Here is a 1,153,433-nt window from a genome sequence, read left to right as displayed (position 1 = left end):
TCTCTCTCTCTGCTCCCTCTCTATCCCTGTCTCTCTCTCTCCTTTACTCTGTTTCTCCTCTCATTTTTGCACTCTCTCTGCCTCTTTCTCTTCTTACTCTGACCTCACTAGCACTCTGGGTTAACTATTATCTCTCTGCAAATGACTGCCAGATATTAACCTCCAACCCCAATCTCTCTCCTGAGCTTCAGGACCATTCAACAATTGACTTTTTAAAGATGCCAAATTGGGATGACCTGGAGACATCTAAATATCAACAAGATCACATTCAATAAGAATGAAAGTTAACAATCTTATAATTGGGTAAAGAAAAAAGTTACTTTTACAAGTGTAAGTTGAGGGAGGCATGGATCAACAGTTTTCTGAAAGATCTCAGAGGTCTGGTTCCTGGGAACCTGATATAGGTGAGCAGTGTGGTGTGGCATCCAATAAAGCTTATTCAATATTGGGCTGGGTTAATAGAGGGTCCAGATTCCATGACCAGGGAGGTGAAAGATAGCTCTACTTTAATCTGCCCTTCTCTTAGTTCTTTCTGAGTGTTATGTTCAACTCTGGGAATCAGGGTTTACAAAGGACATTGATACCATGGACAGCATCCAGAGAAAAGCTGCCAGGAGGGTGAAGGGTCATCAATAAATGTCACGTATGGAATGATTGAAGGAACTTGGGATGTTTGGCTTACAGTGAAGAAGCAGTGGGGAGGCATGAGAGCCATTCTCAAGTGTAGGCAAGGATTTCACAGATCTATGCTTCTTTATCTCAGAAGACAGAACCAGGAGGATGTCATGCAAACTGGAAAGAGGCTCAAAAAGGCTCAACATCAGAAAAACTGCTCAACTTTCTGACAGTGAGAGCTGTCCAAAACGTGCCGAGGGGAATGGGCTGCTCAGAGAGGAGGGGCAGGGGATAGAGTATCATTTTGGAGAGCTTCCAATAGATCACTTTTTAGTTATGTTATGGTGGGGATTCCTTTAGGATATGAATTGCACCCAGTGGCTGCTGGATACCTACCAAACTGAAGATTCTTTGATATTGCGAGGTCCAAAACACAACCCATATATTATCTTTCCCAGTGACCCCACCTGTCTCTTGAATCGAGCTGTTTCTGTTGAAAACACCGTCATTCTTCCTGGTTCCTAATTTCATAACCTAGGCATTCTCACTTGCTCATACTCCTCACTCCACATGTCCCATCATTCCCCAATCTGGCCATCCACCTCTCCACCATATCTCTCTCATCTGACACCCTCACACACAGTCTTCACCTCAGTTCCTACTCCTGGTCAGCTCTCACTGAGATCATGGCAATGGCCTCCAAATTGGTGTCCCTGTCTTCAGTATTTTCCCATAAAGTCCATCTTCAACCCAAAAGCTGTCAAAGGGATTTCCTTTAGCTCAGTTCTGATTTTGTCACTCTTACTCAGTAATGTCCAGTGTCTCCCTACGGCCTCTGTGATCAAGCACAAACTTCTGCAGTTAGCTTTTACAGCCCTGTATCACCTGTTCTCAACCTATCTTCCTTAATTCATTGGACATTGTTCCCAATTTTTAACTCTGCAGTACAAACTGCAGACATTTCTGTTCCTCATAAAAAAACCTTTTTCCTCCTGTCTCTCTGAATCTGAACTGGACATTCCCTATGCCTACAATGCACACCATACTCACCTCTGCTCATACAACCCTTCTTTTCCTTCAAGACTCAATCTACGCACCATTTCTACATGAAGCCTTCCTTTCCTGAAATGGAATCCTGCCCTTAATTCCTTGTGTTTGAATCACTTGTATTTTTCTCTTTGGGCCTTAATCCATTAAGTGTCTTCATCCGTGGAATCCCTATATCATTGAAATCACAAGCAGAACAGAGAGTCCTCTTTTCATTTAGGTTTTATACATATACATGTGTGTTTATATATGTGCTTATACACATATAAGTATAAATCTATATGACATCTGTACAGATGTATATATTCTGGACTTTATAAATATATGTATGCATACACACACATCCATCTTACATACATATTTGTATCCCCAGGGCCTAGCACAGGGCAGGAAACATAACACATTATAAAAACTTTTTCTTCTTTTCTTTGAGAAGCAAATAAAAACCAAATCTTTATCAGAAGCCATAGAGTTAACAATACATCCCTTCTCTGCTTGTCTGTATAATGAGTCACTTCAATAGTCTTTAGCGAAGGTGTCTGGAGATCATTCCTGGATTCTCATTGGCTGGTGTTTCTGAAAACCTGCTCCAATGTTCCCTAGCAACACTCTTTCTCCAAGTCAAGGGGGATTGGGGAGTGTGGGGGTGGAGAGGAGAAACATGGCCCTTCATTGTCTATTCAGGACCCTACTCTCCCCTACCCAACCTAGCACAGCACAGAATCAAACAATAACTCTCACAGACATAGTTCTATAATTCCTCCATCTTCTCTCCTCACAGGTAAAAGCTTGGCCTTTCAGAACCCTCATTCTGCAGCATATTCTCATGCCACATCAACCCAACCTACCACTTAGGTCAAAATTGCAGATATCTTTCATCCTTCTCCACACAGTCCCAGCTTCATACCTGGGATTTAGGAGGTCAGGAAAAAGGTGGGAGAAAATGATCTATTCTTGACAAAGAAAGATCTTGCCCCACATATGCTGGGGCCTAAAGCAGAGGTCTTAACCTGTGTCCCATGCATATGTGTCAAGAGATCAGTCTATAAAAATAAATAGAAAAACAGGAAATCCTTTTTTTCCCTAACCTCAAACTGAAATGGAAGGTTTCCTTCAATTAAAGGCATTCTTCTGAGAAGGGGTCCAAAGTTTCCCCAAAAAGCCAAGGGGGTCATGACACAAAAAGGCTTAAGAATCTCTACTCATTAAGCCTTCATGATACAGAGTTGAGACAAGAAATAGTCTGTCTTCAAAATACTCTCAGTCTAATGAAGGAAAGGCATAGAAGTATTTACAAAAATTACTGTGATACAAGAGGAGATAAGTTCAGGGTAAAGAAAAGTTCCAGAGAAAGTACTATGAGAAACCTGAGGAAGAAGATGACTTTTCTGGGATTCCAAGTAACAAGCAGAGAGGGAAGCTCAGTGGGGAGGACAGAGGACACACACCAGGCAGCTGGAGTCGATGGTTAAATTTAGAGGTCTCAGCATACTTATTTTTTTGCTTTCTGCCTTTGGAATTCCCTCCTCCAGCCCAGACCTTGGTACACAGTAAGCCCTTCATAAATGATCACTCTAGAGATGGGTCAGTCAACTAGCATTAATTATGGTCCTACTGCATGCCAGGCACTGCTGGTGACCTAAAGAAAGGCAAACAGACAGGTCCTTCTCTTAGGGAGCTCTGAGTCTAATGGAAGAGAATAAAGCAAACAGTTATAGACTAAGGACACAAACAGGATAGATTGGAGCAAACCTCAAAGGGAAGGCACTGAGTACTTTACTGATTGCTTTTCAGTTGAGATTAGTAGCAGTTTGAACGGGATTTATTGGGGCCGTTCACCCCGAGCCAACAGGTTTACCTGACCAGCAGGGCCTGTCAACCCTGAAGGAGCTCGCTGTGAGTAACGGATGAGGCGGGAGGCAAAGATGTAAGGCAACTCCATTTATTCAAACTAGCTCAGGCACTTATATAGTGTCATGTACGCCTTAGTTACGTAAGCAGCACAAGCAAGATTAAACTAGTTTAAGCAAGTTTTGCTACTGCTTTCCAGCCACGTTTCAGGAAGTATCTGGTGGTGAACAGGGCCGGAATCCTTCCTCCCAGCGCCATCTTGTTCATGACTTACCAATCTCCCCTCAGATTACCTGAGCCATGATTGGTGTACGCTCTCCAAGAGAGCTGAGGGTTGGCAATTCCCTTACAATTCCCCCTTTTTGTTTTGATACATCCGATCTTTCAGGATAAGAACACTTTGCTTACTGGAAAGCAGAGCATTATACAAACTATGCAATGCAAACTTAATACATATGGGTATAATTATGCATCCTAAAAACAATACTATGAAGCCTATAATACTTGGCACAAACCAATTTTTGACAGATCCCTAAGAAACAATATGCTTAAAGAAATCATTTATCTTTGCTGCTGTTTTTTCAGGTACAAAATCAGTATCTGCTTCTTCATCAATCTCTTGTGCTAGTTTTATCAATTGTTGAATTTCCAATGTAATATTGTCGGCAACTAACCCATGTAATTGTGTCCTAATTTCTTCCCATCACAGTTGAGACTCATATTTTTTCTTTGTTAGACAAAATGTATTATATCTGTAATCACACTGTAATTTTTGTTGCAGTTGTATCATTGCAACTTCTTCTCCAATTACCTCAATTGCCTTTTGTAAAGAATAAAGGGCTTTATAAAACTCATCATCTATCTTTGCTTGTTGTCTAAATCCAGCCAATACATTTTTCATAAGAGCATGTAATTCAGAAGCTTGAGCCATTTCATTTTTGGGTATTAGAAATTGATATAGCCAATGAAGTAGACGCCAAGATAACTTCAACTAATAAAGTAATTCCTAAAACTACACATGAAACACATCTTTTAATTCTAATCATCAATTCATCCAATTGTTTGTCCAGTGTATATAATACTTCATCACTGGGTGTCTTATACCACCCTTTTGCCTTAACTGCTGTTAAAGTGGCCTTGTTAAAATGAATACTCTCCCATCAATCTTTGGCCCTATGCATTCTCGCATAGAACAATTCTGACAAGTGAAATTGTAAATTCCTGTCTGATTTCTATATATCTCCAATGTTGATCTATTGTCTCTATCCCAAAGAAATGCATATTTATTCCCTAAACATACTCTCCCTGTCAGTACAATAACATTATTTTTGTCCCTTTTAGAAACTGCAGGCATAGCCTGTATAGTCTATCCTCCCATAGCCGTTATAATTTTGTCTATCCCTAGAACTGGTCTTCCTATCAGAGGATACCCCTTGTGTTGACATACATTTGTCTAGGAAACTCTGGGGCAAATCTTGCATCTGGTGCATATGAAAGATTGTGACATGAATACAACATTTCTGTGTAATTCCCAAATGTTAACTCTGTTTGTTGACATGTATGGGTATGACAATTCTCAAACGATAAAAAACCTGTATATAGATGCCATAAGGTTACATTTCTCTTTTTAAACAAATCACAAAATGGTCTATATCCCATACCCTGAGAAAGTCCTGTAAAGTCTGTATTTGACCAGGTTACCATTGTCCCATTTATTCTCCAGGTGAACAAATAATAAGCATGTTGCCGATCTTTCTCATCTAAAGCATCTTTTCCATCCACTATGGTGGCACACCAAGGATACCTTTCTTTCCCCTTCACCTGTGTATAATTGAAACTGGACCCATTCCACATCCCTGAAATACCTTTCTGTAGACAGAGTGGAAAACCTGAATCTAAGCCTGAAAAATTAAAATGTCTCTGAAGTATAGTCTCATTAATAGTCTTTGTCTCTGTGTCAACTCCATCATTTCCATACATGTGGGAAATGTTACCATGAAGAATGAATTTTGGCGTTGTCTCACTCCATGACATCACTCTCAGCCATGGTTGTTCCATGACAAATGCTCATCTCAGTTGTTCTGTCTGTCTGGAGTCCTTCTCCTTGTTTGAAGAGAGGGCACAGAATGATTGCATAATAGGAGTGTTGTGAGAAAGATCAGGAGCACCATTATGTTGTAGATGGCTAAACACCTGACAAAGTTTCTGTAACTTTCTTTATTGTCTCTGTCGAGCCCCCTGTGACTTCTTTGTCGTGATTGCTATCTTCCAACACTCGGATACGTTTCACTGGAACCCACACCTCTTTGTTGTCATCTGTTAAAACACAAACATATCCTTTTCCCCAAGTTAATACTATATGAGGACCAAACCATTGTTTATTCTCATCATGCTACATCACCTTACAGGCTTTGGCATTCAATGCATTTGCTGTAACTGACTTGGTCTTAATAGACTCAGTCTTTGTAAGAGATGTAAAAAATTTCATAGCGGCTGATAAGCCATCATCATCAAATTTCAAATAATTTAATGTGTAAATAGCCAATTGTAATTTGTCATCAACTCCTGGTCCAGCTCCCCCTTTTTGTTTTTGCAAATAAGTTTTCAACGAGCGATTTGCCCACTCTACTGTAGCTTGACCAGTAGGATTATGGGGGATTCCAGTAACATGTGATATAGAGAATTCTGCCATGAGCTGTTGAATGGCTTTGCTAGTATAAGCTGGGCCATTGTCTGTTTTAATACTTCTTGGCACGCCACTATGGGCAAAGCAATGTAAGAGGTGTGCTCTGACATCCTTGACAGCCTCTCCACACCTCACTGACATCCTTCCACAACACCTATTGTTGCTTGGGTGCAATCTGCTTTTTACTAATAATTCTGATATCATTACAGCCTGTGCCAATTATTCCCGAGGGGACCTACCAAGCATTCGCCTTTTTGCTTTTGAAGGAACAAGTTGAGAGTTTTATTCCTCCTTTATACTATTGCCTGACTCATAGAGTTATATGGTATTCCTGAAATATGGATGATTTATAAAAAGAAATTCAATATTAGAACTGGGGCCCAAGTACAAGCACTCAAGCACCCCACCCTGTCCCCCTATAAACAGATGAGACCCAACATATTTTGAGATAAGGGATGAAGGTCTCAACTTCTGAAATTGCTTCCTGCTGAGATTGGACATAGAGCTGATCCTGCCTCACAGGGTCCCAACCTTGGAGGGGTTGTGTCTTTAACCAATATGAGGAACTTGACGATTCAGAGGGTGATAGGTGATGGTCTTGGACAAAGAAACCTAGAAAACACAAATCTGGCACAGAGATTAAACAAACAAGAACCAAAAAGGAGTAAGAATAAAATAACTAGAAGTGAGGTGGGTGTGAGAATACCGTCAGACATCCTCACATTCTCTTGACATACTTAGTAACTATCTAGGATAGGAGGGGCTTGGATGATTCATATTTGTCTCCAAACTCCTTATCTGCTTTCTATATATTTTGACCAAGCTTGTATTTAGCTTTCCAAATCTCTAGAACTGATCATTCAGACTGCTTCATATTCCTTTATATTTCTACCATAGACAAGATAGTGCATAAGTTATTACTGTTAACTAGCACAGCTGTATTATCTTAAACAAAAGAGATTTCTAAGTTGAATCTCACAATTGAATAGATGATCATCGTTGTTTCATCAGCTTGTTTATCTTTTTCTGATTATATTCACTCTGGAAGAAAAAACTTTAGAAATTAAGTTGTTAAGTTCATACATTAATATTAACTTTTTCTTATTAAAACAACAAGATCTGTTCTGCTTTATAGATCATTACATATTAAGTAGCAATACATTATCTTGAAAATGAAAATTTTAATAGGCTTTAGCCTTATTTTGAAAAATATTTCTTCTAAAAATATTCCTTGTTCTTTTTTAAAACAGTTGAAATTTTATTATAATGTTAAGAGAGTTACTAAACTTTTTTTTTAAAAAAGAAGATTAGGTGAAACCTTTTAAAATGATAGTTGTCTTTTCACTTTGAAGCAAAAATAAACCTTTTAAAATTAAAATTTATTAAAAATTAGTTGGTATAAAAAAGTTCTAAGGAATATAAATTCCCAAAGTATTATAACAAACCAAATTCTTAGGTATTCCATAATTCCTAGATATCACAAAATGTTTTAATAAAAGTGCATAATAGAATCTCACATTGGTAACAGTAAGAGACTGATTACAAAAAAAAATTACTGCTTTTAAACAATAGGGACATCTTAAGGTGAGTCTTAAGTCATTTTCATAAATTTCTGAACATGTTCCAGTTTCAGATAAAAATAATATTGTTTTCCAGTAAGATTACACAAAAGGGCTCACATGTTATACTGACTACTTGTAATTGATCATAGAAATTTGCTATAAAAGGAAAAAATACAGACATGTGATATAGAAAATATGATAGGATAAAACATCTTTGACTCTGTTTGAGTTCAGATAAGAGTGAAATTTTCCAATCATGCAGTATCTATATTATAGCCAGACTCAGGAATAGTCAGGTGGAAAATATTCCTTTATAGAAGGACACAATGAGAAAACTGACCAGGAGGATCCCATCCTACATTGAGTCTAGAATTGTCCCCTCAGTGTTTCCTCTCCAGATACAAATTTCACCTGATAACAGTACAGGATGCAGGATCACAGTCCCTCTGAGTAACTTGTGACATATTCTTTCAGATACTGATCTAATGCAGACAACTATACCCAAATTCACACTTGAACAAAAATATTTACGGTCCCAAATGCTTTTACCTTAAACAGCAAATTTCACTAATCACTACTTAAAGCCAAATACACTTATTTGTATTCCCATGGAGTTGCAATAAGCAATGAAGATTAACAGGACTCACATACATAAGAGATTTCATTTAAGATCCTTCCTTCTCAAATTTAAAACTTGTCCTGATATAAAAGTCAATTATTAAAAATGTTTTCTATCTATTACAACTATTGAGCAAGTCACATTCATTGTTTATGAATTATATAAGCCAAACAAATTTCTTTCTTGGGACTGATGACCTTGTCCACATGAAAGAGGCCTTGGCAGTTTTTAAAAATAAAAGGAAGTGGCATGAATCCCATGCTTGCCAAACCCCAAACATACTGTCTGAACTGTTCTGAATGGGCAGAACCAGTCTAAATAAAATTTTTAACTCCATTCTTTTCTTTCTATACACAGTAATCAATTAACAATATTAGGTTTAGCATTAAAACAGCAACTTCAAAAACTTAGTTAACAATCTTACAACTTTTATAAATGATGAATTATGTTAGCTGTAATTTCTTTAACAGGAAAAGGTGAAAATACCTGGTTTTCTAAATGGCAATTATAGAACATTATAAGATAAGGTTAGTAGGACTGATAAAATTTTTAAGTAACATAAATGGCTACACACAATTTTTCCAACATCTTTTCGTTTCAACAAGATTCAGATTACAAATTGCTTTCTCTAATACCATTTCTGGTGTTAGAGAAAATAAAGAATAGAGAAAATAAAAAATAGAGAAAATAAAAATCACAGTGGTTCTAATTTTTACTCAAGAAAATTTCATGTCTATGTCTACTCCTTAAAAATGTGTTTGAAAGAGAAAGTTGTAAAACTGCAAGTAGAAGTGAGGGAGACTCTGGAACAAAGTCCAGTGGCACCAGTCCCCTCCTCTCCACTTGGAAGTTCACATCTTCTTCTCTGAGGTGTCTCTTTTCATTTTTAGTTTTATGCATATTCTCAATTTGCCTTAATGCCAAATAATACAATAAATTCTGACCTGTCTTAAACATCCAATTAGGAGTGACATGTTTCACTTAAAATATGACCAGAATAACTCCCTTTTAGTTGTATCCCATACACAAAAATTTTTCCCTTAGGTGAGGCATGAGATAATTAAAATGCTTTTCAATCTGCCTTTGTGATAGGAGGGGAAAAATTTCTCCAATTTTTTCTTGTCTTTCTCTCCACCTTCACAACCTGGCCAGGGTCAGAGGGTAAAGAGAGAGAGAGAATTTTACCAACTACTTAACAATAAATTCCAAAACTTTTATGCTTTCCTTAAACTTCATACCCATGTTGTAATCCTAGTGGGCTTTGATTAAAGCTCCTTTAGAACTTCACATATTATTGCCTTGTATTTCTTATGTAAAACTGCATTTAGCAGTCATATAAACTGAATAATATAAGATTAGTTCCTCTCTTTCTCTCTCCCATTCTTCTCTCTGATGCTGCAGCCATCAGAGAGAAGGGATGAGGAGGAGGGAAAGAGATAACATTCTGAATTCCAGCTACAACGGAGCTGGCCGTAATAACTCACAAACACACACACACAGAACATGTAAAGACTAAACATATATACAGACAATAAAAAATTCAAAAACTGAAAAAAGATTGTCAGAAATCCTCTGCACAAATTAGACCTATGGCTTGATTTCTTTTACTTAGTTCCAAACATAATTTTAAACTTGTTGGCTCCATATATTCAGCGTGAGAGTCTATAATGTCCTCCTTAAATGACACGTTCTTTCTAAACTCTAATTGCTTCAATTTTTTGCTTATCATTAGAAGCTCAATCTCCAAATTATTAATTTTTTCTTTTTCTTTCCACTCTGATAGTTCCTTTGGCAAATCAGGATACATTCTTTCTGGGCTACACTCTCTTGAGCTCTCTGAAGAGCTTGAAGGAGTGGTCTGTATTGAGGTGGCAAATTGTCTAACTTGTTTATCACAACCTCCTTCTTCTACTTGAAAAGAATATTTTACAATGTTATATAGATTAAAAGTATGTGGTGATATAACTCCAGGACTTTCCTGGTCATAAGCAGTTAACTGTTCTTCCACCATTTGCCAAGTATATGTAGATAAGGAGGGTCGCTCCTCCACCCAGGGACTGTTCTGAGTCTTGGACTTGTTCTAAAAATTTTCTAATTAATTTTAACTGCACTGTAACTCCCTGGCTCTTAGCTTTTCTATCTAGCTTTTCTGCTGATGTTGTTAGCCTCATCAATGCTAAAAAACCTAGCTCCCTACCTATATATATATTTGTATATATATAAGCAGGTTACTCACAGTCTCAAATTTTTTCTTTTGTCTCCCGGACGGCTGAAGCACGCGTCGTCCCACGTCCCACCCTTGTCGTGAGGCACCGTCCGAGAAATGCGGGCTACGTCTTTTCTCGAGCTACGAGGTCACGCTTTTGCCCCCGCACTGTCCGCTCCTGTTGCTATCTTGAGACCCTCAAGTCTTCTGTCTTTCGAGTCTCTGATAACCTACGACGGTTACCAACTACTTTCCACCTCCTACGGTCGCTGAGAATTCGTATCTACCGCCCCACGTTGGGCGCCACTTCAACGGGATTTATCGGGGCCGTTCACCCCGAGCCGACAGGTTTACTTGACCAGCAGGGCCTGTCAACCCTGAAGGAGCTCGCTGTGAGTAATGGATGAGGCGGGAGGCAAAGATGTAAGGCAACTCCATTTATTCAAACTAGCTCAGACACTTATATAGTATCATGTACGCCTTAGTTACGTAAGCAGCACAAGCAAGATTAAACAAGTTTAAGCAAGTTTTGCTACTGCTTTCCAGCCACGTTTCAGGAAGTATCTGGTGGTGAACAGGGCCGGAACCCTTCCTCCCAGCGCCATCTTGTTCATGACTTACCAATCTCCCCTCAGATTACCTGAGCCGAGATTGGTGTATGCCGTCCAAGAGACCTGAGGGTTGGCAATTCCCTTACAGCAGTTTATCATTAAAACACCATTCCCCAAAATCAATTGAACACTTGGTTTCAGGGGTCTTGACTCCCAAATCCTGCTGTATGGAAAGGAATAAAGCCCTTCCTCTAATCCCCCAGGGGGCCAGGGAGAGGACCCAGGTTTTTTGCATTTATTTATGAATTCATTTGTTTATATTTGCTACATCTATTATCAGTCCCCTTGCATTTCTCCTTTCCCCTTATTGAACAATAAAATAAAATGAAAATCCTCACAATGAATATACATAGGTCAGCAACATCATTTCCCACATTGGTCACTTCCACAAATATGTCTCCTTCTTCCTCCTGAGTCCATTCCCTCCTGCCAGGGAAGTGGAGATTCTGCTTCCTTCTCAGATCCTCTGGCATCATGGTTTCCCAGCCCACTGAGCAGAGCTGGAAGTCTTTCAGAGTCATCAGTCAGTGAGTCCATAGACACTTTTTGAGCTCCTACTATGTGCCAAATACTAAAAGCTGGGGATACAGAGAAAGATAAAAACCATCTCTGCCCTTGAGGATCTCACAGTCTAATGGATCAGAAAACATGCAAACATTTCTGGGCAAAATTTATATACACAGAGAGAGAAAAAGAGATAACATGGTAATGGTAAACTAAAGAAAGGATTTCCCTTCTGAATCATTCAGGGATATCAGGAGAGGACTCCTGGAGAAGGTGGGATGTTGGCTGGAGGAAGGAAGGGAAGGCAGGAAGCAGAGAGAAGGGAGAATGCCAGGAGGCAATGGGGACAGTCAGAGAGAAAAGCTAGAACTGAGAGGAGGGAGGTCTTGTTTGAAGAATACCAAGGGCAGTGGCACTGAATGTTAGGGCACATGGGAGGAGGAGGGTATAAGGTGTAAGAAGACTGGAAAGGGGTGTGTGTGTATGTGTGTGTGTATGTATGCATGTATGTATGTAGGGGTGGCAAGGTTAATTCATGAAAGGCTTTGGAAGCCAAACAGAGTGCTTCATGTTTGACCCTGGAGGTGACAGGGAGCCACTGAAGGTTATTGAGCAGGGAGGTGATATAGTGAGAATTTTACTTTAAGAAGATCCCTCTGAGCAACACCACTTGTGATAACCAAGAACTAGAAACTGAGAGGACACCCATCAGCTGGGGAATGGTTGAAAGACCACTGTGTGAGACATGAGGAACAGGATGATTTTAGAACAACATGGAGAGATTTGTATGAAATAAGGAAAAGTACAATGAACAAAACCAAGAGAATGTTGGGTACAGTAACAGCAACATTGGTCAGAGAGGAACTGTGAAAGACTAAGCTAGTCTGGCAATGTAAATATTGAAATCAGCCACAAGGTCCCACGGAGAAAGATGAGATGCAACTCCAGAGAAAGAACTGATGAATAGAAGTATACATACTATGGTTTTATATCTACACATTAAAATAAAATATATAAATTTGTCTACACATATCTGTGTCATACATTGGAGTGGAAAGGTAGGAAAGGAATTATTTTGAAACTTCAAGTGTAACAAAAAAATTTTGAAGAGGATCCCTTCTACAGCTACCTGGAGGGAAGAGTGGGGTGGGAGTCAGCTGAGGCAGACAGACATCCCTTTCCAGCAAGCCATTGACATAACCAAGGCACGAGGTGATGAGGGCTGGAGTGATGGGGGGGTGATAGATCAGGGAAAAGGGTCACATGTGAAAGATGCTACAAAAGGAAAATAGACAAGCCTAGGTGGGAGACAGAATAACGAGGGATGAGTAGGAGGGAGGAGTCCAGGGTAGCAACTAGTTGGTGACCCCAGGGTCACTGAAGTTGGGAGCTTGAGTAATGGGGGAGGGGACTGACCCGGACAGTAACAGGGAGGATGGCAGCAGATGAGATGTCTTTCTTAATAAGGTAGTTGTCACTGCTCTGCTTGGAATCATGTCACTGAGGTCTTTTCATGTCCTCTAAAAATGTCCATTTGGTCATTTTTAATGGCACCATAATATGGTGTCCATTTCATAGGAGCTATCCAGCCATGCCCCAGTAGGTTGGTAAAATTTTATTTAGTTCTCAGGGATTTTTACTACTATGGCAGGAGCAGCTGTAAATATTTCTGTACATATAAGACCCTTGATGGGTCAAGGCTTTCAGTTTTTCCTGGTAATGGACTGTGTGTCTATCAGGTATTGTCAAGGGAACTGGAATAGACAGAGGACAGAAGCAAAGATCAGGGGATCATATGCCTAGATCTGGAAGAGACATTAGCACTTGCCTACTCCAAGACTATCACTTCAGCCATGAGGAAAGTGAGGTCACAGAAAGGAAGCTGGTTGGATCAATGGTTAGAGCACTGAATCAAGAGTCAGGAAGATCTGCTTTGAAAGCTCACTTCAGATAATTCTCAGCTGTTTAGTCTGAGGCAGGTCATTTAACTTCTCTGAGGCTCAATTTCCACATCTGTAAAATGAAGGAAATGGATTTCTTGACCTCCAAGTTTCCTGTCAGCTCTAAATCTACCTTTTCATTATCTATGAACCTATGATTCAGAATTCTCTCTCTCTCTCTCTCTCTCTCTCTCTCTCTCTCTCTCTCTCTCTCTCTCTCTCTCTCTCTCTTCTCTCTCTCTCTCTCTGTTTCCTTTTTCTTTCTCTCACTCTTTCTTTCTTTGTCTCTCTTGTTTTACTACAAACCAACTCTTCCAGTGTCTTACACTAAATCCTCTGATCAGTCAGACTTATTCCTCCTTCCAAACCTTCCCCTTACCCCTGTTCCTTCCCCTGAAACCTAATTCAAGATTCTCCTTCTTCAGGAAGTAACTTCAGTCCACAGTGGTCTCCCCTTCACCCAGAAGCTTTTGAGGAATTATATGGCTTTCAACTGGAACATCCTATCTCCTCTCAACTAAGAAGAAGACTTACAACTTTAAGGCTTGCACACTGCCTCATAAATCTTTTCTCATGCATCTTCACAAAAACCCTGGGAGGCAGGAGTTATAATTGTTCCCATTTTGTAGATAATGAAGCTGAGGCAAATGGAGGAGAAGTGATCTGTCTAAGGTCCCACAGTTGGTAAGGGTCTGACAGCATCTGAATTCATGTCTTCCTGACTCCAAATTCAGTGCTTTACTCAGTGTGTCACTCCTTCTCATTCTAAAACCTTAGTGCTTCTAATGAGATTCTAAGCTTCTTAATGACAGGAATTATTGCATCTTCCATACAGTGCCAGGGGTATAGTAGGTGCTTACTGAATGGTGGTTGAGAGAGTTCTCAGTGATCAGTTAAATATCCTTGCTAACATAAGCCCTAAGTCAAGGGAAAATTTAGAAGCTCATGTGATTGTTCCTGATGTATAAAGACCCTCACTCATTACAAAAGGCCCTAGACTTCCTTGAGACCTCTGCTTCACACTTCTAGAGATGTCTGCTGGAAACTGAAGCTTCTCTCCTCTTCCCCATTGCAGTGGGAGCCATATCCACTCATTCTGATCTATATCTGGCCACTGGACCCACATGGTTGCAGAGGAGAAGGGGAGGTTGGTGACTCTGCACAGCCCTGCCTCACTTAAATCCAATTCACTTGCAAGTCATGGCTCCACCTTCCTGATGGTGTGATCCACGTTTAGAACAATGGACAAACAACCCCATGCAATGACTTGCCCAAAGACACACAAACAGATGGTGAAATAGCCAGGACTGGACCCAAGTCCACTGGTTTCTGCAGGTCAGCTCTTCTGCTTCTCCTCAACCATGTGACTTCCAGGATGGGCAGGCCCTAGAATGGAAGAGCCTGAGTTTAGCCTCCAGCTCCTTGAGGTTAATTCACTTCACTTCCATTTTTACAAAAACTATTTGGCAACTATAGTGAGTGTATCTCATAGGCTCCCACCTAACGGAGGTCACAGTTTACCTTGGGCACATTTCATTTCTCTGAGTCATTCCTTCTCCAGATAATCTTGTCTGACATTATATAGTATGTTGACAGTAATATCCTTTGTATTGCCTGGTTTGCAAAATTCAAAGAAAGAACAAGCTACATAATGGATTTAACTGATTCCCTTTTTCCCTCCCCAAAGAACCTTTTACATACATTCAGGTATCTCCTCAACACTCACATAAACGTCAGTGCTGGAGGCAACTTGTACCAGTTTACTAAAGTCCATTGCTAAATATCAGATTGAGCATTTATATCTGGGAAATGAGCAAATGCTTCAAATTAGGGCCCAATTTATTGTTTTGTTGATTCTCTGGAATTTAAAAAGTCATACAGAAAATGGTATTAATGGAAATGAAATTCAAAAGTGTGCTGTACATACATTTTTCCCCTCAGACAACTGGTTGTTAAACATTAAATAGCAGCCCTCTGCTGATACGGCTCCCCCTCATCCCATTCTATCATCCAAGGGCTTGGCCTCTCAGTTCAGTAGGAAAATGGAAGCCAGTCATTGGGTTCCTTCCTCAGTCCTTCTTCTCATCTCAGAATCTATTGGCATCATCTCATACATTCTGTTCCTTTCTTCTGATAATCAGTTAGCCTTACTGCTTGCCAAGACCAAGATGTTTACATGAGCCCTTCAACTCATGCCCTCTCCTTAATCCCACAGATTGCCCTGACTCACCCTTTATCTCTCTATAATACTCTTTCTCTCCATCAGCTAACTCTGTATTCCATCTTCTTCTTCCCTTCAAAGATGCTCAACTGTTCCCCATTTTTAAAGAACCTCCAGGAGACTCTAAAAATCTCTCAATCAAATTCCTGTCTCCTTCATCTCCCACTGAAACCTCTAGAAAAAAAGACTTTGTGCTTTGATTGTCCCTGCAGCCAAACTTCTAGTTGAGTCTTTAAACTTTTGTAATCCAGTTTCTAGCCTCATCCCTCAACTGAAACCCTTGTGTCCTGAAGCTATGGTAAATATCAACTGATGAATCCAATAATCTTTCCCCACTTTTCTTTCTCCTGTCCTCCCTCCTATATTTGACACTTCTGACCATGTTCTCCTCCTGGACACTCAGTGACCTTTCAGGATCCTATTCTCTTCTAGTTCTCTTTGAGAAGTCAGTCCATGACTGACTCCTTCTAAGTCATCTTGGCTGCATCATCAACTAAAGCATATCCTCTTAATGTGAGTATTACTTCTCTTGTTCTCCACCATTCATTCTCTCTCTCTCTCTCTTTCTCTCTCTCTCTCTCTCTCTCTCTCTCTCTCTCTCTCTCTCTCTCTCTCTCTCTCTCTCTCTCTCTCTCTCCTTTATGTCTTTGTTCTTCCTCTCATTTTCTCTTTTCTCTATCTCTCTGTCTCTTTCTCTTTTCACTGACCTCACCTATACCCTGCATTAACTATTATCTCTCTCCACATGGCTCCCAAGTATCTCTCTCTGTCTCTGTCTCTGTCTCTCTCTCTCTCTCCTCCCTCTCTGTCTCTCTCTCAGTCTCTCTCTCCTTTATCTCTGTTTCTCCTCTCTTTTTTTCTCTCTCTCTGACTGTCTCTTGCTCTTACCACTCTGACTTCACCAGCACCCTGGGTTAACTATTATCTCTCTGCAAATGACTCCCAGGTATCAACTTCAAACCCCAGTCTCTCTGCTGAGCCTCAGGTCCATTTACCAACTGCCTATTTAGAGACTTCAAATTGGGATGACTTGGAGACATCTAAATATCAACAAGATCACATTCAATAACAATGAAAGTTAAAAATCTTCTAATTGGGTAAAAAAATCAATGTTACAACTGGAAGTTGAGGGAGGCATGGATCAACACTTTTTCTGAAAAGATCTTGGAATTTTAGTTCTCTGGGAACTCAAAAAGGGCAAGCAGTGTGGTGTGGCATCCAATAAAGCTTATTCAGTATTGGACTGGGTGAATAGGGGTCCAGACTGCATGACTAGGAAGGTGAAGGATAGCTCCACTTCAATCTGCCCTTCTCAGGTATCATCCTGAGTATCATGTACAACTCTGGGCAGCACGGTTTACTAAGGACATTGATATCATGGACAACGTCCAGAGAAATACAGCCAGGAGGGTGAAGGGTCATCAATAAATGTCAAATATGGATCGATTGGGATGTTTGGCCTAGAATAAGGAAGTATTTAAAAGAAATGAGAGCCACTGTCAAGTGTAGGCAAGGATGTCACAGATCTATGCTTCTTTATCTCAGAAGACAGAACCAGGAGGATGTCATGCAAATTGGAAAGAGGCTCAAAAAGGTTCAATGTCAGTAAAAACTGCCCAACTTCCTAACAGTGAGAGCTGTCCAGAAAGCTCCAAGGGGAATGGGTTGCCCAGAGAGGAAGGGCAGGGGAGAGGGTACCGTTTTGGAGAGCTTCCAATGGATCACTTTTCAGTTATGTTATGGTGGGGACTCCTTTAGGGTACCAATTGCACTCAATGGCTGCTGGATACCTACCAAACTGAAGATTCTTTGATATTGCGAGGTCCAAAACACAACCAATATATTATCTTTCCCACTGACTCCACCTGTCTCCTGAATCTTCCTCTTTCTGTTGAAAGCACCACCATTCTTCCTGGCTCCTAATTTCATAACCTGGGCATTCTCACTTGCTCATACTCCTCACTACACATGTCCCATCATTCCCCAATCTGGCCATCCACCTCTCCACCATATCTCTCTCATATGACACCCCCAAACACAGTCTTCATCTCAGTCCCTACTCCAGTCCCCTTTCATTGAGATCATGGCAATGGCCTCCAAACTGCAGTCCCTGTCTCCAATCTTTTCCCATTCAGTCCATCTTCAACCCAAGAGCTGTCAAAGGGAGTTCCTTAAGCTCAGATCTAACTCTGTCACTCTTACTCAATAATGTCCAGTGGCTCCCTGTGGCCTCTGGGATCAAGCACAAACTTCTTCAGTTGGCTTTTACAGCCCTGTACAACCTGCTCCCAACCTATCTTTCTTAACTCATTGGACATTATTCCCAATCTTGAACTATGCAGTACAAACTGGCCTTTTCTGATCCTCATAAAGAACCTTTCCCGTTCTGTCTCTGTGAATCTGCAGTGGACATTCCCAATGCTTAGAGTGCACACCCTACTCACATCTGCTCACACAACCCTTCTTTTCTTTCAAGATTCAACCCTAGCACCATTTCTACATAAAGCCTTCCTTTCCTGAAATGGAGTCCTGCCCTAACTTCCTTGTATTTGAATCACTTGTATTTTTTCTCTTTATGCCTTTATCCATTGTCTAGGGATGGATAGGGAGCCAGTCTCAAGACAACTTCGTTCAGCATCTACTGACCATGTCCTGGGACAGTCCCTTCACCTCTCTGCTCTGAGCATCTCCTTAGGACGATAAATTACTGAGATGATGGTCAAATGCAACAACCATAGAAAAGGATCCTCATCTGGCTAATCCTTTTGTTATTGAAATCACAACCAGAATAGAGAATCCTCTTTTCATTTAGGTTTTTATATATTTTTTTTACATGTGTATGTTTATATATGTGCATGTATACAACTATATATAAACATATAAGTATGAACATATATGACATGTGTGTATGTATGTATATATTCTGGACTTTATAAATACATGTATGCATACATACACATCCATCTTACATACATATTTGTGTCCCCGGGGTAGCAAAGGACAAGAAACATAACAAGTTCCAAAAATTTTTTCTTCTTTCTTTGAGAAGCAAAAGAAAACCAAATCTTTCTCAGAAGCCATAGAGTTAACAATACATCCCTTCTCTGCTGGTCTCTATAATGAGTCATTTCAATAGTCTTTGGAGAAGGTGTCTGCAGATCATTCCTGGATTCTCATTGGCTGGTGTTTCTGAAAACCTGCTCCAATGTTCCCTAGCAACACTCTTTCTCCAAGTCAGGGGGGATTGGGGAGTGTGGGGGTGGAGAGGAGAATCATGGCCCTTCATTGTCTATTCAGGACCCTACTCTCCCCTAGCCCAGCTAGCACAACACAGAATCAAACAATGACTCTCACAGACATGGCTCTGTAATTCCGCCATCTTCTCTCCTCCCAGGTACAAGCTTGGCCTTTCAGAACTCTCCTTTTTCACCATATTCTCATGCCATATCTACCCAACCTACCACTTAGGTCAAAATTGCAGATATCTTTCATCCTTCTCCACATAGTCCCAGGTTCATAACTGGGATTTAGGAGGTCAGAAAAAAAGGTGGGAGAAAATGATCTAGTCTTGATAGTGAAAGATCTTGCCCCACATATGCTGGGGCCTAAAACAGAGGTCTTAACCTGTGTCCTGTGCATATGTGCTAAGAGATCAGTCTATAAAAATAAATGGAAAAACAGGACATCCTTACTTTCCCTAACCTCAAACTGAAATGGAAGGTTTCCTTCAATTATTTAAAAGCAATCTTCTGAGAAGGGGTCCAAAACTTCCCCAAATAACCAAAGGGGTCATGACACAAAAAGGCTTAAGAATTCCTACTACATTAAACCTTGATGACACAGAGTTCAGACAAGACATTGTCTCTGCCTCCAAAATGCTCCCAGTCTAATGGAAGAAAGGCATAGAAAGTATTTACAAAAATTACTGTGATACAAGAGGAGATGAGTTCAGTGTAAAGGAAAGTCCCAGGGAAAGTACTATGAGAAACCTGAGGAAGAAGATGACTTCTCTGGAATTCCTAGTAAAAAGCAGAGAGGGAAGCTCAGTGGGGAGGACAGAGGACACACACTAGGCAGCTGGAGTCGATGGTTACACTCAGAGGAGGTCTCAGCGTATTTACCCTTTGGTTTCTGCCTTTGGAATTCCCTTCTCCAACCCAGACCCTGGTACACAGTAAGTTCTTCATAAATGATCACGCTATAGATGGGTCAGTCAACTAGCATTACTTATGGCCTTATTATATGTCAGGCACTGCCAGTGACATAAAGAAATCCAAACAGATAGTTCCTTCCACAGGGAGCTCGAAGGCTAATGGGAGAGAAAAAAGAAAACAATTGTACACTAAGGACACAAAGAGGATAGATTGGAGCGAACCTCAAAGGGAAGGCACCGAGTATTTAATAAATGTTTGTTGATTTATTGATTACTTTTAAATTGAGATTAGTACCAGTTTGTTATTAAAACCCTCTTCCCCAAAATCAATTGGAACACTTGTTTTCAAGGGTGTTGACCCCCAAATCCTGCTGCAAGGAAAGGAATAAAGCCCTTCTTCTAATCCCCCACGGGGCCAGGGAGAGGACCCAGGTTTTTTGCATTTATTTATGAATTCATTTGTTTATATTTGCCATATCTATTGTCAGTCCCCTTGCGCTTCTCCTTTCCCCTTATTGAACAATAAAATAAAATAAAAATCCTCACAATGAATATACATAGATCAGCAACATCATTCCCACATTTGTCACTTCCACAAACATGTCTCCTTCCTCCTGAGTCCATTCCCTCCTGCCAGGGAAGTGGAGATTCTGCTTCCTCCTCAGATCCTCTGGCATCATGGTTTCCCAGCCCACTGAGCAGAGCTGGAAGTCTTTCAGAGTCATCAGTCAGTGAGTCCATAGACACTTTTTGAGCTCCTACTATGTGCCAAACACTAAAAGCTGGGGATACAAAGAAAGGTAAAAACCATCTCTGCCTCTGAGGATCTCACAGTCTAGTGGATCAGAAAACATGCAAATAATTCTGTGCAAACTATATATATACATATAGAGAGAGAGAGATAACATGGTAATGATAAACTAAGGAAAGGATTTCCCTCCTGAATCTTTCAGGGATATCAAGAGAGGACTCCTGGAGAAGGTGGGATGTTGGCTGGAGGAAGGCAGGGAAGGCAGGAGGCAGAGAGAAGGGAGAATGCCAGGAGGCAATGGGGACAGTCAGAGAGAAAAGCTAGAACTGAGAGGAGGGAGGTCTTGTTTGAAGAATACCAAGGGCAATGGCACTGAATGTTAGGGCACATGGGAGGAGGAGGGTATAAGGTGTAAGAAGACTGGAAAGGGGTGTGTGTGTATGTGTGTGTGTATGTATGCATGTATGTATGTAGGGGTGGCAAGGTTAATTCATGAAAGGCTTTGGAAGCCAAACAGAGTGTTTCATGTTTGACCCTGGAGGTGACAGGGAGCCACTGAAGGTTATTGAGCAGGGAGGTGATATAGTGAGAATTTTACTTTAAGAAGATCCCTCTGAGCAGCACCACTTGTGATAACCAAGAACTAGAAACTGAGAGGACACCCATCAGCTGGGGAATGGTTGAAAGACCACTGTGTGAGGCATGAGGAGCAGGATGGTTTTAGAACAACATGGAGAGATTTGTATGAAATAAAGAAAAGTAAAATGAACAAAACCAAGAGAATGTTGGGTACAGTAACAGCAACATTGTTCAGAGAAGAACCGTGAAAGATTAAGCTATTCTCAAAATATAAATATTGAAATCAACCACAAAGGTCCCATGGAGGAAGATGGGATCCACCTCCAGAGAAATAGCTGATGAATAGAAGTATACATACTATTGTTTTACATCTACACATTAAAATAAAATATATAAATTTGTCTACACATATCTGTGTCATACATTGGAGTGGAAAGGTAGGAAAGGAATTATTTTGAAACTTAAAATGCAACAAAAAAGTTTTGAAGAGGATCCCTTCTACAGCTAAGTGGAGGGTAGAGTGTGGTGGGAGTCAGGTGAGGCATACAGACACCCCTCTCCAGCAAGCCATTGACATAACCAAGGCACGAGGTAATCAGGGCTGGCATCCAGTGATGGGGGGCGGGGAGGTGATAGATCAGGGAAAGGGGTCACATGTGAAAGATGCTACAAAAGAAAAATGGAAAAGCCTAGGTGGGAGACAGAATAAAGAGGGATGAGAAGGAGGGAGGAATCCAGGGTAGCAACCAGTTGGTGACCCCAGGGTCATTGAGATTGGGAGCTTGAATGATGGGGGAGGGGAGTGAACTGAAAAGTAATAGGGAAGATGGCAACAGATGAAATGTCTTTCTCGATAAGGTTGTTGTCACTGCTCTGCTCAGCATCATGTCGCTGAGGTCTTTTCATGTCCTCTAAAAATGTCCATTTTGCCTTTGATAATGGCACCATAATATGGTGTCCCTTTCATATACCAGGAGCTATCCAGCCATTCCCCACTAAGTTGGTAACACTTCAATTCTCAGGGATTTTTCTACTATGAAGTAGTAAAGAGGAGCTGTAAATAGTTCTGTATATATAATACCCTTGATGGGTCAAGGCTTTCAGTTTTTCCTAGAAATGGACTGTGTGTCTGTCAGGTATTGTCAAGGGGACTAGAATGGACAGAGGACAGAAGCAAAGATCAGGGCATCATACGCTTAGATCTGGAAGAGACATTAGCATCTGCCTAGTCCAAGACCATCACTTCAGCCATGAGGAAGGTGAGGCCACAGAAAGGAAGCTCGTTGAATTGATGGTTAGAGCACTGAATCAAGAGTCAGGAAGATCTGCTTTGAAAGCTCACTTCAGATAATTCTCAGCTGTTTAGTCTGAGGCAAGTCATTTAACTTCTCTGAGGCTCAATTTCCACATCTGTAAAATGAAGGAAATGGATTTCTTCACCTCCAAGTTTCCTGTCAGCTCTAAATCTACCTTTTCATTATCTATGAACCTATGATTCAGAATTCTCTCTCTCTCTCTCTCTCTCTCTCTCTCTTCTCTCTCTCTCTCTCTGTTTCCTTTTTCTTTCTCTCACTCTTTCTTTCTTTGTCTCTCTTGTTTTACTACAAACCAACTCTTCCAGTGTCTTACACTAAATCCTCTGATCAATCAGACTTATTCCTCCTTCCAAACCTTCCCCTTACCCCTGTTCCTTCCCCTGAAACCTAATTCAAGATTCTCCTTCTTCAGGAAGTAACTTCAGTCCACAGTGGTCTCCCCTTCACCCAGAAGCTTTTGAGGAATTATATGGCTTTCAACTGGAACATCCTATCTCCTCTCAACTAAGAAGAAGACTTACAACTTTAAGGCTTGCACACTGCCTCATAAATCTTTTCTCATGCATCTTCACAAAAACCCTGGGAGGCAGGAGTTATAATTGTTCCCATTTTGTAGATAATGAAGCTGAGGCAAATGGAGGAGAAGTGATCTGTCTAAGGTCCCACAGTTGGTAAGGGTCTGACAGCATCTGAATTCATGTCTTCCTGACTCCAAATTCAGTGCTTTACTCAGTGTGTCACTCCTTCTCATTCTAAAACCTTAGTGCTTCTAATGAGATTCTAAGCTTCTTAATGACAGGAATTATTGCATCTTCCATACAGTGCCAGGGGTATAGTAGGTGCTTACTGAATGGTGGTTGAGAGAGTTCTCAGTGATCAGTTAAATATCCTTGCTAACATAAGCCCTAAGTCAAGGGAAAATTTAGAAGCTCATGTGATTGTTCCTGATGTATAAAGACCCTCACTCATTACAAAAGGCCCTAGACTTCCTTGAGACCTCTGCTTCACACTTCTAGAGATGTCTGCTGGAAACTGAAGCCTCTTTCCTCTTCCCCATTGCAGTGGGAGCCATATCCACTCATTCTGATCTATATCTGGCCACTAGACCCACATGGTTGCAGAGGAGAAGGTGAGGCTGGTGACTCTGCACAGCCCTGCCTCACTTAAATCCAATTCACTTGCAAGTCACGGCACCACCTTCCAGATTGTGTGATCCACTTTGACAACAATGAACAAACAACCACATTGCAGTGACTTGCCCAAATTCACACAAAGAGATTGTGAAAGAGCCAGGACTGGACCCAAGTCCACTGACTTCTACAGCTTAGCTCTTCTGCCTCTCCTTGACCATGTGATTTTCAGGATGGGCAGGCCCCAGAATGGAAGAGCCTGAGTTTAGCTTCCAGCTCCTTGAGGTTAATTCACTTCACTCCCATTTTTACAAAAACTATTTGGTAACTATAGTGAGTCTATCTCAGAGACTCACCTCCTAACAGGGATGACAGGGTTTACCTTGGGCACATTTTATTTCTCTGAATCATTTCTTCTCCAGACAGTCTGGAAAATTCTTGTCTGACATCATCTAGTATGTTGAAAATAGCATCTTCTGTATTACCTGGTTCACAAAATTCAAAAAAAGAACAAGCTACTTAATAGATTTAATTAATTCCCTTTCACCCTCCCCATAGAACCCCTTCCACACTTTCAGGTATCTCCTCAACACTCACATAAAAGTTAGTGCTGGAGCCAACTTGTACCAGTTCACTAAAGCCCATTGTTAAATGTCAGTGTGAGCATTTATACCTGGGAAATGAGCAAATGCTTCAAATTAGGGCCCAATTTATCATTTTGTTGATTGTCTTGATTTTAAAAACTCATAGAGAAAATGGCATTAGTGGAGATGAAACTTAAAAGTGTGCTGTACATACTATTTTTTTCCCTCAGACACCTCGTTGTTAAACATTTAATAGCAGTTCTCTGCTGATACAGCTCTCCCTCATCCCATTCTATCATCTAATGGCTTGGCCTCTCACTTCAGTAAGAAAATGGAAGCCACTCACTGTCCTTCTTCTCGTCTCAAAATCCTTTCACATCATCTCATACTCTCCATTCCTTTCCTCTGATAATCAGTTAGCCTTGTTCCTTGCCAAGACCAAGACATGTGCCCTTCAGATCATGCCTTCTCCTTATTCCCACAGATTGCCCCAACTCACCTTTTATCTCTCTACAACACTCTTTCTCTCCATCTGCTAACTCTATATTTCATCTTCCATCCTCCCTTCAAAGATGCTCAACTGTTCCCCATTTTTAAAGAATCTTCAGGAGATTCCAAAAATCCCTCAAGCTAAACTCCTCTGTCTCCTCCATCTACCAGTGAAACCTCTGGAAAAAAAGACTTTGTGCTTTGATTGTCTCTGCAGCCAAACTTCTAGTTGAGTCTTTAAACGTTTGTAATCCAGTTTGTAGTCTCATCTCTCAACTGAAACTCTTGTGTCCTGAAGCTATGGTACCTATCAATTGATGAATCCAATAATCTTTTCCTACTTCTCTTTCTCCTGTCCTCACTCCTACATTTGACACTTCTGACCATCTTCTCCCCCTGGAGACTCTATGGCCTTTCAGGATCCTGTTCTCTTCTAGTTCTCTTCCTCCATGACTGACTCCTTCTAAGTCATCTTGGCTGCATCATCAACTAAAGCATGTCCTCTTAATGTGAGTATTACTTCTCTTGTTCTCCACCATTCTCTATCTCTTTCTCTCTCTCTCTCTCTCCTTTGTCTTTGTTCTTCCTCTCATTTTCTCTTTTTCTCTGTCCCTCTATCTCTTTCTCTTATCACTGACCTCACCAATGCCCTGGATTAACTATTATCTTTGTGCATATGGCTCCTACATATCTCTCTCTCTGTGTGTCTCTCTTTCTGTTTTTCTCTCTCTATCTCTGTCTTGGCTCTCTAACCTTTATCTCTGTTTCTCCTCTCATTTTTTCTATCTCTCTCTGACTGTCTCTTTCTCTTCTCACTCTGAGCTCACCAGCACCTGGATTAACTATTATCTCTCTGCATATGACTCTCAGATAACAAGTTTCAACTCCAGTCTCTCTCCTAAACTTCAGATCCATTCACCAACTGCCTATTTAGAGATTTCAAATTGGGATGACCTGGAGACATCTAAATATCAATGAGATCACATTCAATAACAATGAAAGTTAAAAATCTTCTAACTGGGTAAAAAATCAACTTTATAAGTGTAAGTTGAGGGACACACAGATTGACACTTTTTCTGAAAAGATCTGTGAGTTTTAGTTCCCTGGGAACCCAATATGGGTGAGCAGTGTGGCTTGGCATCCAGTAAAGCTTATTCAATATTGGGCTGGGTTAACATGGGTCCAGATTTCATGAGATGGTAGGTGAAGGATACCCTACTTTTCTCTACCGTTCTCATAGTTCATCCTGAGTATTATGTTCAACTCTGGGTATCTCAGTTTACTAAGGAAGTTGCTACCATGGACAGCATCCAGAAAAAAGCAGCCAGGAGGGTGAAGGGTCATCAATAAATGTCAAATATGGATCGACTGAAGGACCTTGGGATTTTTGGCTTAGAGTAAGGAAGCATTGGGGAGACATAAGAGCCACTGCCAAGCGTAGGCAAGGATGTCACAGAGCAGTTCTTTTTTGTCCCAGAAGACAGAACCAGGAGGATGTCATGCAAATTGGAAAGAGGCTCAAAAAGGCTCAATGTCAGTAAAAACTGCCCAACTTCCTAACAATGAGAGATGTCCAGAAAGTGCCAAGGGGAGTGGGCTGCCCAGAGAGGAGGGGCAGGGGAGGGGGCACCACTTTGGAGAGCTTCCAATAGATCACTTCATACCTATGTTATAGTGGGAATTCCTTTAGGATGTGAACTACACTCAATGGCTGCTGGATCCCTACCAACCAGAAGATTCTTTGATATTGTGAGGTCCAAAACAGAACGTATATTTTATCCTTCTCACTGACCCCACCTGTCTCCAGAATCCTCTTGTTTCTGTTGAAAGCACCACCATTCTTCCTGGCTCCTAATTTCATAACCTGGGCATTCTCACTTGCTCATACTCCTCACTACACATGTCCCATCAATTCCCAATCTGGCCATCCACCTCTCCACTATATCTCTCTCATCTGATACCCCCAAACACAGTCTTCATCTCAGTTCCTACTCCAGTCCCCTTTCATTGAGATCATGGCAATGGCCTCCAAACTGCAGTCCCTGTCTCCAATCTTTTCCCATTCAGTCCATCTTCAACCCAAGAGCTGTCAAAGGGATTTCCTTAAGCTGTGATATGACTTTGTCACTCTAACTAAATAATATGCAGTGGCTCCCTATGGCCTCTGCGATCAAGCACAAACTTCTGCAGTTGGCTTTTACAGCCCTGTACAACCTGCTCCCAACCTATCTTTCTTAACTCATTGGACATTATTCCCAATGTTGAACTCCACCGTAAAACCTGGCCTTATCTGTTCCTCACAAATGACCTTTCCCCTCCTATTTCCCTGAATCTGCACTAGACATTCCCTATGCCTCAAATGCACACCCTACTTGCCTTTGTTCATACAACCTTCCTTTTCCCTCAAGATTCAACCCAAGCACCATTTCTACATAAAGTCTTTCTTTCCTGAAATGGAGTCCTGCCCTAATTTCTTTATATTTGAATCACTTCTATTTTTTATCTTTATGCCTTTATCCAGTGCCTAGAGATGGACAGGGAGCCAGACTCAAAGACAACTTCATTCAGCCTCAGTAGATGTCCTATGTTCCCATGTCCTGGGACAGTCCCTTCACCTCTGTACTCTGACCATTTCCTTGGGATGATAAATTACTGAGATGGTGCCCAAATGCAGCAAGCATGGAAAAGGGTTCTCATCTGGGGAATCCCTCTGTTATTGAAATCACAATGAGAATAGAGAATTCTCTTTTCATTTAGGTTTCATATATGTGTGTGTGTATGTTTATATATATACATGTACACAGCTATATATACACATATAAGTATAAACATATATGACATGTGTGCATATATATATATTCTGAACTTTATAAATACATGTATGCATACATACACATTCATCTTACATACATATTTGTATCCCCAGGGCCTAGCACAGGACAGGAAACATAACAGTTCCAAAAATTTTTTCTTCCATTCTTTGACAAGAAAATGAAAACCAAATCTTTCTCAGAAGCCATAGAGTTAACAATACATCCCTTCTCTGCTTGTCTGTATAATGAGTCACTTCAACAGTCTCTGGCGAAGGTGTCTGCAGATCATTCCTGGATTCTCATTGGCTGGTGTTTCTGAAAACCTGCTCCAATGTTCCCTAGCAACACTCTTTCTCCAAGTCAGGGGGGATTGGAGAGTGTGGGGGTGGAGAGGAGAATCATGGCCCTTCATTGTCTATTCAGGACCCTACTCTCCCCTAGCCCAGCTAGCACAACACAGAATCAAACAATGACTCTCACAGACATGGTTCTGTAATTCCGCCATCTTCTCTCCCTCCAGGTACAAGCTTGGCCTTTCAGAACTCTCCTTTTTCACCATTTTCTTATGCCACATCAACCCAACCTTCCACTTAGGCCAAAATTGCAGATATCTTTCATCGTTCTCCACACAGTCCCAGCTTCATACCTGGGATTTAGGAGGTCAGGAAAAAAAGTGGGAGAAAATGACCTAGTCTTGATAGTGAAAGATCTTGCCCCACATATGCTGGGGCCTAAAGCAGAGGTCTTAACCTGCGTCCCATGCATATGTCTCAAGAGATCAGTCTATAAAAATAAATAGAAAAACAGGAAATCCTTATTTTCCCTAGCCTCAAACTGAAATGGAAGGTTTCCTTCAATTATTTAAAGGCATTCTTCTGAGAAGGGGTCCAAAGTTTCCCCCAAAAGGCAAGGGGTTCATGACACAAAAAGGCTTAAGAATTCCTACTACATTAAGCCTTGATGATACAGAGTTGAGACAAAACATAGTCTCTGCTTTCAAAATGCTCCCCGTCTAATGGAGCAAAGGCATAGAAAGTATTTACAAAAATTACTGTGATACAAGAGGAGATAAGTTCAGTGTAAAGAAAAGTTCCAGGAAAAGTACTATGAGAAACCTGAGGAAGAAGATGACTTCTCTAGGATTCCTAGTAAAAAGCAGAGAAGGAAGGTCAGTGGGGAGGACACAAGACACACACTAGGCAGCTAGAGTCAATGGTTAAATTTAGAGCAGATCTCAGTATATTTACTCTTTTGTTTTCTGCTTTTGGAATTCCCTCCTCCAGCCCAGACCTTGGTACACAGTAAGCCCTTTATAAATAATCACTCTAGAGATGGGTCAGTCAACTAGCATTAATTATGGTCCTACTGCATGCCAGGCACTGCTGGTGACATAAAGAAAGGCAAACAGACAGTTCCTTCTCTTAGGGAGCTCTGAGTCTAATGCGAGAGAAAAAAGCAAACAGTTATAGACGGAGGATACAAAGAGGATAGTCTGGAGTGAACCTCAAAACAAAGGCATGGAGTATTTAATAAATGTTTGTTGATTTATTGATTGTTTTTAAATTGAGATTGGTACCAGTTCATTATTAAGATCCCCTTTGCCAAAATGAACTGGAACACTTGTTTTCAGGGGTCTTGACCCCCAAATCCTGCTGCATGGAAAGGAATAAAGCCCTTCCTCTAATCCCTCATGGGGCTAGGGAGAGGACCCAGGTTTTTTGCATTTATTTATGAATTCATTTGTTTATATTTGCCACATCTATTGTCAGTCCCCTTGCACTTCTCCTTTCCCCTTATTGAACAATAAAGTAAAAAAAAAATTCTCACAATGAATATACATAGATCAGCAACATCATTTCCCACATTGGTCACTTCCACAAATATGTCTCCTTCTTCCTCCTGAGTCCATTCCCTCCCGCCAGAGAGGTGGAGATCTTGCTTCCTCCTCAGATCCTCTGGCATCATGGTTTCCCAGCCCACTGAGCAGAGCTGGAAGTCTTTCAGAGTCATCAGTCAGTGAGTCCATAGACACTTTTTGAGCTCCTACTATGTGCCAAACACTAAAAACTGGAGATAAAAAGAAAGGTAAAAACCATCTCTTCCTTTGAGAATCTCGCAGTCTAATGAATCAGAAAACATGCAAACAATTCTCTGCAAACTCTATATATACATACATAAAAATATATATACCTATAGATATAGATATAGATAGATAGATAGATAGATAGATAGATAGATAGATAGATACATGAGATAACATGGGAATGATAAACTGAGGAAAGGATTTCCCTACTGAATCATTAAGGGATATCAAGAGAGGATTCCTGGAGAAGGTGGGATTTTGGCTGGAGGAAGGCAGGGAAGGCCCGAGGTAGAGAGAAGGGAGAATGCCAGGAGGCAATGGAGAAAGTCAGAGAGAAAACCTAGAGCTGAGAGGACGGAGGTCTTGTTTGAGGAACACCAAGGCCAGTGTCACTGGATGTTAGGGCATATGGGAGGAGGAGAGTATACATGTAAGAAGACAGGATAGGTGTGAGTGTGTTTCTGTGTGTGGGTCTCCATGTGCATGTGTGTATGCATGTATGTATGTGGGAGAGAAAAGGTTAGCTCATGAAAGGCTTTGGAAGCCAAACAGAGCATTTCATATTTGACCCTGGAGGTGACAGGGAGCCACTGAAGGTTATTGAGCAGGGAGGTGACATAGTGAGAATTTTACTTTAAGAAGATGCCTCTGAGCAGCACAACTTGTGATAACCAAGAACTAGAAACTGAGAAGACATCCATCAGCTGGGGAATGGCTGAAAGACCACTGTGTGAGGCATGAGGAACAGGATGATTTTAGAACAACATGGAGAGATTTGTATCAAATAAGGAAAAGCAAAATGAACAAAACCAAGAGAATTTTGGGTACAGTAACAGCAACATTGTTCAGAGAAGAACTGTGAAAGATTAAGCTACTCTGAGAATATAAATATTGAAATCAACCACAAAGCCCATGGAGGAAGATGGGATCCACCTCCAAAGAAAGAACTGATAAATAGAAGTATGCATAGTATGATTTTACATCTACACATTAAAATAAAATATGTAAATTTGTCTACAGATATCTGTCATACAGTGGAGTGGAAAGGTAGGAAAGGAATTATTTTGAAACTTGAAAAGAAACAAAAAAATTTTAAAGAGGATCCCTTCTACAGCTAAGTGGAGGGAAGAGTGGGGTGGGAGTCAGTTCAGGCATACAGACACCCCACTCCAGCAAGCCATTGCAATAACCAAGGCAAGAGGTAATGAGGGTTGCCATCCAGGAATTCTAGGGGGTGACAGAACAAGGAAAGGAGTCATCCGTGAAACATGCTACAAAAGAAAAATGGACAAGCTTAGGTGGGAGATGGAATAAAGAGGGATGAGTAGGAGGGAGGAGTCCAGTGTAGCAACCAGCTGGTCACTGAAGTTGGGAGCTTGAGTGATGGGGGAGGGGAGTGACCCAGACAGTAATAGGGAGGATGGCAGCAGATGAGATGTCTTTCTTAATAAGGTAGTTGTCACTGCTCTGCTTGGCATCATGTCACTGAGGTCTTCTCATATCCTCTAAGAATGTCCATTTTTTCATTTTTAATGGCACCATTATATGGTGTCCTATTCATATATCAGGAGCTGTCCAGACATTCCCCAGTAGGTTAGTAACACATCAGTTCTCAGGGATTTTTACTACTATGAAAAAAGAAGCTGCAAATATTTCTGTACATATAAGATCCTTGATGGGTCATGGCACCTCCTTCCTGACGGTGTGATCCACTTTGACAACAATAAACAAACAACCACATGGCAGTGACTTGCCCAAAGACACACAAACAGATGGTGAAAGAGCCAGGAGTGGACCCAAGTCCACCGGCTTCTACAGGTCAGCCCTTCTGCTTCTCCTCGACCATGTGATTTCCAGGATGGGCAGGGCTCAGAATGGAAGAGCCTGAGTTTAGCCTCCAGCTCCTTGAGGTTAATTCACTTCACTCCTATTTTCACAAAAACTATTGGGCAACTCTAGTGAGTCTATCTCAAAGGCTCCCACCTAACAGGGAGGTCAGGGTTTACCTTGGGCACATTTTGTTTCTCTGAATCATTCCTTCTCCAGATAATCTAGAAAATTCTTGTCAGACATCATCTAACATGGTGACAATAACATCCTTTGCATTACCTGGTTCACAAAATTCAAAGAAAGAACAAGGTACTTAATGGATTCAATTGATTCATTTTCTCCCTCCCCATAGAACCTCTTTCACAACCTTCAGGTATCCCCTCAGCACTCACAGAAAAGACAATGTTGGAGACAACCTGTACCAGCTTACTAAAGTCCATTGTTAAATGTTCAGTGTGAGCATATATACCTGGGAAATGAGCAAATGCTTCAAATTAGGGAGCAATTTATTGTTTTGTTGATTCTCTAGACTTTAAAAAGTCCTAGAGAAAATGGAAATAATGGAAATGAAACTTAAAGTGTGCTGTACATAGCTTTTTTTTTCCTTCAGGCAACTCGTTGTTAAACATTTAACAGCAGACCTCTGCTGATATAGCTCTCCCTCATCTCATTCTATCATCCAAGGGCTTGGCCTCTCAGTTCAGTAGGAAAATGGAAGCCATTCATTGGGTTCCTTCCTCAGTCCTTCTTCTCATATCAAAATCTATTGGCATCATCTCATACTTTCTGTTCCTTTACTTTGATAGTCAGTTAGCCTTGCTCCTTGCCAAGACCAAGCACTTTTCATGTGCCCTTCAGCTCATGCCCTCTCCTTATTCCCACAGATTGCCCTGACTCATCCTTTATCTCTCTACAATACTCTTTCTCTCCATCAGCTAACTCTATATTCCACCTTCATCCTCCCTTCAAAGATGCTCAACTGTTCCTCATTTTTAAAGAATCTTCAGGGGACTCTAAAAATCCCTCAAGCTAAACTCTTCTGTCTCCTCCATCTCCCAGTGAAACCTCTGGAAAAAAAGACTTTGTGCTTTGATTGTCTCTGCAGCCAAACTTCTAGCTGAGTCTTTAAACTTTTGTAATCCAGTTTATATCCTCATCTCTCAAGTGAAACTCTTGTGTCCTGAAGCAATGGTAAATATCAATTGATGAATCCAAAAATCTCTCCCCAGTTCTCTTTCTTCTCTCCTCCCTCCTACATATGACACTTCTGACCATCTTCTTCCCCTGCAGACTCTCTGGCCTTTCAGGATCCTGTTCTCTTCTAGTTATCTTCCTCCATGACTGACTCCTTCAAAGTCATCTTGGCTGCATCATCAACTAAAGCATATCCTCTTAATGTGAGCATTCCTTCTCTTGATCTCCACCATTCTCTTTCTATCTCTCTCCCTCTCTCTTTCTCTGTCTCTCTCTCCCTCTCTCTCTCTCTCTCTCTCTCTCTCTCTCTCTCTCTCTCTCTCGCTCTCTCTCTGTCTATTTCTATTACAACTGACCTCAGCAATACCCAGGATTAACTATTATTTTCTTTTTGTACATGGCTCCTATATATCTCTCTCTGTTTCTCTCTATCTCTCTTTATCTGTCCCTCTCTCTCCTCCCTCTCTATCTGTGTCTCAGTCTCTCTCTACTTTATCTCTGTTTCTCCTCTCTTTTTTGTCTCTCTCTGACTTTCTCTTTCTCTTTTAACTCTGACCTCACCAGCACCCTGGGTTAACTATTATCTCTCTGCACATGACTCCCAGATATTGACCTCCAACCCCAGTCTCTCTCCTGACCTTCAGGTCCATTCACCAACTGCTTATTTAGAGATTTCAAATTATGATGACCTGGAGACATCTAAATATCAACGAGATCACATTTAATAACAATGAAAGTTAAAAATCTTCTATTCGGATAAAAAAAATCAATTTTACAATTGGAAGTTGAGGGAGGTATGGACCAAGAGTTTTCTGATAAGATCTGGGAGTTTCAGTTCACAGGTAACCCAATGTGGGTGAGCAGTGTGGTGTGGCATCCAATAAGCTTATTCAACCTTGGGCTGCATTAAGAGGGAGGTGAAGGATAGTCCCACTTTTCTCTGCCCTTCTCCTGAGTACTATGTTCAACTCTGGGCATCACGGTTTACTAAGGACGTTGATACCATGGACAGCGTCCAGAGGAAAGCAGTTAAAAGACTGAAGGGTCATCAATAAATGTCACATATGGAACAATGGAAGGCATTTGGGATGTTTGACTTAGAGTAAGGAAGCATTGGGAAGACATGAAAGCCATTGCCAAGTGTAAGCAAGGATTTCACAGATCTATGCTTTTTTGTCCCAGAAGACAGAAGCAGGAGAATGTCATGCAAATTGGAAAGGGCCTCAAAAAGCTCAATGTCACTAAAAACTGTTCAACTTCCTAACAGTGAGAGCTGTCCAGAAAATGTCAAAGGGACTGGGCTGCCCAGAGAGGAGGGGCAGGGGAGGGGGCACCACCTTGGAGAATTTCCAATAGGTCACTTCTTAGTTATGTTATGGTGGGGATTCCTTTAGGATATGAATTGCACTCAATGGCTGCTGGATCTTTACCAATTGAAGATTTTCTGATATTTCAATGTCCAAAACAGAAACCATGTATTATCTTTCCCAGTGACCCTACCTGTCTCCTGAATAGTCCTGTTTCTGTTGAAAGCACCACCACTCTTTCTAGCTCCTAATTTCATAACCTGGGCATTCTCACTTCCATATACTCCTCACTGCATATGCCCCATCAGTCCCCAATCTGGCCATCCACGTCTCCAGTTCCCTCTCACTCAGATCATGGCAATGGCCTCCAAATTGGAGTCCCTGTGTTCAATCCTTTTCCCATTCAATCAATCTTCAACCCAAGAGCTGTCAAAGGAATTTCCTTAAGCTCAGATCTGACTCTGTCACTCTTACTCAATAATGTCCAGTGGCTCCCTATGGCTTCTGGGATGAAGCACAAACTTCTGTGGTTGGCTTTTACCACCCTGTACAACCTGCTGCTAACCTATCCTAACTCATTGGACATTATTCCCAATCTTGAACTCTACAGAACAAACTAGCCTTTTGTGTTCCTCATAAACAACTTCTGCCCTCCTGTCTCTCTGAATCTGCACTAGAAATTCCCTATGCCTACAATGCACACTCTACTCACCTCTGTTCATACAACCTTGCACACATTTCCTTCACCTCTGTGATCTGAGCATCTCCCTGGGATGATAAATTACTGAGATGGTGCCCAAATGCAGGAAACATAGGAAAGGGTCCTTATCTGAAGAATCCCTATATCATTGAAATCACAAGCAGCATAGAGAATCCTCTTTTCATTTAGGATTTTTACATATATATGTATTTATATATGTGCATATATACCACTATATATACACATATAAGTGTAAACGTATATGACATGTGTCTGTATATATATATATATTTATATTTATATTTATATTTTGTACTTTATAAATGTATGTATACATACATACACATCCATCTAACTTACATATTTGTATCCCCAGGGCCTAGCACAGGCAGGAAACGCAACAAGTTCCAAATGTTTTTTCTTCTTTTCTTTGACAAGAAAATGAAAACCAAATCTTTCTCAGAAACCACAGAGTTAACAATACATCCCTTCTCTGCTGGTCTCTATAATGAGCCACTTGAACAGTCTCTAGCGAAGGTGTCTGCCGATCATTCCTGGATTCTCATTGGCTGGTGTTTCTGAAAACCTGCTCCAATGTTCCCTAGCAACACTCTTTCTCCAAGACAGGGGGGATTGGGGAGTGTGGGGGTGGGGAGGAGAATCATGGCCTTTCATTGTCTCTTCAGGACCCTACTCTCCCCTAGCCCAGCTAGCACAACACAGAATCAAACAATGACTCTCACAGACATGGCTCTGTAATTCCTCCATCTTCTCCCCTCATAGGTACAACTTTGACCTTTCAGAACCCTCATTCTGAAACATATTCTCATGCCACATCAACAAAACCTACCACTTAGGTCAAAATTGCAGATAATTTTCATCCTTGTCCACACAGTCCCAGGTTCATACCTGGAATTTAGGAGGTCAGAAAAAAGATGGGATAAAATGACCTAGTCTTGATAGTGAAAGATCTTGCCCAGCATAAGCTGGGGCCTCAAGTAGAGGTCTTAACCTGTGTCCCATGTATATATTACAAGGGATTAGTGTATAAAAATTAATAGGAAAAACAGTACATCCTTATTTTCCGTAACCTCAAACTAAAAGATAATGTTTCTTTCAATTATAAAAGAACATTCTTCTGAGAAAGGGTCCAAAGGTTCCCAAAATAGTCAAGGGTGTCATGACACAAAAAAAGGCTTAAGAATTCCTACTTATTAAACCTTCATGATACAGAGTTGAGGCAAGACATAGTTTGCCTTCCAAATGCTCGCAGTCTAATGGAGGAAAGGCATAGAAAGTATTTACAAAAATTACTGTGATACAAGAGGAGATAAGTTCAGTGTAAAGAAAAGTCCCAGGAAAAGTACTATGAGAAACCTGAGGAAGAAGATGACTTCTTTAGGATTCCTAGTAAAAAGTAGAGAGGGAAGCTCAGTGGGGAGGACAGAGGACACACACTAGGCAGCTGAAGTCAATGGTTAAATTTAGAGGAGGTCTCAGTATATTTACCATCTTACTCTTTTGTTTTCTGCCTTTGGAATTCCCTCATCCAGCCTAGACCCTGGTATGCAGCAAGTCTTTCATAAATAATCATGCTAGAGATGGGTCAGTCAAATAGCATTAATTATGGTCCTACTGCATGCCAGGCACTGCTGGTGACATAAAGAAAGGCAAACAGACAGTTCCTTCTCTTAGGGAGCTCTGAGTCTAATAGGAGAGAAAAAAGCAAACAGTTATAGACTAAGGACGCAAACAGGATAGATTGGAGCAAACCTCAAAGGGAAGGCACTGAGTACTTTACTGATTGCTTTTCAGTTGAGATTAGTAGCAGTTTATCATTAAAACCCCCTTCCCCAAAACCAACTGGAACACTTGTTTTCAGGGGTGTTGACCCCCAAATCCTGCTGCAAGGAAAGGAATAAAGCCCTTCCTCTAATCCCCCATGGGGCCAGGGAGAGGACCCAGGTTCTTTGCATTTATTTATGTATTCATTTGTTTATATTTGCCACATCTACTGTCAGTCCCCTTGCACTTCTCCTTACCCCTTATTGAACAATAAAATGAAATAAAAATCCTCACAATGAATACACATAGAACATCATTTCCCACATTGGTCACTTCCACAAACATGTCTCCTTCTTCCTCCTGAGTCCATTCCCTCCCGCCAGAGAGGTGGAGATCCTGCTTTCTCCTCAGATCCTCTGGCATCATGGTTTCCCAGCCCACTGAGCAGAGCTGGAAGTCTTTCAGAGTCATCAGTCAGAGGGTCCATAGACACTTTTTGAGCTCCTACTATGTGCCAAACACTAAAAGCTGGGGATACAAAGAAAGGTAAAAACCATCTCTGCCTTTGAGGATCTCACAGTCTAGTGGATCAGAAAATGTGCAAATAATTCTGTGCAAACTATACATATACATATAGAGAGAGATAACATGGTAATGATAAACTGAGGAAAGGATTTCCCTCCTGAATCATTAAGAGATATCAGGAGAAGATTCCTGGAGAAGGTGGGATTTTGGCTGGAGGAAAGCAGGAAAAGCAAGAGGCAAATAGAAGGGAAAATCCCAAGAGGCACTGGTGACAGTCAGAGAGAAAACCGAGAACTGAGAGGTGGGAGGTCTTGTTTGAGGAATACCAAGAAAAGTGTCAATGGATGTTAGGGCACATATGAGGAGGAGGGTATAGGTGTAAAAAGACTGGAAAGGGGTGTGCGTGTGTGTGTGTCTATGTGTGTGTGTATGCATGTATGTACGTAGGGGTGGCAAGATTACCTCATGAAAGGCTTTGGAAGCCAGAGTGTTTCATGGTTGACCCTGGAGGTGACAGGGAGCCACTGAAGGTTATTGAGCAGGGAGGTGACATAGTGAGAATTTTACTTTAAGAAGATCCCTCTGAGCAGCACCACTTGTGATAACCAAGAACTAGAAACTGAGAGGACACCCATCAGCTGGGGAATGGCTGAAAGACCACTGTGTGAGACATGAGGAACAGGATGATTTTAGAACAACATGGAGAGATTTGTATGAAATGAGGAAAAGTAAAATGAACAAAACCAAGAGAATGTTGGGTACAGTAACAACAACATTGTTCAGAGAATAACTGTGAAAGACTAAGCTAGTCTGGCAATGTAAATATTGAAATCAGCCACAAGGTCCCACGGAGAAAGATGGGATCCACCTCCAGAGAAAGAGCTGACAAATAGAAGTATGCATAGTATGGTTTTACATCTACACATTAAAATAAAATATATAAATTTATCTACACATATCTGTGTCACACATTGGAGTGGAAAGGTAGGAAAGGAATTATTTTGACATTTAAAAAGAAACAAAAAAATTTTAAAGAGGATCCCTTCTACAGCTAAGTGGAGGGAAGAGTGGGGTGGGAGTCAGTTGAGGCACACAGACACCCCCCTCCAGCAAGATATTGCAATAGCCAAGGCAGGAGGTAATGAGGGCTGCCATCCAGTAATTGGGGGGGGGGGGGGGGATAGATCAGGGAAAGGGATCACATGTGAAAGATGCTAAAAAAGAAAAATGGATAAGGCTAGAATAAAGAGGGATGATTAGGAGGAAAGAGTCCAAGGTAGCAACCAGTTGGTGACCCCAAGGTCACTGAAGTTGGGAGCCTGAGTGATGGGAGAGGAGAGTGACCTGGACAGTAATAGGGAGCATGGCAGCAGATGAGATGCCTTTCTTGATAAGGTTGTTGTCACTGCTCCCCTCTGCATCATGTCACTGAAGTCTTCTCATGTCCTCTAAAAATGTCCATTTTGTGAATTTTAATGGCACCATAATATGGTGACCCTTTCATATACCAGGACCTGTCCAGCCATTCCTCTGGAGGTTGGTACCATTCAGTTCTCAGGGATTTTTACTACTGTAAAAAGAGAAGCTGTAAATGTTTCTGTACATATAAGACCCTTGATTGGCCAAGGCTTTCAGTTTTTCCTGGTAATGGACTATGTGTCTGTCAGGTATTGTCAAGGGGACTGGAATGGAGAGAGGACAGGAGCAAAGGTGAAGGAACCATACACTTAGATCTGGAAGAGACATTAGCACCTGCCTAGTCCAAGACCAACATTTCAGCCATGAGGAAGGTGAGGCCACAGAAAGGAAGCTGGTTGGATCAATGGTTAGAGCACTGAATCAAGAGTCAGGAAGATCTGCTTTGAAATCTCACTTCAGATACTTATCAACTGCTTAGCCTGAGTCAATTCACTTAACTTCTCTGAGGCTCAATTTCCACATCTGTAAAATGAAGGAGATGGATTTCTTCACCTCCAAGTTTCCTGTCAGCTCTAAATCTACCTTTCCATTGTCTCTGAACCTATGATTCAGAATTCTCTCTCTCTCTCTCTCTCTCTCTCTCTCTCTCTCTCTCTCTCTCTCTCTCTCTTTCTCTCTCTCTCTCTCCCTCCCTTCTTCCCTCCCTCCCTCCTTCTCCTTTATGTCTTTATTCTGCCTCTCTTCTCTTTTTCTCTGTCTCTCTGTCTCTTTCTCTTGTCACTGGCCTCACCAATACCCTGGATTAACTATTATCTTTCTGCACATCTCCTACATATCTCTCTCTGTCTCTGTCTCTCTCTCCTTTATCTCTGTTCCTGCTCTCTTTTTTTTTCTCTCTCTCTGACTGTCTCTTTCTCTTACCACTCTGACCTCACCAGCATGCTGGGTTAACTATTATCTCTCTGCAAATGACTCCCAGATATTGACCTCCAACCCCAGTCTCTCTCCTGAGCTTCAGGTCCATTCACCAGCTGCCTATTTGGAGAGTTCAAATTATGATGACCTGGAAACATCTAAATATCAACTAGATCACATTCAATAACAATAAAAGTTAAAAATCTGTTTGGGTAAAAAAATCAATTTTACAAGTGTAAGTTGAGGGAGGCATTGATCAACAGTTTTTCTGAAAAGATCCGGGAGTTTTAATTCACTGGGAACTCACCCTGGGTGAGCAGTGTGGTGTGGCATCCCACAAGCTTATTCAATCTTGGGCTGCGTTAATAGGCATCACAGTTTACTAAGAACATTGATACCATGGACAGCGTCCAGAGAAAAGCAGCCAGGAGGATGAAACGTTATCAATAAATGTCACATATGGATCAATTGAAGGAAAGTGGGATGTTTGGCTTAGCGTAAGGAAGCATTGGGGAGACATGAAAGTCACTGTCAAGTGTAGGCAAGGATGTCACAGATCAATTCTTTTTTGTCCTAGAAGACAGATCCAGGAGGATGTCATGCAAATTGGAAAGAGGCTCAAAAAAGGCTCAATGTCAGTAAAAACTGCCCAACTTCCTAACAGTGAGAGCTGTCCAGGAAGTGCCAAGGGGACTGGGTTGCCCAGAGAGGAGGGGCAGGGGAGGGGGCACCTCCTTGGAGGGCTTCCAATAGATCACTTTTTAGTTATGTTATGATGGGGATTCCTTTAGGATATGAATTGCACTCAGTGGCTGCTGGATCCCTATCAACTTGAAGATTCTTTGATATTGTGAGGTCCAAAACAGAACCCATATATTATCTTTCCCACTGACCCCACCTGTCTCCAGAATTGTCTGGTTTCTGTTGAAAACACCACCATTCTTCCTGGCTCCTAATTTCATAACCTGGGCATTCTCACTTCTTCATACTCCTCACTCCACATGTCTCATCAATTCCCAATCTGGCCATCCACCTCTCCACCATATCTCTCTCATCTTACACCCCCACACACAGTCTTCATCTCAGTTCCTACCCCAGTCCCCTCTCACTGAGATCATGGCAATGGCCTCCAAATTGGAGTCCCTGTCTCCAGTCTTTTCTAATTCAGTCCATCTTCAACCCAAGAGCTGTCAAAGGGATTTCCTTTAGCTCAGATCTGACTTTGTCATTCTTACTCAGTAATGTCCAGTGGCTCCATTTGGCCTCTGGGATCAAGTACAAACTTCTACAGTTGGCTTTTACCGTCCTTGTACAACCTGCTCCCAACCTATCCTAACTCATTGGACATTATTCCCAGTCTTGAAATCTGCAATACAAACTGGCCTTTTCTGTTCCTCATAAACAACCTTTCCCCTCCTGTTTCCCTGAATCTGCACTAGACATTCCCTATACCTAGAAAGCATACCCTACTCACTTCATACAACCCTCCTTTTCCTTCAAGATTCAACTCAAGCACCATTTCTACATAAAGCCTTCCTTCACTGAAATGGAGTCCTGCCCTAACTTTCTTGCATTTGAATCACTTGTGCTTTTTCTCTTTATGCTTTTTTCCATTGCCTAGGGATGGATAGTGAGCCAGTCTCAAAGACAGTTTGGCTCAGTGTCTAGTGTCCTGGGACAGTCCCTTCACCTCTGTGCTCTGAGCATCAGCCTGGGATAATAGCTGAAATTGTGCCTAAATGCAGCATCCATAGAGAAAGGTTCCTCATCTTGGCATACCCTGTATACAAGAAATCACAGGTGGAGTTCAGAATGTCCTTATTCCCTTTTCTTTCAGGTTTTTTTACTGATATATGTGCATATATGTATATACATATATACTATATATGTTTATATGTGTACATTTTTAAACAGATACATACACAGATAAGTATAAATATAAGTATATTTTTATAATATACCTTCATGTAGATATTGGTAGATAGGTTGACAGACAGACAGACATATTTGTATTCCCAGGACCCAGCACAAGGCAGAGAACATAACAGGTTCTATAAGTTTTTCTTGCTTTCCCTGAGAAGCCAGTGAAAACCAAATCTTTCTCAGAACCCATAGAGTTAACAATATATCCCTTCTCTGCTGGTCTGTATAATAAGCCACTTGAACAATCTCTGGCGAAGGTATCTGCAGATCATTCCTGAGTTCTCATTGGCTGGTGTTTCTAAAAACCTGCTCCAATGTATCCTAGCAACACTCTTCCTCCAAGTCAGGGGTGGCCAGGGAGTGTGGGGGTGGGGAGAATCATGGGGCTCCATTGTCTATTCCAGGCCCTTCTCCCCTATCCCAGCAAGTACAACATGGAATGAAACAATGACTCTCATAGGCATGGCTCCTTGGTACTATAATTCTGCCATCTTCTCTCCTCACTGGTACAAACCTGGTTTTTCAGAAGCCTCCTTCAGGAACACACTCTCATGCCCCATCCACCCAATCCACCGCTTAGATCTAAAATTCCACATCCTTCCCCACACAGTTCTAAGTATGTACCTGGGATTTATGAGATAAGGGAAAGGGAGTAAAAAAATGACCTGATGTTGCTACTAAAAGATTTTACCCCATATATGCAATAGACTGGCCTTGGGGCCTTAACCTGTGGCTCATATATATATTTCAGACTGTCAGTCAATAAAATTAGATGTAAAAGCCATTACAAATTTATTTTCCCAAACCTCAAACTAAAATGTGGCATTCCCTTCAATCATTTAAAATCATTTTTCTGAGAAAGGGTCCAAATGCTTCCCTAGATGGTGAAGGTACCATGACACACACACACACACACACACACAAAAATAAGTTTAAAAATTCCTACTACACTAAGCCTTGCTGATGCAAAGTTGAAACAACATTATCCCTGCCTTCAAGTACTTCCAAACTAATGGGGGAAAGACATAGAAAGTGTGTACACATAAATGTGAAACTAGAGGAAATAGGTTCTGTGTAAAGAAAAATCCCAGGGAAAGTGCTATTATAAGTAATCTGAGGAGGGACACATGACTTTTCTGGGGTTCATAGCAAAAAGAAGAGAGGAAACCATAGTGGGGAAGGCAGAGGACACACACCAAGAAGCTTGAATCGATAATTAAATATTTAGGGTCCTGTTTTTTTGTTTCCTTCCTTTGTTATGTCCTCATCCAGTGCAGAGCTAGCCCTTCAAAAAGGTTCATTCTATGGGTCAGTCAATTAACAAGAATCAATTAAGTTCCTACTATATGCCAGTCACTGCTGATGACAGTGAAAGGTAAAGGTACTGTTCCTTCTTTCAAGAAACTCCCAGTCTAATGGGGGAGAAAAAAGCAAACAGGTATGTACCAAAAAATTACAGACAGTATTGACTGGAGAGAATCTCACGGGGAAGATAGTACTTAATAAACACTTGTCGATTCATTAATTGTAATTAAGTTGAGATTGGCATCTTTGTGTGTGTGTGTGTTTATCCTTCATTGCCGAAGAAGACCATGCCATCAGAGAAATGATGACATGACTTGCGCTTGACTTTGTTTTTGAGTGAGGGAGGGCTATGCAGGTCACCAGCCTCACTTCTCCTCCAGAGCCATCTGAATCCAGTGACCAGATATTCATCAGGATGACTGGAGATGACCCAGGATGAGGCAATTGGTTTAAGTGACTTGCCCAGGGTCACACAGCTAGTGAGTGTCAAGTGTCTGAAGTGAGATTTGAACAAAGGTCCTCCTGACTCCTGCACTGGTGCTCTACCCACTGCACCACCTAGCTGCCCTGAGATTGGCATCAGGTTATTATTAAAACCCCTTTCCCCAAAAGCAATTGTAATTCTTCTTTTCAAGTGTATTGACCCCTAAATCATGCAACATAATCAGGAATAAAACTATTACTCTAATAACTCATTGTGGCCATGAGAGAACCCTAATTTTGGATTTTTTGCACTTATTTATCCATTTACTTGTATTTGCCACATTTATTCTCAGTCTACCTCCATTTTTCCTTTCCCCCAATTGAGCAATTTAAAATGATAAGAAAAATCCTCACAACAAATATACATAGATCAGCAAAACAAATTCCCACATTGGCCCCTCCTAACGACATGTCTCCTTCTGCCTCTTGAGTCCATGTCTTCCTGCCAAAGAGGTAAGGATCCTGATTCATCCTCAGATCCTCCAGCATCATGGTTTCCTAGTCCACAGAGGAGAGTTCAAAATTTTTCAGAGTTGTCAGTTACCTACTCAATCAATATTTTTTGAGGCCAGTCACTAAGTGCAAAGTGATGGGTTACAAAGAAAGACAAAAAGTTCCTGGCCTTGAGGAGCTCCCAGGTTAGCGGGGGAGAAAACATGCGAACAATAACATACAAACAGTAGATGCATGAGATACCCTGGAGATCAGCAGAGGGAAAGATATTCCTCCTGAGTTATTAGGCATGATCAGGGAAGACTTTGTGGAGAAGCTGGGAATTTTAGCTGGGACTTGGAGGAAGACTGGGAAGGCAAGAGGCAGAGATGAGGAAGAAGACAATGCCAGGAGACATGGGGGACAGTCAGAGAGGAGCCCAGGGGTCTTGGTCAAGGAATAGCAAGGCCAGTGTCACTGAGTGGTAGGGCACATGGTAAGTACTAAGGTGGAAAGCAAAAGAACAAGAAAGGGGTATGTGTGGAAGTGAAGCAAGGTAATGTCATGAAGGGCTTTGAAATCCCATCAGACCAGTTTGTATTTGACCCTAGAGGAGAAAGGAGTAACAGTCTGTGAGAATTTGCCTTTAAGAAGATCCCTTGGAGCCACTATCTTTGTGGTAGCCAAGAACTGGACGTTGAGGGGATGTCCATCGACTGGGAAATGGCTGCACAAGTTGTAGTCTAGGATTGTGATGGAAGACTACTGTGCTGTGAGACATGAGGAGCAGGATGATTTTAGAACAACATGGAGAGACTTGTATAAAAGAAGGAATAGTGAAATGAGCAGAACCGAGAGAATGTTGGGTACAGTAACAGCAACACTGTTCAGAGAAGAACTGTGAAAGATTAAGCTACTTTGAGAATATAAATATTGAAATCAACCAAAAAGGGCCCATGGAGGAAGATGGGATCCACCTCCGAAGAAAGAACTAATAAGTAAAAACATACGTAGCATGGGTTTATACATATATATATATATATATGCATATATATACATATCTTTCCATACATTGGTGATCTTCAATTTCAATTGGTGATCTTCTGTAGTACAATATGAAGAGGAGGGAGGGGAAGAGTTTGGTACTTAAAATGTAAGAAAAAATTAAATTAAAAAAAGATCCCTTTGATAGCTGAGTGGAGGCAGACTGGAGTGGGGAATCAATTGAGGAAGGCAACCTCACATCCAGCAGATCAATGCAATAGCCAAGGTAGGAGGTGATGAGGGCTGGCAGCTGGGGGTTTGGGGGTGACCAAGCAGGGAAAGTGGTCACATGTGAAAGATACAAAAGTAAAGTGGACAAGCCTAGGTGGGAGGCAGAATAGAGAGGGGTGAGAGGGAGGGAGGAGTCCAGGGTAGCATCCAGCTGGTGAGCCCCAGGGCACTGAAGTTGGGAGCCTGAGTGATCAGGAGGAGGAGGGGGGTGCCCTGGACAGTGATAAGGAACATGGCAGCAGGGGAGTCTAGGGGTCCAGATGAGATGTCTTTCTTGATAAGGTTGTTGTGCCTGCTCTGCTCTGCTTGGCGTCATGTCCTTGAGGTCTTCTCATATCTACTGGAAGGGTCCATCTTGTCATTTCTGATGGCACCATAATATGATGTTCCATTCCTACACCAGGAGCTGTTTAACTCTTCCCCAGGAGGTTGGCATCCCTTTAGTCCCCAGGGTTTTTTGTTACTATGAAAAAGCTGCTATGAGTATTTCTGTAGGTATAAGACCCTCCACAGATCAAAGACTTCGGTTTGTCCTGGTAATGGACTGTGTGTTTGTCAAGTGTGTCAGGGGAACTGGAATGGAGGGAGGACAGGAGCAAAGATCATCAGGCCATACACTTACATCTGAAGGGACATTACCATCTGCCTAGTCCAACCCTCATTTCAACCATAAGGAATCTGATACCAGAGAAAAGTAGCTGGGTAGATCAAAAGTGAGAGCACTGGACCAGGAATCAGGCAGACCTGTTTTGAAATCCCACCTCAGACACTTAGTGGCTGTTTAGTCTAAGGACAGTCACTTAACTTCTCTAAAGCTCAGTTTCCCCATCTGCAAAATGACAAAAATGGATTTGTTGGCCTTCAAGTTTCCTGCCAGATCTAAATCTATGTCCTCATTATCTCTGAACCTACAATTCAGAACTTTCTCTTTCTTTCTCCCTTCCCCAGTTACCACAAATCAATTCTCCAAATGAATGAGAAAAAAATCCTGCTCTTGAGTAATCCTCTGATCAAGGGGACTCATTCCTCCTTCCAAACCTTCCCCTTTCTCCTGTTCCTTCCCCTGAAACCTAATTCAAGATTCTCTTTTTCCTGAAGTGACCCCAGCCCACAGTGGTCTCCCTTTCACTCAGAAGCTTCAATTGTTATCTTCTTATCACTCAAATGTCTTCTCTCCACTCATCCAAGAAGAACAGCTAGAACTTTTACGTTTGTAAAGCTTTTGATTAATATTTTCTCATGTATCCTCACAATCCTGGGAGGCAGATGCTATTCTGATCCCCATTTTATAGATGATAAAACTGAGGCAAACTTGTCCAAGGTTACACAGCAAGTATCTGGGACAGCATCTGAACTCATGTCTTCCAGACTCCAGATACAATATACTGTTCTCTGTGTCGCTGCCCCTGATTCTAAAAGTTTAATTATTCTAATCTTGTTAATGACACTAATTGTTACGTCTTCCATAGAGTGCCAGGGATATAGTAGGTGCTTACTGACTGGTAGTTGAATTCATTCTTAACGGTCAAGTCAACATCTTTCTTAATGTGGGCCCTAAGTCATGGAAAAATTTAGAAACCCATCTTGGTATTTCTATTATATCAGGACCCTCACTCATTGCAGAAGACCCTAGAGTGCAGTTTACTTCCTTGGGGCCTCTCTTTCACACTAGAGATTATCTAGAGATTTCTGCTGGAAATTGTAGCCCCTCTCCTCTTCCCCACTGCAGTGCTTTGCCCAGGGTCACACAAACAGATTGTGAAAGAGCAAGGACAGGACCCAAGGTGCACTGACTTCTAGAGGTCAGTCTTCTGCTTTTCTGCTCCTCCTAGACCATGTGATTTCCAGGATGAACAAGTCCCAGAATGGAAGAACCTGGATTTAGCCTCCAGGCTCCCTGAGCCTGATTCACTTCACTTCCACTTTTAGAAAAGCTGTTTGGTAACTACTGAGTATATATATCAGGAGCTCCTCATTCACAGGGAGGTCAGGTTTTACCTTGGGGACTTCTCATTTCTCTGAATCATTGCTTCTATAGATAATGACACCATCAAGTATGTTGACAATAACTTCCCTTGCAAGTACCTGGTTTAAAGAGAGGACAAGTTTATTCAATGTACTTAATTGATTCTCCTTCTGTCTCCCCATGGAAGCTTCTCTAAACCTTCACTTCTTACCTTGACTCAGACAAAGGACATGCTGGAGGCAGCTTGTACCAGGCCACTAAAGCTGGGTGTTCAATTTTTAGTGTGAACTTTTAAACCTTGGAAGTGTTTCCAATCAGGGCTCAATTTGTTGTTTTGTTGATTGACTAGACTTAAGAAAATCATAGAGAAAAATGTTAATAATTAAAATGAAAATTAACAGTGTGCTGTCCATACATTTTTTTTTTCAGAGAATTGGTTGTTAAACATTACCACCACACCCTTGCTCACACAACTCTCTCTCATCCCATTCCCTCATCCAAGGACTTGCCCTCTTCCATCACTAAGAAACTTGAAGTCACTCACTATGAATTTCCTCTTGAGTTTTTCTTAGATGCCCTTGGCATCATCCCCTACTCTCTGCTTTCCCCAATTATCTTATGGTCAGATAGCTTTGCTCCTTGCCAAGGTCAACCCCTTTACACATGCCCTTCAGCTCATGTCCTCTCTTTTGTTTCAGTATCTTGCCCCCTGACTCATCCTTTATCTCTCTATAATGCTCTTTCTCTCCATCACCAACCTATATATTGGTGCCTTCCATAGTACCTTCAAATATGCCCAAGTGTCTACCATCTTTAAGAACCTTCAGAAGACCCTAAGAACCCCTCAGGTTAAGATCCTGTATCTCTCCTCCACTTTCCAGTGGAACATCTAGAAAAAACACCATCTCTTCTGATTGTCCCTGTATCCAAACTTCTCATTTAGTCCTTAAAACTTTGTAATCCAGTTTATAGCCTCATCTCTCAGCTGAAAATGTTCTATCCTAAAGCTACCAGTTCCCAGTTAATTCACAAATCCATTAGTCTTTTCTCTGTTCCCATTCTTCTTGCCCTCTGCGGTATTTGACACTTCTGACCATCCTCCTCCTGGAGACCCTCTGGACTTGTTCTCTCCTGGTTCTTCTCCTGCCTGGCTAACCCATCTCAGTCTTCTTGGCTAGATCATTAACTGGAGCTTACCCTATACATGTGAGTCTTCCCTGACCTTCTCTTCTATTTCCTCTCTCTATCTCTCTATCTCCCTATTATCCCTCTCTTTCTCCCTCTCTTTATCTCTCATTTTCTATATCTCTTCCTCCTCTCCCTGACAAGTCTTGACCATCATCTCTCTGCAGATAACTCCCACATCTTTATCTCTAGCCCCAGTGTCTCTCCTAAGCTTTAAGCTCACCTCTCCAACTACCTATTTAGATATTTCAAATTGTGGTGTTTCAGAGACATCTCAAAATCAATAAGATGACATTCCATAGGGATCAATATTAAATCTTCTAATTGGGTACCAAAAAAGCCAACTTTACAAGTGTAAGATTAGGGAGGGAGGGATCAACATTTGTTCAGGTCTGGGGTTTTTGTGTACTGTGAATCAAATATGAGTGAGTAGTTTGGTTGGGCAGCCAACAGACTTTATTCAGTCTCATGGTGCATTAATATGGGCACAGCTTCAGTGAACAGGGACATGGGTGGTACTCACACTTTTGTCTGCCTTTCTCATAGCTCATCTTGGGGATTATGTTCACTAATAATACGGACAGTGCCCAAAGAAGAGCACCCAGGAGGGTGAAGGGTCAGCCATTCATGACTCATGCGGCTCAACTGAAGGAAATTGGAATTCTTTGAGTAAGGAAACATCTAGGTTCACAAAACCCATCTTCAAGTGTAGGCAGGGATGTCGCAGAGAGAAGATATTAGATCTGTTCTGTTTGGTCACAGAAGACAGAACCAGCAGGATGGGGTGGAAGTTACAAAGAGGCTCAGAAGGCTCAATGTCAGTAAAAACTGCCCAACTTTCTAACAGTTAGAGCTGTCCAGAGTGCCAAAGGGGAATAGGCTGCCCAGAGAAGAGGGACAAGGAGGGGGCACCACCTTGGAGAGATTCCAAAAGATCACTTCTTAGTTATGTTATGGTGAGGATTCCTTTAGGACATGGGTTGCACTCAATGGCTGCTGGATCCCTACCAACTTGAAGATTCTTTGATACTGAGAGGTTCAAAACAGATCTCCTATACTGTCTTTTCCACTGATCCCACTTGTCTCCCAAATTGCTCCATTTCTATTGACATCCCCACCATTCTCCCTGTCTCTCAGTTTCATAACCTGGGCATTCTCCTCAGCTCCTCACGCTCCTCACTCCACATGTACCACCAGTCCCCAATCTGGCCATCCACCTCCCCACCATATCTCTCCCATCTGACCCCTGCCCTCTCCTCCCACAGTCCTCACTTTAGTTCCTACCCCAGTCTCGTCTCACTGAGATCATGGCAATGGCCTCCTAATTAGAGTCCCTGTCTCCAGTCTTTTCCCATCCAGTCCATCCTCAAGCCAGCATCTGCCAAACAGATTTCTTTAAGCTCATATCTGACCTTATCACTCTTACTCAATGATGTCCAGGGGCTCCCTATGGCCTCTTGGATCAAGTATGAACTCCTGTTAGCTTTGAAGGCCCTATATGATCTGGTGCCAATATATCTTTCCCCCCTCATTGGATATTACTCCCCATCTTGAACTTTGCAATATAAACTAGCCTTCTCTCTGATCCTTACAAACAACCTTTCCCCTCTTGTCTCTCTGAATCTGCACTGGACATTCCCCATGCCTAGAATGCACACCCTACCCACCTCTGCTCACACAATCCTTCTTTTCCTTCAAGATTCAACCCAAGCACCATTTCTACATGAAGCCTTCCTTTCCTGAGCCCAGACCTGTTAATGGCATCCTTCCTTAACTTCCTTGTATTTAACTTTTTTTGTATGTCTTTTTTTCTTTTTTATGTCTTTACCCATAGCCTACAAGTGGCTGGGGAGCCATTCTCAAAGACAGTTGGTTCACTGTCAATTCACCCTTCCCTTGGCATAGTCCCTTCAACTCTCTGCTCTGAGCATCTCCCTGGGATGATAAATTACAGAGATGGTACCCAAATGTAGCCTCCATAAAGGTTGCTTACCTGTGGGGGGAAGGGAGGGGGTGTCACTGTATCAAAACAGAGGGGGAGTTGAGAATGTGGCTAATTCACTTTTCATTTAGGTTTTTTCACTATATAGATAGATCGAAAGAAAGATAGATATACGTATACACACATAGATGTCAACATATATAATATACCTACAGGCATGTGTCTATACATATGCGTATATGCACATACACATTTGTATTCCCAGGACCCAGCACAAGGCAGAGAACATAGCAGGTTCTAAAAGTTTTACTTGCTTTCCCTGAAAAGTCAATGAAAACCAAATCTTTCTCAGAACCCACAGAGTTAACAATATATCCCTTCTCTGCTGGTCTGTATAATAAGCCACTTGAACAGTCTCTGGCGAAGGTGTCTGCAGATCATTCCTGAGTTCTCATTGGCTGGTGTTTCTAAAAACCTGCTCCAATGTATCCTAGCAACACTCTTCCTCCAAGTCAGGGGTGGCCAGGGAGTGTGGGGGTGGGGAGAATCATGGGGCTCCATTGTCTGTTCCAGGCCCTTCTCCCCTATCCCAGCAAGTACAACATGGAATGAAACAATGACTCTCATAGGCATGGCTCCTTGGTACTATAATTCTGCCATCTTCTTCCTCACTGGTACAAACCTGGCTTTTCAGAAGCCTCCTTTAGGAACACACTTTCATGCCCCATCCACCCAATCTACCACTAGAATCTAAAATTCCACATACCCTTCATCCTTCCCCACACATTCCCAGGTACAGACCTGAGATTTATGAGATCAGTGAAAGGGAGTTAAGAAGAAATGTCCTGGCTTTACTATTTAAAGATCTTACCTCTCACATGCAATGGACTGGACTTAGGGGTCTTAACCCTAAGCCCATGTATACATTTCCAAGGGTCAGTCAATAAAATTAAATGTGAAAGTCATTACAAATATATTTTCTCAAACCTCAAAGTGAAATGTAGCCTTTTCTTCAATCATTTAAAAGCATTTTTCTGAGAATGGGTCCAAATGCTTCCCTAGATGGCCAAGGTGCCATGACACAAAAGAAGGTCAAGAATCCCCATTATTCTAAGCCTTAATGATACAAAATTAGAAGAAGATGTATTTCTTGCCTTCAGAATTCTTCTAATCTAATGGGGGAAGCATGGGGAAAACATGTACATACATAAATGTGAAACAAGAGGGCTTTGTTCAGTGTCAAGAAAAGGACCAGGCAAAATGCTATGAGAAATGTGAGAATGAATAAATGACTTTTGGGGGCTTGTAGCAAAAACAAAATGAGAGGAAATCATCATAGGGAGGGCCAAGTGGCTAGTGTTGCAGTCAAATTTAGTGGAGGTCTCAACCTACTTAAGGGCTTGCTCCTTGGATTTCTATACCTAATACAGCTCAGAGATTAATACACAGTAAGCCCTTCATAAATGTTTACTCTGCCTTGGTCAGCCAACAAACATTCATTAAGGTCCTACTATGTGCCAGGCGCTGCTGGTGACATAAAAAAAAGCTAAAGAACAGTTTCTTCTCCCAAGGAGCCCCCAATCTAATGGGGGAGAAAACAAGCCAACAGCCACCTACGAAGAAGGTACAGACAGGACAGCGTGGAGAGTCTCACTGGGAAGACTCTGAGTACTTAACAAGTGCACTGATTTATTCATTGCAATTAAACTGAGATTAGTACCCGATAATTGTTAAAATCCCCTTCCCCTCAAATCAACTGTAATTCTTCTTTTCAGGTGTATTGAATAATACTAAATACTACAGCACAAACATTAATAAAATCTATCACTCTAATCCCTCATTATGTCTGGAAAAGGATCCTACTTTTGCTTTTATACATTCATTTATTTTATTTATCATTTATTTATTTATTATTTTGCCCCTTTTAATCAGTCCATCTCCTTTCTTCTTTCCGTTTATTGAACAACAACAAAAAAAAGAAAAAAACCTCACAGCAAATGGATATAGAGCAGCAAAACAAAATTCCATGTTTCTGCCTCCTGAGTTCATTCCCTCCTGCCAGCAAAGTGAGGATCTCACTTCCTCTTTGGGTCCTCCAGCGAGAGCTGCAAGTCTTTCTGAGTGGTCGGTCAGCTACTCAACAAGTATTTTTGAACTCCTACTACACTAAGTGCTAGGGATTCGAAGAAAGACAAAAACCATCCCTGCCCTTTAGCTCACAGCTTAATGGGGCAGAAAATATGCAGACAACTCTGTGCAAACAACATACAGAGAATACTTGGAAAACTTGACAGAGGAAGGATTTCCCTCCAGAATCATTAAGGGATTTTTAAAAATGCCTCCTGGAGAAGGTGGGATTTTAGCTGGGAGCTGGAAGAAGATAGGGAAGGCAAAAGACAGAGAAGAAGAGGGAGAGAGTGCCAGAAGTTTTGAGGGATTAGTCAGAGAGAAGCCTAGAGATGAGGGGGTGGAGGGTCTTGTTTGAGGAACACCAAGGCCAATGTCACTGGATGGTGGTGCACATGGGAGGAGGAGGGTATAGGTATGAGAAGACTGGAAAGGGGAGTGCATGGAGGGAAGGCAAGATTAGAGCATGATGAGGTTTGAAAGCCAAGCTGAAGATTTTATATTTGATCCTGAAGGTGATAGGGAACCAATGAAGGTTATTGAGCTGAGAGTGACATAGTCGGGGAGAATTTTACTTTAGGAAGACCCCTTTGACAGCTAAGTAAGGGATGGACTAGGGTGAGGAGTCAATTGGGAAGCAGATCCTTGCCCCAGCAGACCAGTTCAACAGTCAATAAATGAGCTAATTACAATTTGGGTCTTGGGGTTTGGGGGGTGACAGAGCAGGGAGAAGGGTCACATATAAAAGATGTTACAAAAGTAAAATGGATAAGCCTCGGTGGAAGATAGAATAGAAAGGAGTGAGAGGGAGAGAGGAGTCCACAGTGGCACCAGCTGGTGACTCTGGGGTCACTGAAGTTGGGGGCCTGAGTGATCCAGAGGAAGATAGTGGTACCCTAGACAGTAATAGGGAAGATGGCAGCAGGGTGATCTGGGGGTCCAGATAAGACGTCTTTCTTGATAAGGTTGTTGTCACTGCTCTGCACTTCATGCCACTGAGGTCTTCTCATTTCCTCTGGAACTTTCCATTTTGTCATTTCTAATGGTACCATAGTATTGTGTCCCATTCATAGGCCAGGAGCTATTCAGCCTTTCCTCAGTAGATAGCATCCCTTTAGTTCCCAGGGTTTGTTTTTTGTTTTTTTTTTTTTACTACTATACAAAGAGATGTTGTAAATATTTTTTGTACACATAAGCCTCTCAATAGGTCAAAGTTTTCATTTTGTCCTGGTAATGGTGTCTGTCAGGTGTTGTCAGGAGGACTGGAATGGAAAGAGGACAGGAGGAAGGATCATGGTCATACACTTAGATCTGGAAGAGACATTACCATCTACTTAGTCCAAGGCCTTCATTTCAACCATCAGGAAGCTGAGGCCAAGGAGAGGCAGCTGGTTGGGTCAATGGTTAGAGTACTGGACCAGGAGTCCGAAGACCTGGACTTAACTCCCACCTCAGACAGTTTTCAGTCATTTATTCTGAGGCCAGTCACTTAACTTCTCTGAGGCTCAGTTTCCCCATTTGTAAAATGAAAAACATGGATCTCCTCCAAGTTTCCTGCCAGCTGTAAATCTATGTCCCCATTATCTCTGAAGTATGATTCAGAACTTTCTACCCTAATTACCACAAACCAACTCTTCCAATGTCTTAGGCTAAATCCTGCTCTTGAGTAACCCTTGTAGCAATCACACTCATTCCTCCTTCCAAAACTTCCCTTTTCTTCTGTTCTTTCCCCTGAAACCTAATTCAAGGTGCAGCTTCTTCAGGAAACAACCCCAGCCCACAAGGATTTCTCCTTCACTCAGAAGTCCTAAAACTGTTATCTGAGGGGCTGGAATAAACAAAGGGAGAACAGAGGCAGTATCATGGGACCGAAGACAGATCAGGAAGGGACATTATCATCAGCCTAGGCCAAGCCCCTCATTTCAATCTGAAGGAAGTCCAGACCAGAGACAAATAGCTAGGTGTGTCAATGATTAGAGCCCTACATCCACCTTCACATACTTTCTGGCTCTGTGACCCCATGCAAATCACTTAAGGGGCCGTCTGCCCCAGTATCCAATTCTTTAAAGTGAGTCAGTCAGTAAACATTGATTCAGCACCTATTAAGTGCCGAGGTTAGTGTGAAGCCCTGGGGATACAAAAATGAGGAAAAAGATTGTCCCTGGCCTCAAGGAACTCACAATCTAATTCAAACAGCAGACCAGTACATACAAACAAGCTGTATACAGGATAAATAAGAAATAATTAGTAGAATCAAGATAGCTTGGAAAAGCTTCCAGTAGAAGATGGGATTTTAACTGGAACCTAACTTAAAGGAAGCCAGGGATGGGGAGGTGGAAATGAGGCATGGGGGAGATAGAGCCTCTATTCCAGAAACTCTCAAGGAAAGGTTCCTTGAATTGGAAAAACTAGTCAAATAAAAATGAATATATAAGACTTCAATAAGGCACAGAACAACTCAAAACGTGACTTCCCTAGACATGCTATACTTCAATGGGAAGGAAAAAACCAAACCCGCAGGAGTATGGAAATCACTTATCAAGAACCAACCAGGATCACAGGAAGCTTTTCAAGGGCAAAGGGCATCTGAAGAACCTGGACTACAACATGTACAAAACGAAATACTGAGCCATGAACTTAGAGAAATTTTGTTTATAGAATTTTTGGCATTACTGATTTTGGTCTAGACATGTAATTTCATCCATATGTGGAATTCCTTATGTGGAGACTTACTCTGTAAATGCAGATTGTCTACAACTTATAGTTTTAAGAGTTGTATGGAAACCCTGAGGCCGAAGAGTTGCTCAGGGTGGTATCACTAGGATGTGTCAATTCAACAAGTGTTTTGGGTTTCGTTTGGTTTCTTACAAGGTACACGGTATTGGGAAAACAAAGGCAAAAAGTAAACTGCCTGTGTCTGAAAGAGGCCTCTATTCCACTCACTCAGTGCCATTCATTTGCCCACCACCAGGCCATGTTGCCTTTCTTTGGAGTAATGAGAACTAAGAATGAGAAAGGATGCTTTCCTATCTAATTATCATGGAAGAAATTAATGGAATAATGGAAGGAAAAAGAGGTTTGTTCTATGTCAGTCAAGTACCAAATTCTTGAAACATTTTGTGGTCGTTGTTAAATACGTCTAATCACTTAAACCTTTGAAGGAAAAAGTGATCATCAAGGCAAATATCCATTTCCCAATGCTTGACATCACTAACTGGCTTCAATGTCAAGCTGAAGTTATTTTTACTATTATTTCCTATATGTTAAAACATAACCTATTTCATCTTTTAATGGTATTTGTTGCTTGGCATGACCAATGCTTTCCGATCTTCTTGTGGCAATACTCATACCATTAGTCAAGAAGGTTCTGGATCCAAAGACCTTTCTTTTCTTTTGGTTTTAAAATCTAAGCCTGCCTTTTTAACCTGTCTTTCACTATCATGTCCATTTGCATTGAAGTCACTGATTATTAAAAATGTTTACTTGGCATAGAGCATTGTTTCAAATTCTTGATAATATTTTTTATCCCTTTAACCTCCCAGATGGAGATATTCCAAAAAGAAATAGTCTTTTTTGCTTATAGTCATCGGATGCTCAAATGATGAAATAAGCACGTTTTTAGAGTTGGTTTCACGTTGCTTTCAACTTCAAGAGGAGAACAATCCTACCTTGCCTCTTCAGGGAGAGCCTGTGTACAATTCCTCCACTGAAATTAAATTTCTTTTCGTTTTCCAGCTTAGCTTATGATGGAATTATCAATGACAATGTTCTTCTAGTATTCACTGGACAACTATTTCCTATGTTAATCAACAATTCATATTTATAGAAGGCCTAAAAACTGATTTATTCCACAACATACTTTATTCCATCACTTTGCAGTGTGACTCTAGTCACACACAGTTGAAGGGAAGGGAATAAGTATTTATAAAATGCCTGCTTGGTGCCAGGCACCGTGCTAAGTGATTTCCAAATATCTCATTTCATTCTCACAACCACCCTGGGACATAGGTACTACTATAGGTACAGGTGAGGAAACCGAGGCAAACTGAAACTGAGAGACTTGCCAAGGGTCACCCAGCTAGTAAGTGTCTGAGGCTGGACTTCAGATCAGGACTTCCTGAGTCCAGGGCCAGTCTTCTATGTGCCCAGCCACCTTGGGTCAAACAGCCTTCTCTTTGCAGCGGATAGTCTTGGCCAAAAATGAGGATGATAGCAGGGTCTCCATCCCAGAGCTGTGCCCCTCCACACAAGGGTGCAGAGCCTGGAGTCAAATCTGACCTCAGATACTTCTTGGCTGTATGACCTTGGGCAAGTCACTTCACCCTGTTTGCCTCAGTTTCTTCATCCGTAAAATGAGAAGGAAACCCCAAATGTGGTCATGAAGGGTGGGATGTACCCGAGGCGACTGAACAGCAACCCGCAAACTTTAAAGCGTTCTACCGGCTTTGGTGTGACTGCTTAGCCACCTCCATCAGCCACCCAGGTCAGCCAGATAGGAAGGGGCAGAATTGGAATCTGAACCCAGAGCTTGCAGCTCCAGGGCAGGGACAAGAGGATGGAGGAGGGGCCACAGGGGAGGCCCCGCCCCCTCCCGGGCGTCTCCTCGGAGGCCAAGTCTCCTGGGCAACGCAGGCCCCGCCCCTCCCCGGCGGGGCAGGCCCCGCCCCCTGGTCCTCCCCGGCGGCGGGGGCCGGGCCGGGGCAGGCGGGGCGGGGCGGGGCGGGGCGGGGTCAGGTGACGCGGAGGCGGAAGCGGCGAGGCGGCGGCGCCGGGTGGGCCTAGCGGGGGCTGCCTCGGCGTCCCCTGTGGTCCTGAGCTCCGGGGCGGGCGGCCCATGGAGAAGGCCGGGGGGCGCGGCGGCCCGCGGGGGCCCGTGCTGCACATCGTGGTGGTGGGCTTCCACCACAAGAAGGGCTGCCAGGTGAGCGGGGGAGGGGCGTGGCGGAGGGGCTCCAGCCCCCCCCAGCCACGTGGGCCCGGCCCCCTCCCCGTCCGTCCCCTGCGCCCCCGCCCTGCCCTCCTCGCTCCCTGCGGCTTGCTGCAGCCCGCATTTAGGAAGCCCCTTCTGTGTACGCTGCGTGCCCGGGCGGGCCAGGCCCTGCCCTCCCGAGGCCGAGGCCGGGGACCCCCCGCTGGGCGTGTGGGCCCGGGGCAGGCCTGGGGGGCGGGGAGCGCCCGTGCGGGCCTGCCCAGCCCAGGCCGCGTCCTCAGTTTCCCTCGTGGCCTTGGGCGAGTCACTTGTGTGCGTGAGTGGGAGGCTGGAGGCCCCTTCCCAGAACCCTGTGTGTCCACAGCAGGACCCCCGCTGGGCTCCGGCCTGGGCTTTCTGCCCCCAGGGCGGTCCGTGGGGGGGAAGGGAGGGGCAGCCCCTGCGGGCAGGCTGCCTCGGGGTGTGGGCGTCGGTATCGGGTGGCCCTCTGCTTCCTCAGGCCTGGATTCACCAGGCTTGGAAAAGCTCCTCGCCGGGTCGATTCCGGGGTGAAGGAAAAAGTTTGCGATCTGTGCTAGCGAGGGGAGAGCCCCCGGCCAGGAAGGCAGGAATGGAGGCCCTGGAGGGCGTCACTGCCCCCAGGAGAACGGGCTTGAACTGGTTCAGCGTCTTTATTTCCTTAGTGTCCGAATGGGGAACGTGATGCACGGTTAATTGAGAAGGCCCCACCCTCGAATGACCCCGGGTGGTGGCCCGGAGCGGCAGCCCCCCGAGTTTCTGCCCCCACTGCACCTTGAGGGAGGTGTTTGGGGTTCTTAATTTTAGAACAGCTGTTACAAAAATCCCGCCCTCACCTATCTAGATCCGAAAATAGAGATGACCTCTTCCAGACCATCAGAGGCCAAAGATCTCCCCAAGGTCACGAGATCAGAACCACTGATACCGCCCTTTCAAGTTGCCCAAGCCTTACCCGCATGGCTTTGTCTGAACCTGCTAGTGCTGTGAGAAAACTGAGGGTCAGGCCGCACGGAACCCAGGTCTGTCCGGGCCTCAAGTCCAGTTTGCTCCCCACCACACTGCCCTGGGTGTCAAACACGGGCTTGCTAACAGATGGATAAACAGTCACTTGAGTACAGATCGTGGGTATCTCATCCTTTTCTTGTCGCACGTGAGCTGTTAAGGAGGAAGTCTGAAAAAAGCTCCAGGGAAGCAAAAATGAGTAAAAAATAGGGATTTAGGTTTGGAGGGAAGAGAACTGAGAGGCCAGCAGACTTTGCCTCAGAGGACCTACCTGCTCCTTTCTGGAAGATTGCCTGCCAAAGGACATGCTTCCCAGGCAATAATAAAGGGCTGGGGATTAACCTTGGGAGAGCAGCTTTTCAACCCAATCCATGTTTTTATTATAAACTTGGTAACTATCAACAGAAACAAGTAATCCTGTGAGTATACAAAGACGCAGATCTTTCATAAAGCTACAACCACACGCTACTATGTAGCTAAGTTAGAATTAAACAACCAAGGGTACCTTTGCTGCATCCGCTTCCAAACCTGTCTGAAGCTGGAAGTTCCATTACCTTTGGCTTTGTGTGTGAGGGTGTGTGTTTGTTTATGGGGTGGGGGAGGAGTGTTGCTCTCATTCTGGGGATCACTTTCCTTAACAAGAAAGGAACTTCCCTTGTAGGAGTTCCCTCCCCCAGCACTACTTTCCTGGCTATGTAGTCCAGTCCCCTCATTTGCCCAGTGAACAAATGGAACCCTAGAGTTTCATTTGTGGTCCCAGGGCCTCTCAGGTAGAGAGTACGCAGTCATGTGAGATTCATAGCCACAGAAAGGTACAGAATGATAGATGGGAGGAAAGATGGGCTAAGGGGGATCTTCAGGGAGCATGTTGGGCAGGTCACCAACCATATGTTTCCTCCCTGGGTATAAATTGGAAGATCGCAAGTTGTTCTACTCCAAATTATAACTAACCCGGGTAGTTTTTTAAAACTTGTGAAGTATTTTATAGATTATCTTACCTGAATCACAACAACCTGTGAGATAACAGCCATCTGTATCCCCATTCACAGATGATGAGATCAAAGCCAGGGCTTGGGCGGGGTTCAGTGCCTAGATCACACAGCATGTGTCAGGAGGCCTCTTGAGTCCAAGCCCAGAAATCTTTCCACTGTACGGTACTGCCTTTTGAATATAATCATCCTTGATGTCACTTACATCGGTTGACACCCCCCCCATACACCCATACACACCCATACAATTTACTACTTAAAATACCTGGAATGTGGTACATTATCTGGCTAACCAACAGTTTCTCAACTTAAAACGCTAAGAAAACCTTAGATGTCTAAAGGATTTGCTTATCTTTTTTGATGGGGAGGTAAAGGATGGTTGAGGTTCTTAAAACAAGTGTTAGGAAAAGGCCTGTGATCTCATAATCACACTCCCCTGCCTAACCCTCCCCCCCATTTATTTTTAATTTATTACTATGTTTTGTCTTGATGCAAAAGATACTTCTCAACAAGTACCCAAACAAACAAATCCTTCAACAAAGTACTGCTAACAAAGATGTAAGACCATGGAGGAGAGACCATGGAGGCGCAGGTGTGGAGAGTTAGGAGGAATGTTAGAGCTGGTTATCTCCCCTACCACCACCTTGCCATCTGCCTTACTTCCCTGTGACCAATGTCCTGCCTTGTCTTGCACCCAAGGTACCTATCGTCTGTGACTCCTCACTCTCACACACCTCCCCATAGCCGATCATTTGCCACATCAGGTTGTTTCTTCTTTTTCAACCTCTCTCCCATGAGTCCTCTTCTCTCCCTTGACATAGTCATTCCCTGGTATAATCCCTTGTCACCTCATGCCTGGACTCTTGCAGAAACCTGTCTCTTCTCACTCCAGTCCACCCACCACTCAGCTGTCAAATTGATCTACTTGAAAGCCAAGTTCTGCTGATGTTACCTCTCCATGTAAACTCCAGGGTCAGACAGGAACTTCTGTGCTTGACTCTTCAAGCCCTTCACATCCCAGCCCCTTCCCCATCTTCCCCCATGCTCTTTGATCTGGTGATGCTGATCTCACTATTCCTTCATCCCTGTGCTCTATTCCCCAGCTCTGGGCATTATCTCTAGCTGTCCCCCATACCTGAAAGGCTCCCCCTCCTCATCTCCACCTCCTGGCTTGCTTCAAGAGACCATCTTTGCCTCCCTCTGAGATTAGCTCCCATGTATCCTGGATGTATCTTGTTTGTGCATCATTGTTTGCAAGGTCTCTCCCCCATTCCACTGAGCTCCTTGAAGCCAGGGACTGATTTGGCCTCTTTGTATCATTAGCGTTTAGCACAGTGCCCAGAGCATAGTAGGTGCTCAAGAGATATGTTGGCTTACCTTAAGTCCAGTTCGCTCATTTTACCAATGAGGGGACTGACATAGGCAGTGGAGAAGTCATTTGCTCAGGGTCCCACAGCTGGGAAGTATCTTAGGAAGGAATTGAAGCTAGGTCTACCCGACTCCAGTCAGCTTTCTCACCTTTCATTGTGGTGTGAACACTGAGTGTTGTGCTTACTGAGCCAGAGGGATGCAGCTGCAGCTCCCATCTTTCCTTTGGTATCAGTTCACGCCCAGCTTCCCATGTCGACCAGACTCTGGGCCTTCCAGGACAACCCAACGCACTTACATACCACAGTTTGTTCGGCAGTTCTCCATTCACCAGCCATGCTTCTTGGGGTAGGTTCTCACTGTGGGACAAGCTAGTCTTCACTTGCTTTCAGGGAATACCTCCAGGGTTCTAGGCCAATAGTGGAACCTCTGGACCAATAGATAGGAACAAGTTAATCACTTTTCCTACTTAGTTCCTATGGCCAAACCATCCAGTTTTCCCAGCCCCTCTTGGTTACTTTAATTATTGTTCACCTTTTTTTATGGAATATATTTTTTCATTTCATTGAATATTTACCAATTATATATAAAAAAATTTCTAGACTTCTTTTAAAATTTTGAGTTCTAAATTCTCTCCCTCCCTTCTACCTCTCCCCTCTCCTTGAGAAAGCAAACAATTTCATGTCAGGTATGCATGTGAAGTCCTGCAAAATGTATTTCCATATTAGCAGCCATGTTGCAAAAGAAAACACAGACCAAAAAAAAGAAAAAAACGTATTTTGAAAGCATGTTTCTGTTTGCATTCAGAGTTAATCAGTTTTCTCTCTGGAGGTAAATAGCATTTTCCATTATGGGTCCTTTGTAACTGTCTTAGATCATCATTTTGATGACAGTAGCTGTCTGTCCCTTTTGATCTTCCTTGCAGTGTTGCTGTTACTGTGGATGATGTTCAGATTCTGCTTGCTTCCCTTTGCATCATTTCTTAAAAGTCTTCCCAGGTTGTTCTCTCACACACCTCACCCTGTCTTTTCTTACAGCACAATAATATTCCATTACAGTCATACACCACAACTTTTTCAACTATTCTCTAACTGATGGGCATCCCTTCAACTTCCAGTTCTTTGCCACCACAGAAGAACTATTGTAAATATTACTGTTTAAATAGCTCCTTTTCCCTTTTAGTTGATACATACCTAGTAGTGGGTCAAAGGGTATGGCCAGTTTTATAGCTCTGTAGCATTGTTCCAAATTGTCCTCCAGAATGGTTGAACCAGTTCACAACTCTACTAGCAATACATTAGTATTCCAGTTTTTTCATATCCCCTCTAGCATTTATTTTCCTTTTCTGTTATGTTAGCCCATCTGATAGATGTGAGGTAATACCTCAGAGTTGTTGTAATTTTCATTTCTTTTAAGCCACTTTTAGAGCATTTTTCATGTGACTGTTGATAGCTTTAATTTTTTCTAAAAACTGCCTGTTTCATATCCTTTGATCATTTATTAACTGGGGAATGACTCAGTTTTAGAAATTTGGTTCAGTTCCCTAAATATTTGAGAAATTAGGTTTTTATCAGAGAAACTTGGTGTAAATTTTTTTTTCTGTTTCCTATTTTCCTTCTAATTTTTGGTTGCATTAGCTTTGTTTGTGCAGAAGCTTTTTAATTTCATGTAATCAAAAATATTTTACTTCCCTTGATCCTCATTTGTTTGGTCATAAACTCTTCCCTTTATCCATAGATCCTGACCTACATTTTTGCATGCTCCCCTAACTTACTTATGATTTCACTCTTTTATGTCTAAATGGTTTATCCATTTTGACCTTATCTTCGTATATAGTGTGAGTTGTTGGTCTGTGTCTGTTCTGCCAAACTCCTTTCTAGTTTTCCCACCAATTTTTGTCAGATGATGACCAACCTTTGAGTATGTCTTTGAGTTTATCAAACACTGAATTATGACGGTCATTTACTACTGTGCATTGTTTGTCTGATCTGTTCCACCAGTCCACCCCTCCGTTTCTTAGTACCCCAGATTATTTTTGATGATTACTGCTTTGTAAGGTAGTTTGAGATCTGGAGCTGCTAGGCTGCCATCTGTTACCTTTTTTTCAGTGATTCCCTTGATATTGTTGGCTATTTATTCTTCCAGATAAATTTTTTTATTTTTTCTAGCTCTTTAGTAGTAGTAGTAGTAGTAGTAGTAGCAGTAGTTTGGTATGGCACTGAATAAGTAAATTAGGTGGAATTGTCATTTTTATTATCTCTGCTCAAGACAATTAATATTTGTCCAGTTGTTTAGATTTGTCTTTATTTGTGTGAAAAGTGTTTTGTGATTATGTTCATGTAGTCCCTGGGTTTATCTTAGCAGGTAGACTGCCAAGTATTTTATATTGTCCACAGTTATTTTAAATGGAATTTCTCTTTCTGTCTCTTGCTGCTGGATTTTGTTGGCAGTATATAGAGATGCTGATGATTTATTTGGGTTTATTTTATATCTTGCAACTTTCCTGAAGTTCGTTGTTTCAGTTAGTTTTTAGTTGATGTTCTAGGGTTCTTTAAATGTAACATCATATCATCTGCAGAGAGTAATGTTTTGTTTCCTCATTGCCTGTTTTATTCCTTCAGTTTCTTTTTCTTGTCTCATTGCTATAGCTAGCATCTCTAGAACAATATTGAATAATAGTGGTCTGAACTCTGATCTTACTGGGAAGGCGGATCCCCATTATAGATAACATTTGCATTCGATTTTAGATAGGTGCTGCTTATCGTTGTAGGAAAGGTTCCATGTATCCCTATGCTTTCTAGTGTTTTTAATAGGAATGGCTGTTGGAATTTGTCAGAGACTTTTTCTGCATTTATTTATGTAATCATATTTTTTTTGTTGTTTTTGTTATTGATAATGGTCAGTTATGCTGATAATTTTGAACCAGCCCTTCATTCCAGGTATAAATCCCGCCTGGTCACAGTATACAATCTTTATTATATATTGTTGTGTAATCTCCTTGCTAAGTTCTATTTAAAAAATTTTGCATTGATGTTCATTAAGGAAATTGGTCTATAATTTTTCCTGCTTTTGCTCTCCTTGATTTTTTGTATTGAAACCATGTCTGTGTCATGTAAGGAATTTAGTAGGACTCCTCCTTTATCTATTTTTCCCAGTAGTTTACATAGTATTGGGATTAATTTTTCCTAAATGTTTGGTAGAATTCACTTACCCATCCGGTGTTGGGAATTTTTCCCTAAAGAGCTCATTTATGACTTGTTCAATTTCTTTTTCTAAAATAAGATTATTTAATTGTTCTATTTTATCTTCTGCTAATCTGGGCGTATTTTTGCAGCTATTCATCCATTTCATGTAGATTGTTAGTTTTGCTGCCTTATAGTTGAGCAGAATAACTACTAATGATTTCTTTAATTTCATCTTCATTGGTGGTGCATTCAGCTGTTTTATTTTTGGTACTAGAAATCTGGTTTGCTTCATTCTTTTTTTTTAAATAAAAGTATCCAATGGTTTATCTACTTTATTGGGTTTTTTAACTTTCAGCTTTATTAATTTCCCCTTTGATTTTTAGGCTTTCCATTTTGATGTTTAATTGGGGGTTTTAAATTTGTTCTTTTTCTAGTTTTTTTAGTTGCATACTCAGTTCATTCATCCACTCTTTCTCTGTTTTATTAATGTACACCTTTAGAGATATAAAATTTTCCCTAAGGTACCGCTTTGGCTGCCTCCCACAAATTTTGGAATGTTGTCTCATTATTGTAATTCTTTTTAATGAAATTATTGATTGTATTTCTGTGATTTGTTCTTTGACCCACTCATTCTTTGGGATTAGATTATTTAATTTCCAGCTAATTTTTAATCTGTACTTCCGTGGTCCTTTATTAAATGTAATTTTTTTTCGCTTTATGGTCTGAAAAAGTTGCACTCATTATTTCTACTTTTTTGCATTTGGTTTTGAGGTTTTTGTGCCATGCAAAGCTGAGAAAAAGGTATACTCCTATTCCCATTCAGTTTTTTCCAGAGGTCCACCATATCTAACTTTAATAAGATTCTGTTCATCTCCATGACTTCTTTCTTAATTATTTCATGGTATTTAGTTCTGAGAAGAAAAAGCTGAGGTCCCCCACTAGTAGTTTTACTATCTTATTTCCTCCTATGATTCATTTAACTTTTCCTTTAAGATTTTGGATGTTGTGCCATTTAGTATTGGTACTTTTCATTGCATGCAGTTCTTTTAAGAAGAGGTGGCTATCCTGTGTATCCTTGTTAATTAGGTTTTTTGTTTTGTTTTTGCTTTTTCTGAGATCATGATTGCTCTCCTGCCTTTTTTACTTTAGCTGAAGCATGCTGCATTGCTCCAGCGCCTTATTTTAACTCTTTGCATGTCCCTCTGTGTCAGGTGTTTCTTGTAAACACTGTATTGTTGGATTGTGGTTTCTAATCCATTCTGCTGTCTGCTTCTGTTTTATGGGGCAGTTCATCCCATTCGCATTCACAGTTATGGTTACTAACTGTGCATTTCCCTCCATTCTATTTTCTTCTGTTTAGCCTTCTCTTTCTCATTTTATCCTGTCCCTCTTCTAAAGTCTGTTTTGCTTCTAACCACTGCCTTCCTTTTAATCTGCCTTCCTCTTTATTACTCCCCTAATCCCATTTTCTTCCTGCTTTGCTATTGGTAAGATAGATTTCTATTACCAGTTGAATGTATGTAGTATGTATGTTCCTTCTTTGAACCCGTTTAAATATGAGGTTGCCTGCACCTCTCCCCTGCCCCCATACACATGATTTTCCCTTCCACTGTAACAGCTCTGCCTTGCTACCTCTTTTTGTGAGATAATTTTCCCCAATCTTCTTCTCCCTTTCCACTTCTCCCAGGGCATCCCTCTCTATCACTTATCCATTTTTTTAAAAATCATCCCAGTGTATTCAACTTACTCCATGTAAACTCCTCCTGACTGCTCAAATAATGATGAATTCTTAGAAGTCACATATAGCATCTTCCCATATAGAAAAGTAAACACTTTAACCTTGAGTCCTTTATGATTTCTCTTTCATGTTTACCATTTTATGCTTCTCTTAAGTCTTGTATTTGAAAGTCGGATTTTCTATTCAACTCTAGTCTTTTCATCAGGGATATTTGAAAGTCCTCTATCTCATTAAATATCCATTTTTTTCCCTTGAAGGATTAGACTTATTTTTGCTGGGTAGGTTATAATCCCAGCTCTTTTGCTTTCTGGAATATCATATTCCAAGCCCCTCTGCTCCTTTCATGTGGTAGCTGCTGAATGTTTGGTGATCTTGATTGTGGCTCCGTGAGATTTGAATGTCTTGGGTTTTTTTGGATTTGTTTTTGTTTTTTGGTTTTTTTGGTCTGGCTTCTTGAAGTATTTTCTCCTTGACCTGGAAGCTCTGGAATTTGGCTACAATATTCTGGGGGGGGGGTTTCATTTGGGGATGACTTTCAGGTGGTGACTGATGGATTCTTTCTACCATTCATGGCTTATTTGGAAATGCTCACTCAAAGCAGCCTCCATCCAAACATCATCTAGATGTATTGTCTAATGGAGGCTATGATGTGTGTATTGTACATGTTGTACATGTGAATGGTGTCTGTATTGTATGTGTTGTGTGATTGGTATGCATATATGCATGTGTTGTGCTGTGTTTCCACCAGAGTGACAGGACTAGGGGAGAGACTGCTTCCTCTTGAAATGAATAAAGTGTATTGAAAGTATTGGCTGTTGAAGTTTTCCCACAGTATGTAGGAATTAGGGGTTCCTTCCTCAATTGTGATTTTGTCTCCTAGTGTAAGGATGTGAAGCACGTATGGCTTATTTGAGTCTGGGTCTTTCAGTGGACTCTGTGGGGTGGTTTGGAGTTGGGTGGCTGGGTCAGTAATTATCACAACCATTGTATGTGGAGGGGGCAGAAAAGACTGCGTGTCCTTTTCAGACACAGAGGTTATTCTTGGATTGGCATTTATTTCTAAAATTTTGACCATTTACCTTTACTTGCCTTGTAGTTTCCTGAGGCCTCTATTTGATGCAGTGGCTTCACATACTGACCAGCTGTGTGACCCTGGGCAAGTCACTGTATCTCTTTGCCTCAGTTTCCTCATCTGTAAACTGGAGATAATAATAGCACCTGCCTCCCAGGGTTGTGGTGAGGATTTAGTGAGATAATAATTGTAGATCACTTAGTACAGTGCTTGGCACATAGTAGGTTAATCTTTCCTTGCTTTCTTCTAACTTCCCTCCCTCTTTTATGTAATAAATGTAGCTGAAACCTTTCAACTTTTCTGTATAAATCATTTCTTTCATATAATTTGTATAAGTTATCATGAGGCATCTTTTATGAGACTCAGAAACTATAGGAAGGATATGAGGTCATTTGGGCCATAGTTTTGTCAGGATATAATTTGTTGCAGCCATATGTTTTTTTCAACTTTGAATTATTTTGGTGTGTTGTAAACAGAGGAAATGATTGGGCATTATAGTAATCAACATCTCTGGTGACTGTATTTTTATTTGGGTCAAGCTAGTGAGAGTAAATACCTCTTTGGTATTAGTAACAGTACTGCAGAAGGGTTCACCACTTGTGTATCAAATAACTAACTAGTTCACTGTTTGATGTGATTTCATTCTTGATTTGTATATTAACCTAACCCTTTCTTTTCCTCTGTCAGTCCTTTTTTTAATGTAACATTTCATTACGTTTCCCTCCCCTTCCTTAATTTTTTCCACCTGCTCAGCCATGACATTCTTTGAAATGAGGTGGATCTTGGTCCTTTTCCTTATGATTGAGGTGACTGTGTATGTCAGTATGTCTCTACCCTTCTGCTTCGTCTCTATTGGTTTTGTGTCAGTAATGTTGGAATGGGTGACTGGCATTGGAGTCAGGCTCAACAAACCCTTTCAGAAATTGATCAGAAAAAATGTAACCAGGGACACTAAGAAAACTATGTTTCAGAAGTTTTTAGGGCAGCCTTTTGTGCTTCACCATACCCACCCTGATGGGCTGTATCTCACCAAACTTCTCAGTGCCTTTATCATCAATCCATTCTGTCACCCACTGTCAAAGGAACCAAAGTTGATGGGTTGGCACCTCATCAGATTCATCACTTTCCTTTATTACCAATCCATTCTGGCTCCCATTGCCAAGAAAATCATTCTGAGGCAATACTGAAATATTCAAGGGAGTTTTCCCTACCCCTTAGCACAGTACATAGTAGGCACTTAGTAAATGTGCATTGTGGACTGATCTGTTTTTCCTACTTGGGGGGGGAGGGAAGACAAGGATGTTCATTTCTCCTTACAACAGGAAGAATTCAATCAGTGCTTGGAGAGGTGTTTATAGTTTTAGATATGTGGAGGTACGGGATTGAAAGATAATTGATGGGTTCTTATTGGCTACTTTTAGGACAGTGTGGATCAAAGCAAGGCTCTTTGTTTTGTGGACCAAAACCAGTTCTAGCAAGTATACGAGCTTGTCAACTTTTTGGTTGACAAAGTTAGGAAGTTAAACTTCCTTCACATGGTGAAATTCTCTAGCTCCAGCATTCTCTACTGGGAAAGTGTGATTGATGACTCAGTCCATGACCCTGTGATCTCCAAGCTTATTACAACTTTAATATTATGAGTTTGTGATACCTAGACAGTATTCTTCTGCTTTTGCTATGTGAGTGTGAGTCATAGAAACTACAGTCTCCAAAGAATCACAATCATGGGTGACTCAGAGGGCAAAGAAGTATCAGTATTCTGTGGCCTTTTACCAACAGTGATTTCAAGAAGTAGTGGGATTAATAAAAATGTAAGATTGGAAAAAGAAATGGGTCACGAAGTCAGAGCAGAGGACACATGTGGCCATGCGGGGGCTGTGGTGGTACCCACAGAAGGTTAAAAGATGTAGAGACAGAGAAAATGGGTTGTTGTTGACAAGGGCCCCAGGGAAAGGACCAAGCTCCACCTCATTTCAACCTGAGCTCTGAGAACTTGTTTTAAAAAATATTTTGGAAACTAACTTTCAGGCATTTGGTTTCCTTTGCAAGCCTATGCTTTTGATTTTGTACATTTAAAAACATTATTCTGAGAAGGGGTCCGTAGGCTTTATTTACCCCGTTTGCCCAAGGTTTGGGGACATAAAAGAGGTCAAGTAGCTGTGGCTTTGAGGAAGGCCTCCTGAGTGTGTGGTAGGAGCTTTGGAAGGATATAAGCAAGAGACATGAAGTTGAAAATATGCCTAATTTACCACCAACCTGTGATGATGGAAAGAACATTGACATTGCTGCCTGTGCTTATGGGAACGTAATGCTTGTTGTAGGACACAAAGAAAGACCCTACTAGTCCTAAGCTCCATCTTTCTATAACCCTAAATTCTCCCCTTAGAGCATGAATTCTTAAACTGGGATCTCTGGACTTAGGGATTTTTAAAAAATATTTTGGTATTTTTTTCAACAATATAATTGGTTTCCATAGTACATAGTTCTGTATTATGCATTTAAAAAGGTAATTCTGAGAAGGCATCAATAGGCTTCTCCAGACTTGGGCGGGCGGGAGGGAGGAGGCATGACAAAAATTATAAGAACCCCTAGACTAGATCTTGCCTTTTGTCTCAATACTTTCATCTCAAATACTGAGAAAAAAGAGAGACTTCAAGGCTTTGGAGTGATTTATTCTGTAGTGTTAATAAGTTAATAATCACTTAGATTTATGTAGCATTTTTTAAAAGTTTATCTTTTTCTAAACTTAAACACCAAATAAAATGGGCATTCCCAAATATGTAGAACAGAAAAAAATTGTAGAGCTCTATTATGTGTAATTTGCTTCTCTTTTCTCATGTAAAGCATAACCTGTACCTTTCAGCCTGTTCTCTTTCTGCAGTAGACACACACACACACACACACACACACACACACACACACACACTGTGCCATTGTCCCTACTTTCTTTTACAGAGTTTTTGTCAGTATCATTCCCTTTTGACTCCACCACTCAGTGATGTGATTGATCTATAGTGAAAGTATTACATATGTACCTCCATTTTACAGATTTGGAGTTCTGTTAGTTGCCTAGTGCCATGTTACTAGTAAGTGACTGATTTCCTGTATTTAACCTCCCATGCCTTCTGATGGAATCCACCACTGTCTACACTCTACTATGCTTCATGTTTAGTAGGTCTTATAGGAAGAAGGTAAGAGGAAACAGGGGGACCCTGGGCATGGAAGACAGCCCTAATGGGAGAGAAGGAGTAGAGAAGAGGTTTGCAGGCACTCACCTCCCTGACAGTGCTTAATAGTTGTGACTAGGCCTTATTCTCACCTCTGCTGCTATTTAAAATATGAATCCGGTTGGGAGCTTGATACTCAGAAATATTTCTTACATCTAAATGCATCCTAAATCTAGGATAATATTTCTGAGAATTTTCTGTCATCTTTGAGCTGTTGCCTTTCAATTTATCTTTTTGTTTCTTCCCAAGGAGTTGCCCAAAGTCATTGATTGCATGCCTGTGCTGATTACTAGCTTTAAAAAAAAAAAAATGTATTTTGGCATTTCCTTTAGAGCAGGCATTTTTATATAAGGCTCTCTTGTAGGCAAAGTAGATCTAGCCCAACTATAGGTCTGGTCTAAGAGCTAGGTCTCCTAAAGCCCATAGTATTCAGAACATTGCTTTCCTCTCCCCTCTGGGTTGAAATCCCCATCATTTGACAGTAAAAGGCAGCAGCTAATGTTACTCTTTACAAGGTACCCTTTAAAATGAGTATACGTGTCCTGGAATATACGATGCATTTCATCAGTTTTGTTAGCGTTGTAAGAGAAACTAATGAGCTAATGAGCCATCTGATTGGCAGCTAAGTTTCACTGAAAGAGAAGTCTTGCCCTTAAAGGCCCTTTAGAAATGAAAGTTATTGTTAGTTTTTCTTTCAAAAATTTATCTTTAACAAGATAGAAAAGAAGAAAAAAAGAGGATCCAAGAAGGATGATGGGATGAGAGTTAATGGGATGATGATGAGGTAAATGCCAGAGGAAACTTCCTTGTGCTTGTTATCTCTGCCAAAGGGATGACATTTGGATTGTCAAGGACAGAGTAAAAATGGCTAATTGGTAGCTTAAATTCAAGTTAAACAAGGACCCAATTAGAGAGCATCGATCTATCCTTGATAAGTTCAAGTCTCTGGTTCCAAAACACTGCATCCTGGGGCCTCCAGGCACTGGCCATGCTGACCGTTCATCCTTGGGGACTCATTTCCAAAGGTCAAGGAGAATGGAAGAAATGTCACAGACTAGGAGAAAAGCATCTCTCCTCATTTGCAGAATATAGACAGGAAGTGTCCCTGGACTATAGACCACTGACCTTGACTTCAATTTCCAGAAAAATTTCAAAACAAATCATTAAAGGGGATAGAGGGAACAGCTAGAAAAGGGAAATAATACGTCCAGTAACCTTATCACAATAGGGGGTCCCAAGTTGGCCTTACATCCCTTTTTTTTTTTGACCTTGAAGATCACTGTTCTTAGAGTTTACCTAGATTTGAGCAAAACATTTCAACATGTTTCTCTATTTAAAATATGCTTTCATAATCTATCACACTGAAGTGGGAAGGACCTTTCATCTCTCTGTGCGTTTGCAGGGGTTGGCCCCATCTGAGATCTAAATTGTTTCCAAATTTGACCTAAACGGATGCAGGAGAGCTTCCAGGATCATGTTGGAGTCACAGGAGACAATAATCAGTTTACGCCTTTCTTATTTGTGCGTAGACAGTTTGGATTTATAGGATCCCACACACATACCCATCTTTGTACTTTTATTCTGTTTGCATTGCTTTTTCTTGTACAAAAAAACCTTTGTTTTCATGTAATCACCTCCATTAGTTTTGCTTCCTATAATTTCTTCTATTTGTTAAATACCTGAGAATTTTTCTCCTTCCCACAATTGAAAGAGCATTGTCATTCAACAAATTTCCAATTTTTATGAGCTTTCAAAAATATTTAAATCTTTGGTCCATTTGGAATTTATTGTAGTTTATGGTGAGAGTTGAATCTAATCCCCTAGCTCACTTTTTGCTATACTACTCTAGTTGTCAGCAATTAAATTTTTTTTAATTAACGAACATGTATTTTCTTTCCTCACCTCCCACAACCAAGAAAAGTAAAACCCTTGTAACAAATACTCTGAGTCAAGCAAAACAAATTGTTGTATTGTCTGTGTCTAATAATGTATATCTCATTGTGCAGCTCTGGCAGGAGGTGAGTGGCAGGTTTCATCTTCAGTTGTCTGGTATCATAGTTCATCACAAAGTTGATCTGAATTCTTAAGTTTATCAAATGTTTTACAGTGGGATCGTTATGGATGAGGAAGTTGTTCTCTTGGTTCCACTCTCTACCTTCCATCAATTTGTGCAAGGCTTCTGGGTTTTTCTGCAACTGCCTCTTTCACCATTTCTTGCTATACAATAATAATCCATTCTATTTACACGCCATAGCTTGGTCAGCCATGCCCCATAGAATGGACAGCCTTTGAGTTTCCAGTTTGCTGCCACTACAAAAAGAGTTGCTATAAATATTTTTGTGTTGTGGTCCTTTTCATCTTTCTTTAATCGTTTGGGGGAATAGGCCTAGTAGACATATTGCTGGGCCAAAGGATCCAACCTTTTTTATTAAGAACTTCCTCTCCCAGTGTTCTGTGATCTTGAATTTCTGAAAAACTCATCCATTTGGAAGGTCAGTGTTTGAAGGCACCTCCATGGCTGTCTAATACAACCCATGTCTTTGCTTGAAGACCTCCAGGGAGAGGGCAACCCCAGCCTCCTTAGGCATGCCCTTCCCCATCTGGCTCACTCTGCATTTCTTGGGGGGTTTTCCTTAAGTCAAACCATTTAAGTTGATCTCTTTGGCACTCTCACCCACTGCTCCTACTTCTCCCCTCTGTGGCTGAACAGAACACATTGAATTCTTCTTCTTTGTGACAGATTTGTAATGGCAGTTGGGGACCAGGTCATTATCACCAGAACTTACCGAAGGACTGCCTTTAGGGAGCACAGACTCAGTGAAGGCAGAGCATGCAAGGACGAGGTAGCATTTGTCTACCTAAATAGTGCCCTGGACCTAGATCCAGGAAGATCGAAGTTCAAATCCTTGCTTGCTTCCTGCTTCAGTTGCCTCCTCTGTAAAAATAGATAGAGTAATAGCACCTATCTTCCAGGGCTGTTGTGAAGAGAAAATACAGTACTATTTGTAAAGCACATCGTAGACCTTAAAGTACCACGTAAGTGCTAGCTGTCATTTTATTAATGCCTAGCAAGATGGAATGAAACATGAGAGGTTCCCTATTTTTCATAAATTAACAGATGACAAAGCCCTGTACAGACCTGAACGTTGCCCTGAGAACTCATCCATTAAACTGTAATGCTACCAGAGCATTACCACAGACCCAAATGTTGCCCACAATTACCTGGAGAGAACATTAATCTGTAATAATTTAAGAATAAAGCAGTGGGAAAGAATTGTAAAACCAGTCAGCACATTGAACGCTGAAGATAAGGTTGTGCACTCCTGCCACCCATCCCCCTCTGCTGCTGGACTGTAGGGAGAGTGTGTCACCTTCAGTTTCCATTCACATTGTTATCATCTTTGTGCAAATTGTTTTCCTCACCTTTTTTACTTTGCTTTGCATCTGGTCTTGAAAGTCTTCTCGTACTTCTCAGCAGCCATCACCTCTTATCTCTTACTGCAGTCCTATTCTATTGCCTTCCTATAACACTGTTCCACCAGTCGATGGGCATCTGCTTTGATTCTCATTCTTTGCTACCACAAAAAGTCTGCTGCAGATATCAGTGATTTCCTTGGAGTAGAACAGTAGAATCTCTGGGTCAAAGGGTATGGACATTTTAGGCATTTTATTTGCATAATTCCAAATTGCTTTCCAGAATAGCTGTCCCAGCTCATAAGGACAACAACCAGCTCACAGCTCCACCAGCATGAGTGTTCCTGCATCTCCACAAGCCTTCCTCATCGTTCCCCTCTCTTGCCAGATTTGCTTAGTCTGAAGTGAAACATTAAAGTTGTTTTGATTTGCATTTCTCTTCTTTTTCATGATTTAGAGCATTCTTTGGTATGGTTTTGATAGATTGCAATTTATCTTTGAAAATTACTTGTTTATATACACCTGTCACTTGGAAATTCCTTTTGTTTTTACCTGTCTCTTAGTTCTCCATGTACGCCTCACTGTTTTCTCCTTTTCCCAGCAGTTCTTATCAGATGGCGAGGACTTTCCTGGGCTATTTATGTTTTCGGCTTTATCAGTTCCTTGTTTATTGCGTTCCATGATTTCTGTTCTTCTTTATCAAGACTATGCCAGTGATCTGCTTTTGATTTTTAACCAGTGGTTTTAAATGATTGATGCTTTTTAATATAGTTGAAGATCTAACCCTAATTTCCCCCTGCATTCCTACCTTTTTTCCCTTGATATTCTAGATCTTTTGTTCTTCCAAATGAATTTATTATTATTATTTTATTTGGCTTTGAACAGTATCTCTTTGGTAGACATGCGTAAATTAGCTTTGATGGTATTTTAATTTGTCTATGTTGGTATGCCTTGCCATGAACAATGGCTATTCCTCTATCTATTTAAAGTGTTCTTTATTTTTTGAGGGATGGTTACAAATTAATCTCTTCCAACATTGAGTATCCTTTGAAATATTGACTCCTAAAGGTTTTATGTATTTGAAGTTCTTTTCAATGGGACTCAATTACACTATTGAGAAGATTTTTCCCTTTGACCCCAGAGGCAATAGGGAGCCACAGGAGTTTCCTGAGGGTGGGCCTGAAGTGATCAGTTCTCAGCTTTAGGGAAATCACCTGTGGAGAGTAAGAGCAACCTCAAGCAGGGAGACAGTCTGGTCTTTTGGAATGTTCCAGGTGAGAGATGATGAGAGCCTCATGAGCTAAGGTGGTGTCAGCGGGAGCAGAAAGAAGGGATGGTGGATGCCGAGGCTTTGGGGAGTTAGGAGCCTTCAAGACGTGGCCAGGGTTAGATCAGAGGGATGACTGAGGTGGAGGAGGATGCCCAAATTGGGGAGGATGGTGGGTTCTGGGCTTTCTTAAGAATTATTCGGTTGTGATTTGGTTGGTGTTGCTCTCAAGCTATAAATTGCCATGTTGTGTAGTGTTGTCTCCCATATTCTGTTGGTTTTCCCAATCTAATTTTTCCTTTATGTTTGAATTCTTTGATAGTTTGTCTTTAGGTGAGTGTTGTCAGAAGTTAACATCTAAGAATTTGAGCTTCCTTGTCACCATTGTGAATGAAGCTTCTCTTTTCATAAGTCTCTTCTTTTGAGTGATATACAGGAAAGCTGGCGATTTTTGTGTGTTGCGGATGGTGTGAGATGAGAGGATGGAGAGAGAGGATTGGGGTCAGAGCAGCTGGGTTCAGATTCAAACTTTACGTGCTGCTGTTACTTACTGAAGTGAAATAAACCACCCTGCCATTCACAGCTAGATTCTTTCTAAAAAGCACTTCAGGGTTACTTCTTACATTTCTTCTTTTGCTATGGTGAGCATTTTTTAAATGCATATATATATATGTTTAAATAGTAAATAATAAGAACGAACAGCCCTGTTTCTTTAGCAGGATAGCTTCTAATGTTTCCCCATAACAGACAAATGCTCTTGGTTTCAGATAAATATTTTTTATCAGCTTTAGAAAAAAATCTTCATTTGTTGTCATCTGCCCTGCCTTATTTTGGATTTTGGTCATTTGATTTTCTTCCCTTTTTGATTAAATTTGCTAAGGCCTTATTAATTTTATTGATCTTTTTTTTTAAAAAAATTACCTAGCTCTTTGATTAGTTTAGTTCTCATCTTATTAATTTCTCCTTTAATTTTGCCAGTTTCTCATTTGCTTTTGGTTCTTTAATTTGTTCATTTCCCAACATCCTTAACTGGCAACTCACCTCATTGATTTTCTTTTTTCCACTGTACTTGTTAATAGAAGTGATTAATGATCCAGTTTGCCTCTGGCTGCTGCTTTGCCTACATTCCAAGAGTTTGGGATATGCTGTATTTCCATAGGGAGAGGCAGTGAGTAGATATAGAGAGGATACGGATGAGGGGGTTAGATTATTTGGGTTGAAGACACCCCCACACATACAACACACACGCACACACACACAGAGACACACACACAGACACACACACAGACACAGACAGACACACAGACACACAGACAGACACAGACACACAGACACACACACAGACACACACACAGACACACACACACACACACACACACACACACACACACACACACACACACACACACACACACACACACACACACACACACACACACACACACACACACACACACACACACACACACACACACACACACACACACACACACACACACACACACACACACACACACACACACACCCTTTTCATCCTTCCCCTCACTTCAGTCCAAGGACCCAGGCCCCTGGACTCGTGACCAGCCAAAGGCTCTGAACTGGGCCAGGGCATCCGTGGGCTGCGCAGAACTTTGATCTTTTCTCTGTTTGGTGCTGTTTTTATTTATTTTGTTATACATTTCCCATGGCATTTTAATGTGTTTTAGGTCACATGTCTGTTTGAGCCCTGTGTCCCCCAGGAAACCTTTCCTGATTCCCCCTTACTCCTTACCCTCGTGTGATTCCTATTTAGACAGTATATATCTCCTGTGTACAGAGTTTATTTATTTATATTTTGTCTCCCTTGTTGGATTGGGACTGTCTTTTGCCTTTCTTTGTATCTCTAATGCTTAGTCCAGTACCTGGCACATAGTAGAGGCAATACTCTTAAGAATAAAAGTGTAGTATTTAATCAAAGAGACATTTATTTAAGGTGGCTGCCTTATGCCAGGCTTTGTGCCAAGTTATGGGGATAGAAAGCAGTCCCCACCCTTAAGGAACTTTATATTCCACGAGGACACAGCAACATGTGTCTAGAAAATGAAACACAAAATATATGCAGTAATTTCCTGGAGTGGGGCATTCCCCATGGTGGAATGGTGGAAGAGGCCTGAAGTGGGGAGCAGCTGGGGTGATCGAGCCAAGCCTCCTGTAATGGATGACCCCGGAACAGAGCTTTCAGGTAAATTAGGGATCTGTTGAGGCCAATGTGAGGAAGGAGGTAAGGCCTTACAGGCTGAGGGTACAAGGCCCAGAGGTGGGGGAAACAGCACCTGGAAGCCAGTTTGAAGCATAGATTGTGCAGGCAAGGCCTTTGAGGAGAGATGGACCAAGGCTGGAAAGCCCCCAAGGAGTCTGCATCATTAGCTCTGGAGGCACCTGTCAGTACTGGGTCCACTCTCTCCCAGGGGAGGTGACTCACCAGGACTGCCCTCCATGGCATCCAAAGGCCCCTCATTATCATTGGGCAAGCCTGCAGCTTTCCACCCCCTCCTTGTGTGTCAGCTTTGTTTTTTATCACAGTTAAATCCGTAAATTCCACAGTTAAAGTGTTGCCTTTGCAGTAGCCACATGGAGCAAATGGGCCAACGCTTTGGGGGAATGATCATTATCTCCCCACTAAATCATGAGCTTTGGGGCCAAGACAATTTCTGATTCATTTTATCATCTCTTAGCACAAAATGGGTACCTAGTAAAGAATTGGCATTCAACCACGGGTGCTCAATACATGCCCCACAAAAAGTCTGGACTGGAAATGCCAGTCAGTTTTCCCATAAAGCCAATAAAAGCAGGAACAGGCAGGGCATGGTGCCCAACTCCTAGCAGCCACTGGAGAAAGTGGTCTGCCGTTCTCCCTTCCTCTTTGTTGTGATGCTACCGCTGATTTCTGCCTTCTGCCTCTGCTTTTCCTCTGACCTTTGTCCTTTCTTCAGCACATTTGGTTGTTTTTGTTGTTTAGTCAGTCAGTCATGTCCTATTCTTCGTGACCCCATTTAGGGTTCTCTTGAGGTTTGCCCTTTCCTTTTCCAGCTCATTTTACAGATAAGGAAACTGAGACAAACAGGGTTAAGTGACTTGCCCAGGCTCACACAGCTACAAAGTGTCTGAGACCAGATTTGATCTCATGTTCTCCTTACTCACCACTCTACCTGCCACCTACCTGCCTCTACCCAGCACACAGTAAGCACTTAATAAATGCTCCATCAATCTGCCTGTCTGTGCTATCCATCAGTAGTGGGGCAACTAGGTGACACAGTGCACAGAGCACTGGACTGGGAACCGGGAAGACTCATCTTCATGAGTTCAAATTTGGCCTTAAACATTTCCTAGCTGTGTGACCTTGGGCAAGTCGCCTCACCTCTTAGCCTCAGTTTCCTCATTTATAAAATGAGCTGGAGAAAGAAATGGCAAACCCAAGAAAACCCTCAATAGGGTCATGGAGAGTCAGACACAGCTGAATAATGATTATTCTGTCAGATCACCAATCTTCTGACTGACACATTCTTTTCTCTTTTAGGTCGAATTCTCATATCCTCCCCTAATCCCAGGAGAAGGCCATGACAGCCACACTTTACCCGAAGAGTGGAAGTATTTGCCTTTCCTTGCCTTGCCTGATGGTGCTCACAACTATCAGGAAGGTAAGAGAGGGAGCTGTGGCCTGCAGTGGAGAAGCTGGGGTGTCCTGCACTAGGAGTGCTGGACCATTGAACACTTAGCTATTTCTTAAAAGTTCTATGGTTGCCGGAAGAAGCCTGTGAACTCCTCAAGGGATCAGAGCACAAGACTGTGCCAAGTGTTAATCCACCTAAGCAGGGAGTAGCCGTGCTTGGATTGTGCTTCTGAGGCCTGGAGGAACAAAGCCCAGATTGGCAGCACTCCTGTGTCCCTGGTCCCTGTGGCTGCTGTGAATGGGGGGGGCGGGGAGGCAACCCCAGGGTGGCTGAGCCATTTCCTGAGCCATTATTTTCTCCTTCCTTTTAAGCTTGTGCTGCACACATGCATCCAGGGAGCACGCTGGGCAAAATTTCTGTCCCTATCTAAGAAAGATTTGTGTTCCATTCCAGTTTCCTGGTCATTACTCTTGAACCGTATTATAGGTTTTTCAAACAATCCCTACCTGCCTTCCCCAACTCTGCTGCTCCTTATCACCACCTCTAAATGAGTCTGATTCAATTCCACAGATATATATTAAGTAGCTGCTGTGTGCAAGGAAGTGTGCCAGGTGCTGGTGATATAAAGAATAGATTACCCAGTTGTCCCCAGCCCCCTCCCGACACAGAGCTGGTGTGACAATACAAGGTTGGGAGGAGGTATAGGGACAAAGGAGTCCTCCCGAGCCAGGTGCCCCCTCCACCCCCCCTGTACCAAGGCCTTCTGACTGTAAACCCAGCACTCCTTGCCATAGACCATGGTGCCTCTCATAGGTATGGGGCCATGCCTCAGACTTGCCTCAGTTTCTATTTTCTACTTCCATGGTATGGATGAGAGTCAGTAGTGTAACTTGGGAGAGTATGTTAATTAGGGTCACCCCTGAAGCCTTCTCCAGTGGGACATTCAAGTTGGCTCTGGCTTCTTAGAAGCCAAACCCTATCCATACTGGCTCTGACCAGGCTAACTGAGCAGGTGGGAAAGGCTTGGAGCAGGTCTGAGCCCAGGCCCAGATGGTACCTCTGGCCCTCAGGGCATGGGTCTTTTGGTCACAGAGATTAGCGAAGGGTATCTGCTGAGGTCTGTAGGGCCTGTGGTGCTAACTCACCCTAAGGAAATCAAACCCTACAGAGAGGGCTCTGAGCAAGCAGGCCATCCTGAGAGACATTTGGGGGATTTGCTTTGGTTTTGCTTTTTCTAAACCAAAGAGAAACAATTTTCTTGGAACACAAATCTGTTTTCTCTTTCTTGGTCTGAGGTAAGAGTGTTGCTGCCAAAGTTGAGTCATCGTCTTTTTAGGAATAGGCTGTTCCAGATTGTTGGGTCCCTTGGCATTTTTATGAGTAGTCATCTCATGGCCATTCTGTCCCAATCGTCACTTTTGCCCCATAATGCTAGTCCCTTCGTAGAGCTGGGGTATGGGGGGGAAGGGAGGGGAGGAAGCCAATATTCTGGCGTAAACTCTCCCTTCCCCCCACGCCCCCAGGAGTGAACTCCCACGCTGGCTGGCCTTCCTCCCCTCCCCCTGTGCCTCTTGCCTCCCACCTTCTCCTGTCAGGGGCCCCAATCTTTTTGTGAGGAAAAGTGATTTTTCCTTTCTTTGAAGGCCGAGGTCATGGTGGGGAGGGCTGTAATCCCAGCCTTGTGGAGTGGCTCCTGCCAAGTACCAGCGTTGTACTGGGAAATGAAAAAGGCCACGAACGCGCAGCTGACGATAGCCGCGCTGCTCCAGCTCCCAGCCCTTTCCCCACCAAATGAGCAGTTTGCACAGCGGATTCTGTTTTCAAAAGACTGAATTTCAATCTCTTTTGGTTTTCTTCAAAATAATATTATTAAATGTGGAAAATGATTTCCAAATTGTGCCAGATCTTTAATCTGTGGTAAGTCAGGCCACAAAGGGCTATGGGGTTTGGTCTGTTCACTTAGGCTTTAGTGAGAGTGCAGTTGCCATAATGATGCTAGAAGTGCAGCTTTAATAAGTGCCCAAACAACAGTATTTAGGATGAGGGGATGGATGAGGACACAGAGCATCATTATCTCATGTTATTGAAGAAAGTTTATCTGCATTCAACTTTTATTTTATTTTTTCTTAATTACATGTAAATAAAATTTTTACCATTCTTTTTTTTAAATTTGAATTCCACTTTCACTCTCTCCCCCTCCCCTTCCCCTTCCTTGAGAAGGCAGGCAGTTTGCCATAGAATGTACATGTGCAGTCGTGCAAAACATATTTCCACATCAGCCATGTTGCAAAAGGAAACCCAGACCAAAAAAACCCCCAAGAATAATAAAGTTTAAAAAGTGTTCTTCAGTCTGCATCCAGACTCCATTGGTTCTTTCTCTGGGGGTGGATTTTATGTTTCATCCTAAGTCCTTTGGAATTGAAGACAATTTATCTAAGCAAATTTATCTGCGTTTCTCTTAGATACCGTGTTTTTCCACCTGCCCCCCAGAAATGGAAGTGGAATGACAGTATATGGTGTCTCTTGCTACAGACAGATTGAAGCCAAGGTATGTATATTGATAGAAAAAAAGAAATAATGTGGCTTATATGCAGGCCATTGGAGGCATTTTTCCAAGTTTATGTGGTGTAGCATTAACTTGTAGGTCAGAATGATACAAATTATGTGTATTATACAGGGTGTCCCAAAAGTCTTAGTGCATCGTAGGCTTCAGTTGCTTCAAACTACACTAAGCTTTTTGGGACACCCTGGTTATCTTGTATTATAATTTATATTTTATAAAATACTTCATTTTCATCCAAAATATATCCAAATTAACTCCCTGCTATGTGATTTGTTGTTTCCTTGGATTTTACCATTTCTGGGATTTGGTTTATAATTGGAAAGATGGGGTGGACACATTTTTTTAAAGCACCATTTTAAAGTTTCAGTATCTTCTCAGTCATTTCCTAAGCAGAGGTTTGACTATTAGTTCCCCTGTTCATGAGGCTCCTGAATTAAATGCCCAGCTGTCCTCCATCATGGATGGTTCCTTCTCCCTGGCAGCCCTCACACCAGTGTTTCCAAGATTCCTTCTGATTCTACCTCTGCAACGTCCTCATATTCATCCCCACTTCTCTACTTACAAAACCATGAGCCTTTCTGGAGCCCTCCTCACCACCCTCTGCCATCTACCCAGCTGCCACATAATCTCCTGACTGTGCCCCTTGTCCTTCTGGCTCCCAAACTGACATTGCCTATAAATCTGTGTATCTGCCATCATCTGTCTCCAGGCATTTCCCATTTCTCATTTTCCATTCCAGCTCTGCCCTCTGAGGGTAGGCTTTGAGGCGGCTTCTGCGGACCAAACGTGGCCAGTCCTTTCCTTCCCCTGATCCTGAGACCTCCTGCCATCCTGCTTTTCTTCCCCGCATACTGTTGAACTTTTCCAATGTGATCCCCACAGCTGTATCCCCTCTCCCTTTCGCATTGTCATCTTTGGCCAACTTGACCATTTGAGACACAGTCTGACCTAAGCAGAGCCCGGTGGAATGGTCACCTCCATGATGCTGAGACTGTGCCTCTCCTGATGTGGCCAAGATTGAATTAGCTTGTTTTTACACTGTTGTTTTGTATAGAGTCCCCAGAGCCTTTTGGAGAGGCTGCTGTCCAGCCCCCTCACCCCTATCTCATACTTGTGAATTTGATTTTTTTTGTGACCCAAATGTAAGAACTACCATTTGTCCCTACTTAATTTCATGTTATTGTATTGAGCCCAATGTTCCAGTCTGTCAAAATCCATCAATTCTGAGTCCGTTATCTAATGTTAGCTGCCCTTCCTAGCTTTATGCCATTTACTAATTTAATAAGCAAACCATTTATGCCTTCAGCCAAGTCTTTGATAAAAATGTTAGCATCACAGGACCCAGCACAGATTCCCGGGGCGTTCCACTGTAGACATCCTTCCAAGCTGGCATGGAGCCATTAATGACTCCTTGTGGAGTCTGGCCCGTCAGCCTGTTCTAAATCCTCCCAAATCTGCCCTTCTCATGGCTGTAGCGGCACCTTTTTCCATTAGAATAGTGAGAGGCTTTGTAAAATGCTTAGTTAAAAATCAAAACAAACTCTCTCTGCCCGTTCCCATATTCTGCCTGTCTAGTAACTTTGTCCACAAAACAGAAATGTGGCAAGTCTTGCATGACCTATTCTTGAGGAAGCCAAGCTGGCTTCTTGGAATGCAGCTTCTTTCTTCTGACTTTCTCAAACTTATCATGTGTTCTGGGATTATGTTGGGGACTACAGTCTAGATCTGTTGACTTGGACTTCAAATGCCAAGGTTTTTTCTCTTGGGAAAGGTTGTTTATTTGCCCTTTTTCAGCCCTTAGATGCTCCTCCCATTCTCCCCACTCCTTGGAAAATCACTGCCAGTATATCTACCAGTTCTCCTCAGAGCCGTCTGGGTACCTGGCGCAGTGGGTGGTGGCTCCTTCCCTCTTTGCTTTCCTTCACTTTCAGCCCCTGTGGCTGTCTTCTTTAGCCACTCCTGTCCAAAAGAGGCAATAGAAACAGAGCAAGAAGCCCATCCTTCTCTCTGTCCTGGCTTATCACAGGTCCTTCTCTTCTGTCCCTTTCCTGAGCATGACTTCTATTGTCCACAGTCTCTCCCTGGGAGCTGGGGTCATCTTTCATTTGTACTCCTGTGTAGACTGTATCCTTACCAAATCTTAGCTGGTCGTGAATCAGCGTTGGTTGGTCACTGTAGCTGGTTCTCTCTTTTTCTTCTCACTGGAATGTTTTCTCCCTAGCTTCAGAATTTCATTCTCAAGAGCTTCCTATCCCTCCTCAGATGATTTCACCTGTGGAATTCTGGTCCATGGGATGCTACATGTCCTTTCTCTTGAAGTCTTGATTCCTGGGAGACTCTGCCTGGGTTTCCTTTCCTTCACAAATTCTTAGATGGAGGGTGGGAAGGAAGGTTACTTTCCTCTAAAATTTTTGTCCTTTCTACTTCAACCACCACTTCTTGCAGGTGGGCATGTATTGGGTCAGAGTGGCCGTTTCTTCCTTGGCTTCCTCAGGACAAGCCCAGAAATGATCAACAGCTCTACTTTTTGGCAGTAATGGTGGTCCAGTCCCCCTTTCCTACCCCAGTGTGTCTTCATACCAGGCTCTCAAGCTGCTCCTGCTCTCCTCCTCCATTCCCCTTCTGTCCAGATGGCCTGTGATCTACTCTGAGGAGCACTAGTTCTGCTACTGATCATACTCACCCAGACATGCCCTGCTGGTCCTTAGATCTCCTCACCTCCCTTGCCCATTTTATTGATCCTTACCTTTTCAAATAAAGAGGAGTCCCATTGTGAGAAATCCTGTGATTTCTAAGTCATCCTGTTTGTTCTCATACATTGTGCAGTTGCTTAGGTGTTACTGCTGTCTCCTTTCTTGGATTCTGTGACTTTGAGGGTGTCTCTTCTGCCTCCTGCTTATTCTTCTTACATTTTAAATACCTATGGCATCTAGCCTGGCAAATGTACGTAAGCAGCTTTCTCCCTGTATATTGAACTTGCAGGCCACTAAAGCACCTAATTTTTTTTTTTTTTTTTTTTTTTTTAACAAACTGTTATCTAATCCAGTGGAACAGGGAGGGGTGTTAAGGACTGTTAAGGGGTCCCCTGAACTTGTCTTTTTGAATTGCTCTACTTTCCAGTGGACCCAGAGCATGCAGGAAGCCCTGAATGTGACAAGGATGAAGGCCCCCCCCTTCCCTCTTCCCCCCGGCCTGACATAATTTGTTGTTTGCATCTCAAACTGGACTCCTTGTGTGTCCTTGGGAGTCAAGAGCAGTGCCAGACAGTCTGCACTAGGTTGCTGCAGCTGGGCCTTGTAGATAAGGAGACCATCTCTCTTCATGCCCTGGCCTTGCTCCTCCCCTTTGGGTTTTGTCCTTTCCCCAAACCTTGACTGCATCTTTCCCCTCCCAGGCTGCACCCCTTTAGGTGGAGATTCTGGGTATCACCTCCTTCCTTTGTCTTACTGTCATAAATATGCAAACTTGTAAGGACTGTGAAATCTCTGCTCTGGCTTTGGGCTCCACGTGCATGTTCATTTCTCTTGTAATAAACCTGGTTTTCATGTAAGTTTTGTGAAATGGTTATTTCCTGTTGACACTGGTCGCAATCTCCCCTATTGCATAATTGTATAGTTAATCTTTGAACCCAAGTATATGAATTTACATTTATCCCTTTTAAAATTTTGTCTTACTAGAATCAATCCCGATCCTACACTATCATCCCTCATATTAACCATCCATCCTGGGTTTGTGACCAAGACAAAGTTGGTAAGCATTCCAACCATGCCTGTACCCAAGTCATACTAAAAATGGTCACTATCCCAACCCCAGGGACAGATCCCTTGACTTTCTCATCAGAGACTTTTCCCCAATTTCACATTGGCCCTTGAATGGCCACTCTCTGGATTCAGCCACTTTCCAAATCCACCTAACATACTGTCCTCAAGGCTACATTTCACACCATCTTGTCCAAAATGTTAACTTGAAAAAGCATTTCAGATGTTTTCCTGAAATCCATACCTACTGTATCTATGAACCCTGGTCTCCTGTTTGATAAATGGTATGAAACTTTATAACCCTATGAAAAACCTATGAAAGGAAGTATGTTTAGTCTGACATGATGTACTTTAAATTTTATTTTATTTTCAGATCCACATTTTCTCTCACTTCTCTCCTTGTCTCCCTCCTCCTCTGCCTCTAGTTGAGAATGCCACAAAAATGGAGCCCTTGTTACAAATACAAACAAATACAATGCAAAACAAATCCCCGCACTAGTCAAATCCAAAAAGAAGTGTCTCCGACTTTACTCGGAGACCATCACCATCACTTTTCTGGTAGGAACTGTAAAAGTTACATCTTGAAACTCTCCGGAATTTTGGCTGGTCATTCACTGATCAGTGTTCCTGAGTCTTTCAAAGACGCTTGTCTCTACAGTGTTGCTATTATTATATAAATTGTTCTCCTTGTTCTGCTTACTTGACACTACATCAGCTCATATGGATTTTCCCAGTTATCTCTTAAAGTCTTCCCCTTCATCATTTCAGCATTCTGTCACATTCCTATACCATGACTTATTGAGCCATTCCCCAATTGATGGGCATCCCCTCCATTTCCAATTCTTTGCCAACACAAAAGGAGCTGCTATAAGTATTTGTAGACAGAGAGGTCCTTTTCCTCTTCCTTTCATTTCTTTGGGGGCATAGACTTAGGGGTGACCGTGTTGTTGTTGTGTTTGTCCTTCGTTCTCCAAGAGGACCATGACATCAAGATGATGACATGACTTGTAGTTGACTTGGATTTGAGTGAGGGACGGCTGTACAAAATCACCAGCCTCACTTTGTCCCAGAGCCATCCCCAGGGGTGATATGCTGGATCAAAGGATATGTAGTTGAATAGCTTCCTCCAAAATGACTGGACCAGCAGTGCATTACCTGTTTTTCTCACCTCAGAGTAGTTTTCATTTGCCTTTCTCTTTTTTTCATATTTTTCATGTTAATTAATTAGTCAGTTAATACTTTGGTATGCTGCTTCTGAAAACTACCTGCTCTTATCTTTTGACCTGACGTGATGCATTATTGATGACCATCTCCCACCACACACACATGCACATACATGCACACCATGCTGGTTTCAGCTGTCTAAGTGTCCACAACCCATCTTTTAATGACATGTAGAATTTTATCAAGAATCAAATTCAGATTCTTGGCTGATCTCAATATGAAAAGAAATCCGACCTGTCAGGCATTAGTGGCTTTTCCCTGTATGTTTGTACAGATACTTCTTTTAAAAGGTCTGTTGCTAAAAGGTCTGCTAACTGATCTGAGGAAGTTCCCCTCCCCTATCAGGACTGTGATCTGAAGGAAGGATCACTGGTCTCTGTTTCCCTAGTGCAGAGCAAGAGCTTAATGAATGTTTGCTGACTTGACTGGATCTCTAAGCTAATGAGATAATTTATCCACAGCTTAAGAACAAAAACTTTTTTTGCCCCTCCCCGAGGCAAGTCCAATTTCTCTGCCCTGTTTGGGGGGAATCTCCTTAACAATGACTATAGGCCAGAAGGGCGGAGTGGGGTATGGGATTGGGGAGGATTTTAATTTGAGCAACCCTTTCCAGAAGTGAACATTTCCTAAAGAGAGAAGGGGAGAGGAGAGGGGAAGAGCCAACCAGTTCTAAGAATAGGATCCTCTTTGATGGCCTCAGTCTGTGCTCCTCCAAAGACATCCTCAAGGACATTCCAACCCTGTTGGCTTTGACAGCCACACACTGGTCATGATTTGAACATTTGTGGCGGTCTTTCAGGTGGTTAATCTGTAGACAGCCAAGACAACAGAAATTTAGGAGGGATTCACTAGGAAGGATGCATATTCTCCTGGTCCTTTATCCCAGGAAAGAAAGGGACATGTGGGCTTCTCAGTGTTAGGGGTGAAAAGGAGTAACGCTTCCCACAGTGTCTGGCATATAGTAGGCACATTATTGATTGACTTTGGATTTCATTGCCTTCGAGCAGAGGGGAGGCCAGTAGTGCCCTTGAAAGCATAATGGAAATTATGTTGGACTCAAACGGGAAGGCCTACTTTTTTGTCAATGCTTTACCACTTGCTCTCAGAGAAGGGTACAAATCTCACAGAGTTGTTGAGATGATAACAACTCACAGTTCTCTAACTCTGGTCTTTGTGATGTGAGGAAAACAAGTATCACCATGCCCATTTTATTACTGAGAAAACTGAGGCCAGAAGGGTTGCAGGTGTGGGGAACCCACATATGGCCCTCTAGGTCTTCAAGTACAGCCCTTTGACTGAATCCAGACTTTACAGAACAAATCCCCTTCATAAAAGGATTTGTTCTGTAAAACTTGTACTTACTCAAAAGGCCACACCAAGGACCTAGAAGGCCACATGTGGTCTTGAGGCCACAGGTTCCTGACCCCTGTGAGTGACTTCCAATGTTAGAACAGGGATTTGAACCCAGGTCTTCAGATACCCCAGTTCAGCCCTCCTTCTGCTACACTTTACTGCTCTTTGATTATCTCTAGTAAGAGTCTCATGGTTTGGTTTTGTTTTTTTTTAATAGGCACTCAAAGTAAGGCAAGCAGATGTAACCAGAGAAACTGTCCAGAAAAGTGTCTGTGTTCTGAGCCAGCTGGTAAGACAACTTGTAAAATACTTGAAATCCATGAAAAAGGGGAATCCTTGAGAGAAGCCAAGACTTGGGTCAGCCACCATCTTTGCCAGGGTCTGATTATTGTGCTTTCCTGACTGTCATCTAGCAACTTCACACTCTAATGAATACCTCTACCACCTTTTCACCAAAGGGTGAAAATTACCATTGGTTTTCCCAGCAATTAACAGATTTAGTGTAAAAAAAAAAAAGAAAGTGGAGGAGGAGTTAAAGTCTTCTGGGTAAATAGGAGGTTTGGTGTGTTTGATTTGATCCTTGATTTTTACTCATTTATTTCTAAGTATTCCAAACCCTGTGCTAGGTACTTAGAACAGAAGGACAGAGCCACTTCCTTCTGCAGTATTTTTCAAGGGCCTGCTGGGTACAAGGTGCTGTGTAAAGTGTGGAGCATATGAGGTCAAAGATGGAAAGGGGTCCTTGTTCTCTTGGAAACTGATGGAAGGCCTATTGGACAAGAGACGGTGTAAGAAAGTGCACTCAGAGTCATTTCAGTGGGGAGAGTATACTCCTAATGGAGGCAGCCCCTGAGGAGGAAGCCAGGGATTCCAGAGGCAAAACTGAAGGTCTTGGGGAAAGAGCCGGGGGTGGGGGAGGCAGGGCCAGGAAGGCCACTTTCTCAGCCATTGTCTTGGGTCTGGTCCAGAAGTAGATCCTTGACCAGAATTGGGCCAGGTTTATCAAACAGTTGTCATAGGGGCAGCTTGCCTATATCTACTCTACTGGGTAGGATCCACCTCGGGGTAGTCACCATCCCCAGGTCCCAGGCAAAGATCTGAGCACTCAGACCCATGGGGCCTTTATGGACCTCTGGAGTCTAGAGTAGACCAATGTCTCACTTACTCCTGGGGCTGCCCAGGGTCTCTGGTGCACTCCCACTGCCCAAGGCCACCATGTCTGGGACCTCGACTCTGGAGATCATGGAACATAATATGAGCCATGATCAGTTGGGTAGTAAAGAGAGGTGTCTTATCACTGCCCTCCCTGCAGTGGTGGACCATTCACTAGATGCATAGCTGCTTACCTCAGTAGGTGCAGGAGTACAAGTCACAAGGTTGGATTGGGGATGACGCCTCCAGGTGTTGGCTGCCCAAGGAGACACCCCTGCCCTGTCACAGGCTTTTAGGGCTGGACGGTCCCCAGTTGACCTTCAGACACATTTCCTTGTTGACTACTTTGCTTTGTCTGCACCATGACCATTCTGGTGGGGGAGGTTTTTGTTCTCTACTGGAGAAGGAGGAGGAAGTTTGGGGTCTTTCCCAGTGTTTTGTTTTGTTTTGTTTTTTTGCTTATCAAAGTCAGTGCCTGGTTTATTTTATATTCCTTTTTAATATCATGAACCTGATAACGATTAATAACCTTGAACATTTCCCCATGTAACCAGAACAAGAGAACAGCATGTGAAACCAGGAATGATCACTAGGTCCAATTGGTCTTTTAAGTCTAGTTCAGATTTACCAGTGTCATCCCAGCTCTGCCCCACTTACCTATGTCATACCCCTTCTGAACTTCCTTCTACTCTCCTGTGTGGGTGTGTGGTTTGGGTTTGTTTTGGGTTTTTTTTTTAATGATTCATCAACATTCTCTCTTCCTTTTCTGGCATCCCAGCACAATCCCCCCGGCCCTCTATACCTCTTCTCAAAGCTCCCCTTGTCCCAAATAGAATCAGGCAAAGCAGATCCACACATCCAGCCCTCTGTGTGGCCATCACCTTTCTGTCCACAGGTGGGAGGTGTGATGCACCATCTTGGGCCTCTGAGCAGCCTGTAGTTGGTCACTGCGTTTGTTTGAGTCCTGAAGTCTTTCCCAGGTGTTTTCCTTAACACTGCTGTAGTCACTGTCTGTCCAGCCCAGGCTTTGTTCTTCTGATGCACTATCAGGTCACCCAGGTTTCTCTCTATCTACCTCCTTCATCATTTCCCATAGCATACTAGTATTACATTATATTCATATACCATGACTTCTTTAGCCATTGCCCACTTAATGGGCATCCACTTTGTTTCCAGATCTTTGTTACAACAAAAAAGTGCTGCTACCAATACTTTTGTCCATATAGTTCTTTTTTGCTTTTATTTGATCTCTTCGGAGTATATACTTAGCAGTGGTATTCCTGGCTCCAGAGGTAGGCACAGGCTCGTGATTTGCGGTATGTTTGGTTCCCCTTTGCTTTCCAGCAGTTGTTGAATCGATCCACAGCTCTGTCAATATCACATTCATGTTTCTGTCCTCTCACAGCCCCTCCCATGAGTTGTCTTTGTCCATTCTGTCATTTTTACCAGTCTGATGGGTGTTTAGTGAAACCTTAGAATTGTTTTAATTTGTATTTCTCTGTTACTGATTTGGAATCTTATGGCAGATTGTTGATGGTTCGCCTTTCTCTTTGAGACTGTCCATATCTTAGCCGTTTGTCTCTTAGGGAATTGCTATTGTTTTTCTATATTTGTATGAATTCCCCTATACATATTTTGCACATCAGTCATTTGTCTAGGAAATCTGTTGCAAAGATTACTTTTCCAGGTAACTGTTTTCCTTGTAATTCTCACAGCATTAATTTTGTTTGTACAAAACTTCAATCCCAGTTCTCCATTTTTTTCTCCTGTGATCCTCTCTATTTCCAATTTGATCAAGAACATTTATATCCATGGTTGTAAAAGGTATCTCCTTCCTTGCTCCTCTGATTTGCTTGTGATGTGATCTTTGTGTCTGTGTCTCCTTGCCATTGGGAGCTTATTGTAGTATATTGTCTGAGATGCTGATCCAAACCTTTCTGCAAGACTGCTTTCCAGTTTTCTCAACAGTTACTGTTGAAGAGGTGGAATCTGTGGGTTTACCTGACATTGAGTATTAGGTTCAGCTAATGCCATTGATATTACTTTGTACCTTCAACAAAGCCTAACAGTGAAGATTACGGTTGAAACGGGGAGTGGCATCACTAGGACTTACAGTCAATCTCCTTCACTTATTAAGGAACCTGGTCTCTACTGTAAGCTAAGGTCACCCCCATTGAGGCATACCAAAGAGACTGTAAGCCAAACTAGTCAGACAACTGGATAAGTATACTGTTTCCCTTTAGTGAGCATCTGGACCAAGAACAGAAGGTAAATAAATACAAAGTACCTGCACATATGTACACATGCATGCACTCACACACATATACAGGTTCACTTCTGGAAAAAGTTCTCTAAAAGAGTGTCTAGGTTTCCATTTTGGATTAGATGATTGAATCTCTAATAACAGGTAGGATTACCAAAAATGAGAATATAATCCAATTTGGATAGGAAGTGTGGTTTTGTAATGGGAAAATCACTTCTGACTCATATTTGCATGAAGACTCCCAGCATCATCAATGGGCCAGAAGAGATTTCACATCTCTTAGAATTCAACCCTCTTTTTTTTTAAGTAGATTTTATTGATATCTTTAGTTTTCACATCACTTGGATGTCCTCCTTTATCCCTCTCCTTCCTCCTTCTCAGAGAGCCATCCCTCTAAGGAAGAATTGAAAAAGAAACAAAAAGAGGAAGAGAAAAAAGTCAGGAAAACCAATCAACACATTGGAAAAAATCTGACAATTACGCCACAACCCCCAGAAGAAGAAACCTACCTTCCCCCTTACTTGCTGGGTCAAGATGACTTTCATTTGTTTTATGTCAGTCCCCTTGTTTTGGAGCTGCATCCATGAAGGCCCAGTGGCATGAAGTGACTTGCCAGGGTTAGCCAGGTAGTCGGTGTCTGAGCCAGGCAGTGCTTATTGGCTTCCCTGCCCTCTGGAGTCATTCTTCACACATCTGAGGTATAGCTCTGACTCCAGAGCCACTCACTCTGCTGCTCAAGAAGTTTCTGTGGCTACTGATTGTCATGGCAAGAAAATGCAAACCCCTTCTCATTTGGACTCCAGCCAGTCTTTTCTGGCTGAACCCAAGCTTTCTACATGCCAGCAAAACAGATGGACTTCTTATTTCCCCTGCATGACATTCTATCTCAGGGCAAGTCAAAGCTGCAGGCATTTATTAAGTGCCTAATGTATACTGGGCACTGAGCTAAGCTCTGGGGATACAAAGAGAGGCACATAACAGTCCCTGCTCTCAAGAGGCCCACAGTCTAGTAGAGGAGACCACCTGTAAACAACTATGTACAACCATCTAGACATAGGATGAATGGCAGATCAACCCCAAAGGAAGGTGAGAAGATGAAGAGATTAAAGAGGACCAGGAAATGCTTCCTCACTAGAAGACATTGATGAGGAGGGCTGGGCCCACCTTTGGGGCACAGCAGGGGTCCTGAAGGGGAAGGAAAGCTGGGAACAGCTCAGGAGAATCTTCAGAAGCCAAACCAGAGTTTCTCTTTGGCCCCCTGGATAGGGGGGAGCTGTTGGAGTGTGTCAGCAGTGGGTGATGAGTTCAGACCTGCATCTTAGGGAGATCCCTCTGACAGCTGACTGGAGGCTGGACCTGGGGCCTGCACCCAGGCATGGCAATGTCAGAGGAGAGGAGAGAGACAAAGATAGAATCCTGATTACACCTCAACAAAGACAGAGGAGCACTCCATGAAGACAACACCTAAAGTGATCCATCCAGGGCTGGAGAGAACACTAGACCTGGAGGTCTAGGGGACCTCAGGGGCCACCTGATCAGACTCACCCATGGAAGATCCACCTAGCTAGTGGTCCCCCTGCTTTTGTGTAGAAATCTCCAGTGAGGGATTACCCATCACCACCTGAAGCAGCCCATCCTTTGGGACAGCTCTAATTAGAAATTTTTCTTCCCCCTGAGCTTAAACCTGCATTTCTTTCCCATTTTCACCCTTGACTTTTTCCTTCTGAAGCCAAACATCTTAAGTCTTCTTAACTGTGACAGACCTTCAGATACTTAAAGACAGCTCTCATGTCCCTCTGGGTCTTCTCTTGCTGAGGCCTTTTGGCCCATCCTCAGGTGACCAGTCGCCACCTTTTCTCTTCCTCTGGGAATTCTCTCAGTTATTACAGTCTTTCCTAAAATGTGGTGGGGCAAGGGAGGGGAAGGTATGACCACATCAGAGTCCACTGATTTCCTCCTTCCCCAATGCAGCCCACAGTTTTGCTAGCTTGGGGGGCTGTCATAGCACCCTGTTTGTTCATACTGAGGCCAAAGTTCACCAGAACACCTAGATCTTTTTCAGACAAATGGGGTCTCTAACTCTACCTCCCTCATGCTGATGAAATCTATCCTCTCTTCCCTAGTGTCACCTCACCTTGGAAACTAAGAATTGTGTTTGCCCTCTCCATGACTCCTCCACATCAGTCACCAGTTTGTTGGCTTTGTTAGATTTGAGCCAGTTCTTTCAGGATAACTTTGAATTCTGCTGGCATGTTTATCAACATCTCAGAATTCCTTCACTGACAAAAATATTAAGTAATACTAGTTCAAGGACTAATTGTCATGGAACAACATTTATTATGTCTTGTTACAAGAAGGGAGCCACAAATAAAGTGTGGAAAGGGACAGCTAGGCATGGGATGGTCTGGGCAAAAAACAAAGTTCTGAATGTTCATTATGGGCCATAACTTCCTATAAATCAGCACCACAAAGGTAGTATTTTAAAAAACAAACCATCAAAACGAAACTGTGAAGGAAAATGACATAGAAAAGTAAAGAAATAGTCATCCCCCTTTGTAACAAATAGAGTGCTCTACGCAGTTTTGATCTGGGCATATACAAAGAGGCCTACCATCAGATCTTTTTCTTAAAATACAAAAACAGAATCCTTCTAACAAATACACGTAGTCGAGTGAAACAAGTTCCCATACTGACCATGGATAAAAAATACATATATATCCATCTTTGCACCCTGAGTCCATTCCCTCCTTCTGTGCCAGGAGATGTCGCCTGTCTTATACAGCTCCTCCAAAGTCATGGTTGGTCAGAGTTCCTTGGGGTAAATGGTTCTCCTGAATCCACTTACCTGAGCATCTTCTTCGTGAAACCTTTGTCCTGTTAGCTTCTTCAGGGGGCCAGAGTAGAGCCTAGGTTCTTGATGACAGAGCAGAGAGCAAATTCAGAAAGGTCCCATCAGGCTAAGGCTTCCTGGGGCAGGCTCGGGAAAAGACTTTGGCAGTCAGTTGAGAGCCAGGGTAGCCATGTTAGACATGGTGCATCACTGGCCCGTTGCTCCCCAGGGCCTGAGGCACTTTGGCTGTGGCATCTTCTACACTTTGACAGATGGCTGATGATCTGCATCCCCAAGGAAATACCCACACAAATGATATCACAGATTCCGCCAGTGCTGCAGTGAAGGCCTGAGGATGGTCCAGAGAAAAGGAACTGACACTGAACTGCAGGTTCTAAATGGAGGAAGGAGGACATGATTCACTAGTCCTCCCACGTGGCACTCCGTCTTCTGACTTTTCACTGACTAGCTGTCCCCAGTGCCTGGCATTCTCTCCCTCTTCATCTCTGCCTTCTGGCTTCCTTCAGGTCCCAGCTAGAATCCCAGTCCCCTATAATTCTGGTGCCTCTCCTCTGTTGATTACCTCCAGTGTACCCCAGTTGTTTACATGTTGTCTCCTCCAAGCTTCTGTGAGCTCCTGGAGAGCATGGACTGTTTTTTGCCTTTCTTTGTAGTAAGCACCTGGCATGTAGTAGGTGCTTAAGAAACGCTATTTGACTGACTTTTCAAGAAATACATGAGTATTTATGAAGTGAAAGACATAGTCTACAGGGCCTTAGTCTCCATGAACTGATTGAGAAATCACATTAAGTGCCACCAGGAGAAAGGCTGGCCACGTCCAGGGACGACAGGCTCCTGACAGGAGAGCTCAGCTCAGCAGAGCAGTTTGCACCTGTGTGACTCGTTGGCTATATTTTGAACATCACCCTTGACCAGTTGAGGCTTTACAGAAAGAAGGGCCTAGGACACGGGCAACCTCATGAGGTCCCTTTCAGCTTGTGACTCTGAGAAAAAAATGTAGTTCATTTGAAATCTCCCCTTTTCCCTCCTCTTCATTTTTTTCTCCACTTTTGCTAATTCCTCCCTTAACAATGTTTTGTTTCTTCTGCAAGCCTCTCTATGGTTTACTCCAAGCAAAACTTCAGCTCATCACACATGCCTATTTTGAAGAGAAGGATTTTTCCCAAATTTCAATTCTGAAGGTAATTTTATGATGTGTATCTATGTACCTCTGTAGGTGTGTTCTGTTAAAAAAAAAAAAATCACTCAAGTAAGTGGAGGGGTGTTTGTGAAAGAAGTAATTTGTTAGCCAAGGCCCTGGCCCAGAAGAAAAGTGTCAGGGTGCTGCCCTGCTGAGTGATGCTGGACCCTCTCTGCACTGTGCAGCTCCTTGTGCCCATGAACACCAAGCTGTGTTAGCTTCTAATTAGGAATAATTCAGTTTGAAGAAACCCCTGATTATGGTGGATCCCTGAAGTGACCACATATCTCTGCTGTGCTCTGCTTAGGAGAATCGGTCCTTTTGTAAGTGAAGGGATTGGGCAGTTTCTCTGGCTCTCAGGTTCGGCTCCCATCCCCCATAATCCAAAGCCAAACATTGTGCTCCTGCTTCCTGGAAAATGAGCCATTAGTTTTCTGGGAGCAGAGCCTGGCAGCAGCATTGAGCTCCAGCCTCCTTCAGGTCCGCCACTGACTTGTACTGCATAGTAGTGATTATGCCACTGGGCAGCCACCCTCAGTCCTGCAGAGAAGGAAGCAAAATGCGAATGGGGAGTTATTGCTGGGCCAGGAGGGCAGCTGCCTTTTCTCTGCCTTGCCCTGTGGCTCTGAGCTCTTTCTTGGTTCTGGTTTAAGAAATAAAAACAGAACTTGTGCTCTTAGTGAAAGTTGATGGGGGAAGGGAGATTGTAGAGCAGGGAGCCTGTGTTGTCTCCAAGGGGGGTGCCTAGTATATTTACCTCCTCCAGTAATAAATAGCCATTTTCTCCTTGTCTCTCCTGGGTTCTACACTATTTCCAGTTCATAACGTCTGAGTTGTCATAATCACTCTCTCTTCAAATCTGTGTTTCTTAGGAACTCTATGAACATATGAATAGTTCCTTGGGAGGAGCATCCATAGAAGGGTCCCAAGTATACCTAGGTAAGTCACACTCTGCTAGCTAGAAGAGACCCTCAAGATTCTTATTGGACAGACTGGTTTGTTTGTCCACATTATCCTCAGTCTCTGATCGGCTGGTGCTGGAGTTCCCTCTTTCTATATGACTTTCATCACATATATCTAGCTTTGGACAGACTTTCCTGAAATGTGCATCTCTAGACTGCATCTGCAGTGGAGAACTCTGCTGAGATGCTTGAACTGCCTGCAGTGTGGTTATCTTCTATATATTATATCATACGTTGTGTCACTTTTGTTCTCTGGGGTTTACCGTCAAAGAGAAACTTCCTCATTCCCACATAGGCTTCCCCTGCCCCCTTCATTCAGTTCCAGCTCATTGTTACATATGTTGTATGTGTAAAATCTATGCAGGCCTAGTGTAGACAGAACTGCATAGAGTGTAGGTATAGACACTATTGTTAGTTACATATGTCTGTATTAACCCTCTCTAGGCAATTAGAAGCTCTTCAGGGAGGTCAAGGACTGTTTTCATGCAGTCCTGGGCCCAGTGGCTGTTCAATAAATCCTTATAATCAGTAAATATTTATTGAGTTCTCCTTTGATAATGATAAAAGGCAGTCTCAGTAGCGGAGTTTACTCTTAGCAAGCCATCCCTCATGCAAATTGTAAACAAGTTCACAATGACACATCTTTTATGAAACCAGATTTTCTCCAGACTCTGCCTTTAAATGATCATGAAAAGTTATCACTAAAAAATGTTGAAAGCCTGGAGTATGTCAGAAAGGACATCAGCAGCAATGGGTAAGCCAAGAAAACAGACCCAAATTGTGTGCTTAGCTCTATGTTTTTAGTGGGGGTTCTTTGTCCGAGAAATAAGATGATTTGCCAATTCAGTGGTTCTCGAGACCCCACCCAGCAGATCCCAGAATATCTCCAGCTCTGTCTCCCACACAGCTTTGCATCGCAGCCACGTTTCCTTGATGGGATGTTCATGCCTCTTTCCCCCCTTTCCCCTCTGCATGGTAGTTGGGGAAGGGACACTCATAGATTGACTTCTTTTCACTGCAGGTCTTTCCCCACGAGATCTGGTCCTTCAATTTCGACACAAGGTATGGTTTTTTTGTTGGGCTCAGAAAGTACAGAAGTAGGAGGCACTATCCTTGCATGTGTTCATTGGACAGAATGTAGTATTTCCTTTAAAAATGTTACTTTCTTCAGATATGGGTCTAAAATTACAGTCCCCCACCCCAGATAAAAGAGAACTCTTTGTCATATTTCTACTTTAGCCAGAGTCATTTCTTTCATGATTTTTTTATATTCCTATCACAAATAGCAACCATTTTTTTCTAAGTTTTGTTGATCACAGACCTTCTATTAAGTAAGATTTTACAAGGCATATTTCATTCTTAATTTTACGTATTTATAAGTACAAAAAAATGATGAGGGGACATGCCCTGAGGAGAGCATGAAGGGCATCACTGCCTCTTGTTTTTCTCTGAGGTTGTGCACAGTTGTCAAAACTCAGTCACAACGCAGGGCACCATTTTTTTTGGCCTTAGCTAAGCATCTGAAGTTTGAGGTGCCCCCCTAAGAAGGGAGCCTACAGACTGAAGTTAGTAGGAACATTTGAAACATCATAGTGGTTTTTGTCTCCTGTCACTGGTAGAGGCGTTAGGCCATTTCCAACCACCCTCTCTCCAGTTTGAGGATGTAAATATTGACCAGCCTTTTCCTGTGGCCATTCTGTGCTCTCTTAGACAAGCCAACTGCTCCTGACTTGCATTGAATAACATATCACATTTTTAAAGGCACAAATAACCTTTGTAGTGTTAGGTTAACATCTAGGTTAGATTTTTATCTTTTTTTTTTTTTAGCATAATTTCCTTAGGATTTTATTTACTTAGCAACAGAAGTTGTGTAAAAATGGGATGTTTAATATCAATTAAAAAATAACCCCTAGGAGTGGGAATATTGAGGTTGGGTTCATTTGTAATCATCTTATGGTTTCTTTTTTTTTCTTTCTCTGAGCAGGTCTTAATCCTATTTAAGCTGATTCTTCTGGAGAAAAAGGTGGGATTTGAAGGGCAGGGCATGGGAGAGTTTTTAAAGTTTATTCTTTGCCTATTAAATAACTTAGCTGGAGTGAACCTAACACCTGGCAAAGGAAGGGGCCTGTAGAAGTGGGTGTGTGCCCTTTGTTTATAGATTTAATGCAGAAAATGAGGGCTTCTTGATCTTTGAGGGGAGCAAGCTCTTGCAGCGCAGCGACCAGTTCCATGCAGTTGTATTTTATGCCCCAACACAGGAGGTTTTTTTAATTAAATGCCCATTGATGCTGATGTCAATATGCCCCGTCTGTTTTGGTAGACTTGCTTTCCTCAGTCGGGCTTGCTTACCAAGTGCCATCTAACCATTAGCCAAGGCCACAGAGAGAGGCTCATTTTTTCCTTGAAGGAGCCATGTTTCTTCTCCACTGCCATCTTGGTCTTCAGGTCTTTCTTTTTCTTTGAGATTGGGTCTCCTTACCTCAGCTAGGCTGAAAGTGGAGCAGCCCCTGGATGACCCAGTCCTGCTGCATTGAATGTCTTTGTTTCCAACCTGGGCCCATTCATCCCTCCTGAGATACTTTAGTGACCCCCACTCCCCAGGGCTGGTGCTGAATCGTCTTTCCTTGACTGCCTCTCAGAATTCCTGAGCTTGAGTCATCTGCCAGCCTCAGCTTTCCTGGCATCAGGGGACATACACAGGCCTGTGCTACCACATCCAGCCTTCAGGTCATTCTTACACAATTAGGACTCCTTTGTGGTTGTTCCAAATACAAGTGTTTGTCTTTGCTAATATACATGGAAACATCATGTCGGCAAGGAGTAGCTTTTGACTCTGGAGCTAAGCAGAGAGTGGATGGTGGAATTGCTGGAAGATCTAATGGAGCCTCCAAGATTGAAAAGTAATAAGAAAATCATTAAGACATAAGAACACTGACACAAGAGCCAGGGTGATGGAGGCTGAGTAGGGACTCTGTGGTAACTGGAGTTGGTGGTGATTCTGCGCATCTTTCTGTCCATATGAGATCCATTTTCTCTTCTCTTGAATAAAAGAGAACAGAAGTCTTTGGGGATGGCCTGGTGACACAGCAGACTCTGGAAGCAGCCATAACAGATGTGCTGTCTCACATATGATACGGTTCTATAGACAAGGGATAGCATAACTTGGTGTCTCTGGGCCCCTTTGTAAACAGGAGTGCCTGCTGAGGGTGATGGGTGCTAGGCTTTGGCCATACCGCCCTCAGGGCCAGCCCCCAGGCTTAGCTGGGCATCTCTGCCCATCAACCAGTGCAACAAGTGACAAGTTTTCCCAAGCTCTCTGCAGGAGACTGAGCTGGAAAACTTCCTCCCCCAAGGGAGTAAAAGTTGCAAAGCCACCCTGTCCCCTGGGCTGGCTCTCCCAAGTAATGAGATTTAATTAAAGAGGAAACTAGTTCAGCCGAGCAGATTTGCTGCTTTGTTTTGGTTTCTGTTTCTTCCCTAGCTGATTTCTCATTAGCCAGCTTTGTTTTAAGTTTGTTTCTTAATTGAATCTTTATTTCTAATTTAAGCAATTGTGAATCCATTTCAGGTTCTGTTTTATATTTCTCCAGTGAATAGATTGGTAGGTGCCCTAATGACCGTGCTGTCCCTTTTTCCAGGTAAGAGTCATTTGGGTTTTTTTTGTTTTGTTTTTGTTTTTTTGCTTAACTTCTAAAACTACGGCTTTCATCTGATATTAGAATAAAAAACTCATTGGGATAAGACTTGTTTACATTTTAATATGACATTTCCCTTTTGAGATTGTTTCTATTTTTAAACCAATCTTTTTCTAGCCTGTATTTTTAAAAGGTTGAAATGTTCACACTTATAGTTTATTGGGCCTTAAACAGTGCCATTTCATCTTGCCTTTTCTATGTCTCATTTTTTTCTCTTGTACACTACAGGCATGATAGAACATGGCCTCCGGGACAGCTCCCAGTACAGACCTCGAAAGAGCCTGTCTGAGGATGCTGGGCTCCAGCGAGCTACCCCTCCTGCTGATGACTGCATTTCTGGATCTGCTTCTGTCATTTCAAATGCAAATTCAGACATGTGCACAAAAAAAGTATCTGGGAACCACAGAGGGGATGCCCCAAAGGCAGAGCGGATCCTGTCCCAAACAGCAAAAGATGCCAGCAACACACAAGTGTCCAATGGCTCTGGCCAGCCCGTGAGACTTCCTGTGCACATGATCCCCGAGACATCTGAAAATGAATGGGAGACCCTGGACCCTGGCATCTTAGAGGGCACCAGCGTGAAAGAAAGGGCACAGGCGGAGCCTAAACAGATAAACTTCCTCCCGAGGGACCATGTGCCCTCTGAAAGTCCTCCAATTACTGTGCAGCCTCAAGCTAACCTGGGGCAGGTGGTGTTCATGCCAGGACTCATCTCTGGTTTGGAAGAGGACCAATATGGCATGCCATTGGCCATATTCACCAAGGTAAGGTTCCCAGTATTCACAGCCTAGTACCTTAAGTGAACTTTTTGTGGTGTGAGACCATCTTCAGAAAGGTATGTATGGCCTCAGCTCTTTGATTTCAGGTTACCTTTATGTGTCCAGGAAACTGTGGAAAATTCTGGACTATTACATAGAAGGCAATGCCTTTGGCCTGGTCCCCATAGGCAAAGTTCCCAGCTATGGCCAACAAACCAAGAGCTCTCGTGACTCCAAAGAAACTAGGAATTCAGATGTGAAGGCAACAGGCAGCCTCCAGGCTCTGGCTCCCTGCTCCAGGTTTTCTCCTGGATGAATGCCCATGAATGGACAAGGTAGATAGAATTCAGAGTCTGCTTTAGGTACTTACTAGGTGTGTGACTCTGGGTGGGAGTGAATCCATCCCTCTCAGACTCTGTTTCATCATCCATAAAATGGGGTTATTAACAGCACCTGCTGCTCAGGGTTATTGGGAGTGTTCAGCAGACTTTAGAGAACCCCATCAATGCCCTGGTCACCTTTATCTCCACAGAGCTGAACTGTGGGGGCCTACCTCCTGGGTTCTTCTTGGGGCCCACCAGTACTCAGTTGTAGGGTACCGTGGCCAGAGAGAAATGGCGTAAGGAATTGGCCACTGAGATCCATTAGCTTTGGCATTTAGTAGTTAGCCAGTGAGCACGCACAATCTTGTAAGTTTTGTAAGGACAGTGGGGAGTGTAGCCGTGTGTGTTTGGTGGTTTACCAGGCTTAGCTACCCATTAGGGGGCCTTGGAACAGACTCAGAGAAAATCAGCTTTTCTGGGTACTTGTGAAGGGCAGGGCCTGGTCTGGCCCCTAAGAAGCACTTGTTCAGTGTTTGGTGACTTGACTTAGATTTTCCCAAACTGAAGCTGTCCAGTGCTCGAGCCCTCTGAGAACAGGAATGACTTTGGGAACATTTCTCTTGTATCCGTCTTTCTCGGCTTATTATGACTCTTGTCTGTGTACACACTGCCTATTTACTCTGCAAAAAGTGAAGCTGTGTTTGGGGCCTGAAGTGGCACCTAGGGTCTCTTCCTTCCTCATTCCCTGGATTCTCCTCTTTCTGCTTCATTCCAGCCAGGCCAGTAGGTAAGCACCTCCCCAGGGCCAGTAGCTACCAAATGAGCAGCCCCTGGAAATGCCCTTTGAGGCAGGCCTTCCAGTGAAAGCAGTAACTGTGGAAGGATGTTAGCACTCTTCAGAACTTCCTTTCTTGAGTATTTTCCGCATCCTCAGGCTGGAGCTCTAAGTTGGTGGTCAAGGGGAGAGGCTGGAGGGGCCTGGGAGAAGTGAGACTTGGCCACAAGAATAGGAGCAGAAGCTGCTCCTACTTAGGCCTTCGCTTCCCTGGGAGAGGCCTGACCCTGAAGCAGGCCACTCTCCCCTCCTCCGTGGTGGTGCAATGCCTGGAGGAGCCTAGGGAAGGCCCCTTCTTTGGGTGACACTTTCTTAGAGAGCTGTAGCTTCAAGAAGTGCTTCAAAAGACTCCCCCAGAGCCTGTCAGCTTCGCCTGTTTCCTTTGGTTCGGGGTGGGCTTTAGCAGCTGACTTCATTTTCCAGTCCAGTTCTTTCAGTCTTTGCTCCACAACTCTCACACCAGTTCTTTAGAAATTTTTGAATCAACATTGTTTATGTTTTTGCTCTTTTAATTCCCCCTGTAGAAATATTATAGGGTCTGCTGGCTTTTCATTTTCATGTAACAAGCATTTATGTAGCACCTACTGTGTACCAGAAATTGGGGGGGGTGGAAGTAGAGGATGCTCCAAAGTCTACTTTTTAAAAAAGAACAATCTTAGTGAAGGATGATTTTGCAAGGCTAACCTTTATAAGAGCTTTTCACAACCACAAATGCCAACATTGACAACTAAAGTGCATTCAGAATGGAACATCCAAATGGAAATAGGCAAAGGTTTAATTTTGTACTTGATGGCATCAAGGACAAATGGATTCTTGGCCCAAAAAATGAGACAGGGTTGGGGAGGAGGATGACCCGCGGCAGGAGTGGCAACTCGTGGGCAGCCGCTGAGAAGACAGAACTAGCATGGCTTCTAGCGGTACACCCAGAAAGTGTTGTTGTTGGCCAGACCCAGGGACCCCTCATCTGCAGTCTCCACTCCTTCCCGTGGTCCCCAGTAGAGCAGAAGATTGGGGTTAGCTCAAATTTCTTGTTAACACACCAAACCTTGGTGATCTTTCAGCCAGCATTTATGAAGCCCTTGTTGTGTGCTCAGCCATGGTCAGTCCCTGGCTTGGGCCTCAGTGGTTAGAAGAGTCTAACCACTATTTGGAAGAACATCAGCACTGATGTAGAAGACCCCTGGTGGAACATTAGGAGGAAGACTGGAGAAGGAGACCAAATCAGGCACTGAGCTTCATGAGAGAGGAGACAGGATATCTGGTGGTCAGTGGAGGATGGCTGGCCTCAAGGATCTAGGTGACCAGAGGGACCCTTGATGACCAAGGAGGGGTGAAGAGACTGTTTCAGAGGGGTGCTGAGGAGCAAGGAATTTCCTCCCTCTCTGGGAGCAGTGAATCCCTCCTGAGAGAAGGGAAGGTAAGAGGATTGTTTTCAGAGGAATCTGGTGAAAGCCATAGCTTCTTAATTAAAAGCCAGAACCCAGGAGCACAGGTGGAAGAGGTTGGTGAATCTGGTGTGACCTGGCAGGGTGTGGGTGGAGGGACCAGGTAAGATTGTGGTCAGTCTGTGGGAAGAAGAAAGAGCAGGCAGCAGGGGGTGGGGAGGAGGTTTTGCTCTCAGACAGGCAAGGGATTCTGGACCGCAGGGCCTTGAGATTGGAGACACATTAGTCTAGGTGGAATGTCAGTGGACGGGAGGCATTGTGTTGATGAAGGCCCATGGGGTGAAGGCTACAGTCATCTCTGTCTGGTCTCACCATAGGGCAACCTTGGTGTTCCCACCACAGCATCTTGTTCTGAGCTCTTTGACACTAATCAGCCTGTCTGTTGTGCTACTACCCATCCCCTACCCCTGAAGAACTTGATGACAGGGAACAGAAAATCCATTTTTCTTCAGATAACTAAAATTGAGAAAGAATTAAAAAACCCTATCTAAGCAAAGATATTGATATTTACATATATGTATGTGTATATGTACATATATGTGTATATATACATTGTCATATAGTATATAGTATATACTATGTATGTTACTATATGTAGCATATATTATAGATATTATAGCAGTGTTATGTAAAATCTCAAATGTAATTCAGCCACAAACATTTATTGAGTATTTACTAATAAGTCTGGCACCATGGCCATAGGGCAAGTTAAATGTCTGTATACCAGGGGCTGTACTGGGCACTGGTGATACAGAAATGAAAATCAGCTGTCCCTGCGTGCAGAGAACCTCCTCAAAAATAAGTGTATCGGAGACTATCAGAAGCAAAGACACCGTGTGCAAAGAGCTGTAAGAAAATCTGAAAGACTGGACATGAGGGAGAGCTTTTCCCCAGGAGGCAGCATTCAGATTGTACAGAACATGGAGTGGATGAAGAGGGGAACCAGGAAGCATTCATTAGGCACTTACCGTATTCCACACACTCCAGGAAGTTTGGGGGATGTATTTACAGGACAAGACAATTGCGGCCCTCTGCCCTCGAGTAGCTTACATATTACAGGAGTATATGGAAGTAGTAGCATGTATGGGGAGGACAAGTTGATCCAGAGGACAGTCCATAGACAGGCCCTTTCCAGGAGCAAGGACCCAATGGTCATGCTAGGTTGATTGGTGAGCCCTGAGCAAGAGGGAGAAGGATGGGGCATGCAGACAGCAAGGTTGCCTGGGGTGGGTGACTAGAAGGGATGGAAGGTGTGGTCTAGGCCTCCTTGAGTCAGTGCCCAACTCACTTATTACTCAGGCAACTCAGAAAACATTGGACCGTTCTCATTTCATGAGAAAGGAGAGAGGATGCCTCGTGGTCTGAGAGTTGGATGTGTTGGATTGTGGTGTTGATGGTTTAAGTGGAGTTCCTAGGAAGTCATTGTTTTGAATATAAAAATGAGGAATTTTTCTAAATCAGGTGCTTAAAAGCAAAGTTTCTGATTGTACTGCAGAGAAGTCCCTAAAAGCTCAGATCCGACCCATGCCCAGACTTTTGGGCTGACTGGAAGTTTTCAGGCAAATATTGGATTTAACACTCATTGTATCTTTCGGGATAGACGGCATACCTGCCATGTCCACCTGTATCTTTCTCTTTGTCATTCAGAAAGCTGTGAGCTTACAGGGCAAAGCCAAAGGTCTCTGCGTTGTCTTTTGGAAAGTCTGAGAGCACTGTTGGAGTTTGCCTCCAGCTGATGATACAGTCCATAGCATTGTTTGTGTGGTTTTGGGGGAAAGGGCATGATTAATGAGATGCCTGGTGCCTCTCATGGAGTTTTAATGACCACTTTGCTGGTTTACAGTCAGGTACACGTGAGAATTTATTTTCTTCAGAACTTAGATTATCTCATCAGCTCCCTGACTGCTTTCTGGCTTTTGAGTTAATAAGATCAAGTGAAAGGCTATAAACCTTAAGGCTCCATATAAATGCTGGCTCTTATTAATCCTGTGAATAAACTACATGAAGACCTTCAGCCATGAAAGAACTTCTAAGTCCAAGGTCGCCACATGTCCATTCTGCTCAGATGCTTGGGTCCAGCCTTCAGTTGGGCACCTATCAGATTCCATACCCCCTTCCTATCCAGACAACCCCAAACAAGACAAAACATTGGCTCCATTGCTCCCCACTGCAGTTCACATAAGGGAGAAGTGCTAGTGTTTTAAGTCAGAATCCTTATTGTGCTCATGCGTCATGTCTTCGTTACCCTCTAAGACCAATATGGGTTTAGGAGGAACTGTAAAAAGCGTTGTAGCCCGGACAGGGGCCCATGACCAGGAGGCACAATCCCAAACCTTCTTCTGCTCTGCTTAGCTGTTACTTAGAGGGCCCTTCCTAGTCAACCAGAAGTCATTGCATTTATTTCACAGCAGCCATTCTCTGTTTTGTAACTCCATATCCGACCAGCTCATTGTGTGGGCAAGGATCCTCGGGCAGGGTCCAGGAGCAGGAGGTGGCAGACATCTGCCAGAAGCTTGAGCAGGCTAGAAGTTTGGGAATCGAGGAGACAACCCAGGCTTTTTTGGGGCAGACCGAAGGTCCACCATCAGACAAAGCCAGGCATCAGCAGTCAGTCCACCATAATGATCTGGCTCAGAACTGGGCCCAGGGTGTGAGTAGGCCTGAGCTTGAAGGTGTGAGAGAAGAAGAATGGGCTGGTGCAACCAGCTCTTCCCACACATCTGTCCTGAAGACACCCAGGCCCTATAATTTGTACTGTAAATCATAGACCATTTTGATGATGGGTTTTAAAACTGTCAGTTATAAATTGCCCTGATACTCAGCCCAATTAGTTCTGACAGCTAATGCTTTCAGATCCATATTTCTCCATTCTCATGAGTGCCAAGAAGCAGTTCAGAACTGCTTCTGGGAAAGGAGAAATATTGAGGGGGTTATTGAGGTAAAAGGAGGGGTATTGAGATGTCCTAGAAGGCGGTCAGAACTTGGCTTTGAATTCTACCTCAGGCAGCACTTTGCAAGTCACAAGTCACTTACCTGAATCTCACTTTCTTCATTTGCAAAATGGATATGGTAATATTATAGTACCCCTCTTAGGGCTCTTATGAGAGTCAGATGAGATTGTGTAAAGGACTTTGTCAACCCTAAACCTGTGCCCTGGGAGTGTTAGTTATCCTCTGTGTATGTGCCGTCAATGCCAATCTCATCCACTGCCATGGACCTACTTAGCATGTCTGTGCAGGTGACTCATAGATCTTTATTCTTCTCAGCCTCAGCCCCACATCACCAGCTGCCTGTTGGATTGTTCAGACTGGCCGTGCTGTGGGTATCTCACCGTACCCCATACCTGAAACGGTACTCATTGACATCCTCCTTCTTTCAATTTGTAACCTTCCTGTCTGCCTCAGTATCTCACTCTCCCTTGCTCCGTATCGCCAAGCAGTTGCCAGATCTTGCTGTTTGTCCATTAACACCTCTCTCCCAGTCACTAACCACAGCCCAAATTCAGAGGCTCCCCAGCCTCTTGCCTGGACTGTTCCAACAGCTGCCTAATTGATCTCCCTGCCTCAAGCCTTCCCTTTTCCAACACACCCTTCCCACGGCTGCCAAAGTGATTTTCCTAAAGTGCACATCCGACCACCTCACTCACACTCAGTAAACTTCCGAGGCTGCCTCTGATGTTTAGGAGCCTTGTTTGGCATTGAGAGCAGCCCTTCCCAAGTGGGCCCTTCCTCCCTTTCCAGCCGTGTACCAACATTACTTCACATCATGCACTCTGGAGTCCAGCCCCACTGGAACCCCTGCTGCCTCTCCTGCAGCCCACTTCCATACCTTCACCCCAGTTCTTTGTGCTTGGAGCCGACGTTTTCCTTCCATCCATCTTTAGAATTCTCATTTTCCCTCCAAATTCAGCTCAAGCTCAGGAGCCTATTGACTCGTCTGTTAGAAATTCAGCTCCTTAAAGGTGGGGACTGTTCCACTGGTGCCTTGGTCAGACGGGCTGAGTGTAGCCCTCCTGCAGCACTATTGAGATGAGTGGTGGAAGAGTCTCATCTTGGCACAGTCCACGCTGTGTGTGTGCCCCCGTGTCAAAGGAAGAAAGCAAAGTGTGGGCATAAGGACCTCATGGCTGCTGGGACTCAAAACACCTTGTTTTATAGCAATGGCTCACACATAAGTTGGCTGCAGTTTCATGTATTTTTAACATCAGCCAAATTTATCTGCATTTCCTTTGGTTGCAAAATTAAAATTCCAGACATATTTTTTTTAAGATACTGCATTCATTTGGTTTTAAGCTTCTGGAGCACTAACTAACTATTACTGCCTTAGCAAATAGCTTTTTTTCTTTCTAACAAAATCAGTTCAGAAAAAGAATCTATGGGTGACGAAAAATAATCTCAGCAGTCTTTTAGTTACTATTGATTGATTCCTTCCAATTGTTGACATCTCCTCGGATGGTCTTTCCACAGATCATCCTGTCAAGGCCCCAGACAGAGGTGTTGTGTATTTGCTGGAGGAGGTAAGGGGTTGTCTGGATGAAGCGAGAGAATGTTGAGAGTAAGAAGGCAAATGAGTGGTCAGACCTTGTCTAACTTTAGCAAGTGTGCTCGTAGCTTCTCCAGCTTGGTCCCACTGTCACAGAGAGCAGGTGTCCCTGCTAGTTCAGCTTTGCCATTGGCTTTTTGTGTCCTCATCTTTCCAGCTGAGGGTTAGTGGCATTTCTACTCTTTCATTTTTAATTGATAGCTAGAGGAGTGTTCGATTTCCTGTAGAAGACTAATGGTGGCCCTGGATCTTTTGGACCAAAATGGGATTGCCGGTGTTTGCCTCAACAGTGGGTCAAGTAGTTAAGAGTTGATGGGTGTTATTTAGTAACTCAGGTTATGTTCACTGGGGGAGGGGGGAACCTTACCTTGCCCAGAACAAATGACTCATCAGTGATGTTGGCTTCTTCCTTGTGGACCATGGAGAAGAGAAGGGAGTGAAAAGAGAGCTGAGGAAGGCAGAATGGGCCGAGGGCAGAGTTCTCTGTTTGTTGATATCAGTAGGAGCTTAGTCCATGGAAAAGAGATAAGAAACTCGTTCATTAGAAGCAGATGTGGATGTTTTCACTTATAGCTTAAGAGAAACAAGGAGATGTTTACAAGCAGGTTCTAAAGGACTGTCTCATTGTGTCCCATTATCCCCAAAGATGTCACCTTTCTACTCAGTCAACTGCAGGATCAAATACCAGATCCTGTTTCATGTCCCAGGCCCTTGATGACCTCCCCTCCCTGGCCAGCTTTCTTACACCTCCTGCTGCCACCCCCTCTCCCGCAGGCTCTTTGATCCAGTAACTCTGGAAGAACAAGGCTCTTGGCTCTGGCTAGTCTCACCGGCTGCCCCCATGCCCACAATGCTCTTGAAACTAATTTTCACCTCAGGACATCTCCAGGGTCTTTCAAATCCCAGCTCCAATCTCCCCTTCTACAGGAAGCCTTTGCCAGGCCTTCTTATTTCTGCTTTGTATTTCCTGTTTATCATATGTGTGTACACATAGATATGTTGTGTATATGTTGTGTGTATGCATACACATGTGTATGTGTGTGCAGATATGTGTTGTGTTTATATACACATACGTTGTGTGTATGCGCATTAATGTGTTGTGTACACATTAATATGTTCTATGTGTATGGTATGCATCATTATGTTGTATGTGGACACATCAGTATGGTGTGTGTGTGTGTGTGTGTGTGTGTGTGTGTTGTTGTCTTCTCTGTCAGACTGTGAGCTCCCAAGGGCAGAGACTGCCCCTTTGCCTGTTTTTGTACCCCCAGCACTTAGCATAGTGCCTGGCATATAGTAGGCTCTTACTAAGTGCTTAGGGATCAACTGACCAAAGAGGAAGCCTGGATTCAAGGCCTGCTTCATGCGCACCTGCCTGCGTGACTCTGTACAAGTTACTTAACTGTTTCTGGACTTGATGACTTCTGAGATTCCTCATCACAGGTTTAATCTGTGAGAATTGCACAGCCTCAAACATGCATGAGATGTGGGACCCCGGGGGCCTCAGACAGTTCTGAGACCTGCCTAGATGGAGGGCTTGCCCATGGCGGATGTTCACCCCCACCTTCAAATCTTAGTACCTGGGAAGGCCGGTATCCAAGATTGGTGAAGTTATGCTTGGGAAACTAGTAATTCTCAACCTTTCTCCAACTGTGTGGATCTCTTCTTAACATTGAAAAAGAAACAGTTACAACCTCCCTCCCCCTCAAAAGTCTGCTGTGATCTCAGGGAGGCTTTTAAATGAATTTGTAGTTTACTCATCATAAGAGCATCTGCCTCTATTGGAAACAGGCCTCTCTGGTGTGAGTCAGAGGATTGATTCCAGCTAGAGCCTGGTAATGAGGGGTTGGTGCTGCTTTGCAGCCTCCAGAGAAGGGAGGGCTAGCCAGAACAGTGCATGGTCCTCCTTGTATGGTTCCCCACACCCAACTCTTCTGAACATCGAAACCTCAATGCAGCCAGCGCTATGTCACCCTGCATCTATTAAGTGTCAACTGTGTACTACATACCATTCCAGGTGCAGGAAGAGAGGGTGGGGCTGGCCTTGGGATTCCAGTGTCCTGGAGAGCTTGGGCCACTGAGGCAGGTCAGCACCTGTTCAGGTACTGGATCCACTGACTTTTCAAGTTTATAATGAGTTTAACATGTAACTTTCCAAAACTGTCCTACTTACCTGATTCCTTCTTTCCTTCCTTTTGCCTTGTTTATTAAAAATGCTACAGTCACCCTCTTTTCTTTCTCGTTTTTTTTTGTCAGTCTCATTTCTCCTTTCCCTTTCTCTCCCCACCCCCCCAAGGAGAATCCCTTCTGGTGTTTTGAGCTCCCACCCTTGGCTTTGGATGTCTCCCACCTGAGGTCTGCAGGACCTCAGCTGGGCCTTCCCTGCTGCTGGGCTGCTCTTCTTCACCCTCTTATCAGCTCACTGGCCTGCTCTCCAGGTAGCCCTTCCAGACCTTCTCCTCCCTCCTCAAACCTTCCCCAACCCCCTCTCTCCATCCTCTCAGCTGAAAACCTTTCCTTAGAGTTCACAAAGAAAAGTTGAGGCCATTTACCATGGACTTTCTCATCTCTTCTCATCCATCTTCTTTCTCCCACCATTTCCTCCTTTCCCCATCTCACAATAAGAGGGGACCTTTTTTTTGCCCAGTCTAATCCTTTGACCTGCACAAGCCACCCCATCCCAGGTTGCCCTCTCCAGCAAATTGTCCCTCCACCCTGCCTGCTTTGTCACCTCTGGCCATAGGCTATTTCCCTGCTGACTGCCTATAAGCACACGCATGGCTTTTCCATGCTCGAGTCCGTTGTATCCTTCTGTCCCCAATAGCTCTTCTGCCTTTGATGACTGAGTGTCTTGAGCAGGATGTCCACAGCTCAGCTTCTGGCTTTATTCTGTCCTAACCTGCCAGATCCAATGGCCTTTCCCTAGTCCTTGTCCTTCTTGACTTCTCTGCAGCCTCTGACACTACTTTTTGTAGTGACTTTTTGCCCTCTCTCCTGGTTCTCCTGACTGTTCCTTCTCAGGTGGCCTTGCTGTATTTACCCACTAACTTGGGGCTCTGTTCAGGGCCTTCTCTTCTCCCTCCAGACCACTTCACTTGGGCAGCTCCTCCACTCTATGATGATGTTCACATCTGCCTCTGCCACCTTGATATCTTGACTGACCTAAAGTCTCATCTGCTGCATTTCAGACATCTCCAGTTGGATGTCCAGTAGACATCTCAAACTCAATATGTCCAAAATTGAATTCACCGTCTTTCCCCTAAACCCTTCCCTCCTTCTCCTATCTTCCTTGTTACTGTAGAGTGCAACAGCATCCTCCCAGCCTATCAAGCTCCCAACCTAGGAGTCATCCAGAACTCCTCACTACCTTCTCCCATATCTACACTATTGCCAAGGCCTGGAAATTTCTATCTTTGCATCATCTCTTGAATACAGTCCCTTTTCTCCTTTGACACACACATAGCACACACACCTGCATGTGCAGACCCTCATCACCTCATTACCTGGATTATTGCAGTAGCTGCTGGTGGGTGTGCCCGCCACAAGTCTCTCTCCACTCCACTCCATCCTCTCTATTTAGCCACATCATTCCTATTCAAGAAACTCCAGTGGTTCCCAGTCTTGTCAGGGATCAAATACAAATGCTTTGTTTGGCTTTCAAAGGCCTTTGTAACCTAGCCCCCTCCCACCTTTCCAGTCTTCTTACACCTCCTTTCCCCACATATACTCTCTGGCTGTTTTCCATGCCTGGAATGCTCTCTCTGAGATCCCAACCCCTCTTAATGGCAGTTCTTTCCATCTCTTAGTTATTTCCTATTTATCAAATACATGTGTGTGTCTTATTTATAAAGAGCTGTTTGTTTGTTGTCTCTCCTACTAGATTATGACTCCTTGAGGGTGGTGACTGGCTTTTGCCTCCTTTTGTATCCTGAGTGCCTGGCACATGGTAGTGGAATACCATGTTTATCACTTTCCAGTCCCTGAAAAGGGCAAGGGCTTGCTAGAAAACATTAAATTCAGTCACCAAAGATCCCCAAGGGTCAGTCAGCAATAAAGAAGAGGATTGACCACCTGCAGGTCCAGGCTCGCCAGCACCACTCAGTTCAGATAGACTTCCCATCATCCCCAGGACTTCTTAAAATGTGATTGCTTCCTGTGATTTTTACATCACCTACATTTCTCAGTGTATCTCTCCCCCTGGCCCCTAAAACAATGGAACCACCATATTGGAAGAGTCAAACACATGTGTGGGCCTCCCTTCCACCAATGCCCAGAATAGAGCTCACAGCCATTCCAAGAGGAGCAGTTCAGGGGGTCCCAGGTTGGCTCCCAGGAGTTTCTTCCACAATTGTCCAGTGACAAAAAAGGAAGACGATATCTCTTGTCTTCATTCCCTCCAGTTGTATTCTTCCTGTTTTCTTTTGTTCCCAGGGCTATCTCTGTTTGCCATACATGGCGTTGCAGCAGCATCACCTTCTCTCTGATGTGACCGTCCGAGGATTTGTTGCCGGGGCAACCAACATTCTTTTTCGGCAACAGAAGCACCTCAGTGATGCCATTGTAGAAGTATGTCTTGAGTGCAGGGAGAAGAACAGAGAAATGGGGGGTTGTGTGGGTCCAAGACAGATGTCCTTGTGACTCAAGGTAAATCCCCCCCCCCCAAGTAGGCATGGGATGGTGAATGATCACCACCAGAATGTCTGCCACACTTGTCTAATTTTCAAAACTTGCTTTCAGCAAAGGTCAGGGTCATTCCCCACATTTCCAGTTTAAAATATTGGTTCTCTTATGGTACTTTTGGTGTGTGATACGATATAACTTATTAGTTACACTGAAATAGTTATGGATAGATAGTTTGGGCCCGCTGTAAGATGTGCAGTTTTAGGTTGGGAGAGGTGATAGAGAACTATACCTCAATGGAGTTCTGGTGAGTTTAGAAGTAACAAAGTTTTTTTAAATTTAAGATAGATTCTGAATTTTTATGTAAAGGATGGCCTTCTTTGTTTGGGAGATAAGTCTGGTGCTGAGGGAACTTGGAGCCTTAAGCCCCAAGTTCAGTCTAGTTGTATAACCTCTCTGGAATCCTTCCCGCTCCAAATCTGTGAGCCTGTGAGCTTTTCTTTTCTGTCAGGAGTTGTTCATCTTTTCTGTGTCAGAGACCTGTTGGTGGGTCCCTTCTCAGAAGCATGGGGTTAAATAACTGAAGGAAAGGCTCAGTTTCCATTAGGGGGTCATGAAAATGCAGATGGGATTTTCCCCCCATTCAGGTTTATGGACCCCCTGAAATCTCAATATGGCCCCAGAAAAGAACCCCTATTTTAAATTCTTGCTTTGGTTCTACCCTCAAGTGTTGATACACATGTCCATTCCTCATAGGTAGAAGAAGCAGTTGTTCACATCCATGACCCAGAGCTGAGGAAGATTCTGAGCCCAACCACAGCCGACCTGAGATTTGCTGACGATTTGGTGAAGCATGTGACGGAGAACAGGGATGATGTGTTCCTGGACGGGACGGGCTGGGAGGGAGGTGACGAGTGGATCCGAGCACAGTTTGCAGTGTATGTCCATGCTCTACTTGCTGCCTCGCTGCAGTTAGGTAAGTCTGGTTAGTTGCAGGGACTGGGTTGGAGCTCCTTTGTAGAGGGGGAGAGAGTGAACCCCTGGGAAACTGAGCGTGAACGTATAACCAGGGCACCTCTAACGACACTGTACAGCTTTAAATAAAGCAAACTATGACAGATGTTTTAAAAATAAAATTACCAAAATTAATTTGTTGTCATTAAATTATTAATTAGATGATATTAAATTACATTAATTTGTACGATTATATATAAATAAAAATATAAAAAGAAAGCACAAACTTCAAAAGAAAGGAACATGAACCGTAGTGCAGTCCTTCCTGTCTGGGCGTGGAACGTGTCTCAGCACACAGGAGACAGGCCTGGCCCTAGGGGAACATCCCAGGGCTCCCCGAGGTTTCCTGGCCGTTTCCTGGCCCTTTCCTGCTCCTGAGATGGCTGTCACTGACATGGCCTGCCCTTGGACCTTCACCGTGTGCCTTTGGAGGATTTCTCGAGTGTCTTCCTACTTTACTCTTTTGTGAGAAAGCTGAGTGACAAGGATCATCCTTTGCCATGATCTTTGCAAATAGGCATGGTTGAGGGGAGAGCAGCGGACTGGTGCCCAAGACCTAGGATTTGCTGCTCTGCACCCATGAGATGCTGGGCAAGCCCTTCCCATCTCTGGGAGATGAGGACACTTTTACCAGTGAGCGTATTATTGTTTCACCTTTCTAGTTGAGGAAACTGAGGCACCAAAAGATCAACTGAGTGACCTGGAATCACTAAATCTCTGACAAAAATAAAATGTATTAGCCTTAGACTCGTGCATAAGGTCTTTCCATCCAACCACATGGCCTCATGAGGAATCATTGCTTTCACTTAATAATTAATTGTTTCAACATCTGAGCTGTTCACAGTGGAATTAAATTAAAAGAGGACATTGATCCTAGTGAGTGCATTGAAGAAGACAGACTTCCAGGCTTCAGCCTTCTTTCCTTGCAGCGTCCCATTTCCCTTGTACCTCCAGTAAACATCAGCCTTCTCGCCAGAGCAGGGCCACCCTGAAGTCTCTGCATGCAACTGAGAAAATGGAATCAGGGATTTTAGGCCTGAAATGGGAGAAGCTTCCTGAGTTTTATCCATGTTGGCTCCTACGCGTGGGAACCAGTGGTCAGCCTCAGATTCCTAAGGAGGGTGTGAGGAGTGAAAGTCCAGTCCAGATTGTCAGTCCATTCTCTCTAACTGAATTGACTTTTAATAAAACTCTTTCCTTTGAGGGGTGGGGGAGGGCAGTTCTTCGAGGGGTGTTTGCCTCTTCCCTGGCTAGAAGCCCTTCAGCCGCAACCAACGCTTCCTTGGCAGACAATGAAAAGATGCTCTCAGACTACGGGACAACCTTTGTTGCTGCCTGGAAGAACACACATAATTACAGAGTCTGGAACAGCAACCGCCATCCGGCTCTGGCAGAGATAAACCCCAAGTAAGGAGCTTGGGGGGTGGGGGCGCCCTGGCCTGACGCAGAGGGGTCCGTGGTCCCCTTACCCGAGGCTGCCTGCCCTGCCCTCCTGGTTTGCCTGCCCGCCCCCCCGGCCTGCTCTGCCCACCCGCCATGTTGTCTCCTGAGTTTGCCCCACTGGTGTCCCAGTGTGCTGGAAGCCTTCCTCATGCGGTACAGGAAGCACATGGACTCTCCACCAACCCCTCCTGGCTTCTCTCTTGAGTCAGATGTTTCTTGATCCCTACCTAACTCCAGCTCTTTGCTCCTCATGCTAGTGACACATGATGTCACAGTCTTTGCCCTGGCAGGCTCTCCCTCCTTGTCTTCACCTCTTAAGATCCCTAGCTTCCTTCAAGACTGAGCTGGAATGCTGCCTTCCACAGACATCTGTCCTCATCCCCCAGTTAGTACCTTCACCTGTGAGATTACCGTCCATCTACATTGCACTTATCTCCTGCAGGCCTGCTTGTGTGTACTGGCTCTCCCTGGAGGCAGGGGCTACTCTTTTTCTGCACCCCTGGTGCTTGGCCCAGGGCCCCACCCATAGTGAGCACTTTGTGCATCTTTATGGACGGAAGGAATGGTGATGATGTAGCAGTCATATGCCACCAGTAAATATTGGCGTTAAAAACACCAGACTGTTTTCCTGAGAGAAATCGGATCAGGAAGAGTTTTACAATTTCCCAAAAACAACTTGCTATCCTCATTTTGGTTAATTCTGGGGTCATCTCCTCCACTTGTGAGATCCAAGGGATGTGTGTGTGTGAACACACACTAATGGGCAAGTGCATGTTAGAGTCAGTCCATTTGGCGTTCTTCTTCCACTTGGTTTTCCGTGTGGATAGTTAGGCCCATGCATCTTGCCTAGGGCATCACAGACAGGAGCGTTGGAGGCCTTCCCTCTCCACAGAGGAGCTCACTGTCCTTAGGCTGTTGGGGCAGGGCTCTTCTGCAGATCTGCAAGGTGGATGGTCAGGGTGGAGGGCACTGGCGCACTGTCCATCCCTGCCATCAGGCTCCATGATCAGATGCCACACTCTTACTGCATGATCTCTCATGTGACCTTAAGGCTGGTGGGAAAGCCTTCTGCTCTGCCCACTCAACCTCCCATGCCCTTGAACACCCCCAAGGTCACTCCTGAGGATGTCACTCACCTAGTTCAAAACCTCTGAGCAGCTGCCAGGTCACATCTTCACTCCGGGCCCTGTACCATCTGGCCTTATCTCACCCTAATGCCAACAGATGATGGTGCAGTGCATAGAGCATCAGGCCTGGAGTCCAGGAAAGCCCAAGTTCAAATCCAGCCTTAGACACTTCCAAGCTAGGTGACCCTGTGCAAGTAGGTGCTACATCAGTGCTTATTTAAGTCTTCCCATTTTGCAGGGTAGAGTCTGGCTCTGGGGCCCTTCCTGCATGAGCCCTTTTCTTGTTCCCCAGGTCTCTGGTAGCACCACCCTCTGGCCCCTTCCTGGAGACTTGAGAAATTCTCCTTGCTGCTGTGCTTGGTGCCCCCTGCCCTATCTTCCCGTTAGCTGACCAGATTCCAGAAAGCAGGGCCCATAGGCCTGGTCATGGCCACTGCGGCCCCTTGCACCCAGCAGGTGCCTCATGGATGGAGCAGTCAAAATCGTGCTACTTTGTTTCACAGCCATCCCTTCCAAGGCCAGTATTCGGTGTCGGACGTGAAGTTGAGATTCTCACAGTGAGTACTGCACCTGGATGGTGCTGGGGAGGCCCCAGGCTCCGTCCCTCAGAGGCAGGGCGGGTGTTGGAGCCCACTCTTCAGTGCCCCTTCCCAGGTCCCCAGGGGATGGTGTGAAAGCTGCTACTTTAGGAAAAGTAACTTTAGCTGGAGGGGTGAATGTTCCCACTGATACAGGGCCATGAGGTGGCAGGCCTGGTTTGAGGGTTGGGTCTGCCTCTTTGCCAGTTACACAGCTCTGCTCCTGGGGGGACCAGTCCTGTGCCATCCTCATTCATGGCCCCATGGCCGCATCTTCTCCTGCTTGGTTTCTGTTATGCGTGCACTGATGACATCAGGTGGTTGTAGTGGGTGGGTGGTGGCACTCTCTGAGAGTGCTTAACAGCTCTTAACTTCTCATGCCCAGCTCTGTCCAGAATAGCGAACGTGGCAAAAAGTTTGGAAATGCCGTGGTCACGACAAGCCGGAACGTCGTTCAAACCGGAAAAGCCGTGGGTAAGGTGCACCTCTAGTCCACAGCCCCAAGTTCTAAAATTCAACAAATTTTGTTTCAGCCTGGTGGGATTGAGCCAAACAAAACCCCTTCATTTCCTGGAAGCAGGTCAGCGAGCTGATGGGAGGGAGCCTGTGCTACCTCACACCTCTTAAATGCCCCATGTTTTTATGTTGTTTGCTTTTACAGGTTGGTGTCAGTGTTGTTCCCCAAAATGTGCCCCTTTCCTTTATGTAATGTCTCCTGCTTCGTCACTGACCCCTGGCTAGAGCTCTCCGGCCTCATTTCCTCTTCTGTAAAATGAGGAAGTTGGACAAGACTCTGGATCTTCCATCCCCTCCCTCCCTTGATTCTGTGTTATGGACAGTTACGTCATGTCTTATAACCAACCACCAGCTTTTCCAGAGAACACTGTTTGAAGTAGGGACTACCATTTGCAGAGATGATTCCTGAAAGTCCTATTTAGAATTAGCAGGTCAGGGCTAAGTTCATTAGTCCAGCAGTCTGAATACCCTCCTTTCCCTAAAGCACCAATTTAGTGTCCTGGACCAGCCCACATCAGTTATCACCTTCCTTTTTGAGATGCCGATAAGAAAGGCCACCAAGCCAGGAACTCCCTCCTGTGCCTGCTCATGCTTTGTTCCCTCACTCCAGGTCATCTTTTCTGCACATCCTGGGAAGTCATTGTAGCCAAGGACAGCCAAAGCTGGCACATGGTGATGAGCTTGGATGGTTCATTAGGGACCTGCTTTCTGCTTAGAATTGGCCAAATCCAGCGTATGTGAAGAGCTGCTTCGTGCCACAAACATGGCGACAGGCATTAACTTCTGAATGCCTGATGGGCACTTTGTGTCCCTGGACATTCAGTACCTTGTTGAACTATAGTTGAATCCTTTCTGTGGTAGATTTAGAAAGCTTACGCAATAAGGTTCTTACAAGTCTTTATTGCTAAGAAATTAATTAACCAGTTACTTGTCCATAATGTGCCTATGACATGTGGGTATCTTGAAATTAGAAATTATCCTTGTATTTTTCATCATTATTATTAGTAGTTATTTAACAGACGGGACCTTCACCCACTTTTCTGGGGAATCTGAGAATTTGGATGGGGAAAAGAGCACCTCATTCTCACTAATGTCTAAACAAAATCTTCAGTGTCATTGCACATTGCCTTCAATTATTTGCAAATATCATTCTGGGAAGAGGTCCGTAGGTTTCCCCAGACTACCTAAGGGAGCCTTTATGCAGAAGGGTTATTAGACAGAAGCCCTGATGTAACAGGCCAGTAAATGCAGATGCTTCTTTTCCCACTACTCACCTTCATCCACCTGAACTTTTGAAATTCATGCAGCTGAGGAGTGCTTTGTCTCCTAACAGAATGAAGACTTTTTCTCCTTCCTTCCCTATCCAGGCCAGTCCGTTGGAGGAGCTCTGTCCAGCGCAAAGACAGCCATGTCCTTGTGGCTCTCCACTTTGACCCAGTCGCCCACACAGGGTCTCACGGACCCACCAGAGGGGAAGCACTGAGGGTGGTGGTCAGAACCTGCTGAGAGATTTCTGCTGCCTTTGGATCACCAGGTCCATATACAGGAACCCATGTGCTCTACTGCTTACCGGCTGAATATCGTAAAGGGTTGCTCTCTGTGTATTTTTACAATAGTATACATGAGAGTGTGAGTGAACATAGCCTCGTTCAGAAGCATAAAAGAATGGCCATTAAGAGACTGCTCTCCAGAGTTCTGTCTAAAATGACTACTTTTATTTAAATCTGAGCCTTTCTAATCGGACCATGTGATGGTTTTGATTTTCTGATTTTGTACATTTATTTGTCTAGAGAAGTTTATGTAAATTATAGTTGTGTTTTACCTTTTGAATAGACAAATGCAGATTATAATTTGTTCATTAAAAATAATATTATATATTGATTTCTCTCAAACTGGGCCCATAAATGTGACCTGGCCCTTGGCTTTCTAAGTTTTGAGCCCTTTGCTGTCGGGGGTTTTATTCTTATTTTATTCTATTTTAAATTAATTTAAACAGAGGTAAAGATTCATCATTACCTGATAAGGTATGAATTTGTTCTTATTTTCCACCCTATGTGACCTCTCCTTCTGCCAATTCAATTCTATCTGCCCATTTGCAACTCAAAGGTGATGAGGGAGAAAAGGGGGATCATGTAATCCTTGAAAACTTTTTCTGTCACTGAAACCCTTCCCCTTCCTGGCCCTGCCCCCACTTTCTTTTCCTAATTCTGTCCCAGAAAGGAAGAAAGGCAGGGCTGGTTTTGATTGGTTAGAACCATGTTGATGGTCTTGGATCAGTCTTTGCCCTGGTCGATGGTTGTGAAGATGGTGGCAGTTTGTGTCTTCCTAGGCCTGGTGATGTTCAGTCTTTTTACACACACACACACACACACACACACACACACACACTCACACACACACACACACACACACTCACACTCACACACTCACACACACTCACACTCTCACATACTCCCTCCCTCCCCCTCCCCCTCCTCCTCTCCCTCCCCCTCTGCCTCCTCTTCCGTTCCTTCACACATTTTGTCCTGTAGGTTTTTTTCCCAGATTTTTGCTCCTTAGGCAGCGTTTCTTCGTACAGGTGCTTGGCCTGTCCCCCTTCCCAAATGAAAGTCACACTTCTTTTCACTTGTTGCCTCCGAACAGCAAGAAGCTCTGTGTAGAACAGGAAGACCCTCCCAGTGCACATTTGAATAATCTTGATGTTTAAGAGAAAATAACAAAGGCCGGAGGGTAAAGGGAAGGTCCCTGGCCTCTCACTAAGACAGCGTCATGGAAAGCATCGGACTTGCCTGCTGTCAGATTTGTGCACAGACACAATCCCATAGAGGGATGCCATGCTTACCCCTAAAGGCTTCTGCATCACCTTGTCTGCTTTCTGACCTCCCAAAGGGGCTGTAGGAGAAGGGCTTACAGGGGCCAGGTCTAGGGGACAAGACGCTTTTCTCATGTCAACACTTTAGTAAAACACCCTTGTATGTAGTACTAAACCAGCATGTGTCATGAGATCATGCTTTTTTAGTCCTCTGCTGAAAAAAGTCATTGCATTTTTGAGTTCTTTGGTGGGTGATTTCTCTTGTGTGAAGATGGTGTCTCAGGGAGGCTAGACTCATGTTGCCCTCCCAGATACATGGTCTGCTGATGTCCATGCTGGTCCCACAGAGACCACGCAGCATCATGGATTCTCCATCAAGACAAGGAGTGTTCTTCCTACCAGTCACATACTTGATTACAGGAAGAGACTCCAGGTGTGAGGGTGATGACTGATGAAGGACGTTCCCTTCATCATTCCCTCATCCATTTGTGGTCTGATGCTGGGGAGGCAAAACGTGACTGCATTTCTCAGAAGGCTTCCATGGTTGAAGGGCACAGTGTTTTCTTGAAACGTTTCAATATTTTACAGCTGGACCAATCATATTAAAAAATCAGACTGTCAGCAGCCTCCCTCTTCCTCCTCCTTCCTGCCCTCTGTCCCATGAGTGGCAGTGTGTTTGCTACCTCTCATCTCTTCTGGTAGGGAGCAACCCACTTGGCCACATTCTTTCCCCCAAGTAGACTGTGTGAAGAGGAAGTCACACCAATTCCCCCAAGAAGCCAGCTGAGACTCTTAAAGTGTTTGCCCTGGAAGCATTTTCCTGGCCAGGCCAAGTCCCATTGGGACTTTCAGAATAGTCTACCATTACTCCTTAAACCCTGGATGCTGATGCCAGGTTCGGGGATTAGAGTCGGAGCTGCAGCAGTTTTGTCCAAAGAAATGTCATTAGTTGGAAGACGCTGGAGTAGATGAGCAAAGCTTGCAATGAGGGTCCCTCTCATCTGCAGTAACTGTGTGTGTGTGTGTGTGTGCATTTATGGGTATGAATCTCTGCTCTGCCATAGTATGGCTTGTTCTTGATTAGAATACGTACCTCAGAGGAGCTTTCCGTTAGTATTTCAGTGAAGAAAAAGTTCAGGTCTTTTAAGAAAAGACCATAATTTAGTGGGTTGAACATGGGCCATGAACAGAGAAGGAGGTGCTGTACCAAATGGAGACAGATGTTCGTTCACTTATTTCCTCATCAGACTTCACGTATCTTAAGAGAGAAGACTATTAACAAAGAAACAGATACAGCTTGGGATCCAGTTTCAAGTAAAGATCTTGCCTGTATCTATTTCACCCCTAGCCTAGGAAGACTAAAAGGACATTTTTCCTGTGGCTCTGGAGGTCCAGCAGGGAGCCAGCACAGCTGGTGGCTAGGGGTCCAGCGGCCGGCTCAGGGCCCAGCTTGCAGGTATTTTGCCAGCAGAGAACTTACCTCTCATTCTCAGACCATCTTTCTGCCAGTTTGCCAAGAAAGTTGGGAGGTTCGAGGGCATGTGTGGAAGACCTGGCCAGAAGTGCATAAAGATTGTGGATGTTGAGGAAAGCTCATGAAACGAACCTTTGCCTCCCCCATCCAACCCCTGGGCATGGATATACACCCATTCTTCCTGTGCAGGCTGTCCACATAGGTGATGCTGCTGGGATAGGCTGTGGAAAAAACACCTGTTCTTCCAAACCAAGTCCTAAGTAGCAAGTATTTACATTGGCTGGCACACCTGTTAGGAGAGACCATCCAGGTGAGGGTCACCTTCAAAAGGAAGATACTCAGCACTCAAATTAAGGCTGATTATAATGGTGTAGAATTCATGATGTTCCCCCCCAAAAAAACCTATAAGCATCACATATATACATATTCAGTATAACACTGCTCCCCACCATCCAATGCAGGACGTGCCAGCCCCTCAGACTAACTCGTATCCTCCTCCTGCTTTAAAAAATCTTTTTAAAGCAATAACCATACTGCTGTGTGATGTGTTTTGAAGGTAAACTGATTCTGTGTCTTCTTAAGGAAATCGGTGTTTATGACTATTCTGATGCTGTATATCTTGTGTGACTTCAAAGGGGGGACGAGAGGCTGGGGATGAGCCAGGTTGGACAACAGGATCTGTAGATGCCCAGGTTAGAGTCATCGAGAACAGATGAATCCTCTAAAAGGATTATTTTGGAAAGAAGCTGGGGATTATCTGTGAATGATCTGAGAGTTTAAGGTTTCGAATGGAGAGATACTTTCTCTGATGAGGAAAGGAGTTTGTCTGGGGAGCTCTTGGGACAAGTGAGGGGCAAGGCTTGAAGCTTAGAGTAGTTACTTTTCTTCAATGGCCCTGCATTATTGTGGCTGCTGGCTGGTAAACCAAATACTTAATCACTGTCAAGTTTGGGGATCTCTCGTCCCTGAGGCTTATAAGGAAACCGGACTTGTTTGGACTGATGTAGTGTAGAAGCTAGTGACCTCGTTGGTGGGAAACTGCAGGGGTAGGGGGGGACGGCAGTATCCCTGCCATCCCCCCAACCCTCCCTCACTTGGTTTCTCTTCACCTGCTGTTTGGTTCCCTAGGGTTTGGGGCAGAGGGTCTGCTTTGGCAGTGTCCTAACCCTTTGATCCACCACACTCTGCACCCTGACCTTTAGGTATGGACACTTGAGTAGACCAGCAGTGTCTACCAGCAGATAAGCCTCTAAATCTCGTGCAACGTATAATCCCAGCATCCAGCCAGTTACTGGAGGAATCTATGTAGCATAATATAGAAATGAGTTTTCTCATTCAGAATCTCCCAATAAACGTGACCTTGAAAGGTTCTTTTCACAACGTCCAACCTTCTGTAAACGTTCCTCCAGGACAGTGAAGAGAAATGAATATCTGGCCTTCTCAACGCACCAGTAGTTGGGTTTTACAAGTGACTTACTGACAGCATCAAGACGCAAAGTTTCCACCCCTGATCGCTCCCAAACGATACCACGTGCATGCCCAGAAACGGGTCTGTTCTCTAAAATTTCAATGCGTTTGTCTTTTGCAGAGCTGCTTTCAAATTTGCTTTTTCCCCCTTTTTTGGCTAAAGAAGGGAGACTGTTGAAATCATGTCAGTGGGGCATGATTTACCTCCTAGCCCTCAGGTGTACTGTGAGCTTCTCATCCATTTGTGGTCTGATGCTGGGGAGGCAAAATGTGACTGCATTTCTCAGAAGGCTTCCATGGTGGAAGGGCGCATTGTTTTCTTGAAATGTTTCACTATTTTACAGCTGGACCAATCATATTAAAAAATCAGACTGTCAGTGTTTGTGACCCCCTGGCTGTTTGCGTCTGAATTCCAGAAGTACTTCTTTATAGAGAAGATGAATTCTCTTAGTGCTGTTAAGATGACTGACATTGGAGGCTGTCTTCACCCAGGAAGTCAAATGTAAAGTTGAAATGGGTGAAGTCTACGTGCGTGGGGGGGGGGGGGGGGGGCAGTTTCCCTTTCGCAGCTTTATCATTGTAAAAAACGCCTTCCGTCTGTAAATCCTATCGTCCAATTATGCCGAATTGCAAAGCCCAATTCTTTCAAAAGGAAAAAAACAGAATAAAATGGTAGTGTTCCTGCCCTGCCTCCTCCATGGCTGACTTGTCTTTTCTCCCGTCCAGAGCTGCACTGGCTGCGTTGGCTTTCCTCAATGCAAACCTGTTTCTATGGATGAGCAGAGAGAATATATGAATGGGCCCTGGCAACTTTGGCAAAGGGCTCGCTTCTGTTTCCGTTACTTCTAGAAAAGCCTGACAAAAATGGGTAGCAGCCAGATATAGCCCATGCAGATAAAGGGAGGGGATTCTGAGATCAGTGAGGCCCAAAATGAGATGCGAGGTACGCTCTCACCCCAGCCCCGGACCCTCTACACCCCTTTCTGTGCTCAACCCAAGTGGCCTCATGCCCATTTTTGTGACTGTGGGATCCTCCTTATCAGAGCTACTGGGAATGTGGTTTTTAATTCAGTTTGCTGTGTTTTGAATTGAGCAGCTCAGGGACGTTCAGACTACCTCTGAGCTGGGTGCCCCTCTTTTCTCTCCCCTCCCAACCCACCAGGCCCTGCTTCCTCCATTCTCCCCCAGCCAAACTCCATCTCATCTGGAGGTCCCGCGATGCCACACTTTGGGAAGGGAAGTTCTCCAAGCTCCCCACCCCCAGCCAGCCTGTCTGCCGCCTTTGTTGAACTGGGCTGTGCTGCACGTTCAAGGGGAAGAATTTGCCCGGGTGTCCTATGTCCCCCCATCCTCGTGTGCCCCCCCAACTGCCCCTCCTAGTCCTGGCAGCCTCTGGGGCCTGACCTCAGCCATCTATCCCTCCTCCTAGCTCTGAACTGCCCCCCTAGGTATGATGGGTTCCTGCCTTCCCTTCCTAATTCTGGGGGACAGTGTTGATGGGTGGGCTGATGGTTGGGAACCTGGGGCCCTTTCTGGAATGACAGGCTGAGGTGGGTGGGTGAGGAAGGCTGCCTCTCTGGAGAGGAAAAGCTTGTGTGGGGGAGGGGAGATTGGGGGAGCAGAGCTCACTGGAGGAAGGACCTCCAGAAGATAGAAACCAGGGCCCTCCCCCTCAGTTGAACCTCTGCTTTGAAAATCCCATTTGATTCCCAGCCCTGACCATCCCCACCCCCCCCTTCCCCCTTCCTGAGGAGCCCGCAGGCACCCAGGCGGAGGGGAATGGGGAGGGAAGTCCCCTTGTGGAGGCCAGCCCGAGCACAAAAGGACCCCAGCCTCGCCGAGCTCCAGGAGGGGGCCGGCTGCCCCCCCACCCAGCTCACTTCTTGTATGCTGGGGTTTTTGCCCCCGGCCCCGCGCCAAGGAGAGAGAAAGCTGGACATTATTTTGCTTTCCTCTTGTTTGGGCGCAGTTTGTGTTTCTAAAGAACTGGTTCTTTACATTTCCAGGCTTTACCAGGAATAAAAATTAGATGCGTCTAAGAAAAAGAAAGTCTTTCTTCTGTCCATGCCAGAGCTGCTACGTGGGGAGGAGGCATTCTCACGTTCCCTCTGCAGACAAGCCCTGGGCCCATGAACTTGGGGTACACACACACACGCGCGCGCACGCACGCACGCACAGACTGGATCTCAATATAATTGGGTTTTTTTGTAATTGTTTTTTATTTTATGCATTTGAAAACATCCCAAGAAGGAATGCATGGCCTTCATGGGACTGCCCTGGGAGGTCCATGACAAAACAAGGTTTAAGGAGCCCCAGCTGGAGAATGAGAATGCTAAATCCTTCTTAAGATTCCCTCTAAAAAGCCTTTTACCTGTTCCCACCCACTTCTCCCCTGGCTCTACCCAAAAGCTGACAATTTGGATTAACTGTTTTGATGGTCGGAAGAAAGGTAACGCGGATGTCAAGCTCTTTGTAAACCTTCCAGCGTTATATAAATGTTAGCCATTATTAAGAGACAGGCAGCAGGAGGACTGGGGGGGGGGGGGGGGGGGGGGGCGTTACAAGCCCCTTTCCTTCCTGACTGCCTGTCCCTTCTTTGCAGCTTAGCCTGGGACTCTAGCCTTCCTCTGGCATTTGCTTTGGAGGAGCAAATTCCACTGTTCCCATGGCAACCAGCATGGATGGAGTAGGCCTCACCATCTTCAAACAGTATAATACCAGCTATCATTTATATAACACTCTGAGGCTTACCCGGTGCTTTACAAACATTCTCTCATTTTGAGCCTGTCAACAACCCTATGAGATAGGGGCTATTACCAACCCTCTTTTATGGACAAGGAAACTGAGGTGGGGGCAGTTACATTATTTGCCTTGGGCCACTCAGCTGGTGTTTCTGGTCAGATTTGAACAGGGGGGGCGCTTGCTTACTCCAGATTGGGACCCCTATCTTTAGATTGTGTAGGAGATTTAAAAAATTCTTCTATGATAAAAACAAAAAAAGTGAAGTTACAGCAATGTTTGATGCACTGGAGCAAGCCACCTCATTTCCTAAGTGCCCCCAATATTTTTCCAACCTTGCAGTCAGCATCCTACTCCAGTGCTCACCTTGCACTGAAGGTAGCCCTGGGTTCTCAAAGGCCATGCTAATGGGAGAAGGGGGGCCTTCCCAAGCTTCTGGCCTGGGTTTGGTAACAGTCCTATAGGTAACAGGGCCAGCCTAGATGAATTTGGGAAGACTTGTCACCTTTGGTGATGTGATGGGGGACAGCGCCCACACTCAGGAACTTAATAAATCATCAAAGTATGAAGGAGGCAGTTAGCTATGGAGCATGGTGAAGTGAGTGCCACGTCTGGAATCAGGAAAACCTGAATTCAAATTCATCCTCATACACACTGGCTTTGGAACCCAGGACAAGTCACTTAACTGCCTCAGTTTCCCCAGATGTGAAATGAGGATAATAACAGCACCTACCTCTCAGGGTTGTTGTAAGGAAAAAATGCAATAAAATTTGTAAAATGCTTGGCAAAGCTTAAAATGTTCAATAAATGCTATCCATACCCATCTATCCATCATTATTCTTAGGGATGGTGAGCCACACTGCCGCTTGCGCACCTATGTTCATCAGTATCACCCATGATGGCTCATGATGAATTGGAGGCAAATACCGTGAGATGAACTAAATCATCTCCTTTGTCCCTCCAGTCAGTCTGGTGGGTGGCCATGTTATATCTCCATCTTACAGGCAGAGACTGAGTGACCTTTCCCTGCTCACACAGCCAGCAGGTGTCAGGGGCAGATGTGAACCCATCCTGCCTCCCAGGATTCAGACTGTTGATCACCTTGGATCAAGAGACTGGGAATGTCCCTACAGAGCAGATATCGGGGCAAGGAGAACGGGGAGGAGGAGACCACATTTGTGCTCTGTGGTCGTGTTCTCCCCAGTCAGCAGACATTTATGAAGCAGCACCTATGGGCAGAGTAAGATAAAGGCAAAGCCACAAAGTTGGGCAAAAAGCCTGCCCTCCTCATCCAGTTCTGTTCCAGAGAAACAAAATACATGCTCTGTGCTTTACCACTGTATCTTGCAAATGTCATGAAAGAAAGACCATTATCGAATAGGTATTGTGCAAAAGGCAACACTTTAGTGGCTCTTCAAAAAGCCTAGCCTACCAGTCATCCAGATCTGTATCTGGCCACTGGAACTACATGGCTCCCGAGAACAGTGAGGCAGTGACTTTGCACAACCCTTTCTCACATAAATCCAAGTCACTTGCAAGTCATGACATCAATTTCCCAATGTCACGGTCCTCTTTGAGAACTAAGGACACACAAGTCCTGAGATCATGGCCTTGCCACTCCTGAAAGATTTCCAACCTTGGTCCACCCAGTGCCCATTGTGTGAGAATCAGGTGAACTAGAATGAGAAGCATGTGTGACCAAAGGGATACAAGTAGCCAAGAAATACACTTCTCTGGCCACCAAGATGTGGAAGGGGAGGTCAAAACCAAACCAGTGAAACCATCTATCCTTGAAGGTACCTGAAGGATGGGTAGGACTAGTCAGCCAATCAAGGACATTCCAGGCTCAGGAAATCATGGTAGCAGACACACACATCTATTTAAGGAAGGCTATTGTAGAATCACAGTCAGGTAGGACCTAGGTTATCTACCCCAACCCATCACTGAAGAGACATCCTGGCAATCCTGCCTAGTGGTCACAGGTCTTCACTCATTCACTCAACCTCCTGCAATCTGGGTTCCATCCCCACCGTACTACAGAAATCCTCCCTACAAAGTTACCAGTGACCTTAAAGATCAAATCCAAAGACCTTTATTCACTCCTTACACACTTTTAGCTTTTGAAAATACTGAATGCTCCGGACCACCTTTGTCCCCATAATTATACTCTTCCAACCCTTTCTCCCTTCCTACCCCCCTATCTCCTTCTCTGCTCCTTTCTTCTCCTACCCCCTGAGTGTGGGTATTACCTTCAAGGCTCTGACTTTCTCATAGAATCAGAGTGTGAAGGCATCTCAGAATGTCATTGATTCCAAATGTCTTTATTTTTCAATTGGGGAAACTGAGGCCCAGAAACTCAATGCCTTTCCTTCTCTCTCCACAGTGTCTTCTTTGGAGATCTTGGTCACACCAATATTTCCATGATCACCTCTACGCAGATGACACCTTGATCTATAGAGAGGCAGCCCCGATTTCTCCCAGGCTGCAGTCTCACATCTTCCACTATTTCCATCTAGCTGGTACCTCAAACTCAGTGCTACATGTCAGTCTTAATCAGTGACTTGTATTAAATCAAGTTGAAGAATGACATAAAGCTAGGTGGGACCACCAGGATGGATGACAGAATCACTCCATGCTGAGTGATGGACTACATTTTAAATGAAATTTGAGACAAAAACACAAAGTCTCACATTCAAATTCAGTTTATTTTTCAAGTACTAGATGGGGAAGGCAAAAAAAGTCTAGAGGTTTGAGTGGATCAGAGCTTCAGGTCAGTCAACAGTATGATCCTGAGTTGCACCACGATAGGTTAGCTCCAGGAATAAATTAATTGCCCTACGCTCTGGCCTGGTTAGACCATGGTGTGTGACATTTTAGGAAGGGCACTGCTGATCCAGAGGGCCTCTAGGGTGCTCATGAGGAGGGTGATGTACAAGGAACTGAGAATGTTTATCTAGAACAGAGGTTTGGGGAGGATAGGTATGACAGCGGTCCTCAGGTACATGGACAAGGGTCTAGATTTGTTTTGCTTGTCAGGACATTGTAATGGAAATGCGACTGGACCTGCGGCAAGGTCAGAAGCGCCCAGTTCTGATACTACACCTTTGTTCCTGCTGCTGAGAAGGGGCCCAAAGCTGGGAAAGAGGATCTTCTATCACAGACCATGGCCCTTCTAGTATGATTTTTGTTGCCAAACTCAGTGGTCTTTTCTCAGTCCTCATCCTTTCTACCTTCTCTGTGGCCTCTGATGCCGGTGATCACCCTCTTCTCACTGGGTTTTTGTGACACTGCTCTCTCTTGGTCCACCTCCTACCTGTCTGGCCACTCCTAGCTCCTTTGCTGGATCTTCCTACGAACCACACCCAGTAAGAGTGGGTGCTCCCCAAGGCTCCATGCTAAGCCCTCTCCTCTTCTGGCTCCACCCTACCTCAAATCATGATCTCATCTGCTTCTATTCTATTCTCAAATCTATTTATCCAGCCCTAAGCATTGTGTTGACTTCTAGTCTCACATCTGCAGCTGCCTCTTGAACCTCTTGAACTAGATGTCCAGGAGATGTCTTAAAACTCCATGTGTCCACTACCGAACTCATTATCTTTTCCCCAAGGCTCCCCCACCCCCACCCAACTTCCTTATTCCCAGTCTTCTGGCTCACCACCTCAATGCCATCCTCAACTGATCCATTCCCCCAAACAATCTTGCAAGGCCTTGCTTCTACCTTCATCATCTCTCTCCTATACAGCCTATATAGCCATGTGGTTGAGGCCCTTATCACCTCATGCCTGGACTACTGCAAGAGCCTCCTGATAGGTCTACCTGCCCCTCCAAACTAACCTTCATTCAGCTGCTAAAGCAAAGGCAGGTCTGACCATGCTACCCACACTCAACCCACCCCTGCCCTTCATTCCAGTGGTTCCCGAATACTTCCAGAATCAACTATGCAACTGTTGGGCTTTTAGAACCCCTTCCTATCTTTCCAGTACTCTTGTCCTCTACTCTCCTCCACGTACTCTATGATCCAGTGGCACTGGACTCCCAACCATTACCTGCACTCCATCTCCTTTCTCTGCCTCGAACATTCTCCCTGGTTCCTGGCTTCCCTCAAAACCCAGCTCAAATCCCACTTTCTGGAGGAGGTCTTTCCCAGTCATCCCTCTCTCCTCTTCTTGTGCCTTCTCTCTGAGATTATCTCCCATAAACACTTCGCGTGCACACACATTTTGTACATCATTGTTTACATGCTGTCTCCCCAACTAAAACGTTAGTCCAGCCAACCTTCACCATCTACTCTGCACCAGGTCTGGTGCAAAGTGTATATGTTCATCCTTTGTTGCTGAAGACTGTACCAACAGAGAAATCAGGACATGACTTGCACTTGACTTTGAGTGAGGCAGGGCTGTGCAGGTCACCAGCCTCCCTTCTCCTCCAGAGCCACCTGAATCCAGTGACCAGATATTCATCAGGATGACTGGAGATGACCCAGGATGAGGCAACTGGGGTGAAGTGACTTGCCCAAGGTCACACAGCTAGTGAGTGTCAAGTGTCTGAGGTGAGATTTGAACTCAGGTCCTCCTGACTCCTCCACTGGTCCTCTATCCACTGCACCACCAAGATGCCCCCTGGCATTACAAAGCACTACAAAGTGCTGGGGACACAAAGGGAAAAACCAGTCCCTGTTCTCAAATTCATGGTCTAATGGGGGAATCAACGTACAAACATCCATCTCTCGTCCATGCTCTCCTATCCCCATGCCCCCACATTTCTTCACATGAAAACACCCCTTTAATGCATAATCAACATACTTTTCTCCTCAATTCCCAGTTTATGCCGTTTCTTTTTAATAAAACACATTCTTCCAGAGCCATATTGTAGTTGTGGCTCTCCTACCACCAGGTCTCCATGACACTTGTTGTTGGGTCTGTCCTTCGTTCTCCAAGAGAACCATGACATCAAGATGATGACATGACTTGCAATTGACTTGGATTTGAGGGGAGAGCCGTGCAAGGTCATCAGCCTCACTTTCTTCTCCTGAGTCGTCTGGTTCCAGTGGCCTGATACTCATCAGGATGGCTGGAGATGGCCAAGGATGCAATGGGAGACTCTGGCCCTTTCAGGCTAAGGTCTTTCAGATGAAATCAAACTAGCCTTGTGTTGGCACAAGTCACTTTTGCTCAGCCCTACGTCATGCATTTGTATACAGACCTTAGAGAATTTTATTACTGGTTCTTGCCTTTGTTCCCTTTGAAACTCTGGGTAGTAGCCTTCAAAATGTTATCACTCTCCATTAAAAACTCTCCTTGTTGCCTTTAAAATCAAATAAAAGTGTTGTCATTTAAAAGCCCTAACCACTTGGCCCCAACTCACCTTTCTGGCTTTATTACCAAAGTCTCTCCACACCCAGGAATGCAGCCAAAAGACCCTTTATACAGATCCTTATAGATATTACTCTCCTCTCTCTCTCTACTGGTTCCCTAGGTCTGATCTTTACTCCCCTCTCACCCTTGAGTCTTAGAATCACCAATCTGAGGCTTAGTTCAAGCACCATCTTGGACATGAACCCTTTTCTATATCCCTATCTTTCACACACATTCTCCTGTGAGAAAATGCAAATTCCTCAAGATCAGGGGCCATTCTACTTTTCTTCCAAGTTCCTCGGCACCGAGTGTACGAGGTATGATATCTCTATGGTATGGAGATTAGTGTGTATGGACATACAGGTTGGATCTTTCCTCCTATTTCATCTTGAAGTCTTTTTGATTCGATCTGGAAGATTCCAGGAAAAGATTTTCTCAGTTCTTGTTAGGTATACTACACTTTTGTTTTAAACATTTTCCAAAAATTCAAATCCCTTCCTTGAGGTGCCACCTTAACAACTTCCTGTCTCTTCTCAATCTTTTCATTGCAATGAGCAGACATGATAGAAATACCACCTGTGTCCCCAAGGTCCTCACTTTCTAACCTCTGGAAGTTTTTTCTAGGTTCCTCCTGGAATGACCATTTGTGCCTGAATGATTCACCAGAATTTCATTTCTATGACTGCACATAATTCACTTTAACAAACGAGCAAAAAGTACAATTCATTCAAATGAGTATGAGAATGGAAAGCCACAAAAGAACACCAAGGATATTCAAAGAGCCAGTGGCTATTCCAAAGTGCATTCCCCCTTGCTCTCCTTCCCATGTGGAGGGGTTTCTGAAAGTCTCGTTAAAAAGCCCAGTAACTGATGTTCTGATGAGGTTAAGCTGACTAATGCCCATTTCTAGAAGGCAGGGATTTAAACTTTCCTTTTTTTTCAGTGTATTAAGTGAAACTGTACAAGATATAAGTACACACTCTTTAAACTAGGCACTAGTTTTCAAAATCAGAAGGCCATTTAGAATCATGCAACTTAACACCTTCATTTTACAGAGGAGGGACTTGAGGGCCAGAGAGAAAAAATTCTTTTCCTCTGGTCACATAGCTAGGAAGTTGAACTGGGTTTCCAATGAAGGCCTACTGGTTCTAGATCCTGGATTCTTCCCTTACAGCACTGTTCCTTCCTCAATGCAGCCTACCAAATTTAGACTGACACATAACAAATCACTCCAGAACTGCTAGGATGGAGAGATGCAGAGAGGAGCAGGGGAAAGGAGAAGGGGAGAGGGAGAGAGAGGAGACACAGACAGAGAGACAGAGGTAAGAGTTCTTATCTGCATAATCACAGAACTATCCCTGAAAATGTTGCCCATCCCAGTGCATTTAGGAAAATGAGTGGCAATTAACTTTGAGCATAAGCAAACTTTGTTCATTTGAGAAAAATGCCACGTTCAGCCTCTGAAAGAAATGGCATCAAAGCCATCTGTCACCCCGGGAAGATCTAGACACAGAGAGATGACGCTTCCCTTGGACTTCACCAACCTTAACGTTCACTCATAAGAAAATCCGCCATGGCGGGCACTGCATGCGGTTCTTTAATTCAACAGCATCCAAGGCCCAGAACAGAGTTCCCAAGTTCTACTTTCTCCTGGGGTATTTTCCACATAATGTTCCATTGTTGAAGCAGCTCATCTGAACCCTTCTGGGCCTCAGTTCTGTCCTTTGTAAGAAGAGTGGGTTGTACTAGTTCTTGAAGGTGGACCCCAGCTCTAAAACCCAATGAATCTATGACCACAACCTGGTGAAATCAGCCCAGCTGAGAGCTCAGCAGCTGCCCCCGTGTATGCATGCATACACACACACACACACACACACACACAAAGGAGTCAACATTTTCAAGGTACAATTTCTTTAATAAATTAACACCAGTCAAAATACAGTGCCGGACATGATGCAGCTCAACATGCTGGTAACGTTGGTCTTGAAGCACCTGTGTTTCTGGGAGAGTGGGGGGAGCCCCGCCTCTTCTAGTGGTTCCTGGGATTAGTTCCAGAGTGGCCCTTGGCTTGTGCCCTGCTGCCAACCTCATGCAGAGGATTCCTGAACGCTTCATCCCACCAAACTTGACCCTGACACCCCATCCCCCCACCCCCAAAGGAAAAAAAAATAACCTGATAGCTAAAGGGATATCCATACACAATCTCTACAGTAACGCTTGTTATTCAATTAATCAAAATTAAAAGACCTGGTTAACCCACACTAAATCTTGGTTTTACATTGGAAAAATACCTCAGCAGCAGCAGGAAGTCATATAAGCATGAGCCAATGTTCCTGTAACATAGGATGTGGAGGCACTGACTGATTCAAATCCCATCCAGACCCATACTACAAGGGGCTAGCAATTCCTTCTGCAAGCCCAGCCGCCTAAGTTCACCCCTAGTTGGTCATCTACCCGCTGCTTGGAAGACCTGTCCTCCAAAGGGGCCAGGTGTGAGGGGTCCAGCTGACTGGTCCTGCAGTCAGGGGCTACACACCCTGTGGAACACCCTCAAACACGAGGTGAAGCTCCCTTATACCAGGGAGCCCTACAATGAGCAGCCCAACTCAACCAAGAGAGAGGGCTGGGGGCTCACCTCTGAGACCCCCACAAAAAACACTTCTCCAGCCCTTTCACAGAGAAGCACAGCAATCAGGAACATACATGGGAAGTGTCTCTCAGAAGGACTTGGGATGTGACACATGAGGAACATCCAACTACCTTAATGAAGCAAACTTGACCCAAATGGTAAGTTCATAGGACTAAAAATAAGATACTCCAGATGCTAATTAGGCTCCTGTGATATACATAAAAGTTTCTCAATTACTGAATAAACTATTTCAGATTATGGTTGTCTATCTCTCCATAAGACTCACTGATATATGTATTATACTGCTGCAAATATTGAGTAGGGCATAAAAATACAATTTATGAAAGACAGGCCTGAACATTCCCATTTCAAGTCCTTTCATAAAGCTCTCTTCTCTAAAGGTAACTACAGAGCACAGGCGGGTGTGCACGTCCTTAGCCCACCACTATACAGGGGGCAAGGCTACCATGTCCCTGTCCAGCTCAAACTCATCAGCTCCATCAGGTGAAAAAAGACACGTTGGTGGTTTCCACGGAGATTCTTCCAGGCAAGATGGATACAGCTTCCCCACAGTGCATCGGAAATCTCTCCCCAAGTCCCAGAGCACGCGCTCGGAAATGTGCTGCCGCAGAGACCAGCGGTCAAGCTCCACATCATATTGGTAGGTGGCATATTTTGCTCTCTCGTTTAAGTGGGTTTCTCGCATAAAAACACACAAAGAATTCGAGATCACCACGGCTCTCACACAAGGGTCAGAGTACCGCTTGGCAGGGATGTTGGCCGCCATCCTCCATTCATTCTTGTTCACATCATATACTTCCACAGTGACCGAAGAACCATCGACGGTGCTGGTCGGCAGTCTTAGGCCAGAGCTACTGGCGATGTGGAGGCCTCCAATGTAGAAGATCTGATCACCAAAAGCAGCAGCTGAAGCAAAGGATCTGCTTGTTTGCCTCATAGCCATTTCTACCCAGGAATCCGACCTTGGAAAGTAGCAGTACATGAGATTCAGGGTCATCACATAAATGCAGTCATGGACCACGACCGCTGCACTCCACTGCCAAGCACAAGGCAAGGGGCTCACCAGGGTCCACTCGTCCTTCTCGGTGTCATACCTTTCCACAGTCCTTCGGTTGAGCTCCCCACCAACGCTATCTCCTCCAATTGCATAGATGTAGCCTTCACAACAAACCAGAGAGGGCTTGATGCGAACAAAGAGCATTGGGGTCTTTGGGAACCAAGTGTTCTGCTGTGCATCAAACCAGTAAAAGCAATTCACTGTTCTAAAGGCAGCCTGAAGTTTGCTTGTTTTACTGTAATTCATTTTTGTGTTTTTTAGAGGAACCTGCCCTCCTGCTATGTAGATGTCATTATCAGGAGTTACAAGGGTGCCAACCTTATGCAAATCAGCAGGCGGACTACAAATCTTGTAAACTTTTTCGGCTTGAGGGCTGTAACAGACAGAGGAGTAAAGACTACCAGGATTTTCAGAAGCAGCCTCAATGAAAATCATCATTTCCTCTTTAGTCATGCCAAGCCTTGGCTTGAAAAACTTGGGCATAGACTTATAGAGACCCTGAACCACGACAGATTTATCGTTGGGCGGCAGACCTTGAAACCAGGCTCTTTGTGTTACTTCTGAAAGAGCGTCGATTCTGATTTGGCTGAGGACAGAGGACAGGTACTGCGACCGCGATTCCGGATTATACTCGAGCCACAACATGGCGGCTTCTCGGACTGTCTCCTCCTTCTCTACGTTTAAATTGTCACTACTTAGGATGTCTATGAGCAAATCATGAGAGAGCTGCATGAATGCATCTTGGTGGTACACAGCAGTGAACTTGTGCTCCACCATCCGCTTGGCACTTTGCTTCAACTCCTCACAGCTGAAGAGATCCGCAAAACTCAATAAGCGAACACAGTTCTCTGCGTTTATTTTTTTAATTAAGTATTCTCGACATCGCTGTAACACATCTTCTACCTAAAATTTTAAAAAGACCAATCAGAGCAGAACAGACTCATCCATTTTTTTTTTTCACAAGAAGTGCACAGCATCAGATGCACACCTTCAGGGATCATAAACAAAGCACAATTCAGAAGCCCAACTCTCATGGTCAAAGGAAGCTGGAGTTTACACTCTGCTTCTCACCCAAGGACCAAAGTACCTACTTATGTGCTCTCAGCACATTCTCAAATAAATAAATGAATGGACAGAGAGATAAACTGGGCTGAAGAAGAAAAAACATGCACAAATATACAAAAGTACCACTGATACTGTACTTGGACCCTCTCACAAGACAAGTATTATAAACAAACCATTAGGTTTAAAAAGAAGCTTTAACAATTCATCCAGGAGGTTCCTATCCTGGGGTCTATGAACTTGGGTTTTTAAAAAATATACTTTTTTATTATAATTTCAATAAAACTGGCTTCCTATGTATTTTACTTTATGCATTTAAAAGTACTACTTTATTTTATTTATATTCAGTGTTCTACAATCACTACCATATAAGTTAGATTTTTTTCCCTCCCTCCGTGAGGTGGCATATAATTTTATATAGGTTCTACACATAAATTCCTATTAAATACATTTTCACCATAATCATGTCGCATAGAAGAATTAAAATGAATGGGAGAACTCATAAAACAAACCAAAACATAATACAAAAGAAAGTGATCTGCTTCATTCTGCGACTGAATTCCATAGTTCCTTCTCTGAATGTGGATAAAAGTACTACTTCAAAAAGGGGTCTACAAGCTTGCCCCAGATGGCTGCATAGAGTCCAGGCCACAAAAAGAGGAAGAAGCTACAGTTCAGGGCTTCTCAGAGGCCACTCAATCTAAGCCCCTCATTTGTCGTCATCTATACCTGGGACGTTCTGGAAATCGAGCTCTTCCCTACTTAGGACAAGGCACCTCAACAATTGCTCATTAAGAGTCTCCCAAGTGTCACGTACGATGCTGAGCATGGGTCCAGCTGGAATGGATCACAGACCTTCAGGTCTTAGAGATGAGTGAGGTGATATCTCATTCATTTCACAGAGGAGGAACTCGAGACAGAAGAACAGTGTCCTTCCCAAGGTCACAGAGCTAGCGAATGGAAGAACTAATGCTCTTTCCACCATTTATACACCAAATTGATTTGTTAATTATTAATACGGAGGGAATTATAAAAAGTAGCACTGTTAACACTTGCTAGTTACAGGAATGACAAACTCTTCCTAAAAGTAACAACCACCAAGTCTTCCAAATTATGTAATTACAAATGATGAACATTTAAATCTATAATTTTCACTACCTGACACTTGGTGTTCTGGGAACAGTTTGTTTATCCTTACAAAGGAAGGAGGCACACATCTCAGTTCAAGCTGCTAAGACAGTTGCATTTATTCATTTGGTGATCTTGTAAGCAGCTAGTTAGAAAGAGAATCACAGCCATACAGGTCTTGTAGGATGGGCTGGGTGGGGAAGGCTCTGATTTCAGGCACCCTTCCCATGAGACACACCCCTAATGCATCTGTCACTATGCCAGAATAAGTTTATTAAAGAACCAACACGAAATTCCTGAATGGCAAAATTAATTGGAGTCTAGATGTGCTAAAGTATTCTCCCTACTTCAGCAATTTGGAAAAGTATTTAGGGGAGAGTCTATAGGGCTTCTGCTAAGAGATAATTTACCAATAATTGAATTTATAGCTTTATTTATAGCTAGTATTCTCTTTTTTGGGGGGTAGAGGTGGGGCAGGGGATGCAAAGTTTCAGGTTTGGGTTCAAAAATCTTAGAACCCAAAGGAAGCAGATCCAAACAGCTGGGGCCCTGTAGCAGCGAGTACACTGGCACACCTCCCGCCCCACCTCATCCCCATCTCCTACCCTTGCCATCCTCTTTGGGAAGGGAAAAGAACCCTCTTCCCTAGCTAGCCCTTAGCAGTGACAAGTCACCCACTCCTGAAGTCACCCACTCCTGAAATCTAGGCTTCTGTCTGCCCTGGCAAAGACAATGGATTTCAGAGAACATCTTATCCTTGATTTTCTAGAATGTTCACTGGGAAAATGAGAGAAAACACACGATATAAATAAATTACCCAAGATAAAGACATTACACAAGATTTACTCTGGTTCAAGGACGCCTTGACCGTGTTCCCTTCAGTCAAATGACCTTCCAGGTACCAGGCAGAGATTTCTGGTTCATCCACTACTCCCAGACCTTGTCAAATGAAGGAGAAAGGGGCCCGTCTCTCTGCCCATCTTGGCTGCCACTGAGGATGTGCAACCCGGCAAACATTTCCAAACTCTTCCGACATGCTGGCTGGTTCTGCCAGTTGGTCCTCCCCTCTCCCCCTTTCTTTGTTGTAAGGGACTGCTCTTAGGATCAGGGGAAAGAATACATTGGAAATGTGGGTGATAGAAAAACAAAAGCTAGCTATAAAAATTCATCTGAATAAAGTAATGCCAATAGAAATTAGAATATTAAGTTTCCAACACTCTTGAAACAAAAGCCTATGAAGTACACGAATGCAGCAAACACAAAAAGCTTTATCTGAAACCACACATCTTACATAAATAGAAATATCATGTGACACATAATTTCAATTAAATTTTTAGAAAATGTGGCCAGGTCAGTTTTTAGAGTGAGATCATTTTTAACAGTTTAAAAAAGATCTTATAATCTTCAAAACAATGAGAAATAAACTACTAGTTCTTTCCTTCTTTAATTCGAAAGGAGAAGGGAGGGAAGGAGAATCACCTTTTTTATGTTGTAAAACATACAATACGATATTTTAAAATAGAGTGGTGGAAGAAAGCACTAACGGAAATCATTTGAGAATACTTCCTTAACTCAACAGGAAGTTATCTCAGCTCAGCTGAACATCAGAGAAGAGAACTCCCCAGACCCAGGGAACACCCACCTGTAGGAAGCAGGCTGTTTCATAGAGCTGCTCCACAGTGCCATCATTAATTGCCAAATTTCCCGTGTATGCGTAAGCTATGATGAGCTGTAAAGTAGCCGAGTCAACATTTCTCAGGTTCACGTGTGTCTGTTTACTTTCACTGAGTCCAATCATGAACATGGCCCTAGGCGGAAATCCACAAATCTTAAGTTAGTCTAAATATCAGAGTAAAACTTAATGAAGACAACTGTCACAACTAGTGAAATTCACTAGTCAAGAAAGCATTTATCAAAAAATTTAGAAATGATGCCATAAATACCACAAATGACAATTAAACTAGATCAAAGGCAAATAACTAATTCAAATCACTAGAGATTCCAAGGAAGTCTAGTGGAACTTAGTTTTCTACCAAGATGACCAGGCGACCCCACTCCTCCATTCTCACTGTCAACAGCTAGCATGTGTTCAGTACCCTATTTTCCAGTACTTATCATGTGCAATGCCAACACTGTGGAAGCGAACAAATGGGATCCAACTGTTCACCCCCAAAGTGCTGAATGTCCAGTGGCACAGATGAAGTTCACTCACATACCAAACATCAAATAACTCAAGGCCACATACTGAAAACTACCAATGGGGAGAGAGATTTCATTCAGACTCTGGGTGGGCTTTGGAACCTTTTCACAAGACTGCCATGATTAAGAATATTTTGGGAATGAAACAAAGAACAAAAATCCTCCCATCCCTCAGTGGAGACATACAAAAACTGGAGTCACACAATCAGAAATGCCTCAATGAGGTTGAGAAATTGGAAAAACATCAAGTTGGGCTGATAAAGAACAGCCACACCAAGAAGAGGTACCTATCTGTTCTGGGCAAACCCAAGTGCCTTCCCTTCCCCTCCCACCCCACCACCCATTTGGGAAGGCACTTGCTAAAAAGTAGACCTAAATATGCTTGAGATTGAAGACAGTCTTTCTCCTATTTTGTTTTTGTGTATTGCCTGACAACATTCGGTAATCAAGTGTGTGAATGTTTTTAAAGTGGTACAAGAAGGGTAAGTGATCCTTGGCTGGAGTGGCCAGAGAAAACTCCCTATAAAAATAGATAAGCCTTAAGCCAGGCCCTGGGTGGATGGATGAATAAATACTTATTAAGTGCTTACTATGCACAAAGCACAAGGGATACTAGAAGGAAAGGGTTCTTAAGGAGCTTGTGTTTTTACAGGAAGAAAGAACACATACGTACATGGAAGAGCTTTCAGCTGCAGGCCAGATGACAGAAAAGCCCTTGCTTTGCAGAGGGCTGTAGCAAATGGAATATCTTCTGTCATTTCCACCAAGAAAATCTTCTCTGTCTCTGATGCTGAGCCATGTGACAGCACCAAGAACATTTCTTTTCCAAGCCTGTAGCTACTGAGGAGATAGGGGCTGTGGTGCCCACAGGGTTTTTAGGTCCCATTTTCATCAAGGTGGCTTCCCTGGATGGTGGCTACAGGGGCCAAATTAGAAGCCAGATTGGTGGCCTGGAGGATACTGATCTCCCTAGGGCTCTGGGGCTGTATCCATGGTGTCCAGAGGGGATGAAGTCGTTAAGATGGTAGTAGTTTGACATGCTTGGCACCTGCTGCCCCTCCACCCCATTTCTGCTTCAGCCAGTGAATGAATAGTGGGAGTCGTAATTAGATAGAGATGTGGATGCTATGTTCAAGGACAGCAAGTAAACCAACTTGGCCAGAGAGAGAGAAGGCTGGAAAGGCAAAGTGGGGCCACAGTACAGAGAACCTTGGAGGATAGACAAAAGAGTTTCTGCTTCATTTGAATGAGAACGAACCATGATTTTGTAGTAGTAAGAACTCCAAGACAAAAGAGAGGCCCATGTGCTAGACATAAACAAGCTGTGATACATAACTGTCATGAAGGGAATACCACTGTGCTATAAGCAACAAGGAATATGATGAATTCAGCATAAGAAACTCATGTGAACTGACACAAAATGAATTAAGTCAACCAGGGGAGTCACAAAAAGAGGGGGAAGGAACAAACAAAAACAGAATGCTAGGAAACAGACGGAAAGATGCCTCACCCTTATTCTCTGCCAAGAAGGGAGCGCTGGGGCTAGAATGATGGGGATACATGGCTTAGTTCTGTCTTTTATACTTTGTTATAAGGGATGACTCTCTTAAAAGGGAAGACATTGGAATATGCAATGATGTAAAAACAAAAAGCAACAATACATTTTAGTTAAAAAAAAATAAAGACGATCAATGTTCCTGAGGAGGAGGCCAGGATACTAACTATGGACACTCAGGTATAATGCAGGAAGGCCTGCGCTGTGGTGGCAGCAATGAGACTAGAACACGGGACCTGAGAGTCAGAAGACCTAAACTGAAGGGCAAATTCTCATGTTCATCAGGTATATGATCTTAGGCAACTCATTTACAATGTCTAGATTCATTTCCCCACCTGTAAAATGAGGACAGAAATTCTTAAGACGCCCTAGCTCCAGAGCAACTATCTGTAAGCAAAGCTCACTCCAAACTGTAAAGCTCTACATTAATGTGAGGAATAGGAAGGTGAGAGTAAGAAGGAAGAATTAAGGTTTTAGAAATGGATACCTGGGAGCTTGGTAATACCACTGAAGCAAAGAGCAAAGAAGCCAGTCTTAAGGGAAACAGGAGCTCAATTTCAGACAAAAGGCCCAGGCACCAAGTGGCAATGTCTAAAACATGATTAGTGTTATCATCGGAACTCGAGAGTTAAGATACAAGTTGGATTTGGGAATCACCTACTGTGAGACAGTAAAAATGGAGAGAACAGCTAAGGGGATACAGAGAGAGAGAGTGGTATCATGGGTAGAGTAATATCTCCAATCAGAAAGATAGACACTTACTTCCTTCCAAGACACTTAACCTCTAGGATTTTCTATTAACTCAGGGAAGGGTGATATGGAATATGGGCTGATGAAAGGAGTCTCAACATCGATAAAATCCTAGATCCCCTTCATGCACTGGAAGGTATAAAAAACCAAGACAAAAGACCCAAGCCTAACTCCTGGAGAATGCTGGAAAGGACAGAAGGATGGATGGATGGACAGACAGATGGATGGACAGACAGATGGACGAAAGGAAGGAAGGAAGAGAGGGAGGGAGGGAGAAAAGGAGGGAAATCAACGAAGTACTAAGAAACTGGCTAGAGAGAGAAGAGAATGAGATAGGAACACTGAATTTCACCAGGATTCGAAGCCAGGCTTCTTCAGACCCCCAGAGGTCAGGGCACACTTGGATGGTGATGCCGCACCTGCACATTCATTTGGGAATGACAGAGCAAGAAGGAACCTAGGTACTGTCTACATCTCTTCTGCTAGTCCAGGGTAATGACTTTGGACGAACAGGAAAAACTGGCTACAGATATGGCTTTCTGAACCACAACCATTTACAAGACCAATGGTATGTTTTGCAAGGGATGGAGTACACTCCATTCTGGGAAGGAATCTGGCAGGAGATTTAACCAACCTGATCCAGCAGATATAAAAATTAAATTTAGGAGGAAGAGTGAAAAATGTCTTGATAAAGCCAGAATCTGGGTAAAAGAGGACAAAGAAGGTCCTTTTCGGTTCTAAGTCTTAAGCATAATACGGAGGGGAACAAAGCATGGGAGAGAAGGCAGAACCAGTAAGAGACTGGTGAAAATCAAAGTGAGTTGTGAATTATACTGGTGGCTGCAGGTGTCTCTATCACGATGCATACAGTGTGGGAGACAAAGAAATGCTGAACCACCACCAATGGGCATTCAATCTTAAAAACATCACTAAGACTTGGAGGGAGGGGGAGGCTTCTCATCACAACTCACTCGAAGATAGGACTTTTAAGATTTACGAAGTGTTTGCTTCTCAATAGGCTTCTAAGGCAAACAACTAAGTGCCTTCATAAGAGTCAAAGAGGTAAGGCCAAGTCTTGGAAATCCCAGCAAGACTTCTTGACCTTGGATGTGCACTCTTCCCATGAGACCATGTAGTCCCTCACACCTTGAATAAGAGTGGGAGAGCAGAATGGTATTGTAATGAGAAGAAAGTATGCCTCAGATTCCTCTGCTGTACAATGGGGATGATAATATCTACCTTTCAGGGTTTTTGAGCATCAAATTAAATAACTGTAGAGCACTTAACACAATGTCTTGTATACAGTAAATAATACATGTGTTAGATGTTATCATTATCCTAAGTTTACTAAACTGATAGACTGGGGAACACAAATTCAGAAAGCATCTCAATTTCTGCAAAGAAGTTAGAAATCTTTCATAATATCCTTGTAGATAAAATGAGGAAATGTGGCCTGGACAAAAGTACAGGTGAGTAGAGCTCCGTCCAATTGTGTAACCAAACCCAAAGTACTGACATCAATTTCAACTGAGATAAAGGCAATAACGTACTCGATATCTGTTCTACTTAATATTTTATCAATAATCTGAATAAAGCTTTGGAAGGCATGGTTATCAAATATGCAGATGACACAAAACTTAAGAGTAATGTAATGGTTGACAGCACCAACATTCAAATGGCCCTAATCAACCAAAACAATAAGCCTAAACCATGAATAAACAAACCATGTCCTGAATTTAGGGCTGAAAAAAGTAACTGCACCAGCCCAGTAAGTAAAAGGTCTGCCTCTATAATCCTTCATGTGAAAAAGACCTGGAGAAGCGAGCTGAGCTAACAGTGCCCCGTTACTATGGAAACAGCTAACAGTGCCCCATTGCTATGGAAACAATCAGCAGGATTTCAGACCTGAGCCCATCAGGAGTAGGTACCAGGCCCTGAGAGGCCTTGAGCAGCCCATCCCCCAGCAGGCCAGGCTGCTCTAGGTCTATGCTCAGGAAAGCTGGAACTTGGACTCTGATCTTAACTCCAGGTCCAGCAATCAATCATTCCACAACCTCAAAGGGTTTTAAATGGGTGTGGCTTTATTAGTTTATTAGCCTTCAACAAGGAATGTGGTAAAGATAAAATATGATAAAGTTAGAATAGGTTAAAAAACAGTAGGAAATGAGGAACCCAAACTGATGGTTTTCTCCTCCTAAGTAAAAACACTGCTCCTGTAAACATCAATCATGATTCTAGAAACACTACTTAAAAGTTAAGCCTTTTACAAATTTTAAATTTATGAATGGAGTGTCTTTTCAAATGGATTGCTTTAAAAGATCAAAAGAAAATAAAGGGACGATTTCTCTTATGTCTCTGTTAGTTGGAAAGATCTGTCAAAACACAAAATATTTCCAGAATCCAACATTGTACCTGGGTGAGTTTTCTTCTACCATTACAGACCCCATGACCCTTCCCGTGTCTCAGTGGCACGTTTCTGCAAATTGTTCTGTCCTCAAGTAAGGAATGTTCTCATAAAGTCACAGCAAAACCAGGTCAACTCCATGACTCTCAATCAGACAATCTATAGCTGAGTGCTTACTTAGAACCATCCAGGTGGGCTGGGCCTGTCCAAGATGGCTCTATTGACAAAGCTTTTGAAAATCCAGTCAAGCCCACACACATCGAGGTGTGGGCCTTTTAAGTGGAGTTAGTCAGAATAATGTAGATTTCAAACATCCAATTTAAAGTCCATTGCCCCCATCTCTCATCCACCATTTTTCTTTCCTTTAATCTTTTCCAAACTTCTTTCATCGATTCCCTAAGTACAAGAAGATGATACAACAAAAGTAAGAGCATCTCTAATGAAACTGAGGAGCCAAGTGGACCAAGAGGTGACCTTGGGGTAAGGAAACCCTGGACCCAAGAACCACCGCTGAAGCACACTGGCTGCGGGAGCCTGAGCAAGCCTTTACTCCCCAGGACACTCTCTGGGGCTCTCCATTTTCACCAATGGGCACTGGTAGAAGTAGTTTCTGATGCAATGGAGTTCTGCACACAAACATCCCATCTGTATACGGAACTGAACAACACAGGATGAGACACCTTTGAAAATGGGCTCTGAGGGACCAATAGTCAAACCAAGAAATCCACTCTATACACAGACACCCAAACAGATAAAATACGTACCTGAAATAAGAACTACACGTTGCAAGAACCATCTTATGACAAGGGAACTCAGTACCCTCAACAATTAACACTATATCAGTTAGCAGCTGCTGTTCATAGAACAGTTTGAACTGTTCCAACAAGGAAACAGCGTATTCCGTATTGATCTGCCTCTCGTCCTGAGTGGACATGACTGTATTCCATTAATATCTCTAGGACCAGATTAAGGTAACTGCAGTCTTTCAGATGGAAGATCAGGTGAATGCCTCAGCCCAAAGAGAAATGACTAAGTGAGGTGATTTGTAGCATTCAGAACCTGAGACACTCAGATTCACTAATTCATATTTTGTTGCAGATTTGGAACAACTCCTAAGGGACTCCACATTAAGTATGCACCAAAGTCTTCTTCAGTGGATTTCAGGACAGTCTGTCAACATGGTGCTCAGATTTGCAATAATACTGCACAGAAGTGAGAGGAATGAAGAGAGGAGGTAGATTTCGTGGCAGCATACTGGGATCCACTTGAGTAACTGAAACGAGAAACACTGCAATGAGTCGGGAATCTAGTCCAATACATTTTTAGAAAGCAATGCCTCAAATGCCATTTAGATGTAAGTTGTATTTATTTGAAGTACAATTTTAGATACTACCCTAAAAAGAAAGGAGATATTCTAAAATGCTGTTAAAATTGGAGTATCAACACACCCTTAGTTTAGAAATAAGAGACAGAAGGCCAACTTCAATGTCTTATTTCCATTCCAAAAACAAACATGCCAGAAAGACAGTAATAAGATGGAAATGCTTGTTAATTCTTATTTTGGAGATTCTTTATGAATACAGCACATGAGTAAAAAGTCCAGCAAAGCAAGTGAGGCTTTCGAGGCATCTGAATGAAGCTGCTTTAAGGAAAACTCACTTTCTTAGAGCTTATTCTTAAGGACACAGTTATCTAATACATTCAAGTAGCACGTTAGATTAAATTTCATTATCTCCCATGCTCACCATTTATAGTGTACCTCAAACTCCCTTCTGAGGGCATTTTACTTACCTCACCCAGAACATGCACCATGTGCTCACAAAGCCCATATTCCACTCAAATGGTCCTCCCGGGGTTTCTCTGCACCCCATCCCCCACTTTCTTATCTTTGCACAAGCTCCACACTTTACCTGGAAGCGCCTCCCACTTTGTGGCATCCCTGGCTTCCTCCAAGGTCCAGTGAGTGGCCTACCTCCTATGGGAGGCTTCCCTGATGCCCTCCTTCCCCCGCTAAGAGAGCTTACTTATCTCAGGGAGGGTACAGGCTCCCTTCACTCTCTGTCCACACCTGCAGAACTTCACATAACACCTGAAATAGCAGGGTCTTATCAAATGCTTTGTCATTTTGTCTGTCCACCTGGTATCTCCCCAACAGAATTCAAATCAATACACATATTTACTAAATGCCTCTGCGGTGCCAGGTCCTGGAAACAGAAAACTCAAACCAGAACCTTCCCTGCCCTCTAGGAACTTATATTCTCCTGGGAGGAAGCAATATGTACACAGAGAACTAAATGCAAAAAAAAAAAAAAATCTATCATCTTATCAGGAATGCAGGAAAAGAACAACTCAGGGAATGAGGAAAGGCCCCTGGCCCGGGTCAGAGTTGAGCGGGAAGCTGAAGCTGAAGGATGTGAAGAGGAAGGAGAGTACAAGGTTTCTGGTAGCAAGGACAATTTGTCTTTCCACCCCCACTGCCTTGTCCATAGCGTAGGGGGCTTAATAAATGTCTGTTGGATCACATCAGGCCAATCGGAGTCGATGACTTGTTCTGACAAGATGAACCAGAGACGTGAAGAGAGCTTACTCCAGATTCGAGGCCGAATTCAGATCCTGCCTCTGCTGCTCGCTGTCCAGTGCCTTTGGGAAAGGCTCTCCACCTCTCTGTACAATAAAAAGGCCTAGGGGCCTCTCGTGACCCTCCCAGCTCTAGCACTGATAATAATACGGATGATGATAAGAAGAGTGAACGCTTACATAGTACCTACTGTGTGCCAGGCACTGTGAGGATCGATTTTTATAGTTATTATCTCATCTGATCCTCACAATGCCCCTGGGATGCAAGTGCTATTAATATTCCCATTTTACAGTAAAGGAAACTAAAACAAACAGATTAAGAGACTTGCCCAGGGCCACACAATTAGTAAGTGTCTGAGCTCACATTTGAACACAGATCTTTCTGACCCCAGGCCCAGCAATTCAAAGTACCATCACTGACACAACAACAAGCAAAGTGTGTATACAAGATGCTTCTCTTCTGGGGTGAAAGACCCTAGAACTCAGAGTCAAGGAGAGATGCAGGAGAGCCTCCCTTCTGCGAAGTCCAGCCAATTTTACCGGCTGTTGGAAGAGGCGTTAAAGCAGCTCTGTGAGTAGTGCCAAGAGATGGGGTGCAATGGGGTCCCCAAACAGGCTAAGTCACAACGTCCAGCTAATAAACCCATCACCCACAGCCTCTACTGGCTGCTGTGCAGGCGTCCTAAAAGCATGGGCACTAAGGAGAATCTCTGATGAAAACTTACCACAGTTCAAAACAAAAACGCAGACTAAATGGCCCTAGCAAGAGAAAATTACCAACAAATCAATCAGACTATTAATAATTCGATTGGCTACAATCTCCTTCAAATAAAGGCCTTTCTACTTCATTACAATGATTACCTGTGTTCCAATTTCCATCATCTTAAAATTTCTTAGTCATTATTTTCACATATCATTCCTTAGAAATAAGGATCAAATTATTGCAAAAATAAGAACCAAAAGCACAAGAGAACAGGGCTGAAAAGAAAATGGGAGCATGACTCCTAATCCTGTTTGCCTATTTCTCTGCTGGGTGACTTTGGGCAAACCTGCAGTTGCCTCACCAACCTGATAACTTGGGGAGGGCCCTGTGTTTCTAAGAGCTATAACCCAAGAGTTCATAACTTCACACACTTTTCTTTTGTACTGAAGAAGCTTCTTTTCCATTTTAATGTATGGGAGCACACATCAGAGATCAGGATTTTATTAGAGGAAATGGAAACTGACTAGGGAGATGAAAATTTTCTCATCCTGAATCCCTTTTGTCCACAAGTTTACAGTGTTGTTGTGAGGACCTAGAAAGATCATCTATGTTAAGTGTTCTGAAAACCTGAAATACTGCTATGTAGATGTAAGCTGTTACTAAACAAGAAATTGTGCAAGGACCTAGAAGACAACACAACTTTAAACACAAGGGATCCAAAAACACTTGGTGAAGTTCTAAAATCTTAAACTGAATAAAGTGCAAGCCATGTCATCATTTCTCTGAAGTCACGGTCTTCTTTGGCAATGAAGGATGAACACACACAGACACCAAACTTAAACTTGGTAAAACAGCACCAAAATTTCTGGGACATGCTCTATAGAGAAATGGTGCTTGAGCCCTATGAGACCTGTGTTTTAAAATGATTAATTCAACCTTGACTGGACTCTCTGCTTTATGAAAAACAATAATTTGAAGGATTATTAAACTCCTTTACAAAGTCTTCAATGCATCCATGCTCTCCTCATGAGATCTGCAATGGGACTGCCATGGGAGGATCTCTCCTCCTAAATGTGTGTTCATTTCCTCCTGGAAGCCCTCTACACAGGATCTACACAATGCACTACAAGATTTTTTTAAATGTCGTGAGCCAAAAACTGAAGCTGAAGCTTAAATATTTTGGCCATGTAATGAGAACACAGGACTCATTGGAAAAGACACTGATGTTGGGAAAGATTGAAGACAAAAGGAGAAATGGACAGCTGAGGAGGAGAGGATAGATAATGTCATGGAAGCAACAAAATGAGCTTGGAAATAGTGAAGGAAAGAAAGACCTGGCGTGCTGTGGTCTATGGGGTTCCCAAGAGTTGGAAAGGACCAACCACAAGGGCTTGGGCCACCCTTTGCTTGTGGTGGCTACATGACTGGGTCACCTCCTTTCCCAATCATATATTTCTTGGATGGTATCTTTTACACCACTTCTTGTTTGAAAGTCATCAACGATGATTCATTAAAGCCAGTATTTCTGTGCCTCTTAGTTCATCTATAATGAAGCTTCTTCAATGATAATGGTACTGCATGATCTGAAACCATGTAACACAACAGGAAGAATACATATTTGTATGTCAGGAGTTCCCTTAAAAGCAGGGCACAATTCCTAATCCAGCCCCCTCTTCCTTGGATTCAAAGCTGGGTCTGGCTCAGTGACCATCTACACTGCCTGCCTAACACGTACTCACTGACCTACCTGAGTACCATCTAAAGATTTCTCTCACAATAGAAGCAGATGCCTTGGGCAAGCAAGGTCTTCCTCTCATGGCCCACATGATCTAATTACTCATAAGAATGTTCCTCAGAGACATCTTAAAAGTGGTGGCATACTATCACATCTGTGTAAAAAGTAATCCCAACAGTTTTTATTGTCCAGCTTTTCCTTTACAAGTGAAAGATTTGCAGTGGGACAGGAACAAGGGGACGAGATGCACTCCTGCATACACTACTGGGAAGGGGACCCTCATATGGATATTTAATCACAGATCCACTGAAGTGCACTGATTTCTAAGTCCAATCCAGTACTGAATGCCTAACCACAGCAATATGACTAAACTGGAGAAAGCCATAAAGTTTCTATTGATGAATAATGCAAACTACATTGACTTACACATGGTCCTGCTTTTTTTTTCCTCCCAGACTGTTTCTGAGGTAACAGATATGGTTCTGTCAGAGTAAAGCAGATGTTTGAGAGCAGCTTCTCACCTGAACCAAAGTTCGGGGATGTACATGAGCTACCAGCAGTAACAGCTCCTTTCACAACAGACGAACCACTGAGGAGCTGTAAACAATAAAAGAGATTTTCATTTACTACAACTAAATATCATTTATGCCCCTTCCATTCTTCTCACCTGCAGTGGAAATGCCTGAATACCCGGGGGTGAAGTTCTGGAGGGAAAGTGCAGAAGGGAGTCTTGTTGAGGGCAGATAGGGGAGAGAGAAGACCCAAGCAGGAAGTGGACGCAAGGACACGTAGCGCACCTTCATGCCTAAGGTGCCTGACGCTCAGTTCCAAAACTCCAAAGGCCAAATTCTTTTAACATGGAAACCAGAAATGATGATCTAGCTGACGCCGCTAACACTCTGCTCCCAGAACGTCAGTTATGCAGAGTGCCCATGCAAGGGTCACGTGGTACTTCCTGCCAAACTATCCATGCACAGGAGTCTGATACAGACTGTCAAGTTTCCAACAAAGTTAGCTACAGAAGGATCCAAAACAGGTGAAAACAGAACAACCTTGGGCTTGTTTAAGGTAATGACTTTTCTGTTCCAGATCAGAACTTGAACTACAAGATAAACCTAACCTAATCTTCATTCATTTAAAAACCAATCCCACCACACCTGGGCTGTACTAACAAGACCATTTTTAGACTAACAACATTTTTGATAATAAATACACTGGAAAAACTGGCTATTCTCCCACAGTAACACCAACTTAAAGATAAAATGAGTCATTCATTCCACATTTATTGAGTGGCTGCTGCATACGGAGCACTTAAACAAAGTGCGGGGTGAGACACAAAATACGTCTAAGAAATGTTTCCCTGCCCTCATGGGAAAAAAAAGTCACAGGAAGAAGGATGACAAAAGTATTAATTACATCATGACAGAGTTTGAGACATATACAACAAAGTATTAAGTGAAATGCAGAAAGGAAGGTCATTACCTAGAGGTATGTGGGGAGGGTTGTTGAGGAGGGAGGGGGAGAAAGTTATTTTTAAGGTTTCCTTTAAGAAACAGGTAGGAATTCAATAGCTTGTTGTTGTTTATCATTCCTTCCGAAAGAGGACCTATCACACCAGTCAGGTGATATCTTGACTCCCAAGTGGATGGGAGGTAGGTGAGGCAGGGCTGTGCAAAGTCATCAGCCTTACCTTTTCCTCTGGAGCTATGGACAGTGGTAAGACATAGCTCAGGAAGACTGGTGATGCAAAGCCTAGGATGCAAACACCTTGTCCTTTTTTATTTAATTCACTTTTAAAAAATTAACTTATTTTTAGTTTTTAACATTCACTTCCATAAGATTTTGAGTTCTAAATTTTCTCTGCCTCCCTTTCTCTCCTTCCCCAAGACAGTATGCAATCTGATATAGGCCCTACACATACATTCATATTAAACATATTTTCAAATTAGTCACGTTGTAACAAAGCATTAGAACCAATGGGAGGAACCACAAGAAGGAAGAAACAAAAAAAGAACAAATAGTCTGCTTCATCTGCATTCAGACCCTCAGCTCTTTCTCTGGATGTGGATGGCATTTTCCATCATGACTCTTTTGGAGCTGTCTTAGATCCTTGCATTTCTGAGAAGACCTCAGTCTATCAGTTAGTCATTTGGTCATCGAACAATGCTGCTGTTACTATCCTTGGCCTTTCCCACGTCTCAACCTGTCTGACGCAACACTCATCGGTGATTAAGACTAGATAAGAAATTTAATAGGGCAAAAATGAAAAGAGGAAATTCTGAACACTGAAAAACGGCATGAACAAAGGCACAGGCAAGAGGGCCCATGGTAAAATTAAGAGAATATAATGTAAACCGGTATCATTAAGGCATAAAGTATGGAGAAGGCAATAAAATAAGAAGGCTAGAAACACAGCTTGGTGAAACTATGAAGAGCCTTACATGATAGTACGAATAACAGCTCACATCTATATAGCTCTTTAACATTTTAACATTTATAGAGAACTTTAAGGTTTGCAAAATACTTTAAGATAACTATCACAATAACCCCATAAGGTAGTTGCTACCATTATCCCATTTTGTAGGTGAGGTTCAAAGAGGTTAAGTAACTCTTCGGAGTCACATAACTGTCAAGTTGAAATACCTGTAATATAAAGGCTAACGTTTACATGGAGCTTGCTATTTTTTACATTTACATGGGCCCAGTACTGTGCTAATCACTTTACAAATATCTCATTTGATCTCCACAATAACTCTGGAAGGTGTTATTAGCCCATTTCACAGATGAGGGCAAAAAGAGGTTAACTAACTTGTCTGCAGTAACACAGCTAATAAGTGTCTGACACTAGATCTGAACTCAGGTTTTCCTGACTCCAGGACCTTCCCTCTTCTCTGTCTCTCTCCTCCTCAGCCCTCTTCTCTCTAGTGATCTTACCTGTTCCCATTGCTTCAACGATCATTTCTAAGCAGGTGATTCCCACATGCTCTGCTCTGTCTCTCATCTAATGGAACTCTAGCATCCTATTTCCAACTTCCTCCTTGGTATTTCTACCTGCATGACTTCAAGGTAACTCAAACCCATCTTCTTCTCTCCCCAAACCAGGTATCCCCTAATTTTTCTGTTTCTGCTGCTGACCTTACCAACCTCTGAGTCATCCTGGCTCTAAACTTCCTCCTCTTTTATGCACCTTAGTCAATCCTACTTTTCACACTCTCTCTTGTGTCTGTCCCTTCCTTTGCAGACTCCTTCTGAATCTGTCCTGTTTCAGAAGGTCTCAGCTCCTACCTTGCCTACCTTAATAGCATCCTAACTAAACTTCCTGCCTCCAGATTATTCTCAACTCAACAGGCTTTTGTTAAGCACCTACTATGGCTCAGCACTGGGCACAAAGTCCCTGTTCTTAAGAAGTTTCCATTTTACAACATTCACACAGAAAAGTCAATTAAAAGTTAATTGGAAATGGAAGGGAATATGTGGAAAAAAGTCAATTCAGTGGCCTAGGAAAGATTTCCCAGAACTAGTGGCACCTGAGAGTAAGACTTGAAAGCATGGAAAGATGCCAAGATGCAAAGGTGAAGAAAGACTGCATAGCACCTTCTATGCAAAAGGCAGAGAGGAAGAAATGCCAGTTCAATGAACAGCAAAATAAGCCCATGAGATGAGCCGGGGTCTGAAGGATGGCCAGGGAACGGGAGTGTTCATCCTTACGCAGCTTCCGCCACTCCTGTGACCCAGAGAGCTGCCCTTCTGCTTTCCTTCTACCTGTTTGACCCTTTGTAGTTTCTTTTGTTTAATCATTATCCACAACATGACCCCTAACCATTGGGTTTGAATAACTTCCAAGTTTCTGTAATTGGCCCTCTTTTCTCCCCTCTTTGCACCCTTTCTTGATGATCTTGGACTCAATTATCTCTGTGCCTGACCCCTAAATCTAGACAGCAGGACCTGAAAGTCTTAAAGCAATTTTAAGCTATGAAAGTTTATTAAGCCTTAAGACTGCACTAAGACTTTGGGGACAGTATGACCATTCATTCCTGACCTCTCTTCTGCCCACAACACCAACTGCCTACAACCACCTCTCTTAGAATTTCTCCAAGGCAATGCAACACTCACAGGGAACATGTCCAAAACAGAATTCCTATTTTTCCTCTTCTTCCCATATTCATTCAGTTCATGAAGGGAATAATATGAGTCTAGACCAGGATGGAGACAGACTGAAATAGATTCCTTAGAAAAAAATCAAGAGCAGCATGTACCAAACAGATCGATCTACAATAGATCAAAGGAATGGAATCCTTATTGGAAACAAAAATGGTATCAAGAAAGGAGGAAACGTGAGGGCCAATTCCTAGAATTTTCCAAATAAGGAAGATAAGGCTACCAGGTGACATGCAGTTGAAGACTCCTGTCTTCACAGCTTTTTAACTGCCTTCACCCTAGGCCATAGCAATCACATCAGCTGGCTCAGGAAACTCCCTCCTTCTTTTCTCCCTTCAACGCTGGGGAAGGAGAACAATAACTTTCTAGGGCCTCGACACAATGCCAAATGCTTTTCACATCGAATGACTGTTCTCTACAGTGGGCAGGGCTCTATGATGCTGTACTGTAATGTTATTATTACAGCGTTTGATCCCGAAGAACCTGTATGATCAAAAGAGGAAACAGCCTGATCAAAGACAGAATGATGATAACATCTGGACAGTCAAAGGAAGGTCTCAAGCCCACTGGGTCTTGAACCAGTTTCAGTGAACCATGGACAGGCACCAGGGCGGCTAGGTGGCACAGAATGTCAGGGCTGCAATCAGGAAGACACTTACTACCTGGCTAAATCACCTGACCCTGTCTGCCTCAGTCCTTCATTTGTAAAATGAGCTAGCGAAGAAAACAGCAAACCACTCTTGGCCAAGAAATCCCCAGATGGGATCACAGAGAGTCAGACACATCCCAGAAGAGAAAGGCAGTGTGGGATGAGTATTCAGTACCTGTCAAAATACTAGAGTACTGACCTTTAGGTCTTTAAGAGACTTTTCTGAGTTGACCTGAGATCCTATAACACTGTCCTTCTTAAAAACTGCAAGTTGATTTCTGAATCAACTTACAAACCAATCTCAGTTTTTTAACTGCCTCAAGGAGTGGGTTCCCCTCACTGGAGGTCTGCAAGCAGATGCCAAGTGACAGCCTGTTGCATGTTCTGGTGAGAATTTCTTTAGAATGTGGATTCTTCACCTTTTTGTGTTATGGACCCTTCTGACAGTCTGGGGGACACCAACTATACTGCAATAAAGTTATCAAAATATTTAAAAAAGAAAAAGTTCAGAACTCCCAAGTCAAGAGTTAACGTTTGTTAAAGTTAGTTAATATAGCCACTAAGGCCCCTTACAATTCTCAAATTCTGTGCCTGCAAAATCTGGAACTGGCTGAAAACCACTTTAAGGAGCCAGTGTAAACAATACTGCAGCCCAAGGGAAAGAGCACTCGGGTTTTGGAGGGTCCCTGCAAGATCAGGGGTGAGTCACTTCCTTTCCCTGGTCCTCAGCTTTCCATCTATTATCTTTTCCTCTTCAGATAAATCTTCAGAGGTAGAAAGCAGAAATCTTGTTCTGAGAAGAGAATGAACACCCTCTGGCAGCTTTCATCTGAAACCGAAAACCCCACCTGAAGAGCATCTCATAGGTCAGAGGCGGAAGGCAGCTGGGAGACTCTCTGGAAGCCAGTGCTTCACAGTTCAGGTGACCAGCCCAGGAGCTGGGTCCCTTTGCCCCCCTCTGTATTCTCACCTATAAAAGCAGGCGTGGCCCAATCTCTAGGCTCTCATGGTCAGGTTTAAAACGTATACTTCTCAAAACGGAATCATTTCCCTATTCAGATCAAAACCTCAAGGAGTGACACAAATCTTAAATTCTTAGGAAATACCAGGTATTAATTTAATTTGGGGGATAAGGAGGAGGTTGGAGGGAGGACTGGGCATGGCCAAAACACATCTGCCCTCAGAGTTTCACGTAGCTGCCTCACCCAGTTACTTCTGTCTCCAGGTTTCTTTGGAACACAGGCATGCACTGTGATTCCTGATGCTGTTGCTTGAAAATAACAAGAAGGTCACTTCTCAAGCTCATCTTTACCATTTCACCTACTTACAGAACTTTCCCAGAATTATCTTTACCTGTACAGAAAGCTGGTCCAGTCATTCAACATGGATCCAAGTGTGACAAGTGTTCTGCACCTCTGATGTGTCCCAGCCCCTTGGGTAGTCTGGTGAAGCCTTCTCAGAACCAGGTTTTAGCCACATAAAATCTAAACCAAAGGATTACAAAGGAAACCACCTAGGCTGAAATACAGTTACCAGAATCCTTTGAGGGGAAGTCATGGCGCCTTAAGTCCAACATGGACCAAGGGTGTGAAGGTGCCAAATGCAGGGGAAGAACATAAAGATTAGCAGAAGCTGAAGGTGAGGGGGAGACAACCAGGAAGGGCCTGAAAGTAGCAGATTCCACATGGATCAGGGAGCAGAGTCTCCAGAGGCACTGGACAAGCAGATGTAAGAGGGGGCCTGGGTTCCATGAAGTGGGGAGCAGTGTGTTTGTTACAGGTGGAGAAGAGCCCCCTTCTAGTTCAGTTTGGCTAAAACAGAGGGCAAACTTGAAATGGCATGGAAACTAGTCCTGACCCTTCTCCAAGCGCTCTGTGGAATCCATTAGCTTTGACTTGGTTCTTCTGAAAGGGAACAAATGTGTGACAAAATAAAATGACAAGGCAAAAGGCCCACCAACAGTATATGGAGAGTATACTCCAGTACATGGAGTATTCAAAGACAAACCCCCCCCACACACCTCACCTCTGATAATTCTTTATGGTGATAAACAAGACCCTGGGGCCGGAGCCAAAGCATCTGGTGGCATAATGGATAGAAGGACGGGCATGGACTCAGGAGAACATAAGTTCAAATCTTGCCTCAGATACCTAGTAGTTTGGTGACCTGGGCAAGCCACTTCACCTCTGTCTGCCTCAATTTCCTCATCTACAAAAGAAGGATAACAGTACGTACCTCACAAGGTAAGGATCAAATGAGATAATGGCCTGGCACATAGAAGACGCTTAAAATTTCCTTCCTTCCTTGCTTTCTTAAATGAATTTCAATACAAAATCATTATCAACCTTCAATTAACAGACAATAATTAAGCACTATATATGTGTGAAGCACTGTGATAGGTGTCGTCCACGTAGACACCCAAACAAACAGAAAACATCCTACCAGTAAGATGACACAAGTAACCTGAGGAGAACAAGTACTAACTAAAGAAGTCCACAAACTAAACTGTGAAAGAAGCTAAGGATCTAAGAGGCCGTGTGAGAGTGAGAACATTATAGGTCCTCGTCCTTGAACGGAACCTGTCAATGTAGAACAGCCTGAAGCCATCGTTCAGTTCTGCCCCTTAAACCTTGGCCAACCAAGGCCCTCCCCTTCCCTGGCTCCTCACTTCTACCTCCGGACAATGAAGAACTTGGACCGAAGGCCTCCAACATCCCTTCCAACTCACGGTCTATGATCCTATGACACTATCCCCAAGGACTGATTCAAATATACCAACACAAGACAAGACAATCCCAGCCTTTGAGGAGCTCATCTCCTGTTAGGGTGATGCATATTCCTAGGGAAGTAAAACAAACACAAAGGGATTTCCTCACCAATTTCCTTTTCTGAGCCTGTTTTCCCCCTCATCAGTTGGTAGGTGCTGAGAGGCACAGGTAAAGGCAACCATTGGCTCTCAGCATCTGACTCGAGAACTTCCTTTCTCCTGGCCCAAGGTACCCACTGCCAAAAGAGCAATCTAGACAACTGCTACGGAAGGCAAGAGTCATGAGCCCACACAAACATGCAGGCCGTATCCCCATCGTTGTGTCCTGGTGTAGAAGCAGTCCAGGTGCCACACTCATTAGCTTCTTCCCCCCAGGAATATTAATTAGGATCACTCAAGACAATCACAGAGCCCAGGACCATCATGAATGTGCTCACGAAACATATTTCTAGAGCCTTACCTGGCTATCCACTCCCATATTCTCCCCACATACTGTGGCTCACAAAAGACAGAACACCAATGACAACAAGTCATGACAGTCTGGACCCAATAAACATCGCCCTTTCCACGACAAGCAATCTTCAAAGTTCCTGTCCACAGTTCCCATTCTGTTCCCCCACACTTAAGTGATACAACTTAACACATTTTCCCATTTGAACTAATAAAAAAAGTTTAGTCACAAAAACCACAATGTAGACAAAAATGGTTTATTTGTAATGAAAAATGCAAAACTCTTTCAAATCAAGTAAAGGAATGGAAAAAAACAGTGAAGTGAATAAAAGATAATTTTGAAAAAAGGAATTTATCTTGAGAAGATTGTGGAAAACTACAAAGTAAACTTCTGGGTAACCTCATGAGATCTGAAAGGTAACACTGATTTCTGAGTCGTTCCTCTGAGGCAACGGTATCACTAGCATGACTCTTCAGTCATGACTGGGGCTCTTTGCACAAATGGACTCAAGAGACAGGGAAGAAGGAAAAATGTGAATTTTCTCAAGACAGTTGGCCAATAGTTGAAAATGAAGGAAACGTTTCAAGGCAGGTGTGCCAGCATCCAATACAATGCCATACATGCCACCTCATGATGTCTAGAATAGGAAAGACTTCGGCTTTTCTGGTCCAACTCCATCATCTGATAAATGAGGAAACTGAGGCCCAGAAAGATGAAATGTGACCAAGGTCACACAGGTGCCAGGATCTGAACCCTGGCACTCATTCTAGATCCAGAACTGCGGACACTTTTTTGGTGTCTGTTTAATTACACATATGGGCTTAGGTATAAGTCATTACTGAAGTAGAGTTAACTAAGTTCCAAGCTGTGAAAGACAAGGGAAGATGCAGGGTAGGTGTCTGTGGGACAGAATGTTAGGTCGCCAAATCACTTCCAGGCTGACCATCACTTGTCACAGTGCCGTCATGAGAACAGAATTGGAGGACTCTTCAAAGCAACATTAGGGTCAGGGGAAACATGGGGGGGAGGAAATCACTTTGAGACTCAGTTTCCTTATCTGCCTCAGAGCAACCACTATAAAATGAGACTAATATAAAATGCCATCTACATAAATGGACAAGGGGTCTGCTAACGCTGCAATCATCAGAAGGATGTTACCCAAACTAAAAACAGATTTCTGAATTTTACATTTTATTTACTTTTCACTTTTTAAAAAATTTTGAGATTCAAATGCTTTCCCTCCCTCCTGCTCTCCTGCTCCACTCAATGAGAAGGCAGGCAATATGATTTATCAATTAAACATGTGAAATCATGCAAAAGCTATTTCCATTTTAGCCATATGGCAAAAAAAAGAAAAAAAGGCAAGAAAAAATAAAGTGAGAATGTATGTTTCAGTCTGCACTGAGTTCATCAGTTCTCTCTGGGGGTAGATGGTATTTTTCTTTTTTTTTTCCTCATGGTTATCAATATTTTAATTGTGAAATTCAAGTCTTTTTCTCAATCTCAATCCTTGTTGATGTCTGTGCAACATTTGACACTGTCTCTTTGGCTTTCTGGGTTTTCATGGTATTTATATTTCCTGGTTTTCCTATTGGTCTGATTAATCATTCTTGATCTCCTTTTCTGGATTGTCTTCCATCTCTCCCCACTCCCAATCATAGGAGTCCCTTGAGTTTAAATCCTTTCCTTTCTTCTTTTCTTTTTTAAAATTTGTTTTAAGTTTTCAGCATTCATTTCCACAAAATTTTAAGTTCCAAATTTTCTCCCCATCTCTCTCCTCCTCCAACCCCAAAAAGCCTTGCATTCTGATTGCCCCTTCTACCAATCTGCCTTCCTTCTAACACCCCTCCCCCTTCCCTTATCCCCATCTTCTCTCTTGTTCTGTAGGGCAAGATAAATTTCTATACCCCATTACCTGTATTTCTTATTGCCCAGCTGTATGCAAAAATAATTCTCAACATTTATTCCTAAAACTTTGAGTTCCAACTTCTCTTCCTTCCTCCCTCCCCACCCATCCCCACTGAGAAGGCCAACAATTCAATGTAGGCTATATATGTGTAATTTTGCAAAAGACTTCCATAACAGTCATGTTGTGTAAGACTAACTATATTTCCCTCCATCCTGTCCTGCCCCCATTTCTTCTGTTCTCTTTTGACCTTGTCCCTCCCCAAGAGTGTTTACTTCTAATTGTTCCCTCCTCCCATTTGCCCTCCCTTCCAGATAGATGGTATTTTTCAACATGAGTCCTCTGGTTCACTGGATCTTGGGTCATTATACTGATCAGCGCAGTGAAGTCTTTCACCATTGATCACCCTTACAACACTGCTGTTATAATGTACAACGACCTCCTGGTTCTGCACACTGCATTTTCCATCAGTTCACAGGGGTTATCATCCCCATCATTTCTTACAGCATACTAGTACTCCATCACAATCACATTCCACACAACTTGTTCAGCCATTCCCCAAGTGATGGGCATCCCTTCAATTTCCAATTCTTTGCCACCACAAAAAGAGCTGCTATATTTTTTTGTAAAAATAGGGCTTTTTCCTTTTTCTTTGTTCCCTCTGGGGTACAGACCTAGTTGCACTACTGATAGGTCAAAAGGAATGTAGTTTTACAGTCCTTTGGATGTAGTTCTAAAATTGTTCTCCAACGATTTCTCCCATTCATTTTAATTCTTCTATGCAACATGACTAAGGTGAAAACATATTTAATAGGAATGTATGTGTAGAACCTATATAAAATTGTATGCTGTCTCAGGGAAGGAGTGGGTAGAGGTAGGAGGGGAGGGAGGGGAAAAAAATCTAAGATATATGGAAGTGAATGTAGAACACTGAAAATGAAATAATATAAATAAATAAAATTGTTCTCCAGAATTGTTGGACCAGTTCACAATTCTACCAACAGTGCACTGGTGCCCCTATTTTTGCAAATCTCCTCCAGTATTTGTCATTTTCCTTTTTTGTCTGGTTAGCCAATCTGGTAGGTACCTCAGAGTTGTTTTAATTTGCATTTCTCTAATGGGCAGTGATTTAGAACACTTTTCATATCACTACTGATAGCTTTGATTTCTTCTTCTGAAAACTACCTTGTTCATATCCTCTGATCATTTATCTACTAGAGAGTGGCTTTTATTCTTATACATTTGCGTCAGTTCCCTACATATTTGAGAAATGAGAGCTTACTACTTTCTTGTCTTTCTAAAAGGTCTACACAGCAGTATTTCTCAAGATTGGTAGTTCTGGTACCTAGGGAAGGTTTAGGGTACCAAGAGAAATATCTCTCATCTCACTGAGGCACCTCTGCACCTGGTACTCCTGTAAGCACTCATGAGAAAGCAAGAGTAGAGAGAGACCACCAGGAACTGGGTAAGGTCTTGTTGGCTATCTGGCATGCTGCACTGGTGTCCTCAACCTCAGGAAAATTGGACAGGGCCCCTCGACCTCTCAGATGGAATCCTGGGGTGAACTTAAGGTAAGACATGGGCTGTGTAGGGATAGGATGAGCAGGCGCCCTTGGGTTCTGATCCGCACCATGGCAGGGAACACTCACAGTGACAGGACCCTTTTCAGCACACACTCTCATTTTTGGTACTGGGTACAAGGCCATGCCAGTGTCAGAACTGCTTTTCACATCTATCTGTGTCTTCAATGAGAACATGAATTATGAGGCAATGTGAATAAAATGGGACCCATCATTTCACTGAGGAAAAAAACACAAGGCCAAATACAACATTTCATCTTGCTGAGTTTGTCAGCCTTGAAGTAAGAGAAATGCTTGACTTTCACAGTTCTTCTCTCTAAGCATGAGGAAGACTCATTGAATCACATACCTTGTTTTATGAAAGAAACAACCCCTTACAGGGCAGCCAAGGGAATTGAAATGATTATCCAGGAACCCTCCAGGTGATTAATGCCAGGGCCAGTCCCCTTCCCTGAACACTATCATCTCCGTCACATCATTTGAAAAGCACTAAGGAAATACATCTGACACTAAAGGATTACAGCTGCTCCAATTAACCTCCTACACGCAAGAAAAGTAGCTAGGAAATGCTGAAATCCTTCTAATTTCTGGCAGAGACACCTAGTCCCGAAAGGCAGTGGTCTCACAGAGCTGCCACCTCTAAGAGCCTGAACGCTACTCCACCTCGGTTTGCACAGACAGCCAAAGTCCTGTTCTAGACATTTAAACATCTTACCAGCATCTACTTCAAGATGGACTCTGACAAAAATTTGCTACCCACAAATGTTTTAGTGAGAAAGAAAGGCACCCTGGTAAATACTTTTTAAAGACTGATTTAGAATTCTGAATAAAAGCCTTTCTACATGAATGTCTTCAGAAAGTGAGGTTAATCATGTGAAATGTCTATCTCACTGTAGAAGATGGAAACCAATTTTCCTTAGAATTAACAGGAACCTTACCTTAGTTCTGAAAGGTAAGCCTCCCTAGTGCTTAGCACAGGGACCTAGCACATGTAGTTCAGTAGTTTTCTGTGATATCTAATTCTGTGACCCCATTTGGGGTTTTCTTGGTAAAGATACTGGAGTGATTTGCAATTTCCTTTTCCTACTCATTTTACAGATGAGGAAACTGAGGCAAACCGGGTTAAGTGACTCATCCAGGGTCACACAGCTAGGAAGTAGCTACAGCCACATTGGAACTCAGGGCCTCCTGACTGGAGGCCTGGCGCTCCCCATGGCACATGGTTGGTACTTAATAAATGTTTGGGGTTTTGAGACCTAAAAATAGTATTTATTTATTTTTAGTTTTCAACATTCACCTCCAAAAGATTTTGAATTCTAAATTTTCTCCCCGTTTCTCTCCTGCCCACATCCAAGATAAAGTGTAATTTGATGTAAGCTCTACATATGCATTCATATTGAACCTATTTTCACATTAGTCATGTTATACAGAAAAATTAGAACCAATGGGAGAAACCACAAGAAGAAACAGACAAAAAGAGAGAGCAAACAGCCCGCTTCATCTGCATTCAGACTCCACAGTTCTTTTTCTGGATATAGATGACATTTTCCATCATTAGTCCTTTGGAGTCATCTTGGATCCCTGCATTGCTGTGAGGAGCCAAGTCCATCAAAGTTAGTCATCAGACAGTGTCGCTGTTACTGTGTACAATGTTCTCCTGGTTCTGCTCACTTCACTCGGCATCAGTTCATTCAAGTCTTTCTAGGTTTTTCTGAAATCTGCCTGCTCATCACTTTTTATAGCACAATAGTATTCCATTACATTCATATACCACAACTTGTTCATCCATTCCACAAATGATGGGCATCCCCTCAATTTCTAATTCTCTGCCACCACAAAGAGCTGCTATAAATATTTTTGTACATATGGGTCCTTTTCCTATTTGTATGATCTGTTTGGGATACAGCCCTAGAAGTGGTACTGCTGGGTCAAAGTTTTATAGCCCTTTGGGCATAGTTCCAAATTGCTCTCCAGAATGGTTGGATCAGCTCACAACTCCACCAGTAATGTATTAGCGTCCCAACCTGTCCTCATCCTCTCTAATACTTATCATTTTCCTGTTTTGTCAGGTTAGCCAATCTGATAGGTGTGATGTGGTACCTCAGAATTGTTTTGATTTGCATCTCTCTAATCAAGTGATTTGGAGCATTTTTTCATATGACTATTGACAGCTTTAAATTCTTCCTCTGAAAACTGTCTATTCATATATTTTGATCATTTACCAATTGGGGAATGACTTGTATTCTTATAAATTTGACTCAGTTCTCTCTATATTTTAGAAATGAGGTCTTTATCAAAGACACTGGTTGTAAAAATTCTTTCCCAGTTTTGTTTCCCTCTTAATCCTGGTTTAAATAAATATTTTTTGACCACTGATAAAGCACTTCCTAGCTTTACTTTAAGACTTCAAGCAAAACTTCCAGATATTTGCCACTCACATGTTTAAATCTATTCATTTATAGATTTGGATTTTATGAACCATCCCCATAAAACTAAACTCACTATACTGTTCCTGAGAGGAACGTACAAGACCCATAAGGATGCAGCTCCTTCAGGACCAGGGCTGGTTCTTACCATACACAGCCAATGGGAATGGCAGGAGGTACAAACTCTAAGGAAACCTGGTACATTGGGGAGCTTCGATCTCTTCTCCACCGCACTGAAGAGAGGGAAAACAGGGCAGCAGTTTGCCATTTGGGAACTCGGTAAAGCAGGCTGACTTACAGGTCTCAAACCCAACTAGCTTCACTCAACAGCAACTGAACCACAGGTAAAGTGACAGGAAAAGCAGGCTCACACTGAAAATGATAATATTGAAGAAGAGAAAACAAAATTCCCAAATACAGTAAGAAAAATCCCCAGACTGAGGTGAAACACAAACGACTGGATTTGCCCAAAACAATTGTTAGGCTCTCACTGACTTCTTGCCATGTGTTAAGTAGCCTCCATGAGTTGTATCACTCATTTTTTTGGAAATACTGGAGATTTACACTATTAATGTTTAGGTACAAGTGTTAACACAGAAAATAAAATAGAATGTCTCTTCTACCTGAAGAAGACCCAAGTTCGACTTAGCTACTCCAATCAATATCCAAGATGATTGCAAGGGACTTATGATGAAAAAAGCTTGGGAGACAGAAGTGATGAACTGTAGATTGAAGCTGACTTTCCACTTTCTTTGTTTCTTGCGTTTTATTGTTTATTTGCAACAGTTAATAGGAAGAGTTTTGCATGACTTTGTACATGTAACTGACACATTTGTACGTGTAACTGACACATTTTCACTGAGTGGGGGAGGGACTAGAGAAAAAACATTTGGAATTCCACGTTTTTAAAAGAATACTAAAAATAAAGTGATAAAACATAAAAAAGACCGAATTCCCATCCTCCCTGAGCTAAACCACTCACTAGCTGTAGGATCTTTGATCGTGGCCCGCCACTTAACCTCTCTGGACCTCAGTCTCCTCAGGGTCCGAGAGGAAGCCCTGGGCCCACTTTAAACAGCATTTCTAACACCCTCCAAACAGGAGGCGCTGGAAGGCCTTCAGGGGTGCGCCCAGATGGAGCCAAGTCTGAGCTCACAAACGCCTGGGTTCCCATCCAGGTTCCGGCACGGCAGTGGCCTTCAGCGCCACGTGCTTCAGTTTCCCCACTCTAACAAGCAGGCAATGCCGAGTCAGACTTTAAAGTGCTGGGGTGACTGCCAACAGGCCCCCAAGACAACGTAGGGAAGGGAAATTAAAGCATCCAATAGGCGCCTACTGTGTGCCCGCCAAGTCCTGGTATAGCCCCCCTGGCCTCGAGGCGCTTCCAGTCTAACCGGGCAGGAGATGCCACTCCAGATAGGTGGGGGTGCCCCCTCCGCCTGGCACACAGCACGCGCCTGCGGCTTGGCCTGAGAGCTAGAAGGATGACGGGAAAGGCACCCAGGGTCGCGGAGGGTGTTGCGGTGGTCCTGGGGCCTTAGGAGAAGCACGTGTGGGCGGCGGGGCCCCGCCCCCCTCTGAAGCCCGCTTCCCCAGAGCAGCGCGGGCTAAGCCAGAGCGCAGGCGCAGTTCCGGGCCCAGGCCCACGCATGCGCACGGCGGCGCCACGCCCCCGGGCAGGGCCGCGCCGGGCAGAGCCGCCCCCAGGCCCGGGCCCAGCTCGGCTCCGAGTCCCTGTCCGCCGCCCCCGCCCCAGCCTCGGCCCGCGCCGGCTGAAGCGCTTTGGCCGCAGCACGCCGCCCCGCCGGCCCCCCACTCACCCGGGCCGCAGGCCTGCGCCGCCGAGGAGGGTTCGCGGTCTGGGCGGGCGGAGAGAGGAGCAGCGCGCAGAGGAGCCGCGCCGGGAGGGCGGGAGCGGAGGGGCGGTGCCGGGCCACGCTCCGCCCTCACGTCCGTCCGTCTACCGGTCCGCCCGCCCCTCCTTCCGGTCCTGCTTCTCTTTCTGCCCTCCGCCGCCGCGCCCCTCTCGGCTCCGGCAGGCGCCCGTCTCACGTGACTGGAGGGGGGGGGGGGGCTGGAGCAGTGATCCCTGTGGCCTCCCCCTTCGCGCATGCGTCCTGGCGTCAGCCCCCCTCAGTCTCGTCCCGCGCTTTTCCAGGAGCAGTGCCCCCCGAAAGCCTTCCCCGCCCCCTCCCTCTGCTGGCGACCGAGGCGGGGGCTCCCCTCAGCCTCGGCAGCTGGGACAAGGCACGGGGAGGGGGAGGGGCCGCAGCAGCCTTGACCTTCCCGCCCCGGCCGCTGTGCGGGCTGCGCGCCCTCCTTCCCCTCCACCCCACCCCCAGCCCCGGCCCGGGAACTTTCCGAAGAGACTTTGACCCTCCCTTGATGCGGGCCCCGAGGGTCCCCAGATAGCCCGGGAAACCGCTCCCAGGGCGGGGTGCCGGGCCTGCTGTGGCCTGCGACCACCCCCAGTCCACCCCGTCAAGCCCCTCACATGCCAAGAGGGCCGAGCTCGAACTAGGATCCGGTGCCTACCGGCCCCGTAACCCTGAGCGAGTCCCTTGACCGCCGGCTGCCTCAGTTTCCCCATTTGTAAAATGGGGCGGACCCTAGCATCCGCTCGGAGGTGGCTAGGAGCATCGAGGGAGGAAAGAGCCTTGGGGGCCACGTGCTTTGGAGGAGGTCACGGCCACAAAGTCCTGTGGGTTCACGTGCAATTGCAACATTGTATCAAAAGTTAATGCGTACAAAGCGTGCTCGGGCACCAGGTGGGGGCGAGGACAGCAAAGGCCCCACTCAAACTGGTGGGACTCCAGAGGCGGGGCGCTGCTTTCTAAGCTGGGGGTACGGGCCTGGGCAAAGGCACAGAGTCTGGAGATGGGAGGGTCCTGAACTAAGAAACTAGGCGGTGATGTAGGCTGCAGCCCCGAGGGAGGCCTGGTGGGCTAGGGCCTTAAAAGCCAGACAGGTGTTGAGCCTCCAGGCAATAGGAAGCCACTGGTGTTTAATTGAATTTGGAAGAGAGCTAGAGGGGGAGTTGAGGACTTGGTCTGCTCCGCTCCGTGAGGAACTTTACTTTGTCTACAATGCAGAGTGCGCTGGAGGGAGCAAAGACCAAGGTAAGGGGATCTATTAGGACGTGGTTGTAATAATCTAGGCAAGCGGTGAGAAAGGACAGAAGGCAACAGTTGCCTAAGTAATTTTGTTACGAACAGTAACATTTATGTAACACTTTAACGTTTGCAAAGTACTTTACAAACATCTCATGTTGTCCTCACTTCCCTGGGTAGATGCTATTACTATTCCCCTTTACAGATGAGGAAACAGGTGTAAAGAGGCTAAGTGAGGTTGAGAGAATGTTAAGTAGAGAGAACATGTCAATAAGAGATGTCTTATGGAGGTAGAAAGGCAAAGATTTGGCAACTGATTGGGAAAAGTGAAAAGACCTGGATCATTCCAAAATTAGGAACCTGAGACACTTGGCAGGATGGTGGTGCTTTTTTAAAAAATTATTTTATTTGTTTTCAGTGTTCTACAATCACTTCCATATATCTTAGATTTTTTTCCCCTCCCTCCCCTCTTTCCCCCCACCTCCACTCCGTCCTTGAGACGGCATACTGTTTTGTATAGGTTCTACAGATACATTCCTATTAAGTACATTTTCTCCTTAGTCATGTTGCATAGAAGAATTAAAATGAATGGGAAAACTCATAAACCAAAACATAATACAAAAGAAAATCATCTGCTTCATTCTAGGATCCAATTCCATAGTTCTTTCTCTGAATGTGGAAGGCATTTTGCCTTAAGAGACCATTGGGAATTATCTAAGTCCTTGCATTGCAATGAACTACTAAGTCTACCAGAAAAATTCCTTGCACACTGTGGTTGTAGCTGTGTACGAAGTTCTCCTGATTCTGCTCCTTTCACTCAGCATCAGCCTCTCTGAAGTCTTCCTGTTCATTTCTTATAGCACAATAGTATTTCATTACGTTCATATACCGTAATTTATTCAGCCATTCCCCAATTGAGGGGCATCCCCTTGATTTCCAGTTTTTAGACACCACAAAGAGAGCTGCTATAAATATTTTTGTACATGTGGGACCCATTCCCATTTTTATGATCTCTTGGGGATACAGTCCTAGAGGTGATATTGCTGGGTCAAAGGGTATGCACATTTTTGTAACCCTTTGAGCATAGTTCCAAATTGCTCTCCAGAATGGTTGGATCAGCTCACAGCTCCACCAACAATGAATTAATGTTCCAACTCTCCCACATTTATCATCTTCCTATTTTGTCATGTTAGCCGATCTGATAGGTGTGATGTGGTATCCCAGAGTTGTTTTGATTTGCCTCTCTCTAAACAATAGTGATTTAGAGCATTTTTTCATATGACTAGATAACTTTAATTTCAGGATGGTGGTGCTTTTGACAAAAAGAGGAAAGTTGGGAAGGGGGAACACTTTAGGGTAAAAGATAAGTTTTAGAAATGTTGAATTTATGCAGTCTACAGAACATACAGTTTGAATATCCAATAGACAGTTGGTAGAGCCCAACTGAATATCTGAAAAGGTATATCTGGATCTGGGAGTCATCTGCATATAGATGAACAGAAGCCAAGGAGATTATGATGAGAGTTCAGAATGGAGAAAACAAGATCACAGGATGCAACTTTGGGGAACACTTACAAGTGGAGGTCAAGATGTGGCTGATGAGTCAGCAAAGAAGACAGAGAATGAACGAGGTGAGCCAAGAGAAGGCTTAGATTGGAGAAGAGGACCTGGTACAGCATGTTGGAGAAGTCCTCCAAACCCTGTGACATAGATGCTAGTGTTATCTCCATTTTACAGCTGGGGAAACTGAGGCAGGCAGGCAGAGGTAAAGTGACTCACCCAGGATTACCTAACTAGTAAGTGCCAGACTAATTTGAATTTGGGTCTGGATTGCAGCCAGCAAAGGAGACCGAGAAGGAACATTTACATAGATAGTAGAGAACCTGGAGTGAGTGTTGTCACAAAGACCCAGAGAGGAAAGCCTGATGAACAGTGTCAAAGCTTATCAGGTCACTTTTATATCTGTCATGTAATCTTTTGGAGTTTATCTTGGTATCTGGTCAATTGTTGGTCTGCACCTGATTTCTAGAAAACTGCTTTCCAGTTTGCTCAGAAGTGTTTGTCAGTAATAAGCACCTATCCCAGGAACTAGGGTCTTTGGTTTTATCAAAACACTTGGATATTGTGTTTATTTGTTTCTGTATTTTATGCACTCAATCTATACTACTGATTGACCTTTCTTTTTCAAGTGGTCCTAAATTGTTTCCTGCTGTGTGGTATAGTTTGAGATCTGGTGCCAATAGATCCCCTTCCTCTCCAGTTTTTTTTTTTTTTATTATTATGCTGAGATTACTGCCCTTTTGTTCTTCCATTTGAATTTCAATATTATTTTGATATACCCTTCTTTCCATTCACACAGATTCCAAAACAGTTTCTTGGCAGAGTCAGGATTTTACACTATATTGCTCATGGGGTTTTTACCTACAGTTTTAATTCAGCAAGTATTCATGAAGCACATACCATGGGTCAGGCACTCACTCTCTGGGTGCTGACAATACAAAGACAGAAAGAAACAGTTTCTACCCTCAGAGAGCTAACCTTCTACTGAGACCAAACGCCATGGGAATATAAGTACACTAAATTGACTTCAAATAACCCTTTTGCCTCATGAATCTGCACATTCTAATGAATGTGATTCAAAGGGTCAATGATTACTGACTCCTTGCTTGCCTTTGACCGTTTGCATTTTTTGGTCTCCTTATGAGGTGTCTACAGGAAAAATGGAGGCATGTTTTACCCTCTCTTCTCTAAAGTCCACATGATCTCATTCTATTTTCCAGTGGTGCTACAGGCAGATTTCCTTAAGATTGCTATTTTCATAAAGTTCCTAAATTGATACTAGTGATGGAAACTAGAGGTTGGAAAGGAAGACTGACTCTCCACTGCTCAAATGCAAATGCTTTCTACATATGTTGGGCTATAAACCATTTGGACTTGGGTATAACAACACAAAAAGCCATCTTTCTCAGCCTAAAGTACATTTTGTTCTTCAGTCACTCCAGCTCCCCCAAAATGGAAAATTCTAACTAGATTAGGTTAAAGTGTCTATTCATAGAAAGACACGGTTTTTCCATCAGTGCATGGCACCCAAGTTGCAAATATGGCAAATGCTAATGAAATTGTTTCATGGGGTAACTATCCCCTTCTCACCTTCTATGTGGTTCAGGTAAAGTCTGGCAGTAAAATTTGGTCGGCTTGGTGAAAATGTATTTGGTAGGAATGTAGGTGTAGAACCTACATAAGATTGCACACAGTCTTAGGGAGGGAGGGAGAGGAAGAGGCAAAAATCTAAGATATGTGGAAGTGATTGTAGAAAACTGAAAACAAATAAAATAATTTTTAAAAATAAAATACAATTTGATCTGCTTGAATTAGTCTGGATAACCTGTTTTAACAGAGGGGAGTAAACACATTTTTTTAAAAAGTTAAACTACAGACAACCTGAAAGTCTCTTTAAAAATCAGAGATATTCTTAGTCTGAAACATGATTAAGCTCTCTTTTCCCCCTGCTGTCTGACCATACCCATATGTACATTCCATGTACACCCATTTCCTCCAAATACTGCCCTAATGTTTATTACTCTAAGACTCAGATTGAGGAGAGGAAAGGGAAGAGGTTAAGAGTCTTACAGGTGACTTGAGATTAGGGGTCTCACAGTTGTTATGTGAAGAGACAGCAGGCAAGAAAGATTCCCCAAACTCCTGCCATGTGAAAAAGAGATATTTAACTTGTTCTGCTTGGCCTCAAGGTTACAGATAGGTAGCTGGGTGAAAGGGTAGAAAGAAATTGCAGAGAAGCTCATTTTAGCTCAACAGTAAGGGAAAATATTTCTTTTGGATGCCATATCTTCTTCATCAAAGGCCTGTAGGCAAAGCCTTAACAAGCACATCTTGGGGCTGTTGTAGCGTGAATTCTTCATCAGGTATCTAGAGGGGGAGATGTCAGCTCTGGCGGTCAACTCTGCTTTGGCTGCAATGCAGAGTGCACTGGACGGAGTCTCTCGTAACCAACCAGAGTTTCCAGAGCATCCAGGATGTATAGACAGTCTAAAAAGTTAACATTTTTCTTCATTGGTTCAGAATAATGACCACAATCTTGAGGAATCATTTTCTTAAAATCACACTATCTATGATGCCACAAAATTAAGTGACAATTGATTCAAACTGATAAAGGGAAATGGTGACTTTCACTGGAGCCTGAGCTGTGTGACTGATCCTACTGAGAAATATCCTTGTTCAAGAATCCTATAAATGGCACTTCAAAATGTCTTGTGTCAAAGTGAAATGTCTGAGAGCAGGAGGATACTCTGGACATCTCTCTCTGAAGCAGAACAGTGGTTGAGTTTAGAAAAATGACAATTTAAACCAAGTTGTAAAGTAGAGAGAACATCAGACTTGAAATCAGGAAGACCTGAGTGTGAATCCTGCCTTAGACATTTATCATCAGTGAGACCTTCTTTGAGCCTCAGTTTCCTCATGTCTAAGATGAGAGCACTGGACTTGGTGACTTCTAAAGTCCCCTCTGGGTCTAAATCTCTTGATCCTGGACTTTCAAAGATTGGAGATAGGCAAATATCCTAATTGTTAAATAAATTCTGGAAACCATAAACCAGTGAGGTACAGGTTTATTGATCCCTGGCAAGAATTTGAAATGGACTATTAAATTTTTTTTATTGATTTTGTTTCAACATATTATATAAATGTTCAGCACACTCCCATTTTATTCCCCCACCCCCAATACTTCAGTCTAGAAAAGAATTAAGTAAGGTATCCAAAAATGGTGGTTCTAGTAATCCCCGCTGTTAGTGGATTCAGAGGCGGTAAACTGATTTAACTGTTCTGGAAAACAATTTGGAATGTAGGAAAGTCACTAAATGGTTTGTACCTTTAGTTCTAGCATTACCACTACTGAGCATATATCCCAAAGAAGTTAAACACAAAAGAAAAGGTCCCTTATATGCCAAAATATTCATATCAGCACTTTTTGTGGTTAAAAAAAATTAGGAACAAAATAGGTGTCCATCAATTATGAAATAACCAAACAAATCATGACTTATGAATTTAATGGAATATTATTGTAACAAGAAATGGATTCAAGCCACGCTAGGAAGGCTCGTATGAACTGGTATAGAGTGAATGGAGCAGAATCCGGAGAAGAGTTTATACATCTGTGAAAAGACAAGGACTCTCATCAGTGCAGTGCCCAGGCGTGACTTCAAAAGGCTGATGAGAAATATACTTCCCAACTCATGGAAGGGATGTGACACACTAGGGTTACAGAATGAGAGTTCTATTTCCAGACTGGGTCAATATGTGAATTGGTTTAGCTTGATTGATTCTGCTTAGTTGCTATAGTGAAGGGGTTTTTATTTATTAGTAGGGGTATTATAGGGAGGCGGGAGAAGGTAGTGATAGTGGTACCAAGAAAAAAGAAAAGAAAAACAGAGCATGAGTGAAACATTTTAAAAGACATAGAAGATCCCCAGGTGTAGAACATTGCCTATAATGTCATATTTCTCAGGTGTATTGATGAGGTTTTTTTCTTCTCTTCCTCTTTTAAAAAAGCATTCTTTGTTATAAGGCATAGCTTTCTAGGAGGGAGAGGAGAAAAGATGGGGAGAAATCTAGGTGACAAAAACAAAATATCAATAAAAATCTACTTTTAAAAAGAGCAAAGTCGTTCAGAAGGGCACACAGGAAAGCAGGACAGAATTAAAACTGCCATATTAAACACAATATGTACTCTAAATAAAGCAAGCTGTATACAGTGCAGATTTATAATATCATCCACAGTCTGTTCCTTGTATGTGGAAATAATCATGTTTGATATTTGTCAGGTTCATAGAAAGGAAAGAAAATATTATCGCACTATAAGAAACAGTGCCTGTGAGGAATTCAAAGAAACGGGGAAAGACACATATGAACCGACATGGAATGAAAACTAGAATTGAGGACAATATGTACAATGTCAAGGAAAACAATCCTAAGACATCAAAATTCAGATGAATATAATTGATTCTAGGATACTGACGCTGAGAAACATTTTCCTTCTCCTGAAAAAGAAGCTATCGCCCTTAGCAGTGAAATTCTGCATAACTTGTTGGATACAACCTATTTGTGGGTTCACCTTGCATAACTGTATTTTGAAAGTGTTTTATGGATGCCTTTCTTCTTTTTCTGTCAGTAGTTCTCACCCCAGTAGCGCTCAGCCCATAGCAGGAACTCTAGCTGGGCATACATTATTCCGCTGTTTCTTTTTTACAAGGCAAGATTCTACATAGGAGGTAGGGTTTGTGGGAAAGTGACAGTGATATAAAAACAGAAATATCAATAAAAACATTCAATTAAAAAAGGAGCAGGCAATCTAATCTTTTAGTCATTTGGAATGTAATAAACCATATTAAATTGAACACAGGTGCATGCGAAGCTGCAGGTCCAATTCAGCTCTCAGATGACTCCCAGCATTTCCCTTTGTATTATACTGATTTGTGGGTGAGACACATGCATTTCCTCCACTGGAGTCTGGGCAAAGTAGCCCTTATCATTCATCTTTGTGTCTCCTTTGGTGCCTCCAACAGTGTTTGGCATATAAAAGGCACCTAAATGTTTGTGGAAGTGACAAAAGCCACCACTTTATCCCTGTTTTGAACAAGGTTAACCAGATTGTGAAACAGCCACAGACACAGCGTATCTGTATTTTATGGAGGCATTTGCCAGAATCTCTAAGGATGTCAGTGTGTACATATAGACAAATGTGGGCCAAACAAAAGAAAGATTCCGAATTCTTTCAAGGACCTTACCCAGTTTGGGGAGGTTATTGTCAGCCCAGAGGGGATACTCCAGCGGAGATCTTATTCTGCATTTTTGTCAATGACTTGCATTCATTCACTCATTCATTCATATTCATTCATTCAACTAGCACTGATTCAAACTACCCCCAAGGCTGAGCAGTGGGAATAAGAAAAATGTACGCAAACTGGTCTTTGCTCTTGAAGAGTTTGGTTTGTATGGGAGCACAAATATGGAGATGAATGCTTATCAAATTTTTAGATGTCATGAAGAAAGCAGGGATAAATCAGAATCAGGATCCAAACAGGTTTGGATAGGTGCAAATAAAAGGCTGAGCTTAACAGAAAAGTGTAATAATAGGGTGAAATGGTCAGTTGTACACTGAAGTTATTTGAGCACGTGGAAGACGCAGACCTGACTGAACAAAACAGCCAAAAAATTACTTGAGACATTTAATTGACTAAAGCTAAAAATAAATCAACATTGTGACCTGGCTGTCAAAAACAATGTTAATTCCTTCTTAAGCTGTTTTCAAAGTGTTAGAGTCTCTAGAACAAGATCAAAACTGCAGAAGGAGCAAGGAAGGGGTAGAAGTGGCCAAGAGGCTGATTTAGGCTGGATCTCAGGAAAAACTCCTAACAATGAGAGCTACTCAGAGTGGAATGAGCTGCACAGAGTGGGGATGGGGGTGCCCTCCAAGTTTTCAAGCAAAGAATGTGACCATTGGTTTGGTATGTTATAGAAAGGATTCTTGCTCAGGCATGGGTTGAACTAGATGGCCTCTGAAATCCTCTCCAACTGTGACAATGGGTTGCTTCGGTGCTAGTCGATCCCTTTATCTTGTGGCAAGAATAAAGTAAACCCACAGGTGCATTCACACACTGGGAAGCTGCCATCCGCCCTCCCCACCTTCTCTCTCTTATTCTCCTCTCCTCCCCCTTCTTCTCTCATTTTCTTCCTCTCCCTTCCATCTCCCCTCCGTTCTACTAGCTCTACATTCATTAAGTTACCGCAGCAGTGGGCCCTCCCTGAGGAAGAAAGGGAAAGGGGAGAGGCACTGGAAAGGAAGAGGGAAGGGAGGAAGGTTTTGAAAACTGGAAATCACTGCTGGCTCCTTCCTTTTGGGGTTTGGGGGGGAAACACCTCTAATCAGAGTTTGTGTACATGTCTGCATTTCGTAAGGAGTAAAGCTCTCTCTATAGCACTTTTTCTGGTTAAATCTTGGGGTAGGGGTAAGGACTCACTTGTTATCCAAACTGAACGCATCTACTTCTTTCGTCCATTCAACATAATTCCTGTGGGCACACTGATCTGGGATTGATAGGGCTCCATCTATCTCCTTGGTGCCTAGACCTAAACTGGAAGCTGACACCATCCCTTTACAAGTCCAAAACAGAGTAAGGAGGCAGCTTTCTAAAATTCCAACTGGTGAGCTTTGTGAAACCTTTACTGGGTCCTTTCCTGTGTACTACCCACTCTTCCTGCCCCACCCCACCCCCATTTTAATTCTTCCCTCCAGGATTCTTGAGTCCAGCAGTGATGGAACTTTGGAATTTTCCCTTTTTGAAGAAATGCAAGACTTCCTGATAACTGAGCTGAAGCTGTAATTGACATAATGTACCTGGTGTTTACTGGAGAGCACATTCATGTACCTCAGTATCTGATTGAGTATTGACTGCATACTTTGAACTAGGTCTTCCCTGAAGAGAGGCTCAGAGCAAGGGCTGAATGGAAAAAACAAGGGAAGCCTTGATGGGAGGGAGTAGGATTACTCCCATGTTGTCTTCTGAACTAATTAGTACCTGGTAGTATTTTGTAGTAGAGGTAGTAAGTAAACTGGGCTGTTTGATACTCATTTAGTGGGACAGAATGCCTTTCAGCCTAGACCATGAATGATTCTCCAGCTTCTGGAAATTAATCGCATTTGGATGACAGTAAATAACATAAGCTCCTCTCTCTTTTTAATGTCTACTTCGCCACATGCCCAGAATTCCTGGATACTGTCTATAATCTTTATATAAGTCAATTCAACAAGCACCTACTGTGTGCCAGACATGCTAAACACTGGGGATAAAAAGAAAGGCCCTGCCACCAAAAAAAAAAAAGCCCTTGCTCTAGAGGATGGAGGAAACAATGCAAACACTACACGCACAAATAAAATCTTAAAGAGAAGGCACTAGGATTAAGGACTGGGAAAGTCTACTTGCAGAAGGTGGGATGTTAGAAGAGCTTGAACGTTATTAAATATAATTGAAGGAATAATAACCGTAATAATAATAGCCCTTACTATGTGCCAGGCACAGGCTTTGCAGTTATTATTGATATCACTATTAAGCACTTGTCATGGGGGGGAAAGTATTGCACAAATATTATCTCATTTGATCTTCGTAATAACCCTGGAAAGTAGGTCCTATTATTTTCCCCATTTTACAGTTGAGAAAACTGAGGTTAAGTGATTTGCTCAGGGTCACACAGATAGTAGGTGTCTAAGGTCATATTTAAACTCAAGTCTTCCTGACTCCAGCCCTGGCCCTCTAACTCCAGTGCTACCTAGGTCCCTCTGTGGTATGTCTGCGGCAGGTACCATCAGTGATCTAGTGGAATTAAAACATCCTTTCTGAAATAAAAGTCATATAATATTTCTCTTTTCTCCCTTTTTCTATTTCACTTCTAACCCTCCAACCACATGAACTATGGTTAAGGGTGACAACTTTTGTTAAATCAGTGAGCATTTATTAAGCACTTACTATTCACCAGGCAACCTTCTTAGCTTTGGGGATACAAAGAAAGGTACAAAGCTTCTGCCCTGAAGGAATTCATAGTCTAATGGGGAAGACAACATGGGGTAATGGGATAAACAACTATGCACATGCAAGATAATTGAATGGAATTTCAGAAGGAAGGTACTGGATGTGGGGGAGGAGGTAGGACTGGAAAGGCCTGTAGGAGGTGGGTATTGATCTGAGTCATTTAAGAAGTCAGGAGGCAAAGGTGAGGAGGGAGACTATTCCACAGATGAGGGACAGCCAGTAAAAAAACAAGCTTGGATTTGGGAGGTGAAGTAAACTGAGCAAATAATAACAAGAAGACCAGTGTCCCTGAATTGATGAGTACGTGTGGAAAGAAGTAAAATTTAAGAAGTCTGGGAAGGTCGGAAGGACCCCGTCGCGAGACGGTTTTCTTTGATTCAAGGATTGTGACCTATCAGTTAGCGAACTTTGAAAACTAGGCATCTGATCCCCTTAAACTCTGCCTATAGGAACACAGATTTTGAACTGGAGTGAACTTCATAGGTCTTCTGAAATTCACAGAGGAGAAATGACCTATCCGTTGCTAGTAATTAACAAAATTTGAACCCATGTCTTTTGACTTGAAATACAAAATATCATTGCACGCGCCGCCCAGCTCTTCAGCTTCCCTTCTGCCTCTCCCCCACAAAGTGCTTGGAGCGTATCGGAAAAGGCAGGAAGGTGCCATTTCAAAGGACACTGTATGCACTAGAACGATGAAAGTGATTTGGATGCATCGCCTGGGCTATCACCAGAGGTCCCAAGGAACAAGATTTTGAAGCTTGAGATCCGCACCAGTGTCAGGTGTCCGCCAGAGAGGGGGCTGGGCTGGCTGTGCGCCATCTCCATCTCAGTAAGGTGGCTAGCATCAGAAGGCTAGGGAGGGAGGTCTGCAGTGGGGGTCGGTCGGCCATTTGGTTGCGCCCCTACTCCCCCCCACCTCTAGAGCAGCTGCGTCTTTGCTGAGCTGGGCGGAGCCGCCTTCCAACCACCAGTGGCTGCGCTGGATGTCGGATCTCTTGCTAGAATTCATCTGCCGCTGGATGCTAGGTTCCGCCACTCAGTTCAGCAGCAGCTAGACTCATCTTTGGCTGGGTGCTGGATTCTGAATCCCGTCCTGGAATTCATCTGCCGGCACCTGTAAATCTACACCAGCCCCGGGCGTTCCGTCAGCTGTTCTATCCTGGTCTTCTTTGGCTGTAAGTACAGACCGCGAAAGATGGAGAAACTCCTCCAGATGGTAGAAGGCATGCATATAGAGGAGATGCCTTCCCACCAAAGGCTCCAGCCCGAGCCCCCCAGAGCTCAGAAGCGTCCCCTCTCACCACAGGCTGGCCTGAGCGCTCCCAAACGGAAAGTTGTCCCTAGGTTGGAGGAAAAGCAGCCTGAGACTGTGCAAGGTGTAGATGAGAGTAAGAAAGAGGAGGAAAAGAAAGATGTTGCAGGCGCTGAATTAGAGCGGGGCGCTTCACAAGCTCACTCTATCAGATGGCCGGTAGAAAGCAAAAATAAGTTTGTGCACATCAGTTTGGGTGACCAAGATGAGAGGTCTGAGTTTTCTCAAAAAGGATTAGCTTTAATGGAGAATAAGCTTGCGGCAACTGAAATGTTACCAAATAATGGGGATAGTGCTACAAGTACCTTGTCTACCCAGTGTTCTGAAACAAAATTTGCCTCCACAGAGAGCATGCGTAAAGAAACTGGTGTATCTTCTGAGAGTGCAGATGCTGACACAGATAGCTTGTCGTCTCAGTGTTCCGACAAAAGGTTTGCTTCTGTAGAGAGCAAGCCTGTGGCAACTGAAGTATTAGGAGAGAATGTGGAGACTGAAACAGGGGTTGTTTCCACAGATAGTGAGCTTGCAGGAAAGGGAATGTTATCGGACAGCATAGCTCCTGTCACATGTAGCTCAGATTCTAAGTGTCCTGACTCAAAATTGGATTCTACAGAGGGAAAGGCTACTGTAACTAGTGTAGTCTCTGATGATGGGTCTCCTGACACAAACATCTTGTCCTCTGAGCCTTTGGAAACTAGAAGCGTTTCCCCAGAGGACAAGGCTGAACCAACCAAAATGTTGTCAGGAAGGGTATCTCCTACCACAAGTGTTTTGTCTTCCCAGTGTTCTGAAACTAGACCTGGTACCCCTGAAAGAGAGGCTATAGTAGCTGAACTGTTGGCTGAGATTGTGTCTGCAGCCCAAAATGTGTTGTCTGATGAGTCTTCGGAAACTAGATGTGTTTCCTCAGAGAGGAAGCCACTAGTAACCGGAATGTCAGAGACAGTGTCTTCCGACCCCCCCCATGTCTTGTCAGTGGAGTGTTGTGAAACTAAATGTATTTCCCCAAAAAGCAAATCTGAGGTGACAGAAACATTATTAGAGACGGGGTCTCCTGACCCAAATGTCTCATCTGCCGAGGGTTTGGAGAGTAGATGTTCTTCCCCTGAGAGCAAGCCTGTAGTAAGTGGCACGCTCTCAGAGGCAGCATCTCCAACTTCAAGCATCTTGGCCTCAGAGGATTCGGAGACTAGATGTGTCTCCCCTGAGAGCAAGACTTTAGCAAGTGGCACGCTCTCAGAGGCACCATCTCCATCCTCAAGCATCCTGGCCTCTGAGGATTCAGAGACTAGATGTAATTCCCCTGAGAGCAACCCTATAGCAGGTGAAACGCTCTCAGAGACAGTGTCTGGAGCTCCAGATGTGGTGACTCCTGAATGTTCTGAGGCTAGCTGCATTCCCTCTGAGAACAAGCCTCTAGTAGGTGAAACGCTCTCAGAGACAGTGTCCCTAGCCCCAGATGTCTCGTCTGTTGAATGTTTGGAAACTAAATGTGAATCCCAAAAAACTGAACCTGCTGAAAACAGAACATGCTCAGGGACGGTGTCACCAACACCAGATGTTTCGTCGGCTGAATGTTTTGAGGCTAGATGCCTTTCCCCTGAGACCAAGCCAGTAGTAACTGGAATGCTCTCAGAGACGGTGTCTCTAGCCCCAAATGTCTCGTCCAATGAATGTTCAGAGACTGAATGTGTTTTGCCTGATATCAAACCAGTAGTAACCAGGGTCATCCCGGAAAGACTACTATCACCCATCAGCATCTCATCAACTGAGTATTCTGATACTGGATATGCTTCCCCAGAGAGGAGGCCCATAGTAAGTGGACTCTTCTCTGGGAGACTATCTCCACCTATCAGTATCTCATCTACTGAGTATTCTGAGACTAGCTGTGCTTCTCCAGAGAACAAGCCTGTAGTAACAGGCATGTTCTCTGAGATAATGTCTCCAGACCTAAGTCTCGCCTCCTCCGACTACTCGGAGGCTAGCTATTTTTGCACAGAAGGACAGCCCATGCTCTCTGACATGTTCTTAGATAGACTGTCTCCGGACACAAGTTTTTCATCCTCTGAGTTTTCGGAGACTAGCTTTGCTTCTGTGGAGAGGAAACCCATTGTAAGTGGCATGTTCTCAAGGAGACTGTCACCAACCACAATTGTCTTGTCCTCTGAGTGTTCAGAGACTGGCTGTGCTTCCCCAGAAAGGAAGCCAGTAGTGTCTGGAATGCACTCAGGGAGACTGTCACCAACTACAATTGTCTTGTCCTCTGAGTGTTCTGAGAACGCCAATTTTTACCCAGAAACCAAATCCATAGTAGCAGGAATATTTTCCGAAAGGCTGTCTCCAGATACTAGTAGCTTTTCTTCAGAGAGTTCGGAGACTAGCTATGCCTCACCGGAGAGGAAGCCCATGATAACCGGGCTATTCTCAGGGCCACTGTCACCCATCAGCATCTCATCTACTGAATATTCTGATCCCGGATGTGCTTCCCCAGAAAGGAAGCCCATAGTAAGTGGACTCTTCTCAAGGAGACTTACTTCACCTATTAGTATTTCATCTACCGAATATTCTGATATGGGGGGGCCCCCTTCTCCGGAAAGGAAGCCCATAATTAGTGAATTGTTAGAACGAGTGCGTCCCGTCCCTAGTGTGTTGTCTACTGATTGTGTGGATGTTAGATGTGATTCCCCTGAAAGTAAACCTGTAGTAAGGGAAGTGTTCTCTGAGACTCTGTTTTCAGCCACAAGCATCTTGGCCTCTGAGGCTTCAGAGTCTAGATGCACCTCTCCAGAGAACAAGCCCACAGTGAGTGGGCTGTTCTCAGAAACAGGGTCTCTACCCCCCGATGTTTTGTCTAATGAATGTTTAGATACTAGATGTGTGTCTCCTGGAAGCAAACACGTAGAAGGAGGAATATTCTCTGAGACTCTGTTTTCAGCCACAAGCATCTTGGCCTCTGAGGCTTCAGAGTCTAGATGCACCTCTCCAGAGAACAAGCCCACAGTGAGTGGGCTGTTCTCAGAAACAGAGTCTCTACCCCCCAATGTTTTGTCTAATGAATGTTTAGATACTAGATCTGTGTCTCCTGGAAGCAAACCTATAGTAGAAGGAATATTCCCTGAGACTCTGTTTCCATCCACAAGCATCTTGGCCTCTGAGGCTTCAGAGTCTAGATGCACCTCTCCAGAGAACAAGCCCACAGTAAGTGGGCTGTTCTCAGAGACACTATTTTCCACCCCAAGCATCTTGGCCTCTGAGGGTCCAGAGTCTAGATGCATTTCTCCAGAGAACAAGCCAGTAGTAACTGGCGTGTTCTCAGAGACATTGTCCCCCCCTCCAAACATCTTTTCCTCTGAAAGTCCGGACACTAGATGCACCTCTCCAGAGAACAAGCCAGCAGTAACTGGCTTGTTCTCAGAGATACTATGTTCGCCCATCAGCATTTCATCCACCGAGTATTCCGAGACTGGATATGCTTCCCCAGAAAGGAAGCCAAGAGTGACAGGACTGTCCTCAGACAGACTGTCTCCACCTATAAGCATTTCATCCACTGAATATTCTGACACTGAATGTGCTTCCCCAGAAAGGAAGCCTAGATTACCCGGACTGTTTTCAGAGCCACTCTCTCCAACTACAAATGTTGTCCCTTCTTTGTGTTCTGAAACAAAACTTGCTCCAGCAAAGACTGAGTCTTCAGAAACTGGACTATTCCCAGAAAGCATATCTCCATCTACAAGTCTCTTTACCTCTCAATGTTCTGACACAAGACATGCCTCCCCCGAGGTTAAGCCAGGAGTGGCCGGACTGTTCCCAGAGAACATGTCTCCTGCCACAAGCCTCTTGCCTTCTCAGTATTTTGAGACTACATGTGACTCTACAGAAAGCAAGGCTGCTGAGACAGGACTGACTCCATCCACAAGTCTCTTCTCTTCTCAGAGTTCTGAGACAAGATTTGTTTCCACTGAGACGCTGCCTGCTGTAACCAGACTGTTATCAGAGCTTGTGGATCCTACCTCACTTATACTGGCTTCTCAATGTTCTGGTATAAGGTTTGCTTCCACAGAGAACAATCCTGAAGCATCTGGCCTGTCTCCAGAAAGATTGTCACCTGCAACAGGTTTTGTGTACCCTCCATCTTCTGAGACAAGAGCTGTTTCCAGAGAGAACAATCCTGAAGTATCTGGAGTGCTCTCTGGAAGACTGACTCCCACAACAGGTATTGTATCCTCTCTATGTTTTGAGACTATATTTGCTTCCACAGGGAACAAGCCTGTAGTATCCAGAATGTTCTCAGAGAGTGTGTCTCCTGCCACAGGTTTTGTATACCCTCCTTATTCTGCTTCAGTAGAAAGTGATCCTGCAGTATCTGGCGAGTTCTCAGAAAGACTGACTCCCACAACAGGTATTGTGTCCTCTCTATGTTTCGTGACGACATTTGCTTCCACAGAGAGCAAGTCTGTAATATCCAGAATGTTCCCAGAGAGCATCTCTCCTGCCTCAGGTATTTTGTCCTCTTTGTGTTCTGTGATAATATTTGCTTCCACAGAGAGCAATCCTGCAGTACCTGAAGTGTTCTCAGGTGTGTCTCCTTCCATAGGTATCACATTGCCTCTGTGTTCAGAGACAAGAGCTTCAACAGAAAGCGATCCTGCCGTGCCTGGAGTGCTCTCTGGAAGACTGTCTCCCACAGCAGGTATTGGGTCTTCTCTGGGTTTTGAGACAGATCTTGCTTCTACAGAGAGTAAGCCTGTATAGTATGCAGAACGTTCTGAGAGACTGTCTCTCCTGCCACAGGTATCACATTCCCTCCACATGCAGAGACAGAAGCTGCTTTAGCAAACAGCGATCCTGCAGGAGTAGGCGTGTTCTCAGAGACACTGTCTCCTACAGCAGGTACTGTGTCTTCTCTATGTTTTGTGGTAATATTTGCTTCCACAGAGAGTAAGCCTGTAGTATCCAGAATGTTTACAGAGAGTGTGTCTCCTTCCATAGGTATCACATTCCCTCCATGTTCAGAGGCAGAAGCTTCTTTGAGAGAAAGTGATACTGCAGAAATGGGAGTCTTCTCGGAGACACTATCTCCTACAGCAGGTATTGTATCTTCTCTGTGTTTTGTGGTGATATTTGCTTCCACAGAGAGAGTAAGCCTGTAGTATCCAGAATGTTCTCAGAGACTGTGTCTCCTTCCATAGGTATCGCATTCACTGCATGTTCAGAGACAGAAGCTGTCTTGAGAGAGAGTGATACCGCAGAAATGGGAGTCTTTTCAGAGACACTACCTCCTATAGCAGGTATTTTGTCTTCTCTGTGTTTTGTGGTAATATTTGCTTCCACAGAGAGTAAGCTTGTAGTATCCAGAATATTCTCAGAGAGTGTGTCTCCTTCCACAGGAATCGCATTCCCTCAATGTTCAGAGGCAGAAGCTGCTCTGGGAGAAAGTGATACTGTAGGAATGGGAGTCTTTTCAGAGACACTCTCTCCTTCAACAGGTATTGTGTCTTCTCTATGTTTTGTGGTAATATTTACTTTCACAAAGAGTAAGCCTATAGTATCCAGAATATTCTCAAAGAGTGTGTCTCCTTCCACAGGTATCACATTCCCTTCATGTTCGGAGATAGAAGCTGCCTTGACAGAAAATGACACTGCAGGAATGGGAGTCTTCTCAGACACACTATCTCCTCTAGCAGGTATTTTGTCTCCTCTGTGTTTTGTGGTAATATTTACTTCCACAGAGAGAGTCAGCCTGTAGTATCCAGAACGTTCTCAGAGAGTGTGTATCATTCCACAGGTATCACATTCCCTTCGTGTTCAGAGACAGAAGCTGCTTTGACAGATAGCGATCCTATAGGAATAGGAGTCTTCTCAGAGACACTATCTCCTATAGCAGGTATTTTGTCTTCTCTGTGTCTTGTGGTAATATTAGCTTCCACAGAAAGTAAGCCTGCAGTATCCAGAATATTCTTAGAGCGTGTGTCTCCTTCCACAGATATCGCATTCCCTTCGTGTTCAGAGACAGAAGCAGCTTTGACGGGAGGTGATACTGTAGAAGTAGAAGTGTTCTCAGAGACACTATCTCCTATAACAGGTATGGTGTCTTCTCTATATTTTGTGGTAATATTTGCTTCCACAGAAAGTAAGCCTGCAGTATCCAGAATGTTCTCAGACAGCATGTCTCCTGCCAGAGGTATTGCATCCCCTCCATGTTCAGAGACAAGAGCTGTTTCGACAGACAGCGATCATGCAGGAAGGGCAGTGTTCTCAGAGTGTCTGTCCTAGCACAGGTATGGTGTCCTCTCAGCTGCTTCCACTGGGAGCAAGTCTGCCGTAACCAGCATGTTGGCAGAGAGGGCATCTCCTACCACAGGTTTTGTTCTGACATAAGATTTATTTCCACACAGAGCAGTCATGCTATAATCAAAAAAGTCTCACCTTCACTGGGCTGCACCATTTGTAGCACATTCTCTCCATATTCTGACATGCATTTTCCTTCCATAATGAGGTCTGCAATAACCAAAATCTTATCAGATAGTAAGGATAGGGCCAGGTCTTCAATGATGAAAATATTATTGAATCATAGGGTTCATACCACACATCCCATATTCTCTCTGCCTTCTTATCAAATATATGATTTCACAGAGACCAAGCTCACAACAAACCAGACATTACTTAGAAGTATGGCTCATGCCACACCTACCACATCCTCTCATAGTTCTTACTGTAGGTTTGCTTTGACAGAGAGCATATCCCAGAGAAGGGGAAGGTTATCTGAGGCATGGCAGCTTCCTACTTCTTATTCTTGAATAAGGACTGAATGTTTCTCAGCATCCTCAAACAGGGAAGAGTCTGCCACAAAACGTTTGTCCTCTCGGTTACTTGCTGAAACTTTCTCAGCATCCACATTTAAGGAGTTACTCCTAGCTACAAAACAAAATGTTATCCACAGAGTTTCTCAAGCAGTCCAGGAATACTTTAATAATCCTGAGATACCAGCTGGCTCTGGGGTAATTAACTGTACACGTATCTTAACTTGTTGCTTTCAGGCATGTCACACAAATCCCAAGTTTCAATATGCTTCTTTAGAAGAAATTCCCCCTGTTGGTGCCTTCGAAGAGAAGGAAATCCCAACTGATGGCAATGCTCATGAAGTGAGGTGCCACAGTGTCTATCTGACAACAGCCTTATGCTGGCAGTAAATACAGACCTAGGGATGGAACTAGTGAACAGGCTATGAAACTCTACAAAAACCTGTTCATGTCAGAGTTGTCAAAAGGAAATTTAGACACACTTACCATGTTGATGTCGTGGTGTTTCCAAATGGTTCACCTTCATATTAGTATCCTCCATCCCTAAAATTCTCAAAACATCTTGTAGCCCTCAGGAATAAATCTGGGCAAACTAATTCTATTGTTTGTAATTCCCAACCATAGACTAATTTTGTCCTCAAAGAAAATGCAGATGATTCTTCTATTGGTATCCTTAATAATTCTGTCTCCCTTAATGAAATATCAGCTGAATACAGGTATGATAGAACAGACAGTTCATGGGTCCCTTAGCTGTTTTTGCCTGGTCACTGCTTAGCTAAATATTATGGAACAACAAATAAAAAAGAAAAATGCAGCTAAGAGCACTGAGTATTTGGCAGAAAACCTAATGTAGTCTTTTCAGCTGCAAAGGTCAAGCCATGGGCTCTTCAGCTAGGAGATCTGGAAGCATGATTTGAATCTGGTTATTTGTGATAACTTCTTCCATTCTAGACACACACTAAACAGCACAGATTAGGTCAGCAAAGTGACCACTGAGCATGTGTTTGAAAGGCTGAGAGACCATCAATGGAAAGGAAAAGTGTTTCTGAAGAATGACTAACAGCAGTTAGGGATGAAGGATGTGGGGATCAAGTATGAAGCTCTAGAAGATCATCTTTTTAGCAGGCTGCTGATTCTTCCTTACAGAAGCAGTGCTACCTGTGGAACAAAATGTTACTAGAAGAACTTTTCTAATTCAGGGATAAATGCTTCATTGGAGGAAATTTAGCTATACGTATATAGAAAGTTGCATTCAGAAATAGGAGATATCTTCCTCCATGGGTATTCCCCACTGTTAATATCCCAGAAATTAAGAAATTTAAAATGGATAACTTATTTGTGAATTCATATGTTGAAACATTAAAATATTATAAAAAGATAAACATGATAAAAGACATCAAAGCGTGTATCTAGCTCAAGTTGTGCCATTGCAACAGATTTGTCTGAAGCTTGAACTACTCAACAGGCTAGTAAGATTCTTGCAAAAACCTGCTGAAGTGAGGCACTGAGGACAGAAATTTAAAAATTCTTATTATATTGATCTAGTGGTATACCTGATAGGCATAATTTCACATGATTTTCTTCTCAAAGCTCCAGAGTAGATCGTTTGTCCCTCAAGTCTGCATATTAGCAGGCTTTATCCTTCAGGGTAAAGCACTGGTGTGTCTTGAAATAGTTCAGGCTGATGAGAGGAAAGTATCCATCGAATGTGGTCACAAGTGTGAAACTTGACGCTCTCGTCTTGTTTTGCTGTTGTGTGTTGTTGTTTTTTACAAGACCACTGCTTACCTGAAAGTTCTGCAAACAAAGAAAAGTTCAAGGTGCAGCCGATGCTGAGGCACTTGAACAGTCTTCAGAAAACCACCACTAAGCACTCCAGCTGTCCCTAAGATTTTCTGTTAGACTAGTAGGCTCTTTGACTAATGATTTTGGAAGGAATTGCAGTTTTCAATGATCTTGTATTTTATAAGAATTCCTCAGATTCTCTATGTTTACTGAGCAGCACAGCTGAATGGAACAGCAGCCTTTTTCAGTGTGTCTTTGAAAAGTTGGGAAACTGCCAGTAGAAAAATGAGATAACTCTGGAGAAAGAATTAACTGCAGAAACAGTTGACGAAAAGTATAGGATGTCAAGAGAAAGGCTGAAGATAAAGCTGTGAAAACCTTCACGCACACACACACACACACACACACACACACACACATACACACACATACACATACACACAGCCAACTAACATTCATGACCCAAATGCCAGTAAAGATGCAATGACAAAAAAAATGGTCCTCGGGGCCACAAAGAAGAGGCATAGAAACTAGACAAGAAAGAGGAAAATTTGGGGAATCAGTTCCTGAGAAAAAATGGATGGTTGGACAAATAGGGGTTTCAGAAAATGGGAAAAGTGTATGAAAGAGCCCATCTCCACCAGAGAGCAGAAATGAGAAGGGCTTTGGCACAATGTAGACAGAGTTAATAAAGTCTTGAAGAAATATGTCAGATCAATCATTGGGAACTACATATGCTCCAGGAGCCACACTGACTTGACTTTGTTTATAGTTTCCCAGTGATGATTGGAAGCAAATATATGAATTTGTCCAGAAATGTGGTCTTAGTAACGAATCTTCCAGGAATAGATCTTGATAAATATTTGATGGTAATTACAAAAAGAAAATGTATGGAAGATTTACTAGATGAACTTCAACATGAAGGCAGAGTTGGACATTTTAAGTTGGTTTTACCTCAGGGAAATTAAGACCAGAATTGTTTATATAATGAATGAATGTTGAGATACATTATTTGACAGGAATTTTAAAAATACTGCATTTTCTGGCTGCAGAAACTATTCGCTCCAATTTGTTTAAATGCTTATCGTTTATTTCCTTTATTTAGCAGGCATTTATTAAGCAACCACTCAGGGCTAGGCACTGAGGAAATAAAGACAAAAACGTCTTTTTCTTTAACTAGCTTATATTCTAGTGGGGAGAAACAGCATATACACAGATGAGTTATTGCAGTTGTAACTAGGGGCTGACTCATGAAGGCCCAGTCCTGGGAACTTGTGAAGTAAGATCTGTCTGCAGGTAACCCATGTGGCTATTTGGCGAGACTCCTCTTAAAAGCTGGTGTTGATATGGAATGGAGGGATCCTGCTCTCCATTTCACAGCATGCACAGGTATTCTGTGGGGGTTTTTTTGGTCCACATACTGAGTGGTGAAAAAAAAATGGTTTAATTGGCTGCTAAGCCAGAACTGTGAAACAATAGGCACTAACCAGACAAATCACGTTTTTCTTGGCAGTCTGAACGAAGAAATGCTGTATGGGTGGGGAAGCCCCTCGGCTACCTTGATGCCATGGGGATCTTAAGCTACATATCCTCTATATCTCTTCTGTCACCATTGTGTCTATTCTCTCCTGTTCATAGACGAAGCAGTGTTGGAGACAAAACAGCCTGATGAGATCTAAATGACTGGAGGAGACACCAGGGGTTCACTGCTGGAAGACTATGGCAGACTGTTGTAGCTACTACAGCCAAGCCAGGTGAGGTGCCACTGCAGCTCTGAGAAGCAACCTACTGTATCTAACACAGCAGTGAATCAACCTGGCAGCAAGCAAGAAAGCAACACCACCTGGCAATGCCATCTTTGGAAGCAAACTCTTGGGGAAAACATTTTGTAGCACTGGCTTTAGGGCTGAATCTACCTTTGTGGGGACCAAGGAGGTGTAGAGGGTTGTGCCCCCAGTTCAGAGGGATGTTTCAATTTTATGCTGGATCTTTTCAGTTACCATCCCTTTGTAAAAGGGATATTAATTGGTTGATAGTGGGGCTCTAATGAATGATATCAATATATTGAGGAATCATGGATGACAGATGGATGGAGCAGCTAGATGAGGCAGCACATATAGCACTGGACTTGGAAATAGAAAAATCTCAGACACTCATTGCCTTTGTGACCCTAGGCAAATCACTTAAGCTCTATTTGCCCCAGTTCCACGTGTAAAATGGGGACACACTGGAGAAGGAAATAGTATACCACTTGTGACTTAGCCAAGATTACCCTAATGAACATAGCCCATGGGGTCACAAAGAGTCAGACAGGGTATCAAATAAATAACTCGTTAATTGATGGTGGAGGAAACACATAAGAGTAGGGGCTTAAGTAGACGCATTAAAAGAATTCTACTACCCCTTAAGTGTATACCTAGAATCTTAGGGGGAAATAAAGGAGGTCATTCTCTTGGAACCCAACCTTCTAGTCCTGATGTCAGTTGGGAGATAAGTCCAGAGTCTGACCGCGCAGAATATACTAAAACACCCTACATAAATATAAAAGTCTAGTGGGGTGGAGACAGTTAACAAATCAGGAATAAGGACGATCCTCATGTTTAGAGGTGTTCTAACCTGAGCCTTGGCAGGAGCTAAGGACTTGAAAAGATAAAGTGAAAAAGGAATGCATTCTAGACCCAGGTAATGATCTACGCAGAGGTTTGGAGAAGAAATACTATGTATAGGAAACACAATGGGCACAGTTGAAAGTGTCCTAAAGGGAGTAATGGGAGTCAGAAAACTAAATTACTCTGTTTGATTGCACAGAAGACAAACCAGTTCCTTCGCTGTGTCTTTTAGTTTCTAATTGTTTGAAACAATAAATAATAGTGGCTGGTTTGTAATAAAAAATAAAGGCACTGTGCCTAATAACAAGATAATGCTGGGTATGGTCTAGGGAAAACCTAGATTTAAATTCTACTTCTGCTGCTTTGTAGCTATGTGACCTCTCAACATGTGACCTTGAGCTTTCTGTGACTCAAGCAACCCTCGAAATCATCGAGGTTATGATCTAGATTGGGGGAAGGGGACCACGATTTCCCTGAACTGATGAAATCACATGCTTCTTTGTGCATTCATTCAATAACAAAAACATATGTTCAAATGGAAAGCAATTTGGTGCCATTAAAAATACCAGCTCTTTTCTTTGTACCTGGGAAAGAAATTTGCATTTTTTTCCCAAAAGAGCAAAACACTTTGGAGAAAATGTGTAAAGTTCATGTTAACTAGTAAAAGTACAAAGTGACTTCTGAAATGCTTCACAATGCCACATCACTGTGTAATTTTTCATTACATTTGTATAAATTTGTTTTAAAATGTTTTGGAAGAAATTGTTTACATTGTACATTTTATAATGTCCTTACAAGACAAATATAATTTCTTAAAGTCATTTCTAGTGTTTTCTTATTTCTAGTCATTTCTTATTATTTCTACCACATGTTCTCCAATAACGATGGGAATGAGTTATGGTCTCTTAACTAGTTCTGGGTTACAAGGAAGGAAAGGTCTTTGAGTACTGATATTTTTGCCCAGTAGTATTGCTTGAGGGAGACACTGAAGGAATTTTTAAAAAATCTTCAAGGAAAAAGCAGCTTGATTTATTTAGGTCTATTCCTTTGGTAGAGAAGAATCACAGACTCTATGCATTGTGATTTTTCAGAGATACTGAATGTGTGGGATGTCCAAAGCAACCCCATTTGTGTCTGAACTTGTGCTGCCCAGAAGATGCTTTGGGGCTTTGCTGATGCAAAGGACAGCTGGCTCATTTCCTCCCTCAAAGACCTCACTAAATTAAAAAGTCAACTTTATCATGTGAAAAGATTTAATTTTCCTATGGTTCGGAGGACCTGTGTCTAATGAAGTATAAAAGTTACATCAGCGTAAATGAGTTACTAAATAAAAGCAGGAAAAGAATCAAAATAGAGTATTTGGGCAACAGTAGAACAGTGCTCCTGAAAGAAGAAATTTATTGCAACTCAAATGAACATGTGATCTCATCTTTCTAGATTTTCACTCCAAAGATGCAGATCAAACCCATCCACGTCTGCTGTCCTGAGTGGGAATGAATCAGGCAGGTCCCCTGCTCATTACTGAAATCACATGAGACACTGTAGGGCATTCAGCAATTCACAAGAGGCTGACTTAGCTCTACCATAGTAAAGATATTCAATAAGGAAATTTGGCACTTAGCTTTTATAATAGACTGATCCTCTGCTTAATTCTGTAGGGGAAAAAAATGGTCTAGTAGGTAGACAAGGATGTCAGTCAACAAGTACTTATCAAGTGCCAGATACTAAATGCTAAGTGCTAGAGACATGAATAAAGGCAAACAGCCCCCCACCCTCCAAGGAGCTTCACATTCCACAACTCTATAGGTACAAGACGTATCCAAGGTAAATAGTAGGTAATCTCTGAGGCATTAGCCCAGGGGGGAAGGGAGACAAAGACTTTCAACCAAAGGGAATATTTGAGCTCACTCTTGAAGGAAGCCAGGATAAGTCTGAAGAGCTCTGATTCTATGTGTAGGCTTTTTATGCCCACAGATGACCAGGATACCATGTTAATATGGAAAGAGGCTACATGGAAATTGTATCATCAGAAACTTAGCTTGATTAGTCCTGGGGAGAGCTTCCCCACTATACTAACCTACATGTGAGTGAAGACCCTGGCAGGTGGTGATGCTATCATATCCCAACTTGGTGGCAAGGTCTGGAGGAGCTTTAAGAGGACCTCTCACCATCTAAATGGTTTAGAGCTTTTAGTGGACAATGCTAACCTTGCAGATGTCAGAAGCCTGGCATAAAGGCAACATGGGAGTGGGGGGGGGGGAATGAAATGAAAAGGATAGCAGAAACAAAACAGACAAAATGATTAACAACTCCATGAAGGAGTAACCAAGACCACAGAGGAGAATGAAGAATAAAAATCCTGGGCTTCGCCTCCCCACTTCAAAAGGATTGGTTCATGCAGTGGCCAAGGTGGGTCGCCTGATGTAAGGCAGTGACGATGAACTAGGGTAGCACGGATGATGAGGATGCCTTTGGCATAGCCTTCATTTCTCCATCACAGAGAAGGGTCATATATAGTAAAACAGTTAAAAGATGTCAGATGTCTCTTGCATAAAGTCTGCTCTGAGATCTAAATTGATACTGAGGCCCTCCCCGTACTGTCACTTACTCAGTGTTCTCTGGCTCACCCACCAAAACCTCCCTTTCCCTGGGGGACCCATTGGAAGATGAAACCAAACCTGTGCTGCTTCAAAGGGCTCAATAAAGGGACTTCTCCTTTCTTCCACTAGGGTCAAAAAAAGAACTCTTCATCCATGGTTTCATTAAATCAGACAATCTAATTTCTTCCATATTCACACACATTCACCATAGTTGTACGGAAAAAGGGTCACTTCCCCACTATCAGAAAGTAAGGCCCATTCCAACAGTCCCATCTCTTGGTCCTCCAAATTCTTTCTGGGAAGGAGCTATCTGAACCATCAGAGGAAAGGAAGCCTGTCAACAGAAGGAGACCTGAGGTATTTCCCCAGGATATACCGAGCCTCTGAGGAAGCAGATGTTTTGAGGCCCAAGTGACTCTGAATAGGGAAAGGCTGGAAGAGAGTCAGCCATAATTATGTTCCATTTTGGTCTGATAAGTTTTCTTTTTCTTTTCCTTTTTTAAATTCAGTTTCACTTTCTTTTTAATTTGGATTTCTCTTTCTCTTCCTCCTCCCCACCCATTGAGAAGGCAAAAAACATAAAACTCATTACAAATCTGTATAAGTCATGCAAAATAAAATAAGCTTCATTCTGCACTCGGAGTCCATTAGTTCTCTATCTGGGATGGACGGCATGTTTTTTCATGGATTATCAGCTAAATTTTCCCGGAAATTAGATCCAAGTAACTGCTAAGTGGCTAATCGTAGCCACCACAGAGTCCTCCTCCTTCCTCAGGTGGCACTGACTTGACACAGTCTTGGGCACTTAGGGGCATAATAATGGAGCTGATTAGCAGGAGCAAACCTCTCGCTCTTGGATGGGGGAAGAGGACCAATTGATCATTTAGAGACAGGTTGAAGTCCATTTGGGTCAGGTAGGTGCTCTGATTGGTACAAAAGTCCAGTGGGACAGGGGTACCCACTTCATCCTTAGGGGGACATGGTCAAATGCCCAGAACCATATGGCATTACAGACTCTGTAACTTCTACTGTTCTTGTAAGGGCTCCAACCTGGGAGTCTAGTTAAGTGGAAAGTAGAGGGTCTGATGGGTACTGACGACTCACCCTACAAAGAACTTTGGGCAGTGGGAGTCATCAGCCAAAGTCCTCAAGAGCCCAAGCCCATTTGGCCAGACCCAAGAATCGGTATAGAGAAAGATCTTTTCTACTCTGCACTTCAAGCCAAAGATACTCCGTTGGAAGGCTGGGGATAGATTTTAGGGGATCCATGAAGGTGAATGGAAAAAAATCATCACTGTGCTCCCTCCTTCAGCCCTCTCCATTCTCCACTGCTGACCTTCTAGACTTCTTCTCCACCACGTTCTAACAGGCTTCTCCCCTGGAAGAGGCTCTTCCTCAGAGTGCTCAGTTCCTTCCAGAAGCCCTATTTCCAAGTACCCGGGCTGGCTCTAGTCCCTTTTTCCTAGGTCCCCTGGACTCCTTTCTCCAGCCAGCTCCACCCTGACACCCTCCTCTACACTCCCCTCTTTTTTATGCTGTGGGAGAAGCCCCATTAGAAAGGAAGTCCCTCACGGGCAGATCCTTCTCTTTTGTATCTTCTGCCTGCAGCACATGACCTGGCTTACTGTAAGTGCTTACGGAATGCTTACGCACTTTACAATACCAAGTAGGTTTCCTTATGCATTTACAAACATTGTTCTGAGAAGGGATTCACCAGATAGCTGACCGAGGGTCCAGGACACACAAAAACGGTTAAAATCCCTTGCTCCACGTTCCCTCCCACACCAGCCAAACAGTGTGCATAAGGTCCACTTGCCAGGATTCCCTCATGCTTAGGTCAGGGGGTAACTTTTTTTATATCATGGACCCATTCTGCAATCTGGAGAAGCCTACTGACCTTTTCTCAGAATTATCTTTTTAAATTCAAAAAATAAAAAGATTACCAAAAAAAACCAAAACAAAACAAAAAACCCAACCCACTTCAGTGAAAACAAGAATGTAATTTTTTTCTCATTCACGTTCATAGTCCTCGTGAAACCTGTTTTGGGGGTCTCTGGAGCCCAAGTTAAGAACCCCTGCAGCTATCCTTTTCACAGGGTTAAGGACGAATTTTGTTAACATCCTCATAGGCTGGTAATCAGGAAAGAAACCAAGCCAAAACCTGAAAGTACTGGGGAGGAGCTCTGCCCAGAGAGGGCTGCTCAGAGGGTTCTTGTTGATACTGCTGAGTCATTCAGTTGTGTCTGACTCTTTGTAACCCCATTTGGGATTTTCCTGGCAAAGATACTGTAGTGGTTTGCCATTTCCTTCTCCAGTGTGGCCCCATTTTGCAGTTGAGGAACTGAGGTAAATAGAGGTGAAGTCACTTGTCAGGGTCACACAATCAGTAAATGTCTGAGGTCACATTTGAAGTCGTCTTCTTAATTCCAGGCCCATCACTCTCTCTGTACTGCTTCCCCAAGGTCAGAGGGTGCCCCCCTTCCCCATCCAATCTATCAAAACTTATTTCCTTTACAAAATTCACTCTCTTTTGCAGATTCTCGTAGAGCGCCAGGTGCAACAGAAAGTCCTTTCATGGGACCAGATATGGACAACTTCCCATCCTAGTCCTCAACAAAGGGACAAAGCATCTTACTCCTCCAGCACATGGAATTGGACTGTGGAAAAAGGCTCCTCCATATTTGCTCCAAGGCAACTAGGTAGTACAGAGCTCTGAGACTGGAACCAGAAAGACTCTTCTTCCTGAATTCAAATCTGGCCTCAGATAATTACAACCTATGTGACCCTGGGCAAGTCATTTAACCATATTTGCCTCAGTTTCCCCATCTGTAAAATGAGCTAGAGAAGGAAATGCCAAACCATGCCAGTATCTTTGCCAAGAAAATCCCAAATGGGGTTACAAAGAGTGGGACACAACTGAAACAACTGAATAACAACCACGACAGCTGTTTGCTCCAAGGGACCCCATCCTGTGCAGCCATTGGTCCAATGATTCATTACATCCCAGATGTAACTCTTTTTGAAACCTCCCCCAGTTCCTTGGTAGTGAAAGGCTGCCCACCACCTGCTTCCACAATGGAAACAGTGACAGGCTAAGCCTGGTGATTTCTTACCCCACCATGGGCCCTTATGGCTCCTTCCTCCTGCTCATAATCTCTTGATTTACAGCTCTGATCTCAACAGTATGCAGGGATGACTTCTGAGCTAGAAACTGGACTTCTGTGCCTATCAGCTTTTAGTGGTACCAGCACTCATGGCATTGTTGTCCCTTAGCTCTCACTGAAAAGTCCATAAAAAATCGAGGACCAAGGGTGTGCTGGAGGCAGCTGCAACTTTGTAAGAGGACTGTTAAATTTTCAGTATGAGCATTTACACTTTAGAAATGGGCAGACTGCAGATAAGGGCTCGAGTTATTGTTTGGTTAATTGTTTTAGACTTAAGAAATCAATGTTAAGGTTGCAGGTTAAACTGAAAATGTGTCCTGCCATACATATTTTTTCCCCTCAGAGAGCTGGTTGTTAAACATTCACCAGCATACCCCTGGCTGTGCATCTCAGTCTCATTTTATTACACTGTTAGAAATCTGATTTTTTATTTTTTACCAGGATGGTCAACCAGTAAAGGCTGGATGTGTTGCTCTACTGGCAGCCTCATCCTGCCCCCACTGAACTAATTACTTTGACAATCCATAGAAAGGATTCTCTGAGTACTAATCAATCAGTTAGTAAACATTAAGTGCCTACTATGTGCCATGAACTGTGCTAAGCACTGGGGATTAAAAAAAAAAAAAAAGAGGCAAAAAGACAGTCTCTGTCCTCTGAGAGAAGGCAGAAGGCTCCTTACCATGGGTGCATGCTGAGCATCTTCTGCTCCCTTTTTGGAGTCCCTCCCTCCATTTTGCTATGACCTGAGCCCCATGCCATCTTAGGCTAGTTAAAAACTTTGACTCTGGCAAACTTCCTAAGTGGGTTGACTCAGGTCTGTCATCTGGTAGTCTAGTTTCAGTTTAGGAATAAAATCAGACACTCAGAGGTGACTCAACCTTTAACAGATGGAGGTTATCTTAGCTATAACACTGAATGATCAATTGGGATGCTACAATACCTAGTTTGGATAGACTCTGCCTCCCCCATCTATATGGAAACACATCTGGACAGTTGGGTAGAATGTGGTCATTCCCAAAGTGACCAGGAAACTACATTAACAGAGCCAGATACCATCAGGAAGCTGAATCAATGGTATTGGTCCAACTTCTATGAGGCAGGGATGAGGGTGAAACGCCAACTGAAGATAATAATGATATCACACCATGTTTCCTCCTAAATTGATCACAGGATGGATGTCCACCATGCTGGAGGCCTTTCTTAAAAGAAGGGACAAGAATCACAGCTAGGTGTACAGAGGCTGGAGTGCTGACCCTGGAGTCTGGAGGGCCTGAGTTGAAATTTGGCCTCAAACACTAGTTGCGTGACACTGGGCAAGTCACTTAACTCCTGATTGCCTCTAAAACTGAGAGAGAGAGAGACAGAGACAGACAGAGAGACAGAGACAGACAGAGACAAAGAGACAGAAAGAGAGACAGAGAGAGACAGAGAGTCAATTTAGCTAGATCTCAGAGGGCAGGAGAGGAAGTAATAGCCAATGAGCCTTAAAAGAATAGGTTGGGGCCAGGTTGTGTAATGCTTTCAAAGCTAAACAGAGGAGTTTATATTTGATTCTATAAGCAACAAGATGCCTCTAGAAGCTGGAGTTGATTGAGTAGGGAGGTCCCATTGTCACATATGTGCCTAAGGGAAATCTCTCTCTAAGGAATATGTAGAACAAAGACAGGGAGATCATTTCAAAGGCTGTGGCAGTAATCCAGGTGAGAGGTGATGAAAAACTGACCTAAGGTGGCAGCTATATGAAGTGAAGAGAGGGGGTCTAAGGAAGATGCTGTAAAGCAAGAAACCTGTACAAGATTTGGCCACTGACTAGATCTGTGTGATAGGGAGAGATGTCCAGAGTAACACTGAGATTACAAACCGAAGATACTGAAATCTCCATCTTCTTTCTCTCCCTTGTTCTCTTTGGTGTGGTTTCTACCTCCTCTGTGAGAATGTCCAAGACTGGGATGTCAAAATATAAATTTTAGTGGCTCTACTGTCCTTGATGGTGGAAACAATTTGCTATGAACATCTCTGCAGATCTCTTTAGTTTTTCTTCTGTTTGTTGTACTTCTCCCATTTTCATTAAGATGACCTTGCTTGATTGGATCACTTGCCAAGCTTTCTTTAAACTGATTCTACCCTCTACTGCTCATCATGCTTCCTCATAAAATTTTACAAACTTATAATCTAAACTGGTGTTGACTGTGTAAAACATCACTCTCCATTAGCCAAGTAAATCAAATGTTTGCTAAGATTCCTTTTTAGGGTTTTTTTCTCCTTGTTATGACAGCTTATATCAGTTAAGCCTCTGTATTAAATTATAATTTGTCCTGTCATTTCTTCTGTTCATTATCCATTTTTCATGATCCATTACTTGTTCAAATACTTAAAAATTGAATTTTCCATTTGCATAGAAAATTCTTTCTCATTATTATCCCAAAAACACTTTTCATGAATTCTGACTGCTCCTCAGAGAAGTTGGTGCTCTGACTGTATATGGACAACTGCTTCAGGGAGGACTGCCATCTCAATGAAAAGATTTTTTTCCATAATCAATATGCTCAAAAGACATGAGCAAACAAGAATCACAAGTATTCACAACATGAAAGAATGCTCTAAATTACTAATAATAAGGGAAATGCAAATCAAAACAACCCTGAGGTTTCATTTCACACCCTGAAAATTGGCACAGACAACAAAAAATGGAGATAGTTAATGTTGGAAGGGCTGTGGGATGATAGGAACATGGTTGACCTGTGAAACAGGAAGCAATTCGGAATTATCCAAATAAAGTGATTAAAATGTCCATACCCTTTGAACTAGAGACTCCATTACTGGACTTATACTCCAAGGAAGCCATCAATAAGAAAAAAAGTCCCCATATACTCCAAAATATTTATAGCAGCACTTTTTAGGATAGTAAGGAATTGAAAACAAAGTGGAGGCCCATCAACTGGGGAATGGTTAAACACACTGTGGTACAAAAATGTAATGGAATATTTCTGTGTTGAAAGAAATGACATATGTGACAAAGTGAGCAGAGCCAAATAAATAATATGTACATTGAATACAACAATGTAAATGGAAAGAACTCACCCCAAAAAAGAAAAATTTATATTACAAAACTATAAAGATTAAAGATAAATGAGGAGATATGAGAGGACAATTGTAACCCATCCCTTTGTAAAAGTGGGAGTGCCAGAGGGTTACCCATTGTTATGTGCCTTCAGACTTTGTCATTTGTGCTGAATTTTTCCTCTTTAAAAAATATTATTTATTATATAGGATGACTCTCTGAAAGGAAGAAGGGGAGGGATGTTGGAGATAACTATGAGGATATAAAACCACAATATCCAACTCCAATAAAAACGGGGCCATTAAACCCAACAGAAGTATGATAAGCCATAATAGGGTTAGAAGACCACATATTAACATCTATATTCTGTTGTGTTTTTATTTACTTTGTTAAATATTTTCCAACTACATTTTAATCTTCTGCTCCCGTTGGGTGGTCTTGGGCTACATATTTGAGTCCTCATGTAAAAAAAAAGACATCAATAAAAAACTGTTTTAAAAATAAATTTGATTGATCTAGATGTAAAAAGCCGCATCATAAATAAAACAGAAAAGCAAAGCAGAAGATACATTTTCACAACTATGCATAAGAGCACATGACTAAATCGGGAATAGAGAAAGTCAAAGGAGACAAAAGGGTAATTTGTTTAAAGTTTCATTTCCAAGATATATAGAGAACAAATTCAAATTTATAAGAAATTGAATCTTCAATTCATAGTCAAAGGATATAAACAGACAGTTTTCAAAAGAAGTCCAAAATTTTAAAAGCTAAATAAATAAAAAGTGTTCCAAATCATGGATAATTAGAAATACAAATTAAAACAACTGAGAGTCTACCTTATCAGTGAAGCTGATAAAAATGGAATATTTCAGTTGTTGGAGAAAAAGTACACTTATGCACTGTTCATGAGCAGCGAGTTGTTTCAGCCATTCTGTAAAGCATTTTGCAACCATTTCACATAAGTCACTAAACAGTACTCACCCTTTGACCTAGTGGTAATGATGGCAATATATTAAAGAAGGTCCTTGGAGTTTAATAAAGTCCTAGTCAAAGAGAGCCCAACAATGAGAGGATATGCAAGTGGAGAACTTGTGTTTGGAAATCTGTGATGGTGTGGATGGAGGACCAAGCTCTCCACTCCAGGGCATAGGCATTTTCCTGTCCCCTTGCTGCATGAGTAAGAAAAGCCTTTTGGTTGGCCACAGGTCAATGTTCTCTGTTTTCTGGCTGGGTTTGGGTAAGGAGTAGAATATGCTAGATTCCAGGTCAGAAAGGAAGCTGTAGCCCTTCCTCTTTCCCTGGGTTGCCGCCATGTGGCTGTGAATCCATGATTGGCTTTGGCAGATGTCCTCTGTGTGGTTATTATTTCCTGCTCTTAATGGACTAGGCCATGAACCTGTGAGCACTGTCAGATTGGAGGATGGCAACAGATGTCCATAATAGAGTTTGCTGATGGCTGCACCTGGTGCTCTGTGTGGAGCAGTCTTAATGAGAACTGCTCAACACAGAACAGAAGTTCTAAAGGTAACAGACCCCTTTGGTCCAAACAAGGCAAGACCCAGGCTATTGTGTACAGTTCTTAAATTACATTTAAAAACATACTGTGACAGACTAGGAGCTCTCCAAACTGGGTCTAAAATGACCTTCCCAGGTCAGCTGAAGGAAAAATGGATCAGTGCTACAAGGAAGAGAAAGCCTAGAAGCAGACATAATGATAGCCTTTAGTTGGTTGTTGTCCGTCTTTGAAGACAACCAAAATGACATAACCACGATAAGTGAAACTTCAGTGTGTCTGACTGTGGCTGATCAGACCGATACGAGCTCGGAAGGTTCTACCACAGAGTGGGCACAGATAGTCCAGTGAATATTTGGGGTGGACATCCCAAATTTGCACATCCTATGTTTTTTGTGCTGCTTTGCTCATACAGCACAGCACCCTTTCTGATGTGGGCACACCATGCTGAGTGGTCCTGTGCCAGTGTCTTCCACATTGCACAGTCAAATCCAAAGTTCTTGAGAGAGACCTTGAGAGTGCCCTTGTATCACTTCTTCTGGCCACCATGTGATCTCCTGCCCCATGCTAGTTCTCCATAAAATAGATTTATTTGGTAAGCATACATTTTGCATTCGAACAGCATGGCCAGCCCATCGGAGTTGTGCTCTCTGAAGCATAGTTTGAATACTTGGCAGTTCAGCTCAACCAAGGACTTCAGTGTCTGGCCCTTTATCCTGCCAGGTGATCCTCAGAATCTTCCTAAGACAGTTCAAATGGAAGCAATCAGTTCCTTGGCATAGTGCTGACAGATAGTTCATGTTTCACAAGCATATAACAATGAGGTCAGCACAACAGTTCTGTAGACCTTCAGGTTGGTAGTCAGTCTAATGTCTCTTCTCTCCCAAACCTTTCTTTGGAGCCTCCCAAACACTGAGCTAGCCCTGGCAATGTGTGCGTCAACCTCATTGTCAATGTGCACATCCTTGGAAAGTACACTACCAAGGTAAGTGAACTTATCCACAGCATTCAAATTTCTCCATTTGTTGTAACCGATGGTTCCACGTGTGGATGGTGTGGTGGTGGATGATGGAGCACCTGTGTTTGCTTGGTGTTAATTATTAGGCCAAAATTAGCACAGGCAGCGGAGAATTGATCCATACTTTGTTGCATCTCAGTTTGAGAGGTTGTATTGAGTGCATAATCATCTGGAAACAGAAAATCATGCACCAATACTCCCTCCACTTTGGTCTTTGCTTGTAGCCTTTTCGAATTGAAGAACTTGTGATCAATATGGTAATTGACCTTGATGCCATGTTCATCCTCATTGAAAGCATTTGTCAACATGGCTGAAAATATCATGCTAAAAAGCATGGGAGCAAGCACACAGCCCTGTTTTACTCCATTGGCAATTGGAAAGGCACAAGAGCATTGCCCATTATCCAGAACCTGGGCAAGCATGCCATCATGAAATTTACGTACAATATTGATGAACTTCTCTGGGCAACCAAATTTTGACATAATTTTCCATAAGCCTTCACAACTAACAGCATCAAAGACCTTGGTTAGATCTACAAACGTTGTGTGCAGACCTCTGGTCTGCTCCTGGCATTTCTCCAGGAGTTGTCAGGCAGCAAAGACCATATTGACTGTTCCTTAGCCATTTCTGAAGCCACACTGGCTCTCAGGTACATGACCATCTTCCAGGTGAAGCATCAGCCTGTTAAGGAGGACTAGAGTCCTCCTTTGCCAAGAACTTTGCCCCCAATGACTAAGAGAGAGATACCCCTGTGATTGTCCCAGGACAATCTATTTCCTTTACCCTTATAGAGATGGACAATGGAGGCATCCTTGAACTCCTGCCTCCATTGTCGGATAACCTCCTCTTACCATATAACCTGGAAAATTTCAGTCAACTTTTGTATGAGCAATGGTCCCCCTACCTTGTAAATCTCAGCCGGAATAGAATCAACACCAGGTACTTTGACGTATGAAATGAGCCTAATGGCCCTCAAAACCTCTTCTTCAGTTGGAAGTTCAACTAAGGAGGGACTAACTTCAACCTGAGGTAAATGGCCAGTGGCCTCAGCATTGATTGATGATGGTCTGTTGAGAATACTATGGAAGTGTTTAGCCCATCTCTCTAGGATCATGTCTTTGTCACTAATCAATGTGTGGCTCCATCAGCACTGAGTAGTTGTGATGTACCATAGGTTTTTGGTCCACAAATAGCTTTCAGGGAATCATAAAAGAGCTTTGGCTTGTTACTATCAGCATAAAACTGAACTAAACTAAACATAAAACTGAGCAGGATTCCTGGCTCAGTAAAAAGGCAGATGAAATTCAGTTTTATGCTGATAATGACAATCCAAAGTGCTTTTATGATTCCCTGAAATGATATCCTTTAAGACCTGTTCTGGAAGGAGGATTTAATTTATTCTGCCTTTTTGGATCATAGGACTAGAATAGGTGAAATGTTTGGGGTAATGTATTTTGATTTCATATTAAAAAATTCAAATAATTAGAGCCATCCAAAAAAAAGTTAGGATTAACTGCCAAGGGATATGGTAAGATCTTCACTACAAATGTTCCAAGGGAGGCTAGAATAAACATCTCTTGTATGCTGCAGAGAGGATTATCCTGTGGATTAGAGTTTGGGACTAGATAACCTTTAGTCTTCTGTAGTCTTAGAAATCTGATTATCCTCAGATTCAGAGGATTTTTAAGTTGGAGTAGTAGACCTTTGGCATTCATTTCTGATACACTGAAATACCTACTTATATTTCAAATGCTGTAAATAACATTTTTTTTTTTAATGGAGGTAAGGGTAACAAAGGCTTTAGATTTGTTCTCCTGGTCCCCACTTGCACAGGTAGGTTGGGTCCCCAAAGAGCAGATGCTATCCTCAAGGTTCTAGGGGTAATACTGAATCTTGGAGGAGACAGTATTTCTAATGCTAGTTCATGGGCCCCCACTTGTATGCTACCCACCATGATTACTAGTTGATATTAGTTAACCAGCCTTGATTAGTTTTTAGAAACTGGTATTTACTTAATGTGGCAAGAACAGCTAGTATGCATCCCCCTAAGTGCTGTGACACTCATAAGTACACTTCAAGACTGGGGGAAAGTGAGATCAAGCTCAGAAAACCTACATGGCTGAGGTGTAACTCACAGCTCCTGGAAATCCCTTTGCTAGAGTCCTTAAGATGGTCATCTTTTGGTAATAGTGTAACTTGTCCTCTGGGATCCTCATAGAGCCTTTCCTCATCACATCCAGGCTGTTCTCAACTACTGGAGTAGCTACAGTTGTCAGTCACACTAGCATTTATGGGTCACATACTTTAACTGAGGGAGAGTAATCATCTAGGCTGATTCTCACCTTTACAGAAATACTGTCCCTGACATGACTCACTCTTACTTTTTAAATAGTAAAGCCTTGGATGTCATCTTTCAATATCTCTCCAAGTATTAAGCTACTAAGGGAGCAGCCAGGGGCTCAAAATTCTTTCACAGCCAAGAGTCACTGGATACTGTGACTGTCCTATTCATCTTACCTTCACTTGTACTCAAACTAAGAAAGATTTCCCTTTGAGTCTAGCATAGGAATAAAACTGGGGAAACCAGCCTGATGTACTTCCAGACCAGAATTTCTTTTAAGAAACGTTATCTAAATAGCCTTGTGCCAGAAAAAAAAAAACAAACAACGAAACAGTTATAAAGCAACTGCCCATCAACTTGGGAACAGCTGAACAAATTGGGACATACGAATGGAATGTCATACCACAGTGCTATAGGACATAATGACTATGAGGAATTTCGGAACTGAGCCAAACTTGGATTAGCTGCAATAAGCAGCCTTGGTTCCAGTTTATCTCACTCTCTGGACTGTTTGTTCCACCTCCTCACCAGCAGCCTTGTCCATCCTCAGATGCCTTTACCCTGGGGTCTTCTCTCCTGATTGGTCAGCCCTTGGCTGGGACCATAATTTCCTGAAGAGTCTCAGCCATGTTCACTTCAGTCCTTTCCAGTCTGCACTAGCTCCTAATCAGCAGCTCTGATCCTTCACTAGGACCTTCACCTGCCCCCTCACTTCTCCGTTTCCAGCCTCCCTTTATATTTTGTCTTCCTTTAATTAGAAGGTAAGCTCCTTGAGTGTAGGGATGGTCTTGTTTTCTTGTGTTTGACTCTACAGCACGTATCACAGTGTCTGGCACACAGCAAACACTTCATAGATGCTTTATTTATCTTGAATGCAGATGATGAAACAGTCTCCTCCCCTCTACTGTTGTGTTTTGCTTAAATGGTTTTCTAGGCAGCAAAGGAAAGTTTAATGTGTGGTAAGGTATGCGGGAGTACAGGGTTGATTAAGAAATGATTGGCAGAATAACAAAAGAAGTTGATAAAACTTTTTAAAAAGAAAAAAGCAACCTTTTTTTGTAGATTTTGTACTGGTTTTGCTTCCATATACAATACTAACCTCTTTCTTTTTGAACATGCCCCCTATTCTCTGCTGCATGCCATGTCATAGTAAAAAACCCAGAATGTCTGCTGGCTAAAGTTAGAAGTCCAACTGAGAGGATACTGATGTAGTCAGGTGAGCCTAAGCTTTCTAAAACATTATATTTCTGCCAGTTCCTCTTAGGTCCCGAGCATTTGTAGTAAAAAAAAATCACATTTCTTTAAAATAGCAAAGTCCCTTTAATCATCCCTTCCCACTACTTAATACATTATAACATACATTTGATGGCATCTAGAACTGTCCTAGAGAAATATGGGATCAATAAGGAATTCAAAGACATCTTGAATTTTTTTATTACAACCATTGCTTAACTTTGTTGTTGTTTTAATGTGGCACTATGCTTATTTGCACCTCTTGATGTTCAAATGGGTTAATATTTTCAGCCTCTAACTGGTTAAAATTCTTCCCAGATCCTTCAATAAAGCAAGGAGAGGTTATTTCATGCCCAAAGTACAGAATCTCCAACCCTATTTGCCAACTTTTAGTCTTGGCAGGCTAGAGACCTTGAAAGAATGTATATGGTAATAACCCAAAGGAAGTAGTTCAGGAGGAATGTGTGTGCCTCCCATAAACTTTTAGACTTTTAATGATTACCATGATGACCAGCTTCTCAGCATAGCATGGATTTTCAACAAAACTTGGGGAAAACCTAGAAAACTCGAATTACTTTTAAAAAAATCTCCCTGTTGGTATCTTATTCTAAGACAATCTGCTTACCAGTAGATATAGTTCTTGTATTTTTGGTGAAATATGGACATGGAGAAGAAAGTCCCATGGAAAGAAACAATATTATAATATGGAGCTATGGCCAAAACCTGCTTTTTTATAAAATGACCAAAAATACTGCATTTTGTCAACTCTATATTATGTTGTTTGATGTAAATATGTAACTATATATCTATCTTTGATATAAATATGTGAATATGTTCAATATAAAACAATTTAACAGAACAAAGCAGCAGCTAGTTATGTTAAGCTCTATGTAATACTATGTTAGGCTACCATATAAAGTTCTTATCCCTCATGATTCCTGCTTTAGCTTTATTCTAAAATGTTAGGAGGTGAAGGAGGAATACCTTTATTAGATGATGAATAGGCAGAAAGGAGTTAGACAAAATTCCAGGTTGAAAGGAACAAAACAAGCAAAGGTAAGTGTGTTTGTAGATCAATTAGACGGTCAGTCAGTCAACAAACACGTTATTCCATCCCTACTACGTGCAGTTTGGTGGCTCCTATTTTGCAGGAACAGGAGATAAGACTGGATAGGTAAAATAAAGCCACTGTCTAGAAGTCCTTGAATATCATGCCATTGAACTGGAGAGTCCCATGGGAAGTAGAGAGCTATCCAATCACTTTGAGTTTGAGGTCTGCTAGCGTCTCTTTGTTTTTCTTTTTTAATAGGTAGCTTGGTTTCTAGTATATACTTTATAAAGTACTTGCTTCATTCAGATAATTCTATAAGGTAGTAATGTAAACATTACCTCTATGCTATAGATAAGGGGAAAAATAAGGACGCAAAGAAGGGGAGTAACATCCATAATCACACAGTATCGAAGCCAGCATCCAACTCTGATCTTCTGACTCCAAGTTTAAGCCTCTTTCTAGTGGGATAAATACCCACCAAACCATGAATTCAGTATGAGCTGAAGCAACTGACCAAGAGGACAGGTTACAGAAAAAAAAACTGAAGATTCTCACAGAAAGAAAAACACAACACACTCAGATACCTGAATAGCAAGCACACTGCAAGAAATAAAACAACTTAGAAAGATGTTGAGAGACTGAGAATGTTGGTTTTATTGTGACATGAATCCAGATTGTCTGAGGGAGGTCTTTGGAACTGCACCTCCACAGGCTAAGTTTTGCAGCATGGCCTAGGAACAAGTAATAAACTCCAAGTGCTTAATATTTTGGAAGGATTTTCATACCTCTTTGGGGGTTTTGTGAGTCTATTTTTTTTTTTAAAGTCAGCTTTTCCCAGTGAAGAACGAATTAGGATCTTCCATTTGGGATTCCTCATGTGTTCACTGGGACCCAGAAAAATTTTTCCCCAGGACAATTTAGTTCCTCACCTGAAGGAGGAAAGGGGAGATGTCCAGTAAATGGATGAGATGCAGTTTACACGGTCTGAGGAAATGTCTTACATCCATGAAATCACAGATCTATTAAACTATCCTGCTGAAATTTATAGCACCCTAGGCTAAGATCTGAGAGACCTCGGAAGTCATCTATTTCAATCACCTAATTTTATAGATGAGGAAACTGGGGTCTGGAAAGGTTGACCGATGTATACCAGGCCACACAGGTTGGCAGGAAGTGACAGAGCTGCAGTCCCAAAGCATGTCCCCTGACCTGGCCCATGGCTCATGTCACCACAATGTTGTCTTTCAACTAGAAAGACAGCAAAAAGAAAACCTGATTCTGAACTGGAAATTGTACAGCAGAGGAACACAGTAGATGCCCACTGCTTGGGAAAGGTAAAAGATACTTTGGTCCATGAATGCAATACAATATTATTGGGCTGCAAGAAACGATGAGCAGGACGAATACAGAAAAGCATGGAAAGACTTGTGACAGGATGTCAGTTAACGCAAGCAGATACAGGAAAGCAAGAGATGCAAGGACTACAAGAATGTAAATAATAAAAAAGAAGTGTTGCCAATTTCTAAAAAGCAAGCTTGTCCCCGAAACAGAGGTATAAAAAGCCAGCTGCTCCTTGTTGGGGGGGGAGGGTACCAGCTCCTTGCATTCATTATGCAATGCTGCACATGTCAGATTTTTTACGTGTATTGAAGCATCTGCCTGAATTTGCTGCTCTCTATCTTCTTCCCTTTCCCCCCCAATTTTTTCTTTTAAGAGATGGCTGTTTGGGAGATGAGAGGGAGAGAGCAAAGGGGGAAATGTAGGCTATAAGGAAAAAAAGATTTAAAAAAATCTACTAAAGAAGTGCTGCTAATCTGTGTACTGGAAATCCACAGTGTTCTGTGCAAGCCTCCGCTCTGTCCTATAATGTATATGGGAATGCGTCTTTAATCTGGTGTTTGTTAAGTTTAGGACTTAAATGGAGAGGGAAGGGAAGAAAAAAGCTGTTACAAAGTGCTCAGCTTAAACTTTCTGGTCAGAATCTGTTCCTGCCAGTCAAGAACAAGGAACAAAGTCGATGTGTTCAGCCCCTCCCTCTACTGCCCAGGCCTTCCACCGCCATTAGTAATTTCTAAGAATAACTTGGCGCTTTCAGGCTGGAAATTCTATCCTGGCTTTAGTAACTATGACAACTGTTTCTCCTGATCTCTCTTCTCTCCAGTGCTGATGAACTGGTTGGAACAGGTCAGTGTTGGAGAACTGCTTTTACGCGCCATCTTCTCAGGCTGTACGTGGTGCTCGCTGACTACCCAAGAGCCACGGGAACAAACATCCCTGAGAAGGCTTTCCCTTGTTTCTCTGCCCTCCTCACTTCCCCCCACCCAGAGATTTTAAAAAGCTGTCACTTAAACAATCGTTTAAGAGGAAGGAAATTGTTCTTCCCACCTCTTTGGATCATTTTCTAGCTTTTTCTATTTAGGAAATGCAATTAGAACTTTGCGGGCATTTACATAGTCCACTGATTTAGAGTAATACTGAACTCTGGTCCTTCCAACGGCATGCATTTCAGGATAAATAAGAGCAATCTGAGAATATATTTGAGACTGGGGCTGCCTTTGGTAGGGGTCTTCATGCCGCAGCTTGCCTAACACCTTTCAGTAACGATTACCACAATGTGTATTTGTGCAGTGTATTAATTAAGGTTGGAAAGGCACTTTCCTCACAATACCCTTAGAAGGCAGACATCACATGAACTATTATTCTGTTTTATAGATAAGGAAATCAGGGTTTCATAGCAGTACAGTGACTTTCCCAAGGTCACAGAGTTAGTTAAACCAGCCAGCATTCAAACTCAAATCTCTGCAGCCTCAGTTTTAGCATTTTTTCCACTATCTCACACTTTGAAGTAATTATATATGTAAAAAAATTAAAAAGCTCTAAGGAATTTGTTCCATTGGACTACCTTGGTTCATTTGTAAGAAGTAAAGTCGGTAACTGGTGGGAAGTAAAAAATAGGGAGACATCAGCTTATTTTTAGTGGGACTTGTCCATGCTCATCCTTCGATCCTCAAGCCCACCCCACGCAGGTCTGGTTGTCCCTGAAGGGCTGTCCTATGATGTAGAGGGAAAAGGGGCTCCTGAGAAGTCCTAGGGAGAAAGAAGCAGAGAGAGAGGGTAAGGAAAAGAGGCCTGGCCCCAGTGTGGAATGGCTAGTGAGAGTCCTTAGGGCTTCAGCTAGATGAGGAAGGTCAGGATGCTGACATGGCCCTGGATTCCCAGCACCTGGAACCCCAGAGACCTCTAGTGAAGATCATTCTCTCCTTGATCAAGCTAAGAATTCATCTCACATCCAAGCCACAGAGTTCCTTCATGCTTGTGTATTCTGTCACCTCAATCAATCAAGCTAAAGCTAAACTGACTATGGTTGGCTACATATGGCTATGTAGACCCTACTGGTCTACAGTGGAACTCTTTCCCCTCTACCTATACCTCCAAGCCACCAGAGAAAGTGGCTTTGGTTCTGAGACCCAAAAGAATATTGCACCCCTGGACTGAAAATCTCTTTCATGGAACAGATAGGTAGAGTTCTAGGACATCCCCATTTTGAAGACAGATGAGAGAAGGAGTAATCATCTAATCACAGCTGCCCTAATCTCCACAAAGGAGGAAACAGCAATCTCCCCTGGAGACATGGAGTGGGGCAGCCCAGTTCATTTCTAAAAATATCCATGTTATCCCCATCTCAGGTCCTTTGAGCCTGGACCAAACTGTCTCACATGCAAAGGTGGCTGACATTTAGATGGTCCCTCATGGATGAAAGAAACTAATCTCTTGGGATCTTCCACTGACCATTCCAAGTTTCTATTGCAAATATTATCCCTATTTGGAAGGTGAAGGACACTGAGTCCCCAGTGAATGAAGCATCCTTTCCAGGAACTTTGCTACTTTTACAAGTCACAGTCTCACTCTGGTTCTCTAGAGTAGAGCCTCACTGGGCTTGAGGCACCTGTTTGGTTTACACTCCTAAAACTACAGCTCAATAGTCAGCCTGTAGACATAATGACCTCAAAACAAAAGGATAGACTAAGACTGCAGAGTGCCAACCGTTATACAACAGTACCCCTCATATTCCTGGGATACACTCCCCCCAAAATGCAGACAGTGTCAGTGAGAAGAGTGGGCATCTGCAGTAAGTACACCAGCAGAGAAGCAAATGTATGGGGAACTTACATGGCCACAGTACCTCAGCCCTCTGGCTCCATGGAGCCCCAATAGCCTTTCTCTTGTGGTGAGATCTTCATGTTGCTTCTCTAGAGCAAGCAGCTCTGCAGAGAAGCTCCCTTACCTGGGTTCCCTGGGCCTGCTTGTTTCTGCAGCCAGAATCCCAAGTGCCAAGGTTAATTCTCTCCTGGATCCACAGCTGCCAGAGGTCCTACTTTTCAGTGCTGTTACCTGCCCCAATGTCTCCTTTCATTTGTTTGTGAGGAGCTCTCCTGGGAGACTCCTAACCCTCAATCTCCAGTGGGGAGAAGGAAGAGAGAGCATTCCTCTCCCTTCCCAGAGTCAGGAGAATAAACTCATTACATGTCAACAAAAATAATATTTTTAATGAAAATGATTATATTTTCTAAGACAAAAACAACTGTGAGAAGAGTGCCAGTGTTTTACATATTTTTACAAATCTTTTAAATGCTGGGCTTAATAGAAGAATGTCTGGATTCTCCTATTTGCTTCTGCATTCAAGTTTGTTGTGATATGTTATTTTGGTTGAAGTACATGAAGAAAATCTGCCCTCATGCAGATAGGTAGTTGGAAAAGGAAGGAATATCTTAAAAGACAAATAACATCTTGATATTAATTTAAAAGTAGTTTTGACCTCAAGGACCCCCTGAAAGGATCTTGGAGATTCACAGGAATGCACAGACCACACTTTGAAAATAACTCTTTTACAGAATTAGACACAATAAGAAAACTCATTCAGAGGGGGGAAAGTTCAGTAATATTTAAAGTAATTTAGGTTGGCATTGCCATAACGTATTATAAAGCATTTAATTGCCAAAAGTATACGGAGTTGGATAAAAAAAACAGAAAAGTTGACTGGGGGTGGATAAAGGAGGGAAACAGGAAGACAGAATGAAATCCACCTACCACCACCAAACCAAAGAAAACAAAGCTAGAAAACTAGGCAAGATCTTGTTCCTCAATGAGAACTTGAGGAAAACAATTTGAAATTATACAAGATACCAAACTGGTCAGTTTTGTCTTGGTCATCCCATACTATTGGATTTCTATCCTTATGAAATTCTATAACAAGAAAAACCACTATTGATATATAAGCATTCATAATAGTACTATTTGTAACAGCAAATAATGGGGGGAAAACTTACTTCCTGGATGAGCTAAATAACCTAAATATAAATAATATATAAATATATTACTATATTTTACATATTATCATATAAAATATAATTTTATTATATAATATATTTATGATATTATATAGTAATTATATTATTAAATTATACTAATATCTTTATATATCACATATATATATAAATATATACTATAAATAATAGCTAAATAAACTCTGGTACATTCATTTTGAGAAAACAGAGGCTCTGGGCTCGCTCTCCCAAACCGTATTCTCATTCTTATCTTCACCACGCTTACCGGTCAGTGTTCCAGAGGCAGACCCAAGGGAGTAAAGGCTGTCTTTCTCTAAAATAATCTATGAGCTTCCATCTGACACGTTTCAATCAATATCCTCATGGCAAGTTAATGTTTCCCCAATATCATTTAACCAGAAATGATTGCACCAATGTAATTTTGACAACTTAGTCTCTTCTCAATAATATCAATGAGCTTTAATAAAGAGGTAATTACTGGAAAAGTAGAGCAAGCCCAGAATTCCAGAAACTGAAAGCACCACTCTTCCCAACTACTTCCCAGAAGTCCCTGAAGGTGAACTAAAATGGTGTCTACCAACATTCTCCCCATGAAGTTCACCAAGGCACATGTTTTGCCCAGGGTGGGACCCAACACACTCTGACATCCTCAGGCATGTCTCCTCACCTGGTAGGCTCTGTTACTACAATCCAGCTGTTGGACTTCTTACGGTTTTCCAGATCTTCCGAAGCTCATGAGATTATGACTTGGATGAGCCACATCTGGTACCACTCACCTAAGATCAGGAAAGAAGAAAAGCCAAACAGATGCACTGTGTTCAAGGCCATGGGGCAACTGATGGAGAAGGTCCTCTACCCAGAGGCTTACAGCACTTTTCTCCCCCCTTGGAAACTGAGCTTTCATCTGCTCACACGGTTTGTATACACACTTAGTTGCAGTTTAGCTTTGGTCTCTGTGCAATAGGCCAACAAAAATTAGATCAGAGGTTAGCTTCACATGATCTGATGGACTGGCATGAGGGGCTTCTTCCCCTCCCACGGGGCACTTTCAGAAGCAGGCTCTAAGAAAATTGCAGTGGTTTGATGCTAGGCATAGTCTCAATTTTGCTTGCTTGCAAGACTGGGCTCTTCCTGGCTATTTTCCATTACACCATTTCATAACAGGTTAATAATATGATATTATTGTGCCACAAAAATGATGAATATGGGAAATCTAAAGAAACAGATTGGTATGACATTATATATACTGGACCAACAAGAAACAAAAGGACAATTAGAACTACGCAAATTAAGACAATTTTAAATAGATATAAAATGCTGACCTAAAACACTGAACGTTGGTATTTCTCTCTTTTCTTTTTTAACAAACGGAAAACTACTAAAATACATGGCTGTTTGTATTATCAGCTGACATCATCCATGCAACTCTCTTTTAAATAAAAAACTAGTGTTCTTATTAGTTTTCTGGTATTTGATTGGAAGCACACTCTATTCTGTATGATTATAAAACAAAATATACTAATATAGTTTTTAAAAAATAAGATATTTAACAAAAATGTAGAGAAGAAAACCAAGTATAAATGGGATAATTTAAAATTTAGAAAAATCTAAGCAGTATCTGACAATTGTATATCTCTACGCCACAAGCCTTTTTCTTATCTATTCACATGTCCTCACCTTATTTTACAATTTCCTAACTTCACACCTTTACAAACCCCTACTCAAAATGCCTTCCACTCTACATATCCGAATCCTACATCCTCTAAGAAATCTCCCACTTCCTAAATTAAAGTGAGCTCTCGACTGATGCAGAATAAAATGACTGGAGCCAATTTTTACAAAAACATCCTTGTAAAGAATAACAACTAAGAAGGACTTGCGAACTCAAGTCAGTCAATGACAGTCCATGATTCCAGAAGATAGCGATTAAACACGCTACTCACCACCTGACAGAGAAGCAACGCGTTCAAGGTGAAGAAATGAAGTGACATTTTCAGACATGTCAATGTAAAAACTTGTATTGTTTGACAGTTGTTTGTATTGTTTCCTCATCTGTAAAAGGAGCTGGAGAAAGAAATGATTTTTCCCCAGTATCTTTTTTATTAATTGACTCATAGAATGAAGAAAGACACTAAGCACCAGATAATGCCTGTGACTCAGTCAATGGCACAGTTGGACATGTGATCACAGTGGAGCACTACAGAAAGCAGGTGACGATGGTGGTCAAATTTGTGAAATTTTCTATTGTTTGATAATTCGTATTTGATACAGCAGTTTTGTTTTACTTTCAACTGGGGGAAGAAGAGGGATAGGATTACCAAAATGAAAAAAAAGTACTAAGAAGGTCTTTGAAGAATTTTTTAAATGCACAGCAAAAAAAAAAAGAAAAGAAAAGAAAAAAATTGGAAAGAAACACAAAGAAAATCAGTAAAAGCAGTAGGAAACAGACAAACAGGGCAGCTTTGGAAAAAATATGCTGAATTCTTACATATTTTAAAAGAAAAGTAATCTGCATATTATACCAATATGAGGTTTCATGTACCCTCTTCTTTTTCTATTCTATTTGGAAACGTTTATCTTATTTTGTGTTTAAGTGCAAAGTACATTTTTTCTCCCCCCCAAAAAAGTGAGCACTCCTACCCTGAACTCAGAGCTGCTGGTGTCCGAGTGAACTCACTGGGCACTTACTTCATATAGATTGTTTCCCACTGTTAGCTTTCTTTTCACATGCATGTCATATTCTCAACAAGTTAAAAACTTTGGGACTAGGCCTACAGCTCATTCTTCTTGTATCCCCTCCTTATACCCTCCTTCCATCTGTCCCTCTCCCACCAATCCTGGACTCTCTCAGAAACCATCAGGGCTTGGATGGGATGGGAGTTAAGAATTTAGTGACATGGGAGTGACATCAGTCCTTGCCACCTGCCTCACCAGGCCTTGTTATCTGCTCTGCAGACCTCACCACGCCCCTCCCCCATCATCTAGACTCTTGATGTCACCTAAGGACCCTTGGCCCTTCATCTGCTAGGTCTTTCCACATGCCTTGCAGCTGAAGTCTTCCCAAATTAGAGAATGGACTCTCCCCCCTCCTTTTCTCTATAAACAGGGCTCATACAGAGCTTGGCACTTGCTAAGTATCTAATAAATTCTTATTCATTCATTCTACATAGCACACACTCAGTAAGTAAAAATCCTTAAGCAGAATAATCACATTAGTATGAGGAGAGCGGTTTCTGAATAAATATTTGTTAAATTAAATGAAAGAAACTGAGCAGAGAACATCATAAGGTCTGCGGAAAGACACCAAAGAAGTAAAATACTTACTGAGCGTATACCATGTACAACCCAGAGACTGGCATCATACAGGCCGCAAAAGAGGAATAAGCAGGAGTTCCTGCCCACAGGAGCTGGCAGGTTTTGCTCTTGAAAAGCTTACAGAGTAGTTGGAAGGAGACGGAACAAGAAAATACACACACGCACATCCAAAGAAACCTTAAGAAGCACAGGTTAACAGTGAAAACCAGGTAGGAGAGAATTAAGAGAATCCGGTTCAAGCAGTATTCAGTGTTTGTATCAGGGAAGAGAAAAGGAAGGAGATGGGTTTTAATCAGATCTATATAATCAGGGCAAAAATAACCATGTAGACAAGACACCCCAAGCGGACTGGACACAGGAGGTGATTCTACAAGGCTTCTGGGAAGAAGGACCACCTTCCCTGGGCTCTGCAGGAGGAGAAACAGGAGACGCCAGTGATGCTTTCCAGAAGGTACACAGGCCAGCCTGCATCACAGCACTCGCCCCTTGGGCGGGAGGTGCAGCTTGGAAGGGTGGGGGGATGAGCTAAAGCTGGACAGGACGTTGAGGCCTCGGATCCTCCAAGCAGGACACACTGAAGGACCTGAGCATCAGAAAGCTCTGGTCTGGCTTCTGTGTGAAGGATGGGAAAGAGGCAGGGGGACAAGTCAGGAGGCCAGAACCTGGGGCTGCTCATGGTGGACGGGAGAGGAGTGGTCAATCGGGGGGACAGCGAAGGTCTGAGCCTGGGCTAAGGGGGCTTTCTGTGGGGGAACGGAAACCCCGGATACTCATTCATTCTGGGCAGCTCGCTGAGGGGTGTCCAGGGGGGCACGGGCCTGGCCCCCTGGGAAGGCGGCCCCCTGGGGAGCGGCCCCCCGGGGCAGGGGGCGCAAACACGTGGCTCCTTCCTTCTGGCTGTGGAGTTGGGCCCTTATAAGCAGGCTCATAAGATCCTTCTGGTTTTTGTTGATATTCTTAATAAAAAAAATTCCTTGGAAAGAACACAAGTCGGCGTCTTGGAGTGCGGCCGGCCTCGAGCGACCCAGCGGGGGTGGGGAGGCGCAGGCGGCCTCCAGCCTCCCGGGCACCGCATGGCGTCTGTGCCCCCAGGCCTCCCTCCTAGGAGGCGCCTGCTCCTTCTACGCCCGGCGCTGAGAACGTGAAAGGGCCAAGAAAACCCGCGGTAAGATGGAAGCCCACTGAGGCGGCCCCGAGCACTTGCAGGGCCGGGAGCGCAGCCTGAGGCTCTCCGCTCAGCCTTGGCCCCGCCCCCACTTCCGGTCGTCAGTCGGGTCCCGCCCCTTCCGGGTCCTGCCTCCCGCCGGGCCTCCTACCCAGGCTCCGCCCCACGCCTTCCCTTCAGTCGGGCCCCGCCCCCAAGGCGCCTCTCCCCTCTTGGCTCCGCCCCTTCCCCTCAGGCGTCAACTCTGCCTCAGGCGCTCCTCCAGAGGGTCTCAGGCGAGGTCTCTCTTCCTCCCAGGCCCTCATTCTCTTTGTTCCGAGACCCCTCCCCGACCCCAGCCCTCTCCACCCTTGACCTCCCCCTCAGAATTCACCCCCTCAGGGTCTTCCCCCAGGCCAGTCTGCCTCAGCTCTCCCTCCTCAGGCGTCCCCTCCCCCCACAGCCCCCTCAGCCCCCTCAGGGCTCTCCCTCCCCTCCCCCCTCAGACCCCTTCCCCCTCCCCCTCCCCGAGGCTGGGCGCCCCGCCCTTGGGCCCCGGTGACCGGTGACCGTTGGGCGGCTGGTCCCCGTCAGGCCCCGCCCTCCCAGACCTGCAGCGTGGCCCACACCCGGCAGGTAACACCCGGGGGCGCCTGGTGGGGGGAGGCTGGGGCGGGGTAATTGGGGCCACCTGCCCCAGGTGGGCCGGCACCCTTTGGGAGCTGCCCCCCCACGTATGGTGGCACGCCCCGGGCACGGCCCCGAGCTCGGACCCTGGCCAGGCCTGTTCTGGGCGCTGAGCTTACCCCGAGGCTTCGGCGGTGTGAGAGAGCCGGCGCATCCGGTCCTGGTTCTGAAGAGTTTATTTTAGTTTTCGGCGTTCCCTTTTATAAGAGTTGGAATTCTAATTCCCCCCCATTGTCCCCTCCCGAAGCGACTTGCAGGTAGCGGGAGGCTGGCCCTCGCAGGGGGTGGCGGTGGTGTTACCGCCCGCGGGGGGGGGTGGCGGTGGTGTTACCGCCCGCGGGGGGGGGGGGGAGTGGTGTCACCGCCCGCGGGGGGGGGGGGGAGTGGTGTCACCGCCCGCGGGGGGGGGGTGGTGGCGGTGGTGTTACCGCCCGCGGGGGGGGGGGGTGGCGGTGGTGTTACCGCCCGCGGGGGGGGGGGGGAGTGGTGTCACCGCCCGCGGGGGGGGGTGGTGGCGGTGGTGTTACCGCCCGCGGGGGGGGGGGAGTGGTGTCACCGCCCGCAGGATGGGGGGTGGGGGTGTTACCCCCCGCAGGGGGTGGCGGCGGTGGTGTTACCCTCCGCAGGGGGTGGCGGTGGTGTTACCGCCCGCGGGGGGGGGGGGGAGTGGTGTCACCGCCCGCAGGGTGGGGGTGTTACCCCCCGCAGGGGGTGGTGGCGGTGGCGGTGGTGTTACCCTCCGCAGGGGGTGGTGGCGGTGGTGTTACCGCCCGCAGGGGGTGGCGGCGGTGGTGTTACCCTCCGCAGGGGGCGGCGGCGGTGGTGTTACCCCCCCGCAGGGGGTGGTGGCGGTGGTGTTACCCCCTGCAGGGGGTGGTGGCGTCACCGCCCGCAGCGCTCTCCTCCTGCTCGCCGCTCTCCGCGCCAGGTCCTGGCAGGCTTTTCTGAAGGCCGCCCGCCTGCCCTTTCTGGCGGAGCAAACATTCATGGGCCACGTCCCCCAGTGGGGAGGGGTCCCCTCCGTTTCCAGTACCAGAGATTTTCATAGTTGTCTTGGAATGAAAAGGGAGACGCTGCTGATAAAGGCCTCATCCCTAAAATATGTAGAGAAATGAGTCATTTATAAGGATACAAGTCATTCCCCAATTGATAAATGGTCAAAGGATATGAACAGACAGTTTTTAGATGAAGAAGCTAAAGCTGTCTGAAGTCGTATGAAAAAACGCTCTAAATCACCATTGATGAGAGAAATGCAGATTAAAACAACTCACACCTCTCAGATTGGCTAACATGACAGAACAGGAAGATGATACATGTGGGAGAAGATGTGGGAGAGCTGGAACGCTGATTCATGGTTGGTGGAGCTGGGAGCTGATCCCACCCTTCTGGAGAGCAGTTTGGAGCTATGCCCAGAGGGCTGTCAAACTTTGATCCACTAATGCCACTCCTAGTTCTTTACCCCAAAGAGATCATAGAAAAGGGAAAAGGACCCACATGTACAAAAATAACTGTACTTAACCTGTTTGCTTCAGTTTCCTCATCTGTAAAATAGGGATAAAAACGGTACCTACCTCACAGGGTTGTGAGGATCAAATGCGGTGATTTGGATGAAGCACTTAGCACAGTGCCTGGCACACATAACAAGTGCTATATGAATATTAGTTTGTTGTTACTGTTAACAATAAGAGAGGATAAGTTCTTAAGGCTGAAAACAGCTGTCCATTGTGCAAGACTGGGACAGATACTTCTAGTTTCTGCTTTAAATTGTTCCCTGTAATTTGATTTTAAATTCAGAAAGAGCTTTTGTACAACACCAAGATTCTAAATTCTTCCATACTTTTGGTTGTTATAGGAAAGGGCAGGTCTGATTGGGGATTCAAATAGAAAAATTGAGATAGTCGCTGCTCCCAAGGAGCTCACTCTGCAAGGGAGACTACATATTTAAAAAGAAAAAATGTCAGTTGGGTGGTCCAACAGATAGAGCACTGAGCCTGGAGTCAGGAATACCTGAGTTCAAATCCAGCCTCAGACTAGCTGTGTGATTCCAGACAAGTCACTTAACCTTTTTGTCTTAATCCACTGGAGAAAGAAGTGGCCAGCCACTCTAGTGTTTTTGCCAAGAAAACTCCATGGACAGTATGGTCTACAGAGTCATGAAAAGTTGAACACCACTGAATGATTCAACAACATAGAAAAGAAAGGTCAGTTGAAGTTCAGATTGCAAGGCCCAAAAGTCATATGGGTACAGTGGTTGATAGATCTTAAGGACCAGGAGCCCTAAGGCTATATGAGTAGGTCAGATGACAGTGCTTTGGGACTTTAGAGATTAAAGGCTGGGAAGATGGAGAGCCTTGGGATACAGTTGCAGGACAGATAGTAAATTCTGTTGGCCCTTTTAATTGACAGAAGGGATGAAGTTGTTGACTCCTATTTCATCCAAGCTGCCAGACAGAGAGGATGCCCCTGTGGGTGGCTAGTCTTTCCACTGCCTAGCCATCCAACATGGATTCTTAAGGGAGAGGGACAAGGAAGAAGGGTTCTCCAAAAGTTAGTTAATGTAATCCACAACTGAAGAGAAAAGAATGACCTATTCTTCCACATACAAAGTCAGTGTAACCCTTGATCTTACCATTAACCACAAATGCATCATTTCTGTGTTCATGAACTCTGAAATTCACTCAGTTGATCGCAATCTGTTATCATTATTCTTTGTTGGTACCAGGACCTTCATTCCCTCCACTTTTCCCCCAGGTATCTCCCATGCAGGAGATACACTCCTCTCCCCCATCTTGACGCCGTGGTAAACCAGTTCAATTCCACACTGGCCTCTTCTTGAGTGCCTTGTCTCCTTATGATATCATTGATAGGGCCTTGCCAAGCCTCAGCTTTGGATCACTCCCACTATCTGCTACCTTCCTTCTTGTACACAGATTGCTGAAAGAAGCTGAAAAAAATTATGAAACCATGCTGACTGAATCCATTACAAATTTATATAACCACGAACAGGCCCTCACTGTTGTAAGGAAAGCTTTTCCTGTCTCCCTAATTCGCTTCCCCAACTCACCACAGAGGCTCTTCCACATCCATCCTCAAACCTCCCATGGTTTCCTCTGTCTTGATTTTTCTCAACTGAGAATCTTGCCTCATATTTTCCTGAAAAAACCTAAGACTTCACTGAAAGCTCCCTGTTACATCCTGTTCCTTTTTTCACATCACAAAGATGCTTTTTGCCACTATCTCTTTATTCACCTTGTCTCAAATAAAGAGGTGGCCCTTTTCCTTGTGAAGCCTAACCCCTCTATATGCAGGAGTGATCCCATTTTAACTTCTCAACTCAATCAATCCCCCCTGTCATCCCCACTCGTATATCTTCACTCTCTTCCTGTCTGTTGTCTACTTACTTCTTACAAACATGCCCATGTTGCTCCCATCCTTGAAAGACCATCACTGGATTCATCTATCCCCACAAACTATCATCCCATATATGTCCTGCCTTTTGGATGAAACTCCTTGAGAAGACCGTCTTTGACAGGTACCTTTACTTCTTTTCCTCTTACTTTCTTTTGAACTTTTTGCTGTCTGGCTTTTCATTCTCCTGAAATTGCTACTTCCAAAGTTACTAATGACCACTTCACTACCACCAAATCTAATGACCTTTTCTAAAACTTCATCCTTCTTGACCTTGGCAACATTTGATACTGTTAATCATCATTTTGATGCTCTCCTATCTCTAGGTTTTTGTGACGCTGTTCTCTTCTGGTTCTGCTACTTTTTTGACCTCTCCTCAGTGTCCTTTGCTGGATCGTCCTCTAGGTCATCCATGCTAACCATGGGTATCCCACAGGGTTCTGTCTGGGGCCCTTCTCTTCCGTCTCTTTCCTGTTTCATTTGGTGATCTCATCAGCTCCCATGGATTCAATTATCAGTCTCTGTGCTGATGATTCTTAGATCTATTTATTTAGCCCTAACCTCTCTGCTGACCTGCTGTCTCACATCTCCCAACTGCCTATTGGATGTCTCACCTCACATCTTCAACCCAACATATCCCAAGCTGACCCCATTCTCTTCTCCCCCAAACCCTTCCCATTTCCAAATTTCTCTATTACTATTGAGGGTACCATCATCCTCCCAGGTCCCCAGGCTCTCAACTTGAGAATCATCTTCAATTTCTCATGATCTTTTACTCCCCATTTCCAATCTGTTGTCAAGGCCCCTTGATTCTATCTTTATGAAATCTCTCACATCCACCCCCATTTTCCTCTGACATTGCCACCACTCTGGTACAGGGGCTTATCACCTCAAATCAAGACAAAATGTTCTGGGCATTCTCACTGGCTTTCTCCCGTACCTAGAATACTCTCCCTCCACATCTCCACTTCCTGGCTTCCCTGGTTTTGTTCAAGTCCCAGTTAAAAATCTCACCTTCTACAGGGAACCTTTCCCAGTCTCAATTCTAGTGCCATTCCAATTTATCCTCTAGACAGCTTGTAGTAGGCACTTAATATAAGTTTATTGACTGAGTCACTGAATTGGATTCTGATGAGACCTAAGTTTATATCTACCATCCCTTTCATTCCTTACTCTATATTCCAGGATTTTTTAAACCCACCTCAAGTTAGGGAAGAATTAGCTCATGCCTGGGAAGATAGAATTAAGTTTTAAATTCCACTGGCCGGTGAAGAGGGAGAGAGAAAGAGGGATGTTCCTGGCTTTTCTGATTGGGATATGTCTGTTGAGATAGCATCCCAGTAGGACTGAATATCCTGTATTTGGTATGGTTTATAGTAATTGTCATAATTGGGTTGGCCTCATATTACTTTTCTTGAAATGTTTTCCCTTCTAGATAAAACACTGTTATAAATGTACAGCAGAGAATGCTTCCAGGACATATGCACTTGTCTGTCAACAATAATAAGGGTAGTTATTGAATTGAGAACAGTGAGAGGTGGAGAATATGCCAAGCATGACACTCCCAAGCTGTCTAGTTTGACAGCATGTGTAAATCTCCCCCACTGTGGTTTGAAATGACATGGCCTCTCTGTTCTTGAGGCCTGACCCTTCCTTGTCAGCTCTCCAATAAATTTCAAGCCTCCTCTAATTAGATATATCCCCTACAAAGATCTTGCCTGTGCTATTGAACTGAAATGGGAATTATAATGAATTTTGTGATATGTCTTCCTCCTGTATCCTGTCTTCAGCAGTGAATTTCCCTCCTCCCCCAAGTACTTTCTGTGTATGATACCACAATGCTATTATTTTATTTTGTGATTACTATTTTGTTGCTTTGGTATTTGTTTTAGAATGTGTTATGAAAAGGATATAGTATATAAGATGATCAGGTAAGACTGGAAGATAAAAGGACAGAGATGAAAGATTTTAGAAAGACTTGGAACTTAATTGGTACAAAAAGAGCTGTGTATGTGTGTTCTAAATGGTTTTCTTGTTAACCAATTCCAATACCTGAGGATACTGATATTAACCTGAAAATACGTGCACCTTGCCTTAATTGTAAATGATGGAGCTTGATCTTGTAGGTGTGTTTTGTTTGTTTCTTATAGCATCATTCTGATTCACAGGAAAGGTGTTTATGATAAAACAGCAACATATCATTCAAGGGAAGATCATTAATCCACCGATTTGAGTGCTCTGATTAGAACATCCGAACATTAAACCAGTTTCAGGTAGATACTAGATTACTGGGAACATCAGAGACATTGAGGCAAAGGCAGTTATGGCCTTTTCTCCTCCTTATTGCTCAGTGTTAGGTTTATCCCCTTTTTTCAGCAGGAAAACCTGTTGGACCATAGGCCTAGCCATCATATCTCTTGAATAATGTGAAGTCAAATGCACCAGAAGCAACACAACTTAGTGGATGGAGAGAGGGGTCTGGATGCTTGTGACCCATCCTGGCCAAATCACTGAACTTCTCAGTTCTTTGGGCAACTTGCTAAGACTGGAAATTGAAGAGAAGGGGCTAATGTAATCTGCCTTGGTAGGGGGTGTTTCATTACACGCACACACACACACACACACACACGCACACACACACATACACATGAAATCACAGGACTAGTCCCTACCCCTTACAATATACAAAATTGCTATTAACGTTTTTTTAAATTTTACCTGGGATTAAACAGGGTTCAGGGGTTTTTTGTTCCAGTGTATTTATGAAAGGTTATTTTGTAGTTTTCAGTCCCATACCTGTTCGGAAAAATTTAGTTTTATTACAGCAACACTCCTCTTACCCCCTCACAATAAATCCTTGTTATATGAGATACCCAGATGCCTCATGAATCTGTATCACTATGCATACTTGAATCTACAGTAATGAGGCTACTTGGGTGTAAAAAACTTTTTGCAAGAATCAGCCTTTTTCCAAATTGTTACATGAACAAATGCTTAATTGTGTTACCATATGATGCTGTGGGGAGTGTGAGCAAAGAAGACAGTAGTGAGCTTTGATCTTTAAACCAAATTGGAGGATCTTTAAATCCCTATGTTGATTCTGCTATACTCTACTTAGCTGAATTTACTTCTGCCTTTCCCATTTAGATTGTGGATGAGAAAAGGAATTATGGAAGCAGTAGACTCTAAGAGGAGAGGATGGGATGGAGGAGTTGATGTGGCAAAGTCTCATTTTAAACTGGAGCAAGGAGCAAAGACTGGAGAATGATGTTGGATTTGCAGAGATGTATTAGGAAGAGGGAACTTGTGATCAGTGGTGTAAGTGAGGGAAGAGGAGAAAGGAAAGGGAAAAGGAGCAGTGTAAGTAGTTAAGTTTTCAAACAGATACCATGGTGAATGTAATACAGCAACATATGAATAGAAGCAGAGAAAGTGGATGGTGAGAATAATCCAGGATTAGGGCTTGGAAAGGGATGAGCAATGAATGCCAAGGGATAGAATCTGGGAGAGGAAGAAATGTGGAAGTTAAGATTGGGAAGGGAGTAAATAGTGTTCAGAGCAGGAATGATATTTTGGGAAAGCATGGAGGGATGGAGGGACTGGAGGTGGCAGTGTGGATTGAGAAGTTTAGAAAAGAGGAGACATAAAGCAAAATGGAGGGAATAGGAGGCTGTAGTCTGAGCATTGCCTGTGCGGTAGTGGACTGCGCTTAAAGGAGATGATGAGATCTAGCATCGGACCGCCCTGTGTGTGCCTGAGATGGAGGGGCCAGGGATGGCTACCAAACAGGCTGAAGAACTGTGAAGCCTGGGTATTTGGAGGGCCATTAACATGTCAATCAGAAGATAACAGCCACCTGGATCTGATTTGGGAAAGGAAGAGAGAACGATCACTGATTCCCAGGGCTCTGCACGGGGTTAAGCACTGGCAATTCAAATATCGGTTTAAAAAAAAAAAAGAGTCTGCCCTCAGGGAACTAATATTCCAGCGGGGGAAGATTACTCAGAAAAGGAAGCTGAAGGGTGGGGGTCGGGAGGAGAAGCAAAGAAAAGGACCTAGCACCTGTGACTTCTCAGCAATACTTCCCTTTCTTTTTATTTGCTCAGCCTTCTCTTTATACCTCTCACCTGGACTGTTAAAATAGCCTCCTAATTAGTCTCATTGCCTCTCCAGTCCATCTTTCTCACACAAACCAAAGTGATTTTATTATTATTTTGAGACATATTTCATAACTTGCCCTAGATCTATTTCCATATGACAAAAACGTAAATTCAGGGTAAGATTTTTATTTTGTTATTCTGAACTTGACATACATACAAACACCAAAAAAATACGAGCATTTCCATATACAGAAAAGGAGAATTATGAATGAAAACCCTGAATCTCCATTATGTACAACTTGTGGGTTTTTTTAAAAGTATGCAATATAATAAATTTAGCACGTTAGTTCCAGCTGCCTCCTTTGTTCCCTGCCTCCTTTGTTTTTCTCTGAACCTTTTTCTGTTCTCTTATACACATTAAAAAAAATCTTTTTTTGATAAGCTTATAATTTTTTTTTTGCATAGCTATCACTATCTTCTCTCTCCCCATAAATTCTCCAACTTTCAAAAATAATGAAAACCATAATACAACAAACTTTTCTTTGTAACCAGTAAGCATAGTCTAGCCAAACAAATCCACATATCAACAAAGTGATTTTCTTAAATTGTATGTTGGACCCTGTCATTCTATTCCCAATGAATTCTAGTGATTCCCTATTACCTTTGTTTTAGGACAAATAAAAGCTCCTTAATATCTGTTAAAACCTTTCACAACCTGGCTCCAACATATCTTTTTACATATTACTTCCCTTCACAAAGCCTGTGGTCCAGTTAAATTAGCCTTTTTACTGTACCTCATACATTCCATACATTCCATCTCCCATCTCTGTGCCTTTGTGCCAACTGTCCCCCTTCCCTGGAATGCCCTCTTTCTTACCTCCACTTCTTAGAATCCCAGATTTTCTTGATGGTTCAACTCAAGTGCCACCTCTTACATGAAGCCTTTCCTGATTACCTCGGATACTAATTCCTACCCCCAAATGATCTTGCATGTATCTTGTCAATGCCAAACTATAGATATGTTGGTTCCTTTGACTGGATTATAAGCTTTTTGAAGGCAGGGGGTGTTTTACTTTTGTTTTTGTATCGCCAGCACCCTGTGCCTGGCACATAGTAGAAACTTAAATGCTTATTGAATGACTAGTTGGGGATGGAGTTTCTGCTGCTGGATAAGTTTCTGTGACTTTATGAATAATGAAGATGTCTAATATGAATAAATTTAACAATAAAAGTAGAGTTCCATAGGGTTTGTTGGAAAGGAAGGGCAGGGGAAGGCGAACTGGGGGAGTGACAGCTTGGGAGAATATGGAACATTGGAGAGACACCAACAGAAAGACGACCACCAAAGAGGTTGTGGTGAGGCACAGGGAGAGATGGAAAGACAGGAATTTCTAGATCTAGGACTGGCATGGTGGCAAGAGGCAGCAGTGTGAGGTCATATGGCAAGAGACCTGTGTCTGGGCCCTGGTTCTGCTCTGGAGCCTGGTGGCAAGAAAGTCTGGGAGGTCAGCTGGCAAGAGGTCTCGTTCCTAGACTAGCCTGGGTTCAGAATCCGTTGAAAGATTTGGGAATTTTTTGACTTGGCAAGGCATGTGGTTTCAAGTATTTGGAAGGTTGTCATATGAAAGAAGAATTGGATTTATTTTACTTGGCATAGAACGCTAAAGAAGGAGCAATTGGCGGAAATTGGGCAAAGGGGGGAAATTCTGGCTTGAGGTGAAGAAAAATTTCCTAATACTTGAAGCTATCCAAGAGCTGAATGAACTGCCTTGGGAGATGTTAGACTCCTATTCACTAGAGCAGGGTGGAGAACCTGCAGCCTCCAGGCCACATGTGGCCCTCTAGGTCCTAAAGTTCTGCTTTTTGACTGAATCCAAACTTCACAGAATAGATTGCCTTAATAAGGGTTTTGTTCTGTAAAACCTGGACTCAGTCAAGAACACCACCCAGGTTGCGTTTGAAAGGCCATGGAGATGACTCCCTGTTGGAGGTATTTTAGGGAGAATTCTTCAAGGATCAAGAATATCTGGAGGTTGGGCTACAGTAGGCTCTTCATTCCTTTCCAACTCTGCTACTCTGTGATCCTGTGGTGGTAGTGGGGCTGGGGAATGGTTTAAGACAAACAAGTGAGTATCAAAAATCAAAATAATGAGAATATATTGTCATATGATCGTGGTGAAAAAAGATGGAGAAACAGGTAAAAAGACCGATGTGGATACCCAAGGAGTTCTTCACTTAGCTCAACATTAAAAGAACATGTGCAGAAGGTGGTTGACAGGGCATATACTTGAGGAAAAAACATTAGAAGTAGCACAGACCCAGTAAAAGTAGTTTTAGGAAGACTAAATCTCAGAATGGGGCATGTGAAAAATGATAAGAATCAAAACAGCTTTTAGATAATGCTATAGCAAGAAGGCCCTGAAAGGGACAGGCTTTTTTTATTTAAGTAAGAAGCAGTTTAGTGAAAGCAAAAATACTAGATGCTTAATTGTTTTCTGTATGAAAAAGAATAATCTTCAAATTGAAGATATTAGAATAAATATACTTTAAAAATAATTTTGTCCCTAAAATAGGGAGACACAGACCACCACTATAGATAATTTTAAGAAGCTTAGATCTCCTGTCCTGTGGAAGTTAGATTCTCAGATACTGAAAGACCTGCAATTGGTGAATCATTGTTGGTAATTAAGGAAATTGTGGAGAAAAGGCTCCTGAAGGTTGGCATTGTCTGTTTGCCTGAAAAAAGTGGACTCTGGAAACTATAAACCAGTGAGCCTAGCATGATTTAAACAGTTTGTGAGCACTTAGAAAGGAAGTTGGTATTAGTGATGAACACAGGTATATTTGAGAAAAGTAACCCAGTTTGGTTCCCAGACAATTCATGAGGAACTGAGATGATATCTTAATCATCTCTGGCTCCCCTCTGGAGCCTAGCACAGTGTTCTGACCTTAGGAAGTACTTAATTGTGGAATTTGATGAAGTAGGAGTTAGCATAACTCTTCTAGAAATAGGTCATGAAAATTAACTTCATTTTCTGTTTTGGTAGGGTTACCAGATCAAGGAAATGCCTTGAACACATAAATTATCTGGATTTTAGTAGCTGTTTGCCATAATGTCTTTCTATAGAGAAATAGATTTTTACTTAGCTGAATGCTGTCATGTAAAAACTACTGATTAATATTGATCTGGAGGGAGATTTCTGGTGAAGTTATAAAGGATCCTGAACTTGATCAACTATCTTGTTTAACATTTTTGTCAATGTTTTTGATAAGCACATAGATGGTATACTTCTCAGTTTTTTGGATGACATGAAGCAGAGAGTGGAAAAGCAGAATCAGGAACCCAAAACACTTGTTAGGTTGAAATTATAGGCTAAGAAGATAAGCCTGTATTAATAAAAAGAAGTGTCAGTTTTTGCACACAGATGAAAAAAACCCCAGAAGTCTAAGTATAAGGTGGAGAAGACCCGGCTTGACAATAGTTTACATGCAAGAGGGACTTAGGGAACTTATTTGACTACAACTTAATGAGTCAGCAGTGCTAAGTGACTCTTAGGCTATTTTCAGAGAAGTTTTGGTGTCCAGAACAGCAGTAGTAACACAGTAAGCTTGTCGAACTCTTATCTGATTGCTGTACTGAATCGAGGTACAGAGAGAAACTCCAGTAAACCACAAAGGCACATTGCCAGTACCTGGAGGGCTTCCCTTTCCTTTAATCTCTGACAGCACTGAGCCTTGTAAGCCCTCTGGGAAGGTACGGGGGAGGAAAGGAAGAAATGTTTTAGAAGCTGGAACCTACCTAGGACTTTGTTTCCTGTTACTTGGGAGAAAGATGGGGCTGGAGGCAGGTTAACAAGGGACTCAATAGAGAATGGGAACTAGCAGAAGCTGAGGTAGACAACTTAATGGTTGTTTTAATTTGAATAGCAGGATTTAGGGTTACGTGTGTATCAGAGAGAGAGAGAGACAGAGACAGAGACAGAGAAAGGGGAGAGAGAGAATGAGAAAGAGGAGGGAGAGAAGGAATTTCCTGGTTTGGGCACCCTGGAGGGGGAGGGGATATCCCTGAATTTAGGAAGGGATCACGTTATTTGTTATCTACCTATGTGGATGTGTCTTCCCTGGCTAAATTATAAATTCTTTACTGACAGAGCCTTTTTTCCCCTTTGTATTCTTTGCACTTACAGACAGTGCCTGGCACAGAGTGCTTAATACATGCATGTTGATTGATTGGGTTGCTGAAGTCTTACAAAAGCAAGATTCCCATTTTTTCCTTCCTTCCCCTCCTTCCAGGGGGCTTCTTTGAACACAGTGGCTTTAGGCTAATAGTTAGGGCTTTATGTGGCACCTTGGTGCTTTCTGGACCTAAAGTATCCCCTTAATGATGCCTTTCATGTGTCAGCATAGAAGTTGGGATGGCAACTTCCTCAAATCTCATTAGATGAGATCTGAGGGTGATGTTTGACCTTTTTCTTCTTTCCCTGAACCTATCTGCTGGTGCCAGATTGGAGAGTGTTCTACTTTGGGGTTTTGAAAGACACTCACTCTTCCCAGGGATGTTGCTTTATTTGAGTCTTGCAACCTAACAGTGACGATTTGTGGTGTCAGGTAGTGGAAGTGAAAATCCATTTGATTTTTCATGTACCTAGTACTTGCCAAAGAAATATTTCAATTTCAGTATTTGAATGTTGGCAATAAAAACTTAGCCCTTTTGTAAAATGAGGAACAGAATAAGGAAAAGATTGGAGAAGACCTTGGGTAAAATGGAGAAGGGTGCCTTTGGTAGGATGGAATAAGATCACTCTCATGTTCTCCTGTGAATTTACAGTGCATAGTGGGTAGTTGTGACTAAATAACATTGAATGATATTCCTGAAATGGGGCAGAATGTTTTTCAGCCAAGAATAAGAATGCTTCTCCAGCTCTAGGAAATTAATGCAGTTTGCCTAGAACCCCTACTCCCCCCTCTTCTAAATGTCCCGACCACCAGCACAACACCCTATACGCCTGTCTGTAGAAGTCTGTCTATAATCCTTCTGGAATGCATGCTTTCTGAAAAATCAGAAAACAAAAGGATTGTGTTATCTTGTAGGCACAGATGTTTTTCCATTTGAAAATGTGAGTTGACTTTCTTTTCTTCGACTCAAAAATCATGATTTGCCCAAGTTACAAAGGCTACCAATTGACGTCTGGTTCCCCTAATCTCTGCTTGTAAAGCCACAGATTTAGAAGTGGAATGGACCTTAGAGCTTATGTAGTCTTCTCCCTCTCCTCCCCCCTGCACTTGACAGATGAAGGCCAGATAGGTGGTGAGGTGTGCCACATCCCCAGCTGGTAAGCGAGAGAGTGAGGATTTGAACCGGGGGCTTGGGCTTCCAAGCTCGAGTGATTTCAGCATCCCTTCTGCACTTAGAGCTCGTTCCCAAAGCTCGTTCGTTGTGCTTAGAGCTCGTCCCAGAAAGGCCAGAAGGGGCCATTTCAATGGAGCTTGTGGTGTGCATGAGAAAGGCAAAAGTGATTTGGGAGGCTCCGAAAGGAGGCATCTGGATTGTGGATTTCACTAAGTGTTGGGCTGGAGGCTTCCAGCGGGGAGAGGGTCGGGCAGCACCTGGACAACCGGCAACTCTGGTTGCGGTACCTTTCGGTCCAGGTCTGGGGCCTGCCCGGGGGCAGGGGTGGGCAGGGAGCCCCCGGGAGGCCCGGTCTGCTCTGCTGAGGGGCCGTGGGTCTAAGCGGGGGATCCCCTCTGCCTTTTCCGGGGAAGGGGGTTGTGTCCGAAGGAAATGCATCCACAGTTGGGATGGAGGACTTGGAGGGGGGCTCAGGAGAAAGGCTCCTGTCTCTTCTGGGACTGCTTTGGGAGGGGTTTGGGGGCCCCGGGACAGGTCTGCGGAAGGGAGGAGCTGCTGCTGACAGGCCCCCTGTGATCGCTGCCCCCCCCAGCCCACTCGTCCCCACTGCCAGCCTCTGCCCTCATCCTGCCCCCGCCCCTTGCCCATCCCGGGAGGGGGCGGCCCGCAGAGGGGGTGGGGCGGCCATCGGGCCCAGGAGGGGGGCGGGGCAGGCTCTCTGGCTCTAGAGTGACCACGGCGGCGGCGGCCGCCGCAGCAGTAGCGGACCCCTTTTTGGACCCTGATCCGCCCGCCCGGATACGCCGCCGCCGCCGCCGCCACCGCTGCCGTCGCCGTGGTGACGCGGTTCGCTCGCTGGCTGTGGCGTGGCGCGGCGTGGCGTGGCGGCTGCGGCGGGGCTGCGCCATGCCCCCCAGGCGCGGCCCGATCCCCCTCGCCCTTGTGTGCCTGTGCGGGAGCAGGGGCGCAGCAGCAGGCCGGGCCGCCATGGAAGCAGGCCCGGGGTGACTTCACGGTTTGTGGGGGGAAGGAGGTGGGTGTGCACGGCCCCGCCCCCGGCAGGCAGCCCGCCCCACGCCACGTCTGACCATCTGACCAGCCGTGGGGGCGGCCCCGTGCAGCTCCTCCCTGGGGCGGAGAAGGAGGCGATGATGGCGGGCGAGCGCCTGTTACTGGGGGATGACTTCCTGTCTCCGCCAACGCCTCCGCCGCTGCCTCCGCCGCTGCCGCTGCAGCCACCGCCAATCCCCTCCCCGCCGCCGCCTCTGCCTCCGTCTCCTTCCCCGCCGCTGCCAGAGCTCGAACCCGAGCCCGAGCCCGAGCCCGACCCGGAGCAGAAGCTCGAGGAGTCTTTGGCTCAATGGCGCTACAGCCACGAGAGCGACCGGCAGTGGGGGCTGCGGCGCCAGTTCATCTGCCGGCACCTGCACAGCTACAGCAGCCCTGGGGCGATTGAAAAGCTGCTGTCCCTTTCCACGGCCTGGACGAACCACATCTTCCTGGGCTGTAAGTATGGCCCACAGTTGATGGAGAAAATCCTCCAGATGGCGGAAGGCATCCAAGTCGGGGAGATGCCTTCCTTCAAATTGGTGGTGCCGCAGCCCCCTAAAGTGCAGAAGCGGCCCCTCTCCCCACACGCTGTCCCGAGCTCTCCCAAAAAGAAAGCACCCCCTCGATTCCTGGTGAGACCTCGCTTTGAGCCTGTACATTTTGTGGCCAGTAGTAAGGACGAGGAGAGGAAGAAAGATCCCACAGACTCGGGAAATGAGTGGGGAGATCCACAAGTGGATTCCATCAAATGGCCAGTGGACAGTCTCAAAAGTTATGTCCGGGACAGATTCCGTGCCAGATTTGGAAAGACTCTGTTTTCTCAAACTAGATTTTGTTTTGTAGAAAGGAAACCCACAACAAGCAGAACATTCTCAAACTGTGGGGACCCTGCCACAAATAGCTCATGTTCTCCATCAGTTGCTGAATCTTCCTCTGCAGCAACATTTCCACACTTAATTTTAGCTACAAAGCAAAGTTTTATTGAAAGACTTTCTGGAGCTGTCCAGAGAAACCTTCCTAAGAAAGAGATGTCTCATAGATCTGAGAAAAGTAGCTATACATTTATATTATCTCGTTGCTTCCAGGCTTGTAAGACAAATCCTGAGTATATATATGCTTCTTTAAAAGAAATCGCTCCATCTGATATCCCCAGAAGCAAGAAATTCCTGACCGATGGCTATGCCTGTGAAGTCAGGTGCCAGAGTGTCTATCTGACTACCGGTTATGCTGGCAGCAAGAATGGATCTAGGGATCGAGCTACAGAGCAGGCTGTAAAACTTTTACAAAAACCTGTTGAAGTTCGAATTGTCAAAAGGAAATTCAAACACACTTATCATGATGACTTAGTGGTATTTCCAGCTGGCTTACCTTCATATGATTTTCCTCCAGCCCTGAGGGTCCCAGAAGACTTTCTCTCCATGAGGAATGAATTTGGGCAGTTAAACTCCAATTCTGCTTTTTCCCTTTCCAAACGCTGGAACAATTTTGTCCTCGTAGAAAATGCCAGTGATTCTATTGGTGTCCTTAATAAGTCTGCTTCCTTCAACAGAATGTCAATTGAATACAAATATGATATCATGCCAAATAATTCATGGCGCTGTCAAGTGTTTTTGGAAGGCCAGTCCTTAGCTGAAGGTTATGGAAGCAAAAAAACAAGTAAATATGCAGCTGCTGATGAGGCACTGAACATTCTGCAGAAAATGAGGTCCAACATTGCAGCCACACAAGTCCAACCAGTAAGCTGTTCTGCTAAGGAATGTGGGAAGAGGAAAGATTTAAGGGACCGAGTAGTTTATGGGAATTCCTCAAATCCGGTGTGCACACTAAATGATACAACTCCGTTCAACAAAATGACTGTTGAGTATGTTTTTGAAAAGCTAACAGTCCTTCAGTGGAAATGCAAGGTAATGCTGGAGAAAGAATTAATTACAGAAGCAGTTGGGATAAAGAGGGGTGTCAAGCATGAGACTGTAGAAGAAGTTGTCAAAATTCTTAAAAAGACTAGGCCAACAGCCTTTAACAACCTGAAGAGAGGTACCATTGAAGATATGATCACAAGAAATGAAATTCGGGGGCGCTCCGGAGATGACGGCTATCAACAGGAGATCAAAGAGGACAATATTGGAAATCAGCTTTTGAGAAAAATGGGCTGGATGGGTGGAGGCTTAGGGAAATGTGGGGAAGGCATCTGTGAGCCCATCTCAGTCAAAGAGCAGCATAAACGAGAAGGTCTGGGACTTGATGTGGAGAAACCAAATAAACTTTACAAGAGATACATTGACCAGATCATCAAAAACTATGCCCAGTCAGAAAGCCACACAGACTTGGTTTTCTCAACAGAATTTACCAGTGATGAACGAAAGCAGATACATCAGATTGCTCAGAAGTATGGCCTTAAGAGTAAATCTCATGGAATGGGGCATGATAGATATTTGGTGGTTGGGAGAAAAAAGCGTAAAGAAGACTTACTAGATCAAACAAAACAAGAAGGCCAAGTTGGACATTATGACTTGCTTATGCCTCAAGGAAATTGAGGCCAGAAATGTTTGCTGTGTGAATCCTTAATTTTTTTTTTTTGAAATGTTACTTAAAGAAATGCTGCATTTTCTGGTTGCAGGAGATAATACTTTCGAAATGTTTTTCTTTGCTCATTTCATAAAATGCTTTCTTAGGAGAAATTGGAACCTAAAGAGCTTCATTTAATTTTACTAGCATAATCCTGAAGACAAAATAGTGCTGTTATTGTGTCTTGATATTACTAGTTCTTTCAGATGTTAATAATTTGTAATAAAAACACATGTCTGAAAGGAAAGAATTGCCGCCATTTAAAATATGGTTCCCATCTTGCCATTGGAAAAGAAATGTGCATTTTTTTTCCAAAAAGCAAAAGAACTTGGTGAAAATATAGAAAGCTGGTATTAACTGCAATAAAAGTAATTTTGATTTCTGGAATTTCCCAAAATGCCATTTCATTTTGTATTTTCTCTCTTTTAAGTTGTGTGAAACTAGTTATTCTAGAATGTTAGAGTAAATTGTCTATTATGTGTGTATAAAACGTCTTTACCATGTAAACAATATGATACTTTCTTAAAGTCATTTTAGTGTTTTGAGACTGTAATTGCTACCATATGCTTTCCAGGATGATGGGAGTGAGTTATTGTATGTTAAGTCCATTTGGGTTCCAAATAAGTTAAGGTCTTTGAGCATTGACAGTATTGCTTGATTAGACTGATTGATGGAGACGTTGGAAGAACTTCTTAAGTTCTTATGATCAAACTAATAAAAGAAAGCTTAAATTACTTGTATTTGTCACCTTAGAGAATGTAATAGCATTTTTCCATTGTAACTTTCAGAGTGTTTGGATGTGTGGGACATCCAAGGCAACCACACTTGTGTCACAGCTTTGTGTAGTGCTGAAGACACTTATACTTGGTGCTTTGTTTCAAAGGACAGTTGACTCATCCCTCAAAAAGCTTACTAAGTGTTAAAGAAAAATTTTGTACCATATTAACAGCTTTTATTTTTCATGTATTTCCGAAGTAATATGTTTTCTGGAATGTAAAACCAATATTAATGAAACAAGTGCTCTTTTGAATAAAAAGGGGCAAAGATGAAAATAAAATGGGTTGTAGTACTTTACTGGTCTGCAGAACAACAATTTACATTTTCTCTCCAAAGTAGTGAAATTGTTAAACACACAAATATTTGAACACTTGTTAAACTAACATCATATATGATAGTTAAATTTCTGACATGACATCTTGATCAATAGACTCGTACAACTTGATCAATGTTAGTACACATGTAGTGTCCAGGACAAAGAAAATGATTACTTCACTGTCTACATCCTTAGTGTTCCTTTTAATTCCAAATGGTACCTTTTTAAAAGACTGACAAACCAGGGACTCCCTAAGGTAGTCTCTTAAATTTCAGTTGAAAGAACTAAAATTCCTTCTGTGGCAGTGGGGGTGGAAAGACTTAGGTTAATAGCCTTCAAAAGGTTATTGAAAGCGTATCTGGAAGAAAATATTTAATCAACTCTGTCTTTTCATGGGATAGAACTAGAACTTCTGGGTGGCAGTTTGAGGGAGGCACGTTTTGATTCTGTGTGAGGAAACTGATCCTGAGAGCTGTCCGAAAAGGGGACATTGCTCTGGGAAGTTGGGAGATCTTCATCATGGAAAATATTGAAACAGAAGCTGTAATAAATACTTCCTAGAGGTTGTAGAAAGGAATCCTGCATGGGTAAGGTTTAGCCAAATCTTTTACATCGCTTCTGGTTTTAGAAATCTAACTGGTCTGAGACTTAAAAGAATTTGGGAGTTAGAAGGGAACTTAGCACTTATTTCTAGTGATTCAAATACCAGGTCTTTAGTTTTAAACATGAAGGTATGGGCACTTCTGAGGCTTTTTATTTTACTATTCAAATGGCAAGACCTGTATTGCTGCCCTTCAATTTCATCCAAAGGGTTGAGCTTCTGGAGTAGACTATGACTCATACTTTTCAGAGACCCCAGAGTCACTCAGTGGCATCTGTTTTTCATAAAGTCACTTTGCTTGTACTGAGACTAAGACAAATTTCTCCTTGAGTCCTAGTATAGGGATAATGGTGGTGATAATAATCTAGTAGTCTAATGACCCTTTAAGACCAAAATTTCTTTTTCTAATATCCACAGAGGTCCTATCCATATTCAGATTTCCCTAGTGCTGCATATGCTACATAAAAAAGGTATCTGTCAGTTGAATTTGCAAACAAAATTGAGTCTATAGTGATAAAGTCAAAAGAAGAGGCTCTCCTTGTTCAACTGTTTTTGGGGATGGATCTTGTAGATTGGGTAAGCTCGATTGCCAGGTTAAGGAGCTTGAACTTCCTTAGTAATGCGAGAGGGAGCCATTAAAGAGAGTTTTTTGGTTTTTGTTGTTTTTTTTTTTCCAAAACAGTACACTGAGATGGTCATAGCCTTACCTAAGGAACAGCGGTAATATGAAGGATGGGGAAGGGGAAGAAAGCGGGTAGAGAGCATTAGCCATTGTCTGGGTGAGTCTTAATGGGGGCCCAATTTCTTCAAGATCTTTATTTTTAAAAAGGAAAAGGTGCAAACAAATTTGGAATTTGGCTTTTCTGTTTTTGTTGGGCTAACGTTGGAGAAGAAATTGTCTTAAGCAGACTTCTCCCCCTGAAAGCTATACAAAAAGGGGGAGGGGTAATTAGGGAGTAGAAAGTCTTGACAAGAGATCAGTCCAGGGGAATAAGCATTTATATAGCACTTACTATGTGCCAGGCACTATGCTAAGCATTTTTTTTACAAAACAACATTCCTATGAGGTAAGTGCCATTTTACAGTTGAGGAAACTGAAGCAAACAGGTTAGATGGCTTGCCTAGTGTCACACAGACAGCTTGGTGATGCAGTGGGTAGAACACTGGGCCTGAATTGAGGAAGACTGTGTTCAGATGTGGCAGTTACTAGCTGTTTTGAGTCTGGGCAAGTCATGTAAACTGTTTCAGTTTCTTCAACTGTAAAATGGGAATAATTTTTCTAAAGCATTTAGCACAGTACCTGGCTGACACATAGTAGGTGCTATAGAAATACTTACTCCCTTCCCTGTATCTGAGGCTCCATTTGAACTCAGTTCTTCCTGATTCTGGTCCAGCACCCTACCCACTACACCACCAGCTGCCTCAGTACCGGGAAGATCAGGGCTAATATTCTGTAAGATTGAGCAGTCTGATGCTGGCAGCCTCTGAGGGTAAAATCCAGTTCCTTTAACTTTTACTTCATCCCTCTTCATCCTTGGAATTTCCTTTGGGTTTCTTCAAAAAGGATGTAGACATCCCTGTGGGTTATTGCTTTTATTTCCGGGTACATTATCCTGCACAGAAATACTTAAGGAAACCAGGATACATTGCTGATTCCTGTGGACCTTTTCAATGCCTTTCTAGAATAACATGCTGCTTGCTCTTTTGCTTTACATTACTCAGTTTCATAAGTATAAGGTGTTAGATGTAGTTTTTTTTATTTACATAAAATACTCCGCATTAATCCCACTCACTTTACTGTATTTCCTTCTGACCTTCCCAACAGAGTCATTGAACTTTAAATTAACTTCCAAAAGAACTGCTCTCTCCCTCTATAATAATGATGGGCTCATTGCATGTCCTGGATCCCCAGCAAATAGCCCATCTGATCCTTCTATCTAGCCTCCTGAAATTCTAAATAAACACTTTAAAAAACTTAATTAGGTTACACCACCACTAACCAATTGCCTCATTCCCTCTAGTGCTCAGTAACTGCTACCATATAGTTATATTAGTAGGCTCAGATCAATTAGCATTTTTAAAGTAATTTGCTGCTTCCTACTGAGAATGTCGGATGGAAAAGTCTAAAAACATGCATCATTCAGGGCTGAGGTCAAGCCCAAGTCCTGAACAACAATGCCATTCTTCCCTCCCAAGGTTAACTGTGTGCCTGCTTAATAGATGTAGACCACATTTTCCAAGTTAATGAGTAGAACATGTAGGAGAAAATCAAAAACCTAGAAAAGAGAACACATTGTTTTCATCTAGGAGGTCCACTATTTTTATCTAAATAGATCAAGAGTTTTCTTTGATTACACTCAGGTTTGGTCATCTATGAAAACTAATCAAGAACTCTGTAAAGGAAGAAACTTGGTCAATTCAACAAATATTTAATAAGAACCTTCTGTGTGTAAAGTACCTGGTTAGGTGTTTGAGTTACAAGGGCAAGAATGAAGCAGTCCTTGTTCTAAAAGAACTTGCCTTTTTGGGGTGGTGGGTGGTATGTGCAGTAAGCATACAGGGAGAGAACACTTAACAATGGGAACCAGGAAAGCTTTTGAATAGGTGAGTAGTGAAGGAAGGTAGAAATTCTCAAAGTTGGAAATGAGGGAAGAGAGGTTTACAGTAGCTGTAAAGCTATGAAAGCAGGAGATAGCATGTTGAATTTGTGGAACTGCTGGTAAGCCTTTTAAACTGGAATATAGAACATGCAAAGGGGAGTAGAATTTTGTAGGAATTTGTGAGAGCTACGTTGTGGAAGGATTTAAAACTAATATAAGAAGTTTGTATTTCAACTTAAAAGTAGTAAAGGAACAACCATTTCTGAGAAGGTAAGTATTGTGGTCAGACTTTTGTTTTAGGAATATTAACTTGGCAGCTCATGTGAATGTTTAATTGGGGAATGCGGAGAGATTGCAAGCAGATAAAATAAGGATCTTTTGCAATAGTCAGGATAAGAACAGTGAGGAGACCTGAGCAAACACGGTAGTTGGAGAAAACTGTCAGTTCAGTGGTGGAATTGAAAGGGTCAAGGAATAAGAGAGGAGGAATTGGAGGCAATGAATGTAAAAAACTTTCTAGTAGTTTGGCTAGAGATACAGGCTCTTCAACTTGAGACGGCAGGAGTCAAGTGAAGAGTTTATTGTTTGTTTTTTAAGGATGGAAGGGAATGTGTCCTATTTGTAGGTGGAAGGGAGGTATGGAAAGGTCGAAGGTGAGAGAAAGAGAGAGAAAAATTGAGGGAGCAGGCTCCTAAAGTAAGAACTGTCAGCTTTTTTTGTGTTGGGAAAGTCTGCTAAAGTCTAGGGATCCCTTCTCTGAACAAGGTTTTTAAATGCATAAAATAAAACAAACTAGTAATATTGAAATATAGCTATCAGATTTTTAAAAATAAGTTAATGGATAAGAACCCCTGATAAAGAGTTTGGGTGCCAATAGAAGGATTAGCCTTGGCCAGGAAAAGGGCTACTTACTTCATCACTAAAGAATGGAACAGAGGAATTAATGGGAGCCAAATTAGAGGAGTTTTTAGTTGTAGATTAAAAGATGAAAGCGATATGGTCTTTACTTTCTCCGTAGTGTGGGAGGCAGAGTCCTCTTCTGAGAAAGAGGGGCTAGTGTAGGTAGGTGTCTTGAGAGAAGAATTGGAATAAATGTTTTGGGCAACATGGTGTATGGTTAGTTGGGGGAGAACTAAGGGCCTGCTTGAGGTTAGATAACATGCTTGTAATGAATCCAGTCCACAGCTGTATGAACTTTTCTAGTTGGGATTCATCAGTATCTGAGTAAGAGTGTAGAAAGTAGATGGGGCTGAGGCATGGGAAGGCATTAATGGCAATGGGGTAAGGATACAGATTCAAGCTAAGATGATAATAAGTAGTTGAACTGGTCAGCCCTGTGGTAAAGACTGAAGAAATGACCGAGTAATGGATGGACAAAACAGGCAGGGATGACAGTGCTGAAGGCTGCAGTGAGTTAGGAGAGAGTGATAAGAACAATCAGAATTTGTATAGCGCTTTACTGTTGGTAAGGAGAAACGGAGGGATAAGAGATGGTGATCAGAGAGAACTTCAGGGCTCAAGAGCAGTGAGATAGCATACTTACTAAGATATGACTATCCATGTGAAATAGAGGGAAACTCTAGATCCCAGGAATCTGGGAAGTTGACAAGCTGGGAGACCCAGAGTATTTGAGAGGAAATCCTCACACATAAGAGTAGGGGTTAGATTGGAAAGAAAGACAGCTAATTTTGGAACTCTTTTAGAAATGAGAAAAAATGATCTGGAGGCCAGAAAATGATTGCGACAGAAATCTGAATCTTTTGGTACAGACGGATGGTATAATCCTTAAAGGAGGTCAGAGGATGAGTGATGTCCACAAGTGGCAGTGAGGACAGAAGAGTATTTTTTTCTGTTTCTGACTTCCAAAGGAGAAAATTCTACGGTTGAAAGGACTAGAGAAGGAGGACCTGAGCCGAATAAGAAAGGAGGAAATTGTGAAAGTGATTTTGGAGGGTCTTGGACTTGTGATGAAGGTCAGAAATTAAATTTGAGGTGAGAAATTTGGAAAAATATGAGGAAAAGTCAAAAGAGAACATGTAGTCTACAACATTCTCAAGTGGCACCCAAACCAGATTAAAATTTGAGAAATACTTAAATAAAAATACAATTAAACATTAAAAAAGGAGGGCTCAGTCTGAAGAAGGAAAAGGATGAAGAAGAATAAAGGACCTGATGAAGTGGACTTAAGAAGAATAAAGTCATTTGGTAAGGTAAATAAAATAAGTTGGGTAAAAAAACTCACAAGAAATGAGAGGAGAATGAGATATTGCTTTCCTTATGATAAGATGCTAAGGAGATGATAAATGGAGTGTAAAAGTATTAATGAGGTACTTAGGAGGAGACAAAGCTGAAAGGAAGACCAGTTTCATTTAGGTAGAAGGATGGAGGCCTCTAAAGAATACCTGACCACAATAACTGATTTTCAGGGTCAATGGAGTATTCTTAAACAAAACCCCTGAAAACTGTCCTTTAGTATGGAGGGTTAAGGGGAGGAAATTAGAGTGAGGCTTTGAAGTGGCCAACAGGAAACCTGAAGAATTTTACACAGAGGAGGAAGGAAAAAAGGATCTTTATAATTGGAGCTTAAAAACAGATTTGAATCTCATCCTGAAGAGGAGGAAGTGGGATGCTCTTGAGAAGAAAGCAGCTTGTTGATCTCCATGGAAGGATCAAGTACCTCCACTAGTGCTGTTAGTTGAGGGATCAGTCTGTAGGATTAGAAGAGAATAATGGTGTTTGGTGATTCCCTGTTTGGGCTGTTGGCCTGGTTACAATAGACAAATCTGTTCCCTTTGCAGGACATTTATCCAGGAAGGAACATAGCACTTCCCAAGACGTGTCAAAACACAGAACTACCATATACCATGGAGATTCATTTGGGCTCACATGTTCTTGCCTGATGAAACTTATAAAGCACTGTCCAAAAATGGTGAAGGCTTAGAAATGAACCTGAACACTATGGGGTCACAGATGGTGTTTCATCCTTGCTACCAGTTGAAGGCAAGGGATAAGAAGAGAAAAGCTGATTTGGGAAGTGAAGAGCTGCGTAGCGAATAGGATTTCTGGACATCGACTTGAAATGGAGGCATGACAGACACCTTCCCCAGGGAGGAGGTGTACTTAACAAAAGCTGATAGAATGTGCTCACTAGCACACTTGCACATATGTGCACATACACACATAGACTTGCTTGATGTCTTGCAGGTATTTTCAAAAGGGCTTTAAACTAAAAAGGAAGGAGGAGAGAGAAACTTGCTTATTTATCTGTGCAAGACTAAACAGCGTAAAGAATAACTACAGTTTAGGAAGAAGTGCAGGAGTTAAGATGCTCAGTGCGGAAGAAACAAAGTCTAAGAGATGAACCAGTGGGAAATTTTGAGCTTTCTCTGTTTGCCGAACACAGAAAAATGAAAAGCTATTTGACTTAGTGACAATTCTCTCCTTCAAAAGTTGGAGGAACCAACAAAGGGAAATTTTATTTTCTTATTTTTCTCACTAATATAGTGGACCTATTTGCTGGGGGAGGGAATGATGAAAGCATTGAGGGGAAGGGCTTGTTCTTCCCTAGAGTTTTTGTTTGAGTAGGAAAGGAAAGCCAAGCGTGGTCTGACCTTTATCTTAGATTTGGGGAGAATAGATGTCTAAGAGTTCAGAAGAAGGATAGATAGGATTGCATTGAGTGGAGCAGGTATATTTAGTGAAGACCCCTCAGGGGCCCCTTGTGTCAGCTCCGTTTTTTTCACCCAGCCCTGAGAAACCAAACAATAGAGATTCAGTTTTTCTTAAAATTCTTTTTGTGTTACGATATAATCCTTGACAGAGACTGCTTTTGTTTACTCCCAGACTGCCTTTACTCACTCCCTTATCTCCTTTCCCAGACATTACTCTATGCTACTTGACAGTCCTTGACAGAAGTTGCTTAGTCCCTTACCCCCCTTTGCCAAAAATGGCTTTTGTATACTTACTCCTTGTTGCTGGGGTAGATTTTCCGTGGATAGATTATACCCTCGAGGCTCAGCCAATGAGCTAAGAGGAAGGGGGTTAGGGTAGAGGTATTGTGGTCAGGGTCTATGAAAACTGCTGTGCAGGGCACACCCTCGCCCTCCTCAGCGATTGCCATCTTGAAGGCAGGTGGGAGTGCCCTTTCTTGAGAAATCTGAATAAATATCTTTCCTTTTCACTCCTTTGGTCAAGACTAATTTTATTAAGGGGGGGTCGTCCCACACACCATCATCTAAAATTCTGGGGAGTTTAGTCTGGGAGGGATGATTGGAGATGTTCGGCAATGAAATTTTGAAGAATCAGTAAGGAAAGAAAATGGGAGACAGAAGTGAGCAATGTATATACACAGAAAACTAACTAACCAAATTTAGATCTTAAAGAGATACAGAAAGAAGGAAGCAATGGCAAATAATAGGATGGATATAAAATTGTAAGAATAGTGTTGTGAGTGCCAGAGCTCCAGATGGGCTGAAGCTCTCAAGGAGGACAGTAGCACCAAATCTGTTGTTTGCTTTTTTGTTTTTATGTTAGCAACATGGAAGAAGAGTGGAGGGTTAAAGAAGAATTCAGACCACTACTTACTGAGAATGAAAGGATAACTGACAAAAGGGAAGGAAGAAGTATTCAGTTTTTCCGTTTTCTTTGCCAAGGAGAGTGACTGAAATGGAAAGGATAAAACAAAAGCTAGGGTACTTGGGAATGGATACCACTTTAAATGATAAGAGATAAAGAGTATCTAACTGTACTTGATGAATTTAGTCCCTTGCAGATTTTATTGCTGGGACACTGTTAATGATATTTGAAGTCATGTAGAAAAAGGACATTTTATGTAGGATTGGGGAAGAGCACGTTTTCTAGTAAGAGAATAGAATGCAGACTATAAAGTAGTGAGCTTGATTTTGATTCTAGGGAACTTATGGAATATACACGCCCACACGTGTGTATGCGTGTATATATACATATATATGTGTGTGTATATATATATGTGTATATATGAGATGAACTTGATAAAACACCAAATAAAACAAGCATTTCTATATACACTGAAGAACAGAAGGAAGGGATTATACATGAAACAGAATCCCTAAGGACTGAATCTTTGTTAAGGAGATCTTGCTTTTAAAGTGTGTATATATAGTAAGTTCCCTTTATTATTCTAATCTTCTCAGTAATCTTTAACTTCTCTCTACTTGCTGCTTTCCTGCTGCCTACAAGCACACCTATGTCTCCCCATTTAAAAAACTCTTGCTTTATCTAACCATCCCCAATTGCTGTCGTCCTAAACTCCTTGAGAAAGCCATCTGCATTTGATGTTTCCACTTCCTTTTTCTCATTCTTTTCTTAACCCTCTGTAGTGTGGTTTCCACCTTCAATATTCAACCTAAACTACTCATCAAAGTTATTGGTGATCTTTTAATTGCCAAATCTATTGTTCTTTTCTCAATCCTCATCCTTTTTGACTGTTCTGCAGTTTTTGACACTTTTGATTACCTGCCTCTCTTTGATATTCCCTTCTCTCTAGGTATTCCTGACACCTCTTTCTCTTGATTTTTTTTTAAACCTTTCCTCTCTCTCCTTTGCAGAATCTTCAGTCAGGTTTCCTGCTAAGACTCTGTCTCGGCCCTTCTTCTTTTCTCACTCAGTACTGCTTTAATTGGTGATGTCCCATGGATTCAACTATCATCCCTATGCAACTAATTCTCAGATTTGTTTATCCAGCCCCAACCTTTCTACTAATTTCCAGTCTTGTATTTCCACCTGCTTGTTGGATAGCCCCAATGGGATGTTCTGTAAGCACCTTAAACTCAATATGTCAAAAACTGAACTCATTATTTTCTCCTCAAACCCTTCCCTCTTTCTAATTTTTCTATTACCGTAGAAGACATCACCATTCTCCAAGGTCACAATGTAGGTTTCATCCTCAACTTCTCACTCTCACCTTCCATTTCTTGTCTGTTGGTAATTCCTGTCAGTTCTACCTCTATTCTCTCCATTCCAGTCTGCCCACCACTTAACTGTTAACTTAACTCTTTCCTAAAATTCAAGCCTTACCATGTTATTGCCCTGTTCATTCAGCTCTAGTATTTCCCTGTTTCCTCCAGGATCAAATATAAAATCCTCTGTTTGGCTTTGAAAGTCCTTCATAACCTGGCCCCTTCCTACTTTTTAAAATTTTTTTTACATATTACCCCCTTTCATGTACTCTGCCATCCTGTGACTGTGGCATCCTTGCTGTTTCTTGAACAAAACACTGTGTCTCCCAACTGTAGGCATTTTCATTGGCTTTTCCCCATGCCTGGAACACTCTGTCTTTTCATCCCTGTCTCTTTTTTTTTTTTTGTCAAGTTTCAGTTAAAATCTCACTTTCTTCAAGAAGTCTTTTCTAGATTCATTTGATGCTAGTGCCTTTCCTCTGAGATAATCCCCAAATTATCTTGTATATACATATATATGCATATATATCTATACATAAGTATATATTTGTATCTATTTCTTCTTTATACATAATTGTTTGTATGTTTTTTTCTTCATTAGAAAGTGAGCTCCTTCTGGACAGGATATATTTTTGCTTTTCTCTTGTTTCCCTAGCTTATAAAAAAGTGCCTGGCATGGTAGTAAGTTTGTTGATAGATTGTGGAATAGGGACTGGATTTATTTTGCTTGACCCCCCCCAAAGGCAGAAGTAGGAGTAGTAGGTGAAAGTTGAAGACAGTTTAAGATTTGAAGTCAGAAAGAAATTCCTAACAACTAAAGTTGTTTGAAAATGGAACAGGTTCTCTCAGAAAGTCATAAGTTTCTCTTTAGGCAGAGACCAGCTGACTACCTGTCAGGTATTTTAAGGTAGGCATACTTTTGGATATAGGGACTGAATTAGATGGTCACTTGAAGTTCATTCCACCTAGGAAATTCTGTGATTCTTCTACGTATTGTGTTGGAGATAATGAGACAAGTAGCACATGGTACTCAAGAGACTGGCCAGGCATATAGTATTTTATTGATAATGGAAACCTATAAAGTACATGAAATGAAGAGATCCAATATGTATGAGGTTCTATGTGGTCCTGGGGATATAGCAAATATATATACAGCAAGGATATATACTATAAAGAGAAGTGTTTCTTGTTTATAAAGGCCATCCACAAAAGTGACTATCAAAGCTTTAAAAAAAAAAAAAGAAGAAAAGAAAGCATTATCCCTTTTCTCTCTTTCCTTTTGCCTTCATATTGACAAAAAAGAAATTAGAAGAAATTGGGAGTATAGAAGAAACCAACCTATATTGATAGCTTTTGTTTTTCTTTCAAGATTTGGATCTCTGTATCCTCATATTGAAAAATATTTGAACTTTCAGCAGCTGAACTGCCTAAATCAACTTGGAAACATTTTGTTCTGGCAAAATCTCTGCCCTCATCTAGCTAGATCAAAAAAGGAGAATCTGTTGCTGGTGGCTCATGAGATGTGGATGAGATATGGCACTAAATGTAAATTTTCTATCAAAGTTCGTGTGTTTAGACTCCCCCCAACAACTGCCCTCCCTGACCCCCCTGCCATTGCCATTTGTATTTCTAAGAATAACTTGGCACTTTCAGACTGGAAACTCTACCCTGGTTTTGGTCGTTATGACAACTGCACCTACTGAGCCATGTCATGCGTTGTAGGAAACTTCCCTGTCTTCTCTAGGGTTGATGAACTGGTTTGAAGGAAACAGTGTTCTTGTTCCTTCTCTCTAATCAGCACTGTTATGTGTTATCTGATTCCCAGAAGCTTTTGTTACAAAAGTTTATCCTTCACAAAACTTATGTTATTTATCTGGTTTCCAAAACACCAGGAGTTTTTTAAATGATGTAATTTAATTGATCACTTAAAAGATGTGATGGAATACAATTTTTCTTTTTTCTTTTCTTTGGCAATGTACTATTATGAAAGTGATTTATCCAAAGTGATGTTGTCTGAGGGCATCTTATATATTGCATCGCCTTAAGATAATTCTGAACTCTTGTCCCAGTTGTAGGTAAGAAGCATACAGCAGTTTGAGAATGTGTTTGAGTCTGGTTCCAGGTTAATAGAATCACAGTTTTAGTAGGGACATTGATGCTTCTGTCTTCCTAGACCATTTCAATAGAGGTTACATTTTTTTAATGAAGAACTCAGGAATACTGTATTACCATAAGTCTGCCTTTGCCTTTTTGTAAAAAGGTTTTTTTGGGGGGGCGGGGCGGGGAGGGAAGGAGAGAGGGCTAACTAGGCTAACATGAATTATTTTTAGTAAGACCTGTATATACTTGGCATGTAATTGTAACTCACGTTTATTTAGTATTTTTGATTGCGAAGCACTTTTCTTGTTTACTTGCTCCTCTGATGATGTTTTGAAGTACACCTTAACAAATAATATCCCCATCTGACAGATGAAGAAAGTAAGACTGAAAGAAATTAGATGAATTGCTTAGATTCACAAAGTAAATAGCAGAGCCAGGGCCATCTAAGCAGTCTTTCTACTGTTTATGTTAGCCAAAGGGTCAAGAAGAAAATGACAAGTGTTGGAGTGGCTGTGGGAAAAGTGGTGCACTGTGTACATCTGCTATTGGAGCTGTGGATGCCCCAGCTCTACTTCACAGCATTTTGGAACTATCAAGAAAGTTAACAACTCTTTGTACACTTTATATCACTTCTAGGCTTATATCCCTAAAGAAATTAAAGAAGGAAGAAAAGGGTCTATATGTATATAAATAGTTACAGCAACTCTTCTTGAGCTAGCCAAAAATTGGAAACTAAGAGGAAGTCCTCCTATTGGGGAATGGTTAAACAAATGTGTGTGTGTGTGTGTGTGTGTGTGTGTATGGAATATTATTCCATAAGTAATTGTGAAATGAACAATTTCAGACAAAACTAGGATGACTTATGAACTGATACAAAGCAAAGTGAAAAGATATAGGAAACCAGTTTATACAGTAACATTATAGAGAAAAACAACTTTGAAGGACTTCAGAACTCTGATTAATGCAGTGAGTCTAGAAGAATGAAGATGAAACGCACCATTCTAGCAGAGAGATGATGAACTTAAATTGCAGAAAGAAAAATACGTTTTTGAATAAGACTGATGTAGGAATTTGTTTTTGCTGGATATGCAGCATATGTATTGGAGGGCTTCATTTTATCTTTTTTTAAAAAACTACTCAATGAGGAGATAATAGGAAGGACAGATTAATTAAAAATGTGTATAAACTTTACTTAAAATGTGAAAAAAAATTTAGTGACATTTTATTAATTTATTACATTATATGCAGAGGTTCCTGAGGGAGAGAGAGGAGGTAGTGTATTCTGGGCAAGTCAAACTACCACTACTTCCTTGTCTACTATCTCCCTGCAAACCCCGATCGACAAATCCAGGACCGTTAACCCAAGAGAGTTGAGAATAGCAGGCTCCTTCAGAACAGCAGACTTTCTCCCAGTCCCAACCCTGCAGCAAGTTGGGTTTTGTTTTGTTTTTTAATAAATAGTATTTTGTTTTTTCAAATTACATGTAAAGATTGTTCTCAACTTTTTAAAAAAAATAATATTTTGAGTTCCAAATTTTTCTCCCTCCTTCCCACTCCCATTCCCCAGGACAGAAAACAACCTAATATAGGTTATACATGTGCAATCATGTTAAGTGTATTTCCACATTAATCATGTTGTGAAAGACGAAACAGAACAAAAGGGAAAAGCCACAAAAACAAAACAAAGTGAAAATAGTATACTTTGATCTCCGTCCAGACTCCATAGTTCTTTCTCTGGATGTGGACAACATTTTCTATGATGAGTCTTTTGGAATTGTCTTGGACCAAACTGTGAAAAATTATAGGTGATTTGATTCCATGTGATTATTTTTCCTGTCCTGGGAAATGAGGAAGACTCATGTTAAAAAGGGAAAACTTCTCACTTGGTTCACATGAGTGTAAAGGGCTTTTTGTTTTTGTTTTTATATCAGTCTTATTGTTCTTTTTTAATACTTTTATCAGTTTTTTGTTTTTACGTTGCATGTACAGATTATTTTTTCTTTGTGAGAAGTCTCTTGTAATAAGTAAAACTAATATTACAAAAACTTGAACTAAAATTCATGCAACTTTTTACATTTTTAGAGCCCTCACCTTTTTGCAGGGCAAATTTTTATTCATTTTAAACTTAAATACAAAATGAGAAAGGAAAAAAAAAGAACATTTCCATGTACACAGCAGAACATAGGAGAGGATTCAATATGAAACAATAAATTTGCATTTCAAGAAAATCTATGTAAAAAATGCCACCCATTGGTTTTTGTTTTTGTTTTTTTTTTTTGCTTTCAGGTTTTCTTTTTTTTTCTCTGCTGTGCACTTTTTACTTTATTTTTCCCTTTCCCTTTAAAAGAAGGCTTTCTCTGGAGGCAGATAGCATCTTCCTCAAGTTCAAGTTTTGCCATGTTTTTCTAAATCAACCAGCTTATTAATTCCTTTTCCACAGCAGTATTTCAACACAGTTACATCCTATCTGAGAGATTGTGTATGAAAATTTCTTCTCGATTTTCTTCCTTCCATTCTTGACTACATAGGTTTTATTTATACAAGAAAATTTTAATTTAAAATAATCAAAATGATCCATTTTACAATTTGACAATGCTCTGACCTTTTAGTTTAAAATCTGATACTCCTTTATTTTTTTCCCTAGTTTCTTTGAAATTCCTAACCTTTTGTTCTTCCAAATGAACTTTGTTCATTTTTTCTAACTCAGGTAATTTTTTAGTAATTTAATCAGGATGGTATTGAATAAATAGATTAGTTAGGTTAAATTATCATTTTTTAAATTATATTGACTTTATCTACCCATGAACAATAAATATTAATCCAGTTATTTAAATCTGACTTTAAAAAGTATTATATGTTTATGTTCATGTAGTTCCTGTGTTTATTTTGGCAGGCATACTCTCAGGTGTGTTATATAGTCTAGTAATTTTAAATGGTCTAAAACAATATTGAATAATATTGGTGATACTTAATGTAGTTTACCTGTTTTTCTCTTTTAATTAAATCTATTTTTGCTGTAACTTTGCCTGAGATCATGACTACTACCCTCTGCATTTTTTACATAATAAATTCTACTCCAACCCTTTATTTTATCATTGTAGTATCTCTCATTTTTACTGTGTTTCCTGAAAACACTGTTTTGTTGAATTCAAATTTTTAATCTGCAGTTCATTTCTGTTTTATGAGTAAATTCATCCCATTCATATTCTGTTATAATTATTTGTTGTGTTATTTCCTTCTTTCCTATTTTTCCCCACTATCTTTCTCACCCTGTTTACCCTTACACCTCCTTTCTCCTCTAATTTACTTCTATCTACCACTTTGCCCTCTTATCCCTTAACCTTTAAGAGTCCCTCCATTATCCTCTGCCCCCATTCCTCTTATTTCTTTCTGAATGTAGAAGACTTTTATACCCTTCTAAATATGTTGTTCCCACTTTCTTATTCCTGATGAGAGTTCCAACATTGCCTTCCCTCTTCCTACTTCTTCTCTATCAGTTGTTCCTTTCATGCTTCATTTGTATGAGATAATTACTTTTTTCTCTCTCTCTACAGTTTTTTTTACAATTACTCCATCATACACAGCTCAGCCCAAGCCTTTCTTCCAAACTCCCTAAATAATGATGACAGTCATAAGAGTACTAATATAGTATACTAATATATATACCATATATATAATATATAATATACTAATATAACATTTTCACGTATAAGAAGTAAACATTTTGATCTTATTGAGTCCCTTTTAATTGGTCTTTATTGTTTACCTTATATTTCTCCTGGATCTTATATGCTGAATTTTCCCTTAAGTTCTACTGTTTTTGCTATAAATACCAGAATGTTTTTCAGTTTGTTACATGTCCACCTTTTTTTTTCATTCAGGAGTATACTTAACTCTTCTGGGTAAGTTTACCTTTGGTTGTACTGCTGTGTATTGCACGTCCATTCTGTTCCACTAATCTACCTGTATATTTCCTAGCCAGTACCAACTGGTTTTGATAATTATTGTCTTATAATACAGTTTAAGATGTAGTACTAATACACCTCCCTTCTTTACGTTTTTCCACTAATTCTTTTGATATTTTGACATTTTTTTCTTCAGAATGAATTTTGTTCTTATTTTTTCTTGCTCAGTAAAATTTTTTTTGGTAATTTAATTGGGATAGCATTGAATAAGTAGATTAATTTGGGTAGAATTGTCACTTTATTATATTGACTCTGCCCACCCATGAAAAATTAATATTTCTCCAGTTATTTAAATCTGATTTTATTTGCATAAAATGCTTTATAATTATGTTCATGTAATTCCTGGGCTCATTTTGGCAGATATGCTCCCAGGTTTTTATATTGTCTACAGTTATTTTAAATAGCGTATCTCTTATTGTCTCTTCTTGCAGAATTTTATTGGTGATGTCTAGAAAGGCTGATGATTTATGGATTTATTTTATATCCTGCTCATTTGCTAAAATAATTATTTGTTTCACCTAACTTTTTAGTTGAGACCCTAGGATTTTCCAAGTATAGCATCATAGTGTCTACAAAAAGATACTTTTATTACTTCATTTCCCCATTTCAATGCTTTCAATTTCTTTTTCTTCTCTTATCGCTGTACTGGTATTTCTAATATAATATTGCAATATCACCAATATTGATGATAATAGGCATCCTTATTTCACTCCTGATCTGTGTGGGAAGGTATCTAGCTTATCCCCATTCAATGTAATGCTTGCTATTTTTTAGGTACATGCTTCTTATCCTTTTAAGGAAAAATACTTTTATACCTACCTATACTTTCAAGTTTTTTTTTTTTTAAAGAATGTTACATTTTGTCAAAAACTTTTTATGCATCTATTGATATAGCTATGTGATTTTTATTAGTTTTGTTATTGATATGATTGATAATGTTAATAGTTTTCCTTATGTTTAACTATTCCAGCATTCCTGGTATAAATCCCACTTGGTCACAATGTATGATCTTTGTGATCTATTATTGTAGTCTACCAGCTAGTGTTCAGTTTAGGATTTTTACATCCATGTACCTTAATGAAATTAATCTATAATTTTCTTTTTCTGTTTTTACTCTTCCTGGTTTAGGTATCAGCATCATATTTGTTTCATAAAAGGAATTTGGTGGGACTCCTTCTTTGCCTATTATTTCAAATAAAAATTTATTTAACATTGGAATTAGTTGATCTTTAAATGTTTTGTAGAATTCACTTGTAAATCCATCTGGTCCTGATGCATTTTTCTTGGGAAACTCATTTATGGCCTGTTCAATTTCTTTTTATAAAATAGGTTTATTTAGATATTCTATTTTCTTCTGTTAATCTAGGCAGATTATATTAGAGCATTTTTTCAGATGACTATAGAGAGCTTTGATTTCTTCATCTGAAAACTGCCCTGTTCATGTCCTTTGACCATTTATTAATTGAGGCACAATTTGTATTCTTATAAATTTGACACAGTTCTTTATATAGTTGAGAAATGAGTCCTTTATCAGACAAACTTGCTGTAAAATTTTTTCACAGTTATGATTACTAACTTTGTATTTCTTTCTCTCCATCCTGTTTTCCCTGTGTATCCTTCTCTCTCTTTCTCCTTTCACCCTGTCCTTCTGCAAAAGTGTTTGGCTTCAGACCACTCTCTCCCTCAGTTCACTTTCTCTTCTATCAGCACTCCCCCTTCTCCCTTATCCTCTTCCTCTCCTACTTCCCTCAGAATAAGATAGATTTTTGTACCCAACTGAGTATGTATGTTATTCCCTCTTTGAGGTGAGTCAGATGAGAATAAGGTTCAAACATTGTCCACCTCACCCCCTATCTTCTTCTCCACTATAAAGCTCTTTCGTGTGAGATAATTTATTCCTTCTCTTCTCCCTTCTCCCAGTGTACTCCTCTTTCTCACCCTTTAATTTTATTTTTTTAGATATCATTCCATCATAGTCAACTCATACCTGTGCCTGCTATTTATATATACTCCTTCTCTCTGTCCTTATAATGATAAAGTTGTTAGGAGCTGCAAGAAGCATCTTCTCATGTAGAATTGTAAAGAGCTTAACCTCAGTGAATCAATTATAATGTCTCTTTCCTGTTTATCTTTTTATGCTTCTCTTGAATCTTATATTTGAAAGTCAGATTTCCAATTCAGACCTTGTCTTTTCATCAGGAATGTTTGAAAGTCCTCTATGTCATTATTGGTTTTTCCCTCCTGAAGGATTATAGTGAGTTTTGCTGGGTACGTTATTCTTGGTTGTAATTCTAGCTCCTTTGCCCTCCAAGCAATAGAAGCTGCTTTAATGTGAAAGCCATTAAATCTTTTGTGATCCTGCCTGTGAGTCCATGATATTTGAATTGTTTCTTTCAGGTTGCTTGCAATATTTTCTCCTTGGACCTGGGAGCTCTTGAATTTGGCTGTAATATTCCTAGGAGTTTTCATTTTGGGATCTCTTTTAGGAGGTAATTGGTAGATTGTTTAAATGACTGTTTTATCCTCTTGTTCTAGGATATCAGGGCAGTTTTCTTTGATAATTTCTTGAAAGATGATATCTCTAGACTCTTTTTTAGATCACGGCTTTCAGGCTGTCCATTAATTCTTAAATTCTCTCTCCTTGATCTATTTTCCTGGTCAGTTGTTTTTTCCAATGAGATATTTCACATTTTCTTTTATTTTTTTCATTCTTTAGATTTTGTTTGATTGTTGCTTGATATAGAGTCATTAGCTCTTGATATAGAGTCATTAATGGAATCACTAGCTTCCAATTGCCCATTTCTGATTTTTAAGGAATTATTTTCTTCAGTGAACTTCTGTACCTCCTCTTCCATTTGGCCAATTCCTCTTTTTAAGGGATTTTTTTCTTTAATGAATTTTTGTATATCTTTTTCCAGGTGTCCAATTCTCCTTTTTAAGGTGTTATTCTCTTCATTGGATTTTTTGCCTCTTTTACATTCAACCTATTCTGTTTCCTAAGGTGTTGTTTTCGTCAGTATTTTTTATGTCTTCTTTACCAAAGTGTTGACTTTTTTTCATGATTTTCTTGCATCATTGCCATTTCTTTTCTCTGTTTTTCCTCTGTCTCTCTTATTTGATTTAAAAAAAATTTTTGAGCTCTTCCAGGAATTCTTTTTGGACCTGAGACCAATTCATATTATTTTCTTTGAGACTTTGGAAGTAGATGTTTTGATTTTGTTGTCTTCTTCTGAATTTGTGTTTTGGCCACAGTAACTTTATATAACTGTTTTGTTGTTGTTGTTTGATTAGTTTTCTGTCCTGTTTCTAGACTTTTAAACTTATGTTAACATTGGGTTCTGCTTCCAATGTAGTGGGAACACTGTCCTAAGCTTTAGGCTTTTTGGGCTGGTGTTTTCACAGCTTGTTCTGAGGATCTGTACATTTTCACTTCTTCCATAGTGATATGATCTAAGGAAAGTTGTGGTCACTGCTCTCCTGAGAGAAACCACAGGTAGTGTTTTCTGTTGTGAAACTGTGACCATATTCCAGTGTGCTAGTACTCCTCCTCACCCTGGGATAGTGACCAGAACTATGTATGGGCAGTGCAACAGAGTCCTGCATCTAGTATAGCACAAAATTTCTTGTATTCTCCTTTTGACCAGTTGTCCCGACCCCCCCTACCATCTGTGGGCTGAAAGCTAAAAGCTACAGAAGCCACCGCTGCCGATTCAGTTCCTCCCAAAGCTTGATGCTGGCTTGTCAGGGTATTTTGCCAGGGCTGTACTGAGCTCCATTTTCACCCCAGTGAGATAGATCTTTCCTGCTGACCTTCTAAGTTGACTCTAGTTGACAAATTGTTTTACCCCATTCTTTTGTTGGTTCTGCCACTCCAGAATTTATTTTGAGGCATTATTTTAAAGTTTTTTGGAGGGGAATTTAGAAGAACTCAGCAAAGTTCCTGCCTTTTCTCTGACATTATGGCTCCACTTTATCTTGTATTATTTCTTACATGGTAGTGTTAAGGGTTTTTTGCCTTGTTTTCTTCTGGGAGACCTGTAATGCTTAGGTTGTCTCTGTTCATCTTGTTTTTGAGAGCAACATATCTTTCCTGAATAGAGAACATGTCTTCTTAAAATGTCACTGCTTTTTGCGTTTCTTCTTCTAGATTGTCCTTTACTTCTGTGTATTTATATTCCAAGTTAGTTGTCCTTGCTTTGCTTCTTTGGTGAGACTTGCCATTGCCAGTTTTACTATTTTGTTGGTTTTATCTGCTGTGCAGGCTATAAATTCTACTCTCAAAATTCTCATTTTTCTTTTAAAGCACCCAGAAATAGCATGTTGCAATTCTGTGTTCTCTTCAGTGCCCACAAGGTTCTCTGCCTTATCAGGTGCTGAATCATTTTCCTTTATTTTCTAGTATTTATTCATAGATACCTGAACTCATTTACCAAATTTGGAGGCCATATTTCCTTTTGCTGTTAATCTCTATTGGTTTATTGACTTATATTCAAAATCTTTGAGTTTTCTTCCTCTTGAGTTGCTCAATAATTTCATTTTTTTCCTTTTGTTTTTCCAATTGTTCACTTTCTGGCTCTCTCCTCTCTGATGGTCATTTTCTTGGGGGCTGGATTTCAAAATGTCTTGGCTTCTTCCCACATTGGGCAATTCCTGGTTTACCAGTCTAGGTTTCTGTTCCAGGTGATTTTTTAAGGGGACAGAAAAAACCCTAAATGGAGGCTGGGTCTTTATGTCAGGCTTACTGCAGAGCCACACAGCTCCTCTCTCCCCCCAGCCCCACCCCCCGCATCATCCTCTCTTACACATGGCATCCTGTCTCATTCCCTCTCTTCTTCAATTCTCTAGCCTGACGGTATATACTGATGCTATTGAAGTCTGGGCACATATCAGTCATTTGGAGTGTGGATTTTCAAAGCTTTTAGAAAAAGGGGGGGGTTGGGGTATGAGGTGTTAAATTTTTTTTCCAAGTCCAGACACATGTCCTGCCTCTTTTCCTCCATTTTTCTGCTCTTCTACAAGAGATATTTTACAGCAAAGAAGGTTGCTGAAGCTTTTACTGTTGAGACTTTAGCAAACTATTACAGTCTGGACCTTGGATCTTCCTGGTACTCGAAAGCTGGAGTGGGGATCAGAGTCTAAGGTTACATTTTTTTGCAAGCCTGTGGGTAGAGTGGCTAGTACAGCCTTGCTACCCAAAACCCAGTGGGTGGTAGGGGAGAGGTGGTGGTGATGAATATGAATTAGACATTAGTTAGTTCATAAAGTTTTTATCTTCTGTTGGGTTCTTAGTGTCCTAGACTATGGAGATAAGCTGATGTTGCTTTATGTTTCACATACTTTTCCTGTTTTCAAGAGGTTTGAGGAGTCATGGGGATTAGAGAAAATGTCTAATCCTCCAATTTGTGTTACGTCATGTTGATGGTCTTTAAGCATGTCAGTTATTTTTAATATGGGTCAATGTAGATGAGTTGTGATATGCAATGTAAATTCTTGAGGCCACAAGTTATTTCACTTTTCTTTGTTTCCCTAACATTTGCATGGTACATGGAACACAACAAGCATGTAATAACTATGTAGTGATTAATTCATTGACTGGAGGAAATACTCACACTGATGAGATTACGTATCCAATAGTCTTATTGTTTTTAGAAACCCAAGAAATTACCTGGGATCTGTCATTCTTTGGCTTGTTAAAAAACTAAAATAATCACTACTTTTTGACTTTTAGGCTGCTCAAACTTTTATTGACCCCTAGTGGTGGCAACGTTTTCCTAATTCATGAATTAGGACCCCTATTTATTTACATAAAGAAATATCAGTGCCCTTTGTAAGATTTAACCTCTCTCATCAAGTTTTCTAGCTTTAGTAATTTCTTCCTTGGATGTTTTTTAAAAAATATGTGTATGTAATTTATTTTTCAGTTCTTAATATTCACTTCCTCAAGAATTTGAATTCAAAATTTTCTCCCCATCTCTTCATACTGCCCCACCCCAGGACAGCATGCACTCCATCCACCCTTTCCTCCAGTCTATCCTCCCTTCTGTTACTCACCCTTCTTCCATCCCCCTTACCCTCTATTTTCCTGTAGGGCAAAATTGATTTCTGTACTCCATTGCCTGTATAGATTAATTTCCAGTTGCATGATAAAACAGTTTTTAAAATTCATTCTTAAAGCTTTGAGTTCCATGTTCTTTTCCTCCCTCCCTGCCCACCCTCGTTGAGAAAACAAGCAATTCAGTATAGGTCATACATGTGTAACAATGCAAAGCACTTCCATAATATTTCTGTTGTAAAAGATTAAAACCACATTTCCTTCTGTCCTATCCTGCCCTTCATTTATTCCATTCTCTCTCTTGACCTGTCCTCCCACAATGGTGTTTGCTTCTGATTATCCCTTTCCCCAATTTAGTGTCTCTTCTGTTATCTTCCCTCTCCTATCCCCTTCCCCCTTGCCTTCCTGCAGGGTAAAATAGATTTACATATCCAATTAAGTGTATGTTATTCCCTCTTCAATCCAAATTTCATGAGAAATGCGCTCAATTATTTCCTTTCACCCTTCACTCTTGTATGTGAGATGACTTGCTATATTCTAACCCTCCCTTTCTCTTACTCCTAGTACATTCCTTTCAATTCTATTATTTTTTTTTTTTAGGTATTCACCCTTCATATTCAGCTCCCCATGTGCCCCGTGTGTGTGTATAAATATATATGCATATATATACAAACACATACGCACATGTATGTATACATACCAACACATATATAACATACACATACATACATACCCATACACACCTGCATATATATATATATATATATATATATATATATATATATATATATATATATATATATATATATTCCCTCTAACTACCCTAATACTGAAAAAGGTCTCATGAGTTACAAATAACATCTTTCCATGTATGAATATAAACTTTAATGAGTTCCTTAAAGCCTCTCTTTCCTATTTACCTTTTCATATTTCTCTTGAGTCATGTATTTGAAAATCAAATTTTGTATTCAGCTCTGGTCTTTTCAACAAGAATTCTTGGAAGTCCTCTATCTCATTGGAATTCCATTTTTCCTCCTGACATATTATGCTTAGTTTTGCTGGGTAGGTGGTTTTTGGTTTTAATCCTATCTTCTTTGACCTCTAGAATATCATATTCCAAGCCCTTCGTTCCCTTAGTGTAGAAGCTACTAAATCCTGTGTTATCCTGGATGATTGTATTTCCACAATACTTGAATTGTTTCTTTCTGGCTGCTTATAATATTTTTCTCCTTAACCTGGGAACTCTGAAATTTGGCTATAATATTCCTAGGAGTTCTCCTTTTGGGGTCTCTTTCAGGAGGGGTTTGAAGATTTCTTTCCATTTCTATTTTACCCTCTGGTTCTAGAATATCAGGGTAGTTTTCCTTGATAATTTCTTGGAAGATGATTTATAGACTCTTTTTTTGATCATGGTTTTCAGGTAGACCAGTGATTTTAAAATTCTCTCTCCTGGATCTAATTTCCAGATTAGTTGTTCTTCCAGTGAGATATTTCACATTGTCTTCTATTTTTTCATTCATTTGTTTTTGTTTAATAATTTCTTGGTTTCTCAAAAAGTCATTAGCTTCCATGTACTCCATTCTAATTTTTAAAGAGCTGTTTTCTTCAGTGAGTTTTTGAATTTCCTTTTACATTTGGCTAATTCTGCTTTTTAAAAGCATTCTTCTCCTCATTGACTTTTTGGACCTCTTTTGCCATTTGAGTTAGTCTATTTTTAAAGGTGTTATTTTCTTCAGCATTTTTTGGGTCTCCTTTAGCTAGCTGTTGACTTGCTTTTCATGATTTTCTTGCATTGTTCTTATTTCTCTTCCCAATTTTACCTCCTCCTCTCTTACTTGATTTTCAAAATCCTTTTTAGCTCTTCCACGGCCTGAAACCATTGCATACTTTTTTTTAGAGGTTTTGGATGCAGAAGCCTTGACTTTGATGTCTTCCTCTGATGGTATGCTTTGTTCTTTCTCATCTGAAAGGATGGAAGAAAATACCTTTTCACCAAGAAAGTAACCTTCTATAGTCTTTATTTTTTTTTTCCACTTTTTGGGCATTTTCCCAGCCAGTTACTTGACTTTTGAGTCCTTTGTCAAGTAGAGGGTATACTCTAGGGACCTGTAAATTCTCAGTTCCTCCAAGGTGGCACAATCAAGAGATAGGAGTTTACTCCTCTTCTGGCCTGGTCTCTGGTCTGGGAACAACCACAAGCTTTTCTGCCCAGTATCTGTGAGTAGGATTCCCTCTCCACAGTCACCACTAGCACCACCATGCCAGTGCTCCTCCTCACCCCAGGACTGCCACTGAGGACTGAGTTCTAGATCAGCTGCTCAGTTCCCCCAGTCTTTAGGCAGAGGGCTCCAAAAATGGACTCTGCTGCTGTAGTGGCTGCTACCACCCTGGGGCCAGGGCTAGGGCCAAACCCCGCTCCCTTCTCACACAGGTGAAAGAGCTTTCTCACTGACCTTTGAAGCTGTCTTTGGCATTTGTGGGTTGAGAAATCTTGAAACTGCAGCTACTACCCATGATTCTGCTGCCTGAAACCTGCGCCAGTCCTATCCGTGCATGCGTGGTCAAGGCTGGGCTGTGCTCCACCCTGAGCCCAGTGTGATAGACTTTTCCTGTTGGCCTTCCAGGCTATATTGGGCTGGAAATCTCTTTCACTCTGTCGTTTTGTGGCTTCTGCTGCTCTAGAATTTGTTTGGAGTAATTTTTTACAGGTATTTTATGGGCTGTGGTGGGGAGAGCTACAGCAGGTCCATCTTTCTACTTTTCCATGTTCTTGGATGCTTTCTAAAGAAGGTGGCTTTCTTGATTTAAAAGCTCCTAGAGAGCTGGATAGAGTGAGGTAAAAGAGTGCTAGACTTGGTGTATGAAAAGACCTGAGTTAAAGTTCTGCCTCTCACAGCTTACTAGTTAATGTTATTGTGTAAGGGCAAATCATATAATCTTTCTGAACGCTATCATCCTTGTCTTTAAAATGAGATTAGTAGTAATACCTATAGTTCTTACCTCAAAGCGTTGTTATAAAGAACAAGTGAGATAACATGTAAAAAGGACTTTGGAAAATAAATCCTTAATTGAACCTTAAAAGCACAATATATCTGACATTGATTATTATTTGGTTATCACTACAATATTAATTTGTGTTGATTTATACGATTTCTTTAAACTGGAGCAAGTAGATTAAAACATATCTCTAGAGTAAATGAATATTAGACTAAGGCTGAAGCCACTTATTTTAAATTAAAGTTTTTTTAAGTTGATGAAAATCTACCTTCTTCTCTGCTTAACTCTCATTCTCCCTCCTCTTCTTCTCCCCATTGAGAAAGAAAAATAAAACCCCTGTTATAAAAATGTAGCCAAGCAAAGCATAGTCCCCCATTGTCCATGTCCATATAATGAAGGTTGGAAGTGGGGGAGAGTGACACCCTTGCAATGACTGGAGTATAGGAACAGGTCACCTGGAATGAATTCGAGGACTCAAACATTCTTGAGGTCAGGGTAAAGATTTATTATGCTTTTCAGTGGGCAAGAGTTCTTAGGGAAACTTGTAACCATAAAGGGGTACAGGTAAAGTTTATATAAGATATTCCATAGTAAAACATGTGCCAAACATGCTAACTAGGTGATTCAGGGTAGGATTAGGGAATGGTTAAGGAGTAGTTAGTTCTTAAAGGAACATGCACTTTTAGTATCTGCTGTGCAGGTATTTTACTCAAGAGTTCATCGGGAAATAGCCCAAGGGGGGCCTACATGGAGATATGGTGTTAGGCCTGAAACGTCACTAAGTCACCTTGTGATCAGGACTGACTAAGGAGTACCGGGCTGCTCTCCTCAATGGCTGTTAGACAAGATAAATGTAAGGGAATATACGTATGTCTAAGTCTAGGATACATAGGATTGGTCAGCGAGTAGTAAGTGTCATTATGACCCAGTGCGCAGCCCATTTAGCCAGTACGCAGCTGGTTTAGATTAATAAGTTCTATAGATGCAGCTAGCTATTGTATCAAGAAAAGTGATAAAAGTTTTTCTAGGGGCAGGCTGTGTCCTTGGGCTAGAAAAAAATTGCCTGGGATAGTGTTTTGAAGTTAGGGAGAAGAGTGATTTTTAAAGAGAAATGTGATTGTAGAATTTGGGTCCAAGCATAGGCACCCAAGCACCCCATCACATATATATACACATATATGTATATATACACATATGGACCCATGCATATCTATCTGTATGTCTGTGTATTTAAATCTTCACTCTGAGTCCATCACTTTTCTGACAAGAAGTGGCTAAACAGGTATCATGAACCCCTCTGGAGTTATGGATTCCAAGCATTTGGCCTCTTTGTCCTTTCATGCATGTTAAGGATTAATGCTTCAGTGTATTCAATATTGTATCACCTCTAGCACAGATGTCCTTTATGTACACTTTCAGTATGTTTTTATTTCTCCCATACGGTTATCCCTTCCACGTTGGGACTTTCTCCACTATGGTTTCAGTATATCCCGGGTCAGCACAAGAAATTGAATGGGAAGTTTGGGGAAGTTTTATGTAAGCTGCAGATAAACACAGAGATCAGCAGATGACACAAAGTTTAGAAACTCAGAAATGCATAAAATATATGTATAGTATTATATAATATCAATATATTTTATCTTTTATTACCATGAATTTGTGTGTGTGTGTGTGTGTGTGTGTGTGTGTGTGTGTTTTGACTGCCACTGTAGTCAGGCCATGGTTGGGTAAGCAGACAATTTTTAGGATACCTTTTCTAGTCCCTTTCTCATATCGGGAGATGAGCAGTGCAATCCTTAAATGGCTGCTCAGGCACCCAGGAGGCTGCCTAATCTCACTGCTGCTTCCAGTGAAAAAACAACGCTATGGCCTGGGCTACCTGTGAGCAGGGTTGTGACCACATCTCCAAATGTATCTGCACCTGCTGCTTTGTCACTCACCTATTGTGATAAGACTTTGAGATAGGTAAAAAAAATGATAAAATGGTATGGGTGATGTCTTTTGATTTGTGCGTAAATTGGATTTAAGAGAGTTGCATGAAGCCATTGGCCTCACTCTCTCAAAAAGAGATACTGTGTTTGTGTCCTTTTCTTCTTCTTTCTTTGCTCTTTTTTGAGGTATCAACTTAGTAGTGGTATGACTGAGTCTAAGGAAAGAAATGAGCTAGGTGGGTGGTGCATTTGACAGAGCACTGGGCATGGAGTTAGGAAGATTCGCCTTCATGAGTTTGAATCTGACCTTGCTAGCTGTGTGATCCTTGGCAAGTCACTTCACCCTGTTGGCCTCCATTTCCTCATCTGTTAAATGAGCTTGAGAAGGAAGTAGCACACCACTCAAGTATCTTTGCTAAGAAAACCTCAAATAGAGTCACAAGGAATGGGACACTACTGAACAACTGAAAAGAAGGGAGGTATGCTTGATAAAGCAGGTTTTTTTTCCTTCCCTAGCATGTACACAAAGTCAGCACAGCTTTTTCCACGGCTGGCTAAAGGATAGGACTCTTGACCTGGGATATAGAATGACTCATTTCACACAGTACTGTTTTAATCCAACAGTGCTTTCTTCATGAATTTATATTTTTACGAATGATGCCAGCATAGAAGAAGAAAGATAAGGTAACACTAACACAGAAATGGTGTGAAAGAGAGTTCAAATTTGTACTTCAGAAATTCTACCCTCATGCGGGAAACACACAAAATAAACAAGGAACAAATAAAAATATACCTATGAATCAGAAAAACATTGAGAATAGCCTGAAAGAGAAAAGAAATATATATTTTTTAATTGAAGCAAATTCAGATTAACTGGGGAAAAGACAGTTAGATTGAAATAGGTAATATCAAGGAGGAGGCATTTTAGAAATTGACCAGCATCAAAATGTAATGGGAATCAGGCAAATCTTCAGGACAAAATACTGACTTAAAACACGAACGGGATAAAAATCAATACAAACAGTGAGGAAAGCACGAGCCTAACAACTATAATTTTGAATATGAATTGATTAAACAGTCCATTAAAATGAATATCAGATGTATAAGAAAATGAAACCCAACAATATTCTGTATACATATATATATGTATATTATATATATTACATATATATAATGAAAACGAGAGGTTGGAACAATTTACTCTTCATAAGGTCATTTAAAAACTGTAGTAATCATGCTGTCATTCAAAGGAATGTTATAAATTCACAGTATTGAGAAGTAAACAGGTAAATTGCATTGTTTCCAAAAAAAATAGAAAATGAAATGATATCAGTACTAAACATGTATGTACCAAATGGCATACATCTAAATTCATAAAAGTTATCTGACCTTCAAAAAAGACATAGTAACATAATAATTGTAGGAGTCTTTTGAAAAAAAAACATGGGAAAGAAACTTGTTTTTTCCTCAGTGGTTTTAGGAAATTCCTGTTCTAATGAACTAAATCATATGAAATAATATTTTAATAGTTTTAAGTAGTCTTTATTCACTTAAATACTCAAATTGATCAATGTGATTATTTCCTCAAATAATACAAGTCAATCTGTCTATGCCTGCCCATCATTTGTGACTCTTGACCATGTTCTCTCATAATTCCAATATCTTTATTCCTAGTAGTCCATTTGTCCCACTGGTCTTCTTTATACTGTGTGTGTGTGTGTGTGTGTGTGTGGGTGTGTGTGTGTGCATATGCGCACAGGTTAACTTCTCACTTTTACCACATGACTAGTCTACTTTCTTAATCATACATTTTTCTGATAATACTTTATATTTCATTCTTCATAATTCTTTATGTCTAATGTTTTTCAATTTGCTCATCCCACCAAAACCTGTACGTTGTACTTATTTTTAGTTTTTTGGAGACTATACCTCTTCACTACTAGTATCTCTACAAGACTGGTAGAATATGAGGAATAAAAAGATAGACCTTTGTTTGAGAGTAGAAGATAAGTTGGAGGGGGGGGAGGCGGAGTCAAGATGGCAGAGTAACAGTGCATACTTTCTAGAGTGCTGTCCCCAAGATTAGCCAAATACCTGTAAAAAATGGCTCTGAACAAATTCTGGAACTGCAGAACCCACAGAACAACTGAGTGAAGCAAATCTGCAGCCCAAGATAGCCTGGAAGGTCACCAGGAAGTGTCTGTCACACCACGCTGGGGGCAGAGCACAGTCCAAAATTAATGAAGCCACATTCCAGAAATGTTTCATTACTAGCATCCTCTTTCATGGTTATCATTTTAATGGCTTGTTCTTTGATCTGATCATTTTTTCAGATGTCAGCAAGTCTCTATTTAGGACAACCCTTTTTTGTTTTCCATGTATTAATTAGCATTTTGTATTATGTCCTATAAAAGATGTTTAGCATTTCTACTTGTTTTCCCTTTTTATTTTTCTTTGCGCTCAGGATCTATTTTTGCAAAATTTCCATATAGTGCTAAGAAATAGTTATACTCTCTTATGTTCCTATTCAAAAATTACTATATGACATTCTTCTACCTTCTCTGTTGCTTTATTTTCATCTTTGTTAGAATTGTCCAATTCTGAAAGAGGAACATTAACATCTACAAGTGAAAGAAGGAAGTTCCTTTAATGACTCCTAACTTATCTTTTTTTAATATTTTTTTATAAATTCTAATTTATTTATTTTTAGTTTTCAACATTCACTTCCACAAGATTTTGAGTTCCGGATTTTCTCCCCATCTCTCCCCTCCTCCCACTCTGACATTCTGATTACCCCTTCCCCCAATCTGCCTTCCCTTCTATCACACCCCTCCCTTCTCTCATCCCCATCCCCTCTATTTTCTTGGAGGACAAGATAGATTTCTGTACCCCATTGCCCCCCCCATTTCCTGTTTTCCTTTTAATTTTGGCTACATTGGTTTTGTTTGCTCAAAAACTTTTTAATTTTATTTAATCAATTATATATTTTACCTCCTGTGATCCTCTGTCTTTTGTTTGGTCATAAACTTTTCCCTTAACCATGGATCTGACAGGTAAAATTTTCCATGCTCCCCTAATTTGCTTATGGTATCATCTTTTATGTCTAAATAATGTACCTATTTTGAACTTACCTTGTTATATGTTGTCAGATGTTGATCTGAAACTATTTTCTACTGGACTGCTTTCCAATTTTCCTAGTAGTTTTTGTCTGATAGTGAGTTCTTGCTTCCAAAGCTTGGATCTTTGAGTTTATCAAACATTAAATTACTATGGTCATTTTAATACTGTGTATTGTACACCTAATTTATTCCACTAATCTACCACTTAACCAGTACCAGATTGTTTTGGTGATTACCATTTTGTAATATAGTTTGAAACCTGGCCCTGCTAGGCTATCTTCCTTCATATTATTAAATTGATTGTCTTAATATTATTAGCCTTTTGTTCTTCCAGATGAATTTTATTATTTTTTTCTGGCTCTATAAAATAATTCTTTGGTAGATTGATTGGTATGACATGGAATAAGTAAATTAATTTAGCTGGAATTGTCATTTTAAAACATTGGCTTGGTCTATCTATGAGCAATTAATATTTCTTCAGTTATTTAGATCTGTATTTTTGTGAGAAGCAGTATACTGGGTGTAGTTAATTAGCAGGTAGACTCCCAAGTATTTTATACTATTTGCAGTTACTGTAAATGGAATTTCTCTTTCCATTTCTTTTTTCTGCGTTCTCTTGGTAATATATAGAAGTGCTCATGATTTATGTGGGTTTCTTTTATATCCTGCAGCTTTGCTAAAGCTATTAATTGTTTCATCTAGTTTTTCAGTTGATTCTCTATATGTCTCTAAGCATGCCATAATATCAGCAAAGAACAGTGTTTTGTTTCCTCGTTACTTGTTCATATTCTTTCAGTTTTTTTCTTATTGCTGTAGCAAGCATTTCTAGTCCAATATTGAATAATGATGGTGGTAATGGATACCCTTGCTTCACTCTGGGTCTTTTGGGGAAGACTTCTGGTTTGTCTCATTACAGATAATATATGTACTACGTATTTAAAGATAAGGTTCCTTTATTCTTATGTTTTCTAGTATTTTTAATGGGACTGGATATTGTATTTCATCAGACACTTTCTCTGTATTGATAAAATAATATGATTTTTGTTATTGTTGATATGGTCAGTTATACATATAGTTTCCCTAATATTGAACTACATCTGCATACCTCATGTAAATCCCATCTGGTTGTAGTGTACAATCTTTGTGATATTATTGCTATATTCTCCTTGATGGTATTTTATTTAGAATCTTACATTAATATTCATTGAGGAAATTGGTCTATAGTTTTCTTTCTCTGATTTTGCTCTCCCAGGTTTAGGTAACAAAACTATATTTGCGTCATAAAAGGGATTTGGTGGAACTCATTCTTTACCAATTTTTTCAAATAGTTTGTATCGTATTGGAATGAATTTTTCTTGAAATGTTTGGTAGAATTCATTTGTAAATCCATCTGGTCCTGGGAATTTTTTCTTAGAGAGTTCATGTGGCTTGTTTACTTTCTTTTTCTAAGATTATGGTTATTTAAGAATGCTGTTCCCACAGCTGTTAATCTAGGCAAATTATATTTTTGTAAATATTCATATGTTTCACTTAAGTTGTCAGTTTTATTGGCATATAATTGGACAAAATAGCTCCTAATAATTTAATTTCATCTTTATTGGTTATACATTCAACCTTTCATTTTTGGTTTCCCTCCCTCTTTTAAAATCGATTTAACCAATGGCTTATCTATTTTATTTTATTGTTTTTTTCATAAAATCAGTTTCTAGTTTTATTTCTTAGTTCAATTTTTTCTTTGAATTGATTAATGTCTACTTTGATTTTCAGGATTTTTATTTTAGTTTTTAATTGAGGACTTTTAATTTGTTCTTTTTCCAATTTTTTTAGCTGCATCCCCTAATTTCTTGACCAGCTCTTTTACTCTCTTATTAATGTGTTTAGAGAGTAAAAAAATTCCCCTAAGTACTGCTTTAGCTGCATCCTGCAAATTTTGTAATATTGTCTCATTCTTGTTAATGAAATTGTTGATTATTTCTATTTGTTGATTTGTTCTTTGACTCATTATTTAGGATTATTTAGTTTCCAGTTAATTTTTAATTTATGCTTCTAAGGCCCTTTAATGAATGTAATTTTTATTGTATTATGGTCCCAAAAATGTACATTTAATTTTCTGCTTTTCTGCTTTCGTATGTGAGGTTTTTGTGCACTAATACATTGTCAGTGTTTTGTGAAGGTGCCATGTACATTTGAGAAAAGTTACTCTCTTTTCCATTCCCATTCAGTTTTTCCCAAAGGTCTTTCATATATAATTTTCTAAAATTCTGTTGACCTCTTTAGCTTCTTTCTTATCGATTTTATGATTAGATTTATCTTATTCTGAGAGGAGATAAATTGCGATTTCCCCACTAGTATAGTTTTACTCTCTAATTCCTCCTGCAACTCATTTGACTTTTCCTTTAAGAATTTGGATGCTATGCCATTTGGTGCATATATATTTTTAGTACTGTAATTGCTTCATTGTCTATGGTACCTTTTAGCAAAATGTAGTTTTCATTACTGTCTCTTTTAATTATGCCTATTCTTGCCTTTACTTTGTTTGAGATCATGATTGCTACCTCTGCCTTTTCTACTTTAACTGAAGGATAGATTCTGCTCCAGTCCCTTATTTTAACACCGTGTGTCTTTCTGTTTCAAGAGTGTTTGTTATAAACAACATATTGTTGGATTCTGGTTTCTAATCCATTCTGCTTTCTACTTCTGTTTTATGGAGGAACTCATCCTATTCATATTCACAGTTACGATTACTGTGTATTTCCTTCCATTCTGTTTTTTCCTATTTAAACTTCTTTCTTTTTACCCTGTCCCTCCTAAAAAGTATGTTTTGCTTTTGAGCACTGTGTTGTTTAATCCACCCTCCCTCATATTTCTCTTCCCCTCTTTGGTTAGCTTTTTCCTCTCCTACTTTGCTGTTGGTTAATATGAATTCTTATACCCAGCTGAATGGGGGATGTGTGTGTGTGTGTGTGTGTGTGTGTGTGTGTGTGAGTGTGTGAGTGTGTGTGACAATCTGCTAGAGAACATGGGAGGGATTGGGTTCAAGGATATTTGTAGAAGGGTTGATCTTGTCAAGGAAAAGGAGCACTTCATTAGGAACTCCAATGAAGGAGGAGATAGTGAGTGATGATGTCAGAGATACTTTAAGTGTATTACAAAATCAGTTTAGGTAACAATGCAGTGATGTCTCATTTGAGACTGAATTAAGTTTGTAAATAGATTTATTCAGCATGGTTTCAAGACTTCCTGTATCTCAAAAGAGCACATGAATAGGAATGTAGAATGTAGATGGAAGAAGAAATGCAGGACTAGTTTGACAAGACATGATAGACGATACAATAAGAGCTCAAGTTTTCCCAGAACAGAGGTAGTATAGTGTTGAACTGGTTCACCATGGAGTGGAGATTGGAAAAGGAAAAGAATGTAGCCAGTACAGGAATGCTAGGTTAGGAAAGTGTTATGAGGCGGAGGCACTGGAAGTCCCAGTAAGGACAAAGAACAGGGTTAGGAGACTTAAGACATAAAGGTTGATGGAATAATTAAAGATTATGATCAGAGAAAATAATTTTAGATTTCACAAACATTGAAGCATAACCTTGGTGGATGATGGAAACATCAAGGCTATCTTTGTGTTTACATCAGATGGAATGGAGGAATAAGTGATGGTAATTGAATAGTTTGAGCAACAGGGAAGGTAGGCTATTTAAGGGATATGTGGGTTGAAATATGTTCTCTGTCCCTTCTTTGGTTAGTAATTATTCTCCTATACAGAGTTATGGAAGGCATTTACTTCTTTGCTTCTCTAATTTGTTATATGGCCTTTTATATATAGGTCATATCCATTTGGATTTTCTTGTGGCTTGTGGTGTAAGATGTGGTTTAGAATCTAATTCCTATCAGGATGCTTTCCAAGTTTCCCAGCAGCCTTTTTTTTTTTTTTTTTAAATTTTTAAGTCCTTATTCCAGTATTTGGAGTTTGTAAGTTTTATTGAAAGCTATGCTACTATGACTGTTGGTTTATGGTCTTGAATACCTAATCTCTTCTACATACTAATTTTCCTATTTTTTGTATTAGTACCAAATAATTGAATGATTATTACTTTGGAGTACAATTTGAAATCATTAAAGCTAAACCTTCTTTTTTCATTATTTCCCCTAACATTCTTAACATTTTGTTATTATAGATGAATTTTGTTGTTATTTCTTCTAGTTCTGTTACCATTTGGTGGTTTGAGTGGTATTGCCCTAAACCTGTAAATTAATTTAGCTAGGTGACAAGCATTATTAAGTGCTTACTATATTCTAGACAATGAGGATACAAGGAAAGGCAAAAGACAGTTTTTGCCTTTAAGGAGGTCATAGTCTAATGGGAGAGACAACATGCAAATAACTAGGTACAAAACTGGTATATACTGGTATATCTCCAGAGGGAATGCATGTGCATTAAGGACAATCAGGACAGACTTCCTGTAGATGAGATTTTAGCTGGGACTTAGAAAAAACCAAGAGGCAGAAATGAGGAGAGTGTTATAGGCATGGGTGACAGCCAGTGAAAATTCTTGGAGTCAAGAAATTGAGTACCTTGTGTCAGTGGATTGCAGATTACTTGGAGATGAATAAGATATAAGAAGGTGTATGTAATATTTTCATTTTGAATATAAAACAAGCTGGGTGTATACACTACAACATATATTTTATATATATATATCTCAACCCTTTTCTAGAATTTGCCCCATTTTGCTGATTCCTTGGTTTTTTTTAAAAAATAAATTTCCATCTGTCTTTTATATTTTATAATTGCCTTCCTCCTTTCCCAAAAGCCACTAATATAACAGATTTTTAAAAAATAAAAAAAAAAGAAGAGGAAAAAATTGGCACAGCTGGTCATTATATTGAAAAAATCCCAAAACATTTGCAATGTGTAATACCTTTGCAGTTCCCAACTCCATGAAGGGGTGAGTTGTAGGTATCTTCTCATATCTCATTATTTGAATCATACTAGGCTTTTGAAATTTTGCTACATTCACTTTGGATTTTTTGGGTAGTAGTTCTTTGCATTTACGTTGTTATGATCTTTGCTGTATTGTTTTCTTGACTTATATCCCTCTGCGTCAGTCCATGTAAATCTTGCATCTCTGTATTCATCATATTCGTCATTTCTCATCGCATGGTAATATTCGAATATATCCATATATCCACTGTTGGTTTAGCTATTCCCCAATGGATGGACATCTACTTTGTTTCCAGTTCTTTATTATCACAAAAAGCATTATTATAGATATTTGGGAACTTTTTGGTATGCGGGGACTTTTTTCTTATTGATAGCTTCCTTGGAGTATAAGCCCAGAAGGTGTAGACATTTTAATCACCTTATTTGTATAAATCCAAATTACTTCCAAAATGGTTGTATCATTCACAGCTCTTCCAACAATATATAGTGTGCCTGTCATCCCACAACTCTTCCAATACTGCCCATTATTCATCTTTTGTTATCTTTGCCAGTTCTCAGGATGCAAGATGAAACCTCAGGATTGTTTTGATTTGCATTTCTCTTATTATTAGTGATTTGGAGCATTCTTTCATGTTGTTGTAAAAACTTTGTAATTTTCTTCTTTTGATAACTATTTGTTTATATCCTTTCACCATTTACTTATCAACTGGGGAAGGACAATTAGTCATACACACACATGCATTCTATATATATATATATGTATACATATATACATATATATATCTGTGTATACATATGGATGTAGTTAATATGTTTTAGATACTAAATCCTTATCTAAGAAATTTGATATGAAGAGGTTTTTTCCCATTCAGCCATTTCCTTCTTATCCTAAGGGGTACATTTATTTTGTCTGTGCACAAGCTTTTCAGTTTCATGTAATCAAAGTTATCTATTTTATTTTTTGTAATTTCTTTTATCCCTTGTTTTTAGGTAAGAATATATCCCCTATCCATAGCTGTGAGAGGAATATGATTTGCTTCTTTTCTAATTTTCTTAGAGGTTGCTCATCTATTTAGAATGTATTGTATAATATGGCACAAAATACTGGCCTAAGCCCAATTTCTGCTAGATTGCTTTCAAGTTTCCTAACAGTTTTTATTGACTTAGGATTTCTTTCTTGTCAATTTATGTTTTCAACTTTATAATAAAAATTGGGTTGAGTTCCATTATTTCTGATGCTGCAGTGCTCTCTCTCTTCATTTATTTAACCAATACCAGATGGTTTTGATGACTGCTGCTTTATAATACAGTTTTGAGGTCTGAAGTGTCAGTCCCCATTTCTCCCAACCTCTTTTCATCATTTCCCTTGATATTCTAGATTTTGTGTTTTTCTAAATGAATTTTATTATTTTATCAAGTTCTATAAAGTATGTCCTTGGTCATTTGATTGGCAAGGCACTGAAAACATAAATTAAATTTGGTAGTGTTATTTCCGTTGTATTGGTATGAATATTCCTCCAGCTTTTTGAGTTGTTCTTTAAGGAGCACTTTGTAATTAAATTTATATTAGATAAATTGGTCCCCAGATATTTTATTCATTTTGTAGTTATTTGGAGTGAGATTTTCCTTTCTATTACTGCTTCTTGGGTTTTGTTATTATTATGTAGAAATTTTATTGATTTTTGAGGGTTTATTTTGTAACCAGCAACTTTGCTGAAATTACTAAATGTCTAAAGTGTGTTTACTTATTGTCTAGGATTTTCCAAGTATAGCATCATATCATTAGTAAATAGAATAGTTTTACTTCCTCTTTTTGTCTCCTGTTTTGTTACCTGTCTTTGTGTCTTAAATTTCTTCTTCTTGTCTTATTGCTATTGCCAGCATTCCCAGAAGTCTATCAAATAATAGTGAGGAGAGTGGGCGTCCTTTCTCTCACTACTGATCTCTTTCTGTTTTTAGCTTCATCTATTTTACTCGTGTAGAAGCTTTTCAATTTTAAGTGATCAGAAATTGTCTTTATATTCTGTTATCTTCTCAATCTTCAGTTTTGTCATGATCTCTCTCCTTCCCCTCTTCTGCCTCTTTGCTTCCTAGCTTTCTTCAAACCTTACTTAAAGACCTGCTTTCTCTAAAAACATTTCCAATCCCTCTTCATAGTGCTAGTACCTCTCCTTTGAGACTACCTCCAATTACCCTGTGCATATTTTACATGCAACATAAGCAGTTGTTGTGCATGATTGCCTCGCCTGTTAGAAAGCATGCTTCTTCAGAGCAGGGACTGATTTTGCCTTTTCTTTGTATCTCTAGCCCTTAGCACAGTTCCTGGCACCTTGTAGATGCTTAGTAAATAAGTGGTGACTGGCTGCGCTATCCACAGCTGCAAGAACTGTCTCCTTCCTTGCTCTTCTAATGTGTTAATGTTTTGATTTTTTAATATCTAGGTCATAAATTCATTTGGAGCTTATTACGTTATATTGTGAGAAATATTGGTCTTCCAAATCTAGTGTCTGCTAGACTGATTTCCAAGTTTTTCAAAGATTTTTTCCTTAAACCAATATTTGGAGTCTGTGGGTTTGTCAAATACAATGTTAATTTATGTTCATTTGCTTCATTCAGTATACTATGTACCTATTCTGTTTCATTGTTTCATTTTTCTATTTTTAAACCAGTACCAAATTGTTTTTGATACTTACTGCTTTGTAGTATAGTTTAAGATACAGTATTGCTAGGCTCGCTTCTTTCCCACTTTTTTTCATGCTTTCCCTTGAGGTCCTTGACCTTTTGTGCCTCCAGATGAATTTGGTTATCATTTTTTTCTTAGTCTGCAAAGTAATTTTTTGGTGATTTGATGGTATGGCTCTGATTAAAGTAAATTAATTTAACCAATATTGTCTTTTTTATTATAGTGAAACACCATAACTATGCATGGTCAGTTAGCCTTTCTCCGTTTATTTGGATCTTTCTGTATATAGTATTTTGTAGTTGTATTCATATATATCTTGTATTCTCATGGGTAGGCAGCCAAATACTGTATACTGTATTCTTGTCTCATTGTTATAAGTAGCATTTCTAATACTATATAAAATAAAAGTGATGTTGATAGATATCTCCTCAACTTACTGAAAACACTCTCTCTCCTTCTCTCTCTCTCATAATGCTGTTCTTGTTTTTAGATAGATACTTCTTCCCATAAAATTATTATACTATATAAAGCTATACAATTTATAACGTATTTTTACATAAATGAGTATTATATCTTGTCAAGTTTTTATTGTATTTGTGATGTGATTTTTATTGTTGGGAGTCATAGTGTATAATATTTTTTAATATGTTGGTAAAGTTTATTTTCTGATTTTTGTTCAGCATTTTGTGTTGCTGTTCAGAAATATAGTTTTCTTTCTCAGAACAAAGTTGGTAGAATCTCTTAGTTGCTTATTTTAGCAAACAGTTTTTGGAATACTTGAATTAGTTGTTTGTATATTTGATAGAATTCATTTATAAATTTATCTGATCTTACCTCCTCCCCTTTAGAAATAAAATCTCTGGCTTACTCACCTTCTTATTCTGATACTGGGTTAGTTAAAAATCCTATATTCTGTTAATCTCAACATTTTTTATATTTGTAAATATTTATCCATTTCATTTTATCAATTTTGTTTGCATATGATTTGGCAGAATAATTTCCAGTAATTTTCTTTATTGTTATGAATTCTCCTTTATCATTGTTAATACTGTTAGTTTTCTATCTTCTTTTTTAAAGAGAATCAAACCACTTTTTATTTTCTTAATTTTTAAAAAAGCTCTTGGTTCTGTTTACCAGTTCAATTTTTTGCTTTCATTTTTGTTAATCTCTTAATTTGATTTAAAATTTTTTATTTTGAAGTGTATTTGGTTGTTTTTTTTTTTGATTTGTCACTTTTCTGGTTAGTTGTATGCCCAGTGTATTGACCAGTTATTTCTTTCATTGATACAAGCCTATAGAGATTAAAATTTTCCCTTAAGAACTGCATTGACCTTATTTCTTGTCTCTGCTACACAATGATTGATACCTCTGGTTGGGTTGCTTGTTTTAGATGGAAACCATGGAAATCGTAGTGGCTGGGGGGAAGGGAGTGCTTTATCCATAGAAGTCCAGGAAGGAACTGAATGAGGGAAATCTTAACCTGGTGCTCTTCCCTACTTTCCTAATTTTAGAGGGAAAGGAAGTCTACAAGAATGCCATTCATTTGGAGGCAGATACTAGGTGGTGCAGTGGATAGAGAACTGAACTTGAAATCAGGAAGACTCTTCTTTGTGAGTTCAAATGCGGCGTCAGACACTTACTAACTACCCCTGTGACTCCGTCAGACACTTACTACCCCTGTGACTCCAGGCAGGTCACTTAACCTTGCTTACCTCAGTTCCTTATCTATAAAATGAATTAAAGAAAGAAATGACAAACCACCCCAGTATCATATCATTGCCAAGAAAACCCCAAACTGGGCTCACAAAGAGTCAGATAACACTGAACAGCAGCTTCTTAGAATGAATTAGTCAGTTTCCCATGTCTCATCTCCCTTCGTAAGGTATTCAGAAAAGCAGGCTGGGAAGGAGGCAATTACTGGTCACAGATATCTCATTTCTAAGCCAATGAGGCAGATCTGGGAAAATTTTAAAGAAAAAAAATATAAGTTAACAAGCCAATGTGCTAAACACTTTGGATATTGCATAAAGGCAGAAACAAGGTCCTGCCTTCAAGAAAAACTCATAATTGGAAAAAACAATCCGTCAGTCACTAGGTACCTACAAGTTACATAGTGTAAATGGAAAGTAATTTTAGGGAGAATATATATAGGGAGGGAAAGGAGAAGGAAAGAGGAAGGCTTCTGGAAAAAGGTGGAAATTGAAGTGACTTTTGAAGGAAGACAGGGAAGTTAAAAGGTAGACATGAGGAGGGAGAGCATTCCAGGAATGGAGGATAGCCAATGAAAAGGCATGGATGAAACCAGGAGATGGAGTATCTCATGTAAAGATTAATGAGGAACCAGGCTGTAAATGGCAAGTAAAGGCAGCTGATAGTTATAATGAAAAGAGCACTGGGCTTGCAGTCAGGAAGACCTGAGTTCAAATCTGGCCTCAGAAACTTACTAGTGACCTTAGGTAAGTCACTTAATTTCTGTTTGCCTGTCTCCTTAGCTATAAAATGGAGATAGTAATAGCATCTACATCACAGGATTGTTGTGAGTATCCCATGAGATATTTGTAAAAGCACTTAGCACAGTGATTAGGAAATAGTAAGCATTGTATAAATACTTATCCCTTTCCCTTTCCTCCCCCACATCACTTATCTTTCTCCCTTAGTTTCCTCATCTGCAAAATGGAGACAGTAATAGTACCTTTCTCCCAAAGTTGTGAAGAAAAAAATGAGATGTTTGTAAAGCACTATATCAATGCTAGCTATTATTATCATTAAGAAGAGGATTTTATACATGATTCTGAAGGTGATAGAGTTTGCTGAGTAATTAAATGACATGGTCAGAACAGGGCTGTAGGAAAATCCTTGCTATGTGAAGAAAGAATCAGAGAGTTGGAAGACTTGAAGAGGGCAAATTAGAAAGTTGAACCAGTATTCCAAGAAATAGATGATGAGTTCTTTAAGTAGAATGGTGTGTAAATAGTGAGAAAGAGATGAATTTGGGAGAGATTTTGGAGGTACAAAGAATAAGGTTTCACCCCTGATTGAGTCTGTGCAGTGAGGAAGAGTGAAGAGTCAATAATGATATGCTTAGATAACAAAGTCAAGGATAATATTTAATTTGGTTCCTCAGCCGAAATAGATAAGTTTAGAAGACAAGTGGGCTTGGGAAGAAAGGTAATGGAATCAAAACCTATCCATGCCTGCTCCTTCAGTGTTATGTACTGGTTCCTACCAAAAAAATGAAAGTTAGGACCGGAGTACATAGAGATCCCTCTGCCATGGTGGTACAGTAGAGAGTAGAGTGCTGGGAGGAGGGTGAATGGGGGTAAGGAACTTTTCCTTTGGAATTTATTTCTGTGCTGAAGTCAAGTTAAGTTATAACTTCTTTAAGGGATTGCTAGCCTCTGTAGCCACATGGTCAACCAGTGATGATGAGAGAAGAGTAATATGGGATGGGGTAGTTGTATTGTTCTATTTGTCTATTGTGGGGGAGAGTGGGATGGAATCTGATTGGTTAATCACAAAGAGTTCTGTTTTAGACATGTTGAGTTTGAGGTGTCTGAGACATCCAGTTTGAAAACTGCCAATAGGTAATTGTCAATAAGGGCCTGAAGCTCAGAGGAGTGGCTGGAATTGGGTCTGGGAGATCATGATTAAACTCACCGGAACTGGGAAGGACTCAGGACAGAGCCTTGAGGAAACCTCACAGTTAAGAGACATGATATGGATGAGGACAACTAGAAGAGAATATTGTCATGAAAATGCAAAATAAATGTCTTTAGGAGAAAATGGTCAGCAGAGTTAAATGCAGCAGATAGGTTGAGGAGGAAAAAGAAAAGATCATCTGATCTGGCAGTTATAAGATAGTTGGTAACTTTAGAGAGAACAGCGTCAGGTAAAGGGAAGAAAGGAAGGAAACAAACATGTATTAATTACTTACAATATGCTGGTTATTGTGCTAAGTGCTTTACAAATATTATCACGTTTGATCTTCACAACTACTCTGGAAGAGAGATGCTATTATATTATTCCCATTTTATAGTTGATGAAATTGAGGCAGATAGATTTGTACACAACTACACAACTAGTTAATGTCTGAGGTCAGAATTTGTTTTACTAAATCCAGGCCCTATAATCAATCATCTGCACCACCGAACTGTCTGATGAAATTGGTAGTCAGATTGCAAAGGGTTGAAGAGTGATTGAAAGGATAGGAAATGGAGACAGTAAGTGGAAAAAAAAACCAACTTTTTTCAAGAATTTTAAGAATAGGGAAAAAAAGATACAGGTTCATAACTTGAAACTTTAAAGATAGAAGAGACTCAGGCTTCTTTGAAGGCAGTAGGGAAGGAACATGTAAAAGGGAGAAGCTAAATGTGAGGAGAGAGAGAGAGAGAGAGAAGGGATGAATGAGGTTGTAGTTTGAAGAGGGTGGGATAGGATGTCATTAAAGGTACCCTTAGAGGGCTTGACCTTAGTTAGAAGGGCCACCTTATTAGCAGAAATTAGGGGAAGGTTGAGATACCCTCATAATGTACAGAGAAATCAAGAAAGATATCTCACATTTCAGCTGGATCATTTGTGGGGTAATTATGGGAAGATGTACATTGTATGAGAAGATATGTGTAGTTTGCAATTAGCATCATGAGTGGAATTGCCCACAATGATGGGGTCACAGATTGACTGCAGTATTAGAAAGCACTGAAGTAGAATGAATTGGCCTCTGGAACAATGAGTTTCCTCACAATAGGAGGTCGCACAACCTCAGATTTGGAAGGATGTCTAGCCTAGTGCATACTTGTATAAGAATTCCTTTTACTATATCCCCAACATGTGGCTATCTAGACTTTGCAAGACCTCTAATGAGGCATCTACCTTCATTTACCCCCTGAGGCAGCCTATTCCACTTGTGGAAAACTATAGTTGTTATCTAGTTCTTGCTTCCATTGGGCCTAAATTTACCTCTCTGAAACTTGTACCTGTTAATTCTCATTCTGCCCTCTTTTGGTCAAGAATAAGAAGTAAAATCCCACCCCACCCCCATATAGCCCTTTAGTACTTTTGAAGATAGCCATAATTTCCATAAATAGCCATAAAGTCTCTTCTCTAAGCTCAGCATCCTCAGTTTCATAAACTGATCTTCATATAACATGGTCTCAGTGCCTGTCATCATCCTATTTACCTTTCTTTGGACATTCACCTTTTTGTGTTATAAAAATGTGACATCTAGCTAGACACATCCTCAAATAGTGATAGGACCTACATTTTCACTGGTATAGGAAAGCCCTAGGTGAAGAAACTTCCGCTACAGTACTAGTTGGTACTTTCTCAGCAGCTTAAGTTATCTAGGTCACTGATTGATTTGGCTGAGGTTCACAGGTAGTATGTGTCAGAGCTGGGGCTTGAACACAAGTCTTTTTGGTTCCAAGGTCACTTCTACCATACTATCCATATTTCCAGTTACCTTGAGTAACACCCAAAACTAAATACAATGTAGCTGAATCATCTGACCATAACCAAAATCAATGGGAAAAACTCTTAATGTCTGAGATCACATTGTTTTTGGCTACCAGACCACGTGGTTGACTCATTGAACTTGCAGGTTGCCAGAACCTTATCAAAACCATAACATTCTAGTTACAGTGTTGTGAAGAACCTTAAAAGTAATTTAGTACAACTCTCTCTTTTTCCAGATGAGGAAACTGAGGTCTATAAAAGTGAAATGATTTGCCCAAATAAGTAGCTGAACTAGGATCCCAACCCATGCCCATTCTATTGCTCCACACTACCTAAACATTTTTTTTTCAGCTAAAATAACTTCCTGTCACGGACATTTTAGGGAGAATTCCTTATGGAATGTGAAGATAGACTAATCAGTTTCTATAGACCTGTTCGTTCCAAGATTTTATGATTCTTAAGGGCAGTCCCAATGGCTAGATGTAATTTCCCTATATTCTATACTCTTATTTCTGCTATTATTATTTCACCCTTTGAGTCAAGAAAATTTGACTTCGTGCTTTACAGACCCAGGGCTGGGTCTCTCAGCTTTTCTTTATCCAACTAAATGATGAGCAATACAACAGACACACAAATATACAAATAGCACAAATTCACAAAATCCACACTTGAAGAGCCTTTCTCCCTGGGGCCTGTGGGACCATCAAGGAGAGGGAAGAAGGAAGGGAAAGGCCTTGGCAAAGGGAGATGAGGGAGGGAAGAAGCTAGAATCTACCTAGTCTTTGTTTTCAGCACTGTGAAAGCATGAGTGATCTCTCTTAGAGTGGAGGGAGGGTGACTTGGCTCTAAGAGCACCCCACCTCTGTGGAGGGCATGGGGAGTGCGTGAAGGCAGCATCTCCCTGCTCCCAAAGGAAAGGCTTATGAGCAAGTGTTCTTGTACTTAGGGGAGTGCTCTTCCTTCCTTCTCCTGTTTCTGTATGGTATATGTGTTTAATGTTATGCCCCCTTAAGGCTGTCTTGTTTCTGTCTCCCCAGTCCGTTTCTGGTAAATGTGATGTGTGACATGCTTGCCCTGCATAGCCTTTCCACAGCATATGGCTGTGTCTCTTCATTGCAGCTTGGAACTCTCACTCCCAATCACTGTAAGTGGTGTCTGTCCCTAAGGATAGGGGAGTGTCACCCACCTTCTGGTCAAGGTGCCCTTGCCTCTAAGAATTTCTCCTGTCCTGGGCTTACCCAAGTCTTACAGAAATATTCCTTCAATCCTTAGTTCTAGTAAACTCCTTCAGGCCCAATCATCCCCAGGTTTGGATTAGCCCTTAGACCAGGTTGCACTAGAGGCTGCTCTTCTGTGCTTGAAATTGTCATGGTAAGCATTTATACCTCTGAGATCTGCAAAGAGTACAAAGTCGGGTCTCTATTGATTGTTTTGCTGATTGTCTAGAACTAAGGAAGTGCTGGACAAAAGTTAGTAAGGTAGATTAAGCGTTCACTCTCTGCCCCCCCCAGCCCCATTGTTAAAAATTTACCAGCACATCCCTGACTGTAGGGCTCTGTGTGGAGCTTTGGTGCCCTCTAGACCTCAAGTCGCCTTTGACACTTTCCTTTCCAGATATAAAAAATTAGGGTGGGGACCAGCTAGATCAACAAAAATATGGGGATATTGTATTTTGCCATTCCCATGTTCAGGATGAGTTCCTCTTCTCTCTTAGAATGATGAAACCTCTTGACAAATGATGGAAGTGAAGACCTATTTGACTTTAGATTACCTGGATTTCCTTGAAAGCACACTGATTCAACATCAATATCTGTGTCCTTACTATTCGCTTTGAATTGTGATCCCTATTAAGAATGAGGAAGTTCAGGGAGAGGGTTGCTTTGGTGTGAAGGAATCACTCCTACAGTAGTAGTACTAATAACTAAATAACATTGAATGATGTTCCTGAAATGGGGCAGAATGTTTTTCAGCCAAGAATAAGAATGCTTCTCCAGCTCTAGGAAATTAATGCAGTTTGCCTAGAACCCCTACTCCCCCCTCTTCTAAATGTCCCGACCACCAGCACAACACCCTATACGCCTGTCTGTAGAAGTCTGTCTATAATCCTTCTGGAATGCATGCTTTCTGAAAAATCAGAAAACAAAAGGATTGTGTTATCTTGTAGGCACAGATGTTTTTCCATTTGAAAATGTGAGTTGACTTTCTTTTCTTCGACTCAAAAATCATGATTTGCCCAAGTTACAAAGGCTACCAATTGACGTCTGGTTCCCCTAATCTCTGCTTGTAAAGCCACAGATTTAGAAGTGGAATGGACCTTAGAGCTTATGTAGTCTTCTCCCTCTCCTCCCCCCTGCACTTGACAGATGAAGGCCAGATAGGTGGTGAGGTGTGCCACATCCCCAGCTGGTAAGCGAGAGAGTGAGGATTTGAACCGGGGGCTTGGGCTTCCAAGCTCGAGTGATTTCAGCATCCCTTCTGCACTTAGAGCTCGTTCCCAAAGCTCGTTCGTTGTGCTTAGAGCTCGTCCCAGAAAGGCCAGAAGGGGCCATTTCAATGGAGCTTGTGGTGTGCATGAGAAAGGCAAAAGTGATTTGGGAGGCTCCGAAAGGAGGCATCTGGATTGTGGATTTCACTAAGTGTTGGGCTGGAGGCTTCCAGCGGGGAGAGGGTCGGGCAGCACCTGGACAACCGGCAACTCTGGTTGCGGTACCTTTCGGTCCAGGTCTGGGGCCTGCCCGGGGGCAGGGGTGGGCAGGGAGCCCCCGGGAGGCCCGGTCTGCTCTGCTGAGGGGCCGTGGGTCTAAGCGGGGGATCCCCTCTGCCTTTTCCGGGGAAGGGGGTTGTGTCCGAAGGAAATGCATCCACAGTTGGGATGGAGGACTTGGAGGGGGGCTCAGGAGAAAGGCTCCTGTCTCTTCTGGGACTGCTTTGGGAGGGGTTTGGGGGCCCCGGGACAGGTCTGCGGAAGGGAGGAGCTGCTGCTGACAGGCCCCCTGTGATCGCTGCCCCCCCCCAGCCCACTCGTCCCCACTGCCATCCTCTGCCCTCATCCTGCCCCCGCCCCTTGCCCATCCCGGGAGGGGGCGGCCCGCAGAGGGGGTGGGGCGGCCATCGGGCCCAGGAGGGGGGCGGGGCAGGCTCTCTGGCTCTAGAGTGACCACGGCGGCGGCGGCCGCCGCAGCAGTAGCGGACCCCTTTTTGGACCCTGATCCGCCCGCCCGGATACGCCGCCGCCGCCGCCGCCACCGCTGCCGTCGCCGTGGTGACGCGGTTCGCTCGCTGGCTGTGGCGTGGCGCGGCGTGGCGTGGCGGCTGCGGCGGGGCTGCGCCATGCCCCCCAGGCGCGGCCCGATCCCCCTCGCCCTTGTGTGCCTGTGCGGGAGCAGGGGCGCAGCAGCAGGCCGGGCCGCCATGGAAGCAGGCCCGGGGTGACTTCACGGTTTGTGGGGGGAAGGAGGTGGGTGTGCACGGCCCCGCCCCCGGCAGGCAGCCCGCCCCACGCCACGTCTGACCATCTGACCAGCCGTGGGGGCGGCCCCGTGCAGCTCCTCCCTGGGGCGGAGAAGGAGGCGATGATGGCGGGCGAGCGCCTGTTACTGGGGGATGACTTCCTGTCTCCGCCAACGCCTCCGCCGCTGCCTCCGCCGCTGCCGCTGCCGCTGCAGCCGCCACCACTCCCGCTGCAGCCGCCGCCGATCCCCTCGCCGCTGCCGCCACCGCCTTCTCTCCCGAGCCTGATGCAGTCCCAACCGCAGGAGGTAGACCTGGCGCTGAAGCTGGAGCCCGAGCCGCTGCCGCCGCCGCCGCCGCCACCTCCGCCGCCTCCGGAGCCCGAGCCTGAACCCGATCCCGAGCCGGAGCCGCAGCCACAGCCACAGCCGCAGCCAGAGCCCGAGCCCGAGCCGGAGCCAGAGCCCGAGCCCGAGCCCGAGCCCGATCCCGACCCAGAGCCCGAGCCCGAGCCCGAGCCGGAGCCGGAGCCGCAGCCGCAGCCGGAACCGGAGCCGGAGTCGGAGCCTGAGCCGGAGCCGAAGCCTGAGCCTGAGCCGGAGCCAGAGCCAAAGCCGGAGCCGGAGCCGAAGCCGGACCCGGAGCCGGACCCAGACCCCGAGCCGGAGGGAAAGCAGGAGGTGTCAGTAGCTGAGTGGCGCTACAGCCATGAGAGTGACCGGCAGTGGGGGCTGCGGCGAGAGTTCATCTCCCGACACCTGCAGAGCTACACCGGCCCCGGGGAGTCTGATCAGCTGCAGTCTCTCTCCACCGCCTGGACAAATCACGTCTTCTTGGGCTGTAAGTATAGCCCCCAGTTGATGGAGAAAATCCTCCAGATGGCGGAAGGCATCCATATTGCTGACATACCTTCCTTTGAAGTGGTGGTGCCTGAGACCTCCAAAATGCAGAAGCGGCCCATCTCGCCATATGCGGGGCTGACTGGTACTAAAAGGAAAGCTGTTCCTAGATTCCCTCGTTTTGAGCCTGTACATTTTGTTGCTGGTAGTAAGGATGAGGAGAGGAAGGATGATGATGCCATGGATACTGATGCACCATGGACAGATCCACAGGCTGACACTCTAAGTTGGCCAGTAGACAGCCACAGAAAGTATGATTCCCGAGAGATTTGGCCTCATCCTGCAGTACCCAGAATGATATCAAATACTGGAGAACCGGCCCCAAGTAGCGCGTTTCAACGTCCAGGCTACTTCTCATCTGGGGAATCTTCCTTAGCAACAAAATTGCCAGAGTCGATGCTTGCTGCAAAGCAAAATTTGATTGAAAGACTCTCTGCAACTATCCGGAGAAATCTTCCAGAGTCAGAGTTGTATCTTGGCCCAGAGAAAATGAGTTATACATTTATATTAACTCGTTGCATCCAGGCATGTAAGACAAATCCTGAGTACATATATGCTTCTTTGAAAGAAATCGCTCCATCTGATATCCCCAGAAGCAAGAAATTCCTGACCGATGGCTATGCCTGTGAAGTTAGGTGCCAGAGTGTCTATCTGACTACCGGTTATGCTGGCAGCAAGAATGGATCCAGGGATCGAGCTACAGAGCAGGCCATAAAACTTCTGCAAAAGTCTGTTGAAGTTAGAGTTGTAAGAAGGAAGTATAGACATACTTATCAGGAAGACCTAGTGGTGTTTCCAACTGGCTTATCTTCTTATGATTTTCCTCCAGCCCTAAAACCCTCAGAAGACCTTCAGTCTTTTAAGAATGGACCTGGACAGTTAAGTTCCAGTTCTGCTCTTGCCAGTTTCAGACAGTGGGCTAATTTTGTCCTCATAGAAAATGCCAGTGATTCTATTGGTATCCTTAATAATTCTGCCTCCTTCAACAGAGTGGCAATTGAATACAAATATGATATGATGCCAAATCGTCTATGGCGCTGTCAAGTGTTTTTGGAAGGTCAGTGCTTGGCTGAAGGATATGGGAGCAAAAAAACAAGCAAGCATGCAGCTGCTGATGAGGCATTGGGTATTCTGCAGAAAACACAATCTAACATTACAGCCACACAAGTTCAAACAATAGATTATTCTCCTAAGGGATATTCAAGAAAGACTGATCTAAAGGACCTTGTCGTTTATGAGAATTCCTCCAATCCTGTATGCACACTAAATGACACGGCTCAGTTCAACAAAATGACCATTGAGTATGTCTTTGAAAGACTGACAGGCCTCCAGTGGAAATGTAAGGTAATTCTGGAGAAAGAATTAATTGCTGAAGCAATTGGATTAAAGAAGAGTGTCAAGCATGATGCTGCAGAAGAAGCTGTGAAGATCCTTAAGAAGACTCAGCCAACTGTGGTTAACAACCTGAGAAGAGGCTCTATCGACACTGTGATCTCAAGAAATGAGATTCGGGGCCGGTCAGCAGAAGAAGCTTATCAACAGCAGATCAAAGAGGACAATATTGGAAATCAGCTCTTGAGAAAAATGGGCTGGACTGGTGGAGGCTTGGGAAAATGTGGGGAGGGCATCCGTGAGCCCATCTCTGTCAAAGAGCAGCACAAACGAGAAGGTCTGGGGCTTGATGTGGAGAAGCCAAACAGAATTTCCAAGAGAGATATTGAACAAATCATCAGAAACTACGCCCGCTCGTCAAGCCACACGAACTTGACTTTCTCAACAGAATTTACCAGTGATGAGCGAAAGCAGATACATCAGATTGCTCAGAAGTATGGTCTTAAGAGTAAGTCTCATGGAATGGGCCACGATAGATACCTGGTGGTTGGAAGAAAAAGGCGCAAGGAAGACTTACTGTATCAACTGAAGCAAGAAGGTCAAGTTGGACATTATGAGTTGCTTATGCCTCAAGGATTTTGAGGCCAAAATTGTTTGCTTAATGAGTGTTTATGAAGGCAAATTTTTTTGGCATATGAATTAAATAATTTCAAAGAAATGCTGTACTTTCAGCATACAGGAAATATTCATCAAAAATGTGCTTTGCTTATTTCATCTGATGCTTTCTTGAGAAATTGAAACTTAAAATGTTCTGTTTAATTGTGCTAGCTTAATATTGACAACAAAGTAGTGCCAGTAATGTGTCTCTAATATTACTAGTTCTTTGAGATCTTAGTAGTTTGTAGTAAAAAAAAAAAAAATGTATATATATACATATATATATATATGTCTATGTGAAACTGGTGCCATTGGGACTGGTGCTATTGAAAATGTGGTTCCTTGTTGTTTGCCCTTGGGGAATAAATTCTCATTTTTCCAAAAAGCAAAGCATTTTGGAGAAAATTTATAGAGTTGGTATGAAGTACAATGAAAGTTTAACTTGATTTCTAGGATATCTGAAAATGTTGCACCATTTCGTACTTTTATCTCTTAAATTGTGTGAAGCTTCTTATTCTAGAATGTGTTAGTGAGTAAGTTGTCTATGCTGTGTGTATAAAAATGTCCTTAATAGTTAACAGTATGATGCTTTCTTAATGTCAACTTTAGTGTTGTAGGTTATAATTTCTATTACTTGTAGGATGATGGGAGTGAATTACTATACTGTAATTACATCTGTGTCCATATGAGTTAAGGTAGTTGGGTATTGACATTTTTCCTGTTACCCCTAATTGAGAGTCATTGCAAAGTCTTTAAAAACTCTTAAAAATCAAGTTGAAGAAATGAAGCTTAACTTACTTGTATTTGTCACTTTAGTAGAGTCACAGCATCTTTTCATTGTGATTTTCAGATTGTTTGGATGTGTAGAACACCTAAGGCAAGTGCAGCTTCATCACAGCTTTTGTGTAGGGCTGGAGATAAATATACTCGGTGCTTTGCTTCAGAGGATGGTTAACTCTTCAGCTCTCACAAAGCTAACTAAATCTAAAAGACCAAGTTTGTGCACATTAACAACTTTTATTTTTCGTGTATTTCTCAAGTAATATGTTCTCTGAATGTAAAACTATATAAGCAAAATAAATGGAGGTAAAAATGAACAAAATGGTGGTGTGTTTATTTGGGCATTGATATGGTAGTAGTTGACACTGTTTTGGGGGAATAAAGTAGTTAAATCACAGGGAAATATTTTTTATACCTAGGAAAGCATATCAAACTTGTATATTAATTAATTAGTCTTATCAACAGTCAAAGAATTAATGAGACTGGATTTTCAATTATTAATATGGTGCCCAGAACAAAGAAGAATAACCCCATTTCCCCCGTTGACCCATCTGCTAGTCAGATCACATCTGGAATATTGTGTTCATTTATGTGGAATATCATTTAGGAGAGATTCAGTTATGTTAATGAGTTAAGAATAATTCTGTATAGCCCTCTGGGTCAACTAAAAGAGCCCTGAGCATCGTATCCATGGGTTTAGGTTTAGATAAAAGTAATTGGCTTTCAACCGTAGATAGAGAATCCTGCAAGAAGACTTACTATTTCAAAAAGTAGAAGTATAAGCAATGAGTTTTAGAGAGGCAGGTTTTGATTTCATATAAGGAACTGTTATAGAGCTTCCCAGGTTGGAATAGATTGCCATATGAGGCAGTGTAGTAGGTCTTAATATTTTAAATTTTCCAGTGGATCTCTTCCAAATCATATAGACATCCTTTTATGTTATTGATTGCAGACTAGGATGTCATATTTCCATAATGTAGTTCTTTAGAGTGAATAGAGAATTATTTTCTGATCCTTACATAGATTCGCACTAGTGAACTCTGTCTCACATCTTAGGGTTATTATTTTCTTAAGCCTTTTAATATATGTTAAACAGTTCTGTACTGCTTATTGTTGCAAATGTTTATTTTAAATCCAAGTAGAAAATACTCAGTATTCCTCCTCCTAGCTCCATTCTGTTTGCTTCCTGCCTCCCTTAACAGTCATTTTATGGTGGAAACCTGTGTTCTAAGATGTTGCTCTCTCTCTTTTTCCTTGTAACAGTGAGAGCCACATATGCCTCAGGCATTCAGTTATTTTAAAAATAATGTTTTTGATTATTAACATAGTAGGGCCAAATCTCCTTGTACATCCTAAATGACTGCTGGCAGGTTCACATCAATTAGTAATTGTTAATTGACTTCCCACCACCAAATGAGAACATGAATTGTAAAGGTTCAAAAATGTCTATTGTCTAGGTCTAGTATCAAGCCCTGTATCTTGCTCTGAAAAATTTTCACACCTGCCATCAATATGTAACATTTATTTTTATAGCAGCCTAATTGTTTTCTATGCAGACCACATTTTCCTACTTAGTGAGATCCCAGGGAGCATAGATCCAGAAGGGACTTTAGAAACATTCTTGTCCAAATCTGCCTAACGTCCCCCATTTTATAGGTGAGGAACTAAGGCCCAAAGGAGTTAAGTGACATATCTAAGGTCAAACATATAGGATAGAATCAAAACTAAAGAAAATGAATTGTTTTTTCTATTTGCTAGTTCCAGTTTTAGATAACTTGAATTCTTATAGGTGAATGGTTGCTCCACATTAGTAATTTTGATCATTAATCAACTGCCTGTAAAAGGCAGAAACCACCTTGCTTGTAATTCTTCTGCATGCCTTCACTAGGTGTCTGAAATGAAAACTCATCAATTTAATAGTAACGTGTTGATGCTTGAGTATCCTGTCTTTCTCATGCCACAGCATGCGCTTTACTATGTACTGTGACCATTCAAAGTGGTCACCAACTTTCTAGGGTGCCAAACTTTGAATTGCAGTCAATTCATAGTTAACTAAAGCTTCAAAGAAAAGACCAATTAGAATCTCAATGAGCAGCTATATGAGAATTCTTAGCTTAGAAGTGTGTCCCCTTGACTCCTTTTTCCCCTCCCAGAGAGCCACCCAGTATGATGATTTTTAAAAGAAAAAGAGAAAGAAGAAAGTAAAAAATCATCAAAACTGATCAATATATAAAAATAATTAACAATATAATGCAGTGTTACTCATTGATGGATCCCCCTCTCCACACACTTCACAAAGGAATGGAGGAAAGCGTTTTCTCATTTCTTTTTTTTCTCATTTCTTTTTTGAGGCCATAATCTGTTCTTTCTGATGTTTTGTAGTTGTTCTTTTCGTTTCCATTGTTTTAGTTAAGTCTGATTACTTCACTTTGCATCAGTTCATGTAAATCTTTCCATGCTTCTCTGTATTAATCATATTTCTTACAGCATAGTAATATCCCATTATATTGCTGTACCACAAGTTGTTTAGTTATTCCATTTAATGATTATCTATGGGGATCTTCTTTCAATGACCTCCTTAGGGTATGGACATTTAGTTTATTTACATAACTCCAAATTACTTTCTCAAATGTGCTAATTCATAGTTCCACCAACAACATATTATTAGTGTGTCAGTATTTCCACAACTCTTTCAACATTTACTCTTCTATCTTTTGTTATCTTGGCCAATATGCTGGGCATAAGGTAAAACCTCATGCTTGGTTTTGATTTTCAATTCTCTTATTCTTAGTGATTTGGAGCATAGAGCTCACTGGAGCAGCATTCTTACTAGTTTGCAAAGATGACTGAGCAGTAACTCTACCCTGGTAAAACTATCGCAGCAGACGAGCCAAATCAGGTTGAAAGTAACTGAGAGGCCACAAACGTGTCAGTGAGTTGGGGGATGCCAGCCTCCAGCATGGGAAGACTTCCCCTGGTGGGATAGTCATGAAGGTGGCCAAAGCAGGCACTGTGGAGCACTTAAGAGCTTGGTCCAACGTCATCCACTGCATCCTGGGCCATCACCAGGCAGCTTAACTTTTGTCCTGTCGCTGTACTTCAGTGATTCAGGAAGAGAGAGGGAGATTAACCTCTTCCTGCAACTCTGCCTCACTTTAATCCGATTCATACCCAAGTCAAGGTGTCAGCTATGATGTGCTTGGTCCTCTTCGAAAATGAAGAACAAATAACGGCCACATTAGTTTGCAGCCCTTCTGTTGAGTAAAATCCGTTGTTATCCTTTGACTTAGTCTTTTAATCTTTATATCAGAAATCTATGAAACAGCAAACGGAGACTCATAGTGCCATCGATAGCTGATGTGTAGGTAGTATCTTTTTATTTTTTAAATTTTTCATTTTTAACACAGTTCATATCACATCGCACAATTCCAACTTTTGGTCAGGTGATATTTCTTTTAAAGCATTTACAATATAGACCACAAAAGGATTTTTTTAAAAACATTACCCAAATGAGACAAATAATAACCATGTATGCTGACTTCACAAGCCCTTCACCTAATTGTCTGCACACTATTACTGAGAATTAAAGGACCCTGACTTATTGTTGTTGGCCTAAAAGCTTAACTTTAGACTTGACCTCGGATGTTCCTTTATCAACAATCTATTGATCTGGTATTAAACTGGAAGACCTTTTGACTATAGGAAATTGCCACTAGGACATTGCAGGGAAACAGTATCTCCCCAACTTCATGTCAGTTTCAGGCAGTAGATTGTCAACCTGCATTCAGTGAGACTTAGAGTCTGCCAGGTGTCAGTGGAGAAACTGAGTCAGGAGAATCCTGCCTCAGGCCATGCTGAACAGCTGCTCTCCCACCTGGGGCTATTGCTGGAGAAACCCCTGTTCCCTCTCACCCAGCTGAAAAAGCCCTCCCCCACTGACCTTCTGAGCTTTCTTTATCACTTGTAGGTTGAGGGTATCTGGGACCTTCCTTGCTAGGAACTCTGCCTAGAGGTCTGTTAAGGTCCTGTTCCTCCCAGTGCTGTGTGGCCAGGGCTGGGTTCCACTCCACTCAACATCCCATGAGATAGACCTTTCCTGTTGGCCTTCTGGGTTACCTTTGGCTGGAAACCTCTTTCGCTCTGTTGTTCTGTGGCTTCTGCTGCTCTAGACTTTGTCGAGAGTCCTTTTTACAGGTATTTTGTGGACTGTGGGGGAAGCGCTAGAGTATATGTGTCTTTCTACTCCACCATCTTGGCTCTGCCCCGTTTTAATTTTAATGTACTCAAAGCCCTTGGCATTCTGAATCTCATCAGAACCTCCCAATAACTCTTTGGGCTGGTTCTGTTGTTAGTCTTTTTTCTACATAGTCCATAGCAGTACTAAAGGACTCTAGATTGGTGCTTAAGATGTGCCAAGCACATATGTTAAGCACTAAGACTACAGATACAGACCAAAAGATGTACAGCTGATGCTTTCAAGGGGTTTACATTCTGTTAGAGAAAGATGATTCATAAAAAAAGGAATTAGAAATGGGACTTGAGGGAAGAGGATAAGGCAGGAAAGTAATCTGGGAAGAGTTGGGGCTCAGCTGCATTGGAAAGGATCATTTCAGTTCAGTAAACATTCATTAAGTGCCTACTGTGTACCAGGCACAGTGCTAAATGCTAGGGATACAAATGAGAAGAAAGTCCTACCCTCAAGATCTTAGAATCTAATGGTAACATCAGCACACAAAAAGCAGCCAAAAATGGAGAGGGAGGCCCACTGGGAGTACTAACCTGGAGACCACGATGTCCCCTGGACTCAACACCAAGCAGTGCTACTGACAGATAGTGGAGAGTTACCTGGAAAGTTCAGATCCCAGTCCTCTGTAAAGGAAGACTTTGGTATAGAATGTGTACTTCTCAGAGGGAGGTTTAGAAAGGAACTCAGCAACTAGAGGAATCCATAGGATTGCCAGTGTGAGAAGATTTCTGGTGCAGAGGATGGAGAAGTTGACTGGGGGATGGTCAGAGGCAGAGCCCAGGATTTTGGTATGCAGCATTCTTCCCCTCTATCCCCATTCTTTTCAGTTTTAAGCTCTTTTGATTTTCCAGTGTATGGGCTAACACATTCTTAAAAGTCCTTTCTGGATACACTACCTGTATTAGGCCTTAATCTGATAATAGGCATACCTAGGAAATATTGCAGGTTCTTCCGGACCACTGCAGTAAAATGAGTCACATGAAATTTTTGGTTTCCCGGTGTATGTAAAAGTTACGTTAACACTATACTGTAGTCTGTTAGGTGTGCAAATAGTATTATGTCTAAAAAACCCAAATAGACACACCTTAGTTAAAATACTTTATTGTTAAACAAAATGCTCACCATTATCTGAGCCTTTAGTGAGTCATCACCCTTTTGCTAGCGGAAGACCTTGCCTCAGTGTTGATGACTACTAACTGATCAGAGTGGTATTGCTGAAGGTTGGGTTGGCTGTGATGATTTCTTAAGATAAGACAGCAATGAAGTTTGCTGCATCTATTGACTCTTTCATTTGAACTCTTAAAGGCCATAGCAAGGCTATTCATTGACCTCCTTTCAATTTTGTATCTCAGGAAATGGGGAAGCTCTTGGAGGGTGGAGCACTCAGAACACACACAACAATTATCAATTACGTTCATGGTCTTATATGGTCGAGATTCATAGTGCCCCAAAACAATTATAGCAGTAACCTCAAAGATCTCTAATCACAAAGATCACCATAACAGATATAATAATGAAAAAGTTTGAAATAAGAGACACAATATGAACATATGCTACTAGAAAAATGGCACTGATAGATTTGCTCGATGCCACAAGGTATGCCTGTAATTCAGTCAAGGTTGGAGAAAAGCCTGGGTGAAATTCCTTCACTGACCAAATTAGAATAAGCATTGTAGCAATAGGATGTATGTGAGTAATATATATCAATATATAGTAAATTCATAGTTTTAATTAATTTTAATTAATCCAGTATACTCTACCTCACGTTCATCTTATATCAAACATTATATTTAATCAAGAATGTTGTATATTCCAATTTCAGCACATTAATCCCAGTAATCAGATATAAAAATAAACTTTGCATTCTAAAAACAATTATTGTAGGCACAGATTTCCTTCATTTTTCTGATTATACATAAACATTGTGGATATTTGCAATGCTACCTGGGTAACTTCTCTCTTTTGCTCACAATGTGTATAGTAATTTAACTAATACATGATATTACATTTGTAAATATAACAATTGATACTAACCCCAATAGTGCTTCCAACTTTTAATAGATAATAGGGTTCCTCCACCATTACCTAAAAACCCCAGATGACAATATTCTTTACAAGACATACAACAACTCACCTATTATACTTTTGCATGATTATCAGGTTCCAATCTTGGATTGCCATGTTAACAGTGGGTTGCCACTTTACCTTAAAGGTCTCCAAATTTGATTTGGGCTGTTGTATTTGGAGACAGTTCTTTGGGAGGACATTCCATAGTGTGTAGTGTCTCATGCGGGGGGGCGGGGGGGGGGGGCTGTCAACCTTTGATTTCTGACTAGTATAATTAAGAATGATGTACTGGCATACTCCATCTAGTCAAATCTCATTTGAACCAAGTAAGCATTTCGGTGCCTGTTATACAGTGCCACTCTAAGTGCTGGCAGTACAAAGACTAAAAAACATAGTTCCTTTACTTGAGATTCTGTGGGAGAGAAATTCAATGTAAAATCTATGCAGAGTAATTTTCAGGAGGAGGACACATGTTTAATATGAGGAGCAGTTTATTAACAATAGAACAAGACTTCCAGAAAGCCCAAAGGGAAAAACCAGTGTAGTCTAGGGACAATTGGTGGCCCTTTCTCCAGGCAGCAGTATGTCAGGTATCATTTCAGCCTCTGAGTCACATTCACAGAATCTCAGAATTGAAGATTCAAGGCTAGGCAGGCAACAGGGCTTGAGAGAGCTTTGTCTTGAGCAGGGACCAAAAACTAGCTGTCCACCCTGTAGCCTTCTTCCCTGTACTGGTGACCAGTCTGAGTCCCACCTCCCTCATCCACCTCTACCCCAGCATAAATTCTTCAACATTCAAGAGAGCCCTAGTGTAAAGCAGCCTTAACTGATGATTGACAGTTCTCAGAACTCCACAGACCCCCTTCCTTGTCACCTTTCATAAATACCCAGAGACTGGCTATTTATTCTGCTGTGGTATTCATGTAGTCCGTCCTTTGTTTCCCAGCTTTTGTTCATGGACCACTAATCAAATCAACATCACCATGAGTAATAAGATGATAAGAGACAATTCACTTCACTGGAATTCCATTCAGTATCCATATGATCCTGGGTCATCGCCCACCTAGGTCAAAACTCCCTTTCCTTACTACCATTCTCTGATCCCTCATGCCCACCCTCCTCAACCCCTCTTCCCATGTCCTTATTCCACTCTGTCCAATTATTTGTGTCTTCTTGAAGTCTTACTCTTACTGTTAAGTAACTTTCTTTCATATTAGACACATGCCCATTCCTTGGAAATTATCTCATATATGTTTCAGTCACTCAAGTCTTTTAATTATTAAGTGCCTACTATGTGCCAGAATTTTGGTAAGTGCTGAGGTAACAAAAAAGGCAAAAACCAGGCACTGTTCTCAGGGACCTCAGTCTAATGAGTGAGACAACATGCAAACAACTATGTGCCAGAAGATATACAGGTTAAATGGCATTCCCCATGCCTGAGGTTCAGCCGATGATAACTCTCAGAGGTGGGAGATGATACAGTGTCACAGGTGAGGAACAGCACCTGCCAGCCCCCGCATGTAAGCCCTTTGAGCTATTTCTAGTTGTTTCACCCAGTTCCTCATATGACAGGGTGCTATATGGTGGATTGACTTGGAGTCAGGAACACCTTGGTTTGAAAACTAACTCTAGCTTTATGATCCTAGAGAATTTATTTGGGCTCTCAGCCTTGGTTTTTTCATCTGTAAAATGGAGATAGCCCTCATGGGGCTATTATAAAAAAATGAAATGATGCCTATAAAATGCTTTGTAAAACTTAAATTGCTGTATAAATTTTAATTATAATATGACGTGTCTTTGAGGGCATTAACAATTTCTGGATACTCTTGAATTTACAAATGTCCTTTCTAAAATGTGGGGCCCCAAACTGAACACAATACACTATATGTATTCAGGTAACAGGGTAGGTGGCTAAGTAGTGAGTCCAGTCAGCTGCATAAAGCTTAAAGAGATCTTGAAAGAGTCAGGCATCTCAAACATGTCTTCCTCCTCAGTGTCCTCCATTCCCTACCTAAGGGTCAAGGCAAGGTCCATCTTAATTAAATCCAAGAAGGTAAATTTGCTACCCTAAGTATCATTGATATTTGATAGAACAGACTTAAATAAACTTATTTAAAACTTATTCAGTGTAACTTAGTCAAAAAATAACTGGATAGACAGAAGGGGGAAGGGAGCTGTGAGTAGTATTGTACCTTAAAAAGCTGCTCAGAATTAAGAACAGGACATTTTGGTGAAGAGAAATAGAGTCAGAAACAAGAAATTCTTACATACAAGATGGCAAACTTAATGGAGAAGTGTTATGTATGTTGTGAGCACTCCACTAAAAGACCATTCCTTGCTGTCTGTCTGTCTGTCTCCCCCCTGCCCCAAGCCTTCCTGTTTGCTGAGACACAACACTAACTAAGATAGTAATTTTTTAAGTGAAGAAAAGGTATCAGAGGCCATAGATGTTCTGAAAGTAGAAATAGGAAGACACAGAAATCATTTTAATTTAATATAGGATGAAAAGTGAAGAGTCTAGGATAAAGTAAGGGTTACAAACATGGAGATGGAAGGATGGTGTTTCCTTTGACAGAAATAAAGTCTGAAAAAGATTTTTTTTTTTTGCAGGGGGAGGAAAGATAAGTTCAGTTTTAGATATGTTGAGTTTATGATGTCATCAGAATATCCAGTTTGAAACATCCCATAGGAAATTGGTGATGTATGGGATTGACGCTCAGGAGGAAAGATTGAGAGGAGTGTTTTTTTTTTTAATCATGGAACTGGAGTTCTCATGGGCACCATGGAAGAGGTGGGGCGTAGGTGAAGTGAGATTGAAGGGGATGAGGATGAGAGAAAAGCAGGAGGGGGGCTGTTAGCAGTTTTCTCCTAAGTGGCTGGTGACAAATAGGTGGATAGAGAAAGAAATAGGAGAAAGCCAGAGATAGTACCTGAGTGGCTGCTAGAGACCAGGTAGGGTAGTGATGGTAGTAGGGTTAGTGGGTAATTACTCCTGCTGATAGAGTTCTTGAATTGAACCAAATTTTTCCTTTCTATTCTTTTTTCCCTTTTAAAAATTATTTTAATATTAAATTATGAACATGACAAATATGAATAAACACGAACATTTCTCTATATGCAGGGAACAGAAAAAGATTATACTTGAAAGCATATGTCTTTCTTATATACAACTTGAGGGCAGTTTGTTTGTTTTTTTATGATATAATAAATTCAACACATTAGTTCCTGAGCTGTCCTTGCATCTCCCACTGAACTTCCTTCTATACTCTTCTGGGCACTAAAAAGATACGTATTTTTTATTCTGAATCTAATGAATACCATTAAAATTTTCTTTGTACAAAACAGAACAGAATAAAAGAGCTAGATGTAAAACTGAATCTCTATATTATGTACACCTCGTATGCATGCAATCTCTATTACACCTGTTTTTAAAGCTGACCTGCTCTATTTCCTTCTGAACGTCCTTTGTCTTCTCTGTATTTTTTAAATGCTTCAGTGAGCCTCTTTTCTCCTTAAAAAACAAACAGTACCAGTACCTATCATTTCCCTCCCAAATCTCCTAATAAAGAAAAACACATTTCTTGAAACAAATAAGCATAGAAAGGCAAAAACAAATCTATACATTTAGCCCTATTCAAAAATGTATGTATCATTCTGTATCTTGAGTCTGTCAATGGCCCCTCTGTTAGGAGGTGGATAGCATTGATCATCTATCGTCTGTTAATTTCTATTATGTACAGCTTGCTTTTCATACATAAGTGTGTATATGTGTATATATGTATGTATGTATGTAATAAATTCAACATATGACTTTCAAAGCTGTCCTATTTATCTGCAATTTAACCAGCCTTCTGTTCTCTCCCCACCTTTTTTTAAAGAACCCTTAATCTTGTCTCCTGCACCCTCAATCTTCCTACTCCAACTGAAAAGAAAAGCAAAATCTTTGTAACAAATGTGCATTTTATCTTCAAGCAAAACAAATTCTCATACTGATTCTGTCCAAAAATGTCTATTTCATTCTGCTTTTTGAGTTGCCACCTCTCAGGAGGTGGTTAGCATTCCTCAGCTGTGCATGGTGACTGCACCCATCAGAGTTGTTAAACCTTCTTTACATTGTGGTTGTTATTGCATAAATTGCTCTCCTCATCCTGTCTTCATTTCATCAGTTTTTGGTATATGTTTTTGTGCCAGGTGTTCTTACTATACCACCTTAGTAAATACTCCTTTCCCAAAGCTAATTAAGTGGCAGATTGGTAATGGATGCAGAGGTGGGGGGAGAGAAGGGTTACACTGCATATGGACTCATGAATAGCAGTAAAGTCCCCTATCTTGCAGAATAATCCCTAGAACCTTGAAGCGGGGAGTAGTCAGCCAGCCTCTGGGGCCTTAGACTTTCCAGTGGGAATTGGGGAAAGGAGCCTCCAGAAGGGGTGCTACAGATATAAAACTGAAGACTGAGACTATAGAACATATGACATATCTAAACCCAGTGCTCAGAGTTTGGAGTCAAGCTATATACTTTGCCTGGATGATCCAATATTGTTATAATAGTTTTTAGACTCAGGACTCTTCTAGTACTCGGCTCCCAGTTCTAATATATTCTCTCTGAAGAGGGGAATAGGTGTAAGACAATGAAACTTTTATGCGAAGACTCTTATCTGTAGCCACACTAATAGAGTAGAGACGTAGGCCCTTATTCTTATTTCAGAAGTTTCAGTTAGCATTCATTTATGACTTCCAAACAGGGGAGGAGCAGTAACTTGGGAAGGAGATTTGAAAACTGGGAAGAGGACCAGAGAAGGAATGTAGGAGAAACTGAAGAATGACTTTAGCAGAAGAGAAAGTTGGATCAGAGGAGAAGCCTAGAGGGAAATGAAGATATGAGATTAGGAAGAGGTTAGGAGGTCATGGCATTAAAGCAAGATGGACAGAGCTTCAGACTCCTACATACAACGCATATTAACTTGACTTCTCAGTGCCACAGATAGCTCTGTGGATGTAATCTTTGGAGCAGTTGCCAGCCTGCATTTGTGGAGGAAATTTCTTGCACCATTGAAATTGCAAGTCTAGTTTTAACCTTCCCTCCTTAAATTAAGTTTCCATCAGCTAAAATCCTGTCTTCTGTCAGAGGCCTTTCTTATTCCCCCAACCTCTCTGAGATGACCTTCTGTTTTACAGTCATAGCTTCTATACACCTAGTGATTTGTGCCGTCTCCCACATTAGAGTATGAGCTCCTTGAGGGAAAGAACCATTTTTTACCTGTTTGGTATCCTCTATGCTTAGTATGTGTGATGGTTGACTGATTCAGTCATTCAACAAAACTTTAGGGAGCCAGCCACCTAACTTTCCTCTGGTCAGTACTAACAAGGAAGGCAGAGACTGAAAGTCTCACTTCCAGAAAGCATGGCAAACCGAACTTTGCAGTGACCTGAGAGTGTGTGATGTTTATACTTCTGTCAGTGAAGTGACTGGGCTCTCTCCTAGAAGAGAACATCGAGAGCATTGGGTCATGAGGGAAGAGGAAGTCTGTCTTTTACTGTGGAAAGAGCAGTAGCACGGAAGGACACGAGGTCAAAGCCTACCTCTGGTGTTAACTAACAGGAAACCTTAACCAAATCACCTAACCTTCCTGGGCCTTAGTTTCCTTAGCTGTAAAATGAGAAGGTTGGAGTAAATAGCTTCCAAGATCCCTTCTAGCTCTACATCCTATCCTGTTCCTATGAAGGGCTTCAGTGTGAAAACCAGAACTGTGTAAGGTTGGAAGAATGTGACACAGCAGAGAAATGGAAGAGTGACCATTATTAAACTCTTGGAGTTAAGTGACAGGAAACTCTTCCTAAAGAAGCCAGAGCTGGACCTGCTAAAGGAGAAATAACTGCTTGTTTTCCCAGTCGTGATAAGCTACCATAGCCTTCTCCCACTCTGAACATGGGGTTGGCCAGTGAAGAAGGAAATAAGCATATGCCAGGCAGTGCGGATACAAATACAAAGAAAGATAGTGTCTGCTCTCAAGGAGCTTATATTCACACAAAAGGAGAAGAGAAATCCTTATGTTTTGAAGCTGGAAAAGGCAGGAACATGTCTTGGAGGAGAATGAAGGCAAGCTGTCCTGGACCCTCACACAAAATTAACCTTTAGGAAGAACTTACCAGTGGGAGGAGGGATGGGCCTTGTGAAGGAATATTTCAGGATAAATAGACCACTGGGATAGTAGGCTGTTCCAGGGCAAGGACCTGGTGCTGCAGGTACTTCCAGGATGAACTAGCAGTAGAAAAGACATGGTTTTGAAGTCCAGAAAGTCAGGGACAAGGAAGAGAAAAGAAGGAAGCCTGGCTGAAATTAGAGTTAGGAATTATGGGCCCAGTTTTTGTCTTCCTCCACCGTCATCCCCAATATATGATAAGCTCTGGCCTCTCCCTCCTCTGACAAGGATTACCTTTCCCTAAAAGGAGACAAAGATGTCCCGGTGCCTTGATTGGCCCTGGCTTCTCTTATGCAACCTCCTGGGCATCTAAGGTCATAAAATCCACTACAGAGGAGTATAGATCTATCAGACTTGGTGAGTGTCATAGACCACCTAAGTTGCCATATCCTATTGGCCTGCTGACCAGATGTGTTTTCCTGAGAAGGAGAGGGAGGCCAAGTCTATTAGAGCTGAAGATGAGTGCTACTATATCTTTGTTGCAAATCATTGCTGTGTTAGGACAAAGCAATGTATTTTTTGTCAACTGTTCAGTAACTTATGAGTGCCTCATTTTGACCCAGAATTGAACTTGAACTAAGAAAATGCTGAACTCCAAAATAGGGAATGTTATATGGATACACAGGTGCTGTCAGGTAAGAGGAGAACCAAAAAGAAACAAATAGTGGTGGTGACTTCCTGCTGAGGGATATTGAGGCAGCTGTTCCTCAGCCTGACAACAATGATAGTTTGTTGTTTCCTGGGTCATGAATCTAAGATATGATAGAGAACCTCCCAAGGCTTATCAGGTCATATAACTACTGTCTACTTGTGATGATCTATAGAGGCATAGATGATACCTACTTCCGAAAGGAATCTAGGAAGGATTGCCAAAAATGACACACTGTTGGGGAGGTGGAGGTAAGACGGCAGAGAAAGGGAGGAACTTGCCTGAACCTCTCCCAGATTCCCTCCATGTTAAATAACACCTCAAAACAGATTCAAGAGTAGCAGAACCCACAAAAGGATGGGGTGAAACAATTTCCCAACCTAAGACAGTTTAGAAGGTCAGCAGACAAGTTGTATCACATTGGAATGAGAGTGGAGTGTGTTCCAGTGTGGGCCTTGCCCCAACAAACCAACAGTAGGCCTTAGGAATGACAGAATCAGTGGTGGTAGTGGCTGCTTCTGGAGTTCTCAACCCACAGATGGTAATGGTTTGGACAACTGGTCAGAAGAAAATTACAGGGGCCCCTCTGCTGGCACTGGGTGTAGGATTTCATCACATTGTCCATAAGTGGATCTGGGTCACAGTCCTGGATTGTAGTACCAGGATAAAGAGGAGGGCCAGTACATCAGAACTTGTGGCTGCAGGGGAGCAGAAACCCTGGTCACAGGTCCAGGGCAGAAAAGAGTGCTCACTCATAGACCAGAACACAGTCCAGGAGAGAAGTAAGTATTTCTTGCCTTAGATCATACCACTTTGGAAGTATTGAGAGCTTACAAATACCCAAACCCAGCCCTGAAAACAGTCCACAGAAAACCTGAAGCTTGAGACAATGACCCCTCCACCTTAGGAGCAAAGCCCAACTTCAATATAAAGCTTAAAAGTCAAGAAATAGGCTGCAAAAATGAGCAAACAGCGGCACCAAAAGATCCTGACCATGGAAAGTTACTGTGGTGACAGCCTCAGAAGAAGACAGCAAAGCCAAAACTGCTACAGTCAAATCCTCAAAGAAAAAAATATGCATTTGTCTCAGGCCCCAAAAGAATTCTTGGAATAGTTTGAAAAGGATTTAAAACATCAAATAAGAGAGGTAGAGAAAAAAACTGGGAAAAGGAATGACAATGATGCAAGAAAATCATGAAAAAGTCAACAGCTTAGTAAAGGAAGCCAAAAAATTACTGAAGAAAATAACACCTTGAAAAACAGAATAGACCAAATTTTAAAAGGGCACAAAAATCCACTGAAAATAAGAACTCCTTTAAAAGCAGAATTGGCTAAATGGAAAAAGAGGTACAAAAATTCACTGAAGAAAAAGCTCCTTAAAAAGTAGAATTAGGTAAGTGGACTCCCTGAGATATTAAGAAGCAATAAAACAAAATCAAAACAATAAAAAAAGAAGATGTGAGATATCTCATAAAAACAACTCACCTGGAAAATTGATTGAGCAGAGATAATTTAAGAATTATTAGACTACTTGATAAAAAAAGAGCCTAGACATCATCTTTCAGGAAAAAATTACCCTTATATTTTAGAACCAGAGGGTAAAACAAATTGAAAAAAATCTACCAGTCACTTCCTAAAAGAGATTCCAAAATGAAAACTCCCAGGAATATTATAGCCAAATTCCAGAGCTCTCAGATCAAGAAGAAAATATTGCAAGTAGCCAGAAAGAAACAGTTCAAATATTGTGGTGTCACAGTCAGGATGACACAAGTTTTAGCACCTTGTACATTAAAGGATTGGAGGGCTTGGAATGTGATATTCTGGAGGGCAAAGGAGCAAGGATTATAACCAAAAATTTCCTACCTAGCAAAACTGAGCATAATCTCAGGGGAAAAAAAAAATATTCAATGAAACAGATTTTCAGGCATTCCTGATGAAAAGACCAGAGATGAATAGAACATTTAACTTTCAAATACAAGACTCAAGAGAAGTATAAAAAGGGAAACAGAAAAGAGAAATTAAAAGGAACTCAATAAGGTTCAACTGTTTATATTCCTACATTCCAACTCCTAAAAAAGTTTTCATTATTAGGGCAGTTAAAAGGAGTATATGTAGACAGATCGGCACATGGATTTGAGTTAAATATGATGGGATGATCTCTAAACAAATAAAATTAAAGAGTGCGAAAGAGAAATACACTGGGAGAAGTGGGAAGGGAACAGTAGAATGGAGCAAATTAACACGTAAAAGAGGCACAAAAGAACCTTTATATCGTGTAGGGGAAGATGGGGGAGTGAGTGGGAACCCTTCAACTTTATTCTCATTGAAATTGGCTCAAAAGGGAATTACTTACATGCTCAGTTGGATATAGAAATTTGTCTTACCCTATAGGAAATTAGGAGGAGAAGGAGATAATGGGTTGGGGGTAAATGGGTGGGCATATTGGGGGAAGCAATAAGATGCAAAATACTTTTGCAGATGGATAGAATGAAAGGAGAGAGTAGGATAAATGGGGGAATAGGTTGGAGGGAAATACAGTTAGCAGTTATAAGTGAAATAAATTTTTAAAGCAGTATCTTTGATAAAGGCCTCATAATTCAAATATATAGAGAAGTGAGTCAAATTTGTAAAAATAAGAGCCATTTCCCAATTGATAGTCAAAGGACTTGAACACACAGCTTTCAGACAATGTAATCAAAGCTATCTACAATCCTATGAAAAAAATGCTCTAAATTACTATTGATTAGAGAAATGTGAATTAAAACAACTCTGACATGCCATCCTTTACCTACCAGATTGGCTAATATGATAGAAAAGGAAAATGACAAATATTGGAGGGCATGTGGGGAAATTAAGACACTAATGCACTATTGGTGGAGTTGTGAAGTGATTGAACCATTTTGGAGAGCAATTTGAACTATGCCCAAGGGCTATAAAACTATACATATACTTTGATCCACCAGTACCACCCAGTGCTACATCTATATTCCAAAGGGATAAAAAACAAAAGAGAAAAGGATCTGTCTATATATACAAAAATATTTATAGCAGGTCCTTTAGTGGCAGCAAAAAATTGGAAATTGAAGGGTTGCCCATTAATTGGGGAATGACTGATCAAGTTATGGTATATGATTGTGATGGAATACTATTAATGAAAAATGATGAACAGGATGCTCTCATAAAAACTTGGAAAGACTTACATGAATGGATGCAAAGTAAAGTGAGCAAAACCAGGAGAACAGGAAATACAGTAATAGAAATATTGTACAGTGATCAGCTGTGAATGACTTAGCTATTCTGTACTGTGATCCAAGGCAGTTCTGAAGGATTTATAATGAAAAATGCTTTTTATTTCCAGAGAAAGGACTGATAAAACCAGAATGAAGATCAAAGCATACTTCTTAAACTTTTTTTTTTTTGGTTTGTGTCTTCTTTTTTCACACCATGACTAATATAAAAATATGTTTTATATGACTGCACATGTGTAACATATCAAATTACTTGTCTTCTCAATGGGGAAGGGGGGGAAAGGAGGGAGAGAATTTGGAACTCAAAATTTTATAAAGTGAATGTTAAAATCGTTATTAAATGTAATTGGAAAAATAAAATATTAAATATTAAATGGCAGATTATTAGGTAAGAAACAGGTGGTGTTTTTTATCATTGATACTGATTCAAGAAAAGAATTTCAGAAGAGAGGCAGATTTGGGAAATGAACTTGTAGTTAAGAAGCTGGTATTAGAAATGGGATTTACCTAGCATAAATTATGGAAATGATAAGATCCTAGTGAAGAATAGGATATTTCCATAAGTGCTGGCAATAACACAAGTGTACTAAGCCTAGCAAATCTAATCAGAAGGTCTTTAAATTGAAAAGAAAGGGAAAGAGAGAAAAGTGCCTGCCTATCATCATCAGGCTTCATGTCACAGAGAATAGCTACAGTGTAGGAAGGACAGAAGTAGAAGTTCCAGAAATAAAACCCATGGCCACAGATGTCAGAGCTCCAAGCAAATAAGCACATTTGATCTCACTGGGATTCTTGTTGGTGCACTGAATGGAAGATGGCTCTGAGGAGGTAAACTTTATCCAAAAAGAATATTCACATAAAAGGGGATAGTGATCATTATGGGAAGAGTAGCGTTACATTTTATTAAGATAAACTCACCTGAGGAAATCTAGAAACCAGAGTAAAGGAATGTGGTAGAGGAACTTTGGGGTAAAGATCAATAATGAATGCAGAAACAGAAGCAATGTCATCAAACTATATGGTGGCATACCCAGACAGGAAGAGCAAACGTGAGAAATCTGGAAAATGAATCAGAAGCCTTACCTGAAGGTGTGACTGAGTAGGAATAAGAGACTTTTCAGAGATGCGTAAGTTCGTAATTCCTGCCAAAAGAAAAGCAGCTAACATTTTGTTGTCCTGCATTAATTCGGATTTCATTTTTTAAAAGCTAGAGGAATAAGTGAAGAGAACTTTTTTTTTTTTGGTTCTGAATTATTCTCTCATAAGGAGGAATGGAGGAAATAGCAGAGGTGGAAATGATGAGGAGTTTGGAAGTGGGTAGAATTGACCATTCCATCTTAGAACTTGTGGTGGATAAGAAGAAAGCTAGCCAGAACTGGACATGCACCCCAGACTGTAGGAAAACAAAGAATTTCGAAGGCTTCAGATAAAGGATATATTGAATCCCATAATCTAAATTCTTCAGAGGGCCACAAGGACTGAGAAGCTGACAAGGGTGAAACCCCAAAGACACAAAGTAAAGCCAGTGGGCAGAAAAAGAAGAAGCTGCAACAAGACTGATGATGATATACAGCAAACTTTTAACCAACTGAAAGTTTAAAGATATGTACAAAAAATGGAATAGAAAACATAAAATGAATACAAGAGCATGACTTGGCAAGGCCCTGTCAGAGCAAGTATCAAGAGGATGAAAGCTCAGAAAAAGTTGAGGCTGCTGAGGAAAGCTGAGGACAATGAAACAAAAAAGATGTTTTTAAAAAGCTATTTTGGTGAAAGGGGGAGGACCAAAGAAGACATTGTACCATTGTTCAAGGTGAAGGAAATGATAACTAAGGAGACAAGGCACAACATCTTGATCTTACTTTGCTTCTGCTTTTTCTGCTAAGGAGAATGAGTTTGGTAAGAGAAAAGACAGAACAAAACTGGCAAATGGGGGGTTGATATTCAAGATGATTAGGACTAGAGAGTGCTTAGCTGCCTTCAGTTAAATCATCAGCCCCAGAAGAATTCTCTACTAGAGTACTGAAAGAGCCATGAGATGTGATTGCTGAACCACTCACTGTTAGTGACCTTGAAATAATCATAGAGAACAGCTGAAGTACTCTAGACCTACTTAAGGAAAAATGTTCTACACTTTTCAAAAAAAAATTCAGAGTAGAATAATCTGTAGACTCTAATCCAGTGAAGTTAAATTTCACTTCCTGGCAAAATTCTAGAGCATATTATTTTTAAAAATGAATATATCAAAGTGGAATTGGCGATAACAAAGAATCAACACGTCTATGTTATGGGAGAAATATCTCTTATCTGAGTTATTGTTTGTCCTTTGTTCTCAAAAGAGGACTATGACATCAGGAAGCTGATGCCATAACTTGCAAGTGAATTGGATTTAAGTGAGGGTAGGCTGTGGAAAGTCACTAGCCTCATTTTCTTCTCTGGAGCCATCTGGGATCAGTGGCAAACTATAATAGATCAGGACAACTGAAGATGGCCCCAGATGCAGCGGGAAACCTTGGCCTTTTTAAGCTAAGGTCTTTCCCAGATCTCAGTTTGACTGAAACAATGTTCATGCAGTGATTAAGGCTCGGTAAAAAATGAGACAAAGAATGGCCTCTTTGACCTAGTAAAAAAAAAAAAATCAATCTGGGAGGGAAAGACCTTCAGGATTTCTTGCTAAAACAGAAACAGTTGATATTTACATTCACTCTGAACCATCAGGGCCCAAACAATGACCTCTAAGTGGGGCTTGTGCTGGGACCTATTGTTGGACAATCAAGGAGAGCCAGAGTGAATTAGGTTTAAGGTATGGTCCTTAAAAAATAAATCTAGTGGGTAAACCTCAAGATATCTTTTGAGGTTTCAATAATCAAAATGCACATTCCTTTGGGCAGACCACCTACAGATAAAGGTATGATAGAAGAAGGAAGAAAGGAAAGGAGAGGAGAGGAAAGGAGAAGGAAGGAAGGAAGGAAGGAGGAGGGAGGAGGGAGCTTCATTGTCCAACTGGAACAGACCAGTTGGGTCCCCAGTGGAGCAGCTCATGCTCCTCACCATTGTTTCTCATTCATTCTTGAAGAGAGGACCATGATATCAGAAAGCTGATACCATTCCCCAATTGATAAATGGTCAAAGGATATGAACAGACAGTTTTCAGAGGAAGAAATTAAAGATCTCTATAGTCATATGAAAAAGTGCTCTAAATCACTATTGATTAGAGAGATGCAAATCCAGACAACTCTGAGATACCACATCACATCTATCAGATTGGCTAACATGACAAAACAGGAAGATGATAAATGTTGGAGAAGATGTGGAGAGTTGGAACACTAATTCATTGTTGGTGGAGCTGTGAACTCCACCATTCTGAAGAGCAATTTGAAACTATGACCCAGCAATACACTTCTAGGAAGGACTGTATCCCCAAGAGATCATAAAAATGGGAAAGGGTCCCACATGTACAAAAATATTTATAGCAGCACTCTTTGTGGTGGCCAAAAACTGGAAATCAAGGGGATGCCCATCAATTGGGGAATGGTTGAATAAATTGTGGTATATGAATGTAATGGAATACTGTTGTACTATAATAAATGATGAACAGGAAGACTTCAGAGAGGCCTGGAAAGACTTATATGAACTGATGCTGAGTGAAAGGAGCAGAACCAGGAAAACTTTGTACACAGCAGCAACCACAGTGTGCGAGGAATTTTTCTGGTAGATGTAGTACTTCATTGCAATGCAAGGATTTAAATAATTCCCAGTGGTCTCTTAAGGCAAAATGCTTTCCACAACCAGAGAAAGAACTATGGAATTGGATCGCAGAACAAAGTAGATCATTTTCTTTTGTATTATGTTTTGGTTTGTTTTATGAGTTCTCCCATTCATTTTAATTCTTCTATGCAACATGACTAAGGTGAAAAATGCATTTAATAGGAATGTATGTGTAGAACCTATATAAGATTGCACACTGTCTCAGGGAGGGAGCGGGGAGGTAGGCAGGAAGGAGGGAAGGGAAGGGAAAAAAAAATCTAAGATATATGGAAGTGATTGTAGAACACTGAAAACAAATAAAATAATTAAAAAAAAAAAGAAAGCTGATGCCATGATTTTCAAGTGAATTGGATTTAAGTGAGGGAGGGCTAATGGAATCCTGATAAAGCTGCCCCTAGCCCCAATATTCTAAGTTCCTTATGGACCCCACTGAATAGTAGGCATGTCCTAATTTAACCATACAATCTGACTTTAACCACACCATAGGCCCCCAGACTCTATAGCCCCTGCCCCCAGATCCAATTCACATATTTGAACAGGTATATTTTTGTACTCAACCACAATGACATCATCCATTTAGCCCAAGACAGGACAGTAATACCTAACTATCTATCTTGACCAGACAGGACCACAGTAGCTTGGCAGTTAGAAAGCAGCACAACCAGGATATTTGACCACCAAATCATAGAAGAGACCCCCCAACCCTATTATCTAATTCCTTAACAAACCTTTCCTGCCTTTTTAATATTCATAATTTCTGTTATGTAATCAGCATCCATACACCATAAATTTGTCTGTATTATCTTACTAAATCCTGAATAAATGCCTGTACTTGGATTAGAGGTAGTCTGACTCTGAATTCTTTGAGATGGCATACCATGAAACTGGAACAGGACTGTGCAAAGTCACTAGCCTCACTCCTCCAGAGCCATCTGGGTCCAGTGGCAAAATGTAGATCAGAGATGGCCGCTCATGTGGTGACTAACTACCGTTAAATATGTATTTACTGCCTCATAGAAATTACAGAGGTAAAAACCCTAGGTTTTGTCGGTGCTCAAGCATAGATGCAGACCTCAGAGAAAAGCTGAATTCCAATTAGGACTCTTACAGGTCCTCATACGCAAAATTACATCACAATAGAGAAATAATTCTTTTACAAATCACAATCTCATGCCTTCATCTTAAGCTATAACAGTTACAGAAAAGATATATCCATAAACCTAGTGCTTTGTTCAATGTCATCAAAGTTGAGCAAACTCAATTAAACAGTCATAATCTCATACTTCCCTTAAGAAAACAAACTTCATCAAACAAATTGTAACAGCAAGCACCCTGACATACATAGGAGGACCTGCTATACAGGTTCTTAGATCTGCTTTTCTAAAGGGCAAGCAACATTTGAGGGGTCAGCAGTCTACTTTAATCAAGCACAAGTCAGCACCCTGAAATTCCGAGAAAATACAAACAGAAAGACTAACAGACAGGGCTTCCAACTGTCTGATCATATATAATACATGTATAATTATCAGAGAGAGAAACACCAACATCTGGGTTTTCAAAGTCAGGGGTCTCCTTAGCAGCTATCCAGAGTGTCATCTGTTGCAACCCCCATGATCCAGTCTCATTAGAAATTAACAAAAGGTATCTGGGGCTTATTAATGGGCAGAGAAGATCTTTAACTCTTCCTCCCATCCATCATTAATCTTACATTAACATTACACAAACTCAATAGGTAAACTAAGTCAGGTTACAGATTAAACTACATTGAGAGGAGTTACAAATAGGCTGAGGAGAAAGATTTACATGTCTCTAAGGAATTAGAGATAGTTGGGATTCTTCCTCTTTATCTAAGGAATGTTTAAGATTCTAAGTAAAATTTCACATCCCATGGGACAGATTTTGGTAAGTTAAGGCGAACGTTAACCAAAAATTGTAGGAGGAATGGCCCTGAGTCCTGAATAATAAAAGAAAATAAAAAATTCCCCTAGCAGCTACATTACAAAATATCAATAGTATTTTCATAGAGCAATAATGAGACTCAGGAGGAAATAACCATTCAGAATAATAAAATGCACAAAATGTCTGAAAATCAGTTCACTAAGACATACTCAAGACTTACATAAATATAATTACAAAACTTTTAAAAATAATGACTTAATTGTAGGGATAGTTGTTGCTTCTGGCTAGTGTGCTAGGCCATGTCTATATAATCAAAGGCTTAGTGCTATAGCAGTCAGACTACCAAGAGCTAGAAAAAATAATAAAATTCACTTGGAGAAACAAAAGCGCTAAAATCTCAAGGGAAATAAGGAAAAGAAAAGGAGAAATGAAAGGAGAATAGAACTTCCAGGACTTAAATTATTCTCTAAAGCAGTAATCATCAAAAACTATTTGAATATTATAGCCATTCTTGAAAGTAATATTGAACTATGCCTCCAAACTCATTCAACTGTGCACACCCTTTGAACCCAACAATATCAAAACTGAACAGATCAAAGAAGTGGAAAAGGACTTGTATGTTCAAAAATATTTATAGGAGTTCTTTCTGTAGTAGCAAATAGGACTGGAAGAAAAGAATGCTCATCCACTGGAAAATGTTCAAACAAATTGTAGTGTTTTAACGTAATGGAATTGCTACATAAGCAATGATGAAAGATACATTTTCAGTGAAAGCTAGGAAGACCTGACTTGATACAGAGTGAAGTATGTAAAACAAGGAGAACAAGTTTATACAATTGAGAAGATTAATATTAATCCTATATCATTTATTTATTGGTCCTGTTTACAAGTAATTGACTTTGTCCTGTAACTGCTTTAGTCATAGTTCTTTGTCTCTGAACTAAGTTCAGAGTTCAGCTAGCCTGCTCAAGGAAATTAGCTGACCTTGGAGAATGAGAGTGAACAGAAAGGGAGTTTGGCTCTGATATCTTTACTCCAACCAGCCATCCTTCAAGGATGTCTGGTTTGCTGTCCAAAAGTCTGGGCCACTACCTTGAACCTGCACTCAAACAATGAGCATTTCTTGGTCTCATGAGAGAAGGATGTTGCATTGCTACTCCCCATAACCAAACTTCCAGTCAATCATGTTGTTCCCTGTGCCTCAACTCTGTAACCAACTGTGTTACTCTTAATCCCACGAAGTCATCTACCCTGTTCAGTTCTTGGTTCTGGATTCCCCAAAACCTATAAAAGGGGAGCTTTTCTTTTGCTTGGCATCACTGGCATAAATGGAGGCAATCCATTGACCCTTTTATTGATAAGTAGCATGCCCCTGCTTATAAATATTATTTTGCTCAGAGATTTGCCTCAGTGTACCATTTTGTTAAATTCAAATTGTGACATAATGTGGAAAACATTTTGTAAAAACAAAAGAGTTTTAAAGACTTAATTCTGACCAAGGAATTTACCAGTGATGATTCCAGGCTGTACGGCTCCTGACAGAGAGGTGATGGAGTGAGGTTGCAGGATGAAACATATTTTTGGACATGGTCAGTTAGAAGGAATTTATTTTGCTTAACTGCATTTTTTTCTTGACTGAGGTGTGGGGTAGAAGGAAAGAAAATTGATTTCTATTAATTTAAAAAATAAAATAAAGGACCCATTTGATATTGTTTAAAAATATAAAAGGTGATGATAAGAGTAGTAGTAGCCAACATTTATATAATACTTTGAGGTTTACACATCATTTTACATATATTATCTCATTTTATCTTCAATAATCCTAGGAGGTAAGTGCTATTTTCGCCATTTTACAGATGAAACTGAGGCAGGTAAAGTTTAAGTGATTGGACCAGGAGTCACACAGGCATTAAGTGTTTAAGGCTGGATTTGAAATCATATCTTCTCAACTACAGGTCCAGTTCTATATCTACTGCACCACTTAGTAATTTCTAGTCATAGGTTCCCAAAGTAGGCGATACCACTCCCTGGGGGTGCTGAAACGATCTGGGGTGCGGCAATAGTAGTCTTGTGTGCAGTTGAGGGGTGTAGAATAAAAATAAGGGAGCAGTGGAAACATAAGCAAAGAAGAGTAGCCAAGAAAATCTTGAAAAACCATTCCTATATATTTCATCTATTATAATATAGCAAAGTCTAAGTGATGACATTGTTTTCCTAATAAACACACAAAATGCAAGTTGTAACCCAGAAGTGATCTAATCTGAAGACAAGTCTTAACACCAAGTGTTAGCAGGTGAACGTGTTGCACACTGTAGGGAAGTCCAGGATGCTTCAGTAGGAATATGTGCGTGTAATGATTTGTTTACAATATACTATATGGTTATTGTATTGTAATTCTATTGTAATATTGTATCATCAGAATTTCAGTGCAGGAAGAAAACCACAAACATAATAAATTATTAAAGTTTTTTTTTAATTACATTTTTTGAAATGCAAATTTCAAAAAACAGTTAAAAGCTTAAAGAAAGTAGATTTCCAAAGGGGAGCTGGATAATTTTTTTTTAAAAGGGGGCAGCAGGTCAAATAATTTTAGGAATCTGTGTTCTAGATCAGTGAAACAGATAGATTAGGAATAATCAGAAAAAAAATCAATTCAATAACTCAGTCTTGGATGAATGTGAAAACATCAATTCCTTGGAAAAAAATTCCCTATTTGACTAGAATTTCTGGAAAAACTGGAAAGCAGTTTGGAAGGAATCAAATGTAGACCACCATCTTGTATGAGATGCCACAATAATCTCAAAAATAGATAAATGATCTGAACATTAAAGGTTGCACCACAGCAAATTTAGGAGAAAGAAGGAGATCAAGTAGCTATTATAGCTGTTACTAGGGAGAGATTTTTTTTTTATAATACAAATTCTCTCCATCCCATTTCCTACTTAGTAAGAAAACAAGAAAAATAAAATCTGTTATAAATATATATAGTTGAGCAAGACAAATTCTTGAATTAGCCATGTCCAAAAATGAAGTTTCAATCTTCTCTCTGAGTCCAACATCTCTCTATCTGGAGATGGAGAGTTACATTTTATTACAATTTCTCTGGAACTGCAGTTAACTCTATTATATCGATCAGAGTTCTTAAGTCCTTCAAGGTTGTTTCCCTTACATTATCATATAAATTATGTTTTCGCTAATCTGCTCACTTCATTTGGCATCAATTCATACAAGACTTCTTAGGTTTTCCTAAAGCCATCCCCCTCATCATTTCTTACAGCATAGTAGCATTCCATCACATATACATAGCATAACTTGTTTAGCCATTCACCAATTGATGGGTGCCCCTTTAGTTTTTCAGTTCTTTACTACAATAAACAGGTGTTATAAATATCTTTGTACAAACAGATCCTTTTCTCCTTTAATTTCTTTGGTGTATGTACCTATTAGTGGTATTATTGAGTCAAAGGATATTCATAGTTTAATAGCTTTAGGGGCATGATTACATATTGTTCTCCAGAATGACTAGTCCAGTTCACTGCATACTCCACCAGCAGTTCATTAATGCATCTGTTTCCCCATAGCCCCTCCAGCATGACATTTTCCTCTTTTCTTTGACTTTGCCAATGTGACCGGTATGAGGTGCTACCTAAGGGTTGTTTTAATTTGTATTTCTCTATAAATTAGAATATTTTTTAATATGGCTATTGATAGCTTGCATTTCTTCTGTTGCAAACTGCCTGTTTATATCCTTTGACTGTCAATTGGGGAAAGGCTCTTAACTTTAATAAACTGAATCAATTTCCTATATATGTTAGAAATAAGACATTTAGCAGAGAAACTTGGTGCAAGTTATTTTTTCCCAATTTGCCATTTCTAAATTTCTCCATTACTTTTCTTTGTGTAATAACTTATTTTGCGTAATCAAAATTTTCTATTTTAACTCCTATGAACCTTTCCATCTCTTGTTTGGACATAGACTCTCCCCCACCCCCTCATTCATTGCTCTGACAGTTCATTTCTCCCATATTCCTCAGATTTACTTATGATGTCACTTTTTAATGTGTAAATCACTTATTTGTAGTTTTTCTTAGTACAAAGTATGACATGTTGGTCTGTTCCTAGTTTCTGCCAAACCTTTTCCAGTTTCACCAACAGTTTTTGTTGAATAGTGAATTCTTTTTTTTCTTTTTCTAAAAATTATTTTATTTGTTTTCAGTGTTCCACAATCACTTCCATATATCTTAGATTTTGTCTCCTCCTTCCCCCTTTTTCCTCCGTCCCTCCCCACTCCCTCCCTGAGACGGCATGCACTCTTATATAGGTTCTACATATACATTCCTATTAAATACATTTTCACCCTAGTTATGTTGCGTAGAAGAATTAAAATGAATGGGAGAACTCATAAAACCAACCAAAACATAATACAAAAGAAAATGATCTGCTTCATTCTGTGATCCAATTAAATAGTTCTTTCCCTGGATGTGGAATGCCTTAAGAGACCATTGAGAATTATTTAAGTCCTTGCATTGCAATGAAATACTACGTCTACCAGAAAAATTCCTTGCACACTGTGGTTGTTGCTGTGTACAAAGTTCTCCTGGTTCTGCTCCTTTCACTCAGCATCAGTTCATATAAGTCTTTCCAGGCCTCTCTGAAGTCTTCCTGTTCATCATTTATTATAGTACAACAGTATTCCATTACATTCATATACCACAATTTATTCAGCCATTCTCCAATTGATGGGCATCCCCTTGATTTCCAGTTTTTGGCCATCACAAAGAGTGCTGCTATAAATATTTTTGTACATGTGGGACCCTTTCCCATTTTTATGATCTCTTGGGGATACAGTGCTAGGAGTGATATTGCTGGGTCAAAGGGTATGCACATTTTTGTAGCTCTTTGGGCCTAGTTCCAAATTGCTCTCCAGCATGGTTGAATCAACTCACAGCTCCACCAACAATGAATTAGTGTTCCAATTCTCCCACATCTTCTCCAACATTTATCGTCTTCCTGTTTTGTCATGTTAGCCAATCTGATAGGTGTGATGTGGTACCTCAGAGTTGTTTTGATTTGCATCTCTATAATCAATAGTGATTTAGAGCATTTTTTCATATGACTATAGACTGAATAGTGAATTTTTTATCTCATATCTGGGATTTTATTTTATCCTAGAGAGAGCCACAAGAGTTTATTGAGTGAGGGGTAATATGGGCAGACCTACACTTAAGGAAAATCACTTCGGTGGCTGACCAGATTGATTGATTAGAAAGAGAGATTTAAGACAGAAGATCCATAGTTCAGGCATGATGTGATGAGGACTTGTACCAAGGTGGTGGCAGTGTTAGAGGAGAAAAAGGACTCCTTTTATGTGCTACGAAGGTAGACTCAACAAGCCTTGACAAAAAACTGCTATAAGATCAGAGATGGTGAGGAACAGGTGACAGCTAGGTTGTGAGCTGGGGAGACTTAAAACACCATATAGTGGTACCTCCAAAAGTAATAGGGAAGTTAGAGAGGAGGATTTGTGCGGAAAAATAATGAACACTTATTTGGAATTGATGAATTTGGGAGGCTGATGGAACAAACAGTTCAGGATATCCGTGAGCACTTGAAGTCATTCAAGATTATAGTACAGGAGGAAGAATTGGACATATAGGTCTGGGAATCATTGGCATAATATATGCTTGTTGATGTGGCAAGCAGAATGAAGAAAATAATACACACAATAGCTACAAAAATATAAATAAGGGTAAACAAATTAAACACTAGTTGTGACCAGGTTTGGTGTACAAGAGATGAGAAAATGGCACTCCTTCCCTTCTTTGCAGAAGTGGGGGACTATAGGTATGGAACAATGCATATGCTGTCAAACTCAGTTGATGTATTGGTTTATTTGCTGAACTTACTTTTTCTTTTCTTTTTTTAATTCTTCAGGATGGTCCTTAGGGTTCCAAGGGAGTGGGGAAGGATATGTTTGTTACTGAAGATGACATAAACTCAAAAGATCTCAAATTTTTTTTAAAAGAACAGGCTGTGTAAGAGCAACTTTATTTCCTTATATGAAGGGTTATTAGATGAACAGGTAAGGGGAAAGTTGTATCTAAACTTTAGTTTAGATTTTAGCAAAGCATTTTAAAAAGGTCTCTCATTCTATTCTTGTAGAAAAGATAGGGAGATTTAGATAATAGTATAGTTAGGTAAATGTAAACAGGCGAATCAAAAGAGTAGTCATTAATTGATGAAGGGATTTAGGTTTGGTTCTCTCCTGTTCAATATTTTGAGCAGTGACATGGATTATGGTATAGATAATATATTTATCTCATTTGCAGGTGATACCTAATGGGGAGGGAAACTAAAATAAATTTTTATTAGGTTTCACTGATACAAGCAATTCTTGGTGAAAAGATTCACTCTACCAATACAGATAACAAGTGTTCTCCACTTTGTATTTTTAGAGGTACCTGGTACGCTAAAGGGTCACTGAAAAATGTGTCTGAGGCAAGACTTAAACTCATGTCATTCTGACTTTGAAGCCAGCTCTCTATCTACTATACCCACACTGCTTCTCTTATTGGATGAGGGTGAGTATTCATAAAGATCTCAATAGGCCAGACCTTTAGGCCAAATTTGATAAAATGAAATTAAATTACAATTCATCTAAAAACAATCTAGAAGTTTTAATGGATTGTGATATCAGTGTTATCAATGGTGAGATAGAACAACACCCCCTCCCAAAAAAAGCTTTAGGTTCTACCAATTGGCACAGAGTGATATGCCCTGCTCTTGTTGACCACATTTTATTTGGTTATTGGCATGAAGTTTTGGGAAGGACATCAGTAACCTTGAGGGTACCTTGAGAAGGGAGACTAGAAAAATAAATGACATTAAAAGCTCATGTCATTTGAGGTTAAGTTGTAGAGACTAGGGATGTTCACCCTGAGGAAGAGAAAATTTAGGAGAGACAATAGCTACTTTAAGGCATTTGAAATATTGTTGTACAGAAGAGGGATTATTCTCCTTGGGCTGAAAGAATTAGAAATAAGAGCAAATTTCAGTTTGATTTGAAGAAACATTGCCTAGCACTAAGAACTGTCCAGAAGCAGAGATAGTGGTTTCCTCATTATTATAGGTCTTCAAGCAAAGGCTGGATGACTCCTTTTTATATTGACCTAGGTGGCCTCAGAAGTCCCTCCCAATCCAAGATTCTCTGTTTCCCATTATGTAACGTATAATTATAGGGCTTAAAATATTCTTGTGAGCTGACCTAAGAAGTCATAATTTTCCTTTGGGTGATATGATCAGTTTTTATAACTCTGGGCTCTGAGCTCCTATAATTGTAGTAATAACTTTTCATCTGATATAATTCCATAAGAGAGAGAAAGAAGATACTAAGAGTTAGGAAACCATCATATTGTCCCTGGGCTAAAGTCTAGTTAATTGTTGTTATTTGGATATGACTGATTAAATCTCAGTAGAGAAGAGTGTCTGGCAGAAGGCAGGAAAAGGTTATCACCCTAAATCATATCCCCAGAATATAGAAAAGGGAAGAATCTAGCTCAAGTACTTGGGAGAAGGGCAGGCAATAAGGCCTGGCCAACTTTACCTTCCACAGTGACACTCATCAGGCTGCCCGCATCTGCTCCGAGGGCTTCATATTTTCCTTCTCCACAGATGACTTCCAAATCTCTATCTCCGGATATGGCCTTTCCCTGAGTTTTATGTCTCACTTTCCAACTTCTAGTTAGATACCTTCATCCCGACATCCAGACAAACCTTAATCCAAAATGTCCAAAATAGTAATAACATCATCATTTTTACAGTTGTTGAGACTTGAGACCCTGGTGTCATCTTCAAGTCTTTGTTCTGCCCCAGCAACTCCTCTCCCCAATTAGTAACCACAACCTCTCGTTTTAATTTCCCCCAAATCTCCTAGACCCACCCTTTTCTTTAAATTGTCATATCCACCATTTGATGTTATATCTTTACTCTCACTCAGTCTGTTTTAATAGCTTTTGATTCATATCTGCCTATCATGTCTCCTCTCATCACTTCTCAAAGCCTTTGTTAAAATGATCTCAGTGCACAGATATGATCAATTCATACCTTAAAACCCTACAGTGGTTCTTCATTGACTCACAAAGAGAGTTAGCCTGGCATTCAAGGCTCTTACCATGTAGCTCCAACCTACCTATTTTTCATTATTCTCTCACATGTTCTCCAACCCAATTGGCCATTCCCCCAATTTTATTCTGCATTGTATCCTGCATACGTTTACATTCTTCTTTCTGTTTTCTGTTTTCCTCCTCTCAGCCTTATTGAAATTCTTTTCTTGCTTCAAGTCCGTTCTTAGACATCTCCTGGAGCGAAAGGACTTTCTTATTTCTTTTTGTATAAATTTAGCACCGCACAGCACAGCATCTGATACAGATAGCCTCAAGGCCACAGTAAGCATTTAATTAATAAAAATGCTTTTTTCATTCATTCACTTACCGAGTTCTAACTTAGACATTGGGATTCCAGGAACACTTGTTCTCTTGTCATTGCCATAGCAACAAGATGGCAAATGTGGAAGATTCTCCACAGATGGGGGATGACGTGGATGGGGATGTCTAATTAAGCCTCAGTTTTACTTTTCCATAAATAGTGCAGTACATTAGGAATGAGAACACAGGATTCTAACCTTGATTTTGTCAGGATAGTTGTACAAGGGATTATTTTGTCCAGCAGGCATGTTTGTTTGTATATCCTGCACAGAACCATGAAAAACATCGAAAAAAAAAAAAGCAGAGGCTCTCATATATTTAAAGTGAGCACCTAAGACTAAACTTGCTGACAGAGATTTGAAATATTAGCATTAAAAATATTGATTAAAAGATTGGATCAGCTCAGTCTCATTCTCTTTTTGTTATAACACACACACACACACACACACACACACACACACACACACACACACACACACACACACACACACCTACTTGGATGAAAATCACAAACTAAAAGCAACACAGGGGAAATTCCAAATCCAGATCCTGGATGGGATGAACCTTTGGGTAAAGACATCTCCATTTCAATAGATGAATAAAGAAGGTAAATTATAATAATACCTGATTCATATAGCTTTTTAAGGTTTATACACATCTCACTGGAGTCTCACAACATCCCAGCGAGGTAGGTACAAGTATTATCATGTTTATTTTCCAGATAAGGAAATTGTGTCTCAAAGACATTGAGATTTCCCTGTGGTTACACAGTTGGTAAGTGTTGAAACGAATAAGGATTTGAATCCAGGTGTTACTGATCCCATTCTAGTACGCTATTCACATGACATCCATTAGAATGGTACTGATAACATTTCAATTTGTAATGATCAACAGCATCACAGCTTTGGCACAAAATATCTCTTGGACTAATTGAAACTATAAACCCAAAAGCAGTTGTTACAGTGTATCAGAAAGAACTCTGGGCCAGGTATCAAGAAATCTGTATTCTGGTTTAGGTCTGTTATTAGCTAGATGACCTCAGAGAAGTCACTGAATAGCTCTGGGCCTCAGCATATTCATCTATAAAATGGACTAAGTGCTCTCTAAGGGAATTTCACAAATTCAAACATTCCCCCATGATTTTTGTTCATTTTAATTAAATTAAAATTTTGTTCATTTTGATTAAATTTCAAGCATTAGTATCTAATGCAGTATAACCTTTCTAAAAAGTTCATCTCATTACCTGTCAGGTGGGATCAGTGTGCCACAGGTGCCTATTTTCCCCAACTTTCTTGATGCATCCCCCTCTAACAGATGATGTAGGGGCCACCAGGCCATACTATTGGTTCTTCTGTCATGCCCTTCACATTCACCTCACCATTCACATGACCTGCTGATGCTCCCGAGGGAACCCTGTGCCTTTCCATCTGTCCTGTATCTGAGCCCTTCTATATCCACTGTTGTTTGATTAAAGTGTGAGCTCTTTGAGAGAAGGGACTTTTCTATTCATGTCTAGCAGTAGTTGGTATGTGGTAAGCAAGTAATAAATTTGTTTGTATTCATTCCCACCACTCCTAACAAAATGCTTTCCCTCTCTGAGAACTTATTTTCAGTGATGACCAGTGACCTAGAATTATAACCCTGGTCATCTTTTAGTCTTGCTTTTCTTTTAGACCCTAAAGTCAATCACGAAAGACCTACCACTTCTGTCTAGGCAATATCCCTTCTACTGATCCCTTCTTCTTTACTTATATGTAAACTATCCAAATATAGGCTCTCAATATTTGAATGAAAAATTTAAGTGCTTACCTCATACTACAGACTTTGCTAAGTGCTAGGGATGCAAATACCAAAAATGAGACTTGTGGTCCTGAGGAGCTCATATTATGACAGGAGTATACAACAAACATGAGAGAGTTGTAACCAAAGAAGGGTATTTTGTTTTAAGAATTCAGAGTGATGGTGAGTGTAGCAATAAGGTAATTGACCAACATGGCTTTTTTGGGAAACAATGGCAAATTTATTTGACCATTGATCTTGGAGCAAGGGGTGGGTGAAGTAATGGCATACGAGGTGGCAAAAAGATAGAGTGGAACATGGTATAGAGCAAGTCCAATCATGTCATTTTGCTTTCATTAACTCCAGGGGTTCCTTGTTGTCTTTACAAAATGCTCTGTTTAACATTCAGAATTTTTTGTACCTAACACTGCAAAGTCTCAAAAATGTTTAATAAATTTTAACTGAATTGATTAATTTTTAGTCAAAATGACAAGACTACAGGATGAAATATTAAACTGTTCGTCAAAAATATTCTTAGCTCTCTAGTACAAATGGCTAGAACACATTAGTATTAATAAATTGACTCTTTCCAACAGTTCAAGAGTGGATATGGATAATAATCATGTCCATACCAGGCAAACTCATGAGTATATCATAAAACATGTATGATCATTAAATACTTAAATAAATAAAGCATGGGGTGCAAGGCCACTGGGCTACTTGTAAGAACAAATTCTACTTATTTAGACTTTCAAAAACCTTTTGACAAGATTCTTCAGCAAAGGATATTAAAATCAAATCACCATGGAACTGGTTTTCATTATTTTGTGAGAGATAAAGTATGTCCAGAAAAATAATGCCAATGAGCTAAGGGAAGGTTATATGATCACCAACAGATAAGTGGCAGTTGCAATCCAGTGGAGAAAAACTATGGTTAATATGTTTAGAGAAAAAAAAAACTCAACTGTACTTAGTTATCAGTTACAACCTAGGAAACAGAACAGGCCGCATTGCAGACTTTTCTCTTCAGACAACTGGCTCCAATCATTACAAAGATGGCAAAATGCATCCATGAAACATTCAAAAAAGATTGAACATATGTAAATGAAACTTACTTGTTGGCTTGAATGAAGAATCCATTATGTGACCAGATCAGCTTCCAAGAGGTCTAAAGCTCCCATTTTAGGTAGAGACTTATATAAGAGGAAAAGGGAAATAGGGGAATGGGCCCTGAGGAAAAATTCTGCATTTCACCATTGATGTAGGGAAAGAACAAGCATGAAGTGCCTAACTTTGCTAAGTGCTTTGACAATTGTTATGTTATTTGATCCTCACTGTAACCCTGGGAGGTAGGTACTATTTGCCATTTTATAGTTGGGAAAACTATAACTTGGCCAGAGTCACACAGCTAAAAAGTGTCTGAGGCCAGATTTAAATTCAGGTCTTTCCTGGTTCCAGGCCCAGCACACTCTCCATCTGTACTGCCTACCTGCCTTCTTATACACCTATGGGAAACAAAGACCTAGGACCCAGACACTCAGTAAATAACCTGCTTCCTGCCTCATCCCTAAGAAAGCAGAATGGAGATAAAAGTAAAGAAGAGTGAGAAGGCTCAGTAATAATTTGAGGGGCTAATTTGAGGTAGCTCTGAAATGCCCTCTTAACTTAGAGTGGAAGAATGAAGAGTGGAAAGAAATGATCACACTGCCAGAAATCCCACCAAATATCCCTGTTTGGATAGAGTGGGATGGCTTCATTAATCATTCTTATGCCAGAAGCAAAACAATCTAATTGAACTAAATAACAATAGCAATGACTAGACAAAAGGAAAATAGGACAGATGACTGCATTTGGGAAAGGTTAAGGAGCAAAAGAAAATTGAGTCAATCTCTAAGAATGACAGGGCCAAGGAAAAAATACAAAGAATCCACCAGTCACTTCCTATAAGATAAAGCCCCAAAATGAAAACTCTCAGGAAGGTGATAGTCAAAATCCACAGCTTCCAAGTCAAAGAAAAATGTTGCAAGCAGCCAGGCACTAAGGAGACACAGTCAGGATCACACATGACTAGCATCCATCACTATAAAGGAACAGAGCACAGCATATGGTATCCTAGAAGACAAAGGATAATAACCTACCCAGCAAAACTGAGTAAAATCATAAAGGGAGAGAAATGGCCCCTCAGCGAAGTAGAGGACTTCTAAACATTCCTGATGAAGAAAACAACTGCATAGAAACTATGAAGTTCAAACTCAGGAGCTGAAGGAAACATAAATGGCTAAATGTGAACAAACAATCATAAGGGACTAAACAAAGATGAACTGCTTACATTCTAATATGAGCTGATGATACCTGTGTTCCCTTTGAAGCCCATCATTGTTAGAGATCATAGAGGGAGTCTAATTAGAAAGCCTGGGAAGGATTCTCTCTGAACTTGATGATCTTAAAAGAAAAGTGGGAAGAGAAGGGAGGGGAAAGGAAAAAAAGGTTAGGGGAAATTATCTCAGGAAATAATCAAGGGGTACAAGTAGAAATCTGTGTAAACAAGGAGGAAAGGGCAGAGGGTGGCAGCTGACACTTGTAACTCATTCTCATCTGAACTGGTCAAAGGCAGGAAGAACACGCATACAGAACACAGCTAGATCTAGAAAGATTTCACTCAATAGGGAAAGGGGAGGGAAGAGAGAGAAGAAAGAATTAAAAGAAAGGCAGATTAAGGGAGGGATCAGTTCCAGGCCAAACCAACTCTGAGGATATACAAACATTTTTATAAGCTTTTTTTGAGGAAGCAAAGAAGGGGAATCTGAGGAGGTACCCAGCAACTGGGGAATGACTGAACAAATGATGGTACATGAGGGGGGTGGAATACTATTGTGCTGTAAGAAATGATGAAGGCACTGGTGTCAGAGAAAGAAGGGAAGACTTGTATGAACTGATGCAGAGCAAAGTGAGCAGAACCAGGAGAACATTTTATACAATCATAACAATATGGTAATGACAATTTTGAAAGACTTAGAAACTCTGTTCAGCTTAATGACCAACCACTATTCCAGAGGACTAATGATGAAAATAACACCTACCAGAGAGGTGAAAGACTCCAAGTGCAGGATGAGACAAATTATAAGGTATATGTGTGTATTTTTTCTTTAGACATGACAATGAGGAAGTTAATTTTGCTTAAGTACATGTTTTTAATGGGTTTTGTTTTTCTTTTTGTTCTGTACTGGGGAGTAGGTTGGAGTGGGAAGGAGAGGGGAAGGATTTTTGCTGATTGAAAATAATTTTTCTAAATATTTTGTACAACAGTTACTTTAGTGCAGTGTCAAATTCTAAAACAAAATGAGTACAATTAATATATTTCATATAGTTGCCTTTTTCCATATGCCACCATTATAATTCAAACATTCTCTTGTCAGCAGCAAGGACGTTCACTTTTAAGTCTGGGATAGTTAGCTAAGTTTTATTATCCAACACCTGACAGCATTTACTTGCAACTGCTAAAGATCTAGAATTTTCAAGTAAGTCAGCCTACAGCCCCATTAACCCTCTGCTTTTGTTGGGGAATCTCTTTTAGAAATACCTAGAACATCTTCATATTTATCATAAACTACAGTCATCAGGGAAGATGACAATGAGAATCTCGCAGTATGGCATATATAAGCAGCAACTCAACATCATGTTGAGTTCATCACTGTTGGCAGCAAGAGCAAGATGCCATCAAAGTGATACTAATGACACGCATTTCTTGGTTCCTTTTTCTGTCAAGTGAGGCCCTTTTATGGCTACTTCTACTTTGTACCTATGACATTCAACTATGATTCTTGAGTCACAAGGTCTGAAGATTACTTTTTAGTCAGAGTCTGAACTCTCATTTGACTTAGATTTGTGCTTTTTTTTCTTTTTCTTCTTCTTTTTCTTCTCCTTTTTCCTCTTCTTATGTTTCTCCTTCTTCTTCTTTCTCTTATGCTTCTCCTTACATTCTGAGGAGCTAGAAGTACTGCTGTCTTCATCTGAGGTAGAATCCTCCAGTAGCTTCTTTAGCTGTTGTATCCTAAACACACAAAACTCAGGTTAAAAAAACAAGTCTTTTTAGAAGATGCAACTCATGTTATCTCAGAGCACCCTGAAATCACAGATCTTGATTCACATCCTTTATTTACCAAAACCAAGTGCTGAATCTTAATTGTATCAAAAATCTTAGAATTATGCTAAGTTATTATTTATAATAACTCACAAAAACAGAAACTTAGAGAACCATTTGTGGCTTATGGATGAACTTCTAAATACCAAATTTTCTGGATACCTGTGAGTCTATGCAAAGTAACCAGCTAACCAAAGTAATATATAGTCATTAATTTTCAAATTAGCAATATCTTAATCTTTAGATGCTGTCTAAGGCCTTTCCTTGAATAGCTCTAATTTTGGCTATTAGCGCTGCCTAAGGAGGAGGACACCCAGTTCCCAGAAATCTATACTAGCATAACCTTGATGTTTGTATCAGACTGAATCATGACTAAGAAATCCAGTGAGAAACTACAGTAAGTGCTTTTACCCTGGAACTGTACATAAATTCTGCCAGATGCTGCTAGGCAATAATGCCCCTCCTCACTAACCATCTTCTTCTTCTCAAAGCTAGTCACATGTCTCCGAGGGGCACTAGGGATAAGACAGACACATAGCCTGCAAAGTTTTATGTATGGAGGCAGCAAGAGTCAAGACTTCCCCTAAGAAAGCCCCAGAGTGGGGACTTTGGAAGTTCCAGGGAGCTGAAGCAGGTTATAAATAGTGCAGTGTTTCAGTGTCCTGATTAGATTGGGATATCCCAGGCACAGAGGCTCTAAGGTCCCTGGTATTCTGCCCTAAGATGTGAGAGAGGAACTTGAAGTTCTAGTACTCTGAATTTCAAGACTTAGGTGGATATAAGCCTGGAAGGTGGTCTGAACACCCCACTCAAGAAAGCAGCAGAGGACAGAGCTTGACTCTGACACAAAACCCTAATTTAGGAGCTAAAGCGGAAAACAGAAGCAAATCAAAGAAAGTATTGACAGGTATAAAAAACTATCCCTAATCCAGAGATCCTCCAAAGGAAAGCATGAGTAGAACGGTAAGCAGGGAGAAAATGATTGTCCAGAAATGGTGTGTATAAGAACAAATGAAATGAGATAAAAGAAAAGTTTTATAGGAAAAATTAGGAGAATAAGAGGTTTTTAACACAGAAAGTGGTGCATCCCAGTCAAGAAATGTAATCCCTTCAAACAAGAGGGGAACAAACAGAAATCAGTGGCTCTATAAGACAGAGAGTTAAACAACATCCAAAGATTGGGGGAAAATGCAAGACAGCTGACTTAGAAAACAGGTCAAGGAAATAATTTAAGAATCAGCATACTTCCTAAAAACAGTGATTCTTTAAAAAAACCAAAAAAGATGTGAACGCTGTATTTAGGAAATCACAAACGGAAGTTGCTCAGATTTATTAGAATAGAGTGCAAAGTCAAGACAGAAAGAATATTCTAATCGACGCTGGAAAGGAGTCCCAGAAGGCAGAGTTCCAGGCATGTCATTCAAACTCTAGAATCCCCACCCAAAGGAAAAATACTGCAAGCATCCATCAAGGAGGACTTAAAGTACAGGGAACTGCTGTGAGAATCACATACCTCGAAGCTTCTCCTAGAAATGCGACAAAGTGTATAAGCAAGAACAACCGATGAAGTATAATCCTTCAGGAGGAAAAATGGACTTTTTATGGAACAGGTGACTTTGAAGCATTTCTGATAAGACCAGGGCTTAATGGGAACTCTAAAATACAGATACAAAAGTCCAGAGAAACATAAAAAGGTAAATTTATTTGAGCAACTAGAAGGAGCTATATGATGATCTAGTGTTAACACTCTAATGAGGGAGAAGAAATAAGTTTAAGTGTCCCTTCAGAACCTTAATATATACAACAGATACTGAGAGGTAAGTTAAGAAAAACAGAGTTTCTGTGAGTGGATTGGATTTGTTCAAAGATCAGAAGGACGGAAAGAGAAGGGAGGGTAAGGAGAGGGTAGAAAGGAGAAAGAATGGGGTAGAATTGATGTTTCTCATAAATGGGATACCTAAGAGGAGTATATAAACACGAATGGAAAAATGGGTGTAATGAAAGGGACAAAGGAAGGCTGAATACACAAGACACTGCCACCACTACCACACAGAGTTTGGTGTAGAGGACATCAAAGCCAATAGAGAAACAAGTGAAGATAAGGAGAGAGGGTTTTAAGAAAGAAGCAACAGAAGGGAGGCAGTAATCATAAGCAGAATAAACTCCCCAATCCTGAAGGTGGAATTAAAGGGGGGAGCAGGGGATGATGACAGAAAAGAACTAGGTTTTATAGGCGATTGGGAAATAGCTTAACAAATGTGGCCCATGAATGCAATGAAATATTACTGTGCTGGAGGAAATGATGAAAGAGCTGATTTCAAAGAATCTTAGGTATGTATGGTTTTTTTTTTTAATAAATTATTTTAAAAGGAAATGCTTTCATTTGAGAGTACAACTTAAATTCTAGGTCTCTCAGCTGAGAAACAAATATACATCAAATACTTCATCATATAAAAGTAACCTAGCTACAACTACCTTTAAATCTCATCCAGTCCCGTTTAAGAGGTGGCTAGGTGGTAAGTGGCTAAGACCAGGGCTTAGTGGATAGACCACTGGACCAGGAGTCAGGAAGACCTGAGTTCAAATTCAGCTTCAAACACCTGCCAGCTGTGTGACCTTGGGCAATTCATCTGACTGCTTTCTCCCCTCTCTATTTCCTCACCTATCAGGGATAATAATAGCCCTTACTTCCCAGGGTTGCTGTGAAGATCCAATTTAGTAATATTCTTAAAGTGCTATATGAATATTAGCTATTGTTATTATCATCTGTATAGTGTAGATTTCCCACAACTCCATAACCTCTAGCGGCAGGACTCACATATTCCTCAGCAAGACATAGCATCAAAGCACTAGAAAGGACAAGGCCTTGCTGACCAAATCAGCGTCTTGGGAACTCAGCTCCTCGTACTAATCCTAGGGTCTCCTGACTTAGGAGCTTCCTTCTTATTCTCTCCTTTTTCTCCCCCACCTTCTATATACATTTTTAGACATGTAAAATAATTTTTAACATTCACTTTTTAAAATTTTGAGTTTCAAAATCTCTCCCTCCTTCCCCTCCTCATTAATGCAATGTAATATCAGTTATACATGTGAAATCATAGTAAAGTGAAAAAATTGTTTCAGTCTACACTCAGATTTCATCAATTCTCTCTCAAGGTGGACAGCATTTTTCATCATTATCTTGAATCATCATACTATATTGATCAGAGTAGAAAAGTCATTCACAGTTGCTCATTGTTAGGAAATTGGTTCTCTGTTCACTTCAATTTGTGTTAGTTCATATAAGTCTTCCCAGGTTTTTCTGAAACACCCTATTTATCATTTTTATAGCATGATAGCATTTCATCACAATTATATACCATGACTTGCTTAGCCATTCCCCAACTGATGGGCACCCCCTCAATTTCCAATTCTTTGCCACCACAAAAAGCTGCTTATATTTTTATACATTTAGGCACTTTCCCTTTTTTAAAAATCTCTTAGGGATACAGATCTAGTAGTGGTATTACTGGGTCAAAGGGTATTCACAGTTTGATAGTCCTTTGGGCATAGTTTCAGAATTGTCAAACCAGTTCATAGCTCCACCAGCAGTCCATTAGTGTACTGGGTAATATGAACTGACAAAGAGGGCAGTGAAGAACAAGAAAATGATAAATGCTGGAGAGGATGTGGGAGAGTTGGAACACTAATTCATTGTTGCAGCTGCGAGCGCATCCAACCATTCTGGAGAGCAATTTGGAATTATGCCCAAAGGGCTACAAAAATGTGCATACCCTTTGACCCAGCAATATCGCTACTAGGACTGCATCCCCAAGAGATCATAAAAATGGGAAAGGGTCCCACATGTACAAAAATATTTATAGCAGCACTCTTTGTAGTTGCCAAAAACTGGAAGTCAAGGGGATGTCCATCAATTGGGGAATGGCTGAATAAATTATGGTATATGAATGTAATGGAGTACTATTGTGCCATAAGAAATGATGAACAAGAAGACTTCAGAGAGGCCTGGAAGGACTTATATGACCTGATGCTGAGTGAAAGGAGCAGAACCAGAACTTTGTGCACAGCAACGACCACAGTGTGCGAGAGTTTTTTCTGGTAGACTTGGAGTTTCGTAATAACGCAAGAACTTCTTAAAAAAAAAAAATCCCAATGGTGGTTCTCAAGGCAAAATGCCTTCCACACTCAGAGAAAGAAATATGGAAGTCATTCACAGAATGTAGCAGATCATGTTTGTGTATGTATATGTGTTTGTGTATCATGTTTTGATTTGTTATATGATTTCTTCCATTTATTTTAGTCTGACTATATAGCATGACTATAGTGAAAATGTACTCAATAGGAAAGTATATGTAGAATCTATACAGAATTGTATGCAGTCGTGGGGAGGGAGGGGGGTAGTGGGGGGTAGGTGTGGGGGGGATAAAATCTCAATTGTATGGCAGTGATTGTTAAACATTAAAAAAATTTAAAAAAAAAGGTAAAAATTAAAATTAAAAAAAAAAAGAGGGCAGTGAGTAGGGCCAGGAGAGAAATTTACACAAGGACAGCAAAATTAAAATGACTGACCACATCTCTAAAGGATCTGTGATGAAGCATGTTATCACCTCCTGACAGAGTGGGGACAGACACCAAGTACGGAGACATGCTCTTTTGGACATGACATTGTATCTGTACCTGTTTGTTACAAGAATTTTTCTTTCTTTCTCTTGGTTAATTTGACTGGGAGGGTGGGGTGAAGGGTCAAGGGGACTAGTAATAGTGATGACAAAAAACAAAGTGCACATTGTAACATCAAACCACAGAAGTGAACAGAAGACATCCTGAACGAAGCACAGACCAGCAGGGCAGTTCTGAAAGTAGCATGAAGCAAGCAGGATGAAACAGGGATTTAAGGTTTTATGTAGCATCTACTTTGGGCATTCTGTTCACATGTGGAAATGCTCTTTTTCTGGGCATTTAAGTCAAGAATTAAGAAAACATTTCAGGCCAAATTTTTATTATTTGAAATTTCAAGCAAATGAAAAGCCTTACCTCACATCTTTTTCATGACGCTTATTCTCCCTTATAATGTCATACATGGGGTCTTCATGTGCCTTTAGGAACAGATAAGAATGAGATCTTATGAGGTATGTTTGGCCATTTAAAAAGTAAATTCTTTCATTAAAAACCTATATGCTTTCTATTTTTTCATTTGAAACCTGTGGTTCTTTTTCTAGGAACTTTCAGTATTTAAAAGACCTGTGGTTTTGCTAGTATAAGGTACTCCCTGCCCTGATCCAGGTTATAATCCTTCTAGGACTTGGACTCAGTTATTGTGATGGAAAATTTCACCAACCTGGGATAAGCTTCACATTAAACTTCTCTCTGTTCAGCTTTAAAGAATCCAGCACTATGGGGTACTACTATTTGAAAGGATTTTTTAAAAAATTTATTTATTTTTAATTTTCAATATTCACTTTCATAAGTTTTAAATTTTCTCTCCTCCCCCTCTTCCCCTCCCCAAGACTGCATGCAGACTGATAGGGGCTCTACACATACATTCCTATTAAAACACATTTTCACATGAGTCATGTTGCATAGAAGAATTATAATGAATGGAAGAAACCATGAGAAAGAAAAACTAAACAAATAAAACAATCTGCTTCGCTCTGCATCCCGACGCCATAGCTCTTTCTCTGGAAGCAAATATCATTTTGCATCATGAGTCCTTTGGAAATGTTTTCGGTCCCTGCATTACTGAGAAGGGCAAAGTCTTATCAAACACTGGCTGTTACTGTGCATGATGTTCTCCTGGCTCTTCACTCGACATCAGTTCATATAAATCTTAAAATGATTTTCTGAAGTCTGTCTTTCATCATTTCTCATAGCACAAGAATATTCCATTAAGTGTCTGAAAATAAAACTGAAGAGTAGGCTCTTTCACTCATGATGAAAGTTCAGGTTTGGGGAGCTTGAGCCATTTATGCATTTCTCAAAGAAGAATTCCAACTGGTTCAGTGGACAGGAAATCAGTAATCTTTATAAGATCTGGAAGAGACCTCAGAGGCTTGTTAGAGCAACTCACTCATCAGTGAGAAAGCTGAAGCTCTAGAGGTGACGTGAGATGGCCAAAGTATATAACTGGGTCTGGCAAGAAGCACAGCTGAGTCATGGATCTTGGGTACAAGGCAGCAGTAGGACCAGCCCTGACCTTCACTTTAAGTGTGCAGAAGTGAAAGATCCTCGGGTGTAGAAAGCTGCATGTGCTGTTAGTTTTGCTGATTTTTTTTCTTCTTTTTAGAATAAACTCATTATTATAAGGAATGGCTCGTTGGGAGGAGCAAGAGAGATGCTGAGGTGAGTGCAATGTGGAATTTAGAAGATAAATAAACAATACAAATAAAATTTATTTAAAAAAACTCAGATGGCATCCCAAGTTATATCTGTCACTGAGATTCTGGAATAACACAGACTCAATACCCCAGAACTATGCAGAACCTGGTCCTACCATCAAATCCAAAGTCAGGAAGTGGGCTGGAGGAATAAACAAACAAGGGAAGAATCCCAGCATAAAAAAGTGATTGTTGACAAGGAAACTTAATACTCAAACCCAGAAGAAGGGAATGACTCCAGAATGACTCCGAAACTAGCAAAACCTCAAAGAAAAACCACTTGGGCACAAAGTCAACTAGAATTCCTCAAAGAGATGAATTTAAGGCTTTTAAGGTTAAAAAAATGTTTTCATAAATGTATTTTACTAGAGGAAAAAACTGGAAAAGAGTTAATGAAAAAAAGTGAGAAGGAAATAAAAGCTTGGCACAAGAGATTCAAAACCTTGAACAACAAATATCTTGAAAATTAAAATGGTCCAAAAAGAAACTAATGATTTCATGAGACAACAAGAAATATTAAAACAAAATCAAAAGGCTGAAAAAATAGAAAAAAAAGTGAGGCATCTCATAGCAAAGATGACTATCCTGGAAAATAAATCAAGGGGGAAAAATTAGAGATTAATTGGACTACCTGAAAGTCATGATCAAAAAAGATATGGTTCAAAAAAATCTCAAAAGAAAACTGAGTCAATCTTTTAGAACCACAGGGCCAAGGAGAAATATAAAGAATCTACCAGTCACTTCCTATAAGAAGCCCCAAAATGAAAACTCTCAGGAAGGTGATAGTCAAAATCCACAGCTTCCAAGTCAAAGAAAAATGTTGCAAGCAGCCAGGCACTAAGGAGACACAGTCAGGATCATACATGACTAGCATCCATCACTATAAAGGAACAGAGCACAGCATATGGTATCCTAGAAGACAAAGGACAATAACCTACCCAGCAAAACTGAGTAAAATCATAAAGGGAGAGAAATGGCCCCTCAGCGAAGTAGAGGACTTCTAAACATTCCTGATGAAGAAAACAACTGCATAGAAACTATGAAGTTCAAACTCAGGAGCTGAAGGAAACATAAATGGCTAAATGTGAACAAACAATCATAAGGGACTAAACAAAGATGAACTGCTTACATTCTAATATGAGCTGATGATACCTGTGTTCCCTTTGAAGCCCATCATTGTTAGAGATCATAGAGGGAGTCTAATTAGAAAGCCTGGGAAGGATTCTCTCTGAACTTGATGATCTTAAAAGAAAAGTGGGAAGAGAAGGGAGGGGAAAGGAAAAAAAGGTTAGGGGAAATTATCTCAGGAAATAATCAAGGGGTACAAGTAGAAATCTGTGTAAACAAGGAGGAAAGGGCAGAGGGTGGCAGCTGACACTTGTAACTCATTCTCATCTGAACTGGTCAAAGGCAGGAAGAACACGCATACAGAACACAGCTAGATCTAGAAAGATTTCACTCAATAGGGAAAGGGGAGGGAAGAGAGAGAAGAAAGAATTAAAAGAAAGGCAGATTAAGGGAGGGATCAGTTCCAGGCCAAACCAACTCTGAGGATATACAAACATTTTTATAAGCTTTTTTTGAGGAAGCAAAGAAGGGGAATCTGAGGAGGTACCCAGCAACTGGGGAATGACTGAACAAATGATGGTACATGAGGGGGGTGGAATACTATTGTGCTGTAAGAAATGATGAAGGCACTGGTGTCAGAGAAAGAAGGGAAGACTTGTATGAACTGATGCAGAGCAAAGTGAGCAGAACCAGGAGAACATTTTATACAATCATAACAATATGGTAATGACAATTTTGAAAGACTTAGAAACTCTGTTCAGCTTAATGACCAACCACTATTCCAGAGGACTAATGATGAAAATAACACCTACCAGAGAGGTGAAAGACTCCAAGTGCAGGATGAGACACTATATATACGTATGGACACACACATATGGATATCTATATTTTTTTAGATGTGGCTAATGTGGAAATTTGTTTTGCTTGATTAAACATAATTATAAAGAGTTTTGACTTTTTTGTTGTTCTCAATTGGGGAATGGGATGAGGTTGGAATTGAGTACAGATTTTTGCTGATTAAAAAAATTAAAATTAACAAAAGTTATATTAAAAATTACAAACGTACTAAAATAATTAGGAAAGATATCTATGTTAAAATTTGTCTTTAAAAAGTTTATTTTAAAGCATTTTTCTACATAGTGCTTGTTTCCAGTTTACCTTTTGTGATTTTAATAAAGAAACATGTTTGATATAAAGACTGAAGTTTCTGGTTACAAGTCTCTGGAGGCGTTAGTTTAAAATCCCTTGCATTTCTTGTTAGACAAAGGCTTGAAATTCAGATCACAGGACTAAGGTACTGCCTTCACCCCCATGACATCTGGGAGAAGTTACTTCATCTACAAGGGAAGCTATTTTCAAAAACCTTTTAAGGAACTCCAGTCTCTAATATGAAAGAAACAGGTGATATTTTTACAGTTCCTGTCATCTTGCTAAGTTCCTACTGCTTAGAAATATAGATCATAACAGTGCCAGCCCAGCGATAGTGAAGATTTTTCAGAGAATCCTGTAAGTAGCCAAACACATGGCTACTTCAACTGTAGGACCAGCGAACTCTGGTGCAAAATGGAGACCTAGAGCTCTGACCAGAGGTATCCTGCCAAGATCAACCATTCTATATGAATCCTTGATGTCATCTTCTCCAACACACTTATCACCCTCTCCCACCATCTTCAATCTCTCCTTCCCTGCCCTCCTACCCACATGGTGAAATCTCTCCCATTCTTAAAAATCCATCATTAGACCCTACCACCAGTCAAGGTACTATCCTGTATTTCTCCTCTCTTTCGCAGCCAAATTTTGGGGTAGGAGGTAGAGAGGTTAGATATACTTGCTGCCTCTACTTCCTTTCCTCTCATTTCTCAATCCTTTGCATTCTACCTTCCAATCTCATCACTCAACTGAAACTGCTATCACCAAAGGTACCAGTGATTTCTTCACTGCCAAATCTGATGGTCTCTACTTAGTCCTCATCTTTCTTGATCTCTAGGCAGATACTGTTGACTATCTTTTCCTTCTAAATACTCTCATTCACTCTTGGAGTTTTCATGACAAGGCCTTCTTCTCTTCTTCTGACACACTTGTCTAGTGATGAGCTCATGAGCTCCTGTGGCTTTAATTATCACTTTAATGTAGATGACTGCCAGTTCTTCATCTCCAGCCCTGGTGTTTTTCCTGGGTTCCTCACTAACTGCCTAGTGCATGCTTTCCCCTGTAATTCCCACAGGCAGTTCAAATTCAGCTTAAGACAGAAGTAATTCTTATTCTCCCCAAACTCATTCTCTTTACAATCCTTCCTACTTCTGTTGAGGGTGCACCCAGCCTTCCCGTTACTCAAGTTTTACAAAGTAAGTTCACCTTTTACTTCTTACTGTCCCTTATTCTACATATCCAATCCATTGTCACATCTTATGGTTTTTACCTTTATGACATCTTGTGCTTCCATCTCTTCTCTCTACTTACAAGGACACCACCCTAATTAATGCAGACCTTAATTATCTCTCTCCTGCACTATTCTAATGGTATCCTAACTAGTTTTCCCAGCCTCATGTGTGTCCCTTCTATAATCCATTCTCCTTTTCACTCCTCACTCAATCAGTGCTGTTGCCCCTCTATTACCTCTAGCATCAAATACAAAGTCCTCTCTTGGGCATTAAAGGCTTTCCATTATATCCTGGCTTCAGCCAACCTTCCCGCCTCTTGAGACCCTGTACATACAGTCCAGGCCAAAGGGTCTTTTTGCTTTTCTTGGAATATGACACTCCATTTCCAATCACAGCTCTAGCCACAGGACTGGCTTCTCCTCATGCTTGGAATGCACTTGTTTCTTCACCTCCATCTCTTCTAAATTTAGCTCAAGTGCCAAATTCTCCATGCGGCCTTTTTTGACAGGTGGCTAGATGGCACAGTAGATAACAGTACTGAGCCTGGAGTTTAAATCTGGTCCCAAACACTTCCTAGCTGTGTAAACCTAGGTCCTTAACCTCGCTCAGTCTCAGCTTCCTTCAGTGTAATATGAAGATGATAATAAAACTTCTCAGAGTTATCATGAGGATCAAATAAGATATTCGTGAAACACTTAGTGCAGTGTCTCACATGTAGCAGGCATTTCATGAATGCTTGTTCCCTTTCCCTCTCATATCTCTAGTTGCCACTGCTCTCTTCCCAAATGCCTTGTATTTATTTTCTGTATCCTTGTACATATTGTTTCTCTTGGTAGACTGTAAGCTTTTTTAAAATTAATTTGATTTTCAACATTCACTTTTTTAAGATTCTAAGTGTAAAATTTTTCTCTCTCTCTTCCCAAGATGGCATGTACTCTCATATAGGCTATACATGTACAATCATATTAAGCACATTTTCACATTAATCATGTTGTAAAGAAGAATCAGAACCAAAGGGAAAAACCACGAGAAAGAAACAAAAAAAGAGAAAATCGTCTGCTTCAATCTGTATTCAGACTCCACAGTTCTTCATGTGGATAGCATTTTCCAGCTTTAGTTTTTTGGAATTGTCTTAGATCACTGCATTGCTGAAAATTGCTAAGTCTATCAAAGTTGATCATGGCACAATGTTGCTGTTAGACTATAAGCTTCTTGAAGACAGGATCTGTTTCATTTTTGTGTTTTTATCCCTAGTGCTAAATACAATGACTAACACAGAGTAAGCTTTTTGATGGGTATTATGATTTAGTACTAAACCTCTGAGATAAGTAAAAATGGGATCTAACAGGTAAGATTTAGCTTTTTTGACAAATCACACTTTATACAGCATAATCAAAAAATGTCTTTTCATGATAGGTAAAAACATTTATACATTTAATGATTTGCAGTGATATAGTAAATGAAAAATAAAAACAAAAAAATCACTAAAACTTCTGAGGTCAAAGAATATGAATAAGCTTCAGTAAAAACTTTAGTCAACAACTACCTGAAAAAAATATGTGAAATCACTAATAGAGAAATGAAAATTAAAGCAGTTCTGAGTATTACTTCACATCCTACCAAACTGGTAATAGGATGGGGAAAATTCACTGTTAAGACTGTGACTGGCAGAGAGGCATACAAATTGTAGGTAGATTTGAGAATTCGTCTAGCCATTCTGTAAAACAATTTGGACTTATACCCCATGAAAGTCAACTGACAGCAAGAAATGACCTAGATGTATAAAAAATACCCAAAGTGGCACCATGATAAAGCAAAAAGCAGAAAACAAAATATCTGCCTACTGAACAAACTCTAGGTATATGAATGCAGCAAAATCATTATACTATGAAGAATGATGAATGTGAGAAACAGAGAAACCTGAGAAGACACAGAGACTACGTAAATACAGCAAAAACCAAAAAAGGACAAAAGAACAACGTGTACATTGTTACATATACATAATGACCCAAGTGAAGGCCACATCAAAAGGCAACAAAGCTCAGTCAAAATACAGTGTTAATGCAGGCACTGTATTAAACAAGCTACAGGTCCATGTTTCTTCTAACAATCCGATAACTACCAAAGTGAAAAGTGATAAGCAGCTTCAGTTGCAGTCACTCTATTAGAAGATTCTGCTTAGTTGTTTTGGGGGAAACATTTTGTAGGACCTAAGCTGGGACATGTGTGCTGTGCTGAACCAAACATAGTGCCAGCAAAAAGTTAACCTTAGACAAGTTAACATGCAGATATCCACCAAAATTGAGTATATGGAAAATACATCTTGATACTATAATTTTGTACTTACTACTCTGAATTGTTCTAATTTCTGATTGCCTTTGATAAAGAACGGGCACTCTTTGTCACCTGTTCTGTGTCCATACCGTTTACAGCGCCAGCCTGGAAGCCAACAGAAAAGTCAATGTTTCAGTAAAACCCCTCACACTGGTCACACAAGACAGAAGACTTTCAGTCACATCAAGTTAGTCTTTATGACATTCACATTTTCAAAAGTAAATGCAACTTACTAATTATGCAATACACAGAAAAACACAGTGAGCCTTTCCTCTAGATACCCTTTACAACAGGGGACTATGTAATGAATAAGTACACCACCAAGTTCCTTTCCACTTGTAGATGGCTCTAATTATTCTCAAGTGTTTCCTTAATATAGGTCTAAGTTTGCTTCACTGTGTGTTCCATATCTCTCTCCCCCAGTACTGTCTTCTGGGGCCAGACAGAACAAATCTCCATCCCAACACTTCCAATACTTGAAGACAGCTATCCTGCTGCAGTTCCCTTTCTTCCACCCCCTGCCCCAAGTCTTTTCTTCTCAAAGCTAAGTATTTCCAGTTGTCTTTTTGAGAAAGTGGAAAAAGCTTTGAGCTAAATCTTGAAGGAAGCTAGGTATTCCAATAAGCTTCTCCAATGTGAAGTAAATTACCTATGTATGGGAAAAACATGAATACAAATTCACAAATGGATGACACTGTGGATTTTCTGAATAATTAGAAAGGTAGAGATCACATACATTGCATAACCTTGACTTCTTTCCCCAGGGGCATCCACAGTCCTTTAGTTGGAGCATGAGCCAGAAATTCTCTGGCATGTTCATTGCCCGGTACATCTGGTATACAGTCTTCTGGCTTGGTCTCATCTTCCTAAACAAAGGGAAAAATCTGTAAACAAAAAGACAGAAGTACCAGTCTTCTCTTTAAGTTGTTTTAGAGCACATCTCACCATCCCCTTGATGGAGATAAGAGGAGAAGAAAAAACCCCTTCCACATTATCCCTTTTAGGTAACTCCAAGTGCAGGCAAATTTTACATAGCAGAAAAGAGAAAAATACTAGGAAAAATTAAACCATGCAAAAAGACATTGATTTTTTAAAAATTTATGTACCACAAAGGCACAATTCAAGCAGAAAAGAAAATTCCCCAAAAACACAGTAGAATAAATAACTCAGAGATCATTTCTAAGTCAGATTCTAAAATCAAAACATGGCTTTCTGAAATTTAAACAGTATTTCAAATGGAAATAACTCCTTTCACCTGGAAGGATGTTGCCATTCTTTCCAAATTCTGGATACAATACTTGTTAGAAATGCAATTGTTTTGATATATGAATTATTTTTCTAGCCTTTAATTGAGGATAAGTGTGATGTCAAAAGAAAACTCACTATACTGTGACAATGTGTAAGTTTATGCTAAATTTATTACTAAATACTAGAATAATTTCATTCAGCAACCAAACAGAACTATTTTCATGGTTACAGAGGTCATTTATGGATCAGCACTAAATGAATGAAATATTATATAAGTAAGCAATAGTAACAATTATTATTATTATCATCACTTATAACAGTGTTTACTATGGACCGGGGTGCTAAGCGCTTTACAATTATCATCTCATTTGTTCCTCACAACCTTGAGAGGCACTATAATTATCTCCAATTTACAGATGAGGAAACTGAGGCAAACAGAGGTTAAGTGACTTGCCCAGAGTCACACAGCTAGTGTCTGAAGCTGGATCTGAACTCAGGTTTTTCTGATTTCAGGCCCAGTCCTCTATCCACTGAACCACCTAGCTGCCTCTTACATAGTTAGCATCCATCTGGATTTAATTTCTTGATTTTTTATTCTCGAATTCATAATTTCATTCTTAATTTAATAATGGACTCAATTCAACATTTTAATAAGCACCTGCTCCGTACAGGACATAGGGCTAGGCACTAGGGATACAAAGACAAAAGAAAAGTTTCTGCCCTAATCCTGAATATCCTAGAAAGAGCATTCACCCTCACTCAGTCTCTTATAGCATCAATTCCAACCCCATTATTTAACTGAAATGATCCTGTGGTTTCTTATGGTCTTCATTCTTTCTGACATTGACAACAACTCCTCCTAGACAAGCTCTCCTTGGCTTTCATGCCACTGCTCTCTCTTGGCTCTCTTCCTGCCTGTCTGAATAGTCTTTCTTAGGACCGTCTGTTGGGTCATCATCCTCCTACCCACTACGTGTAGGTGAATACCAACTGTCTCCTCTCCTTTGGTTACTTGTTAGTTGCAGACAACTCCCCAATCATCTTTTTACTAAACTGCCATCCTGCATTACTGACTGCCTGAAGGACATCTTTACCTAAAGATCCCTTACGTTTCTCATGCTCAAGAAGTCCCAAACAAACTTCGCTAATTGTCCTTCCTCCAAACTCATATTTCTGTTGATAGCACTACCACCCTTCCAGTAACTCCAGATCTGCAACCTCAGTCATCCTTAACTCATGTTCCTGATTCAAGTTTCCATATCTTGTCAGTTCTACTTTCACAATATCTCTTGAATTCAGTGTTCTCCTCTCCATTCTCACAGACTCAAGTCCTCATTCAAGTCCAACTCATATTGCAAGAGCCTCCACTCAATGAATAATATTCCATTTAGCTGTTAATTGATATTCCTAAAACACAGGATTAGCCATGTCACTATTCTGTTCAGAATTTGCGTTGGTGTCCTATTGTTTTGAGGTAGGACAAAACCAAATGCCTCCCATAACTTGGCTCTCACTTTTCCAGTTTCATCTCATGCTATTCCCCTCACACACTCCTATCCAATCAGATTGTGCAGTTTGGTGTTTCTCTATGGTACAGGCAATCTATGTTTGATTTGCCTCCTTCAAAGCACAACGCAGTTAACCTGCTATATGAGTCCTCTTTGTGATCATTTCCCAATTGTTAATGCCCTCTCCTTTTTGAAACAAGTACTTTGAATTACTGGGTATACACTTTGTATTTCATTTGCTTATCTGTGTGTATGCTATTTTATCTCCTCAGAGGAAAAGAAATTCCTTGAAATTTGCGATTTCATTTTTGCCATTGAATCTCCAGAATTTAGCTCAATGTCTTACATGGAGTCAATGATTAACAAGTGTTTCTTGAAATGAATTCAAATTTCTAATAATTAAGACTATTAACCATTGAAACAAACTTTTCAAGAGGTCATGATCTGTCATTTTAAAAGAAAGGCTTTAAATGGTCATTTGTTTGAGGATTTTTTTCATTGGAAAAGAATATTTCCTATGTGCCTTCTAACTCCTAAGGCACTAAGACCTAGCCAGGGAGACTAGTCTGTACAATGAAGTACTAAAAGGTACAGCAGAATCAGCAGGAGAGGATAACAGACTGAAGACAAGTGTAAACATTAGTAGGGGCAATACAAGATGGCAGTGGAGTGTGAGCCTGCCCTCTGATTAGAAGAGGAACGATCCATGATTATAGGCTTCATCAGAGATTAGAAATGCTGAAACCCCCAGGGGGGTCTGTGGGTGGATTTCAGAGAGTCTGTGAATTTGGTATGAAAAAAATTCAATCTTTAATGTACCTGGTTTCCTTTGAAATCCTACATATTTTGTTTTATGCAGTTAAAGAAGGAGTCAAACTGCCAAAGGTATCTTGAGACATTAAAAAGGTTTCAAGCCCTACTCTGGATGCATTCACAAAATACCAAAAAAAAAAAAAAGTCACTAGCAGCAGAGAAGCAGTGTTACCAAAAGTGCCTTAAGAATCATTACACTGTCTTATAATTCTTATTTTACAAAAATTTATTCAAAATGCAATTATTTTTAATGATCAGATTATAAACAGCAGAAGAATGAACTATACTCACCTTGATAAGTCCAGGAGGAGGTTTTTCATAACTGTGGGGAAGGGGAATCAATCTGTCAATCACATTAATATAGCAAATGGCAGTCTAATTTTAATTACTTTTAGCAAAAAGAAAAATAAAGCCAAAAAGTTTGTGTTCAGCCTCAAATTAAGAAAAAAAACAATTTCAATCGGATTATACAGCCCCTTCTAGCCTTTAGTTGGCAGGTCAGATAAACATATATAGGATCAGATTTAGAGGTAGAGATGACCTCTGAGGTCATCTGGTACAACTAGGACTGAAGCAAACAGGAATGAAGAAACTTATTAGCTGAATGACCCTGAGCAAGTTTTAACCTTTCTGAGCCTGTCTCCTCATTTGAAAAACAATAAAAGCCCCCAAATGGATTTATTGTCATAGATAAAATGAGACATAAAATATTTTGCGAAACTTCAATGCATTGTATAACTTGGCTATTTTAAAAGTGGTTTTTAATTGTCAGGTTGTGTGGGAGATGTGACGGGGTTACAGGGTCATTTCAAAAAGAAATGGTTCTGGACTGGGACCTGCCTTTCAGACTTTACTCTGTCTATAACAGACACAGGCTAAAATGGCCTGCCTCTAAAAACACAGGCTACTTTGTGGGGAGAGTAAAGACAATGTGAAAATGAATTCAGGGGCAGCCGTAAGAGTCAGGAAGACCTGGGTTTAAGCTCTTGCTCAGACATCTTCTAGCTCTGTGAGCTGAGGCAGGTTAATGGCATCCAAGTTACAAGAATACTGCCAAATTCCCCAGGATGCTTAGGTGGAAACAAGCAAAATCATCGTGAGGCACAAGAGGGTCAGCTCCTTAAGAGGAGGACAGACCTTCAGGGATACTGAAGGTGTGTGCGAGATGTGAGCACAGGAGGCAGAAACAGGACTACACACACATGTGCATATATGTACATACATGAGATGTATATGTATGTGTGTTATGAGAAAAATAGATTAAAAATAATGAAGGCAGAGGAGAGGATGGAGCTGGATTGCCTTAAGGAAATCATTTAGTCATTTTTCAGTTGTGTCCAACTCTTGACCCCATTTGGGTTTTCTTTGGCAAAGAACATGGATTTGCCATTTCCTTCCCCAGTTCATTTTATAGATGCAGAAACTGAGTCAAATAGGGTGAAGTGACTTGCCCAGGGTCACATAGCTAGTAAGTGTCTGAGGCCAGATTTTAACTTGGGAAGATGAGTCTTTCTGCCTCCAGGCCCAGCACTCTATCCATTGCCCCACCTAGTAGCCCTTCAGGAAACGGCAAAGCTTTAATGATCCCAAATAAACACTTACACTGTTCATCTTTTAAAATTTTTTAAAAATTAAAAAAAAAAAATTCTTTTTTTTCAAATTCCAAAATTCTATCATTCTTTCTCTCCCACCTTCCATCACCCTCATTGAAAAAGGAAGAAAAACAAAACCCTTGTAATAAATGTGCATAGTGGAGCCAAATAAATTCCTGCACTGGCCATGTCCAGTACACTCTCAGTCTGTATCCAGGGGTACAGGGTCAGGGGTAAGTAGCATGTTTCTTCATGCACCTTCTGGTTGCTACATCACTTAAGAGTTCTTCAGTCTTTCAATTTTAGTTTCCAATTCTGTCAACACATAAAGAGCTGGTATAAAGTTTCTGTACCTCTGACTCTTTTTCCTCCTCCTCTGATCACCATGGGGTGTAGACCTAGTAGTGTTATCATTGAGTCACAGGATCCCAGTTTAATAACTCTGGATATAATTCCAGGACCAGGTCCTCACACCAGCAATGCTTCCTCCAGCATTTCTGTTCAGCCTTACCCATCTGATAGGCTTGAGGTGGATCCTTAGGGTTATTTTAATTTCTTTGCTATAGTTTTTCCCCCATAGGCAAGGAAGAATGGTTCAAACACCATACCCTTTTTTTCACAGAAGGAGCTAAAGATCAGAGTCTCAGCTTTAGATTTAGAGCTGGGAGGATCCTCTGAGGCTCCAAAACAATATCTTCACTGGATGACTAAAAAAAACCACCCCAAAACGCCCAAAGAGGTCTACCACATTGTGACAAGTCAGGATTCAAACCCATGAACGTACAGAGCTAGCATAAGATCACTCACTCACTTCACTATGAAGCCCTTTGTGTAGGGGCCATATGTCAGTTTGGAAAAAAAAAACAAAACTCTGGGACTTTCCAAAGACAGCAAAGACAGTGTTGTTGCCTTTGGTGACACATGTTGTCTTCAAATTCAGCTTCCTAGTATAAATGCTGAAAAAGACTGTGATATAAAATATAAGTAGTCTCTCTCCTAAAGAAGTTGCTAACCTAAGGAAAACAGATGTGACTGACTTGCAAGGGACACCTGATCCTTCTACAAATCTACCTTAGTCCTAGGTCTCCCCAACCTTGTTGGAGCTATCCTCATGGATACACACTTTTGGCCTTCTCTATAACAAAGGTTTTAAAACTAATTTGTAAACTTAAGTAAAAACCTATAAGGCTTGAAATAAGTACTTATGTGTAGTCTGTCCTTCTAGGTTAGTTTTTGTGTGTGTGTGCAATTATTCCATAAAGGTCTTTCCTGAGTTCTTTGTATTCGTCATACTTGTCTGTCTTAATGGCATTATAGTATTCTATTTAATAATCCCTTAACTATTGGACATTTAAGTTGCTTCATTTTATTTAATATATGCTGTTGTGAAAATCTTTGGAACAGTGCATTTAAAATGGGATACTTCCATACAAGTTGTGGCAATGAAGTCTAAACTGCTTTATTTGCCATATATTTGGGAGGGAGGTCACCAAGTGTTCTAATATCAGACACTGTACCAGAAAAAGGACTGCTTTTATTTTATGAGCATAAAAAAAGAATTGTAATTGTTTTCTCACAATGTGGTATAATGGAAAGTTCTTGATTGGGAATCAAAGCAATTGGGTTTGAATCCTAGTTCTCCCAATGCCCAACCCACGTGACTTAAGAAAGTCACTTCATCAGTTACCTCAATTCGATTTAACAAGCATGTGTTAAGTGTGTGACTGTGTCAGGCAATAATGATGATAATAGCTTACATTTATGTAGCAGTTCTTACGCACCATGCGATGCTCTAAGCACTTTTAGTTATCTCCTTTGATCCTCCTAACAATCCTAGGAGGTTGGTGCTATTTTTATCTCCACTTTACAGGGAAACTGAGGCCAACAGAGGTTAAGTAACTTGCCACAGGTCACATAGCTAGTACGTGTCTGAGGTCAAACTGAAACAGAATTCAGGTCTTCCTGACTCCAAGACAAAAAATGGATGGAGATTGTAAAATGAGTTTACTTCTAATGTCCCTTCCACCTGTAAAACCTCTGATTTTATGATCCTTCTTTCAGATGCAGAAAGCAAAAGAAACTGAAACTGGAGGGAGAGATCCCTACCCAGACAAAGATTTCAGCCTGACAAGGAGCATATATTATTGCTAAGTGTGCCAATACTGTCACTCTTTTAGAAGTCTGCTTTCCCAAGACAAATTTTAAATGGTTTTTCTAATGAAAGCTAAAGAACAGAGAGCACAAATCTGTTTAAACATGAGAAGAACATGCAGACCAGCTGCTGGGTTAATCAGAAATGTGAACAACACACATCTGAGGGGACCAAGAAAAGGCCTCTTTGTAAATAACCAGTAAATCAATGAAGCCACAAGATCCACAAAACCAAAATGGGGAAACCAAAATGGGCGAGATCTGTGGTTCACTGGAAGAAAGATGGGGAAACATCCTCTGCCACTGTCACCAAATTACTGTCTTACAGACATGCACACAGCACTCAGAAAACTGCCCAGAAACACAGAGCCAACACGGATCAGTGGTGGGACCAGAGCCCAGGTTTCCTGATTCCCACTCTCGCTAGCTATCTACACCACCCCAAGTTCTACACAACATCTAGCCCTTTCCACCCCTCCCATGATAAAACAGTAACCACAACAATGTGGAAGAAGTATTGTTATAAATTGCTGTCCATTAAATGTAATTTTCATAACTCCTTCCACTATTTTAAAGAAAGAAGCACACCTCAAATTGCAAATGTATGTAGAATATCCCTATCCTAAGTCTTCTCTGATTTGTGTCGAAAAGTAAATACAGTTTCCTGTGCTGACACAGCCTGCTTCCCAAGACTAGCTGGTCACCAAACTGTTAGCCATAAGTCAGTAAATTCTTTGGCCAGAGAGACATAGGAAATATGAAAACTTGTAAAATAGTCTTTGGTTCAGTATGGCCCCTTTCTGCTTTTGCTAAAACAATGGTAAGATGGCAGAAACAAGGGGAATGGGGATCAGGATTCACAGACAGTGTCTAAATATTGATTTAGTTCTTGAAGCTCTAAATGTATGATCTTTGGCCAATGATCAATAAGAGCATTTAGATTATTGGAGGAATTGAGTGACACTCATCTACACATGATCCTTATGAATGAAACCTGAAGATGAAGAATTTCGAGTTCAATGCAAGAAGGGCTCCAAGACGGTCCTAAAGGAGAAAACAAAGGAGCTGTCCTGGGCAACACTGTTTGATGGCACAGTTAGTCATCTGACCTTGTGGTGCTCATAACAAACTGCCATGAAGAGAACTTCTAAGACGATGAAGATGGAGAATTTCAAAAGAACTTCACAAAACAATAGGATCACACAAACTTAGAGGTGGAGAGGACATTGGAGATCATTGATTCCATGAAGACTCAGAGGAGAGAAGGAGCCTTTCCACTGTCACAAAGACAAGAGAAAATGGAGGAGTGTGAGCTGGAAGCCAGGCCCTCTTTCCACAAGGCCACTTTATCTACAAATGAACCTTTCTGATCAGCAAGTCACTATCTACCTTAATGCTGGGTAACTTCCATTTGAAAGTGGGCACAGAAGGGAGCACCATTAACTTTGAAAATATGATTTAGAAAAAAAAGATGAAAGAGGCCAAATGACTATAGACTGTTTAGAAGCCTCATATCTGGACATAATGATAATTTCAAGAAAAATCTAGAAGGTGGTCTATGTGACAAGCACCGAACAAATGAGGGCAACAGTTCTCTGTTAGAGGAAATAATATGTTATGGGTTTGGGAGCTGTTTCACAATCAATGTCAGTTTATAGTCTAATCATCAACTGGTGAAAAGCAAAGGCGAAAACCAGCATTAAATAAGAACAAGTCAGTCAACAAGCATTTTATGAAGCATCTACTTTGAGCCAGGCGCTGTGCTAAGTGATGGGGGCACAAAGAAAGGCAAAAGATAGTCCCTGCCCTCAAAGAGTTCCCAGTCTAATGGAAGAGACAACATGCAAACAACTAAATACAAGCAAGATCTGTATAATGGAATTAAAAGGGGACAGACAAAGACTTCTTGTAGGAGGTGGATTTTATTTGGAACTGGAAGGAAGCCAGGGAAGTCAGGAGGAGGAGATGAGGAGGGAGAGTGTCCCAGGCTTGGGGGAATGCACTGAATCAGAAGATGCAGCATTTTGTGCAAAAGAACAGCAAAGAACAGGCCAGTGAAACAAAGAATACTTGGGGGCCCCTCGGGGTGGGGACAAAGGAAAAAGAGTAATAAGGTAGGAGAGAGCCTGGGTCAAGATAAGAAGAGCTTTGAACACAAATAGAGGATTTTATATTTGATCTTGAAGGTGACAGGGAACCACCAGAGTTTACTGGATAGGTGGGTGACAGGGTCAGATCTGTACTTTGACACCTCAGTGGAGGTTAGACTAGAGTGGAAAGAGAATGGAGGCAGGGAGTCTGAGCAGCAGGCTATACAGTTGTCCAGGCATGAGGGTGGTGGCAGGATCAGAAGAGAGAAGGGAAGTGGATAAGAGATGCAATAAAAGGAGAACTGATAACACTTGGCAATGGATCGTATATGAGAAGGGGGAGAGACTGAGGGGCTGAGGATAACATCTAAGTTGTGCTGCGGTGACTAGATGCAGATTGGTACCCTTGAAAGGAATAGTGAAGAAAAGGGGAGGGTTTAGGGGGAAAGGAGTTCTGCTTTGGACCTGTTGAGTTGAATTTGTCTGTTGGACATCTGGTTGGAGATGTCTAATAGGCATCTGGAGATTCAAATCTGGGGGTCAGGTGAGAGATTTGGGCTGGATAAATAGATTTGAGAATTATTAGCAAAGAGATAATAATTTAAAGCATAGGAACTGAGGAGAAAACCAAGTGAAATAGTGTAGAGGTAGAAGAGAAGGACCATTTGTGCTTAGCAAATGTGACCTGGAGAAAGACTTAGCAAAGAAGACTGAGAAGGATCAGTCAGGTAGGAGGAGAACCAAGATAATAGAGAGTCATGAAACCCTAGAGTGAAGAAAGTATCGAGAAGAGCATGATCCACCGTGTTAGAGGCTCCACAGAGGCCAAGAAAGAGGAGGAGAAATTGGCCAAGAAAGGATAACGATTCTGAAACCCAAAATGTAAACAGAGAAGTGCATGAATGCACTGATTATCAGGATCTTAGAGAATCTTAATTAATAGAAAAGTCACCAAAAAGAGAAGGCCAAAAAGTCAAAAAGCTACTTCATCTTCTTGCCAATTGGAGAGACATGGCAGCCAAAGAAAGGTCATTCAACAAACATTTGTGGAGTGTTTCTTATGTGCCATGTTCTGTGCAAAGCTCTGAGAATACAAAGAAAGGCAAAAGCTGAGTGTAACATCTTCAAAACATGCGAGGATGGTCACAGGACAAGGGGTATAACCTTACAGAAGACTGAGAAGCATATAAGGGAAAAATGCAATTAAGGCAGGTTATTGGCGGTTGTCCACATTTACATAGGAAAGTGGAAGCAAAACAAATAGACGAGAAATGGAACAGCTCTGCTAGCACTGCTGTGGCCATCTATTTTCCTGGGTAATAAAAGCAGAATCACTGAATTTCATTTCTGTCTACTCCCATGTACTATGTCAGGGATCAAGTAGAGAAAAGCAGCTAGACCTGAGGGTGGAAAGAACCATGGACTTGAGAATTAGAAGACCTGAGTTTAAATCTAGACTCTCATACTTACTGTGTAAATCACTTAACCTTTCTAACACTCATTTTCCATCTTTGTGAAATGGACTAAAAAGGCTACTTAAAAAACTGCAAATGTTCAGATCTAGGTACTTACAACAGAAGTTCTTGCTGGAGGCAACACAATTCTAAAGGCACCCAGGAACTGATTTTTAAGACCTCTTATAGAATCACAGGATTTAGTTAGAACCTTAGAGATCACAGAGTTCAGTCACCTTATTTTTCAGATAAGATAAAGAAGATGCTCATGTTTGTGGATGACATCATACAGTCAATGAGTGAAGGCCTTGATTTGGAGTCTGAGAGCTTAATTCAAATCCAGAGTCTCCTACTTTATGTATGACTTTGGCATGTTCTAAGGTCCCCTCCAACTCAAGACCCTACATACCCAGGGTTTGCTGGTGACTCAAAGCACCATGGAAAGAAGCATAAAGACAGACCAGCTTTGGGCAAATCTCAGCCTGTGATACATGCTTTTCTGAGCCCTAAGCTAAAGCACAGAACTCACAACAATAATGCCTTGCTCATGTTTAACCAAAGCAACAGGAATATTCTGGGGAAAGTACTGCACCAAAGTCTACTATTCGTATTCTCAGAAACATACGAAACCTGGCACAAACAGGGCCTTGTTCCAGATGTTGATATTGGATTGGTGGGTGAAGAGGTCTGCTTCCTCCCCACATCTAACCTTACTGTTCTCTTACTGCATGACAGTTACCACCAAGATACTACTGTCCCTCTCCTGCTTGACCCCCCAGCCCCTTTGATGATGGGCAAATCAACTCCCTCCTCCTGAGATTACACTTAGTGTATCCTCCAAGAAGCTGCACACTCACCTTAAACAAATTTGTACCAGGCACAATAATGGCTAGTAACACTGGGCCCGTTCTACCACAAAGGTCTGTCTGACTTCTAAAATCATTTTGTGAAAGATTACATTAAATGAATGACTATGAAGTCTACTGGTCTATACACCAGGCAAGATATAATGTGAAAAAGAAACTTGGTTCCTATCTAATCAAATAATAAAAACCCAAGCACACAGTAGAGGGAAACATTTTCATAGAATTTGAAAGTCAGAGGGACCCCCACCTAGTCCAACCCCCCTCTACAACAGATCCAAACAAGCAGTAAAATGGCCTTTGACTGAAGATCCAAAGTGAGGTGGAGAGAAAGCTGAGTAAGGGAGACAAGGTAGTGAAGTTCTGAGTTAGGGCTGTAATTGTGTAAGTGGAGGGAAATGAACAGAGATGAGAGACATGATTTTGACGGAAACAACCGGATTTGGCAATGGATTGGATATGTGAGATGAGTGCGCAGGATGGGAACAAGGACCTGAAGGTAACACCAAGGCTGCCAGCCTGCGTACCTGGGAAAATGGTGGGGCCCTTCACAGTGACAGGCCAGTCCATGAGAGAGGTAGAGATAGCAAGTTATGTTTTGGAGAGGATGAAGAGGCAACAGATTGAAGGTCCAAAAGACAATAGCTAATGTAAAACTGAAAGTTAGGAGAGAGGTTAGGGCTGGAAATATAGACCTGGGAGTCATCTGCACAGACATCAACCCATGGGAGCTAATGAGATCATCCAATGGATCACTACAGAATGAAAAAAGAGGAGGGCCCAGGACAGAAAAAGCAAAAGCAACTGAGGGGTGGCTGGACTGATAGGAAGATAACCAGGAGAAAATACTATCATGGAAACCTAGTGAGGGAGGGGACAGCATCTAAAAGAAAGGGATCACCAATGGCAAATAAAAAGAATATAAAATGGCTTGCATTTATCCAAATCACCGAGAAAAATGTTCAGTCACACAGACAGAAGCACAGCTGTCTAAAGGCACACCTCCTAAGCTGAAACTAAACTGTTAGTGACTCCTCTTGGGGCATTTTCAAGTTAAGACTCCTAAAGTGTTAATGCTTTCTGGTCTTTAAATCACTTATGAATTTAATCACCAACAAACATTTCTGTATGTACAAAAAAGAAGAGCTTTTGTTGTATATACTTGTTTTTAAAAGTAAAATTTAATAAGAAGGCAAAAAAGGTCCGCTTCTGAAGGTTTTTTCCTTCTCTGTATTTTTTTTTTTTAACATTGCGTTAATGAAGATTGGCTAACAAGACAAAACAGGAAGATGATAAATGTTGGAGAAGATGTGGGAAAGTTGGAACACTAATTCATTGCTGGTGGAGCTGTGAGCTAATCAAGCTAATCCAGCTAATCCAATCACTCAGGACAAGAACTTGGAACTATGCCCAAAGGGCTACAAAAATGTGCATACCCTTTGACCCAGCAATACACTTCTAGGACTGTATCCCAAAGAGAGCATAAAAATGGGAAAAGGACCCACATGTACAAAAATATTGATAGCAGCTCTCTTTGTGATGGCCAAGAACTGGAAATTCAGGAGATGCCCATCAATTGGGGAAGGGCTAAACAAGTTGTGGTATATGAATGTAATGGAAAACTATTGTGCTATAAGCAATGATGAACAGGAAGACTTTAGAGAGGCCTGGAAGTGAAAAGAGCAGAACCAGGAGATCATTGTACACAGTAACAACCCCAGTGTGCAAGGAATTTTTCTGGTAGACTTAGCCTTTCACAGCAATGCAAGGACCTAAAACATTCTCAAAGGACTCTTGTGGCAAAATGTCATCCACATCCAGAGAAAGAACTATGGAACTGGAAAGCAGAATGAAGCAGAACATTTTCTCTTGTATTATGTTTTGTTTTGTTTAGATTTTTCTCATGATTTCTCCCATTCATTTTAATTATTCCATGCAACATGACTAATATGAAAATGTGTATAATAAGAATGTATGCGTAGAACCCATATAAGATTGCATGCTGTCTTGTGGAGGGAGGGGAAGAAAATCTAAGACTTATGGAAGTGTTTGTAGAAAACTGAAAACAAACAAATTAATTTTAAAAAAACATTGCACTGATGCACTTTCCTTAATTTGGGGGGAATATCTTTATCATTTCCTCCCATAAAAATTCTTCCTTGTAGCAAATAGTCAAGAAAAAGAAAACCAATATATGTTATGCCTGAAAATCAACGTCTCATCTTGTATCGCTAAGGCAGTCCTCTGCTAAGAGGTAGCAAACAGGGCTCATCATTAGTTTTCTGTAGTTCTGATTAGTCACTGCGCTCACTACAGTTGTGAAGTCTTTCAAAATTCTTTTCCTTTACATTATTTTGGTCAATATGTAAATTCTTTTGATTCTACTTACCTCACTCTACATCAGTACATTGCTACGAGTACCAAGAATATCAGCCGAACCCCAGCTTCAGGGATCAGAACTCACTGTTGGACAAAAATTGCTGGGAAAACTGGATAACAATGTGGCGGAAACTAGGCATAGACCAATGCCTGACACTGTACACAAGAATAAAGTCCAAATGGGTACATGATCTAGGTATAAAGATTGATACCATGGACAAACTGGAGGAGCAAGGAATAGTGTATTTATCAGATTTATAGAGAAGGGAAGAATTTTTGACTAAAGAAGAGATAGAAAGCATTATGAAGTGCAAGATGGATAATTTTGATTACATTAAACTAAAAAGTTTTTGCACAACCAAACCCAATGCAACAAAAATTCGGAGGGAAGTAGTATATTGGGAAAGAATTTTTACAGCTAATCTAGGGGATAAAGGCCTCATTTCTAGAATATATAGAGAACTGAGTCAAATGTACAACAATGTAAGTCATTCCCCAATTGATAAATGGTCAAAGGATATGAACAGGCAATTTTCAGGGGAAGAAATTGAAGATATCTATAATCATATGAAATCAAAACAACTCTGAGGTACCACATCACACCTATAAGATTGGCAGACATGATAGAACACGAAAATGATAAATGTTGGAGAGGATGTGGAAGAGTTGGAACACTAATTCATTGTTGGTGGAGCTGAGCTCATCCAGCCATTCTGGAGAGCAATTTGGAGCTGTGCTTAAAGGACTAAAAAAATGTGCATACCCTTTGACCCATCAATATCACTACTAGGACTGTATCCCCAAGAGATCATAAAAATGGGAAAGGGTCCCACATGTACGAAAGTATCTATAGCAGCACTCTTTGTGGTGGCCAAGAACTGTAAACCAAGGGGATGCCCATCAATTGGGGAATGGCTGAATAAATTATGGTATATGAATGTAATGGAGTACTATTGTGCCATAAGAAATGATGAACAGGAAGACTTCAGAGAGGCCTGGAAGGACTTATATGATCTGATGCTGAGTGAAAGGAGCAGAACCAGGAGAACTTTGTGCACAGCAACGACCACAGTGTGAGAGAGTATTTTCTGGTAGACTTGGATCTTCATAATAACGCAAGAACTTAAAAAAAAAAAAATTCCCAATGGTTTTCTAAGACAAAATGCCTTCCACACTCAGAGAAAGAAATATGGAATTCATTCGCAGAATGTAGCAGATCGTGTGTGTGTGTGTGTGTGTGTGTGTGTGTGTGTGTTATGTTTTGATTTGTTATATGATTCCATTTACTTTAGTTTGTCTACACAGCATGACTATAGTGAAAACATATTCAATAGGAAAGTATATGTAGAAAGTATATGTATGCCGTCTTGGGGAGGGGGGGGGTAAAAATCTAAGTTTTATGGTAGTGATTGTAGAACATTAAAATAAATAAATAAATGATATCAGTGAAGAATCAGTAGGAAGATTTTCAGACTTTAAGGAATTATCAGTTCCAGGTTTTCACTGATCTTTTAAATTGCTTTCCTTTATAAGGGGCTGGGATGGATGTTTTCTTCCTTCCACTCTGTGTGAATCCTTTGGGCTGAAAACAAAAAGTAGAATAAAGGTTCCATACTGAATATTTCACTCCATTACTGCTCATTTTTCAAATGGCAATAAAAGTAATGAAGCTCATAGGAAAATGTGAACATTCTTCCTTGGAAATAATCACTTCTCTTTTTAGCCACTAGGTGGCACAGTGGATAGAGCACTAAGCCTGGAGTCAGGAAGCCCTGAGTTCAAATACAGCCTCAGACACTAGCTGTGTGATCCTGAACAAGTCCTGTTGGCCTCAGTTTCCTCATCTGTAAAGTGAAGTGGAGAAGAAAATGGCAAGCCACTGCAGTATCTTTGCTAAGAAAACCCCAAATGAGGTCACAAAGAGTCAGACATGACTGAAACAACTGAACAACCACAAATTATATTCACATGCCTTGCATTTCTGACAAAAAAGTCTATGGTGAATCTCGGGAAATTCTGGGACTATAATAAGATTGCTAAGATGCTATTGCATTCTACTTCAGGGCAAGCATTCCTTCCCAGATCCACAGGCTACAAAGGCTTTTGAGCCACAAAGACAGACGAGGCATTACATGTCACCTCTCTCTACTGCCACAGATTATGTGACCAGAAAGATGGCTAAATAGTATATTCTTCAAACTTCTCAAACCCTAGAACCTCAAAAATTAAAAAAAGAATGTGCCAGATTTAGAGTAACTTTGGCTAAAGCCACAAGAAAAGCAGCTCAAGTCCTCATGAATTAATATTGGAGAATACTCAGAACACACATCTCCATTCCCAAAGAGCCCTGCACACTGCCACAGAAAGAACAAGCTGCCTTGCAGGCTGGGTGGTGATCCCCCAAAGCAGGGATTTAGCCTGAATCTTCCCTTCCTAGCCACACAAAGGCCAGGGCTGTGACTTCAGGAGGAGGGCTACAAGCTGGAGCAGAATGAGCTGGGGCCAGTCCTTTCCCCCTCAGAGGTTCTGGACCTGGGAGCAGTTAAGCCCTGTATCATCTAATACAAGGAAATCAAAACAACCCAGGAACACAGTCTGGGCTTGGGATGGGGCTGGGGAGTATCCATGGAGCAAGTGGAAATGGGAAGAGTCGAAAAGTAAGGAGAATTCACAAAGACAAGAGTCTAGCAAAGCTGGGGAGAAATTGCCTGACTAAAAACCCTACTTCATAAGCAGACAGAGAGAACCAGAAAAACAGAAGGATGAATCAAACCTCAAAGAAAAATGAAAAGTACTCTGAGAAAGCATTATAATAGAAAGGAAAAAGAACTAATACTATTGGGTAAAAGAGAGAATCTCACAGATTCTTCAGAGATTGTGCAACAGCAAGAACTTCCAGAACGGTTCAAAAGATAAATACAAAAAAAAAAAAAAAGATAAATACACTCTTTTTTTTTTAGGCAGTCAAGGTTAAGTGACTTGCCCAGGGTCACACAGCTAATAGGTGTCTGAGGCCGCATCTGAACTCAGATCCTCCTGACTCCAAAGCCAGCGCTCCACTCACTATGTGAATACACTCCTAAAAGAACAAATTAGGAATTAATGTAGGTTAAAAAACAAGACCAAAAATACCCTCAATGCAGAATTAAGCAATACAAACAACAGAGTAGGAAAAATCATATAAATAATGAAGAGTTACTCCCCAAATCAGAAGCTCTTAGAGATAGAACAGACTTTGAGGGGAGAAAAATTTGGTAGGAAAGAAGCAAAAAGCCATCACAATAAAAGGACACATGAATCCTATACAAGCCAAAGCATCTGACGCTGAAGACAGAATGTGCAGAGAGAACTTAGGGATCACATGTCAAAGAAGACAGAAAAGCATAAGGCAGGACACAGTACAAGAAAAGAGGCCACAAGTCCGGAACATACACAAGTAAGGCTCCGATCAAGACACTCTACAAACTTCCATTAAAAAAAAGAAGGTAAGACATGCTTCAGACTCCAAGTCACGTAGTGATCAATGTTACGTTGCCAATAACAACGCTGCAGGAGCAAGATCGAGAGTAGAGAGTCAGTCACATTTACAGTAAGTCAGAAAAGAGAGTTGAGAAATATCTTCTCCAAAGAAATGGAGCTCAGACTACTATCCCAATAATGTAACCTGTACATCTGAGCCTAAACAGAAATGAACCAAATAAGTTCAACAGAAGAGAGGGGAAAGGTCAGAAAGGGACTGAGGAGAGCAAGAACTAGACCAAGTCTTTCTCTTGACATATTTTGCCAGGGCCTGTGAAGAAGGTGTAGCTGGTACTTAAAGGGTGACTTTAGCTGCAGGATCTCCTGAAGGGAATCAGGATTCCATGAATGCAAGGAGAAAGAACACAAGAAGTTTAAGGTCAATCAGCAAGCATTAAGCGCTTACTGTGTGTCAGCAAGCATTGGGCAAGGCACTGGCAAAACAAAGACAAACCTGAAACCATCCCTGCACTCTAATAGGAAAGATAGCACGTACATCTGAGCATACACAGACTATGTGCAAAATGGTTACAAGGAAAACTTAGAAGAACATCCTCCCTTTGATAGCAGGTGCCCCAGCAGTCTTGGGGAGGAGGATCAGAAAAGGTTGAGTGACCTTGGGAAGGAGGCAACTGAAAGACCTGGAGATGGGAGATGGAGCATTCCATGTGGGAAGTGGGCAATGGGCCCATGTAGCTAGAATGCAGAATACAAAGGGGGAGTAAAAGGAAAAGGAGGTATACACTGAAAAAGCAAGGAGGGCTGGGCCAGGCTGTGAAAAGCTGAAGATATCTAGCAGAGACGTTTCTATCTGACACACTTAGAGGAACCAGAACATGGCCTGCTGCCCATCCCATCCTCGCTCCCATTTTGAAGGTCACTCAATCCATATTTATCACCCAATCAGGCCTCTTGTAGCTATCATCTAGTGACCCTCAGGACACTTTCTTTCCTTCTTCAAAGAGTTCAATGCTTGCTCATTGACTTTCTCCCTATCCCAACTCCTACCCTCATAGCAGAGGGTAATGCCCCCTCAAATACTCTTAACTTCATGGTTCCACAATCTATGCAGTTCTCATCACCCACTCTTACATTCTACCTCTGCCACAGAGATGAACATTCCTGTGATTCTGCCTTCACCCAAGGTATTCCACTTCCAACCTCATTGCTGTATCTGCTCATAATCTTTTATCTGCCATTTTTCTTTCTACCTCATGTTGTCACTTCCAATCCCTCCATTCCAGTTTTTTCCCCTAGGTCATTAGCTTTGTACACTCTATATTCCTCCTTTGTATTGAGTGCTTCCCTACTACTTACAAACATGCCTACGTCTCTTCCATTCTTTAAAAAAAAAAAAAAGTCAATTGCTCCATCCCTCCCTGCTACCTATTACCTCATGACTTTCCTCCCTTAGAAGGACATTTGTAAGGACATTTGGCCTCCACTTCTTTCCTTTGTTAAACTCCTTAAACTCTAGCTTCTGAGCTCATCATTCAACATAATCTGCTCAGTGATGTCTTAATTGCCAAATTTAATGGCCTCTTTTCCATCCTCATCCTTCTTTTCTTACTTGTAGCATTCTGGACTGTCCATTATCCTCTTCCCCTTGACCCTCTTTTCTTTCTAGTTTTTGAGGATACTGTTCACTCTTGTGCTACTTTTCAGTCTCTCCTCAGCCTCCTTTGCTAAGTTTGGGTGTTCCCCAGGGCTCTGCCCTCTTCTCTCCCTCTAGACTTTCACTTGATCTCATCAGCTTCCACAGATTCAATCATCATCTTTGTGCTAATGATTCTCCTCTCTACTCATCTAGCCCTAACCTTTCTGCTGACCTCTAGTCTCAAACTGGACTCAATGTGTCCAAAAATAAATTGAAAATGTTTTCCCCCAAACTTTGCCTTTTTCCTAACACCTCCCAGTCCGCCAGGCTCTCCCACTAGGTGTCATCTGTGACTCCTCTTTCTCTGATGTGTGGCCAAGGTTTGTTGATGTTCTCTTTGATATATCTCTCAGATATGCCCACACTCTGACACTATCACCCTGGGGCAGGCCTTTATCACAACATGCCTGGACCATTTCGATAGCTGCTGGTGGGTCAGCCTGCCACAAGGCTCTCCTCATGCCACTCAGCTGTCAAAATGCTCTACCTGAAGTGTAGGGACCACGAGGTGGCGCCATAGTGCATCCAGCCCCTGCCCCAGAGTCCTCTTCCTGAGTTCCAGTCTGGCCTCAGATACTCCTTAGCGGTGGGAGCCTGGGCAAGTCACTTAATCCTGTTTGCCTCATCTGTAAAATGAGAAGGAATGGGCAAGCCACGCCAGTATCTCTGCCAAGAAAGCCCCCAATGGGGCCATGAAGACTCAGACATGACTGATAAATGACTCAACGACAAAAAGTATAGGTCTCGCCATCCATGTCACTTTCCCCTGACTTCCCATTCAGTAAACTAGTGCTTCTCTCCCCATAACCGTGTTTGGCTGTTAAAGCCCTTCCTAACTTGGCTCCTTCCGCCTGCCTTGTCATTCTTCTTAAATTTTACTCTCCCCTCACTTGGGGCACACTTTCATCCCCTGGCTATTCCTCCACCAAGCTGCACATCACAAAACTGCTTTATCTTTTTATACAATCTTAACTGAGCTCTCCCCACAACAATCCTTTTATCCCCCTCTAATTGATTCTTTATCCCACCCATTACAGTGGCTGTTCCAAACCTCCCCTTACCCTCTCAGAAGAGGACTTTACCTCACAAGTTAAATGAAAAAAAAAAAAAGCCTGAGGCCATCCCCTGAGAGCTCCCTCCCATTATGTAGATATCTCCCCCACTATTTCTTCATTCACCTGTCTCACTCGAAGAATTGGCCTCTCTCCTTGACCCCATTCCATCCCATCTTATACAAAAGATCATCTGTCATCCCTCTATCATCCCTGCTCTTACCGATGCTCATTCCCCCCAAGTCTCCCCCATCCTCACTAGATCTGGCCTTCGCTGCTAGCTAGCAGCCTCCATTTCTTGTGTTCTTCCTGGCTAGCCTCCTCAAGGAAAAAAAGCTGTCTGCACTAGGAGCTTTCATTTCCTCTCCTCTCACTTTCTTCTAAACCCTTGGCAGTCTGGCTCCCCATTCTGTCCTTCAGGTTTACCTCTCCACGCCTTTGACACTATTGTGCCCTCCCTTCTGGCCAGTGTCTTCTCTAATTTCTCATGACACTGTTTTCTCCTGGCTCTCTTCTTCCCACCTGACCAACTATTCCTTTTTAATATCTTTTGCCAGTTCTCCATCATGACATGCCCACTAAACCTGGGTAGCTTTCAGAATTCTGGCCCGGGCCCCCCTTTTACTTTATTCTAGTTTACTAGGTCATCTCTTGAGCTCCCATGGGTTCAAGGAACATTTCTGTGCAGATAATTTCCAAATCCAGCCCAAAATCTCCCTTCTGAACTCTAGAGTTGGATAACATATCTAACTAGGTGTCACTTAGGCATCTCAAATTCTACACGTTCAAAACAGAACTCATCTCTCCCCGCAAATCCTCCCTTCCTGAAAACTTTCCTATTCCTACAGAGACTACCACAACCTCCCTGTCAGTGAAACTTGCCCTTGTGTCATCCTCAGCGCCTTACTGTCAGTCACCGCACAGAGACCATGTTACCAAACACTGCACAACATCTCTCATGTATGTTTCCTTCTTCTCTGTCCTGGACTTCAAGACCATCCCTCTGCTGACGTCCTCTCCTAAAGTGTCCCTCAGCACCCCCCTGCAGTCTGCTCATTCTGCCCCCCCAGGGGAGCCTTCCTTGGGGGGGGGCAGACCTGCCAGCTTTCCTTTCTTTCCAGCCTGCAGTCTTCAAAGACCAATCCCCTCTCCGGGTGGGTGGGGGGGTTCCCAACATTGGAAGGTAAGCTCCTAAGAACAAGGAGTTTCTCTGTGCCAGGACTGGCAGTGCCTGGCACAGTTGTTCATACATGCTCCTGTCCTTCCCACTCACTCCACCTCTCCTCCCCTCCCTGGGGGGATGCACACCCTGTCTCCAGGCTCCCTGGTGCACCCTCCCCTCAGCCACCAAAGCCATGCTCCCAAAGTCACGCTCAGCACACTCCGGCAGCTCCCACGAAAGCTGGGGTCCAGCTGGGCTCCTCGGGACCTCTCCGCGCTCCCCCGTACACCACGCGGTGCCCTCAGCCCGAGGTCGGAGAGCGCGTGGGTGTGCGCTCCGGGGTTGGCACGTGGTCTCCCTTCCGGGAGCTCCTCGAAGGCAGGGGCTGTGCCGTGCCTCTGCGGGCCTCCCAGCGCTTGGCACGAGGCCTGGCACAAGTGGGGTGGCGGGGCGTGATCAGACCAGCTTGTTTGTGTTTTAGAGAGGATGAGTGTTGGCGGCAGCGGGCACGATGCCCTGGGGGCTGGGCCCGAGACAGCGGAGAAGGACAGCCGCCCCCCGGCAGTGCCCCGGGGGCCGGGAGCACCGCGGGGAGGCCTGCGGCCCCCGCGCCCCCGCCTGCCCGCACGCCCCGGCCCGGCCCGGCCCGGCCCGCCCGGCCCGCCGTCACTCACAAGGACTCGAGGTGCTGCAGCTGCTGCCGCTGCTGCGCGTCCCGCCGGCGCCGCTTCTGCTCCCGGCGCCGCTGCTGCTCCAGCTCGGCCGGCTCCCGGGCCCGCTTGGGGGGCGGAGGCATGGCCGGGCCGGGCGGGCCGGGCCGGAGGGGGAGGAAGAGGAAGAGGCGCCCGGGCCCCGCACTTCCTCCGGCCGCCCCGCCCCGCCCCGCCCCGCCGGCCCCGCCGGCCCCCGCCCCCCGCGGGCCCTGGGCCAGGGCCTCGCCCCCGGGGAGGGGCCTGGGCGGGCCCACGGGAGGCCCTTCCCCCGAGGGCCCCGCAGGGTCACACCCAGAGGGAAAGGGTGCCCACGAGTGCCGGCCGGCGGGTGCTGGGGCCGGGAACCCTCCCGGGCGGAGGGGGCGGAGGGGGCGGAGGGGGCGGCTCTCCTCCGGCCACCTTCTCAGTCCTCCGCCCCTTGGGCCGGGTCTGCCTCCGACCTCACCGTCTGAAGGCACCACGACGTCTGGTTGCCAGAAGCAATGGCCCTTTCTCGGGTTCACCCTCCCGGGCCTCTGCGAAGACTGGCACCGGAGATGCCCATGCCCTCCTTCTTGCCTCTCGGTTCAGACCGTCCTGTGGCCCTGGTTTCGCCGTCTGCCCCCCTCCTTTGCTGAGCTCCCTCCGGACTACCCTGCGGCCCTCTCCCTTTGTCGGGCTGTGTCCCATGGACGGCGTGCCAGGCCCTCCCGTCCTCCACCATCTTCCAGAGTCTCTCCGTCACCCCTGCCCTCCCCCTTGCCTTTGGCCGTCAGTCTTTCCCAGTCATCATGTGGCCACCCTTGAGGACATCTGGATCGACCTCTTCAAGCACGGACTGGGCTCCCGCCGTCCCAAGTCTTCTGCCAGCGGCCGGACTCCAGAGCCCCGAGCCTGCGCTGCCCAGCCTTCCCCGAAGTCCGCCTCTTACGGCCAGACGTGGCCAACGGAGAGCCCTGCCTTCGGCCGGACGGACCGTGGCCGGAAAGGTGACGTCTCTGCTTCTTAGCGTGATGCCTTCCCTCCACGACGCGAGCATCTCCAGCCACCACGGCAGGGCTCCTGGAGCCCAAGAGAGAAAACCCGACGCTGCTTGTGCTTCTTCTCCCTCTGTCTGGCCGGGAGTGATAGGACTGGTGGCCGAACAAGCGCATTTACGCCGTCCTCTCTCACCCTCCTCAAGGGGTCTCTCAATTCTTTACTTTCTAACGTCAGAGGGGCATCATCTGCACATCTGAGGTCGTTGGCATTTCTCCTGGCAACCTTAACTCCAGCTTTATTCCTCCAGCCTGGCACTTCGCGTGACGCACCCTGTGCACAAGGTCAATAAGGTAGCCACATACAGCAGGGTCACTCTCTGCTTCCTGTCAAACCAAGCAGTCCTTCCATGTTCAGTTCTTGCAGTCACTTCTTGGCCCACATGCAGGCTCCTCAGGAGACAAGATGATCGAGGGACTTCTGTCCTTTTTGCTCCATTTTATGATCCACACAAAGTCGATGAAGCAGAAGCTCTCTCCATAACCCAGTGAATGTTGACCATGTGCCTCTTCAAAAACCAGCCTGCTCTTCTGGTGATTTTTGGTTCACATCTTGAACCTGACTTGCAGAATCTTAAGCATAACCTCCCTGGTGTGTGAAATGAGCCCCGTTGCTCAGTCATTTGAACATGGTTTAGAATTGCCCTTCTTCAGGACCGGGATGTAAACCGATCTTTTCCAATCTAGTGGTCACTGTTGAGTTTCCCAGATTTTATAGGATACTAGCTGCAGCACTTTAATAGAATCATCTTTTAGGATTTTCAGTAGCTCAGCTGGCATTTCATCACCTCCACCAGCCTTACTGTTAGCAGTGCTTGCTAAGGCACGGATGGCTTCATTTTTTCTGGGTATCTGGCTCTAGATCAGTAATGGTTATTTGTGGTGTTAAGATCCTCCTTTTATGGTTCTTCTTGTATATTCTTAATCTTCTTAATCTCCTTCTGTTAAGTTCTTGCTTTTTTTGCCTGAAACCTCTCCTTGATATCTCTAATTTCCTTAAAGAGATCTTTCGTCTTTCCCATTCTGTTGTTCTATTTCTTCATGTTGTTCATTAAGAAAACCTTCTCTCTCCTTGCTCTTCTCTGGAATTCTGCCCTTGTTTGTATGTATCTTTCCCTTTTTCTTTTCCCTTTCCCTCTTTCCTTAATTATTGGTAAAACCTCATCAGGCAGTCATGTCTATTTCTTGCTCTTTTTTTTCTTTAGGGTGCTTTTTGTTGCTGACTGGATGTTGTGAACCTCTGGCCGTAGTTCTTCAGATGCTCCCAGATCTCATCTTTTACATCTGCCCATCACTTCTACTTTATATTCATAAGGCATGTTATTTAGGCTATATCTATACAATCTGATGATTTTCCTTACTTTCTTCATTTTAAGTCTGAATTCTGTGATAAGCAGCTATGAGCCACAGTCAGCTACAATCTCGTTTTCATTGACGTATAGAACTTCTTTGCTTTTGGATACAAAATATATAATCAATCTGATTTTTATATTGACCACTTGATGATTTCCATGTGTCAAGCTGCCTTTCGTGTTTGTTATGACCATTGAGTTATCTTGACAAAACTGCTTCATTTTGTTCTCTGAGGACAGACTTGCCAGTTTTTCCAGTTATCTTTTAATTTCCTGCTCTAGCTTTCCAGTCCCCTAAGATGGACGTGATATCTTTTTTTGGTATCATTTCTTTTTTTTTCTTTAACATGTGTACTTTTATTTTAACTGGTCTTAAGTCGGTGTACAGGTAAAGCTCCTCTCCTCCCCCAAGTACTGGCACCAATCTCATAAAACTCACAGGGAGACTGTGAAGTCTTCATTCACATCTATGTTGGGGGCAGGGAGGGAATTTAGGGGGCCATTCAGTATGGCTGACAATTTAAAAAAAAAGGAACCAGTAGGTTTTTTTTTTAGTTTTTTTCTTTTTAATTTATTTATTTAACTTTTAACATTCATGTTCACAAAATTTTGAGTTCCAAATTTTCTCCCCATTTGTCCCCGACCCCTACCCCAAAACACCCAGCATTCTAATTGCCCCTATCACCAATCTGCCCTCTCTTCTATCATCCCTCCCTTCCCTTGTCCCCATCTTCTTTTTTGTCCTGTGGGGCCAGATAACTTTCTATACCCCATTACCTGTATTTCTTATTTCCTAGTAGCAAGAACAGAACTTGACAGTTGTTCTTAAAACTTTGAGTTCCAACTTCTCTTCATCCCTCCCTCCACACCCATTCCCTTTGGAAGGCAAGCAATTCAATATGGGCCATATCTGTGTAGTTTTGCAAATGACTTCCATAATAGTCGTGTTGTGTAAGACTAACTATATTTCCCTCCATCCTATCCTGTCCCCCATTGCTTCTATTCTCTCTTTTGATCCTGTCCCTCCCCAGGAGTGTTGGCTTCAAATTGCTCCCTCCTCCCATTTCCCTCCCTTCCATCATCCCCCCCACCCTGTTTATCCCCTTCTCCCCCACTTTCCTGTATTGTAAGATAGGTTTTCATATCAAAATGAGTGTGCATTTTATTCCTTCCTTTAGTGGAATGGGATGAGAGTAAACTTCATGTTTTTCTCTCACTTCCCCTCTTTTCCCCTCCACTAAAAAGTCTTTTGCTTGCCTCTTTTATGAGAGATAATTTGCCCCATTCCATCTCTCCCTTTCTCCTCTCAATATATTTCTCTCTCACCCCTTAATTTCATTTTTGTAAGATATGATCCCATTCTATTCAATTCACTCTGTGCTCTCTGTCTCTATGTGTGTGTGCGTGTGTGTGTGTAACCCCACCCACTACCCAGATACTGAAAAGTTACAAGAGTTACAAATATTGTCTTTCCATGTAGGAATGTAAACAGTTCAACTTTAGTAAAGTCCCTTATGACTTCTCTTTGCTGTTTACCTTTTCATGCTTCTCTTCATTCTTGTGTTTGAAAGTCAGATTTTCTTTTCAGCTCTGGTCTTTTCATCAAGAATACTTGAAAGTCCTCTATTTCATTGAAAGACCATTTTTTCCCCTGAACTGTTATACTCAGTTTTGCTAGGTAGGTGATTCTTGGTTTTAGTCCTAGTTCCTTTGACTTCTGGAATATCATATTCCACACCCTTCGATCCTGTAATGTAGAAGCTGCTAGATCTTGTGTTATCCTGATTGTATTTCCACAATACATGAATTGTTTCTTTCTAGCTGCTTGCAATATTTTCTCCTTGACCTGGGAACTCTGGAATTTGGCCACAACGTTCCTAGGAGTTTCTCTTTTTGGATCCCTTTCAGGCGGTGTTCTGTGGATTCCCTGAATATTTATTTTGCCCTCTGGTTCTAGAATCTCAGGGCAGTTTTCCTTGATAATTTCATGAAAGATGATGTCTAGGCTCTTCTTTTGATCATGGCTTTCAGGTAGTCCCATAATTTTAAAATTGTCTCTCCTGGATCTATTTTCCAGGTCTGTTGTTTTTCCAATGAGAGATTTCACATTATCTTCCATTTTTTCATTCCTTTGGTTTTGTTTTGTGATTTCTTGGTTTCTCACAAAGTCATTAGCCTCCATCCGTTCCGTTCTAATTTTTAAAGAACTATTTTCTTCAGTGAGCTTTTGGACATCCTTTTCCATTTGACTAATTCTGCTTTTGAAAGCATTCTTCTCCTCATTGGCTTTTTGAACCTCTTTTGCCAATTGAGTTAGCCTATTTTTCAAGGTGTTATTTTCCTCAGAATTTTTGTGGGTCTCCTTTATCAAGGTGTTGACCTGCTTTTCATGCTTTTCTTGCATCTCTCTCATTTCTCTTCCCAGTTTTTCCTCCACCACTCTCACTTGATTTTCAAAATCCTTTTGGAGCTCTTCCATGACCTGAGCCCATTGAATATTTATTTTGGATGTTTGGGATATAGAAGCGTTGATTTCTATGTCTTTCCTTGATGGTAGGCATTGTTCTTCCTTATCAGAAAGGAAGGGAGGAGATATCTGTTCACCAAGAAAGTAGCCTTCTATGGTATTATTTTTTCCCCCCTTTTCTGGGCATTTTCCCAGTTGGTTACTTGACTTCTGAGTGTCCTATCCACACCCACCTTGCCTCCAGATCTGCGCAGTCAGTGCTTGGGGGCTGAAATTCAAATGCTGCTTCCCAGCCTCAGGGCTTTGGGCAGGGGGTGGGGCTGCTATTCAGTGTGAGATTAATTTCGGGTGCTTAGGTGGGGACAGGGCCACCACACAGGGCTCAGTTCCCTCAGGGGGTTTGTGCAGAGACCTTCAACAATGGATCCGAGCTCCTGCCTACTTTGGGAGCCCCAGTCTGCTGCTGCCTCCACTGCTGCCTCCTGAGGGGGCCTGAGTTATGGAGATACCCCGCTTCCCTCTCGGTGAGCCGAAAAGACCCTCTCACTGACCTTTGGCACCTGTGGGTTGAGGGACCCGAGCATCTGCTGGAGATTCTGTCCCTGAAGCCTGCTCAGAACTGCTCCTCTTGGTGCTGTGCGGCCAAGGCAGGGCTGGGCTCTGCTCCGGGTCTGGTGCGCGAGGGACCTTTTGTGTCAGTTTTTCAGGTCTCTCTAGAACAGAAATCTCTTCCACTCCATTGTTCTGTGGCTTCTGCTGCTTCAGAATTTGTTGGGAGTTCTTTACAGGTATTTTATGGGTTGTGAGTTAGGAGCTAGCATATGTATATCTTTCTACTCCGCCATCTTGGCTCCTCCCCCAAAAGGAACAAGTATTAAGGTGGAAGACACAAAAAGGTTTTTTAAAGGATTACATTAATTTACATGTAAAGCAATACTAGTACCTTCCCCTTCCCCCCCTCCCCCTCTGGATTTGTTCCTTAGCTCCTTTTATGGAGCTAATTTCTCTGTAACAATGCATTATACAATATTTGGGATGACTATTAAGAAAAAAAAAAACACAAATGTGCAATCAAGAGTCCTGAAGATGCATTGTAGAACTTTGGGGATGTTTGCCTCCAACATACTTAGACTGCTCATCACCTTCACTGTTCCAGTTTTTAAATCCTGAGTCAAGCGCCAAAAAACCAAACCAAAACCAACAAACAAAAAAACAACTAATAAAGCCATGCCAATCTCATCTCTTTTTTGGGGCAATTATCATGTCACACCCTTTTTACAAAAATAAAAATAAAAAAACACACAGTCCATTTAGAAGCATTTGCGGGGGACAATGGAGGGCCCAGATTGATCATACTCCTGTTTGCTGATCCACATCTACTGGAAGGTGGAAAGAGATGCCAGGATGGAGCCTCCAGTCCAGACAGAGTATTTGAGCTCAGGTGGGGCAATGATCTTGATTTTCATTGTGCTGGGAGCTAGGGCTGTAATCTCTTTCTGCATCCTGTCGACAATGCATGGTGGTACCATCAGACAATACGGTATTGGCATACATATCCTTACGGATGTCAACATCACACTTCATGATTGAGTTGAAGGTAGTTTCATGGATTCCACAGGATTCCATACCTAAGAAAGATGGCTGGAAGAGAGCTTCCAGGCACCGGAAACTCTCGTTGCCAATGGTGATAACCTGACCATCAGGGAGCTCATAGCTCTTTTCCAGAGAGGAGCTAGATGCAGCAGTAGCCATCTCCTGCTCAAAGTCTAGGGTGACCTAACACAGCTTCTCCTTGATGTCATGCACAATTTCCCTCTCAGCTGTGGTCGTAAAACTGTACCCTCTCTCAGTCAGGATCTTCATGAGGTAGTCCGTCAGATCACGGCCAGCTAGATCCAGACGGAGGATGGCATGGGGAAGGGCATAGCCTTCATAGATGGGCACAGTGTGGGTCACACCATCACTAGAGTCCATCACAATACCAGTGGTACGACCAGAGGCATAGAGGGACAGTACAGCCTGGATGGCAACATACATGGCTGGAGTGTTAAAGGTCTCAAACATTATCTGAGTCATCTTTTCTCTGTTGGCTTTGGGGTTCAGGGGGGCTTCTGTGAGCAGCACAGGGTGCTCTTCAGGGGCCACATGGAGCTCATTGTAGAAAGTATGATGCCAGATCTTCTCCATGTCATCCCAGTTGGTGACAATACCATGTTCAGTGGGGTACTTCAGGGTCAGAATACCTCTCTTGCTCTGGGCCTCATCCCCCACATAGCTGTCTTTCTGGCCCATACCCACCATCACACCCTGATGTCTGGGGCACCCAGCAACAAAGAGGAAGATGGCCCGAGGGGCATCATCTCCCACAAAGCCAGCTTTGCACATGGCAGAGCCATTGTCAAACACGAGAGCAGCAACACCATCATCCATGGCGAACTTTGAAGTGGCAAGTTTAAACCTTTAAGAGAGAGAGGAGGTGGTGCTGCCCCCTGGAGGCGGGGGGAGGCAAGTGCATGCTGGGTGGGAGAGCTCACAGCTCCTGGTATCATTTCTAGAAGATGTTGTAGGTCTTTATAGAACTGATCAACTTTGGCCTCTTTGGCATTAGTAACTGGAGCCTAGACTTGTATGTTACTGTGACGCTAGACTGTTTGCTTTGGATTTGAACAGATATCATTCTGTCATTTTTGAGATTATACCCCATTACTGCTTTTCTCACCCTTTTATTGACTGTAAGGACTCCTCCATTTCTTAATCTAAGGGATTCTTGCCCACAGTAGTCTATGTAGCGATCACCTGGCTTAAATTTACCCCTTCCCATCCATTTAAGTTCACTGACACCAAAGATGTTGATGTTTAATCTTTCCATCTTCTATTTGACCACATCCAGCTTACCTTGGTTTATAGATCTTACATTCCAGGTTCCTATGCAATCATGTCCTTTGTAGCATCAGATTTTCCTTTCATTGCCAGATGCATCCACAGCTGAGCTTCCTTTTGGCTTTGGCCCAACTGCTTCTTTAGTACTGGAGCTACTTGTAGTTGTCCTCTGATTCCCCACTAGTGTTTTGTATACCTTCTGACCTAAGGGGCTCATATTCTGATGTTATCTCTTATCATTTTAGCACTGTGCATGGGGTTTTCTTGGCAAAGATACTAGAGTATTTCCATTTCCTTCTCCAGTGGATCACCTTTTGTCAGACTATGCCCTGTCTTGCACAGCATAGGTCAGAGTTTTGTTGAGCTACACAAGCCCCTCTGTCATGACAAGGCAGTGATGTTCTATGCTGTTCAGTCTGTGATCTCATCAGCTCCCATGGATTTAAGTATCATCTATCTCTATGCTGTTGATTCTCCAATTTACTTATCCAGCCTTTTCTCTCAATTGACCTCCAGACTGGTCTCTCCAACTGCCATTCAAACATCTCAAACTAGATATCCCTAACATGTCCCAAACTGAACTCTTTTTTTCCCCATACCAGCAACCCTTTCAATATCCCTGTTAATCTCAAGGGCACCAACATCCTCCAAGTCACCCAGGCTCACAACCTATGTGTCACATCTCACTCTCCATATTCAATCTATTGCTGAGGCCTCTTGATTTCATCTTTTCACCTTCTTTCAAATATACCTCGTTCTCTCCTTTGAAACCACCTCCAGCCTGTTATAGACAAGCCCTCATCTCCTTACAAGTGGACAAAGTAGCCTGCTGGTGGGTTAGTCTGCCTCAAGACTCTCCCCGCTCCAGTCCATCCTCTGTTCAGCAGCCAAAGGATTTTCCTAAAGTTTAGGTCTGACCACATCAATTGCCAACTCAATAAATGCCAGTGATTCCCTGTCATGTCCAGGATCAAATATAAAATGCTTTATCTGGCCTTCCAAACCCTTTATAGCCTGGACTGTACCCCTTTTCCAATCTTCTTACACCTAAACTCTTCCTCCCCTCCTCCCCTTCAATCTGGTGACACTGAGCTCCTGGATGTTCTTTGTACCAGATGCTCCTCCATCTTCTGACCCAGAGTCTTTTCTTATGCTTAGAATGTTCTTCCTCATCTCCACCTCCTGGCTTCTTCAAGCTTCAGCAAAAACCCCATTTGCTACAAGAAGCCTTTCCCATCTCTCTTAAATTGCCTTTCCTCAGTTGGTTGTCTCCAAGCTGTATACAGCTTGTTTGCACAGAGTGGTCACACATGCTGTCTCCCCCATTAGCTTCTTGAGGGCTGGGACTGCTTTTTACCTTTCTTTGTATCATCAGTATGTAATAGCACAATTTCACCACATAGTAGGTGCTTAACAAATGCTAATGGATTGACTGATTGGTAGAGATAAGTCAGGAGATAGAGTGCTATGTATGTGGGATAGAGAGAAGTCTTGTTTGGCTGCATCACAGAGCTGGGGCGGGGGTGTTATTTATTATGAGGTTTGAAAGCTAGCCAGTTTGTAAAGAGCTTTAAAAGCAACACTGAGTTTAGCTTTTATCCTAGAGGCAACAGGAGACACTGAAGTTTGTCGAGTAGGAGAGGTAAAGGGTCAGAACTGCACTTGGAGGAAAGTCACTGACAGCAATGTGAGGGATAGATTGTAATGAGGAGAGCCCAATTAGTAGGCCAGGGCAACCTTAAGGGGAAAGGTAAGGACCTGAACTCAGGTCATAGCTGGAGGAGTGTTGTGGAGTTTCTAAGCCCGGATTCCCAGAGAGCCCAGTGAGAATACAACCCACCACAGGCAAAACAAACTGAAAAGAAAATAAATGTAGTGGGGCAGCAAGGAGGACTGTTCCTTAGTAGTAGCTTCAACCTTGGTTAATACAGCTTCCTAGGCCCTTCCAGAATACCCAGGTGATCAGCAGCATTCTAAGTACTAGACTGGACCAATGGCAAGCATTGTCACACAGGGAAAGCTGATTACTTAGGTTCCTGCGTGTTTAGGCTGGCCTTTGGTGCTTGACTCTTGGTTTGCGGTCCTCACAGCTAACTAGCTAGATAGTCCCTCCCCAAGGAAGAACAAGGTTGATAATTTAGTCACCCAATAGATTTTTAAAATGTCTTTTCTTGGGAGCCAAGATGGCGGAGTAGAAAGATGCACATACACATAGCTCCGAACCCACAACCCATAGAATGGCTACAGGGAAGTAACTCACGGCGAATTCTGCACCCAGAGGCCATGGAACATTGGAGCGAGGGAGATTTCTGTTCCAGAGAGACCTGCAAACCTCTCGCGGGGGGTCCTTCGCGCTGTGGACTGGGCAACGGGACTGGGAGCTGAGTGCAGCCCTGCTGCGGCCATGGCACCGAGAGGAAAAGATCCGAGCGGGCTTCAGGGACAGGATCTCCAGTGGCCACAGAGGGACCTGCAAACCTCTCGCAAAAGGTCCGTCGCGCTGCAGATGCAGAGCCCAGCCCAGACCTGCCGCGGCCGCAGCACTGAGAGGTACAGATCCGAGCAGGCTTCAGGGACGGGATCTCCAGCGGCCACACCAGTCCCTCCACCCACAGGTGACGGGGGTCAGTGAGAGAGTCTCTTTGGCGGGTTGAGAGGGGAGTGGGGTGCCCCCATAACTCAGGCCCCCCCCCCGGGAGGTAGAAGCTGAGAGGCGGCTGCAGACAGGGGCTCCCCAAGGGGGCAGGAGCCTGGATCCATTGTGGAAGGTCTGTGCATAAACCACCTGAGGGAACTGAGCCTGAGAGGTGGCCCAGCCCAGACCTCAGCACCTGAACTTAATCTCACACTGAATAGCAGCCCTGCCCCCACCAAAAGCCCTAAGGCAGGAAGCAGCATTTGAATCTCAGACCCCAAACGCTGGCTGGGAGGATCAGGAGGCGAGGTGGGTGTGAGGAGAATATTCAGAGGTCAAGTCACTGGCTGAGAAAATGCCCAGAAAAGGGAAAAGAAATAAGACTATAGAAGGTTACTTTCTTGGTGAACAGGCATTTCCTCCCTTCCTTTCTGATGAGGAAGAACAATGCTTACCATCAGGCAAAGACACAGAAATCAAGGCTTCTGTGTCCCAGCCCACCCAATGGGCTCAGGCCATGGAAGAGCTCAAAAAGAACTTTGAAAATCAAGTTAGAGAGGTAGAGGAAAAGCTGGGAAGAGAAATGAGAGACATGAAGTCAAAGCATGAACAGCAGATCAGCTCCCTGCTAAAGGAGACCCAAAAAAATGTTGAAGAAATTAACACCTTGAAAACTAGCCTAACTCAATTGGCAAAAGAAGTTCAAAAAGCCAATGAGGAGAAGAATGCTTTCAAAAGCAGAATTAGCCAAATGGAAAAGGAGATTCAAAAGCTCACTGAAGAAAATAGTTCTTTCAAAATTAGAATGGCACAGATGGAGGCTAAGGATTTTATGAGAAACCAAGAAATCACAGAACAAAGAGAGAAGAATGGAAAAATGGAAGGTAATGTGAAATCTCTCATTGGAAAAACAACAGACCTGGAAAATAGATCCAGGAGAGACAATTTAAAAATTATGGGACTACCTGAAAGCCATGATCAAAAGAAGAGCCTAGACATCATCTTTCATGAAATTATCAAGGAAAACTGCCCTGAGATTCTAGAACCAGAGGGCAAAATAAATATTCAAGGAATCCACAGAACACCGCCTGAAAGGGATCCAAAAAGAGAAACTCCTAGGAACATTGTGGCCAAATTCCAGAGTTCCCAGGTCAAGGAGAAAATATTGCAAGCAGCTAGAAAGAAACAATTCAAGTATTGTGGAAATACAATCAGGATAACACAAGATCTAGCAGCTTCTACATTAAGGGATCGAAGGGCATGGAATATGATATTCCAGAAGTCAAAGGAACTAGGACTAAAACCAAGAATCACCTACCCAGCAAAACTGAGTATAATACTTCAGGGGAAAAATTAGAGGATTTTCAAGTATTCTTGATGAAAAGACCAGAGCTGAAAAGAAAATTTGACTTTCAAATACAAGAATGAAGAGAACCATGAAAAGGTGAACAGCAAAGAGAAGTCATAAGGGACTTACTAAAGCTGAACTGTTTACATTCCTACATGGAAAGACAATATTTGTAACTCTTGAAACATTTCAGTATCTGGGCACTGGGTGGGATTACACACACACACACATGCACACATGCACACATACATAGAGACAGAGTACACAGAGTGAATTGAAGAGGATGGGATCATATCTTAAAAAAAAATGAAATCAAGCAGTGAGAGAGAAATATATTGGGAGGAGAAAGGGAGAAATTGAATGGGGCAAAGTATCTCTCATAAAAGAGGCAAGCAAAAGACTCATTAGTGGAGGGATAAAGAGGGGAGGTGAGAGAAAAACATGAAGTCTACTCTCATCACATTCCACTAAAGGAAAGAATAAAATGCACACTCATTTTGGTAGGAAAACCTATCTCACAATACAGGAAAGTGGGGGATAAGGGGACAAGCAGGGTGGGGGGGATGATAGAAGGGAGGGCATGGGGAGGAGAGTGCAATTTGAGGTCGACACTCATGGGCAGGGATAGGATCAAAAGAGAATAGAAGTAATGGGGGACAGGATAGAATGGAGGGAAATATAGTTAGTCCTATACAACACAACTATGATGGAAGTCATTTGCAAAACTACACAGATTTGGCCTACATTGAATTGCTTGCCTTCCAAAGGGAAGGGGTGGAGAGGGAGGGAGGTAAAGAAGTTGGAACTCAAAGTGTTAGGATCAACTGTCGAGTAATGTTCTTGCCACTAGGAAATAAGAAATACAGGTAAAGGGGTATAGAAAGCTATCTGGCCCTACAGGACAAAAGAGAAGACGGAGACAAGGGCAGAGAGGGATGATAGAAGAGAGAGCAGATTGGTCATAGGGGCAATTAGAATGCTTGGTGTTTGGGGGGGGAGGGGATAAAAGGGGAGAAAATTTGTAACCCAAAATTTTGTGAAAATGAATGTTAAAAGTTAAATAAATAAATTTAATTTAAAAAAAAAGAGAGAGAAAAAAAATGTCTTTTCTTTCTGCACAGTTCCATCCCATTCTCTTATCCCCCATACAACCAACTGAGGCTGCACAATATCGATGTTCATTCAGGTACCCACATAGGGCGAGGTAGAGATGAGTAGGGTAGAGCCTTTCGAAAAGTAAGCTGGCTGCTTTGGATATTTCTTTAGATAGGTTGTTTCCCAGTGGGGAGAGGAGCTCACAAAATAGGGAGAGGGGGGAGGGAAGATGGGTAAGAAGACTGCTGTTTCCACAGAATTAGAGAAGTACTGGGTAACAGTTATCCTGACTAGCTTAATGTACTGTGTATCACTCCCTAGGACAAAGAGGAAAATCTTGAATCTGTTGTTATAAGGTTGAGCGGAGGTGCTCATCACAGGGGATCCCTGATTAACTTCATTGCTAATGGGCTTCTAGGGTGATTTCTACCCTTGGTGATCTGAATTAGAGGGGCTAGTCCTGGGAATAAAATCTTCCACATGTAACATAGAAATCTAACAGCAGCTGACATATTCATTGTACTAAAAAAAAAAAAAATCTAACAGATGCATACTAATTGAGTTACAATTTATTTAATTTCTGTAGTTCTCATAATATTCATTAGTTAGATAATTCATCCTATAAATCACAAAATTGTTTCCAAATATTTCTAGTCCTTGTAGAACTTTTCATTTTAAAAAACTTAATTTTAGTTTTCAACGTTCCCTTCTATAAGATTCTGAGTTCTAAATATTCTTCCCCTTCACCCCCTCCTCTCTCCCTCGCCAGGACAGCATGCAATCTGATATAGGCTATATATGTGCAATGGTATTAAACATATTTCCATATGAGTCATGTTGTAAAGAACTAGAACCAAAAGAAGAAAGAATGACGACAAAAAGAGAAAGAAGCCTGTTTCGATCTGCATTCAGACTCCATCGTTCTTTCTCTGGATATGGATAGTATTTTTCATCATAAGTCTTTCAGAATTGTCTTGGATCACTCTAGTGCTGAAAATAGCTAAGTCATTCACAGCTGATCATCAGACAGCGTTGCTGTTACTGTGTACAACGTTCTCCTGGTTCTGCTCACTTCACTCAGCATCAGTTCATGTCAGTCTTCCCAGGTTTTTCTGAAGTCTGCCTGCTCATCATTTTTTACAGCACAATAGTAATCCATTATAATCATATGCCACACTTTCTTCAGCCATTCCCCAATGGATGGGCATTCCCTCCATTGTAATTCTTTACCACCAAAAAAGAGTTACTATAAATATTTTTGGACATGTGGGTCCTTTTCCTTTTCCTGTGATCTCTTTGGGATACAGATCTGGTGACTTGGTTTCTCATTTACTTAGACAACTAAATTCTGGTTAATAATTTAGAAAAGCTCAACCAACTCTGAAAATTAAATCTTGCCCTTTTTTTCTTAAGTGTGTTTGACATTGCCTTCAAAGCCTTTTATATAATATCTGCTAGGTGGTTCTCAGGTACTACATATGGTTTAGCTTCTGGAAACTTCAAACTACAAAATGGTTTTTTTAATTTCTCTGCTTTTGGAGTCACCAGATACAAAGCTTTTCAACTGGTTTTGGTTCTGTGTAGACTTCACATTGTTTTACTAAATGGATATCAATACAGGCTCATAGAAAACACAGGAAACAAATACTTTCATTGCTAACATTCAGTCATACAGCCAAGAACCTAGAATACATTCCTAATTTAGAATAAAGGTTAAAAATGAAAGAATCTTTGGGGGGCGGAGCAGGGAACTTTTTAGCCATATCATTTTGTCCAAGAATTTGAAAGTTTCATTTCTCTAGTGAGTGAAATCATCCTCTTCCCCTACCTAAAGAGCAGTAAAAATCTTTTAGTCTCCAGGGAAGAGAGAGTGTGTGAGACAGAGACCTGGGTGTACTTGTTTGCAACTTTCACATAGTCCCTGCTTTTAACAGTTCAAGAGAAGCATGCTTGCTGAGATAGGTGTTCTTCCACCAGCTTCGCCAGCCTGCCACAGGGGTCTAGTATACAAAACAAAAAAGTTACCAATCCTGCGCCAAACTGCCTTTTCAGTTAGTTATAATTACTATCGACAGTCTGGTCATTATTTTCTATTTTTTCCTATTTTCAAATTCTACTTGAATTTGTAGATGGATCTAGGACCTTTCCTTCTTCTGCCAAACTGATTGATGTGCAGGGAAAACGTTAATTCACTTCATTAATTTAAGGTGATAGCTGGTAGATCCTGGAGAAGCAAAGTAGGGCAGAGCAGAAGGGCAGTTTTTGGGGTGGAGAATCAGGGAAAGAAGAGGTCACTCTACAGTTTGCCTTAGTCTTGCTCCAGGGAGAGGTGTCCAAGTCACAGAATATCAGAGATGGAGGAGAGCTCAGAGACTCCCTGTCACAAACGTATCCAAACTGACAATTTCTACAACACACTTGTGGTCATTTAGACTTTGTAGGAGGAATTACAGAAGGCACCACCTCCCCCTTCCAATTTTGATCTCTGTTGGCAGAGGTCCTGCCCCTGAGCCTACCTCATTGAGACCTTTTGGGTCATGACTGTGTTATACAGCATGTCCACTACTCCTTTTTAATCATCTGTTATAAGTTTGCTGCTTATTTATGCCTTATCCAAGTCTTTGACAAATATGTTATATAACACCTGGCTAAGAATGAATCCTTCTAAAATGACATCAAACCCCTACTGGCTAGTTTTTGGGTTCAGATACCCACCCAACCAAATACCAGCAGCACTTCTCCATCTTGTTCACAAGAAAAGCATAAAAAACTTCCGTAGCCACTTTAAAAACAAAACATTTATTAAGCTCCTATTGTGTGCCAGGCACTGTGCCAAGTGCTACATATAGAAAGACCCTCACCCCAACAAAAAAGGCTTTGTCCTCAATGAGCTCCCAGTCTAATGGAGGAGGGGACAATGTGCACACAGTTCTGTACAAATAAGTTATGGACAGGATGCGTTGTTGATAATCAGCATTAGGAAGGCACAGAGCAGGGACTTTTTTTTTTTTTTAAAGCCTTTCTTTGTATCTATTAGTTTAGAGGCAGCCAAGTCACAATGACTAGGGTGGGACCTGTCTAGTCTCAGATAGTTACCATTTCGCTGTTTGACCTTTGTTTTTGGAGAGGACCAGTGACACAATGGGGTGAAGTCTTGACTTGGGCATGAGTTGGATTTCAGTGAGGCAGAGCTGCACAAAGTCATCAGCCTGACTCTTTCAGTCATTGAAGTCCAGTGGCAGGACAAAAGTCAAGATGGCTTTCGATGAATTTAAAGCTATCTACAGTCATATGAAAAAATGCTCTAAATCACTATCGATTAGAGAGATGCAAATCAAAACAACTCTGAGGTACCACATCATACCCATTAGAGTGGCTAACAAATAGAACAGGAAGATGATAAATGTTGGAGAGGATGTGGGGGAGTTGAAACACTAATTCATTGTTGATGGAGCTGTGAGCTGATCCAACCATTCTGGAGAGCAAAATTTGGAACTATGCCCAAAGGGCTACAAAGATATGCATACCCTTTGACCCAGCAATATCACTCCTAGGACTGTATCCCCAAGAGATCATAATCATGGGAAAGGGTCCAACATGTACAAAAATATTTATAGTAGCATTCTTTGTAGTTGCCAAAAACTGGAAATCAAGGGGATACCCATCAACTGGGGGATGGCTGAATAAATTATGGTATATGAATGTAATGGAATACTATTGAGCTATAAGAAATGATCAACAGGAAGACTTCAGAGAGGCCTGGAAAGACTTGTATGAACTGATACTGAGCAAAAGGAGCAGAACCAGGAGAACTTTGTGCACAGCAACGACCACAGCGTGTAAGAATTTTTTCTGGTAGACTTGGAACTTCATTGCAATGCAACGACTTAAAAAAATTCCCAATGGTCTTTTAAGGCAAAATGCCTTCCACATTCAGAGAAAGAACTATGGAATTCAATTGCAGAATGTAGCAGATCATTTTCTTTTGTATTACCTTTTGGTTTGTTATATGATTTCTCCCATTCATTTTAATTCTTCTACACAGCATGACTATAGTGAAAATGTATTTAACAGGAATGTATGTGTAGAACCTATATAAAATTGGATGCTGTCTTGGGGACAGAGGGGGGAGGTAGGGGGAAAAAATCTAAGTTATATGGTAGTGATTGTAGAACACTGAAAATAAATAAAATTAATAATAAAAAAAAATGATGACTTTGATGACCTGGGATGCAGTGGATGACCTTAGAGTTTTCAATGTGTGACCAGTCTCTAAGTGCTCCACAGTGCCTGCTTCAGTCAACCCTCTTCATGGCTATTGGAACAAACTGTTCCCATCTGCCCATTCTGCTGGGGGGAAGTGTTCACATTTCTTGGGGATAGACATCCCCCTAACTCACCAACAAGTTTGAGTCCTGTCAGTTACCCTCAACCTGGTTTAGCTAATTTGCTGAGATGGTTTTACCAGGGTGTGGCTGGAGCACATGCTTCTTGGAGCCTCAGGTGAGAGCTGGGTTAAAGGTGGACACCAAAGGTGGATGAACAGCTCTGAAAAAGGCTAGGTAAGTCCTTACACCAGAGGTGCTAGTTCTGCCTGAACATATGTGAACCCAATGTCTTGTGTAATTAATATTTCTCTTATTTTTAGGTCTACATTTCTGGTTTTTTTATTTATTTCTTTTTAGATTATGACATTCATTTCCACAAAATTTTGAGTTCCAATTTTTTCCCCATCTCTCCCCTCCCCCCACCCCATAACACTTTGCATTCTGATTACCCCTTCCCTCCATGTGCCCTCTCTTCTATCACACCTCACCCTTCCTTTATCCCCATCTCACTTTTCTTGTAGGGCAAGATAGATTTCTATTCCCCATTACCTGTATTTCTTATTTCCCAGTTATATGCAATAACAATTCTCAACATTCATTTCTAATACTTTGAATTCCAACTTCTCTCCCTTCCTCCCTCCTCACCCATCCCCACTGAGAAGGCAAGCAATTCAATAGAGGCTATATATGTGTAGTTCTGTAAAAGACTTCCATAATAGTCATGTTGTATAAGACTAACTATATTTCCCTTCATTCTATCCTGTCCTCCATTTATTCTATTCTCTCATTTGACCTTGTCCCTTCCCAAAAGGGTTTACTTCTAGTTATTCCCTTCTCCCATTTGCCCTCCCTTCTATCATCCCCCTCACCCCATTTGTCCCCTTCTCCCCTACTTTCCTGTAGTTTAAGATAGATTTTCATACCAAATTTAGTGAGCATGTTCTTCCCTCCTTAAGCCATATGTGAAGAGGGTAAGCTTCACTTTCCCCCTCACCTCCTCCCTTTTTTCCTCCATTGAAAAAGATTTTTCTTATTTCTTTATGAGTGATAATTTGCCCCATTCTATTTCTCCCTTTCTCCTTCCAATATATTCCTCTCTGAACCCTTAATTTTATTTTTTTTATAGATATCATCCCTTCTGAATCAACTCAACCTGTGCTCTCTCTCTCTCTCTCTCTCTCTCTCTCTCTCTCTCTCTCTCTCTCTCTCTGTGTGTGTGTGTGTGTGTGTGTGTGTGTATAATCCCTCTACCTATCTAAATACTGAGAAATTTGAGAAAACTCAAGAGTTACAAATATTATCTTTCCATGTGGGAATATAAACAGCTCAGCTTTAGAAATTCCTTTATGATTTCTCTTTCCTGTATACCTTTTCATGCTTCTCTTGATTCTTGTGTTTTAAAGTCAAATTTTCTCTTAAGTTCTGGTCTTTTCATCAAGAATTCTTGAAAGTCCTCCATATCATTGAATGACCATTTTTTTCCTTGAAGTATTATACTCAGTTTTGCTGGGTAGGTGATTCTTGGTTTTAGTCCTAGTTCCTTTGACTTCTGGAATATCTTATTCCAAGCCCTTTGATCCCTTAATGTAGAAGCTGCCAGATCCTGTGTTATCCTGTATTGTATTTTCACAGTACTGGAATTGTTTCTTTCTAGCCACTTGCAATATTTTCTTCTTGACCTGGGAACTCTGAAATTTGGCCACAATATTCCTAAGAGTTTCTCTTTTTGGGTCTCTTTCAGGAGGTGATCAGTGAATTCTTTCAATATTTATTTTGCCCTCTGGTTCTAGAATATCAGGGCAGTTTTCCTTGATAATTTCATAAAAGATAATGTCTAGGTTCTTTTTTTGATCATGGCTTTCAGGTAGTCCCATAATTTTTAAATTGTCTCTCCTGGATCTATTTTCCAGGTCAGTTGTTTTTCCAATGAGATATTTCACATTATCTTCCATTTTTTCATTCTTTCGGTTTTGTTTTGTAATTTCTTGGTTTATCATATAGTCATTAGCTTTGCTCAACTCCACTCTCATTTTTAAAGAACTGTTTTCTTCAGTGAGCTTTTGAACCTCCTTTTCCATTTGGCTGATTCTGCTTTCTAAAGTCTTCTTCTCCTCATTGGCTTTTTGGATCTCTTTTTCCAATTGAGTTAGCCTATTTTTAAAGGTGTTAATTTCTTTAGCATTTTTTTGAGTCTCTTTTAGCAAGCTGTTGACTCCCTTTTCAAGCTCTTCCATGGCCTGAGACCATTGCATATTCATTTTGGAGGTGCTGGATGTAGACGCCTTGGCTTCCTCTGACGGTATGCATTGTTCTTCCTCATCTGAAAGGATGGAAGGAAATACCTGTTCATCAATAAAGTAACCTGCTATGGTCTTATTTTTTTCCCCTTTTTTGGGCATTTTCCCAGCCAGTCACTTGACTTCTGAATCCTTTGTCAAGAGGAGGGTCCTAGTGCACCTCCTCACCCCAGGACTGTGCTCAGGTCTGAGGTTCAAATCAACTGTTCAATTCTCCCAGGAGTTTTAGGCCGAGTGCTTCACAAATGGATGCCCACTGCTGCCACCCCCACTGCTGTGCTGCCTGAGGTCAGTGCTGGGGGGGACCCTGCTCCCTTCTTACTTAGCCAGGAAAGCCCTCTCACTGAACCCTGAAGTCCCCTTTAGTGCTTGTGGGTTGAGGGATCCGAGACCTGCCATGCTGGGGACTCTGCCCCAGAGCCCTGCTCCAGTCCCGTTCCCCCCAGTGCCTCGTGGCCAGTGCTTGGCTTAGCTTCCCGTAGGATAGACCCCTACTGTTGGCCCTCCAGGCCACCCCTGGCTGGAAATCCCTTTCCCTCTGCCTCTCAGTGGCCCCCGCTGCTCCAGAACTCACTGACAGTCATTCCCCACAGGTATTTTATGGGCTGTGGGAGAAGAGCCATAGTACGTGAGTCTTTCTACTCCGTCATCTTGGCTCTGCCCCAGTCCACGAATTAGGTCTAAATTTCTGCAAAGAGTGGTTAATATAATATTTGGGTGTTATCTTAGGAGACCAACTCCCAAATATTTTAAAGCTTTTGTAGTTACTTTGCATGGAATTTCTCTTTCTAAGTAAACCTGCTGAGTTTTATTGGATACTTACTAGCTATGATGAAGAAGTTATTTAATTTTTGTCTGCCTCAGTTTGTTCATCTGTAAAATGGGAATAATAGCAGCTCCTACCTCCAGGGTTGTTGTGAGGACAAAATGAGATATTTATGAAGCACTCTGCAAACCTTAAAGCGTTATTTCAATGCTTGCCATTATCCTGAGCTTACTTTAGCAAGTATTTTGTAAATGCTTGTTGACTTGATTTCTTGACTTTGGATCCGTTCATAAAGTATTCCTTTTTTTCTGTATTTGTATTCCTCATTTCTTTTGGCCAGTCATATTCCATCATTCTTTGGGATCCCAGCGTTTTGGTCTTTCCTAAATATTCACCTTCTACTTTGTTTCCTGTTCTTTGCTGTTACAAAAAGTGCTCACAGATGGAATCTTCAGCAGCCCACACCTTCACAGTCATGCTACTGATGGGAAGAAGTTGTGGATACAAGAGCCCAGTGGGCAGATTATTTGTGGACTTTAAAAACCACTGAATTCTTAAAGCAAAATGCCTCCTTTGTGGCTCTTTGGGAACAAGGGGCCTCCCTTGAGCAGCTCCAGAGCTCTGATCTTCTGATCATTAATATTTAGCCAAGGCACAAAACAGGAACACATCCCCCAGGAATGTCCACTCCTTTCTTGGAGAAGGTTCCAAGCAGAGGGATATCAACAGTGAGATTTTTCAAGTGCCTGTTTCCAGATGAAACTGTCCTGGGTGCATCCAGTCAGCAAGCATTGCGGAGTCTCCTTTTCTATACATGGTAGAGGAGGGGCTTGGAGCCAGGAGGAACTTAAGTGACATCTTACTCAGGTGCTTATTATTTGTATGACTTTGGACAAGTCACTTAACCTTTTTAAATTTTCCTCAGCTTTGAAAAGGGGTCGGTAATACTCGTAATATGTAAGCTGTGATCCCACAATCTTGACTTTGGGTGTCACTTCCTTTCCAGGCTTCAATTTCTTCTTCTGTAAACTTGTGTAAAATGGGTACAATACTACTTGCAACCCCTACTGCATGGGGTTATTGCAGTGAAGATCCTAAACATATCGATTATCGTCCTGAAACTCTGGAACCTCCAGTGCCTCCTCAGTGACTCTCCTAGCCGCTCTGGGGCCAGAATCCTGCTGAGAAATACTCAGACCATAAAGAAGGCCCGTCCTAGAGGCTTCCATACAACCTGCGTTGTGTAGGGGTAAGCACACCTCGTCTGGCCTCGTCTGGCCTCGTCTGGCCTCGTCTGGCCCGCTGGACTTGCTCAGTAAATGCTTGTTGAACGGGACGGGGACAGTCACAAGCAAGTGGTAAAGGCCGAAGGGTCCAGCTAGCTTCGCCGAGACAGGGAGAGGAATCACCACTGGAATCTTCCAGAGTAGTGGGGGGCCAGCCTTGGAGGAGGGGGCACCCAAAGCCTGGGCGTGGTGCCATCCCGCCCTGGGACAGCGCCCATCCTTAGGAAGCTTTGCATCATTCTGCTTTCTGCAGCTAAGTGCAGAGAGAAGGGGTATGGCGCTTGCACAGGAAGCCCCTGAGGCACTCCCGGTGGCCCAGGGCGAGCCCCTCCGTTGGGGCGCAGAGGTCAGGCACTATTAACTCATCGATGAAGTCAGGGGCTAGCAAGCAGCCGGGGCAGCTGGTCACTAAGCCAGTCTGGGGCCGCCGGATCCCCGGCACGCCCTCGGCCCCTCGGGGCTGGGAGAGGCCGGGCAGCGCGAGCCAAGGGCGCGGGCTGGGACAGCGGCCCGCCCCGGGCCGGCCCCGCTCACGGGCCGGCCCCGCGCTCACGGGCCGCCCCGCGCTCACCGGCCGGCCCCGCGCTCACGGGCCGCCCCGCGCTCATCGGCCGGCCCCCCGCTCACGGGCCGCCCCGCGCTCATCGGCCGGCCCCGCGCTCACCGGCCGGCCCCGCGCTCATGGGCCGGCCCAGGGGCTGGACAGCGCTCCGCGCTCCGGGGGGCTGGAGGCCGCCGGGCGGGGGCCGGGGTGGCCCCGGCCGGCTCGTCCCCTCTTGTCGCGCGCCTCCCTCCGTCCCCTCCCCGGCTGCCCGCCACGTGGCGGGGGTCTCGAAGCAGCCGGGCCAGGGGCTGGCCCTCCGCCCGCCGTTTCCCACGCCCCTTCTCGGGGCCCAGCGGCTGGGCGGAGGGCCGGGCCGGAGATCCGGGCCAAGGCCCGCCCCGGGGAGGGGAGAGGCGGAGGCCCCGGCCCAGGCCCAGGCCCGAGAAGGTCTTTCCACGTTTGCAGAGTCTGCGTCCGCAGCCCCGCTCCGGCCCCCGCCCCGCTCCCGGCCCGTGGGGCGGCATGGCGGCGCTGACCCGGCCCCGGGGCCCCCCGCCCTCGCTGCTGCTGCCCCTGCTGCTGCTCGGCGTGGCGGGCCGGGCGGCGCCGGGCCTGGGCCCCGAGCTCCAGGTGGAGCGGCGCTCCGTGCCCGAGCAGTGCCCGCGGGCCGTGCGCGCCGGGGACTTCGTGCGCTACCACTACGTGGGCACCTTCCCCGACGGCCGCAAGTTCGACTCCAGGTAGGGGGGGTCGGGAGAGGCGCCCCGCCTGGCGCTGTGCCCCGGGTTCGAATCCTGCCCCTGCCCTCAGCGCCGCAGGCAGCCCAGCGCCCGGAGCTGCGCGGGGGCTCCACGCAAGCCCCCGGCTGGGAGGCCCGGGGTGCCGGGCACACGACCCCCCTGGGCCCGGGCTGCCGGGCCTCTGCCCTCCTGGACGCTGTCTGGAGTTCGCCCGGTGAGACCGAGCCCGGCCTTGCCGCCCGGGGGGCCCCTTGCCCCGGGCTGGCCGGCCCTGGGGTGGTCACTCCTCCCCCCGGAGCCCCCAGCACACTTGACCACCGTGCCGTCCGTCCGTCTCGTTGGTTCAGTTTAAGGCTCAGGCGGCACGTGCCCGGGCCCGCCTCGGTCTCCCCTGGGTGCCCATGCCCGCCCGGGAGCCCAGGGGGGCTTCCTTCTGCCTGTCCCCTGGGCACGAGCCCTTGGAGAAGGCCCAGAGAGCGGGGATGCCGGGTGTCTCCTCTCCTCCCTTCCCTTTCTGCCTTTGGCCGGACGTGGGCTTCGCTCTGGCTTGGAAGGAAGAAGCTCCTGGTGCGCTGGATCCTGCCGGTGTGGGAGCCGGGCCGCTGCCCAGGGGAGTGTTTGGGTCACTGCTGGGCTGCCCGGGGCAGTGGGCGCTTCTCTGGGGCACCGAAGGGATGGGCACCCCCGTAGGCCTTCCTGGTGACTTGGAGGGGCATTGGCACCCAGATGGGGTCACACTTTGGGGGATGTTCCCCATCTCCCAGCCTCCTGTGTCTTTCATGAATCCCTTAGCCTTTCAGAGAGCAGCCACGTGGTTTCTGCCCAGACCTCCCTACCTTTGCTGTTCTGCCCTTGCCCTCAGAATCATCAGATTTCAGAGGCCGGAGGGTCTTCGTGCAGCCCACGCTGGAGTCCTTACCACCACATCCCTGACAGGTGGTCCTCCAGGACACCTATATGTTTGTTACGAATCTGATTAACAAATAGGCATTAATTGCCTGCGATAAGTGGGGAGCCTTGAATGCAAAAAGTATTAACAGGAGAGGACCAAATGAGCTTTAAGCCTCCATGGAGGTCTTCAAGCAGAGAGAGATCCCCCAGGGGTGGGAAACCTGCTGCCTCAAGGCCAAACGTCACGCCCTAGGTCCTCAAGTGCAGCCCTTTGACTGAATCCAAACTTGACAGATCAAATCTGTCCGGTAAAATTTGGATTCAGTCAGAAGGCTGCATCTGAGGACCTAGAAGGCCACATGTGGCTGCAAGGCCTCCAGATTCCCCACCCCTGTAGCCTAGTCCTTTCTATTTTTGGACAGCTCAGATTGTTAGGAAGTCGTCAAGAACCTCTTGTGGTTACTCCCTGAATGAGGGGCTATATGTGGAAGTTTTGTTTTCAGAAAGGAAGAACATGCCTTCGTTTAATATATCATCTCCACTCCCAGATTTCTGTATTCAACTCCAACTAGCTTCTCTTAACTGGCGTCTGCTGGCTGGAAATCTGCACCTGGATGTCTCATAGGCATTTCAAACCTGACATGTCCTGAATGGAATTTATTGTCTTCTCCACCCTATCTAGGGAGTGAGATTCGGAATCTCCTGCCAAATTTTGATATTTCTGTTGAGGAAGTTTCCAGATTCGTAACTTCAGAGTCATGCCTCTCTCTCTTCCCCTCCCCATGTCCAGTCAGCTGCCAAGGCTTGGGCCATTGTGCTGCAAGGGCATGGCCTGCTTCTGTTGTCCTCTTTACTCATACACCCAGACGCCGCAGACCCTTAATGCCTCCTTACTCTTGTATTTACCACTTGAGTTCCGATTGTTATTTCCCCTAAGGAGGATGTCGGGATCCTTGAAGATCAAGATCTTTTGTTGCAGAGAGAGACAGAGACAGAGAGACACAGAGAGAGACAGAGAGAGAGACAGACAGAGACAGGCAGAGACAGACAGAGAGAGAGAGAGAGATTGTGTGTGTGTGTGTGTTAGTGTGTATCTCCAGTGCTTGACGCTTTCTGGGGAGGTGCTTAAGACATGCTTGTTGCGCTGCTGAATGATCAGCCTCCTAACTGGCCTCTCTGCCTTTGGTTTCTTCTCAGTGGAAGCCATCTTTCCTAACTGGCAAATTCATCTTCCTAAGTCACTCTTCTTCCCGTGCCATTGATTTCCTTGCTCAGAAATTTTCCTCAGCTTCTCATTGCCTCTAAAATAAAAAAGCAAACCCTTCATTCTGGTATTTCAAACCATTTACAGCCTGGCTCTCACCTCTCCTTCCAGGCTTATTCCCCATTATTCTCCTCTGAGTTTTTAGCCAAACCGGCCTTTGAGCTGTTTCCTGAACTTGCCATTCCATTGTCCATTTGTCTCTTGCATTTGTGTGAACTGATGAAATCAGCTTCCTCTTCCCCTCCCACAGCTGGGCCTTCGTGTCCTACCCAAGTCTTTCCTGACTATCCCCTTCCCCAATGGTGAGCTCTCTGCTCCCATCTCAGATTCCCTCATATCTGTTTCCCTGCCATACAGGCTCCTTGAGGGCAGGCACAGCACCTAGCACATGGTAGGTGTTGGACTGAATAAAACTGACAATCCCTTATTTAAGTGCAGAATTCCCTGGAGACAAACCCATGTCTTAGTGCCAGGCTGGAAGACCAGCCCTCACGCCTCTGATGCCTGAATGCCCTAGAAGTGCAGGAGGGGAGGAAGCCCCGAATTTGTCCCCTCAGCTTACTCCTGCTCTCCACTTGACTCTTTTCTGTCTTCGGCCCCCTGTTCTCCCTGTCTTCCATGTTAGAAAGCTTTGATTATGTGTGGTCCCTTTCTGTTCCTTCAGTACCTGCAGCCAGGTCAAGGTGTGTCCTGGCTTTTCTTCTCCGTGTTATTTGCCCTGTTTATCCCCTCTGCTCATGGTTTCTGCTCTAGGCCACACTCTTGAAATCTCTTCCTTACAGGTCTTTCTGTCTCTTCTCTCTCTTCCTGCTGCCCATTGGGAAACGTTTGGTGGCCTCCTAGTGTTTTCAGACTCCATGATGCCTCTCAAGAATGTGTTCCTTCATGTGATTTAGGGACCACTTGTCAAGAATTTCTTCTTTCAGAAACTGCCTCAGTGTGGGCAAATATGAAACAACTTAAAATACAGATCCTCACGGGCTGATGTGGGGAACTTGGCCCTTGCACAATGGGAGAAACAGCAGAATGGCAGTGACTGCCCTCAGGGTCTGGCACATTCTCCTTCCTCTCCGAAGTCTTGGCATCTCCTTGTAGACGATGCCTTTTCTGATCTCTCTCTCTGTGTCTGCTGGAGGGTTCCCCCCCCCCCCACTAACTTGTTTTACACACACACTCATTTTAACATAGATTTTATATATAATATGTATGCGTGGTATCCATGTATGTATACATATGTGTATACATGTGCATATAGATAGATAATATGTATTCATATTTGTAGTTGTACTACATGTGTATTTATACGTACATAATATATACCCTGTGTGTGGCCAGAGATAGGGTTTCTTTAAGTTTAGGAGATCGTTGGCATTGTCATTTAATTTGGTTCTGATAAAAATGAGTACATTTGATAAAATGTGTGGAAACCTTTAAAACTTGAAATGCAGAGGAAAATGAAGGCAAGGACAGATTGCTGACTTTTAAATAGGAGGCATCTTAAGGACAGAGCTCCAGGCATCAGAGAATACATTCTGTGAATTACTAGTTTGGTTTTTAATCTTGGAGGCTGGTTATAGATTAGGACAGCCACAAGGTCAATGGTAAGATAGTTGAGAAAAATATCTTTAAAGCATTTTTTTTAAAGTTTAAGGATTCACCGAACTCTGGCTATAAAATTGCTGCTGATCCAAGCCCTGATCATCTGTCTCTGTGGAATAGTAAGCTGATCAAGTTTTCCATATGTAGGAGGGAAGTAGAAGAATCTGGTGCCTGAATAGAGAATAGAGCCTGTGGGAACCGCGAGTATTTATTTATTCTTTGTCTCATTTCAGTCTTTGCTCAGTTACATGTGTAATAATGCTTTTCTGCCTTAGAGGTAGTGGTCATTCCATGATCTTTTGAAATAAAGCAAAAAAGACAAGGCCGTGAGTTCAGGCCAGGATAGCCCGGCTGTGAGCAGGAGCTGAACGCCAGGAAAGCGTCATGTGCCCATCAGTTGGTCCATTTACAGTGCACTAAAGAAGTCTTTTTCCTTTTTGCATGAGTTAATTTTGAGCACCCCATTGGCCAACTGTATGATGGTGGGAGTTAGCTGTGTGGTCAGAGGTTAGATTCTGGCTGTACAAAGATTCTTTTTGGTTTGGAGAGTTAGGGCAGCCTGGTGGATGGAGGGCCGGTCTTGGAGGTGGGAAGCCCATCCTCCATAGCGGCCTTTGAACAGTGCTCCATCTGCCTCCCTGTGTGTGTGGTCTCTCCTCTAGTAGAATATCCGCTCTTGGAGAGCAAGGCCTGCCCCTTGCCCAGTGGCCGCCAGGTACAAGGGGCTTCTTAAATGCTTGCCATGTATTAAGTGACCTCCGATCAGACTTGGTCTCTGCCATACCAGGTCTGCCACGATGGAATTTTGCCTAAACTTTCTGGGCCCTAGGCAGCTGTCTTAAGTTTTTAAGTTATCGAAGAGTTGATGGTCTGCATTGGTGGGGGGCGTTTTCAGGACACTCCCCCCAAAAACAAATGATGTGTTTCAGACCAGTGTTTTCAGCACTCTGCTGCAGATTACTTTTCTAGGCGACCTTTCAGTTTGGAGTCATGTGGGTGGGGGTTGTTGTTGCTCATCAATCTTTTAAAAAATTTTCTTTCTAGTTAATATTAGCCCAACTGAGTGGTCATTTTGAAATTAGGTGTTGTGTAAAGGGAATTGACATTTAGCTGTGCTGCAGCTGCTTACAGTCAAAACGTGTCATTTCATTGGGATTACAAAGCCTTCTGACTGCCCAGACGCGTTACCACACTGCTCATTTCTTGATCTGCTGTCTTTGGGGGGGCAGAATGGCATTTTCTCTCTCTTTTACTCTTTCCCTTTTCTTTCAGCACCATTTAAGCACTTCTTATGCTGTACTGGGCACTGGGAATACCAAGATAAAACAGAAACAGTCCCTGCCTTCAAGGAGTTTCCGTTTTGTTAGAAGGACATAATGTGTCAGCAGAAAAATACAGGTTTTCCTGGACCATTATGATAACTTCCCCGAGGGGCAGCTAGGTGGTGCAGTGGATAGAGCACCAGTGCAGGAGTCAGGAGGACCTGAGTTCAAATCTCCCCTCAGACACTTGACACTCACTACCTGTGTGACCTTGGGCAAGTCACTTAACCCCAATTGCCTCATCCTGGGTCATCTCCAGTCATCCTGATGAATATCTGGTCACTGGATTCAGATGGCTCTGGAGGAGAAATGAGACTGGTGACCTGCACAGCCCTCCCTCCCTCTAAACAAAGTCAAGTGCAAGTCATGTCATCCTATTTCTGATGACATGGTCTTCTTCAGCAGTGAAGGAAGAACACATACAAGATGATAACTTCCCTAAGGCCTTACCTTAAAGGAGGGAAAATGGAGGGTGGGGTGGTGAGGACACTAGCCAAGGTGGGGTGGGATCAGGGAGGAGTGGGAGCTGAACTGAGAAGGAAAAGGGCCTGGGAGGTGGAGGTGAGGAGGACCCACAGTCCTGAGGGGCGGCCTGTGTGGCCGATGGCGTCTAGTTGGTCAGAAGTCCAGTCAGGCTGGAATGTAGAGCTCGGAAGCGGTTGAAATGATTCTGGTGTTTGGAGAGAGGCTTCCTGTCTGGGGCACAAGGAGGCCTTGTCTCCCCTTGTACTTGTCGCAGCAGCGCTTGGCCTGCTGGGGCCAGGGCATCATCCCTGAGTGCAGCTGAGAGTCACCGCAAGGGAAGAAGCATGACCCTGCCGCCATCTTTTTCATCTGTTCCTGGGACTTCATCTTTGCCAAGGAAGAAGAATCATAATAAAATCCCTGTCATTCAGTGCATCTTCACAACGACTCTGTGAAGGGCTGCTGGCTTTGTCCTCATTTTTCAGGGCTCGAGGTTGAAGTGACTTGTCCAGAGTCACACAGCCACCAAATGTGAACCTGGGGCTTCCTGACTCCAGGCCCGGAGCTCATCACTCTGCCTTGTCTGAGAAGGCAGCCCCCGAGTGCTGGAGAAGGGGAGTTCAGATGTGGCCTTAGACACTTGATAGCTGGGTGACTCAACTGTCAAATGAGGAGGATAATGGCACCCTGCCTCCAGGGTTAGGGGAGGGTCGAGGGGGAGAACTTTAGTGAAGTCTCTTACACTCAGTCAGTGCTGAAGAAATCCTTCCTCCCTCCCTTTCCTTCCTACTGTCCTTCCTTCCCTCCTTCCTTCCTCCCTCTCTTTCTCATTTCCTTCTTTCCTTTCCTTCCTTTCTTCCAAGTGATCCTGAGAGACCTTGATTACTTAGAATTTGAGAGAGCCAAGGGAGTCATGAGAATTTTTGAAGCCAAGCCAAGGATTGGGTTCTGCTTAAGGGTCAGACTGCCATGTTTGAATTGACTTTTGGCTTGATATGGTCTCTGACTAGAGATTAAACACGGCTTTCTGACTCCCCTTCTCAGCTGTTTCTACATTTCCTATAGATCAGCATTTTGTCTCCTGCTCCTTGAAGACAAGAACATTTTCTTTAGTCTTTTTAACTTCAGTGTCTGGCACACAGTAGGTGCTTAGTACAGATTTGTTGTTGGATTGAAGCTAGGCCAAGGAGTGTTGGAGTGTCCCTGGACACACAGAAGTTCACCAGAGACATGCAAGGCCTGGTGCCAAGTGACAGAGGGTACTTCTGCTGGCTGCCACGTCCCTGTGGCTGCAGAGACAAGGCAAGTTGTGGCTGCCTGACCTCATTTGGGGAATTAAATGCAGCTTGAGCTCTCCAGGCTGGGGCCAGGGTTTGATAACAGCCTTGGAGAGAGCTGCTTTGACAGAGAATGGGCTTTTTTCTTCTTCCTCCTTAATCCCTTCTACTCTAAGGTGCCCTTAATTATGAAAGGCATCTTAACCAGAGTTTGGGAATAGTCCCACTGTCTGGAGTGTTGTGTGTCCTGCCCAAGGCACCAAGTGTTAGGAACAACATTCCCAAGCTGGAGAGATCAGGATGGTGAAAGATCCTGAGACCATAGCACATAAGGATTGTAAAGAAATGGGGGGAGGGTTATCCTGGAGAAGAAAAGCATGAAAGGGGCCGTGATGTCTGGCACTTGGAGCTCTCAATACAGACTTGTTGATTGATGATAAGTCCCTTCTGGTCTCTGAAGGGAGGTCACAGGGACAGATGACTAGGTTTGTTCTTCTGTCCTCAGTCAAAGTGATGTCTGAGAACTTCCCAGTAAACAGAACTTTCTAGCAGGTTCAGGAGGCCAGGGGTGGAGCAGCCCTCTCTGGAGGTCCTTGGTCAAGGCCGGATGCCACTTGTTGGGCATGTTGTGGGGGCACGAATGGGTTGGATGGACTGGCCTCTGGGGCCCCTTGGAGGCAGGAAGACTCATAGCATAGCTAGCTGTGTGACCCTGGGCAAGTCCCCTAACCTCTTTTTAAGAAATAAAGCAGCTGGTACGCATAGCAGGCACTTGGAAACGCTTATTCTCTTCTCCCCTTCCCTTTGGCCTCTGAAATTTCTGTGGTCTTCCGGGCCTCAGTTTCCTTTCTGTAAGTCCTCTTCCAGCCCTAAATCTTGTAATGAAATAACTCACACCCTGAATGTTTTAGGTTGAATTGTTTTCATACAGGAGAGCTTTTTTATTTTGAACCCTCTGCTCTTTAGCTGTCTGAGTAGTCTTGCAAGGGAGGCGGGAGAGAGATGAAGGCTGAGCTTCCCATGCAGCAGTGATGTCACCTCTGATGCCACAGGCACCAGGCAGTGGGAATTGGGAGGAAAAGCATGTTTGTAAATGATTTCCTAGCATAAGAATCGCAGCCATTTTCATATGTGTTACATCTGGGGAAGTACCGATGCACTGCCTGGTCTCTATTAATAGAATTGGCAGGCTCGACCATGGGGGCAGCTGGGGATATGCTTCCAGCTGATGTTTGGAATCGCAGACTGTGGGCCTTTTGGACCTCAATGTGTGCATGGGGCTGACTTGGAATTGTCCCTAGCAGAGAGGCTCCCTGTGCTTGGGGGCTTGCATCATCTCAAGGGCTGGGGGGGGCATCAGGAATTCCACTTTGAGGATATTTACAGAAAAAGAAAGCAGAAGGGAAATGGAAGGCGGAGATTCAGATTCGGAGTTGGAAAGGGCCTGAAGTCGGGCCTGGTGCATAATCGTGCAGCACATATCACAGACAAGTGGTTACCCAGTCTCCACTTGAAGGTGTTTGCTGTGTTTGGGGAGACCTGCTACCTTCCCAACTCACATTTTTAGGAAGTTTTCCTTTACATGGAACAATCCTAATCTACCTCTGTACGATAGCCCTCTGTCGCCCTGAGTTCTGCCCTTTGGGCTAAGCAGAACAGGACTGATTAATTTGTCTTCCACAGCATATCCCTTCCTGTACTTGAAGACCTTTATGGTGTTGTCCAGTCTAATAAATGCTTATAAAGCGCCTGGCATGTGCCAGATACTCTGCTAAGTGCTAAGGATACAGTTAATAATAAGGATACAGTTCCTCATGGAGCTCACACTCTAAAGGAAGGTGGGGGGACAGCACGGATACATACTTGGTGCCGGTCCATCTTGTTTGATGCAAAGTAGAGTGAGCTGAGTCAGCTTCTGCCTTCTATAAAGGAAGACGTTGGGAGGAGTTTGGTAGTCTGCCCATCAATCAGAGGAGACATACCCCTCATTCTGAGCCCCCTCAAATTTGATAAGCATGCTATCTCTTCAATTCAGCAAGCCCTACTATGTGCCAGGTGCTGAGAGAGAGAAAGAGAGAATGATTCTTATAGTCCTTGTTCACAGGAAACTAAATTCTAGGGCAGGAGTTGAGGCAGAGTAAGGTGTAAGAAGACAGGAACGGTAGGAAGGGTCCCAGTTACAAAATGCTTTATAAGACAAACAGAATTTTATATTTGATCTTAGAGGCAATAGGGAGCCATTGAAGTTTATTGAATAAGGGGGTGACCTGGTCAGACCCTGGCTTAAGAAAGATCACCACAGTGGCTGAATGAAGGATGAACTGGGTCAGGGAAACCAGTCAGGAGTTATTTGATTAGTCTGAGTGAGAGTAGAGATAGTAAAGAGATGGATTTTGGATCAGGAAGAGCTGAATTTGGATCCCAACAAAGATGTTTCTTGGTGGTGTGATCTGTGGCCCTTTATCTTTTCCAGCTTTCCTTTCTTCATTTGTAAGATGAACATCAAGAGAGCAGCCCCCTCACAGGGTCATTGATGATGTCATGAGGGAGCGAGGAGCTCTGTCCTCAAGAAAAGAGGCCAGTGTAGGATTGAATTGGTTCAACATGGGAAAAGGAGGAGAGTGTAGCTAGGGCTGGGGGATGGTGTGGGAAAGGACTGGAAGGTCATGGTGTGGATGAGGAACTGGCAGAAAGAGAAGTGGAATGACAGTCGATGGTGATCAGCGAAGGGGATTCAGAGAAAATGAACATGGAGGTGGTACATTCGTGCATGATGGCACGATCCAGGGCATGGCCATCTTTGTCTGTGGTTGAGGTAGCGGGGAGGACTAGGTCATGGGAAATGGGCAGACTGAGGAACTGTGCATTTAGGACATTTGAAGGAGTATCAGCCTATATGTGGAAGTCCCCTAACACGAGGACAAGAGTAGAGAAAGAGAGAAATGTTGTGAGCCAAGCCCTGAACTCACTGAGAAAAGAAGGGATATGTCCTGGAGGCTGGTAGACGACAGATGCTGAAATTTGGTTGGGTGGTAGATATGTAGATATTGATTGAATAGAAAAGGAGAGGAGGTACTGACTTACAACGGTAGAAGGAGAGCCTGGAAATACGAATGGGAGCCAGGAGTGCACTCCCTCCTAATGACACAGCCTCCCCAGCCTCCTTTTCCAGCACTGACTGTATAAGTGAGTCACGAAATGGGTGAAGGTGCAGCTTGAGACGAGTAGGGAACAGAGAATAGAGTTGGAATGGTCATTGGGGGTTCAGAATGACTGGGATGGAGAGGGGCTGACCAGGAGGAGTTTGTCAGTCAGGTAGGTTCTGGTTGGCTTAGAGATTTGGACTAAGGTTGGCCATCTCTCACAGCCTCGGGCAGTTCGTGAAAGTGGCCACCTAGGATTCCTGCTAGTCTGTGCAGGAGACCAGGCTGGAGACAGTGACAGGAGGGCTTTTCTTCTCCTCCCTGGATGGGAATGCTTTTGTGTCTCTATCGAATAGTGTTTGTCCTCATCCCCTGGAAGGAGACCAAGTCAAGGCAGGAGAGCGGGCACTACTAAACGGCCCAAGGTCTGGCCTACCTGCTGCTTGCCTCTTCACATCCCCATGCTTATCTGTCATTGCTTCCAGTCTGTCAGTCAGTCAGTCAGTCAGTCAGTGCCAGGCCCCCTCTTACTTATCTCATCTGCCCTTGTTTCTGCTTGGCTCCCAGCCTCTCTGCATTGGCAGGCCAGATTCACAAGGGCACTTCCTTTCTTCAAACCTTCCTTCTTTGGAAGAAAGACGAATCATTGGGACAGACATGACCACCTGCCTGTGCTTTCAGCCTAGTGAAGTGTGTAGTAGACATGCAGATAGGGAGGCCTGCTTCCATTAGTGATCTCCATCTGGACCTCTTTGTCTAGATCACATCTTCATTGACCGACTGGATTTATCTACTATATTTTTAGTTCATCAGTGTCTATGCTATGTCTTTTAGATGACAACTTCCCATATTTGGTGATTTTCTTAGTGACAGAAACAGTTGGTATCTGTAAAATACATGAAGGATATCAAAGTGCTTCACATCATTCTCTGTATAATCCTCTCACCGGCCCTGAGAGGGGGGAGCTGCAGGTATCATCGGATCACAGGTTTAGAGTTGGAAGCACCTTGGATAGCATTGGGGATTTCAAATTGAAAGTGAGCTGAGATTGCTGGACCAACTCTTGAGTTTTACAGATGAGGAAACTGAGGCCCACAGAACATAAATGACCTGCTGAAGGCTCTGCAGGTAGCCACAGAGGTAAGATTTGAACCCAGCTTCTCTGACACCAGATCCATGGTCTTTCTTCTGGGCTGTGCCATGAGGGACACTGAGGCTCAGACAGTGACTTGTCCATGGATGCAAAAGAGGCAGGTGGCAGCGGCAGAATGTCTGTCTGGGCCTTTTCCGACTCAGAGCCCAGAGTTCTCTTTCCTGTGCAAGGTTTGTGAGGTGCTTTGTATAAATGGCGTCTGATCCTATCCTCCCCTTGGCCATGAGGGATGAGCACTAAAAGGTAGAAGAAGACATTGAGGCTCCCAGAGGTTAAAATGATTGGGGTCAGGTCATAGGGCTAGGTGGTATCTGAGACAGGATGTCCCTCCCCTGAATCCTGTCCATCAGTGGTCCTTGAGGTTTATGGCTCTGCATTGGTTTGTCTGCCCTGAGGAACTTTCCCATGTTGTTGTGATCGAGCGAAGGGCAGGCTATTTGTTGACTCTTCCCTTTCTCCTCTTCTGCAGCTATGATCGGGGCTCTACATTCAATGTATTTGTGGGGAAAGGTCAGCTGATCGCAGGGATGGACAAAGCCCTGGTTGGCATGTGTGTGAACGAGAGGAGATTTGTGAAAATTCCTCCCCAGCTTGCCTACGGGAGTGAAGGCGTCCGTGAGTATGGCTCAGAGATGATTCCTGGTACTGACTAAAACCAGATTCCAGCCCCGTGGTCAGTGGGGGGCCCTTACGACTCCTGATCAAACTGTCTGCAAGCATTTATTAAGCACCTCCTGCTTATGTGTGCCTGGGCATGCAGAGACAGTTGTCAAACAGGCTCCTACTCAAATAAGTGGCAAGATAGCCTCTTTCCTCAAGGAGCTTACATTCTGATGGGAGACACCATGTGCCTGTAGACGCATGTACAGAGAAGCTATGTCTCTGATCTCTGTAGATTAATACAAAGTAATAGAAGACACAGTGAGGAGGGAGGGTGCTGGTAGCTGGCAGAGGAGGCAGTGTTTGGGTGGCAGGAATGAGGTGGAGGTGAGGAACGTGGTACAGGCAGCATGGGGCATGGCCAGTGCCAAGGTTTGGAGAGGGGAGAGGGACTGATGGCTGGGAGAAACAGAAAAGGCTGGTTTGTCTGGGAGGATGGTGTCCATGAAGTTGGGAAAGCCAGCTACAGCCAAGGTGGGAGAAGCTTGAAGAGCCAAACAGGAGAGTTTATGGTTAGTCTTATGCTCCCATGGACTTGGCTCTAAAACAAAGAGGGATTTGTTGAAATCCCTTTGCTTCTGGGGATGCCAACTTGAAAGGCAGAGATGTGGAAACCAAAAGGGGCTCCCAGTTTCTTATCATCGTTCCCCATTTCCTGGGCTACTAAAGAGCATCCAGACAGTCTGTGGGTGTTTGGAGTATTTGTGAGAGTTCTTGATGAGTGGAGTGCGGTGTGCTTTGGCAACTGGAACAGGAATGGAGAGTTGGTGTCGGTGTAGAGAGGACAGGGACTGTTTGCACATTTTCTTTGGATCCCCAGTGCTTAGCACAGTGTAGGGCACGTAACCAAGTGCTTAATAAATGTTCATTGATTATCACTTGAGCAGAGATCAGAGAGGATCTGCTGTGATTCATGAGGGGAGAGATACTTGGGCATGACTGTGAGTGCGCTTGAGTGGTTTGTGCCTGTGACCCCCCACAAGTGGGTCTTGTTGGTGTGGATCGAATGGTTCCTGTGCAAAGGGGGAGGCAGGTCCACTTTGTCAGGGCTGTCTGACTGGGTCTCACGCTCTTTGTGTCCTTGGGAGAGCAGAATAGCGTCCTTGGGAGAACAGGGAGGACAGAGCCCCAACCAGATGGGGATCTTTGCTGCTAACTGTGACCCAGGCCCAGATCCATGCATATCACGCTTGCCGCGCTCTGTCATTCTTCAAGCTGGAGGTGGGGGCCTGCAGGCTTGTACTCCCCTTCATGTTGCCTTTCCCTATGTTCAGTCATGTCTGACTGTTTGTGGCCCCATTTGGGGTTTCTTGGTGAAGATACCAGAGTGGTTTGCCATTTACTGAAGATACCAGAGTGGTTTGCCATTTCCTGAAGATACCAGAGTGGTTTGCCATTTCCTTCTCTAGCTCATTTTATAGATGAGGCAGATAGGGTTAAGTGACTTGCCCAGGAGCACACAGCTAGTATGTGTCTGAGACTGGATTTGAACTCAGGTGGAGAGAGGAGTCTTCCTGAGTCCAGCCTGGTGCTCTAGCCACATCCCCTAATGGAGACTAACAGGGCCTCCTCACCGATTGTTCTGTTCTGTCCAATCGTTTCAGCTCATCTAGAAGTAGCCAAGCAATGCCACTAGCTTTTCCACTGTCCTGTCCTTTGGAATGATGTATGAACGATTTAAACAGAATGTTGCCTTTTGATTTGTGGCTGATTCTTGGAGGTTTGTGAGCGGGAGTGGCCGGGCATCAACCTCAGTTTCACCTTACTTTACATTTCCAGCTGACGTCGTCCCCCCTGATTCCGTGCTGCACTTTGATGTCCTCTTGATGGACCTCTGGAATTCTGATGACCAAGTTCAAGTTCACACTTACTTCAAGCCAGCTAATTGTTCTCGGACAATCCAGGTGTCAGATTTTGTCAGATATCACTACAATGGCACGTTCTTGGATGGGACTCTGTTTGACTCCAGGTAAGGTCTGCTTTTGGCTGTGAGGTCAGGGAATCGCAGCTCTACTCGCCTTTCTCATCTACTCTTTGCTTCTTTTGACAACAGAGCCTCTTCACTTGAGTCAGTGTAAAATGGTCTCACTTTCTTGTGTCTTTTATGTCAGATGGATCAAAGAACCAAAGGAAGTTACATCCTGGGGAGATATCCCCAAGTGACTATAGGATGTGTGAGAGGGTTTAGGAAAAGATTAGCTCTGAGGAGGAAATCAGGAGACGAGAATAAAGAAGAATTTGCAGTGGTTTAAAAATTCCCAGAAAGACCTGAACAGTAGTAAGGCAGTAGTAAGTCTGAAAAAGTTCAAGGGAGCAGTCAGCCAAGAAGAAAACCGTAAACGTCAAGGAAGCAGCCCAGCCGGGGTTGGGAGCCATGAAGAGATAAGTGAGAGGTGGAGGACAAGTTGAGATTCTTTTCCTGAGGATTTATAGCGTCTTGGGGAATTTAGAAAGAGGAAAGAAGACGAGCATTACGACTCAGGAAAGGAGCTTCTCAGCATTATTCAGAACGGACACCAGGTTATAGCTAGAGAGAATTCACAGAACCTCGAGAAGTGAAACTTCAATTTCTTTTTTTTCACATTTTAAAATTTAATTTGCACTATTAACATTTTCTTCACCATTTTCTTTTTTTTAAATATCTGAGTTTATTATGTTGGCATTTTTTTATCAATTCATTTCCTTGCTTTTAGTTTTCTACAATCACGTCCATAAATCTTAGATTTTCTCCTCCTCCATCTCTGCTTTTTCCCCCCTCCTTCCCCGAGACGGTGTGCAATGAAAGCTTCAATTTCAACCCTCCTAGAGGGGCATTATTGTGAAACTCCAGGAGTACAGTGAGCGGGAGAGAGTCCTGGAAGCCCCGCATGGGACAAACCAAGTCAGGAACACAAAATCAGTGGCTTTGATTATATCAAGAAAAAGGATTTTGTGTTTAAAAAAAAAAGCTGTTTCTCTAAAAATGGACATTTAAGGATAAATGTTAAAGTGTTTGTTTTTTAGTCAAAGAACTTTGTCTGAGTCCTGGCTCTGACATTTACTTTATTTTGATTTGGGGCAAGCTACTTAATCCTAGAACTCAGTTTCCTTATGTGTAAAATGAATGGGTTGTACCAGATTATTTCAGAGTTCAGATCCAGCACTAACTATATGATCTCTCATCCAGAGATGAGAATGTCTAAGGTCCAGAATGTCTAAGGAACTGATAGAAACGTATAAGAATAATGTGTGCTCCTAAGAGGAGGAATGAATGAATGGAAACACGTTTATTAAGCATTTGCTGATTTCCAGGCCCTTACTGTACTGTGTGTGTACTATTCACAGAAAGCTAGATCGCTCCCTAAGGAGCTTACGTTCTTATTGGGAAGCCAGAAGCATGGGGGCCAGAGAGGCACGGTTCTGGTCTGTGAAGGCCCAGGGAAGTTGAGGGGTCAAAGGAGATCATAAGATTTCTAAGGAGTAATATAAACTGTGGATCACTGCTGTTCAGAGCTAGAATCAGAAAAAGGAAAATCAAGAGAACCTTCAGGGACTACCTTTTCTCCATCAAACTGGCAAAATCTGCTGCTGCCCTCCTGGGGCTGCTGCCCTCCTGGGGCTGCTGCCTTGTTGGTGGCTCCAGACTGGCACCCACCTGCTCATCCCCTCCAGCTCAGTGACCACCTGGTGACTGCCTCTGAGGCATCCCCTCAACTTCCAATTCTTTGCCATCAAAAAGTTTCTGTAAATATTTTTGTACAGTTAGCTCCTATTCTCTTTTGTTTGATCTCTTTGGAATTCAGACATATTTCTGTTGTACCTCCTTAAATAAGCATGTTATTTCCCCTGATAAAATGAATATTAGCTGTCAGCGGAGGGTCAGGACCTAGGGGTTTCTGTCTAGGTAACCCCAAGGCCTAGCCATGTGTGTTTAATAAACATTTGTTCTTTGATCGATTGGTTTCTTCATAAACTTCAGGAGTGCTGATTGATGATGACTCCTGAAAGTATGGGGTCGTCTGACTGACAGACCAACGGATCGGCCCTGGGCTTCAGGACTCACCTCCTTTCATGTTTTGTTTGATAGCCACAATCGGATGAAGACTTATGACACCTACGTCGGGATTGGCTGGCTGATCCCCGGGATGGACAAAGGCCTCCTGGGGATGTGTGTGGGGGAAAAACGGATCATCACCATACCACCTTTCCTGGCTTATGGGGAAGATGGTGATGGTGAGTCCTCTCCTGTCTTTATTTTTGTAGCCGTTCTGAATTCAGCTGTGGCCAGGCTTCATAAATAGGAGATTGTCTTGGGAATATTTGGATTTTGGAAGTCAGGTGGGAGTCTGATTACGTCAAAATGGCATGTAGTAAAAAGCAGTCAGCTCTCTAGAACACTTTCCAGTTAGAAATCCCTGGTGAACGAGTGGCTGCCACGTGCTCTTCTCCCATTCCTCTCCCCGCTACACTTCCTGCCACCATCTTGTTCCTAGATAGTGCCATTGGAGCTGACTTATTTCCAGACTCTCCTTGGCCTGCTCCCTCCCTTTCTCTTCTCCCTGTTCCCCATTGCTTCTTGAGGTTCGGTGAAACCCAGGCTGCAGCACATGGATGTATCAACAGAGCTATGGACATGTTCCCATTTGCGAGTAACCGCCAGGAGCCATAACAAAGGTGGTCTGTGAATGTGTTGGCTGAGCATGCGAAGTGCTAGGATTATACATGATCCATGACTTTTTTGATCACTCACAAATCTGAGCTGAAGCTAGGAACAGTCATTGAAAATGTGGGTTCTGATGTGATGTGTGTCCTATTGGAAAAGAGAACTCATTTATTCTAAACACATTTAATATGATTTCATTAATTTGTTATTAATAATATCGGTACTCCTTACCTCGATGGTGCCTCAGAGCTTGCAAAGCTGCAGCAGTCCCACCAGATATGCAGAGTGCCTTGTGGCCTCCTGGCACATTCCGGCCATCTCTGAAAGGCCGTCAGGACAGAAGAGGCGGAGGAGACTCAGGGGCTGTCTGACCCATTTCTAAAATTGTGCTTTCTATGTTTAAATTAAAAAAGATTTGGATAGCTCATTATTTATTTATTTTGAACAGTTCTTTCTTTTGAAATTTTGAGTTACAAATCCTCTCCTCCCCTCCCCCCACCAGGGAGAAGGAGAACAATATGATGCCATTTATACGTGTGATTCTTGCAAAGCTTGTTTGCTTTGTCTGACCCATTTTTGCAAAGAATTCCTGCTCGGCTCTGATGGACAGGATGTCATCTGGCCTCCAATGAAGGGCCTCAAGGGTGGGGCCCCCCTGCATCAGGAGCCTGCCCCTCCTTCCCTTTGGGGCTGCTCGAGTTAGGAGGATTTTCCCTCCTGTAAAGCTCCATTCTGCCACTCCGCTCTCCCTGCTCTTTGGTGCCAAACAGTAAATCTGACCACGTGACAGCCTGTCAGATACTTGGACCCAGAACACTAGGCCTGGGGTCAGGAAGATGGAGGCCTCAGATGCTTGGGAGCTGTGTGCCCGTGGGCAGGTGACTTTACCTCTCTCTTCCTCATTCATGAAATGGGGATCCTGACAGCATCTTCCTTCCAGGATTGGGGTGAGGCTTCTGTGAGATCACATTGTTAAAGCACTGCTAGCACAGCGCCAGGAACATAGTAGGAGCTCTAGAAATGCTTCTTCTACTTCTCCCCCTCCCCCCTCCTTCCCCTCTCTCTTCAGTCTAAACATTCCTAGCTCCCAAAGGAAAGCTGGATCAAAGTAGAGATGCCAGTTGGGTGATGCCTGGCTTTGGGGGCATCCTGTGCCTTAGGGTTACTTTGTATTCTACATACGTTCATAGAGACATGCCCTTGTGTCCTCTCCCAGGAGAATGTGAGCACCTTGAGGTAGGGACGGTGGCATTTCTATCTGTGTGGTACAGGGCCTGGCACTGAGTAGGAACTTGGTAAGAGTTTGCTGATTGACTAGAAGACATGCAGTGCATCTTTGAAAGGTCCAGGATGTCCCCAATGTGAGAGGCTTCCCTCTACCCTTTAGCAGATGTTTTCCTCATATGCTGCAGCCAAATTTTTCAGCTGGGGTTTCTGACCTTCAGGGACGAGCCTCTGCAAACTTAGCTAGCCAGTCCCTGAGTTCACAGACTCCTCCATCCCTGACTGCCTGCTTGAAGCATTTCTCCTTGGGGAAGGCCTGCTGGGGCTGGCAGCCAGCCGTCCTCTGCTTTGAGAATCCAGGAACTGCATGTGTGTAGAGCCTCCCTCCCTTCAAGGATCGGAGGTTTTCCATCACACAGGGAGTTGTCAGCCCCTGGCCACACGTGCCTGTGCTTGTGCCTCTCCTTGTGTCTGGGGGAAGGTGAGGCATGACACATGGTGGTGGGGCTGCCCGTGCCCTGGCCTCACTTAGTGACACAGGAGGGTAGATTGAGTAGCCTTTGCACCTTGCCCAATGCCTGCCATGTAGTGGGCACTCCAGACCATGAGGGGAGAATGAATCCCTGACTTGGGACCCTAGTGCAAATAAGAGGATAGATCATGGCAGTTCTGGTGTGATGCCTCCATTCCATTGCCCCCTAGGTAAAGATATTCCTGGGCAGGCCTCTCTGGTGTTTGATGTGGCCTTGCTAGACCTGCACAATCCCAAAGATAGCATTGTCATCGAGAACACGTTTTTGCCAGAAGATTGTGAACGCAGAAGCCACCCTGGGGACTTCCTCCGCTACCACTACAACGCTTCCCTCCTGGATGGTACCTTGTTTGACTCCAGGTAATACAGTGGCCCTCCCTACCTCCTGTTAAAGACTGTGTCTTCTGCTCCCTGGACCAGTATCTGTTTGTGGGAGCTTCTGGGGGAAAAGAGCCTTCCCTGGAGGGTCTGGCTCTCCACTCTAGGCTCTTTGCCATGCTCTCCAAAGGGCTCCCGTGCTCTGCTCCCAGCTCAGCTGTTCATTTCCCACCTTTCTGCTTTTTCTCTGGCTGCTCCCCCCTGCCTGGAATGCAGTGGCACATTGCCCTCCACCTCCCAGAATCCTTGTGTTTTTGTACTTCCACACTGTCCTGCTTGTGCAGAGCCTGGGCCTGTATAACTGAATTTCCCTTGGGTTCCACTTTGGGGAGTGGCCTTGATGCTAAAGCCCCAGGTTTATCGTTGTATGAGGCCGAGTTGGTTACCAAGCAAAGTTAACATTTTTCACGGCCACTGTTGATGGTGCAGTGGAAAGAGATTTGTGATCAGAGGGCCTGGATTCATATCCTGATGCTGCTTCTGCTTAGCTGGGTGATGCTGGGGCAAGAGAATCAACTGGTGTCTGGCTCAGCTTCCTCTGTTGTAAAGCGTGGCCCCTTCCAGCTCTGAATTCTGGGGTGCTGGGCAGCTGTCATGGTCTCTGGAAGGCAGAGGCTCCATTTCTGTTCAGGTTTCCAAAATAATTACTTTGGGGCTGCCCTTACCTTCACCTTCCTCAGTGGCCGTATGTTGAATTTGTGGACCAGTCACAGGGATTTCCCCTTTTTTGTGCTGACCGACTGAAGGCGGAGGGCAGAGGCCGTCCTGGGTTTTGTATCTGCCTTCTTGCCAGCTCGGAGGGGAAGATGTCTCCCACTTGCTGGGAGATTATTGGGATGCCCAAACACCAGCTCAGCTTGCTGTCTGTCAGAGAGAACAAGGAAAAGCCAGGCCAGCTGGGATGGGAGGGCAGCGGAAGGAGAGCCGAGAAAGGGTCTGGGGTTAGCTAGTCCCACTCTGGAGATGAGGCCCCTTCTGGACAAGAGCATTTTCAGGTTATTTCTGGTTTTCATGTTGACTGCTAAAACACTTTTGAATGGTCTTATCAGCAGTGGTTGTTCAAGGGGCATAAAGATGGAGGTGTCCTACAGAACCTTGACCTGGAGGGCCTCTTTCTGAGTCAAGAGGGAAACTCCAGTTAACGGACCATGGACCTGAGACTGGGAAGGCCCCCAGGCCACCTGCTCCAGCCCCTGTTCAGTCCCAGAAAGGGAATATGTTTTACCAAAGTGTGGAGACAAGAATCACCCTAAATGACTAAAAGAGAAACTGAGGCAGATCTCCAAGCCAGAGGGATCTGGCCCCCTCTAATGAAGTGCACCTGGACCTTCCTCATGACCTGAGATACCCCCTCCTTCCAGTGCCTTATTTTTGTAAGGCTTAATACCAGACTTAGTACCTGAACATTCTAAAGTGGCTGGCTGTACAAAGTATGGCACCCCATTGTTGGCATATGATGTGTAAGTTAAAATAAGCAGAAATGATGTGTCAGCAGGGTCCTGGGGTGGGTGAAACAAGGAATATCTCCACTGACTAAGTGGTCTCAGGATGGCTGGGCAGGGCTATCCAAGGGCTCCAAGAGCATATGGAGGGCTTTCCTTGCCATGCTGCGCATGCCTGGTCTGGAGCCGGAGATATCTGTGTCTGCATTCTCATGGCTGCATGAGTGAGCTCCACCACTGCATCGAAGTGTGAGGCCTGTTACGGGGCCCTTCTACGAGGATCTGTATTCCTGTGTGACTTACACAAAGTATGGATTATACCTTTAGTGGGTGACTGACTACATATGTGTTACTAGATGAATCTGTTAAAATAATTGCTAACAGTCATTGCCCCTTGTAGAGTCACAGTGGACTGACTAATACGGATTAGAGTTTGAGGAGGGTTCCTCACTCTTTCTAAAGGTTGCACTGATATTGGGAGGGGGATTTGAACCCAGGTCTTCTGGCTTTTCCACTGGACTGTGATCTCCCAAGCTGTTAGTCCTAGTCTCCTCATTGGCCACTTCCTCAGGCAGGGCATAGCCAAGGAGGAAGGGGCCAAGGTTTCTGGGAGATTCACTTGATGTTTGTTCCATGGGGTGAGGTACCATTCTGTCCAGAGAACATTTTATAAAGCCCCTGCTATGTGTCAGGTACGATGCTGGGCATGGAGGCTACAGAACCTGCCTGAAGGAGCTTTCTTTCTACCGGGGCAATACAAGGGTGGATGGAGGAAGATCATGAACCAAGGCCACCTTCACAGAGCTTGCAGGAAGGCAGAGGCTTCTGGAAGCAGTCATGAAGAAGGAGGGCTACTAGGCTTAGGGAACAGCTTGTGGGTGCCTGGGAGTTTGGAGAGCACAGGAGCCCAGTTCAGCACCAGCCCTATTCTCTCAGTGTGGAGGGTGAGGGGTGCCCTAAGTGGTCCAGGGGTGAGTGTCCTGACTCTGGAGAAGACAGGCTCATTTGGGGCTTGGGAGGGTTTGGGAGGGAGTCAGTGCTGGGTTTGGGCCTTGAAGGGTCTGGGAGACTGACAGAGATGATGAAGAGGAGGCTTATAAGTGAAAGAATCAGAGGTCAGAAAGTCATGGTGACGTCTGAGGGAGAATCGGGTGACCAGTGCCAGGAGATGGGGGGGTAATAATGCTGCTTGCCAGTATTGCGCACCACAGCCTTGTGAGGGAGGAGCTATTTATTAAGATTCTTATTTTGTAGAGTCTGAGGCTGGAAGACATTGAGTGAGCCCCCCAGGGCCCCCCAGCCCACGATTATCTGAGATGATAGGGTTCAAATTCAGGTCTTCCTGCCTTGGTTGGCCTGGGCAGGTGGGGGAGGGCGTGGCTGGGCTGAGGAGTTGGAACCCTGGAAAGTCAGTGGAACTGCAGGCTTCATGGAACAAGAGGCCGAGTCCTTCATCCGGTCTGCCCCTCTGCAGTTTGATTTTCAAGGCCACCTTCTCCCCACTTTCAGTCCCTAGAAAGCCTCCCTGTGACAGAGAAGAGATCTCCCAGGTAAACCAGAACCCGCAGCTTTAGAGGTGATCATAGGCATCGTTTCATAGGAGGCATGTGACAGGAGGTCCCTTGGGCACTGGTTTGTTCCTTGCCAGGACTTGAGATGTGTAGATGGGTTTGGTTGACAGAAGTGAGAACAATTCATTCCTGGATCCGGCTGGTGGTCTGTGCCTCCTGTCTGATGGACAAGTCAGGGACACTGTCCTGTCTTCGTAGCAGTCAGGAGCTTTAGCCTGCAGGCTTTGTGGGAGGTGCATCCTTCTTTCTCCACAGAGACCCAGGGACATTCTCTCAAAATATACCTGGCACCTGGTTGGGCTTGGATTCGCCTCATCCTTCCCTGAGAGGCCCTCACTGTCCCAGGGTCAGGGAGAGCAGGGATCCACCCTTGGGGTTGCCCTGATGGCTGGAGTCTGACTGGCAGCCCCCTGGCAGCTGAGGGACTTGGAGAGGTATCTGGGGCTCGCCCAGGCTCATCTGGACACTCGGTCTGGTTGTTCTCCTTCTGCCAATGTCTTTATTTCTGTAAACTGTGCCTACTGTGTGCCAGGCGCTGTGCTGAGCGCTGGGGATACAAGAACTTCCATTCCAACGTGCGGATAGTCATCTTGGGGGGCACTGGGATGGGTCTTGTGCGTGAGGTGGGAGATAAGCCAGGGGTGGAACCAGGAGGCAGAGGACTGGACATGGCGGATCACAGGAGAGGAGCGGTCAGTGGGTGTGTTTCTGGGTCCTGACATATCCTGGAGAGGAAGGAAGGGCTTCGGTTGAGCATTTTGTCTTTGAGACTGGAGCCCCTGGAGTAGGTGGCACAGTCAGACACGTTGGTGGAGGCCAGCGGAGACTGGGCTGGAGCCGGCAGAGCGCCCAGAAAAGCTAGAGTGGAGGGGGAGTGGAGGAGAAGGGGGGGGAGGGTCGGGCAGGACTCAGAACCTGGGAATGCTTTTCCCTCTTCCACGATGAGATTGCTGGCTTTGGAGGCCAAGGGCCTCTCTTTGGCCTTGTTTCTGTATGTGAAGGAGGGCCTGAGCTTGGCTGGAGGCTTCTCTGGCTGTCCTCTGCTCACAGCCTCATCCCCCTTGGCTGCTGGCCTTCCACACTCATGACCTTCTTTGCTCTTGGTCACTGCTGTGTGTCATTCATTGCTTGTTTGAGTCACTCCTCCTGCTCCAGACCTCCAGTGGCTCCCCACTGCCATCAGGATAAGGTCTGGCTCCGTCCCCAGAGAGGAGCAGTTGCCTTCCAGGCCAGTAGTCGCCCAGCCTGGGCCTGCTGACCCTGGGCAAAACGTCCTCCTGTCCTTGGTGTCAGATTGCTTGGCATGTCCTGTACTGGGGCCTGGGCCCTCCGTCCAGTCAGTGCAGTAGAGTTAGCCCTTGAAGAGACCTGGGACCTGGGTTTGAGTCCTAGGTCCAACCCTGGACAAAGCAGGCCCTTCCCAGGAAAGTAGGGGCAGGGCTTGAACTTGATGGTATGAGGGGTGGGGCTGGACCCCTCCCAGCTGAGTCCTGTAACCCTGTTAGGGGAGAGGAGATCTTTCCTAACCAGTTCAGTTTGCGTGTTTGTCCAGTTATTCCCGGAACCGCACGTTTGACACCTACATTGGTCAGGGCTACGTGATTGCCGGGATGGATGAAGGTTTGCTAGGCGTTTGCATCGGAGAGCGACGCCGAATCACCATCCCACCTCACCTGGGCTATGGAGAAGAAGGGCGAGGTGAGCACTGCTTTTCCCCACCCCCTCAGCCCTCAGTGTTTGTGTTTGAGGAGCTAAAAAGAATTGTTAAGCCACACTTCCCTCTGTACTTTCTGAGGTCCAGCCAGTATGTGCTCTGTTGTCCATCTCCAGTCTCCATGCCTTTGCCCTGGCAGTGGCCAGGCCTGGAATGTTCTCCCTCCTCGCCTCTCTTTGGCTCATCTTAGATCCCACCTTTTTCAGGAGGCCTTTCCTGGCCTCTTGCCTTTTCCCCTCTAAGGTCAGCTGTGTATTTGCTGTGTGTGTGCCTTGGAGATACCTCCTGACCTGCAGGGCATCTCTCCCATTCAGATTAGGTCAGGATTTATTTTTTCCTTTGCATCTCTGGTGAATGGCCCAGAGTAAGCATTTAGTAAATGCTGGCTCATAGTCACAGGGACCTCTAGGCTGCTTCCCTTCCTCAACTGAGTAACAACATTTATTTATGAAGTTCCTACTGTGTGCCAGCTACTGTCCTGGGTGCTGGAGGTACAAAGGCTGAAATGAGACAGGAAAAGGGGAAGCTGTTTGCTGGGATTCCCCTCCGCCCCAGAACCTGAGGAGCGATGGTGTTTGGGTTCTGGCAGGCCCCCGTGGACTCCTCATTCAGCCCCCTGTTGCTACGCCATGAGACCAGGGATACCCGAGGATGTGCTCGGAGTTCCTCCCTTTGCTTTCCCAGCATCTGTGACCCAGCTGAGCCAGTGGGGAAAGGTCCCCTGGGGGTGGGCTGGGATCCTCGAGGGTCCCTCCCCTTTATACTGAGGTTGGGGCGTTCTAGCACAGTTCAGGGGTGGGGAGCCAGCACCAGATGTGGGGGTTCTGGGATTCCTGGCTGGGCTTAGGGTCAGGGAGAGGGACTGCGTTTGGGGGGAGTCAACTGGCAAGGGTGTTAGGGTATGACCAGCAGAATAACTTCATTCCTCCTTTCACTCTTTGCTAAAATGGAGTCAGGAAGACCCTGTTGGCTTTTCCCACCCCTAAAACCCATCCTCTTCCAGATTTGCCTGTCTTTGTATCCTTGTAGCACCCTCCTCCACATCTGGAATCTCTTTGTCATCCTTTCCCCTTCCTGTTTTAACTCCCCCAAAGTCTCCTCATTTCTGTCCTTCGTAGCTGCCCCAGTGCCCTCACCTCAGCCCCCATCTGACCATGGCCTTGTGTCTCTGCCATAAACTAGAACCCCCGTGATGTGGCTCAGGTCTCCCTTTCGAGACCAGTTGCCCACCACTGGCCTCCATCCAAACTGGCTGCTCTGGGACCCTGAGCTTCCCCTCCCGTTCCTGTCCCTTTGTACAGACCAAGGGTTCCAGGAGGCTGGAATGCCTCCCCTTCTCAAACCTGTACCTTCAAGGTTCCTCAGGGCATCCTTCAAGGCTCTGCTTCCAGGCACAGCTCCTGGTGTACATGGAGTCTCTGGGCTTCCTTCCCTGCCCCGCACGAGAACACAGACCCCCCCACCCCGGGGCAGGGCTCAGCCTGGCTTTGCTCCCACCCTGACTCATCTTCCCCTGTCCACAGGGAACATCCCTGGTTCTGCCGTCCTGGTCTTTGACATCCACATCATTGACTTCCACAACCCTTCAGACTCTGTCAACATCACTTCACGTTACAAGCCCGAAAACTGCTCCGTCCTGAGCAAGAAAGGGGATTACCTTAAGTATCATTACAACGCCTCCCTCATGGACGGCACAAAGCTGGACTCCACGTGAGTGGGCCCCGGGAGCCCCGGGAGGGCAGGCAGAGGCAGCGGGGTATGCGGGCCCCAGGAGCCGCTGGTTCCTTGGGGAGGTTCAGGGAAGGGCGGCGCCCATGCCCTCAGAGGGGGAGCCCTTCCCACATCCCAGGAACATCATAGTCATGAACCTGGTGTTGGATGGTATGGAGGATTGGTTTTTTTCATCTGGGAACAGAGACAGTGGGGTTTAAGGGGGGAGGGGAGCTACCCAGGGTTCGGGTCTTGGCCCTGATCCTCAAGGGCTGGAGGACCCTGCTCCTCCTGGGGCTCCCAGGGCTAACCTGCATTGGGGGAGGGAGAGCAGAAGCAGGATCTGAACCCAGGGCTTCCGGACTCCAGCACTTGGTCAGCTACGCCCGCTGGTTCGGATTCCCTGACCCTGCTCAGGCACTCTGCTCTAGCAGGAGGGGCATTCGTGTGGAGCTGGGGATCTTTCTGTGAGATCACCCTGAGTGCTGCACACGCATGTGCACACACACACGCACGTGTTCATGCACACATGCTTTGTTGGCTCCACTTTCATACTTTCAAATACATTGTTTGTCATGTAGTAAAAGAAAGGAAAGGTGTTTGGGGCTGGAAGGACAGCAGGATGAGACAAAGTTTTTGAAAGCATAGTTGCCAAGAGGAGGAAATGACCATGGCGAGCAGAGGCCAGTGGCTGGCCAGGCTATTTTCTACCAAAGCAGCTGGTGCTGTGCCCTGTATCTGAGGGGGGAGAGTCTTGGGTCTGGGGATCAGGGGCAGGGCGGCTGGCCAGGAGGTAGTGTGTGAGGTCCACAGCACTTTCCCTGTGTGCTCACATTGAACCTCCCAGTGGCCCTGGCAGACCGGCATTATCATTCCCATTTTACTGAAGGGGAAACTGAGGCTGAGAGTGGTTCTGTGACTGCCTGGGGACACACAGCAAGGAAGGGCCAGGGGCTCCTCCTTGTGCCTCTCATGGCACTGTGGGGCTGGTGGCCACTTCTTGCTTTGGGGGCGTAGGACCTACAGTTGTGGCCCTGAGGCAAGCAGGCAGGACCAGGAGGCCCAGGGATGTCCTGCAGGATGCCACATTTTCAGTGCTGGAGGGACCTCTGTCTATCCAAAAGGGAATCCCCCTCCCCAAAAAACCCTGAAATATGGTCACATGATTCTTGGGTGATGACACCCCCTCCCCCCCAGACCCAGGCGTCCATCTGTCCCCTCATCTCCTCCGGCATGTCCCCAGACTGAGCCCAGGGTGTAGGAGCCTTAGTCAAAGATTTAGACATGATCTAGGCCAGGGCCACCAGCACAGAGTTCCCAGTGTTTCCAGAACCTGGTCAAAATGTTACTGGGGAATGCTTAGCGAAGCAAACAAAAAGATGATGCCACCTGGACAGCCTTTGGAGTCTGATGCCCCTAGGCCAAACTCTCATTTCACCAAGGAGTAGTCCGCCCCAAGGCTACCAGCCTCCCAGGCCTATCCTCCTTTGGCCCTGGTGATCCCAGCAGACTCTGCAGGTGAGCCATCTCAGCCCACCATGTGCCTCCGAGCTGGGGGCATCCCCGGCCCCGATAACAGAGCCTCCCAAGATGTCGCTGGGGCCCATGCTGGCTAGAAGAGGGAGGAAGCCCCAGGCTTCTGCCCATCCCCTCAGCCCCCAGGCTCCTCAGGGAAAAGGGCAGGGGCCCTGGCCCCAGACATCAGCCGGGTCAGCTGGGTCTGAGGCCAGCATCAGGTACAACAGATACGGGACAGGAATCCTCAGGGGAGCGCTTGCCACAGATTTTTATGTTTTGGTTAACAGATTTGCAAGTTGCCAACATGGAATATTCCATTTCGTTTTTCAGACTTAATTTGGGCAAGACCTATAACATCGTCCTGGGATCGGGACAGGTCGTGCTGGGGATGGACATGGGGCTCCGGGACATGTGTGTCGGAGAGAAACGGACGGTCGTCATCCCCCCCCACCTTGGCTACGGGGAGGCTGGAGTGGGTGAGTCAGACTGCCCTTGGCCTCTCCGGGTCACCCCCTTGTTATCACTGTCTTATTCCTTTCCAAAGGGAAGGGGGCATGATGTTTAGAATGTTAATTCATTTTCCATTTAAAATGGAAAGCTTTCTTTTTTAATGTAGCATTTGGTTAAAATGAGCTTCTTGAAGCATTGCCCTGTAAATACCCCAGTATTTTTCTTCTTTTTTTAAAGAGTGTTTAGCTGAGGTGAATTTCACCTCCCAATGCCACAATCCTGACCAGCTGGGCGGGGGGGTGGGGTAGGCAGTCCTGGGGTTCCCCATGGGATGGGATGTGGCCCTTGCCCTGACTGGTTTAGGGAGGTCAAGGCGCCGGATGAAGGGATGCCCTATGTCTTTGCGTGATCCTGTGTCAGAGTGAGCCCCTGGGTGACCAGGCCTGGTCAGTCAGTCTGTCTCTCCAGCACTTAGCAGGGGCCTGTACCTAGTAGACACTTAACAGATGATGTTAATTGGGAGAGAGCAGGGCTCAGTAGGTGGAGTTCTGTGCTTGGAGTCCCGAAGATGTGGACTTAGACCAGGCATCTATTAGCTCTGGGACCCGACCCAGGGAATCTTCTCAGTCTCAGCATGTATTTGGCAGCTCTCTACAACAAAGATTGGTTGTAATATGTGTTGGGGGAAGGGAAGAAACATTTATATATAAATATATATACACACCTTCTATATGCTAAGCACATTTATAAATATGCTCTCATTTAATCCTCACAACCACCTTAGGAGGCAGGTGCTATTATAATCCCCATTTTACAGCTGGGGAGACTGAGGCAGGTCAAGGGTTGTGACTTGCCCAGGATCACACAGCCAGTAAGTATCTGAGGCCAGATTTGAACTCTGGTCTTCCTGACTCCAGGCTCAGTAGCTGTAAGCTACTTCAGCTGTGGAAGGAGTTCCCACACCAGAACTTTCCTGTGGCTGAGGACATCTGGGCCCCTGGGGCGGGCAGTCCTGACTAGGGCTCTTGGCTTCCACAGTGGGAGAGGTGCCGGGGAGTGCGGTGCTGGTCTTTGACATTGAACTTCTGGACCTGGTGTCGGGCCTGCCCGAGGGCTACATGTTTATCTGGACAGAGGAGGTGTCCCCCAACCTCTTTGAAGAAATTGACAAGAATGGGGATGGAGAGGTTCTTCTGGAGGAGGTAACGGTGGGCACAGCCCCTGCCTGGTGCCCGCGGGGGCTGCTCTATGCCTGGATGGCAGTGATACTGTTAGAAATGTTTCTCTTGTTGTTGGACCTTAGTTTGCCCTTTGCATTCATCTTGTGGGACCAAGTGGAATGGGAGAGGTCCCTCCTCCGTGGGTCATCCCTTCACAGGCATAGAGGGTGAGAGCTGTACTCAGAGGCTGGGTCCCTTATTTTACAGATGGGGAAACTGAGGCTCCTGGAGGAAATGACTCAGTCTCAGTCACACATGCGCTTTTGTCCTGCCTGCTGCCCAAGGGCTGGGCCTCTGTTGTCCATGGGATGAAGGTTCCCTCTCTTTTTTTCTTTTCTCCACAGTTCTCAGAATACATCCATGCGCAGGTGGCATCTGGCAAGGGGAAGCTGGCGCCAGGCTTTGACGCAGACATGATTGTGAAGAACATGTTCACTAACCAGGACCGGGATGGAGATGGCAAAGTCGTAGCTGGAGAGTTCAAGCTGAAAGAGCAGGAAGCACGGCACGACGAGCTGTGACCAAGCCAGGGGCACCGTGCCCAGAGTGGGAGGCTCTGCCTCGTCACCTCCATCACGCAGCTTATGGGAAAGCATGGGGAAGAGGAGGGGCATAGACCCCACCCAGTTCTACTGTGTAAAGACTTCTTTTCTCTTTTATTTTCTAATTTCCAGTTTCCATTTGTTTAGAAAAGTTTCTCTGGATGTATAAAGTCAGTGGAGGAAAGCCCCCTGTAGGGCATCGGCCAGTCCCCCTAAGAAACCTGGAGTCCTGGACATTCCCGGTTCCCAGAAGGTGTGCCCGCTGCCTTCCCACTTAAGCAGCCTCACGCTTCTTTGGTTCTTGTGTCCTGCAGGTCAGAAAGAGCGCCATTGTGCAGTCTTCTCACCGTCTCCCCCCAGTGATGGGGGCGGATCTTGGGGCCAGGGCTCTTTGCACCTGCTAAAGCAGAGACGCTTCCCCTTTGGTGTGCCCCGGCACCTCCTCACAATCAGGTTGTTAAAGGCACAAAATACAACACAGGGAGGACAGAGGCAGCCAAGTCTTGGGAGACACAGGTATCAGTCCCTCAAGGCTTAGTGTGCGCTTTTGATAGCACCAAGACTTGGGGAACCCTCGGTCCAAGCTCACAGACCCTGGGTGGGTGGCTGCCAGTGCCCATCTGTCTAAGCAGGAAGCCCTTGGTCCTCACGTCCACCTGTCCTCCTTAGCCTTTTCTTTTTAACGCGTGTGAATGATTGCTGACCCTTCTGCGCCCACCTCTTCATCTTGGGTAGTGAAAATGTGGCGAGAGTGCTGGCCACTCCTGGAGGCCCAGGCCGCCTGCCTGCACAGCGCCACCTGCAATTGCTTTGTCTGATTGTGTGACGGTATTTTGTCCCAGTATAACTTGAGAGCTGACTACAGCACGCGGTTGATGCCCTGTGGGCCAATAACCGAGTTTTTGTTACATAAAACAGTGAAGGCTGTTCTCTGGTGGCTGTGTGTCTTATTGGGAGACCACTCGCGACAGGGCAGAATCTGTTGGGGTCTCAGAAGGGTGAGAAGTCTCAGGCATGGCTAGGTGACAATGGGCATTCTAAAGGATACAGCTTGGGCAAAGGTGTGAAGGCAGGAGAAGGCAAGGCATGTTTTGCAGCTTGCGGGGGCTAGAAAGAGGTGACCCCAGACCCTTGGGCCTCCTGATCAAGTCTCCAACAGCCTTTCTTCAGTGCTCATTGTCCCCCCACCCGGCACTCTGAGCTCTGTTACTACAATTGGCTCAAGACAGTGTTGACCTGAAAACTTGGTTAAAGAAAAGGCAGCAGGCTAAATGCATACGTTTTATGATTTAATTAATTAATTGATCAATTCCCTATTAAAGAAAACGGTAACATAATGCATTATGGAGCCAGAAATGTTCTGGCCACCGATACAAAGAATTGGGCAGCCTTAAATCTGTTTTAGGACAAAGAAGGTGTTCTGTGTCCTTCAGATTTATGTTCTCCATGAGTGATTCACTAGACCATTAAAAAGGAATTTCTTAATTGCAAAGGTTGTAAATACAATAAGATAACAGAGTTTGACGAAGTTTCACGTAGAAATTATGACCTAAGATGTCTGTGTTTTCTTTACCATTAACATGCCATAACATAGTATATGTCTACAAATATTAAGATATGGAAAGCGTCCCATTATTCAAGATAGTGACTTAGGTTAAAGGTCTCCCAAGGAATGTTAAGTCAGCCCTGGCTGGGTTTTGTGGACATAGGAAGAGGCATTCTCTGAGTTTGCTTCAGAGAGAACAAAGAGATTATTCCAAAATTTTATATTAAACATTATCAATAGTAAATGGAAACAATCAGAATTTTTAGGATCAATAAACACCTGACCATGTGCCAAAGCTTGTGGGTCTGGAACCCTTATCATTTTTTTTGGTTGCCCCCTCAGAAAGAAATGGAAAAAAAATGTGATAGAAAGGAACAACCAAGAGGTCCCGTGCTCCTCTGTGGGGTTTCCTCCTGCCCTTCACCCTTCCTGTGCCTGCGGTGGGAGGGACTCCCTTTCCCCCATTATGGATGATGCTGGAGAGCGCCAGGTTCCCATTCTCAGGCCCAGCTCATGGACCATGTTGTTTGTCCTTCATTCTCCAAGAGGCCTGGTGACATCAGTGACTGGTGCCATAACACAGAAGTGCATTGGATTTAAATGAGGCCGGGCTGTGCAAAGGCACTAGCCTCACGTTCTCCTCGGGAGCCATCTGGGTCCAGCGGCCAGATATGGATCAGGAGGAGATGCCCCCAGTTCAGTGGGAGGCCTTGGCCTTTTTGAGCTAAGTTTGACTGAGGTGATACTCCTTTATGGCTCATTCATGGACCATGTCAGTCCTTCCTGGGCCTTGGCTCTGTGCCCCCTCTGGCCCTCCCCTTCCCCCCCTCGTGTGTCACTGAGGGCTGTTTGGATGTCTTCTCCCCTTCCTCAACAGAGAGCTCTGTGGGGGCCCAGGGAGGAGGCCTCATTGGCGCCTTTTCTAGCACTTTGCTCCAGTGCCCTTGGGTCATCTGCCAGAGCCAGCAGAAGTGGGGTTTGGACCAAGATGTCTTTGTGCCTCTGTGTGCCATGTGGTCTCTCTTCGTTCTGCGAGCTCTCTGCAGATGACAGCTCTTGCCTAGAAGGGTGACTGCTCGTCACCAACACAGGCTCTCCCCTGGATGGTGGGTTCCCTGAGATACCCCCCTAGACCAGGCCCTGGCTCTCAGCCTGGCTCTGCCCCTTTGTGGCAGGGTGGCTTCCATCCCTTATCTGTAAAAGGAGCAAGTGACTTCTAAAGCCCTATGATTTCCAGGCCCAGAGTGAGGTTGGGAATAATTCATAGAATAAATAGGAGACCAGGTGGAGTGACACAGGGGGAAGTGTGCCTGGATTGGGGGTCGGAGGACCAGGCTTCCAGGCCTGCCTTGCCATTTCCCACTTTTCGTGCTTCTCAGTGTTTGTAAGTGCCAGTGCAGTAAAATCAGCTCCTCATTGTCATTCATAGCACCGCTCTGGGAAAGCTGAGCCGGAGGAGAGTTGGATCATCTAGAAAACCGAGGTGGGGGCAGGGAGAGCTCCTTTCGCTTTGAGGCTGGTTTGCTTTCCAGACAGCATCCCAGGCTTGAAGCAGGGGCAGCTTTCCCTGGGGCCCCTCGGCAGATGCCAGGCTCCAGCTTTCCCTTGAAGGCTCCTTCCTGCAAATTCACAGGGTTCTCATTAAGAAAATACAGTGCTCACTGCTAGAAGCTTCAGGGGGAGACGGCCCAGCTCCCTCAGCCAGAGAGCAAACATTCGATGCCGGTGGCCATCTCTTTCTCCCAAGGGCACGGATCTGTAGTGACTTGTTTGCTTTGTCAGTGCAGAGTTACCTTTTCCCAATTCATTCAGGAGACACTTTGCTTTAATTCAAAGTCATTAAAATGAGGCCTTGGGGCTTCTCCTAGCAGGGCACAAATCCATCCCATACCACGAGAGGCCTTTAAAGAGGAAGCAGCAGAAGGGAGGACAGCCCCCCCTGAGGGTCACTGGGCTTGCTTTCAGGGGTACCAAGAGCTGGAGTAAAGAATTTCATTGATGGGAAAAGATGGCGTGGGCGTATGGGGATGGGATAACTCACGGACGGCCTGCGTGGAGCAGAATGCTGGAGCTGGACCAGGACTCATACCTGCAACCTGCCCACCGCGCAGAGGAGGCCCAGATAGGGGCCTGTTGTGCGTCAGGCACTGTGCCAAGGGTTGGGGATACATGCAGAAAGGCAAAACCCATCTCCGAGGGGCCCACAGGCTCACCCTGGAAATTCAGTGAATGCATACAAGAAGTGGGCAGTGTGGTGGACCTCTACCCGGAAAAATGTTTTTAAATGATTGAAGGAAATGACCAATTTCAGCTAGAACGTAGTGAAAACGATGATGGGACATTTCCTCTGTCCTCTCACATGGCTCCCTCCGCCATCCGGAGACACCAGGTTAGGAATCCCTTATAGAGTATAGAGTAGGTGAAAGAGGAAAGCACCAGGAAAGGCCTCCTGTAGGAGATGAAACTGGGACTGAATCTTGGAGGAAGCTGGGAATGAGACAGAAACTGGTGTGAGGAACAGGGTGCAGAGGGATTGTGGGACCAGGCAGTTTATGTTTGATCTTGAGGCGATGAGGGAGCTGTGGTAGTCTGTGGGGTGGGAGTGTGGTGTGGTCAAATCTACACCTTAGGAAAATGCCTTTGTAGGAGAGTGGAGGGTGAATGGGCATTGAGAGTTCTGAGGGGAGATGCCCAGGAGAAGGTTATCTTGAGTTCAGATGGGTTCACATAGAACTAGGATTTTAACTCAGGTCTTGTGATTCCAGTGCACCACATGTGTCCCACTGGAATCCTCCCTAATTTCAGAGAAAGCAAGAAGGGGTCCCAGCAGCCTGAGTGACCCCTCTAGACAGCACTGCAGGGAGTGGACAGGTGGCAAAGAGGCAGGCATCTGCCATCCAGGAGCAACGGGATTCCAGGTTTCCTGGCACATTCTCTGAAGCCTCCATCTCTGGCCAGGAGCCTAGCATCATCTTCTGCATCTGTGGTGCAGAAAGGCAATCACAGGGGGTCACCCCCCCCCCCCCCAGTTAATTTCTCCCTTTAGCATTCCTGGCCTGTAGTAGGCAGCCATGAGGTGTGCTGAGCCCTGAGATAGGCCCCTCTGGAGGGGCAGCTCGGGCCCAGCAGGAGCCCATGCAGACTCTCCTCTGCTGCCTCCTCCTCCTCAGCAGGAGCCACCCCTCTGTGTCAGCCCCGCCCTGTGTCAGGTGGGCTCATGGTCCTCTCCCTCCCCGTCCTCTTCCCCTCACTGCCTCCTTAGAAGCCCTGCTTCTGCCGCCCTTTACCTGCCCTAGGTAGCATTTAGGTGGAGCCCTTTGGTTTATAAAACCTCAAGTAATTTTCCCATAATTGATCCTCACAATAGACCTGGGGCTACTTTCATCACCATTTTACAGTTGAGGAAACTGAGGCACAGATTAAGTGAATGATTTGGTCAAGGTCATACAGTTTGTGTCTGGGGGTGGATTTGAATTCAGCTTTTTGAGTTCTAGGCACCACCAAGCTGCCTCTGAGTTGGGACCACCATTCTCCAATTTTGTGGGAGTTTGGTAGCCATTTTTGTACCTGGGAGGGCACTCCCTCCCTCCCCCCACTTTTTAGCTCCCTGCTTTCTTCCATAAGGGCAGCGCCTGTCTGCCTTTCTTTTGCTGCACATAGTAGGTGGTTGATAAAGGTTTGCTGACTGTGTGCCTTTGGCTAAGTTGCTTAGCTTGTCTGGTCCAAGTTTTGTCATCTACAAGGATCGGGTGAAACAGCCCAATCTGGAAGGTCTCTTCTGTTTGTGACTGCGAGAGCATCACACTTATGACTGAGGTGGAATGGGACAGCTACTAATCCCTCCGAATAGTGGAAGCCTTGGCCTGAGCTCCTTCCTCTGTGGTTTGGGTCTGGTGAGAACAGCTCATGTGACCCGAGGCCAAGGCCCCAGGAAAGAGTCCAGCCTTTGAAAAAAAAGCTTTCTCTGGGAGGAAAATGAAAATGGAAAACTGGAACCTTGGGAAGGATGAGCTCAGGGGCCGCGTATGGAAGATGACTTCTGCTACTTACCAGGTGACCTTGGGCCAGTCCTCAATCTTCCCATCTGTAAAATGAGAGGTTGGACCACTTGGTTTCTTTCAGCTTTGACTCCTCAAGCCATTGTCGTCACTTTAGGGCAGAATCACCCAAATTCAGAATAAAAGGCAGGAGAGAAGTGAATGCCAGTCATGAATGAGACACTTTGAAACATGCCATTTTTATTTTTTTCAATCAGGCTTCCGGTCAGAATACATAAACATGATCTGTAATTAGAACGCTGGGTGAGCAACCACACAGGGTGGGACAGGTTAGAGCCCTCTTGGAGTCAGTAGGCACTGAGTTCAAATTCTGCCTCTAGCATCTAATCCTGTGCCCCTTAGGAAAGTCCCTTCACCTTTGTTGAGAATCAGTAAAAATAGGCATAAAAAACCCACCAAATACCTTCCTGGGGGAGGGGCAGTGAGGTGGCCCTGGAGTCAGGAAGACCTGAGTTTAGATCAGGCCTCAGACACTTACTAGCTTTGTAACCCTGGGCAAGTCATTTAATCTCTTTGCCTCAGTTTCCTCATTTGTAAAATGAGCTGGAGAAGGAAATGGCAAACACTTCAGTGTTCTGGCCAAGAAAACCGCAAACAGTGTCTTGAAGGACAGTCCGTGGTGACCAACAGCCACCACCACCTTCCTGGTGCTCCCTGGAGCTGAGAGTTGAATGAGATCAGATGCATAAAATGCTTTGCAAATCCCAGTGCATGAGGGGCTGACTGAGTCAGCTTGAGGCAGAGTGAGAGACTGTCAGTTGGAAGGGGCTCGGGGCTCCAACCCCCCATTTTACAGATGCAGATGCTGAGAGAAGCAGAATCAGTAAGTGTCTCAGGTGGGATTCGAACTACTATTGTCTCCTCAGCCCCGCCCACTCCTGCACAAGGCAGTGGTGTAGACTGGGCTTCCCTTTTTGTGTTTCCTACACTGACCCCTTCCCCCACCCTCAGCCTAACTTCATTTTCTCTAGCCCTCAGAGTTTATAGATGAGGCAGCTGAGACCTAGGGAGATCTTGAGGCCTGGGTGTTGGGGCAGACCTGGGAATGAAAGTTCTGGGGTCCTGGCTCCTCACAGCAAGCTCACCTTGAGGGGTCCCACCAGGCCTCCATGTTCGGCTCCCTACCCTGCACTTCCCTGGGAGGACTGGGGAGCCCCTGGGCCGTGGGGCCCTGACCTTGACCCTGGGTCCGAGCCTCAGCTATCAGCCACTCTACTGACTGATGAGGGGGCAGGGGGAGATGTAGCTCCTGGACTGGACTGATTCCTGTCCTCCCAGTCCCAGGGCTGGTGCATAGTAGGTAGTCAAGTGCTCATTAAAGGTTGGCACCAGATCTGGGGGGACCTCAGGAGGTAATGTGTTACAGTGGGGTCCAGGAAGGGAGTTACCACCCGAGTGACCTTGGGCAAATAACCCTTTCCTTCCCTGGGGAATATCTGTCTCACCTATAAAACCAGGAGGGTAGATTAGATGGTAACCCACTAGGTGGTGCCAGGAAGACTCATCTCCCTGAGTTCAAATCCAGCCTGACACTCACTAGCTGTGTGACCTTGGGCAAATCACTTAACCCTGTCAGCCTCAGTTTCCTCGTCTGTAAAATGAGCCAGAAAGAGAGATGTCAAAGAACTCCATTATCCTTACCAAGAAAACCCCAAAAAGGTCATAAGGAGTCAGACACAGCTGAAACATCTGAACGGTAACATATCGGGGGGTGGCTGAGGTCCCCTCCAGCTCTGTAGCTGGGGTCCTACTGGTGACCTGGGGTGAGTACATTCCTTAACCTCTTTGGTTCAGTTTCCCACTCTGTAAGATAAAGGGGAGATGATCCTATGAAGACGTCAGAAGAATCTCCCTCCCCTCTGCTGGTCCTAGTCTGAGCAGGGCAGTGACATGAACATGGCACTGGGTTGAAGGAGGAGAGCGTGGAGCCTCGAAGGCTGCTCCAGCCTGTCTGTCTGGACTCCCATCACTGCCCAACAAGCTTCTGCTTGAAGTCCGTCCTCCACTTCCCTCCGGGGTGGGGGGTGCCAAAGGGGAGCCACGGACCTAGGCACCACACAAGGAAGCCAGGGTTGGCGTGTTCACACATGCATGGTTCGTGTACATGACATGCATATTTTAAACTACTTTTCTGCCCTACCCTGAGTCATTCTGACAGCACCTTTTCTGCCTCTTTCCAGGGCAAATGGACAGTACTTCAGGCACGGGCTCAAACATGATTATCTGCATTCACTTGAGTTTACAGGGTTGTTTCTCTGGGAAAAGCAATTGTTGAATTTCAAAGGACTGAGAAAGTTCTGGAATAAACCCAGTTCTAGTTCTTAACTTGGGGCTGTCTCTGTAGAGACTGTTTTGCCAATTAGACTAGAAGCACCTGGTGGGCAAGGACTTCATCAACCCACACAGCAGGCACTCGTTTGTATTGGCCATCGAATTCATGGAATTTCCAAAACTTTGCAGGATGGCAGTTAGTCTCCCCCATTTTGGCCTCCAGCCCAACGTACCTGGATGGGACCCATGGGACAATTCTGTTTAAAATCCCCAGTCTGGCCAGCCAGATTCAGGTTGTGAAGGGCTCAGCAAGTCAGGTCAGTTAAGAACAAGGCAATGATGACCGTACAATAGAAAGGAGAAAATTTTAATTTCCACAGGGAGGGCTGGAGGGCCAGCTGAGGCAGACCAGATCCATGAGGACAACTGAGTAACTGGATGCCTTGAATATGGCGAGCCCTGACATAGACTGATGCTTCATCGGTTCAGAAAACCGACTGTTACACCATGGGTAAGGAAAGAGACAGACTTACCCCTCCCTTCCCTCCCCATGAGGGTTATTTTTCAGGAACTGGTGACCACACCTTGCTTCTAGAGCCTTGGTCTGAATTCTGAAATAGTTCAGTCTAAAAAGCTGCCATTCCAGTAAAGATGGAAGGACTTCCTTGGATCTGGGGGGCCCGACTACACATCTTGGCTCTTTGTGTCTCTCTCTGGGTCTGAGATTTCTCCGCAGTAAAATGGGAGGGTCTCAAAGATTCCTTTCCAAACTGCTGGTTTGGTGTTCCCATATAAACGCAGTCGCAGGCCCAGCCCCAGGGCTTTCCCCAGACAGTCGGGGGCTATCCCCAGGGCTGGCCTTTCCATTGTGGGCTATCACACTTCACACACAGAATCGGGCTACCCCAGAGATCAGCTATATGGCTAAGTCAATTCTGTCCCAGGTTGCAATTCTGGTGCCTCCTGAAGGCAGAGTTGATCAGTAAGAAAATATGCAGAATGTACAAAAAAGGCTACATTCAAAGCCCTGCACACCAATCACCTTGTGTAACAACACACACGACTCAAGCTCTGGGATCACAACGCACGGTAAAAACAATCCTTACAGTATCCACGAGTGAATGAAAACACAGTCCTCTTCTGAAGGGGGAGGGGAGGAGGCGTTTGTGGCCACAGTTTGGCTTTCCAATGGGCTGGGTCTTTTTTGAGGGGTGAACTATTACCATTTGTGGCAGGGAGTGTGGTGGAAAGGGAAAACACTTTTATTTCAAAGCATCCACTTGAAGGAGTCACCGTATATTTGGAATACTATTGGAGGACAGTCACGCAATGAGCAGAAGTGCCTCCCTGTAGGAGGACAGTGAGTGCCGAGGCCAGAGCTGCCCCTGCGCCCGCTGGTCCTCAGGAACTCGGCTTCCAGCCTGGCGCTCACTCATAGGATCTTTCGGAGAATGGAATTGATCAACTCCAGGGATTCCTCTTTGACCAGAACAATATCATAAGAATTCATGTATATTTCCAGGAGCTCATCCACCTAGGAACCAAGAAAAGAGAAACACGCCAGTCAGTGGCTGAGTAGAACAGGCTGGGCCTCTCAGCCCTCGGCTCAGGCCGTGACTGGCCCCAAAGTGGGCAGTTCAGGAATGTCAGCCTTCTGGAAATGGAGGAAAACTGGCATTCGGAGGCAGGGAGCAACCTCCCCAAGGGTGACTCGGACAAAGCAGAACAAGCCCCCCCTCCTCTCATGTGCCCCGCGGCATTCATAGGATGGAAGGCCTTGACTCCTGCCGGCAGACCAGGGGACCCAAGACAGACACCTCCGCCAGTCAACAAGCATTTATGGAGCACTTACTATGTGCTGAGCCCAGGGGATACAAGTCAGTCAGCTGGCTGATAAGCGTTTTGTCAGCCCTACTATGTGCCAGGCACTGTGCTAAAGCCAAACGGTGGCTGTCCTGAGGGAGGTCACAAGCTAATGGAGAGAGACAAGGCTGGAACAAGTGCTTGCAGACAAGCAGAAGATGGGAGCACTCCAGGGCCCTGGACTGGACCCCTGCTGAGGGAGGGCAGATAGCCAGGGGCCAGTGTGGCCAGAGCAGAGCCATCAAGGGCTACCAGTGTCAATAAGAGGATTTTCCAGTTGGTCCTCAAGGTGAGAGGGAATCAGACTTTCTCCAGCTGAGCAGGGGATGCCTAGTGGGAGGAGCCGAGGACCTAGCCTGGGGGGAGAGGGGCTGTGGGAGTGGAGGAGGGGAAAGATAGAGCCCCTCGGCCCCTACTAACCTTCCCAGGTTTCTTACATGGGGCTCTCCTTGTACATGTACACACTGATGCCTTTTCATTCTCCTACACATGGGACACTTCATTTACCCCCTCCACACTTTTGCACTAGCTGACCCTGATCCCCAGAGTGCCCTCTCTCCTCACCTGGGCCTCTTGGAAATGCCGGCTTCCTTCAAGACTCAATTTAAGAGTCACATTCTCCATGAAGCTTTTCCCAGTCCCCTCCCCAGCTTCCAGTGCTCTAAACCCGCCCCAGACTTGGTACTAATACAACATCTGTATTCTGTACTCACTAATAGGTGTCGGTGTTGCCCTCCCAACAGGATATAAGCTCCGTAAGGGCAGGGCTCTATGCCCCCAGGACCTGGCACTCAGTAGGTGCTTATGATGCCCTTGCTGGCTGACTGATGCCTCAACATCTTGTATTTATTCCTGTTCTCTGGAGATGGACCTTGGGCAGTGATGGTGACAGGTCGAATCGAGGCTTGCCAAGAGGCCTAGGGCCTTCCCTGGCATGAGCGCAGGAGCCCGTCCAGCACCCCCCATGTCTCTCAGCCTTTAGTTTTGAGACATAAGAGGAAGGAGCATCGCAGGTCTGGATACTCACGCGGTCGTTGAGATAACCAATTTTCAGAATGTTGTCCACGTTGGCCACGCCGTCCGCCATCCTCAAGTCTCCCTGAGAATCTCCCAGGAGGACAATGTTACTGTTATCTTTCAGCTGTGTGAAGTACTGCGTGCTCCTCAGGGCACCATCGTGCTTGTTAAAGACATGAATCAATTCTCCCTTAAATCCTTTAATCACCCCCTAAAAAAGGCAGATGATGTTATTGGTTAGAGGAACACCTTCCCCTCTTCGGGCTCCCCCATTTGCAGCCTGTTCTGGAGGACAGCCTAGCCTTCTTGGGGTGCAGTATTTAGTGGGTGGATGTGGGGAGAGGTGGCCCAATGCTTTCCGAGATCAGGCAGGCCCATTCCACACAGAAGGGTTCTGTGACACAAGAAGACCAGACTAGCTAACCAAGGAAAGAGTCAGGCCCAGGAATCCTGGCTTCTACCAAGGCATGGTGGGAACAGTCATACCACAGGAAGCGCTAGCCTTCCCTCACACAGGAAATCTGCCCTTCATCTGTATCAAGGTCCTTTTCAAAGCACTTAGACTGCCCCAAATTCGTAGGAGGTGGAGTTACAGGGTGAATCAGCCACCGACCAGCCACCCCCTGGGAACTCGAGATCAGCCTGGGGTGGCGGGGCGTCTCCCTCAGGAGAAGGGCAGGACTGTGGGTTTAGTCTTTGTACCCCCTGCCTTAGGCACATGGTAAGTGCTTAATACATCTCTCTGCACCTTGGTTTGTCCACCTGCATCGAAGAGCCCAAGGTCTGACAGCAGGATTCTCATCTTTCCTTTCCTCCCCAAACTACGGCAGGTTTCTTGAGTCTAAGAAAGTAAGTTCCTGTGAAAGAAGCTTTCCCATCTCACCCTTGACGTATTTTATCTACAGTTTAGAGACAAAAAGCGAGTCTTTTTTTTAATTAAGTAAAAGGTTTTGGTACAATTTTCTAAAGCTGATACAGCACCAAGAGATGATTAATCTTTCTTTAGCAAAACAACCGTCACACCCGCTGTGGTTTTTCTGCCCTTTTGGTAGATAACAGGCTGATGCATTTGCTTTATTAAAGATCTTATCTGGCCCCACTCTCCCAGACTCAATTTTCCTCATAATGCACAGCCAGAGAAATGGAGTCTACTCACGTTTTCATCAAAATCCATGAAGTTGGACACGACTTTGATATTGTTATGATAGACCCTGGCCTGGCGGAGCACCTCCTCCAGGACATCTCCAATACCAGCAGAGAAGATGAACACAGGGATGTTGTGTTCTTTGAGTTTGTCAAAGAAGTGTTCGTACCCTTCCCTGCAAAGTTGGGAGACAGCATCGATTGTACGTGGGCTGAACAAAGTTTGAGATTTTACCAAGTGGTTTTACACTGTCTCTCTCTCTCTCTCTGTCAGAATCCCCCTCCCCACCAAGGGGCAAGTGCCTCCCATTAAACAGAAGCTCTTGGTCCCTCAGCTAAACTTGAACCCAGGCCTCTTGGGCTTTCAGGTCCAGTGCTGCCCTGCAGCAGAGGCAGTGACTCTGCAAAGTGAAAGGGAAGGGATAAGCCCTAATTCCTTCCCACTTCAGGAGGCTGAAAGCCTAGTTTTGGGGGAACCTTCTGTGATTTACAATCCATATTTCTCTACAAAATACTGCGTCCAGAAAGGCCTTTAGTTGTCCTACGGAAGGGCAGGAGCCTGCTCTGGCCACAAACGGCTCATGGACAGGTGTCCTTGGCAACACCTTTTGAAACATTCGCTATGGGGGAGGGGAGGCTGACAGCTCATGCCAAATGCTGCCACTGTGCCAGTCACAGCTGGGCCTCACCTGGACCTCAGCTCTGCCCCTTTTCTCCTCGTTTGTTCCCCTCTCCTTCCCAAACCTCCCCCTCTCCCCTTTCTCCTTCCTCTTTCCCCCTTTGCCCTCTTTCTCCCTCCTTCCTTCTCTCTTTTCTCTTTCCTCCCTTCCTCTCCTTTGTCCCTCTCTCCCTCCCTTTCTCTATTCCCCTCCTTTCTCCCCATCTCCTCTTTTCTCCTCCCTTCCACCCCAGCAAGCCTGCTGCCTCGTCTGCCCCTGAAGCTGTGCCCTGTTTAAAGGATCTGCTACAAAATCTTAGAACATATAATTCCTTTAACATATGACAGTTTCCTCAAGAACACTGAAAACAACGAGGAATGGAGAGAACCATTTTCTTTTGACAAAGGATAGTTAAACAAGCCTTTCCCTTCCACTCGATTAGAGACATTTTGCCCTCATCTGGTCTGATCTCTGATTATTCCCTCCATCAGTGCTGATCACCATCCCTGGGGCCTTCAGTAGGTAATTTTAGGGGGTCAGGGATCAAACAACTCCTTCACTTTGGGCATCCACGCTCCCCTTTCCCCCCAAGACACTGAGCCTTCCTGTACTCAGCCAGGATGGTCCTTGGTCACTGGATGAATCCCTAGACCTGGCACAGCTGCCCTGTGTGATAGGGAGGCACATGAGGAACCTGGGTCTGGGTCCTGCCCAGATGTGACACAACTTTCATAAAATAACAACGCCATAAAGATTTTAATTTGGTAAGAAAGCTGTGAGTGGGCACCTAAACAACATAAAGGGATACTAACTCCAGAATTTCTGTTCTAAAACTGAGACCTGATAGCCAATATTCAAGGGTGGCTAGGTGGCCTGGAGTCAGGAAGACGCATCTTTGTGAGTTCAAATCAGGCTTCAGACACTTCTTAGCTGTGTGACCTTGAGAAAGTCACTTCACCCTGCTTGCCTCCGTTTTCTGTAAGATGAGCTGGAGAAGGAAATGGCAAACCTCTTCAGTATCTTTGCCAAGAAAAGCCCAAATGAGGTCATTAAAAGTCAGACAGGACTGAAAGGACTGAACAATCCACTATTCAGATCAGAGCTGGAAAGGATCTTGATGGCAGCCTAGTCTGTGCCTGAAAAGCCTCAACCTCAAAGCTGACCAGCAGCATGAAGGTCCCCCGAGAGTAGTGAGGAACACCCACCACGGCCAAGGCCATCCGCTTGGCTCTCAGTGGGGGCCATGTTTCCTCACAATGTATCTACCCTTCTTCTGCTTCTGGGGCCAAGCAGATGAATCTCTTCTGATTAAAGCAGTCTGCTGTTCAAAAATGGCACATGTGGGGAAAAGTTACATGAATCACAGGGAGAAAGAGATGATCAAATTATACTAGTGGAGAAGCCCAACTCTCCCCTCCCAGATTTAGATAAATCTCACTATAAGGTAAGGAAGAAGTGAAGGAGAAAACTGAATGGGAACAAAATGGAGTACAGCGTTGCTCTAAGCTGTAGACTGCACTTTCCCAAAACCTGAAAACATCTTAGGGCACAAATCCCTCATAATCCAAGGCAGAAATGTGAAATGCACCCTTTTGGAACTTTAATGCATAAAATGACATTCAAAAAGGGCTTTGGAAGCAAGATCAAAAATTAATTGGAAACTAATCTAATCCTAAAGGATAAGCACGTCAAAGAACAAATCCTAAAAACAGTAATTTCATTAAAGATAATGAGAACAATGAAACATCATATCAACATTTGTGGGATGTCACCTAAGTATGCTTGGGGGAAATGGATATCTCTAAGTGCTTATATCAATAAAAAAGACAAAGAAGATCCGTTAATTGGGCATACAATGAATACAACCAAACTCCCCCCCACCTCGCCGAAAAAGAACAAATTAAAAATCCCTAGGCATCCAAAGAGAAATCCTAAAAATAAAGAGGTTAATAAAATTCTAAGTAAAGTGACCCATTGAATTCATAAAACTAGGAGCAGACAAAACAGGAAACAAAACAGACAAATCACTAGTTAATTTGATTAAAACCCCCCCACCAAATTATCAATATAAGAAAAGGGTGAAGGCACTACCAATGAGGATGAAATCGAAGCAACTGTTAGGAGGCATTTTGCCCAATTATATATGTAAGCGAAACTGATAATTTAAGTGAAATGGATAAATATTTATAAAAATATAAATTGCCCAGATTAACAGAAGAGGAAATAGAATACTTAAATAACCCTATCTTAGAAAAAGAAATTGAACAAGCCATCCATGAGCTCCCTAAGAAAAAATCTCCAGGACCAGATGGATTTACAGGAAAATTCTACCAAACATTTAAAGGACAGCTAATTCCAAGGCTGCATAATCTATCTGAAAAAGATGGAGCCAAGATAGTAGACTGGAGGCAATAACCCCCCTGAACTTTCAGCATTCTCCTCCGAACAACTTTAACACAACACCTCCAATCTAATTTGGGAGCAGCAGAGCCAACGAAAGGTCAGAGTGAGACATTTTTCCAGTCCAAGACAAATGAGGAGGTTGGCTGGAGAGCCTTGTGACACAGGGTGGGGGCAAGCCCAAAGCACAGCAGCAGCAGCTTTGGGAGCACTCAGCCCAGAGATGGGAAGGAAATCAGACCACTAGTTATAGAGCCATTTTGCTAGCACTGGGGGCAGCTGATGCTGACTAGCAACTGTACTGCTCATACGCAGCTCTGGTTCCTGGGTGGAAAGGAGCTCTTGTGTTCATTCCCAAGGGAGTGGGGGATGTGGTCATGGTTTCAGGGCTAAGAGAAGCACTAGCACTGGTGGCTGCAGGGTGGCAGAGGCCCCTCCTTGGTAAAGACCAGAGCACAGGCCAGGAGAACAGTGACCATGCTTTTCCCAGGATGACACCACCTTGGAAGCACCAAAACTTGCAGACCCCAGAACTAGCTCTGAAAAGAGTAGTAGAAAAACCAGCTCACAGTTTGGCATGATGCCTCCCCACTCAGGGGAGCAGAGCCCAACTTTAGCATAAAAGGCAAAGTCAAGAAACGGGCTGGAAAAAAAATCAATGAACCTGATCATAAAATGCTACTGGAGTGGCAGCAGAGACCAAGAGACCAAGTCAGAAGACAACAATGTGAAAACAGCTATAACCAAAGCCTAGAAAAGATGCTAACTGGACATACGGTCAAAAAGAATTCTTAGAAGAATAAAAACAAGAGATAAGAGCAGAAGAGGAAAAATTGGGAAAAAGAAATGAGAGTGATGTGAGAAAATTATGAAAAAAAGAATAAACAGCCTGGTAAAAAAGAGGCACAGAAAATAACGAAGAAAACAAAATCTTCATGAAATTGGCCAAATGGTAGAAGGAGTACAAAATTTCACTCAAGAAGAGAGTCCCATAAACTTAGAACTGGCTAGGTGGAAACTAATGGTTCCCCAAGATCTCGAGTAGCAAGAAGAGCAAGTCAAACGAAAATGTAAAACATCAGAAAAACCACTGACCTGGAAAATAGATTGGGGGTGGGGGTAATTTAGGAATTATTGAACTGCCAGAAAGCTATGATCCCAAACAGATTCCAGAGGTCACATTTCAAGAAATTATAAGGAAAACTACCCCAATATGTTAGACCCAGAGGGTAAAACAGAACCTGAAAGATCCCTTCCTGAAGCAGATCCTCAAATGAACACTCCCAGGAACGTGGCAGACAAATTTCAGAGCCCCCAGGTCAAGGAGAAGATATTGTAAGCACCAGGAAGGAACCGTTCTCCCGTCCTGAAGCCACAGTCAGGGCCACACAAGACTGAGCAGCTTCCACATGAAAAGATATTCTGGGAAGTAAAGGAAGCTAAAACAACCAGCCCAGCAAGACGGAGCACAATACTTCAGGGGGAAAATGGTCAGTTAGTGAAACAGGATTTTCAGGCTAAACAGAAAATCTGATGCTCAAAGACAAAATTTAAGCATAAAAAGGTAAACATGAAAGAGAAATGTATGTCTTAGGAAACGCAATAAAGTTAAACTATTTATATTCTTATTTAGGAAGATGATGCATGTCACCCTGAGGGGCAGCTGTGTGGGGCAGTGGTCAGAGCAGGAGTCAGGAGGACCTGAGTTCAAATCTCCCCTCAGACACCTGATACTCACTAGCTGTGTGACCTTGGGCAAGTCACTTAACCCCAATTGCCTCATCCTGGGTCATCTCCAGTCATCCTGATGAATATCTGGTCACTGGATCCAGATGGCTCTGGAGGAGAAGTGAGGCTGGTGACCCACACAAGCCCTCCCTCACTCAAAACAAAGTCAAGTGCAAGTCATGCCATCGTCTCTCTGATGGCACAGTCTTCTTTGGCACAAAGGATGAACACACATGTCACTCCTAAGAATTTCATCATTACTAGGGCGGTTAAGAGGAGTTTACATAAGCAAATGGCATTGATTATGTTGGAATGATCTCTCAAACAAATGAAGGGGTGAGAGAAATAGGAAGGGATGACAAAACGGGGGACCAATGCAGGGAGGCAATGGTCAGAGGCAAAATGGACTTCTGAGGAGGGAAAGGATAAAAACAGAGAAGGAACAGAAGAAAGAAAAAGGATGGAGGGAAATGCACAGTAATCCTAGTGTGACTGTGAATGGGACGAGCTCACTCACAAAATGGAAGTGGAGAGTGAAATGGATCAGGAGCCAGAATCCAAAAATGTTGTTTACAAGAGACACCCTTGAAATAAAAAGAAACACACACAGAGTGAAAGTAAGGGGCTGGAGCGGACTAACAGGCTTCAGAGGAAGTAAAGAAGCCGGGGTAGGAATCATGATCGCAGACAAAGCACAACTAAAAACTGACTTAAAAAGAAATAATCAGGAAAATTACGTTCTGCGAAAAGGTGCAACAGACGACGAAGGAATATCCAACACTTTTGCATTAAGTTTGTTTGATAAAGGCCTAACTTATATATAGGGAACTGAGTCAAATCAATAAAAATAAGAGCAACTCCTTAAATGATAAATAATCAAATGATATGAATAGATGTGCTCGTCCTTCGTTGCCAAAGAAGATCGCACCATCAGAGAGAGGATGGCATGGCTCGCACTTAATTTTGCTTTGAGTGAGGGAGGGCTGTGCGGGTCACCAGCCTCACTTCTCCTCCAGAGCCATCTGAATCCAGTGACCAGATATTCATCAGGATGACTGGAGATGACTCAGGATGAGGCAGTTGGGGTAAAATGACTTGCCCAAGGTCACACAGCTAGTGAGTGTCAAGTGTCTGAGGTGAAATTTGAACTCAGGTCCTCCTGACTCCTGCACTGGTGCTCTATCCACTGCACCACCTCGCTGCCCACTATGAATAGGTAGCTTTCAGAAGAAGATATCAAAGCTATCTATAGTCACATGAAAAAATGCTCTAAAGCACTACTCAGAGAAATGCAAATTAAAACAACTCTGAGGAACTATCTTAAGCTTATCAGAATTGACAAATGCCAGAGAAGATGAAGGAAAATGGGTGTGATAATGAATGCTGGTAGAAGAGTGAGGTGGTCCAAGCATTTTGGAGAACAATAAAGGGCTATAACACTGTGCATACTGATTGATCTGGCAGTATCAACACTGGGTCCTATCCCAAGGAGATCAAAGACAAAGGAAACGGACCCACATGTACAGAACACACTTTCAGATCTTTCTGTGGTGGCAAAGAACCAGAAATTGAGGGGATGCCCATCAATTGGGGAATGGCTGAAAAGGTGTGGTGTATGACTGTGATGGATGGGACGGGGTGTGATATAAGAATGAAATATAAGAAAAGGGGGTGGGTTCAAAAAAACACGGTGAGATGTAGATGAACTTAAGCAAAGTGAAGCGAGAAGAACCAGGACATCATTGTGCCCAAAGGACAGCGACATGGTAATAATGACCATCTGTGAAAGACTTGGCTACTTTGATCAGTACAGTAATCTAAGACAATTCCTAATGACTCCAGAGACAGAACTAACGAACTGTGGGCTCAAGCAGGAGTATAATTTTCTCACTTTTTTCCTTTGCTTTTTTTTTGCAATATGGAAATATGTGTTGCATGATTACACATGTGTAATTGATGTCATATCACTTGCCTTCTCAGTGGGTAGGAATCTGGAACTCAAAATTTAAAATGAAAAGAATGCTAAGGATAAGAAAAAAAAGAAAAAATAGGTAAAGAAAATGCCCCACCAAATTCCATCTATGACACAAATGGGATTGTGATACCCAAACTAGGAAGAGCAAAAACAGAGGAAGAAAATTACAAACCAACTTCCCTAATGAATGTCGATGCAAAAATTTTTAAATAAAACACTAGCAAGGAGATTACAGCAATACATCACAAAGCTCATACTCTTTAACCAGGTGGAATTTATACTACGAATGCAGGGCTGGTTTAATATTAGGAAAACTATAAGCATAATTGATCATAACAATAACAGACAACAAAAATTATGATAATATGAATAGATTTAGAAAAAGCTGTTTATGAAATACAATACCCAGTCCTATCAAAAATACTAGAAAGCATAGGAATAAACGGAGCTTTTCTTAAAATAAGTACTATTTATCTAAAACCAAATGCAAGCATTATTTGTAAGGGGGATCAACTTGAAGCCTTCCTAACAGGAGCCAGGCTGAAACAAGAAAGTCCATTATCACCACTGTTATTCAATACTGCACCAGAAATGTTAGCTGCAGCAGTAAGAGAAGAAAAAGAAATTGAAGAAATTAGAGTAGGTGATGAAGAAACAAAGCTCTCCCTCTTTGAAGATGCTGTGATGGCACACTTAGAGGACCCTGGAGAATCAGCGTTAGCTGCAGAGAACACAGACAAACACTTGGCAGTCTACTTGCATCGAGGGCTGCAGTGACCTGCCAGGCTCCCACAGCCAGGGTGTGTTGGAAGGCAGATTTGAACTCAGGTCTCACCCCCTGCTGTCCCACCTTCCCAATAACCACCCTCCCAGATGGCTGAACTCACTTGAGCATCACATCGGATTCTTTTACGATTTCACAAAGCTTGCTTTTCTGCAGTGCCTGCTCCACCAACAATGCATGTGATTTTGTGTACCTGGGGTTCAGGGTAAAAGGGGAAAATGTTAAGTTTGCTCTTCCTAGTCCAAGCCACCTCTTGGTCTTTAAGAATCTCTGAGTGGACTCTGCAGACTCATGCCTACCTCCAGGAACAAGAAAACCCTGGCTTTGACTCTGATGACCATTGGGAGGCCTTCCTTGACCTGCTCAGGCCCACGTGAGGGACCTCACTGCTCCCCAGCAGTGTGCTCTAAAGTCAGGAGAACCAGCCTCCTTCCTCCCAGTGGTTCTACTTGGCTGTATGGACGTTTCTCAGACTCACCACCAGGGAGGCCAGGCCTTGGCTCTTCTGGCTGAGACAATAAGGCTAACAATTCATCTTTGAGTTTTCTGAAGTTAAGCATTAAAATGAGCACCGGGGGCTCTGACTACTTCTCTGTTTTCTAGAAGATAAAGGAAAGCTGGAGAAAAGTCTCAGAGAGTCCTTCTAGTTTGGGAGGCAGAGGGACCTTAAACACCATGTGGTCCTGCCTCCTGCTCTTACAGAAGAGGAAGTGGAAAACTAAGGCCATTGGACTTGGGGGGGGAGGAGATGGGCACAGCCCATCAGAATCCAAGGCTGGTGTTCTTTCTTCTGAGGCAAGGTGGGTACAGTGGGGAGAGTGCTGGCCTGGAATCAGAAGACCAGAGTTCAGATCCAGCCTCTGACATTCACTAACTACGTGACCTTAATTGCTGTCTGCCTCTGTTCCCACATGAGCAGAATAGTAGCACCTACCAGAGTTGTTACAAATAGCATTGATAAAATCTTTATAAACCTTAAAGCGCCATATCAATGCTAGCTATTACAACATGTGGTTATAATAATAACTTATTTTTCTTACTAGGGTCTTACGTAATGCAGTGACTATTGTTTAAGATGCCAGTAGTGTTAGTGAGCAGGAAACAAAGAAGGCCTTTTCCATATCCCATTAAACTGTAGGTAGGCTGCCTTCTTGGTGAGATGAACTCCAGCTTCTCCTGTATCTGTACCTTGTTTAAGCACAGCTGTTTACATGTTGTCCCCCTTTCAGACTGAGATCCTTGAGGGCAGGAGCTAACTTTGGCTTCTTTTTGTATCCCCAGTGCTTTGCACAAGGCCTGGCACATAGTAGGGGCTTAATTAAGAAATACTTCTGACTTGACAAAGCATTCATTCTGCCCCTGACACTACGAGACATTGGAAATTAGGCATCAGGAATGGAGTAGAACCTGGGATTTCACTGTGGAGGGGAACCCCCACTCATTCAAGTAGGCAGCACCTTCTCTGGGGTTGGAAATTAAAACACAAAACTTTCTAGACCAAGAGTCTTTGTCTCTCTGGGAACTCAACCTTTATGATTATTAAGGGGAAAAGATTCCTGGTGGTGACTCCTCCTGACTTCTGGCTCCTTCCCATGCCCCCCTTGGATCCATCATCACCCCCAATACGTCCACTCACCATTCTACCATGTAAGGGATTTTCTCTTCTATGGTAAGGGCTGGATCGATTTCAATGGCATAGTATTTTTCCTTTAGTTGTAATAACTGGAAATGAATTAATAAGTGAATTGTAAAAGGGGATCCTAGAGTTTGAACTGCTCTGTCATTAGTTTATACTCAAGAAAGCAATAGAAATGAGGCAGTCATACAAAGGTACTTTAAAACAGGTAAGGAAAATGAGATTATCCCATAAGCTCAGAGTAGAGCACCGCACCCAAGAAGACCCACCAAGTGAAACGATCTGCCTGCAGGCTGGTCGGTCAGTCAGTGAACAGTTAATACGTGCCTACTACGTGCCAGGCACATAAGTGGAGACCTGAGTTGACCCACATTCTAATGCGCTCTACTCCAAAGTTGGCTTTCTTCCTTCATGTGAAGATTCTTACTTCAGCAGCTCATTTTAAAATCAAGTTATTTAATTAAAAGACTTAGAATTTCATTTGTGAACTTGGCTTGGGTTGAGGTCTTGGGACTAGGTCTATATCCACATGCCAATACAGAGAGTAAAGCAGAGACCTAAGGAGTTTTCTGGATACTTTAAGATGAGGGTTCTTGCCTGGGGGTCTAGTAACTTGTTTTTTTTTTTTTTTAAGTGATAACTTTATTTCAATACAATGAATTTTCTTTGTAAATCTCTGTAAGGTATTTTATGCCTTCAACAGCTGGTTTTGGAAAAGGTGCTGATGGGCCAAAGGGACTCAGGACACCCCAAAGGGCCACCCCCAAAAAGGTAAAGAGCTTCAAAGCTACCCAGACTCTAAATGTGTTTTTTAACTTTGCAGGATATTTAGGCACAGATGTATGTGTACAGCTGTGCTTTTCCATTTTTTCTCAAAATTTGCTCGCATGATTAACAATCTCCTGGTAATGGGCTTGTTATGGTAAAATGTGCTAAGAACAAAAAGCAGGCTACATGTATTAGAAATATAAATTACAGAAAAGCATCTACAGAAAAGAATAATTTGGTCTGAAAATTGTTATGGACACCATTTACCTTCTTTCGACATTCATCTGTAACCAATTTACAGTTGTCAATGACATCTAGAAAGAGAAAATGGAATGATTACCCACTGGATGGCTAATTCTCCTGACTTTGGGTCAGATAATATCTTCGACAAAGCCGAAGTGCTCAAAAAAGTCTTCTACTTTGGTTCCATACCCAGTTGGGTACCGCTATAATAGAAGCTTCTATTCAGCATTTCTACCACGTACTTTGGTAACTCATTATTTCCATTACCGAGCCCAGTGGCTTTCAGCAGTCTGATGATCCATTATCACATCCTTCCTATCCCCTAACCTGCCACCCCTCCACCCATGCTTTCAGCAAAAAAGGATAAATGAACAGTATATTTTAAACTCCGGATTTCAGTCAATGTGCTTTTGTTCCTGGAAAATGCAGAGACAAAGGTCACTTATAGATGCCCCTTTATAGATGCCTAACTGTACATGCAAATAACCAGTAAAACAATGAAGAAACAGAATCATCTCTTGTTATTATCAAAATATTCCAAAAGAAAAGGGAAAAAAATCACATTTACACATACACACACACGCACGCATGCACACATGCACACACGCACACATGCACACACGCACACACACACCATGGTTTACTCATTGTATTGGAATAAATTTTTACCTAGCCCAAGTATCTAAAGTTCTGTGAACATATGTATCCCAAACTTACTATGACATGTTGGGCATCTTTTTCCATTGTGGGAAAATCTGCTTAATGTCATATCAAAGTCTGTAATTATCTGGAGGAGAAGAAGAAAAAGAAAAGCATTCCCTATAATAAAAATTTTGGACACAAAACCCCCTGGTTTCTTCTCCTTTGCTCCCTCCCTACAGACATTCCTCGAGCCCCTTCCCTGTGCGATGGAGGAGATGACCATCTACATCTTCGTGGAGGGCTCAGAAATGTGCTAATCTTGGTCTAAAGAGAAAATAGGGGGGACCGTTGGGGGGAGGCAAGACACAGAATGTGATTTGGGGTCCAGGGCAGGCTTACTCCCTACCTAGTCTTAATCAACAAGAATAGACAGAAATCAAGGGGTGTGCCCTGTCGCTAAACTGAACCCCTCAAAGTGCTTGGTATGGTAATGAAAACTTCTCTGAACTGGGTTTTCTGTGGTGAGAGCTTTGCCTTTGGGAATTAAGACTCTAAAGAGATGAGTGGAAAAAGGCAGAAGCGCGATGCTGATGACAACGGGCTTAATGACGTTCGGTCAAGATTACTTGGTCACCAGTGTGAAGAAAAACAAGCACACCCATGCAGGTCAGGCCTCTGTGTGGCCTCTACTTGTACCGACCACGAGGGGCTGTCTCTGTTAGGAAAACCAAGATGTGTTTTCATTCAAAGATGGAAAACGTGACTCAGAAACCTTTGGCAGTATCTTTTCATGAGCCCAGGAAAGCAAGAGCTTAATGACCACCTTGACAACTAGTTAATTTTACACCTTTGAGAACTAGGGCAAACTGAATTTCACTTTAAATTTAAATTAATTATAATTCCTTTAATATTTTACTTTTGTTTCCCACTGAGGGACACCAGTGAACTTTGAAACAATTGCAGATCTGTCCTTGGGATTCTCAGGGCAAGAACTCGTCATTTAAATTTGTTTTTTATTCAACATTCAGTTCACAAGGCTGAATAAACTCCAGATGATCATGGCCCCCAAGTCTCACCTGGAGTTTGGTGGCTCCTCCTTTAATCAGGCCACAGAGGATCTCCTCCACTTTGGCTGGGTTCTTGATGTGAACAGTGCTTTCCTGGAATTCCGGCATCTGCAAGGATAGGAAAGTAGACAATTAACAGACACCCTAGGCTCTCCTTGGAGCCTGGTTCCTTCAATGTGGTGCTGAAACTTGCGCTCTTCAGAGATAGGGCCCATTTATTCACCTTGTTTCTCATTTGGAAAAATGACAAATTCATACGAGTGACCATCCACCCAGGAAAAACCGAGTGGATGAAGAATGACTATTGGCCCACTTATGACATGGAGTCAGATGACCCAGAGAATGTGTGCACCAGCACATGTATATGTGGGTACAGACACACACACACATATATTTTTGGGGGGTTCTTTCTTTTTTTCCTTTCTTTCTTATCATTGAGCACACATTATTTTAATGAGGCTATGAATATTTTTTTCTTATACATGGGCCTTTTCTTGTCTGTCATTAACCTCCCTGGGTTTAATCTCTTTGGGTCAAAGCTTCCTGTGAACCCATACTGGTGCTTAGTGATTACATTTTCTCTTTACAAATTCTCACACATGATCTCTCTAATGATGCATGCTAACTTTTGCTGGGAATTGAAGTCAAGCTTGCTGGCTTCTCCTTTGTAGACTCTTTTCTTTCCCTTTTGGAAAATCAGGACATTTGCTTGTTTGTAATTCTGGGGCATGTTTGTGCTGCAGAACTTTTTGAGGTTCTCTTACAGGGTGAAATAGATGGGGGGTTGTTACTGACTTTGTTAGGGCTGCGTGAGGACCAAATGGGTCAATGTCTGTGTAAAGCGCTTTGTAAACCTGCATGTGCTACTGAAACATCGGGTCCTCCCTCCCTCTCTCAACCTCTTGTGTCGTCATAGCTGACACCTGCACTTGGGTTTGCGCTCTAGAGCTCCTTCCACGCCTCTGAGAGATGCAGGTGACTTCACTTATCCCAAGTTTTCTGTCCTTCCCTTTTATACACAAATACTCCAGTGAACTGGTGAGGAGCGCGTGCCCTTCCCATGCCGCCTCATGCTATGGGGTCCTGCCCACAACCTCCTACAAGTTCATCACAGAAGAGGCACCCAGCACACGAGAGGCCTTTCTTCTTGCCACACCAGGTTTTCAAAACCCAAGGGAGTCACTCAGCTCCCTTCTTGTGTAGCCACCCCGTCTCCTCTTTCATTCTGGAGTGTTCCCCCCTCTCGGGGCTGACTGTCCCTTCCAGTACTAAGGCTGCGTCTCACACCTTGATAGCCTGCCCATTCCTGGCCCCTTAGCACAATGGCCTGCCTGCTGAGGCTCCCACCATTTCAGTTTCCACAACTTGCTCCTTCAGTCGGGTCCAGTTCTTTCTACTTTTCTTGGGATGAACTGATCACTAAAACAAGTCAAAAATCCGTCCTTGGCTCTGCTTTTATCTGATAGCAGCTCTAGTCCAAGTGTGGCTAGGTAATCCCCCCATCGTTATGACAGCAGACTCCCCCCTGGAGCCTGCCCCCTACTCATCAGCCTGAGTGGTCCATGTCTGACCCCGCAGCATCACCTCTATCTCTCTCCACTGACAATTGTTTTCTCTGTCACACTGTCCATCTTGGGGCCCATCAGTCAGTCAGTCCGCAAGCACTTATTAAGTGCTTACTGTGTCCCAGGCACTGGGCTGGACCCTGAAAACATGCAGGAGAGGCAGGTGTTTTTCACTGCCAATGCTGGAGTGAGGTGGCCTCTTTCTTGCCCTTGTTCTGAGTCACGCCCTGCTGTGCCTTGGGGGACCTACGAGGGCACATTTTCAAATGGAGGGCTTGCTTTCCCCTGCCATGCTGACCACCTTGTATGAGGACACAGGTTTTATTTCAGACTTCTCCGTGGAATTCTGAGCCCAGGGAGCCCCTGCCCTCTGCTCTCAGGGGTAACAGGCTTGACTGATCCATGCAGGCAGCTTTGTGCTGCTGCGCCCAGAAAAATCTGTTTTTACCAGCCATGGGCAACGTTGCCCTGCTCCCCATAAGAGCCCCCAGACGGTGGCCCATAGACTGTTTGCAGCCACTGTCTTATGAGAGTGTTGGCCCCTTCCCCCAGCCTGCCTGTCTTTACACCTCTGCCACAAGACCAGACCTCATCCCCTAGTCCCTCCTAAGTGTAGCCATGCCTTCCTGCTTCTTTTTGGATGTGCCATTTTCCCCATATGAATCCCGAGAAGTGGGCAGGCTGCTGCTGGGTTTGAGAAGTCTCAGAGCTTTTTTACAGATCTGTGTCCCCCGCTCCCTGCTGCTCCTATCTACCTGTCACTCCTCAGTGAGGGGCTGCCACCCACCCCTGCTCCTTCCCTTCTGACTGGTCCTGGCTGCTCTACCAGAGACCCTTTCTTCTCCTCAGTATTCCCTAAAGCAGAGAAGCTCCTTGCTTCTCATGGCCCCGGGTCAGTCCCCAACCCACGGCTCCAAAGGCTGTTTTCTCCATTTCTGTTCCAGGCCCATCTTCATGGTGCCCCACCCCCATAGAAGCTCACACTTTCCTCTGCCTCTCCAATATTTTGTGTTCTTTTTCCCCTGTGAAGCAGCCCTTGTATTCTTTCAAGCAGAAATGACAATGGGGGATTCAAGGCAAACTCAACTTGTAACCCTGGAGACCCCCTGGAAACGTGTGCCTAGAACAGGTCCGGAAAGGAAACAGGCTTAGATAGCCTCACCCTTCCTGCCACTCAGAGAGGGACGTGCCTCCTTCCTTCTGGAGTTTGGGCTCTTTGCCTGTTTTGTGCCCCGGACCGCTTGGGCAGATTCGTGCCGCCACCTGTGAACTCCTTCTCAGAAGGAGACACAGGAGACAAAGGAACCCAATCACACCAAAAGAGTCATTAAGATTTTTTAGAAAAAGACTTCATGGCCCCCCAGTTGGGAACTCCTGCCCTAGAGTAATAATACCGTGACAGCTCACACTTCCACAGGCTGTCCCCAAAAGCTTAGCAGTCTGACTAAAACTCTGGGGTGGCCTGTACAGTGCTTTAAAGTCAGCAGAATGCTAGAGAGGCATAATTTCATTTCAGCCTTTTGATGCCCTGCATCTGTAAGCAGCCAGGTGGAGAGAGTACTGGGTTTGGAATTGGCAAGACCCGAGTTTGAATCTGGCTCTGATACTTACTAGCTGTTGGACCCTGGGCAAGTCACTGAATCCCTCCCAGGCTTGATTTCCTCCTAGATAAATTGGGGACAATAATGCCCCTCCCTCCTCAGGTCTGTTGTGACATAAAACATGCAAAGCAGCAAGGTGGTGCAGTGGATAGGGACACGCTGGGTCTGAAGTCAGGGAGACCAGAGTTTGAATCCACTAGGCTTAGTTTTCTCATCTGTAAAATGGGGAGTAATGAATAATGATAACAATGCCGATCTCCTAGGGATATTGTGAGGATCAGATGGGTTCATACTGGTAGAGCATTCTGCAAGCATCTCTAAAGGGTAGCTGTCATGACCATGACAACTCCATTTTATAAGCTCAGACAATCAGTCCCAGAGCCAGGGAGTATCTGAGTGGTATTTGAACTTGGAGCCCTCTCCTGCCTCCACCCTGCTGCCTGACACCCTCAGGTCTCCCCTGGTGCTCCGTCACCTGCTGCCCCATACAGAAGGGGGTGGATGGACATCTGGGGAGGCGAGAATTGACCAAGGTCTGCCAGAGCAGGATCAGGAGGAATGTTACTGAACACCATTCAAAGCTTATGAAAGCCGTTACAGAATTCTGCTCCCCAGCTGGGCAAGACTCCGTTAGCCAGGGATCTGAACGCCCCTCGAATTGCTGAGAGATAGAAGTGGAAAAACAAAAGAAACGAATCCACCCTGTCTTTGAGGAGCAGCAGGGAAGGTGCTACTCTCTGCACTGCTAAAGAAAGGGTTACGCTAGCCCTCTGCTGAGTGCACGCCCAGACTGGGAGCATCGGCTGACTTTGGAGGGGAATGCCAGATGGCCCCCTGACCCCCGGTGCTGAGGCTGGATGAGGGCTGATTACAAACACAGCAGGGTCACGAGGGGACTCAGAGATGGAAGAGGCAGGAGGAGGGTGGGCTCTAGCCTCCCTGCTCCCATTCTCTTCTGTTGTTAACGGCCAACGGCCATTTCTGAAGCAGTTCTTGAGTCTGGCTCATTTTAAAGCAATGAGACCAATTTATTTCTTCCTCCAGCCAAGCTTGGCAGGTGCTTAATAACGAGCAGGTGCCTTGGGCAAAATCTATCTGGTGGTACAGACAACAATCCAAACAGGAGGGATGGACTTCAGTTACAGTCTAAGCCTTATATTCTGGATCATCTACCCTGAATCAATTGGGCAGGCTTCTTGACATTTGAAAGCTGAGATTCAGGCTGCAGACAGAGGAAAAAAATATGAAAGCTCGCCTTAGATCCTCTGAGGAGGCTGGCTTCTGTTTGCCTAGTGGGTTAAGATAATCAGTGTATTTATCATAGCTGCTATAAATCATGGGGCAAAGAGTATGAGCCAGGCCGGGGGCGGGGGGGCACTGAATCACGGGCATAACACTTCCAAATTCTCATAACCCTCCACGAACTCTGAAAGGCAGCAAAGAAATGAACCAGTTAGATGTGACTAGGAAAGAAACAACGGTGAGTGGACTAGGCTAGAGAAAAGACAGAAATGCTCTCTGTCCCCCTCTGTGGAGGGTGGGAGTAAGGGGAAAAAGGCCTGGCCTTGGGTTCACATCCCAATTCCGTCACTCAGAACCGGGGTTATGTTGGGCTGGAATTTATGGGTTCTGATTTCCCAGAGCCTCTATTTCTTCATCTGTAAAATGAGAGTCTTGGATGAGATGGTCTTTGAGGTCCCTTTTAGTTCTAACACTGGATCCTGGGATAAGGAGCCACTCTTTTGGAAGCAGTGAGGTGCTACAGTGGGCAGGGAGCGCTGGGAAGACCAAGGCTCAAATTCAGCCTTATCCACTTCCTGGAGGGGTCAGCCTTGGCAAGTCACTTAGCCTCTGCCTCAGAATCCTCAACTCTAAGACTGGAATTACAAAAGGGTTGTTGTGAGGTTAAAATGAAATTATGCACAAAGTACTCTGCAAGCTTTAAAAGTATCACAGAAATGAAGGCTAATCATGACTGTTCACCTCTTATTGTAACACCAGGAGGATGCAGGCTATCAGATGCTGAACTGAACATGATTCTACTGTCTCCCTTTGACTGTACAACGCGTCACATCCCAGGCCTCTGGAGCTGACAAGGAGGATTCTAGGAAGCTCTTAAGGGGGCAAGATTATGGGGCTCCAGGTGTGGGGTGGGGCCAAGTGAGGCCTGCTTCACAGAGATGAGCTGGCTGGGGCAAAGGTTGCTGGAACTTTCCCAAAGCACACACAGGGTGTGTCCACACTGCCAGAGTTCACTACCTAATTCCTTCTTTCAGATTATTTCCTCCCCATTTTATGATACACCAATACACGTGCTCACTGAGCTGGGTAAAACCACACAATGAGAGACATCACTCTCCATATTTGTCAGGACTTGAAGGGAAATTTTCAAAAAGTTTTCCATTTTATATGTAAGAAAAAATAGTTAAAATTTCCATCATTTTTGCAATAAATGAATAAATGAGATAAGCCTAGAGTCCCAGAAGCTGAGTTCTGATCTCGTCTTTGTGGCTGGTTCCCTGCTACGCCTCGGGGAGTCCCTCAGGAGGCCTCTGTTTTCAGAGCCCCATAACGTGCATGGAGGCTACGTTCTGGCCAGTGTACGCTGGCTGCTGGCCATAGAGTTCCTGGGACCAACACTTCTGACAATGAAGAGAAAAGTCCAGTACATTCTGACACTCACTCATACACACAGGTACGCTGAGCAGTCCATATCAGGATGGACAGATATTAACAACATAAAAATGTTGTAGAGAAATTAATGTCAATTATTTTCCCATAATTATAATTTTACAATTGGGCAACATTGATGTTACTTTGAAGATACTTGAGTATTTAATTTAGTTTATTCAGTTTTCCTCATCTATAAAACAGGATAGCAGCACCAAACTCACAGAATTATTACATTGAGTGAGATGAAGGATGCCAAGTGCTTTGCAAACCTTAAAATGCCACATAAACCGCTATTATTTTTCTGCCAAGTCTCAGTGTTTAGTCAGTTAACCGTGATCCACGGTGATGTTTTTGGGTAAGGTTGCTGCTCACTCCTTATGCGAAAAAAAGACACTAAAGTAATCAATTCCTGGAATACTCAAAGAAAATACCCATGATGCAGAAATATATGTGTATGTGGATTACCATACGTATATGTGATATGGCCATACAACAGCAAGCCTTCAGCTTCCTTCCTGCTTCCGTCACAAATCTTATTTCCCAGTGCCCTGTTCCTGGTCTCATCTTGGCCATCTTCACATTTCAGTGTTTGCTGATGTGACTTGGAGAATCTTGCTGAGCTCTTTGTCAAATTTCTCTACATCTTCATGTTCTCTGCTGCAATTTTCATGGTGGTCCCCTGGCCTGCCCTCATCATGAGCTCTGAAAAAATTCTGTTTTTCCTCAATAAGCTTATATCCTGATGGAGACAACATGTACACAAGTAAATAAGAGTCAACCTTTTTTGAGGCTCTAGCAGCTGGGGTGAGATAACAGGTGACATTTAGGAGGTGACATTTAATTTGGAAGGAAATGAGGGATCTTAAGAGACTTTACCATCTCTTACAAAGCAGTTTGTCTGGACTATAGACTGTATGAAGACGAGTCATGTATGAGAATTGGAAAAAGACTCTGAAGTCAGGTTGTCAAGGACTTTAAAAGCCCCAAATGACTCCTCCTTGGTTCTGGAGGGAACAGAGAGCTGCTGAAGTTTACTGAGCAGAGAAGGGCTATGGTCCACCCTGTGCTTTAGGAAGATCCCTTTGGCAGGTGAGTAGTGGATTGGAGAGGGTGCATAGTGGAGGTAGGGACATCATTGAGCAGAGTTTTGAAATATTCTGGTTAAGAGGTCACAACTGTCTGAATTAGTGCAGAAGACAAATTCAAGAGATGTTATGGAAGTAAGATTGGTTGTCTATATGGGATGAGGGACCTGGGGGACTGGAAGGATGCTGCCATCCCCAAAAGAAAAGGTCTGGCCCTCAGGAAGACACGGAGTGAGGGGTGCCCAGAGGGGATCCGTTCCTTAATGTCCTGAGCTGGTGATGTGTGACTGGCACAGGAAAGAAGAAAAGGTTGAGTATACGGATCGAAGAGGGTCCAGGCCCAAGTGTGGGAGGAGAGTCTAAGTTAGGTGTGGGGTCAGATGGGAGGGGGAAAAACAGGCTGAGTTAGGAAACCCAGAGAGGAGAGAATGTTCAGGAGGAGAGGAAGGTCAATAGTGCCTGGTGTTACAGAGAGGTCAAGAAAGATGAAACCGAGAATGCAGAGCTGGAAGGGATGCTTTGGAATCCACCCCTGCCATTTTGTAGATGAGGGAACTGAGGCTGGGAGAGCTTAAATAACTTGACCAGGATCACACAATTAGTATCTGATACAAGATGGGAAGTCAGCTCTTCCTGACTCCAACCCTCACTCTGTCCATTGTGAATCTGAGAAAAGGGCATTCGATTTGCTTATTAAAGAGGGACTACAGAACACTGTGCCTTTCTCATTTGAGTTTGAAAGAAGAGTTCATCTCTATGAGCTCCCTAATGAAGAGAAAACAATCCTTCCCTAGGATTTTAAGGGATAAAATCCCATAAAAGAATTATTGGAATAATTCTCCAACAAAGATTGAAATAGGCACTACTAGGTAAAACTGAACCATGGATTTCTTGTAAACAATTCAGCTGCAGCCATCTGGGAAAACTCTCATTCCCTTGTTCCAGGAAACAAGCCATGTCTCAGCTCATTTCACTAATGTATTGGTACAAACCAGAGGCCATGTATCCAGCATCTGGCTAAAGCGGCATGAACAACTTCAAATACATTTCCCTAAAGGAAGGCACATAGGCTATCTGTAAATGCACAAACAGTCTCATGGACACAGAGATCACCACCTATAAAGCGATTCACCCTCACACGGTAATGCCAGCGATTTGCCATCGATTTCTTCCTCACATCTCTCCTCAGAGCTATTAAAAGCCAGTTTTTAATCTCAGGTCCATTTTTCCTCCTGTTGCCTGCCGTGCATAATTGGCCTGTCTCTTTGTGACTGATTCAGTTCCTTCGTCAATTGATATGTGCTCAGTGAATGAGAATGTTTAACGCCATCTTAAGAAAAACATAATTGGGAAAACCAATCTGCCAAAAATTGTACACAGCCATGCATTCAAAACAGATTTCTTTTTTAATCACCTCTGGCTGAGTGAGTGGGGCATGCATGGAAATTTCCAAGTGCTCCTATCTGGGGAATCTCGCCCTCCCTTTTCAGATGCCAGTGTTCTTAAAGGAGAAGGAGAAATGTCTTCCTGTCCCTACTTACAGATTTCTAGTGTATCTTTGTTATATACGCTAATGAACCCTATAGACATAACTTTGGGACCCTCTCTTGAGGATGCCACTGACAGTGATTTCTTACAACAGACAGGCTTTGTTGAAAGGCAGCCTGCTGGGATTTCCCTTTTCCCTTCCTTCTCCCTCCAGGTGCACTAGGGAGGGCCAATAACTAATTGGAACAGAATGAAAATCTGGGGAAAGGCAGCAGAGAAGTTCTGGTGGGGGACAGGGAGGTGGGAACACAGGGGGGCCTGGGCACAGAAGGAAGATTCTCAAAGTTCTGTCTTGATTTGGGATGAGACCAAAAGATGACAGAGCCTTAAAGGTTTGTTCTTGCCTTGCTGAAGACACTGCGTGGGCTGGCATCTCACTGTAAGGCTGGGAAGATTTGTGAGTGATCGTGAGGAGCTGGGGAGAGAGAAGGGCTCCATCCTTCTGCTGTCAGAGCTCACTGGGCAAAGACAGGCCTTGGGGGTGGGCTGGGGGTTCCTCTCACAGTCCTCACGTTGGGGCCTTAAGTAGTTTGGTTTTCCTGTTGATCTCTAAGGCTAATGGTCCCCACTGAGAGGTCTTAAGTTCTGCTTTCTTCCCACCAATAAAACCTTAGTTCCCCCCTACAATTAAATATTAGGATCCACCTGTTTGCAAGTCTTAGGATATGGGGGGTGGGGGTGGAGGGTGTGCCTACCTTTCTCTAGACTTCCTGGGTAGGGCCCAGGAACCAAGGGAGCTGAAGGGCTACATTTTGGGGACAGATCCAGGAGTATCACTGAGGTATATATTGAGAGGCAGTGAGGGCATAGTGGGAAGTAAGCTGCATTTGGAGTCAAGAAGATCAGGGTACACTGACCACCCGAGTAACCTTGGACAAATCAGTACCTCTCTCTGGACTCAGTTTCCTCATTTGTAAAATGAGGTAATTAAATTGGAGGGCCTCTAACATCCCCCCAGCTCTCTATCTAGGATCCAACATCACTGCCCAGTCATGCACTGGGGCCCACGGGAGAGCACCATGGAGATGGCTTGTCAGGATGGGCAGCGTTAGGCCTGTGCCACCTTGGTGGGTTACCCTCCCCCCCTTAGGGAGACTCTCAGAGAGGAAGGAAGGCAATGAGACTGGATGGTGTCTGAGTTCTCCCTAGATCCAGGGACAATGATGCTATGAGAAGAGCCCTCGGATGGGAATCTGGGGGCACCAGAAGCCCCAGAATGTTGGACTCTGCCTGAGAGGACACTAGAGAGATGCCTGTGACAAGGAGGCTGGCATGGGGAGTTTTCTGAGGTCTCACTGTCCCTCAATCTTTGGAACCTGGAGAAGGGGATCCTACGGTGGTCCTAAAATTCCCTGGCATAGAGAGGTCTTGAAGAGATGGCATTTTCCTAGAGTAGGAAGGGAGAACTCTAGCTCCTATGGCAAAATGACTGCAGTGGGTAATGGCCCTTTTCTTCCCCAACATGTTTTTGCTACCAGAGTATGGGCACAGAACTCCTGCTCCCAGCCCCACTGGCCAGGCCCATAACTTACCAGGGCAAAGTGTACCTCCCTGGCCACCATGCTCCTGGAGGCGCTGCCAGGACTATGAGCTACCAGGGGCAGGACCTTCTGGGCTTCTGTACTGGCCTCCCTCCTTTTTTCATTCACTTGTATATCATCAGGCAGGGTCTGACGCATACAGACAGACAGACAGACCTGTCTCCTGGGAAAATTCCCCACAGGCATTCCCATTATCCTCAGTTAAGTAAGTGGGGATGCTCAGAGCAGAGCAGAGTGGGGAGGGCCTCACCTCCTGCAGTGGGCCAGTGACACGGGGCCTGCCCCCACAGACTGATTTCCTTTGTACTTTTGGAGATTTGGGCAAGAACCTTGGCTCCCCACGGACTTAGTGCTTCAGAGGCTCAGGTTGCAGAGATCTAGAGACTGAGAACAGGTGGGGACATAGACCTAGGTCTGGGGACAGCTTCAGCACACTCCCAAACAAGTACAAGCAGCAAAAACCATGCCGCCTACCGTTGGGGGCCTTGAGACTGGGCAGAGAATCCCTGCACCACAAGCTAACCCTGAAAGAACCAAATCTTGCTGCTTCTCCCTCCACAGCATCTCTCAAAGCTCTCCCTTCTCTGTTCTCAAACAGCTGATCCCCAACATGGGCCTTTGTGGCCTCCTCACTGGCCTCCCTGCCTCAAGACTCTCCCCCTGCTACCCAGCTTCCACAAGACTGCCAAGGGGGACCAGGTCACTCTCCTACTCAAGAAACACCCTGGCTTCTTAGTATTGACTAGGATGAAATACAGTCCTTGGTTTAGCTTTAAAGCCCTTTTGCAATCTGGCTCCAGGTGACCTCGGCAGCCTCATTATACACTGCTTCCGCCCCCCCCCCCCCCCCCCCCCCGCCACCCACCTCTTTGGTGCATTCATTCCTGCCCTCTATGTTTCAGCCACATGGACCGTTGTTCCTCATATGTGAGACACTATGAGCTGTCCCTCCTGTGCAGGGTCTTGACCTTCCTTCCAAGCTCAGCTCATCCTGAGTGGCCATTCCAGACTTCCCCAATGGACAGTGCCCTCAGCCTACTCAATTACCCCATATTTAGAATCGCAGACTCTAGGAGTCATCTAGTCCAACTCCCTAATTTTCCAGGTGAGGAAGGCTCAGTAGATGAAGAGACTTGTCACCCCAGTAGCAAGAGCCTAGTTCTGACTCCAAAACCAGTGTATGAGGCAGTTGGGTGGCACTGTGGTTAGAGTGCTGGGCCTGGAGTCAGGAAGACTCGAGTTCAAATCCAGCCCCAGATGCTTTGTGACCTTGGGCAAGTCATTTCCACCTGCCTCATTTTCCTCAGCTGTAAAATGGGGATCACAACAGACCTACCTCCCAGGGCTGTTGTAGGACCAATGGGGTAATGATTGTAAGGCACTTAACACCAAGTGAGCTCTTCATGGATGCTCATTCCCTCTCCCCTGCCCTTGTGCCACCTCCTGTCCTGACCTGCGGGCTGAAATATCAAAACAGGAAAAACAAAGAGAAACCTGCCAAAGCCAGAAATGGAGGAGAGACTGAGGGGAGATGGGGGTCAAGGGGGGCCTCTGATGCCCAGGGCACTGTTGCTCTCAACATCTGGTTTTACATATTCAGGTGGGGAGAGTGTCTACAGCTTTAGATTATGTTTGAATGGTTAAGAGGCCCACTAAAACAGTGTAGAAAATTGTGATACCTAGAAGACTGGAAGTGGTTTCATTGTAAGATGGGATTTTAAATCAAAGGCACAAGAGAGAACTTTGCAGCTGGATTAGAACTGGGAAGGTTTTCAAGAAGACAAATCTTACCCAGCCTCAGTGATGGAGGCTGGCTGCCGGCTGCTGGCCTGGCATCTTGGTTTCTGTGAGAAAGGATGGAAAGCAAAAGGGAGGTACGCTGGATAAACAGGTAGAAAGTTAAACTCTCAGGATCAACTTCCCTTTGACATTAAAAGAGAGAAGGCCCCAAACACAGCAATGGAACTGGAGATATTTCGGGTACCCACCATTTTCACAAGTATGTCGTACTCTTGGTTATTCATGTCTCAGTTTTCCGACTTTCTGGATTATTTCAGCTGAGAAATCGTGGCAAGAGAAAAAAAAGAAAAAGGTATATGTGATTTAGGCGTAGGCTCCTCCCTCACCCCTGAAACGCACTTTAACACTGCCTTCTCTGGAGTTACCGAATGGTAACTCCCAGCATGCACCTTATTCCTGTCTAAAATGTGTTGAGGTTTTACTATAGATGGCTCAAACTGGAGAGCAGATATTTTTGTCTGGCTTTAGTAGAGGCCTAAGGAGGCCTGCTTAAGAGCATGTAAATACATTGAGGAGAAAAAGGAGGGTAAACCACACACTGATTATAATTAGTCTTTGGAAATGAAAACTTTCTACAATCTAGAAATTAACATACTAGAAATACAGAAATGATTTTCTGTGCCTTCATCTGTTACATTTTGGAAAAAAAAGATTCTAGTATTGCTTGTTGTCTACTAATGTTTAAAATAAACAAACCTTCCTCCTCTCCCCCTGAATAAAACCCATAAAGAAATAAGTTTTGGATTGATTTTAGCCTACTCTGCTTTAGTTTTAGCCTTCTTTGTAAAACCAGTCCTATCAGAGAGGTGAAGAGGAAAAACCCTGTCTCAGTTCAAAGTCACTCTTGGGTAATCTAGAGACATTCTCTCTTATTTGTGATTTAAATGAGTTTCAGCAGACTTGACCTTTTCAAGGCTGGGATATGACATGACTCCTCAGGTGAAGGGATGCACACAGTCCCTATGGAAATACTGTAAGGGCAGAGGAGAGAGATACGAGAGAGCACCCCATCTCTAACAAGAAACAAGGCAGGAGGCTACCTGGGCTAGTCACCTATTCTAGGGCATTATTACCAAGTAAACTTGACTTGGTCTGATTTCCCTGGGATGGGTTCTCTCTTAGATTGGAAGCTTCTTGGGACAGAGCCAGCGATGTACAAATTTTTACATCTCTAGGACACAGCATGATATCTCAAACATAGTAATTCAAACCTTTATGTTTGTAAAGGTTGAATCAAGTCTTTCCCTCCTGCTTTCTCTGAATTATGTCGACATTTCTTGTTTTCTAGACCTCAGTCTTTGTGGTCTGGATTGGGAAGCTGCCACCAAGTGTTGGGAAGGATTCTGGGATGCTGGGGGGCAGTTGGGCCAAGGATGGTCTGTTCATAACCATAGGAACACAGTCAGAATATAGCTCCATAAAAATTCATTGATTATTTACTATGGGCAGGACAGGGTGCTTGGATGCCCCTGGGGTACAAAGGCAAAAGTAACAAGGCCCAATCTCAAGGAGCTTATGGTCTCCTGGAGGGTGGGGCAGGCACAGGACCAATGAGAAGGGTGAACAGGGAGGAAGTGGGCAGGGCAGCATGGGTAGAAGGGAAGGCAGGGTGAGGTGCCTGTAGGAGGGAGGAGAGAGGCCAGAACATCCCTCGTGACATCGGCGTGATGTCTTGGGCATCTGGGAGTTCAGTGGGATGAGGAGCCCTTCCACGGGTTGGTCACCTTTCTCGCTGTAGGACTCTTGTCGATGGCTTTCTCTGCTGCCTAACTGGTGGTCCTCCCACATCTCTCCCTCTGTCCCTCTCCCTCTCTGCTTCCTTGTTTTCCTTCAAGACTCCACTCAGCTCCACCTTCTGCAGGAAACCTCTTCTGGGCAGACAGGGAGGCCGGGATAGTCACTGTGGCCTTTGCCTTTCCTGTTATCCCCAGCACTTAGCACAGTGCTTGGCACACTGACTAAGTGACTATAAATCACATATTGGAGTCCTTTTAAAAAATATATATTTGGGACACTCTGGTACATTTAGCCTGCTTCTCTGTCTATCTCCTTTCTCTACCCATTTTCTAGGGACCTTGGGGGTCTGTGCTGCTCAGGCCAAGTCCCGAAACTCTGCAAAGTGTCCTCTCCGACCTCCATGACTACTAGCCAGAGTCTGTTCTAACTAGATAGACAAGGAAAGTAAACTGGACAAATAAGAATGATCATGATGTTAGCTAAAATTTACAGAGAGCTTCCTTTGTGTAGGTATTGTGTCTGCTCTCTAGATTGACATGCAGTTGAATGGACTGCTAACAGAGGTCACCGATCTACAGTCCACAGACTTTGGACAGAAACTACAAACAGACAGTGCAGTGCACTGGGCTGAGAACTGAAACTTAGGAAGGAGAGAGGACTGGACTATTTGGGGGAAACTGAAAGTTCTCTGAGGTCTCTCCCCCAAGAAACAAAGGTTTATCTATGAATAATCTCAGCATTCTTCTGGTGGTGATGTGTGAGGGTAAGTCACTGAATAGAGTGGCTTCTAAAAACCAGCACCAAGGTCAGCCCAAAGGCTAACAGAGACGGCCCGGTGGGCTGAACAGTTCCAGCTGACATATCACAAACCAGGAATTATGGAGTGATATAACCATCAGAGAACTGGATGACCTGGAAAAAAAGATGGGCTAGTCACGTAGTAGGAGAAAGGGACAATTGGTGGAGGGGTCAGTGACCCACTGGTATTGACCAAATGTCAAAGGAATGGGAGGAAAGCTCCCAGAAAGTTAGGTGGATCCTCTATGGCAAACTCCCAGGAGGATAAAAGGGAGAGATCACCAGCAATAAGGAGCAAGAAGCACTGTCGGGGGTGGGGAAATGTCCAAATGGATGATGTTATAGGCCCACTGGGTCACCTGAGTTAGCCTTCTGGATGCCTTGGAAACCTGAGTCATTCTTCAGGCTCAGGTCGAATCCACTTCCTTTTCTGATATCTTTGGTGATGGTCAGACGTAGCCCCCAATTTCACATCTGTGCGTGGCCTGGCCCTCATGACCCTGTCTTCTGGTGCCCTTGAAGCCTGTGATGCCCCACCTTGCTCAGGGCAAGGTCTCCCTTCTTAGGCTCTAATTTTCTCTTTTTGACTCCAGGTTCTTCCCAGATCTCATGAAATCATGATTCCCTCTCTTATGGCTCCAGCCCAGCCCCTATTTAGACAACAGGCACTAGTTACCCCTTCTAAAGTCTTAGCCTCAGGGTCCAATCCCTTTTCTGTCTCTGTGACAAAACATGGTCCAAGCTCAGACCCTTTCCTCCTAGAAGTGGATCGTTTCCAAACCATTAAAAAGCCAAACCCAATAGTGACTAGACCTGATGCATGAGTGTGGGGGACAGTCACTGTGGCCTTGCCTCATGGGCCCTTTCCCCCCATAGTCCAAAAGATCATGCCTCCTCAGAGGAGTTCTAGGGTGGCCTTCCAGACCCTTCTTGGGGCTTGTGACACAGGCAGTAATCTGCCCATCCACAAAACTGACGCTAATTACCTGACACTTTCCTCTGGGGACTGATGTCTGCAAAGGGCTTCAGACTTTTCAGGAGGCACTAATTACATACCATTTTTATTAAAATCAACTGAGATAATGTATGCAAAGTGCTTTGAAAATCTGAAGCTGTTATCAATTGTCTGAGAAGGGAAGAACGATGTAGAAATGTCTGGGTAAGGGTGTGGGATTCCTATGGGAACCTAGAAAGATGATTTTCATATCCTGTCAAATGAACAGCGAAATGTGTGCCTACTGTTGTTAGGAGATTGCCACCCTCTGTTACCCTGACTCCTGGCCCCTCGGGGGTACTATTAGAGAAAGAAGATGAGGATGGATGGAGAATTAACCAGACCCGCCTGACAAGGAATATCCCTTTACCAGTATAGATAGTTGGGCATTTGTTTGCAATATAAAGAGGCTTAGAGTGTAGTCTGGGGCATTGAAAGTGACTTGCCCAAGGTCACACAGTCAGGATAGATCAGAAGTGGGGCCTGGCCCTAAGTTTTCCTCTCTCCTAACACAATTCAATCTCCTGTACCACACTGTGTCTTCTAGATTTTTTTTTTAATTAGAGTTTTCAGGAGTTCACTTAAGGCTCGCTTTTAAACTCTGCTTTATAAAAATAACCTCACATCTTAATACAAATTTCGACTAATCCAGTGGTCCCTCATGATTTTACAGGACAATAATGATTTCTCTTGATTTAAAGGTAATGCCCCGTGTTGATCAGACCTGATTCCGTCATTCTCATGGGTCAGTATTATTATGTAAGCGGAGAAGGGTCAGATTCAGTGGGATAAATGTCAGCCTTTTGGCATGAACCTGAAAAAGGCCACAGAAAATCAGGGCAGTGTATTTTTAAATGGATGGACTTGTAAATCTACACGGCTTGATACACACAGTCCTGGGCTCTGTCACCTGTTACAGATGCTCCAGTGATGCTGGAAAGCCAGCTTAGGCTGAGCAGCCTGAGGCCAGGCTAGAAACGAGAATTCTTGGAACTTTATGAAATCCCTTTCAAGCACAACTTCGCAATTGTTGTTATCTGTCAGACAAGGTTTTGAAGACCCTAGAATGTTGACATATCATTGACATAATGGACATAAATTACCTTGTGAGCTCGCAGTCCGCGCCAACATCACTAGAGAGAATTTGGCTAATAGACTGAAGGGGTAACTCCCTTACTGAAATTAGGTCAAACTGATCAGTCATTAAAGTTTTTATGGAAAGCTCTTTGCTTTAGGATAACTAGGACTCGATAACATACAGTTTACAAATCCCTTGATGAAAATTCATTTTATACACAAACTTCTTAGTGACATCTTATAATGAAAAATATACTTGAATGCTTGAAATTCAAAGGAATCAAATGACTTCTGAAATGATGCTTCCTCTTTCTGCCTTAAAAAATACCCATGTTTAAAACAGAATCTCCCTCTCAGCATCCAAGTTAATTAATTGCTTAATTACACAGCTCTCCTTTCATAAATACTTCTAGAAAATTTCTACTAGAATCAACGTCGAATTTGAAACTTAAAAAACATACAAATGGCATTGCATAATAAACCTCTAGGAATTTTACTAAAATTTAAGCAAATCCAAGAATTTTTATATTTTCACTCATTCAAAACCTTATAAAGCCAGTCCCCTAGAATAGCTTTTAAAAGTCTCATCTCATTTTAAGAAACCTATTTCCACTAGGTCTTTTCTTAGTGGGTCAGAGCACTGGATTCTGGGCTAAAATGGTTCCTCTGGGGTAATGAAAGTAACTACTCTTTACCTGAGCATGAATTTCAACAGCAAAGCATATGACATCAAACTAAGAATATGAAACTCCAAACTGAAACTACCCTGGAGAGTGTGCTGTGTCCCAGACACCATCGCCAGACTCAGGTGTGTAAAAGAAATTTCAAACGCTAATGGAACAAAATAGCAATTGAAACCCAACTTCTTAAGTATTCCAAGTCAGGCTTTCAATGAGAACTTCACAGATCTTAATAGCACCCTGGAATAGTGCTGGAATAGGCTTTGGTGTCCATCCAGCCTAAGCCTGTCACTTTATAGACAGACAACATGAGGCACAGAGTTGCTGTAACTTCTATAGGCAACCTCATGTAGAGATGGATCATTTTTGCTTATTTTTTTTCAAGGAATACATAAAGTTATCAGAACAGGCTGTTGTAATCTTGATGAACTAACTTCCTGGAAGCACTAACTTTGAACCTGGGTGCTGAACTTTAGAGCTCCTTGGAGCTCCGTCCTTGATCTTGTCCTGGGACTGCAGTTTGGATCCACAGACAGAAAAACTTAAGCTGCCTACAGATGGTCAACATCTATGCCAACAACCAGAAAGGAGGAAGGAGGGGCTTCATCCTCTGACCTTCTCCTGCCTTTGGGACTCTATAGGTAAATATATACAAAAGGACACCAGGGCATACACTTTGCAACAGACCAGAGTCTTTACTGTTGCTAAAGAACACAGAGAATCCCCAAAACAACAAAGTGTTTAGGCTGTTGCTTTCACATACATCTTAAGCTTCTAGTTTGCCAAGAAAGACTTAGAGAAGTTTGACTGCTAAGAACAAATCATTTTTAACAGCACCAGAATATCTTTACCAGTTTAATCCCACTCTAGGCGACCTCATCTTTGACAATAAACTAAACATAGCTCAATTGTCTACACTGGCCACCCAAAACGGTTCCTAAACCTGGGCACACACCTGAATCTACAAACTGATTTATTTATAGGATAAGTGAATGTAGATGACATGGATTCATAAAAAATTTAGGTCTCATTCTTGGATACTATATATAACATTCTGCTTTTGGCTAATAAGCAGGATAGAAAAGAAAAAGCTTCTGAGCTTAGCCCTGATACTTGAACTTTCTATATACCTATTTCCCCTTTTGGAAATCAGAGGGACCCAAAGTGCTGTACTGGACTGTGATGGTTCTAATTGCTTTTTACTCTGAAAGTTCTGCCAGGCTGTCTAACTCTCCGGTGGAGCACCCCCAAATCCAGATGGGAGCTGTGCTCCCACCACAAAGTTAGCCTAAAGAAGCACATCTGTTTACATGAATCAGATACACTTACCAGCGAGGTTTGCCGGCGGAGCTAGAGCAGAAAAAGAAAATTCTTCCTGCCTGCGAATGACTAATATAGGCAGCCCAAGGTGCAAGGGGAGGCGGTCCCAAAGGGCCTGACTAATCCCTGTGCAAAACAAATAGTCCTGGGCCACATGTAGTCAGCAACGCTTGCACTTGGCTGCGCTCAGGGAGGGAGCTGCCTCCTCTGGCTGGGAGGGTGCATTCGCTACCCCAGTGAGGAGTCTGGGCAGAGCACTGCAGACTGGGACTTTTGGGGCATGGGGATGGTCTCTACAAAGAAAAAGGTCCCTCGGTTTACTGATCATGCAAAAGCATGAAGGGAACGCTGCATTAGCAACATTAAAAAGAAAATGGAGATGGTTTTGAAGTAAAAGATGTAGAAAGTCTTTTCATTATTTAGACAACACCAGTCTTATTTTGCTATAAATAAGAATGTTGCAAGAAACTGATACTTAAGTGTCAGGGCACATGAGATAAGCATGCTGGGGATATGTGCTCTTTCCCTCTCTGCAGCTTTATCATTGGGGGCACTGCCAAGCTCAATTTCTGTAAGCAGTATTTTCTATCAGCCTCTTGTCCAGTGGACAGAAATCCAGCCCAAGCATTTTTTCAGCTGCCAAAGGCCACAGGCACACTGTTTATGCTGAATGTTTTAATAAACCACATGCCACTGAATTATGCGATAGTTTCCATGTATAGAATGTTTATAACAAGACAACTGTGAACATCTTGCTGTTAACATGTAGTTTCCCAAGTGAGACTAGATGCAGGTGAATCTCTGACACCCCTGGCTGGCTGGGACCTTTTGGGGTTGAGTCTAGCCCATACCTAAAAAATGAGTCCCCTAGACAATGTCCAGTCAATGACGTGACGCATACTCCACTGGGAAATCACTAGTGGGAGGGGATGCCCTGCCCTAGGGACAGGCCATCACATTCCTGGAGCGCTCTGATTGCTCATCAGTCCTTCTAAATATCAAACCCATCTCTTCCTGGAGGGAGCTGCCACCCCCAATTCTTCCCAAAGTGGCCCAACCAGAACAGACCGAATTCCTCCTCTACTTGGCAACCTGGAAGTATCTGAAGACTCCTCTACCCCCCAAATACCCACTTTTCTCCAGGCTAAACCCACCACAGCTTCCTTCAACTAGTCTTTATCTGTTGTCATTTGTAAGAGACACAGTGAAGAGGAAGAGCTATCATACTGCAATACCAACTGTATCTCATTGGATACAACAACCCTGGGAGGTGGGTACCAAATGACCCCCATTTTAGACCTGAGGAAACTGAGGCAGACAGAAATTAAGTATCTGAAGGATTTGACCCCGCCTCTTCTGGACTCCAAGTCCAGTGCTTAGCTAGGCCCAGGCCCAGGGGCAGAGATAGAGACTGAACTCCTCGGTATAGGTAATTCCCAGATGAGGAAACTCCTTTCATCGAGGCAGGTCAGCATCTTCACTGCAGCCCTCCCTCACTCAAAAACAAAGTCAAGTGCAAGTCATGTCATCATTTCTCTGATGGCATGGTCTTGTTCAGCAACGAAGGACGAACACATAACCTTCACTGACCATAAAGCACTGAAAGGGTAAGAGACTTGTCTGGAGTCACATGGCCACTGTCAGAAGCTGTACTTGACCCTGAGGTCAGCTCTCAGTCCTCTCTGAGGCTGCCTTTCACCACCATGCATGTCTCCCCTGCAACCCACATTCAAAGAAAAAGTCTTCCATTTGCAAAATGGTTCATAGCCGCATTTCTTGTGGCAGTAAGGAATTGGACGCAAAGTGGGGGCCAATCAGCAGCCAAATGGTTCATGAATGTAATATAAGATTACTGCACCATAAGATGAGAGATCTGGAGATACTTGGAAAGACTCATGCCCAATGAACTGAGGCAGGCTGGAGTACATTCGGTCAGGAGAAGGAGGAACATGATGCCCAAGGGAATGCAGAGGCAGACCGCTGTCAAAAGCAAAAGCCCGGCTGCACCCACCAATCCCAGCTCCAGAGGGGCAGAGTGGGCAAAGTGTGGCCCTGTGGGGGCAGAAAGGCATGGCCAGCGCATGCTCTGACAAGCCAGGGCTTCTACTGGGGGTCCTGGGGGAGTGTCTGGTGGCAAAGCGGATGGCCAAAAACCAAACCAAAGAAAAATGCAGACAAGCAGATGGAAGTTCAGAAGGAACTGGCAAATGAACCAGTTTTGTTACTATTACTATTATAGAGCCTTTAAAAAAGCAAAACTATGTAATACAAGTTGACAGTTCCATTGACAATCCTGTTTGTATCCCTTGTATACTGAAATCATGTTTGGGAAGTTCATAATAAAAAAATGGAGTTTAAAGAAATAAAAAAGAAGTTGCCTAGCCTAAGAAGGTTATAGGCCCACCCCATGTAACGGGTCCTGGACAGACCCTGGGTGGGAATGAGGACAGTCAGAGGAAGACAACGTACACAGGGTAGGCCTGGAGATTGTGCCAGATGCAGATACTTAGCCTGAGGAACAGAAGATTTGGGTGGGAAATGCTCACTGTTTTTAGGTAAATGGAGACCCATCCCACTGCTTGTTCATTTGGACTCCAAAGGAAAGAACCAGAAATTGCTGAGATGTCAGGGAACGAGAGCCCTCCAGAAGCAGGAAAGAGTGCTTTGATTTCCCATTTATTCAGATCTGTGGTGGGGCTGTATTGTGGGCTCTCCCACTCTTAGGTTCTGTGCTTCTAGTTTCAGTCCCCTCACTGACCTGTTGTCCTTGGCTAGACATACTCTGGTTTCCAGCTAGGTAGAAAGTGTGGGGAATATGAGTGCTGAGGCGAAGTCATCCTGGTGTATAAGGAGTCTGTATCCTTACCGAGGGTGGTGTTGCCTGTCGCCCTTTCTCCTTGCCAAAGTCAACAACCCCTCAACATGCATCTGTGATCCCGTCTGAGGCATCTTCTGCAGCGGAGAGATCACCCCCACTCTCCTAAGCATTTTAACCTTCAGTCTCTCCCTGGCCACTGACGGCTTCCCCAGTGCCCGTGCCCCCCACCCTTACACTTGGTCCCTGCTGGCTCTTCTCCCTCCTCTGTTCGGTGTCTCCATTTCCCCTCCTCCGTAACCTCTGCAGCCAGGCTTCTGACTTCCTTATTTTACTGACTCTCTTGTCCAGTGACCAGTGATCTCCTTCTTCTCTCTTTCTGCAGGCTCTGACACTCTTAGGTGTCCTTGTCCTGAATCTTCTCTCCTTTCTAGGCTTTCATGATGATGATCTCCCGGCTCTCCTCCCACTTGTCTGACTTCTCAGTCTTCACCTTGGTCATACCCCTACCTTTGAGGGTCTCCCAAGGCTCTCCTCTCTTTACACTGTCTCATCTGGTGATCTCAGCTCCCACGGACCCAATTAGCATCTCGAGGCAGATGATGCCAAGACCTGTACACGCAGCCCTCACCTCTCTCCTGACCCTCCCATCTCACATGGCCAGCAGACTCTGGGGCATCTCACAGACATCTGAAGCAAAATATGTTCAAGTATGACCTCATTATCTTTCTCCCCAAAGCCTCCTTCCTTCCTAACTTCAAGGGTACCACCTTATTCCCAGTCATTCAGGCTTACTACCTGGTGTCACAACCCCTAATTCTCATGGGTCGCCACATCCTATAGACCACCTCCCTGGCATTTCTCCCATTTCTCTTCTTTCCTCTGCTACTGGCAGTGCCCTGCTGCAGATCCTCATGCCCTCACACCTGACCCACTGTACAGCCTTCTGGTTTGTGTTCTGGCCAACCGCCACTCCGCTGCCAAACTGATGTTCCTAAGGGGCAGGTCTGGCCAGGGCATCCCCCTACTCAATAAACTCCAAAGGCAGCCCATTCCCTCCACACTAATAGATACTGTTTGGCTCCTAAAGCCCTTTAGAAGTGGGTTCCTTCTTACCTGACTCATCTCTCCCTCCAGAGGCCTGCCGCTGCTCCTTACACACAACCACCCCCCCACTGACTTGAAGCCCCCCACAGGCCTGGCATGCTCTCCCTCCTCTCCTCCCCATCCCAGCAGCCTCTAAGTCTTAGCTGAAGCCTACCTTGTGCAGGAGACCCCTCCCCCAAACTGCAATTTATTTTATCTCACTGCTACTTAGGTATTTACGCTCTCCCTTAGGATGGGAGCTTTTTTAAGGAAGATACTATGTCTTCCTTTCTTTGTATCCCAAGCAACTGGCATAATGCTGGGCACATAGTAAGCACTTAACAAATGCTTGTTGACTGACTGCCTGACAGTCACTGAAGTGAAACCAGGGTTAATTGAAGGAAGGAAGGAGGCCAGAAAACTGGGCTAGGGTTAGTCAGAGAAGGCATCAGAGAACAACAGGTGACTGGGAGCTGAGTGAAGGACGAGAGGAGTCCAAGGATCTAAAAGGAGGAAATGAAGACGGAACACATTCCAGGTACTTGGGCTGGCCTGGACAAACCCGTGGTGGAATGTCAAGTATGGGGAACAACCAGGAGTCATTTCAGAAAGGAGGAGCAGGAGTCGGGCATCACTGGCTCCCTAGAAGGCAGGGCACTATTAAGGGCTGGATGATGGAATAGACTTGACCTCTGGCATGAGAAGAGCCACGGAAAGGAATGTCTATGGCAGCAGTGAGGGCAGAAGCCGGAATCCTAGAGTTAAGATTCAGGACAAATGCTGTGGCTTCCCTAGGACAAAAGAGGCAGGAACTGGAATGAATTTCACTCTTTGCCTAGGGTTTCAGCCAAAAGGCTGCAAACTTGTAGTACTGGGATCTCAATGGCCCAGCGCCTGTTCCCCCCCCGCACTGTAGGCTAACAGTCTTGGAATGGGTCCAGGTAGTAGCTAATTTATATAGTGCCTTTTGAGTTTGCCAAGTGTTTCACATATATTGTCTCCTATGATCTTCAGAGTAAGCCTGGAGGTAGATACTATTATCCCATTTTACAGAAGAGGAAATTGAGGTACAGCGGTTAATTGGCTTGTCGAGGGTGACCAGGCTAGGAGGCAGAAGTTGAACTTAGTTCCTAACTCCAAATGCAGTGCTTTAGTTCACAATACTATTGACATTTATGCACCTGACCTGAGCACGAATCCAGCCTCAGATACTTACTAGTTGTGGGATCCTAGGCAAGCCAGCTTCAGTTTTCTTATCTATAAAACGGGGATAGTGATTAGTGTTTCCTTTGTGGAGCTGTTGTGAGGACCACCTTGGAGTGCTCTGTAAATACTATCTGCTACTACTGTGGTGATGATATGACTGTATTCATCCAAGAATTTTCTTGCTTGTGAATTCTTCTTGCAACTCTTCAAATAAATCATTGTTCTCTTGAAGGGAAGCCAAAGCTGAACACCATCAATATGACTGTGAACAATTGTGACTGCTCTCCATCGATGGGGACAGAAAGGATGCTGCATGCTTCTCCTGGAACATGGCAGATCCAGCCTCCCCCACTCCAAAGACTGCTGTGGTTCCACAGCACCTCTGGGATCAACAATGGGTTCCTCTGTCCCACATCCAAAGCCTTTTGCAACATGACTCCAACCTTTTATTCCAGGCATATTTTCTATCATTCTCCCTTCATGCCCTCTTCAGTCCAGCCACACTGGCTTTCCTGCCGCTTCTCACATGTCAGTTCATCTCTGGCCTCCTTGCCTTTGTACAGGTTGTCCCTATGCCTAGAATGTCCTCCCTCCTTAGAAATCTGTGTTTTCTTCAAGAGTCAGTATAAACACCACTTTGAGAAGTAGTTCTTTTCTGACCTCTCCAGCTGCTAGTGCCTCTCCCCACAAATCACCCTGCATCTATTTATTTATCTGTGTGTTGGTTTATGCATTCAATCACCATCTGTATATTTTGTATATGTTAGGCATGGACATTGTTTTTAGGGCAGCTAGATAGTGCGATGCATAGAGTACCAGGCCTGGGATAAGGAAGACTTATCTTCCTAAGTTCAAATCTGGCTTCAGATACTTACTAGCTGTGTGACCCTGGGCAAGTCACTGGCTGCCTCAGTTTCCTCATCTGTAAAATAAGTTGCAGAAGGAAATGGCAAACCACTCTAGTATCTCTGTCAAGAAAGCCCCAAGGGATGCCAAAAAGTTGGACACAACTGAACAACCACAAGCGGCATGCTATTTTGGTGATAAAACTCCTGGAGGGCAGGCACACAGCAGGCACTTAATAAAACACTTCTTGACTGACTGAATGTCACACACATATTGAACTTGGATCTTGTTTCTGTCTTTTGCTGCCCTCATTTACATTCAGGATGTATATTTCACCACTATTTCTAAAGGAAAATCAAGAAAACCATTTTTCCAACGTATTTTTTACCCCCTTCCTTCCAACTACTTCTTTTTAACTTTTAAAGCAACAAGCAGGCCAGAGGCAGCATGTTCAGCAGTTCATTAGGAGAGTGAATGATTCTACATATGCAGTATGGAGCTTTAGATAAGAAAATCTGACTTCAGCAGAGGAAGGAAGGCTCTGAGTATGGCTGAATGCCAGTATTGTCAGAATTACAGAATTTTACAACTGAAAGCAACTTTAAAAACTATCTGATCCAGCACCCTCGTCTTATCACTGAAGAAAGTGGGAGCAGAGCTTCTGAAGGCTCTGTCCAAGGGCCCACAACTCCCTGTGATACCGACCGATGGTGCTACAGCCTTGGAGGAGCCTCCCTGTGTCCCTCTCTTCTTGAGTCATTCTGGGCAGCCAGATCAGGCCCATCCCTGCCTCCTTTGTCCTCACCAGTACACTACTTAACACGCAGGCAAGACTGTGAACTTTTGGAGGGGCCCTATCACATGGGCTGGAGATCTGGTTCAAGGTCACTTTCCTCTGGGAAGCTTTTTCTGTGGTTAGTCCACTTGTCTTCAGGCAGTGTGTGGTTGAGTTATTTTTGAGCTGTATAGGACTCTTCATGACCCCACTTGGGGTTTTCTTGGCAGAGATACTGGACTGTTTGCCATTTCCTTCTCCAGCTCATTTTACAGATGAGGCAAACTGAGTGACTGAGTTTTACTGAGGCAAACAGGGTGAAGTGACTTGCCCAAGGTCACACAGCTACTAAGTGTCTGAGGCGAGATTTGAACTCATGTAGACAAATCTTCCTGATTTCACTGTGTCACTTAGCTGCCTGTGTGTGTGTGTGTGTGTGTGTGTGTGTGTGTGTGTGTGTCTGTGTAAGGAAACTGAGGTGGAGAGAAGTCAGAGATTCCAGGCTCATAGATCTCAAGGCAGAAGGCACCCTGGAGGCCATTCAGTCCAACACCCTCCCTCCATTTTACAGATGACAAAACTGAAAGTGTAAATAAAGTGACTTGCTCAAACTTATATTGCTGGGTTGGTGCTGGAATTTGAAGCCAGCTGGTCCGACCTTAGAGCCAGGGCATATTCCATTACACTCATGATCTTATTCAGGTCCATGTTTTTATATTTCTAAAGGAGAAAAATTATTTTTAAGAAATGGTATTGAAGTTCTTAGAAGGAGGAACAGATAGGACAAGATCAAGAGAAGTCTCAGATTTCCATTCGAAAAACAATTCCACATTATATTTGCATGCTAATGACTAACAGCTGTGTATGCGTATGACCTATGAGTCAACAGATATCAATTTCCTCCACACCAAAAGCAAGTGAAGACTTCATGGCATGAAGAGGTGGATCAGGATGGAGCCCAGGTCCTGTCATTAAGGCTCCCTCTGCCCTAGGGACTCTTCATAAACTTCTGCCTTTATCACTCCATGTGCTTCTTGTCCGGGTCCTTCTGAAAGCCTGCACGATCATACATGACACGTGTGCAGTGATTCTTAAAGTTTTCAAAGTCCTCTGCACACATTCTATCATTTTATCCTCATACCAGCCCTCTGATTCTTCTGAGCCAGTGGTGGGCCAGGACTCAGAGACACACCAGGAGCACCATCAGGAGAGTGCAGATGTCAGAAATCCGCAGGTGCAGTTTGTGCAGCACAGAATGAGACACAATTTGCTGAAGCAATTGAGTGGCTACTTCCTTCCTTCTACCTGATTGGAGCACAGCTCAAGGATCTGGGCACACAGTTTTTGTGACAGTTTAGTTTGTTCTGTATGGATGGCCTGTTGGGTGGATCTCTTTTATTTTTTAGAGTCTGGTAGGCTGATTTCTGTTATGTCATTCTCTTCTGAGGGCCTGCAGATCCCCCTGCAGAAGTCTTGTAGCGGTCATCCCAACCTCATAGGCCCAGGTAGATCATCTTTCCCATTTTCCCAGCAGTCCCTGATGAACGGTGCTCCATTATTTCATAGCTGGGATACAACTCACCACCAGCACCTACACTAGTGCTGCTCATAGCTGCCCTATTTCTCTACTTGGCAAGCGGATCGTGTTTGCTGTCTGAGGTGGTTTCAGGGACTTTTGTATGATCTTGTTGGGACAACTTCTCTATACCTGTTACATTTGTCCAAGCCAGGCTATCCAATGTCGTTACTTGTAACTATTTCCTGTTTTCTCAGAGAATGGAGCTCACTGAAATAGGTAAATGACTACAACCATTGTAATTATGAATGACTCAGTCCATGGTCTGGTGGGGCTGTGCAGGGCAGCAAGGAGAGGAAGAGAGGGAGAGATGGGGAGAGAGACAGAGAGAGGGAACTGACTTTGAAATGATTCCTACGCATATCTAAAATTTCTTTTCTATCTGCTGTGATGACATCAATTCCATATTGGGGGGAGATTTCTGATGCCTGTCAGACTCAGCACCTTTAGATGCTGGTTTAAAAAAAATTTTTTTTAAAGATGTACTGGCCTTTAGAAAATTGCAAAATATCTTTAATGACCCCAAACTTTTTCAGACACAGAAGTCCATCTTTTAAAATACCCACATTCCAGTGATGTTGCTGCCTGGAATCTGTAGGACACAACAGTCTCTGGGTATGATTCAGAGGAGCACAGATCAAATAAGGAACTATAGAAAAGAAACACAGGAAAGGACGTCATCAGAGAAATGCAAGATAATGATGATGAGAGCTAACATGTATGTAATGCTTACCACATGCCAGGCACTGTGCCAAGTGTTTTACAAATATTATCTCATGGGATTCTCACAATCCTGGGAGAAAAGTACTCTATTAACCCTATTTTACATATGAGAAAACTGAGGTAGAGAGTGGTTAAGTGAGTGTCTGAAGCTAGATTGGAACTCAGGTCCTCTTGACTCTTATCACTGTACCCCCATGCTGAAGAAATAAACAGTGGCCATCCCATGTACCCCCTGGGTATCCTCACAATGTCAGGAGGAGGGGTGCCAAGTCCCCACCAGGTGAGGCCTTTGGGGCCAACTGTAGGAGACTGTGGGCAGGAGTCACTGCACAAGGTCTAGCTGCCTTCTGTTGTTCTGCCCTGCCTGGTTCATCATCCTGTGTTTTTCTGGATTCTTCTTCCTGGTCATTTCTCGGGGCACAATGATACTCCACTCCATTCCTGCACCTGTTTGAGCAGTCCCTCCCCTAGATTCTCTCTGTGAAGACAGTATTCACAATACAGCCTCTTTGATTTCTTGATCCCCAACCTTTGTCCATCATGTTTGCCCAGCCCACCTTCTCATCAGGCTAGGGGCCTTCCTGGAGGTCATTCTGCTTCTTTCCCTCCTCTGCACTTCACAGTGAGATGATCACAACACCCAGGAAATGATGGTTTTTGGTCTAGGGCCTTTAGGTGACCCATGGAGCCAAGTGCTCGGAGTCCCTTGTGTAAACAAAGGTGTGAGCCACATTTCCATTTACCTAGGACCTCTTTTCTTCATTTGGCTTCCTTTACAGTGAGCCCATCAAGCACAAGGGGGCTTAGCTCCTTCAGATAATTGAAGAGATTTCCTATTAGCGATGCTGAATGATGAATGAATGTTTGTTGACCCTCTAGGAAGGGAATCATGGGATTCTTGCTCTAGAACCAGTGCAACTCCCCTCATTGTACAGATGAAAAAAAGCAGCCCCAAGACTGTAAGAGACTTGCTCAAGGCCCCACAGCTAAGAAGCGCCAGAAGCAGGATTAGAACCCAATCTCTTCGACTTCCTACGGGCCACTCAGCACACTCTTTCCTTTGTTGGACAAGTGGAAAGAAGTCATCAAAAACTCACCCCTGACTGGCTGACCTTCTGGTCACTGGTGCTGTCCCCTACTTTATGGCATGGATGGTCCTCAGAACAGCAGATACAGTCTGTCCCAGGGCTTCTATTCATATAGAGGAGGCATGGGGCTAGTGGGTACAGAGCTGCCTTCGGACCCAGGACGAGCTGGATTCAAATCCCATCTCTGATACAGACTGGCTGTGTGACGGTGGCCAAGGCACCTGAACTCTAGGTGCTCCTGGACAGCGGTTCTGGGGAAGGTGCTCACCTGCACTGGTAGCAGAAGTTTATGTAAGTGAGAGTTCTAGGGCTATGCTGATAAATGTTTAACAACTAACTCTCTCTAAAACAAAATGGATGCACCCTTTTAGGTTTCATCTGTATAACATTTTGTATATCACTTTCTTATGCAAGTCATGCAAGAAAACAATAAAACAAGCCCCAATTTACAGCTTTTGTGGATTTCTAAGGTGTAAAAGTTTGTGCTGAAAATGCGCCACTTAACGCTTCAGCAGGCTCCCTGGAGACGAGATCCGAGGTCCAGGCCCTAAGCTTACGCTCTTGGGTTTGTGGTTTAGCAGAACCTGACCGGATCCGAGCTCTTCGGCCACAGCCCTTGGGACCCCATGATGAGACACAAGATTAGGGCTGCGCGGCAGTATGTAAAGCATTTTATCTTCATATAAATATATTCCCTTTAAGTCAAATCCAACCACCACATAATAGCCAATGCTTATGCCATGAGGCTATTCACACGCTTACACAACTTGGTTGGGAAATAGGGCCCATGGGAGGCTCGGCCTGCTGATCAGTGAGGCTCCAGCACCCTCTGGCTCTGGCTACCATGAAGGAGCAGCTGGATTGGTCCCCATCCCCTCCTTTCTCCCCATCACAGCCCAGGACAGCGGTGCCAGCCGCTCAGGGATGTCCAAGCTCCCCAGAGGAACACTGCAATGGAGGGAGGACGCTGAGAATTACTTTGAAAAATAACAAGGCTACACAAAAGGCCCAGAGGGAAAAGACTGAATCCAATGTAAAGCAACTTTGGGCTGCATTTTTTATAAGGGGGGAAGGTGGAGATGAAGGCCAGGCAGCTCCCAGCACCACCCGGGCCTCACATTTATGCAGACAGTGTCTGCTCTTTGTTGCCTAGGCAGCGAGGACTTGTTGTCATAGCAACAGAATCCCCGTTCATCCCTCCTGCTGGCAAACTCTGGTTTTAGAATTCAGAAGCCTGGAGGGTGGGAGGGGGGTGGTGAGGGTGGGGGCTCTCCTGGGAGAAGCTAGGGCTTTGTAATATGCTTTCTTTCTCGAGCAAACAAAGCCTCAACTTGTTGGTTTTACTGAGTAGAAAGTGATGCCCATCACCAACCTGAAGAAAGCCTTATAACTTACTTTCCTTTGTCAAATTGGGGGAGCCAGCTTAAAAAGCTAAATGTGGTCATTAGAGATTGTTCCCACTTGGAAACATGCCTAAATGCCCTGGTGCATTGTAAACAGCTCCAAACCTGGAAACCTCCAAAAAACCTAATCCAATAAGCATCTTTAAAAGGCATTAATTGATATGGATAGCCATTGCTCCTCTCCCTCACTGCCCGCTCCCCTCCCCCATCCCTTTTGCAGCCTGGCAGAAGTAATAAATAGGCAAAGGAAAGAAGTCACATCAGATACTTTAAAAGGCTTTTATTCCTTTAATATCTGGACAGGAAAATATAATCCCCTTCCCAGACCTGTGCCCTCTCCTCCTTTCAATAACCACAATAAACTCTCAGTTAAGAAATCATAAAAGTGTTTTTGCTAAAAGGAAGCTGAGAGATGGTTGAGTTTGGCCTCTCTGATTTTGTAGAGAAGTCCATGAGGATAAGCTACTTGTCCAAAAGCAACAAGTTAGGGACAAAGGCAAGCTGAATCCACTTCAATCACGCCTCCCCCAGAATCCTTTTCGCTCCAGGATGCAATTGTGTGCTTCAATTTGCTATTCCAGGAAGCCACTGGGGAAAAGAATGAAGCTGCATCGGAAGCCAAGACTCAGTTTCTCCATTCTGACCTTTGCCCAACTTTTCTCACTTGGGGCATTCCATGAGAAGGGCAAGAGAAATAACTTCCTTCTCTTAATTAAACTTTGGCTGAAGAAGGGATTGAGGTTGAGGTTTCAAGGGCTCCTACATGAAGGATGTAGGGTTAGTGCCAAGAGACCATTAGACAGAGCTCCCTGTCTCAAACTAAACATTTCAGTAGACCAGAGGTTACCTTCCCTAGAGGCCTCTCTGAGTTCTTTACATGCCGCCTCCAACACAAAATTCCTGAGATACTCCAGGTATGATGTCAACAACCCCAGGGACGTGGGAAGAGTTGTGGCAGGAAGGTCAGTTCAAAGACTTGGGTAGGGAGGGCAAACAGGGTTAATTACTAAAAAAAAACCCCAAAACCACTAGTGACCATCAAGGATTCAATTCATTCAATATTTATTAAGCCCCTACTATGTTCAAGGCACCATGTGAAGTGCTGGGGAGAAAGACAAAACAAGACTGCTCCTGCCCTTGACAAGCTGAGATTGGACATGAGCCATAAAGACAGCTGCCCAAAGTGCTGTCATCCTCACCCTCAGCTTTGTCATGCATTCATTCATTCACCCGAATTTATTAAAATAAAAGGTAGTGTTGTAACGGTAGATAAAGCACTGGGTGTGATCTGAGTTTTAATTCTGTTTCAGACACTTACTAGCTGTGACCCTGGGCAAAGTCACATAACCTCTCTGGCCCTCAGTTTCCTCATCTGTAAATTATAGGGGATGTGAGACTCAATGAGCTAGAAGGCTCCTTCCAGTCCTAAGTCTATTGATTTGGAAAAGGAAACGGCCAACCACTCTAGTATCTTTGCCAAGAAGGGGTTCCCAGAGTCAGCTGGGACTGAAACAACGAAACAACAAATAAAAGACAAGGAATCTTGTGCTTGAGGGGTTTGGGGAGGGGGTGGGGTGGGAAGGGAAATCTTCCCTGAGGGGCCGATGGAGAGGAAGCAAAGGCTGTTCAAACCTTAAAGTGCTAAATGAAGTGTGTGAGGGGCGGTGGTATTATTACTAATTACATTACTAATTACCATAATACATGGTAATACATTACATGACAAAGTGCTAATGATCATTATTACTAATTACAAATCACTAGGTAGTTAACAGGAAAATAAACTTCTGAGATGTTATTTTCCGTGAAAAACCTTTTCATTTTCTTGTATAAAATATTTATCCAAGTGATTAAGTCAACAAAAATTTACTAAAAACATTTTGCACTTAAAACACTGAGAAATTAAAAAAACCTAATTACCAGCTCCTTGAGCTGCAGTACAGACCGACACAAATAAAAAGCAGGGGGAGACCAGCTCCTAATCTGAGCAGATTCATTCATTCATTCCTTTGTTGGAATATCTCCGATCAAAGTAATTTCCTGGCAGTTTTTGCCCCTGTGAATTTCTTGAGGCTGCTCGTTTCGCTGACTTTCTCACACTTTAATTTCCTGTATGAAATGAATGGCTGCTTGGACAACAGAAAGGAGATATTTGTGATACCAGAGTGTAGGAGGTATAATTTCTCAGAAGTCAGAAATTTGGGGCCAAATTCTCTTTGATGACTGGTTTTGGGGACTCGTGGTCCTAGTCTGTGATTTTCATTTCCTTTGCAGTCGTTCGCTGGGCTTGGATTGGAACAGCGCATTTTGCTTTTGTATCATTTTTGTATCATTTCTGTATCAGCCAGTTGGCATTCTGTCAGTCGTGAACGACCTGCATTGTTTGGGGTTGATATTTGTAATTCAAGCTTATGCAGCAGTTACTTGGTATCCTTAATGTTTTCTGTCCAACACAGGTCACTGGTTACAGGAACATTCGCTCTCGGCAATAAGGAAGCCCTCTCCTCAGACTTTCCCTTGAGTCAATAAATAGTTACTTTTGTAAGGGATTTTATAGACTACTAATTTTTTTTTTTGGAGGGGGGATAGTTCAGGTGAATCAGAGAAAATCTTAGCATATTAAAAAGGAATAAAAATGATTTGGAAGGAAACCCATCTAAACAAATTTGTAAGCTATTAGTGGCAAAGAATTGCTTGAAATCCTGTCCAAAAGAATGTAGAATACTAATATCAGTTTTATCTGCAAATACATAGAAAGCCCTGACTGATGATTCCCTTATCTTGTCCCAGTCTCAGTCAATTCCAGACCATCTCTAAGCCAGCCACTGAATGGGTACTCTTTGCTCCCTCTCCCTAACCTCCTTTTTCCACTCTCTTCTATCTCTATTCTCACACTGCCATTCCTGGAAGGTCTGCAGTGATCAGTGACCACAACCACCCTCTGCGCCCCCATCCCAAATAATGGCTGACAGGAATATAGCATTTTAAGGTTTTCAAAATCTTTTACGTAGAACATTTCATCTGGTCTTACAACCGTACTGTGACTATTTTACAGCAGAAGAAGTATTTGAACTTAGATCTTCATGACTCCCAAGTCCCGTGTTTGACATAATCTGCCATCATGGCTCCCAATGTGTACGCAGCCCTGGGATGATATTCGGAAAGATTTGATAAATTAGACTGAAGACGCCATTTATAGGGATGAAGGAGGTGGCATGACGTTCAAAACCTAAAATAAGAAAAAAGGAGCCGAGCCAACGGCAAAGATCTACTTACTCCTGTTTACAGATGAATAATTTCAAACCCAAGACAGAGTGAGCACACACAACCTAGACTCTTCTCCCTTCCTACACTGCCAGCCCTCCTTGACCCCCTCCATTCTGATCCCTCCAAATGATCAGTATTCTCCTTGATTTAGAAATTCCCCCCCCCCCCCCCATGATAGAGATTACTACCCATTCCCAGCTGCCTGCTGAGCTTGGGGGCCTCTGTTCACATCCTCTCATTCAATCTGCTGGAGGGGGGCCTTTCTTAATTCCTCCTGACACTGTGAGGAGCACCATTATTTTAAACCTTAAGTAAAGTCACTTTAATTCTCCAATCCATGCTTGGCTGAATTTGAATTTGTGCAAAAACTGGAAAGCTCAAATGAAAAACTATTTAACGTGACAAAACCCATACTGCCTGCCAATTACTTGAAGAGGCAGTGGGTGGTAGATTTTTTTTTTTAAACAATCACTTGACTTGCATTCAGGAGAAGCCTTGATTCAGATCTTGCCTGTGAAATTTACTGTGTGACTCAATTTCTCTGAACCTGTTTCCTCATCTGTAAAATGAGGATAAAAACACTGGTGAGGACCCAACAGACAGGACTATTGTGGGACTCAAATTGTCTAATATATGTAAGTGTCAACTATGATTATAATTACTTAGCTGAATGCCACAATGCCTTTAGTAAATGGGCTAAGGGTCTTTGAGGCCAGGCTACGGCCAGAAAGGGCAAAATGGAATCTCACTTATTAGTGGCTATATTTTCAGGGCTGAGTGATGATAATTTTATTATGGAAAATAGATGGTATATGCTTTTTAATTCCCCATTAGTACCTTCAAGATTTATTTAAAAAGGGACCAAGATTTATACTATAATTTTGAGTAATCAAGTTCTGACCTAGAAAATCTTTTTAATGGTATTAATAATTTCTATATTGCTTCTGAAAAAAATAAAATGGTGTTTTAATTTATCTATAATTAAAAATAATTAATTAAAAAAAAAACCAAAAACATGAGAGAGCTCCCGAGAACGTGTTGCAACATAGTATGCTTTTAAAACGTCTTGATAAACTCTTCATCACAACCCGCCTTTCAAGCGGTCTAGTCAATTTATCCTAAACATGTATGTGATTAGAGATGGAACAATTCTCCCGTGTCCCTTGTTGAGAGGAAGGCAGGGGCTTCTGCATTAAGAAAGCCAAGTGGAAAAGAGTATCCACACCAGAAAAGGTCTGGAATTTTTGAAACTCTCAGTAAGGACAGGTTTTTTCCATTAAGAGAAATTTTGTTTGGATGCAGTGCAGAGTCCTAAACAACCACACAAACTAGGCACCAACTAAAGCCATTTCCCTGAAATACAGACAGAAAACAGCACAAAGGCGAGACCGAGACTGGTGGCAGATGAACTCATGGACTCTTCTAATTTACCGTTTTAAGAAACAGAGGAGGATGGGCTTTAAGTCCAAAGACCCAGAGAACGCAGATCACCAGTCTTTGAGGAGAGTTTGTGGCTTCTGAGTGCTGTCTTCCTTTATGGAGTGGTCATTGGCCTAGGGAGGCATTGTTCTCTTGGCTCTGCTTCCTTCACTTTGGAGAATTCCACTAGAGGAAATTCTAATTTCCAGAGGTTTTCAGAGCTTTCTAAATTTACGTTACACTACTGGGCACACGTCTGCCTCCCATTTATTTGATGTTTACTTGACTTGCTTCGACAACTCAATCTGAAGGGGGTGGGCAATCTTTATGCTCTGTCTGATTTCTGTGATCGTCCCCCATTGAGCTAGTAACACTGCCCAAAAGATGGTTCAATGGATAGAGCACAGGGCCTAGAGCCAAGAAGAGTTTAAATTCAGCTTGCTAGCTGTGTGACCTTGGGCAAAGTCACTTAACCTCTGTTTACCTCAGTTTCCTCAAGTGTAAAATGGAGATAATAACAGTATCTACCTCCCGGGTTAATTGTGCAGATCAAATGAGATATCTGTAAAAATGTTTAGTGCCCTGCCCAGCACACAGGAGGTTCTCCATCATTACCAACAAAAGACCATTTATGTTAATTGTTCTTATCCCCTATGGAATTTTATTTCTTCAGTTTCCATGACTTTTTTTTAATATTAATTTTATTTATTTTTAGTGTTCTACAATCACTACCATAGAACTTAGATTTTTTTCCCCTACTTCCCCCTTTCCTTTCCGAGGCGGCATACAATTTTATATAGGATCGACACATATTCATTACTTTTTGAAGCTGTCAGGTTGGTAGTTTATTTAGTTAAAAATAAGTGAGTTCTCTCATATTCATTACTTTGAAGTTTAGGCACCTCCTCTCTTTCTTGGGAAAAGTAACAGCGATAAACAGGGATTTGGGAGTGTTTGGATTTTATTGCTAACAGATCCGTCAATGTACATGTAAAGAAAGCCCCATCAAAGCCAAGGGATATCAGAGCAGAGTTAATCTCTCCCTCTTATTTTACAGATGAGGAGCTGAGGCCCAGAGGTGAAGGACTTGGCCAGGGTTACACGGCTGATTAGGTTCTGGCCGCAGCTTGGTCACTGAGTGTCCCCTAAGTCCAGATGGGACCAGGATGCTGTTTCCTGTCATTGCCCAGGGAGATGGTATTTTTTTATCATCAAGTCAAGAAGCATTTATTAAGCACCTACTAGGTGTCATGCACTGGGTTAAGTGCTGGGGATACAGAGACAGGCAGAAACATGGTCCCTGCCTCAAGGAGCTCCCAGTCTAATGGAGAGGGTGATGTGAAAGCAGCTGTGGACAGACACGATACAGACATGATAACCTGGAGTTAATCTTAAGCTTTAGGGGAGACTGGGAAAGGCTTCTTGGAGAAGGTCAGATTTTAGCTTCATCTTGAAGGAAGCCAGGGAAGCCAGGAGACAGAGATGAGGAGGGAAAGCCCTCGCCACGAGCAGGAAATGGTGGTCTTCCAATTTACCGGTTACTTTGTGGAAGGAAGAAACAAAGAATGACAAATTCTTAACTTATTTGTGCAAAATCTTTAGGGATAAAATAGGTGAAAATGGCATCTCTTTTCTTAGGCTCAAGTCGTAAGCCATGTTGGCTATGGAAAAGGGATTACAATCTACAAGGACCCAACGGGGGGGTTGGAATGTAGCTGTTTTTATATCAGTTGTATACAAGGAAAGAATCTGCAAGTGAAAACTGGATCGTAAATGGCTAGAAAACAGAGGCTTGGGCTTGTGAGGCAGTTACTACAATAAAGCCGAATGGATTTTTTCTTGTTCTTTTTCATCTTTCCTAACAGAGGGCCTTGGCGGGGGCCATTCCTTCTGTCTGGGAGATGTTCATCTCTTCATCTCTCTCTCACCTGCTCGGCTTCCCTTAAACCTCTCCCCACTCTGGTGCGTCTCCTACCCAGCGGCCAAAATGCTGCCCCTTCAATGCAGGGCTGACCACGGCTACCACTGTCCTCAAATTCCAGTACCTTTCTTTGTCCCTTCAAGAAGGATAGGATAACGCTGGTTTTCAGGCTGAAATTTAATTTTTTTTTTGATAACATAGGTTTTTAAAGTCCTTTACAACCTGGCCTCAGCCTATTAAAGACTTATTCCCTTTGCACACTTCACTGTCCAGTCAAACTGGCTTTTTCTGTGCTTCCTTCAGTATCGGAGTACCAGCCATTTCCTGTGCCTAGACTGCACTCGCCATTTTGTAAAACAGAACCATTTCTCCCAGATGTGGTTTTAGCATCGCCTACTAGAAGACTTCCCTGATTCCTCCAAGGACTGACGTCCTCTTTCCCCCCAGTTACCTTAGAGTTCATTTGTATTCATGCCCTATGTACTTGCTATGTACATGCACACTGGCTCCCCTAACAGAATGCAGGCTCCCACAGAGCAGGGATTAGGCTTTCTAAAACATTTTTTTCTCCATATCCCCAGCACCTATCATGTTGCTTGGCAACAGGGCAGGCCCTTAATAAATTCACACTGTTTTCAACAAAGGTTAAAAACAAACAAAATGCAAACCAAAGGTGGACAAATAGCCAAAGGGTCAAATTGAAAAAGTGTGTGTGTGTGTGTGTGTGTGTGTGTGTGTGTGTGCGCATGTGCGTGTAGTCCTTGGTTAGAACTGTCTCAGGTCTAGAGATCCAAGTGTGATCATGCATAACATGGCTGAGAGGAAGCTATGTAGACATCAGTCTAAGGATGGATGTTAGGACTTGTTAGCTGGGAGCAAAGCTGGCTATAGCCAATGGAATGGAGAGGTGCTTCAGGGGTTTCTCTAGAAAGAAGAGATAACTGGTGAAAGGGATAAACACCCAGGGTAAATAAGCCCTGAATGCTAGGAAATGGTTGGAAAGACTTAATCTGGAACATCTGAGGACAAGGGGTCTTAGGTGCTGGACAGGATGGTGCCTCCACGTACCAAGGGCAAAATGAAAACAAAATTTGTCTGGACCTTCTCTATCCCAGAGACACTTGGTGCCAGCCGGCGGGCCAGCTCCCTAGGCAGGGTCCACCCCAGGGCCCGACTGCTTCTTACCATCAGCCCTTGGTTTGGGTCCAATCTGCTTAGCATTCTGTATCTCTCCCTCTCCCTTAGTACCCCAGCCTCCAAGAAAACAACTAGTTAAGCTGACAAGCAAACCTACAGTAATGCACTTATTCAAGAAGACCACAACAATTTGACTCTTGGGAAAAGTATGTTCCCTTTAGCAGTGGTCTTTTAGGGGCAATGCCTTACCTTAATGCAAAGGAAGTTCTCCAGCACCTGGAATTTTAGACCAGGCTGGAGGGGCAGGGGCCTATGGTTTACTCTGGTGGGAGATGAGATCTGCTTTGGCAGGGGCCCAAGTGCAGGCCCTTCCAATCTGCTGAATACTGTTGAAGGGGCTACTTCTGCCTCTCTTAAGGTCAGGCCTTACAACCTGGAGTTCTCCTTAGGAACTAGAATTAAACAAAGCTCTAAGCCTCCAGCACACACCTTGAAAGGCAGGAGGTAGGCCACACGCTTGGGGAAACAACAGTGCGGGTGTCTGTGATGGACTCTAAAGGCAGATGGCCCCAGGACAACGTCCAGACAAGCACAGAAAATGGATTGTCTGCGGACATGGTGCTTTTTGGACACAGGCAAGGAATGAATAGGCAATGTCCTGGGAGAGTTCTCCATCCGAGAGGGTGGTGCTCCCTCTGCCGACAGAGAAGCGTATGGCTGCAGATTTTCTATCGGATTTGGAGGCGAGTTGCTTAGCAACGTGCAAAATGCTAAGGCTAGAAGACACTACATATGTCATCTTGTCACCGAATGTAGAATATTGATTATCACTTGTTAAAATGGAGAATTACAATGAGATTGTTTACTCTTTTAAAAAAGTTTCCCCTGATATATTTTTATTTATTTTCAAATATTTCTCAAATAGAAATAAAAAAAAATCAGTTCCTCTTTCTAAATGTGCAAGTCCTGTTAAGAATGTCGACACCAAAATCATCTAAAAACCAAAGAAGAAAAGGACAAAGGCAACGCAGAAGGGCAGGAAGTGGAGGCTGCAGCTGGCCAAGTGGCCGAGATCATTTAATTATGCAAGGGTAACCCAGGGAGACGTTTGGCAAGCACTGTGCAAAGGAGGAACGAAAACGCCACAGCCAAGGCAGCCAGTCTTTCAGCACACAAACGTTTATTTATTTTTTCTCTAAAATACAGAGTTTATTGATCTCTTTTGTCTTTATGGCAGTCATTTTTCTGAAATAAAAAAAAGGAACCTTTTCCTTGTCCCCTGCTCCCCCTCCCTCTCTCCAGGTTGAATAATCCCTAACAACAAAGAAAGCCCATTAGGGAGTTCACTAGGACAATAAATGCCTGTTGGGGTGGACTGGGTTCTCAGCGTCTGACAAAGTGTCTAATATTCTGAGATGCCTCTTTACTTGAAGAGGGAACTGGCTTTCATTAAATGTATTCTCCAAGGGATCTTATTCAGTGCTTTTCTTTCCTTTGCCTGGTGGTGGTCATTCTGTAAACGTTATACATTTCCTTCTGTCTATTTCCCTCCGTTCATACAAATCCCCCTTTGTTTTCTGCAGTTTCTCACTCTTCCTCATTTTTGAATGTACAGGAATATTCCATTTTATTTAGACTACAGTGGGTTTTTTTCCTGTCCTTCCCCAATTAATGGGGACCCATTTTATGTCCAGTTCTTTCCCACCACAAATATTTCCTACTATGAATATTCTGGTATTCGTACCACATCCACTGGCCCTCGGTTTGGGACTTTGACTTCCTCGGGACACATAGCCAGGGTGGGATTTCTGGATCAAAGGATACACTTTAATTGTACATGCCCAGCCTGGGTCCTGGGCTCACTTCACAGCTCCCTAACACCTGGCCTGGAGAGCCAGAATTTCCCAAACTCTCCACCCGGGACTCTTGTCATTTTTTTGTGCTCTCTCCTAATTTATAGGGCATAAGGTGAACCCTCAATTGTTTAATCCCTACTTCTCTTACTCTGGGTAATTTGCAGCAAGCTTTTCAAAGGGTCATTTATAGTTTGCAATTCTCTTGAAAACTGTTCACATCCTTTGAGCTCTTGTCTGTGTGAACCCTTTTAAGTTTCATATAATCAAAAGCACATTTTGTCTTTTGTCCTCTCTTCTCTCTTTTGTTTAGTTAAGAATTCTTCCCTCACTATGGTTGTGAATGGCACACTCTCCTCCCTTAACCTCCTATTTTCTTTTCTTTTAATGACGTGACCTTTTACATTCAGACTGTCTATGCTATGCTGATACAGTCTATGGCAGAAAATGCCGGTAAAGCTAATTTCTGTCAAACCCTCTGATTTTCTTTTGAGTAGTTCTTCACAATGAGGGGCTGGGGATTAGGGAGTCCTTCTTCTGGTAATTACAAACAGCCTTTAAATGAATTTTGTCCAAAAGACATTCATCAAAAAAGGGAACCATTATGTGTTACTTATGTATCATTTTTATGGGAAAAATAACACCCAAGGAGCAAAACCAGCACCAGCACCACAAAAGCAAGAAACCCTCAAATACACAAAAGGCTCATATTATGTTGTAAAAATCACCCAGAAAAATCAATTAATAAGCATTTATTAAATGCCTAACATGTGCCAGACATCAAGTGAAATGCTCGGGACAAAAAGACAAAAGCGACGGAATTCCTGCCCGTGAAATCTCCATTTTACCTGTGAGGCCGAGCACCTCCGTGAATACAACAAGGGAACATGGGGGAGTGCAGGAAGGGGTGCATCTGGCAGGGGCAGCTAGGGGAGATCGGGGTGGGCTCTGAAAGGTGAGAAGGGAGCACCTTCCATGTGTGTGTGGGAGAAACCAGGGCAAAAGCAAAGAGATGGGCATGGAACATTGTACTATGGGACAGCAAGCAGAGCAGTTTAGCCAGACTGCAGAGTGCTGGGAAGGCAGGAATGTGGAAGAAGAGAAAGATAAGAAGGCTATGCACAGCTTAGAAGAAAAGAAAAAGCTGTGAAGACCTTTAAATGCCAAGTAGAGGAGTTTATATTTGATCTTAGAGGGAAGAGGAAACCATTGCAGATTACTGGGTAGGGACGTACCACGGCCAGATCTGCCCTTCAGGAAAATCGCTCTGTAGCAGACTGGAGGACAGACTGGACGGAGGGCATGAGACAACGAGACCAACTGTTATTGCAACAGTTCAAGTGAGAGGCTGGTATCACGATTACTGATCGCAGCAAAATCATCTGCTAAAAGAAGCATTTTGAAGTCTGTCTATCCATCCGTCTGACCATCCACCCATCCATCCATTCCTTTTTCCAGCTATCTCTCTACCCATCCATTTTCTACATCTTCCTTTGAATCCTGCCATACCAAATGAAATATCAAGCCCCCCAAGGTGCATTAGCAGGACCTTTGGCCACATATTGCCCTGAGCCCTCGCCAAAGGAGAGTGACCTCTAGAGTCCTGGAGAAACTGAGGACTGAGCCTATACCCCTCCTAGCTTGAGTAAAAGAATGAGAACAGCACCTCCCATGAATATCGAACTGAAATCGATGCTCTGAGCTTGGTGCCCAGGAGGGAGAGTCTCCAGCAGAGGCCAGGAGACTGCTTGCCCCAGGCCAAAGTTTCCAGAGTTGGGAGCCAGGTCTGGCTTTCATAGAGAGTGTGCTGTGGCTGTTCTCAAGGCATCAAGTAACACCTTTCGAGTTCCATCTGATCTCAGTCAGCTGATGAAGCTTCATCATCCAAAGCACATCCACGATCCACTGAGAGCTGGAAAGTAAATGCTATAGAAAGAGATTGTGCAAGCAACCCTAGGCCTTACAAATTCAGATATGAACTCTGCGGGGGCGGGGCACCCCAGAGAAACCCAAGTGTCCTCCAGGTATGAGATGAATTCATGGCAGTCCTGAGTACACACATATTTTGGTAAGTGTGAAATATCTAAGAGATGGCTATGCTTGTCAAAAACTGTGAAATACTCAATAGTCGGCAAGCATGTATTAAGCCCTGGTTGGGGGCCAGGTACTGTGCTCCAGGCTGGGCATAAAAAGGCAAAGAATGAAACATTCCTTACCCTTAAGGAGATGACATTACTTGGGGGAGATAGCATGTGCACACGTATAAACAGAGAAAGAATAAATCTATGTGATAATAGCCAGCATTTAAATTTCACAGAGATTCTCTCATTTTATCCCAACAACCCTGGAAGGTAGGTGTTACAATATCCCTGTTTTGTAGATAAGGAAGCAGAGGCTGGGAGAGGTCCAGGGTGGCAGAGTTAGCACGAGTCTGATACAAAAATGATCAAGGGAAGGAGGGCTGTAGCCTCTAGGGCAAAGATCAGGAAAGTCTTCATGGTGGAGAAGGTGCTTGAGCCAAGTCCTGAAGGAAGACAGGAATTCTATGAGGTACAGGTGAGGAGAGAATGAGGAAAGGAACATTGATTAAACACCTGCTCTGTGCCAAGCATGCCAGAGAGTGGGGGTAAAAACCCTCCAAATGAAATAGCTTTTGCCCTCACAATCTCTGACTCCAGATCCTATTCATGGTAGGAAGTGTCTAAAAACAGAGTTGATGAACAGGCCAGGTCTTGTAAAAACCCAGAGAATTACCAATTGGAATTCAAATTTAACATAATGACCTAGAGGTAGGTGGAACTGGGATTTTCTTAGTGATTTTCCTCTAGTACTAAGAGTCTGCTCTAGGGGAAGAAGAAGAGTGTTCTAATGAAATGACCAAGAAGCTCTGGGCTTTTGTTCCACGAATCCCTAGGACCCAAAGGCTCTAAGCTGACCCATGCCAACCTGCACTGGGAAAGGGATAGCCCTAACCCTGTGCAATCCCAGGTCCAGGCCTTAGCCTTCCTCCTTACCAAGAACCTCAGATCTTCTGTCCATCCAGAACGGATCTGGCCAGTCCAAATGTCCTTGCTTGCAAAAGCAAGTCCTGTCTTTGATATCCTTAACAATCCTGCCTCTTTCAACAAGATATCAAAGGAGCATGGGTGTGACATGACCCCAGGCCATATGTGACCCTGTCTAAAGGTTTTATAAGGCTGCTTCTTAGTTCAGGTTATGGAACAAAGAAAGACACAAGTATAAAGACAAATGTGGCACTGCCCGTTCTTGGAAGAGAACTCTGTGTCTGACTAGCAGGCTCCTGACTAAGGAGTTTATAAGGAAGACAAATTTACAGAAGAGTTCTTCAGATCCTGTATGTTTCATAAGCTACAGGGCCAGCTTCAACATCACAATTATTCCAATTACCTCCAAGAGGTTGGAATGGTGCCATTGGAGGGCAGAGTATTTATATTATATTTATATCTGGAGAAATAGCACCCTGTGGAAGCAGCTGGGGCTCCGAGGAACCCCCACCAAGCAGCAGGTTGGGGGAGGAGTTGTGAAAATCCTGAAAAAAGCTAAAGGCAATGATCCAAACGCAGAGAACCACCAAGAAAGTGATTTCCAGAAACAACATGCTGGGCTGCTGAGCAGAAGAGGCCGCCAAATGAGGGCCAAGACAAGATGCCGATCCATAAGGGATCTCAGCACCCCTTGAAGTGCAACTGCCTCACTTACGGAGAAGATAATGTACTCTTTAGAGATCCAGCGACTTGCTAAAGGTCGCACTGAATATGTGGCAATACCAGGATTTGAACCCAAGGCCAGTGCTCCACTGCACCTGCTTGTCTTAGAACTCTGATCTTCTGAGTCACCCACCACTCAAGGGTTTGGTATACTGCAAACTCAAGCACTGGTATCACCTCAACATTACTCAAAAATTTCTGCATTAATCCAACTTCCTTCTAAACATTACCCTTAAAAGTGCCAGAACAACCTCCTTCATGGTGTTAAACAATTTCCTGGGTTTTTTGGAGAACGTCCCGAGGACAAGTGAAGCATGGTTCATGGCCACGGCTGCCCACCCCCTCCTCCCCACGGGTGCCATGCTTTTGGTTCCTCTTACCAGTTTCTTCCGAGGCTTGGTTTGTATCCCCTGCAATAGGAAGTCTTTCCTAATCTTCCTAATAACCTGTGCTTTCTGCCAGAAGTTACCACGTGTGTATGTATGTGCTATATTTACACTCATTTACAAGCTATATTTCTCTCAGTAGAAGGTAAAGTCTGTTTCATTTTGTCTCCAGCTCCCCAGAACCTAACGGTGCCTGGCACATAGCACTTGTAGATTGGAATGGCTTCTCAGAAATATGGTTCTGCAAACTCATGTCTTGCATGGTAGGTCTCCCTTTGCTCAGCTCCAACTCATAGGAGTCTTCCCTTATGCCACTGCATTGTGCCATGATGTTTCATGGCACTGGACCCTCTTTCTCTAAGACAGAGATTAAACACTAAGCTCAATTCAGAGAGACTACTTACTCCCCCATTCCAGTATCCAGAACAGTACATGGAGGCCCAGGATGTTAAGTGGTTTACTCCAAGAAACACAGATGGGAAGAAGAAGAGACAGGCTTTAAACCCAGCTTCTCTTGAAATCTCAAACTCTGCTGCCTCTATCACAGAGGATAACACCGAGAATTAGGTTTAGAAAACAGGTGGGAATTAGTGAAAAGGGGTGCAGTCAGCTGTGTGCCTGTCTCATTCAAAAATGAGTGAGGCTTTGTGCTCAGTGCAGAGAGAGCTAATGAAATCAGCAAACCAAGTGAAGAAAAACATGTAGAAATAAGCAGCCACATAAAAATGCCCAGGCCAACTTAAGACTAATGGGTGTACTAACTCTGAATGTGCAGTGGGTCTCTGGGCTAGGATAAATGTACATAAACAGTACATCTACTTGCTCTCAGAGGTAATCGATATAAAACTATTTTCAACCTGATGACCTTCGCTACTCACATATTTACAGAATTGCATTAAAAAAGATGGCCTGAGGGTAGGCGGACCAGCCGGAATCATCTCTTTCGATGTCTGAACCACAATTTGTTTGCTAAAAATTGGATTTCCAATGATAATCCTTTAGGTTAAATGATTTCAGCTTCTTCACCTTGTTTTAAAATCACTTTTAAACAAAGACACTGCCACTGTTTGACCTTCAGCTTATTGCCAGAAGATCTGTGACAAATCAGATTGGTCAGTGAAGTAGCCTGGGCTCAAGTCCCGTTGTCCTGACAGGGGAGAGATGGACAGGCTGCCTGGTGGGCACTGCTGCAGTAATGCTCACTAACCAGATATCTGGAGGTCAGCTTAGCAAAAGCTGCCAATTACTGCTGTCAATCGCTGGCCTTGGTCTAGAAACCCCCAAAGGAAATGATTATCTTGCAAAATAAATGATGCCCAGCAGCACTGGTGAAATACTGCCTTATTTTTACCTTCTCCTCGATGAATTTTCCCTGTTCAATGTTCTGTATTGTTGACCTTTTCAAGGCATTCCTGGGGGAGAACTAGACAGGCAGAGAATGTATCCTGCATATATTTCACAATTAGTTTGGGCTAACAAGACTCCGAGAGTCAAATAGAGAAATCCAATACGTATCACACGACAGGCTGAACATCCCTCAATTCCAAACCAACTTCATTAATGTCGATTACTTGGGATCCCAGGGGGTCCTGTTTTAGATGGAAAAATACCAGCCATGAGTAGTTATAAAACAAAGAAAGCCCCTTCATGCCCTAAAGCTTATAATTTTCCTCTGACAGTTTGGTTTCTTGAATTTCAACTTGAATTGATTTCATCTGTCAACGGATATGGAATAAACACAAAAGATGAATGTCCCAAGTAAAGGGAATTTATGTGGCAATGGTAAGGAAAAAGAGGTGGGTGGGCACCTACGGGAGGAGAAGACCCGCAGAGTGTTTTTTGGGGGCAGATCTTCCTTGGAGAATTAGAGGCTGAGAATACCCAGGTGAATCAGAATCTGTACCTTTGGAGAGGGCGCCTACATCGATGAGCTTATGTCTCCAAGGAAACAAAGGCACAAGCATCTCTGGTCATTCAGTGATTTCTGGAATGGGGGAAGCTCTTGCTTCTTAAAAATCTCCCAGTCAGTAACAGCTTCAGGAGCATTCCACCAAGTAATGGGGCATAATGATGGGAGGGAGCAGGCAGGAAAAATGTCATCGGTGTGATTGTGGACTTTGAGTGGATGGAGAAACCATACCGATGAGATCATCTATACCATTAAGATCACCTTAAGGCACATGAAAGTGCACATATGTACACCAGATAAGAAACCCTATGAGAGATACTGTGTGACAGGACTGGCATATGATGCCATATTTTAAACTGTTAGGCAAGTATGCTCTTTGACAGAACCTTATGATAAATCCCTTTGCAAGGCCAAGCACTGTCTTCTCTCTCATTACCAGCATCTTCCTCTTTTGCCTCAGATGTGAGTTCAAACTCTGCTGCTAATTCTTACTCCCTGCTTGACCTTGGGCAAGCTCTCTCTTTTCCCTGGGCCTCACTTTCTCATCTGTGAAACAGGAAGGTTCAACTAATGGTTTCTGAAGTTGTTTCCAGCCCTGAATCTAGACACGCATGGGTTTCCCATACTTGCCTTTCAGCAGCAATCTTCTCAAAACAGTGGGTCATCTAGACTGGTTTGTTTCTGACTTACGGTACTAAAACAGTGCTAAGGGAAGGCTACAGGGATTTCAGTGACCAAAGCCGAGAACCCTTTGGGCCTTCTTTCAATATTCGTCCTAGACCTACCTTCCATGTAGTAGGACACCATCAATACATCCTCCTGGAAACTGTCTCCTCCCTTGGTTTCTCCTCCTGACTCTTGTGTCTAAAGGACTTCTTCCCCCCTAAATATGGGTCACCACCAAGCCTGGGTCCTCTGCCTTCTGGTCTTCTCTTAATTGGTCTTTTCTTATGGCTTCTATGATCATTTCTATATCCAGGGAAGGAAATAAGCATTTATCAAGCACCTACTGTGTGCCAGCACTGTGCTAAGTGCTTTAACCCTTCTAATAGCCCAGGGAGGTGCGGACTGTTATTGCTGTCCTTTCATAGAGGAAGATTCAAGGCAGCCGTTGGTTAAGTGTCAGAGGCTAGATTTGAACTCAGGTCTTTCTGACTCCAGGCCTAGGGCTCTCTTCTCTGCCTCAGGCCTGATTTCTTTCTGGAACAAGGGCTGCTTCAAACTCAACCCACATAAAACAGAAGCCATGGTCTTCCTCACACAACCAGGTCTCTTCCTGATTGCCCTCTGATGCCCTTGGCCTGACCTGGAGTCCAATTGGAGTCCGAGTCCTTTCCTCCTGGCTCATTCTCTCACCTGCATTGACTCTTTTCCCTTCTCTTTATCATCACCTCCCTCGAAAGATCAGAGTAACTTGCTCTTTCCAGCCTCTCCTTCTGAAAGTTACCAGGATCATCATCCTCAAACGCTGCGTTCAGTTGGGCACTCCTCAGTATCTCAGCTCCAAAGTCCTCAGTTGCTTACAGGATAAAATGAAAACAAAGCCTCTTGCCTTCTAGTTCTAACCTCCATTTCTCCTCCACACCCTCCTCGCCCCCATTCAGCCAGGCTGCTCCACTATCACTTGGGAATGTCTTCCTTATTGGGTCAGGGACATTTTCAAAAGTCCTTGGGTCCTTTGGGTGAGATTTCATTCCAGCCTCCATGCTCTTGTTCATGCAGTTCTTCCTACCAGGAAAGCCTTCCCTTTTTCCTTTATGCTGATCAGAATTCTACCTATTCTTCAAAGCTCAGCTTGGTCCCCCTGAAGGAAACCTCCTTGCTGAAGGCTGCCTCAGCTCACCCTTCTCTCTCCTCCTTGTGCCTTTCCTAAATACAATAAACCCATGCCAGTCACTGGCACCATCATAGCCAGAAAATGCCCTTTACTATTTAGTTAGCTTTTCATGCTCAGGTCTAATCTCTCCAGAAAGAATGCCAACATACAGGACAGTCCGGGCACACAGCATAATCAGGGTGTTTTCTGTGCCAAAGGGGACATTAGATCTGGTGAATGAATATCGACCTGCTTTAAGACTTCTATGTAAGAGGTTTTAATCTAGTCAATTAGCAAGCATCTATGAAGTGCCTACTATGTGCCAGGCATAGGGGATACAAAGAAGGTAAAACACAGCGCCTGCCCTCAGGAACTTACATTTTAATGGGTGAACCAATATGGAGGTCACAGGGATATACACAGACTCTACAGAGTGGAGGAAAAGGGACTTCAGGAAGAAAGGCCCTGGCAGTTGGGGGTCACGCAAAGGCTGCCTTCCTACACAGGCAAGGTCTGAATTGAGTCTTACAGGAAGCCAGGGAAACTGAGAGGCAGATGTGGACAGATAGGGCCATCTGGGCAGCCAGAAGTGGGGAACTGCCAGGAGGCCCATGGAGCTGGACCATAGGAGCCACTGGGGCTCAGAAGGCTCTAATCCAGTGAGACCCAAGGAAGGAAATATACTTGGAAGATTGGTTGCTGGGTGTCCCCATGCAGTCTGGGAGAAAGATTTTGGAAGGGATCCTTCCAAGGTCAGGGTGGGGCATGCAGTGAACGCACAGCCAATCCAGAAGCAGATTCTGGGTAGCAGACAGTGGTCAGGGATTGGAGCACAGTCCTGGCCCAGGGCCCAGGGCCCAGGGGCAAATGAGATCCAGTTCTTAAGTGCTCACTGGGTGACATCGTTAAAGGCCTTTAATATGTACTGGAGAGTCTGCAGTGTATTTTGCTGGACACTGAGGCAGGGTGGGAATGAATCAGACAATCTACAATGTCATAGCCAGAAGGCTGGCAGGGGATGAAGAAATGAAGGTCAGCACGTGGGAGAAAGACCTGAAAAGGGCCGTAGAGTGGCCTTAAAAGCACCTTCTGGTTTCAGAGCTCCTTACTTCACTTCTCATTGAAGCACCTGCCTGCATCCGACTTGTTGTCATCTGGAGTCAGGAAGACCTGAGTTCAAATCTAGCCTCAGACACTTACTAGCTGTGTGTCTCAGTTTCCTCATGTGTAAAATGAGATAGAGAAGGAAATGGCAAACCCCTCCAGTATCTCTGCCAAGAAAACCTCAAATGGAATCACAGAGATTCAGATATGACCAAACAAGAAGTTTGCTTCTTCTTTCAGCACCTGTCTGAATTTGACTTCACCAGACTAATCATGTCCCTAAATTTCTTTCCCTCTTTGCTTTTTTTGATGACTTTGATTCAATTTACTAAACAAAACTCATTCAAAACTCAGAAATGTGCTTTCCAGTTCAGACTGAACTGTGGAAGCACAATACTTGATGGGATAATTAAATAGGGCCTGAGAAATCTGTATGTGGGCACAAGACAATTATTTAAGCCCTTACAGAATCTGGTTTTTAACATCCAGATGTGATGGTTAAGTTGTCTGAGAAGGAATAAAAGATATAAAGGATGAAAGTGGATTTTTTTTTTCTAAACCAGGTCTAAAGCTTTTTCTTAGTGTCAAGACAAATAATCCATGTGTCATATGACGACTGGCAAGGCAAAGTTCCGCCCATGAACTAAGGGTCATCTTTCTAACACCAATATTCCACCAGGCTGGTCAGGCTTCAGGAAGACCCTGGATATCAGGTCTACAAAACACTGGGAACAGGGAGGTGCATAGTGGGTGTAAGCAGTAGCAGCAGCTCAGGAGAAACGATATCTCAAGGGAAACAAGGGACAGGGAGAGAAGTGAAGCTGGTCAGGGGTCCAGGGCTAGGAGAGGGACTGGCGGGTGTGCAGGCTGAGTCCCACACTGGTGCTCTGGCAGGACAGCCTCCAGCCCATCAGGTGGACCCCCATGACAAACTTGGTGGGCGGGCAGGCAGGAGGGGTTCTGTCAGTGGAAGAAACAGCCAGAGGGATGGAATCGCAGGTCCGCTTGAGGATATGAGACAGATATCACACCATTAGGGTACTCATATCATTGGAGTCACTCTCTCTCTATGCACTTCGAGAGGGGAAGAGCCGTGCCTACAGCCCCAAGCTGCTGATAACAAAGGAATGGTAATTACCGATGTGGGCCTGAAGCTTGGCAAAGCGCTTCCCACAGTCACTTCCTCTGAGGCCCAGGATATCCCTGTGTGGGAGGTGCCTCACTGCCCCACTGTACAGATGAGGAGTCTCAGAGAGGCCACTGGTCTGACGCTATGTCCAGGGGCCCATCCCCTCCATTAGACTGGTGGCCTCCAGAACCCCAACTTGACCCGACATTTTCTGAGGCACAATCATCACAGTCTGTTATGTCACAAATAAGTTTACTGTGCCTAGGGAAAACACACAAACTCTAATGGCTCTTGTCCTCCTGAATCATATGATATTGGTGGGAGAGGCCAGAAAAACACAGAGGAAAAAAGACAGTAACACAGGAGCAGACTATTTGTAGCTACATAGTAAGACACGTGGGGCCACTATGCGGTGCCACAGTGCACTGAGCGCAGCACCTGGAGTCAAGAAGACTCATCTTCCTGGGTTCAAATCTGGCTTGAGACACTTCCTAGCTGTGTGACCCTGGGCAAGTCACTTTACCCTGTTGGCCTCAGTTTCCTCATCTGTAAGATGAGATAGCGAAGAAAATGGAAAACCCTCCAGTGTCTTGTCAAGAAAACCCCAAGTGGCATCATGAAGAGTCAGATGTGACTGAAAAGACTGAGCAACCACCATTACCACAATAATAAGTAAGCCCCACGGCCATGGGGGCACAGGGGAACATAGACTGATTAAAGTCAAATAAGGTTAACCTTTCGGAGCTACATGGAGAGCCAAGTTTGGAAGAGGAGATGTGGTTTTGACAAAAGGAAGTAATTGTGGTAAGAAAGGTTGTGTGGTGGCCAAGAACTGGAAATCGAGCGGATGCCCATCAACTGAGGAAAGGGTGAACAAGCTGTGCTCTATGACTGTGATGGAACACTACAAGAAATGATCACCTCAACGATCTCAGGGAAACATGGAAAGACTCGCATGAAATGATGAGGAGTGACATGAACAGAACAGGAGAACGTTGCACACAGTAACAGGCAGAGTGTTCTAAGAACTAGGAATGACCAAGTTATTCTGCGTGTTATAAATACTCAAGCCAACTACAAAGGACCCATGAAGGAAGATGCTGTCCACCTCCAGAGCAACAACTGACAAACAGAAGCAATCCATATAGTTTTACATATATTTATAAATCTGTGTCAAAGGGTGGCCTTCTCATAGCGTTGGGGTGGGGAAGGAGAGAGGGAGATGGCTCAGAACTCAAAATGTAACCAAAAAAATACATAAATTTTAAAAAAGAAAGAAAGTGAAAGGCTGGAAAAAACAAAATGACCTCTTTCATTGAAATTGGAAGGCTAAACTGAGAAGCAATGGGAAACAAGAGATCTTAGCTTGGGGATAGAGGAAAGAGGGTTTGATACCTTGTAGGAATCTGAAGATGGAATCTGGGTTTGCCCTCCTTTCTCTATAAAGCAACAAAACTGCCCTGTAAAAGGCACAGCCATCTTCAGTGTTTTTTCCAGTAGCGATAGAAGGTCTTGCATCATCCACATTCTTTCTACAAGTCCTTCCCTTCTTGGTGTTAAGAAGAGGCATTTGTAAGATGGTGGAGTCTAAAATCTACAGCTGCCATTTTAGAAATACAAAAACTGGGAAATCATTAGTAACTCAGAGCTGTCTACCTGGAAATCTGTGCTAGGAGGGGCAGGAAGAAGAGTGAGTGAGGGGAATTTTTATTTTCATGATGAAGCAAAACAGAGGGTTTTCCCACAAAATGAAACAGCTGAAAGTTAAGCTGCTTGAGGAAACAAGTTGCTTCAAAGGCAGATGGACCTCATCATACACACTTAATTTGCCCTCAAAGTATTTAAAGTCTCGTACAGATCTCAGTTTTTTTAGTTGAACTGTATCTTGATTGCATTAGGAAAAACAGTGATTAAAAAATGCACCGGACAGTATTGTAAGGGTAACCCCCTTCTTCTTATAAGGAAACTAATCATCTAATTCTTTTGAAGCCTGTATTACTAAGATCAAGTTTTCTTTCAGTGAGTTTCACCTCTACCTACCTGGCACTCATTGTTACTGGAACCTGCAATATGGGATTACAAATGCCCTTCAGTCATCAAAGCAGGCTTCGTAGGATTGCCCTGGCCAATATTACGACAGCCATTCATCAGTCTTTCCATATACCAACATCTACTGTACTTAAGGGCAGTTTCCTAATTCTTGTTCTCCTGAAACTGGTGGCTCAGATCCAAGAAGCAGCAAAGGCTGTAGCATGATCCAAACTTTGGACAGGGAAACAAGGGACGTGGGTTCTAGACTGAGCTCCGCCATTAACCAATCATGCCCATCGCTATGGGTGAATCGCTGAACCTCTTTGGGCCTTCACTTCCCCACCTGGAAGACAAGGAGCGAGGTCTTGATGACCCCTAGACCAGAGGCCCAAAATGTGCTGCAGCTCAGCCAGACTACAGCGCCAATGGGAAATGGTTAACAAGATACAAAAAATGCAACAGGAGAGGAATGCTGCTCACTGGAGTTTTCTAAGCCAATACGCCCTCACAGGGGTCCTTGGGTATGTGTGATCTAGCAGCCCCTGCTCAGTTTGCTCTCAGCAAACTGTGTAATTTGCCCTCGGGCCCTGGCTGCAAACTCTGGCCCCTGGAAATCCCCTTCTGAACAGTGCAGGTGTGTGGAGTGTAGACAAGGATAAAGCTGCTGTTCTTTATAAAGTCATTAAAAATAATGACAAGAACATTATACCCTGCCCCCCCATTACTAGGCTTATTACTTTTTAAGTAATACTTAATATTCCTTAGCCTTAGAATTTCCTCATTGGTAAAATGAGAACAATACTTATACTATTTACTTCATGGGGCAGCTGGGTAGGGCAGTTAATAGAGCTCTGGGCCTGGAGTCAGGAAGACCTGAGTTCAAATCTGGCCTCAGACACTTCCTAGCTGTGTGACCCTGGGCAGGTCACTTCACCCTTTTTGCCTCAGTTTCCTCATCTGTAAAATGAGCTGGACAAGGAAATGGCAAGGTCCCTCAGTGTCTTTGCCAAGAAAACCCCAAATGGGGTCAGAGAGTCAGACACAACTGAACACGACTGAACAACAACCACAACTTGCTTCCAACAGTTTTAAGGGAAGTGCATCTAGAACCCCGAAGCAGTTACAGTATGAGTGACTGGGATGATGATTATTCCATTTGGGGGGAAAGACTGATACAAAGACAGATAAAAACTGCAGATGAGAACGTGTGGATGGAAGAAGGCTGAGAACTCAGCAAGTCAAGCCAACAGGTCCTTTATTCAGTGCCTACTATAAGCCAAGAATGGAGGTTTGGACGCCCCTGCCAGTGTGGGTAAGAAAACAGAGGAAAGGCCCTGTAGAGGGCTGCAAACCTTGTTAGAAATACTTAGACACAAGACAGTGATTGTCTTCATGTCTAAGTGAGGCCCGAGAACTTAGTATGTCCAGATGAGAGGTGAGCACTGGGGTGAAAGGAGACTGGAGGGTCTCCATATACTGCTATGTGCAGTCTCACGATGGACACATTTGTCTACACAGAAGACGGTGACCAGGGTCGGTGACTAGTTTTGGCGAAGTGGGGCAGGCCAGGAAGTGTGTTCTGTGACCTGCCAGAGGGGATCGTGTCTGGGGCTCTGCCAAGGCCTTGGAGCTACACCTGGGTGGGCGTCACAAGGGGTATTCTGTCTCTGTCCTGGTGCAGCAGAAAACCCACTGTTCCTGTTGAAGTTATGGGCCAGAAAGAGCAGCCTAGCCTGGAGAGTAGGAAATGAGAAACAGACTGATGTGAAAAGAAGGGGAGAAAGATGCAAATAGAAGTCCCTGGTTTCCGAAGGTTGGAGGAACGTGACCATCATGGGACCCTCTATGCCAATCTGTCCAGATGGATACCCACCACCTTTTGATGATGCATGTGACAGAAGGAACCCAGGAGTCCAAGGAACTGAGCAGCCCAGGGTGACAGACTGTAGGTATGGGCAGGGATCCTCAGCCTGGGGACTGGGAACTTTTCTCTTAAACACTTTGGTGGCTGCATTTCAGTAGCGTCTTCTTTTGTCATCTCCCACACTTTTTGCATTTAACAACCTTTTTCTCAGGGCAGGCTTGACCAGTCTGCCAAAGGGGTCACCGCACAGGAAGGAGAGGAAGCCCAGACTTTGGGAAACAAATGATGTTTTTCATGCTGACTGCTTGCTGATTAAGAAGGCAGGCCAGGAGGACACCTGAGAATGGGGTTTGGGTTTCCAGACCAGGGTTTAATACACAGGAATAATGTACCCCAAGGAAGGGATAAAGTGTATACAATAAGGCCCAGGAAATACCTATTTGCCTGGAATCTGGGGGCGCCAACTACAAGGGCTTTAGATTGAAAAGGGAGGCTTTGCAGGCGGTGGGAGTCCCAGATGTGTGAGCAAATTAAAACTGTCTTGAGCAGCATCTGACTGGCCTCATTCATTGTATTCATGTCACTGGGGCCAGGGGACCGATAACCAAGGCAGACGGAATTGACAGGCTTAGCAATGGGATTGCTATGCACCTGCTGATGAAGTCCCACAGATCCAGAAGAATGGCAGAGAGAGGAGCTGCGGGCCTGGACAAGGCCCAATGCTGGCCTCGTGTTCAAAAGAAGGGACCAGGGTGGCATCTGCAAGCTTGAGCTTCACATCAGTTACTGGCAAAATCCGAGGGCCCATTACGAATGAAGGAAGCTGTTATTAAGCATTTACTCTGTGCCAAGCACTGGGGATGCAAATAGAGAAATAAGCCGGGCTGGCTTTCAAGGAGGCAGCAATCTGGAGGATGGCGCAGCTGCAAATCCAACGATAAGGCCCCATGGTCCTCAGGATGTGGCGACAAGGCAGATGGCAGCGCATTCTCCTCAGGGAAATTTCCAGTGATAAAGCTCTCTCCCTCCTAAGGGGAACTCGGGGAGCGCCCAGAAAGGGAAGCAGCGATCCCTAAAAGATGGAATAATTTCACCAAGAACAGGGCCTGGCAAAACTGCTCCCTTGCGTTCTGTGACAGGGGAGCGAGGCTGGGACACAAGGGTGATAAGTTAGTCACAGCACACTTAGATTTTTCTTCAAAACAATGGACACAATCTTTCATCTTCTACTGGAGACATATGATCTAGAATTCAAAGGTCTTTAGCCTGGGAATCTATGAAGTTAGTTTAAAAAACATATATTTTGATAACTATTTTTCTGGGTAATCTTATGTATTTTATGCATTTAAAGACATGATTTGGGGAAAAGGTCTATAGATTTCACTGGACGGCCTGCCCAAGGGTCCATAACATGCAAAAAAGGTTCAGAACTTGGGTCTAGATCCTGGTGCTGCTGGGTAAGTTTGGCAGAGGCTGAACAACTGGGTCCAAAGTGGAGTCTCTAATTGGGCCATGACAGCCTGTGCTGGTCAATATTTTCATCAGTAACTTGGACAAAGGCTAGGATTACAGGCCAATCACAGGGTGGGCCTGAGGATCCAAGGAGACAGTATGTGTAAATCAATCTGTGAACCTAAAGGTGCCATAGAAATACTAGCTCTTAGGACACAAACCCAGGAAAGACAGAGAGTGCAGACCCCAAGAGAATGGGAGAGGCTTAAGCAATGAGCCAAAATAGATGAAATCTGGTGTGTAGGAAGTTGTACTCTTAGATGAAAGAAAATGACTTCACAAATATAGGCTGGGGAAATGTGGATGAATACCAGGTCCTATACAAAAGATTGGGGCTTCTGGTGGGCCACAAGCTCTAGGAGTCAGTGGTGCTGCCCATTCAGAGTCATCCTTGACTCACCTGCCAGAGATTTCCCTCCAGTGCAGGTCTGACCATGTCACCCACACTCCTCAGTAATGTTCAGGGCCTTCCTATTACTTCCCATATGACATAATTGTAAAACTGAAAATTGATTTTAGGACTTACTCAAGTTGGCATGGGTTTGATATCCTCCCACACCTGCTAAGTTCAAACCCCTGATCTTTGTAACTTCACCCTTTCTCAACATCGACCACATCTCCATCCCTGCTGGGGAGTGTCCCAAGATTTGAGTCTGCGCAGTCTCTTTCCACTGGGTTAAAACCAATTCCCATATTTTATATAATGATGACGTTAAACAGTAAGAAGTGGAATCCCTCAGGACCCAGCCACCATCTTCTCACATTCTATTCTGGCCATGCTGGCCAAGTTGTGGTCTTGCTCCTGAAATTGCTTGCCTGCTTTAAGCGTCAGCTCGCAGGCCACCTCCCCCAGGAAGCTTCCCTGACTTCCCCCACACCTGACCCTGCCTCCTCCCCATGGCTGGCAGCTTCCCTTTGAAAGTCACCCTCCTGTCTTCTCTGCATTTCTCCTTTCTACTCTGATGTCTATACATTGTCTCCCCCTGTAGAATGGGAGCTCCTTGCCAGCCTAGTTGTTTGACCTTGTTTTGGTATCCTTAGCCTGGCAAGGTTCCTGCTGCCCACTAAGACATGGACAAATACTTGAAGATCAACTGGTTGCCTGAAGAAAGGCTCTGGGGAGGCTCATGGCCTACTGGACTTTCAGAGAGGCGGGAGCATGCCCAGAAGGAAGAATAAGCCATATGGGTATCCCTGAAAGAAGTTGGGACACTTAGTATGGAGAACAAAGTCCTGAAAAGGCCCAACCAGAAGACACTAGCCTCACTCTGCCTGGCTCCAAGGCCCAGAACTCTCCCCAGGGATGGGCAGAAACAGCAAACAGAAACCGATTGGTCCAGTAAAGCCCCCCAGCTAATTTGTGGCATTGTGAATTGGGGAAGGGGTTGCCTGGGAGGAAGGAGCTTCTGTCACATTGGAGGTACTTTGGCAGATGTTATCAAAGATATTTGGCAATTGGGTCCCACCCCCTCAATTCTGGGTCCATGGATGAGATTATGGACCTACTTGAAGCCCAAAGGATTATTATTTTCTTTTGGTCAGACCTATGATTTCATCCATGTGGGGAAGTCCCAGCACGGACCCTCCCTCCACCACCCAGACAGCACCCCACGGCCTTGCTCAGGATTTGAAGGTGGGATTTGGACCCGAGTCTTCCCCGACATCAAGGCCAGCGCCAGCTCCCTATTCACTGGGCTTGGCTGCTTCCCACTGAGGCATTACGGCCCTATAATTAACTTTTGCTAATGCAGGCTGGCTCTCCTTTCAGCTAGTTCATGTAATTAAGGTTTTATTGTGTAATGGGACAAATAAGGGAAAAGCGGCAGGATTTGCCAAAGCGGATTGAGAAGCCCTCGCTTCCTGTGTTTCTTGTGGCTTCTCTGATGCGTGGTGGGGGCTCTGTGCTACCTAAGCTCTCCTCACCTTTGGAGGGCTCATTAACTGCAAAGCCTGGGCTGGCCATCTCAGCGGGAAAAGAGACATGCAGGAAGAAAGAGAGGCCCCCTCAGCTTCTCCCTGCCCATTGGTTTGGGCCTTGGGGCCTCCCAGCTCCTAAGTCATCATCTTAAATATAAACTTCCTTCAGGAATTAGTGAGAAGTGGCACAGAGGGCAGCTAGGTGGTGCAGAAGAGTCTGGAAGACTCATCTTCCTGAGTCCAACTCCTGGCTCAGACATGTACTAGCTGTATGACCCTGGGCAAGTCACTTCACCCTCTCTGCCTCAGTTTCCTCATCTATAAAATGAGATGGAGAAGGAAATGGTGAACCACTTTGCCTTTGAAAGTATCTTTGCCAAGAAAACCCTCAAATAGGATCATGAAGTACTAGTAGGTCATGGCTGAAAAAGGACTGAACAACAAAAAGCATAGCAAGCTGCACTCAAAGGGAGGAAGACCTGAGTTCAAAACCCACTTTGGACACATGCTGGCTGGGTGAATCTGGCCAAGTGCCTGCACTGCTTGGTTATCCAGTCAATCAGTCAAGTGTTATTATGCACCCACTATGTGCCAGGCTCCAGGACAGGGGCCTCAGAACACTCCTGAGGGGAGACCTAACCAGATTAAACTGTAATTGGGAAATTCTTAACAAAATAAATAAGAATACAACAAAACACAGAGAACACTACATTTTCAAACTGAGTCACCATGAGGCCTCCAGGGATCCTTATGTACATATTAGTGGCCCAAGTTCTACTTCTTCGTCAGGTAGGAAGCTACCTAACACAATAAACTACAGAGAGGGTGGCTACTTGAATTGGTGGAGGGTGTTTGCTCACCTGGGAGTTCCCTATGGCTGCAAAGTCACAGGTCCAGGTCCTCTCCCTAAATGAATGAGGGGCCATTGCTTTGGTGTATCCTGGCAGCCTGCTGTAGAGCATTTAATGCAACAGAATCAATTCCTAAAGGCCAAGCTGTCCCTCTGGGGAGAAGCGCCCTTTGCTGAACAAAGATTTCAGCTGGTGGCTGGGGGGTTATTGGGTGGTCAATGGTGAGGGCCTTACCTTCAGTTCCTCTAGGGTGTAACTTCCTCTAAAGACACACACACTGAAGAGTTTAGATTTCCCCCAAAGTGTTTACCTACAAACCACTGAAGGTTTCTAAGCAGGAAAGCGAAGAAGCCACAGGGCTGAGAGTGTGGTAAGCACAGAAAGGGTGTGGAGGGGAAGGGTGGGGTCAGGAAGGATCCAGCTCTAGCTTCAGAGTAATCTGAGGTGAGTAATACATTGTACAGGGTGGCCCAGGAAGGGCACAGATTGCCAAGGTGTTTGGGGCAAGCAGAAGATGTACTGCCCCTGATGCCAAGGACAAAGTCTAGGATGACTATCCCCTTCCTGGAGCCAGGGGGACAGTGCTTAAGGGAAGTTAAGTCCCAAATTCTAACAATGATAATGCAGTTAATACAGTTCAGGCTATTTGGGGCTCAGCTGGGACTTGCTGTCAAGAAGACCTTAGCTGGAGTCCTGCCTCAGACACTGCTGGCTGTGTGTCCTTGGGCAAGTCACCTGTGCCTCAGTTTCCTCATCTGTCAAATGGAGATAATAACAGCCCCTACCTCCTAGGCTGTTGGAAGACTCAGATCGGTTAGTCGATGCCGATGTTCCACAAACCTTAGAGCACTTTAAAAGCACTAGTTAGCTATTTCATTACTACAGAGAACAAACAGCGACAGGGTCAAAAGAAACCACAGTGGTTTCATGAAATTATTATGAAACAAAGACAAGGGGCAGGTGTGCGGTCAAGCTGAGCCCCGTTTGGCCAGACGCATGTCTTTGGAGGTGACTGATAAGGCTGTTGTCTGAACCTTGAGGAAGGATGACCCGAGCACCACATGGGCCCTTTCTTTCTCCAAGAGGAGGTTCCCATCATAGCCACTGAGGCCAAGCTGCCGAAATCAGGCCAGCTGGGGTTACCTGGACTTCCCCGGCTCCTCTCCAGGCGCGAAATGCAGACAGACTCCTGGGGGCTGGGCAGCTCCGTCTTTGGAGGTGAGACTCAATCTTGAGCATGTGAATGGGGCTGCTGAGTGGCTGAAGACAAACTTATAAGACTGCCCAGGGGCTTCCTTCCACAGACCTTTCCTGATGCCCCTGGGAGGTCGTCCTGCCCAGAAACTCACCAACATTTTATGTTGGATACAGTCTGTGCCCATTTCTCTACCTACAGACCTACCCCTTGCTTCCCCTTGTAAAATGTCCAGTCCTTGAGGCCAAGGGCTGACTGTTTCTTTTTTGTCTTTGTACACAGGAGGCACTTCATAAAGGCTACTGATTAACAAGTGATGTAATGACCATGCATACAGCACAGGGTAGCCAGGCAGATAGAGTGCCAGACCTGGTCAAGAGGACCTGAATTCAAATGCAGCCTAAGACCCTTACTGTGTGACTCTGGGCAAATCACTCAACTCTGTTGGCCTCAATTTTTCATCTGTGAAATGAGCTGGAGAAGGCAATGGCTAACCACTCTGGTATCTTGGCCAAGGAAACCCCAAATGTGGTCACAGAGTTGGACATGACTGAAATGACACAGCAGCAACATATAGCACGGAATGACTGACATTGGGGGAAGCAGCTTGCCTCCCCCCAAAGCACCCTGGGTGGCTAGGCCATAGCAAGTGTTATCATGCCCATTGTACAGATGAGGAAATGGAGGCTCGGCAACTTACACAGGATCACAGAGCTGGTCAGTGCAGGGTCACAGCTTTTGGGCTGTGAAAGGACCCTTGAAGGGCAAGAGTTCAACCTTCTCATTTTATAGAGAAGGAACTGAGGCCTGGAAAGGCTGAATGATTTTTCCTAGGTCACACTGGTAGTAAAGAGGCAGGATTCAAACTCAGGTCCTCATACCCTCCCATCTAGAGTTCTCTGCAGAGAACTATGTTGTCTATATTGGAATAAAACAAAGCCATCTAGACTTGGAATGGGCTGCCCCACCCCTGCACTTTTACTATTCCAGGTAGGCCACAACACTGGACATGTCTGGAAGGGGATGAACTTCGGAAATACTATAACCCTGGTGATATTAAGTAAACTACGTAAATACGCCAGAAGATGGCATTATAAAAAGTCCCAGCATGCTTCCTGTGCACTTGTTGGTCTCCACAAGAACACAATGAGATCAGTAACACCAGGATTTTTGCTGTGGTTTGTTGAGTCATTGTTCAGTTGGGCCCCATTTGGGGTTTTCTTGGCAGAGATACCAGAGGGGTTTGCCATTTTCTTCTCCAGCTTACTTTACACATGAGGAAACCGAGGCAGACAGGGTAAAGTGACTTGCCCAGTGTCCCACAGCTAGTGTCTAAGGCCCAATTTGAACTTGGATCTTCCTGATTCCAGGCCTGGCACTGTTTCAGCAAGGGCCTTGGTATATACAGGAGGGCCGGCTGTACAGGTTCTTAGATTTGTTTTTCTAAAAGGGGTCACATTATATCATTCACTTAGTCGGGGGAAAAAGTCAGCACCCTGAACTTCAGGGAAAATAGAAACAGAGAAACAAGAATCAACCAACAGACAGGGCTTCCAACGGTCTGACCGTAACCAATACCTACAGCACACACCAACAGACAGGCAACTGTCTGACTACACACACATAGTGACCAGAGAGATGAGCACCAACATCGGGGTTTTCAAAGCCAGGGGGCTCCTCAGCGGCTGCCCAGAGTCTCCTCTGGCCAAACAAACACTTCCAATGAGTGAGCCCCAAAGTAAAGCCCCACCTCAGAGCATTTATACACTGTTCCGAGCCAGAGGGCATCACAACCCTAGAGAACCAGTGCATTAGAAATTAGCAAAAGGTGTGGGTCTCCCCTCATCAGGCTTCCCTGTGGAGATCTTTACCTCTACTTAACATTCCATGCTCTCTCTGCTGTACCACCTAGGATCCACTGTAGTGATTAGTTAACTGAGTCTTAGGGAGCTCAGTCAGCTAGGGTCGGTCTGTCCCCAGGGCCTGGCACACAGGTGCTTCCAAGGTGCTGGCTGAGCGCCTCCTGAGTCCAGCCTGCCCTTTCCTGCACTGTGCACAAGCGGACGGTGCTCAGCCTGTTTTCTGCAGGGTTAGCATCTGTGCAAGGCACCCAGGCTCCCATTACTGGCCATTAGGGTTAAATATAGCTTGCCTGTTTTAAGAAACACTTATCTGAGGATTCCCTACCCTGGCCCCAGGAGGGAAACTTCCATGTGGAGGAGGGTAAATTAAAGGCTGCTAAGAGCAGACTCCCAGATGACTTTCTTTGGATCTGCTTCTTCAGGCCCAGCCCTGGGAGCCTTGAAGGCTGCAGTCTGAGGCAGGAAGGAAGTGCTGAGGGGAAGCAGAGGCTGCTCCGGGCCTGGTCAGTGGAGGGCTGTGGTGACCTCCCTGTACAGATGGGGGCCTTGCGTGGGGAAAGCAAGGAAGGAAGGAATTTGGCACCGCTCAGGTCGGCCTCTGTGTCCAGCCAAGGCACAAAGTACAGGAGCGCTTGGACTCTAGGACACCCCCTAGCCCCCCCAGCTGGAAAGAGCTAAGCAAGGCCGCCAGGGCTCTGGAGTTCACCAAGAAGGAAAGCCCCATCCTCTCTGGGATCTGAGGGTTCACTTCTGCCCTGCATGAAGGCAGGCATGTGCACCAGGGTTGGAGGCTTCTTCAGGCTGCTTGGGGGGGCAGTAGCCCCTGGTCTTCCCCCCCCCCCCCCCCCCCACCGCCCCATCAGGGACAGCAACACTGCAAACAGGAAGGGAGCAGGGCCCAGAGAGGGGAAGGTCACGGCGGTGGGAACGGGGCGGGTGACAGAATCTGAACCCAGGTCTTCTGACCCTCATCCTTCCGCAGCCCAGCTCCAGGGTCCAGGAGGCAGGGCTGGGAGGGCACGAGGGGACAGAGACGGAGGGGAAGCTCCTGGATTTGTCATGGCCCCGGGCCTGGAAAGACCCTTCATTTTACAGATCGGTAAACTGAGGCACGGGAGCCAAGTCACCTTGGGTTGTGGCCCTACAGCTGGAAGGAGGGCCCCTCGGACTGACCCCTTCATTTTACAGGCTGGTAAACTGAGGCAGGGAGGCTCAGGGACCTGCGCCGTGGCCCTGGAGCTGGGGGGTCCGAGGCCCAGGGGGCCGGGCGCCCCGGGATGCCGGCCCACCCCGCTGTGCGCCCCGGGCCGGTGTCCCGCCCTCTCTGGTCGCGCACTCACCATCTCGATGATCTTGGTCTTCCTGCCCGTCCTCTTCTTGGCCGTGAGCAGGTACTGCGCCAGCACCAGCCCGGCCACCAGGGCGCACACGCTGGCACTCGCCACGGCGCCCACCCGCGCCACGGCCGCCCGGTCCATCTTGGGCAGGCCGGCCACGGCCTGGAGACACCTCCGGGAGGAAGCGCGGAAACCGCGCCCCTCCCCCGCCCGCGCGGGAGCTCCGCGGCCCCGCCTCCCGAAGCCCAGGCCCCGCCTCCCGGAGCTCGGACTCCGCGGCCTACTGCCCCAGGCCCCGCCTCCTGCAGCCCAGGTTCCCTCCGCTTCCTACAGCTCAGGACACGCCTTCCGGAGCTCAGGTCCAGCCTCCTACATCCCAGGCCCGCCTCCCAGGGTCCAGGCCCCGCCTCCCAAAGCCCTAAGCCCGCCCCCTCAACCTCCCTGATGAGAGCTTGAGGAGAGAGCGCGCTGTCCGGCAACACGTGTCCGTGGCCTGAGCCATTGAGCTGGGACACTAGGGGGGATCAGGTAACGGCACAGCTTTCCTCGCCCTTCTCAACACCGCCGGACGCCCCCCTCCCCTTGGAGAAGTGGTATAGTCCACAACATCCTGCGTCCCCTTAGAGAATGACGGCTCTCCGCTCTCTCACGGACCAATCGAAGCGCCACTTTCCCTCCGTCCCGCCCTCCCTTCACGGGACTACGAGTCCCACGATGCTCCGCGTCCCCGCCTCTCATCCGGAGCCGCGGGGTTCGTTGTAAAGTGCTATGACAACCGGGGCGAAGATGGCAGTGGGTCCCGGACTGGGAGTTCCGCCGCCGCGCCCCCGTCGGCGCCCCCGGGCCTCGTGAGCCGGGCCGCTTCTGCTTGCCGCTCGCCGGGCCAGGGCCCGTCGCCTCGTCGCTCCGCCGCCCCGTCGCTCCGCCCGTGACCTTTTGGCTGCCCGTGGCCGCTGCAGCCCCGGTGAGTACGAGGGCCCGCCCCAGGCACGCACGTGTGCGGGCGGGGGTTCGCGGGAGGGGAGGCGCGCTGCCGCGGGGCTCCCGGGGGCGTGTGCGCGTGCGTGCGGTGCCCACTGCCGCGGCACCTGGTCCCCGGGGGCGTGACCTGTTGCATGAGCATCCGCCCCTCCCCCTCGGGGAAACTGGCCCAGACTTTCCCAGGCCGGGCTGTGGCGGCTGCCCCCCGCCCCCCGCGGGACGCCCGGCCGCGCCCCTGGGAACCCGGGCAGGGGGGCGGTGAAGCCCGGGCAGGGCCCGCGTCCCGAGGAGGCGCCCGCACAGGCCTGCCCGGCTTAAGCCGGCTTAAAATGTGTGCGGCCCGACGGCTTGGGAAGCAGGAAAGTGAGTGGGGGAGGAGCCCGGGCATCGCCACCGCCGTGCCCAGGCGCCTCCCGGGGTGCCCCTGCCCTGCCCTCCCCGGGACTTTGGGGCGTGGGACGGCCGGACGTTTCGCAGCTCCACCAACAATGCACCAGTGTGCCTGTTTCCCGTCCTCTCCAGCCTGTGTCGCTCCCCGTGCTGTCCACGTTGCTGAGAGGTGCGAGGCGGTACCTTAGAGGTGCTTTAATCCGCACTCCTGATTCCTGAGCCCTCTGGAACCTCTTTGCACCGCCCTACTGGTAGCTTGTGTGTCTCCCCTAGAGCAGTGACTTGTTCAGGGGGCTGCTGGGGGGTGCAGTGGGTAGGGCACCGCCTTGGGGTTGGCAGGACTCATGTTCAAGTGTGCGACCCTGGCCAAGTCGCTGCACTCCATTGCCTCCAAAGACCAGCCAAACGAGCAAGAACGTAGCTTGTTCGGGCCATTTTCTGGAGGACCTTGGTGGCTTTTCTGATCACTTCTTCAAAGGTATGTGGCCATGTATGTGTATGTATACACGTACACTGTACCCATACGCACACACACAAGCTTTACTGAACCTTGGCACAGAAAGGCGTAGAATTGGGGAGAGTAAAGATCTGAGCTGAAGAAGGAGAGGCGGGTGCTCTGGGTTGGCAGGGCCTCCTTGGTTGTCATCTGGACCGGCCCACACCTGCCTAGGATCTCCTCTTCTCCTGCATCCATCTGTACCAAAGGAACAGAAGGCGTGTTGGGCCTCAAACAGCCTCTCTGTAATTCTGAAGCTGACCTTGTGTCAGACTTGAGGGGTTGCTGCCCGCGGCCCTGAGCCTCACTCCGTCTCCTGGCCATCTTAGCCCCTAGATGTTGGCTGGGATGCCTGGCCCAGACCATGAGTACAGAGTGATAGGCTCTTCCTTTCCTGTGAGGCCTCAGAATACAAAGGCATTACAGGGGTCTATTTAGGAACTTTTATTCTTTTCCTTTAAGACCATTGACTTATATTTAAAAACAATTTTAAATGGATACTTTTTGTTTTGATATCACTGTCATTTCCAAATAAAGTCCTCCCTCTTCCCTGCCAAAGAGCCATGTTTTTAACAGAATAAGAAAAAAGAGAAAAAAATGTTCAACAAAACTAATCCGTTGAATCAGTGGAAGCTGATGGAGTGTGTCCTGTTCTGTGCCCGTAGTCTACCACCCCAGCGATCTCTTCTGTGGGACTGCCATCCGTCTTCATAATTACTGACATTTTGGGTTTTGATTTGTTGTTTTGTAAACACAACGCTGCCTCCCCTGGGCTGAAATCTCTTTTCTTTGCCATAAATAGAATAACTCATTAATTCTTGAATGTATTCTATTTCATTTCAGAAACTGGGCTAGTGGGATTTCCCAGAAGTCAGTGATATCACTACCTTATTACATAAGCCCCTCAAACTTGTCTTTAGTTCTGATGACTCTCCTACAATTCCACCAGTAGAAGAGGAGGAGGAATTATGAAGCGAGAAATCCAGAAGTTTTGGGAGTTACCTAGCATGACAGAGGCTGAAGTTAGAGGAGGGGAAATTGTTAGAAAAGGAAAGTGGGTGAGAGCTGGGCAAGGCAGCTGGGTATGCCTCTGAAGAGGGGCAAGGTTTGAAGGGGAAAATGCCAGCTGGGGACTTCAAATATGCCCCCTCACCCTCTGCTCTGGGCGGCCATCACAACACTTCTCCGAGAGAATGGGCTGTAAGAAGAACGTGCAAGAGCGGTCGAGTCCGAAGGGCTTTATTTCCAGGTTTGGGGACAGGATGGGGGGGCTCTGTAGAGCGTACAGGGCCTGTCGTTCAGCCGTAGCCTGAACAGTGCTACCTCAGCTCACAGCCATACCTTCCAGAAGGGAAGGCAGAGGGCCTTGGGGGAACGATAAAGTATTCCTTTAAAGAACAGGAGAAGGGCTTAAATGGAAAAGCACAGAAGACAAAGGAGCTGAAAAGACTGAGGGTGATGAGTCAGAGGTTGGAGGTGAGACAAAGTGCCCTTGACCCTGGAGGCTAAGGGACAGAGAGGAGGCTCCTGTTTAAAGGAAGACCTGGGCCCTCCGAGGAGGAAGGACATGGGGCTTCTGGGAGGTGAGAGATCATGTGGCACACCTCTGAGCATGAATGGGCAGGTTGTGGGTGGCTGGTGCCTCTGCCAAGGGCTGCTGAGGCAGCTCCCCAGGGCCTCCTTCCATGATAAAAAGACCCTTATAGGGTGGGGCTTCCTGTGACCCCCATCCATGTTGGGGCCAGGAGGGAGCCAGAGGATACTGCTCGGTATGATTCAGTCTTGCCTTGAAGAGCTTGAATAGTGTCACATCCAGCCAACAAGCAGCCCAAGGTGCCAGGCACTGTGCTATAACACGCTCAGGGGGATGCTGCTGATCCAAGGCGCACTGGTCTGGGTTCCTTGGTTCTGCCTTGAAATGCAGGAACGACAGGTTCCTGAGCAGGGATGGAACTTATCTAGCAAGAGATGGCTAAAAGGCAGGAAGGAATGGTGTACATCCATCCATCCGGGACTGGCTAGAGAGAGACACACAGGATCTGAAGCCGAATAGCACTGGAGATGCTTAGGAATGCACAGTGGACAGACATGGGGAAAGTGGCCTCAGGAAGTGCCCTGCTTTGAGATGTCTGTGCACAGATACCCAAAGGGCAGTGATGGGAAAGGTAAGCTGTGCAAGGAGGCAGTGGACCCTCCTCAAGACTCCGTGGGAGGTACTGTGGCTCCTGAAGAGATTAGCCTGGGCCTGGGATAGTTTCTACCATTTGGTCAGCCTGTAATAAGTACTTCTTAGCTAGGTGACCGACTCCAAAGAGACAGGAAGGGTCAGAGGGGTTGGGTGAAGGGCTAGTGTGGATCCAAGATTCGTTCATGTCAGGAAACCCAGGAGGCTGAAGACTCTGGAGCCGAGCAGAAAGGATGGTCAGTAACCATCACGTACCCCCAGTGTGCCAGGAACTGTGCTGAGCATTAGGGACACAGAGACAGGGAAAAGTCCTTATTCATAAGACACTCACAGTCTGATGTGGAAGATTGTAAGCAGTCCAGCTGGAGATGGGATAAGCATGGACTGACTAACGAGGGTGGGCACTAGAATCCAGGGAGTGAGGAAGGCTTCCTGTAGAAGACAGAGTGCTAGCTGGAACTTGAAGGAAGCCAGAGGCAGAGGGGGGAGGCAGGGGGGACAGTCAGGGAATGGACCGCACTTTGGGGGATGGAGGACCATGGAGGAGGCTGGGCTCTGAGTCATAGAGTATGTGGGGAGGGGGTAAGGTGTCAGATGACTGGGAAGGGGAGAAGTTGAGGTGGGATACAGGATGAAAGCCTTGAATGCCAAACATAGGATCCCACTGGAGTTTTGAGTCACCTGCCCTTTAGGAAACTCCCGTTGATAGCTGGGTGGAGGCTAGACTGGAGGCAGGTAGGACACTCTCCCCCCCTCCCCCATGTCCCATCCCCTATTGCCATAGTCCGGGCAGGAGGTGATGAAGGCCTGCCTCAGGTGGGGGCAGTGCCAGAGGAGGGGGAGGCATTGGAGAGCGCCAAGATGAAATCAAAGGTGTAGGCACCAGACTGGATCCTGGGGTGAGGGGTATGGGAGCGAGAGAGGAAGCTCTGTGTCCGAGAGCCTGGGGGGGGGTGGTGGTGGTGGTGGTGAAACCCTTTGCATCACCAGGCAGGAAGGAAGATGCTGAGTTCTCTTTTGGGTGTGTTGACCAGGTGTAAAATGTCTGCTGGGTGTCCAGTTGGAGCGGTAAGGTCAGAGGTTAGCAGAGAAGGTGGGGCCACAGAAGTGATCTGAGCATCACAGCCCAGTGGCCATTGAATCCACAGGCTGTGATGAGGGTATGCTGAGTACCTGGCACAGGGGAGTTTCAGGGATAGCTTGAAGCCCAGTTCAGAGGCTGCTGGGTTGGGGCAAGGTCTCTGGCTTCTCAGATGCCCCACTTTTCCTGGCAGAAGCAGAGCAGCTTTGCCTCTGTCTTTCTTTGCCTCGATGATAAGTTCAGCCTACACAAAGGGGGTTCCCAGTGCAGGGGAGTACAGCTCTGGGTACAAATGATGAGAACCTCACGGGGAAAATTGTCATTCAACCCTGGGACTTGTGATCAAGACGGAGAGGAGAGCTGGGCATAACCTAAGGTGTACCCGGGTCTTGAAAGGGTCAGAGAGAGGATAGGGAGGACCCCATGGACTGAAATTCAGGGGAGGAAGTTAGGCAGAGAGGTAGGGAGTGTATCCGTGATTTCATTGCTGTTAGTCAGGGAGGTAATAGTGGGTAGAGCAGGGGCTGGGAGTCAGGAAGACCTGGGTTCAGCTCTCTGACCCTGGACAAGCACTTCCTCTGCTTGTCTCAGTTTCATCATCTGTGAAAGGGGGTTAATAACTGCACCTTCTTCCCAGAGTTTGTTGTAAAGACCAGAGGAGCTGATCTTTGTAAAGCACTTAGCATGGTACCTTGCACATAGTAGGTATCATATGACCTTTAGCATCATTGTGATTAGGTTGCCCCCATGAATGGGAAGCCCTGTCTTCTTACTTCTGCCTTGAGATCTCAGCTTACCCTCCACCTTCAGTGTGAAGCGTGGCCTGCCCCCCCAAGCACTGGGGCTCCCTCCACAAGGGCCTGGGATTTAGCTGAGCCGCATTTATTCTTTTCTGCTGATTCTCTGTCTTCTTATCTAGGTACTTGTCCTGTGACCCAAGTCACTCCTGTGAGATTATCAGCCTGTGTGAGGGAGGGGTTGGAAGGAGAGACCTTGGCTTCCGCTCTCTGCGCTCTGGGCCGCTCTCACTTCATTGCAGTCTGTCTGACGTCTCCCATTGCTGCTCCCTGTGTGCTTGGATAAGTGGGTTTTCTTGCTCATCACTGTTTGTTATGGCTAAACATGGGTACAAATTTGGGGTGACCCCCCCCCCAAAGAGCCACGAGGGCAGTGACTTTGATTTGAACTACAATTGCCCCTTACATCAGGGGTGGGTAGACTGGGGGAGAGTGAGCCAAGAATGGTTTTTACATTTTAAAATAAAGGGGTTTTTTTTTGTATTAAAAATGTAAAAATCACTCTTCACTTAAGGGCTGTATGACAACCAGTGGAGGGCCAGACTCTGCCTAGACTGTCAGTGTTTGGCCGGCAGTTCTAGAACTCTGGAATTTGCCAGCCCCTACCAGGCTGGTTTATATTGGTATCGACACATTGAGTAAAGGAAGAGATCATGTGCTTAAGTGTGCAGCTGACACAAAGCTAACAGAGGGAGGACAGATTCAAGGGCCCAACGACACTGAGGACAGGGACAACACAATGGGGAGCCTCCTTTGTCCGGGTCACCCTGGCTTCACTTTCAGAGGACGGTGGTAGTACTGTGGCCCCATCCCTTCTTTCCCTTTCCCCAGAGGACTCTGACATCATCAGCTGTCAATGCCAGGGTAGGCCCCTGAGCCACCTTGAGTGACCCAGCACCTTCTGGGGGGGAGGGGGCAGAGAAATGCTTAGTAACCCTGCTTGCCCTCCAGTCTCAAGGTTAAACCTGGACTAGGAAGATTAGCTAGGATTTCCCTTGAGGTCTAAATATTGTTTTTATTGACTGGTCTGGAATATCCTAGGAGAAGCCTTCTTTGGTCAGCCTGAAATGCAGCCATGTTCTGCTTGAGGAAGCTTTGGGAGCACATCAGAATGTCTGATGGGGGTGCTCATTGGCCCAGAATCAGACTTCCCTTGGTTATCTGTATATAATGAGGTAGCCTGGGGCAGAGGTGTCAAACTCATTGCTGGACCAGATGAAAATTTAATTGGGAAATGTTTAACAAAGGAAATTGAAATACAACTTGTTGTTCAGTTGTGTCCAGTTCTTTGTGACCCTGTGGACCATAGCATGCCAATACAGTCCATGAGGTTTTTTTGGCAAAGATACTGGAGTGGTTTGCTGTTTCCTTTTGCAGTGGATTAAGGTAAGCAGAGGTTAAGTGACTTGCCCAGGGTCACCTAGCTAGGAGGTATCTGAGACTGAATTTGAACTCCTATCTTCCTGAGTCTAGGATCTACCCACTGAACCACCTAGCTGCCCTGCATTCCCCAGGAATACAACATAGATTATGTTAATTTGTGGTTTTCTAGGACAATATGCAGCCACAGGGATGGCTTTCTTTTTGGCTTTGACACCCTTGGCCTGGGATGGGCAGTTTGGTCCTGGAGTTAGGAGGACTCTTTTAAGACTTTGCCTCAGTTTCCTCAGTTGTAAAATGGGGATAATACAAGAAGCTCTTTCCCAGATTGGATGTGAAGATCAGATCTTTGTAAAGTGGCACGTAGTAGGTGCTTCATCAATGCTTATTCCCTTCCCTACTTTCTCTTTCCTCCCAAGCCACTTAGGTTTCTGGCCTTGAGCCATATAGGACATTTTAAGCTATGTCTAGCATCCCCCTAGCTCCTAGCATCTCCCATATTATCTTCAACACACCTAAGGTCCTACATCCTTTGTCCCTGGGGATGCAGCGATTGGGAGCAGGCTGCCTGGACCACATGTCCTCTGGGGTCTTGGCTTGAATAATCCTAGGGGATGAGTTCAGCCTAGCCCCAGGAACTCGACACTTTCCTGCCTCTGGACCCTCTTCTCCCTAAGAGGTCTTGGTGACTTAGCTGCAGTGAGGGTTTACTCCTTCTGCTTTCAGTTCCATGGCACAGGTGTCCCCTGTTACCTGGCCATTCTCCCTGGGAACAGAGTTTTGGGGGGGATTCCCAGCTCCTACTCACCTTATCCTCGTTTCCCAGAGTCAAGAATGCTGAGCAAAAAGCTGAGGCAAAAGTTCTCTTCTTCCTTCTCCCCTTCCCTATCCTCTCCTCACTGTCTACCTCACCCCTCCCCAGTGCACATTTTCATAGAAGCCTGTATTGAGAGCAGGGGTGGGGGAACCATTTAGGCTACCCCCCTCATTTTACTGATGAGGAAACTGAGATCCAAGAGGTGGTGGGCCTTGTCCAAAGCCCACAGACTGTAGGGATGAAGGCAGGATTTGGACCCAAGTCCTCTGGTTGGAAGACCAGGCCTTTAAAAAAAATTATCTAAATATAAATGTTATTAAAAAAGGGTGTTCCCTCATTCATAGGAGGACACAAAAAGGGAATTGTGTATGAAACCATCAGTCTTCATTTTCTATCACTTTTAATTTATTTTTATATTGCTTTACTTTTTTAACCTTTAATTTTGCTGTTGAGGTTTTCATTTTTTTCTTCCTCCCATCTCCCCCTAATTGGGAAAAAACCCCAAAACAACAAAACCCTTGGAACAAGTTTGCGTACTTAAGCAAAACCAATTCCCTCTCTGGCCGAGTCCAGAAATGCCCCTCTCTGGCTGGAGATGGGTACCATGCCTCCTCATCTGACCTCTTGTCACTCATTGCATCGATCGGAGTTTTTAAGACTTTCAGAATTGTTTTTCTTCACAATAATGTTGTGCTCTTGGGTTCTCATTTCATTCTGCATCAGTTCCTACTTTCTAGGATTCTCTGAAATTGTCTCTGCGTATTTTTCCAGTGCCCTTTCTCCTCCTCCCCTCTCCCCCAGGCTCTGTGCAGATGTGTGTGCGGTCAGCCCTCCATGGTTTGGTTCAGGTGAGAATGAAGGTCAGCCACCACCCAGCCTGTGGCCTCTTCCTCTCTGGGCTGTTTCTTCCTTCTTTAACCTCTTCTTTACACCTTCAGCATGGAATCACCCTCCACCCTGGCCAGCTCCTTGGTTTTTCTGATTTGACTTTTAATACCCTTCAGAGACATTGAGGGTCAGAAGGAAGACTTGTTTGTTCTCCCTCTGTTAGGAAGCCGCCATTCTGTCATCATGGGATTCCTTTCAGCTGGTCCAGTAAATTGGCCTTTCCAGGTTTCTGTGGACGCCTGTGTTAGCACTGCTGAGCACCGGCTCAGTTCTGATAGTTTTGTCAGAAGTGGTCAAAAATTCTCTCGTTAAAATTTCTTTTTAAAAGAATTTAATTAATGTTTTTCAGTGAACAAAAATTGATTTTCTTCTCTTCCTGCCTTACTCCTTATCCCAACCCCCTTACCCCTTATCCCCAAAAAAACCTTTTCAACAAACATCCATAGTCAAGAGTGGTAAGTGCTCTCTGGCCTTATTGTCTCAGGTGAGATTGGCTACATTTTCTCTTTAGGGTTCTTGGGGTATCCCTGGGTACCTTTATCTAGCACTATCAGCTTCAGCCCCACGTCTAGTATGTTCCCCTACGGTGACCACCAGGGACTAGCGCCCTGATTCCATTGAACACATTAACCTCTATTACTTTTTGCAAAGGGATGTTTACTTAGAAGCTTGTAGAGATGTACAAACATTTCTTCCCAGCACCCTAAAAGTACACACTTTTATACCTCTTTGGTCTCTGGGAAAGGTGGGTTCAGAATTAATGCAAATTTTTACACAGATTGTTCCCATCATGTTACTGTCTAAATGGGCATTGCTGTCAGACAAATCTTCATCTCAGCTGCTACTGGGCTGAATCCTGAAGGTCCCTCCCTCCTTGTTCCTTGAGACCTTGATGCTGGACTGGTTGTAAAATCCCCAGGAAGGGCTAACACCTGCACTCCTGGACCTCAGGATTTTGCGTATCAAGAACTACTAATGGGAAGTCAAGGAGAAATAATTTAAGACCAAATCCCTGACCTCCCTGAAAACCATGTCAGGAAGAAAAAAAAAGTCCAGACACCATGTTTCAAGAAATCCTAAATGAAGATTACCTGGCTCTGTCAGAACCAGAAGACAAGAGGAGGATACAAAGGATCCACGGATTGCCTCTTGAAGGAAATCTTGAAAGGGGAAATCCCAAAGGGATGTAAAAATGCTGGGGAGAAATGCTTGTCCGTCTGTTCAAGTTGAATGGCTTACAGTTTCTTCTGTTTTCTTGTTGATCTTTGGGTTTTGTTCTGTGTTATTTCTCATTGTCTCATGGACAGTTTCTGTTCTGTCCATTCTCAGTAGATCCAGGATTCCATTTCTTGGGTCAGTCTGATCACTTTCTGTTTGAAGTCACTCATTTTCTTTCCAGTTCTTTTCTCCTGAACTTTTATTTCATGTTTATTTCTTCTAGGTATTTGTGTAGTCTTTGTGAAAAATCTACTTTTCCTTGGAGTCTCTGTTTTGGGGTCATTTCCTTCTAGGTTGGATTTTGGGTTATTTCTCCATCTTTAATGATTCTTTGTTATTATATTTTCATTGATTTATTCATTTCCTTAGCTGAATTGGGGCTTTTTGTCAGGTCCAGCCTCTGCTTGGCCTTGCCTTGGGCACTGTGTATTCTTGCACTGACTTCTACCTTTTGGATCTTTGAGGAGCTGAGGAGCCATGGATCTGGAGGGCTCTCCGTGTCATTTCAGGACTGAATGTTAGGCACCCCAGAGTTCAACAATGCCCTGTGCTGAGTGATGTTGTGTCCTCACTGGTCACTGCTGCTCCCAGTGGCTTCCAAAATCCCTTCTTTGGGTTTCCAGCCACCCTGCTTTCCCTTTTTCAGGGAAGCCCCCTGACCTGCTGCCTCTAGTTGGAGAACCTTGCAGACTCCGTGTATTTCTGGAGGCTTGCTTGCCTGAGCAGGTGCTGGCTTGGCTGGTGACTGCATCTACCTTCTCCTGAGGGTTTCTTGCCTTTGGCTTTTGCATAGTTTGGGGTACAAGAAATCATGTGGTATCGTTTCATATTGGATTTCCTGATCATGATTTGGCTTGATGTGATTTTTAGGTTTTTGAAGGAGCTGCTCTATTGCCCTATCAGGCAGCCCCCACATCCTTGGCTTTTCTGCAGTTTGGGATGCTGTCTGCTTCCCTTGCTGACTGTGGCTTCCATCACACTGCTTTCTCAGTTTTCCCTCTGCCTCATCATTACTCAACTTTCTTTGCTGGATCATCATCTTCCTCTTACCCACGATATGTGGGTGTCCTCCACCACCCCATCTTGGATGCTCATCTCTTATCTCTCTCAATTCTCCCTCTTTTGGTGATTTCATGGGTTCAGTTATTTCCTCTAAGCAGATGACTCCCAGGTCTATGAATCCAGACCTAACATCTCCTTCACCCCTTTCTTATAGCATTAACTACCTGACAGTTATTGCCACCTGTATGTCCCAAAGGCATCTGAAACTCAGTGTGTCCAAAAGGGAATTTCTATTTCCTCCCAAACCTGTCTCTCAGAATTTCCCTCTTTCTTATTGATATCACCAGCATCCTTCTGGTCTCAAGGTCTGCAGCCTGCGATCAGTCTTGGCTTTTTCTCTTTTCCTTGCTCCCTCCATCCAGTCAGGGGTCAAGTTTTGTTTTACTTTCACAGCCTCATCCCTTGCTATAAAGGGGCTGCCTTTATTCAGATCCTTATCTGCCTGGACTTCTACGACAGTCTCCTAATTGGCCTCCCTGCCTCCTGTGTCCTCCATGCAGCCACCAAATTGATGGTTCTTAAACCCAAGTCTGAGCATGTCATTCCCTTGCTCACAGTCTTCAGTAGTTCTCTCTTGACTTGAGAAGAACATCTCCAGACCTCTCGGTCTGTCATTTTAGGTCCTCCTCAGTCTGATTGCTCTTTCTCTGAGAAGATGGCCCCTCTCCCACCTCTGTGGCTGGTCCTCCAATTCTGGAGTAAACTGTCTTCTCACTACTGCTCTGTAAACTCTCTGCTTTCCCAGATGCCTCCTCTTCCATGGATCCTCCCCTGTCCTTCCCAATTCAGGTGACTTTGTATTGACTTCCTGGGTAAGTTTGGAATAGATTTTGTCTTTGTTAACCTGTGAACATGTTTTATTTCCCCTTCCCTCCTTGTACTAGAATGTAGAAGGGAGGCCCTGCTTGGTTCTTATGTTCAGATGCTCAGCACCAAGCAGAATTCATTATAGGCTCTTGGTAAATGTAAATTGAAAATGATTTGATTATGCAGTCATTGGGTAAAGTGTGATCTCCTTGTAATGTGTTTATTTATGCTCTGTCCTATCTGGCCTTTTGTAGGAAATCTTTAACATTCACAAATATCAAAATTGATTCTGTATCTTACAGGAAAGCCAGAGAACACTGGACCTCTCCCTTGACTTTGAAGCAGTCAGTTTCCAGTCCAGCCCTTTTTGAAAGGGATTTGTTGGGGATAGCATTACTGTCTTCCATGCAGCAGAGATTTGGGCTTTTTTGTTTTCTGGAGATCAGTGTGAAGGGTGCTGTGCCTATGCCTCCCTCTGGTTCTTCCTGTCAAACTTGGGAGAGTGGAGTTTCAGAGAGATTGGGAAAATGATTTTAGTGACCAGTGACCACTTTTCTGAAATTGTTTTATCTGCAGAATATTGGAGGTGAGAGGAACCTCATATAACACTTACTTCAGCCCAAAGAAAAGTCCTTTGTGCCCCATGCAACCTTGGGAGAGGGAGCCCAGTTAACGTTGGGGCTGTTGTTGGGACAGATTCCCTAGAGCAGCCTGCAGTCCGCCTTGTGTGGTCTCTTTCTGTTGCCCCCAGCTTTGCGTGATCAGCCCGGTTCTTCCACATGACAGGCCTGACAGATGCATGATGAGAGCACTCATGGCTCCCTTAACTTTTCCCTTCTTCAGGACTATTGTTCCCAATTCCTTCATTGGATTCTCTTGTGCCATGATCTTCCTTATTCCTCAGGGTACTTTGCAGTGTGTCATAGCTCTCTCTTCCTAAAATGTTGCTGCCCCAGCGGAACTCGGCATCCCAGAGTTGACCTGACCAGGATGGACTTCAGCAGGGCACTGGATACCGTGCCTATTTAAAAATGGTTGCTGGTGCCTGTTGGAATTCTCCCACTTTCATTTCCCAATGTATTCCTTTCCTTACTTCTCCCCAGAACCCCATGGAACAGATTGAAAAAGAAAGAAGAAAGAACTGCCTCCTTCAGACTGACCATCCATCCGTGCTTCTGCTGAAGCTCTTCAGAGAGGGCAGGGAGGGCTGGACGCCATCTTGACTTTTCTCCAGGACCAAGCTTGGCTGTTGGATCGTCAGTTTCTTGTTATTCCTGTCGCCATCGTGTCTGTTCTTTTCTTGGTTCACCCCATGTCCCTTGGCATCAGTCCATCTCAGTCTTCCCATGCTTCTCCCAAAGTCTCCTGTTCTTCATTTCTTAGAGTGGTAACCTTCCATTCCTTACGTCTGCCATGGTCTGTCTCCTCATTCCCTAATCGTTGGGTATCCATTTTGGTTCCATTTCTTTCTTTAACTACACGCGGTGGTGCTGTGGGTGTCCTGGCATCGTGTGACCTTCCTTCTTGGGCTGTGTGTCCAGCAGTGAATAAAAGGGCGTGGGCATTTGGGCAGTTTGTTCACTTTTATTTGGCATGATTCCTCCAAAATGGTTGGGCCAGTTCACAGCTTCCCCAGCAGATGAATGTTCCTGTCTTCCTGCAGTCTCTGCAATGTGATCTGGCCCCATCTTTTGTCACTTTTGTCAGTTTGCTAATGATGAGTTGGAGTTGCTTTGATGTATCTTAGTCTTATTTTTGGTGATTTTGAATCATCTTTCGTATAGTTGTTAATTGTTTTGTGGCTTGTTTCATTGACCATTTGTCCACTGGGGAGTGACTCTGAGCCTCATAGACTTGTGTGGTTCCCTGTTGATCCTGGATCATCTCCTTTGTGGGGGACAGGATACCAACATCATGCTTTCCCACATCAGTTTCCTTTCTTATCCTACATGAACTAGGCCCTTCTTAATATAGCTGGCATTGGGGCTGCTATGTAATCCAGTTGTATCATTGAACTCAAAGCCTACTCCAACTCTCAGGTCCCCTTTTAGCCATTCCTTCCCCATTGTGGCCCTGTGGAGTTTCCTGCAGCCCTTTTGGGGGGGGGGTGTCTCCCCTTTGCTTCCTTCACTCCCTAGCATTTGTCTCCCAAGTGTGCCACCATATCCTGTGCTACTTATATTTGAGTGAGGCCTCTGAAGGTCTAGCACTGGGCCATTCAAGATCTTTGTATCCCAGCTGCTCAGCACAGGGTCTTCCACACTGGAAGCCCTCAGTACCTTGCCATTAAAAGGATGGATGGATGGATGGATGGGGACTGTGAGTGGAGATTTGCTTCCAGGAATGGCATGGGGAGCTGTAAGAAGAGGGGGGGCATGGAGAGTAGTCTGCTTTGGAGAGAGTATGTAATATGTGAAGGGAAGAAGAATGAGCTTAGTCTGACAGGTAGGTTAGAGCCTGAGATCAAACATGTACCTGAGGTGAGAGACAGACAAAGAATTGTGCTGTAGGTATGATGTGGAAAGTCCGGTGTGAGAGCTACAGGGTTATCAGTGAAGTACCAACTCTGTGCCAGGTGTCTTGCTGGTGGGTGCTGAGGATACAAAGGCACAAGAGAAGCTGTGCCTGTCCTCGGGGGCTTACATTCTACTGAGGAGATATGACGTATAGACCCAAGTGTGTGTACAGCATGAACCAAGTAAAGACAGGGTGATCTTGGGTGAAGGAGGCCCATGCATTTGGGAAGGCCTTGTGGGGACCTTGTGAGGTTGAATTGAGCTGGGGCATGACTCAGAAGGAAGCAAGGGAGGGCATTCTTGTGAAAGGAACATCATGAAAAAGGCAAAGAAGCAGGAAACCATGGACTGTATTTTAGAAATAGCCAGTTTAGTCTGGTTAGAGCAGTAGTGTATGTGCAAGAGAGTCGTGAGAGAGACTGTAATTACGTGGGTTGGGGGCCAGATTTGGATGTCCTGAGTGCTAGACTAAGGACTCTATTAGCCAGATAAAGGGGATCTAGGAAAAACTTTGAACAAGAGATTCTCTCATCCTTTCTTTGTACCTGTGGAATATAAATATCTGCTGAAGTGATTTGATTAAACAGTTTCACCTTCTGATTCCATGGGGAAGAGAAAACCCTCATTCCTCTCCTTTTTTCTCCTCCTGAATTGGGCCAGGCCGGTACCTCGTTGATTCCTCCTGTGGCTGTGCTGTGGCTGGCGTTGCCGTTGGCAGCTGATTCTGCTGAGCTGTGGCTGATAGGAAATGTTAGCAGAATTCCAAGATCTGGGGAGAAAGGCAGGAAGTGAGAACAGGTCTGTTTTCATCCATTCCTCAGGTCTAAGCACCAGGCTCATTATGTGTTTGGGAAACCATCTAGACCAACAGGTTTAGTGTGGAAGGCCCCGAGTGGGGATGTTTTTGTCAGCTTTACTCTTCCCCTTCCTTGTTGGGACCAGTAGGAATGATAACCACAATCACAGGCCCTTCTCTTCCTTCTGTCCCCTCCTGGGATCTCATCGTTTCGACTGACTCCGAGGCCCCCATCTCTTTCTCTCCCCTCCTCTCCCTTCCCCTCCCCTCCTCTCCCCTCTCTCCTCCTGTCCCCTCCCCTCTTCCCCCCTCCTGTCCCCTCCCCTCCTCTTCCCTCTCCCCTCCCCTCCTCTTCCCTCTCCCCTCCCCTCCTCTCCTCTCTTCCCTCCTCTCCCCTCCCCCCTCCTCTCCCCTCCCCCCTCCTCTCCCCTCCTCTCCCTTCCTCTCCCCTCCCCCCCTCCTCTCTTCCCTCCTCTCCTCTCTTCTCTCCTCTCCCTTCCCCTCCCCTCCTCTCCCCTCCCCCCTCCTCTCCCCTCCCCCCTCCTCTCCCCTCCTCTCCCCTCCTATCCCTTCCCCTCCCCTCCCCTCCTCATCCCTCTCACCTCCTCTCTTCCCTCCTCTCCCCTCCCTTCCTCTCCCTTCCTCTCCCTTCCTCTCCCCTCCTCTCCCCTCCTCTCCCCTCTCCCCACCTCTCCCCTCCGCTCCCCTCCCCTCCTCTCCCCTCCTCTTCCCTCTCCCCTCCCCTCCTCTCCTCTCTTCCCTCCTCTCCCCTCCCTTCCTCTCCCTTCCTCTCCCTTCCTCTCCCCTCCTCTCCCCTCCCCCTCCTTTCTCCTCCTCTCCCCTCCTCTGCCCTCCCCTCCTCTCCCCTCTCCCCTCCTCTCCCCTCCCCTCCTCTCCCCTCCTCTTCCCTCTCCCCTCCCCTCCTCTCCTCTCTTCCCTCCTCTTCCCTCTCCCCTCCCCTCCTCTCCTCTCTTCCCTCCTCTCCCCTCCCCTCCTCTCCCCTCTTCCCACCTCTCAGCATCTCCTCTCTCCTCACTCACCTGAAGCTGCCCTCAGGATGGTCCCTTCATGGTCTGTCTCACTTCTTAGCCTGATCTGTATGTGGCTGTGCTTTGTGTGCCATTGTTAACTGCCCATTGTACCTATCCCCGTGAATGTTACCAAGCATATTGAGCTCAGCCTCCTTATCATTCTCTACCCTGCCCATGGTCTCCTGAACTTCCTTGTTTCTGTCAAAGCTAACACCATCCTTCTAAAGTAAGAAGCATCCTGCACTCTCCAACAATCAATAAGTGTTTATTAAGCATCTGCTGTATACCAGGCATTCTCCTAGGCTCTAGTCTTGCCCTCCAGTGGCTTTCATTCACACGCCCACAAATAAGTATATCCAACATCACTTAAAGGTCACTTTATGGGAGGCTAACGCTAGCAGCTGGGGGCAGGGTGGAGGGGGCAGGATCCCGGAAGGCTTCAAGCAGAACTGTGAAGGAAATGAGATTGTGAGAGGAGGAGTGAGGTAGGAGTGAACCCCAGATAGGAGGAAGGCAAAGGCCTGTTGGTGGGAGATGGAGGAGCAGCACAAAGGCCCATGGGGCTGACCATCACTGTGCTGCGGACACGAGGAACCAGGTCTTGGAGGGCTTTAGAAGCCACAGAGCAGAGTTTCTGTTTGGCCTTTGAGGCAGGTGGGAATCGGTGGTGCCCTACTGGATAGGGCAGTGACGTGGTCAGATACACTCATGTAATTGTTGGATCATGGATTGGATAAGTGAGATGTGAGGCCCAGAGACCAGATGGTTGATGATTTCTGTAGTCCAGGAGAGAGTAGTAAGGCCTGAACTGGAGGGTGGCTATCAGAGTAGAGAAAAGATGTCATGGATGTGGAAAGGTCAACATTTAACCTTGATTGTCTCTCTGGAGTGAAGGGCAGGGACGAGTTGAGAGTCACTCTGAAATTGTCAGCCTGGGAAATGGGAAGGGCAGCGGTGCCCTTGCAGAGATGGGCGTTAGGAAGGGGCTGGGTTCTAGACAGTTTGAGTGTGAGATAGATGCCGGTGGGATACTTGTTTGAACTAATAGGCACCTGGAGATGTGGGATGAGTCAGTTGTGTGCACCGACATGATAATTAAGCACCTGGGAGCTCCTGATGCTGCTAGGTGAGAGAGTGTGGCCAGAACAGGGCAGGTAAGCTTGGCTGTGGATGATGGGGGGGGGGGGGCAGGAGAGCCAAGGGAGAGGGAAGGGGCTGGGAGGAGGGGCACTCGGCGGAGGTTCAGAGAGGTGAAGAATTGAGACGAAGGATGAGGAGACCCCATCCTGAGAGCAGTGACAGCTGAGTGATGAGGGCAGAAGCCAAAGCAGAAAGTGTTGATAGGAAGGTGAGAGGAGGGAGCCATGCTGACTACCTCCCTCCCCCTTCCCTCACCCAGCCAGTCCAGGCCTGCACTGCTCTGCTCCTCCTAATTGGTCTCTCTGCAGCAGATTTCTCTTCTCACCAATTGATCGGCTGCCTGGCTGTGAAAATGATTTTCCTCCAGCTCTGGGCCCGCTGAGCCAGGCCTTGCTCTAATTGCCTCCCCGTTGCCTGTAGTATTGAAATACCCCCTCCCTTGGCATTTAAAAAACCTCCAGTCTGTTTCGGGCTTCTCTTGCCAAGTTTGTTATGCATCTCTGCCTTTCCCACCATGCCCCATGCCTGGAAGACAGCCTTTGCCCACTTTTACCTCTGAAAATCCTAGGTTTCCCTCAGCACTCAGCCATCCATGACTGGCTAACCAAGACCCTCGTCCCTGCCTCTGGAAAGAGCCTTGCATTTCTTTGTGTGCGCATGGTGTTTGTCCCAGTAAAGAGTGTGCTCTTTGGAGGTCAGGGGCTGTTTTGATTTGGTCATTGTGTCTCTAGGGTCTGGTACAGGGCCAGGGCCAGAGTAGGGAATAATAAATGTCCCTCAGTGGCCATCTCAGCCCATGTTTAGAGCATGCTTGGCAGTTGGCAGAATTGTTTTCTTACAGCAACCCTGTGTGTGACTTATGTATCTTCTCCTTTGAGGGGTTTGGCAGCCCTCAGGGCAGTTGTGACTTATGTGACTACTGCCACGTGGCCAATTGAGAGCTGAAACTCGTGCCAGGGCTTCTGACCACCAGGCCAGTGCCCAGAGCATCCTCTGATTGCCTCAGGGGCCACCTCATCCAATCTAGACTGTATCCTACAGATGGATGAAGAGGCAAGTTGGAGCCAGGCTGTGAAAGCCTTAAGCACCAAAGAGGAGTTTGGGTGGGATATGGCCATGCTACTTGGCCTCTTACAGACTTGATTTCTAAGGAAAGGAGCAGGATAAAGGTGTATGTGTCCAGAAAGGGCCACTGCCACGTGAGAAGTGGGGGGCAGTTCCTGGGAAGTGACCACAGTGTGAGAAAGGTCTTGGTACAGTAGTTAATTCAAAAATTGGACCAGATTCGGGCAGGTGCGCACTGTGATACTTAAGAGTGGGAGACTGTATTATATCAGTGATGAGATTCTGTGGAAAAGTCCTGCTGCCAAGGGCTGAGGTAGTTACTGAGGTTCAGTCCCCCTGCCTGCCTGACTTTAGGTCTGGGCATGGGTAAACTGTGTGGCTCCATAATGGTACCAGTAATGATAGTACCTGGAAAAACTTAGGGCTTCCAGGATTCATGGCAGATTCATCCCCTGTGCTGGCCTGCTGGCTTCTCTTTGTCCTCAGGGACTTTCTGCCCCCTGCTCTCTCTCCCCCTCACCTCACTCCTGCTCCCCTTGCTGAGCAGTGGGGGCTCGGGTCACAGCTGCTCTCCACTGTTGTTTTCTGAGACAGAGCAGTGCTGAGCCCAGAGATGGAGCCTGGGCTGTCCAGCTGGGTAGTTGTGTGATTTCTTGGATAATCTGTTTAGATAACAATATTAATTGGAGGACACAAGTGGCTATATAATGTTGGACTTGGAGTCAGGAAGACCCAGGTTCAGATTCTGCCTTAGACACTTATTTGCTGTATGACCCTAGACTTTACTTACGCTCTTTGAGACTGAGTTTCTTCCCCTGTAAGATAAGAGTAGGAAGTTCTTTCGAGGGTCACATGAAATCAGGGAAAGCCCTTTGTAAGCTCAAGAGAGCCAGCTGTCTGTGAGCTGTGTTACTGATACTTGGTTGTGTTACCTTGGGCAGATCATTCCACTTTCCTGGGCATGCTCACCTGGAGGAAGATGCAACATTCTTGCCATGATTTATGAAGCTGATTTCTCTGCAAGGGGAAAATCAGCTTTTGAAAAACATTCAGCTCTAATTCTTGTGAACAGGGCTGAGTGAAATTCTCTCCCCATTTTTGGAGATATAAATGAACTCCTTCAGGATACTAGGTTTCATTTGCCACCAACGTCTTTGGAACCTTGGAAGATTCCTGGGAGACTTTTCCCAGCCTGGTCGACAGAGACAGTGCCTAAGCTCTTTGAAGCCATCTGACTTGATGAGTCAGATTGAAGGGAACCCAGGGTGGGGGACCTTATCACCGGGAGAGGGGCGAGAGCTGCCTCCCTGGTGGGGGTGACCAGGCTGCCTGCCTTCCTTGGAGGCCTGCAGGCAGAAGCCTGGTGATCACAGAGAGGCTTTGCTCTGGGGGAGATTCCTCTCCTGTCTGGGTGGGACCAGATTGCTTCCCAGCTCCCTTCCAGCACCCCAAATCTGAAGTTGTGTGAATATTTCAAATACAAGTTACTCATAAAATGGAGGATTCCAAGTTAATTTGGCAGCTTCTTTTCAAGGCCCCTAAGTCTTATTGATTCCCTTAAAGAGATTCAGGACTGTGAAGATTTTTACCTTGAAGATAATGCTTTATTTTTAGGGTGAAAGAAAATGTCCTTGTTTAAAGCTCGAGACTGGTGGTCTACTGTCCTGGGAGAGAAAGAAGAATTTGACCAGGGCTGTTTGTGTGTGGCTGACGTGGATAACAGTTGCAATGGAGTGGGTAAGCAGAGTTGATTGTGTGGGGTGGGAAGGAAGCCTGTCTGTTTCAGCAACATGTTCTGTCCTGCAGCTTTGCAGCACTGGGCCTGTTGGATAAACGCTTAGACTTCCAGGCTGGAGTCCAGGCCTGTCCATGGACTCTGGAGGGACATGAGAGAATCCATAGCCCAGGCAAAGTAACTGAGGACCAGAGATGGAAGGAGACTTGTGCTTTGTTGGGCAGCTCTTGAGGCTCAGTTCTTGGAACAAAGAACTTGGATTCAAATCCTGTCTCTGCCGCTTACTGTTTCTGAATGAGTCCCTGCTTTGAGTCTCAAGTTTTTCATCTGAGAAATGAGAGGGTTGAGATCCCTTTCTTTGGTACAAGTCTCCAGTGTTTGGGGTTCATGAATGCTTATTTTAGTTTAATAGTAAAGTCACCCAACGGGCAGCTAGATGGATAGAAAGCCCGGAGTTCAAATCTGGCTTCAGATACTTACTAGCTGTGTGACCCTGGGCAAATCACTTATCCTTGTTTGCCTCAGTTTCCTCATCTATAAAATGAGCTGGAGAAGGAAATGGCAAACCCCTCCGGTGTCTCTGCCAAGAAAACCCTAAATGGGGTCACAGAGAGTCAGAAACCACTGAACAGTAACAACCACGAAGTCCCCAAAGAGGAGAGTAGATTGAACGCTTTTCCTTGCTGTTCTGTTAACTAGATGTTGCTGGGCTTTTAAAAATTTATTATTATTTATTACCTTTTAAAATGGCTTCTTGTGATTGAGGAACAGTGTTTTGTTCGTTTCAACTGGTGTTCAAAAACAAAGCCCATCTAGGATTAAACTAATTTATCCTCCTGTAAGGCCTCAAGCTGTTCACAGATAGTGCAGCCAGCGCTGCCAAGGCAGCCTGGGGAGTCCGTTCTAGCGCCTTCCCAGTCAGTATGGGTGGAAAAACCGATCCATCCCAATTTCCCCTACCACTCATTTCTGCTGCCAGTAATGAGATCAGCAGAAAAGGCCCTAGGAAGGCTTAGAGAGGTTAGCTTGGGCAAGTGGATGGGAGAACATCATTAAGCTGTAAGCCTTAACTCTTAGATCACCAGGGAGAAGAAGAGGTGGAGCTGGCTTCCACTGGAGTGTCCACACTTCAGGGTTAGGTCTGGTGGCCTGGGAGAGGCAGTGGAGAAAAGCCCGGGCAGCCTGGGGGTGCTCGATAGACGGATTGCATTGACTGTCTTTTCCAGATTTTCTGAGGTTGTCCAAAAGTCAACAAAGGAGATTTAGCTATCTTTAGCAACTGAGTGTGTATCTGAAAATGGCTTTTTGTCGAGTGTTGACTGAAGTGGTTCTTTAAACCCTGATTAGTTTGCTTGTTAATGAAGGCCATGAACTTTTGTCTGCCAGAAAGGTACTACATAGGAGGTCACTGTGTAGGTTGGTGGTCATTGGCCTACCAGGAAGTCTCTGGAATTTGGGTAGTTCATCCCAATCTGTGGAACCAGGAAGGCAAATAATTCTGTTTTGAAATATTTAATGCAAAAGGACACCTTTTTTATCTTAATGTGATCAGAATATGCTGTTCAGTTGTTTTCAGTTGTGTCTGACTCTTCGTGACCGCATTTGGGGTTTTCTTGGCAAAGATGTTGCAGTAGTTTGCCATTTCCTTCTCCAGCTCATTTTACACATGGGGAAACTGAGGCTTAAGTGACTTGTCCAGGGTCTCACAGCTAGGAAGAAGGGTATGAGAATGGATTGGAGCTCATGAAGAAGAGTATTCCTTATTCCAAGCCTGGTGCTCATCTCCTGTGCCACCTAGCTGCCCTGTTTAGAATACGGTGAAATCTTATTTTAAAAGATATATTTGGAAATTAGGATACTGATTATTTTCCTTCCCTGTGGTACAGTTAATATCGTGCTTCAGTTACTTGGTCACCAAATTCAGATATGAAACCCACAGAGTATGAATCGTCCCTTCTGTTGCTTCTTCTCTGCTCCCTGGTGAATGTTTGATGGGAACAGGGAGATGAACTCTTTGATCCCAAAGCCAACAAATTCATGAGCTTAAAGCAAGAGAATTCAGGTGGCCCCCTGGAGATTTCCAGCATGCCATGATTCTCTGCTGAATGGATAGCCAGGATTTGGAACTGGGGTGCAGGGGAAGGAGGGGTGACACTTAGAGCCAAGATACCTGGGTTTGAATCTCTCCTTTGATGCCTACTGGCTGCAGGACCATGGGCAGATCCCTGCTGTGAGCCTGTTTCTTCGTCCGCCAGTGGGGGATCGTGGTGCTTGTTCAGTCTGGCTCCCGGGGTTTGGAGGAAGGTGCCCTACAAACCTTGCCACTGATGTTGCATTTCTGTAGGTTTGGATCCTAAACCCCTGCTTTTGAATAGCAGCTGCCTAGCTCTGAGGAGATGGCAGTGCCAGCACTGCTAGATGGGTTGGCAACCTGGAATTATTTGTGTTTGTGGATGGGAAGAAGTCTCCACATGGCATGGCATCTCTGGGATCTCTCTGCTTTTGGTTTTATTTTGTGGTAGTTGAAGTTCAGGAAAACAGGGAAGATGACCTATTTCAGGTCTTTGGAGGACCTTTTATCCCATTTCCAAGTGTCTACATAAATGGAAAATGCACGATACTACCCACATTTAGAGCTCTAAGGGATCTTCCTTCTGAGCAGTTTAGATTTTGACTAACATCCTTTTGTTTTGGGGCATGAATATTGAATAAAGAGGCAAACAGATTTTGAATTCACTGCCATTGGGCTGAGAGCTCATGTTGTGGTCACCCCCAAATTAATGGAAGCAAGGATAACATATTGGTGATTCACAGCTCTTTTTGAGAAGCAGTCTGTTACTAAGAAGGGCAGTTGGGGTGGTACAGTGGATAGAGCACCAACCTAGGAATCAGGGGGACTTGACTTCAAATGCAGCTTCAGATCCTTACTAACTGTGTGACCCTGGGCATGTAACTTAACCTTGTTTGCCTGTTTCCTCATCTGTAGAATGAGCTGGAAAAGGAAATGGCAGACTTCTCCAGTATCTCTGCTAAGAAAACCCCAAATGGGGTCATGAAGAGTTAGACGTGACTAATTGACAATACATATTAATTTCTTGTTATTAATATACACATTAGTGACTAATGATTAATGACACATTAATATACATATTAATGGCCAAGAATGTCATTTCCATGTATTTGCTCCTGATAGTGTCTTATTTACAAAGGAAGCAAGGCTTTGACTTATACTTAGCACATATACACATGCAGGAAGTTAGCTTTCTACGGTGGTTTTGTTGATGGTGTCTTCTCCACATTTCTTCCTCTTTCCTCAGATAAAATAGTTGTGGGCAGTTACACAGGTTACCTAAGGATCTTCTCCCCAAACCCAGTAAAAATAGGAGATGGAGCACAGGCTGAAGATTTACTCCTTGAGGTTCATTTACGAGATCCGATCCTCCAAGTGGAAGTGGGAAAATTTGTTTCGTAAGTATAGTTGACAAAAATTACAGTGATTAGTATCTTAATTATGGTAATTAAAGCTTTTGCTTCGCTTAAGACTGACTCTGTCACTTTTCTAAAGTGTCTGTGCCTGAAAGTTACGTGCTGTTTATGAATCCAAACACTTTCCTTGGTGCTCTTGGTCCAGTTGCACCCTGCTTAAGGAGCCTCATTCTGTGGGAATTATTGTATGACTCCATGGGCTTAATAAATTAGACCTTCCAGGCAGCTACCACCCAATTTGCCTGGAACTGTGTATAAATCACCCAAAGCTCCAGGAAAAGGCAGAGTTAAAGAAGTAATTAGGTGTCACTGACCAGTGGTCATCACTTGTTAGCTTCTAAGTGTGGGATTTTAAAATCGACTGCTTTCTATCCTGAAGGATGCCCTCTGTCTGTAAGTCTGCCCTTCAGGGCTGGGCCATGGCAGCAGCCCCCAGTGGGGCCCAGCATGAGTTTGGTATGGCTTCTCTTGCATGGTGTAGTTATTTTGGAGAATGGTCATTTTTCTTGTAAATATATGATTTAAAAAATTTTATTTCCTTAGGTGTGATTATTCTTTGGTCTCTGGAGCACATGGATTCTGTTAAGTGTGCATTCTCTGTGGGCATTTGTCATGCATATGTATTTGGGGTGAGAAAACCCATTAAAAAGGAAGAAAAATGAAGCTATATATCCTCTCTTACCAGAACCATTTTGTTTCTGAGCTGAAGGAAAACTCAGACCAGTCCTGGGTGCTCTCTTTCCAGGTGTCAAAGTGACAAATGTATATTGTCTTCCCAGAGCTGCTTAGCTCTGAGGAATTGGTTGGAGTTCAGGCGCTGCAACAAGCTACTGGGGAATTGAATCTGCTGTTTCTTCTAATGGCCAAATTCCTTCCCCTCCAAAAAAAAAATCTGGCTTGTCCAAAATGTGGTGTAGTCTAATTACACTCTGTGAGAGGACGAAAATGAGAGTGAAAAGGAAAGATGAGACCCATGGGGAAAAACATGGACCCCATCTGTTTCTCCTGGGCAAAATGGAGGTGATGGAATCTGAGGGGCCTCCTCAGTGGGCTTGTGTTTGTTATTCAGCTTTGTTAGCATTTGAAAAAGTGCCTTCTGTGTCCACCACACTGCCTCAGGAAGTGGAAGTGACCCTCTTATTTCAGAGGGTTTCCAGGCTCTGACATAGGCACCAATTGTCAAAATGCCAGGAGGGATGTGCCAGGGCACCGGAAAGGTCCAGACAGAAAGCTGTGGGAGGCCCTGAGAAGGTGGGGAATGTCCCTTTGGCCAACCAGGCATCAGGGAACAATTCATGAAGGAGGAGGCATGAAGCTGAGCTTGAGAAGGGCAGAGGGTATCAACAGGGAGAGGTGAGAAGGACCTGAGCAGGGGTTGGATGCAGAAGATGGGGGAGAGGCCTGAAGGTGGGGTGGTGGTGCCAATGAGAAATAGCAGAGTGGAGAGGGTGGACACATAAAGACTTTTGCCTTGCACACGTTGAGCTTTAGCTGCTGGCCAGGTGTCCATGTGAAGTCAGAGAGGCAGGAAGAGGGAGGCTGGGCTGCATCTGGACATGGGGGAGGATCTCCCAGAGGGGCAGTTGGGTCCATGGCAGCTACCATGATCTCCAGAGCCCAGCTGAGAGATTGTGGGGAGCAAAGGGGGTGGAGAGTCAGGGCATGGAGATGAGAAGCAGCTGCCCTTCCAGAAACCTTCAGGAGAAGAGAGGAGAGGCCTGCGACAACAGCTTGTGGGGATAACAGGCCAAGGAGGAGGGTGTGTGATTGTGTTTGTGTGGTGTGTGTGTGTGCATGTGGTGTATGTGATGGTGTGTGTATGAGTGTCTGTGGTGTGTGTGATTGTGTGTGTGGTGTGCGTATGGGGCGTGGGTGTGGTGTTTGTGGGTGTGGTTGTGTGGTGTGTACGCATGTGTGTGCATGAGTGTTTTTGGTATGTGTGTGTGTGTGTGTGGTATGCATGTGTGGTCTGTAGTGTGTGCTGTGCATGTGCATGTGTATGGTGTTTGTGGTGTGTGCACATGTATGGTGTATATGTGCGGTGTACATGTATGCATCTGTGTGGTGTTTGCATGCTACGTGCATATGTGGTGTGTATGTATGTGTGGTGTGCATGTATGCACACATGTGGCACGTGCATGTATGTAATGTGCGTATGTGCATGTGTGGTGTACACATGTGGCATATACATGTGCGTGTGCATGTATGGTGTTTGTGTGGTGTATGTGTGTGTTGTGGATACATGTGTCTGTGATGACATGAGTAATTTTACATTTATTTTTCAGTTCCAGTCCTTTTGTGAGTGGACAGTTCCCCTAGTCCCCCACTGCACTGGGGGCTGCTTTGGCCCGTCTTTGACCCCTGTATGTTCTGGCTGATAGTCCTGGCACCTGCCTCATGCTCCTTTGTGTCTTTGACAGGGGGACAGAGCTGCTGCACTTGGCCGTGCTTCACCCCAGAAAGCTTTGTGTCTACTCTGTCTCAGGTAAGAAGCACTCTCTTGACAATCTGGCTGCAGCTCCTCGGAACCTCTCAGGGCTCTGTTTCTTGATTAAGGAGATTTCTGGAGGCTGGGCTCCTTGCGCTCTGCACTTAGGTGCTTCTCAGACAGTGGCATTGCTGAGCGCTCAGCCAGGAACATTGGGTTGAAAGCTTTCAGGTGGCCTTTGTGCTCATGCGTCTGCCTCTTTTCCATTAACCTTGAGGCATTTTGTCTGCCTTTTCCATGGTTTGAGGATTCAGAAGAGGATGATAATAGCTTCCTGGGCCTTGATGTTTTGGGTTTTACTTGTAGCACCTCATCTGCTCCAAACAGCTTTGTGAAGTAGGTCCCCATTGTTCAGATGAGGAAACGTGGCTTTCCAGTCTTTGTGGGTAATTTCTAGTTTCCTTCCTTCTGGGGCTTTCAATGGAGGCTTGGATTTCTGGTGCTTGGGATACAGGGGATGCTAGTCAGGTTCTGAATAGGGGGGCACAAAGTGAAGGTCTGGAGAGGCACTTATCCCTGGCTTATGGAATGATGGCGGGGGCAGGAGGAAGCTGAAGAATTCCCAAGATTCTGTGCTGAGGCCTCTCCCTGACCAGTGGCAGCCAGAGCCTCCCGGGGGATGCCATAGCAGGGAATCTGACAGAGGAAAAAGAGAAGGAGCTTTCTCTGGCCTCTGTGGTTTTTGAGAATTAAGAACCTTTGCTGTGAGACCTTTTAGGGAGAAGTGAAAACTACGCTGTGGTTCAGCAAGTGCCCTGGAGATTCCTCGAGAGTCTTCTTCTTTCTAAACTCCCTGGGACATGACATTTTTAGCTCTCAGAGTACCCTGCCTGTGTCTTTTTTTCTTTTTAAATAGCATTTTTAATTACATGTAAAGACAATTTTTAACATTCATTTAAAAAAATTTTGAGGTCAAAATTTTCTCCCTCCCTCCCCCTCCCTCTGTCCCTTTCCCCTAAGACAGTAAGCACTTTGAGATCGGTTCTATGTGTTGCATGTGTTGAAAGAAAGACTGTTTGTTGTTAAATTTGGACGTTAGTCTGACTTTGCCTTAATTCCTCGTTGAAAACGTTGGTCAGATCTCTGTATCTGGCATATTTCTGTTTCTCTACTTTGAGTCCAGAAACCTGGGTTTGGACTCTACCCCAGAGGCATCCTAGCCCTGTGGCTCTGGGCTCCTCAGTCTCTCTGGCCTCAGCTTCCTGTCAGTAAAATAGGGACTCATCACAGCACCTCCTTCACAGGGTTGCTGGGAGGATCAGCCGGATTATGGCTGTAAAGTGCTTTGCCAGCCCCAGAGGGCTCTAGAGAGGGGAGCCATCAGCATCGTTATTAAAGTCTGCCAGGTGTTGCTTTGTCTCTGCTAAACCAATAATGTGGTACATGTTCAGGCTGACATTCGGACTCGGCATAGGCTGATTTCCCATGGCTCTGCTGCACGGTGGCTGGGTTCAGCCCCGTTGGCTGAGCTGCTCTCCCCTGGGCCCCAGGATCCTCGACTTCTTCCCCAGTGGGAGCTTGGCCCAATGCCCCTACCCAGAAGCCCCCCCCCTTCCTGGAAGCGACTCAAATTCTGAGAAGAGTTTGTCTTAATTTTCTGTGAGCGAGTGTTTTCACTGCCTCGAGGACAGGACAGGGATGTCCACTTATTGTCTTTGGGGACCCGACATTGAATGTTGGTCTTGGCTTATAGGAAGCACTGAGACAATGCTGATGAATGAAGGAATTGGTTTGAAAATGGTTGCCTGTCAGTGTGGTGCAGTGGGTAGAGCACTGACCATGGGCCAGGAGGACCTGGGTTCATATCCTGCCAGTGGCACTTACTAGCTTTTGACTGACTTCTCTGGGTCTCTCCTCAGTGATGTTTTTTAAGGTTGAGGGAAACTTGGGCATGCCTGAAGGGTAGGGAAAGGACCAATAGAGAGGGAAAAGCTGAGGGTGTGTGTGTGTGTGTGTGTGTGTGTGTGTGTGTGTGTGTGTGTGTGTGTGAGAGAGAGAGAGAGAGAGAGAGAGAGAGAGAGAGAGAGAGAGAGAGGGACAAAAAGAGGGAAAGAAGAGAGAGATAGAAATAGAGGGGGAGAGGGAGGGAAGGAGGGAGAGAGAGACAAAAAAACAGAGACAGATGGAAAGGAGGGAGGGAAAGAGAGACAGAATCAGAAAGACAGACAAAACAGAGAGAGGAAAAGAGGAACAGAGAGAAGGAGAAGAAAGAGGGAAAGAGACAAAAAGAGGGAAAGAAAGAGAGACAGAAAGACAGGTAGAGACAGAGAGGGGAAGGGAGGGAGGGGGAGAGAGAGAGACAAAGGAGGGACAGAGGGGGAGAAAGAAAGAGTCAAAGACAGAGATAAGGAGAGACAGAGGGATGGGGGATGGAAGGAGAAAGAGACAAGAAGAGAGAGAGAGAGAGTGAGGGAGAGGCAGAGAGAGAGAGGAGAGGGAGAGAGAGACACACACAGAGACAGAAGCAGAGAGGAGAGAGGGAGAGAGAGGCAGAGACAGAGGAGGAGAGAGGTTGATGTTGCTGACCTGGGCCAGGAGAAGGGGAGAGGGGAAGGTGAGGTAGGTGCTTTTATCATCTCCATTTTATGGATGAGGAAACTGAGTCAAACAGTGGCTAAGTGACTGACCCAGGATCACACAGCCAGAAGTATTTGAGTCTGGATTTGAACTCAGGTCTTTGTGATTGCAGTCCCGGTGTTCTGACCATTGAGCCCCACAGAGTCCGGGCGCTGCCAGATGGCAGCTGGAGCTCCACTGTGTTCTAGCTATACCTTGGACGGGCCTTACTCAGGCTCAGTCTCTGAGCCCTGGGATTGTGTGTGTATTTAGGGATACAGATTCCATTCATGTAGAGCACACATGTGTGTGCATACACGAATATACATGTATCTTCATCCATAGACATGCGTGTATAGATACTCATGCACACACGTGTCACTGTTCTTTCCCTTCCTCGCCCCAAACCAAAGCCTTTTGAAATGACTCCATCAGATGAGCATCCCAGACCCCAGCTATGTGTGGCATTATGGCCTGGGGGGTGGGCAGCACAGGACCAGACCGTTTGGGCCTGCAGTGCTACCTATGCCCCCCACCCCCCCAGGTCTGTAGACACGGTGTGCATGTTTCTGGGCTAGCCCTTGGGAATGGATGTGCAGCACGTGGCCGCCTGGGAATCCTGAAGTGTTTTTCTTTAGACTCTCCTTTGTCTCCCCATCTCCATCTGCAGACCCCCCAGCGAGGCCCGCTCCAGCCCTGTCTTTGTGTATTCTGTGTCCGGCACTGCACCTGCGATGTGGTAGGCACTCGATCGTGCATTGATCACCGCCAGACGTCGGCATGGGCAGGACACTGCTATTACAATGTTAGTGGCTATAATGACTGGCATTTAGAGAGTGCTTGAAGAGCGGGAGGGCTCTTTACAAAGAGGTGGGCCATTATTCCTGGCAGAGGCCTGGGGTCATTAAAAGCACCCCACAGCTCCCTCCAGAGCCCTGTGCCTACCCCCCTCCCATTCAGCTCTGGGAACCGCTCCCTGTCCATTTATCCCATCTGCCCCAGATTGCAGTGCTGGACAGTGAGCTCCCCGGGGCGCCTATTCAGGGGCCGGCCTCCCATGGCTGCGTCCTTTCTGTGTGTGTGTGGGCTCTGGCTGTGCTCCCTGGGGTGGCCTGCATCTCATTTGGGGCCAGGCCTGGAGGAGAGTGGCGCACGCAGCCATTGTGGTCGCCCCCTGGAGCATCTGGTGCCCTGAGCCTAGGTAATTGGCCGTTTTTGTTCTTAGCAATGCGTTCTGCAGAGGGACATTCTTCCTACAGGCTTCCATTGAGCTCGGGCACATGCATGTCTGTGACCCATCAGTGTCCTGGCATCAGCATGCTTTGGTCAATTTCATTTCCCTTCGTGGGTAAGCCAAGGGTGCCCTCTAGTGGCTGCTGCATGCAGTCTGCATTTCTCACTTTGGAAATCACCCCTTTGTCTGGGCTGATTGAACAGAAAGCCCTGGGCAAAGCTCCTCAGGGTCATGAGAGGGGGTCTGGCTGGTCCCTCTGCAGCAGTGGATCATGGGAACTGCCTCTGAATGACCAGGACGTTTCCAGTGCCAATAGGTGACCGTTATAATCACCAATAAGACCCCATCTTCATGGAGCACCATCAGGCCTGCCAGACGCTTTAGTGTATCAGCTCATTGGCCTGCGCCACCATTCAGGAGGGTACCTTTTATGTCCTAGCCCTTCTCTGCCCTTGCACAGCCATCACGCTGGTTCAGCCAGTGCTGTGGCCGGAGCCTTGTCAAGGCTCTCCTGGCTCCAGGCTGCTATTCACGGAGCTGGCTTAGGGGTCTTGTCAAAGCACAGGTTGGAGCACGTCACCCCTGTTCTCCCTGTCACCTCTGAGATCAGCTATGAAGCTGGCTTCACCCCACCTTTCCAGATATATGCCTTCTCTTCCTGCTAGTAATAATCACCAGCATTTCTATGATGCTTTGAGAATTGCAGAATGCTTTACACATGTTCTCCCAGTTGATCATCACAACAACCCTTTGAGGTAGGTGCTAGTATCATCCCCATTTTACAGATGAAATGGAGGCTGAGAGTGATGAAGTGACTTGGCCAGTGTCCCAGAAGATCATCCTGACTCTGTCCCTGCACCCCCTGGCCCTCTGGTCTAGCCCATCTCTTGGGTGATTCTCCATCTCTGTCCCTTTTCATTGTCCACTTCCCTTTTCACATCTGCCTCTTTCTTTGAGAGAATCATACCTAGCTCAAAGACTCCCCTTCTCCAGTGACCTAGTTGGGTAGAAATTCTGGGTGTAGTTATTTATGGATTTGCTGTGCTTTTGATAGAATGATACACCTTGAGTACCAGGAGAGACAGCCTTATTTTGGTCTGTGTCTCCAGAACCTTTCTAGGTGTGGGGAAAGGGATTTCCTCCGGCAGCAGTTCCTTACTTGGGTTGTGTCCTGGACCCTTCTAGCGTTCTAGTGAAGCCTGTGGATCCTTTGGCAGAAGAAGATTTCAGAACTCTCCAGACCTTTTCAGGGAGCCTTGGGCTCACCTGCTGGCCTGTGGCTTCTGCCTCTGCTCCTGTGAGAGCACCAATGGGTGCTCTTGATCTGCTAGCTCTTGAGTGTGCCCAGGGAACCCCAAGTCAGGCCCCTGGGGAACCTCTTCTCCCCAGTGTTTGGGAGGCCATTACCAGAGCCAAGTGCCTGGAGGTGCCCCTCACTCTTGATGTGCATGCCTCCTTTCACTTCTCCAAGCCTTGGCATCATCTCTGGCTTTGGCCTTGTGCTTTTCTGAGCCAAAATTTTCTTCTACATATCTCTGCATGTATTGGTGAATTTTGTCTTGGTTCTTGGATACACTCCAATTGGTCCCTAGGTTTTTAATAGACATCTGGGCAATACCAGGATTTGTAAACAGTTGCCACAGAAGTGAGGTTGTAGCACAATGGATAGAGAGCATTGGACTTGGAGTCAGGAAAACCTGAATTTGAATCCTGCCTCAGACAGTTACTAGCTGTGTGACTGTGGGTAAGTCACTTAACTTTGCCAATCCCCATTTCCTCATCTGTAATAATAGGCATGGCTGGCATTTACATAGTGCCCTCCACTTCCATCACCAGTGGCAGCTAACACCAGAGCCTGTGAGCTCAGCTTCACTATGTTAGGGTTATTTTAGGCTTATGATTTGTGATTTACTTATGATTTAGACTTTAGATTTATGACGTCTTCCCCCCCAACAAAAAGCTGTTTTTTCAGAATATATTTTTCACTTTGACCAAATCAGAGATTTTATTTGCGTTAAAAAAATGTGTGTGTTTTCTTTCTCTTCCCCCCATCCCCTTTCCAACAGGGACAGACAAATGTGTGGGACAAACTTTCTCAGGTCAGGATGTGGCTGCCTTAGCTTTGATGGTCTTCTGGTCCTGATGCGCTTGCTAGCTGCCAGGCAGCTGCTGAGACAGTGGTCAGGGTCTTGCCCTTTCTGTTCTGTGTTTTTGCAAGTTTGGGGTAGTATTTTGCTGAGTCATGCATATATAGTAATTAAGCTATCCGTTGTGCTGTTTGGGGGCTTTTTAGTCTAAGTGTTCTGGGTATACCTAAACTGATTTTATTTTCAGCATTGCTGAGTCAGCAGGACCAGGAAAGCTTTCTAATCTTACCATGCCCCAGAAGGGTGACCCTGAGGATTTTACCTCATTGGTAGTGTTGGAATGTCAGCCTGTCTAATCATGGAACGTTTTATTCATTTCTGTTCGATTGATAGGGTTTTTGTTTGATCTGTCTAGTTGGTGGATGTGTTTTATTTTGCCTGAGAATACATGTCCCAACCACCATATATATATATATGTGGCCTACAATATGCTTACTGTGAAAGGAGTTAAATAAAACTGCTCTGATGGCCTCTTTCCAGGTATGTGCAGGTGTTCCCCAAGGCTCCATCCTTGGGCCTGGCTTCTGGACACTGCCTCCTGCTGCCCCAGGGCCTCTCCCTGGTCACCCCAGCACCTGCGGGGCAGTGCTCTGAGCTGAACTCAGGATCTTTCCCCAGGTGTCTGTACTTCGGAGGTGCTCTTTTGTCTGCTGGATCCGTGACCTGTACCAAGTGCTTCCCAAGTCCTCCCCATGTTGCATTCTCAGTTCTCCTCCTGTCCCTCCCCTCCCCTCTTCTGTCTTTTGGGTATCATTTGTTTACTGAACTCTATGTGTGTTTTTTTCCCCTGTGGAATGGAAGCTTCCTGTGGGCAGGTAGTGATTCCTTAGTACCCATCATAATGCTGGCACATAGGAGGCACTTAATGAATGGTTGTTGAAGCCAATGAGCCAAGCCTCATTTTAATAACGTGAGCTCAGGGAATACGCTATTAGAGACGGAGTTTTATGCTTTAAATATTCTTGTTTATTGTGACTTCATCATGTGGTCTTTCTTTTGTTTGAAGGAGAATCTCTTTGGCAGGGTGGCTTGGATTTCCTGGGCTCCTTTGGTTCACGGGGGGAAGCGGATGTATTTTATCCACTAAATTAGAACAGACTTCATAGGGGGCTGAGGTGTGTCCACGGTGGGATGGGAAAAGAGCATCATTTGAAAGGAAGTGGGGGGTTTGGGTCTCAGGTCCTTTGTGTGTCTGTGTGTTCATGGTTTCCTAATGACTCCAGTTACTCCAAGGAAAATGAACTTGGTTTCTTTTATAACTGAAGCTGAAAGTATTTGGGGAATCAACCGTCCCCTTTGGGACCTGTCCTGTCCTGAGGAGGGGTCCCAGGTGGGCTTTCTACCCAACAGTCATGCAGACCAGGCCCAGTCCAATAAGAGCGGAACTGTCAGGACCCATTCTCTTTGACCGGGGTCATGCTGTGCTATTGAGGGCAATTCCCAGAATTCAGGAAATGAAGGTCTCCGATACAGGTCAGGAAGTGAGAGCAATCATTCACCTTAAATCTAAATACAAAATCATGCTTTTCTGTTTTTGTAGGAACTCTAGGTAATGTGGAACATGGGAACCAGTACCAGATCAAGCTTATGTACGAACATAACCTGCAGCGTGTTGCCTGCAACATGACATATGGACCCTTTGGTGGCGTGAAAGGTACCGTAGGTTTGTCTGTTGTTTTAAATGCCAAGCACAAAGCAAGTCCAGCTGAAAGTGACCAGCTGCCCAGGCCAGGGAATGAGGCAGATCGACTCTGGCACACACAGACGCCTTCCCTTTAGACTGATCTTTAAGTAGCCATACTCAATCTCTTCTGATACCATAACAAAATCTGTCCCAAATTGTGGGGTTTTTTATAGTTATTACTTTATTTTCCTTTTCTGTTCTTTGGAAGTGGTTGTTTGAATGAAACAAAGTCCAGCCATTGGAGTGAACATTTCACAACTTCGTGTTATATCCAGATTACTAAGTTAAAAGCACGTCACAATTTCTGTTCAACTTTCTTGCAAATGTTTAGAGCTTTAAAATGCTCTTAAGAGTCTCACAGCTACTCTCTGGCTTCCCTTCTCGCATAGCCAAGTTGTACTGATGTAGGGAGCATCAGGGCCAGGGTTGGCCTCATGGCTGTGCTAATGGTAACGATGCTGTCAGAGGCAGAAGGGGGTGCAGGTTTCTCAGCAACTGTGAGCGTGTGTGTGTATGTGCGCATGCATGTGTGCCCTTGGCCTAACTGGCCATTTGCTGCATCAGAGATGGAAGACAAAGAAAGAACCTTTCACAGACACACAAAGTGGTTCCCCCCAGGACAGGCAGTCATCTGAAGGAATAGAGGACCTGGGCTTGGGCCATGATAAACACCTCCCTTTAGACCCTGAGCCCCCTCCTCAGCTCCAGGGAAGCTAGGCCCTGTGACTGCCTCTTCCCCTGTGACAGCCTCCACTTCTCTGAGCAGCCCAGTGAGTACAGTTCTCTCTGGTGCTGTGGAAGGGGCAACGTCAGACACAAGCCGACTTTTGTTCGTGGGAGTGGCTTTGAAGGAACCCTGACCGTCTGCTTTGCTGCTGCCCGCTGAGGATGCTGAGGCCTTAGGTTTGGTCCTTGTTTCCCCAAGCCCAGAACTTGGAGCGAAGTGCTTAGTAAATACTTGGGCATCGTTGGTGGGTCAGAGCTCCAACCTGTCTTCAGCTCCGGAAAGGGGGTATGGGGAGATGGGATGCTTGGTTTAGAATCCCAGCCTCATGGCCAGTCTGAGTCCCTCTGACCTTCTAACTGTGAGCCGGCTGAGCCTCTAGATAAGGGGGTCCTGCCATCGGAGAGCCAGGGAAGCATCCCTAGGACAGTGTGGGCAGCCCTAGGGCACTGCCATGTCCTGTGGCCTGGCTGCCACTAGAGGGTAGCGGTGTGTAGTCTACAAGGCCCCAGTCCAGAAACTGCAGAGAAGGGGCTGAGATCAGAGGAATGGTCTTGGAAGGGATGTCGCCTCTTCCCCATCCAGGAGGTCTCTGATTAGAAAATGGAAATGACCTCTGAAGGCCCTGTGACAGAGAGGGGAACCTGTGCTCTGGAGGGCTCGACCAGAGGCACTCCAGATAAGCTGTCCCTTAACACCTACCATGTACCAGACACTGTGCTATGTAAGCCCCAGGGACGCCAAGAAAGGCACAGATGTCATCCCTGATCCCAGGGAGCTCACCTTCTAGTTCTGGGGACACTGTATAAACAACCACAGACACACAACATGCATACACATGTGCATGCAGATGCTTATGAATGTGCAGATAGGATACATACATGTGTATATAAACATGCATAAATGTGCATATGTTTTGCACATACATATGTGTTTGTATACGCAGGCATAAACAGACATGTATAAGTGTGCATATGTTATATACATGTGTGTATGTATGTATATTGGTAGGGATGTATAAGTGCATATATTATACCATAAGTATCTATAAACAGACATTTATAAATGTGTGTATGTGTGTATGTTAATCTCAAAGAGAAGGCTCTGGTGCTGGGGGAGACTGTGAAGGGCTGTTGTAAAGGTAGCATTTGAGTGAGTCTGGAAGGAAGTGAGCGGATGGTGAGGAGGGAGAGCCATCCAGGCCCGTCTGGGCAGCCAGTGCCAGGCCTCAAAGTCAGGAGACAGAGTGACCTGAACATGGAACAACAGGCAGGCCAATGTTGTGTACCTTTCACTGGAGGTTCAGCCTCTTGAACATCCCAGGGAGGGCTCCCCAGGTTTGCTACAAAGGGATAAATTTTTCAGCCACAAAAGCTCTCAAAGACTGTGGGAAAGGTCCATACAAGTGAAATTCCTATATTCACTTAACATATACCAAGCACCCACCATGTGCCGGCCCTGAACTTTGTGCCAGGAGTAAGACAAAGACCAGAACAACAAAAAGCAATGTGTGCTCTTAGGGATCTTACATTTCCTTTGGGGTTGGGGAGGGGCCCGGTGCATATGGATGAGTCAGAAATCATGGAAGCAATGCCAGGCATGACCTCACCATCATGAAAATCAAAAGATATAAGCTATTGAAAGCACTTTGGGACAGGTGAACCTCGGTCCAGTCTGAGCTGCTGTTAGAGGTCTGTCCACCACACCCTATGGCCTTTCGCTCACAGATGTCCACCCAGGCTGTGCCTTGGCATTTTGGTGGGGTTCTTCCAGTGCTAGAGTGACCTGTGGAACATCATTGAGGAAGTGTGGGATAGGCAAAGGAGGTGAGCAGGACTTAGCGAGTGACAGCCACCAGTGTTTCTCAGGTCTGCAGAATGTAAGTTGTGGGTTCTTTCAGAGGGTTAGTGGAAGAATGCAGGTGAGAGGATGAAAGCCCTTGGCTTGATTGCAGTTTGTAATGATGGAGGGACGAGCCACAGTGGTGAGTTCGAGAATGATCCGTTGATTCAAGTGGGTTTTTTGTTTTTATTCAGTTTTTTGTACTCGTATTGATGCATGTGGGCTTTTATTTTTGGTTGTAGATTGCTGAGTGTTTTATCACAGAAGCTGAACAAATCACAAGCTAAAAGGCCTCGTTGGAGGCTGACAGATCTGGTGGTGAGGATGTTCTGAGGGGGATTTTGTGTGTGTTTCTGTTATAAAGCTTAGAAGATTTGATTTTTCATCATACCATAATTCCTAATGAGAAAATAGCTATTTGAGATTCCTGAGGTACTGAATTTAGAGATCGCTGAAGGACGGCCAAAATTAATATCCTCTGCTTAATAAAAACTGACTTTCTGGTGTTACCAAGTTTGAATTCATCTCTTACTCTTTTTGTAAATAATATTTTATTTTTCCCAGTTACATGTAAAGATAGTTTTCACATTCATTTTTTACAAGATTTTGAGTTTCAGATTTCTCCCTCCTGTCCCCTTCCCCCTCCCCAAGATGTAAAGCAATCTCATGTAGGTTCTGTGTTTGCAATTATGAGAAGATCTTTCCACATTTAACATGTTGTGAAAAGAAGAAACAGAACAAAAGGGAAAAGCCACAAAAAACAGAAAAAAAAGAGAACAGTATGCTTCGATCTGCATTTAGGCGCCATCTTTTTATGATATGATTCAAATGTTTTCAGTCATCATATGTTATTTGGGTCAAACTTAAGAAACCAAACCAAACAACCGATGACCCTCTCTGTGCAGCACATGGGCTAGAGGGCAGCAGCCCCCCAGAGACCAGAGGTGGCCTTATCTTTGAAAATGCTATAAACCCTGCTCTTTCTGTCTTTCTCTCTCTTTCCCTCTCCCTCCCTCCCTCCCTCCCTTTCTCTTTCTTTTCACTGCAGAAGAGTCCATGTGACCATCAGATGCTGCCATCATCTGGACAACAAACGTCAGAGCACAGTTCTGGCTGCATGTGGCTCGTTTTGTTTTTTACCAGGAATAGTATGGCCATCAGTCTAGGCCAGTGGGATCCTCATCCCCCTTTTCATTGCCCTTCAAATTGTTTCCTTCCCCCCCATATCTCACGTGCTCTGTCTTCCTACTGAATTCATTTCATGATCCAGTGATGCCTGATGGGAAATTGGAGTTGTGTGGGGCCGTATTGCAAATTCTTTACTGTTATATGATTTTCTCCCTTTCATTTATGTTCCTTCCTTTAGACATTTTAATTTTATTTTTCTGAGTTTTATTAGTTTCCTTCTTTATATTTTTAATGGCCTCAGTCATTTTCCCCTGCCTTTTCTGACATTTGTTTCAACTTTCAGTTCAGTGGGAGGTGTCTATCACATTCTGCTCCAGCCCCCCCATTGTGGGAAATACCACGGAGGTGGAGACGACCCAGCCCCAGGCAGCGGGCAGCAGCTTCCTGCCTGATTTCACCAGCCGCCTCAATTCATGGTTATTCTTTACTTCACTTTTTAAGTCAGAACTTGTGGGTGCAAGGTTTGGGTTAATTGTGGACATGGTTTTAAACTTTTTTAGATTTACATTTTAATATGGTTCAGACAATCACTCAGGAGTTTTGCTGGCCTCTTCTGCAAGTTTAACACCTCAGTTGTAGATATTAGCTTTCTTTTTAAGATTAAAGCTATATATTCATATATATATATGAGAAATATATGTGTGTGGACATGAACATAGGTACCCACATCTATGTGCGTGCGTTAATATCTACCTATCTAGTCAGTTGTCTGTTATTAACGCAGCAGACATTTAATAAACATTAGTGGACATTTACTAAATGCCTGCTATGCCCCAGCTCTGTGCTAAGTGCTGGGTATTCAAATACAGATAAAGATTAGGAGAGTCCCTGCCCTCAAGGAAAAGTAGTCCTTGTGGTGCTGAAAAAGGTTGGGGTGAAGGGGAGGGGGCATGTTGGAAAGGTCCCAAGAAGTCTCCAAGCAGTATAGTGGGTAGTTAATGGGGAGAAGCTGTGTGAGGCCCTGGAGTCCCTGGCCAGGCCCACCAGTCAGAGGAAGAAGGGACTGAGGGGAGGGGAGGACCAGGCAGGCAGGCCAGCCTAATTATATTTCCCAGTGGTGAGCTTCCTATCTGCCTCTCCCTTCCCCTCTTCCCCCAGGGCTGGGTCAGTGTTGGCTTTTCCATCCAGGACCATCTTGGGGCTTTCCTTGGGTCCGGGAGCTCACAGTTCTGCTTCCCCTTCTGCTGACCAGCCCTGTTCTGCCTCTTTGAGTTTCTGGTTTTGGCTGAGGCCTCTTGTTTTGATTTCATCAATGGAAGGAGTTCTTGGCTGGGAAACTCCTCTCATTGATGTGGATGGAAAACTTGTCTGAAATGGGCGGTCTTAGGGTAGAGCCTGAGGCGCTGGAAGTGACTCCACCAGGGTCTCTCAGCTTCCTGTCTTCAGGGTCAGTCCTCAGTCCACCATACTAAGCTGCCACCTTGATAAAACTAATACCAACATATCCTTTTTCTAAACTTTTCCCTCAAAAGCCAGTCAGTTCTCTGGGCCAGTGTTTGCCCTATTAGGGTCTGCCCTTTGTTTTACAGCTCATGGGTTTTGTCAGTTGGCATTGTCAAGAGCAGGGAATCTTAACCTGGGTCTGTGATCTTGGTGTAAAAATACATTTTGAAAGCTACATTTCATGTGGTGTGTTACTTTTAAAATCCTGTGCTTTTGATTTTATATGTCTAAACTCATTCTTCTGAGAAAGGGCTTCAGCACATGCTACAGCACATTGCCCAGGGGGTTCCAGACATCACAGAGGTTAAGAATGACTCCCTGGTGTAGACGCTTCTAGTTTTTCCTTCCTCCTCTCCTCCCCTTGACCTTCATCTGATGGTCAGAGCAGTGGTGAGAAGTATATTGGCATTTCCCACCCCCACTCCCCCAAAGAGCAGCACATTTAGAGTCCAGTGCCAAATAGTTTTTCTGTTATAGGGACTAATTATTTATAATTTTATCAAGTGTTCCAATCTAAGACAAGTCACCCTTTTTAGTATTGATAATCACATTTACATATTTTAAAAATCTTAGCACTTTCCCTGCTCTCCATGTCTTCATAGTCACTGATAGCTGATGTTTCTGTAGCCTTACTGTGTGCCAGGTACCTAACAGTTATCTCGTTTGATCCTCCAACAACCCTGGAAGAGAGGTGCTATTATTATCCTCATTATAGATGAGGAAACTCAGGCAAGCAGAAGTGAAATGACTGGCCCAGGGTCACACAGCTAGTAAGTGCTGGATTTGACCTCAAGTCTTCCTGCCTCCAGACTTGTGCTCTACCTGCTGTGCTACCAGCTGCCAGTGGGAATATGACTTTTTTTTACATATTCATAGTTAATACCTAAAACTAATTTGGAATGGTCTTTCCACCCTTCTTCCCCTGTGGTGGGAGGTGGTCCTGGCACTTGATTCCTCTGTGGCTCTGACAGGTCATACGGTCTGCCTGGGTCCCGTTATCCTGTTAGTGAAATGAAACGGGCAGATGAAAGGATTTCTGGGCCTCCTCCTAGATTGAAGATTCTGTGTCTCTACCGTTGTTGGGTTAAAGTTTCCTAGTTCTGGGATCTTCGGAGCTTACAGAGACTGACCATTGAATAGTAGATCAGTGATGTGATGCAGAGAGAGGCAGGTTTATCAGAATAAATGAATAAGCCACCCTCTTTTCACTGTTCTGGATGTCCCCTTCTTTTCTGCTCTCTCTTCCTTGATGGTTCCCATTGCCTACCTACTAGTCATGACTCAAGCTGGGCTTTGGAGCCAGGTGCACCATGTTCTATTTCCATTCCACCTCCCCACCCTTCTTTGTTACCATCCCTGCTGTGCTCTAGCCAGACCGCACTGATTATGCTCTAAAATTTGGCCCCTCTGTCGAGGCCTGATTCAGATGATGGGCCTCTAGCCAGACACGATCCTTCAGAGCTTAAATTGTCTAACTTCAGGACTAGCAAAGACCTTAGGAGTTCTGTGGCTTAGCTCCTGGTCTGATGGATTTTACAGATGAGCAAATCAAGGGCCAGGTAAGTGAGTTACCCAAGGTCCCAGGGCTCACCAGGACCCTGCAAGGATCTGAACTCAGATCCTTTCTGCCATTGCTTGTCCACTTGAACACATTCCCTCTCTTCATAAGAAAAGTCAGTGTTTCTCTTACCCTCTGTTTTATCTCATAGTAGAGTCCTTTCTGTGTTAGCTTGTCCCCTCATCAGACTTGAACCACTGGCAGGGCAGGAGTTAACATGTGCTGTTTGCCCCAGTAGCACAGGGTCTTGTATAGAGTAGATGCCTGATGAATGTTTGGGTTAATATTAGATGACTGCTGTTGTTCAGTCACGTCCAACTTGTCATGACCCTATGGACCATAGCACGCAGGGCCCTTCTAGGGGGTTTTCTTGGCAAAGATACTGGAGTGGCTGGCCATTTCCTTCTCCATTCAGAAGTCTCCACTATGAGCCGTCCACCTTGGGTAAGCCTAGCTCATCGTTGCATTCATCTACTTTCCCCTCTGCCACAACAGGCAGTGACGGGGGAAGGGGAGAAATCCTAGGTGATGGTCACACTCTGGTTCAGAAACTGTTTTTCAAAGTGATCAAACTCTTTTGTTGAAACTGTCTAACAAAATGGACAGGCCTCCATGACGTGGTTGCTAGAGTCTGGTGATGATGCCAGAGTGACCTTTATTGACATGTTGGTCTTTGCCTCAGGGGATGGATTTCCCAAGTTGTCTTGGCCAGAAAAATCCATCGCTTGGTGGCTAAAATCTGGTTTTTCCATATTAAAAATTAAAAAATGATCTTATTATTTAACTTATTGCACCTACTTTCTATTTTCCTTTTTTTGTAGATTTGAGAAAAGCCAGTTTTTTTCACTTTCATCCTTTTAATGCTCTCATTTCTCTAAATCAGAATGTGATTTTTTCATCAGAAACTTGAATTTTTTTCCCTTAGGGTTAGTGGGGATACAAATTATGGAATGGAAATACAATATAAGGGCGAGTCAGTGTGTTTGCACCTCAGTTATCCAGACAGAGTCATGGGCATGAGGGCCAGAAGGGTCCTTAGATGACATTTTGCAGTTGCTCTTATTGAACTCTGAACTATTGAGCTCTGGAGAAGTTGCAAGACTGGCCCCGGAGCCGAAGCTCAGCCCCATGTCGGCTGCCGACTCACAGACTGATTTTCTTTTGACCTTGCCATGCCGCCACAAGATGAAGAGATTTTTGCAAATAATAAATACCAGATTTGAGGAATATTTTTAAAAATAATGAACTGACTACCATAAGCTTGTATGGGATTATATTGTCACATAAATAAAAATTCATGAATTCCTGGGGTTCTGAGGTCTGCCAAAGAAAATAGCCAACTGAAGACCCAGTGAGCCGCCATCCATCGAATCATGTGGCAGCGTTAGATAATCCAATCCTTCGTAGTCCAGAGTAACGTCTAATTGTCTGAAGTGTTGGGCTTGTGTCTTAACTACTGGAGAAACCTATCAGTGGGCACATAGCATCTCTGAAAGTCTAGATTCCCCCCTGGGCCATCTGGAGCCTTTGATTTTCATCCAAAGATCGAATCAATATGCTGTGTTTGGGTGAATGTACAGGCAGAACACAGTCAGCCTTTATGTGGGCACGTTAGTGCTGATAACAGATTAATGCTCCTTTTTGGGGAAGGGGAATTGGCTAAGAGGGTGTTGTGAGCTCTTTGTGCACTCATGAACCACCCTCCATCAGGTCTTGGCTCACTGACAGATGGGGCTGATGCCTCTGAGAGGAGAAAGCTAAGCAGAGCCCAGGCTTCTGTTTCTGGGTCACTATTCGTTGTAAGTGCTTGTGTTGTGTTGGCAACTTTCTCCCCCTTATTTCTAAGTTAAATTTCTGGAGCCTTAGAGGACTTTGACCATCGAGAGTATAATGTGCCTGGTTCTTGCCCCATGCTGGATTTTTCAAGTGCACACCATTCCTTTGTAAAATTCCTGCTGTAGGACCTACTAAACAATATTACTCTTGTGTGTCGTCTTCCTACATGTTAAGTTGTGTAAAAATTCAGTTCCTGGGGGAAGGTTATTAAGAGGGGTCTTGCATTACCCAGTCTTCCCAGAACCTCTGCTGCAGAAATTCAGGGGTGAAATGCTTTCTTGGCTACTATCAACAGTGGTCATATATCCATGGGGGGATGGGCAGGAAGGATGTTGGTGATCTCTCAGGGATGTTTAAAACCACACAACAGAAAACCTCCAAACACTTTTCTTGCATGAGGTTGGCTGTGGAACCTGTGAATTCTCTAGTGAAAACTCTTGTTGTCAGGGGATGGTGACATGTGGTGGGCTTGATTTGTTCTGACAAGCATTTTCTAAATGTATATAAGACATGATATATTAAAAATCAATACACAACCTCCGGGGCAGGATTTGAACTCAAGTCCTGTGACTCCAGAGGCAGGACTTTCTGTCCCAAACTATCCCTTGTTTAGGTTAATTAAACATTTTGCTTATTAGAAAAGAATAAATCACCTTGATCTACTGCTAACATTTAAATAGTACTATAATTTAAAGAATCATAGTTTTTTCAGATTCATTCTTGAAATATATTGTCATGGGAAACCCTCAAACCCCGCCCCCTCCCCATTGCCCTACCTCTTTGGACATGGGTTAATTCAATCTCTTTTCCTATTGATTCCAAGATCAAATTACAGATTTTAGAGATAGAAAGGATCCGAGTGATGATTTGAAAGGCTACTTCCTAAGCTATAATAAACTTCATCTAGGAAGACACTCTCTGTTATCTCAGTTGTACATCTTTTTAGACACAGCACAGTGCTCAGCACACAGTAGGCCCTTTACAAGTGTATGTTGATTTCGTTTCCCCCCATTTAATATTTTATTTTTTCTAATTACATGTAAAAATAGTATTCAGCATTCATTTTCATAAGATTTTGAGTTCCAAATTTTTCGTCTTTCCTCCCTTCCCTCTCTGCTGTCGCAAACAGCAGAGATATAAGATATATCTTATATAGGTTATACATGTACAGTCATGTTGAACATATTCCCACGTTAGTCATGTTGTGAAAGAAGAATCAGAACAAAAGGGGAAAACCATAAGAAAGGGAAAAAAAAACAGAAAAAAGAGAAAATGTTCTGCTTTGATCTGCACTCAGACTTCCTAGTTCTTTCTTTGGAAGTAGGTAGCATTTTCCATCATCAGCCTTCTAGAATTGTCTTTGATCATTGCATTGCTGAGAAGAGGAAAGTCTACCAAAGTTGCTGTTACTGTTACAATGTTGCTGTTACTGTGCACAATGTTCTCCTGGTTCTGCTCGCTTCACTTAGCATCGGTTCATGTCACTCTTTCAGGTTTTTCTGAAGTCCGCTTGCTCACCATTTCTTATGTAACAAGAGTATTCCATTCCATGTATATACCACAACTTGTTTAGTCATTCTCCAATTGATGGGCATCCCCTCAATTTCTAATTCTTTGCCACCACAAAAAAAGCTGCTATAAATATTTTTGTACACCTGGGTTCTTTCCACATTTTTATGGTCTCTTTGGGATTGTTGCTGGATCAAAGAGTATGCACAGTTTTACAGTCCTTTGGTCTTAGTTCCAAATTGTTCTCCAAAATGGTTGTCACTTCACAACTCCATCAACAATGCATTGGTGTTCCAGTTGCCCCACATCTTCTCCATGTATGTTGACTTCTTGATCTAATCCCTTCATTTTTTAGGGGAAGATGCCAAAACTTAGAGAAGGTGAGATGTCAGTAAGGATTTATTCAGTGTTTAGATAAAAAATGGCAAATATACTGTTCCTGCATCCCCAGAGTTCACATCCCAGTGGGAGAGGCCAGAGATTATCCAGCTAGTGGCTAAGTCCCTGAGCTCCAGAACCTATGTGGTCACTGTCTAGCAGCCAGCCCTGAGGGTCTCCCATGGATGAAGGAAATCAACCCCCTCCCCACTGAGGCTGCATCATGCACCTTTCTGTGATTGGACTTGTGGTATCACACAGAGGACATTCTGATTTGAGCATAATCCCTGCAGTTTGGCTCTTAGAATATGACTTGGGGCACTGAGGAGCTAAGTCACAGGACTGATGAGTGTAGTGTTGTCAAAGGCTGGATTTGAACCTGGGTCTTCTTCTCTGTGCACTCTTCCACACAGCCCTCTACCCTTTTTGGAAAACTGGGAGTTTTGGGAGTTTTTCCTTACATTAAAATGAAAGCTCTCTCTTTGTATTTCCACTTGAAGTTCATAGTTCTGTCCTTTAGTTGTTCAGTCATTTTTCAGTTGTTTTTAACTCTTTGTGACCCCTTTTGGGGTTTTCTTAGCAAAAATATTAGGGTGATTTGCCATTTCCTTCCATCCTCCTTGCAGATGAGGCAACTGAGGCAGGCAGGGTTAAGTGACTTGTCCAGGGTCACACAGCTAAGAAATGTCTGAGGTCAGATTTGAACCCAGAAAGATGAGTCTTCTTGACTCTAGGCTTGGCACTCTACCCACTGTGCCACCTTGTTGCTTCTGCCCATTGGAGTCTAAATTTAATACTTCTTCCATATGTTGGCCCTTTAAGACATTTATCATTGGCTTGGCTACTCTTTTTCCAAGCCCATTGTCCGTAATTCCTTTGGTCCCTTCTTGTAGGGTAGTTTGGCTGTGCTTCAGTTGTACAATGACTTTCCTATAAATAGTGTATCAAGAGCTGAACGCAGTTCACATGTGTTCTTACCAGGCAGCATTCAACGGAACAGAGTGTCTTGATTCAGAGTGCATTGACTTTGGTTATGGGGGTCTGTGGTGCACTCTTTGCTCACCAGCATTCATGAAAATGCCAAGACCTTTTTCAAAGAAATGGTTCTCTAGGTACCAGCCTGCATTGGTTAGACTGAGCATCCTCTCTCTGTAATGAAGGCCCAGATCCTGTCCCATCCCTGCCCCTGGCTGTACCTCTGTTGCCTTGGAATTGTACCACTGATATTTTGAAGCCAATATGTTGAGAATTCTTATCCCTCTTAAAGTTCTTCTCACTAGAGTGAGACCATCAGTCCATCCTCTGAGGATCTTTGTGGCTTCTGACCATCGCTGCTATGTTGCTCCTCCCTGTACGCTTTGTGGCCTTTGTGTGTATGACAGGCATCCCATTGATACCTTCCTCCAAGTCATTAATAAAAATGTCCAGCAGTATAGGGCCAAGGACTAGACTTGTGGGAGCTTGAAGACCTTCCTCCGAGTGGACCTCAACCTTTAACGACAGCTCTTTGAACCACTCCTTTGATCAGTTCAGAATCCCCCAGTTAGACCATTGTCTGGCCCATATCCCAGTATCTGATTCCCAGGATCAGAATAAGAGGCTTTCTCTAGTTGTTTTGGGCAGAAGTTGAGGTTTACTGTATCCCTAAAATTCTCTGGTTTTTCCAATAGAGTGATCTTGTCTAAAGAGGAAGTCAGTCTAATGCTGGCTCAAGACAGTCCTACTTTCCAGGTGTCAGCCTTCCCTTGTCAGGCACCAGGTGACGTGGTGGTGCAAGTGGAAGTCAGTGCTCTCCTGTTTGGTGCTCAGGAACCTCTTCTTTCCATTTTTTTTGGTGTGGGCTTTTCCACAGTTCTGTCTCACCTTTTCTGTTTCCCTCAATTTTCAGAAATCCCTAACTCAGCAATCATTATCTTAGCTTCCTCCAGGGTGGTAGGGTGTGGAGTGTGAGGAGGAAGGACTTCTGGCCATGAGAGGAAAGTGAAAACACCCTACTTGGTGGGGATGGGAGGGTCTTGGAGGGTGGTGTTGTCAAAGCAAAGCCCTTGGCTTCTCCTACTGTGTTGCTGGATGATGTTGACCACTGATTGACTGGAAGACATTTTTTAAGAGCCTGAGACTAAAAATACTTGGATCTTTATAGATATGAAAGCACTTTGCAAAACCCCATACGAATATAAGGTGGTTCTTTATTTTGGGGTATTTTTGTTCGCCAACATTCTAACCGTTGTAAAAGGAAATTAAAGTATGAAAGTGCATGAGAGCAAAACGTCTAAGTATTATTGGAAAAAGGTTTCAAATGAAAGAACAATACGGCCTGTGTTTCTTTTAAACTTTTAAGAGGCTAAATTGCTTCCTTCAAGATTGAAAGTAAAAGGTAATTTAATTGACCTCCTGAGCGTGTGTCTCAGAAATAACGGAACTTGGCAAAGTTGTGTGTGTGTTGAGCTTCGTTAAGAGATGGTGATGCTCATCTATTTTTGTTGCTTTCTCAGTTTTTAGAATTGTTAATATGTGTAAGTGCTAACCCAGTGGATCTTCTTCAAGGATGTAAGCCTGGGGCCCATGAGTAGTGGGGTCCAACCCAGCCACTCTGTACAGAAGGAGGGGCACACTAGTGACTGCATCTGAAAATGTCATCTGGTTTCTGTTTGTCTTTTTACTTACTGTTAGATATTTCCCAATTACATTTTGATTTGGTTTGGTTGCACTTGGGAGCATTGAGGGCTGTGTGATTGACACCTCTGATGTAGAGTGAGGGATAGAGAGCAGATCCAGTGAGTGCTGAGGGTCAGAGGCATGGAAATAAAACCATATGGGATGAAAAGGCATTGGGAGGGTGCTCAACTAAGATCAGGGATCTGTGGAAACAACCTCATGATCTGCTGTCACTGTGCAAGATGGATCTGAGAAGATTTGACTTGACTTGGAGTGTTTAATCTGACAGATCTTTATGGTGAATGATAAAATAATAAAGGGTTTAGCTGTAACGATCTGCATGTTTTTTGGCCCACGTCCTTCTTCCCTTGGCCATTTAATCTGATTCCCTGAATGGGTGATTCTCCAGCTTGGCTTTTGCAGTACCATGGATGCCTAAGTTATCTCAGGTTGCCTGACTTACATGCATCTGAGATTTCCTCCACTTGGGCACTGCTGTCCTCTGGGCTCCTTCCATGCTTCCTCTTTCTGGGTAATTTTTATCCATGTTTTCTGTCTCTGTGGAGGATCCCCTTTGCCTCCTGGAGGCCTTACTCTGGATGTTTCTCCCTCATGTTTTCCTGGCAATAGCTTTTACACCATTTGTCCTAAGACTTCGTTAGCAGTACCCACAAGTCTGAGCTACCTTCCCCTGGATGGTTTTGCCTCTGTCTTTGGGTCATCTATCATTGGGGTTCTTCTGAGATCATGTAGTTCGAGAGGTTGTCAGGGAGCATCAAGTGTCGGTGTTGAGAAGGGCTTTTGCAGCAGGGAGTGCCTGGGGCCGTGGGAAAGTCCTCAGGAGACTGCCAGGTGTTATCTTTCCCTCTCTGCTGTTCTGCTTGTCAGCTCTCCGAAGTAACTAGAGAACCCATGTAGACCAACTTAATTTCCTGAGTGTCCGTCCAAGGGACTCTCTCTGGTTTTCCTTTGGGGCTTGCTGGCATGAACGAAGGAGACATGTGAATACACACAAATATACACATGCACACATACATAGACATGCACACACGTGTATGTACTTTCACATACATGTGTACAGTATACAGAGTAAGTATAAAGTGAATATATAGAAAGATTTGCTTCACACGTGCGCGCACACACACACACACACACACACACACACACACACACACAGTGCAAGGTGGTTTGGGAGAGCAACAACCATCCAAAGTGGGGATTAGGAAAGACTTCACACGCAGATTGTGCTTGAATAGCGTCTTAAAGGCCGAGAGGCACAGGGAGGAGGGAGAGCATCCCCAGTGTGGCAAAGCCTAGAATGTTGTGTGAACAATGAGAGGACAAGGATAGCTGAGACATGTTCTGAAGGGCTTCCAAGGCCGAACAGGCAATGGGGAGCCACTGGAATCTAGTCCCATGGTCAGAGGTGGAGATGGCTGCAGCAGCATGGAGAATGGACTGCAGTGGCAGTCCCATTTGGGTTGATGTTCTGATCCAGGTGAGGGGTGCTGGATGGAGGCCTGAGCGAAGAGGGTAGTTTTTGAAGTACAAGGAAGGGATGATTGTGTGAAAGATGTGGTGGAGGTGGAAACGGCAAGGTTTGTCAGCATTGGCTATGTGGGATGAGAGAGAGGTGGGCGTGGTGATAATGTCAAAGTCAAGGACCTTGGAGACCTTAAGGATGGTGGCACCTTGATCAGAAATCGGGTAGGCTTTGGGGGAGAAGAGGATAAACTCAAGCGTATACTTGATATTGCAAAGCAGAGAAACACTGCGATCCGCAACATGGGAAAATGAGTCTGTAGGAAACCTAGACCAGCATCCCCCCAAGCCAGATTATTGTTGAGATCAGGACCAGGCACACCTGAAGATGGACAACCAGATGTGACATGAAATAGATGTGGCATCACTTCTAAAGGGAGCTGCTTTCTTGGTGATACTACAGAATTCCCCCTTTTGGCACCATCGCCTCAGGTGCCAGAGTGGTAAATGACAAAGGGAAGCTGAGGCTGGAAACAGTGGGGGGCTGTGGCCAAGCTGGGCTTGAATTCCTTCTCTTGCATCCTCTACCACCAGATTCGGCCTAAGGTGTAAATCAGATGGCAAAGGCTTTAATTGTGACAGATGGTCCATAGCAGCATTGTTCTGGGGCCCCTGACTTAGCCCTCCCAACCCCATCTCCCACCTCTCCCTGCTGGGTCTCACACTCACTATTCTCCACTCTAAGTTGCTTCCTTGCTAGAGCTGTTATCAGCCAGGCTGCTGCTGCTGTCTGGGGCAAGGGACATTGAAACACAGTTAGCTTGATTCCGTCATCATTTAAAAATATAAAAGAAACATTTTCGTGAGGGGCCGAAGGGAGGGACTGCTGTTTCTGAAGCTAGTTTATGGAGTGGTCCTCTGCACTTTCAGCAGGTACTTGGGGATGACTCTCACGACTCTTTCCTAATAACAGGCAGCGCTCCATCAATCTTGAAAACCTGTCGTACCCAGTTAGGGTTGGGAAGTCAGAAAATACCAACGAACAGGAAAAAACTCATAGGAGGTCAGTTTTAAGCGTTATTAAGGCTCTAATTTAATGTCCCCCTGAACTGCAAGTTTCGCTGGAAGCAAACTTGCCATGGAAACTTTGCATTGTCCAAATCTGCCATAATTTTTGCTCCCATAATTAATCCTCACTGATACGCAGGCATAGATGTTGCTCTTTGTAAGTGTTACCAAACAATGTGGTTTTCAGTAAGTTGGACAAGGGAGGCAAAGAAGGAATGAGGAATGAAGGATAGACTTGAATTTTTCCATATTCCAAAAATATTTATGACCATCATTCAGAAAAGAAAAGAGCTCCTGATCTGATTGGCTCTCCCAGTTGTATTATGTGTTGATCGGTTCAGGAGCAGCTTTCCCCTGCCGAGAAAACCACAAAATAACAGAATTAAAACTAAGCATCTTCTTTAAGAGAATGTGCTGCAGTTGGTTTATTAATACGTTAGGCACTGCTCCTAATGTACCAGGACTCACATTTAAGCGAACGCTAAATTTAAAAATATGGTCCTACACAAGCTTTTAACTTTGTAGCATAAAGCTTGCTTGGTAATTTCTTTGTCTAACACCTCATAAAACTCATTCCCCCAGAATTGTGGAGAAGTTAAGCACAGTCGGCCCTTATTATAAAGTTTCCTGTTACAAGGGTGCATGGTTACACACATGTTATACTTTATCATTAGAAAGAATGCCTCCCTAGAACACCCTCTTTGTTGTGACCTTCGACATACTTTGCCTTTAGGCCAGATCTGTAAATGAAAGTAAGATAAATTCAGACAGATTGGTGAGAAAGAAAGCGCTTGTTTCTTTTGCTTCTTACCGAGATCTTTCTTTGGCTCCCCAATAGTTTTTCAACATCCAGAGTTTGCTTTTTCCTTGACATTTTCATATTCTTTTGATGTATTTCCTTTTAAACTACGAGATGATAAAACCAGGTTTCGTTATCCTGGAAACTAGCATAGTACGCGACTCTCTATTTCCTTAATCCCACTGAGGTTTAATGTGAAGACAGTGAACACTATAAAACTTCATCTGTCCACTGTGAGAGGCCAGATGAAAGTTTCCACTCACGCTTGTCAGTGCCCGGTTTTCCCTAAACACATGAATATTATTTTCCAAATTAGATCTGCGAATGCTGCTCAGTTATTGTTTCCATATTGTATTATGCTGTCTCGTTTTAGCAGAGATTCAGTCAGGCAGCCTGAATGATCTGACTCAGACAATGTAAGGAAATCAAGGTTGAAAACTAGCTTAGGTGAAAATACAAGTCAGAACCCAGTCTGAGCCCCAGCTTCGTGCCAGTCATTTCTGAGTTGGTAGTAGAATCTCCAGAGTGCTTAAATTGTCTTTCACACTAGTTGTGGAAGGAGACAAACGCAAGCGATATTGGTCTTGTATCTGAGAAGAAAAAGGAAACAAATAGGAATCCTTTTCATATGCATTTGTCTTCGTACTACCTTTTACAGTGTTCTGAGTGTTAGAAAGTTAAATGGGCGAGATGTATGAGTATTCCTTTCTGTAGGCAGAGAAAGCATTTGCTTAATGCTTCTTTACTGTGGACTAAGGGCAGGGGATACCGATATGAATGACCAAGGCGGTCCTGGCCCCAGGGATCTTATCTTGTAATGAGAGAAGACAGCACCTAAACAGGAGGAAAGAAAGAAGGAAGAAGAGGAGGAGAGAAGGAAGAGGGGAGAAGGAAGGAAGGGGGGAAGGTAAGAAGAATTAAGGAAGTGTTTACTTCAGTCAGGCACTGCATTAAGTGCGGGGGACAGAAATACAAGTAAAAAAAAGGACAGGGTGGCTACAGGGAGCCATAGTGCGTGGAGTGTTGGACTCAGCCTCCCGAGTTCAAATCTGGCCTCACACACTTCCTAGCTGTGTGACCCTGAGCAAGTCACTTTGCTCTGTTTGCCTCAGTTTCCTCATCTGTAAACTGATCTGGAGAAGAAATGGCCAAGTGCTCCAGGATCTCTGCCAAGAAAGCCTCGGATGGGTCATGAAGAGTGGAAGAGTCAGACAGGACAGAACAGTAGCAGAAAGAAAGACAGTGTGAGAAAGGCTGGAATGAAGCCATCTGGTGGGGCAGCATGGCTTGGACCAAGTCTGAACTGGCCGGCCTGGACTTCTCTGCAGAATGAAAGCCCAGGGAGATGCCCCTGGGGGAGGAGACCAGGCAGCAGGCTTCCTCGGACATTCCAGGGTGAGGAGCTCCAGGTGAATGGGACTGAGGGGAAGGCCAGGATGAGATAGAAGCAGCAACGTGACTTTGGGTCTTCTCGTTGGTGGGCGGTGGAGGAGGCAAAAGCCCCTGTCACAAGCCAGCGTCCAGGACTGGAGACCAAGTTTCCAGGGGAAGGAGATGAGGATGAGAATGACAGCCACAGGCTTTGAGGTGACTTGGTAAAGTGCTAAAATATCCATAAAATCTGTGCATAAATAGCATTGTTCTGAAAAAAAAAAAAAGCAAAAATAACTTTACCCTGTCAGTGGGCATTATCTGGCAACACTGCACCAGACATCAGTTCTGTTACAACTGCCTAAACGTTCAGTAGATAAAACCCTTCCTGGGAAATGATGCAGAGAACCAGGAAGAGCCATCCCCCTCCCCCCCCAAACCACTGATTGCTTGTCCACAGTGGGACATAGAAATTGTGGGCATTATTTACTTACAATACAAGCTTATTTGCAAAACATGCCAGAGAAGGGTGATGGGAAGTTATGATCAGGCTCTTTAATATGCCTTAAAGGACAAGGGAGACCCATGTCCCCACTCCCTCTTTGGGTTCCTTTCAGACCTGGCATGGTGCTTCATCCACAGGAAGGGACTAGGTACATGTCTGTCGGTTGGTCTCTTGATTCTCTCACCATCGACAGCTGTACTGGCACTGCTCCTTTGGGATGTTTGTCATCACAGAAGCAGCAGTAGGAGGAGACAGGAGGCAGTGAGGGCCAGGGCAGGCAAAACCACCTCTGTTACCCAGGCCACCATATCCTTTTAGAGCCTGATGGAGGAAGCCCAGAAGCTTTGTGAGGAGCCAGGCCTCCAGCCCTGTGTCCTTGATCACCATCCTGGGAGGATGTGGGCTGGACCTGCTCCCACAGGGGCTGCAGCTGCAGGTACAGAGACTCAGAAAGCTAAGTTCTTGGCCCTGTCCAGTGGGTCAGCACCAGAAACCAAAGGAACTTCATCTGTGGAGATGGCATTTTGGAAGAAGTATGAGACTCAGATTGTAACTTGCATCATGTTCATACAACTTAGTAGGGGGATGAACTTGTACCCTGGTCTTTTGATTCCCAGTGCATCTTAAACCCCTGCCCCGCCCCCTGTGGTGGTGGTATGTAATTAGGCCACTAGCTCTTTAAAAGTTGAATCTGTGTCCTTCTTATTTTTTTTGTCTTTGAATCCCAGCATTTCACACATTACACATTATAGTTAAGAAGAGATTAATATCTGTTGAACGAATTTTTCTCTATTACTACAAACTCTAGGTTTGTAGCTTCACCTTGTTTGCAGAGTTAACGTCACCAAGAGGCTGTTTTATAACCCGATCCTAAACTCCCATTCCTGGGCCAACTTCTCTGAAGTGCCTGCCGGGGCTTGTAATGGGGGTGGAGGGAGGAGAAGCGTGGCAGCCACCTGCCAGCCACCTCATGTCGGTGACTTGCAAGGACGTTCCAGGCTGGGCCTACCTCTGCCAGGAAGAGTATCTGGGCCTACTCAGATGGGAACCAAAGAACCCAGGATTTTAAATGGTTGGTTCTCACCCAGCTCTTTCCCCTAATTTGGATAAAAATCACGACTTCTTTTCTTTCCCAGTCAGTTGGTGACTATGGGGCCTGGGAAACGAGGGTCAAGTTAAGTCAACAAGTCTTCATTTATTAAGTTTCTACTGTATGCTGAGCATTTGATCAGAGGCAATCACTCTCAATTCTGCTGAAAGGTGTCAGCTCAGCCAATAAACTCCTCTTTCTATTGGAGCCTTCCTTGTTCCACTGTCACTCTGGCGTGATTCTCTCCACCATCCATAGATCAGGGAGTCTTCACTTTCTTTGTGCATCAAAGCAACTTAAGCGTTTTAGCTCAGGCAGTGAGGTTTTGTGTTGTACTCTCAGAACTGGAGACCTATGCTTCCATTCTCTTTGTAATACAGCATACGAATTGAGGAGATGGGCTTTGAGATTCTTTGCTAGCATCAGTCAATGTGGAGGTGCCGAGGACTGAGTCTCTTGTGCTGGTTCTTGCCCGGCATGGTCATCAACTCCCAGTCCTTAGTGAATGTTGAGTTGGACTAAAGGATGATGATTTATTTTAAATATTTGCTTTAAAAACTGCCGTTAGAAATGAAATATTTTAAACAGAACTCATTTTCATCTAGATGGCACAATGGACAGAGAGCACAGGGTTGAAATCAGGAAGCTGTTCACTTGTTTCAGTTGTGTCTGACTCTTTGTGACCCCATTTGGGGTTTTCTTGGCAGAGATACTGGAATGATTTGCTATTTCCTTCTCCACCTCATTTTTACAGATTTTTACAATTTTTACAAAAAAATTTTACAAATTTTTTACATTTTATATTTTTACAGAGGAAACTCAGCCCAGCAGGATGAAGTGACTTGCCCAGGATCACACAACTAGGAAGTGTTTAAGGCTGGATTTGAACACTTGTCTTCCCAATTCCAGGCCTGGTACTCTATCCACTGTACCAGATGTAGTCTCAGATGCTTACTAGATTGTTATCCTGGGCAAATCATTTCATTGCTGTTTGCCTCAGTTTCTTCATCTGTAAACTAGTGATAATAATAGCACCTACCTTCCAGGGTGGTTGTGAGGATAAAATAAGACAATCTCTGTAAAGTACTTAATCCAGTGCCTGGAACACAGTCTCTTATTCCATCCCCCCACATCTTTGTCATTGACTCCTTGGTGAAGTCCACGGAGTCGTCAGAATCATGTTTTAAATGCGTAAAATAAACTGTAGAATAAAAGCACAATATAATATTACAAGTTACAGTGAAGTACAATTATCAAAATGTGAAGAAGAAAGTTCATGGCCCTCAAGTTAAGACCCCCTAACAGATTAACACTTGTTTACATGTGGTAAAGTCATCTCTTATGTGGCAAAAGTATATGTAATTTGATGACTTTTGTTAAAGTTTACAATTATGTAGCAGTAAATGAAGTAAATTTTTTTCACTGGATGTCATGTGGCATTAAGTATATTTTGATTTCATCACATGATTAGTAGCATGAAAAATGTTTTAGGATCTGGTAGGCTAAACACTGAGGAAGTCATGGATGGCATCAAGGCCTAGATTTAAGATGACTAGAATAGTGGGTACATTTTAAAAGTCTTACCTACCTCCTGTTCTAATTGCGCATTTATCCTAAGTGTAAAGAGTAGAAAAAGGCATTCTTATTGTAACGTCTTTGTATTTTGCCTGAGTAACACCCAGGTCCAAAAAGCGGTAGCTGACCTGCTGCTGGCCAGGGGACCATCCTCTTGAGGCTGAGACGATTGAAACCATGTAGTGCACGCTAAGTGATTCCATCTGATTTGCCGAAAATTACTGTGGGTTCCATTTTCACTTTATAAATATGTCACTGACAAAGCCAACTGGCTGCCATCAGCTTTTCAAGATGGACGTTTGGGAGACTGCAGTTCTAAAGTGAAACATAAAAAACCTATTCACCAGTTACACATTTAAACAAAATGGCCAAAGGAAATGGGATGAACTATAAAAAGGCTTGGGGCGAAAAGTAGAATTTTCTAGGCAGTTTTAATTTATTCTTTTAAGAGGTTTTTAAAAATAATTGGGTCTAACAGAACCAGCCTACTTAAAAAATGCAAAAAGATTTAAATTCATTTTCTCATGATGCAGAGAAAAAATTAGAGTTGATGTAACAACTCTGCATAAGCTGAACATCTAGAACGTGAAGACTTTTAAAAAAATGGATGCAAATGATGCTTTTTTTGGTTGTATATATGCCGAAGTGTAGGCAGAAGGACATACCTGGGAGTCAGAAGTTCAATTCCAGAGCCCTTCTTCCTGCTGCCTAACTCTGGTGTCTTTAAGAACCTCATGGCTTAGATTGCCAGTCCACTGTGTCTCCAGAATGGTTCTGGATCTGGCAGTGGTTGACCTAATTCTTCAGAGGGACTGGAGATCTTCCGGACTTGGGGACTTCCATAAAAGACATCGTATACTGTTGGGGACCTCTTGCTCCTGAAGCCTGCGTGGGGTAGAAAAGTCCATGAACGCTGACTGGAGAGGAGGCAGGCCTGTTTCCAGACCAGTAAATGTTTATTGAGGTCTGAGTGATGTGTTTGGTGGGAGATCCAGGCAGATAAATGCTCAATGAGGGCCTTGCTGAGAAGCCGACATTCTAACAGGGGTCAGAACCTCTATCTGTACACTAGGAGTTATCAGGAGAATGATTGCAAGGAGTGACTCCTCTGATAGGGGAAATCTGGTGTGATTAAAATGGAGTCCCTTGTTGCAGAGAGGTGATGATGGTGTTAGCCTCAAATAGAAACGATCCCGGAAGCTGCACATGAACCTAGAAAACTTGTATTCTATTTTTGGGTATTGTGTTAAACACTTCCCAATTACTTTTAAATTTTTAATTTATCTTAATAAAATTAAATTAAAAATTTAATTTAATGACATCTTAATTTAATGAAAATTACATTTTAATCTGTCTTGGGCAGCATTTGGAATTTTATCTGTAGTCCGTGGGTGAGTTTGACCACTGTGATATAAAGGAATGAGTCCTCAAGGAAGACCTGTTCTCAGATGATCGTTTATCCTTCCTTATTGCAGTCCCCACAAGGTGTTTTCTACAAAACCTGGATTTGTTTTAGAAAGGTTGTGTCTACCTTTTCCATCCTGGGCCTGAGATGCCTTGATTGGTGAGCCAATGAGTATGTAGTCCTCTAATCCACCAGCCTGTCTCAGCCATCTGCCCTGCTTCTGTCTTGCATTTCCAGAAACCATACCTCTAGTCCCCAGCAAGATTATTTCACTTAGTTTTTGAATTTGTGCTCTGGGACTAAAAACTGTCTGGATTGATGAATGAATGAATAAACGCACACTCCCACAATCCCATATATTTGCCTGCAGACCAGGCCGTGGCTCATTTCCCATCCAGCCATCTACCTGGCCCTCCTTGCCAGCCCCTTTCTTTCTCTCCCCTCTAACCTTCCACCTCTTGCTTTGGGCACAGTCATCAAAACAATAAGGTGATGGCTTCTCGAAAGGGTATGCCATTGAGGTGCTTTATGGAGCTGCTTGCCGTCTTCGGGAATTGTCAGAGGAAAGCTCCTGTCTATCATTCCCCTTAAATATCTTTTTGTTACCAACATTCTTCTGGCATTGTATTATATTACGACGTGGAGCATGTCAGTCTCCAAACAATTAAAATGACTTTCTCAGAGGGCAGAGAGAAAAATGGGATGGATATGAGCAGGGTACAACATGGAGCCCAGGAAGAAGTCTGAAAAAATCAAGAGTTAAAGATGTCAACGAGGAGTCCTGTGATGGGAAGAGATGATTGGCTGGCTGCTTGCCAAATGTGAGGTATGACAGATGGGTCAGTGAAGTGCTCTACTGGTATCTTCTTGAGGAGAGGAGAGGAAGGCTTTCATGGGGGGACATCTTCTGGGGAACTTTGGGACAACATGGCCAGGAGTGGAACAGGAGACAGTCTTTCTCATTGAAATGTTTGGCTATTAGAAGTAAAGACTGAATAAAATGCCATCTGCTGTCAGTTATGGAAGCACATCATTTTAAGAAGTAGGGCACTTCTTTTGCATTTCATTTTTATTTGTAGTCATTATTCTAATAGTGTTCTTGGATGATCTGATTTAGTTGGGCCTCACTCTAAGCTTGCTGCAGGCCTGCTTTCTCCTTCACTGATTTCTGCTCTTGCTTGCCGAGACAGACCGTAATTCAAATGAACAAATGTTTTTAAGTCCTGACTGTGTTTTGGGCTAGATACTGCTCTAGACACTGGGGATACATTGATGAACATGAACTAGGCCTTGCCCTTAAGGAGTTTACAATCCACTGGTTCCCTTGCAGTATCGATCTTTACAGCATCAGACTTCCCTTTGTCCCCAGGTGCATCCACAGCTAAGCTTCCTTTCTGCTTTGGGCTCACCCATTCATTAGTATTGGAGCTACTTGTAGTTGTCCTCGGAGATGCTCATTCTGTTCTTATCATGTTAGTACTATTCATGGGGTTTTCTTGACAAAGATGCTGTACTGGTTTACCATCTCCCTCCCTCTCCATTGGATCACTCTCTGCTATGAGCTGTTGGTCTTGGGTTACCCTGCATGATCATAGCTCATAGTTTCATTGAACTGGGCAGGCCCCTCCACCATGACAACGCAGTGATCCAGGATGGGGGTGGTCTTTTACATGGTAGATGCTTAAGAAATGTTTGCTGATTTATTAGTTGTTAATTACTTATTGGTCATTGGAGGAGATAGACACATTGGAGCATCACAACTTGTAATTGCTCGTGATGTATATTAGGCATTGCTGTCCCTTGTCCTTTGTTCTTGAAGAATACCAATGTTATGGCTTGTGTATGAACTGGCTTAAGTGAGACAGAACTGTGCAGAGTCATCAGCCTGACTGCTCCAGAGTCATGGAGAGCAAAAGTGGGACCGTCCCTTCTCTCAAAGAACCACATTCTGGTGGTGGAAACAGTGTGCACACATAAAAGATGGCACAAAAAAGTATAGAATTACTATGATTTGGTGCAATATAGTATTCTTATGGTCTCATACTTAGGCAATTAACTTTTATTTCTATAATCATGGAGCAAAGTGACGATGTAGCACATTTTGATTATATGCTACATGAGAACTTGGTGTATATGTGCATATCCATGTTTCTAATTTTGTAAACAAAATCTAGGTTGGAACAGATGCTTTTGATTTTCTGTATAATTGCAGAAAAGTGTTAGATCACTCAAAAAATGTCTCAACTCAAACAATTTGGGATATTTAGAAAATGCTTTTGGAGTATGTCGGTGTAAATGTACAGACTTACTGGTGAGGAGCTAAGATAATAAAGGCAGCAGCAGGCTTTCTTAGAGCACTCCTGTGTGCCTGGAACTGGGTGAAGGGATTTTACAAATAGCTCATTTGGTCTACACAACAGCCCTGAGAGGTAGGTGCTGTTATTGGCCTCATTTTACCACTGAGGAAACTGAGGAAAATTGACCTGTCCAGGGTTACACATTTACTAATTATCTGGGATAGGATTTGAACTCAGGTCTTCCTGATTCCAGGCCTAGTAGCCTATCCCCTGCCCTACCTAACTGCCTAATGTTGATGATACCTTATATATTGAAATTACTTTAGATATAGTTACCAAGAAAACTGTTACATAGCTATATTAATATTCACTGTTATTTAATAAGTGTTCAAGTAAAAAATAAATTTAGGCTCATTCTTGTTAAATCCATATGTCTGTTGACATAATTGAATTTTGTGACGAGAATTATTCATTGACTTCAGCGTTTAACAGTATTTAGCAATTCTTGTTTCCTTGAAAGTATTTTTTAGGCCTATGGGAGAGGTTACATAATTAGTCACTGTCTGCAAACCTAGAAGAAAAGCCCTTTAAAAATCTTTGTAAGTTAAATGTGATCCGAAGAAATCATCAAATGCCAGTTATAAGGGAGCCTTTGAAAAGTTTTTGACAATGTCACTGAAAAATGTCAGTGACTTTGAAAAGTCATTGACGACGACGATGATGGTGATGAAGGACATGTTGATGGGTTTGTGTTGTCCCGTAGAGTAGACTTAAAAAGCAGTTTTGCTTTTTGAGATTCCTTGAGTAACGATTCTCTTACTTTGTTGATTATAAAGGCTGTAAGATTTCCTTACGGAAAAAGAAAATTTATTTCTATATGCAGATTTATCATTTTGCTAAAGGAAAGTGCTGTATTTGCCTCAGTAAATAATTATTGTAAATAAAATAAATGTTTCTCTTGTTTTAGTTAAAACATTACAAAATATTTCCTAGGCAAAAAAAGCATATCTGCAAGAAGAAAAAAGGCAGCTTGATTGGTCAGGCTGTCCTCTCATCTTCACATTTTGCCCTGGAATTTTAATTGTGGCCCCAAGAGGAGGTTAGATTGCCGTAACTTTTCCATGTAAATTCACAAGCATTTGGTGACAGAGTCTAAATAATATTTTTGCTCTTACTGTGTTTGGATCTGCAGATGAGAGGAGCCAGTTTTGGTAACTTTTAAAGAACACAGTTGCTTTCAAACACATCCAGATTTTAGGCAGGGAGTGTACCTGAGCAAAGCCAGAGAGATGGAGGCGTGTGAGCCCGCTGAGACTGGTTGGAAGGGCTTCGGAGTCTGCCACTGCCTTCGGGGCAGCAGTCAGTGCCTTCCATTCGTTCTTCACCAGGCCCCTGGCTGGTTGGCCCCTCAGTTCCTATTAGACAGCTGGCCATTGGCTTCTGCAGTCATGAGAGATGTCCTAATTTCAAGAGTTGATGGCCTTTTCCAGCCCTCCTCTTCCTTTCTCTGGGCAGCTTTGAGACTGGGGACTGTCCCCACCCTACTTCCTCTTTTCTCTTTCTCTGATTTCGGAGACCTGCTGTTCCTCTGTTTTTTTTTTTACAGAAGTGGTCTCCCCACCTTGCTTGGTCTTTCTTGGCCCCTCCATCTCTCCTCGACCTCTCCACATGGACACTCTCCAGCAGACTGTATTTGGCTTCTTCCGTTACCTAACCAGGCATCCTCCAGATATGTCCTTCCCTCTCCTGGCCCCCACCTCAATGTCTCTGCCCTGAACTCTCTCCTGAGAATCATGCCACTATCTAAAGGTGTTCATAAGATGGCTCCACCTGAATGCTCACCCACTGACTTAAATTGTCCAAGTCCCAAACTGACTTCGGTCTTTCCCCCAAATCTGCTTTTCCTACTCGTTTCATGGTTCTCTCTGAAGACACCACATTCAGATGGCTCTGACTTTCCTGGCCCGTTGCCTCTCACATCCTGCTGATACCGCTGATATAACAGGCTTGCACTCCTCCCCACTGCCTCCTGCTCCATCCACTCCATTCCCCTTCAGTGTCAGCACTGGCTGGGATTGCTATAATTACCCCAATGTAACTCTTCCTGCCTTGACTCTACTAATAATTACAATAATATCAGCTGACATTATATAGTGTTTTGAGGTTTGCAAAGCCTTTTAAATAAATGATCTCATTGAGCTATGTTGTTATCATTATCCTAATTTTACAGATCAGGAAACTAAGGCCGAGAGGGATTAATCAGCTTGTCCAGGGTTCCACAACTGGGAAGTGTTAGAGCCAGGATTCACTCAGGTCTTCCTGACTCCAGTTACAACGTTCTATCCACTGTACCACCAAGCTGCCACTATAAAACAGAATCCAGGCTTTGTTCAAAGTACACTTTAAAAGAAATTGGGCCTACCCCAGAGAATCTGGGGTATGTGGTTGTCATTGGCAGTTGAGTAAAAGGCCTTCGTTTTAGAAAGCCTGTGTAAGGCAGATCCAGTTAAAGAGCTGACTAGAGGTTCCCTGGCCTGGCTTATCACACTGCTCCTCCAGTAAATTTCTTATCAACTCTTGGGTTAAACTGCTTAGTGAATGTGAGTGTTCTGCAGCCTTGTAATAAATTCTGTCACAAAGGAAAATAATAAAATTTAGTAAAAGCCTCCACATCGGTTAAGCAAACAGTTTCTTAAACACCTTCTGTGTGCAGAGCACTGGGCTAGGTACTAGGGGAAGTGGAAGGGTTAGGTAGGACTGATCCCTTCTCTTGTTGAAGTTAGTGTCTAGTACAGGCATGTGTCATGTACTTAAGCATTGAGGTGTAAGTAAAGTGCTTTGGGGGAATGAAATCAAGAGTGGTGAGGGGGCCAATGCTGGAAACTTCTAGGGGAAGGTGGCTTTTAAGCTGGATTCTAAAGGAAGTGTAGAAATTCAGGAGGCAGAGAAGCGGGGGTTGGGGAGGGGAGTGTGAGAAGGTGGGAGAGTATGGGGCAAGTATGGAAACTGTGAAGATTCTAGTTCTGTTGGAGTAGAGAGATAATACATGCAATATTTCTGGATGGGGACCATGGCACCAGACCTTGGCTAGCTTTGAAGGCCTGGCAAAAGAGTTAAACTTTGTGTAGTAGGGATCCGTTGGAGAATTTTGAGCTAGGGAGTGACTTGATCAGGCAGATACTGATCACCTCTTTTGGAAAGATAGAAGACTTCATGCTTCCCTTATGAAGCTCATAATCTAATTGGAGAGAAATCTGACCTTTGAACCAAGAACAACTGTCCTAAGAAGGTTGGTAATAGAAGCACATTGAGTCCTTTATATTAAGCAGCATCTGCTAAAATGAATTGCTTCAAGTTACTCAATTCTTCAAGACCATTCTAAGAACTAGAAACAAAAATGTCTTCTCTTCTCATCCCTCACTAGAGGAAATTATGCCATTACATAATTTGTGACAGGTCACATGTTGAATCAAACTTTGGTCAGGATTGAAAGATTGGTCTCTATTTCATTTCTGTTCAATTCAAGGCATTTACTAAGTACCCACTTTGTATAAGGCATTATGATAGAAACACAAACAAAAAGATGAAAGCAGTTCCTTCCCTGAAGTAGCTTACATTCTTTGGAAGGCGGAGAGGGAGTACAAAAAGGCCACATACACATACATATCTAATCCAAAATATACACGAAGTAAATACATTGTGATTGTGTGTGTGTTTGTGTGTGTAGGACTGTAGTAATTAAGTGGTTATCAGAAAAGACTTTGTGTAATGGTGGCATTGGAGCAGGACTTTGGAAGGAATCCTTGAACCATTCAGAAAGGTGGAGATGAGATGGGGAGGGGGTAATTTCAGGCATTGAGCATACCTGTGCAAAGCCGGAGAGTTGGGGGCATTTGGGCAAGAACTTGAAGTGTATGGGGAAGTAAGGTGAAATGAGCCTGGTAAGACCGATCTGAAGGGCTTCTGATGCCACACAGGAGAGCAATAAATAGAGGAACTGGTGGTTTAGAACAATGTTTGGGAAACTATGGATAGCATAGTTTGGAGAGAGGAAGGTATCTTTGGGGTTGGTGGAGATGAGGTGAAAGTACAGGCTATGGGAGCAGAGGATTCATAAACTGGGTGGCCACGGTGGTTAGAGGGAATTCGATATGTATATGGAAGCCAAGGGTAGGGTAGAGAGGGAAACTGTGAGTGGGAGTGAGATAAGAAATGAGCTAATGTTTGTAAAATGCTTAGCACTGTGCCTGCCACCTAGAAGGCACTGTGTTATCACCACCACCATCATTATCACCATCACCATCACCACCATCATCATCAGCATCATCATCACCACCATTATCACCATCATCACCATCATCACCATTGTCATCATCATCACCATCATCACCATCGTCATCATCACCATCATCACCGTCACCATTGTCACCATCATCATCATCACCATTGTCACCATCATCATCACCATTGTTATCATCATCAGCATTACCACCATCATCATCATCACCATCATCACCATCGTCGTCATCACCATCATCACCATTGTCATCATCACCATTGTCATCATCATCAGCATCGTCATCATCATCAGCATCGTCATCATCATCATTATTACCACCATCATCATCACCACCATTATCACCATCATCACCATCATCACCATCGTCGTCATCATCATCATCATTGTCATCATCGTCATCATCATCACCATCGTCATCATCATCACCATCTCATCATCATCAGCATTACCACCATCATCATCATCACCATCGTCATCATCATCAGCATTACCACCATCATCATCATCACCATTGTCATCATCATCACCATCATCATCACCATCGTCATCATCATCACCATCTCATCATCACCATCATCACCATCATCACCATTGTCATCATCACCATTGTCATCATCATCACCATCATCATCATCACCATCATCATCACCATCATCATCATCATCACCATCATCACCATCATCACCGCTGTGTTGGGAAGTGTTGAATTCCAAGCAAGGAAGGCACTGAATGTTCATAACTTGAAGTCCTGGAACCTAGTCCTGAATCCTTAAGCTTTCTCAAATGAATGTTACTATCACATGTGTCCTGTTGTTTAGCTAAAAATATAGGCATGTTACACATGTAAGCTAAAATACTGAAAAATCAGTAACAGGATTCTTGTCTGCAAATACGATATGTGCTTTACTCATCTATAACCAGCAGAGGGAGCCCTTTCTTTACTTTTTGTTCTCTTCAGCCTCCACTGAAAAAATACTCTTTTATTAGTACGGTCCACATAGCTATTTTTAATAAGTCACTTATCTTCCTCCCTAGACTAATTAGGATTCGGATTCTTTTTTTCCTATTTTTGGAAAGGAATGCACAAATACCTCCATCTATACATACATGCACACATAGATATATCACACAATATGCATATATATAATTTTTTTTTGCTTTATGGGCTCATCTGAAACCTGTGAGATGTGGCGCATCTAGATTCCAGGGAGTCTTCCTCTCACTGGTTACCTGTATCTATTCTTTGGGCATAGCCTTGGTTGTGTTAAAAATGAATACCTAATAGATGGCCCAATGACCCTATATGTCCTTAACAATGCTAAAATGCTGGTTTACTTTATGATATCTGCTGACTCTAATTTTTAATGAGGCAGGATGGGGTCAGAGAAGGGATGTAGGCTTTACAATCTGAGGACCATGCACAATTTATTCTTTGCTGAGATGACTCTGTGGACTCATCAGTCTGGGCCTTCTCTTTCTCTGTCTGTTCTGTGAGGCTTTTCCATGTTCTCCTGAAAGGCCACCCCAGCGGGGTGGATGCACCATGCTGAAGGATGTCCTTGAACTGTCTTGGTACCTGAAGGGTCCTAGTGGAGCATCTGGGCATGTGCCTGGTCCTCTCTCCTTCCTCTTGCACAATGCTGTGGTGACTCCCTTCTCTCCTCTTCTTCACGGTTCCTCACTGCAGTTAGTTCCAAGTTGTGGCCTCTCCTTCGTCCCCCTTTCCAGTGCTTGGGCGTTACTTTTGTGTGCTGCTCATCTTTCGCTCTTGGAGGTGTTGGTGTTCCCCATGCCCTGCTGCCACATAACACCAATCAAATACTCATATTGAAATAGTCATAACTGACATTTCTGTGGCATGTTTGCCAAAGCATTTCACAGATGTTGTATGATTTGATTGACAGCACAGGTTCAGGTAGGGTCCTCATTTTTTCACTGGGCTACATGACACACCTGTGGGCACACCACTAGGGAATGTCAGAGGTCCTTGTCAAATCCAGCTCTTTGTGACTCCAGCCTAGCCCACACCCTCTGCCCTGGGCTGCCTGAAAAGACTGACATGTTCTGGTGTCTGTGAATCCTGGAGCATAGGGCCTGATTTTTGTCCCCAAGCCTGTTCCAGAGCAGTGATTCCTCACTTCAAGATTGGAGGTCTTCCATGGGAAGGGTTCTGCCACTGGAGTTTTGCCCATGTCTTTGTGCTGGCTCTGGGATGCCTTTGATTCTGCAGCCCCTGCCTTAGCACTTATATAGCTGCTTGGGGAGAGGTGAGTGTTCATTTCTCCTTATTTCTGGTTTCTTGCTGTTTTTCATGTGTTTGTTCTGTTGCCTCCATTAGATCAGATTCCTCTTGAGGCCAGGGATCTCGTTTCCCTATCTAGGATGCTCAGTGACGAATGGGTGCCCTAATCTTTTTGACGGACCCTTTCTGTACCAAGTGTGGTAATATGTACTCAGATAATTTGGAGACTTCTTTTTGGGTGCTTGTTATGGAACAAAATCCTTCTGAGAACTTCCATGATACTGTTTGTCTTTTACTGTTTTTTATGTTTTTAATGTTTTTTAAATTTTTTTTAAATGTTTTTTAAAACATTTTGACATTCATGGAGCCATGAAGTTTGAGAGTTGGGAGAGTCATCCTTTTTTTTCAGGAACCCCCTCTCTAACACATATGACACTGCATGGTAGCAGCCTGGGAGGAGGCCCCATCCCTTCCCCTCTGGGGGCAGCCCATTCCACTTTGGGATGTGGAGCCTACATGTAGCATCTGCTCTCTGGGGTGGAACACTGCTCCTTCATGGGGCAGCCTCTCACGCCCCCCTGGTCTTCTCTGTAGACCAAACATGTCCAGGGCCCAAACTTGAACTCTACTGGGGCATGTCTTCATAAAGCTTGTTATGGGGGTCTTATTTTCAAGGCGATTGATGTCTTTAATGCATCTTAGCATTTACTGTTATCCAGCTCCAAGCAATATTTTAGAGGACTTTTATTTTCATTTATAGGTCACTACATTTGTAAGACTGCTTTGCAGTTTTTTCCAGGAGAGGCCTAATCAACCTGTGAGTTAAACAACAATACTCCTTTGTTTTTATGATTTAAAAAAAATTAAACCTGCGATACTTTTGCTTTTTCCTTTAAGAGAATCCAAGGAAGTTCAGCAGGCGTCAAATGCCATTAAAGGGGGCCATGCAAACTGGCAGCTGAGGAAATCCAAAGTTAAGAGTTGCCCTTAATTCACTTGGGTTTTTCTTTTAAAAACCATGTGGGCTGTGAATGGAGTGGGAGCTGCTCTCTCCCTCCCTCCGATGGGTGGCCTGGCCTGAGTGAGGTTTGTCACAACCCAAATTTCATGTTCGTTTCTTTGGTTACTCAAGGATCACCCTTTCTTGCATTTTTTTTGATATATTCTGGATTACAGGTCTGTTAAAGAGGTTGCTAACATATGAGATAAAGATGTATTTCTTGGAACCTGAATGTATAGCCCAGGGGTCCATTTGGCCTTTATCTGTGTGTAGAATTCTCATTAATGCAAATGAAGAACAGATGCATAAAACCAAGAGGGAGGACAAGCCGGCTCCTAATTCTCAACCTTCTTCTTATGTCTTTCTTTAGGCTCTTTGACCATTGATTTCATATTGCCTTTTATCATAATTGGGCTTTTGTAAGGCTCTTGGTTTTCCTAACAGACTCATCACTTCACAATTTTTGCCTTTGAGGGGAGAAGAGAGAAAATCTAGGCAAATACTCTCCCTGCTGGGTAACATAGATTTGTCTTTCTATGTCTGGATCATCCACTAAGGAAGACTAGAGGTTTTTTCTGGTTTGGCAGAAGTTTGGCTTAGCACCATCTGGCATCTTTTTAGGGCCTGGCATGCTTGTCATGCTAGTGGGATTGCTGTTGTGGGAATGTCCTTCTGATCAGCAGGAGTCCTGACACTGCCACTGACTTGATGTGTGCTTTGGGAGCACCCATTTCTCATTTGTTAAATGAGGGGGGTTGGGCTAATTTACTCTGTGGGCAGCCTAAGTGCTGTTCATGACAACATCATCCTGCCCTATCAATGGCTGCAGAGCCCAAGCCCTGGCTGGTCCTGACAAGTCTGAGGGTCCGAGTGAAGCTGGGTTTGGAGAGGCCCATCATCTCTCCAGCTGGGAGAGGCACACAGCTCCCAGCAAACCCCCAAAGACCATCTCCTAAGGTAGAGAGCTTGCTATTTGCTTCAGTGGAGGGGACATCAGCCAAATCATAAATCCTTGTGGTATTCAAGAAATGTGTGATAGAAGTTGAAGGAGTTCACTAGGAATTTAGGGGTAATGTTTGAGACAAATTCTTTAATAGTATGTCTTGATTCATAAGTATAATGAAATGTGAATCAACATTACTTTTAGACAAAATGGTTGGACAGATTGGAACATTCCAAGTTCACGGCTCTTCCTGAGAATCTTCTACAGGTCCAGGGAGTCTTGAGGCTCATGGCTGGGAAAGGGCTTCTGTTGTCTTGGGTGGTCCCACCTTCTTGTAAGGGACATCCATCTGACAAGCTCAGAATGGAAGCCACTTCATGAGTACAGGCATCATACAGAGGCAGCATGAAACTCAAGGACAGTGGGAGAAAAGGTAGTATGGGTTCCTGTTGTTAAAGAGAACTGTCTATAATGTGGATAATTTTTCAGAACTGTATTGCTTGGGATAGGTGGTGACCTGGGCCAGACGCACACTGGCCTGTTGGCTCTCTTCATCTGCACATCCCTAGTCCCATCAGGCCAACATATCCATCGTCTTCCCTCTGAAACACATGCCCACTTCTGCCTCCTCCTGCCCACCTAAGCTTAGAACTTCAGGCCATTCTTTGACTTTTCCCTTTGTGGCCAATGGTGCTATTTTTTCTTCTCCTCCTTTTGTGCCCAACATCTCTTTTCACTTATTATTCTGCAGAAAGAACTCCCACATGACCTTTCTGCTGTCCTCATAGGCTCTCCTGTGTTATGGTGGCTAGATGGTGCAGTGGAGAAACTGCTAAGACTCAAGGAGATCTGAGTTCAAATTTGGCCTCAGATACTTCCTAGCTGTTTGACCCTGGGTAAGTCACTTTGACCCATTTGCCTCAATCTCATCTATAAAATGGGGATGATAATAGGGTGGTTGTGAGGATGCAAGGAGATAATACTTGTAAAGCTCTTAGTGCCATGCCTGCATACAGTAAATGCTTTTGTGTCGTTATGACGGTCACTGTTATCCTTTATCTTGCTGCCGAATGGCCTGCCAGGATCACTTCCCACTCAGTCTAGACATTTCCAGTGCTTCCCTAGTCCTCAAATATGTCCTGAGCTTTTGCTTTCAGCACTCAGGGCCTCCATGGTCTGACTTCCCTGCCCTGTGCAGCCTCACTCTATCCTTTGCACTCCATTTAGTCTGCATTCCAACCCAGGAGGACTGGCCTCCACCCCTGTTCTCATCTTGGCCTTTCCACTTTCTTTTTGTCCGTATGTCTTGCCTGGAAGGGACTCTTTCCCGCGCCCTCCAAATCTTAATCTGTTGGGCTTTTTCCTCCCATGCTGCTTCCACCATGAAATCTCCTGTGTCTGCTTTTCCCTCTCCATTTTTCTCCTACTCATTTTCCTGCCCGTCTCCTGTGCTCTGGTAATGTTCTGCCTGTGTTGGGGGTTCTTCCCCAACCCCTAGTAAATTGTAAATGCCTTGGAAAACAATGTTCTTTCTGTCTGCTGTGAGCCTCCCTTTCTCGATTCCTTTCACATGACTCTCCTTTATGGGTTCCACTCATTCTGGCCGACTCCTCTGCAGTTTAATGACCACCTGTAAATGGGCAAATGGCTGAGCTTCCTGTCCTGTAAAATGATGGCTCTTGTGCTTGATGTGGCTCCTGTGAGCCCATCTTCAGGCTGGACCTAGATGTATTCCCTGCCTGACTTCTGCCTCCCAGAATCCCTTGCTCCCTTTCAGGCTTATCTCAAGCAGCACCTCCAACAGGAAGCCTTATTTGATTTGATTTAGTGTTCACTCAGCTCTTCAGACTGAGTCATACTTACTTTTCTGTCTAAATGTGGCAGTTCCCCGGGACTCTGTAAGTACCTTGAGGGAAGGAACAGCTCCCATGTCACCATGTTCAGTCAGCTGCACATCAAAGGAGCAATCTGTGGGCCAAGTTCCCACTACTCTAGCCTGCACATTCGGGTCTTAGTGCACCTTTGTTGAACTTGATCCCATCTACTTTATGGAATTGTTGGGAGATTACTGTGTTAGAAACCAAGCTCAGACAAACAGACTTGTTCTACTTGTATGTAACCAATAATGGAAAGAGTCCATGTGTTGCTTTTATGCCCGATCCTCTTAAGGGCCACCATCTCTCAGAGTTCTGTCACAGCCATCCTTCTGCTCCCAGTCGTAGCAAACACAATGCATTTTCAAGTTAAGATCATGGCCGAGCTAAATGATAGAATATTGCAAATTTTCTACAAGACAAAGTTAAAATTATGTGGGAGAAAATTGAACAGAATGCTTTTGGAATCTTCAGAAATTCCTCTCTTCCCTGTAGACAACATCCAGCTGTTGTTCGTGTGTTTTCTCAAAGTCGGAGAAGGACCAAGTTTGCAATTTGACAATTACATGTGGAGCTGTGATGAATCACATTTGAATTTTTTGCTTGTAATTTTACTAAGTGTGTATGTAATAGAGTTCCTAAATGCTCTCTTCTCCCTACAAACAAAACACAACAAAGCACAGCACAGCAACCCAATGTGTCATCTTTATGCCAAGATAGAAACATTTACTGTGGAAACCTGTTAATACATTATTAAAAAGTTTGTTTCTCTGGAGTATGTTTTCACTTGGTACCAGAAAATGGGACTTACCCTTTAACGTTCCCTTCTGGGACTCTCTCCAGTTTCTTCTGTATTTGTTTCTTTTCTATGTAGTTGTCTACTTGTTATCTCCCGTTAGACTGTAAGTTGCCTGAGAGTCAGAGTTCTGTTTGTGTCTTTCTGTTTCTAGTTTTTAGCACAATGGCAGGCACATAGTAGGAAGTTAATAAAGGCTGTTTTATCAAGCATATTTATCTGAACTTTTTTTTAAAGATATTTTTCCTTGTTTTTCAAAATGAAAGCTATTAATTCCCTGTTTTATGTAGTCTTGTGGGGATCAATCTTTATTTAATTGGTTTGCACCTTCTAGCCATTATTTAGAGTACTGGAGACAGTTTTCTCATCTGTAGAATGGGGATAACAATTGCACCTACCTCTTGGGGTTGTTGTGAGGTTTAGGTGAGAGGTTAGCACAGGGCCTGGCACACAGTAAGTGCTATTACAAATGTTAGGATTATTGTCGTTATTAGTCTTTTCTCTTTCATTGTAGTCAGGAAAAGATAGTAACACGTCCTTCTTTGAATAATGGTCCAAGTTCCTTGGTTTTCTTTACTCTTTCTTCCCTTTGCCAACATCAGTGAGGTGCTATTTTTGAGGCGTGGTCAAGTATGTGTCATCTCTCACTGCCAGAGTTGTCACCTTCCCCGTCCTTTCTCAGTGCCATTTCCTTTCTTGAACCTCCTGCCCACCCTGCAGTGTACTGCTTATGTTCTAGATCCAGACGGCTTGTCTGGCTTATTCCCCCTCCCCAAAGGCCTTAGCTTAGCCTGGCCTTCCAGTAAGAGCATGCTGAAGTAACAGGAGTACATGAGTGGTGGACTGAGCCATGATCTCAGGTGTCCAAAGACCCAGGCTTGAGCTCCTGCCCCACCTTGTGTGACCTCAGACAAATCAGTCCCTGAGCTGTAGTTTTCTCATCCATCCGATGGGGGTCATGATGCTCAGCAAGTTATTGTGAGCTTCAAACCCTTGTGGGTTCTGTAGGTGAGCCAGTCCATGGTGGGTTCCATGAAGCCTTTTCCTCCTGGTTCTCTTTTCTCCTGACTTCCATGGCACAGAGACTCTGTTGAGCCTCTCTGGGCACTCATCAGCAGTTCTCAGTGCGTTTCCTTAGGGAGCCAGACCTACACACACATACCACCTGTTCTAGCTGGGACTCCATTTGTAATGTCCTGGGACATCATTTTCTGGATTATTAAACACTGTCCTTCCCACGCCATAGTCCAACCAGACCCACCTCCTTTTGTGCCTAGGATCTACCTCTACTTCACCTTGATATCTGAGGATCCTTAGATAATGACAGAACTCAGCATGGGGATCGCCTCTCACAGGAGCCTTTCCTAAGGCCCCCAGCCACTGAATTGTCTTGTAGTTTCTTCATATCTAATTTGTGTTTAGTAGTAACTGACCTGGAAGGACAGGGTTGGGGCATTTTGCCTGGGATTCCTAGGGCTGGGCATATACTGGGGACTTAATCAATGCTTGTTGATGGGTTGCTGCATTAAGGTCAGAACTTTGTTCCTGAGACCTCTGTATCTGCTAGAACTTCGTCACCTGGCACTAAGATGCCAGAATTGCTCTACGTGGATTTGATGCCCCGGCTGGACCTAAGCTGAAGGCATTCCTGCCTTTGCTTCTTAATCATCCCCTCTGAGGACTTGTACCCACAGGCTTTCAGTAGATCTGAGATTGCCTAGGAATTTGCCATAGCACAACACCAGGTGAGGCACTGCAAACCTTGGCTCCTACCCACGAAAGACACATTGACGGAGGAGTCCTGCATATTTCTGCATTTGCTCTTTCTTCTTTGTACTCTTTTCTCCCCATAATTCAGTTAGATTTGGTTCTGTGGTCTTCACCTTGCATCAGCTCATGCAGCTCTTCCTGTCCTTCTCCATATTCCTCATGCTTGTTGTTTCTTAGAGCACAACAAAGTCTCCTTACATTCGGACACCAGAGTTCCTTTAACCATTCCCAGACCAGGGGGTTTCCAGCTCCTTGCTACCACAAAGTATGGCTGTCAGTGTTGTGACGCTTTGGTGTTGTTGGGAACCTCTCTTTTTGTCAGTCACCTCCCAAGAGGAGGAAGATTTTCACTTGTTATTTTCACAGTCTTCTGGTGAAGTGAGCTGAGTGTGGGAGTAAGAATCCTGAAACCAGCCTCTGCAGAATACACGTCAGGGGGCCTGTCCTGAATGAGCAGGAGGCCAGTGCACGCGCCAGCCACCAGCTTCTTCTCAGTGAGGGGGACTGACACCACTCCGTAGAGTCCTTTCATCTGTTCATTTCTGAAGGCACGTTGTTCAAACAGGAAAATCTCCAAAGCCTTTCAGGACTGATTAACCTGTTGGCTGGGAGAATATTTTCTGTTTCTTCTTTTTTCTATCCTACCAGTCTATTGAACAGATGCAGCAAGAAGAGACTCCAGTAGTCTGCCACAGATTTGGTTAAAAAAAAAAGTCCCATTTGGGAATATGAAAAAAAATAAGAAGAGGGTCCATATCAAGATGGGCATCCCGTCCTTGTTTTACTTCCTTCTGGTAGGCTTGTTGGGGCGGTGGGCAGACCCTCATGGGCTAGGCCACTTCTCTGTGGCCAGAGGACTCTCTCAGATGCAGCTCCTGAGTCCCAGGCCATGAGACGCTTGGGTGCAGGCCTTGTATCCCCCTGACCCAGCGCAGTATCTGGTACTTCCTGGTTGCATCCCTGAAGAGAGGGCTTTCCTGGGCTATCAGAATCTCAGATCTTGTGCGTCTGAGAATGAACAATACCGTGAAATGGAAGAGAGGCCTAATCTGTTTAGTGTTCCTGGCCTCAATTTCTCTGTCCTAGAAGAGGATACAAGGACCAGTTTTAAAAAACAAAGGAACAGCTGAAGTCCATACAACATGTTAAGCTTTGAATAAAAAACAAAACAAAACATCTATTAGGCACTTACTGTGTACCAGATCTGCATCATTTTGGCACCTCAGAGTGCCAGAATTGCAGTCCTCATTTCAGAGTGACCTGTCCAAGGTCACACAGTGTCAGAACTGGAAGTCAATCCCACATCGACCCATCTTCCCCCTCTTCAGTCTCCCTTCCTGCCAATAGTGACTGACTCGGGTTGTCATGCTCATGTCTGTACTGCGTGTCTTAGTGTCAGTGAATGTGCCCAGCACATTGGACATCTCCCAGTCCCCCCTGCTATCTGCTCCTCCAGCACCTTTTGCCTTATTCCTGTTGTTTTCAGTGAGGGTTACCCTTAACATGAGTCACTAAGCTCAGTGCCTCACATGTAGTAGATACTCCACACTATTTGTGGATTTATTTCAGTAGATAACTAAGCTGTTTCACTTACCAGTTGGAAGCCCTTGACAGACTTGAGAGAATTTGCTTGTTTACTTAGGGGTTGGGGGAAAAAGGCATCTTATATGAAGAATTTTTCTTTGACTGTAGGAGCGTCTTTTAACCAAGGGATTTTGGCTAAGATCAAATTACAATAATGGCACTTTTTTTTAATAGATGAAAACATCTCTCCTTTGACTAATAGAAAAATTGAAAAAAGAGATATGCTGTGACAGTATTCTGATTATCTTGTAAACGTGGAATCCCAAGACTTGAAAACTTAAACTTGAGTATTTCTTCTGCCCTTGAAGTATGAAAATTCTCTTACGAATTTGGCACCTTCATTTCCTCAGTTACTCTGCTTTGGAAATTCTCTTTCCCCTTTGTCTCTTTCCTCTCCCCCATTCCCCTATCTAATTGGTTGCCATTCCTGTCATTTCTCACTTCCCAACATCTCCCCCTTCTCTCCAGTCCTGTGGCTTCCTCCTGGCTTCCTCCTGCCTGGACTAGTGCCCTGCCTTCTAATTGAGATATGTTACCCATCCTCCACACAGCTGCTGGAGTCAAGCACAGCTCCCACCTCTTCCTCTGCTGAGAGATCCTCAATGGCTCCTTACTACTTTTAGGATAAAATGCCCCCCTTCTCAGGGGGCATTTCGAGTCCCCCACAATCTGGCTGCATTTTGCCTTTTTTTCATACTCCCCCCCATCAAGACATTTGTGTCCCAGCCAAACTAGATGATCCCTTCTCATCTAAAGGTGACATATGTCCTCTTCCACTTCTGTGGAAGTTCTTCTAGTTCTGTCATAGCTAGAATACGCTCTCTCCTGATTACTGCTGTATTCCGCATGTTCCTGGCTGATCCTCTTCTCTCTCATGTCAAGTACTTGTAGAGTTTTTGCTCCTGCGTCTTTTTTTTTTTTTTTAAATTTTTTTATTTTTTTAATGTTTAACAATCACTGCCATACAATTGCGATTTTATCCCTCCCCACCCACCCCCCACTACCTCCCTCCCTCCCCACGACTGCATACAATTCTGTATAGATTCTACATATACTTTCCTATTGAGTATATTTTCACTATAGTCATGCTATTTAGTCAGACTAAGATAAATGAAAGAATCCGTATAACAAATCAGAACATGATACACAAACAGATACACATACACAAACATGATCTGCTACATTATGTGAGTGACTTCCATATTTCTCTCTCTGAGTGTGGAAGGCATTTTGCCTTGAGGTCCACCATTGGGATTTTTTTTTTTTTTTTCAGGAGTTCTTGTGTTATTACAAAAATCTAAGTCTACCAGAAAAAACTCTCACACACTGTGGTTGTTGCTGTGCATAAAGTTCTCCTGGTTCTGCTCCTTTCACTCAGCATCAGGTCATATAAGTCCTTCCAGGCCTCTCTGAAGTCTTCTTGTTCATCATTTCTTATGGCACAATAGTACTCCATTACATTCATATACCATAATTTATTCAGCCATTCCCCAATTGATGGACATCCCCTTGACTTCCAGTTTTTGGCAACTACATAGAGTGCTGCTATAAATATTTTTGTACATGTGGGACCCTTTCCCATTTTTATGATCTCTTGGGGATATAGTCCTAGTAGCGATATTGCTGGGTCAAAGGGTATGCACATTTTTGTAGCCCTTTGGGCATAGTTCCAAATTGCTCTCCAGAATGGTTGGATGCGCTCACAGCTCCACCAACAATGAATTAGTGTTCCAACTCTCCCACATCCTCTCCAGCATTTATCATTTTCTTGTTCTGTCATGTTTGCCAATCTTATAGGTGTGGTGTGGTACCTCAGAGTTGTTTTGATTTGCATCTCTCTAACCAATAGTGATTTAGAGCATTTTTTCATATGATTATAGATAGCTTTAATTTCTTCCTCTGAAAATTGCCTGTTCATATCCTTTGACCATTTATCAATTGGGGAATGACTTGTATGATTATACATTTGGGTCAGTTCTCTATATATTCTAGAAATGAGGCCTTTATCCCCGAGCTTAGCTGTAAAAATTTTTTCCCAATTTACTACATCCCTCCGGATTTTGGTTGCATTGGGTTTGGTTGTGCAAAAACTTCTCAGTTTAATGTACTCAAAGTTATCCATTTTGCATTTCATAATGCAATCTATCTCTCCTTTAGTAAAGAATTCTTCCCTTCTCCATAGATCTGATAAATACACTATTCCTTGCTTCTCCAGTTTATTCATGGTATCAATCTTTATACCTAAATCATGTACCCATTTGGACTTTATTCTTGTGTACGGTGTCAGGTATGGGTCTATGCCTAATTTCCGCCACACTGTTATCCAGTTTTCCCAGCAATTTTTGTCAAACAATGAGTTCTTATCCCAGAAGCTGGGGTCCTTGGGTTTATCAAACAGAAGGTTGCTATATTCCTTGCCTACTGCATCTTGAGTGCCAAGTCTATTCCACTTGTCTACCTCTCTGTTTCTTAGCCAATACCAAGTGGTTTTGATAATTGCTGCTTTATAGTACAGTTTAAGGTCTGGTAGCGCTAGGCCACCTTCCCAAGCATTTCTTTTCATTAGTCCCTTTGATATTCTGGACCTTTTGTTTTTCCAAATGAATTTTGATATTATTTTATCCAGCTCTAGAAAGTAATTGTCTGATAGTTTAATTGGTATGGCACTAAATAAGTATATTAATTTGGGTAGAATTGTCATTTTTATTATATTAGCACGGCCTACCCATGAGCAACTAATGTTTTTCCACTTACTTAAATCTGACTTTATTTGTGCAAAAAGTGTCTTGTAATTGTGTTCATATAGTCCCTGGGTTTGTTTTGGCAGGTAGACTCCTAAGTATTTTATACTGTCTACCCTAACTTTAAATGGGATTTCTCTTTCTATCTCTTGCTGTTGAACTTTGTTGCTAATATATAGGAATGCAGAGGATTTGTGTGGGTTTATTTTGTACCCTGCAACTTTGCCAAAGTTGTTTATTAATTCAAGTAATTTTTTACTTGAATCTCTGGGATTCTCTAGGTAAATCATCATATCATCTGCAAAGAGTGATAACTTAGTTTCTTCTTTGGCTGTTCTAATTCCTTGAATATCTTTATCTTGTCTAATTGCTACAGCTAACATTTCTAGTACCATATTGAATAATAGTGGTGATAATGGACAACCTTGTTTCACCCCTGATCTTATTGGGAATGCATCTAGCTTATCCCCATTGCATATAATGCTTGCTGAAGGTTTTAGATAGATACTGCTTATTATTTTATGGAAAGTTCCCTTTATTCCTACGTTCTCCAATGTTTTTAGTAGGAATGGATGTTGTATTTTGTCAAAAGCTTTTTCTGCATCTATTGAGATAATCATGTGGTTTTTGTTAGCTTTGTTGTTGATGTGATCGATAATGCTAATAGTTTTCCTAATATTGAACCAGCCCTGTAGTCCTGGTATGAATCCTACCTGATCATAATGTATTAATCTCGTGATAAGACGTTGTATTCGTTTTGCTAAAATCTTATTTAAAATTTTTGCATCTATATTCATTAGGGAAATTGGTCTATAATTTTCTTTCTCTGTTTTGTCTCTTCCTGGTTTGGGTATCAAAACCATATTTGTATCATAGAAAGAATTTGGGAGGACTCCTTCTTCCCCAATTTTCAAGAATAGTGTATGTAGTATTGGAATTAACTGTTCTTTAAATGTTTGATAGAATTCACTTGTGAATCCATCTGGCCCTGGAGATTTTTTCCTAGGGAGTTCATTGATGGCTTGTTCAATTTCTTTTTCTGAGATGGGGTTGTTTAAGTATTCAACTTCCTCTTCTGTTAATCTGGGCAATTTGTATTTTTTAAAATATTCATCCATCTCGTTTAGATTGTTGAATTTGTGGGCATAAAGTTGGGCAAAGTAGTTTCTAATTATTGTTTTAATTTCCTCCTCATTGGAGGTGAGTTCACCCCTTTCATTTTTAATGTTAGTAATTTGGTTTTCTTCTTTCTTTTTTTTGATCAGATTAACCAAAGGTTTATCAATTTTATTAGTTTTTTCATAAAACCAACTATTGGTTTTATTTATTAATTCAATAGTTTTCTTAATTTCAATTTTATTAATCTCTCCTTTGGTTTTCAGTATTTCTAATTTGGTATTTACTTGGGGATTTTCAATTTGTTCTTTTTCTAGCTTTTTCAACTGCAAGCCTAAGTCATTGATCTCCTCTTTCTCTATTTTATTTATGTAAGCATTCAGAGATATAAAACTTCCCCTAATAACTGCTTTTGCAGTGTCCCATAAGTTTTGGTACGTTGTCTCACTATTGTCATTCTCTTGAATGAAGTTGTTGATTGTTTCTATGATTTCTTCTTTAACCCAACCCTTCTTTAGAATTAGATTATTTAGTTTCCAATTGATTTTTGGTTTCTCTTTCCATGGCCTTTTATTACATGTAATTTTTAATGCATTATGATCTGAAAAGGATGCATTGATTATCTCTACCTTTCTGCACTGGATTGTGAGATTTTTATGTCCTAGTACATGGTCAATTTTTGTAAATGTTCCATGTACCGCTGAGAAAAAGGTATATTCCTTTCTATTCCCATTTAATTTTCTCCAAAGATCTATCATATCTACCTTATCCAGAGTTTTATTTACCTCCTTAACCTCTTTCTTGTTTATTTTAAGGTTGGATTTATCGAGTTCAGAGAGGGGGAGGTTGAGGTCCCCCACTAGTATAGTTTTGCTATCAATTTCTTCCTTCAACTCCCCCAACCTCTCCTCTAAGAATCTGGATGCTATACCACTTGGAGCATACATGTTTAGTAATGATATTGCTTCATTGTCTATGGTGCCTTTTAGTAGGATATAGTTTCCATCCTTATCCCTTTTGATTAGATCTATTTCTGCTTTTGCTTTGTCTGAGATTAGGATTGCTACTCCTGCCTTTCTTACATGAGCTGAAGCACAATATATTCTGCTCCATCCTTTGACCTTTATCCTATGTGTATCCCCCCGTTTCAAATGTGTTTCTTGTAAGCAGCATATTGTTGGATTACGGCTTTTAATCCATTCTGCTATCCGTCTCCGTTTTATGGGAGAGTTCATTCCATTCACATTCACAGTTATGATTACAATCTGTGTATTTCCCTCCAACCTCTTTCCCACCATTTGTGCTTTTAGCTCTCCCGTCTCCCTTCCCCTCCTCAATAGTATTCACTTTTCTCCCCCTCCTCCTGCAGCCTTCCCCTCCTTCTTTTAGCCCCCCTCCCTTTTACTCCCCTTTACTCTTATTGCTTCTTTCCTCCCTTTTAGCCACCCTCCCCTTTCTTCCCCCTTCCCCTCCTACTACCTATAGAGCTAGTTAGGATTATCTGCTTAAGGTTATTGTTCCCTCCTTTGAACAAATCAGATGAGAGTACCTCTCAAACAATGCTCATCTCCCTCCCCTCCTTCCCTCTACTATGGTTTTGTACTTCTTCCTGTGATATAATTTGCCATTTTCTGCTTCCCCCTTTCCACACCTCCTATTACATTCCCTTCTCATACTTAAATCATATTTTTGCCATGACATCATTTACTTTATGCCCGTTCCCTCTACATATATCCCTTTTATCATAATAGCTGCACAGTTCTCAAGATTAACAGGTATCATCTTCCCTTACAGGGAGGTAAACAGTTTGCCCTAATTGAGTAGCAAGTTTTTGTTTTTGTTTTTTCCCCTCTGTTTACCTTTTTATGATTCTCTGGAGACCTGCATTTGAAGATCAAATTGTCTATTGAGTTCTGGTGTTTTGGTCAGGAAGCTCTGGAAATCCCTTATTTCGTTGAATGACTTTCTCCTTGCCTGAAATGTTATGCTGAACTTTGCTGGGTAGTTGATCCTTGGTTGAAGTCCCAACTCCTTTGCCTTACGGAATATTGGGTTCCAATTCTTTCGATCTTTTAATGTAGAAGCTGCAAGGTCCTGTGTGATCCTGACTGTGTGACCTTGATATTTAAATTGTTTCTTTCTGGCTGCTTGTAGTATTTTCTCCTTCACTTGATAGCTCTGGAATTTGGCAACTATATTTCTTGGGGTTTTGAGTTTGGGATCCCTTTCCGGTGGGGAACGGTGGATTCTTTCGATGACTATTTTGCCCTCTGAGTCTAGTACTTCTGGGCAGTTTTCCTTGATGATTTCCTGGAAGATATTGTCCAGACTCTTTTCTTCATCATGGGTTTCTGGCAGGCCAATAATTCTTAGATTTTCTCTCCTGGATCTATTTTCCAGGTCAGTTGTTTTTCCAATTAAATATTTTAGATTTTCTTCTATCTTTTCATTCTTTAGATTTTGTTTGACTGATTCTTGTTGCCTCATTGAGTCATTAGTTTCTACTTGCCCAATTCTAATCTTGATCGTAGTGTTTTCTTCAGTTAGCTTTCACATCTCCTTTTCCATCTGGCCAATTTTTCCCTTTAAGGAGCTATTTTCTCCATTTAATTTTTGTACTTCTTTTTCCATTCGACCAATTTTCCCAGTTAGGTTTTGGGTTTCCTTTTCCATCTGATCAATTTTCCCTATTAGGTTTTGAGTTTCCTTTTCCGTTTGATTAACTCTTCCTTTTAGGGAATTATTCTCTCCAGTTAATTTTTGAACTTCCTTTTCCATTTCTTCAATTTTCTTTTTCAGAGTGATGTTCTCATCAGTGAATTCTTTTTTTATGGTTTTAAAATCATTGGCCAGTTTTTCTTTTATATCCTTCTTCAGACGTTCCAGGTAATCTAGTTGTGCTTGCGAGAAATTCATAGTCCCATCTGAGGTTTCAGGTGGAAGTACAGTCTCAGCTCTGACCTCTTTGGTGTTTGTGTTTTGGTCCTTATCCCCATAGAAAGATTCTATGGTTTTTTCACTTTTCGTCTGCTTTTTCCGATTCATGATGTTGGCTGAGTGTTGCAGCTTTTGGTTCTTTCAGTCAGAAGATACAGATCTTTTAAGTTGAGTTGATGTGTGTCTAGGCTAAAAGCAGGCTTTTGTTGTTGTTGTTGTTGTTTCCCAGATCAACCCTGGGGTTGCTTGATAGGTGTGTGGGAGGTGTGGTCTGGTCTCAGGCTATCTCCTCAGCTGGCCTGAGGCAAAGGCAAGGTCCGGGGATGGTGATCCCAGCTTCCCTATTGTCTTCCCTTTCCCCTGGAGGGCTGGGGCACGCCTAGAGGCTAATGCGTGTTCCCGAGCCCGTCTCCCGGGCTGAGGCTTGCTTGGGTCTCAGTGCGAATTTTTCTCTGCCCTGGGTCGTCTGTCCCTCCAGATAGCCTCCACCACGGTAGGAAGAATCCCCCTTTGCCACCTCTCCAGCCTCTGGTGTTATGAGACCACCCGCCCCCTTCTGCTGCTCCCACTGATCCAGGATCAATCTGGGGAAGAATTTTATGGTTCCCTCACGGTCATCGGGGGGGAGGGGAGAGCACTTACTGATCACTCCGGCATCCCAGCTTCTGGATGTTCAAGTAGTGTCCCACTGAAGTCCCGTCTTTAGGCTGAAGATTTCAAAGGCTGTTGCGCTGATATCGTTGGCTCGGCCTGGCTTATCTCCTGCTCCGCTGGTCTCGCCCACCACTCTCGGGCCCCTCGGGTCGCCTCCCTGCTCCTGCGTCTTAACAGACTTACCTGTGGATGTGTCATGTCCCCCCTGGTGTGTTGGGAGGAGTTGGAGGGCAGGGGTCTCTGTCATTTTCATCTTTGTGTTCTCCTTCCCAGGATCCTGCACACAGTAGGTGCCTAATAAATGTGCAGAATTGAATGACTTGACAGTTATTTGTTTTGTTTATTTCCGGTTTCCTCAGGTCGAGATTTGATTTGTATCCAGTCCATGGATGGGATGCTCATGTTGTTTGAACAGGAGAGTTATGCTTTTGGGCGGTTTCTCCCTGGTTTCCTTCTGCCTGGCCCTCTCACTTACAGCTCCCGGACAGATTCCTTCATTACTGTCTCTTCCTGCCGCCATGTTGAGAGTTACAAGTAAGTGTCCTTTGGATGTCTCTGGAAGCATTTCCAGGTTTACGCACTTAGGTATTGGTTAGGAGCTCAAATGGGTGATTGTGAGAAATGTCACATTATTTTGGAGACTTAGCCCTGCTGCTTGTGTTTCTAGGAAGAGGAAGAAAGAATTGGAGGAGTTGGGTTTGGTGTAGATGCTACTGCTTGAGTGAACACAAATGAAGGTTTCATGTTGCTGGTAAAGGGTTCTAGTGCCCTAAGGGGGCAGAGCTTCTTTTTCCTAAGGAAATTTCCCATTCCTTAGTGAATTTTGTCTGAGAACTTTTTTTCCTAACCAGTACTACTATATACTTCAGCAGATAAGAGGGTCATTAGTTCTCAGTGAAGAAGACATGGAAGGGAATACAGAAAAATCCAGGGAGATAAATAAAAAAGTCATGGCATCCCCTCATTTCTGGCTAAAAAAGTGGTGTTTTTGAATGTGAAGGGTTGGGGGGTGGGAGGTGCAGTCACCACCTTGGTGTTCCTCATGGGTGTCGATCGATGGAACTCTTCTTAGAGGGGCATCAGGTTCCTGGTCTTGGCATTGACTCAGAAGAAGCAGTGGCTGGGCCAGCTTAGTTTAGCTGCCTTAGCCCCTGCAAATGACAACCCAAGTCTAATGTGTGAATTCCTGAAAGTTTGAGAACATTTAGGTGCAAATTGGTGCATCTATACCTTCCCTCGCCAGGTCACATGGAGAATGAAGCCCATCTGAATGCTCTGACTTTGGCTCCTGCATGAAGATGATGCTGGGCTAGTCATCAGCAGAGAGATAGCCGCTTTGAGAGTTTGAGGGAAATAGCTGTCCACCTGGCCTATGCCCATTGAGCATGGCCAGCCAGCCTTGCTTTTTGCTCTTTACACAGGGTTGAAATTTCTCCATGCCAAGGGCCTTTCTTGGCAGGGCTGCCCCCTCAACCCCCTCCCCCCTCCCAGTAAGAATACAAAGGCCTGAAGACTCCATTACTTCTGCTTTGAAATATGTGTATTGGAATTAATTGGTGGTAGTTCCAGAAGTGATGTGTTAGATGTCATCTCCCCGAGCCCCCGCTCTTCTTGGCCCTGGCCTTGCCAGCATTCCATTGCACTCAGTTCCTCTCCTCGTTTTCGCCGTTGGTTGGACTTGGTAAAAATGCATGGGAGATGGATTATTAGGAAAGGGCTTCGGGGGCTGGGTGCAGTTTATAATTTCATGTGTTTTTGTGTACAGGCCTTAATGTTTAAAACATTAAAGCTTACTTCATGATAATCATTGACGCAGTTCCTTAGTGAGTAAAAAAACACACGCACAAATGCAAGGTTTGCTCCTCTGGGCTCCCTCTGGTTTTCTGATTACTCAGAACACAGGGCAGGCCGGGTCATCAGAATGATAATTTCCCAATATTCATTTTTGAAAATTTTCCTATTCCATGCTGCTATAAGGTTGTTATGCTCAAATGCAGAATTTTTATGGGAATTATGGGGTTTGAGGATCTGGGCATGGTGGGGGTGAGATCTGATAGCTGGGGACTTTCTTTTAGAATGGCAAGGGAGACTGATCCTCTGACGCAGCCCCTTCCCTGGACAGGTGAACTCAGGAGTGTCAGGAGCATGTAGTGCTGCGCTTTGGAAGGTTTGGAGACTCCGTCCTTTTAGGGTTCCTGTGCTGTACAGTCACACCAAATGGAAGGTTACAGCCTGACCATCCACCATTGATGCTATTTCCTGTGAATTTACTTTGTATAGTTTTATAGTAGAGATGCTGATATGTCTCAGAAGGGAAGGTGGTTCTTGGGACCTGTGAGCCAAGAACTCAGCTCCCTACTTTGCTGCGCCATTGATAAGCAGTGCGCTGCTGCTTTCTCCCCAGCCTCCATACCTTGAGGTCATTTTTGACTCCTCTGTCTTCTTCACTGCTTGGATCTGGTAAGTTCTGCCTTAGAATTGCCTTCTGCATCCATCCTGTCATTTCTGTTCCTCCTGCCACCAGCTTGCTTTATGCTCCCATCCCCTTGTGCCTCTTGACTGGTACCCCTGGTTCTCATCCTTGTGCCCTTCGATCTCTCTGCCATCATCAGGTCGGCCCCTTGGACAGTACAACTTTTAGCCTGTTAACCTCCTGCCCAAAGGTTCCACTTGGCTCCCATTTCCTTTGAGATAATAGCTGTAATCCCCAGCCTGGTTTCTATATATTTCATTATCCAACCCTGTCCAATCCATTCAGCATTTATTATGCACTTTTCATATATCAGTCCTGTGGAAAGAAGGACAGCAATGAAAGCATCCCTTGGCCTCAGAGGGCTTCCATTTAATGAGGGATATAGAATACTCAGGTAACAAGAACTTTCCCAACTGGAGGGATCTGGGTGAACTTGGTATAGGAGAGGGGCTTCCGAGCTGAACTTGTGAAAGAAGCTTGGTGGAGGTGATGATGGCGTGTGTGTACAAAGGTGGGAGAAAGGGAAATGGAGTGTTGAACTCAAGGAATAGTCAGTAAGTGGGTTGGGTTGTGCTATGGTGTGTGAAAGAGAGGGAGATGAATCAGCCTGGAAAGGTAGATAGGAAAAACATGGGTGGAGCTATAAAGGCCAAGATTTGTATGTCCTGGAGGCATTAGGAAGATTCTTGAGCAGAGGAATTGCAGTTGTGTGGGTCAGAGAGTGAAGAGGCTACAGTCAGAGAGACCAAGTGCGACGTCATTACATTAGTCCAGGTGAAAAGTAATATAGGTGAGCGATGGTAGGAGTCTTGTGGGTAGAGATGAAGGGACAGATATGGGAGATATAGAGGCAGAATCACTAAGAGTTACCTCAACAGAAATGGGGAGATTTCGTGGAATAGCAGGGGGAAGGTAGATAATGAACTGGGTTTTTAAAATCTTGTTTGAGATGCTGGTGGGGCATATAGGGAGAGATGTCTGGCAGGCAGCTGGTGGTATGGGATTGGAATTCAGAACTGTGATTAGGAGGGGTGTGTGTGTGTGCATGCGTGTGTGTAGGTATACATGTACACACATGTATATTTAGCTATATGATATAGATATATATGTATATATCCAAATATATATGTGTACACATATATGGAGTATCTTTGCCAGAAGGCTCCACATGGCCTGCAGAGAGTCAGATGCAGCTTAAAATGGCTGAACAACAACAACAACAATGTGTGTGTGTATGAACTTCTGGCGTGTTTGTACATGATGCTCGTTTGTGAACAATTATGGGTAACGACCAAGAGGACTTTAAGCCCTTTGAGGGTAGGGACCGTCTTCTAAATTCCTCCAAGGTCCTCTGCTGTGTCTTGTATGGGGCTAAAACCAGAAGGGGTGCTTTAGTCAGTGTTTGTTACTTTGCACTGGCAAACCTGTTCTGCAGTGCGACACTTGGCTTGTTCAAAGAGCGCTCTGGGTTTTATAAAGCACTCTGTCTTTTTCTATATGAACTCCAGGATCTGTGTCTCTGCAGGAAGCACTCTTGTGGATGAGCACACAGATCCATCAAAGTCATAGGATCCTAGGTTCAGAGTGGGGAGGGAACTCTGACATTCCCTCCTGGATTTTCCTCTTATTTTAAAAGTGGCAAAATTAAGCCCCAGAGAACTTCAGTGAATAAGTAATAAAGGTGGGATTTGAACTGATGTCTTCTGATGCCAAATCCAGATACTTTTTCCTGCATCACATTTGCCCCTCTGCTGAAGTTATCCAGAAGTAGTGTGGAAAAGTAACTGTTGGAAACTGAGGCAAGGTGGAGTGGAAGCTGCCATCTTAGTTGTGAACTATGGGCACGTAAACCAAAAAGAACTTTTTGTTACAGAAATCTCAGTGAGAGACTTCCCATATCTTTCAGGTAGAAAGTTATGTGCCCATAATTATGTTATTATTACTAGTTGAACTGAAAATACCAATTCCCTGCATATAGATTGCCTGTTTATTTCATGGCACTTTGAGTTTTTGAAATCGAGTCTCAAAGCCATCTCTGCATCTTTGTATGTTGGAGCGACAGGCAACTTGCATTGGAGAAGAGATGATTTGAGCTTTCTTACTTTTGAATTCTGTGGCTGCTCCGTCCTGATGTGCTGTTTCTATGTTGTGACATTGGGGAGCTCTAAATTACAGGTCTGCTTTGGGCATGGGTTTCCTACAGCTCGTCTGGTCCTAGGTATTTGTGGCTGGCTGTCGGCAAGCACTGCTGTTCATTCTGGCTGCGACTGTGTTTGTGGTTGATGGGACCCTTCCTCAGAAAGCATGTGCAGAGCTCTTTCATAAGCAATCCCCCACTGGGCCTCATTATTCCTTCAGCCCTCTCCATGAGGGAATTCGAGTCTTCAGCTCATATCCCTGAATACTTTCGAGTGGTAAGGGGAAAAGAAAAGATTTAGTTATTTTTCCTAGCATCTGAATTCCCAAGCTCTCTTAGAATTGTTTTTAAATATAAAATTAGACATAGATTTTTATATGTGTTATTAGTCATTGTCAAAAAGAGGTCAGACAGCAAGAATTGCAAAAGAGATGCTATTGTCAATTTGTCATCATCCAAATTTACTGTTTGTTATAGTTAAGCTATAAAATCCTGTTCTGATTTATCTTCCAGGAAGAGAAATTGATCTGGGTTTGGAAAGCAGGACTGTCTTTTGGCTCTGGCTCCAACTGGAGTTTGGATTTTGATGAGGCCACTTTAGGGGCTTGACTCAATTGAAATAATAACTCTTTGTATTTACACAGAGAGTTTCTAAAAGCCCAAGGAACTTTAAATTTTCAAACAATTGTTCATCAGTCCTAGAATCACCCTATGATAGGTCTGTGGTCAAACTTAGGGAATTTCTGAGTTGGAAGGCATCTCAGAGGCTCCCTGTGCCCATCAAGTGGTCATCCTGAAGATGCCCCTGACTTCCTGAGGCAACCCAGAGTCTTAGAGAGGACTGTTGTACATGAAACTTAGACCTGCCTCTTTCACCTCCTGCCCCCTGTACCTGCCTGTGCCCTCTGGGCTGAGGAGAGCAAGTGTGACTTCCGAGGTATGGCAGACTGGAAGGCAGCTCTCAGTTCCCTGCTAAGTCTTTTTTCCTCCAGGTTTATCCACCATTTCTTCTATTCCTTCTCCTGTGGTATAGCCTCGAGGACCTTCACCATCCTTCCTGCTCTTCTCATGGACTGTTCAGCTTATCCACACACTTGCTAAATTGTGGTTCCCAGAGGTGAAATAATATTTGAGATATTGTCCACCTAGGCCATAGCCCACTGGTATTGTCACATACTCTTTTGTTCTAGATACTGGGCCCCTGTCAGTGCAGTCCAAGACTGTCATGAGTATAAGTGTCTTCCCTTTAGGACAGGTAGAGATGAAACATTGAGAAAAGTGGGTGAGGCCAGAGAAGTTAGGCGCATTCTGGGCTGCCCCTCTCCTCCAATCCTCCAGCCCACCTTGTTTCTCTTAAGAAAGATGAAGAAAGCATTTACTGAACACTTCCCTGTGTGCTGGGCCAGTGTTACTAAGTGTTGGGGATCCAGAGACAATCAAGCAAAGTGGTCTTTGCCCTCAGGACCTTGCCTTCTAGCAGGGGAAGGCATCCAGTCAAGGGAAAGTGGAGGGATGGTGTGGGCAGAAGCACACACCTAGAACCTAGCACCCAGAGGCAGGGGGAGGCCAGGATGATGGAAGGAACATGGTGGGTGCCCCAGGTGAAGGAGTGGTGGTGATGGGACATGGCAGGTGGAGGCTAGGAAATGTGGCCTGCCCATTTTTAGTCAGCATTTGTGGGACCTTTTGCCAATTTTGAGGCCTATGTAACATTGTGAGGAGAGGGGTTGTGCTTTCAAATAAAGAATGGATTTTCACAAGGAGCTTGTGGACTGTCTCATCTCCTGTGCCTGACATCAGGGCTTTCCTGGAAAATGGAAAGAGGCTTTAGCCCGTGGCATTGGAAGGATAATGGCAGTGATGGTTTAGGCAGCCCACTATGTACTCATTCAGGCCCCTTCTGGGGGCACTGTTGAACTTTTCCTGAGCATTTTGGGATGTCTCCAAGCCTCACTTCCTAGTCCTGTGGATGTCTTTGACATGGCATTGCCTATTAACTTGGGGAACTAAGGATGTGCCACAGACAAACCAGGCTGGCAGGCAGATGCGGACAGGGAATTCTGGATGTAATGTTATTTCTTGCCATGTAGATCTTGTTGTGTCATGCAGCCTTGGAAGTAAATGCTACCACAGTTGTCCTGGGACTTAAAGATACCAGTGTGAACATGCTGGAAATTGACCAGCAGTGCTGACAAATGGTACACTGGCTTCTCTTTTCTCCTTATGTTTGAAAAAATGGGAATTAGAGTGTTGGAGAATGCTGAGTGATCGGTGATCAGGACTGATTTTATTTTTTTCTTAGCCTTTTCTCTTGGTTTGGGTGAAGTAATGGGAGAGAAGGTAACTCCTAAAGTTGTACTTTTGCTCCTTATTCCAGTGGAACAAGGTGGGTGTTATACCAACCCGATAGGTAATGATGCTGATATAACTGAAATGTGTGGCTGAAATGAATAGTTATCAAATCAAACAGTTACTCCCTCCCTGTCTCCCATAAGTGAAATTATCCCAGGAATGATATGAGCCCAACATCCTTGGTGAAGGAGAAGGTTCAGATAATTGAATCCCAGTTCTAGGGCTGGAAGGGGCTTAGTGGGGTCATCCAGTCCAACCCCTTGCTCTTACAAATGAGGGAACTGAGCCTCAGAGACGCTAAGTAACTTGTTCTGCATCACACAGGCAGTGGTGAGGGCCACCCCTATGGACTGGTCAGTTCCTCCTAGAATCTCTGCGTTAAGGAAAATGCCCAGGCTGCCATATCTCCATCCTGCTCCAGGCTCCCTGACTCTTGAGATGTCATCCGCCCTATTCCCGTTTTGTCTGTAAGCTTCTTGAGGATGGGGTGGGGAGTGTCTTTCTGCTTTTATAGGTATCCCCAGCACTTAGCATGGGTGTCTAGCATACAGAAAGCACTTGATAAATGTTTGTTGACTCACTGATGACTGACTAAGCCCTGTGGCAGCTACCTAATTTAGTCTCATGATGCATGTTAGCACCTAGAATACGAAACATTACAACTTATAGCATAAAATTTTACCACTTCCTAGTGAAAACCCTAATCGTGATTTATAGGCAATTCAGGGTCAGACTCCTTCCCTTATTTTAGTTGTTTAAATGTAGGATTTTAATTCCTGAATATGGTTTTTGACATTTTATTCTTATGGCCTCATAAAATTCAGTGCTAATGCCATTTCTGACTTTCCTTTCAAAAGACACCTGTACACAGGCCCAGGTTCCCATCTGTCTGCATCTGTATGCTCAGATGCATTTTTGTCTCTGTCTTCCAATCAGGTACCAAGTACTTGCCTTTGCAACTGATGCAGATAAAAGACAAGATACGGAACAGCAAAAACTTGGCTCTGGAAAAAGGCTGGTGGTGAGCAAAACCTTTTTTATTTTATAGGTAGCATTCATCAGTGAAGGATTAGGAGGAATGATATTATGCTCATTGTTGACTGACATACAGTAGATGCAGATCATTGTGCCTGTAAATAGTTAATTATCCAGCATTGATTAGATACCTGTTGGGTACTGGGCACTGTGCCAGACCGTGCTTACATTCCACAGGGGGAAACAGCAACACATCCTCAACATGCACAAAGGTGTGCGAAGCATCATTGTCTCTGGGGGCATGTCACCAATGGCTTCATGTAGGTCGAGAAGGTGGCGTTGATGCTCAGCTCTCATGGATACGTGTAGCCTGAACATAGGCATGGAGACAAGGATGGGTGTTGTGTGTGAATGAAAATAGGAAGGCCAGTTTAGCAGGCTGTAGTGTGAGTGAAGGGCAGTCCTATCAAGGAAGGTAGTTAGGGTTTTAGACGCCCCAGAGAAAACTTTCTATTTGGTCCCAGTTATTCTGATGATACACGCTGGCTTTCCTACACTGGGTGAGACTTTGACCTCTTAGGGCTCCAGGCAACCCTTTCAGATGTAACATGCTAAGGAGGGGCTGACCCACCTTAGCAGCATGCGTTTCCTCTCCTGAGGCTTCCCTCTATCATTGAGATAGCATTTTCATCCCTCTCCGTACCCTTAGCACAAACAGGTCTCATTGGAGCAGGGTGTCATGGTCCAATCTGAGCTTTAAGAAAATCACCTTGATATTTGTGGGAAGGATGGATTAGAGAGGGGCAACATCGACAGGGGAGTGATTGTGCCTGGTGCTCCCTGGTTCTACTTACTTTAGTCTGCATCAGTTCATATGGGTCTTCTTGGGTTTCTCTGAATTCCTCAAGGCTCTGGTTTCTTAAGGCACAATGATGTTCCTTTAGGCTCATGGATCAATCTGCTGGGTCACTCCCCAATCATTGGTTAATTTTTTGCACTAAGTACTGCTGCTGGGGTTATTTTATCAGATGGAGGGTCAGTGTTCTTTCCCATGCACCACATTACTACCGTCCTAAAGAAAGCCCGGAAGGCTCCGAATAAGGCAGTGGAAGCAATCACAGGATTAGAAAATATGACCTGTGAGGAAAAAAATCAGAAGAATTGAAATTATTTATCCTGGACGAGCTTCAGGGGTGACCATGAAATTGGATTAAATCTTATCCTGAGGAATTCAGGTTAGATTTAAGGACATCCATCACTGAGCACTGAAGCGTTTTACCAAGAAAGTGATGGATGCCTTTTATCTGGACAAATCAAGTCATGTTGATACGAATAAAGAAATGTGAAGAAATGTTTTTCTTTCTTCAGGGATGTTCTGAATCATGGGCCTTGTTCCCTGGCCTGGGACTGATGAGTCCAGGGTCATCCTCGGACCCTGTGTGGGTCCATTCCCTGACTCCTGGGAGGACACCCTTGCCCCAGACCCTTGTCTGACCAACTCTCACAATGGAGGAGAATGACCTCCACTGGTCTGAGAGCCTTGTGCTCACCTATGGGCTTGGTCACATCAGAGTCACCGAGAAAACGAAAGACTCACTCCTCCATGGCAGGCTGAATCACTGGGAATGACCTGATGCTTTCATAATTAGTAACAGCAGCAATAAATATTTCTGTGGCACTTTGAGGTTTAGGAAGTGCTTTCCTCCTTCTGTGACAAGTCATCATGCCCATTTACTATTGAGGAAACGTCTCAGGTGGGATTTGAACCCAGGGCTCCTGACTCCAAGCCCAGCACTTTTATCTGCTGTATCACACTGTCTCTTTTGTGATAGAAAGGTTTTAGAGGAAGCTTCCAGACAATCAGATGGAAAGGGAATCTCTGGGTCAGTCTTCATTAAGTCTGAGGATTGCCCAGTTAGTTTTTGTGAAGGTGAAGGAGACAATGCCTTGATTCTGCAAACCCAGGGTGCAGCTCCGCAGAGAAGCCCCTCCACTGAGCCCCTTCCTTGGCCCCTAGGGATGCTCTGGTAGACCTAGTCAGTGGAGGGGTGGGGTGGGGAGTGTGGTAGCTCTGTCTGGCTGCCCCCAGCCTGACTTCTGGCACATTTCCCTAATCCCAGAGCCAGGGCTTTCCTGACCTTGGGTCCCCTCCCCACAGCTCAATCTCCAAGAGTCAGAGTGGCAGCTTCATCTGGGCTGGCGTGGGAGGCTCGAGGCTGTGGCAGTGGGCTTCTGCCTCTCAGCCCTCAGGGTAGGGACACGTGGCCTCCTCACAGATGCTCTGGAGGCACCATGTGTGGTTCTTCCTGCTGACTCTCACCCAGGAAGCAGCACCATGGTCAGCTCTGAAAGCTGACATCATGGGAACCTTCCAGTTCCCTCCTTCTTTGAGACCTAGCCACCTCGAGGCTTTCTTGGCTGTTCTGTAGCATCCTTGACTTTGCTGCAGATCAGAGGCTCACAATGCCCAGGCCTCTAGGCCTATGCAGCCAATGGGGCCTGAGGCTCTCCTCTAACTGTTATTGGCATGATAATAATGATGATCGTTGGTGACAGGCACATGAAAAGAAGTTATGAAAGGGAAAGAAAGGTGGTGGTGAACAAGAAGGTGGGCTGCTCCCACTGTCCAAGGGAGGGACAGCTGATGGGCAGCCAGTGTCCCTCCTCTGCTGGTGCACTGTCCAGACCAGGACAAGTAGAAGACTGCTGATGCATTGGGCGGATGCCTGGTGGAGAGCTTCAGGGAAGTTGTGTGGGATGGACCTGGTAGGGCTGTAATCTGTACTGTTGGATGAACTGCCCTCTGGCTCCAAATGTTATCTCATAGGACCCTTGGCTCGGCCCCTCAGGTCAGTACTGGCCTATCATCCCCACTTTAAATGAGCTCTAAGATGCCCAGTGACTTGCTCAGGTCCTGTGACCAGTGTGTGCCAAGGCTGGAATTCTAAGCCTGGTGCTCCTGACTCTGACCCCAGTCCCTGCTCACAGAGGGTGCAGTCCAGTGTTTCTCATCCTCAGTCCTTAGCTCGCCTGCTCTGGCCCAGTGGGTGCCATTTGCACTTACTGACATCCATTCTGCCGGCAATGGGCATTCTCTCCAGTGAACACCTCTCTTCATAGGTGGCCAAGAGCAAGCCCTCATTCTTGCGTTCTGCACTTTTGCTCTTGTCTGGATTTTCTCGATTCTGTTTGACATACTTTTGTGTACCCTATGGGTACGATGCCTTCACTTGGACAAGTGCTCGTGGCTCTGCTGGAAGGAAGCAGCAAGCTGGTCGTCAAAGCAGACTCTGGGTGGGTGCTCAGGTCACGGAAAGCACAGGAAACTGGCCCTGCCCTGCAGTCTATTTTTAAACCCAGTCAAGAAGTGCCCAAGGGCGCGCAGTGTGGGGTTTACCATTGTAGAAAAGCAAAGGGAACACAGAGAGGAAGCTGGAATTCTCCAGGGACTGGAAATAATTGTTCTTGAAACTCTGGACATTGAAACTTTTCTGGGAAATGGAGAGACCCACAAGGCCAGGTCTAGCAATGGTCTGTAACCCCAGGGAATGAAGTGCAGAGGTCGGTGGGCCATGAGGTGGCCTCATGTTTGCTCGGCCTCAGTGTGCTTTCTGGCGCAGATGGCACTGTCCCTGCTCTGTTGGCTGCCCATTGCATTAGCTCACGTTCATTGTTTCTTCAAAGGTGGATTGGACTTTGAACATTGGTGAGCAAGCGCTGGACATCTGCATTGTCTCCTTTAATCAGTCGGCTTCCTCTGTGTTTGTGCTTGGTGAGAGAAACTTCTTTTGCCTTAAGGACAATGGGCAGATTCGATTCATGAAGAAACTGGACTTCAACCCCAGCTGTTTTCTCCCATATTGCTCAGGTGGGTTTCAGAAGAGGTGAGTGAATGAGTGAGTGAATGCGTGAGTGAGTGAGAGAGAGAGAGACAGAGAGAGACAGAGAGAGAGAATGAGTGTGTGTGTGTGTGTGTGTGTGTGTGTGATGGTGTCTCTGTGCTGAGACTGTTTTCTCTAAATAGAGTAATAACCTTTTCTCCTTCAAGGCTATCAGAACTCAAATGGAAGTTTAGCCTTTTAAATTGAAGAAGAAATTTGATTTAGAGTACAGCTCTGCTGCTGCCTGCTATTTTCCTTTGTATAATATGATTTAAAAATTAGCCTTTGGTGGACATTCATATTTCCATAGTAGAAGGAATGTTGTCTTGTTAAGACGAGCAGGTACCCTTCAGGCAGGGTCAATTCCTGTGATGCTCAGTTCTGTGTCTTGCCCCCAGCCAGGACTTGGGAAGTCATTGCTTCTGGAACATTGCCAGATGACCAGGAAGTCCAGCAGTCTCCACGCAAGGGAGATCACCTGACTGTGGGGCTGGAGTATGGATGGTTGGCTAGGAACAAATGCTGTGCCAATTCTTTGGGAAAAGTCTTGACTTGTAGGCCTTCACATGGGAAAAACAGACCAAACTGTGTCACAAATAACAACTCACATTTGTATAGCATTTTAGAGGTTCACAAAATACTTTCCTCACAATAACCCTGGGAAGGAAGAATCATTGTTCTCATTCTACAGATGAGAAAACTGAGGCCCAGAGAGGTCAAGGAACTAGATAGCAACTAGGTGATGCAGTGCATAGAGCACTAGGCCTGGAGTCAGGGAGACCTGAGTTTAAATCTAGCCTCAGACACTTCCTAGCTGTATGATCCTGGCAAGTCACTTCATCCTGTTTGCCTCAGTTTCCTCATCTGTAAAATGAGGATAATAACAGCACCTCTGCCACCTGCCCCCACGGCTTTTGTGAGAAGCAAATGAGATCATATTTGTAAAATGCTCTAAACCTTAAAATGCTATGTAAATACTCATTATTGATGATGATGCAGCTTTCCCAGGGTCATGTAGCTTATATGCAGAAGTGCCGAGACTTATCAGAAGTATAACGTTAATCCAAATGACTGTAGTTGATAGAGGGCTTTAGCAGTCACAGCATGCTTTGCACATGCACTCTGTTTTGATCCTCAGCATGACTCTGAGGCACAACCTCAATTATTTTTGAGTTATTATAAGTCAGTAAGTTATGGGCTGTTGCTCTCAGCCTCGGAGGGAAGTGTTAGATGTGGGACTACAGCCCAGGTCTCTGCTGACTCCAGGTCCAGCCTTCTGTCCTTCCCACCTCGCTACTTTGCCCTCTGACCTGCAAGGCCGGCAGACGTCCTGTCTTTCTTTTTTCCTCAGAACTCTGCTTTTCTGTGTTCTACCAACAGTGTCAGAAGGAGCCATCAATACCCTAATTGGAAACCACAGCAGCATGCTACACATTTACCAAGATGTGACCCTGAAGTGGGCCACGCAGCTTCCTCATGTCCCTGTCGCGGTGAAGGTGGGCTCTTTGCAGTAAGTGTTTCCTTCCACTCATCACTGGGGTGTGGGACGGTCCAGGACGTAAAGCCTGCAAGAATTCTGCTATCTCATGCAAGCTCTTTTGGACATGTAGTTAGTCACAGCAGTTATTAGGAAGGCAAATAAGTGTCTTTCATTGGAGGGAAGGATGAGAAGCCTGTACAAAGTACCATGAGCTTTGTGGATTTCACAGTTTCTGATAAAAGAGATTTGCTGCAAAAACTGGGATGAAAGTGGCTTAGGTTTCAAGAGAATTGGTTTCCTCATGGAATATTTCCTTTAGATCACCAAAGCAAAGAAGCCTTCTGTGTGAGTTTGTTTGAAGTAAATAGTATTATTTGGTCTTATTCAGAGGTTGATGGAATCTCAGATTGTTCCACTCCAAATCTTGTTTTAAAACTGTTTTATGAATTTTCAATGGAATTTTTATATTGCACGGTCCATTTCCAAACAGAACTACAGAAAACTTTGTGTTTAAGATAAGTCAGATATAAGCAGAGCCATCTTGGATATAACAGCAGAGAGACGCTCCGTCCAAGCACTAACTTTCAGAAGAGAGAAACCAAACAGCTTGGTGATAGCCAACTTGGTCATTTTTCTAGATACTCATGAAAGGTAGGGATTAGATTTTGACCATGAACCATTAGGTGCCTTAGGTTTAGATTTAGAAGTTATGTGACTTGGCCAGTGTGTATACATAATTAGCTTTGTCGTGGACACTGTTAAAATGAATGAAATAACCAAAAGTGGAGTCCTTGAAATCTTCACATGCATTCCGTTGTATGATCATGAACTCTAATTTTTATTTTAAAGAGACAGGTCCAATATCAGTTAGTAAAATCCTTCTTCTTTCCTTCCCTTATGTCAGACACAGGTGATCTTGGGGCCTATCTCCTTCAGAAATGAAGTTGAGAAAAATAAAAATGTTAAGAAAAATTTACTTTTCATGGCTGCATTCATTATTATTAAGAATCACAAATGCTATTTGCCAAGTATTCAAATTTAAATTCTAAGGTTAATGTAAATTTTGAATTAAAAAGAAAAGGTAAGCTACTATAAAAATCACTTGCATTAATTTCACCATGAGCTAGAACTTGGGTATTTTCATCAATTTTGGTTTAAGTCATGAATCACATTTTGTGAACTGGTAGGTATTTGGCAATCCCTATAGACCTGCTTTTGGCAGATCAAATTTGAGAAAAATTTTGTTTAACAAACTCTTCCAAATGTACCTTAGTTTGTGAAGAGTAAACATTCTGTTGCTGTATACTTTACATCATCATTCATGTTTTTCCTTTTAATCAGTAGCAGCTGTGGGCTGTCATGCACTCTCATGTGGTCTTAGGAAATGGATCAGTGAATGGGGAGCCTCTTGTGACCCATGGCATCCAAAGTAGATTCAAATATGAACAAAAATTGATGAATCTCTAACAAGATTCTCCACTGCCCCTGATCTTGTCCCTTCTAAACATAAAAGAAGGAGTTCAAGGCTTTGGAATTCAGAGATCCCAATTGTGGCACAGCACAGCCTGGCTAGGCCCTGCCCTCCAAGAGGGTGCCAGATGAACTGAGCTTAGAGCTCTGGGCCGGTGTCTGGGGTCTGTGGGTGAGGTCTTTTGTCAGTCTCAGGTAGCAGTCCATGGAGGCTGACTTCATTGGCACCGATGGGGATGGCATCAGGCATCAGTAGAGGGAGTGCCAAGACACAGAACTGTGCAGTGCTGAAGGAAACTGGAGGAGAGTCATTGTGATTCACTAATCCCAAACAAGGATTGATAACACAGGTCTGTAGCATTTGAATTCTTGGAGTTTTAACAGTTGTGATAAATATATTCAGACAGCGAGTTTACATATGAAGGAAATGATTACTGTTTTGTAATGTTTCCTTTGGATAAATAAGAAAATGATGAGTCTGAGACCAGTGGATGCAGTTAGACTTTCTGATCCTGAGAGTCCCCTTCCTGTTGGGTGCCCCGGGCTCTTTGGTCTCTTCTGTCTCCTTCTGGCCTGTCTTGCTTAAGGTGTCCTTAACTGGCCATTGTCTGTTTACTTTAAATATAATTTTAAATATTGACGGGTAAGGTAAAGGGGATTGGGACCAACCACCCTCATTAATGGAATCAGTCGACTCTGAATGGGACTGTCATCTTTAAGTTTCCTGGTTTGGGAACCAGGGTCTCCAGACGCTCTTGGAGTCTGTGACTGGAACTAGTTAAGTGACTGTGGGTGAGTCACGTAACCTTTGTGAGCATGTTTTCCTCATCTGTAAAATGGGGATGATAATAGTTGGAATAATCATAGTTGTCCTGCCTGCCTCATATGGTTTATAGGCTCATAGATTTAAAACTGAAAGGAAATGCTGAGATCATCTCATCTAAGTGTTCCATTTTATGTAGATGAGGACATTGAGGCAGAGGTAAATGACTTACCCAAGGTCTTTTCAGTAGCACACAGTAGAGCTGTGGTTACAGGTCTACTCCTCTACTTCCAAATCCAGTGTGTTTTTTTCCCCAGTGTGCCACACTGTCTCACTTACAAACATGAGCTGCTATTGGTATAACAGATGGTGTTAACAGCAAAAGTTCCACTATAATGAAAATATTTTTCAGCTCTGGCTGGGGCCCAGGGCCCCCTTTCCCTTTTGTCACAGAGAATTCTCTAGTTTGTATAACTGTGAATAAAATGAATATATTTTTCCAGAGCCTATATGTATAGCCACGTACCATAATGAAAAATATTTAATATTTCATATTTCATTCTTAGTCTTTTGTTTCTCTGCTGTACTTTGTCTGGCATGTTGCCTCCCTCTTTCTCTTCTCTCTACCTCCTCATGAAGCTTTCCCTCCCTCTCTACCTCAACTGCTCATTGGCTTTTTCTGAACAACACTGTATGGTCTGGACCCTCTTTCATTCTAGACTATCTCCTATTGTTTGTTCCCTACTTATCTTGATAGAAAGTCCCTTAAAGACAGAGAGCCTGTCTTACACCTTTTGTATTTGTAGCTCATGTAGCCTCTTAGCACATAATAGAATTGGAAGTAGAACTAGGATGTGAAGCTAGCTGGCATTACAGATCCTCGATGAACCTGTGTTGGCTTTTAGTGATCACTATTTTCTTTTATAAGTTCTCACAAACCTTCTCTTTAGTAATGCAATCAAGAATTTTCTCTGAAAAATTCAGCCAACCTTACAGGCCTGTAGATTGAAGAATTCATTTTCTTTCTATTCTGAACCAAGAGGACTCAGTTTGCCCACCTCCAGTCTTCCAATCGCTCTCTTCCTCCATGGTTTTCCAAAGACCTCTGACAGCAGTTTGGTGTAGCCTTGGCTGATGCTTTGGACTAGAAACCCATGTTCCATTTTCTCTTATATAAGCTCTTCACTTCTTATATCTGTCTTTCTTTCCCCAGGCCTCTGCCTCCCTTCAATTGTCCCTAAGAAGAACCACCTTGTCCCCAGTTCTTTAGTTGTCCAGGACTTTGGGTTTCCTCTGTTCCTTCTGGTGGTTATCTTTGGCTCCCAAATGAATGGCCACAAGGAAGGATCAGTCATCAGGTTTGATGGATCTTGGGAGACTCTAGTTGCATTCTGGACCCTTTTCCTGGGAAAACACCATCTCCTGATTCTTCATGTCAGGTTGACATATGGCACCTTGGTATCTATCCCTTGGCAGGGAATTGTTCACCACCACAACTTTGTTTTCTTTCTATGAGTTCTGCTAGGTTTCCTCTCTTCTGCTAGACCTAGCAATATCTTAACAGTGGAGATTTAAAAGATATTTTTTCCTCAGTGAGTCCATCTCAGCCCTTGTGTCCTTGGGACAGTGGTAGGTCTCCATGGTTCTGGGGGAGGCCCTGTGTATCCCCTTCCTTCTCCATGGGACAGGTGTGATGTGGGTCTGGATTCTCCTGTGTCTTGGGCTCATTTTCTTTTCTTGTTTTCTTCCCTGTTCTTTGAGAGAACACATTGTTCATTCTGGAACACGTGAGAAGAGACATTTCTTCATTCCTTTCACCTCCTTGCGTTTCCGTATATACCATTTATAAGTCACCAAATTATACACCAGTTTTATGTTGGCAGACTTCTGGGAGAGACTGTCCCCTCACTGTAACCTGGTTTTTCTGAAGACTCATGTTCTGAAAGGAGAATTGTTTTTTACTCAATCAATGACAAGTGTTTATTTGGCACCATTTTTTTTTTCTTATGTGTAAGACACAGTCCTGGCACTGGGATACAAGTACAAAGGACAAAAAGATTCCTGCTCCTGAGGAACTTACATTCTAAAAGTCAATAACTAATTTGAGTCTTGTGAAAATACTTTTTGGAAGAAAATATATTGCCTTTAGAAAAAGTAGTGTTTTGAAAGGTCATCCTTATTCCTTTCTTCCCCTTGCCCCCCCATCTCTAGCTCTCTCTGTCCCTTCTCTCTCTGTCTCTGTCTCTCTCAGTATACACACACACACACACACACACACACACACACACACACACACACACACACACATTTATATATACACTTACTTGATGAAGTCACGTTGTGACTATGATCACTCTGTTATATTCAATTACTTCTTTTCTAGAGTCACCCTATGGAGCTTTGTTAATTATTAGGAACATTTGGTAACTTAAATTTGGAAATTACCTATAATCATTTAAATTGTTATTTTACCCTCATGAAATGAACAAAGAGGAGCCCTTTAAAAATGGTAGCTGCTGCTGCTTTGTTTCCTTTTCATATTGAGATTCCTTCTATCAGATGAAATGTCCAGTTAGTGTAGCCTTCTGTCTGACCCCTCAGGGACTTGGTGCTGTTTTCATTTTTCATGGAGTGATGGGAAATGCAGTGTCCTCCCATCTCACCAGGAGTACAGCACTAAGTACAGTTCCATATTGTTCAGCCTTGGGTAAAATTCCAGGGTAAAATTGATGAATTTGCAGCCAGAGATTTTGGAGACAAACTAGAAAGAAATACCACGAAAGATAAGTAGGCGCTCTCAGAATGTTGGTCAGATTTGCCCATTTCTGTTTTATAAATTAAATCTTTTAATAGTGGAATTCTCCTTATTACCACTTATTTCCACTGTAAACCTTCTGTAGGCTTGTTGGCAGTGGAACTGTGAACATCCCCTGAATCTGAAATTTTCAAGGAGGTATAAACTTCTCTTCTAGTAGGAATGAGATCTTAGTGGCTTGGATTTCTAGTGACTTATTCTTGAAATAGCATAGGACTTAATTCAGTGGTAGAGATGTGTACCATTAGGACTAGGGTTTGACGTTGTAAACATAAATAAGTCAAACAGCCCCCTGTCCTTAAGAATCCCTTTGGCTGTTACTGTGAATCTGACTCTTGCATGTTGACCTGGAAGGAACCTCAGAGGCCACCTAGCCTAATCTTTTCATTTTACATACAAGGGAAAGGAATATGACTTGTCCAAAGCCACACAAGTGTATGTGAAGGGAGTGAGGGAAATTTCTTCTCAAGTCCATGGCCCCTCTGAATGAGTTAGGCTGAGTTAGGATTCATCCTCCCCACCCCTCGTCTGCAGGGACAGTGATGGTGGCATGAGACCCGACAGTGAACTTGAGTGTGACATGCAGTTGGGTGGTGATCTTCCATCAGGGTGTATCTTTTGATCAGATAGTGTATACAAACTCTGAGCTGTGTCCTGAATCTTGTAAGAGCAGGAGACGGTGCTCTTTAGGGAACTGCAAACTTCTCTGAATGGCCCCAACTTCTCCCTGAAACAGGGGCTCCTATCTTTAATACCAATATACTTCTAAGGATAAGAATCATGAATAATGATGAGGCATAGGGGTGCATGGTGGGAGTGAGCAGGCTGGCATATCACATGCAAGGAATGATGATGGAAAAGAAGAGTGGAGTCAAGAAAGACACATCAGAGCAAAAAAGAAAGTGGGCTGAGCACTTGCAAGAGCAGCCAACAGGGAGGCTCTCCTGGGGTCCCTGCAGTGGCAGCAGACAGAGAGGTGGACCCCTATTGGTAACAGGGGAATTCCCCCACAGTCATCACACAGGAGATGCTGCCGTCTGTGCGCGTGAGATCCCAGGATCATTGATGTTCTGTGGAGGTTCACATGTAATGTTTTCCTGTTAAGATAGGCTGATAGGCCCTTGGTGCCTTGGGTGGGCAGTCTCCCATAGGGCATGGGCAAGATTCATATAGTAGGGGCTGGTAGGATGGACTGCGCCCTGAACCGCTGATGGTCCCCTTCGGGACCAACTGCAGACTCTCAGGTTCAATAGACTTGGAAGCGGATGGTCTGGGGGAGTTAGCAGCTCTTTACTGTGTCATCCTGGAAAAATCACTTGAGCTGTCTCTGTGTGACCTCATTGCTTCTGCAGAGTTGAGAAATAATATTTATGACCCTCCAATGCAAGTGTCAGAAACAATCTGGATGCCTGGAGACTGGGGAAGTGGGGATTCGGGACATGCAGAGTTGGATTGAAAATTTTTCAAGTTCTACCCATGAAGGGTGAGCTTTTTTCCTTTTAAATTAATTATTGGAAGTTTCTTAAAACTCCTCCTGTATTAAGGAGGTGGCATAGTTCCTAATTATTTTGTTGTGGTTGTTGTCATTTCAGTTGTTTGGAGTGGTTTGCTGTTTCCTTCTCCAGCTCATTTTATACATGAGGAAACTGAGGCAAAGAGGGTTAAGTGACTTGCCTAGGGTCACACAGCTAATAAGTAGTGTCTGAGGCAGTATTTGAGGTCAGGTTCTTCTGATTCCAGGCACTGTACCACTTAGCTGTCCCATACCTAATTGTTGTGCTAAGCTATTAGAATCAGATAGGGAATGGTTTAGTGCAGGTGGAGGGTGTTCACCTCTAGGTAGTCACTTCAGTGTCCTTTGTCTGTAGAGAATTCTGGGACTCTTCCTTCAAGGCCTTACTTGGTGAATGATCTCATTTTTAGCAGTATAGACCTCAGCCCATCTGCAGCATCCCCTCCTGCATCCCTGTTGTCCACGTTCTCCTAATGTCCCCCTAATGTGCCTTCTTCTAGGTGTTGGAACCCTTGGTACCTGAAGCCCTGTGGCCTCTGGTTTTGTCTCTCTCATCCCTCACTCTCCCTTCCCTTTCACTGCTTGTTTACTTTGGGATCCTCCATGTTCATCTGACCTTGCCCTGCTTCCTGCCAGCTGCTTACTTGTTGGGCATGTGCCCTAACCACTGCTTACATCACCTCTCCCCACCCTACCCATCCTCCATGGCTTTCTGCTGCCCCTTGGGTCACTGCAATCTTGCTTTTCATTTTTCCTCCCCAGGAAACACAAACTGAATAAGAGGAAGCTGTCAGGGCCCAAGATACTTTCTTGTTTTTCTGGGGGCTCACCAGCTTTTCCTTAGAACATTCCAATGAAACCAAAGGATGGAGTGCTTTTGTCAACACTTTAACAGTTTCAAAGGGCAACCTAGATATTAATCATGTGCGATAATGTCTCGAAGGTTTGTTCCTAAGTTTTGTATCCAAATATCTGAAATCCTCTGGATTTCGAACTTAAGTACCTTTGAATGAGACAACAATGAAAGATCCAGCAGATGTAGTTGGCCTGTCGATAACATTTGGAGGGTCGGCATTCCAGAAAATGCCCACTTATTTTTCATTGCAAAGGAAAGAAATCTCTTGTAAGTGGTTGCATTAGCTTTGTGTCAGCATCCCAACAAACTGAAGCCACACAGGACAGGTCTCTTTTAGCACCACATAGTTGGAGTTCCATTTCATGCTTCCTTTCCAAAGAATTTCTCTTGTTCCACAACATTAGGTGAGTGCCTGTTATTTCTTGTTAATTGTGGGACTTTTCTGGGATGTGTGTATTTTGGGTGACTGTGATTGGAAGTGAAAATGTTTTACTGTCAGGACTGAATATTGCAAAATTTCAGGTGCTACAATTTGTGGCAGAAGACAGAAGAGTTTGTCAGTAATGGCACAAACACATGTAAAGTAGGTGGAGATCTGCTGTTGGAAGGAACATTTCTCTGTTGCCAGTGAATGGGGGATGGCTTTGGGGCAGGAGACTCAAGCATCTGTGCTGTGGTCACAGGAACACATCTTTTGATGGCAACATTATCAAAATAATTTAAGTTTAATGAAAGTATGTTTTTATGAGTTGTGTATATATGTATATACACACACACACACAAATAAAAGCCAAGTCAAATTGGGGTGGTGGTGGAGTAAAAAAAAATCCAGTCATTTACAGCCTGTTCAGTTTTTGGGGTCCTCCAGATGCTAAGAAAAGCTTTGTTCTCCATCCCAGTTCACCCCTGTCATTCAGTGTAATTGACTGACATTACCTTAACCACTCCATTAAAAATCACTCAGTAGAAAAATGGCAAGATGGAGCCCTTATATACTTTTATGGAAAAAATATTGTAGGTTTTTAAGTTATAGTTGAGTAGAAATATTTGGTCATTGTGTGTGCGTGTGTGTGTTTTGTGTAGTATTATAAGCTCTAGAACAGTGCCACTATGTTGCCCCCATGACCAGACCAGGTTTCTGGTTTTTTCTGTTATTGTAGAAAACTTGGATTTCTTCGTGTTAACTGAAATGAGTCCCTGTTAAGTGGATTCTGCTTGATTTCCTTAACCACCCTGCCCTGGGCCTCCTCCAGTGGCGTCCCCTGATCCCAGAATTGTTAGTGGGTCCTCCCTCTTGATGTGATTGTGTAAATCTATATACTTTGTACTGACCTCTCCATACCGCTGTTGTATCTTCCCTGTAGAACATCGAATCTTTGAAGGCAGGAACCTTTTGTCATCGTAGCCTTTGTGGTCCTGGTGCCCCCTGGCACACTGCTGTGTGCTTTGTAAATGCTTGTTGAATGGAAATTAAGGATGGAATAAGGATGATATCTTAACCCTAGGTAGTTTTTTTTTATAGTATTAAATTAGAGTCGGCATGGTATAATGGACATTATGGCAGAATCAAGAAAAGATGCATCTTGAAATCCTGCCTCTGCCCCTCCCTGGACAAGTCTGCCATGTCTTCTGGGAACCTCAGGCCAGGTGGTGGGTAGGTGGTGGCTGAAGAGGCGTGGGATCCAGCCACCAGTGACACTGACAGCGTCCACCAGTCTTTTGTTGCTAGGCAGGGATAATGTATAGAAAGTCCTTGCTTTTCCTTCCATTTTTTTGAATGACGTTTATTATTTCAAAAATCTTTTTGGAGATGTACATATCATTATTCTGCAAATGCACTTTCATTTGTTGTTCTTTGTGGAAATTGACTTAAGCAGAATCAGTTGTTGTGGAATTTGCCTTTAAGTGATTAGGATTCTTTAAAATTAATTTTTCTCTCTTGCCAAAGTAAACTGAACTTGTTCTGAATTGAGCTATTGAATGATGAACGTTGTGTTTGGCTTCTTGGAAATGTTATCATTTTAGCCAATTGCCAGGACAAAGTTCATTATTTGTTTCTAGTTCTGTCTTTTAAGGAAAGAAAGTTCAGGGAGAGAATCCCAGAATTTTGGTCATTAAAGGTTCTCTGGGAACAGCCCACTTAAGCCCTCCCTCCTCAGTTTTGCTTTACTTCTAGTTTTCACCTTGCTTAGGCTTTAGGATCTGATCATAGGCAGACTTCAGCTTCTTAAAAGAAAGACATTTTTCAAGGTTAAGGCATTTTAATTCATTCTCTGTTGTTTTGTCCTTGTGAATTCCTGAAACTGAAGGTGCTTTGGGAAGCCACCTTCCCATTTTCACTGTCACTGACTTTTCTGGACTTCAAAAGCATTTTCCTCCAAAACCTGATTCTCACCTGTCTGGGCACCCCGTTTTCCAAAGGTGTTTAAAGCATTCATTGTCTCCATGGTTTCTGTCTTTGTTACAAAGAGAAACCTCTGACCATCGATTTATTCATTATTAGCTAGCCTAATTAATGAATTATTAATTAGCCAGTAGCTTTGTGTCTTGGGTTTTTCATTCATCACAATATGAAATACTTTCAGTTTCCTTGATATCTCGCTTCTTCATCTGGGCTTCTGGGGATGGATTTCATGGGGCCTGCAAATTTGGATGGGAAAACTGATATCTTTATTTCAATGGAATTGATTTCTGTTGTAGCTCTGTAATTTATTTTAAATATTTAAAAGCATAATTCTGAGAAGGGGCCCGTATGCTTCTGTAGCCTGCTCCAGGCTTGTGATATGAAAAAAGGTGAAATGCCTCTGCTTGAGAGGACTCATGGGTTTCAGACTTAGTATATGTCATCTTTATGAGGGCTTCCTTCATCATTATTTTAGATTCTATTAAAATATCTTTTTCTGTCATTTAAAAATGGATTTTGACTTGACTTGGGTTGACTTTCCCTAAGCCCTTTGTAGCGGGCCACAGATTCTTAGATGTTGCTTTCATCATGATAGGTTCTACTGGGAGTTCATGGCTAATTCTAATCTCAACTTAGCTGTGCCTTATGTTATGTGAAACTCTTTTTATATTCTTGTAAAAATATATACTATAGCTCTACACTGGTTACTGATGTCATAATAGGAATGTGATAGAGCAAGAGCGTATAGTAAAATATATCCTAGAAAACACAGAGTGTCCTGGTGAATTGACAGACTCGGGTTCCAACGTTCTTAATGAACAAAACTGCCAGTCTCAGGGATCATCGGAATAGAGAAAGTTCAGAGCTGGGTGGAAGGAGGGGAGTGAGAAAAGATGTGGGTTAAAGTGGAAGGTGATTCTTGTGTTCTATCTTGACATCGGCCTGCCTGAGAGGTACCTGGCCCTGGCCTAGACCTTGAGATGGGCACTAGAGAGTCTCACATGTGGTTCCTTTGGGTGATGGTGACCATCAGCTCATGTCACTTTATCTCTGAGATGTGGCACTTTCATCTGTTCTTATAATCAGTACTCTTCCCTGTGTGGGAGCTTCCTCCCTCTGCAGGTTTGAGATTCAGTAGTTAAGCCCTTAGGGCAGCTAGGTGGTGTAGTGGATAGAGCTCTGGATTTAGAGACAGGAAGACGAGTTCAGATCTGGCCTCAGACACTAGCTGTGTGACCCTGGGCAAGTTCCTTAACCTTCCTTGCCTCAGTGTCCTTATCTGTAAAATGAGTTGGAGAAGGAAATGGCAAACCCTTCCAGCGTCTTTGCCAAGAAAACCTCAAATGGGGTGATAGATAATTGAACATGACTGAATGACTGAACAAAGTTAAGCCCTAGGGAGATGCCGGAGGTCCACGGAGGTGAAGTCTGATTCCACATTGGGTAAGAATATGAGGCAGAATTTGAGCCCAGACCTTGCCAAACGGAAGCTCTGTGCTCTGGCCTCATCCCCTGGTGTTTGTTGTCTGCAGTTTCTCTACTTTCTTCAATTTGGTTTAGGGCTCCATTAATCTGCAGCATCTTGTAGAGCAAGAGGCTCACCACCTCCTTCTCCTTTCTTCATCTGTTTTTCCCCTTTGTTTTGTCTTGTCAGCTGTGCCTTTTGGTGTTGCTTATCTATTCTCTGGGTTTTTTAGTTTGGTGGAGTTTAAGAAACATTTGGCTTTTCTTGTCCAAAGAGTAAATGGAGTTTTTCATGTAACAGCATTTTGACTTTGAAGAAAAAGTGTGGGAGCCTAACATAGGGAGGGAGGAAATCAGGGTAGTTTTAGCTCCCTATTACAAATGAAGAAACTGAGGCCCAGACAGGTTAGTTAACTTGCCTAGTGTCCTGTAGGCATCTTGGGGGTGTAGTGGATAGAGCACGAGCCTGGCATCAGGTGCCTTCCATTTCAGGCAGCTAATGGAGACATCCCCAGCATCTGCAGCTTTCATCTAGTACCCATCTCCGTCCTCTGCTGACTCACCTGACTGTTTCCCACCAAGGACATATAAACAGGCTTGCCATGGCAGGATTATAGGCAGAGGGCCCTCCCAGGTGCCCTCCACGAGCTTGTTTAGACCTCCACTTGTGGCTTGTTTATGATAGGAAATGAAATAGAATTCAGTAGTGTATCTTGAATCTGAGGCCTTACTACTTTTGTTGCAAACAATGGGGGAAAAGACGAAGCCCAGTAAAATGCATATTTCTTTTTCTTTTTCTTTTTTTTTTTTTAGACAAGAAACTACATTTTACTGAATGGAACCATAGACACCAAGAAACCAGTATCAATATTAAATTAATGCTTTAAATGTCTTAACATGTATAAAGGAAATAGATGACTGAACTTTAAGCAATGTACTAGTAGTAAACAAGTAATATGCGTAGTAATATACTAGTATTGAAAGACTTTAAAGTCTTCTGAGCAGAAAGCTAAACACAAAGAAAAATGAAGATTTAAACAAACTGGCAAAGATACTGGAGCTAAATGACTTGTGGCCCTTCTGAATAGGAATGGTAAAGAACATACCTATTTCTTAGTATTATGTGGAGCTTGCACAAAAATTGAGTATGTGTTAGGGCACAGGGATATTACAAATAACGTTATAGTGCATAAATAAGAAACACTATTTACAGAGCATAATATGATAAAAATAGTAAGTTGAGGAAGCACAAACAAAAGACAGACTCAAATGAAGAAATAACAATGACACACTAAATAATAAATGGGTCAGAACAAATCATAGAAATTATTAACAATTACGTGAAAGAAAATTATAATGATGAAACAATATACCACAATTTATGTGATAAAGTTAAAACAATCCTCAAGAGGAAAATTATATCCCTAAAATGTAGATTAACAAAATAAAAAAGCAGAGAATTAATGAACTTCCGAAAACAAACATAGGGTTTTTCAAAATGAAAAGCCAATAATTTTTTTTCTTTTTTTTTTTTAATTTATTCATTTTCACAAAATTTTGGGTTACAAATTTTCTCCCCTTTTATCCCCTCCCCCCGCCAAACACCAAGCATTCTAATTGCCCCTATGACCAATCAGCTCTCTCGTCTATCATCCCTCTCTGCCCTTGTCTCCGTCTTCTCTTTTGTCCTGTAGGGCCAGATAGCTTTCTATACCCTTTATCTGTATTTCTTATTTCCTAGTGGCAAGAACATTACTCGACAGTTGATCCTAACACTTTGAGTTCCAACTTCTTTACCTCCCTCCCTCTCCACCCCTTCCCTTTGGAAGGTAAGCAATTCAATATAGGCCAAATCTGTGTAGTTTTGCAAATGACTTCCATGATAGTTGTGTTGTATAGGACTGACTATATTTCCCTCCATCCTATCCTGTCCCCCATTACGTCTATTCTCTTTTGATCCTATCCCTCCCCATGAGTGTCGACCTCAAATTGCACTCTCCTCCCCATGCCCTCCCTTCTATCATCCCCCCCACCCTGCTTGTCCCCTTATCCCCCACTTTCCTGTATTGTGAGATAGGTTTTCCTACCAAAATGAGTGTGCATTTTATTCTTTCCTTTAGTGGAATGTGATGAAAGTAGACTTCATATTTTTCTCTCACCTCCCCTCTTTATCCCTCCACTAATGAGTCTTTTGCTTGCCTCTTGTTATGAGAGAAAATGCATATTTCTGATGGAAAATTATCAGTGTTTGGATGCCTGGTTATCCTCACCAGTTCCAGGACAAAAACTAGAATTTCGTTGGAACTCCCTGAGTATGTTTGATGGGAAGGGGCTGTTTCTGAAGGGTCATTGCTGACTTGAGAGGGAAAGCGCTTGGACTTTCCGGGATGTACGCCTCAGAAAACAAGCCAGCAGAAAGAACATTGGAAATAAAAAGCTCCTGGCTCCAGGAGACATCTTTCAGGGCGTTATTTCTGATGAACGTTGGCACCGCTGTGGGTACATTGTCTCCCATCCTGCCAGGCAGCCCCTCACCCTTCATTTCTCCAGACTCTTAGGACCTGAGCCTGGTCCAGAGTTGGGCCAAAGCAAGGCGCAGGAGTCTGTCTGCTGCCATAGAATAGGAGGGGGGTGGGTGTGGCCTACAGGTAGGAAGCAGATACTTCATTCTTTTGGGTTTTATTAAAGGCCTTGTGTAAGGTGATCTGCATGTCTCCATCAGCACAAATAAGGGCCAGTGTGGGGTTGATTGGATTTTTCCTGATCAGTTTTATCAGTTACTTTCCATGATCCCAGCTTCACTTAGCTGTGGTTGTAAATGACAAAAACAATGTATATGTGTGTGTATATGGATATGACAATGCATGTGACAATAATGTATATGTGTATACACACATACAAACACATGTATGTACATACAAACATCCACTCACATGCATACATGTATTTATATGTATGTGACATCTCAGATTCTCCCCTTAGACCTTCACAGTGGCCTGGAATTGACAAAGGATTCTGTTGGCTGATTTTCAGCCTCAGACCCATTGATCAGAGTGTTGGCTTTTGTTAGATCTGAGCTCCTGGCTGTCAGAGGGGCCTTTATCTTGGCAGGAATCTGTCAGATCAAGGTTGTTCAAATAAATCACATTTGATTTTTGAAAATTCCCAACTTATTCACTTGGAATATTCCTTCTCTCCTGAGCGGTGTTCTTGGAGGACAGTAAATCATCACATCTTTGGACTGAGAGCTGGAAGGGAGCTGAGAGGTCACACAGCCCACTTGCTCATTTGGCATGTGAGGAAACTGAGGCCCAGAGAGTTGAGCTGATAGCCAGGCGTCAGATACCAACTGCAGCATTCTTTTCAAGATCCCGGGATGCTTTCCTTTAAGCTTGTGCCCAAAGTAGGCAGAAATCGTGGATTTTCAACTATGTAATGCCCATGGGTGAGCTAGTAAGCAAAGTTATATTATCCATTTCTGGTCAGTTTGGAGAGCTCTGACGTGGTGGGCATGGTTTCCTAGTGCTGGTCAGGTGAAGATAACTTACATCAGAAATTGTCAGCCCAGAGCGAGGAGAGAACTTTGGGATGGGGACCAAAGATTCAGAATCCACTGAGAAAGCCAGTTTGAATAGGTACTTTGACCAGAAGGGAACAAGCTAGAAGATCAACCTATGTCACGGTCACACTGAAAACCTATGGCTCAGTTAGTGGCTTAAACCACTGTTCAGCTTCGCTTTTTCCTTTTTTTTGCTTTTCCCAAATTAGAAGGGACATTTTGTAAGATCTTGAACCACCCAGGGCCAAAGCGATGTTTTTTCCATACTACAAAGGCAGAGACTGGGGTTCTTTGCAAAGGGGATGGGTGAGTCCTGCTGTCCAGGCAACTGGTGCTGAAGATGCAGTTGGCATCTGTTGTCTTTGGAGCTCCTTCCCTGTTAAGACAATGCCATGATGGGCAGCAGAATCTGTAGAGCTGAACTCTCCATGTGCTATTTTTCCTTGATTTCATATTTCCTTTGATCAGTGTGCTTCCATCAAGTAGACCTCTGTGCTTGGTTTATTGTATTTTTCCCCTCAGATCTCAAAAGTGTTGCTTTCAGTTTTTGTGTATTTAGGTTAGGGTTAGGGTAGGTACCCATAAAAACAGAGGGAATTAATATTATCTTGAGAGAGATTATTACATTTTGGTCCTGTGCCTTATGGTGCTGAAATGGTTTGTTTGGGGCCTGAGCTGGTTCAAACCTTGTAGAATTGATTTATGCCATCTTTGGTTCTAACACCTCAAACTAGGACAGAACCAGTTACTGGGTTGATGCCACTTCTGTGTGTTCATCCTTCATTGCCGAAGAAGACCATGCCATCAGAGAAATGATGACATGACTTGCACTTGACTTTGTTTTGAGTGAGGGAGAGCTATGCAGGTCACCAGCCTCACTTTTCCTCCAGAGCCATCTGAATCCAGTGACCAGATATTCATCAGGATGACTGGAGATGACCCAGGATGAGGCAATTGGGGTTAAGTGACTTGCCCAAGGTCACACAGGTAGTGAGTGTCAAGTGTCTGAGGTGAGATTTGAACTCTTGACTCCTGCACTGGTCCTCTACCCACTACACTACCTAGCTGCCCTATTGCCACTTCTGTACACACATGGTGAAAGAAAGCCCTTTCAAGTACTGTGTATGGCAGAGTTGGCCTGTCCTACACATACTCACACAAAAGGATAGATTTTTTTCTGCACACAACTAGTCCCATATAAACTAAGTATAATCCATTCAGCGATGAAATTCAGTGATTGTATCAAATCCTCTACAAACCCTCTAGTCTAGTATAGACTGGGGACAGTCTCATCACCCCATTATTCTCAAAAGGGGAGTAATTGAGGGAAGGGAACAGCATATGTTAAGCACCCACAAATGATATCTCATGTCATCATAAGATACCCATAAGATAAATAGCAATCGACTCCTAGGTAGGACAAATGGATGCACTGACCTGATCACATGGTTTCCCACCATCAGGCAGCAGCCATGCCAAGAGAAGAGCCCAGGATTTCTGACTTCTGCCTCGAGCAGCTTGATGGGTTTCTTTTCACTGTGAAATTTCATGTTCTTCTTTTTCTGCGGGCTAGAATTCTCTGAAATCACCTTGAGAATCTTGGCCACGTCACTTAACCTGGATACAACTCACTTGTTCCTTCTGTAAAGCATGAATATCAGAAGCAGAGTCATTGCTTTCCCCCATCACCAGGAGGTAGTGAAGGCTGATGGACTTTGTTTATAGCTGGGGACTGTTTCTAGACCCTGGAGTTGAGTGGGGGAGAGGAAGAGGAGATGGGAGCATCCCAGGAGATGGTGAAGGTTGGTGGAAGTTACCTTCCCACCATCCTCCTTTAGATACTTTCTCAGATTCTGTCTCATTCCCAAAGAATTGCCAGAGTGAGGGGAATGGAAGAGTTAAGGAATTAATGGAGGATGAGGTGGGAAGAGGTAGGTGTATCAATTAACCCACTTCCCCTTACCTGGGGTTGGGGAAAAGGCTGGACCAAGGGAAGTTTTGTTATCCATTTCCATGTGATGCCCTGGGAAGGAGCTTCTCTGCCTCAGGCCTGGACCAGTGGTTAAGTCGACAAGTTCTAAATGGCTCATCTTCAGGGCCTTTTAAAATCTTGAATTCTCATCCTGCTTTCAGCTGCTGGCACCTAGTTCCTCATGTCTCTTTATTCCACCAGGCCTTGATTTTCATTTTGGTTAATTGAGGGTGGTGGACAAAATATTCTTTAAAATCCAGTCTGGTGTGAAATCTGTGAGCCAAAGAAATGTAAGTATAAAGTCTTGAAATTATATATTTCTTAACACATGGAGTGAATTTTATTATCTTTCAAATATTAGTTATCAATAATGAAGAAAACAATGCTAGGAACATATTTTTCCTTTTCTCTTTTCAACTCCATAACCATACCTGCTGAAGTAATCCTCATCTACTTCTGTTGCGTAAGACTAGAAAGGGCAGGGAAAGAAAGAGAATAAATCCCTTATTTAATTATGACAACCTAAAAGCCTTATATAGTCACACAGCTTGCCTGAAGCTAGGATGATAAAGTAATTTTCTTTTAAAATAAATCAAAAGTTGGTGCTAGCAGACAAATCTGGTAAGTCAGGGAGTTGAGCTGTTGGATTGATATTGTGTGATGGAAAATATCTGAAGCATTTTGATTTCTTAAAAGGTTATGTTGTGAAAATTTTGTTTTGTAAGAGTAGACATACAAAAAGCATATGCCGTTGTTATTACCGGAATTCAATAAAAGATAGCTTTTCAAATTGTTACCATATGTGTGTGGGAGTTGCTTTGCACAGTCAAGTTATTTTTGATACCAGAGTAATTTGTTTCATATTTTGAGTGCTTTTCTATTGAAATGGCCCTTCTGATATCTTCGACTGGAGTACGATGTATAATTAGATTTTGTTGTTCGGTCGTTTTCAGTCATGTCTGACTCTCTGTGACCCTGTTTGGGATTTTCTTGGCAAAGATACTGGACTGGTTTGCCATTTTCTTCTCCAGCTCATTTTGCAGATGAGGAAACTGAGGCAAACAGGGTGAAGTGACTTGTGCAGTGTCACACAGCCAAGTGTCTGAGGCCAAATTTGAACTCAGAAAGATGAGATGAACCTTTCTGACTCTAGGCCCGCCTAGCACTTTACCCACTGTGCCATCTAGCTGCCCTTGTATTGATAAAATAGTATATAATTAAAATCTTTTAAAATAATATTTTTTTTTCCAGTTGCATGAAAACACAATTTTTAACATTAATTAAAAAAAAATTTTGAGTTTCAAATTTTCTCCCCCTCCCTGTACCTTTCCCTCTCCCTGAGGTGTTACATAATTTGATATAGGTTATAATATGCACAATTATGCAAAACATGTCCATGTATAATAAAAATCTTAGCACACAACTGAAATTAGATGCTAAATGGACAGTTTGCCAAATGGAGGGGTGGCATATACAGGGATGGTGGATGATGATAGTGTCCATGAGGATGGGGCTATGCCATATGTGAGGTGCCCAGTTGAGGCCCTTTAGGCCTCAAAGTACCAGAAGGTCCCAGGAATCTGAGGGGAAGCCAGTGGGGAACTTGAGGCAGCAGCATTCATTGGCTTTGGGTAGGGGTTGCCTTGACTCCTCTGAATCTGTTATAGGTGTTAAAGCAAGGCAGGGTTTTTATTAGAGTTGCTGAAGTTGGTTGTATTTGAATGTATGTAAAGTTCATCATCTTTTGAGCTCATCACTGGAGGGCTTGGAGGGCTTCGGCCAGGATCATCCCCAAGCATTTACCAAACACTTCTTACTGGTCAGATGTGGTATTGGGATTTTGGATAAAAGACAAAGATGACTTAATTCCTGCCTTCAAAGGACTTTCTAAGTTGTAGAGCCTTAGACATCTGTCTTGGTGTCAAACTAATGATGAATGGAGAGGGGGAGGGGCAGGACTTGGGCCTGGACTGTGAAAGTCCCAGGTGAGGACCCTCCATCCATTGACACAGGTTGGCACTTCCTCTGTAACTTGGAGTTGGAGAGGGTTCTATGGGACTCTCGAAAGGTGATACAACTTCCCTGGGGGTCCTATAATCAGTATGTGCCAGAGGCAGGGCCCTGAGCTCAAGCCTCATTAAAAACTTCCTAGAAACAACTGGGCTTCATTGTGCATTCTAGGAAAGAAGAGGAACCTAAAGAATGCTTGGAACCAGGGCTTCACTTGAGCAAAAGTAGAGCAGATTGAGGGTATCTGCCCACCCTTGGGGAGGAGGACTCCCTAAGGGACCCCTCTGGGAGGCCTGCCCAGATCCCCCCGGGTATGGCTTCTTGTCTGGCTCAATGCACTTTCTACACCTTTCTGCCCCCATCCAGATGCCCTTCCTAGTGCATGCCACAGGCATTCTTTACCACCCCCATCTTTTCACCCGTTTATGCCTTCCCTCATTAGAATCTAAACTCCGTTGATGGGGTACACACTCTGGGAACTCCCTTGAGCTCTCCTTGAATCTTCCCACTTAATCTGGCTTTTCCTACCCAGATCTGTTACCCTTAATGTAGTCTGGCCCTCCATTGTCTGTTACCTCTGAATTGCCCACCTGCTTCCCACCCCAGTCCTCCATTGCCTATTGTCTCCCAATTGCCTCCAGCAGTTTCCTACCCTTGATCCATCAGAATCCCACTCTCTTGATTCTGACCTTTAGTCACCCCAGTCCCATTAAGATCCTCCTTGGACTCCTCCTCAACACCCTCCCTAAACCCCTCCCCCCATCACCCCAGACTACTGGACCACCCCCAAATCCCTCCCACAGTCTTTCTGTATATGAGATCCTTCTTGTCTCCATGAAGGTGCTCAGGTTCTATCTGACCCACATGCATCACAAATTCTTAGGCTCCTTAAGAGTCAACCCAATGTGGTGGATCTTTAATAAACTTTGTTTTACTTTGGCTGAAAGAAGGCTTGGGCTGAATGCATTTGGACAGGACTCAGGATGTCTGTATTTTGGGGTGCCAAGCAAGCCAAACCTCAACATATGGTTCCCTGATCTCAACACTGTGAGAGGAGGGGCTGTCTTCTTATATTTCTGTCCCCAGCCAGCTATGCTCATAGTCAGCACTGAATAAACCTTTTGCAGTCTAGGGGTGCTGGGAATCTGAAATACAAGGACAGATGACACAAATCCTGCATCTAATGATTTGATCCAAGCCTTCTTTCAGTCAGAAACAGGGTTTATTAAAACACTGTTTGGGATGGGTGAGGTTTTAAGAATCTACCCTATTGGCCAGATTTTAAGAATCTGAACAATTTATTGGAGGCAAGATGGACAATTATAAAGGCTGTGGGAAGTTCTGGATGTGATCTAGGAGTGGCCAAGTAGTCGTGGGGTGACAGACAATGAAGGTTTGGGCCAGGTTAGAGGTGACAGAGAATTGGAGATTGGGGCAGGGTCAAAGCCACAATGCAAGGACAGTTGAAAGCATTATACTGAAATGAGCCTCAGGTGAAACCACGGCCATATGGGAGAGTCCAGGGGAAATTTGGGGGGTGTGTGGTTTCCAGGGCCTATAACCCTTCAGACCTAGTGTCTCTGTGTCTCTGTCCGTCCCTCTCTTTTCTGTTTTTTTTTGTCTGTCTATGTGGGAAGAGTGTTTCTGTGCCTTCAGGGAGGAGTGTAGACTCCCAGGGTGCTGCTGGGGAGGATGGCATTCAGAACATGTTCTAGCCCGAGGCCATTGTCACTTCTAACTGATGTCAATTCCTTGGTGTGCCGAGGGAGAACCAGAGGGATGATGAAGAGATAACCCTTAGCAGCATTTAGATAATGGGGGAGACCAGTTATAATAAAAGAATGATGGGAGCTGGTATAGGAAAAAAGGAGTTAGAATATATCTTAGGCAAATTCTTTGCTATAGGAGGCTTTGATAAAGAAATGGGATCTTTAAATTTCATTGAAATGGAAAAAAATTGTTTAGTTAAGTTATTTATCTTCTTTCTCCAAAGAAGCGGTACCCCTTACATGACTTCTTTGTTTGACTGAGAGGGTCTCAGCTTTAGAGCTGGAAGTTTGTCCTAGATTGTCCCAACCTCCTCATCTTACTGATGGGAAAACTGAGGCCCCAGAGATGAAAGGACTTACCCAAGGTCATATGGTTGGTAAGAGTTAGAGTCCAAGCCCCCTGGGGTCTTTCCACTGTAGCATACCAGGACCTTCCTTTTTGTAGTTATGGTAGATAGCTCCATTATCTTCCTTCTTTCTAGAGAGGCCTTTCCATTCTAGTAAGATAGCAAGAAGAAAGTCTTCTTGTACGGTTGGGTCTTTGAATATCCAGAAACTGCTGGAATATATAGTTCTTAAGAGGAGAACACAACCAAAATGACCAGTTAGAAACACAGCTGCATTTCTAGCACTGCATAATTATATATTTAAGTATCTAGTACTAAAGAGGAGCTGGGAGGCACAGTGAATGAGGAAGACCCTCACACACCTCCTAGCTGTGTGACCCTGGGCAAATCACTTTACCTCAGTTTCCTCATCTGTCAAATGAGATGGAGAAGGAAATGACAAACCACTACTGTCTCTGCCAAGAAAATCCCAAATGAGGTTATGAAGAATTGGACATCACTGAAACAACTGAGTACCACCGCCACTATGGGGGAAGGCAGTTTGAATGGGATGAAAAGAACAGGAAACAGTTTGGAAATTTGGATCATTGAAGGCAGCAGAACAGGTTTTTTGGGGGGTATTCAGCCAGTAGATGTAGCATGGGGGCATTGGACTCCTGGCATGACAGAGGAGACATGGCCTAAGAGGAGACTGAAGATCCCAGGAGGGGAAGAACCAGACATTTGCCCAGTTTATGTAGCTTTTTGCAAGCTTATCCCCTTCCCTTTCTCTTCTTAAAAATGAATCACCATTTCACTCATCTTTCTGGGCACAAAAGTACAGTGCCTGGAATTCAGTAGGTGCTTATTAAATGCTTGTTGAGTTAAATTGAGTTGAGTGCACCCTTACTTGGTCATATGACAGGGAGATGGAGAAGGGCAAGCCTGCTTAAGAAGGGACTGACAACCTTTTGTTAAATAGAAGCAACAGGAGTGTGTGTGTGTGTGTGTGTGTGTGTGTGTGTGTGTGTGTGTGTAAAGCAAGTGTGCATGCTACTTTTTAACTTCTCCAGGGCAGGGCCTGCATCTTCTCCCAACTTTGTGTCTCTTCCAGAGACAGTGAGGCTGGTACCCTGGGTTGTGTAGATGCCATCCTGGAGCACTCTCCCTCCTCTTCTCCATTTCCCAGCTTACTTGGCTTCCTTCAAGGTCCAGCTAAAGTTCCCTCATCTGCAGGCAGCCTTTCCTGATCTCTGTCACTTACATGGCCTTCTCTGTGTCATTATGTCCTGTTTGTTTTGTGTATTTTGTCTGAAGTGATCTCTTCCATTGGACTGAACTCCTTGAAAGTGGGCTTCTTTTGTCCCTTTTTGTATTCCCTGCGCTTAGCACAGTGCCTGGCACATAGCAGTGCTTGCTATGATGATGATGGAGATGGAGGAGAGGGAGAAGGAGGTAATGAATTCCCTTGTAGTGGAAGTCATTCAAGAATGACTTGATAAGTACATGTTAAGGAGCTTGTTGGACTTTGGGTAGATTTCCCTTTAGGGTCCTCACAAGGCTAAGATTTTATGAAGAGTCAGCCTCAAAGCCAGAACTTCACCTCAGGCCTTCTGGTTGTGAACCTGGTTCTCTTTCCACAAGGACAGAAACAGTTTGAGAAGTTTTAAGAAACATTTTATTGGTACATTTTGTTTTGACATTTTCCCCGACAAACACTTCACAAGGTGTGACCTCTAAAAAAAGTTAAGCGAAGTCTTTGGCCAGACGATCTGTTTCTGGTGCTATGTATCACTTTCAACTTCTGCAGTTTTCTGATTGGTAAAAAGAAAAAGTTCTTTAATAATTTGGTACCAACATTGTCCTTGGAATTTGACTTGAGTTTTGTTGGCTTTTACCATTATCTTTATTTACATTATTGTGGTTGGATAGCTAGATGATATACATTATTAATTACATGTGTTATATATGATATATTATAGATTATAGTAAACTTATAAAAGCATAGTATAAGCACACACAAATATATGTGTATATATGCACATTGTAATATACCTCTTGTTCTTTCTTCACTCCTTGAAGAAGTCTTCTAGGTTTTTCTGAATTTTTCACATTTTTCTTTTATCACGCCAACTGAGAGTTAAGATGAGATGTGATAAATGTGTTGGGGATCCAGAGGTAGCCTTCTTAAGTGACCTGCCCCAGTGCCATTCAGCATTATGTTAATTCAGAAAAAAAGACTGATGGGAGGTAGCTCAAAACACAGGTTCCTTCAAGGGAAAACATAAAGAGTTACAGGCTTTGAGAGCAGCGGGCAGTCCCGTGCTGAGCTTGTTAATCACATGGTCAGGTTTGGGAAGGGAGCAAAGAGGTGAAAGCAGGGAGACATTCTGGAAAAGGAGGGATATAAAGAGTGGAGCCCCTAGGGTGAGGAAGCATAGGGTAAGGAGTTCTGGGGCAGAGGGAGAAGTAGAGAAGAGGAGACGAGATAGTTTTGTTGGATTTCAGAATTTCAGGATTGTGCTCTAAGGATGGGGAACTCTTAGGGATGATGGTGAGGTCAAGGTGCTGACCATTTTTCTGATGACATCTCTTTCGCCCCATTTGTAGGTGAAATCCTTGTTTAATTAGATTGGCCATGTATAACAAGCTTCTCACCTTCATGGTCTTTCCTTTGTTTTTGCATCACCTGCAACTCTTTTCTTTAGAGAGTGGAGTATTCCGTGACTCACAACTCGATTTAGGGAGAAGCCTGGCATGGCCTTCCAGAGACCCTCTAGTGTGCATTATATGTGCTGATGGACCAGTACTGGGGCTTATTCAGCTGCTTTGTAGATGCCTGTTATCCCATCAGTTTTTCCTAAGGATGGGATGAAGGTGGGAAACTTTTCTCTCTGTCTCTCTGTCTCTTCCTCTCTCCCTCCCTGTTTCTCAGTCTCTCCCTCTCTTTTTCTCTTTCTCTCCAAGTCTCAATCTGTCTCTTTTTCCCTCCCTCCCTCCCTTTCTCTCTCTTTCCCTCCTTCACTCCCTCTTCCTTTCTGTCTCCCCATTCCCTCTCTTTTTCTCCCCTCTCCCTTTCTCTCTCTGTCCGTCTGTCTCTTCCTCTCTTCCCCTGCCTTCCTCCCCTCACCGCCAGTGGAGAGAGAGGAGAGACCCTATGCCATAGTGAGAAGAAAGTGGCTTTGCAGTTAGAAAGACACGGGTTCAAGCCATCCCCCTCCCCCAACCCTGAACAAGTTGCTTACTATCCCAGTGCTCTAGGTAAGACACTAAGCTGTTGGGGAGGTGCTGTCCTACACCAGTAGAAGGATTTCTTCACTGGGAGTTGTCTACACCTATGAAATCATAACTCCAGACTGAAAACAGGCCTCGTTTAGGGAGTTCTTGCATGCTCTGGGGTTGCTTGAAATTACTCTGCTGTCACATGCAATAGGAATTTCTGGAGGACCCCCCTCCCATTTGCAGGGAAAGATTTCTTGCTTTTGGACAATGAATGACAAATACCTTTGGCGAGTACATTTTTTTGTTATTTAACAATTGATAGTAAAATTGCACATGGCTGGGATAGCCTTTAAGGTCAGGGTTCTTAAAATGGTGCCCCTGAGCTCCCAGTGGGTCCAGGGATAGAGTCGAAGTGGGTCCATGAACTTGGATGAAAAAAATTGCCTCTTTGTTTTTACTAACTTCTAACTTAGCATTTCCTCCAATTATTTAAAAACATTATTCTGAAGAGCGACCCATAGGCTTCCCTAGACTGACAGCCAGAAGGGTCCATGATATACACACCCTGCTTAAAGGTAGGATTTGATTCAATTCAGTTGACATTTTTTTCTACTTAATTCTCAGTCAGTATAGAGAGACCTCGTATTCTTTATACCTTTTGATCAGTTGTGGCCATAAAGATGTGGTCTGCTGCAGAATATTTTTTTTTTGTGAAGCCTTCCAACCCCCTTCTCATCCTTTCATCAGGGCTGTGTTCAGCGTGGTTTCCAATAAAGGTTTTGTAGAGATAAGAAAGTAGACAGGAGGATGGGGGTTTTTGTTTTTGTTTTTGTCTCCCCCCATGACCTCACTGGTCTAAGCAGTCCCCGGTGAGTAAGCAAGCTTCCTCTAATATTACATACTGGCAACTCTTTCACAGTTTGCTGTCTTAGAGCCTTGCCTTGCACCCTGACAGGTAAAGTGATTTGAATTGGCTAGAATGTATTAGAGGCAAGACTGGAACCCAGGTCTTCCTTTCTCTGAGGCAGGCTCACTGAATCCTAGGACACAGTGCCCACTATGAGGGTCAGTAGTTAGGATATTTTCAAAATCACTTTTGGGGGATAATAATACATATCCTTGATGTTACCCTAAGTGTTTGGTATCCATCCTTCACTTTTTGAAGTATCTTGAGAGTCAGTCCTTCAACACCCTCCACATTGTTTCTCCCTCAACACAGACTTTCTCCTTCTGGACTTGGTTTAGTCCAGCTGCTCTTCTAAGATTTGTTCTTTACATTTTTTTAGAGCAATTTCAGCTTCACGCCTCATGAGGTTCATGGAGAAAAGCATTAGGTAGAGAAATCTCTGCAGCTTTTTCTTCCATTTTTCTTCCATTTTCCTCCAGTTCTATCTCTGAATGCCCCAGGGATGATCTAGGTTAGTTGGATCTTTTGCCAGAACTCTAAAGTTTTTTTTCCCCCACAGCTGCTTCTCACTCATTTATGAGGTGATATTATTTATAACCTTCCATCATCCTCTGTATGACTTTACAAATGGGCTCATACCTTAAACCCGTGTTGCCCTTGGCTGCCATATTGCTGTTTGGCAGGGAAATCAGCTTTTCAGACTAAAATTCTCTGTTCCCTGTTTTCTATCATCCTTTGGCTTTTCTGTGATGCTTGATTTATAGTTTGAATTTTGCTAGAAAATGGTGATGTTCTGTGTCAGGGTCTGTTCTTTTATTAACTTCCCATTTTCAATATCAATAGCTTATTTAAGTAGGTCAGTTTTGAGTTCAGCTGTATAGCGCATCTCATTTTTATCCTTGTTTGATATGAATTTTTATCTTTGTTCTAAAACTTTGATGTTTTAGTATATAGTTTTAGTAATAGTCAGCTGATTTGAAAGTGACTCACGTTTTCCTATTATTTCCTGTTCAGTTATACTTAGTTACTTTTTTTTTTTTTTTACATGTGTGCTATTATTTGGTTTCTGGATGTACAGTATCTTCTCTCTTTGCATGTAACTTATTTTTGTATATTCTTGTACAATCAAGCCTTTGGCCACTTTCATTTATTATTCCTGAACCACATTTCCTGACATACTTTTCTTCATTTTCCCTAATGTTTACTTTTGTACAGAAGCCACTGAATATTAAAATATATGTTAATTGAATTTGGAAGGCCCTTGTGAGTTTATAGTGTTCCTTTGCAGCAGCTGTTGGCACATAAATTGTAAGTAAGTACTTCCATGGTGTACGTTTTCTAAATGCTTTTTATGAACCCTGCAAAGCCAGATGACCATGTGATCCCCAGGACCTTTGAATGCACAATAGAGTCAACTGCAGCCGGATGGACAGACCATCGAGTTGATCCATTAGTACCTATATTGTACTATCACATGTGCTGGTCCATCAATATATACCTTGGAACAAACATTGCCTGTAGATAATGGGCCTAGAATGGAATAGAAAAGAGAGAGCATCAGTGACCTTAACCATCTCCCAAAAACAAAGTCCTTCTTGTTAACGCCAGGGTCCTTCTTGTGGTATTATATGGCTATAGATCACAGAAAACCACAAGGTATGAGGAATAAAAATTAGAGGTCGTCCAGAGGGTGGTAGACTCATGGTGGGTTTAATTAGGCTGCTGTGTGTTAGGAATGATTCCATACATAGAGATGTTAAAGATATTATCCAAGAGCTGTATGCCTAGAAAAGGGGGGTACACTGGGTTTGCTGGAAAAGACTGACTTTTAATGTATGGGTCAGACTGGTTGAATACGGAGGTCCCTTCCAGTTCTGAGATTCTGTAATTCTATCTCCTGTGCTGCCTTAGTACCTCATTAATGTAAAGGGATCTTCCAGTTGGGTGAGCCCTGCAGAGGAAGATCTACAAGAGTGGCCCTGGATGGGGTGACATGGATGAGTTGCACATGTGTGTAGTTGGTGGAAATCATCATAGTGATGGCATCACAAATCTGTTGAAGTAGTGTTTGGTTCAGAGGTGGGGAACCTGCGGCCTTGAGGTCACGTTTGACCCTTTGACTGAATCTGAACTTCACAAAATCAGAGGGCCACACTTGAGGCCCCAAAGGGCCACATGTGACCTCGAGGCCTCAAGTTCCCTACCTCTGGTTAGTTCTTGCCATATTCAAACCTTTTGACTCCATCTTTGAAGAAGGAATTCATGAGAGGAAGGCATGAGGCTTCTGAGTAGTGCACAGCCTAAGTACATATTGATTGAATTTGAGGGTCATAGCCAGCTTTGTTGAATTCCTCCACTTCATCCTTTTAAATCAATCAAAGGGTCATAGAGATATAGCTGGAAGGCATCTCAAAGGCCATTTTACCCCCTCTTTTTATTTTTTTTAAATTTTTTTTATTAGTTTATTTAACTTTTAACATTCATTTCCACAAAATTTTGGGTTCCGAATTTTCTCCCCATTTCTCCCCTCACCCACCCCAAAACACTGAGCATTCTAATTGCCACTATCACCAATCTGCCCTCTCTTCTAACATCCCTCCCTTCCCTTATCCCCATATTCTCTTTTGTCCTGTAGGGCAAGATAACTTTCTATACCCCATTACCTGTATTTCTTATTTCCTAGTAGCAAGAACAGTACTCGACAGTTGTTCCTAAAACTTTGAGTTCCAACTTCTCTTCATCCCTCCCTCCCTACCCATTCCCTTTGGGAAGGCAACCAATTCAATATAGGCCATATCTGTGTAGTTTTGCAAATGATTTCCATAATAGTCATATTGTGTAAGACTAACTATATTTCCCTCCATCCTATCCTGCCCCTCATTGCTTCTATTTTCTCTTTTGATCTGTCCATCCCCAAGAGTGCTGACTTCAAATTGCTCCCTCCTCCTATTTCCCTCCCTTCCATCATCCCCTCCCCCCGCAACCCTGCTTATCCACTTCTCCCCCACTTTCCTGTATTGTAAGATAGGTTTTCATACCAAAATGAGTGTGCATTTTATTCCTTCCTTTAGTGGAATGCGATGAGAGTAAACTTCATGTTTTTCTCCCACCTCCCCTTTTTTCCCCTCCACTAAAAAGTCTTTTGCCTGCCTCTTTTATGAGAGATAATTTGCCCCATTCCATTTCTCCCTTTCTCCTCCCAATATATTTCTCTCTCACCACTTAATTTCATTTTTTAAAGATATGATCCCATCCTATTCCATTCACTCTGCTGTGTGTGTGTGTGTGTGTGTGTGTATATGTAATCCCACCCACTACCCATATACTGAAAAGTTACAAGAGTTACAAATATTGTCTTTCCATGTAGGAATGTAAACAGTTCAACTTTAATAAAGTCCCTTATGACTTCTCTTTGCTGTTTACCTCTTCATGCTTCTCTTCATTTGTGTTTGACAGTCAAATTTTCTTTTCAGCTCTGGTCTTTTCATCAAGAATGCTTGAAAGTCCTCTGATTCATTGAAAGACCATTTTTTCCCCTGAAGTATTATACTCAGTTTTGCTGGGTAGGTGATTCTTGGTTTTGGTCCTAGTTCCTTTGACTTCTGGAATATCATATTCCACACCCTTCGATCCCTTAATGTAGAAGCTGCTAGATCTTGTGTTATCTTGATTGTATTTCCACAATACTTGAATTGTTTCTTTCTAGCTGCTTGCAATATTTTTTCCTTGACCAGGGAACTCTGGAATTTGGCCACAATGTTCCTAGGAGTTTCTCATTTTGGATCTCTTTCAGGTGGTTATCAGTGAATTCCTTGAATACTTATTTTGTCTTCTGGTTCTAGAATCTCAGGGCAGTTTTCCTTGATAATTTCATGAAAGATGATGTCTAGGCTCATGTTTTGATCATGCCTTTCAGGTAGTCCCATAATTTTTAAATTTTCTCTCCTGGATCTATTTTCTAGGTCTGTTGTTTTTCCAATGAGAGATTTCACATTATCTTCCATTTTTTCATTCTTTTGGTTTTGTTTTGTGATTTCTTGGTTTCTCATAAAGTCATTAGCCTCCATCTGCTCCATTCTAATTTTTAAAGAACTATTTTCTTCAGTGAGCTTTTGAACCTCCTTTTTCATTTAGCTAATTCTGCTTTTGAAAGCATTCTTCTCCTCATTGGCTTTTTGAACCTCTTTTGCCAGTTGAGTTAGCCTATTTTTCAAGGTGTTATTTTCTTCAGCATGTTTTTGGGTCTCCTTTAGCAAGGTGCTGACCTGCTTTTCATGCTTTTCTTGTATCTCTGTCATTTCTCTTCCCAGTTTTTCCTCCACCTCTCTAACTTGATTTTCAAAATCCTTTTTGAGCTCTTCCATGGCCTGAGCCCATTGAATATTTATTTCGGATGTTTGGGATACAGAAGCCTTGAATTCTATATCTTTCCCTGATGGTAGGCATTGTTCTTCCTCATCAGAAAAGATGGGAGGAGATATCTATTCACCAAGAAAGTAACCTTCTATGGTCTTATTTTTTTTCCCTTATCTGGGCATTTTCCTAGCAAGTTACTTGACTTCTGAGTTTCCTTTCCATACCCATCTCACCACCAGATCCACCCAGCTAGTGCTTGGGGTCTGAAAATCAAATGCTGCTCCCCAGCCTCAGGGCTTTTGGTGGGGGTGGGGCTGCTATTCAGTGTGTGCTCAGGTGGGGGCAGGGCTGCCACGTGGGGCTTAGTTCCCTCAGGGGGTGTATTCGCAGACCTTCAACAATGGATCTGAGCTCCTGCCTGCTTTTGGAGCCCCTGTCTGCTGCTGCCTCCTGAGGGGTCCTGAGTTATGGAGACATCCCACTCCCCTCTCGGGGAGCTGAAAAGACCCTCTCACTGACCTTTGGCACCTGTGGGTTGAGGGACCTGCGCATCTGCTGGAGATTCTGTCCCTGAAGCCTGCTAGGATCTGCTCCTCTTGGTGCCGTGCGGCCAAGGCAGGGCTGGGCTCTGCTCCAGTCCGGGGCGTGATAGACCTTTCAGGTCAGTTTTTCAGGTCTCTCTGGAACAGAAATCTCCTGCACTCCATTGTTCTGTGGCTTCTGCTGCTCCTGAATTTGTTGGGAGTTCTTCTTTACAGGCATTTTTATGGGCTGTGGGTTCAGAGCTAGCATATATGTATCTTTCTACTCCACCATCTTGGCTTCTCCCCCTACCCCCTCTTTTTATAGAGGAGTCTATGGCCCAAGGAAATTGCTTTAGGTCATACAGGTTGTGCTAGAGATGGTGTTTGAGCTGACGTCATCTGAGTCCAGAACAGGTGCCCTTGCCACCATATTGGACATTGGCATAGAAACAACCAACTGTGCTTGGCTTGGCAGTGTCGTCTTTCTGCTTATGTCCATCCTGAGCACCAGGAAGGGAGATAATCATGGGTCCCATGTTACCTTTGGGCATATGATGAAATCGGTGGCATTTCAGGTAGAAATGACTTGGGAACTGAGAAGACCTGGATTCAAATCCTGGCACATCTAGATTGTGTGACCCTGGGCAGACCAATTAACCACAGTGCTTAGGGCAGCTCTTTCATATTGTATGAGTTAATGTATTTTATATATGTGTGTGTGTGTGTGTGTGTGTGTGTGTGTGTGTATGTGTCTATATCTCTATATCTGTAGAGACATATAGATACATATAGATACACACACACACACACACATATATGAAATGTGATAAGTTAATATGTAAGTTGTAGAGAAAATGGAGTCCTCCATTGTCAGAGGAGTTCTCTTCATCGGGCATTCCCTGTGCCAGTGAATCCCAGGGACTGCTCCTATCTCTTTCCATTTTTAGATTTTATTCATAACAGCAGTGTTAGGGCCTCAAGGGGCGCAGAGCTGCCCCTAAGTTAAGAAGACTGCCAAGATGGCAAAAGTTCTCCCCTTAATCTGAAACAACATCAAGGATGAAGTCAGTGACATCCCCAACATTGGGACTATCAAGTAACTCATTCTTTGGTCATAGGTGCATATGGAAAATAAAGTTGCAGAATGGTGTTTCTCCTTGCGTGCCTTCTCTTGCCCTTTGTTCAGTCATGATTCGGGGAGATGTGTGTTTGCCAGGGCTGTCTGCCTCTGCTTGGAGATGCCCTGGGCAGATGCTGGTAGTGAGCTCCTCCATCTGCCCTCTGTCCTCCTCCTGTTTGGGAATGAAGTCATGTTGTTTGGCTAAGATGTAGGTGGAAGGGCAGCTTATGGAGATGATTGATGATGGTGATGATGATAATGAACGTTACTGTGGCTCCTACTGTGTGCTTCACCCTATGCTAAGCCCTTTATAATATATCATTTGATCCTCCCAACAGCCCTGGGAGGTAGATGCTGTTAGAATCCCCATGTTACAGCTGGAGAAACAGCCAAGTGAGGCTAAATGACTTGTCCAACGTCACCTATGTAGGAAGTGTCTGAGGCTGGATTTGAGCTCCGGTCTTCCTGACTCCAGGCCCAGTGTTCTGTCAGCGGCACCACCAGCATGTACCTGTGTATTACTCGGCCCAGCATCAGTCAGGACCAACACCAGAATCTAGGATGCCCGACTCCCCAAAATATCCACCTCTCACCACTTACGGTCATCTAGTCATATGGTATGGTTCTAAATGACCACAAACTCTGAGCAAATGTGTGGCCTGGTTACATGCAAGAAGACACCATGAAAATATACGTGATGCAGAAAGGAGATGGATCCGTCGTATACATGTAGCAAGAGGGAAGGCAGCTAGGTGGCTTGGTGGATAGAACTCCAGATTGAGTTCACATCTTGCCTCAGGTACTTATTGCCTGTAGAACCCTGGACAAGTTGCTTCATGGTTTTCAGCCTCAGTTTCCTCATCTCTAAAATTGAAAGCATATTGAAAGTGCTTGGCAAACCTTGCAGTCTTATATAAATGCTAACTACCTGGTGATAGTATCAGGAAATATTAAATGACTCCGAGGAAGGTCTCCAGTACAAAAGACAGCCATGTCGGCATTGTTTATTATGGAATATTTCAACACCAAAAGCTTCATGCAGGCTTGTTGGGTAGATGTTTTGTGTTGAATTTGTGGGATGACATGGATAGCGATCACTGGGTGTGAATGGGCGATGATCTGACTCACTGGAGCAAATGTGAGACCACAGATTCATTGGAGTATGATTGGTTTACTTGTCAAAGTTGCTGCAAATATAAATTTCTTAAAACAATTTGAATCAAGACCCCTTAGTGGTCTCTTTTAGGTAGCAATAACACTTTGGCATCTTCCCTTTCTCGAATGATCACATTCTGCTTTTTCTTCTTTCAGACATTCATTCAAGTCCAGCAAGGCTCCTCCTGAGTTTTGACTGAGCTGATTTGTCTTTCTTCCTGCAGAGGCCTGAAGGGCGTGATTGTCACTCTGAGTGATAGTGGTCATCTGCAGTGCTCTTACTTAGGTACAGACCCGTCTCTGTTCCAAGCCCCCAAAGTGGACTCCAGAGAAATAAACTATGAAGAGCTTGATGTCGAAATGAAAGAGCTACAGAAAATCATCAGAGATGTCAACACCTCCCCAGGTAGGCAAAGGGCCGCCCAGAGGGTCAGGCCTCCTGTCACGCCATGGTGCAGGGAGAAAGATCTTGTCTTCTGCACATGCAGGGTAGTTTCTTACTACCACTTCAGAAAAACGCCTACAAAAACAGCATTACCGTCAGCCCACACAGGATTTGTGTGAGGCCAGTGGGAAACCAGTGTCCTCTTTGCGGGCGTGCTTAGAGCTAATGTGATTCAGAAATTGGCCGGCCTTGTGTTTTTCTTTAGGATCTAAAATCAGCAGAAAATGCCAGTGGTGAGGGACAGGATTGGGCTATAGCGAGAACATTGACATCCTTACCTGTTACTTCTTCATGTTCTAAATTTTTTTGAAGGCTTTTATGAGAAAAACAACCACTTTGAAGCACGGTTGGGTGTGCACATTTACCAGGATTGCAGGTATTTGTAACTTGCCTGTGTCATTTCCACAGGTCGCTGTGGCATTATCTGGAATGGATGTAATTCGCTGGTAGTGCCCTCAGCGCTGGGAAGGCGATCACTAGCGGTGGTTTCACTTCCCAAGTCTTCAGTATGGCAATGTTATTTTACTGTTTGATTCCCAAGGATGGCATTTGATGATGAAACTTTTTTTTCTCAAATAGCAAAGACCTCGGCTTTTCATTAGGCGTATGAAAAGCATTACTTTTCAGCATCAGGTCAATGTATGTTTTTTTAAAAAAATTGGAGAAAATAGGAACTTTTTAAATGAAAAGCGATGTTGGAACAAGTAGGAATCAGAAAAGTACAACATCAGAGGCCAAGGAAAACAACTGCAGCCCCGTTCCCTCCCCGATTCCTTCACCACACCCGCTTCTTTACATTGGGTTCTTTATGTTATAAAGATTTTGTTGCTCTGGTTCTCTTAGAACTTTCGATAAAATACAGGTCATTTGAAGTTGATAACACAGATTCAATTAGGATTATGGTGCTTTGGTCCTGGTTACATTCTTTTATTAAACTTTTAAAGGAAAACAGTGAACTGAAAATATTAAATATTCAGAGGCCCAGAGTGGATGTATTTGTGTCCCACCTAACATGCCCACTTAGAGCACTTCAGGAAAGGCTGGGAGACTTTTTTGGTGTTAGTTCTCCTAGAAGGTTGCTAAACTTTGATCTACCCTATTGAGGAAGGCAGGATTTTCCATGGCTGACAATACTTATTTGAATCAGTGGAATACCCATAACAGCCTCAGATTCCTTCAGTTTTAATGTAGGGAGAAGGGAATGTGCATTTCCCTTGCACCTGCTATGTGCCAGGCACTGTGCTACGGACTTCACAAATATCATCTCATTTGAGCCTCACAGGGTAGGTGCTGTTATTTTTCCTATTTTTACAGTTGGAGAAACTGAGGCTGGGATCACACAGCTAGTAAGTATTGGAGGTAGGATTTGAATTCAGGTCTTTCTGACTCTTGGCCCTGTGTTCAGTCCATTGTACTACCTCACCACCTCAATTTATTTGTCAAGAAAGGTGGCTCTCATCAAATATGAAATTCCCAGAGCTCATTAAAACAGAAAATTATTTATGATTATAAATAATTATAATTTCTTTACAAAGCTTGACGTTTGATGATGACAACCCCACTTAGTGTGGAGGGTCGGCATTCCTCATCGCTCTCCATAAGCTATATGTTAATGAGATTTTGATTGATCTTTCTTTGTAGAAAGTCATCCCACTCCTGCTCCAGGTGATTGCTAGGGTTCCCTCTGACATCCCTAGACTCGAGACTGCAGGGATATTTTAATTGTAGCCTGAGTCCCTGGGGCTGTGTAGGTACCAAGAGATATTGGCACAAAGATCATTGTTTGTGTCATCTTTGGATGGAAGTCAGAGTATTTTAGGGCCTTGATTTCATTTCTGCAAAGAGGATTTTTTTCCTTTAGGTATCTGTGAAAGATTCCTCTTTGGAAAAAAAAAAGTTATCAGACATGGAGCCAAGATGGTGGAGTAAAGGCAGGGACTCATCTGAGCTCTCCCTTAAACCTCTCCAAATACCTTTAAATAATAATGACTAAATAAATTCTAGAGCACCAGATTCCACAAAAAGATGGAATGAAACAAATTTCCATGCCAAGAAAACTTAAGAGGGTTGGCAGGAAAGGTCTGCTGCACCAGGGTGAGAGAGGAGTGCAGTCCAGCCTATGCCAGGCCAGCAACAAACCAGGAGCAGGCCTTGGGGCAACTGAATCAGTACCAGCAGTGGCAATTTCCAGACCTCTCAGGCCACAGATGGTAAAAGAGTATTGGACAACTGATCAGAAGGATATAGGAAGGATCTGGGATGCAGTCCTGAGTCTCAGTACCAGTGTAAGGAGGAGCACTAGCACAGCAGAGCTTATGGCTGCAGGGGAGCAGGGAACCTGGTCACGGTTCCAGGTTTGAAAAGAGTACTTGGGGTCTCTCAGAAACCTGGGTCCAGTACAAGTGAGATCATACCACCTTGGAAGAGTCAAAAGTTTTCAGGTCCCTGGAATTACTTCTAAAAACAGCGGCACAAAAAACCTGAAGCTTGGGCCAGTGCCCCTCCACTTGTGAAACACAATCCCTCTGTAGCCTGGAGTTTAAGGTCAAGAAATAGCTTGAAAAATGAGCAAATAACAGGAAAAAAACCTAGCCATAGAAAGTTAATATGGTGACGAGGAAGGTCCCACTCAGAAGACAACAAATTCAAAATTTCTGCATCTAAAGCCTCAAAGAAAAATATGAATTGGGCCCAGGCCATAGTAGAGCTCAAAAAAGAATTTAAAAAATCGAGTAAGAGAGGTAGAGGAAAAATTGGGAAGAGAAATGAGAGCGATGCAAGGAAACCATAAAAAAAGAGTCAACAGCTTGGGAAAGCAGGCACAAAGAAAATACTGAAGAAGATAACACCTTAAAAAACAGAATAGACTAAAATAGTGAAAGAGGCACAGAAATCCAGTGAAGAAAAGAATGTCTTGAAAAGTAGAATTGGCTAAATGGAAAAGCTCATTGAAAAAAATAATTCCTTAAAAGTTAGAATTGGGCAAGTGTAAGCTAATGACTATGAGACATCAAGAAACAATCAAACAAAATCAAAAGGATGAAAAAGTAGAAGAAAATGTGAAATATCTCATTGCCAAAACAACTCACCCATAAAGTTAATTTAAGAATTACTGGACCACCTAAAAGTCATGATCAGAAAAGAGTATAGGCATCATCTTTCAAGAAATCATCAAGGAAAACTGTCCTGTTATTCTAGAACTAGAGGGTCAAATAGAAATGAAAAGAATCCACTGATCACCTCCTGAAAGAGATCCCTAAATGAAAACTCCCAGGAATATTGTAACCAAAATCCAGACCTCCCAGATCCAGGAAAAAGTACTGCAGGCAACCAAAAAGAAACAATTCAAATATGATAGAGCCACAGTCAGTGTAATACAGGATTTAATAGCTTCTATAAAAGATTGGAGGGGTTGGAGTATGATATGCTGGAGGGCAAAAAAGCTCGGATTACAACCAAGAATCACCTGCCTGGCAAAACTGAGCGATTCTTCAAGGGAAAAGTGGGCGTTCAGTCAAATAGAGGCCTTTGAAGCATTGCTGATGAGAAGATCAAAGTGAAATAGGAAATTTGACTTTCAAGTACAAGATGCAAAAAGGCACGTAACAAGGTAAACAGGAAAGAGAAGTCAGAAGGGATTCGCTAAGGTTAAACTGTTCCTTTTTCTCTAGGAGATATTTATAACTTTTAAAAACTTTCTCCTTGTTGGAGCAGTTAGAAGGAGTATACATAATCAGGAAGCAGAGGTATGAATTGAATGTTGTGGTGTGATTATCTGAGAAGCATAAGATTAAGGGATGAGAAAGAATAGACTGGGAGAAGGGGAATGGGAGAGGTAGAATGAGATAAACAAGGCCTGAAAGATTTGACAGTGGAGGGGAAAATGGGGGAAGTAGGGAGAGGAGCACATGAACCTTACTCTCACCAGAGTTGGCTCAGAGAGGGAATAACATAACATAATATACACAAGGTATAGATATCTATCTTATCCTACAGGAAAGTAGGAAGAAAAGGGGTGGGGAACTCTTTTAAAAGGAAGGGTAGTTTGGGGGAGGTAGAAGTTAAAGGCAAAACACTTGAGAATGGACAGGGTATAAGAAGAGAGAGAGAGTGGGATAAATGGGGAAGATAGGATGGAGGGAAATACATAGTTGGGAATCAATACTGTGAGAAGAAATTTTGCGGTGAGTTTCTCTTATAAGGACTTAATTTCTCAAACATGAAAAATGGAATCAAATTTATAGGAATAAGAGCCATTCCTCATTTGATAAATGGTCAAAGAATATGACCAGCCAGTCTTCAGACAAAGTAATTAAAGCTATTTATAGTCATATGAAAAAATGCTCCAAATCAGTATTGATGAGAGAAGTGCAAAATCAAAGGGCTCTGAGGTACTACCTCCCACCTGTCAGATTGGCTGATATGACAGAAAAGGCAGGTGACAGATGTTGGGGATGTGGAACAATTAAAACACTGCTGTACTACTGGTGAAGTTGTATACTGATTCAGCCATTCTGGAGAGCAATTTGGAACTGTGCCCAGAGGACTATAAAACCATGCATATACTTTGACCAAGAAATACCTCTACTAGATCTGTACCCCAAAGAGATAAAAAATACAAAAAGGAAAAGGTCCAGTGCATACAAAAACATTTATAGCAGCTCTTTTAGTGGTGGCAAAGCATCGGAACTTAGTCCATCAGTTGGGGAATGGCTGAACAAGTTGTATATAATTGTGGTGGAATACTACTGTGCTGTAAGAAATGGTGAAGACTCCTATGAACTGATGCAAAGTGAAATGAGCAGAACTGGCAGAACATTGTACACAGTAACAGCAGTATTGTGATGATCTACTATGAATGACTTAGCTGTTCTCAGCAGTAGAACGATCCAAGACAGACCTGTAGGATTTTTGATGAAAGGTGCTATCCATCTCCAGAGAAAAAACTGGTAGAGTCTGAATGCAGATTAAAGAGACTTTTTCTGTACTTCATTTATTTTTCTTGTTTTTTTGGTCTGTTTTCTTTCACACAATGACTTACGAGGAAATGTGTTTTGCATATATAATCTGTGTCAAGTTAGTTGTTTACCTTCTTAATGAAGGAGGGAAGGGAAGGGAGGGAGAGAATTTGGAGCCAAAAATCTGAAAAAAAAAAGAATGTTAAAATTGTTTTACATATAACTGGAAAAATAAAATAATTAATAAGATTTAAAAATATTGGCCAAGAAATGAATTAATAGCTCTATTTTTAAAAAATGAAAAAGTACTTTTTTATATGTAAAAGATATCAGGATACAAGATTATAAAATCCTTTTCTGTGAAAATGGTTTGTTGTTTTATGAAAGCGTTAATGTTGTTTGTTATCAAATATACATTGAAGGTCAAAACATGAAGCATTTTGATGACCATGTTATTCACATATGTATCTAATGTTCAGATTTATTGACTTAGATTTGCCCAACATATTACTGACATCTGGAGGGACCTCAGAGGCATTATCAGCTCCCTTCCCCAGCACCCCTGCCTCAGAGGGATGCTCCAGCCCGTTCCACTTTGGATCAGATGAGGTCACGCACACACATGTACATGTGTACATATGCATGCTCGCACATGCCCTTGACATTTGTTGGTGTTGAGTCGTTCAGATGTGTTTGACTCTGTGACCCCATTTGAGATTTTCTTGGCAAAGATGCTGGAAATAGTTTGCCTTATTCTTCTCCAGCTCATTTTATAGATGAGGAAACTGAGACAAACAGAGTTAAAGTGACTTGCCCAGGGTCACACAGCTAGTAAGTGTCTGAGGCTTTCCACAACGTATATGTGCATAAACCCACACATACCAATTTACACATGTACACACAACAAATATAGACACGCACACTTACATACATGTGTACATGCTCTATAGATGTACACACACATTACATATGTATACATGTATGTTGCCAGTCAGTCAACATGTATTTATTAAGTAATCAATAAATTGTGCCAGGCACTGTCCTCAAGAAACTGCCATTCTAACTGGGGAGACAACATGGTACATAGAAGATATAGTGTCTGTAGTAAGACATTAGCAGTGAGCTAGTCTAATCCCTGACAGAATCATATAATTGATTATAAGACTGGACCCATTTCTATGTGTCCTAGAATACAATATTAAAGGGAATTTTCCATTGTTGCTTAAAGAAACCCAGAACAGCACGAGGCCGGTTTGATGATGGTTGGATTGTTGGAGTGACCCATTGGTTGGTCTATGGCGTCTTTGCCTGTTGGGCTGCAAGCACAGGTTGGCTGGTCTGTGTGGCCAGGCCAGGGATGTTGGTTCCTCCGGCTGGATGCTACTCATTTCTTACAAGGAGGCAGAAACGAATGAGGGGAAAGCAGTAGAGTTACAAACCAACAAACAGACAAACATGTAAATAGGCATCAGTAAAACAATGCACATGAGAGAACAAAAGATTCAGAAGGGGACAGAGATAACAACTTTGTCAATACTTTGTTGTCAAATTGAATACGCACCCAAAAGCCAAACCACTTCCAAAGTTTGTGGTTAGCCAAAAGAATCCTCCTCTTCTTTGCACATTGGAATGTTTGTGTTTGCCTGATGGTTACTCAATTCATAATAAAAATATATATTTTTTTTAAGAAAAGATCTCTCTCTGGTCTAATTTAGGATTAGAAATTATGTGCTCTTTTATTGACTAGTTATGTCTTTCATTTAACCGATGTTTGTCCATTTGTAATCCATCAGTTTGATAAAATCAGTAAGATTAGTTATTTCCAAAGTGGAAAATAAGCACGGGGAAGCCATTTCTAATGTTGGGCTTTGGCGGGGCAAGACCTGAATTCCTGTAGAAATACTTAACTTGGTCCTTTCTTTGCAGGTCCTCTACCGTTAACTGAGAAAGAAGATTTTCTGTCGGTTTTTGCCACTGTCTCCTCCACCCTGGACAGTGTGTCTGTACGTGAATTCGTTTCTTGGGGGATTATGAAGACTCAGTGCTGGTTGGGGGGGTGAGAATGTGAAGTAGGATTTAGGACCAAGCAGAAATTTCAGAAGAGGTCATTTTAGGTGTGGTTATCTTTAAAATAGCACACTTCCTCCCCCTACAAGGGAGAGAACCGCAGGGGGCAGCAGCTGGAAGTGGCTTTTACCTATCCTGGGGCTCATTCTTCTCCTTCTTGCCTCTGGCACGGTACTTCTCTGTGCACACTAGAGCCCTAAGAGCCCAGAACTTTGGGTTCACATCTGCTGGACGAGGAGACAGGGTTAAGTTGGAGCGCCTGTGATGGGCAGGGTCCTCTGGTGTGAGGCTGAGCCCAGTTCACTTTAGAAAGGCTGGCTGGAAGCTGGTGAATGTTATGGCCAAAGCAGCTCAGGAAGACCATCTGCTAAGGCAGAGGATGGTTGTCACTTGTACTGGTGAAGGGTGTAATCCTAGGCTGATGAAATAACAGATCCTTCAAGTCTCATCAAAGTTGGAGGCTCTGATAATTTTCTTTAAATGTCAGGGGTTGAATGTGCAGAATCAGGAATCCCATCCTCAGCAGCTGGGGCTTGCTGGGCAGCTTCTAGAACGCTAAGCTTTGCTTGTGTTGCTTGGGTTGGTATCTGTCTCACAAAGAAGCTGTATATTTCCCCCGGTTTTGGAAGGGCCAGGTGTCTCCCACCAGTATTTCGCTTCCTGAAAGCACTGTGGAGTGATGGCCATCTCTCCTATTTTCCCTCTTTTCCTTTCTTTCTTCTCTGCCTGGGCTGATTCTAGAGCATGATGTCGGGGTTGGTTTAGGAGTGGTGGGTGGCTACAGAGTTCTTATCCAGCCCCATGAGTTCCTCTGTCCCTTTGCTCCATGCATGAGATTCCTTATTCTCTGGTGAGCTGTATTTCACAGCCTGTGTTCTGGTCTGGTGAGGTCTGTGAAGGTTGGCATCCAAGTCTCTTCAGTTGGTCACCTCAGACATGAAACTCAGCTCATAGAGTTTGCTATATTTAGCTCTCTTAACCCATCATTCAACCTGGGAAATCACTTCAATGCCTGGGCATCAGAAACCTAATATAATAAGTAGTTTTCATGAGGTTTTCAAAGACCCACCTTAGTACAAACATTGAGACCCACGTTGTAATAAAAATCATGTTACCATGCCATAGCCCAGTGAACGGAGTGAGCTTTGAAAAACATGCTGCCACGTTGGCCCCGGGAGGAAGGGCACGTCCATCCCGCTGAAGCACAGAGGAGAGGCACTGTTTCCAGACCTTTTCACGTGGCTGGATGTGGTGGCGGTGAGATCGCTGGCTCTTCATTGGCCAGCTGGCACTCACACCTCTTCCCCCGCTCACGAAGAATGCCTTTTGTCTTTGGGCCACACATTTTTTTCTAGGTATTTTTCCCCTAGGTGACCTTGAGCACGTTACTTAGAATGGGTGATTGCCTTTTGGCATTTTCAGGGAAGAGCCTTGACAAAGTAGCGTGACATTGTGGCAACCTGCCTCACTCCTTCCTCTCTTCAGGTGACTGTTGTCAGGGCCCATCATTCATTCACAAAAGAGCAGCCAGTAATATTTAAGGGAATACTGTTGGGAAACAGAAAACTGAGCCTGGTGAAAATAGCATCCTTCCTTCTCCATTTTGGGGGAACAGTGCTTTACTGCTTTTGATGCACAGCTCCTCAAGTACTTAGATGCTCAAAGGGAAGTGGGGGAGGGGGTGGGATCCTTTCATTTTTAGCTCCACCTTTGGAAATGGGAGAAACAGAATTTTGCTATTAGAGTAAAAAGCCCAGTTTGATATCAGGCTTGAGATTCACAGTTAAACTGATAGGATCTTAGATCTTGAGCCAGAAGATTCTTTAGAAATCATCTAGTCTGACCCCCCTCATTTGTGTCTGACACCTCGGAGGAGGTGAATTGCTGAAGGTCACACAGACACTAAGTGGCAGGTGTGGAACTTGAACTCATGTTTTCTTTGCCTCCACATTTACTCTAAATTTATTTCTCTACTTCACTCAGAATTTAGAACGATTGAGTCATGCTGAGATGAATGCAGGAGTTTATATGAATTTAATACCTTGAAGGATCTGTGGGGGATGTGGAACCTTCCTCTGCCAACACTGATTGCACCTCATCTCTCACTTAGCTTGGTTGTCTGAGGCTTAGAACCTTAAATCATGGCCACACTGCTTGTGTTGTGGGCCTTGAGCCCTTGTCTTCCTCTCTCAGTCCAGCCCTTGCTCCTGCTTCTTCTACTGCATGGTTTGCTGAGAATTTCTGAACTTTTTTTATAATTCTTGAAGCTGGCATTTATTTCTATTGAATTTTACTCATAAAGAAACAAAATCATCAATTATTTCCTATTGGTTGGATGTCAGTTTATGTTGAAAGATATAAATTTATGTTGCAGTTATGAGGGTAGATTTCACTTGTCAGATTTTTTTTTTTGATATAGAATGACCACAGAGATGCTTCTAGAGATAAAACGTTTTTTAAATACAAAAACCTACCCCAGGGAAAGGAAGCTGACATAGTTACAGAGCTTTTTGGGAGGAGCTACCATCAGTGAAAAGAAGCTCACTTGCCAATTGCCTTTTAGCCTTAAGGACCTTTCTTTATCTCTTTCAGTATTAAGGAGCAGGCCCCGGGAAATGTGGTTCCTCTTTAGGAGAGAAGATGCCTTTTCCAAATTGAATATGCGATGAAGGCTTTTCCGAATGTAGAACAAGAAGAGATTTATAGACAATATAAACTTCAAGTTTGTAGAAACAGATAGTTTCCACATTCAAAGAGATTGGAAATTAATGTTTTTGGTGATATGAGGTGTGACCTTTCCTCTTCCCCCTTTGTGGGATCTTTTAAATTTGAGTTTATGCTTCTCCAAAAGAGGAGGTATAAAAATCTCCATTGTATATTTTAGTCTGTCATCAGAGTGGTAAATCCTTTACAGTCAATTCCCTGTTTAGCTGTTGGATGGTGGGGAGTTCATATTGCATCCATTGTATTCACTCATTCATGTGTAATATTGGGATCGTTCTCCCCTTTCCCCCCTGCTATCCCGCATTTCCTGATTCTCTCTTTCTGTCTCCACAGCAAGCCACCAGCAATGAAGTGGGAGCTGAAGCCGTCCCCTCTGTTACAGTGAAGGTATTGAGCGAACCCTAGGTGGCCACAAGCCAGATAGTAGTACACATTTCATTCTGTCATTTTCCCTGCAAGTCGCTCATGAAATGGGCAGGAAAACCTCCAGGGTGGTTCATGTTTCAGGGGCTTGTTCCTTCAGGCTGGGGGAGCAGATGGCCTTTATCATTCATTAGGTGACAGATTTCCTGATGGGGTATGTTGTAGCATGAATCTCATTTATCGCCACCCATTTTAGGTGGTTATGACTTTTGTTGAATTGAATGCCAAGTGTTGACCTGGTGGCATGGGTTGGCCATCTTTGCTTAGTGGGACCAGATCTGTAAGGTTCTCATGAAGTCTGTTCATCGCTCTTGGGGTCTCTTAGGGATTTGGGGAGATTGCTGCCCATTGCGTCTCCCTCCCAGAGCACTTGAGGTCATAAAGTCGCACAGAATCACCCATTGGGTTGTTCCTAGAACCTTTCTGATGATCCAGACATTCCATGGTTGTTTGAAATGAATTCCTAAGCTGCTTCTGCAACATCTGAGACAATATTCTTGCTTGTCCTTCCATGAAATGGGCTGTAAAGGGGACCACAAGCGGAAGATGGAGGTGGGCATTCTGTGGGAATTGGGCCATGTGCAATTCTTCATTCCCAACCTAAAAAACTCCATCTTCAATCCCGTTCCTCTGGGTGACTGCCTCCTTTTCCACATTTTCTATGGAGACACCTCCCAGCTCTACATATCACCCTCTTGTCTCCTGACCTCCCATCTGCACCCCTAGCTGCCAGGACATTTCCAGTTTGGATTTCCCACAGAAACCTCAAACTCACGCTTTCCTACATGCATCTTTCTATAAACTTCACTGAGAGGCATCTTTGTATGATGGAAAGATCAGCTCTAGAACCAGGGGATTTGAACTCAGATCTTACCTCTGCTGTTTCTGACTGTGTGACTGTGGGCCAAATCACTTCCCTTTTTCCACCCATTTCCTCATCTAGAAAATGAGGTGTTCGGACTCAGTGGGCTGTGGAGTCCTGGTCAGCTCTGCATCTACAGTGCTCTGATTTTGCTCCTCCTGTCTGTGGAGGGAATCACCATGCTTTTGTCCCATGGTTTACAGTCCATGGAGTTTCCTCATCACAAGACTGCCAGATGTCTTCACTTCCCCCTTTCTGGCTCCCTCTCTGTTTCCCTTCTCAGTCTGATGACTGCAGCCCTTGTGGAGGCTCTCAGCTTCATGGTTGTCCCTTGTTTAGCCTTCCTCTGTGCCATGACCCATGGGGCTCAACTACTCCAAAACCATCTGTGGCTCCCTCTTGTCTCAAGTCCTGCGCTTCAGAGCCCTTCCCTGCCTCACCGCGCCCTCTGGCTCCCCGCCTTGGCGCATGCTGTCTGCCATGGCTCCACCCTTTGGCAGAAAGCCTTCGTTGTTCCCTTCCTTGAACTCCTCCCCTGCTCCCCATTTCTGGTGCCTGGTCTCCTGAATTATCTTGGTTTGGCTACCTTGGATTCTGTGTGTATTCTAGAAATACTTATCTGTGCCAGAGGCAGTGTTCGATTGTGGGTTCAATTCCTGTCCCTGATACATGTTGGCTTTGTGACCCTGGACATGTTGCTCAGTTTTCCAGGCAGCTCTGAGACTGTAGAATTGTAGAGAAGGCGCCAAACAGGATGTGTCCTCACCTGGGAACTCCCTGTACCAATGAAATTGCAAGTCTTTACCTATGCATACATTTACTCTTTCCACCAGCTTCATTCTTTGTGTGCCCTAGCACCTGGCACTGTGCCAGGAGCTGAGGGGAACTCAGTTACTTCTTGGCCTGGAGGCTGGCTCCCTGTCTGCTGTAGCAGTCTGCTCTGCCTTTCGATGGGCTAGAAATCCAACTCAGATGGTTTCTGGGCATTTATTTACTGGGTAGCCTGGTGAGCGTTATTGTATTTAGCAGAAAACAGTTGTCATTTCCTAAATGCTGGAAATCAGGAAATTGTGGACTTTGTCAGTTCAGGCAAAACTTCTTTGGTTCTCTCTCTCTCTTTCCCTCCCTCTCTTCTTCCTTCTGGGCCCCTCTGTTTCTTTCTCTCTTCCTCTCTGTCTCCTTCTTCCCTTGTCTGTCTGTCTTCCTCTCCCCATGAATTTCCCTCTCCTGTTCTCTGTCTGTCTCTCTTTCTCCCTCCCTTCCTCCATTGATCCATACATACATATATGTACACACATGCACACGTAAGACTACTTGGGTTGTTGGTTGCTGCCCTTGGAGAGGGATGTCAGAGAGTGGAGTGTTGCCAGTTGCGTTAGTGTTCCCTTGATCCAACTGGTGCCTATAGTTGGGCCCTTTGGCCCAATGCTGAAGGCAGCCCATGTGTGTAACTACTCCCCAAGCTCCCTTTTTGGGATTCTGCCATGGGAAACAAGGGTGGTCTTCCCTGGTTTTCTCTCTCCCAACTCCCAAATCCAATCAAAAGCTCCATCCCCTTAATGCTACTTAGTCTAGAAAAGCATTAGTGGCAAGAAGTCAAATCCTTACGCAGTAAAAATACAGAGTTTCAGGAATGATCTGCAGCTGGGCTTTGGAGGGCAGACCTGTTCATTCTGCACATTGATTCAGAAGAGTTTTGTGTCTAAACCAATTAACATCGCTAATGTGGTAGAATCTGAGGACCTGAGTCCAAGCTTCCTGTGCCTTCTTTCCTCTATGACTCTGGCCAAGTCATTCCCTGTCTGGGTTCTTCTTTGTTTTTTGTTTTTGTTTTTTTTGTTTTTGTTTTTTTTTTTGGGTTCTTCTTTGTAAGAGGAAGGGATTGGAGGTGGCAGCTCTAAGGTCCATTTCACTCCTGAGTTACTGTTCCTTTGCCTCCTGTTCCCTCCTTAGGTTTTGAAATAGTTGGTATCATCTCCTTTACAAGAAGATCCTTCCATAGACTAGGATTGATTAGTTGTACATGTTGGGTCTTCTTCTCAGAGGCAGTGGAAAGACCTGCTCGCTTGATTAGCAGTCAGAAGACCTGTGTGTGAATCCTGGCCCTGCCACTTAGGGCTTGCATGACCTTGGGCACTTCATTTCCCCCTTTGGGTCTCAGTTTCCTCATCTGTAAGAGGACGGCTTTGGGCTCATTGATCTTTGAAGTCCCTTCTCAATCAGTGGTTCTGTGCCCACATGAGGTTTGGGCAGAACCTGTAGGATACTGGGGTGGGAGCCTGAGGGATATCCTCACTGGGCTTGACGACTTCTACAGCCTCCAGTCATAGATCTCTCCTTGTGGTCACCTGTGACACAGCAGCCAAAATGTGCAGCCATGTAAGTTTCCAGGATAATAGATAAATCCTCTTCATTGAAGCTATTTTTTTCATCTGTTCCAAGTGAGTGAAGATGGGTCTACCTTCAGCTTGGGATCATGAGGCATGACCATTCAGGCAACCAGGAAGGACTTTTGGTGTAATGCTTGCATAAGGAGGCTGAAAGTGCAGGATCATGTTTCCTAAGGATTGTATTTCAGTTTGTAAGGGAAACTAGAAATACCATAGAAAATTCTTAAGTTATCCTCCCCCACCCACCTGTAACTTCTCCGTCTCCGCAGTTAAAATAGAAGATTTACTCTTAAGTTGGCCAATTGTTGGTTAACTTTTTGGAGTTTCTGAACCTCTTAGATACTGTGGTTATGTGTTCAATTGCTCCATTTAGGCCTAACACGTTATTGGCACTTAGTAAATCGGAGCATTGTCGATATCCTGTCACATGACTCATGTCAACCAAGTGCCCAAGCACAAGCTCTTCTTGGATGCAATTCAGTGTAACTTTGGGTGGGGCCAGTAGGAGCAAATACCATAACTAAAGGTTCTCCTGTTTGCTTCTTGTGTTCAGATGCTTGGTTTTCTGTTTTCAAGCAGAGAAAGCACGAATGGTTTAATTTAGTTCTGGTTGCGGAATGCTCTGCACACTGTTGGTTCACTTCCATGTTGTAGTTGTTTGAAAGAAGGCTGTGACCTGCCCCTGTGGCTGGCACGACTCCCTCTGCCCGTAGTCCATCAAAGTTTGACATCTGGGGTGAAGCCTTGTCTGAAATACTTAGGCTGCGTTGAAGCAGGCCCTTTCATGGCACACCAGCACCCGTGGACCTTGGGGCATTTCAAGCCACTTTGACTGGTCATCCTGCCAGTTTCCAGGAGCGGTTTATGCTGGTTTTGCTCTAATGGTTAGTGCAGATATAATGTGAACACTTCCCAGAGCTTCTGAGGTTTAGGGAAAGAAACATATCATTTAAATGTAGGATATTTCCAGAGTCTAATGGTATACATCAGTGGGCCCAAACTCAAATAGAAACGGATGCCACTAATCCATCCGTAAGGATTTCCGTGGTCTGCCTATTGCCTTAGTTTAAAAATGTAACATCATCTCTGTTTTCTTGTATTTTTAATTATTTTTGTTAAATATTTCCCAAGTACATTTTAATCTGGTTTGGGACTCACTTGGGAGTGTGATGGACCACATGGGGCCTGTATGTTTGATACCTCTGTTGTATGAATTATTCATTTATTCATCATTCCACAGACTTATGTGCTTCTCCCCTCCCCACCCCCCATCCATCCCTTCCAAAGAAGGCATAGCAGTTTGAGTTGTTGTTTAGTCATTTCAGTTGTGTCCAATTCTCTGTTTTCTTGGTAGAGGTACTGGAAACGTTTGCCATTTCCTTCTCCAGCTCATTTTATAGATGAGGGAGCTGAGGCAAACACGTAAGTGACTTGTCCAGGGTCACACAACTAGTAAATGTCTAAGGCTGAATTTGAACTCAGGAAGATGAGTTTTCCTGACTTTAGGCCTGACACTGTATCTACTGCAGTGCCACCTAGCGTCCCCTGAGTTCCATGATAGAATTAGGCAAAGAGAAGTTGGATCTGGAGGGGAGTCATTCCATCTTTTGTCGAGGAGCCACAGTTCAGCTCCTTGGCTTTTGATTTTGAGCCCAGTTTGGAATGATTGATAGAAGAAGCAAACAGGGAAAATGCACCCTCTTGGAAATGGGAATTAATTCAGTAGAGAGGAGTATGGTGGGTATGGGCATACTGAAACCCATTACAAAAGAAGGATCCTACCGGGTGGTAGAGTGGGGCCATCAGAGAAAAAAATGGCTAGGAGGAGTATCCAGACCCTGGATGCCCAGCCTGTGTTCTCTGCTGGCATCTTTGCAAGTCCAGGAGAGAGAGGAGCAGCCAGACCTTGGGTGTCCAGCATGCATGCTCTGCTGGCGTCTTTGCAAGGCCTGGAGGTGAGAGGTAGATCTGCACTACATTTGTGGGCCACTCTGGTGGAAGAGACACAGGTGATGCTGCATAGGCAGGTATGGTTGGGTTTCAGTCTCCAGCAGTGAAGGGACTATACACATCAATAAGATCTCAGATCCATCCAGGTTTGAAGCAATGTATGCAGGCTCTGTTTGAAGGGCTGCTGGGTTGCAGAGATGAAGAAGCCACAGTCCTGGCCTCAGGAGGCTTCTGATTAGCCAGGAAAGTGAGGCAGACACAGAAGAAAGTGTAATTCTGGGCAGACTTTTGGAGCACTAGTGAACTAGGGTGTGGTGGTGGGGCTGAAAGAGAAGGGAAAGGTGGGGGAGACATTGTGAAGGCAGGACGGACAGGTGGATGATGAAGAAAGAATATGATGTAACAGTGGTGAGACCATTAGTAGAATTTTGGAAATCAGAGGGAACATTTGCTCTTGAGATAAAAAGGATGAGGAGTTCACTGTTGCTGGGTAGTGGGTGGTATTTAGAAATGCTCACCAGTTAGTAGGGGCAGCACATGGCAATAATTGGGGATACTTCTGTGTCATAGATGCTTGGAAGAATCTTCTTAATTCCAACAGGATCACGTATGGCTGTTCCCCAGCTCTTCCAGTGTTTCTAGCCCTTGGCAGTGGGCAACACTTCTCCCCCTGATGTTGCTCTGTTACATCCTGCTGATTTCTCCTCCCAGTGGCAACATTGATGCTTAGAGATGGGATAGAAGTGGCTGTGCCAGAATGTCACCTGCTCTGACTTTGGGTCCAGGCCTGGAGAATCTGAGGAGCTCATCACTAGAAGCTTTGCCCCCAAGTGGGGATTCCTTTGGCAGATCCATAAACTCACCAAGGCTGTCTGCTAGGATTCAGAAAGGGTGTAGTTTGTGTGTGGAGGGAGAGCCACTGTGGCCAACCTGGGACCCTTGGGTCTCTGAAGGGAACAGTATCATTTTCAGTAAATACTTTTACCTTCAACTTACTCTAGGTCATGATGCAGAGCCGACTGGCATTGCAGAAAACCAAGTTGTCTGTTTATGTTGAAGCACCATTAGCAGCCACCTGTGATCGCTTCATCTTTGATTCCTTAGGTAAGTTCCCACATCTGGGTCTTTCTTTCCAGGAAGCACGTCCATTTCTTGAGGTCAGGTCTAGGTTTGGTACTTGGCTGCCGGTGGAGCCCTGAATGCAGCGCTCAAAGAATGATGGGCTGTGGGGCCAGCATTGGGCTGAGCAGGAATTCTCGGGATGGTGTCTGACCACAGGGATCCTCTGAACACCATCAGTAGAAATGTTTTCCAAAGCATTCGGTCCTTCACTGATTGTTAGGAAGCATTTGCTCCCATCAAGTTTCAACATTCCTCACTGAGACATCTGTGCATTGTTCTTCTTTCTGTCCCAAAGCCAAGCTAAACAATTTGATCCCTCTTCCACATGATGACCATTCATACACATGAAGACAGCTGCATGGAATGCTGGGCTTGGAGTCAGGAAGACCCGAATTCAGATCTGGCCCGGGCACATCCCTTAACTTCTGACTGTTTCAGGTTCCTTACCTATAATTGGGGATAATAATAGCGCCAACCTTCTAGGGCTGTCATAAGGATCAGATGAGGTGATCGATGTGAAATCACATAGTGCAATGCCTAGCATGTAGTAGGCATGATGTAAATACTTCTTCCACCCCCTGCCCCCTTCCCTCAAGTCTTCTTGTCTTCAGGTTAAACATCCCCAGTTCTTTCAGCTGAGTCCCACTGAGGCACAGTTTCATATCTGACTCTGATTCCCAGGTCAGCATCCTTGGGGGTCCTTGCTTCAGTTTGCTAATGTCCTTCTTCAGATGTGGTTCCCAGAACTGAATAAAAAGCTCCCGTGTGGAGAACATGGAGATGGTTCCTCCTTTATCCTGAGCATTAAACCTTTCTTAATGCAACCCAGTTTGTTTAGCATATGCACCCATCTATCTTTTCTGCCTGGTCATCCTCACCGATGTGCATGGTGCTCACAGCTCTGCCAACCGTTACGCACTTTTCCCTTGGCTTTATGTCTTATCACCTCTTGTACAGTTGATTTTAAAAATTGAAATGTAGGATTTTATGTCTCTCTTACTCGGTTCCGTCTCATTAGACTAGGTCCATCATTTTAATCCTTCAAGATCTTTTAAGATGCAAACTTTGCTATTTAAAGTGTAAGCTGGCTATTCCAGTTGTAGGTTGGTCAAGCCTTCATCCAGGACATTGACCATAACATTCACCTGATGCTCTTTGTCCAGTGGGAGAGCCTGTGCTGTTCTGCCAGAGACCTCCCTCCATGAGGACAGATTTCCTTTTAACTTGTGTGCAGTTGTTCCTAGTCCCAGGTCTGCTGGGATCCCATTAGTTGTATGCCCAGAGGTTGGTCACTTAATCTCGGTGTCATCCTTTAAATGGGATTTGTTGTACATCAGGCACATCGCAGGTTGGTTGTCTTGGTGACAAGCCTTGGTGCCATGTGGATTCTTGGCCCAAAAATGTGCTAATTCATCTTCCCTAGCAGTCCTTGGAGGTCAGTGCCAAAATCACAGAATCCCTTCTGGGTGGAGTCCCTCCCAGATCTCATACCTGAAGGGAATCTCCTGTGAGAACTTCTCTTGACCCTCTCCAGGGGGCGTCCATGGCCTCCCAAGGAGCTTTACTTGCTGTGCTGCAGCTGTTGCACATGTTGCAGTGTCTCCTTAAGTCAAGTCTCCACAACTTGTCCCTGTGCTTCTCATTCAGAGTCAGAATGAAAAAGTTGAGTCAGTCTCTCCTGTGATGGGCCTTGAAATATTTGTTAGTAGTTTCAAATCCTTTCTGTTTTCTTTTCTCCAGACTCAGTGTTCCCAAATCTTTCACCCCATCTTTGTGGGCATAATTCTGAGCCCTTCATGTTGTGTCTTCTTGTCCTTCTCTGTGCCTCCTCAAGATGAATAATTGTTCTGTCCACAAGCATTTTTTAAGTGCTGGCTGTATGTCAGGTACTGGAGGCTCAAATGCAAACAAGGATGCCATCCCTACCCTCCAAGCACTTCTGCTCTTGGCCCTGATGCTTTTGGAGTGTAATGGGCTGGAACTGAGGATGATGCTTCTGAGGGGAACAACCAAGACAGAGTTCAGGGGACTAGAAGCCGCCTCCATTCACTGCCTCCATTTCTTACTCCCAAACTCTGGAATTTTGGCTTCCATTGAGACTGGTCTTCTCAAAGGGACTCGGGAATTCTCCATGACCAATTTGGATGGCCTCCTCGCCCCCCCAATCTTTATCCTTCTTGACCCTTTGACAGCATCTGACGCTGTTGACCACTTTCTCCTCCCAGAGGCTCTGTCTGTTCTCTGCCTCTTCTTTGCTAAATCTTCTGCCATATTCTGCTCCCTGACCATGAGGGACCTTCAAAGGCCTTCCTCTCTTCTCTCTTGGTGACCTCTTCAGCTCCCACAAGCTTACTTTTCATCTCCTTTAGCTGATACCCAGATTTCTTCATCTAGCCCTGAGTCTTTGGAGCTCCAGCTTACTATCACCAACTGTCCACTGGACTTTTGGGACTGGATGTCCAACAGGCATCTCACTCTTCAGGTCCCCCCCCCCCCCCCCCCCAGTCACCCTTCTTCCTTTTCTGTGAAGGGTACCACCATCCTTCTAGTCATGCAGGCGTGCAACCTGACTATCATCGTTGAATGCTCGTTTTCTCTCATGCCACACATCCAGTCAATTGCCAGTTATTATTATTTCTGTCTCTACTACAAACCTCACTTCCATCTCCATCTCCCCATCTCTCCATTTAGTTTGGGCTCTCGTTACTTCTGAACCATTGCAGTGGCACCTAATTGGTCTCCTTACCTCAAGCTGTACCCTTCTCCATTTTGTCAAATGGATATTCCTTTATTATTATTGTTACAGTTGGTGTCTCCTGCGTTATTTTTTAAAACATTCTTCTCCTTGCCTTTGAAGAGTTACCTATCCCTTATAAAAAGGATTACAAAAGACCCCCCAAAAACAAAACCAGTTCAACAAAAACTGACACCTCCACCACGTCATGCAGAATGTGCTTGGTCCCACCCCCAAGGAGGGACAGAGGGGTGTGCACTGTCCCTTCACAGATCTCACGCTGCTCCATAGATGTGGTTGTTGGTGTTTGGTGCCACGTCACTCATCACAGCTTTGTAATCATTGTTTAGTATTTTCTTGGTTCTACTTCTTGGCTTGTTTCTTTTCACATAAGTCTTTTTATGCTTCTCTGTGGTTTTTTTTCCCATATTCATTGTTTCTTGGAGCCTTATTTTATTTCATTATATTCAGATATTGTAATTTATTTACTTCTCCCATCAATAGGCCCAAAACGACCTCCCTAAAGCATTAGTTTGAACCTATCACTGCCCTGGTCAGCAAGCTCCCATGGGCCCCTGACACCTCCAGGATCGAATGTGAACTCTGCTGTGTTCTGACTTCATGTCCTGGCTTTGACTGAGTGTTCTGGCCTTGCTGTTACTAAATTCATTTTACACACTCTTTGGTCCAGCCAGACTCATTTACTCTGTCTCCTTTCTTGATGTCTTTCTAATGACCAGGAATGTTCTCTCCCCTCAGAGCTCATCTTAGATACCCCCTTGTACATGAATCCTTTTCTGAGCCTCTCTCTCCCTGTTCTCCCCTCATGGCTGTCTCTCTGTCTCCTATCCATCAATTTCCTTGTACTTACTTTTCAAATACTTAATTTTATTTATATCTGTGTGTGCATGTGTTGTCTTCTCCTAGAGAATGTAAGTTTCTTGAGGTTAGTGCTCTTGTTTTAGGAGAGGGAGGAAACACCAGAAACACCAGAGGGAGGAAACATCAGAAAAAAAAGTAGCCACTGTCCACTCTGTTACCCTACTGCCCCTAGAGTGGGGTTGTGGATTACAAGGGTAGTGTTGATCTAAATGGGATGTATCCTTTTCTGGGTAACCCCAATACATCTACTTCCTTTTGTAAATTTTCCTCTGAGGATTATTGACTTGGAGAAAGGGATCTTGAAGGCCATTGAGTCCAGCTTGTCATTTTACAGATAAGGCAACTGAGGCACAGAAAGTTTAAGGGACTTGTTCATGGTCATCTGACACTTTGGTTTTTAATTCAGGGTACAGTTGAAGTGACCAAAAACACAAAGGACTTTAAGGTAGAACTTTAGTAATAATGAATGAAGCTGGTTACACGGCACCAGAAGATGATGGCCATTTCTGAGCATTAACCGTAGTCTAAATGGGAATACCTTTGTAGTCTATGAAGTGAGACAGGAATAATCCCAGAGCTGGCACTTGGGTTTCACTGGAGGCTCAGGGCTTGGCCTGCTATCCACAGAGGGGACAGTGCCTCACAGAGCCCTCTTGGGTCTTTTACCTGAGGCAGACGTGTTTCACCAGAGTCCTGCCTTATGGTGAGATCTTGAGTGGAACTGTCAGCCTTCTGGGTCAGGAGCTAAATTCTTCACTTGGATGTTCCTTGGGCTTTCCTGAAGGTCATGACAAGGAATGATTGTTGTGAGTGTGTGTTTCAGTCCTCACCCCATCTCCGTAGACATTTGACGTTTTGATGTGTCTCTTAGTTTCCTGATGGCTTTTGGTTTCTCCAGGACAGACATATGTAAAAGGAGCATCTAGCTTTTTAACTCCATTGAACTTTTCAGACAGTAGTGTATATTGTAATTTTCTGTCTTTCTGATGTTTTAGAAGGGCATCTAGAAAGTTTGAAGAGGAGGAAGGCTATTAGAATCCTCTTCATTTTAAATACTGGAAAATGTGTTGGCTCTATCCAAAGGCCTCATTTCTTTTTTTCCCTTTTGTCTTTCCATTGCTGCAGAGCCAGAGATTCTGAAAACCGTCAGCTTGTCTGTGTTCCTGAAAGGAAATTACCTGCCTTCAGAACTGGAAGGCAGTGCCATGGCCTCATATAGCATGCCCACAGGTAAGCCAGGACTCCCCAGAGAGACTCATTTAGCTTTGGAATGACTCATAGGGGGGATTAGAATGCTGCACAAGGGCATATTAGGAGCCCCTTTATAAATGTCCTTCCTGTACGCGTAAATAGAATTGGGCACTGAGGCCACCTGATGTGGCTTCTGAGTGTGGCATGAGAGAGAAAAATGGCTGACATTTTGATTTCTTTCTCTATACTCTGTTATCCATTCTTCACCATAGCATTGTGATGTAGCTGAGACCAGTATTAATAACCCTATCTTAATGAAGAGGAATCTTTGCAGCCACCAGTGATGTGATTTGCCCGAGTCACTGAGCCAGTATTGTAGGTGGGCTTTGAACCCACTCTAGCTTCTCTGCAGCATGCTAATCCCCCCTCACACCCCAGTTCTAGGTCCCATATGTATAGGTGTGCGCATGCACACACACACACACACACACACACACACACACACACACGAGTGAAGGCCTAATGCATCTGTTAACATGAATTTGCCAGAGTTAATGTTTACATTTAGAGAAAAGCCAATCTCCTCTCTTTTTCCAAATAGAAAAAAACCCATTGCTTCAGAGGGAAAAAGACTCCTCTGAAATTGTAAACAAATTAATTCCAACTTTAAAATGAATGTAATGCAGATAAGTAGCCACAAGGGGGCATTAGAAGACACAAGCCCTTTGTGAGATGCTGGGGCCCGCACGTTGCACTCCTCAAAGTTGGGTCCTTTTCCTGTGCCCCATGACCACCACTATCAGACCTCCAATATGTCGGCCTGTGAGACCCTGGGCCTGGGAGTTGGTCATCGTCCTTCCCATCTCCTCACTTCCAACTGCGTGCTCAGAGTTTGATTGCCCTTCTGTAAACGTCAGTCCCTTCCAGAGTGAACGTTCGCTGACTTTGCATCAATAGAGTCTGGTTTAACGAGATTTTACAGATGTAGTCCCTTCTGGCACTTAAGGATGAATTGTTTTCTCTGTGTAATGTAGTGAATATTCTCCATCTTGCTGCTCCACTCCCCTTTTCATTTCTAATTAGTACTTTTATAAAGAGAAGCAACAAAGGAGAGAGCGGAACTCTGTCGCTTGGGATTATTGGTTAACTGAACAAAGTAGTAGGGTGGGGCTGAAACTAATCCCTGAGGTGAGGGCCCTGGGTTGTTTGGCCATAGTTTCTGCATTAGAGTTGTAAATGTTGTGTCTGTGGGGCAGTCTGAGTTTAGCTTGTCTCTCTAAACTGATAAATATTAGATTTGTTTTGTGCACAAGATAATTTAATTTACTGTCTTGTGTTTCCTTTTCTCCACCTTCTGCCTCTGATTATAGACCTCAATCCGGATGGTAAGTGAAAGGAAACTTTTAAAGAAGTGAATGTCACAATAGACACTTGGTTGGGTAACAGACGTAATAGTGTGCTATCAGTACACATGGAGTGACTGTAGCTTGTAACTTTATACTTCTTGAGGATGATGCTTTGCCTCGATTCTTCTGGGCACAGGATTATAGACGGTGGGAAAGAATGGGGCCAGAAATTTGAGATGAGAGTCATCTTAGGAAAAAAAAAAAAGAAAGAACTCAATTATTGCTTTCTGAAAAAAGTAAAACAAAAATTTTGAAAATTGTAAAAATTTATCCATGTGGATTTTTTGCCTGGACCATTGTTGACTTTGCTGTATTTAGGAAAGTAGTTATTGGAAATGGAATTCTCAGGCATTTCCTGTGGACATCTCTGTCTTAGTCTTACCTTCCATAGACTCAGGCTTACTGCACTCCTGTGTTCTCTGGGCCTCATCGCTCCCCTGCCATCACTTCAACTGGCTGCAGAAGCTTCCTCTGAAGGTCATGCCGTCCCAGATCCTCTAGAGCCAGAGGTGGGGAGCATCTGGACTTCGAGGCAGCATGTGGAATTGAAGAGCACAGATTTGCTACCCCTGCTCTAGAGTTTGGGGGTCTTTCTGAAATTTAGACTCCTTGACTTTTAAAATTCATATTTAAAGGATGTATTTCTTAGTGTCAGGCAGCCTTTAAAACAGAAGCGCTCCGAGCTCCATTGTCCCAAAACAGGCCTCGAATGTCGCTTATACGTTTCTTATTTTACAGTTTTTTTTATTGAAGGATGCATTTCTCTCACTGCGTAGATTCAGCTCTGCTAGTGATGGGATGACGGTGTTGGGCAGTCATGACTTAGGGAATCAGCGCCTGGGAAATGCCCTTTTGTGAATATCAGTGGGATTGTACACGGAGGCTGCTTGCCGTTCTGGACTCCGGTCGTGGGATTAGATCCAAAGCAGCCAAGTTTATGTGAAGAACATCATGGCTGAGCAAAGCTAAATACCACCATCTCCTTCGGTCCTTATCGCCAGCTAGTTTAGAAACATAATTAAATTTTGGGGAGTAAAGTTGAAGTGCTCTCGACAGCCGAGATGATGGGCAGTAAGAAGCTGTTTATTCATGTATTTGCATCTACCCAGGGTCTTGTGTTTCAAAGACTGAACCCTGTTAGAGGCTGATCTATTCAGCCTGAGAGAGAGCCAAGTAATCCTACTTTGATGGGAGGGAGAAGAGAATGTAGCTGAGGCTTTAAGTTGTCTCATAAGACTTATCTGCCATTTTGGGGGCATTAACATTATATAATGTGGACAGTGTAAAACATGACTGTGGATGAAGTACAGCGCACCATGAGGAAATGCAGAGGTGGCACAGATTCTGGCTTCCAGACCGTGCCCTTGCAGCTTGGCATCTTTTGTTTTCAGTTCAGAATTCCTCCACCTGGCCCCTCTAAGTGGCGTTTGAAGGTATACAAACATATATCGATATCTACATACTCATATTCAGATCCCTGCATATGGTACACAATGCACATGTAGAATAATGTATATGTGAATATATGTAATAATGTAATGTATCTGGCATTAGATATATTATATACATTTATATACATATATGCATATATATGGAGATAGGAAGACATAGATATCTGAACTGAGAGATGCATTTATCTCTCAATTAAGACATAGGGCTATAGCACCCATGCACATCCCTGCCTTCAAACATATATATGCAGGTGTATACGTAAATGAATACATGTAAATGTGTAGAACTGATATATCATATGTAAATGTGTTACAAGTTTATATTGTAATATGCAATATTAATACATAATTGATTATGTATCTTATGGGACTCCAACTTATTTCAAATGCTAGGTCCAAATCTCTTATGTATACTACATTTGTTTTACATGTATATATATATATAGTATACAGTTTACATATACATACATACACACACATATATGTATGTATGTATATGTGTGTGTGTGTGTGTGTGTCTCTCTCTTTTCCTGTCCATATTCTCCCTTGCAGTTACATATATTTTTCTACAGTTTTTGGATTGGCTTCCTGTTTGACAGTATTATTGGGCTTAAGGGTGTGACAGATATAATTAATATTTTGGAAAAAGCATTCTGTCTGAAGATAATTTTGATGTTCATTTTCCCACTAAGTGTTAAATAAGTGAATGGTGATACAAACTATGCTTGTCCATTCATTCTTGGAAGAAAACTGTTGGGGTGCCCAGCTGTGATGATGTGAAAGGGGAGGTTAAGTGCTAAGCACAATGAAGTTTCTTGGGAAAAGTCTCTGGCTGAGAAAATGAATTGAATCCATATTTTCTCAGACTACTTTAAGAAACTTGGCCACACCAATTTAAAAAAAAATTTTAAATCACATGTGGAATAGAGAGAAGAAACACTTAATTCAAGAAAAAACAAATACCAGCCTGGCCATTTCCATTAAGATGAAAACCACCATGATAACTGCTTTCAAAAGGTTCTATTACATTCGGTTTGCCTTATGTTTGGGCCTTTCTATTGAGAAGAACCAAAGTTTCTGGGTTCTAGGTTCTATTAGAAGACAGAAAAGGATCAAAATGTTGACAACAAACTTTAATGTTAACATTTCCATCACAAGAAAATAGATTTTTGTGAAGTGTCGGGATCAATAGAGATTTTACCCAAAGGGATTTGAATCTAGAGTTGAGATGCTTTGGAGTCCTATAAGGTCCCATAAATCAATCATTCAGTGATCCTCCAGTATGTATGTGCCAGGCCCTTTGCCCACTGCTTTGGCTACAAGGACAAAATGAACCAACTTCTTCCCTTCTGGAGCTTCCACTCCATTGGACCATGCTGCTTCCTGAAATGTTGTCTGGAAGCTGGAATTTCCACATGAGCTTCATGTGGCCAAAATTGACTGACTTTTTTGCTGGCATAATCAAAAAACTAAGCCAACAGATACACACAACCATTTAATTAATTATTAGCCTTTTAATTTAAAAGGGTAATATTTTAAAACTGTATTTCATTTAGACCAGCAATCTGAGAGTAGGAAGAAATTTTGGGGGAAAATTTTGGGGGAATCCTTCGCTTCCTGAATAATTGAAAACCTTTGAGGCAATAAAATTTTCTCCTTGAGAACAGAGACTGTATTTCTTGTTTACTAACCCCAGAGCTTAGTTAGAATTGAGGTTTAATAAGTTGTTGATCATTGATTAATCATTTTCCCTCATGTGTGATCATTGGATCATTAGATCATAGATTTAGAACTGAAAGAGTCTTTGGAGGCCAGCTCCTTCGTTTTTACAGAGGAGGAAATGAAGGCTGAGGGAGGGCAGTGGCTTGCCCAGGGTCAAACAGCTGGTATTGGAGGCAGGCTAGGGACCTTGAGCTATATCATAGATCACATAGGATTTCACTATGTCATCACATCATTAATTGGCTCAAACAGCCACTTGACTTGTCCTTGTCTCCTCTTTTTTGGTTTTTTGGTTCTTTAGAATCCATTTCTTTATATTTCTCTACTTACATGCTTCAAGAACCTGTGATTTTATCAGTGTAGATACCAGCACTTAGACAATGACCCCTCTCTCATGTACTAGCTTCTTAGAGGGTTCCTGTGCCTAGATTATCTCTTCCCTGCTTTGGACCCCTCTCACCCTGTCCCCTAGCTGCCAGTGGCCTTGAAATGAGCCTCTCTGAACTTGGCAAAGCCGATCTTTGGACAGCAGCCTCCCCCTGGAGTCATACTCCAAGCTCATGCTGCCTTGATGTGGCTTTGTAGAACTGGTGATCCAACCATGTTTCGACATCATGCAGCATCAGAGAAGTTCCTTTCTATACCTAGATCTTCTTTCTCTAAAGATTTGGGCTCTCGGGATTTAGATTCCTAACCGTTGAGAGGAGTACAAGGTCTAGCTTCTTGCTTATGTCATTCCCCATTTCTGAACCAAGGATAAAGACAAGTTAAACTTGACCAATCTTATCCTGAGGTGGTCCAGTGGATACAATACAGTGTTGGGCCTGGAGTCAGGAAGATTCATCTTCCTGAGTTCAAATCTGGCCTCAGACACTTACTAGCTGAGTGACCCTGAGCAAGTCACTTAACTATGTTTGCCCCAGTTTCCTCACATGTAAAATGAGCTGGAAAAGGAAATTGCAAATGACTTCATTATCTTTGCCAGGAAACCTTAAAGGGAGTCCTGATGAGTCAGACACAACTGAAAACTGAACGGCGAACAGCCCTAGCCAATTGGATTCTTGTTAATATTTTAATTTTTTCTAGTTTTTGGTCTGAGTACCACTAATCTTAGTCTATGTTTGAATAAGTCTTTAGCAAGCTTTACTCAAATACCCGCAGGAACAGGAATATACACGTACTCCAGAGAAATAGAGGAGTAGATGAATTTATAAACTGTGCAGTAGATCATTATGCAACTTTTTCATTACGATAAGTGCCTTATAAATGCTTCTTGAATGGAACATGACTTAGAAAAGCTGCCCACACCCTGTAGCAAAGCTCCATTCTCCATTTGGAAGAGGAGAATAGACAAAGTAAATGTGGAGGACCCAGTCTTGGTTTCCAATTTGTGTCTTGTGTATTCTGGGATCTGTCTAAGCAAAATTTTACTCTACAGTAAGAAAATTAGGATCTAATTTTGAAAAATTTCTTAATAGTTGGAGATAGGTTTTTAAAATTTCTGAATAGAAGTTTTAGGTGTGGCGACATCCAGTCCTTTGTTGGGGTAGAAAACAGGGGATAACTCTATGTCCTTGGCTCTTTGGTTCTTATTTATTGTGCTTAGGAATTTTCATATTGAGAGCTTCCTTTTGGAAATTTTGTCCCATCAGTGATGGGAAAATGGGGAAATCTGGATTGTGGTGGCCTTGGTGGAATTGACTTGACTGTCTGTTATGTCAGTGCCACTTTTCCTCTGGAGACTGATGACCCTAGTACTGGACAGTGCCAAGATGTTGGCAGGCTGAAAATTCTCAATTAATCATTTGGTATCAATCATTTGGGTCTCCAAAGTGAATACGGCAAAAAATTTCTGTTTCAGAATTCTAGCCTTGGAAAAGCATTGCTTTATACTCAAGAATTTGCTGCCCTGTTTTTTTTTTTTTTCTGATATTTCAGGTATCCCTCGAGTTGTCCAGTGTAAATTCAGACTGCCCCTGAAATTAATATGCTTGTCTCATCAGCCTTCCAAAACAGCAAGTCACAAACTCACAATTGATATGAATAAACCTCCTATCAGCCTTCTCAGCCTCTTCCCAGGTAGGTCTTTGGAACGTGTGTGTGTGTGCGTGTGTAGCATCAGAAATGTTAGGCATTTACAATGGACTCCCTCCATCAGTGACTAATGATGGGGTAATTGTAAGATAATCACCAAGCCAGCACAGAAGAATTTCTGTGGATTCCCCCCCACCCCCTTCATTTTCCCTGGTCAAAGGTGTAGCTTATATCAACAAAGTAGTAACATGTAGCTTTTAAGTTGGATTCAAAATATTTTAATCATTATTTTGCCTCACCACTCAAAAATGAAAACATCAAATGCATCTTTTGAGATGGTAGGATTGCTTTGCCTGGAATGTAAATATTTATTATTCATCTTTATTGTAGGTACATAAAATAAACCCCCTTTCTAAGTATACCCTTCTGCCCCAGGTGAGTAATCCTATAAATAGGTGCTCTTGGGTGTGCTGATGCTTCCAGCATCTGGAACAGGAACATGTTCATTCTTTCACCCCTGTTGTCTGCTGGCGCTTTCTCCTGAGAACTAGGGCAACTCTGGGATGCTCAGCATTGGTTTGTGAGTACGGGGAAGTCTGGCAGACCCCATGAGGTGCCAGGTCTACTTTCCCAGCAACTGAGCACAGCTGGTCCTGGGTCACCTTTGACTGAGTGACAAGGATCTGTAACAGCCCCCACCTCCCAAGCTACCACATGTATCTACTTTTTGGGGGTTGGTGTGGAATTAAAAAAAAAAAAGTCGCTGATTTCATCAACCTTCAGGTATCCCCTTCATAAACTCAGCATTGCTGCCTCTGAAATGTAGCCTCATCCTGGCATGTGGGTAGGATTCAAAATGCAAAGTTATTTCATTACAAGGTTTTAGAAATATTTGTGGTGAGTTGAAATTTGTGTAATTAACTACTCAAGAGTACTTAGACGTTAGTTTTGATTGTTTTGCAGGTGTTTTCATAACTCTTATTTTTAAAAAAAAAACTACATTAACTTACAAATGTCTCCAAACTTAGCACCATCCATTAAGAAGGTTTTATTTTTGGACTTCGGTTTCTTTTGGGGGAAAGAGGAGGTGTTTATCTTTGCATGATTTGCTTTTCAAAGCTTTTGTTTACTCTCTTTTCAAATAACTTGAGCCAAAATTGAGACTCTTCACCAAAAGTGTATTTGTGGAATTAATTTGAAAGAGTGATGGCTGTCCTCTGTATTCATCATTTATCATTAACAATGAGTCTCTTGTACAGCCAGTCACTGTCTTCCCTTGGAAGTAGAATTGGAAATTGAGCTGAATGAGATGTTGGAATTTGTTGGATGCTCAGATGATTTGCTTTGGCCCTGTGTCTTATTCCTAGAGGCTTGACAATTATATTTTAAAGTGATGAGATGCAGTGAATGGTTGACTCAAAATACCTGTCCTTGAAGAGGAGGTGATGTTGTAAAATAGGCTCCACCTTTCAAGTTGAGTCCACCTGACATGTTAAGGAAAACTTTAATGACTCATTGTTTTCTGAGGAATAGAAGTATAAAGCATTCTGGGTCAAACCGAGGTATCCTGGCTGCTTAGTCAGTGTGGAACCTGGATAGATCTGACCCGTTCTCCCAGATTTGTACATATGTAGCCCAACCAACCTGTTGGCGATGGAGCTTGACTTGATTTCTGTAGCAAACACACATGCATGTGCATCTCCTGAGACCTCTGCAGTCTCAGTATTTATGGGATTGTAACTGCTTAGAGTATATAACTGTGAGAAAAATCCAGGGTACCAACTCATCAGAGGACAGGGATAAGAGGTCCTGAGCAGAAAGATCCTTGCCGTTGGCAAGCAGAGGTGTCTTGGAGTTCCCTTTAGATGAATCTGAACTGATTGGATAAATTCCCCTGCTTTACTCAATGCCCTAATTTGGGCAACAGTGACTGATGAACTTCTTGGTGTAGTCTAACTTGAAATATGTTTAATAAATTGAAAAAATTAAACCATATTAAGGAGGTTGAAGCTTTCCCAATTTCTTGCAAAAGACAGAAGCCTGAGAAATATTGGATTCTGTTCTTTAATGTTTAGAAGCTCTTTTCTGAAAGTTGTTGTGATATCAGTTCTGAAGGGGTTTATTTGAATATTTAATATTGATGAACAAAGAATTAGAAATACCATTCCAAATATTTTCCTGGTTCTTGTAAAAGCTGGAGCTCACCATGGTCTTTCTTTCAGTGTTTACATGAATGGATATTGAAGTTGGTTGATTTGAAAAAAATGTGTTGAGCGAGTGCAATAATACCCAATAAAGACCCACTTAAAAATTCAAAAAGTTTCAGTTGGGCACAGGACATATTTAACTCAACGTCTCCTTAGTTCTCTGCTAATGTGGAGAGACTTTTATCTGCAGAGTCTTAAGGTCAGCATTTCTGGTTTTTGCCTAGGGTCAGATCCGTTCCAGGGATGCCTTTTCTAAGGATAGTCTTTCTCAACCATGAGGATAAAGACAACTTTAGTCAACCTGATTTAAGCATAAAATGTTAGAGTAATGAGATCAGTAGAAGGGAACCTTCTCTAAGAAATTGAACTCAATTCAACATGCACTGATGATGTGCCACTATTCATTTATGTGTTATACCTGTGTGCTGGGAATTATAATTGTACCAGGGGATGGAGATAAAGGGAAAAAATGGGTGCTATCCTTATCCTCAAGGAATTTGTATTCTACTGGAAACTAGAAATTAGAAATTAGAATGACCAGCCCCTGACAGATAAGGTGGGATTTCGTAGACCGCACAAAAGACCAACTCAGGTAACTAAGCTTTCCTGAGAAAGTAGCAGAAGACTGGACAGTTTTTCCATTTTTTGAATTGGATTTAACCAGCATTAAAATACCTCTCCATGCCCTCTTTTACTTCTAGACTTTACTAGTCAGTCCGATGACGATCAGGTGAACGTACTTGGATTTCGCTTCATAACCGGCTCCCGAGTCACCCTCCTTGCATCAAAGACCTCCCGTGAGTAAAGCTCAATTGTTGCTATTTGAATCTGGCAAATGAAGGGTCTTGACATGCTTTGTGGATAATCTGTGGCAGAAGGTGATCTAAAGGAGGGAGCATGGTGTCATAGAAAAGGTGGTGACTCTGGAACCAGATGCCATGGGGTCACATCCTGGATCTGTTGTTGACTTTGTGTGTGGCAAGACAATTGACTTCAGTTTCCTTATCTTTAAAAGGAAAGTTGTGATAGGCAGAATGCCCTTTCCTGGCCATCTCCCACCCCTCAGTTGAGGGAACGGAATAGGAAGGTCCTTGAGGACAGGGGCTTTTGTTGCTTATTTGTATCCTTAGTACTTGGTACCTGGTTAGTGCTTAATAATTGCTCATGTATTCATTCATCTCTAGTGTCTCTTCCAACTCTGAATCCACTAGAGAGTGAGTGGGAGAGCCTGAGATAAAGCCCAGTCTCCATAGAGCTCAAAGGTGGGGAAAATGTGTCATAGTATTCAGCGATTTTCAAGTGTCCCAGTCCCTCAGAGAGGCCTCACCCAAAGCCGAGGCTACATGTGGTTTCCAAGAAAAGACATGCTGAGGTCCAGAGGAGTTTGGTGAATGCTGTGTTGGCTCAATTCCTTTTATGGCTTTCCTTCCCTTAGTGCCATTCTCCTCTTCTTTGGGCTGATGGCATCCTTTGTGTCCACTCAGTGTCCTGTTGAAAGCTTTTTAAAAAATGGGACAAGGTGGGTTCCTGATTCTGTCTGCACTCTTTATTTCACTTGGTAATGCTTTATACAAGATCTTTACTTGAGAGTGAAGAAAGCAAAGAGAAAAGTAGTTTGTACCTTGTATGGATGGAGATTAATTGACTGAATTCTATTTATTATTTTATTTTACTGGGATAAAAGAAAATTAAAATGGTTTCTAGGACATTTGTATTTCCATGGACATTGTCTTCATTGGACTGATCATCTAGGTATTTGGAACATTCAAACAATTGACTACTCTTAATTTCCTCCCCATATGTATAGAATACCCTAATAGAGTTTTAGTGTATGTGATCAAGCTGAAGGATGAGAAAGCATTCCTCTTTTTTTAAATTAATTTTATTTATTTTCAGTGTTCTACAATCACTATCATATAACTTAGATTTTTTTCCCCTCCCTCCCCCCTCCCTCCTTGAGACAGCATACAATTTTATATAGGTTCTACACATACTTTCCTATTAAATACATTTTCACTATAGTCATGCTGTGTAGAAGAATTAAAATGAATGGGAGAAACAACAAACCAAAACGTAATACAAAAGAAAATGATCTGCTACATTCTGCAATTGAATTCCATAGTTCTTTCTCTGAATGTGGAAGGCATTTTGCCTTAAAAGACCATTGGAAATTTTTTTAAGTCCTTGCATTGTGATGAAGTTCCAGGTCTACCAGAAAAAACTCTCACACACTGTGGTCGTTGCTGTGCACAAAGTTTCTCCTGGTTCTGCTCCTTTCACTCAGTATCAGATCATATAAGTCCTTCCAGGCCTCTCTGAAGTCTTCCTGTTCATCATTTCTTATGGCACAATAGTACTCCATTATATTCATATACCATAATTTATTCAGCCATTCCCCAATTGATGGGCATCCCCTTGATTTCCAGTTTTTGGCCGCCACAAAGAGAGCTGCTATAGATACTTTTGTACATGTGGGACCCTTTCCCATTTTTATGATCTCTTGGGAGATTCAGTCCTAAAAGCGATATTGCTGGGTCAAAGAGTATGCACGTTTTTGTAGCCCTTTGGGCATAGTTCCAAACTGCTCTCCAGAATGGTTGGTTGAGCTCACAGCTCCACCAGCAATGAACTAGTGTTCCAACTCTCCCACACCTTCTCCAACATCTATCATCTTCCTGTTTTGTCATGTTAGCCAATCTGATAGGTGTGATATGGTACCTCAGAGTTGTTTTGATTTGCATCTCTCTAATCAATTGTGATTTAGAGCATTTTTTCATATGACTATAGATATCTTTAATTTCTTCCTCTGAAAACTGCCTGTTCATATCCTTTGACCATTTATCAATTGGGGAATGACTTATATTTTTGTACATTTGACTCAATTCTCTATATATTTTAGAAATGAGGCCTTTATCACAGACTGCAAAAATTCTTTCCCAGTTTTCTGTTTCCCTTCTAATCTTGATTGCATTGGGTTTGGTTGTGCAAAAACTTTTCAGTTTAATGTAACCAAAATTGTCCATTTTGCACTTCATAATGCTTTCTATCTCTTGTTTAGTCAAAAATTTATCCATTCTCCATAAATCTGACAAATACACTATTCCTTGCTCCACCAATTTGTCCATAGTATTAATCTTTATACCTAGATCATGTACCCATTTGGACTTCATTCTTGAGTATGGTGTTAGGCATGGGTCTATGCCTAGTTTCCACCACACTGTTAACCAGTTTTCCTAGCAATTTTTGTCAAACAGTGAGTTCTTATCCCAGAAGCTGGAGTTCTTGCGTTTATCAAACAGTAGATTGCTGTATTCATTGCCTACTGTGTCTTGAGTACCAGCCTATTGCACTTGTCTACCCCTCTGTTTCTTAGCCACTACCAAGTGGTTTTGATAATTGCTGCTTTATAATGCAATTTGAGATCTGGTAGCGCTCGGCCACCTTCCCTAGCATTTCTTTTCATTAGTCCCCTTGATATTCTGGACCTTTTGTTCTTCCAGATGAATTTTGATATTATTTTTTCCAGCTCTAGTAATTATCTGATAGTTTAATTGATATTGAATTGATATTTAATTAATTTGGTATTTAAATTGGTATTTAATTGGTACTGAATAAGTAAATTAATTTAGGTAGAATTGTCATTTTTATTATATTGGCTCAGCCTAGCATTCCTCTTTATAAGAGCAACTTCGCCTCATCCAAGGGAATCATCCTAATCTTACATACCTCAGTCCTGACATTATTTCTTTAATGCAAATTTTTTAAAAAATATAACATACTATATGTGGGATCATTGGAAGTGAGCAGTTAGGTAGCACAGTGGATAAAGGACCAGGGCTGGAGTCTGGAAGACTCATCTTCCTGAGTTCAAATCCATCCTCAGACACTAGCTTTGTGACCCTGGGCAAGTCCCTTAACCCTCTTTGCCTCAGTGTCCTCATCTGTAAAATGAGATGGAGAAGGAAATGGCAACTACTCTAGTATCATTGCCAAGAAAATCCCAAATGGGGTCATGAAGAGTTGGACATGCCTGAAAAATGACCCAGTGACAACAAGGGGCCATGGGCAGTGAGATTAACTTGGGTTTTCTATTGATCAATTTCTGTCTCCTCTTCTAAAAATAAAATTCAGTTTTATAGAAACTTTCTAACAGACCTATTTCTGCCTCTTGAAAAGTCCTTCCTCTAAACTCTAGAATATCAATCTAGAGGGACTCAAAATATGCAAAGAAAGCAGGATCTTTTACATAAGAAACATTCAAGTCCTTTATAAGTATATCACAGAAGCTTGGTGCCTGGGGATTGGTGGATCCTAAAAGTCATCTGCTTCTAAAATCAAGCTTGATATTTAGGCCGAGCTACAAGGGAGACATATGGCAATTTTGGTTCAGTTTCCTGATTCTCAAGCTGCCTACTGGTAACACTGTGCAAGATTATTGTCTGAGGTATCATATCATTAAGGGAGCCAGATAGCTTTTTATTGCCAGCAAGTGATAGACTTTCTAATTTAATTGGAGCTTCTTACATGAATGTGAAAGAAAAGGAGAGAGACAGAAGCATTGAGATCATGTCTTTTTAGCCAGCAGGCTGCATCAGCCAAATTCCTCAAACCTTGTGTGTTATTCCCAAGATGAAGAAGCAAAGTCTGGCCTCAGCATCCTCCAGCTCAACAAACTTGGTGACTCCCTGTTGTTTTGAAAATAAAAAAACCAGCCTCTTCAGCCAGGCATCGAAGGGTGCGAACTATGTTTCCATTTTTATTTCTCTTTGCTCCCCTTTTCATCTTCTGCATTCCAGCCAAACTGTAGCTATTCCCCAGACTCTTCCCACTGGGCCATCTCCTGTCCTTGGAGTAGGTGCCTCCTGAATCCTTACTGTATCCTTCCTGTAATGCCACCTCTGAGCAGAGAAGGCTGGAGGTTGTACTTGTAGAGACAGCTTGTGGTGGTGCGAGGAGCCCTGGGACTGGAGCACAGAGACCTTGTTTCAGATCTGGCCTGGGGGAGTCATGGTTTCCAAGAAACTTGGTTTCCATATTTCTGAAATGGGGACAGTGATGGCTAGTGGGCCTCCCTTAAAGAAGGGTTGTTTTAAGGCTTAAGTCACTTTTGTCGAGTGCTTTGTAAGCAGTAAATCACTAGATGAATACCAGATATCGTTGCCGTTATTATTACTTGTTGTAATTTTAACATCGAGAAATAAACATGAAACAAAACAATTTATTTGTCAGACAATAAAGAGAAAGATGTGTTGTCCATTTCTACCTGGGAAAGAAAGGAGGAAGGGAGCGAAGGAAGGAGTGAAGGAAGGAAGAAAGCACTAACTTACAAGTGTTTATGGACTTGCTCCCTGGCTCTGGGCTGTAGAATCTCATTGGATTCTTACAACAACACAGAGAGGTGGCTGCTTTTATCTCCATTTTACATTGGAGGAGTCTGAAGCCTAGTTAAGTGACATGTCCAGGATGGGTGAGAGAGGGTCCTGTGGAAGAACAGGGCGATGGCCACTGAACTGAGGCCAGGTCATGTATAGCCTTGAACTCCAAACAAAGGAGTTGAGATTTAGACCTCAAGGCATAAGAATTCACTGGAGCTGATTGACAGAGTCAGATTCACCCCTGCTTTGGGAAGATCGCTTTGGCAGCTGAGTGGAAAGAGACTGGAGGCAGGGAGACTGATGTGGGGGCTGCACAGTCATTGGGGCAAAAGGTTCTGAATTTGGGTGGTTGTGTGAGTGAAGAGAAGGGGACAAGATGGATAGAAGGGGTCCTGTGGAGCAGAAATGGCCAGATTTGGCAGGTGGCTAGGTAATGAGGTGTGTGGTAGGTGTGTGTATATGTGTGTAGGATATGTGTAGATATGAGGGGTGTGTGTGTGTGTGTATGTTGTGTGTGTGTATGGTGTGTGTGTGTATAGGGTATGTGTGTGTATGGTGTATGTGTGTATGGGGTGTGTGTGTGTGTGGTGTGTGTGTGTATGTATGTGTGTGTAAAGCTCTGTTGGGCAAAAGAAGAGAGTGAGGAAAGGGAGGCCTGTCAGGGTGTGGTGGTGGCCAGTGGGCAGAGGAATGACAGGAGAGGAAAAGTGGTACCACTGAGCTCTAATCTGGCTTCCATTTTCTCTGCCAATGAGGGCGATTGTGGGAGTGGAGAGAATAAGAGTGACCAGGAAGGATTGCCCAGATCAGTGAGCTCCTCTCCATTCTGGTTCCGTCAGGCCACTGGGTCCTGATCAGCCTCCGCCCAGGTGACAGGACTGTTGGGGCCCCTGTAGTGACCTTTGGAATCACATGGATGATGGGAGAAGGGCTGCTGGGCCGCAGAAAGGTAAATGCTGGAGCTTACTCAAAAGGAGGTTCGTGAAGTTGAAGATTTTCTAGAAGGCATGGGATGTGGGCACCAAGAAGAGGAGAGGACATGACAGTCCCAAAGAACCACACTCAGTCCTTGAAGAATGGCCCTACACACCAGAAACTCTCTGCCTCTTGTCTGAACACAGTGGCTTGACTGGTAGATTGGGGGATGCTCCATGGAGAGTGGACCCGACCTTGCCTGGCCCTGGTGTAGACAGTGACAATGTATAGTCAGGTTGGAAAAGTGAGATAGTGCCCAGTTGTGGAGGGTCACGAGTGGCAAGAGCAGAAAGGACTTCCTTTGTCAGGCAGTGGGGAGGTATAGATGGTTTGGGGGAGGGAGAAGGAACAAAGGGGATTAGCTGTCCAGCAATGAGTACAGTGGCCTGAGGGAGAAACAGGGAGGTCCTTTTTAATATTACATTAACATTTATTGCTATATATGAATAGTATATGAGGGTTTTTATATTAAGATGGTGGTAGTGAGAATGGAAAGGAGATTTTGCTGGGATGCACTTGCTAAGAAGCACTGAATCATTTGATGAGGAGGCAAGGGAAATGGGGCTGTTGGAGCTTATTCTGAATGTTCGTTTCTGAGTGGTGGGGTTGGTGATGCCATTGGCAGAGAGAGAAAAGGCTAGAGGAGGGATCAGTTGGCTTTTGTTTTTATTTAAGATGACAAGTTCAGTTTTGGACCTTTGGGCTTGAGTTGCTGCTGGAACTCTGGGCAGAGGTATACAGTAGGTGTACACGGAAGTTGCCTAGCTTCATCAGGGGCAGGTCATGCCAAGGGTACTAGAAAGGTGGATTTGACATGGTTTACACAGACTTGAAGTGAGCACTTTATGGCATCCCCTGCCCCTCAGTAATCCCCAGTGGCCTCCTCCTACCTACAGGATCAACTATCACATCCCCTGTGTGGCATTTAAGACCTTTTTCCTCCTTTTCCTGCCTTTGTCCATTGGACTCTTCCATGTACTGTGAAGTACAGTGCCTACGCCCACTTGCTGCTCCTCACACATGGCGGCCTGTCTCCTGGTTCTGTGCATTCACACTGGCCATTGCCCTTTCTTGAAAGGCTCTCTGACCTCACTCTCCTCTTCTTAGCTTTCCTGGCTTCCTTCAAGACTTGACTCAAGCCAGGTTTCACCTTTAGCAAGAGGCCTTCCCAGTTCTTCCAGCTGCTCGTGCCTTCCATTTACATTGTGCATGCCATGCAACTCATTACATGTTGTCTCTCCTGTGAAAATGTGGGCTCCTGGAGAAAAGGAACCATGTTTTTGCCTTTGTGACCCCAGCTTTAGGACAGTGCCTGTCATGTAGTAAGCACTTATTCAGTTCTTGTTGACTGACTCATGAGAGACATGGGCTAACTAGAGGTTATATTTAGGTGGGTTGGGAATTGGTTAGATTAATTAAAGAAGACTTGTCAACTTAGAGGTGCAGGCATTGTGGGACTGGAGGTCTGGAGTGGGGCTTCTCACGTATCTGTCCTCAACTTTCTTTTTGTCTTCTTTAAGAATGATTTGAGTGAAGGCACAAGTAGTGTGCTGATGACCTGAACCTTGGGGCTGTTGGATAACAAAGTCATCAGGTCTCAAGGGACCACAAAGCTGATCTGGAGGTTGTAAAATGAAGCTTAATGGAGAACAATGTGACATCCTCTTCTCAGATTTAAGAAATAGAGTTAGTTAGAGACACATACCCTACCATTTGTTTGAAAAGGATCTAGTGGACTTCCAGCCCAACCTGAGTGTGACTTAGGCAAAGTAAAAAAACAGCGTGGAGAGGCATAGGATCTAGAACGCAGATGGTGCCAGCCCTCCTGCCCTCAGCCTCATTCCACCACATCTGCTGTGTTATGTTCAGTTTGGGTGCCACATTTTAGGAATGACTGACAGACTGAATCGTCTCCTAAGGCAGGCCCTTGGAGCCTGCTCAAAGCTGTGCCAGAAAAGAGTCATTTGAAGTCATTGGTGATGTTAGTTTAAGCTGCAGGAGAGTAGACTTAGCAGGCTTCATTTGCTGTCTTTGAGCTGAGGAATGAAGAACACAGATAGTATTTAAGTCTGATCTGGCACCAGTGAGGACCAATTAGGAGTCTGGCTGGATGGGGAGAAAAAGATAGGACAAGATGGTGGCTGTGGGAACGGAAGGGGACAGCCGTGAACTAGAGCATCACAGGAAGAGTCACTAGGCTTTGGTGACTATTTTAACAATTTACTAAAAACTGCCGTGGATGGCATCAAACAGTCAGTGCAGGCCGTGCCCCTTCAGATGAGCATTTTACTCCATTTTTACAAGTACCTTTAGGCTCTGGGTTTGGGAAGTCAGTACATTGAATGGCACATTTTACAGAGATGGAGACACACTTAGAGGTTAGAGTATACTTGCCAAGAGGACACATTTCTATTTCTCAGATGGAATTAATTAATTCAGCAGATACTCACTGGGTGCCCAGAATGTAGGAGGTGCTGTGCTCGACCCCCAGTGGATACTAGTATGACTAGGAAGAGACAATACCTCCCAGTTCTCCAGTTGAGTACTTAATATAAAGTGATCCCACCCTGTCAGCTCTGAGCCCTATCAGGACAGCCAGGACACTGAGGGGATGTTGTTTTGTTGGGACTAAGGCGTGATGGAAGAGAGCTCACGGTTACTTCAGAGGTTCATTCGCTCCCCAAATACTTCTCTTGGGCCTGCGCATCCAGAGCCTCTGGTGCGCTTTGTCCGATGCTCCTAATGGCTGACATTTATGCAGCCCTCTATTGGTTGGGGTGATTCTGTTCCTTCAGCCATGTTGGACTCTTTGGGACCCCGTTTGGGGTTTCCTTGGCAGAGGTCCAGAAGGCGTTTGCTGTTTTCTTCTCCAGCTCAGTTTACAGGGTTAAATGACTTCCCCAGAGTCACACAACTGGTAAGTATCAGAGGTCAGATTGGAATTAGGAAGCTGAGTCTTCTTGACTCCAGGCCTGGCAGTGTCCCCCAATTGCTCATGCAGCACTTTAAGATGTATACAAAACACTTTACACGTATTCTCTTATTTGACCCTCATAGTAGCCCTGAGAGGTAGGTGCTATTATTATTCCCATTTTATGTTTGGGGAAACTGAGGCAAACTGATTTTACACGGTAAGTGTCTGAGGCTGGAATTTTAGGTCCTCCCGACTGAGTCCCAAACTCTCCGCTGTGCCACCTGACTGCTCCATGCTGGTGTGATGAGGCAGAGGACTGCTTCCCTTACCTTTTGGTCCCTCTCTCTATTGGATGAACATGAGTTGGATGCTATCTGTCCTTTCTCTTGAGCTCCAACTTCTAAATTCGTACTGTGTGGCCACATTCAGGTGGTCTTTGAGTTGGGGAGCAGCGTGTCCATGACCATTGGACGCCAGGTGCTTCTGTTGACCCAGATTGTCCCTGGAGCAGGTTTCATTTTTTAGAACATTTCTACAGGTTTACATCAAGGTTGCTTTTATTGGTGTGATCTTGTCCTCAGATGCTCAATGTATGGAAGCCTCCTCTGCCCCTTCTGGTGACTGCCCACCTTTGGGAGCCAGGCTGTGTGGTGAAGGCAGAAAACTCTCATTGTGCAACAGAAATTTTTACATAAAATCAATGGAAATGGGAGATGTTTTGCAAAAAACCTTTTACCTCTGCAGACTGGAGAGCTTTGGCTGGTTTCATTCTGTCCCCCAGTTGATGACTAATGGCACGTCTCTCTTTGGGTGGCTCTCTTGACAGAACGGTATCGGATCCAGAGTGAGCAGTTTGAAGACCTTTGGCTCATTACCAAGGAGCTCACTCTCCGTCTTCAGGAGCATTTTGAGAAGCAGGGAATCAAGGATTTCACTTGCTCTTTCTCAGGGTGTATTCCTCTACAAGAATACTTTGACCTGATTGACCAGCATTTTGAGGTATGTCTAATGATGCATCGTGATGTTCTTTCTATTTAATTCATGAACAGGTGTCTACCTCCCCTCATTTTCAGCAGAGCGACGCCTTAAGTTACCTTTCCTGTGGGAATGGTGTTTTATGCTCATCTTTCCACGGTGTCCTGACTAGTGACCCATATTTATGAGTAGACTAGAACATCAAGTTGGAACTCAAGGAGCAGCCAGGGGGTGCCATAGTGCGCAGAGCACTGAGCCTGGGATAAGGAAGACTCATCTTCTTGAGTTCAAATCTGGCCTCAGACACTTACTAGCTGTGTGACCCTGGACAAGTCACTTAACCCAGTTTGCCTCAGTTTCCTCATCTGTAAGATGAGCCGGAGGAGGCAGTGGCAAAACACTGCAGTATCTCTGTCAAGAAAGCCCCAGGTGGAATCATGGTGAGTTAGACGTGACTGAAAATTGACTCAGCAAAGTTGGAACTGGAACTGGTCCATTATAGGGAGATTGCTTCAAGTCCTGGCCTTTGTATCATAGAACTCTAAGCTAATGACTTGAAATCTGTCTAAAATGTGTGGACTCCAGGTTAAGGACCTTTGGACTAGAGGAAATGTGCCTGATATTTTTGGATAAACAGACCAGAAATTATGTGTGGTCATTAATTCCTGAAAGTAGTCACCGTGGTAGCCTATACTCTTATTCCAAACAGGCTTCCATTACTTGAAATTCTTCTTTTGGCATTACCTTCAGAGCATAAAATACTTTCAAAAGGCAGTTGTAATGTCCTGAGGAATATGGATTTCATTTTGGGGACTGCCTCAGATTCCTTTGGAACCATTACTCCACCTCTGGTATCATATAAAAAATCCTTTGCTTGGCATTCAGAGCTCTTCATGCCCTAGCTCCCTCCTCCCTTTCCAGTCTTCCCACAGCTTACTCCCCAACACACACACTCCTCAATCCAATGACCCTGGCCTCCTCACTGTTCCATGAACAAGACCTTCCACTTCTCAGCCCCCCACTTTCTCTCGGGCTCTCCCCTGTGCCTGGAATGTTCTCCCTCTTCATCTTTGCCTTCTTCTCACTAGAATCCCATCTTCCACAGGAAACCTCTCCCCAGCCTTCTCAGTACTAGTGCCTTCCTTCTGTTAGCTATTTCCTATTGTATTTGTAGATGTAGATCTATCCATATCTGCGTCTGTTTGTCTTGTTCACAAATATTTGTTTGATGTCTCCCTCACTGGATTGTAAGCTCTTTAAGGGCAGGGACTGTCTTTTTCCTCTTCTTGTATCCGCAGAGCTTAGCATAATGCCTGCTACATAGAGTACACTTCATAAACGTTTATGACTAACTTTGACATCTGGTGAGTCATGTAGGGATCAAACTGACTAGTGCTGTTTGGAGAAAAGTGAGATATAATTAAAAGGAAAGAGGTAAATTTTCCTGCTTGGTTTCAAGGGCAGTTCCCAAATGGGGTTTTTGAATATCAGTGTTATTGCATGGAATGTCTAGGCTACTAAGGTGGCCATTTGTAATGTACTTTTTTTTGTAGATCTCAAACTGTGTGTGTTTAAAATCAGTCATGTTAGTTTATGTACATGTTTTATATATTCAAAAATAATTAACTTAATTAAAGTTTTTATACCTTATAAATATATTCTGAATCCAAGGGCAGTATTTATGGTGCATGAAGTAGAATCAGTTCCAAATTACAACAAACATGTTAATATTAAGCTACCTGAGATAAAATGGCCTTGGATTGACCATCCTCTCGTGTATCTTCAATATAAGGCTTTGGACGGTAGTAACTGTCTCCCTTTTGTCTTTTTCTGTCTGGTGTCTGGGCTTGGCTTGTTATAAGTGGTTACTTAATGCTGTTTGGGTGATTGGCTAAATCCGCACATCTTTGGTTCTAAGGATTTGACCAAAAGATGGCACAAAGTTAATCCCCCCAGAATGCGATAGCCAGGAAGTTTTTAAAAAGACATTGCTGTTCACATGCACAAAATAATATCCATATGTGCCATAAAGGTGATGTTTCAGTCGAATTTCTCTTATTTGGTTCTAAGGCATTCAGAATTAGTGTAAGAATTTCTGTACAGAATAAATACATAATTCTGTACAGCGTCAGGTCCTCAGAGAATAAAGAGCTTGAAATAAGACTTCAAAAAGTTAAAGAAAACATTATGAGGAAGGGAAGTTCTGCAAAGATTAGTATATTTTACTTTGGAGGTGTCTGAATTTTTACATGTTAAAGCAGACCAATATGTATGATATATGATATATAAATAATGCCCTATTATAAGTGACATCTTTTCATTCATTTACCTCTTTCAACCTACTTTTGGTGAGATGAACTTGTGATTTCTTTGCTATAGGGTAGAGTGCATGCAAATCCCCGTGCAAATCTGTAATTTATAGTCTAGTCTGTGTCCGGGGAACTTAGAGATCTGGGGACTTGTCCATGATCAGACAGCAGCTGGATATCCACTGTGGTATGGCGTGTTCTCTTTCATGGCATTGTTGTCAGATTACTATATTCCTTCAAACAATTCTGTCATTCAGATTTTATTAACGATAAAAGCTGCTCATCAATCGCCCCCTATGTGGTGAGCACTACAAGTAGCTCTGGAGGAGAGCATCTCCCCTTGGGGAGGCTACCTACTGCACCAGCGTGCTCATAGGGAAAAACTCCCAGCTTTCATTTGGCCGAAGGTGCTTCATTTGCAGTGCTCTCATCTTGTTTCCCTGAATGTGCTTCCTTTTATGTTCTGTGTGTATGTGGTAAGAAAATATTCATGCGCAGTTAAACTATATTAAAGAACACCATTGTCCTTTTCCCCATACTAATGCTGGCCCCCATCTCCCCAATACACAGACACACACATGTACACACACGCACGTGCATGCACACACATACATACACACACATGTACACACACACAAGATCTGTTTCTTTATTTGCTGTTGAGTAACCTCATGCTCTCTCCACCTTCTGCTAATACCATTTAGTCACTGTGGGGAGTTATTGAAATGGAAAGACTTCTTTCTTTACTGCTTTTTCGAAGAAGCAGGTGCCCCCTTCTGCCATTCAGCTTTTCCTCCTCTTGGCTGCATCCTGCAGTGGTTGCATTTCCGCACAGTTGCTCGGTTAATGCATTATTAAGGTACATTGTCTCAGTTCGTAAACGATTTCCTTACAGTTGTTTTGCTGCCCTTGGAAGTTCTTTCAGACCAAAGGCCATCTGGGGCCCTGGAGAGTAACAGCCTCAGGGAATGGGGCAGTCATTTTCTCTGTGGCTTTGTAGCAAGAGAGATGGAAATATTTGCGTACATTAACACACATGCCTTGCTCCTAGTTCTGCCACTGTGGGCCAGACAGAGCAAATGTCATCCTTCTTCCACCTGCTACAACGGCAGGTTCTTGCAGATAGCCATCACATGCCCCACCATATGTCTTTGCTTTTTCTCTTGGCTAAATATTCACTGTTGTTGTTGTTTAGTCTCCTGCTGACCCCGTTTGGGGCTTTCTTGGCAAAGATACTGGGGTGGTTTGCCATTTCCTTCTCTAGCTCATTTCTACAGATGAGGAAACTGAGCTGCCCAGGGTCCCCCAGCTAATAAGTATCTGAGGCCACACTGAACTTAGGAAGATGAGTCTTCCTGCTTCCAGATCTGGCTCTCTCTCTGCTGTGCCCCCTAACTGTGCTCAGTTCTGGGCCCAAGTGCTTGCCCATCTCTATTGACAATCAAAGATATATATTTGAAGTGGCTACCTGTCCAGCCGCATGTAATACTCTGGCCAGTAGGCCTTCTTTGTCCACTTGTCCTTACTCTATGGATCAGTGGCTGGGCAGGTCTCTTTCGAATGACCATCGATGGGAGATGCCTTTTCTTTTTGGGTTTTGGTTAGGGTCTCCTCCTAGCCTTTCAGATGCTTCCCAGGTGGAGTACGTGCATCTACTTTTGTCCCATTTGGTGCTGATGCTCTGTGGATGGTGGCCCAAGATTATCTCCCAGACCATGTCCGTCATGGAATGGGAGAGACCTCCTTTGAAGAGAAGCTTTCAGGCCAGACTTGACTTTATTGAGAAAGACACTAGTTGTACTCAGCACATCATAGACTTGGTCTGATTTATATTCCTTATACCTCAGGCAGTTGTGGTCTGCTGCAGAAAGTCATCAACATACAGCTTCATCACAGACACCATCAGGACATGGCTCATGGGTCATTCTCATGAAGATTATTTTATGGAGTTGAGAAAAGTAGGTAGAGGGATCGTTGTTTGACGTTTAAAGCCCATCACGCCCTGGCTCTGATCTACCATTGTAGACTTCTTATATACATTGTTACCCTTCATGCATTCCATAGTCCAGGCACATAGTAGGCACTTAATATATGCATGTTGATTTGACTTCATGTTAAGAGCCATTGTTTTTCCCTTGCGTAGTATATTGGACACTGAGATAATGGTGTCCAAATGCCTTGGTTTCACTGTTGCCCCAGTGAAGCTAGATTTTGATAGAAACACTGGTAGATCTTGTTAATTCCAAGGATGATGGGGCCCTTTTCCGTGTTTCATCTCTAAAATGCTTCTGGATCAAGTTCTCTTTCTTCAAGGATTTTGCTTTTTCATTAGAAATTCCGTGCTGATCCCCCACTCCACACGTGTGTGTGTGTGTGTGCGTGTGCGTGTGTGCATACTGAACCATGATTTTGTCAGTGTACAAAGAAATTTGAAATTGGTGTAGTAGGGAATACTGCTCCCTTGAGGATTCTTGAGAACAAGGGATGTGATGATGAAATCAGCACTTTAGGAAGACTGCTGTAGCAGATCAGTTAATGAACAGGTGCTCTATGGACGAGAGCCCAGGAGAAGGACTGGGAAGAGGGCGTAGTGCTGGGTGCTTTGCAGTGGTAGCCAGGCAGCTGAGGAGGAAAAGGTGACTTGGAAAGTGAGAGAAGGATGGGGTGAGGTAAGAATTGATTGTATTTGGTAATTAATTAGATATAAAGAGTAAAAGCATTAAAGATAGCCTCACAGTTTCTAGACTGGAACACAAATAGAGCCCTTACTCAGAACATGAAAGATTGTCAGTAAAGGCATTTTGTAGGGAAGATTATAAATTTATTTTGAATATGTTAAATTCAAGATAATGTGAGGCAATATGATGTAGTGTAAATGTTGGATTTGTAGTCAAAGGGCCTGGGTTTGAATGTTGACTGCCTCATACTATTGGAGTGATCTTTTGGGCTTCACTTTTCTCATTTGTAAAATGGAAATATTGGCCTGGATGGTCCTTCCCAGCTTTAAATCATTGATCTTGTCATATTTTCTTGCCAAGAGGATCTATCTTTTGTTCTTGATTTTCTGTTGCTTTTAAAATCAGAATCTTTCCCATATGCTCACTCCCCATCACTCCCTCTGAGATTTCCCTTGTCATTTCTCCTTTCTTCTCACATTAGCTAGGTTGATTTTGTTTGTACAAAAGCTTTTTCTTTTTATATAACAACATGATCTTTCATAATACTCCCCACAATGCTGGTGGTTACAAATTTATTTACTTTCTAGCTGTGAAAAACAGAGTCCTTTACTCCCTCCTAGTTTTATGATGATGTGACTTTATATATGACAAGTCATTTTCATTTTGCTGGTAGAATAATTTGTAGAGAGAGGGTATGTGCATTTTTCCCTGTGCTGTCATGCATCCATTAGTTAAAGCAGGAAATAGATTTTTCAATTTCTAATTGCATTCACAAATATTCTGTAGACATACTGTTGTTTCCCATATATACTCGGCACATTATTTGTGGACATTTTCAGCAGTTGTCTAGACATATTCTGTATACACACATATTTATGGTTGGCTTTGAATTTGGGGGGGTTTCATTCTATTGAATTTACTTTGTGCAATAGTAACAGCCTCCCTTTGGAAACCATTTAACTTCTTTGTATTGTTGGGATTATTTTAATTTTCAATAGTATCTTTTTACTCCTAAGAGAAATGCTTTAAAGGAAGAACAATGGATCTCAGAGTCAATCAGAAGCATTTATGTGGCCCCTACTCTTCGCTAGCTACGAGCTTCGTTAGTGGGCTGGGAGGCCACCTCCAGGTACGGTCACAAAGGATTTTGACTGACCAGTTAATTGGAATCTTGGAAATTTTTAATTATAGCTCCGATTGAATGGAGAAAAAGTCGATGAGCTGTTATCTGAAAGAGCCATCCAGTTCCGAGCCATCGAACGACGCCTGCTGACCAGGTTCAAAGATAAGACGCCTGCCCCTCTCCAGCATCTGGACACCTTGTTAGATGGCACATACAAACAGGTCAGTGCAGCGGGCATCGTCTTTTTTCCAGGATGCGGATGTGATTCCTCATGGGAATTTGCTGCAGGGTGGCCTGTAGGGTCAGAAACATCTTTCTCTGGCTGGAATTCAGAAGCATTTTTGTGGCTTCCCATCACTGTGACCACCATCTTGCTCTTAGAATCGTCAGCATGAGATCTGAGCCCTGAGTTTTATCTTTCCCCAGTGTTTGACTTTATGGAGACAGAAAGTTAGTTGCTGTATCTTCCTTGGTCATTCTTCTTTCCCCTGCCTTCTTGAGGTCTCCAGGTGAGTGTCATAGAGCTCCATTTTGGTCAACATTTTCATGAATGATGTGATTTTGAAATAAGTGGTGGCCTGCTTCTCAGACTTGCTGATGGATGCCTCAAGAATAGGATAATAGATCAAAAAGCCAAACCATGCTTCTTGTGCTGCTTCTCACTTGGAGGGCTGCTTGGTGGTGTTATTTTGCACATCTGACTCCCAGGCAAACAACATGTCACCATCTCTATTACAGGTAAGTATGTTGTCATAGCCTTAAAATTTGCTTCCCCAGAATGTACATTTAAATCAGATGGTACCAGACAGACCAAAGGACTGCAACAGAATTTCCAATTACCCAGCAATGGCGATCTGTCTCCTTTTTCTTTTATTATGGTAACTCTGCTAGGTCTTATTGATTCCAGCTTTTTCTCAGCTAGTGTAACAGTTGTAATCTTGTTGTCTAAATAAGCTCCTAAAAGGTACAATATCATGAATGAACCTGACCTGGTAGCTGAGAGTCAGTCAAGCGAGTTCTCTAATCCCAGAATCCTGTGGCCCAGTGAGGAATATGGGTCTCTGTGGGTGGAAGGGAAGGCGAAATCAGGAACTCTTCTCAACTTGAGCCTCCCTCCTTTCATTGTCACCCCGCTCTGAAGCTGACTCTGTGAATAAGCTTCGTGAGCCCCTGCGTAGAGGAGCTTAGGATGGTCATGTGTCCCAAGCCCAGCAGCTTGTGCAGAGTGTTTTAGGTTCTGGGCTGGTCACTCCCGTCCTCAGGTCAGCAGTACCTGGCACCTGGGTCAGTCATTGGGAATGGTCCTTTCCCAAAGAACTGCTGGATCTTGTCCTTAATCCTACATGCCTTTTGATTAGTACACAGTATCAGTTATGCTTTTAATGGAATTTGATGAGAATTTGACTCCAGGATATCTGGATTATTTACATCAATGAGATCACAGATGCATTGAAGAATGAGGTTCTCTTTAACTTTTCATATTCCTTTTTTTATCTGGTAAGATTTCCTTTCTTATCATTTATGAATTTAAAGTTCATTTTTTGTGTCTTACCAATTTTTTTTTCAATTGACAAGCATGTATTTTTTCTTTCTCCTGCATTGAAAAATGACAAATATTGGGATGGGCTGTAGGAAAATGGGGGCATTAATGACCCATTAATGGTGCTCTGAATTGGTGGGGCCATTCTGAAAAGCACACGAGATTTCTAAGCTGAGCACACGCTTTGATCCAGCAGTGTCACTGCTGGGTCTGCACCTCAAAGAAAGAAGACAAAGGCACTGAAGCGTACTTCACTCGTATATGAAAACAGTTATTTCCAGTAGCACTTTTTGTGGAGCAGGAACTCAGGGGGGGCCTGTTATTGGGGATGAGCGAACGAAGATCAGTGATTTTATGTTTGTCTTTAGTATGTAGTAGTTTCAGAATCACAAATGACAAAAGTTAAAAACCGTGCCTTTTTAGTCATTTACTTGGGATGTTAAACAATATACAAAATTAATTTAGAAAAAGCCATGAGTATTGCACACTGTTTGAAGTGTGAATTCAGAATGTGTTTCAGGTTCCTTACGAGAATATCTGTTAGATTATAGAGCCAGTTCAACCTGCTGGAGTTGATTTTTCCCCCACCTGATAGAATTATGTAGCCTGGAGAAGAGAGGAGTGAGGGGGGAGCATGGGGCCTTCCCTGTGGCTCATCGCAGGGACTGGGCCAGTTCTGCTTGGCCCACCGTGGCAGAAGAAGGAGGCGTAGGGGTCAGAATTCACAGAGACACGTTCCTGCTGGGTGGACAGAGCTTCCTCAGGTTGTGGTGGTCACCTCTTCACTGGAAGGATTCAAGAAAGGTTGGATGACTGTTTATAAGGATGATGTAGAGCCAACACTTTCATAGCCTATGTTGTTCTAGACCAGGGCTTCTTAAACTTTTTCTACTTGTGACCCTTTCAGCGCTTCTTAAACTGTGGGTCTCAACCCCATATGGGGGTCACAAAGGAGGGCCCTTCCAACTCCCAAATGCCCCAGTTTTCCATTTTATTGGTAATATAATAATGTGTAAGAGTAGAAAATTATGAAACTCTTCCCCTGCTCCCCCCTTTTTTAAGGAAACAATGACTTTTGGAGTCAGGAGGTTTTTAAAATTTTTATCATGTAGCTATATTTGGGGAAAGGTGATTGAACTTGTGGAATATTCATTTCTCTATAATATTAACCACGTTATATAACACAAGATTGAAAGGTAACGTGGTGCCGTGGATAGAGAGCAGACCTCTCAGTCAGGACATCCTGCTTCTGGAATATATGGTCTAGGGGACCTGGGACCAGTCACCTGATTGGAGGGTCAGTGCCACCGCTATTGGTTATTCTCAAAAGCCCTGCCAGTAGAAGGTGCTGGTTTCTGCTTGTACAGAAAATTTCTCATCATAAGCTCCTGACATCGATGAAACCCCAGATCTGTTTAAAAAACAAAAACAATCCCTCCCTAAAAAGATGGCCTTCTGTTTCCAAGGTGTTGCTCTGGCCCTGGCTGCCATTCTTCTCATGCCTCTTGATAGATGGTCTTGAGGGGCAGTGGGGACTCTTATTGCTCCCCCTGGGCACTGCCACCCCCTTGTGACCTCCTTGTAACCATTGCTTGGTAAACCTTTGGCAGGTCTCTCCATTCCATTGTATCAGCAGGTTTTCTGGAATCTTGAAAGAGTACCAGAATCCAAGTATGCAGAATAATTGATCACATTCATTATTCTAATTTGTGCTGATGATGCTAAATTTAATTCAGTTAATTAAACAAATATGGGTTGAGTATTCATTATGTACCACCCATCCTAGATGCTGTGGAGGAAACAATGATTAAGACTCACCCCCTTCACTCTTGCCCCTTGAAATCTAGTGCTGGGCCCAACTAGTGAGGGAGTAGTCCAGGACACCCATAATGACACTATGAGGCAGAACAAATTGAGTGACATAGGAAAGGTGCTGTTGAAGAAAAAACTGCTTATAGCATTATTATGCTCTGCAGTTTGGGCCCACATCTCACTTGGAGAGATGCTCCCACTGCCATTGTACCCCATGCCCTGTGGGGTGACTCTGCCCCAACAAGGTTTGAGGTAACATCTGTAGGAATCTTAACAAGAAAGAGATGCTCAAACCCAGTTCTTCCTGCAGCAATCAGTGGGCTTGTCTCAGAGATCTCTGTAGAGAATCTGGACTGGGGAAGAGGCAGGAAGAAGACATTTCCCTAATGCCAAGATTACATTTGGTTGCCACCGGTAGACCACTGGCATTTGTTCCATCTACTTTCTTAAAGGCAAAAGTACAAAGGGATTTAGGTTGGAGAAATTTTGATACTTAATATTTTCAGACAACTAACAGGAGCTTGTTTGTTTGTTTTACTGTACTTTCATAGTACAGAATATTCCGAGAGGAGAAGGAGAAGAGAATGAATGAAAAGTATTTATTAAGCATTTATGATGTGCTGGGTAAAGCTTTGGAGGTAAAAATTCAAGCAAGCAAGACAGTCCCTGCCCTTCAAGAGCTTATATTTGTATAGGGAAAGACAACAAATACAGGGGAGTGATGGCTAGACAGGAGTGTTCTAGAGCAAGAAGCCAGGGCATGGTGCTTAGTCATAGGGTAGTTGGTGAACCCAACTGATGTTGGGTTGCCAGTCTCTCCAAGTGGCAAGGAGACCGTCAAATGTTTGCTGCATGAAGTGGTTTCTGGGCTCCTTTTTGTCCTACCCATCATAACAACTGTTTTCCATTGGTTAAAGTTCTCTAGGAAATGGTACTAATCAGAAGCATTGTTCTTACTTTTATTAGTTTCCTGAAAAAAAATTGGCAACTTGTTTAAATAGCTGGAGCTGTTGTAGTCAATGGCACTCAGTGTCTTCTCATTTTTACCTTTATAATCGCAAGCTGATTCTGACCTTTGCGCTACTCAGCCACTGGTATGACTGCAGACAGACAACTGGTCCTGAGATAAATCCTAGACACTTAACTGGTCATTTTTAATATTCTGCTTCTGTTCTTGTCAAACTCAGTGTCTTATGAGTCACTTCTTGAAGAAAGTCTTCTGGATGGCCATACACAGACAAAACTTGGGCCTTTAGCTTCCGCATGAATTCTGAGCCATCTTTTTGGACATAAGAGCTTAATGTCAAGGGATGTTAGAGGTCACCCACTGGAGCTATGAAGAAATGGAGATCTAGCGAGGTTTAAAAGGGATTTTCTCAAGGTCACATAGGACCAGGATCTGAATCCTGGTCCTCTGACCTGCCTGTCTTGTACCTTTTCTGCTGGACTGACCTTCATATGGAAGCTACGTAGTGTTGATGTATTTGCTGATGCAGTTTGGAGGAAATTATCTTGGGTTCATTATAGAACTCTTTTCTTGGTCTTTTGTGGCAGATTAGCATTAATGGATTGGATGTGAGCAAAATTTACTTACGTGCAGGTCTGTTTACTCTGTGGTACAGTGGATAGAGCACCAGTGCAGGAGTCAGGAGAACCTGAGTTCAAATCTCACCTCAGACACTTGACACTCACTAGCTGTGTGACCTTGGGCGAGTCACTTAACTCCAACTGTCTCATCCTGGGTCACCTCCAGTCATCCTGATGAATATCTGGTCACTGGATTCAGATGGCTCTGGAGGAGAAGTGAGGCTGGTGACCTGCACAGCTCCCCCTCACTCAAAATAAAGTCAAGTGCAAGTCATGTCATTCTTTCTCTGATGGCATGGTCTTCTTTGGCAGCGAAGGACGAACACACACATCATTAACACAGCAAAGTAAGATGGCCTTGTGAAATTCAGCTCAATTCAGCAGACATTAATTTGCACCTGTTGTAGTCCTGGAGATTCAAATGAAGATGAGATTCTCTACTTCAAGGGCTTCTGGTCCACTGAGGGAGGGAAAAAGGGATACTGGCAGTTGCTGAATCCAGGAAGGCTTCATGGAGTCAGTGGCACCTGAGGTGAAGGCCTGTGCGTAGATACTGAAGCCCTACTAGTAGCTACTTCACTGGTTTCTTCTTCCACCTAGCTGCAACTTCTCATCCTCTGGTTTCATTTAGCATAAGAATGTTGTTAAGATGGGGTTGAATTCCTTTAGTAGGGTATAGACTTTCTAGTGTTTGGCCAAAGAAGTAAAATTAAGAGCACCAGCAGTTAAGTTAATATTTGTAGGCAGTTTGGGTTTCTTTTGTGTGTTTTCAAAATTTATTATTTATTTTGACATTTGTTTCTTTTCAGATTTTGAGTTCCAAACTCCCTCCCTCCCACCTAGTAAGAAAGCAAGCAAACTGATATAAATTTGATTATACATATAGTGAAGTAATATGTATCTTATTTCCATATTAACCATATTGCAAAAAAAATCCCCAAAAAACTAAAATAAAGAAAGCCAGAAAATGATACTTCAATTTGCAGTTCTGGAAGTGGATAGCCATTTTTCACCATGAGTCATTTGGCATTGTCTTGATCAGGATAACCAAATCTTTCCCAGTTGGTCGTCATTGCAACCTTGCTGTTACTCTCCACAGCGATCTCCTGGTTCTTCTTGCTTCATTTTGCATCTGTTCATGTCGGTGTTGCCATGTTTCTTCCCAAAACTGCCGCCTTGTCATTTCCCACAGCACAAGACGACTCCCTCACATCCACATACTTGCCGCAACTTGTTCAGCCATTGCCCAGATGGACGTCTCCTCCATGTCCAGTTGCTTACCACCACAAAAAGAGTTGTCCTTTTTCTTCCGTCTGTTTGGAATACAGACCTAGTAGTGGTATTGTTGGGCCAAAGGATACACAGAGTTGGATTGCCCTTTGGGCATAGTTCCAAATTGTTCTCCAAAGGGTTGACCCCCTTCACAACTGCACTCACCATATGTTAGTGTACCTATTTTTCCACATCCCCTCCAGAATTTATCATTTCTGATTGGTGTGAGATGGTACCTCACAGTTGTTTTAGTTTGTATCTCTCTAAACAATAGTGATTTGGAACATTTTCATATGACTACAAATAGCTTTGATTTCTTCTGCTGAAGACTGCATTTTCATATCTTTTGACCACTTGTTAATTGGCAGTGGCTCTTATTCTTATATACTTGACTCAGTTCCCTATATATTTGAGAAATGAAGCCTTTTTCAGAGAAACTTGCGTAAATTTTTTTTTTTATATTATTTCATTGTCTCTGGTACCTTTTTAGCAAAATGTAGTTTCCCTGATTATTTCTTTTAATTAGATCTACTTTTGCTTTGCCTGTGATCATGATTGCTGTCCTTGCCTTTTTTATTTCACTTGAAGCACAAGTTCTATTTCAGCTTTTTATTTCAACTCTCAGTGTGTCTTTCTGTTTCAAGTATGTCTCTTGTATTGTTGGATTGCGGTTTCTGATCCATCCTGCATCTGCTTCCCTTTTATGGGTGAGCTCATCCCATTGCCGTTCAGTTACGATTGTTAGCAGTGTATATCTCCATCCCATTTTCTTCTTTTTATCCTCATCTCTCTCTTTTTATCCTGTCCTTCCTTAAAAGTCTGTGTTGCTTCTGACCACTGCCTCCCTTAATCTGCCCTCTTTTATATCATCCCTCTCCTTCTCCTCCCCTCAAACCTCCACCCCCTAGCTTTCTCTTGTCTTTGTTCTCTTATGTTCCTATTAGATAAGAGATTTCTCTGCTTAACTGAACACGTATATGTATTCTTCCCTCTTTGACCCAATTCTGATGAGAGTTTCAACGTTGCTTCCCTGCCTCTTATTTTTCTTTCCTCTTTCTTGCACACCTCTTTTATGTGAGAAAAAATTTGCCCATTCTGTCTCTCCCTTCTCCCAGTGCTTCCCTCTTTCTTACCTCTTCATTTTTTTTGGAGATCATCCCAACAGAATCGACTCACACCCATGTCCTTAAAGGGTATGTAAATACCCTTTAATTGCCCTAATGATGATAAAGTTCTTAGGAGTCACATGTATCATCTTCCATGTAGGAATGTAAACTTAACTTTATTGAACCCTTTATGATGACTCTTCCATGTTTACCTTCTTATGTTTTTTTTGAGTTTTGTGTTTGAATATCAGATTTTCTGTTCAGCTCTGGTCTTTTCATCAGAATTGCTCAAAAGTCCTCTATTTCATTAAGTCTCCATTTCCCCCCTGAAGGATTATCCTCATTTTTTTCTGGGTAGGGTATTCTTGGTTTTAATCCCAGCTCCTTTGCCTTTCAAAATAGCATATTCCAAGCTCTCTGCTTCTTTCACATGGAAACTGCTAAATCTTGTGTGATCCTGCCTGTGGCTCCATGATATTTGAATGGTTTCTTTTTGGCAACTTGCAAAATTTTCTCCTTTTGTCTGTAATATTCCTGGCAGTTTTTGTTTTGTGTTCTCTATCAGGGAGTGATTGGTAGATTCTTTCCATTTCTGCTTTACTCTCTGCATCTAAGATATCAGGACACTTTTCCTTTATAATTTCTTGAAATATGATGGCTAAGCTATTTTTTTGATCATGACTTTCACATAGTCCAATAATTCTTAAATTATTTGTCCTTGATCTGTTTTCCAGGTCAGTTATTTTTTTTTTTTGGCGAGATATTTCACATTTTCTTCTTTTTCATTCCTTTGACTTTGTTTTATTGGTTTTTGATGTCTTGTGGATTTATTAGCTTTTTCCTGCCCAATTCTAATTTGTAATGGATTATTTTCTTCAGTAAGTTTTTGTACCTGTTTTTCCAGTTGGTTAATTCTCCTTTTTAAGGAGTTCTTTTGTTAAGTGAATTTTTATGTCTTTTACCATTGTCTAATGGTAAATACCCATTCTGTTTTTTAAGGTGTTATTTTCTTCAGCTTTTTTTTGGTGCCTTTTACCCTTTAAACTGTTAATTCTCTTTTCATAATTTTCTTGAGTCACTCTCATTTCTTTCTTCAGTTTTTCCTCTATCACTCATCTCTTTAATTATCCCAGAAATTCTTGTTGGGTTTGGATCTAGTTGGCATTTCTCTTGGAGGCTTTGTTGTAGCTGTTTTCACAGTGTTGTCTACTAAGTTTACGTCTTGATCTTCCTTGCCACTGCAGTAATTATTTAATGATCATTCTTTCTGTTGTTTGCTCGTTTTTTCAAGCCTTATCTTTCTTGACTTTGAACTTTATGTGAAAGGTGGGCTCTGCTCGTCTTGAACTGGGGAGCCCTGTGTCAAGCTTCAGCTTTTTCCTGCTGCTCTTTTCAGAGCTCATTCTGGGGATCTGCATGTGTTCAGTGCTTCCAAGGTAGTGGGGTCCTAGGAGGGGTGTCGTCACTGCTCCAGTCTGCACCTTGATCTTTCTCCAAGAAGGGTCCTTGGTCCCCTGTAGTCACAAATAGTTGTGCTCCACCCTGGAACTGCAATCCAGAACTGCTTATCAGTGTCAGCTACACCCCGTGCCAGGAAGGGGTTTCCTGTAATCTCTCTCTGACTAGTTGTCCAACCCCTTTGCCTCTGAATTGAGAGGTTCTGATGCTGATGCTGCTGTGACGCTATAGGTTGGCTGGCCCCATTGTCAGCCACCACTCCTAGGTTGTCTCAGGCTGGAAAAGTGTCTCAATGACCTTTTGTTATCTCTTCTGTTACTTTAAAGTTGTTTGGGGTGGTGAATCAGCTGGGTTGTTGCCACTAACCTGCCATCTTGACTTTGCCTCTCCCAGTAATATGGACTGTGGTTCTTAGAAGCACCTTCTCTCTTTTGACACCTAGTCATCATGGCCGCACAAGCCAGTAGGGCTCCACACACCACCTATGAAGGAATCATAGGGCTGCTGGGAGGGTGTCCTGTAGTGTGCTTGCTGTTGGGCCTCGCCCTCTCTGTAGGGAACGTAAACAGCATCGTAGGAATGTACAGCAGGCTTTGTAGATGTCTGTGGAAGTAGTAGCCTGGTGTTGGCTTCCTCTAGAACTGTGCCCATGTGCTACCTTCTGTAGGCGACCTTTTCCACACCCTCCAGCTGCCCTGGTGCCTGCCCCTGTAGGGTTATCTGGTGTCTTTCCTGTACGTGTGTACCTGCTTGCTCCACATTCAAATGTGAGCTCTTCCAGGAAAGAGTCCCAGGATATTCCTGTCTTTCTTTGTCTCCCCAGTGCTTAGCAATAGTGCCTGACATGATAAATGCCTTCAAAAATGAATTCATTACTTTGTTGGTCTCTTTGGTCAAATGGTTCCTGATTTGACAGTTGTTCTCCTGATCTTGAGCTTAGGCTACTTCTCCTGCCACAGATGCAGGCTGTCACCTGGACCAATACGAATGCCTTTCCAGTCTGGCAGAACCTGCCAAGAGTTTGCCACATCCTTCAGTGGCTTGGGATTGCTGCCATGACATGAGGCATCCTTCGCGTAGGATTTTATGGTTTCTAGCTGGACCAGAAACACCGATGTGATATCGGGCTGCACTTCCAAGAAGCAGGAGGACTCTCCTCTGCTTAGACTCCATCTGGGGTAATGTATTCCGTTTGGTGAGGAGGGTACGTTAAGAACAAAACAATATTTTACTAATGTCTATTTGATATGAGTCTTTATCATAACTTTTAGAAAAACAGACAAAGAAACAAACTCCCCCGGGCTTCCTATTTCTTACTGACTGACCCCCTCCTTTGTTCCCCAAAACCAGAATTCACTCCATTGACCTTATCTGACCCCATAGACACCAGTGTGTTTGAGTGAGGTCTTTCCTCTTCTTCATAAGTGAGGAATCAGTTTCACTCCCTGCTTTCCAGGTCACTCCATGCATTCTTCATTTTCTTAAAGTCAGACTTCTCTTAAGTGAGCAGTTGGCGTTGCTGCGGTCACTCCATGCCTTGATCTTTTGCCTCTGCTCGTTTACTTCAGGGTCAGTTAATGTAACTCTTACCAGGGTTTCTCTGAATTCCTCATTATCTTTAATTTTGCAATAACATTCCATTAATCCATATGTTGCTGATTTTTTCAGCCGTTCTCAAACCGTTGGGCACACTCTGTTCTTTGCTCACATACAGAATGTCCCTACAAACATTTTGGTGTATGCTGAACCTTTGTTGTCTTCCTTTGATTTCCTTGAGGCATATACCCAGTAGGAACTCTAGGTCAAAAGACCTGGGCAGTTTAAAATAGAAAAATTCTAAAATGAAATCCATTAACAATTGAATCAGTTCTCAGATTGTTCCCCTCGCCCCCATCCCCAATAGCATATTAATGTCCTTGTCTCTCCATAGACCGTCTGACAATGACTTTTCCCTCTTTTGTCATCTTTGACAATCTGCTTCTAGTTGTCCAGGCCTTGCCTTCTCTTGGTTACCCTAAAAATATCTCATTCATAGAATAACTGGAAGTAAAGACCTGCCTTGACCTGCCCCCTCCCCCTTGGTCAGCGCTTCTCTCTTTGGTTTGTGTGAGAACATGTTGACCTTTGGACTCCTTGAAATTCTCCATCTGTCATGATGAATGAATGTTACATTGGGTTATGTCATTGACCTGTCTCCATCACCACCTACAAGGGCTGCAACAATACTATGGTGGACCGTTGGGCTGCCGTCATCTTTCTCCAGGACAGATGATTAAAACCCTGGAGTCGTTTGCTCATTTTTCTTTCACAGACTTAAATCCCCTTAAATGAAAAGTTAAAATTCCAAAGGTTCTCAGTCCTGTGATTTATATTTCATCAGGTTAAAATAGTTTTCCTGATTCAGAATTGAAAGTGTAACTACCGCCATAGGGAATGAATGAATGAGACTGAACCTGTAGCAGCAGGATTATGTTTCTTTATAATGGAGACGATGGAAAAGTGCCATTGAGAGACCCTGGAGAAATTTTAGAGGAGATGGAACATGGAAGCCTCCTGAAACTTGTTTCCTGTTTCTCACTGAATGTGCTTGTTGCCATTTCACAGTCACTGACTCCATGAAAGGAGCGTGATTAATTCAGCAAGATCAATCACCAGCAGAAACAAGTGACATCCAGAATATTTTAGTTTTACCCTCTCTGAACGAAATATTTTGAAATAAAAATAATAATAATGCTTTGTTGATGGATGAGATAGAGAAGAAAGTGATGACATAAATGGAAGAATTCCTGTGACATAGAGTGGACTAGAGAACTCAACCAGTTGGCATTGTAGATGGGGCTGACCTCAGAGCCAGAGAGAGGCAGCTTCCAATCCTGATTCTGACGTGCGCTGACTGGGCCACTCTGAGAAATCACTCCACCTCTCCGTGCTCTAGGAGACTTTCTAAGACTCTTAAGTTGTGGATCAGGCCCCGGTCAGCACTGGTACAACTGGGAGTGCCTTCCACTAATGAAATCCCAGGTCAAGTTGAAAGAAAGAAACAGAAATGGCCCAGTCCCACAAGAGGCAGTAGGTTTGCAAAGACAAAAGTAAAAGGTCTTATTCTCAAGGAGCTTGTGTCCTACTTGAGGGGACAACTCATACAGAAAAAATGAATATAGAGCCTAACTGCAGGGTGATTAGTTATCAGTTGGGGAGGCACTGGATAGAGGACGCAGTGGGGCCTGGGTTTATGGGATTTTGACAGTATGTCTTGTGATGTTTTAAGAATAGTACCTCTTTTTTTGTATAGTGGAATTTATGCACCATTTTAAACAAAGGTTCACTTTTGTTAATACATTTAGGCTTTTAATGCTATAACAGAAAAGCAGCCAAATTCAATATCGAATCATACATCTTTATTCCATGGATCTGTGCTCTCGTACATGTGGGTGTTTTCTCCATTGGCACAGATGCCTTTTTCTGCCTTTTTATTCTTTGTCAATTAATCAGGGAGACTTTAAGTGCCAGGTACTGTGCCAGGCTTTGGGCACACAAATTCAGAAGTGAAACAGGTGGCTGTTCTCATCTATCTTATATCTGTCTTCATCCTGGGATTCTCCATGGACTATTCAATAAGTAAAATTTGAAAATATTCCAAGAACCTAAGTAGCAGTGGTATATGATTTGTTTGGTCTGTTTCCTCATCTGTAAAATTAATTAATGACTGCCTTAGCTTCAGCCTCACCCTGGAGCCTCCCTTAAGCTCTGAGACCTCTTCCTTCTGGAATGTCCATCCTCCATGCCTTCTCCCATTGGTGACCTCCATTTTGGAGAGGGGCCTAAGCAGCCCAACCTTTATCTCCCTCCTATCTGTGTTTCTGACTTTCTGGACTTCAATACCATGGTCCCATGTGGACACCTTTCATCTCCAGCCCCTCTGCCCCCTCTTATGTTGCTTTCATTAGAATGTCACCTCTTTGTAAACACTTAATAAATGCTTGTGGCCTGCTTGCCTGCCTTAAAGTGTCACACTCTTGGAGGTAAAGTCAGAAGTACCCAGAACAGGCTGTTTCCAAAGGACATACAAACATCCCATCACTCTTACTAGGCAACCTGTCTAGATGTTGGCATTCCCATGTGTCCTGGCCCATCTGTGTCAGACCACAAAAGCCAAGCTGTCACCTCTGGAAAGGTCCTCAAAGCCCCCATTACTCCCTGAACAAGGTCTAGAGGATAAGGACTCTGAGCTAATTTGGTCACTTGGTTTCCATTGAAGATCACTGTCATTGCCTTTATGTGGCTAATGACAAACACTTATTGCATTTGGCAGAAAAGTTGTGGCAGGTCAGTTCTTTTTCATGTTATAGATTCTTTGTATACATTAGCTTGGCAGAGTGGGGCTGCCCATGGTGGGCTCTGTAAGCTGAGATAGGGGAAGGGGGACATACCCTCACAATGTGGCCTGCACATGGGTGGGGATCCAGTTACCCTGCCTTTCCTGCCTCATAGTCAAACACTAGCTCTCTGTGGCAGAGCCCAGGAAAATGTTTGGGGAAGTAAAACTTTAATTGCGTTGGGTGATAGAAGGGTACTTCCTCCCAGCAGTGGATGCATTAGGCATCCTTTTCATAGAGGCCCTGTGGTTTGGAATTTGCTATTTGTTACTTTTTCTATACCTAAAATTTCATTCCAGCCTGTTTATTTGCGCAGGTCTATCTATGAGAGATCTTCGAGAATCCACAGGCTTTGGGTTTGAGAAGCATTTTGGACATCTGGTTTCAGTGGGCCTATTTCAGCATTTTCGCCATTAGGAAGCAGGACTACGTTCCAGGAACAAGGAAGGACAGTTGCCTGGGAAGCTGAGAAGCTGTCATCTGGCTAATACAGCTGCTGCTTGTTTATTTGTTCTTGTGGTCATTGGAGAAGGGCCTCTTCCATCAGAGGGAGTGGAATGGGGGGACAAGAAAGGTCACGAAGCTATGCAGGGTGGAAGAATTCGTGGCATGGGCAGGGCTGGCGGCCCAGGAGTCCTGCTTCGTGTGTCCCTACTGTATATCTGCATTAAATATTTATTTGCCAGGCCCTCATCTGTTGGATTGTAGTACTGATGATAGCAATATTAATAACTGGTATTTATGTGGTACCCACACTGTGCTAAGCACTTTGCAAAGATTATCTCATGTGATCCTGGATTTCTTATTTCCCTGTAGTCCTTTGCTATGCTGATTAACTGGTGGAAAAGAATGGTGGGTGGGTAGGGAGGAAGGGTCCATTTATTCTCACAAAACAGAGAACTTGTCATCTTGGGATGATATGTATGTGTGTATATATATCTGTGTGACTATGAATACACTTGAGAGGTTCCAGTGTGGTAGTTCAGAATTAGGGATATTTTATCAAAATATCCAACCTCTCTGGTTCAGTTTCCATGTAGGAGAAGGGTCAAAGACATCTCTCTTGATCAGCTGGATATCCCTTTATTCACATCATGCATAGACCTCATCAGACCATATCTGATACTTTGAACTGATCCAAGAGGATCGTGGATATGTGGCATGGATTCATATGAATGCCTATGAGAGTCAAGCAGCCTGGATGGGCCCTGGGACAACTTGGGGTGTGTGAGGGGGAAAGATTAGGGAAAAAGAATTCCCTCCCCCTCCCACATCCCCCACCCCTGGGCTATGCTGGCAGTCTGGAATGGCCTGTGGTGGGAAGGCTGGGGAGGGCTGCTCTTGTATGCACCTTCATAGGCCACATGGTCACTTCATTGGCAGTTGTCAAATGGAAATGGTCCCTGTAAACCTCATTTCTCCGTTTCTTGCTCCTTTGGCCTTCTTCTCTTTTCTTTTCCCTGTCTTACTACCTCAAAAGGTGAACAGTAGGGAGGAAAGAAATCTACAAAGCCTGAAGGCAAGTGAATGAGGACTGTTCCCAAACCACTTTTCCAGGCCATGGTTTGGTCACAGAATCATAGGTTAAGCTGGAGATGACCTTTGAGGTCACGTAGACCAATCCTCTCCTTCCCTCATTTTACATTGAAGGAACTGGGGACCAGAGATGTGATTGGCTGAAAGCAATCAGGTAGAACGTGACAGAGCTGATATTTGTTTTTTTTTTTTTTTATTAATTTTTTTATTTTTTTTAATGTTTAACAATCACTGCCATACAATTGCGATTTTATCCCTCCCCACCCACCCCCCACTACCTCCCTCCCTCCCCACGACTGCATACAATTCTGTATAGATTCTACATAAACTTTCCTCAGAGCTGATATTTGAACCCAAGACTATATAACTGGCAAAACATTTCAGTGTCTAAGCCTGAGAATGCAGATTCTGATCATTGTAGCGCCTTGTTGTGTTTGTTTGTGCCAAATGCTAAAATCATACCGACCCGACTTCTACGGGCCCAGTGAGACTGAATTAGCTTTTAGAAGACACAGGGGCAGTGCAAGTGTTGCTGCTTGGTAATTGGAGTTATGTCTTCTTAGATCGAGGCATCTAACCCTAATTGCAGTTTAATGAGTGTTACACACACATCAAGCGAACAGGAATCCTATTAGTGTCTGAAACATTCCAATTTTAATCTCCATCTGGCATAATTTCTCTCTCCAGGGCATTTGCATTTTTTATAAACTGAATGTGTTTCTCTTCTTCTGTTATAGTATATTTTCTGTTTCTGCTTTGCTACATCAACCTGAGCATCAGCGTAGACCTTATGGTGCCGCTGACCGAGATCCCAAAGTGGGCTTTTTATCCCGGACCCTTCGGGAGGTGCAGACACTTCCTCACATGTCTAATCTCCTGGATCCTATGGGGACCCCTGAGCCTGTTGTTAAATATCGCCTTTTTTGCCTTTTTTCAGGAGAGTCCTCAGAGGTGTGCTCTCAGGATGACAATCAAACCATTACTCAGTCATTACAAGGAATGGGTGTCTTATCTCTTTTTGTCAGTGATGACAGGAAAACACTGAGGCAGCCTCCCTCCGTATGAGGCAGTCGTCATAGCTGGCCACACACCTTACACGTTGATTCCTTTTGGATCAGTTTTCTTTCAGTGGGCTCTGAAAAGAGTGAATTCAGAACTGGCAGTTGTACCAACCCACAGGGACCTCCCTCCCCTTTTTAAGGGAGAAAAGCCCAGAACAGTTACATGATGTGAGCTGGGTGTTAGAGTATTGTCCTTAATGGCAGAAAAAAATAAAGGATATGCTCATGAGCTTTCATTGTCAAGACTGGGCAGATGATTTCAGTTGAAAATTGTCTCTGAATTCCAGGATCCTGGGAGACATTCAGAGGAAGCTGTGGGAGCACAGGGCAGCTGGAGTGAAGGCGTCTAAATTTAGACACCATTCAGCAAGAAGGAGTAGTTTGTAAGGTCGAAGGTTGTTCTGTGTAATTAAAACTAATGAACTCTGAATAATGCACTTTAATTTGATGTAAGGATAATGTTTCAGATGTAGGGATCATTAATAACGTCTGATGAGCCATTGTATTGGATTGCACCTTGAGGCTGTTAGCAAGGAGAGAGTATGAGGACATCTATCCCTTAAAGGGACACTCATCTCTGTTTTTTCATTTTTCATTGTTATAAAAATACTGGACAGGATCCCTTGGTCCAGGTTCAGTGGCAAGTGTCCAAAGGAAGGCTCAGCTCACCAGTGATCAGATCACCTTCAGCGATAAAGCAGAACTAGTCCATAGATGATGAAAAGCAGGCGCATGTCTTCCTGGGCTCAGGGACTGGGTCTGGCCTCTTGCTCATCTGGCTCTCCTGCCTGCTGTAGGCTCGCTTGCCCTGGGCATCCTGCCTCTGATGAGTGGAACTCCCTTTCTTACTCAGGTTCACTGTACCCTGAACATGCCCATCAACGTGTTCTCTCTGTTCTGGTTGGTCCAGTGATTCGTCCTCTGCTCCCCTAGGCGACCTCTGCTGCCTCTCTGGGTCTGGGAAGCAGAATTCCCCCACAGTATCTTCTAGCGGGAGTTCTTGACTTTGATGGATTCCTTTCATTTCTCATTGTCTTGGCTGATATCACATGTTGAAGTGCAGCCGTGGTAACGTGAAGAAGGTGACCCATCTCCCTCCCTCCTTGATAGAGCATGCACTTGTGGGTGCTTTGTTCTTCTAGTGGAGGTCACAGGCTTGCACTGTCTGACACACCTCCTCATGATTTGGAGCAGGAATCTATAAGATGTTTGCCCTGTGCTAAACAACTAGGAATGCGTATGCACTAATAATAGTCCCAATTAGCATTTATGCAGCACTTTAAACTTTTCAATGCGCTTTATAGATATCTCATTTTATCCTCACAACAGTCCTGGGGCAAGTGCTGTTGTCATCCCCATTCTACAGGTGAGGAAACCTTGTCTTTGCTGCGTCACTTCGTCTTGCTGACCCCTACAGGCCATTGGTTGGGGCTTAGGAGAGGATTCCTATGCACAGAATAGCTCGAACCTAGGGTAGCCACCCTGGGGGGCCTGCCCTGACCGCTTAGAGGAAAATGACTGACATCCCTTGTCCTGAAGGAGCTTGTAGTCCAGCAGGGTAGGGGAGGAGAAAACTACAGTAATGAGGTTTGCAGAGAGCTTTACGTTTGTTATTGGATTGTCACAGCAGCCCAGTTAGAAAGATACTATTATCCTCCCTATTTTACAGATGAGGAAACTGAGGCAGGCAGAGGTTAAGTCACTTATCCAGGGTCACACAGCTAGTAAGTGCCCAAGAGCAGATGTCTCTCTCCAAGTTCACTATACTCTCAACTACTTTGCTACAAGGGAGAAGGGGACAAGAGCAAAGGAAAAATACAGAAAGTGAAATAAAAACATTTGAGAAGGGAGAGATGGCTGGCCTGGCAAAAATGGTAGTCCTAGGGGTGTGCGTGAATGTGTGTCCATGTACATGCATGTATGTGCATGTGTTCATGGGTGTACACGTCCATGTGCGTGCACACGTGGGACATTTGCCCAAAGGGTCTCCTTGGAGCAGATCTATCAACCAGGCAACGTCAGCCCTCGGGCTGGGGCTCGCACAGCCTCCCCTGCCCTTGACATCAGCAGCCGTTAGTGTGGGTCCTGCCTCCTTTGGGAAAATGCCCTTCTCCACAGTTCAGAGACCCTGCTGGCCCTTATGGTCAGCCTGGGGGGATGGAGAGAAATTATGGCTTGGATGTGGCTACAGTTTTTCTTTGTAACTGACAAAGCCCCTGATTCTCAGGGTGTCAGTTTCCTGCTTCAGTCTCCAAAAGGGTATTCGGATGTGAAGAGAAAACAAAATCCAGAGGAAAATGGTAAGAAAATCAAAATATAACACAAGATATACCTTTCACTGTCCTTTTAGGCCCCCAGGTTCTGCTCCTAGGGAAAAACTATGTCAAATATGAGAGAGGGAGAGAAAAAGACAGAGATAGAGAGACAGAGATTTTGAATTTCACTGATCTTAAATAAGGTCAATCGTAAACCTTTAAAATCACTGCATTTTAATGGTGGAAAGATGAGTGGTCTTCCTTGCTCCAAGGTGCTGGCTATTTTATGTACACAAGCAAAGGGATCATAAAAATTGCACAGTAGCCTTCCTGGGGGGGGCTGATGGATCTCACAATAAAAGATGACTCAGCTGTTGCCAGTAGTATCTGGGCCTCTTCACAGTTCCCAGAATTCTGCTCCTGGAATGTGAATGACATCCCATTTCTCTAAGTCAGTGGGGGACATGTGCTCCACTTCTAGATGAAGCTATAAAAACACACATAGGAATTCCAAGGGAGCTCCTTTCCCCAGGAGGCCCCTTACACCCCTGGATAGGATCTGCCTTGGCTTCTGGTCCTGGATCTACTGACCCTGGACACCTGCTGGCCAGCAGATGCTTGAGAACACCTATACCAGGCACCAGAGTGACCCACCCTCCCCTTAGTGCTCTCCTGTGGCCATCTCACCACAAAGAAAATGAAAGTTTGTCATGTCTATTATTAATTTTTTAAAAATATCATATAAATTTGTTGTAGCAAAGTGCGTTGACATGAAGGAATCCACATCTAAACCAATGGGATTGTGTATGTGTTTCCACTATTTGAATTATGGTTCTTATGTTTGTTTTAACTCTTTTCAAAATGTCATTTGTCACATTTTCGTTATAAACTTCCTGAGAGAGATGTTGTACTTGAAGGGCACACAAAACCCTATGAAGTCAGAGCAGGGATTCTTAGCCTGGGAGTCAGGAGAGGTTTTTATTTTGATAACTATATATAAACAGTGTAATTGCTTGTCTTTGTAATCCTCTGTATTTTATTTTATGCATTTAAAGCCTTTTTCGAGAAGGAATCCATAGGCTTTCCCCCCAAAACTGATGAACCCTTGAATTAGAGGCAGGGTAGTGTTCTGTTAGCAGTTTTTATTTTTGGTTTTGGCTCTAACCCATCCCTTCTCTTGTTATCAGTTTATACTACTGGTTTTGGCATTAGCTGAAGAATCTTTGTGTTTTATGTGGTCATCTTTGATGCTGAATGTTTAAAAATTATCTCAAGAATCTTCCCATTTTATAGTGTTCTCTGGGATACTGAATATTTTTTAAAAAGAAAGTCACTGCATGTGATCCATTTTGCACACAGATCCCATTCAATGGGATCCTTGGGGACATTTGCCCAAAGACCAAGGCTAGGGAAGTGGAGGTTGCATTGAAAGGAGGTCATTGGGACATTCTCAAGACAAAGCCAGTGACCTGCTACAAAGGTGTTGGAAGTGTTGGCCATATGCCAAAGGTGATGTTCAGATGCCTGAAGATCCTATGAAAGAAAGTTTTGTCAATGGTTGTCAATTCTGAGTGGCTCTTTAGAGTGGGAAGGTACTTGGCCTGTTTGTCTATATTCATGTTTAATTGGCCTAATGATAATTTTTGTATAACCTAATAGCCTATGCCAATACCTTACTGACCTGATTTTATAGGATTCTTTTGTACGTGTGTGTGGCTGGTAGTTTGACATTTGGATGGTGTGATGAGGACATTATGTGATTCTTTGGATCTGTTGTCACCCCCTGACCAAGTAGAAGAATTGTTCCCTGGGAGACCAAGTGCATGGCCAGAGTGTCTTTTCTGGTCTCACACCCTCAGCAGTGAAATGGCAGCGCTTCTGTTTGGGTTTCTTCACTCTTCTGCCATGCACTGAAGATGGGCCCTGAAAGGCCATTTTCAAAAAATGGTGGACGTTATTTTTTCTTACTTAAATGGATGAAAACAAGAACTGGTCCAGTGCCCTGTAGTTGTTACTTTCCAGGCCAAAGTGTCAGAATGCATGGCTGCCTGTCCAGGTCACTGGGAACTGAGAATGCTGTGGTGCCTTTGCCCTGTGGAGAAAGTAAGGCCTCCTGGGCTCTTGGAAGTCAGGCCAAGTCTGAGGTGGATGTGGCAGAAACAAAGGGGCCCTGATGGGATGATCTACCACAATAGACTGACCGCCTCGGCAGCTGAACTGGAGAAAGATTGGAAAGAAATTCATGAAGAATGACGAAGATGGATTTCTGGGCCATATTCAAAGCTCTCATTTCCTTGTGCGGTCAGATGATAACACAGACTTACCAAGTAGCTCCTAAAATGCAGATTCTTTCACTTCCCATTTTGGCCGTTTATTGCTGCTGATGAAGGTTTGTAGTTTTTAGTTTTTGTTGCATGACCCAGCACAATCCCATTGTGTGATTGGGTATTATTATAATGTTCAAAGTCAGGTGGTTCTGCATGCCATAGAAGTGGCACTTCCTTCTTGTGCACTGGTCTGGTGTAAAACTCTCCCCAGACCAGAATTGGGTCCTAAACATGTGACTGACCTCTGTTTGGCGCCTGCTCCTTCGTTACTCTGAATCCCACTTTGGAGGAGCAAATTATGGCAGTGACTTGATGACAGTACCTGTTAATTGAGAGAGAAAACAGGCCTTTTCTGTGCTCAGATTAAAATTGTGCTGCCCACAGCGGAGATCATTCTACCCATTTTGAGGACAGGTCTTCGATTTTAAATATGACATTTTGTTTCTCTTTCATTTTTCACAGTCATACTTATTAGTGTGCCATTGATTTCCAAAATAATTATTTGTGTGAGATTTTAATACCTGGAGCATAGTTTATAAATATTTAAATGTATGTAAATTATATATTTCCTTTGCTCCTGAAATGAATGCATTTTCTAATTAAACTTATGGTCAGTTTATAGCAGTTTACTTTTAGTGCTAGCCAGCGCTGATATTATGCTTTAAAGTTCGCGAAGTGCTTCACATGTGTCACCCCGCTTGGTTCTGACCATGCTGTGAAGTGGGTGCCGTCACCTCCATTTCACAGATAAGGAAACGGGCGTTGAGAGAAAACGCGACTTGCCCACAGTCATACATCTAGTAAACATCAAAGGCAGGATTGGAACTCAGACCTTCTTAACTCCACGCCGTTTAGATGCCTCCTAGTGCAAAGAGTATTTAAGTTCCTAAAAATAGTCTTGTGAAGTTGTTAAAATTCTAGATGTTGGTAATACCATTTAGATGGTTTTTGCCAATTTCTCACTGCATCTTTCTGAAAGAGAACCTCCTGGGGATGTCAGGCCAGGCTCCCTCCAGTTACTTTAGTTTGATGGTGATACTTTCTTGTCCTGACTGTTTTGTTTTTTTTTGACTGGTGTATGTGCAATGGATGTTCTTTGGGACTAACAGCCCCCCACAGGCCTTAGCTCAGGCTCCTTCCCTAAAGTGCATCTTTGACATTAAGTCCTTGTATACATTTCAGTGCCTTGTCATCCTGTGCCGCATATCAGAGTTTTGGGTGTTTTCTGAATCTTTCTTGACCAGACACAACCCAGTGAATGTCTTTGTCCAGAGGACAGTGGGGCTTAGAATCATATATTTTTACAACTGAAGTTGGGAGGGACTTCAGAATTCATTTTGTCTCCACAGATGCTGAGCGAAATTTCTGTTCCAGGACCAGTCACTGGTAGAAATAGGCCTAGGACCAAGGTCACCTGGGTGCCTGACCAGCGTTCTCCCTGCCATACCACAAGTGCACTTGCTTCAGGTCATTTATTTTACATAAATGATATCAAACTAACTGAATCAAATCCATCCTTCAGCAAGCATTTATTAACCATTGGTGCTGGATTACAAAGATCAAATAGTCTTTGCTTTTAGGTTGTTTAATAATTATGAAGTATCTACTGTGTGCTAGGTACTGTGCTAAGCCCTGGGGGTACAAAGAAAGGCAGAAGGCATCCCCTGCTCTCCAGGAGCTCATAGTGTGATGGGAGAGACAACATGTAAATAATTACTTATAAATAAGGTGTATTTAGGAAACATTAGAGATTAGTAAGAGAGGGAGGGTGCTAGAATGAAGGGAAAATGGTAAAAGGAAGGTGGAATTTTAGCTGGGACTGAGGGAAGCCAAAAGGGGGAGATGAGGAGAAGGGTATTCCAGGGAGAGGGGCATCCGGAGAAAGTAACTGGAATCAGGAGTTGGAGCATTCTGTGTAAGAAGCAGTAAGGAGGCCAGTGCCAGTGGAAAGGCAGGGGTGGAGAAAGCTGCCTTGCTCTCTGAATGACAAGGGGATTTTATATTGGATCCTGGGGGTGATTGGGAGCCATGGAGGGTGTGGAGTAAGGGAGTGGTCAGACCTGGGCTGTAGGGAGATTACTTTGGCCGCTGAGTGAAAGATGGTGTGCATGGATTGGAAAGGTCTTGGGACCGACAGAGCTGTTCTTGTAAAGGTGATGAGGGCCTGCAGTGGGGTTGGGACTGTCAGAGGAGAGAAGGGAAAGAATGGGGAATACTCTGAAGGTCAACTGGAGGCCTTGATGGCAAATTGGAAACAGGGAGGACACAGAGAGTGTGGAGATAACGTAGGCATATCTCAGTGTCTGTGAGATACGTACAGAGTGAATGGTTGGTGGTGGGGAGGCATGAACAGTGAGGCTGGGGGATAAATCTGGAAAGTCTTCACAGAGAAGCTTGAGCAGAGCTTTGGAGGGGAGGAGGGAGAGGCTTCAGCACTACCTTTGTAGAGTCGTGGAAATGAGAGGTGAAATGCTGTGTGTGTGGAATAGGGAGAAGGCCAGTTTGGCTGGACCCCTGTGGGCGTGTGAGGGGGAGGATAGCATCAGAAAGGGAGGTTGTGGCCCAATTGTAAAGGGCTTTAAGTGCCAAACAGAGGATTTTGTAAGGCAGCAAAGGGCCTCTGGACAGACCCCTGGACTTGGAATCAGGGAAATGACTTTGTTGGAATTCTGCCTCAGATACTCACCCCTTGTCTCACTCGGATTCTTGGATTCCTCCCTCCAGAAGTGAGGGATCAGACTCCAGGAATTCTGATAAGAGTCCTTTCCAACTTTGAAATCTCTGCTCCTCAGATGGTATTCGATCTTTGAAGCAGTGGGGAGTCACTGAAGCTTCTTGGGAGAGCACTGGAGTCCCACTTGTGATTTAGGGCTATTGCTTTTGGCAGCTGGCTGGAGGATGGATGTCTGCGTGAGTCATGGTGAAGATAGGACGAAGGCAGTGTCTTTGTGAGTAGAGAGAAGATGGCAGGTGTGAGAAGTGGGATGTGGGTAAACCTGGCAGCACAACACAGTTTTGTCTGTGATGGTCCTACTTTCCTGTTCTCTTTCTTTTAAATGTGCCCACTGCCAGCCTGTGCCAAACACAGAGGGCAACACTCAGAGTCATGGCTGAGATTCGTTGGTAGGGTTGGACAGACCTTCTCCAGGAAGTTGAGTTCCTGCCTACATTTGTTCACTGGCCTCTGGAATCTCTTTGCTCCCATTGGGTTGGGCAACAATAAAGGCTTTAGAGAAGGTAGTCATCTCCAAGGCCTCTGTTGTGCTTTGCACAAAAAATATTCCATGGAAGCCCTCCCTGGGAACACTCTTCACAAGATTTATGTGCATTATAAAGTCAGAGAAGGGGTCACTCTGGCCTTTTCTTTCCAAGCAGAGAGGCCAAGACATAATTTTAGCAGGTATTAGTAAAAATTGAGAAGTATTTTGTGTATGCTGGGACAGGTTCCAACATCTGTGTTTGTAATTCCCAAGGCAGGGAGAAGGGTAAAAGTTTTTCCTCATTGCCCTCAGAAGATTGTTGAAACAAGCTTGCCACATTTCTTTCCATTGCATCTGTGTTACTGAGTCCTCTCCAGACACTGTTGTGTGGAATATTGGGCCAAGATAAATAGATTTACTTTTCACCGAAAGAACTCCAGTTTGAACGGTGATCACAGGTGCATTTTTTGAGGTGAGGAGACCGGGGTGAAAACTCATGGATCTGTTATGAAGATGCTGAGAAGTAAGTTCTTTGGTCTCACAATCCACCAGAAACCTGTCTGTTTTATTTTGGAAGTGTTATTTTGTCATGCGATAAATGGCACTTGAACCTTTGGTGGTGTACTTCTGGGGAAACACCAGCAACTTTGACAAGGATGAAGGCATAAGTTTCTACCTGTTTACAGGAAAGAAAAACCTAGTGACCAAAGGCCAAGGACTCAGTCGAGTGGTAATAAACATTCAGCAACGATAACAATAATTCTTATAACAATGGGGACCTTTATTAGCTTGTATCATCATTTATTAACGTGTGGACCCAGGCAAGGGAGAAGGATGGTGTGTTTTCAGAATGGGTGACATTTAATGAGATAGAGGATATTCACAATTACCTATCCAGATGTGCAGTATTGAAAATGAAGATCCTTTAGCTACATGCAGGGATTTCTGTCTTTCCTTATTGAAGGGACTTGTTCTTGCCTGACTGCCTGGGATGTCTGTAAGAAGAAGGGCTGTTCCAGCAGAGTGCAGCAAAAGACAGGGCTTGGAAAGGGGACCTTTGTCTTTTCTTCTTTGGTCGGGCATGCCAAGCGGGGGAGAAATGCTCATTTGTCAAACTCCTGAAAACAAAGGCCTTAGAAAAATGTCATCTTCCATGACTTCTAAAACTTGTATATTCTTGATTTTTAAATGCACTTGGGAACACTTCCTGGGATTCTTCTAGAGACTGTAAAAAAAAAAAAATCATCTTTTTTAACCAAGTGAGAAGAATATTGCTGTGATGACAACACAGAGTTGTAGCTTTATGGTAGAATGTAAATAGTTAATTTTACTTTGGAGAGTAATACTCTGATTAGAACACTGGATAGTTGCTTTTACCACAACAGATAAATATTTGCTTCTACAGATGAGCAAATTTTCCCCCTTTGGTGAGATTTACCTCTAGAGGCTTGTATTTCTAATTCACAGCCTATGTCAGGGTGAGTAAGAGCAGCCCAGCAGATAGAGGGCTAGGCATGGAGTCAGAAAGAGTCGGGGTCACAGCTTACCTCCTTATGACAAGTTGTTTACATGCTTTGAGCCTCAATTTCCCAACTTATCTGTATGCATGTTGTTTCCCCTGACATGATGTAAAAGCGTTGAGGGAAAACCTTTCATGCTTGTCTTTTATCCATCACTAGCACAGTGCTTGGCTTGCAGTAGGTACTTAATAAATTCTTTGGGTGGCTTGATTGTTCTGTAGAATGGGGATAATGATGTCTCTAGCAGCTGTCTCTTGGGGGCTGTTCTGAGGCCCAAAGGACAACATAGATGCAAAGTGCTTTGCAGACTTGAAAGCCCATCTAAATATCAGCCTTAATAATGATAGCGATTACAATGGTCACATTTACAAAAGTAAATGAAAGTATTGTGAACGTTCAGTGTTCTGCTTATCTTGACTTTTCTGGGCTAGATTGCATTTTCAAGGCAGTGGGAGGGATTAGATTTCAGGTTTCCTCATCTTTAAAATTAGGGTTTGGACCCGGTCACTGCTAGAGTCCCTCCTCCCAGCTCCAAATCTGTGATCTTACAAACATTCTTATGTTTTCTCCTTGATTTTTTTGTCTTGGTGAAGTATCAAACTCTTCTTGGGTGGTATTCCTTTGAAAAAGACATCCACTCCCTGCTCTGTGAGGGAGAAGATGGTAGGTCTCCTCAGACTGGCACCTGGCAATGGTCTGAAGAGCTAAGTGCATATATCCCAGGCCCACTGAGGCCAGCTTTGTTAATTTGACTTCCAAGTGAATTCCCAGATTAGGTATACCTGTGTACATACACCTAATGTCAATACGTTAGATGTCAATACAAGGGCACAGTTCTGAACTTGAAGAGGCATGTCTTTTGATTATCTCTCCTTCCAAATTATCCAGCACTCTGTTCTCCTTCACTGGTGTGGATAAGCCCCTTGTGTGAGTCAACAGAATGATGTGGCCTCCATGATCACCAGCTTGGCCCTACACTGCAATAAGAGCTGCCTGGTGGGGCTGGGAAAGGAGGAGGCCCTGGTGTGCTTGGCCCAGAGTAGAGTCCACAGCCTGCAGTCCTGGTCTCCATGTTTAGGAGGGACCTTGGCACAACAGAGAGCAACCTGAATGGGGAAGAGCCTGGAGATCCTGCTACATAAGAATGGGTTGAAGGAACAGGTCTTGATTACTCTAGAAAAGAGACATACATGCTGGCTGTCTGAAGTCATCAGGTCCACTTGGGGGGTGCAGTAGACACAGTGTAGGGCTTGGAGTCAGGAAGACATGAGTTTGAATCCTGCCCCTCATATCAATATAGAAATATAGGTCTATTGGTAGGTTTCTATCTATTGATCTGAACATAGATTGAGAGATACAGAGAGAGCACACACCCTTCTTGGTGTCTTTAGCTCTTGGCAGGATGTCTGGCACATAGTAGGTATGTAATAAATGTGCTTTGTGACTTGACTTGACCACCCTAAAATAAAATGACTTTCCTCAGATGGGAATGGAGTCTTCCTCACTTTGAAGTATTCAAGTAAAAGCTGGATGACCACTGGTTTACTAGGGCCCTGGATTTACTTCATCATTCCCAGAATCAGGCCACCACAGCACTTCCTGACCATTGCCAGACCCATGCTCTTCAATCCCTTCTTGCCAGAACTCAGGCTTGGACACTGGGATCCTGTGCTCTAGTAGGTGCTGTCTCAGCTGGCCCATAATCAGATGACCATCATGCTATTTCAGAAGTATGACACTATATGCGTAGGGCTCCCTTTCTCCCCCTCATGTTCTTAGGTGTTCTTTCCCTTGTTAGAATGGGAGCACGGGCTACTTTGCTTTCTGGTATCTGTGTGCCCATTGCTAAACGCAGTTTCTGGGACATGGTAAGTACTTCAGAAACACTTTTCCATTCATTTATTCCTTCATGCATTCTTCCATTTGTTCATATGTCAGAAGGGATTCTTTCTTAGTTGTGTATTGGATTGAGTGGCTTCTGAGGTCCTTATGACTTTTAATATTTTATGATTCTATGTTAACTTAGAGTAGCATGTAATAGAGAGTCTAATCAAATAAGTGAAATCCTTAAGACCCCTTATGAGTAACTTCCTCTTCCAGTGCTGCCTCTCAAAGAGAATCTGTATCCTATGGTTTGCCATTTTGTCTGTGACTTGTGGCATCTGTGGATTTAGCATCTCTGCCATGTGCATCGAAGCCATTTTGGAAGCTATTTGGGCCCCACCAAGAAGTCCTTGAGAGGTATTGCTTTATGCCTGAGGACTTGGTCTGTGGCTGAGGAGGCCTGAGTGGCACTCCTGCACCCCTTATATCTTTCTTCTGAACTTTAGCCTTGTCCTCCCCTTCACTGGTGTGGGTAAGTCATTGCTCCTCTGGACTGATCCTTCTGGCTTATTTGAAGTTTTATCTTTTATATCTCTAATGATCACGGAGACAGAGAATCTCCCACTGGGAAGGAACCTTGGACATCCTCATAGAATGAGCTGTACCTGATCAGGAATTTCCTCCATTGTAATTCTAAAAATGACTGCCTGGATCCAGCTGATGGAAGATGGATGAAGCCTTTCTTGACCTCTCTCCCCTCCCCCATGTGTTAGTTTCCTTGCTCCCTAGCTCCCCTGGGTTCATTTGTGAACTTGTACATGGGTGTGTTATCCCACGTTATAATATCAGCTCCTCAAGGGTGGAGATGATTGTATTGTTTTTCATTGAATCCTGAGGGCCTTGTAGGGTGCCAGTGTTTAATAAATGCTTTATTGGTCACTTAAAAACTCATTTATTGATAATTGATCTCTTCAGTTGGGCCAGTGTCACTTTGGGATTGCTATGATGATGAGAAAGCTGTGTCCTGTACAGTGTCTCCAGTCTCGGTGCACACTGAATTGTGAATAGCCCAGAGACTCTGGGAATGACCTATGTTTGTTCAGCCTGTGTTTTTCTCCAACTCCTATGCATTGCTTCTACTTTGTAGCATCCTAGATTTAAAGTGGTTTGGATATTATGAGTATTTAGTATTTTATTAGTAGTAATAATATATGTACGTATATATATATATATTTGTAGGTAGGGCAACTAGGTGTCACAGTGGATGGAGAAATGAGGCCTGGAATCAGGAAGACTCATCTACATGAGGTCAGATTCAGCCTCAGATACTTACTAGCTGTGTGACCCTGGACAAGTCACTTAACCCTGTTTGCCTCAGTTTCCTCATCTGTAAAATGAGCTGGAGAAGGAGATGGCAAACCACTCTAGTATCTTTGCCAAGAAAACCCCAAATAGGGTCATGGATAGTCAGACATGCTTGAAAAATGACTCAGTTTGACTTTCCCCCAGTCTCCCTATATAATGTCAAGTTACATTTTAAAAAATACTTCTTTTCTAAATGTGTCCATTTATTTTAATCATTTCTTCTAGGGGAAGGTAAGAAATCACCTTAGGAGGTAATTTCTCAAAGCTGCTTTGAGTCCTGACGTTCTGTCAGCTCTCTTAATTTGTCATAACCATTGATTGATATTTTAAATGGTCAATTCTGTGTCACTGTTCAGTGCTGTTAGCCTCAAGCCCATTTACTGAGGATGTGAAAAAACCCTGAAAAAACATCCCTGCCTTTACATTAAAGCATGACTTAGACAAACCCTTAGACAAACTCTTTTTATTAATTCTTGAGAAGATAATATTTAAACATGCCTCAGTTTTCCCATTCTGGTTTGTTCCTGACATCTTTGATTTCTGGAAGTTTTTCCTTATGTTTTACATAAAATCATAGCTTTTACATTAAATGTTAACAAGTCTACTAAGATGGGGCTTTACACTATTCTCCCTCCCTCCCTTCTGCCCTCCCTTCCCCCCTCTCCTTTTCCCTGTTCTCTCTTTCTCCATCTTTCTGTCTTTCTCCCCTCTCACTTCCTCATCCTCCTCTATCTTTTCTTCTCTGTCTTACTGTCTCTTTCTCCCTCTCACTTCCCCCCCTTCCCTCCTTATATACAATAATCCTCATGAAGGAAGCTTTACAAAGCATGCGGGGATGCTAGTTATAATGAGATGGTGAAGGTAACCTGCCCCCTCTGCCATTTGGCCAAAATAAATAAGCAGCAAGACTGAGCTTCTTTGCTTTCTTGACTTGGGGAAGAATGAGCAGAAATGAGATGTTCTGTGGCACATCCAGCTTCTTTATTCTGGGTTGCAGATTGAAGAAAACTTGGCAAGTTGCAGCTGGGACCAGGGAGACATGCTTGTATCTCTTGTGCCAGAGTTTATAGCAGTTTTGATTCCTTCTTTTTCCTTTTTGAACCTTTTTCTGCATCTGTATTTAGGCTGTTTCAACTATTGTGTCTAGAAAATTACTCTTCAAGGATTTTGGTTTTAAGGAACTTGAAGGAAATTTTTAAAATTACAAGTAATATGGTTCCACACGCATCCATTTTTTCTATTGTGTAATTGAGGCCCTCTCTTGGAAAGAAGCTGACAGGTCCTTGAATGAGTGAGGCCTCGTCAGCCCCATGGGGCATGTTAGATCAGTTGTCAACCCACTTTACCTAGGGGCAGAAAGCTGTGAATCATTTCCTCTGTTGCTGTGTGCTGGAAGAGACATGACGTGAGAGTGTGGATACATTAAGGATACCTTTTTTTTGGAGAGCAGATGTCGATAGCTAGCTCTTTTCTTCCAAGTTCTTTGTGTCAGACCTGGCTAACAATTTCACGATGATTGTCGGGATGGACAATAGAATTCCATCACTGACCAGCAGCAGGGAATCTTTGTTCGACAGCCAGCCAAGGTGCATTACAGTGTACAAACTAATCTGTACCTCACCTTCAGTCATAGTCATGGGAGGAATGACTTCTTGCTGACAGATGATTTGGGGAACGTAATCTGGCAAAGGAAAGGCAACAGTTGATATGGATTCTTAGTGTTTTGGCTGAGTTGCAACAATTCTTCCTTTCACTCTGGAGAGATAAAAAATGGATTGTTATGCATCATTTGTATTTAGGATGCCTTCCTTTGTTTTCACTTAGAGTATTTATTTTCCATCAGCCTGTAACATCCTAGTATTGATTAGTGCACCTTATGTATTATTCATACCATGATAGTTTTATCCCATTAGCTTCATGAGCATTTGACTCCATCCTAAAGAGATATTTTATGTGAAAAGCCTTGTAGACCAACTTGCCCTGTGGTTTGGAATTTATTCCACTCCCACCAAGAAGACATCTTTGGCAAGGTGGCACATTTTTGGTCATAAACCAGCAAGAAACAAGCCTTGCTGACTACGGGGCTGAAGCAGATGCCAGCATCATAATTTTTTTTTTTAATACAGTGGTCCATAACTCTGTCTTGAAAAGACAAAATCTTTTCATCAAAACAGACCAGTCCTCCAGAACACCCTCAGATGGCCAGAATAACTCAGTCAGAATGGATGTCAGCAGCAGGCCACACAACACTGGTCTGGCACTTGGGGCCAGCTACCCGTCTAGTCCTGACGGGTTGGTTTTTGACAACTTAAATTGTCCAGTTCCTGAAGCTGAATATGTGACTTACGAATGTGGAGGTAATTTGAGTATGTAGATGAGCGGCAGCAGTCTGCATGGTAAGCTAGGCCTGCTGGGAAAAAGGAGAGCCAAAGCCATATCTCCAACTTTGAACATTTGTTTCTTTTTTATCGGAAATTCCCAGGCTCAGCTGGTAACATGACTCATTTCTGCAGTGATTTTTTTAAAGGAGTAAAGATTCTAGCTATAAAAATAAGATAAGCTTGAAATAATCTTGCTTATAATTTGTTAGCAGTAATAATAGCAGACACTTGTAGAGTGCCTGAAGGTTTTAGAATGTGCTTTACATAATTCTCTCATTTTATCATTAGGTGTTGAATAATAGGACTTTAAGGTTGCAGCCAAAGACCTGACGTAGTGGAAATCTTGGGACAAAATAAATCACTAAATGTCTGAATCCTGATCAAAGTAAAGGCAGTAACGAGCTTAGGGAAGCTTGTTGAGTGGAGAGCCAGGAGTCGGTCACTTGATTTTTGTCTCCAACCTCAAGGCTTCTTCAGCAGGACTTGGAAATCCCACCTCTTGCATTGGAGAAATTAAGCCAAGTAATGACTTGTAGCCTGCTGTTCTCAGCAGTGGAAATAGACTTTTCAGAGTGTGCAGTCAGCCCCCTCTAATGGGAGTGTATTGAGGCTACATCTGTGGGTGGGTGGGGAGAAAGGAGTCCTTTGTGTCTGTGCCCTGGGCCTTCTCTCCTCATGCGGGCTCTGCTGGGATACATTTGGACCAGGACGTCAGTTTAAATTGTGGGGGTAGAACAGAGGGGCAGATGAAAGGCTGGCAGCAAGCCTGTTGACACCCTCGATGGGGCGCTCCGGAAAGCCTGGTGGATGTTTGAAAGATAGTGGGTTGTGGTGGCGAGTCTTTGACGAGTAGTGCTACTTTATAACAAAGAACTACATTGCATTTGGGCTTGAAGTGGATGTTGCATCAGATAATGAAGTTTGTATGTGGGGTGGCAAATCTGAGTGTTCAGAGCTGGTTTGAACCAGTTTGTCCTACTTGCCAAGAACCTGGTTATATGGTGTTGTTCATGGAAAGAGAGCCTCTATTCATGATGGAGAGGTGTTTTACTTTACCTTACATCTTTTAAATGCTGCCAAGAGAATGGGTGCTTGATGTGTGCTCTTGTGGCCAGGGGCCAACAGGTCCTTCGTTTTGGACAAATTGTAAGCCCTCAGAGTGAGCAGTCCATCATTAGGGAATTTATGGTCATATTGGAACCTGACAGGTGTGATTCATGGTTTCGGGAGGTTTGAGCATGTTCCTGTGGACATACAAGAAGACTGGAGTCACTGCCGAGATTTTTTTTTATGTCATTCCTAGACAGGAAGGTCTTCTTCTGGTCAGTTCATGGCTATTTCTTAAAAGCCTCCTGGGTGCTGTACTTCTTTCTTTCCCCCACCTCTTTTGCCCCCTTTCTCCTGCTGTCCACCTTCTGTGGAGTTTCCCTCAAAAGACATTCACCAAAGGTCACATAAATCCCATTTGTAATTAATTTCCTATGTCAAGGACCTGTGAGTTCATCAGCATGGGAATACTTTTCACTATAACGTGTATGTGATGTAGCAATCAGTGAACATTTATTATGCACCAGGCATTGTGCTGAGCACCAGTGATACACATACAGTGAATGAAACAGCTCCTCTTTGTGATGAGCTTAGATTTAAACGGGGGAGACGATTAGATGTGTAAAAATAAACACAGCAGAAACACAAAGTGAATAAATCCAAGTGTAACAAAGTCCTTAAGTAAAAGGCAGTTTGAGAGAGTGACTGGACACTAGCGGTTGGGGGTATCCGGAAAGACTTCATGCAGAAAATGGTGCCTGAGTGACATCTTAAAGAAAGAGAGAGAAGAGGGATTGTGGCAGCAGCAAGAGTAAATGCTGTTTTCAAGGTGTTTGTCTGAGAAAGAAAGGAAGATATGCAAAGATAGCTTGGGGTGGATGGTGGGCTCTGAGGGTAATTGTAGGACAGGGCATGTTTGAAGACAGTAGGGAAGAGACCTGTTGATAGGAGAAGGTGAAGGTGTAGCTGAGAGAGGAAATAACTTGAGGGTAAGATCTGCTGAAGCCAGTGGGAGGGGATGGGCTCCAGTGGCCACATCTCAGAGGAATCAGCTTTGGCTAGGGCAAAGGCCACTTCTCTGTCACATTCCGAGAGAGGAAGAGATAGTGGGACATAAGATTCTGCCAGAGGTTCCTAGGGCTTAGATGATTTACCTTAGGCACACAATGAGTGCGTGTCCCTCCCAATACTGATCATTGCACATCACACATTGTAATTACGCAGAGATGTCGGGAGAACCAAAAGATCTGAGCATGCTGGGGGAACCCCTTGTGGGGAACTTGAGAGGACATGTCCAGAGTCACCCAAGGTGGGCAGATGTGAATGGGCTGTTAGCCAAATTGTTGGAAGAAATACCTACAATGATTAGGCTACGTGCATCTTGAGTATTGGAGTGATTGCATATAAATAATGAAAGTAGCAAACTTATTGAACTCTGAAGAACAGGAAATAGACAATGAAGCATTCCTGTGCTATTACAGAGCATAATGTATTGGACCTTCAGTCCGGCTCAGGAAGACCTAGGCTCACAGTCTGCCTCTGATACATTTGCTGAATGACCATGAGAAAGTCTGAACCCCAAGCAATTCCTTTCACCTTACTTTGCCCTGAATCCACCCTCTAGGATTTCTAGAACTCCCCCATACTAAGTCCCATCCAGCGTAGCTACTGTCTTCATATTTATCTACACACTCAGCCCCACCTCCCCTTCCTTTCTTCCTGTCTCTCCTTCACGTGTGGACTTCCCCATTAGAAAGTAGATTCCTTAATGGAAGAGAGCAGAGCACCTTTCTCTTTGCTTGTATTTGTACCCCTGGTCCTGAGCACAGTGTCCACCTGTGGATCTTAGTAGAAAAGGTGAGGCCTCTGTGCATCTTATTGGTGAGGGGCCCTGTACCACAATGCATCCTTCAGGGCAGTTATTGACAAATTGGCTAGGATGCACAGAAAGAGCTGGCAGATACAGGAGTAAGCTTGAGGGAGAAGTAGCTGAGAGACCATGGGAGTATTCTCAGGAAGCCCCTTTGGAGTGAGCAGGTGAGCCGTGGGGTGGGTGAGAAAGGCTGGACATGGAAGATGCAAAATGAGTGATGGCTGCCATCGTGGAAGGCTCCACCAGCCTCCCCCCGATGTCTTTGTTCCTCCTCTTCTCTGAAGCTGCCTTTGACACTGTCTGTCTCTCCAGGCCCCTCATCCCTCTAGGGCTCCAAAGCTTCTTTGCACTTGGCATGCTGTGGGTTCCCACTGTGTCCTCTTGGACTGCTTCCATATCTCAGCTGTCTCACTTTCAGTAAGGTTGTTACTTGGGTGTGAAGCGGCTGCATCCGTCCTTATTTCAAGAATTGGTGCTAATGTGCTTTATTGTAAACCTTGAAAGTCTTTCATTGAAATAAGTAACTTCTGTGGCCTCACAGCTGCCCACAGTTTCCCCCAAACCCTCTTTAGTGTTTCATTTTCAGGAGAATTCCAGGCATAGGCAGCACTTAACAATCACCTCTGATGTGTTAGAAAGAGATCGAACGTCCTGGATGAGGCCTGTGTTATTGATCAGAGACCTCAAGCTATCACTTCTAGAATAGCTCTGGCCGTGCCGAATAAAGCCCCAGCTCATAAATTGTGTCAGAGAGTTAACCACGGCAGGCAGGAAGCTGGCCCGCAGAGTGCTAGACCTTAATGACAAGCTACAAGAACGGACCTGCCTCGTTAGCACTGGCAGACCAGTCAGGGATGAACCCCATCCAGTGATTTCTAGTGAATATGATTGCAAGGAGGCTCAGTCATTTTTAACCTATACGACCTCCCTGGTCCTCTATTTCCTTCCCTGCATCTCAGGTAGTGAAGAAATAGGGTATGTCAGCAATCATGGAGCCTCTTTGGGCCTCAGTTTCTCCATTTGTAAAATGAGAAGGTTGGACTGGGTGGCTTCTGAGCTCCCTTTAGTCCTATGAATCCCTCAGACATTCCTGCCTTTCTTTTCTAATCCTGTTTACAATTATGCCAGTTTTCAACATTGGGAAGCCTCTCCTCAGCCTTAGCATGGATAATTTGCCTTGGAGGTTCAAAAGAAATCTAGTTTTGCATTGTCTTCAGAAATTCTGGTAGAACAGTAGAAAGTGTGAGGAAAGAATTTTGTGGAAAAGTGATTGACTCATAGCAGCTCTTTTTATAATGATGAACTATGCCCTGGGGGAATGTCCTTCAGCTGGGAAATGCTTAACTAGTTAGGGGAGATGAATACGGTGGAATACTACTATGCCATCAGGAATGTGGAATGCCTTTCCTTTTTCTAGAAAATTCCCATTGAAGACTGCCTTGAGGGGAGGGTGACCATATTGGGAGGTGTTCCCCAAGTGTCTGTGTCTTCAAAGAGCACCTTTGGGTGTGCCCCAGAGTCAGTCCTGCATCACCCAGGTGACTTCCTCTTCATCCCTTGTGAGCCTCACTTAAGCACTGTGTTTGCTTCCTTGCTCTTACGTCACCTGCAAATCCACCCCTCCTGCCTCAAGTGTTTTGGTCACTACAGGGCCACTGTAACTGAGCTGACCTGACCCCCTGCCCCTGGTTATTTTCGAAGCCCACCTTCGGCCCGTGCATTTCTTTGGAGGCCTTGGGATGCCAGTGATAGAAGGCCTGAAGACTTCCATTTGTTTTCCAGATCAGTTGTAAAAGATGTAAACTAGACTGGTTTTCCTCTTGCCCCATGGCCTTTTGTACCAGTTTATTTGCAAAGCAACAGCTCTAGGCACATTTCTGTCCAAAAATTGCTGCCTCTTACTCCTTGTTTGTTTCAAATAATGTTTATAAATCGTTCAAGGGTGACTTTTTCAGGGAGTTTACCTTATCTCAGGCCAAACACCTGACCAGCACATTACATTAAAATGTTCAAACATTACAATATGTTCTTCTAAACAATTTCAAAATTCAGTTAGTTTGACAGTTGAATCCATGAACTCTGAACCTCAAAGCATTCAGTACTAATTGCTGTATTGTGTTTGGCAAGGCGCTGGGTATTGATTTAGATTTTTAAAAAAAGTTTGCATCTTTCAGCTCCGAATACACAGTGTATGAAAATGGGGAGTGCGGGTGGTGGCTAGGCTGTTTGTAGAACCCAAATATGAACATTCGATAACTGATCTTTTCTCCAGAGAATATTCTTGGCATGCATTTCAAGTACATTAAGGATATTTTCCAAAATTATTACGTTTTTAGCAGAATAGGAGGGAAGGGAAATAAACAAACATGGGACATTGTTTGAATTAAAACTCTTAAGTCTTGTAATACAGTAGATTATTATAGAAAGAAATCCACTTTGACATGATGAGCAGTTGTTTTCATGGGAATGAAAGGTACAGCCATAGTCCATAATGGAAAACAGTGATACAGACCCCTTCTTGTGAGTGGGTGGATGGTCAGGAAAGATTAGCCCAGTCTCTCCTCCACCCAGTGACCAAAGGGATTTTCTTTAAGCACATATCTAGCTCTTAGTAAACTTCTTTGGCTTTTTGTTGCTTTTGGAACCCCCCACTCTGTCCTGTCTTTCCAGCCTGATTGGACATTGCTCTCTCTCCCCCACCCTACATCCAAATAGACTGACCTTTTGGCCAACACCCAAGAGCTGTGCTGACACCAGCTCCATGGTCACATGGGTGTTGTGAGCATGTGCACCTTGGAAAATGGTCAGTGTAACAGGTCAGGGCTTGGCTTATCATTCTCTTGCTTGTCTGCATTTAAGAAAGTGAAGGAGAAAATGTTGATTGTGCAAATTAAGCTTGAAAGTGTGTGGTGCACTTTCTGTTAAATGTTTGCATGCTTGTCTGTGACACCCATCTCTGTCTGTGTACACCCCAACCCCGATCTTCTCAGTTCTTGGACCTTGTGTCTTTCTCAGTGAGATCACACCTCCTTGGTGAGTTGTAGCATGAATCTTTCCAGCGTGTAAATGAAAAACCCCTAGCGAATGTAGCGAATATCAGCTTAGACACTCATCTGTCAAGTTAGGAAGAAAAGGACTTAAAGCCATTGGTTGAAGTCAGGCAAAATGTTCTTGGATCCACTCAAAGAATCCAACCCAGGTCTGGGTCTGGGGGTGTCAGTGAAGGAGCTCCAGCAGTTGCTTTGAGGTGCAGCTCCTAGTTCTGTTTGCCCTGGAGATGGAGTGTGTCCTACACGTGTGTGTGGGGGGGTTGTTTCTGTAACAACTGCTCTTCCCATGATATACTGAGGAGTAAATACCACTCACCTAATCACCCCTGGCTGGCTGATGATAGTAATGAGATAATTAAGGGGGGAAGTGAAGAGAGTGACTGACTGACTACACTGTGAAGACCCCACCTGCCTGTGGGGTCAGCTCAGTGCTGTAGAATTTCTCATTTCCTTTAAGACACAGCTCAAGCGTCTCCTTCTCTATGAAGTACTCTTGATTCCCCCAGCTTCCTACTGCCTCTCTCTCACAATTTTGTATTTGTTCAATCTGTGTGTGTGTGTGTGTGATCTCTCCCAATAGAAAGTGTTTTGAGAGGAGAGATGATTTCATTCTTTTGTCTTTGAATCCCCATCATGAGGCAGGCTCAAAGTAGGTATTTAAAAATGCTTGTTGATTGACTGAACCTCTGCCTGAGGGCTGTTCTTGATTTACATCCTTAGTCCTGAGATCCCTCAGGATTACAGATTGTTTCCACCAGTATTTGTTTGGCCACATCTTTTTTTAAATTTATTTTTAGATTACAACATTCATTTCCACAAAATTTTGAGTTCCAATTTTTCTCCCCTTCTCTCCCCTCCCCCCACCCCATAACACTGTGCATTCTCATTACCCCTTCCCTCAATGTGCCCTCTCTTCTGTCACACCCCACCCTTCCTTTATCCCCATCTTCTCACTTTTCTTGTAGGGCAAGATAAATTTCTATACCCCATTACCTGTATTTTTTATTTCCCAGTTATATTCAATAACAATTCTCAACATTCGTTTCTAATACTTTGAATTCCAACTTCTCTCCCTTCCTCCCTCCCCACCCATCCCCACTGAGAAGGCAAGCAATTCAATATAGGCTACATATGTGTCATTTTGCAAAAGACTTCCATAATAGTCATGTTGTGTAAGACTAACTATATTTCCCTCTATCCTATCCTGCCCCCCCATTTATTCTGTTCTCTCTTTTGACTTTGTCCCTCCTCAAAAGTGTTTACTTCTAATTGCTCCCTCCCCCATTTGCCCTCCCTTCTATCATCCCCCTCACCTTACTTGTCTCCTTCTTCCCTACTTTCCTAAGATACATTTTCATACCAAATTTAGGGAGCATGTTATTCCCTCCTTAAGCTATATGTGAAGAGAGTAAGCTTCACTTTTCCCCTCTCACCTTCTCCCTTTTCTTCTCCTTTGAACAAGATTTTTCTTATCTCTTTTAAGAGTGATAATTTTCCCCATTCCATTTCTCCCTTCCTCCTCCTAATACATTCCTCTCTCACCCCTTAATTTTATTTTTTTTGTAGATATCATCCCTTCTGAATCAACTCAACCTGTGCTCTCTGTCTATATACGGGTATGTGTATATGTGTGTGTGTGTGTGTGTGTGTGTGTATAATCCCTCCACCTATCCAAATACTGAGAAAAGTCTCAAAAGTTACAAATATTATCTTTCCATATAGGAATGTAAATAGTTCAGCTTTAGAAAGTCCTTTATGATTTCTCTTTCCTGTTTACCTTTTCATGCTTCTCTTGATTCTTGTTTTTGAAAGTCAAATTTTCTCTTCAGTTCTGGTCTTTTCATCGAGAATGCTTGAAAGTCCTCTATATCATTGAATGACCATTTTTTTTCCCTTGAAGTATTATACTCAGTTTTGCTGGCTAGGTGATTCTTGGTTTTAATCCCAGTTCCTTTGACTTCTGGAATATCCTATTCCAAGGCCTTCGATCCCTAAATGTAGAAGCTGCCAGATCCTGAGTTACCCTGATTGTATTTCCACAATACTCAAATTGTTTCTTTCTAGCTGCTTGCAATATTTTCTCCTTGACCTGGGAACTCTGAAATTTGGCCACAGTATTCCTAAGAGTTTCTCTTTTCAAGTCTCTTTCAGGAGGTGATTGGTGGATTCTTTCAATATTTATTTTACCCTCTGGCTCTAGAATATCAGGGCAATTTTCCTTGATAATTTCATGAAAGATGATGTCTAGGCTTTTTTTGATCATGGCTTTCAGATAGTCCCATCATTTTTAAGTTGTCTCTCCTGGATCTATTTTCCAGGTCAGTTGTTTTTCCAATGAGATACTTCACATTATCTTCTAATTTTTCATTCTTTTGGTTTTGTTTTGTAATTTCTTGGTTTATCATATAGGCATTAGCTTCCCTCAGTCCACTCTCATTTTTAAAGAACAATTTTGTTCAGTGAGCTTTTGAACCTCCTTTTCCATTTGACTGATTCTGTTTTTTAAAGTTTTCTTCTCCTTATTCGCTTTTTGGACCTCTTTTTCCAATTGAGTTAGCCTATTTTTAAAGATGTTATTTTCTTCAGCATTTTCTTGGGTCTCCTTTAGCAAGCTGTTGACTTGCTTTTCAAGCTCTTCTATGTTCTGAGCCCATTGCATATGCATTTTGGAGGTACTGGAGGCAGAAGCCTTGACTTCCTCTGACAGTATGCATTGTTCTTCCACTTCTGAAAGGATGGAAGGAGATACCTGTTCACCAAGAAAGTAACCTTCTGTGGTCTTATTTTTTTCCCCTTTTTTGGGCATTTTCCCAGCCAGTTACTTGTCTTCTCAATCCTTTGTCAAGAGGAGGGTTCTAGTGCTCCTCCTCCCCCTAGGACCGTGCACAGGGCTGAGGTTCAGATCAGCTGCTCAATTCCCCCAGGGGCTTTAAGCTGAGCTGCTCCCACAGTGGACACTGTAGCTGCTGCCACGCAGTGCTGTTGCCCAGCTGCTGCTGCTGTGGTCACTGCCTGGGTCTTGTGCTGGAGGGGACCCTGCTCCCCTTTCGTCCAGCTGGGAAAGCCCTCTTACTGACATTTGAAGCTTTCTTTGGTGCTTGTGGGTTGAGGGATCTGAGACCCACCCTGCTGGGGATTCTGCCCTGGAGGCCTGTTCTGGTTCTGTTCCTCTCAGTGGCCAGGGCTGGGCTCCACTCTGCTCAGCATCCCGTGAGATGGACCTTTCCTGTCTGCCTTCCAGGTTACCTTTGGCTGGAAATCTCTTTCACTCTGTCATTCTGTGGCTTCTGCTGCTCTAGAATTTGTTGAGAGTCATTTTTTACAGGTATTTTATGGGCTGTGGGGGAAGAGCTATAGTATGTGTGTCTTTCTACTCTGCCATCTTGGCTCTGCCCCCCCATATCTCCTTTTCAGTGCCCATTTTTCACACTGTAAAATAAGCCAGAAATCAATTCAAATTCGTATTGCATAGCTCTAAAAAGCAAGGAAATCTGCTGGAAATTGAAAGCAGAGTTGGCTAGTGACTGCCTCATAAATAAGCCATGTGCTCGGCAAACATCAGCGTGGAGCAGAGGTGTCAAACCCAGGGCCTCAGCAAGGCCTGGGAGACTCCCAAATGGGATGAAAGATCAGATTGTAATTGGGAAATATATAATGAAATAAATAAAAATATGGCACAATATGGACAATGTTAATTTGTGTTGTGTAGGTCAGTATGGGACCCTAGGGTCCATTTCTATTTGAACTTGACACCCCAGGTGAAAAGCACAGTGTGGGGGGACATGGCAGTAATGGGATTGGTTTTAACCTGGGCAGAACTTTGGAGAAGCTCTCATCAGTAATCACTAAATAGTTTTGCTCTTCTCCTTTTTCTAGTCTCCCCTGTACCTCGTGGCACTTGATCCCCACAAGGACCCTGTTCTCTTTTAGAGTCAGAGGAGCTGGGCCCAAATCTTATCACTGCAATGGTGGGCTTGGTTTCCTCATCTTTGCAGTGGACCAGACAGCTCTGAGGTCCTCTCCAGCTTTGAACCTGACATCATTCTTGCCATTATCCCAGATAAACTGAGGCTTAGAAAGTATCTGTGACTTTTCCCACCAGGACAGAGCTGAGGTGTGTCTGATTCTTGGTCTGCTTTGTCCTTTAGGGCCCAGGTGACCTCTCTCAGTGGGACCTTGGGCAGGACTCCGGCCATCCCCATAGGTGCTGGCTTCCTCCCCTAGAGAATGGAAGCCCTTTGCGTTTATGTTGTATGGATTTTCTGTTGACTTATTTTAGGGTATTTTCTCTGTTCCCCTGCCCTTGTCACAGTTTTTGAGAAATTAAACTGAAACCTTTAAGACCTTTAGAGAGGTCATGTTCTTATGAAGAACAAGGCTGCCCTCAGCACAGGTGAGGTGTTTACCCTGACCTCTAGGATGGCCTTCACACTTGTCACCTGATACTTGGTAAAGAATCCCCCCCTTCTGCTTCCCCCAAGGCAATCTTGATAAGACTTTCTGCTATTTCTGGTGGGACCTGTTCTATAACTCAGACCCCTAACTGGGACATTCTACATTTGAATAGATTTACAGGATTCAAATGGCCCTTGGATAGTGATTGACTTAGGTAGTAGTCCTGGGGTCACAGCGAGCTGCATAGCCTACATTGGTCAAAGGTCAGGGGCTGGGAACACCCCCTTCCCCAAGGGAAACTCTGACTTCTTTCACACTTTCGTTTTGGGGAGAAAATAGGACTTTAATCTCGCTATCAGGAAGCTTGGAAGTAATGAGAGAAATTGTTCCAAAGTATTCAGATGTTATTACTTACTTGGTAATAGTTTCCCATAGGCCTCCTGATGAGCCCCTGTTCTAGCTTTAGAGCACCCATGAGACTGTTAGAATTGGGATAAGAGGCAGTTTAATCACCTCATGCAAACTGTGGGCTTGGGTCCTGTGGTTGGGAATATAATCAGGGCTTTACCAGAGAGTCGGGACTTTATCAGTCTAACTGGCATCAGCTAAATGCTGACATTTTATTGGAAGTGTGTGTGTGTGTGTGTGTGTGTGTGTGTGTGTGTGTGTGTGTGTGTGCGTGCGTGCATGTGTATGTGCGTGCGTGCATGTGTGTGTGCGTACACGCATACATATACACAGACACACATACTCATAGGCATTTCCATAGGCATTCAACCGCTGGCCTTGCACTCTGTGTCCACCTTGACTCCCAGCCAGAAGAGTCCCAAAGGGAGCCCAGAGATGGGCCTGGCCGGGGCTCAGCTCCTTTAGGTCCAGACTGCAGTGAGGGGCCAGACTCAAAGTCAGGGGTTGTCCTTTACTTCAGAGCTCAGTTCTGAGTGGACCATACATCACATGGTTTGGAGAAGATTGTGTTGTGCACACACAGTGCCAGAGGTAGCATCTGCTCATTTTAAGCTGGATGTCACATTTTTGGAATTCTCCCTTTCCTATTCAGTTCCTCATTGTTTGGTTAAATCTTCTAGTAGAATTGAACTATTGAAGACAAGGAGGTGATGCTTAGCTTTCTTTTTTACTTTTAAAACATTTAATTTTCAGTATAAACAGACATTCAACAAACATTCAAAAAATCTTTGCCAATGTAATGGGTATAAGATCGTATCTCCTAGAGTTATGTGATACTATGAAATTTGTCAGTTCCGTAGAGGTTTTTCCTGTCAGACTCCTTCAGAAATATTTATGGCAAGAGGTTTGTCCCTCCTGCTGTAGCTCAGGCCATCAGCAGCTTTCCCAGGGACCGGTCCCTCTCCTCTCTTGTCCATTCTCCATCTTTTACATCATCATTCCTTTGCTTTTTGGACAGCTGTCCCTGAAACGTTCACCATACCTTCACAATCCGTTTCTTTGCTTGGCTCTGACCATTCCCTCTGTCTGTAATGTCCTCCTTTACTCTCTTAGCCTACTGAATTCTGAGCTGGCTTTTCACCTTTCAAACCCAGCTCAGTTATCATCTCTTCTGTAAGCCTCCCCCCATCTTCCTCCTTGGGAATAGCCTTTCCCCTCAAACCTCACAGGGCAGTTTGTTTTGTAATGTACAGATGCATTTATCATATATGTTTGTACGCTGCAGCTGTCTGTGCTGGTGTCCTCCTGAATTAGATCTTAAGCTCCTTCAAGGTGAGAACAGTGCCTTATCTAATCTCTTTCATCCCCTCCCCCTCCCCCAAGTGCCTGGCACAGTGTTCTGCACAAATACTTGTGTTTTGTTTGCATCTCAGTCATCACATAATCATGCCTGTGCATAAAATAGAGTCTTTTTTATGAAGGCAGGGGAATGTCTCATGCGTTTTAGAAATATTGCTAGCTAAAAAAATTACCGTACTATGTCATAGATTGAATATCCTGCCATTTCGTCTGCGTTGGTGCTGCCTTCATCCTTACTAATTACAATCTTTGTGTCCCTGTATGGGATCACAGACGCTGCTCACACATCTCATGAGATCTTTTTAAAGCTGGTGATCTTAGCTGGAGATGAGACTCACTCAATGAAGAGACAGCTTTGCTCAGGAGAGAAACAGAAATAGATACTTAATGAGAGATGGCAGCTACAGAGACGTTCTGGGAAATTTCTGACTCAGTAACAAATACAGAGCCATCAAAAGTGACTTCTGTAAGTTGAAAGGACATAATCCTTAATAACGTTACTGGAGGTGTAAGACACATTCTTATAAGGAGGATGCCATAAGATTGCTTCCCGGAACCATGGGAAAGTCCTTATCCCCAGGCCTTAGAGGCTGTGCTTGCCAAAGTTAAGCTCAAGGGTTATCCACCTTGGATTCTTTGGGCACCAGGGGCAAAAGCCTTTCCCACAGCCATAGCTGGGATAAAGGGCCGGAGCATCAAAAGCATGAAATCCTTGAAGACTTGTGGGCTTTGGAGTCTCCTCTATTTCTAGTCTAGTTTTGTCCCATGCTAGAAATGCCAAGACTGTGCAGAAGGATTTCTACTTCCACATTCTTTGTCATAACTGAAGGCCAGGCCTCAGTAGTCCCACTGAAAGAAGAAATTTTTTTTAAAAAAGTATGTATATGTGTATGTCTTTTCAAAAACAAATCTACCAAGGCTGCTGGGGGAATGTATTGGCACTGGTCACAAATGGAATAACTTATCTTTTTAACTATCATAGAAGATCTTAGGGAAGATTGAGTTCCAGGAGAAGATGGTGGTATTTAGAATTTCCCCTGGTGCAGAAAAATGTTAAAATTTCACTTTTAAAGAGATAATATTGTGACCCCTCCATGCACCTGCTTACTTGTGTGAGGTGATTTCCTTGTTATTTATATCTAGGGAAGGAGTACCAAGTAAACTTCACATGGGAGAGGAAGGATCATCCCTAGTCAAATTTTCTTCCACTTTCTCCTCTTCATTCTGTTCCTTTCTTTGGGGGCATCTCTCTCTCTGTAGGTTTCTGTGTGTCTCTCAGTGCATGTATCTCTGCCTCCTCTTTTCTCTCAGGGCTCTTGAGTAGTGAGGAAGCAACTCTAGGTGTTTGAGGGAGGCAGCTGATAGAAGAAGCCATCCTACAGATTCTGTTAGCCCCTCAAATCCCACTTGTATTAGTCTGCTTTCCCCATTAAGATAGAAGTTCCTTGCAAGTACAGATTGTTAAATTCTTTGAATGTGTATCTTCTGTGCCTAGCATGGGGTCTGGCACATACCAGTAACTTAATAAATACTCCTTGATTCATAGGTTCATTTCTGAGCTGCCCCATGCTAGACCATCCAGGCTCCCTAATTACAGCCACATAGCTAGTTGGATGATGGAACTATTGGATTAAAATTCATTAAATATCAATGGAAAGAATGGAAGGCAGTGGGACTTGACTCTGCTGGGGTCACCAGACCATCTGTGTGGGCCTCTTTGACAGTGTTAAATTAGGCCCTTGTTCCCAGATAGCTGATTGTTAGGTCCTGGGTGGACGAGGCCCTAGGTGGAGTCACAGTTCATCTCTGAGGATGACTCCTAGCAAATCCACTTCCTGTGTCTCTTTTTGGGTTCAGTTGGAGTATAGTCATGGGGATGAGCCTCTTGAGTGTGATATGGTAAACACTGAAAGAGAAACAGGTGTTCCTGCCAACTCTTTGGCTTCTCTGTTTAGGGCTGCACACGTATATGCCGGTGTTTCTTCTAAGGCAGGGTTTCTGGGATACCCATTGTCCCATAGTATGTGCACATGCATGGCCCTGTTTTCACGTGAATGGCAAATGTAATCATTTCTGTGCTTTGTCAGTTTACTGGATGAGAACTGTGTCCATGGCTGAATTCCATTGCTTTTAGTTTTCTTTTCCTTGCTTGTGTTTGTTGAATGCTCTCTACTTAACTAAATCCTATTTTTTTCCTCAATGATTATATCCAAAAGTGTGTTCCTGTTTGTAGTAAGTGCTCTTGTATCTCCCTGGATGAGAAAAGAGGCTTTGTGATTAAAAGCAAATACCACAAAAATATACCCGCAGGGTGGCGTCTGGTATAACTGTGTGCTAGAGGGCTGATCAGGGGAAAGTGCAGTTTCAGTACGGGGGCGTCCAGTACTCAAAAAGGAGAAAAAGGGTTGAAGCTAATTTCAGCCTCCTATGTGCTCTATTTTCACAGAATTGTTAGGCTTAATATTTGATTGGTTGTTTTATTATGAGAGAGAAAAAGAGGAAATCGTCTACCGTAAATGTGTAAGTATATGCCTTTTTGCATACTTAATAGCATGCAATTCCAGAAATATTTAGACTATGTCAAGATAGTGAAGTAATTAGGTTTGGGGAGGAACTTAGAATTCAGTAATAGAGGTATGTAATCAACCTCAGATCCACAAATCAAACATTGAAATACTCCGTTAACCTCCCAAGATGTAACTGTTTGGAGAATTCCATGGCCCTTTAGCTAAAGACTTCCATTTTGTCATAATGGTAAATCCATTTTTCCTACTAAAAAGAGTAGACATAGGGCTGGAACCCAAGAATGTGGAACTATGGAGTGTGGGCTTTTATTTTCATTTAAAGGTTTTAGACTCCCTCATAAATGGAGGTAACTTGTAGAGGGGATTCTCTCCTCATTTATTAGAAGTTAATTCCTGTCAAAAGAAAAAAAAATGTATTTAATTAAAGTTTCTTTTTTTAAAAGTGTCAGTTGAATGGCGACGGTAATGAATTTTCTTTCATTATTTCTTGTGAAAGGAGGCAGACCATTATGGGGAGAGAAGAAAATATGGCAGTGTCTTTTGCTAGGGCCACTTGAAATAGCACCAGCAGACCTGGGGGATAAAAATTCTTTTCCTGTGAAAACTTGCCTGGACTCATTTCTATTAGGCCAACACAAATAGTCACCGTTGAATTGTAACTGGTGCTTTTCTGTTGCTTTGTTTTTAATATAACTTTTGTGGTTCTTTATTTTTCTTGTTAAAAAAGGGAAAATCTGACCCAGAACCAGAACCATCTCATTCATTTCCTCTTCTCCCATAGAAACATTTGATTTCCACACCTTATTTTGGTCATTGTTTTTACAATCAAAAATAGGCATTTGGGGATTTCCAGTTGCTCTCCCACACAAGCCACTGAATAGCAATTATAGGACCCAAACGTCCAGTGGTGGAGAAATGTCATGCCTCAGTTAACCTAACGGTAAAGTGTACACTGCATTACACAGAGTTCCAGCTAAAAATGGAGAAGAAACAAAAACACATGTTTTTTGTTTACACCACTTGTGTAGGTGAGTAGATTTCGATTTCTGTAAGTGCACATGACTCAGGAAAAATCAGTTGCATCAAGGGTGTGCATATTCATAGCTGAGAACTGGGCACTGTGGCTGAGGATGCTTATCCAGAGGTGGGCCTCAAGCTTCTTCTTGAGACTGAACTTTTGGAGAGAGATTAGGATTTATCCCTTTGCCCTTTGGGGGCCTCCAGGGATATTGTTTACACAGTAGATCTGCTCTCTTGAAAGTCCCCTGTCTGACATGCTGGTTAATGGTCAACAGAATCAATTATGTTTGTAAACCTGGCATTATTGCTGGGATCTTAAATATTTTCAAGAGAAACAGCAGGAAGTAGGAGTCAAGGAGAATTAAATTATTCACTTAGTTTGTTCTTGTTAAGAGAAGTCAGTGTCTCCACAAAGCTAGTAGTTTAATTAGTGTTGACTGACAGACCTTCTGGGATGAGACAAATAGCCTCCCTTCTCTGGCCCTTCCCCTGGGGGTGCAAGTTTTTGAGACTCCCTGGATGAAAATACTTACAGATGCAGACTAAATTTGCTGTGATTAGGTAGCCAACTTCACCATTCTACTTTAAAGGGAGAAAATGCCCATACTTCTGTCATTTTTTGACAGAAGTGATACTGCTGTGCTTTGTTTCACTTAAAAAGACCTTTCCAAGAACACTGACTTCCGTTGCCTTCCTATTCCCAGTGCTTCCACAGAGCCGGAGTTTATCATTACTTCTTGCATTTTAAGATCATTCGAAAGGCATATATTTCTTAGCATAAATAGAAGCATTTACATTTTCCTTAGCCAGCTGGTAAAATTGTAGTTGTAGGTCAATTAGTCTGGGAATGTGAAAGATTCATGTGTTGGAAAAATTGGGACATTTGTATCTGAAAGGAATGTTATGTTACATTACCCTAAACCAAATCAACCACACTAGAAATGTTTTTTTGTGAAAAATTGGTTTCCTAGTTAGTTATTTTTATCCCTTTTTAAAGACTGGCATAAATTTCTCTCCTATTTATTAAAGATTTATAGATCAATACAATGCCAGAGATGAAGTATCTTTTCAGAGTAACCCAGCAAATGAGAGTTAGGAAGAGACTGGGAGGCTTTTGATTTCTTAGTTGTCTGCTCTAAGAAAATTAGATTCTTCTCTCCTGGGGTGAACATGTGGAATGATTTGAGAAGGTGGGTGTTCTGTTGACTTATTTAATGGAAACATACTTATTTTACCTTGTAATATTCCTTGCAAAGACTTCTGGATTTGGTTAATCTTTTTGTTAACTGTTTACTTAAGAGCGAATAGTAAAAATAGCTGATGAATGCATTAAAAATGCTGGTGAAATTGATTTAGAGTTAGGATATGTCTGAATGTGCTTTGTTGTATCGTAGCTTAATTACTTATTCATTTAAATGGTTTTTTTCCTCCTCTACCATAATTGCTTATTACATTATTAACACATAAATTAGTCTTTTACGTATTTTTCTAGCCCACTTTCACAACTGGTGCCATTGGATCACAGGGTTTGAAATTGTGTTTGTGTAAAGCAGCTGGGTGTCCATTTTTCTTTGTGCATAATATGAATGCTGTCTCTTTCGTCTTTGTTTTTTAGGGCTTATTTTAAATACCTAAGATTAGTAGCAAGAAACTAAGGATTGTAGCTAATTGTCTAGAACATGGAATTGGAATGCCAATCCTGGCAGAATCAAAATGAATTACAGTGAATTTGGCATGGGACATAAAAGGAAGTGGTCAGTTTGAGTGACCCTTCCCTGGCCTGTGGACAGGTGTTTGCCCAAGGGGAGACTGCTCCTTGCACTCCTTTGCAAGTGTTATGGAAGAGTGGTTTATTGGAACATGAGGGCATTTCTAATGCTCCCAGCCCCAAGACATGAATGATGTTAAAGTTTCCTCAGGCGCTTTGTGTTGAGGGAGCTATTGCTTGTCACAGTGGATGAGAGCGGGTGGAAGCAAGTCCAGCTCCCCGCTTCTTTCCTTACTGATAGGGCCTCATGAATGGCCTCCACCTTTGATTGGCAGCCCATTGTCCCTGCCATTAATGAAAGTGCTCTTTAACCCAGGGCCTTTGAAGGGTACAGCTTTTGTGAAGTTGGGCAGGCTACTCAGCTGTTCCCTTTTCTTTCATGAGCTGTAGTACGCTCATTAAAACAGCAGGAATGAAGTTGTGGGATCAAGAACATGGCTGTTAAAATAGTCATTAAGATGGCTTTAATGCCAAGGAGAGGTCTCCACGAAGACAGCACCAGTGCCGCCCTCTCTGTCCCCCCCCCCCCCCCCCCCCGCCCCGCTCACTCCCCATCCCCCAGCCTTTTCTTCACACCAGAGTGCAGAGGTACTTCTAAGCTGTCTTTGGTTCTAATCTGTTGGGCGACATGGTTTTCTCAGTCTGAGAGCTTTCGCCAGTTTATTGTGATTGTTTTAACATCTCCTGCTGACCCCATTGTCAGATAGGAACAAAGAATGTAGAAGGTATTTGAAAGAACCAAGTTGCCCAAGTGGGAATGGATAGTTTATTAAGAATAAGATTGAAGCCCTGCTTCCAGTAGTTTTTGATCCTAGAGTTTTCTGAATGCTATCTCTAGATTTCCCTTACCCTTTAGGTTGGTTTTAAATGCTTAACCTTACCTGGTCTGTCTGTGTTGGTCCTTCGTCTTCGAGTAAGACCGTGACATCAGAGAAATGATGACATGACTTACCCTTGACTTTGTTTTGAGTGAGGGAGAGCTGTGTGTGTGCAATAAATGAAATAAAATCCGATCAGGATTGTTTGCGCTTTTTAAAGGATATATTATTAACATCAAACATGCTAGGCTTAGAACCTGGAGACTGGGTTCAGTCCTTGTCGCTTAGTCACCAGATGATTTTGAGAAAGCCACTTCAGCCTTCAAACAGGAAAAATCATACTTGTATGTCCCACTTAAGCAAGATTCCTGTAAGGAAAGCACTTGGTTGTTTCTTTGAAAGGGCCTTACACATATAAAGTGCTTTCGAGTTCATGAGTTTGGTTATTTTACTGCTCTTTGTATATCGGTTTATATTTTATAGATGTATATTGGTATCACCATTTCTGAAATCTAGCCTGGTTTAATGTCTAGAGAGCAGACCTTGGAGTGTGCTTGTCTTGGTTCAGGTCCCAACAATGTTCTGTGTGACCCTGGAAACCAGGCATGAATGTCTCAGTGCCTCAGGCAGTGCTCTGTGATTAAGGAAACCCTCACCATGATATCTCTACACTGGAGAAATAGCAAACTAGCCAAAAAATAAGATTAGGGTTAGTGTTCTGACTACTTCTGACATCTTCAGGCAGTTCTCACTGCTGACATGGACTGACAAGGACTTCACTGATAGCTCCTCATCATTGGTGGACCTTCCCCATCCTAGCCAAAATGAATTTGTATTTACTTAGTATATAATCTCAAGTGTGTTCATTCTGTTTTGCTCAGAAGAATATAAGCTCTTTGGGGTCAGGAATAGTTTATTTTTTGAGTATTCCCAGTACCCAGCATAGTGCCATACAACTAGTAGGTTCTTAATAAAGACTTACTGAATGAATGGTTGAGAATTAATTAATTCTAATTTATACATTTTATTGATATCTTTTATTTTTATTTTGTCTAACTATTCTCGTTTCCTTCAGCCATCCTCTTCTCACTCCTAGTAAGCCATTCTATATCACAAAGAGCATTTTTTAGTGATAAAAGAAAAAGAGGAGGAAAAACCCCAGCACAGCTGACCCATACATTGAAAAAATTCTGAAGATTTATATAGTGTTTCCTGCCCTCTAGTATCACTTTTAGGTAATTTAAATGGTTTTCTTAAAAAATGTGAAATAATTTCCTTTACCAAGATAGTATAACCCTTTACTAATACTACCAATGAGTGAAGAAATAGTAATTGCTTCAGAGTTATCAGACATATGCCATATTCTCTTTATAGAGGAGAGAACATCAAAGAATCAGAAGTTGGAAGAAGAGAATGGCAATCATTTCAAATAACTCTAACTGAAAAAGTATATGAACATCTGTATAGTGATGACCCATATTTTGTGTGTGTGTGTGTGTGTGTATGTATATATACACATATATGTATACATATACATAATACACATCTACAAATAGAAATCCATGAGAAAGTCTTGCATATTTAAGTTTCATGACCAGTATTTTTTCTTCTCCTGACATGAAGGGTGTTGTTTCCCCAAGATAATTTCTAAAAGGTCCTTCCTGTGATTGTGGTTTACCTGACTTGTCACTTACAAGCCGCCCTCACCCCAAATTAGGGACTGCTGAACATTTGGCAAAAATCATCCCCCTAAAACAACCACATTTCAGGTTCCTCACTTCCAGTGATGCCAAAATGTTCCATGTGGAAATCTCAGCCCCACTGTTTGGATTACGGTGACAGATAACCAGTTTACTCTTGAAAATATCCTTAAAACATTCCCCAAAGCTATCTCTTTATTTTAAAAACAAAACAACATTTCCTTCCTGAGAGTTTGTAACATTGGTTGGTCTCCTACAAAACACTGACTTTTCCAGGTGACTCAGTTAAAATGCTGCTCCCAATTTCAGTAACCCCAAAGTATGTGCTGGAGTCTTTCATTTCCACGCACCATTTAAGCAAGGAATACACTGTGTTTAATCTAAAGACAAAACAACCTGCCCAGCGTTTTATAAATCCTCCCTTTAGATAGAAGGCATGGCAGTTTCCTTTATCCCCTTTGTTACTGGCATTAAGAGAAAATGTTTGTTTTAAAAGATATGAGATAGAATTTATCCCAGTGGGCCAAGTGCCATTGTTCTCTATTCAGGAGTCACCTCCTACAAGTTCTGTGCAGGTGGTAGAGGGAGAGGTTATAAAGAAACCTAGACGTTCAATGCTGTATAGAAATAACATGGAAACAGCAAAGGACACACCATTTCTAGACATTCTCAGAGGAAAATTAAAGTTCACTCTGAAGACAATAAAGAACCTGTAGAGGTCTAATCAAGTCTTTAAAAGTTTGCATTTGGATAAGTAGTTGCTCATGTCTTTATTATAAATAAAAGTAGACAAGATACTTATCCAGTCTACTGGATGTCTTTTCTTGCCCCAACTCTCTTTAATAGCATCCTTAGGATATAGTTTCAGTAGCAGGAATCCTTTTGTCAAAATGTGTGATTAATTTTGTAACTCTTAGCTTCCTTTTCAAAAAGTGTGCCCTGATTTATAGTTTTGCCAGCAATGTAGTAGTGTACCTGTTTCTACACAGCTCAGCTACATGGAGTTTAATTGTTGTAGTTCTTTTTTTTTTTTACCAATTTGATATATTGAAGAGTCTGTACTTCTATGCATATTTCTTATATTCTAGATTATTTAAAGCTTTTTCAACTAGTTACTAAGAATCCCAGGACGTATGTGCAAAATAAATGGTTTCTAATTTGTTGAGATAAAAAAATGATCTGTTCCTCTTCTTTGGCCATTTATTGCATCATGCAAGGGATATTATTATAGATAAATTACTCATGGGTTCTAAATGTCAGAATTTTTATCAGCTCTGTTTAGAACAAAGATTTATTATTTGATCTCTGTTTTTGATGCTTTTTTGTTTTTTTGCAAAATAATTTTTTATAGAGCAACTATGACTTTGATTCCCAAATGATTTCTTCCAATGTTTTGATAAAATATTTTTCCTTTCCACATTTGAAATAAGTAGAAATTTAGAAAAGATGGTCAGCCAGAAATTTATTGTAGTATATGATATAAGGTCTCAGCAACAGACTGTATATGCAATGTAAAGACCAGCCTAGCTATGTACCTGGAAGCTGGACCCACAGGTGATCAATTCTTTGGCCATCAAGCAAACAAAATTAGAAAATGTTCCTAAGTCCTATGTTACTTCCTTCTGCTTCCAATGTCCAGTTCATGGAGTGACAAAAAAGTAAGAGAGAAAGCACTAAGATAGTTTAATGATTAATATTCTGGCCATCAGCCAGTGAGTTGATGACCGTACCCCATCTCAGCATGCTCAATGGCAATCCACCTGATAGGAAGAAACAGACTGTAAGAACAGCTCATGGTCTCACCAGAGAGATGTCAAGGCTTCAGAAGAGTTGGTTTTATTGCAAACCTGAGGGAGAGAAACACAACACTTTGTGAGACCCTCAGTCATGTATCATAGTGCTAACGGCTAGCGTAAAGTAGGCAAGGGCTTCTCTGTCAAGAGAGACAGGGTTTACACACCCACATTCGGGGCAGGGCATGAAGAAATATAGAAATTCAATGAAAAACTTGGTAAAATCCTCTAAGTCAAGTTAACACATCCCTTTCATACTCTGTGTCTTCAATGTGAAGAAAGATAGAGAAGGATGGCAAAAAAACCCATAAAAATATGTTAAAATGTTGGGTTTAGGATTAAGGAATGAAAGGGGCTTTGAATATTGGGAGATTTATTAGAGACTTTATGCCTACATTTCATGAATTTTGCTAGAAATTGAATTCAAACTAATTCTCCAGTGGTTGGCAGACTCCTTTCTCTCTCCCTTCTTCCAACCCTTCAGGTTTCCATGGTTTTTCAGAGATCACAACCAGTGACTTTGCTCCCCATCATTGTTCTTTGGGAACTGGTGGTTTAAATGCACCAAGGATAGCTGGGTATTTTCTTACCATCTCCCCTCCTTTTCCTGTGTTTCAGCTTCCTATCGGCCACTTTAGTTTTGCTGTTTCCAATTCAAAGGTCATTTTCTTGACTGAGAAATCAAAGCAAATTGTTGAATAGTTCCACCTTTCCTATCTCTGTGGTGATCACTGACCTCTCCGTCACACACAGTGACCTCCTCTCTTCTTTGATCCTATTTCCCCCAACGTAGCTTTTAAAAACCCACACAATTTGTTTGTTCTCGGCATCCCTTGCCATTTCCAGCTCATTTTGAACTTGGACTGTCCTACTCTTCACCTTATAATACCGTACCATGCTTCTGGGTTTAATCCCCCTGTTTTTGAGGCTTCGAGGCTAGAGCAGTGGAGCTGGAGTGAAGAATCAGATCTCAAGCACTTCCTAGCTGTGTGACCCTGGGCAAGTCATTTGGCCTCTGTCTGCTTCAGTTTCCTCATCTGTAAAACAGGCATGCTAATAGTGCCTGCCTCCTAGGGTGATTGTGAGCATGAAATGACATTTGTAATACACTTAGCAAACCTTTAAGCTTAAATGCTAGCTAGTAGTACTGTTAGCTATTATTACTTCATGTATTTTGATTTATTAAAATTTGTGAATATATTATAATATCTTTTACAGATTAAAGGAAAGATAGATTTGAAAATTCATAATGTACCGTTCATTTACAATAATTTTAATTGTGTATCAGAAATGAACATCATTCAGTATTTTAATTCAGTTTTATCTGTGACCTAAACATAATGGTGATCTTTACTGTGTTTCCATTAAACTTTCAGAAAAGTATACCTAACACAAAGTTACTCGCTCGTAATTATGGAAATGGGTTTTAATATTTCTGTGTTTTATACTTCAAATTAAACATTTCCACAATGAAAACTAATAATTGATTCAAAAATTATTCATTCATTTCCTTTGACCATTTACCTAGTGTACTTTTGTTAAAATATTAATTGTAGGGCCCCAAGGAAGTCAAGAATAAGAGGAGATAGACAGGACACTTCCCACCACCTGTGACTCCCCAAGAAATGAACCGATTCTCCTGAACTTAGTTAAAAAATGATATTGATCCCCTATATTATCCTTACTGTAAGAAATGTCCGATCAATCACCTACAAAAGCCCTTTGAGTAGTAAATCTTCCAGAATACAGCCCAGTAGAGGCCCAGAGATTTAAGACAGCTAGGGAACATGGAAGCTTAAGGAATAGTTTTTTATGCTCAAGACAACAGGAAGAAAAGACCCAGCTTGGTCCAAACTCAGCGATCATAGGAAGGCTGCACAAAGAGTACATAATTTGTGGCTTGTTTTTGAGTCCACTGATATTAACAGAGCTGGTGACATTGTGTTCTTATGGTTCTCTGTGGACCAAAGACTAAGGTGCCATCTGTTTGTGACCATTTGTTTGGACCAATGATACATTAGCTTAAAAGATGGAAGAAAATGGGACATTTGAGATGAAAAAATTATCTGTTCATCTTTGACCATTAATCTACCTCCTAGGAAAGAAGGGAGTAAGGAAGGAAAGGAGGAAGGAAAGACAGAAGAAAGGAAGGAAGGAGAAGAGCTATTGTCTGAATTTTTCGCCTTGATCTCAGTTGTATTGCTGTGGTATAGACCGCAGTGAAAAGGCAGTGAGAATCACTACATCAGCTTTCTGCTCTTTTCTTCCTGGATTCAGTTGACTTTAATAAGTAACATAGCACTTTGTTCTGTAATGCTCTGAGGCCTAATTAGAATGGGGAAAACTTAGGTTTAAATCCTGCCTCTGACACTTTAGATAATTATGCTAGTCAAGGCAGTCTCCTGACCTCTGTGTGCCTGAGGCTTACTAGGAATCCTCTGAAGTCACCCTGTATGGTGCGCACAGAACTGGACTTTGAATTGATTGGCTGTGATCAAGTGTGATTTCATTTTTTAAAAATTATTTTATTTGTTTTCAGTGTTCTACAATCACTTCCATATATCTTAAATTTTTTTTCCCTCCCTCTTCCTCCTTCCCCTCTCCCTCCCCACTCCCTTCGCCCAAGACAGCATGCAGTCTTATATAGGTTCTACACATACATTCCTATTAAATACATTTTCACCTTAGTCATGTTGAATAGAAGAATTAAAATGAATGGGAGAAACCATAAAACAAAACAAAACATAATACAAAAGAAAATGTTCTGCTTCATTCTGTTATCCAATTCCATAGTTCTTTCTCTGGATGTGGAAGGCTTTTGGCCTCAAAATTGGGAATTTTTTAGATCCTTGCATTGCTGTGAAGGGCTAAGTCTACAAGAAAAATTCCTCATACACTGTGGTTGTTGCTGTGTACAAAGTTCTCTGGTTCTGCTCCTTTCACTCAGTATCAGTTTGTCTTTCCAGGCCTCTCTGAAGTCTTCCTGTTAATCATTTTTATAGCACAATAGTATTCCATTGCATTCATATACCACAATTTATTCAGTCATTCCCCAATTGGTGGGCATCCCCTTGATTTCCGGTTTTTGGCCACCACAAAGAGAGCTACTATAAATATTTTTGTACATGTGGGACCCTTTCCCATTTTTATGATCTCTTTGGGATACAGCCCTAGAGGTGATATTATTGCTGGGTCTAAGGGTATGCACATTTTTGTAGCCCTTTGGACATAGTTCCAAATTGCTCTCCAGAATAATTGGATGAGCCCACAGCTCCACCAAAGATGAACTTTGCATCTCTCTAATCAAGAGATTTAGAGCATTTTTTTATATGACTATAGATAGCTTTAATTTCTTCCTCTGAAAACTGCCTGTTCATATCCTTTGACCATTTACCAATTGGAGAATGACTTGTATTCTTGTACATTTGGTTCAGTTATCTATGTATTTTTGAAATGAGGCCTTTATCACAGAGACTAGTTGCAAAAATTCTTTCCCAGTTTCCTGCTTCCCTCTTAATATTGGTTGTATTGGGTTTGTTTGTGCAAAAACTTTTCAATTTAGTGTAATCAAAATTGTCCATTTTGTGCTTCATAATGTTTTCTATCTCTTGTTTAGCCAAAAATTTCTCCATAAATCTGATAAATACACTATTCCTTGCTTCTCTTATTTGTTTATAGAATTAGTCTTTATACCTAGATTATGTACCCATTTGGACTTTATTGTTGCGTATGGTGTCGGGCATTGGTCTATGCCAGTTTCCACCACTCTGTCATCCAGTTTTCCCAGCAATTTTTGTCAGACAGTGAGTTCTTATCCCAGAAGCTGGGGTCCTTGGGTTTATCAAACAGTAGATTGCTGTATTCATTGACTACTGTGTCTTCAGTACCTAACATATTCCACTGGTCTACCCCTCTGTTTCTTAGCCATCAAGTTCGCTTTCACTGGAAGCAAAAGTCATTTTCAGAAAAGCCTAGCTGACGTAGAAGAAGGGATGAGGTCCCACAGGAGGGCTGGATCCCCCCAAGGTGGGGGTGGGGTGGGGTGGAAAGGGCCCTTTTCTGGAGAGTAGAAGGTTGGGCTCTGAGTGTATACCTTGCCATATGCCAGCCTTTGAACCTCTGTTTCCTCATCTCTAAAATGAAGATGCTGGCTATCCCAGTTACTATAGGAGTGGTTGTGAGGCTCACATGTGATTGAGGGTGTGAAACAGTTTAAAAGCTGATGAGGACCCACAAGTGTGTGATCTGAAAGTGGAACTCTGGACTTGGCAGAGCCAGGTTTGATCTTGGGTCCATCTCACAGGCCACACTCCTGATCCCCCAGAATGCCCCAATTCCCCTGAATCCATGAATATTTGGCTCATTTTGCTTCCACTTTGGGCATAGCTCAGAACAGAAGAATATAAAGTGTGTGGATTCTAAGCCTGCAAGGAAATGCTCGGGTGAACACTGTGGCAAATAAAAAACAGATTTGTTTCAACCTGACCAAAAAAAAAAACAAAAAAAAAAAACAAAACCGCCAAACAGAAAAGACTCTGACTGTGATTAGTCAAATTTGGCCTTTTTTACTCTCTCCAAGAGCCCAAAGAGGACTTGCAACATATAGCCGTGGCTTCCAGGCAGGACCCTTCAGAAAGGGGAAAACATTTGGGGTCATTTCTTTATATAACAGTGACCCCCAGGATTTGTACAGACTTCCAGACCCCTGGTTTTGCCCTAGGCTGGTGACTCTCCCACAAGGGGAAAGTCATCATGAGTCAGCCAGGTGATACAGTAGATAGAAATCTGGAATCAAGAAGACCAAAGTTCAAATCCAGCCTTAGACATTTACCAGCTGTGTGACCTTAGGCAAGTTATCCCCTCTACTTGCCTTATTTTCCTCAACGGTAAAACAAGGATCCTAATAGCACTGACTTTCCAGGGTTGTGGTGAGGGTCACATGAGTGAGAGAGATACAAGTGCCTAGCAGAGTGCCTGGCACATAGTAGGTGTTTAATAAAGCTTATTTTCTTCCTTCCCTCAGTGAGGGTGCTACTCTTTTGTCGATTTCAGACAGACCTCACTGTCATTAATAATATGGCAGATTCTCATGCCTTTCTATGTTATTCTCAATGGTGGGCCACTTGCTGAGGTTTATAAAGGGGCTTCAGTCATCCTCTCTAGTTTTGGGCATCTTATAATTCAGGAAGATGCTTTGTAGATCTGACCACTTACACATTCCTGCCTAAACTATAATTTCCCAACATTCTTTAAATCTCATTGACTACATGCCAAGATGAGCTCTAGTGACACCACTAATTCCATTTCTTACCAAATTAACTTTTTGATTGTCATTTGTGGAACTAAAGTCACCAAGATATATGTGTGTATATATTTTTATATATACATATATACACACACATATATACATACTCACAAGTTCAGTCACAAGGTTTGGTGGGTCATTGTGGATATACACACCGCGTGTGTTAGGCTCTAGCTTTCTTCTTAGATAGGAGAATGCAAATTGTGGATCAGAGATTTCTGTAAGGAACTCTTTTTTTTGTTCTGAAAGATTACCAATGATAACACACAACAGTTACTCTAAGTAGACAGGCTGGCTGCTTATAATGGTCAGATAGAGAGAGATTCTGTCTTTGGTCAGAGAAGAGGAGTGATTAAAAAAAATAGTCAGTGGAGTGGATGAAATACAAATATGTAGCTACTTCAGTTAGTTGGCTGAGCTGATTACTACTACCATTTTGAAAAGGTTTTTGTCTATCGTTGTGCTGATAATTGCTTCTGATAAAGGGTGATCAAGCTCAGCCATGGTGTCTTGTGATCTAAATGTCATTGAAAATGTTCATTCACTTCAAGGGACAAATGCCGGGGGCGGCAGATGTTTGTGTTCTCTTAATTGACTGTTATGGGAATGTTGTAAGGACTAGGATCTCATTGATTAAGAGAAGCGTGTCCAGTTCAGGTTTTGGTTTTTAAATGTTGTTGATGTGTTTTGTTTTTTACATTACAAACATTTATTGATTATCCCTGTTCCTTGAGAGTTTTCTTAGAATTAGTAAAACAGTTAAGTAAAACTAAACCTCATCTGGAAAGTACACATGACATTCTACATGTCTAGAACCTCCCTCTATTTTTAAAAATTGTTTTTAATGAGCAGAAATCCCTTTTCTTTCCCTCTTATCTCCTGCCCCATTAAAAAGAAAAGAAAAGCAAAGCAATCTCTTGTAACAAATGTGCATCGTCAAGCCAAACAAATCCCCTTATTAGCCCTTGTCACTTTGTGCAGAGATTGGTGGCAGCTTCATATCAATCTGTTGGCACCATGGGCTCTCAGTGTATTGATCAGACTTCTTTCAGCCTCGTAATTATTTGTCTTTACAATGTGGTTATTATTATATAATTTGTTCTCCTTTTCTGCTCATTTCATTGGTTTATCACTTTATAAAAGTCTTCAAAATTGTTCCTTTCTATAATATTGATGACATAGTATAAATTGTTCCTCTAGTTCCACTCCCCTTACTCTCTATTAGTTCATGTAAATCTTCCTATGACTCTTTGAAATCACTTATTTCCTTCTTATAGCAGAATAATATCCCATCACATTCATATATCACAGCTTTTTCAACAATTCCTTAATTCATGGGCATCCGCTTAGTTTCCAGGTTTTCTTTTTTGGCTGCTCCAAAAAGACTTGTTATAAAATAAGATGTTTTCCTATTTCTTTGATCTCTTTGGAGGTAGAGACTTAGCAGTGGGGCCTAGCTGGTTTAAAGGGCATGTTTTGTATAGAATTCCAGATTTCTTTCCAGAATGGTTCTATCTTTTCATAACTTCATTATTGGTACATCCATTATGCCAGTTTTTCTACAGCCCCTCCCCCAACATTTATCATTTTCTTTTTTTTCATCTTTGCCAATCTCATTGATGTGAGGTATAATCTGAGTTGACTTAATTAGCTATCCTCTAATCAACAATGATTGAGAGCATTGGTTTTTTTCATGTGGCTTAGCCTGGGTGTCTTCTTTTGAGAGTTAACTGCCTCTTAATAGCCTTAAATCCTTTATCAATTGGGGAATGACTCTTACTCTTATAAATTTGAATCAGTTCTTTATTAATCTTGGAAATGAAGCCTTTTTGTCAGAGAAACTTGCTACAAACATTTTTCCCAGTTATTTTTTCCCCTTTAAATCTTAACTTTATTGGATTTGTTTGTATGAAAACTTTTAAATTTTCTGTGGTCAAAATTTTTCATTTTGTCTTCTGTGATCCCTTTCTCCCTTACTTGGTCATGAACTTTCTTTTGTCCCTAGATCTGATAATTTTTTCCATGTTTCTCTCATTTGTTTTCAGTGTGACCTTTCATGGTTAGCTCATAAATCCATTTGGAGCTTATCTTTTTATAAGGTGGGACATATGGTTTGAATTGAATTCCTTCCATACTGTTCTCCAAATTCCCTAAAAGTTTTGTCACATTGAGAGTCCTTATCTCAGTAACGAGGGTGTCTGTGTTTGTCAATTTGTCAGGTGCTGGGTACATTTGCTCCTGTATATTTTGTGCCTAATGTATTCCACTGCTCAATCTTTATTTTTGTTAACCAAAACCAAATTGTTTTGAGAGTTTGAGAATTTGTAGTATAATTTGAGCTTTGGCATTGCCAGGTCTGCCAACTATCTACTTATTTTCATTATTTAATTGAATAGGCTGAATGATGATTTGCAAATCCTTTTTCAAAAAGATCTGAAGAACTGCTTTCTGAACTAAGAATAAGTGTCATAGCACAGGGGATAGATGCCAGCCCCTGGACTCAGCAAGACCTGGGGTTAGAGCCTACCCCCAAGACTAACTAGTGAACCATGTGGCCGTGATCAAGTTTGCCAGCTTCCTCACATGTGTAAATGGCGTGATCATAGCTGCAGTCCCTGCTTCCCCAAGGGGCACGCCAAGAACTCGGGAAACTTCAAATCAATGTTAGGTGCCATCAATAGCTGGTAATGATGTCAGTCTTCACTACTAAACCTGAGTGATGTCTTCAGAAATAGCCCTTGCCTTATGAGCATCATCCAGTCAAATGTTTAATGTAAATTTCATGAGAGTCTAGGTAGTTTGCTTCTCTGGATTTGTAGGGCCTAGCCTACTACACAAAGGAACTTAGTAAATACTCATTGGTGGATTGGTTGATTTAATTCAGTTCAACATTAAGCATCCATCAAGGCAGGTGCAGATGATATATTCAAAGTTTAGATGAGGTGCTATCCTTGGGAGATCTGTCACACACGAACGGTTCTAATCCAGAGTGTGACCAGTGTCTGGGCATTCTGGGCCCTCTGGGCACCAGGCCATCTCTAGTACGCCTTGCCTTCCTGGACATGCTCTATGCCTCCTCAGTTGTGGGCTGCATCCAGTAGTCAGAAAGTAACTGCTGAATATCTTGGCATGCCCTCTCATCTCTGCACTGGGAAGATTAATTTGACAGTTATATATGAGAGACAGACAAAGTTGTTGCAAGGATAGAGGGGAGGTAGAAATGCTCTCTTTGGGTGGGGGGAATGGGGAGAGAGGATAGTCACCAATTATCATAGAATGAATCAAATTGACTATGCATTGATCTGGCCCATTTTTTGAGTGGTGGAATTAAAAATTTGCTTAACCTAAATTAACCATTTATACAGATATAGAAAAAGAATTATTGGAGAGTAGTTTTTTTTCCAAATAAACTTTTCAGTAAAGTAAGGGTATTGCTTATCCAGCTTGGGGATCTTCACTCCAAATCTCACAGACCTTTGAGATGTCACATGAAATGATTGTCAGAGGACAAAATATGGAGTGGGTGAGCTAAGTGAATGCTAAGTGGTAGAGTCTAGTCAATTTAAGGAGTGATATTTTTTGGACCAGACCTCTGACTCTCACTGCCATCCCAGGCATCTCAAAGTTGCCTCTTTGGTCTCTCATGGTTTGAACAACCTGGACCTGATTGGAGGGTCTTGAGTCATATTCCTTGCTTTGCCTTCAGTTCATTGTGTAATCTTCAATAAACCACTTGAGCATGTTCTCTTAGTTTCCTCAGAATGTGTTGTTTTTTTTCTCAAAAGATAAGCAATTGTGAGAACACATGAATGTTATAGGATGAATCATTGACAGGGCTTTGGCTGATCTTTAACAGTATACCTAGGGTGTTTGGGCAGCTAGGTGGTGCCATAGTGCATAGAGCACCAGGCTCGGCATCTCCCTGAGCTCAAATCTGGCCTCAGATACTTCCTAGCTTGTGACCCTAGGCAAGTCACTTAATACTGTTTGCCTCAGTTTCCTCATTTTTAAAATGAGTTGGGGAAGGAAATGGTGAAACACTCCAGCATCTTTGCCAAGAAAGCTGCACATGGTGTCATGGAGAGTCACTGAAGCGATTGAACAAGAACAGCAGCAGGTGTTTGGAAGCGTGCTGTGATTTGACTCTTATTGAACTGTAGTATATTTCTTTAGGTTAGGGCAGCTCAGTGGTGCAGTGGATGGAGCACCAGGGCAGGAGACAGGAGGACCTGAGTTCAAATCTCACCTCAGACACTTGGCACTCACTAGCTGTGTGACCTTGGGCAAGTCACTTAACCCCAATTGCCTCCTTCTGGCTCACCTCCAGTCTTCCTGATGAATATCTGGTCACTGGATTTAGATGGCTCTGGAGGAGAAGTGAGGCTGGTAACTCAAAACAAAGCCAAGTGCAAGTCATGTCATCATTTCTCTGATGGCATGGTCTTCAGCATTGAAGGATGAACACACATTTTTTTAGATTTCCATCAAACTGTTAAAATGTTTTAAGTAGTGCTATTATGACTTTTTCAATCCTTGTAATAGCAACATCATTAAGTGATGAATATTATTATTTCCCCGTTTTATGATGAGCAGGGACTTGATGATTTGACTGGGATCATTCACTTAGTTTTTACTGTTTTAGAGAATTAGGATCTAAAATCTATCAGGCCTTTGGACTGAGTCATATATTTTTGTTAATGTATTTCAACAAACATTTATTAACTGTCCACTGTGTATAAAAAGGCCAAAAATCAAAAAGTCCCCAAATCATAGACCACTAGTCCAACTCATAGCTTAGGAGGAATCTTCACCATAGCACACATAACAAGTGGTCATCCAGCTTTTACTCGAAGACCTCCATTGAGGGAGGGATCCTCTGCTTCCCAAAGCAGCCCATTACCTTTGGAATAGCCCTGATCATTCCAAATTGTTTTCCTGACATGTAGCTGAAATTTGCCACTTTGGACCATCCAGCCCTGCTCTGCCTTTGGGCCTCTGGGGTCCAGCAGAACAAGTTTCTTCCTTTGTTCACATGGTAGCTCTTCAAATACTCAAACAACCCTTATGTCATGTTCCTTCCAGGTCTCTAAGCGAAACATCCCCAGTTCTTTTGACCAACTTTGATATGACATCTTACCTAGTCTCTTCACCTTCACCTTCATCTTCCTGGTTGCCCTGAATTTTGACCAGCTTGTTCATGTTCTTTCTAAAACACGGTGTCCCCTGCTATGCTCTGACATAGCTGTCTGATAAGAGCTGTGTTGAGTAGAATTGCTGCCTCCCTCAGTCTTAATGTTCTTTCTCTTAACATGGCCAAGATAGCATTTAGCTTTTTGGCTGTGATGTTGCTCTGCTGACTCCTGTTGCAAGACTCATTCTGGTTCATCAGGGGACTCCTCTCAGAATTAATAAAATACATCAAGAATAGAAATTGATTGCTCCAAGATATCTACTCCGTCTTCTACCAAAGTTGCACTGTGATGCCTCCCCATGACTTCACAGTGACTTGGGAGGTTGACAGTGGAGAGAGGGAACTGTTTGTCATAGGACCAATCAAGGGGCAGTGTCACATCTCTAGGCCCTCCAGCCAAGGACCTGCCTACATAAGCACCTCACCAGATACCTGGTTGCCAGGAGCTGCACTTTTTTTTAGATGTAGAGGAGCTGCAGTTATAGTAACCCTGCTCATGAAATCATGGCTCCTTGAAATATTGAAGTAATTGACCTGGTTAAAGAGAAATTCCATGTTTGTTCATCCAGAGCACAGTAGAAATATTCAGGTGAACTTATTGTGTTTAAAGGGATAAAAGGAAAGCAGATGAGGAGCAGATGTGGGTCTTGTCTGAAGACCAGAAACTTGAACATTGAAGATACTATTTATTTTTTGATATTTGGAGAAGACAATGGCTATGTAAAAAATACAAGCTGGGTCATTTTCCAGCAGTAATGTAGGGCTGATTTCTTATGCAATCCTTTGGGGAAAATATGCACACTCCGAGGAGATTCTGGATCTAGTCCTGGTAGAGAAGGCCAATGGTGATAAATAAGCGAGAAGCTGCCGCCCTTCTTCCTACTCTTGACACGAGGGGATGGTATTGAGTAACGTGGGGGGATGGTGCTTCGCTGGGTGTTCTGGTATGTCTGGTATGACTCAACTGCTTGGGAGATTCTTTTGGAAAGAAGTAATTGTGGGACACATTGAGAGCAGAGTGCAGAGCTGATGTTAATGGTGTTCTTAGCTTTGAGAACTTGATGGGCCGACTGGCCTCCTGTTGCCCTTTGCGTCTTTTTGACCTAATCTGTGGCAGCATTAGCAATATCATTAAAACCAGGACTGCTTCCCCCGCTGGCAAATTGAGAAACTAGCATTTGGGGAACACACCACATGTCAGGCAGCATAACCTACCACACAACACAATACTTTTCCATTTGGACCCGATTGGGAAGAAACGATTGATTCCAGATCTTGTCTAAATTGTGACTTGGATGGCCACTGATTTTTTTCATTAACTTTCTACCAGATGGTAGAAAACAGGTTCCTGTCAGGCCCCAACTTGGGCGTGATTGGTGGATATGACATGGGAGCTGATTGTTGCCAAATTCATCATTGCATTAAAAAAAAACCTCTCCTATAAACTAGTGCTATATTTAGATAGTACTCTTGAAAGGTCATTTTTTTCTCTATATCTAGTTCAAAGCTATGTTTGCAAGTTTAATTGCATATTATCTATTAGCCCTTGGAGATCTTGGGAATGACCCTTTGTAAACCAAAGTGACAGGGAGTCACAGAATTCAGAGGCTCATTAGTTGCTCATCTTGGTAGCTTTTGTCTTCATGGCTAGTTTTATCATCTGCTGGGGCCAAACAGAATTTGTTTACTCCATTTTCTGTGGGACAGCCCTTCAGATACTTGAAGATGGCTCTCCTGAGATAGCAGGCCTCAGAGCAGACAGAGATCCCCTGGATATGGCCAGGTTTGAATCCCACCTCTGAGATCCTAGGCAGGTCACTTCACCTCTTGGGGGGTCTCAGTTTGCTCATATGTATAATGAAGTGGCTAGGCTCAGTAATTTTAGAGGGCCTTCCCAGCTTTAAGCTGATGCTTTAATTCTGTGACCTCCCTAGATTTTCTCATCTACAAGCAAACCATTCCCACTACCTTCAACCAGTCAACCAATTTGACTTGAGCCCAAGGCCTTTGACCATCGCCTACAGTGGTTTGTCTTTAAGAATTATTTCCTTTCCATCGTTTCATTTGCTTCCAGGATTTATTTGGTTATAAGAATTTCAGCAAGAAAAAGAGAGTACATTTTTCTCTTTAAACATGATGGAACTATTTATACTTTGTCTCCGAGTACTGAGTATCCTTTTGAACTGGTGTAACTTGGTGTATCCCAAACATGGCTTGATTAAGCTCCAAGTTGTGGTCTTTGTGTTGTTGATCTTTGGGGAGAAGATTATTAAAAATATAGTGAGTCCCTGCCACGTGTTCCCTGTGGGTAACTTTTGATTATGTTACAGTAAATGTGGCCTGTAGGTTTAATTTGATCTGGTTGCAGTGGAAAAGGAATCATTCATACTTAGCAATTGTTGGGGGAAATTTTTAATTTGCTTCAAACCAGAATTGTTTAACTTTAGAGCTTGTATGGATTATGGATCCAAACCCAGATAGACTAAAAATTGCTTCTTAGGGGAATGAAAAACTCATGTGGTTGTTTGGGATTTGACATTTTTTCTTGGCTGCTTTTTTTTTAAGCTTTAAAACAAACTTTGCCATTCCTACCATAAGGAATGTGATGTGGACGTGAGTGTTTACCATCAATCTGCTGGGCAGGGCCCTTGCTTCCCTGTGACTAATTGAATGTTTAATATGCTTAGCTCTCGCCCTCATCTTTCGAGTCCATTGGTTGACATAGCCGTGTAGGTGAAGTCTTTTTGGTATTACAGTAAATAAGCCCCTTTGGGTAAGCTCCAGACTGACCCACTTAGGCAGATTTCTGAGCTGTACGTAATAGTGTTTTAAGTACTGATCTTTCTAAAAATAACAGTTTTGGGCTCCATTCTAGCCTGTGATAGACTAGAAGTTAGCTAGCATTTATATAGTGTTTTAAGGTTTGCAAAGCACTGTATGTTTTTTATTTCTTGTGACCTTTACTATGAATCTTGTGAGGTAGGTGCTACTAATGACTTTTATTATTACCATTTTGCATATGAGGAAACTGAGGCTAAGAGGTTAAATAACTTACCCAGAGTTACACAGTGAAGTCTTTCTACCTGTCAGTGTGCCATGTGCAATAGCAGGAAGGTCTTTGGGCCTCACTTTCTTTAGCTGTAAAGTGAAAAGGGTTTGACCCCTCAGGTTGCTGCTAGAGCCAATGGTCTGTGATCTGGGATCTTATCTAGAGATGCTCTTTTTGTCCTTTAGGTACTTACTATGCTAACTTCATTAATTAGAAAAGTCATACTATCCAAGGAATATTCCTTGAAATGGCTTGAAATCTCTTAGAGAAGAGGTGGAAACCTCACTAAGGAAAAGGAAGATGGTGAAGGACATTAGTGGCACCAGGAGTGTCCTGGATAGAGGAGATTCATGTTCAGTGCAGTACAGTTGGGTGGATAATTACTTATCTGAAGGAAAAAAAGATACCAAATCTGAGGCCTTATTAAAACTAATGAAATGGAAAAAAATGGAGGTGAAAAAGAGATGGCCAATGGAATATTAACAACCCTTGACCTAAGTAACTACTTTTCCATCTATGCAAAGCTTCATTAGGGTTGTACAGACTTGAATTGAAGACATCCTTGATGAGGAAGTAAATGATGTCCTACAATGGATATCTTTGCAATTACAAATGTACCAAAATATTTCATTCTGCGGTTGACTGAAGAATGTGGATAATACGGAATCCCAGGCACTTACCGTTCATTGATTATGATAAATCATTCAAATTGGTAGAACAAAGCTCTAGGCCTTCAATGCTCTCTTCTAATAAAATATTTCCCATCTTTATAGCAAAACCATTCAAGGTCCCTTCCAAGATCAAAATGGCCAAAATATTCCTGTTCAATACCCCTGTGGTCAGAAACATGAGGTGTAAACTGGGGAGATGCAGTTCACTGAAGTTCACGCCCTTCCTCTGTATTTGAATTTAGCATACATTTTGGACGGAGGGGTGTGGTTCTCGATGGTTCCCCAAATGGTTTTGTTGCTGTTGCAGATGACATTAAGGTGAATGTTACGGTGCTTCCTAGAAGAGGTTTGCTACCATCCAGACAGGAAAGATCAAGTAGCTGCAAATGGCTATTGGCCAGATTCTTTTTTTACCTTTGGGGTAGAAATACAAAGTCCTGAGTGTTGAACATTGCCTGGTGTTGAAGGCCCTCTGCAAACCTACTTTTCCATTCTTGCCACACATAACCTCTCTTCTAGCCTTTTTTGTTATGACCAGGCAGGGCTGCCAGCTGTTCCCTAACCTCTCCACTCCATTTTCCACCTCAGTTCATTTGCCCAAGGTTACCCATCTTCTCAACTTCAGTTTTCTCATCTCTGAAATGGAGATAATACAACCATAGAGATAACCTTGTACAATAACCCTTGAATAACAAAGGCATAAAGGTGTACTCACCAAAGGTCCCATATGATGGCCTCTGAGGTTTCATTTTGCATTATTCCATCAAATGCCTTTTTTTTTTTTTTGTAGCCAACGCACAGTACTCACAGTGGGATCTAGTATTCTCTGCACTTTTCAGCCTGTCATTTAATGATGGGAACATCATTGACCATGGGTGGGGTGGTCCTTTTAGAAGTTTGTCTGTTCCCTTCTCATATTTTTATCAACAACGCCGTCAGCACACAGGCGTATAAGTGAGTTGTAGTTAATGGCTGTTTGGCCTCCCTTTTGTGTCTGTTAATGTCTCATGCAATTTTCTCCCCATTCTTTTTGGATCTTCCTGTCCCTAAGGGAGATAATAAAGTAGTCCCAAGATTTATCCTCTGTGGTCTCTAGTACAGATATTATTTCCAAGTTCATCTTCTCAAATGTCTTTTTTTTTTTTTTAAATATACCAGACTCAGATGTTATTGTCCAAATGCAGTGGTTTTCTGTGAAGGATAATGAAAATAGATTGCTAAAAAAATGTTGACAAGCGCCTTCCATTTTATGTCTGTTTTTTCTCCCACTGACAGTTTCAGCTGTGAATGCTCTCCGATCAATGTGGTTCATTTCAGTCTTGCACTCAATTTTCTGTAGGCTTGTCTCCACTGACTTTGCTCATGGGTGTTATCAAGTGATAATGCTTGTAATCTTTCATTACCCTCCTCCTTAATGTCTTAAAATTGCTTTTGTATTCTCAACTGTTGCTGCTTTCTCACTCTGGGTGACAAGTCAGTCGAGTTTTCACTGCCTGAAGTGGTTTGGGGGCTCTCTTCATTCTGGCAACTGTTTTATAATCTTGAATTATAATCACTCTTTTTGCCTTTTTTATTATGTTCAGCTGGGTCATCAGGCAGCAGTGGCAGTTGTTGCTTGTGTTCAGTTTGGGGCATCCATGCCTCATTTCTTTAGAGATCTCGTGATGTTTACAATTTTCTCATCTTTTTATTTGACATTGATTTTAAACTTTATTCTTAGCTAATTGATGTTCTGACTATCCACCAGTAACTGATTCTGATGTGGGCCACACATCAGTAACTAGTCATTTCCTGTTATGATATAGTTGATTTCATTTTGGGTGTGTGATGTTTTTTAGTGTTTACCCATGTCCAGTGTCTTCTGATTCCCTTTTTGGAAGACAGTATCTCTCATGTAAAGGCATGAGTCTTCTAAGTAGGCTACAAGACTTTGGTCTCTTTTTCTGCTATTTCATGTTTTCTAACATTTCTCCTCATCTTCCCCTGTTCCCATCTTCACACTGAAATCACCAGATATGAAATTGTTGTGGTTTGGAGAAATTCTCTAACTTCTTTATCCTCTACAACAGATTTTGGTGCTTCAGCTGCAGCGACCTTCCAGATAACCTTCCATCCCCTGTGACCTGTGAATTGATGCTTCTTTTTTTTCTTGTCTTTGACTGCTTCGTGAAACTTACTTCCCCAGTGCCATTATTTGTGTCTTGGAGGAGAACGTGGCTTTTCATTGAAAATATCTTTTCATTGAGCTACAAATTCCTTCATCTTTTGGTTGGGTTTATGGTGAGATTGGCATTACCAACATAGATCATTTCTTCCAACATCCTGTCAATTTCTTTGTCATTGGACAGTTAAGTTGATGTCTGGGATCTCCTTGCCATGGAAGTTCCCTCTAACCATTACACATTGCAGCCCATCCCTGACTGCCCATCTGATATGACCATTGTCCATGCCTTCTTATAGGTTCACTAGCATTCTGACAGAAGCCTGCTCTCTTCTGACACAGCCTTGGACAACCCAGGCTTAAGGCCACCATCCATTGGGCCACGAAAGGGGATCTTGGTGGATGAGCCCTCCCATGATTTTCCTTCAGATGCTTTCCCCCATGCTTTCCCTCTTAGCTTGCCCACACTTCCTCTAGTACTGTCCTCCATTGCCCCTTTCCTCGATTCTCCTCCCTTCCAGGGCCGTATGCAGTCTTACTAGACTGAATGTGCTTCCTTGCATTAAGACTTCTAGCTCACCAGCGATGTCTCTTTATCCTCAGTGCGTTTCTGCAAAGCTTCCTGACAGCTTGGGCTGTGTCGCTGCCTTTCTTCTTGGGTACCACGCCCTATAAAATGACTTTTCTTTCTTTCTATTTCTCTTCCCATGTTGTACTTGCTGCTCTCTGGGGCATCTAGACCAGCAGAGAGATTGGGGTGGCTCTTCCCTTCACTTTTCTTTTTGATCTAAAGCCCTCTTGATTGCATCAGCCAGTTCATTAGCCAGGAGCTCTGGGAACAAGGCTGCTGCGTTTCTCCACACAAAACTGTATACATTTCTTATCAAGTACCTCTATTAGTGACTGACACTGAGTGAGTCAGAGTTAAAACTATTTGACTGAACTCAAGCGTGAACTTCAAATATATTGCATCAAGGGCAACATCATAAAAGTGGTTAAGATGTATTTTTATTTTATTTTAGGATGAAAGTTCTTCTTATCAGAAGACTCGGCCTAGCCAAGGAGCATTTGTTACCAATTTAGTAGTAACTGTTTGCCTTGAGAAATGATTCCAGCTTCTTTTCACTTCCATGAGACAGAGCATGATTCATTAGAGCCCAACATGATGCTGTAAGACTGTTCCTTAAGCTTCATTTAGGCAATCATGAGATGGCTGAAACAGTCAGTACAGATGTTCCTGCCAAGGAGGGGAAAGAAGCAAAGTTGATATTAGTATTTTTAAAACCCTTTACAGATGCTGGTCTAATTTTCACCCAAACCTAATTTAGATTTGATAGCTAATGGTATTTATCATCCACTTTCTCCAATATATGGTTATAATGAAATCCATATTAGAAAGCCAAAGAATCACAAAAAGTTTATGGATTGGAAGACTCAGAAAATGGCTCTTGTAGGTTGGTTTTGGTTTTGTTTTTTTTTTAAACTTTGCAAGGAATTCAGACCTTTTGGGGTGCCACATTTGTGGACGTTCAGCCAGACACAGCATCCTGTTTTTGAGACCAAATTTTATCAAGAGAAATCTCAACATTCCTTGGTTAGAACAATAATCATAAAAGTATTTTGAAAAACTTTATTGGTTAAGTAAAATGATCCACAAGTCTCTGTAGCTTTATATAACTATGTGTCTATACACTTTATATATATGTAAGCTTTTTTCTTTCTTTTATTTTTTGGGAGGCAGTCAGGGTTAAGTGACTTAGCCAGGGTCCTAGAGCTGGGTTTGAGTTCAGGCTCTTCTTACTCCGGGGCTGGGGCTCTATCCACTGCACCACCTAGCTGCCTCCTGCCCCCTTCTTACAGAAGATCCATTCCTCCAAATCCTTATGAGGCTCTGGACGCGTGGCCCTCCCCACAATGCTGTTGCAGCAGTTCATTTTTGCCATGAACAACAACAGTGCTCCTTTACAGAGGATTTTCAAGTTTTCAGAGTGCTTTGCCTGTGTTATTTCTTTTGATCCTCACAACAACCCTGTGATGATGAGTGTGGAGGAAACTGTGGCTCAAAAAAGGTAAGGGCTATGTTCAGTGTTAGAAAGCTAGGTGGCAGAATTTGAACTCAGGCCTTCCTGCCTCCATTCCAGCGCTTTGTCCACTCCTCTGCCAGAGTCACACAGCCAGAGGGGATGTCAGCAGCCCCCTACGCCTGATACAACATACCCCACAGTGTCCAGCCAGCCTACCCCAAGGTCTCTGGTGAGAGCAGGCTCCTTCCGCTTCTGGCATCTCGTTGTTAGGAAACTCTCCTTACGTCAAGTCTTAGTTGAGCTCTTTGCAGCTTCTCCCTAGTGAGTCAGTCAATGAGTATCTATAAAGTGCTCATCATGTGCAAAGAGCTGTGGGCACCAAGAAAGAGGGAAAGCCAAAGGCCTGCCCTCAAAGAGCAAATGTTCTAACGGCTTCTGATTCCAGGCCCTGGAACGAGAACGAAGCTCAGGGAAGCTTGACTGTCCCAACGGGCCCAGAGGCAGAGGAGGTGTGATCCCCACCCTCTAAGAGGTGGCCGCTTACTGGGCAGCATCAATGAAGAAGCACAACCGTATAAGATAGTATCCATAAGCTACAAATGTGAAGTAATTGTGAACCACAGGGTAAGGTTCACCCCTCAAGGGAAGACTCCAAAGGAGTTCAAGAAAGGGTTTCATGAACTGAGAGGAGACTTCCCAAGGAATGACATCAGCAGAGGCTGTGTGTGTGTGTGTGTGTGTGTGTGTGTGTGTGTATGTGTGTGTGTGTGTGTGTGTGTGTGTGTGTGTGTGTGTGTGTGTGTGTAAAGAACAAGGAATTGGCTGGCCTGGAATCCTCGCAGAAAGCAGAGGGTGGTATTGCCAAGGCCTTTGCATGATGACATTAGATTATAGCCTGGCTTTGGGACTATCACAGCCATCCAGGTGCAAGGAGAAGCAGGAAGGCTTGGTGACTGCGAATGGAGAGCCAGTTGGGGAAATTGTGGCACCCTCATTAACAGAGGCAGGGCATTGGGAAGGGACCCATAGAATTGCAGCACTGGAATGATCTGTAGTGGTCATCCATTCATTCAACAAGCGTTTATTCCCACTCCTGCCTGCGTACCCAGCCCCCTGCAGTCTTGCTGACAAGGGACCATCCAGCTGAAGCTTGCAGGCCTGCATTGAGGGGGAGCCCCTACCTCCTGGGGCAGCCCATTGCACTTTGGAGTCATGCTAATTGTTGGGAAACTTTTCCTTCCACAGAACCCTATAAGTCCTCCCCTTGGGGACCACACTGAGCAATTCCCTTTTATGGGTGATGGCTCTTTGCCCATTTTCTTCTCTTTTCTAGGCTGAATGCCCTCAAATCCTTCATTCTCATATACTTTGGAGTCAGGTCAGATCCTTTATCTCCCTTAGTATTCTCCTCTGCAAGTTTCTCCAGTTCACTTCAGATACCAAGATGAACTGGCCAGGATCCTGTGGAGTGGGGCCCTTGGTCTTATTCTTGGGAGCTCCACCTCTCAACGCCACCTGAGAGAATGGTAGCTTTCCTGACCGGCATTATATAGAACTTATACTCCACTGTGCCCTCCAGATCCTTTTCAGACAAACTATTTGAGTCATTTTTGAACATATTTGTTATGGATCTTTGTCAAATTATGTCTTAATAGGTTCAACTCAATTTTCCGACCTGCCATGATCTTCTAGGGTCCTTTTTCTGTCATCTAGTTTGTTAGCTATCCCTTTGAGCTGTGAATCATCTTCAGATTTGATAAACATACCATCTATGCCTTTATCCAAATACCTGATGAAACTATTAATAGCATCTAGCCAAACACAAATCCTTGGGGCACTCCACTGGAGACCTCCTTCCATGCTGTCGTCAGACCACTGATGACGTCTTTCCAAAGTCCAGTCATTTCATTCAGCTAATTCTGAAGTCATATAATTGAACTGTTGGCCAGTCTATATCTCGCTATCTTTTCCAAAAGAATAGAGTGAGATATTCAGCCCAACACTTGGTTAAATTTTGGTTAAAACTCTGTGCAGAATTCCTCTGATCTGCCAAGATAGTAGGATAGTAGGATTCCCTCTCCACAACTACCTCCAGCTTCACCATGCCAGTACTCCTCCTCACTACAGGGCCACCACTCAGGACTGAGATTCAGATCAGCTGCTTGATTTCCCCAGGGTCTTTAGGCATAGGGCTCCAAAAATAGACACTGCTGCCTCAGCAACCACCACCCTAGGGCCTGGGCCAGACCATATTCCCTTCTCACCCAGGTGAAAGACCTTTCTCACTGACCTTTCAAGTTATCTTTGGCATTTGTGGGTTGAGAAATCTGGGAACTGCAGCTGCTGCCTATGATTCCTTGCCCTGAGACCTGCTCTGATCCTGTCCCTTCCATGCAGTCTGGTCAAGGCTGGGTTGCGCTCTGTGGGATGTGCTCAGCTCTGAGCCTGGTGTGATGACTTTTCCTGTTGGCCTTCCAGGCTACCTTGGGCTGGAAATCTCTTTCACTCTGTTGTTTTGTGGCTTTTACTGCTCTGCAATTTGTTTGGAGTCATTTTTTACAGGTGTTTTATTGGTTGTGGGAGTAAAGCTAGAGCAGGTCTGTCATTCTGCCAGAAAGCTCCTACTTAAAGCCTGTGTAGCACAACAACATTTTTTCAGGGTCTCATGGGCCAGGCCCAGGGCCCTGTGCTGCAGATAGAGTGGTTTTTGCCCTCTAAGGAGGGGATATTTTACCAACATCCTTTCTGTACTTGTTTCCTCCCTTGCTCCTCAAGACTAGCTAAAGCAAGTGTGACTGAAGTTTGTGAATTGGTGGCGTGCTCTGAAGCTGTGGGAGAGCCTTGGTCTTTAGAAAAAAACCTTGAGTCTTTTCATATTCTGGGAGACTCCAGTTCCCTGTGTATTTCTAGACCATTGCACAAACAGTAGCATCTCCCCTTCAATTCTATTTCAGTTCCATACATCCTTATTAAGTTCCTAAATTTAGATGGGGCAGAGAGCCCAACAATGAGGAAGGTTTCCTAGGAGGAAATGCTGCCTGGCTTGGGCTCCAGGTAGGGGGAGAAATGGGACGAGGAGGGGAAGGGGCGGGGCACAGGAGGAGATCTGGCCCGAGCTGCTCATCTCATTGGGCTGTAGCAGAATGAGTATGGAGCAGTGACAGTTGCCAGTAGGAGCTAAGGCAGGGAAGGAAGACTGGAGTAGATTGGGACTAGCCAGGGAACTTGTGTTTTATTCCGCTTATCTGTTCGGAAAAAACCACAGGCATTATCCTGTAAACTGTGGAATAGTTCGAGTTCCCTTATCCTTCCAGTGAAGAGAAGCTTGTGGACAGAGAGACCAGGGAGCCGAGGGTCTGTCCCAGAAGAGTCAGTTCCAAGGATGTGTCCAGGAGGGAAGCCCCCTGCCAACTTACCCGATTCAGATAGTTTTATATCTTGTCCGAGTGAATCTCAGTCCTTCTGATACAAACTTCAGAACGGATGTTCTTCTCACGCTGAACTAGAATTATTGTTGCTCTTGTTGCCGCTGTTTGTTTTTAAGCCTGAGAGTCTGTTTCTTTATCACAAAGAGAAGATAGCTTTTTCCTAGGCTTCACAAGTGGTTTTCAACATTTTCTCATGTAGGATTTCCTGAATGACTGAATTACACCAGAAATATTCCTCATCTGCACTTACAGTAACTACTAGTAACCTTACTTTGAAAATCAGGTCAATCTCAAAGGTATGCTGCATCCCTTCCCTCTATCGAGAAATAAAGCTTCAAATTTTGGGAGGGAACAGAAAGCTGAGAATATGTTGGAAAACCAAGCAACATAAAAATCCCAAATATTTATGGGTTTTCCCAATATTGCCTGAATTAAGGTGTTCTGTACAACACAGTTTTAAAGGAGGGAGCATAAAATTTGACACTTATCTGAAAATAATAGTAGTATTGAGAACAAATGACTGTATTTGGAAACTGGGAGACGAATGTGGTGGAACAGATGCTTTGCTTAGACCTTTAAAAAAATTGGAAATTTTCTGAGGATAAAGGTGTCAGACTGTACCAGGGTGGACAGGACTTTGGATATTGTCAAGCCAGTGAGGAATGAGGGTAACAAGGCTTTAATTCCCCAAAACCTTTTATGATGGGAAACTTGCTTTCCACATTACATGGCAACGTCTGTGTTCCAGATATTTCTTTGAGAAGAGAAAGCTAGAAAAACGCATGAGTGTAATGCAGTCCTTCAGAGCTCTGTGGTTATTGTCAGTGTGAGGCCCTGACCCACTGAGGCAGATCACCGCACCCTTGACATTTCATGTGTCACCTTTGAGAGCTTCTGTGAATTTAGACATTATCCCCTCTCAGCTCACCTGGTGCTGAGCCACTGCTGATAAGAAGGCTGGTCCTTGGAGGCTGCAGGCTAGTCCCTGTCTGGAATCTTTCCAGCCTCAAAGGACTGGCCAGGGCCCACCCTCTGTTGACAGAGCCCAGGAGAACAGAGGTGTTGTTCACTGCCAGACAGTAAAAGGCACAGTGAGCAAGGGGATCGCTGGCTTAGGATGTGGAAAAGATGGTGAAACTGAATAAGACAGAAAGCAACCAAATAGATTTTACGGAGACATGAGACTTGTTTTCATTAGTGACATCATCGGAGACAAAAGAAAGCATATTCTTGGCTAGTTAAAGCGTGTGTGATGAGCAGCCCTTCTCTGAACATCTGGGTCTGATCTGGGAGGAGGGCTTTCTCTGGGGATCCCCCTTTTTACCTAACTGACTGCGAGGGCTCTGTGGCTTGTGCTTGGATCGACAAGAACTGGAGAAGTAGCCATTGTTTCAAAAGATAGAACTTGCCAACTGACTTGAGACAAGAGCACACATCCTTTTATTCTGTCTTCTGAAGTGGGGCAGTGGTGTGACCATGTATGTTAATGACCAGAGCAGAGTTGGTGTGTGGGGCAAAGTGGCGGATACTTCTGGAGAGTAAGTTTGCAAGTGAGACATGGAGGGTAAGCAACCAGCCTCTGACACAGGAGGCCCTGGACTCCAGTGTCTCCTTCCAGCACATGTAGCCTAGCCTGTGGGACCTGGGCTCTGGATAAATTTTAAGACTGTAAATTGCAGAAAAGGTGCTAACCTATACTGGTGAAGCGACTGTCCTCATCCAGGAGTTCTGTATACCAGTGAAAGAAGATATCCAGTTCCTATATTGTTTGCCAAGCTGGTCTCCCCTCACAAATTTGTCTTATGCCCTCAAGACACTCTGCCTTGAGTCATGGTTATCTCTTTGTTGTAGCCCCTCTACTTACCCTAAGCTGCCTGAGGTTAGGGCTTTTGCAGCTCTTAGACTCTGGATCCCAGTTGCTTGTCATGAGGCCTTCTACATACATGGCAGACACAGTATCCATTTGCTGGATTAAGTTGAGTTGTTCAGTGTGAAGAACTCCATTACTGTTAAGGTTTCTGCCCACAGATACACACAGGTGTTAGGAAAACAAGCGTCTTCCCTTTTCCTAATTCCAAATCCTTCTAAACCTCCTATCTGGAGTGGAATGACTGGCTCCACAGCCTTCCTTGCTCCCTCCTATCTGCCTTTCCAACTTTCTTTTACGACTTCATACATGTGGACATGTTGTACCCCCAGCAATAAGTTTAAAAAAATCTGCATTGTTCAGGACAGTACCTGACACCAAGGAAAACCTCCATCAATAGTTGTTGACTTGCAGGGTTTGCAAGACTAGTAAAATCTTTTCTGTTTCCTGGGGGGTTGCATCATGAGTTGCCGTGTACAGACACCTCCTTTTTAATTTTAATGAATGTTTTCACCATCATTTTATATAAGTAAAATCTATCTCTAGGGGTCCTTTTAGTTCTGGCAGTCTATGATTCTATGGCCCCCCAGGCACTAACAAATACTATTCTTCCCCCCCCCCCACCACTTTCTTCCATGGGTTTTCAGAAGAATTTTGTTTTTAAAAAGGGAGATTTCTGGTTTTAATGTACACATGAGAAATAAAGACCTTGGTCCCGAGAGCTGAGGAGATAACAAGGAACTTGAATCTTTGTTACTAGCTGAGTGGCATCCAAGTGCCAAAGTCTCCTCCTACCCTGGGAGATTTTTTTAGTTGGCTTCCTTGGCCGGCTGGTGCAACATCTGTTATTTTATCCAAACTCCATGCCTTATCACATTTTCTGATACTAATACCAGGAATGAAAACAAAAGGTGGGTGTGTGGATCATTTACTGGGTGATGGAAATCTTTCCCTACTTGGTTAGGCCTCGAAACAGGTTCAGATTTCTTGAAAACAGGGTCTACTAGAATCTTCAGATTTAAACAGGGACCCTTGTCCAATTTGGGCATGAGTAAAATAGAAGGTGGATTGTTTGTGGGCCACTTGGGACCAGGGCCTGTTCGAGCAGAAAGGGTGCCCTCCTGCACAGGACCCATTTCAGCTCTTTAGAGGGGAGAAAAATGATCCCCGTTATCCGTTGTGGGGCTGTCTCCCCCAGCCAAGGACAGCACAGTCAGAATATCAGGAGAGAGTCCTCCCGTGACAGGGCTGGTTTCTTTTTGCAGGGATGTAGAAGAGGGAAAATGAGAGCCCATACATATCAGGCCACTGGTGGCACCAGGAACCTTCTGATAGTTACTTTTTCATGCAAAGGTTTGGGGTAGGTGGGACTAGCAAGGGAGGACAGGAGAAGGGTTTCCTGGGCAGGCCCTGGGCTTGAGCCCTGGCTCACGTCATTAGTAGCTGGAAGAACATGGGTAAGGTCCTTTATCTCTCTAAGGCATAGTTTCCTTACCTGTGAAATGGAAATAATAATTCCATCAAATTCCACAAGCCTTTGTTAAGCTTCTCCTGTGTATAAGGCTGGTAGTTGGGGGTTCTTGAGATAGAAATAAAAGTTTCTGTTCTCAAGGATCTTATGTTTTACTAGATGGAACAATAAACAATTGTGCCTGCCTCCCAGTGTTCGAGGGCAGATGTCCATCCTTTGGCACCCAGGCAGAACCGCTTTGGACAGTGGTGTTCATGCAGGGCCCCAGAGTTGGCTCTTCCATTACTTTGGACAAGTCACTCACCCTGAGTTTCTGGGTCTCAAGTTTTTTCCTCTGTAAAGTTGGATGATTTATGAAGTTCCTCCTAGCTCTAAAGTTCTAGGAGCTATTTTTATTTTTGGCATGGAGGGGGGCACCTGTGATGTCATTGCCGTGTGGGTCTCTCAGTGAGGCACCTTCTCTATCCACGTGGATTGTCAACTGTTCTGCCAGTTTGAGTCTGAGAGACTTCCTGGGATCCCAGCAGGGTGGGAGAGAGGATGGGGGAAGGACAGGTGACTTGCCCAGGACACACGGCCAGGGTATGTCAGGCTTTTCTGACTCCTAGACTGGCTCACTGTCTTGGGCCGCACCATAGCTGCTGAGGATCCATTCTCCAAAAGTCTGTGGAATTCAAGGATCCACGTCACAGCCGTGGCCACCACCAAGGAGACCTTAACTCTGACAGACGAATATGTGAATATCAGTTCTTTGTTCATCGAGCATTCATTAAGTGCTTGTTATGTGGTGATAACAGTAATTACAGCCCCCAGACATCTCTGTTAGGCTTTCTGGTCTGCAGAGTACCTTGTGTGCCTGATCTCCCTCTGTGAGATCAGTCCTCCAGGAATCTTTGCCCCCAAATTACAGATTTGGGAAAGGTTAAATGTCTAAAGTCACCAGATTTCCCAGAGATGGAGCTAAGACCTGGTCCCTGGTCCTGTGACTACCTGAAATCCACTGTTCCTCCCACTCTCCAAGGTCTATAGCCATGGAGAATTGGCAGCTGTAAGATGCATACACTTTACTCACTCCACATTCAAGCTGGCTGGTCCTTGGATAGCAGCACAGTCTGTCACCAGCTTTTCCAACGGGATAGAACCTGTCCGAGCTTGGGGATCTGCTGAGAGTGTCTTGGGGAATGTACCATGATGAGCATTGGTGTTGAAATTGTTGGGAGACAGATAATGGGCAGGAGCAGGCCACAGTATACTGAGAGGCATCTGATGGCTCACTTGGTAGAGCCCTTGACCTGAAGTCAGGAATCCAGTTCAAATTAGGAATAAGTTCGTATCCCATCCTAGCTGCTTACTAGGTCATGTGTGACCCTCAACAAGTCAATTAACCTCTGTCTGCCTCAATTTTCTCATCTGGAAAATGTGGATAATAAGAGCACTTACTACCCAGACCAAATGAGATGTTCATAAAGAACTTTGGTAACCCTTATAGCGTTACATAAATGCCAGCTCCGACTTTTGTTATTATTATCAATTGTGCATAATACATGGTGTCAAAAATAATATCCATTTATCTGGATAACATCCTCCAAGGGTTTGTCTGCACAAAAAGGAAGCCAGTGGGTCACTTTAAAAGGGAAGTAGAGGTGGACCGTCCCTGGAGAAAGGCCCTGGTCCCTTGTGGTTGTTTCTGTTTGTCCTTCCTTTTCAAAGGGGACCAGTGATGGCAGAGAAGTGATGTCTTGACTTGTAAGTACATTAGATTTAAGTGAGGGAGGGCCTGCAAAGTCACCAGCCTCACTTGGTCCTCCAGAGCCATCTGGGCGCAGTGACCAGATATGCATCAAGATGGCTGGAGATGGCCCCCTGACCCCTGAAGAGAATTTATGAAGACCACACTGCGAGAAAAGATATAGGTGCGATTAGTTTTTGAAGCTCCCTCTATCTAGCCTTTGGATGAATGAAAAGGAGCATGACAGTCAAGGTATGAGAATGTAGGTCTTGTGCAGAAAGGTGGGAAATAGTAAGAGTCAGGGAGTCTGCGGGAAGACAAGTTAAAAGAGAATTTAGTAGCTCTTTTCAAGCATGCGAACTTATTATAAGTGAACATGCATGGCAGTTGTTCCTTGCCTGTGGAAGTCTAAGCCATAGGAAATGGGTTCAGTGGGCAGGAGAGCCTAATAAAGGGGGTCTTCACTATTGAGATGAGATGAGATGAGATGAGATGAGGAAATCGTCTAGGTGAGGAAAATGGCCTAGATCGACAAGCAGTTTTCAGAACATGGTCCAGGGATCCCTGGGAGTCTCCAAGACCCTTTCAGGGGTTCCATGAGTTAGAACCATTTTTATAACAATACTAAGACATATTCATTCCTAACACTCAAAATATAATCCATGTGAATAGAAATTCTTTGGGAGGGAGGTCCTTGATAATTTTAGAGACTTTTTTTGAGACTCCAAAGTGGAAGAAGCGTTGATATGTTTACTTGTCTTTTAGGCTAGGGAATGATTGGAGAGCCTGCTCTGAACAGGGCCTGGCTCAGGGCACTTCTCTGGTCATTGAAGTCGGATGTTGTCATTCCACATTTAACAAAATGAGGTTTGCTTCTGTAGCAGTAGAGGTTATTGTAGAGGACACCTCGAGTGGATTCAGCCAGGGGACACTTCTTGGCCTGAGCATCGGGGCATGTCTGGAGCTCTTGGTGGCTGCCTAGTACCCAAGAGTTGAAGGGAAGTGGTGCCTACTGCCAGAGCCTTTAGTTCCCTGAGACAGTCAGATCGCAAGGAAGATCTCAAAACCTTGTAAGGAAAAATGAACCTAACTTGCTGGGTGGGGCGGGGGGGGGGGGGGCAGAGTGGTGTCTGTGTGGAGGAGGTGGTGGGAGGAGTCAGGTTCCTGCTCCTGTCACGGGCTCTTCCAGAACTCCCGTTCTATAACTGCGTGCTTTCCTCAGCAATGTACATTTTCCCATGTAGAATACATAATTGGCATGTTCTCAGTGGCTTTACAAAGACGACTTATTTTTGTAGTGTTTGACCACTGATGATATATCTCAGCTCTGCAGATGAATATAGCTACCAGTTGGGAGATGGCCCAGGGCTACAAAGCCAACTTCTCAAATTAGAACTTTGGCTGATACTCAGCTCTTAGATTGTCTCATGTCCAGAAAGGGCCTTGGTGACTGAAGTCTGTAATGAGACTGATAGATACTGTAGTCCAGAGCAGCTCGCAGAATGAGTAGTCATTGATCATTTTCTTTCTCTGTTTTCCTTCTTTCCCCTTCGTTCTTTTGTTCCCTTTTTTCCTCTTTCTCTTTTTTCTTTCTCTCTCTTTCTTTCTCTCTTTCCTCCCTCCCTCCCTTCCTTCCTTCCTTCCTTCCTTCCTTCCTTCCTTCCTTCCTTCCTTCCTTCCTTCCTTCCTTCCTTCCTTCCTTCCTTCCTTCCTTCCTTCCATTCTTTCTTCCCCTTGTAAGCTCTGTTCACAGTACACTACATTCCCATGGCCAGAGTTCTTACACATCTCTGTCCTAACAGGCAGTCATATTCTCGGGCTATCATTGATTTACCATGTTATTCTATAATACTCTGTTAAATTGCCTAGAGCTTGGGGTAAAAAAACTTCAGATCTTTGTAAAATAAACATTACTTTGTACTAAGAGGATGAGGAGGAATGTAGCATGGGCCTGACGCTGTGTTCCCCAAAGTTGGGTGGTACAGGATAGTCACATTACTGACAACCTGGTCCTCAGTGGAACTTCTCTAACAAAGACCTTGTGATTCAAGCACAGAAGTATTGTTTTGGCAAAGTTTCTAATCCTTTAGCTTATACTTGAATTCTGGGGTCACAGCCCCTTTTCACATTCCTCATTTGATTTTACACAATCTGTCACAGATGACTCTCAATGATTGCCTTGTAAATGATACAGTGACCTGTGATGGAGAAGTGGGCAGGGGACCAGAGACCTTTGGTAAATGTATGCTTTTGAACCAGAATCACTCTAAGTGAAATTTTATCCAATTTTGCTTTGATATTCTTTGTAGTTCAAAACACCATTTAGTTCCTAGAATCCACTGCAATTTGCATTATCTCTTTTTGGTGAGGGTCTTCCGCTTTATGGCAGATTAGTTGTTCCCCAAGCTGTTGGTTTCAGAAGCCCTTCACACTCTTAAAAATATTGAGGACCTTCAAGAGGTTTTATTTTTGTAGGTTATAGCTGTTGATATTTGCCATATTTGAAATTAAAATATCATAGTATTATTGTGAAAACAGTTTTGACCTTGCGAACCCTGTGAAAGTATCTTAGGGACCCCCAGGGACCCCTGGACCACACTTTGAGAAGTGCTCTAGTAGACCATGTGAATGCTGGGCAACTTTATCCCATCGTCATACCATCCAATACACAGAATCTTCAAGTTGGGAGAGATGTTGTGAGCCGCCTGATCCAGCCTTGAGCTGCCTGTACTGTAACCATGATGCACCATTCCTGTCATGGTGCCTTCCAGCATTTGCTTGAAAACATCCAGTCATAACAAAGGAAGAATCAGAGTCAGCCCTTTCTCTCTTTGAAAACCAAGACCATGTTTTAGACCTCTGGTCTCTTGGTCCCTTTTCCACATTGTTCACACAGGCCATGGAAGGGAATTCATGGAAGCAAATGGACCATTCTCTGTGTTCTCTCTGGTTACCCTGGCAGGTCATCTCTCTTCATTCCTGGCTGATAGTCACTGTCCTTGTGGCACAAACCAGAGACAAAGTCTGAGCTGAGTCATTCTGCCATCTCTGCATCCTTGGCTACCTCTGGTGTCCCTGCCTATGGCAGCAATGGAGCCTCTTCTGTCTCAAGTTAAGAGACCTTTGTAGTGCCCTTAAGATGAAGTGCCAGATGTGGGACCCTCTGGGCTTGAACTGTCCTCCAGACACTGTTCTCACAGGACTGGGGATTTGTAGTTATCTTCCCAGGTTTTTATCTTTTATAGATGGATTTCTGTGTATGTGTGTGTGTGCGCGCACGTGTGCGCATTTAGGGTTAGAGTTAGGTTATGTACAATGTATGTATATGTGTATGTACATATGTATACACCTAAATGTGTGTCTACACATGTGTATGTGTGTATATATACATGTATACGTATAGAATCTATCTATATGTACACATGCAAATATAGGTATTGTGGGGATGTGTTTATATACCCCTAAATATCTGTGTTGTACATGTGCATATTATATGGTGTACACAAAAGTGTGTATCTGTATATGATCTATATGTATATACAAATATGTGTGCATGTGGATATACACACATGCATACACATGTATATGTGTATAGCATCTATACACATATACTCAAATATATGCGTGTGTGTGTTTATTCCTTGTGTGTCCATCTTTGCATCTTTGGACAGCTCCCTCCTTTTGTCCTGTTTATAATTATTTGTGGTTGTGTTATCCTAGGTGTCCCCTTAAAGCTGACTTCATCTCTTTTTCTGTCCCTATTATATTCCTTTTCCCCTCCCTTTTACAAGTAGCTTGTAGCATAGTGAATAAAACTGGGCCTGGTATCCTCAGATCTGTGTTCCAATTTAGGTTTAGATACTTAGGCCATTCACCTTCTTTCTGCCTCAGTTTCCTCAACTCTAAAATGGTGATAATAGCAGTACCTACCTTGCAGGGCTGTGGTGAGCATCAAATGAGAGATTTATACAGGACTTAGCACAGTGCCCAGCGCATTGTAGGAGCTCAGCTTTTATTCTCTTCATGTCCCTTGTCTTTGGTCATGTGAAGCCATAAGAATGAACATAAGGATACCTATGCCTGGCATCTGTTATTTTTTAAAAGTAAGTTTTTTTTAATGTCGCATTTCTTACGTCATCATAGTTTTCCCCAGTATCTAAGCCAAAAAAAGGAAAAAGAAAGCAATGAGCATAATTGATTAACATAGTGAAAAAATCCCCAAACATGTGGCACGTCTAACCTCAAGGCATTGGGGGCTGGGGAGGGGGCTGAGGCTTCTCGTGTCTCTTGTCTTTTAGGTCCTGATGGATCTTGTTCATTTTGTTGTGTTCACTTTTGATTTTTTGGTGTGCCATTCCTTCTATTTACATTCTTGCAGTCAGTGTGTGTTTTGTTGTCTCTTTAGCAGTTCCCGAAGCTCTTCCTAGTCTTCTCTGTATTCACCACGCTCTTTATCTCCTACAGCCCAGTAATCCTCCATTACCTTCATTTGTTACAGAGTTTTTAGCCATTCCTCAGTTTATGGGCTTTGTTTTGTTTCCAGTTCTCTGCTGTCACAAGATGTGTTGCTACAGATATTTTGCTGTGTATAGGTACTTTCTTCTTATCTATGGCTTCCACGATGTAGAAGACCAGCAACAGACCCTCTGAGTTCAAAGGGTACCAACATTTTAAGTCACTCTGTTTCCAAAATAGTTGTGCCATTTCGCAGCTCCACCAACAATGTGTCAGTGCGCCTATCTTCCCACAGCCCCTCTAATGTGGTTGCTGCTCAGTCTTTTCTGTCATGTCCCACTCTTCATGACCCTGTCTGGGGTTTTCTAGGCAGAGCTCCTGGAGTGTTTGTTGTTTCTTTTTCCAGCTTATTTTGCAAATGAGGAAACGGAGACAAATATGGTTAAATAACTTGTCCAGGATCACATTGCTAGTAATGTCTGAGGCTGCATTTGAGCTGGCATCTTCCTGACTCCAGGCCCAGCACTGTCTTCACTGCACCACGTAGCTGCCCCTTTACACTGACTACCGCCTTATTTTTGTAGGGGGAGGGAACCCTTGCCAGTTGTCGGAGTGTGGGGTGAAATCTCAGGGTTGTGTTTTGCCTTTCTCTCATCACTGAAGATGTGGTGCGTTCTTTCACGTAGCTGTGAGTTCTTTGCAGTTCTTGGGAGCACTGTTTGATGACTTCTGTGTTGGGGAATGGCGTCTGTGGTTCTTGATTCTTACTCAAATACAGCAGGATTCTGAAGGGGCACTTGCTTCTTCTCTTTCTGTGTTTCGAGGCAAGCACTTGACTGTCATTGAGACTTTCTGCTCCAATTCTGCTTCAATGTATTTTCCTTCCTAGAATTTGTCTCCTTTATTTATATTTCAGAGATTCTACTCAGCTTTAGTTTTGTCAAGAATGTTTGAAACTTCTGTCAAAGGTCTATTTTTTTCCTTGTAGAATTACTTTCTCAGTTTTTCTGAATAAGATATTCTTAGAAGTAAACCGTTTTCTTTTACCTTTTGATTCTTTTCCTTTTTTCATATCATATTTCAAGATTTTTGCTCCTTTATTGTAATTGGCAACATACTGTGATTCTGACTCTTATGGTTCTTTGGTACTTGAACTTTTTCTTTTTAACTGCTTTTAGCATTTTTCTTTGGCCAGGAAGCTCTGGATTTTGGTTATGACATTCCCGGGTGTTTTCAATTTGGTGTTTCTTTCAGGAGGTGATCAATGGACTCTTTGTATTTTCACTTGGCCCTCTGGTTCTACTGAATCTGGGCAGAAGTCTTTTAGGAAATCTTGTATCCAAGTGTTTTGTTTGGTCATGGTTTTCTGGGATTCTCTCTCCTTAATCACAGATAGCCCACACATTCTTTCATATTGACCTGGGTTCTAATATTTTGGTTGCCAATTGAACCATTGATCTCTTCTTTGCCCCCTTCTGCTTTTCAGGGTGTCTACTGATCCATTGGTTCTGAACTATCTGTTTTCTTTGCAGTTCTTCATCTTTTAGCTCTTGCTCCATGTCCTCCAGCTTCTTGTCAGAGTCCTTGTGGCCATGCCTCCATTTGTGCTTGTTGCCATTTTACTCTGATCTCCTGGGTTACAACTTGACTTTCTCTTAATTCTTGACACTTCATCGTATTCAAAATTTGGTTTTGTTTTTCCTTTTGTCTCTTCGTATAGCTTTAGCTTCTGCATTGGGGCTTTATGCCCGAGTCAGGCTTCTCTCCTTTCCTCCTATTTGGATGGGTTGGACTGTTCCTAACTGATGTCCTGATCCCTTTGCAGTCTGTCTCTCATCTATCTGCCACAGTCTGAATATGGTATCTGGTTCTTGGTTCCCTTCTGGCTCTCTTTCACAAACCTGGTCCAAGACAGAAAACTAAGCCCGGAGCCAGGATCCTCCCTGACTTCTGCCCCCTCCCTTTTCTTGGTGGCCCAACATGGATGCTAACTTCTGCTCCATCACTGTCTATGTGTATTTGCCAACTTGAACCTGGCTTTGTTACCCTGAAGCTGTGACAGACCCTGGCCAGATAGCTTGTGCTGCTGGCTTCAGGCCTCCTGGACTAGAAAATGAGTGTATCAGTTCTATTGATTCACTTCATATGGCATTATTTAAAATCTTTGCTGGACTTGGCTATAAGTTTTGATACCATGGTCTTTACTGGAAGTGCCTCTCCCTTATCTATCTCTTTCTTGTTGAGTCATATTTCAGTCATATCTGACTCTTCCTGATCCCATTTGGGGTTTTCTTGGCAGGGATACTGGAGTGCTTTGCCATTTCCTTTTCCAGCTCATTTTACAGATGAGGAAACTGAGGCCAACAGGGGTTAAGTGACTTGCCCAGGGTCCCACAGCTAGGAAGTATCTGAGGCCTGATTTAAACTCAGGAAGATGAGTCTTTCTGACTCCAGGCCTGGCACTCTATCCACTACACCACCACTGTCTTTTATGACCTTCAAAACGAAGTGGCCACTTTCTCCCAAGGTTTCTATCCTTTCTCCTCTGGCAACAGGTCCTTGTTCATTAGAATTAGGTCCAGGATAATAGTTCCCCTCGACTTTTCTTCCATTTGGAGAATATAATGATCTTTAGGGCAAGTCAAGAATTTATCAGCTACTGTGTCCAGAATAGAAAGAGAGCTAACGCAGAGGGCTAAGTAGTTGAATTTACGTAGACATGTAATTGTGTGTCTTATAAGCCACCCACTAAGCTAATTAAATGCTTTGGTGGACACCCACCCATCCATCTATCATTTTTCAACATGGGAGATGGCATTCAGAGCCATGTGGTCAGCTCTGTAATTATTAAAATATCTTCATGTAGGAATGCCATGTGCAACATTAATAAAAGGGTTTCTAAACTTAGAAACCAATGGAGATCAGATCTCACTGATGTTGATTTTGGAAAGGGAAGTCCCCAGAATTCTCTATGGCTTGTAAAATGAGCTATGACATTGCCAACCATGCAGTTGAAATTTAAGAGCAATGTGTTGAATAAGAAACCTTATTCCAGAGAATATTCATTCTTCTTTTTACAATTTGATTCCATTAATTATTATTTTAAGACTAGGATTTCATTTTACTATAGGTAGCTTTATGGAAAGGGGTAAAAATTTGGTCAGCCAGAAAAAGGTGGGGGGAGGTAAAAATAGAAGTCAGTTTGGGGAATAAGTTTATTTTTAGCACCAAGCTAACCCAAAAAATGGTGTTAGTTTCCATTCGACTGATTGAGGTACTTGACCATTTGGCAAATAAATTTTATGAAAAGGGCAAAATTTGCCTCATGTCAACTTAGCCATGGATACCTATGTCTTCCTCATTTCACATGACCATATTGTAACAGTATAAATTTAGAAATACCTGCCAAAGCTTGAAATTGTCTTTTTGCATTGTCCGGGACGACTAGTTCTGTTTTATGGGGTTAGTCAGAACACATCCAATCCTTCTTTCCTGTGATTACCCTTCAGATCCTTTCAGATGTTATCATGTCCCCTCAAAACCTTGTTTGCAAGCTAAACATTCCTAGTTCCTTCATCACTTCCTCAAGTTACATGCTCTCCACACCTTGCTGCCTTTGGGTGCAGAAGGTGCCTAGGTATGTGGGAGAACCCCCCCATAGCTAGGCTCTGAATTTTATCAAGTGCTTTGAGTAGCTACAGGCATTGAAATCTCATTGTGGAGTAACTGTAAGAGGTCAGTGACCAGTATATGTTCTAAGGGACAGAAGATGAACCACACTCCCTCCTTATAGTAGAGGTGCCCCTTTGATAAAGGCAGCTCTCCTCTCACCACAGGCCCAACTCTGGAAGTGACCACCACAGTGCTAGGCCCTCCAACCCCTGAAGCCTTCACCAGATGAGAGCTCATGGATGGTACAGATTTGAAGGTATCCAGGAAAGCTGGGCATTCTTATAGCTACCTTGGTGACCTAGGCTTAGGCTACCTGTCTCTATCTCAATGTTTAACTGCTACCACTGTTCCTTCTTTGGCTTTGAAAGGCTGCTCTCTGGAGAGGAGTTGGAGAAGGAGTTGAAAACCCAAGCAATGCCCCGACTCCTGAGCCCTGGGAGTTGGACTCCACCCTCCTTGGCATCACCATGACCAAATTGAAGCACTGGAAAAGAGAGGTGCCCAAGATCCTGAAATTAGAACTGGAGGAGTGGGCTGCTGCTATAAGTTCCTAGTTTGAGGCTGCCTCATTCCTGGTGGAGTGAGGTGGCTGAAGAGAGGGGATCTCTGCACTGGACTGCTCCCTCCCTGTATATAGTGTTCCTCTTTTCTTTGCCCCCTTCAAGGAGCAAAGGCTGCCATTGTTGGCTGCCCCCTTTGCCTAGGTGGAGGTGCATCTCTTCTCCTGGAGGGGACCTAGCACTTGCTTTTGGGGCTGCCTTGGGTCTCTCTGACCTGTGAACTTTCATTGTCAGTGGGGGTGGGGCAGGCTACTGTGGACTGGGGGCATCATTGAGGATGGCCTTGTTATCACCCACTTTTCTCAACTACCCATCCAGTAGCTGCTGTGCAGATAGAGTGTTAGGTTCATCCTGATGTGTTTGGAAGACAGTGTCCTGAGGTGCCTCATTTCCCCTTTCTCAGATTTTAAGCAGGCAGAATAAAGGTGACAGTTGGAAAACCAAGCAGAAAGTGGTGCTGGTAGCCACTCATCCAGCTGGGGCTTGCCAGTCACAGCCTGGACGGTTGTGGTACCCTTTGGATTGTTGTACCTGAAGGGGAGAGGTATTTAGAAAGGGGGTAGATGGCACATGTGTGCACACGAGCACACACACACACACACACACATACACACACACACACACACACACACACACACACCAGGTTCTGTTGTTTCCATGGGCCCTCATATGGACTCTGCTCTGTAAGAACTGAATCCTTTGTCAGTGGTTTATTTAATTGTAAGGCAGAGTGAAAGTTATGACTTTTTGTGCTTGCTTTTAGGGATTATTGTAATGGCAGAACCCTGACTGATCATTCACTGTGCACAACTTGTAGTCAAGTCAAGGTTGAGTTATGGACCATTAGGTGGGAAGAGTCTAAACTTTTTGTCCTGAATTTGTGATCTCTAACATGCTTCCTCCTTCTGTTTTATAAAGTAACTTCTTTTCTAGCTTTTTAAGTAATGAAAATAGAAAAACAAGCAGTATCTGTCTTGGGGAGTAATGTGTCACAGGCGGTTTCTAGAGAACAGTTCATCCCAAAGTTATGTCTTTTAAAGAGAAAATAAAATGACTAAATTAATGGATAAGGAGAATCCAGTAAATACAATTTATGTAGCTTTCAGTAAAACTTTCGATATAGTGTCTTTTGAAATCCCCCCTCGCAAAATTAAATAAGCTTGTCTAGAAAACAAACCTTATCATGGTGAATGACTGCTGGCCCAGGGCCAACAAAGATGAATGATAAGCTACATGCAGTACGTTAGTTTGGGGGCAGGAGACGGTATCTTGCTACCACGATGGGGCAGAAAGACCATTTTGCTTTCATGTTATTGTCTAGTCCTGCTCAAGGTAGGACTTGGCATACGCAAGCCCTCAGGTGAGAAAGGGATTGAGGAAGAGGAAGCTAGAGAATGGGTCAGAAAGCAAACATAAGTGGAAGAGCCAGGCTATCTTCTGTGTAACACAAGCCAAAGGACAGAAGACTCAGTGGACAATTTCTCAAGGCAAGGGAAGCCATACTTGGCTAGGAAGCCAAGATGCAGAAAGTGCCAGGGGGGTTCAGCATGTGTCTGACTCAACCTGATTCCCCAGAGCTTTGGTTGTTTTTTATGTTGGTGCCTTGGGTTCCCTGTCCCTGCCTATTGATGATATGTTGGGCTGGTCATGGGTGGAGTTCACCAAGCCTCCTCCTGACTCAGTTTCCCTCATGTGGTGGTACATTCATTCAGTCTTTATTAATGTATTCAAAAAAGCAGAACACAAATGTCCAAGCGTTACTTTTGCACACAAGGAGGATAAGAAATAGTGTGTGAAAAAATCTAAAATCTGAGTAGGAGGAAAAATATACAGCTTGAAGATAATCTACAGTGTAGTATATCCATTCATAAGTTTTTTGTTGTTGTTGGTCCTTCTTTCTTGAAGAACATCATGTTATCAGGGAGGTGATGCCATGACATATATGTGAATTGGATTTAAGTGAGGGAGGGCTGTGCAAAGTCACCAGCCTCACTTTCTCCTCCAGAACCATCTGGGTCAAGTGGCCGGATATAGATCAGGACAACTGGAGATGGTCCAGGATGTAGTGGGAGACCTTGGCCCTTTTAAGCTAAGGTCTTTAACAGGTCTCAGTTTGACTGAAGCAACACCCATTCAGTGATTAAGACTAGGTAAGACATGGGACAAAATATATGTGTGTGTGTGTGTGTATACATACATATATATTGTATATATGTATGTATACACACACACACCCATGTGTAATATATATATATACATACATATCTCTACCTGTGTATATCTGTGTATATCTTTCTGTCTGTCTGTCTATCTCTCTCTCTCTCTCTCTCTCTCTCTCTCTCTCTCTCTCTCTCTCTCTCATCAGTCTGGAAGGGGACGACCCTCAGGGTTTCTGGGCCAAACAGAAACAATTGTTCTTTACGTTCATTCTGAGCCAACCACACAGTGACCAAGTAGGGTTTGGCCTGGGACCTATTGATGGTCATAAGTACCTAACAATGGACGATTATTTGAATTAACAAACTTTTTATTAATACTAATTCACTGTATATACTTAAACATAGAATGATATAACATTAGTATAGTATAACATAACATCATATATATAAATTCTAAAAATATCAGCTGTAGGTTACAGTGATAATCCCTTGCATTTCTTTGGTGTTTTGACCTTCCAAATGCCCTCCTTCTCTTTGTTCCCCCTCAGCAATCTTAGGGGTCAATGATTCTTGTCTGATTTTCAAGATGAAAGCTCCCAGATAGTATTTCAGGAACCCAGCAACACAGAGTTGGGTGAGACCCTCTATCCCTTATTGACTAAGAATCCCGTCAATATACCCAAGTGGTTGCCTCACTCCAGAGAGCAGAGCCAATTCTTCACTAGAGAACATATTCCACTTCAGGAAATTTTTCTGTATTTCAAGTCTGATGTTGTTTTCAGTCTCCCAAGTAGGACTAAGCAGGACAAGTCAGATGCCTCTTTGGGTAACATCCCTTCAGTTACGCAGACAGCATTCCCAGTTCTTTCAGCTAGTCCTTATATGTCCTCAGCTCCAGATCCTTCATTATTCTGGATGCTGTCCAGCTTTTCAGTGCCATTTTTCAGTGACTGCTGAAAGCTCAACCTAGTACTTCAGATGTGGTTTGATTAGCCAGTCAAACAGTCAGTAAACATTCGTCAAAGGCCTGCTACGTGCCAGATGCTTGGCTGAGTTCTGAGGATACAAAGAAGAGAAAAAGACAGTCCCTGCCCTCCAGGAGCTTACAGTGGGATGGAGGAAACAACATGCGAGCACATATAGACACAGGAAGCTATGTACAGTATAAATAGGAGATAATTAACTGAGAGAAAACACCGGAGTTAAGCACAGTTGCTTAAGGCTTCCTGTAGAAGGTGAGAATTTAGTTGAGACGTAAAGGAAGCCAGAGAGATCAATAGTCAGAGTGGAGGTGAGAGTGTTCCGGGCATGGGGCAACCCCAGAGGAAGGGCCCAGAAATGGGAGAGTGTCTTTTTCATGGAACAACCAGGAGGCCGATGTCACTGGATTGAAGAGTAGATGTTGGGGAGGAAAGTGTAAGAAGACTGTACAAGCAGGAGGGGTTGAGTTATGAAGGGTTGTGAATGCCAAACAGAGCATTTTGAATTTGAGTGTAGAGACTAGAGGTGGAGAGTCACTGGGGTTTATTGAGTGTAGGGTGAAATGATCAGACCCCAGCTTTAGGAAACTCACCTTAATGGCTGAATAGATGATAAATTGGAATGGGGAGAACCTTGAGGCAGGCAGACACTGACCTCACCAGCAGCTATTGTAATAGTCTATGAGGTGATGAGGGCCTGGACTGCGGTGCATATTTAAGAGATGAAATTGACAGGTCTTGGCACCCATTTTGGATGTAGGGAGGGAGAGGGAAGAAGGAGTCCAGGATGACTTTGAAGTTGTGAGCTTGAGGTACCAGGAGGATGGTGATGTCTTCTACAGTAATAGGGGAGGTAGGAAAGGCAGGATGGATAAGGGCAGAGTATAGTGGGAACAGAGAACATCTCCTTAGTCTAGGACACTGAGCTTCTCTTAATGTAGTCTAAGGTTGGATGAACTTTCTCAGCAGATCAGTGTTGACTCACTGAGCTTTCCATTCACAAAAACCCCAGATCTTCTCCAGGTGAATTGCTCTCAGGTTATGCCTTCCATAGCTCTCAGTCAACATAATTAGAAGATTCTTCAAGACCTGGAGAATGTGAAGTGGCAGCAAGATCCAAAATCCAAAGTCATGTCCAAAGAATCCAAAGCCTTCGAATGCTAGAGCTGAAGGAATCTTAGCAGACATCTAGTCCCATACTCTTGTCTTATAGACGAATGAACCTCAGTCCTCAGACCATGGGGGAGAAACTGGCATGGCCAAAAGGTATGGAGTTAGTGGAGCCTGGAACCCAGGGCATCTGCTTCCCTGCCTCAGGTCTCCTTCTGTGCCACATTATAGTTTGTGTTTCTGGAATTAACTTTAACTTTGCCATGTGAAAGGTTTCCATTCCTGAAATATAGGTACTCAGAAAGAATTTGCATTAAAGTGACTTTAGCTCAGCTTTCTAGAGATTTGAAACCAAGGAAAGCTTTGACTTCTCATTATTTTATTGGTGACAGAATTGGCGTCAGAGCCCAGCCTAGCTGTGTTCCTCCTGATCAAAGGATGTAGGTTATTGAAGAGAGATGTTCTCTTCCAGACTACTAAAGAGATTCTAGTTTGAGCTTAAGAGAAAATTTCCAGGTAGTTCCTTGTCAATGCATCTCCAAAAGGGGAGAGAATATCCATGTGGATGTTGTCTGTGATGTTGGTAGCAGATCTTCTGTTACTTTTGAGTTTAGAATAACATCAGCAAAAAATCCAACACCTGTTCTTTTTATGAAAGGAAAATCCTTTAAAATTTCCATCCTTTTAAATGCTTTAATTTCTCTTAGATTCAAATCAGTTGAACGGGCACTGGTCTAGGCACTTTGCCTCAAAGGAGATTATACTCTTCCAGATAATACAGCACATACACGGATAAGTGAATCAAAAAATATAAAGAGTAGATGCAGAGTGACTCAGGGGTGGTCTCCACTCACAGCTGAGGGGATCAGAAAAAGTCTGAAGTAGGAATTACTACTCCAGGTGAATCTTAACAAGAAATGAGGATTCCAGGAGGCAGCCACAGGAAGGAGAAAGAGCATTTCAGCCATGAGAGGCAGCTTGGACAAAGGCAAAGGACTGGGAAACGGAATTTCAGATGCAAGGAATGGAGAGTAGCATGGTTTGCTGAGACAGAGAATGTGGGAGGGCAAGAGTGGCCATGGAGGACAGGAAACCAGAGAGGTCTGAGATAGCTCCTGAATGACTTTCAGTCCTAGACAAAAATGGTTGCCTTTTACGCTAGAGGCAATGGGGGATCAGGGAAGCTTTTGGGAGCAGAGGAACATAGGTAAACTCTGTGTTTTGTGTGTGGAGGATGCCTTGGAGATGGAAGAGACTGGATTCTGGGAGGTCAGTCAGGAGGCTGTAATGCAGGCAGGAGATGATGAAGGCCTTCAGGGCATAAAACAAACCAAGCTAAAACCCTACTTTCCAGCTTCATGGTTTTAAGTGACTGACCCCAGCAGGTAGAACGTTTCTGCTGTCTGTAGCTTTTTTGTGAGGGCCAATTAAATTCCCAGTCCTTTGAATTGCCTTTGAGTCCTGGGGTTCAAATCCCAGCGTTGCCACCTTGGGCAAGCCACTTAGCCTTTAGGGTCCTCCCTCAGTTTCCTTTATTGTAAAGTGAAAAGGTTGGACCAAATGGACCCTAACATCCCTCCCAGCTCTCAACTGTGGTGACAGAATGGGCAGTGAAATTTGGTTGAAGGCATTGGCCCTGGCCAGGTTCACACTTATGTGACTCATGTCTGTTCTGCCGCTGCTTCTCTGTAACCAATTTTAGAGCCTGTCTTGGCAGCTGAAGTATTTGGGATTAATTTCACACCAATTTTTATGAGTCAGTCCAGTTTTTTCCCTCTGAGCAGCTCCCTGGGTGGGGGTGGGCACCGCTTCATCCTTTGGCATCCGCCAGTATGGCACTTGGACATGTACATGGCCTCTGGGCTTTCCATTTGATTTGGAAGCGGGAACCAAAGAGAGCTCTGCTCATTGTGTTTGAAATCATTAACATTTATTGTTTCCTAAAGTCCTTGATAGCTGTAGTCCTCTGGTACCCAGGGAATGTGCAAACATATGCAAACACACTCACACACACACATGCACATGCACACACCACACTCCACAGCCAAGCCCTTGCAGCTAGTCAGCCTCATATCTAGGCTCAAGGTGAACTGTGTGATGTCCCAGTGCTTTGTTAGAAGGAGCTATAGCCATGAGTCCCATGATCCCAGTCCTTTAGAATGTGCCCATTCTTTTCTACTTACTTGGCTCTCATAGATAACCAAGTCAATGTAGATGTTACTGGTATCTTTCAGTGGAGAGTATGGCCTACAACTGGTGAATTTGTGTAGGCCAGGGGAATTTTACTCCAGGTATGCACAGACAGAGCGCTTTGATTCTTTCCTTACCCAATTCTGGGGCTTTGGGGTGACAAAAAGCTTTTCCTGTGTGGGCCTTGCCCCACCCTGCTTAGTTTTAGATTGTGTGAGGCTTCCCCAGACTCTTTAGATCATTACTTTTTGGCGGGCCTGCTCAGGACTGATGCTGTGTCCTGGGATGTTGCTTCACCAAATAGCCACATACATTGGATGGAGATGCCTGTGGCTTTGTGCAGCAACATCCCACTATTTTAACTGTCTTCTGCCTTAAGATCATGGCAGGTGGCAGAAGAGTTGCTGGACATGGGGTCAGAGAACTTCAGTTTGATTCAGGCTCGACCCTTATTATCTGAGTGACCTTGAGGACATCCTTCCACTTATCACCTCCACCATGAAAGGAAAGGTGAGGGGATACACCAAAAGTCCCTTCTGGATCAGAATCTACAGTCCCAGGCCTCCATTTCACATCATTCTGGATAAACAGGAGCCCAAAATGTGACTTCCCCTTGTGCTTCTAGGTTCTCCCATTGACTGGTCTTCTCACTGAGAAGCAGCCATCACAAAGTGACAGAGAGAATTCAGCAGTGGCCTCTTCTTGCTGCTTTGTCTATTCATTGGATGCTCGCTTATAGATAGAGGAAGGCTTGTCCTCTGGTCTCATTTGGCAGAGGGAGATCTTAGAGTAGTAGCTTCCCAGTCCCATGCTTGGAACCCCAAGTCCATTTGGAGGCGCACACACACACACACACACACACACACACACACACACACACGCCTTTTGTGTCTAAAGTGGGGCACACTGGAGCCAGCTCATAAGAGCTGATTGTTAAAATGTGAACATTGATGCCTCGGAAATTGGCAAATGCTACAAACCAGGGCTTGATTTTTGTTTTGTTGGTTTTCTAGACTTAAGAAAGTGATGGGGAAAATGTGAATAGTATAGGTTCATCTTTAGAGTGTGTGGTGCCTACATGAAGATAATGTAGGACTTGGTTGTGATGGGGCTTCAAGGAGATGACATCTCCCTGCTCACTCTCACCCTCTGTGTGGCTTCTGGAGGCCAGGGACCTGCCTGATGATTCTTCAGCATGCTCCTTGTCCCAGCGCCCCCTGGCCTCAGAGCTGCCCCACCCTCTGGCAGGACAGACAGTGTGAGGACTGGGCGATGCTTCTTGGAGGAGAAAGTGTATTCCATTTAATGAGCACAGGATTCACGGAGGCGTTAAAATAAAGCACCCAGGGCAGCCTGGGATGCTTCGTCTAATTGTTGCTTTGAGTTCTTTTTTTCCATACGAACATTCAAAAAACCCCACAGTCCAAGTCGGCCCTGCCAATTTTGTCCTGAGGAGATTTGGCAGCAGAGAGCTAACACACCCAGCCGAGCCTTCTCCCTCGCGGGTCGCCGTGGGCCAGTGCCTGACATTTGGGTTAAAGATGCCTTCACTCAGCCAGTGTTTTGTTAGAATCTCTGTCCACCTCTCAAGTGGAATCTTGAAACATGGTATTGCAAATGGTGCCAGTGGCGGGGTATCAAGGGGCAGTTCTTCCCATGATGTGCACTTCCCTCTCTAACAACCTTGATTCAATTCAGGTGCTGCTTCCTGTGGGACCCCTACCCAGATGCCAGTCAGGATTGCCCTCAGCCCTCAAGATCAGTTACCTTGGCATGCATTTTTATTTAGTGATCTTTTCTGTTTACTAATCTTTTCTGTTTTCTACTAACATGAAGTTAGAACAAATGGAGTTTATTTGAGGAGGGTACCTGCGATGGACACTAGGATAATGTCATTTCTCATTGTATTGTGGTAGATTCTTGAGATTAATTTCACAGTCTGGAAAGTCATTGATGCCTTGCTTTCTGTCAAGAGCAGAGTGATCCTTCCAGCCATCCACGTTTTCAAACCCAGTCACTTCCATGATGCTTCATTGCACCATAGGTAATTCATTGCCAAGGCTTAATTCTATCTCTGTGGCCTCTCTCTCATCTGTCCTGTTCTCTCCACTCACAAAACCACCATCCCAGCTCAGCCCCTCAACATGTCTCACCTCGAATATTACAGTAATAGCCATCGGTCTCTGGGCCTCTGGTCTTTCCAGTCTTTAGTCCATCCTCCCAGCTGCCATGTTTATGTTCCAAAAGCCCTGTTCTGGCCATGTCACTCCCCTCTCCAAGAAGCCCCAGGGGTTCCCTGTTGCTTCTTGGGTAAAATACAAAGGCCTTTCTTTAGTATTTAAAGCCCCTCACCATCTGCCCCAGCCTGTCTTTCCAGGCTTATTGCCCATGGCTTCCTGTCTTTTGCTCTGTGGTGCAGCCAGACTGGATTAGGCCATGCCGTGTTCTGTCTGTGGCCTATCTGCCTTGGCCCTGGTTGTGGGTTCCCCATTCCTGAAATGTATTTCCTAGCTTTTCTTCTCCCAGCCCTGGCTCTGTTCAGGTGAGGCCTACCCAGATTCCCTTTTCCCCAGTCAGGATGGCCCTGTGCTCTTCTAGTACCTTTGCATGTATCTTTGTATATGTTATCTTCCCAGATAGAATGTGACTCCCTTGTTTTGTTCTCTCCTGTCTTTCTGGTGCCTTCACTGCTGTTGTTTGCCATTCACTTTTGGAGGACCAGTGACATCGGGAAGGTGATGTCTTGACTTGGCATGCATGGTGCTTAACAGATGCCTGTCGCCCGACTCCCTGAATGAATGAAGGGCAGTAGCCATGTGAAGATGGAAGTGTTACTTCTGTCCCACTGCCACATGGACTGGGGATTACTTTTAACACGTTTACTATAGCACAAACAGAGTGAATAGACATTCCCATTTATTACTCCCTCTGGCTTGTCTTTATGGAAGACTAAGTTTATTGACTTGTCCTAAATAAAAACAGACGTGTGCCCAGTGAGGCCTTGGTGTCTGGGGCTCAGCGATGATGATGATGTCCTGCCTTTGCTGTTTCTGCAGGTAATTGCCCTGGCAGATGCCGCAGAGGAGAACCATTGTAACCTGCTGCAGTCCTTCACTCGGCTGAAGAGCGCCACCCACCTGTTGATCATGCTGATTGGTCTGTGGCAGAAGCTCAGCACTGACCAGATTGCCATTTTGGAGGCTGCATTTTTGCCACTACAGCAGGACTCTCAAGAGTTGGTAAGAGCTAGTCTGCTTGTCACAGGGAAGATCTTCAAGAGAATTGGCATGTTAACAGAAGGGACAGAACATATCTGAAGTGGTCCATAATCCTTGTTTTCTTTTTTAGTCATATCCTTTCCATTTTTCTGAAACCATGATAAAAAGTCAGGAATTTAGGTGGATTTTTTTTGTAGCCACTTTTTAGTGTGTGTTTTCTTATGCTCTTTTGTCACCTGGAAACCTGGGAAATGGTTATTTGAAGGGCTCAGGGCTTCCATTAAGCCATGCAGTTGACCAATCCTCACTCCTCTGGCCAGTGAAAACACTGGCATGATTTTTGTTTGTCATTCTTCAACTTAAACATTTATAATATGAATAAGACAGGGCTCAGAGCACTTCGCTAAAGTAAACCCTGAGCTAGAAATTAGAATAGCTCTCCCAGAAGAATGGGAAATCAAGAACCATGCTAGAGTTGGGGAGATATGGTAAAGGATTATTTAAACGAGAGGTTTTTGCCATCTCATTTCCTGGAGTTCCTAGAATGGATGAAATGGTTACCAAGCCACCATAAATGATTTTTGGTCAATTTTTTCCAAGTTCTGTGTTTTAAAAGATGACCCTGGAGATTCTAGGTCCATAAGCTAAATTGAGCTCAGTGAAATACGGTAAAGGTGCTAGGAAAATGAATACAAAGTCTGTTGGAAAAGTCAAAAAGGGAACATGAGGTAGATAGCAAGAAGCATGCTGGCCTTATGTTTCTACCCCTTGGGTTATGACAGTAGGTGGATGGCCTATTCTTGACCCCACAGGGATCAGTCAATTGAAAATATGGATCTAAAACACATATTTCATTTAGTTGTCTCTGTAAAGACAGCTCACTGGCATTAGAATTGATAGTAGCCAGAAATCCTCTTAAGACAGTATGGAATGAAGCTGAGTGGCTTTGAGGGGTTTGAAGGGATGCGTCATGGTACAAGGTAACCTGGTCCTGGCTGACTTTTAGGGGTCTCAGCTGATAGCAGAAGGAGCACAGATTCCCAGGTGTTGCATCTTTGAAAGCAGGGAACCATGGACTGTGACGTCCCCAAAAGAGGGTTAGCCTTTGGGAGCCATAACTACTCATTTCCTTCATAAGGCTAGCACTGGGCACAGTGTTGGGAGAAAATCATTTGCTTTGGGGCTCTTCAGAGAGAATCATGGGAAGTATGAGAATGGGAGAGCAACATGAGGGAGCGAAGGGTTAGGCCTGGCTCTTTGGTTTTGTGATGTCTGGGTGCAAGATAGTAAGTGATTAACTCCCTTTTTGTAGGGCACACCTCTACAAAATTCTTATCCCCATACTCCACTGAAGTTTGGAAGTACATGTAAAGAACACAGGGGCTGGGCTGGATGGGATCTAGCTTATGATGTCTGTCAGCCTGTGATGCTGAGTTCTTCATTAGTTTTCATCTGCTCCAGTGTCATTTTTAAAGAACTGTTTTCTTCAGTGAGCTTTTGAACCTCCTTTTCCTTTTGGCTAATTCTGCTTTTTGAAGCCTTCTTCTCCTCATTGGCTTTTTGGACCTCTTTTTTCCAATTGAGTTAGCCTATTTTTAAAGGTGTTATTTTCTTCAATATTTTTTTGAGTCTCCTTTAGCAAGCTGTTGACTTGCTTTTCAAGCTCTTCCATGGTCTGAGACCATTGCATATTTATTTTGGAGGTACTGGATGCAGAAGACTTGATTCCTCTGACAGTATGCATTGTTCTTCCTCATCCGAAAGGATAAAAGGAAATACCTGTTCACCAAGAAAGTAACCTTCTGTGGTCTTATTTTTTTCCCCCTTTTTTGGGCATTTTCCCAGCCAGTTACTTGACTTCTGAATCTGTTGTCAAGAGGAAGGTCCTAGTGCTCCTCCTCTCCCCAGGACCATGCTCAGGGCTGAGATTCAGACCAGCTGCTCAATTCCCCCAGCTGTTTTAGGCAGAGTGCTTCACAAATGGATGCTGTAGCTGCTGCCACCACTGCTGCGGCCATCACCTGTACTGCCGCCACTGCCTGGGGCCAGTGCTAGTGGGGGGAGCCTGCTCCCCTCTCGCCCAGTTGGGAAAGCCCTCTCACTGACCTTTGAAGCTTTCTTTGGTTCTTGTGGGTTGAAGGATCTGAGACCCTCCACTGCTGCTAGGAATTCTGCCCTGGAGGCCTATTCCGGTCCTGTTCCTCCTGGTGCCATATGGCCAGGACTGGGTTCTGCTCCACTCAGTGTCCCGTGGGATGGACTTTTCCTGTCAGCCTTCCAAGTTCCTTTTGCTGTAAATCTCTTTCACTCTGTTGTTCTGTGGCTTCTGCTGTTCTATAATTTGTTGAGAATCATTTCTTACAGGTATTTTATGGGCTGTGGGACAAGAGCTATAGTATGTGTGTCTTTCTACTCCACCATCTTGGCTCCACTCCCCCTGGTGCTGAGTTCTTAAAGGCTCTGTGAGCACATTATAGATTCTGACAGATCCTGCAAAGCTGGAAGGCCTTTGGGTATGGGCTCCATGAGAGCCTGTATGGTCATGTCCTTGAATGGACAGGTCAGAAGAGGCCCAGCACTCAACTGTTGGCAGCCAGGTGATGATTTGGCCACAGCAAATTATGATCACTGTCTGTTAGAACACAGGACGGGGTCATCAGAACACATGAGCAGCAGGTATAAATGGTGATATTGATAAAGTCACGACTTGGTAGGAAGTTTAGAACAGAACAAGCCAAGATGAACTTTGGCTATGGTATAAAGAAGAATTTCCCAAGAGGGAGAGCTGTTAGTTTCCTCAGTGATTGAGGGTCTTCCTCTTTTCTAAGATCAGGATTAGTTCTCATGCTGAAGGTCACTTAGATGCAGCCACTTCTCTGGACTGGGGAATGAACAAGCTTGGTTATCCCCAAAGGCCCTGGTGGCCTTCTGGACTGGGACCTTCTTGTTCCTCTAGGAAGGCATCTTCTGTCAATCATGGTGACAGGGAAGGGTATGTGCCCTCAAGGTTGGAGTCTCTCAATCCCTTGTTATGAGTGAAGTGAGATATTCTAAAGAATGCCACCTAGGGCAGGATAATGTCTGAAGACATCTTCATGCCACTTTTCATGCTCTTCACGTTCAGTCTCCTTTTGAGGTTCAGTCTGGGTCTTGGGCTGTTGAGATAGCTTTTGGAAAAACAAAAAAAAAGCTCGTGCACATCTTGAAAACTAGAAATCCTCTTTCATTCTTTAAGACAGAGTCATTCTGTATGTGGTTTAGATAGGGTTGTTCATAAACCCTCACATTATGTCTTTAGACCTCACAAATCAGTGGTATTGGATGGGCACCCTACTGAGAGGCTAACGTGAAGGATGGAAAGCTAAAATTGCTTGGAAGGAAGGGGAGCATGTGGGCGGAGAGAAGCCACTTACCCGAATGTTGAAAATACATCCCATATGGAAGTTATTAAGATACCACAGAAATCTGAAAGTAATTTAGACATAAGTTTAGTTGCGCGGGGGTGGGGGAGTAAGTGGGGCATAGGTGGGGGTGGGGACACCATCGACGTGTGGCTGGTATTTACAGACAGAAGCTCTCGGGTAGTGTGCAGATTTCCCCACAAGCATTTGAGAAGAACAGCTTGGAAGAATGTTCATTTCCTTTTCAAACAACTCCATGCTGTGGATTGTTGTATTTTTGTTTGGATGGAACGTGTCGGGAGGCCGGCCAGACCCAGGAAGTCCCTGTGCTGTGGTCTTCACCAAAGGAAAAGGTTGAGAAACTGTTGTTATCAGCTCAGAGTAATGGAGGCTTGGATGATGCCTCCAGGGTGATGGAAACCCAAGATGTGTGTGCCGAAATTAACGTGCTTGCACGTAAATGATGGCATGTGTTCAGCCAGCTCTGTTGATATTTCATATTAAATTTATTATTCATCATTTAAAAAAATAGTGCTCCCTGCAACATGACACTAAGATTTTATATATTTATGTCACTCTGTTTGGGACAGAATTCTTCCTCATGACCCAGGGCCAGCTGTCTCTGACAATTTCCCAGGATCATCGTGAAACAATTAAATCCTGCTGTTTCAGACTCCTGGGTGTTATATCCCTCCTTTGTGCTTGGCATATCCATGCCAAATGTCCCTTCTTATTTTGTCTTGAGGAAAATGTGAACTGGGATTCCAATTGAGCCTTTCTAGAAGGACTCTAAATCAGTGAGTCCATCGGTGGAATTAGAAAATTCCTCGTCCTTCCTACTTCCATGAAGGTCATATTTTTCTGAAAAGTTTCATGTCTGACAGTCTTATTGAGCATGATGAATTTTCTATGATTACCTTTGCTTATTGAAGTCTAGCTTGAAAAAAGGATGTGATTGAGTTGTGTGGTAGCCATTTGAAGATGCCTTTTTTCACTTGCAGAGAATTGTGCCTGTTAATGTCTCAGGAGGTTCTAACATGGCTGATTGTTGGAGATGTACCACATCCTTTCTTTGGTTACAGTTCCTCTTCTTTCACTTTTTTCTGTGAGGACCCACCAAACAAAATAGCAGGAAGGCATGTGTGGCCCAATCCGCCAGTGGATCTTTTTCAAGCTCTTTCTTTCACCTTCAAAACCTTGTGTGGGGGAATGTGCATGTTACACCATCATCATCCTGCAAGTCCAGCAATCTGTACTCACAAACACCTGTTCAGTAAGGAAGGCCACATGCCTTGTGCCTTGTTGTGCCTAGCTAGAAAATGGGACTTCCCCAACCCCACCCTCACACATGTTAAGGGAGCAGGTTTGGTTGTAAAGCCTGTGATTTTTGTCCACAGGCACTTTGTTATGTATTGCATGCAAGCTTATACCTGGCATTTTAGAGACACTTTCTTAATCTTAGAGTCTTCTTTCAAGGACAGCTGTGTAATCAGAGAATCTCAGAGGTCATCCTATCCAAATTGGCCCCTCTACAGCATCCACATAAATGATCATCCACCCTTCATGTAAAGACATCCAGTGACAAACTTAATCCATCTCATAAGCAGCTTTAACTTGGAGGAATCAAGCCCAAATCTGCTGCTTCTAGATCTGCCCTTTGGGCCAAGGAAGACCTGTCTAGTTCCTTTCCTTTTTAATTTTAAATTTTAAAAAATATTAATGAATAGAAATAGATTTTCTTTCCCTCCCACCTCTCCCCTACTACCATTGAAAAAGAAAAAAAAAGCCAAAACTCTTGTGATAGCACCCTAAAGGTGCCTCAGCCCAAGGGTGGGCTGGAGCCACTGGGACCTGACAGGTAGCTTCCTTGTCAGTGGGAGCACTTACTCCCTGCAAATGGGAAAATGCTGCACATCAGGGCTCCAATGATTGCTTTGTTGATTGTCTAGACTTATGAAAGTGATGGAGAAAATGGTAGTGATGCAGATTAAGCTTGAAAGTGTGATATATAGAAACATATAGTTATTATTATTAATTATCTTCATTATTTTTATCATTGTTTTGGAGAGCCAGTTATTAAAATTTACCATCATGGCCCTGCCTTGGTGGTGCCTCTTCCCGCTGTTAAATTGGAGGAATTCCCTAGGCCCAGCTCAGCTCCTGACCCTCTAGAGTCTAGAGGTGTGCTCTTTCTACATTAGAATATAAGATCTTTGAGGGTAGGGACTATGTTTGTTTTTACTTCTATTTATATTGCTGGCACCCATCGCAGTGCATGGGCACTTAATTAATGCTTTCGCTCTCATATCTGTCTGTCTAACATGCGTAAACATCAGTCCTCTCGAGTTGTGGGTGCTCATTGCCTTGATCGTAGTTCTTATCATTTTCAAAAATGTTTGTTTACAGTGGTGTGGTTATAAAAGTTGTTCTCCTGGTTCTGTTCATTCTTCATTAGTTCACACAAGTCTTCCTGGGTTTATCTGAACCTTCTCCTTCATCACTTCTTATGGCATAATAGGATTCCATTACATTCACATACTATAATGGCTTCACCCATTTCCCCAGTTGATGGACACACCCTTAGTTTTCAGTTCTTTTCTCTTGCTATAAACTTGAATTCCTTTTTCACATTATTGCCTTTTAAATATCTAAAAACAGCTACCATATCCCCCCCCCCCCAAGTTATTTCTTCTCCAAGTTAAACAGTGCCAATTTCATAGAATTTAAGATGGAAGATACTTCCATGGGCCATTCAGTCCAACTTATACCCTTTCAGCATACCCAGCAAGTGGTGATCTATATTTTTGCTTGAAGAGCCCCAGTGTGGTTGAATCTAGACATAGAGATGCCTTTACCTTCTTTTACTGCCTAATCATAGCCTCCTCCACAAGTGCTAATGGCAGATAGGTGGAGCAGTGAATAGAGTCCCAGCCCTGGAGTCAGAAGGACTTTTCTTTCTGAGTTCAAATCTGGCCTCAGACACTTACTAGAAAGTCTCTTCACCCTGCTTGCCTCAATTTTCTTATCTATAAAATGAGCTGGAGAAGGAAATGGCAAACCTGTACAGCATCTTTGCCACAAAAACTGTAAATGGGGATATGAAGAGTCAGATATGACTGAAAAATGACTGAGTAGCAACCTGCTAATGACCAAGTCACCCAATGTTCCTGAACTTCTGCATTCACTTGTCTTGATGGCCTCAGCTCCAAGGGTCCTCTCTGGGAAGCCCCCTGATATCTGACTCCTTTGTGTTTGTCATCTTCAGTCTTGGTATTCTTCTTGATGTCCTAAACACCCAGCCCACTGCCTGTTGTTGGCACTCAACTCTTTGGTGGTAGGATTTGGAAACCTTTCTTTTCTGGGTTCCTATGCTCTTCTTTTCCAAACTGCTTTGGAGAGAAAATTTTTTCCACACATTAATGTGGTTTCTGATATAGAGCATATGTTTATGGTAGGACATCTTTCTGTTTGAGAAGGGCTTGTCAAGACTCACTTAAAAGGCTTAAAGTGTTCCGGCGTCATGGGATCATTTTGATGTAATGACCATGGCAGGGTGTCTGAGGGTGTCTGGGCCCAAGGATGACTCAGATGCTTCATCATGACCATTATTAATGGCTCTTTTTGAAAGATTCACAAAAGGAGGAAGTGCTTACAATCAACAGTTTAAGTGGAATCTTATTTCTGTTACAATGCCATAATAACTTTAACTGTCTATGGGAAATTAGTGGGGAAAGTCAATATTTTGCTACTATCTCTGATGGTAGCAAGAAGGGCAGGGAGACACGTGTGTGCGTGCACACGTACACACACACACACACACACACACACACACACACACACACACATGCACACACAGTTTGTCTCCATGATGGGCAGAGATAGCTAAGAGTCAGGAGCTGGATGTTCTTCCTTTTGGCACTTTGAGGGTGGACTTGTAAATGATGTTGTGGGTCCCAGGAGTGGCTGAATGGAAATGTTCTCTCTTTTTTCTATTTTTTCCTAGAAAAGCAGAAATGCATTAAATAGAGCATCGATGGAAGAAAATGCACAAGTTGACATTTGCAACTTAGCCCTGCATTATTCTGTTCTAGGTATATTTCCCTGGGTGAGTCTGTGTGGTAGGTAGAGCTTATATTCCAAAGAGAGAGCCAAGTGAGTGAGGATTGAGTCATGGCAGTGTTCTAGTGCCTGTCTGTCAAGGTGAGGGAAGCAGATCAGCCACTTACTTGTACTTGCAACTTGGTCTCAGAAAGGGCCTTATGTCTGCATCCATCCTGATTCCATCTTCCTTAGACCCAAGCTCACAGGAGAGAAGAGGGATGAGGCACTGGACACAAAAGTATATTAGAAGTGCTGCTGCTGAGAATGAAGAAGGAGGAGAAGCAAAAGGAGGAGAAGAGGAGAATGAAGAAGGAGAAGAAGGAGGGGGAGGAAGAGATGAAGACCGTGACAAAGTTGCAGGAAAACAAGACTCACGTATTTGATGCCAGGCTTATTATTTCATCAGCTTTGATACAGTGTCTAGAGCTGGTTGAGTTTCTTGCTTCCTTGACCAAACAAGCTCACAGCGGGGTTTTCTTTCTTTATTATTTTTTTAGACAACCCCTTGTGCCTCATGGGCTTGCACCGGTTTCTGTGCCCCTGCAGGCATTCTGTGCATTACCCAGCATCTCATTTTGGCCCAATGGACTTTGAGGAAAGAGCACTATCCTTTTATTTACTCAACAGAAGCCACCTCTGTGTTGAACTGTCAGCTGTGGTGCTCTGTTGCTAATCTAGGGAGGCTTAGAAGCAAGTGCATTTCTTCTCCGCAGCCCATCTGGCTTCATTTTACTTTTTAACCTTTTCTATTGTAAGACTTTTGTTGTAACTTCCAAACTAAATAATATTTTCTCACAGAATGGGAAGGGTGAGTTTTTGCCTTATTTTCTTCCTTTATTTGGTTAAAAAAAGATGTTTAGGGACTTCTGGGTGTTTTTGGTTCATTACATTGAAAAATTAATTCTGGTTTGGGGCACATGGATTTCCTGTTGTGTTATACATCTTCCTTGCCAGGCCTAGAGGCCTGAGGGCTACCCGAGTCTTACCTTACCTGTCCCAGGTCTTCGGTTGGCCAAACCGGATAAACGTATGAGAGAAGAGACTTTCCGGAGTCGAACAAGGGTTAGGCTTTATTCAGGGTCCTGGTTACATGTGAGGGGGAGCTCTTCCTTAGGAGGGAGAGAGAAATCTCCCAAGGAGGCAAAGATCTTACGGTAAGAGATTGGAAGTAGAAGTGTAAGTGGGGAGAGAGGGGGAGGGGAGAGCGAAGAGAGGAAAAACGGAGCCTTCTGTCCTGTCAGGGCCCCTCCGCGCTAAGAGCGCCTTCAGGCTTTCCTGACCCTAATTAAGCTCTCCGGCCGTGTAGTTTGCACCTGAATACCGTGCCTGTTAGATAACAATAGGTGTGCCCAGATCCGGGACAGTCTCGAGGGCGGGGATGCTCCTCCTATCACGTTTCTCACGGGAAGAGGCGGAAATACACGAGATAGCTCGGTCTCACTCCTCGATTCCCTGCTGTTTTCTGGGGGGCCTCATGAGAACTCTAAGATTTAGAAGTTCCCACCTTTACCCGCCCGAGACTGTCCACATGGAATTGAGCTTCCATCCCCAACACTTCCTAACCCCATAGGGTCAATGAAGTAAAGCATAAGCAATTTTTACTGAATTAAGACACAAATCTTGGTGGTCTTTTTTGTATGTATGTGGAGAAAATGGGTTGCCATAACAGGTGGCCACATTTGGGTCTGCATAGCTCCAAAGCACATCAGTATCAGCTCAACAGAATGAGACTCAGTCTAGCTGAAGTTTAGTTTGGGGTAGCCATGTGGACAAGCCTGTACTGTCCCCAATAGCGAAGAAGAATTTGCTGATGAAATTGTTGGTCCTGTGAGTAATGACATGCTGTGCTTTTCTTGTTTAGAGTAGCCAAATTTTCCAGACTCCGAGCAAATAAAATCCAATTTCTAGCTTTGGCACTGGGTCTCCCTCCATATGCCTTTGTGGCTTTGTAACCACTGAGTCTCATTCTAGAGCCAGCAGTTTTTCCGTGCAGTTTCCAGGGATGTCAGGATCCAAACCATGTCTATCTTCTCTGCATGTATCAGCTTCTTTCAAGTCTTGCTGACTTGCCTGGGATTGTGGTCTCACTGTGCTGGGAAATGATTGTTTTCTTTAAAAAAAGAAATAAGGGGCTCATTTCGTCCTTTCTCACCCAGTGAGGAAGAAGGCTCCCCTAAGGAACATGAATTCTTTGGCCTATCTCTCATTTGGCTCTTTTAATATAATGTGACCTAAAGTATAGGTGATAACATTTTACACGCACATGGGTATCAGAAGCAGTGGTGGAAGGCCTGTGGAGGCCTGATCAAATCATATCATGATGTTAAAACTGCTCAGTGATGTTGGATGTGGGCTTTGGTTATGTTTCCATGATGGAGACTTTGGTCAAAGATCTTTAGGCCTGAACGGAACTTTGTAGGTCTTCCGGTCCAGCCCTCATATTTTACAGGTGAAGAAGCTTTGCCACGTGGACAAAGCCATAAGGATCGCTGTATGATTGGTGGTTTAGCCCATTTAATCATGACCCTACAGGTGCTTCCCCTCCACCCCACCCCACCATTGAAATTCTAAAGGAAAGTGACCAGAAAGGCAGAACCTGGATTTTCATGTAGGTATCACGTGCCAGTTGATGGCCTTGGCCAAGGAAGACCAGGGCAGCCCTGTCCAAAAGTAGCTGAAGTTTCTGGGTGGTCTCAAAGCTCAAACTAATTAAAAGGAGAAGAGAAGAATAAGGAAAAGAATCCTGTGCTACTTTGTACTTAAGTAAGTGGTTGAACATATTTGGGCGATTTTTTCCAGAGTTCGTCACTCGTTCCTCATTGTGGTTGTTTAGGATACACCCTAGTGTTTGAGGGGAGCTGATCCTTAGATACTTTGTCTGGAGGCTCTGATGGCTGAGTTCTCACAAATACATATTTAGTCCATGCACTGTCTTGGGAGCTTGAGGCTAGGCCCCCTGAGAGTCCCTATTTATATGGAATACACATACATCATGGGTAGGCGTAGAGATGCCAGAATCTTGAGACAGTCACCCAGCATTCAGACACAGTCAGATCAGACCCGGTGGTGGCTACTGCTGTTCTCACAAAGGTGGCATGTACCCAGGGATGGGGGTGGAAGGGCCAGGAATGAGTATCCAGTCATGTTGCTAATCTGCACTCGTTGGTGACTGTGTAGTAAATCTATATTTGTCCCAGTACAGAGGATGTACCTTGTGGCTTATTGATAACAGATTTCTTGTTTGTGGTCAGTTTTTCCTGTCTCCAAATGTGCATCCACATTTTACAGTAAAATTGAGTAATGGAAAAAGCCATGGCTAGGAACTGGCCCCCCTGGGTTTTGGACGGGCTTTTGCCATGAACTTGTTGCATGACTTTGGGCAAGTCATTTAAATTGGAGGTTGGTGACTTTTTAAAGGAAGAGAGCCCTTCTGGAGATAATATTTTTTATTGGGAGAACAGCATTTTAATACATTTTTTCAACTGAAGTTGGAGATATTTTGTACAAACCTCATTTTTACTGGTCTGTCCATTTTGATTATTCTATTTGATTTACCAGTCAGTCACCAAGCATTTATTAAACACTTATGTGTACCGTGTACTTTATTGGATAATCCTGACTCCAGCCCTCCACTTAGGCCTCATGGCAGGAGTCCTCCCTGCTTGGTAAGGGTTTTGGGTCTGCTTATCACCAGTCAGTAGCCAAGTAGGGTGGGCAAGGCTACTTTGGATTAGAATTTAGGTGCTATTAAAAGAACAGAAAACCACTTTCCTCAGTCCAGTTCACATGACTCCCTATGGACTGTCTCTCTGTAGATCGGGAGTTCTTAACTTAGGTTTCAGAGGGTTAATGAACTTGGATGAAGGAAAAAATACATTTATTTTCACTAACCTCTGACTGAAATTTAACATTTCCTCCAGTCACTTAAAAACATTATTCTAAGAAGGGTGTACTTCCCCATTCAGTAATGGAAAGTTGTCCCATTCATCTGTGACCCATTGGGAGACTAAATCCCCTGGCTAGAGTGAGGTGATGGATGGAGAGCCCTTAGATCGCCCCCCTTCCCGTCTGAGCAACCATGGACTGCTTCATATAAGGTATTTAATAAATGTTGACTAGGAACACAAACATAAGGGATCAGCCCTTAACTATGAAATTGTTAGGAACTTTGGGGAATGGTGGACCTAGTAATAAAGCATCAGTTATGACTGATGATATTACCAAGGAAAGCAGGGAGTGTGACAGGGAACTGATACTAACCTTGCCCAGGATGGACGTGATCATCAGATGGTGTCTGACTATCCAGTAGAGAGACCGAAAGAGCACACAGTGGCCCCACCTTGGCACCAACAAGTCTGTGACTCCTACACTGCACATCACGATGTCCAGTTGGGCCAGCCTTTGTCATAAAGGCATGTTTGTTCTTTAGGACTTGATCAATATTTCCCCAAGGTCATTACCCTTGGCCCAGGGCTGCCAGCCATTAAGCTCACAAAGTGTCCTCTCTTGTTCCATTCTTGATGATTCTGCTTACCTGAGTACTTTCTCACCATCTTCCTCTTTGGCCATAGATCCCTGAGATGTTGGGAATCATCTCTCACTGTTGTGACTAGTTTGCTCTTATCTCAAGCCTGTTTCTTTCTTACTTTGATGTGGTCGGTTTAGAGAAAGTGAGTAAGCCAGTTTGGCTGAAATTTAGAACGCTTGATGAGAAGTCCTGGGGAATATGACTGGGAGCCAGACTAATGCTAGCTCACCAACTTTGTATTTGGTCCTAGAGGCAGTAGGGAGCCATAGATGGCTCTTGGGCAAGAAAGCGATACGGTCAGATGTGTACCTTGGAAAGATTCTTTTAGCAGCTATGTGGAAAACGAGTTTGGAGGCTCTAGCAATAGTCCAGGCAAGAGTGGGAGTCATGGAAGTGAGAGAATAGAGCTGATGAGAACCAGCCACAGCAATCAACTGGATCGGAGTTGGAGGGAAGAGGCGAGGCTGACTCTGAGTGACCTTAGTGTGAGGAGCTTGTGAGGTTTGACTCTTTCATTTTACAAATGAGGAAACCAAGGCATGTACACTGCATCATGTGTCTCTGAATTCTGACTCTTCCACCCCAGAGAAGTAGCCGTGGGTGGAGTTGGCTTTAGTGCTAGAAGCGCTCCAGTCCCACATTAGTCATCTCTTGGTCCTGTGACTCTGGGCAGGTCCCTTAGCCTCTTCATGTTCAAGGTGGTGCTAGAAGAGGATCAGTGGAGAGAAGGGGCTGATCTGCATTGGTTACCCAGATGATGTTGTCTACCAAACACTGTGCGATGGAGCTGAGCGTAACTGAGTAAAAATAAATCGTTTGCATGAGGGGAGAAGTCCACCAGATGAATTAGACCAGATACAACTCTAGGGAATTTATTGCCCCTCTCGCTTGGTGGCAGAGGGTGAGAGCATGTGACTGTTGCCTTACAGTTCCTTCCTCCCCCAAAGCTTCCCCACTTTGGTGCTGGGTGGTGTCCACATGTGTCCAAAACCAGGCCCTTAGGTTTCTTCTGCTCTCTGTAGCCTTTGATCAATTAACAAGCGTTCTGTGGATCCCTCTTATCCTCATCTTCCACTGGATTGTCCACTATTAACATTTCCTCAGTCCCAGAGCCTGAAACCACCTCTAAACATTCAATCAAAGCCTCTGAAGGAGGCCATCAGGCATCCTGCTCTTGGGATAAGACTGATACAGGACTGCATTGTCTTCCTACAGCTGAAAGAAACAGATCTGGGTTAGAGGGCATGCCAGAGAAAGAAACTTTTGGATATAAGACAAGGTGAGGATTCCCAGGGCTGGCTGTGTATGTGTGTCTGTGTGTGTTCTGGAGAAGTGGGCTGTGGAAGGGTATTTTTCTCTGTTTTGTAATTGTCCTTTAACTAAGCTCCACTAAGGCCAGTTAGCCTGAATTTGACAAAGAATGTTAAGATTTTGATCCTCTCAAAATAAATGGGCCTCCATTTTCCCAGGGAGATTGGCAAGCCCGGTGGCTCGGACTCTCTTCCCTGCAGTCTTTTCACTGCTGAATCTTCTCTTAGGCTTGGCTTTGTCCAATATGGCTGAGAAAGAAATTGTCCCAGAGTTTACAAATCATTTTAACTCCATTGGAAGACATGAGACTGATATGAAAAAACATAGCTTGCTACTGACACCGTACTTTCCATAATTCTGGGGTCAGAGTGAGCCAGTGGGGCTAAAAGGGCCCATCACTCTCTGGATCGTTTTTAGTTTAATTAGGGCCTCCTTAGAAGAGGTAATTTAAAATTTTTCTGTCTGCATATGTGAACTTTTGTAATGCTCCCAGTGAAAATAACAGCTTTTGCTTCTTATCTGGATAGACCAGACAGTATAAGGCCAGTTGATAAAATAAAGGAATGAGTCTTGAACGTTGTTTTGCCTTAAAAACATCTAACGAAAGACTTTTTTACGAGTGTTCTCTCCTAACCCCGAAACCAGTCTAGGGGTGTAATCTCTGTTTATTCAATCAGATTCTTTTCCTCTCTCTCACTTGGAGTGCACAGCACTGATATTGGGTGATAAATGTTCTTAGGAATGAAGGATGTGATGATGTTTGGATTACAAACGTGTTTGAAGGGGAGAAAGTTGGACTCACACTTTGCATGGAGATTTCAGTCCTAAAGTGGTGTTTTTCTAGAATCAGCTTTTGAAAAAAGGAGAAAAATATTTGACAAATGACCTTTTACTGAGGATTTCAAAGTACATCATAGATGATTAAGCTTCATATCTCCTGAATGAACTATGATTACAAATATTATTATTCCTTTTTTATGAAGAAGCCAGCCAAACTTGGGGACATGCACTGCTATACCATGATAAGGCATTGGAAGAGACGCGTCTCACATGAGACCTGGAGAGTTCACAGCTGTCAAGTGAGATGAAGGATTCCCACCTGAAGGGCTAGCAGTCAAGCCCTGCATGAGTGATTGGTGGAGGAGTTTTTATAGGGATGAAGTGGGGGTGAGGTAGAGAGAGAAACAGAGCCAGAATATTTGGGGATGATAGCAGTACTTCACAGGACAGGGACAAGGTTGGTGCATTTCTGTTTATAGTAGTCTGAAGCCAGCAGGAAGATCAGAACAGATCATTGTGAGCCCCTTCTTTTTTTCTTTTCAATGTCTCAAAACCCCTTGCCATCTTAGGTCATTTCATCAGCACCAGCCATGTGCTGGGCACTTTGTTAAACCCTGGGAATACATATAAGAAAGATAAAGACCATACCTGCCCTTAGGGGGCTTAGCTGGAAAGAGGGAGGATATCCCAGGGGTGCCTGGCCTGGGGACACTTTGTTCTGTAGAGGTGAAACCAAGCAAGCTTCAGATAGAAAGTGGACCTCCCGTGGTCTCCTGCTTTACACTGTGCCCTGAACAGAGAGGTTTTTCTTGCCAAGGTCAGCTGCTTGAGTCAGGGGTCAAGGATCCCTTGATTTCTTCCTGCCTTCTCCAGTGGACAGTCTGCTCTGTAATCCCAGCTCCTTCCCTGGTCCTCCACTTCTTTTCTTGATGCTTATAGACATGTCCAAGTTTCTTCTCCCTAGGCCCTACAACCCCAGCAAGCCATTGTAGTCTTTTTTCCCTTTCTCTAAAAGCCAATTTTAGAGTCTTCATTTCTCCTTTCTTCTGTACCCTTTGCACCCAGCCTCATCACTCAACAGAAGCTGCTTTCTCCAAAGCTGTGAATGATCTCTTCATCGCCAGACTGGATGGCTTCTTCTCCTATCTCATTCTTCCTGAACCCTCTGCGGCATCAGATAGCATTGACCAACTTCCACTGCATACTGTCTCCTCTGGAATTTGAAGTTACTGCTTTCTCTTGGTTTCCTTCCTATCTCTGACCACTCCTCATGTCCTTTGCTAGACCATCGTTTCTATATCTCATCTACTACTTTTGGGGGTACCCCAAGGTTCTCTCCTGGGTGGTTTTGTCTTCTCTTTCTACCCTTTCTCAGTGACTTCATCAGTTTCTGTGGCTCCAGCTGTCATGATTATGTGCATGACTGGTAGATTAATAGGTCTAGCCTTAACTTCACCCCTAAACTCCAGTCCTTCATCACCAACTGCTGATTGGACATTTCCAATTGGATGTCTATGGGCATCCCAAACTCATCATGTTTAATTCATAGCCTTTTTTTCCCTCCAAACTCATTCTCTTTTAAATGTCCCTGTTACTTTTGAGGGCATCCCTCCCTCAGGTACATAACCTTAATTGTCCTTGACTGGTCACTCTCACTTTCTTGCCTAACCATTCAGGGATCACATCCTGTTTTCACTCATCTCTTCAGTAGGTCCTTTTCTTTTTTTTTGACCCCCAGTCCTCTTACTGACCTCTACTAGGTAGCTGGAGGCCATACTCATACTTCAGGACACATCTTCGTCTAACATACCAGTCAGTTAGGTGGAGTTGTAAGCAGAATTTGTATGCTAATCCACCAGGAAATCTTTTTAGAGAAATCTGGGTGTCAGCTGAATAGATGAGTTGGCCCAAGTCATGTACATGGTTGCCATAGGAAAGAATAAAGAGCTTTAGGGAAGTAAGTGCCTGTATACAGGAGATGTTCTCAGAGAGAACCAGGGAAGTCCAACACCAAGGACATCAACAGATGGGGGGGCAGGCCTTGTTAGCTGCTCTATGTTGATAGATTGGCTCCCAATAGGTGTAATGTCCACTGAGCCTTGTGCAAGGGCTGACCAATTCTAATTGAATGCGCATTTTAGAACTTGCTTTGAGCCTTGGAGACTGCCAAAGTATGGAGACGACTAAAGATATCCAAGATCTCAGAGAGTTCCCCCTTCTAAATTTTTATATAGTGTTTGCCAAACTCTCTTTTCTTCCAGAAATGCCCTGGAAGGATCACAGGAACAAAGAACAGTAGACATCTAACACTTTCAAAGCTTCAGAGCACTTTACAGACCCATAAAGTCGATATTATCATTCCCATTTTAGTGAGGTCCAATATTTTGATCAAAATTCCATATATTTCATCGTGGCTGTTATCTTCATATTACTTGACTCTTTAGAAAATTTGGAAAGACTGTTGGACTGGAAGTCAGAGATCTTGGGTTTGAATCCTACCTCTCCATTTTATTGTTCTTCATGACTTTGGGCACCTCTCTGGACCTCCTGTTCCTCCACAGTGTAATGAAGGCATTGGCCTACATGATCTTTAAGGTCACGCCCAGCTCTAAATACTGCGTGTAATGTTAATATAAAATGGAGTAGCTAAGTTGGGAGTATTTTATTATGCATGGACAGGTAAGTGGTGCAGTGGATAGAGCATGCCTGAGAGTCAGGAAGACTGGAGGTTCAACTCTGGCCTCAGATAGTTATTAGCTATGTGACTCTCGATAAGTCACATAACCCTGTTTGCCTCAGTTTCCTTCTCTGTAAAATGAGCTGGAGAGGAAAAAGACAAAGCACTCCAGAATCGTTGTTAAGAAAACCCCAAATAGGGTCACAGAGTCGGATGTGACTGAAACAATTGAGCAGCAGCAGCAACATTGGATGTGACACGTTATTTCTCTAGTTTGGGATCCCTTCTGGTGGGTGGGCTTTCCAAGTATCATGGGAGGACCAAGTGAATACTTTTATTTTAATATCCCGTACTGGCTGACAGTAGATAATTAATTCTCCTGCCACCACCAGTGGTGAATGAATATGATAGAAAGCTTGACATTTTCCCTTGACGTTGGAGTCTTGTGTTCCTCCGAGAATTCCCATTGGGTGGCTATTTCTTCTGTCATGACCCATCCAGGCACACTCCTCTTACATGATCCCAGCTGGAAGACCTTCCCTAATGCCCTGGGGGCCTTTCTTTTGTTCTCTTTGCTAAGCTTCTGGTAGAAATCTCCCTATTCCCATATAGGATATGCTCTCACTGACCTCTGTTGCACATTGACTCCTTTCCTCAGGGATGGGAGGAAACAGTGGATGCTGCTGTCGCCCACCTGCTGAAGACTTGCCTCTCCAAGAGCTCCAAGGAGCAGGCCCTGAACCTCACCAGCCAGCTGAACATCCCCAAGGACACAGGTCGTCTGAAGAAGCACATCACCCTTCTCTGCGACCGCCTTGCCAAGGGGGGCCGCCTCTGTTTAAGCACTGATGCCACGGCACAGCAGACCATTGTCATGCCAGGTAAGACAGGCACGACTGTCCCCAAAGAAAAGGCATCTGCCTTGGCTTAGAGCTGGAGCTTTAGTTTCATGGGAGAGCGATGAGAGCCAAGAAAATGGCTCCCACATTTTCCTCCAGCTATCCTAGCTTAACCACTTGGATAAATATTCCAAGGGTATTTGCTTGCTAGACATTTTTAGAATGGTATGTCTTTTTTCTCCCCCTGCTTTTGAATACATGATACGTTTTGTTTTTCTTCTAACCAATAAAAAGTGGATTAGAGAATCAAACTATTTTTAAGGTAAAGTTTTACTAAATGTGATCACAAGATACCATATTTCATGAGCATAAATAGAATAATATACCAGCTAATGAAGCCCAGATGAGGCTCTTGTGTAGCTCTCCAGGGTCCCAGGCATCAAAGTCAGGGAGTGCAGAGAGGCTGAGCCCAGGGCCATGGGCTAAGATGCAAGCCCTTATGGTCCTGGGGAGCTCCTCCTGCATTTAGGGTTGGCCTGGACCTCCTTAGTACTTACTGACTCTGGTCACTCGTAGCCATAGCATTCAAGGATATCCAGGAGGTAGACTGGCTAAGTTTGCATGGCACAGATACAGATCCCGATAGGGGCCACATGTCTTTCCCATGGCAGATAGACTCCCTTCCCTGCAGGGCCCTGGTTTGGGGGCAGCATGGCTTTTCTCTTCCTCTTTCCATCCATGCACATGATTTGCATGTCCCCTGGCTCCAACCCTTACAACCTTAGACAACTGACTTCACTTTGTTAGGCTTCTGTGCCCTCAGTCGTGAAATGAGGGGTGACTCAAGGGGTCTCTTCTCTCTTAATCTCTTTCCCTATTCTGCTTTCTCTTGGAGCATAAATGAAAATGTAAAAGAACTAAGAAATGAATTGGACTTACTGCCTGTGAGTATAGCCTAGACATTGGCATCTGCCCTCCCAATCATGTTTGTTTTTAAACACACGTGTGGCAGCCTCTCAGGTGCCAGATGGTAAGGGAAAAGTTTCTTTGCAAGATCGATGTGAGTAACTGAGAGTCCTCTTTCCCCTGCAGATATGCTCTCCTCGGTGGCTAGGCATCAAGGCTGACCCACACAAGTGAAGTTTATTTACTCATTCCTTAGGTTAAGTACTCCACACTTGCAAAGAAAACCGTTAGACAACAATCTTTTGGCAGTTTTGGGGGGGAGGGGAGGGACTGAATATATGATTTCTGTGGTACAGGGAACTCCAGATGAGGAGGATCAGCTCCTGGAGCCCTGTAGCTTGTCCACTGTGAGCTGAATGACTGAATGTCCAGGGTCATGCAGCCAGGCTGGGTCAGATGCAGGACTTGACCCTTGGGCTTTCCAATTCTTGAGTCTGGCTTCCTTTCCACTTTGGCATTAGGAACTATTAAATAAATAGAAAAGACCAACACTGAATGAATAAGCAGTTATTATTGTGAATATTTGATGCCAGGTCATCCGTGGGCTTGTTAGTTCTGGTTATTTTACATATAGGACCTCTGTCTGCCAAAGCTTTCTGGGATATGTAGTCAGCCCAGGAAAAGGTTCACCCCAAAGTCTTCTGATGAACATTGATCTTTTCACTTAGCTCATCTAAAGATACATTTCCTAATCTACATCAAGGAGCTTCCTAGGAAAAGAACATATTAATCCATAGGGCCCATAGGGTTCTGGAAGGACTGGAGCAAGGTTCAGCTGAAGACCCTAGCTGGCAGGGCTTCAGAGCCTGGTATTGGAAAAGTGTTTGTGGGGACAGCTTTTGGGGGGAGGGGGATGAAGACAGTGGTTTTGGAATAGAGGAAAAAAGAGAGAAGAGTAGGGATAGCTTCCTCCTGGTGAGTCCAGCCAAGGAGCAGCTGGTAGTCCTGCTAGCACAGGATGTGTCTCTGTGTGTAAAATACTTTCCCTGGAACTCGAGCCCTGGCCTGGGAACTGGTGAGCAACAGTTAAGTGGAGTTCTGCATCACTGTGGGGAGGTAGAGTCTGGGTGGAGGAGACTCTCATTGCCCTTAAGCCCCTGCCTCCCATCTTAGATTGTGGTCTTTAGTTCTTATGCCTGAGTCTTCCTAGAGGGGAGAGTGTTGGTGAAGCAAAGGAGAGAATTCCTCTAGCAAGTTCATTTAATTAGGAAGGTGAAAGGGCTTCTAATAGAGTAATGGCTCCTTTTTTCATTTGGTCTGGTATTTACATTGGATTCATCCTTTTGGTGGTTTTCTGTACCCCATGAAGGCTGTACCCCTTGCTTAAACCTAGGTATGTGGCTGCACTTTCAGATCAGTTGGACACAATTTCTTCCATTGTGTCCCTTCATAGCAACCTGTGATAGGAAGAGACAAGTAGTATATCCCTGACATATATGTATGATGTAGATTTTACATGTGTAGTGTCTGGGTGCACCTTAACTCAGAGGGCAAGTTCTCCACTAGCAGTTATCCCAGGTTCAAGGTACTTTCTAGATTCATATACCCTGAAACCATAGCCCATGAGCCTCCACCAGTGTGTTTACCTTTAACAGTCAGCTAGAGGATAAAGCTCAAAGAAAAGGCATATGAAGAAATAGCCCGGTAGGAAAAGGAGCAACAAAATACCTACCCCTAATCTGGGATGCCTTTTCCCACAAACACACATCACATCCAGGCAGGGAATGTATTTACACTCAGAACATATGTGGAATGTGTAGGATTGTATAGACAGAACACATGTGTAGACAGTCATACTTGTAGGGATCACAAATACCCAGGACGTGGGCATTGAAGGGCAGCTCATGTCCAGGGTCATGCAGCCAGGCTGGGTCAGAGGCAGGACTTGACCCTTGGCCTTTCCAACTCTTTCCAACTTCTCCTACATGACTCCTGATGTCTTCTGTCAATGCATCATGCTGTCTCCTCCACTTGTCTCTGCTCTGTGCTGTTTGGCCTGACCGATTGCACGTGGAGTTTCTGCTGAATGCTGCCCAGCTGTGTCCTCCAGCTTCTAACTCACCTGAAACCTATGGTTTTCTATTCCTCCGGGGAGATGGGGGAGATAGGGTGCTATTGGACTTGCCATGGGCCTTTCAGAAAAAGCAGGAAATCTTTGCCCCAAGATCCTCAAGAAGCCTCCTCTGCCTTGGTTCCCTGGAGTCTTGCTCTCCTGTCTCCTCTGCAGGACATTCCCAGCCACCCATGTGCCAAGTGCCTTAGAAGCAAGAACAGAGCCTGTCTTTGGATCTATTTTCCTATTCCAGAAGCTAAACCCTTCTGTCTGAGCTCTTACTGTAGCATACGCTTCTCAAATTTCAGTCTTTGAGTGCTATACTATACTCTAGGTAGTGGTTATTTACCTAATAACTACCAAACAACCTAGGAGTTTCAGTCTCTTCAGTTTTCAAACTAAGTCTCTTCAGTTCTGGAAGTACATTCATGTCCTTGTTTCTCCTTCCTCTGATTGGCCAGTTTGTCCAAAAAATCTCCTTTTTAAGAAAAAAGCTCCCAGATCAGCCATTTGTTGTTTTCTTTGTCTCTAGACTGCACTCCTGACTCTCTGGACTTTCTCTACCCTGCCATAGAAGCCTCCTTATCCTGCAGGTTCACCTTAGTCCTGAACTTCTCACACTGGAAGTATACTTTGCCCCGCAAGGTCTGTTCCCTGATTGACTGCTTCCTTCCAGAACCTACATTGTAAGGAAGATGCCCAGGCCAGCCATGGCTTCCTTCCTCTCCTGACTACTTTGGATGTGCTCTGCCATGCCCTGGCATGGTGGTCCCTTCCTTTCCACTCATTTTATGTGTTGTCTTTTCCTGCTTCATGAGGACAAGGACCATCTATTTTTCTGCCTGTTGTGCTGGGTTTAGCAGAGCTCTTGGTATGTGATTTGTTGGCTATTCTCCCAAGCAGGTGCCTAGGTGAGGAAGTTTACAGACAGAGGCTGAACTGTCAGTGTAATTGTGCTGTGGCTCAGCCCCTCTCCTGGCCCTTTCATATACAGATGTGCTCCCCAGATGGAGAGTTGGGGGCAAGGAGAGTTAAATGGTTGATGATGTGACGTCTGGGCCATGGATTGTATTTCTTACCTGTCTCAGTTAACCTTAGTAGTACGAGTCTCTGGCTTGGTGAAAGGATTTGGAGTTAGAGAACCTAGCTGAAGCTGCTCAGTCCTCTGGCCTTGACCGGCCAAGTCATCTAATTTCCCAGGGACTCAGTTTCCTTATGTGTAAAATAAGGGAGATGGACTAGATGGTGGAGATCCCTTAAATTTCCAAATCTGAGATGCCCAGTATATTTAGAGGCATATTGGTTTCATGTGTAAACTATTACCATTCTTCCATTTCCCACTTAAATTGGGCCAACTGGGGGAAAAGAACAACTTCTTGGAGTGTCCCTCCTTTTTTTATGGGGAACGTCTTGATTATAATCATATGAAACTGATTTGATCCTGAGGTTATGTTGGTGTTGCCTGGGATGGACCATGGCCAGGCCATCAGTTCTTCCAAATGCCATGATTTCTTTCTCCCGTTCACACAGGCCACGTGCCACGTGCTGCACCATGCTACTTAAACAACATTTTACTCATGAAACATCAAGTGAAAATCGTATGTGAGAAAAGATACACCATAACTCATAAAACCATAGAATGTCTTACAGTAGGAAGAGGCCTCAGAGGCTCCTGAGACCAACCCGTTTACTTTGCACATGAGGAAACTGAGGACAAAAGAGGAAGAGACTTTGTATCATAAGAATTTGTATCATAAGCTATGCGAGTGTCTAATTTTACCAGGTGGTGTAGTAAATTTAGGTAGACAGATGCCTCAGAGCAAAATGGCCCTAGGTTTATTATTTCAACCTTTGGGATTTTTGTCCTCAGTTTTACTTGAGCGAAGATCTTACCCACAGCCTCCTCTCTGATCTCTAGAGATTGACATTGTTTGAAAACAGCCGCCCTTCTGAGCCTTTTCCTTGCTGAAGTTTATGGAGCCTGTCAAGGTCTCTCGAATGGATTGCTGCAACCTCTTTTAGTTGAATTCTTTAGATTCCTGAGCTATCCAAGGAGCTTTTACCTTATCTCTGGCCTGAGCTACAGTTTTTGTGTACATGGCTTCCTGCTAGGGAATATGGTTTCCAACAGGCCAGCTTCTAGTGGTTGTCTCAACACATTCCTTTTCCCCTTGTTTCAATTCTGTGTTCTCTCTAGATTTATGAACCCCTGGAACTTTCTAACATCCATGGTTGATACAGTAATGGCCCTGATTACTTACCTAATATCTCCAACACACATATTCAAAATGCACTGTGTCAGTGGGCTCAGCCCATGAAATATGGAGACATATTAATATTGTGCTCATGAAAAATGCATAGCTTTTATTCCTTTCTTAAGGTCTTTCTTTCTAGTCACCTTGCCCCTCATTTTGCTGACGTTTTTTCCACCAAAGAGCAATATGGGCCTAGTGATGTCACAGTCAATGTGGTCTTGATGATCAAGTGGTCTGGACCCAGAAGAGAGAAAGCTATTATATAAAAAATGTAGCGGCCAAGATCTTAAATGTCACTTAGTCTGAGTAAGTGCCTCAATTATTTAGGAAGCTAATGCAAACCAAGTTAGATGACTTACGAATGTGGTCAAATGAATTATAAGCCATATCAGGCTGTATCCTCAGCTGGGTTGCCTTTGACACTGGCCAAACTGGGAGCTAAAAAGGGTTGGTAAATGATTACGAGTTATGCATTTGAGCATTTGAGCCAAAAAGGCTGTATCCATAGTAGTAAGATCCATCCACCCAACTCCTATTCCCACAGTGCCCTGTGAATTGGAATGTCTCATTTAATGAAGTACCTAGCTGACCCCTTTGTTTTTTTTTTTTTTTTGGTTGGGGCATTTTTAAACTTCCCTTTTAATATTTAAAACTATGTCATTTAGTTAATGGTCCACTTAGTGGTTTGATCTCAGTTTGAGGAACCTTCTGAGTCAGTCATTTCATCAGTATGCCTGAAGTCTTTCATATAGAACAGAACCTTATCTGCCAAATAAGACACCTTAAGATTTGTTCCATATAGTAAGGTTAGGTTTCTTTCCTATTTGTTTAATGGCGACATTATCAGTGCTTTTATGTGACTGACTGGTCTGCGGTTTTTTATTAAATTACAAGGCAAATTGGATTTCTTTCCAACTTAGGAAAATACTTACGAACAGCAGTTACAGAGGTTTTGAGCATGTTTCTTTTTCTTTTGGAAGCAATCGTAGTTAATTTATAAATTAAAGAGGAGTGGGACTAGAAACTAGCCAGTAATTCTGTCTAAAGTCATGTGGAGGGCAGGGAGGAAGGAAAACAGTGTTTCCAAATATTACCTTTATACTTTTATCATTAGATGGATCTGTGATGTCATGAAAGAATGAATGAATGAATGAATGAAAAAGTGAGTATTAAGGGCTCACTATGTGCCTTAATCCTCAGTCTCTTTGGATCCCATGGGGTTGTATCTGGGTTTCATCATTACCCATTTAATTAAAATATCTGTATTCGTTTGTCTGCCCTTAACCTCCTCATGCCATCTTTCCCCACGACTCACCCACCTGACCTCTTCTTTGCCTTCATCTCTGCCTCCTCAGTCCCTCGGCTTCACTGTCCTCCCCTTCCAATACTCTCTCCACTGTTCATGGTTTGATGTCTTGTTGATAGATTTCTTGTGGAATGCTTCACATTTTTTATCAGTTATTAGGATAAAGGTACAGGTGGTATGTTTTATCAAATTTTGGTTTGCAGGTGACTCAAAACAAGGAGAGTCACCTCAGACATGAGGTGGCTGTGTCAGGCTCCCCAAAAAGATCTTGGCAGATCAGAACATTGCACTGAGCTAATTTATGTGAACTTTCAAAGGCAGCAGGTCATTTTCCTCACAATTTCTCATGAGGTTGGTAGTTTTTTATCCATTAAGGAACCTGAGGCTTAGAGAGATTAAGTATTTGGCCCAGGTTCACCTTGTCTTGGCAGCGTGAACCAAGACCCAGGCCTTATGCCTCTGAGACCAGCGTTTTTTCCACCCACCAGAGTCTCTTGTGAATGTTCTTTGTCCACATAGGCACCATAGTAGGGAGAGGGGACTCTGGAGGACTTGGGAGCTGTCCATCTTCTCTTTCCCACAACCCTGCTTTGAAATATCATATTCCAAACCCTTCGATCCCTTAGTGTAGAAGCTGCTAAATGCTGTGTTATCCTGATTGTATTTCCACAGTACTTGAATTGTTTCTTTGTGGATGCTTGTAATATTTTCTCCTTGACCAGGGAACTCTGGAATTTGGCTACAACACTCCTAGGAGTTTTCCTTTTGAGATCTCTTTCAGGAGGTAATTGGTACATTCTTTCCATTTCTATTTTACCCTCGAGTTCTAGAATACCAGGGCAGTTTTCCTTGATAAATTCTTGGAAGATGATGTCTAGGTTCTTTTTTTGATCATGATTTTCAGGTAGATCAATAATTTTTAAATTATCTATTTTCCAGGTCAGTTGTTTTTCCATTGAGATGTTTCACATTGTCTTTTATTTTTTCATTCTTTTGGTTTTGTTTTGTAATTTCTTGGTTTCTCATAAAGTCACTAGCTTTCATCTGCTCCATTCTAATTGTTAAAGAACTATTTTCTTCAGTGACCTTTTGCACCTTCTTTTCCATTTGGCCTGTTCTGCTTTTTAAAATCTTCTTATTGGCTTTTTGGACCTCTTTTGTCATTTGGGTTAGTCTATTTTTAAAGGTGTTATTTAGCATTTTTTGGGTCTCCTTTACCAAGCTGTTGACTTGCTTCTCATGATTTTCTTGCATCGCTCTCATTTCTCTTCCCAGTTTTTCCTCCACTTCTCTTACTTGATTTTCAAAATCCTTTTTGAGCTCTTCCATAGCCTGAGACCATTGCATATTTATTTTGGAGATTTTGGATGCAGAAGTCTTGACTTTTATGTCTTCCCTGATGGTGTGCTTTGTTCTTCCTCATCAGAAAGGATGGAAGAAAATACCATTTCACCAAGAAAGTAGCCTTCTATAGTCTTATTTTTTTCCCTCTTCTGGGCATTTTCTCAGCCTGTTACTTGACTTTTGAGTCCTTTGTCAAGTGGAGTGTATACTTTAGGGACCTGTAAGTTCTCATTTCCTCCAAGGTGACACAGTCAAGGGAGAGGACTTTCCTCCTCTTCTGGCCAGTGCTCTGGTCTGTGAGCAGGAGTTCCTCTTCAGAGCCTACACTGGCTCCACCATGCCAGTGCTCTTCTACATCCCAAGACCACCACTCAGGACTGAGACCCAGATTTGTCACTCGATTCTCCCAGGGTCTTTAAGCTGAGGGATCCAGAAGTGGATGCTGCTGCCACAGTGGCTACTGCCACCCTGGGTCCAGGGCTAGGGCTGGATCCACACCCCCCTCTCACCCAGGTGAAAGAGCTTTCTCACTGACCTCAAAGCTGTCTTTGGCATTTGTGGGTTGAGAAATCTGGAAACAGCTGCTGCTACTCATGATTCTGTGCCGTGCAACCTGCTCCAGTCCTGTCCTTGCTGTGCTGTGCCACACACACACACACACACACACACACACACAATGTATATATGTACATATGCGTTTACATGTGTGTGTATGTATTTATTTTGAGCCTTAGCTTCTAACAAAAATTGACAGATAAAAAGTAATTTTGCCAAACTAGCCAGTACATTGATTAAGTCTGACAGTAATCTCTAGGCATAATCCTTCCCACCCCTCACCCCCATCATTGGATACAGGCAGATACATTTTTTCATTTTTTCTCTCAGGTCAGGCATAGTTCCTGTAATTACAAAGGATTCAGCTTTATTTTCATGGTCTTTTCCATTTGCATTGTTGTGGTCATTGTGTATATTTCTTCTGGGGTTCTACTGACTTTGCCCTGTGTCAGTTCATGTCAGTTTTCCCATGTTCCTCTGAATTTTCCATATTGATTTTTTATGGCACAGTAATAATTTTCTGTGTCATTAATGTGTTCTAGCTTACTGACCCATTCGTTCCGTCCCCAATCACTGGCACCTAGTTTAAAGAGAGCTTGCTTTATGTCAATAATTTAGATTCCATAGTATCAAAAAATTACTTTATAACCTCCTTTTGCTTAATTATGTTACTAGAAGCTGAAATCCTAATTATAGCTATTGTAATATATAGAGAGCATCTTATACTTTACAAGCATTTTACCTAACTTATCTCTTTTGAATCTGACAATGACAACGATGATCTAGGTCTCCCAGATATGTTACACAGGTTTCATTATTTTGTTATTTATTTTAGGAAGTAATAGAAGGTCAGAGAAATGAAGTGATGTTTAATAATAATCAGAATCATCATTGGAACCGAGGTCTTGAAGACTGTTTACCGTGCATAATTCGATGCATGGTACTCTTTTGTGGTCAGTACTACCCTACTGACAGAATTTGATTCTTGACATGTTGGTGTATTTATTAATGGCATTTTAGCTAATTCATTGATTAGTACATTTCTAAAATGTACTGGACAAATTAATCAGGCTTTTCCAGTATCACTTTTGCGCTCTAGATGACACACTTTGATGTCCCAATAACTCTGACCAGGCCAGTGGTTTCATCTGGAGTGGATGATGAGCCTGGTTTCTTGTTCTTTCCCCACTTCACCAAGTCAAGAAGAGAGAGGCTTTTCTTGTAAGTGAAAAGAAACACCCTTAATTTTACAACTTCCCATAACAAGTTTCAGCACCAAAGTTCACTCTCCCACCTTGGGTATGACACACGCTTTTCACTGGAAGTGACATAAAGTGTACCTTTCACAGCTAAATGTCAGAGGATAATTTTCCATGAATTCACATCAGAACCTTCAAGAGCTGGCCCTTAGAACCTGTAGTTTCACCTCATTTTAAAATCAGTTGGTTTTCCACCCGCTCTTTGCACTCTTGCCCCTAAAAAAGCTGTTCTGTTTTCACTGAGGTGTTTATCTGACCTTTGTGTGGAGCCAGAAGTCTCCACCTGGGTTCTCTGTGTCTGTCACTGCAGCAGACATGGCTCATGACTTGTGGGCAGTGGACTCAAAACACCCCGAGCTTAGTCACATGGCCTCATGTTTCTGAAGGTTCCCCATCTACCTCCATGATAGATTTTCAGTTTATGCCTCTGTATAGTAACTGCACCTGAGCCCCCAAACAGGGGACATGATTTTTAAAAAATACATGCCCTGAATGATGTCAGAACCTCTGTACTAGATAAAATCCCTCCTGTCGTTATTGGTCTGACTCAGGAACCACTGAAGGTCCAGTACTTGTCACTGCCTGTCATTGTCAGTTTGCAGTGTCTAGCCATGATGCATACCCCTGTACACATATGTGAGTGTGCATATGTGTAATATATATATAATATACATTATAGATATGATATTAATATTCTGATGGATGAACTCTAAAGATTGGCCTTAAAGCTGCAGGCCTTATTCTGGACAATAGCCACTTTTCACCTGCTTGTTTCTTCCTGTGTGGATAGTTAGACCAACTTATTTTGAGAGATAATGTTCTCTTTAAGAAGCTTTTCAGTATTCTGGGTTTTAATGCATTCAGGACAATGTCATCTACAAAGAGTCATTTTTGGGAAATTGCCCTTGAAGAGTAAACAGTTGTTGATGTTAAGAAATAAAACCCTTTTCTACTTAAAGAGGTTCTGATTTGTTTATTGTGCTGATTTCATTAAGATTTGAAAACATAAGTGATTACACAACTTGCTTTTTAGTAAATACTGATTTGTGATGATAAGTAGAACAGAACAGGAAGACTCATAAATCCTTGAAACAAACATCAAATAAACATTCCTTGCCATTGTGATGAATAATCTTACGATGAGTACAATAGCTGATGGTTAATCATGGCTTATGTAGAGAGAATTCTCCCCCTCAAATGAATCTCCAAGAATGGCTCTATCTTTCATGTTGCAGAAGAGAACCCATATCTTAGTCAAAGAAAACCAGACCAGGCACCAACCAGTTCAATTTCAGATGCTGAGCTCACATGGTGCCTGTGATGACTTGCCTGTGAGAAGAATCTCTAAAGACCTTTGTCAAGGCAGTGTAGAATTGGCAAAGAAAGCCGGTCAGTCTGATGTGGAGAACAAGATCAAGTAGCACAGAGGTGAGAGAAAGGCCTCCTGCGTGTTAGATGGTGCATCTGTGCAGGAGGTGAGGAGAACTGGCTAGGATGAGAAGGTTAAAAACACTTTTTGCCTGGAATCTTGTGAATCTTAGCAAGGGATCTTTAGAGTAAAGATAGAGGGGTGATAGGAGGCAGCAGAGGGGGACCACTTGCTCATATCAGGCCTACTGGGCCAGAGTCCACAAAGAGTTAAAGGAATGAGGTAGGGAGAATGCCGACAGAGATCAGCCAAGTCCAGGGAGGGAGCCAATAATAAGATACGTGCCCCCAGAAACAGCGTTACACATGGACAAAGTGTGAGTAATTCACAGGGTGAAATACATGTCTTCATTCGACCTCATAGGTGTCGATGAGATTTGGTGGGTATGGGGCTCCTGACTGGAATGTTATCGCAGAAGGCTGTTTCTTCTTCAGATGGAATAAGATTAAAGGCCTGGTGGAGAAGCATAGGAAGAAACATTTGTGTGTGGAAATCCAAGAACTGGAAGGGAAGAAGCATAGGTGAAGGCCAGTGGAGAGTATGTGCCCCAGATCTCCAGCCAGGTGGAACACATCTGCCCGTCCCCACTGCTGGCCCAAAGGATTCCTGTCTTTACTGCTTATTGGTTACTAACGAGGAGGGAAAAAGGGAAAGAAAAGAGAAACCTTTTTGATATAACGATTGGCAGTTGTGAAGACTCTTTGTTTCGGTGAGTCTGCTATGGCCCTTTTGAAATGATGCTTCTGTTGCTGCAGTCCCAGAGAGAGCTTTGTTAAACAGTGCTTTGATTATCTGTATCAAGACTGGCATAGAGCAGGAAGGCATATGCCCACCAGAGGTGTTTCCCTCTGTTGTGGAGGATGTCTTGTGCAGTGTTTAAATGAAAAAGGAACCCCCTTTTTTGATGAGGTCGTCTAGATTCTCATGTTCGTAGATCACACTGTACCGATTGCTCCAAGTCCCAGAATCCTGCCTGATCTGGTAGCCTTCCAAGGAGACTGTTCCCCATAGGAGAAAATAATACATTGATGAAGAACTCTGATTATTGAGATGATAACATGCAATTGAATTGGCAGTCCCTTGAGACAGTCCTATGGATGGATAATGAGATGGGCCCAGAATGGAGTAGGAGGAAGACAGAGGGCCAAATTTCATTTAAGAATTAGCTCAGCATTTATAACCATTCCAAAGTGTTCCCCAAAACACAAACCTCAGCATGATGCCGTATGGCTGTGAATCATGGGACTCCTAAATCCAATGAAGATTCAGAATGGTGGGTGGGAGACCCATGATGAGAAGAAGTAGGAGGAGGTTGACAAGAAACAGCTTGAAAAACATTATCTAGGACATGTGTGTTCAGGAGAAGAAGTAGGCCAGGCAGATAGTGAGAGTGAGGAATTCCTCATGGATCACCAAAGGGTTGAAGAGTTGCTTGTGGGATTTTAAAGAACCTTGAGGAAAACCTCCTGCACATTCATTGGGTCATGACAAGAACTGAATTGGGGGAGAGAGCACTGGGGGATCAGCACCACTGATGAGGACACACTTAAAGGAGTTCAGGGATCCATTGATATGCAAGACCTTTAACCTTCTCCTCTAACAAGGAGACCAGCCATTAATTAAGTACATCTAGTTGGTAATGCATCTTGGCAGGAAGTCAAGCATCGCACACTCCATGAAGATTACAGGAATTTTCCCTTGGTTTCCATAACTTTGCTATGGAATGGTTCAGGTCAATGTTCTCCAGTAGGACCACAGGCCTCTTGTCTTCCCTAAACACTCCTATAACTAACTCTTGAACCAACTACTTGTTTTCCTTTGAGTTTAGGGCTATGAGATGTCAGCTGCTGAGGGCTTCCTGGACAGGACTCTTACCCAGGACTAAAGCAGCTAGGTAGCACTGTGATCGGAGTGCTAGGCCAAGAGTAAGGAAGACCTGAATTCAGATCTGGTCTCTGACACTCAGCTGTGGGACACTGGGCTAGTCTAGTCACTTAACCTTCTTTGATTCTGGTCTAGTTGCTTTAGTTACGATCAGCTAGTAATCGGTAGGAGCAGGCGTTTGTCTCCTTGATGCCCCTACTGTTTATATCAGCAGATCTATAGATGACTTCCTAAAATATTCAAAAATATCATCCTGTCCACCATCTCTTCTCCTGTTGCCAGTCAGAAGCACCTCTTTGCCTGGCTTGCTCACTGACACTGGGCTCCAGTTGGGCCTAACTTACCAGGGACAAAGCATATTTTGGCCCCATTGATTGATAGACTACACTTTTTCTGGCACATCAGAAGTCTATAAAATCTAAGGGAAGCCTTAATCATGCTCTGAGTAAGAAAATGACAAGGAACAAAGACCAAGAGAGTTGTGATATTGATTAAGCAGTGAATAAAACACTCAGTAATTCCACTATTGGGAATAGATCCTGAAAGTGTTATCAAAAACAGTAAGAAAGCTCCCTGCGCAGGTGTCTGCATCATCTTGTAACTGCACAAAGACTGAAAACAACTTAATGGCCCAATGATAGAATGGTTAAGGAAATTGTGGTACATTGACATAATGCTATAGTGCAATTAGGATAAATAAGGATAAGGAATATAAGGGCATATGGACCTTCAGGAAATAATAGGAGGTGAATGAAAACGAATAGGGGAACCTAGAACCCAGATGGGAACATGCAGGGAGGGACTGCACAGGTGTTGGGCTACTTTCTACATTGAAATTAGCTAACTGAAGTGCAAGTACTTATGGTACCAGGGTGGTCAGCTTATTGATGTACAATTTTAAATTTTTGATAAGTCATTTAAGAAAAAGGGGGAAGAATGTTTATTTGAATTGAAAGCTTTAAAATATAGATGATTAGGAGAGTGCAGCCTGTTGAGATGTGAGAGCTGGCAACATGAAAAGGCATGGTCTGCAATCTGCATCTTTGAAGGGAATACCCATGTTGATGAGCTGGGCAAATGAAAATATTGAAGTAAATATATTTATTGGAGTCATTTTGTAATTTTATATCTCCTTTCAAAGATATGTATATATATATTTAGATAGATAGCTATAGACACACATATATCTAAATCTGTAATCTATATGGATATCTATACGTACATACATATGTGTATATATCACATATATACATATACACATATATATCCTTTTAAAGAGATCCATTTTAGAGGCATGTGTATTGGATGGTTCAGCCCTTGTTGTTGGGGTCTTATACCTGTGTTAGCTTGGGAACATCACTAATGCTCTAGGCTTCAGGACCCTCATCTATAAAATGATGAAGTTAAATTAGATGACTTCTGTCTAATCCTGTATTGGAGTCACCGTAGTATACGTGCATAACGGATGTAGTGAGAATTTCCTGTAAAGACAGATTCTGTTAGATATAAGTCAAGTTCTTTCTAATCTCCACTTCAGATATAAAGTCCAGTGGAAAGTCAACAATAGGGTTCATTATTCTTATTGTCTGATTTTATTGAAACCTAGACTAATTTTTATAGGTTAATTTATAAGCTCAAAAGTTAGGCCTCAATGAACTGTTGGTTACAGGCCAATAAAATGCCCTCATGTACTTTTATTTAGCAGGGGATAGGGACTGGACCTATGACAATGAATAGAGAACTCCCAGGTCAGGAAGCTCCCTTCACCAATGCAGGTCAGCACCTTTTCTGTAACTTGTCATCTTTGTAATTTTCCTGGAGCACCAGGATTTAGGGGCTTGCTCTGGTCTCATGGATGGTCAGAATCAGAACTTAGACTCCTCAGATCTGACTGGCTCCAAGGCCATACTCCATCCACTGGGCCATGCGGCGTTTCCTAATTTTATTTAACAGGAATTAACATACCTCTTGAAGTTCTGTGGTCTTTTACTTACAACTTTACCAGTTGGAGCATACAGAAGTGATTTAATGCCAAAGAAAGCCATCAGTAGTTTCTACTTCTGTTCCTTATCTTGGCGTGATGGCAGATATAGGTAAGCCAACAGAAAGAGCGTTTCATTGTGTGCTCCCAGGCCAAGACTGCATAGTCAAAACACTTCTTCCAGGCATCTGAAGAGCAGTGGAAAGTGTAAGGCTAAAGCAATCACACTGACCAAAATGAATATTTAAAGAGAAGAAAATCATGCATAATATATGCCCAAGAAGAGGTCCTGCTTTCAGCGAGCCCTTCTTTTCTTCCATTCCTTGACATGGGAGCTGGCGCTTCCAACTCACCTCCTCTCTGTTGGTTAGGAGTGCCTGGGTGTTCAGCCTCTGACTGGGGCCTTCTTGCATCGGAACAATTAGATGATAATGGGTCCAGCTAAGTGTAAGTGGTCAGGGCTGATTCCTAATGCTGCCTTGTGCTGGAGGGGAAATAATTCTTTGCAACAGAATCATCCCCTGTGGCCGTACTCATCTTGGCAGTTTCTTTCCTAAACAAATTGGTGTTTGTGGGAGGCCACTAGCCTGGGTATGGAGCTGATGATCTTCAGTCCTCGGGGAACCTTGATGATGAGAAGGAAAGAGGGTAGAACTGGGGACATTTTGTTCTTAAATTTTCACTTGTAGAAAGGAAGATAGCTCATTCTAACAGTTCTTCCTTTGTGGTAGCCAGGGACATGTGAGCCTGAAGCTGTCTGCAGCAATAACACCATATGCCATTAACTAGGACCACTCTCCCTTTACCCCTTTAGGCTTACACAGCCCTTTCTTCTTGGCAACCCTGTAGGAGCAATAGGGAGAAGAGGCAGGCAGTGTCTTCTACCCTTGTAGAAGGTTGGCAGTGAAGGCAGGTGGGAGGGGAGTGAAGGGAGAACAGTAACTTCAGGCTCATCCGGTCAAAGGTAATGGTTTTGTAATGACAAGTGATACCTGCAGATCTGAGGAAGAAGGAATTAGCAGAAAGGGGCAGACTTAAGACACAATTGAAGGAGCAGCAAGGACCTGGTGGAGGAAACAGGAAGGGGGAGGATCAAGTCTTGTGTGTTTCTCTGATTGCCAGGCTTCTCACTTTAGTTTTGATAGTGGGACGAAAGGAGGACCTCACGGGCTGACAAAAGGAGATTTATTTTGCCCTAACGTAGGAAGGATATGCAGCAGGGCTACAGTCACCTCCCTCTAACTGCCTACTCCTGTCTAGGCTAAGTCCAGTCATGGGACCATGGAGACTCCAGTGGTCTTCAGAAACCTACTAAGCCTAGACTGCTTCTGACTGGGACTTTGTACACCTTTAAGTGACCAGAGAGTTAGCTTAGTTCAGTTTCATACTCAGACTGGGTGGGAAGAGTATCTGTCACCCCAGTTGTTATGATCAAGGCCAGGGACTTGATCTAATGAAAAGAAAGAGAAAAGAGTGAGAAGAGCCACTTCATATATTAATGAGTCCCATTGAACCCCTCAAAACCAAGGTAACTGGTACCTTGACCAGGTAATCACTAGATAGTTATTTGTCTATTAAGCTCCATAGGTGCAAGCCACAGTCTCATGTGAACAACACCCTAGTTCTTTTTCTCCAGAAAGTGTACTAACTCATCCTAAGTGCGCACCCCATAGTTAAATGCTGCTCAGACTATTGTATTAGTCTCCGTCTCCTGGAGTTGGTCTCCTTGCCTTTGTTCTGTCCCCTCTGCAGTCCTTCATATGATTTCCAACGTAATCTTCCTAATGCATGAAACTGGCCTCATGACTCAGCTGCTCCAGAACTTCCATTGGTTTCCCACTGAGGACAAGTTCCCTTTCAGGCCTTCTAGGGGCTTCTCCCAACTCATCTTTTACCTCCCTTGAATAAAGAGGGCTACCAGACTAGCAGCAAGGAGGGTCTTTAATGGAGGCGAGGGTCCCCAGGTGGCACCATGGCATTGGAGTGCCCTTGAAAGGCAGAAAGGGTGGGGTTTAAATACATTTCAGTGGGAAAGGAGTCTCGTGGAAGGCACCATCTTGTGAAACTGTTAGGAAAGTTGTTTTATATAACAACTATAGAGAAGGCTGGGAAGGTTCAGAAAGTGGTGATATCTGGTCAGAGCTGTGGGCTCCAGGAGCAGCAACAGGGAATTTCACAAGACCGGCTCTAGCTGGTTTGGACCTGCTCCAATCAGGGGGTGCATGGGGTCAGGGTCAAGTCAGGTAGCCCTTCCTGTGACTACATTCAACATTTTCTAGCTTTATCTGACATGTCTCCTTTGGATGCACTCTACATTTCAGCCAGACCAGATAAGCTCACCATTTCCTGATTTCATTCTGCCCCTCCAGGCTTTTGCTCATGTGGTCCCCCATACCTGAAATTATTCCCCCCACCTTTGTTTCTTCATTTCTTTCCCTTGCTTCAAAGCATCCAGCCAACTTAAGAGATCATCCCTCTTCTCACATCTGTCCTGTGGCTCTATTTGAAACTCTTATGTGCTTTTCATATTCTTTCTGTTTCTGAGTGTTTGCCTTACCCTTTATTAAACAGTCAGCTCTTTGAGGGCAGGAACTATGTCTTATCTTGTCTGTATGACCAGCACCCAGGTCTTTGTACATTTGTCATATTGAAAGAGATGAGAAGAGAAAGGGAGCTTTTTCTTCCATTCTATGCTCCTGGGAGAACAGCTACTTGGAAAGGAGTTTCTACCACCTTCCCCATAATGGGGTGCAGTCTCTCACTAGGCTTCTGACCAGCAAGTCTTCCCACATCCCTCACGTTGGAATGGAGGTGCATCTCCATTGGCCTTGCAATATCTCCTAATGTACTCCCCTTGGAGAGACTCCCCTTGGAGACACTCCTTCAGTCTCCTCTTCTCTAGGTCCCATGGCTGTAATTACTGTTGTCTTGATTCTTTGGTGGATCAGCATTCTTATTATCTCCATGGGAGTTTTCCCCCAACCCTCCAGACCCACCCAGAAGTATGAATCATGACCCAGCCAGGCCATCTCCTGCCATGCACCTCTTGCCCATATCCTTCTTAGATCCTCTGATAAGGAACCGCACTCACAGAGACCTCCAACAAGGTCTTTTAATTTCTCCTCACACCCCTGTTACTTGTCACTCCCCATGTGAATGGCTGGCCTTCTTTTCCAGATGAGAACATCCTTGGTGCTATCTGTGATACTGCCTCACCCTTCTTAATCCTCAATGGGGACATCTCTGGGTCCATGCTAGGATTGTTTTCTGTTGCCCTTTGGGTCGCCTGCATTTGTGATGCTTCAGAGATAGTGATGTTCCATAAGTGAATCTACTCTATCAAGCCAGCCCTAGCCCTTCATGCCTCTCCTATTCAGCCATCTACCAGGACACCAGGCCCTACTGAGCACAGGCCTCCTGACCTTTACTCAGCCACTACAGACTCCCCTACCTCAACTTTACACCCTCTACTCGTAGTCTGCAGACATATCAGTTGGTATCCCATCACTTGGCATACTACTCAGCACATATGTTTAATAAATGGTGTTTCACTTTTATTTTTTCTTCAGTGCTAATGCTCTTGGAAAGGTCTAAATGGTCCGCTCTCTTATGTCTCCACTCCCAATCCTTGTAGCTACCTAGACCAAAACCCCTTTCCCTGGCCACCATTCTCCTATCGATATGTTGTATTCTTCCCACAGAGTATAAGCTCATTGAGGGCGGTAATTGTCTCACTTTTGTTTTTGTATCTCTGCACTTAGTGCAGGTAGTCAGTGATTGATTGATCAACCAATTGTTAAACTCACCATCCTATAGGTGATCATGTTTCTTCTTTCTTTGGCCATTCCTCATTAGCTGAGCTTTTCAGAATGCCTCAATCACTTTCCTTGGTCTAGAACGGGGGTAGGGAACCTGTGGTCTCCAGGCCACATGTGGCCTCTAGGTCCTCAAGTGTGATCAAATTTGGATTCAAAAGGCTACACTTGAGGACCTAGAGGCCACATGTGGCCTTGAAGTAACAGGCTCCCCACCCCTGGTCTAGAAATTCAAGAAATAGGAATTTTCAGTTATGTCTCTGTAGCTTTTTAACCTTTCATTCTATTATCCAAATCAGTCTGGCTTTCCTGGTCTGTCTCAGGGTATTGCTACAAGATGTGAGCAAACGTACAGTTCAGATATCACTTTTTAACCTGTTTTCAAGTTGATCATGAAATCTTTAGAATTCTCTTTATGGCATCCCTCTTTAAACAGCAGAGGCTTCATGAGCTCTGTTATCCCCAGTCCCTGATTCCTGAGGCAAATTGCTGCCATAATGAAAGTGAGGAGAGAAGAGGAGGGGAAAAGCCTTCCCATCTCGAGGTGGAAAGACAGCTGGAAAACTGAGAGATGAAAAAGAAACTCTAAAGATGTAAAAATAGAAAGGAGGCTTTGGGAGTGGTGAAGTGGAGAGAAGAAGAAAGTCATCTTTAGGATTTCTGGATTGTGAATCATAGTGAAGTTTTCCCAAGAAAGTTAAAAAAAAGCCATTGAAATCACTAACAAGAACAGCGACTGGTATCAGGTAACATCAATGCGCTAGCCTGCCCCTCTGTTAAGGGGTATTATTTTAACTCCTGCAGACAGCCCTCTTACTAGTAACCATTCCTAATTTGAAGAAAGCTGAGCTTTATTAATTTTCACCCCTTCCAAGGGCTGAGCATTCTGGGAGTTGTCTTTGACTGAAAATTAGAGTTATCACTGAAACTAGCGCAACTTCAAAGTGGGTATATTGTTCTTCACTAACTGTATTTCTGTTTTAATGACACACAGTCTTCTGAGGGACCATGAGAAGCTGGGCTGTGCATTTCAGAGAACATTTACTCAACCCTGCAACTTGGCCTTGGAGACCAAAGGTAGAGATGGGTTGTGCATGGCAGAGGAAGGGGTCCTGTCCTGATCTACCTGAAGAGTCAGACTCCTGACCTGAGAGGCCACTGTGGGATGGCCAGCAATCTCTTTATGAATTTGGTTTTTTAAAGGAGTGATTTCCATCTCGTGGGTAAATTTCTGTTGCTTGGCCCTGTCTGGAATTCACAGTGGCCACCCAGGAGGGAAACTAGGCAAGCCATGCTAGGAATCTGTCCCTTCCCTCCTTCTAGCCTTCTTTAGAGTGTTTCAGAAGACAATGGGATGCTACTTGTTCTGTCTTGACTCAAGATTCCATCAGCCTTTGTATTGTACAATGGGACAGAATTAGATTTCGCCTAAGATTATTCTGATTCACTTTAATCAGACACCTTCTGTTGTTCAGGTGAGATAATGCCTGTGGTGGGCAAGTGCCAACGTCCTGGTGGGCATCCAGCACCAGACTACCTTGGAAACCTTAGGAAAATTGGTGAAGCTATAAAGAGAAAGATTTAATGTTTAAGGAGCAGAAATACTCCAATTCACTGGGGTATCCTTCCTCAGTGTTAAGTGTAAAGGCTCACACCTGGGAGTGGTGAAGTCCAGCTCCACGGGGGCTCCCATATCCCTCTCCTTCCATGGGGTGTGTGCTCGAGGCATAGCCAGTGCCTTCCTCTCTCTGCTGAGATCATTCATTTTAGGCAGTGATTCAGATCATCTTGATGGGAGCGATAAACAGTTTTCAAGAAAGGAGCATAGATGCTTACCTAAAGTTAGGATTTTGTGCACATTGGCCACTGAGCAAGAAGTTGTCTTTCACATCTGTCACTTTGATAGACGTAGTGGGAGCTAACGCCAGGCAGAGTCTCTCACAGGTTTGCTCTTCTTCCTCTATCTGAAAAGGCCTTTAAGGCTCTACAGATGCAGGAGACGCTGGCAAACACTTATGTCCCTTCTCATTTGGAGGATAATTGGCTTACTTCTAAGCTGAGATCAAGATGATTGACCAAAAAGCAAAATCCCATAATCGTTTTATGATCCTTTGGACAACCATCCTCCCAGTATTTTAGAACAGAGACACAGGGCTGTGCTGCCAAAGGAATGATTTGTATTTTGACCCCTTATCCAACACATAAAAAGCAACTTTATTCTACGTTGGTGTAAAATGGATAGTCATCTAGATCACTTGCTCCTCTAGACATCATAAGGAGAGGTCCTCCCCTTCTTGGTCTTTTTCATGGTACTCTGAGTGATGGCAGCACCGAGGAATGTCTGAGGAAGAATGTGGGGCAGGCCTGCCCTGGCCCACATGGACTGCTCAGACAGATTCCTGATATGGGCCGCCAGTGCTCCTTTCAGCACTGTTTACAGTCAGCTACCACAGCTGAGAGAGCAGTTGACTTAAAGCTTAACATCTCTGGGCACCATGGCCAATATGACAAAATATTTACTGGAACTTATGTTTTATTCATTCTATCTTTGACATGCATTTCTTGTCTTGACCAGAATGCACTGTATTTTTTTAAGTGTTTTTGCTTAATTATGTTAGTCTGACTTGTTTTGCAGATGAAGCCATGGTCTTTTATACTGTCTCTTCTCTCCCCCTTGATTTTGCGGGAAATAAGGGAGCCCTTTGCTCTCAGTCTCATTTACATAGTTTATAAATAGCTTTATCGTGTCTGCCGATTCCCTAAACATCCCCCTCTGAAGCCTCACTGTGGGATGGGGGTCTCCTGTGTCAGAGTGCTGGCAGGTGCCCCAGTGTCTACCAGAGGCTTGGTGGATGGGGTTTTGAGGACCACTGAGGCTGAGAGAGGCCCAGGATCAGAACATTTTTTGGCCATAACAACTTGTTTGCTGAGGCCCATAGAGATTATGTTTTGTGTCTGGGTCCTTGGAGGACTGATCCTGATGTAAGAAGCACATGTGTTCGCTGTACTTAACAGCAGCCTCCTTTCTCTTCCTTTGTAGAGCACTCCGTGCTCCATCTCTGCATGGCTTGCACTGGAAGGCATTTCAATATGGTGGAGAGTAGTTCTGTCCTATTCTGCCAGATGTTCTAATACTTCTGTGGAAGGTTACATAAAGAGGAGTACTTGGCATCTGATCAGTCTGTTTGGAAGAGTGTGTAAGGTGAAAAACGGAATGTGTGCTCATCCTCTGACCAGAGCAATAATCTCTCAAGTATTTCTAACTCTTTTTTCTGAAATTTGAGATTGGAAACATATCTGGTCTTTTCCTCCAAAGACTGAATTCATTCCTCAGGGATGGGCTGTTTGAGGCCAGGAGGAACTAGTCTTCTTTCTTTAGAATCAGCCCTTCTGAGCCCAAGCCCCCAGGAGCCCTCACTGCAGGGAGGCTGTGAGCGGGACACTGTGGTCCAGCCAGGGCTGCAGATGAAGCAATCTCTTCCAGCCCCAAAACTTTGTGACTCTTCTTCCTTTGTGGGTCAGAAAGACAGATGTCCCCGGGCTGCCCATCAACTCCTTTTCTCTCTCTCTCTCCCACTGCCTTTGCCTGCTAGGTACTCCTTAGCATCTCACTTGCCCTCTTTTCACTGGCCTCCCCACCTGTTTTTTCAGAGGTTCTAATGAGAAGCCCACCACCCTACTATTAGCTCTTATAGACTTAGTGGACAGTGAAAGTATCACATGGCACAAACTAGAAGTGGAAGGGACCTTCTTTGGTGCTAATAAACTCTCAGAGAGAGAAAGAGTATAGAGAGAGATAAGAAGAGGGTCTGGGACAGAACCCTGCGTAGCAAAAGGACAAAAGATGAATGAAGAGCTGGCTACAATGAGGAGATGCAGGCCCAGAAATTAAGTGACTTGCCCAGGGTCACCCAGCTGGTCAGTATCTGAGGCAGTGTTTGAACCTTGACTCCAGGTGCATCACTGTCCACTGCCTTGGAACGCATGGGAGTTAATTGGCCAATTAAGATCTGCTACAGAACCTTCTTTCCATTCAGCTCACAGCACGTAATGGTGTGGCATTATTCCAACCTCCAGTGTTTCCCAGGCAGAGTTTACCGGTGCTCTGTGCAACATGAACGACTGTCAGGAAAATCTCCAGGCCGGTGACAGGTTCCAGGACCAGGTGGAAGAAGGAGTAACTGTTCTTCTTGGGTTCTAAGGAAGGGGAAGGCTTAAAGGCCAAATAGGCTGCTACATAGGGATGGACACTGACACTCATGATGTGGGAGGGCAGCCTCTTGCCAGCGAGACATCCATCCACAGTAGATGAGGTCAAGGGCTTAGCCTGAGTTGTGGGGTCTTTTCCGAAGGTGGGCCTGGCAGGGAGGCTGAATGCCTTGCTCAGAGTCACCAGAAAGGGGAATGGTTCCCTGGCCTGCACATTCTATGGACTGGGCTGGTTTCTGTTGCATTTTGGTAAGTACAATCTGCCAGAGGGATCCTTGCCTTAAGTTGCATGTGGCAACATGGCCATAATCCATTTTATACCAAAAGTTTTCATATTTTGTTTTCTGTAGGAAAACAGTTTTTCTCTCTAAAATTTTCCTGACTTCTTTTTATGACATTACTCCCTCTGACATTACTGTGTGGACGGCACAGACTGGCCATGTGACCAGCCCTGAGCACCGGGCCCCGGCCACTCTGGAGGACTGTAATCTAGAGAGCAGATGTTTGTCAGCATTGTTGAAGGGAGTACTTCCACCAGGAGGTGCAGACTTAGGCACTGAGTGTTCTTACCTGTGGTGCTTACTATCTACTGGGAGACTGCAGTATATACCCAGAAATGTACTTACTATACAGGGAAAATTGGAGAAGAAAGATCAGGGAAGACTTCATGGAGGAGATGGTACCTGAGCTGAGCTTTGAAGAAAGACCAGAATTCGGAGAGCTGGAGATGAAGAAGGAGTCAGTCAGTAAGCATTTATTAAGCTCCTATTATGTGCTGGGCACCGTAGGCATGAGCAACACAAATGATTAGTGTGAAATGTTTAGGGAACAACTTCTAGTTCAGGAGACAGCCCAGTATGAAGGAAAGAAACCTAACTTTGGATTCAGAGGACCTGGGTTCAAACCTGTCTTGAATGCTTAGTACTTAGGAGACTTTGAACAAGTCATGCTACTTCTGTGGACCTCAGTTTCCTCATCTATAAAATGAAGATGATAATAATAAGACCTATCACCTTCTGTGTGGATCAGTTGAGATAGTGCCCAGCACATAATAAGTGCCATATAAATGGTAGTTATAGTGTGGACCAGATGCCCTGTGAAGACCCTTCTCTCTCTAGGGTTGAGTCTGTGAACGGGGAGTGATTGAGGAAAGGCTGGAGAGGTGGGTGAGAGCCAGCTCTTGTGGGTTGATTGTTGTCCTTCCTTCTCGAAAAGGACCAAAGTGACATCACCATGATAAAGGGAGATTTCAGTGTGTCCGACTATGGCTGATCCGACCATTCGAGCTTGGAAGGCTCTAACACAGGTTGAGCACAGATAGTCCGTGGGAATATTTGGGGTGGATATCCCAAATTTGCGCATCCTGTGTTTACTTTGTGCTGTTTCAGTTCTGCTTTGCTCAAAGAGCACAGCACCCTTTCTGATGTGGGCATGCCATGCTGAGTGGTTCTGTGCCAATGTCTCCCATATTGCACAGTCAAATCGAAAGTTCTTGAGAGAGACCTTGAGAGTGTCCTTGTATTGCTTCTTCTGACCACCATGTGATCGCTTGCCCCATGTGAGTTCTCCATAAAATAGTCTTTTTGGCAAGTGGACATTTTGCATTTGAACAACATGGCCAGTCCATTGGAGTTGCACTCTCTGAAGCATAGTTTGAGTACCTGGCAGTTTAGCTTGAGCAAGGACTTCAGTGTCTGGTACCTTATCTTGCCAGGTGATCCTCAGAATCTTCCTAAAACAGTTCAAACGGAAACAATTCAGTTTCCTAGCATGGCGCTGGTAGACTGTCCATGTTTCACAAGCATATAACAATGAGGTCAGCACAACAGCTCTGTAGACCTTCAGTTTGGTAGTCAGTCTAATACCTCTTCTCTCCCAAACCTTTCTTCAGAGCCTCCCAAACACTGAGCTAACTCTGGGAATGTGTGCATCAACCTCATTGTCAATGTGTACATCCTTGGAAAGTACACTACCAAGGTAGGTGAACTTATCCACAAAATTCAAAACTTCTCCGTTTCTTGTAACTGATGGTTCCGTGTATGGATGGTGTGCTGGTGGCTGATGGAGCACCTGTATTTTCTTGGTGTTAGTTATTAGGTCAAAATTAGCACAGGCCGCAGAGAATTGATCCATACTTTGTTGCATGACAACAAAGGGAAAGCCTTCTGAGCAGGGCAGTGACCTGGTCAGACCCATGCCTTATCAAGATGCCTTTGGCAGCTATGTGGATGGTGGATTGGAGAGGATAGAGTTGGAATAGGGGAGACCAATTAGGAAGCTTTTGGAGTAGATCAGATAAGAGCCTGTGATGTAGGAGATGTTATCAGGTAGGATAAAACAAGACAACCTTTTGGCTGTGGAGGTAAGGGAGGGAGTCATATCTGGGACAGCCCTCTGATTATTAACCCAGCTGATTACATGGAGAAGGGAATCAGCATTTATATAGCATTTTCTGTATACCAGGCACCATGCTGAATGCTTTAGAAATATTGACTCCCTTTGACAGAAATACAAAAATGTGGGCAGCTCTAGGGGGAAACCGAATGAATTCCATTGGGGACTTGTTGAACTTGAGATGCTTATGGGACTTCCAGGAACGAGGTGATGATGATGGATGGCTGAAGTTCAGAAAAGAGCTTAGGGTTGGGTATATAGGTTTGGGAGGCATCTGCATATAGATGATACTTGAACTTATGGAGATGATGAGATCTCAGAGCAAGAGAATGAAGGACCTTGGACAGAACCCTGGAGAGCAAAATCATGTGAAATGACTGATGATCCATGAAGGAGACTGAGAGGAGAGATCAGGTAACCATGAGAGCAGTACCACACACCTGCCAGACCAGCCTTTAGAGAGTGCATCTATTCCAAAGCCTAGAGTGTTTCACTGCCAGCTTTGTTTGGAAAACTCCATCCTAGCCTTTTCTCTTCCATTAAAAAAAAATGATTCCTTGACTGTCCATATTTTGGAGTCATTTTGCGTTAGTGGGGATTGCTTCAATTTATTTAATCCAGACCTATTAGATTGAGGATATGCTGCTGTTTAAGGGGGAAAAATATGGCTGTTTCATTGTTATCTTGTGATATTTTCATGTTCAGTGATCAGTACCCAAGACTGTATAACAGCCAACATTCCTGTGGGAATCAAAGTAGTGTTTGGATCAATACTAAGCATTCACGCTCTTGCCTGCTGATGATGAAGTATCTGTTGGAAATATGACGGCTGAATATGGCTTTAAATAAATCAGCTCCATGATGGCTTTGGAATACTTAGCACATGCATTGGCAGGAGGTGGGGATGGCTGTGCTTGGGATTGAATCCTGTGACTAATTGCCATGTGATCTGAGCTGACTCAGCAGGATTTATGCTCCCATCTTGGGTAGATCTGTGACCTCATCTCTGTGGATGCTGATTCATACCTTCTTTTCTTAGGCAATTGTCCCTCCGCGCTCTGACATTCTTTGATAATGTATTATAAGTGTGTTGAAAGCACTTTGCACAGTGTAATAGGACTACAGAGTCTTCAAGCTGGAAGGGGACTTTAGAGATCTGCCTCATTCATTTAACAGATGAAGAAAATAAGGCCTGAAAAGATGCATTCCAGCTTTTGTGTGCAACCAAGGCAGCTGGGTGGTTCAGTGGATAGTACTAGACTTGGTGTCCCAAAGACATAAGTTCAAATCCTGGCCCATTCACTTACTAGCTATGTAGTCTTGGGTGAGTAATAGAACCTCTCTCAGACTCAGTTTCTTTATCTGTAAAATGGGGACAATCCCATTTTATTTCCCAGAGTTGTTATGACGACCAAATGACATAGCATATGTAAAATGCTTAGCCAACATTAAAGCGTTCTAGAAATGCTGGTGGTATTAGCCACAAAGCTGGTTCTTCCATCTCTTAATTCCATCTTCTCACCACCGCAGTGCCTCCCATTTGTCATCCTTAGAGTCCCAGAGTGAAAGCAGCAAACGCAATAAGAAAATACAGGGAAAAATACATTGAATTCCTGAACTTCCAGAGACTGTGCCATCTAGCTTCTCACCTTTCAAGGAAGGAATGGACCAAGGACAGATTCGTTCAGAGGCCAACATGCTGTTTACTTGGGTGGTGGAACAGACAGAAAGATGAATGGGCCTGGTGTCTTTTTTCCTTTTCCTGTGATCTTACTGGCAAACAAACCTGGTGTTTTGTGTCCTTGCAACTGCAGAGAGCATCCTAGTGCACGTGGGTCCTTCTCCCTGGTAGCCACTGACCTCGGTGATTAGGGACACATTTTCCCAAATACACATTTAATCTTTTTTCTTTAAAAATCAATTATTTATTTATTTGTTTTATAATGTTCTACAATCACTGCCAAAAAACTCAGATTTTTACCCCCCCACCTACCCCCACTACCCCCCTCCCTCCCCAAGATGCCATACAATTCTGTATAGGATGAACATATACTTCCCTATTAAATACATTTTCACTATAGTCATGCTGTGTAGGTGAACTAAAATAAGTGGGAGAAATCATATAAAAAATCAAAACATAATCCACACACATACACACACATATACAAACGTGATCTGCTACATTCTGCAAATGAATTCCATAGTTCTTTCTCTAGCTTACCTTAGTAGTGTACTTTTCAGGGATATACACATTGGCAATGAGATTGATGCACGCATTGTCAGAGCTATCTCAATGTTTGGAAGGCTCCAAAGAAGAGTTTGGGAGAGAAGAGGTATGTAGAAATTGACTAAAGCACTTGGTTCTCTATCCAGTTGAATGCCATTTGGTTTTCTTGTGTGAATTGTGTACCTTTTCTCTTTTTCATGCTGTTAGCTCTTACTGAAGAGTCTCTATTAGCCTAGGGCTTTATGCATTCAATAGTTCAATAGGACAATCTCTGCAGACATCATCAGGTTAGGGCATTCCTCTTCTACTGGGACCCTGAGCAGACATCTACAAGACTGTAGCAAACACTCTGGGTGAGCTCCCTGATTCAAAGCTCGTTGATAGTAACAATTTGAAGATTTTTGATAAGTGATTAACTTTTATTGTTGCATCTGTTGAGGAATCATGTACAATCGCATCATATTATGAGGGGCACCATGTTGGAGGAGACCCTTTGGGGTGAATTTTAGTGCATGGAGTCGGATGATTCAAAAAAAAGTAATCAAAAAAAATAATGTAGTGAAATTTTGTTTTCTTTGAAATTTTTAGTTGATTATACGATGAGGAAGGATGTGGTCCACTGTAGAGAATCCTTTGTGGAAGCCTAACTATTCTTTTCACCCGTTTTCATCAAGGACACCCTGGATTCATGTTTAGAACATCTTCTTTCAGATTGTGGAGATGAAAAGACAGCCACATCGAGTGGTAAACGCTGATCTCCTTACAATTACCCTCGCTCAGTACTAATTATACCACTTCTGATTTTTTCCATTGCGCTCCCCGACCTCTCAGTCATTTGGTATTTTTCTTTCTGATAGCTTGAAAATCAGTTCCTGAATGCCTTCAGAATTGTGTCTCATCCAGCACCAGTCTCCTAGGTATGTGTTTGCTTGGGTCCAGCTGCTCTTCCGAGCTTGGCTTCCTAAGAGGCATTTTTCTTTTCTTTAAAAGCAGCCAGAGGACAGAGGTATGAATCCAAATGTAATAACTCTTTTGCCATAGAGATAGGCTCTCAGTGGACAGATTGATAGACTGGTTCCAATGTTTTATCTGTGTCTTCTCCTTCAAATTTCAGCTATAAGTACTTATAGGATGTTCTAGCTTAGACTGGACCTTCCATCAGATTTCTGTAGAAGCATTCCCTCTCCACCAGTAGAAGATTCAAAAATATGGTCAATTTAATGCTAGGATTTGGCTTGATTCTGCATGGTTGTTTGAGTCTCACCTTGTCCACTGCCCCCTGACTTTCTTCGTGGGAGACCTCCTCAGCATTGAGTGATTCAGCCTCAAAAATGGCTATGTCTTTATCAGTGGAGGTGAGGAGACATTGCCGTCTGCCTTTCTGTTCCTGCTGAAAGAACAGCCAGACCTTTCCATCCGCTCTACATCTTGACCTTCCTGTACACATCATCTCCCCCATTTGAATGAGAGCAGGAATTTTAATGCTTCTCCATTTGTAATCCTGAACCTTGTTTGACACATAGGAAGTGCATAGTAAAAGGGGCCTCCTTCATTCATACAGAAAATCTTTGTAGCCCTGTGGCATCTTGGGTTTGGGTGCTGAACCATTTTCTCTGTCCTGTTTCCTCTCGGCCCCCTTTGCCCCAAAGTCATTGAGCATTTGCTTATGTGATTTAGGTTGATTGTGTGGATTTCAGGGATGTGTATCTTTGACCTCTTGGCCCCCATGAGCCATGGCTACTAGTGTGCTATTTCTGCCCTTCCTGAGTACAGCAAGGAAAGATGACAGCGTCCCAGGAAATGGTGTTTGTTATTTCTTTGGGACCCAGGACAATGCCAACTCTCAAGGGGAATGTGCGAGCCAGCCTTCATTCACATCTTCTGTTTTCATTTATAGTCACAGTGACTAACCACAACACAGAGAAACAAACTCTCCAATCAGAACCAGGCCACTTATCTGGCTCCTTCATGTCATCTAACCACATCGAACTTGAACAGTCTTTCTGTAGGATGATTAAATATTTCGAAGCTGAGGACTTTTCTGACCAGTAAACATTTGTCTTTTCCAAATGAAGATGACAAAACAGAGTCTAGAGAGGAGTCCAGAGAACGGAATTGATCCTTCTTATGTCCTACCTCAGAAGTTGCTTTAAGGGGTGGAGGATGGAAAAGCAATGGCTTGGCCATTGGTTCCATCTTTCTTGCTTTCTCTTGGCTTCTTGATGTGCCCAACAGCCACAGGGCACCACTGTTGAGTATCTTTAAAGGCTTCAAATGATCCAGATTACCCAGGGACTTCCAGGAGGTTCATTGGCTCTTGTTTCCTCAAGGATAAAATATAGACTCTTCTTTTTGATATGTATTACCTTTCACAGACTGATTTCAGCCTATCCTTCCAGACTCTTTTTTTCTCATTGTTTGCCTCTATTCCAGCCACCCTGGCCTATTTGCTCCTTCCCACACACATCTCCCACATACACGTCCCTCCCTGCTTGTGCACAGCCTGACCTCCATGCCTAGTATACACTCCCTCTTCACCTCTGCCTTTTAGAACCCTGGTTTTCCTTGAGACTTTGCCCAACCTGTTGCTTAAGCCCTTTCTCGACTCCCCAATTGCTGGAGTTTCTTCCCCAATCATTGCCTCTCTTTCCATTTGTGCTCATGATGCCTTTCCTGGAGGGCAGGGGCTTCTCTGTTGCTGTATCCCCAGACCCCACCGCCAGCCTTCCATAAAGCAAATGCCTGTTGAATTGGGTTCAACTCCAACAAGCTTCATCCCTAGTGGATTGGATTGTGCCCACAGCACATTTCCTCGCAAGGATTCTCTCTTAGTTCCCAGTGTTGCACATCAGCTGAGCTTTACTCTCTCCTGATTTCAGGAACATGAGCAGGAACCACAGTGAAAGCAGCAGAGCCTCTGTCCTTCCTCAACTTCTTAATTGCTCCTGCTTTATTTCTTGGGCGACGCAGACCAGAGCAGTGTCAATGAGTGCTTCCACAGTACTCTCTGGTGTTTTGCTCAGCCGAGTCATTAACCTCCCTTTGCTCTGGAGGCAAGACTCCTCAGGATCCACTTTAAAGATCTGTGAGCTGCTATTACCTGTGAGAAATCAGCCCTCTGTTAGTGATGGTGTCCATGCCTCCTTTCTCTCTGGGCCAGATTCCAAAGCTGCCAGTGGAAAAAGAGCATAAACCCCAGGAATGAGACTCCAAGGAAAGATGTGGGGAAGTGTTAAATCATGAACCAAACTCACACAAACTTCCAAAGGGGATGGCTTTCTCAGAACCTATTCACTGCAGCTTGAGCCTGGCCTTGCCCTGTCTAGCTCAGCTGCTTCCCCATCATCACGTAGGACCCAGACTGTGCTTTCCTAGCCTTCAAAGACCCCAGAAAGGCCAAACTGAGTTTTTCGTGTTAACTGAGCTCTGACAGCTTGAAAATCTTTGCATTGGGGTCACCATATTTTTGAATCCTTGTTAATCGTAGTTCATTTTTGAGGGACTCTGTCTTATAGTGTTTAGTTTGGAACTTGTCCTGTCCACTGGGGTCCTTGTAGATCAAAGACTAATAATATTTCATTGTGAATTAAAGAGTCCAGCACAGCACAGGGGCTGCCTTGCCCAAACAGAATCTGACACTGTGCTGTCTGATTTCTTATTATTGCAAAGTCCAGGTGGGGGTCACCAGCCATTCACCATCCAAGTTGGCATTAATTATTTCTGGTGTGCAAAAGGAAATTAATTTTCTAAATTACTAAGCAATTAGATATATTTTTTACCATCTTTGGTAAGCATGACTTGGATGTGTTACGAAGCCCTGTCCTGAGGCTCACTGGAAGTTTGTTTTCCATTAACCGAATCTCAAAGATAAAACAGTATTGATGGTGTCTGGGCTCTTACCTGTCATGCTCATGTTCAGATGCAATCAGAGGTAGATTATGACATGAGGTAGATAGCAACCAGACTTCCAAATTGATCATGAGAGAGAGGCACTGTGCCACTGCCCAGCCAGAGAAATGAAATAGCTTGTTATCCTTCTGCTGAGCTAAAAAGAGCAGGGGAGCTTTTCAAGGTCAAGATTAGACAATTTCCCAATTCTCCAAAGCTCCTTCCTCAAAACCAAACATTTATTCTTAAAGCTAAAAAGAGAAAAGAAAAAAAATCAGTGTCAGCTTGCAGTGAGGTGAATTTTATGTAGTTTGGTGAATTTCATACAAAATGGGGCAGATAAAAAATCTGGAACAACAGAGCTAACTATTTCATAGTTAATACTTTTCTTAAAAGTGAATGCCCCTGATTGGGTAATGGTATTGTACAGGTTTAAAAAACCACAATTTACTTCAGGTGTAGACTAATTCCAAAATACAATGGTGTTCAGTCCTGACTGTTGACTGAGCTTTTGCTTTGTTATTCCCGATTACCATCACAGGATCTGAATTGGTAGGAACTGCAAAGACCCTCCAGCCCAGCATGGCCATATCCCTGGCACATGGTTATCCAACGTTCACCTGAAGGTCTTCAGAGGTGGGAAACTCACTGCCTGTGGAGATGCTGGTCCCCACATGTGAAGAGCTCAGATACTAATCAGCTTCTTGTTAACTTGAGATTTCTTATGGTTCTGCTCTCTGTGGCCAAAAGATGAACCAAATCCATCTTTTCAATGATAGCTGTTTTTAAAACTTTTCTTTGAATTTAATTAGCAGTCGTTCATTTTCTTTCTCATCTCACCAACCCCTTAACTGAAAAAAAAAAAAGAGAAAGAAACCAAATCTTACAGGTATGCATATTCAGGCAAGCAAATTCCCACGCTGTCCGTGTGTGCAAACTTGTCTCATTTTCTATCGTGAGTTCATCCCATTTCTCCCGGGAGGTGGAAAATAGACTTCCCCATCAGACCTGGAAGCATGGTTGGCTGCTGCATTGATCAGGTTTCTTAAGTCTTTCAGAGTTGCCTTTGTCTTTTTGTTGTGATTGCTAAGCTCAGTCTCTTGGTCCTGCTCACTTCCCTCATCAGTTCTTAAAAGTCTCCCCAGATTCTCTGATACCATCACTTTCATCATTTCTTATAGGACAGTAATATCACACTACATTCACATGCCTTACTTTGTTTAGCCATTCCCAAATTGATGAGCACCCTGTTAGTTTTCATTTCTTTCCCACCACAAAAAGAGCCACTGTAAATATTTTTGTATATATGGATCATTTCCCTCTTCCTCTGATCTCTTTGGAGCCTTGGCTTGGTATAGCTGGGTCCAAAGATACCCACAATTTGATAAATTTGGGGCCATGGTTGCGACTTGCTTTCTACAAGTGGCCTGACCATTTTCCAGTTCCACCAGCCTGTTCAACGTTTGTCATCTTCCTTTTTTTGTCTCTCTTTCCAATCTTCTAAGTCATATGATAGCTTTTTAAATACTTAAATTTAAAAATAGTTGTTATTTTCCCAAAGTCCTCCCCATTCCAAGTTCTTTTAAGTCAATGCTACTGTGTGTCATGGTCTTTAAGGTTCCTCACCATTCTCATCATCTTCTTCTGAACTTTCTCTGACTTGTGATTGCTCTTTCCAAGACCTGACTCACATTTTGTACAAAGCATAGTAGAAGAAAAGAGGGAGGAGGGAAATCTCCTTTTTCTGTCCTGTTCATGAGATACCCATGTAAGGTAATGGAAGGCACTGCCAGCATTAGTTTAACAATCTCAGGCTTAGTTGAAATTTATCTGTTTGTGTCCCAATCTAGTGTTCATCAGATCATGTCTCCTGCCCCCCAGTAAAGTGAGGTCACTGGTAAGAAATCAAGTGTTAGCATCAGGAGATGGGAGTGACTTAGGCAGAAGTCAAAATAGGGACCTGTCAGACTCAGTGTCAGATTTCTGCAGATTATAGCTATTGAATTCTCTTTAAGAAATAACATGAAAGAGCCAAACTCCCACACAGGAAAAGTTCTTCCCGGGGATGGAAGGACCCAGAGAGCGTACATTTAGCCCAAGCATTGGACTAGCCATGATCTTCCTCCAGAGTTCTTGGCTTTTGCTGTAAACCTTGAGGAGTCCTGGGGGCAGCAGCCAGTTGGAGACCAAGTCATTCAGCTACTTTTAAATCTTCCCTCCCTCTCCTTGATACACCACACAAAGCCCAAAATTTATAAGAAGAGCCAAGTTTATGTTTTGGTCCTTGTCGTGTTAGTAGCATTGCTTTTTAAATTGTTGGTCAGTCACCACGCCAAATTTTGCTACCCAGCTGTCTGAGGAGGAAAATTTTTCTGTACTCTTCAAATAATGACCCTTTTAGACGTCCTATCTCCAGATTCTGAAGTGCTTGTCTTAGAGGAATACGTTGGATACATTTGCACTTGTATTTTTAAAAGTTCAGAGGCTTGAGTCCTTATTTTCAAAAAAGAAGTATCTTTGGTGGAAATAGATGACTGTGTGAGCATAACCAACAGGCTCAAAATCATTGGTGAGTCAGGGGGGCATCAGGACCAAACATGTGCTGGTTTCCCTGCTGGAACAGATGGATGTGAACATTTTGTTCCAGTGGCCACGAAGGTGGCAGAAGCAGGTGGTGTGGAGTACTTAGAGCTTGGCCAGACATTGAAGATGCCAAGATCATCCACTGCATCCCATCACCAATCATCCTGGGCTTGCCTCTGGCCTCTGATGAGAGGGTGAGGCTGATTTACTTTGTGCATCTCTGCCTCACTTAAATCCCGTTTACATGGGAGTCAAAAGATGGCCATGTAGCAAGGAGGCCCCTTCTTCCTTATTATTAATTAACAGTGGCAAGAAGACTTCCCAGACCATGATCTCATTTGCTCCATACAAGAGCCTGGTGAGGCAGGTGCTACTGAGAACATGAACAAGCTGAGACAGAGAAAGGTGAACTCACTTGCGTGGGGTCACGTGGCTGGCCAGTGTCAGCTGCAGCATTCAGACCTAGGTTCTCCTGGTCTTCTTTCTTCTGGGCCATACTGACTCTCTAAAGCAGATTGTCCCTTGGGTCCTTGGCGTGTGATGGTAGCAACTCTCTGTTCCAAACCAGAGGTTTACAGGACAGCACTAACTGATTGACCAGCTGTCCCTCTTCTCAGTTGATGGCTGGGAGCCAGGTCCAGGCAAAAGAGCCCCTATAACTCACCAGGGACTTGTACCCATTCTGCCCCATCGAAAAACCCCAGCCTAGTAATTGCATCTAGGGTCGAGCAGGTGAGGGGCTGAAGGGGCAAGAAGAGAAAGCAACAAACCACTTTTGACAAGAAGTCCATAAGCCAGTGGCTGGGACTGGAGCCCTCCTGGTTCCAAGGCCAGCTCTCAAGCCCCTGCCACATTCCCTCTCTTCCTTTGAAAAAGGCTTTATAAATTCCCTCTGCACAGTTGTAGCTCACACTCTCCTCTCCTTCCCTCCCTCAGAATCTTGGTTTCACAAGGATTTTGCCCCAGTATATTCAAGGACCACCTGTTGTATTTTTCCTTGTTGCCAAATCTTAGCCCAGGGGCTCTTAATCTGTGCATATTTATCTGAATATATTTTGATAACATAATCGGTTTCCTTTGTCATCCTCTATTTTTTTATTTTATGCACTTAAAACCATTATTCTGAGAAGGAATGTCTGGGCTTCCCCAGACTGCCAAAGGGTGGGGATAGTGGGTTGGCGACCTAGAAAAGAGTCAGACCCCAGCTTTGGACAAGGCCATATGTCTGACCCAGAGTTCTCTACTGCTTCCTTCACTTGTTGGCAGCTTGGCTTTGTCCTCATTCTCCTATTTCCTGTGGCTTCTGAAAGATTGTTTTAATTTTCTCATGCTTAAAGCTCTTCATTTCCATTTCCTAATGTAGAGTTCCTCTGATATTTTCTCCTATCGTGTGTTCCTGGATTTCCTTTGGAAGTCTTTGGCAGCCAGCAGCCCCCTCTTCTTCTCTCTCTACTTCTTTATTGTTTTGTTTTTTCCATAGTTGGGCTCCTTTTTTCATGGTGCAGCGCCCTTTCTTCAGTAATTTAATATGGGCAGGTAGAATTTGCTGGTCCTACCTCCAAAACAAATTGCAATTTTATCATCCTTGAGCTCCTGAACATTAAACTGTAAAAAAAATAGTCATCCCATCTGTGTAAATCATCAGGAATGGTGAGAGGAGGCTTTGAGTAGAGTGCTGGGCCTGGAATTGGAAAAACCTGAGTTCAAATCCATCTTCAGGCTCTCTCCTTCCTTCCATGATGCTACTTTCTCTTGGCTGTCTCCCCATCTTCTCATTATTCTTTGCCAATCTTCTGCCGTCTGCCTCTTTAGTCTGGGGATTCTCCAAGGCTGCATCTCAAATCCATTTCTCTTTTGTCTTTATAATTTCCCTTTTCAATATATGTATGTAGGTATCATCTCTACACAAATGATTCCAGAAGCTCTCAGTCAGTCTATTTGTCTGTCCTTCATGCTTCTCCTGAACTATTGTCATACATCATTAGCTGCCTGCTCGCTATTTCTTCCTGTGTCTCATCAGTATCTCAACTTCAGCGTGTCTAAAACAGGGCTTCTTCTTTTCTCCCCTGTACACGTCTCTGTGTTTCTGGAGAGCATCACCATGAGAGCAGAGGCATCTCTGACTCTTCCCTCAATCCCCCTGCACTACACCTCATGTCCATTACACAGACACTACCCTCATTCTGTCCTCATCGCCTCGTATCTGAATTAATTGTATGGCCTCCTGATTAGTCTCCCTGTTTCCAGTCTTTCCTCTTTCTGTTCCGTCCTCCATCCAGTTGCCAAAACATCCCCAAGACATAGCTCTGATCTTGATATTCCTCTCCTCCAGAACTCGGTAGTCCCTTATTGTCCATAAAATGAGCCTCACCTTCAAGGTCCTCCCTGATCCGCTCCCATGGGACTCTCTTCTTTGACCTTGTTTCACATCCTTACCTGCTCTCTGCATTCCTATTGAAGGCAGTCACAGACTGGGCCACCTCCTATGCTGGAGGTGCTCCTTCCTCATGGTTGCTTTTGAGACTTACTCTGAACCCCCAGCCCCAGCCAGAGGGGAGCCTTTCTCGTGAGATTGGCTCCCACCAGCCTCTCCCTTGGGTTGGGCCTCTCTGTGTGCTCTCGCCCCCTGAGCACAGATAGTCCATATGAACATTTGGGGTGATTACTCCAAATTTGTGCATCCTACTTTTCCTTTGAGGTGTTTCAATTCTGCTTTGCTCAGAACACAGCACCTTTTCTGATGTGGGCACTCCATGCTGAGCGGTTCTGTGCCAGTGTCTCCCATGTCATATCAACAGTTCCAAAGTTCTTGAGAGAGACTTTGAGAATGTCCTTGTATCGCTCCTTCTGACCACCATGTGGTCACCTTCCCCATGTGAGTTCTCTATAAAATTGTCTTTTTGGCAAACGTACATTTTGCATTAAAACATCGTGGCCAGCCCATCAGAGTTGCATTCTCTGAAGCATGGTTTGAATGCTTGGCTGTTTAGTTCAAGCAAGGACTTCAGTGTCTGGTATCTTATCCTGCCAGGTGATCTTCAGAATCTTCCTAAGACAGTTCAAATGGAAGCGATTCAGTTTCCTGGAATGGCACCAGTAAACTGTCCATGTTTCACAGGCATACAACAATGAGGCCAGCACAACTGTAGACCTTTCAGTTTGGTAGTCAGTCTAATACCTCTTCTCTCCCATACTTTTCTTCAGAGCCTCCCAAACACTGAGCTAGCTCTGGCAATGTGTGCATTAACCGTATTGTCAATGTGTACATCACTGGAAAGTACACTACCAAGGTAAGTGAACTTATCCACAGCATTCAAAACTTCCCCATTTGTTTTAACCGATGGTTCCATGTATGGATGGTGTGATGGTGGCTGATGGAGCACCTGTGTTTTCTTGGTGTTAATTATTAGACCAAAATTAGCACAAGGAGCAGAGAATTGATCCATATTTTGCTGCATCTCAGCTTCAGAGGCTGCATTGAGTGCACAATCATCTGCAAACAGAAAATCATGCACCAACACTCCCTCCACTTTGGTCTTGGCTTGTAGTCTTTTCAAATTGAAGAATTTTACCATCAGTTCAGTAGCTAACCTTGATGCCATGTTCATCCTCATTGAAAGCATTTGACAACAGGGCTGAAAACATCATGCTAAAAATCAAGCACACAGCCCTGTTTCACTTCATTGGTGACTGGGAAGGCACTAGAGCACTATCCACCATCCAGAACCCGGGCAAACATGCCATCATGAAATTGATGTACAATACTGATGAACTTCTCCCGGCAATCAAATTTTGACATAATTTTCCATAAGCCCTCATGACTAACAGTGTCAAAGGCCTTGGTCAGATCTACAAACGTTGTGTACAGACCTCTTTGAATCAATAAAGGAGGCAGTGGAAAATGTCAGGTAGTCATATCTGTTCTTTAAGAATATCACAGGGACAGCTATGTTCAGAGTGAACTACAGAGAGGCTATTCAGGAAATAGGGAGCCCAGGAGGCCAGAGGATGTGTTAGCAGGGCCTGAACCAGGGAGGACATGTTACAGAAAAGGACATGGAAAGATCTGACACCTGCTTCAATGTGTGGGATGAATGGAAGGCAGAAGTGAAGGACAACATCATGGCTGAGTCTGGAAGCGGCATTTGGAAGAATGGTGGCACTCCCCAGAGTATTAGGAACATTCTGAAGAGGATGGTAGGGGTGGGCAAAAGATAGAGAGCTGCCACCAGTGATTGTTTTTGATCTGAGAGCTGAATTTCTGAAGATTGCCTGCCATAGACAGGAGGTGTGTGTGTGTGTGTGTGTGTGTGTGTGTGTGTGAGAGTGTGTGTATGTGTGTGAGAGAATATGCATGTGTGATGGAGTGTATGAGAATATATGTGCTACAGTGTGTATGTGTGAGAGTATGTGTGTGTGTGTATGAGTGTATGAGAGTGTGTATGTGTGTGAGAGTGTATGTGTGTAGGAGAGAGAATATGTGTGTGTGTGTGTGTGTGTGTGTGTGTGTGTTGGGGGTGACAGGAGGAGAATATGAAATGATAAATACCCTGAGGGGCCAACTCCTCCAAGACAGGACGATGGAGAGGTTGAAAGTTTGCACAGGCTTAGGAGGAAGACAGGGTAGTGGAATTAGTTTGGGGAGAATGGGAATGGACTTAATGAAGGCAACCTTTCCTTCCCATGCTCTGGTTAGGTTAGGGTTAGGGGGTCACACCACGAAAGACCTAGCTTTGGAGGACTGCTGATCTAGTTTGTGGGAAGAAAGTTTTCTGGGCCTTTTTCTTTAGAGAAATTAAAGTGGGGTTGAATATGGAAAACTCCAAGTAATTCTAAACTTGGAGGGACGGCTAATTTTTCCTCTGTTTGCTTTGGGGAAGGAGAGGTGTTCATGGACGTACACAAGTTGGGGGAAATATAAAAAGCCATGTGCCACCGGAGTAAAATATTTCACAGTTGTTTGCTTAAATTTTTCATTAGGTATCATTTAATTTTGAAATAACATGAGATAGCAAAGGTTCACAACTTGTCTTAATGACTTCGAGGTGGGGTTTTTTCAGTCTTCATAGGAAAGGCAAGTAGAAGGAGGCTTGTCAGTGGTTATTTTTAGAGTCTTCTCTGCAGAATCTGTCCAGTATCCAGTGTCTTTTCAGCTCCAGCTTTAAAGTTTGCATCAGCTCTCAGTGCTGTTTTTGTGTGTATGAAAGAATTGTTTGGGGCTGAATGTTTCCTTGGAGCAACATGAGACTTAGACAGAAAGCCAGAAGATCTGCATCGACATCCCAGCTCTACCACTTCCTTGCCATGTTACTTTAGGAAGATTACTTAACCTCCATGAGACTCAATGTCTCCCTAGTGAAAATGGAGAAAATAATCCTCGTGTCACTGATCTGAGAGGAACTAGTTGAAAAGCAGTGATTAATGCCAGTCTTATGAGAAGAGCTCTAATGGGATGTCCTAAGTCCCAAGAAGCTGGGTCATTTCTTTAGGACTTACTGTATACCAGGCACTAAGCTCAGCCCTGGAAATAGAAAATAAGAAACAGGTGAGAACCAGGAATCTTTCGGTAGCTTTCCCCCGCAGTTGGGTTAGCATAGTCAGCCATGGCTGTTGTCAGGCCCAGGCCTCTGGTCCTTGTGTAGTACGTATATTACTTATATTATAATGTACACGTTGTAATGTATCTCATACTGTGTATTATCATGTATCATTTATATTATAATGTGTATTATGTATATGGTGTTTGTTTTATACACATGTACATACACCTCATATTATATGTATAATAACTTTATTATCCTAAGTATGTTACTTATAACATGTGTGTTGTATTACACATATCATACTATGTATTATATAATTTATACCAAGTGTATTACTTATCCTAAGTATATCACTTCTTACCTCAGCTGTCCATATTTGCACACATTGGGTTGGAGTAAAAGCAGCCAGAGGTTATCAAGGTAGCAATATTGCTCAGACCCTCAGACTGGGCTAAGAAATCCTTGAGGTTTAAGAATTCTCTCCAGGCACTTGATCTCAGACCTTTGATTCTGGTCATCCACATTATCTACAAGGACCCCACAGGAGTGGATCTTTCCCACTGTGTACAGTGTCTGGTTCAGCTGCCCTGCGCGCCATTCTGGGCACTCTAGTTTTAGTTTTTTCAAAGTCTGGGTTATAGCAGAACCAAGCCAGCTCCATGCAGGCACCACAAGCTGGTTTTCAAACATGTCCACTCAGAAGCACTCTTCTTCAGTCTCTCCACACATGTGCTGTTGGGAAAGGTAGCATATGAGGGCCCAAGACAGAGCCTGCCAGTCAGGTAGGGCAGCTTAGGGAAGTCCATGCCAGTCGCTGGCACAGTCATAGTCAAAAACATCCCCCAGTGGTATGGCTCCTCCTCATGATTTGAACTAGTATACTTCAGGAGCAAGTAGATGGTCTGGGCAAGAAAAGACAGGAAAAGATTTAGAATAGCTACTGTGGTGAGTGGGGTAAGGAATCCATTGGTGAGGTGTGAAAGGATTGCCTTACTGCAATGAGAGCCCAGTTGAGATTATGTAAGACAAATCTGAAGTGAACCTGCACAGCATAGCTTTGTCATTGTCTCTAGTTCATTGTAGCAATGTTGAATAAAAACCAAGCATGCAGTCGGTGGATGTGCTCCAGTGCTGAAGTTTGGCAGGAAGTCATTGAGAATAAGGCAAGGGAGGCAAAGGACAAAGTAGAGTGTAGAAACTGATTCATCCATGGGAACATTCAATGGAAGAATAATAGGATGAGGAAGGAATTATTGCTCATGAGCCCCCATCAGTGTACTTCTCACCCTTGATTATCAATTTACATCACTTAGTCACGGACTTAATTAACATTTAGAAAGGGGTATTTACTAAGGTGGGCAGCTAGTTGGCACAGTGGATAGAGTGCTGGGCTTGAAGTCAGGAAGACTCATCTTCCTGAGTTCAAATCTGGCCTCAGACACTTACTAGCTGTGTGACCCTGGGTAAGTCACTTGATCCTGTTTACCTCAGTTTCTTCATCTGTAAAATGAGCTAGAGAAGGAGATGGCCAACCATTCCAGCATCTTTGCTACAAAAACCCAAATGAGGTCACAAAATGCCTGAGGAATGACAACACAATTTACCAAGGTGAAATAGTAAGAAGTTAGTACAAAACATTCTCCCCAAAGTCTGTGACCCATTCTTCCACTGGGGAAAGTGGGCTCATGTTTAGAGAACAGACATAGGAAATGGCAGCTCCAGCTCTTGGTACTAGAAGCACCTTCTCCCTTTTTGGCAGTTCTCGCGATGGTCCCTGTAAGGTAGGAAATCACTTTCTTCTGGAATCCTTGTCAGGTCTTCCCAGTGCCTAGTGTCTCCACAGCTCTTGATGCAGACCCTGCTATTGGCTGTTTTAGGGACACTGTTAGGATGCTGATGAAACATCCATTAGCTTAGTGCCACTGACCAAAGAATCGATCCATTAGAGGCAGTCTATCAGACCTAGCAGATATTGTGAGTTTAATTGGGGTGGGATAATTAATAGATTGACTCAATCCCTCCCCCCACCCCCGTTCCTAAAAATGTAAGATAAATACTGAGCAGTCTGAGGGCTTTGGGCAGATAGAAAGGGATGGGTTTGACGTTTTCTTCTCGGCCCCAGAATTTGGAGCAGATGACGGAAGGAGTCCTGGTTCCAGTTGCAGACGCTCCCCTTGCTGATATCTGTTGTTGCTGTCTGTTATTTCCTTGACTTTTATCTTTGACTTTTGATGGATGTTTTAAGCAGGAATTTCCTGCTGGCCATAAGACTCTCACCAGCCTGGGCAGCCTTTTAGCTCTTAGCATCGCCAGCTGTCCCTATGGAGCAACACCACCCCCAGTTCCCCCTGTGGAGGCTCCTCTCCTAGGGCAGCTAGGTATCACAGTGGTTAGGGTACCGGAGGCAGAAAGACCTGAGTTCAGATATGACCTCAGAAACTTAATGGCTAAAGTGGGAGAAATGACAGCACCCACTTCCCAGGGCGGTTGGGAAGATTAAATGAGGTCATCCTTATAAGCCTCTTGGCAAGGTGCTTAGCACGTCGCAGGTGCTATATAAATTATGTCCATCATCATCGTCATCATCATCGTTGGTCGTGTTCTATGACTAAACTCACTGCCTCCTCCTCTCTGACTTCCTCCCACGCTGAGATCCTCAGGGTCAGGAGTATAGGAGCTTTAGAACTGGAAAGAGACCTCAGAGACCACCTAGTTCAACTCCACTCATTTTACAGAAAAGGAAACCAAGGCCTTAGGAAGTTAAATCACTTGTCTGAGGTTGCACCAGTTGTAAGCATCAAGTGGGATTTGGACTCAGGTTTTCTGACTTCAGAGTTGGGGCTTTTTCCCCTGCAATACACTTAATTGAAGGGCTGTGTAAACATGTGATGAGGGGAAGTGGTACAGAAACTAACAGGAAACACTGGAAAGTTTTGAGGAAAGTCTAAATAATGGTGAGAGGGATTTTACCCCCACAGAAAAAAATGTGAAAAAATAAATGGCTGAGGCTCATTGAGAAACCAAATCAAACTGAGGCTTCCATCGGGTCATTATTCCAGAATATTTACCAAGACATTTTGATAGGATGTGGCCAACTGTGGTCATGAGATGTTGGAGTGGAGTGGGCTCCCGGCACGTTAGGGGATGACTGATGACTTCGATGACTGTCTTCTGTGTATAGTTTTCCACCCAGTCACATGAAATCCTTCTCAAGTCAACAAGTGCCTGCCATTTGTGAAAGGAAGACATCACTTTTTCTTCATTCTTTCACTGTGCATGTGTTTATCTTCTTTGGGAAGCTTGTTTGCTTATCACCAGATTGTGTCACCAGCTGGAAAGTGAAGCTGAAAGCAGGGATCACTGGGAACAAAGCTTTTTGACGTCTGGGGCTGCTCTCCTTCCTTCTGAGAAACAGCACAGGTAATTTGACCAGTCCCACATCCCCGAGCTTCCATTCCCAGAATTAGCTGGAGAAGAAGCTACCACATATTTCACTAGAAGAGTCTGCTGAGAAGTCCTTCAGCCCTCATTGGATAGACAGTGTGAGACTGGTAAATGCCATTGACAAATAATGCTTAATGCAAGGGGTACTCCAAAATACTTAGTTTCTGTTCACAGACTTCCTCTTTAAGAAGACCCTCAGAGGTCCAACCAGTGACCATTGTGATTTCTTGTGAGAAAGCAAGGCTACCTCACTTTTAGCCTCTTAATTTTTCATCTATTTGTGTTCTGTTACCTTGTGGGGTTTGCATTTCTCAGTAATGGTGGAAATACTGGTAAATAAACAACTCTAGCTATCATTATCCCTCCTGATCATTAGTGAGTGAACACGTAAAAGTTTCACATTCAGAATTCTGTGTCCTGTTAAGGGAAGGTGGGCTCAAACCACAGCCTGCAGGATCCTTAAATGAGCGTCTCTTATGACCAGACTTTAGGTTTTGGGGAACAGTACAAAGCTGCTAGCCTTGGCCTTTGACAGTCAGCTTAGGAAAGTCAGTCCACTGTTTCTGTCCTGTGCCTCTCCTCGCCCCTCATCCTCTCTTTTAGAAGTGAGGATTTTGTTTGAAGAAGCTGTATTTAATCGCTTTGGTGCCTCGTGATTCCTAACTTTGCTTGTGACCTATGGAAGCCTCTCCATTTTATCTGTTCAGTTAGTCTTTGTGACTGTGTTTCTGACCCCTCATAGTGACTGTGCCAGGTTTCTGCTGGTCAGCTCCTTGGGTCAGGCTGCACAAACTTGTTCTGGCTCCTCCTTGTTCATTTTCCTTGTCTGGAAAATAGCTTTAAATGACACCGTTTCTCGGGCAGCCCCTGAAACAATATCTTTATATCTCCAGAACCACTTTGGCATGATGCCCAAGATTTTATTCTGTTTCCTTATTGTATTAAAAAAAAAGAAGATCACAAAGACGCCCTGTCACAGTGTCCTTTTTCTCCTTCTTGCGACCTGTTTGTCCCGAGAGCAATTTGGCCAAGTCGCCACTTTGGCAGCCAGCACCCCTTCCATATAATTTCTGAAAATGGCCCAACTTGGGCTGGACTCAAGTGGAAGAAACATTGCCAGCATCTTTTGGGAAGCCATCATCATTGATGCAATGGTTTTGCTCTAGAGACTCCTCCATCTCTCGTTGTTCAATAGCCAGGCCCAATCAAAGTCTGTGCTTTGGGCTGCAGGCATTGTTATTTTCTTCTCCTCCTCCCGATGTTCAGGGGAGTCCAGGTTGAAGCCTTCCCAGGACAAGCTGCTCTTCTGGTACTGCTCTCTTTCTGGGAAATATTGCTCAAGTGGTTCAAAATGATTGATTGTGGTAGTTGAGTAAAAATGTTCGACTGAAAGCTCAATGGCCAGTAATTATCATTATCGTTATTAATATTAGCTTTTTTCTGACTCTTTCAGAGCTGGGGCCTTGCTTTTGCTCTCTTTCCCAGTGGTCAGCACGTAGTGAGTGCTGACTGGATGCCTCTAAACTCTTCACTCTACTGTTCTGTCTCTTTTGTGTGTGTCTGTACTTTTACAAGAGGAGCACAGATCAGAAAGCATTTGAAAATAGCAAGATCTTGGAAAGGAGGTTTTCTCTATCTCTGATTTCCCTATCCCCGGGGCTTAGTGACAGAGTGGAAGCTTAAACCCAAAAGGAGAGAGTTTTTGTCTTGGTTAAATATTGTTCTTATCATTCTGTTGAAAACTAAGCCTGAAGGAAGACCTTCCATCCCGTTGCTGAGAGCCTTCGCTTTTTGATCAACAGGCCAGGAAAAGTAAATATTAACTTTCCCTCCTTCCTCATTTCCAGACACTAATTGAAGGCTTCTTTTGTATTCCTGTTTGGGACTTTTAATGGTGTTGTTAACATGTGTAAAAACATTGTGTTTGGAGAGTCCAACAAAGCAGTTGGTACCTTTTTCCCCCTTTAAATACTGTTTATATTCTTTCTGGGTGTGTGTCTTTCCAAATTCTTCAGATTAGAAACCAAATGTGTTACAAAAACAGATGGAACGTAAATGAGTGCATTGTCATTTCGTTCTGGGGAGCCACATTGACAGGACTCGGCGGTAACCTGAAGGTGCCTTCACCCTGTTGGACACTTGCACTGACCGGACCCTCTCTGCCCCCAGCTTGGCTCTCTCATAACTGATAAAAGATCTCCAATGTCACACAAGAATTCAGGCACTGAAGGTGGGGGGCATCGGGCAGCAGCAGCATATTCTTGCTCTTGCTCTTGCCAACAGCTAATGGGGGAATTCATTTTACGAAGCCCTGTTTACAGACTGACATCTGGAGAAATTCTTAAACTGGATCCACTCCAATCTGTTGGATTTAGGCACTGCTCTTGCTTTTTGTAAGTAGGACTATGTTTTCCCCTGCTTGGTTCAGCTTCCTAGAATTACCAGCAGACAAAGATAGTTGAGCTCCCAGTTTCTTAATCCTTTGTAGAAAGTCCAGTCCCAGTTTTCAAGGGTGGGCATGCCAGTAGACTATTTGCAGAAGGGGCTTTAGAGGCCATCAACCCCCCCCCCCTCCCCCACACCCCGTTTTGCAGATCCAGGCACAGACTCAGAGAAGGGAAATTCCTTACCTAGAGTCACATCTCTGAGGTGAGATTTGAATCCGGTCTTCCTAATTCCAAGTCTAATATCCGCCCTGCACCATGCTGCCTCTCAGTATGTAAGAGATTAAACTATCTTGTAGCAGTCTTCTAAATGGATCTGCTTGCCTAGGATCCTTTTACCCTGCGAGACCTAGGGCTGAACTCTTGAACTAGACAGAGTGTGACTTATTCAGGTGATCTGATAATGTGCTAGACACAGTCACATTCACACATTTAGCTTCTGCTGAGAGGTATGACATGGAAACAGGCAAAGTCTTGAACATATTTTAGGCTTTGACACCGTATGTGTATGTATGTGTGTGTGTTGGGGTCAAAGGATACTTAATAAGTAGAGGAATTGACTTGGGGTTTTCTATAATAAGACCATCTTGTAATAATAGTCACCTCCATTGCTTCTTGGTGGTTAATTTAGATAATAATTAATATAAGCAATAACCCGCATACATAGTAAGTGGCATAAATAACGATGTAACATAAGTAACCATTTCTAACACAATAACTAATAGAAGTAACAGCTAACATAGGTAATGTGAGGAAAAGCTGACCTAAGTAATCACTCATGTGAAGAGCATAACTGCTAGAAGTAACAACTAAGATAATAATCGACATAGCAACTAATATAACGTAATATAAATAACTATAAGTAATAAAAACGTGACTCATACAAGCAACTAAAATATAGCATATCATGCAAATGATAACTGGCATCATTAATAGCTGTTATAAATAATGACTTGTGTAGCGCATAACTAAGATAAGTAATGAGTAGCCTGAGTGATAACGGACTGACGTAATTCATGACCAAGCTGAGTGACCACAAACATGGCACGTGTAACGTGAGTCAGAACTAACATAACACGGGACTGTAAACAACCGAAGTAATGACTGACATGTAACAAGTCAGGTAAGCAATAAATAACCAGCCACTAATAGAGGTCGTAGAAGTAATCACTAAATTAATTAGCAATCTATGTAAGTAATAAGCTAATACAACATAGATAATATAAGTAGCAAGTGATATTGGGGGGGCATCAGGGTATGTGAAACAAACCTTTGCCTTTTGGTGATTTGGGCAGGAAGAACAACCAGCAACCCTTTCATGGTTATGGCGGAGAAATAGCATGGTGGGTGTAGAAGAGAAAGAGCCCTGTCTGGAGTCTGTGGACCTGGGTTTGGAGATGCCACTTTGTCCTCTGTGACCACAGGCAAATCATTCGCTCTTCTTGCCTCGATTTCATCGTCTTCACAGTGGGGACAATATTCTGAGTCACAGGTTTCCCAAGATCTTAGATTTGGACTTGGACATGATCCTTGAAGTCATTTAGTCCAGCTCCAAATCCCAAGGGCCAAGTGACTTGCCCAGCTGGTAAAATGGAGGTTCAAACCTCGCTCTGCCGACTCTGAGTCCTGTATTTTGTCCGGTGTTGGTACCAGGCTGCCTCTTGTGTAGGGAAAATGGTGCTGACCTTCAAATGAGAGTAGTTATTGCACTTTGGAGAGATGGCTGTTGTTCCCTATGCTCTCTCCTAATGTGGCTGCCACAAGGCAGTGTAGTACAACCCAAGGGAAAGAGGGAATGGAGAACAGAGAAACTATAGAGAGGATTTCTGCTAGGTGACATTTTTTAAGGGAATATTATAAGCCAACTCATTTCTTTTGGAACTCGAGGGATGGATCCATGAACACATAGAGGCTCGAGGTGCTCTCTGGTACAGTGTGCTGCTTGTGGGGGAAGGAGGGGTGATGCAGTGGTAGTTCAGGTGGTGGTGACTCTGGTTAATTGAAGGTGTCTAAAGGTGTTATCCTCTGAGTCTGGTGGAAGACAGAAAACACCATTCTTGACAGGTTCTTTTAAGGTCAAGGCTCCTGTCACTAAACTGGACTGCTGAAATTCAGTCTCCCCATTCCCATAATTGTAATTTTGTAAGAATTTGGAAGGAAAACGGTATTTCATTCCTTTTTCCTCCACAAATTCCCTAAAGGGACTAAAATGCCTATTCCCTTTGACCCAGAACTGCTAGACATGTACCTCAAGGAGATCGATGACACAAAAATGGTCCTATAGACACCAAAATATTTACAGGAACACTTTTTTTGGTAGTAGAAAAGAACTGGGCACAAATAGGTGCCCATGAACTGGACGTGGTACACAAATGTAATGTAATATTATTGTACCTTAAAAAATAATGAAGTGTGGAAAGACTTATATGAACTGATGCAAAATGAAGTGAGCAAAACCAGGAGACAGTGTGCTTCGTTCATTTATTAACATTTAACATTTATTAACATATTAACATTAACAGTAAACATTTATTAAGCGCCTACTGTGTGCCAGGCTCTGTGCTAAGTGCTAGGGATACAAAAAGAGGCAAAAGACAGCTCCTGCCCTCAAGGAGCTCACACTCTGATGGGAGAGAAAGAATCAACACACATACACACACACACACACACACACACAGCAAGCTGTATACAGGATAAATGGGAAATCATTAACAGAGGGAAGGCACTGGGTATGTCTAATAAGAGGACTGGGGAAGGCATCCTGTGGAAGGTGGGATTTTAGATGGTCTTAAAGGAAGGTGGGGAGATCGTTAGTTGGAGCAAGTAGGGAGATCCTTCCAGGCATGGGGGACAGCCAGAGAAAAAGCCCAGAGTCAGGAAATAGAGGGTCTTGTTCTTGGAACAGACAGACAGCCAGTGCCACTGGACTGGAGAGTACACAAAGACTGGAAAAGTTGGAGGGGTCTGGGTCATGAAAATGCTCCACAGAGCACTTTATATTTGTTCCTGGAGGTAATAGGGAGCCACTGCAGGTTATTGAGTAGGAAGGTACATGTAATATGATCATAGTTGCTCTTTAGGAAAATCACTTCAATGACTGAGTGAAGAGTGATTTAGGCTGGGGAGGAACTTGAGGCAGGCAGACCCAGCATCCAGGTGTGAGGGGATGACGGTGTCAGAGAAAGAAAGGGGCATGTGCAGAAGATGTTCATGAAGATCAAAGGTGGGGTCCAAGATATCTTGGAGGTTGGGAGCCAGGGGGCCTGGGAGGATGGTGCTTTCCTCTCTAGCAATAGGGAAGGTAGAAACGGGTGAGGGTTTAAGGGAAAGATAATGTTTGGTTTTGGATGTGTTGGGTTTAAGATGTCTAGTGGGCATCATGGGGATTACAGCAATTTAATTAAAAAGAACGACTGCCCCAACACTGAGCGGTCTTTCTTGGCCCCAGAGTAGCCTGTGAAAAGGCACCTTCTTCCTGCCTCCTTGAAGAAGAGGTGGTCTGTGGGTGTGGAACGCTGTGTGCACTGTGCTGGACTTTTAAGATCGTTTGACCAGCCAAGATTTTGTTCCCTTTCTTTTTTCTTTATTATGAGGAGTAGCTTATTATAATGGTGAGGTATAGGGGAGGGATATGGCAGGAAGTGTAGGTGCTGTAAAAACAAAAATATTTTTAAAAACTTGCTTGTTAAAAAAAGAGAGAGAGAGAGAGAGAGAGAGAGAGAGAGAGAGAGAGAGAGAGAGAGAGAGAGACGCCCTAAGGAGTGTTGAAGTCATTCAAGAATCAAGTTCTCTGCAAACTTCCCCTTACAACTGGTAATAAAAATCCAAAGGTTTCCCTTTGCCTCCAGAATAAAGCCCCCAACCATGGCCCTCCAGTCTGGTTCCAGTTGGCTTGTCTGGCCTTATCTTATACACTTCCCCTTTATGTGTTCTGTGTTCCAGGAAGAAAAAATGGAGCTGCTCTCCTTTCCCTGATCTCATCCTGCCCTCTCTCATGCCTCTTCCTTCCCTCCCCATCTCCATTTGCCAAAGTCCTTCCTTTTCTTCAAGGCCTCCCTTCGTGACACCTTCCAGGTCCCTCCAAGCGAAAGAAATAATCATTCCCAGTGTCTGGTCATCTCTTTGCCTGTTATTTTACTGTCCCTGTTATCATGACTCTTCCCCACCCCCACCCCAGTATGTTGTAAACATCTTGAAACAAGGGACAGCTCCTGGAACATAGTAGGAACTTTGTGTTAAATTGAATGTTTAGTTCATTGACTTGAATTCACAGACTTGCCCCTGTTTCCTCTTTCTTTTCCGGATAGTATTTCTTCTTTTCTCTTTTCTCCCAGACCCCTTTGTCTAGATTTTAAAAGTCCCCATTGAAGGAGACTGCATTCCATTTTCTTCCTGGTGCCCATAGTCATCAGTAAATGTTAAATAATTTTTCTAAGTAGTTATATTTTCCTGTCATACTGTCTGGGAGAGGAGTAAATCGGCCCTTAATGTTTTACATGGACTGTTGAGGAAATCCCTTTTCAATAAACAGGCACCTAATATGTTGGAATCTCACCTCTATTGGACTTATTTGTCAAGAAAGATGGTTGATGACTGCAATTATACCTTGGGCTCACTTATTTCCTCAATATAGTGTCTGTTTATGATGTTTTCACTGTAGTAACAAGACGTGTACCTGGATTTTTGGCAGCCTTTGACGGAAATCCTCCCTGCTAGGTAGACATTTAACAGCCTGCCTCTATAATTATCCTTTGCAGACACCCTTTGAAGATGGAAGCAAGGGCAGAGACCGGGAGATGAATAGCCTACTTAAAATAATGTCACCAGTACCGAGGCTCTTAGTGGTCTGTGAAGGCAAAGGACAGCACGAGGGACTTCAGAGGGGTTGGGGCAAGAGGAATGACAACAGCTGCTCAGAATTAACGTTGGAACAGATATTGAAAAGTCCATGAACTAAAGGGAAAATGTTTTCCCATTATATGGAAGTGAAGCCAGAAACAGCTTGGGCTGGGATAGTGGGCAGACAGTAGAGGCAAGGTCAGAAGGGCTGCCTGGAGCATGTTGTAGAGGGCCAGTGCCCTAGCTGGAAAGCCCAGAGAGACAGGCATGGAAGAAACCAAGGTCAAGGTCCAGCCTGGGACAGGTGGCCTCATTCTCATGGGGCTTGTTTGAATGGAGCTCCACTATAAGTTCTGTTTTCTAAAGAGGCAACTCAAGACTTCCTTCCCAATCCACTTAAGGACAACCAGTTTGGGTTTCAAAGTGCTCCATCCATCTCAGTGAGTTCTGTGCATTGCCTTTTGATGCTGCCTCTCCTACCCATGAGTCTCTGTGTCGGTCTTTGAAGACTGTGCTTTGTCTTTATCAGTGGAAGGCAATAATACTCTCCTTTGAAACCATTGTCCTGGGCTTGTGCTATACTGACCAGCAGATCAGCAGTTAGGTTAGCAGTGCCAACGTACATGGCCCACAAGGTCCAGCTGGCCCCATCTTACTTTCTCTATCCCCATCTTACTTTCCACTTAGGACATATCCTGACCATTCACCCTGATGTTGTTCCCTCCAGGACCTTCTGAGGTCATACCCAGGGAGACTTAATGCAGCCAGCTTTATAAACAGTGCCCTAATTGAAGAGGCAACCATAGACAAAGCGCATCCTAACAAATACCGCAGTATTTAATGGAGTCAACTCTCCACTCTGGTACTTTGTACCAGGTCCCCTCCTGTATGGACAACTTCTCATCCATCTTGCCACTGCTACATGCCACACCCCTCCCCATCTTTCTTGCTCTGAGAGCAGGAATTAAGTCAGTCCTATTAGTGATTCTGCACAGGGCTTGCCAAGTAACTTCCTCAGGCTCCATTCCCCATGAGATTGTGGGATTAGAGACTGAGGGCTGGAAGGAACTTTTGAGGTCTTCCATCCAACTCCCTCATTTTATAGATGAGGAAACTGAGCCTTAGAAGGGTTCAGTAGCTTGGCCCTTCTCACACAGACAGTCAGACAAGACAATGGAACTCAGATTTCCCGGACTCCAAAGTCCAGGTCTCTCTACCACACTTTCCCCCAAATCTCTGCCTTCCTATTCCCGTGACTCCCCAAATCAAAATGCCCTTCCTGGTCGCTATTTCCCTTTATGTTTCTCTTAGATTGTCAACTCCTTGACAGCAGAGACTGACTTGGCTTTGATGGATCTCCAGCCCTTAGCACGTTGCCCACCACATAGGAAACAATGAATGCTATTCATGGATGAAGATAGAAATAATCATAACAATGAGCATTTCTGTAGCCCCTCCTGTGTTCCAGGCACTGTGCTGAGGGCTTTACCAGTACTGCTGTATTTGGTTCTCACAACAACACTGTGAGGTAGGTGCTATTATTATCCCCATTTTAGAGGTAAGGAATGTGAAGCAAACAGGGTTAAGTGACTTGCCCAAGGTCACACAGCCAGTCAGTACCTGAGGTTGGATTTAAACTCAAGTCTTCCTGACTCCAGGCCAAAATGGGAAATTTAGATTCCACATAGGAACAGATTTCCCAAGAATTAGAACTATCCCAAAATGAAGTGGACCTCCCCAGGTTAGGGGGATACTCTTCCCTGGAAGTCTTTAAGCAAAGTCTGGATGACCGTTTATTTGCTATGTTGTAGTCAAAATTCTTGTCCAAATCCATACCGGACTAGATGGCCACAAGGGGAAGGGACATCTCACTGCTTTGTCACTGGATTCCTAGCCCCTCAGAGCCAGGGTCTGTCTGGCCTCTTTTTTGCACCCTCAGTGCCTGGCACATAGTAGGCACTTAGTTGATTGATTGTCACATGCCAGTTTTTATACAGATGCTGTTGGTGTCAGATGGCTAGGAAAGCTTCCTCTCCCATTTCATTATTTTGTAACATTTTATTTTCTTAATTTGCCCAGTTTTCTGTAGCCACCTTACCTGTTGGTTTTTTGTTACATGAAGAGATTTTATGGCATATTGTTAGAACCTAAGAATCATTCTTCAGAAGTTTTATTGGGGAAAGAAATACCATGATGTTTGGATTAATATTGTGAAACGCTGCTTGAGAGTGGGCCAGGAGAGCTTTGGGTTTGGAAAGAACTGAGTGTTTGACCTCTAACTCAGAAGGTGCCAGTTCTTTCCTATAGAGACCCATTGGCTTGGATGCGTCATTGAAAACACTATTGGCGTTGACCTGCAGCTGTGGTTGCTCAAGACCTCAATTAGGACAACAAGTGCCTTCCCTATTCTCTGGTGCTAGCCTGGGATCAACATTTTCAGTGAGGAGGCTGGAAGTCCGGATAAAGGGACTAAATAAAAAGCACTTTTGCTTCTTGTTTTTTGTTATGTATCTCCTTAAAACTCATTGGGGTATTTGGGGTATTGATGCTAATTATTTGGCCCTAGAACTCCTTGGAGAATGTTCATCTTGTCTGTGGCGAAACTGACAGCGTAATGATTGTGTTAGGATGCCAAGGTCTTTCTTTCGTTGGTAACTGGTCCAACAAGTCCACTTCAAAGACTGATGTCTCTTCATTTTTGCCAAGCAGATTTCATTATAGATCAGTTATACTCATTTTAGGGCCAGGGCATTTTTTCTTTAATTGATCCAGTTTGTTCTTATGTAACAATCACTTCCCATTCAATACCCTCCCACCCCTTGGTAATTTCCTCTTTAAAATGTTTTTTTATAAAGCTAAACAAAACCAACCAACTAACGTAGTGGTTGCAATGGACAGTGCTGGTAATTTACCATTTCTTAACAGAATAAGGAAGTGTGTTGATATTAGTCACTTGGAGCCAACACTGGCCATTGTCTTTGGCCAGAGTTCCTCTGTCTCATGGTGTTGTCTTTGCTTGAATCACTATCCACTGGTGCTTCAGTTCTGTTTGCCTCCTGGGCCAATGTGTACAAGTCTTCTCATCCATCTCCTCCATGCCTCATATTCATTTTTCCTTGTGGTGTAGGAATATTCCTTTACAACCTGGAGTCACCAGTCATTTGCGTATCCCCCAAATGATGGGGCTCAGACGTTCTCACCAGCTCATTTTACAAGGAAATAGCAGAAGTCCCTGACACCTAAACTGAGAAAAAGAAGACCAGCTTCCTTTGAGTTTATGCCTTCCTCCTACTACACCATATTATCATAAAAATGAAAGCTGCCAAAAAGAATACATATCATTATTCAAGCATTAAGAAAGGATAAATTATCAGTGAGCACTTTAGAATCTCCTCTGGTTTATAAGCAACAACAAAGAAAGAAAAATTGGTCAAGAATCTTTCTATTATATCAGGACACGCAATTCGCAAATGAGAACATTCTGATTAAACAGAGACTGTCGTTCAAATGAAAATGTGGCCTAACAGATTGTTTTCTATTATGAAGCAGGGGAATGATGTATACAGAGCAAGCTCAGAGTCAGGAAGACCAAGTCTTGAGTTCAGTATCATCTCTGGCATCTGTGTCACCCTGGAAAAAACATTTATGTTACCTCAAGTAGCTCTTGGAAACTGTAAAGAACAAAGCAGATCTCGATCTCAATTGGTGAAGGATGTTTCCTCACTTGGAATTCCTTAACTCCATTTAAAAATTTTAATAATTTTTAAAAGTCTTTAGCTGAAATAAGAAATTAAGAAGAAATGCCAGTTGAGTAGAGTCCTAAGTAGTCAGTAAAACCAGGAAGCTTGTTAGGTTAGCTTGTTCTGCCAGGGTCCAGTGACCAGAACCAGGAGCGCTGAGGGGAGCTACAAAGAGCTCCATTTAGACTTGATTTCAGAACAATCTTGCAAAGACTGAGAGTCATCCCAGGAGGAATGAGCTGACTCATTGGATCTCCAATCTTGGAAATCTTCCAGGAGCAGCTCGGGGACCTCTGGGACAGACATGGGTCATTGGAGTTCCTTTTCAAATCCTGGCCAGACAAGACGGTCACTGAGGTCCCTGTTTCCTTTAGAATCCTGCTTCCTGTCTTACCAGATATAGGTGGAGGTGGCAAATTGATCTGGTCAGGTTATAGATGAAATTCAAAAATTCTCTCCAGGTTTGGGCTTTCATTTATTTTTTAACATAAACCCTCAGGACCTTTATGGGGGGTTAGAGAAGGACTCTTGCAGCCCACTTTCCTGGACTTAACTCTGAATTGAAATCTTCCCCTTTGTGGCACCTTGGCTCACTACTCTGTCCCTAGGGCACATGCCGGACAAAGTTAAGGAGTTTAGACGGGAAAAAGTTTCCTGGAGAACCCTGACAGATGCTGCTGCGGCGGCAGCGTTGTTTCTTGCTTACAGCCATTTGTTCTTCCTGGGGTTCCCATAATCTGACATGGAGAGATTCCAGACTGAGGCCCTGTGCAGTGGGGACCATGGTCTGCATGTCAGATTTTCTTCATTCTGACCTAGAATTTGATTGATTAGAATAGGGAGGCATCGCCTTTTTGGCTTGAGCATCACATGGTGGGCGTGGGAGAGGGGGAGAGAGCTGGACCCTTGCTCAGCGCTTTATTGGGTGCATTTTGCACATCGCTTCTCTCCTGTCTTGTTACATGTTGAGCTGTCACCACAGTGGGAAGGCAGGCTCTTTTCTGGCCTCCCCTTCAGGCTCCGTTTTTGTTTACCCAGGTGGTTGTTCTACCATCCCAGAGCTAGACCCAGATGAGAGAACGACCGCGCAGGACTCAGGCGGCATGTTCCCCAACCACAGACACCTGGCCGGCCAGACCGTCAAGCCAGGTAAGAGGAGGGAAACCCTTCGCCAGTCCCAGCCCTGCTCCTCATCCTCTGGCATACCTGATGCTGAGCATTTTTCCAGTGTAGGAAAAGACTTTGTCAACCTGGATGACCCCAGCTTCCTAGTGTTTCTTCTCTCCATTTAGATCAGGAGTTCTTACTGCTTTTTTGTATCATGACCCCTTGTGCATCCAGTCTGGGGAAGCCCATGAACATTCCCCTTCCCAGGATAATGTTTTCAGATGCCTTAAATCAACATATAAATCTAATAAAAATGTTCACAGACCCCAAATCAGGAACTCCTAATGTAGTCCCAAGCCACTGGATCTTAGAACTCTTTCTTTTGCAGCTAAGGTTGACCCACCTGTTAAATTCCTTAATTTTTTAGTGCCTCTTCCTCTCCTTTCTTTTTCAGAATCTTCTCCCCCTGCTGCATTTCCAGAATAGTCAGAATGGAGCCATCCAATTGGGCAGGAACCAAGCCTCCTCAGCTTAGCCCGATGGGGTGCACGTGTAGAAGCAGCTTAGGGGTGGTCTCAGGCTTGGAGCTTACTCACCTCTGAGAGTGGCTTTGGATGGAAGCAGGAAGGAAGATGTCAATCCTAGGGAAGGCATGTTGATCCATTGGAACTCAGACTTCACTTCTCCTTGGAGGAAGCGGTGTTCTCACCCTCTTGTTCCTACTTTGGAGGGATGGAACCTGATGGCAACATTGGAGGCAGGTGGTTCACTACTGAAATCTGCAGCCTGAAGGTTCCAAGTTGTGGGTAGGGATTCCACTGTTCAATAAAGCTGTGGTGGCCTGGATTTGATTTACCATCCAAGGCTTTTGTTAGCTGACATTTGTCCAACTTTCCCCTTCAAAGGGAAAGAAGGCTGAGACCCCTTCCCAATTCATCATAAGATGTTAAAGACTGAACCTCAGAATGTCTTCAAAGTTTAGGGTGTGCACCTCTCCTTGAAAGAGGTAAATTTTGTACCATCCTGAAAGAATGGACTTGACATGTTTCAAGGTATAAAAGTCAGTCTGCTGCCATCCCTTTTTCCAGGCCCCCATTTATAATAGGGACACACACTTTATAATTAAACTGTAATGGATTTGGGAACCAGAAAAGTTTCCTGCCAGTTCTTTGGGGTTGCAGTGACATGTTCAAAGCCATTTTACTCCTAAGTAGACACGTTTACACTCCTCGTGAACCCCCAGAACCCCACACTGTGGGGAGGGGAGTATCTAAAGGCCAGTAAAAGTCCGTTGTTGATCTCGGCATTGAAGACCAGCCCTGGCTGTATTAACTCTGTTATCACTGTTGCGTTTCGTCGAAAGAAGCAAAGGTTATTTTAAAAAAATAAGCATTTACAATTACACATGACCAGGCCCAAAATGGGGCAGCCCCAGCCATCAGCTCTAATCGCATCCAGGCCTTGGCGCCTGCCCCAAAAGGCGATGGTGCCTTTGGCCTACTGTTACAAAAATAGCCTAGCTTGGGAAGGTTATTGTGGCGATACCCTGCAAAGCCACTGGGGGGGAAGAACCATCACAAAACCTTTCCTCGGTCTCTGTTTTTTTCTTAGATGTAGCTCTATGCAGACTTCCTCGCCTGCCCTCCCTCTGTGGCTCTTTCTTGTGGCTCTCCCCTGTGTTCCTTTCGTGTGTGTGTATGCACGTGTGTGTGTATGTGTGTCTTCTCAACCTGATACACATTTCTATCATGAGTTCCTTCCCTTCTCTCTTTCCTCCTACTCTGGGCCTTCATGCTTACCTGCCTGCGTGTTCCAGTAGCCCCCACTCCCGTCCACTCCTCCTCCTCCTGCCAGATTCATTTTTATAGCTCTTTATCTTTATCTGTTTCCATCCATTCATGTTTTCCTCTGCTCCAAACATGTCGGTGGATTGCTAAGCTACCAAGTAGAACTCAGACTCCCTAGCATGGCATTCAGGGCTTTCTGCCATGTAGTACCACCCTGTCTTCCCAGCCTTGGTGCCCTAACTCATGTGTGTTTCCTTAAATGGAAAGTGTGTATAATGATTCTGCCCCCTCCCACTCACGCTTGGGGCAGAGCAGATGATAGTATTAGAACATCATGTGCTTTCCTTGAAGTTCTGTTTATTTTTGTTTCTCCCCTCCCCCCTCCATCTTCTCCTTCCAAGTCTATCTTTGATTCACTGTTTGGTCCCTCCAGACCCTCTTCTCCAGCCTGGAACTGTGGCTTTGGTCTTACTTTGAACCTGGCCTCACCTCACTCCTTTATCAGCCAATCAGACCAGCAGTCCCAAACATTTCCTGAGTGTCCACTATGGACCAGGTCCTTTGGAGTGCTGGGCTTGCAAAAGCATGCACTACAATGACGTCTGCCCCCAAGGAATTCTTCTGCTGGACGAGTCTATTGACATATGACATTATGACATTCAGATGAGAGCCCACCTGAGTCGGGAAGTTCTCAACGTCCACTCTGGTCCAGGGCCCCATCAGAGTCCAGACAGACATCACAGATACCACATCTCAGTTTGGGTCCAGCCAAGCGGAACCACTTGTCACCCCCAAGGTTTCCCATCTCCAAACATTGGCTGGTTCTCCTCTCTAGACTTGGGCTGTCCTCTGCCCTTCATCTGCCCCTTTCCCATTTCTTGCACAGCACCTTTACACCTTCATGTCTTCATCATGCATTCTTGTTATGCTAGCTGTCTGTGTGTATGTTGTACCTCTTACTAGACCACAAGCTCCTGGAGGACAAGGACCAAGGCGTCTCCCTTCAATGGAAGGAGCAGAGTAGATTCTTTATAAACATTTGTTGAATGAATGGCTGACTGTCCCTTGTCTTGTCCTAACCTTTCCTTCCCTTTCATCTCTTTTCCCAGGCTATGATATAGAACTGAAATACATGGGCTTATTATTTGTTAAATTTATTTTTAAGTTCACTGTTAATTATAAAAGTGCACGAATGAATATTTTGTACTTATTTTTATCTCAAAATAAAAATAATATGCATCAAAATCGGAAAATTCAATGTCTCATTGTGTGGGGCAGTAGAAGATAGAGATTATTGGCTCGGGTGGCCAAGGACCTGGCTTGGAATCCCAGCTCCACCATGTGTGACCTGTGTGACTTTGGATGAAGCTCATCACTTTCCTGTGCCTCAGTTTCCTCAACCAGACCAGATAGTCTCAAAAGTCATGGCTAGCTTGAAATCTCTGGTCCAGTGTGACCATTGCCTTTTCCTGGGGGTCAGTGACCTTCAGCATAGTAAAGTCTCACTGCCTCAGGGAGATGGTGTTTGAGACACATTCTCTCTCAAATACCATTTCCCTTGACTTCCTTGCTTCACTTAGATTGTACACCCAGCTCTTCTGATATTGAGGAATTTGCTTGTCGTAAGTCTGGTTTGGAGAGCATTCTAATTAACCAAAACATATTAAAGTCTCTAACAAGATGACCACCAGATTCCCAGCTAATATTTGAATCACTTTAGAGTCAGCATTTCCATTTATTGGCAATATGTGTCTGATCCCTTTTCATTTTTCACTGCTTGGCCTCTCAGAAGGAAATGTTAATGCACATTTTTGAATGATGTCAGATGTGGCATTTCAGTGTTCTAAAATAATTGGATTGACTGGACAAAATTGCTTTTCTAAGTGGCCAGATGTCAAAGGGCATCCTAGATGTGGACCTAACTGGCTTTCACCTGTCACCGATGGTGCCCTGTTGCAACATTTACCAAGCTGTCTACCAAGCAGAGGGAAAGAGGGGTCAAGAATCATATTATAACTCATCCCACTTTTCATCAAAACTCACCTAAGTGACAATGTTCCTTCCCATGTGACTTTCGCTTTACATAGAAGTTCGAGAAGGTGGGACCCTCTGTTTGGATTATCATGTTTCAGATGGGAAGGGGACTTTCAAAGGTCACCCAACCCAATGCATACTGAGACTAGAGCCCAAACACCAATGATGTCCCCAGCAAGTGACCATTCAGTCTCCTCTCCGAGGCACTTATTCATGAGGGACTCACCAACCATGCAGGATGATCACTTTCATTTCTGACAGTCACAAGTCATTGTCAGGGATTTTTAATTATCTAACCAAATGCTGTACCTGTGGCTTCCATCCACTGCTTCTAGTCGTGCTCTAGACTAGGCCCAGATAGGCAAGCCTAATCAGCACAGCTACCCAGCAGGTACCTGAATTTATCCTTTTCTCTGTATGCCATCTCTCCTCCAGCCCATCCATTCCCATTTCCACAAGACAATTGCAAACATGGGATGGCTGTAAATTCTTTCAACATCTTCATCACCTTCCTTCTAGGAGGCTCCAGTTTATCACCCCCTTCTTAAAATGAGGTGCCCAGAGCTGAACACAGTGCCCTCCTATTAGGTGCCAAGCTCCCCCTAATAGAAACCAAGATGGCATTCTTTCACAAAGGTGATGGCAGGGCATCACTGAACTGTGAAAGGGACCATCCCTGAGCAGAGGCTGTTAGCCTAAAGAGAGAGGGAATCCTTCTCTTGTTCATTCACCGTGGTCTCACTGGGAGAGGTGAATGAACAACTCTACGCACGCTCACATGTTCTAAGGAACTTTATTTAAGAGTGTCACAACTGACTGGATCCCAAGAGGTACTAAAGGCACAGGAACATTAATGTTCAAGGCACCCTTACACATGCCAGTTCTGTCTTCTCTGAGAAGAACATTCTGTCCCAACCTATGAACACCAATGACTTAGGCCAACACCCAGGTCTATCAGGTTTGTAGAGCAACAAGTGACATGGGTGCCATGGTTTATTTCCTTTGTCTTATGTGCGCTCCTGTGGGGCTGATGTGTGGGGAGCTGGTATCTCCTGCTTCATCTCTAAACCTGTGCTTTGAGATGCTGGGAAGGTGGAGACTCATGGTCTCTCAAGTTTATAAAGCATATCCTAGAGACAGGAGCCCACTGGCTTACCTTAGAATGGGAGACTGACAAGATGAGATCCCTTAGCCGCTCAGAAATACCACAGACAAGCAAAAAAAAGGGCAATATATAGTCACACCCATATCCATATTTGTGATCGTAGTAATGGTAATAGGCATCCAGCCAGCATGTAGAAGCATGAAAGAATTCTGTGCATGCTAAGACAGACATCCATCTTTGCTGTCCTATGTACAGAGAATTATTCTTGCGTTGTAATTTATTGTAATTTGTGCACATGTGATCAGGGAGACCAGATGGAGAGACAGCCGTGGAGGGCAGAAGACCTGAGTGCAGTGCTCTCCCTGCCATGTTCTAGCCATACAACCAAGAGGTGCAGTCCTTCTGCCTCTCAGTGCCCAAGCCTCTCCGGGAGTCGCCAATCCGCACTGGTGGAGGGAGTTTCCTTATAGAGAGTTCCCCATATGAATGTGATCACAGATTCAGAGCCTGTGTCCATGATTTTATGCATATCCCCGTACACATATACATAAGGATGGAAAATGTGATTTCATAACCGCCTCATCTGATGTAGATCAGTGCCTTCTGTACAACTTAAAGTCTTTAGAGAGTTATACTTGCAGGGTAAGTGACTTGCCCAGGGTCACAGTCAACATGGATCAGAGACAGGACTTGAACCCAGGTCTTCCTGACTCTATAGCCGGCTCTCTAGTCACTGTGCCAGGCTACCTGTGCATGTATTTGTGTGTCTATTAACATGCCTCTATATGTGAACATTCTACATATATGTATATACACATACACATACATGGTATCCCAAAAGTCTTTTTGTCCCTAGTTTTAGGGGCACCTTGTGTATAAACATATATGTACATGTAGATATGTATGTTTACATACACATGCGTAGCTTTAATATGTGACATAGCTTTATAGCATATAATAATCATAATATGGCTTTGTAATATGTATTGTAATATGTTATCGCCTTATAATATATAATATAATGTTGCATTATAATGTGTATCATAATATAGCTTTATAATATATGATAATCATAATGTAGCATTACATATTGTAATTATATTATAGATATAGTAGAAATTATAATGTATAGTATACATAACAGCTTTATACTATACCTTTAATATATAACATAGCATATTTTGTCACTTTAATAGCTTAAAACTACCCCTAGACTTTTTGGAATGTCCTGTGTTTATGTACATGTATATATCTATGTCTGTGTGTCTATATACATGTAAACTCATGAAGTTCTAGCAGCCACTCATTCTAGCTAGAGTTTTACATCTCCCTCCTCTAAAACCAAACAATTCCCTGAATTCTTAGAGGCGATTCTAAAGGAGGGTTGGCTCTAGCAAGGTTTTATGAGCTCAAAGACAGATTCTTTCTACTGTCTGAGTAAATAGCCCGAGTAAACTCACATGCTCTTGCTTATCTGGCAGCATGCCTTCTGCCATGGGCAAAACTTGGGTGGGTACTCCCAGCTAGGGTCTGGTTTTAGGATGAGGAATGATCCATGCATCCTGGGGGTCCTGTGGTCAACCCATATCTGTGTTCCAGGCTTTGAGATCTCTGAAGCAAGGAACCCCCTATGGACTGGTTGACCTTTCACTTATGAGTAAGGGGATGGTGAATTCCTTCCCCATTCATTCCATCCCATGGATGACCAGCTATGTGGCACAGTGGATAGAGGGATGGGTCTAGAGTCAAGAAGACCCAAGTTCAAATCAAGCCCCAAGTTCAAATCAAATCAAATCAAACTTAGTAGTTGTGTGACTGTGGATGAGTCACTTAACCTCTCTGTGCCTCAGTTTCTTCGAATGCAAAATGGGAATAATCATAGTACCTACCTTCCAGGGTTATTGTATGGATAAAATGAGATACTATGGATAAGGAACTTAGTACAGTGCCTGGTACACAAAAGGTGCTTAATAAATGTGTATTCTTCCTTGCCTCTCTGCCACTCCTTATATCCTATTCCATGGCCTGCCAAGTCTGAACCTCAGGATTTCAGTGCTGTACCTGCAGGGATCATGAAATCCTGTTATTGTGGATTTGGGGAGCTTTCCTAATTTTATGGATTCATTTTTGGTGAAGAAAAATTGAGTAGATTCAAAAGCCCACACTGCACCAGAGGCAACCAAAACATTCCATAGATGCCAACTGATTTGCCTCAGCAAAGAAGCTAAGGTACCTTGGATCTAAATGGGGAAACACTGATTTCAGCTGAAATATAGACTATTCCCCTTTCTCAACCATGGTGTTGGCCATCATTGGTTAGTTGAGGTTGTGCAGGTAGAGGGGAAAGGCTCTCAAAGCCTAGTTATAGGAGCTCCTTGGAAATATAGTCCTGAAGGAGGGGCAGCTAGGTGGTGCAGTGGATAGAGCAGGAGTTAGGAAGACCTGAGTTCAAATCTCACCTCAGACACTTGACACTCGCTAACTCTGTGACCTTGGGCAAGTCACTTAACCCCAGTTGCCTCATCCTGGGTCATCTCCAGTCGTCCTGATGAATATCTGGTCACTGGATTCAGATGGGTCTGGAGGAGAAGTGAGGTTGGTGACCTGCACAGCCTTGCCTCACTCAAAACAAAGTCAAGGGCAAGTAACATCATTATTTCTCTGATGGCATGGTCTTCTTCATCAGCGAAGCACGAACACACACAGTCCTGAAGGGCACCTACTTCTTTCCATCCTGGGAAGGACCGAGGCAATCATGAGGAGGTGTAACCTGGGCACAGGACTGGGTGTGTCATGTGAGAAAAAGGGAGAACGAGAAACTGTAGGAGGCAGAGGAGTCAAGTCTTCGGGCTTCCACTGATGCTGCTGCCAGGGTAGCTCATGGGTATAGATGCATGGGTGCAGGAGAAAGAATAAAGGAGGCCTACCTGGCTCTGTGGCAGCTGTCGCTTTTGTCTAACAAGGTAGAGGTGATAGCTGAGAGGCCAAAGTGTGGTCAATGAGGAGATCTTCCTGGGATGTTGAACAGCCCCTGGACTGAATAGACCCCAATGGTCCTGGCCTGGGGAAGAAGGCCAGGGCACTTTTGCCTTGGCTAGTTGGTGATCAGGGCTCTAGGTGGCCTCCCCTTGCCCTTGGTGGTAGGAATATGCAAGGACTTTATATTCATTTCCAAGGAGCTGATATAACTAGACTCTGAGAGCCTTCCCCCTCTACCTGTGGAGGACTTGCTCTTGCTGAAACCTCACTTCACATATAAAGTCCTTTGCAAACTCTAAAATGCTATATAAATGTGGATTGTTAAAATTAATAATTTGTTGTTCAGTCACATCTGACTCTTTGTGACCTGTGGACCATCGCATACCAATACTGTCCATGGGGTTTTCTTGGCAAAGGTACTGCAGTGGTTTGCCATCTCTCTCTAGGGGATTAAGACAAACAACGTTGTGACTTGGCAGGGTCACATAGCTCGTAAGTGTTGTAGGCCTTCTGACTTCAGGCCCAGCACTCTAACCACTGAGCCATCTAACAGCCCCCTAAAATCAATAATACCCACGGCAGTAAGAACAAGAAGATTCTCATTTATAAGACATGGATCTTACCCTCATGGAGTTTTATAGCCTTCATAGTAGGTGATATCACACACGCACGCGCACACACACACACACACAATAACAAATAACTCCCTTGGAATTAAAAACTCTTGCTTCCCCTAGATGCTAGTCACAGTGGTAGGAGACAGTGGGAAATCAGCTTTAATAGTGTACATCTATTTACCTACCCCTTTCCCTTCTCAGGCCCCTAGCATCTCAGGTTCCTGACTGCATCACCCCTTCAAGCCCCATCCTCTTTTCAGGGAATGGGGTTGTAGGATTTAAAGCTAAAAGGGACCATCTGGGTCACCTATTGCAATGCTTTTATTTTCCAGATGGGGAAACTGAGGCCCAGAGTGACTTGGCCAAGGCAGAGTAGGCAGCAGACTCAGGGTCTAAACCCAGATGGTCTTCCTCTGGAACTAGCATTCTTTCCACTGAGTCCCAGGGGAAATGAGCCCACCTTGCTGTGTTCTTGCTGTGCTGTTGGCCTTGCGGGAAAGAAGGCCCAGTGGCTTGTTGAGCATGGTTCTGTCCCATGTGAACCTTTTATGAATCTTTTTTGTTACTTCCCCCAGTAGCCACCCACCAGTGGTGAGAGACAGAGGGACATTTTCCATTATAAAGCACATCTGTGTTTCCCTGTTGCTTCCTCAGCCCAACAGCCCTTAAAAAGGCCCTAACTCATCGTTCCCTCCATCTCCTCTGCCAATTCCCCAGTGAGATTTATATTTAAAAAATAAATAAATGTGGGGAATTAAGTAGGTCTGAACCCCATCATCAGTCAGATTCTTTCTGTGATGGCTTAGCTGGCAGGGCTGGTGATAACTAGAGACTGGACCTCTGGAGGGCATCCAAGGGCCTAAATATTGTCTTTTTAAAATGTTAAATATTTATGTTTAGAACTGAGATATTTGCATCTGTTGAACAAAATAAGTGGAGACATGGCAGTGTATCTATAGTAAGGAGTCTGTGGTCTAAAATGTGTCTCAGTCAAAGTGACTTATGACTGAGGAATGGAGGCTTCCACAGCCCTAAATCTGCTCACTGTTCCATCTCTTGCCCACAGTGGCCCCATGGGATTAGTGGTTCAATCCTACCTGGGCCGATGAGTTACCTTGATGCAAATCCCAGGGAAAGAGCAACCCTTGACTTCACCACTGCAGAAGTATTCAGAAGCCTTTTAAAAGGCCGCTATTGAATTCTCCTACAGTTTCGATTTTGTGAGGTTTTCTGGTCCGGTATTATAAATCAATAACTGTCCTTGAGCCATGCGCAGATACTGTGACACAACTTTCCTTCTTTTGTACGATGCCCCTGGCCCAGAAAGCCTTTCCTCTTGAATGTTGGATGCCATGGGCTGTTTTTGATTACAGCTGGTAATCATCCCATGCATGCCTTTGGTCGGTGAATTAGAGAGTAAAAGCTGAAAATGAGCCTGTCCTCAGAGAATTCCATTCCTGGGGCTAATATAATAAGCCATAGGTTAGCGGGTAAGAGGTACAGGATCTTAGACTTCCAATACTATGGCAGCTGAGCCAAAATGAATATTTGGTAACATTTCTGAGACAAAATTCAACTCATTTCAAGGAGACAGTGAAGCACAGGGGAAAAGACACTGACCTGAAGCAAGATGGTTCAGAACCTGCCTCTGATGCTCATGACTCTTTTGCCCATGAGCAAAGTACTTTCCCCTCTCTGGGCTCTCATTTTCTCATCCGTAAAGTAAGGGGGATGGATGTGATGATCTCAGGTGGCTTTCTGCTCCAAATCTATGGTCCTGTGGTTTGTCAAATGAGGGGGTCACTGAGGTCCTTGCCAGCTCTAGATTCCTGATCCTATAAGCACTGATTAACCTCCCACTATACTCCCGGCACTGAGGATACAAGATAAAAATGAAAATAATTCCCTTTCTCAGAGATCTTTCTGTGGGGTCAGAGAGGAGGGAGGTATATGGTACAGTGGGATGTATTAGATTGGGAGTCAGAAGATGGGGCTTGAAACCCTAGCTCTGCCACCTACTAGCTGTGTGACCCCAGGCAAGTCACTGGGTACCATTTCTCTCATCTCTAAAGAGATTGGATTAGAGGATCTCTGAGTTCCCTGCTTTCCCTAAGTCTGTGATCTTTATGAATACGTAGGAGTGTTCCTTCATGATAAAAGGCATTTAACGGTTGCTCCAATCAAGTGAAGCAAGATTTCCAAAATTCTGTAAAAATGCTTCTTGCCTCAATCTCGGCTCAGGGTTCCAACTCTTTCTCTCACTATCTCAGCTTCCCTAATTCTATTGAAGGTGCCACCATCCTGCCAGTCTCCCATCATTCATGACTTGTCCATCTCCCTTACCTCCTTTACCAAATCCTGCCATCTCTCCTTTACAATGTCGCCTCCCCTCTGTTCCCATAATGACCACTCTGGTTCAGGTCTCCCCCACCACAGATCATTGCCACAGCTTCCTTATTGGGCTCCTGGTCTCCAGGCTTTCCTTGCTCCAGTCTGTCCCACACACTGCTTATCAAAGGGATTTTCCTTAAGCCCAGATCTGACCATGTCACTCCCCTGCTTGGCCAACTCCAGTGTCTTCCTGTTGCCTCTAGGATAAATTCTAAACTCCTCTATTTAGCTTTTAAAGCCTTATACAACTTGGCCCCAACCTATCTTTTCATCCTGATTGGCCATTCCTCCCACTTTTACACAAATATGCCTTTTCTTTGAGTCTCACACACATCTCCCATCTCTGTACCTTTGCTCATCTCTCGGCCTTTGCCTTGGCTGCCCTTGTTTCCAGGAAGGCATTCACTCCTAACTTCTTTATCAAAGAGGGGGCATCCCTTTCTCCAAGATTCAGCTCAAGTACTGTCTTTGTATGAAGTATTTCTTCATGCTCTCAGCTTCTAGAGTCTTTCCTCCTAAATTACCGTATATTTAGCTACTTTGTATATATTCTCTTTATGTGCAGTTGGTATATATGTATATACCTGTCTGTATATAACCACATATATAAACATGTATATGTATGCTTGGATCTATGCACATATACTTGTGTGTGTGCATGTGTACTCTTTGTGAGTAGGAATTGATTCACTTTTTAAAAAATCCCCAAAGCCTCTTCCAGGGGCCTACCCCACAGTAGACGCTGAAATAAACACTTGTTGATTGATTCAATCCTTATGTCTCACCGATCTTGACATCTAAAAAATCTTAAGCATAGAACACACATCTCTGTTATTTCAGGATTACTTTATAAACTTAAAGCAGTATAAAAAATGCGATGTTATTCATGCGTTCAACAAATCTTTATTTTAAAATGTGATGGGTGGCTATTACTTGGACAACACCTACCTTTTCTAATATCTGTCCTCCCCCTCCCAGTCAGCCAGACCTTATAACAAAGATTTAGAAGGGAGAAAAAAGTTCAGCAAAACTTACCAAGACATCAAAAAGGGTCTGAGATTATATGTAGCATTCTGTACCCAGAGTCCCCCACCTCTTCAAAAGTTGGAGAAGCCCCTTCTTTTACCTTTTCTTTGGATTCAACCTTGATTGGTGTAACTTCACAGCATTCATTTTGATTTTTTTCAATAAAACTTTATTAAGCACCTACTGTGTGCTATGATTGTCCTATCTTTGGATGATTACCAATGATATTACAATGACAAGGCTGGACTTCATGGCCCCTTCCAGTTCCAAATCTGCAATCCCATGACCTTGTGGAAGGAAGCCGTCTACCTTCTCACCGTCTGCTAATGGCATTCCCCACGGGAATGGATGGGGGTGGTAACGGTGATGCCAGCAGTTTTTTCTCTCCCACCTATATGAGGAAACAGCCCTGTCCAAAATGTGTTGGGCTTATGTCTGGTTAGGAGTAATGCAGTTTTTAAGTTTTATAAACCTCTTAATAATGATTATCTCATTTGGTGCTCACAAAAACCCTGTGATATAGGAACTACTTCCATTTCCCATTTTATAGATGAAGAAACTGATACTTAGAGAAGTTAATAGGCTTTACCCAGACGCACAGAGGCAGGATTTCAAACTGTTCTCTCCTGATGCCAAGTCCAGCACTCTTTTCACCCACTGTGATACTTCTGCTCATGGCCCTATCTCTTCCTCACTAGCCATGGGGCTCCTTTCCGCAATGGTGGGGGAAGGGTATCATTGCAACCCAATTCCAGCATGGTAGCATTTCAGATGGTGGGAAAATTAAAAATTAGTATTAGGTAAGCTGTGGAAATGTGTGGTCCAAAGGAAAAGGTTTGACATATGGAACTGAAGTGTCCCTTAGGGCACAGATCTATATTCACCATCCTAATTCTCATCAAACTTTCCAAACATGGTGTTGAAAGATCTCCAACCTCTTGTTGGAGGTTATATTCCCCTGGAGTTTCCAGTGAGGTCTCTCATAAGCAGGGGTGTTTGAAGATGAGAAACCACAAGAGCTAATAGGATACATTAGGAAGTCCATAGCAAAGGATAAGATCCGGTCTCATCACAGGCATGGATTGGATTTCACGTTGGGTTGAAAGGAAGATTGACTTGTGAATTGGGCTGGAAATAGTTAGGAAACAGCTGGTTTCTGGCCAGACTAGTCTGCCGTGACCAACTGAAGGAACTCCTTTAGCAAAAGCAATGTTTCCCTTTTGCAGGTACGAGACAGGCAATAGATAGAATATGGGACCTGGAATCAGAAAGACCCAGGTTTGAACTCTGTCTCTGGTACTTATTATCTGTGTGACTGCTCACATCATGTGACCTCTCTGTGCCTCTTTTTCATCATCTCTAAACTGAGAAGATTGGACTCAGTGGCCTCTAAAGCCTCTAATGTTCTTCTAGGCTTAAATCTGTGATTCTTGGATGGTCCTTGGAATTCCAAAAGCAGAAGTGATGACAGAGAGCATTCTTAGTATGGGGAATATTATCTGTACAGAGATGGGAGATGAATTGTCATGTAAAGGGAATCTTAAGTAGGTTGATGTATCTGGAGTATACAGTATGGGAGGGGAAAGAATGTTCAAATTTCTATTTCTGGAAAGATATATGGGAGCCATACTGGGAAGGGCTTTTCATGGCAGACAGAATCATTTGCATTTTGTCTTAGAGGCAATGGAGACATTGAAAATTTTTGAGGAGAATGACACAGTCACATTTGTGCTCTAATAATACCATCTTGGGAGACTGAATGAAATGGCTTTGGGAAATGATTTCATCTTTGGGACAAGTACTGTGAATGAGGAAATAACCTACATTGGCATTGCAGAGGACTAGGACACATAGTAATCCCCCAAGACTGGCTTCTTGGATTTATGAGCTCTCTAAAATGGCATTCTTGAAGCAAAGATGTGCAAAGAAAAGTCATTCCAAGGAAGAAAAGGGAGAGTTGTCCAGAGACCAGTGTACCCAAGGAACTCATTGGCTAATCTAGAGCTTTAAAGATGGACAGATGAAGAAAAAGACAAGTAACAGGGGATGGATATGGTCATTTCTTCTCCAGATGAAACATCCCCAATTCTTTCCATTGGCATGGACTCAAGAGACTCTCCTGGTCATACTTCCTTGGAGCTTTTTAATGTCTTTCCTGAAAGGTGGAGTCCAGAACTGGTCACACAACTCCCATTGTGTCTTGATGAGGGTAGGGTACAAATAGACTATTGTCAGCTTCTTCTTCCTGGACCTGAGATCACATCATGCCAGCTTCTTTGGTGTCTATATCACACAGTTGACATATGTTGGGTTTGCAGTCCACCAAAGCCCCTCAGATAATTTCCATGGGAAAAGTTGCCTAACAATTCTTGAACTTGTAGGTTCTTCGCTGTGATCTCACCCCATCACCTGGCAGAGAATGGGGAATGGAATCAGAGAGCCCCAAGGATTGCTCTTGGAATTTGCATTTTCAAGGCTTCATTCAAGCCATTTCCAAGTGACCTCCTCACCTTCCTTTTCATTTATCACTTGCCTCTAGAAAGAACAGGATGACTCAGATCATTCATATGGCAGGAGTGTGCACACATATGAATGAGTGAGAAGGGTCCCTTGGATTTCCAGTCCCAGTAGATGTTTAGAAGAATACAGAGACAGACCTACCTATCATAAGAGAGAGACTTGTATTTATTGACCCACAAACACTTTTCCCACTTCCTCTATGGGCTTATACCTAGTGACTCTTCACCATTTCTACTACCCCCAGTGTTACTGATCTCACAACACTGGAATGTCTGCATGAAGAAAGACTGCCAAGGTCTTAAATTGCATTCATTAGAAAATCAATTATTCCCTTAATCATTTTCAGTTTCATTCCTCAAAAGATCGAACTGGCTTTAATTTAATAAAAAATGTTAAAATGTAAGTATATATCTTGACATATATGAGGCCAAAGAAGTTGGAAGACTCCTCTGGGGAATGATCCTTCCCTAGGATGAGGATGACCTCAGTAGGCCTCTCCCATCTCTTATTTCCTGAACACTGGGTCAGGGTTCACTTCTGCGCATCTAATCTGTTTTGGGAGAAGTTCTGTCTTCTTCAGGTCAATCCCAGTGTTTTTTTCAGCAAATCAGATTATGGCTCAGTACAAGTTTCACTCTTCAAGAAGCATATTTCTTTCCTAGCAAAGAATGAATTCTTTTATTTTTCTAGCCAAAAGGGGAATGATTGGTTAAGGGGGGGAAATATCTGTTTTTATGAAAATCTTGTTCCTCTTTTCATTCTCTAAGTTCTGAATGTCATTTAGATTGTCCCTAAAAAGTATGGTATGGTATCATCAGATCTATACCAATATGGTAGCAGCTGGGTGGCTTAGTGGATAGAGCTTTGGACCTGGAGTCAGGAAGATCTGAGTTCAAATTTATCTCAGACACTTACTAGCTGTGTGATTCTGGGCAAGTCACTTAACTGTTTGCCTCAGTTTCCACATCTATAAAATGAGCTGGAGAAGGAAATGACAAACTAATTCAGTACCTTTACCAAGAAAACCCCCACATGGGGCACAAAGAGTCAGACACAACTAAAAATACTGAGAAAAGGATGGGACAATAGTTGTGTAACCTTTGCCTTAATCCACCGGAGAAGGAAATGGCAAACCACTCCAGTATCCCTACCGAGAAAACCCCATGGACCGTATGGTCTACAGTGTGATGAAGAGTTGGAAATGCCTGAATGACTGAACAACAACATGGTTAGTGCTAAGTCTCCTGATTTTACCATGTGAATTCCATCATGTTATTGATATCAAGTCAAGTCTTCAAATGTTTCTAAGAGACTTACTGTGTTAAGTTCTGGGGATATGAATACAAGCAAAATTAAGGAAAATTAAGGAAATTAAATTGTTGTGGGGGAAGGCAACAAATAAAAGGGAGCTAAAAAGTGGAGGGTTGGGGAAGGTATCATGCAAGTGGTATCTTTTATACCACTTCTTAGAAGCAGTTCGTTATTAGGAATACACCATAACCTATTTATGATCACTGTTTCAGTTCATTCACAACTTTGGAGACTATTGCAGCCCATGATTTGCAGCCATACAGCATCACTAAAAGAATGTCCGTGTTAAAAAAAAGATGTGTATTTGTTTCAGGGAGAAGTTTGTAGTCATTGAAAGCTGCATGACTTATAAATGTAGTCAGCCCTCAAGCTGTTAATGAGTCATAATGTTAGTCCAAGATACATGTATCCACTCCACTGAATATCCTAGTCCAAATAATCGGCATTTTTCATCAACTTGATTTTTCTTGTTGGAATGGTTAGGCTGAGTTCCAGTAGATGATTTTGGATGTAAGTTAGGAGACTGTAATGTTCCAGGGCTTGGGTGTTATCTAGAAACAGGAACCTCTAGAAGATCTTGTTGTTAATGGCTATTCTCACTTCAATTTAGTTTATGTTCTAGACATTCTCCATCTTGGTCAAAAATACTCTTGGTGAACATGCATCATTCTGTTTTATACCTCATTTGCTATTAATAATCAGAATCATCAAATGAAGTTAGTTCTGTTACATCTTTAAAGGAATCTTGTATGATTTTAACAAATCCATGAGGGTACTTGGATGGAGAAGAGATTTTAGAGTAGTACTCAGTTGAATGCTTTTTTATAATTAACAAACAATAAACACAAAGGACTTTCAATTCTCTGCATTTTCAGTTGATTTTATAATTAGCTGTGGAACATCATTTGCAGAAGCCTTCTTGTTCCTTTCTCTCAGCTTCAACATGGATGATATTAAATAGGCATAGATCATGCTCATAAAAATTTCACATCAGACACACGAGTGAATAGTCTAACTTTTGTTGCCTTTGCCTGCCACCTGCTTGTACTTTGTAAGATCAAGTGTTTGCTGACTAAGATAGTTTCTAGCCCTCTTGCTCCCCTTATTATGATGATTTTTCTAGTTCAGGTAAACTTTGTTAACAAATGGTGATGGTTTGTGTCATTGTCTATTATTTTATCTATTTCCCATTTGGAGGTTTTTAACAGCTTCTTTAAATAAATCATTTTGAAACTATTTAAATTGCGTGTGTGTGTGTGTGTGTGTGTGTGTTTGTGTAACCTCACATTTTATTCCTTTCATTTAGCATTTATCTCAGTCTTTGCTCTAATGAGATGATATTCTGACTATATACAGTCTTATCTGGTTATGATTTTTATATCCGTAATCAGTCATTTCTTGTCAATTAAGTTAGTTTCATTTTTTGTGCTATTATTTGCTGCTTACCATGTACAGGGTCTGAGCCAGAAAACAGATATACATAGTGACTACAATAATTTACATTTAAGAACTCAATAAAATGAAGCTGAATTATGTATAGTCTGAAAGCATTTCTTCTTTTTCAATTCTGATCCATGTATTGTAACCCACGTTTGCACATTTTCCCCTCTGTTCATCTTTGTACTGAAATCATAGACTATCTTAGAGTATATGCTGATTTACCTTAAAGAGGAGTATTGTTGGCTTCTTTGTAGGATTTTGCCACCTCTTCATCTGCTGCATTGGATGTTGGTGGTCTTTTCACAACAGTCCCTGCAATATGAGATGCCCAAGCATCCCATGAATGATGTTTTTTGTTACCTTTGGATGCACAATAAAAACAACTCTGGCCACTCCTTTATTTGCTCCTCCACAGAGGACCAGCAAGTCTTTCTTCTATTTGTCTGCCACTGACTTCTTTTTATCTTCTGCTTGCCTTTATGACAAGAGGTCGATATAGATATGATTCGGCTCCTCTGGTCATTTGTTCAGTCACTGGTCGCTAGACAAGGATCTCCCTTAGAATACCAACTACTGTTTGACTATCCTCAGTAGGGTTCTTTCCCCCCGCAAAGTATAGAGAGAAGCAATTTAAATTGTGCAACCGCAGTCAGGTCAAGCATCTGTTACCAATTATTAACACATATATTCTAGGTGTCAGGGAAAACTCATAAGACTGTCACTAAAGAGGATTTTAAAGTGACCTCCTATACAGATGAAAACCTCCTGCTTTGTTTTTTCCCAAGAGACAGATCACCTTTTGGACAAGTTAGAAACATGTGTTAAGAAAGAATCAGCTCGCTAGACTGGAGGAAAAGCCAAATGATTCCATGGGCTTCTCAAAGAATGTGAAATCATTTCCCAGGGAAGGCTTTGCCAACACCCTGTGCTACAAAACTAATAAAAGAGGAAAAGACAGCTCAAATCCTAGGGGACAGGAATACTCAGATGAGCTAGCTTTGGCTGACTAGGGAAGCTAGTGACATTTTTATACCACCTGCACTCTTTTCAAATGGAGCCCCCAGCTCCCTTCTCTCCCTTACTTGAAAGATCCCTTGCCAGTTACCCTTTGGGGAGCAGGATTTATATTCCTTCCCTGATTTGTGCCAAGGAACTAGAAGATCATAGAATCTTAGATTCAGAGCTTGAAGGGGACTTTTAGAGACATTTTGTCCAATCTCATCTTTTATAAATGGCCATCTCAGAACATTACTGCTCCAGCGGGGTTTCACTAGCACTTAGAATTGTCAGTCAGCTTCATGGAGTTATCAGTCTCACACAGGAAACAACCTGAGAGGCCTTCACTTCTGCCTCCCTCTCATTTTACAGATGAGGAAACTGAGGCAAACAGGGTTGAATGACTTGCCTGAGGTCACATAGCTAGTATGTATCTGAGGCTGGATTGGAATGCAGGAAGATGAGGCTTCCTGACTCCTGACTTGGCCGTTTATCCTCTGATACAAAGCTGCCCATTCTTTATGACTAGGTTGGTATATATATGTATGTATTCACATATATGTCTATGTATATATGTATATGTAATACACATAGATGAATATGTAAATATTTTTGTGCATATTTATATATCTATATTTATATACATACATATGAAATACATCTTAGTTTTTTTACTTTTCAATAGTCAAGACCCAAAATTTCCTTCATGGTGCCTGAGAGTCTAAAGTCTAAAGTGTTCACCAGAGTGCCAAGGCTTTTCTCCCCTTTGCACCCATAGAGATCATGACCCAGCCTCTGAACACTTGAGCCTTTGGTCTCCTACAGACGAGTTTTCATCTCTGGTGCTGGTGATCCTTTGTTACATATAATCTGTATGGTTCATTTTGTGTCCCTGTGGGTCCCAGACTCCACATCCCTTGGTTTTCTTTTCATTTCTTTCCATTCTCAGAACTGAGTACATTGGATGGTCTTTATTTGATGTTCTCTCTTTTATTATACAGGAGGCCTTTGATCTCAGGGGAAGAGGAAGAGGCAGACACCAGTTAGTGGTGGTAGACCCCCATTATAATCATACACGGGGCTCCTTGCTGTTCCTCAGATTTTCTCGGGCTGTTCCCCATGCCTGGAAGGCCCTCCTTTCTCATCTCCCACCTCCAGGCTTCCCTGGCCTCCTTCAAGCCTCAGCTAAAATCTTACCTTCTTTAGGAAACTTTTCCCCATCCCTCTTACTTGTAGTGCCTTCCCTCAGCTGAGTATATCCTATTTATCTTGTGCAGGGATTTTTGTGCATACTTATTTCCTTGTCTCTCCCCCCATCAGAGTGTGAGGTCTTTCATCTTTCTTTGCACCTCCAACATTTAGCGCAGCGCCTGGCATGTACCTAGTAAGTAATGAACGACTACGTGTTGATTGACTTCAGGAGGAAGCCTTGGCCGGCAGTGTGGTTGGATGATCCGGTATGTGGAGCTATGGAATGCCAGCTAATGCTAATATAAGAAATAAGAAGCAGCACCATGGTTAGAGTGGACAGAGGGCCAGCTTCAAAGTGGCAAAGGAAGGTAACTAGCACTTCTGAAGTGCCTTCTATATGCTAGACTTTTCAAATATTATCTCATTTGCTTTTTGTGACGTTCCTGTGAGAGTGCTGTTATGATTCCCACTTTGCAGTTGAGAAAACTGAGGCAGACAGAGGTTAAGTGATTTTCCCAGGGTCACACAGCTAGTAAGTGCCTGAAGTTGGTTTTGAACTAAGATTTTCCTGATGCCAGGACCATCACTTTAAACACTGGGCCACCTAACTACCTAATAAAGGATGACGATGTACAAAACAGCATAATACATATAAGTTATAAAGGAAGTACATGAACAGTAATCTCCGGGAGGAGGTGTTAGCAGTGGGAGAGACCAGGAAGAGCCTCTTACAGAAGGTAGGACTTGAACTGTCTTGATGGAAGCCAAGAGGTAGAGGTGAGGAGGAAGAACATTCTAGGTATGGGGTCAGCCAGGGAAAAGGCACCAAGGTGAGAGATGGATTCAGGGAACAGTGAGAAATGAGGTGTTCCTTGAGAAGTAAGATGGAAGAAGATTGGAAAAACAGGAAAGGGTCAAGTTATAAAGGGCTTTAAAAGCCAAATAGGATTTTCTATTTGTTCCTGGAGGTAACAAGGAACCTTAGGAGTTTATATGTTCTCTACTTTTTCTATCTTTATCTCTCCTTTCTTGTCCTTTCCTCTCTCCCCCTCTCCTCTCCTTTCTTCTGCTCTCTCTGTTCCCTTCTTCCTAGTCCTTCTTTCTTCTCCCTTCTCCTCTCCTCCTCTTTCTCTCTCACCTCCCCCCACCCCCATCTTATAATCTTGAGGCAGCTGGTGCTTGGAGGCTGATCGAACTTCTTGGGGTGATGCTTTTTCAGGTTCCCATGTTTCCTTGGGTCTCAAGTGCTGCTTTTTTCGTGAGACCTTTCCTGGTTTCTTTCATTACTTTAGGTAGTAGAGTTTTAAAGTCATTTCCGAATTGTGAAACAATTTTATTTACTCAAAACGACCGTTTGATGAGGATTTGAGATGGGTTCAACACAAGTACACAAAGCATCTGTGATTTCATCGGAAGTGGGAACTCCCAGAGTGGAAACTTCATCTCCTTCCCTCTTCCCCCCAGCAACTTGTAAATCACAAATTCTTTACAACTTTGTGTCCTAGGAAGTTGCCAGAAACACACAGAGGTCAGATGGCTCATCCAGGGTTTCACATTTGCTAAGCAGCAGAAGCAGAATCTGAACATAGGTCTTTTTGATTCCAAGCTCAGCACTCTCTTCCTCCACCATGATGCCTCTAAGCCAGAATCTAATGTAGCCCATGTGAACTATAAAGGACATTTCCCTCAAGGCATCACATGTGTATGTATCGATAAGATATGGCAGAGATGTACAATCAAGTGTGGTGGCTGGTGCTTTTGTTTGCCCTTGGTCCCGAGAGAGGGTGCTGTCCAGTGCTACTAAGAGCTTCATCCACCACCACCAAGCAGTGCACACAATGTGCACGCAGAACAGAAGGCTTCACTTACGAACTGTGATTGATTATCAGAGGTACCCCCAAGCATGCTGTGTTGGATGCCCCTTGCCATGTACCTTTTCACTGTGGCCAGGCATTGAGTTTCATGGTTTTCTTCACTCTCCCTGCAAAGCCCCATGGAAGTTCATCATTGCTTCTTAACATCTCTAAAAGGAAGAAGAAGAAAAAAAAAGAAACCCCGAAACCTTCTCGATCCTGTATAAGAATAATCTGTTGTAATAAATATCCTATGCTGAAATCAAATCCCAGGAAAGTGAGTGTGAAAAATGGAGGTAATTAATTCCTCATGCAACATGCTGAAATTCAACACAGCTGGGTCTTTTTTGTTTTTCCTTCTGACAGTTTATAGTCTGATGGAAAGTAAAACCACGTTGTCTTTTAGGGTGGTGCAATTTCACTATATCTCTTTCTGTTATTTTGCGTATTTTAAGTTTTTATTAACATGAGCGTGAATATGATGGTTGAGCCCCGCTCTTCTCTGAGATGCCAGTTATTCAGAGGAGCTGCTTTCCTTCCAGCATCAGTCCAGATGTGATGGCTTGGCATTATCATTGATAGCAGAACCTCAGCTCAGGTCAAGATCACATTCTCATTCATGGGTGCAGCAGACTTTAGGTAGTAGTGTTTAAAAGGCATTCCAAAATTGTGAAACAATTCTGTTTACTCAAAAGGACCATTTGATGAGGATTTGCTCAGAGGAGAACTCAAAAATTAGATTTGAGATTGCCTAGAGAAGAAAGTGAACCAATCAATAAGCATTTATTGATGTGCCTACTGCGTGCTAGGCACTGTTTTAGATGCTGGAGATACAAAGACAAAATTTATAGTTTCTCCTTTCAAAGATATTACATTCTTTTGAAAAAAAATAACATTTATTGATTTATTTTGTTTGTTTTTTAAATCATCACAATTTCCCCCAGTATCCCTCCCACTCCCTACAGGACCATCTCATATGGAAATGATATTTTTAAAGAAAAAGAAAAAATCAGCCAAGTTGATTAAGACATTGAAAAGGAGCTGGAGATGTGTGTGCAATGTGCCACACTCGTGGACTCCCTCCTCCATGTGGGAGTGAGATGGGGGCATCTTCTCATATCTCTTCCCTGGAGCCATGCCTGAAGAGCTTACCTTCTACGCTGAAGACAATCTCCTTAACTTGGCATGTCAAGTCCTCCCTGATTTCTCCCTGACTTATCTTTCTTCTCATCTCTGGCCAAACTAGAACACCTCCTGCGCTCTGATACTTGCAGGTCAATGACCGGAAGGGGTCAAAGGCATCATCTAGTCTAAGCTTTGGATATTTTAAATGAGGAAACAGAGGCTCAGAAAGGAGACATGATTTGCTCAATGTCACACAGGGAGGAAGAGGACACAGGTCTTCTGACTTAATAATGACTTTATCCTATTAGGTAAATCCATTTCTAACAGCTTTTGTGGAGAGCAGTAAATGGTACGTGCCATCTTGTAATTCTGAGTGCTTTATTATAGAGTGACTCCTTCTGCTAAGGGCTCCTTTCACCATCTTGGTAAAGTGTGAGGAGATCGAGGGGTCATATTCCAATTCCTTCGATGAGGATATGGCAGCGGATCTTAGAGAGAGTCAGATCCTACAGGGCAGGGTCTATGCAGTTCTCTTTTAAAAATTTTAAACTCTTAACTTATATCAATGACATTCAATGGCATTCTTTGTCTTTCCCACAACAGAAATGTCTTCTTGGATCTAATTGCTTTAAGAGTATTCTATTTTTCTCCTCTGGCATAATATCCTTTTTAGGCTTTTTTGGTAAATTAAGGTATTCTCACTACAAACCCCTTTGTTCCTTTTGACCAAGTTATTGCTGCCCTATTGATGGTGGACTGGTGCTTTTTTGGTTCCAATTTTCCTGGAAGCCTGAGTTTTTCGTAACCATACTGAAACATGAAGATAGAAACACTTGTGTTCAATCGTATTTCTTCATTGCCTTTTGGGGAGAAATCTCCAATATAATTTCCATTCTTTTGGAGACAATAACTTTGATTTAAAACCTTTTTTTCCATTAAAAATGATGAGGTAAGGACTAGGAAGCACACAGCCAGTTGGAGATCATAATGGTTTATATTTCTTTTGGTCTTTACAACTTACAGAGCATTATACCCAAGTGATTTCATTTGATTGGTTCAATAGTGCTACTAAGATAGTGATTCTCATCTCAGTGTGGTGAAGTGACTAGGCTGATGGGCCGAGAGACCTGCGTTCAAATCCAGTCTTCAAAACTTATTATCCGTCCATTTTCTTAATTTGTCTGATTAATTTCTTAATTTCATCTTTATTTCCTCACCTAAAAAACAGAAAGAAGGTACCTGTCATTTTAACCTTTGAAGTTTCTTGTGAGGATCTAATGAAGCAGTATGTGAAAAGTGCCATATGAATATTCCTGTCATCCTCCCTTCTAGAGATAAGGAAATGGAAACAGATAAAAGCACTTGCCAAGTTACCCAGAGCTAATTGGCAGCAGATCTGTGATTTGACCTCAACTCTGCTGCTCAAAGCAATATCTTTCTGCCACACCAAAGCGTCCACTAAATGAGGAGCTATTGGGGGAAAGACCATGAAATCATCTTTTTAACAGTTTGGGAGCATAGGTTTTCCAATGCTCTGCCAACTCCGCCATCACCCTGTTTTGGGAAGAAAGTCTAGAAGCTTACTTAGCTAGGCACCATTATTCACACAGGTTAAACAGATACAATCTGATGTTATAGTTCTGTCCCACCTGGGTTGGGGGGTATTTGGTAGTTACCAAGTCACTAACTATGGACAAACATCTATGATCATCCCCGATGCATGATAGTCCCCAGTGATAGAGGAAAGAGATGCAAGACATTTCTATGTTGCTCCTTCATTTCCCAAGGTCTCTGCCTCTCTCACCTCGCACTCACGCACTGCTCCTATGTCTAAATGCTCTGCACACCATGAATTGTGACTTTCCAATGATGCTGTTGCATTTTCCCCACCAGGCTGGCTTTACAGACAGTACTCTTCACCACACACCAATAATCAGTCTCACTCTTCATGTCCTTAAATACTACCTGAAGAATTGTTATGAATTCCTTGGGGCGGCGGGGGGGGGGGGGGGGGGGGGGCTGTTATCAGGGAAACAGCTGGATCTCTGCTTCTCACAACCAAGAAATTGTGCAACATCCCACAGTCCTGGGCTTGATTCCCAAAGGGCAGACTTAGGAAGACTGCTGGATAGAAGCTTCTAGGGAACCAATCTAGGCTTGATGTAAGGAAATAAAACCCTTCCTAACAACTGGAGCTATTTCAAAAAGGACTTGGCTGCCCCTTCACCCAAAGGTCTTTAAACAAACACTGGAAGACCACTGGGGAAAGTCAAGCACACTTTGGCAAGATGACCCCTGAGATTCTCTGCCATTCTCTGATTTCTGTCTAATATCTGACTTCCACTGAAAGTCAAAACCAACCACTTTTCACGTATGGTCTAGAAGGGAACCCCTTGCAAGTATAGATTGGACTAAATGCCCTCTAACCTTCCATCCAACTCTAAATTCTGGGAGGCTGTGATTCTCACCTTCTCCCCACCCCACTGTGTCAGATCTCGCTCCTCTGCATGACGGTCAGAGCAGTGATACTTGCAAGGACTCCTCCTAGTTGAAGATGGCAGCTCTGTCATCTCTCTGTTGGACGACTGAATTGGCACAGGGAAAAAAAACCCTGGATGGCTTGCTTCAGTGCCACCTTTCTGAGGGCTCTTTTCTCTGTCTGTGTTTCATCCTGACCCACCCCATATCTTTCCAGACTTCTTACACATGACTCCCTCCACACATGCTGCAGTCTAGCCATATTAGCCTGCTTGTTTCTCACACATAATCTATTTCCCATCACCATGCCTTTGCACTGACTGTCCCCTATGCCTGGAACACCCTTCCTTCTCACTTCCACCTCTTAGAATCCCTGGATTCCTTCAAGACTCAGCTCTAGGGCTCGCTTCTTCCAAGGCTTTTCCTGGTCCCACTCCCTTTCCCTCTAAAGTTACTTTGTGTCTACCTTGTACAGATCTACAGATCTTCCCTATGTTGATTTCCGTATATTTTATTTCCCTCATTGAAATGGAAGCCCCTGGAGGGCAGAGCCTGCTGTCCCTTCTTTTTAATCCCTTGTTCTTAGGTTAGGAGTTGACACATAATTAGTACTTAATAAAAGTAATTGTAAATCATTTAGCACAGCCATGTCTGGTACATAGTAAGCATTATATAAGTATTATAATTATTATTAACAGTAGTATCACCTAGCGTTCACATAGCGCTTTAGGGTTTGCTAAACACTTTGCACCGATTACCTCACTTCATTCTCACAATTCTGGTAGGAAGTGCTATTATTATCCCCATTTTATAGATGAGGAAACTGAGGCAGAGGTGAAATGCCTTATCCAGGGTCACCCAGCTAGGAAGTGGCTGAGGCTGAGCCCAGGCCCAGGGCTCTAGGCCCCCTGGCACTCCTCACTGCCGATTCTTTCTGGCTTGGTCACGCTGGTGGCCACCGCAGTTTTATTCCTTTTGCCTTCCTTTCTTGCCTGAGCTAGAGGTAGACAACTGAAAGTCTTGTTCCCGGGGAGTTTTTCTTTACCATAGTAAGCAAGGCGTCTAAGGCTGTCCTTCTCAGCACAGGAAGGAGACCATGTAACCCTCTTTTACCTGTGTGCCTCATCTTAGAACTTTGTGACGTATTCTCTGCAGGAACTCTGGATTAGCTAGGATGTCTGTGATGAATCCAGTCTTTGGAGGAGTGCTTTACCCACTGCACCTACCACCTGGCTGCCCCACCTAAAACTTATTTAGTGCTTACTGTGTGACAGGTACTATGCTAAAGGCTTTACAATTGTCATCTCACTTGATCCTCACAATATGAAGGACTTTTAAAAAATATCTCTAATTTACAATTGAGGAAACTGAGGTAGACAGCAATTAAGTGACTTGCCCAAAATCACATAGCTAGGGAGTGTCTGAGGCTGGATTTGAACTCAGGTCTTCTTAACTCTAGGCCACCTCATGGCCAGCCTAACTCAGAGAAGTGACCTGCCTGTGGTCACATAGGAAGTGGCAAAGGTAAGATTCTAACTCAGATCTCTCCTGACTTGTCCATTACTTTTTAATATTTCTGTTTTCTCAACTGGAAATGAAGAGGCTGGACTGAATAGAAGAAGGGACATAGTCAGTAGTCTGGTGCCTTTCCCATTCACCCCTTGCCCTGATATCACACCTTGAGGCTCCCCAGAACCCTGGCTCTCCTCCCCAGCTCCATTAGCCTTGGCCAGCTTCCCCTGCACCCCCTTTTTACATCTCCCTGTGGCTTTATGATGTCCTGAAAGGTCCTCTGCAGAATTAAATGGCTCACCCCTTTAAGGCCCTTGGGGGCTATCCCTGCCTGGAACGACAGCCAGGGCCTCTCCCTACCTCCCCAGTGTCTGGGTCTCAGTCTACTGACTTCACTTTCTCTACGTGCCCAGCACCTGACCTATGATCCCTTGACATTTTCACTCCCTCAGATAGGTGTCCTCCTTTCCAGGTTAAAATAGCTCAATGCATGCTGCAAAAGACACTGATTCATGGGCTTAATGTGGGCAGACGTTCAGAGACCTACATCTAAAGGAGATCCAGGAATGAAAAACACAACTCCCCAGCAGTGCCCTGGTAATTAGCTCACTCAGGCCCATTGCCCTGGAGCTTTCTTATTTTACTGGAGAGAAATCAGAAGTGAAAGTGACATCATCGCTTCTCTCCCCCTTGTTCCGCCTCTTTCTACTAAAGCAAACATTGGGGGGCATACCGTATGAAGAACATTGGAGAAGACTGGAAAGCTTTCTTTGGATGAAGATGCTGGTGCCAAATACCTGTGGATCATAGGACTGAAGAAATTCCTTGAGTGTAGAGACTATTTCTACTTTTCCTTTTGCATCCCTGGTCTTTTGTAACCCTAGCACATAGTAGGTGCTTAATAAATGCTTTTTACAAATGAATAAGAGTGTGGCTTTATAGCCCGAAAGGAATTTAGCTGTGCAAATGGAGTCAAGCACTGAGCCAGTCTGGCCCTTGGCTGCCATGTCTCTGAGCTTGGCACGGAGGATGGGGAAATTGGCTTTTAGTCTCTTGGCTTTCTCCTTTGGGTGACTGATTGCCTTTGGTTAAAATTCCTTAGGAAGTGGTCATGGTTTCTGTTGCTCTCTGCTCTTTTATTTACTCTCGCGTTGTTTCACAGAATTGTTGAATTTGAAAGCTGGAAGGGATCTTAGAGGCCATCTGGTCCAAACAACACCCTAAGGAATCTGCACATCATGACCATAGAAATGGAGAGCAGGTGTGGGACAAACTGGGCTGGAATTCAAGAGGACCTGAGTTCAAATCCTTCCTCAGACATGTAGCTGTACGAATCTGAGCATGTTTGTCCTCTGTCTGTCTGAGCTTCCTCATCTGTCAAATGGGGATAATGACACCTATCTCCCAGGGTTGTGAGAATCCAATCATAGAGATATATGTGTGTGTGTGGGTACACATATATGTATATATGTATGTATTAATATATGTATATACATATATGTATGTATATATGTATATATGTATATATGTATGTATTAATATATGTATATACATATATGTATGTATATATGTGTGTAAAATTATATATACATATATATGTATATGCCTATATGCCTATATATATATATATAGAGAGAGAGAGAGAGAGAGAGAGAGAGAGAGAGAGAGAGAGAGAGAGAGAGAGAGAGAGAGAATGCACTGAGCACAGTCCCTGGCACATAGTAGGTGCTTTATAAATTTACCTCCTGGCTTCACTTTCCTCATCAATAAAATGAGAACAGCAATAGTAGTGTCTACCTCAGGCTGTGAGGATCAAATGCTTTTTAACCTTAAAGTACAGTGTAAACGTTACCAATTATCCTCAAAAGAGGGAAACCGCGACCTCCACTCTAGGAGACTGGAACTGGCCACACATTTTTCCTGATGTCCTGCTTACACTGACCCTTTTGCAACTTGTGCCTGTTGTTCCTGGTTCTCTGGGGTCAAAAAGCACAAATAGAGCCCCTCTCCAAGGCAGCCCTGCATTAAAGACAGCTCACGTGTTCGCCCCACCCTGTCCCCTAGCCTTTTCCCCAGTTCATGTAACCTATTTTCATAGGGCAAGCTCGGTGACTCAGTGGATAGTGATGATCCTGGAATTAGGAAGACTCAACTACAGATCTAGCCTCGGACCCTAGCAATGTGACCATGGGAGTATTACCACTGCCTGCCTCAGTTTCTTCCTCTGTAAAATGGAAATAATAGCAACCTACTTTCCAGGATTGCTGTGAGAGGTCAAATGAGATATGTGTAAAGTGTTTTGCGTAACCTAAAGTACTTTAGAAATGTTAGCTGTCTTTTATTGCTTTCTATTATTGTGAACCCCAGGCCCTGCCCCAGCCTGGTTGCCTCCTGCTTATCAATGTATTTTCAAAATTGTGGTGCTCAGGACTGAACACACGACAGCGGCTAACGTCAGAGAGAAGTGGGATCATCACTTGTCTAATCCCGGATGCTCTGCCTTTTCCTCATCTTGGGATTGTATTTGCTTGCTGGGCCCCCACAGCACACTACTTACCACTGAGCTAGTGGTCCCCTACTCCCATCAGATGTTTTACAGAATGACTGGGTTATAACTGTGGCTTCCTTGGTTTACACTTGGCACCAAGAGCTTTTTAAAGCAAGTCAGGAGGGAGTTGCCTCAATCATACACCCTTTCTTCTTCTCATTCCTATCCTTCTTCTAATTTTCCTTTTGATCTTTGTTCTGATAAATTGATACTCAGATTACATCAAGGAGGGTGATTCAGAAATGATTCCTACGCTGGTAACCAATAATTTATTGGTATATTAAGATTTAGTTAATTTCATTCCTCTTGATGTGATACTGATCCTGCTATGTTTAATGTCTTCCAAATCACTCCTCCAAAAAAGTATCCATGTTGTACAAGCACAGAATGTGAACAAAGTCGTTACCAAACTCTCATTTTTCAAAACTCATGAACCAAATTTTGACACTTTTTATTCTTCTCTCTTTGCCTATGTTCACTTTTGTGTGGAAGTTGACAAATGCTAAAAGGTGAGTTGATTTAATTTGAAGCATCTTGTGGAGCTGATTGTAGAATTTTCTGTGCCTTCTCCTCTTTGATAAAAGACTTTTTCCACTGGGACTGTCTTTTTGCAAATGCTGGTCAGCAGCATTGCCATATGAGCGGTCCGCCTAAGATAGCGGCTCTTGTTGCCTTTGGGTCTATGATGAAACCATCTGTGGTGGCTCCTTTATTTGCCTCTCCAAGGGGAACCCCTGAGCCACCCTTCCAAGAGCTTTCTTTTGTCTTCTAACTGCACAGCAAGAATGTCCAGACGGAGACAATTCAGTTCATCTAGGTCCTCTCATTCATGACTGGAAGAGGACTTCACATTAAGTTTACAGATAGACCAAAAACTGCATGATTCTTAGCCCCCCACCCCCACCCCTTCTTCTTCCACTATCATTTTAGAAACAAAATCTAAATGCTGTATGGTGTAAATACAAAATGCTGTGTTGGAGATTACATTCCTTTAGGACTAGAGCTGAGTGAGAGGGAGCTGCCAAAGGTTCCCTTTTCCATTGATCTTTATGTGAAATACCCCCTTTTCAAAATTACAGGCTTTTAAATTGGCTTTTGATTCAGGGGGAAATTTACCTTGCTCCTTACCCCACTGACAGCTGATGCTTTTAAGGGGTGTTTTCCTTATTTTCCTGGGAACGCTTCATGGATTCTTGATGATTTCTGTACTCTCAAAACTGACCATTTCCATAGCTGAACTCCAACACCACACTTCTTGGGTCAGGGGGTCAAGAAAACCTGTGTGATCTTGAACAAGTAACCTTTGTGAGCCTCAATTTCTTCATCTCTCAGATAAGGAGATTGAACTTTTTGTCCTTGAAGGTCCCTTCCAGCTAGGATCTTTGTCCAAGATTACACAGGCAGTAAATGAGAAGAGGTAGGTGTGAGCCCAAGTGCTTTGTCTCCAAATACAGACCCCTTTCCATCATGCTAAACAGCTCTTGCTGTATCTCCCCTGCAAAAAGGACAGTAACTGGCTTTATGATCTGGTCCTATTATTTTTCAAGTTGAAATTGCTTCTTCCAGATGAATCTCAGCAGGTCCTTTCTCCATATTTTTTAAAAATAAATACCTGTACAGTGAGGATCAAGTCTTATGTGAAGGGCCTCATTGGAAACTGAAAAAAAGCAATCTACATTACATAAACTGTTTGACTTAAGTTTTCCCCATTTGCCTTGGACTTTGGTAAAGGAGCAGGATCCTTGTGTTGTTTTCATTTTTTCATTTCTTTTAAATTTGCCTTTTCTCAATTTAATATCTTTCTCTTACCTTCCCCCAGTCATCCACTGAATCCTTCCCTGTAACAGTCAAACAAAATACCCTGAAGGAAAGTCCCAATACAGTACTTGCATCTGATAGCGTGTGCCTCATTCTGTACCCTTAGAGCCTAGCTCTTTACTGAGAGGGAGGTGTGTCTCATTTTTCTAGGCTGAAAAATTCATTCTTTTTTTCTGTTTCTAAGTTTCCCCTGCACCTTTATCTTGTTATTTGTACAAGACCGTCTTCTTGTGGTACCAAAATGATACCAGTGTCAACTGATGAAGGTGTATTGTCAATTCCAACAAGTGATGGTAGTTTTTGAAGGGGAGGAATGAGCAGGAGCAGAGGCAGTGATCCAAAGTCAGATTGCTTTCTTACTAATGGCTTGAGTGGCAGAGAGAAATGCAGAAAATAGACTTGGTTACTATCGTCTGCTTCTACATCAAATAGCCTTGGTAGCATTATGGAATCCTGAGATTGGAAGTGCCCTCAGAGGCCATCAATCAATCACAAAGTATTTATTAAGCATCAACTATGTGCCATGCTCATATCTAAGCACTGAGGATAAAGGCAAAAGGGAGGCAGACCCTGCCCTCAAGGGGCTTATATTCTATGGAAATAAAAATAATGCGGATCTATATGAGCAGAGATGAGACAGATGCAAGATTTGGAGAGAGAGGGTGCTAGCCGTGAGGGTGAGTAGGACCAGGGCAGGCTTCCAATACAAGATGATACTTGAGATAAGCCTTGAGGAAAATGAGGAATTTCAAGAGGGAGTAGATTCTTGGAATGGGGGATAGACTGGGCAAAGACGGATGAAAAATGGAAGCTATGTAGTTGAACCCATCCCTGAACAAGAAGGCCCTCTATACCTTTGCTTGCATGCCTCTAGTAGGGAAAAAGCTCTTTGCACTTATGTATATAGCTCAATTGTTGGGAAATTTTTCCATCAAGGCCTCTCATTAACTTCCACTCATTGCCTTTCATTCTGTCTCCTGGGGCAAACAGCACAAAGCCGAAATAACAAAGCATTTCCTCCCCATTGTAGACTTGTGCTCCCATGGTGTAAATGTCGGAGATGCTCCAAGCAGGAAAGGCTGATGGATAAAGTAGCACCATTCCATCGGAGGTAGAAGGAATGCTCTCTCCTGTCCTTGGTGACTTTCCTGGAGGTGATCCAAGGAAGAGTTCTTGGGGAGTGTCACCGTAAGGGAGAGAAGGAATGACCCCAAGGCTTACAGTTTCTTCAGAAATCTCTGCTTCCATACAAGTATGAGAAGACATTCTTTAAATCTCTGCTTAATCCCATGTTGAGAAAGATCTCTTGTTCTGGATGCCACAGGAAACACTTTTTCATTAAAAGATCAGTTGACGTCTTCTTATCTTGCCCTGAGCTACCCTATGTGGTCGGTCACTGAAACTTTACTTTGTCTTATACTTATGATCCGTGACAATGAAGTGGCCCAGAATAAACAGCCTTTAGAGTAAGATTGACAAATTTATCACTTGTGTTGAAGTCAGCTCCCCATCACTTAAATAAATATCCGCTTGCTTAGAGGACTTTCTCTGTCAGGCAGAAAAATAGAATCTCCTTGGGCTTTTGTTTGATGTTAAACCCCAGAAAAGAGGCTGATTAGCTGGAATGGGTGATGTGAATGCCGAATCTTTGACATAGCTAAAATAGCAGAACTCTCACGTAAGTCAAATACCTCTGGGAAGGTCTTTAGCTCCTGGGTATTTGGGAGGGGCTCAGGTCCCTCAGAATAGGGGCAATTTTGTAAGGGCCAAAAATGATTCTATGTAGAGCATGTTGGGAGGGGAGGGAAGAGATGTGTTAATTACACTGGTTTTTTTAACTTCCAATCACTCTACTCATTTGTTCATGATGAAGGACACCCTGGCTTGTGGCTCCTCTTGTCATCCCTAGTCCTACTAAAATAGTAATGATTCCATAAGTACTTAGAGAGACAGGGCAGCCAGGTGGCCACGGAGTTTAAATCTGGCTTCAGATACCTACTAGCTACATGACCCTGGGCAAGTCCCTTCACCCTGTTTGCCTCAGTTTCCTCTTCTGTCAAATGAGCTGCAGAAGGAAATGGCAAACCACTCCAATATCTTTGCCAAGAAAACCCCAAATGGGGTCACCAAGAATCAGACATGACTGAAATGACTCAACACCCACAACAATAACAGATATGCAGTGAAAAAACAAAAATAATCTCTGCCCTTAAGGATCTTCTATTTGAGTGGGGGAGAGAACACACATAAATCAGAACATGTAAGAAAAATATAATAAATGGGAGGCAACACTGGAGACGGTGGGGAGAACAGCTGGGATGGAGGGTAGTGAGGACTCACCAAGGCCTCTTGGAAGGGGCAGCCCTTGAACCTGGGATTCTAAGTGCTGGGAGTGGGGAGGAAGGGCATTCTAGGCCCAGGGAACAGCCAATGCAAAGGCAGGGAGAGGAGAGATAGAGTGCCATGTTTGAGGAACAGCAAACTTATGGGTGAATGGTTGCATGCTTAGAGGGGAAGAGAAGCAGACAGAGAGGGGGAACAAGAAGGCACCATGTTATGAGGAGCTACAAATGCCAAACAAATGCAACTGGAAGGAACAGTGTAGGGGTTGTGAGGAGTGGCCTGGTGAGGCCTGAACTTGGCACCTGAGTGGAGGATGGAATGGAGTGGGGAGAGGCGGAGATGAGGAGGTGAGGGGAGGCCATTGCAATACTCTAAGTGAGACGTGAGAAGCACTGGACTAGGCTAGTGGTTCTTCCAGTGGAGAGATGGGGACATAAGAGGTGGATGGTGTAAAGAAAGAAATGGCAGGATCTGGGGGAGAGGTTGCAGTTAACAATTGTGATGCAATAGGAAGACCACCAAAACTTACAAAAATTCACAGAAGAAAACAGACAAAAGCTCAGGAAGAAACATGAAAAGCAGGACAGATTTAAAAATGAGGCATTTTATATTATTATAAACTTTTAAAAAGTAAGTGGTGTGAAATGATTTTGCATAGAATTGTCCTTTTTATGTTCTGATCTTTCTGAAAATGCTTTATTTTGGGGTTGAAGTTCAAAACAAAATTCATTTCTTAAAAAGAAAGAAATCATCAAAATTTGACAATGGGATCTGAGGGGTGAGTGAGAAAGCAGAATAAAGGAGGCGCCAACGTTCCAGATCTCAACAGCTGGGAGGATGGGGCTGCCCTTGATGGTTAGAGAGGTTGAACCATATTTTCCTTCGCCTTCTCCATTTTTCTTGCTTTTTTTCTTTTGTAACATGGCAAAAGTGGAAATATGTTTTGCATGTCTTCGTATGTCTAATAGGTTGCATACTTCTTGCCTTCTTAATAGGAAAGAGGGGAGGGAGAGAAGAAAGTGAGAATTTAAAAAATAAATCAGTATATTTAGAAGTCTAGGGGGATTGGGGAAAGATGATGAGTTCAGTTTGGGGCATGTTGAGTTTGACATGTCAATAAGGCCGTAATTCTTAAATTTTACTTATCCCACAATTTTTTCCGTATTGTCCCTTCTGTCAGAAGGAGATGTAAATGTTTTTGTATCAGTAACACTAATTTTTTCCTAAACTTAAAAACATACTCAAACGTACACATTTTTAAACAAAGCCCTTATGTGCTCTACATCATAAATTTTGCTAAGACTCAGCACCCCCTCTACATGCGTTCCCTTTAAGCTAGGACTTTTACTCTGGAATTTCTCTGTTCATCTTTCAACCCTCATCTCTTTCTTTGTAAGGTCCCATAATCAATTCATTCTTCCCATTTCTCCTCTCTTTTTCCCCATGCACAGCCTAGACTGTATCATTCAACAGTTAACCAAAGATTAGCACTATTTTTATGCCTTCTTTAATTGTTGTGAATGCTTCTTCACAGATGTAAAGTGCCTTTATATTATTATATTATTCTGGTGATTCGGGTCTGTTCCAGACCTGTTCTTGCTGATTTTGCAAATAAAAAAGGATTAAGGTTATACTTTCTCACTTCAAGAATTCCTTATATTCACTTTGATTTTTAAATATCCTTTTTTTTTTTTTGGTCCTAAAAAAGAATGCAGAGCTTTCCTGGAAAGCTGAATTGAGAATAAGTTTCTATAGTTCTTAATACTCTGGAAATGACACTACAGCTTCTGCTGTTTCTAATTCTGTAGGAAAATTTTATGGAATCTGAATAGATTTTTTTTGATGCATGACCATTTTTTTCTTCTTGTAAGATAATTTCTATGTCATTATAGTTTTGAAGTTCAGTAATGATGTGTCTGAGTGGGTTGAGTTTTGGACTCTGTCATGTTGGTATCCTGATAATTGTATCCATTTTTAACCTGCCCGTTTCTCCAAAATTTCTGGGAATTTTCCTAAATGATTTCCTGAAATGAATGCTTTTCTTCTTTATAATTTTCTAGTGACACTGAAAATTCCATACTCTTCTCTCTTTTCGTTGCCATCAAGAATCGTCATTTTCATTTGCATTGTTTCTGAAAATTTTCAGAACTGATAAATTTTCTGAGAATCAAACATGAAGTGCTTTGCTTGTCATTCCAAGCCCTTCATAATGTAGCCTCTTCTTGTAATGCCTGTATTCTTATACCTTATTCCCTAACACGTACTCTTTGATCCAATGGCACAGACCTTTTGGCTGGTCCATGAACAAGACCCTCTGGGCATTCTCTCTGACTGGCCCTTATGCCTGGAATGCTCTCCCTGCTCACCTCTGCCTACCAGCATCCCTGGCTTCCTTTAAGTCCAAACTAAAATCTTGCCTTCTAGAGGAAGCCTTTCACAACCCCTCTTAATTCTGGTGCCTTCCTTCTTTTAATTATTTCCTATTTATCCTATATATATCGTATTTGTACATACAGGTGTGCTTGCTGTCTCCTCCATTAGACTGGGAGGAGGGGCTGTCTTCTACCTGTCTTTGTGTCTCCAGTGCTCAGCATAGTACCTGGCCCATAGTAGGCATTTAATAAGTACTTGTTGGCTGACTTTCTCTTTTTAGTATTACTGTTTCTTCTGTCATGCTGTCCGAAATGTCCCATCTTAATATAATCTATTTTTATTTGCATTTTCCTGTGATTTATTTTTTCACTTTAAAAATTTTTATTTTTTTAAGCATTCTTTTCTTCATAAATTTTGAGCTCCAAATTCTCTAACTCCCTCCCACGCCTTCCCCTACCCACTGAGAAGGCAAGAAATATGATATCAATTATGCATGTGAAATCATGCAAAACATTTCCATATTAGCTGTATTTAGAAAAAAAAGCAAGAAAAATAAAGAAAGAGAGAAAATTATACTTCAATTTGCACTCAGAGTTCATCAGTTCTCTCTCTGGAGGTGGATAGCATTTTTTCATCGTGAGTACTTTGGAATGGTCTTGGATCATTGTATTGATCAGAGTAGCCAAGTCTCTCACAGTGGATCGTCATTACAGCATTGTTATTTCTATGCACAGTGATCTCCCACCACTTGTTCAGCCATTTCCCAATTGAGTAGCCCTTAGATTTCTAGTTCTTTGCTACCACAAAAAGAGCTGCTACAAATATTTTTTTACATATAAGTCTTTTTTCTTTTTCTTTGATCTCTTTAGGATACAGAACTAGAAGTGGTATTTCTGGGTCAAAGAGCTTACATAGTTTTATAGCTCTTTGGCGATAAATCCATATTGTTTGCCAGAACAGTTCACAACTCCACCAACAGTTTAGGGTTTATGAGTATACCTATTTTTCCTCATCCCCTGCAGCATTTGTCATTTCTGATTGATGATACCTTTTAGCATAATAGCTTCCCTGACTATATTTTAATTAGGCCTATTTTTGCTTTTGCTCTGAGATCATGATTGCAACCCCTGCCTTTTTTCCATCCACTGAAACATATTAGATTCTGCTCCAGTCCTTTATTTTAACTCTATGTATGTCCTTCTGTTTCAAGAATGTTCTTGCTAGCAACATATTGTTGGATTCCGGTTTCTAATCCATTCTACCATCTGCTTCAATTTTATGGATTAGTTCATCCTGTTACATTCACAGCTATGATTACTAACTGTGAATCTCCCTCCATCCTATCATCTTTTGTTTTTTCCTCTCTTTTTTTGTCCTTTCCCTTCTCAAAAGGCTATTTTGCTTCTAACCACTGCCTGTTTTATTCAGCTCTCTCTTTCATCATTCCCCTCTCCCATCTTTCTCATATCCTTTCCCCCTCCTTTTTCCTTATTATGTAAGTTACATTTCTACACACAACTGAGTATGTATTTATACTCTTCCCTCTTTGATCCAATTTTGAGGTGAGTGAGGTTTAAGCATTGCTTTCCACTCTCTGCATTTCCCCTTCCATTAGAAAAGCTTTTCCTTATGTTCCTTTTTTAGGTGAGAAAAAAATCTTCCCATTTTACCTCTCCCTTTCCCCTTCTTCAGGTGCATCCCTCTTTTTTACCCTTCATTTTCAAAAATAAATCCTCCCAATATAATTCATTCATACCTATGCCTTTTGTCTATGTAAGCTCCTTTTAACTGCCATAATAATGACAGAGTTCACAAGAGTTACATGTGTCATCTTCCCATATAATAGTGGAAAAAGTGTAACTTCATTGAGTATATTAAGAGTACTTATGAGTACTTTTTAATGTTTATTTTTTAATGCTTCTCTTGGGACTTGTATTTGAATGTGAACTTTTCTATTCAGCTCTAGTCTTTTCATCAAGAATGCTTAAAAGTTCTCTATTTCATTAAATATCCTTTTCCCCCAGAGAGCTTACACTCAGTTTTTTCTGGGTAGGTTATTCTTGTTTGTGATCCTAGTTTCTTTGCCTTCTGGAGTATACTGTTCTAAGCCCTTTGCTCCTTTAACATGGATGCTACTAAATCTTGTGGCTTCACAATATTTGAATTGTTTCTTTCTGGAGCTTGCAATATTTTCACCTTGACCTGGGAGCTCTGGAATTTGGCTATAATATTCCTAGGAGTTTTCATTTTGGGATCTCTTTCAAGAGATGATCAGTGAATTCTTTCAGTTTCAGTTCTACCCTTGGACCTAAGATATCAATGCAATTTTGCTTGTTAATTTTAAAAAATATGATGTGTAGGCTCTTTCTTTGATTGTGGTTTTCAGGTAGTCCATTAATACTTAAATTATCTCTGCTTAATTCATTTTCCAGGTTAGTTGTTTTTTTCTGATAATATAGTTCACATTTTCTTTTCTTTTAGTTCTTTTGACTTTGTTTAATTGTTTCTTGATGTCTCATAGAGTCATTAGCTTCCACTTGACCAATTTTAATTTTTAAGGAATTATTTCTTCAGTGAACTTTCATATCTCTTTTTCCTTTTGACCAATTCTGCTTTTGAAGGAGTTCTTTGCTTCAGTGAATTTTTGTTTCTCTTTTTCTGTTTGGTCTACTTTAATTTTTAAGTACTTCTTTTCATCAGTGAGTTTTTGTACCTCTTTTTTCCATTTGACCTACTCTGATTTTTAAGGTGTTATTTTCTTCAGTATTTTTTCTTTGCTTCTTTTGCCAAGCTGTTAATTATCTTTTCATAATTTTCCTGCATTACTTTCATTTTTTCTCAGTTTTTATTCTACCACTCATCTCTTTAACACCTACAGCAATTCTTGTTGGACTTGAGTAGAATTAGAACTTTTCTTTGAGGCTTTGTTTGTAGCTCTTTTCACATTGTTGTCTCCTGAGTTTATGTACTGATCTTCTGTCCTTTTTCATGTAGCAGTTTCTTATGTTCAAATTATTTTTTTTGTTTTTTACTCACTTTGTCGACCTAATTTTTGACTTGCAATTATATATTAAAGTTAGGCTCTGCTCACCTGGGGTGGTTTGTAGCTATTTTCACATTGTTGTGGGGGTCTGCAAGTTTTTGGTGCTTCCAAAGTGGTATGATCCAGGAAGAGGTATGGTCACTGCTCTCCTGGTCTGTACTCTGGTCTTTGCCGAAAAAGGGCCCCTGCTGCCCTGAAGCTACAAGCACTAGAACTCCTCTGTGCCTTGCGACTGCAACCAGGGTGCTTACTCCCTTGTGATGAACCAGAAACACTCCTCTCCACCCTGGAACTGTGACTCAGAACTCGTAGGGGTGACAGAGCTGCCAATGAGTGCCAGCTGGACCCAGTGCCAGCAGAGGGTCCTCTGTAATCTCTTATCTGACTCCCTTATCATCGCTGGGCTGAGAGCTTGCAGATCTGCTGCTGCTGAGACCATTGTTGCCACTACTGGGTGTCTGAGCACTGGACAGGCCTCTATCCTGGTTTGACAGACTTGCTTGTCAAGCTCCTAAGTTTTCTTAGGCTGGAAAAATGTCTCATCCTGACTTTTTGCTGACTCTGCTGCTCTAAAATTTGATTTGAGATATTATTTTAAAGTTGTTTGGAGGGGAATGGTGAGAGAGTTCAGCTGGGTCTCCACTGATATTTCTTAACCAATGGGTTTCAACACTCTATTAGGAGATTCTTTAATTATCCTAAGCTTCTGCTTTATTTCATCTGATAGTATTTTTGCTAATTCTGTTTCTTCCTCCAATGTGTTTAATATTCATTTTTTTGTGTCCTTAAAAATTTCTGACTATCTCTCACACTACAATTGAAATTGTTTTGGTACATTTTTCTTCTAGCATTTTTGCCTTTCTTTTAAAAATTCTAAATAATTTCCCCTTGCTCTGAGAATCTTTGATTTATTCATTTCTTTAAGTGATTTATACATTTTCATTTGAAGATTTTTGGTAATTTTCTTCTTTTGGGGTAGTGCTAAATTTCAATGAGATGTTGAGGAAGAGTCTTCTGAGATTTTTCACTTGGCCAGTTTTCTGGAATTCTATGCATTTATTTCATAGAATATTGCATGCTTTATTCCAAATGAAACTGGTATAACTCAGTTCTCTTGCTGATGGGATGAAATGCCTAAAAAGGATTCTCTACCACATGAGGCAAATTCTCTCAATTTTCAGAAAAATTCTGTAATCTTATTAAAGAAAACAGAAGCTTTGACCTCTCTGACATGTTTAGGAAAAGTCATTCCATATGTTCAGAAAATTGAAAAAAGTAATTAGGTCAAAGGGCAAACATGCAAAAAAAAAAGATGTTGAACTCAATGCTATCATTTGATTATGACTTTCCCTTTTCATATTAATCCTTGATTATGAGGAAGCAAAGCCTGGAAACAATGAATCTGAATATCAAATCCCAGTCCCTTTTTTTAAGGCAAATGAGAAGTCAAAAGAAGGGTGTGGCCACCACATCTCCTCCAGTTTTTTGGTCCTATAGTGTTAGGACCATTACATCTGCGCCCCCCTTATGTTCTTGAGCTCAATCTTCTGTCTTTAATATTTGCGTTTGGGTTTTGCTAGACCTAAATAAAGTGAGATCTATGGGCCTTAATTCAAAGTCTACTACCAAAATAATTCTGCTAATAGGCTCAAGAGTAAAACATCTCCCTTGGATTTCACCACTTCAGGGCTAATGTCTGCTATGTTAGCTCTGAGTTACAATCCTCCTGTTCGCAGTAATGGCGGTGCCCACCCTTGTGATTATCTCCACTTTATCCTGTCTTTTTTGTACAGAATTATTTGTATGTTGTCTTCCCCATTAGAACATAAGCTCTTGGAAGGAACATTATTTTTTCCCCCAAATTTATTAATTTATTTGTTTTCAGTTTTCAACCATTGCTTCCTTAAGTTCCAATTTTCTCCCCTTCCTTCCCCAAGATGGCATGCAGTCTTATATGGGCTCTACACCTACACTGTTATTAAACATATTTTCACATTAGTCATGTTACAGAGAAGAATTAAAATGAATGGGAGAAACCACGAGAAAACCAAAACAAAACATAACAAAAGAGAAAATAGTCTGCTTCATTCTGCGTTCTGACTCCATGGTTGTTTTCTCTGGATGTGGATGGCATTTCACTTCATGAGTCCTTTGGAAATGTTTTAGGTCTTTGCATTGTGGTGAAGGGATAAATCTATCAGAAACAGTCCTCACACCCTATGGCTGTTATTGTATATAATGTTCTGGTTCTGCTCACTGCACCCAACACTAGTTCATGTAAGTCTTTCCAGGATTTTCTAAAGTCTGCCTGTTCATTATTTCCTAGAGCACAATAGTATTCCATTGTATTCATATACCACAACGTGTTCACCCATTCACCAACTGATGAGCATTCCCTCACTTTCCAGTTCTTGGCCACCTCAAAAAGAGTTGCTATAAATATTTTTGTACATGTGGGTCCTTTTCCCATTTTTATGATCTCTTTGGGAGACAGTTCTAGAAACTGTATTGCTGGGTATGCACATTTTTGTAGCCCTTTGGGCATAGTTTCAAATTGTTCTCCAGAATAGTTGGATCAGTTCACTGCTCCACCAACTATGAATTAGTGTTCCAACTCTCCCACATCTTCTCCAACACTTATCATCTTCCTGTTTTGTCATGTTAGCCAATCTGACAGGTGTGATGTGGTACGTCAGAGTTGTTTGGATTTGCATCTCTCTAATCAATAGTGATTTAGAGCATTTTTTTGATATGACGATAGCTAACTTTAATTTCAGGAAGGAACTTTAAAAAAATTGACTTTTCTTTTTATCCCCACCTCTTAGTTCAATGCCTGGTATATAGTGAGGGCTTAAGAAATACTTGTTGACTTGACTCAAAGGCTGCTGAGGAACTCCTCAAGGAGAGCATTTGTTTTTCTGATACACTTGAGAAGAAATGACATTGGAGTCCCTGGCTTCCTGTAAGCCTTAGGTCAGGTTCTACCTGCCTACAAGAATCCCCTCTTATTCCCCTAGTTTTTCTTTATTTTACCCTCTTGTATTTATTTACCTGTTCACATGTAGAATGTAAGTGTCCTGAAGGCAAAATCTTTTCTTCAGTTTTGTCTTGGTATTCTCAATGCCTGTTAGAGGGTTTGGCACATCACAGGTCTTTCACAGATGCTTCTTGGATGGAAATGATGTACAAAGGCAAGAACTGAAGCATCTCAGGAGTTGAAAACAACCAATCTAGTCCTATCTGTAAATGAACACAACCCCCCTCTATAACACCCCTGACAGCTACCCATCTAGCCTCTGTTGGAAGTCCTCCAGTGAGGAGGAGCCTTCAAGGCAGCCTACTCTTTGACTAGCCTTAATTGTTAGCAAGTTTATCCTTGCCTTAAATGTAAATCTGCTCTCTTTTTTTTAATACCCACCAACTCTTCTTAGTTCAATTAGTTCAAATTAGTTGAAATTCATTTCCCTCTTTTACCTACCCCAAATATTCTCCTTCTTTCAAGATCTATGACCATACCCATTGCTTCTCTCCCCCAGAGTCCTCTGTCATTTGTGTAGATTTTCGGGCTAACAGCAGAGAACTAGCCACTTTTGACTCAACTGGCCCCAAATATTCCTTCTGCAGACAGGAAGCACAGAATGCGATTTTTTCTTATCCTAATAACTGTTGTATACAATTTAACAAAAAAAAGTTAAGGCTAGACTCTGGCTCTCTAAGGGCCTGCAGATCTCTTCCCAAATTTTCATAGAATTTTCTTTGTTGTTAAGGTCTGAGCTGTGTGGAATCTTTTCTTGAGAGGAATAAAGTGGGTCACCCCCAGGGACCATTTAGAGAATGCTACTCCATGCTGCTTTTCAGACCCCAAGGCTGCCCTGTTAACTCTGATCTCAACACTTCCTGCTACTTGACTTGTCAAACACACTTTCCCGGAGCTTCACGTTGCATGCATGCTGAAACAATGCCACAAATAGACAGGAGATGGGAAAACATATGTGAAAACATGCAATTGTAAATACTTGCTCCTTTATTCCCCCAACCAGGGACTGAAATCCAATACAGCGTCAGCCGGCTGCTTCCGAACCAGTCTCACGCTCTTGTGTGTGAGGGAATATAAACTCACCCTGACAGATTTAGGGACTCAGAGCCCTCCCAGAGGCCAGCGTCTGGGTCTGCTTGGGGAACGGCAAAGTCAATGCATTCTTTTCACCTCCTTTTTTTTTTTTGAGAACATTTTTGAGAAAACTTCACCCCCTTTTCCAAAATACAGTTTTAATCCATATCATCCTGTCAACGAGAAACTCGAAACAGACCTTGCGTCTCAGATAATAGCTGCCATTTCTACAGACTCGAAGGTTGGCCAAATACTTTCTTTACATCAACCCTGTTAAGTAGGCAAGGTTCTTATATTCATTTTGCACATGAGGAACCTGAGCCTTAGAGGGGTCAAGTGACTTACCCAATGTCCCATAGATTGTCAGTCACATATTTATATAGTCAGGGGTATGCTGTTAAATATTTAACAACCAGCTCTCTGAAAATGTGTAGCACACTTTTAAGTTCATTGGCATTATTAATATTTTCTCCATCACTGTCTTAAATCTATACAAGCATTTTGCTTGCAACAAACTTAGCATGATAGCATGATTAAGACTCTGCAGGTTCTCTAAATCACTCCAACCTATCAAGTTATATAGATTGCCTGAGATTGTGGCATTCTTTGAGATGATGCAAAAAAAAATAGCCCTGGATACAGAGTGTCATTAAAATGAATACATAGGCATGCATGAATTTACAACTTTGATATTTCACCAAAATAACATTGTTGATACATCATAAGCAGATACTGCCAGAATCGCTATACACATGTGCATGTATGTATACATGCACACACATGCACATATATGTATATATACACACATATGACTATATACGCATGCTGTAATGCTATACCTACTAGATATCTGTATAGTATAGCAGGGGTTGTACTTAATGTCTATCTGCTGTCTATCTTTTCAGAAGATTATTTGCAAGTGTTATCCTTCCCTTTTCCCCATTGTAGCATCCTTTGCTCCATTAGTTATTTCCATTGAGTGGGTAATTTCTAATTGAAAAGGAGCCTCTTTGCCCCCTCCTCAGATTACTTCATCAGAAATGGCATTTCCTGGGAGTGTAGTAGGGGGGTATTCATGGACAATAGCACCTGATTCCTCAGATCACACTATTTCTAGTCTACCCAACCTCAGTGAAAATTCCTTTAGGTCAGAATCACAGACCTTTAGACTTAGAAGGGACCCAAATGGCCCTCCTGTGCAAGCCATACCTGAATGAGAACCCCTCGATTTTTGATTGCTTCCACTCTTACATGGCTCTGATTGTGAGATGTTACAGGGGGTACCTTATCTGTGCCTACTGCTCCTGTCTCTCCCTCTTCTCTTCTTCATCTCCCCCTCCTTTGAAGCAGGCATGGGGTTTAGAACTCTTTACATAGCTAGATTTTAAACAAATACTCAACCAATGAATCATAAACATCACAGTATCCAAGGGTTGGAAGGCCCTGGTCTAAATTAAATTCTGACCCAAATGACCAGAAGAGGGAGCAAGTGTGAGCCTTGAAGAAAGAGGGAGAGGGGGGAGGGAGAGAGAAAGAGAGAGAGAGGAGACAGACAGAGAGAGAGAGAGAGAGAGAGAGAGAGAGAGAGAGAGAGAGAGAGAGAGAGAGAGACAGAGAGACAGAGAGACAGAGAGACAGAGAGAGACAGAGAGAGACAGAGAGACAGAGACAGAGAGACAGAGACAGAGACAGAGAGACAGAGAGAGAGAGAGAGAGAGAGAGAACAGATCCTATCAAGTCTAATATCTATCCAGTCGAACTCATACCTGAAACAAATCCCTTTTACAATATACAAATGAGATGATATTTGTAAAGTGCCTGGCACATGACAGGGGCTTAGCACTTATTTTTTCTCTTTCCTTCCCTTGCTCCTCAGTATACCCATCAAGTGACTGATTGGCCTCTGCTTGAAGAACCTTCTTGTGATGAAACACTCATGTTCTGAGCAGCCCGTTCCACCGGGAGGGGAACTCCAAAGTTTTTACTCCAACCAAGGCTAAATTTTCCTAATTGTGACTTTCACTCGTTGTTCCTGGTTTTGTCTTCTGAGGCCAAACAGGGCAAACCTAATCCCTCTACCCCTTGATAAGTCTTTGGATGCTTGGACACATCTGTCACGTCACCTTGGAGTCTTCTCTTATCCAGGCTGGACATTGCTAGCTCCTTCAGCAGTGTTCGCATGGCATGAAACTAAGACCTTTCAGTCAATCAATCGATGAACCTTTATTGAGTGCCTGCTGTGTTCCAGGCATTGTGCTAAGTGCTGGGGATACAAAAAGAGGCAAAGCCAGGACAGTCCCTGCCCTGAAGGAGCTCATAGTCTATTCAAGGAGACAATGTGCCAACTATATATATATATATATTCTTATGTATATATGTATGTGTATGTACATATGTATGTATATACATATACATGTATATATAGCATGTGTGTATGTGTGTATATATGTATCATTATCAAGATACATACAGGATAACTAGGAAATAATTAGCAGAGAGAAGGCACTGGGCTTAAGAGGCATTCAGGAAGGCTTCCTGTAGAAGGTAGGATTTTAGTTGGGAGTTAAAGTAAGCCAGGGAATGATATCAGAGTAGAGGAATGAGAGTATTCCAGGCAGGGGGGACAGAGAGAAAATGCCTGGAAGCCAAGGGATGGAGGGTCTTGTTCGTGAAACAACCAGGAGTCTGGTGTCACTGGATTGGAGAGGTCATCTTGGGGAATGAGAGATAAGAAGGCTGAAAAGATAGGAGGGGGTTAAATTGTGAAGAGCTTTGAATGCTAAACAAAGCATTTTGTTTTTGATCCTAGTGATAGGGAGCCATTGGAGTTTATTGAGTAGGAGGAGGTGATGAGATTGGACTAGTCATTCAACAGACAATGATTAAGTGCTAACTGTGTGGTGGGCACTGTGTCTTCTTCTGGGCTCTCTGCAGTTTATCAATGGCCTTCTTCAAAAAAAGTGAATACTCATAATTTCAGTTGTGGTCTGATCAAGGTAAAAAACAAGAGGACTATTGGGCCGTTTGTCCTGGACACTGTCACTCTCTATTTATCCCAAGGACAGAGTTGCTTTCTTGTGTACCCAGTCATACTGTCAGCTCATATTGAGCAGTAAAGCCCTTAGATCCTTTTCAGAGAAGCTGCTGTCTAGTTGTGTCTCCTCCATTTTCACGAAATTGATTTTTTGAACCCAAGAGTAAGACTTTACGTTTATCCTTATTGCATTTCATTTTATTTGGTCTGAATAAATGTGTTAAATACTTGTGGCCATTTGGCCTTGATGGGCTAAAAGTGACTCTAAAAGTAGGCTATTTAGCTCCATGAAATGATTTTAAGCATGATAAGGGGATGATGTAGAAAGAAAGGGTAGAGTTTACTTCTAGCAGGAAAATAATAAAGTCTATGCTAGTTTAGTTTTAAAACTATTCACTAGAGGTGAGTTAATGGGTCACATCAAACTTCAATACTTAATATGAAATGTTTGGTAAGTGTGGAGTGGAAGGATCCAGGATGGAGTCTCATATTTTCCCTAAATATACCCAAACTTACGCATCCCAATGAGTGTCTGTAACCCTAGTCAGTTGTCTCCTTGGCCACGGAGTTCTGTGGTACTTCCCTTGCCCACACTGTTTCTAGGGGTCCTTTTTTGAAGTTGTTAAAAGTGGCAGCTTATGAACCACTCAACGTCCTCTGATTTCCTGACTTCACAGCCACATCTTGTTTTTATTACAAACAAAAATTCCAGCGAGATCAGCTACCTTCTCTACCAGACTTAATTCTGCCTGACTTTTTTTTCCCCTTTTGAAAAAAAAATTAAATTCACCCTCAAAAGATGAGAATTTGCCACCACTGAGGATAAAAGACAGATCAAGTGTTTGCTACAGATATTCCAAAGAAGGTGTTGTGGCTCTGAAAGTCGTACCCAAGAGGGACCTGAGCAGTCAGTTACCTCAGGGGGTGAAGCCAATGGACCACAGGCTTATATACTCAGAACTACAAAGGAATCTAGTGACCATTAAATCCAACCCCCTCATTTTACAGATAAGAAAACTGGGGCAGAGAGTTAAGGGCATAAGTATCAGAGGCAGAATTGGAATGCAGGTCTCCCTGACTGTATTCTGCCTCACTGGCCTTTGAGAGATTCCTCATAGCTCTAGAACTCAGGGTATCTTTAGAGGCCAGCTACTTCAAAACTCTCATTTTACGGATGAGGAAACTGAGGCTGGGAGAGCTTAAATGACTTGCTCCAGGTCGCAGTGGTGGTGACATCCAGGCAGGAAGGTGGCGCAGTGGATGGAGTATTAAGTTTGGAGTCAGGAAGAAATGGGTTCAAATCCCGACTTGGACACTTACCAGTTCTGTGACCATGGGGGAGACATGTAATCCCTCTTGGCCTAAATGGCGACAATATTAATAGCACCTGGCTCCCAGGGTTGTTGGGAGAAATCAAATGAGGTAACATAGATGCAGCACTTTGCAAGCTTTTTAATGTTATATAAATGTATTTCCTTTTGTTTCTTGTCATTTGGTTGTATACATTTGTTTAAAAACATCAGTCATCCTGATGTGCTCCAATGGAAAGAGTTCTGGATCTGGAGTCCGTAGAACTGGTCTCTGGCATTACTGGTGCCACCCCGGAAAAGTGGGCCTCAGTTTCTTCGTCTGTAAAATGAGAAGACTGGACAAAATGACCTCTAAGGTCCCTTGCTGTTCCAAGTCAACAATTGTCCTCTGCGTCTACCCTGCTTTGCACAGGACAAATGCTGGGCTCTTCCCCATTCTGTATAAGCATGTACTTCAGTAATTCCCAAACAGCTCTGCTGGGGTGTGAGCAGACATGAGAAGCCAGGCTGATGCTTGCCGTGACAAAGATGCTTTATGCAAGACTGGAAATGCTGACAGGGCAGCTGGGGCTGGGGGAGGAGAGGCAGCACTTAGCCCACCTCCCTCTGTGGTCAGCTTGTTTTGGAGAGAGGCGATTGGAAATCATGGTCTATTGGTGCATCAGACTTCCAAGTGCCTATGGCAGTCCCTGCAGTCCAATTTAAGATGAGGGGCAAAATCACAAAAGTGCCCTATATTCCCAAGATTCGCTGCAGCTATGGGCAAGAATTTCTTTCCCAATGGGTTCCTGGACGTATCTTCTTCCTGGACATGTCCTTTCTTCAGCGCCAGGTATAGAGAAAGCATGAAGAATTTCATAACATGGGTGCCTATTTTCACAGAGAATCACCCAGAGAGTTCATTGAGAATCAGAGCACATTGTAATCTAATAAACCACATCAGTGTATATTTTGTATGTATAATGTATACATGCATATTAGATTAGGCTTTAATCTAATATAGTGGTGGCAGAGGTCAAATGGAAAATTCTAAGAGGAAGAAATTGAGGTTTGCTAACTAAAACCACTGTGATGTCAGCCACCGGTTATGCGTCTGTGAAGGATCACTCAACAGACACCCAAACACAGTGACACCAAGCACAGCCCAGACTGTGAATCACAACACATGAAAGTGATGGGATCATCCAGAGAAGGTGTGGAGGACCTCCAGTAGGTTAGGTGGGTGCCTGATGGTGAATTTATGGGAAGTCATGCACAAGAATGACCTGTGGGGATAGGTGGCAGTCTGCTCCATGGGAGGGAAAATTCCAGCCAATGGATGAGCTCATAGACTCACTGTAGTGTATGGATTTCAGAATGGGGAGTCCCCACAAAGGAGAGAAGACAGCCAACTCTTGTCATTGTTCCCCCAAGAGGCAGAGGGCACCAAGTCCTGAAAAGGAACCATAGATACATATATGCATATGTACCTACAAGAAAATAATGATTCTCATCTATGATATACACTTGTATGTGCAGATCGAGTGAGTGCAAAATAAATTCATTGTAGTTTAGGGAAGGAGGACCTTAGCTATAGGGACCTCTACTTCCCCTACTCCAAGCCTCTTTTGTTACTCCTAGTGTAAACAGAAAAGGGATGTCCTGACCGGAGGGGTGGTGAGGATGCTGTCACTGTGGATAGATGACCATTTGCTCTTCGTGATGGTCTAAAGAAAGCCTCTCTGCTTTGGGGAGGGCTCCTCTGAAATCTTCAGGGCTCACCTGCTGAGAGTCTTCTGGATCTTTTTGCTCCCATCCTGACCCTTTTTGAAAATGTGGGTGTCCTGTGCTTGTGCAAATGTACCTCTTCCCCCTCTCCAAGCTCATTGTCTCCCCCTCCCCCTTTCACCCCCCCCCCCAGCTGATATTGGGCCTCTTCCTTTCTGTGAGATCAGAGATGGGAAGTGAATTGATTTGTGGGAGTGAGAACCTACCCCTTTCCTAAGAACCTATAACTTTCAGCTGTTCCATTGGCCTTGGAAGAGAGGAAATGACAGAGGACTCCTGTGCGTTGATGAAGAAGAAGGGAAGAGCTTGGTAGAACCTGGCCAGACCACGTCCAAGAGCAGCCTCTCTGAAGGAGCAGGGAATTTCCCTTTTTTCTTTCCTCCATGGCCTTTGGTATCTGAGGCCCAGCTGTTTGTACCATGCTCCAGGGGCTGAGACTCGGTGGAATCCTTTTCCCTGGATCCTTCTTCCTTCACTACCTAGCCCCCCGCCCCATTCGTGCAAGTCCCATTTTGGGCCTTTGGCCTCCCCTCTGTGAGTGAAGACAAGATGCAGTAAAGGTCCGTTCCTTTCCCATTATTGGCCCATCTGTTTTTTTTTTTTTTTTGTGAATCTGGGGTTAAAATGAGGATTTGGGGCTAGACATGGATTTCATTTATTTCCAATATCCTCTTCTGGAATGACAGAGAGTCAACAGTCCGGATAAATCTAACCACAGAGCTCTCTGGATTCATAGGAACGCTGGGCTCATGTGGAGACGGGGTCTGTGCCAAATGTCTCATATCCTCGTACACTGTCCTCAGCTTGGATGAGATTGTTCTTTGGCACCAAAGCCCAGACTTCTGCAGTTGTTGGCTCCCTCCCTGGATGATCAAATCAGATTAAATGTATATGTTGTTTAATTTTTTAAAAAGGATTTCAAAATCAGGCAGCGCATTTTAATCTAAGCTCAGTGGCCAAAGTTCATTTTCTCAGCCTTTTAGCTTCTTAGGGATGCTTAGACAAAGTGGGGCATGCATTCAGTCCTCACACTGTACTTCTTGAACTCAGGGTGGCCTAGATTTTAAAGTCAGGCAAGGAGAGTAACGTCCTTGTTTTCCCCTTTAAAAACTGGGCTTCTGCACTGCTTTATAATTCAAGAAAGTGCATCTTGAGTTGAAGAACACTATCTGCTGGTCATTCTGTCGTTAAATTGCCTGTTAATGTGGAGTTACTGTGTCATTTAGCAATACCACCTCCGTCCCATCTCTACCCCCTACACTAGAATCCTTCCCTGCAACCAAGAAGTGAGGTCAAGTGAAACTGACCCGTTTACTGACCATATCTGCCTGGGTATGCTCCACTCTGCTCCTGGAGTCTCCCACCTCTCTACCTCGGTTTCATTATCAGGACTCCAAGGCCAAGAAGGTTCTTGAATGGGTCTGAGTTCTGTTGTCTTTCAGGATCATCACTTAACATGATTGTGGGCACTGCATAGTATTTTCCTGATTCTGCATCACTTCATAGAGGTCTAACTCAGTTCCTCTGAATTTTTTCTATTTGTCATTTCTCTTAGGGCTCAAAACAATTGCATTCAAACACCACTATTTGTTTTTATTTCCAGTTGCTTATTACCCCACAGTGCTATTATAAATGTCTTGGCCTGTGTCTTTGACCTCCTTGAGGTGAATGCCTAGTACCGGCTCAAAGAGTGTAAACACCTCCATCACCTTTCTAGCCTAGTTCTAAGTCAGATCTTCAGTAAGAGTGCATGGGCTCCTCCATGATCCTTCCAACGTTGATTGTTTCCATCAGTCACATTTGCCAGTTTGCTCGTTTTGAGGTGAAACTTTGGAGTTGTTTTAATGGGCATTTCTCTTGTGCTTGTGATTTGGGGAATTATAACTTGCCTTTCTTCTTCTGAAAATGGGAAAACATTGACTCTGGCTTAAATCTCATCTTTGATGCTTGCCACCTGGGTGACCTTGGGCAAGTCACAATCTTCCTACAAAGAGAAGGTTGGACTAGATGCCCCCTGAGGTCCCCTCCAGCTCTCAATCTGGGACCCCATGGTCCTTTGGCCTAGGTTTATATTTTTGAAAAAGCAATTTTGAAATACTGACACCTGGGGAAGGGAGAGTATAAATTTATCCAAATAACGTATTATGATTCATTTGTAAGGAACTCAAAGAAAGCTAAATGACATAAAGGGACCTGTTCTAGGTGATAGGAACTTTGGACGTGGACAGGAAGATTGAAGGACACATTCCTCCCTACTTCCCACCCTCACCCCTGGCCTCACTGAACCAGATCAGCCCATCTTCAGACACATCTGGGGCCTCTGGAGAAGTACCCAACCAGTGAGAAGAAGCATGAGACTAGATTAGCACTTTCCACTGGTATTTTAAATCCATCAACAGAATTATTGATCAGTGACCACATGAACTTCAGCCTGTACCCTGAAAGTTGTGTAAATATTACCAAGTCTCACAAATCACCTGTCCTCCAGATAATCCTATCACAGATGTTTCTGGCTGATGATCCTAAGGGGGAATCTGTTACTGCATCTTCCTGCAGTTCTTGTGTATGACAGACTGGCTCATCAGCGTCGATGGGGACATGCTCTTGGGTCTTCATGAGTCATTCACAAGTCATTATGAGACCAACTTTCCTTAACTTGCATTTGAATGTGTGCAAACATGCCAAAAACAGTTTTGGGTTGCATATAGAGATCTTTGTCTGAAGGCCCAGGAGTTAAACTTGGGCTGTTTGCAGTAGCCAGTCAGGGGAACCATATGTGATTCTTGAAACAGGAGCATGTGGTAGGCAAGAACAACCATTGTGTGTCCCCTGAGCCTTCTTTAGGCTGGGTAGCCTCAGTTTTTCCAACCAGTCCTCATATGGACTTGGTCTTGAGATCACTTGCTATTATGGTTATCCTTCCTCTGGAGGCTCACCGACATTTTGCTTTTCTTTGTATCACCAGCCCTTGGCACAGTGCCTGCTACCAGCAGGCCCTTAAGAAATGCTTGTTGGCTGATGGATTGAATAATGTATAGAATCATTTGCATTTTCTTTCCCCATAATGGTGGAATGTGAGCTCCTTGGGGGTAAGAACCTCAGTTTTGCTTTCCCTTTCAACCTCAGCCCTTGGCATTGATTATTATCAATCAGCTCTTAGGTAAGACCAGCCAGTAAATTCAAAATCTTCCTTCCCTGAACTATTAGCTCACATCTCTCTATTTTTGTATGGAAAGGCAGCATGAAATACTGTCAAGTATTTTGCTGAGAAGTCTATAGCATTCTCCCTATTTATGCTGCCAAAAGGGAACTGAGCTTGGTTTGGCAGGCCCCATGATTACATATTTTTCCATCATCTCTCTCCTGAGATCCAGTCCTGAATCATCAATCCCTTGCTAGACATCTTCACCTGGATATCCCAGAGGCATCTCCAATATAACTGGCTTATCGTTCTAGGCTCATTTTATAATTCTTTACTTCATACATTTATCTCCAGCACAACCAGCACACTAGCTACATGCCAATTCATCCATTGACTCTATGCCTTTCCACAGGCCATACTCTCCTCTCCCCCTGCCCCATGTCTGGGTTGTTCTCTTTGCTCACCTGCCTCCTGGCATCCTTGGCTGCCTTCAAAGCTCACTTTGACCTCTTGGAGGGCTTTCCTGATTTTCCCCAGTTGTCAGTACTCTGCCCCCACCCCTGAAATCACTTTATATTTAATATGTATGTATTTTGTGTTCACTTATCTGTGTATATGTTATTTCCATGAAAAGAGTATAAATCTTTTAGGGTAGGGGCTATGAAATTTTTTCCTGTTTCCCCTGGAGCCCAGTATAGCACCTGGAACATGGTAGGTGCTTCATAAATGCTTCTTAAATGAAGCCATGCTGTTACTTGGTGGTCATCTTTCCATTTCTAGATGCTTGCAGAGCAATTCCTTTAACAGTGTCTCAGAGACCCTTGCCAGGAATCAAATTCAAGTTCCGAAAAATCTAACTATTTTAGTTGCCTCCACTTACTGTTTTCTAAACCCTCTATGCCTTGTCTTCTGGCCTCATCACTCACTGTACTGATTCTGCTCTCTCTGAATATCTCTTAATTGCTAAATCTGACTATCTTCTCTGAGGTCTCATCTTTCTGGGCTTCTCTGAAGCCCTTGACACTGTGACTCCCCTTTCCTCCTAGAGAATCTCTTCTCTAGGTTTTCATGACATTGTGTCATGAAATGATGGGTGGATGTACCTCTCTCTTTAGTCTCTCACTTGGTAAGCTAATATTTTCCTTATGTTTAATTATCAAGTGCCTCATAAATTTCTCCATTCATCTCCATTTCTCTAGAGGTCCAGACCCACATCGCCAACTGCCTATTAGACATTTCAAACTGCATGTCCCATAGACATCTCAAACTCATCACATCCAGACCAAAAGCAATAATTTTCCCCACCAAGCCCACCCCTCTTCTGAATTTCCTTATTTTTGTTGAAATCACCATCCTTCCAACTTCTCAGGTTCACAACCTCTACTCCTCACTCCACATGTCCAATCAGTTCCTACATCTTATTTCTACCTCCATAACATCTCTCACACACTTTTTACTCATCTTTATACACTCACAGTCAGTCAGTTAACTAACATGTAAATTTATTAAATGCCTACTAGGCATTATGCTAAGCATTGGGTATATACATGAAGAAAGACAAAAATAAAATAATCCTTTGCCCTCAAGGAGGAGATCTAATGGAGCCATCTCCTCTGATCAGGCTCTTATTATTTTTCACTTAGATGATTGCAATAACCTCCTAATGATCACCTTGCCTCTTGTCTCTCTCCTCTCTAATTGATCTCCCATACAGCTACCAATTTGATTTTCCCTAAGCACAGATATGACCCTATCGCTCCTCAATTCAACAACTGCTAGTGGCTACCCATTGACTTTAGGATAAAATATCAACTCCTCTGGCTTTTAAAGCCCTAGTATCACAAAGCTTTCAAGCCTCATTAGCTAAGATTCTTCTTCCCAAATCTGCAGTCTAGTCAAACCGACCCTCTTGACTTTCCTCAACTTAGTACTCTCCCTCCCTCCTGTCTCTCTGCAAAAAACTTCATATTCACCTCAGCCTTGTAGAACACATTACTTCCTTCAAGATGCAACTCAAGCACCGTCTTCTCTACAAAAAACCTTCTTCAGTTCCCCCAATTTTTGTGTGTTTTCCCTCTCTATATCTTTATCATCATCCCAACAATAATTAATATAAAGTTTTAAGGTTTGTAAAGCACTTTACAAATGTTAACTCATTTAATCATCATGAAAACATTGGGAAGTAGGTGTTATTATTCTGTCAATTTACAGTCCCCTTATTTTACAGATGGAGAAATTGAGGCCCAGGGAAATTCAGGGACTTGCATGAGTAAGTGTAGGAGTATGCCTCAGAGGTTAGATTTGGCTTCTCTCTCCACTGTACCATGTTGTCCTGGGATATCCTTCTCTCCCCCATGTATTATTCTTCCACACCTCAGCTAAAGGTATTTGTGATACTTGCCCTCCAAATGCCAAGTTATGCTCTGCCCACAGAGTTATCTGTTCCACAGACAACAAGCACAGACAGAGTCTGTCCTTGACTTGTGTGCGAGGCTTGTCCTGCGTGGTGGTCCTGTGGGCTCACCCTGTGCCCTCCTGGCATCGTCTTGCAGAACCGAGACTTCAAAGTCCCTCCTGAGAGGAGGCCGCCAGACAGAGCCAACGTTAACAAAAGAAGAGAAAAAGAACAAAGCGGTGAGGACCATGGCAAGGTGTTTGAGGACAGGAGAGACAGGGATGCGACATAGAACAACTGGGGATTTTAGCACGCCTTGGAAAGAGAGAATGGAATGGAAATGATCAACGGTGCCTAGAGGCAGTGACTCTTTGGGAAAGTAGGACTTTGGAGGGAGGGGAGGGTGTGATGTCAAGAACCACATAGGAAGGAAGGGTTGTTGGCAGAGCAGATAATGTTGTGATGAATGGAGTGAGAAAAACTTTGAAAAATTAGACTGGGGTTTCAATTTATTGCAGAAACAAGAGGAAGCCATTGCAGGGATTTCAGACTTTTTTGTGTTTGTCTATTTCATTAGCAAGGATTCCATTTGGTTTAATCCATATACAGGCTTATCTCCCAGGCCAGCAATCCCAAACTCTAAGTGCAGCTTTGTGTTGCTACGGAGAGAGAGCAGGACTGGAGGGTGCTCCGTGGGCCCTGGGCCAGCTGGCCAGCCTTGGAGCTGGACAGTTGTATGGAATTACAGCTCCTCCCTTTCATGGGGGAAACTGGTTTTCCTCAGATGAGGAAGAGGGTTAAAAGTGTAATAACATGCCATTTTTACCTGAGTGAAATCTGGATAATAAAGGGAGATGAGAGAGAGATGCAGACAGAGAGGAAGAAGAAGAAGGAGAAAGAGGAGGAAGAGGAGGAGGAGGAAAAGGAAGAGGAGGAAGAAGGAGAAGGAGAAGGAGAAGAAAAAGGAGAAGGAGAAGTAGGAGGAGGAGAAGAAGAGACAGAAAGAAGAGGGAGAGAGAGGGGGAGGGAAAGAGGGAGAGAAAGTGGGGGTGACATACAGAGAGAGAGAGAGAGAGAGAGAGAGAGAGAGAGAGAGAGAGAGAGAGAGAGAGAGAGAGAGAGAGAGAGAAAGAGAAAATGTGGCATAATTAATTATTCCATTTATTCTTAGGTTCTAGAATTCTTCTGAAAATATGTTCACTGAGTACAGTGGAAAGAACATCGTCTCTGAAGTTGAATGACTTAGACTCAGACCTCAGTTCTGATGCTCACTATCAGGCCATGGGCAAATCACTTACCCTGCTGGGCCTCAGTTTCCTCATCTGTAAAACTGAGCATGTTGGACTAGAAGATCTCTCAGTCCCTTATAGCTCTAACTCTAGGCTCCCAAGAATACCTGTTATTATAGGATCTGAAGCATATTAGTAAAATGAGACTCAGTCTCCTTAAGCAGAGCAAAGATTTAGGGGACATTGAGAATCTTCCCTAAGATCCTAAGCAGCTAGTAACCACAACAACTCTAGCTAGCATTTACATTGTGCTGTACTCTTTGAAAAGCATTTTCCATCTACTATCTCATTTGATCCTCACAATAATAGGTGCTATTATTATTCCCATTTTATAGATGAGGAAACCGATGCAAACAGAGGTTAAGTGACTTGCCCAGGTTCACACAGCTAGTAAGTATCTGAGACTGAATTTGAACTCAGATCTTCTCTCCTGAGTCTAGTACTTTAGACATGGTGACACCTAGGTTCAAATCCTGTTCTGTATACTTAGTGGCTGTGTGACTTTGACCAAGCCACTTAAACCCTCGATGGATCACAGTTTCTTCATCTGTATAAGGGGGATAACATCTACCCTTTGCAGGGTTGTTGTGGGAATGCTGAAGCATAGTATATATTTGCCCCCTTCAAAATAGAAGTGTGAGCTTTTATCATCATCCTCCTCCTCCTCCTCCTCATCGTCGTCGTCGTCTTTGCCTTTGAGTTTCTATTTCGGAAGAGTAGAGGTGTTAGGGATGACAACTGGATGGGTTATTGGAAAGAAATCAGTTCAGCCCTGTGAGAAGTTCCAGCTCAGCATGAGCTCCAGGATAGGAGCACAGATTGAGCGAATCTTCCTTCCCTTCCCTCCCCCGCCCCCAACTTTCGGCATTATTTACGGCTAAGGACTGGACAGCAGGTGCCCTTCTCTCTCAGCTTTCGGGAAAGCTTTCCTTAGCTTCCCAGGGGTAGGTTTGGGGAAATTGGAGAACATTATATTAATAAAATAACTGGTCCCACTAGACTGATGTTCTTTTTAAAGATCCATCACAAGGGCGTGGTTTAGCACTGAAAAATATAATGCATTTCTGGATTACAACTGACATAATCCTTTTGGAGAGCCTAGCTGGGGAAAACCCAAATGTCCATAGTCAAGCACGGGGAAGTACCCTTGGAAACACTAATAAAACTCAAGACCTTTCACAGATGTGGTTTATCTCTCAGTTTATCTACATTACAAGATGTCAGCTTTGGCTGAGGACCCAGCAACCATGGTGTCCCAGAAGGCAGAGCCAGGACTGGTGGCAGGAGGATTAATGAGAGGAAAACTGTCCAAAGAATCAGAGATACTCCAGGGTGCAACGAGTTTTCCTGGGAGAGGCAGGACTCCTCCATCCCTCTCTTTGCCTCCTCACGTCCCCTGTGTCTCATTCAGATTATTCAGGCAAAGGCTGGGAAATCTCTCACTGGTGTTCTGCAGAAGGAACTCTTGTTCCCAGAAGCTGTTGAGGGCCCATCCAACTCTAGAGTTCTGGGGTTCTGCTCCCGATCACAAACAGGGGCAGGGACCAAGGCTGTCATCCTAGGAAGAGAATCCAAACCGTGGTTTTTACTGGCAGCAGTCTTGCCATCTTAGCTATGGGATCAAACATGGCTTGGAATATTTGACGCACGTGTTGTGCATCATTATAATAGCAAAGGAAGGGAGATCCTCATCCAGAGGCAATCATGAAATGAATGGGCGTTGAAGCCAGGGGCAGGTCCAAGGGGAAGGCAAAGTGGGCAGTTGCTCAGAGCAAAGTGAGAAGGACATTTTTAATGTGAATTTCATTAAGGCACAACTTTGGGGGCAAAGGGGGCAGCTAGGTGGTGGAGTGGATAGAGTGCTTGCTTAGAGTCAAGAAGATATCCTCCTGCATGTAAATCTGGCCACAGACACTTTCTAGCTGTGTGCCCTTTTTGCCTTAGTTTTCTCATCTGTAAAATGAGCTAGAGAGGGAAATGGCAAACCACTCCAATCTCTCTGCCAAGAAAACCCTAAATGGGATCGCAAAGAGTCAGATGCAACTGAAAGTGACTGAACAAGCTAACGCACTGATCACTCCCAGATGAACATTCCATACCCTACAACCTCACCTCCTACAAAATGAGGGAAGTGCATTTGCTCATCACAAGATCGAGACAGGTTGTTAGAAGTACACAGCAGTCAGTTTCATTGTGGTTTTTTTTTTTCGTTAATTATCATTGTAGTGATTGCATGACAGACTCTTCATTTCAGAATGCCCCCTCTCTAATCCAGAAATGGCATTGATGATAGATAGTACCAGCTCAATGCATCAACCTTGAAAATTTTGTGCAATGAATGGAAAGAATTGTGGCTTGGAATATCCCCCCCTTCTCTGGCCTCCTCACCCCCAGAACAGAAAGTCTGTGCTATTCTGTCTTTTAATATCCTCTGTAGCCTTTGACTCACAGGATTATTGTAAGACTCCAAAGAGATAAAGTTTGCCAAGAGTTGTGTAAACCTCAGAGTGCTATATTAGTGTTATCATTATTTTAATCCTTTTCATAATAGATTTCATTCTTATTGTTTCTCCACCCCCCACACCCCTTCATTTTCCCAGAGCTTTCTGCTTTAACATTTTTTTCTTCCCCTCCTATTCAGGTCAATCTTGCAGGGCTATAACTAGGGTAACGTGACTGGGGCTTTGTCTCATGAAGCCAAAATTTAGAATGGGCTGTCATGGAACCTTTCTGCACCATAGAAATAGCTGAGCATAGAACTTAGTGAACAAGGATAATTAGATAAAAAAGAAAGCTACCAGATGGCCCAGCAGGACCTGGTTCCATGTGAGCTCTTCCCTAGCTTGCTGGTCATATTCTTGTCTTCCCAGAAGTATTTGTGAGTAGATTTCATGTATATTCTCTGGATATATGCTGTAGTACTTACCTCATTCACAGAGAATATTAGTTACAACCACTTCCTCCACGGTTGGTGAGGGCTTGTTTAGTAATTAAGGACTGTGAGTGAGTGAAGAAGATAATTCACCTCTTGTAAGACCCGCGTGGTATAGAAGGAATCACTTCTGACTGAGTCTAAGGTTTAATGCTTCCTCACCCTTTTAGACACTACCATCACATGGAATATTCAAGGACCATAGTCAAATCTAGGATTCCACCTCAAATCATTATATCTGGGTGTCTGACCTCATAGTCCTTAATTTGGAAACTCAATCCATAGTATAACTTGCCTATGTTGGCATCACTCCAAGAAATGTGATCAATAAGAGTTGGTCAGATATATACTTTACTCAGGCCTATGTCATTGGCCCTGACCTCAAAGGCACCACTCACTTTGCTTTTTAATTTAAAAGGGGGAGAGAGAAAGCTTTGACTGATATTTTCTTCCCTCCTCTCCCTTCCTCCCTCCTTCCTTCCTTCCTTCCTTCCTTCCTTCCTTCCTTCCTTCCTTCCTTCCTTCCTTCCTTCCTTTCTTCTTTCCTTCATTCTTTCCTCCCTCCTTCCCTCCTTCCTTCCTTCCCTTCCTTCCCTGCTTGCTTTCTATCCTTCCTTCCTATCCCCTTCCCATTTATGGACATTAAATAACTTGTCTAACACCATGTAGACAGTAGGCATCAAAGACAGAATTGAACCCAATTTCCTGACTAGAGTCAATGATCTTTCCTTCCATTACAATGTCTCCTGACTTTCCCTTTCTATCTTCTTTCCTTCCTTCCTGTTTTATTGTTGACCTTTTCTTTTTAACATCACTGTCAGTTCCCCTTTAAGAATCGATTACATTTGCCTTCACTCTGGGTGTTTCATTAGGAAAGGCCAACTGTATTCCATTCACTGTACCAAAGCATCTTTTCTTGTAACAAAGACAGTTAAGCACAGTCAACCGTTATGTGCAGTGACCACAGCTGACAGGGTTTCCCATCTTCTGTAACTAAAGTCCTGGTTTCTCTGCTGAGAAGGTGGATTTCCTTAGGCATTCTGAAGGAGATTATGAATTCCCAATTCCCAGAATTCCACTGATACCCTTGATTTTAGCCAGCTTCAAAAAGATGCTGTAGGCTCTAAAGACATAACTAAATCTTTGGGACATTTTGTCTTTTAGGAAACTGTACTGGAAGAGGTTAAGAGCTGAGGGATTAATTTCTTTTTATTTTGTGGAATGTTGTACTAGGAAAAGGAGAAAAAAGAAATAGCCCTGGGGGCACCTTAATAAATAGTACTAACTTTTAACAGAATGAAAAAGAATTCACAAGTCATGGGATGGGTTGTTTTTAAGGAGTGGTTATTTTATGTGAGACTTTTTAAATGACAGACTCCTTTTCTTATAGGAGAAAGGCCTCCTATTATTTTTACTTTTTAATGGACCTGGGTCTGAAATGTCATGTCCAGATGTATTCACTTTCCCCCTACTAGTTCTTTGAAGCTGACGAAGCTTATGCATCTTGGCTCAGAAGACAGTATCCCCTGGTGCACTGTTTGATCATCCAAAGTCAGGGAAGAAAATGAAATCTTTTTCAAGATGCACGATACAAATTGTTTTCAAAATGACTGATCACCTTTTTTTTAAAAGCCTTCTTTATCCAATACTCACTTGAATAACTTAGAATCTTTTTAGGGAAGGAAATGCAAGCTTGCCTAAAGTTATTAAAAAACTCAGATACTCAAAGGAATTTCCAATCTTATTGATATTCTGTTCGCCGAGCTAAGTGGCACAATGGTTAGAATGCTGGCCATGGAGTCAGGAAAACCTCAGTTTGGATGCTGCCCCAAACACTTCTTAGCCAGGTGACCCTGGGGGAGTCACTGAACCTTTCTGTGCCTCAGTTTTCTCATTTTTAACATGAGGATGATAGCATTTACCTCTCAGGGCTGTTGTGAGGATAACAATGTGGTCATATTTATAAAGTGTTTTACAAACTTTAAATACAGAATTGCCAGTTATTGCTATTATTATCCCCTGCGTAATGTGAAAAGAATTCAGGAGGTAACGACAAATTCAGTGGATTGGGAGGAGATATTCCTCGCTACAGATGGTTGTTATTAGCTCTCCAGTAGCTTCCCATTTCAACTAATTATTTTTGCTAACTATGTGTCAAGCTCAAGTGTTCCTGAAGGAGTATATGTGTAAACTCCTGCACCCCCTAAATTCTGTTACCCTAGTTCCGAGTCCTGAGGGCCCCTCCCTAGGGTTGGTTCTGATGATAGTCCGTCAGGATCTGTGCAGATGGAACCACATTGGAGCCTCCTCCAGTTCTAGAGACAATGCTTTAGCAATGACCCTAACAAGCTGGTAACAACCTGGGAGAGTGGCTGAGACAGGATTAAAAATGAACAGTGACATCGTCGGGTCAAAGCAAATGAGGATGTATAGCCAAGAGAAGACTTGGGGTGGAATGTCTGTTAAGGGGGCGCATTGTGATGAGCATCGAGGCTGCTTAGTGGATAGAGCTCTGGGCCTGGAATCAGGAAGACCTGAGTTCAAATCCAACATCAGACACTTACTAGCTGTGTGAACCTGGACAAGTCACTTAACTTCAGTTCCGTTTGCCTCAGTTTCCTCATCTGTAAAATGAGTTGGAGAAGGAGATGTCAAATCACTCTAGTATCTTTGCCAGGAAGACCCCCCAAATGGGGTCATGAAGAGTTGAACACAACTGAAAGTGACTGACATGAGGTGGGTGTGAGGAGGCTGCAACATGAAATGAGGAATATTGCTGGAGAAGATATGTAAAGGATGTCATTGACAAAGCACCAGAAAAAAAAAAACAACCAAACCAAAACCAATGAGTCAGACTTGGAGTAAGAGTGGGGGGATAACTGATGGGCAGCCTCTTGCTCCATTGGTCTTGTTGCACTGTCTGAGGAAGCTGCCCAGTTTCTTGGGTGGGTGAATCCCCAGGAGGACATGGAGCAATCATTCCACAGATGGGCAGGCATGAATGGGTTTCCAGTCTGCACTGTTAGAAGGAATACTTCCAGCAATGAATTCACCAGTCCATTGGAGGCATAAGTGTATCAGCAAGGATGCCAGCATACACAGGAGGCCCTGCTGTACAGGTTCTTTCATCTGCTTTTCTAAAAGGAAAACAACTTTTGGGGGAGTCAACAATCACTTTAATAAGCCTATGTATCATTCAGTTAGTTCAGGGGAAAACGTCAGCACCCTGAACTTCAGAGAAAATACAGAGAAATCAAAATCATTAGCCCGGCTCTTAGTAGCAACTTAATAAGTGCTTATTGAATGAATGAACAAGTGTTTGTGAAGTCCTGTGTGCTGTGAATACTGAGAAAATACATCTACTGGTCAAAGTCCTCTGGTAAAGAAATGGACTTCTGCAGAAGTCCATGTGAGACTTCCAAATGGAGCTGAATCATCCAAGTGGAAGAAATTGTAGAAGAAGGCATTCTTGCTCAGGAATGACTCAGACTGGATGGTCTGGGAGTCCGCTCTCTTAGTATGAGGTTCTGGGATTTTGTGACTCTGGAGTTCATCCTGAAGCAAGCAGTTGAATTTCCTAAGAACCCTCAATAGATGTGGCCAATTTATGTAGAGGCTGTGTGGGGTCCGGGGGAAAGCAAGACTTTGGATTCAAATATCAGTTCTGTTACTTGTTGCATGTGTGACTTCAGACAAGTGACTTCCCTGCCTCAGTTGCTCAGTTCTAAAATGCAAAACCTTGGACTAGGTGACCTCTATAAGGTCCCTTCCCACAGCAAGTATACTACATGTAATGACGTTTGTTGTCCTGTCCAACTCTTCATGATCTCATTTTTTGAGTTTTTTTGGAAGAGATATTAAAGTGATTTGCCATTTCCTTCTCCAGCTCATTTTACAGATGAGAAAACTGAGGCAAACAGGGTGAAGTGACTTGCTTCAAGTCACACAGTTAGTAAATATCTGCAGTCAGATTTGAACTCATGAAGAACTGTGTTCCTGATTCCAGGCTTGGTGCTGTATTGCACCACCAAGAAGCCCATATTCACATTATATTTTCCTATGATGTGAGTGATTATCCCAGGGTGGGGAAACTGTGACCCTCTAGGTCCTCAAGTCCAGCCCTTTGACTGAATCCAAACTTCATGGAACAAATGCCTTTAATAAAAGAATTTGTTCTGTAAGACTTGGACTCACTGAAAAGGCCACACCCGAGGACCTAGAAGGCCACATGTGGCCTTGAGGCTGAGACCCAAGGTTCCCCACCTCTGGATTATGTTATCACTTCCTATTATGTTAAATTCCTCCAAAGATCTATCCTGGGCCTTCTTCTCTCCCATTGTGAGAGGGTAAATTTTTCTTATTAGCACATAAATCCTTTCGTAGGCAATCGAGGGATTTATTTTGCTTGACTATGCATAACTTATAAGCATTGCATCTTTTTTTTAGTGTGGCAATGGAAGGGGGATGGAAAGGAGAAAAACTAAATATTTGATCATTGAAAATGAAAAAAAAAATAAGTTCCTTGAGGACAGAGACTATTCTTTTGCTCTCTTTTTGTATCTTTCTTGCCTTCCACAGCACCCAATACGTAGTAAGTGGTTCCTACTCATTGCAGATCGATTGGAGATCTCATTTTCTCCCATGGGTCAAGGTAACTCCCAAATCTATATCTTTCATTTCTCTCCTAGCTTCAGTCTTGCATCCCCACCTGCCTGTTGGGTATCTTTGTCTGGACATCTCATAGTCCTTACAAACTCAGTTTGTCCAAAGGAGAACCAAGCCTGTATCTTCAAACATCTTCCTTTCTTCTCGGGAGTCCCGCCATCCTCCCAGGCATTCAGATTCACAACCTATGAATCATGTTTTACTCTCTCCTCTTCCTCCAATAAGTTGAGAAGTTTCACAGATTCCCTCTCTGCTCCATCTCTCTTGGGGTCCTTAACATTCTGAGCTGAAGATAATCTGTGAGTGCCTGGTATAAAGTGGCCGTGTCTATCAGGTCATTATTAGGAAATTAGCCTTGAAAGGGTTTTGTCTGACACTTAGAAGGCTAATGAGCAGACCTGTTACCCCAGAAATGAACATTCATTCATTCCTGTGGCATTTAGGTGACAATGTGAGTTATAACCAGTGTAACCTAAGTGACTGGTGGGGGCATCTGTAAAAGAGAACAGTTGGTTACTTAAGGTGATTTTAATTTGGGATCATAGAAAAATGCAAATCCCAGCTCTGCGCCTGCGTGACATCAAGGAAATCGCTTCATTTTCTGGGCCTCGGCTCCTCATGTGCAAAATGTGGGAGATAACCAAGATGACCTTCAAGACCTTTTCCAGACTGAAATCAATAACCTTGCCTGTGTGGCCTTGGGGTCGTCTCTCAACCTCTCTGCCATTTTTCTCATCTGTAAAAAAAGCAGGTTGGGCAAGTTGGTTCTTAAGATGCCTCCTGCCTCTAAATTTATGACCCCATTATCCTATGTCCCCTCTTGTCTCGCCTCCTCTTAAGAGACATGGCTCACTAGTTTATTTTTGTTACTTCTTCATTTTGCCGCCTACATTCAGATATTCCTATCTCTATATCTGCAGGTATCTCTATACCTACGGATGTCTACAGCTTTAGATCTATATTTCATCTATATCCTACAGTTTCCATAGGAACGAGGACAAAGAAGACAGAATTCCAAGGAAACCCAATAAATCTGATGGAAACGTATAGAGCTGAGGTACCGCATAGGTGATTAGGATGGTGTCACTTAAGATTCCTGGGGATTTTTAAAAATTACATTTCTGCCCCCTTCTTCTTCCCACTTTCATTGCTTGGGTTTGGCTCCCATAAATTGTGCAGACTGACTTTTCATTAACTTTGAATGCTGAAATAATTCTTTGTATAGAATTCTTTCATCACACATGATTCCAAAGTCCCCCCAGATCAAAGCCTGCCAACTTTGTGGTGGGCCCGGCCCTGTATATTTCATGTAAATGGTACGGCTTGCCTGCATTTGAAATTGGCACTTGTCCAATTTCCCATCTCTCTGGTAGATAATGGGACCCACTGATACAGTCCCCAGGACAAGAGGCCATTCTGTGCACTAGTCTGTCTCCCCAAGGAGTTTCATACAGATGCTGTCTGTTGGGCCAGTGAAGTCATTCTGACATCCCCCTCAATATTATCTGAAAATTCATGAAGCATGGGAGTTATTCTTGGCCATAGGGGGGCTGTGTAGGGAGAAGGCAATGGAAGCGGAGTAGAGAACTGAGTCATTGTTCTAGCGTCCTTGGTTTCCGTTGTTCCTGTTAGGACGGTGGGCTGTGGTTAAAGAGGCCCAAAGGTGAGATTAAGGTAAACCAAGAACAACAAGAAAGGAGAGTCTTGTTTCTTGGAGGGACTGTTTTCTTGGTCTGAGAATGGGTTCTGTCCTGGAGGAGGGCTTTTTTTTTTTTCATTTTTAAATATACTGGGCTTGAGAGGAAATGATGTGTGAGAGACATGGGAGAAATAGCTTGACAGTTCTCCGGCCCTAAGAATAACAACGCTGGAATAATACAGGCACCTTTTAAGTCTCTTGCCTTCTTTTTCACACAATGTCTCATTCATCCTTGGTCACTGGGACCCAGAGAGGTCAAAGGATGTTTCACACCCAGGTTGTATTGGTGGTACAGGGGCAAGCATGGTGTCTACACAGGAGAGAGAATAAACCTTGGGAAGAGATCGTATATCTCAGAAGAAAAATGAAAAAGAGAGTTTTCTCAGGGATAAACAGACACATAGCAGACACTCCATGGATCCTTCTTAGTCTGCAGGAGTCTGCTGTCACCAAGTCTACTGAATTTTCCTCTGAGGAGTAACCAGATTGTGGAGGGAATGCTGAAAGATGTGGAGGCTGTCAAAGGCTAGGCCAGGGAGCCACGGGCTCTGGTGGGCTTTCCTAAGCTGGGAAGGCTTTGAAGAAGAGTCTAGACTAGTCATGCTTTATTTTGAATTTTGCCATCATGTTTTAGCTGCCTTCTCCCTCTTCCTCTGGAGTCCCTGCTCTCATTGATGGGTTCTTTCTGGAATCTTTATTTTAGGAAAGCTATCTTTCATTCTCCAAATCTTTGTATTTGCAACCCCAGCATTTAGTACAGTGTCTAGCACATAGTAGGAGTTTATTGACTTGAGTCCAGACTGTATGTCTCTCATTTGAGGACCAACCTAATTAAACTTGGAGAAGCTCACCAGTGGAAGTCTGGCTATGACATGAAAAATTATTTATTTCTTTTGGCCATAATCCATCATAAGAATGTAGCTATAGAGTTATAAGGGACCACAGAGGCTTTTTGGTACAGCCTTCTTATTTTAGGTCACTAAGGGAAGAGAAGTGACTGCCCAGGGTTAGATAGGTGGCCAAGGTGGGTCTTCTGACTTTAGATTCACTGCCTTTTCCACAGGGCACTGCTGTCTTTACTAAGAAGAGTCATGTGCTAAGGGTTGTAAGCTATAACTATACAGGATGAACCCCCACCCATGAAACAATGGATCCCATGTGGTGTTGATGGTTGTAGGAGGAAACAAAAGAGGGTATGAGCACTGCATCAGTCAGTCGATAAACATTTATTAAGAGCCTACTATGTGCCAGGCATTATCCAATGTGCTGGGGATGGAAAAAGGCGAAAGGAAGTCCCTGCCTTCAAGGAGCTCACAATCTAAGCATTGCCAAGGCATGCTGCTGGCATTCCATTGTTGACCACTATGGTAGTCCTATTCATCACCACCACTAAAGAACATTTAAAGGCTGTGGTGGGGGATAAGAGCAAAGAGGAAGAGATTACCTACAGGGTCATAGATTTAGAAGCTTAGGGGTTAAATAGTTCAAATTCCTTGTTCAATGGAAAAGAAGCTGAGCCTCAGAAAGGAGAAATGACAACTTGACCATGATCCCCAAAGAAATAAGTGGCAGGATTTGAACCCAAGACTGTAAAGTCAATGCTGTTTTCACTAGACCAAAAGAACATTGGATCAGTAGATCAAGCACACACAGTGCACAGTAGGGACACAAAAAGAAGGTCCAGGCAAAATTTCCAAGAACAGTTTGAGGAGGGAAAGAAAGTGTCAAGCTAGGGAAATTGAGGATGGCTTCATGAAGAAAGTACTTCCAGATCTCATAACTGAAAGAAGAGAAAGATTCTGTAAGTGAGGGAAAGAAGTGAAGACATTCTAGGCATGGAGCAAAGTGTACATAAATGTATGGAGGCAGAGGGTTGGCATAGCATCTAGGAGCCAACCGAATTGGCCCCCTTTGCCTCCTCTCCAACCCTCATGCCTTTGCACACAGGCTGTCCCTCATGCCTGGAACTCACTCCTTTTTCACCTCTGCCTCTTAGAATCCTTTGTTTCCTTCAAAGCTCTGCCTGAGTCCCCTCCTACATAAAACTTTCCCTGATTTCCCCATCCTCCTCCATCTATGAGTCCCCTTCTACTGATAAGGTTACCATGTGTCTATTTTGTACATGCTGATTTGTGTCATGTTCCTCCCCTGAGAGAATCTCAGTCCCTTGAGGCAGACTCCGATTTCGTACTTTCTCTGCGTCGCTAATGCTTAGCCCTCTGCCTGGCCCTTGCGTGCATATGTGTCATCTGCGTGAAACAAACCTAAGATCCTTGAGAGCAGGGACTGTTCCATTTTTGCCTTTTGTGTTCCCAATGCTGGCATAGTGCTGAACACACGGTAGACCCTTAATGAATGCGTATTGATTAATCCTTCAGGAATTTAAAGCATGGGGAAGAGTGTGTAATAAGAAAGACTAGGTCGGAGCTGAGCTGTTAAGGGCCATAAATAACCAGCTAATGAATTTATCTTTGATAGTAGAGGCTGTAGGGAATCATGAACAGGTCCTGATCACATCTGTGTATGCCTTTACAAAGTCTATGTTGCCCACTGAATAAAGGATGACCTGGATAGGGGAGGGACTGGAGACCAACGGAACAGTTACAACATTATAACAATAGCCTAAGGGAGAAATGATAAGGGCTTAGCCTAGGATCTCACCATGTGAATGGAGAAAAGAGGCTAGATTAGAGGGATGTTGTAGAGATATTCCTGGTGATAGTTGGATGTGACTGGTGAGGGAGAGAGATGAATCAAAAAGGAAGGGAAAAGAAGGGAAGGGAAGGAAAAGGAAAGGAAGGAAAAGGAACTGAAGAGAAGGAAGGGAGGGAAGGGAAGGGGAGAGGAGGTGAGGTTTGGTGCCTGTGAAATGGAGAAACATCTCCCTTATTCTATACCTCTCTTGAGAAGTACAGTGAGAAGATGTATTTGGAGCCAAAGGCTGTAGGTTCAAATCCAGTCTATACCACTTACTCTTTGTGGCCTTAGGCAAGTGTCTCTGGGCCTCATTTTCCTTATGGGTAAAATGAGGAGGTCAAACTAGATGACCTTGAAAGTCTTTCCCACCTTTAGATCTCTTGGTTGGCTGCTGGCTAGATGAGCATCTTGGTCAGAAGCTGACACACAAGGCTTTTCCCGAACATTTCTGAAAAAACGCACGTCACTTGGCCAAATTCTGCTGCTCTCCCTGCCAAGGAACTGACATGCCCCATGTCCCAGCAACTACTGCTTCCCCTGAGCTTGGGCCCCTGAGAAGCAAGGAGGGTAGGTAGTTTGAGGAGAAACACAGACACACAAGGACAGCTGTGTCTGGGGAGGCAGCTAGGAAAACAGAAGTTGTCCGACTAAAAGATTTTTACACCTAACACAAAATGTGCCTCACTGCCACGAGGAAGCTTTAAAAGCAGTCATTTCCTTGGCATTAACTGAAAATGGATAGCCTGTTGAAAGCTAGAAGGCGAGGGGGTGGGAGGGGAGGCTATAACAACCAGTATGATATAGCCAGGTTGTTGTTTGCAGAAACTTTGGGAGAAAGTGTCAGAGAAGCAGGGCTGGGGAGAGGATTCCCATGGCTCTCCTAGCAGTGATTATACAGTACCATAAAGGTATGACAGTCAAAGCCAAGGCTATTACTGATCCCCAAACTCTGGCCATGCCAGAGGGCCAAAGAATTGCTTTATTGCTTTTCTACTGAGCACCATCCCCCACCCCTGTCTCCTTGTCTCTGTCTCTTTGTTTGTCTCTCTGTTTGTCTCTCCCTCTCTCTCTCCCTCTCTCTCTCCCCATTAGATTTCTAACCAGACAGAAGCAGATTAGCATAGTGGATAGAGGACTGGCCTCCATTTAAGGAAGACCTGGCTATGTGATCCTGGACAAGTCCCTTACCTTCTCTTTCTCAGCCATCCCTAGGGTTGTTAATTGCAGAGTAGAAGCCAGATGCTGGGCTCCATCAGTAAAACTCACGGGGAGTCCACTATATCAGTGAAACCACAGTCTAAAAATGGAAGCAGACACTGCCATTTTGAGAGGATTGTGAGATGAAGAAAGAGACATATGTTTTCAGACACGGCCAATTTAGGAATTTGCTTTGCTCGACTATTTGTTATGAGCATTTTCTTTATATTCATTGGTGGTGGGAAGGGAGGCAGAAGGGGAGAAAAGCAATGCCTGTTAACTGAAAAAAACAAGAACATTCATTTTTTAAAATTATAAAAAAAGGAAAAGTGCTTTGGCGGAGTGGCTAGAATATTGGATTTGGAATCAGGAAGACCTGTATTCAACTCTCACCTGTGATACTAGGTAAATGAATGAAGCATTTATTAAACTCTTACTATGTGCAAATCCCAATGCCAAGGGCTGGGGGCTGCACAGAAACACAGGAGCTCATGTCCCAGTGGAGAAGACTACACATGTGGAAAGTTTCATGATGGGTGATCATGGACTCCTCTTAGCCTCGTTTTTTCATGTGTATAATGGGGCTAATAGTGTCTAGATTGTTTTCCTCATTGTTGTGAGGCTGAGATGACACCATGGCTATAAAGTATTTTAATAACTTCAAAGTCTTATGTGTAGATGAGAGCAAATGATGAAGGGGATCTGCCTTTCCTCAAAAGAGAATGATGAGATATAGGTTGTGCTCAGTGTCCCTCTTTCTCTTAAAGCTCATTTCAATATCATTCTAATGTGTCATCATGGTAAGGAAGTCAATCAGTCCGTCACCATGTATTCAGTAGGTGCTTACTATGGGCCAAGTCAGGCTTGGATTCTTTTTGTGGATTGTGCGGATGGAAGGCAAGCTTGGGTAGGTTCTACCAAGCTGGAAACAGCCTCCTCTGCCCTGTTGGCATCGAATGATGGAGGTCCATGTGGAAGATGCTTCGTTACAACCAAAGTCTACATAGAACCTTGGAGATGGTTTCATCTATACATTTCTCCAGACTTGTTCTTCCCCTCTGCCTACTCCCCCACTCTGCCCCAAAAGTGTCCTGGAAGTGAAGGGAGGAGAGAGTACCAAATGACCTAGTGTTTGTAAAGTGCTTAGCACAGTGCTATATAAAAGCTAGTGGGTAAGTAGGTGGTGAAGTGACTAGAGTGACCTGGAGTCTGGAAGGTTCATCTTTCTGAGTTCAAAACTGGCCTCAGACATTTCTGCGCTGGGTGACTCTGGGCAAGTCACTCCATCCTATTTGCCTCAGTTTCCTCATCTGTTAAATGAGCTGGAAAAGGAAATGGCAAACCACTCCTATATCTCTGCCAAGAAAACCCCAAAGTGGACCGTGAAGTTGGACATGACTGAAATGATTGAATAACAAAACAGTATAAATGCGAACTGGTTGTTATTATTGTTAATATCCAGAAAGGAGTGTTCATTAGCATCCAGAGTAGCTGAGAGGCCACACAGGATAAGGCTAGAGAAAAGCTCATGGGACTGACCAGTTACTAAATTACTGGAAGCCTGGGAAATAGGAGTTTTAGTTGTGTGTTAGCCTCAGAAACCAGATTACAAGTGGCTAAGGGGGAAACAGGTGGTAAAGAAGGGCTAGGAGCTAGTGTAGACAGCTCAGAGGCCAGTGAGTGGAAGGCAGCAGGCCTGCTCTCTCCTCTCTTTATAAGTCTCAGTTTCCTCATCTGTAAAATGGGTTCATTACTACTCACAGGACCTACCTCACTGAGTCGTTCTGAGGAAGGTACTTTGCCAACCTTAAAGGTCTGTTGTTGTTGTATTTGATTATTGAACTTATCATCGTTATTGTGTAAGGAACGTACTGTAATTGCTATTATAGTATGTCATAATAGCTCCTTCTTGCTATTCTGTCAGGACCAGGTAACTAGGGACTGGCCTTGGATCCCATTAGGATAAGGCACTCTCAGGCTGCAAAATCCCTCTGTCAACGAAAACCAGCATCTTCTTTGCCATGGAAAGTCTTTGAGCTTCCCGGAGTGCTGAGAAGCTGAGAGATTGGCCCAGAGTCACACAGTACATGCCAGAGACAGGACTTGAACCTGGGTTTTCTAAGCCTTGAGACCCGCTATCTTTACTTCTCCCTCTGGTGGCTGTTCTGTGAAGTTACACAATTCATTTTGTTTTTCCGGGACTCTCATCACAACAAAAGCTCATCTTTTCAATACAGACATCTTACTGGAGTTGTTATCTGGCAGTTATATCTGGAACACCAGTGCCTGCAAAGAGCTAAGGATGAATATTATGTACAAGCATTTGGGGGTACTGTGGATAGAATGACAGGCCTGGAGTCAGGATGATCTGAGTTCAAATCCAGCCTCACACATGAGCTGTGTGATCCTGGGCAAGTCACTTAACCTCTGCTTGCCTCAGTTTCCTTAAGAGCAAATAAGTATAATTAGAGCACTTCCCTGCCAGGGTCCTTGAGAGGATGAAATGAGATAATATGTGTAAAGAGCTTAGCACAGTGCCTGGTACCTAGGAGGTGCCATATAGCTATGTATTCCCTTCCCAGCTGGGAGGAGCATGACATGTTACTGATGAGGAGCTGACCCCACAGAGTATGAGAAGAGATATCATTAAAGGGCAGTTGCTGGCACAGAGAAGGTGCTCAATTAATATTTCATGAATTGAGTTGTCAGAGAATTGTGGGATAGACAAGAAGGGAAGATGATGTGGCCAGAGTGAGTGAGGTATGACTAGGAGGGATCAGATGCTTCCCTGGTGCCCTGGCAATGTCAGAATGGAGCAAGGCAGGCTATCTGCATGCTAGAATGGCCCCTTCTGGTGACCTTTTGGGAGGAAAGGTCACCAAGGGCATTCAGGTTTATATGGGTCACAATCAGTATGGTTGGGGGGATCTACTGAATTAGGAAATCTTAGATCCTTTGGCTTAATTGCTATAGAATTTACCCTAAAAGAGAGCCTGACATGGAGGGCAGAGGGACAATTTTGAAGTCAGGAAGATCTGAATTCTCAAGTCCTGCCTTTGGTACTTTCCAGTTGTGTGACCACGACTGAGTCACTTGATCTTTCTCCGTACCTTGCTAGCTGTCTAAGATTGTGTTCAATATACCCAAATCAGGGCTTGGATGTCTGGGGCAGCTTGGCACAGGGGAAACAATGTTCACTCTGTAGTCACAGGCCCAGATTTAAATTCTGCCTCTGACGCTTACTGCCTGGGCAATGTTGGGGAAATCATTCAAAGGTCCCTGAACCTCAGTCTCCCAACTGAAAACTTATGAGACTGGATGAGATGAACTTGAGGTCCTTTCCAGATCTCTGACTATGACCTGGGCTATGACCTGAACTCATCTGGGCTGGCCAGGCAGTGGGAGAACCTGCCACAATGAGGAGCATTCTCCACCCTTTGCTTTCCTCCCTCATCTCTTCCCCTGGGCTGAGGCTGCCCAGACCCTGTTCATGCTGATTGACTGCTCACATAACTTGGATGAAATGGGAATCAGCAACATTGCCTTCTGGAACACCTTCCATATGCACTGCCATAGCATCCTAAGTCCCTCTATGCCTCTATCTCTCTGCCTTGACTTTATGCCTGGAAACCCCCTGCCCTCTGGTTTATTGTAGTGTGCAAGAGACCCTGGGCTTTCCATTCATTTTTCTATTTCACCCTTAAGATTTCGGGGTCTTTCCATCTGCCTTTCAGCTCATCTTTCTTTTACGTCTTGTCTTCCTAATTACAGCGTGAGTTCTTGAGGTCAGGGATTGCCTTTTTCTATATTTATTCCCAGTGCTTAGCACACAGTTAATATATTTTATTTATTAATTTGTTCTTTTATTTTTCATCTTTTCATGCATCCATCCATCCATCCATCCATCCATCCATCCATCCATCCATCCATCCATCCATCCACCCATCCATCCATCCATCCACCCATCCACCCATCCATCCATCCATCCACCCATCCTGTGACTGTAAGTCACAGATGCTAATCTGTGTTGGATGAGGCACTTTCTACACTAGGAACTCTGCGCATGGATGAAATCAGAGGTCCAGACTCATAAATAAAGTGAATTAAATTAAATGTACAGCAATGGTAAAGTAGGTTACTATTTCAAAATGAACTCTTCTGCCTAAAAATCGGAATTGTTTAAAATAAAAATCTGGTCCTAAAATCAGAATTCAACAAAACAGTTGAGATTTATAGAGGTTTCTAAGCAGGCAAACACAACTGATCTGCCCCTTCTCCAAGCTGTTTTCCCAGTGGAATCTTGCCGTGGATGATCGAGTAGGTGGGGGCACCTGGGGGGGGAGTCTGGGAATGGCAGCCTGTCTGCCCAGAATAGTAATGCCTGAACGCTCTTGTCCACATTAGTGGTCTAGGTCACGGCAGCCCAGGCGAAATTGATTACTGCTTCCCAGAGATACAGCCCTGGAGGATGTTGAGGGCGGGGCTCTCCCAGCCTTGGGGCTTCCATTCTCACACATCATCAAGCGTGGTTTTGCAATGGTTTGAATTAACAACACTTATTCAGAGAGACAAAGAGGTAAATGAAATTGCTAGACTAGACTTTTCAACTCCATCCCTCAATGTTTCCTGTGACCTTTGAAAGCTGGAAAGTGGGAGCCAACTTTGTCTTTGGCAGCAGAAGCAGAGATAGAAGACATCTCCCTTGGCACTTGTCACAACAAGCATCTGACTGGTATTTTCTTTTCGTCTGTATGTTCCTAGAGTGTAGACCCTACAGGGCAGCCAGCACATAAGGGACACATCCTTGAGCAGGGTCAGTCCATCTTTGTGGGACACATTTTTACCCACAACAGCTGCAGTTTTCAGTGAGAGAGGAGCAGGACCAGCCTGCCTTCTGACAGTGTATTTGTGGTCTCAGCCATGGAGGTACAACCTTGTAGAGCTGAACATTCCAGCCCACACAGACTTCCTCCTTCCCCTCCGACTCTAGTTTATATTTTCCCATAATCCTCCAATGGGTGCACACCCAATGTGCTAGGGCCTGGACTCTTTGAGGGTTCTCAGTACAAGCCTTGGGCTGCACCCTCTAAATTCTGTAGCCCTCCCTTAGGTTTATACTTTGTTCCCATTCTGTGACTGCCCTGCCTCCTTTTCTGATCTCCACAGAAATGTGTCCCTTCTGTGCAGTCAGTATTGGTCAATTTCTGCTTTAATTGACAGCCAGGATGTCAATATTGATATGATTCAGTCGTCCCATAGTTGGTCAACTGATCAGCTATTAGACAAGCATTTCAAAATTAGAAAATCAATGATTATTTATAGATCACCTAAAAATTGTGCGTCTTAGGATACTGACCCCTTTTCTACCACTTTGCCACAGTTTTCAAAGAAGTCAGCATTTGACAAGCATTTATTAAGCACTTACTGTTTCAATCGTGTCTGACTCTGTGGCCCTGTTGGGTTGAGTGGATGGTTATTTCCTTCTCCAGATCATTTTCCAGATGAAGAAACTGAGGCAAACGGGGTGAAGTGACTTATCCAGGTCATACAGCTAGTATGTATCTGAGACTGGATCTGAACTTAGGAAGATATCTTCCTGACTCTGAGCCCAGCCCTCTATCTAGTGTGCCACCTCACTGTCCTTATTAAGCACTACTGTATGCCAAGCTTTGTGCTAAGCACTGGGGATATGAAAGAAAGGCAAAAAACAATCATTGTTTTTACAGACCTCACCGTCTAGTGGGTGAGACAACATACAAACAACTAGGTACCAGCAGAGATAGACAGAGTAGATGGAAGGTCGTCCAGATGGGGAAAGCACTAGCAGTTTGGAGGACCAAGAAAAGCCTCTTTTTACAAGAGGGGGCTGGGGCTGAGAAAGAGATGTGAGAGTACAGAGGTGGTGAGCTATGGAATTGGAAATGACATACACGGTCAGTCTTGACTGATGTATCCATTACTTATGCTGTTCTGCTCCCCCTCCTCCCTTTCTTTTATAAGAGATGACTGTTTAGGTAGGAAAAGGGGGAGCAAGTACTGGGAAATAAAGGGGATTACAAAAGATCAATAAAAAATTTAAGATAAATATTTTTTAAAAAGAAGCAGAAGGGAATCATGTTAGTGTGAGAAATTGAATGGGAATGTTTCTGCCTTCCCAGGGTGTGACTAAGGAAGAAATCGAAGCAGTCAGGTCCAGGGAAGTCATTTAGGAGAGTAGACAAATGACCTCGACATGGGTCAGTGGGATCCAAAGTTGGGAAGGACAGAGGGCAGAGAGGTAACTAAGGCTATCACTTTGTCTCTGGGCACCAAAGGATGGAGGGTGCTGACAGCATGTACATTCCATCAGCCGACAGAGGCAACTAACTCAGCTTATAGTTAGCAAGAATAATTAGCTAAATTGGACAGCTACCAGACAGCAAGCTTTTTCCTCCCTCCAATCCCCACTGACCCCAGTTGAGCCCCAGAGTTGCTGCCCACAGGGTTGGTGCCCCAGGGTTTTGTCCCCTCGAGATGAGGCTGTGACCCAAGGCCCAACTCCCATGCTCTGTAACTGAATTTGTTGCAATAAACTGACTTGTGGGTATATCTTATAGATATTGTCCTGGGTTCTCAGAGATTGACTGTTAGTCTGTCTATACTAGCAAGCAAGGATTGAAATCTAATTCTTGGTCATGGGCTAAGCTGCTTACTAGGTATGGGCCAGCCCGAGTTCATAGGAGGATATCACATACATGTGTATGTGTATATACACATGGATATTATAAAATAGGTAAACATTTGTGTCCTGGAATTATGATTTGTGAAGGCAACTCTCTACCAATGCAGGTCATCATGTTTGCAATGTACACTTTTGCAGTTTCCCGGGGCACTGAAAGGCCAGGGTTAGGCATCCAGTGTGTATCAGGGACAAGGATTGAAGCAAGGTCTTCCTGACTCCAAGGCCACCATTCAATATTGATTCTCTGTCTCTCTGTCTCTCTTTCTGTCTGTGTCTTTATCTCTTTCTCTTTGTCTCTCTGTCCCTGTCTCTCTCTCCACTTCTGAAGTAACTGGTCAGACAAATTATGTGTTCTAGAAAATCCACTGGAGACTTGTAAAGGAAAAATTACTAGAATCAAAATCTGTGTTTGAATTTATTTACGTATATCTCTGTACTTAAAAGCAATGTGGCTTAGTGGATAAAGAGTAGGTATTCTAGAATTAGAAAGATGTGAGTTCAAATCCTAACTCAGACACATCCTGGCTATATGACCCTGGGCAAGTCACTTAACCTCTAAGTGCCCCCAAAACTCTCTGAGGTTCTAAGTTGTAAGAAGATACTGATTTTCTTTGGTAAGAAGGGGTTTCCTTACCTTGAGTTCCTTATGCCAGTGAAAATCACAAGCCCAGTCCCCAGCCCGTGTCTCCTCTGTATTAGAATAGTTAACTGGCTTAAGCCAAGGCAAATGGAAGGAAGGAGGAGCCAGTGAACTATTTCTATCTGATCATGTCTGTTGGCATTGGAGGCTTCCTATAATCTTAGCCAACCACTAACGGTTGGCCCAAGAGAAGTTGGTGCCGGCTTCCATGCACAGCCCATAGATTCCCTCCTGGAACACCACTCCGTGGCAATGTTTCCCAGCCAGTAAAGCAGCTTTTTAAATAATCAGAGCAGACTCAACCCTGAGGAGGAGCTGTGAACACAGCTGGGTGTCCCCATCAATGTGAACAAAGTGAATAACTGGCCCCAAGATTGTTTCCTGCTGGGGAATTGTTACAAAGCCTGGTTTGTTAAATTCCCCTTTCCTTCTTCCTTTCCTGTTGACTGCAGTGAAATTGAATTTAGTTAAGCCCATCTCACTCAGGGTCAGCAAAACTCTTTCCTTTCTTGAAAATGGAATTAACTCTTTGAAGGCTGGCTGTCTGCAAGACCCAATACTTCCCCTATTCTTTATTCCTATGTGTCTAGAATCTACTATTATAGCTCTTCAGCACCAGGGAAAGGGACCCATCCCTTCACCATCTGCTGTGGCATGTATACAAGCTCAGATCCTGGACTCAGAGCTGCTTGGGCTTGAGTTCAAACCCCATCTGTGACATTTCTTAGCTCTATGACCATGGGCAAATCACTTTAACTCTGTTCCTCAGTTTCTTCTCTAGTAAAAGGGCAATAATATTGGCAATTTTACCCACCTCATAGAGTTTTGAGATTCTCATGTTGAGATCATGTATGCAAAGTGCTTTGCAATGTTATATTATTGTGTCAGATGTGGTTCAGTTGGGAGGAGAAAATGAGGCCCTGAGATACTTATGATTTGTTCTATATTGGATTAACCTGTTGGGGAGATGAATGATCCCCATTGTTCCTCTAACTTGTTGCCACCTTTCAACAAAACTCTCTGAGCCAAGATTACAGAAACGCAGTGTATAGAATTAATGGGCTCTTGTGACTCTAAGTGGGGACAGGGCAAGTCTACTTTGTGTCCCATATAAAACAATTAGTTGCTGGGAGTAAATTCTCATTTTTTATTTGCCTTCTTTGGAAAACTTAAAAAGTGACTTACACTGAGGCTTTGTGGACCAGGATCTGCCTGTAGTATGTGATACCTCATTGTCATGTTCTAGACAGAAATAAGATGGGAAAGAGAGAGAAGTAGTGGCAGAAGAGTCAAACTCTAGATTGGGAAGGGAACCAAGAAGTCATCTAGTCAAGCCCCCTCATTTTACAGTAAACTAGACTTCAAGGAAGTTGAGTGATTTGTCTAAAATCCCAAAGGTGGTGTCCGAGGTGAGATCCGAACTGAGATCAGTCAATCAGATTTTAAGATGTACTCAGTTGTAGTGCTATAACTAGATTCAACAAATGATCCAGAATGTTCAGAATGTGTGTTTCCAGAATGAAATCCAACCTGTTGTCTCATTTCTGTGACAGTCTGATGTAAGTGGAAGGTTCAAGAGGCACAGTCTGAGATCACTTGCCATCATGCTGATGTTTTCTTTTGGGAGCCTAAATGATTATTAATCAACTCTTAGACTATAAGTAGAATTATAAGCCCAGGTTCTTAAAAAGGTGAGCCCAGCACCAAGCTGGTAGGTGAAGGCAGTGCTGGAAAGCTCACATTTCTCAACATGCTCAAGTCACTGACTTCTCTCAGTTTGTCAATGTCTTCCCTAAAACAGGGTGTTCAGAGCTGAGCATATCATTCCAGGTATGTGGGGAATACACAGGATTACTACCTCCTGTTTTCTGGACGTGAAACTTTTATCAGTACAACTGATAAATAACTGTGTTAGCTTCTAGCCAGTGAGTCAATCAACAGACACTGATTAAGTGTCTACTATGTGCCAGGTAGTGTGCTAGGGATACAAAGAAAGGCAAAAGACACACAAATAAATGAGGGCAGAAGCTGCCTCGTGCCATGGCTTACTCATTTGGGATTCCAAGATCTTTTGGTGTAGGGAATTCTCAGTGAGGAAGCTCTTCTGTCAATGGAGATGGGCACCTGATCTGTCATTGAAGAATTTCCTGGGGACACTGAAGGTGAAGCAGCTTTCCCAGAGTCAAAAGTAAAAAAAAATTGAGCTCAGATCTGGCTTACTCTTCTCTCTCCATTATGTTGTGAAGTCAACTTTCTTTAAAAGAAGAAGAAAATGAAGTTATTTGGGCAAGAATCTTGTCTTAGTATATTAATGATACCTCATAAGGATCACTACTTCCCTTTCTAAGTGCTCACAAGTCATTTACTCAATAATCTTTTGGGGTTTTTTTTTTTATCAGAAATTGACAGGAAGCTCTATTGTTTGGGAGTTCGTCATCTTCTATTAGATGCATGGGAATGTTCACCCATCTCCAGTCTTCCAGGACATCTTCCCATTACCCCAAAGCTCCCAAGATTACCAACAGCCATTGAGCAGTCACATCTGCAGGAGTATTCAGTGTCCTGAAATGCAATTCATCTGAGGTTAAGAGAGTTGAACTCAAGAAGGGAATTTAGTTTCTCTTTTAATAGCTTTATAATAATGATAATGATGATTAATAATAACTGTTCATCTATCTGGTGCTGCAATTTACTTTTTACCATAGTAGTTACATATTTTCCCCTTCCCATCTCCTCATAAGATCATTCTCTTTGACAGAAAAGATAGATATAAAACAGAAGTTTGGGGAACTCTGTCCTTGGCGTTTGTTAACACTGAACCATCTTTTTCTTGCTATGATAAAAATTTTTTGGTTGTTATTAGCATTTTTTCCCGTAAACCTTAGGAAAGCTTTAACCTTCCTGATAATGCTGTCACAGTATCACCCATGTACACATCCTTGCTCTGTCCCTGCTTCTACCTTTCATACAAGTACTTTTAAAATCTTTGCATGAGGGAACTCCCTCTGTATTCACATCAGAGCTTATGCATACGTCCCTCTTTCTTCTTGATTCACAAACTTTGCAATCATGATATTAGAATTCATTTTTAAAAGCCCTCCTCCCCATCTTTCCTTTTAGTCTTTTAGACCATGGGCTCATGCTTCTTTCCTCAGTACTTTTTGGAATTTTCTTTCCCAAAATGTACTGTACCTGCCATTATGGGTAACCTACACCTCATCTTTCAGTCTTCATCAATTGTATGACATGGTCACTTTCTCCTTGGTCTCCTGTGTCTGCTACTTAAATAATCAGGTCCTCTGTTCAGGAAGGCAGTGATCCTGATTGCTTCCTCTATCTTATGTGAGATTCGGTTATCAAGGCAAGTCAAACACTTATCAGATGCTCTGATTTTAGTGGAATGAGACTTCCAGTGGATGTTAAGATAGTTCAATCCTTCCAATAGTTTCATCATTGTAGGAAACTCTTGGTGAGGAATTTCCTTGACTAGCCCAGATGAACACTTTCTTTCCAATTTTAGAGTTGCCCAGGTTCACACAATCAGTATGTGCCAGAAATAAGACTCGAACCCAGGTTTTTCTGATTCAATCTGTTATGTCAGCCTGTCTTTCATCACAATCATATTATTTCTGTTTCTGCCCTTTGCCATAGACCTGCCTCCCCCAAAGTTCACAGATTGCCACAAAAGTGGGCATCCTCTTAGCATTCAGAGGCACTTCATTGTCCTTTCTCTGTGATCTGTTTCCTTTGACTAAGATGTACATTTTCATTCTCTTACACCAGAGGCGGCATGGCATAGTAATTAGGAAGCTGGCTGTTAAACCTGGGTTTAAGTCCTGTCTCTGAAACATTCTGAGTATGCGACCCTGGGCAAGTCACTTGACCTTCAGTAAATCCAGGCAACTAACAAAGACTGTAAATCACAGAGAATTTGGGTCTGAGGGTGTGGGTCTGACCTGGGTCTGAGGAGGGAGTGTCCTCACATGGGAGTTCCCTATGCCAGTTAAATCACAGAGGCAGTCCCTATGTCAGTCATAAATGCCACAATTCAATTCCTGATAATGCCTATAAGGTCATTTTTTTTTAAACCTAAGCATATTAACGTGGCAAATTTACTTTATTATCCATGACCTTGAGTCGACTTGTATGTATGTACACTTGTTTTCTCCCCCTATATAATATAAGCTCCCTGAGCTGGTGACTGTTTCATTCTTGAATTTTAATCAGGATCCCTTCACAGTACCTGATGCTGGAGCTTAATAAATGCTTGATAGTTGATCGATTGATTTAAACATTTTTCTCAGCTATTTTCTCCTGCTTAACTTCAGGACTTGGGATCCTATTCTGTCCTATCCTGGGATATTCCTGATGTCCCCTTAAGCATCTGAACTTGTAGGGAGAGGTTAGTGTCCCTGAAAGGGTGGAGCCAGGAAGACCTCTTGTGTAATTTACGTGTTATGTGTGACTGCCTTACTTCCCTGAATTTTAGTCCCCTCATCTGCCAGGCTGGGAGCAATGCTACCCATCTCACAGAATGATTGTGACTAAAGTATTTTGTAAATTGCAGTGTAAATCTGAATTATCATCAAGCCAATCAACATGCATATATCAAACTCTTAATGTGTGCCAGGCATTGTGCTAGAATACAAAGAAAAAAAGGCAGTCTTTGCCCTCAAGAAGATTGCAGGGGAGGCAAACAAGCTCACACAAAGGTATGAAATCTGTACATAACATATACAAGGTAATTGGGGAACAAAGGCACCAGCAATTGGGGGGAGACCAGGGTGGGGGAATCAGGAGAGGTTCAGAGAGATGAAGTGACAGGATCTTAACTACAAGGGACCTCAGAGGTCACCTCTTGCCCAAGGTCACATAGGATGTGGCAGATCCAAAAGTCCATTAACTCCAAATCCATATCTTTCCATTGAGCCCTGTTGACTCCTTTCCCCCTGCCCTTTTCCATTTCTTTGGAGAATGTCTGAGGGCTGCAGGCATTCACTTTTTTTGTTTGGGGATTGCATTTTCTTCATCCCTTCTTGTTTTTGCTTCCTTGATGAGTTGCAGAGTAGCCTTGAGCCCATGACTGCTGACCCAGAGGTGCTTTTTCTTCCTAAAATTCACATTCTTGGTTGTTAAGGTCATATTCCTAAGTTATTTCAGATTTTGGGGTGGTTTTTTTGTTTACTTGTTTTCTGTTTTTGGTGCTACTAATGTTTCTAATAACTTGGTTGCTGCTTTGTTCATGTTTTTATCTTCAAGTGGGAGCCTGGTGGATTGAACTTTTAAAAGGAATTATTTCCCAGAGTTGAAATGTTGCAGTCTGGCAAATCCTTAGTGCTTCCTAGAGCCATAAACATTATTGGTCTAATTTCTCCAGTCCCAGTCAGTGCTTATATCCATAATTGAGAGTCTTGGCTAGGATGGAATTTGATAGTCTTCTTTAATATGTGGGTCAGGTATTATGGATAGGAACAGAACTGAAAGTAGGCAACCTGGCATCTATATACTACATTCACCTCCCTGGGGAGCTGGAGGAAGGCAGATCCTGAGACAGGGGTGACATGGTTCTAGAGGATACTAGGGGATGCAGTGGAAAGAATACTGGGTTTAGAGCCAGGAAGACCTGAGTTTAAATCTTGTCTCAGACCAGCTGTATGACTCTTTAGACAAGTCACTTAAGCTACGTTTGCCTCAGTTTCGTCATCTGTGAAGTGAGGAGATTGGTCTTAAAGGGCCCTAAGGTGAATATTCCATGACTGATGGTGGTAACCCCAGAAGCAGTTGTACCACATGGAGGTAAAGTTCAGTGGAAGAAAATAAGGGAAGGAGAGGAGAGGAGACAGTGGACATCTCAACAGATGTCTATACCCTGGGACAAAACCCCGTTTGTCCCATGGTGTTGCATACATCTAGGGAGCCATAGATTAGAGTAAGCAGCATCTTCCCTTCTCTATAATCAATCAAGAAACATTTATTAAGCACTTACTGTGTTCTAGGCACTTCACTAAGTGCTGGGTATGCAAAGAAGCAAAAGATAGCCCCTGTCCTCAAGGAACTTACAATCTGATGGGAAGACAGCACTCCAGTGGATTTGTACAAAGCAAGATCTGTACAGGACAAATAGGAGACAATTAACAGAGGGAGGCCCTGGAACTAAGAGTCAATTTTTAAAAGTAATTGAGTATAATTAAGAGTAAAAACAATGAGACTTTAATTGAGATTTAAAGGAAGCCAGGGAAGTCAGTAGGCAGAGTAAGGGAGAGGAACATTCCAGGCATGGAGGACAGCCAGAGAAAATCTGGAATCATGTTTGGATGGTAACAAACACTCCATAGGAACCCAAACAAGCTTCTTCTGTGACTGACTCTTAGAATGACAGGTGACGTCTGCTCCAAAAGTACAAAGTAATGGTTCCTCAGTAGGGAGGCCACACAGCCTCCCCAAGGGCAGGATTAGAACCTTTCGGGATGTTGTAGCCATCCTTGCTGGGGGTGGGGGACAGAGAAAGGTAGATGGGTCCTCCTGGCTCCTCCCACAGACTTTCTATGACCCTTATCTTTATCAAGCCCCCTTTCATTAAGTAGTCCACTGAAATCTCCATAGCATGGGGAAAGGTCTTGTTCCACTATCCTGAGCAGAAGGCCCTTTGAAGTCAGTTCATATCTCTTGGAATGCAGGATAAGGAAAAGAATGTGGGCTGGTCTCTGATGATTATCTGTCTTCCTGGCTCCTTCCTTACTTAGCCCTTCTGTGGCACAATTTGTGATTAGATTTGCTGAAGAAAACATGGCCAGGGTAACATGGGCTGTGCTTGGGATGTCCTGTAGGGGAATCTGTCATCCTGAGACTACCATGATGGTGGAGATGAAAGGAGTGGTCACAAGCTTTGACAAATATCTCAGGAGACTCCATTCTCTCCCTGTCCCTTCCTGGGTTACCCACAATTGGGTGAAGGAGAGGAGTAGATGGACCTGGGCTGTCCTTTTGTGGGGGAGTGATCAGCTCAGCCTCTTCCTGGATAGCTGGGATCTATCTTCAGCTGTGTCCTGGCCACCTAGGGGGACATTGTTACCTTTGAGAACCAGATGGATCCAGCAGATAGGGGTCTGTCACCAGCATAGAGTCTTATGGAAGGAAAAAACAGGGAAGGCAACCTCTGCCTCAGGGGCCTCCTGCAATTTGTCTCTGAGCATCTATTTTCTATTATCTAATGTCATGGGAGAATGTCTCCTCCTCAGCTCCCAAACCCCAGACACTAGACAACTTGGGTCACCTCTGATAAGGGGAAGGTTGTAGATTTAGGATGGTCCTAGAAATCCACATCTTCTAAAAGTCATGTATTGTGCTGTACTTAAGGTATAAATACAAAAAATTAAATGATCTATACCCTCAAGAATCTTACATTCTAAATAATAATGATACTAGTAATAACAAGAAATGATCTGGGGAGAACCAGACCTAGGATTTTGTTGATATAAATGATCTCAAGTGAGGATACTTCCTGCATAACTTCAGATTTAGAGAGAGAGAGCTGTCTAGTATACATGAATATACATGATATAAAATATGTATGTACATATGTGTGTATATATGCGTATACACACATACATACACACAAAAACACACACATATAGTATAGCCACACTGGATGAGTGATTTTAATGATGTAGACAGGAAACTCCCTCCCCCAATGCTGACATGTATCTGTGTGACAATTTAGAAAGTTGTTTCAGGGTGTGGAATCAAGTGATGTTCTCAAGGTCACACAGTTAAAGCAGAGATGGGAACTGGACTCAGTCAGGTCTTCTAAACTCTAAGGCAAATTCTCTAGCCACTACAGCATCCTGTTTCTCCATATTAATAAACGGACATCTATAAAGTATGTCCCCCAAATCTTAGTGTAGCGTGAAGCTTCCTAATAGTTCAGTTTTAAGGTATATAAAAAACTCACCAAAACTTAAATTTGAACTAAGACTTTTTGGATCCCCCTGCATAGCATTTTAAAATTTGCCAAGAGCTTTGTATACCATAGATTTAGAGCTATAAGGGCCCTTCGAAATGCTCAGGCCCAACCCCGTCATGCATCATCTTATTTGATCCTCACAAAAATACTATAAGATGAATACTTTTATTGTCATGGCCATTTGACAGATGAGGTAACTGAGACTCAGCAAGGCAAAGTGACTTGCCCAGAACCACATAGCTTCAATTGGGTCTGAGACAGGATTTGAACCCAAGCCTTTCTGATTTCAAGTCTAGCTCTCTCCTCACTATTCTGTATATGCCTTTCAACATGCACACAAGTAAGTCAACATAGAACAGTGGAAATCCAAGTAATTTCAGGCTGTCAGGAGAGCACTCAAAAATGGAGAGGTCAGGAATGGCCTTTTTCAGGAGGCATCACTTGAAGGATGGAGGATGGTCCAAGAGGCTGGATGCTTCCTGAGAGTGAGGATTGTTTCACTATTTGTACTTGTCTCTCCAATGCCTGGCACATGGCTGGGGATGTTTAATAAGAGTTTATTGATTGATTACTTAAGATATGAGGAGGAAGAATATGAAGCAAAGGGGTGGGGGTGGGAGATGGAATGTTCTGTACGAGAAGAGCCAGTAGGTCAGTTTGGAATGGAGAATGTGAAACTGATCTGGGAGAGCTGGGAGGGAGATTGTGTCTCAAAGTCAAGACTTAGAGTTTAGACCTTCTGCAAGGTTAGCCCCAAATGCCCCCCCTCCCCCAGGAGCCTTGGTATTAAAATAGATACACAAAGCTGCTCTTGAGATCAACCCTATCTTCACCTTAGTTTCTTGTTCCTTAAAAAGTTAACCCAGGCCTTGACACCTGTTTCTCCCTCTTCTGTACATAGTGGTAATATGGAGAAATAGATCAACTGGAGAGAGGAAGACTGCCTCAGCTGCTCAGGCCCCATACAGAAGAACCAAGACTGTGCTGGGGATGGGGAGGGGAGAACTTTAAAAAAGAAGGATGTGTAGGATATTAGTCAAGAAAAAATGTCAACATTTAGACTGGTCTAAGTGGATTGGAGGCTTTTGGTCATTGCCAGGTAGATGGTACCAAGAATTCCTGCTCTTCTGTGATTTGGACTAGAGGTTTGCTGAAGTTGCTTCCATCTCGTATTCTGCTCTATTCTGTCTGACTCTCATGGTGGAGGATGCCCTAGGACACAGCATGGTACAGTAGATAGGTAATGAACTCTGGAATCAGAGGACCTGGATTCCAAATCTGCTTCTTGTCTTTGTACCTGTGTGACCTTGGGCAAATCCCCTGACCCCTGTGGTCCTCAGTTTCTTCATGTGTAGAATGAAGGCCTTGAGCTAGGTGGTCTCTGAGGTTATTTCTAGATCTAGGTCTTGTATTCTTTTCTGTCTTCACTCACACTGGCTTCTCTATCTGTAATGCCTTTCCCAGGGAGACTGGCCAATGTCCAGTGTGCTCACTGAAAACCTCTCTGCTTGAACATTGAAGCATGCTCACATAATATGTAAGTGGTTCCAGTCCACTAACCATTTGGTGAGGAGAGGGACTGTTCAACTGGAATGGGGTTCATTGAGACAGGACCCATCTCTTACCTCTAGTTCTTTCTGGCTTGGTTGATGCCAAAGAAAGAGAAGGATCTTCAATGGACTCCTGGGTTGGGGAGCAGCGTTCTTGCCCTCTCTAACTCGGGGATGGCTCAGGCTGAACAGCCCTGTGGATGCTTTTGTCTCTGTCTATTCTTTGCTTCTTTTAGATCAAGGAGATTGGAGGTGACCACAACCTCGTAAGCTTCTAAAGGTCATGGGAGTGAGGCAGAAGTCTGGGAGCTGGAGTTCATGCCAGGATCTGCTGGACACTAGACAGTCAGGAAAGTCCCAGGCCACCTGCTTCACTCAGCCCAGCACTGGGAGGGATACACTAACCCATCCATCTATCATCCACTACACATTTCAAAGAGAACTTTGTGGGGTGAATGCCCTATTGTGTTCAGAATGAGACCATGTTAAGACTTTAAGTTGAAGAAAAGATGGCAATACATATTGGTAGAAGGATTCTCCTCACCTCGAGGCTCTCTTGAATTAAAGAAATCTCTTTCTCCCTAATAGTGTCTAATTTACAGATTTGATGATGTTTGCTGTTGTGTGCCCTTCTTTCTTGAAGGGGACCATGACAAAAGGAAAATGATGGCATGACTTGCAAGTGCTTGAATTTAAGTGAGAGAGGGCTGGGCAAAGTCACCAGCCTCATTTTCTCCTCCAGAGCCATTTGGGTCCAATGGCCAGACATAGATCAGGATGACTAGAGAGGGCCTTAGATGCAATGGGGAACCTTGATGTTTTTAAGCTAAGGTCTTTAACAAGTTTCAGGTTTATTGAAGCAAAGCCCATTCAGTGATTAAGGCTCACTAAGAAATGAAGAAGAGAAGGGCCTCCTTACTTAGTAAAAAACAAAACCAAATATGTGATCTGTGAGGGGAAGACCCTCAAAGGGTTCCTGGCCAAAACAGAAACAATTATTATTTATATTAGTTCTGAGCCAATCATTGACCAAATAGGGCTTGGCCTAGGACCTACTGTTGGCCGATCAATGACAGCAAGAATAATTTGGGGTCAAGGCTCATCTTTAAGAAAGAAAAAACAAAAATAAAAAAGTTGCAGAGATGAAAAATTACATTCCCTTTGGGCAGAACAGCCCCAGGTAAGGGTTGTGATACTAAGTGTGAATGGAGGGAAGGGAAAGAAAGAAAAAAGACTGAAAGAAAGCAAAGGAAGGAAGGAAGGAAGGAAAAAGAGAAAGAAAGAAAGCTGTGTTGCCCAATGTTCCAGTTCCAGTTTGGTCCCGAGTGGGCAGCACCTTTGCTACTCATAGAAGCTGTTTGTCCTTTGCTCTTGAAGAGGACCGTGCCATCAGGGAGGTGATGCCATGACATGCAGGGGAATTGGATTTAAGTGAGGCATGGTTGTGCAAAGTCACCAGCCTTACTTTCTCCTGGGAGCCATCTGGGTCCAGTGGCCAGATATAGATCAGGACAACTGAAGATGGCCCCGCCAGGCAGGCAGGAAGGAAAGGAGAGGTGGAAAGAGGGAAGGAAGGAGAAAGAGAAGGATTGGAGAATGAGATGAAAAAGAAGGGAGGAAAGAAGGGAAAGAAGAGAAGTTTCAGGTTTGATGTAAGGTCTAACTGAGAAATAACCTCTCAGCTCTCTGGCCTATACCTCCTTCTCCTTCTCCAACCCCTTTATCCCTCCCTTTCTCCCACTTTTTCCATACTCCTTATATGTGGTTTCCCTCATTAGAATGTAAACCCCTGAAGTCAAGGACTGCCTTGTTTGATTGAATTTGTATCTCTCTGCTTAGCACTGTCTATACAGACAAATCACTCTGAGCTTAGTGAGTTTTCCCATCAGTAACATCCTAACACCAGCCTCCCAGGGCAAGGGGCGGGGGGGGGGGGGGGGGGGGGGGTGGGGCTCAAATGTGATCACGTGTGTGAACTTTACAGCACCATAGAAAGGTGATCCAATTTATTTTCTACTCCTGTTGTCTTGTCCATGGCATCCTGGCCAGCATAGCCCTGGTCCTGTAGAAGGTGGAAAATAAAGCCAAAGTTCTGGTCAAATCAGACACATGAACGGAGCAACCAGGGTTGCCAAAGCCCAGCCCTGGGATGGCTCAGCTCTGGGCTCCAGAGCTAGGAACATTTCAGGGAACATGGTGGCCCCTAGCCTGGATAGGACTGTTCTCCAACAGAGACACTCAACAGATCTCTTGTTTTGTCTGCATCCCTGAGAACTGGAGCGCTTTCCCTGGCCAGCTAAATTTAGTACTGGATAAGCCCCTCGCCCATTTTGTAGGAGCAGAGCTCACTGCAGGGGACCAAACCCTGCCTTGATTAGAGGGCAGGGCCCCGGCTCAGAAAACACACACCAGATTGTCTGGGGATGACAAAATAGTTCCTTCGCCTCCTGGTTTTCCATTTTTTCAGGCCAGACTGTATTGGCTAGAGCCAAGACCCTGCCTGGCTACCAGGGTTGTTGGTGATAGACACTATGAGGTCTGGAGGGAGGGGATGCATGAATGGTGTCTTGTCCCTGTTTTACCCTAGGGGCCTCTGGAGGGATGCTGGAAGGGCCAAGCCAGCTCCTGGGCCCCAGCACTGGGGAAGAGACCCGAGAGGTTCAGGACCTCCAGCATAGGTCACGTCTTTAAGGCAAGTTCATTTATTGTTATACAACAAGCAGCTATTTGTTAAAGTTACTTTGTACCAGGCATAGTCTTCTTACACAAGTGTGGAACAATGTATATGCAAAGCAGATACAAAGTTAGCAGAGCTATTTCCATACTTAAGTCCTGGCACTTTTCAGAGCTCCTCCTAGAGAGAGAGCCCAGACCTTCTCACTTGGCATTTGTGGTCTCTGAGCTTGGGGTGGTCACTGAGGGTCCTCTGGACTTCCAACCCCAAATGACCGTTTTGGGATCCTGAAGGAGAGGAGGTGACATCCTGCCCAGGTAAGTTAGGCTCTCAGGCAGTTTTCTTGGCTAAAGACAAGCTCATGGCCACACAGTCTAGTCTACCTAATCTGCAGAGGGCTGCGGTCCTTCCTCTTTGGTCCTGGGGTGTCTGTTGCCTGAGTCTTGATTTTTCCATCCCTCTCTCTTCTCTAAGAGAACCCTCGTGATTCATTTTTATTTCCATGGAATTCCATAAGCTTTTATTAAGCCTGTACCATGTGACAGGCACCACGCTAAGCACTGAGGTCGCTAAGAGAAAAGCAAAACGTCTCCTGTTCTTGTGGAAGTTATAGTTCTGCCAGGGCCATCCAGCATCTCCACAAGTGAGTTAATACAAAGAATATGAAAAGTAACAGAAAGTAATCGAGGAAGAGAAAGAAGGAGAGAGAGAAGAGGAGGGGGCTGGGGAAGACAGACAGACACACAGAGACAGGGAGGTGGGACTGGAGCACCAATCAGGAAGACTGAGGAAAGGTCAGTTGTAGGAGATGGCACCAAGCTGAGCTCTGAAGGAAGCAGGGGATTTAACGAAGCTGAGATAAAGGGGGAAGGCATTCCAGACCTGAGAGGCCACTTGTGCAAAGGAGTTTACTGTCAGAATCGTGTGTTTGTTTATTTATTTGCTTACCCATTTATTTATTTTACTGTACCACTGAAAACAGTTTGGAGTTTTCAGCACATTAGGGGCCATTTGTTTTTCCTGGGCCTCCTTGTTCCCACTGCTGTCACCTCTTTGCCCCTGTGTCCTAGAAGATCATGCCATACTACAAGTAGAACTGAAAGGAACCTCACAGCTTATCCAGTTGAATTCTTTCTTTTTACAGGTGAGTAAACTGAGGGCAGCAGAGTACATAGAGCACCAGGCAGGGAGTTAAGAGGACCTGAGTTCAAATCCAGCCTCAGACATTTACTAGCTGTGTGACTCTGGGCAAGTCACTTCACCCATCTGTTAAATAAGCTGGAGAACAGAATGGCAAACAGTGCCAGTATCTTTGCCAAAAAATGCCAAATGGGGGGGGGGGCAAGAATAGTCAGACATGACTGAAATGACTTAACAACAAGAAACTGAGGCCCATCAAGACAACATATAGAGCATACTAATATATATCTAGAATGGAATTTGATAGTCGGATAGTCTCCCTTATTTTATGGATGAGTAAACTGAGGCCTGGGGAGGCTAAGTAGAGAAAGACTGTACAGCAGCATAGCTAGGGCTGGAGAGGACCCCAGAGGTCACCTCATCCAACCCCCAAAGTCCTATTAATCAGTAAGCATTTATTAATCAAACAATGAATGAGCCTTTATTAAATACCTATTGTGTGCCAGGCATTCAGCAGAGTGGAGTGGTAAAAGTAAAAACAGCCCTTGCTCTCAAGAGGCTTATAGTCTCCTTGGGGAGACAATAGTAACATTTATAGGTCCATACCAGTTACCTAGAAAGTAATTTGATAATAATCTTAGAAGGAAGTCATTAGCACTTGGGGGGGAGGGGAGAAGGGAAACTAGGAAAGGCTTCACTTGGGAGGTATTCTTAGAACTGAGCAGAGATTCCAAGAAATGGAAGGGAGGGGGGGCATACCAGGCATGAGGGACAACAGTGTACAGGCCTGGAGGTAGGAGATGGAGGAATAGCTCATAGGCTGGTATGGCTGTATCATAGAATGAGTACAAGGTAGTAATGTCTAATGAGGACAAAAAGATAGGTTGGGTTGTGCTTGGAAGGAACTTTAAATGCCAAAGGGAGGAATTTACATTATATCCTAGAAGTAGTAGAGAGCCACTGGACTTTATTGAGGACAGTGGTGTGGTCAGCCCAGCACTTCCCCTCCCCTTTTTTCTTTTTAAAAATATTAACAAAAATGTACTTTCTTTCCCTCCTGCCTCCCTACCAACTGAAAGACAAAAAAAGAATAAAAACAGGTGCCTCATGATAAATATTCATAGTCAAAGGGGGAAAAAATTCCTACATTGGCCTGGTCCAAAATATTCTTTGCCTCTTTCTGCCTCTTGAGACCACCACCCCTCTCTCAGGTGTGGGCAGCATGGTTCATCATGGTTGGCCATGATGTTGACCAGTGTTCCAAAGTTCTTCGAAGGTATTTGTCTTTATGATGGTGGTGTTCCAATATCAATTTTCTCTTGGCTCTGCTCACTTCACTCTGCATCAGTTCATACAAGTCTTCCTAAGTTTTATTTGTTCCATCATATTCATCCACCATAATTTGTTCAGCCATGCTCCAAATGATGCTGCCTCCTCCGTCTTCTTGGTCTTTACAGAAAGACCTGCACTAAATATTTTTGTATACTTTACTCCTCTCCTTCTTTGAACTCTTTGGGAAAGAGGCCAGCACTTTAGGAAAATCACTTTGGCAGCTGAGGGGGAGGTAGACTGCACTGTAGAGAGCCTTTGGAGGATTATAGGGTCCTAGATGTGGACAGAATCCCAGAGCCAACTCATAGAGGTAGGGAGATTGATGAGGAATCTAGAAGTATCAGGGAACATTCTTCTGCAAAGCGTTCAATGCTAGGGCCCCTTTAGGAAGGGCTCCAGACCTGGGAACTGAGGGAAAAAGCTAGACCAGATTTAACTGAACTTAGACTATAGGCATGGAGGCCTTGGAGAGCTCCCCTGGGCTGTATTTTTCCAGGATGTCCTGGAAAGTCCAGAGGCATAGTCATCCTCCACAGAGTTAAGGAACATTTTACGGGCTAGTAAAACATTGTTTGAGGGGTGATAGAGTCTTTGGAATTGATCTGCAAGCTGACATCACCTCAGCACACACGGGACTGAACTGGGTCTGTGTAGGCATTGGTGTTCCATCCCATCACAGCTGGGTTGGCCTTGGGCCCAGGCCATGGGCACATCTTGGTTGGTGCCTGGCCTTGGCTTTTCCTGGAGGCCTGCAGGAGAAACACTGGTTGTTAGAGCTACAGTTGGGAGAGTTTTCTGGGGTCTTGTACTTCAACCTACTCATTTTCTAGATGAGAAACCATAGGCAGGATTCAGATCCATGATCTCTGACTCAAGAGCTCTTTCTACCATACAAACTGACTCTCTGAGGGAAGGATGTACTTATTAAGTGCCTTTTGTATGCCAGGCACTCCCTAAGTGCTGGGATAGAAAGCAAAAGTAAAAACCTCTCTTGCCAGCAAGAGGCTTGGATGGAGAGACAAGCTGCCTGAAGGGGAGCCTCTGAGGGAAGGGGGGGGGGTCCCTTGTCTGCACAGCTGGGTCTTTTAATGGAGAGGGAGACCCTGCCCTTCCCTGCTTTGGAAGTTTCCTTGACCTCAACACAGCTGCAGTGCCAAGCACTGCTCTTGGCTACAGAACACCCAATGCCAGAAAACAGGAGCCATTTTAGCCCTTTGCTTCTAGCCCGAGGGAGAGGGATGAAATCTTTGATTTAATAACTGATTCCTGTATGTGCTTTAACAATGACAGAGCACTTGGCACGTTCTCTTCTTTAGTCCTCACAACAACCCTGGGAGGTAGGTGTTATCATCCTTATTTTACAGATGGGGAAACTGAGGCTGAGGGAATTGAAGTGACTTGACTAGGGTCACATAGCTTGTAGATAGTTGAGGCAGGATTTGAACTTAGGTTCTTCTGACTCCAAGACCAGTTGTTCTTATTCCCTCTGCCACTTAATTGCCAATAGCCTGGTGAGGTAAGTTCTACAGATATTTTCATACTCATTTTACAGATGAGGAAACTGAGGTTCAGAGATGTTAGTTATCTTGCCCAGGGACCCATGGCTCAGTAGACTAAAAGATGATGGTCTGGGGGAGGTAGTCTTTGGAATGATGTTCAAGTCCCTGTTTTGCCCCCAGAAGTCAGGAAGCAACTGATGAACCAGCTCAGAAAAATGGTCTTGTGTTGGATTGTATACATGGCATTGTGGTATCCATGGATTTGTAGCCCAGCTTCTCCCAGGAGTTAGCCAGCGCCATCCTGAGACCTGGAGACATCAGGACTAAGGTGAGCTCAGGGCCAGGGAAAAAGTCAGAGTTTCTCTTGCACGGCTTTAGTTACACTCAAAGGTCAAGTCTGAGGCACTAAGAAGAACAATCTTTCCCTGCCTCCTCCCTCTACCCCCTCACAGAATACTCCTTCTGAGCTGCTGGCATCCTTGATTTCCATGACACAAGGGTCTCTCAGTCATCAGGATCAGTGGGGACCAGCTCTCTGAAGGCATTTACAAATCCCAAGTGTTGGGGGCTTACAGTCATCCAAAGTAATCACACCAGGCCACTCTAGCCTTGTGAGCCCGGGGCTGCCCCCATCCAGCTGGCGGGCAGGAGGGTGAGTCATCTGCTCCCCAGAGCCTGGGCATGCGTCTGCCCTTGCTGCTGCCGCCTGCTGCCCTCCCCTGGCTCTGGCTGCTGCCAAATGAGATGGCAAGGCCTCTTTCTTGAGTTGGTCTGCAGCTGGCAGACCTGAGCCCCCAGTGACAGTGTGCCCTGGACAGTGCTCAGCTGGCCTCCTCCCTTGGCAAGTGTGTCCACCACACCTATGGCCTGCTCCCCCTCCTCCCTCCAACTCTAGCCTCCTCCTTGGTCTTTCTGTGCCTTGAGCTGTGTCACCCCATGGTGAAGGCTGATGAAAATCATTATCTTCTAGCTGACCCTGTGATTTTGCTGTGAAAAGAGGGTTCTACAGTCACCTTTGACTTAGCACAACAAAGACCTTTGTCTGCTGGAAAAAGGAATTCTCTTGAGGGTCTGCTGGTAATAGTGGGGACCTGGAGCAGACAGGCATGTCCTTAATAGGGATCAGCTACTTTCTGACCTGGCACTGACCTTGACTTCCAAATAGCCACTCCCACCTCATTTGCTCCTGCAGGGAGGGCAGATGAATGAATGTTGAAGTGAGGTTTTGACAACTCCCAAGGACATCAAAGATTGGAAGAACAGCCGATCCATGGTAGCCTCATCCCCCTTTCCCAAATGTTCTTATTAACTAACCCATTAAATCAGCCCAGGGAGGGCCAGAGTTCACTAGAAGCTCAGTAGAGTTTCCCAAAGTGGGAGTTATTCTCCCTTTTTGCATTTAACCAAATCTGGGTTTTTTCCCTTTGGAATCAGGCACCCGGGTATAGGGATGTGGTGGCTTTTGAGAGTTCTTTGAAACACGACTAGATTCCAAGGGATTTCAGATAATTGAAAATATGCTGTTAGCATGGTCCGATTTTATTTTGTGGCAGCTGATACTGAGCATTTGGCCTTGAACACTTAGTAAAAGAAATATCTCACCAAGGTGAACTTAGACAAATGGGGCTGCCGTTACTCTGGGCAAAGCATTGGCTCATCCCATCTTGGCATTTGCTTGGGGATACAAAGCATCCCAATAACATGTTTGGGAGGTATTTTCTGGGCTCTTGGGGGATAAGACCCCCAAGAAAAAGGAAAAGATTGCCTCTTCTGCTCCTTGTTCTCAAAGTCAATGTAGTTCACATAACTTTTTGAAATTAATGTTCTATAATAGATTAATGCAGAAACTTCAACTTGTTAGGACTTGGCGGGGGCTGGTCCTGGCCTATTCTGTTTGTGGGAACTGATGCTGATCATGGTATCATGGATTTAGAACCCCAAGAAATCTACCTGCTTCATTTTACCAAGGAGGAAGTTGAGGTACACAGAGACAAAGAGACTTGTTCACAATGACACAGATTGGAAGTGCCTAAAGTGGATTTGAACCCAGGTCTTCTTGACTCCAGGTACAATACTCTAGTCTCAGCTCCTCATCTGAGTGGTCCAGCAGGGACCTAGCCCATGTCATGGTCAGTTCTGAAGACAGCAATTTCAAAGGGGCATTGATTGACTGGATGGTATCTGAGGGAAGGTCACCAGGATGGTGAAGGACATAGAGACTATGCCATGTGAAGGAACTGGAATATTTAGCTTAGAGAGGAGAAGACACAGAATGTGTGTTGTGGGGGGTTTGGGAGGGGAGGAGGGTTGGATGGGGATGATATCTCTGTTCACTATTTCAAAAACAATAATGATGTAGAATTGTTCTATTTGGCCCCAGAGGGCAAAGCTAGCAATGAGAGAGGTTGCAAAGAGAATAATTTTGAGTTAGAATAATAGATTTGGAGCTGGAGGGACATTTAAAGTCATCTAGTTCCCTCTCGTTTCATAGTTGGGGAAACAGAGGCCAAGAGAATGACTTGCCCAAGTACACAGAAATAGCCAATGACAAGAGCCAGGATTTGAATATATGTTCTGAGAGACTCCAAATATACCTCCTTTCCCTGTGTAATGGATGTTCTCTCCTTGGTGTTTCTCCTGATTTCAGGAAAGCCTTTCTAACAGATAGAGGTAGATGTCCACTCTCTGTCCCCAGAAATTTTCAAGGGGAGGCAGAAAGGACCATCTGCCAAAAGCATTAGAGGAAATTTTTTTCTCAGATTTGGCTGAGACTAAATGTTCTTTGAGGTCCCTCCCAGCTCTGAGACTCCAGGATTGTCTTGCCCTAATCAAATCCTCTGATTTTTAGCTTTCCGAAGCCAATGGAACATATGCCTTGAGAGGGTTTATTTTCCGAAATTTGCTCCTTACTTATGACCTGCCAAAACTCAATTTGGAGGATTTTCAGTTACATTGCTAAGTCCTGGGTTCATCGATTTATACCTGGAAGGGACCTCAAAAGCCATTTAGCCCAACTCCCTTATTTTACAGATGAGGAAATTGAGACCCAGAGAGGAAGAAATTTTCTCAAGGTCACAAAGGTCAAAAGTGTCAATGCTGGGATTTGAACCCAATTTTCTGACTACAAATCCTGCGTGCTTTCAAGGACATCACACTGCATGTTGCCTAAGAAAAATACAACATAGGGGAGATGAAAAAATATGAAACATTAAGTGACATTCATGGAGATTGCTTCTCCTAAACCCACATGAAACCTCAAGTACCACACCTACTTCTAGTTAGAAAAAGGAGAGAATCTCCTCCATCTCCTCATTCAAAGTTACTGCTCAAGTTGGCCATCTGGCGATGATGATCACTTCCACGATTCTCCAAGTCCACTGCCACAAACCTTTCCCAAACTTGCTCTGGGAAGCAAAATAGAAAAGTGTCTAATTCTATTGTTATTATTGGACAACAACAACTATTTATTAAATGCCTGTTGTGAGCATAGCACTCTTCTGGGTCCTAGGGAGAATACAAAGTGTAACTAAGGCATATTCCTTAGAATGAGGGCATTTACAGTCTGGTGTAAGGAATGAGGGGTGTCAGGCAGGAGGAGGAAAGACCACCCAAACCCAGGTAGCTATTGAGAAAACAAAGTGTTACGTGAAATCGGAGGGAGGAGTTGTTACTGACCAGGGGAATGGGAAGAGTTCTTGATGGCATTGGGGCCTGAGATAAGATTTTTAGAATAATGAGGAATTCAACAGGGGGAGGAGGGATTAGAAGGGAAGGCAGGATAAGCACAGGGGATCATGTCAGTAAGAGCATACAGGTGTAAGAACATTGCATATATTCATAGAGCAGCCTACATTTTCATATAGACTTTCTAGAGGTAGAGTCATGCAATGGAAGGAACACTGGATTTGGGGGTCAGAAGACCTCAGTTTGAATCCTGACTCTTTCATTTACTACCTGTGTGACCTTAGACTAATCCCTTGAGCTTTCTGAACCTCAGTTTCCTCACCTGTAAGATATATATGTGTCTGGCATGGGGTGAGGCAGGTTGGACTACATGACCTCTCAAATCCCTTCCAGCACTAACCATATGGTATCATGACCTGGAATCTGACCTAATTTTGCTTTTATATTGCCCACCATTCCTTCCTCAAATGGCTCTTTGTTCAAATTCTGTTTCTTCCTCTGAGTGGCAGCCTCAGGTGTTGACACAAGGGAAATTTGTATTGTCTTTGGAAGAATCTTCTTGAAAGAATGAGACAGTTGAAAAGCTAGGATGATAACTTGGGTCCTTCTTTCGATAAGGCAGTTTGCACAGAAGCCCTCAGTTGGTCATGGTGCTGGGGTAACCCATTAACTCTCCTCATATGGGCTGTTGAGGCTCTTGAGTGACATTGTGCCCCTGGAACGAAACTGGTGAGCATAAGCTAAAGGCCACCCTTCCCTTTGAGGTTAATCAGGGAGGCAGCTTTTGTTCTCCTTTCCTTGGAAATCAGCCCTTAGACTAGAAATCTTTGAAGTGTGGTAAACAGATGTGTGGATCACTGCCTTGTCATGGTGGAAGGGCTTGTGAAGCTCCATGAAACTATGAGCTGTATACCATGCAGGGCTGCCCAAGATGGACAGGCCATAGTTCAGAGTGATCAGCTGGGGAAGGAAGTGGCGAACCACTCCAGCATTTTTGCCAAGAAAACCTCATGGATGATATATTTTTTCATATATATATATGTTCATTTATTCACATATACTAATTCTTATATAACCAGACATTCTTTTCTTTTTTTGCTTTTCTTTTTTCCTCCACCGTTTATTTTTTAATTATTTAAGATTAATTAATTATTCATTAATTCACTTTTATAAGATTTTGAGTTCTAAAATTTTCCCCTTTTCTCCTTTCCCCAAGATGGCACGCAATCTGATATAGGCTATACATATTTCAACATTAGTTGTGTTGTAAAAGGAGAATTAGAACAAAAGGAAGAAACCATAAGAAAGAAAAGAAAACAAACAAAAAAGAGAGTCTGCATTTGATCTGCACTCAGACTCCACAGTTCTTTCTCTGAATGTGGACAGCATTTTCCATCATGAATCTTTTGGAATTATCTTAGATCATTGCATTCTGAGAAGAGCTAAGTCTATCAAAATTAATCATTGCACAATGTTGCTCTTACTGTATGCAATGTTCTCCTGGTTCTGCTCGCTTTACTCAGCATCAGTTCATGTAAGTCTTTCCAAATTTTCTTGAAATCTGCTCGCTCATAATTTCTTATGGAACAGTAACATTCCATTCCATTTCTATACCACAACGAGTTTAGCCATTTCCCAGTGGATGGGCATCCCCTTAATTTCCATCCCATGGATAGTATTGAAACTGTCCATGGGGTCATGAAGAGTCAGACATGACTCAATGACTGAACAGCAGCAGCATATAGATATGTTAGCCTGATAGCACTCTTGAAGAGAAGAGGAGGACTGTGCTGGTACCAGCAGCACCCTAGCTAGGGGGAAGGATAGGGAGAATCTAGGATCTAGGACTCTGCTCTCCAAGAAGGTCACCAGGCAAGCTGGATGTAGCGACTACACTTTGAATATCTCTAAGATGAGTACAGTTCCAAGAGGCTGCCACTCTGATCACTTTCAAAGGAGAAAATAACCCACAGCCTACCCTGGCTAGCTTAGCCCCTGTCCCACCAAATACTTTTTACACAGAAGACCAATTGGGATAGCTAGTAAAAGCTCTTTATCAAAGGAAGCAGCAAACAGAAATGGGAAAAGTTCTATTGATAGACTATCCCAAAGAATATACAGGCATAAATGAGCTCTTTAGCTCGGAATGAGATAAGATCAGAGAGAGAGAGAGAGAGAGAGAGAGAGAGAGAGAGAGAGAGAGAGAGAGAGAGAGAGAGAGAGAGAGAGACAGACAGACAGACAGACAGAGACAGAGAGAGACAGAGAGACAGAGAAAGAGAGGGAGACAGAGAGACAGAGACAGAGAGACAGAGACTGAGAGAGAGATACAGAGAAACAGACACACAAGAGAAAAATACCTTACCAAACAGGAGGCTGCTCTTAGCAATCTCTAGGGTTGCAAGAGCTGGAGGTCAAAGGACATGATGAGGCTGGGGACACCAGGGTTCCAGTCTACTATTTAAACATCTATGTCTTACTTCTGTCTCTCTTGAGGTCCTCTCTTGAAGTCTAACAAACTGATGTTCCTTCTATGCTCATAAAGTGTGATAGCTTGGTATTCTTGAGGTCAATCAGGAGTCATTTCCCTCTTGCTCATATGTAGTACAACACTTTCATGGTATCACTCACCACATGGGCACTGATCTTACACGTTACATATAGTATAAATAGGAGGTAATCTCAGAGGAAATGCACTAGCAGTAGAGAAGGACTGGGAAAGATCTTCTGAAGAAGGTGATAACTGAGTTTTGAAGGAACTTAGGGAAGCTAGGAAACAGAAGTAAGGAGGGAGGACAGGTGTGGGGTCCATCAGTGCAAAGGCATGGAATTAGGACTTGAGGTGTCATAGGTGAGCAAATAGGTAATGCAACTGGATCATAGATTGTATGGAGGGGAGCAAGTTTTAAAAATATGGAAAAGTAGGAGGGGTTTAAGTTGTGAAAGTCTTTAAATACCCAACAGAGGATTTATATTTGATCCTGAAGGTAACAGGGAATCATCTCAGGGTTTATTGAGTAGAAAGGTGGTAAGACCACATATGCATTTTAGCAAAATCACTTTGCCAGCTGAGTGGTGGATGGATTTGAGAGACCTGAGGCTGGGAGTCCAATTGTCTTCTTACTCCAGAACAAGTCTTCTTTCCACTTAGCACAGTGCCTGGCACGTAGTAGGCACTTTATAAAGGCTTATCAACTTTATTACTTCTAAAACAACAAGACAGTCTACTTAAGCATATGAAGGCTCTAGGATTTAATTAGCGTGGGTGACATTCTTTCACTAAAGTAGATCTTAATCTGTCTTTGACTTAACAGAGAAGTCCTGGGGGTTGGCTGGTGTATATAGATTAAGTATTTTATTCAAGATCAAATAGTTAGTGTCAGAGGCAGAAATTTGATCCCTCATTTTCCTGATGTCAAACCCAGCATGCTATTCCTGCCTCTATATAAGACAGGATATGATTAAAATGGCAGCTAAGTGGCTCAGTGGAGAGAGCACTGGGCCTGGAGTCCAGAAGACCTGAGTTCAAACCTAGCTTCGGACATTTAGCTGTGTGACCCTGAGCAAGTCATTTAACCCTGATTTCCTCACTTTCCTCCTCTGTAAAATGAACTGGAAAATCACTCTAGTATCTTTGCCAAGAAAACCTCATGGACAGTATCGATGTAAGTAAGAGGTAACTGAATGACTGAATGAACTGAAACAACAATGAGTAAAGCAACCCAAAGTAATAGTAATGGTGATAGATTCAAAGGAAGGGGAAATTTCTGACTGCGTAAGAATGAAAGGCCTCATGGAGGAGATGAGACCAAGTTGGAGAGCATCCAGTGAAAGGCACCCAAGATGGCAAAGCGCCTGGAGTTTATCTCTTATAAACCTCAGTTGAAAGACCTGGGTCTATTTAGCTTGGAGAAGAGAAGATTCAGGGAGACAGAATAGATGCCTTTGAGTACTTATAGGATTATTGGATGGGAGAATTTATTCTATTTGGCCTAGACAGAAGAATCAGGGAGCTACTGGTAGAAGTTACAAAGAGGGCAATTTAAGTTGATACACATACAAATGAAATCAACATATTTTATGATACTCAGTGCATTTCAAAGGCAGAAATAGAGGAGGAAGATGGAAAAATATATTGGAAAATATGGATCAGAAATAAGCAATTAAGGAAACCTCAAATTTTTAGATTACTCAGAAACTTCATTACTATATATCATGAATTCTCTCTTTGAGAAAAGAATTGGAAGACTCTGGACATGGTGAGTACTAACTGCCATCACAAAAATGAAATTAATTGTATTTTAGTAGATAGGAAATGACTTATTAGTGATGTAGAAATTATTTCTGAATTAACAGTCTATGTTGGGTCAAAGCCTTGATTTGTTAGAGCCAAGATCAAAATCAGTACAATGCTAGAAGACGGAGAAAAATGAAAAAAAAGGGTATAGCAATTCCAACCTGACTTTAATGGTCACAAGATATGTCACATGAAATGTCAATGGATATCCAAGGGGAAATGGAATATGAAGAGAAATAATTACATAGGCATGAATTAAAATAATTTACATAGAAGTTCAATCAATGTAAGCCATTTGCTCTATACCTAGGAAGGCAAGAGTCTAAAAGCATGTTTGTCTGAAAGTACTTTATGTATTTGCCAAGTAGCAAACTAGGAAGCCAAGAAAAACACCTGTTTAATACATAAACTCATTTGTAAAAATCTTACGGGGAAGGATGGTAAAAGATTAGGAGAACATTGCCTCATAAAACAAAAAGAGAGGAGGGTAATACTAACTTAAAGAAAATTTGTCAAAAGAGCCGAATAAGCACAATCTGAGGGCATTTAGAAATGAAGCTGGAAGGAAGACAATAAACAGTCGAAGGATGAAAAAGATCTGCAAACGTTTTTATAACTCTTTCCATTATCAAGGAAGATGGAGCCTCCCTATTTGGGTTCTAACATCACAGTCACAGATGTGCCCATAAAGTAGGTTAAAAGGGCACCAAAGAGAACAAAGACAGGGAAAGCAGCTAGATTAGACCAAGTGAACCTAAAGGAGATCCATGCTGGATGAGGCCATCATAGGGAAGGTTACAAAGATGTAGAAAAGTCTTGAACTTTGTGAATTCCAAATAAGGGTGCCCAAGAGAACATCAGCAACTATGGGTCTGTTTGCTTACTTTTCCCCTCAAGAGAAAGTGAGGAAGAAGCCCACCATTTTGGGAGCATTATATGTGGTGAACTTAGGGGAGATCTGGAACAGGAGCTGCTAAGAGCAATCCACAACACTGAAGGGACTATTCACTTCTTGGATTGACAGATCAATTAGAGAATTTGAGAGTCAAGGTTGATCTCCCTAACAATGAGAAGTATCTCAAAGTGTAAAGGGGCCCCTCACAAGGAAGGGCCTTTTATCTCATTTGGTGGCCTGTGTGTGGAAGCTGAATGACCAGTGTATTCTTGAAAGGATTCATTCTGATGTGTGGGCTGGACTACATGTGGCCATGAAGGTCCCTTCTAATGATAGACATTCTGTGATTCTTTGAATTGGATTAGATTATCTCTAAGGCTTCTTTTTCACTCTTAATATTCCATAAGATTTAGAATGCATTGTAGAGAAGGGAAACATTCCAGGTAGTGGAAATAGTAAGCAAATAAGCAGACTGGGATTGGCATGATTTATTTGGGTGGTCAGAGGTAGGGGAGAGAAAGAAGAGAGAGACACAGAGACAGACAGACAAATAGATATAGACAGAAGCACACAGAGACAGAGGGAGAGACAGAGAGAGGAGGGGAAGATAGACAAAGAAGAGGAGAGGGAAGGAGGGGAGGGAGAAAAAAGAGGGAAGAGTCAGAGGGGAAGAGAAAAGAGAGAGAGAGAAAGAGAGAGGGAGGGAGAAGAGGAGTGGAGTGGAACAGAGTGGGAAGATGGATGAATGAAGTATTTATTAATTAATTACTAAGGGCCAAGCACTGTGTTAAGGCACTGTTATAAATTTTATCTCATTTGATCTTCGTAACAACCCTGTGATATGTGTTGATGGTATCTTCATTTTATAGCTGAGGAAAATGGGGAAAGCAGTGCTCAGATGACTCATATCTGAGGTTAGATTTGAACTCAGATCTTCTCGACTCCAGGGAGTGTTTTAGGAACATTCACCAGTCAGTTCTACATAAAATGGATCAGCAGGAAGGAGAGACTAAGGGGGTGAAAGGAGGTGAGAGCTGATTCTGCTTGCTTAGGTATGAGAAGTGGTGCACTGGATAGAGTGTCAGGCTTTGGTCAGGAAGATCTAAGTTCAAATCTAGCTTCTTACACACTTAGTAACTTTAATCCCATTTGCCTCAGTTTCCTCATCTGTACAATGAGCTGGAGAAGGAAACGGCAAACTATTCTTTGCCAAGAAAACCCCAAAGTGGGTCATGCAGAGCTGGATACCAGTTGAACAGTAACAGTGAGATGATAAAGGCCTTGGATGAAGGTAGTCACACCTGGAAGAAGGAAGGCGTGATCAATGAGGCAAATTGGGAAGAAAAGATGGATAACCCTGGGTGCAAGCCTTCCCAGCCTGCTCTCTGGTATATGTGGCAGATTCGAGTGTCAGAAAGGTCGAGGGGCTCATCTGCCTCCTGTAATCAATCCAGACATTTTACACGGGTGGAAAATGTGTCCAGCGAACAGATAAATCCCTGGGAGAGGTTTTCTTGAAATTCTGGCTTCATTCCCATTTTCTCTGCTTCTCTTAGCCTCTTGCCTGAGGCCATGGGGAGCTCAGATAGCATCAGCAGGTGCTATGGAGATCCTGGAGAGGCACAAATGTCTGCTTGGCTACTGTTGAGCAGGAGTCACTGCAGAGAGAGGGTCTCAGGAGATTACTGCAGCTGTGTCAAGTTGTTTCAGGCTGCCAACCATGTGAATGGTCAGTCTGGGAGCCCAGGACAGATGGCATGCCGTGGAGACCATAGCTCCCTCAGCCTTGGCTACACAAGGGATGGCAGGAGGCCGGACCACAAGCCTTTACTTCTCCCTTTTCACACAGCAAGATGGGGAGATGAGAACGTAAGGCTAAATGTCTGTTGGGCTTCATGCCTGGCCTAGACAAGTTATAGACATTTCCACGTTGAGAGGGTTGTATGAGGGGAAACCAACCTGCCAACTCAAACTTCCTCTGCCCTTGGGGCCCTCCTCCCTCTAATTGGAGAGAGTGGAGGGTGAACCTGGGAGAGCTCCTCCCAAATCCTCCACCATTTTTAGGATGGCACCTAGGGTATTCTCATTTCCTGCCTGGTTACCTGGGAGGCCGAGGCTGGTGGATTTTTTAAGGTTAGGAGTTCTGAGCTACAGAAGGCTAAGCTAATTGGGTGTCTGCTCTAAGTCCAGCACAAATACAATGGACTTCCCTTCTTACCCCTCCTGGAGTGTGTGTGGGGGCAATGAGGAAACCACAAGGTTGCCTAAGATGGGTGACCTACTCTAGGATGGAAATGATCAAAGCTCCCATGCTGATCAAGCCTTTAAGTGGCCTCTGCAATTTCAACCTAGATGAGATATAGAGATGAAAGAAAGAAAGAAAGAAAGAAAGGAAGGAAGAAAGAAAGAAAGAAAGAGAGAAAGAAAGAAAGAAAAGAAAGAAACAAAGAAAATAGACTACAAAAAAAGAAAAAAGGAAGGGAGAAAGGAAGAGAGATAAAGGATGGAAGAAAAAGAGGAAGGAAGGAAGGGAGAGAAAAAATAGTTCAGCATTTAAAATTAAGGAAAGTACTTTCTCACTTCTGTGGCTTAGAATCCCTAAAGACCACCTTCCTTCCAAGCCCAATTTGGGTGCCATGTTTTATGCAATGCCTTTCTTCATCATACCTGCTGTCTCTGCTCTGTCTCCTCCTACTAGCTTAAGCATTACTCCCTGCAATTCTTGTTGGCATAATGGTAGTCACACTGTACTTGGAGTTAAGAAACCCTGAGTTCAAATCCTGCCTCAAACACTAGGTGTGTGACTCTGGGCCAGTCACTTAACCTCTGTCTGCCTCAGTTTCCTGATGATAATAAGAGCTCTACCTTGAAGAGTTTTTGTGAGGATCAAATGAGATAATACACATGGTTTCCCAAAAGTCATAGCATTTTAAATTATTAAAGCACTCGACAAACCTTAAAACTTGATGATGAAAGTGATGTTCTGAGTAAACCCTTTCCCCACAGATCATTCCAAAGCTACCTTCAGCCTTGCTCCAGCCCAATCAACCTAACTTTAGAATCAGTGGTGTCCAAAGTAATGAGCTCTTAGTATACTTGGGGCATTCCTGCGATGGAGAAGCTGTCAGCACTCTGGAAAGCTCCCCCTTTCCCCCCCATCCTTGCCCTCTGCCTCTCTGAAGGGCACATCATGTTTATTGCAGAGTAGCCCCTCAGAGCATACATCAGCCTCCTTGCGTGGTCAGACTTACTTTTCCCAGGCCCATAAAAATATGGAGGTTTGTTGATTTTGGGGGTGATGGTGGTGGTTGTTATTGTTATATTTATCAAAAATAAAACAATTCATTTCCCCCCTTTCCTGGGAGATTATAGTAAGGCTACGAGACCTGGGGGGTCTGGGGATAAAGCAGATTGTAAAACCACTGTATGGGTTTCCACATCTGACTTAATCACCATTTCTCAAGATCTGTAGACCAATAAAACTGTTTGCTTTCTTACCACGATTCAAGCCGGCTGATTTATTTAGCCTCACTCCACTGAAGCTGTCGCAGCCCAGAACAGTTCATTTGTCAGCCCCAAAGAATGACAACAATTCCGTTTCTCTCCCTCTCTCTATCTCAGTTGGTAAATCTCGGCGCACAATTTATGGGTCCGCACCCCGCCGAGTCTCCTGTTAATAAATTGTGTCTCATCTGCAAAAACACGTTGGAATGACTCCCTTGGACATAGGCTGCGAGGCCGGCCGCTGTAAAACAGTCCGGGTGCGTCCGGCATACACAGACGGTCGTTCTGATTGATCTGAGCTGCCAGTCAAGTCGCCGCTGTCTGTGGCTGGTTAGAGTTACCCTCCTGATTTCCTGGTATGTTTTTGTCTGGGTCACAATGCCGGGACAAGTAGACGGGAGGTCGGTGGGGAGAAGAAAAACATCACAGCAGCCTAGATTTACTGCTAAAAGAGGTGGGAGAGACGGACTCTTCAGTCCAGCTGGGCTCAGCTACTTTTGAGACGGACATCATTATGTTCCACTTCTTTCTTATGGATATTCCAATCACCAGAAAGATTTCGTTGTCGTGCCTCTGTTAAAAACCCAAAAGGAGCCCAGCATCATAGATTTAGAGCTGGAAGAGATCTCAGGGACCATCTAAGTACAATCTCCTTCATTTTTAGATGAAGAAACCTAGTCCCGGATTGACTCGCCCAAGAATCTAACAGGCGGTTAATAGTGGAAATGGAATTCGAACCCAGGTCCTCTCACTCCATATTCATAGCTATTCCTTTTGCCCTATGTGATTGTCATAGCTGCTCCTGGGATGAAGCTACTGGGGCTTTGTCCCAGAGCCCAGACATTTTACATGTAAATGGCAGAATATGTACTCCTTCTGCCTCAGTTTACAGCCTAATTAGCAAGAATAATTAATTCATAATTTTAGAGCCAGAAGGATCATAGAATCACAAGATAATAGGTTTAGGACTAGAAGGAATCTCAAAGGTCTTCTAGTCCCTCATCTAGACGTGGTTGGTATTCTCAGTGCTGAGCACAGTATCTGACACATAGTATTTATTAAATGTTTGTTAATTAAGTCTAGTACTCCTCATTTTAAAAATGAGGGAACTAAGCCCAGAAATATTATATATAATACATTATATGTAATATTATATATAATATATGGACATATATATCATAATCATATATATGATATATAGATCATATATAAGTACACACCTTGGTTGTCCTACACCTTACACGCCATCTCTGGCAGGTGCACCATTGATTGCCAACTAACTAACCTCAGTGTTTAAAAGATATCTACCTGTCTTTTTCCATAGGATTGCTAAGCTCAGGAATCCAAGGAGAGTCACTAACTTGGAAGACGTAGACTAGACTTGAGAGGAGAACTGATTTCTCAGAAAATAGAACAGACGTCTGGGAACTTTGTAGCCTAATAAAAGATAGTAGGTCCCAGTGTAGTATGGAGCAGAGAGATGCTTTTGGGGTGCTTGGGTGTCTGAAAGTACCACCACCCTAAAGCTCTGCTATCTCAGAAAAAAACAGATCCCTACAATTGCAAATCTCTACTTCTGCCAAAGTCCCTTGTGCCCTCCCTCATCCTGCTGAGATGCCCTCCCCCTTCCTCTGTCTACATCTCCCATGCGGCTACTTGTTCATGTGCTGTACCTCCCATTAGAATGGAAGATCTGTGAGGGCAGGGCTTACTTCATTTTTGTCTATGTAGTCCTGCCATCTCCTACCATGTGACTGGTAGTAGTAGGAGCTTAACAAATACTTGTTGACTGATGGAAGGAAGCATCCACAGGAATTCTAATAGTAGCTATTCCAGAATCTAGAGTCCCCTAGGACTTTCTTCCTGGATCCCCTGGAATAAAACATTTTTGACCTTGGAATAAAAAACAACCTCCATTTCTAAAGCTTCGCTACATTAATGTGCTATAGAAATGCAGCCCATTATTTATTTTTATCATATTAACCTCTAAATCCCACCATGGAAAGACCTGTGAAAATCAAGGGGTGCTACTATCCCCATATTACTGATGGGGAAACTAAAATTCAGAAGAGTTCAATGACTTGTTCGATGTGGTCGGAGGCAGGATTCAAACCCGTCTCCCTTCGTCTCAAGTCTATGACTCTTCACTTTACAAAATTACCTCTCAGGCAAGCTGCTGCTTTCTCAGTGAGATAGCTAAGTGATGGTGCATAGAACACGGAAACTGGGAATTAGGAAGACTTTAGTTTGAAAGAGACCTTTGAGGCTCATCATCTGGTCTGTCTCCATCGGCCAATCAATAGGCATGTATTGAGACATTTTATGGCACCAGCTCTGGTGTCAGCGGCTGAGAACAAAATGAGGAGGTCGAACTTGTGAAACTCCTGGTCCCCTCCAGGTCTGAATCTGTGATACCAAGAATAATAATCCAGGTTAAAAACAAAACCAAACCCTCAACCCCTCAATGAGTGGAAATGCTTTATGGTTCATTGGGTTTCCTGGTTAACCCCCAGTTGAAATCTTTTAGTTTTGACATTTTTTTGCTGGCCTTTCTGACATGAGTTAGGCCACTTTCTTGCCTTAGCTGTGCAGGGGAAATAGAATGAAATCTTTATTGAATGCTTGAGGCCCCAGGTCACCATTAGGAAAGTCAATTACCATCGTAGTCTCCCGGGATGTAGCTGGAGTAGGAGATGGGGTTGAATGGTCTTGACCTTGGGACATCCCTGGAGGCTGCTCTCTGGACTAAGCTTTATTCCCAGCTTATTTTCCTGCTATTTATATCTTTCTCCAAAAAATGAAGGTCACGGGAGGAAACTATATGATGAAATCGAGTTCTGGTTAGCTGGCTTTTGGCGAATTGTGGTTTTACTGCGCCTTGTATTCGTAAATATCTTTACTCACCAAGAGCTCAGAATATGTCTGACCAGCCAGCAGAGATTTCCTTCCTCTCAATATGTGGGATAGTTAGTAGGCTCAGGGCATGAAGGTGGGTTATCTCCTAGTAATGTGAACTGTGCATTAGGTTCACTTTACTTAGCAGCTTGAACAAGGTGAATATTGCAAATAAAAAATTATGTTGATGTCACAGTTGGGGTTTTGCAAAACACTTTGTGTCCATTATCTCCTTTGATCCTCCTAACAAGGACATATTATTCTAGTTGAAAGTTCTTTGAAGAAGTGTAAATGGCTGTTCTCTCTTATTGCAGCATGATGGAAAGAGGGGGCTTGAAACCAGAAGACCTGAGTTCAGATCTCAGTTGTGCCTATTGATATCCGTGTGATATTATTTCACCTCTCCACCTTTGTCTCCTCATCTGTAAAATGAGGAGGATAGGGCTACTCGTGATCTAGCACTCTATCAGCCCTATCATTTATTAACAGAGGGAAGCAGCATGGTGGGTGGTGGTCCCCAGCACATAGTAGGTACTTGATAAATGCTTATTTTGAGTGGAAAGTGTGTAGTGTCTGGAGTCAGGAGAGCCCTGTGTTCAAACCCTGCCTCCGCTGTGTATCAGCTATATGGCCATGAGCCTCTTCACCTCTCTGCACCTCAGTTGCTTCACCTGTAAAATAAGGACGAAACCTGTGATTTGATTGGCGCAGAAAACTCCTGGATGAGGAGATTGTTGCTTGTGACCAATGACATCAGGAAGGTGATGTCTTGACTTGCAAGTGAATTGGATTTAATTATGAATTGGCAGAGCTGGGCAAAGTCATCAGCCTCACTCTCTCCTCCAGAGTCATTGGGGTCCAGTGGCCAGACACAGGTCACAATGACTGATGATGGCCCTGGATGCAGTTGGAGACCGTAGACTTTTTCCCAGGTCTCAGTTTGTCTGAGGCAACACCCATTCAGTGATTAAAGACTAGGTAAGAACTGAGGGAAAAAATTTACTTCATAAAAGAATCAATCTGGCAGGGGAAGACCCTCAGAGTTAGACTCCCTTTACCAATAAAGGTCAGCACCTGTTCTCTAACTTAGTCTTAGAGAGTTGACTGTGTGTGTGTGTGTGTGTGTGTGTGTGTGTGTGTGTGTGTATGTGGGCACTAACTTGTCCAAAGTCACACAGCCAGTATGTGTCAGAAGCGGAGTCTGAACCCAGATCTTCTCAGCTCTGAGGCCAGGTGTTTGTCAGTCTTCTAAGGCATATCACTAGCATTTGCTTTGCTTTTAGGGTTGCTGTGAGAATCACAGTTGGAAGTGACTTCAGAGGCCTGATCACAGATCCTGAGTGGGATCTATTTTACAGGTGAGGAAACTGAAGCCCAGAGGGGTTATGCACTTGCCCAAGGTCATGTGGATAGGAAGCATCAGGGGTAGGCTTTGAGCCTAGGTCTTACGATCCTTTCCCTTCATACTACGCTATCTCTTCATAGCTCTTAAAGCACTTTATAGATATCAACTGATTGTTAGTATGAGTTAGTAGCGTTTCTTCTTTGGTCTTGTGACAGATCCCTATGGAAACAGGAGCTGTTAGAACCAAACACTGAGCTGACCTTGTTGTTTTTTGACTCTAGTGACTATGGAGGGACAGCCTCCTAAGGACTTTATCTCCCTGGATCCTTCTCTTTACCCTCCACCATCAGTCATACACCACGGACTTTCTCCTGCTTGATATGCAAGGTTTAATTAGGTTTGAGCCTGAAGCAAAAGTCCACTGGTTGTTGTTGGAGTTTTTTTCTCTCTGTAAAACTTGGATATCTTGCTTGTGTCTGGGAAGAGGTGGGAGGGAAGGGGAGAGAGAAGTAAAAGTTACAAAGAGATTAAGTGAGGGATAGAGAGAGAGAGAAAAGGGAGGAAGAAGAGGGAAGGGGAGAAAGGGAAGGAGAGAGGGGGAGGAGAGGGAGGCAAGAGGGATGGGATAGAGACTGAAAGACAAAGAGTCAAACAAGATACACAGAGACTGACAGATAAACAAAAAGAAACTGAGAAAGTGAGATACAAAAAGAGGGTGAGAAAGAAAGAAAAAGTGACACACAGAAAGGGAGAGAGAGGCAGAGAAAGACAGAGACAGAGAGATGGAGAGAGATAGGGAAAAAGACAGAGGCAGAGGGGTTAGACGCCAGAGAAGCACTATATATAGGTTTTCTTTGACTGCTGGGAAAGATAAATGCCTGAAAAAAAGACAAGACAATTGTTCATCTATAAATTGTATGCCAGCAGGCTTATCACTGGATGCCAGAGATTATGTTGAGGAGAACAATTAGAGGCAAAAATAACACAGTGATAGGGGCCCCTTTGCCTCCCTAATCGCACTGTCCTTCACTTGTGCCCTTTGGGTGGGGAGGACTCATGTTGCTGAAGAACGGAAGGCTCAGCGTCCAGACAGTCGCATCTCCCAAGGAGAGTGAGGCAGACGCTGCCAGGGGGATTTGCTGTTCAGTTAGGTTCAGTGTTCCTTTGTAGGAGCAGCTTCTGGGACGGAATGTTCTTTCTGGAATGGGCATGTTGGTGCCACTAAATGTTGATCCAGAGAATGACCCCTGAGGCTTTAGTGAAAGGGATGGAATAACATTTGAGGGGTTGGCTACAAGTGGGTGCAGCCACTTGAGGATATCGCAGTCCTTTTTGTCCCCCTTACTTGGGCAAAGTGGTAGGAATATAAGCTCTTGGGGGCTGGGACTGTTTCCGTTTTGACTGTTTTCTGAGAACTTTCATGGAGTAGATGTTTAATGTTGGTGGAGTTGAATGGGATACTAAAATTTGACATTTCTAGAAGGCTCCTTCAGTTCTCCCAACAGCTCTATGGGGTAAGCACCTAAGGGTTATTAGTCCCATTTTTAAAGAAAGATATGAGGTTCCCAGCCAAGTACTTTCCAAGGCCACACACATAATAAGTAACAAAGCTGGGATTTGAATTCTAATCTTCTGACTCCCAAGTCAATTATCTTCCCACTATCCTATGGTCTCATGTGGCATGGACTCCAGGATTTTTACCACCTGAGTTTTCCTCTTCTGGAAGCTCTCCTGTCTTTACCAACAAGCATTTATTAAACACCCACTGTATTCCATGTACTTTGGGGATACAAGTATAAAGGAGACAACTCCTGCCTTGGAGAACCTACATTCTACTGGGGAAGAGAGCAGGTACATGTGAAAATATATACAGATTATCCAATCCTTCTGCCAGAAGCCATGTAGTCCATCTAGAATGTCACTGATCATCTTTGATTACTCTTATGGATCTGCTTCTAACTCTAGACTTTACCACCATGCCTCAGCTGCCTTCCCACCCTGGACCATCCCTCAGTACCCGTGGCTTTCACATCCTGGAACACTCCTCCAAATCTGGATCTTTTCTCCCTTTGGTGAATTTCTCCAGGAATTTCCATTTTTCCCTCCCCAAACCCTCCCCACTCCTCTTCAGCTTCTTTTTAGAATAGAATTTCTTGAAGGTAGGGACTGTCTTCATTTTTGTTTGTATTTATACCCCTAGCGCTTAGGTCAGTGCTTGGCATACAGTAAGTGCTTAATAAATGCTTGTTATATGACTGAACAGCTCCCTCTACAACCTCTGGATGTTTATGCCAGTCATTTTCATAGACAGAGTCTAAGCCTATCATAAAGATGTCTTGAACATGAATGGTGAGATGGGGAGGAGGCTAGATTTGAAGGTAGAAGATCTGGGTTTGAAGCTTAGCTCTGCCACGTATGACTTTTGTGACTTTGGTCAAATCCTCTCACCTCTCTGGGTCTAATGGAGGTCTTAATAGGAAGATGATGGATTGTTGAGACCAAGAGAAGCAAGTGGAGATTCAACTTGGCTTTCCAATATAGTAAAATGATTATTGATATTTCGATAGTGCTTTAGGATGTATAAAGGATTATTCATGTACTATCTCAATGTCATCCTTGCAACAACTTTGTGAAGTGGATGCAATTATTATCCCTATTTTACAAATGAAGAAACTGAGACTCAGAGGAATTAAGTGATTAGGATTAGGTTCACTCATCTAGGAAGAAAGTCTACTAGCCAGGCTTTCCTCATTCCAGGTCCAGTGTGATATTCACTATTCCCCGGAAAGCAATCTTTTTTAGCTTTTAATAATCACTCTGGCATAATCTGTTAGGTTTACCTTCTCTTATTGCTTGCCCAGTGCTAGGCTCAGAGAATAGGTTCATCTTCATGAAGTATTCAAGAGTCCCCATTCCCTTTTCCACCTGTCCTCTCCCTGACTCTGTGCCCTTCACATAAGCATAGATTTCTGGGAAAATCAGCTGCAAAAGAAAATCAATGATAAGGAGAAATGGAGGATGTTGTTTATTTTTTAGCTTGGCAACTTTTATTTTCTTTATTGTTGAATCTTTTAGTCCATGGACCAGATCTTATTTTAGTATCTGGATGATATACTGAAGCAACAGTACTGCTCCTGATAAGTTCTGTAACTTTGCCTAGTTCACTTCTCTTTGATGGAACTTTATATACATATATATATATATACATATACATATTGTATTCTACATATATTTATGTATATTTATATTTCATATATTTATGTTTATATATTTATATATTATATTGCATATAAATATATATTTATGTTTATATATTTTTGTTATATTAATATATGTGTATATATACATATACATACATACATACATATATACATATACATATATATATACATATATATATATATATATATATCTGTTGTGAAAATGAGAAGGTCAGGCTAGATGAACTCTTAGGTCTGACTCCAAAATTTTATAAATCTGTTTATAAGGTCAGTTTTGTTTATGCTTTGTCTGATCACATATCACAACTTCTGATTTTTTGGATTCACCCAGTTCATAGTAAATTTTATTCTAACTCCTCATTTTTATTCTGCACATGTCTTTATTTTTTTAGGTGTGTTTCCTCCTCAGTTTCCTTCAACAGATTATGGGGTTTTGCTTTCTTGTCCAATTCTGTCATGTTCTTTCATTTTATGGGATTGTTTAAGCCATTCACATTTAAAGTTATACTAATGAGATCTCAATTTTCCTGTTTCCAATGTTGTTTTTATTTTTCCCGAAGGACGATTTTGTTGTTGTTGTCCTTTATTCTCTGTAAAGATGGCACTTAATCTATTTGGTTATCTGTGCTCAACATACTTTAAGGCAACCCTATTTCCACAGACTTTCTTCTCCTTATCCTGAAGCATCTCCTTCAATTTGTTACCCTTTCTCCTAGTTTTAGAGTTTTACTTAACTTATTAATTCCTTTTTTCCTTTGATCTAATTATCTTTTCTTTTTTCTCTTAGTCAAGTAATTAATTAAATCATCTTTTCTTTTTCAATTTTTAAATTTTCTATACTTTTTCTAAAAAGGATATCTTTAACTTAAGTATCTTCCACTTGTCTATTCTAAACTTTTATTCTTCAATTTATGCTCTTTATGCTTTTTTATTCCTTCTTAAACTCCATATTCTTTATCGAATTAAAGTTTCTAAGATACTCACCTTGAGCTCACTCTTCTAAATGGTTACTATGTTATTGCTTTGTAGATCTTGTCTCCCGGTTCCCCTTTTCTGTCATGCTCAGATCTTAGAAACCCAGTTCTGGCAGAAGATAGAAATCTCACCCCTGGGTTCAGGCTCTTCTACTCTCCTGAATTTCAGTTGTCTTCAAGAACTCTAATCTCCCTTTTTCCAAGGGAGAATGCTGTTCATGTAGACACCATATTCACTCAGAGGTAGTAACCTCTCTGAGCACCACATCTGTGCAGATTATATGCATTTTAAGGTTCTTGCATTGCACAATATATTTCTTCCCTTCCACTGACACCATCCATGGGAATATTCTTCCTTGGGATCCAGTGCCACCACTGGATTGAAATTTTTCCCTTTTCTCTCTCCATGGTTCCTTCTCTCCCTTTACCATTTTACCCATTCTCCTACAGACTATCTTCTTCCTGAGAGACCACGGGTCTCCTCTTCATTGTTAACTGTTGACTTGATTAGGTTGCATCACACATTTTCCTCTGCCATCTACCTCCCATCTCCCCTCTTCTGTGCCTTCCTGTTCTGCAATACCATTGACTCACTTGTGGGGAGGGCAGGTGTGTGGTTTGGTCCTTGGTTTTTCAGGGCTCTTCCTCCCCCACCACTTCTATTTAATTTCTGTTTTCATCTAGTGTACTTTCTTAATGGTCATTCCATTGCTATTCTGCTGTGGTTTTTACCCTTTTCCTTCTAGTTTTATTTTTTCCTTTTAATAGTCTCTAGGAAAGGGGGCAATTTATTTCATTACTTGTACTATCATTGGTAGAAGCGTTTAAAAAAATTATCTTCTGTTCTCTGGTCTGGGAGTGTTTGCAAAGCAATTTGCTCTCTCTCTCTCTCTCTCTCTCTCTCTCTCTCTCTCTCTCTCTCTCTCTCTCTCTCTCTCTCTCTCTCTCTTCCTCTCTCAATAGGAAAGCTTCAAATGCCTTTCTTTGATTGAATTGATGCTTTGTCTTGTGTTTTCCCGCTCTATTACCTTGGTCTGCTTCTTGAGCTCCCTTCCTCACTCAGGCCCTCAACCCTGGGGTCATTTTGAACTCCTCTCTCACACTCCCACCACATATACAATCAATGAACAAATCCTGGAATCACTTCATCGAACACATGTCTCTTATACGTGCCATCTCTCTACCCACTCTACTTCATCCATTCATTGCCTCTTCTCTGGATTACAACAACATCTTTCTAATTAGTGACCCTCCCTTAGGTCTCCCCTCGATTCAAGCCATCTTCTACTTGGCTGCAACAAAGTGATCTTCCCAAAGTCCAAGTCTCACCATATCATCTCCCCTCCTCAGTAAATTCCTGTGATTCTCTTTTACCTCCAGGATCAAATACAAAGCCCTCAGAGATGTGGATCTTGAAGATCTCCAGAGAGAGTTTAGAGATGGAGACATCTATATATCTATATCTCTATATGTGTCTTTATGTATATGTAGATATATGTATGTGTATATATCTGAAAATCCTTTGCATAAAGATGCTCATGGAACCCATGAGAACTGATGACCCCACCAAGTAAAATAGGATAGGTCATTTATGGCAGGTTTTATTATTATTATTGTATCTAGAGCACCCTGAATGACTGGTCTGGACTGGACTAGACGAAACAGGTGGTGGTTAAAAGAGGATTAAAATAAGCAGGTGTGAATGCCTGACCTCTCTGTCAGGTTTGGGGCTCTATGTCAGCTTGGCACTTTATCTCCATGGGCCTTCTCCTCCTTCCTTCCCTCCCTTCAAGTGAGATTGAAGAGATGGGAAATACTTAAATCCATGCCAACCCCATCTTTAATGGACAGAGCCTTCAATTTCATTGGCCTAAGAGACAACTGGTTAAAGAAATTCCTTCTACCAATGCAGGCTGGCACTTTCTATGCCATGGATCCTGGGTTGTTGCTAAGAGCACTGCCCAGTCACACAGACTGCCTGTGTTGGAGGTGGGATTGGAATTCAGGTCTTCTTGACTTTGAGGCTCAGTCTCTACCTGCTCTATGAAGCTGCCTCTTTTTCCCATCCAGAACAAGGTTAAATATCGTGAGCATCTTCAGCAAATTACAATCTTTAAAATACTCTGGTGTCTTTCATGGGAATAGAATCTGAGGGGAATGAGCACGCATAAGGGATACCATCTGGGATTGGGGCTGACACTTGAAGCTTATGCTGTCACAGCACTGAGTTGAAAGGGATTCAAAGCCAGATGAGAGGGTCCTCCCTTCAGAAATGGATGCAAATGGCATGTTCGTGTGAACCAGAAGGCTTTTAGACGGGTAGCTGTTGGGGTGCTGCCGAGGAGTTTGGAGACAGTGATGGATGAAAACAAAAAAGAGTCCATGGGCCAGTGGCCCCCCCCACCCCCGGCCAGGGTCCAGTGCTCCCCCCCTGGCCAGGGGTCAGTGTCTGTTCTATTTTTGTGCCATCTTTGATCCTTTCCAAGTTCCAGTCACCCTCAGCCTCTCCTTACCCTGCTCTTCCACAGAATCAAAGAATCAGAGAGTGGCTCAGACAACCAAGGGAAGACCTGGCTTCTGCTTGAAGACCTCCTGGGGGGGGGGTCCATATGATCTGTGCCCTGCTGCTCCGGTACCCTGCTCTTTGCAGCAACTAAACCCATCCTATGTGCTAGATACTAAATTAAAGAACCAAACCAAACCCACTCAAATCAAACACGATGTTGGTACCGCAATGTGGGGAGCAGCATGGGAGGGTGGAAGGAGCATAGTCAGAGGAGCTGAGTGACCCTGAGCAAGTCACTGGGCTTCCAGAACCTCAGTCTCCTCCTTTGTACAACAGCCTCTCATTTGTATTTCATTTACATTGTAGCATTGTAGTGCATGCATCCAGCTCCAAATCCTTTTAAGGACATGCTCTCCTTTTCTCTTAACAGCTGATAAAAGACAAAGGCAGGAAGGGAAGCTGTCAGTCTAAATCATCCACTAGCAGGTTTTGCTCAACTTTGACTGAGAATGGATCAGGGGCTGGGAGGTGGGAAGCTGATGGGAAGGAGAATGAACTGGTGGGGAGTCTTTTGTATTAAAACCAAGCAAGAGGGCCTGACCCGGGGATTTCATTGGTCTAGGGAATTCCCAGGTAAGAAAACCCTACCAATGCAAGTTAGCACCTTCTCTTGAATTTATACTGTGTGTGTGTATGTACTTTAATTTACAGTGTATAGATACATAGAAGCTATAAGTTCAAGAGAAGGTACTGACTACATACATGTATGTATGTAATATATGTACATATACATGCACCTACATACATCTATATACACATATGTTGGTTGGTTGTTTGGTTGTTGTCCTTCCTTCTGGAAGAGGACCAAAGTGACATCACTATGATAAAGTGACGTTTCAGTGTGTCTCACTGTGGCTGATCAGACCAATATAAACTTGAAATGCTCTACCACAGGTTGGGCACAGATAGTCTGCATGCATATTTGGGGTGGGTAGTCCAAATTTGCACATCCTACATTTATTTTGTGCTGTCTCAATTCTGCCTTGCTCATAGAGCACAGCACCCTTTCTGATGTGGGCACGCCATGCTGAGCAGTCCTGTGCCAGTGTCTCCCATGTTTCACAGGCAAACCAAAGTTCTTGAGAGAGACCTTGACAGTGTCGTTGCATCACTTCTTCTGACTACCATGTGATCACCTGCCCCACACAAGTTCTCCATAAAATAGTTTTTTTGGCAAGCATACATTTTGTATTCGAACAGCATGGCCACCCCATCGGAGTTGCACTCTCTGAAGCATAGTTTGAATGCTTGGCAAGTTCAGCTCAAGTAAGGACTTCAATGTCTGGTACCTTATCCTGCCAGGTCTGGTACCTTATCCTCAAATCTTCCTAAGACAGTTCAAATGGAAGTGATTTAGTTTCCTGGCATGGCACTGGTAGACTGTCCTTGTTTCATAGGCATACAACAATGAGGTCAGCATGATGGCTCTGTAGACCTTCAGTTTGGTAATCAGTCTAATACCTCTTCTCTCCCAAACTTTTATTCGGAGCCTCCCAAACACTGAGCTAGCTCTGGCAGAGTGTTCATTAACCTCATCGTCAACGTGTACATCCCTGGAAAGTACACTACCAAGGCAAGTGAACTTATCCACAGCATTTAAAACTTCTCCTTTTGTTGTAAGCAATGGTTCCACGTATGGATGGTGTGGTGGTGGCTGATGGAGCACCTGTGTTTTCTTGGTGCTAATTATTAGGTCAAAATTAGCACAGGCAGCAGAGAATTGATCCATACTTTATTGCATCTCAGCTTCAGAGGCTGCATTGAGTGCACAATCATCTGCAAACAGAAAATTATGCCCCATCACTCCTCTACTTTGTTCTTGGTTTGTGGTCTTTTCCAATTGAAGGACTTACCATCAGTACGATAATTGACCTTGATGTACATATACACACACCTACATACATCTATACACACATACACATATATACATATATGTGGACTATATATGTGTATAGATGGATGTATGAACATTCTTCTATAATAGTCCTAAATAGCTATCTAAAGTCCCAAGAGATTAAATAACTTGCCTGGAGTCACAAAGATAGTTATGTGTCATAGGTAGGGCTTCATATTCAGGTTTTTCTGGCTTTGAGGACAGCTCTCACTCCATGATGTCAAATTGCTTTTCCAATCAAACCAAGGATTTTTTAATATTTTTAAAGGGATATAAAGATTGTAGTTACTGCATAAACAGCTAGGTGTCACAGTGGATAGAGTGCCAGGCATGGAGTTAGGAAGACCTGAATTCAAACCCAGCTTTAGATACTAACTATGTGACCCAGGGCAAGTCATTTCACCCTGTTTGCCTCAATTTCTTCATCTGTAAAATGAGCTAGAGAAAGAGATGGTAAATCACCCCAGTATCTTTGCCCAGAAAACCCCAAATGAGTTCACAAAGAGTAAGATATGACTAAAATGAGTGAACAACAACAAAATTGATGCTGAAGGAGTTGGAGAGCCTGGAACCAGACAGAAAAGGATGTGGCTCCAATGACCAATCAGTTTCTTCTCAAAGTTGGAAGCTGGAAGAACCAAGAAAACAGTGAATTTGGCCCTTATGGAATGGGTGAGCAACTAGCCTACAGTTGCTTTTTGATATTTAGCTCACCTGAACCTCCAAAGACAAGGTACCACCTCATAGCATGGAGAAGGGATTTTTTCGAGAGAAGGAAGCTGGTAGACACAGAAATGTCCCAACGAGTCATGCTTAAGTTGGCTGTAATCCAATCTTTTAGGTCTTCAGGAAGGTAGAAGAGAAAATGCTGCTTATGGAATTGAGATCTGGGCTGGATGGCTTTTTTCCTCCCAACTCCAACGACATGTTAGCTTTTGGTGTCATTAGGTGATCGTTGATTCCAGGTAGTTCCCAGATCAATGATCTTCACTCCATCCTTATAATTACAGGCAGGAGGAGGTATGTTTCTATAGCAGTGACATTTATTGTCATTGTCATCATCACTATTTTGTTTTATGGTTCAGATTTATAATCTTTTCTTACATGTCTATTCTGTACATGATATGAAAGTTGAGAAGGATGAAGAAAGTGTTTTATAAAAGTTCATCATTGTTCATGACTACTTGTGGCATCCCATGCCCCCAAACCCATTCATCCTCTACAACTCCCTCTCTGTGCTGAGGCGACCTCCATACAAAGAGATGGCAGTCAACTCTTCCTTCTTCCTCCTCTCCCATGTCAAATCAGCATCTGTCCACTCTGGTTCAAGCCCTCTTTTCATTTCACTTGGATTATTTCAGTCTCTTCCTAAATAATCTCTCTCTCTCTAGTGTTTCTTCATTGCAATCCATTTCCCTCCCTCCCCCAGGGGCCAAACTGATATTCCTAACATGTAGGACTGACCCTACTGAAAAATCTTCAGTGATTTTTCATTGGTCTCAGATTTTAAGCTAGAAAGGACCTTAACTACTGTATTGTCCAATCTCTTCGTGTTATAGATGAAGAAACTGAGGCCAGAGAGGTAAAATAACTTGCCCAGGATCATACAGGTAGCAAAGGAAGAGGCAGGATTTCAACTGAGGTCCTCTAACTATAATTTAACTGTTTCTCCTATTGCCTTTAGGATAGAGTATGCAATTCTCAGCCTAGCATTTCAGTCTCTGCACAGTCTGTCTCCTATCTTGGATTATTTGACATTATTCTCTTTCAGGTGCTCTGTCACAGTCAGATTAGTCTGTGAGCACTTCCCCCTCTGTGGCAATTCATCTCCCACTCTGATACCTTTGGGCAGGTCACTTCCCATTGTCTAAAATACACCCCCTTCTAACCTCTACCTCCTTGCTTCAGGACTCATCAATGGTACTGCCTCCTACAGAAAATGAGTTCTAATTAACTTCTATTAACTCTCTTTTTCTTTGAATTTTCTTTGAAATCTCTCTCTATATCTATCTGCCTATCTGTCTGTCTATCTATCTAATGTAAACACATACATTAGCATATATACATTTGTACATACAAACGTTTGCATGTATATATGTATATATACATGCATATATAATTTACTGACCTGTACATATGTTTATTTATCCCAGTAGAACATAAGCTCTTTGAGGGCAAAGATTGGTTTTTTGCTTTTTTCTATGTAAAAGCTTATTATGTGCCTGGCATATTATGTATTATAATATAAAATATATATTAAAATAAATATGTTTTAAATATATAAAATAAATCCCCTGCCTCACCCCTATCCCCAAGAACCATGCTGCTGAATTAATGTATTTGATTGGAATTAATATCCTCCATTCATATGCTTAGATCTCATGTAGCTAAATGATGTGCCCGTATGTATTAAACAGATGGAAAGAGAGTTTTATTGGAGCTTACATCAGGATGGCAAATCTAGTAAGAACCCTAGAATCTTCTAATCTATCAAGATTCCTTGGCATTGTTATAACACAGGGTTGGAATTTGTGCCTTATTCTGAAATCAAAATTAAATCTAAATTACTCATCTCCAGGTTGCTCACTAAAATTATTCTACACAAGTATGTTCTGTATTATAAATCTTCAGAATCATCTGTATAGTTTATTTAGAGTATTGACCTTGTGTTTAGGAAGACGAGTTCAAATACCACCATGGACACTTACTATTTGTGAATCTCTAGACAAGTTACCCATCTATATAGGGCTATGATAAGATTCAGATGAGACAGTGCACACAAAAATCTCTGCAAACTTTCAAGGTATGGATAAATTTCAGTTATTTCAAGATGGCTTTCTCAAACAATGTGTCAGCAAATTTGACCAATTTCAGATAAAATTTTAATATGAATTGTTAATGGGATGTTTAGAAACTCTTAGGAAAGAAAATAGTGACATATAAGAGCCAGCCTGAATTTATCAAATACAGATCATGGCTGGCTAACATCCTTCTTTTTTCGGCACTTGTACCGGAATGGTAGATCAGGGGAGTGCCATGGACAAAACATTCTGGTGAGGATCTTGTGTCCAAGATGGAGAGATGGAGGCTAAGTGATTGTCTAGTTACTGATTCAATGACTGAATGACTAGACCCAGCAGGTGGTTATTAATGGATCCATGTCAGCCTGTATGAAGGTATCTCTGGGAATGCCTTAGACATCTCTATCTAAGGTAGATAGGTAGATCTATTATCTATTCTATTCTATTGAATATTTTTGTCAGTGACTTAGATGAAGGCAGAGCTAGGATGTTTATAAAATTTGAGATTTGGAAAATAACATCAAGGATCCAAAATGATCTTGATAGGATAGTACAATGGACCAAATCTAGTACAGTAAAATTTAGTATGGATATGTGTAAATTTCTGACCATGAGTATGTAAAGTATCTGTAATTTTATTGACTTGAGGAACTCCCAGCATGGGAGTTTCCTCCATCAACAGAGATCACAACCTATGACTTAATAATAAAAATATCTCATATTTAGGCTTATCTATATTTTGTATATGCTATCTTATTTGGTTGTCAAAACATGTAATGACTGCATTATAAACCATGTAATGACTGCAATCCTCAGGACCATAGGCTGTTGGCTCCCCATCCACCTGCCCAGTAATTAAGTTTCTCTCTTTCTTTTCTTGCTAACTGTTCTTAGCTACAAGCGCCATGAGGCAGAGGACAAGCTGTTTTCTATGAATCACTGGGATTCACTTTCAATGGAATTGAATTATTCCCATTTTATGGATGAGAAACCTATGGGAGGTGAAGTCACTTGCCCAGGGTGACATAACTAGGAAGGTTCTAAGTAAGGAGACTGTGTAGTACAATGGGCAGAATGCTGCGTTTGGAGTCAGGAAGACCCAGCAAAAAATTCCAAGTGGGATAACTGCTCACTGTGTGATCCTGGGAAGGACACATTTATTTTTCTGGGCCTCAGTTTCCTCATCTGTAAAAATATCAGTAAAATGAACTTTATGGCCTCTAAGGTCCTTTCCAGCTTGAAATCTATGAACCTATTATCCTGTGAATTTATGATGGGATTCAAAGGCAGTTTTTCCTGGTCTTGGGCCTCAATTTCCTTATCTGTAAAATGAGCATTTTAGACCAAATGGCCTTTAATGCCCTTCCTAATACTAAATCCATCATCCTGTGACCCAAGTCCAGGGTTCTATCCACTGAGCTACGCCAGTGCAGGATGGATTCCTTGAGAGGCAGTGAATTCCTTAGTCCCAACCAGAGTCTAGATTACCATTGGTAAGGGAATTGTATAGTGTGTTTCTTGGTCATATGTAGGTTAGTGTTTCTAACTCTGAAGCTCTGAACCTCCTTATCAGCACTTAGCCATGTTTTTTGGTAGCATCTAGGTGACAGCATGGATAGGGCGTAGGATGACATCCTGAAGACCTGAGTTTAAATCCTAAGTCACTTACTAGTTATGTGACCCTGGGCGATTCACTTACCTTTTGTCCCTCAAGTCTGCTTGTTTATAATATCAGGGAAATAATGCCATTCAGGTTTCTTGTGAAGATCAAATTATATAGAACTCTATCTGTACCTACTTATATACGCACATATACAAATATATGCATATGTTTGTATCATTTGATGTATATGAGATATATGTGCTTTGGAAGCCTACACACCAGCTACCACCCCCACCCCCACCCCCATCATTATTGTGGTGTTTCTGTTCTCTGACATTTGGTTTCAGGTGAGCTGCAATCCTGAGCACTGGTGCCATTTATTTCACTGGTTTCCTTGAATTTTCTTAGGGTCAAGTCACAGAGTAAGTCTTCATTCTAAAAGGTGTGGATTTTAATGCAAAAAGCCTTCATGACTGCAGACCTCAGGACCAGAGGCTGTCAGCTGCCCATCCTCCTGCTCAGTAATTAAGTTTTCCCCTTTCTTTTCTTGCTAACTGTTCTTAGCTACAAGTGCCACGCAGCGGAGGACAAGCTGTTTTCTATGAATCGCTGGGATTCCATTTCAGTGGAAGCCTTTGAAAGCAGCCCCTTTCCAAATTAAAAGAATAAACATTCTAGCACTTGCTAGTTTGGTTTGGAATTAGATTATTCCAATGGCTGTTGTCCCCTCAGTAATGAAGGAAGGGCCATCCTCAAAGGATTCTCAGATTGATGACTGATAAAATCCAGTCCCTTAGTGCAAAAGCTGGTGAGAGAAGAGGTTCAACCATTCCCCCAAGCTTTCAAAACTAAAATAATAACAGTCTTAAAAACAACATACAGCACTTAGTGGTATTTTCAAGAGAGATAATATGATGCTGTAATGGTCATAACTGCTATAATGGGACTCCATCTCAGATGGAAGCCAAGACCAATGAAGTCTTTTTTTTTAAATGCAGGTCATTTCAAAAACTGTCATGTATTTTTCCTTTTTTTAATGATACCCCAAACAAAAGGCCTTTTGTGGCTTTGGAAACAAAGCTGTAAAGTCAAAAATTAAAAGAGAAACCCATTAGCCAGTCTTATACACAAGTCATATCATTGGCACAAAAATGAATTTGGAGATTTTGGGCCACATGTGATGGATTATTGCTGCACTATATAAACAAAGCTAAGTCTGAAAGAGAGCCACGGGGACTCCCTTTACAGCTGACAAATTGAGAAGCAAGACCAGAGACTCTCGCACAATGCATCCGGTGAGTTAAATTACCAAGCCAAGAATCCACTCCCAGGCTAGCCTGAGATAATCTATAGTCCCAAGTAATAAATCACAAGAAGTAGCATCAAATGCCCCAAGTGGAACCACACGTGGGGAAATACTTCCATGCTACTTGGTTTGAGTGTCTCTGATGAGCATCCCTCCCCAGTTCCCTTCACCAAATCTTTTATCCTGGTTTTATCTCAATATTTGTTCCAATTCGATACATTACTCCTGACTTTCTACTAGGAAATGACAGGGCTATATTAAAGAAATCAGTATGGATAGGAACATTTCTTCTCTGTCTCTTTAGCCTGTGTCTCTTCCTAATTCTAGTTCATACTGCTAGAGTTGAATGAAAACTCACAGCTGAATTGTTAACATTAAAGGTAGTGGGCAGTGACTGTAAACAGGGAAGTTGGGCCATGGTTACAGGCAGTTAGGGACCATAGTAGATAAACCACTGGACTTGGAATCAAGGTTACTTGAGGTCAGAGAAATTCTATTCCCTGGGTGGCAGGATCATGGGCTCCCTCTACCAATAGTGAATGGTGACGATGTCTGAAAATGGGTGCCATGCTTGCTTTGCTGATAACTCAGGCCAGGATTCCACTAATTACATCTAGTCACATAGTTCAAGCTCCTTGTTCAGTTCTCAATTTCCAATAAATCTCTGCACTTGGGGAGCTAGTTTAATGATCAAATCATAATATTTTCCAAGGAGAAGGAGAATCTAGGATTCAGCTAGGTTCTATAAAGTGACCCATAGTCTCACCGGCATTGCAGGCAGTAGAATGGAACAGATCTGGGGACCTCCCACCCCCATTCTTGGTTCCTGGCCATTGGAACCATTAAGCCACGCTTCCTCCCAGATGCAAGTTTAAGACCCTCAAGGAGTTAGAGAAACCAGGCTTCCTCAAAAGATTGCAAGCACAGTTTATTTCCAGTTCAACTGGAACCCAGAAGTCCAGGTGTCTGGGAAAGAGCAGAAGGGGAAAAAGGGCAAAATGTGTCTCCCAACCTCCAAAGAAGGAGATGGAGGAGGAAAGGAGAAGACAAAGAATAAAAAACTAGGGGAAATTGGATGTGCGACTTGGCTGCTGAATGAACTGTGGTTCTGTCTGATTTGCATTTCATCCCAGTCATGGCACTCATTCCCATCATTCTCCCCGGCTCCACTAGCTTTAGGCAGTGGGGGATTCTTTAATGAGTCATTATCAATAGCTATTTCTCCAACCTGAGCTGTTACTAAGCATTAATAATCATCATTAATGGATCCAGTCATCAAACATGCTTATTGATAGTTGGCCTTTACTGTGAGGTGGAAGAATTTTCCTACTGGACCCTACTTGAAAGAAGAGAACGATTCATGACAAACAATTTCCATTTGTCTTTTTTTAGTGTGAGGCAGTCCCCCGCCCCTGCCTTCCCCTCAACCCAGTCACTTCATTATTGCCATTGTGCTTCTCTGAATTCCCTCCAGCGATTCGGCCTCTGGTAATGAGGTGCCCCAAATTGAAAGCCAGAGTCCAGGCAGCATCACCCCAGAGCCAGGCATATGGGGGAGGTGACTTTTACTTAGCCCCCAAAGGAAAAGAAGTAAAGGGGAAATGTAATGACAATTAGGAAGTAAAATAAGGGTCTAGATTTAGTGACAAGCATGTGATCATTAAACCACAGGCTCTGGATTCCAATCCCAACTCTGACCTTGGGACAGCCATGTAACTTCCTCGTCACTCAGTTTCCTCATCTGTAAAATGGGGGGGGCGGTTTGGGCTGGGTGGCTTCTGAGCATTTGTTGAACTTGTATTGTTATTGAAAGAGTATTGGAAATGAGTCAGAAAGACCCGGGTTCAAATCCTGCCTCTTTCACTTCTGAGCTGTGTGACTATGAATAAGTCATTTCACTTCTGTGAGCCTCACTTTGCTCATCTGTAACAGTGGGTATAACATTGCCTGTATATTTCTATATGGAAGTACAGAGTACACTGCATTACTTTTGCCTTTGAGAGACCAGTCAGTGTCTTGAATGACCCCCAGTCTCTATCTGAAATAAAGACCCATTTATTTAACATCAATGTCCTTCTGATGAAGCTCTGTGACTATGTCATGAAATATTACAAAGATGAGGTCCCCCAGAGGGCAACAGAGAGGTACATGGTGGGCAGGGCAGGTTGCAAAACATCATCATCAAAGGGTCATTGGAGAGATTTGTGATGGGAAAAAAAGACAGGCAGGTCAGAGGGTAAGAGCAAAGGGTATCGGATAGTCAGCCCCTGAACTCCATTGGGATGCACACAGATTGGGAGAACTAGTGGAAGACCTCCAGAGTGTTAGGTGGACCCCTTGTGAAAGATTTATTGGGAGGTATGGACAAGAGTTTCACAGGCTTGGCAAGCACGGATGGGTTGTAAGCTGCACCACTGGAGGGACTACCCACTTTGACGAGAATGAGATCAGGACGTCTTCAAAGGGATGCAGTGAGGACCAAATTAGACAGTAGTGGAAGAAACCTGGCAAAGCTTAGTTCTTAGAAAAATATCAGCTTCTCTTCTCTCCTTTTCCTTTCATCACCCCATCTCCTCTTATCCCATCCCACATCAGCTCACATCCCTGGCTTAGTGAAATGCAGATTAGAAGAGAGACTTTAATGTTAATTTTACAGATAAGGCATGACTTAGGGAGATGCAACTGATCTCAGAGCCAGGAAGACCTCGGTGCAAGGCCTGTCTGTGACATCTGGTGCTGTGTGACCCCCCTCATCTCCTCTTCCCTCAAGTCTCAGCTCCTGTCCCACCCTCTGAAAGAAGCACTTCTCCATCCCCCTTAATACTTGTGCCCCTTGGGGTCACCCTGCCCTTGTCTTGCTTGTGTGCAGATGTTTGCATGGTTTTTTGCACTGGCCACCTCCTGCTCTGCTTCATCTTCCTCTTCATGCCCCTGGTGGATGTCTTCTTCCCAGTCTCCTTTGTCTTCTCCCGTTAGATTGTAACCTCTCTGAGAACAGTCTTCCTCTTATTGTATCGCTAGTTCAGGCACTTGTACCATGTTGTGTTGTTGTTACCCTAATTCAGGTGGGAAATTGTGAGGGCCTTTCTTTGCATCCCTCAGGCTTATCGCATAGTGTGGCCTTAATGAAAGTTTGCTGACTCCATGGCATGGGAATGCCTTTCTGTCATTTCTGCCCATCCTGTGGAGTGCTGAGGGCATGAGGGTCCCACATTCCTTACAAAGCTCTGCTCCTCCTGGTTGAAAAGGTAGAAGCACCTGCTCAAGGGAAGGACTTCACCATTTAACTTCTCAGGCTGCGTGAACTCGAGTTGTCCTGAACATAAAGCTGTGTAGGAGGAAATGAATTATCCAGTCTTTTGACTTGGCTACCATCCAGTTCCATATGACTCCTAGAGCAGCTCAGAGATTAAGGCAGACAGAGAAAGTCTTCTAATAGGAGGGATTACTGGGCAGTAGGACCAGCTGCTAAGGAACACTATGGAATCCCTTCAAGAGGGGTAATAACCAAGAGGGAGCAGATCTGGGCTAGGAAGCAATCAGCCTGGAACCCAGCAAGCAGGATTCTTTATCCAGGAAGGACACTCCTTCCAGTTCTTGGACTCAGAGATAATGAGCTGCTTTTTGTCAGGGTCAAATGTGAGCCCTGCTGAAGGATCATAAGCCTCAGCTAGTCTCACAGCTGAAAGAGACCTTGGGGCCATCAATTAATCAATCAAACATTTATTAAGCACCTACTATGTGTTGGGCACTGTCTGGTCCCATCCATTCCTGAAGACTAGATCCCTCAGTGGATGGTTATCCTACTTACTGAATATCTTTGGCCAATGGGAACTCCCTATCTGCTGAGGTGCCCAAGCTGGTTACATGTGGCTCTTTTAGAAGGAGATTTGGGGATGTCTAGGAATTCCGTAGCTCCCTATTATTTCCAGCATCAAATATAAATGTGTTTAAAGGCTTTCATAATTCAGCCCCTTTCTTATTTTCCAGGTTTCTTATGCCTCTCATTTCTCATGTAGTTTAGTTGGGGAGTCAGGATATTCAGAAATGTGCTGGTTATAAACATATTGGCATATATGCATGTATGCAGACGCACAATTCCAGTGCCATAGACCAGACCTCCGGGGGAAGGGAATGGGCATTTATATTGTGCTTACTGTATGTCAGACACAATGCTAAGTGCTTTAGAAATCTCTCCTTCCGTAGGAACTTAGAAAGAAGCTTGGAACTTGGGAACAAGCGGACGAATTTGGAAATGGGGAATGTGTCAGACAGGACTTGTCTGGGAAGGTTTGAGAGAAGAGGCAACTCTGAGGTTTTGCAGAAAGAAATGGGTGTGATGAGACAGAAAGGCAGAAAATGGAGGGGCAGATGCTCAGGGTAGTGGAGGAAAGGTGATGGGAAAAAAGAGAGGAAGAGGTTTCTGGAGAATGTTCGACAATGTTTCATGAATGTCTTCCTCTCTTTGCTTCCTTCCAGGCTTCTTCTTCATGTGTCTAAAGAGCTGGTGGATTCTGTCGTTTGTTCATTCATTCATTCATGATTGTGTGTTTGATCTAGGCCTGGGGGTTTATTGCTGTATGACGCTCCCAGGTGAAGACATTCCCTCTCTCAACATACCTCAGTCCCTTTCTTCAATCTTGTCTTGGGGAGCTGTCCAGAGCATTGGCATCGAACTGAAATAGAAAGAGGGGCCACTAAAGCAGCCATAAGGACCCCAGCAGGCTCATGTTGACTTAGAAAACTACATATGAACATTATCTATGTCGTATTATATTTATTTTATGTCTTGTATCTTATTTTATTTGTTTTGCTAAATGTTTCCCCATCACATTTTAATCAGCCAATATGCTGGACAGAGTTATGTTGGACACCTGGGGCCCAGAGCCCTGGAAAATAATGTGACTTGCCTGCCCAAGATCACTGAGCCAGGTTGTGGTAGAAGTCACACTTGAACCCAGGTCTCTGCCCTCTGCACTGTGCTGTGTCTCTTCCTTTCCTTTTATAGTCTTTTAGGTGTTTTTTAGGTATCTCTTTTAGTGATTGTTTTGTAATCTCTCACAACTTCCCCTTTTATATCTGGAATATAAAAGTTGTTTCAGTCATATCTGACTCTTTGTGACCTCACTTGAGGTTTTCTTGGCAAATATACTAGAGTGGTTTGCCATTTCCTCCTCTAGCTCATTTTACAGATAAGGATACTGAGGCAAACAGGGCTAAGTGACTTACCCAGGGTCACACAGCTAGTAAGTGTCCGAGGCCAGATTTGAACTCAGGAAGAGGAGTCTTCCTGACTCCAAGTTTGGCGCTGTATCCACTGCACCACCTAGTCACCCTATCTGGGAGGTGTATCACCTCTTTTCTATTTCGAGCCTCATCATCAGCTTTGAGAGCCAAATCTTGATTTTACTGCTATAGACTCCTCAACCCTCATGTCTTTGAGTTACCACCGTACTGCCTCCTCCTTCTTCTTGTCAAATGTCATCTTTCTTGATGGATGTTTCTGTCACTCATCTTGTTGCTCAACCCAGTGGATTGCTGATTTAGAACTGGAGGCAACATCAATAGAGTGCGAATGAGCTGGAGAAGACCATGAAAGAGCGTTCGAGCATCTTTGCTAAGATAACTCTAAATGGGGTCACGAAGAGCCAGGGATGACTGAAAAATGACTGAGTTATAGCAGCTACAATTTCTTCCTTTCCAAATGAATATATAATTAGATCCTTCTTCCCTTTAATTCTCCTCTCCCTTTCCTTCACCTCCCTTCTATCACCTCCCCCTCTACTTTCATGTCTTCCTCCTTCCAATTCCCCCTTATCCTTTTCTCTGTGTGCTACCTTTTCTTTGAGTAAATTCTGCCAATACATGGCAGTGATTCAATCCGACACAGACTTTTCTCAGCAGATGTCAAAAGGATGCTATCCAATACCCTTCAGTCTTACCTTCCCATGACTGCTAGGAGCTCAGTAGATCACCTGAACTATATTCCGTAGAGTGTCCTTGTCTGTCATAGTCTAACCACAAAACCCATATCCAGACAACTGAGGCTGCTGGTCAGGGAGCTCCTTCACATCTCTAAGGTCTTGAAGAGGAGGTGTCTGCTAGGGATATGGCCACATAAAACAGTTCAGAAATTTTCCCTGAATCACACTACCAGAGATGGCAGCTCATTGGCAAAGCCATACCAAGCACCTGAAATCACCCTCCTATCACCTTCCACTCCATCTAGGGCCTCCTAGGATCTTTCCCCCCCATTTCAATTTTGTTTTAATTAATGGAATAAAACAAGCATTTCCATAATATAGTATAATTTAAAAAGATGATTGTACATGAAATTGCCAGTCTGTTATGTACCACTTGCTACCCCTTTGGGCCTCCTAGGATCTTGCTGCTTCTTTCTGAGCTTGTCCTTCATTGAGATGACCCAGGGCCTAGCTCTTCTCTCTTCACCTGGCTGCTGTTTCTCTCAGCAGGAGTGGTAGGCTCTCCCTACCTCATATTCCACAGTGAACAGCAGCTGCTCTGTGTAAGCAGCCTGTCTCCTGACTTCTAGGACTGTTCCATGGATGGGTAAAGGCTTTATGTGGCTCCTGGGATTTGGCTTGAATTTATTCCACTGAGTGCTCAGCAAATCATCAGTGCCAAGAGCCTGAGAATCTGAGTTGCCTGCTTCTTGAAAGGGACATGATACCAAAGGAGGCACTAAATAACAGGGACCCCCAGAATGGCATGTGACCAAAAAATGAGCTGGGAAGACCTTTCAGAAAGGAGATCAATTTGCAGGGGCCTTGCCTTCAGATTCTACAGGCCCATGATGTGGAAGAGGGCATGAACCCCTGGAGGCCCTGGGGGTTTCAGGAGTAAACAGTGGGGGAGCAGCCTAATAGTGATGGTGGGAGGATGATTTACAATACCTTTCTGAAGTCGAAATGAGGCTCAGGTCTGACTCAGCAGGCCAACAGATCCACGCCAACTTGGGCTCCATCCAAGCCTTTGTCAAGTTATGCTGGCGACGTTCCTTCTATCCAGGGTAGAAAGATTTAGAATGAGAGAGAAGAGCATGGCCATGCATGATGTGGATGGTTTGGTTTCCTGAGTTAGGAGACTAAGAAATGGAACACGTACTTCTGAAGGGCTTGTTAATGAGTGCTTGGGCACCCAGGGCACTGACAAACAGATATCCATTCCTTCAACAAGCATTTGTTAAGAGTCAACTAAATTCTAGGCATTGTGTTAGGTACTGGAGAGAAAGAAAGAAAAGTAGGAATGTTCATGATCTCAAGGAGATGGCGTTCTACTGGGGGCAGAGAAGATTGGGCACAGAGGCGGAGGGTTAGGATGAAGATTAGGATTAAAGTTGGAGCTTTTAGTAAGTGCCTGTTATGTGCCAGTCATTTTGCTAGGTTCTGGGGATACTACCACAAAAAAGAAATAGTTCCTTGGTGGGGGAGAAACATGTAGAGATAAGGAAATGCAAAATATGCAAAATTAATTCAAAATAATTTTCAGAGGTGAGAGTTTAATAGTAGACTTCTGGGCAATGATATGAACATGGGGATGGAATATCACATAGAGCAAGTAAGGCTTGTTTGAGTGGAATGGAGAAGGCGTGAAGGGGCATCATGGGACCAGAACCATGGAGAGATGGGCAGAAGTCAAAGGTATGGAAGGAGCCTCCAGGAGAAGGAAAAGGCAAAATATTTTGATATTGAAAATTGACAATGGAGGAATCCTCTTTCTCCCCTAATGGGAGGTCTTCCTCTCTTAAACATAAATTGAAATTTTAGTTAAGGGGCTGTAATTCCATTGGTTGCATTCCATATATATTTTATTCAGAGTTGTACTAATTCTATCCATCCTGTCACATTATCGCTGGCAACCTTTAGAATGAATAGATAATATGACACATTCCTTCTTCATTTCCCTTATTCATATACTCTAGACCTTGCTTAGAATTGCAAGATTTTAGAGCTAGACTATTTATATAGATTTTTATATGTCTTTGTTTTCTTTCCCAATAGAACCAACGTTCCTTGGGAGATCATGTTCCTCCCTTTTTCTTTTTTTAAAATCTTTGTATTTTCAGTAGCTGCTCCAATGGCTGGTACATGGTAGCCCCTTAATAAATGCTTGCTCACTTGATTCATCTGTGCACATCTCCTGATACCTTACCACTCCCCCATTGAATAGAAGCTCGAGAAGAGGGATTGTTTCAAGTATATCTTTATTCCCCCAGCACTAGGTACCACACCTAGTACACAGTAGGTGCTTAGTTAAAGTTTGTTGATTGATGGATCTACCTGAGAGACCATATAATAATAATATCCACCACCACCACCACCACAATAATAGTAACATTTGAACATTTATGTAGTGCCTACTATGTGCGAGGCACTGTGCCGAGCACTTTACGATGATTATTATATTTGATCCTTACAAAGACTCTGAGAGGTTGGTGCTGTTATTATCCCCATTTTACAGATGAGAAAACTGAGGCAAACAGTGGTTAAATGACTTGCCCAGGGTCCCACAACGAGTAAGTGTCTGAGGCTGGATCTGAACTCATCTTCTTGATTCCAGGATCAATGCTCTGTCCTCTGTGCTGCCTGGCTACCTAGTTCATCAAGTTTAGCCTATTATTTTTGGGACGGCTCTGAGGTTCCAAGAGTGGAAATGACTGTTCATGGTTATAGAGCTAGCTCCAGTCAGCCAGCCAGAGTCCAGAAACAATGGAAGGAATACTGAAGCTTCAAGTTTGGTGAACCCATTTTATAGATTCCAAAGGGTAAAAACTGATTCCAAGGACAGGAATTCAGGTATGAAAGTATGGTTAATCTCTGCATTCTAATCTTGACCTGTAGGATAGAATGTAGAGAATGCTTGTATTTGGCTTGAATTATTGATCAAGAATTGCATAGAAGAGGGAGTGGATCTTTGATTAAGTGATAGGAAAAACTCTTAGATAAGGAAACTTCTATCAATGTGGATTGGTGCTTTAGAACTACCTGGAGGCATCAAAAATTGATTTGCTTTACCTAAGATCATACAACCCACATGTGACAGAGGTAAAGGTTCAAACCTAGGTCTTCCTGATCAGACTCTCTATTCCCTACTCCATGTTTCCTCATATAGGATCATAGAATCATTGATTAAGAGATGGAAGGTATGTATCTTAGAGGCCACCAAGTTCAAACCAATAATTTTATTGACTTTTGCCCTCCCCTTGATCTGTTTTTATCTTAAACTATCATTTTTGCTTTTACCTGTTTTTTAACATTTTTTTTTTAACCTTTACTCATTTACCTTAAAATCTCTTCCCTAGGCCCATATTCTCCCACTTTTCTGGGTATCATTTCCCCTCTAGGAGCTCTGATCTCCATCTCCTGCACACTGAGTGGTCACTCTAAGCACCAAATCTTTTTAGAGAATACCCACTCATTGTGGGACCCTGGGCAAGTCATTTAACCACTGTTTGCCTCAGTTTTCTCATCTGTAAAATGGGGATAATAATAGCACCAACCTCTCAGAGTCTTTGTAAGGATCAAATATAATAATCATTGTCTTCATTTCCCCTTATTGAACATGCTTCCCTGAGAACATTCCCCATTCTCATCGCTAAAGCAAGATTTTGCCCTTTCTTTCCTCCTTTTTCAGTCCCTCCCTTTGTCTCCTTATCCATCGTCCTGTAGGTTTCTTTCTTTCTGAGAGACTATATAAGTTATTTTACTTTCACTTTTAGCTTTTGAATTCATTAGGGTATGTCATTTACTCCCCTCTATTTTCTTCCTCTCCTCTCCTCTTTTATGCCTCCTTTCATTTATAATTTAATCCCATAAAAACATTGATTCACCTGTAGGGGGGGGTATTGTGAGGTTTAGTACATGATGTTTTATCCCTGTTTCTCTACCATTCCTTCTGCTTCCCTTTTGCTTTCACCCTTGTTTTCTCGTGCTTTTAGAAAGAAACTTCTTAATGGTCTCTCTGTGACTGTTCTATGTTTTCTGGTTGCTGTATTTGCTTATTTTTTTCTTGTATTTCTGCTGTCTTGGCTATTTGAAAAGCAAATAATTTCTTCATGTCTGGTTTTCTCTCTAGAAATATTTTGAATGCCTCTTTTAAAATTAAATGCGCGTCTTTTTATTATTATTATTATTTATGGTTAGGCTCAGATTTTCAGGGCTGAGCACCTCAGACTGCATCTTGAGCTTCACTGCTTTTCAGAACACATTATTCTAATTACTTTTGCATGTTTTGATGAGTACAGAATAGTTATGTGCTATTTGAATTTCCTTTATATTAGAAGGTCTTTCTCTTGGTCACTCACAGAATTTGTTGTTTGTCAATGGAATCATTCAGTTTAACTGAATGTTTATATTTTAGAGTTTGTAGCATAATGTTGGGTTTTTTTTCTGGAGTGAATCTGTGGATTCTTTTGTTGGATGCTTTGTTTTCTTTGTTCAAATGTTCTGGCATTCTTGTTTTTTGACTTGCCTACTTTGGGAAGACCTATCGTCCTCTATACATTTTGTCTTTCAGATAAATATGTTTGTGTGTATGGAAATCATGTTTCCTTTTACTATTGTTGCTTTTTCCTTCTCTTCTTCCAGATTATCCTTCCCTTTTCTGTATTTGCATCCCCAATCAGTTGTCCTCTCTTGTTTCTTTATTGAGATTTGCCAATGTTGATTCAAGTTTTTATTTTCTGTCAATTATTTCTGCTGTGCAGGCTATAAATTCTGCTCTGACAATTTTTATTTCTCTTTTAAGTCATTAAAGAATATCCATGCTCTTGGGAATCTACAGTCCTCTACCTTATCAGGTATTGATTTATTTTCCTTTATTTTGCAATACTTATTTATAGATGTCTGAATTCTTTTTCTGTTGCTTTCCTGTTAGTTTATCTACTTATGCCCAAGGTCTTTAATGGACTTTTCTTCCTCCTAACAGCTTTGGTAATTTTAATCTTTTTACTTTATCTTTCCTTATTGTTCACTTTCTGACTCTTGCCCCTTTGACAGCAATTTCCCTGTGGGACAGATCTCAAAAAGTCTCAGTCTTCTCATGTGCTGAGCAATTCATGATGGTTCATTAGCTTCATTTCTCGTCCCCAGGTGACTTATGGTGGAGTAGAACTGGCCTTAGCTGGATGCTGTGTACTTTCCCTCAGACTTAGTGGAGTGCCAAACAGCCACACCCATATGTTCTGCCCTCCATTCTCTCTGTTCCACAGTGCTTTGGTTGAGTGGCATAGAGCATTGCTGAAATCACAGCCTAAGCAAAATTTTGCTATTTGGAATTTGGAGATCTCCCAGGCACAGCAGGGGTGGGGGTGGGGTAGGGAAGTGGTTAGGGTATAAAGTTGAGGTCCATTGCAAGCACATGGGTTGGTTTGTGCAGTCTAGCTGCCAGAGTGTGAGGAATAAGGGGATGCCGAATGTGTTAGGGCTTAGCAATTAGCCTTGTGAGTCCATTGACTTTTTTTTTTACTTTGTTTGGTCTTTTAGTATTACCCAGATTGTAGAGATAGATGGAATTGCTTTATCTCTAGTTCATACTTCTTATTTTGGAGACACTGGGAAGATTAGAGGAAATATCTAGTTCTCCATCTTGTTGGTCCAACTTAGTCATTTTAAAGATGAGAGAAATGAGACACAGACAGCAAATGACTTTTCCAGGGCCACCCAATTAGTAAGTATATGATTGAGCATTTGAACTCAGGTCTTCCTGACTCCACATCCAGGACCTTAGCCACCACATCACATTTTTTCTCACCACACTAGAAATTTCTCAGTGTTATCTACAAACATATCTGATCTCTTACTACCTGCCATTGAAATTATGCACAAGTCATCCATCCATCCATCCATCCATCCATCCATCCATCCATCCATTAGATAAACATGTATTAAATTAAACATATTTTATGTACAAAGCACTGGGGACACAAAGATTTTTTTTTAAAAAAAGTACCATAATTACCTTGTGAAGACATTTATATTCTACCAAGAGGGATACAGATAAATGTACCATAAGATAGATAGTGATGGGGGCAAAGAGCAGATGGAGACAAAGTACTTTAAGAATATTTGAAGAGGGAGGGAGCCCTGCCAGTCAGAGTAACAGGATGGCTAAATGGGGTCTCTGGCCCCAGAGCTGAGCCTTGAAGGAAAAGAATCATTCTGAAAGGTGGAGATGGGGAGTGCCTTCTAGGCAGGGGAAGCAGCCTTAAGAGGGCACAAAGGTGGGAGATTGCCTGCTGAGTTTAAGGAACAGTAAGATCCAGTTTGGCTGAAACACAGTGTTCATGAAAGGATTAATGTGATTTAAAGCTGGAAACTATAGTTTGGAGCCAGACTTTGAAGGGCCTTAACGGCCAGGTGACACAGACCCACTCATATGTCAGCTCTGATGTTCTGACTCTAGGTCAGCTTGTTACCTCACCCTACTCCCAGGGGTGTGATGTTCCCATGGACAGACTACTATGGGATAAGATCTGTGTTATTATAATGATATCGCTGTCCCCGAATCTGGTGTCAGAGTGTGGGAAGGTAGGGGATCCCAGAGCAACATCCATCTTCAAAGTTTCTCTCACCAGAAGAATATCCCAATCTCTCTCATCCTCAGATCCTACAGACCCAAGCACCAGCATCAGATCCAGTCACCCTCCTGACATACACTATGCTGAGTCATGCTTAGGCTTTCTCACCCTCTGACTCATCCATCTAACCTCTATGTCAGTGCATTCATCACCTCATCATCTATCGTCTCTCACATTCATTTTCTTTTTAAAAATAGCTTTATTCCTATGCTGTTTATACATTACCTTCATTTCCATGCAGATCTTTCCCATACCTTGTGAGTCATTCGTTGTAAAGATGAAAAGACGAAGAGAAAAGAGAGCAGTTCAGCAAAACTAGCACATCAACAGAATATGTTAGGACATGTGATATTCTCTACCCACAGTCCTCCACCTCTGCAAAGAAAGGGAAGAGGTTCATTTCCTTATCTCTGCTTGGGGATGAAATTTGGTCATTATGATTACTTAATGTTTGGTTTGGTTTGGTTGTGGTCTTTTCAGTTATAGCATTGTGGTCATTCTGTGCATTGTGGTTTAGTTCTCCTTACTTACCTTTGCATCAGTTCATGTAAGTCTTCCCATAGTTCTCTGAATTATTCATCATTTTTTATGATACAATATTATCCCCATGCATTCCTGTACCACAGCTTCTTTACTCAGTCCTCAGCTGATAGGCATCTATTTTTTCCCAATTCTTTGCTACCACGAAAAGTTGCTCTCACTTTTTACTTCTCTTAACCAATCAACCAACAAGCATTTAAAAAGTGCCTACTATGTGCCAGGCCTTACACTAAGTGCTGGGGATGCACAGAAAAAGGTCATTCTATAACTACTGCATATTGTCACCACTCCCCTTTAGAAACACTTACCCCTTGAGTCTCTTACACAGGCATTAACAAGTTTGTGTGGGCTGAGGGAGCCATAGCGCTGGGTTACTGAAACTGTGTAAGGGCACATGGAAAAAGCTAAATTTGGCCTGTTTGTTCTAAAGATTGCCATTTATTAACCATAGTGGAAATAGAGGAGGAAATGGAAAATGCTGCTTTGCTGTTTAAATCCTGGGAATTAACTGTTAGATATGGTGCCGGAAAAAAAAAGAGAAATATTGCAAGCTAAATAATTTACGGATTAAATATCCAAGTGTCAGGGAAGGGGTCAGCCTTGTTGCTTTTAATGGGATGATTTACATCGATGACTTGCCTTTGGAGTCCGGCTGTGTGATTTGGAAACATGCATTCCCATTGATAAATAATATGGCAACTTGATAGATGGAGGAGGCACAATAGACCAGCCTCTTGCCAAATCGCTGTTTCTAATGTTTGTTTAACAGATAAAGGAGTCAGGTGACATTTTCCATCAGTTTGTTGTATAGCACTACAAAAATAAGCAGTAACAGATTCAGGATAGGAAATGAGCAGTTCCCAGGGAAGCATTATCTGCTGTGTGGTTGCATACGCCAAAAAAACCCAGTGTGCCCAGGTCAAGGGGTGATCAGCTGAATTCCTGAAATATCACCATGCTCTCATCCATCATATCAAGTGAGATAATATGAAAAATGCCTAAAAGTGCTGAATAAATGTTCTTATTATGATTATCAAGTACTCCCAGCTCTGCCCCTCCCTAGTATGTAACCTTCCCACAGGTCATTTAGGTCACCTGGGTCTTAGTTTCTTCATCTGTTAAAGGATCTCTGAAGTCTTTTCCCATCCCAGAAGACTGGGCTTCTAAAATGAGTCAAGTGTTTGAAGATTTGTCACACAGCTGAGGGATTCACTTTGTACAGCTCATTCCCAGTAAACAGAACTAGTAGTAATGGGGAGGGATTGCAGAGAGGTAGACTGAAGCTCAGTGGAAAGGGAAACCTTTTTCGCAGTTTTGGTATTTGTTCAGTTGTTTCTGTTTTGTCCAATTCTTTGTAATTCCATTTGGTGTTTCCTTGGCAAAGGTACTGGAGTGGTTTGTTATTTCCTTCTCCAGCTCATTTTATAGATGAGAAAACTGAGGCAAACAGGGTTAAGTGACTTGACCAGGGTTACACAGCTAGTAAGTGTTTGAGACTGGATTTGAACTCAGAAAGACTTCCCGACTCCAGGCTCAGCACTCTATCCACTCTAAGCTACCCCTATCAGAACCATCCAGAAATGGAATACTCTGTTTCATGGGGGACAGAGAACTACCTTTGATAACACTTTGTCAAAAGAGGGCCTCTTCATGTCTTGGGTGTCTATCCCTGTGATTTTGTTTCCTGTGCAAAGAGATATAACCAGGACCAAACAAGATAACATACTTAAAGTGCTATGTAAGTGCTAGCCCTGTTAGAATATCTCATTCACAGTGCTCTCCCTGGGCAGCTGCTGCTCAGCGGTCCTTTGGATGCTGATGCTGAACATTTAGCCATCAGAAATGGTGCTTTTCTAGTCCATCCACAGATGGGTCACTGGATGGGTCCTAACCATCAACTCCATGGACTCAGTGTGCATTAAAGGTAACCTAGTGTCATAGATTGGGGACATCAGGGGGACATTAGGGGACATGGAGACTGGCCTCATCAGTTTACAGAAGAGGAGACCAAAGCGAGACAGAGGTTGAGTGACTTGCCCAGTGCCACACAGCTAGTTAAGTGTGTGAGGTGGAATTTGAGACTGGGCACATCTGAAGTTAATTCATGCCCACATATCCAGGGGCTTTCTAGGCTGAAAGATTGAACATGGAAGAGGTGAATCCATCAGTTTTCACTATATTTAAGGTGCTGTGCTAGCTGCTGGGGATTCAAAGGAAAAGCTAAAGTAGTGCCTACCCTCAAGGAGTTTACTTTTTAATGGGAGAGACATATACAAGATATATACACACATATATCTCTATATATCTAGGTATATATTGATATATACATACACACATTTATAGATATAGATGTTATACGAGATACGTGTAGAATAGTTGGAAAGTAACCTGGGAAGACAAGGTACTAGTAGTTCTGGGAATGGGAAGGCCTCCTGAAGAAGGACGTTCTGGAGCTAAACCTTGAAGGGAGCCAGGGATTCTAAGAGATTGAATTGAGGGAGAAAAACACTAGGTATGAGGCACAGTGAGTGAAAAGATATGGCGGTGGGAGATGGACGAGAAAGGAAAAATAGAGCAACCCAAAGTAGTGCCACTCCTATTCCCGAGTGAATCTGAAGTCCTTCAGTTTATCTCCCAGAATATTGGCAGTTTTAGCCTTCAATTGCTGCACTGTCCATCGGTCAGCTTTGTTACATGCAGAATGGGTCATCTCCACCTTCACTCCATGGGGTCACAATCTTGAAAGTGACCCCTATTCCTTTTCCTTCATCTCTGCAGAATGAGCTTCTTGGAGGGTGTGAGAGTGGCCCTTCTCAGCCGCTGGCAGGAGAGTTTCTCCAGGCCCCACACAGACACTGCTAGCCTCCCCCAGTCTCATAGGGGTGAAGAGGGGGAGTGAGAGTGACTCATGGACCAGCCCTGTGGGCCGAGTAGCTAACTATCTGATGGCTCCTCTTCAGTAGGCAACTCACCCACTCTTTCCTGTGAAGTTGTTTTCCCTGTGTTCTAATAAGCCCTCTATCCCTGGTCTGTCCACCACTGGAGGCCTTTCTCTGGACCTTTTAATGCACAAATACAGCCCTTGGACTCTCCATCTTGCCTCAAGACTGAACCACTTCCTTTCATGATCATACATTTCCTGTCAAACTACCACTACCAACTTGACCATCACCTCCTCTCAGACTGGGATGAAGACAGCTCAGGACCCCATGCCTAGGACTTTGGAAGAGCAGTCCCCCTACCCCTCAAGACCAGACTTCACCATCGTGGGAAGTAGGTGCTAGTATTATCCCCATTTTGTAGATAAGGAAACTGAGGTAAACAGAGATTACTGGATTTTCCCAGGATCACACATTTAGTAGATTTAAACTCAGGTCTGCCTGACTCCAGGATCAGTCTATTCACCGCACCATCAGGTGACCTCAAACACCATCACGTCTAACTCCTTCATTATAGAGAGGGGGAAACTGAGTGACTTACCTAGGGTCACATATAGGATGGCAGATCTCAAGCAAGAAGGGACCACCATCCAGGCCAAGCCAGTGATTTAACAGGCATACAGCTCAGTGAAGTGCCTGGAATCCAGGTCATATGAGAACCAGCGAAAAAATGGGGAATGTAGAGTGTGGAGCAGAGAAGACCCAGGCAGGACACCATCACTGTGTTGTGAAAGATTGACATAGAGAGGCAGGATTAGACTCAGCCTCAGAGGGCAGAGTCAGGAACAAGGGGCCTAAGGGCTTAATACCTGAAAATCTTCCTCACATCCACGCTGTCCACAAGCGGAACGAGCTTGTGACAGAGGGAGCTCCCTGTTCCTGAGGGTCTCGCAGTAGAGGTTGCTTGGACTCCCACTTGCTGGTTGTGTTGTGGGGCTGGGCTGGGTTGACGATTCCTGTTACGTATGAGTTGGACTCCACGACCGCCGAAGTCCCTCCCAACTCCTCCATTCTGTGCTTCTCTGATGCGTTCAAATAAAACATCTCTGGGCTACTGCCCCCCATTTCTTTTTTACCACTGTCTGTGTTTGGCTTTGAGCCATTGAATATTCAAATGCATGAAGATATTTCCTGAAAGTTATTTGTCTAAAATTTTATTCTTGAAATTATTCTTGGAAGTGTGTGTTTTTTTCTTTCTCCTTTCCAGAGGAAAAGAGCTAAACACCTAAATAATGGTGCCAGGCCCTGGTCCGATTAGCCAGCCTGTGCACGAGGAAATCAATAAAACCCTAACCCGGGCCTTGTCTGTGAATAAAATTCCTATAAACACAGGATATAATCACACATTTTTACATAGTTGACCTATTGAACGGGCGCACGTGTTTTTAATTTGCAGGGGATTGTTCTCTCTGTAGATTCCATTTCTCCCCCCTTCCTCCCCAGCTTGATTTAAATGGAACAGACACCTTAAAAATCTTAACAAGCATAGCTGACCTTTGAGTGGAATTTGACAAAACGATACTGTGTTAGTGAGACTTATGTGGAGTGAGGGTCCCCAGGATAGATGACTGGGGTAAACAACACCAGCGCATTTGCAAATCCCCTTCCTGGCAACTGCCCATGTACACAACTGAACCTGTTTTCTCCAAGGTCATGAATGACCTCTCTCCCAAAACTCAGTGGTCTTTTTCTGTCCTCACCTCCCTGACACCCAGCTACAAAATTCTATACTGAAGTCTTCCTCTCCTCTTTTTATAAATAGCCCCTTCTTTGACTTCTATGATTTGGTAATCTCATGGTTCTTCTATATCTGTGACGGCTTCTTCTTTGTCTCCTTTGCTGGATCCCCAACTTCCTCCTACCCTTGAAATCTGCATTACCCTTGAGAGTTTCTCCTTAGTTCTCTTCCCTTCTTTCTCCACACTGTCTCCTTTGGTGGTCTTACTCAATAGATTCAACTGTGACCTCTGTGCAGATGGTTCCCATATCCCTGTTTCCATCTTCCAAAATCCAATCTTCTTTTTCCAACTGCTTGCTCTACCCAGATAGCCAAGCTCCAACTCAACATGTTCAAAATTGAACTCAACATCTTGCCTCCTGCCCCCAAAACCTTGCTTTCTCCCTAACTCTTTATTTTAATTTCATAGAGATAGTATGGTCCTTTGGATAGACAGCTGGCCTCGAAGCATGAAGACTTGAGTTTTAATATAACCTTGGACACTAGCTGTATGACTCTGGATGAGTCACTTCTCCAAATCTGTGATTCACATTTGTCATGTATAAAAAGAGGGGGGTGGGATAGGATGACCTTTGAGATCTCTTCCAGCTCTAGCTATAACCCTGTGAATGTAATTAAAGAATTTTTATGATATCACCATCCTCCCAATTACTTGGCTTAGACCCTTGAGTTGTCATCAACTTTTCTTCTCTTTCACTTCCTCCCCTTACCCCACCCTATATTTGATTGGTAGTAAAGTCTTGTTTATTCTGCTTCCGCAATACATCTGCCATCTATCTTTTCTATACTTCCATTACAACCACCCTAGTTCAGATCCTCATCCTCTTTTAATGGACTATTATGATCTTCTAATTGGTCATCCAATCTTCCTTCTCATCCCCTTTTCCATCTTTGAAACTACTGTCCAAGAAATCATCTTAACGAATTTCTATGATTTTATCACTTCTCAGTATCAATAGCATTTGGTGATCCTCTGTTGCATGCTAACTAAAATGTAAATTCTGAACTAGCCATTTATGACTTCTGTAATCTCCAACTTACCTTTCCAACCACCTGTCATACTATTTCCCTGCATGCATTTTAGTTTACATTCAAATTAGACTTCATTACATTTCCTGTTGTCATTCTGCATCATCTTGTCTCAGTACCTTTGATCACACTATTGTTGAATTATTCAATTGTGTCCAACTCTTTGTGACCCCATGAACCACAGCATGTCAGACCTTTCTATCCTCCCCTATCTCTCAAAGTCTAAGTTCACATTCATTCTTTCCATGATACTATCTATCCATTTCATCCTTTGTCATCCCCTTTTCCTTTTGCCTCCAAACTTTCCCAACGTGAAGGTCTTTTCCAGTGGGTCCCATATTCTCATTATGTGGCCAAAGTATTTAAGCTTCAGCATCATCACTGACTCTTCAGTGAACAGTCTGAATTAATTTCTTTAAGTATTGACTGATTTGATCTCCTTGCTGTCCAAGGGACTCTCAGAAATCATCTCTAGTGTCACAATTTGAATGTGTCAATTCTGAAGTACTCAACTTTCCTTATAGTTCAACTCTCACAGACATTTATTGGAAAAACTATAGCTTTGCCTATATAGACCTTAATCATCAAGGTGATATCTCTGCTTTTTAGTCTGCTGTCCTGATTTGCCAAAGCTTTCCTTCCAAGGACCAAGCATCTTTTCATTTCATGGCTGCGCAGTGACGAGTGCAACGATCTTTGAGCCCCAGTACATAAAACCTGTTTCCTTTTCTCTCTCTATTTGCCAGGAAGTGTTGGGACCATTTGCTGAGATCTTAGTCTTTTTACATTAAACTTCAAGTCAGTTTTTACACTCTCCTCTTTCACCTTCATCAAGAGGCTTCTTAATTCTTCTTTTCCTTCTACCACCAGTGTAGTATCATCTGCATATCTGAAATGGTTGATATTTCTCCCAGCAGTCTTAATTCCAGTTTTTGATTCATTCAGTCTAGCATTGACCACATTGACCACACTACCCTCCTCCAAAGATAGAATGGATTTCCCATTGAAGTCTATTTGTCCATTGAAATCCTTCCCTTTCTGCACAGTTCAGCACAGTTTTACCTCCTCCATGAAGCCTTCTTTGTCCACCCCAAACCCCACCCCATTGAAAGTGTCTTTTGTCCCCTCAAATTTGTCATAATTCTTTGCCTGGACCCAGACTTTAGCACCTATATTGCTTTTATGCTTCAGTATCTCTGGAATCTTCTCAATGTGGAGAAAAGCACACAAACCCTTCATGCCTTCTGATCCTGGCTGACTCTTGTCCACAATCCACACTAAGTACTTTCAAGAAGTGCCGTCTTCTTGATTTCTTGCTGTTGGGTGAATACTTGTGGAAAACATGGGCAGTCCATGAGTTGCCCTTTGATCCATAGGTAATATAGAGGATAGAGTGCTGGACTTGAAATTAGAAAGACCAGCCTTTGAGTTGTATTTCAGACACTCAATAGCTGTGCGAGCTTGGATAAGTCACTTAATTTTTCCCAGTCTTAGTTTCCTTATCTATAAAGGGAAATGATAATAACACCTGTTTCAGAGGGTTATTTAAAGATCAATGAGATAATCTCTGTAAAGGGCTTTACAAACTTTAAAATGCTTCACAAACACTAGCTGTTATTGTCTTACCAATTCATTCCTTTCTGGTTGTACACTGCTCTGATAATATTATTTATGTCACTTCTTTTATGTGGTTTTTTGTTGGGAATATAGTGAAGCCTAATCATGCCCTGCATGTCCCTCTCCGTGGCCCTTTGGGTGATTTAAGATTCTGAGCCTTTGGGTATTGTGATATTCCATGCTTTGTAGCCATATCTCATCACTGGAAAAATGTGGATAATAAAAAATGGACCTTTCTTTCAGGGAGAATTGTGGATTTCATTTAAAACTGAGTGATTTTCAAAAGCAGTCTAGCTGGCTCTCATCTCCTGTTTAGTTTAGAATCTTTTTCTTTTTAAAGATAGATGCACTGATAGACCAGCTCCATGTACTGTTCATGGAACTGTATATCATAGTCTGAACAATAGGCATTTTCCATCCATTTGTCTTTTCCTGTGTGGACAGTTAGGTCAAACTCTTTTAAGTGATTTTAATAGGTATCTTTCATTCACTTGGTTTATCCTATAAAGGAAGTTATTTTTAAACCCTTTTGAGTGATTACAATGGGCATTCTTCATCCACTTGATTTTTCTAGTGTGAATAGTTAGGCCAACATTGAGTGATTACCATTACTAGTTGGCTTTTCCTTTGTGGATAAACTCCTTTGGGCATTTAAAGCTCTCTTTTTAGGAGAATCTGCAGTGTTCCACAACTGAATGCAATGGACACGATGTCATCTTCAAACTGGAGCACCCAGAGGAATTTGCCATCTGAAAAGAATCTCACTTCCATCTGGATTCAGCTTAATACACCCTTAACAGTAATGGCAAACACCTTCTGTGAGCACTGAGCTCCTAGTTAATGTGCATTTGATATTTATAATCCAAATCTCTGTTGTATCTTTCAAGGAATTTTGTATGACTTTAGCATTTGAGTGGGAGGCCCTGTATTGGAGGAGGACTGTTGAAATATTTTGCTTTACTGGATTTCTCTCTCTCTCTCTCTCCATATATGTATATATATATATATATATATATATACATATATATACACACACATACATACATATACACATGTATGTACATAAATTATATGTAGGAATATTTTAATGTACATATGAATATACCTACTCTAAAATGTACAGACAGTACAAAATCTCCCTGTTCATATTTTTTGACTAAATATGTATATATTCTACATGTGTATATATGCATAGAGTCAACCAGTAACAAGAACAGAGAGATCTTGTGTTCTCTGCCCAGTCAGCTGTGTGACAGTACTGATGTGACATGGTAGGACTTTTCTCTATCCTGTTCCCTTTGTGTGTTTTTTATCTTGAATTCTCTTCATACACATGTCATATTCTCTTTTAAAGCATAGTTATTTGGGGACACATCTTCCCTACTATTAGATGGTGCACTCCCTGAGGGCAGGGTCTGTGTTATTTCTCCCTTTGTAGCGTTTGCCATGACCAGCCATAGTTTCTGGTACTGCATTCAGAACTGAAGCTCCTGCTTCCAGTCTATCTCATGGGATCTTTGGGGTCTGCCTCTGGCCATGTGGTGAGCCAACATGGGGAACACTTGGTGTTTTACTATGACATGGCAAATCCTGAGTGGTCTCTGGTCCTGTGACAGTACTGGGGGAGGAGGAACGGTGCTAGTTAAAAAGTGACATAGCTCCTGGTGGGTGCTCTCCTGGGCTTTAACCCTCTGGGGGGCATCATGCAATGCCCTAAGACAGGATTCAGAGTCTTAATTTACAGCGACTGCTCTGGTCTGCCCTGACGCTGATGCTTAAACCTCATCAGAAAATAAAAAGGTTTGTAGAATTTCCCATCAGGCATTTTGTGTTTTTACCTCAAATCTGTATTGTCCAAGTGACTGCTTAAAGTTCATTCGAAAATTTTATAAATTTTAATTTTGGGCAATCATCAAGTATTTCTTTTTTTTCCCACTTCTGATCTCTACCCCAAAAAGGAAATGCAAAAACTTTGTTTTGTGCAGCAGCCAAGCTGCAACTAGGCGGTAGCCCATTGGAACAGTAGTTATTAGTTAATCCTGTTTGAAGTCACTTGGTTAATCCTTGCTGTGAGTCTTTTATATTTTGTGTGTAGGAGTAAATAAATCCCGGTCCAGTGACTGTTTCATATTGTCTATTGAATACCTTTTCACTCCCACTCTTTGGGGGAAATACTAGACAGGAGTTATAAACTAAGCTATAAGTAAGTTCGTCTCCTGAGGCCTGGGATGAGGGGTTTGTTTAACAGGCTGAAGTGTGAGTAAAGGGAGTCTAGCTGTCTGTCTGTGTCTGTCTGTCTGTCTGCCTCCCCCCACTCTCTCTATCTCTTTGTCTCTCTGTGTGTCCCTCCTTCCTCTCTTCCTCCCTCTCTCTGTCTCTCTCCCTCTCTCCCCCTCTTCCCTTCTCCTTCTCTTATTCTCTGTCTCTCCTATGTCCCTCTTTTCTTCTTTCTTTCTTTCTTTCTTTCTTTCTTTCTTTCTTTCTTTCTTCCTTTCTTCCTTCCTTCTTTCCTTCCTTCCTTCCTTCCTTCCTTCCTTCCTTCCTTCCTTCCTTCCTTCCTTCCTTCCTTCCTTCCTTCCTCCCTCCCTCCCTCCCTCCCTCCCTTCCTTCCTTCCTTCCTTCCTTCCTTCCTTCCTTCCTTCCTTCCTTCCTTCCTTCCTTCCTTCTTCTGGCTTTCTAGCTTCCTTTCCTTTTGACTAGGTTTCCCTGTTTTGCCTATACTGTGGTCACTCATGGGCCAACCCCACTGCTGATTGGAATGGAAGCTTTGGCCTGCTTTGTTTCTAACCTGGATCAATCTACCCCTCTTAGGAAGCTCAGTGGCCCCTGACCCCAGTGGTTCACCATATTGGTGCTGGACCAGTGCCGACACATAACCAGTTTTTAGCCCTACAGTGGTTCAGAACTTCTGAGCTCAAAAGATTTATGAATCTCAGACTCCTCAGTCACAAGGACTACAGCATGTACCACCAGCTTGTGGCTAGTTTGCACACCTAAAGCTCTCCTACATGAATGAAATCACAGGTCCAGATCTTTTAAAAAGGAGAAATGAGGAAGAGAAGCATTCTTTGGGGCTGTCACTGTGGGGACTGAGTATCTTTCCCTAACAGTTGACTTTAAGAGATGCTTATTAAGCCAGAGTTGGAATCCCGGGTGAGATGCCCAGGGTCTGCACCATCCTGGTATGTCTTATGGTTTTTATTCAAAATCCTCAGAGGCAAACAGGGGGCAGCTATCACACCCTGTACTTATTCTGTGACAACGCAGTACCTAGGACCCCGACTCTCCCAACACCTTCCTGGACCAGAGCTCTTGGGCAGAGTGAGATATATGGTGCTTTTTTCTCTGATGGAGAACTGTGTCATCATTTCTGAATTCTAGAGAAAGGGAAACCAGTTTATTGCTGTAGTAAATCAAATTGTAATTCTATTTTGGAAAGCTGGAACTTAGAGGGGAGAGAAATCATTCAAATATTTTGTTTGGAACTGAGTCACTCATCTAGAATATTTCTTTTTTTTAAATCAGACTTTAAAAATATCAATATTGAGCCAGAATTTGGAAATGCCTCTGCTATATATTTTCCCTTTCTTCCATACTGGAGCTTTAAATGGTTCTCCATTTACGTACACCCTATAGCCCTGAAATGGCCAGCAATAAATATGATTAATTTCAGTATTGGGAAGTGTTAATCACCTTGGGATTCAAGCAAATCTCTTGATAGAAATGTGGAATTAATTTTCCACTAAATAACAACTCCACAGATGTTTTGATGAAAGTCCCCTGAAATGGGCAGAATGATTCCAATGTCCAATATTCCAGGAATAAGGAATAAGGAGGAGGACGTCTTGCTGTTGTCTGGCCACATCACATTAGAGTACTGTGTTCAGTTCTGGGCATCACATTTTAGGAAGGACATTGATAAGCTGGAGGGATAACAACCAGCATCGTATAAAAGGCCTTAAACCCATGCCATGTGAGGATCCAACTAAGGATGTTTAATTTGGAGAAGAAAAGTCTTAGAAGAAGAAAGCTAATCACCTTCAAGTACTCAAAAGGCCATCATGTAGAAGAGGGGTTACCTGTGTAACCTTAGTCTGGTCCCAGAAGAAAGACCTAGGAGTGGTGCTTGAAAGTTTTTGAGTCAAATTTATTCCTGATAACAGGAAAAACTCCCCAATAACCAGAACCCTCCAGTGAGTCCCCTCTTGCTGGAGGTCTTCAAGCAAAGACTAGACCACTATTTGTCAATTATTTTAGAATGAGGATTCTTGTTCAGGTATGTGTGGGAATGGGCAGTGTGTGAGGTGCCTTCAACCTCTGAGATTCTGTGAAATTATCGATAAAAGAACTTTGGAGAACATGGTAGCCCAAGTCCTCTCGAGATAGAGAAGACCTCTGAAATACTGAAGATTAGGAACCTTTTTAGAGAGGCTAAGACACCCATAAATAGCAGGCTAATGGCATATAGAAGAAAAGACTTGGGGGGGGGGGCATGAGCTGTCTTCCAGTATAATAATAGTGTGTTACTCAGGAGTGATTCTACTCAAATACGCTAGCCAGTGGTCTTCTAATAATTTTTAAAATACATTTGAAATTAATTTCTATAGTTTCAGATTGTATCAGTTTCTAGCAAATGGTGTGTGTGTGTGTGTGTGTGTGTGTGTGTATGTGTGTTTTAGTGGATTCTTAAGAAACTGGGATTGGGGCCAGTGGGAACTGCTCTATTGGCCCATTTCCTAAATGATATATAGTTGGGGGAAGGGGTGGTCCAAGACAATTCTCATCTGTCAAGAATGAAAAGCAAAATAATAAAATAAAAAAGAAAATGTAAAGCATCTTCTTTTTGACTTTCCTCTCATGCCTCACATGCTTGTCATGGGAAATAGAGAGGAAAAACTGTGTCTTTCTATATGCATTCAGTTTTTCCAAGGTGAAACGAAAGCCTATGTTGTTAGAAATGTAACAGAGATCCTTTAACATGTCTGATCTCCACTGCTTCTTCTGGTGCTGCTGCGTCGATGACATTAGGAATGCCAAGTCGACAAGCATGTATTAAATGCCCACTACATGCCCGTCAATATGCTGAGCTCTGGGGAAAAAGGAAAGACAAAGGAATCCAGACCAAAAACCAAAACACACAAAAGCCCGACCAAAAACCAAAAAAGGTCCTGTTCACAGTCCAGTAGGATCCAATACAGAACAGGAGGAAGGGAATTGAACACTCCTAAATATGTGTATGTATATGTGTGTTTGTATTATATATGTATATGTATACATATATTCATATACATATATATATGTATATACACATACACATGGTCAGGTCCACCAAATTCTGTTCTTATAGATGTGTAGACCACATAGTTATATAATAATAACTTTTCACTTCATTTATTTATCTAGCCATTTACTCACCTATCCATTAATTTATCCATTTATCCATTCATCCACCCATTCATTGATTCATTTTTCCATTTCAGCTATCCATTTACTTACCCATCTGTTCATTTATTCATAGGGTGTAATAAATTGTTAAATTTAATTGAATTTATTCACCCAGAAAATTATTACTAAGCACCTTAGTGCTTGTGCTTAGTGCCATGTGCTAGAACAGAAAAAATGATAGATATGATCCCTTTCTTGAAGAATTTGAAATACAATAGAAGTGATGATAACACACAGATATCATACAAACTAGAATATATTATGTTAAATAGAATGTTGGTTTATCATTCGATAAACTGTGAATCCACAATTGTGCATTAGGCACTTACTGTGAGCAAGGCATTGTGCTGGGTGCTAGGGATATAAATACAGAAGGGTGACAGTCCCTGTCCTCTAGAAATTGATATTTTACTGGGAGAGTGGAGAAGAGAAGTGTAACATGTGTAAGATCATCTAAGGGAAAGATTGGTTTTTAGGTAGGAGTAGAGAAGGTCTCTTGGAAGCCATGGGCTTTTGAGGTGTGTCTTAAATGATTTGATAGGATTTCAATTCCTGATGGGAGTTAGGAGTGATCTGGGCTCAGTTAATAACTCATGCAAAGATGGGGAAGGATGGAATGTGGCCAGGTGGTGTTCACCAGTCCACTTTGTCTGGAATGTAGTGTATATGAGAGTCACTCACGTAAGACAAGGTGGGGATGTTTGGATGGAGATGGATTGTGGAAGGCTTTAAAGTCCAAGTCAGAGCATTTAAATGTTATTCCACAAACAATGAGGCAGCTTTGAGGATTTGTAAGCAATAGACACATCTAATCAGAGCTTTATATTCAGAATCATAACCCCTGACAGATGAGAGGGTGGTGACAGGGGAGATGGGAAGAATGGTTAGGAGGCCAGACTAGTGAGGGCTTGAGTGAGAAGTTCAAGGTGGATGGAGAGAGTGAAAGAGAGAGACAGAGACAGAGCGAAACAGAAAGACAGAGAGAGACACAGAGAGAAACAGAGAGACAGAGACAGAGAGATAGAGAGAGACAGAGAGAGAGAGACAGAGACAGAGAGAAACAGAGAAACAGAGAGAGACAGAGAGACAGAGATAGAGAGAGACAAGTAAAAGAAGAAGAGGAAGAAGAAAAAGAAGAAGGAGGAAGGTTGGATGGTATGGCTATATAGATGAATGGAAAGGTCGATAGATCATTCATTAAGTACTTGCTATGTGTGAGTCACTGTGTTCAGTGCTAGGGATACAAATAAAGCAAACAAGAGAGCCCCTGCCTTCAAAGAACTTGCATTCTGAAGGGAGAAGGTAAAGCATAAAGGGGAACTTGAACGGAGAAAGAGGGAAGGAAGGATGGCTTACTTGTGGAGATGGCTGAGAAGTGGCCTGGAGGATTGACTCTGGGTATGATCCAGTGAAATCTTACCTCTCAGAACCAGGGACTCTGGGATGGAGGTCAAGGTTGTGGTGGGGAAGGTGAGAATGATGGGCAGGCTACTGAAGTCCATGTCATAAGGAGTTCGCTGGGAAATAGCATGGAGAACCTTCAATGGGATTGAATGGAGGAAAAATATTTATTAAATACAGGAACTGTGCATTTACATGCAAAGCCCTCAGGGAGCTTATATACCAGTAAGGAAAGACAACATAAGCAGAGGACTGGTGGCTAAGATGAGAGGCGGTAGTAGGGAGCGGGGGGAGATAGAAAGAAGGCTTGGGGCTGCAGTCTGAGTGCTCTTTGGGGCCAGCCAGGAGATCTGGGGGACTAACGTGGCTAGTTTGGACTCACACGCTCACCAACCAATTGCAGTAGAGCTGTAGAATGGGAGCAATGAAAGGCAGAGGCAGCACAAATGCTAAAACTCGAACTTTACAGGATGATTTTCTGTTCTTGCTTCTTAAAGAAAAGAAACAGTCACATTAATTATCTGATTTGATCCCGCGTAGCACGGACAGTATTATCCTCATTTTTATAATGAGAAAACTAAAACTCAGAGAGGTCAAATAACTAATCTTATGTCACACAGCTAGTTCATGGCAGAGAATGGACCAGAACCCAGGTCCCTCAAGTACCTCTCATGGTCTTTTCCTACTACCTTGTAACACACATGCTCTCTACTGAACAGGTCAGTGTTCAGTGGTGTGGGGGTGGGGGTGGGGGTGGGGATGGGTCCTACCCTGTAATATAATCTAGCATTTGCCTAGGGGGTTAAGAGCTAACCTGGACTCCTCTAGGGTAAGATGAAAAGGGTATGGTTAGACCCACAATGGGACTGGAGGGGAACGTGCAAAGCTGAGACAGACCTTGGGGATCATTGAATTCAATGCCTTCAGTTTCATAGATAAGAAAAGTGACTTGCCTCATGTCACACCAGAAGGCAGTAACGAAGTGGGGATTTGGACTCAACCTCTTGCACTTGGGAGCCGTCTCATTTTCCTTTGTTCCTATGTGGTATCATAGGATCATAGTATAGCCCATGATCTGGGCTCACTCTTTAAACCATATCCCAACTGCGAGACTGGGTCCCCCAAAGGTTCTGGAAGTAACCCAGAGGAGATAGTTTTTGAATACTAATCTTCACAAGCTCCTACCAGGGTGCTTCCTCCTTGATCATCAGCTGATAGCAAATAGACAGTGGGATATAATTAGCTTTCAGGAAGTGGTATTCGCTAAGATGTTATGGGAAGAAGTGTTGATACTAAACCAAAGGCACACAAGGATACACAGGCTCTGGTGAGAAGTAGGCTTTACCTATAGGGCACCGTGACTAAGGGTAAGTCACAGCTTTGGGTTTCAGGAAGTCTTTTCTGCTCTCCATGGCATCCTCATGAGGTTCCTCTTAGGTATCATGTAGCTCTCCAGTGGCTTTATGTAGATTCTTGAAGACTTTTCTTGAGGTGTCTGACATGAACTCCACGTGTCTCAGCTTCTGAGGCAGATATTGCTGTTGGTCACTGCTACTCTGGGGACAACCTTAGTGTCAAAGATGGGACATCCCAAAGCTTCTGACTTTTCAAAGTTTACAACATCTTGCTCTGATCTAAAGGGTATAAGGAGGAGACAAAGCTTCCATCCTTCCCTTTCAGGGAAGGTCCTTGAAGACAGACACTTTCATTTTTACCTTTGTATCCCTAGATGGGGAAAGCTATGTGGTGCAGTGGATAGAGCACTGGGCTTGGAATCAGGAAGACTCATCTTCCCGTGTCCAAATCAGTCCTCAGACACTTACTAGCTGTGTGACCCTGGGCAAGTCACTGAACCTTGTTTGCCTCAGTTTCGTCACCTGTAAAAGAGCTGGAAAAGGAAATGGCAAACCACTGCAGTATCTCTACCAAGAAAATCCCCAAATGGGATGATGAAGAGTCAGACGTGACTGAAACAACTCAACAACCCTCTCGTACTATAGGACACTGCCTGGCACACAGTAAGCAATTAATAAATGCTTGCTGAATGATTTTTATCCTTAGTGCTTAAGAGTTATGGGAGTGTGTCTTAGCAGAGACCACTGCACCCTGCTAATATTCAGATGCTTAATTTAGTATGGTAGAATGACAATCATTTTCCCTCTTTGGATTGGGCTAGGACATAGCTCAGTTACCTTGGGTCCCTGGGGTGCTGGAGGCTACAAGGTATTCTTGAGCCTCTGCTAGTCTCAGGGTCCATAGCCAGAGCTGAGCATCCAAGCATCCTTGGACTTCAGATGGAAAGGGGGAAGATTTTCCACATCCCTCAAGGTCCCTGGCAGCCTCCAGAGTCCTTGGAACAGAACAGTCAGACCTTGATCTGGTGCCCTGGGGGACTGACAATGTTCCCTTCTCTCTTAAGCAGGTCTGGCAGAGTGCATTAGCCTGGGGCCACCCTTAGAAGGGCAGGGATTAGTTTAGATGAGACAGGATCTTAGAGGCCAGACACTTTGTCCTCTTTCCATTATTTTCTTCTCTTCTGTTACCTACATTTCCCATGCTCTCATTCATAGTACATTCTCCAGTCTAATAATAGCTCAGATTTGTAGGCTCCAAAGCACTGTGCTCACTACAAGCACGCGAGGAAGGTATTAGACTCAAACCCTGGTCCTCTAACTCTAAGACAGCCTGCTCATAGTATTTGCACCTAGAAAAGTCTTCATTTTACAGATGTGGAAACTGAGATCCAGAGAGGTTAAGCCAGGATGTAGGATCATGGAATTATGGCCCTTGAGTTGGAAGAGGCCTTGAAGGTCAGCAGGTACAATTCCCTTCTTCTATGAATTTGGAAATGAAGACATGGAAAGATGAAATAACTTACCCAAGGCCAGGGGATAAATGTCAGTGGCAGAATATGAACCCAGGTCCAGTGCTCTCATCTCTGCACCATGCAGTCTTCTGTCTCATTTTCCCCACCAAGCCATCAATCAATAAGCATTTATTAAACACCTACTATGTGCTGGACACTGACTATGGTCAGCTCTGAGGCTTCCATTGCATGCCTGGAATGATCTCTCTCTCTCCTTTCCTCCCTGCCTCTGGGTCTTAGAGCCCTGTTTCCTTCAAAACAACTTAAATGTACCTTTCCCAGTCCCATCAGCTTCTAGTACTTTCCCCCATTCAGGTTATTTTCATGTGTATATGTATGTGTATGTGTACGTATATCTATCTATCTATCTATCTATCTATCTATCTATCTATCTATCTATCTTTCTATATGGAGAGAGAGAGAGAGAGATCTCTGCATATATATATATATATATATATATACATACATACATACATACATACACACACACACACACACAAATGCATAGAGTCTAGGTAAAAGTGAGCTCAGGCTTACAAAGTGCGCATGGTAAAGGGTTAGCTCAGAGTTCCTGGCTCCCCAGAAATCCTCTTCTCCTTTTGTGATGTCTTCATGTCTTTCACCCCTTTGGTATATGTGTTTCTCTGCTGGACTCTGTGAGTTGGGGCCCACGTAGATTCATGAAATCATACTTCTTCTTGTCTCATAGAGCTCTCTGAAGCTACCTTGTCTCTGTGGGTGTGTCTGGTTTGTTCTCTCTCTGCTCCTGGCTAAATGCATTGTTAGTTAATGGTGATATGGTCAATGGAGGGAGTGGAGTTCAGTGTGACACTCCTTCTGGGATCAACCCTGGCTCCCACCCTGCTGCCTTCTGGGGCAGGAATGAAAAGGGTCTGCCTTCTCAAAGCCCCCTGAAGCTTGACTCCCCAAACAGATGCCAGAATGTCTTTGTTGTAATCTCCTGGTCTGATATCCATAGGCTCAGAAGTGTCTAATTCTTTGATCCAATCCTAATACATTTCATCATCTGATTTTATTCTCTGGCTCCAAGCATTTCACTTTTTCTCAGCTTGGTTAACTAGGTTGTTTATATTTGGTTTATGCCTTTAATAAATCAATTCATTCACTTGAGGTTTCTAGGAGCTGTTCATTCCATTAGACCTTCAACTGATCGGTTCTCCATCAGATCACAGCCAGAGCATCTTATTGGTTACATTAATTGGGGTGGGGGTGGGAGGCATCCCTCCTAAATGTCCATACACCTATCCATATCCATGTTTTATCTCCCATAAGCTCCTTGAGGGGAGGGATTTTTTGTTTTTGTCCTTGTATCCCCAGTGCCCATCATGATGACAGGCACATAGAAATAAATACTTGTTGGTTGATTGATGATGGAAATAGCTTTGGATTCTGATTCTGCCTGCTGGCAGGTTCTAGATCTCTCAGTTGCTGACAGTGCCCGAGAGTGTCCCCCACTCTAAATGGGGCCATTATACTAGATCATCTTGATGGCCCCTTCTGGCTCTGAATATTCTAATCTCAAGGGAAATGCATGTGGCCACCTCATCCTGCATGTTTTGACCCTCTGGCTTCTTCTCCACCCATCTCTGCTTGAGTAAAGATCTTCACACTCCCAGGATTCTGGAATCAAGGCCAGGGCCATTTTCTTTTAATGAGCTTGGCTGTCTGTACGAGATGACAATTAAATTGTGTGTAGAACTGAAGAAATCTCTAGGATGTTGACAGTTTATAGTCGCGGGAGTGAAGAAAAAATGAACTCAAGAAGTGGTTTGGCTCAATAAAACTAATGTTAATGATAGTCATTTCAGAGAATTACTTTCCATGAATGGCTAATTATGGGGCACGATGGGAATAATGATGATCCATATCCTTGAATGTAGGTCAGTTTAACTTTGTTAAAGGAATCATCTGATGGAACTCAATTCTGTTTTCATCAGGAGGTGGCTTGATGCAGCGACAGAGTGCTGGGCCAGGGGCCAAGGGCCAGAGGCTACATGTTCTAATTGCTGTTCTATTGTTTTCTTGCTGTGTGACCTTCTGTAAGTTACTTAACATCTCTGGGCCTGAGATTCCTCATTGCTGTAACAGCAAGGACCCCGGCATATACAGGGGAGCCTGTTGTACAGGTTCTTAGATCTACTTTTCCAAAAGGAAATCAACTTTTGAGGAGTCAACAATCTACTTTAATCAAGCATATATATCATTCCCTTAGTTCAGGAGGAAAAGTTAGCACCCTGAACTTCAGAGAAAATGCAGAGAGGAAGACCAACAGACAGGGCTTCCAACTCTCTGCTCGTAAGCAATACATACATCACAGATCAACAGACAGATCCAACTGTCTGACCATTACATACATATATAGTTACCAGAGAGAGAACGACATCTAGGTTTTCAAAGCCCAGGGGGCTTCTTAGCAGCTTCCCAGAGTCTTGCCTGGCCAAACACTTCCAATGAGTATGCCCCAAAGTAAAACCTCACCTCAGAATATATATATATATATATTGTCTCTGACCCCAGTGCCTCAATAGAAAGGTATTGAGGTCTACTTAACATAGCAGCCAACACCCAGGAAATACTTCATAAATGTTTGTCAGTTGCTTGATTTATTGAGACCAGCTATTCTTTCATTTTTCTGTTTGTGACTGCAGATCCTTGATCCACAGTAGGCACTTAGGAAATGCTTGTTCATTGATTGGTGGATTGGTTGATAGAGTTATATTTGTATATGAACATGTGTCTCCTGACTGAATACAAACTTCCTGAGGGCAAGACCTGTTTCCTTTTGATCTTAACATCCCCAGAGCCTAGCACATAGGAGGTGCCTAGTAGATACTTGCTGATTGAGTGTCACGGCATGATATTTAAGGTCCCTTCTAGTTTTAACAACTGGTGACTTTATTGCTAATTACATAACAAGGTAAGCTGTTCTTGCAGAGAGAATCATTCTGCATGTTGAGGCAGCTGACTGGTAGAAAGGATAGAACACTGTTCCTGGAGTCAGGAATAACTGAGTTCAAACCCAGCCTTAGATCCTTACTAGCTGTGTGATCCTGGACAATTCACTAAGCACTGTCTGCCTTAGCTTCCTCATCTGTAAAATGGGAATGACAGTTGCATCTCCTGCCCAAGGTTGTTGTGATGTTCAAATGAGATAATATTGAGATAATATTTCCAAAGTGCTTTGCAAATCTTAAGGGGCTACATCGATGTTACAGATTCTAGCACAGAAATCTCTCTAGGCTGATTTCCTGCTGCTTTCCTTATCTCACCTTACTCTATGGGCCAGTTAAACTGGCCTAATTGCTGTTCCTTATACATAGTCTTCCATTTCTCACCTCCAAATGTTTGTATAAGCTGTACCCCTGTGTCTGAAATGCTTGCCTTCTTCAACTCTGCCTCGTGATAGCTCTCTTGTTGTTCGGTAATTTCAGTCCTGTCTGACTCTTTGTGATTCCATTTTGGGGGTTTCTTGGCAAAGATACAGGAGTGGTTTGCCACTTCCTTTCATAGCTCATTTTGCAGAGGAGGAAACTGAGGTAAACAGGGTTAAGTGACTTGTCCAGGGTCAGACAGCTAGTAAAAGTCTGAGTCCAGATTTGCATTCATGAAGATGAGTCTTCCTGATTCTAGCCCAGTGCTCTATCCATTGTGCCACCTAGCTACTGTGGTATCTATAGCTCTCTTTAGGACTCATCTCAAGGTCTATCTCCTATATAAAGCTTTTCCTCATCTCTCTCATTGCCTGTGCTTTGTTTTTACTTATCTATAAACCTGCTGTTTCCCTCTAGTAAAATCTAAACTCCTTGAGGGCAGACATTGTTTTGTGTTTGTCAGAATCCCCAGAGCCTGGCATATAATAGGTACTTAATAAATACTTTTTAATTGCATTTGATGGAATTGAGTTGATTTGATTTGAATCTACTCACAAGGGAAAAAACCAAATAAATAGCAAGAACATTTTGAATAATCCAAACAGTCCATTCATTCATCCATCCATCCATTCATCCATCCATTCATCCATCCATCCATCCATCCATCCATTCATCAAAGCCACCATTTTGAAAAGCACAACCCCCAAGAATTATGACTATAACCCTTGACTTAAAGGGCCAATTGAATGGAACTTTCTTCAGCGTGATGGAGATTGATTACTGTTCGAAGGGAGAGCAGACTTGGTGAGAGCAGAAAAAAGGAGACACGTAGGCTTCACCAGCTTGCAGCTTTGAGAGAGAAGATCTATGATGCCAGCTGAGAGGCTCTGCGGAGAGGCCTATGTGAAAGGAGCTGTCATTCTCCATCATGTCCCTCTTCATGACTGGCTGTGCTAGAATTTGTCCTTTGAGGGAGATAGGGGACTCTCTCATTTGAGTTAAAGTATCTTAGGCCTAGAGTGGGATAAAAGCTCATTTCTTCTGTGTATTGTCTGGTACATATTCTCATATGTACATGCCTATGATTTTTATTTTGTTATTGACTCTGATAAATGAGTTTCTTTGATATTTGATAAGTGTGTTCATTGTGGAACGGACGTTGGGTGGGACAAAAGTCATTTGTGCCTTGGACATAAAACTTAAGGCCCTCCTTCCCCATTTAGGAATCAGTGTCTAGGAGTTTAGCTCAAACCTAAAAATTATATCCCTCCAGACGAATAATATTTAAGAAAGTAGATAAATAGAATTCTAGCCCAATACCAACTCTCCCCAAGGAGAGCAGAGGGCCGGCGTCTGGCCCCAACTTCCTACTTGCCCTGTTGACAGGAATTGAAGTCTCCGTTAGAGAAAGGGAACCTAGCTATGGCAATTCTTGCCTCTCTGTGAACCATACACAAGATGCCCCTTGCTACATAAACTTTTATTGCAAAGGATGGCATTACAAATAGATTCTTTTCAAATAAAATGCCATGCAATTGTTAGCTGACATACTTTAACAAAGTTATTATGTGGCAGGGTTACTTTAGAATCCTGTCCCTCAACACCCTCTGCAAGAGGTGAGGAACTAAGTATGCACATTAGCATCTACACTGTCAGACTTGACTGACGAGGCAGCATGGAATATTGGGAGTCGGGAAGATCTGATCTCAGATTCCACACCTACTGGCTGGGTGGTCTTGGGCAAGTCCCCTAACCTCCATGAGCCTTGGTTTCCCCATCTGTAAGATCTGAGGTCTGGACTAGATGACCATTAGGAGCTCTTCCATTTTCAAGTCTATGATCCTGCGTGTTGGTTAGTTTTGCTGAATTATTTTTGAAAAACTTCTTTCTTATATTTTGTTACAGGGAATGGCTGTCTGGGGTAGGTGTGCTTATATGTTTGTGTGTGTGTACCATGCATGTGCATGTCTGTATCATGTGTGTGTATTCCATGCATGTGTGTCTGTTATATGTGTGTGTATTACATATACATTCCATATATATGGACACCAAGGTGATGTAAAAAACAGAAGTTTCAAAAACCAGAGCAAAAAGCCTGCTCCAAAGGAAAGTCACCTGAAAGCTGGTGCTTGGGAGGTTTGGAGGGGTGCCTTCCCTGAGATAAATACCTTGAGGTCAGAGGTCAGGGGAACCCGTTTGCTCCCCTGGAGATGCTGGCTCACTGGGCTGAAAGGAGCAATCCGTGTGAGCTCCTAAAGAGTGTGTTCACAAAGGCAGACAGAGTTTCAACACCACACGTGAGATCAGACCACCTTTAACCCACAGACTTGGTTCCTGGAGTTTTCTGATGAGGCATGGAGAACTTCCAATATCACGGAAGGAGGCCAGGAAATTCTGGATGACATCAAATTGCTTTAGCTGAACTAGCCCAGAGGTATAGCAATAGCTTTAGAGTCCCAGGAGAGGAGTGGGAAAGAGCTGGTCTCTGATTCTCTGATGAGGGGGAGGGGGCTTTAAATGAGGAACTGGAGTGGGGGAAAAGCTTACCAGGATAAAAACAGGTCAACAGTAAACATGTAGAGGCTGGACCTCAGCCTGTACTCCACCTGTCTTCCATCCAACCCCCCAGTCCTCTAGTTTCTAATTGCCTCTTGGGTAAAAGATAAAATTCTCAGCCTGACATTTCAACCCCTCCACAAGGTAGCCACACACATAATACATACCACACACATACAAACATACTTACACACATGTATGTACACATAATACACATGTATATATACACATACACATACAAGTGAGTATATACATATGTGTCTATGTATTCTACTTCTGGGTTTCATGCCTACCTGTGCATACATTATACCCTATACCTTCCTTACCTTCATTGGTTAGAATGATTGTCAGCCTTATTTAAATTTGCACATGTTCAGGTGCTCCTCCCTCATCTCCCCCTGTTGTTAGGGCTCTGACCCTCCTGAAATTGCTTTGTATCCTTTTGCACCCAATTTCTGTTCGCTTATCTCTGCAGGTGTTTCTCTGCCCAAGAGAAGGTTATCTCCTTGAGGACAGGGTCTGTTTTTCATTGTCATTTTTGACTGGTTTCTGCTCTCTCCCCCCCTCCCCCCAGTTTACTGCAGGTATACTATGTGCTTAGTTCAGGTTAGTTGGATTTGGAATTTGTCAACTTGCTCCCATGGTTTCATATGAGAGAACTGGAGAGCTAGAAGGCACCTCATCAGCCATCTATTCCAATCCATAGGGGTCCCTGCTGTCACCCTCTTGACAAATGGTCCTTCAGACTGTGCTTGAAGGAATCTGAGGAGGAGAAGTGTGCTTCATCTCAAGGCTGCCTGTCCCAATTTTGGAGAGCACCAGTTGTGCTGAAGGTTACCCGACTTCAGGTCCAAACTGACCTCCTTACAACATCTACACATTGCTGTGGTTCTGTCCCCTGAGGCCAAGCAGGATACCCCTCCACTTGAAGACCCTTGACTTACTGAGCACAGGTCAGCTGCCATGACAACAAATACACACACCAAGTCATTCAGTGTAGCTCAGTCATAGAGTGCATGGAAGGAGGTAAACAGAAAATACCTATTTTATTTTGAAATAAAAAAAAATTCTAAGTCTTCAACTAAAGATTGACTCATTTCTAGGAATATTAGCTGTGTCAATTCATAATCTGTAGAGCTGTAAGGGAACTTTTTTTTTAAGAGAAGAAAACAGACCTGAATAGGGGAAATGAAAAAGTATTTATTAGTGACTTACTATATGCCAGACATTGTGCTAAATGCTTTAGATACAAATACAAAAAATCAAATAGCTCCTGCCCTTAAGGAGGGAAGAGAAATGGGAAAAGAAGTTACACCTAGGGAAGCATCGGCCAGGGACGTGGTTCTTTGATCTGGGAAATCACAGGGACTGTAATTGGGGTCCTTCCATAGTGACTGAAGCATCCTTTCCAGTAATAACAGCATTGAATTGATGACTGTTCCTTGAGCTAGGAGTAGAAAGGGGAAAGGTTTTGGGGGTAGTGTCATGACCTGAAGATGTCCCTGTGGTGGGTCTGAGTCTTACGTGGTCATGAGATCTTAGGTGCTCAGAGAGGTTAAGTAACTTCCCCAGGGTCATATGACCATTTCCAAAGCATGAGCCCAAATCTGCCCCTTTGCCTCTTCTACCCATTGCTCATGGTGCCACCCTCTCGGCCTCCACAGGGTTGTTGCTTGTAGCACCAGCCCTTTGAATATGAGAAGGTAACTATCTGTCCTCTTTTGTGCTGTCTTCTACAACCTAAACATCTCACGCTATTCTGACTGATTGACGTGTGGCATAGTGTCCTTCTCCTTACTCTCTGGCCACCCTACTCTGAATAGACTCCAGTTTCTCAATGTTCTTCCTAACAGGTGGTGCCCATTACTCCAGATGTGTGACAATGAGAACAGAGTCAGAACTCCCCCACTCTGGACCCGATGTTTCTCTTGATAGATGCTTACTGCACAGTTAGCTTGTATAGAATGTGCAGCCTATGAAAGTCTCCAGGTCTTTTTCACATGAACTGTTGGCTAATCATGACTCCTTAACTTGTACTTGGATTAAAATAATCAACTTTACAAGTGTAACACTTTATATTTACCTCCATTAAATCTCACCTAAGTGGGCTCATTATTCTAGTCTGTCTACATTTTTTGGAACCCAATTCTGCTTTAATGAAGTCATGCTGGAAGTCCTGATCATTGTTTCCCTTTCTAAGTGTTCAAAGCCATCCCTTTAATATTGCATTCCAGTATTCCAGAATGTTGCCAGCAACTGAAATCAAGTTCACCTTCTCAGAGGCAATGACCTATATTGTTTTCCCATTTTTTAATACATCAGGACAGCATTTGCTTCTCCAGTGTTGATACCTCGCCCCTTTCCCCAAGAGTTATCTAAGATCCCTGAGTAATCACACCTGCCAATTCTCTCAGTGTCCCGATGACTTGAACTCATCCAGTACAGCTGCCTTTTCTCTTATCGTCTCCTCATTTGTGCTTCAACTATTCATCCATCATGTCAATTAGCTCAAGGTCACAAAGATAGGATCTAAGCTAGAATTCTCTAGAATCTAGATCTTGAATTTTGCTGCCTCCCACCTTTCAGCTATACTCCACTGATAAGATTCTGTCTCATGTGTCTGTCCTCCCAGAGGCACAGGAAAGGAGAAAGTCAGTTCTGGGAAAGTTAAAACCTCTCGCTACCTTTCTGAGCCAACTTCTGTTGCCTAAGTCAGACAAATGGCTAAATGATTAAGTAGCGTAAGCAGAGCCCGGCCTGCTTACTTCCTAGGAATTGGCATTTTGATTATTGGAGGTGATGTTAAATCTAAGTGAACCTCCCGTGCCCTGGTCCCAGCTGTCTTATGTTGGCATTGACTAAAGAGACAGGCCAGACAAAAGCATGGAAAACCAATTAGCCAGTGACTCTATCTCCCTCCTCCTCCTATCCCTTCCCTCATCCTCCGTGGAAGGAAATCGGTTATGGATGAGGGGCTAGAGAAACAAGAAATCTGGGTCGAGGAGAGGTTTCACCATTTCATTTCATTACTTTTATGGAAATGCATTTAGGATTAAATGTTACATGACATTTGACAGACGCCCAGGGGAGAAATATTTTATTGTGATATGTGAAGAGATTCCAAGGAAAAAATATCTTGAAAGTCCCTGATGACAGCTTGGCAAGCAGGCATGGCCAAGGGCAGGGTATCAGGAGATCACTGACTCCTGGGTGGCTCATAAGTTGGAGAGGAATGGTAGTGGATTATTGGGTAGGAAACTTCCCAGTAGGCCTAAAGTAGTTTTTCTCCAATGGTGAGAGTTTCAGTTAGGGGGAAACCAGGGGAATTCTGATAAAGTCCATGGGACACATAAGATCCCATTAAGAATGATTGATGGTAGATTTGGGAGCAGGAAGATAGAAGTACAATATCAGAAAAACAAATTGACTGCAAACAGCTTGAACTGGGATAGACGTTGTAGGGGACTCCACCTACAACTGAAAGTGAACTCACAAATGAAAGGCATGGTGGACTTTGGGGTTCATGTTTTTTTTTCCATTACTAAGGTCTCTTATGGTTGTAGAACTTCTGACAGTTCCTGAGGGCTTCATCACTGTCCTGTGTCTGTGTCAAAGATGATAGAGTTGGAAGAAACCTCAAAGGACATCGAGTCCAGCCTTTCCTTGGAGCAGGGATCTTCTCTATGTTTTGATCCAAGACACACACAATCTCACTTCCTTCAAGTTCATACTCCAAATACTGGATATGTCCTTGTGCTTCTTCTGCCCTTTTTGGGACACTCTGCTTTCCAGGTCAGAGGTTACTGTGGGCTCAAAGCTGTCATATTCAGAATCCTTACATCTATCATGACTTGTTTATCTTTGTCCCCAAATACTAGAGTCATTCCATGTTAAATGCATTGGGATCCAGTGCACAGTCAATCTTTGACTTGAAGCACCAAAGGACTGTGCCAGTCTCCACCTAGGACTTGTACCCATTCTCTGTACCCATTCTCTCTATGTCCTAAATTCTATAAGGAGTTCACCATACCCAGATTCACCCCAAGCCCTAGGAATCCACACACAACTTACAAAGTAACATCTACTAGGGATCTGTACCCAGACACCCACAAATGGAATTCCCACTCTTTCAATTTCCACACAGTAGCATCACTACTAATCATTCTTCTAATTCATACCACTAATCAGTACTAATGTATCATTAGAACTCCCCTTTTACTGCTTTCCACACTCTGATCCTTAGTTCTCAATGTTATCCATCATAAGCTTCTGGAGGTTGATTTCCAAGTAATGCCACTGATCACTGGCTAGGTGATGCAGTGGATAGAGCACCAGTGCAGGAGTCAGGAAGAGCTGAGTTCAAATCTCACCCCAGATACTTGACACTCACTAGCTGTGTGACCTTGGGCAAGTCACTTATCCCCAATTGCCTCATCCCGGGTCATCTCCAGTCATCCTGATGAATATCTGGTCACTGGATTCAGATGGCTCTGGAGGAGAAGTGAGGCTGGTGACCTGCACAGCCCTCCCTCACTCAAAACAAAGTCAAGTACAAGTCACGTGATCATTTCTCTGATGGCATGGTCTTCTTCAGCAACAAAGGATGAACACATACTGATTACCAGCATCAGGAGAAGGCCTTGCTTATTCCTGCGTAGAATCCACCAGCAGGGCTGTCCTGAGGATCAAATGCAACAAAATATGTAGACCTTAAAGCACTATATAAATAAATACTAGCTATCACCACCACCAGAATCACTGCCACCATCACTGCTACTGCTGCCATTTGCCTACTACCACCCCCATCATCGTAGTCATCATCATTGTCGTCATCGTCATCATCACCATCATCATCGTCATCATCACCGTCATCATTATCGGGCTGGGGAGAGGTAATTCACAATTTTGGCTAAATATGAGACCTCCATAACTTGGGCACCCAACTACTACCCTGCCATACACATTCACAATATTCCTGATGAATGTCATCTGGTGATGAATTTCTCACTCCTTCCAAGGAAGCCTTTTCCACTACGGCATCATTCTCACTGTCAAGTTATTGTTTGTCCTTCGTTCTCAAAGAGGACCATGACATCAGGGAAGTGATGCCATGACATGGAAGTGAACTGGATTTAAGTGAGGCAGGGCTGTGCAAAGTCACCAGCCTCACTCACTCCTCCAGAGCTATCTGGATCCAAGATATATAGATCAGCTTAGTTTTCCTTAAGCTAAATCCTGCCTCTCTACAATTTATCTTGTTCCTAGTTCTCCTTTTTGGAGTTACACAAAATCACTTAGTGACCCTTCCTTAGGATGGCCCTTCAAATATTTGAAGACAGTGGTTGTTTCTGTGTCTTCTTCTGAAACTGAAATCAATTCCATGGTACTTTTACTTATTGCTCTTAGTTCTGCCCTCTGAGCAAGGATTTGTTAAGATTCCATGTTGTACCAAGCACTGTGATAAATCCTTGTGGACAAAGAAAGACGAGCGATCAATCAGTGAGTCAGTCATTGGAAAGAAGGAAAAGAAAAGACCCTGCTCTCAAGGAACTCCCTATCTAATAGGGAAGACGACATGGAGACGACTATGTACACAGGAAATGCACACAAAATCAATTAAAGAAGACACTATCTTAATTGGTGATTGGAGAAGGGGGTATTTTAGCAAAACAAATCTCATTTCTTTTCCACATGAAAGTCTAAGCTTCTCCAAGTTCTTCAAATGCTCCTCATGTGATGTGGTTTCCAGATCCTTCACTATCCTCTTTACCCTCATTTCAGATGCCCCCAGTTTGCCATCATCCTTCCACTTGTGTCTAGATTGTTAGCTGACCTAGGACAGGAACTTCCTTTTGAACTTCTTGTGTGTATCTTCCTCCGTTCCCCCAAAGTGCTTAGTTTAGCGTGGTGCACAGTGTTGAGTGAATGATGAAAACCCCCTGGGTGCTTTCCATTCTGTAGACATGGGAGAAGAGGCTAAAGGAAGGGACCAAAGTTCAGAGAAAGGACAATGGCCTTGTATCTTCCAGGTGACAATGAGAAATGGAAAAGAAGGAAAGAAAAGGGAACACCAGTGGCACACATTTTAAAATGGAAAGAATGACAGGGAGATTGTGAATTCATGATCTGTTCTCCAGGGACTTCCAATAGGCTTTCCAGCAAGTAAAAAGTAGAAGGGCTGAGGTACATTATTTTTAATGTACCTTCTCTGAATGTGGACATCTTAAGCAGAGGGTAATCCCTGTGCAATCCTAAAACAGAATATAGGATGAATGACACAGGTAGTATGGTATGGTTGAAGGAACACAGTGCCAGAATCAGGTGCCCTGGATCCTCGTTCCACTCTGGCCACTAACTGGCTGGGCAAGTCAATTAACCTCTCTGGGCCACCATTTCCTCATCTGTCAGAGAAATAGTTTGGCTTAGATGAACTCAAGACTCACTTCAGTTCTAATGTCCTATGGTAATTGAGTGAGATGGAGTGAAAAAGAACATGGAGCATTGGTCTACCTTTAAAAGGAAGTGTACTCCCTCCCTTCTTTGTGGAGGTGAGGGACAATGGGTATGGAACACAGCATACACTGTCACAATTCGTTGTATGTATGTATTAGTTTTGCTGGACTGAGGTTTTTCCCCCATCTTCTTTTTTTTTTTGTTATAAAGGATAGAAAAGATGGTAGGGATATAATCAGAAATGAAGGTAATGCAAAGACAAAAGATATCAATTAATTTCTTAAATAAAAGGAAGTGTACATGGGATAAATTTTCTATTTATAGCACATGAAGCACCACATCTCACCCACAAATGGGTGGTTTGATGTACTCAGTGGATTCCCATTCATCCAAAGTCATAGCTCATGGGCCCCCGTAAAAGGAGAACTTTAACTAGTTGCATAATTAGTTCAATGACAAAAAGTAATGAAGTAGGACCTAAATCAAGATAAACGTTTACTAAGTTCCTTATATGGGTCAGGCATTCTACTAGATGCTGATGATATGAAGATGCAAATGAGTCCCTACAAAAAGCAATCCTTACATTGGAAGAGCTTACATTCAATCAGGGAAAACAGTATGTGTGTGTCTAAGTATATACAAGACACATGTAAAACAAATTTCAGTTAAGTTTGGAGAGGAAGGCACCAGGGTACCAGGAAAGGTCTTGAATGAAATCTGAGACTCCAATAGGCAGAGGTAAGGAAACAGATCATTCTAGGCATGGAGCAAAGTCCTAGACCTGTGCAAAGTCCTAGAGATGAGAGGAGGGTTAGGTGTATGGAATAGTCTATATATGGTGTATGTACAGTATATATAGTATATATACTCTCTCTATACTCTATAGAGTATATATACTATACTATACATACTCTATAGAGTATGTATAGTGTATATGAAATAGTTTATCTGGGTTGTAGACTTAAGGGGAGTAATTAATGCTTGAAATGGCCAAGGGGCTATGAAGGGTCGGGAAAAGCTCTGATTGCAAACAGAGTTTATGTAAGATCCTTGGATAATAGGGAGCCACTGAAGTATAGTAATGAAAGAAGTGTAGCATCCCCATTCCCTACCCCCACCTCACCAGTGACTGGGGTTCACAGTCCCAATCCCTACTCGCACTGTTGCTCCTTTCAGAATTCTATCATCAGGTAACCCTGAATGGCTGGGAATTTTTTTAGTCCTATCCCACATGATCCCCCCATCTAGCTTGCTTCCCATTTACTAGTCTCTTCAATATCAATCAAACAATTGCCCTCAATTTGCTTTTACAAAGTAATATGTACTGAGAATGCAAAGCAAGGACAGTAGTTACAAAAGCACTGGTCCAGCTTAGATTGGGCTATCATTATGATACACCCTTAGTTCTTGGGAAGAGTGGGTTCACATCTGAAGCACAAAGATGCTAAAGCATAGATGTGGCCAAGGGGCACCTCCTGACCCTGGGGGGTTCTTGTCTCCTTTCATGAAGTTTCTACCAAAAATATCTGAAGAGGGCATTTTGTACGTGAACTAGGTTCTGGCTTTGTCTTTCTTTGGGATCTTCAACCAAGCAAAAGACTTTTGATTATCACACTCACTCAAAGTGGCCAGAAACTTTTCCCCCAAAAGTGCACATTGGATCAGCAGCAGTCAGATAACAACACTGTGTGTGCTCTGCATAACCTGCCAGAAAATATGGATTCCTGAATATGCTGAAGGCTGGGACCCCACTGGCCAGTACCCTATTCCAGTAGCAATAGAAATAGCATTTTCCCTATAACATATAAAGCAGGCTTTCTCCCAAATGGAACCATCAGTGGGAACAATGGATATAGGTAGTGATGATATGTGGTGGATCCTTCTATAGAGAATGTTGGGTTGGGCCAATATCTTGGCCAAGCCATGGGAGGAAGCACATGTGTCAAATCATATATGTGGAAGGGCACCTCATGCCTCCAACGTGGCATGCTGCCCATGTCTTTTGGGGAGGCTATCATGTGACTGTTCTCTGCTGATTCTTCCCTTGCTAGGCTTGCTCCTCTTCCTCCCTTTCTTGGAGTTAAGCCACAGTGTGTGAATGAGAGTAATGGAGGAGAATGGCTAGTAATTAGATATGATGATGATGACAGCCGCAGCAGCCAGCCTTTATATGTGCCAAACACTGTGCTACACACTTTACAAACGTTGTCTCATTCGATTCTCACAGAAGTCCTTGGGGATAGATGTTATTATCCCCATTTTATAATATTCTGCAAAGTCATTGGCTGTTAAGTCTCTGTACCAAATGCTCTATTTCCTAATAATGGAGTAAGCCAACAGGAAAGGATGGAGAGTGGGAAACCACCTTGGAGACCAATATAACATCTGAGAAGAGCATATGTTGAGTGTAGAGGTCTCCAGGCGATTGCCTTTACATCCAGAGCTTCCGGAGTTAAGAGAGGAAAGCATATGGGTGTGACAGTAAGCCTTTTTCCTATGAGATTCAGGCAGCTTTCAGTCCTTGCTCTTCCTATCAGAGCAGCTGAAAGGATTCTAGTCTTCTGATTTGGTGCTTTAATCCAGGTCTGGACGGTGTTGGATTTGTATCTGAAAAGTCAATAAGCAGCTGTCAGAGTGAGTTCTTTCACACTCACCTACAAGAAGTGTGTTGGAAAGCCAGTCCCGGAGCCTACTTTTTGGTGAAGGCTGATTTACTGACCTCTGACAAAGCCCCATCTTGGTCTTCCAGCCAAGGAGCTCAAGGGAAGGAAGTGGTTTGAACCATGTGTATATTCAAGCAGCACTGTCAATGATGGTTAGAGGGGAGTCCCCAGAGGAAGGGTCAAGGGACTCTTTGCTTGGGGGCCCCTGGATGTTCTGGGGATTCCTGGGCTACAGGGAACAACTGTAGCCAGTTAGAAGCTATTGCTGCTGCTGCTTCTGCCAAGGGCTACACTTAGCTAGGTGTCCTAATGGCGTAGAGTCAGGAAGACTCATCTTCATCAGTTTAAATCTGATCTCAGACACTTACTTGCTGTGTGACCCTGGACATGTTACTTAATGCTGTTTGCCTTAGCTTCCTCTTCTGCACAATGATCTAGAGAAGGAAATGGCAGACCACTGAATTATCTCTGCCATGTGGGGCCATGAAGAGTTGGACATGACTGAGATGTCTGAACAATGACCCTAGCCAGAGTATTTAGTGGAATTAGAAGGGGTGGAGCTAGGGCCTCTTTGCTACACACTGAAAAGCATGAAAGGCAAGCAGGTTGGTGGAGAAGATCCTGGTCTGCTTGGAGTTATAAGAGCATCAGATGATAGCTCTCTAGCTAGAAAGAAGTTCAGAGGCTCTCTATCCAATCCCCATTTTACAGAGGAGAAAGCTGAGGACCAGGGAATTTAATGACTTGTTTGCCCAAGGCCACCCAGGTCGCATGTGTCAGAGGCAGGTTTAGAACCCAGGAATTCTGATTCCAAAGCCATTGAATCTGGATTTAAACTCCACCCACCTCAAATACTTGGTGCCATCCATGGGTCTGTCCTGGTGTTTATGAGTCTCAGTTTTCTCATCTGTGAATGTGTATAATACTTAGCATTTAGTATGATGCCTGGCACATACGACTGTAGTTAAAGCTGGAACTTGGCCCAATGTTCTCTCCAACCTTTGTGAAGGGTGATAAATAGAGTATAATCTTTCCTGGTATGAGTGCGCCTGGGGCTGACTGACCCTCTATACAATCACTCTTTCTTCCTCTCTCAAACATTTTGCCCAGAGAAAACTGTTTTTTGGTTTTTGCTCTGACTGCACAATCAGGGTTGATGTGAGACCTGTATCAGATAGTGGATGGACAAATGCCTTACAGACTCTAAGTATTTTATAAATGACTATCATTATAATGGGGTACATGTGGTTGAAAGTATGCAGGATTTGGATATAGAGGACCTCAAATGGACAGATTCAGCCTATTATTAAGTGGCGACGATGTGCTCTCTGTAAAGATGAGAGTGATGAGCGAGATGAGGGTGAAAACGGGGCTGTGGTGAGCAAGGTGGGGGTACCACCAAATAAGCAAAGTATGAGAAGGAGATGATGGAGCCAAAGACACTAAGGAAAGGAGGAGGCGATCACATTTACCTAGAGGTGGGAGAGGGAGCTTTCAAATAGTTGTCAATCATCAATCAAGGAACATTTATTAGGACTTTATTCTGGGCCATTGGGAACACAAGTTACTGGGCTAAGCATCTGGATGACTTTGGGCAGGTAACTCCTAAATTGGGATTTGAAAAGGATGGAGATCAACAGATGGAGATGGGGAACACATTCTGAACCTGGCGGATAGTGAGAGTGAAAGACCAGAAATAAGAGAGAGAAGAACAAAAATAGGGGAAAGCTATGAGGGATGAACAGGGCTGTGGTATAGACAGCTTGGTGGTCCATGGGACATCAAGCTCTCACTGAGAGATCTGGGCCCCAGTTTCCTTCCATGTTTTTTGGCAGCAGGATGAAGGCATCTCAAGTCATTAATAGAGAGTGGGTAAAGTGGTTCTGATTGGTTTCTCACTGCTGAAGTCACATGTAGGGAGGGGCCAGTCAACTAGGAAATTGGAAATGTCCAGGTGAAAAAATTCAGGAAAAGTTGGACCTGGGTATAGAGGATGTAGATGGAGAAGGGACAAGGCAGGAGGAAGGTGGATACCAGGCAGAGTTGGTGCCTCCGCCTAGGACACAGACAGTTTGTTGGATTAGACCTGAAAAAATCAGTGGTTTTCTAGGCTTCAGCAATGATCTACTATACCACCAACCAGATTTGTTTTGAAGCCAATTACCTTTAAATAAGTGATTTTCAGCACGTAAAATATCATTATGCCTTTTCAGTTAGTCCCATTAAGCCCCCATCAGTTTTCTGTTTGCCCATTCATATTTTCCTCTTCCTTGGTCTTTGTGAAGAGCGCAGTCTGTCCTTTGGTTCTGCTCTTTCATTTTGCCTTATTTCATAAAGACCTTTCTATCTTTCTTGATCTTAATTGCATTATATTCTTTTGTTGCATTCCTACAACACTTTATTCAACCATCGTGCTATTCAACATTTAGGCTGTTTCTAGTTTTGTTTTTATGTTTTCTTCCAGTTTTCAAGTCATATGGTTATGAAAATCTTTGAATGATACTCTTAAAAAAAGATGACTTTCAGACTATGTTCCCAACATTGGAATTTTTGAGTCAAGGGGGATGATTATTTTTGTAGCTCTTGTTAGTCATTGCCAGTTTGCTCTCCAAAAAGATTCTACAAGTTTGCATTTGCAGTGCTGAGAAATGAACGTGTCTTTTCTCCACAATCCCGCTGGCCCTGAGTTTTGTTGCTTTTAATTATTTTTACTAAACTGGTGAATATGAGATGGAACTTAAAAGAAATTATTTGTTCACGTCCTTTGAGCGTTTGTCCACTTGGGACTAAGATTTCCCTTTGTAAAGTTGCAATGGTTCTCCATAAATTTTAGATGCTAAATTTTTATCTCATCTTTCCTGTCTGGTTCTTTGAGTTCTAAGAGCACTGATAATATAAAATATATTTGATTAGACTTATAAGAGTCTAGGAACATATGTTATTACTAGTTCTTCTTAGGTGCATCCCATTTGTGGTGAAGCATCTGGAAATCCAAATTTCATTTGTAGGCGCTATCTTCTAATATAATCTGGAACCTGTAATACTGAGCTTTGCCCTCATTCTTTCCCCACCCTCATGCAGAGGAGAAACCCTTCCTATTTCCCCAACATGGAAAGGCTTCAGCAAGAATCATGGAATCTAAACTATCAATGGGGAAAAATAGTGACTTGAGGTTAGATCCTATTTAGTTCAATCTCATGCACCTTCTACACTTACTTCTATTGCACAGTGATGAATAATATGCATATGGCCAGACTTTGGACTTCTTCTCTCAATGACATATGCACTGATGGGTTAGTTAGTTAGTCAGGCAGTGGTTAGCTGTGTCTCTCCTTCAGAGTTCTAGGGATACCCAGGAAGGGCAGTGGAATTCTCTTAATGTTACTGACTTGATCCTTCAACCTGTTGTCTTTCCCTCAATGTTGGTTGCCAGTGATTACTAGCCCACTATCAATTTGGCCAGTTGCCTTCTCCTCAGTATTGATTAATCAGTTGACATCAACTACTTCTTACAAAGCGATATTCACTGGACAGCTAGGTGGCACAGTGGATAGAGTGCTGGACCTGGAGTCAGGAAGCCTCCTCTTTGTGAGTTTAAATTTGGCCTCAGACACTTACCAGCTGTGTAACCGTGGGCTAGTCCCTTAATCCTGGTTGCCTCAGTTTCCTCATCTGTAAAATGAACTGGAGAAGGAAATGGCAAACCATTCCAGTGTCTTTGCCAAGGAAACCCCAAATAGGGTCTTGAGGAATGGGACATAATTGAAACAACTCAGCAACAGAACTCAAATGTTTTCTGGTGGAGGTGCCATGTCTTCAAGATCGCACAGTAATCCATGAGGATGAGGAAAGAGGACCCCAGAACCTTTCCCACCCACAGGACCACAGTCATTCTTCCCCCACTGACCATCAACAGGAAAGCTTGACTTGACCAGTTCATGCCTTTTGTAAGCACTCAGTTCCTGTTCAAGATCGAATTGGTCTGGTCCTAAGTCTGACTGGACCCTTTGGTTGGAGGGCAGGGCCGTGGGCTCCAGGACCTCTATTTAAAGAGAGGGCCTGGCACAGTCACCCCCACATTTCCCACCAGCTACACTACTTCTAGACTTCTCTGGAATTGTCTCTGTCATGCCCCCACACTACGCCCATATCTCTCTTTCAGCTTCCTGTTGAATATTGTCTTTCCCCATTACACTGTAAGCTTTTTGAGGGCAAGGACTTTCTTTGTTTTTGTTTGTATTTGTATCTCCAGCACTTAGCAAAGTGCCTGGCATGTAGCTGGTGTTTAATAAATGTTTATTAATGGACTGTTCAGAAGCCAATTAGCAGACTTTTCTTCACCATTCAGTAAATGGACAGGAAATAGTTAGAGAATACCTGCCCATGTTCTGAACCAGGAGCAGGACCTTCTATTACTTGTCATTGTGCAGTTCCAGAAACAGGCTCCTCACCTCCTCCACAGGGGCTGGTCACAGTCAGAGCCTGTAGCTCATGCTTCTGGGGCTGGACCTTCACTGACCAGCTCCTCGTTACCCTAAAAAAGACACCTGAAAGATCTCTAGTTCTCAACGATTAGTATCGTATTTACTAAGGCAGGGAAAATGCCCTTCCAAACTCAACAAGTCAAGAAACAAAATAGTTTCGGAGATAATAGTAAAAACTCACAATAACATATCATTTGAGGTTTACAGTTTGCTTCCTTCTGTGAGGTAGGTAGCCAAAGGACTGCTATCCCCAATTTACAGATGACGAAGCGGAGGCTCAGAGGATTTAAGGGAGTTGCCTGATGTGTCAGGGAGTGTTGGTACTTGGAATCTGAACATGGGTCTGTCTTTTTTGTTCTTATTGAGTTGTTTCAGTCGTGTCTGATTGTCCACGACCTCTGGGACTTTCTTGGCAAAGGTACTGGAGTGGTTTGCTATTTCCTTCTCCAGCTCATTTTATAGGTGAGGAAACTGAGGCAAACAGTTGAATGCTTTGTCCAATATCACACTAGAGGAAATATCTGGAGTTGGATTTGAAGTCAGGTCCTTCTGATTCCAGGGCTGGTGCTCTACCCACTGTACCACTTAGCTGCTGTATATGATGGGTTAACCAGAAAATCTTCAGTTAGTCATGCAATTAAATTTGCCATAATAAACAATGCTTTGAAGCATTCTGGTCTGTATTGCAATATTCATCCCTAGGTGAACAAGAAGACTTCCTGAAGGCAGAAAAAACAAGAATCTCTTAATAAAAACGGGACATCTGAATTTCCTTTTCTTTTCAATTTTTAAGGAATATTTTAAAATGTAAGCTCTCTTTTGAACCAAAATCTAGGTCAAATTCCATTATAACTAACATTATTGTCATAAAACTTGGAGTAAATAATACTGACAGTAATACCATTTCTGAGGCCTAGTTCTTGACTCACTCATTTGCAATAACATTTGACACAACTTCATGGCAGGACAGCAAAAACCCCAAAACATGAACTTGTTTTGTTTGAAAAGGACATGATCTTTAGCAGAACCACAGCGAGTAATTTTTGGACAGGGGATTTTACAGACCACGCTCAAGGCAAACCGTATGAAAGGTGTCCTCAGATGAAGGTTTAGGGGTGAGGGAGTGGGTCATTTGATATCTTCCTACTTTACCTAATTCTTCTTGCTAACTAGGCAGTAAGCTTTGCTGAAGGACTGCTGGTGCTGTCAGCACCCTCTAAATTTGTCCCACAGGGCAAAGTCCCAGTTGACCCACCCTGGTTATGGCTTTGATCCCTAGAACACAATATGGCTCTTGATTCTCTGGATTCCTTAAGTGGTTTGAGTTGTCTAGGTTTTAGTAACACATTAATTGCAACTTTCCTGAGAGACCTTTGGTGCCTTGATTAAAAAAAAAACAAACCATTTCCAAGCCTCTAGGCTTCCTTGGTCCAAGATCTGGCTTTGGAATTCTTTGGGAGGCAAGCCATTGCAATGGGAGAATGATAGCTGAGCTGGACCAAACACCTCCTAAGTTTCCTTTGACTGGTTGCAGACCATTTTGACTATTTCTTTTTGATAGTTCCTACTGAATTTTTTTTTCAAGAGAGTTTCAATTTCAAGATTTGGAATCCTTAGGATTTAGGCTTTTGATTAAAAAAGTGAAATTTAATCTTGGATCAGCAGTAATACATTTGAGCTGGGGTAACAGTCTTCCCCACAATAGAAGAACTCTTGTGACCAATATTTATTATGGTAATGGTCTGTTATTATAAACTCTGAATGAATAATATTTTTATGTCCAACCACACAACAAGGCATATATTATAACGTTAGGCCCACTTGGCAGGAAGATACCAATGATCCAAGGAGCATAATTATCTCATGGTTAGACATGCCCATAAAAGTGTGTTATTAATTTTGTTTTTTTTACAAACTCACAGAATATTTTCATTGCAGATGAAGCATCAGACATATTTTTGCTCCAAGTAAGGGAACCAAAATGGCAGTTCCTGCTTCAATGGACTGAAGAGGACTTTGGCGGCTCTGAGCTTCCAGTGGGGAGCATAACTGGGAGACAGAAGTCTCTGATGGTGTTTGGAGAATCATAAAACCCCTGAACTCGAGAGTTGGAAGGCATCTCAATGACTCTCTATAATCCACTTCCATGGCTCAGGATCCTGAATTCCTTAGGTTGCTTATAGTTACTTTCAGAAGGATCTAGGGAGATGCTGAAGCTTTCACATTTAGAGCTTGGGTTTGAACACTGAAAGAATCTTAAGAAGCCATATGGTCCATCCCCCTCATTTTATAGATGAGGAAACTGAGGAAGGCCCAGGGAGACTAAGTGATTTGTAACACATGGAATCGATGTAGAGCAGGGAGAGGTGGTCATCCAGGCTGACCCTCTTCATTTTGCAGGCAAAGAACCAGGCCCTGAGATCCAGAAGTGAAAGGACTTGACCATGATCATATTGGTGGTGAGCGATAAAACTGGGATCTGAACCCAGGTCTTTTTGTCTCCTAATCCAGCACTCTTTGTACTGTACTGTGCTACACATTATGTCAATCAAATAGTCAAATGCATGGTGTCCTATAAGCTGAATAGCCCGCTGAATAACTGTCTTCCTCACTTTTTAACCCTTTGGCTTTGATGTATAAAAAAGTAGTCATCACATGTGCCTGACCCCTAGTGACCAATCAGTCACTGAGGATTTCTTCAGTGCCTACTACGTGCCAGTCATTGTGCTAAGCCCCAGAGATGCAAGAACAAAGAATGAAAAGCCCTATTTGTAAGGAGTTTAGCTGGTGCTTAATAAATTACTGTTTGATATGATGGTTTGATGGCATAAACGTCAAATATGTTAGCATGAGAAATCCCTGAATCTTTCTATCTCATATTTAACGTGGAAACCTTCTATATTCACTCATAGAATGTGGGCTCCTTGTGGGCAGTTTCCAATACCCTCCTTCCAAAAATCATCTTGTCATATCCATTGTATGTACATGTATGTATGTATGCATATGTACACACACAAACAGATTTCCTACATATATGCACACATGTGTATGTGTGTATACACATATATGTATGTGTTGTCTTGAGGGCAGCACTATTTTGCTTCTGCCTTTGTCTCTCCAGGGTCTGGTGTAGAGATGGCCTTTGATAAAGGTTTGTGGATTGATTTGTCCCTCTCATGGTACCTGGTACAGAATAGGCACTTAATAGATGTTTGTTGTTTATGGGTGAATCTGTGATTGATCCTTGACTATGGGCTGTGATCCTTCACCAAGAGAGGCCCCAAGGCCATGTGCCCCCCTCAGCCTTCTTTGGAGAGCTGCGTAACTAGGACCCAGAGAGCTGAGCTGGTTGTTCTTGCTCAAATAAGCCAAAGCATGGTTCTGTGACTGGCAGCTATCCAGAGGCCAGAGAAGACTTGAGTAGCACATACAGCAATGGGAGCTGACTCTGACAATGGGAATATATTCGTACAGGAAATCAATAGTAGCAGTAACCAAGACCAGAAGGATTGTAGGACTTGGAGGATGGAAGGGGCAAAGTGGGATCTTCTCCAAGAGTAGTGCTTCACTTATCATGGAACTTTGTAAGATGTGATCTCTCCGGAGCCTTCCCCATAAAGGATCCTCTGTCCTTTTTGTCCTCATCTCTCCAGTGCTTGGCACACAGTAGGTGCTCCGTATTCCATTACAATAGTCCTTTGGGGACAGGGACTGTTTTTCAACTTTATCTTTGTGTCCTCAGAACCTATCAAATCAGACCAGCAACTCATCTTTAATTTACTGTTGGAGTTGTCTAGAGGTAGTGAGAATGGAAGTGATTTGTTCTGGGTAACCCAGCTAGTCTCCATCAGGAGTAGGCCTTGAACCCAGGCTTTCCTGCCTTAAAGGCTGACCTTCTTTCCACCGTGCTATGTGTATTGCCTGACTCTCTACCCAAAAGATTAGCTTGATTTAAAAAAAATGCATATGTTTGCATCAATTTTATTTTTAGACTAACAATATGAGTATGCAAAAAAAGAGATATATTTGTTTGTTACCAGGAAGACTTTTACAACTGCAAAGAACATTGGGTGTTTCACAATAAAGTTCATTTTCTGTGTGACCCTAGACAAGTCACCTAACCTCTCTTTGCCTCCAATTCCTTAACTGTAGAATGGAGATAATAATAATGCCTACCTCCTGGGTTGTTGTGAAGACCAAAGTAGATATTATTTGTAAAGTATTTGGCACACTAAGCTTTATATACATGTAATTCTTCTTCTCCTCCTCCTCCCCTTCTCTCAATCTTCCTCTTCCTCATCATTGTTTTGTTTTTTTCTCAAGCTAATATTTTAGTGTATTTTAATTTTTGGATTATTTCAGGGCAGAGCATTTTCGCTTTATCTACAAGTTTTGCTTCTTAGCACTTTCTATTTTTGCTTACAAACGGTACTCCTTGTTCCAACTTGTGAAGTTTCTAGGACCATAGAACTTAAAAAAAAAGACAGCAGAGCCCACCCCACCCATCAGGGCTGTTAGGAGGAAAAAACCATTGGCTTGGGCCCAATCATCCTGTTTGTATTCCTTCCATATTTGTACATGGCTATTTGCATGTTCTTTCCCCTTGAATGAGAGCTCCTTGTGAGTAGGGATCTCTATTTTGGCCTGGCTTTGTATTACTAGCACTAAGCACAGTGCTTTGTATACAGAGAGCACTTAATAAATGCTTATTGACCTATTTCTTTTTCTGCTGCTTTGATTATTTATAACGTCTCTCCCATAGTACCAAGGACAGCCCTACTGTTTTTAAAAGACTTAAGGTAGAGACATTGCAAACCATCAGTTAATCAGTTAACAAGCATTTAAAAACATTTATTTTATGTTCAATTCATGAAAAAAAAAACCAAGCATTTCCATAACACAGTACAATAAAAAAGATGATTGCACATGAAACTGAAGATCTACCAAGTACAACTTGCTGTTCCCTCCAAATATACAACAGTTATCCTGTAAATTTCTTTTTTTTCTCTTTGTTTTCCTACCCCCCTCTATGGCTAGCATTAGACACAAATAACTTTTATGTTATACACATGCACACACACACATTTTATACATGTATTTATCAGTTCTTTCTCTGGATAGCATCTTTCTTCCTATGTCCTTTATTTTTAATTTGGGTATTTATAAGAGTCAAAATGACTTCTTTGCCCCAAGCTGGTCTTAAAACAACATTGCTTTTATGGTACACAATGTTCTCTCGGCTCTGCTCACTCGCTCTTCATCATTTTGTGTGAGCCTTTCCATGCCTTTCTAAGATCCTTGAACACGTCCTTTCTCATAGCACCATCATGCTCCATCACAACAATTCACCACAACCTGTTCAGTCAAACATTTATTAAACTTTTACTATGTGTCAGGCACTGAGCCTAGAGCCTAGTACAAAGAAAGTAAACAGACAAACAAACAGAAAACCACAGTCCCTGCTCTCAAGGCATGAAAATTGAAACAGGGGAAGCTCCCTCTAACTCTCTGGGTTCCTACAAGATCATTAGAGAGAAGATGAAGGAGAGGTGAGCGAGGAAGGCATCTGCAGCTGGTGGGAGTCAGAGGAGCCTTCTGCAGAAGTGGGGGCATCAGACTTGAGTCTTGAAGGAAGCCAGGGCAGCTAAAGGTAGAGGGAAGTGGGGAGGGCCTTTCAGTCCTGGGCTTCAGCCAACGCAAAGGCACCAAGATGGGAGGCAGTGTGATGATCCTGTTGGCTTTCCTCAATTTATTTGAAACCAAATCCAGGAGAGAATGATGGAGTTCCTCCTCCGTCAAAGGCCAAGGAAGACGCCAGGTTTATTGACGAGTGGTCCCTGTTGTCTGGGAACATGCCACCCAATTAATGGAGGAGATTCTACATATACATTATCATCATAATGGGGGTCATCTCTAGAATTCACAGGATCCGCAATCTGGAGCTGAAAGGAATTCAGAGATCATCTAGTCTGACCTCCTCATTAGACAGATGAGGAAACTGAGGCTCAGAAGGCCTTAAGCTACTTGCCCCAGGTCACACAGGTAACCTACGTCAGAGTTGGAGCTAAGCCTGGGTCTTCCGAGCTTTTTCAGCTGTAACTCTGTGACTCCCAGCACGGGAAAGGCTGCCTCAGGAGCTAATGTACCTCCCTTACATCTGCCTTCCCTCCTTAATTCAAGGACTTCAAACAAAACTTGGTGCCAGCTTGTCATTGAAGGGATTCCTAGCCAGGCAGAGGCCTCTGAAATCCCTCCTGACTCCAGATTCTGGGATGCCCAGGGCCTAGGCTGCCTCTTCTTTCTACCTCATGGAAGCATTTAGATGGTGGCTGAGTTGAATATTTCCCTTTTGGACTCTCCTCTCTGTGGAAAATAAATGAGAAGGAGCTGGTGAGTGGTGGCCGCCTCCTCCTCAGGGGAGCTGCCAGTGGGAAGCACAGTGGCTCTTTTGTTTACCTACATGGAACAGGATCATTATCTCCCGACCCCCATTCAGGAAAGGCTTTCGTACACATTAGCCTGCTGATGCTGTTTGTGGTAACTGGAGGCACACTCTCAACCCCCAAGTAGGCTCGTTGGAACTCATGCGATGAACTCTTCCCTCATTTTCCATGTTAGCTTTCAAGATAGAGCTATGGAAACACCCTACCACAGTGACTAGGTTGATTTTTGGTGCCAGGAAATTATTTAAGTTGGCCTTTGCTCAGCTGTTCCTGACGCTTGGGACTGTTGGCCCAAGGTTGGTTAGTCCTCTTTTGCTTGCCCATATCCTAAACACACGAGACCCTCCAGCCTTCTGGGTGATGTTAGACAAGCCCCTTCCCCTTCCTGGACCTTAGTTTTCTCATCTGTAAAATGAGGGAGTTGGACCAGATGTCTTCTGAGCCTCTTCCAGCTTTAAACCTGTAATCCCATTTGCCCCATGGCAAAGGAAGCCTGAGCTGCTAAACATTAAGATGCCTTTCAAACAACTTTACCCTGACCCAGAGATGCAGTTCACAAAAATCCCAAGTTCTTCTAAATGAAGTTTCTGTATTTCTATTCCCTCTCCCCTTATTGCTGTCTGGAGACTCGGTGATCCAGCCACAGTGCCTTGTCAGTCCAGAGACTAGGCCCTCCATCTCTCAGCTCAGGGCCTTTGCAGGGCCTGCCTGCCATGCACTCCCTCCTCACCAGGATCTCTCAGAATCCCTGGCCTCTACAAGTGCCATCTCCTACATGAAACCTTTCCTCGTCCCCCAGCTGCTTGAGCCTCCCCCCAACAACACATCCCCTTCACCTCATGGTTAGTTTTAGGCATTTTAAGTAAGTGTGTCCTGACTAGACTCCAAGCCCTCTGAGGCCAGGGACTCTTCCCTTTGTATCCTTGTGGCTCAGCAGTACTTAGCACATGCTGTTGAGTCATTTCAGTTGTGCCTGACTCTTCATGGCCTCATTTGGGGTTTTCTTGGCAAAGATACTGGAGTGATTTGACTTTTCCTTCTTATGCTCATTTTTACAGATGAGGAAACTGAGGCAAACAGAGTTCAGTGACTTGCTCAGAGTGACATAGTTAGGAAATGTCTGAGGCCAGATGAGTCTTCTTGTTTCCAGGCCGAGCTGGCACTGACTGATGACCAAGCTGGCCCCTAGTAACCTCCTAATAAATACTTACTGATTGATTGATTTACGGAATCAGGCAGGTCAGCCACAGACTCGGGGGAGGGAGGGAGAGGAGGAAGCCTATTAAGACTCTCCACCATCCTCTCATCCTCCATTTCCACTGCCTTTGGGAAACATGATGATTTGGTTGGGAACAAAATCATGGCATTCTAAAACGAAATGGTTCCTTTCTTCAGGTCCTGAAAAACTGGGAACTGCTGGAGAAAATCATGTGCCAATTATGTCTAAACTTCAGCACAAGGCATGGAGAGAGAAAGAGAGGGAGCCATAATCCGGGGCACTTAGATTTGATTGAATTCATCTGTTTTCATTTATAAGCGGGGAGCGAGAGAGAATCCCTCCGTAGTGGCTGACAGTCAAAGAATGGAGCTTCTATTCCTAGGCACTGAAATGGGCTAAGGCCATGCTCACCCTTGTGCTGCGAGACTGCAGGAGTCGTCCTACCCTGGGAAGGAATGTCGGCCTTACATGCAGGAGCCAATGAGCTCACTCTTCGCTATGGCAAGATCTTCCCCAACGTTAGAGAGACGGGAGCCTCGTTTGTTTCATTTCTCATTTGAAAACAACAAGTTTCCCCACCCCCCAAATTCTCCATCCAGGAAATAACTTTGGACCAGACCATGTTTGTAGGAACTGAGAAATCTTGCTTAGGATAATGGACTTAAAGTGTTTGGGGCTACTTATTTGAAAATAGAGGTTTTGTCACTATTGTTAAGAGTGGCTGCCTTATTACAAGACACTTTAAAATGACAGAACCTTAAAATTCACTAAAGTCAAGTGACTTGCCCAATGACACGTGACTCATGTTTGAGACAAAAGTTGAATACCTGTCCATCTTCTGTCTTCTGATGGTCTAACCCAACGGGCTGCGTGTGCAAGAATAGGTAAGGGTTTGGTTGTAAAGGTTTTGTCCTTTTGTTGCGCCTTTAGGTTTTTCCTGCTTGGTTTGGGAGCTTGTTCCCTTTCTGAGTGGCCTCTCCCTGGAGGAGACCCTTTGGGGTTCCCAGGATTGATGTAATCAAGGTATCTATCATTTGTCACACCTGCGATTAGTCAAGGTTGGACTGCTCCAGAGATCGCTTGTCTGGGTTTAGTAGGTTCATTACTGAAGGATGAGGTCAAACCTATGGGGGCTGAGTAGGCTGGAGAGTGTTTCTGAGTAGGTTGGCTATCAGGATTTCAAAGCTCCTTTATTATAAACCCTGGGGGATATCAGGTGAGGAAGAACGAGGTTCAGATCCCGACCCTGACATAGACTAGTCATGTGGCAGCAAACAAATCCTAACTTCCCAGTGCCCGAGGGAAAGGCAGGTTCCTTAACTTCTCAGGACTCTAGACATTCCTTAATATTACATGGGTTTCTTTTTTCTTCCAATTTTCAAGTATTTATTTTTCCTCCCTTCCACCTCCCTATCCCCAAAGGAAAAACCAAAAGAGAAATACCAGTCTCTTGACTTGAAGTAAATGAGTACAGTCATACCAATCGGGTCTGGGTGGAGTGGTGAAGGATGTTTTTACCTTAGGAGTTCCCTACAAGGATGAAATCACAGATTTAGATCCTCTCTCATGAGCAAAGAAACAAAACAAAACGAAAAAAAACACACCAAGCACACAGCTTGCCATATAGCAGCTTGGCATCTGTTTGAAAAAATTAATCATTTATTTTAAGAGTTAATCTAGGTCAAGGGTTCTTAACTTTTCTGTGTCCTGGACCCCTTTGGCAATCTGGTGAAGCTTACAGAGCCCTTCTCAAAGCATGGTCTTTGAATGCATGAAACAGCCAATTCTGTTGACATAGAATGAACACATTTTTAAGAAGCCACATAAAGCTAAGAACCCCTGGTCTAGGCTGTTGGCAATAATGCTAGGGTTCAATTTGCGTTGACTGTGTAAATTTTCAACCTCAGTTTCCTTAGCCCTAAAATGAGGCTGCTGGACAAGATGACGTCTAAGGTCCAACCCTGGCTCTGTGGTCATTTACCTCAATGCTAGAGCCGAGGTGACTGCCACACCTTTTGACTGCCATACCTTGCACCAAGCATAATGATTGTAAACGAATTCTCCATTATCTAGAAATTGAAGATACATGCACCTTCCTTTGTTCTGCTCACATTTAAACATCTTATAGGATTTTAGCACCATCCCCTTGCGAAGGGGGACAAGAGAAGGAAGGAATCCTGAGCCCCAAAGCAGTCTAGTCCTGTCCTTTATGGGGATTTGAATCTTGTGGATCAGAGTGTGGAGGGAATGCTCATAGATTTAGACTTGGAAGGGACCTTTAGAGGTCATCTAGTCCAACCCTCTCATTTTATACATGAGGAAACTGAGGCTAAGGGAGGTCATGTGATTTGCCCAAAGTCATTCAGCTAGCAAACAACAGAGGAGTACTAGGTCTGTCTAGGGTCAGGATCTGAAATACAATCTGAGTCTCCATTCAAGACTTTTTCATCATTCTACTGCACTCCATCACATGACTAAAGTGAAATGTTCTTAATTTCTCTGAGATTCTCTATCCCCACACCCCCAATATTAAGGAGGGAAATGGAAATGAAGATGGTCCTTTGTCCTTTGTTTGGAAGGAGACCAATGACATCATGGTGAAGGTACAGAAATCCTGATGGCGAATCTTCAGCCAAAACTACCCAGAATTCTCCCCACCCTCTTCTACTTCTCTATGTTTTGACCTCACTTCCATCAATTAGCTCACTAAGCTCAAACAGCCAAGCTTCCAAGACCAAAAAGAGGCAGTCTCCTATTCCAAAGCTACCTTTACAGTAAAATGGGGTGGCTCCACCTCAGCAGATCCATCGGAAAGGTCACTCTCCAAATCCCAGAATAAAGCTGGTTCAGACGGCTGGCCTCCAGTCTAAATGTTGCCTGCCGATTTGGAATGAGCCACTGGCTCATTACAGCCTCCTCTGGAACCTTTTAATTGTGTTTTTGTTCATGATTTATGCACCGACCATAAGTCTAACCACACCCCCCCCCCCCGTTATTTATTTAGGATCCCCAAATCCCTGAGGCTTTCTCCTGGCCCGAGACATAATAACTCAATGTTGTTTCCAGCCTGTTTTTTTTCTCTGAGTATTCAGACCTTCCTGGACTTGGCTGACAATCTCAACATGAAGGCTCTCACTGATGGAAACAAGAGGGTGTTCTGTGTGGTGCTCTCCCTTCTGACCTTGCTTTGCTTGAGAAATGGCATTTAGACCCTCTTGTAACTATCATGGCTTTGAAGCAAGTTCATCTTCTGGGGCAGGGAAGACAGGTAATGGAGAGATCCCAAAGACTGAGCAGCCCCATAATTGGGGCTGTCCAGAGAGTGATCTTATCAGGGTTCAACTGGGCCATACTATCAAGATCACTGGCCTCTGAAAATATTTGTCTTTCATCCTTTTTGAGGTGGCTGACCTAATCTTACCCTGATGGGAGCAATTTGGACTCATAGAGGCTGGGCCTAATGATCCCCGCGATTTACATTGTTGTCATTCTTGAGAGCTATTAGGTTTTCAAAGAAAGGGATCCAGAGACATTTTCTCCTAAATGCTTCCTTTGAAGGATCTTGCATCCCCTGTAAGGGAGAAGAGTGAGACAAAGAAGGGGTCTGCTACAAGATGGTGCTGGCCAGTGCCTTTAATAACAATGAGGAGAATGGAATCTTTTGTACTCAAATGGCATTTTAGACATCCATACCTATCTTCCATCCAGCACTCTTGGAAGGAGGCATGGGAATATCTTTGTTATAAACAAAAGGCTATAACGTGGAAGTTCAGGTAGGTTTGCCTGCATCTACTTTAAGGTTTTCCAAAGTGAAGCCTACTCAGGTTCACAGATGAGAGAAGTCGTTAGACACAGAAGATGTTAAAGGAACTGAAGAAGGCATTTTGAAATGGAGGAGACATTTGGAAAGGAAAGGATAATGTTGAACCTGGGAATTATTTGGGAGTTTAGTGGACAATGAGAACAATAGATGAGAAGAAAAAGAATTCCATCAGTTGCTTGAAGGGAAACAGGTATAAACATGGAAATTAACGGATGCCTAATCTTAGGGTAGCTAGTTCTTTGGTGGCCTTAATTTTGGTTGGCTAGCCTGGGGCAGGTGAAATGAGGTGAAATGAGTAGACTGCCTGACCTGGGGTTAGGAAGACTCATCATGAGCCTCAGATACTTACTATCTGTGTGACCCTGGGCAAGTCACTTAACCCTATTTGCCTCAGTTTCCTCATCTGTAAAATGAGTTGGAAAAGAAAATGACAAACCACTCCAGTATCTTTGCCAAGAAAACCTCCCAAATGGGGTCACCAGCAGCTAGACTGGATGAAATGATTAAACAACAACAACCTTGCTTCTACTTAGGGCTTCATGTAAATGAATATTGTTGTGCCAAGATCTCCATGGTGGCCAGGAAGGGAAGGAAACCCCATTTTCCATAGTCCATGGAATGGTTAGGTTTTCTCTAGAATATAAGATGAAGGCTTTGGTCTCCTAGATGAGTCCCCCACTCATTGGGCTGACTTAGTAAGTGATCAGCAACTGCTTTCCCTAGGAAGAGGATCAGCAGATCGTAATGCCCAGCAGAGGACTGTTGGTCCTTGGATGCAGATGGGCACTTTCTGGGTTCCTGATACCTAAAGTTAGGAAAACTTACAGGGAAAGTAGGCACTTAAGTGATTCCCTAGAGACGTTACTTTTTGTGCAACTTGTAATGAATCCAGGAAGCTCACTGCCATGTTTATCACTAAGCCAAACAACTTTAGTGTCAGAAAGACAGCTGACATATACTTTCCTTATCTGTAGATATTCATATATAATAAAGCTTGGGGTTATTGGAAGAAGGTTAGTCTAATGGCAAGGAGGTGGGAATGAAAGTCAGAGCAGAAGTGGCATGTTTTGGAACTGGAGGTCAGAAAGTCGATCTACCAGTCAGTCAGTAACCATTTATGAAGTACCTACTATATGCCAGCTACTGTACTAGGCACTGGAAGTATCTCTTGATCAATTGGTCACTCGATCACCAAGCATTTATGAAACACCTACTATGTGTCAGGCACTAAGGATAAGGAGACAAAAAGACAAAAATGAGAGGCAATGTGATGTAATATAAATAAGACCATTCTTGGAGTTAAAAATCCTAGGCTCCAGTCCAGCATCTAACCTAAACTGGCTGGGTGTGACCCTGGTCTGTCAATGTCCCTGGAAATTCTCTGAGTCTATGAAAGAACTGATGTCAGTCTTTGATGGAAGATGGATCAATGAAATCACAAAAGCAACCTTTCTCCCCACTCCTTGTATATACAAGTACATACATCATATCCTTCCCCCATGCATGTTTAAGAAGCATGGCTTTGTGGTTAAGGGCCAGTTTGGATGGAAGAAAGAGTTGAGCTAAAGTCTAGACTCTGACCATACTGGTTATTGGACCCTGGGCAAGTCCTTTCCCATCTCAGCTCCCCAGATAATTCTCTTTATACTCTAAATTATAGATGAGCTGTATCTGCTTTTCCCCTCTAAAATGCTCTCACCCTCCCAAAAAACACTTAATACATGTGTGAATAATGTCAACGTATTTAAATGCAAAGATTCTGTCTGTTTTCATTTACCAACTTATGTTAGGGAGAAACCCCGCTTCCTGAACAGTCACTGAAATGATCACAGAAGTAGAGGGGGTCATATCCTAGACTGAAATATCTAGCTCTGGAAAGCTATAAACAAAACCTAGAAATCCATCAGCAATGACCAACCAGCCCCAATACCATGGAACTCCGTTCTGTATTCAAAAAAGCACTGGATGTTCTCCTCCTTCCTAGTGTTTCTGTGGAGGTGTCTAAGAAAGTGGCGAAAAAACACTTTTATTGAAATCCGTCTGGGATATTCTCCTGGCAATCTGACTGTGATGATTTTGTCTTGGCACGTACAGATCAAGTCACTTTCTGCCCTCCTCAATCCCATTTAATTCTTACTGAGTTTGGCCACATGGGTGCCTGTCATGGAGTGAGAACCTCTTGCCTTGGTTCTACCATCTTGGGTCAAATGTTCTGGAGGGTCCTGGCTAGTAATGGAATAGCTGTGGAAAAAAACGAAAAGAAGTCTGTGGTGAGACTGGAACCCAAGTGCCCAAGCCCAGCATATAATTGGGCCAAATTTATTCCATATGTATCAACAAAAGCAGTCAGGCTTTCATAGGAGATGAAAGCCTTCCCTCTTTGGGGCCGTATTTTCATTTTGTGTATAATTCTCAACTCTCTTGTGCTCATTATTCTGTAGGAATATGGGAATACTAGTCTGGAGGGAGGGAAGAGGACAGAACATGTACTTGGGCAGACTCTTGAATTCCAGTCCTGAGAAACAGAATTCTATGGATTGCCAAGCTTCTAAAAAACCTTTCTTTTGGAAAACCCCAGAAACAGGTGTACCTTTTGTGTGGCCATCACCCCACAAGTGCCCCACTACCATAAACCTTTTGTCATCATATTTGCTTTTGTGCCTTAGGATGTCATTCTTTGCCCTCTTTATGACATCCATCTTTTACACTCCTCACTTCTGTGCTAGGTCATCATCCCTGCATTGATTATGTCCTGCTTCCTTCTCTATGTCTACTCCTTAGGGGAGCCAACTCAACTCTAGAGAGATGTTGTGGATTCTCCCTTCTCAGAGGTCTTTACACAAAGATGGTGGTGGTGGCGATGGTGATAGCAATAATGATGATGGCGGTGAGCTCCTAATCTGTCTCTGATACTAATCTTATGAAGTATGAGACAGCTTGGTTGTGCAGTGGGAAAAGTATGGGACTTGGAGTCAGGAAGACTAGAATTTAAATCCTTCCTCAGACTCTTGGGAAGACATAGGAATGGATGCAGAGGAAAGTAGGTAGAACTAGGAAAAAGAAAAGACACATTAACTACAACAGTGTAAATGAAGAGAATGGCAAAGGACCGAACAATGCTTGGCCACAGCAGAGTTAATAAAAGATCCATCCTTTTGTTCCCTAAAGAGGTGGTGGGCTACAGGGGTGGGATATTGCATACATGATTAGATGTGACCAACATCTTTTTAATATTTGTTACAAGGAAAGCTTCACTGGGTAGGAAAATGGCAACATGTCCAGAGATGGATAGGAAAGGGATTAGACCTGTGTATTCATTGCTGTGGGGAAATCTCATAAATGAGGAAACCCTTCCCTCAGGGCAGATCAACACCTCAGCAACTCATCATCTTAGACAGTTGTGCCTAGGATACCAAGAGCTACAGTGACTTGCTCAGGGTCATACAACAATGTGTCAGAGGCAATGAACTCAGGGCTTTCTGGCTCCAAAGCCTACTGTCTAACCATTATACCATACTGCTTTGGAAATGAATATGAAGTTAAAAATGCATCAATTAAAAAAATCATTCTTTTGTGCTGTTTCCCGTGTGTGTATGTGTGTATGTGTGTGTGTGTATATGTATGTATGAACTACTGTTGTTAAACAGTAGAATTATTGAGGAAAAGTGAATGGGAATGAATGAACAAAGAAACCTGCTGGAGACTTGGAGGGATTGATGGACAACAGGCAACAGGCACGTTTTCCTGTGGATATTCATTTAAGCATCTTTAATTGGTTTAATTTATGTTTAATTGTTTTCAGAGTGAAGGAAGCATTAAAGTTTTAATAAATCACCCTGAAAGTAAAAATAAACAAAAAAAGGCAAAAAGTTGTACAAGTCCCTGGCAGGCTTGGCATAGCCGTTGGGGGGTATGGCCCCCTCCAGCTCTGAGGTCCTGGAGTTCTGTGAAGGCATCCAACCCTGGGTGCTTCATGGTGTAGCTGCATGTTCCCAGTGTGCACCAGGCTCCCCTCGTCTCTACCTCCTGGTTCCTCTGTTCTCCTTCAAGACTCTGCTCCAATCCTCCCTTCTGCAGGAGGTCCTTCCTATCTCCTCCTCCCCTAAACCCAAGTTCCTTCCCCTCCAGAGTTACTATCCACCTATTCTACTTCCGTGTTGCATCAGGACGATTGCATGTCATAGCACCACCCCCTGATGTCATGGTCCCCTTCGAGAAGGAAGGACAAACTCCAACAACCTCTCATATCTTACATGTAACTAGTTACTTCCACGTTGCTTCTTCCATGACAGTGTGAATTCCCTGAGGAAAGGGCTGGTGTTCTGGTCTTTCTTTGTACCCCTGGCACTGAGCCCAATGCTTGGTCCATTGTAAGTGCTTCAGCAACCTAACTTACAAGCCACTGTGATTCAGGCAGTGTCAAAAAGAGTGGAGATTCAGGGAAAGAACCTAAAAGAACTCTTCCTCCTCCCCATATGCCCAAGTGATCACCCTCCTGTTTGGCCAGAATGGTCTATTAAATATTGAAATAGGAGAATACTGTTTTTCTTAGTCACATATTAGTGTGATTTTTTTTTCAAACCCTGATCCCCCCACTGCAGAATAACTCATAAGGCTCTGTTTATCTATTGGAAAACTGACAATGAGAGTTCAGATTTCCCCCTGTAGCCTTTTCAATTATTATCTGAAGCCGGTAGAGGCTGAGGGTGTACTCTGCCCTATACATTACACAAGAACACAGAAACCATGATTGTTGTCCCTAGGCCAAGTTTAAATTAGGAAGAGAAAGAAACCCAAGCAAATCCCTACACAGATGGCCAGCCAAGGCTGCAGAGGACAGGATAGCTTGATTAACCACCCGGCTCCTTGGTAAATAACACTGTGACTTCTCCTTGTCCCCCGAGTGTGTAGTTCATTTGCAGATGAATGACCTCAGGGTAGATCCTCGTTGGAGGTGGGATCCTAGTATACATGTATGATCTCTGCTCAAGGTTCCAATGACTTTGAAAAGCTAGGCTTTCCGTTTTGGGTAGGATGAGGGAGAAAAGATGAGCTGAAATGTTGGAAGAGTATATCCTTTATTGTCTTCCAAATGTTGATGGCTGGGCTTCCATCTTGCACGGTAACAATCCTACAGGAGGTCGTGGAAGTCTTTGCTTTTTCTTTCTGTCCCTGTCAGTTACAGCACAGCAAAAACTTATTGTATAGTATACCATAAGGGTCTAACATATGCTTGTTAAATTGATTAATGATTAGTAGACTGTGAACTCCTTGAAAGCAAGGACTGTGGTGTTTTTGTATTTGTAGCCCTAGTGCCCAGAAGAGTGACTGGCACATAGCAGGTACTTATCAAATTCTGATTGGTTGATTATTAGGACAATAAGTTTCTTGAGGGCTAGGAGTGTTACATTTTTGTATTTGTATCCCCAGTACTTAGCAATTGGGGGGGCAGCATTTATTAAACTCTTACTATGTGCCAGGCACTGTGCTAAATGATTTATAAATATGATCTAATTTGACCTTCATTATAATCTTGGAGTTAGGTGCTACTATTGTCCTCATTTTACAGTCAAGGAAACTGAGGCAGACAGAGGTTATGTGACTTGCCCAAGGTAACACTAAGTCTGAGGCTAGATTTGAACTCAAATCTTCCTTACTTTAGGTCTAATGCTCCATCCATCATGCCACCTAGCCATCTCACTATGTGCCTTTCACGTATTCCGTGGCTAAAAAATATTGATTGATTAATTGATGTTTTTTCTGCCTTTCCCTCCCTTTCCAATCTCCCCTCTGTGACTTTGCACAGTCTGTTTCCCATGTCTAGAACACATTCCCTACTTACCTCTATCTCTTAGAATTCCTAACTCCCTGCATGGAGCAGCTCCTCTGTCCTCTCCTACAGGAAGCTTTCCTGAACCCTCAGTCTTTGGGGCTTTCTCCTCCCTCCTCAATTTATCACCTGAGCATAGCAGAGCTTTCATCCTGTGGAGCCTGGGTGAGAATCTCACACACACTTCTTAGGAGACAGCCCTGGCCACCTATATAGTACATCTCTGTACGTTTGCTGACCCCCTTGCCCCGTTCCCAAGGTCCTTGTGGTCAAGGATTGTCTCTTGTTTTGTGTTTGCATCCAAGGTGTCCAGTGCAGGACCTTGGCCATAATTTGCTCTTACCATATACTTTTTGGATTGGATTAGAGGAGATGGAATTGAGTTTTCTCCACATAGTGCCATCAACATGACCAAGTAAAAGTCAAAAGTCCTGCCAGATAAAGGAGAATTCAGTTACTTAATTACAGTGATGTGTTTCCACATCTGTGGAAAGAAAGACCAGACCTAGAGGCCCACATTGTTTTTGATCTGCATTTCTCCTATAGGGTTCTCATCGTATTTTCTGGAAAGTCTCTGTTCTGCCCACTGTTCTTACATGGCAGTGGGAAAATATTTTTTCTCGACAAAATGATACCCGTAGAATAATTTCTATTTTAAAACCCTTGTATGATTTGATGATTGGGGCTTAGAGACTGTCTATGGTTTTTCACAAGGCACACTTACCAGCACGCAGCCTGATTTGATTAACAGGATCTCAGAATGTCCAAAACGCTGTGGAGAAGCAAGAACGAGCTTCAGATGTTTGCCGTTGGATCCCCTGCAGTGGAGGAGCTGAAGGTTTAGAGGCGATGGCTTCGAAAGATTGCCTGGGTTTTTTGTTTTTTTTTTTTTGCTGTGATGGAAAACTGACACTGTGATGCCCTTCGGCCAGCTCTGGGTTTGTGTTAGTAAGTGACCAAAACTGTGTCAAGCACTCCCACACTGGCTAATCGCTTGCATTCATAGCTGCTTCCTCCAGCTCCTTGGCAAAAGATCAGACTGAGGAAAGGGTGACAAATGGAGAAAAAGACTGAAAATAAACCCTGAAAGACGTACCCAATGGCCCCTGATTTCAATGGGACCTCTGTGAGCACCAGAAGAAAATGCACTTTGATTTGATCTGTACAGATAAGCTAGAAAGTAAAAACATCTTTCTACAAGGAGTAAATAGAAACCCCATAGGTTCCTTATAGGGCAGACACTTAACTATTTAAACAATTCTACATGGTAGGGGCATTCATAGGGTCTGGTTCACAGAACTCAGAAGACCTGTCTCTGTCCTACTCCTAGGTGAAGAAATATTGAAGATGGCTGTAACCTCATTAGTTTTACTTGAAAGGTCAGAAGAACAAGGCACGGGAGCCCATTGCTGGCAGCTGAGACGAGTGTGGCTGCCCATCCCTGATGAGTGATTTATTTGACCCAGTCCAGTAATGGAAGCAAGGGAGTGACATCTGCTTTATAGCAAATGCTTTAAGTTGGGGCTCACTCTCCTTGGGAACCAATGGGGTATAGGTGAGGATAAGTCCCGACTCAGAGGGAATTTTCAAAACTTCTGCTTTTGTTGTATCATCTCTGCAAATATCCCTTTGTAAAAGCTGGTTGATGTTAACTGACTCTATAATAGTAAGTATTAATAGTATGATAGTTACATTAATAACAGTATTAGTAATTATAATAGTTAACCTTTAGATAGCACTAATTTAAGGTTTATAATGCACTTTACAAACATCTCATTTCATCCTCCAGCTACCATGGGAGTAGGTGACATTATTGTCCCCCATTTACAGATGAGGAAACTGAGGCAGAGGTTGAATGACTTGTCCCAGGATGACACAGTTGGTAGGTGACTAGGGCCAGATTTAAATCCAGATCTTTCTGACTCCAGGTCTAGTGCCCTAGCCATTGTGACACCTAGATGCCCAGATGACATAGGGGTGCTAATCACTGAGCCAACCAGTAATAGAGGGGAGATGATAACTGGCACTAGGTGATTGACATGAAGGAGAAAACATAGCAGAATGGATGCTTAAGCTGAAGGCATTCAAGAAAACTCCATTGCTCATCAGGGTACCACTAGGTTCACTAGGGGAAGATGCTTTAAATCACAACTAAAATCTCATCTTCTACTGGAAGCCTTCTCCAGCCCCTCAATTCTGATATCTTCCCTCTTTTATTCATTTCCCATTTATCTTGTTTGTAGCTTGTTCATACATATTTGTTTGCTCATAGTTTTCCCTATTAAATTACAAACTTCTTGAAGGCAGGGACTGTCTTTTGCCTCTTTGTATCCCCAGGGCTTAGCATGTGCCTGCACAATAAATGACTGTGGCGATCTGCCTTACCAGATTGAGTGGGAGTTGGGACAAGGACTCCTGTGTCTTGCTCTAGAATCCTTTTTGTTGTGAACTCATCCAACCATTCTGGAGAGCAATTTTGGAACTATGGGCAAAGAGCTATGAAACTGTGCATATCCTTTGATCCAGCAAAGCCACTATTAGGAGAGAGAGAGAGAGAGAGAGAGAGAGAGAGAGAGAGAGAGAGAGAGAGAGAGAGAGAGAGAGAGAGAGAGAGAGAGAGAGAGAGGGAGGGAGGGAGGGAGGGAGGGAGGGAGGGAGGGAGGGAGGGGGAGGGAGGGAGGGAGGGAGGGAGGGAGAGGGAGACAGACAGAGAGACAGAGACAGAGAGACAGAGAGAGAGGGAGGGAGGGAGGGAGAGAGAGAGAGAGAGAGAGAGAGAGAGAGAGAGAGAGAGAGAGAGAGAGAGAGAGAGAGGGAGGGAGGGAGGGAGGGAGGGAGGGAGGGAGGGAGGGAGGGAGGGGGAGGGAGGGAGGGAGGGAGGGAGGGAGAGGGAGACAGACAGAGAGACAGAGACAGAGAGACAGAGAGAGAGGGAGGGAGGGAGGGAGGAGAGAGAGAGAGAGAGAGAGAGAGAGAGAGAGAGAGAGAGAGAGAGAGAGAGAGAGAGGAGAGAAGAAGGAGAAGAAGGTATTTGTATAAAAATATTTTTTGCAGCTCTTTTTGTGATGGCAAAGAGTTGGAAATTGAGGGAATGCCCATCAACTGGGGAATGGCTAAACAAGTTGTGGTATAAGATTGTGATGGAATATTACTGTGCTATAAGAAATGATCAGCAGACAGATTTCATAAAAACCTGGAAAGATTTATAAGAATTCATGGAACTGATGCAAGGTGAAGTGAGCAGGACCAGGAGAAAACTAGACAATCCCAAAGGACTCATGATGAAAAATGCTATTCATCTCCAGAGGAAGAACTGACAGAGTCTCAGTGTAGATTGAAGCAGACTATTTTCACATTATTTTTTCATTTTTTTCCCTTTTGGTCTGTTTCTTCTTTCACAGCATGACTAATAGGAAAATGTTTTACATAATTGTACATATACATATATATTTAATATATATATATAAATATATCAAATTGCTTACTGTCTTAGGGAGGAATTGAAGGAGGAAGGGAGAGTATTTGAAACTCAAAGTTTTTAAAAATTGAATATTAAAAATTATCTTTAGATGAAATTGAAAAAATATTATTTAAAAAAATCCTTTTTGTTTTTCCACAATAGTAATTTCCTAATGTCACCCCCTTCTTCTACCATTTAACTGTCCTTTGTAAAATGTTCACTGGTTCTTAATTTCAAAAATTTTTTCTGCAGAGGTGACTTAGATCATATAGACAATAAGTGGCAAAGCCAAGATTTGAATCTAGGACCTTTGACTCCAAAGAAGTCACACAATCAGTCTTTTTACTCTATTGCATTGCCTCCAAGCCTGATGAGATCATCCAGTCTTTCTCTCCTTCCATTTTCCAAATGAGGAAGTTGAGGCTCATGGGGAATTGTATCTATCATCTATCCTTTGTGCCAAGATAGGCTCTTGAAATGAATCTGAGTTCAGCTGCTTTTTAGCTTTGTGTTCATTTATATCATTGTATGTTGTTTTCCTGATTCTGCTGACTTCCTCCCGTATTCATTCATTCTAATCTTCCCTCCCCCATTTATTTTTTAAATCACTGCCTGGTTATGACAAAGAAAGAGAGGGTTGCTGATGCTTCCAATTGGTTCTGAGTGGATTGGGAATGTTCTGTGACCTTAGAGAAACTCCATGGGGCCATAGGCTTTGTGAAAGGTAGTGTGGAGTTCATTCAGAATTGAGAAATTCCTGCTGATGGGGAGATGATTGGGATTGTCCTGGATAGTTCCCTTCTGAAGCAGTCACAATGGTTGTGTGTTCATCAAAGGCTTTGTTTGAGCTCTGTCAGCTGGCTGAGGCTGCTGAGGATTTCCTTAACTGGCTCTCTCTGATCCCAGAGAGGCCCTTGTGTAGATTTCCTTTATCAACTGCACCTGAGTCACATCCCACCTTTGCCTATTTCACATCAGGGTTCATCATTTTCTCCTTGGTATTTTTTTGTTGACAAATGGGCTAATTGGTCCTCCCAGGACTACCATATTGCAATTGGCTTTGGGAAGCATGGACGTAGTTGTTCACAGTTAGGAAGTTTTCTCAGGCAGAGAGGGACAGTAATTTCTGAGTTTCTTTGCTTTCAGGAGTCACTACTTAGTAAATAGTATGTGTTCTATTTTTTACAATGACCTTGTGCAGATCACTTTCCTTATTTATAAAATGAGGTGGGGTTCAGTGACTTTTCAAGTCTCTTTCAAATAGAAATATGTGATCTCACCATTAACTAGTTGGAGGTAATGTGGTATGATGGATAGAGATGCAGTTTTTGAGACAGGAAGACCTGGATTCAAATCCTTCCTTTCACTCTTACTAGTTGTATGACCCTGTATAATGTTAATACAAGGTTAATGGTGGATGAGGGGAAGAGTTAAAGATCTTCCCTGCCCATTAATAAGTCTCAGATACCTTTTGTTAATTTCTAATGAGGCACTGCATCACAAGGATTCTGCCCTCCAGCTCTGAAAAGCATATATATACTCTGAGGTGAGGTTTTACTTTGGGGTTTATTTTTTGGAAGATGAGACTCTGGGCAGCTGCTAAGGAGTCCCCAGCTTAAAAAACCCAGATGTAAGTGCTTCTCTCTCTGGTAATGATGTATGTATTGTCAGACAGTTGGAAGCCCTGTCTGTTGGTCTTTCTGTGTGTAATTTCTGCTTGTAATTTCTGTTTCTATTTTTTCTGAAGTTCAGGGTGCTGACTTTTTCCCCTGAACTAAATGAGTGATATATGTACTTGGTTAAAATAGATTGTTGCCCCCTCAAAAATTGCTTTCCTTTTAGAAAAGCAGATCTAAGAACCTTTACAGCAGGCCTTCCTGTATATGCTGGGGTCTTTGATGATACACTCTGGGTGAGTCAAAACTTCTCTGAACCTAAGCATTCTCATTGTAAAATGGATGCACTAAAAGCTAAGTGGCAGAAATGATGAATCAGCAGCTTCTTCCTTTCCTGACCCTGAACCCCTGGCCTTGAAATTCTATTTCACTGTTGAGCCAGCAATCCTGTAAACCAAGCAACTCATTTCCACCCCTCTCCAATATCTGTCTCTTTGAAACCTTTCCCCATTTATCTCTCCCAGTTCTTCCTTATGGGGCCAAACAGAAAGCTAATTACTCTACTTCCTCATGACAGTTTTCAAGTACTTGAAGAACTTCATATCCCCTCTTCTCTAGTTCCCTAGTTCCTTCAGTTGATATTCTCATTTCCTGTAAAATGATTTCCAAAACCACTTAAAAATATAGTCTCAGTTATTTCTTTCCCTCTAGCATATAACATGATGAAATTTCCCAAGTTCATATCAAAAATGGAATTCATAAACTTTGCATCTAGAAACTCAATGAAGTGGGAATATTCTCTTCTTCAGTAGTTGACCTCTCTGGCTTGTGAATTGCACCTGAGAATCTTTAAGAATGTTAACGCCTTTCTCAAAAGGGAATAATTTCTCCCTTCTCACCAAGGTCAAGAAGTTTTCTACTTGAATGCTGATGTTCTGATTTACCCAAGTCTCCCCCACATTTCATAACATGGATGTCCCTCATCTTCATGCTTTTCAGACGACAGTCATAGCCGGTGACTCTCATTTCACAATAACTCAGCATCTTAACCAAGACCATACACCATGTTGGCAGTTGATTCAGGAACCTGGGATCCTAAATATGAGACCACATTTCCTCCCTTCCTACCACAGGAGCTAAGAAAAGCCTACAGAGCAAACCACAGAAAGGAAAATTCTATTACACAGATGGTGAGGACATCTATGAAGACTTGCAGTATGGATATGGGATGTTTAAAAGCTCTGGATTGGCCCAAGAATGTTCCTGAAAAGAAGTGATCTGAATTCTGCTTGAAGATCCCCAGTGAGAAACAACATATCCCCTCCCAAAGCAGCCCATCCCACTCTGGGACAGGTCTCATTGACAGCCCAAACCGACCTCTTTGTACCTTCTACCTGTTGCTCCTGTTTTTATCCTCTGGGGCCAAACAGAACAAAGCTAATCCCTCTTGTGTATCAGAGCCCTTCAAATATCTGAAAATAATTATTGTGATCTCCCAGGGTCTTCTCCAGATTCAACATTCCCAGTTCCTTTAATCAGCTGAATGGTGTGTGTGTGTGTGTGGGGGGGGGGGTGGTTATAGGTCATGGTCTTTTCTCACCAACCCAGTCACCTTGTTGTGGAGAGAAATAACAATTTGTGTTTTTCCTAAAATGTAGCATCTAGAACTTGTGATCCCACTAGAATAGAATACAGCATGATGATCAGTTTTCTCATTCTAAAGGAGAAGAAAGAAATGGAAGAATGTGAAACTCTGCAGGTTTTGGGAGAGAATTAAGAGGTCCTTAAAAAACAGAAGAGTTTCAAGGAGGAAAAGAAGAAAAATAATCTGAAGCATCACAGGGGGATTCTCCTCTGAGTTAGGTTAGAGGATAAAAGTTTGTGGTGGAGAGAAAGATGGGAATAAAAATGACTACTGAACATCTTTTCTTCCTTGCTTTCTGTCTAGATAGGACAGTATGATCCACTCAACTATCTGTAATTGACAATTAGCACATTCATACCATTTCTTCTCAAATACTCTAATAGATACATCAATCAATACTCAACAAATCAATGAATGTTATTAAGACTTACTATGCTCCAGGAGCTGTGCTAAGCCTCATTGGTGGGCATATTCTCTCCATTAATGCCAGTTGTAACCCATCCATGCCTGCCCCATCTCTAGGACCCTGGCCTCCTATATATTTATTTACCACAGAAAACCACCCAATGTACTCTTATTTTCTTGATATCTAGAGCAGTCTATCAGTAATGTATCAGTCTTGCCATGTGGCAAACCCACCTTCTTTTTTGCCCTTAGCTTTCCTTGATAGTAGGAATCCTTTACATATCTTCTTCTCCATTCCATTTTTGTAATGCTTACTATGGGATGCTCCATGACTCTGTGGGTGATCTGTAAATTCAGTTCTTTGAAACAGTAGACATTTACCTAGCAGTCATTCATCCATAATGAATGAATATTAGATAGCTGACATGCATGAAGCTTACAAAAGCAAGTTAAAGCCATTCTATGATCAGAAATCCAGAGATCTAATTAGACCTAATTATTGACCTTTATCATCTTATCCCTGAACTTGAAGTATCTCTGTGCCCTTCGTTGGCCAACCTCTGTCCATAGATATTAGGACTATGAGAATTCTCAGATCTTCTTGGGTACCTGTACTCTTGGTGCTTGCTCTCTGTGGCAGCTGACTTAGTGGCTATATGTGGACAAATCTGCTGCCTCCCCCATCTTCATTTAAAAGCTCTTCTGAGATGGCTTTCAAGACTCCAGGAAAATACATTTTCACTAGCCCAAGTTGGTCAGGTGCATTCTATCCTTGACCCAGAGCCAGTACATTCATGGCAGACCTGAATGTAGAACTGGGCTCTTTACTGAACTTCTCCTTGAGAGGAAGGTGATTTCCTCTTGATGGGTAACCAAATGTGACTGCCTGTAGCATTTCCTGTCTTCTACGAGTGGGCTCACCCACACAGATGTTTCACAGTTTGTGGTCATGGTAAACAATATAGTCAAGGAAAAATAACACCAGACTGTGGTGGACATGGTTTGCCAAAGTGGGATATTCCTTTGACCACCAGTCCAATTGTACTTGGACTCCACCCTTTGACTTGTGGTTGACTGAAGCCTACCGGGAAGTTGGCTTGCTCTACCTTTTTGTTTGCTTGTTAAAGTAGGTGTCACTTTGGAAATTTCACAAACACTCATCCACCAATTTCAGCTACCAAGTTGGTTTGGTGTCTACCAAATTTTAAGGAAAGAGGTATCCTCTAGAGGAGGTAACAACATAGCAAAAATCCAGCCTGGAACCAGTTTTCAAAGTCCTGGATTTGAGTCCTGGCTTTGCCATTTCTCTGTTTGAGCCATCGTTTCCTTGCCAGTAAAATAGAAATAATTTAATGTTTACTAGACACCTGCTATCAAAAAGGAAGACAGGCAGTATGTGTAGTAGATCCAGAGAGAGAGCTGGTTTCAAAACTGGGAAGTCTGAGGATCAAACTGGAAGTAGCTGGTGGGGCAGTGAATAGAATACCAGGTCTGAAGTCAGGAATCCCTAATTAAAATCTGGCCTTGGACACTTACTAGCTGTGTGACCCTGGGAAAATCACTTCATCTCTGCCTCAGTTTCCTCAAGTGTAAAATTGGGATAATTACAGCACCTATCTCCCAGAGTTGCTGTGAGGATTAAATCATAATTATAAAGTGTTTAGCACAGCACCTGGCAATACTATATAAATGGTAGCTATTAATGCTAATTAATTACCTCTGGCATACATTGGTTGCATGGTGCTAAAACCTCTCTGGGTCCTGTGCAACAATATCAGGCCATGAGATGTAGAATAGGTGCCATATGCTTTTTTGGAGGAAGTTGCCTAATCTGGGAGGTCCTTAAACTAATGATTTGCCCCACTCATTTAGGTTATCACAAGGAAAGGGCTTTTTTGACCTTAAATGCCACGGTTTCTTCCTTCTTTTCTTCCTTTCCCTCCCTCTCTCCCTTCCTCCCTTTGTCTTTTTGACTGAACTTGTAATTTCATTGAGAGAGCTTCTGGTGAGGAAGGAACACCAACATCATCGAGGCAAATTGTCAACTATTCTGTAACTTCTGGTCTAGAAGAGTTTCTTGGGGTACTGTCACTTGTCTAGGTCACAAAACCAGTCTGTGTCAAACGTTAGGACTTGAAACCCAATTCTTGGACCAGTCCTCTATTCACTATGAAGGTGCCATGTGTGAGTGATTAATAGAGTGAGATTTTTCCCCACTCTCTCCATCCTGAGGGAAATCAGAAAGTGGAGCATTTTGGAAAAACCACCACCAACAAAGTGGCTCCCAGCTCCTCAATCAGTCATTTGAAACATTAGTGGTTTAGTTTGTATTGGCATCGAGTCTTGGGCAAAAGTTCTGGTTCTTGCTTTTCTTAAAGGGTTCCTACCCATAGATCCGCTGGTTAATGCATCCCAGTCATGTGGTTCTCATGTTGGCAGATGCATCCCCAAAGTCACTGGGACTTTGAAAGAATGGGGAGTGGGTTAGCACTCAGGATTCTGTTCTCTTGTCACAAAAAAAAAGTGAACCATGCTTTTAAGACATTTGCTCAAAAGGCAGACGTCCAATGTTTCTAAAGTCGTGTTTGTCATCTCTGTGTGAAAAAGAGCTGGGCCGTTCAGGTTTCTCTGTATTCGACTTCTCAACCCACATGAAAGCAGTTTTCCCTCCTTCTGAGCCTCATGAAAAGTAATAGGAGACTGAGATCTCCTGATAAAAAAGGTTTCCTTTTTTATGGATATAATTGGCAGGGTTGCTAACTTTCGGCATATATTCCAGTCTTTATCTTGATCAGAAAACATTTGGGAGGGGTGGAGGGGATGGTGTCAATCAACTCCATGCCTGCAGTGATGTTCACTCAGGGATCTTGAATAAGATGCTCATTGGTAGAAAGGGAAAAGCTGCTCAAAGTGTCTGGAGATCAGTAGAGACTGGAGGAGTAGAGGGAGGGGTGGGGGTACGACTCCCACCTTGGGTTTTCTCATCTTTACTGGTGACATATTTCCTTTCTGGGAATAAAATGACTTTGTGCAGTCAAGGTACAATCCATCTTGTTTATCTAAAAGAAAGTGAATACTTATTTGCCATGTGTTATTTTATTTTATTTATTTTTGCTAGTCTGATCCAAGGTAAATTAATAAACAAAGACAAAGCTGCATTTTGCCTTGGTGGCCAAGGGTTTGGGCAGCCTAACCATCGAGCACCGAATTAGTTACCCAGGCTGTTTGCCCTGTGTCTGCTTGACAGGGGGGCAGGATGGTTCAATGGAAAATGAGTTGTCTACATTTAATAACTGTGTAAGAATGAACAGTGCCGCCCAGCAGAAAGAACATTGGGCTTGGAGTCTAAACAAAATTCTGTTGGAACTTAGAGAAGGTAGCAATCACCTTGGAAAAATAACAGGTCAATCAACAAGCATTTAGTAAAATTCTATAATGTTCCAGGGACTGGGGATGATATATAAGATAAATGACTCTAATTATGAGGTGTCAAAGTGGTGCAGTGAATAGATAATTAGATCTGAAATCAGAAAGACCTGAGTTCAAACTGGGCCACAGGTACTTCCCAGTTGTGTGACCCTGGGAAAGTTATTTCACCTCTATCTCAGTTCCCTCAGCTATAAAATGGAGATGATAGCACCTTCCTCGCAGGCTTTTTGTAAGGATCAGATAAAATAATATTTGTAAAAGCACTTAGCAAAGTTCCTGGCAGATAGTAGGTTCTATATAAATGCTTATTCCCTTTCTCTTCTCTTTCCCCAAATGCTTTGTGAACTTTGAAGCTCTATGTAATTGCTTGTTATTATTGTTAACATCATTATGACATAATAATAATGCTAGCTAACAAGTATAGAAAGTTTTGTAAAATGCTTCATATGTGTGTCCTGGTTGTACTCGGATTCCTATTCTCCTGTTCACTAGTCGGTGATGGAAAAGTCAGGATGATCCTTGCTTTCAGTGAGCATTTTCTAGACTTTCCCTCTACCACCATTACTTAGTTACCTCTCCTTCTTTGAGGTTCATTCAATCCAAGTTCATCCCAAACCAAGGTTGTGGTAGCTGTTATTTACCAACCTTCAGGACATTCCTTCTCTTTTCTCAATGTGGTCCGTGCCTGGTTCACAGTATTTCTGTCCTCATTTCTACTCCTCATAGAAGTGACTTCAACTTCTATATTTGTCCTCCCTTCTCCACTCGGCATTGGCTACTCAGAGATATGGTCATAACCTTTGTCTTACCATGGCCTGGGTGTTCCACTTCTGTATTTATGAACTTTGAAATGACCATCCTTCTCTTTATGAATTGTATTACCTAGTGGGTCTCCCACCACATCTGAGGCCATCACTAGTTTTCTTGACCTTTGTCTTGACATTGGACTCCAATGACTCTGGAGGAGACAGTTGACAGTTGACTTTGCTCAGCTCTGTCTTACTCAAATCCAGTTTACTTGCAAGTCGTCTCGTCAACTTTCTGCTATCTTTGGGATGCACAACAGCAAACAATTACCTACTCCTTTACATTTTATCTCCCTCACTAGAACTTAAGCCCTTTGAGTATCTGGTGTTTTTCATCTTCTGTGTATCAGCAGCACTTAGCATAATGTCAGGCTAATAGTAGATGCTTAAGCACTGTGTTGACTCATTAACTGAGGATGAGAGAAATTAAGTGACTTGCCCAATGGGCATAACCAGCAAGAATCCAAGGCAAGATTCAGATTTAGGTTTTCCTGACTCCCTGTTGTCCATGATACAAGCTAGGTGTCTCTGAATCCATGGCTAGGGTCAGGGATGTCTTTATGGAAGAAGTGGTCACGGATTGGGTCTTGAGAAATTAGTAGGATTTAGAAAGGTGATCATAGAAGAAGACTTGGGTCCAAATCCTCCTATGTCCACCTATTATTTATGTAATCATGGCATGTCTATGTTCACAGGGCTCAATTTCCTCCTGTATGAAATGAAGGGGTTGGCTCTATGACTATGATTATTATAAGCATCCATTGGGAATACAAGAGCTTGGCTTCTAGACTTAAAAAACCTGAGTTCCAATCACAGCTTTGACACTTATGACCAGTGTGACCTTGGTTGTATCACTTAACTCCCTGTGTCTCACCCTTCACTGAGAAATAAGAAGGTTGGACTTGATGGCTTCTATGGTCTTTTCTAGCTCTAGATGCATGATTGTAAATTGCATTAAGATTCGATTTCCTTATCTGCAAAATTGGGATTGCCAGTACTGTTTCACAGGATCTTTACAAGGAGTTGGAATTAAATTTATTAAGCTTGTTCTGAGGCAAGAACCAGGAGCAATGAATAGAAATTGAAAAGAGCCAGATTGTGGTTGGCGTTAAGGAAAGAATTATTCTTGGGAAGGTCTAGAAGGAAAGACTGGGTAACCAAGTGCTCAGTATGTTGAAGATGGCATTATGGACTAGATAACACCTGACATTCTATTCGGTTCTTGCATTCTCTGTGCATGAAATGGAATCGCCTAAGTGTTAAGTGAGGTATATTTTCTGGGTCCATCCTCTACTCAATTGTCAAAGTGGTTTTTGTAAAGCACAGGTCCAAACATGTCATCTCCTACTCAGTAAACTCCAGTGGCTCCCAGTTACCTCCAGGATCAAATACAAAATCCTCTACTTAGTGAAGAAAGTCCTTCATGACCCAGCTTCCTCTTAACTTTCCACTCTTCTCACACCTTACTCCTCATCATGTATTCTTCCATCCAGTGACACCAACTTCCAGGCTGTTTCACGAATCAGCTCTAGGCATTTTCTTTGCTGTCTTCCATACCTAGAATACTTCCCTGCTCCATTTCTGCCTTCTGACTGCCCAGGGTTCTCTCAAACCTCAGCCACCTTCTGCAAGAAGCCTTCTGTGTTCCCCTTAATTCTAGTATCTTCCCTTTCTTGATTAGTTTAATTCATCCTGTCTATACCAGGCCATATCAGGCTATTCCCCATGTGAGCTCCTGAAGAGCAGGAACTGATTGTTTTATCCTCTCCTCATTTTCATTGCATCCAAAGTACTTAGCACAGTTCTTGGTACCCAAAAGGTCACCCATTGTCGTAATAATGAGAATCGACATTCACATAGTGCTTTAGGGTTAACAGGAGTACCTTGCCTATGTTATTTCATCAGGTCCCTTTGACAACCCTATGGGACTAATATTATTCCTGTTTTACTATACAGTATACCAGGAGAAGCTCTAAATGACTTAAATCAGTCTACCAATAAGCATTTTTTAAGTACCTACTATGTGCCAGGCACTGGGTTGAGCAATGAGGATAAAAAAAGAGGTGAAAGATTTCAACATAAAGAGTGACATTATAAGCAGTTTAAGGGAGCAAGGAAGAAATTATGTTTCAGATCTATTAATAGGGGAAGAATTCACTTCCCAATAAGGGATAGAAAAGATCATACAAGGTAAAATGGTTATGTAATTACATACCATTTAAAAAGTTTTTTGCATAACTAAAATCAATGTAGCTCAAATTAGGAGTGGGAAGATGAGGAGAAAATTTTCTGTAGCAAATTTCTCTCACAAATGTTTTGTTTCCAGGACACATAGAGAATTCATTCATAGTTATAAAAATAAGAAACATTCTCCAGTTGATAAATGGTCAAAGGACATGAACAAACAATTTTCAGAGAGAGAAATCCAAGCTATAAATAGCCATATTAAAAAAATGCTACTCTGAGGTTCTCCTTCACACCAACCAGATTCAAAAAGTTGACAAAGTGGTAAAATGACAAATGTTGGAGAGGCTCTGGGAAAAGAGGTGCATTAATGCACTGTTAGTGGAGGTAGAAATCTTCAGAACAAGGCCATTCTGGAAAGCAATATGGAACTATGCCCCAAAAGTTATTAAACTGTGGATATGCTTTTGACTTAGTGATATGGATCTATACCCCAAAGACATAAAAGAGGAAAAAGACTCATAGGCAGGAAAATTGTGTAACAGCTCTTTTTGTGGTCTCAAAGATGTAAGGGGGTGCTCATCAAGGGGGGGATGGCTGAACATAAATTTAAAATTACATAATTCTGGCATATGAATAAATAGTTTTTCCATAAGAAACAGTAAAGGGAAAGGGCTCAGAGAAATCTGGGGAAACTTGAATATAGTGATGCAAAGTGAAGTGAGCAGATCCAGGAGAACCATTTATACAATAACAAAACATTGCAAAGGCAAACAATTTAGAGATTTAAGAGCTTGGATAAATACAATGTCCAACAACAATTCAGAAAACTCATGGTGAAATATCCTAACAACCTCCCAAGAAACTTAGGGAAGACATGGTGGCCGTCTTCAAGTATATAAAGGGCTGTCACAGGATAGATGGTTTATTTTTGTCCCAGTTGGCCACAAAGGGAAGAATTAGGAGAAATGAGTAGAATTTGGCTCAGTGTTAAGAAGTGCTTCCTAACAGGGCTGTCCACAGGAGGCATGGGCTGCTTCAGGGTGCAGTGAGTTCTCACCACTTGGAATCTTTAAGCAAAGGCTGGATGGCCCCTGGTTACAGATGTCATAGAGTGGATTGGGTTAGGTGTGACTCAGGTTCCTTTTACCTCTGAAAGGCAGTGATTCTAATTCTACCCAAAGCACTGGAGGTTTTCTGTGTTTTGCAGCTATTTTCATGAGATCAGGAGAACACTGGTTAAAAAAGGTGGGCTTTCCCAGAAGGGCATAGCCATCAAAGTTTCAGCCTTATTTCCTAGGACTGATCCTTGTGACCATATTTACATGGTTTCATTGTGAAAGGGCTTAATCACTCCCATGACTTGGTGGCCCCAGTATGCCATTCATCAGCTGATGTCACACTGAGGACTCTGCTTTGAGTTGTCCAATAACCCTTTACAATTGTGCAGTGTGGTTGGCTGGATGCTAGACAGTGCTGCTAGAACCTTGGGATAAAAATGCCCAGCACTGTCCTAGAAAGAGCAGGGACTCAAGCTTCTTTGTCTCCAGTCATCTGAGGTTTAACTTTCTTCCTGAGATCATTTGAAGAAAGGAGTGTTGACTACGTGAGAACTGCAGTTCCCAGAACCCAATTGGTTGGTAGATAAAAATTCCTCCCCTATGAATTTTTATTTTTATTTCATTTAAAAAAAATAAGTGATTTCTGGAAAGGGCTTGGAAGCTGGTTTCTTTTCCTGCAAATAGCCAGGACTGGACTAGCAGACTTTAAGCAAGGTATTGCCATGACTGCCCAGTCACTTCTTGGTGCAGAGGCATGTTCCTGCAACATGTAAGATACCCCTTTGCGTCCAAGAATTAAGTGTATCCTTCTGTTTACCCCTTATATGACTAAGGACAGGTCATGACACCTCTCTGAGCCTCAGTTTCCTCCTCTGCAAAATGTGGGGATTGCACTTGATGGTCTCTGAGGTCCTTTTCAGCTCTAAAACATTCATACTGTGACCTTATGCACTTTAGACTAGAAATCACAGGTTGATTAGTGAGAGAGGGCTCTGAGTGCTGCTGGAGGACAGTTGCTGATCAGACTTCCTGTCTATCACGAGGACAAAACAAAACAAGTAAAGAAAACAACAACAAACCCGAGGTGCAGGATAGTGATGTCTGTCCTTTCCCACCAGGCCTTAATTGGAACTTCCCTCAGTGTTGGAGGCATGCTCATTCTGGAATATCCACCTTTCTCTGAGACCTTGTCATCCTGCTCCATTCCTTCTCCCATTGGTCAGCTCCTCCCAGGGCCTTTATTTTGGGGGACTGCCCAAGCCAACCAGTTTTTATTCCCCTCCTACCTCTGCTTGTTACTTTCTAGACTTTGCCACCATGGACAGGTACTGTCCTGTGGATACCATTTTCTTCGTGTTCTCAGCACTTGGCATACAGCAAGAGTTCAGAAATGGCTCTTGATCAGTGAATTAAGGTACATGTCATGGTGTGTTTTAGCCACAGTCACATGTCACCAAGGGACCCCACATGAGTTTTGGATAAAATCCAACCTCCTTGGCCCTTTGTCCTAGTTTTCCAGGGTCCCACCACCTACTACAGCTCCATCTGGATGTCCTGGCTGACTCTCAAACTCAATATACCCCAAACCAGATTCATCATATTCCCTCTAATTGATGAATCCCTCTCCTCCAAACTTCCTTATTTCTGTCAAATGTACCACCATCCTTCTGGTAGCCTAGCTAGTGGCTCAGTGGGTAGAGCCATGGGCCTGCAGTTAGGAAGGCATGGATTCAAATCCAGCCTCAGATATTATCTGTGTGACCCTGGATAAGTCTCTTAACCTCTATCTACCTCAGTTGCCTCAACTGTAAAATGAGGATAATATAGCACATCTCTCTTAGGGCTGTTGTGAAGATGAGAAGAGATAATAAAGCAGTTAGTACAGGTCTGGCACATAGTAGGTATTATATTTACTTGTCTGTTTTTAACATGTTGTTCACCCACATTCAAAGGTATTTCAGGATGAAGACTTTTTCATTATTGTCTTAGTATCTCCCGACCTTAATTCTGTACCGACAAGAAGCACAATGATCATTACAATAAACAGTTCAGCTCTATAGAATGCCTTAAGGTTTCCAAAGCACTTCCGTAATAAGGACGATAATAATCACGAATATTTATAGAGGTCTTTAAGGCTTGTAAAACACTTTAGAATTTCACATACTTTATTTTTACGCACTTACTTTTACATGTTTACATACTTTGGTCTCATTTGATCCTCACAACAGCACTGTGAAGGAGATATTTGTTATTACTGCCATTTTACAACTGAGGAAACTGAAGCTGAGAGATGGGTGTCTGAGGATCCCAAGTGTTCCTCACTCAGAGGCTGTCTGGTACAACCCCCTGATTTTACAGATGAAGAAACTGAGGCAGAAAGTGGTCAAACACCTTGCCCAGGGAGTACATATCAGAGGTGGGGTCATGAATCTCAGGCTTCTTGACCTGATTCTCAGCCCTCTCTCTTAGCAGAGACCCTCAGGAATAGGTTATTACTTTATGTGTCTAGTTTACCCTGGTCTTGTCCAGTCCCTCCTGGAAGGTCCAGCCCAGATGTCACTTCCTCCAGGAAGTCTCTGATCAGGCCAGCTGGATGTGACTTTTCTCAGGGAGCCTGGGCTGCTTACTCCTAGTGCTTTCTCTTGGCCAAATCAACATCTACTGCCTTGGATGATACCTTATTCTCTCAGGTGTTTGCATCTTATCTTTCCAACTAGATTATGAGTTCCTGGAGGCAAAAGGGCACATCTTATTCATCTATTTATAGCCTTGTTGCTGTCTTTCAGTTGTGTCTGACTCTACATGACCCTGTAGACATCTGTGCATGGGGTTTTCTTGACAAAGGTAGTAGAGTGGTTTGCCATTTCCTTCCCCGGTGTTGCCCCCATTTTACAGATGAAGAACCAAGGCAAATAAAGGTTAAGTGATTTGCCCAGGATCACACAGCTAGTATGTGTCTGGGGCCAGATATGAACTCAGATCTTCCTGACTCCAGGTCTGGTTATTTTGCTTGACTATGAATATTTGTTACAAGAGGTATTTTCCTCCCAGTTTGCAGATTGGGGAGCAAGAATAGGGCCAGAAATGGGGTAGCAAAAAGAAAGAAAGACAAAGAAAAAAAGAAAAAATTCTAATGAAGTATTTAACAAGTACAGAGAAGAGAAGAGGTTCAATAAGAAAGATTGATGGATGAACAGTTTGGAAAGTCATGTGTTGAGCTTATTATATCTTTAAAAGAAAAGTAAGCTGTATTGAGAGGGCTACGTTCTTCTATTTCTCTTTTATTACATATATAGAAATGGTCATTTTTGGTGTTTATTAAGTTCAGAATGAAATAATTGTTTAAAAAAATATTTCTGTCCCATCTCATTCAATCCATATTTGCTAATTGATTCATTGATAAAGGAAGTTTCCTTTGCCCTCAGGGCTGGTCAGAGTCTTGTCAGAGGTCACTGATGGCCTTGTTCATTGATTGGCTAGAGTGTGGCTAGCTCAGCACATCCACTCTACGCTGGGAGCCACATCCAGGAACCTGAGTTCCACTGAAAAGGGGTGAAAGCTCATTCAGAAAACTTCAGTCTTTGAGAGGGTTTGGAGGAGAGAGAAATAATAGGATCTATGAGAGCAAATAAAACCTTAGAGTAAAAGTTCGGAACCAGGGGTGGATAGACCCCAAAGAGCCTGTAGGTAAATTTCAGGGAGTCCGCGAACTTGGATGGGGAAAAAGGCATATTTGGTAATATAATTGGTTTCCTCTGTGATCCTATGTTTGTTGTTGTTTTACTTAAAAAGATGATTCTGGGAAGGGGTTCATAGGATTCCCCTGATTGTCCCCCACAGGGGATGCCCCATGGAGGTCCATGACATAAAGAAAATAAAGAAAGTGCTTCAGAGGAAAGTTAAGAGGAGACAGTGGTCTTCAAATAGAAAGGAGAGGCTCATGGTAGCATGGGAGGGAGGGAAGGCATAGTTAGATCATTGACTTAGGGGCAGAAGGGAGTCTCCAATATCATCCAGTCCAACCTGTTCATTTTACAAATGAGGAAACTGAGGCAGTTGTCAGGAATTGGCTTTAAGTCCAGGTCTTCCAACTCCAAATTCAGCACTCCATCCATAGTTTCATTTTGCCTCAAGAAATGGGGACCAGCTGTTGTTCCCCACCTTCCCTGAGGGCATGGACTTAAAGGGATAAAAGAAGGATCAGAGATTTTAAGGTGGAAGGGTCCTCAGAGATCATTTAGGTCTCTCACTTTACAGATCCAAGGATCATAGATGTGGAGTTGTAAGGAGCTCAGAGGACAGCTAGTCCATATTACAGATGAGGAAAACTGAGAACTAGGGAGATAAGTGAGAAGAGGAAAGGAGGGGAAGAAGAAGAAAAGAGTGGGGAGGGGAAGAGAGGAGAGGGGAGGGGAAGGGAGGAGAGGAGAGGAGAGGGAAAGAAGAGGAGAGGGAAGGGGAGGGGAGGCAATTAAGCTTGGTAGAATGGTGGACCAAATCCTCTGAGATCCTGCCGCCATTGGTAGTGAATTGTTCTCAGCCCCATCTCCTGCTCCTCTCCCACAGCCCCTCCCAGAGTGACTGAGCACCTGGCATAGGAGTGTCTCTAATGGGTCTGTGACACTGGCGGTGGTATGTGCTCAATAAGGGATTGGGATCCTGTATTCTCTTCAAAGAGGAAAGAAAAAACTTTTCATAACTTCAGGTGTGATGTAAAAGACCCTTTGATTGAGCTTTCGATCTGAAGATGGTTTAATGTTCAGGCAGAATTTTCCTCCAAACCCTCTGTCTCTCCTGGCAATAAGTTGCTTTCCCGCTGAGTTCATCTCTCCCAGCACCTGTTTTTCTCCTTATATGGAGAAAAAAAAGTTACTGGAAAATCTGAATAGGACACCTGTTTCTGATCAGCTGAAAAGTCCCACTGTTTGCCTTTATTGTCTCAATTACTTGGGGAAGCCAATGTCGGCCTTCGAGGCCTGTCCGTGAGAGTTTAGTTGGGGGATGAGTTGGCCTGGGAGATGAAATACTAACCTCCCTGCCACTGGAGCAAGTGGTGACTGTATTGATGAAATATTTATTTCCATTGGAATAGAATCCTTCTCTTCTCACATTCCAGGGATCTCTGAGTACAAAACGCAGGCAGAGAGGAAGAAGGCTCCAGCCCAGTGCTTGAGGCAGTGTTCAAAAGTGTTGAGCTCTCTGGTTAGTGTTCCTGAGGTCATTTGTTCTCAGAGGGTGAGCTACAGCATGTAGTGTGCTGAGTGTTTTGTTAAGAGTGCCATCAGAACTTGGGATGTTAGGCTATTCCAGATAAAAGAAAATTTCTAATTTTGCTTAATATTTTACTCACCCAGAATACCAAATATGAGGATAACTTTGCAAAAAGAAACACAATTTCCCTATGATACAAATGCATTAACCTCAATGCACAACAGACTTTGAACTTACAAAGCACTTCACCAAAACAGCTGCTCAGTTAAAGGGAAACTCTTCGTGCCTGGGTCTCCTGACTCTTCCAGGATGTCACCCACTTGAATGTCCAACGTGTGGTTCCTTGCAATGAAGCATATTATGCCATGAGCAGAAGAGTGGTTACGGAAAATAAAAAAAAAGTCAGCCTCCCATTGTCTTTTGCCCCTCCCTTAGGTGCATAGTCTTCTCTCTAATGGGAATTGACTTGCATTACCCATTCTCTGGGATCTCTCAAGGCCAGATTTATCTCTAGTCTGAGTAGAATCTAAGACTTCGCCCCAGGCCTAACAGAGCCAAGGCAGTGATTCAGATGAATGGTATTTAAGGAAAGATGAATTGGGCCAGTCCCCGCGACCCAGCCAGAACAGAAGGAAGTGCTGCATAATTATACAGTGAGCTCAGGACCATTTAAACACCCTGTTCATACCAGTCAGCTGAAAAACAACAGGCAGAAAGTCTGTCTTCCTTTGAGAGATCTGGATCCAGTGAAAAGATCTGAATTAAAGCCATGGGACAGTGGAAAGAATGCTGGATTTGGAGTCAAAGCCCGGCTCAGTACTTTTACCCATGTGATCTCATCTAAACCATTCCACCTTCATGGGCCTCAGTTTCCCTACATATAAAATGAGGGAGGTGAACCACATGGCTCCCAAACACTTCTTCCAGCTCTGGATTTATGATCCAACAGCAACATTTTGAGGCCACTTAGCTTTGTCACATTTCTGTGAGACTGGAGAAATATTTGCTTCTCATAGTCATGTGGAGGCCCTGAGAAGTAAGGAAACTCAAGGTCATAGAATGAACCTGGAGGTTTTTATGTCAACAGCTGCAGGTGAGTTTGCCTTCCAGTATCAGCCTCTGTTCAGGCACTAAAAACCCCAGTGGCTCCCTATTACCTCCAGGATCAAATACAAAGTGCTCTGATTGGCATTCAAAGACCTTCATAACCCATTCCCTTCTACCTTTCCAATCTTCTTACACTTTACACATCAACATATTCTGGCCGTCCAGCTGTTCCATAAACAAGACACTCCATCTTTCACCACCAAGTATTTTCTCTGGCTGTGCCCCATTCCTGGAACGCTCTCCCTCCTTATCACCACCAAATGACATTCCTGGCTTCCTTTAAGTCCCAAATGAAAGCCATTTTCTACAGGAAACCGTTGCGATTATCTCCTAATTCTTGTGGTTTTCCTCTCTTAATTATGTCTTAATTATCCTGCACATAGCTTGTTTGTATGTATTTATTTTCGTGTTGTCTCCCCCATTAGATTCTAAGCTCTTTGAGGACAAGGACTTGTCTTTTGCCTCTGTTAGCATCTCTCACAACGCCTGGCACAAAGTTGGCACTCAATAAATGTTTATTGACTGAAGATGGAAATAGAACTGGAGCTCTTGTCTTTTGACTCCAAGGTTGAGCAAAGAATAGTAGTGGAAGGAGTGTTGGGCACAGGGAGAGGAAAAGATCTGGGTTCATGTATTGACCTTGACACACACTGTGTGTCCCTGAGAACATCGTTTTCCTGATTGGACCTCCATTTTGGTACCTCTCCACCACATTCTACATGGCTTTGACAGTCCTTTCCACTTCTAGACTTACTCCAGTACAGTGACAGGACAGTCCCAGCTTGGTCTGTAGGTTGGCTGGCAGCTTGGAGTCAGGAAGACCTGAGTTCAAATCCAGCCTCAGACACTTACTAGCTATGTGACCCTGGGCAAGTCACTTGATCTCTATCTGCCTTAGTGTGCTTCCACTGTCACATGGGGGTAATAAAAGCACCTCCATCCCAAGGTTGTTGTGAGGATCAAATAAGATAGTATTTGTAAGGGTGCTTGGTGCTTAAATGCTCCTTCCATTCCATCCCAAAGGTACATGGGCACATCCTTGAATCATGAAGAGTTAAGTGGTCCTGGTACTTTGGGGATCTGATCAGCAGACTTCAAGGTCTCCTCTTTTCTCCCGGACTCTTATTGTGCCTTGGAACATCCCATCCCTCCTCCCCTTCTGCCTGTCACTGTCATCGAGGGCTCTCAGCTCCATCACTGCTCACTGACAAGGGAGGAAACCGGATCCCTGTTGGACACCGTGTTTCCTCAGATATGCGCTCTGTCTCGAATTAATCCCTCGAGTATTGACAAATAGGACTCGGTGACTCACCCAGCAGTGACAGCTCCGGCAGACAGCCTGGGTGAGATTCTGGATGGCTATCTCTGGCCCTGACAGGTCCGTACTTAGACAGAGGATTATGTCCTGTGTATCTTACAAACATCTTTTTATTCCCTGTGATTTTTCAGTCATGTTCATTCCATGAAGAGGGGAGGGGAGCTGGGCTTGGGGGCCAGGGGAAGCTTCTGAGTGAAAACAGATGCATCTGTGCCTTTGCTCCACATCTGATGTACAGCACATGTCTCCTGCCTCTGGATGATTCAGAGACCTTATCAGGTTACTGCCTTCTTCTGACTAATCATCTTACCTTGGCCTCTATTATTTGTTTTTAAAGGGTTTGGAGATACACTGTACTCATTTAAAACGTCAAAGAGTTATTTGTATCTTGAATTTACCATACAGAATGATTTGGGGCCGTGGAAGCCTTGGGATTATTTCATAGATGGCCACTCGGAAAATTTAAAGAGGAGATTTAAGTCAACTTTTCTTTTGATCCTGAACATACTGCGTAAACCTTTGTAACCTACTGAATAATATTTATTCCTTTAATGGATTTTTTTTATGATTTAGACCAAACATTCACCTACAGGGTTTTAGAGAAAGATGTAAATCATCACACTTGTCCTGGTTGTTATTGCGGAATGATCGTTTTGAAGGATTTGGTTTTTGTGGGGAAGGCAGGTGTAGGGAACTCCTGGTGAGGGAACTTTCATTAATGCAGGTCAGTGCTTTCACCAAAACTCAGAGACTTAGACAGTGGCCTGAAGCACTGAGAAATAAGTCCACAGTCACACAGAAGCCAGGTGGCTCAGTGGAGAGAGCACTGGACTTGGAGTCGGGATGAACTGAGTTCAAATCCAGCCTCAGCTACTTACTAGCTGTGTGACCCTGGGCAAGCCTGTTAATCTCTGTTTGCGTCAGTCTTCTCATCTGTAACATGGGGATCATGATGGCACCTACCTCCCAGGGTTGTTGTGATGATCAACTGAGATACACATTGTAAAGCCCTTAGCACAATTCCTGGCACAGATTAAGTGCTATATAAATGTTAGCTCCTATTATTACTATTACACGTCACTCCAAAGCCAGCTGTCTATTCTCTGCACCATCATACCTCTTTAAGAATGATAATATTTATGAAATTCCCAGGGGGGAAGTGGCTTACAGTAACTGACCTGTTATTGCATCCCTTTTCACCCCATAAAGCTGTTTAACACACTGTGTAACATGTGTAACATAAAAACAACGGTTTTAGTCGTTGTGGATGAGGTGAGGGTCCAGACATGTGATTTCAGTGGGATAAGGAACTCCAGGGGAGGAAACCCCTCTGCCAGTGGAGATCAGCACCTCCCCTGAAATGTGTAGTCCTCGAGACTTAGACTCAGTATACTCAAGGCACTGAGGGAGGGGATTTGCTCAGCATCACACAGCCAGGATGTATCAGAGGTCCTCCTGACTGTTCACAGTACAAGGGTCTGTGCTATCTGGGCTCAAGATATTCATAGCCCATGTTGTCTGTTTTCATGCAGCTTGTAGCCTAGTTTTGGGGACGTTAAGTCACATGCATATAAGAAGCTAAATAATCATATAAGACAGGACAAAAAATACAGAAGTAGAACTAGTGTATATACTTGACCAGTATGTGATAAAGCTTGATGACAAAAAGAACTATGAGGACAGAGTGTGCTGCCAAATTCCATGCGTTTGGGGGACCCTTTGAGCTGGAGGAGTCAGGGGAAATTTCATGGAATTGGGACAGGTGAAGACTGAAAAACAGGTGAGAGTTGGGTAGATGGAGACAAGTGGGGAGAACGTTTTAGAATTGGGGACTGTTGGGAGGAAAGAGGAGCTGAGGCACTGAGCTTTCTGGGCTTGGGGGAAGCAAGAAGGAAGAGCAAAAGATAATACAGCAAAGATTATATGGGCTCTTCAATGTCTGACCAAGGAGCTGGACACTGCTCTAGGTAATAGGGAGCCACTGAAGTCTTTAAGCAGAGAAGTAACATGATGAAAGCATCATCTTTGGGAGATTAATCAGCCTTCCCTCTCGTTCAGTACGTTAGAGAGGGGAGAGATGGCCACTAAGATCACTGAGGACACAATTGAAAAACCAGAGAGGCAGAGACACACAGAGAAACAGAGACCAACAGAGATCAGTGTAATTGTCTAAGTGAGAGGGGAAGGCTTGTATTAATATACCCAAACAAAAAACTAAGTGTCAGAGATATTTGATGAATTTCAAGTCAATGCAATTTCCTTCAGTTTAATTCCACCATATGTGTACTGGATACCTATATCTCCCCCCCCCCCCATTCTTTTAGCTTCCCTATTTATGTTGAAGGCTTCACTACCTTCCAACTACCATGGTTAACAAACTCAGACTCATCTGCCACTCTGCCCCACTCACTACCTCCCACCATGCCTGCTCAGTTGAGAAATCTTCTTGATTCTACCTTCTCAATATCTTTCCTCTCTGTCCCATTCTTTGCACTAACATGGCCACCACCCCAGTCCAGGCACTCATCATTTGTCTTCCAGGTTACTGCAACAACCCTGTGGTTGGCCTGTGGGTATCTAGTCTCTCTACTCCCCAACCCACAGTTCCCACAGTCGCCAAACTGGTGTTCTTAAAGCCCAGATCGGACAATGGCAGCTCTCTACTCCATAAGCTCCAATCTGCTGCCTCCTCTCTCACCCTGTTAACTTTAGGTTCAAAGATAAGCTATTCTAATATGGCATTTAAAGCCCCCTATCATCTAACCCTTGCCTCTACATCCAGCCTGAATCCATAGTATTCCACATCATGTAAGCTAGTCTTGGGCCAAGTTATTCTTGTACACAACACTCTCTAATTCTGCTCCTAACCTGTTGGGCCCCGGTGTCTGCAATGCTCTCTCCTCACCACCACTTCTTGGAAGCCTCTATTTCCTCCAAGACACAGCTTAAGTGCCCTCTCCTTCAAGATGCCTTTCTTAATTCTCCCCATTTTTGTGTCTTGATCTCTATTGAGTTTGGGTGGTGTGTGGTGGTATCGGGGGCTTACAATCTGTACCTGCTTCTCTGAACAGGTAACTCCCTCTGCCCTGGTAGAATATAAACTCCTTAAATGAAAAGTTTGCCTCATTGTTGCATATTCATTCCCAGTGCCCATTGTTTGTTGAATGATAATTGAGTGATGAACTAGATGATTAATTGGATATAGGAGGTGGGGAAGGGTAAAGAAAGAAGAAAAATCCCTTTATCTCATGGACTGCTTGGTCATTTCATATTGCAGGGCTCATGATGAACAGGAAGGGTAGGGACCACTGTCAAGCCAGTTGTAAGTTATGTTCCAAGATCTGTTGCAGAGAATGATAAAGAAGGGAAGGAAGAAAAGAAGGAAGGAAGGAAGGAAGAAAACAAGTGTATATTACTCGTGCCAGTATATATATATATATATATATATATATATATATATATATATATATACACATACAGTGCCAGCACTGTACTGAGTGCTTTGCAAACGTTGTTTCATTCGATCCTCTCGATCCTCACTCATGACAACCCTTGCAGGAAGGTGCTATTATCATTCTTATTTTACAGTTGAGGAAATTAAGGCAGACGGTTTAAATGATCTGCCCAAGATCACACAACTAGTAAGTGTCTGAGGCCAGATTCCGATCTTTCTGAATCCAGGCTCACTGCTCTATCTACTGCAGCATCGAGCTACCGTACTCTCTGTTTCCTAGAGAAATTCTACAGAGAACATGACAAGAACCACCAACTGAAGTTAGCATTTCCCTTGATAAAATAAATAAAATAAAGTAAAATAGATAAATAAATAAAATAATAATAATAATAACTCAATAAAATCTAAGTTCCATGAGGGCAAGGACTCTCTTTGTTTTTGTATTTGTGCCCCATGCTCTTAGCACATTGCCTGGAACATAATAAGTTCTTAAAAGCTTTTTTTCATTCATCCATCCATCTGTTAATTCATTCACAGTTAGAATTTCATTCTGAATGAGGGCATTGGGAAAGAAAAAACATAGATGGAAATATGGTTTGGGTTAATGTAGGGAAAAAACCAAAGTCTCCTTTTTACTCTGAAGCTTAATGCCTGTACATCATGAATGCTTTCCTCAAGAACAAAGTTAGAAGGCTTTGGACTCTGCACATGCCGAGTCATATCACACCAAATGAAATTGTCTATATCTTCACAGATTGGTCACTGACATGGTGGTCATTGCCAAATCACCTCTCTGTGTATAGGCAGATGATGGATAATGGAAAAATTCAAAATCAAGGTCAAATTAGAATGAAGGCTAAAGAGGAGGAGGAGAAACTGTGTTCGGTTACATCAGCTCCAAGTTGGCCCATGTAAGTTGTTGATTTTGAAAACTAGGAAATGGAAAAAGAAAAGACGTTGACTCTGATTATTTCTTAGTGTTTAGTGATCTCAAACAATTGCCATAATGAGGAAGCCAAATGAGCTCAAAAATCCTCTCAATCAGAAAACCTTTGATCTCTTCTCCAAGTGGAAAGACATGGCAGTCAGGACAACAACCATTTAGAATACAAGCTCATTTGCAAAAAAAAAAAAAATCATGGAGGCAGATGATGGAAAACAATGAGCAGCAGTTCCCCACAACAGAACAAAAAGCAGGGAGGAGGAAAATGAACCTGGAGAAAACTTGGCATGAGACCCAGCTAGGCACGGTCCTCTTGAGAGCATTTGGGGATGGGACTGGGAGGATGACAGACAGATGTGAAAGACACGGCACCAGCTGTGATTTCTCTGCTTAGCTACATCCATCCTCAGTGACAACGGCCTTTCTCAATCTGATGTGCCAAATGAGGAAGTTGAAATGGCATTCCAAAGAGTTGAGATGGAGTAAGGGCATCCTAGGATTTGCGGTAGCCAGACATGGTGGTGCATGCCTTAACCCTGGTTACTGGGTCAGTGGCTCTTGAATTTTCAGCCTGAGTAAAATAGGGAGACCCAATCTAAAAAAAATAAGCTGGAGCAGAGAATACAAAAAACAAGATGAAGTGTGACATATCTTAGATTTCAATATTAGTTGTGTGACCCTGGGCAAGTCATTTAACTTGTTAGTGCTTCAGGTAACTTTCTAGGGCTAGTAATTACTAATTGTGTTCTGCATTGCTAGAAGGCAGTTCCATCATTGATGATAGCAAAGGTCTGGAAACCTCCCCCACCCCACCCCCAGTCCCAATAATAAGAGTTTTAAAGTGGTTAAGGTACTTTACAGATATGAATGATCTCATTTGAGCCTCAAACAACCCAGTGAAATAGGGGCTTTTTTTGTGCCCATTTTACACATGAGGAAACTGAGACTTGAAAGGATTGATTAGGCAATCTAGGGTCATGTAACTATTATTATCTGAGGTAGAAATTTAATTCAGGCTCTCCTAACTCCATGTCTAATGTTCTGTGAGAAAACCCAATCTCATACAGCACATATATTCCATGGATATCTATTTTAAATTTGCATTTATATATGCATATTTATTCCAGAACAGAGATTTCATCCATATGTAGAATTCCCTCTATCAATACATTGACATTTTATCTATAACTTGTACTCTTAGAAAAGTACTTGAGGCACTCCAAGTTTAAGTGACTTGCCCAAGGTCACGCAGCCAGGGGAGGAAGCAAGGTGTGTGGAAAAAGTGCCAAGCTCAGGACCCAAGTTCAAATTCCACCTCTTCTACTCATTACTTGTGTGACCTGTCTAGGCTTCAACTTCCTCATTTTACAAATGAGGAAGTTGGACCTTGGAAGTCCCTTCTGTAAAAACATTATGTCTTACTTCTTAGGGTTTATATAAAGGTAACTGTGGTAAAGGGAATGATCCTGTCCCTGGGCCCTTTCTGTTGGGTTATGTGTACTGGGGTACAAATCCCTCCTCCCTGTTATAAACAAGCATGCACATGAGCAGACATATATGCTCATTCATATGTATGCACAAAACATGTTGTTCTACGTAGAGGTATAGCTATTTGTGCCCATATTAATAGATAGTCTTATATTCATACATGTACATACATATACATATATGTTGGTGCTAGGCATGGCATGTTATATGTATTCATTGCCTAGCATCTCCATTAGATGTGCATACACAGACATAAAATTTGTGTGGAAATATATTTGTGTACAAATATATTTGTGTATATGTATGTGTAATGTATATATGTATAAGTGTATGTGTGAATATATGAATGTATTCTACATATATATAAGCATACGCATACATACATACATATGCCTGTATACACATATCAATATTTAGAGACATTAAAGCTTGTATCACGATTCCCATCAAGAATGGTCACCATTTTGCCCTTTTCCCAGCATCTTTTTATTTGTCTTTTTCCCAGGATAACTTTCTGTTTTAGTACTGAAGTCTTGTAAATACCCCTCAGCCAGTTAGCTACCTTGCCAAAAGGGCTTCATGTCTTCATACAGTCCAATTTGGTGGGCCTTGGTGTAAGACAAATACAAGGCTGAGAGAACACAGAGGCCTTATTCTTCCCATTTGAGTTCATGGGCTGTACACAATGCTCACAGGTCAGGAGCCCATGGGCCCAGCCCCCTGCTGCCTCCCTAGCCTCCACTTCCATAATTGTGGCATTCATAGCCCAGCATTTTCAGACAAGAATAATAAGGCTTTCGGTTACCCTGTGTACATTGGAGACAAAACAGAGATTGGCATCTCTGTTTCTTTGCCTCCATGAGATTCACTGAGAGGTCACAATGTACCAGAAAAGGGTAACTGAGCTTTTAAATCATTCTAATATAATTTAGGACAGACAGACATAACAGCAGAAAGACACACAGAGCCAAAGAGATAAAGAGAGAGACAAAGCTAGAGAGACATAGAGATAGAGAGATGGAGATACAGATACAGATGTCAACAGCGAGACAGAAAAAAACAGGGACAGAGATAAACACAAAGAGAAATAAAGAGAAAAAGGAGACACAGAAATGATAAAGACTATTGGAGTAATGGTAATAGTAGTAGTAGTAGTAATAGTGGTAGTAGAAGAAGGAGGAGAGTAGTAGTAGTAGTGGTGGTGGTGGTGGTGGTTGCTGTTTGAAGGTAGCTGCTGTTATAGAAGTGTGATTCAAATAAGAATGTGGGCAGTTTTGCTCTGGATTCTTTGCAGTTTAAAGCGCATGTGTATATTTATAAGAAGAATAAGTAGATTAAAAACAAGACAAAAAAAGACCTGAGCCCATGTAGGGAAGCCAAATAATGGAGCAGAGGTGATGGGTAGTGTGAGGGAAAGAGTCCTGGGGATTTTGCCCTTATTTCCAGTGAGGAAGGCATAAGTATGGGTTGGGCCATCACTCTAACATTAGGTCTAGATAAGATCAGAGAGTCTCATCACCAGATTGGCCACATGGTTGGATTTGGGGGAGCAACAGCAAACTCATGGTGACCATTTACCACATGACATAAGGGCTATGATCTGCATCAGTGGAGTGAACACCCACAAAATCAAGGAAGTAAGTTTTGGAGAAAGTCTGGCATGTAAGATAGAGAGCCGCCTTTGAAACCAGGAAGACTTGGGTTCAAATCCAGCTTCAGACACATAGTCCTCACTCTCTTTTGCTGCCTTCATCCGATTCATGCCAGTCATCTGTGGGACCCACAGGGCTCTGTCCTGGGTCCTCCTCTCTTCTTCCTTTATCCTATTTTGTTGGGTGATGTCATCAACCTTTATGGAATCAATTAGCATCATTATGCAAATGATTCTCAGGTCTGTTTACCCATCTCTAACCTCTTTCTCCTGTGAGAAAGTTTCTGACTACTTATTAAATACCCCAAACTAGATGTCCCTTAGACATATCAAATTCAATATGTCCAAACTGAAACTCATTATTTTCCCTTCAAACTCTCCCCTCTTCCCTATTACTGTCAAGGGCACTACCATCCTCCTAGTCTCCCAGGTTCACAATCTAGGTGTTATCTTCAATTCTCTCACACTCACTCCATGTTTCCACTGTGTTGCCAAGTGTTATGTTGATACCTGAAATGTGGTAATTGTTGTAAAAATACTTAGCATAGTCCTTAGTATATAGTAGGTGCTTATTTTCAGAGGTGGAGCCAAGATGGTGAAAAGAAATGAAGCAGTACACTGAACTTTGTCCACAAATTTTTCCATACAAATCTAGAAAGTGTACCAGACTGAATCTTGTGGAGGAAATCCCCCAAAAGTCAGTGATTCCTTTGTCCAGCCTAGTTCAGCAGAGGGAGGCAGATGGGGAGGTCTGCAGACACTGAGATGGGGGCTCTGATGAGAAGTGTACTAAGCATAAGCATGAGTGACCAGGAAGAGGTTGTTAACTAGGACAAGAGGAGACCCCAGACCCATACCTGGGCACTTGAAGATCCATAACAGGGCATTGTGATAGGGAAAGGTGGCAACTGGCACTTTTGTTACCCATTGTCCCAAACCAATCATAGATCTAGGGTGGACTGAGAAGTGGACCTACATCAGACAGTATCATTCCAGGGTGAGGAAGGCTTGGTACATGAAGAAAGAAGGAAGTTCAGAAGCCAGCAGCAGCAGCAGCAGTAGTAATAGTGTGGCTCAGACCCCTAGCAGGGTCATGCTTTCAGTGACTAGTCAAGCCTGCAGAGAAATACCCAAAGCAGGGAAGCCAGACCAAAGGCAAACCTACAATTCTGCTGCTCAGAAACAATAGGACTTTTCAGTTGACAGACAGAGGTGGAGCTACTGGCAAGCTGCTCTTGCACAGACCCACACACAGGTCAAGAACATACAGAGCTCAGACAAGGGGGGCAGCAAACAAATTTTACTCTGGATCAGTGCACTGAAAACTTACAGATCCCTAACTTGTCCCTGAGTTACTGAATTAACAACACTCCATACTCCAAGAAAACTGCAAAGGGACCAGACAGTCCTTCCCTCCAGAAGTGTGGCAGAATCTAGCCCTAATATCAAAGCCAAACCGAAAAAGTAGGGTAGAAGAATGGGCAAATAAAAAAAGAACTCCATCATAATAAACCATCATGGTGGCAGGGGAAGTTCAAGATATGAACACAGAGGAAGGGAAAAGTTCCAAAATATCTACAAGTAAATCCTCAGAGAGAAATACAAATTGGGCACAAACTCAATTAGAATTTCTCAGGGAGATAAAGCAAGAGTTAAAAAAAATGTATTGGGAGTGCTTGAGGGAATACATAGAAAAACAAATGACAGTTGTAGGATAATTGAAAAGGTGATTAAAAGCTTGGCACAAAAAGTACAAAACCTTGTCAAGCAACAAACCTCCTGATAATTAGAATGGATCAAATAGAAACCAATGACTTTGTAAGGCAACAAGAAATATTAAAACAAATTCAAAGGGCTGAAAAAAACCCCAGTATTCCATAGCAATAACAATTGACTTGGAAAACAGATCAAGGAGAAAAAAAGTTAAGCATCATTGAACTATACAACAATCCAAACAAAAAGAGTTTAGAAATTGCATGTCTAGAAATCTTAAAAGAAAACTGACCAGATCTCTTGCAACTAGAGAACAAAGTGGAAATAAAAAACCCACCAGGCACCTCGTAAAATTAACCCCAAGATGAAAACTTCCAGAAACAGTATAACCTAAAACCAGAGACTCTGTATCAAAGAAAAAAAATATTGCGAGCAACCAGAAAGAAGGAATTCAAGTACTGAAGAATCAGTCAGCATCCCATGCAGTTTGAACAACCACTACTACAAGGTGGTGGAGAACTTGAAAAATGATACTCCAGAAGACAAAGGATATAAACTTATAGCTAAGAATAACTCAGTTTTCCTGATTAAACAGAAGACTTAATAATTCCTGATAAAAAAAGACCAGAGCTGAAAGTTAGACACAGGAACAAAAAGAAACAAAAAGAGATCAATATAAAGGAACAATGATAAAAGACTAAATGCCTTGGAGTGGTTCTGTTATGTCTTGATGATCTTGAGAAAAGAATCGAAAAAGAGAGAAAGAGGAATATACTGTGTATGTGTGGGGAGGGGGACTAAGGGGAAGATTAGGGAAAATTATCTCACATAATTAGGGTATATAAGTTGACATCAAAATACAGAGGGAGAGGGAGGAAAAAAGGAGCTGACATAAAACTCATTCTCATCTGAACTGGTCAAAAGAAGAAAGGATACACACACATGTGGGTGTGTGTGTGCAAAAATGCATTTTGTTCATGGGATGAACTCATCCCCAAAATGGAAGCAGATAGCAGAATAGATTAGAAACCAGAATTCAACATTTTGTTTATGAAAAACACACGGGAAACAGACACACACAGAGTTAAACTAAAGGGCTGGAGCAGAAGCTGTTATGCTTCAGCTGAAGCAAAAACAACAGGGGTAGCAATCATGATCTCAGACAAGGCAAAAGCAAAAATAGAACTAATTAAAAGAGATAAGTAGGGAAAATGCATCTTTCTAAAAGGTACCATAGACAATGAAGCAATATCAATACTAGACATATATACACCAAATGGCATAGCATCCAAATTCTTAAAGAAAAAGCTCAATGAATTATAAGAATAAATAGAAAGTAAAACTATACTTTGCCCTCTCAGAACTAGATAAACCTAACCACAAAATATATAAGAAAGTTAAGGAGAGGAACAGAATCTTAGAAAAGTGAGGTAAGAGGAATAGTAATAGAAAAGAGTATATATCATTTTCTCAGCTGCACATGACACCTTCACAAAAATTGACCATATATTATGGCATAAAAATCTTACAAACAAATGCAGAGAAGTGGAAATATTAAAGAAAAAAACATTGAGCTAATAAATAAAACTAGAACCTGTTTTTATGAAAAATAACCCACAATAAGAGATAAATTATTGGTGTATTTGACTTAAGAAGATTAAAACCAAATTGCTAGTATAAAACATCAATTAAGGAGAAATTAAAACAATTATTAGGAGTTATTTTTCCCAATTATATACCAATAGAACTGATAATCTAAGTGAATTTTATGCACACTTACAAAAATATGAAGTTCCCAGATTAACAGAAAAAGAAACAGGGCACTTAAATGACTCTATCTTAGAAAAATAAATCAAATGAACCATAAATGAGCTCCATAAGAAGAAATTCCCAGGATCAGATGAATTTACAAATAAATTCTAACAAATATTTAAGGAACAACCAATCCCAAACTTAATAAACTAATTGAAAAAATAGTTTAAGAAGGTCTATCAGATTCCTTTTGTGACGCAAATATGGTTTTGAAACCTAAAGTAGGGAGAATGAAAACAGAGAAGGGAAACTATAAACCAATTACCTTAATGAATATCAATGCAAAAATGATAAATAAAACAGGAGATTATAGCATTATATCACAAAGATCATATACTGTGACCAGGTAGGATTTATGCTAGGAATGCAGAGCAGGTTCAATATTAGGAAAATTATAATTTATCTCAATAACAAAAATGATGAAAATCATATGATTATAACTATAGATGCAGAAAAAGCTTTTGACAGAACATAATACTCATTTCTATTAAAAAGCATAGGAATAAATGGAGCATTTCTTAAAATGAGAAGTATCTTTACTTAAAGTCAAGTACAAGCATTATAATGGGGTTAAACTTGAAGCATTCCCAGTAACATTAGAGGTGAAGCAAGGATGTGTGTTATCACTACTATTATTCAATATTACATTAGAAATGCTAGCTACAGCAACAAGACAAGAAAAAGAAATGGGAACAATAAAAGTAGACAATGAGGAAACAAAACCGTTATTCTTTGCAGATGATATGATGGTGTTCTTAGAGAATCCTAAAGAATTGACTAAAAAAACAGTTGAAGTAATTAATAACTTTAGCAAAGTTGCAGGATATAAAATAAATCCACATAAATCATCAGCATTTCTACATACTACTAACAAAACCCAGCAGCAAGAGATAGAAAAAGAAACTGCATTCAAAATACCTACAGACAATACAAAGTACTTGGGAGTCTACCTGCCAAGACAAACCCAGCATCTACACGAACACAATTACAAAAAACTTTTCACACTAATAAAGACAGATATAAATAATTGGGGATGTATTAATTGCTCATATACAAGATTATATATATGTATATATATATAAGCTAATATAATAAAAATTACAATTCACCTGTGTTAATTTACTTATTCAAAGCCATAGCAATTAAACTTCCAAAGAGTTATTTTGTGGATCTAGGAAAAAAATCATAACAAAATTCATCTGGAAGATCAAAAGATCAAGAATATCAAGGAAATCAATGAAAAAAATTGTAAAAGAAGGCAGCCCATCAGTACCTGGTTTCAAACTATTTTATAAGGAAGTAATCATGAAAACAATCTGTTACTGGTTAAGAAATAGAATGGTGGATCAGTGGGATAGATTAGGTACACAATACACAGTAGGAAATGACCATAGTAATCTAATGTTTGATAAACCAAACAAATCTAAGCTTTGGGGGTAAGAATTCAACATTTGACAAAAATTACAGGCAAAACTGGAAAGCAATGTACAAGAAACTAGGCAGAACCAACATCTCATACCATATACCAACATAAAGGCAAAATGGGTGCATGATTTAGACATAAAGGGTGATATTACAAATAAATTAGGAGAGCAAAGTGAAATGTACCTTTCAGGATGAGGGAAGAGTTTATGACTAAATAAGAGATAAAGGGTCACAAGAAGTAAAATGGATAATTTTGATTACATGAAATTAAAAAGTTTTTACACAAACAAAGCTAATGCAGTGAAAATTGGGAGGAAAACAGGGAACTGGGGAGAAATTTTAGCAAATTTTTCTGACAAAAACCTCATTTCTCAAATATATAGGGAACTGAGCCAAATTTAATAAAGCAAGAACCATTCTCCAATTGATAAATGGTCAAAGGATATGAACAGCAGTTTTCAGAAGAAATCAAAATTATCAATAGCCACATGAAAAAGGCTCTAAGTTAAATTTTTTTTGGTGCTTAGTCATTTCAGTAGTGTCCAACTCTTTATGACCCCATTTGGGGTTTTCTTGGCAAAGATACTGGAATGGTTTTCATTTCCTTCTCCAACTCATTTTGCAAGTGAGGAAACAGGCAAACAGTATTAAGTGTCTTGCCCAGGCTCACGTAGCTAGCAAGTGTCTGAGGCTAAATTTGAACTCAGGTCTTCCTGACTTCAGGCCTGGCACTCAGTCTACTGATTAGAGAAATACAAATTAAAACAAATCTGAGATACCATTTCACACTCAGATTGGCTAATACGATAGAAAAGGAAAATGATAAATGCTTGAAGGCATGTGGAAAAATTGACACACTAATATACTGCGGGCAGAATTGTGAAGTAGTCCAACCATTCAAGAAAACAATTTTGAACTAAGCCCAAGTACTATAAACCTGTACCCTTTGACCCATCAATAGCACTACTAGGTCTGTATTCCAAAAATATATTTTTTAAAGGAAAAGGACCTATATGTGCAATAAATATAGCAACTCTTTTTGTGATGGGAAAGAATTGGAAATTGAAGGGAAGCCCCTGTCACTTGGGGAATGACTGAACAAGTTGTAGTATTGTGATTGTGATGGAATACTATTTTGCTTTAAGAAATGACTAGGGGGATGGTTTGAGAACAACCTGGGAAGACTTATATGAACTAGAGAGTTCATAGGGAAGTGAACAGAACCAGAAGAATATTGTACACAGTAACAGGGACATTGTACAATGACAAACTATGAATGACTTCGCTATTCTCAGCAATATAATCTAAGACATTTCCAAAAGACTTGTGATGAAAAATGCTATCTGCCACCAGAGAGAAAATGGATGAATTCTTAATGCAGATTGAAGCATACTTTTTAAACTCTATTTTGTGTGTGTGTATTTTCTTTTGCAACATGTCTAATTTGGAAATATGATTTGCATAACTTCACATGTATAATTGATATCATTAGAATTGATATAGATAGATATATTGATATATAATTGATATCATGCCTTGTGGATGGGTAGAGAAGGGGTGGGATGGAGGGAAAGAATCTGGAAATCAAAATTTTAAAAAATGAATGTTAAACATTTTAACATGTACTTGAGAAATATTTAATGAAATATTTAAAAATATTTAAAAAAGAAAAAAAATTTCACTCAACAGGGAAATAGCAAGGAAAGGATGAAAGGAGGGATGAGGAATTAGAAGGGAGATAGATTAAGGGAGGGACCAGGCCTAAGCAAAATAAACTCCAAAGATATACCAAAAATATTTATAGTTCTTTTTGAGTTGGCAAAGAATGGGAATCTGAGAGAGTGCCCATAAATTGGGGAGTGGATAAGCAAGCTATGGTATATGAATGTGAAGGAATACTATTGTGCTGAACTCTTAGCAGCGTAATGAACAAGCAGCATTCCAGAGGACTAATGAAGAAATATATCTGTCATGTAGAATAATACAAAAAATTTTTTGACATGGTTAAAGTAGAAGTTTGCTTTGATTGGCCATAAATGTTTGCAATGAGTTATGTTTTTCTTGTGTTCTCAGTTGAGGGTGGAAGGAGAAGATGGATCTTGACTGGTTAAAACAGATTTTTAAAAAAATATATGAAAAATAAATGCTTCTCCTCTTCCCTTACTCCTTTTATACCTTCACAGTATCTCCAGCAAAGGTCTTCTCTACACTGACCCTGCTGCCACAAGTTCTCATCACCCCATGTCTCGACTATTGCAGTAGCTTGCTGGTTGGTCCCCTATCTCAAATCTCTACCCATTCCTCCATCTTGGTTGGCAAAGTTATTTTCCTAAAGTGCAGGTCTGACTATGACACTTCCTCGTCAATAAATTCCAGTGGATCCTTATTGTCTTCAGGATCAAATATACAATCTTCTGTTTGTCATTGAAAGCCCTGCACAACTTGCCTCCATCTTACCTTTCTAGTCTTCTACTTTCTTCCCTTCTGCAGGTTCACTGGCCTCACTCCTATCTCCTATCCAAGAGATAGCCCTCCATCTCCTGACCTGTCTTTTCACCGACTGACCCCATGCATGGAATGCCCTCCTTTCTCATCTCTACCTTTTATCTTCCTTCAATATTTAGTTCCAATTCCATCTTCTTCAAGAAGTCTTTCTCAGTGCCCTCTTCCCCTACTGCTAGGACCATCCTTCTGAGATGACCTCCCATCTATTCTCTACGTATCATGTATACTCCTAGTGCTTGCATGTTGCTTCTCCCATTAGAATGTACTCTACTTGAGAGTGGGGATTATGCTTTTGCCTTTCTTTGTCTGCTTAGTGCTTAGCATAGCTCCTGACACGTAATAAGTGCTGAATAAATGCATGGCAATAATGATGATACTGGCTTTGTGAACCTAGGATAGCCACTTCAACCCTTTAAGACCACATAAGTTGCAGAGGAGGCACCAACCTTCTGACTGAGGCAGTTTCATCACATGGAATTTCCCATAGGTACAGTTTGTGTCCCTAAATAAATAGAGTGTAGAGAAACTGGATAGTGAGAGATCAAAAGGGCCAGGGGAGGGCTAACAAGAGTTTTTAAAAATCAGCCAGTGTTCCTTCTACTTATGCAGGTATTAAAACCTTTTTTTATAATTTGGAAGATGATCATCAAGAGTCATGGTAGCCCCCAACCCATCACTGTGTGGCCAGTCTGGGTCTCTCCCCCTCTCCCCCATAAATATAGTTGCTTTCTGGTTACTGTGAGCCAAAGAAGGAGCACTGAAAAGAATGAATAAACCTGCATTTGGCCAAAGCTAATAAATGATCCTGGATGGGCTTTTGGTGGCCTCAGACTTGGAGTCAGAAGGATGGTTGTTATTATAGCATGAAACCACATGAAACCAAACACCAAAAGTTGCCTTGAAAGATGGCGTGAAGGAGCCATCATTAGGGTAACTCTGAGGAGCCTGCTGAGGTCTGCGGCTGCCCATGGCTGAGTTGAGGGGGGTCAGCTCTCTTAAGTGGGCTGCACAGCCTATGCAGAAGCAGACACAGACACAAGCCATCCAAAGAGACCCGCAGGGCGGGCAAATTTCAGTGTGCTTTGGCTATTGGCTGTGTTTCTTGGCAGGAAGCTGGCATCTCTCATCCCCAGGATCCAGACCAAAAGCTAAAGTAACACCTAGTGGCAGTTACTAAGCTAGAGGACGCCTGACTATTCTTGGCTCATAGCTTCAGATGCTTTGTGGCACAATGTAAATAACAATGGGCTTAAAGCCAGAAGGTCTGGGTTCAAATCCAGATTCATACTTACTACCTGTGTGTCTTTTGGCCAGTGGCCTGAGCTCTCTGGATCTCAGTTCCCTTTTCTGTAAAATGAAGGGGATGACTTCATAGCTTCTGAGGTCCCTGAGCAAGGAGCCCATGAGTCCATGAAATCTCTTGACCTTTCTGGGCCTTAGTTTGTTCATTTGTGAAATGAGACAGTTGGGCCAGACGGTTTCTGAAGTCCCTTTCAGCTCTAAAATGAGGATTCTCCAAAGTCTCCTAGTCCACTGCATTTTGGGAGTTGCTTAAGTTAATGCTATAACCCATGAGCACCTAGGTAGTAGGTGGTTTGACAGCTCACAACATTGATAAAATTCAGCTTGGGGAAAAATGGGGACAGCCAGATATAATTCAAATGGAATTAGTTACTCAAAATCTACCTGGTTTGGACAAGAATCCTTGTCTAGGTTGGTTGAATGGGCTACATTCAGAACAGATCTGAATGCACTCACTGGCTCATTTCACTTATGCGAATTTTACCAGCAGCTAAATGGGGGCTCCAAAGAAGTGAGGAAAGGGCACCTTCGAGGGGCAGGTCTGAGCAAAGATGTCACTCTTATCACCTATCTGTTTACTTTTTGGAAAGAAGAATTAGCCAAGAGTGGAGTAAGAGGAAAACAGTCCTGTGTCAGCCTGGGATGTGGTAGTGGTCTCCTGGTTCCCATCTAAGCGATAACAGACATGCATGTGGGAGAATTGATACTACTGTTCACCATAATCCCTGCAAACATAACACTTTTAAGGTTGCAAAGTACTTCGCATATATTATGACATTTAATAACTTTATTTTTTATTGTATTAATACCTCATTATCCCTTCCCTGAACAAATTTTTTAAAGGAAAGAAAAATAAATCCTTCAGTACATAGTCTGGCAAAACAAATCCCTATATTGGCCAGGTTTGAAGGTGTATGTCTTACTGCACTTAAAATTCCAACTCTGCTTAGTCCATGGGTGCCATTGGGGAAGTCATTTTTTTCTCTGGGTCTCAGTTTCCTCATCTTCTTTAGAAGGGGAGGAGAAGGTTATTCTGGCAGGCAGATGGATGGTGAGATAACCTGGGTAGAGTCCAGCTAATATTCAAAAATGTTTTAAAAATGGTGTGCCTCTCAACACCTTCTTCCTTTTCTCCCACCATTTTCCTACCATCACTGATGAACTAAGAGGACCAAGGGCTATGTTGGTTTTGTGGACTGCCATAGCCAAAGACTTCTTCATGTAGTTAGTGGCTACCCCATTCATGAGACTCTCCATGCTTAGCTGGCCTGATCCTTGATAAACAGATATAGTTTGTTACCAGAGTAGTTGGTTATAAGAAATCATTCAATTCATTAGAACAAAATGCAGCCTAAAATGTTCTCTCCCAAAGAGATGCTTCTTATACCTATATTAAGAATGGATAAAATTCCTTGAAAGACAGAACAGTCATTTCTGGTCATCATTGTAAAATAAGATGGAAAGAAGGAAATAAAGAAGGGGAAAGAAGGAAGAGAGGGAATGGAAGAAAGAAGAGGGGGGGGAAAGAAGGGAAGGAGAGGGGGGAAGGAAATAATGAATGCATAAATGAACAAATGAACAAAGATGTTTAATGTGCTCCCACAAACTACATCAGCACCAACTTTACTCAGATTGGAAAAAGGCCTAAAAGCGGCTGTGGAGAGACTTATTGACTTAATGGGCCTAAATCATTGTTCATGTTTGAGGTTATTTCTCACATAGTAGCACTCCGATCCAAATGATAAGGCTTTTCCTCTTCCCACCTACAATAACCTTTATACCCCCCATCCCTGGGGGAAAAGAGTATCACTTTGGAATCATTACTTCTGTGGTTGCCCAAACAAAGTGCTAAGTCATTGATTCTGCCCAGCTCATCTGCACACACAGATCCTTTATTGGGCCTTGGGGGGATGTCACACTGGTGTTAGTCTAATGACTGGTAGCTGAGGACATTGAAAATGTGGCCAAGCTTTGTATTAGTCCCTTGGGCCCGCTGATGTTTGAGACAGTGCTGATTCCAAAGATGAGGCTGTCCTGGACTCGGGGAGACAAGCTCTTCACAGAAAAGAGTCACTGCCACACGTAGGTAGAAGGGTTGGGCTGTTGGTATTTCCAATGAGGTTCTGAGACCTGTTAATGTTTCACCACATCACCTTAAGCCAGCACTAAGGTCACCATGACACTTAGGAGGGGAAAATCAGCAGGGGAGAAAAGGGTAGGCCAAGCCCAAGTCTTGTTTAAGCCAGATTCTATTTGAAGGGATGTGTTTGCTCTCGTTCTCTCCCTTTGCCTTTCATTTGGAACTCTCAGCTCACAAAGAAGTCAGTCTTTTTTCCTGGAACATTTTAGTAGCTATTTTTTAGTTCTTTCTTGTTGTTCCTGAAGTGCTTAGAGCGCTCTTCTTAACAGCAGAACCAGGAAGGCCAGCATGCTGATGCTGCCTTTTTCCGTTCTACCAGGCCCTAGAGACCACTGGTTGGATTGGTCAATGAGCACGTAGTGAGCATTTGCTATGGGCTAATTTTGTGCAAAGGTCTGGGGATACAAAGGCAGGCAAAAACAAGTCCCTCTATTTGGGGAGCTCATGTTCTAATGGAGGCAGATGATATACAAAAGCTCTACATAAGTATGCATATATGTAGGGTGTACACTTTTGCTTATGTAAGCCACATGTGTGTACACATATACTTAAATATCTGGCCACTCTTCTCCAAGGAAGATGTACATTCCTTCCTAGAGACTTGGGAACATGAGGCTGGCCTAATCTGTTCTCCTCAGAGAGGGGACATGACTCTAGAATTATATGTCTGTTCCTTTAAATATTGCTAGTCTAGGGGAAATGGCTTCTAGGTTCAAGCTACTTTCCTAGTCACCATCTCTTAATGGGAAGGAGTTTTCCAAGCTCTATCCAAAGGTTAGACTCCCTTCCAACCAAATGCTACTTATACAAAGACCATAATAGATGTGACTAGCTAAGAAATCCATTTATCCAAATCAATAGCAAGCAGAAATTATTCAGATTAGAATATAGTAGGCAAGGCATGGAGCAAATGGGTTTCCCATTGTGAATGAGATATTTCAGCTCAACTAAGAGAGAATCCTTGATCTCACACAAAGAGAAATTCCCTGAAGTCTTTAGTGTAGCAAGATTAAAGTGAGAGCACTTCAAGACCCCTCTACATGCCTACTTCTTCCCGAAATCTTTCTCACCCTCCTTGGGCCTCTCCCTGAAGATAGTTTGCAACTAGATGTGTGTGTATCTCCTCTGAAAGCCAGAAGGAAAAACAATCTCTCTTCTTCCAAGCTCAAGCCAACTCTACTGCTAACTCAGGCATGGAGCATTGACTAATCATTTTCTTCACCAAGAAGAAGTCTTATGCAAATGCATCAGGGCTTGACTATCAGGTTACATACCTCCCCTTTGCCAAAACGTTTTTCAGTCCCTTAAAAAATTAACTTGAAATTTGTAACTAACTATACACCATAAACACAAACAGTGCTTTAAAACAATAAGGGTACTTTCCCTGGTATAGCAAATAATTAATCCATGGTTCTACGGAGACCCAAACAAAATAAATACACTTTAACAATATGCCTAAAAGATATTGCATTGTACAGAACATCACTTGGCGCTGCAGTGACAACATGCCTCAGTTACGTGCAAGAAATAAAGGAATAATGCATGAACAGTTTATATCTATAGTACACAGTAACCAATCATAAACAACCAAGCAAGGTGTGACTAACAAGGTAGCTTGTTGCAACAATAGCACAATGTATCCATACAAAATGATACAAGTTAACAGTTGGGTTGTCATGGTTCAGACATTTCTCAGTTGTGTCTGACTCTTGCTGATGATCCATTTAGGCTTTTCTTGGCAAAGATACTGTGCTGATTTGCCATTTTTTTCTCCAATTCATTTAACAGCTGAGAAAACCAAGGCAAACAGGGTTAAATGATTTGCCCACGGTCATACAGCTAGTGTGTCTGAGGCCAGATTTTAATTCAGGAAGATGAATCTTTCTGTCTCTCTATCCATTGTCCTACCTAGCTGCTCAGCTTAATTATAAGTATTAGCATATACATAAAATAATAAACAGGCATTGCTATAGCATGAACATAACATAAAACATTGTCAAATGAACGTAACAACAGAATGAGAAACATACTCAAATATGCAGTAATTAACATTTTCTGTAATAAACATGTATAATTATATGCAAGGCACACTCCATATGGGCAATCTCTACTGTGGCCTAGATTTGGAGTAACTCTATCTTCATGTTTGCCTGTAACATCATATCTTAGTTTAGTGACTGCTCTGAGGAATTTAGTTCTCTTATCTCTCAAGCTCTCTGTTCCTATGCGGACATTAGTACTTAGTACCAGCTGACTGTTGGGATCATCGTAGACTTGTTTGTCTAGACCTGGACTGACAGGAGGGTCAGACTGGCTATCAGTATATTTATGCTTTATGGGTTGACGCTGTATCCCAGGACTTTCTATAACACTTCTAAGCAGGTAAAGGATGCTTCTGGGTTTAGTTCTCCTGACCTGTATGTAGCCTTTTTGGGGGGCAAGCATCACTTTTATCCTCTGTCCCTGATTCCCTGACTCAGAAAGTCTTTTTACAGCTGGGGGACAGTCTCTTTTCCTCAATCTTCATCAAGGTCAGTGTCCATCAATTCTCTCTACCTGCTCATTAGAAAGCCCAGCTAACTCTCTTATAAACAGTAAGTGGTTATGCTTAATAGTCATGATAAGGCCCTGTCTGTTCTCTGTTTTATAAACAGGCATATCAGTCAGTGTATGAATGGCCATGTATAGATTAGATTTCCACCAGTTAGCTAACTTGTGAACGAATCTCTTATAAACCAAGATTTCACAACAGAACTCTGTCTCATTGTTGAATGTCTTGACATCCACCATATTCTACCATCATAAAGTGCTTTGTTTCTGCCACAGATCTCACAGAGTGACTTGTTCAGGGTCGCCTAGTAAATGTCTGAGGTTGGATTTGAACTAAGGCCTTTCTGATTCTAGGTCCATTCCTCTCATGCCTGTGCCAACTTGCTGCCAAGAATATAAGGATGGATTTGGAACTAAGTGAACACTTGGCTGTAAAAGAATTGTTATTAGTAGTGTTAATGTGGAGGTAAATCTCCAGTGGACTGGAGCAGGGATTTATTTTTCCTTGGTCCTGTGCCATTGAACATTTTGATCAGTGCCTTGGATAAAGGAATAAATGCAAAGCTTATAACCATTTTGAAGCAGTGTGAGACAGTGGAAAGAGAGATGGAGTTGGCATCAAAGAGTCCAGGTTCAGACCTCTCCTCTGCTACTTACTAAACTACCTGTCTGAACTTTCCCAGGGCTTCACATTCCTTCTCTACAAAATGAGGATGTTGGACTAGATGGCCTCCAAGTGTCCTTTCAGTTCTAAATCTAGAATTCTATAATCCTGTGAATTTTACAGATGACAAAAAGCTGGAAGGCATAATTAATGCATTGGATGACAGAATGAGGATACAAAGAAAAAATAAGCCTCGAGAGGTTAGAAAAATGAACTATAGCTAATAAGATTAAATTTAATAGAGAGAAATGTGACTTATTATGCTTGGGTTAAAAAATCAGCTTCATGAGTTCAAGATGGGGAGACATGGCTCTATGACAAATGTTTCATGTGAAAAAGAACTAGGGGTTTTAGTGAATTGCAATCTAACCATGAGCACATAGTGTGATAGGACAGCCATAAATGGTAATGTAATCTTCAACTAGATTTTTCAAGGCATGGTGTCCAAAGCAAGGAAGGTATAGAGAATGGAAGCCTCCGGAGATAAGGGACTCTTTCATGTTTGTCTTTCTATCCCTAACACCTAGCACAGTGCCTCACAAATGGTGGGTGCTAATTAATGCTTAGTAGTTGATTAGTTCTTGTGTATCTGACTTGATTCAATTGTATCAGGAATATTCTGTTCGGTTGTGAACACTACATTTTAGAAAGAATATTAACAAGCTGTAGAATATTCTGGAGAGGGTAACTCATTTAGCAAAGTATTTGTGATGGTTGATTGTATGAGGAAAAAAATAAAAATTCATTCACTGAGTGGGGTGAGTATAAGAGGTTCTAAGGCACACTCCTTTAGCCTTGGAATGTGAGCATTATCGTTTCCAGTTAGTCTCCTTTTCCTTAAGTGGACATGACCTACTCTCTAGTTTCTCCCTACAGAGGGATTTCTTTGCCCATTCATGGAGGGCAACAAAAGATAAGGCCAAATGACCTCACCACTCAGTCTGCATTAGACAATCAATTCGTTCTTTTTAGTTCACATGCTTGGAGGTGGGAGGGGAGGAAAGGACCATATCCATTTTTATGCCATTTGGAAAGTTTCAAAAACGTAACAATAAGATTCACTCTCATATAGCTCTTGAACCCCCATCCTAGATAAAAATCCAATGATTCAGATAGATAAGATCCCTACTTCTCCCTTTGTCCTCCCTCCCTCCTTCCCTCCCTCCTTTTCTCCCTCCCTTCCTTCCTTTCATTCTGCCTTCCTTCTTCTCTTTTCCCCTTCCTCCTTCCCCCTTTCTTTCTTTTCCTCTGTCTCTCATCTTTCTTTTGGTTGCAAGTATCTCCTTGTCTCTAACTATGTCTCTCTCTCTGCCCTTCTGCAAAATATGCTAGCATGATATTCCTTCCTTTTGAAATTCCCTATCGGCAAATAATGAAGCACATACAAACCAAAGCAGTTATAACTGATCAAAGGTTTTCTAGTCATTTAGTCATCTAGCATTAAAAGTAATTAAGTAGATAGGGTGTATATACTTTAAAGAATAGGAAAACTTTAGATTTAACATTCTGCCCCACCCCAACCTCCAACTCCAAACAGGGATAGGTTGAAGGAGAGTCAGACAGTTAGCTTTCTGGTATCAGTTCTCCCAGAAAGAAAAGTTCTCCAAGCATGATTCAACCCCACATCTAGCTCCCTACACCAGAAGTTCCCTATACTGATGAAATCACTGCTCTTCATCTATATGGGACTTGTAGTAGTAGTAGTAGTAGTAGTTGTTGTTGTCGTAATACTAGTGGTAGCAGCAGTAGTAGTAGTAGTGGTAGTAACACAAGCAGTAGCAGCAACAGTCTGACCCTGGCCCTACATACTCCAGGTTGCTATTGGCCAAGTAAGCCCCCTTCTCAGGGTAAGGGATCTTTTCCAGTTCCTCTTGGGATGAAGTTGGCCAGCTCATGGTGTTCAGAAGGAGTTGAAACTGTAGCAGGTTCTTGTTATAACAAAACTCTTTATAGCAACATTTGTATCATTATCAAAGATGAAGGAATCAATTATCAAATTTGAGACAATACAATGAAAAGAAAAATGGCTGTGGAGTCAGGACCTAGGTCCAAATTAAACCTGTAAGGTGCATGTTAATATTTCTCCAGATACCACTTTTATTGAGGACTTCATTTTAATTTAATTTAATTCAATAAAACCACATTAATCACTTACCAGGTATGGGATGCTGTGCTAAATGCTGATGTTCCAAAAGACAAAAATGAAACAATGCAAACCCTCAATGAGCTTCTATTCAAGTGGGCGTGAGGAAGGAACAAATACAAAGTATGTACAGAAAGTAAGGAGTGTTGACAGGGGAATGGGGAGGCAGAGATCAAGAAAGGCTGCACATAAAAGGTAACTCCTTGGCAATGTCTTGAAGAAATGAGGATGGAGCCAATTTCTGGGTGGGAGGATCACTGATTTAGATCCAAAAGGATCTCAGAAGTCATCAGACCCAAGTCCTTCATTTTATGGATGAGGAAACTGAGGCTGAGAGGGAATAAGTGACTTGCCCAAGGTTACACCAGTGATGAGTATCTGGGGTGGGATTTGAATCCGGGTCTTCCCAACTCCAAGTACAACACTTGATTCACTGTGTACCTTTTCCTTTTCAGACATGGTATCTTGCTCCCTGGCCAACATAACATGCTTCGGACTAGGGTAGTCTATTCTTCCTTCACTGTGATTAGAAAACCCTTAGAATATCTAAGCTCCAAAACATCCTTATTGCATGACTCAGTAATTATATCACCAAATCTGGATTTCTTAATTATCTAATAATTATTTACGTTTTATTTTGGCTTTCCCTTAAGAGCTTTGTAGCTGTGACTACATGTATTTAACAATGTCTAAGTGTCCACACACACCAAACTGCACAGAAGGGGGTTCCGTCTCTGCCAAGCAGTTGCATAATTCGAGGAAACACAGGCTAAGCAAATATCAAAAGAAATGAATTTGTTCTCCTTGCAACCTTCCATTGAGGATGAATGGAAAATATAAGCTTCTTGTGGGCAAGAGTGATTTCACTCACTCCACCCACAGGTATATAAACAAATATACTTTCATTTCCCGTTCAGTTTGCCTTCAGTACTCATACTCTCACTGACCTTTCTTCATTTACAGTGTTACGTCTAGTTCCTGACACGTAATTGCTTAATAAATTGCTTAAAAGCTTAATAAATGCTTGTTGATTGAGTGGACTCAGAAAGACCTGGGTTTGAATTCCACATCTCACCATACCCACTAGTAATGTAATGTGTAACCTTGGGCAAGTCACTTGAACTGTCTGAATCTCCCTTGCCTTATCTGTAAAACTGAGATAATATTTCTAGTATTTATCTCTCAGAGTAGTTGTGAGGTTCAAATGAGATCGTAAATGAATGAAAAACTCATTTGGGAGGGACTTACTATCTGTATATCACTGTGCTAAGAGCTAAGATATGAAGAGCAAAGAAAGATCATCCTTGCCCTCAAGGTGATTATTTTCTTTCGGGGAAGATTATGCATATAGGACATTTTGGCTGCAAGTGAAGTGGAAAGGTCCCCATGGTCCTTAGGGTATATCAGTGAAACATATAGCAATCCATCTTTCATGCCATTTCTATTGATAAAACCATACTCATTTCTGATGTTTAGTGAGCTGGTGCTAAGGACTTTGGTGGTGACGACTTTCCTTTCTGGGACTAAGTAGTTGTTTCATATCTATAAAATACTTTGTAATACTCAAAATGTTCTATAAAAATAGTGGTAGTGATAGTAGTAGTAGTAGTAGTAATAGTAGTAGTAGTAGTAGTAATAGTAGTAGTAGTAGTAGTAGTAGTTGTAGTAGTAGTAGTAGTAGTGGTGGTGGTAGTGATGGTAGTAGTAGTAGTAGTCAGTAGTAGTAGTAGTAGTAGTAGTGGTGGTGGTGGTGGTGGTGGTGGTGGTAGTGATGGTACAGTTATTTCTGTAATAGTGCTGCTTTTGGAGGCGCAGCAGTGACTGCTATTTTCTTAACATTTTAGGATATTTGGTGGTGCTTTCACTATCCTCTCCCTCACATCCTTCGTATTACCAGCCCTTCTTAGGAGCAGATTATATTTATGTGGGGTTGGGAATAAATCTGGTGACAGAAGTAAATGTTAAAGGGATGAGGTTTGTTTTCCTATGAGATTCTGGTATCAGATAACACCTGACAGACTAGGCACCTCTCCGTGGAGGGTACTGAGTCCATTCTTTCTGATGGTTTTATAGACTGTGCTCCTTGGATGGGTGGATAGGCATTTTGAGGTTCAAGAGCCTGGCTTTATTAAGGCATCAATCTGAGCTGCCAGGGCTCTTTTAAAAGGAAGAAGAGGTAAAGCAAGTGAGAGGTGAGAAGAAATGCTCCTGCCACCCTCAAGTTCACTTTCATAGAGATGGGGAGTGGTCCTCCTCTTCCCCCTTTGGAAAAGGAGGCCAGGGGCTGGAGTTTGGCTCCCCACCCTTAGAGCTATTACTGAGGAGAGAGCTTGGCAAAGCTTATGAAAATGCCTAGCCCTCTTGGCTTTAGAAGAAATATAGGCAATTTTCTTTCCCACCACTAATGATTGAGAAAAACAACAGGCTACAGTTCCAGTAAGGGAAAGCAATAATTCACCAGGATGCTTACAAATGAGTTGTTCTGATGACTCAGAGCTAATTAGAAAACTCTTGGTTTTGACACTATGAAAGTCTTTCTAAAATATGCACTTTGGGGCTGTTGTAAAATAGAACTGTTTTTAAAAATCCCAACCTGTGGTTTCATTGTGTAGGGAACTCCTGGTGTGGAAACACCTTCCACTCAGTGAGGCTACGTCTTATTTTAAGTGACAGTCAGCAAGCAGAGATGCTTAAGCTTTTTTGTGGCATGCCCTCCTTGGGTGGTCCAGGGGAATGCAAGGACCCCTTCTCAGAATCACATTTTTAAACACATGAAAGAAAATGCACAGGATTACAAAAGAAACCACATATTTTGAAATACAGTAATAAAAAATTAAAGTTCATCGATTTTAAGTGAAGAACACCTGTCTCAGAAGCACAAGTTTAGCCCCTCATCCATGGTCACATGATCAGCACGTGGCAAAGGCAGGACTTGGGCTCTGGGCTTCCTGGCTCCATCTCCAAAGGTGGTGGGGACTCTCTCTTTGCAGACCTCTAGGTAAAGGCTGGTTGCCTACCTTTGGGTCTGTGATAGGGAGCGTTCCTTACCTCTGCTTCTTAGAACCCCTAGATTCATGCAAAGTTTACCTTCAGTGCTTCCTCCTGGATGAAGCCTTTCTTGACCCCTATTACACCTTCTCATCATTCTTCTCCCCACCTCATCAGTGTGTTTGTATTTTTGTGGAGATTGGTCAGTTGTTTCAGTCATGTCCAACTCTTTAGGACCTCATTAAGAGTTTTCTTGGCAAAGATACTACAGTGATTTTCCATTTTCTTCTCCAGCTCATTTCACTGAGGAGGAAACTGAGGCAAGCTGGGTTAAGTGACTTGTCCAGGGTTACATGGCTAATAGGTGTCTGAGGTTGGATTTGAACTCAGGAAGACTATCTTCTGACTCCAGGCCAGGCACTCTATCCATTGCAACACCAAGCTGTGCAATTTTTTACTTACTTATATATGTGTATGTCTCCCCTGTCAGAATGTCAACTTCTTGAAGGGAGAGGCTTTTTAAATCTTGTCTTTGCTGGCACACAGCAGTCACTTAATATATGCTTGTTCACATGTTGATATTGTTTTTTTTGCCAGAATATAAGCTTTTTGAAAGCAGGAACTTTTTTTGTTTTGTCCGTCCTTCCTTCCTTCCTCCCTCCCTTCCTCCCTCCCTCTCTGTCTCTCTCTGTCTCTGTCTCTCTCTCTCTCCTCCTTTACTTTCATTTCTTTTCTTTGTATCCCAGTGCCTCACAAGATGCCTCAAACAGAGTTGACACAACAACTACCTATTGCTCTGCTGAGTTCTGGAACATACAGGTGCTTGGGGGGATGGTTAAGGGTCTTGCCTTGAAATTTTTATTATGTTTCATCAGTTATAGTTGTGGTTGTAGAAGGTATGAGAGATGAAACTGAATTCAAACTGATCGTAGTATATCTCCAGTATGTGACTCTTGGTAAAATGGTAGAGGCAGTGGTATGCTTGTAAATTTTTCATAACCACCTTTCTAGGAAAAAACATAGTAAACACGATATACTTTTAAATTTAGCTCAATGCAGAAGAGCAGCTAAGCAGCACAGTGGATAGAGGACTGGGTGTGGGATCAGGAAAACCTGTTCAAATGCAACCTCATTCACTTACTAGTGATATGACCCTGGGCAACTCACAACCACTTTCTGCCTCAGTTCCCCTATCTGTAAAATGGAGATGATAATAGCACTTATCTTACAGGATTATTGTGAGAATCAAATGAGAAAACATTTATAAAGTGCTTACCAGTGCTTGCCACATAGCAGGCACTATATAAATGCTAGCCTTTATTATATAATCAATGTTCACACTGAGCATTTAACAGTCACCCTTAGTGCTTGCTCCAGGACAAGCCTAGATAGAAGCTTGATCGATTCATGTAACTGATGCATCAATGGTTAATTCTGAAGATTGTTTTGAATAAATCCATTATGGCAGCTCTTTTTTTCTTACTGCTTTTTTCTCCCAGAAGTGGAGCAGAGAGGAGAAAAGATGAATGTTGGGCTCTAGTTAGTTAGAAGAGTCTGCTCCTGTTTCAAAGAAAACGAAAAGACTCCCCTCTCCCCTACCCCCTTTGTCAAGAATCCCCTGATGCTCTCCATAGGGAGCCAGAGTGATCTTTTCCACTTTATATTTCTTTTTTTATTTTTTAGAGGCAAGAAATACCAAAGAATAGTGCTAAAGCCTTAAATTTCACTTTGGTTTTTCATTGTTCAGTTAAATTCCATATTTATAGAAGAGTTCAAGACCAAGGTCACATCATAAAACCAGAAGTTGGCAATTTTCCCAAAGAATTTTACTGGGGAAAAATGTATCCTTTTCTATAGCTCCCATTTAGATACAATGATCCAGATCCCATAGCCCATCAGTCCATTACTCACAAGGTCCCCGAGAAGTAAGGCAAGAGATTGTTATCATCCCATTTTATTGAAGGCACCACTAAGGATCAGAGAGACAGCAAACAGCTGGCCTGGGGACATGTGGCTTAGCTTGGAGCCCAGGCCTTCTGTCTCTACCGTTCTCCCCCTAAACCATAAGGCCTCTTATTTCAACAATTACAATAATCATGGGAGCTCCTATGCCTACATACACGTGGCGACTTGGAGACTGAGAGTCATCTGGAGAAAGTAGATAGAGCTAGCCCCAGAGCAGAAAGCTTTGTTGCTGTTGAGTTGTTTCAGTCATGTCAAATGACTTATGACCTCATTTTCTTGGTAAAGATACAGGAGTGGTTTGCTATTTCCTTCTCCAGCTCTTTTTACAAGTGAGGAAATGGAGGCAAACAGAGTGAAGTGATTTGCCCAGAGTCACACAGCTAGTACTTGCCTGAGACCAGATTTGAACTCATGAAGACGAGTCTTCCTGACTCCAGACCTAGCACTCTATCCACTCTGCCACCTAGCTGCTGAAAGACCTGGGTTCAAATCCTACCTCTGATGAATACTGCTTGTGAGACCCTGGGCAAGTCACTTATCTCTCTGTGCTCCAGGCAATTCTCTAAGACAGAACTGGTGGTTTATTTGTTTTTTGAAATTGCTGAGATGTTTGAATGTTAGACTAAAAACAAAAACCCCTGTGTGCTTCAGAACTTCAGAGCAGATCATGCAAAAAGTATTTATGGAAGTGACAATCACTTTGTCCATGATCCGTTTATTTTAAAAAATAAAAATTCAGACACTGGTCGAAGTACTGCTGTGGGAAAGAGAGGAGGGGACAGACACTAGGACAAAGAAGAGGAATAGGTCAGCATGAAGAGATGCCTGCACAGGCCTGACGTCCATGGTCTCCCAGACTGCTTGGGGAAATGGCTTAAATCACTCCCCAAACTCTTTACTGCTCTTTATCAGAAAAGGAGCTGCTCGGCATATTTCTTTCCATATAGCCCTCTACCTCGGTGAACTCATGTCTGGTCCAAAACAGGAACACCAGTGACAACACAGAACCCCTCATGGGTAATAATGGAGGCTTGGTGGTTGAGGACCCCTGAGAAGTCAGTTCACCCCACCCCCTAATTTACAGATGAGGAAAAAGAGGTCCAGAGAGGTTAGACAAATGACTTGTCCAAGATCACAAGGTAACCAGTGACAAAGTCAGGATTCAAATCCAGGCATTTATGAATAGAGCCTAGGACCCCATGCATTCCATCCCTTGGGAAGAACTAGGCTCCTATTCTGCTCTAATACACAACAGCCTGGGTTATCATGGACAGCTCAATTCAACAAACGTTGGCTAGGCATCTATGGGGTATTGTGTTGGAGATATGAAGACCAAAATTTTAAAAAATGGACCAATTCTTGCCCTCAAGAAGCTTATAGTTCAGAAATTATTGGCACATTAGGCAACTCCTTAGATTTCTCTGCCTAGTCTGGGACCAATGGTGTCCCTGGTGGTAGAAGGACTTCCCCTACCTTGGTGAAATGCCTACTCCTTCCCACAAAGCCTTGCCTTCTGTCAAGTTGGGATGTAAAAGAAGTCCACATTTCCCTTCTTCCACTTTGTCAGTCATTTAGGAAATGCACAAACTCAAGACAAACATCATCCCTTAACTACTTTCCCTCCTTGGTTCCTCTCTGGGTTCCACTCCTGAGTCTCCATGCTGTCTTTTTACTCTGCCCTGCTCCACCAGCCTTATCATCCTGTCAGCCTCCTTTGCCACCATATCCCAGCTTATTCTCCCCCTGGAAAAATCCTTCCACTCCAACTGGCACCTGACACTGGAGGATCCCTCCACCCTACGGCCTTCTCACACTGGCAAATCCCTTCACCCTCTAGTCCTGTTTTGGATTGGTTGTTTTCTCCCATAGCCTCCATTGGAAGGAGCCATATTCACTGCTTCATTCCTCTCTGGGCCTCAGTCCCAACTCTCTCAACTTCCTTCTCTACCGTGCCTTGACTTGGGGACCTTCCTCTCTCTCCTCTTCCCTTTTACCTGTCATCTTGCCTCATTAGCATGGAAGCTGTTTGAGGACTGAGAATATACATGTATATGTGTATAAACACACACACATATACATATACATACACATATATACATGTCCATGTATATATATACACTCATTTATACATATTCCCATCTCTTAGTACAGTGCCTGACTCAATAAATACTTAGTAAATGCCTCTTGACATGACTGTTCAGTGTCCTTTCAGAAAACTGCCTTTCTTTTAAAATGGAATGATGTACAAGTGGGGTTTTCCAAGGGCTCCAGGGCATGGGCATACTTCTAGTTTGAAACTCAGGATGGAGACCATGCCTTTTCCCATCACTGGGGGTCAGTAGGAAGGAAAGAGCAGCCACATATGTCTCCTGCCTCAGGGAAGTAGAGGATTTAGAAGGCATTTCTCTACATAAAACCAGACAGTTAAAAAACATATATATGGGATCCTGGGCATTAAAAACAATAGGGTCATAGGTTTGAAGGTGGAACCACATCAGGGATCATCCAGTCTAACCAATTCATTTTACAGATTAGGAAATAGTGTATATGTTCATCCTTCATTGCCGAAGAAGACCATGCCATCAGAGAAATAATGAAATGACTTGCACTTGACTTTGTTTTGAGTGAGGAAGGGCTGTGCAGGTCACCAGCCTCACTTCTCCTCCAGAGCCATCTGAATCCAGTGACCAGATATTCATCAGGATGACTGGAGATGACCCAGGAGGAGGCAGTTGGGGTTCAGTGACTTGCCCAAGGTCACACAGCTAGTGAATGTCAAGTGTCTGAGGTGAGATTTGAACTCAGGTCCTCCTGATTCCTGCACTGGTGCTCTACCAACTGCACCACCTAGCTGCAAATTAGGAAATAAAGGCCCAAAGGTCATATAGAGAGTAAGAAGCAGAGGTGGCCCTCCTACCTGAGCCCAAGAGCACACTCTTCCTTGTGAATCGTGGGACTGACTTCTAAGTGCACTGGGAACTTTTCTTACTTAAAGTCAAAACAAACCAACCCCAAAGAACAGGAGTGTCTCTTCTGTTCTCTATGCTGATGCTGACTATATCCCCCAACCACCTTACACTTAGTATACTAATAACAATAATGAAAAAAAAAACAAACCAAAACAACAAAAAACAACCCCCTAAACCTAAGAACAATATTTTAACTTAACCTTGCCACACTGAATATATCCTCCAAGTCACTGGGAATGAAAAGCTTTCCAAATCTGGAGATTCATGAAAGAAATCAAACCTTGTGGCATAAGGTCAAGGCATGTTGTCCTGTTTGCTGCTGGAAGGATCTTGGAGAGGCTTCTGAGTAAGCCTGAAGAGGACGTCTATCATCACGATCATTCAATTAATTACCAAAAAAATCCAGGCATTTTCTCTCTTTCTGCAAGTAATGAGGACATGAAACCTAAAAGATTAATATTTATTAAGCACCTCTTAGATGCCATGTGCTGGGCTAAGCATTTTACAAATATCTCATCTGATCCTCACAATAGCTTTGGCAGGTAGGTGCTGTTATTCCTGCTTTACAGGTAAGGAAACTGAGACAGAGGTTAAGTGACTTGCCCAGAGTCACTAGTTAGTGTCTTAGGCAAGAATGAATTCAGGTCTTCCTGACTCAGACCTGGCACTCCATCCAGGACCTTCTAGTTGTCTCAAGAAAGAGGAAAAGAATGAGGATATTTTTTATATTTTATTTTTCCCCAATTACATGTTAAAACAATTTTTAAAAATTGTTTTAAAGTTTTGAGTTCCAAATTTTATCCCTTCTCACAATAAGCAATCGGATATAGGTTATACATATGCAATCACAACATAGAAAACCATTTCCTTTTCTACAAGAAGACAAATGAGATAATTCTTATCATTCATTATTAGTAACTGGATGATAGGGACCTTGATTTCATTGACATAGATGAGGATCTCCCTTCTACCAATGCAAAGCCATGTTTTCTTTGCGTCTTACATTCTTCAGGAGCTGCTTGGGCCACTGAGAAGAGAAACCTTGCTCTGTGTGTCAGAGGAAGGATTTGAAACTGGGTCTTTCTGACTCTGAGGTCAGTTTTCTATCAGTTCTGTGTGGGTGTGGCAGCAACAGTGCTGGAGTGGTGGTGGTGGCTGAAACAACTACCTGAATAATAGTCTGCCAAACGGAAAAGAAAAAGAAGAGGCCAGCAACGTGTCCCAGGACCATTTCTACCTACAATCCTTAAATAAAATACAAGAAGGATGGTCGCTGCAATGCATGATCATAGGAAGAGCGGACACTTAGACGTCACTAACTCATGTGGACATCTCGATAGAGCTGTGGGGTGGTAGCATAGATCAGGTTTGGTCAATTTTACAGACGAGGAAACAGAGGCTTACTCATTGACTTGTTAAATGATTTGCCTAGGCTCAAATTGCGAGTACATTTCTGAGGTGGGATTCGAACCTGAGGTTTTGTGATTCCCAAGTAGAGTACAATCCACAGGGTCATATGGAAGTCAGGGATCAGAGGGTGGGACCTCATCTGCAAAATGGAGGTATCCCCTCTAACTCTTGATCTGTGGTCCAGTAATTGACCTGCCAGCCTTTGTCTTCATTCCCTATAGTGCCTCAAACCCCAAGTTTCTTTTACCCCCAAAGATCTTTAAGTTATAGTCCTCCCACTCTTCCCCTTCCCCCCAGGAACAAGAGGAGGTAATCCGTCATGGTCCATGAGCTTGTGTGAGTGACCTTGTAAGGAGCCTCAATTTGATTTTGAAAGAAATCTGACCCAGTTAGGGATGCAACTGCACCAAGCCAACTTGTCAAGCCTCGTCCTAATGACTTCTTGTATTTCCTTAGCCATTTAAGAAGGGAGATGCTTTTAGAAATAAGCCCCTTTGGAAAATGAGAAGGGCTTTGTTATTTTTTTCCCTGCCAGTTTCTGAGGGAAGAGACTGACTGCATTGTTTTTTGTTCTAATGTGGCAATGCTGAACTTGCAGCATCTATGGATAAGGGGATGGACCCGGGGCATGTCTCCGGTGTCTCTGACAATTATCCCCAGATGCTTTGGAGATGCCTCTTAGGGAAGAGAAAGTGTCCTTGTCTAAGGGGAAGGCACTTCGACACATGCCCTTTCTAAGTGGGATAATGAGGAGGAGGAGGAGGAAGAGGATGAAAATAAAGTCAACTGTCATTTATATAGAAATTGGTGGAGGCAAAAATGGCATTTTACTGGAACAGATCTGGTGATTTTAGTGGGCTGCAAACTTGCTGAGTCAGCCCTGTGATGTGGCAGCTACTAAAAGCTGATGTGATCTTGGCTTGAGAAATAACTTCCAGAAATAAGGAAGAAAGGGTGCCCTTTTACTCTGCTTTCAGACCTCATTGGGAGTACTGAGTGCAAGGGCATGCCAGAGCCAACTCTGACCAGCTCCTGAGAGCCAGTTGTTAAATTGTCAGTGTCAGCATCTACACCTCAGAAATGGGCAAATGCTGAAAATTAGGGCTTGCTTTATCGTTTTGTTGATTATCTAGAATTAAGAAAGTGGTAATAATGCAGATTAACTTAAAAGTTTGTCCTTTCTACATTCTCCTCCCCCCCACCCCAGCTCCAGTGAGCCAGTTGTTAAACATTTACCACTGTTCCCTTGCCTTGGTGCCACTGCTTAGAAAGGAAACTGATAAGCTTAGGAATATCCAAAGGAGGGCGTACAGGTGGTTGTGGGTCTATTTCATATGAGGATCATTTGAAAGAACTGGAGATGTTTAGCATGGAGAAGAAATGACTTGGGTGGGTGGGCAGGTGGGCATGGTATTTGATTTCAGTGATTTGAATGTGACATGGAAGAGGCATTCCACTTGTGCCCTTTGGCTCCAGAGGGCAGAATTAGAAGCAAGGGGTAGAGTGAGACATAGTTAAGGCATAGGTGTAGGCTTGATGTTTGAAAAAGCCCATTATCCAATGGAGCTCTCCAACAGTGAAATTGGCCTGCTTGTTGTGGTGGTGGGGAGCCCTGATGAGAGGTCATTAGTTGGGTCTGGATCACTCTTTGTAAGGTATATTAGAGAGGGTGCTCCTTTTCCGGAAATGGAGAGCCAAGATAGCTGCTGATGCACTTTGCAACTCTCAGATTCTACCATTCTCTAGTAGTTTAGAGTCCTGGGACTTGAAGACAGGAGGCACTGGTTTCAAGTCTGACTTCTGCCATTTACTAGCTATGTGACCCTTAACGAGTCATTTGCCTTTCTCATACCTCAGGAAATTCTCTAGGCCTTACTTCCCAAGTCATAAACTGGTTGCTTTTGTTTTGGTGGAGGAAACTCCTGCACTGGGAGTTCTCTGTCCTTGAGAAATCACCTATTCTTCATGAGACACACATATATCAGGTTGGCAAGTAGAGTCAAGAAGTGGAGATTTGCAAAGGCAGAGCGACACTTGTCTGAAATGGATATGGGGGTTGTCATGGACTTTGAACTTGGGTTCCTACCTTGCCTCTATTACTTCCTAACTTTTTGACCTTAGGAAACTAATTTAATCTCACTTTCCTCATTTGTAAAAAGGCCTTGATGGTTCCTTCAGACGCTCTGAAAATGAGTCCTTTAAAGTCCTGATCTGCTTTGAGCCTGCCTCAGTCCTGTGAGGGAGAGCCCACAGGCATTTTCATCACCATTTAACTGATGCGAAAGATGAGACTGAGAGAGCAAAGATTCAAGCACCTCCACAGCTGGGCTTGGAGCCAGGGAGACTTGGCTTCAGTCCTGCTTCTGACACCTTCTGGGTGTGTGATCCTATCCACCCATAGCCCCCGGACTCCTCTGAGTCTCAGTTTCCGCATCTGTAGAGTGAAGGGGTTGGGCTGGATATAATAGCTAACTCTGATATAGTACTTACTATGTGTCAAACTATGCTAAGTTTTTTGTAGTTATCATTATCTCACTTGATCCTCACAGTAACCCTAGGAGGATAGGTGCTATTATTATCCTTATTTTACAGATGAAGAAACTGAGGCAAACAGCAGTTAAGGCACTTGCCCAAGGTCATGTAATTAGTATGCATCTGAGGCTGGATTTGAACTTGGGTCTTCCTGACTCCAAGCCTGGCATTCTATCCATTGCATCACCCTCTTCATGCTCTAAATCGGTGATTCTATGACTCACTCATAGTCTGAACTTGAACCTCATGGACTGATGTGACATGAAGTAAGCAGAACCAGCAAACTCTGTACACAGTAACAGAAACATTGTGAGGATAATCACTGTGAATGACTCAGTACTCTGATCAATGCAGTGACTCAAGACAACTCTGAAGGACTCATGAAAAATGCCATCCACCTCCAGAGAGAGAACTGATGGCTTCGGAGGGCAGATTGAAGCTGATTTGTTTCACTTTATTTTTCTTGCCTTTTTTTGCAATATGGCTAAGATGGAAATATGATTTCACATGTATATTTGATTTTTTGCCTTCTCATTGAGTATGGGAGGGAGAGAATTCAAAACTCAAAATTTTAAAAAATGAATGTTAAAAACAAATAATAATTCTTTTTTAAAAAAGAGCCTTGGTCTTCCTGACACTACACCCAGTGCTCTTTCCACTACATTGCAACCCTTAGGTCTAGTACTTCCTATTTTTTTGTCAATCTAGCAAGTCCAGGCATCTCTAAGACAAAAGGGATCCAAGCATTGACTTTCTTGCTTATTTTGGCCTGTGTAAATTCCAGCAACCGAAAACATTCAGTCCAAGGTGGCCAAAATCTTGAGGCTTGCAGAATGACCACCGATCATATGATATGACCTGGCCCACAGATGTACTCTGATGACTCTGCATTTATACATTATGAATGGGCCTCCTGGGGATGAGAGTGTGGGAGGGAAGTTCAGGGAAGGCAGAAACCCTTGTCAGCGTTTGTACGTTGAGTACTCCTTGGCCAAGTCATGTCCAAGTCATGTCACCCTTAGATTAGGTTGTTTTTAAAGAGGAAATATGGCAAATCCAAGCAAAATGGCAGCAAGATGGACTCCAGAGGCTGTTCTCTGGGTCAACTGCTCCAGCTGGGCTGTCATTCAAGGCTCAGAAAGGACCTTATGGTTGTCCCAACCTGACCTTGACCATGGTCTTCAATTTGTCATCAGCGTCCTCGGAAACTTGAGGAAGAAGAAGAAGAGGGAGAGGAGAAGATGAGGAGAAAGTATGCTATGATAAAGAGAGTTACCAGAAATCTGGGTTCAAATCTTGGCCCTACCATTTACTACTATTTCCATTCCCTATCTCTGAGTCTCAGCTTCTCCATCTGAAAAATGAGAAGGTCCTAATAGATACTCACTAAGGTCCCTTCCAATGGAAAGAATGCTGCCTGGGTTTAAGCAAATCAGTCACCCATATTGAGACAGTTTCCTCATTTATAAAATGATAGTATTGGACTAAATGGCCTGTAAGGTCCTTTCTGCCTCAGACCTTCAGATCTAGGATTTAAGTACACAGAATTCAGAACAAGAATTATAACAAGTCCCAGAATTAGCTAAAAAATTAAATTTTTCAAAAATATAATTGGGAAATATTTAATGAAATCAATAAAAATATATTTTAAAAAAGAACCTGGCAAAAGAAAGCAAGAGATTTTAAAAACTTAGATAAAAAAGAGAAGAGGGGTCAGGGGTCATGAGGAATTGATGAGTGAAGATACATCACTTGCTTCCCACTGGAGGTCCTCGGACTGACAACGTCCTATATCAAGTATTTTTTAAAGTAACAAAGTTTTTGTTAAATAACAAATTGTTTTGGGAAGGGCAAGAAAAGGCTTTCGGGAGGCCTTAGAGGGCATCGAGTCCAAAGCCCTCTTTTCATAGATCAGGAAAATTGTGGCCTAGAGAGATGACTTGACCAAGGACACCAAGGCTAATCCAAGCAGGACTGCAGGAATGGGAAACTCACTTCTCTGACTGGGTCCAATTTTTGTGGTTGATCTTTCTCCCATGGCACTGATCTGGCCAATTCAGTCCAATCACATTGGATAATGGGAAACATATTGGGAAACGGTCGCTTTTACTTTTTTTTAAATTGGGCCTAAAATTTCATTGGAAATAGCGATTTCCAGCGAGGAAACTTGTTATCATGAGAGAATAATCTATAGTCAGGGGAACACAAGCTATTATGGGTCTTTCCAAGAAGGTAAATTTTAAGAACAGGCAGGATGAGTATGTCTCCTAAAGATCATCTGGTTAAATTCAGAGAGGGTGGTCCCAAGCGGCCATGAAGTTATCATTTGAGTTTTGGCCACAGTAACTGAGGAAAACTAGCTGTTAAGGCATGGAAGGGAAAGAATGCTAGCTACTAAGACATTGGGAGGTGGAGGGGTGGAAAGAATATCCATGAATGCACAATCCACACCAGTCAAGTTTCCAGTAAAGTCTAGGAAAAGATTCTTATAAATGCTGCCACTGGCAACAATGGATAATGACAGTTATTAAAAATAATAACTCATTTATATGGAATTTTAATTTTAGAAAAGCTTTTTATGCATCTATCATATTTGATCATCACAACACCACTATGAGGTAGATGTTCTTGTTAATCACTATTTTACAGATAAGAAGGTTGAGACTCAGAGGCTGTACACAGGTCACAAAGCTAGTAAAAGTCTGGGTTTGAAAAGGATCTAGTTCTATTTAAATGGTGTCATTGATAGAGTGTTGGGCTTGAAGTCAGGAAGATCAGAGTTAAATCCTGCCTCTGACACTTACTAGCTGTGTGATCCTAGGCAAGTCACTTAATGTTCATCTGCCTCAGTTTTCTCAACTGTAAAATGAGGGGATTGAACTTGATAAGCTATAAGGTTCCTTCCAGTTCTGAGTCTATGATATGCTCTGTCGTAGCTTCTGTCTTCACAAATCCTGAGGATGCCTGGTCTTCTTCCCCCTATCTGAGACCCCTCTGCTCCTCCCCACCCCCACCCTCCACCCCCCAGGCTGATTACCTCAGTCAGTGCTCCAGAAGATGTGGCCTTGGTTGGGTTTCATCCCTTGGTGGATGGCTGAGCAGTCTCAACACCTCCCCTTCCTGAGGTTCCTTGGAGACCCCTGTAAATCATCGCCTTCTGGCTGCTGTTGAGGGGGTCTCAGATTGAGAAAGAATAACATTTCCCTCCCTCCTTCCCCAAACAATTAATCTCCTTGTGACCTAGTTTTGGGGAGAAAGAGCCCTGGGTCCCCAATGGGAGAGAGCAAAGAGATCATCTTTCCTCCATTCCCAAGCCCGGATCAGTGCATTTCCTGCTTGGGGAAGGATTTGGTAACAATTTTCCACATAAATCGGACCCGCTTTCACATTTAATTTTTATGAACGTGGCGGTAAATGCTCTCCCAAGTGTTTCCCCAAGTGTAACAAGGTCTTTCAGCCCAATTCCCCCCAGATCTCTGGCTATGCAGAGAGATTTCTGGCTCCAGAGTTTTTTATAAAGAGGAATGCTTTTCCTGTTTTTTGGATATATTCTAGGGGTGGGGGGGAATAAGACCTGTTGTGTTCCATTTAAAGACTTCCTCTGCCTGGGAATTGGCTCACCTGTTTGCACCCTCTAATACTTAACACCTGGTAAAGTCATCCTCTAAGCCTCTAACAGCAGTGATAGGGAAGGAAATGGGGAGTTGAGTTAGCCCCTGCTTTTGTATCACATCATAGAGTTAGCACTGGAAGCGCCTTCAGCATCTTCTAGTCCAATGCCCTCATTTTACATATTGGGAAATGGAAACCCAGAAAGACCAAATCATTTTGCCAAGTGATCAATAACAATTCTTGGAATTTATTTAAGGTTTTAAGATAAGAAAAATGCCATCCCTGCATTGTCTCATTTGACCTTTACCCCCACCATAGGAAGTAGGGCCTGCAGGTATATCACCATGCTCATTTTACAGAAGAAAAAACTGAGGCACTATGGGATCCTAAGATCATAGATTTAGAGCTGGAAAGGACTTTAGAGACCATAAAATCCAGGTCTCTCATAAGAAAAGGGCACAGGAACAGGATGTGAGTTACTCAGTCACACAGCTAATGTCAAAGGTGGGATTTGAACCCAGGTCTTCCTAACTTCAGGCTTAGTTCTCTATCTGCTCTCTAATTCACTTGAGATAGTAGTCTGGGATTCTGGGAGTCCTTAGGGCTCCCTTGGGATTCTCCTGAAGAGAGTAGACCTCTGGGAATACAGTCAATTTTGGGAAGTGATGCAGCCAGACCTTTTTAATTGTGTGTGTGTGTGTGTGTGTGTCCCCAGAACTCAACCTTGAAATGGGCACTTTTCTTTTGGTAGGGAGGAGAACAAATGGACCTATGATTTCACTAGGGTAGGAAATTCCTTTTGTAGGGATTTCTTCTATCAATTCCAGTCAGCGCTTTGTACCTTATAGCATTAGGGACATACCTAGAGGGCACGAAAGGGATAAAGGACTTGCTTCAGTAGTTGGCAGATGCTTAAAATATGGAGGCTGATTAGGGTTGAAGCTAGATCTAGGAAATTATCCCCAAAGGGCACCATCTCTGTGCCTTCTTCTTCTCCTAGGTCTAACTTTTTGGAGCACCAACATGAGAAGCCACATAGAACCGATCTTCAAAACTGTAATCTCAGAAGCCAAGATGTCCCCCCTTCAGATGAGAAACCCAGAAGCCCCTTCTGATCTGGCCCAGTCCCTTCCTTGGAGATTTTCTAGTGAGTAGGATATGAGTCAGATTCCTACCAGCATCATCTTTCCACACTGAAGATAATTGCCTTCTAAAAAAAAATCCCAGCTCTTCATCATCATAACTTTTAATCTCATTGAGAAGCTGGGAGTACAATGGGGAGGTGAGGAGGGAGGGTCTGCAGGATTGAGGGGGAAGATCCCCAGACACTCCACTTTCCTTTTCTTTCACATTTAATCTTTTGTATATGGCTCGGTGCCCAAACTGACACTGAGAAGACCTAAGAGTGTAACAAGAACTGATCCAAGACAAGTTTTTGTGAGTACCTGAAACCCCAGAGGATATAGTGGCCCAGCCCAAGCTCTCCCTTTGACAGCTCAAATCTGAAACGGGGCCAGTGTCCACACAAAGGACATACTCTGTGCGCATCTCACTCCCTCTAGTTACAAAAACACAGGGAATTGGCTAATTATTTCCCCTGCCATTTAATAAGGGCTGCTCCTACCAAGAGATGTCTGATAGGTATGGACCACCCTATTACTGGGGAATGTCGAGTTGACAGTGGATGACCTCGTGGAGCCGCTGGGTCATTAGAAGGCCCCTGACAGGGCCTGGTTTCTTTCGCGTGTTCATACATGAAGGGCTCACACACTGGGTCGATTGTGGTTGGGTCTTCTGCTGAGCAAGCTGCCTTGGCCCGAGAGTTCCAGCACTCTGCCTCCCTCTATCAAATAGCCCACACATGGTAACTATTTTTCTTCAAATTCTGACCAGGTTGGGAATTAAACCAAGGTCATGCTCTATATCTTTTTGTAATAGTAATAATAAATTTTATGGTAATAGATATTGTAATAAATACTGTTTTCCTCTTCCTTACTCCACCAAAACAGGTGATGTGGCATATTACATAGGGCTCTGTAAGGAGTCAGGTAGACCTGGTTTCAAATCCTGTCTTTTACAGCTGGATGACTTCGAGAAAGCCACTTCATTTCTCTGTGCCTCAGTTTCCACATCTGTACACTGAGGCAGTTAGACCCTACATCCTCCCAAGTCCCTTCCAGTGCCAGTTCTGTGCTCCTGATTCTAGTTTGCAGCCTTTGCCTCTTGGCCTTCACCCAATTCTCTGGTCTATCTATACTTTCTCCCTTGTTCATAGACTTGACCTTATAATCAAACAGTTCAATATGTAACGGCCACGACTGTTGAATTCCTTTTTGCCTTCTATGAGTCCAGTCGATGTTTGACCATGAATCATTCTCTAAACCTGCCTTCTCTTCTCTCAGGATGTCATTTAGCTTTCCCAGATTGCCTGTGGGTCCCAGTCTTCACAGAGGTTATTCCAAGCTTTCCCATTCTCCTGAAGCCCCCAATGTACCTCTCAGCAGGTAGTGTCATTGTTACCTTTTGAAGAACTTTGGGTGTTTAGCTTGGGACTCGGACAGATTAGTTGTTGTCAAGATTTGAAGAGTCACTGAATGGAATGATGAGCATTGCTCCCTTTGACCCCAGAGGACTGAACCAGGAGCATTCGGAGAAGGACCAAGAACCCAGCTTAGGTTGAGAAACCCTTCCTCGCACTGAGAGCTGTCCTATTCTATCTCTGGACATAATAGGGTTGCCTCCTCACTCCCGTCCAGAGAGATTTGGGGGCTAAAACAGACTGACCATCTCTCAGGCGTGTTATTCAAAGGATTCTTTTTTGGGGTAACTTGGTCTGGATGGGTGCTCATATCTGGTCTAACTTAGAAAATTATCTGATTTACTGAGAAGATACAAGTAAAACATTTGGAGTCCTCACCTGTGAGAGGCAGCATGATGTAGATGGTGGGAAAAATATGGTCCTTTGAATTCAGAAGACTGCTGGGTTTAAATCAATCCTATCTCTATGCCTACAAATTATGTGATCTGAGGCAAGTCACTAAAGCCTCCATTTTCTCATCGATAAATTGGAAAGACCAATAAGAAGGGCAGCGTGGCTGGAGATGGGACTAAAGTCTAAGAATCCTGTAAAGGCAGGAAAGAGCCAGGAAACTGAAGTAAACTCTACAAACATTAAGTGGTAATAATGAGGTTGGGCATCTTAGCGAACCCCCCACCCAAGAGTTAGAAAGCTTCGTCATACACCTATCTCCTCCCAGAAGCAGAATTCTGGATTCCCTTTCCTCCTCTCAAGTTCACCATACATCGCCTGCCAAGAAGCTCACACACATCCTTCTATGTCAGCACTTTTGCTCCATAGCTGCCATTTTCTTTTTGTGGACCCAGACTCCACCAGAGAGACATACTGTATACAACATAAGATGTGAAGGTGGGCCCTAGAGTTTAATCATGACCCATGGATATTTACAGCTGACTTGAAGAGTAAGCAACTCTATGGCTTCTTTTGAAATATAAGAAGACATGGTTGTCAATGGTTCTTGGTCATGACAGCTCTGTCTCTGCACAATGACTGGAAATATAATTAGCTGAGAGGTTGGATTCTGCAGCTTATGCATTTCAAAGTCAGCCTTGGCTTTGTTTGTTGTATATTAAATGTTCACCAAGATGTGAAGCAACATCCAGTAAGTCTGGCCAGTCTCTAGCTGGGTCCAAAAGTCTGATGGTAGATAATTTTCTCAGGTCTGGCTATGTAAACCTCTTTTAACCTGAGGATTGTCATTCTTTTAGGCTAATCCCTCTGCACTGTAACCTTTCTCCAAGAAACCTGGTATGATGGCAGCTGAGAGGAAGCTTATTGTTTTTATCTATTTCTGCTGATAGAAAGTTTTTCCCTCTATGAGGTTACCATGTCTGTATCATTTTCAACTCGTCTGATCTGGTTGTTTCCTTTGCTATTTGTTTATTTTGACATTGTCCCTTCACTTCACCAAATTGCAGCTAAAGCCTTTGCCTTCACCCCTTCTTCCTTCATTTGGTTGTTAAAGCTATCTCAAACCCAGTAACCCATAGCCACAGCCACTAGGGACTTAACACTGCTTCTTGTATGTTCTTTGTCTGCCTAGCTATTTACTTATTGTCTTTCCCATTACAGTTAACCCTTCTACATTGTGACTTCCCCATTGAGGTTTTGATATATCTTGGATCTGTATAATAAATTAAACTTTTGTTCTACCCACTTTCCCAAAGGGAAAAGTCTGGAAAGGGTTTTTAGACCATAGATATACTTCATATTTCTAGAGAAACCGAAAAAGTTTGAAAAATATGTTCCCACTACTTTCCAAAGTATGTATAAAATGTGGAAATGCAGAATAATTAGAGGGAGGCAGGAACTAGCACGTGGGGCTTGGAGGTGGGGGAGGTTGGTAAGATCTGGAAAGGCTTATTGTAAGGATAGAGCCTGACTGGAGCTTTGAAGGAAGTCAGGATTCTAAAATGCAGAGGTGAGGAGGGAGGGCATTCCAAGAGACAGGAACAGCCTGTGCAAAGGCATGGAGGGAGGAGATTTCATGTCATGAGGAAAGGGCAATAAGCAGGACAGTTTGGATGAATATGATAAAGTGGGAAATGACTATTGGAGCTGGGTTGTGAAAAGTTTTAAACGTGAAAGACAGTTTATATCTGATCCTTAAGACAATGCCTAGCCACTGGAGTTTATTGAGTGAACATTAGGAAAATCACGTTGGCATCTTTGTGGAGGCTAGACTGGAGAAAGGAAAGACTTGAGGCAGTAGACTAATCTACACTCACTTCCTCCATTTCCTTACCTCCCATTCCCTTTTCAAGGTGCCTGAGTGATACCGTAGATAGAGAATCAAAACCTAGAGTCAGAAAGTCCTGAGTTCAAATGCTGACTCAGAGACTTCCTAGCTGCATGATCTGGACAAGTCACTCACTGTACCTCAGTTTTCCCATATTTAAAATGGGTATTGAATCCAGCCTTCAGATACTCGCTTGCTGTATGACCCTGGGCAAGTCACTTAACAGTGTTTACCTCAGTTTTCTCATCTGTAAAATGAGCTGGAGGAAGAAATGGCAAATTGCTCCAGTATCTTTGCCAAGGAAATTCCAAATAAGGTCATGAAGAGTTGGACATGACTGAAAATGACTGAACAACCAGGAAAATGGGGATTATAACAGTAACTTTCTTAGAGTTGTGAGGTGAAAATGAGCTAATGTGAAGGTCTGACCATGTCACTGCTTAAACATCTCCAGTGGCTGCTAGTTTCTTCTAAGAAAGGGGTTCTTACCTTGAAGTCTGTGAATTTATTTTAAAAAAAGTTTGATAACTATATTTGAATATAATTAGTTTCCTTTATAATCCCATATCTTTATGCACTTAAGAATATTATTCTAAGAAGGGGGTCTATAGGCTTCATCAGGCTGCCTAAGGAATCTGTTACACACACACACACACACACACACACACACACACACACTCAACCTTGACAAATATTCCCTCTTTTATACTCTTTGTGCCAATAAAACTAGCTGTTGAGCTGTTTCCTGAGCGCAGAATTCCATGTCCATCTTTGTGTCTCTGTGTTGCATGCCTTGGATGCTCTCCCTCTTCACCTCTGCCTCTTAGAACCCTCAGCTTCCTTCCAGACTCATCTCAGGGCTACCTCATTGGCAGAGTCTCCCATGATCCCTCCCTCACTCCTCATTAAAACTCTGGGCCTTCTCAAATTACTTTTTACTTACTCACCTGTATAAAACTATCCATCTGCTCTAGTTGCCCAGTATCTCTGCCCTAGATGTTCCCAGGAAATTAAAGAGCTTGCCTGAGGTCAGTCAATCAGTCAACTAGCAGCATGGACCAGCACCGTCCTGAGTCAATGCTAGCTGACTGACAGACTGACTGACCCAGGTCTCACAGGGAACTTACTATTGACTGGGGCTCTGACTACTAAGATTTCCTGGTTCCCAACTAAGGCTAAAGAACCAAGGTCTGATTTGAGAAATTAAGGCAGGTCATTTGAGGAGATGTGAGTAGGTACACAGCACATTCTAGCTTCTTCCTCTTCTTCCTCCTTTGTTTTCAAAGCTAATGAAAGAAGATGCTAGCTTGTAATATTTGGGAAGGAAGCCAGAGATCAAGGACGCTGAGCGAAGGAAGGTATACATAATGAAAACAAGAAGCCTCAAAGGGAGAAGGTAATGAGCATTTACATAGCACCTACTATGCGCTAAGTACTCTACAAATGTTATTTCATTGGCAGAAGGTTAGTTTGGTGGATTAGGATCATAGGTTTAGAGCTAAAAGTGACCTTAATAGAAGTCACCTACTCCAACCTCCTCATTTTTAGGGAGGCCTAGAGATATTAAGTGACTTGCCCAAGATCATTAAGCCAAAGAGAGGCAAAGTTGGGGTCTGAACCTAGTTCCTCTGTTTCTAAATCCTGCTCTTTGCTCCCTACATATGGAAGAAAATTTATGGAGGTAACATTTAAAAAATTAAATATTTATGACTTGAATGTGGGGAAGACGATCTCTCCACACCCTTCTCCATACTGGTCCAACGCCTATAGCAGAGATGTTGAACACAGGCCCTAGGGCTGCATTGGATGGTGATGTTCCCAAGAGTGCCCCAGATCAACATGGAGTTGGGAAACATTGACCAAAATAAATAATACCACAAAAGAACATAGATAATGTTAATATGTGTCTGCTGAGTCAATGTGCAGCACAGGGTTCTTCAGGACCTTTGGGTGGTACTTCTTAGTATGGTTAGAGTTAGGCCTTCAAGGTCATTCTCCAAAAACAATGAAGGTATGTAGTTTCTTTTGGTTTCACTCAAGTAGTGAGGGGAAGTAATCTCTCCCGGAATTGTTCCTAATCTTGGAGACAAAAATAACTAAGCCTTTCCAGATGTCCACCAGGGTAGGGGGAGTGGTGGATGGGAAGTCAGTCATTCAGTCAATCAACCAACAAGTATTTGGTCAGTACCTACCCAAAGAAGCAGCCCCTGCCCCCACAGAGCTTAAGACATAACAGGAGAGCCAGTATACATGTGTGGTGTTGTTGTGGTTGAGTTGTTTCAGTTGTGTCTCACTCCTCATGCTCCCATTTGGGGGTTTCTTGGCAAAGTGGTTTGTCATTTCCTTTTCCAGCTCATTTCATAGATGAGGAAACTGAGGCAAACAGGGTTAAGTGATTTACCTGGTATCGCACAAGTAATAAGTATCTCAGACTGGATTTGAATTCAGATCTTCCTGACTCCAGCTGTAACAGGACAGTCAAGGTCAACGTCATAGCAGCTGCATGAAGAGAGACACTGATGGTGTTGGGGCAAAGGAAACAATAGCCCTGCTTGCTCCTCTTTGCTCAAGCCATGTCTGTGAGGGGAGGCTATTGATACTGGGGAGGCAAAGCATAGCTCTCCCTGAAGGGCAGTGTCTTCCCTCTAAAGTGGTTACCGTGTTTCCTGCCTCTCTCTTGTCTGTATATGGTTGCTTGCATGTTGTCTGCCCCATTAGACAGGGAGCTGCCTAAGGACAGGAAATTGTTTTTGGACTTTCTTTGTATCCCCTGCGCTTAGCACAGTGCCCGGCACCAAGTAGGGCTTAATACAGGTATGTTGACTTAAGAGGACTAGAGGAGGGCATGAGATTGTCCTTGTGGTTTGTCCTTTATTCTCAAAGAGAGCCATGCCATCAGGAAAGTGATGCCATGACATGAATTGAATTGAAGTGAGGCAGGGCTGTGCAAGGTCACCAGTCTCACTCTCTCCTCCTGAACCACCTGGGTCCAGTAGCCAGATATAGGTCAGGATGACTGGAGATGGTCCCCAGAAGAAGATAACTAGCTTGGTGAACGGGCTGGGGTCTGTGCCCATGCCACATGAAGGAATGGATTCATTTAGCTTGGAGAAGACGAAGCTTAAGGGGGAGGGGGTTAAGTAGTTGTTTTTAAGTATCTTGAAGGGCTATCCTATGGAAGAGGGATCCTGCTTATTCCTTATTCTAAAGGTCACGGCCAGGAGTGGTGAGTGGATGGGGAACTGCAGAGTCTGCTTATCTTGATGTCAGATAGGACTGCCGACCAATGAGAACATTCTCAAAATGGAGGAGGCTGCCTAGGGAGGCATCATCCTCAGCAAATTTCCTTGATTAAAGGGAACTCCCAGATGAGGACATCCCCTCTACCAGTGTAGGTATCTTCTCTGTACCTTAGAATTGCTCTTTGAGTCTTGAGTGGTTAGGTGACTTATCCACATTACATGTCAAGGTGGGACTTAAATTTAGTCTCTTTGCCTCCAAGGCCAGCTCTAGCTGATAATGCCACATTACCTCTCATACATATTTAGGTGTATAAAAAGAGACAGGTGATTCAGGGAGGAAGGAAGGCAGGCACTTGAGCTGGAGGAATCAGGAAAGGATTGGTGTTGGAGGGGATGCTTGAGCTGAGCCTTAAAGGAAATGAGGGATTGGAGAAGATTGAGGTGTGTTTGGGGGGGCAGATGGAGTGTGAGTGTGTGTGTGTGTGTGTGTGTGTGTGTGTGTGTGTGCACTTTACCTAAGAATATAAATCCAAAGAAGCAGCCACAAGATGAATCGTTTCCTACTCTGAATAATCCCCTCCTCGAGGAAATCACAGAGTCAGTGCTCATTACAGTCGTTATATGGGTACAGTTGTCCTCCCCAGGAGAACAGGATGAGAGCTCCTTGAGGGAAGGAAACGCCAGTTCATTTTTTGTCTTTGTAGCCCCAGCATATCGCGGGGCACCCGGCACATAGTGGGTATTCATAAATGTTTGTTTCTTGATATGATCAGAATATGCATTTTCCCTGTCTAAATGACTTTCTTTAGTAGACAGTTTTTTCTGGATGGATGTGTTATGGTAAGAAGAGCCAATGTGTGCTGCATTTAGTAGGGCTGTTTTGCTCTGATTGTTTTGCCTTCTGGAAATTAATAATAAATAGTTATAAGAAATAATCTGGGGAGGAGGAGTTCCTAAGAACACAATAAGCTCCCAATTAAATTTGACAAGAGTTTCTAAGAGTCAAAACTGGGAGAAGGCATCTGAAGCCTTTTCCCAGGTGTGGATATCTGGGATGCCCTGCTTCCTTCCATGGAGGGAGGGAATCTGACTCCAAAGCCTCCAGTTCCAAGCAATCCATGGAGGTTGTGGTAGAAGGCAGATCTTGAAGGAGAGGGACAGGATCTCAGGCGGTAGGTGCAGGAAAGATGGAAGGGTGGGCCACCACCTTTCCATAGGTTACCTCACCAACCTGTGCTCCAGCTTGTAGGGGAGGGGGAGAAGGGGTAAGGCATGCCCCAATAGAGGTGAGAATCCTGGGGAAGAGGAGGAAGGGATGGTTGCCGGCCTTTGACCCCCTAGAATACCTGCCACCATTCCCCACACTCTCATCCTTTACTTCCTTGGCCCCCCCCCTCCTTCCAGTCTTCTCCTGTGGCATATAGACCACTGCTCTATCATCAACTTTATTTGAAGAAATGGGGAACTATGGTAGTGGAATCCAGCATATGAGAGATTTATTTCAAGGTGTGGCTTAGTTTTGTTTAAACTGGTGTGTTTTCTCTTGTTTATTCTTTGTTATAAGGGGTAACTCTCCACAAAGTACTGGTGGAGGAATACATTGGGAAAAGTATATGGTGGAAACATCAAAGATCTCAATAAAAGTATATTTTATAATACTCACGTGCACAAATCTCCTTCACCCTGGATCTCTTCTTACATTTCTGTTGCTGTACTAGCTTTCTCTTAAAGACACCTGAAGAAAGACATTTTTTAAAAAAAGGAAAGGTCCTATTTATACAAATATATTTCTAGCAGCTCTTTTTGGTAGTGGCAAAGAATTGGAAATCAAAGGAGAATCAATTGTAGAATGACTAGACAAGGTGTGGTATGTGGCATATGATTGTGATGGAATATTATTGTGCTATAAGAAATGGCAAGCAGAATGATTTCGGAAAAACCTGAAAAGACTTACATGAAGTGATACAGAGTGAAATGAGCAGAACCTGGAGAATGTTGCACATAGGAACAGCAATATTGCTCACTGAAGAACTGCTTTGACTTAACTATTCTCATCAATGCAATGATCCAAGTCAACCTCAAAGGACTAATAATGAAGCGGACGATCTGCCTCCAGAGAAAGAGCTGATATCGTTTGAATGCAGACTGAAGCATGCTATTTTCACTTTCGTTCTTTTCTTTTATTTGAGTTTTCTTATATAAAATGACTAATATGGAAGCGTTTTACATAATTGTACATGTATAACCTATATCTGATTGCTTACTGTCTTAGGAAGGGGGAAGGGGAATGAAGGATGGAGAGACAATTTGGAACTCAAAACTTAAAAAAACCCACTAAATGTTAAAAAATTGTTTGAACGTGTCATAATATATATATATATGTATATATATATTTATGTGAATATATATTTAAGTGTGTATATATATATATATATATATATATATATACACTTAAAAACTACCTGAAAACCTCCCTTGTTCTACCTCTCTAAAGCATGACTTTAGATGCACAGGGCCAGGATGAAGAGTTGGCATGCTCTTTCCTCCCCACTGCTAGCATCACTCAGCAGCCACCCCATCTTTTGAAGTTCATCCTATCATGTTCAGATCCAGTTACCCATGGACCATCTATAGCCATTCTCCCTATTCCCCTGGCAAGCTCCATACCTGGCTCACTGACTTCTCTACCTAAACTCCTGCCCCCTTCAAACATTTTGCCCTCTGAATTCCAGTTCTTAGGTAGCTAGGTGACACAGTAGATAGAAAGCTAGGCTGAGAGTCAGGAAGTACTGAGTTCAAATCCAGCCTTTGGTCCTTATTAGCCATGTGACCCTGGGCAAGTCACTAAAAAAACCTAAATAAATGCCTGTTTTGCCCTCTGCTTTTTCATCTGTGAAATGGAGATAATAACAGGGTTGTTGTGAGAATCAAAGGAAGTAATATTTGTAAGATTCTTAGCCTAGCGCCTGACACATAGTAGTCTCTAAAAAAAATGCTTATCCCCTTCCTCATTCTTTACCTCTTTTACCTCTAGGCTAGCTCAATGCAAAGAAGTGATTATGTGGCTATACCTTAGACTATGATCTGTCACCCCAAAAGAATTTGTCCCAAGGTTCAGAGACCTTCCAAGGAATTATCCAAGGTACAAAGGCAGGAAATCATGAGGAATTTGCAGTGCGAGGGGAGGGAAGGGACTGCAGAAAGTCCATTTTGACTGAAGTATGAGAATACAAGATATGTTTAAAGGAGGAGTGAATGGTGCATGGAAAGCCTGGCACATAGTAGGTGCTTAATAGATGATGATTGATTTATAGAGTTGTCCAGGTTTGTTCATATACCTGTTGTTTTGTACTCACCAGTAGAAAAGATGATCTGGTTCAGCATTGCTAGTATATTCAAGATCTCCCTTTTCACCTGTGTCTCACATGATCCAACAGCCTTACTCCTTACCAAGGCTAATCTCTCTTCTTGCTCAAGCCATCCCGTTCTATCACATCTCCTCCAACAGATCGTCCCCTCATCACCCCCAGTTAGTCACTTATTTTCAGTCTCTCTCTAATGGCTTAATCCCTGCTGACTATAAACATGACCATATCCCCCATCCTGAAATAACACTTATGCCTCTTCCCTCTCCACTGTCATCCTCTTCTTCCCTTTGTAGCTAAACTCCTAGAAAAGTCTGTTTACACTACACTAAGTGCCTCCATTTTCTCTCCTCTTCCTCTTTTCTTAAACTCTTAAAATCCTGCTTCTGGCCTCACCATTCTACTGAAGACACTCTCCAAAGTGACATAGAGACTACCATGTGTCAGGTTCTCTCTCTTAGCTGCAACATCCAATGGCCTTTTCTCAGTCTTCATACATCTTCATCTCTTTGCAGCCTTTAACATTGTTGATCCCTCTCTCCTTGATAAGTCTCTTCTCTCCCGGTTTTTGGAATAGCCTTCTCTCCGGTTTTCCTCTGACCTATCTAACCATTCCTTCCCTGTCTCTCTTGCTAGATCCTCATTCAGATTATACCCACTAACCATGGATATACCATAGGGGTCTGTCTTGGACCCTCCTTTCTTCACTCTCCATACTATTTCACTTGGTGATTTCATCACCTTCCATGGATTTAATTAGCATCTTTATGCTGATGATTCTCAGATCTGCCTAATCTGCCCTAACCTCTCTGCTGACATCTAGCCTCACATCTCCAACTGCCTTTCAGACATCTCAAACTCTGTGTCCAGCAGACATTTTAAACTCAACATGTCCAAAACTGAACTTGTTATCTTTTCCCCCAAATCTTCCTCTCCTCCAACCTTCCCTATTACTGTAGAGGACATCGTCATCCTCCCAGTACCTCAGGCTCACAACCTAGGAGTCAACCTGGACTCCTCACTATCTTTCACCCCACTTATCCCATCTGTTGAAAAAGCCTGCTGATTTCACCTTTATAACATCTTTCAAATACCCTTCCTCTTCTATTCTCTGACACTGTCATTACTCCTCATCACCTCATGCTTTAACTGCTGCAATAGAGTGTTAGTGGGTCTGCCTGTCTCAGGTCTCTCCCTATTCTCCATTCAGCTGCCAAAACAATTCCCCTAATGGGCAGGTCCAATCATGTCATCTTCCTCCCCACTCTATAAATTCCAGTGACTCCCTATTACATCCAGGGCCAAATACAAATCCTCTAATTAGCATTCAAAGCCCTTCATGATGTCCCTCCCCAACCCCTTTCCAGTCTTCTTGTGCCTCATTTCCCACCATGTACTCTGTAATCAGAGCCCAATACTGGATTCCATATTATTCCTCAAATAACACTCCATTTCTGGGCCCAGGGCATTTGTCCTGGCTGTCCCCCAGGTCTGGTATACTCTCCCTCCTCCTTCCACCTCCTGGCTTCCCTGGCTTCCTCCAGGTCCCAGTTAAAATCTCATTTTCTACAGGAAGCCTTTCCCACTGTTCTCAATTTCAGCACCTTCCCTCTTTGAATGATTTCCTACATAGTTTGTTTGTATATATTGTTCACTTGTTTCCCCCATTGGATTGGGAGCTGCTTGGGAGCAAGGTCTACCTTCTTCCTCCTTTTTCCATCCCCAGAGCTTAGCACAGTGCCAGGATATTGTAGACACTAATATATGTTCATTGACTGATCCTTGTCCAAACGGGGTAAAACATCACCAGCCATTACAGTAAGGCTTTCATTCATTCATCAGTTCATTCATCTTGTCAGTTGATCAGTCAACCAACAAGCATTTATAAATCATGTGGCACTATGCTAAGTGCTAAGGACATCAGGACAAGGAACAATAAAAAAAATCTTCCTTAGAAAATTACTTCAAGGGGGTGGAGCCAAGATGGTGGAGTAGAAGGACAGATCTGCTCTATCTCTACCCCCACAGCTGGTAAAATACTTGTAATAAATGACTCTAAACAAATTCGAGAGCAGCAGAAGCCACAAAATGACAGAGTGAAAGAGATTTCCAGCCCAAGACAGCCTGGAAGGCCAACAGGAAAAGTCTATCACACCAGCTCAGAGTGGAGTGCAGCCCAGTCCAGCCTTATCCACACTGCACTGCAGGGACAGGACTGGAGCAGGCTTCATGGTGTGGAATCATGGGTAGCAGCTGTGGTTCCCAGATTTCTCAACCTACAAATGCCAAAGACAGCTTCAAAGATCAGTGAGAAAGCTCTTTCACATGAGTGAGAGGGGAGTGAGGTCTGGTCCCAGCCTCAGTCCCAGGGCAGCAGCAGCCACTGCAGTAGCAGTGTCTACTTTTAAAGCCCTCAGTCTAAAGACCCTAGGGGAACTGAATGGCCAATCTGAGTCTCAGTACTGAGTGGCTGTCCTGGGGTGAGGAGGAGTGGTGGCATGGTGGAGCTGGTAGTAGGTCTGGAGAGGGAATCCTGCTCGCAGACCAGAGCACTGGCTAAGAGAGGAGTAAATTACTCTCCCTTGATTGTGCCACCTTGGAGGAACTGAGAATTTACAGGTCCCTAAAGTATACCCTCCATTTGACAAAGGACTAAAAAGTCAAGTAACCAACTGAGAAAAAGGGAAGAAAATAAGACTATAGAAGGTTACTTTTTTGGTAAACAGGCATTTTCTTCTCTCCTTCCAGATGAGGAAGAACAAAACAGACCATCAGAGTAAGGCATCAAAGTCAAGGCTTCTACAACCCAGACCTCCAAAATAAATATGCAATGGTCTCAGGCTATGGGAGAGTTCATAAAGGATTTTGAAAATCATGTAAGAGAGGTGGAGGAAAAATTGGGAAGAGAAATGAGAGTGATGCAAGCAAGTCATGAAAAGTGAGTCAACAGCTTGCTAAAGGAGACCCAAAAAATGCTGAAGAAAATAACACCTTTAAAAATAGACTAACCCAAATTGCAAATAAAGGTCCAAAAAGCCAATGAGGAGAAGAATGCTTTAAAAAACAGAATGGACCAAATGGAAAATGAGGTTCAAAAGCTCATTGAGGAAGAAAATTATTTAAAAATTAGAATGGTACAGATGGAAGCTAATGACTTTATGAGAAACCAAGAATTTACAAAACAAAACCAAAAGAATGAATAAAATAGAAGACATTGTGAAATATCTCACTGGAAAAGCAACTGACTTGGAAAATAGATCCGGGAGAGATAATTTAAAAATTATTGGTCTACCTGAAAACCATGATCAGAAAAGAACCTAGACATCATCTTCCAAGAAATTATCAAGGAAAACTGCCCTGATATTCTAGAACCAGATGGTAAAATAGAAATGGAAAGAATGCACCAATCACCTCCTGAAAGAGATCACCAAAGGAAAACTCCTAGGAATATTATAGCCAAATTCCAGAGTTCCCAGATCAAGGAGAAAACATTGCAATTATCCAGAAAGAAACAATTCAAGTGTTGTGGAAATACAATCAAGATAACACAGGATTTAGTAGCTTCTATACTAAGGGATGGAAGGGCTTGTAATATGATATTCCAGAGGTCAAAGGAGATAGGATTAAAATCAAGAATCACTCACCCACCCATCAGAAGCAAACATTATTGTTGAAGGACTGGTCATGAGAGTGAATGGAATAAAAGAAAGGCAGAATAGGACAGAGGGAAATGTGGTTAGCCTTTTACAACCTAACTATTATGGAAGTTCTTTGTATTGTTGCACATGTATGGCCTATATTGAATTGCTTGTTTTCTCAATGAGGGTGGGTGAGGAGGAAGGGATAGATAATGGAATTCAAAGCTTTAAGAATGAATATTAAAAATAGTTTTAGCATGCAACTCAAAATTAAGCTACGCAGGCAATGGAGTATAGAAATCTGTTCTGCCCTACAGGAAAATAGAGGGGAAGGGGATGGAAGAAGGGTGGGTAATAAAAGGGAGAACAGACTGGAGGAAGGAGTGGATGGGGTGCATGCTGTCCTGAGGGTGGGGGTGGGGAGAGATGGGGAGAAAATTTTGAATTCAAATTCTCGTGGAAATGAATGTTAAGAATTGAAAATAAATAAATTATATATTAAAAAAAGAAGAAAATTACCTCACAGAAAAGGGGGAAGAATCACTTATGAAAGGGAGCAGGCACACAACAAGGACCCAACAAAATGAGCAGCAATGAATTAAAGACTTAAGGAAAGAGAAAAGAGGCTCCAAAAGGGAGGAAAATAAACTAACATAATACGGGCTCATGGCATAAAAGCAGATCTAAGAGCTGGCTCTTGTAGAGTTGGGATGACAGACGTTATCTTGAAAACAGTCAGAAACACACCCATCAATTATCATAAAGAACCCAAATGAAAGTGACAAGAGTTCTCATCTGGTAAGAGAAAGGACAGAAGCTAGAATACCATGTACCAGAAATCACTGTAAACAAGTCTCCAGTCTTCAGTATCCAGAAAAATGAGCAGCTCTTTCCCAAGGGAAAGTTCAACAACAGAATTGCAAGCAACTCTATCATCTCATGGGAAGAAACTTGAATATGTAAATCAGCCAAACAATCACAAAGAAGTGTCTTTCTAAGACTTTAAAATAATGAACAAGTGTCTAAATGAAGCCTTGACAATTGGTGGTGGGCAGGAAGGCTGATGTTTCCTTCATGATCCATTTTGCAAGAATCACATCATGGTGGAGGTGCTACTAGCATAGAGCTTAGAGGGGCTTTCTCCAGGGGAAGGGACATGATTTTCCTAGCTAACACCCTGCAGCTGCTGCCATCTTGCTTTGCAATACCTTTGCACCTGGATCTGACCTGCACTATCCTCTGATTGAGACCCTCCCTGCCTCAGGATCCTGTCACGTTGGTGAGAGATTGGACAGCTCTCCCCTGAGTTACTGCACTCAAGGTCCTACTGTCCCAATACCTTTCACTCTCCTCTTCCCTGGGCTTTTGTTCATAGGGTCATTTCTACTACTCTCTTCACTTCTCCTTTAAAGTCTTTATCCTATTTTTCCCCACTGAGGTTTCAAGCTGTTTCCTGAAAATATTACCATGGAATATTAAATTGGAAGGTACCTCACATTATCTGGTCTAATCCATACCTGAACAAGAATGATTTATTAGTCAAACTGGTTTTTGTTAAGTCATTTCAGTCATGTCTGACTCTTCATGACCCCATTTGGGGCTTTCTTGGCAAACATACTATAGTGGTTTTCCATTTCCTTCTTCAGCTCATTTTATAGATAAGGAAACTGTGGTAAACAGGGTTAAGTGACTTGCCCAGGGTCATATAGCTAATAAGTGTCTGAGGCTGAATTTGAACTCAGGAAAATGAATCTTCCTGAATCCAGGCCTGGCACTCTATCCACTGTGCCACTAGCTGGTATGATACTTTAAAAACAGTGAACATGATTTAGGCCACAGATAATTTTATATATGAGAAAAAAGGCAAAAATCTTAAAACCTTTCCTTTAAAGACTATAATGCAGGGACTGGAATTTTCAAATGTGAATTGATTTAGCTGAATTTGTTACTACTTTTGTCTTTAATACCATTTTTATCATTTCTCCAAATTTGGTCATTATATTATTAAGCAAATTATTTTTAGTTTTTTTGTCTTATTAAAAATATTTGCTAAATAGCTCTTATGGTTTACATATTAAATTGGAGGAACAATAAATTTATATTAAAAAATAAGAGCAACAGTATCGCAACAGATACAATTTATGGAATGCAAATAAAGCAATTTTCAGAAGCAAAATTTTATCTGTGAATCCTTTTCTTAAAAAAAGAAAAGACTGAATTAAGCATGCTGTTAAAAATACAGTTAAATATCCAAGAAATTCAAAAAGGAAATTAAAGTGATAAAAGCAAAATACGTAAAATTAAAAGGATAGATTAATAAATAAAGCAGGTTTTAAAGACAGCATGGAAAAACTCTCAGAAAAATGTAATCAAAATAGGGAAACCAAACTGTCAAAATGAAAAGAAGAAAATCATGACAATTTGAGAGGAAACAGACAATTATCAAAGATCATTGTGCCCAATTAAATACCAGAAAATGGAAAATTTAAATGAAATTGAGAAATAGATATAAAATATGCACTACTCAAACCAACAAAACAGGAAATGTATTGCCCAAGGAAACTAAGCTCAGAAAGACATGTTGTACCAAGGGAAAAAGCTAAAATATGGACAAGAAAGTTTTAAATCCTACTTCTGCCACTGGGTGACTATTGACGGCTTTAGTGCCTTCGTCTTAAAACTGCATGTTCCTATCCTTTGATCATTTATCAATTGGAGAATGACTTTTAATTTTATAAATTTGGCTCAGTTCCCTACATATTTGAGAAATGAGGTCTTTATCAGGGTAACTTGCTGTAAACCTCCAGCCCCCTCCCCCAGTTTCCTGCTTTCTGTCCAATTTTGGCTACACTGGTTTTGTTTGTGCAAAACCTAAGTCCTTTTCAACTCTAAATCTTATGACAAGGTGATAAATAAGCAACAACGGGAAAAACACATATTTACTCATCACGAGCAGAAAATTCACAAGCAAACTATAATAAACTTTTAAAGAATTTGCAGTATCTGTGATACACAAACTTTTTTTAAAAATAAAGATACCACAATATATAATCTTTATGCTTAAGGATATGATAATGAAAGAAAACAGTAGACCAAAATCACTCCTGCATATTTTTTCCTTTAAAAGTTTTATTAACAAATTTTGTGTTTATATTATAGAAATTTCTCCCAGTATCCCTCTCCTTACCTCCTTCACATATCAAAGAATTGATGAAAAGAAAACAAAGAGGAGGAAAAATTAGCAAAATATATTAATATATTGAAAAATTCTGGAAAATGGGCAGTTCTCTACACTATGAACCACCAATCTTTTTAAAGAAGCAGGGAAGTAATGTTTATTTATAGCTCTTCATTGGAACCAAGTTTATTCTTTATAATGTTGCAACATTCACTTTTGATTATTTTCTGGTTGTTCACCAATGAATTCTGATAAATACTGTCAATTCTCAACTTATGTGGGGCAATATTCCTAGAAAATGCCATGAAAGTAAAAAAAAAAAAGTGAATGTTGGTACATTGAACCTATGGGAAATGGGAGGTTAGGTTCCCACAACTGCAAAAAAAAACCCAAACTATAATCTGCTAGAGACTGCTTAAAAATATGTTTCTACATATAATTCTTTATAATAAAACATTAATTTTGATAATATGCATTTTTACTAGGACAGTAGCCATGGAAGAACTTGTAAAATGTAGTACATAAAGTAAAATTGGTAATGTGCAAAGTATTTTTTTCTTGGTAGTAATTTGCTAGTAAATATACAAAGGGAGCTCTTTACAATGGTTGAGTGAACAAGACCAGTGATGCTCCTAGTTGGATCCTAGCACTTCCACAAACTTGCTCACATCACACCTTTCATATTTTTCCTTTGTGGTACAGAACCGCAAATGTGGTGGTCAACATGAAAGTGAAAATGAGCTTACTAACAAAATCACAGGAATGCTTAGAGTTGACAAAGTAAAACACAGGTATGTTGAGGACTGACTATGAATAGATCTGAAAACACACAGTACTAAAATTGAATTTAAACCAGGAATGCCAGGATAGTTCAATATTAGCAAAACAATTCACATTATAAATATGAATAGGTTAATACAAAATAATTATTAATCATATTAACAGAAAATGATAAATTCACTGGATGAAGAAAAGTCTTTGAGAAAAATATGGCAACATTCATTCCTGTGTAAAAAAATTAAAATGTATCATTTAATCTTACAACTAGAGTTAGAAGAGACTTTCAGTCATCTAGTTCAATCTGATAATTTTTAAAATGAGGGAACTGAAGATGAGAAAAAAGGAATGACTTGCTCAGGGTCATGGAGTTAGTATGAAAATAGGAATTCAAATCCAAGTCCACCATTTTCAAATCCATTACTCTGTTGGTAATACCACCATATATTATGACAAAATTGTTTTTATCATGATAAAAAGGTTTTTTACATGAACTACAGAGCTAACATTATTTATCCTGGAGAAATATTTGAAGCTTTGTCACAAAGAATACAGTAGAAGTGAGGAAGTTGATTTTTAGTATCACTATTGCATATACTTCTAAGGATGTTAGTAATAACAACGAAAAGAAATTAAGAAGTGAAAGGATAAACATCAGCAAACAAAAGACTGAAATATCTCCCTTTTTGGATGTGATGGTTTAATTAGAAAACTCAAGTGAAGCAACAATGAAAAAACTGAGACAACAGCTTTAGCAAAATAATCCAATGAGAGAAACCACCACACAAATCATCCACTTGTATGGAGATCACTTTGAGAAGCAGAAAGAAAACATAGACGGATAAATACTATTTAAAATAATAACAAAATGCATTACTTATCTTGGAATCATCATTTCAAGACGCACAGTGACCTTTTATAAACAGTTTTAGAACAATGTTTACAAAAACAAGAGAATTAAATATTTGGAATGATGTTAAGTGAACATGGGTAAATCAAAATAGATCATAGAGTCAAGATGACTGTATTAATCCATAGACTTAATTCTATGTCAATGAGTATACCATTATTTAACAAAGCTAGATAATGACAATCAAAATTCATATAAACATCAAGACATCAAGAGAAAAGTAAGAAAGAGGCACACACCCTACTAGATTTAAAATTACAATATTTTAAGTGAAAAAAAGAAATAAAATTCTTTGAAAATGGATAAAAATTGAAAAGTAGATCAGGGTAATAAATTAAAGAAGAAAGATGTAGAAGAAGATATCTACAGTAGTTTGGCGTTTGAGAAGAACAACCGTTGCTATGGAAGGAATTGGTCATTTAACAAAAATTGCTGGGAAGCTAGATAGCAATTATGTGGAAAATAGAATCCTGCATCATACAGTCTGACAAATTTGAAATGAACCAGTGATCTAAAGGAAAAAAAAATGCCATTGAAAATGAGAAGAAAATGGACGATTGACTTAGAGGAAATTTATAAGAGTTCCAACAGACTCATCCAATTATTTAACAATAAAATAATTTTGTACAATTAAAAGCAACTCTAGAATAAAAAATGGATGTGTGTGTGCATGTGTGTGTGTGTGTGCGTGTGTGTGTGCGTGTGTGTGTGTGTAAATCTTTACAAGAGGTGTTTCTGGTAAAAGCTTGACATTAATTCATTAAGGAAATGACAAAAATTTTATGAATAATCACTATTCTCCAAAATATAAATGGTCAAATGTTATAAAAAAATTTTCTCAAAAGAATAATGCAAGATATTAGCAACCAATTTTTTTGAAAGCTATTAATTAGGAAAATTTGAGTTAAAATAATTCTGATGCATCATCTTATATACATCAAATTAGGGAAAATTATATGATGAAATTTAATGTTGGCACAATTCTTTTAAGAAACTGTCAGGCTAGTCAGCTGTTGGTAGACTTGTGAATTTGGACTACAATATGGAATTATACAATAAAATCTATCAAAATGTTCATACTCTATGACCCTGTGGCTAGGTTCCTTTAACTAGGCTCAAGTTCTAAGAACATTGTTGGCAGGAAATAAAAAGTCTAACCTGATACAAATATTCCTACTAGTACTATCTGTGATAATAAAGAACAGGAAACAAAACATGTTCCCAGCGATTGGGATGCAGTTGAGTAAATGACATTGTATGAACACAGTGGAGTGTTATTGTGGCATGGGTAATGTCGAATGTGAAGAAGGTTTAAAAACAGAGAAAGAAAAATGAAACCGTAGAGAAGGACAAAAGAACAATGTATTCACTGACTCTAGCGAGGTTAAAAAAAAGTCAATAATAATCACAAATTACACAGGTGTGTGTGTGTGTGTGTGTGTGTGTGTTAATCAATAAACAAACACCAGAAAACACATGACCAGTCCTACAACTATTTACAATCACTCCATGGTACCAAATTTCATTCATAGGATCATACATTTAGAGTTGAAGGGGACTTTAGAGGCCCTCAGATCCAACCTGCTCATTTTATCAAAGGGAAAACAGGCACAGCTGATAAATCCAGGATCTGAACTCTCAATACCATTCACCTATTTTTTCATCCATCCATCCATCCATCCATCCATCCATCCATCCATCCATCCATCCATCCATTCATCCATTCATTCATTCTTTTCATTCAGTGTTTTCTTGTCCATCTACTTATTTATTTATGACTTTGTCCTTTGATTATGTCCTTTTCTTTGTCCCCCTTCATTGAGGTTTGAGATAGCATGGTGTATATAAAATTTGATGTTGGCACACTTGCTTAAAAAAAAAAACAATTGAGATGCATCATGAGGTGATGGTGACCCTGACGGACCTGGCATCAGTAAATAACTAGGTTCTAATCTAGACTCTGATACTAACTAGGTGTGTGATGCCAACCTCTTGTGCCTCAGTTTTTCTCTTCTGTAAAATGGGAATGATACTAACCTCAAAGGGTTCCGATGAAGGTCAAATATGTTGCATGTTCTGCATATCTAGAATTCTATGTAAATGTAAGAAGCTATAAGTGAAAATGATGATGATGATGGCTCTAGTTACAATAATTAAATATGTCAGTTGGTAGAATTTGACAAAATGTATTATTAAAAATGGAATTAAATAATAACAATATTGTCAGCCAAAGCAAAGGGCAAGAAGTGGTCCATTTCCATGTGCTATCCCAGTCTCCTGCATCCCTGGGGTAGACTAATCCTGCTAATTCAGCTGAACTTTTGTCCTTGCCATTGCCTGGATTGTAAAAAGGTGTGACAGGAAATGATTCTTACAAAAAAAAAGTCTCTCATAACTTGACACGATACCAAATTGTCTGGGTCCAAATAATAAAACATGAGCCCAAGCCAAACGAGAGGCTAGAAATGTTATCCAAGCCAAAGAAATAAAAGAGGAAATGGTGCTTTATTTGAGGGAGGTAATGGGGGGGGGGCAGAGGGACCAGATGTTCATTTTTCAACATTGATTTTTCTGGGCCCAAAGAGCATATTGCTGACCCAGGCATGATAAAATGTACAAGGCTTTCCAGAAAGGCCTAGTCAGCTGCCCTGCTCTGGGAGAAAACAACAATTTTGAAATAACAGGAATGGGGTTGTCAATATCGTTTTCCCACTCTAGAATCTGCAGAAACTTTATTATATTGCAGAATGAAAAGGGGATGCTTCGACCAGATCAGGCCTTCATTGAAACAAGCTTTAAATATGATGAAGCTTAAATATGAAGTTTCATCAGATCATCCAAGTAGAATGTGGTTATTTTTAATTGGATTGTCCCCAAATGAATCTGATTCAATGACCTTCCTGGCTTTTATCAGGAGTAGCTTGGTTTAGAAGAAATAAAGATTTTCCTTTGCTTACTGATGATTGAGCCTTATAGTTCTGAAACCAAGGCGGGGTGAAGATCATTTCCGTGAACAGTTTTTCACAAGTTCTTCTTGATATATTCTTTAAAATAAAATGATCTGACAAATAGCTCTAAGGGAGGCATACCCCTTTGAAGTCTAGGACATTCTGGTGGCACAGTGGTATCTTTCCAAGAGGGGGCTTTCTGTGTAGTTTCACGTTGGCGCTGGCATCATCTGAACAAGAGGTTAGAAGGGAATGGGTTTGCCTCAGAGCCCGACCGAAACCCTGGGAGTTTGGAATCTGTTCATCTCCGGAGAGTTGACCACAGCCCTGTACGCAATCCAAAAGTCTTTTGTGGTTTCTACACTCCAAGAAGGATTTTTTATCCAAGTCATATTTGGATAAGGCAAGGGATAACAAAACGTCCTATATTTCCAAGAAACCAGATTTTGTTTTAGCAGCAAGGGTGCATTTTCTCTTCCTCAGTATTTATGGGGCAGCCTATACTGGCGGCTTGTTTGAGGGTTCTCCTACAGGAAGAGTAATTTATTGCCTTGAACGAAGATAAACAGCTGAGATTGTAATTTTCATGGGAGGTCTTTTCAATCGAAAAATAACATTACCATTGAGGCATCACATCCTGAATAAATATCTTGTCCTTTTTTTGTCATAATATGCCATTTACATTTTTCTAACCCAAGGGTGCAGTGGGAAAGATTATCTTCAGCCTAGGCTAGTGAAGTTATTGGGGCTGCCCCTCTGGTAGAGAATCAGGGGATAAGTTTTTGTCTGCTTTTAAAAGCTATTATCAAACCTGGCGTCTCACTCTTTATCACTGTGCCCTGCATACATTATGGCTCTTGGAGTTTGGAATAATCAATCAATTACTCAACTAATCAATTTATTAGACATTCATTAAATACACACTAAAAAACCAATTTAAGTTTTCATAACTAGTGTGACCAGTGACGAAATCCTGATGTTTCTAGTAGGAAGAGGTAGATTTAAAGAGAGACATAACCACACGAGGAAGGGTCTAGGGGTTCTGACACCCAGGGTAATGTATTTCATCCCAGCGGCAACTCATATCCCAATTCCTGTCCTTGAAGTCTTCCAATCAATCAATTAGTTGACATTTATCACATGTCTTCTGTGCCCCAAATCTCTACCAAAAGTGCCTTGAGGGGGTGGAAAGATTCCTTATCTTGGGCGATCAGACCCCTTTTAGACTCTTCTGTACATTCCAGCTGCTGTCCTGCCCTAGTCCCAGTCTAATTGTCTTCTGTCTCAGCCCTGTCCCTCTCAATGAACTGTTTTAGAATGAAGTGAGAAAAAACAATTCCCAGTTATGGATCTGCTTTTAAAATAATCTCAGATCCCTTGGAGATTGAAACCTAGACAATGGAGGTCAGTGTCCAAAGGCAGCTCCCACAAAGAAAGAGTCAAACTGAGAGTCAGTCTTCCTTGAGAAATTATTTCTTAACTTTGGGCTGTGTATTGTTGATGCCCAAAGGCTGAGAAATTAAAATAAAGAACCCTTGGGTGTCCTAAAGCTATGTGCTTATCCTCAGCCCAACTGGCCACAAAGGGAAAGGCAAGGTCTTTGTTCACACTTAAGACTCAGCAAGTGAGACCGTATCCCAAAGCACCAGCATCTTAGAGGAGGGAGGTTGCTTTCTTCCTCCAAGATGGTGGTCCTCCCGCACGCGCTGTGTGCAGGAGTGCAGCAGTGGAGGGTGTTTCATATCATATGATTGTAGCAAGTCTTGGCAGACTGGGGGCTCTGAGCTATTGTGATTGTATTCATTTTTTTGTCTGATATAAATTCCATAAAAGCAGCAGAAGAAAGGACTGTGTGGATCTGAGGAGCAATGGCTCTCTCCCCCAGGTAAAAAAAAAAAAAGTTAGTTATTGTTTTAGAGTGTGGCTAATTGACTTTCCAGTGCCAGAAAGCAACTTATCACCCTGAGAGTACATCTATCTGAATTAACTTATTAACCCTAGCTTTGAGCCAGCATTTGAATAGCATGTATTTGAGTAGCCTACCAACAGTAGATTGACCTTAGTTATCCTAATAACCCTGGTTTATCCTAGCTTTATATTCCTACCATGATTTCTTTCCAATTTTTACTTGCTCCTAATGAGAATGAGAAATAATAAGCATTATTAAATCTGTTCATGAAGATATCTTAGAACCATTCTCCTGTAGTGATTATTGCCAAAAATTATTATATCTTTTAGCTATTTGTACATTAAAAGAATCCAGAAATACTGGATTTCTTGCAATAGTATGTCCTTTGCATGGGGCTTTCTATAGTAGCATGACAAAATTCAAACACACTAATAAATCAGAGGAAATGATGATGGGCATTCACTGTTTACCAACCTAACTGAAATTCTCTCTAGTGTAGGGCTTTCTTTCTATCAGACTGTGGAAAACATAGTCTTCCATGGAAACCAGTCTGATGAAGGAGCTCATTTCCACAAGCCCATGAGAAATAGCCATTCCATTATAACTTTGATCCTAAAAGGAATTTTTTAAAAAGCCTTGGTTTAGCCTATCAAACCTGCTAGCTACCTCCCCCAGTCCCCTCTCCCCCTCCCAAAACTTCCAGATCTTTCTCTGGATATACTTGATCACACAGTTCTCAGAAAGTCCTCCTGAATACAACTTGACATATCATATCTAAGCTTGCAAGCATTTCCTTAATGTTAGTTTGCAAGTAAAATGAAATACAGATAAATGAGCTGTTATAGAAAATATACATGAATATGAGAATATGCAAATGGCATCATTCAATAGGATACTTCAATTCCTCTCTCTTAAAAATTAATTTAAAAAATCACAATCGCCATAACCACCACCAAAATGAATCCCCAAATAAATGAATAATTTTTAAAAGTCTTGAATAAAACTTTAAGTCATCTATAATTGAATAAATGAAAGTAATAATGATTTTTTTCTTTTGTGGCCTCTTCCAACCTCTTATTTTCTGTATATATTTTTAAAAGTGCTTTGTTACTATTATTTTTATTATTATTGATTGCTACTGTTGGCATCTTGGAGCCATAGAATGTCAGGCTGGGAGTTAGGATGACTTGGTTCTAATCTCACCTTATGTAGAGTGTAGAAGTAAAAGGGACCTCAGAGGGTATCTAGTCCAACTACCTCACTTCATAGATAAAGACTCTGAGGTCTAGAGAGGTTGTATGACTCTCTCCAAGTCACATCGGTAGTAAATATCAGAGGAGGATTTGTAACCCAGGTCTTCTGACGCTAGACCCTGAGCTCTCTCTACTACGGCCCCCTAATGCGTACCAACTTAGGGATGCTGAGCAGGCTACTTAAGCTCGCAAAGCCTCAGTTTTCTCATCTGTCAAATGGAGACAATACTACTTTCTTGCACAGAGGCAATGTGGCATACATTAGTGTCAGTCATGGAGTCAGAAAATTTTGTCTCTTCTCACCTCTGCTCCATGCTGAGTGATCCTGGGCAAGTCACCTAATTTCCCTGTACCTTAGACAACTCTCTAAGGCGAGATCACCTAAGTCTTTGACTCTTTCTTGGTGAAGGAGTTCCCACACTTACCTACACACATCCTACCCTGATGAACTCATATTCATGCATTATTATTATTTTTAAGTAGAGGAATTGGTGTGTGGATTGTTCTGACTCTGCTTTCTTCACTAAGTATCATTTCAGATATTTTTAAGGCATCGTGATCTTTCTTTCTTATGATGGAACAGCGCTCTATCACATTCGTATATCACTATTTATTCAGTCATCATGCACCAGTGATCGGGCTTTTTAAAAAATCTTAGCTATTACAAACAAAGTGGCTTTGCATATTTTTGCACAGATAGGTCTTTATTTCCCTTTCTTTCAGCCTTGTAAAAGCAACAACCTGGAATTGAAAATATGAGCCGAGACCAGGAGTTCAACCATAGGGATGCTTATTCCCATAGGAGTTCTGGAAAAGCGCAATTCAGGGGGAAGTTATGCAAGGAGGATGGGCAACTAAAGTGACCTTCTTTAAAATGCTATCACATGACCTTTTGGTATGCAGAATCCCTATGCAATTTTTACGTGGTCCATTAATGAGGTCATCTCAGGGGACAGAGCAAAAGAATGTCTGTTAATCCATCACGGACCTAAGACATCAAATGTTATTCCCGGGAAATTTCCCAGTGAAATACCTCCCTGTCCTGTTTAAACTCTATTCTGATCAGTGCTTGCAAGACACTCCTAGTCCCAGCTGATGTGTTAATTGCAAAGTCTGTTCTACGGATAGAATTAATTAAGAGACAATTTACTTGTAATAGCTATTTAATGGAGTAGCACCATTTCCTCAAATAGACAAGATCAATAAAACGAGTTATCACGTATTTCCTGATGACTTTCTGGTGGAGACAGTCTTGGGAATCATAAATAACAGGGAATGGCTATCATATTGTCCCCATGTACACATGCCCTCCACTACTTGCAAGGGCAATCCAACCCTTAGGACAATGCTGAATGTTATAAATGGAGTTTCATGACTTTAGAGGAAAGGTTGATTAGAATATTTCTTTGCTATTTTGAAAAATAGTTTTCCTGATGATTATGTATGTACATATATGTATACATACATATATATGTGTTTACATACACAAAATATAAACAAAATTTACCATAATTTTGGGAAAGAGCAAGAGTAGCTGGGGAGCAAGAAGTGCTTCATCAAGATGGTGGTTCCTGAGGGAAGTCTAACATCTCATCAGGAATAGGGTCTAGCCTGAGTCCCTCAGGATAATCAAACAGAATACTTGGTGTAGGGGTAATCTAGCCAACTGGAAAGGCTTTAAGTATAGGCATGGAGGGTTAATCATTGACTGCCCAAGGGCTGGTCTAGTGAAGAATGACTCAATCCTTGCATGATGGTCACCAGGTGATGAATTTTGGGGATGTTAGTATTCTGGGAGTAAAATCATCCCTTCCCTACCCAAGTTAAATTAATTTCTTTCCAAAGTCTATCCCCTCCCAAACCTCTTTTTGTCCATTGATATTTCATGGAAGCCTCACAAATCATAAACCTTTTAAATATGCCATGGAATGAAGATGTTAAAGAACTCTCAATATTCAGAAGGACATGGGTATGGAAGCTAACTGAGATGAAAACCAGCTCCTAACAAGTATTATATGTGAGACCTTAAATGAGTCACTTAGGCTCTGTCTGTCTTTGTTTTTACATAATGGAGATAAAATGTAAAATGGGGATAAAATAGGACCTAGTCCTAGGGTTGTTGTGAAGATATAATGAAATAACATATATAAAGCCCTTAGCACAGTATCCTGCACCTAGTAAGCACTTAATAAATGCTTGTTTTATTCCTGGTCTGCCCTCTCTTTTGTCAGTCACCCTGAGTCCCCTTTACTTAATCTCATCCCCTCCTACTTTCCTGTCAGGTAAGATTGATTTCTAAATTCAACTGATTGGATATATTATTCCCTCTTTGAACCAATATTGATGTGTGTCCTTCACTGCCAAAGAAGACTGTGCCATCAGAGAAATGATGACATGACTTGCACTTGACTTTGTTTTGAGTGAGGGACGGCTGTGCAGGTCACCAGCCTCACTTCTCCTCCAGAGCCATCTGAATCCAGTGACCAGATATTCATCAGGATGACTGGAGATGGCCCAGGATGAGGCAATTGGGGTTAAGTGACTTGCCCAAGGTCACACAACTAGTGAGTGTCAAGTGTCTGAGGTGAGATTTGAACTCAGGTCCTCCTGACTCCTGCACTGGTGCTCTATCTACTGCATCACCTAGCTGCTCCACCAACACTAATGAGAGGAAGGTTCAAGTGACACCCATCAGCCACCCTCTCATCTCTCCCTCCACTGTAATAGGTTTTTTGTGCCTCTTCAAGTGAAAAAATTGACCCCATTCTACCTCTCCCTTCCTTCTGCACCCAGTGTATTCCATATATAGATACACACACACACACACACACACACATATGTATTCCTTCTAGCTGTACTATTGGTGATACAATTTGTAACGATTACAAGTATCATCTTCCCATGTAGGGATGTCAACAGTTCAGTTCTATTGAATCTCATATATTTTTTCCTTCTTATCTATTCATGCTTCTTTTGGACCTTGATATTGGAGATCAAATGCATGCAATTTCCCACTCTAGTCCCCAACATTCATGGTGGTCCTTTTTTTGTGTTAATCAAAATGTATGAACAAGCGGTTGTCCCTTTTTAGGAAACAGCTAAGCAAATTGAATATAATGGCCTCCTGTGGTTGTTAAGATGGTAGAATCCTTGTTTTCTATAGATCTCTCTAACTGGAGGATTTCAAGTGAAGGTCACATGGGCCAAATCTAGAGAATTAAAACTGGGTCTACCTGATAATAGTAATAGCCATTATTTACATAAACACTTTAAAGTTTGCTTTTTTGTGTTATCTCATTTGATCCTCACAAAAACCCTGGGAGGTGGGTGCTATTATTATCCCCATTTTACAGATGAGGAAAATGAGGCTAAGAAGTGATTTACTTTGAGTACTACTACTAGTAAATATCTCAGGGAACGTTTGAACTTAGTTCTTTCTGACCCCAACTCCACCAGTCTATCCACTATACTGGGTGACTCCCTCAATAAGAAGACAGGGACACTTCTTTCCACAGAGTTTGCTGTGGCCAGGGAACTAGTTAGACCTTTACACTACCTCCCCCACCCAACCTTGAGGAGACCTAGAAGACCCAGCTTCAGGGATCTATGTGAGAGAAAGACTTCCACAGAAATAAAAAGAATTAAGAGCCAATCTAGAGGCAAGCTGTTGACTATAAGAAAAAGAAAAAACAAGTAACTCTCTCTTTCTCCCCCCCCCCACCCTGGTTGAGTATGATGCTGTCTCCCAACCAAATAAACCAAAAATGAGACTCATCAAGAGAAGAAAAAAATGAGCAAGAATTCCAAAAATGCCACACCACATTGAACAAGTATTACAATATGAAGAAGAATGAACCAAAAATTCCCAGTGGGGGAAAAAGTATTTGTAGCCTCCCTAGAGTTCATGAAACAATGCTGAGAAATTCCAGAATAGTTCGGAAGAGAAACATAACTTTTAAAATAAGATATTAGGAAAGAAATTAGCTTGGAAATCAAATGTCTCAAAGCAAAATTAATGAAGACATTCCCCAGAGGAAATAATCTAAGATATATTACAGAGATTCTATCCCAATGGGGCTTGGCAAAAGGAAATGTTAGATTTGGAGCAAAAAAAACCATAGAGAATTTGAAGAAAGTTTGATAGAAGAGAAATAAAAGTCAGACTTTTGTATAAAATGGGGTATTATTGCATTGTAAGAAATGCTGAATATGAGAAATTCAGAGCAATATGAGAGGACTCGTGATAGCAGGTGCAGAGTGATGCAAGCAGAACCAGGAAACATACATACATATATGACTCCAGTAATGGGAATAAAAAGGATGCTAAAAGGCCATTCAAATTCAGATTCATTATAGAATGGAAATCCTTGATGCTGGAGAAATTACATTTTCTCTTTTTATTCCAAGAAGCTAGTCAAGTGCCAAATATACAGTTGTTCAGCCGTGCCTGATTCTTTCTGACCCATTTGGGGTTTTCTCAGAGATATTGGAATGGTTTGCCATTTCCTTCTCATTTTATAGATTGGAACACTGAGGAAAACGGGAAAAACTGACTTGCCCAGGGTCAAATAGCTAATGAGTATCTGAGGCTGGATTTGAACTCTTGAAGATGTCATCCTGACTGTAAACCTAGTAGTCTTTCTGCTGTTCCACCTTGCTGCCCTACAAGAGGTAGACAATAAATTTTTTTTAAAAGGAATTCAATTAATTTTTAATGGAAATGCATTAAATTAGCAGGATTTGTTGGGAAGCTAGGTGGCACAGTGGATGAAGTGCCAGGCCTGAAGTCAGGAAGACTCATCTTCCTTAGTTCAAACATGGTCTCAGACACTTAGTAGCTGTGTGACTCTAGGTAAGTCCCTTCACTCTGTTTGCCTCAGTTTCCTCATCTGTAAAATGAGCTAGAGAAGGAAATGGCAAACCACTCCAGTGTCTTTGCCAAGCAAACCCCAAACAGGGTCACAAAGAGTCAGACATGAATGAAAATGACTAACCAGCTACAGGGTTAATTGTGATGGCCATTTTTGGTCTTGGAGAATAGAAAATGAAACATGACCTTTCTCTCCCAGTTGAGAGGTAGGGGACCATGGAAGCAGAATATTGTAAAGCATGTTTAAGTTGGCACTTGGTTTTATCCAACTTTCTATATTTTAACGGAGGCTTCAATGAGCTTGGGCGTGTTGGAAAGTGATGCAAGCACTGTAAGGCATCACATATGTGTGGGCACGTAACGCCACCCAAGTAAATTGATGTAAATGTAAGTAAAATACAATATGGTCCAAATGAAAAATCAGAGGCTACCACAAATCAGAGGATGGAAAGGCTCCTTCCAGTGAGGGGGTGCGCGAAGGCTCCAGGAAGGAGGTAACACTACATGTTGGCCTTAACAAAAAGGAAGGATGCATTCCAGGTACAGGTGACAGAATGAGCAAAGACAGGGAAGTGGAAGAGGGCAAGAAAAGGGCAGGAAGCAGTATAATTAATAATTAAATCAAAGGGAAGAGTATATTCCCAGGTTGAAGGCAGGTTGAAGCCAGAACATGGGGGATCTTAAATGTGAGTCTAAGGACACTGTATTTTGTTTGTTAGACAACAGTGAGCCATTGCCAGTTCTTGAGCAAAGGAGTGATATTTCCACTCATTCACTGAGGGGGGAAGGGAACAGGCATCTATGAAGTACCTACTATGTGCTTTACAAATATTGTTTCATTTAAGCATTTAACTGCCTACTGAGTACTAAGCACTAGGCCCTGGGAAACACTCAAGGAGCTCTCAGTCTCTTGGGGAAAGAGAGGTGGGAGAGAGCACTGATACAGAAATAAGCCATTATGTGTTATATACAAAGTAAATCCCAAATGCCATTGATTCCAACAACATAGGGGGATTCAGAAAGACTTTGTGCAGCCAAGACAGGTTATTTGGAAGAATAACTTAGTAAAGGAGAGTTGGAAAAGAGATAGAGGAGAAGTTGGGAGAAGAGGCAAGAGGTCTACTGAGAGCAGACCAGAGTCATGTGGGTCTGAATCAGGGCTATGACAGTGGGAATGCAAAAGGGAGAGACTTTCCAGAGAAAATTAAGATGAAGAAAGAATTAGCTGGACTTGGCAACAGTTTGAATGTGGAGATGAGTGAGAGGCAAGAGTCAGAGATGACTCCAAGATTATGTTTCTTTAAGTCACTCAAGGAATAAGTTCTGTTCCTTGCACAAGACATCCCATCTTCCAACTCCTGGTGTTTCCTTCCATGCATGGAGCTCTCTCCCTTCTCATCTCCATTTCCTGGGTTCCCCAGGAGTTTCCTTTAAGTCTTAGCTAAAAACCTGACTTTTGCAAGAAGCCTTTCCCAATTCCCCTTAATTCTCCTGCTCTCTCTCTCCCTTCCTTCCTTCCTTCCTTCCTTCCTTCCTCCCTCCCTCCCTCCCTCCCTTTCTTCCTTCCTTCTTTCCTCCCTCCCTCCCTCCCTTCCTTCCTTCCTCCCTCCCTCCCTCCCTCCCTCCCTCCCTCCCTCCCTTCCTTCCTTCCTTCCTTCCTCCCTCCCTCCCTCCCTCCCTCCCTCCCTTCCTTCCTTCCTTCCTTCCTTCCTCCCTCCCTCCCTTCCTTCCTTCCTCCCTCCCTCCCTCCCTCCCTCCCTCCCTCCCTCCCTTCCTTCCTTCCTTCCTTCCTTCCTTCCTCCCTCCCTCCCTCCCTCCCTCCCTCCCTTCCTTCCTTCCTTCCTTCCTCCCTCCCTCCCTCCCTCCCTCCCTCCCTCCCTCCCTCCCTTCCTTCCTTCCTCCCTCCCTCCCTCCCTCCCTCCCTCCCTCCCTCCCTTCCTTCCTTCCTCCCTCCCTCCCTTCCTTCCTCCCTCCCTCCCTCCCTCCCTCCCTTCCTTCCTCTCTCTCTCTGTGTCTCTCTCTCTACCCCACCTGCCTACTTTTCAGCTCCTCTGTATGCGGTGGCTTCCCCATTAGGGCATACGTTCCTTTAGGACAGGGATTATCCATTTTTTCTTGTATTTATATTGCTAGTGCTTAGTATATAGTAAGTGCTGAATGAATACTTCTTGATTTAGAGCTCATTTAGTCTACTCCTCTTGTTTTAGAGATGAGTCAACAGCCTTATTTCCCTGGCTACTGTTCCTTTAGATCACAGATTCCCAAAGTGGGTGATACCACCCTCGGGGAGGGGCTCCTGGAACAATCCAGGAGGGCAGTAGGAGTGTTGGGTGCAATTGGGACAGGTGAGACATTGAATAAAAATAAGGGGACATTAAAAATATAAGGAAATAAGAGGACAAGAAAATGTTGAAAAACCATTTGTACATATTTCATCTGTTGTATAACACAGTTAAAGTCATACTGATTATATTATATTCCAAATAAATACACAAAATGCAAGTTATGACCTATCAGTGGTCAAGTCCGTCAACAGGTCTTAACAAGCAAGTATGGCAGACAAGTATGTCATGCATTGTCTGCATTAGATGAAAGTCCAGCATGCATCGGCAGGAATGTGCGCATGTAATGCACTTGTTTACAATATGATACACTATACTTACATGATGCAATATTGTCTCATCAAAATTTCAGTGTGTCAAAACCCTCCACAAGTTTACAGTAAATTATTAAATTTAATATGTGTCATTTAAAAAATATTTATTTTATAGTTTTTGAAATGACGCAAATTTCAAAAACATTGTTAAAGGATTAAAGAAAGTAGATTTTTGGGGTCACTGAGTAATTTTTGAAAGGGCTGTGGTAGGCCAAATAAGTTTGGGAACCCCGGCCCTGGATACTAAATGACCTGCCCAAGGTCACAGAAAAAGATATGGTGTCTTGGAAATGCTCTGAAGAGTAGCTGCTCCTGTCAGTGTGGCAGCTGCCCTGGAGAAGTGAAAAGCATCAAAGGAGATCTTTTTCTCCAAGATACTCCATCATGGACTTAGCCTAAGGAAATCTGAAAGGGGGAAGTTGGGCCAATTCTGCAACTCTCTTGTTTTCCCTCAGGGTCCATCCCTTTCTCCTCTGCAGTCCCCCAGAACAGAAAGGAGAAAGTCAGTATAAACAGGAGGAATTCCTCCAGATTCCTTTCACTGAACAATTTCACTTTCTTTTAAGAAAAAAAAGAGTCAAGAGCGCCGACAGATTCTTTAAGAAAGTGGTTATAGAGGCAGCTCTGTAGACATGGACAGTGTTTGTGGCAGCATCAGGCATTTGGGGGTCATGTTGCACTGAGGCTAGACTGGTTTCTAGAATCCCAGGACCAAAGCTCAAGGGTCAGGTTGTCCTCTTCTGACCCATGAGGGAGCTGAAGCCCAGAGGTGAGAAGGGATTTGCCCACAGTCACCCATACAAGAAGCAAATGACAGTCAGCCGAGATTTCAGCTCCAGACATTTCTCCAATAAGAGGCTGCCTCACTCCTAGGAGGGAAGAACTATAGGGTGCAGAGCCTCAGAAGACTCTTGCTTACCTCCTAAGGTTGGTGCTCAGCTCAGGGTACGAGCCTGAGGCTTTGGTTTACTGGTCAACTTCTTTAGCATGGAAACTCCTTGTGGGCAGGGACTGTCCTCACTTTGGAACGTGTGTCTCCACTGCTCAGCCCAGTTCATGCCACATAGACAGTGCTTAACTCTTCCATTAATACTATGTCTGGGCACTGGGTAGCAGTTGGATAAACCGGGTGTTTCCCCACAACACGTAAATGTGTTGGGTAGGGTAAATAGGCAGGGTAATAGGCTTATGGCTTTTTCACACCCTCCTGACTTTTTTAGATTTCCTTTCAGTTAGATCACATCTTTGCTGGAGGCAGAGCTGTTCCCTTGGCTCTAGCAGGTCACACACAGTATTTGAAATAGAAATGCCATCCAGGGTAAGGTGAGGCAGTTTGGCGTAGTGATTAGGGAGCACGCTTTGAAGTCAGGAAGATCAGAATTTGATCCTTCTCTAATAGTTCCTGGCACTGTGTTCCTGGGCAAGTCTGAGCTCTCGTTGTCCCAAGTCTAAATTTCCTAAGACAATTATAGAGCATGCAGGAGAGCATGGAACTCACCAGGAGTTCACCATCCCCAATAAAATGTCAGATTATTTTTATTTTATTTTAAATTCAGGCTCTATCCTGAGAGGTAAGAGATCTGAGTTCCAGTCTCAGCTCTGCTTTTAACTTGCTGTATGTCCTGGGGGAAGTTGCCTAAATACTCTATGACTCAGTTTCCTCCTCTGTAAAATGAGGAAGTAAAAGTAGATCATGTCCAAGTTTCTGCCAACCATCTGACTGTGAGGGTTCTAAGCCCCTAGGCAGATAGCGAGTTCCATTCTGAGTCCACACTAAATGTGGGTGGGTAAGGGGGTGCTGGCAATGAAAAGCAGTGGCATAGAGGATGCTTGGAGAACCAGATGTAAGAGTGAAAAAATGCAGGAGGAAGAGAATGCGGGTGGGGTCATGGCAATCACAAAGAGAGTGGAGTAGATGAACCTGTTAGAGAAATAATGCGATGCATCCATATTTCTATCTGTGGCAGAGATGGATACTGGACCTTCAGTGTCCTTGTTCTAAGAAACTAGAAACTCCCTCCATGCATGCAGGTTGTCATCTGGGCAATTTAGAGAGATGCCTGGTGTACCCAGAGGTGACGTCGCTGGCCCCAGGTCACAGAGCCGATGTAGGGCAATGGAAGGCTTGAAATTGAAATCTTCTTGGCTCTAAGACCAGCGATCTATCCACTACACCATTTCTCCGCACCTCCCCCATCTCTTTCTCTCTCTGTCTCTGTCACTCTCCATACACACACATACACATGTTTATATATATACATACACACAAATTTAATGTTTTCACATTAATGCAATCAATGTAACCTCCTCCCTTGAGAGCTAGTGTTGGCTGGGTTCATATAAATGCATGTATAATATATATTATAATAACAATATGTACCTGTTTAATATAATATACACATATGCATATGGCATAATGAACACACCTTTCATTCCCAGGTGGATGGACAGCCATTTACAAGGAATCCCAGCCTTTCTACATTGTTCTTTCCAAGTCCTTTTTGCTGCCACAAACATTTTTCTAGGGCAGCCTAGTAGGAGCAGTTTCCATAACAATTAATTAATTTTTTTATTACAAGCTAGAATATCACCAACAAACAAGAAAATTTCCATACACAAAGAAAGCTAGAAATTAGGATTGTATATGAAGCCATGAATCTATTATATGTATCAAAAAAACCTCTCTATGTAAATTTGACACACTAGTGCTACTTGTTGAGGACCCCTTCTGATCTTTATTCTCACGTTTATTTCTTTTAAAATATTCCACTGGTTCTTCTTTTTTTTCATATTCATATCACTGCTCCCCTACTCTCCTCCCCACCCCCATCATATAAAAGCCCTCCCTTGTAACAAATAGCTGTAGTCAGGCAAAACAAATCTGCGTTCTATCAGTCATCTCTGAAAGTACTTATCTCATCCCCCTCCCCCATTCCCTCACTTTTCCCCCCAGAGGTGGGAAGCATAATTCATCCTCAGTCTTCTGTAGTTATAATTGGTCAATGCATTGCTAAGAGTTCTTACATTTTTCCAAGTTTCCTTCTCAAAGTTGTGGTCATTGCACAAAAAGTTCTGGTTCTTCTCACTCTGCATCAGTTGATATCCATCTATACTACCCCAGGTTATTGCAAATTTATCTATTTTATCATTCCTTAGATCTCAGTAATATTGCATTGCATTCACATGCCATAATTTGTTTAGGTATTCTCCTAATTAGGGTTCAGCAAACGCTGATCTGTGGGCTAAATTCGACCCACACCTTCTTTTAGTAGGGTCTGTGAGCTGCCCCTATAAAAACCATTCTTAACTTGAAGGCCAAAAAACAGGTGGCAGGCCCCATTTGGTCCATGGTATAGGGGATTCCAAGATGGACAGCCAGTATGTGAGAAGGAATTTAAACCTTGAGTTCAGGTCAATTATACCAAAACTGTATTTTATATGTCTATGTCTATGTCTATGTCTATGTCTGTGTCTATATCTGTGTCTGTGTCTGTGTCTGTGTCTGTGTCTGTGTCTGTGCCTATGTCTATGTCTATGTCTAAGTCTATGTTTCCTCAATGGTAAAAGAAGGTTGGAGTAGAGGTCCCTTCAAACTCTTTCTTTCTCTGGATATATCATATGGATATATACATTCACAAATGCACACACATGTGTACACATATGTATATGTAAGTATATGTACACACAGCATATTTATAAGTATGTGCACACATGTTTAATGTAGACATGATACAATACACTTTAGTATATGCACATATTTAATGTAGGCATGATATATGCATGTATGTATATATGCATATGTATTAATATGTACACATACACACAAACACAGAAAGAGGAGAAAAAGAAGTGTGAGAGAGAAGTAAGTAAAACGAGGAGAAAGAGGGCAGGAAATTCTAACTGAGAAAGTAGCTCAGGGACACACTCTCCTGAGAGTGTGGTTCTGTGCAATTGTCTCATTCTGGCCTGGTGACTTCCCAGGAAATCCCTTTCGTGGGTTTGGGTCTTTTCAGTTCCTTTATAGGCATATCTCATTCTTCACTTCCAGCCCCATTACTTATCAGTCCTGGGGATGCATCACTCTAAGTCATCAATCCTAGCTGGTCACCTTCTTTCTCTCTCTCTCTCTCTTCTCTCTCTCTCTCTCTCTCTCTCTCTCTCTCTCTCTCTCTCTCTCTCTCTCTCCCTCTCTCTCTCTCATTTTTTATCGTAACCTGTGCATGCTTAACCACTCTATTCCTACTATATAATACATTAATTTTAGGTATTCTATGGTCATAGGATCACATGCTTAGACTTTCCACCCTCTCCTTTTACCAACAAGGAAACTGAGGCCCGGGGAGGTCAAGGGATTGTCCCAAGATCACACAGGTAGTAAACACCAGTAAATTTGCTGCTTTTTCCAGGACACCTGAGTAACAAGTCATGATTCTGCCCTACTAGCTTTCCCGGGGTTCCTGGGGACTCCCACTATGAGATTCTTTCCTGCCCAAGTATCTCAGTCAGAAGGCATAATTATATTTCTTTACAATTGATGTTTCGGATTGCAGCTCCAGATCCTTTTTTCTATTTGTTCTTAAGTTCACCTGGCTCTCCACCCCCCCCAAAGTTCCACTCCCCTCTGATGATCAATCCTTCCCAGGCCTTCAGCTTTATCTTTAATTCTGGTCTAGGCACAGTTAAGCATCAAGTCGAGTGCCATTAATGTTCAATGAACATTGAAGTTCATTCGAACCACCTGGGTTGGCTGCACCCCAGAGCCCAGATCTTTTCTAAAATTTGATGGCCTTAGTGGGGACCTGACTTGGGCTCTATTCTAAAACAATTCTGTACTTGCTGGAGTGCTCCAAAGAAAAAGGTGATGGGAGTATTTTCAAACACCTCACTAGGAGATGGTAACAAGGCATGGCAGCCAGGGCAGGAGGACACTAACAGTGCCTTCCTGGGTCACCTCCTGTTCTACCACAACTCTTCTTGGCTCTGTGCCAGAGGAGGTGATCCATCCTCCCTGCCCTGACCCATCCCGTCAGGACTTCAACCCCTGGCTCCTTTGCCCCCCTGCCCAGTGGCACTACTCACCTGCTTGATCCGTCCTAGCACTTAGAAGAGTGCCTGGCATACAGCACATCCTTAAGGAGGGCTTGTTGGCTGATTGATTCATGGATTGTCCAACAAGTCCTCCTTTCCTAGACCAGCTCTGCTCCCTGCAGGGCTGTCCATGGACTCCCTTACTCTCCTGTTCAGCTCACTGTCCCCAGCTCCTCCCAGCAGCAGTCCAGAAGCAGAGTAGCAACCTCAAGGGGTTCTAGACTCTAGGTGCTTCCTTCCCCTTCCCCTCCCAGGTCACACTCAAGTCTCTATCCCTCCCACTGCTGTCCTCCATTTTCTAATCAGGATTCTGAGAATACTATATATTAGTGGGCCACAGTAAAAGTCTTTGGATCAGCCATTTAGAGTTGGAAGAGACCTTACGGGTTATCTATTCCAGGTGAGGAAATGAGGATGAAGAAATAGATCCAGAGAAGAGAAGAGGGTTGCTCAAGGTCACACAGGAAATACAAATCCTGGAGGTCAGTTCCTCTGACCCTTAAGTCAGCCCTCTTTGGATTCTGTGTTGCTGACTTCTGGCTAGTTGCACTCTGCTCCCCTTTAAAAGAAGAATCCCTTATACATGAAGAATCAGCTTTGGTTTCAAACCAAACTACATTCCTCTGCTCTTTCCAGCTCTTTATCATCTTCTAAATAGATGCTGCCATGACTGAATTTCCAGGTTTGGAGAACCATAAATCGTGCAGTGTTTTATGTCCCTTGTGAGCAGGCATTGGTTTATCTGTGGTCCCCGGGGAAAGAGGGGGGGGGGGGTTGGCATACAGTAAGTGCTTAATTTGTGCTGCTTGATTGATGACATGATTCACTTATACGATCTTAGGATGTTAGCATTAGAAGGAATCTTAGTCGTCATCAAATCGTAACCCTGGCACAGGAGAAAGACTCCTCCATCTGTTGCTGTTGTTTTTGTCCTATGGAATATGCTATGGAAACAACTGAAGGATGATGGACTGCTTTTAAAACCCTCATCCACAGAGAGGTAGGGAGGGAGGAAGAGAGAGACAGACAGAGAGAGTGAGAGAGCGAGAGAGAGTGAGAGAGAGAGAGAGAAAGGGAGGGAGGGAGGGAGAGAGCAAGAGAGAGAGAAAGGGAGAAGGAGAGGGAGGGAGGGAGGGAGGGAGGGAGGGAGGGAGAGAGAGAGAGAGAGAGAGAGAGAGAGAGAGAGAGAGAGAGAGAGAGAGAGAGAGAGAGAGAGAGAGAGAGAGAGAGTCACAAATGAGTTTAGTTCCTTTTGGCACGGAATAAGGAGAATGGTTCAGTCCTGCCCTTGTCAGGATATGATGAGTGGAGTCCTATACTTGGACCCAGAAGCCTGGTTGGACTCCTAGCTCCGTTCTGCTACTTATTAGCTTTGAGTAACTCCATTAACCCCTTTCATCCCCTCGGTCGATTTGTCTGTAGAATGGGAATGACTTGTGCTATAATCCTGGAGGAAAGCGATTAATTTATAAGCAAGAGATGATTATATGATCAAGTCACGACTTACTGTAGGACCTTACTGGTGCCAAATGCTTCAGTAGAAATTAAATGGTGTTTTGTTCACAACTTTATCTTAGGAAGACTTGGTTAAGGTGAGAGAATGCAAGAAGTGACCCAGACCCATTGACTCAGGCTCACACAGTCTCTGAGCTGCAAGCGACCTAAGTGGCTGTGCGGTCCAACTCACATATAAATGATAATGCTTTCTGCAGCATCCCGGACCAGTGGCCATTACTTGTAGATCCCCAGTGAGTAGGGCCCCACCCACCACACTTTATACAGCTCTAATTGTTAGGAAGTTTTCTCCCTAACATTAAATCTTATTGAACATCTTGGCTGCTTCTAACCATTGTTACCGGTTCTATCCTCTGGGATCAAGCAGAACAAAGCTAATCCCTCTTCCACTTGGCAGCCTTTCCAATATTCCAGTGTAGCCATCATGTTCTCCACAGTCTTTCTCTTCTGCAGTAAATCATCCTCAGTTCCTTCAGCTGACTCTCACAAGGCAGGGATTCAAAGCTGTTTACCATCCTAGCTCCAGTTTATCATTGTGCTTCTCGAAAAGAGCAGAGTAGGTCAAGTCTAAATCATTCCTTTATTTCAGGACATTGTCTTTCTCTTGAGCAGTCTAAGCTTGGTCTAGGGTTATTGGCTGTCATATTGCTTTGTTCACTTGTCATGAGTTTGATCCTATAAAATTCCCAGATTGTTTTTCAAGTGAGCTGCTCTCTAATTATACCTCACCTACCTTGCATTTCTGCAATTGTTTTTGAACCACAATAGAAAACTTTATGTTTATCCCAAATATATTCTATCACATTCAGTTAGCATTCTAGTCTATTAAGATCTCTCTGTAGATGAAAAACAGCCTAGTAATACCAGATTTCAAACTGTGTTATGGAGTGGTAATCATCCAGCCATATGGTACTGTCTAAGTAGTGGATCAGTAGATTAGATTAGGTACATGATACACATTAGTAAATGACCATAGTAATCTACTGTTTGATAAATTCAAAGATCCAAGTTTTGGGAAACAAGAAGTCACCATTTGACAAAAATTGATGAGAAAACTGGAAAGCAGTTTGGAAGAATCTAGGTATAGACCAGTATCTCACACTATATACCCAGAAAAAGTCAAAATGGATAAGTAATTTGGACATAAAGGGTGATATGATAAATACATTAGGGGTGCATGGCATATTTATACCTGTCAGGTCTATGGATAAGGGAAGAGTTTTTGACCTAACAAGAGGATCATGAGATGTAAAATGGATAATTTTGATTACATAAAATTAAAAATTTTTATACAAACAAAACCAAATGCAGCCAAAACTAGAAGCAGGAAACTTGGAAAAAATGTACAGCAACTCTCTCTGATAAAGGCCTCATTTCTCAAATATGTAGGAAACTGAGTCAAATTATGAACCATACCCCAATTAATAAATGATCAAAGGATATGAAGAGGCAGTTTTCAGAAGAAGAAATCAAAACTATCAATAGTTATGTAAAAAATGTTCTAAATCACTATTGATTAGAGAAGTACAAATTGAAACAACTCTGAGATACCACCTCATAGCTATCATACTGACTAATGCAGCGTTAAAGGAAAATGACAAATGCTGGAGGGAATATAAAAAATTGAGACACTAATGCACTGTTGGTAGAATTGTGAACTGGTCTAACCATTATGTAAAACAATTTGGACTTATTCCCAGAAGGCTACTAAGTTATCTAAACCCTTTGACCCCATAATACCTCCACTAGGTCTGTATCCCAAAAAGAAAAAAAGAAGGAAGAGGGAAGGACCTATTTTTATGTTAAAAAAATATTTATAGCAGCTCTTTTTTGGGGTGGCAAAGAATTGGAAATTGAAGGGATGTCCGTGAATATGGGAATGGCTGAACAAGTTGTGTAATGTGATTGTGACGGAATATTTTTGGGCTCTAAAGGAACCTGGAAAGATTAATATGAACCCATGCAAAGTGAGGTGAGCAGAATCCAGAGGACATTGTATGTAGTAACAGAACTATTGTAAAGACAATCAACTGTGAAAGAGCTAGCTCCTCTGATAAAGATCGTAATCCAAGACAATTCCAACAGGCTCGTGATGAAAAATGCTCTGTGCCTTCAGAGAGATCTGATGAATTCTGAGTGTAGATGGAAACAAGCTTTTCCATTTTCCTTATCTTTCTTGCTTTTTTTGCAACATGGCTAATAATGGAAATATGTTTTGCATAACAACATGTATAATTTCTATATTGTTTGCTTTCTAAATGGATCTGAGAAAGGGAGAGAATTTGGAATTCAAAATTTTAAAATGTGAATTTTAAAAATAGATAAAAATGTTGTTAAAAAGATCTCTTTCAAAAAAAAATTTTTGGGGGGATCCTACTGTCATGTAATGTATTAGCTATCCTTACCTGCTTTGGGTCATCTGTGAATTTTCTAAGCATGCCATCTGGGCCTTCATCCAAGTCACCAATTAAAAATGTTAACCATCGAAGAACTAAATAGAATCCCTTGAACAATGTGCTGGAGATGTCCTTCCAAATTGACACAGAACCATTAATGCATGGTTCTTGGGGCCTGGCTGTTTTACCAATTTTGAATTCATTTAACTGCCATGCCATCTCTCCATAGAATCTCTCAGTAGGATCATAGAACTTAGAAGGGGCCATAGAGATTGCTATGACACTCTTCTCTTTGTACAGATAAGGAAACTAAGGCAAGAATTTCATGGTTTTATTTTATATTGCACAGTTAGTAATTAGAGGGGCAGAGATTTGAATTCATGTCCTCTGGTTCCAAATGCGTTTATTTTCCCTCTAGGCTATGTTACCTCTGGGGAGAAGGGGAAAGGAGAAAGTTCTGTGTGTCTACCCTTGAGCCATGTGACTCTCACTTTTGGCCTTGTTATATTCTTCCATCTAATAAAGCAAACTATTTTAAAGTTTGTTTACTTGCTGAAATGTATCAGTATTAAACATCAGTTCAAATTGCCACGAGGCTGGAATAGTAAAAGGGAGTGCTCAGAAGAAAAAAGCCTTTCTTTGGTGAGCTGCAAAGGGCAGGTCCACCAGAGCAGGTTTTCCTGCTGCAGATTAATGACCAATTACTCTTTCGCTGATCTGTTCTGGATAAAGCGACATTTTCCATTTTAAAGCATAAATATAAAAGGATGCCTAAATAATTGTTCTGGTCCTCTTAATGCACATCACTTCCACATGTAGAGATCCCTTTGAAGGCAATATTAAGTTCCAAGAAGAGAAGCAGAGTGGGAGGAACATTGGCCCTTCCTTTGGTCCATGATTTCGTCCACCATGGGCACACACACACTCCATCGCTGGGGATCTCAACCCATCCAGCGTTCTCATCTTCGGTGATGCTTGTCTCTCTCTTTCCATACGTTCTCCACTGAGGAGCCACGTCATGAGTGACACGATTTCTTTGTAGCCTTTTTTAGTCTACTAGGACTATCAATGTAAAACTCATGCCCAGAACCAAAACTGTGGGTTTATGCAGCCTGGGTTTAGTCTTGGGGGCTTTTCACAAATTTCTCTTTTTGGCCTATTTTCCCTCCTGGGAAATCAAACTGGCTCGTTTTGCTCTTTTCTAACGTCTTATATGAGAAAATCAGAATGCAGTTTGTGCTATGATGGTTATAGAAAAGGTAAAAAAAGATCCGTCTTTTTTCATACAAGCACTTAGACAAGTGATATATTTGAATAAAGAACAGACTTTATTTCACTCAATGGAAAATGCATAATGCAAAAATTGACACCCAGGACCACAGATGGTCAAGACAACTCTCCTTCCCTCTTTGAATACAGTTCCTGAAACACAGTAGGATCTTGAGTCTTTAAGCTAATTTATTGTCATTTGCTTCCATGAAACTCATCTCCCTCGGACTTGTAGTACCACTCTGTGGCTGGGGTGTCCCAAAGATGGAAAAGCACTTTAAGAGTTGATGTTCTTTCCCCGAATATCTGCTTAGTTCTAATAATTCAGGCTACTAATGAAGTGAAAGATCTGGTTGTGTTCCTCCTCAGCACCAATGTTTCTTGCTCCTCAGCACCAGTTCCCTCTTGGAGTCAGAATTCTTTCATTTGGTGCAGGGGTGACCCATCCCCTTTTCTTTCCCCTTTATCTCTTCATTTTTCTCTCTTCAGCTTCAGATCTATGCCAGTTCTCTCTTTTAAAAGATCAAGTCTAAGGGTATATATAGCCTATGGACATTATCATGTACAATAGACATGACTCTGTCAGTCATCATTAATGTACTGCCAGTAGGTCAGCTGGTACCTAGGACATTGGTGCTCTCCTGCATAGCATCAAAGCCATATTCTCAATACCAGAACAAAATCTCAAATGTGAAAAAAAATCTTGAATGTGTTGTCAGTAGGGATGTTTATTCCTTTTATAGAGAGGCATCTTCAGTGTCAGAATAAAGACTTCCTCTTTTAATATTATTGACCTTAACGAGGTTTCTCTTCATCAAAATCTCTGATCTTTCTTTTCTTATTGAAATGATTTGTCATAATGAATGTCTTCCTGATATTCCCTTTTTCCTAGTATGACATCACCTTGATCATAATAGCCAACTTTTTCAAATGTTTTGTTCCATTCTCTTTTTTATTTAATATTTTATTTTATTATTTTTATAATTATTTATAAATAATTAATATTTATTATAATATTTTATTTCTCTCTATTTTATTTTCTGTCTACATTCTCTATTTTATTTAATATTTTAACTTTATATTCAACATGTCAAACATTAGAATTCTTTGGAATGTGTAACAATAGAAATAACCTTGCTCATTGACCTTCTGATAATGAACATTAGTTGAGACATAAAACAGGGAGGTGGATGTTTAACAAAACATTAACCAATGTGATGGAAATCTATGCAGAGTCTTTGGTCAAGAAGAGATTCACTGTGGATGGTCAGGTCCTTCAGATGCTCCTGTTTGTGGATGACATTACATCGATTTCCTCGAGCCTCAAGTCACTTAAGATCCTTGTGGGAGAGATCTGTGGTCCCTCAGAGGAGTTTGGCCTTTTCATCCATCTAGGAAAGGCCAAATGGATGAAATATGGCTGTTGTCCGGATTACAACATTCATTGGGATGGATATCCTATTAAGCTTGTCCAATAGTACATACTTGGGACAAACAGTAAGGCTAGACAGTGAGCTAGGTCCGGGTTTGAACAGGAGGAGAAGGAATGAGATTGCTTTAGGCATTTTTCATACATTCCAGAATGTCAGTACTTAAAAAATTTGTTCTTGGTTACACGCAAAAATGATTTTTAGCATTTATTTAAAAAAATCTTGAGTTCCAAATTCTCTCCCTCTCTCCCTCCCCTTTCCCTTCCTTAAGAAGGCAAACAATTTGCTATAGATTATATGTGTGCAGTCATGTAAAACATGTTTCCATGTTGCAAAACTAACCAAAAACCCCAAGAAAAATAAAGAAAGAATAAAAGTGTGCTTTGATCTCCATAAATACCCCAACTATTTTTTCTGTGGAGGTGGATAGCAGTTTTCATCATGAGTCATTCAGAATTGTCTTGGATCACTGTATTGCTGAGAATAGCTGTCATTCACAATTGATCATCATTGCAACGTTGTTGTTACTGTGTACAATACTCTACCGGCTCTGTTCACTTTGCATCAGTTCATATAAGACTTCCCAGGTTTTTCTGAAAACATGCTGCTCATCATTTCTTGTAGCACAATAGTACTCTTTCACAATCATTTACCACAACTCGTTCAGCCATTCCCCAATTGATCGGCATCCCCTCAATTTCCAATTCTTTGCCATCACAAAAAGAGCTGCTAAAGATAATTTTGGATATATAGATCCTTTTATTTTTCCTTTGATCTCTTTGGAGTGCAGACCTAGTAGTGGTATCAGCACTATTTGCAAAGTAGACAACATGTAGCTTGGTAGCAGTCTGACCAATGGACTCGATCTAGCTAGCAAAATGAATTCAATCTATTTAAACAGAAATGAATTACTCTAAAGTCACTTTAGAGAGCTCCTGTCCTACTGAGGCAGAGCAGAGGGGAAACCCTACTTCAGAGATGCGTATTTATTCTCCCAAGTGGAAACGTAACAATCACTAAGGCCACTATCATTCAGCCAAACTTACTTTCTTACAGAAACTCACATCCCCCCTCCACTTTCTGTCTCTACATCTTTGCACAGGCGATCTTCTATGCCTGGAAGTATTCCCTACTCACCTCTGCCTCTTACTATCTCTAGCTCCCATTAAGACTCTGTTCATGCACCTATCCTATGCAAAGCCTTTTTTGGTTTCCCCTATTATTTGTGATCTCTCTTTTCCCTTGTAACATCCTATTACCTCACAATAGGATGGAGCTCCTTGATTGTAGGAAATTATTAACTGGGACTGGGTGTCTGGGGCTTTGCTAAAGGGTGCTAAAATTTATAAGGTGCTAACTGCGCTTCAGTTTTTAAGCAACATGGAAGTAATTGAATTTATCAGCTAGTCGTCAGCTATTAGATGGTTCATTTCCTTCCCCCAGGGGCTACATCCCAAGTGAGAGCCTCCCTCGCCCAAGACTAGCTTCCCTACTCCTGGTCAGCAGTGATCTCAGGGTATTCCAGGGTTTGCCAAGGCTCCCAGATTTCCAGTTGTGATTCTTCATGTTACCTTCTTCCCAGAAATTGTCTGAAATAGTAGCAGTTAGGTGGTGCTGGAGTCAGGAGGACCTTAGTTCAAATCTTACCTCAGACACTTGACACTTAACTAGCTGTGTGGCCTTAGGAGGGTCACTTAACTCCAATTGCCTCAAAAAAAAAAAGCTGAGATTTTTTTTTTCCATTGCTGATGATTCGTTCAAGTCAACAAACAAATCTGTTAAGTAATTATTGTGGGCAAGACACAGTGCTAAGTGCTGGGCAGACAAAGGTATCACATAGATTTTGGTTTCAAGGAACTTGCAATCTAGTCCAAAAATACACATGCCCTAAATCTCTGAGGTCTCTGTAATGAAGAACACACTCCCCGTTTGGTCCTCTGGACTCAAGAATGGTCATTCCATCAATCAGATTTCAAAGTTGTTTCTCCTCAGATCCTTGTCATTGTAAAAATGTTTCTCTTTGTCCTACTCTTTGGGTTCCTCTTCAATTTGTAAATATCCTCAAAATTATATTTGTATAATATTGTATCATAGGAGATTTTGTTTACTTCATTCTAAATTAGCTCATATGAGCTTCTCAGAATGATACACGCATGAACATATACATGTATGTACCTCCACACACACATGTATATTTGCATGTAACCACTGAGGGAATGTTGCTTTTGCTTGTTTTAATGTTTGTTTTGCTTGGCTTTACATATTTGTAAAAAGAAATTTGGTCTTTTTGATCAATTTTTTTCTAATGGTGTAAAGGTGGGAAGTAGAAAAAATAGATTTCTGTTCTTTTTTTTTCTTAAATAGAGAGATGAGAGAGGAGTCCATCTGTAGACAAGAAATGTTGCTTGTATTTTCATATGAAGACACTAAATTATTAACTTTACTGAACTATTTTATTTTGTAAAATAAAGAAACCTCTCAGGAAGTGAAAATAATCTATAAATGTATGTAATATAAAAATGAAACACATCAAGAAAATTTTGTATGTATACTATACATATTGTATATACAAATATCTATCTCGCTGTTCAGCCTTCATTCTTGAAGAGGGCCAGCGACATCATGAGGTCACACACACTCACAATGGTGATCTGAGGATGAGTAAGAAGCTGAGGTCCACGCAAAGTGCTAGGGGTCTCTGCTAGAGGGAGAACTCACTTTCAGCCTGCAGGGTCTCTGAAGCCTTCCTGATGGAGGTGCTGCCAGAGTTAGGATTTGAATGGCGGGAGGGGCTTCAATCAAGTCCAAAGAAGGTGATGAAAAGTGCAGAAGTGTCCGTTCCAGGTGTGAGGCCCACGTGGACAAAGGCCCAGAAGGGAGATAGTGGGACTGGAACAAGCCCAGGAGAAAGATTGATTTCTAGATTCAAGGAGAGTTTATCTCTAAATAAACCATAGCATAGGTTTTTCTTAACAAGACTTCAAAGTTAGTGTTTTAGGATATCTCAAATAAACAGTACATCCTATGCTTTTAGAACGATGTGGCTCCTAAGTTCTAAACATGAATGATTCTTACAGGTCAGAAGCAATCTATTAGCCTGAAAGGATGTAGCAGCAGTCAGGTTTCCAAGGGAAACTTCCTTCCCACCTCTCCCACTGCCTATTCCTCCCCCCATTCCATCTTTGCCCTTGATGGGCAAACTGTTCGCAAAACTTCTTTGTGGGCAGTAGTCACAGGATCATAGATTTCTGAGCTGACTGTAGAGGGCATCTACGACACCCTTCATTGTACAGATGAGGAAACTGAGGCATAGGAAAGGTAAGAAATGTGCCAAAGTTCACGTAGGTAGAGAGGGGTAGACCTGGGACTTCAACCCACATCATTCACTGCACATTCAACATTTTTTCTACTGTACTGGCTCATAATGAGGAGTCAGAAATTTTACTACCTAATGGACATTGATGCCTGACAAAACCCAGCAGAAGAACATCAGAAGATCTTAGAGACCTTGACACAGAAGCGTGGACTTACCCATTTGCAAGACAAGTTTGGAATTAAAATGGAAGTGAGGGAAGAACAGTTGGAAAACACCTAACAAAAGTGATAACCCTCTCTGCATTCCCACACCTGGGTCCCTCACATCTGGAACCCTGGTCTCCTTCTGCCAATCCTGATTCAGCAAGGTTACTTGACATTGGAATGGATACTCAGGGCTAAGTCCTTTGACTGATCTGTTTCCTGATCTGTGATGACATTCAGAACTCCACTGAGCTTTTAGGGAGGAGAAGAAAGGCTAGGCCAGTGGTACTGTTGGAAATCTATTTCCATGCCATCTCCTTCTAACCCTCCCCTCCCATCCAAGTTACATACATTTTTATCTACATCAAAACTATTTCTGGGGCCCCTTTGGTATTAAATTCCTTGATCCATCCCTGGTACCAGTAGAAAAGAGGGAGATGAATGATTCCTTCAAATCTCAGATGTAAGCAACTGGTGGTGGTAGGGACGGCAGCCATACAGCTGTGGCTGCCTGCTGCTGATGCATTCCAGGGGTTCCATCCACCAGACTCAGAAAAGAAAATACTCCTGCAAGGTTCCTATTTCACAACTGTTAACTGTCAGGTGGGCCCAAGCTTTGTGAGGTTTTCATTGCAGTATGTGTGTGAAAATGAGGATGTGAAGAACCAGGTAAAAGCTTTGGACTGTGTGAGGCAAGGAGCTCACCTGGAATGGTCTGGGGTTTGCTTTTATCTTCCCCCTTCTCCTCTTCTGTTACTGTTTAGTTCTGGTTGCTGATCCTGGAGTAGGCAGTGGCTCCTTGTTCAGATCCTACTTTGGGTGCTTACTACCTAATCCTATGATCTTGGGAAAGTCACTTAACTTCCATGGGCCTCAGTTTCCTCATTTGTAAAAAGAGGAGGTAGAATCATAGAGCTTCTCAGAAGTCTCCCAACTCTCTATCTGTGATCTCTCAAAAGTCAGAGTCAGAGAAATGAGTAGTGCCAGAAACCCAGAACTGGGAGGAACCTGGCAGTCCAACACCCTCTTTCTTTTGTAGCACCACTCTGGTGTCCCTTCCCCAACTGACACTGGTGGTACCTGGCTGTGGTCCCCAGAGGGCAATTGATTACTTCTCCTCTCAGTGTTCTAAGGGCAATCCTGAGAAGCCCAAGTTATAGTACTGTCATAAGCCCCCACCAGTGTGCTTCCCAGTAAATAGATTTACTGAAAAGCTTGCCAAATTCAAGAAGAGTTGGTACAAAATATTCTTCTCAACTTGAGGATGCTCTTTCTCTTTGAACCAAAATGTCCCTTGAGAAACTGTGCTCAAACTTAATATACAAAATGTGGAGAATACATGTGGACTCTGGCCCCTGGAAGTCCTTTTTCCCTCTTTTTTGGAGTACTCATGAAATTACCCTTAGATGTGGCTCTCTGTTGGACTCTGCAGATCATTAGTTTTCTATAGTTCATAAGTTGGAACTTCTCTCTGTCACGAGAGATCATGATTCTTGAGGCTGTCACCATCGTTGGGAAACTGTTTATCCAAATACATTAACAGGTATTTCCTCTGCAATTAGTCACTACTGCTCCAGTGGCCAAAGTCAATGGGACTTCTCATGGCCCTGGGAGGTCTCCTGAACTCTCTTAGTCACCTGGGCACTGTCTTCTTAGAATTCTCATTCAAGCAAGATCAAGAAAGAATAAACTTAGAAACAAGGGCACCCCGAGGAGCTCAGGGATGCATCGTGATGGGGTGAGAGATTGGGCGAGTTCTTTTCTCCCCAACCAGCAGCTCATAGCAGTGCTTGCCTCACTCATTTCCAGGAAAGAAAAGAGACCAAGAGATCCACAAGTTGTCTTCTTGGTATATGAGCTCAGTTCCAGCTCCACACCCCTTGAGAGCATGGATACATGAACTTATAGAGAGGCACATATGACAGTCATATGTAAATCACGTGCTATCACCTTCAGTCACACTACTGGCACTCAATCACTACATCTTCTCATCTTCTCCTCCTTCCTTCCTTTCCCTCTTCTAGGCTTCTTCTCCTTCTTCTGCTCCTCCTTCTTCTCCTCCTCCTCTCCCTTCTTCTTCTCCATCTTCTTTTTCTTCTTCTTCTACTTCTCCTCCTCCTCCTCCTCTTTGTGCTCCTCCTCCTTCTTATTCTTCTCCTCCTCCCCTCCTACTGCTCCTACTCCTCTTCCTCCTCCAAGCAGGACTAGAAGAACTCAGACTGCCTAGTTCAGATGAGGGAGACAGTGTGATACAATGATTGAAATTGGTAGGAAAAGACTTAGGTTCAAATCCTGGCTCTGCCACTTAGTACCTTGTAACCACATTCAGTTTCTTCATCTGTAAAATGACATGGTTAGGCTAGATGACCTCTGAAGTCACTTCCAGCTCCCAATATACCCCTCAGGGGTATGAAAGGAAATCTAACAATATTTTCATCTTTGCTGCTCATTGAAGCCTTCATGTGCTCTTGGCTGTGTTCATTGCTGCCTGACAACAGACTCTTTCTCACCATGTGATCAATTCCCCAAATATTGGTGGGCTGGATGGCTTGGGGCTATGCACTGAGAACTCAGCCAGTGGTTTGGCCTTTCCTGCTACTGCCAGCACAGCTGCTTTGGTAGGATCCCTGACTATCCCGCTTTTCATGCTCTGGTTTTGGTGGCTTATCCTTGGACTGCCCCCTCTAGCATCCTTTGGTTTCTGAGCTTCTCCTCTCCTTTGGTTTCTGAGCTTCTCCTCTCCTTTGGTTTCTGAGCTTCTCCTCTCCTTTGGTTTCTGAGCTTCTCCTCTCCTTTGGTGTTTGATTCTATCATCCATCCAGGAGAGCCCTTCCAGCAGATCTTCTGACTGACACAGGGTGTAGGTGGTCTTCAATAATCTCTCATTTCAAAGTCATTATCAAGACAACCTCTGCCTCCTCAAATGGCCCTTGGGATACCTGAATTCAACAGTCCAGCATACCTTGTCTTCTTTCCTAATGCTCCAAAAAGTTACTTGGAATTCTCTAGAGTGAAAAGATGAGTCATTTCCTCATAACAGGACCATTGGCACTGCCATCCTTCTAAGTTTCAGTTGTGTGGGATTATGCCTTGCATGCTTGATGACAACACCCTCCAAAACTTGGAATTTTCTCCATCTTTCCTTGGGAAACATGGGGAAATAAGATCAATGGCTCCCACCGATGGATGGAAGTGAGGCACCATAGAACCTTAAGTCTAGAGCTAGAGGTTACACAGTTCAGCCTTCCTATTTTGTAGATAAGGAAACTGAGGCTTGGGAAAGATGAATGACTTCCCAAGGTCAGAAGGGAAAGAGCACTCTTCCAAGCAGTTGTATTGCTCTGGGAATTTGGTGACAAGAGCTTGGAGTTGCTTCATTGGTTGTCCTAGGTTCTATATCAGCCTCATGTCCAAGGAACCATCTCCACGACAATGCTGGTGTTATGGGGATAAACTCTCCCCTTGGGTACACCACCGGCCTGTCTTTGCTTCAGTACTCATGGCCTGCCAAGTGCAAGTGCTTTGGGCTGGGAGTGGACGTCCCAAACTCAAAACATTGTTGAAATGCAGCAAACCAGAATGATGTTCTCTCTAAAAGAAAGACGTGAGTTTAGATACATGATTCAGCTGACTGTAACCCCAGTTTTCACAGTGTTGTCTCTTGTGAAAGACAGCTTTTCCAGTCTGACCTGAGTTTGCACTCAGTGCTGCCTGTCAGGTTGGAGAACCTGTAGTCCTGGGAGAGCAATAAACATAGACCTAAGGGAGAAGCACAGGAAATGGTTGGACCCAGAAAACGCCAAGATCCTTACAAATGGGTTGACTCTTTGGCAGGGACTTTGGCAGGAGAAAGGACCATCTGGGTGAGAAGGGAGCCAGGGCTTCCATTCCCTACAAGTTGAGATTCTGCTGAAGAAGCTTTTTCTTGGGGTACTTTCTTAAAGCAAACACTCAGGTCCCTAAAATGAAAGGGCGTGAGAGTCTTTACCCAGGAATCTGGGGGCCACTCAGGCCCATGGAGTCAGTGTAGTAGAATAGAAAGGGGAGAAGAGTGGCTGCCACTTTTCTGCATGTTTCTTATCTCCTGTGTTCTCCCTATTCTATGGGAGAATTGTCTAACGGACAATTAGCATGAAGGACACCTGAGGCACTTTGTCTGCATTAGTCTTTCTCTAAAATCTTGGTAAAGGAGAACAAAATAATTACCATCTGTGTATACTGAAGGTCTGTCATATGGGGAGGGGATAGATTCCTCTGCTTGTCCCCAGTGCTTACTTAGCACAGTGCTTGGCACATGGTAGGCCCTTAATAAGTACTTGTTGACTTGATTTGACCGTTCTTGCTTGGCTCTAGAGAGAAGAATTATGAACAAGGAAGTAGAAGTTGTAAAGAGGCAGATTTAGTCTTGATAACAAGGAAAACATTCTTATTACTTAGAGCAATTCAAAAGTGGAGGGCGTTTTCTCTATGTGTAGTAGGCTTCTCTTTGGGGAGTTTTGAGCAGAGGCCTTGAGATCAAGCCAGAGGCAGCATGGGGTAATGAACAGAATGACAGAGGGAGTCAGGTAGTGGATTTAAATCCTACCTCAGATACTTACTGGTTGTATAACCTTGGCTTCTGTTGCTTCAGCCCATCTCCTGGGAAATAAGGGAGTTGGACCAGATAGCCTGTGGTAGCGTTGTAGTGGAGATTCTTTCTTAGGGTAGGATGGGACTGCCTGGTTATGAGGTATCCTCCAACTCTGAACTTCTGTGAGGTTTCTGTCCTTCTTTATTTGAGAAAATTCTCACTCCCTTTTCTCACTTCTCCTACTCAAGCCCACCTCCTTTCCATTATTAAAGAAACAATTTAGGAAAGAGACAATAAAGCTAGGGTAATAAAACAAAATGGAAGCTCTAGTCTCCCTTTTCTGGGATTTATTGTCTTAAGGATCAGTAAATGGAACTGGAGGACAAACTAACTTTGGATGAAAGGTTTCTGCAGACACACATACGACCATGTTATTTTTCTCAGGGGTGCTCTAGGCTCCCATTTTGGATGAGGTCATTAATTAGCTTGATCTTCCACTTGGCTTTGAAAGCAGGAGTAAAGGGCTCAGGTATAACTGCCAAACTTGGCACCAAAAGTTCCAGCTTCCATTTCCACATTTCCACATTGGAGGTAGAATGACATTTGAAGGATCAGCTTCTTAGCATGATGGTTATGAAAGCATGTCTGCCATGTTAGATTCACCCAGAAGAAAATGGCATACATAGATGGGCTGCCATCTTTATCATTGCAGAGAGGGCCCACATCATTGTGCCCACAGATCCACTGATGCATTGAATTATGAATTTAGTTGTCTGACTTTTGCAAGAAGTTGGGAGAGATTCCTTTCCTATACTCAAAGACCATGTGTATAGACAGGCTATTATCCTGATCCTCATTCTCCTCCTACAATATCTTCTATATCTAGAGCTGTTCCTCAGGCTGGTCAATTATCTTTTCTGTTCTCCATCCTCTCTTTGTCCAACTTCCTTCTTCATACTCAGGGTAATGACTTTTGGCCCACTGAAATCAGGGTGCCATGTGCAAAAGTTATAATGCCACAGCTCTTTTACTTTCAGGACCCTTCCCCACTATGGCAGTATGAGGACCCAAGCCCCATGCATGCCCCCTTATCATCCCCCTGAAATACCTCTCCATCTCTGCCAAGGTGAGCCTGATTTACTATCAGGCCCTGGCCATGCCTCACACCCTTCATTAAGGTTTGGGAAAAGAAGGGACTGCCCCACCATTTGAGTCCCTGTATATGTCCTCCTGTATGGCCAAATCTCTGGGGATCAGCCACCATGAGGGTGTCTCTTCCCCTGTCCAACTGTCTCTGGTCAAGAGTATGTGTTCAACAATCTGATTTCTTTACCTTCACATTGTTGCTACTTCCAAATTACCTCTTGGCAACTCCCCTGGATGTATCTGACCTTTGGCACTATGTATGGGTGCCTTAGCTTATAAATCCTGGACAATAGGTGGTCTGAAACTCTCAGCAGCTGCATGGACCTCCCAATGTTCCTTAGGATGTGTAGAGATCAAAAGATGGGATCTTGTGTCCCAAGGGGAGTGACAATACCCAGATTGGGACCAGGGAGCTTCCCTCAAACCTCATGTCCTTTGGTTCTCTTTCCTCCAAACTCATAAGCAGACCCAGTAGGGGTGAGACACAGGGCCCACCCTCAGTCCCTTTGAGTGGAATGTGGCTCCTCACTTGAGCTCAGGCCTAGGACTCCTTTAGGGGGTAAACCCAAGGAGAAAAGGACTGGGGGAGATGCTTGCTGATAACAAAGTGTAGAGGATCCTAACTGACTTTCTTGGTTGTGTCCATTGGACCAATATAATTTCAGTGGAAGAGCTCCTTGGGAAAAAAGGGAGTAAGGATAAGAAGGAAGCTCTTTGTGTATCTGGGGACTCTAGAAGAGACTAGCCCTGTATCCTATCCTCTGACTTACTGTCTCCCTTAATGAAAAGAAGACTTGGGTAAGGTCATGTGTTGAGGTATATTCATGAAAGATAGATTCGTAACAGCTTGCAGTAGGAAATCTCAAAGTTTTGAGGGTAGAAATGACAACCACCATGCTCCCAGGTGAAATAGATCTTAATGCCGTGTCAGAGACAGAATGAATCTGACTTCATTCTTATCATCTCATGGAAATCTCTCTTTTCTTTTTATTTTCATTTGCCCATGAAATGTCACTCTTTCTCCCCTCGGAACTATGGCCCTCACCAACTTCCTGATTCCTTCATGAAATGCCCTATTTGTAGAATCATAAATCATAGATCCAGAGATGGAAAAAAATCTTAGAGGTCATCTAGTCCAAATGCTTCATTTTACAGATGAAGAAACTGAGGACCGTGGACTGTAGATGAGTTGCCCAAGGTTACATAGGTGATAGATATTAGAAACAAGATTTGAACCCAAGACTTTCAATTTTAGAGTCAGTATTCTTTCCTGTGTTCTATTCCTTAAATCCAGTTCAGTTCAATTCAATTCAAGACAAATGAAATCTATGCAAGTGGTCCATTTAAGTCAATTCAGTTCATACCCATTCAGTTCAATCCAGTATGGCACGTGCTTATTATCTGGTCTTTTGCAGACTAGATGGCTCTGGCACTTATTGATGGAATTACTGCGGAGAATTCTTTTAACTTCTCTGAACTTTAGTTTCCCTGAAGATAAAATTGCGACAATAATACCTTCCTTGGATCTGATGGGATACTCTATGGGAAAGCACTTAATAACTGGAAATTAATATATAAATGCAAAGCTAGAGGTGAAGCTGTGGGCATAAATACTGTCTAAGTGGCCCCGCAGCAGGGTCCCCTCCTTGGAGGGACCCCTGGCTCCTCTGAAGATCAGTTCCCTTTTGTAAATCATAATCCAGCTAAAGTAATTGGTCAGCTCTTATCTATTGGCTTACACTATATACCTAAAAGACCAGAAATTAATTTTGCATCCTGATATGGAGGAATTAGAACAGGGGGATGAAAATTTTTTAAAGTAGGTTGGGACCAAAAAAAGTTACGATTTTCTGAGACAAGACAAAATAAACCCAGGGGAAGAGGCAATAAGACTTAAAAAAAATGAAGATATTCAGGGGGTGGGGGACAAGGAATTCTTGACAGAGGTTGGGAAGAATTTTTTTTTTCCATTTATGGGTCCAAAATATTTGGACATTATAAGCAGATGGCAATAAGTAGCTCCATCCTTTAAGTCTGTTGAACAAACCTTGTACCTGCCTCCTGGCTCGAGCCATCCTAGCTATCGTTCCCAATGCTGCCACCTGTCAGGAACTTGAATGCACAGCACTGAACTGCTCTTTTACCTCTTCCTGCAGGTTTATCCCCGCTACATGTCTATGTTGCATTCATTCTTCATTTCTTTGTTTACTCATTTAGTTATTCATTCATTCGTACATTTATCTGTTTGTTTATTCATCCATTCATTCACTTGTGTATTTGTTTGCCCAGAATTATTATTTCATCTGAGTTTGATGCCCAAGGTAAGGACATTTCCTCAGCCAAGACAGATCTCAACTGCTCTGCAGCTTAGACCAAGAGAATTGCCTGCGGCTGTCTAGAATTTAATAGGCTTGCCCCAGGGTGCCACAGCCAGTGTCTGTCAGAGGTGGGGCTCACACAAGTTATCCCAGCTTACAAGCCAGATCCTAGCACCAACAATGTTCACTCCCGCTTTTTAAACCCATTTTGGAAGAAATTGTTAAGGTTACTGTTGTTAGAAAAGCAGGGGAAGGAGGGACATAAAAATAACTTTCAGGAGCCTCTAATTCTAATAGACAACCAGCCAGCTAGATAACTAGCTAGCTAGACTTTAGAGTGGGTGGGCATTTATTAGGAGCTTACTATAATCTGGGCACCATGCTTGAGGTACATTTAAAATGAAACCAGCCAGTTTCTTCCCTACAGAAGCTTATTTCCTTATGGGGAAAAACAGGACATTCAAGAGTGTTGAAAAGGGGAGGGGGCCTTGATGAGGGGGCTACAGCACGTGACTTGACAGCTTGGTTCCCAGCTAGATAGGGTAAAAAGCTCACATATCAGAGCCAAAGGGGAACCAGAAGTAGACTCTTAATGCTGAGATTTATATAATGTTCTAAGGTACGTCAAACACTTGACATGGATTAAGCACTAAGTAAATGCTCTGTCTGTAATTCTGCCTCTCTCTTTTCTTTTCTCTCTGCCTTCTCCCTCTCTGTCCTCTCCCTCTGTCTGTTTGCCTGTCTCTGTCTGTCTGTCTGTCTGTCTCTCTCATTCATTCTCTGTGTCTATTGTGTTCTTTCACTTTCTGTCTCTTTTACTGTTTCTCTCTTCTTCTCTCTGTGTCTCTCTGTCTCTCATTTAAGTCTCATAACCTTGTGAAGTAAACACTCTAGGTATCATTTTCCCCATCATGGAATGAGGAAACAGAGACTCTGAAAGGTAAAGTGACTGCCCATGGTTACACAGTCATTGTCAGGGCTAAAATTGGAACTCAGGTCTTTCTGACTTTATGTCTAGTGCTCTCTGCTATGACACATCGTTTCTTTTCATGAAGGCATTCCAGGGCAATGGGGCACCTAATTTTTTTTCATTTTCTTTCATTTGTAATAGATGCATGCATGCAGAAATACTTCACAGGCACACACACACACACACACACACACCACTCTCAAGAGCTATATTGACCAGTCTTGATCTAAAGTTTCAGCTGTTTCCTCTGCACCCATGAAGAATGGGGAAGCAAGAGTCAGACAGGGGGACTTCGAAAGGAAACACTGAGGCAGAAACTCTCAACCGATGTCTTTAGTCAGTTCTCGCTTGTTCCCAAGGTCCCCTTAAGGTACAACCAAATAAAAGCTACTTTTGTTTTTGGAAAAGCTAGTAAGAAAGGGTTTGACAGGTACTTCCTAACTCTCCCATGACTACCGGTTCTGCCCATCTAAAGGACAATGGTAATTAATGTTCATCATGAGAGAGGCTGCTGTAACTGGCTTTGGAGTAAGAGGAACCTGAGTTAGTTTTGCCTCTGCCTTGCTGGCCTTGAGACACTCTCTGGGAAAGTCATTAACCTCATGGTGCTCCTAGGTAAGTCTCTAATTCTGTAAGTTGCAGACTAGGAAGTCGGTAAAGGAGTCTCCTCCCTATGAAATCACATGTCTGGATCCCTGGATCCCTGGATCCCCAAACCAACTGTTGATTGATAGATGACTTTTTATTAACCAGCACATTGTACCAGTCCTGGTTCCCCAGTTCCTCCCACCCCTCACTGTGCCAAATGACAAAGGATTTATTGTAGAAAATTAGATTCAGAGGATCATAGGATCAAACATTTAGATCTGGAAGGAGGCTCAGAAGCCTCTAGTCCAACCACTTCAGAAACTGAGGCCCAGTAGAGTGAAATGACTTACCTAAGGTCACACAGATAGATGCAATTTCCGAAGGTGTATAATTTAGGGTGGCAGATTTAAAGCTGGGGGGGATACTTTAAGGGAGATTTCAGAGCCAAAAGCAATGGGTGAAAAAGTTTAGGTTTAACATCAAAACAAAACTTCTTAACAATTAGAACTGTCCAAAAGTAGGTGGTAATGGGTTTTTATTCCTTGGAGGACTTCAATCGGAAGTTAGACAACTACTTATATAATAGCAGAGATTCCTTTTGGGTATGGGTTGGGCAGGGTTCAAGGACTTTTGTGTCATGAATTCCTTTGACAGTTTGGCGAAACCTGTGAAACCTTTCTTAGAATAATGTGTTTTAAATATCCAAATAGTGCTAGTAGGTAGCACTTATATAATTCTTGAAGGTGTGCAAAGCACTTTTCCAGATATCATCTTGTTTTATCTTTGCAACAAACCCTGGGAAGTAGTACTATTATTATTGCCATTTTATAGTTGAAGAAACTGAGGCAGTAGTGACTTCCCAGGGTCACACAGGTAGGAGGTGTCTGAGGTGCTATTTGAATTCAGGACTTCCTGATTCCAAGTCTAGCACTCTAGCCAATATACCTACTAGCTGCCTTAAATAGAATATCCGATTACAAAGGAAACCAATTACATTGAAATAAAGTTATTGAAATAGTAATAGAGCAAGTTAATGGGCTTCAGGTTAAGGCTGTTTTATTTGTTCTTTTTTCTTGAAGAGGACTGTCACATCAGGGAGGTGATGCCATGACGTGCAAGTAAATTGGATTTAAGGTCAAAGTCACCAGCCTTACTGTCTCCTTTGGAGCCATCTGGACCCAGTGGCCAGAGATAGATCAACATAACTGGAGATGGCCCACTCAGGTTAAGCTCCCTTGGACTAGATGATTAACTCTTCTAACTAAAAATCTGTGATTTAGTCCAACCCACTCATTTTTACAAAGGAGGAAACTGAGTCCCAGAGATGTTAAAATGACTTGGCCAAGTTCAACAGAGAGCAAGGATAAAACTGGGATTCAAACCCAGGTTCCCTGACTCCAAAACCAATATTATTTTCTACTTCTCCCAGGGAAAATCAGTAATTTATTAACAGCTTCCTATGTGCCAAGCACTGTGCTAAGTGCTGGAAACATTGGAGGCTGAATGGAGGATAAATAGTTGTTTCCCCCAAAGTACAAACTTTTTATTTAAGGACTCCTTGCTTGGTTTGGCTGCCATTGAGCTAACTGAAAGGGGGGAGAAGGGAACCCTAAATCTGCTGGACCCTTTCGAAACAAAGAAGCATCTTTTCTGGTGGTTTCATTAACTCTTACACTTAATCAGAATGTCCAGATGTTGAAGGGCCAAACTCACACATTCGCAGGTGTGGTAGTGCAAACACCTTCCACGCTCCCCGGAGGACTGGCTATTTATAACAGCCAAAAACCAAAATGAAGCATAGAGCTCAGGCTGTTTAGCCTGTTTGGTGGCATCTGTAAGAAGCACAATTGGCCAATATCCATCCACTCTTTCCATCATCAGCCTCATTCCATGAGGGAAATGCAACTAGTCCTGGGTCTACGTTTGGATTTGATTTCTCCCATCTCCCCGTGAAAATAATCCCAGCCAGCTCAAAGGTTGGATCCTCATTCACAAGAGGACAGAATCAGGGGGTCTCCCATTTGGAAGGGTCCTCAAGAATCTTTCTGTCCAATCCAAACCTCACCATGAATTCCTTTTACCTACAACAAATGCTTCCATGGTGTTAGCTCGAAGACCTCCTCTGATACTGCTCTCACTAACTCCCAAGGAAAGCCTTTCCACATTTGGCTAGCTTTCACTGTGAATAAGTTTTTCCTCAAATTAAGCCAGAATTGGACTCTTTCTACTAGATGACCTTAGTTCTTCCTTCTGAGATCAAGCAGAATATAGCTAATTCCTCCTAGGAAGGCAGCTAGGTGGCACAGTGGAGAGAGTGCTAGAATTGGCATCAGAGAAACCTCAGTTCAAATCTTCCCCTAGGTATTTATGAGCTGTGTGACCCTGGACCACCGCCACCACCACATCCTCATCACTAACCTCTCAGACTCAGTTGTAAAACAGATAATTATAACACCTACTTCACAGTCATCGTTGTAAAGGTCAGGTCAGATAAGGAAAGGAAACACACATTTATGAAGCACCTACTATGTGTTTTGCTAAGCACTTTGCAAATGTTTAAGTGTTATACAATACTAGCTGTTCTTATTTTCCAGGTGACAGGCTTTTAAGTGTATAAAGACAGGCATGGTGTCTCACATAAACCTTCTCTTCTCAAGGTTAAAATTCTCTAATTCCTATGACTAATTCTCAAATTTATCATTTCTCTTTAACCCCAGATTCCATTCCAAGCCCTTTTCCTTTTCTTCTCTGGCCACCACTGACTGAGAGGAGGTGCCTAGTGAGATCAATAAAGCCGAAGACTTTCAGAGGCTAAAAGACATTGAAAGGTAAGGGGGAAAGACTTCAGATGGAAAACCGACCTTACCCAGCCTTGAAAGGCTGAGAGGCTTAATTGCATAAGAAGAGACCAACCAGGGGCATAGACTAATTCCACTCCTTTGTTTCTAGACTCTCATCTCCATAAGATTCCTAAAGGAGTATGGGAAGCAAAAGAAACAGAGATCACCCTAATCAAAATGGGAGCTATTTAATGAGGGAATTGACTTTTGAGCCTGAAGAAAGTGTCATAGAGAGAAGAGCTAAGCTTTCTCCTATATAGGAGATGACAGAGAACTCCAGAATCTGAGGGAGTCAAAGGAAAGCATTGGTTTCAATGCATTTTTTTGTCTCTCTGTGTTAACTTAATAGACTGTTCAAAAGGTTATTCACACAGTGGGTGTTTTGATGGCAATTCCCTGTGGAGGAGCATGGAGGGGTTCAATATTGCACCAGTGAAAGGAAGAGATTTACAGTGGTATGATCACAGATCCATGTGGTTACAAGAAAGTAAATGTTCCTGACTGTCTTAATCAAATTATCAAATAGATCAAATTATCTGGAAAAAATGGCATGATTTTGAGCATGAGAAACCCTAAATCTAGTCTTTGCCCCCATGGAGCTTACAGTCCAGTAAGAAGTTAAGATTTGCATAAAAAATAATCCAAGGGGAGAACATGAGCTAGGTACCATCAGTGTATGTGCTAATATTGAGGGGACAAGAGAATACTTCTTGAGAAAGGTGACATTTGAGTTGGGCTTTAGAGAGAGGTCTTTGAGGACTTCACTAGGTGGAGATAAGGGAAAAGGAGGGAAGAATAAATAGTTGATGGTCATATGGGTGATCTGAGGGGCACTTAGAAGAGAGCACCCCAGATTCACTAGGAAAAGGTCAAGTAGGTGAACAATGCCCATTTTCCAGACTGACATGACGTGGGACTGGTAGCTCATTGAATTAGTCCATCAGTGAAATTTGAGTAGGCATTGCATATGGATGGTGAGCTGGGCCCAGGATAGTGAAAGACATTGAACTATTATGGTATGTTCCACTATTTCCAGTTTGTTGATGCTACAAAAGCCACTATTTTTATCACCAGCATTTCTTGATGGTGCTAAATGTCTTTGAATCATGGACCAGCACAGCCTTTTGAAGGACCCCATGGGCACACACTCCAAAAAGCAATGAAAAGTAGCATGGTGAATGTCAGTAGGCAGTAGTATACATAGCCATTGATGACTTGGAAAGAAATGAAAGTTCTCTGAGGAGACTTGAGCTTGAATCCTGCTTCAGACATTTACTAGTGTGCATGCTAAAAACAATTTCTTTAATTCTCTGGGCCTCAGTTTTCTCCTCTGTAAAATGAGGGGGTTGAACTTCATGGCCACTAAGTCCCTTCCAACTTCAAATCTCTGTCTCTGTGAGTCTAAAGCTAGCCCAAAGAGGAACTTCGTTTTTTTGTTCAACTATTTATTCCAAATGATATTTCAGTGATGGGCTCTCCCTGCAATGTGGCCAGAACAGTGATATTACACCAGGCTCCTGAACACTTAAATATCCTATGAAGTGTTTGAGAATTGAGGGTAGAATGGCCAACAACTGGGCTTCATAAGCAAAAGCAGAAGGTCTTGTGAGAAGGGGGTGCAAAGAATGACTGAGGAGCATCTCTTTAAATGCTAAAAATCAAAATGAAACAAAATACTGGATCCAAGCAATATAGCAGAGAGACTTGAAATCACAAGCTTGATGGTTAGATTCCTAGGAGATAGGGCTTCTGATCTTGCCTCTGGTTTCATCTTGTGTGATCCTGGGCAAGGGACTCAATCTCTTTAGCTGCTGTTGTCTCATTTGTAAAATGAGGATAAAAATAAGCTGTAGAACCTACTTCCTAGGGCTGCTCTGGGGCTTAAGTGAGATAAATACACCCAATGTGTTTCTCAAATCTTACATTGCTCTATAGATATGAGCTAGTTTTATCCCTTCTCATTTTTCTTGCTTTGTATTTGATGGAGTTCAGAGCGATTTGACAGTCACTATCTTTGTTATTCTCTTATGTATTATGTTCAGTAAAGTCAGTAGATAAAATAATTGCCTTTTGTAATTGAACAAAAGTGTTGGTATCGAAGGGAACCTTCTGTAGACCTACTGAGAGCATCTCTAGAACAACTCCAAGTCTCACCTAAAAATCCTACCTTCTGTAAGAAAAGTATCCCCCTTTACGCTAACGCATTCCCTCTAAAAGGATTTCCAATGTATACTGCATGGATTCTGTTTGCACATAGTGGTACCTATTGTTTTTTGTTCTTTTTTAGTTATTTTTTGGTTGTATGGGACTCTTTTCGATCCTTGTTTTTTTTTTGGGGGGGGGTGTTGAGCAGTTCTTGGCACAGATACTACAATAGTTTGCATTTCCTTCTCCAGCTCATTTTACAGATAAGAAAACTGAGGCAAACAGGGTTAATTGACTTACATAGGTTCTCATAGCTATGAGTTTGAATTTGAACTCAGGTCTTCCTGACTTCAGACTCAGTGCCCTATCCACTTTACCACCTAGCTGCCCTGAATGGCACCTAGTAGGTACTTAATAAATGTTGTTGGCTTAACTAGATACGCACTTCATCCTGGTCTCACTGGTTTTGATTTTTTTTTTTTTCCTGTTAGCTCTCTGCATTTGGAGAACTTTTCACTTCAGAAAGTTTGGAGGCTTTGAGTATTTGCACATCTAGTAAAATGCTAATTTATAAGTATTTGTTTGTCACTGTTACTCTCAAGTGATGGCATATAACAGTTTTTACCATTGATAGCACTCCATTTCCATTAGGGTTTAGTTGCTGGATGCTCGAGGCTATTTGGGGAGTGGTCTATAGGAGAGGGATTTCAGTCTGTTAGAGTTATAAAAGGTCATGAATTCTTAGTGCAAACTTCTTGTCATCATACCCTTTGAGGTAACTAGCAGCCTGCATATATGTTACAGTATCCCTCAGCATCGTCACTGTTACCACTGTTCTGCTCTCATCTTTTTGGAAGATGTTCAGTTAGAATCAGTCTGAGGGTAGGTCACTAAACTGCAATTAAATCCTCTGTTTACATTGGATGTCACCAATATAGCTATCATCTTAATTTTTAAAGGAAAAAGTTAAAGGGATGAAGCTCAATTTTGTTACAGTCTTATAGCACATGGGCTTTTTTTTTCTTTGGGGGTATCTTTTAGCAATGTACAGAACAGGTTACTTTTTTTTCCCCCTTGAAGACTAATTGCATACTATAACTTCTTTAAATAAATTAAGAGTATTGGAAAATGTAAGCTCATCTGCAAGCACCCTGAAAGTGTGTTTGGGACCACTCCAGTAGCAGACTGGACAAAAAGGTTGACATGGATTTTGTCCTGTTCCCCCATGGGTTTAATTTCTCCCACTAGACCACTCTGTTCTAGTTTGGAGATTATGAGTATCCATTATGGAAACATAAATTAATAAAGTCTTTTTTGAATTTCTAAACTCTTTGCAAATAGAGATTGTTTCATTCTTTGTACTTGCATCTCTGTTAGTCCTGCACAAGGTCTTGAACGTAGTAGGTGCTTTAAGAAATTCTCGACGATTGATTAAGTCTAGGCTGTTCAGTTAAAAAGAAAAAACAAGTTATTATAATTAGTCTCAGTTTTCCTCTTTTAACAAATGAAATTTAAGTAAAAATGATCTTGGACCAAGTTGCTATCCCTGTGGGGAGAGTTACATATGCCCTGGGGTTACTGTAGACACTCAGCTTTCTTTCTGAGAAGGGAAATTTGATTTTCTTTTGAGTTAAATGATAAAAGCAGCTTTGGAGTGTGGACCCAGAGTGGGGAGGGGGCTTAGTGGAAAAGAGAAAAAAGGGTGAAACAGCAGAGACTCCCCCCAGACCAGTCAGTTGCCACAACATTAATGCTTTATAGACTGTTTACAAAACAGTCTATAAAATCTATGCCAGCCTTCACGACTTTTACAAACTTTCCCATGTATCATCTCATTTGATCCTTGCAAGTACCCAGGGAGGTGTGGGCTATCGTTATTCCCATTTTATAGATGAGGCAGATTGAGGTTAAGTGACTTGGAATCACAAAGACCCGAGTTCCAATTTTACCTCAGAAGCTTACTAGCTGTGTGGCCCTGGAGAAGTCACATAACCTCTTCCGGCCTCAGTTTCCCTATTTGTAATATAGGGATAACAATATTATCTAAATGACAGGGTTGTGAGGAGCAAACAACATTGCAGATATCAATATAAATGCCAGCTAATATTGCTGTTTTTCTTTTAGCTATTATATGAATCCAAACTTACTGAGTTTCTACCAAGTGCTGAATCCCACTGGTAATTTCCATCGGTAGGATGTGTGATTTAGGGATTAAGAGTCCTGAATTTAGAGCCAGGGGGCCAGATTTCAAGCCTCAGCCTTGCTCATAATGTTGAAGCCCTTTTCTCTCTGGGCCACCTTTTCTCATCTATAAGAAGAAGATGTTGGATTGAATGACCCCTAATGCTCCTTCCAGCCCTAAATCTAAGTTCTGGTGACCTATTACCATTAATTGAAGAGAAAAATTAGGGATTTTTTCATGGATTGATCTGCTGCATTCTGCCGTTAGCAAATCAGACTGGCATGCTTTGGGTCTGACCCCATAGACCAGTCATTGATGTCAAAGGAAAATCAGTGACCTTCCTAAGGTTAATTCTTTGTGTCTTACATTCAGTCTTGAAACATCTCCAGCACATGCCTTTCTCCTCCATAAATCAGATAAAAAAATAAAATATAACTCCTTTCAAAATGTCTCTGTGGCAAGTTTACTATAAACTAAGGTGGGGGGGGAAGCCCCTCAGGCAGGACCTTAACCATTTCTCATTGTCCCCCTCTCCCCTCCCCAAGCCTGAGTTAACTTCTTGGCAGGTCATAGCTCTCCTTAGCTTTGTGGTTTTTCACCCAATGGCTGTAGGGGTTAGAAGCTGGGGCAGGGTTACCATATTCCCACCTCACTCCCTTAAAGGGTATTTTTATTTTTGGAAACCTAGGTTAAAATGAATTTCCTTTGATGTAACTGAACTCAAGTAATTAAGTGTGTATTTCAACCCATGCCTTTTCCCCCCAGTGAGAATCTCACATTGTTGGCCAGGGAGGTTACTGCTTTGTCAGAGAGCGAAACAGTTCCTTTAACCAAAGACACAGAGTCCCCTTTGGGTCTAATTAGGTTACACACCTTTCATGTTAAAGAATGGGGTGGGGGGGGCACTTTTCATTGCAGGTCACCTGAGTGAATATGAGTTAAATATTACACCATGACCCCCAGCCCCTCCAGCCTCCAGCCCCCATCCCCTCCAGCCTCCAGCTAGGTTTCTGAAACTGAACTAACACTCAGTTTGCTCTTTCCTTTCAATCTCGGTGAAGAGCTTTTCACTGTCATTTGAATGCCACCAGTACTTCTTTTAAATTTGGAAGCAGGGCGCCTTCGATTCAGGGTCTTTTTTTCATTTCTCTCTGACGCCAGGGCATTTGGAGGATGCACAGACGAAGTGGCTCCTGGTAGGATGTCACTAGGAGTCGGCAGAAGACTCAGAGATGTTCTGATAATCTGAAAGAAAACTTCTCTTAGGAGCAGACCTTATCTGATCAAATAGAATGAATGAATGATTCAATGGATGGATGGACAAATGGATGAATAAAAAAACTTATCAAGACTTACTATGATGAAGGAAAAACAACTGATTACAGCAAATTAGAAGTGTGTCTGTGTGCATGTGAGTGCGCATAAAGGGAGATCTGTAGTTTGACTTCAACAAACCACAGGCCCCTCTCTTAAAGAATAACTAGATTGTGTTTTTAAAGGGAGGGAGAGACACACACAGACAGAAACAAAGAGGGACAGAAAATAGAGGGATAGTGTTAGGAAGGGAGAGGAGAGAGAGAGAGAGAGAGAGAGAGAGAGAGAGAGAGAGAGAGAGAGAGAGAGACTAATCCTGACTCTTAAAAGATTTACTTAATACAAACTGAACTGGAGGAAAGAAAGGTCTTTCACCCCCTGCTATGATCGCATTTTCCCACCCCCACCCCCCTCCAAATTAAGTCAGGATTAGCTTCTCACTTTAGACCCCTATCTTGAAGACTGCAGAACCTTTCTCTAAAGGCTTCAGTCTGGGTGACTGGATGGGCCCTGCTTTAGACGAGGGGAAGCGACTAGATGAGATTTAAATTAGACTTAGCTGCTCTCATTCGGGTTTTCGCTATCTGCCATTGAGGGATTCAGGGTCACTTTTTGAAGACCGTCACTCAAGGCTGTTTCTGAGGCCTCTCTCTTCATTGCTGGTCTCTTGCTCTCTTGGCCCATGTTCCAAAGTGAGGAGAGTGAAGATAGGGGCAGGAGCCTTGGGCAAGAGTGGTTGGGTCGTGTGGAAGGAATCTTCTCTCCTCCCCAGTTTATAGTTCTTTCCATTTAAATTCTACTTTGAAAATTTGCTCTATTAAAAACAAATTTAGACCAGAGGTTTTTCTTTTCTCTTCCTTTTTATAAAAAGGGTATGTATGATACTGATTAGCAATATTCTCAGTCGACTTGTAATTGAAGTCCTCCTGTATTAATTAAGGGAAGACTCCAAACCACTCGGAAAAAAAGAACAAATAAAAAGGAAAGGGGAACAAAGTTTAGATGGAACGAAGCGAAATCTGTCTGCAAACAGCCCATTTTATTTTCAAAGGCTTCGTTTCAGCGAAGGCAAACAGCGTTCTTGCCAAGGAAAACTCTTTGGGAGAGGGGAGGGCTACAAAGATGTGTTGGCTGCAACAGCCACGTTGTTTGTAAACAGAGGGTGGGTGCGATTTGCCGTGAAAATAGACAAATCACGGACGCGACTGCCAGGGATACCAGGCACGTAGACGTGCAGCGGGGGCGGCTCTGGGGAGCATCTGGAGTCGTCTGCGAGGAGCAAGGACTGCGGGATACAGGGGGCATGGCACCTGCAGGAGCCTTGCGGCTGTTCGAGTCTTCTCCACGGACAAACAGCTGTGTACCTGTCTATGTAAGTATGCGCACGCGCGCACACACACATGTATTTACATGCATATGCACATGTGTGTATATACATATACACACATATGTATATATATACATATATATATACACACACACACACACACATACACACACATCTTCCCCCCCCCCCCCCAAAGGCGGTGCTGTGTTCCGGCATGGGGATGGGGTCTGGGATGGAGGCACTAGGGAAAGCGGGAATGCAGTAATGCGGTGCCAGCATGGAGATGGAAGGAGGAAGGGAAGGGGAGAGCCCGGCCCTGGATGGGAGGGTTGGCTGTAACTAATACCCGCCCCCCCGCCCCCCAGCAGAAGCTCCCGCCGCTGGGCCAGGGGTGGGTGGGTAAGGGAAGGCGGGGTGAGGGTGGCGGGGGTGGGGGGGGGGGTGGTGGTAGCTGCAGCAACAGAGGCCGCGACGGGTTTAGACCCACCCCCCTCCCTCCCCTGCTCCCTCCTTCTCCATCTGCTAGTGAATGAATCACCCGCCAAGCCGCGCCTCCAGGGGCCAGCAGAGAAGCTAGAGGGCCGGGACCGCGTCTCTTAGCGTAAAGGCGAGAAAAAGCCAGCACTTACTTTGGGCTTCCTCCCAGGACCCTCTGCCTCTCGCCTGTTTGCCACTCCTACTGTACCTAGCGCCAGGAGGCAGAAGGCGCTGATGGTGGGAGCCACCCAACACATAGCCTACGCTGCGCCCCGGCCCCACGACCACCTCCCCAAACCCCGTCATCCTCTCTGACCCTCACACTCCTGGCCAGACCCTTACCGACCCCGCTCCCTCCTCCAGCACCCTCTCCCTTCTTGTAATCAGTCTGTCTCTTTCTCCCTGGATCCGAGCAGAAGGGACAGGCAAGGGTGAAGTCCCCCTGACTCTTCTCTGGAGCCGGGGATGCCCAGAGACTGTCTCGGGGCCTGGAGGAGGAAGGACGGGCGGTGACTCCAAGGTTGCCTCGGTTTCTCCTTCGGGATGATCCCGATCGGGGCTCGCAGCTAGAGCTTGCTTCTTTTGGCTGGAAGTTCAGGGGCTGCCTGTCCAGAAGAC

General features: G+C 43.1%; 6 protein-coding genes, 5 long non-coding RNA genes and 3 pseudogenes across 23 annotated transcripts; 6 read left to right on the top strand and 8 right to left on the bottom strand.

The window, feature by feature from the left end:
- Positions 1 to 46,850: 46,850 nt before the first annotated feature.
- LOC140497685 (uncharacterized) lies at positions 46,851 to 48,676 on the bottom strand. Its single transcript, XR_011964813.1, has 3 exons — positions 48,528 to 48,676; positions 47,031 to 47,169; positions 46,851 to 46,938 (listed from the first exon to the last, which is right to left on the bottom strand). It is a non-coding gene; the product is annotated as an uncharacterized lncRNA (long non-coding RNA).
- An 8,140-nt stretch (positions 48,677 to 56,816) lies between these two features.
- On the top strand, positions 56,817 to 118,155 carry AVL9 (AVL9 cell migration associated). Of its 3 annotated transcripts, XM_072598885.1 has the most exons (17): positions 56,844 to 56,994; positions 77,840 to 77,960; positions 80,396 to 80,481; positions 84,174 to 84,246; positions 87,049 to 87,120; positions 94,189 to 94,278; positions 95,150 to 95,216; positions 96,261 to 96,301; positions 97,224 to 97,262; positions 98,808 to 98,877; positions 99,163 to 99,698; positions 111,269 to 111,403; positions 112,214 to 112,433; positions 113,761 to 113,878; positions 115,545 to 115,598; positions 116,005 to 116,093; positions 117,503 to 118,155. In XM_072598885.1, the coding sequence occupies exons 3-17, from the start codon at positions 80,447 to 80,449 to the stop codon at positions 117,616 to 117,618; spliced, it is 1,755 nt and encodes a 584-aa protein (XP_072454986.1). In that variant the 5' UTR covers positions 56,844 to 56,994; positions 77,840 to 77,960; positions 80,396 to 80,446; the 3' UTR covers positions 117,619 to 118,155. The 3 variants fall into 3 exon arrangements, with proteins under 3 accessions (XP_072454987.1, XP_072454984.1, XP_072454986.1); XM_072598883.1 differs by lacking the exon at positions 84,174 to 84,246 and having other exon boundaries at positions 56,819 to 56,994; XM_072598886.1 differs by lacking the exons at positions 84,174 to 84,246; positions 115,545 to 115,598; positions 116,005 to 116,093; positions 117,503 to 118,155 and adding an exon at positions 115,334 to 115,472 and having other exon boundaries at positions 56,817 to 56,994.
- A 13,720-nt stretch (positions 118,156 to 131,875) lies between these two features.
- On the bottom strand, positions 131,876 to 163,788 carry KBTBD2 (kelch repeat and BTB domain containing 2). Of its 3 annotated transcripts, none has more exons than XM_072598880.1 (5): positions 163,559 to 163,692; positions 148,323 to 148,398; positions 143,551 to 144,059; positions 137,521 to 137,686; positions 131,876 to 134,591 (listed from the first exon to the last, which is right to left on the bottom strand). In XM_072598880.1, exons 3-5 carry the CDS (start codon positions 143,718 to 143,720, stop codon positions 133,056 to 133,058), a joined length of 1,872 nt encoding a protein of 623 aa, XP_072454981.1. In that variant the 5' UTR covers positions 143,721 to 144,059; positions 148,323 to 148,398; positions 163,559 to 163,692; the 3' UTR covers positions 131,876 to 133,055. The 3 variants fall into 3 exon arrangements, with proteins under 3 accessions (XP_072454981.1, XP_072454982.1, XP_072454983.1); XM_072598881.1 differs by having other exon boundaries at positions 148,228 to 148,398; positions 163,559 to 163,647; XM_072598882.1 differs by lacking the exon at positions 148,323 to 148,398 and having other exon boundaries at positions 163,559 to 163,788.
- A 38,139-nt stretch (positions 163,789 to 201,927) lies between these two features.
- On the bottom strand, positions 201,928 to 213,711 carry LOC140497681 (uncharacterized). The gene is made up of 4 exons (XR_011964811.1): positions 213,548 to 213,711; positions 208,950 to 209,058; positions 205,840 to 206,024; positions 201,928 to 203,866 (listed from the first exon to the last, which is right to left on the bottom strand). It is a non-coding gene; the product is annotated as an uncharacterized lncRNA (long non-coding RNA).
- Positions 213,712 to 227,127: 13,416 nt separating this feature from the next.
- On the top strand, positions 227,128 to 230,958 carry LOC140497679 (NF-kappa-B-repressing factor pseudogene; annotated as a pseudogene).
- A 37,638-nt stretch (positions 230,959 to 268,596) lies between these two features.
- Positions 268,597 to 315,541, top strand: LOC140497682 (uncharacterized). The gene is made up of 2 exons (XR_011964812.1): positions 268,597 to 269,533; positions 309,028 to 315,541. It is a non-coding gene; the product is annotated as an uncharacterized lncRNA (long non-coding RNA).
- On the top strand, positions 276,681 to 280,814 carry LOC140497680 (NF-kappa-B-repressing factor pseudogene; annotated as a pseudogene).
- A 464-nt stretch (positions 315,542 to 316,005) lies between the features above and the next one.
- Positions 316,006 to 352,002, bottom strand: RP9 (RP9 pre-mRNA splicing factor). The gene is made up of 8 exons (XM_072650701.1): positions 351,779 to 352,002; positions 351,295 to 351,573; positions 332,993 to 333,023; positions 329,869 to 329,998; positions 329,146 to 329,237; positions 322,010 to 322,071; positions 318,489 to 318,630; positions 316,006 to 316,885 (listed from the first exon to the last, which is right to left on the bottom strand). The coding sequence occupies exons 1-8, from the start codon at positions 352,000 to 352,002 to the stop codon at positions 316,841 to 316,843; spliced, it is 1,005 nt and encodes a 334-aa protein (XP_072506802.1). The 3' UTR covers positions 316,006 to 316,840.
- Positions 352,003 to 356,820: 4,818 nt separating this feature from the next.
- LOC140497678 (actin, cytoplasmic 1 pseudogene) lies at positions 356,821 to 358,627 on the bottom strand (annotated as a pseudogene).
- A 14,799-nt stretch (positions 358,628 to 373,426) lies between these two features.
- On the top strand, positions 373,427 to 403,731 carry FKBP9 (FKBP prolyl isomerase 9). The gene is made up of 10 exons (XM_072598874.1): positions 373,427 to 374,087; positions 385,671 to 385,816; positions 387,641 to 387,830; positions 389,928 to 390,073; positions 392,430 to 392,619; positions 397,203 to 397,348; positions 398,888 to 399,074; positions 400,923 to 401,068; positions 402,081 to 402,244; positions 402,607 to 403,731. The coding sequence occupies exons 1-10, from the start codon at positions 373,870 to 373,872 to the stop codon at positions 402,781 to 402,783; spliced, it is 1,710 nt and encodes a 569-aa protein (XP_072454975.1). The 5' UTR covers positions 373,427 to 373,869; the 3' UTR covers positions 402,784 to 403,731.
- A 4,832-nt stretch (positions 403,732 to 408,563) lies between these two features.
- NT5C3A (5'-nucleotidase, cytosolic IIIA) lies at positions 408,564 to 489,111 on the bottom strand. 4 transcript variants are annotated; one of them, XM_072598876.1, is made up of 10 exons: positions 488,783 to 488,954; positions 438,606 to 438,674; positions 426,614 to 426,712; positions 425,613 to 425,682; positions 424,920 to 424,966; positions 423,885 to 423,970; positions 422,352 to 422,441; positions 414,716 to 414,878; positions 413,570 to 413,770; positions 408,564 to 412,213 (listed from the first exon to the last, which is right to left on the bottom strand). In XM_072598876.1, the coding sequence occupies exons 2-10, from the start codon at positions 438,639 to 438,641 to the stop codon at positions 412,112 to 412,114; spliced, it is 894 nt and encodes a 297-aa protein (XP_072454977.1). In that variant the 5' UTR covers positions 438,642 to 438,674; positions 488,783 to 488,954; the 3' UTR covers positions 408,564 to 412,111. The 4 variants fall into 4 exon arrangements, with proteins under 4 accessions (XP_072454977.1, XP_072454978.1, XP_072454976.1 ...); XM_072598877.1 differs by lacking the exon at positions 488,783 to 488,954 and adding an exon at positions 445,033 to 445,073; XM_072598875.1 differs by lacking the exon at positions 438,606 to 438,674 and having other exon boundaries at positions 488,783 to 489,111.
- A 346-nt stretch (positions 489,112 to 489,457) lies between these two features.
- Positions 489,458 to 1,145,415, top strand: BBS9 (Bardet-Biedl syndrome 9). Of its 6 annotated transcripts, none has more exons than XR_011964809.1 (22): positions 489,458 to 489,743; positions 509,044 to 509,166; positions 512,482 to 512,632; positions 515,071 to 515,135; positions 522,616 to 522,729; positions 569,804 to 569,978; positions 577,343 to 577,427; positions 581,066 to 581,249; positions 582,643 to 582,772; positions 615,172 to 615,353; positions 622,277 to 622,353; positions 625,475 to 625,528; positions 631,768 to 631,870; positions 636,630 to 636,734; positions 643,213 to 643,353; positions 646,217 to 646,312; positions 655,606 to 655,778; positions 661,933 to 662,085; positions 759,319 to 759,501; positions 776,937 to 777,159; positions 828,847 to 829,063; positions 832,314 to 832,424. XR_011964809.1 is itself a non-coding variant. In XM_072598866.1 (22 exons), exons 2-22 carry the CDS (start codon positions 509,055 to 509,057, stop codon positions 832,866 to 832,868), a joined length of 2,649 nt encoding a protein of 882 aa, XP_072454967.1. In that variant the 5' UTR covers positions 489,458 to 489,743; positions 509,044 to 509,054; the 3' UTR covers positions 832,869 to 835,414. The 6 variants fall into 6 exon arrangements, 5 of the variants coding, with proteins under 5 accessions (XP_072454967.1, XP_072454968.1, XP_072454966.1 ...); XM_072598866.1 differs by lacking the exon at positions 828,847 to 829,063 and adding an exon at positions 832,837 to 835,414; XM_072598867.1 differs by lacking the exons at positions 828,847 to 829,063; positions 832,314 to 832,424 and adding an exon at positions 1,145,248 to 1,145,415.
- On the bottom strand, positions 910,484 to 937,318 carry LOC140497672 (uncharacterized). The gene is made up of 2 exons (XR_011964808.1): positions 937,004 to 937,318; positions 910,484 to 910,725 (listed from the first exon to the last, which is right to left on the bottom strand). It is a non-coding gene; the product is annotated as an uncharacterized lncRNA (long non-coding RNA).
- Positions 1,021,491 to 1,023,835, bottom strand: LOC140497677 (uncharacterized). Its single transcript, XR_011964810.1, has 3 exons — positions 1,023,375 to 1,023,835; positions 1,022,994 to 1,023,081; positions 1,021,491 to 1,021,992 (listed from the first exon to the last, which is right to left on the bottom strand). It is a non-coding gene; the product is annotated as an uncharacterized lncRNA (long non-coding RNA).
- Positions 1,145,416 to 1,153,433: the final 8,018 nt, after the last annotated feature.

This window comes from Notamacropus eugenii, chromosome 3 (assembly GCF_028372415.1).
Source record: "Notamacropus eugenii isolate mMacEug1 chromosome 3, mMacEug1.pri_v2, whole genome shotgun sequence".
Classification (NCBI taxonomy): domain Eukaryota; kingdom Metazoa; phylum Chordata; class Mammalia; order Diprotodontia; family Macropodidae; genus Notamacropus; species Notamacropus eugenii.
This window is presented reverse-complemented; position numbering and strand designations above follow the sequence as displayed.

Excerpts from the sequence above, each read along its gene's own strand:
- NT5C3A (XM_072598875.1), bottom strand. The coding sequence starts at position 488,920 with ATGGACCGGGCGGCCGTGGCGCGGGTGGGCGCCGTGGCGAGTGCCAGC. Across the intron at positions 426,713-488,782 it reads AGACCAAGATCATCGAGATG|ATGCCGGAATTCCAGGAAAG; the intron begins GTGAGTGCGCGA and ends CTATCCTTGCAG. Across the intron at positions 412,214-413,569 it reads TTGGTTATCTCAACGACCGC|GTGGATGAGCTCCTGGAAAT; the intron begins GTGAGTATCCAG and ends CTTGGTTCCTAG.
- BBS9 (XM_072598865.1), top strand. The coding sequence starts at position 509,055 with ATGTCCTTGTTTAAAGCTCGAGACTGGTGGTCTACTGTCCTGGGAGAG. Across the intron at positions 515,136-522,615 it reads TTGTGTCTACTCTGTCTCAG|GAACTCTAGGTAATGTGGAA; the intron begins GTAAGAAGCACT and ends CTGTTTTTGTAG. Across the intron at positions 636,735-643,212 it reads CTCATATAGCATGCCCACAG|GTATCCCTCGAGTTGTCCAG; the intron begins GTAAGCCAGGAC and ends CTGATATTTCAG.
- FKBP9 (XM_072598874.1), top strand. The coding sequence starts at position 373,870 with ATGGCGGCGCTGACCCGGCCCCGGGGCCCCCCGCCCTCGCTGCTGCTG. Across the intron at positions 392,620-397,202 it reads GGTACCTTGTTTGACTCCAG|TTATTCCCGGAACCGCACGT; the intron begins GTAATACAGTGG and ends GTGTTTGTCCAG. Across the intron at positions 402,245-402,606 it reads GAGAGGTTCTTCTGGAGGAG|TTCTCAGAATACATCCATGC; the intron begins GTAACGGTGGGC and ends TTTTCTCCACAG.
- KBTBD2 (XM_072598882.1), bottom strand. The coding sequence starts at position 143,720 with ATGTCCACTCAGGACGAGAGGCAGATCAATACGGAATACGCTGTTTCC. Across the intron at positions 137,687-143,550 it reads ACGTGTAGTTCTTATTTCAG|GGCCATGTTCATGATTGGAC; the intron begins GTACGTATTTTA and ends ATTTCCGCCTAG. Across the intron at positions 134,592-137,520 it reads AAACAGCCTGCTTCCTACAG|GTAGAAGATGTGTTACAGCG; the intron begins GTGGGTGTTCCC and ends TTAAAATTTTAG.
- AVL9 (XM_072598883.1), top strand. The coding sequence starts at position 56,908 with ATGGAGAAGGCCGGGGGGCGCGGCGGCCCGCGGGGGCCCGTGCTGCAC. Across the intron at positions 98,878-99,162 it reads CGTGCTGTCCCTTTTTCCAG|GCATGATAGAACATGGCCTC; the intron begins GTAAGAGTCATT and ends TGTACACTACAG. Across the intron at positions 113,879-115,544 it reads CTGGCAGAGATAAACCCCAA|CCATCCCTTCCAAGGCCAGT; the intron begins GTAAGGAGCTTG and ends TTTGTTTCACAG.
- RP9 (XM_072650701.1), bottom strand. The coding sequence starts at position 352,002 with ATGGGACACAGCCCGACAAAGGGAGAGGGCCGCAGGGTAGTCCGGAGG. Across the intron at positions 322,072-329,145 it reads AATTAGAACAATTCAGAGTA|GCACATGAAGACCCCATGTA; the intron begins GTAAGTACAAAA and ends CTGTTCCTAAAG. Across the intron at positions 316,886-318,488 it reads TTTCTAGGAGAAGCTTCGAG|GATACAACAGCTAAAGAAGC; the intron begins GTATGTGATTCT and ends TTGTGTGTTTAG.